Source organism: Schistocerca cancellata, chromosome 1 (genome assembly GCF_023864275.1).
Source record: "Schistocerca cancellata isolate TAMUIC-IGC-003103 chromosome 1, iqSchCanc2.1, whole genome shotgun sequence".
NCBI lineage: Eukaryota > Metazoa > Arthropoda > Insecta > Orthoptera > Acrididae > Schistocerca > Schistocerca cancellata.
The window spans coordinates 692,578,176-693,731,608 of NC_064626.1; the positions used below are offsets into that span (position 1 = coordinate 692,578,176).

Below are 1,153,433 nucleotides of genomic sequence, written 5' to 3' on the forward strand. Positions count from 1 at the left end.
TCTGGACATCTCTATTTTGATAGACTCCTTAATTATGCTGTCCCAGAAACTTGGTATTTGAACCATAGTAATGGTCTCATCACATTTCATAATTATATTGAAGGCAGTGTCGAGCTATAATTGATTTGCTTGGTTGTTTTAGATGGGTGTGTTGCTGATATTCCTTGCATCTCATCTCAAATGTTTTAATAGTCTGCCCCACATAAGACATGGCATATCTGCATGGAATGCAATACACACCCAGTTTTCAGAGACCTAGATCATCTTTAACATTACAGCAAATACTTATCTCTGCTGAAGGTAGGTGAAATACAATGTATGTCATGTTTCTATAGGAATCTATCAACCTGCCTTTGCTTCAAACTGTTCCATGTATAGGTTTGCCATGACAGGTAATAATGGGCTAAGTGTCACCATGCCAACAATTTGTTTTTCCATACAACAGGGAATATGCTGATATCAGAATATGCCTAAAAAGTTTTGTGAAACAGTCATCACAGTTTTGTGTGGTTAGTTCCAAGAAATCAGAAATTCCAACTCTTAAACAGAGGGAGACTACTTGGAAACTGATGATAATATCTGCATCCTGGGGTTGCAATTAACTGACAAAGTGTACGAAGTCAGCGGAGTTACAAATGTGGTGTCTGCACTTACATATTCATTGAGAATGCCACTTCGTGTATAGGTGTGCCAATGTAATTATAACTATGGGTGTTAGAGGAATTCCTTCCATGTGTACCTTAGGAAGGCAACGTAGTTGTGGTGGTACCACCTCTTGTGCTCTATGACCCTTAATGACTTACTCATTGAGAAGAATTATTATCTTCCTCTCCCATTTTATTCATACAACAGACATCTGTCTGTCCATAGATATCATTCACAAGGTTGAAATTCTTCTTATTGTAGTCCATAACTGACATTAGGACCATAGCATTGCCTTTGTCTGCTGGCAGAACTAAAATTTCCTTGTCCTCCTGCAGATTTCTTAAAGCTACCTCATCTTTCTTGGGGACATTGGATAGCACAAGTTTCATACTAAACACCTTCTGCTGCTTCTGAAGGAAGAGAAGCTAGCTCTGAAAAACAAAAGGGCATCAAAGGGCATAGTGGATGTCAGGAATCAAAATCAGCTGTAAATAACAGTACGAGCCCAACAATAGTTCACTCTCTGGTTGGAATCCATGCAGCGAGTACATGGAACAGCAAAATTCACAGCACTTAAAGAAGACAGCTGAGCCAATCATAAAAATACTATGCATACAATGAAAACAACTCAGCAGAACACTCAAAAGCATACTGTTAATGTTAATATATATTATCTTTGCAAATGGAATTTATTGTTAGTACCCATTCTGTAATTAAAATTTACATCTTTCCTTTCCTGTTTCTCCAAGTAAAGTCCATCAGAAGTAAGCTTATGGCGTTACCTCTGAGACAACTAATACAAGCTTTTTGTTTCATTGTTGCAAATAGAAGTACCATCCATACAAGAACAAAAAAAGAAAAGCCAAAATTTTTAGTATACAATCACCTCAAGAATTTTGACTTCTATTATGATCAGTTGCAAAGGAACTGATGGGCAAGTCTGCAGAACTTCTCTAACTGCTCATTACTGCAAAGGCTTCAATAGTTCCACCTATATTCTAATAGGAAGCACATCCATTACTTTAGGGAGTATTTAGTCCATTACTTTAATAAGTATTTAGTTTTTCTTTTGTTTTAAATTTTGTACTGTGCAATATGTGCAAATTAAAATGCACCATTTCCAGGAGTATGGCAATTCATCGAGTTAAATTTTTCTTAACAAAGATAAGTAAAGAGAAATTAATATTTCACGTTGCATTTTTCAATGCTTCTCATTAGAAATGATTTTTCATAAAACAATTCAGTTCCACTATAACAGTATTTTCACAGACCATAAATAGAAATATATTCCTGATACAATAGGTTGAACTGAATGCACATGAGCTATCATTCTGCCATACTATCCTTTTGTCCATTCTTACATGTAGTATTTTCAGGCAGTAATTAAGTTTTATATCATATTTTATCCCACTTTATTTTTGGTTCTCATACTTTTTGTTTTGGTCTTCTCTTTTCAGAGTTCACTAATTTCAGATCCTTCACATATACTGAACATCCTTCTGGCGCATTTTATTTAGAATGTGTTAGTGTAAAAGCTATAATCTAGACAGTTAGAAATGACATCTTAGCTGTAGATTATTTGTGTGTGTAATGGAGTACAAGTCTCCATTCTGAAATTGGTTGGGGATGTAAAGTCTCTTTTTCTATTCACGTTTCCAGGATCATTTCTGTGTACTGTATTTTTATTGCTGTATACACAAATCTTCAATCATAAATTTGTTTAATGCACCACAGACCATAGCTTCTGGAGAACTACCTGTATAATCTTTGATTATTTACTGTGCTTAATACTACTATACCTTAATTGTGTTAAATAAACACTACCGACTGCAACCGTATTCTACTGAAAAAGAATCCTATATGTAAGTGTTGAATGAAAATATGTAAAATAAAATAAATATAAAAATGAGGCAAGGCACTGAGCCATCCGCAAATGATTGCTGTGGATAGACACATGTAAGAAATCAGAAAGTGAGACTAGCTCCTGAGTTATTGCTTTTTATTTAGCTGCACATCTCTCTCTCTCTCTCTCTCTCTCTCTCTCTCTCTTTTCTCCTAAAAAAGTGATAACATTCAGGTTAGGTTTATATTTTGAGCTGTTCAATGTGTTTATGCAGTAATTTGAAAAATTGTTTATCACATTATATTGAGTAGCATACAGAGGGCATATCTCCTGAGAGTTGTCAAGTTCATTTTCTCTGGTGCTTTGGCAGACATCTGCAATTTCATTTTTGCAATCTATATCTGGAGTCAGCCCAAAAAATGGTTCTCATCAAGTCTTTCACATGCCACCCAGTACTGATGGAAAGCATTGGCTTGTTTCCCATTATGAACAATATGATTTTTAAAGTAGAATTTTATGTGTCCATGCGATTGAGCAATCCATTACCCTAGAGATATTTGTTTTATTGATATGTATTAACAGGAAGAATAAAACCTAAAAAGTAACCAGCACTCGGGCAGTGACTGAACAGCACTACTGCACAGCAGTAGCAGCCAGTGAGGACCTGGGCAGTGCTGTCACTGCAGGACCGCTGGTTACTCTTTGTGTTTTACTGTCCATGTGAATACATATTGATAAAATGAATATTGCACTAAACTAGTTTGGGGCTGTTCATTCTAAAATGCATGTAAAATTCCACTTTGAAAATCATCTTGCTCATAATGGGAAACAAACAAACATTTTCCATCAACAGTGGGCATCACATGAAAGACATAATGAACGTTATTTGTTTGGGCTGATTCCAGCTACATACTGAAGAAACTAAAGTGCAAATATCTGCCAAAACAGCAGTAAAAATGCACCTGATGATCCGCAGGAGAAATGCCCTGTATATATCCCAGTTCCATTTCAGTTTACCGGCTGCTCATGGTTCATGAGATGTGATCATGGCATTTTATTATTGTTGGTATTTCCTACACCACTAAATTTTACATTATCTATAACAATCACATTTCATCATAACTCCACAATGTCACCCTTATTTCATCAGAGCAGACTTAGCAAGTGAGCTATACCAAATTTATCTGTTAAGTGTGAGTCTTGTTACAAACCTATTTCCCCGTCCCAACTGGGTGAACATCTCTAGTGGCAACCACTAGTTCTTCTGCTTCTACATTAACAGTTCAGTAGCTTTGAGATCCTAATTAAGAACTGGCTTATTCTCAAAATTATGAGCTTTATTTGTGTTCTGTGTTTCATTCAGATTGTAACCTGAAGAGATAATACAAGTGATCATAAATACCACTGAAGTTCCTCCTTCCCCCATAAGTACCTTGAAGAAGTTTCAAAAGTTAACTATCCATGTAGCATATGAAACACTTGTGTATTTCCTCACAAAAAGCAAATATGACATTTTAAGTGCCAATAAACCTTTTCTTCTACTACCCCTTCATTAAATTTCGCACTTGTGCCTTCAGTCCCCTCCCCACTTCCCCACCCATCAGAAATAGATAAGTCAACTAAATATATCTTTAATTCTGTAACAACGCACTTTTTGTTTCCTTGCAGATGAAAGCTTACAGTCAAAATTGTAGAAATTGACTTAAACAGAATGTTATCATTTTTCCTATTTCTTAAAGAATATCTGTGAAAGTTCTGTATAATAAACATTTTGTTTAAGTTAATATTCATACATATTATTAAAGAAATGACTGTATGAAAAAGGAACTGCCTTAACTAAATTTTTGCTTTATTCCAATTAAATGTTCTCCAATAGGCCTCTTTTTAATAAATCATGAATCAATCAGTTCTACAAAATATTTTGGTGATGTTTTTCAATAGTGTCTGATACAGGCTTTACTGTTTCCTGGTTACTGCCTGAACAGAGAGCTTTGTTTTGATATTTCAATGCCATTATAGATACTTCACATTTCTTAATTCTTTCTCTAACATAAGCTGAAGAAAACCAAACAGATGATGAAAATTCAAAATTAAATATAGCTGTTTTAAGTGGCATAATGCTTTTATTAGTTTCTGTTTTTTCATCCATTATTTAATAACAAAAGATTTTTAATATAATGAAATATTTCATACATTCTTTAGAGATCTTCCTGACTTGTATTTCTGCATGTTTTACAAAGGATGGGTGAGAAATTTTATGAAGTTGTTTGTGAAACAGCAAGATATTAACATAGCCTTACTACTATGTTAAAATAAGTTTTTGGAATGTAGGCTGCCAAATATACTGTAACATAAGACTTTCATGGGCATAAGAAGAAATAAACTGTATTTTATACATCAACTGTAATGAGTGTTATGGACATGCCACTGTAAATCATGGACATGCTAAACATTGGGAGGGGGAGGGTGTCATAGATACATCTTAATTCTGGATTATGATGCAGACATAGTCGTTAAGAAATTGGATGAAAGTCAAAAGGACTGGGCAAGATTTCCAAGCAATTAAACTAAATTCAAGAGAACTCTTGTAAAAACAAAATTTATGTCAAAGCCATTTGACAGTGTAAAGGTCTCAATCAAAGAAGAAATGAAGACCAGAGAAATTGAACAAGGATGATCGCTTTACTGGTAAAGAGAATATTCTGACGAGAAATTGGAACATGTGTTTAAGAAGTCAGATGCTTTATCAAAACATTCCTAGACTGTTACTGGTTGGAATGGCAATTCTAGTTGTGAGTTTAAATGTGGATAGACTGAAGGGCTCACATTTGGGTAAGTTATAAAGTTAGTTTTGTTTTTGGATATCATATGTATCTTACCGGTTATGTTATGTGAGGCCTAACAGAGCTACTTAGGATCAGTGTATATTATCCCAAAGTAAAGAAACATTGTTTCTCATTCCTGTAAAAGTTTTGTCAAGTAAGCAAGACTACCACAATCAAATTATTTATATCCTTCCTGATATTTGTTAAGTGTTGAAAGGAATAATATACAGAAACACTCCTAAAACAATATAAAATGCCTATTTAGGTTGTAAATGACAGCAATGGAGCATGCAGTAACTAAAAAAAAGGCAAAGAGAATTTTCTTGTCTAGTATGAGCAAGCACTTTAATAGTTTACAAATTTATTGAGTAATGAGTGAGTATGTTATGATGGGAAGTGCAGAAACATAGTAATTCTGTAACTGTTTAATGTTCACCATGATTAACGTAACTGTTTAAAAACCACATGCAATGAGAGGACATCTGAGGAAGGGTATTATGTGAAGTGATGTTACAAATAGCAAGGTATAGCTTTTACTGAATAAGAAGGCACTGAGGAAACAGAAAGTATGTTATTTCTAGATCACTGCTGCTGGGAATTATAATTATTCTCATAAAATTTTGATAATGTTATTATTTTTCTCAGTGTGTTACACTTCTGTACCATAATTCACAAAAAGAAATCTGAGCAAACAATTTAGAACAGCTCTGTATGGAAGCAATTTTCAGAATGTTTCAGACATTAGCATAGAACTCAATGGATGTATTTCATTGTTCTGTGTGAATTACTGAAGAAAATGAGGTATACTATGTTAATGAGGATTTATTGCTTCTGAAGTGCCCTGTGATTCATTTTCATACATTTGTTAAGATCTCACATTAGATCAAGATGATCTGTCCTACAATCTGCAATGTAAAATACAGAGTTTCTAACTTTATCTACCACAAATGTACCCTATATCAATTACTTTAGAATAGATTTGTGAAACATGTATTTACATATATAGAGACAAAATGTAAAGAAAAAGATATGTACATATAGCACTAGTGAAACTGTAAATATGTCTATTTGTAATGTTTGTTACATGTTGCAAAGTGTTATCAAATTCATAAGATAAACTTGACATATTTTTTTGAGCGAAGAGTGTGTTACAGATTAAATGACACTTTTTTTAATATACATATAGTGGTCCAGTATAATATACAGTTTGAACATCTCATCAAGGCTGGCATCAACGTACATATTCTGTTGGAAATGCATAACACAAATGTTCACTTCACGACAATTTATTTACTGACCGGTTACAGCAATGTGAACAAGGTCCTGGACTGAAACTGATCAGTAAATAAACTGCATTAACATCAGCATTTGCCCGCATCTCGTGGTCGTGCGGTAGCATTCTCGCTTCCCATGCCCGGGTTCCCGGGTTCGATTCCCGGCGGGGTCAGGGATTTTCTCTGCCTCGTGATGGCTGGGTGTTGTGTGCTGTCCTTAGGTTAGTTAGGTTTAATTAGTTCTAAGTTCTAGGCGACTGATGACCTCAACAGTTGAGTCGCATAGTGCTCAGAGCCATTTGAACCATTTGAACATCAGCATTTGTATTAATGCATTTCCTACAGTAATATAAATTTGGTTTAATATATGATTAAAGTAACAAGGTTAAATAATGTGCATGTTTTGGATACACAGAGTTAACTATTTCAGGGAAATGCATTAAATGTTTCAATTAGTAACAACCATTCTGCAGTTCTTCTGACAATGAACTTAAAAGTTTGCTCTTACATAAAATAAGATTGCTTTTGAGACCAATTTCACTTCCAAATACAAAAAAAGATAAAGTTATTCTCAAGTTGAAGTGCAAACTGCACAACAAATGAGAAAACCACATTCTCAATAAAATAAGCCAAAGTATTTACATAGGTAGCATACAAAAATACCTAAATAATCCTCAGTTTACAATCTGCCTGAAGAGGGAAAAAATGAGAAGTTGTGATAAGTACTGAAAACCAACAAAATAAAGGGTAAGTAAGATACATGATCAATATCGGAATATAAAGACTATCCCTTCCACAGTTGCCATTCCTTCACACAATGTGTTCCACAAAATCTGACTTTCCTTTTAGTAAAGTGCATTACATCTGGGCTTTCACATCAACTTAGCAAGTATATGGTGCAGTACTCAATGACCTGGAAAGTGTTTTCTCTTTGTATGTGATTTTTATCAGCATATGTGTGCAATAATGAAAACTTGTGTTCAAACATGAACTGTGTTCGGTTCACTCTCTATCATCTGCTGCTTTACTTACAGACCCTGACTCTATCCCCTCACAACTCTCTCTCTCTCGCTCTCTCTCTCTCTCACTAGAAAACATTTAAAAGATTAGGTAGACACTGTTAAATGAAAGGCAGTGAACATTAAGTTGAAGATCAAGGAGTTGGGGTAGTTTAGGAAAATTTACATACCAGAGGAATATTCACACTGAAGAAAACTGCACTCATTTGCAGTAGTTGTAGCCTTGATGGTCTGAAGAATGAAACACTCAATGTAAGAACTCACCTGAGGTGGAATTATTGGTAACTGTGGACATCATTCCACCAGCGAAGAATTTGTTTTACTCATACACTGAAAACTGAATGCTATTTCATTATTGATGCCAAATGGTAACCAGCTGACAACAAACCAGTTACAGTAATTAAAACCAGAAGCATGTTATGAAATCAATGCAATTAAAATTTCTTTGCACCATGGAGTACACTTTCTGTGGTATTACTACTATGCTGAATACCTCTTCTGTTCCATTGCCTGAGGAGTCTTGACTAAATCCACAAGACAGTTTCACTATTTTCTGATTTTACTGTTAATCTTTTATAAAACATAGCATGTTGTACAGGAAATATGAATTAGAAAAGCGAAGAATCACTGATGTGCAAACACAATTTAGATTCTGTTGCATTACTGTCATTTCATGCAAACATTTAATTGTACAGTTAATGACCAGTTTAGACAAATAAATTAGTAGGAGAAGATTCACATACAATTAAAATGGGATACAATATATACCACACAAGATCCCTGTCACATGAACAGAAATGCTCAAAAGTTTATAAAAAGCAGAGTTCATCACTATAAAATTTATCCATTTTTAATAGCTTTCCACGTCATCCCTATAGTTCTTTGTCATCAGTTACAGATGGAGATGCAATCTCTACCTGCAAAAGCATATGGGTGGGTGGTCCCATTCCATTGTCCTCCAAATCATATCACCTAATAACATTTTTTGTGGCTGGAGACTGTATTATTTATATTCAGTAACATTAACTATTAATGTGGATGAAACACACTTACTGTGTGTCCTACTTTACTTTAGTTCTGAACACTCAAGGTCAGAACAGGTAGAGGTCTGAAGTGTTAGGTCAATCAATCTACATGCCATATATAGGTTTCTTTTTATCATTTCTGAATAAACAAGGCAGTGACACTGAAACATCATTAAGCTATTAATCCTGAATGTGCTGAGGTAAAGTCAGTTTCAGTTTACATGACATTAGGTCGGCAGGCCAGTTTCAAACTATTAATTGCTGTGAGCAAAGAACATAACACAGATGAAGTTTCTTAGGTTGCCAGCATTTCAAAAGGGAAATATCTCCCCATACTTTCAGAATTAATTCTTCTTTCAGAAAGGCTTTATGATCACATCAACAAATAGTACACTTTCAGTATAGAACTGATAATTTATCTTATATGTTGCCTTCCTGTACTCATGTATGTTACTAGTGATGTATTTCATGAACATTTCTTTCCAGTTCAGCATTTTTCTAAGCATATAAATAATTTTTAAAAGTCTGTATTTTGTGTACATACTTTTGAACTTCATGATGACTGTACTTGTTTATATAATGCAATTGTAAAATTTTTATACAGAAGTATGTTTTATATGGAATCTTGATGTGAAAATAAAAGATCCTAATACTATTTCATAAGTACCTACACAAACTGACTACTTTCATTGTTAAAATACTGGGACAACATTTATTTCTTCTGAAATATGAAAACATTATTTTCGAATATTTGTAACTTATTTTATTGTGCTGCAGTAAGTGCCTCTAAATTGGGAGCAATTATGTATTTTATTTACACAAATATAAATTGACTGTTTTCAGATATTATGGTCTGTAGAAAAATTCCACTTATGTAGAAATTATTTCATAATTGGCCCTGAATCAATGTAGTGCTGTCTTTTAAAACTTAATATACTGAAATACCTAAACAAAACACTGAATTATGAATAATGGGTTAGTATCAGTTGTAAATTGCTTATTAAGAAATTGTTTTTGTTTAGAGCTAAAACAAAACTGCAGAAAATATTTTACAGACGGAAAGAAATTTTAGTATTATATATACCTAAATTTTATATCACAATGAAAAAGTAATGTAAGTATGGATGTAAATATATCACTTGACTGATATTGGAAATATTATACGTCACTCCCAGGTGCATTCTTAAATGGTATTTATTAATTACATTATACTTACTGAAATAATATAATGTGTACATTTTTGCAGCACATGCATTTGGTACAATTGTGCTAAAATACAAATTTAATAAAATGTTTTATTCAGAACTTGTAAAAAAATACATTGTATGAAATCATGCTTTTGTAGCATCTCATAAATAAAGTTGATTATGTAATACACATAAAAACTCTCTTGTTGAAATCAACAAGAAACTCAACATTTGGACTACATGTGACATACAGTCCGCATAGCTGTCTTTCGCAGGCAGTGTTCTACCAATTGCGCTATCCAAGCACACTTCCTGTTTGAACTAGAAACTTCAACTTGTCATGAGCTCGAGTTTAGAAGGAAAGATGAGGTTCTTAAGACAATTTCAAGCTTTGAATTTATCCAAAAAGAGTGCTCAAAAAGGCAGGGGGCCAAGTTTGTATAGCAGTCTGGCACACTGTTTAAAATTACCAGATACAGTCATCACAGAATTAATACTCTGCGTACAGTAAAAGAATTAAACATCATTAAATGTTTTCTGCAGAAACAGATTAATGATATCAGTTTCACTTCTCAGGGAACAAGAAGGGCTTCAAAGCGGCACGATTTTCAAAACATCTTTGGAACAAAATAATAATAATAATGTAAGTCTGAATCATACATTTCTTCTGTGCTAAAGGGCTTTTTTATCAGAACTGAACAATAAATTAAATTTTCATTTCAAGGCTACAGATTCACATTCAGCTGTAACTGACAGTCACATAGTCATCTACAAAAATGATTTGCTAATTTGTTCTATGATGAACACAATATGTGACTAACTTCTTTAATTTTTGAGTCATGGTTTACATTTTTGGTAATGTGAAGAAAGAACTCTTAGAGCTTAACATCTTATTGTCAGTGAGTTCCTTAAGGACAAAAAATTAGCTAACTTAGAGAAGAATAATGGAAGGAAAGAAGCTGGGGGTCTGTTTAAAGGAACTATCCCAGCCTTGTTTTTCAGGGTTTGGTTTCACTAATTTACTTAGAAAAACCATTTAATTAGAATAGCTTGGTAAGGCTTTAAGCCCTGCTGCTCCTGAATTAGTGCTCAGTGTCATTACACCTTGCTCACCTTCATGATATAAGCGGTGGATATTACACTCATTCTGTGATACTAAGTATTCTGTTAAAATTTGTGCATTTCCTACTGATGCTATTTACATTTTCTTGTTACCTTTCCCACTTCTTCCATGTACTAATGCAATGTTGTAATTTTGAAATAAATAATGTAAAAAGCTCTGAAACAGAGCTAGTTAGTCTAGTTATTAGTGCATCAATCAAGAAAGCATAGCACTGAGGGACTGAGGTAAAGGCTAGCACTAGAGCAACAGATACAGAAGTTATTCATCTGAAATGTGAGTAGCATATTCATGTATTAAGAACAAAAAGAAAGGCCGAAGAAGTTACAACAGCTATTAATCAGTTATAGATCTTCTTTCAATGATTTAATTTTGCTCTTCCTTAACACATTCCTGGAATAGAGCAACAGACCTATCAGCAGTTGCAGTGGCTTTAGTTGTAATTTATATGACCTGCGTATACATCTTCAGTTGTCTCATAATCTAGCATTCAATTAATTTTTGCCTAAAATGGAGTTAAAAGTGTACCTGCGTCTTCTGCTGTATGCTGTAGGTGGTAACTGCATGATGTATAATGGGAAGTGGCTGACAGCGTTTGTATTTGATATGGAGAGTGGCAAGAAAATTTGATGTGCTGACAGAAACTGCGAAGCCCGAGAACAAGCTTAGGTTGAAATGTGACAATCTGGTTGTGAGTTGGGAAATCCAATGAATATGAATGTCCAAGAAAACTAGACCTGGTGACAGACTGACCTGTAGCAAAGCCCAAGGCTGAGATTACTTTGGAATGTTACAATCTGGTTGTGAGCTGGCAAAACCAATGAATGTGAATGGTAGTAATGACAAACTGACCTCAAGCAAAGTCAGCTGTTGAGCTTTTATAACAGTCAATATTCACAATATTTAAACCAGATCAGTAAGCTATAGTTATTATAAAGTTTAACATTTCTTTGGTTGTAAATTAGGTCAAAGACAATAAATGTGATATACATAGAAACTGCAGGCCAATGGAGGCGTTTGATCCCACCCGTCGGCTTTGACCTGTGATGTAAGGGCGTTGTGGCGTGTGACGTCATGACGGAGCATAGTTTAGTTTATGAGTAGTGTGTTGTGTTTGTAGATGTCATCTTGTTGTGGTTGGTGGTGTCCTCTGGTAGTGTTCATATGGTTCATGTGTTATATGGTGTATTGGGTTCATTTGGGTATTGCCACTTGAACTGTGCTCTTATTGGTCGTGACTGTTATAGAAGAACAGAAATTGGTTTCAGTGAGTTAAGAATTAAGTTTCTGCTGTGTTTATGTTATTGTATTGTCATTTGCTGTTTGTCATGTGGTAAGCTGTTTAACTTAATTTCTGGCTGCTTTTGTTAGCTATGGATTTGAGTTCTAGGTACAATAGTGCGCATCTGCAGGCTGAAATTGGGGATGATATGTTGTAACTCATTAAGTTTCTGCAACTATTTGGCCTTCTGACGGAGACTGTGAAATGCATTTTGTATGCAAAATGGCTCTGAGCACTATGGGACTTAACTTCTGAGGTCATCAGTCCCCTAGAATTTAGAACTACTTAAACCTAACTAACTTAAGGACATCACACTCATCCATGCCCAAGGTAGGATTTGAACTTGCGACTGTAGCGGTCACACAGTTCCAGACTGTAGCACCTAGAACCGCTTGGCTACCCCATCCAGCGCAGAATATGCAGTTGGCCAGAGTTTCGGCATCTCGGACCAGGGACTGCTACATGTCGTGGTGCCGAAGAGATAACCTTTTTGCGCTCCATAAGGCGTGGCACCTGGTTCGAGAGATCTAGGATGGGCATGAGAAAGATAGTTTTGATGACGTATTTTTTTGGTTATAGATCCTCCAATAGTATTGTCTGCATGAGTCTCGTGTAAGCGAGAGGATGATGTTACACTGGTTTTTGTTTTGTATGGAATTTTCTTCCGAATATATTAAGTACAGGGGTTGACGAGTCGCAGTTTGGGAAGAGGAAATATGGGAGGGGTAAGTCTCCAGTTTTCCTGGGGATCGGTACTCAGAGTGTGTTTTCAGGGTTTTGGAGGGCCGTACGGAGAGGGTATTGGTAGAATTATTTGAGGAGTGTATAGAGGAGGGGAGTACAGTAGTTTCCGATGTTTTTTCGTCTTATAGTGGGTTGGGCCAGAAGGGTTATGATCATTTAGTTGTTAACCATAGTTTAGAATTCAAGACTGTGCGTGCACTAATATGATAGAGGGGTTTTGGGGGGCGGCTAAGTCAGTCATTGGGAGGGGGAACAGGCGCTCTTCTAACCTTCAATCTCATTCAGATCAGTATCGCTGGTGGAAGAGCATCCCTCTGAACTATTGAATTTTTCACGTTTTTTTAAGGGCTATTAGAAAAATGTATAGGCCGAGGGTGGTTAGTTAAGGTTGTTTTGTGAAGGTGGGGGGCTGCAGCTTGGTCGGGGAGGGGGGGCTGTTGGTAAAGTTTATGGATGTAAGTTGGTGGAGGTTGTTTTATGATTATGTTGTGGAGGATCTGATTTGTTGCAGATGTTTTTGAGCTGTAGTGTGTGATCGAGTTTCGTTTATTTTTTTTATTTTTATTTGTTGGTGGAGTTTTGTTTTTGGGGGGAGGGTGAAGGTTTTGGGGGGGGGGGGGGGGTGGTAGGTTGTGGGTGGGTTGGAAGTTTGTTTTGTTTGTGTTTTGTGTGTGTGTGAGTGTGTGTGTGTGTGTGTGTGTGTGTGTGTGTGTGTGTTTGTGTTTGATTAAAGTGGCTGACCTAGTGTGTAGCACTGGAACTTTTTTGTGGTATGTAGCCGTTTTTTTAGGTGTATTGTTCGCGTGTTATGATGTTTGCTGGGGTTTCTCTGTGTTGTTATGTCGGTGGTATTTACTGCATGTGTTGGTGATTGCCGTTTTTGTATCGGCACATTTGGTTGATTTATGTATCTTTGGGGAAGTACTCGATTTCAATTTTTTTGGAATTGTTGGTTGCATTTGAGCTACATAAGTCATGCGAACTACCCATTTCCAATTTGTGATCTTAGCTGTGTTTTGGTATCATGAGCTGATGTTGACGTAATGGTTGCATTTGAGCTACATAAGTCATGTGAACTACCCATTTCCAATTTGTGATCTTAGCTGTGTTTTGGTATCATGAGCTGATGTTGACGTATATAGGTCAAGTGAAGTGTCTGATTACAATCTGTCATCTTAGCTATGTGTGTCTTAGTATTGTGAGCTACTGTTGACCTATATAGGACAATGGAAGTGTCCAATTACAATGTGTTGTAGCTATGTGTGTTTTGGTATCATGAGCTAGGGTTCAGCTATATAGGTTGAGCGAAGTGTCCGATTCCAATATGCCATAGTTATGCGTTCTAGTATCGTGTGCTACTGTTGAGCTATAGAGGTCAAGGGAAATGTTCGATTCCAATGTGTCATCAAGCTATGGGTGTTGGTGTTGTGAGCTGCTGTTGTCCTGTGTAGGTCAAGGAAAGAGTCCGATTCCAATGTGTTGTAGCTATGCGTTTTTTGGTATCGTGAGCTGCTGTTGATGTATATAGGTCAAGGGAAGTGTCTGATTCCATCGTGTCGTCATAGCTATGTGTATTTTGGCATCGTGAGCTGCTGTTGGCCTATATAGGTCACGTGAATTGTCCAATACCAATTTTTGTTGGTTTAGGTGTTGATTTTGTGATATCGATATTTGTGGTGGTGTAATTTTTGGAATTGTCGTTTTTTGTTTTGTGGTATCGACAATTGCAGTTGAGCTATGTAGGTGAAGGGAAGTGACTGCTTCCTCTTGATAATGTAAGTGAAGTGGAATTTGGGAATTTTGTGTTGTCGACTTATGTCGTCGTTTTGTGTGATTTTGGATTGTGGTGTGTTTATATTTAGTTTGTCCCCACCCAAGAACCCCAATTTCCCGCGCTGGTCCCATTAGTTTGATTATATTTTTGGAGGAAGATATGTCTGTTGGTTTTTTAATGTATTTTCGTGTTTTTTGTTGTGTTTACGTATTGATGTCATAGGCGCCATATTGGACTCGTTGTGAATGGTCATTTCCGCCATGTTGGTGATGTCATTGGTCGAACCAGACGGACAGAAACGGACACTTCTGTAATTCCGAAACTTCTTCCACATACACTGGTTCATAATTACATGATGTTAGTGTAGTGCTCGATACCTACAGCATGACTGTAGTATATACCCTATTTTAAGTTTTTGCCTACTACACCTTGTTCACATAATGAATGTTGTTCTCTGACATGACAAATTCAGTAACAGATTCAGGACTGAGTTTAATAGTGACACAAAAAAAAGCTGACAAAATGAATGTGAACTAAAGACAGGTGAAATTTTGACTTACCACGAAAAGAGGTGTTATCAAGTTAGCTACATATCATGGACTCACTGAAGCACTGTTCTACACAACTACTCTTGCTGTCATTTCACTAAGGGGTATCATTATTCACCGTACTTTTGAAATGACAACAATCAATAAAGCCCTACGCTTTTGCCTTTGCCGTCAAAGTGAGTCTCACTGGCTCAGTTTCAGTTTTAGTTGAAGTCAGCGCCTCGAACCAGCTGTTTTGGATATGAATATAACACATTCTCTGTCTCCTCTGTATAGGGAACTGAGCCTTATGACCGACTCACCATTCACAGTCAAGAGTTACACAGTAATTATAGATCCTATACTTCCTGTAGAGGAGATAGAATTCACACAAGAGTGCAGTTTTTGAAATATCTTTGGTATAACTGGTAAGTAACTCTCAGGAACCCTCCCAGCACACCAGATCCCAGCAATGTACAATTAGTTGAGAGTAGTCAGTGCACTTTCCAGCTGCTTACAAATGTCGAGTAACATACCCGTGTTCAAGAACAGTATTCCCAGCAAGGCTACATTGTGGCTGGTACAATGTTTTACAGAACAGTAAACTAATTAATTTAAAATAAGCTTGCTAATTATGTAAAAGTTAAGGTCAGGAACAGTGGCGCACTTCCTTCATGCAGCAATGTTGTCAGCACTCATCATGAGGTATGATGGAAAGGAAGGAGTCAACCACAGGCTCATAATTCATGTTCCATTCAGGAAAAAGTGAAATATTTGTGGCAACCAAGTTTATAAATTTAACCCTGCTATTAGATCAAACCCTAACCACAAGTGTTATTAGTTTCATATTCTGAAAAAAAGGGGGCAGTCAACTGGATGTGACAGCAAGGATTAGGGAATATAATGTTTGCAAGTGCAACTCATATTACAACATAACCGAGGCCTCGAGCAGAGCCACTGATCAGTCTGTCACCACAACCAGGTATTTTAGTTTTCCCATTCTTTGGGTGGAGCAGCCCACAACCAAATTGTCACATCCCATCCTAACCCAGACCTGGGGCTAGGCTACAGAGTAGTCTATTATCACAGCCAGCTTTTTAGCTTTGACATTCTTTGGCTTCATCATCTCTCAACCAAAATGTTACATTCCACCCTAACTGGCAACCAGAAGCGGATTTCCAGAATCGATTTTGAAGTGTTTACATGACCACCCAGAAGCGGTATTGGGATATCAGTTTATGATATCTTGTTTTGGGAGCCCCATGTAAAAACGGGGTTATGTTAGATAAAGTGATGTTTCAAGGCACATGGAAACAAAAGAGCACCGAGAAAATATTAAGTGCATGAATAACAACAAAAAACTGGAATTTAGTGTTAAAATGAGAGTGGTGGGGTTATAAATGCTGAATGCTTATTTTTGAATACAATTTGCCAATCAATTGCGGTGACCATGAGAGTCGCCTGTTCAGATAATGAGAATTTTATAGATTACTTTAATGAAATAGTTTCACTGAAAATATGTAATATCAGCTACCTTCGAACATCCTGACGTATTATATGTGAACTTGTATGAGGAGGAAGTAGTTACTACCCCTGAAACTTGCAAAAGAAGCGGTTCTGGTAGAATTTCAAAATACGCCTTTGTCTGCAGTTTCCAAGTCTATGTCACAAACAGTATGGTGGACACTGTTTTACGGCAATCGACTTTTAAAATATAAAATCAAGAAACTCTCACAACTCAGCACCGAATACCTGGGATATGCTACAGAGTAGGGGTATGGGGTCAACCTTTTGATTAGTTCTAGAGTTTTCATTTGTGTTTTATAGCCATTATACAGGTTTGTGACGTAATAGTTGTCTTTGACTATACCCTACTGAGAATAAGAAGTTCTTGAACATTCTTACCTCCTGATTTTTAAAACTGAATCTCCTTATTTTTGGTTTCTGGAAGTTGGCGGTTGTGATTACGCCTTTGGCAAGTTTCAGTCACAACCATTCATTATAAAAAATTCGCTGGACTAGCATTCCATCAAAATTACAACAGAAGTGACGATTTATTTTCCCAAACTTCTTGTTTCTTTTGTTTTCCTTCAGAGAAATATCGTCAGTACCGAGAGTTTAGTAACACCCACAGATCTCTTGTCGCTATGCCAGAATTTGCTTCTTTTCTCAAAACTCAGCACAGTTTACTTCATTTCACTAACGTCCTAATGTCGATGAAATTGTGAAGGATTCCCGAAACTATGTAACGTTAAACCAGCAATTGACGGCAAGATAGGTCTATAGTTAGTGAAAACGCCCGTTTTCGGTTTCAAAATAAACGTTTAATTTCGTCATTTATGTTGCTGCAAAGGCACCGCAAATCTTGTTACGTCAACTGCCGATGATGCTTAAAAAAATCACATTATACTAATGAAAAAATATGTAGTTGCTTGTAGCCTATATTGCAGTACCGTAACAAAGAAAGGTTTACTTATTAACCATATAGCAAAATAACCTCTGCACATTGTCATTAGCCAAAATCTTGTTTCGATATCCCAAACTGTTTGTGAAATATAAGAAATGTTATGAAAATTTCATTCTCACTTAATCGTTTCAGAGCGCTAGCACAACTGATTCCTTCATATACATTTTCTTGAGAATGGAGAGAGATACAGATCTTCTCCACAGTTGAAGGAATACTTCAATATGTTAGCTACATTTCATATTCATTTTTAGCTGCCCCTGGCAGAAGACATGCTGTTTGGTACTTAACAATTTTCGCAATTTTGATAAGATAAACTGATACTGCAGTGTTCTTCTTATATATATACTGTCTCAATTAACGTATCGTGATACGTTGTGAAATGTCGAACATTTGTAAGTACAGCGGTAAACTTCTACTATTATCGGCAACTAAACTTAAATTGCGCTCTTCTAGAAATTTTTGTCAACAGTAGGCCTATCCTCGTTCAGAAACAATCGATCCTTAAATTCATTCTATAACTATGCGAGAATAGATTTATTTTTGAAAGATTTTGATACAAAACCGTCTTTCTGAAAATTTTCGTCAGTTACCAGTGCTGTGCATAATGTATTTGAAGAAAATCAGTTACTGTCAAGAATACTTCATTCCGAATTCCAGTGTATATTAGTGTGAACAAAAGTAGGCCTACATTTTTTAAAAATATGCGGAAGTTATGATTGTTCTGTGCTACGCCCTTCGCAGTAAATCGGCATCTGCGTTGCGATCTAGTTGAAGCAGCATATATTATAACATCTACATCGTACTTTGCAATCCACGCAAAGGTGTGTGGCGGAGGATACGTCCGCTACCAATAACTGATCTCCCCTTCCCTGTTCCACTCGCGAATGGCGTGTGGAAAGAATTATTGCTGGTAAGCCACTGTATTAGCACTAATTTCTCGAAATTTCTTGTCTTGGTCTTTTTGCGAAATGTATGTGGAAGTATAATATATTGACCTACTCTTCCCGGAAAGGACTCTAGAAATTTCAATAGTAAGCCTCTCCATAATGCACAACGCCTCTCTCGTAAAGTCTGCCACTGGAGTTTGTTGATCATCTCGATAACACTCTCACGCCGACTAAACGATCCCGTGACGAAACGCGTCGCTCTCCGTTGGCCCTATCTCTTCTATCTGTCCCACCTGGCAAAGGTAGATATTGTGTCCAGCAATTTATCATCAATAGTTCAGATGTACAAAAGTGGATTTCTTTTCCGATGTACCCGCAACATATTACACTTACATTCAGAGTCAATTGCCAGAGCGTACACCATTCGTCAATCCTCTGCAGGTCATTTTGCAAATCGATATTGTCTTCTGGCATTGCTACTTTGATGTAGACAACCACGTCATCTGCAAACAGTCTTAAAGAGCTTCTGACGCTTTCTGGTATATTATTTATATAATTTGGAAACAGTAACGATCCTGTTATACTTCCTTTGAATACTCCGAAAATTACGTTTTATATTTGTCGATTTTATTCCGTTACGAGCGACGTGTTTAGTTCTACCTGCAAAAAATCTTGAATCAAATTGCTAATCTGGTCCAGTATCCAGTAAACTCGTATTTTATTTCACTAAACGGCAGTGAGGGACGGTTTCAAATGCCTTCCTGAAGCCGGGGAACATGACATCAACCCTGTAGTGGCACCACTGTTTAAGATGGGATAAGGTTAGCTTCAGTTTCAATATTTTGGAGCACACAAGTTACAGCCAGGTGCGGGCCTGTTGACAGTATGTTATGCTACCAGCGGATGCGAAGTAGAATGGAGGCCACAGGACCGTAGACCTTCCGAAAGAGTAAATGCAGCAGTTTGCATTGCACAAGTTACAGGCAGAAGGAGCCCACTGGCCCAACCCAGGTGTTATGAGTACATGACTCGGAGTGGCACGTTAGCAAAACAGAGGCACATAGCCACATATAAATAGGCACTGGTTCACTAACAAGGCATTTGAGTGTGACAGCTCTCCTGGATGGCAGAGCATGTCACACCATCGGCTACACACAGCAGCAGATGGGGCGCCAGTGTTCCAGTCCACGGCAGGTCGCTGGTTTGACCCTCTGAGGCCGATGCGGGGTCCGCAGTCAGCCAGCGGCGGGCCACCCCATGGCTCGCTACTGTGGGCAGTCTTGATGGCTCCCAACACATGCTGGAGGCATCCCGAGGGGAGGGCCACAGATTTGGCTGTCGGATCGCAGGCGCTTGTTGTTGCCGTGATTCTAACCACGACAGTGGAGAAGCACGCAGTGGGTGCCCTGCGGCTTCCCACAAGTGGCACTTAGACAACAGGGATGGAGACAGCTGAGTCGACTGCTGGAGCAGCCTTATGTCATCCCAACTCTGCGGCCATACAAGCCAACACACAGCAGTGCACTGCAAAGGTCTCTGAGGCAGCCATTCTGCACCAAGCTGTTTCACAGACAGTGAAGTGGTGTCCTCAGCATTGCAGGACCTGGTGACCCAGACTGAGAGGAATGGGGGCACTGTAGCTGGAAATAATAAATCACTTGGGAAACTCGGACGAGTTTTAATGCGGCGCATACTGACAGCCCATCCTCGGCCAAATACCCTCTACATTTGGTGTAAATTTTCGTCATCTGTACAGTATGACATTCGAGCCCACCACCTGCATGAGTCACAAAATGTGGTGAGTGTTGACCAATTTTGCTTTTTGAGTATTGGACTTTTTCTTTCTTTTTTTGAGTTTTGAGTATGGCTCCTGGCAGGCCAGGTAGGCATATTTTTTTGTCAGAATAAGTGTTAGTGTGTTTGGGACAGTAATATGTTGTTTTTCATGATTTGATTACTTTCGTATTGGTGTATGATGATGCTGAGTATGATGATATGGAGCTGTAGGAAGTCAGGTTATTCTTGTACTTAAATGTTTTGTTTTGGGAATATCTGGGAACAAAAGCAACACAATGGCAGAGCCAGTGATGCAAGGTGTGTCAGGACCAGAAGGGGTATGGATTTTGCTGGAAAAGGTAGCACAATTGACAGCGGACAATACACAGTTGAGAGGTGAATTAACATCTAGGAGTGAGCAGGAAACCGCACCTGATCAGTCGTTGTTGCGTAGGGTGCCTCTGCAAGACACTGATCCAGCTGTGCGAGTTTTATTATTCTGTTTTCTGTCAAGCATCTCAGGATGTACGTTCGTTTGTGGAAGACTTGGAAACTTCAGCTGTGATGAATGGTTGGTCTGATGAACAGTTGTTAGATGTAGCCAAGGTTAGATTAACGGGTGAAGCGAAGACATATTAAGGAAGGCAGGACAGTTTATGTAGTTGAAGGAGGGGCTTTTACAGAGGTACAAGAAACAGAATAGCGCTCGGTACTTCAGAGAGAGGTTGAGTACAATAACGAAGACGCAGGGGGAGACAATAGAGAAATTTGCGAACAGGATAAGAGAAATTAACTTACGAGTTGGGTCAGAGCGAAGAGGCGAATAGTGTTCTGTTGCAGGAGGCCGATCAAAGGGCACTTGACGTATTTTTGAGGTGGGTACCGGAGCATATGTCGCTGAAAGTACGTGAAGGGACTCTGAAAGATTTGTATTCGGCCATTCAGCTGGCAATTCAAAGTGAGGAAGTAGACGTGGCAATGGGGGTATGTGATGGACAAGCAGTGGTTACAGCGGGTACAAAATGTTATAGGTGTGGTCGTATGGGACACGTGCAGACGCAAAGTACCCAGGCACCAAGGAGTAGAGGAATGTGTGGAAATCAGCAGGTGGAGTATGGAGAAGTGGAGTTAGTAGAGGTGGACAATCGTTAAACGGCAGAGGGGGCCCAAGACCCCCCTACGGGAGCTCCCACTTAATTTCAATGCTACAAATACGTTTGCTGAGGTGGAATGTTCAGTGATAGGATCCATAGGAACTAAAAAGTTTAAGATTTTGTTGGACACAGGGGCGCAAGTGTCAGTGGCTACTAAGAGTTTAATGGGACGAAAGAAGTTAGACCCAGTACGTTATAGGTTGCGTGGAGTGGGGGATAAGGTCGTCACACCTTTGGAGTCAGTGACAGCTGACTTTCACATAGGGAAAGTCCGATTTGATGCATGCATGGAGGTAGTACCATGGGTAAGCGAGGGCTACAACATGATCCTAAGAGTAGATTTTTTGTATCAACATCATGCCAAAATTGACTTTGGACAATGAACTGTGGAACTTGATGGAATGTTATTTTAGCTAGGGGAAACTGTTGTCGATGCAGAGCTGTCGCGAGGGGCGTTCAACGTAATGAACAAACCAACTGAACCGTGTACATTAGCATTAAGGCTTAATTCGCATGAGTGTGTCTAGTGGCACCGCAAAGTCGCTTTGTGTAAGTGTAGTCAAATCTACCTGTGGGTACGGTATGTGCTATTGAACCAATGGAGGATGATGAATTTTTGGATCCATTAGGTTGTTTTATGAAATGTAATATTGTATACGTACAAGAGGGAAACGGCAGGCGAGTAGTCCCCATGAACGTGGATAATTTTAGCGCTGTAGACGCGAATTTGAGAAAAGGATTTTTAGTAGCAAATTTCGATGTACCAGATGGTTAAGACTGGTGTTCGAGAGGTAGGCGTAGTGATAGAACTGCATTGCGTAGCAAAGTTAAGCATTTGAAAGGAAGAATTGTTGTGGGAATTTAAGGATCTGTTTTTTCCATTAGGGCTGTTACCAGCAACTTCATTAGTTCAACATAGGATACCAACAGGTAATGAAGCACCTATTTACCGTAAAACATACAGAATAAGCCGACCGGTGTGGCCAAGCGGTTAAAGGCGCTACAGTCTGGAACCGCGTGACCGCTACGGTCGCAGGTTCGAATCCTGCCTCGGGCATGGATGTGTGTGATGTCCTTAGGTTAGTTAGGTTTAAGTAGTTCTAAGTTCTAGGGGACTGATGACCTTAGAAGTTAAGTCCCATAGTGCTCAGAGCCATACAGAATACTGAAGTATTTGTAGCCGATTATGGAGGATTGCATTCATAAACAGCTTGCGGGTGGTATTATAGAGCATAGTAATAGTTGTTGGGGAGCAGACATTGTCGTTGTGCCTAAAAAATCTGTGGACGGAACTAAGAAATACAGGTTGTGAAGTAACGGATGCATACCCCATCCCAAACATACCGGAGACTTGGATCACTTAAGACAGTGCCAGTACTTTTCTACGATGGATTTGACAAGTGGTTATCATCAGTTAGAGGTGGCTCCAGAGAACCGTCCAAAAACTGATTTCTCTACTCCGGGAGGCATTTACCAGTACATTAGAGAGCAATTCAGTTTGGAAAACGCTCCAGCAACGTTTCAGAGGTTGCTAGACAGTGTCTTGAGGGGTTTCAAACCACGGCAGTGTCTTGTCTATTTGGATGACATTATAGCGTTTTCAAGTAGTATGGAGCAACATAGACAGCGGTTAAGGGAAGTCTTGATCAGGTTAAGAGCAGCTTGTTTAACGTTGACCCTGGAGAAGTGTCATTTTGCGTTGGAAGAAGTGAAATACACTCCTAGAAATTGAAATAAGAACACCGTGAATTCATTGTCCCAGGAAGGGGAAACTTTATTGACACATTCCTGGGGTCAGATACTTCACATGATCACACTGACAGAACCACAGGCACATAGACACAGGCAACAGAGCATGCACAACGTCGGCACTAGTACAGTGTATATCCACCTTTCGCAGCAATGCAGGCTGCTATTCTCCCATGGAGACGATCGTAGAGATGCTGGATGTAGTCCTGTGGAACGGCTTGCCATGCCATTTCCACCTGGCGCCTCAGTTGGACCAGCGTTCGTGCTGGACGTGCAGACCGCGTGAGACGACGCTTCATCCAGTCCCAAACATGCTCAATGGGGGACAGATCCGGAGATCTTGCTGGCCAGGGTAGTTGACTTACACCTTCTAGAGCACGTTGGGAGGCACGGGATACATGCGGACGTGCATTGTCCTGTTGGAACAGCAAGTTCCCTTGCCGGTCTAGGAATGGTAGAACGATGGGTTCGATGACGGTTTGGATGTACCGTGCACTATTCAGTGTCCCCTCGACGATCACCAGTGGTGTACGGCCAGTGTAGGAGATCGCTCCCCACACCATGATGCCGGGTGTTGGCCCTGTGTGCCTCGGTCGTATGCAGTCCTGATTGTGGCGCTCACCTGCACGGCGCCAAACACGCATACGACCATCATTGGCACCAAGGCAGAAGCGACTCTCATCGCTGAAGACGACACGTCTCCATTCGTCCCTCCATTCACGCCTGTCGCGACACCACTGGAGGTGGGGCGTGAGCGGAAGACGGCCTAACGGTATGCGGGACCGTAGCCCAGCTTCATGGAGACGGTCGCGAATGGTCCTCGCCGATACCCCAGGAGCAACAGTGTCCCTAATTTGCTGGGAAGTGGCGGTGCGGTCCCCTACGGCACTGCGTAGGATCCTACGGTCTTGGCGTGCATCCGTGCGTCGCTGCGGTCCGGTCCCAGGTCGACGGGCACGTGCACCTTCCGCCGACCACTGGCGACAACATCGATGTACTGTGGAGACCTCACGCCCCACGTGTTGAGCAATTCGGCGGTACGTCCACCCGGCCTCCCGCATGCCCACTATACGCCCTCGCTCAAAGTCCGTCAACTGCACATACGGTTCACGTCCACGCTGTCGCGGCATGCTACCAGTGTTAAAGACTGCGATGGAGCTCCGTATGCCACGGCAAACTGGCTGACACTGACGGCGGCGGTGCACAAATGCTGCGCAGCTAGCGCCATTCGACGGCCATCACAGCGGTTCCTGGTGTGTCCGCTGTGCCGTGCGTGTGATCATTGCTTGTACAGCCCTCTCGCAGTGTCCGGAGCAAGTATGGTGGGTCTGACATACCGGTGTCAATGTGTTCTTTTTTCCATTTCCAGGAGTGTATTTAGGTCAATCATCAGTAAGGACAGAGTGCGAACAGATCCGAGGTTGGTACAGGCTGTAAGGGATTTTTGGGAAACGAAAACAGTTTAGGAAGTGCAATCATTCTTCGTAATTTGCAATTTCTATCGAATGTTCATGAAGGGTTTTGCAGATTCAGCTCAGCCATTGATGTGATTGTTATGGACGGATGCGAAATTTGACTGGACAGAAGAGTGTTAGAAAGCGTTTGATAAAGAAGTGTTAACATGAAGTCTGGTTCTTGTTTCCAGAGTTTGGAAAGGAATTTATTCTAGCATGCGATGCATCGAATCAAGCATTAGGGTGTGTTCTTAGTCAGGAAATTGATGGGAAAGAACATCCTGCAGCCTATGTGTCTAGGCATTTGAATGCAGCAGAGAGGAATTACTCAACAACAGAGAGGAAGATGCTTAGCATAATCTACGTAATCACATATTTTAAGTGTTATTTATATGGGGAGAAGATTTCGGCTAGTGACAGATCATGCTGCGTTGAAGTGGTTGTTGGGGTTCAAGGATCCATCCACTAGACTCGCTAGGTGGGCTGTGAGGGTTAGTGAATTCGACTACAAGGTGGTGCACAAACCTGGGAAGAAGCACGATCATGCAGATGCACTGAGTAGAAAGGTGGCAAAAGTAGAAGTCATAGGTTGTGACCTAGCAGTATGCAAGAATTACAGGACGCTGACAACGATTGTAAATTGTATCGGACACAAGTACAATTTAATATGTACGACGGTCTTCTGTACAGGGAAACGAAGTTAGGGCCAAGGGTAGTAGTGCCAGCGAAACTGAGAGTTGAGATTTTAAAGGAAGCACATCGTCACCTGTTGTATGGTCATGGTGAGTGTAGAGCGACGAATAGGAGAGTGGCGGAGAGGTATTGGTGGAGAGGTAGGAAAGTGGATGTGGATCAGTCTGTAAAGAATTGTATACCATGTGCGCAGAGAGCAGACTTGAGTCGGAAACAAATACAGCTGCAACGATTGCCAGAAGCGACATGTCCATTTTCTTTGCTGGGAATTGATGTCTTAGGCCCTTTCAGTCGAACACCATCAGGGAACAGATTCGTTCTGACAATAATAGACCATTTTCGAGGTATGTGGCGATGGTGGCTATGCCAAAGCAACGGGCACCAATGGTCACACAAGCACTAGTAAATAACTGGATTTCGAAGTTTGATGTACCGAAGACAATGACTGACCAAGGGACCAACTTCATGTCAGATTTAATGAAGGAACTGTGTAAATTGTTGAACGTAAAGAAAGTTGAGGATGAACGCATTGCATCCGCAGGTGAATGGAAGGACAGAATGGGCACACAGAACAATTGGGAAGATGCTGAGTTTTTGTGTGGATTCTCATCACCATCAGTGGCACGAGTATTTGAAACATATTGTATGTGCATACAATGAAAAAGTCCATGCCAATACCAATTTATCTCCGTATGAGGTAGTGTACAGGCGAAAACTGCCGTCACTGTTTGATTTAGTGAAGCTACAGAAAGGAAGAACCGGTGAATCTGTATGTCAATTCACGAGAACAATTTGGGATTTTTGGAAACGGATACAAAAGGCGAATACGAAGGCTTTGGAAAGCAGGAAGATGCAGTGAAGCGGAAAGGAAGCTTACTGCAGTATAGAGTAGAACAATGGGTATTGCTATCCAGCCACTATACGCCAAAAGGGAAAACGAAGAAATTTGTCACGAGGTATCAAGGGCGATACCAAGTAGTTGAAACCACATCCCCCATTAATTTTAAGCTTCAGCTGCCACCTAGAACAAAGATAGTACACATTGGGCGATTGTAGCCATTTAAGGATTGTCCAGATGCGATTCCAGGCATGTCATAGGAAGGGAAGAGGAGGAAAGAGAGTGGAGAGAAGTGTTAAGCACAGAGAAACCAGGAAGATAGAGTACAGCATGATGTACCGTATGCTTTGCGATCCAGAAAGTAGTGGAGAATTTGTAGTTTTTTGTTTTCTTGTTTTGTATCATTGCGTTTGTGTAGATTAATTAGGCATTGTATTTTCATATGTTGTATGTGTTTTCGAATATTGTGAGCCTGCTAGGGACAGCAGTCTTCTGAAGGAGGAGGAAGGGTGATAGTGATCACTGCCCTCAGGGCACTGAAAAGGGGAGCGTTGAGCGAGTTGTTAGAACTTTTTAGCCAGAAGGAAAGAAATAGACTGTCCAAGGGACATCGTGGAGCCAAAATTGAGCTTGCAACGGGTCGGGATGCATTGGATCTTCTCCACCTACGAAAAATTAATAGTAGCAAGTTGTTTTGAGCAGGGAGTATTTGCAGAAGCGAAGAGGAATTTTAATCAGTGTAACTGCGTGTAACATAACAGGACCAGCCTTCCATCTGCCAGCGTCAATTTCAGGAGTCACGCAATTGAATATTACACAGTCACAGCTGTACTGACGATAAGCAACTGAAGAGTTTTTGCCAAGGCAGAATCTGACCTTGTTAAATCAAACTCTGGAGTCAGGCCTGTTGAGATCCGTAAACCAGTTTTTCAGAGCAAGAGGGGTGCATATCAGCTGAACAGATTGTGCAGCATGTCGCTCAGTATAGGGAAAGGCGACGACAAATAACGATCGTTTTGAGCACCTCTGTGCCAAGTGCCATCGCAGCCTTAACTTTGTTTTGTGTTGATTTCATTCTGATCTGGCGGAGAGCCAATTCCAAGAGGGAACCGACAGTAGCCCAAATCTCAGTGGATTGGATACCAAGGGCATAATCTGGGTAGGTAAGAAGTTGATAGAGCATTAAGTGGAGTGGTCATCCAGTAAGGAATTTTTACGTTTTGTCTCATGTCATGTGCGTAAGAGGACTAAACCATATCTAAGTTTTCTAATACTAGTAGTAAATATGTCACAAGTATGTGACGTCCCAAACAAGTTAGAGTAGTTAGAGGTGGAACCGGGGACTGGGTTTTCCAAAGGGGGGAATAATGTAGCGGCACCACTGTTTAACATGGAAAAAGGTTAGCTTCAGATGCGATATGTCAGAGAGCACACACTTACAGCCAGGCGCAGACCTGTTGACAGTAAGTTACGCTACCAGCTGTTGCAAAGTAGAATGGAGGCCACAGGGCCGTAGACCCACTGAAAAAAGTAAACGTAGCGGTTTGCAAGGCGCAAGTTACAGGCAGAAGGGGCCCACTGGCCCAACCCAGGTGTTATGAGTATATGGCTCGGAGCGACATGTTAGCAAAACGAAGGCGCACAGCCGTGTATAAATAGGCGCTGGTTCACTAGCAAGGCATTCGAGTGTGACAGCTCTACTGGGCATGTCACACCACCGGCTACACACAGCAGCAGATGGGGCGCCGGTGTTCGAGTCCACGGCAGATCTCTGGTTCGACCCTCTGAGGCCAACATGGGGTCCGCAGCCAGCCAGCGGTGGGTCATGCCACCTTGTTGGCTCCCAACACATGCCAGAGGCATCCCAAGGCGAGGGCCACAGATTTGGCTGTCGCATCGCAGGCGCTTGTTGTCACCATGATTCTAACCACGATGACAGAGAAGCAAGCAATGGACTGCCCTGCAGCTTCCCGCCAGTGGCACTTAGACAACAGGGATGGAAACTGTTGAGTTGATTGCCGGCGCAAAGTCGTCACAACTTCGTGGCTGTACAAGGCCGATACACAGTAGCGCACTGCATGGGTCGCTGAGGCAGCCAGTCCGCACCAAGCCGTTTCGCAGACAGTGAAGTTGTGTCCTCAGCATTGCAGGACCCAGTGACACAGACCAAGAGGAACGAGGGCACTGTAGCTGGAAACAATAAATCACATGGGAAACTCGGACGAGTTTTAATACGGCGCATCCTGACAGCCCATCGTCGTCCAACATACCCTCTACAACCCGAACACCGTTGTCTTCAGCACTATGATCTCCTCATGGAACAGAGTGAGCTGAGTTTCACGAGATCTCTGTTCGCGGAGTCCATGTTGATTTTTACAAGGGAGATTTTTGTTCTCCAAAACGTCATGATACTTCAGTATTAAACATGTTCTGTAATTCTACAACAGATGGATGTCAACGATGGTGGTGTTGTTGTGGTCTTCAGTCCAGAGACTGGTTTGATGCAACTCTACATGCTACTCTATCCCAGTACCTACTGCAACCTACATCCTTCTGAATCGGCTTAGTGTATTCATCTCTTGGTCTCTCTCTACGATTTTTACCCTCCACACTGCCCTCCATTACTAAATTGGTGATCCCTTGATGCCTCAGAACATGTCCTACCAAGCGATCCATTCTTCTAGTCAAGTTGTGCCACAAATTTCTCTTCTTCCCAATCCTATTCAATACCTCCTCATTAGTTATGTGATCTACCCATCTAATGTTCAGCATTCTTCTGTAGCACCACATTTCGAAAGCTTCTATTCTCTTGTCTAAACTATTTATCATCCACTATTCACTTCCACACATGGCTACACTCCATACAAATACTTTCAGAAACGACTTCCTGACACTTGAATCTATACTCGATGCTAACACTCATTTACTACTTTAAGTGTCTCATTTCCTAATCTAATTCCCTCAGCATCACCCGATTTCACTCGACTACATTCCATTATCTTCGTTCTGCTTTTGTTGATGTACGTCGTATATCCTCCTTTTAAGACACTGTCCATTCCGTTCAACTGCTCTTATATGTATATATACCTTGTGAGCTTTGTAGCTTAGTTGGTGACACATATATTGTTATAAAAACACATTGCACACCAAAACCTGATGTAGTCTGTATTATGGCGGGGTGGGTGAAACACCAGGACTTTGTTGTAAGCTTATAAAATTCCCATGAAAGTTTTTCAGGCTCAGTGGAAGCCAAGCTTCAGGATTATCCGACATAAGATTTGTATCATTTAAGACTCGAATCAAAGGACGATGCAACTTGGTACGCTGCCGCATATATACAGCTACATTTACGTGTATACTCTTCAAATCATACTTAAATGCCTGGTAGAGAGTTCGTCGAACCACCTTCACAATAATTCTCTATTATTCCAATCTCGAGCAGCGCGTGGAATAACATTTTCCTGTACCATTCCGTGCGAGCCCTGATTTCCCTTATTTTATAATGATGATCGTTTCTCCCTATGTCGGTCGGCGTAAACAAGATATTTTAGCATTTGGAACAGGAACTTGGTGATTGAAATTTCTTGAGAAGATACCACTGGAACGAAAAACGCCTTTGTTTTTATGATTTCCACCTCAAATCCTGTATCATGCCAGTGACACTCTTTCCCCTATTTCGCGATAATATAAAACATTCTGCCCTTCTTTGGACTTTCTCGATGTACTCCGTTAATCCTGTCTGTTAAGGATCCCACACCGCACAGCAGTGCTTCAAAAGAGGACGGACAAGAGTAGTGTAGGTAGTCTCTTTAGTAGATATGTTACATTTTCTAAGTGTCCATCCAATAAAACGCAGTCTTTGGTTTGCTTTCCCTACAACATTTTCTATGAATTTTTCCAGTTTAAGGTGTTCGTGACTGTAATTCCTAGGTATTTAGTTGTATTTACGGCCTTTAAATTTGACTGATTTATCGTGTAACCGAAGTTTAACGGATTCCTCTTAGCACTCATGTGGATGACCTCACACTTTTCGTTATTTAGGGTCAATTGCCAATTTTTGCACCATGCAGATATGTTTTCTAAATCATTTTGCAATTTGTTTTGATCTTCCGATGATTTTACTAGACGATAAACAACGGTATCATCTGCAAACAACCTGCTCAGACCGTCTCCTAAACAGTTTATGCAGATACAGGGCAGCAGAGGGCCTATAACATTACCTTGGGGAACGCCAGAAATCACTTTTTTTTTTCTGGATAACTTTCCGTCAACTTCTACGACCTGTGACCTCTCTAGCAGAAAATCATGAATCCCACATAACTGCGACGCAATTTCGTTTCAAGCCGCTTGTGTGGCACAGTGACAAAAGCCTTCTGGAAATCTAGAAATACGGAATCAATTTGAAATCTCTTATCAATATCACTCAACACTTCGTGTGTGTAAGGAGCTAGTTGTGTTTCACAATAACGATGTTTTCTAAATCCGTGTTAACTGGGTGTCAATAGACCGTTCTCTTCGAGGTAATTCATAATGTTCGAACACAATATATATTTCAAAATCCTGCTGCATATCGACGTTAATGATTGCATCAGCCTACTCTGAAAGAAACCTGATTGGTATTTGGTCTGGATCGGAAGGCTTGTCTTTATTAAGTAAATTAAGTTGCTTCACTACTCCGGGGATATCTATACTTCTAAGTTACTCACGTTGGCAGCTGTTTTTTATTCGAATTCTGGAATATTAAATTCGTCTTCTTTGGCGATGAAATTTCAGAAGGCTGTGTTTAGTAACTCTGCTTTGGCAGCACTGTCATCGATAGTATTTCCATTGCTATCGCGCAGAGGAAGTATTGATAGTGTCTTGACGCTAGCATACTTTACATACGACCAGAATCTCTTTGGATTTTCTGTCAGGTTTCGAGACCTAGTGTCATTGTGGAAACTATTATAAGCATCTCGCATTGACGTCCTCGCTAAATTTCGAGCTTCTGTAAAAGATCGCCAGTCTTGGAGCTTTTGCGTTCATGTAAATTTGGCATGCCTTTTTCGTTGTTTGTGCAATAGTGTTATGACCCGTTTTGTGTACCAAGGAGGATCAGCTCCGTCGTTGCTTAATTTATTTGGTATAAATCTCCCAATTGCTGTCGGTATTATTTCTCTGAATTAAAGTCACATCTGGTCTACACTTACGTTGTTAATTCGAAAGCAGTGGAGATTGTCTCTCAAGAAGGCGTCAAGTGAATTTTTATCTGCTTATTTGAATAGGCATGTTTATCGTTTATTTTTGGAGGATTTGGGGGAGCAATATTCAGTCCCGCTACGACAACCCTGTGTTCAATAATCCCTGTATTCGTCTTGATGCTCGTTGTTAGCTCAGGATTGTTTGTTGCTAAGAGATCAAGTGTGTTTTCACGACCGTTTAAAATTTGCGTGGGCTCATGAACTAACTGCACAATTTCGGATGATGTTTTATGTGTATCTCTGGATTTAAACATAGGTTTTTGCTAACATATCGACGGTAAATTAAAGTCACCACTAACTATAATTGTATGATGTGGGTACGTGTTTGAAAATATCATTGGACCCTCCAGAAATTGTACCATCTGAGTTGGGCGGTCAGTAAAGAGATGCAATTATTATTTTATTCCGGTTGCCAAGAATGACCTCTGCCTATACTAACTCACAGGAGCAATCTCCTTCAATTTCGTGACCGAATACGCTACCGCCAACTGTGTTCGGCCTATCCTTTCGAAACACGGTTAGGTTCTTCGCAAAAATTTCGGTTGAACTTATCTTCGGCTTTAGCCAGCCTATAGCCTATAGCGATTTGAGCGTCAGTGGTTTCTAATAGCGCTGGGAGCTCTGGTACTTTCCGAACACAGCTACGACAACTTACAACTGTTATACAGACGGTTCCCATACCTACTTTCTTCCTGTGTTCAGCCTGCATCGTTTAAGACTGAAACACTTTTTGTGTTTTCCTGAGACCTTATAACCTAAAAATACCGCTCAGTCCACGCCACACAGACCCTGCTACCCGTGTAGCCGCCTCCTGCGTGTCGTGGACTCCTGACATATTCAGGAGAACCCGAAACTCAACCACCCTATGGCACACATCAAGGAATCTGCAGCCTAAACGGTCGCAGAACCGTCTGGTCCTCTGAATCACACCCTCCACTCTGCTCTGTAGCAAAGGTTCGCAGTCGGCCTTGTCGACTACGTTGCAATTGGTGAGCTCTGATTTCATCTCGCAAGCAAGACTGGCAGCCTTTAAGACTTCTGTTAGCCGACCGAAACCAAAGAGAATCTCTTCTGATCCAAAGCGGTAGGCATCATTTGTACCGACATCAGCCACCATCTGCAGTTGGGTGCAGCTTGTACTCTTCATGGCATTTGGAAGGACCTGTTCCATGTCTGAAATGACTCCACCCAGCATGCACATGGTGTGCACATTGGCTTTCTTCCTCTCCTTGGCGCCGGCCGGTGTGGCCGAGCGGTTCTAGGCGCTACAGTCTTGAACCGCGCGACCGCTACGGTCGCAGGTTCGAATCCTGCGTCGGGCATGGATGTGTGTGATGTCCTTAGGTTAGTTAGGTTTAAGTAGTTCTAAGTTCTAGGGGACTGATAACCTCAGAAGTTAAGTCCCATAGTGCTCAGAGCCAGCCTCTCCTTGGCAGCCAAGTCCCTAAGAGGCCCCAAAAGGAGCCTAACATTGGAGCTCCAAACTACCAATAGTCCTACCCTCTGTGACTGCCCGGATCTTGCAGGCTGAGAGGTTTCCTCTGAAACATGATGGGCCACTGCATCTGGCTGAGCGACAGTGTCAGCCACAAGATGGTACCTGAAACCTGCTTTTCAGACTAACTGGGGCGGCCTTAAGTGCGGCCACCCAGGCGACTTCCCACTCGACCACAGGTGAAGGATCAACCTTAGTGCGAGCAGTAACTGGGCTGGCCACAAGAGTGGACCGATCGGAGAACTCAGACATGCTAGATGTCTGTTGGATCCCCACGGCCAGCCCACAACAGTGCATAGGTACATGTTTTTCCGTGAAGGTAATATGTCAAGGTGTAGGGCCACCTTCACTGTGGGGCACAGGGGCGAGGATGCATTCAGATTCGGCATACACTACAAATGGGCAACGCTCCTGATGATGAGCATTCTTAAACTTTATGAATTTCTTTTCCTCAGTAGGCATAATAACATGTACCAGGCCCTTGGAAGTGCAGTCTAGTAGATGCTTTGCCCATAACATGTCTCAGAAGAAGGTATTCGGATACCTTTAGCAACTTGTGTTTACTCAGAAAGGAGGGAAGGAGTTGGGAAATGTCCCATATCGAGTAGTAATAATAATTGCCTTTCTTCTTATTTTCCTCATCTGAGAATAGCTGCATGTCTACTTGCATGTTAAGTTCACCAGCAAAGTTTCAGAAATGAAGGGGTCCGACGGTTATACAGGGTGGTCCATTGATCGTGACCGGGCCAAATATCTCACGAAATAAGTGTCAAACGAAAAAAACTAAAAAAACTACAAAGAACGAAACTTGTCTAGCTTGAAGGGGAAAACCAGATGGCGCTATGGTTGGCCCGCTATATGGCGCTGCCAAAGGTCAAACGGATATCAGCTGCGTTTTTTAAATTGGAACCCCCATTTTTTATTACATATTCGTGTAGTACGTAAAGAAATATGGATGTTTTAGTTGGACCGATTTTTTCGCTTTGTGATAGATGGCGCTGTAATAGTCACAAACATATGGCTCACAATTCTAGACGATCAGTTGGTAACAGGTAGGTTTTTTAAATTAAAATACAGAACGTAGGAACGTTTGAACATTTTATTTCAGTTGTTCCAATGTGATACATGTACCTTTGTGAACTTATCATTTCTGAGAACGCATGCTGTTACAGTTTGTTTACCTGTAAATACCAAATTAATGCAATAAATGCTCAAAATGATCTCCATCAACCTCAATGCATTTGGCAATACTTGTAACGACATTCCTCTCAACAGCGAGTAGTTTGCCTTCCGTAATGTTCGCACAGGCATTGACAATGCACTGACGCATGTTGTCAGGCGTTGTCGATGGATCACGACAGCAAATATCCTTCAACTTTCCCCACAGAAAGAAATCCGGGGACGCCAGATCAGATCCGGTGAACGTGCGGGCTATGGTATGGTGCTTCGACGACCAATCCACCTGTCATGAAATATGCTATTCAATACCACTTCAACCGCACGCGAGCTATGTGCCTGACATCCATCATGTTGGAAGTACATCGCCATTCTGTCATGCAGTGAAACATGTAGTAACATCGGTAGAACATTACGTAGGAAATCAACATACATTGCACCATTTAGATTGCCATCGATAAAATGGGAGCCAATTATTCTTCCTCCCATAATGCCGCACCATAGATTAACCCGCCAAGGTCGCTGATGTTCCACTTGTCGCAGCCATCGTGGATTTTCCGTTGCCCAATAGTGCAAATTATGCCGATTTACGTTGCAACAGTTCGACACACAGTACAGTGCTGCGTTTAATGGCGAGATACTGCAGACCATTAACAACCTTGAGGGGCTCTGTTTCTGGAACCAAAAAGTATGCTTCCGGAACCCTACAGGGTCACGGTACCCTCCTGCTGGTTTCTTGATCCTATTGTATGAGATTCGCTCCTCAAGGGTATCCGCAACCACCAAGTGTTGTAATTGAGGTATGGAGTTACTAATCTGATGTCCTTCACCAAAAGGCTGGGCGAGGGAATTGCCGCTAGCCACAGGATTACTACGGTTACTATAACTACAACTAGTTGATGATACTGCTGTTGCTGGCTGCGGCAATGATGACAGCTGCACAGAGGAGGAGGGAGGTGCATGTAGCTTGTGGTTCAGGCGAGAATATGAGGGAGGAGAAGGTGCGTTGTCCCAGTACGAGCTGCATGGCTGTGGCTGCAGAGGTGGTTGTTGTCACAACCCTGAGCCAGTTGTCGAAGGGAGGGTACCCCATCGACATCAAAGAGGAGTTGGTATGAGGTCAGCGGCAGTGGGGGCAGCTGCAGCTTCCCACATAGTGATGGTAGGTGTCTAACATGGCTGTGCATGCTGCACAGGATCATGTCTTCTTGGTGGTTTCTTCACCGCCCCCTGTACCCATGCCACAGTGTATTGTGGTGAGAGACCTGCCAGGAGCAGAGGAATAACAAAACAAAGTTACAACGTTCTAGACACTGATTGCTGCTGTTGCTGCAAGGAATGAACACTGATAATAAGCAAGCAACGCGAGCATGTATAAAAATTACCCACAATTCTCAGGCTCCACGACGTTTTGCTCAGGCTATTGGTAATCACATCCGGCATCTCTTCACGCTGACACAGATCTGCCTCCATTTCGTCCTACCATCTGGCGTGTCATGAACCACCACTGAGCCACTGGCTGAGGTAGCCAAAATCATCTATGACAGCAACATATTGATTTAATAAAAGAAGGACACACACAACTGAAGTAAGAAAAAAATTAGAATACATACTTGCATGATAGCTGTTATGGGGAAAATATCACAGCCTCTATCCCTCCCTGCTCCTCTTCCTCGAAATAATCTACAACAACAAAGAATATGTCTCAGACAAAAAATATTATGCATAAACAAAGCACTATAATGAAATTTTAGAAAGAAATTTTTTTTAATGGAAAGAATGTGTCAGCAACGTATTATGTATACACATAATACTATGAAGAAGAAAATGTAATTTACGAATTTACGAAGCTGCTGCTGCCTCTCAGCCTCCAGCTGATTCAATATTTCATGGATATATGCTGAAACAATAAGAAGAAGATATATATTCAACGGTATGAAATTTTAGTGAAAGGGCTCTGAGAAAAAAGTTGAAGTTATTGAGAATTCTCCCCGCCTAGGGTGTTTGTCTCTGGCACTGTTGCTGTCAGTGGCTGAACATTTCATCTTGTAATGCAAACAAGTAGCACATAAGCAAACATACAAAGAATGGGAATGCTGATAAACCCACAGACAACGTTATGCAGCTGCTGATAATTGCACAGTGAGGACGAAAGTAGAGGGCGGAAGTTTAATGTCGATTCACTGACTCAGCATTAGCCAATAGGTACACAGTATTCTAGAAAACGATGGAAATCTCTGTCTGTGCGTTTGGACATGCTAGTCATGCAGGTGTTCAAACAAAGAGGAAGTAGTCACATGAGAGGGAGGGAGAGAGAGAGAGAGAGAGAGAGAGAGAGAGAGAGAGAGAGAGAGAGATGGGGGGAGACCGAAATAGTAAGCAAATCTGGAATTTCCTGATCAAAGCAGTGCCTGGGGTGTATAAGAACACAAATGGCTGTCCCTCAGGCAGTTAGGCACACAAAGAACCGGACAGGTATCAGTGCATCTAACTCCCATCGAAAGACTGTGCGGCTCCCATTAGCATTTTCTCTGCAGCAGGCTGTGTGGGGCCTGACACTAGTTTCTCTCAGTTGCATGGAGGACGGGAGCACTGTGCATGTGCAGCCTGGCGGTAGTTCAGCTGGCTGACACGTGGCAACTCTAGTGGTATGCATTGGTGTGAACAATCTCGCGACATACCAGTAGCCCACAGGCTTTCACAATAAAGGGAGCTTTCAGCACTTTCGCAGCATGTAGGGCCTGTTACGATATTTCTACACACAACCGGTATTTAGTATCCTTTTGAACACTGTCTAGTTTCCTGATATGCAAGCGGTATTTAGTATCGTGATCTGTAATTAGAACATTGGGCGGTTTCTGACCTTCGCAGCACACACATGCATGTGTCTGGTGCTCCACCCAGTGCCCAGTGGCACCTGGTCAGCAGACACATGCACAGACAACCCAAAATGGTGGCTAATATATCACACTTCATTCCACTCCTTGGTGCAGATGTGAGTTGTACACAAGTGGGGGCAGGGTGTGGGGAGGAGCCTTAACTCCAACAAACTGATTAAACAGAGAATATGCAAATTGAACTGAACAATATACTATTATATCAACTGACATAGATTTCAATTTTGTGTCATGAGATCCTCCCTCTCCAGCAGCTCAGCATGCACTGGTCTTTTTCCCGCCAGTTTTGAGATGGGGGAGGGGGAGGGCTGAAGAGGGGGAGGGGGGAAGAGGGGGAGGTGAGGGTATGTCTTGGGGTATTTCTCAGAAAGGGAAAAAGTGTCTCAGAACTGAACTGGGAGGGGTGACAAAAAGTGTCCCTTTTCCCAGAGGTGTGGTGGAGGAAGAGGGGGAGAGGGATGGGGGGGGGGGTTTTCTCAGAAGGTTTTATTATCCCTAGGGGGCCATAAATCAACCCCACGGGGTCATAAACCACTTTGCAGAAAAACAGATTAAGGGGAGTTGTGGTTTAATTGATCAATTTAATTAATCTACATATCAGTTTGGTATCAAAAGTGGGCCAAAACCTCTTTGCACCACTACTCATTGCCTGAGAAGTTACCTGCAAGTACAGATGTGGTTAGGACAGCAGATGGTCTGCTCCTCTGGGGATGGCAGGCTTCAAAGCTTGATCTTGACCCAATTACTGCCTCCAAGGAACTGGGTCAATAGTCTATTCTCTCCACAATTGTCTGAAAATGCAACAAGGGGTGTGCAGTTGGTTGTAGGTGTCGGAAGGCTAGGATTACATGCTGATTGATTTGTGCCAACTTCAAGGGGAACTCCTGCACTAACTCCCTCCAACCACATGAAATTGATGAAGTACATGTTGATGAAGATCTGGACTGCATATATGAGATGGCGAAAATTACAGACTTTAGGAGCCGAGTGGTGCGGCGACGGACTCTGAATCAGAAACAACAGACTTTGATAAGCTGAGTGGCGCAATGACATTCAGACATCGACTCAAAGGTACTTTGTGTACCTACCTATTTTTCCTCATTTTCACCTTCATACTTTGACTATAATTTTGTTATTATCAATTATAATCAGCACTAACTGATTTCAGGAAATGTGTTTCTTATCCTGCCTCCATTTCATATCAGTTAAATGGATTTCATCACTTTCTATGTGAAATCATTTTTTTAAATATTACCGTTTTATATATCCTACAGTTTTAAATTTTATTGTATTACTATATTTACTAAATTCCTGGCTAGTACAATGGAGTTCTGTAGTGTTATATTTAATGTAGTGCAAGTAACACTTGCTGAAGAACTGCAGTTTAAACAGTCTTCATTGATGATGAGCAATAGTCCAACTTTATGCGGAGCTGTACGGAAATGGGTGGACCAAGAAATTCACTTTTGGTCTCATCAAACGCAGAATTTACGCCCATATAACGTTGGTATTGACCATTTTATTGACAGATGGGTTAGTTTAGATGATTTACCGAAAAATCAGAAGTTAAAACGAAAAATTTTCGTAAATATGTAAAATTTGTCCAACTTTGATGAACACTAGTATGGGAACGGGTGGTCCAAACAGTATGCGCTTGATCTCATTCAATGCAGAATTTAATTCCCTACAACTTTTAATAGGACCATGTTTTCAATACTGTGAGTCCTTTACGAGATATAACCATGAAACCGCAAAAATAGCCCTTTTGGGGATGGGTACATTCTTAGCTCCCATATCTTAAGCATAACTCTGCCCCACGAGGTGGTTGATTGGGAGGGGGGAGGGAGAGGGAGGGGAGGGACGGGAACGTAGGGTAGTGATACTGGACCACAAATGAAGCCGTTACAACAGTAAAACCTTTTGTAACTCTGATTTGAATTTTAAGCCTACTGGCCTATAAACGCCTCTATGTGCGCCATAATTAGTCTAACCCAGAGTTTTGCAAATTGTGCTCTGCAGAACACAGGTGTTTCGAAGGAAGTGAATAAGAATTCCGTGAAAAACAATAACATTATTTTTTTTCAACATTTTGAAGATACTATTTTTCAAAATTTTATTACAATTTTTATGTCATTAGTTTAGTAGTTAAAATTCAACTAAAGACTGAGTAAACGAAGTTTCTCTTTTTAAAAATTTGTTTAACCTTCAAAATAAACAAGGCATTCCATCAACATTCCAGGATTCTTGAAGTGTTCCGTCATTACAGTCCCTTCGGGAGCGATATGTCGCAGCGGGCCGACAGCTTGGTCACAGTCCGTCTGCTCTCCGTCAGTTTCTGGCGGGACCAAGGAAATTATGTAAGAATTTATTCTATCAGGAAGGTTAGAATTTGTTCTAATCTGCTTGCGCAGGGTGGTTGCTACAACGCCTCTGTATTTGGAAACGAGTGCTGCATGGCGCCTTTTCTTCTGTAAAAGACGCCGAATGCAGGTGAATGAGATATACATGTTTCGAAAAGAATGTATGAATGTATGGGTTTCACGAATGTATGAGTTGAAGAAAGAAATGTTGTTACATACTCGATATGATTCGTCGTGACATTGATAAGTAAGATTACAAATACTCCTAACAACTAGAAATTAATTCAGCACAACAGACATTAGTCACTCAACCGTCAATGACTGGCGATTCACCATATATGTGAAAGACAAACAAATTCTACAATAAGACACTCCGAACACCTAATGCACTGAAAAGAGGAAACGCATACACCACATTCGCAAATCGCGTCGAGATAGCGCCTCGGTAGCTGCCGAGTCAGGGTGGCTGAATGCTGACCAAAGGGACGGAGTGTTGTGTTGCCACTACCATCATTTCATCGTCAACGACGCACAAATCGTGTAAATGGAATCACATAAGAAGATTTACGCCTAGCGGCGAGCCACTACCCAAGTGAGATAGAACCAACTCATATAAAAAGATTACCACTTTGTAGGTAGTTAATGCCCACCTACCACAACCTAAAAGGATCCACTACAACAACGTAAACAGTAAGATACTCCACTCTTCTCGTGTGAATAAATTATTTAATGAGTTTATAATTTACGATTAAAATTTCCGATAAAGATTTTGCCTACTTGTGGTTTTCAGTAAAGCTGCGATTTCGTTCCATAGATTACGAACTACATCCTCAGGATGCCACAAATTCCTTCGTTCATGGACTAAACTTACCAGTTTCTCACAGTCCATATTTCGTCTGTGAGAACGTCGGCCAATTCGACCGAAGAAAACAAACTGATTTGAATTTCGCCTATTTTATTCCGAAGTCTGTACGTTCGGGCGGTGAGATTGGCTGCATTGTGACCAGGTGTACTGATTTGGAAAGATCGGCCCTTTTTGGTCGATGTCACTCTGCAATGGAATTCACCAATGTTGGTGCCACTGTGACCGCGGCCTTAGAGTTGTGCGACTGAGATTACTCTGCAGAGCGTGTTGCCTAACTTTGCTCCCTGACGAGCCGTAAACCTGCGGGGCTGGCAGCGGCTATCGCCCGTCGTCTGGGACCTAACTGTATAATTAACTTCGCAAGCGCCACCGCACGAGACCCTCTCAGTAGCGATGATGTTGTCTAATGCCCAACGGAACTTCGAGGTTCCCGCCCGATGCAGATTGCATCAGAAGCGCTATGGTGTGCACATGATTCTTAGCAAGCAACGGCTTGTCAACCAGCGTAATTGCTGTTATATCCATTAGATGATAGCTGTTTCATGATCTTATCCAACACTTTTCAATGACACTTTTTTTGACTGGTTCGTACCTGATAAAGTACACTGAGGCACAAAACATTATGGCGATATGCCTAACAGCGTGTTGGTCCACGTTTGGGATGCAATACAACAGTGATTGTGCAAGCAATCGATTCTACAAGCAGTTCGTAGGACTTTGGAAGAAAGTGGCAATAGCTTTCTATGCGCAGACCACACAGTTTCCGTAAATAAACAGTCGGAGGTTTGTGGGCGCGGAACTGGCGCCCATTTGCGTCCCCCATGTGTTCCAACGAGTTCAGATAAAAAAATCTGTGTCGGTTCACTATTCTTCTGGAAAATGCTGTCGCCGTCTGCGAAGACACCAAGCATGAAGGGACGCAGGTGCTCTTCAAAAAATGTTTATCTATTCCACAGCTATCATGATGATGTTTTGCCTAGTACCACAGATCGAATGGAAGCGCAGATGAATGTTCTCCACAGAATAATAAGCCCCCACGTGGCACGCTACATATTTCCGGCTGAGGTTCTCCTGGATGACGGCGTATCCGGACAATTTCAATGATGTGGTGTCACAGGGAACGTGTATCATCCGAGCAGGCGATACATTTCCGTTGATCCAACGGTCCAGTCTCGATGAACCCGTGTCCACAGAAATTATAATTGAGGATTTTGTTGGGCTAGCATGGGAACATGTAGAGGTCCTTGTTGCGGAGCCTCGTGGTCAAAGCTTCGTGTTCAACAATGTGCGCTGAAACACTTGTGCCTCCACCAGCATTGCAGTCTCTCGTCAGATCTATCACAGATCGCCGTCTATCCTTGTTTCCTGACCGGGCAAGCCTCAGACATCCACGTTCTCTGATGAAACGTGTACATCCAATGTCTTGTCACCTAATCATGGAATCCGTCCTTCAAGCACTTTACACATACAATATGTTGACGATAGAAGACTGCGAACGCTCGACCAGTTTCGCCGTTTCCGCGGTACTCGTTCCCAGGATCCGTTCCACAATAATCGGTCCTTTGGCAAGGTCTCTTGCGTCAGGGGATATTTCCGTTTCCGGTACATATCGTCTCTAGAAAGATTCCCCACTCGTCTCTGCTCTGCTTATATACTTTTTTTTTATCATGTGACGCGTCCGCACTGCAGTAGGCAGTGGTCATACATAAACTTTTGGGACCATCAGTGCATTTATTTTGGGAATAGTCAGTCCGTAACTGAACTGTTTGTATTACACACTGAAGGAAAAAATCGCAACACCAAAAAATAATCAATGTAGAGTAATGAAATTTCGGGAATACATTCGTCTAGGTAACGTATTTTAGTAACACTGAAAGATCAAAGGTCAATGTAAGCGCGAGATAAGCCGTTGCAGATGTGACATGCTGGTACATTTTAACCGGTGTAATCGCCAGAATGTTGAATGCAAGACTGTGTTGTTCAGGTGCCGGATGTCAGTTTGTGGGATGGAGTTTCAAGCGTGTTGCGTTTGGTTGGACAATACCGGGTCGATTATCGTCCGATGATGTCCCATATGTGCTCCAGTGGACATGGATCTGATGATCGAGCGGGCCAACGCAATATCTCGACACTTCGTAGAGCTTGCTGCGTTACAACAGCGGTATGTGGGTGAGCGTTATCCTGTTGGAAAGCACCACCTGGAATGCTATTTATGAATGGCAGCACAACAAATGGTTCAAATGGCTCTGAGCACTATGGGACTTAACATCTGAGGTCATCAGTCCCCTAGAACTTAGAACTACTTAAACCTAACTAACCTAAGGACATCACACATATCCATGCCCGAGGCAGGATTCGAACCGGCGACCGTAGCAGTCACGCTGTTCCGGACTGATGTGCCTAGAACCGCACGGCCACCGCGGCCGGCGGCAGCACAACAGGTCGAATCATCAAATATACGTACAGATTTACAGTCAGCGTGGGTAGAGCAACCGCGAGATTTCTTCTGCTGTCATATGAAATCGCACCCCAGATCGTAACTCCAGGTGTAGGTGCAGTCTGTCTAGCATACAGACATGTTGGTTGCAGAACCTCACCTGGCCTTCTTCTAATCAACACACGACCATCACTGGCACACCATGGAATCTTAGAACGCTGACCTATTCCTGACAGACTTGAGCAGAACAGTATTGGTAAGCGGTCTATCCGGTAGGATCCCTAATGGGCTCTTTTTTTATTTATGGAGAGACCTAGACCTTTCTTGTGTGGTTTCAGGTATAGTCCTTTTCCGATGGCTACTGCTTTCATCATATGGTTATGTCTTTTTGTAGCCTCTAGCTGCTCTAGGGAGTTCTGTGCGTTCTTGGTGGTGGTTAGTGTTTAACTTCCCGTCGACAACGAGGTCATTAGAGACGGAGCGCAAGCTCGGGTTAGGGAAGGATTGGGAAGGAAATCGGCCGTGCCCTTTCAAAGGAATCATCCCGGCATTTGCCTGAAACGATTTAGGGAAATCACGGAAAACCTAAATCAGGATGGCTGGAGACGGGATTGAACCGTCGTCCTCCCGAATGCGAGTCCAGTGTGCTAACCACTGCGCCACCTCGCTCGGTCTGTGCGTTCTTGACCGTTCCACCAACAACCACAGCACACCAGCCATTGAACCCATGGCTGAGAGACCTGCGAGGGCAGGGATGAGGAAGGAGATGATTCCGCCTGATGTCTTGCATATTTGCAGAAACCAAGATGCTTTAACTAGTGCTTTATGCTTCAGGGCGCTTTCAGCTGCATATATCACTATCAAGATTGAGCTTTTTAAGCGCTCTTGCCCTGACTTCTTTTTCTTCTTCATCTTTGTCTTCTTCTCCTTATTCTTCAGTGAACGACGTGCGACGTTCATAACTTGCTTGAAATTCACACCCAAACCCAAATTAGTTTTACCACACATGATTTTATCAACTACAAATGCTGCAATGTGCTGTCCTATAACCGATATCCCCTCTCGAACGTATTGCCTTGGCTTTACCAGCTGAAATTCGATCTGCAGCCTGACGTCCTGGGATATCTTTACGTTTTGCATATGCAATGCCGTGTTCCAAACACGCCTCGACAAGCAGGTTAATCAGCTTATCCCCACGAGCCAAAGATTTTGAAGCTTTGTACCAGGTCTGCAGTAATTATACATCGCAATGTGCAATTCGACAGAAAGTTTGTCGAGTATACCACCACTTCCCATAATGCGTCCCTATCACACATGTTATGCTACTGTGCTGGTTGTGCATCCCATTATACAGCAGATCGTCAGCATGAGTCCAGCTGCTTTGTGTTGCAGGAAAAGCAAGCCATTTAACTAGTGCACTATTCTTTCATCGTCTTATGACATCCTCTATGAGAAACGCTTATTGTTCTGAGCCCTACCGCAGTTTCTCATTGTAAAAGCATCCTGAAATTTCAGTGCCACTGCTATCCTTTAAGATGTTCTCTGCACTTTAAAACTATGAACATCTTGCTCAACCAGTTTGGGAGGTTTGACTTCTCAAAAGCTGTCTTGTGTTTTGAGATACGTACCAAATCACCCACATTAAATTTCCGTTTACATGGCTCGAGCATTTTAATATGATAGTATACTGTATCCATGAGTCCATTATCATGAACATCGATTGGTCTCCTTTCTATTGTGCTATGTTTGGTTCTATTACAGTGTGCAGTTACTTCTGGATGGATATCTGTCCATTTATATGATTCGCGAAGATTAAAATGCATTCACATTTGACCTTTTATTGTTCTGTTCAGACGTTCCACGGTACTCACCTTCAGGTAGATGAATGTTGAGTACCTAATGTAAACCTCTCCACGGTGATCAATTTGGAGGTTGCCTGGCATTGATTCTTCCCCGTCTGCAATAAACAGTCAAACACTTCCACAAAAGTTCTCCCCATTCTTGTTTTAACAGGTAGTTCCCAGGAAAATTTGGAGTATGAATCAATAACCATTAAAATATATCTGAATCCATTATTCTCGTGTGAATATTCCCTCATATCTTTAAGATCAGCCTGCCATAAGTTACCCAAATCTTTAATCATAACATGCCTATGAGGTATATTTTGCCTGCTGGTTTGTGCACTTCTCGAACTACCATCTCCACACTCATTCGATTATGCCTCTCTTTCTAATGGAGCGGAGGTTACAAGCTATCCTTCACTTTGCCTCTCTTCAGTGTTCCTTTTCCACTTTTAAGGCTGCTGAATTCTCTTCCTAAGCTATCCTTCACTTTGCCTCTCTTCAGTGTTCCTTTTCCACTTTTAAGGCTGCTGAATTCTCATCCTGGCTTTTCCTTCTGTGGCTTGTGCAAAGTTTTGTTCCATTTCATTCACTTAACTGTTAATTATTAGCAGTGACACAGTAAAAACACTTCAAAACCTGAAGTACAGTATAGCACATTTATTATCTGACACTGGCAGTTGCCGTGTCTGATTTTGGTCATGTGATTGTGTATGATCTTATTGGTTCAAGTTTCTTTATTCAGCAAATGTCACAATTTGATACCAAGCTGTTGTGTAGGTGTCAACTTTTGAAGTGAACAGTGAACTTTAACATGTAATTTACCATACTTAAGTCCATTTCTTAAACAAATGGACTTCACTAATGAACAGAGTGGAAAATTTTCTGTCAGAACCCACTCATAATTAAATTTCGACTGGGAGGATAGATATCTGGGTTTGATGTTAAGCTACTCATTTGTGCTTACTGGTTTATGGATACACATTTTATGATGGCATCTCTGTTGTGTAGATTCTAGGTATTCATTTAAACTTTTAATTTGTTTCTGAAAACAGATGTCTTTTCAATTCTTGTTATTCTGGGAGGAAATATATAATACAAAATGTGCCCAGCAGTTATAGGATGTTTCTCAGATAACTTGAGCGACTTCCTGCATAGGTGATAAACATCCCTATTTCTCACTTTGTAACTGTGTATGTCTCCATTCAACTGGATAGTGTTAGTTGCTTTCATATGCATATTTCTTTCAAATATATATAGTGAAGGGACTGCCATGGTATTAAGTTCCCTGAATTTATTTCTGCAGGATTGTCTTGGGGTCAGTGTCATCTTGTATTTTAATAACTGTTTAAATTTTGTGTCGATTCGTTTGCGCTCTCTGTAGATTAGTTCAGACCTTCTTTGCACAACAGTTTTTAGCATGGATAGGGACTGCAACTGCTGTGTTTGGATGCAGGCTGAGTTGGCATCCCTTCGCTCCCAGCTTCAGGCAGTGTTGGCTTCAGTCACACAGCTTGAGGCTGTTGCCAATGGGCATCATTGTGGGGTTCCGGATGGGGGTTTGTCGGGGACGGCCAGCTCGTCCCACGCACCCCCCAATCGGACTACGACTGTGGTTGCCCGGGATACTGCCCACATTGAGGCTGATCCCTCACCTGTGGTAGAGTGGGAGGTCGTCTCAAGGTGTGGCAGGGGGTGAAAGACATTCCGGAGGGCTGAACAGAAGGCCTCTCCAGTTTGTCTGACAAACCGGTTTCAGGCTCTGTCTCAGGCTGATACTGATCTTCGGCCTGACATGGCTGCTTGTCCTGTTCCAGAGGTTGCCCCTCAGTCTGCAAGATCCGGGCGGTCGCAGAGGGTGGGCTTACTGGTAGTTGGGAGCTCCAACGTCAGGCACGTAATGGGGCCCCTTAGGGATATGGCAGCAAGAGAGGGGAAGAAGACCAATATGCACTCCGTGTGCATACCGGGGGGAGTCATTCAGTCATTCCAGATGTGGAAAGGGTTCTTCCGGATACCATGAAGGGTACAGGGTGCACCCATCTGCAGGTGGTCGCTCATGTCGGCACCAATGATGTGTGTCGCTATGGATTGGAGGAAATCCTCTCTGGCTTCCGGCGGCTATCTGATTTGGTGAAGACTGCCAGTCTCACTAGCGGGATGAAAGCAGAGCTCACCATCTGCAGCATTGTCGACAGGACTGACTGCGGACCTTTGGTACAGAGCCGAGTGGAGGGTCTGAATCAGAAATTGAGACGGTTCTGTGACGGTGTGGGCTGCAGATTCCTCGACTTGCGCCATAGGGTGGTGTGGTTTCGGGTTCCGCTGGATAGGTCAGGAGTCCACTACACGCAACAAGCGGCTACACGGGTAGCAGGGGTTGTGTGGCATGGGCTGGGCGGTTTTTTAGGTTAGATGGCCTTGGGCAAGTACAGAAAGGGCAACAGCCTCAACGGGTGTGGGGCAAAGTCAGGACATGCAGGAACCAAGCAGCAATCGGTATTGTAATTGTAAACTGTTGAAGCTGCGTTGGTAAAGTACCGGAACTTCAAGCGCTGATAGAAAGCACCGAAGCTGAAATCGTTATAGGTACAGAAAGCTGGCTGAAGCCAGAGATAAATTCTGCCGAAATTTTTACAAAGGTACAGATGGTGTTTAGAAAGAATAGATTGCATGCAACCGGTGGTGGAGTGTTCGTCACTGTTAGTAGTAGTTTATCCTGTAGTGAAGTAGAAGTGGATAGTTCCTGTGAATTATTATGGGTGGAGGTTACACTCAACAACCGAGCTAGGTTAATAATTGGCTCCTTTTACCGACCCCCGACACTGCAGCATTAGTGGCAGAACAACTGAGAGAAAATTTGGAATACATTTCACATAAATTTTCTCAGCATGTTATAGTCTTAGGTGGAGATTTCAATTTACCAGATATAGACTGGGACACTCAGATGTTTAGGACGGGTGGTAGGGACAGAGCATCGAGTGACATTATACTGAGTGCACTATCCGAAAATTACCTCGAGCAATTAAACAGAGAACCGACTCGTGGAGATAACATCTTGGACCTACTGATAACAAACAGACCCGAACTTTTCGACTCTGTATGTGCAGAACAGGGAATCAGTGATCATAAGGCCATTGCAGCATCCCTGAATATGGAAGTTAATAGGAATATAAAAAAAGGGAGGAAGGTTTATCTGTTTAGCAAGAGTAATAGAAGGCAGATTTCAGACTACCTAACAGATCAAAGCGAAAATTTCTGCTCCGACACTGACAATGTTGAGTGTTTATGGAAAAAGTTCATGGCAATCGTAAAATGCATTTTAGACAGGTACGTGCCAAGTAAAACTGTGAGGGACGGGAAAAACCCACCATGGTACAACAACAAAGTTAGGAAACTACTGCGAAAGCAAAGAGAGCTTCACTCCAAGTTTTAACGCAGCCAAAACCTCTCAGACAAACAGAAGCTAAACGATGTCAAAGTTAGCGTAAGGAGGGCTATGCATGAAGCGTTCAGTGAATTCGAAAGTAAAATTCTATGTACCGATTGACAGAAAATCCTAGGAAGTTCTGGTCTTACGTTAAATCAGTAAGTGGCTCGAAACAGCATATCCAGACACTCCGGGATGATGAAGGCATTGAAACAGAGGATGACACGCGTAAAGCTGAAATACTAAACACCTTTTTCCAAAGCTGTTTCACAGAGGAAGACTGCACTGCAGTTCCTTCTCTAAATCCTCGCACAAACGAAAAAATGGCTGACATCGAAATAAGTGTCCAAGGAATAGAAAAGCAACTGGAATCACTCAACAGAGGAAAGTCCACTGGACCTGACGGGATACCAATTCGATTCTACACAGAGTACGCGAAAGAACTTGCCCCCCTTCTAACAGCCATGTACCGCAAATCTCTTGAGGAACGGAAGGTTCCAAATGATTGGAAAAGAGCACAGGTAGTCCCAGTCTTCAAGAAGTGTCGTCGAGCAGATGCGCAAAACTATAGACCATCTCTGACATCGATCTGTTGTAGAATTTTAGAGCATGTTTTTTGCTCGAGTATCATGTCATTTTTGGAAACCCAGAATCTACTATGTAGGAATCAACATGGATTCCGGAAACGGCGATCGTGTGAGACCCAACTCACTTTATTTGTTCATGAGACACAGAAAATATTAGATACAGGCTCCCAGGTAGATGCTATTTTTCTAGACTTCCGGAAGGCATTTGATACAGTTCCGCACTGTCGCCTGATAAACAAAATAAGAGCCTACGGAATATCAGACCAACTGTGTGGCTGGATTGAAGAGTTTTTAGCAAACAGACCACAGCATGTTGTTATCAATGGAGAGACGTCTACAGACGTTAGAGTAACTTCTGGCGTGCCACAGAGGAGTGTTATGGGACCATTGCTTTTCACAATATATATAAATGACCTAGTAGATAGTGTCGGAAGTTCCATGCGGCTTTTCGCGGATGATGCTGTAGTATACAGAGAAGTTGCAGCATTAGAAAATTGTAGCGAAATGCAGGAAGATCTGCAGCGGATAGGCACTTGGTGCAGGGAGTGGCAACTGACCCTTAACACAGGCAAATGTAATGTATTGCGAATACATAGAAAGAAGGATCCTTTATTGTATGATTATATGATAGCAGAACAAACACTGGTAGCAGTTACTTGTGTAAAATATCTGGGAGTATGCGTGCGGAACGATTTGAAGTGGAATGATCATATAAAATTAATTGTTGGTGAGACGGGTACCAGGTTGAGATTCATTGGGAGAGTCCTTAGAAAATGTAGTCCATCAACAAAGGAGGTGGCTTACGCAACACTCGTTCGACCTATACTTGAGTATTGATCATCAGTGTGGGATCCGTACCAGATCGGGTTGACGGAGGAGATAGAGAAGATCCAAAGAAGAGCGGAGCATTTCATCACAGGGTTATTTGGTAATCGTGATAGCATTACGGAGATGTTTAACAAACTCAAGTGGCAGACTCTGCAAGAGAGGCGCTCTGCATCGCGGTGTAGCTTGCTCGCCAGGTTTCGAGAGGGTGCGTTTCTGGATGTGGTATCGAATATATTGCTTCCCCCTACTTATACCTCCCGAGGAGACCACGAATGTAAAATTAGAGAGATTAGAGCGCGCACGGAGGCTTTCAGACAGTCGTTCTTCCCGCGAACCATACGCGACTGGAACAGGAAAGGGAGGTAATGACAGTGGCACATAAAGTGCCCTCCGCCACACACCATTGGGTGGCTTGCGGAGTATAAATGTAGATGTAGATGTAGATGTAGATCTACAAACATTACTATGCTGTCACTTACTGCTGATGTCATACAATTTATGTGCAGAATGAAAAGAAGGGGGCCCAGAAATTAACCCTGAGGCACACCCTACTTAACTGCCTGAAAATTAGTGTATGTTTACAATAGTGCCATTTGTTTCATGTTTTACTTCTACACACTACTCTCTATTTTCCACAAATGATTTTATGGTTTCAGCTGCCTTACCCGTGATACCATAATAGTTCAACTTGTGAATTAGTTTGCAGTGACACATGAAATCAAATGCCTTTGAGAGGTCAAAGAAAGTACCACAGACTTTTCGTTGTTGATCTAATGCTCCAATAACATTGGCTACAAAGTTAGCTGTGGCTATAATGGTAGATCTATATTTTCTGAAACCATACTGTGCTTCATTTAGTTTGTTATTCTTCACTATAAAATTTTATATTCTATCTTTCAAGATTGTTTCTATAATTTTAGATAAGATGGGTGTGATAGTAATTGGTCTATAGTTTGTAAGAGTTTTATTATTGCCACCCTTATAAATGGGCATACCCTTAACCCTTTACCAGACATTAGGAAATATCCCATTTTCCATGGTTGAGGATATAAAACCGTCAGAGATCTTACTACACTTATAGATATACCATCAAGTCTTCCATGTTTTTGGGCTTTAGAGTGTGTATTATTTTTGCTGTTGTGATTCACTTAATGCTATCAGAATAATACATTCTGTAATACTGGATATGTTACACATGATACTTGGCTTTTGGGACCTATTGTTATACTTTATATGTTTTTTTCACTACTTCAACATAATGTATATTAAAAATATTTCTGACATCATATGGATCCCTGTATTCCTTAGCATCTTTCTCTAAAACTATATTACTGCTTCTCTTCTTTTTACAAGATGAAATTTCATTCTGGTAAATTTTGGATTTAGTTAATCTTACAATTCTAGGATAGGCTTGCTTCTTGCCCTTATATGTGTCAATGTCAGCCACAGTTTTCGTGATTTGGCAATATTCATATGCCATTTTTAGATCCTCTCTTGAATTTATAGTATCTGAGGTGATCATTCTCTTAGTAACTCGCATATTTAGACTTTCGGATACAATGAGACAAGCAATATTCATGTAATAGTACAGTAGTGAGCAAAAATAATCCAATCTCTCCATAACATTACTATTAATATAGTATCAGATTAAGTTATGTGATTCACTTCCCTGAATGTTCTCCTATTTGATGGGATCCACAGAATATGATGAATGAATGAAATGGTGAGTGAATAATAAATGTATTGCAGTGTAATTGCAAAGTCAAGATGTCGAGCATACTGCTACCTTGACCTTTTTTCTAAAGTCCTATTTAATCTGTATGTTAAAAGTATCAGTTTGAAGGCTAATTTATTTCATTTTCTGACTTTTTAGCAACAGCAGTAATTTCCAAATCATTTCACAAAGGAACTCATGGCTGTCTATTGAGCTCAAAACACTTTCTGCCCAAAAGTTTACTCTCATTCAGCTGAACATCAGCCACTGGCTGGTGGTAAAAAAAAATAAATTTAAAAAAAACTGCTTCCACCCAGATGACTGCACCTTCTGCCTGTCATCTATAGCACATATTGTTGCACCCACTTTGTCAGCTATAAAATTATTTATTATTTCATTTCGTTTTTTATTGATGTTTTTAATCATCAGTTGTACAAGATATAGAATATGATATTGCACAAGTCATTGTGATTTACAATACACGTTTTTGAATTATTTAAATTGGTCTAGGCTTAATATAATCACAGCTGAAAATTCAATTTCATACATAATATTAGACACAAGTAATTCAGTCAGCTTTTTTTACATAAAACTTTTGAGTAACATTTCATTCATTCTTTTTTTAATATCAGGCAACAAATTTTTATGTTTCTTGATATTCATCTATACTATGACAACACTTTTGCAATAAATATTTATGGACAGCAGTTTTAAATTTTCAAGAGTGTTTTATTGTTTTAATATTATTAGGTAGTTTACTGTAAAGTCTGTTTCCTGTTTGCAGTGGTCCATTCTGTTTTAGTACTGTGTAGATATGACAATGAAAAATGCGCCACATTGTAAAGCATTTGAAAGAATTTATTTATTTATCATCAATACACCTCTACATGTGAACGATTTGTAGCATGTAGTATATCGAGTCCATATTCAATTTCTTGCCCAGTTCTTTGTAACATTTCCTCTGATATTGTTGCAGTCGCATTAGTGATACGATGTCACTACATAGGAATATCATCCACTTTTGTCACATACACACAGTCCTTCATGAATCCCCACATGAAGAAATCAAGCGTCATAAGGTTGGGTGAACCTGGTGGGCAGGCAATGGATCCTCCGCATCTGATCCAATGACTGGGAAATTTCTTATCCAGGAACCTGCAAACAGCCATTGACTAATGCGGTGGAGATCCATCTTGTTGAAAAATGATGTTGGGTTGCAAGTCTTGTATCTGAGAGTACAGAAACTGCTCCAACATGTCCACATACACTGATCCATTCACTGTTTGTTCCGCAAATAAGAACAGTCCAACAATCCTGTCATGCATTAGCCTGCGCCAGACGTTTAGTTTATGGCTATCATGAACACATTCAATGACAACGTGCAGATTTTGCAAACCCTAAATCCAAACATTATGCCTATTAACCCTTCCTGATAGATGAAAGGTTGCCTTATCTGGGAATAAACACCTTTCCAGGAAGCTGGCATTGATATCAATATACTGCAGCATATCTGCAGCAGATTGTTGTCGGTGTGGTTTGTCGTTCGGCGTCACATGTTGCAGAATTTGCGCTTTGTAAGCACACATACAAAGACGCTGATGAACTACATGATGCAATCATGAGGTTGCCTAGGTGCTTGATGAATTGACTTACATGGGCTTCTGAGAAACGTTTGTCTGATGTCCTCCACTGTCTCCTCTGAAACTCCATAATGTGTACCGCCAGAATGTTTCAGCAAACTTCCTGTACCATTCCTTAATGGTTTTCACATCAGGTGGACCACATTCATACACACAACAATAATTTCTTTGCACAGTAATCGGCGATTTTGTTTCTGCAAATCACACTACTGCTTGTGCGTGCTGCTGTGGAGAGGCCATTTTCACTTCATGTGATCATGCTGCACTCTGGCGATGATACTTGGCACTTCTGATGTGGGAATATAAATTCTCTGAGATGATCTACAAAGTGGTGCATTTTTCATCATCATATCTACTGTGGTTTTTCTCTCCTGGGTCCATGAAATCAGGGAGGTTTGAACGGGACATGCTGAATGTAGATATAGTAGTGGAAGGATGTGAATTTTCTTCAATAAGGGCTTGCATGCCCTTCTTGAGGCAGCATTTTCTTTTGCTCTTAGAATTCTTTTGTCACAGAAAACAACTTTTACTGGCAGATGCAGTTCTCCATAAGATTATGCCATATCACAGTAAAGATTCTACCTGGGCAAAATATACATTTTAGTGTCTTTTTTCATGTGCAACCAGAAAGAATTTTTATATTATAACAAATGGTATTCAATTCAGTTGTAATGTATTGTTCGCTCCATCTTAGATCTTCTTGGATCCATATTCCTAGAAATTTTGGAGCTCTTACATTTTCAAGGGTTTTGGTACACAACTCTATGTCTGGTGTTAGTGGACACTTATTTTGCACTGTGTGTAAGTGCATTGTAACTGCTTTTTTGTGTTTTTACTAAACTGTTTCCAGACAATCAGTCTGTAATATGGGTGGTACACTTTTCAATCTCATGCAGTAATTCTTCTTTGGTCCTTCATTTTCTTATCACATTTGTGTCATCTGTGAGTTTTATGTACTTATGGCATGGACTAGTCAGCTCCAAGTCACTTACAAAGAGTAGAAACAGAATTGGTCCTAGAATGTAGCTTTGTGGTACACCACACTTAATGCTCTGCTTTTCTGAGCAATAGAATTTTTATCATATTCCCTTCTTGGATAACAAGCTCAACTACTTGCTCTCTGTTTTGGAGATATGATTTTATTCATTCATAGATTGGGTCCCTAATATCTATAAATTCAGGTTTCTCAAGAAAGATGTTGTGATTGACAACATCAAATGATGTACAGAAGTCTAAAAATATGGCTGAGATGTACATTTTGCTGTCTACTGCATTTAACACTACACTTAGGAATGCAAAAATAGCAGTCTCAGTAGATTTAGATTTTCAGAATCCTTGTTGTGATTTGAGAAGTAATTATTTTTTTCTATGAAATTCATTAATCTTTTATTACATTTTTTTTCAATTATTTTGGAAAAACCAGATAGCAGTGAAATAGACCTGTAGTTTGATACTTCTGTTTTTATCCCTTTCTTGAACGGAGGTTTTACTTTTGCTGTCTTCAATTTTTATGGGAACACCCCTTCTGATAGAGAACAGTTACAGATGTCAACAAGTCACCTGGCTACAAGGAGAGCACATTTCTTCAAGATGCAGTGAGGGATATAGTCAGTACCAACAGAGAATTTGGGCTTCAATTCTTTAATTATAGCAAGTATTTTCACTTCATTGGTGAGGTGTAGAAAAATTGATTTATTATTTACAGTATATTAAGACTGATTTCTGGGAGCACACTGTAAATTATTATTTATAAGATGTTCAGCTATCTGTGTGGAGTAGGAACTAAATTTATTTGAAGTTTTTGTAGATTCAGTTATCACAGCTGATGTCTCAATTATGCAGTTAATATTATGGAAATCTGTCTCCTCTGCTGCAGTTTTCTTCCTTACAATATTCCACACAGCTTTAACCTTATTTGTGGAATTTTTTATGTATGTTTCATTTGCCAACGTTTTTTTTTTTTTTCCCTGTTTGACAACATTTTTGGAGACTCCAGAATGAAATTTTCACTCTGCAGTGGAGCATGGGCTGATATGAATGGAGGCAACAAGGTACTTGTGGAAGTAAACCTGTGAGGATGGATCCTGAGACATGCTTCAGTAACTCAGACAGTAGAGCACCTACCTGCAAAAGGCAAAGGTCCCAAGTTCGAGTCTCAGTCTGCACACAGTTCTGAGTCATGCTTTGGTAGATCAGATGGTAGAGCACTTTCCCGAGAAAGGCAAAGGTCCCAACTTTGAGTCTCAGTCTGGCACACAGTTTTAATCTGCCAGGAAGTTTCATTTTTGAAGATCTTTTTATACATTTTATAATAAGTATCAGATTCTGGTGACGTGAGCTGTTTGGATAATCTGTGTAGTAGTCAGGCAGCAACAGCCAGCCAAGAGAGACACAGCAACAAGGAATCAACTGATTTTGTGACTTTTACAAGTTCCTAACCAGGAGCAAATTTTATCATATCATCTGTGTGCTTTAATATTTCAGTTTCTTGAGTTTCTGCATGTAAATTTAATATCTAATAACCACAGTTCTTGCATTATCATTTGTGTCAGAAACTAAACTGATTTTGTGATGTATTACAAGTTCCTAATCAGGGGTGAATTATTTAGTTTCAACTGTGTGCTTTGGTAGTTAGGTTTTTGAATCTCTGCACATTAATCTAATTTATTAGACAAAGTTCCTGTGTTTTCATCAGGATATACGGTAGAGTTGTGCAGCATGTGCCGATAGTCTGTTTATCTGCGTAGATTAGTTTTCCATGGTCTTTAATATGGACAAGGATTGTGATTGTTGTGTGCGGATGTGAACCGAGTTGGTGTCACTTTGCTCTCAGCTCCAGGCTGTCATGAGTTTGGTTACACAGCTTGAGGCTGCAGTGGATGGGTACCACTGTTGTGGACCAGCTGTGGGGATCCAATGGATGTCCAGCATGTCCAAGTCCTCCGATCGGTCCTCACCAGTGGCCAGCCCAGTTACTGCTCGTACTGAGGTTGACCCCTCACCTGCGGTCAAGTGGGAGGTCCCCCCAGGGTGCAGTAGGCAGTGAAAGACTTCCCAGGCACCTGCATGTAAGGCCTCCCTGGTTTGTCTGACAAACAGGTTACAGGTGCTGTCTGTGGCTGACACTGTCGTTGAGCCAGGTGCCATCACCTGTCCTGTTTCAGAGGAAACCTCTCAGCCTGCAAGATCCGGAAAATCACAGAGGGTGGGATTATTCATAGTTGGAAGCTCCAGTGTTAGGTGCATTATGGGGTCCCTTAGGGACATGGTTGCCAAGAAGGGAAGGGCTCATGTTGGTACGAATGATGTGTGTCACTTTGGATCAGAAGAGATTCTCTCTGGTTTCCAGCAGCTAACAGAAGTGGTACAGGCTGCCATTCTTGCTTGCAAGATGAAAGGAGAGCTGACCATTTGCGCCATAGTCAACAGGACCTATTACAGACCTCTGGTACAGAGCAGAGTGGAGGCTCTGAATCAGAGGCTCAGGCAGTTCTGTGACTGTGTAGTCTGCAGATTCTTCGACTTGAACCAAAGGGTGGTTGGGTTTCAGGTTGCGGTGAATAGGTCAGGTGTCCACTATATGCAGTAGGCAGTTTCATAGGTAACAGGGGCTGCATGGCATGGACTGGGGAGTTTTTTAGGTTAGAGGGTCTTGGGAAAATACAAGAAAGGCTTCACTCACAAAGGGTGCAGGCGGAGCACAGGAAGTATGTAGATACAGGAATCATCAGTATAAGAGTTGTAAAATGTTGTAGCTGTGTTTGGAAAGTACCAGAGCTCCAAGCACTAATAGAAAACACTGATGCTGAAACCTTTATAGGCACTGAAAGCTAGTTAAAGCCAGAGATAAGCTCAGCCAAAATTTTTGCAAAGAACCTAATGGTGTTCCAGAACCATAGGCTAAACACAGTTGGTAGTGGCGTGTTTGTTGCTTTTAGAAGTAGTTTACCTTGTCACGAAATTGAAGTAGATAGTTCCTATGAGTTAGTATGGGCAGAGGTCATTGTAGGCAACCAGAATAAAATAATAATTGGATCCTTTTACCGACCTCACAATTCAGATGATACAATTGCTGAAAGATTCAAGGAAAGCTCAAGTTTTATTTCAAACACGTACCCAACTCATAAGATTATAGTTGGAGGTGACTTTAATTTGCCCTTGATATGTTGGCAAAAATACATGTTTATTTCTGGTGGTATGCATAAAACACCATCCGAAATTGTGCCTTACACATTCTCTGAGAATTATTTTGAGCAGATAGTTCATGAGCCCATGCGAATAGTAAACAGGTAAGAAAACACACTTGACCTCTTAGCAACAAATAATCCTGAGTTAATAATGAGCATCAAAATGGATATAGGGATTAGTGAACAGAGGGTTATTGTAGCGAGATTGAATATTGTAACCTCCAAAAATAAATGAAAAATATACCTATTAAAAAAAGCATATAAAAATTTAGTTGATGCCTTCCTGAGAGAATCTCAACTGCTCCCAAATTAATAACATAAGTGTAGACCAGATACAGCTTGAATTCAAAGAAATAGTACTGGCAGTAATTGAGAGATTTGTTGTTGTTGTTGTTGTGGTCTTCAGTCCTGAGACTGGTTTGATGCAGCTCGCCATGCTACTCTATCCTGTGCAAGCTGCTTCATCTCCCAGTATGTACTGCAGCCTACATCCTTCTGAATCTGCTTAGTGTATTCATCTCTTTATCTCCTTCTATGATTTTTACCCTCCATGCTGCCCTCCAATACTAAATTTGTAATCCCTTGATGCCTCAGAACATGTCCTACCAACCGATCTTTCTTCTAGTCAAGTTGTGCCCAAACTCCTCTTCTCCCAGTCTTATTCAATACCTCCTCATTAGTTATGTGATCTACCCATCTAATCTTCAGCATTCTTCTGTAGCACCACATTATGAAAGCTTCTATACTCTTCTCGTACAAACTATTTATCATCCATCTTTCACTTCCATACATGGCTACACTCCATACAAATGCTTTCAGAAACGACTTCCTGACTCTTGAACCTATACTCGATGTTAACAAATTTCTCTTCTTCAGAAATGCTTTCCTTGCCATTGCCAGTCTACACTTAACATCCTCTCTACTTTGACCACCATCAGTTATTTTGCTCCCCAAATAGCAAAACTCCTTTACTACTTTACGTGTCTCATTTCCTAATCTAATTCCCTCAGCATCACCCAACTTAATTCGAATACATTCCATTATCCTCATTTTGCTTTTGTTGATGTTCATCTTATATCCTCCTTTCAAGACACTATCCATTCCGTTCAACTACTCTTCTAAGTCCTTTGCTGTCTCTGACTGAATTACAATGTCATCGGCGAACCTCAAAGTTTTTATTTCTTCTCCATGGATTTTAATACCTACTCTGAATTTTTCTTTTGTTTCCTTCACTGCTTGCTCAATATACAGATTGAATAACATTGGGGAGAGGCTACAAACCTGTCTCACTCCGTTCCCAACCACTGCTTCCCTTCCATGTCCCTCAACTCTTATAACTGCCATCTGGTTTCTGTACAAATGGTAAATAGCCTTTTGCTCCCTGTATTTTACCCCTGCCACCTTCAGAATTTGAAAGAGAGTATTCCAGTCAACATTGTCAAAAGCTTTCTCTAAGTCTACAAATGCTAGAAACGTAGGTTTGCCTTTCCTTAATCTAGCTTCCAAGATAAGCTGTATGGTCAGTATTGCCTCACGTGTTCCAACATTTCTACAGAATCCAAACTTATCTTTCCCAAGGTCGGCTTCTACCAGTTTATTCCATTCGTCTGTATAGAATTCACGTTAGTATTTTGCAGCCGTGACTTATTAAACTGATAGTTCGGTAATTTTCACATCTGTCAACACTTGCTTTCTTTGGGATTGGAATTATTATATTCTTCTTGAAGAAGAATTCTTCTGTCTCATACATTTTTTCTCACGAGATGGTAGAGTTTTGTCAGGACTGGCTCTCCCAAGGCTGTCAGTAGTTCTAATGGAATGGTGTCTACTCTCGGGGCCTTGATCCGACTTAGGCCTTTCGATGCTCTGTCAAACTCTTCACTCAGTATCATATCTCCCATTTCATCTTAATCTACATTCTCTTCCATTTCCATAATATTGCCCTCAAGTACATCACCCTTGTATAGACCCTCTATATACTCCTTCCACATTTCTGCTTTCCCTTCTTTGCTTAGAACTGGGTTTCCATCTGAGCTCTTTATATTCATACAAGTAGTTCTCTTCTCTTCAAAGGTCTCTTTAATTTTCCTGTAGGCAGTATCTATCTTACCCCTAGTGAGATAAGCCTCTACATCCTTACATTTGTCGTCTAGCCATCCCTGCTTAGCCATTTTGCACTTCCCGTTGACCTCATTTTTGAGACGTTCCTTTTTGCTTGCTTCATTTACTGCATTTTATATTTTCTCCTTTCATCAATTAAATTCAATATTTCTTCTGTTACCCAAAGATTTCTACTAGCCCTCATCTTTTTACCAACTTGATCCTCTGCTGTCTTCACTACTTCATCCCTCAAAGCTACCCATTCTTCTTCTACTGTATTTCTTTCCCCCATTCCTGTCAATTGTTCCCTGAAACTCTGTACAACCTTTGGTTTAGTCAGTTTATCCAGGTCCCATCTCCTTAAATTCCCACCTTTTTGCAGATTCTTCAGTTTTAATCTACAGTTCATAACCAATAGATTGTGGTCAGAGTCCACATTTGCCCCTGGAAATGTCTTACAATTTAAAACCTGTTCCTAAATCCCTGTCTTACAATTATATAATCTATCTGATACCTTCTAGTATTTCCAAGGTTGTTCCATGTATACAACCTTCTTTCATGATTCTTGAACCAAGTGTTAGCTATGATTAAGTTATGCTCTGTGCAAAATTCTACCAGGCGGCTTCCTCTTTCATTTCTTAGCCCCAATCCATATTCACCTACTACGTTTCCTTCTCTTCCTTTTACTACTGTCGAATTCCAGTCACCCTTGACTATTAAATTTTCGTCCCCTTCACTATCTGAATAATTTCTTTTATCTCATCATACATTTCTTCAATTTCTTCATCACCTGCAGAGCTAGTTGACATATAAACTTGTACTACTGTAGTAGGTCAGAAGTGCTATGGTGTGGACATGATTCTTAGCAAGCAATGGCTTGTCAGCCAGTGCAATCGCTGTTATATTCATTAGCTGATAGCTGTTTCATGATCTTATCCAACACTTTTCAAGGACACTTTTTTTGACTGGTTCATACCTGATAAAGTACACTGAGGCACAAAACATTATGGCGACTTGCCTAATAGCATGTTGGTCAACATTTGGGATGCAATACAACAGTGATTGTGCAAGCAATCGATTCTACAAGCCGTTCGTAGGGCTTTGGAAGAATGTGGCAATAGCTTTCTATGCACAGGCCGCACAGTTTCCATAAATAAACAGTCAGAAGTTTGTGGGCACGGAACTGGCGCACATTTGCGTCCCCCATGTGTTCCATCAAGTTCAGATAAGAGATCTGTGTCGGTTCACTGTTCTTCTGGAAAATACTGTCACTGTCTGTGAAGACATCAAGCATGAGGGGATGCAAGTGCTGTGCAAAAATGTTCATCTATTTCACAGCTATCACGATGCTTTGCCTAGTACCACAAAAAATGGTTCAAATGGCTCTAAGCACTATGTGACTTAACATCTGAGGTCATCAGTCCCCTAGAACTTAGAACTACTTAAACCTAACCAACCTTAGGACATTACACACATCCATGCCTGAGGCAGGATTTGAACCTGCGACCATAGTGGTCATGTGGTTCCAGACTGAAGCGCCTAGAACTGCTCAGCCACACCGGCCGGCTACTGTAGTAGGCGTGGGTTTCGTGTCTATCTTGGCCACAATAAGGCGTTCACTATGCTGTTTGTAGTAGCTTACCCGCACTCCTATTAAGAGATTTAAACCAAATAAATGCAGCTTTACTGTATGGTTAAATGATGACTGCATCCTCTTGGGTAAAATATTCCGGAGGTAAAATAATCCCCCATTCGGATCTCCAGGCGGGTATTACTCCAGAGGATGTCGTTATCAGGAGAAAGAAAACTGGCGTTCTACGGATCGGATCGTGGAATGTCAGATTACTTCATTGAGCAGATAGGTTGGAAAATTTAAAAAGGGAAATGGATAGGTTAAAGTTAAATACACTCCTTGAAATGGAAAAAAGAACACATTGACACCGGTGTGTCAGACCCACCATACTTGCTCCGGACACTGCGAGAGGGCTGTACAAGCAATGATCACACGCACGGCACAGCGGACACACCAGGAACCGCGGTGTTGGCCGTCGAATGGCGCTAGCTGCGCAGCATTTGTGCACCGCCGCCGTCAGTGTCAGCCAGTTTGCCATGGCATACAGAGCACCATCGCAGTCTTTAACACTGGTAGCATGCCGCGACAGCGTGGACGTGAACCGTATGTGCAGTTGACGGACTTTGAGCGAGGGCGTATAGTGGGCATGCGGGAGGCCGGGTGGACGTACCGCCGAATTGCTCAACACGTGGGGCGTGAGGTTTCCACAGTACATCGATGTTGTCGCCAGTGGTCAGCGGAAGGTGCACGTGCCTGTCGACCTGGGACCGGACCGCAGCGACGCACGGATGCACGCCAAGACCGTAGGATCCTACGCAGTGCCGTAGGGGACCACACCGCCACTTCCCAGCAAATTAGGGACATTGTTGCTCCTGGGGTATCGGCGAGGACCATTCGCAACCATCTCCATGAAGCTGGGCTACGGTCCCGCACACCGTTAGGCCGTCTTCCGCTCACACCCCAACATCGTGCAGCCCGCCTCCAGTGGTGTCGCGACAGGCGTGAATGGAGGGACGAATGGAGACGTGTCGTCTTCAGCGATGAGAGTCGCTTCTGCCTTGGTGCCAATGATGGTCGTATGCGTGTTTGGCGCCGTGCAGGTGAGTGCCACAATCAGGACTGCATACGACCGAGGCACACAGGGCCAACACCCGGCATCATGGTGTGGGGAGCGATCTCCTACACTGGCCGTACACCACTGGTGATCATCGAGGGGACACTGAATAGTGCACGGTACATCCAAACCTTCATCGAACCCATCGTTCTACCATTCCTAGACCAGCAAGGGAACTTGCTGTTCCAACAGGACAATGCACGTCCGCATGTATCCCGTGCCACCCAACGTGCTCTAGAAGGTGTAAGTCAACTACCCTGGCCAGCAAGATCTCCGGATCTGTCCCCCATTGAGCATGTTTGGGACTGGATGAAGCGTCGTCTCACGCGGTCTGCACGTCCAGCACGAACGCTGGTCCAACTGAGGCGCCAGGTGGAAATGGCATGGCAAGCCATTCCACAGGACTACATCCAGCATCTCTACGATCGTCTCCATGGGAGAATAGCAGTCTGCATTGCTGCGAAAGGTGGATATACACTGTACTAGTGCCAACATTGTGCATGCTCTGTTGCCTGTGTCTATGTGCCTGTGGTTCTGTCAGTGTGATCATGTGATGTATCTGACCCCAGGAATGTGTCAATAAAGTTTCCCCTTCCTGGGACAATGAATTCACGGTGTTCTTATTTCAATTTCCAGGAGTGTATAATAGGAATAAGTGAAGTTCGCTGGCAGGAGGAACAAGACTTTTGGTCAGGTGAGTAAAGGGTTATAAATACAAAATCAAATAGGGGTAATGCAGGGGTCAGTTTAATAGTGAATAACAAAATAAGAGTGTGGGTAAGCTATTACAAACAGCATAGTGAACGCGTTATTGTGGCCAAGATAGACACAAAGCCCACGCCTGCTACAGTAGTACAAGTTTATATGCCAACTAGCTCTGCAGATGACAAAGAAATTGAAGAAATGTATGATGAAATAAAAGAAATTATTCAGATAGTGAAGGAGACGAAAATTTAATAGTCATGGGTAACTGGAGTTCGGTAGTAGGAAAAGGAAGAGAAGGAAACATAGTTGGTGAATATGGATTGGGGCAAAGAAATGAAAGAGGAAGCCGCCTGGTAGAATTTTGCACAGAGCATAACTTAATCATAGCTAACACTTGGTTCAAGAATCATGAAAGAAGGTTGTATACATGGAACAAGCTTGGAAATACTAGAAGGTATCAGATAGATTATATAATGGTGAGACAGGGATTTAGGACCAGGTTTTAAATTGTAAGACACTTCCAGGGGCAGATGTGGACTCCGACCACAATCTATTGGTTATGAACTGTAGATTAAAACTGAAGAAACTGCTGATTCCGCATTTAAAAGTTGACTATGCCACTATGGCTGCAGTGCATTAGGACTTTGTTTTTATGAGACAGATCTGATGATGGTCATTAAAGACCAAAACAGGTAATCTGTTAAACAGAAAAGATTGTGACCATAGGCCTACATTAAAGGAAACTTAAAACTGCAAAAAGGTGGGAATTTAAGGAGATGGGACCTGGATAAACTGACTAAACCAAAAGGTTGTACAGAGTTTCAGGGAGAGCATAAGGGAACAATTGACAGGAATGGGGGAAAGAAATACAGTAGAAGAAGAATGGGTAGCTTTGAGGGATGAAGTAGTGAAGGCAGCAGAGGATCAAGTTGGTAAAAAGACGAGGTCTAGTAGAAATCTTTGGGTAACAGAAGAATTATTGAATTTAATTGATGAAAGGAAAAAATATAAAATGCAGTAAATGAAGCAGGCAAAAAGGAACGTCTCAAAAATGAGGTCAATGGGAAGTGCAAAATGGCTAAGCAGGGATGGCTAGACGACAAATGTAAGGATGTAGAGGCTTATCTCACTAGGGGTAAGATAGATACTGCCTACAGGAAAATTAAAGAGACCTTTGAAGAGAAGAGAAGCACTTGTATGAATATAAAGAGCTCAGATGGAAACCCAGTTCTAAGCAAAGAAGGGAAAGCAGAAAGGTGGAAGGGGCGTATAGAGGGTCTATACAAGGGCGACGTACTTGAGGGCAATATTATGGAAATGGAAGAGGATGTAGATTAAGATGAAATGGGAGATATGATACTGCATGAAGAGTTTGACAGAGCATCAAAAGACCTAAGTCAAAACAAGGCCCCGAGAGTAGACACTATTCCATTAGAGCTACTGACAGCCTTGGGAGAGCCAGTCCTAACAAAACTCTACCATCTGGTGAGCAACATGTATGAGACAGGCGAAATACCCTCAGACTTCAAGAAGAATATAATAATTCCAATCCCAAAGAAAGCAAGTGTTGACAGATGTGAAAATTACTGAACTATCAGTTTAACAAGTCACAGCTGCAAAATACTAACGTGAATTCTTTACAGACGAATGGAATAAACTGGTAGACGCCGACCTTGGGAAAGATAAGTTTGGATTCTGTAGAAATATTGAAACACGTGAGGCAATACTGACCATACAGCTTATCTTGGAAGCTAGATTAAGGTGCTACAGAAGAATGCTGAAGATTAGATGGGTAGATCATATAACTAATGAGGAGGTATTGAATAGGATTGGGGAGAAGAGAAGTCTGTGGCACAACTTGACTAGAAGAAGGGATCGGTTGGTAGGACATGTTCTGAGGCATCAAGGGATCACCAATTTAATATTGGAGGGAAGCATAGAGGGTAAAAATCGTAGAGGGAGACCAAGAGATGAATACAATAAACAGATTCAGAAGGATGTAGGTTGCAGTAGGTACTTGGAGATGAAGAAGTTTGCACAGGATAGAGTAGCATGGCAAGCTGCATCAAACCAGTCTCAGGACTGAAGACCACAAGAACAACACCAAATAAATAAACAAATGACAAAGCTTATTCTCCTTGGTACACAAAACAGATCAGAACACTACTGTAGAAACAACGAAACAAACATGCCAAATTTAAACAGACACAAAATCCCAAGATTGGTGATTTTTAACAGAAGCTCGAAATTTAGTGACGACTTCAGTGATAGATGCTTACAGTAATTTCCACAATGAAACTTTGTCTCGAAACCTGGCAGAAAATCCAAAGAGAGTCTGATCGTATGTGAAATATGTTAGCAGAAAGGAACAATCAATGCCTTCTCTGTGCGATATTAATGGAGATACTATCAAAGACAGTGCTGCCAAAGCAGAGTTACTAAATACAGCCTTCCAAAATGCCTTCACAAAGAAGATGAAGTAAATATTCCAGAATTCGAATCAAGAAGAGCTGCCATCATGAGTAATGTAGGTGTAAATATCCTCGGAGTAGTGAAGCAACTTAAATCATTTAATAAAAGCAAGGCTTCTGGTTCAGATTGTATACCAATTAGGTTCCTTTCAGAGTATGCTGATGCATTAGCTCCATACTTAACAATTATATACAACCATTCACTTGACAAAAGCCCCATAACCAAAGACTGGAAAGTTGCACAGGTCACACCAATATTCAAGAAACGTAGTAGTAGTAATCCACTAAATTACAAGCCCATATCATTAACACTGATATGCAGCAGGATTTTGAAACATATATTGTGTTTAAACATTATGAATTACCTTGTAGAAAACAGTCTATTGACACAGTCAACATGGATTTAGAAAACATTATTCTTATGAAACACAACTAGCTCTTTATTCACATGAAGTGTTGAGTGCTGTTGACAAGGGATTTCAGATTGATTCTGTATTTCTGTATTTCTGGAAGGCTTTTGACACTGTATCACACAAGCATCTCATAGTGAAATTGTGTGCTTATGGAATATCATCTCAGTTAAGTGACTGGATGAGATGTCACAGTTCATAGTAATTGACAGAAAGTCATTGAGTGAAGCAGAAGTGATTTCTGGCGTTCACCAAGGTAGTGTTATAAGCCCTTTGCTGTTACTCATCTCTATAAACAATTTGGGAGACAATATGAGCAGTTGTTTTAGGTTGTTTGCAGATGACGCTGTCATTTATTGACTAAATAAGTCATCAGAAGATCATAACAAATTGCAAAACAATTTAGAAAAGATATCTGAATGGTGTGAAAATTGGCAGTTGACCCTAAGTAATGAAGATTGTGAGGTCATCTACATGAATACTAAAAGGAATCTGTTAAACTTTGATTACATGATAAATCAGTCAAATCTAAAGGCCGTAACTTCAACTAAATATCTAGGTATTACAATTACGAACAACTTAAATTGGAAGGAACACATAGAAAATGTTGTGAGGAGAGCTAACCAAAGATTGCATTTTATTGGCAGACTCCCTACACTAGGCTTGTGTTTTAGAATACTGTTACACAGTGTAGGATCCCTACTAACACAGCAGATGGTCTGTAGTCTTAGAGACAAGCTTCTGTCAGATGATCCAAGTTATGTCAAATTTTTGGGGGTATACATTGATGATAAATTATCTTGGGGTCAACATGTACAATATATTAGTGGTAAATTGTCAAGAGTTATTTACCTGTTAAGGCGACTTATGGATTGTGTTCCTGAAAAATATGTTAGAACATCCTATTTTTCATTCTTCCAAAGTGTAATAACATATGGAATTATTTTGTGGGGGAACTCTAGCTGTGTACATGACATATTAATACTGCAAAAAAAAGCTATTAGGATAATTACTGGTTCTGCATATAAGGCACACTGTAAACCATTGTTCTGTGAACAGAAAATCATGACTGTTATAAACTTGTACATATACTATGTTCTAATTTATACGAAGAAGAAATTACCAGAAACAAAAACCAGAGAAAATGTACACAGCCACAATACAAGAAGGAATAGGTGCCTCTATATTCCTTACCACAGATTGTCAAAGTCACTCAACAGCTACGAAATCATGGGGTACAAATTATTTAATAATCTTCCTCAATCTGTTCAAGAATTACCTGAACAACTATTCAAACAAACAATTCATGACTGGCTAGTCCTCCACCCATTCTATGACATAAGAGAATTTATCAATTGTAATATAATACTATAATGTTAACAAGAAACCTGTTGTTTCTTTCAAACTATTAATTGTATTTTAGCATGTATTTGACGTTGTCTATTGCTGTAATGGCCGAATGACAATAAAATTATTATTATTATTGTTACTAAGGTAGGATTGTAGGATTGATGGAGTACATCAAAAAAGTTCAAAGAAGGGCAGCACATTTTGTATTATTGAGAAGTATGGGAGGGAGTACCACTGAAATGATACAGGATTTGGGCTGGACATCATTAAAACAAAGGTTTTTTTTAGGGGGGGGGGGGGGGGAGCAGAATCTTCTCACCAACTTTCTCCTCCAAATGCAAAAATATTTTTTTGACACTGACCTACCTAGGGAGAAATGATTACCATAATAAAATAAGGGAAATATAGGTGTTTGTTCTTTCCATGCGCTATACAAGATTGGAATAATGAAGAATTGTGAAGGTTGTTCGATGAACCCTCTGCCAGGCACTTAAATGTAATTTTCAGAGTATCCATGTAGATATAGAGGTTTGAGGACACCAGAATTTCAGAAGTGATCTATTTATTTTTTGTTTTTATTGTGTATATTTTCCTCTGTGTTGGAGGGAAGCACAATTCGAAACAGTAGGAAAAATTCCTGATAAAGTTATTAAATTTTCCATCTGTGTGTTTTCAGTTATAAATCTCTTTCCAGTTTTCTTTGCTCAAGTAATTGAGAAAGTGATTTATATTTTCATTACTGTAGCTTCTACTGGTGTTTGTTAGGCAGTGTTTAAATTGTAGCTCAGTTTCTGTGCTCAGAGAGAGTTTTATAGCTGTGTGCTCCACAAAATCTGTGTTTAGTGTTTATATTTTATATTTCATTTCTACATTTACAAATATCTGATCAACAATCGTAGATGAAATCGTGTAGCTGTAGTGTGAGTTTGTCAGAGTAATTGACAGAACACCATGCAACAACAGCTGTGTGACCATTTCTCTTGCAGCTTACATGTGAGAAATATTGAAGCATGTAACCTATCATCACAATTAAAATTTATCAGAGAAAAATATTCATGATGGTGCACAGGTGGCTATGATTGTATTTACCAACTGTCTTGTTTTATTTGAAGTTCTGGTGTTGTTTTTGTGATTATGCACCGAATTTTGTATATTTGAAGGTTATGAGTATTGTGTAAGCATTAGAAAATGAAGTGTCAGTTCTAAAAAAAGTAACTCTTGCAACATATTGCTGCTTTGGGTTCAATAAATGAGTCAAAGCAACAAAGACTGCTTGAAAAATAAGGGCTGAATAGTTTGTTGGTTTCAGTGGAGAAATCACTTCATAGAACGATTTCTCATTTCAAGGAGGATCATTTTTTAAGTGAATGAGTCTTTTCTTTCAGGAAGACCTATGAGATATGCCATTTAACCCATGAAGGTATACATCAGTGTACCCAGGAGGAAAAAGTAAAATAATAATGATAATAATAATAATAATAATAATAATAATAATAATACCCCACTCATGGTTACTACAAATATTGGAAATATACAATGTAGATACTAAATTGATACAGTTATTAAATCCAAACAAATTCAAATAATATCACATCACAGCCAATACAGATTAAGTGTGGAATCTACCAAGGAGACTCATTAAGTCCTTTCTGGTTCTGCCTTGCTCTGAACCCACTATCCAACATGCTAAATAATACAAATTATGGATACAATATTACTGGAACATACCAACACAAAATCACACATTTTCTATACATGGATGATCTAAAACTACTGGCAGCAACAAATCAACAACTCAACCAATTAGTAAAGATAACAGAAGTATTCAGCAATTATATAAATATGGCTTTTGGAACAGACAAATGTAAGAAAAATAGCATAGTCAAGGGAAAACACACTAAACAAGAAGATTACCTGTTGGATAACCACAGCGACTGCATAGAAGCAATGGAAAAAACAGATGCCTATAAATACCTAGGATACAGACAAAAAATAGGAATAGATAATACAAATATTAAAGAAGAACTAAAAGATAAATATAGACAAAGACTAACAAAAATACTGAAAACAGAACTGACAGCAAGAAACAAGACAAAAGCTATAAATACTTATGCTATACCAATATTGACCTACTCATTTGGAGTAGTGAAATGGAGTAACACAGACCTAGAAGCTTCAATACACTTACATGATCACAATACCACAAATATAGAATACATCACATACATTCAGCAACAGAAAGATTCACATTAAGCAGAAAGGAAGGAAGAAGGGGATTTATTGACATAAAAAACCTACATTATGGACAGGTAGACAATTTAAGAGAATTCTTTATAGAACAAGCAGAAATTAGCAAAATACACAAAGCAATCACTCATATAAATACATCAGTTACACCACTGCAATTTCATAACCACTTCTACAACCCTTTAGATCACATAACATCAACAGATACGAAGAAAGTAAATTGGAAAAAGAAAACACTACATAGCAAGCACCCGTATCATCTAACACAGCCACACATTGATCACGACGCATCCAACACATGGCTAAGAAAAGGCAATATATACAGTGAGATGGAAGGATTCATGATTGAATACAGGATCAAACAATAAACACCAGATATTACAGCAAGCATATTATTAAAGATCCCAATACCACAACAGATAAATGCAGACTTTGCAAACAACAAATAGAAACAGTAGATCACATCACAAGTGGATGTACAATACTAGCAAATACAGAATACCCCAGAAGACATGACAATGTAGCAAAAATAACACATCAACAACTTCCTATACAACATAAACTAGTAAAACAACACATTCCCACATACAAGTATGCACCACAAAGGAGTACCGGAGAATGATGAATACCAATTATACTGGAACAGAACCATCATAACAGATAAAACAACACCACATAACAAACCTGACATCATACTCACCAATAAAAAGAAGAAATTAACACAACTAATCAAAATATCCATATCCAATACAACAAATATACAGAAGAAAACAGGAGAAAAAATTGAAAAATACATCCAACTGACTGAGGAAGTCAAGGACATGTGGCATCAGGATAAAGTTGACATTATACCAATTATACTATCAACTACAGGAGTCATACCACACAACATCCACCAGTACATCAATGCAATACAGCTACATCCAAACTTATATATACAACTACAGAAATCTGTAATTATTGATACATGTTCAATTACCCGAAAGTTCCTAAATGCAATGTAACATATACCGTACAGTTAAAAGGAAGTCATGCTTGATCAAGGTCCATGTCACTTTCCATTTTTAACCAGACATAACGTTTGAGAAAGGAAAGAGTAATAATAATAATAATAATAATAATAATAATAATAACAACAACGGAATGTGACCATATCTACAGTGCTGCTTATACATTATCAGTTGTTTCATTGAACATACCTATCCAGTACTATTACTGGTGTTGAGCATTGGTACTTTTATGCTAACTTCATGAACATAATTTCATGCTAAGCCTTCAGAATCATCTCCTAAAGTGAGCGTTATTTGTGCCATAGGAAATACAGGATGCAGCACTTAAACCCAGACAAATTTCAATTTGAATTTCCCACCATATAGCAGTTCTGACAGAGTTCACAATTGGTGTTCTTGAAAGCTATAGGCATACAGGAAACAGTCAGAACTTAAAATGGCTGAGATGTTATGGACAAGTGTGGAGTACATCCAAAGAGCCACAATTATCAAATGTCTGGATGTTCATCCCCTGAAATAGTTCAATTCCTCAGGTACCTGAGATCAACTGTTTACAATATTTTGTCCATGTATGATGCTTCAGGGAGGCCTCGGGAAGGTACTGCTAACCCAGCTAGGAAGCCTCATTCAAGGCAGAACAACTGAGAGAAAATCTGGAATAGATTTCACATAAATTTTCTCAGCATGTTATAGTCTTAGGTGGAGATTTCAATTTACCAGATATAGACTGGGACACTCAGATGTTTAGGACAGGTGGTAGGGACAGAGCATCGAGTGACATTATACTGAGTGCACTATCCGAAAATTACCTTGAGCAATTAAACAGAGAACTGACTCATGGAGATAACATCTTGAACCTACTAATAACAAACAGACCCAAACTTTTTGACTCTGTAAGCGCAGAACAGGGAATCAGTGATCATAAGGCTGTTGCAGCATCCCCGAATATGGAAGTAAATAGGAATATAAAAAAAGGGAGGAAAGTTTATCTGTTTAGCAAGAGTAATAGGAGGCGGATTTCAGACTACCTAACAGATCAAAATGAAAATTTCTGTTCCGACACTGACAATATTGAGTGTTTATGGAAAAAGTTCAGGGCAATAGTAAAATGCATTTTAGACAGGTATGTGCTGAGTAAAACTATGAGGGAGAAGAAAAACACACCGTGGTTCAGCAACAAAGTTAGGAAACTACTGAGAAAGCAAAGAGGGCTTCACTGCAAGTTTGAACACAGCCAAAACCTCTCAGACAAACAGAAGCTAAACAATGTCAAAGTTAGCATAAGGAGGGCTATGCGTGAAGCATTCAGTGAATTCAAAAATAAAATTCTATGTACCGACTTGACAGAAAATCCTAGGAAGTTCTGGTCTTACGTTAAATCAGTAAGTGGCTCAAAACAGCATATCCAGACACTTTGGGATGATGACGGAATTGAAACAGAGGATGACACATGTAAAGATGAAATACCAAACACCTTTTTCCAAAGCTGTTTCATAGAGGAAGACCACACTGCAGTTCCTTCTCTAAATCCTCGCACAAACGAAAAAATTGCTGACATCAAAATAAGTGTCCAAGGAATACAAAAGCAACCAAAATCACTCAGCAGAGGAAAGTCCACTGGACCTAATGGGATACCAATTCGATTCTACAGAGAGTATGCAAAAGAACTTGCCCCCCTTCTAACAGCCGTGCACCGCAAGTCTCTAGAGGAACGGAAGGTTCCAAATGATTGGAAAAGAGCACAGGTAGTCCCAGTCTTCAAGAAGGGTCATCGAGCAGATGCGCAAAACTATAGACCTACATCTCTGACATCAATCTGTTGTAGAATTTTAGAACATGTACTTTGCTCGTGTATCATGTCATTTCTGGAAACCCAGAATCTACTTTGTAGGAATCAACATGGATTCCGGAAACAGCAATCGTGTGAGACCCAACTCACTTTATTTGTTCATGAGACCCAGAAAATATTAGATACAGGCTCCCAGGTAGATGCCATTTTCCTTGACTTCCGGAAGGCATTTGATACAGTTCCGCACTGTCACCTGATAAACAAAGTAAGAGCCTACGGAATATCAGACCAACTGTGTGGCTGGATTGAAGAGTTTTTAGCAAACAGAACACAGCATTTTGTTCTCAATGGAGAGACATCTACAGACGTTAAAGTAACCTCTGGCATGCCACAGGGGAATGTTATGGGACTATTGCTTTTCACAATATGTATAAATGACCTAGTAGATAGTGTCAGAAGTTCCGTGTGGCTTTTCGCGGATGATGCTGTAGTATACAGAGAAGTTGCAGCATTAGAAAATTGCAACAAAATGCAGGAAGATATGCGGTGGATAGGCACTTGGTGCAGGGATTGGCAACTGACCCTTAACATAAACAAATGTAATGTATTGCGAATACATAGAAAGAAGGATCCTTTACTGTGTGATTATATGATAGCGGAACAAACACAGGTAGCAGTTACTTCTGTAAAATATCTGGGAGTATGCATGCAGAATGATTTGAAGAGGAATGATCACATAAAATTAATTGTTGGTAAGGCAGGTGCCAGGTTGAGATTCATTGGGAGAGTCCTTAGAAAATGTAATCCATCAACAAAGGAGGTGGCTTACACAACACTCGTTTGACCTACACTTGAGTATTGCTCATCAGTGTGGGCTCCGTACCAGGTTGGGTTGACAGAGGAGATAGAGAAGATCCAAAGAAGAGCAGCGCGTTTCATCACAGGGTTATTTGGTAAGCGTGATAGCATTACGGAGATGTTTAGCAAACTCAAATGGCAGACTCTGCAAGAGATGCGCTCTAAATCGTGGTGTAGCTCGCTGTGCAGGTTTCAAGAGGATGCGTTTCTGGATGAGGTATCGAATATATTGCTTCCCCCTACTTATACCTCCTGAGGAGTTCATGACTGTAAAATTAGAGAGATTCGAGCATGCACGGAGGCTTTCTGGCAGTTGTTCTTCCCGCGAACCATATGCGACTGGAATAGGAAAGGGAGTTAATGACAGTGGCATGTAAAGTGCCCTCCACCACACACCATTGGGTGGCTTGAAAAGTATAAATGTAGATATAGATGTAGAAGGAAATGTGTGTCATGAACTGAAGCAGTCACTGAAAAGGCTCAGGTGCTGATTTCAGAGGACTCAGGGCAATCACTGAGGAAATTGGCATTAGTATTGAATGTCAGTGACTAAACAATGTATCAGATGACAGAGAGGACCTCATACAAGCCTTTTAGTCCAAAACTGGCTCTCAGATAAGGTTGGCATATTCTGGTCAAAGGAGTTCTGGCCCCCAAATAGCCAAGATTTTAATCCCCTCAACTACTATGTTTGGAGCATAACTGAAAGAGCTACCAATAAGATGAGGCACCCTAATGTTGCACCTTTACACAACAGTATCAAAGCAGCATTCACGAATATGGATATTGTGGTTTTAAAGAGTATGAGTGATCACTTCAGGACGAGATTGGAGGTGGTCATTGCAGCTGAAGTGCATTATGCTGAGTAATGTTACTCTTGAAAAATACCACTACCTACATGTAAAAGGATTTTCATTTTCATTTGCATTTTGTTTTAACAAATTATCTTTTAAGAAAATGTTTCATTTGTCCAGATTTAAAAGCTACATCATGTAATCTTTTGCACCTGGGAGTAAAACAGGGTGTCAAGTTCTCTGAATTTCTTCCTAGCAGTGTGTTAATTGCAGATAGCATTTGCTGCCAACTGAGACACCTTGGGGTACAAGACCAAAAAGACTGCATCAGATATATTTCACAATATATATAAATGACCTAGTAGATAGTGTCGGAATTTCCATGTGGCTTTTCGTGGATGATGCTGTAGTATACAGAGAAGTTGCAGCATTAGAAACTTGCAGCGACATGCAGGAAGATCTGCGGTGGATAGGCACTTGGTGCAGGGAGTGGAAACTGACCGTCAACATAGACAAATGTAATGTATGCAGATACATAGAAAGAAGGATCCTTTATTGTATGATTATATGATAGCGTAACAAACACTGGTAGCAGTTACTTCTGAAAAATATCTGGGAGTATGCGTACGGAATGATTTGAAGTGGAATTATCATATAAAATTAATTGCTGGTAAGGTGAGTGCCAGGTTGAGATTCATTGGGAGAGTCCTTAGAAAATGCAGTCCATCAACAAAGGAGGTGGCTTACACAACACTCATTCGACCTATACTTGAGTATTGCTCATCAGTGTGGGCTCCGTACCAGGTCGGGTTGACAGAGGAGATAGAGAAGATCCAAAGAAGAGCGACACATTTCATCACAGGGTTATTTGGTAGGTGTGATAGCATTACGGAGATGTTTAACAAACTCAAGTGGCAGACTCTGCAACAGGGGCCCTCTGCATCGTGGTGTAGCTTGCTGTCCAGGTTTTGAGAGGGTGCATTTCTGGATGAGGTATCGGTATATTGCTTCCCCCTACTTATACCTTCCAAGGAGATCACAAATGTAAAATTAGAGAGATTTGAGTGCGCATGGAGGCTTTCCGGCAGTCGTTCTTCCTGCAAACCATATGTGACTGGAACGGGAAAGGGAGTTAATGACAGTGGTACGTAAAGTGCCCTCCGCCAACACACCATTGGATGGCTTGCAGAGTATAAATGTAGATGTAGATGTACTGCTAATACATGTTAATGACTGCCCTCATTCTTCTGATTTGGCAAAAGAAGCTATTCAGTTGTCTGTTTGGGAGGTATTTCCTCACTCTTCTGTTAATCTCACAGCCTCAAATGTTAAAAGTTTTTGATTCTTATCAAATTACCATCAGGAAACATCTATTATAGACAAAAATTCACCTCAGACATGGCTTGACAACATCTTTAATACTAAATGAGCTCTCTAGAGGCATGGAACCAAGAACCTTATATATTGCTGATAATTAAATTGTCTCCTATGTTTATCTGTTCAATAAACTACCATAAAAAGGTCATAAAAATGTGCATTTGTGGCACCAGGGGGTTCAAAATTCTTTTGTGGGTATGTACATGGTGAGCATGGGTTCCCAAGTCTTTGCAGTACTTTTTCCTTTCCTGTGCTGCAGTCTTACTCTCTGACTACATATTTTCTTATATTTGGTCACTATGACAAATTCCTTGCTGACAACGTTGCTTGATTTCTTTATTTTACACTACCTATTTCAATTAACTCTTGTTTGTTCACCACATCAGGGTTTTACCTTCATCTTTTCAATTTTTTTTCCTGATGTGGAGGTTGTTTGGGGAAGTAAGCCCACTATCCAGCATAATAGCCAGCCCATGTGGTGTGTTGTCAGGAACCCATATGCTGACAGTCCCCTGACTATACCAGGAATCCACTACTGATGCTAGAGCTGATACCTCCTTGTGTATGCCAACGAGTAACTACTTGTTAATTCAGGAGCATCAGGACTTGGATCAATTGCTCTAGCTGGATAGACCCATGGCGAGATCTCCTTTGGAGTAGCTATCAGTGACTGGATACAAGTATCTGGCAGTCTATTCAGACAGACAGCAGTTCCTCAGTCCAGGTCTTTATGGTTCTAAGGACTTTCCTTCCTTGGCCACATGATGGGAGGACAACAAAACCAAGCAAATTGTAGAAACTTACACCTCTCACCTCCTGGCTTGCTCCCAGACAGATGTACGGTCCTTTCTGCCTACTAAACCAACGTTCTTTGAATACTGAAAATGCATTTAGAGAAATCACTTCCAGTAGAAAATTAGTGAATGGTTCCATCTTAATTAAAATGGTGAATCCTACCCAGCCCCAGGTGTTATTATCTTATTACTTCTCCTACTTTGTGATTTCAAAGTGCACCACCCCCTGTGGGAAAGTACCACATTGTCTGGTAGGAGCTTTCTGACTGACCAACTTCTTTTTGATCTTGATCTGTGTCTCCTCAATTACTGTACTCCGAGGGGATCTTTCCAGCTACTGAGCTTATAATTTCTTCCACCACCCTTGTGATTTCATTACAGTGATTGAAACATGACCAGTTTTGTACCTGTGAACACTTTTTGGTGATTCTGTCACTTACTTGTCAGTGCCTGATGGACCAGTTGCCACATGGGGCACTACAAAGGGCCAAGTGGGAGTTGTTGCATATGCTGTCACCTTCTTCTCCTCTCAATGAGATTTCAGTGATGAATAAACAGTAGCAATGCCAATATTGTACTAGGTACCAAAAGCTGGTTGAAACCAGACATAAATAACAGTGAAATTTAGAACTCAGATTCGACAACGTTTAAGAAGGATAGGACTGATGTTATGGGAAGTGGTGTGTTCATTGTAGGGTAAAGCTGTTTAAATGCACTTGAGATCAATACTGGGTCAGACTGTGAGATAATCTGGATAAGGCTGACAAGGATTGACCATTGTATTAGGATGTTTTTATAGACCACCAGCATCTGCAACAAACATCGCAGAACATTTCAAGTAAAGTCTTGAGTACACAGGAAATAAATATCCAAATTATCCATTAGTTATAGGTGGAGACTTTAATCTGGCATCCATTGACTGGGAAAATTACACATTTATCACAGGGGGCACAAGCAAAGACTCGTGTGGAATTATTCTAGTAGCCCTCTCAACATACAACCTTGAGCAATTGGTTAGAAAACCAACTCAAGAGGGGAACATATCCGATATATTGGCAACAAACAGACCTAATCTTTTTGAGGATGTCAATCTAGAAGAAGGTATAGCGACCATAATGTCGTTGTGGCTTCTACGTCAGTGGAAGTTGAAAAAACACCAAAGAAACAGCATAGAGTTTTCTTGTTTGGGAAAGCAAAAAAAAAAAGTGTCATTAATTAATATCTTCATTGTGAGCTCAAAGCATTCACCATGGGACACAAAGATATTGAGCATCTTTGGTCGGAATTTAAACGTATTGTCCACCATGTGCTAGAGAAGTATGCGCCTAGAGAAAATATAGGGGAGGGAAAGGATCCACCTTGGTACAACAAACATATTAGGTAGTTGCTGAGAAAGCAGAGAATTTTGCACAGTCATTTTAAACATAGTCACTTCCCTGGTGACAAACAGAAATTACTTGAAATGAAAGCAGCAATCAAAAGGTCAATGAGAGATTCTTTTATCAAATTTGAAAGCAATATTTTATTTGTAGACTCTAAAAATAATCCCAAAACATTTTTGTTGCACATAAAATATATGAACTCAACAAATAATTCAATACCTTCTCTTGCTGACAGTATGGGTAATGTAGTGTATGATGATAAACAGAAGGCTGAAATTCTAAACCTAGCTTTCAAAAACTCGTTTACAGTAGAGGACTACAGCACCATCCTCCCTTTCATTTATCGAACAAATGCAAGGATGGCTGACATAGTGTTTAGTGTATCTGGGATTGTAAAACAGTTAAGATCCTTAGATACCAGGAAGGCATCTGGCCCAGACGGTATCCCTGTAAGATTATATGTTGACTATGCCACAGATATAGCACCATTCTTATCCAACATCTATCAGAGATTGTTGGAAAAGTGGAAAGTTCCATGGGACTGGAACAAGGCCCAGGTCATAGCAATCTATAAAAAGAGGAGATAATCGGATGCACATAAATACTGGCCAATTTCACTGACATTGTTTGTAGTAGAATCATGGAACATATTTTGTGTTCAGACATAATTACCTTTCGAGACTCTGAGAAGCTCATCTGTAGAAACCAGCACGGTTTTAGGAAACAGTGGTCATGCGAGACACAGCCGGCTCTCTTTGTGCATGATATACAACAGGCTCTAGATACTGACTCCCAGGTTGATGCCATATTTCTAGACTTTTGAAAGGCATTCAACTCAGTTCCACACTGTTGCTTCATCCAAAAAGTGAGCACTTATGGTCTATCTGACAACGTGTGAAGTTGGATAGAAAGTTTTCTAACAGATGGAGAGCAGTATGTTGTCCTGAATGGAATGACTTTAACAGAAACAAGCATAACTTCAGGTGTGTCCCAGGGCAGCATAATAGGTCCACTGCTTTTTACGATTTACATAAACTATCTGGTTGATGGTATTGACAGGGGCAATAGACTGTTTGCCGATGATGCTGTAGTCTACAGGAAAGTAGTATCACATGAAAGTTGTGAGCAAATCAATGAGTATTTGCAGAAAATAAATGAATGGTGTAATGACTGGCAGTTATCTCTCAATATTAATAAGTGTAACCTACTGCATATAATATAATGTATGAGTACAAAATAAATGTCCAGTCTTTGGAAGCAGTAACATCCATTAAGTACCTGGACAAGACTATTCGAAATGATCTCAAATGGAATGATCAGATTACACAAGTAATGTTCAAGGCAAACTCTAGATTGTGGTTTATTGGTAGAATCCTGAAGCGAGGCAGTCCTTCAACAAAGGAAATTGCTTACAATACATTAGTTCGTCCAGTCTTAGAGTATTGTTCATCTGTATGGGATGCTTACCAGTTGGGTCTGATTCAAGAGATTGAGAATGTCCAAAGAAGAGTGGCAAGATTTGTGTCTAGTAGATTTAGCCATCATGAGAGCATTACAAGTCTCATAGAAAGTTTTAAGTGGGACACACTTGCAGATAGGCAATGCGCTAATTGGAAGGTGTTGCTCACTAAATTCTGAAATCCGATCTTCACTGAGGATGTAGAGCATATATTATTACCACCAACTTTCAAATTGCACAATGATCACCATTCAAAGATAAAAGAAATTAAAGATAAAAGAAATTAGATCTCGAACTGAGGCGTTCAGACAGTCGTTTTTACCTCGCATGATCCGTGAGTGGAACGGGGGGAGATATGACTTCGGCATGAATTGTGCTCTCCACCACACACTGCTTGGTGGCTAGAGGAGTATATATATAGATGTAGAGTTTTGTGGACTGGAACTGCTATCCCTATTTCTGCAAGCTCCCTACACTGACAGCTGTTGCAATGGTAAACTAAAGACTTTGCAACTGCTATTCAAAATCATCAAAAGGCTCTGCAACATCTCAAGCAACATCCTTCACAGACCAACCTCATCACTTTTAAGCAGCTGCATGGCAAGACTCACTGTTTAATTAAACTAAGAAGATATGGGCCAAGCTCTGTGGTCTACTGGGCAGCCAAAAATCAATAACTGTTCTCTACTTGGATCTAAATATGAGTAGTTCAGTGGCACTAATTTTAAGTTTGTCCATAGGCTAATGACATACAAAATGAGTTCTGAATGCTCTGACTGTTTTGCTGCCTGCCCTGCAAAATTCATTACATGTTGTCTGGTGACAATCAGAGCTGATAAACATCACTAAAACTTTTGAGTGCCATCAAATTGTAGTATTTCAGTGAGTAAAAAGCTTCTGAATTAAATTTAGTGCATTTGCAGCTGTAGGAGTGTTACATGTACATTTGTTTACAGAAATTAAATGTCAAATAATGATAATAATCAGAGTTTCAAAGAAAACTGAACCTAAGTAGTATTGTTGTAAACAATAATCATTATTTTTAAAGCATTATTTATGTAGAGCTGTTGAGAGCTTTTAATCAAGTAAGTAAATAAAAATTGTATTACTATTTTTTATTAAATTGTTTCCTCAGTTTACACTTGTGTGGCAAATGCAACTCAACCCGATCCCAGGCTTTATTGTAGCTGAATCACAAATGAGAAACAGCACCTTTTGTATAAATTATTTGATAATGTAACAACAGTAGTACGAAAAGAATAGATTGCTACTTATAACATGGTGGCGTATCTGATTCACAGACAGTCACAACAAAAATACTGCTGTACAAGCATACAGTCGAAAGGCCTTGCTTTCAAAGTAGAAAACACACAAACGTTCACACAAGCACAGCTCACACACACACACACACACACACACACACACACACACACACACACACACACACAGGACCACTGTCTTTGGCTACTGTGGCTGTACTTTCCACTGTTTGATTTAATTATGTAACATTTAGCTAATTCTGTAATGTTTGTAGAACACATATACAGTTTTCTTCAGTGAAATTTACATGATCACAATTTTTTGTCAAGCAGCTACCAATAAATAATTTTTATAGGTAAACAAAAGGTCATCACAATGAAGAAGTGTAGGAACTGCGGCAGAGTAGTGAAAAATGGTCGGTAGTGTGAAGACTGCCTACACTTTTTTCTGTTTAGTGTTGTGATGTGACCTTACAGAAGTGCCTGGGCAGTGAATACTAAGAAGCTAGTACTTTTAAGGCAACTGTGCAACTGAGTATGATGTCAGGTACATTGCTGTGAATGCTTCCCAGATAAGTGTGGAGATTGTGTCACTCTTTGAGCGATAAACAAATTCTGCACGAAGCATTCCATTGAATGTGTAAATACAGAGCTTTATGAGTCTTTCAAGATACTGAGGCGATCAGAGATAGGTGTGACTGATTTATCAACCTCACACAACTGCACACATAGTGTGGTCTGCATCTGAATGTTTCCATTAAAGGGGTTGGCACACATTCAGTATTTATTGAATATCTTCAATATATTGAAATAAAACACACACTGTCAATATTATTGTTGTCATTGTCAGTTAGCAACATGATTTTTCAAGCTTAAGATATGGAACGTGCAAAAGAAAGTGTATGCCACAATTGTACTAGCTGTTAACAACAGAAAACAATAAAAAATAGGAAATTGGTCATAAAATGTTTGAAAAATAAGAGTGACTTGTTGCATGTTAATTTACTGACTGAAATCGGGATCACTTTTCCAGAAATTTAATAAACTATTTTATGATCAGTCCTGCATAATAAAACAGATTATTAATGTCAATATGTAATAAAATAGAGAAGAAGTACTGGGACATTAATGAGGGATTGTTCACTACCAATGAGTGATTAGGAGTAACTTCGAGATTTCTGTCGAGACACAAATCATTCAGCTGCTCAAAGCTTAGTTATGCAATATGAGCAAACACAATTAGTAAAATTGTATGGAAGCCTGTGATGCAATTATGTCTGTGTAGCAAGGGTATGTGCAGGAAAATAACACGATACTTTTTTCTACATTTTGTGATAATTTGATGAAATTGACATGCATTTTGCTGATCTCTTATTAGCTATTACAGATGGATAACATATTTTTCAAAGAGGAATTCGTCTTACAAACTGCTTTGTAATTCACCTATACTATATTTTAAAATTAATAAAGTAGGCTGTGTAATAGAGAATTCTCTGTTGACCATCCTGAAGTGGTATAATCTGTTGATAGGTGCATAAAAATTATTTTGTGTTAAATGTAAACTTGAAAAATTGAATCTGAGGTATGATATGCACAAAGACAAATTTTAAACATAAAATGCACACTAACATAGTGTGGCTGGTAAAGATGTCAACATCTTGACTGGAGAATATTGCTAAAGAATCAATACTTGACCTCACACATTCAGTACCTATTGACAATATTGAGAATATTTCGAGGGCCATCAATACTGACTGTCAGTATTTCTAGTGTTGACAATACAACAATAGACACCCTCATACTGTCAATATATTCATGGTTTGATAATGTTACTGACTATGTGAAGGTCCCTTAAGAGGTTACTTGCATGACTTAATTTTCAGAAGCATTCACTACAATCAGAATACTGTGTTTTCAATCAGACCTTTTTTAGTGTAAATGTTTCTGAAAGACTGAGCTGCTAAATAACTATAGATACATTTATATCAAAAAATGGAGATACAAGACTGCAGCTTGGACAGTAAAAGACTTACAGTCATAATACATTTGACATTTCCATTAAAACACAAGAAGCTTGTAGGATAAGAAAAATGAGCTTCTCATATAATTACAGGATACTGAGTAATCTAAAGGTACTACTACAGATGTGGTAAAGGTAAAAAAACATTGTCTGGAAATCATAGCAATTGAACAGAAGGAAAGGAAGATTAGGATTTAATGTCCCATTGAATATGAGGTCCAGAAATTGAACAGATACAGATAGATGGATGCAAAACTTTCCGGCAGATTAAAACTGTGTGCCAGACCAAGACTTGAACTCAGGACCCATGCCTTTTGTGTGCAATTGCTCTACCAACTGGGCTACCTAAGCACAACTCACGACCTGTCCTCACAGCTTTAATTCTGCCAGTACCTCATCTCCTACTTCCAGACTTAAAAGGAGCTATCCTCTGAACCTTGCAGAACCAGCAGTCCTGGAAGAAAGGATACTGTGGAGACATGGCTTAGCCATGTTTCATTCTGGAACCAACCCCCAGGCTGGGGTAAAGCCATGTCTCTATAGTATCCTTTCTTCCAGGAGTGCTAGTTTTGCAAGGTTTGCAGAAGAGCTTCTGTGAAGTTTGGAAGGTAGGACACAAGGTATTGGCAGAATTAAAGCCATGAGGATGGATAGTGAGTCATGCTTGTGTAGCTCAGTTAGTAGAGCACTTATCCAAAAAAAGCAAAGGTTCCGGGGTGTGTGTCTCCGTCCACACACAATCTTAATTGCCAGAAAGTTTTGTATCATTGCACACTCCACTGCAGAGTGAAAATTTTATTATAGATGGATACAAGTTAGTATCTCATTAATGTAGATTTAAAAGGAGGAAAATGGTATTGGCCATATACCCAAACAGCTGAATAAAGACCCAGGCAAAAGATCTCAGTTAATATTGAGTTGAACAGTTATTTGAGTGCTGTACTTCAGCAACAGACTGGGTAACACACATGACAGCAACTTCAAGCTGCAACAACGTGCTACATTTCACCTTGAAAAGCTATCCCACCTTCTCCTAAAATACAACAGTGCTACATCTACATCTACATGATTACTCTGCAATTCACAATTAAGTGCCTGGCAGAGGGTTCAATGAACCACATTCAAGCTGTCTCTCTACCGTTCCACTCTTCAACAGCGCGCGAAAAAAACGAGCACTAAAAATTTTTCTGTGCAATCCCTGATTTCTCTTATTTTATCATGATAATCATTTCTCCCTATGTAGGTGGGTGCCAACAGAATGTTTTCGCAATCAGAGGAGCAAACTGGTTATTGAAATTTCATGAGAAGACCCCGTTGCAACGAAAAACGCCTTTGTTTTAATGATTGCCACGCCAATTCACATATCATGTCTGTGGCACTATCTCCCCTATTTCGTGACAATACAAAATGAGCTGCCCTTCTTTGAACTTTTTCAGTATCATCTGTGAGTCCCACCTGATACGGATCCCACACCACACAGCCATACTCCAGAGTAGGACGGACAAGTGTAGTGCAAGCAGTCTCTTTAGTAGATCTGTTGTACCTTCTAAGTGTTCTGCCAATGAATGGCAGTCTTTGGTTTGCTCTACCCACAAAATTATCTATGTGAGCACGCCAACTTAGGTTATTTGTAATTATAATCCCTAAGTATTTAGTTGAATTAACAGCCTTCAGTTTTGTGTGACTTATCGTGTAAGTGAAATTTAGCGGATTTCTTTTAGTACTCATGTGAATAACTTCATACTTTTCTTTTTTCAGGGTCAATTGCCACTTTTTGCACCACACAGACATCTTACCTAAATTATTTTGCAGTTTGTTTGGGTCATCTGATGACTTTACAAGACGGTAAATGACAGCATCTTTTGCAAATAAACGAAGAGGGCTACTCAGATTGTCTCCTATGTCATTAATATAGATCAGGAACAATAGAGAGCCTATAACACTTCCTTGGGGAATGCCAGATATTACTTCGGTTTTACTCAATGACTTTCCATCTATTACTATGAACTGTGACCTTTCTGACAGGAAACCATGATTTCGATCGCACAACTGAGGCGATATTCAATAGGCACACAGTTTGGTTAGAAGACACTTATGACAAATGGAGTTGAAAGCCTTCTGAAAATCTAAAAATATGGAGCCAATCTGAAATCCCTTGTCACTAGCACTCATTTCTTCATGAGCATAAAGAACTAGTTGTGTTTCACAAAAATGATATTTTCTGAATCCATGCAGACTGTGTGTCAGTAAATCATTTTCTTTGAGGTATTTCATAATTTTTGTATACAGTATACATTCCAAAACCCTATTTCAAATCGACGTTAGTGATATGGGCCTGTAATTCAGTGGATTACTCCTATTTCCCTTTTTGGGTATTGGTGTGACTTGAGCAACTTTCCAGTCTTTAGGTACAGAAATTTCTGTGAGTGAGCGGTTGCATATAACTGCTAAAATATGGAGCTACTGCCTGTGCACACCCTGAAAGTAACCTGACTGGTATACCATCTGCACTGGAAGCCTTGCCTTTATTAAGTGATTTAAGCTGCTATGCTACACCGAGGATGTCTACGTCTATGTTTCTCATCTTTGCAGTTATTCTTGATTGGAATCCAAGAATATTTACTTCATCTTCTTTGGTGAAGGAGTTTCAACAAACTGGATTTAATAACTCTGCTTTGATGGCACTTTCATCAGTGACTTCATGATTGTTATTGCGCAGTGAAGGTATTGGTTGCATCTTGCCACTGGTGTGCTTTATATATGACTAGAATCTCTTTGGGTTTTATGCCAGATTCTGAAACAGAGTTTCGCTGTGGAAATTATTAAAAGCATCTCACATTGAAGCAAGTGCTATATTTCAAACATCTGGAAAACTTTGCCCGTATTCGGGATTTTGCATTCTTTAAAATTTGGCATGCTTTTTTTGTAGCTTTTGCAACAGCAATCTGACTTATTTTGTGTACCATGGGGGATCAGTACCATCACTTATTAATTTATGTGGTATATATCTCTAAATTGCCATCAATACTATCTCTTTGAAATCATTCCACATCTTTTCCATGCTTATGTGATCAGATCGAAAGGAGTGGAAACTGTCCCTTAAAAAGGCGTTAAGAACATTTTTATCAGCTTTTTAAAATAGATGTACTTTTCATTTCTTTTTGATGGTTGTGGGTTTCACAGTATTCAGCCTTGCAGCAACTGTCTTGTGGTCGCTAATTCCTGTATTCGTCATGATACTGGCTTCCTTCCCCTCCTTGGCAGCCATGTTACTAAGGGGTCCCATTATGTGCCCTATTGTCCAGGATTATTTGTTGCTAAGAGGTCAAGTATGCTTTCACAAACATTTATGCTTTGAGTAGGCTCATGAAGTAATTGCTCAAAATAATTTACTAAGAAAGCATTCAGTACAATTTCAGATGATGTTTTATGCCTGCTGCTGGCTTTAAACTTATAATTTTTCTAGGATATTGAGGGTAGATTGAAGTCACCACTGACTATAATTGTATGAATGGGTACCTATTTGAAATTAGACTCAAGTTTTCTTGGACCTGTTCAGCAACTATATGTTCTGAGTTGGGGAGTCTGTAAAATAATCCAGTTAATAGTTTAGTTCAATTGTTAAGTATAACCTCTACCCATACTATTTCGCAGGAACTATCTACTTCAATTTCACTACAAGGCAAACTACTTCTGACACCAATAAATACTCCACCACCAACTGTATTTAATCTATCTTTTCTGAACACTGTTAGATCATTTGAAAAAATTTCAGCTGAACTTATTTGTGGCTTTAGCCAGCTTCCTGTACCTATAACTATCTGAGCTTCATTGCTTTCTATTAGGGCTTGGAGCTGGTTCTTTCCCAACAAAGCTACAACAATTTACAACTACAATACCGATTGTTCCTACAACTACCTTACTGTGCTTTACCTGCCCAATTTTAGATGGATGCCCTTTCTGTGGTTTCCTGTGATCCTCTAACTTAAAAAAACTGCCCAGTCTCTTCCACACAGCCCCCACTACCCATGTTGCTGCTTCCTGTGTGTAGTGGCCTCCTGACCTATTAAGCAGAACCCAGAAACCCACCACTCGATTGCGCAAGTCAAGGAATCTGCAGTCTACACAGTCACAGAACTGCCTGAGCCTCTGATTCAGACCATCCACTTGGCTCTGCACCAAAGGACCACAGTTGGTTCTGTCGACGATGCTGCAGATAGTGCACTCCACCTTAATCTCGGAAGCAAGACTGATAGTCTTTACCATTTCCACTAGCCACTCGAAACCAGAGAGAATCTCCTCCGATCCAAAGTGACACACGTCATTGGTACCAACATAGGCTACCACTTCCCCTGGTATGCACAAGGAGTTCACACTGGCTTCCTTCCCCTCTTTGGCAGCCATGTTACTAAGGGGCCCCTTTATGTGCCCTAATAACTGGTACAATGGGATGTACCCCCTGCCATGCATTTCATTATGATTTGCAGAGTATGGATGTAGGTCTGGAATTACATCATATACTACACTAATTTTATTTTTGATGTTTGTGATGGCTTAAGGTATTTCATCCTTCTAGTCTGGCTGCTGGACTACCATAATAGCATACCATATTAGTCTGACTATAAGCCACATTATTTACCCAAAATTTTTCCATGAAAAATTATAATGCTTCTGTGTAAATATCAGTATTTCTATGCATCACAGAGTTAGCATTTGGAAACTAATTGCTGTATATGATGTTGCAGTGCAACCAACTTTGATTGTTGGTGTTTCATTGAGTTAGTGACTTATCATGATCACAGTTTCACTGTTTTACATGGCAGTACAGATACAGTTTCTCTCTTAAATAAAGAGTAAAATTTAGTCTTCACCAATGAGTGATGATGTCAAATGCAAATCATTAACAAGCTTCAGACTTCAGCACAGTTCTTGTCCAAATTTCAAATTCTCAGTTACTCTTTATGTGAAGACTACATCTAATAGAAAAGCTTTCAAAAATATGGTTCAAGAAGTGTCCAATGATAGTTGCATGAACAACATAATTTAGGATGAGAATGATGATAATACAGACATGATGAAACAAACATCAGTAGTGAAGTTAACAGTGACATCAGTTACCAACATTACTGAAGTGCTGGTAGTTCTATGTAATTTATGTACATTATAACACAACAAATATTTGATACTGAATTACTATATTGTGAACAGTTTTTGTAAATGGGCAATGTGATGTCAGTTTTTCTCCATAGAGTTTCACCATTTCTAGCCCTCCTCCTCCATCAAAATTAAGGATATATTCAGGTATGGCTCATAATTGAGCCAATACAGTATGCAAAATTTCTAGTGAATTTCTTTTCTTGCTTTCCATTTAATATTCTAACAATTGTGTGTCATACTCCCTGGTAGATATTAGTCTTATTAGTTATATCTTTGTCTTTCTCCTAAGTTGTATTGCAGCTAAGATATTGTAATAGTGCACTTGCTGCAAAGTTATTTTATTGATGATTATCTCTGATGAAACTGGATCTTATCCCATAACATTCCTTTACTTTCGGCAGTTGAAATTTTAAAAATGTAATTGTAGCTTAGCCAGTGTTGTTTGTATCCTGCCATTTGCAGGTTATCCTTATTTTCTTAGCCTTATTTTCCTGCATCACTGCTGAACATCAGCATACACAAGAGTATTGAAATGTCTCTGTTAAGAAGGTTGTCATAAGCTTTCCCAAAGGTAAGCTGGCCTTGGCTGCTGTAACTAGTCCCTGATATCCTGGATGATGATGCTGGGACAGAGTTGAGATCCAAGTATGTCCCACATGTTCTATTGGGGGCAGATCTGGGGATATTACTGGCAATGGGAGTACCTCAGCATCATGCAGACAATTCACAGAGACACATGCCAACAGGCATTGTCCTGGTGAAAAATACATGAGTAGGTCTGATGTTCATGACATACTGTTATGCCATAATATTTCCCTAAATCACTACCAGCCATGACATGAAATCATACCCAATGGCTGACCACAACATGACACCAAAATTAACATTACTGGGCCTCTCCAAAATGCTGGAAGAATGTGAACTCTCTCCAGGCCACTTCCATGCTTGCTGACAATGACCATCTGAGTAGAGCAGATCAGCTACTCATTGCCCTGCACAATAAAACATCATTCCTCAGCATTCCATGCTTTCCAGGCACATCACCATTCAAAATGCAGCTGTTTGCATTGTAGCATTAATGGGAGCGTACACATAGGATGGTAATTCCTTAGTCCTGCTGCTCTGTGTCAGACCAATGCTGTATGATGACACACAGTGTTGCAGGTATTCCATTACTTGTTCATGAATTGCAGGAGCAAATGTGAAAGGGTCATGATATGCTTGATGGCACAATACGACATTCCTCCATGGTGGTGGTTAGTCATCGTTAATGGTAACACTGATAATGATATGTCTGCCCTCACGTTTCCATGCAGTCCAACACTGGTCCACTATCACATCTGAATACACCACAAATTGGTCAAATGCAGACCCACAATGATTAACCTTTCAAACTCTCTAAGATAGTGATAACACTGTCCCACACAAGTATGTGGCACCTCTGTGTCCTTCACAATCATCAGTCAACATCTGACACCAATCATGTAGTAGTAGTAGTAGCTTTATTCATCCATAGATCTCTTTTTACAAGGATACAGGACATGTTAAAGTATTTACAAATTTATAATAGAGGGAAACATTCCACGTGGGAAAAATATATTTAAAAAGAAAGATGATGAGACTTACCAAACAAAAGCGCTGGCAGGTCGATAGACACACAAACAAACACAAACATACACACAAAAATCTAGCTTTCGCAACCAACGGTTGCCTCGTCAGGAAAGAGGGAAGGAGAAGGAAAGACAAAAGGATATGGGTTTTAAGGGAGAGGGTAAGGAGTCATTCCAACCCCGGGAGCGGAAAGACTTACCTTAGGGAGAAAAAAGGACAGGTATACACTCGCACACACACACATATCCATCCGCATATACACAGACACGGATGGATATGTGTGTGTGTGCGAGTGTATACCTGTCCTTTTTTCTCCCTAAGGTAAGTCTTTCCGCTCCCGGGGTTGGAATGACTCCTTACCCTCTCCCTTAAAACCCATATCCTTTTGTCTTTCCTTCTCCTTCCCTCTTTCCTGACGAGGCAACCGTTGGTTGCGAAAGCTAGATTTTTGTGTGTATGTTTGTGTTTGTTTGTGTGTCTATCGACCTGCCAGCGCTTTTGTTTGGTAAGTCTCATCATCTTTCTTTTTAAATATATTTTTCCCACGTGGAATGTTTCCCTCTATTATAAATTTGTAAATACTTTAACATGTCCTGTATCCTTGTAAAAAGAGATCCGTGTCTGTGTATATGCGGATGGATATGTGTGTGTGTGCGAGTGTATACCTGTCCTTTTTTCTCCCTAAGGTAAGTCTTTCCGCTCCCGGGATTGGAATGACTCCTTACCCTCTCCCTTAAAACCCATATCCTTTTGTCTTTCCTTCTCCTTCCCTCTTTCCTGATGAGGCAACCGTTGGTTGCGAAAGCTAGATTTTTTTGTGTATGTTTGTGTTTGTTTGTGTGTCTATCGACCTGCCAGCGCTTTTATTTACAAATTTAGATCAATTTAAAATAAGCTAATTTGTATACACATATATTTACAGACTTCTAGTTAGAGACAATCATTAGATTTACTCCTGCTATACAATAATTTTTTTACAAATTTCTGTACCGCAACTTCCCATTTGCTATCCTGAAAAAGTGAGTCAGCATCCCTCCATAATGAGTGAGATGTTGAGCTCAGAAAGAATAAGAGGTGTTAGTATTGTGCTGTGCATAGCTTGGGGGTAAGTATTTCTAGAAAAGGGAAAAAAGAAGGAAAAATACATAAAGTGAAGGTGTTATGTGGAATGTTGGATATTTTATAATCATCATCACTATTATTATTATTTATTTGTATAACATTCTTTATCAAACCCCTACTCTGTTTTAGCTCCTTCAATGTATAAAATGTACTGTGTAAGAGGTACTTTTTAGCTGCCTTTTAAATAAACGTATTTTGGCAATTTCTTTAATCTCTTTTGGTAATTTATTGTACAGTTTTATTCCTTGGTGGAAAATGCTGTTTTGAGTTTTATGTTTCTTTTTTCTTGGTAAATGTAAGTTGAGTCTATCTCTTATTGCATGGTCATGGACAGAGCTCTTTGTGCACTAATTACCAATGTTATTTTTGATGTGTACAACTGACAGATAAATGTGTTCACATGGAGCAGTTAAGAGCCCCAGTGTTCTGAACAGATCTTTACAATGAGCTTGACTAGGATATTTGGTTATTATTCTTATGGCTCTTTTCTGGAATTTGAAAACTGTGTTCGCATTTTGTTCATTTCTTCCTCAAAGAAGAATTCCATAGCTAAGAATTAAGTGTACATGTGAATAATATGTAACTAAAAGACACTGCATGTTTCACACTGATGATAGGATTCCAATAGCATAACATGCTGATGACATTCTGTTTGCAAGTACCTTTGTGTGTTCACACCACTTCAACTGAAAATTAATCTTTATGTTCAATGTCACTTTATTACTTATTGACCAATCATAAACTTCCTTGAGAGTTTCATTTGCTTTCTTAGCAAGGAGTTCTCTTGTTTTCTCAGTGACTATAATATTTCTGTCATCAGTGAAGAGGATTTTTTCACCATAACATTACTGGGAAAGTCATTGATGTATATCAGGAACAGTATTGGTCCTTATATGCTACCTTGCGGAACCCCTACATTAATGTATTTTGGTTCTAATAAGTGTTTTACTAACACTGAGTAAGCTAACACATACCAATGTAATAGTGGCTAAAATACCTCACCGTTATGATCTAATAGAACAATCATGTGTGAACAACGAAATTAAAAAAGCAAATAACCTCTATGATTCAGTACGTAAACATTTCAAAAATGTAACAGTGATTGACATGAACAATATTTCAGACTGCTGCCACACCACAATTGTGCCCCTTAGCAAACCTTGTCTCCGTAATAGAGCTTGTCATACAAGCCATGGTCAGCATCTAAATGGCTTAGGAAAGTCACTTCTAAGCAAAAAAATACTTGGGATTGTAAGAAAAAAATTAAGCTCTGCTAATAAAACAATTTATAGGCTTCAGTTCAAAGATATGGTACAGGGAAACTCCCAGTAGTGACCAAATCTAACACAAGTTGGATTTGGTCACAACAGCCTGCAAGGGACAGTAAAGATAATGCAACAGAAAAAGCAACAAGTATTTCTCCCAGTAACAAAAACGATTTAATGTTATTTCATATTAATGTACAACCCCTAAAACATGAGGTTAATGAGTTACAGTTGAGGGAATATAGAATAGTTGTAGGTAAACAGATGTATTCACACTTAGCTTCTACAAAGATACAAGTCCGGAGGCTAACTGCCGTTAGCGTCCAACATCCTCTCCCAAAGCCCTCTCCTCAAAGATAGCACACTTACACACACAACAAAAATCGATATTTATGGCGCTCTACGCCACACAGTACTTGGCAGACAAAATTAACTGTAGCGTACTATGTATTAATGAGCATTGGTTGCATGACTCAGAAATAGATTTGTGTGTACCTTATGGCTACATATTAGCCACAAAATATTCTAGAACAAATATTGCACATGGTGGAGTTGCAATCTACATCAAAGAAAACTTAAATCAGCAGCATTCAGTGATAGACCTACACAAACATTGCATTGAAGTGTATCTGAAGTAGCAGCCATAGTACTGCATGACCAAAAAATTATCATTGCTTCTGTGTAACGTACACCAGCCTCTGATGAGGAAGTTCTTATAGATAAACTAAATTCACTAATCAAATTGTTCACTAAACACAAAATTCACAAAATTTTTATTGCAGGTGACTTCAATATAGATATAAGGGAAAGTAGAAAAAATGTAAATGATGTGGTTAACAGCCTAAAGGCACTAAAGTGCTTATCTGATCACGATAGGATATGGGTCAGAACAGACAGTATGAACCCGGAGAGAACTAAACAGTTAGTCACTTTCAGAATACTAACAGAGAGTAATATTGTACAATTGAAACATGAACTGAAGGTGGTAGATTGGCCAAATACACTACACAATATAAAAAGTCTTGATGAATGTTTCTCTATGTTTTTATATATCATTAAAAATGCAGTAGATAGACACTGTCCACTTATCATAAAAAGATGTGCCCCTAACAACAGAAAAAAACCTCAGCACTCTAACAAGTGGTACACTCCAGAGCTCAAGCAAATGAGGACACTGCTACTTATACTAAAAAATGATAGTGATAAAAATGAGGAAGCCAGGAAACACTATGTGACCCTTAAGAAGTTGTACAAATATGAAATAAAATCAGCTGAATGTGAAGTACATGATGAATATATTGCAGGCTCAAAAAATGCCTGTCAAGCAGCTTGGAATATAATAAAAAGTGAAATCAATATGAGTAAAGAGGAAGTCACAGTGCCTATAGATTGCAACATCCTTAACGAGTATTTTATAAATTGTGCCAGCTCTCATTCACCTTATTTTCTTTTTCTTCTTCTTTTGGTAAAAACAATTCTGATAATATTTCAGCTGCTGTAACCCTTCTTAAACAACAAGCACCAGCAACCAAGAAATTCTCTTGGTCAAAAATCACCTCCAGCCACATTATCAAATCTATAAAGAAACTTAAAAACTCAAAAACAGAGGACTATTACAGACTTAGTAACAGTATTGTTAAACACATAGCCACTGCAATCTTAATGCTACTAACATATCTGACGAATCACATACTAGAAGAAGGAGTATTCCCTGAATGTCTGAAAATGACAGTTACACTGCCAATCTATAAGAAAGGTGACAGAAAAATGCCAAATAAGTGTAGACCTATATCAATAGTTCCCATTACATCAAAAGTAATAGAAAACTGCATACATATCCAAATTTACAATTATTTTGAAAGTAACAAATTATTGAGTAAGAACCAGTTTGGCTTCTACATCTACATCTACATCTATACTCCGCAAGCCACCCAACGGTGTGTGGTGGAGGGCACTTTACGTGCCACTGTCATTACCTCCCTTTCCTGTTCCAGTCGCGTAAGGTTCGCGGGAAGAACGACTGTCTGAAAGCCTCCGTGCGTGCTCTAATCTCTCTAATTTTACATTCGTGATCTCCTCGGGAGGTATAAGTAGGGGGAAGCAATATATTCGATACCTCATCCAGAAACGCACCCTCTCGAAACCTGGCGAGCAAGCTACACCGCGATGCAGAGCGCCTCTCTTGCAGAGTCTGCCACTTGAGTTTGATAAACATCTCCGTAATGCTATCATGGTTACCAAATAACCCTGTGACGAAACGCGCCGCTCTTCTTTGGATCTTCTCTATCTCCTCCGTCAACCCGATCTGGTACGGATCCCACACTGATGCGCAATACTCAAGTATAGGTCGAACGAGTGTTTTGTAAGCCACCTCCTTTGTTGATGGATTACATTTTCTAAGGACTCTCCCAATGAATCTCAAAATGGTACCCGCCTTACCAACAATTAATTTTATATGATCATTCCACTTCAAATCGTTCCACACGCATACTCCCAGATATTTTACAGAAGTAACTGCTTCCAGTGTTTGTTCTGCTATCATATAATCATACAATAAAGGATCCTTCTTTCTATGTATTCGCAATACATTACATTTGCTGTGTTAAGGGTCAGTTGCCACTCCCTGCACCAAGTGCCTATCTGCTGCAGATCTTCCTGCATGTCGCTACAATTTTCTAAAGCTGCAACTTCTCTGTATATTACAGCATCATCTGCGAAAAGCCGTATGGAACTTCTGACAGTATCTACTAGGTCATTTATATATATTGTGAAAAGCAATGGTCCCATAACACTCCCTTGTGGCACGCCAGAGGTTACTTTAACGTCTGTAGACGTCTCTCCATTGGTAACAACATGCTGTGTTCTGTTTGCTAAAAACTCTTCAATCCAGCCACACAGCTGGTCTAATATTCCGTAGGCTCTTACTTTGTTTATCAGGCAACAGTGCGGAACTGTATCAAACGCCTTCCAGAAGTCAAGGAAAATAGCAACTACCTGGGAGCCTGTATCTAATATTTTCTGGGTCTCATGAACAAATAAAGCGAGTTGGGTCTCACACGATCGCTGTTTCGGGAATCCATGTTGATTCCTACATAGTAGATTCTGGGTTTCCAAAACCGACATGATACTCGAACAAAAAAATGTTCTAAAATTCTACAACAGATCGACGTCAGAGATATAGGTCTATAGTTTTGCGCAACTGCTCGACGACCCTTCTTGAAGACTGGGACTACCTGTGCTCTTTTCCAATCATTTGGAACCTTCCGTTCCTCTAGAGACTTGCGGTACACGGCTGTTAGAAGGGGGGCAAGTTCTTTCGCGTACTCTGTATAGAATTGAATTGGTATCCCGTCAGGTCCAGTGGACTTCCCTCTGTTGAGTGATTCCAGTTGCTTTTCTATTCCTTGGACACTTATTTCGATGTCAGCCACTTTTTCGTTTGTGTGAGGATTTAGAGAAGGAACTGCAGTGCGGTCTTCCTCTGTGAAACAGCTTTGGAAAAAGGTGTTTAGTATTTCAGCTTTACCCGTGTCATCCTCTGTTTCAATGCCTTCATCATCCCGGAGTGTTTGGATATGCTGTTTCGAGCCACTTACTGATTTAACGTAAGACCAGAACTTCCTAGGATTTTCTGTCAAGTCAGTACATAGAATTTTATTTTCGAATTCACTGAATGCTTCACGCATAGCCCTCCTTACGCTAACTTTGACATCATTTAACTTCTGTTTGTCTGAGAGGTTTTGGCTGCGTTTAAACTTGGAGTGAAGCTCTCTTTGCTTTCGCAGTAGTTTCCTAACTTTGTTGTTGTACCACGGTGGGTTTTTCCTGTCCCTCACAGTTTTACTCGGCACGTACCTGTCTAAAACGCATTTTATGATTACCTTGAACTTTTTCCATAAACAACTCAACATTGTCAGTGTCGGAACAGAAATTTTCGTTTTGATCTGTTTGGTAGTCTGAAATCTGCCTTCTATTACTCTTGCTAAACAGATAAACCTTCCTCCCTTTTTTTATATTCCTATTTAATTCCATATTCAGGGATGCTGCAATGGCCTTATGGTCACTGATTCCCTGTTCTGCGCTTACAGAGTCGAAAAGTTCGGGTCTGTTTGTTATCAGCTGGTCCAAGATGTTATCTCCACGAGTCGGTTCTCTGTTTAATTGCTCTGTTTAATTGCTTTCGATCAGAACTATCGATAACCAAAGCAGTTGAATGCCTCCTTAGTAATATATATGAAGGATATGAAAATAAGAAACTCACTTGTGCTACACTGTTAGATTTAACAAAAGCCTTCGACTCAGTCACACATGAAACAATGATTAAAAAACTAGAACATTATGGTACTGTAGATAAACCATTACAATTTTTTCAATCATACTTAAGCAATAGGGTACAATTAGTAAAAAAAACTATCAAAAGTCAACACCCATGAAAGTAAAGAGAGGAATTCCACAAGGCTCAGTGCTTGGCCCTTTCCTGTTCATTGTTCACATCAATGACTTCTCAAATTATATGCCATGCAACAATGTACTGTATGCTGATGATATGACACTAATAACAGATGGAGAAAATCTGCAAGATGTCATGGAATACAACAAAGTAGTAACTGAAATGAGCAGTGACTGGTGCAGAGTCAATCTTTTATCAATAAACAAATTGAAAGCTGAAGAAATTTACTTCACCCTGAAACCAATTGAACAGAATACAAAAAATGTCAAGTTACTAGGTTTACATATAGATCAAAAACTTACATGGGACAGACACACAAATTATCTATGTGGCAAAGTTGCTCGAACTCTCTTTCTATTACACAAGCTGAGATATGTTATCAGTAAAAATCTGCTAATCTCCACATATTTTGCTTTTTTCCATTCACAACTGCAATACGGGATACTTCTTTGGGGTAACTCAGTGGGTTCAAGTACCATCTTCAAGTGGCAGAAGAAAGCAGTCAAGTGCATTTTAGGACTAGCACCAAGACAAAGTTGCAAAAACCATTTTCAAGAACTAAAGATAATGACACTACCTAGTATATACATTTATAATTATTTAATATATGCTAAAGAGAATGTAAAGAAGTTTAACTTAAGATCTGAAGTGCATGTTCATAATACTCGAAATAATAGTAACATAGACCTACCATACACAAGGCTGACATTGACACAAAAGAGCCATAAACACCTTAGCTTAAAATTTTATAACAAACTCCCAAAAGCTGTGAGTGAACTACCGATGAACAACTTTAAGCACACAATAGCAGTGTGGCTCAAATGTATGCCGTATTACTCACTTGATGAGTTTCTAAACAGTGACACAAAAGAGATATGCTACATGAAACAAAAAAACTGCCATGTGAATTATACATATATGTTTGTGACAGTAATGTACCAGCAAAGACTTTTTACATGGAAACGTAAGATGCGCCATAAATATATCTTAATACTACTGTACATTTAACTGTTATTATGTATTATTATTATTATTACTATTATTATTATTATTATTATTACTACTATTGTGCATGAATAATTGTGGTATTATCAATATTACTTTAGCATGGTATCTGCTTGCCCTGCAGAGGTACAATTATGTACAATAATAATTATTGTAATTAAAAAAAAATGTATTTAACACACTGACGATGCCAATTGTATGGAAAACATATTGAAAGGCAAATAAAGATTCTATTCTATTCTATTCTATGTGTTATTTCTACTCTTTGTACCCTATCTGTTAGGTATGCTCAAAATCAGTTGTTAGCTACCCCTTTTATTCCTAATGCTTCTAATTTATTTAATAGCATCTTGTGATCGACTGTATCATACGCCTTTGAAAGATCCAAAAATTTGCCTGTGACATACTCATCTTTATCAAGAGCATTAAGTACAACTTTTGTGAATTCTACTATGGCTGACTCCGTATTTTTACCACTTCGGAAACCAAACTGTGATTCACTTAAAAGATTGTATTTATTCAGGTAATTCATTAATCTGTCTCTCATAATTGCTTCTATTATTTTTGAGAATGCTGACAGCAGGGAAATGGGCTGGTAATTTTCTATGTCTTCTGCATTACCTTTCATAAGCAAAGGTACAACTCTTTCCTGTTTTAACTGCTCTGGAAATGTCCCTGATGTGAAAGATTCATTTATTATATTTGTTAAGGGGCCTTGTATAATCCCTACACATTGTTTCAGTACACACATTGGTTCTTCATCTAAGCCTACTGACTTTTTATTTGTTAGTTTTTACTGACTTCATTCCCTGTGGTTGGAAGTAACATCATTGTATTTAGTGCAACATTATTTACAGGTGTTATATTTGTCTGGGGGAATTTTTGCTTTAACTTCTCTGCAGTACTTGAAAAATGCTCATTTATATAGTTTGCTAAGTGCTGTGGATCATTTATTACTTTATCCCCCTCCCTTAGCAGTATGTTATTCTGCATTTGTTTGCCTCTCCCCGTTTCCTTTTTTATAACATCCCAGACTGCTTTGCTTTTATTCTCTGAATTATATATTATTTTGTCATTAAATGACTTTTTTGCAGCAATCAGCACCTTCCTTAAGATCTTTTTGTATCTATGATAGAAAATTAAGAATTCTGGATTACTGGGAATCTTTTTCATGGAACTGAGGTGTTTAAGTGTTTGGGAGGACTACTTAATACCCGCTGTTATCCATCTGTTTTTCTGAGATGTTGATACAGACATGCATACTTTTGGAAAGGTCTTTTCAAAGTTCAATTTAAACAATGTGGAGAATTTACAGAATTTCATATTCACATTGGTTTCCTTATACACTTCATCCCAGCTTTGTTTTTCTAGTTCTTTTGAAATATCTTTTATTTTGATTTCTGATAGATGTCGTTTGTAGCTTGAAGTTTAGGGAATGATTTGAAGTCTGACTTTACTGTTGTTATTTGACAGAGGTGGTCTGATAGTCCGAGATATTTTACAGCTACATCACATTTTTCCCTGTCCATATTTGTGGCCACATGGTCAATTACTGATGAAGACATTGTGGTAACCCTTGTTGCACTATTGACCAATATGGACATGCCAAAAGTTTGAAGGATGTTTATGAAGGTGCTGCTGGATTCATTTATGATGTTAGTGTTGAAGTTAACGTGCCCACACAGAATTATGTTGACCTTTGTACTTGGGACTTTATCTAGAACTTCTGTTAACTTATCGAAAAAAGTGTCCACACTACCACTGGGAGATCTATACACACACTAAATGATTAATTTCTTGGTGATATCAAGCCCTGTTAATTCAATAGCTGATATTTCAAAGTGTTTCTCTTCACTTGCTGTACTGAGGTCATGTCTTGATTTGAAATGTGTTGCTTTTCTGATATAAATGCATGATCCTCCACCCCTTGAAGTAGTTATGCAGTAAGAGTTTGCCTTTTCATACAATGATAATACTACATGTTGGATTTCTGTGTCTCTACACCAGTGCTCAGTAATACACTACTGGCCATTAAAATTGCTACACCACGAAGATGATGGTTCAAATGGTTCAAATGGCTCTGAGCACTATGGGACTTAACATCTATGGTCATCAGTCCCCTAGAACTTAGAACTACTTAAACCTAACTAACCTAAGGACATCACACACATCCATGCCCGAGGCAGGATTCGAACCTGCGACCGTAGCAGTCCCGCGGTTCCGGACTGAGCGCCTAGCCACGAAGATGACATGCTACAGACACAAAATTTAACTGACTGGAAGAAGATGATGTGATATGCAAATGATTAGCTTTTCAGAGCATTCACATAAGGTTGGCGCCGGTGGCGACACCTACAACCTGCTGACACGAGGAAAGTTTCCAACCGATTTCTCATACACCAACAGCAGTTGACCGGCATTTCCTGGTGAAACATTGTTGTGATGCCTCGTGTAAGAAGAGAAATGTGTACCATCGTGCTTCCGACTTTGATAAAGGTCGGATTGTAGCCTACCGCGATTGCGGTTTATTGTATCGCGACATCGCTGCTCTCGTTGGTCGAGATCCAATGACTGTTAGCAGAATATGGTATCGGTGGGTTCAGGAGGATAAAATGGAACGCCGTGCAGGATCCCAATGCCCTCGTATTACTAGCAGTCAAGATGACAGGCATCTTATATGCATGGCTGTAATGGATCGTGCAGCCACGTCTCGATCCTTAGTCAACAGATGGGGACGTTTGCAAGACAACAACCATCTGCACAAACAATTCGACGATGTTTGCAGCAGCATGGACTATCAGCTCAGAGACAATGGCTGTGGTTACCCATGACACTGCATCACAGACAGGAGCGCCTACGATGGTGTACTCAATGACGAACCTGGGTGCACAAATGGCAAAACGTCATTTTTTTTTTTTGATGAATCCAGGTTCTGTTTACAGCATCATGATGCTCACATCCATGTTTGGTGACATGGCGGTGAATGCACATTGGAAGTGTGTATTTGTCATCACCATACTGGTGATCACCCGGCGTGATGGTATGGGGTGCCACTGGTTACAAATCTCAATCACCTCTTGTTCACGGTGACGGCACTTCGAACAGTGGACATTACATTTCAGATGTGTTACAACCCCTGGCTCTACCCTTCATTCTATCCCTGTGAAACCCTACATTTCAGCAGGATAATGCATGACCGCATGTTGCAGGTCCTGTATGGGCTTTTCTGGATACAGAAAATGTTCGACTGCTGCCCTGGCCAGCACATTCTCCAGATCTCTCACCAACTGAAAATGTCTGGTCAATGGTGGCCAAGCAACTGGCTCGTCACAATATGCCAGTCACTACTTTTGATGAACTGTGACATCGTGTTGAAGCTGCATGGGCAGCTGTACCTGTACACGCCATCCAAGCTCTGACTCAATGGTCAGGCGTATCAAGGCCAGAGGTGGTTGTTCTGGGTACTGATTTCTCAGGATCTATGCACCCGAATTGCATGAAAATGTAATCACATGTCAGTTCTAGTATAATATAGTTGTCCAATGAATACCCATTTATCAATGAATACCCATTTATCTGCATTTCTTCTTGGTGTAGAAATTTTAATGGCCAGTAATGTACAAACTACTGTGCTGTTCAAAGATTGGAGCTCAACTTCTAATAATTTTATTTTATTTTTTATTGATTGCATGTTTTGATGGATGATTGTTAAGTCTGTGAAATGCCCCATTTTACTCTTTCCAATGGTTTGTTTTTCTTTGTGCCGTCTGGTATATGTAATGTTTGAGGTGTTAAAATCTGTCTTATGAGTGATTGATTCAGTATATTTAAAGTGCTGGAGATACTCTTTAGGCAGGGAAACCTGTTGTCTGGATTTATCCTAAAAAAGACTTTCTTTTACTACCTATAACAACAGGTATTTGACCATGTGTGGCCCAAGATCCACCCCCTATACTTTCATGAATCAGCTATACCAATCTTCCCTTCCCAGTCCTGTTTAGGTGTAGGCCATGATAGTGAAACCCCATCTGTTGATAGTCCTGATGGGCACCAGAGAAACATGAGCAAAGTTGGCTGTCCTCAGAGCCAACACTTCCTAACGCTTTGTACATTCCTAGGTTTCTTGGCCTCGCTTGAAGTGTGCTGCACATTTCCTGCTCCTCGTTCTACCTGAGGCTCTTCTCCCCTTAACTCTGGCAGTGGTAGATACCTGTTTTTTGTGTTTATGATAAAACTGTCAGACCGCAGTCTCTTTCTTCCTATCCTCCTACCAGCTGTCAGTTTCCAACCACCCTCCTCACCCCTATCAACCTTGATCCTTATGAATTCCTTCCTTGCTTCCTCCAACTGTGCCTGAAGGGCACAGATTTTCCTTTCCTGTTCCCCAATCAAAATGTCCCTACTGCATATTCAGCAGTTCCAGGAGAGAGCCTCTTCTGTTCTCCCAAGTGAATATATTTCCTACAAGACTGGCAACAAATCCGTCTACTCACTACCCTATAACAGCTCCCACATTTCTCACTCATGGTCAGTTTTGAAAGAATAATTAAGTTTAAAGAATATTTTAAATTTGTCCTTAAACCACACAGATAAAAATATTCTTTGTGAGGTAATACTCAATACATTGAATTAAAACCATCAAAAGTAAACAATACGAAATGTGTTAGTTAAATACGATTTAGAAACGTTTAATTACACTTTTATTGCGACAATAGACGCTGATGAAACTAGCAGCAGTCTCTTTATACGAATTTTGCACTTTCAAAAACACTTGAATAGAATTTTTTGTGTTTATGTCACGCAAAATTTCGAGTTATGTCGCGATTATCGGGACTTCAGCTAAAGAAAAATTTCTTTCAAGAACAAGCGCTACTGGGTCGCTAATATTCAGTTGTGTGACAAGAACGGACAATACAGCAAGTATAAAAAGCAAAGAAAATTTAAATTTGGCACTATTCCCTCTTAAATAAGTTATTTTAGCAGACGAAGAAAATACCTGTGGTCTCACTCGGCGGCCATCTTGTATTCATACCTCTTGTATTCTCTACCATACCTGGTAACAACATTAATCACAAACAACACTATTGCACTCTGGTGACCATTCTACCTATCATAGAGATTTGCAACTCTATAATCATTCACACACCCACAAATGGTATATACATGTAGTCATTGAGTTTTCTCATTTACTGTTAAATTATTTACACTCTGATAGAGCTTTCCATACAATATTTACATGAAGCTACATCAACTTCTGACCATTTCTTCTGGGAACATCATTTTATTTGTCAGGAAGTGTGTCTATATATCACAGTGACCTTATAGCAAACAGTCAAAGCACTTAAAAGTTGACAGGTACTTAAACAAAACTGAGATTTCAACCTGCGTCCTTCTTCTTCAGAGCAAGTTAACAATAACTCACACATATGCATACTTGCATTGTCTCAGCTGTTCACATTGTACCCAATGTTTACCACTCAGTATCTCAACTGTGGTGTGATTACCATTCCTCCTTCCATTACTTGTATTCCACTCAGGCTTTTCCAGTATCATGTTGATGTATATTAAATAAACCTGCTGACTGCAAGCACCCCGGCTTATATTTACTCCCATGACAGCCTTCTTCTAATATTTATACCAAATTTTATGGTTCTCTAGGTACTTTTGATGGTTTTAATTCAATGTATTGAGTATTACCTCACAAAGAATATTTTTATCTGTGTAGTTTAAGGTTTCACAAAAAATTGTGAATGTTAGGTGAATCTTGTTATGGAGGTTAAAGAGGTTTTGCCAACACACTCGTTACAATAATTTAACACTGTGTGATGAAGCATGCTGGGATATTTTTACTTTCCCTCTTGTTTTTCCATCTGTCTCCTTAAATTTGTTTTTAACTTTTAACTAATTACCATTAACATACTTGAGTATAATCTGCATTTTCATAAAAGAGAAAGGTTGGCCTTCAGTTTTAAATAATATAACACCAGATCTAATTTTGTGCTTAGTTTTGTGTGTGTAATTGATTTTCTAATTTATTCTAACTATTCCTAGTTAGTATCTTTTGTTTTAGGGTGGTATCGGTAATTGTTTCATAACTTAAATTCTTTTGTCAACTTATAACCAAATATAAATTCTGTACTAATTATAAACATTTGAAGGAACAACTAATAGTATTCTTAAAGTATCTATTTGGCTCTATTCGAAAACATGTAAACAAAGCCAGCCCTTAATTAATTCCAGAGTAATTACTAGTTTTGTCAAAAGTATTGTTTGCATAACTATATCAGTTAATTTCATCATCTAAACAAATAATTTGGCTTAACCCTTGTAGTAGAAGAAGCTGTTAAAAAGAAGGAATTTTTCCATGTTTTCAGTTAACTGAATGAGATATGTTTTATTTGTAATTTCTGTAAATTAAACTTTGAAGAATGTGTAGTTTCAGTGCCTATTATTGTGATGATATATAAGGGCCCAAATTTTCGTCCCAAGACAGACAGTCCACAGCTGAGTTTCAGAGAAGAAACCTGTGTTAGGTGTTAGAACAACAGAAGTGCATCAACTTAACTGTGAAATAAGTGTAACACAATTAGGCTGTGAGTTAAAACAATGACAGGTATGCTGATCTTTGCCTGCAAACTAGTGAGTCTTATTGAAAGTTAAAAACTAGTGCACTGGCCATATTTACTGTGTATATTGGGGTGTTGTGAACAGTGAAAGTAAAGAATTGTGAAACATAAATGTGCACCTGTTGGCTACAGTATTTAAAGTAGTCAGTGTTGAACTTCCACCCATTTTTCAGCCAGTATAATAATGCAGTACATTGTCACCGAGGACAATCAACAAGGACATAAAGCAGGCAAACATCATACATGGTGCCCTTGTAGATGAGGAATGTTGTATTTGGGCACAATAAATTAGGGCTCGCCAACTTCGAATAGTGAACTCAAGAACAAACGAAGAAAGTACAACAGCCAATAAGTGCATGGGTTTCAAGGCCACAGCAGGAGAGCAGCCAATCAGCGAGAGGATTCTATGGAAACAGTCACTGAGTACAGGAGCAGCCAATCAGCTTAGCTGACTGGGATTAACAAGACACCTCGCCGAGAAAATTAGAACTTTCAACAGCTGTGCAGATGACGATTTGAGATGACAACCACAGCAGCAGCAGCAGCAGCAGCAGCAGGAGGTGAGTGAATAAGAATAAGTTAATTTCATAGCAAAAGCTGTTTTATATTAAGTGATACATAATGAGTGGCCTTAATGAACAAGACAATGTGATATGAGACATGGGACAGCAGGGGACTGGTTCTGTAGTTGATAGTTGTTATAAATCAGACATGAATGTAACTTTGAATGATGGGGATGAAAGTCCTATTGTAGAGGAAATGATAAAAGCATCATCTACAGTGTATGCTGAGGTGAGCGAAATGGATGAAAACAGTATCACTGAAGTGGATAAAATCGTTAAGTCTAAGGAGGAGGAATCTAGTAGCGAAAGTCAGCAAGGGCAAAAGTTTATGGCAGATGGAAAAGTGTAAGCGATGTTAAGGCAAATTATGAGTAGTTTGAGTAGTATGTGTATGAAAAAAAGACATTAGTAGTATTAGAACTGAGATGACCAGCTTAAAGGATTAACTGAGGAAAAAAATTAAAAAAGACATCAAGGTAGTCAACTCTAATTTTTCAGAATTATATTTTCATGATTAAAAGGTAAAGAAGGTATTACATAATACTAATGAGAAATTAACATTAATGAGTAGTAAATGGGTAGAAGAGAGAAAGAAGCTTTGTGATGACTATAGTAGGAAGGTGGAGGCTTCCGAGAAACAAAGATGAAGTCAAAGCTGCCAGGAAATTTTGTGTTGAAAATATGGTTAAACTTGAGAACCAAATCAAGCAGATTAAAAATGATTTAGAAACGTAGGTAGAAACCAAGGGTGTGGTAGTGGCAGAGGAAAAACTGGTAAAAGTAAATAAAGATGTAGGTTCAAAATCGGCTGAAACAGAGAAAAAGATGGAAGAGGTACAAAATCTGAAGCATAGGGTATGTAGTGTCCCAAACAGTCTTTCATTTGTTAGGTGTAAGAAATTCAATAATAACTGGAGTTCATTGGGGAATTTAATGATTTGCCTGAAACGTGAAATGACAAAGAAAAATGTCATTTGTGAAATGTTTCTTGAAAGGGGATGCTTATGGATGAGTAGTTCAGATAGCTGATAGCTATACTTCATGGCAAAGCTTTGAGAAAGCATTTTTAGTTGAATATTAGTCTAAAGAGAAGCAACAGAGATTTTTGAGTGATTTTTGGGAGGAGAGGGATTTGACTCTAGGGAGGAGACTGTGAAAGGTTTCTGTCAGCTTTGGATAAACAAACTGAAATATTTGGACAATGAGCTAGATAGTGAAACAATAGTTATGGGTTAAGAAACTAAGTTGCCTCAGAAAGTTAGAGAATTGCTTTTACCTGCCCCTAGGGGTAATATTAGTGATTTCCGGAGTTATGTTGATAAAGTGGAGAGGGTGAAGCCCTCAGTGGAAGACTGTAGCAGGAATTTTGATGACAAAAATCAATCAGGAAGAGAATTTCAGGTAAATAGGATGAACAGGACGAATTACAGTAGGAATTCGAGGAATGGTTGGGTGGAGGATAGCCAGAAAGGGCACAGAAATGGTAGGAGAAATTCAAGTAACTGAAATGGAGGAGATGATTTTAATTCTGGCTCAAACCATTTAAACTAGTTTATGCTCCGACTATGGCTTACATTAGAGTAGTGATGAAGATCCACGGGTGTATAAATGTGCTGTAATCACAGGTAAAGGTAATCTAAATGATAGTAGTAAAACATGTAATTTCTAATTCTAGTTAAATGTTGAATGATGGTGTGGGTAGCAATGTTTATCCTGTAAAACAAGAGGAGGAACTTACAATAATGTACGTTGAACCAGAAGTAAGACATACATGCAAATAGGGGGTTCAACATTCTGTGTTGGATTCATTATGTGGTGATAATGCTTACCCCAGCTGTCTGTCTCATTTTTCATGTTTCCTGAAGCAGTCAAACTCTTCTCCTATTCTATCTGCAGTTTATAAGAGAATCAGAATTATTCTATCTTTTCCTTCCATGTGATTTTGCACAGTAGATACTTTAGTATAGTTATATTTTAGAAAATATTCCTCCAGTGACACACAAACACACACACACACACGCACGCACGCACGCATGCGCGTGCGCGTGCACGTGTAATGTAATCATAAGAGGATGGAAGAAAGTAAATTGGTACCATGGTTAAAGAATTTCTGTCAAAGAGGTAAGGTAAACAGAAAATGAAAGGTGTCAGCATGTGTGGAGGATAATTAACATATGAAGTAATCAGTTCATGGTTGCAGCAGCAGTGGCAATATGCAGTAAAAACCATCTTGAATACTAAGTCTTAATATTAATTGTTCTATAATAGATGTGCTTGTGTTCAGTGCAGTCAGTTTATTGAGATAACTATCTACCCATAGAAGTGTCATGGTACAGTCTTTTCTAACATTAAGGAATTTCAACTTTAAACGTAGTTGCCTGGAGCAATGTCTGTGGAAAGTATAAGCAAGATTTGTATGTATATCACCCTTCAGGCTAGAACATAGCACCGATATTTGCAATATCTTTCTGGTCAAGCCAATGAGTGGGTGATGTGATGAAGCATGCTGGGATAGTTTTATTTCCAGTCTTGTTTTGCCATCTGTCTCCTTAAATTTGTTTTTTCACTTTCAACTAATTACCATTAACATAGGTGAATATAATCTGCATTTTCATAAAAGAGAAATTTGGCCCTCAGTTTTAAAAAATATAACACCAGATCTAATTTTGTGCTTAGTTTTATGTATGTAATTGATTTTCTAATTTATTTTGACTATTCCTAGTTAGTATCTTTTGTTGTAGGGTGAAATCAGTATTTGTTTTGTAAATTAAATTCTATTGTTGACTTATAACCAAATATAAATTCTGTACTAATCATAAACATTTGAAGGAACAACTAATAGTAATCTTAAAGTATTTAGTTAGCTCTATTCAAAAACATGTTAGCAAAGTACAAACTAATTAGCAGTTTTGTCAGAAGTATTGTTAGAATAACTACATCTGCTAATTTCATCATTTAAACAAATAATTTGTCTTAACCCTTGTAGTATAAGAAACTGTTAAAAAGAAGGAATTTTTTCATGTTTTCAGTTAATTGAATGAGGTATGTTTTAATTGTAAATTCTGTAAATTAAACATGGAACAAAGTGTGGTTTCAGTGCCTATTGTTGTGATGATATATAAGGGCCCAATTTTTGGTCCCAAGACAGTTCATGGCCAAGTTTCAGACAAGAAACCTGTGTTGGTTAGAACAACAACAATGCATCAACTTAACTGTGACATAAGTGTAACACAATTAGTCCATGAGTTAAAACAATTACAGTGTCTTTTCAATACACACCATAGTATTCTGCAATAATTGTGTGGTTAGGTTTTACTGCTCATAGATTTTCAACAGTAAACTGTTGTAGCAGTATGCTGATGTTTGCCTGCAACCTATTAATGAGGCTTATCGTCCACTGGCCATGTGAACTGTGTATATTAGGGGGTTGTGAATAGTGAAAGTAAAGAACTGTGAAACACAATTATGCAACTGTTGGCTACATCATTTAAAGTAGTCAGTGTTGAACTTCCACTCAACCCCCCATTTTTCAGCCAGTATAGCAACGCAGTATGTCGACACTGAGGACACTTAATGAGGAAATAAAGCAGGTGAACGTCACAACCGGTGACCACATGATGCCTAAATGATAGGACACTGGGGTCCACATCTCAAAATACTTGTTTCTTTATACATTTTGACATCCTATATTTCATGGTGATAACATTAGAGCTTTCACAATGATGATGATGAAAGGAAAAAAAGTGACCATCTGGTTATCACCACAGATGGCAAATATCTACAGTGAGCATAATAAAAACTGTGATAGGTACTGTACCTCAGTACTAGAGCTGATGTGCAGGAAGTAGTGGTGATGGACAGGAAACAGTTTAACTTTTCATCTTACTAGCACCTTGATTATAACTATGACTTACACAATCATTAAATAAGTATTAAGACTCATGCATTAAATTTAACTCCAAGTGTAATATCCATTGGTTGTAAATAAATAACAAAGTGAAGTGAAATCATCATAATGATAGGCTGATAAGAAGTGGAGTTCAAACTGCCTTTCCACTTAATGTTATTGAGTTCCCATAGGTACTGTATTACTTCCCTTTGTTTATCTGGTGCTCTAGGTGACTTTTTTTATCTCAACCTTTAATAAGTTTCATTTAACCAAAGCTGTTTGTGTCGTCCACCAGAAGCTAATGTTTAGTGTTGTGACTTTCGTGTCCCTGTTTCAAGTGTCATCTTACATACTGGTATATGAACAACTCAATACTTTTTAATTCTGGAAGGAAATCACTGAGGAAACAAAGGAATTAATAAAAATTGTACAATAATTTGCTTATCTGGAAGGGAATGTCGTAGGAATTAATGGAGGGTATATAAAATTAAAACACAGTCAAAAGTTTTGGAACATGAACACCATTTTAATATTGTCTGTAAACCACTCAAATGGAGCAAGAGTATAATTTTGCTGTGAGTATATTAGAGCAGACAGACATTTGTTACAGACTTCACTTGCCAGCTTTATATATCTGTAAGTGCTGTTGCCATGAAACAGTTGCCTGAAACACAGAATATAACAAATCTTCATCTTAAAAAATTCTTTGTACATAATTAATTTATTATAAACATTTAACACAATGATTGTTTCATGAGTCAGCACTTACATTCATAACAAAAGCAGATGTCTCATCAGACACTTCAAAGTTATGGAAAGCTTTCAGTTCCATATGCGCGTAATGAACTTGAACATCTTAGTTAAATATGCATCCAAATACATTCTTTCTGTAGCCAACATACATTTATTATTAAACCCCAACACAAACTTTTATCAAGCAGATTTGCCAGGCAGGAACCAATATTCTTCCATCTACATTATTCCTGAGTACATTATTGCAGGGACTGCCATGTTTGCATTGATTAATAGCAATCCAGTGACTCTGCTTCTAAATTTCTATCCAACCCTGAGGGGAAGAATTTGAAAACTTTGAGAATTATTTATTTGTTATAATGTATAGTATTGCTATTGTTCACACTTATCTAATTTACATTTTTTAAAAGATGGAAAATCTTAGGCATCTTAATCCAGCATTAAATGAAAAAGGCCTCAGTTGAGTTTTCATAACCCATTGAAACATAATGTGATTGGAGCCCTAAAAGTGTGATTAGAATCTTGTGCTATTGTCTCAACATGGTTTAACACTTTGGATGAGTGTAATCACCAATATACTACCACACTACATAACAGAAGGTACCTAATACATGTAAGAAATCAAACTACTGAACTGACTTGCTTCAGAGTGGGCAGAACTTACCAAACCCAGGAGAGAATGCCAAGCATAATCTTTGTGGTTATCCAATTCTGATAATTTGCAATTAAGCAAAAGACAAAAGTTAATTGTTACCTATACTTATCAAATTATTAATATATTTTACCATATCTAGTTTTGTGTCTGTTGTGTTTAAAACCAAATAGTGTGCTTAAACTATATGGATAGCAAAATATTTTGAAAAGTAGCATGAAGTTGTTGCATGCAATGCTATACAACTGTCAGAGTACTTACATACTGAAAAATCAAACATTAGTTTCCCTTAAGCCAAGTACAACTTGATTGTGTTGCCATTTCTGGACTGAAGTGTAATTTGAGTTTATATAACCCAGTGTTCTTACTGTACATATATTGATCACACATTAATTAGATTCATGGATCTTTTGCCATAACTCTTGCAAAAATAATAAAAAGAAAAAATCATGCTGTGGTGAAAGGAGTTCTAATTGATGTATGCGCTACAGTGATCTGATGTAGCTGTAAGAGGTGCATAATATTCTTATTTTCTGCGGTGTGTGCAGATATATTATAGAATGGTAGGTAGTTTCACTTATTAGATTTAATTTTTAAGTCCCTGGAACTATATTTTAAGTAAAATATTTGCAGTCATAAAAGAGCAAGGTATTTGGAAATGTAACAGGATTGACCTTAGTCTTAGGAGTGAAAACATGACAGTCTTTTATCATATTACACTATTATATTTATTACTGCACATAAATTTAATTTAATTATTTATATGTATGTGAGATATCGTTGTGTGTGCTGTTATTCATTTCACTACCGGCTTCTATTGCAAAATTAAAATTTAATCCTGTGGTACAAATAAAGCTTTTAAGAAAATCTTCACAATGGAAACACTTGTTGCCCTCCAGTTCCTTTTAAGTGCTTCACTATATTGATAATTGCATTCTGAGTATTGTAATATTTTTTTAACTCCTTTGATGATATCACTTCTTAATTTCAGGCAATTAGAATGAAGTTCACAAAAATAATAAAAATTGTAATTTTTGGCTCATCAGTGGCCCAAGTTGCATCTAAGCATTAATTTCTGCCAAACAGTAATACACAGTAAAATGGTTGAAGTCTTCTTGTTATATACAGTAGAAATGATTTAGTTGTTTTATTATTATTTTGCCGGAGGGATCACTTGTATCCCACAACATAGTATTCCCTCAGAACTAAAAACTGACAATTTACTGTGTAATTATCTGTGATGCTTAACATCTGCTTTGTCGTCTTATTCTTATCCAGTTCTTGTTTCTCCCTGCCACTTTATCCTCTTCTTCCATTTGCCTTTCATTCATTTAACCATCATAGTCATCTATTTCATAGCTCCTTGTTCCTGCTGTTATTTCTAATGCCACCACTGATACCTTTTCATTTTTATTCCATTTTCCATTTCATTATTTTTTTACACAATTGTAATATCCTCTGTAGTTACATATTTCTTGGATCGTCTGCCCTTTCACAGAGACACCGTATATAATTTAATTATTATTTTAGTGTGACTACTACACCCAGGGACTGGAGAATACCAGTGTTGCCACTAACATGAAGATTCTGTTCTAATGATTCTGTCATAATTATGCTAAATATATAAAAAAAAAAAAACTGCCTACAAGCGATAAAAACATGGGATAGTGCATTATCTATCCAGCCTATATTTGATTTAAGCATCCTTTTCTCATCCAGCTCATCTTTGAAACATAGAAACAAGGCACTCAATACAAACAACTGTTGAAGCAAGCTATTCACCATGCAGCTGCATATCCTCTGCCTTTCCAAACATTCTCCAGTTTTGCTGCTAGAGAATCTGTTATACATTGCTTGTGCTAATGCATGCAGCTATGTAAAACAATTACTAGATTTACTTCTTGACAATTATTTGTCTTTGTTAATGACATCTTGATTCTTTCCACATCCCTGAAACCTCCTTCAGTACGATCTGCTTAACATAGTGAATGAATCAGTCAGTGAACTATGCTTTTACTTTGTAACTTCTTTTGCATTATTGTGCTGTATTATTGCCTTTGTCAATTTGGAGCCAGTTTCGTCACATTTTTTTCTTATTCTGCCAAGCAAAAAAAGACTCTCTCATAAATATATATTCTGTGTCTTATGCTGGTGACTGCAATCTTCTCTTGCTGTTTCCATTTTTCTTGAAGTTTTATCATTTACTCTTGATTATTTTGTTTAATGTAAAATTGTTGTCACACTTACATACAAAAATAACAACTGTTAATGTCAAGTGCGGCTATTCTCCTCAACAAATACCAGAACATTTGTGAAAAGTTAAGAATATAGTTGTTTTGGAGAAACAACTTCACTGGAGAGGTTAAGTAAAGCATACAGAATCAACAAAAATAAGTCAAAAATCCTTAATTCCGAATATTTTAGGAAGAATTTCTTATAACTATATAAAGCTGTGACATGTAGCATGTACATGATGATGAACTATTCCCAGTAATTTTTGGGTGGTGCAAATTCTCTTTGTCTGTAATGCTATAATCCATTACAATTAAATTTTCTTTGGTTCAAATATTTTAATTTTCTCATCAAAAAGGCTGATACTTTGAATTACAAATAAGTGTTCTGTGTCTAACAATCCGTGTATGGTTGTGCACCGAGTTTTAGTTCTCCTATTCAAACTAATTATAAAGAATTCCCAGTGAGACAACCATGTCTAGTTTTGATAATTATAAACATACTTCACAACAAGGAATCCCTACAAATATAAGGCCTTTATTGGTGTAAATTGAAAGATGCCTCATCCGCCATTAGGTAAAATAATGACAGTAGTTACAAAACAACATTACCAAAGACAGGAAAGTTTATTACATGTGGAAAATAAGGACTGATGTTCAACACCTTTCACCAAAGTAAGGAAGCTGAATATGATGTAACTGTAACAAATTCATTGTCGTTAAGTATACATTAAATTCAAGAAAAAAATGGTTTCTCTTCCATTACAAATAGTGATATTGAGTCTTATGTCACTAACATTATCACATAGGTTAGTTTGATGCTCTGGGAGTATTAGGCACCTGCATCAACAGGACTTATGCTTGTCAAGCATTGCACTAAATTCTAAAATATTATCCATCTTGAAATTTCTAAAAAGTGAAATATTTATCACACCTTGCACAGTTCCTACGGCTTTATTGTTTGTGGTTTGTTGTAATTAAGCAACAAATTTAACTGAATTTATTTGACACAGTACAAACCTTACTTGCATTATACTTGCATTATAAATTGAATGAATAAAAAATAAAATAAAACAATGGTCCCAGGAAGTAGAAAAAGAACCTGTAATTAAATCATCATGTAATTAACAAAACAAACATATATTTTTGCCATAAATAGCAGGTCTATTAATGAAAAAGAGTGTAAGATGGAAGACCTGTTGTAAGAAGAAGAATAGGGTAGGTTTCATCTTCTGATTCTATGGGTTTCCTCTTGTCCAGTTGTTGGGAATATTGGACGATACTTTTCAGGGAATTATCAAAAACATAGAGCACTTATGAGAAAGTTTTACAGTTGCAAAATGTGTTTCATTTCTGTCTGAGTTTACAAGAAAAATTTAAGTTGTCCAGATAACTCAGATTATAATGTTTCAAACAACATCCAGCACCTCCAAGGTTATTGCAACTCGAAACAAAAAGAGGAAAACAAATGTATGTTTGCTGTTATAACAGTAATACATTAAATCATAATTTTGGAGAAAGCTGAATTACAAACAATAACTGTGTTCCTGGCATAATAAAACAAATCATTGATCAACTATGCCACAAAAGCTTTTAGAAACTGATATCAGTTGTTTCTCTAGAAGATCTCTGAGTCATATTTTCAACCAGAAAACTAACAACAATTAAAATGCACCAGAAAAATAAAACTGACTTAATCTGTTACAAAACTCAAAATCTGGAAAAGCAGCATAGAAATAAGGAATTAATTATGCAAAACCTAGTGTAATGAAAAAATAAAATTCAGATTTGTTTACAAGTAATTGAAATAAAGTCTAACAAAAGTAAAGTAAACACACTTTCCGCATGTTGATTACATATTAGTGAGGCAAAAAATGACTGAGTGGTAGAATATTGCTAACATAGCACAAGAGCAAAGTGCTCATCTGGAGGATTGCATTAGAAAAGATATGCATACTAACAAGATGATATTTCTGCAATCAAGGCAAAACCATTCTCCGAGATATAAACCAACATATTTTTTTTTTTAGATGTGCATGTTGTATGTATCTTTAAGTCCAAACTGGAATTGGTTGATGATATTCACGGAATATAAATTGTATTCTGTGAAATTGTGAACTGGTAGATCACAAAGTGAAAATAAAATATTCATATAAATTATGACATGTACCGAAATGTTTCTAGGCAACTGCAGAAAAACAGAGCTTCTCAAGGTAGAAATGTGATTAGGGACAGAGAACTTGAAAATAACATGTAACATAATAAGTAACAGGGGTACAAAATAGAAATGAAATATAAACACTACGATTTCAGAACAGAGAATATGAAGTAAAGCTGAGAAACATTTGAGTTCTTGTGAGTCACAGGGCTATAGGAGACTGATAATTATTGTGATTAAAAACAAATACTATTATTCACACTGTGAGAATTGTTATAATGTTTATTTATTTTTTATGCTAATATTGTGTTAATTTTGTGACTTTAAGAACAGTTTTTGATAGAAATTTAAGTATGTAGGAACATATATGTCACTGCTGACAAATATTGCAGGCTCTCTTGTATCTGATGTTGAACGACAGTCTCATTTTGAATGACCTTCTGATAATCATTTTTAAGGTATTGTGGAATTTGAATAATTGATGTAGAACACTTCTCACTGTTATTCAAGGAAGTCATAATGTTACTATATTCTATAAACACAGTTGGATCAAACAATCTGTTCAGTTACCCTAATTAATTAGGGGTCACTTTACATTTATCATTCAAAGGCAATTACAGCTCCCTTGCAGTACAAATTATAAGCCTTACTTTGTGAAACATTCTAGAAATTCAGTTCTATTTTAATACTTTTTTCCACCACAGTCTTGTTTTTTGTCTTCCTGTAGTTCTGTCTTTATAAAACAAATATATGGCATATGGTGCAAGATAAGATGAAGACAGTCAATGATTGGTAAAATTTTATTGCCACCTTGAGAATAGTGGGTAAAATCGCTTATGAATTTTCAAAAATAAACACTATGATTTCAGAACAGAGAATATGAATTACTGGCTGTCAGCACAAAACAGAATTAAGTTTGACTGATTATTTGTAGAGTAACTTTGTAAGCAAAGGGTGAACATTCTTACTTTGATGATGCACTGCCTCACACTGCAGTATCAGAATTACAGAATAGGCAACTTCCAGAAGAACACTGTCATATGGCCAAGTAAATATTACGGTTAAAAAGAAAAAAAAGATTCTAAGCACTCCAAAGTGTTGAGAAAGTTCCAGGTAGTTCTGTAGTCCATTTACCATACAGAAATGATAACTTCAGTGATGATAATGACTTTGCTGACTTAAGATAAATCAACAAGAAGCTTGAGAAAAATTTGAATTACTTATTGCACATATTCATTCATTGATGTTGCATTACAAGGGGAATTATCACATTTACTCATGAGCAGTGGCATAGTAATTTGAAAGGGAGATTTTTCTCCCAAGTTTTAATGAATTATTTTCTTTTATGGTCTCTTCATAGCAATAGTTTATCTAACACAAGGTAAATGTTAACAAAACCTTGAAATAGTAATTGCCATGAATAAATATAATGTAATAATGATGGTGACACTGTACATTAAAAATAAATATTTTTTTGTACGATGAGGTAAAAGAAGCAAAAAGTATGAGAGACAACTTTATGGGGGTTTCCACATTCATTTAATTCTTTTATATGGAAAGGTCTTTGGCAAGGTAAATAGAACTCTGCTGTGCAAAGTAATGTAGAGGAGAGGAATATCGCAATTACTGATAGCAAATGTAAGGGCACTGTACACTGGAACAATTACAGTAGGCCCCAATTGAAAAGAAACAGAGAATGCTCCTCAAAGAGCACTTCATCAGATAAATACATTGGGTCATAAATTTGATTATAAGATGTTGATTTCAAAACCATGGAGTGGGTTTTATTAGAAAGGCCCCATCAAAGACTAAAATAATGTTTGCCATCTGCTCATTTGAACAGGGAAATATTTTAAGGTATTTGGATGTGGCATAATACACCATTAAAAAAAAATATGTAGAAAATAGTATATACAAATTTAGATCAATATGTGACGCTGTACAAAGAATGCTGCAGTCAAATTGACTAAAAAAAATGTGCTTCCATCTTCAGTTATTTGAACGAAACCAGTGATGCAATACAACCCAGAAGCAAAAGAGATATAGGTTGACAAAATCCTGACAGAGACTAGAACAGGCAATCTTGACTAACTCATGATTGATGGAAGATGATGAGTTTTTACCTTTCTTCTCAACCTACAATGCAGTACCCATATACAAAACATTGTGTATGAGCCATAATTAAAAGTTTCTTAATGAAAAATTAGACTAGTATTCTCTTGTGTTTTCTTCTTGATTATTAAAATTTATGTAGACTATGTGCTGGAAGTACGCTTATTCAGTTTATGTAACTGCTGTTTTGAAATTAATTATTGCATCATTATTGTCAACAGATTGCTTTAAAATTTTAATTTCTGTTGGTTGATACTCAGTGCAGGCATTTTTCTTTTTCACTGATTAATATATTAGTTCTTTTCTTTGTGTTTTTTAATAATATGGATGTAAGTCGGATGTAAAAATAAAAATTATTTGAGAGAGTGAATACATATATCAACTCTTAAACACATGGTACCATTCAAGAAAAAGTATACCTTCACCTGAGAACTGTGTATGTCCTCCTCTGTGGTCACTGTGTGGAATATATAAAACAAAGACACTAACAACGTAGTGGTACGAAAGAAAGTGGTTGTGTTGTTCGCACACAGATTTAAACTGTTCCTTGTAAATCATGTGATAAATAATGTAAAACACTTCCTTTTCCCCCATAGTTATTAGAAATCAAAGAGTTTAAATTAAATATAAGAAAGTACTTCATTAATTATTTGTGTTATGTTCTTTCATATTAATTATTGCTGTAACATGTATTAGAGATAGTTACTCTGGTACTCCAAATGATATCACGTGACTGTCACTAAAATGGGAATTTGATTCTCATTTACACAAAGATGCAGTCTTGTAGTGCCCACAGAGCAGCAAATTACATTCAGATAGTGGAAGAAATCTTGGCCAATTTGTAACTTACTCTTTATCAACAACAACATTAAAATCTTTATGAAGTACATATGTTTTGCAGTTTTTACAATAGGCATTATTTAAAAAGTTTTTTGTTTGTGATTTCTTGGCTGCTGCCAGAGAAACGCTTTCAGTCTGTTCTTTTCAGCTACAATTTACAAAAAAGTTCTTGAATGAAGTAGTAAAAAGTACACCAAAACTGTATTGATTTCATAAATTGAAATACATAAATAAAATCCCAAAAACTCTTTCATAATCTAAAGCTTCTGATTAAACTTTGTTTTGGCCCTTGTCCTTTGGTTTTGAGACTCATGTGATAAATTCATATATAATTTCATTGAGACACAAAAGTAAACAATACATTTTTTTTTGCTTTTGTAAGTAAGAAGTATAGACAACAATATAACAAGGATTGTATGTACATATATTTATAAATTTATAAAGGTATTGTTTTCAGATAGACACATTTCTCAATGTTAACATTTACAAACAATATATTTCACTATTTTTGTATTTCAATATACAAACTGATTTATCTTAATGGTATTTTCTGTACATTTATTTATAATAATTAATCTATTTTGTACAAAACTGACTAGGGTGTTTTTGAACTCAGAAAGGCTGGATCAACTGAAGCTACTTTAGCTGTTAAAAATGCATGCATACAAAAGAGCAGGCTCTGAAGATTTGATGTTTCTAATTCCTGCAACAAAAACCAAAAACATAGCTTTAACTTCTTTAAACAAAACATATAAAGCATATGGTATGTATTCTGAAATTATATTTAATAATGAGCAAGACAAATAGCGAGAATAAAAAAACTTAATGTACATAAAATTAAGTACTGTAGTACAACATACAATGCTACAAAATCTTCCTCCAAAGTTTCCCATAACACTTAACATCCTTAAAATAGATAATTATACTGCCGTTTCTACTACCATGCATGTATGTTCTTTAATGACTTAGTAATTTGTTCACATTTATATAAAATAAGCTGTGCCCTGAGCAGAGCCTTCATGCCACCACCTCTCCCACTTTTTTGTTTATTTTAATGATTAGCAGGTTCATACACACAGTATCTTTTTACATTCTCCTACTTTTGTAAATGATCAGGGGATACAAAATGATATCACTAGGTGTGTGACAATGAATTATAAGAATTATTTAGAAAGATGTTGATCTTCTAAGTAACACAGACGTTTTCTCATGTCTCCTTCATGTTAATGTTTTTGAACTAAGACTGAATAAATGACCCAATTTTTACAGATAGGGTGTGTAAATTAGTCATAAAATCCATTGTTAATATATCTAGTGTAATTACAGTTCATTATTTCAACATATCTACCATTTTACATGGCAATATGTAAAACAAAGGAAAGAGAACCACTTGCCTATACTAGATCAGTCCATGGATCACAGAAACACATAACAGAAAACAGCATTCACATTAACTTTTAAGCAATAGCTCTTTTGCTACTGCAAGTATTCGCATTCACACACCGAACCACACAGACTTGGTGTGTGTTTTGAAGGCAGGTACTGTAGAAGAGAAGGAAGTATAGAAACATTAAGGGATAAAGAATGGACAGGAGTTGCAGATAAGTAAAGAGAGACAATATGAATATGTGAATGTTTGCTTGTGCTAGAGAAAGAGCTGTTGTTCAAAAGCTAGTGTGAATGCTGTTTTCTGTTATGTGTTTATGTGCTCCACACATTGATCTATTATATATGCATGGTTGCTTTTCCCTTATTTTACTTATTGCTCCATCCAGGAATTTCCATTGTTATTTTACATGAAAACACCATACTGACAAAATGCCTGTGTAATATGATTGTCATCAAAATGTGAAAAGAGACCACTCACCAAAAAGCAGAAGCATTGAGGTGCTGACAGGCACACACAGAAAAGGAAACCTGCTTGCTTTCAGAGTAATCCTATCTTGAGCTATAGTACAAATACATGCCACAAATCACACACACACACACACACACACACACACACACACACACACACACACACACACACACACACACACAGAGAGAGAGAGAGAGAGAGAGAGAGAAACACCTGTGCCTGTACATGGCACTGGCTGGAAGCACAATGCCAGTGCTGCATTTTGGCAGGTGGACTATGTTAGGGTGGTGATTGTGTTGAGTGGATGGGTAAAAGGAGAGAGAGGCAAGAATAGGAGTTGAGGGCAGATGGCTAGTGTCTTTGATGGAGGTGGCTGTTTTCCTGTCCAGGAATGCAGGAGGGAGGAGTGGCAGGTGCATAGGCAAGGCATGTGATGCATGGATATCTGAGCCAATTGGGAGCAGCTCACACTGAAGGTGACATGTGGATGTGTGTTGGGAGGGGATGATAGGATGGAAGAAGGGGATGCTGTTGGGTGAAGCGTGTAGGGACAGCAGTTTGCTGGATATTGAGGCCAGAACAGTTATGGGAACAAAGGATGTTTTGCAAAGCCTGGTCTCAATCCACAGTAACCCACTGTTCCCATACGCTCAATCCAACAGTTTTCCCTAGCCCCAAACTATCACCCCTCCCATCTCACATCCCTGTGTCACCTTCAATATGCGCTGCTCCCCACCATCTCTGACATCTGTGCATCACATGCCTATCCCATGCACCTGCCACCCGTTCCTCCTGCTTTCCTAACTGGCAAACTAGCTGCCTCCCTCTGAGCTGCTGGGCACCCACCCCACCTCCTCTTCCTGCCTCCCACCTTTCCTTTCCCCTGCCCACCTGACATAACTCCACCTCAATCTAGCATTCCTGCAATGTAGTATCGGGGTTGTGCATCCAGCTGGCATCGTGCATGCGCGCGCACACACGTGTGTGTGTGTGTGTGTGTGTGTGTGTGTGTGTGTGTGGGCATGTGTGTGTGTGTGGGCGTGTGCGTGTGGGCGTGTGCGTGTGTGGGCGTGTGCGTGTGTGGGCGTGTGCGTGTGTGGGCGTGTGCGTGTGTGGGCGTGGGCGTGTGTGGGCGTGTGCATGTGTGGGCGTGTGCGTGTGTGGGCGTGTGCATATTTATGTGTTCTCTAGTTCAAGAAAGGATTACTTTGAAAGTTAGCAGTTTCCTTTTTTGTTTGTCTGCCTGTCGACAGCTCAATGCTTCTGCTTCTCCTGTGTGTGGTCTCCACTACTCCCAGAGTATTTACATTCTACTGGAACTTTACTACACAATTATGTCACTGTAATAAATTCTGAGTGTGAGCTAAGGATTTTAAAAATTTACCTTGAAGTCTCAATGCAAAATTTACTAGTAAATCAACTTGATGCCTTAAAACAGCAACTTCATGTAGTGGCCAACAACATTCTTACAGATATTGTACCTATGAAGTATGTTCTGGTACATACTCTACATCCCACCTGGTGTCTTTTCAATTTCTTGTCCAGTGAGAAGCAACTCTGAGACATTTCTCTTTCCTTAGCAGACATGGACATGTTTCACATCTCAATTAAAACTGTCATAGAATGGAAATGGTATGTCTCCAGACATGGATTCCTATTCAAAATATTATGTACTTGCTCCCCCTGCAAGGTCTAGAAGTTTTTAACATGAATTTCTGAACATGCTCATAAATTGTTGTTTATAGATCAATGAAAATAAACAAAGAGTGCTTTATGTCTCGAGAGCAATGAACACAGTTACTCATGGCTCTGTAAACTTTCCTGGCATAGTAAGTAATGATATCCATACTAGGTCTCCAGCTGAAACATAACATCATCTTGAGAAAATATATCTGGGCGGTCCCTGTTGCCACCATCTTCAGGTGAGTACACTGTTGCACTAACCTGCTGGAACTGAAATCAAACTGCAGTGGCAGCTCCTTTATACACTGCCTGTATGTCTACTGTGCATGTGTGAATGTAACTGCTCTCTAGTGCAAAGTAAGGCAGTGCATTGGAGGTGAAAACTTGCAGAAACATTTCAACGAGTTTTCACCACAAGTGCTCTGCCGTACTTTGCCCTAGAGGGCAGTAATGTTCATGCATCCATGGTGGACCTACAGGTGGTGTATAAAGGAGCCAATATTGTGGTTTGATCTCAATTCTGGTGAGTCAGTGTGATGACTTACTCGCCTGAAGATGGCAGCCAGGTGGACCACTGAAAAATTGTGTTAAGATGACATTAAGTTCCGGCTGGAGGCCCAATATGAATATGAACATGATTACTCAATTTTAGGTATTCAAGCTCTTTAACTGCACCCAGTATCTGTATAGTCTAACAGTTTATTTTGTTTATTATTAAAATTAAGTTCCTCAGATACTTTGTGGTCACTATCTAACAATTTTTCTCTGAAAATCTATGGGATCTTCCAATTACCAAACTGATAAATTACCACTGAAGGCATAACAATGAAAAAAAGATGAGTGGCATGAATTTGCAGAAGAGGCAACATAAAGTATACACACAGGAATGTGATTTCTTTTTTGATTTCCTCATAGCTTGCTGACAAGCAAAATGCTGGAGGTAAATCAGTCCAAATAAAATATTTAGTAAGGAATTGTTCCTAAGATGATTACTAGAATCTGAGGACATAGAATTAACATTCTTTAAGTTACAATAGATAGACTTTGCTTTGTCAGTATAATGGGATACAGTAGCAACTCTGAAAAGAGAGATAGACTGACTGAAATGATGTGAGGTAAAATTAAAAAAAAGGAATTTTACTCCTAGAATGTCACTTAGAGTAATGAGTACACATGAAGTAGCACCTTAGGGAATGCATTGAGTGTAAAACAGAATAAGGCATTACAAGCAACTGTAGTTTCACGTGTGCACTTCTTGCACAGAAATGTAGACAAGAAAACTGAGAAGGATGGATAACATAAGGTGACACAAGGTGGACAACACATAGCTAGAAATTTCCAGAAAAAATAAAAAAAAGATGTATAACATGCCTCTGAGCAAATATTAAAATGGAAAGAACCCCACTTTTAACATTAAGTTATTTCACATGTTTAATATACATACTTCTAGACCAAAGAGTTATGGAAACAAGCAAATTTTATTTTAATGTGTATGCGTATCATGGAGAAAATGCTTAAAGATAGCTTTCTTGTAGACTGGAAAAATGTAAATCATGATAATAGCCATAAATGATTTAGTTTATAGCTAGAGGTTTTCCTGTGTCAACTTCACTAGTGAGCTGCTGTAATACTTATGGAATTGAATTCACACTTGATCAAGCAGCTTTTAAATAACCAAAGCATCCATCAAGATTTAGATCTTCTCTTGTTTCCCAAAACTACTTCAGGCACATGCTAGGATGGTTCTTTCGAAAAGGCTACAGCTTATTTCCTGTTCTGCTCTTGACAAATCTGCTAACAACTGCTCCATCAACAGAATGTTAAACCTCAAGCTTCCTTCCTTTTTATTTCTTTCTCTGTTCTTCCTTCATTTTTTAACTCTTAACATCATGTAGCTTACAGCATAATGTTTTCCAAAATGTTGCAGTGCTAGCAGTTACATGAATCTCACATGTCAGGATTGTTCTGTGGAAGTTAATCATAAATCAGTGATGACAGATCAGATGAAAATTCAAATAAATGTACAGTGTACAGTGTCAAACTGAGGAACTATAATGTGAGAGAGGCTTTTCTACAAATTAAAACCAGTAAACCAAGTAGCACAAACAGAAGTGTTGAAAACAATTCAGCAGACAATGAACATGACTGCTATAGATTGGAACAAAGGAAGAGAAAGAATTCATTGTATGAAAAATAAGAAAAAAAGCAGAGGTAGAAATAACTGTGTACAATTTGCGTTAAAAACAAATGTACATGCACCAGAAAGAAAAACTGCTTCTTATGAGGAACATGTGTACATAGCTGACAAATATATGAATGGAGAAAGTACACAACAAATCTTGTACTTTCAGAATGTAATGTAAATTCTTTCTACAATTGGAAAGTTAAGTATAAAGTAGGAAGAGTTCAAGTGCCAATGTGTAGATAAAAATGGGAACTAAAAATCACATAAAATCCCAAATCAAGCAAGATAATCACATCCACTGAAAAACTGAGAGTTACAGTTGGTGTAATAACCAGGATTGCAGTCCTGTGTGTTATTAAAGATCTGGAGCTGATTTTGAGCTATAAATGAGAACTGGAACCTGAAAAAAAAGCAATAAGCTTTTGATGCACAAAAAATGAGAGAAGGAAGTGAAATATAAAAAGGTACAAAGAAAATATGTCAACAAGATACAAAAATTATACACTTAAGAGAGCTAATATGAGGAGCATAAAATGAATGAAGGCACATTATGGACCAAGTGAACATTGAAAATTTGTGGATATTTATTTGCACATTTTTATCATTATTTAATACTGACTTTTAGTATGAATGAATCAGCACTAATAAATTTATTACAGCAGATATCCAGATGGTTGATTTGTTATTGAAGGTAGTTGCAGGGTACTTGGGTAATTTCTTTTATTATTTCTGCCTGTTGAAATGGGTTCCATATTCCACACAAAATATGGTTTAAGAATAAATATTACAGGAGGAGATTATAGTATTAAAAGACTTAAAAGAATTTTCATATCAGTGACATAAGATTAGATGACTGAGGCAGTGGAGATGTCAGAAGCAGGTTAGTGGAGGCAAAAAAGGCGTTTTTTCCATTTTTTTCATAGCTGTTTCGATAGCAAATAACAGGATCATTACAAAAGTTATGGAAACTATTTTTTTTATCTCAAAAATGCCAATGCATTAAAAAATTATAAAATATGTAAATGGAAGAATAGTTCATATGTAAACATTACTTGTAAGGTGATGGATGAACACACATGCTGCCATAATGTTACAACATAAGAAAAAAGGCGAAACAAATTTTTTTGTTTTAAATGAGTTTTACTGTCAATTGCAACAAAGATGCCAAATACTCTTGCCGCCGCCCCCCCCCCCCCACCCCCACCATCAGCAGATCTCATATCTCATGCATCACTGCTGTTGTGGCAATGTCTTCATGTGTTCAAAAGTGGATCCTATGCAATGGCTCTTTCAGTTTTGCTTGAGGTCATAATCACATGATGATTCTAGCAAATACAGTGGATGCTCTTGTACTTTCCATCCGCATTGTGTAAGCAGATTCCATACACATGCTGGTGTATGGGCTCTCACATTGTCCTGAAGAATTAATGCATTTTGTAGACTTTAAGGACATTTCTCCCGAACATCCTGTCATAGGTGTCAGTGCAGAAGTGTGACAATAGTACAATGCATTAACAGTTTGTCTATGTGGGATGAAATAGCACAAAATCAGTCCTCTAATGTCATAAGTTACGATGACCATTAACTTGACAGGAGAGGTATTGTGATGAAATCTCTACCTGCATTGTAGTCCTGGATGATGCCATTCCACAGACTGGTGTTTCAGTTCTTGCTGATAGGCCCTGGGCCTAAACTCATCTATGGCAATGATTCATGCAAGCATATTGTCTCCCTCTTCCTTGTAACATGCTAGATGCACATAACCAATTTCTTAATGTATCCACTCTTCCACTTCACTCAGTGCATGAGCCATCCACTTTGCAGCAACTTTACACATGTATAACTCATCATGTAAAATCTTGTAATTTCTGTCTTCTCAATACTAGTGTGGCACTGTAATTCCTTCAGCATCTATCTTCTGTCATTCTCCAAGCACTGGGCAATCTGGGTATAAGCACAATATGTATGCACACTGACAGGCTGGCTGGATCAGTGCATGTTGGACACTGCAGCTCTGCCATACCTTAATGCATCTACCCACTGAGCTACCGTTCAGTACGGTAGAGCAGCATTTCCAACCACTTCCACAAGCTCCTTGTGGCATTTTCATGCATTCCTTCCACACTGAACTTTAGTCTTTATGTAACAGCACTGTTCAAGTGGGTAACATCTATCCTGAATGGCTGCTCAGCTCATACTGTGGTCTCTCTTCACATTTCGTTCTCCTGGCAAGGACTGCCATCTAGCATCAAATCATGTTACTGTGGGTTCTTGGATGAAAGATGTATACTTTGCTATGTACTATTGTATACTATTGCAATTGATGGTAAAACATGTTTGAAATTTGTTTCATCCTTCTTCTCATGCTGTATCTTTATGGTGGAGTGTGAGTTCATCCATCTCCTTACATGTGATGGTTACAGACATTTGCAGCTTTCAGAATTTTTTAGTTTGTTACCATTTTTGAGACAAAAAATGGTTGCTGTGACTTCTGTAATGGCCCTCATATTAACTTTGAATTATACGGACAAGAATGCAGACTGCAGGAAAACAGAAGAAGAAGAATCTGGCAGCATTTAAATCTTGTGCTACAGATGAATCTTAATATTCAAATAGGCTTATGAAGTATGAAATAAAATTATACTGATTAGAGGAGGAAATAAGTCTATAAGGAACTCTCACAAAAAGGAGCTGTTTAATGGGACATACACCAAAAGATCTAGGTAATGGAAGGTGGAATGGAGGGAAATGGGGTAGCGACAGACAAAGATTGTTATATCTATGAGAAATTACAGAGATACTGCGAGTGTTAGTTGTTTCAGTACTGTGTAGCTCAAAAACAAATCTGAAGCAGAATATTAATCTCAGTCCATCATATGGATCCAATACTTGTCCAGTACAGTTCTGCTTAACATTAGAGCCTAATTGAAGCTACACAAACAGTTAAAGCTTAAAAGTGTTGAAATTTCCTGGCAGATTAAAACTGTGTGCCCGACTGAAACTCGAACTCGGGACCTTTGCCTTTCGCGGGCAAGTGCTCTACCATCTGAGCTACCGAAGCACGACTCACATCCGGTACTCGCAGCTTTACTTCTGCCAGTATTTCGTCTCCTACCTTCCAAACTTTACAGAAGCTCTCCTGCAAACCTGGAGAACTAGCACTCCTGAAAGAAAGGATATTGTGGAGACATGGCTTAGCCACAACCTGGGGATGTTTCCAGAATGAGATTTTCACTCTGCAGCCGAGAGTGCGCTGATATGAAAACTTCCTGGTTGAGCACTTGCCCGCAAAAGGCAAAGGTTCCCTGTACGGGTCTTCGTCCGGCACACAGATTTCATCTGCCAGGAAGTTTCATATCAGTGCTCACTTCACTGCAGAGTGAAAATCTCATTCTGGAAACGTAAGATTTAAACACAGCCATAGTGCAGCAACTGTTGAACGAATCAGGTGGATGTGTGACTGAGCTAGTGGAGTGGTAGTATATTGAGTTGGTGCAGTTGTTGGTTAGCAAATTAAATTGTCCTAGGTATAGAACCTATTGACTATTAATGAGCCTTTGGCTTCTGCAATTGAAAATTGAAGCAGGAAAGCTAGTGAGGTAATAGAAGACCCTCCCCCTCTGTCTCTTACATTAGAAAGATATTCTGCCTTGTCAGAGTTTTTGCAGTTTCAGTTTATAGTCTGTCTAAAAACAGTGTTTGGATGTAACTTCTTTTGGATTTATGTTAAGAGTTCACACGACAACATAACAAGTGGTCTTTTAATGACATCAGCTTTTTGCAGCATATTACAGAAATAACTAGCAGACAAGATCATGCCTTGTATGTATGACAGGTTGTCAGTTATTCTGCATATTTATTTATTTTTTGGGATGCTACTGATCTGGGAAACTTTTGGTTTCATTTTTCATCTTAATTATAGCAAAATAAATGAAACTAAAGAATAATAAAAGAAAATGAACAGGCTTCTACAACAGGCAACACAAATTACATAACAAGGAATGTTAAATGGGGTGTCTCAAACCTTGAGGGTTAAAACTATATGGACGATGTAGGATCAAATATGAGCTAAAAAATTAATGATTCAAAATGAACATTTGATTCTCTATTGACATAAACAACTTGAACTCATAACAGCAAGTGATACCTGCCAATCTCAAAGCATGCACAAGAGGAGTGTGTAACATTGTGCCTCACTCTCTCCAATATCCCTGTTGTCTGATGGTCAAGAGGTTCCTCTTCAGATTCTTCAACAGTGACTTAGTGTAAGCCCATAGAAAAAAATGGCTGTGGGTGCATAAGAGAGGACTGTATATTTTTGTCAAAGTAGCATCTGCCACCAATATTGATGCATAAACATATGCCTTTCACCAACATGTGCCTCTGAAACATCAGTTTTCAAGACTTCATACTGCATGAAAGATTTGTTTCTGGCCATTGGTTCATTATTTCAGAATATCAGTTCAAGACCGTCTGGTGTCTGTATAGTTCTGGACTATCTTTTATACACAAGCATATTAAAGTTAAATCAGCTACTTCTTTGATCAGGAACACAGTGATGGATATGTTCCATTTAATTTCTGACAGACTTTGAACCCAAGAAAGAAAGAAATCTCCATGTCTAATCCTAGATTATATTTTTTATGTGCAACCTCATTTCTCAAAGAGTTATATGACTTTTCAGATTCCCCACAGCAACACAATATATTAGAAGACATTTATTCATCCCTTTTACATAACATTCCTGTTTGTTCAAAGGTTTCAATTCCACATACTATACCAGCTAAATATTCAACAACCCATGTGCTTATCTCATTATCACCCCACCCTATACTCATTCACAGTGACAAAAAGTCTTATTCTTCTGCCCATATCATAAACAAATTCTGTTTTGCTTCAGTTCTGTTTTTGGCCTCTTTAGCCTTCTAAGGACAGAGTAGTCATAGATGTTAAGCAAAATGTTCTGACCTGTATAATTTCTTGGAACATCTTCTTTCTTTTATATTAGAGAGAGCTTTGAGGCTTTTTTTTTTTAAATACACCTCTGATCATATAGCAAAAAAATCTTCTTTAAAATAGTTACTAACTGTGTTGCACTTATACCCACTAAAGATATCACTCACATTTAGAAGTGTGTTATGTTATGTCACCATCTTATAATCTGGGCAAAATGGGCAAGATATTTTGCTGACACTACATGACTCTGGACAAAAAGTTTCCTCCTGAACTGTCTTGCTGGTAATATACATTGTCATGCAAATTATGTCACATTTTGTCTGTATATTGTTTTAAATCTGATATGTGTTTCCCAAAAAACACATGATGTTATTGTTCCAAATTCCACAAGTACTGCTATTAAATCTCTTTTGTCATCACAGAACATTGTGGTATTATGCTTTTGGTTAAATGTTATTAATTTTTCTACAAATTTTCTACTTAAAATTGTGCTTTATTCTTTCCCACTCTTCCTTTGTGCATAGCATGTAGAAGAGAGTAGAAGACAAAGTGTGCTGACTCTCCTAGTTCACTGGTTCCTTTGTAAGATGTCAGCTGCTCTGCTTGTGACCGACAGAGGTACGTGTTACCGTGGCAGTCGCAGCACAAAAACTGATTCATTCATGAAATTTATGTGATGAAATGAAAAGAACATGGATATAGTTAACTTATCCCAGTGGACATCAGTTATCCACTAGTGTAGATAGTTTTTGGGTAGTATTTGAAGTTTTTGAAGACTTCAGCTCCTTATGATGTTGTTTAATGCCCATGAAAAACCAGCATTCCATATACACTGATGAGCCAAAACATTATGACCACCTGATTAATAGCTTGTTTGTCTGTCTCTGGAATGAAACACATCAGTGCCTCTGCTTTATCAGGGATCTGACATTTTGTTGGTAGGCTTGTGGAGATATGTGGCTTTAAATGACTATGCACAGGTCATGCAATTCATGTAAATAATGGGCCACTGATTTGCGTATGTGGTGATAGTGTCTGATACCAACCCACATGGGTTTCATAGGATTTACATCAGGCAAATTGGTCACTGAGACATCAACATGAGTTCACTATAATGCTTCTCAATCCACTGTAGCATGGTTCTGACTCTGAGGCAAGGATAATTATACTGCCGAAAGATGACATCACTGTCAGGGAAGATCTCAAGCAGGAAGGTAATTTGCAGCTGTCAGCATGTCTTAAAATGGCTCTGAGCACTATGGGACTTAGCTTCTGAGGTCATCAGTCCCCTAGAACTTAGAACTACTTAAACCTAACTAACCTAAGGACATCACACACATCCATGCCCGAGGCAGGATTCGAACCTGCGACCTTAGCTGTCGTGCGGTTCCAGACTGTAGCGCCTAGAACTGCTCGGCCACCCCGGCCGGCAGCATGTCTTCAATTACTACTACAGGTCCCATGCAAGTGCAGGAGAATGTCTACAATAGCATAGTACTGCTCACATTCATGGTGTACTGCACGTTTCAAGTAGGCATTCACCTCAACGATGGCATTTGTGGAGTGACCAGTGACCTAGTGTAGCAAAAATGTGATTCACCAGAAGAGCTGACACATTTACATTGAACAATGGTTGAATCCCAGTGGCTCCATGTCTACTGCAGTCTTAATTTATGATAATGTTGGGTCAAATGTGAACATTAGGGGTGGCCTGCTACGGACCTCCTAGTTCAACAATATACAATGAATGGTGGGCTCCAAAACACTTGTGCTTTGCACCAATATTGCTTTCTTTCAGCAGAGATGCCACAGATCACCATCTATCCTATTTCACAGTGGAGACAAGCCTCACAACCCCATGTTCTATGATGGGTCATGCACGTCCAACCATCTAGCATCTAGAGAGAGTTTCACTGCCCTTCTACCTCTTTCCATAGATGCTCACCACAGTAGCATGTGAATATTTGACCAGCTTCACAATTTTCGAGATACTTGTTCCAGGGCGTTGTGTAATAATAATACACCCTTTGTCAAAGTCGTTTATCTAACTGGATTTCCCCATTTGCAGTGGTCCCCCATCTGTATCTGCTCTGCTTATATACTTTTGTTACTGTGTCACTTGCCTGCAATGCCACTAGGTAGCATCCAATGTCACACTGGGCGGAGGTAATAATGTTTTTGCTTATCAGTGTGGTGAAGAATCAGCTTAGAAACAATGTCAATCACATGATCTTCGCAGCATCCAACATTTGATATATCAATGCTAATGTGATCCAAACTATTTAAACATTCATAGGAGGGTCACTCCAAAAGAAATGCACACTATTTTTTTTTAAACCCATCTTTTATTCTAGATTTTTGAAAGCTTTACAGTGTGTAGATATATCCTTTAGGAACAATATTTTCATTTCTCCACATAATTTCCATCCCTCTCAACTGCCTTATGCCATCTTGGAACCAGTGCCTGTATACCTGCATGGTAAAATTCTGGACCAACCTGTTGGAGCCACTGTTTGGCAGCGTGTACAAGGGAGTCATCATCTTCAAACCTTGTTCCACGAAGAGAGAGTTTCAGTTTCCCAAAGAGATGATAGTCACATGAAGCCAGGTCAGGACTGTAAGGTGGGTGTTTCAGTGTTGTCCATCTGAGTTTTTTGATCGCTTCCATGGCGTTTTGACTGACATGTGGCAGTGCATGGTCGTGCAACAGTAAAACATCCTGCTTTTGCCGATGTGGTCAAACACGACTCAGTTGAGCTTGAAGTTTCTACAGTGTTATCACATAAGCATCAGAATTTATGGTGGTTCCACTTGACATGATGTTCACTGTCAAGAGTCCTTCAGAATTGAAAAACACCATAGCCATAACTTTTTCAGCATAAGGTGTGTTTTTGAATTTTTTTTTTCTTGGGTGAATTTGCATGACACCACTCCATTGATTGCCTCTTCATCTCTGGTGAAAAATGATGAAGCCATGTTTCATCACCTGTCACAATTCTTCCAAGAAATTCGTTTCCACCATTCTCTTACTGTCCCAAAAGTTCACTGCGTACCATTTTTCTTGTTTCTTTGTGAGCCACTGTCAACATCCTGGGAACCTACCTGGCACAAACCATTTTTAACGCCAACACTTTCAGTATTCTGCAAATACTTCCTTCCCCTATCCCAACATAGTGTGACAATTCGTTCACTGTGATGCATCTGTCAGCAGTCACCAATTCGTTAACTCTCTGCACATTGTCTGGAGTGTGTGCAGTATGAGGCCTGCTGCTGCGTGGACAATCCTCAATATTGCTGTGCCCACTTTCATCACGTAACCTGCTTGCCCACCAAGTAACTGTACTGCAATCAACAGCAGCATCTCTATACACCTTTTTCAACCTCTTGTGGATGTTTCCCACCGCCTCATTTTCACAGCACAGGAATTCTATGACAGCACATTGCTTCTGACGAATGTCAAGTGTAGCAGCCAACTTGAAGACAAGCTGTGATGGTGCCACTCACGAGAACAGGTTGAACCAAGTTTGAAAACAAGCAGGAAGGATGTATCTACACACTGTAAAGCTTTCACACGTGCAGAATGAAAACTGTATTTTTACAAAAATAGTGTGCATTTGTTTTGGAGTGACCCTCGTAACAAAGGTTGCCCCATAAACTGTCCTCAAGGAGGTTTACCACAACAATATTCCCCAACTGGGTAAGAACACTGAAGACACATTTCAGTGCATATGTGAGCAATGTTTTTCCTGTAGTAGAGCCAAAATCTTTAATATATGTCAGTAAAGAGAGTGGCATGTCATACAAATTCTCATTTAGAAGGCAGAAATGCTTCAGGCATTTTGTGACTCTTCTTGCTTGATCCACCACATAACCTGCCAGATGACAAACCAAACATTCTTTTGCTGAGGAGCTTTCAAGGCTTTTTGGAATATGTGGTGGATTGGGTTGAACATTCTGTTGACATTTCATTATCAACATGAAAGTAGACACACTGTGACATGTGCAGGCTCAGAACATGTATTACTGACGGACAATCATAGCAACTCAGAGACCTTATGATACTGAAATGATGTTCAAGTGGATCCTGATTAAGTTTTTCTCTCAGGATTTGGGTAAAACCTCTTTTCCACAAGTATTCAGAAGTTCCTAATGTAATTTCAATCATTACTCTTTCAGAACCAGAGCTGTTACACTATCAGCAATAATGCAGTTCCGTTTCATTAATGTTTTGTGAGTCTCTGAGATTTTGGACAAAGCATCCTAAGCAAAAGAAGAATTAAGTGCATCCACTAAGTTGTCTGCACATCTAGTGAATGATTCCATTGATTCATTGTCTTTAAATCCTGCAGCTTCAATTTCCCTAAAGAATTTTATTCTGTTGGTTACTGGGTTACTGAATAATGCAGAGCTAACTTTACATTTGTTCATTGAAATGACAACAGATCTAAGTGGGTGGAAATTAACTTGTGGTAAACTTTTAATACAGTGAATTCTGGCTAAATATCTTGTTCTTATACTCTTTGATAAAATTGTAGTTGATGCTCTCGCTGTTGAAAATTACCCCTGCGTTATCACAAAAATTATTCCTTACACATTTTACTACATGAATAGCATCTCAAAATGTGCCTGAAAATGCCCAAATTCTTTTGGTTTTGTCAACTAGATTTGTTACAGAACAAGTAACTTTATTTTTTATGCCACTAATTCCTTGACATTACTAGACCCTTTTATTCAGTTGACTGCCATTAAAAGTGAATGCAATAATTCTTGTTCTAGCTTTCTCTAGCTAGATAAGTACTAGAATCAATATCTTTAAGACGATGTCACCAGGAGTTGCACTGTAACTAGCATATGAGATCTGCTCAAAAAATTCCAAAAAATTAATAAATTTGCACCAATGGTGTGTTGGAGCGAAATGCAATTGGTGACCTCGCATATGCCTAAGTTTAATGTGTAACTAACAGAAGGTTCTTTGATGTATGTCTGTTAGTCATTGTTCAGTGCTGTACTGAGTAGAAAATTTTCACACCCTTTGTCAATTCTGAGGTGGCAGAATTAGAGACGCAACACATCTGCATTGCGTTTTGCATGAAACTCAAGAAAACCTTTACAGAGACACACCAAATTGTACAGGAATCCTATGGTGATGAGTGATTAAGCATACTTGGTGTAACAAATGGTTCACATGATGTAAAAATGGCCAGACATAAGTTAAAGATGACCTTCATTCAGGACGCCCTTCGACATCTACCAACGATGCTCATGTCAGGAATGTCAATGAAATTGTTTGACAATTGAAGACTGACTATCTGAGAGACTGCAGAAGAATGTAATATTTCAGTCTGATCATGTTATGAAATCCTGACACAGCATCTTGGAATGCATCATGTTACCACTAAGTTCGTCCCATGGCTCATGAGTCAAGATCAGAAAGACCTCTGCTTTGTAATCTGTGGAGAGCTTTTGGATTTCACAGTGAGAATGGGATGTTCCTTAAGAGAATCATAACTGGTGATGAGACATGAATCTATAGTTATGATGTTGAGACCATGGTTCAGTCTTCACAATGGGTTAGGTAAGGGTCTCCAAGACCAAAAATAGCTGGTCAGTTCAGGTCAAATGTCAAAGTCACGCTGCTGGTTTTCTTTAACTTTGAAGGATTAGTTCATCATGAATTCATGCCACAGGGACAAACTGTGAACCGATGGTACTAAGGGATGTGTTGTGATGCCTCTGAGAAAATGTGAGAAGGAAATGGCCTGAAATGTGGTAACACAATTCATGGCTCTTGCATCACAATAACGCACCCTCACTTCATCTGTGTTGGTGCTTGATTATTTCATGAAAAATGATATCATTTTGCTGCCTCATCCTTCATACCCTCCAGAACTGACTCCTGTGGGCTTTCTTTTATTTCCAAAGTTGAAAACCTTGTTGAAACGATGAATATTTGTAATGATAGATGAAATAAAAGAAAATTCACAGACGGCACTTTGCACAAACCAGCAAAGGCATACTATGACTACTTCCAGAAGTGTAAATGGCATTGGGAGCACTTTATCAATTGTGGAGGAGAGTATTTTGAAGAAGACCAAGCACAATAAGTAAATGGTGACTTCAGAAAAATTTTGTGGACAAAGTTCCTGAATTTTTTGAACAAACCTCGTACAAAGCATTAAGTTGGATCCAGTTGTGAAGTAGAGGAACTCAAGAGCATGATTTTCAAGTTTATTCTTATAGTATTCTGGAGTGTATTCCCCCAAATGGACAAAAGCATCAACACTGAGTCAAGTGTTACCGGAATGCGTTTCTTTGCGGAGCTTAACTTCATCAAAATCAGCCCACCTAAGTGTTTGTTTTCATATCGTTCTTCACAAAAATAATTCTTAATAGCTTCCACAGCATGTGTATTGATTCCATATGAGCATCTGAGATCCTTTACTAAATTTTGTAGATGTAGTTTGGAAGGAAGTGGCAACAGTGCCTCAGACAATGTCTGTATCCTTTGGAGGACTTAATTTTTAAGAGCACGCTGTCCAGAAGAAACTTGTTATCATACTGCATTCCCATATTGTTTTTCAATTGACATTTCTGTATCATCATGTCTGCTAAGTTTTCTGTATCTTACTGACTTTAGAATGATCTAGTTTTGACTGAGCTGTCTTGTGCTTTACATCTGAGAGCTGCTTTCACAGAAGATTTATTTCAGCATTTTTTGTTCTTAATTTATTATGTAATCACACAATTTCCAGCTTCTTACACTTTAATGTTCTTGTTAATGAAATTACTTCTGTGTCTGGAACCATTTCATCCTATAAATTTTCCTTGACAGAAGAAACACTGGGAGACACTGTAACTTATTTTCGACATTTCCTTTGCTGCAGCTTCTCTCTTGTGAATGTTTTACTGGCGCTTTTCTGTTGTATAATACTTTCAATAGATAGTCTGGTAAATTGGGAAATAAATGAGGAACCATTTATGGTTTCAGAGATAACCTTTGTCTTGGAATTTTAACTTGTTTACCATTGATGACAAACAAGTCTGCTTTTGTGATAAGTTCCTCACTGGGATGAGAAACACACACAAAACAATTGTGAGTCATATCTCTGTCTTTCTGAGGTATTGCTCTCACCCACTTGGAAAACTCTACTTCATTTTTATGAGGTTTAAAAAATATGTTTACCCTTATTTTCTCTGTAGCCAGATCTACACGCTGGAATGAAACATGTAGGCATTTTTTGTTCCTCTTTAAATACGAGTCACTATAACTCTTAACACCTCTTTCAGCCTTCAACTCTGCAGTGTTCACTCACAACACTTTCTCCCAAAGTAAGCCCAGACACAACCAACACACAGCTTCTGATACAATAAACTCATGTCAACATGGGTCTCAAACAACAGTGCTGCTTGTAGTTCACTGCCCTATGCCACCAGTGTACTGAAGTCAGCACACTTTCTCTTGTATTTGCTATGCTTTGTGTATCTACCTCTCTTTTTAATAAATAATTAAACTATTACCTTGCAGAAACATCAACATTTAAATCCTAACTAAATTTAGCACAGTGGGTAATGGTCATCAACAGCAATTTCCTTTTATTTTTAGAAAAACAAAAACATTATATTTCACACAATTTGTAGAAGGAGCACTTACAGCATCCATGTTATGTTGCACCTCACTAAAGTGGCAAGAATATATCAGAATCTGACCGATGAGTAACGTGGGTAAGCTTTTGTAGTGTAGCTGCAATATATAAACCAATATGTTTCTACGATTCAGTCACACAAAAATTAATAAGGTAGACCTCCACACAAATTGTGAAATCTCAGCAGTACTGAAACATGCACATAGTGTACAATATTTTTAATAATAATGAAATTTAATAAACATTTGGAAGCACATCCCTGTAATTTGATACTGGGAGTGTGTCATAGGTTTTAGTCTTTAGTCTTTGTCAGACTGTGAAAGGTAATTTTGATTTGCATGAAACTGAACAGCATTTCAGCAATTAAAAATAGTCCTCACTGAGTCATGCAAGACCATAGGCTTTATATCTCTGGAGTTAAAGAGGTAAGTAGGAAGGAGGAATAGTTACTACACCCTGTGACAACTCATTTTTGTGCAACAATAATAACACACACACACACACACACACACACACACACACACACACACACACATTCATCTAAAATTGTTTCTAACCTGCTATCAGTAATTTCTTACACACACCTGAATCCAACAAAAATAGTCTGCTGTTATGGTACTGAGATATTTCCCATCTTCATCTGTACCATCATACTAATAAAGCTTATGTTGGATTCAACAAGTCTTCCTTGTTATGTCACTTTTTTGCAATGGACATAAAAAACACAAGTGAAGTTTTATACTTTTATGGGTGCTAAGTACACATTTCAAAAACAAAGGAAAAATACAATGAAACAACATGGGAATTTTACATTATTTGAATTCAACATTATTTTTGAGTATTTAGAATAAAATCTTCCATTTATAAGATGAATACTGAAACTAGTGAGTATGAACATGATTAGGAAATGGTGAGCAAACGTACATTAATAAGAAATTTGCATCAAGAGTGATGCAAAAAAATTTGTGTATTCCTTTACTGTCTCCACCAGCAACAGATTAACCGAGGATGCAGCTGCAATCATTTCATAGATCATGAAGTTCCCTTCAACCCAGATATACACAGTTAATTTAAAATATGATTAATTTTTTAGTGTCACTGTTCTGTCCTCAGATGACACCTACAGTACATGTCTACTGTTGTATTGAGCTTATCACCAGTGCTTCACTATGGATTTGCTGGAGAGTATTGTTCTATTAAGAATGGTGACATTTTCCACTTATTGCCTCTTATTTTAGTTAGTGCATTTTTCAATTTCTGTTTTGTGAACAAATGTAAAGCATCTGTTTCAGATTTTTCTGATGCAATGGTGATTTGTTGCACATTAATAAAGAAAAAAACTGATCATACCGTAAATGTGCTATTGTCATTTGAAGAGCTGTCCTCACAGCACCAAGAGAGGAGGTTTATGTGGATGGCTGAGTGAGGGTGAGACATTCCTGTCAGATAAACTGGCCACAAATAGGTTACATAGTGAGTAACAGCTTTCAGAAGGTACTTGCCAGGGACACAGCCATAGCAAGGGAGTAAGCAATTTCAAGCAGTCCCATTGCATTTTCCAGCATTCAAGGCAGGTATGGCTGTGCTAGGCAGAAGCTAAGAAATGGTGTTTGCTGTTTTCCATTACAGGAGGGATGATACAGAGATTGAAACAACTGGGGTATTCAAAATGCAAGAGTACTTACTTAAAAGACATCATGGGGCTCTTTCACTGAGAGGCATGCCCAATATGTCCTACTGATAGTTTTAAGTTATGGGTAATTAAAGTTGGTTAAATATGCAGTGTCCTTAAAATTAATGAAATTCAAACTAAAATGCAAACAACAGTCAATGAGGTGTTGATTTGTCATCCCCCATAACCAACATCAAATGGTTTAAATGGTTTGCATGTATTACTATAGAGCCATTTGTTCCATTTTTCTGATAATGAATCCTAATGAGCAATTAACAGCCAATATAAGACATATGCACAAAAAGGTGTATAGCATAGGACTGATTTATTGTTTACATAGTGGATAGTATATTTGTACAGATAGATTTATAAGTTTTTTATGGTCATTAAGGGTGCTAGAAATAACCAATCACAATGTAACATCTGTGTTTCAATGGGCACCAGTTGAAAGGGAGAGAAAAATGCAATGGAAAGAATACCTCATACAGTTATGTGTTTGGTCAAAACTATTGGCTGCTAGCAAGAAAAAAAAACAGTCCTTTAGGCAATAAAAAAATATGGTATGTTGTTGGAATTAGCACTCTCACATACATAATTTGATGGTTTTAACTTTTCTGTATGACCTAAGTTGTAAAAATTATTGTGAAAAAAATTTGTGGGCAGAAGTCACCAGTTTTCTGGTGAGTGCTGGGTGGGAGTTTATACATGGTCCAGTCATATTAGTGTGACCATTAGAGATATTCAATGCCAGTGTGTAATAACCACTCACAGACGGCAGGTCACAGCACTAGCAGAGGAGGGTATATAAAGTACTCAGGAGGACACAGAAAATATTGCAGTCGTTGTTGTAATGCAAAACTTTTCACTCTCAGGATTGGAATGACTCCTTACCCTCTCCCTTAAAACCCACATCCTTTCGTCTTTCCCTCTCCTTCCCTCTTTCCTGATGAAGCAGCCTTGGGTTGTGAAAGCTTGAAATTTGTGTGTGTGTTTTTTATTGTGTCTATCAACCAGTGCTTTCTCATTTGGTAAGTCACAGCATCTTTGCTTTTTTTTATATATATTTTTCCCACTTGGAATGTTTCCCTCTATTATATTCATATCATTAATTATTTTCTTAGATTTACATGTAAGATTTTCAAATGGAAAAGTCCATCCTTGGCACAGTCAAAAATTTTATTACAGCATTAATTAACATGAAATAATCCTGTGTAGTGACATGAGGCTGAGCAAATGGACCCAATGCTGTAAAGCAAGCCACTTATGGTGTTTGCTGAACTAGCACTCCACAACGGCACTCTTTGTGCATCACTGGCCACCTATTGGTCAATGCCTAGATGATTACTGTAACAAATCCTAGTTTTCATTATGCCAGGTATAGATTTGGTTGTGGTACTTGGGAAGGGCCCGATGGGTGAAACAATTACGCTGGTTGTAGTTGAATAGTTTAACTGACCAGGTCATGTGGCCTCTTGCACTAAATCACACAATGTAGGCTGCTGCATATTCCAGCAAAGAGCACATTGTGCTAGGCAGTGCAGGGAGAATATTTGACTGAAACGAGGAAAGCAGAATGTACCAGGGAAATTTAGCCAAATGAAGATAGTAGGCAAATCATGATATAGTTTGTTTTGAATAGAGTTATTATGTGACTTAGAAATTTGAGTTGTTCAAGGATCTATGCCAGTATATATGTGGTTTGATATCCACAAATACCTGAGTCATGTGTAGAGATTTTCTCTCCTTTCTCTTTTTATGCTGTGCTCCTTCTGCCCATTCTATTTCCTGGTACAGCACTAACAAAGTAAAACATAGAGCAGTGTCACAACAGTATCTTATGATTTGGGTCTTTTGTCTTTACACTATGCAGGATGGGTCATTAGGTGTGACATCATCATTTTACTGTTCCTCTTCCTTTGGAGTTCAGTGGCATGAAAGCAGAAAATCAACCCAAGATAATTGCCTGAAATAATGTATGGCATAATGGTAGAACACGCCAGGTACCAGGGATTTACGACACAGAGAGAATTATGGAATATTACGAAGCTGTATTAAAGGCACAGGCTAGCAGAGCATATGTAGTTAAGTAAATATGTCAGTAGTATTGCAGAGCTCAGGAAGCATGGTACACAGGATACAGTGAGGGGTCTCTCAGGGATGAGAAATGAAGTTTAGTGTTTAAATGCTAGTTCTCCAGACATTATGATCAGAAATGTGACTCTAATGACTTTATCATGCATTTCTTTTCATAAATAGTTCATGCTAAGCTCTTCAGTCCAAATTTGTGTGCTTATTTTTAGGATGCAGTGATAAGGTGTAATAGGCCATTAGAATACTGTGTCACATGAAGGGTTGAGTAAGTAGGATGAAGATGTGGTATGTTGTTATGGCTAAGTGCAGAGTCAAGGAGGATAATACGTGGAAAAGGGTATGTATGAAGGTTTGTAATATTAGCAGGCGAACTATTATAGGATGCCTCCGAGAATTCCATACTTATATACCTAAGAGATGATTTTGACACAGTTGCAGACATAAAATGAAAGGGAGTTATGGATCCCTGTGTGAGATAGCTTGGTGGGTCCTACAGGAAGCAGTGAGTGAACCTTGAGAGGGAAATTAAGCATGTGTAGTGTAAGCATTATTGTTCTCAGGACTAGTGCTAGTTTTCTGGGACAGCCAGTGATGAGGTACCATGTAAACTGTGGAGAGGTTTCAAATGTGTTTGGGTATCTAACTTAGCTGTTTAAGTGTCGCAGATGGATTGATATACGTGTGGAGAACCAAAGACTAATGAAATAACTGTGCAATGAATTGTAAATAATTAGTTTCAACTGCAGCAACAGGAGAAATTCTTTGAGCTGAATTCTTCAAAAAGTTGAATAGTATATTTTAACTACATGAGCCATGGCAAATGTGCTTGGTGCTGCAAAGCAGCTGTTTACGACAATATAATGACTCAGTTTTGCACCAAGGCATTCACTGGATGTCGCTGTCTGCCTTCTGGCCAGTTACCATAACCAAAGACACTTTGGCATGTGGTATACATGACTTCTGCAGCCACAACGTAGAACAAACCCATTTTAGTGGGAAGAAATACTAGCTGTCCAGCCAGCCAGCAGTGAGTTATCAAGCAGTCAACTGTTACAGTGGTGGCCATAGCCATAAGATTGCCACCATTTGGCTAGTGTCCTGATAGAACTGCCTGTCAAGGGCATCCAGCCACCATCTAATGGGCTGAGGGTCAAACTGTGTGCCTCCTAGCCACCAAGCCCCTGAGGCACTCACCAGCACCAGTCACCACCGGCCAGCCACTGGTCCATTGCTTACTCCTTGGATGTTTAAGCCTGTCACTTACCATAGACAGGCAGGACTCAGCATCCTACACTCAGCAGACCTTGACAGCCTACTGCATCAGCCATGCCACTGACCAGCCATGGCCAGAACTGTTGACAACACAGGGTCAAGACATACCTGGGCCATGCTAAGCATAGCAGTGGCCAGAGCTTACTACAACGATTTGTTGCCAGGGTTCATGGATCAAGGCCTGCTTTCCATCACTGCCTGATGTAGGCCTGATTTGTACTAAGAACTACTTGGTGCAGTAAAGGATGAATCAGCTTCTAAGTGGCTTCTGACTCAGCCAAACTCACTATCCTCGACTAGACAATACTCACACCTCCTACACTTGTAAAAAGTACAGTGTGTGTTCATGAGATAGTCATGGAAATTGTTCTTGTGGTTCCAATAATGATTTACTGAAATCCAAAAAATTCAAAAACAAAATTGTAGATTTACTAAAGCCATTCAACATAAAATCAACTGTAATTGTAACAAGTTAAAAAATAGTGACTTCCTCATTTGCCCTTTACTAGATTTTACAAATACATGAAAATACGACTATAACATGCAATTAGAAAATCAGACTGCAGTTGTAAGATTTGAAGGACATAAAGAGAGGCTTGTAGTTGAGAAGGGAGTGAGACAAGATTGTAGCCTATCCCCAATTTATTTAATCTGCATTTTCACCATAATGTGAAGGAAATCAAGGGGACATTTGGAAAGAGAATTAAAATTCAGGGAGCAGAAATTAAGAATTGGTGATGATATTGTGAACCTGTCTGAGACAGGAAAGGACTTGAAAGAGCAGCTGAATAGAATAAATAGTGCTATGTACGAAGTCATGAATATCAGGCAGCATATGTCTCCAGTGGAGGCAGTCCCATGTCATATCAGGCAAAGTACACACCTTGCATTTTGGAATTTTTGTTCACTGGCATTGAGTGTGCAGTGGTTGACATTTTTGACATGGTACATTATTGTGTGATCCACAAGTAAATGTGATGAGCATGTGCCTAGAAAGATGGAGATTCATTCAGACACTATAAGCTGCTGTTTTTCTCACCCTGCCCTTGCTCAGTCGGAGTGATTGAACTGTTTTAGTTCACTTCAAACATATGTAACTTGTTTGTTAGATGAACTGGCCATTAATAACTGGTTTACATGCTGCAGGGAATGAAGTTTCCATTGCATCTTAATGAGTGCAGCAATTACGAATCAGTTATTGTTTATACTGATGTCAGGCAGCAGTAGCCGACCAAGACAGATGCAGCAACAGATAAGTAAACCACTTTTGTGTTATTTACAAGTTCCTAACCAGCAGTGAATTTTATTGTATCATCTGTTTGCTTTAATAGTTCAGTTTCTTGAGTTTCTCCATGTAAATTTAACATCTAATAGCCACAGTTCTCGCATTTTCATTTGCGTCAGAAAGTAAACCAATTTTGTGACACATTAAAAATTCCTAATCAGAGTCAAATTATTCAGTTTCACTTGAGTGTTTCGGTAGTTAGGTTTTTGAATATCTGTGTATTACTAGACACAGTTCATGAATTTTGGTCAGGGTCTACAGTAGAGTTGTGCAGCACGTGCCGATAGTCTATTTATCTGAATAGTTTAGTTTTCCACGGTCTTTAGTGTGGACAGGGACTGCGATTGTTGTGTGTGGATGCAAGCTGAGTTGGTGACACTTCACTCACAGCTTCAGCCTGTGATGGCTTCGATTACTCAGCTTGAGGCTGCAGTGGATGGGCACAACTGTTGTGGGCTGGCCGTGGGGATCCAATGGACGTCCAGCACGTCAGAGTCCTCCGATCGGTCCTCACTGGTGGCAAACCCAGTTGCTGCACGCACTGAGGCTGACCCCTCACCTGTGGTCAAGTGAGAGGTCGCCCCGGGGCGAAGCAGGCAGCGAAAGACTTCTCAGGCTGCCGCATGAAAGGCCTCCCTGGTTTGTATGACAAACAGGTTCCAGGTGCTGTCTGTAGCTGACACTGTCGCTGAGCCTGATGCCATAGCCTGTTGTGTTTCAGAGGAAACCACTCAGCCTGCAAGATCCAGGCAACCACAGAGGGTGGGATTATTGTCAGTTGGGAGCTTCAACATTAGGCATGTTATGGGGTCCCTTAGGGACTTGGGTGACAAGGAGGGTAAGAAAACTAATGCGGACTCTGTGTTATACCGGGTGGAGTCACTCCAGATGTGGAAGGGGTCCTCCCGGATGCCATGAAGAGCACAGGGTGCAGCCAACTGTAGGTGGTTGCTCACGTCGGTACCAATGATGTGTGTCACTTTGGATCAGAAGGGATTCTCTCTGGTTTTGAGCAGCTAACAGAAGTGGTAAGGGCTGCCAGTCTTGCTTGCAAGATGAAAGCAGAGATGACCATTTGCAGCATAGTCAACAGGACCAATTGCGGACCTCTGGTACAGAGCCAAGTGGAGGCTCTGAATAAGAGGCTCAGACGGTTCTTCAACTGTGTAGGCTGCTGATTCCTCGACTTGCGCCAAAGGGTGGTTGGGTTTTGGGTTTAGCTGAATAGGTCAGGTGTCCACTATGCGCAGGAGGCAGCTACATGGGTAGCAGGGGCTGTGTGGTGTGGACTGGGCAGTTTTTTAGGTTAGAGGGTCTCAGGAAAACACAAAGAAGGCGAACACAGGAAGAACGCAGATACAGGAACCATTGGTATAACAATTATAAATTGTCATAGCTGTGTTGGCAAAGTATCAGAGCTCCAAGCGCTAATAGAAAGCACTGATGCTCAAATCGTTACAGGCACTGAAAGCTGGCTAAAGCTGGATATAAGCTCAGCTGAAATTTTTGCAAAGAACCTAACGGTGCTCTGAAAAGAACATGGTTGGTGGTGGCATGTTTGTTGCTGGCAGAAGTAGTTTAATTTGTCGTGAAATTGAAGTAGATACTTCCTGTGAGTCAGCATCGGCAGAGGTCATTGTTGGCAACCAGAATAAAATAGTAATTGGATCCTTTTACCAACCTGCCAGTTCAGATGATACAGTTGCTGAAAGGTTCAAAGGAAACTTGAATTTGATTTCAAACACGTACCCAGCTCATACAATAATAGTTGGTCGTGACTTTAATTTACCCTTGAATGTTGGCGAAAATACATGTTTAATTCTGGAGGTATGCATAAAATATCATCTGAAATTGTGCTAAAGGCATTCTCTGAAAATTATTTCGAGCAGTTAGTTCATGAGCCCACCCGAATAGTAAACGGTTGTGAAAACGCACTTGACCTCTTAGCAACAAATAATTCTGAATTAATAATGAGCATGCATCAAAACTGATATAGGGATTAGTGAACACAGGGTTGTCATAGTGAGATTGAGTATTGTAATTCCCAAATCCTCGAAAAATAAGCGAAAAATATACCTATTCAAAAAAGCAGATAAAAATTCACTTGATGCCACCCTGAGAGACAATCTCCACTCATTCCAAATTAATAATATAAGTGTAGACCAGATGTGGCTTAAATTCAAAGAAATAGTATCGGCAGCAATTGAGAGATTTATACCAAATAAACCAACAAATGACGGAGCCGATCCTCATTGGTACACAAAATGGGTTAGAACACTGTTGCAGAAACAACAAAACAAACATGCCAAATTTAAACAGACGCAAAATCTCCAAGATTGGCGATCCTATACAGAAGCTCGAAGTTTAGTGTGGAGTTCAATGCGAGATGCCTATAACAGTTTCCACAATGAAACCTTGTCTCGAAACCTGGCAGGGAAACCAAAGAGATTCTGGTCATATGTGAAATATGTTAGTGGCAAGAAACAATCAATGCCTTCTCTGCATGATAACTATGGAGATACTATTGAAGACAGTGCTGCCAAAGCAGAGTTACTAAACACAGCCTTCCAAAATGCCTTTACAAAAGAAGACAAAGTAAATATTCCAGAATTCAAATCGAGAACAGCTGCCAACATGAGTAACACAGAAGTAAATATGCTCGGAGTAGTGAAGCAACTCAAATCACTTAATAAAAGCAAGTCTTCTGGTCCAGAACATACTTAACAATCATATACAAACATTCGCTCGACGAAAGATCCGTACCCAAAGACTGGAAAGTTGCACAGGTAACACCAATATTCAAGAAAGGTAGTAGGAGTAATCCACTAAATTACAGGCCTATATTGTTAACATCCATATCCAGCAGGATTTTAGAACATATATTGTGTTTGAACATTACGAATTACCTCGAAGAAAATGGTCTATTGACACAGAGTCAACATGGGTTTAGAAAACATCGTTTCTGTGAAACACAACTACCTCTCTATTCACATGATGTGTTGAGTGCTATTGACAAGGGATTTCAGATTGATTCCATATACCTGGATTTCCAGAAGGCTTTTGACACTGTATCACACAAGCGGCTCGTAGTGAAATTGCGTGCTTCTGGAATATCGTCTCAGTTATGTGACTGCATTTGCGGTTTCCTGTCAGAGAGGTCACAGTTTGTAGTAATTGACAGAAAGTCATCGAGTAAAACAGAAGTGATTTTAGGCTTTCCCCCAGGTAGTGTTATAGGCCCTTTGCTGTTCCTTATCTATATAAACGATTTGGGAGACAATCTGAGCAGCTGTCTTTGGTTGTTTTCATATGACGCTGTCGTTTATCGTCTAATAAAGACACCAGAAGATCGAAACAAACTTCAAAACAATTTAGAAAAACATCTGAATGGTGCAAAAAGTGGCAGCTGACTGTAAATAATGAAAAGTGTTAGGTCATCCACATGAGTGCTAAAAGGAACTCATTAAACTTCAGTCACACGATAAATCAGTCTAATCTAAAAGCTGTAAATTCAACTAAATACCTAGGTATTACAAACAACTTAAATTGTAAAGAACACTTAGAAAATGTTGTGGGAAGGCTAACCAAAGGCTGCGTTTTATTGGCAGGACACTTAGAAAATGTAACAGACCTACTAAGGAGACTACCTACACTACACTTGTCTGTCCTCTTTTAGAATACTGCTGTGCGGTGTGGGATCCTTACCATATAGGACTGATGGAGTACATTGAAAAAGTTCAAAGAAAGGCAGCACATTTTGTATTATCGCGAAATATGGGAGAGGGTGTCACAGAAATGATATAGGATTTGTGCTGGAAATCATTAGAAGGAAGGCGTTTTTCGTTGTGATGGAATCTTCTCACGAACTTCCAATCACCAACTTTCTCCTCCGAATGTGAAAAATTTTTGTTGACACTGACATACATAGGGGGGAATGATCACCACAATAAAATAAGAGAAATCAGAGCTCATACGGAATGATATAGGTGTTCATTCTTTCCATGCGCTATACAAGATTGGAATAATAGAGAATTATGACGGTGGTTGGATGAACCCTCTGTCAGGCACTTAAATGTGATTTGCAGAGTATCCATGTAGATTTAGATGTAGGTGGTTATGTTCAGAGTGGCCAGTGGGCACCAAATCAAACTTGTTACAAACTGTTATAAACCCTCTGGCTGTAGTAGAGTTTACTGAAATATTTAAGCTGTTAGCAACACAAGAAAGTGTATGTTAAATTGATGTTGTTAACATGTTGTGGTGTCTTGTGTCTAGCAATGAACTGTTTCAGGTAAACCTTTGAATAATGGTTAATTTTGATGTAAACTATATGTGCTGATGGGAATTGATTGTTCAATTAAGATGATAATGTGATCAGTCTGTGCATGTAACAGAACAAGGTGGATGTTGTGTAGCAGCCAGGTTTGATCAAGACTGTATGGGATCAAAAACCTGGAACTATCACAATTCATTTTCAAAGGGAAGTTAAAATGTCTGATTTTTGAGACTGTGTTTTATTATTGTCAGCTTACGTAATCTTTCTGAAGTTGTTATTTAAATACTGGTTTTACTGCCATTAAGATCTGCTATTTAACTGCTTTTCAATTCTTAATATGTTGAGTTAAATTGCTTGTGATGCTTGTTTTTACAGTTGTTGCTGCATTTGATCTTGTTTCTGTTTACAAGACATTTTACAGCATACCAGTAAATGTTTAAGCTGTTAGTTACTTGAGCTAAATGTAAATTTAAAGCTGCAAGATGTTTTGCTGGGGATGTCCAAGGGATGATCTGTTCTTTATTGTGATTTTTTATGCATTTGAAAGGTTTTTTAAACAAACGTAAATTTTTTTTTTGCTGTTTGGAACTCTATCAATTGGTCTTATCTCCCAAACTACTGGCCAGTACCACCACAGAACGAATGATTGTTGGACAGTAAACACCAAGTGTCAAGTGACACTCACAGAAAGAGCAAGACTTATAAACAGTTAGATAAAGCAGTCAAAACTTGAACTTCTATAGATTAGCTAGTTCACTATCAACATACTAGATTAGATTAGTGTTAGGACATAGCTACAGTGCCACACACAAGTCAGCACTCTAAAGTTGAGTATTTCATTCTGTATAAACGATTTTAATAAATCATTATTGCTAGTTTCATTTTCCATTGAACATATATTTTTTTTTCAGATATTGTGTTCTGTGAGTACATCTGTTGCTAGTGTTCAAACCATCTAGCTTGTACAGCTACAAATAATGTGTAGGAGGGGGTTGCTTCCTACTACCTTGGACATTGGGCATTGGGCATCAGAGTTTGTTTGCTTAATACCTCACACAATGGTGGTGAGGAAAAACTAGAAACAGTACCCATCACGAGGAAAAATCAAGATTTCTAAAGCATTTAGGAATTTTCATTCAGTGAGTGCACAGACAAATTTTTATGACAACACATTATTTGTGTGGCTTATACTTAACTGATAGTAAGTACTACAGTATTGTATTTTTGTGGACTGATAACCCCAATTCCTCCCAGGAAGATTTCAAAGAATTTTTTACACTGTTCTCAGTTATATGTTTCAGGCATGACTCAGTCTCAGTTACTGCAATCTGATGTCCTACAACCTACGATAATTTTAGTGCAACAACTATCTGCAACAGAAAATGTTGGTGGCACACCTGGCCAAACATGAAATTAACAAGGAAGCTGTTCAAGGATGTAATAACAAGATGGCACCACATTTTCTGGCATATGGTCATATATTAGAATCCTGCCACAACTACATATCAAGACTGGATCAACGTTATGTCTCACACCACGCATCAGGTGATGCTTTGCAAATTCCTAATACAGTGTCAGATGTGTTTAAACTAATGCAAGATAGTGACTCTTTCCTATGCTGAAAGTAGGGAAAACTTAGAATCCTATTATGAGTTAAAAGCCCATGTTGATGCAACCAGGCATACATTTTTTCAGTGTTTTAGGGAATTAAATAAAGATTATAAAGAGTGGATAGCACAATTACAGGTTTAACTAGAGAGTGGAAATTTCAGCACAAAAATGACAAGTGTAAAAAGCCATGTGCAGATTCTCTGATCTCAGGTATACTAATCATGCACTCACCAGACAGTAGGTTAAGGAAAGACCTGATTAGATTAATTAATTCATCTTTGCAAGACTGTCTGCCATTAATTTCAGTACATGGTCAGATGCAAGTATCAGCTGATACAATACAGTGCGTAGATGCTGACATATTTACCGTGCATCAGCAGCCACTACAGCCTAGCAAAGCAATGTGGCCATATGCAGAAATCACAGGTCATGCAAAAGCTATGATGGAATCAACATTCTGTAAACAGTTCTGCTAGTGCTAAGTTAAAATCTTTTACACCCTCTTGTGTTAACTACAAGTGAGAGGCCTGTTTCTTTTGAAACACACAGTGTAATTGTTGTATAAACAAAGGACACAAAGCAGAAATGTGCAACAAAAAGCACTACTGAATCAGACACTTAGGCATACACAGTGATTCAGAATAAAATTTCAAATGATTTCCACAACAAACATGAGTAAAATTAATAAACTTTCATTGAAAAAAGATAACATGACTAATATTTTCATGAATGATGAAGTTTTAACAGTAACACTAAGAGTTAACAAAGCATCATTAAAATTTCAAATTAACACAGGCTTGTCAATTTCTATAATTAATCCACAGGCACACAAGAAACTATTATCACTGAAATTCCCAGAATTTCCGAGTTCACTATTTAGTAACAGTGGCAACAGAGTCCAGCAAGAGGGCAGCTGGATACGGATATTGGATACAAGCAATTTACCAAACCTGCAAGACTGACAGTTGTGAATTCACATAAAGCAACAAACTTGCTGGGACTTGATTTTCTCAATTCTCTACACTTCATGATTCACGAAGGAGTGAATTGGATTCATACTGCCATTACAGTTAACAAGTTACAAAAAATGGAACAAGTAGCATTAAAATCTACAAGGCATCCAACAGTTTCCACCCCCTTTGTTCTATTGTCTCCTTCCAATTCATATCCCCTCACCCTTATTGTGCACCACTCCCTTCCAACACATTCACTCGTCTTTTCCTCTCCCATGCCTTGTCTTGCCCGCAGCCTTCCTGCGCTGTGCCTTGCGGTCTTGTCCTGCCATTGTCTAGTCCCCGCACATTCTGCCAGGCAGCATGCTCCTCTCCTTCCACTTGTAGCCTCCTATGCCTCACCCTTCCTCACCCCACTCCAGATTGGTGCTTTTATTCACTGTAATAGTTGCATTTTGGCCAGAGCAACCAGAGATAGTGGTCATGTGCACATGAGATTTCCACATAAGTCTGTGTGTGTGTGTGTGTGTGTGTATGTGTGTGTGAGTTTTCTTTTCTGAAGAAGGTTTTGAGTGAAAGCTCAACATGTAATGGTCTTTTCACTGCACCTGTCTGCAGTTCAACATATCACCTTTATGGTGAGTGGAAATGTATCCTTTTCATAATATTTTTGATATTCCAACCTGGGCTTTCCATTGTTTGTAGAAGAGGTTTGTTATTTCTACAGCAAAATGACTGACTATGGCTAAAGTAGAGCAAACACAAAATGAAGTCTAGCAACAGCGAGAAAAGCATTTGTGGGCAACAGAAATTTGTTAACACTGAGTATAAATTTATATGTTAGGAAATCTTTTCTGAAGGTCTGTCTGTACAGACATGAAACCTGGACAATAAACGGTTCAGATAAGAAAATAATAGAAACTTTTGAAGAGCGTTGCTACAGAGGAATGCTGAAGATAATATGGGTAGATCAGATAGCCAATGAGGAAGCACAGCATCGTCAGTAACCCTGCTGGGTGTGCAAATGAAAGATAAGTTTGAATTGATAAATGTAACATTGTCCATGTCCAGTGAAAGTGTCTCTGGTAGTTAAGCTGATGGTAACTTGGAGCAATCACATAAAATTATGTAATCAGTCAAAATAAGGCCACCAAGCAACTGATTTGCTCTAGTTTTTCTTTAATTGGCAGTTATTATCTGACTGCCCCTACAAAATGAAATACAACTGCTGCTGGACTGGACTGTATTTGTGTCTGGATAGAGACCACAGTGCTTTTTGATTTACTGAGTGACTAGACTTATTGGGTCTGTTGTGTGCACTCCATGAGTTGGTATAACATTCCTGTACGTGTATTGTACTTCAATTTGATTAGCATGTCATTTCCAATACTGTAAGACAAATTTGAAACAGGGCTAAATACTATAGTTGCAATGAGTATGCTGAATGAAGTAGTTGCGCTTGGATTTGTATTATTCCAACAAAAAACTATTATTACTTTGTTTTATGGACAATTTAATCTGTTGTTACATATTGCTAATTTATTCAACAAATGTTTGTTGGTCCTGAAATGAGTGTTACAGTAGACTCTATTTGGGACGAAAAGCATTTTATGACACAGCTTATTTTAGAAGGGATTTTTTGATAGAATACATCATGAGACATAGATAGTTTGATAATGGATGGAAATGTGGGCGGGATGAAGAAAAGGGGGGGGGGGGGGTTAAAAATTGTAAAGGAAGACTAAGGGTTGACTACAGTGAGCAGGTTCAAATCGATGTAGGTTGCAGTAGTTATACAGAGATGATTGCGAGAAAGGGCAGGAGGGGGGGGGGGGGGGGGGGGGCACTTGCACGGGATAGTCTGACACGGAGAACTGTGTGAAACCAGTTTTCAGACTGAAGACCACAACAATAACAACAAACAGTTGTAAACACACCATTTCATGATCTCTATGCTCAAATTCTTACATTGACTATTATAGACACTCAAAACTCCACAGAAAAAGAATCATTGCAAGAAATTTCAACAACAAAAATGAGAAATATTTTTGTTTTCACCCAAAGGGAGCAAACTGAAATGACATTTGTAGCTCTTACAATATGGATGCAAATATTATAAGTTTACAGCTGCATTTAAACATTTTTAAAATAAAGAACCCAATACAATTAACATGGAACTAAAATCAAATGGAACTAAAATCAAGCAAGTAGATCACAACAGGGATAAAAATATCATGTCCAAATAAGATATAATTGTGTGAATACCCAAACAAACCACTAACACTCATTTCATTACTGTACCTACCTCAAAAGATGGAAAGAGGTACTAACACATGCTATTTCAAAAACAAAACAAAAACTGGAAAATGATCAACTATATCAAGATAGAAATGGATGGAAGCAACACCACCTAGATGAAAAGGGCAAACAAGTGCAAGAACTCAAATTTCTGACAGCAGCAAGAAGTGATTAAAGTCAACAGCTGTGTTACGTTGTATCAACAATGTGTTGGATATAAAAAACTTGTCCTATATGATTGTTACAAGATTGTTTAAGAACGCAGTAATCATATTGTGTGTTGCTAAGTATTTTTGTGTGAGTTTAATGCAACATAACATACATTTACGCAGTTTTATTTTCATTACAGTTATGTGCTGTGTCCCAAAAGGTAATGGAAATCACACAGCAGGAAACAACATTCACGTGTTCAAGCTTCCTAAAGAGACAGCCATGGCTCTATTCAATTCCAAGACAAGATTTCACAGCTACTATTTATTCTGTGGCAAGTTCTGTTTTGAATGCAATTTAGTAATGTTTGTTGTACATTATAGTATATTATTGTTTGCTGGATTACTTGGTTTGAGTATATTATGATTAATGTACTTCACTGCTCATTTTCAGGCATGTCACATGCATTTCAAAGCTAGCAACATTATTTGGGAAGTATCTGTCATAGATGGAAAAACAGTAACAGCTCCACTTTCAAAAAAAATCATGGCCTGATTCAGATGCCGCACCAGGCATTTTTCCTATCTGTCCAGCCCACTTATATTCAGCTGCAAGACCATCCAGAGAGGGACTAGAAGAAAAAGGAGCATGCTGGAGGCAGTCGTACTACACAAAAGATTAGTGTAGCCATCCATAATGATTATTTGAAAGGCATTTCATACAAAGAAGTTCACAAGCTGAAAGATAAAGTTAATGTAATATCTTTACAGAAGAATTGGGTGGTAACAGTAAAAGAAGGTGTATTATCTTTAAGTGTATCAATGTATCTGTGCAGTACCATTACTTACTGTATGCTGTGACTGATAATCATTTGAGAATGGAGGTATATTCAATAGGAGTTGTATTAAACAAATTTCTAATCACTGAATTTGTTCTTGAAGTTGTACTGGTGACACAAAATTGTGTGAATAGAACCTATTGTGATGTGCATGCCTCAGTGTTTTGTATAAAAACATTATTTGGAAATGTGAATTTTTTACTAAACAACTAATGTGCATTTAAAACTACCCCAGATGTTCCACACATTTCATACATTTGAAAATAATGCATTTTTCACAGATGTCAGCAATTTTGTTTACAAATGTGCATCATATTGTAAATTCTATGCAAGAAATTAATCACAGTTATGTGTTCTTAATCGTTTTCGCCTCATTCTCACATAAACACTTATTTGTGTTCTCTCTGTTAATTAACCCAACTCAGTATCAACTGAAAAATCACTAATTTTATGGCCCACACAATGCTTTTGGTACTGGCTGCTTTCTATTACAATCATCGCTCGGCTATGGTGTCTACATATGGTTGTTTGTTATTGTCTCTTGGTGGTGCTGGCAGGAGGTCAGTTCACCAACAGTAACAAAGAACAGATCGAAAATAAGAATAAACTAACTAACCTCACACTAATGGCTAGTATTTTTAAGTATTATTTCTTAAACATTACACACAAGTTTACAAATACCCATCAACAGACAGCTAGACAGGAAAAAAGAAAAAAAAACCTTAAAAATTCATGGCTCTAGAAACACATGAGGAACTATTTTAAATTATAAAAAGGTTAGCTAATAAATATACAGTGGGGGCTGACAAAGTATCAGATATTAATATCAAAGAAAGTACAACATTTATTGTAGAACCACTAATAAACATTTTCAAATCATTTGAGAATGATGTATCTTCAAATAGACTAAAACTGTGAAGGTAGCACAACTGCACAAGAAGAGTGCCAAATGTGAAATTCTGATTAGAGGTCAGTATCTGTTTTGTCAGGTTTGAGCAAAATTTTGGAGACAATTTTCCTCAAAGATTAATATCCTTATTAAATAAACAAATCATAATGAAGGATTCAAGGCACAAATTCAGGGCTGGAAAGTCAGCTCAGTCAGAAACTTTACCCTTTTTACATTAAATAGGGCCTACTACAAAGCAATGGATGATCAATGTGTATCTGGTATACTTTAAGGACTTAGTAAAGTATTTGCTATTTTTGCTCATGGCAATCTCTTACTTAACTCATGTAACTGGAGGCCAGCTTAGCAGGTGGATCAAATCATACCTTGACAACAGCATCGGATTACAGAAATGAAATATAGTTATGGAGAAACATAAAGTCTTTAAAGTTTCTATTAATATGCAAAATTTCAAAGATCAGTTCAGAGAGCTGTTCTGTTCTTCTCCACCTTAATGATTTGGGAAAAAAAATAACTAACAGAATGACAGTACTCTCTGCAGCTGTCAAAAACTACAATAATTAGATCACACAACAGTCTCCAGGAAACTGTAACATTAGCAATGCAAAGATTAACACAGTGGTTTAGAACTAAGAGGCTCTTACCACATTCTGGAGAAAAAAAAACCACTGTGCTACATAGATTTCAAGCATCACAAAATCTCCACCCTGCAAAGCTTGACATCATTGATGGGGAAACTGCCTCAAATGTACTAGTGCAAAATATTTAGGATGCATATTCAGGAGAACTTGAACTGGGAGATGCACCTTAGTAACCTAAATAAAAAATTCAATGCACTGACATGTCTACATCTCCATCAACATCTATACTCCGCAAACCACTGTGGTGTGTATGGCACGGGGTACGTCCCATTGTATCAGTTATTAAGGTTTTTTCCTGTTCCATTCACATATGGAGCATGGAAGGAATGATTGATTGAATGCCTCTGTTCATGCAGTAATTATTCTAATCTTATCTTCATGATCCCTATGTAAGCGATACTTAGGGAGTTGTAGTATATTCCTACAGTAATAATTTAAAGCCGGTTCTTGAAACTTTATAGTAGACTTTCTTGGGATAGTTTACATCTGTCTTCAAGAATTTTCCAGTTCAGTTCCTTCTGTATCTCTGTGATACTCTCCCATGGGTTAAACAAACCTGGATCATTCATGCTGCCCTTCTCTGTAGACATTCATTATCCCCTGTTATTTCTATCTTGTACAGGTCCTAAACACTAGAGCAATATTCTGCAACTCATCACATGAGGGATTTGTAAGCAAAGTCCCACAGTAGATGGACTGCACTTCCCCAGTACTCTATCCGTAAACTGAAGTCTACCACCTGCTTTACCCATGACTGAACCTATGTGATTATTCCATTTCATATCACTACAAAGTGTTCCATCCAGCACTATTTGTATGAGTTGGCTGATTCCAGCAGTGACTCACTGATATTATAGTTAAAGGATACCACATTTTTTTCATTTTGTAAAGTACAAAATTTTATGTTTCTGAACAGTTAAAGCAAGTTGCCTATCTCTGCACCACTCTGATATCTTATAAAGATCTTACTGAATATTAATGCAGCTTATTTGAGATAGTAATTCATTATAGATAACTGCACAATCTGCAAAAAGCCTGATTTTACTATTAATATTGTCTGCAAGGTCATTACTATCCAACATGAAGAACAATGGTCCCAACACACCTGAAGTTACTTCTATGTCTGACAGTGACTCTCCATCCGAGATAACATGTTGCATCTTCCCATGAAAAAGTCCACAATCCAGTAGTATTAAGTCAAATGCTTTTCTGAAATCAAGAAATGCAACACATACCTGACTGCTTTGACCCAAAGCTTTCAGTATGTCATGTGAGAAGAGTGTGAGCAGGGTTTCCCATGATCACTGTTTTCGAAATCCATGCTGGTTGGCATTGAGGAGGTCATTCTATTTAGGATACCTCATTATGTTTGAGCTCAGAATATGTTCTAAGATTCTACAACAAATAGATGTCAAGGATATTGGACAGTAGTTTTGTGGATCAATTCTACTACCCTTCCTGTAGACAGGTGTGACTTGTGCTTTTCCAAGAACTTGCCATGGTTTTTTGTTTGAGGGATCTACGATAGGTTATAGTTAGAAAAGGGGCTAACACAGCTGCAAATTCAGTATAGAATCTGACAGGAATTCCATTTGGCCCTGGAGCTGTCTTCAGTTTTAACAATTTCAGCTGTTTCTCAACACCCCTGACGCTAATACTTATTTTACTCATCTTTTCAGTGGTATAGGGATTAAAGTGTGTCAGTGCATCTGTGTTTTCCTTTGTAAAGGAACATTTGAAAACAAGAGTTAAGCATTTGAGCATTTGCTTTTCGACCTTCAGTTTCAGTTTCTGTCTCATTCACCAGGGACTGCACACTAACTTTGGTGACACTAACAGCCTTTACACATGACCAGAATTTCTTTGGGTTCTGTGAAAGATCACTTAACAATATTCTGCTATGGTAGTCACTGAAGGCATCATGCATTGTTCTCTTGACAGCCAAACACATTTCTTTCAGCATTTCTCTATCTATAGCCCTACACTTTGTTTTACACCTATTATGAAGTGATCTCTGTTTCTTTAGAAATTTCTTTACAGTGACTGTATACCATGGAGGTTCCCTCCAATTATGAACTGTTCTACTGGGTACATACATGTCCAGTGCATGCTCAATTATTCTATTAAACCTGAGCCAGTGTACCTCTGCATGACATATGTTGTGGTTGTGCCACACTCTTGACATTCTGGTGCTCAAACAGTTGATTGTATCTGTCCTGTGTTTGTCTCTAGTCCATTGCTGGGATACCAGAGGTCACCATGCTTAGTAAGCAATGAACAAGTGATTTGCTGGCAGCTGTGTGAGCAACTGGAAGTCTGAGTTTAATGAGGATTTGTGAGTATGCTGTTGGGCCAAATTTAGAAGAAAGGTGGTGGCCTGGCCTGTGGAATATTATTGGCACCATCACACTGGTTGGAGTTTAACTACAAGCTATTTTACCATTGGAGGAAGCGACTCTGCTTGGGGAAATATTGTGTGCCCATATGGTGGACTATACAGTGCAGACTTTGGTAACCAGCAGTAATTTTATTCTTAACTGATTTGTGAGCCACTGAGAAGTAAATTGGAGGAGGGTAAAAGACTTATGGGTGCACTGGCAAAATAGAAGGCTATGTAGTGTTGATGTCAGAGCAGAGAAGTAGACAGATGGTTGAAGGACAGTGAAGGTTGAAGCCAGGGGGTTACTGGAACATAGAATATACTGCAGGGAGTTCCCACCTGCGCAGTTCATAAAAGTTGGTGTTTGTTGAAAAGATTCAGACGGCACAGACTGTGAAGCATCACTTAAGTGAAGCATATTGTGCAGGCAGCATGTTCAGCAAGTGGGCGGTCCAGCTATCTCTTGGCAACAGCTTATCGGTGGCCATTCATGGGTACAGATTGGTCTGTTGGTTGTCATGCCCATGCAGAAGGTAGCACAGTGGTTGCAGCTAAGTTTGTAGATCACAGGATTGCTGGTTCCGGTAATTATTTATGACAGATTCAGACATTTGCACAATATTAGAGGAAAGGAGCTACCAAACAAAGCACCATGCGAAGGCTGAGAGATTGCTGAGTGGTTAATCTGATTGAACTGGGTGCAGCTTTTCTGGTAATGTGTTATTGGCCCTGATTCATTCCCTCTTCTCAGACTGTAACCTTACACCTCTAATTTGTTTTCCACTTATACATTTGTCCTCTTTTTATTTTTGCAGTTTCCCTCTCTACAAATCCCTCCTTTATTATTCTTGTATTCCTTTGTTGACTTTAGCTTTCATCTGTGATTTGCTAAATGACTGTAGTTTCTTATCAATATTTTGTAACTTTAAGCTTAGTTTTGTTGTTTATCTTCTTTTTTGTATGTAATGTAGTAACTTCCCTCTATTCTTCACCTTCTCCTCTATCTGTTTTGTCATTTCTTCTCAACAAATGATGTCCATGTGCAGTTTTTGATAATGTGTGGCTACAGTAGTCAATAAATTATCATATACACCACAATGTATTACACATTTATACATTTTATGATAAGTTTGTTGCTACTTCTTAAATAAAAATTTACAATTTTTTGGCTTATTTCACATTTGTGAGGACCATTAAACTCAGGATCTAGGGTGAAAATATTAATGTAACTCCTTTTCTTTGTAAGTATGTGTTATTTGTTCTTGTGTTGTGACATGTACTACATATTTGAGTATCTCCTCATTAAGGACCCATACAACAAATATTTATCTAATCCAAGATAAACCCAATATCAATACTTGAGATTTTGCATTTACTGAGATCCCCGTAAATAGGTCAGAAACATGGAGACAAATAAGATTTTACATCAAAGACTTTCTTAGTAATAAAAAGCCTATATGATGCAGAAAATTAGAATTGTTTCTAAATTAATCATTGTAGATTAGGAATTATTAACACTGTAATCCAAACTGACTGGCTCATACTAATGGGCATGAACATGGATTTTTGTCTGGAAGATTAGATATAAAATTAGCTTTTTAGGAGAATAATAACTGCACTGGAGGGAAAATATCAAAATATAATATAGAATTGGAAGTATTGTCAAGGAGTATTTTTTGCTTATTTTTGTATGTATGTGTGTGTGTGTGTGTGTGTGTGTGTGTGTGTGTGTGTGTGTTTGTGTGTGTGATCTGGCCATTTTTGTTGGGAGAAGAAATCTGATATTCTGTGGGTCATATGGGTCAAACGAGGTTGGGAGGTGAGACCCCCAGTTAGATCAGATTGGGTAGATCAAATAATTAACAAAAAGATACTGATTGGAATTGAGGACACAAGGAATTTATGGCATAAACATACCAAGAGAAAGGATTGGTTGATAGGCTGCATCTTGAAGCATCATATCACATAGAAAATGACCAAAACATATGTTCTTCATTTATGTTCTATCTGTATAAAATTTTTGTACACATATAATATTTTGGGTTGTGGAATACTAAAAGTAATTGCATTATTTTGACAATAAGTAGAACTTACTTTTGTTTCTATCATTTTTGTTTCACTGTCCTGAAAATGGAGCTTCAGTTTGCATTTGCCATCATCAGAGGAACCTTTTAGCTGAGAAAATTTATATTTCCAAGAATATGTTTTGGATTCTGTGTCATAAAGGGCAAATCCCATGTTCCAGTCCAATGTCAGACCAGCCGTCTTCCCACAAGTCGTCACAGTGAAAGTTTTGCTCTGTAAAATATTAAAATATTTTGCACTGAAACTGTGATAGGACAGCATAAAAATGAAATGATTTGTTCACAATAGTTACATATACATGTACAATTGATGGAGAACATTTTCTAAGTGAATTACAGTCTTCGTGTGTATTTTTATTATAATTTGGAAAGAAACTACAGATTTTTATCTAGCAGTACTGCAGAAACCCATTATACTCCAAACTGACAGGCAATATAAACTGGTAAGCAAAACGTTATGGCCACTGTCAGCTGTTCGCTTGCTATAGTCATGAGAATCTATGGAAAGCAGCTGATGGATAGTGAAAACATGAGTACATGACATGGAGTTAGACAACCATGAATCATCACAGAATGACAAGGTAGGAAGTTTACTTGCTCCATAAAGCAGGAAAGGATATCAATGATACGATTCGCTGATGACATTGCTATCCTGAGTGAAAGTGAAGAAGAATTAAATGATCTGCTGAATGGAATGAACAGTCTAATGAGTACACAGTATGGTTTGAGAGTAAATTGGAGAAAGATGAAGGTAATGAGAAGTAGTAGAATTGAGAACAGCGAGAAACTTAACATTAGGATTGGTGGTCATGAAGTCAATGAAGTTAAGGAATTCTGCTACCTAGGCAGTAAAATAACCAATGACGAACGGAGGAAGGAGGACATGAAAAGCAGACTCGCTATGGCAAAAAAGGCATTTCTGGCCAAGAGAAGTCTACTAATATCAAATACCGGCCTTAATTTGAGGAAGAAATTTCTGAGGATGTATGTCTGGAGTACAGCATTGTATGGTAGTGAAACATGGATTGTGGGAAAACCAGAACAGAAGAGAATCGAAGCATTTGAGATGTGGTGCTATAGACGAATGTTGAAAATTAGGTGGACTGATAAGGTAAGGAATGAGGAGGTTTTACGCAGAATCGGAGAGGAAAGGAATATGTGGAAAACACTGATAAGGAGAAGGGACAGGATGATAGGACATCTGCTAAGACATGAGGGAATGACTTCCATGGTACTAGAGGGAGCTGTAGAGGGCAAAAACTGTAGAGGAAGACAGAGATTGGAATACGTCAAGCAAATAATTGAGGACGTTGGTTGCAAGTGCTACTCTGAGATGAAGAGGTTAGAATACCGGGTGTTACAGCAGATGACCTCTGTGTGTTCTCATGCTGAATCAATGACAGCTGCAGAAGTCACGGGATAACTGAGATTGGACTGTGGATCAATGTCATCTGTTTGAATAAATCATGGTTCTCACTACATAAAACAAATGGCCATGTCTGGATATACTGTCATTCAGGCGAACAGCTGCTCAAAACATGCACCATATCATGGATGTAGTGCTCAGAGCCATTTGAACCATTTTGTACCATGGATGTAGTCTGACTGGGGCACTATTATGCTATGAGGGACATACACGTGGGCTTTCATGGTACCTGTAGTAGTATTTGAAGGCAACATGACAGCTGTGGATTATGTGAATATTACTATGTGCTGCTTGAATCCCTTCATGCTTCCCCAACAGCAATTGTTATTTTTCACCAGGATAATTTTCCATGTCACAATGTCAGAATTGTGCTATAGTGGTTTGAGGAGCATGATAGTGAACGTACATTGTTGCCATAAAATTTGCCTAATCTGAACGTGATGGAACACACCTGAGAAGCTATCAGGTGCCAACTCTGCACTCAAAAACCACTGGCCTGAAATTTATGGGAATTGTGAGACCTGTGCATAGACATCTAGTGCCATGTACCTCCAGAAACCTACCAAAGAGTTGATGAATCCATGCCATGCAGCACTGCTGCTGCATTATGTTCGAAAGGTGTACCAAAATGCTATTAAGCAAGTGGTCATAATGTTTTTGCTCATCAGTCTTCATTAGAGACAAGGTTGTTTCAATTTTTTAAGTTAAGGATGTCATCTCTGTTATAACTCTGCCAGGAGAACCTTATGGACCGACTCCCTTTGATTTTCTGCATACTTACAGAATTTGAAGCTCAGTGCCTGGACATTAATTTCCTAAATTATCTTTAAAGATCATAAGATTTCTGAGCATTGGTAAATAAAAAAAGGAATTTCTAGGTTATTAGTGTGCTTGTCAGAAGCTGAGAGCACAGAATAGGTTCATGATTGTGAAAGTACTACATCAAATCTCACTAACAGCAACTTTTTTACTTTTACTTAAATTCCATTTTATTACCAAATTGTAATGATGATTAGCAAATACTGAATCATAATTTAAAAAAAAAATCTTCTTATTTTTAATCATTGGTGACATGAGCAAGGATGTAGTCAGAATTTTGTCAAAAGGGGGGAGGGGAGGGGGTCCGATTTGTAAAAGAGGACCTTTATTCTTAAAATTTTCGTAAAGAATGATAAACCATTCAACAATGAACTTGGAGTTTTCATCTTGTGGAGATATAATCTCATTACTTGGGAGTGCTGTATTTTGACAAACCACTAAGAAGCAGTTATGCTCCAATCTCCCTTCACCCTCCAAGGTCATTTTACACTCTTCTTTCAGTCTTGATTTGAACTGGGGAATTGATCAGGAATGAAAGAGCACTAATTTTTTGGGGGCACTGCGATGATTACCAACAGGGCTTTTGGAATAAACATATTTCTGTTTGACAGAGAAGCTAGAACAGTTTTTAGGGGTGAAAAATGCAAAGGATCTTGAATTATTCAACCTGACACTTCCCTAAATGCCCTCATTTAAGTATGCATCTCTCAATTCTTGCAGTGTAAGAAAGATCATTTTCTGCATTAAAGAATGTCCTGGAAGAGAAATGTATGAGAGTCTTAGTGTGGAGAGTTTCTCAAGAGATGCTCGGCTTGCCTTTGAAGCAGCCGTTTCCATTCAAGCAGAGGCACTACATCTTTATGAGAATTGGGATTTTTCAGGAAAGAAAGGTGTTTGGAAGGAACCAGCTGTGGCCTATAGTAAGGGAGCAACCCTGGAATTTGCCTGAACTGAGGGGAACCACAGAACAACATTTTCAAGGTTGCTGGTGGATGGATTCAAATTACCTTGCTCCCAAATACAGGGATTGCTAGCTCAGTGGTCTAACACTCAAGAGCTACCCGAAGTTGACAGAAAATTTGAAAAAACTGGTTGTTTTAAATTGTTTTAAAATAAAATAAAATCAAAATTTTAAACATGGCTGAAGCAGCAACTGTTGAAAATCTTCAAGGTACATGATAACAACCAAACAGTTGCAGAATAAAGATTTACTGAAATCCTTGACCACCGTTTCGGTATATTTAAATATAGCTTCATCAGAAGCAAAAATACACTAAAATCACATCCTGCAGTGAAGATGAATAAAACAACTGTGCCAAAGGCGTCACAACAAAATACTGAATTCTGACATTGCATGTTTTTCATTTAATTGTGCATATTTGGTAATTTGACAGTGCACTAATGTATGGATATTTTAAGATTTAATTGTGCATGGGATTGTTGGCTTCATCTATGCAGGATTACATGATCATCAATAGGTTTTGGACAAAAGGGGGAAGGAGGGTGCAAAGCCCAGTCGGCCTGGAGGAATTCAAGTAGCCTGCTCAAAAAGTCTTTTATAAATGAGTGAACTATAGAAATTGTTCCCAGAATGAGATTTTCACTCTGCAGTGGAGTGTGCGCTGATATGAAACTTCCTGGCAGATTAAAATTGTGTGCCGGACCAAGACATGAACTCGGGACCTTTGCCTTTCATGGGCAATTGCTCTACCAACTGAGCTACCCAAGCACGACTCACGGACCGTCCTCACAGCTTTACTTCTGCCAGTACCTTGTCTCCTACCTTCCAAGCTTTACAGAATATTACATTAATGGAATTTAGATTAGATTAATGGAATTAAATTGAAATTAATGGAATTTAGATTAAACAGGAACATTTTTGTTATTTAGCATACAGTTTCAGAAATTCTATACTGAGCGTGATCTTTATTGTAACTCATCTCTCCTTCAAACTGTGGTGTGTTATTTGAGGAAGAGAACAGCAGAGAGGGATAACCTTGTTTAGTGAAACCACTTGATGTCACTATGGAAACTGAACAGCAGGTGTCCAATTAGTGCCAACTGCTGTGGTATCACGAACAAGAGGGTGCTTGTGCACAGGCGCATCCTATAATGAAACCACATCAGATTTGACCGTATAAGCTGGTCCAAAGCTGGTCTGAGTCAACTATGATCCTATTTGTGGAGTGTGCAGTGAACATGCTAACAATTTGGCTCAGTGTTTATACTGTGAACTCTATTTATCAAAAGCAGAACTTTGGTGCAGTGCAGATTGAATTATGCTCTCTCTCTCTCTCTCTCTCTCTCTCTCTCTCTCTCTCTCTCTCTCTCTCTCTGTGTGTGTGTGTGTGTGTGTGTGTGTGTGTCACTTTTCACAAAAACAGTAACGATTTAGAACTGGTGATGCATTCAAACTAGACCTTGAACATTTTTATAACAAGGGGAGTGTGTGGTTTTTTAACCATGGAACATTTAGAACAACCACTAACTCTAACTGTACAGGGTTATCAGGAACTAACAACAGCTTTATTTTAGGCAGCACAAACATTAGCATATGTTGCAGAAATGTTTCTCATACAACCCATGTTTATGGCTTTTCCATCATTTAATGAACAACATGGAGAGTAAGTATTGCCATTGACTGCATTTATATATTTTGGCTTGTCAAATTTCAGACTCAGAAAGACAAAATGGCCATGTGCCTGACAAGATGTGTCATTTAATACAGAAATTGGAGCCATTAACAAAGCTGTCAAAACTTGAGTTGTGTAAATATTAGTTTGTATCCAGCTGTGGGACTCCTTTGTCACCGTGTCTACTGCACTGGTGCCACACGCTGGCTGTAAACAGAATGAGACAGGGGGTACTGGCTCATCATCTTATGATTAAACTCACCCACACCAGGGTCTGTCAGCATGAGTCCGGCTGCCAGGCAGCAGCATGATCAAACAGCAATGACACCATCACACTGAGGTTGGTGTGCGCAGCCCATGCACAGCACCACATTGCAAATTGGAATAGTAACTTACTTATAATCCCACAGTGGAGGGCTCTCGTCCTCTTTATGTTATGGTCAATTTGTGTGCTCATTTGACTACACTCTCATGGCACTTGTTACTTGTTTGGACCGAGCCTAGCTATGTATATGGGCTTTGTATGGAATTTGTGAAAGCTGTTTTTGCTGAAGTGATTTGGTTATTATATGCATACTTAATTGTGTGTGTTACTCATACCAACATATTGTAATATTGAAGAAAGCTATACATATAACACATACTATCCATATTATATATTTTTTATGTTATAAATTTGTTACTGGAAGCTCTAAAGCTTTCATAAAGAAATAAGAACTGTAAAATGTGATAGTAAGACCTTCAATCAAAGGGAAAAAAGTTATCTGTTTCCACTGGCTCATTTTTTTTCCTTCTGAAGGTAGAATTAATTATCATAATTAACCAGCTAGGGAACATTTTTGATACTTGATGTATATGAAGATTTTATGGTAACTGTTTACATACCCCCAATTTCATAACTGCAGCACAAACAGAGCAATGCCATGCATTTTCAATCCGTAGCAGTTCTTGTCTTGTTTCAACAGACAGATATCTGGATTCATGACCTGATGTCTGTATTAAAAAACAGTGCTGTCTCTCATCTACATTTTCAGAATCCTTTATGACTCTGAACATGGTCTGATAAACTTTGAATACCAACTTGCATTTAAGCCAGTCCATAATATTCAGCTGTAAGCATGGATATATAATTAATAATGATGCATAGCAATGTTCAGATGATCAAAATTGACAATTAATAAAGATTTATTTCATCAGCCATTAATGGCAGTTCTGAAATATGACCTTTCTTTAAAGTTAGTGCCTCCAGCAGAGTATTATTATCAGATGCTGAGTTACCTTTGTAATCAGTTATACAAGACTTATTTTTCATATTCTTAAATATGCCACAACAATAATCTACAAAAATTTGGATGAGAAAATATTTAATTCCAGACCAGTAATCCTTCCAGAAATGTTTGAATTAGTATCTTAAACTAGAACAGTAGCTTTTGGGAAAATGAGCAGTTAACAGCATCTCCAGTTGGCTTTCATAAAGGATTTTCTACCAAGAAAGCCGTATTTAACACCAAGAAAACCACAACAGAAAAATTTATTACTTGCTTACTCTTTGACCTTCAAAATCATTTGGTGCAGACAATACAAGTTATGCTGCGTAAATTAAATTAGTATGGCATTGATTAATTCAGTCACACTGAAAAGCTGCGTGTTGAAAATAAAATTAAAATCATAATGAAAGAATACACAATATGGAATCCCACAAGGTTCAGTAATGGAGAATACAAAAATAATCTTGAGGTGCGTAAAAAAGAAATAAATAGTCAAACTAAATAAAACATCATTTGCAATACACCCGTTGTAGCAGTTCTGCCTGCTTTATTTATTTCTTTGTTTGTTGTCCTTGGTGTCGATGTACTGCGTTGCTACACTGGCTGAAAAATGTGGTTTGTAATTTGGACACTGACTACTGTAAATACTGTAGCAGACAGGTACACATTTGCATTTCACCGTACTTTACTTTGCACAACCCGCAATAATAAACAGTTATATATGAATGGCCAGTGTGCTATTGTCTCATTAATAGGTTGCAGGTGAACCTCCACATACCGCTTCAATAGTTTTCTGTTGAATATCTATGAGTAGTAAAAACATAACCACATAGTTCACAGTCCTTCAGATAAATTGAAGTCACTGTCATTGCTTTAACGCATGGCCTATTGGTGTAACACTTATTTCACTACAACACTGATACATTGTTGTCATTCTAAGCAACACAGGTTCCTCATCTGAAACTGGGCCATGGACTGACTGTCTCATGACCAAAAACTGGGCCCTTATATATTGTCACAATAGTAGGAGATGAAACTACACATTGTTCAAAGTTAAGTTTACAGAAATTACAATTAAAACTTAACTCATTAAATTAACTGAATACATCGAAAAATTGCGACTTTGTAACAGTTTCTTCTACTGCAAGAGTTAGGCCAAATTATTTGTTTTAATCATGAAATCAACAAATATCGTTATACAAACAATACTTTTGACAAAACTGTTAATTACTTTGGAATTAATTCAGGGCTGGTTTTGCTAACATGTTTTCAAATAGGGCCAAAAAGATACTTTTAGATTACTAGTATTTTGTCTTCCAAATGTTTATAATTAGTATAGAATTTATATTTGTTTATATGTTGACAACAGAATTCAAGTTATGAAACAATTACTGATTTTGCCCTATAAAAAAAAATACTAACTAGGCATAGTCAAAATAAATTAGAAAATCAATTACCTACATATGGAAATCCATGAACAAAATTGGATCTGATGTTACATTCTTTAAAACTAAGGACCAATCTTTCTACTTATGAAAATGCGGATTATGTTCCCGTATGTTAATGGTGATCAGTTAAAAGTAACAAAATGAATTTAAGGAGGCAGATGGAAAAACAAGAGGGGAATTAAAATTATCCCGGCTTGTTTTGTCACAGCTGGATAAAAACCTAAAGTCAACTCATAAATTAATCAAGAAGACCAATTAAGTAACTTGTTTTACATTTTTTTTGCTCCACAGGGTCTTACATTTTTTTGTGCAATATAAACCAAGTATTTATTCAGTAAAAGTAATCAAGATAGATATTTTGCAGAACATTTCAGATATCCAGAAGTTCTTACACCTCACTTCACAGCAAATTAAATTCTTAACAGTATTTGTTGTTGATAAAAATCAGTTTTAGTTGATGTCTGAGTTATACAGTCACTTAAATGTGACAACAGTTCATTGACTTGTTGGTTGGAAAACTGGATTTTGCGTATGCATACCTGGATGATCTGTTAATTTTTTCTTCCTCACTTGAGGAACATGAACACCACTTAAATATAGTGTTACAACTATTACATACAAACGGTGTCGCAGTGAACAATGCTAAGTCACAACCCCGCTGCACTAGTGTCACTTTTCTGGGCCATATGGTTTCTGCCGACGCCATCCACCCAAACAGGTCATACGGTGCCTTGGTCCAAAGTCTGCCACTTCCTAGGAATGGTATATTACTACTGCAAACACATTCCCCATGCCACTGACCTAGAAGCACCACTGATGGATACTCTTGCAGGAAAAAGTCACTTCAGGGTCTTGGGTGGTCAGGTGGACTCCAGATATGTGATGTGCATTTGATAACCTCAAGTCAGCCTTACAGATGGCCATTACACTCACTCATCCCATCTCTGATGCTCCCATCTCGCTTACTACAGACACGAGTGATACAGCTGTGGGGGCGGTACTTCAGCAATCCGTGGGTTCTGTTGTAAAGCCACTTAGATTTTTCTCCCACAAACTGTCCACTTCCCAGTGTAAATGGTTGACCTACGACTAGGAACTATTTGTTATTTACGCTGCTATCAGATATTTCCAAGACGATATTGAAGGTCGCCATCTCATGGTATTTACCAACCATGAACCACTGGTATATGCTTTTCGCAATCTGGGCAAGGACTCATCCCTGAGACGTTTTGCACTCTGATGCTAAAACAGGACTCAAACTAGAGTTACAGACACTTCCTGGGTTCTTGTCACTCGTCTGGTGCAACACTTTCACAGGACACGTACGTCTGGTGATTCCTGCACCTCTCCGCTGGGACATTTTTAATGTTATTCACAACTTGGCACACCCTGTCACAGTTGGGCACGAGCATGTGTGGCTTGTCAGCGTGCAAAAGTAGGACATCATGCACAGCCCCCCATGGGTACGTACGATGTGACAAAATGAAGATTTCAGCTAATACACATCAATATCATCAGGCCCTTACCCCCCCTCAGACCCTTTCATTACATACTGTCCACCATTGACAGGTTTACCTGCTGGTTAGAGGTAATTCCCCTCACTACTGTCACAGCTGACATGGTGGCCTGAGGCCTTTTATTAATTTGTATCTCGCACTTCACCTGCCCAGCTTCTATCACCACCAACCAGGGCCACCAATTTCAGTCCACCCTCTTCCGGCACCTTTGTGAACTGTGTGGGGTGAAACGATTTATGACAACAACATACCATCCCCAGAGCTATGGGCTTGTTGAACACTGGCACTGATTGCTTAAAGCTTCATGGATGTGCCACGGAGGTGAGTGGGCTGACACCTTACCGTGAGTAATGTTAGGCATTTGAGCCGCGTACAAAGAGGACCTCAGTGCGTCTCTGTCAGAAGTACTGTACAGAGAAACCCTCACTCTACCAGCTGAGCTGATTGAGGCTCACTCCCTCTGGATCAAATCTGCGACTTGACGTTCGTCAGGCGCGTTAAGGAGCTAATAACTAACAGTCGTGTGCCCCCTCCTCGGCCACACTCACTTCCTCGTGTATTCCTGCATAAGGACTTGGTGTTGTCCACTCACATTATGGTGCACAATTGCACTGTCTGACCAGCACTCAGCCCTCCATACTCGGGCCCACATAGAGTCATATCACAGCGTAACAACATGTTCGAAGTGCTCATTAACGGCACACCTCAAACGGTATCTGTCTGTTGCCTGAAACTGGCATGGTCTCTGGGAGAACAGCCCAATACCCCACCCAGTCGGCCCCGACCCCCATGCTACACCCGCCTTGCATGAGGCATCTACCAAAAGTCCACAGGTGAGTGACAACTATTCCTGCACATGTGTCATGTGACAGTGCTACAGGTACATGTGACATCCCCCCACAGAGTGATGTGTGTAATGACTCCCTCAACTACAGGTAGCCCCCCACTTCTCCCCTGTTAGGATTTAGTGAGATATCAGGGGCCCGCCTCAGAATGTGTGATGTTTCTGATGATGACTCGTGTGGAGATACTGTCAACCCCTACACGGAAGTGGCAGTTAATGCCAACACTGATTTCATTTGCAGTTCTAAAGTGTTTTTTTTTTGTGCATCTGGGTAATGTGTTTGTATTCTACAAATGAGCCAGCTTCCCCAATGACATGTTGACCCACATTAATCTTTTCCAGTCTGTCTCCTTGCCTGTTGGTACTGACCCAACGGTAAAAGTCCTTCATACTGCAACAGGTATTCAGGTTCGCTACCCCAGCTCCCCACAACCCACCATCCCCTCCCCAGATCACTTCACACTGCTGTACGAGGATTCGCCTGGTCAGGGAGGACCATCCACCCCCCCTTGCTGGCCCGAAGATTTCATTTACTAATGTAATGTAATGTATTGTTCCTGTTTAAACACCCTCTCCCTCCCCCCTAGGTGCTTCCTTTACATGTATGCCCTCATATTTGCGTTTGTGCTCCACACTCTGGGGGAGGGGGGGCAGGGGGGTGGAAGGGGGGGAGAGGGGGAGAGGCTAATGTGGCTTCTATTGACCAAGTTGCATGTAACATCTTTGTTTGGCAAGCTCTTTGTGAGAAGTCTGTAGTCGAGTGCAAAATGGAAAACATATGTACCGAGAATCAAGAACTGTGTATATCTGTATATGTGTGCTTCAGACCAATAAAATAGTGCTTATTACAGGTAGTATGATGTACATCATCGGATCCGGCAATCTTACAACACTAAACCCATAGTCACATCTACATTACTAAACAGCTTTCCTTGGGCATGGTCATCCAATTAGAGTTATAGGATGCATATGCAATGGATTCTGGGACACAAAAATTTGATCTTCAGTATTTCATACAGTAGTTGATTGAAGTAAAAATTTAAAGTGCTGTTATAATCTACTCCTTCAGAGCTACAATCTTATGTTAAAGATTTAACACAACAAGTCAAATATACAGTTAGAAACTGTGCATATGTGTAAATGCACCATAGCTGTTGGTGCACATATTACCCAGACCATATTCATCCAGTATTTGAGAATGAGAGCAGTTATCAACTTCCAACACACTGTGCACATAATTTAAAACCTTTACAAAACTTTTTACAGCTGACATTCCACAAAAATGCTGAAAGAAGAAAGATTGTAGCTTATTACATTTGCGCAGTTCATTCAGTAAGCCTTCTGCATTCAGCATTATATTTTAATTTATCACTTCTTTAGTACTAATTCTACTCAAAACATAGTTTGCAGAAAGTACCTACATATACCACTGAATGTGCATTCAAAATTATATCATTGCACAACACATAGTTCAAGCGATACAATGCCATAAACATTGAGATGCAGGAAAATCTAGGTTTTTCTTAAATTGCAGTGCAAATTACCCAGACTATTATCATCCAGTATTTGATGATTGGAGCACTTAGTGACTACCAACACACTTTAAATGTAATTTCGAACCTTTTCTAAATTTATTCTCACCTATGGGCTTAACGTCAAATGTTTAATACATTAACTCACCTGTAAAGAAATCAGATGTCTGAAGCTGTTTCATAGATGGTAGTTTGATTCTTTAGGGATCAGGGTCTTAATGATATTGCATAATGCATTTAAAACACTGACAGAAAAAAATCACATCACCAAAAAATAATTAATGTGTAGTAATGAAATTTTGGGAATACAGTTTACCAGGTAACACATTTAGGTGATTAACATTGCAAGATCACAGGTTAGCATAAGTCCCATAGTGCTCATAGCCAACAGGTTAGCATAAGTGAGTCATTGCAGATGTGGCAGGCTGGTACCTTAATAACTGATGTAACTACCAGACTGTTGAATGTAAGAATACAAATGTGCGTGCTTTGTGTTGTACAGGTGCCAGAAGTGAGTTTGTGTGATTGAGTTCCTTGCCTGCCCCACTCGAATGGTCAATACAGGGATCATTAATACTGTTTGTGGATGACATCAGAGTTGTCATCCGACAATGTCTCCTAAGTTCTTGACTGGAGACAGATCTGGTGAATGAGCAGGCCAAGGCAATGTGTAGACATGCTGTTGAGCATGTTGGGTTACAACAGTAGTATGTGGGTGAGTGTTATACAGTTGGAAAACACCACCTGGAATGTTGTTCATGAATGACAGCATGACAGGTTGAGTCAATTTTGCAGTCAGAGTGACTGGGTTAACCATGAGAGTGCTCCTGCTGTCATACAAAATAGTACCCCAGACCATAACTCCAGGCACAATTAAATATGTCTCACACACACCCAGGTTGGTTGCAGGCCTTCAACTAGCCTCTTGCTAACCAACACATGGCCATCACTGGCACTGGGGCAGAACCTGCTTCCATCAGGAAAAAACAGCGCATCTCCACCCTGCCCTCCAGTGAGCTCTCACTTGTCACCACTGAAGGTACTACCAGGGGTGATTTGGGGTTTGGTAGAATGCACGCTAAGGGCATCTGGCTCTGAGCTGTCCTTGAAGAAACTATTTTGTAACAATTCATTGTGTTACTGTGGTGCTAACTTGCTCAAATTGCTGGTTGATGTTAACTAATGCTTGTGACTGTTATAGTATGTATTAAAACAGACCTGATTTGCATCCTCATAGTGGTGCTACTAGCACCACTCTTGTGTGGATGGAGCAAAGATCATCTTTCAGATGTAGAAACATGCCTACCAACTTTCACTTATGTCCCACAACTCCCTCTAGGTGTTGCAATTTTTTTTTTCTACCAGTGTATAAGAACAGTTACACTCCTTAATTAATTATCTGATCACACAGACAACACAACACTTTGTCAGGTAATAACTTTGGGGTCACTGAGGGTGGCAACAGCCTGAAACAGAGAACAGTCAATATGTAGTGTTCTGAATGGTGACGACTTTAATTATCAATTATTGGGGTCCAGTGGTCAATTTATCAAGCCCTCATACATTTACTCTATTACGGACATGTAAATACTAATCTATGTACATCAGCAATTAATAATAAGATCAGTACATATGTGGCTTAAGATGCTTTCCCACAATGTCAGTATTGGCTACTGAGCAAAAAAGTTTGATGGCCACTGGTCTATACTCTTTCTTTCTTTTTCTTGGGGCCTTTGTCTCTTTTTATGTGGGGTAGGCTGTTTTACTAGTTTTACTATTGATTTGGCAGTGTTAGTTACAGAGAGTGGCCGGATGCCCTTCCTGCCACAACCCTGAACGGCCCGGGATGGAATTAGTGTACTCCAGTTGTCTGGATCTAGTGTAAGCCATGGGATAGTGCGAATCCCTGGAGATGTCTGTAAGTTATGTAACTGAGGTGAAATATGGGGACCAGCCCAGTATTCACCTAGCAGGATGTGGAAAACTGCCTAAAATCCACATCCAGGCTGGTTGACATACCAGCCCTCACCGTTAATCCACCGGGCGGATTCAATCTGGGGCCGGTGTGCCTACCTGAGCCCAGCAAGCAGCACTTTAGCACTCTCAGCTACCCTGGCAGGTACAGGTCTATACTCTACTAAGTTTAAAATAATTCATTGTCAGTTTGGATTTTGCATCTGAATGCCAGTACCTCAGCACTTCAATAGCAGAGCATGCTCTGTAGTATGTATGCTTGATTCTTATCTCCTACTGGGCTTCAAATTTCACTGATTTTTCTTGTTGTTGCCCACATTTGTTCCAACCCTTAATTGCCCCTCTTTTTAATCCTACCATTATATCCATCTGGCACCCAACTATTTCTTTAATTTTTTAAAGTAATAATTATTTCATCTTTTCAACAGAATTTTATAATTTGACTTTTTTGTTACTGGTATCTAGTTTTTCTTTAGTTTTTTTTCCATTGTTACATATATTTTTTGTTATTTTTGCCTATCTTTATCTTATCTGTGTTTTTCAGTCACATTCATGTATGTCCTCTCCGACATTTGGTACCATCCAGTTTCCAAAACATTTATTTGTTGATTTCCCTGTGGTTTGTCCTGTTGTAATGTGCGTAATGCATGTTCCTGAGAATTTTCCCTGCATATTTCTGTATAATACTGTGGCAACACATTACTGTGCATTTGTGCTTGCCACCCATCTACTCTAGCTGATGATCTTGTGCTGTAGCAGATAATGTGTTGTGAACTGTATGGATCTGAGGATGAGTTTTCTCTGCTGGTACCAGATACATGCTTGGCACATGAAGACATCAGTGGTGATTCAGTTTTGTGCAGCTACAAAGAGATCAGCATTGCAGGCCTATGAGGAATTAGTAGGCAAAATTGACACCATACTTCAGGGTAACATTATTCAGCATCCGCGTTGTGATTCCATGTGGTGAGCATGAATTATCCACCTCACAGAACCCATTTAAATTATGTTGGGTGTGGCAATATCTGAACTCTTTTTCTGACATATACACAAACTACTACAGTGCCATGCATACACTTCTGGTACCTCCAAGTTCATCAATTTGTATTTGTGTATTTCCTTGATCACTGTTAGATTAGCCCTGTTTGCCATACTTTAAGAACATTAATGATGTTTCTCATGTTTTCTTAAAAACTTGGTAAAGTGATTCTCCCCCCACACAAGGATGGTAATCACCTCTTATGTGTACTTGTAATGCCATTATGAGAGGTGGGGATTACAGGACCACCTCATTTCAAAGTTCCTTTCATAGACATTTTTGTGGCAACTTACCCCTGTCTTTGCAGTTAATTGTTCCTGTTAACATTTCAATAAAGGAACTGTTTAGTATTTGGATGGTTTCTGTTACACTGTTCTCATGGTGTATCTATACATTTTACCTTCATGCTGAGCAAAATAATGTTCTTTGAGGAACTCCATTTCCAGACTGGTGACACCAGCTGAATCCAGCAATCTGGGCCAGTCTTCACATCATGGCCAGCAGAACCAAGTGGCTGCTAACACCATGTTCCCCCACCACTTAGTGCTTATGACATCAAGCTTAGTGTGCAATCACTGAGTGACTACCAACATCTCATTCCACCACCACCCAATTAGCACTCACAGCACAGCAAACTGCTCCATCATTCCAATGCTAATACAGGTGAGAAGCATCATGTTGCAGGGCAAATCAGATCGAGTTTGGCTCTGGCCAGTCAGACTCCCACTCCCACCCCCCATGATGTGGAAGTGCATATGGCCATGTTTCATGCTTTTCTGAGCCACTCACAGGGACAACAAACACCCCAGTGCACTGTCCCCCCCCCCCCCCCCCGAATCCCCTACCACCTCCCAGCCCTCCGCTAGCCCATGCCACCATCCATCTGCTGTCTTTAAACTTCTGCAACCCCCAGCTGTGGCTTGTTTCCGTTGAGACAATAGTCACAGGCTTCTCTATTACCAGTGACCGAACCAAGTTCGCCCTGTGCAGCTTGAGCCTTTGGTCACTGCAGTTATCCCAAACCTGCAATAACTGGGCAGATATGGTGCTGTAAAAGACCAGCTGGCAGGGTGGGAGGGTGGGTGGTCCCCACCAGAAATGCAGTGCACACATGCACAATTTTCATCAGAGGAATACGCCAACTTGTGACCCTTGCAACTCCTCTAGCACCTACACACACATGCTGAGCCTACAACTGTTCCAAAAATGTTGCTACTCATGAAATGGCTTACCGAGTCTGTCCATTGTAGTCTGAACAGCATTAGCTGTGCGCAATTATATGAATGTTGATGTGGCAGCCACCATGGTGGACATCTTCACTCTGAAGCACACACATCCAACCCTCCAACCCTCCTGCACCATGCCCTTCCCCATCCTGTGATACATGCAATAACCAGTGTGCATGCATGCCTGTCCCCTAACACTGGTGGCAGCTGTCAGTAGGCATGCCTAGCTGCTCCACTATTTCTTAGTGCTCATTAGTGCACAATCATCAGAACTCCTCTGCCCCAACAGCTTACCACTGGCACCCCATCCCCTCCTCCTCAGTGCAGCAACCCAAACACTGGCCTCAACCTCAAACCACAAACAGTTCCCAGTATGGACTTACACATCTGACATCACATCCAAATGAGTTCCTTCCATCCAGTCGCTCCACAGACTGCATCTGTGCCTACCTCCCCCAACCCCACCACCCCTCCGACTTCCACAAGACAGTATTCTAAGACCTCCATGGCCTATCCCACCCCAGCATTCATGCATCTGTGGCACTCAGCAGGAGCATTTTGTCTGGCCCAGTATCCAGCAGGACTGCATCAAATGGGTCTGCATCTGCCTCCTGTGCCAACACTCAAAGGTAGAGTATCAGATGCATGCTCCTGTTTCTCTCCCACTGATGGACTATATTTTCTGATGTCCGTATTGACATTATAGACCCGCTCCCACTGTTACATAGCCACTTTAAGAGATTCATTCAGTGGCTGGAAACTGTGCCACTGTACAACATCTTGGTGGTAAAAGTGGCTTTCATGGACAACTGGGTCTCTCATTTTCGGGGGCGGGGAGGGGAGGGGGGGTGGCACCATGTGATGATGACTGTGCCTATTTAAAACACTTACTGAAACTTGTGGAACAAATGTTATTTTATAACTAGTTACCACCCTGTTCCTAACAGCACGGTAGAGAGATTTCACAGGACCCTAAAAGCTGTCCTTACCTGTCATCCATAACTTAACTGCCACCCTAGCTTGTGGGCGGCCCACAAAACCGACTTTGCCCACAAAACTGACTTGGCTTCATCTGCCACCAAAGTTGCATATGGGCAGCCACTTGCCATCCCAGGTTACTTCATTAAGTTGCAGCCCTTGTTGGCCGCCACCTGCACCCTGGTCTTCAAACAGCAGTTGCTCAACTGGATGACATGCCTACATCTGGAGCCTGGAGCCCTCACAATGCCGTGGCAAGTGCAAGTCTGTCATGACTTGCCACCTCCACTTGTGCATGCATGTCATGCTTCAGGTGGACACTCGACTACCACCACTCCACCCACAGTACTCAGGCCTGCACTTTGTGCTCAAGTGCAGGGAGAAGACATTTTCTGTTTGTTTCTGTGGCACTGCCACTGCAGCATCAACCAATTGATTGAAAATGGCACTATGCCCAATCTCCCGTGCTCTTGCATGTTGCCATTCATCAAAATCAACGTGGCAAGAACTGAAATGTGACACTGGCAGATGCTGCCAGCCTGACAGGCAGCATTTGGGACTCGAGAAGCCACCCTGCCATTTACCCGATCCCCTGCCCATGCAGAACTTCACATGACATCCTGCCACTTGCACCTGCTGCCAGACTGGTCCTCTGGCCTGAGTTGCAAGGTGCCAACACACGTTTGGCACTGAGGCAGCTGTCACCATCCCTGTGATGTTGGGAGATGCCACCACTGCAACCTGTGATCTGGTCTACCAAAAAGAGGTAGCAGCAGTGGGCAGCTACAGCAGTGGCACAGGATGGTGTGCATCATGCCACCCATGTGAGCTGCCTGCCATGTGTGATCTGCCTAGGCACCAGCACTCCACCACGTCCTCCAGCAGGCCCCACCTCCACACCACAGCATACCTGACTATGCTTGCCGACTGTTGTGCATCACTGTCTCCCACCCTAGCTGGTGGTGAAGTGGATTGTTATCCCTGCACTAAGATCACAACATCAAACACCAAATGCTGCTGCAGATCACACCATAACCTCCACCTTTTCCAATGGTCCCAAGCGCACGGAAAAAAAAAAATTATTATCTGCGGCAGTATGCCAGTCAGTGTAGGGAGTGGCCACTATGTCCTGTAACCCACTGTTTCCTTCTTGTAGGGAGGGGGGGATCTGTGTGGCAACTTGCTACTATGTGTCTGTGCCTACTGTCCATCTGCTTGAGCAAACAATTTTGCACTGTAATAGATGATGCATTGCCCAGAAAAACACTGCACTATGACCTGCATGCTTCTGAAGACAAGGGGGTTCTGTGTAATGCACCTGTTGCTGCAGTGCATGGGGTATTTGTCACTTTTAAAAATGTTAATTTTTGCTGATACAAAGTAACAGTAACTGATGCATTTAATGAACCAATGTAAAAGCTTTCATATTTATAGGCATGTTTACTTCAATTTTCAACACACTGCTATTGTTTTTTGGTTGATGTCTGCTGCCACAAAACAAGAGACTTATGCTGTAACTAGCAGATCTCTACAATGTTTTCACAGCATAGTAAATATTTCTTGAAAAGCAAATACACAGACTCTTCCAAATTTATTGTTGTCTCAACTGGAAAAATATGACTTTTATACTCTAATCATGGACATCGGAGGATGAAGTGATATATTTGCTATTTTTATTCTTCCAGATTTTATCCTTTTGATGCATACAGTATGATGTCAATGATGGCATTAAAGATGGAGCAAAATTAGCTTTACTCCCTACTTCCTGGAACAATTTGTTCTTCAAGGGGCCTGTGAATAAATCCTATTACCTGGGAAGAAAATTCCTCTGAAAATTAAGAGCACTACTTATCACCAACAGACACTATGCATGGTGTCATTTTGTTTTTCAACACCACTGATGCTTTCTTTAATGATGTAATTAGGGCTGAGCACTTTAAAAGAAGAGTCCTATAAATTAACTTCTATCAACCAGCCAAAGATAACTCATTGATATCTACAAAAATATGTTTTGTGACAGTTATTGTTTACCCTTTAGTGGATTTCACTGTTCTGCAGTTGTAAGTAAAGCAATGAAGCTTCACTTTATTTCTGCAGTTCTCATCTAGCAAAAACAGTATATTCAAAGGAGACATAATAAACAAATCTGTAGAATGAAATACATAAGTAAGAGCTTAATACTTTTTGTGTGTAATTATGGTTTAAATCTAGTGTCAGCAGATTGGAAAGCTAATAATATCCTGTAACTAAAAGTACAATACTGTCTCTTACTGGAGGTGAGTCAAACAACAACACATCAGTTCCTTTCAGTGTTAAGAAACGTGGTTTGTAATTTTGCCATGGTTGATTGTTGTTGAGTATTCCTTCATTGACCCATCCCATGTATTCAATTCGTTCTGTGGCAGGGAAGTTACGGTTGTAAAGTTTCATCTGCAAAAAGAAAATGAGTACATTTTGTTTTTATATTAAAATATATTTGCTACAGAAACATAGAGAATCTACCATCAAAATTCAAAGAGTTTATTTTCATATACAGAGAGCAAAATGACTGTGAATGAATCTGGACATGACCTTTAAATCTTTCGGGGCATGATTTATCAGTAGTATGATTTCTGTTTCAGTTCCAAGTGGTCAACAAACTAAAATGGAATTGTCAGCTTGGGTAGGAAAAAAAAAGCAACAAATCTGGGTCCTGTAACAAGAAAACAACACAACACAATCATCTGTTTAGTTTTCTACTCCCCTCCCCAGGTGTGTGTTCTTTTAAGTGTTCCATATTCTTACAGAAGATAGTACTGGTCGAAACTAGGTTAAAACTTTCTATAAATGTATATCCAGAAGCAAATACTTAAGGTATGGACCATTCTGGTATATGACAGCCACCTGCCTGCTGATACTACATGAGAAGCTCAAACGGTCACCATTTGGTCTTACACATTCTTCAGACCTCCTCCTCAAAGAGTAATGATCTCATGCATATGCACTTGCATGCCAGTTGATTTTGTTACTTCCATGACATATACACTCCTGTAACGTGTTCTCATTGTTGAGGGATGTGGAGCACACAAAAGCTCTTAAATGACACCATATCCAGAATTATATGGACTTAAGGTCAATTGAATGGGGAAAGCATGCTACTGCATCAAACGATACCATTCTTCTCCCCCCCCCCCCCCCTTTTTTTTCCAGATGGAATGGGATTTTTACGATGTCCTTCAGCACACATGACACGTGCCTTTGATTAATGATACTGGTTAAATGATAACCAGTCATTTCCTAAATGTAATAATAGGATTCCATTTCGTTGTTGAAGCCTACGTTGTTCACAATCCATGGAGTCACTAATCTTGTTCTGATGTTACCACAACCTCAAAACAATATGTATTGGATGGTTGATGTAGGAGACAGTGATAAGTGCTTTATCTGACAACAGCATCATAATCAGAGGACTAAGTACAGAGACGAGTACAACCAAGAAGAAATGGCAATGAACATCGATAGGAAGACAGCCTACACCACTGTTGTATTGACTTTTCTCAACACAATTGCCCACGTCTCAAAAGGGATTTGTTTCCAGACAGATCTTTGTAGGACTTTGTTCTAGTTTTGACCAGTACTTTGCCCAGTTAGTATATGGTGCACTTTTTAAACATGCTAAGACTCTCCCATAGCACCGAGAGGGGTGGTGCAGTGGTTAGACACTGGACTCGCATTCGGGAGGACGCCGGCTCAATCCCGTGTCCGGCCATCCTGATTTAGGTTTTCTGTGATTTCCCTAAATCGCTCCAGGCAAATGCCAGGATGGTTCCTCTGAAAGGGCACGGCCGACTTCCTTCCCAATCCTTCCCTAACCCGATGAGACTGATGACCACGCTGTCTGGTCTCCTTCCCCAAACCAACCAACCAATCTCCCATAGCTTGTAGCTATTTTAAATACATCAATGGGACAATCATTTCCCTGGATAAATGTGAAAAAGTAATGTGTGAAAGAGAGTTAAGTTGATATTTGACATATACTACAATGTAAATGAATGCACTATTGACAGGCACAGTTGATGGCATATTAGCTGTCCACTGACACACAATCAAGTCGAAGGAACACACCATTGCACTGACTGGGCAGTAGGAGCTTTGTGACAGGTTACTATGACATGGATAGTGCCCATTGCTAAGCTGGATTCTGCTTGAACAAAGAATTTTTTGCTTTTTGTTTATTCATAACTGAGTGACTGCAAAACACACTGTGTGATCAAAAGTATCCAAACACCCCCAAAAACATAAGTTTTCATATCAGGTGCATTGTGCTGCCACCTACTGCCAGGTACTCCATATCAGGGACCTCAGTAGTCATAAGGCATTGTGAGGGAGCAGAAGGGGCACTCCGTGGAACTCACAGACTTTGAACGTGGTCTGGTGATTGGGTGTCACTTGTGTCATATGTCTGTTGCGAGATTCCCATACTCTTAAACATCCCTAAGTCCACTGTTTCCTACGTGATAGTGAAGTGGAAGTGTGAGGGGACATGTGCAGCATAAAAGCATACAGGCCGACCTCATCTGTTGACTGACAGAGACTGCAGACAATTGAAGAGGGTCGTAATGTGTAATAGGCAGACATCTATCCAGACCATCACCCAAGAATTCCAAACTGCATCTGGATCCACTACATGTCCTATGACAGTTAGGCGGGAGGTCTGAAAACTTGGATTTCATGGTGGAGCAGTTGCTCATAGACCACATATCACGCTGGTAAATGCTGAACAACACCTCGCTTGGTGTAAGGAGCATAAACATTGGATGATTGAACAGTGGATAAACGTTGTGTGGAATGTTTGTACGCAATGTGGTGATCCAATGACAGGGTGTGGATATGGTGAATACTGGATGAATGTCATCTGCCAGCTTGTGTAGTGCCAACAGTAAAATTTGGAGGCGGTGGTGTCATGGTGTGGTCATGTTTTTCATAGGTATGCCTATACAAAGAACTGGAATGAGAGTGCATAACAGCATCTTAGCATGAACTGAGGGAAATCATTCACTCTGTGCAGCTGTTAGTAATCATAAGGAGAAAATATTAATATATAACTTTGTGAGGAATATATGTGGATGGACTGCTTAATACCCCTAACTGCACGCAGTATAGCAAAACAGTGACTGCTACATTCTTGAGTAGATGATTTACTGGGCACAAAAAGTCTGACAGATTGCTGATTTGAAAGCCCTGCTGTCATCAACTGATGGTGGTTCTCACAAGATCTGAGCTTGAGAAACATTTAGGCCTTTCTATAGCCTGGATAATAGTACTTGCAAGCAGTGGACTGCGGATACCCCAAAAATGGCTTAGATAGTGGGGAATGCCCAGCAACTTGTATGCTCACACTTCGCCACATAAGGATTGGCTACATACAAGTAATATGATCTTTAGAAATAAAAATGTATGCATCAGTTTATGTAGGGACATAAGATCAGAAGTCAGGAAGAAACAGAACTAAAATGCAATTGATTATCTTTTACAGAACAGCAAGGAAATGCATCAGATGGTGACAATCCAGAAACACTTCAGAATTTTCTTTGAGGGTGGTGTAATAAGGCGCAGAGTAAAAATAGATACAGATTTGGGTGGCTGGGCTGGAGCGGGGGGGGGGGGGGGGATAGGTACATCATTAAATTAAGCAACAAATTTGGGATTTTGGAAAAATAAGATTATGCAAACATTGGTAAAAAGGCAGTTGTTTAACAAATGTAGTTGAGCAAACACCAAAATATTTTGCATATCTTATAATGGCTAAAGTAGAACGAGAATCTAATGTGAAACAAGCTGATTATTAAATAGGAAGTAACAGTTTCACCATCTTTACACGAATATAATGAGCCATCACATGTAATCATGTAATGTGCTCTCCAGTTTTAAAAATTAAAATCATGAAAAAGAGCTTTTTGGCATGTCACTAGTACACTAAATTTATTTTACACAACAATATATATAAACAAAGATGATGAGACTTATAAAACAAAAGTGCTGGCAGGTCGATAGACACACAAACAAACACAAACATACACACAAAATTCAAGCTTTTGCAACAAACAGTTGCTTTATCAGGAAAGAGGGGAGGAGAGGGAAAGACGAAAGGATGTGGGTTTTAAGGGAGAGGGTAAGGAGTCATTCCAATCCCGGGAGCAGAAAGACTTACCTTAGGGGGAAAAAAGGACAGGTATACACTCGCACACAGACACAAGCAGACATTTGTAAAGGCAAAGAGTTTGGGCAGAGATGTCAGTCGAGGCGGAAGTAAAGAGGCAAAGATGTAGACAGGTGAGGTATGAGTGGCGGCAACTTGAAATTAGCGGAGGTTGATGCCTGGTGGATAACGAGAAGAGAGGATATACTGAAGGGCAAGTTCCCACCTCCGGAGTTCTGACAGGTTGGTGTTAGTGGAAAGTATCCAGATAACCCGGACGGTATAACACTGTGCCAAGATGTGCTGGCCGTGCACCAAGGCATGTTTAGCCACAGGGTGATCCTCATTACCAACAAACACTGTCTGCCTGTGTCCATTCATGTGAATGGACAGTTAGTTGCTGATCATTCCCACATAGAAGGCTTCACAGTGTAGGCAGGTCAGTTGGTAAATCACGTGGGTGCTTTCACACGTGGCTCTGCCTTTTATCGTGTACACCTTCCGGGTTACAGGACTGGAGTAGGTGGTGGTGGGAGGGTGCATGGGACAGGTTTTACACTGGGGGCAGTTGCAAGGGTAGGCGCCAGAGGGTAGGGATCGTGGTTTGGGGATTTCATGAGGATGAACTAAGAGGTTACGAAGGTTAGGTGGACGGCGGAAAGACACTCTTGGTGGAGTGGGGAGGATTTCATGAAGGATGGATCTCATTTCAGGGCAGGATTTGAGGAAGTCGTATCCCTGCTGGAGAGCCACATTCAGAGTCTGATCCAGTCCCGGAAAGTATCCTGTCACAAGTGGGGCACTTTTGGGGTTCTTATGTGGAAGGTTCCGGGTTTGAGGAGATGAGGATTTGGCTCTGGTTATTTGCTTCTGTACCAGGTCGGGAGGGTAGTTACGGGATGCGAAAGCTGTTTTCAGATTGTTGGTGTAATGGTTCAAGGATTCCGGACTGGAGCAGATTCGTTTGCCACGAAGACCTAGGCTGTAGGGAAGGGACCGTTTGATGTGGAATGGGTGGCAGCTGTCATAATGAAGGTACTGTTGCTTGTTGGTGGGTTTGATGTGGACAGACGTGTGAAGCTGGCCATTGGACAGGTGGAGGTCAACGTCAAGGAAAGTGGCATGGGATTTAGAGTAGGACCAGGTGAATCAGATGGAACCAAAGGAGTTGAGGTTGGAGAGGAAATTCTGGAGTTCTTCTTCACTGTGAGTCCAGATCATGAAAATGTCATCAATAAATCTGTACCAAACTTTAGGTTGGCAGGCCTGGGTAACCAAGAAGGCTTCCTCTAAGCGACCCATGAATAGGTTGGCGTACGAGTGGGCCATCCTGGTACCCATGGCTGTTCCCTTTAATTGTTGGTATGTCTGGCCTTCGAAAGTGAAGAAGTTGTGGGTCAGGATGAAGCTGGCTAAGGTAATGAGGAAAGAGGTTTTAGGTAGGGTGGCAGGTGATGCGCGTGAAAGGAAGTGCTCCATCGCAGCGAGGCCCTGGACATGCGGAATATTTGTGTATAAGGAAGTGGCATCAATGGTTACAAGGATGGTTTCCGGGGGTAAAAGACTGGGTAGAGATTCCAGGTGTTCGAGAAAGTGGTTGGTGTCTTTGATGAAGGATGGGAGACTGCATGTGATGGGTTGAAGGTGTTGATCTACATAGGCAGAGATGCGTTCTGTGGGGGCTTGGTAACCAGCTACAATGGGACGGCCGGGATGATTGGGTCTGTGAATTTTAGGAAGAAGGTAGAAGGTAGGGGTGCGGGGTGTTGGTGGGGTCAGGAGGTTGATGGAGTCAGGTGAAAGGTTTTGTAGGGGCCCTAAGGTTCTGAGGATTCCTTGAAGCTCTGCCTGGACATCAAGAATGGGATTACCTTGGCAAACTTTGTAAGTAGTGTTGTCTGAAAGCTGACGCAGTCCCTCAGCCACATACTCCCGACGATCAAGTACCACAGTCGTGGAACCCTTGTCCACTGGAAGAATGACAATGGATTGGTCAGCCTTCAGATCACGGATAGCCTGGGCTTCAGCAGTGGTGATGTTGGGAGTAGGATTAAGGTTTTTTAAGAAGGATTGAGAAGCAAGGCTGGAAGTCAGAAATTCCTGGAAGGTTAGGAGAGGGTGATTTTGAGGAAGATGAGGTGGGTCCCGCTGTGACGGAGGACGGAACTGTTCCAGGCAGGGTTCAATTTGGATAGTGTCTTGGGGAGTTGGATCATTAGGAGTAGGATTAGGATCATTTTTCTTCGTGGCAAAGTGATATTTCCGGCAGAGAGTACGGGTGTAGGACAGTAAATCTTTGACGAGGGCTGTTTGGTTAAATCTGGGAGTGGGGCTGACGGTGAGGCCTTTGGATAGGACAGAGGTTTCGGATTGGGAGAGAGGTTTGGAGGAAAGGTTAACTACTGAATTGGGGTGTTGTGGTTCCAGATTGTGTGGATTGGAATTTTGAGGTTTTGGAGGGAGTGGAGCTGGAAGTGGGAGATTGAGTAGATGGGAGAGACTGGGTTTGTGTGCAATGAGAGGAGCTTGAGGTTTACTGGAAAGGTTGTGAAGGGTGAGTGAGTTGCCTTTCCGGAGGTGGTAAACCAGGAGATTGGATAGTTTTTTAAGGTGGAGGGTGGCATGCTGTTCTGATTTGCGGTTGGCCTGTAGGAGGATGCTCTGAACAGCCGGTGTGGATGTGGGAGAGGAAAGATTGAGGACTTTTATTAAGGATAGCAGTTGACGGGTGTGTTGATTGGCTGAGTGGATGTGTAGGTGAAGGATTAGGTGGGTGAGGGCAATGGATTGTTCAGTTTGGAACTGGTATAAGGACTGATGGAAAGAAGGGTTGCAGCCAGAGATGGGAACTTTAAGTGTAAGGCCTTTGGGGGTGATGCCAAATGTCAGACACGCCTGAGAAAATAAAATATGGGAGTGTAATCTGGCTAGGGCGAAGGCATGTTTGCGGAGGGAATGTAAATAAAACTTAATGGGGTCGTTGTGGAGGTGTTGTGAGGGTGACATGGTACTAGAAGGTGGATAGTGTAACATGAGGCTGAAATGAAAATGAAAAAAAATATATATATAAAAATATATGGGGAGAGATAAAGGTGAAGTAGAAAGCAACTGGAGATCTGGTGTGAAAAAAGGCGAAAAAGGGTTGGTTGGAGCTGGGCTATGTTGATCCTGTGCTGAACTTGTGTAGGTAGATAACGATGTGCATAAAGGTTAGGTGGTTGTGTTGCCGCCAAAACAAGTTAAAGGGTGGAGAAATTCGAGAAAATTTCGAAAAAACTACGTGAGGATGTATTAAAAGGAGTGGTATGGTGGTGGCAGATTATGGAAATGAGGCTAACAATTGTCTGATGAAGAAATAATGACGTTAAAACCTGTGGGAAGCGGCTAAAAATGATCGCTGATGTGAGAAAAACGGAAATGGAAATAAAGCAAAAGTTATTAAAACTAGCCGAAAAGGTTGTTTAATAGCTGAAAGGAACTGTTTGTGAACTAGAAACGGTGGATTTTATAGCAGCGGTAGTGTTGAAAGCGGAAAAAAAGTTTTTTTGGGTTATGGTTTGGAAGTGGGTTACGTATTATTACGTATTATTGAGTATATATCGGCGGGATAAAATTGTATAGTGGATGACGGTAAAAAGGAGAAGGTGAATACAAAGTGAAACTACTGGCAAAAACAGGAGGAGGAAATAAGACGACAGAAAAGACTTCGAAATGTAACAGTGACAATAACAAACGTAATTGTTGGGTTCAAATTAATGATATGAATATAATAGAGGGAAACATTCCACGTGGAAAAAATATATCTAAAACGAAAGATGATGAGACTTACCAAACAAAAGCGCTGGCAGGTCGATAGACACACAAACAAACACAAAAACTTGAAATCTGAAGCCCATCTTTTACAGGAAGAAAGCATAAGGAATTTATATCAACAAAGACTCCCATGTGAACTGCAAATGGTTGTAACTAAAGACAATATTGAAGAATGGTCGAGATCAGTAATGTACATAGGTAACAAAGTACCATATGTGAGAAAATAAAGTATCAAACCAGAAAAGTAGTTTGAAAATTTATATATATTTGGAATATAAAAACAGCCAACAATATTAGAGCAAAACTAAATGCTTATATGTCTGTTTATAAACACATATAAACAAAGAATAGAAAATGTACAGAAAAGAAATAAAACAAAACAAGAATTGATAAAAAGATACCATAGTGAATTGTGGGAAAGATTCATTGCCACTGTTGAAAATAACGTAGAAATGCTATTGGCTCATATGGAATTAACACTGAATTAATCACATATGGAGGAATCATTTTAGAATTTTGCTTTCTCCAGTTTTTGAAGTATGTGTAGGAAGAACTGTTCCATACCTGAAGTATGGAACACAACTAAAGTTATTTCTATATTTGAAAAAGGCAATGGAAAGAAATGAAGGTGTTTATCGAGGCTGCAGTCTCTCATCCAGTTTATTTAACTTATATATCAACAACCTAGTCGTGAAATTGAAAGATGAAATACAGTTAGGAATAAAAATAGTATCTAGCATACCATCAGGTACTCTATATTCTCGTGTCCAGATAATTACACAGGAAGCAGAAAGCAATTTACGAAGAGCAGTATACAATTGAGCCAAAATACAGTACACAGTGTACATAGTTGAAAAATTGTAAATGAAGGTATTAATTAATAGCTTTGAAATCTGTGTTAATTTTGATTTAAAAGATAAAATAATGGACAAAAATATATGGACCAAGGACATTATGATAGACATTTTTTATTCCAGACACTGCCCAATGCTCCAGCGAGATAAACTCCCAAGACCAAGAACATTCCAATAAAAAATGATATGTCATCACTGAAAAAAATGCAAGCTTATTTACAGCTAGTGCAAACATGTAGTGCCTTCAGACAAAACTCAATACATTGTGATTGTTTGCTGAGGAAGTGAGACCAGATGCATTATGTATACTTGAACATTGGCTAGCCCATACAGAAATAGAATACTATGGGCATATTGAATATCTGGACATGGTGAATGTATGGTGTAGAGAAACTTCTATACTTTGGCAGTGCATCTGTGTATGCAAATGGAAAGCTTGGTGCCAAGAAAATTGATGTAAGAAACTTCACTGTGGACTCTGATCTAGAATTTGCTGCTTTGGGGCTGCCAGATGCTTAATTATTGGTTCTGTGTACTGTTCCCCAAATGGCAAATTTGAACACTTCATCAACAAACTGGAAAGCTATCTGTGCAATCTAGTGAGCCTGGGAGCAAAAATTAGCTTATGTAGAAACTTCAATACCTTTTTCAAGGAAGGCCCTGACAAAGAGAGAGCTAGTATGAACTTAGTAAGCACCTGTGGACTATTTGTGGCAAGTTATCTACCAAAAAGAGGAGCTGTCTGTCTTGATACAGTTGTTACAAACCTGGATAGTTGGTACTACAAAGTAAGTGTCATTGATCCTGTTCTTGCAGATCATAGTGCAGTAATAATGAAGCTTTGGACAAACTCAGTACAACAAATTCCCAGCTGGAATTCAAATTATGTCTTCAGAAGTAAGGTTATTACAAAGAAAAATTTAGATGTTTTCAAAAGAGCAATGTCTTCTATAGACTGACATCAAATGTGTGAAAGAATTGGCACCAAATGCTACATTCAGTTCCATGTTCCAGGCTCTTATAGCCAGATTTGATGAAATTTTTCCACTAAAACCCAAGAGATATCTAATTGTCAAGTCAAAATTCACACAGGAAACTGTCAAAGTAAAGAGCTGGTGTACCTCTACATTAGGTAAAACAAAATGCACTGTGCAACTACTAAATGATAAAGTCAAAGCCACTGAAGATACTGGCACCAAGGACAGACTACATTGCAATTATCCACAGGTCAGGAGGCTGTGCAGAAAAGAAGCAGAGAAAGCAAAGAATGAAAGCAATGCCAGATTTATTTAAGAAGCTTACAATCTTTGCAAGGCAGCATGGGATCTGATTAATAAACATAGGCAAAGACCACCTCTTGCTCAAATTCTTGCAGTCCAGATGAATTTAATATATTTTTTATAAACATAGTAGAAAGCACAGTAGGTGAAATTTCTCACTTCAGAATAGACTGAGCAGTTGCTGAAAAATTTGGAAATAACTGGAGCATTGTGATGCGGAAGAGAGGGTATCCAAAAGACATAATAACAACAGTAAACTACTACAAATACACAGGGAACACTTGACATTTATGGTATGTCCTGTACTATTTTAAAAACTATAATCTGGGAAATTGCACAACTACTGTCAATAGTAATAAATAAAAGCCTCCATTCTGGAGAATTTCCAGACTTGTTGAAAGTATCATGCACAGAATAAGTTTACAAGAAAGGTAATCCACATGAAGTGTCAAGCTGTAGACCTGTATCTGTAATATCAGTGTTAACTGATGGGGTCCATAATGAAACATCAGCTATTAAATTATTTTGAAGGAAATAACCTCTTTTATCATAGACAGCATGGCTTTCAAAAGGCATGTCACTACAAAGGCAGTGCTTGACTTAGATACAAATATAAGTCAGGGTTTTGAAAACAAGGCATCTATAGCACTGGTACTCTTTGACTTTGGTGAGGTATTTGATTGCATCACACATAAGATCCTGTTGAGCATGCTAAATTTATACTGCTACACCAACTCTCAAATCCTACCTAAATAACAGATATCAGATTGTATCAGTGCAAGGAGCAGAATCAGGTGAAATAAAGTTAAAACATGGTGTGCCAGAGGGATCCACAATAGAGCCCCTGTTGTTCTTAATTTTTGTTAATGGTGTACACTCCAGAGGGCATGCCAGTTGAACAATTTAGGGCTAAAATTTCATATATGTTAAAAGAGCAACCTTTGTACAACATAGAAGAATAGGTCTCTGGTGTTAGAACAGTGTCTACCTGAGTTGCAATTCATTAGCAATGAAAACAACAGCAAATCTGTTATTTTACTACATGATTGTCTTATTATTGTAACACATATAGTAATCTATTTCTTAAATATATGTTTTATAGTACCCACTTCAGTATCATACTTTAAACTGTAATTTGTTATTAATTTTAATGTTATAATATTACTGTAAAATTGACAGTGCCTGTTAACCATGGCTGTTGAATGACAAAAAACTAGTAACTCAGATACAGGTAACTTACTGTCTCAGCTATTCAAGCATCCTTCACAGCTTTACTATATCAGTTTAGGAGGCACGCGAGAGGTACTTCTGTGAATTTGAATGGTAGAGGACTGGGCTGCCAGAAGTACAGCTGTGAGGGTAGGTTGAATACTGCATGGACTGTATAAAAAAGGGCTTAACCCTCGCCAACTTGCACTCACTGTGATATCATCTAATATGCAGTGAAAAACCTGAAATTTGTCAGTGTACAAGATAAAAACTTGCAATCATAAAGTGGATTTCACCTTACATGTACACCTGAAGGCCATTCTGTCCCCGAACAAAACTATTTATCCAAAATGGAAAAACAATGTATTTCTCTGACTCCTTGCCAGTTATACCTACTATTGAATTAGCAGGAAAACAGGAACCAATAACAAAGGTTATTGGTATTATCTGACAGTGGAGCACAACAAACTGCTACCATAAATGCCATACAAAGATAAGTAGATCAGCAAAGAGAACATATGCTTCACACAATTTGTTTTAGTTGCCGTTTACAAGAGGGGCTCTGTATGTTTTTAAAGAGGACCCTTGTTTTAAAGTAGACATTTTGGTTAGTCTAGAAGGGGAGTCTTGTATGTTTTACACTGCAGGAAAAAGAAATGAAACACCCTCAATCTCTGTGTTCAGTGGTACCAGGATACAATACTGTCATAGTGTGGGGTTGTAGTGTTAGAGTGATTTGTTACGGTCATCAGCCATCAGATGGTGCTCAGAAAGCCAGTCTCGTCACACTCTGTTTTGACTCTGCAGGCAGTAACTGTGCTTAGTTTAGAGGTGAATACTGTTTGCAACATTTATTCTAGGGTGCAACCATGCCGCACCGATGAGGACATATACCTATTGAACAGCCTCAGCCATTTGAAGAGGGCCGCATTGTGGGTGTGCGGGAAGCTGGATGGATGTATCAGTGGACTGCTGCATGTAGTGGTGGTGTGTTGCTTCTGTCAGTAGTGGTCTGTGAAACATTCCCACACCTATAGATCAGGTTCTGGGCATCTGTGAAGCACAGGCACATGTCAATATTGATAAGTTCTGTGACTAGTGGTTGCTGACCAAATATCATCCAGGGACAAAATTTGGGCATTGTTACAACTGCTGTGTCATCAGGAACCATTGGGAACTGACTGCTTGCAGCAGGATTACGATCGCGTGTGCCTCTGGCCAGGCTATCACTGACACCATAACACCATTAAACATGGCTACTCTGGTGTTGTCAAAGAGTTGACTGGAGAGTGGAATGACACACTGTTGTATTCAGTCATGAGGGTAGGTTCCGTTGCGAGTGATGGATGTGAGTGATCATTATGCAGGTGATGGACATATACATGTATGGTGTAGATCTGGTGAGCTGCTTATTCCAGAGTGCACTCACTCACCCACGACATGCACGGCCATCCAGGCTTCATGGTGGAGGGTGGTGGGGAGATATCAGTTTCAACTCGAGGTCACATCTGGTGTTTCTGCAAGTTAGAGAAACCAGTGCGTACTGTGTTGCACAGGCTGTTATCCCCCATCCTATGGTCATTTTTCGACTGGAAGGTGATATGCTTTTTCAGCAAGACAATGTCCTTCCACATATGGCTGCTGCAGCGTAACATACAGAAGTGCATTAAGAGGGTGTAGTAATCTTACAGCAGAAGTCTTGGTTGTTCTAGAAGAGGGGCCTGGTTTATGTTAGGAGAGGTGTCTTTTTTGCATTAGTATAGAAGCATTGATCTGAATAAACAGACTCGTTTGTTACAGGTGAAGAAGAGGAGTCCAATTTGTTCTAGAGAAGGAGTAATTTTTGTTGTAGAAGAGGCGAAATGTTTATTTCAGAAGAGAAGGCTTGTACACTTTTTTTAGAAGATGACTATTTTTTTTTAATTTTTTGTTATAAAAGAGGAATCTTCGATGCTTCATAAGAGAAGTTTTCTTTGCTTTTGAAGAGTACATTATTTGATTTGACGAGGTACCATAGTCACTATATTATGTTGAAAAGCAGTGTTACACAATGTCTTAACAAGGTGCCAAATTAGGCATTTTTGGAGAGGGACGGTGTGAGGCTAGAAGCAGAGATGGGATTGCCCCCTTCAGTCCCTCCCACCCCTCTCCAAAAAAAGGTAAGAGCATTGCCCAAGTGAGGCAGAGTTCTGGATTCACGCCAAGGTCTGACTCACGGTTTTAGTTTCGTGTTTTATTTTGTTAGAAATTGTGTCTGCCTTCAAAGCTGAGTGGTTAGTGCGTCTGGCCTCTGACAGCCCTCCAAAGCACTGGATATGTTGTATAAGTGCCAAGGGAAACGATCGACTTACAAAGCAAAAATGGAAGCAAATAAACACTTTAAACACTCATTAATAGAATGAATCTCATACATAAATGACAGGGGAATAAATGGGTGATCTGCCACCCCCCTCCCCCCACACACAGAGTCACAAATAATTTTCTTCGATGAATCCTATGGCAATGTTTTCAAAGTCACTGTCTGATAATAATATGATATTATTTCAGTTTTCTTGAGTTTAAGTCATGACAGAATACCCAAATGGAAAGAAAGCTTTGCTTGAAATCTTTGAGGCTGTATTGAGAAATAGGGAAAGCAGTTCAATACAGCACTTTAAATTACCCAGATTGCAACTGAAATGAACAATGAGAGAAAATCTGTGTGAATAGAAAAAAATATGATTATTTCTGACACCTACCTGAAGATTCGTCAGTCCAACTATATTGTCTGTGATATACTTCAACCACTGAGATAGGATGGCAGCATCATCGCAGTGTATAATACCAGTGCTGACACCATTCAGTCCTCGTACTTCGAAGGAGTTAGGCCGTAGTTTGTCCGTACCAAATATGTAACGAGTAACGTACGCCATCATTAGAGGAACTGTAAAGGCAACAGTGGAAGACAATTAAGAGCAATACGTGCACAAAGAATGCAGACAAAGAAATGCTCCAATTTAAGGTTTATTTTGGTCAATTCGATTGTTTACCGCTCTACAAGGTAAATTAAAAAAATTTTCAGTGACATATTGTGTTAGTTTTAGAATGTAATGATTGTATATCTCAGATATGAATTTGTTTAAGCATCATCTTCTGGTCCTAAGTGCTGGTATTAGCTCACTATTGTATACACAATAGTCTCCTTATCAACGACCATTGTTTGCAAACCACTGTGAGGTGCATGGATTAGGCTACTTTACACTCACCACATCTTAGGGTATGAAGAAGCTGTTTCATTCGCGCTTGGAACGCGGCAGGGAAAATAGCTCTAAAGGTTCTGTGCGCTGTAGTATATTGTATCTTTTCTCCGCGATCCCAACGTGAGCTATAAATAGGGAGATACAGTATTTACCTCCAGTCCTCACTTAATACTGATTCTTGAAGCTTTATAAGTAGGCTTTCGTGGAATAGTTGACGGATATTTTCGGATCTCTACCAGTGCAAGTTTTGCAGCATTTCCGTAGAGCTTATGTCATTTGTTGCTTTCAGCATATTTTTCCTCCTCCTTTTTTACGTATTCAAGCGCACTGAACCGCTGTCAAACTAAAACTACCATAAAGTTTTTGTACCGCACACGTGACGCTCTTTAACCCCTCGCTGTCGGCGGGACATTCGACATTTTTCTTCCAACCTTAAGTCTGTTTGATTAAGATTGTGTTTTTGGAGTTTTTACTTTAAACACCCTATACAGACCTGCTTCAAAAAATCCCCAGAAGTTCCTTCAGAAATGGCTACCATGCCGAACAATAACTAACATGAATCAGTCACATTCCAGAATGTAAGAGAACTCGACGCATTTCAATACAAAAGCTAGTATGGGCCCAACCACCACCTGGTGAAATTTCGTATCTGTCTGTGTGTGTGTGTTTTTGTCTCCAAGGGCAAGGGGGTGCGAAGTATTTTTAATATTTTGGAAGACGAATGGGGACTTGTAAGAGATATAAAACACCTCCAGTTCCCACCCTGTTAAAAACCTGCATAATATCGACTTTTAAATCATTTCCTTGAAAGATGAACACCTGACTACACAATACTTTTTCCTTTCTTTGAGAGTTAGGGGGAGGGTCGGGAGGGGGCGGTACTCCCATCCCCATCCCCATCCCCCCCCCCCCCCCCCCCCCTCGTGTACGGGCGTTCTTGTTTGTTTCCATGTTACATTGTACTCAAGACAACATTTGAAATTTTTCCACGTATAAATCCGTCGATGAGTATTCTTCTTATTGATAATTGCCCTAGACATCATCGTAATTTAGTTCCCACAATTAATACTTTCAGGTCAACATTTTAACAATTCTTATTGCGTTTACATACCCCGTCGTAGCTATCTGGATAACTCAAAGGCCGTAACAATAATATACACTATTTTCCACGAAGGAAAAGTCATTCAAACAGAGATGATTCAAGAAAATACATAGGCAGTACGTTGTTATTAAACAAAAAGACAATCACAAGCTAATGAGCAGCAGTGCAACCCACTTTGTCCTTGCATTTCTGAGAGTGGAATGGCAGCTTGAGCTGTGTAATAGGGAGAAAACAGCAAGGATAACGAGATAGTCAAATGACGTCACTGTGGATGGACTGCAAAGGAATTTCATTAAAAAATTAGACACTGATGAAACTCGATTTTTGTACTACGGCAAGATTTCTGATCACGTGTTTTTCATTCATAAAGTTTAACTACGAGTAGTCGAAGGCTATAATGTCCGCTGATATTTGCTGTTATGTTCAAATAGGACGCCCTGTCATCTTATCTACACACCAGCCGTTACTACATGCCATGGAAGGGTTCCGGCACTGAATGCTGAAGGTGTCATGAAGATAGAGTATGCAGTACAACATGAACCATGGACCTTGTCGAGGTATGTTGTCTTGCGCGCTTAGTGATACAGATAGCCGTACTGTAGGTTCAATAAAAACAGAAAAGTATCTGTGAAGAGGCCAGACTAACCTATGACTCCTGAAGATGGGCAACAGCCTATTCGGCTACTAAGAACGGCTGAAAGCGAAGGCAAACTGCAGCCTTTATTTTCCCCGAGGACATGCGTCACTACCATATTGTTAAATTAATGATGATGGCGTCCTATTGGATAAAATATTCCAGAGGTAAAGTAGTCCTCATTCGGAGAAACGAAATTGACTTTCTACGGGTGGGAGCATGGAATGTTCGATCCCTTAATCAGGCAGGTTAGAGAATTTGAAATGTGAAATGGATAAGTTGAAGTTAAGTATAATGGGAATGAGTGAAGTGTGGTGACAGGAATAACAGGACATCTGGTATGGTGAATACAGAGTTATAAATACAAAATCAGTTAGAGGTACTGCAGAAATAAGTTTAATAATGAATAAGAAAATAGAAATGTGGGTGAGCTACTATGAACAGCACAGTTAGTGCAATATCTTCGCCAGTACTGACAAGTAGCCAACAGCTACCGTAGTAATACAAGTTTGTATGCCGACTACCTCTGCAGACGTGCAGATGAAGAGAGAGAAAAAGTGTATGATGAGATGAAATAAATAATTCAGATAGTTAAAGGAGACAAAAAATTAGTCGTGATGCAGGACTGGAATTCGATAGTAGGAAAGGAAAGAGCAGGAGAAATAGCAGGAGAATATACATTAGTAGAAATGAATGAAAAAGGAAGCCTCCATTTAGAATATTTCACAAAGCGTAATTTAATCATCGCTATCACTGAGGAAACAATGAGGAATAGATTGAATAACCGATGAAAGGCCAACATAGTAGGAGTCTGAGCATATACGTTGGAAGTTTGAATGTGATAGGGAAGCTAGAAACTCTTAAAAGACAAGCGTAAAGCGTCAGTTTAAATTTTGTGGGCATCAGTGAAGTGAATGAAAGAAGACAAGAATTTCTGGTCGGACCAATATGATTATACTAACAGCAAGAGAAATATATACAACGGAAGTGGATTCGTTATGAATAGGAAGGTAGGGCAGAGAGTGAGTTTCTGCAAACAGTTCAGTGACACGTTTTTTCTCATCAAAATCGACAAGAAATTAACGCCAACAAGAATAATTCACGCATATACGCCAACGCCAGATGCAGAAGATGAAAAGACAGAGAAAGTAGGTTATATAAGGATGTTGAACAGATAATTCAATACGTAAAAGGAAACAATATTCCAATAAAATGGCTCTAAGCACTATGGGACTTACCATCTGAGGTCATCAGTCCCCTAGACCTAGAACTTCTTAAACCTAACTAACCTAAGGACATTACACACATCCATGTCCGAGACAGGATCCCAACCTGCGATCGTAGGAGCAGCGCGGTTCCGGACTGAAGTGCCTAGAACCGCTCGGCCACAACGGCCGCCAATAATTCAATAATTGTGTGACTGGAACGAAGTAGCAGGGAAAGGAATAGGAGATAGACTTACGGGGGAATATGTGCTTGACAATAAGAATGGGAGAGGAGAAAGACTAACTGAGTTCTGAAATAAATTTCAGATTGTAATAGCGAATACACTTTTCAAAAGTCACAAGATGAGGAGATATACTTGGAAAAGATCTGGATCCTGGCGGAGATTCTAGATCGATTACATTATGGTCGAACATAGATTCCTAAGTCAAGTAGTTGATTGTAAGGCTTCCCCAAAAACATATACAGATTTAGATTTAGTAATGACGAAGAGTACCCTGAAGTTTGAGAGACTATTCAGGAACAGTCAATGTGCAAACAAGAGGGATACTCAATTACCGAGAAATGATGGCATGCGCTTGAAGTTTTCTGAATCACTACGATAATGACCACCACTGTAGGAAGTGCAATTGAAGAGCAATGGACATTTCTATAAAGGAAAGTCTTAGAAGTTGGACAGTCAGACATAGGTACAAGGAAGGTAACTGCGAAGAAATCTTTTCTAACAGAATAAATACTTCAATTGAGCGATGAAAGAAGGGCGTACAAAAATGTTCAGGGAAAATCAGAAATACAGTAATATAAGCCACTTACGAATGAAATAAATAGGAAGTACAGGGAAGCTAAAGCGAAATATTTGCAAGAAAAATGTGCAGAAATCGAAAAGAAATGGTTGTCGGAACGGCTGATTCAGCATGTAGAAAAGTCATAATAACCTTCAATGAAATTAAAAACAAGAGCGCCAACATTAAGAGTGCAATGGGAATACCACTCTTAAGCACGGAAGAGAGAACGGATGGGATGGAAGAGAATGCTAGAGACCTCTACTAGGGGGATGACGTGAGTGAGGAAGAAATTGGAGTCGATATGGAAGACATAGAGATTCAGTATTAGAGTCAGAGTGTAGTAGTGCTCTGGAAGGTTTGAGCTCGAACTAGTCAGAAAGGATAGATAAAATTCTTTCGGAAATTCAGAAATCATTGGGGGAAGAGACAACCAAGCAAATATTCAGACTGGTATATAGAATCTCTCAGTTTGGCCATATGCTATGAAACTTTCGGAAAAGTATGATTCATACACTCCACAAAATCTCAACAACTATCACACAATCAGTATAATGGCTCATATGTCCAATTTGCTGACTAGAATAATGAAGAGAATGGAAAAGAAAATTGTGGGTCCGTTAGATGACGATCAGTTTGGCTTTCGGAAAGATAAAGGAACTGAGAGGTAGTTTTGACGGTGTGGGTGAAAACAGAAGCAAGACGTTAGAAAAATCAAAACATGTTCATACGATTTGTCGACCTGGAAAAAGTGTTTGACAGTGTAAAACACCGTAAGATATTCGAAATTATAAGAAAAATAAAAGTAAACTATAGGGAAAAATGGTTAGTACACAATATATATAAGAATAAAGAAGGAACAATAAAAATGAAAGACCTAGAACAAAGTGTAAAAGAGGGGTGTAATCTTTCGTCCCTACTGTTCAAACTCTACATCGAAGAAGCACAAAGGAAATAAATGAAAGGTTTAAGAATGGGCTTAAAAGTTAAAATGGAAGGATATAAATGATAAGATTAGCTGATGACATCGCTATTTTCAATGAAAGTGAGAAAGTATTACAGGACATGTTGTATGGAATGAACATCCTAATGATTACAGAATATAGACAAAGTAGACCAAAGAAAAACGAAAGTAAGGAGGAGCAGCAGAAATGAAATTAGCGATAAACTTAGCGTTAAAATTGAGGACCACAAAGTAGACGAAATTAAGGACTTCTGATACCTTGGAATCAAAATTACACATAAAGGACGAAGAAAAGACAACATAAAAAGTAAGTTAACACAGGAAATGAGGACATTCCTGGCGAAAAGAATTCTGTTAGTATCACACATCAGCTTTGATTTAAGGAAGAAATTCCATTTCTTTTTTACGGTAACACAGACTGGACTATGGGACAATTGTATGAGGATAGCCCAGAAAGTAATGCACTGCATTTATTTTCTTCAAGAATTCTTTATTGAGCCTGATGAGAATGTCACACACAAAGGAATGGAGTTTTATCTACACACCCTATTTTTCGATGTAATCTCCATCCTGTTCTACGGCCTTCCTCCAGCGCGAAACAAGGGTGTGTATGTCCTGTCGGTACTAATCCTTGTCTTGGTGGCGGATCCAGTGCTTTACCTTGAGAGTCACCTCCTCATCGCCCTCAAAATGTCTTGCACGAATGGCATCCTTTAATGGCCCAAACGAGTGGAAGCTCGCTGCAACATGTCAGGTGTGTTAGCTGTGGATGGTCTCTCCGACCGCTGCAAATCGTTCAGATCCGCCGAACCAGTTTCTGACGGCCTTACCCCCCGTGCCCAGCGACTAACTGTACTTCTGTCGATAACAGATGCTTTATAGAATTTGCACAGACGTTTGTGACTATTCCCCATGGTTTCTTTCTCTGTAGTGAAAAATTCAATGACGGCACGGGAGGATATAAGATGAACATCAACAAAAGCAAAACGAGAATAATGGAATGTAGTCGAATTAAGTCGGGTGATGCTGAGGGTATTAGATTAGGAAATGAGACACTTAAAGTAGTAAAGGAGTTTTGCTATTTGGGGAGCAAAATAACTGATGATGGTCGAAGTAGAGAGGATATAAAATGTAGACTGGCAATGGCAAGGAAAGCATTTCTGAAGAAGAGAAATTTGTTAACATCGAGTATAGATTTAAGTGTCAGGAAGTCATTTCTGAAAGTATTTGTATGGAGTGTAGCCATGTATGGAAGTGAAACATGGACGGTAAATAGTTTGGACAAGAAGAGAATAGAAGCTTTTGAAATGTGGTGCTACAGAAGAATGCTGAAGATTAGATGGGTAGATCACATAACTAATGAGGAAGTATTGAATAGGATTGGGGAGAAAAGAAGTTTGTGGCACAACGTGACCAGAAGAAGGGATCGGTTGGTAGGACATGTTCTGAGGCATCAAGGGATCACCAATTTAGTATTGGAAGGCAGCGTGGAGGGTAAAAATCGTAGGGGGAGACCAAGAGATGAATACACTAAGCAGATTCAGAAGGATGTAGGTTGCAGTAGGTACTGGGAGATGAAGAAGCTTGCACAGGATAGAGTAGCATGGAGAGCTGCATCAAACCAGTCTCAGGACTGAAGACAACAACAACAACAACAACGGTGCTTGTAACGTGCATCACCTACAGAAGCCATTTTGAAACTGTCCTGCAGTTACGCTATCTGTCGTAAGTGACCGAAACTTGCCGCGATCACTCAGGAGAGTTCAAATAATACATACGTAACGTGTCGCATTCGTAACATTGTTTTAGTCTGAGGGAAAAAAAACGCGGTGCATTACTTTCTGGGCAACCCTAATAAAAAAAGAGAAGCGAAGAGATGTAGTGCTATAAACAACGAATAGCTAAGGACCTTGGGTGCCAGAGCCATAGAAGAGAGGAAATTTTGGCGGGCCATAACGAACCAATCAGAAGACAAATGATTAAAAAAATATTGGTTTAAGAATCTTGTAAGAAGACTGTAATTGTGAAAGAGACCTGGAGACATTGGAAGATATAATGTCGACTGTGTAATGGTAAGACAGAGATTTCGAAACCAGATTTTAAACTGTAAGGCGTTTCCAGAGTTCAGATGTGGACGCTGATCATAATTTATCAATTACGAAATGTAGATTCAAAATGAATAAATTACAAAAAAAGGAAGGAAATTAAGGAGATGAGATCTGGATAAATTGAAAGACCAGGTGGTTGTAGAGAGTCTGAGAGGGAGCAACGACTGACTGAAACAATCGAGAAAAATGCAGTTTAATAGGAATGGGGAACTTTGAGAGATGAAATAGTGAAGGGAGCAGAGGATCAAGTAGGTAAAAAGATGAGGTCTAGTAGAAAACTTGGATAACAAAGGAGATACTGAATGTAAATTACGGAAATTTGAAGGTAGCAGGGGTAAGATACAGGTAGCAAAAGGCTGTTTACAACCTGCACAGAAATCACAAGGCACTTTAAGAGTTGATGGGTACGAAAGGGAGGCAGTGGTTGAGACGGCAGTGAGACAGTGTTGTAGCCTACCCCAACGTTGTTCAATCTGTATATTGAGCAAGCAGTAAAGTAAACCAAACAAAAACTTGGAGTAGGTATTAAAGTTCAGGGAGAAGATATAAAGGTTTTGCCAATGATATTGTATTTCCGTCAGAGACAGCAAAGGACTTGGAAGAGCAACTGAAAGGAATGTAGACGCATTAAATCACGTGCTGCTAAGGGAATTAAATTAGAAAATGAGACTCTTAAAGTAGTAGTTGAGTTTTGCTATTTGGGCAGCGAAATAACTGATGATGGCCGAAGTAGAACGTATACAAAACACAGCAGACAATGGCAGGAAAAGCGCTTCTGAAGAAGAGAAATTTGTTGACATCAAATATATATTTAAATGCTAGGAAGTCTTTTTGGAAGGTATTTGTATGGAGCATAGCCACATGTGGAAGTGAACCAACATGGACAATAAACAATTGAAAAATGAAGAGTAGATGCTTTTGAAATGTGGTGCTACACAAGAATGCTGAAGATTAGACGGGTAGATAATGTAAGTTATTAGAAGCCGCGAGGGATCAGCCGAGCGGTCTCGGGCGCTGCAGTCATGGACTGCGCGGCTGGTCCCAGCTGAGGTTCGAGTCCTCTCTCGAGCATGGGTGTGTGTTTTTGTCCTTAGGATAATTTAGGTTAACTATTGTGTAAGCTTAGGGACTGATGACCTTAGCAGTTAAGTCCCATAAGATTTCACACGCATTCCTTCCAAGTTATGAGAAGGTACTGAACAGAATTTGTGAGAAAAGAAATTTGTGACACAACTAGACTAGAAGAAAGAATTAGTTTGTGGGACATGTCTGAGATATCAAGGGATCACCAATTTAGTACTGGAGGGAAGTGTGGGGAGGAAAAATTTTAAAGGTAGGCCAAGAGATGATTACAATAAGCAGATTTAGAAGGATGTAGGTTGGAGTAGCGCGGAGAGCTGCATCAAACCGTTCTTTGGACTGAAGACCACAACAACAATTCTAAAGATGCATCATGAAAGGGAATACAAGTGAAAGGTAACATAGATGTATACAAATGAGGTCACAGTAAGTCAAAAGGCTAACAGGAATGAGTAGTGGACTAACGCAGGGCTGCGAAGCATGCTTAATGAGGGGCAAGAGAGATGCAGGTATGGGAAGATTATAGAGAGCTTTGGAGGAAAGAGAAGCAGCTGCGTGAATATCAAGAGCACAGATGGCAGGCAATAAAAGAAAGGAGGAGAGGGAAATATGAAAGTCAGAAGGAATATGTAGAAGAGCTATACAAGTGAAATAAACTTGAAGGCAATGTTATACAAAGGGAAGATGAAGTAGCTACAGATGAGATGAGAGACATGATACTGCAAGAAGAATCTGACAGTACTGAAAGACTTAAGTCGAAAGAAAGCTCGATACCCCAAGAATGAGATCCTTGGGAGAACCAGACATAACAAAACTCTTCCTTCTGGTGTGCAAGGTATAGGAGACGGGCGAAATTCCCCCAGACTTCAAAAATAATTTAATCCCCAGATTTAAAAAATAATTTAATAATTGCAGTATCAAAGAAGGAAGTGCTAATAGATGTGAATCATACCGAAACATCAGTTTAATAAGTCATGGTTACAAAATACTGGCATGAATTATTTATGGAAGAAGCCGAGCTTGGTGAACATCAGCTTCGGTTATGGAGAAATGATGAAACACGCGACGCAATACTGACGCTACAACTTATCTTAGAAGATAGGTTAAAGTAAGGCCAACTGACCTCTATAGAATATGTGAACTTAGAGAAAGCATTGACAGTGTGCACTGAAACACAGCCTTTAAAATTTTGAAGATAGCAGGGATAAAATACAGGGAATGGAAGGCTTTTTCTGACATGTACAGAAACGGGACTGCAGTTATGAGATTTGAAGGAAATGAAAGGGATACAGTGGTTGAGAACAGAGTGAGACACAGTTGTACCATCTCGCAAATATTATTCAATCTATAAACTGAGCAAGTGATAAAGGATACCAAGGATAAATTTGGGAAAGGTATTAAGGTTTAGGGAGAAGAAACAAAAACTTTCAGGTTCGCCAATGACATTGTAATTCTTCCAGAGACGGCAAAACACTTGGAAGTGTGTACTATTTTGGAAAGAGATTAGAAGGTGCATATCAATGAAAGTGAAATAAGGGTAATGTAACGTAGCAGAGTTAAATTGGGTGACGCTGAGGGAATTAGGCTAGAAAAATACACACTAAAAGTCGTATGTCAGTTTTTTCTATTTGAGCAATAAAATAACTTATAATGGCGGAAGTAGAAAGGATATAAAATGCAGACTTGTATTGGCAAGTGTTTCTGAAAAAGAGGAATTTCTCAAAGTATTATATAAATTTAAATAAGAGTAAGTCGTAATCTTTTCTGAAGGTACTTGTCTGGGATGTAGCCTTGTACAGAAGTGAAACACAGCCGACAAGTAGCTCAGTCAAGAAGACAATGGAAGATTTTAAAATGTGGCGCTATAGAAGAATGCAGAGGATTAGACGGCTAGATTGAATAAGTAATGATGAGGTGCTGAGTCAGATTGGAGGAAAAGAAATTGATGGCACAACAAGACTACAAAAAGGGATTGGCTGATAGGACATATCTTAAGGCATCAAGGAACCGTCAGTTTGGTAAGGGAGAGAAGTTTGAGAAAGTAAAAATTGCAGAGTGAGACCAAGGATTGAATACAGCAAGCAGTTTCAATTTGATGCAGGTTACAGTAGTCATGCAGAAATGAAGAGGCTTGCATAGGATAGACTTGTGTGGAGAGGTGTACCAAGCCAGTCACTGGACTGAAGACCGCAATAGAGGGTACGTGAGGCGATCAGGTACACATGTAGTGCTCATACCGACACAGGTGCGGTGGCGGTGGAGAGAAGATGAGAAGAATTTTTCTTATCTATGTTATAAAGTATAACATTATCAAATCTTTAAATGATAAATTATCACCACTGTTGGGATGCTTAGCCAATCACAGTTTGGATTTCAAAATGCCCACTCTTCTTAGACAACTATTTATACGTTTACAGAGCACATAATGGAATCTTTAAATGATAAATTATCACGGCGCCGATCTGTGACTTAAGCATTTGATTGCGTTGATCATAAAATTTTATTAGAGAAATTGAGTTTTTGTGAACTATGTAACTCGGCACAAGCCTGGTTTAGCTCTAATTTAAGAGAGAGAATGCTGGACGTTACTCTAGACCGTTCGAGTAATAAAAAGATGGAACCCATATCATCTGCATGGGGACATGTTGCAATGGAAATCTTCAGCGTTCGGTCATTGGCCCGCTACTTTTCTCGTTTTTTTTGTTAATGATATAACATTTTATATGAATCAGGAACCAGACTTGGTGCTATTTGCAGAGAAATCGCGTGTCTTATTACCGGCAGTTTCCAAAAGTGTCGTGGCATTTCGTGTTTAAGCTCCCCGCGGAAGCAGGAAAGTGATGGTAATGTTGTTTGCGAGTAGCTTAATTCAGTAAGGCGAAATTGTTTTGCCCATCGGAATTAGTTTCAGTCTCACAAGCTTCTTGAATTGTGATGTATGAGATGTTCAGATTTGGATAAATGTTGTAAATTCTGTACAGCAGCTTAAAAGGAAGGCAAAGGGCTTCGGCAATGTAAGTTATTTTACCAGATTAATTCGTTCTTCCTTTAATGATTAAGCAACCCCTTTTCGAATGTTACAGTAGTCGTGAAAGGTTCAGTTAGGTGCACAGATGGGAGCGCAGCGTAATCACAAATGTATCATAGGTAGGATTAACAGACCGAATCTGTGAAGCTGGACTTCGAGGACGGTGTACCTGTTGCAGAAATGAATGGTGAACTGATTCTTCAAAATGGCTCTGAGAACTATGGGACTTAACTGCTGAGGCCATCAGTCGCCTAGAACTTAGAACTAATTAAACCTAACTAACCTAAGGACATCACACACATCCATGCCCGAGGCAGGATTCGAACCTGCGGCCGTCGCGGTCATGCGGCTCCAGGCTGAAGCGCCTAGAACCGCACGGCCACACCGACCGGCTTACCTCATATTGATGCTGTTCTTGTTGTGGGCTTTAGTCCAAAGACTGGTCTGAGCAGCTCTCCATGCTACTCTATTATTTGCAAGCCTTTTCATTTCCGACTAAGTACTACAACCTACATCGTTCTGAATCTGCTTGCTATATTCAACATTTGGTCTCTCTCTACAATTTTTATCGCCACGATTTCCTCTACTACTAAATTGGTAGACCATATTAATTAAACAACCGACAGGAGGTTAACCATGTTTCAACTTGTCATCTTGCCCCAGACTCTAAAATATCTGTGTGAAATCTTATGGGACTTAACTGCTAAAGTCATCGGTCCCTAAGCTTACACACTACTTAACCTAAATTATCCTGAGGACAAAAACACACACACATGCCCGAGGGAGGACGCCCCAGACTCCCCTACCTTGTCTGTACACGTAAGTTATCTGAACCACATATGTAGTTGCCTAAGAAGCTTCGTAACAGTAAAGGGTACTGCAGTCTGCAGGGTTTATTGTCGCTGGTCTAAGTGTCATCATCCGTGAACACGTTATCAGAAGCATATCTTAAGTACACGGGTGTCCAAAATTAAAGCAACAAACCACTACTTCCCCGTCATGTGTCTAATTCACAATATAATCATACAAACTGTCAATCAGATATCTGTACAATCGTGTTCTGCACAGAAGATGGCATTCTGGCCAACGGACAACCATGCCAACGATGACGTCGGGGCACCTATGAATTGATGTAGTGTTTGCCCGGTAGCCTCACATCCGCAATCGCTGCTTACACAGACACAGACGGTGCAGTATGGCACAGACTCTCTATACGGGAGGACCATAGAAAGAAAGGACAGTCGCAAACCGATGTGGCCCTATGGCTTAATGTGAATCGTTCTGGCGGTGGTTTATAGAGACCGAAACTGTATCCCGAAGACCAGGGCACAGCCGACCATTTATGACTTGAGAAGAGAGGACTGTTAGTTGGCTGTAAGGGCACGACGGTACCGCCTTAGTACCGCACGGCAACTGGCATCTGACCTCGCAGCATCCATTGGACGTATTGTATCGACGCAAACGGTGTGCAGAAGGCTTCGGCAGGGTGGCCTTTATTGTCAGAGACCTGCTGTGTGTCTGTCTCTGATGGGTCTTCACGGAAGGGAATGTCTAGATGGAGTCATCAACATGCCACCTGTACAGTCAAACAGTGGGCTAATGTTGTTTACACAAATGAGTGGCTCTGAGCACTATGAGACACAACTGTTGTGGTCATAAGTCCCCTAGAACTTAGAACTACTTAAACCTAACTAACCTAAGGACAGCACACAACACCCAGCCATCACGAGGCAGAGAAAATCCCTGACCCCACCGGGAATCGAACCCGTACACAAATGAGTCCCGATTTGCTATGAAAGTGATTCTCCACAGATTCTTATCTGGAGGGAACGTGGAACATGATTTCAGAACTCAAACATTGTGGAAAGAGACCGATATCGAGGGGGATCCTTAATGGTGTGGCTGGGACTATGTTTACCACTCGAACACCAATTCATGAAATTGTACGGGTGAATCGGCTAGGTTTAACTGCTGTCAGGTATTGAGACGAGTTCTTGGGACGTCATTTGCGGTAGTTGTGAGGTGCTGTGGGCCGAGACTGCTCGACCTCATAGAGCACGGGTGGTTGATGTTTTCTTGGACACGGAAGATATTGCACGCATGGCGTGGCCTCCTCGCTCTCCTGATTTGAATCTCATACAGCATGTCTGGGATGCACTAGGGAGACCGCTTGCGTCACGTCAGCATCCACGAACCACTCTCCAAGACTGCGAGCAGCTCCGCAAGCCACCTGACGGTGTGTGGCGGAGGGTACGTTGAGTACCTCTATCGCTTCTCCCTTCTATTCCAGTCTCGTATTGTTCGTGGAAAGAAAGACTGTCGGTATGCCTCTGTGTGGGCTCTAATCTCTCTGATTTTATCCTCGTGGTCTCTTCGCGAGATATATGTAGGAAGGAGCAACATACTGCTCGACTCCTCGGTAAAGGTATGTTCTCGAAACTTCAACAAAAGCCCGTACCGAGCTACTGAGCGTCTCTCCTGCAGAGTCTTCCACTGGAGTTTATCTGTCACCTCCGTAACGCTTTCGCGATTACTAAATGATCCTGTAGCGAAGCGCGCTGCTCTCCGTTGGATCTTCTCTATCTCTTCTATCAACCCTATCTGGTACGGATCCCACACTGCTGAGCAATATTCAAGCAGTGGGCGAGGAAGTGTACTGTAACCTACTTCCTTTGTTTTCGGATTGCATTTCCTTAGGATTCTTCCAATGAATCTCAGTCTGGCATCTGCTTGACCGACGATCAACTTTATACGATCATTCCATTTTAAATGACTCCTAATGCCTACTCCCAGATAATTTATGGAATTAACTGCTTCCAGTTGCTGACCTGCTATATTGTAGCTAAATGATAAAGGATATTTCTTTCTATGTATTCGCAGCACATTACACTTGTCTACATTGAGATTCAATTGCCATTCCCTGCACCATGCGTCAATTCGCTGCAGATCCTCCTGCATTTCAGTACAATTTTCCATTGTTACAACCTCTAGATACATCACAGCATCATCTGCAAAAAGCCTCAGTGAACTTCCGATGTCATCCGCAAGGTCATTTATGTATATTGTGAATAGCAACGGTTCTACGACACTCCCCTGCGGCACACCCGAAATCACACTTACTTCGGAAGACTTCTGTCCATTGAGAATGACATGCTGCGTTCTGTTATCTAGGAACTCTTCAATCCAATCACACTATTGGTCTGATAGTCCATATGCTCTTACTTTGTTCATTAAACGACTGTGGGAAACTGTATCGAACGCCTTGCGGAAGTCAAGAAACACGGCATCTACCTGGGAACCCGTATCTATGGCCCTCAGAGGCTCGTGCACGAATAGTGCGAGCTGGGTTTTACACGATCGTCTTTTTCGAAACCTATGCTGATTCCTACATACTAGATTTCTAGTCTCCAGAAAAGTCATTATACTCGAACATAACACGTGTTCCAAAATTCTACAACTGATCGACGTTAGAGATATAGGTCTATAGTTCTGCACATCTGTTCGACGTCCCTTCTTGAAAACGGGGATGACCTGTGCCCTTTCCCAATCCTCTGGAACGCTACACTCTTCTAGAGGCCTACGGTACACCGCTGCAAGAAGGGGGGCAAGTACCTTCGCGTACTCTGTGTAAAATCGAACTGGTATCCCATCAGGTCCAGGGACCTTTCCTCTTTTGAGCGATTTTAAATGTTTTTCTATCCCTCTGTCATCTATTTCGATATCTACCATTTTGTCATCTGGGCGACAATCGTTTTCAGGTATGTACTGCTGCCAGAGGTGGTCATACACTATATTGAGCACATCAAACAGTTGTTGGAATGGTCGTGTAAATCTGTCAACTTGAAAAAAACTAAGAACATTTTTGTCTACTTTTATGCCTGTTGCATCTGTTTACGTTCTGTATTACTTAAATTGTTTGTACTTTACTATCACCTATTTCTAGTGTTTTGTGGCAAAATAAACGCAACCTTGCAAAATTTCCTTTGTTGCTTTCATTTTGGACACCAGAGTATTTGCACTATACTACACTCCTGGAAATGGAAAAAAGAACACGTTGACACCGGTGTGTCAGACCCACCATACTTGCTCCGGACACTGCGAGAGGGCTGTATAAGCAATGATCACACGCACGGCACAGCGGACACACCAGGAACCGCGGTGTTGGCCGTCGAATGGCGCTAGCTGCGCAGCATTTGTGCACCGCCGCCGTCAGTGTCAGCCAGTTTGCCGTGGCATACGGAGCTCCATCGCAGTCTTTAACACTGGTAGCATGCCGCGACAGCGTGGACGTGAACCGTATGTGCAGTTGACGGACTTTGAGCGAGGGCGTATAGTGGGCATGCGGGAGGCCGGGTGGACGTACCGCCGAATTGCTCAACACGTGGGGCGTGAGGTCTCCACAGTACATCGATGTTGTCGCCAGTGGTCGGCGGAAGGTGCACGTGCCCGTCGACCTGGGACCGGACCGCAGCGACGCACGGATGCACGCCAAGACCGTAGGATCCTACGCAGTGCCGTAGGGGACCGCACCGCCACTTCCCAGCAAATTAGGGACACTGTTGCTCCTGGGGTACCGGCGAGGACCATTCGCAACCGTCTCCATGAAGCTGGGCTACGGTCCCGCACACCGTTAGGCCGTCTTCCGCTCACGCCCCAACATCGTGCAGCCCGCCTCCAGTGGCGTCGCAACAGGCGTGAATGGAGGGACGAATGGAGACGTGTCGTCTTCAGCGATGAGAGTCGCTTCTGCCTTGGTGCCAATGATGGTCGTATGCGTGTTTGGCGCAGTGCAGGTGAGCGCCACAATCAGGACTGCATACGACCGAGGCACACAGGGCCAACACCTGGCATCATGGTGTGGGGAGCGATCTCCTACACTGGCCGTACACCACTGGTGATCGTCGAGGGGACACTGAATAGTGCACGGTACATCCAAACCGTCATCGAACCCATCGTTCTAGCATTCCTAGACCGGCAAGGGAACTTGCTGTTCCAACAGGACAATGCACGTCCGCATGTATCCCGTGCCACCCAACGTGCTCTAGAAGGTGTAAGTCAACTACCCTGGCCAGCAAGATCTCCGGATCTGTCCCCCATTGAGCATGTTTGGGACTGGATGAAGCGTCGTCTCACGCGGTCTGCACGTCCAGCACGAACGCTGGTCCAACTGAGGCGCCAGGTGGAAATGGCATGGCAAGCCGTTCCACAGGACTACATCCAGCATCTCTACGATCGTCTCCATGGGAGAATAGCAGCCTGCATTGCTGCGAAAGGTGGATATACACTGTACTAGCGCCGACATTGTGCATGCTCTGTTGCCTGTGTCTAAGTGCCTGTGGTTCTTTCAGTGTGATCATGTGATGTATCTGACCCCAGGAATGTGTCAATAAAGTTTCCCCTTCCTGGGACAATGAATTCACGGTGTTCTTATTTCAATTTCCAGGAGTGTATATACACAGTGCAAAACAAAAAGATGTAAAGAGACAGCGACAGTGGCTAAATGAGCAACGAGCCGAGGCTCACCCGTGATGACGTCGACCCAGCGGCGCTGCGAGCCGTTGGGCGAGTAGGAGTCCGAGGTGGGCCGGCTGTGGCTGCCGGCGCTGGCGCTGCTGGGCGAGCGCGACCGCCAGCCGTCCTCGGCGCGCAGCTGGTTTGCGCTCTCGTTGTCCAGCGGCGACTCCTCGCGGTGCACTGCCAACACCGCCACCGCACCGCTACACTCTTCCAAACGCTCACACACAAGCAGCGCGACAGTTCTACATTTCATGTGCATTATTACTTATTTATTAACATTGCAGCGCGACTCACCGCCTTAGTAGCTATGATAGGTCGTTTGCTACAAAGAACTAGAAACAAAGCTGCAGAGTTGGCCTCTTCGTCTTTTTCGGCAGCTCCTCTCAGTTTTGTTATTTATCCTCTTTTTTTTGCATAACTGCATTGTTAATTACACAACTGGCCATTACAATTGCTACACCACGAAGATGACGTGCTACAGACGCGAAATTTAACCGACAGAAAGAAGATGCTGTGATATGCAAATGATTTGCTTTTCAGAGCATTCACACAAGGTTGGCGCCGGTGGCGACACCTACAACGTACTGACATGAGGAAAGTTTATAACCGATTTCTCACACACAAACAGTAGTTTACCGGCGTTGCCTGGTGAAACGTTGATGTGAAGCCTAGTGTAAGGAGGAGAAATGCGTACCATCACGTTTCCGACTTTGATAAAGGTCGGATTGTAGCCTATCGCGATTCCGGTTTATCGTATCGCGACATTGCTGCTCGCGTTGGTCGAGATCCAATGACTATTAGCAGAATATGGAATCGATGGGTTCAGGAGGGTAATACGGAATACCCAACGGCCTCTTATCACTAGCAGTCGAGATGACAGGCATCTTATCCGCATGGCTGTAACGGATCGTGCAGCCACGTCTCGATCCCTAAGTCAACAGATGGGGACGTTTGCAAGACGACAACCATCTGCACGAACAGTTCGACGACGTTTGGAGTAGCATGGACTATCAGCTCGGAGACCATGGGTGCTGTTACCCTTGACGCTGCATCACAGACAGGAGCGCCTTAGATGTTGTACTCAACGACGAACCTGGGTGCACGAATGGCAAAACGTCATTTTTTCGGATGAATCCAGATTCTGTTTACAGCATCATGATGGTCACATCCGTGTTGGGCGACATCGCGGTGAACACACATTGGAAGCGTGTATTCGTCATCGCCGTACTGGCGTATCACCCGGCGTGATGGTATAGAGTGCCATTGGTTACACGTCTCTGTCACCTCTTGTTCGCATTGACGGCACTTTGAATAGTGGACGTTACATTTAAGATGTGTTGCGACCCGTGGCTCTACCCTTCATTCGATCCGTGCGAAACCCTATATTTCAGCAGGACAATGCACGACCGCATGTTGCAGGTCCTGTACGGTCCTTTCAGGATACAGAAAATGTTCGACTGCAGCCCTGGCCAGCACATTCTCCAGATCTCTCACCAATTGAAAACGTCTGGTCAATGGTGGCCGAGCAACTGGCTCGTCACAATACGCCATTCACTACTCTTGATGAACTGTGGTATCGTGTTGAACCTGCATGGACAGCTGTACCTGTACACGCCATCCAAGCTCTGTTTGACTCAATGCCCAGGCGTATCAAGGCCGTTATTGCTGTCAGAGGTGGTTGTTCTGGGTACTGATTTCTCAGGATCTATGCACCCAAATTGCGTGAAAATGTAATCACAGATCTAGTATGATATATTTGCCCAATGAATACCCGTTTATCATCTGCATTTCTTCTTCGTGTAGCAATTTTAATGGCCAGTAGTGTAAAAACACATGTGATACAAAAAATAAATCTTGAAAATGGAAAACAAATTTTACTATGTTCTTAATTTGATGTGCAGCTACTTGGCTTCTTGTACCCATGTGCAATTGCACCACTTTAAGCGGTGGCTGAAAAAAATGCAATGTATTCTGATGACGCAAACTTACTAATAAAGGTTCCAAATATAACATTACCAGGTACCGTTCAGTTTCACAGCAAACACTACTTGACATACACAGTTATTCTAAAGCACCTTCGGGCTCTCAGAAAACAACTCTCCGAAAACTAAGAGACATATAGAAAATACACAAATCTTTATCCATCCAGAATGAGATTTTCACTCTGCAGCGGAGTGTGCGCTGATATAAAACTTCCTGGCAGAATAAAACTGTGTGCCGGACCGAGACTCGAACTTTCGCGAAAGGCAAAGGTCCCGAGTTCGAGTCTCGGTCCGGCAAACAGTTTTAACCTGCCAGGAAGTTTCATCTTTATCTATGTCTACATACGTTCTCCACATGCCACCATACAGTGCGTTGCGAAGGGTACCCTGACCACCACTTGTCGTTTCCTGTTCCCCTCGCAGACGAGTGAGGGAGAAGCTACTGTCTATATGCCTCGGTATGAGCCCTAATTTCTCGTATCTCACCTTCATAGTCTTTAAACGAAATATATGTTGGCGGCAGAAGGATCGTTCTGCAGTCAGCTTCAAATTCCGGTTCTCTAAATTTTCTCAATACTGTCCCTGGTAAAGAACGTCGTCTTTTCTCCAGGGGTTCCTGTCTGAGATCCCGAAGCATCTCCGTAGCACTTGCATATTGTTCGAACCTACCCTATCTAGCAGCCCGCCTCTGAATTGCTTCATTGTCTTCCTTTAATGAGACCTGGTGCGGATCCCAAACACTTGAGTGGTATTCAAGAATATGCCGTTCTAGCGTCTTACATGCGGTCTTCTTTGCAGATGAACCACACTTTCCTAGAATTCTCCCAAAATAACTGACGTCGACCATACTTACCAGGATCCTCGTATGTTCGTTCTATTCCATGTCTTCTGCAACCTTACGCCCAGACATTTAAACTACGTGACTGACAAGCAGGACACTATTAATTCTGTGTCCAAACATAAAAGGTGTGTTTTTGCTAGCAATCCGAATTAACTTACACTTTTCTAAATTTAGTGCCATTCGTCACACCAACTAGAAATTTTGTCTAACAAGGGAATGGTCAGACTTGTCATGTCGAAACCTGGGTTGCTTTTTTTACCACTGTGAGATAACATTGCAAGAAGTCTGTATGCAGAATTTTAGCTGCTGACATGACCTGGAAGACTGTAAACAATTTTATGAAGTAAGACATTATTGTCGCATGGTTTCCGCGCTTATAACTGCCTCTTGTACAACCCTGACCTCTCTCGCTACGTTATACCAACGCCATCTAGGGACAAGGTGGCGTTAGCTACGCGCCGCTCTCTTGCCACAGCAGTGAGAGAGCTGATTCCCCAGTGAAAGCGATCGTATGATAATTAAACATTCGTTGACAAATATGGCTGATATGTTATCTACAACATTCTTTCCAAATAGCAATGAAATAGACACAAATAAATATACGGTTTAGAACATGTCCAAATTTTATTTCTTGTAATTACCGCAAAAATGCGAAATATTGATACAATGTTCAAAACCTAGGTTTTTTGTGCACCAAGAACATACAAGCAAAGACGACCCTGCGAATCACAGACGTTGTTAGATGTCCGCAGACAAAACTGGGCTGGTGTTAGGGATGAATCAGGCCTAGTATCAGTATATTTCGAGGAGTGCCACACATATTTGTCAGGGAGCGCTCGAAATACAGCTTTAATGAATCAGACCTTTTATGACCTGACCACGAATCTAGGAGAAGAGATTTGTTCCCGCAGATCGGAATAAAAGCATGACGCATGAAAAGTGTAACATTTTCATTTCCCATTTTTCCAGACTTCGATGCGTCTACCGCAAGATTGTTTGCGTAGAACATTGTTCTTTTGACACGTGGTCCAAAACGTCCAGTTGCTTCTTGAAGACACACATATAGTTTAGGCTGGAATGAACCATCCAGACTAATTATGGGCATTATAGTATATGAATGGGTGAATGAAGTCGTGGACTGCGCAATCGCCTCAATATGTTTTTCCCCTTTGAATGACAGTGTTCTTTTCGTACGCATTTCTTTTTGAAAACCTGACTGATCTGCATCCTACACGTGCGATTCACTAAAACTAGCGATCTTACTTTTTTGCATTCGTAAGAAAAGCTTCTATCATTTCGATTTGTGTCACTTCATTTTCCGACCTGTTTCTCGATACAAATTTTGTTATTTTTCGTGCCACAATTTTATGTGGTCTTTTGAAGCGACTAATCCAACTTTGAGAAGCTGTAAATTCTTTAGCGCCTATCGCGTTGGCAATCTCTAACGCCCAATTACGCAAAGTTGTATTGCTGACACTAAATGACTGTTATCTGGCATCGGTAAATAGCTCAAAAAGTCGTGCATTTATCTCCGTCGCAATTTCCAGTAAACTCTTACGTCGTCCAGCGACTTCCTTTTTCCATCTATACAATTCACGTTCAGAACGGACAAAGCGATACTTATTTTGAACAGTACTGACACGTAGGCGTTTCTTACCACTTTCGTTCAATCAGTACGTCACCGCTTTTTCTTTGTCTGATAAGGTAATTGTAGTTGCTGGTGTTAATTTCGGAGATAACTGATGATGGTACGTTGCACTATCACTAGCAGAGTCTTCATGAGTGCAACTTTCGTCGGTGTCTTCGCCGTCTGTAGATTCACAGTCTGCAATATCGAGTTTTTCAGTTGTTTGTAGCTACATGTCTGCGCCATTTGCATGCTCCTCTAGAAGTTTAACAACCATGTCGCACAACACATAGTCTTCACGCGTGTTTTCTGTTGATTGCTTCATTTGGCGTCTGTGGTATATCTCCATGGCAAGCAGCAAACCATTTACAGGGTTCCCCATCACCTGTGAGGGGAGATTGAATGGTCACCGTAAAGTGGCTTGCGGAGTATAGATGAATATGTACAGAACATCTTTCACATCTATAACCAGTTTCAGGGCGGTATGTTTCGAAATACGTACCAGAAATTAAGAGGACGCGCATGCCACAGAAACGAATATTCGTTTCCCCTTCCCACCAAAACCGTGCAGCGATATTCCTCTTTAGTGAACGCCGCGATAAGACGGCCGCACTTCCCGACCATGCGCACAACGCTCGCGAGTCGCCATTTCCAGGGGTGGCCAGCCGTCACTGCAAGCACCAAGCAGGAAACACAGCCATGTTCGTGATTTTTTTTAGGTGACTTCCAGTTCATGTCAGCAGCTACAATTTTGCATACGGACCTTCTTTCACAGTTAAATAACAGTGCTAAAAAAAGCAATACATGTTTCGGCATGACAAGTCTGACCATTCCCTTGTAAGTCACCTTGGATCCTCCAGCAGTCACTCAACTTCGACACCTTCCCATACACCACAGCGTCATTAGCAAACCGCTGCAGACTAGTGCTCAACCTGGCCGTCAGATCATTTACGTATATAGAGTCCTATCACACTTTTCTGGGGCACTCCTGACTATAACCTGTCTCTGATGAACACTCGCCGTCGAGGACAACATACTGGGTTCTATTACTTTAGAATACCAGTGAATATCCGTGGATAAAATATTTCTCCAAATTTGTGACTCGAATTACAGGTGCTCAATATGGCCGCCCTATGTGATATAGTCAATACGTGCATGGAATTGACTGAAGTCGCGGACGCGAATTACTCGGTACGGTGCGACGGCAGTCTCCTTTGGAAATTTGTTCATTTGGCCGACTATGAGATATTACTTGCATTCAGACTCTTTTCTTGTATCTCATTAGGTATTAGTAGGTGTTTCACGGCAATGAATACACTGCCGCTATTTGTAATTCTGTTACAGGCCATAAAAACAGTGTAAGATTTAGCTGCTAAATACAGGGCAATTCCTAAGTACCGCCGGGATTTTGAGAAGACGACTGCGCGAAAACTACAAAACATGCAAAGCAGACACATATCAGTGCATATAGCATATCTACCGAAGGAGGTGGCGCAGTGACTAGCGCATGGACTCACATTCGGGAGAACGAGGTTTAAGCCCGCGTCCGGCCAACCTGATTTAGGTTTTCCGTGAGTTCTCTAAATCGTTTTAGGCAAATGCCGGGATGGTTTCTTTGAAAGGCCACGGCTGACTTCCTTCCCCATCCTTCCTTACCCCGATGGGACTGATGACCTCGCCGATTAGTCCCCCCCCCCTCCCGCCTCCCCAAATCAACCAACAGCATATCTACAGGTTTTTACCTAACATTACACGCAAAGGCAGCGTTTGTGACGGGTGGAAGAGCACGCGCGTGCAGTTATTGAGTGCCCGGACGGGCACAGTGACAACAGCCCACTTTGGGAATCTGTTCACTGTGTTGCCTGTCTGCAGGTGCGAACTAATTCTTTGCGGCAGTACGGAGTGCATGATTTGTCTACACTACATATTCTGACTGGTCTGTCCCTAGTGCAGCTATGCCAAGGAGCGTATTTCTAATCAAAACTCGGCGAGATGCTCTGCCCACTGATATGTGTCATTCTTCTGCATGTCTTATAACTTTCGCAAAGTCTTCCTCTGAAACCTTGTGGGTACGAGGGGACTTCAAAAGTGAATTACACATATCGTCCCACGTTAAGACCATTGTGCAACAACACTGGCTTGGTGTCATAAGAGAGTACATATTCTGCTTTTCCTGCAGACGCAGTTCTGCTGTGGTGCGGTTAACAGGTGCATAACAGTGTGCGAACAAAATGGCTGGTTACTGGAAACGTACTACAAAGCTTTAGTATGCGGGACAGTACGATTCTTGCGGTCATAACATCTAAATTTCAGGCAGATTCACCGCCAAATGCAGAGTCGCATGCAGCCACAGTGAAATGTCGACAGCAATTTGACCAAGGCCGCTCGGAGGTGGATGACGCTGATCTGGAAGGAAGACCATCGACATCGATAACAGATATCTGTGTCCAGGCAATCGAGAAACTACTTCACATCAGTCGCACATTTCCCAAGGATGAGAACGTTAGTACAGCGGCTCTCGAATGGCTCCACTGCTAAGGAACTGATTTCTATTGTCGACGAACTAAACGGTTGATAGAAAGTTGCCACAGTTGTTCGCAGAGACATGGTGACATTGGCGTGTAGTGCAGTTCTCAACAAACGTTACTTGGCCTGTCTCAATAATCTGTACCTTACTTTTTGAAGTCCTCTAGTTCATATGAATAAACCTGCGCTTTTCCTCTCCGGACCTGGGAGGCTTCGTCTACAGTATACGGGGCAAGGGGACTGTTCAGTCTGGAAATGATAAGGCAGTCGTTACGCAATCCTCTTAAATGGATTGTTGTAGGGTCTATTATGATGGCTTAACGGCCAATGAATTTGCCATCGTGGTGGGTGTTTTCCAGCACCTGTCGGTAATAATCTTAAGCCATGAGAGAAAGCAGAACTTTGCAGAGGAATATTAAGTGTCAGTGGAGTATGGCCACTGAAATAGCTTGCACTTTTCTTCTTAGACTTAGAACAATTTTTGTGGAGGAATTTGGGATCGTGAAACCAGGGAGCCGGTGTTATTCGCAGCCATTTGGTGGGCCGGAGGGAGCTACAAGGTGGGGTGGAATGGGGCTAAAACGAAGTCGAGCCTACGGGTTTATCGGTTGAAAGTGATATTCTGAGTGTGGCGTACGTGGCATGTATGAAGACAGGACTGAGTGACCTTCAGTGATCAATAAAATTATTCTACTACTATGGAAGCTTGCAGGAATTTGAAAGTGTGTTCCGGTTGTACAGGTGTTTAATTCGGCATAGTCATTTTCTGGTGTTCTGGATGGTTGTGGCGATTTAGTGATGTCCAGGCACTGCAGATTTATTGGGCTGAAAATTTTATTTCCACTGGTCTTTCCAAGAATTACAGGAAAGTTAAGATACTGGCCACAGCCTCATCCTACTAGGATTCAGTGGTCAAGGAAGCTGTGGAAATACAATTATCAGACAACCTGCTCCACCGAGATGAGGGTTCCCAGCTCGACAATTCATGCAAAATCCTCATTTCAAGTCTGCGCACACCAAGGAAATATTGTTCTAAGTCTTCGTTGTCTGGCATTCCAACACATGTCATCCATAATAATGATCAACATACTTCGTAAGCACTGTGCATTTGCAGACTCTGCGCCTGTTTTGTTTTGCTCTAGACGCATAAATTTTTATTTATGGATTGGCACCCTTGTTACTGAAATTGTCATTTTTTTTTGTGGTTTTAGGGCGCACAACTTCAATGGTCATTAGCGCCCTGACTACTCTAAGAATGCACCGCGAGGCACAAGTTGACAACAACAACTAAAAGGGAAAACACGATAAAAGACAGACTGACAGGCATAGGATTAAAAAACAGCATCATCAAATGTCCTTAGAGAGGTTTGTCAAATTGATAAAACGAAGAACACGAGCAGCTGCTCGTGGGTCATCCGCTAAAACGGCATCGAAAGTACTTGGCAGGTTAAGATCTAGGCGCAGTGTGTTAAAATCTGGACAGGACATTAAAATGTGTCGAACCGTCAGCAAGTGCCCACATGGGCAGAACGGCGCCGACGCAGCCGTCAGCAGATGGCGATGGCTGAACCGGCAGTGTCCAATTCTTAACCGGGCCAAAACTACCTCCTCCCGCCGAGAAGGGCGTGAGGAGGACGTCCAAGCCACGGGAAGAGATTTTAAGGCCCGAAGCTTGTTGTCTGTAAGTGCAGCCCAATCGGCATGCCACAGCGATAAAATGCGCCGACAAATGACCCTGCTAAAATCGGACGAAGGGACACAACAAGAAGCTGTCCGAGGCTGGAGGACCGCAGCCTTGGCCGCGGCATCTGCGCTTCGTTCCCAGGGATACCGACATGGCCAGGAACCCACATAAAGCTAACCGGAGAACCGACGTCCACCAGCTGCTGAAGACAGCGTTGGATCCGGTGTACGAAAGGGTGAACCGGGTACGGATCACTGAGGCTCTGGATGGCGCTCAGGGAATCGGAGCAGATGACATAAGCAGAATGTCGGTGGCGGCAGATGTAAAGAACAGCCTGGTAGAGGGCAAAGAGCTCAGCTGTGAAGACCGAACAATGGCCACGGAGCCGGTATTTGAAACTTTGTGCCCCGACAATAAAGGAACACCCGACCCCGTCATTGGTCTTAGAGCCATCTGTATAAATGAAAGTCATGTTGATGAACTTCGAACGAAGTTCCAAAAAACGGGAGTGGTAGACCGAACCGGGGGTAACCTCTTTTGGGAGCGAGGTGAGGTCAAGGTGAACGCGGACCTGAGCCTGGAGCCAAGGTGGCGTGTGGCTCTCGCCCACTCGAAAGGTTGCAGGGAGTGAAAAATTAAGGTGTTGAAGGAGGCGACGAAAGCGAACTCCAGGGGGTAGCAGGGCAGAGACATACAACCCGTATTGACGGTCAAGAGAGTCGTCAAAAAAGGAACGATAAGACGGATGGTCGGGCATTGACAGTAACCGACAGGCATACCGACAAAGCAGTATATCGCGCCGCTAGGTGAGTGGCAATTCGCCAGCGTCAGCATGAAGACTCTCTACGGGACTAGTATAAAATGCTCCGATCGCAAGTCGTAAACCCCGATGTTGTATGGAGTTGAGGCGGCGTAAGATGGATGGCCGTGCAGAGGAGTATACGAAGCTCCCATAATCCAGCTTGGAGCGGACGATCGACCGATATAGACGAAGTAGGACGGTTCGATCCGCTCCCCACGACATACCACTGAGAACACGGAGGACATTTAAAGAACGGGTACAACGGGCGGCCAAATATGACACATGTGGAGACCAGCTAAGTTTCCTGTCAAATGTAAGGCCTAAAAATTTGGTTGTCTCCACGATTGGGAGAGCAACGGGACCGAGTCGTAAGGACGGTGGGAGAAACTCTTTGTAGCGCCAGAAGTTAATACAGACCGTCTTCTCGGCAGAAAAACGGAAGCCATTGGCGACACTCCAGGAGTAAAGACGGCCAAGAGAACGCTGAAGACAGCGCTCCAGGACACGTGGACACTGCGCGCTGCAATAGATGGTAAAATCGTCCACGAAAAGGGAGCCTGATACATCAGCTGGGAGGCAATCCATTATTGGATTGATCGCGATGGCGAAGAGAGCGACGCTCAAAACTGAGCCCTGTGGCACCCCATTCTCCTGGCGAAAGGTGTCGGACAGGACAGAACCCACACGTACCCTGAACTGTCGATCCATTAAAAAGGAACGAATAAAAAGAGGGAGGCGACCGCGAAGGCCCCATGTATGCATGGTGCGGAGAATGCCCGCCCTCCAACAGGTGTCGTAAGCCTTCTCCAAATCAAAGAACACAGCCGCGGCCGGGCGCTTCCGCAAGAAGTTATTCGTAATGAAGGTCGACAAGGTAACCAGATGGTCAACAGCAGAGCGGCGCCTACGAAATCCACATTGTACATTGGTAAGTAGGCGTCGAGACTCGAGCAGCCAAACCAATCGAGAGTTAACCATTCGCTCCATCACTTTACAGACACAGCTGGTAAGCGAGATAGGTCGATAACTGGAAGGCAAGTGCTTGTCCTTCCCCGGCTTAGGAATCGGGACAACAATAGACTCGCGCCAGCATGCGGGAACATGTCCCTCAATCCAGATGCGATTGTATGTACGAAGAAGAAAACCTTTACCCGCAGGAGAAAGGTTCTTCAGCATCTGAATATGAATAGAATCAGGCCCTGGAGCGGAGGACCGTGATCGGCCAAGTGCGTTTTCGAGTTCCCGCATGGTGAATGGGGCATTATAACTTTCACGATTCGAGGAGCGGAAGTTAGGTGGCCTAGCCTCCTCTGCCTGTTTGCGGGGGAGGAAGGCAGGGTGGTAATGAGCGGAGCTCGAAACCTCTGCGAAAAAGCGGCCGAAGGCATTGGAGACAGCCTCAGGGGCCACAAGGACGTCATTCGCGACCTTCAAGCCAGAAACTGGTGAGTGGACCTTAGTGCCAGATAGCCGGCGCAGGCTACCCCAGACAACAGAAGAAGGAGTAAAACTGTTGAAGGTGCTTGTGAAAGCAGCCCAGCTGGCTTTCTTGCTTTCTTTGATAATACGACGACACTGAGCACGTAAACGTTTATAATTAATACAATTCGCCACTGTAGGGTGGCGTTTAAATGTGCGTAAAGCACGTCGACGAGCACGTAAAGCGTCTCTACATGCTGCGGTCCACCAGTGGACCGGTACGCGACGTGGAGAAGAAGTAGGGTGAGGGATGGAATATTCAGCAGCAGCGAGAATGACTTCCGTGAGGTGTGCGACCTGACGATCGCAGCTTGTGAAGGTTTGATCCTGAAAGGTCGCCCTGGAAGAGAAGAGCCCCCAGTCTGCCTTGGAGATGGTCCAACTAGAGGAGCACGGAGAGGGGGTATGCTGCAGGAGATGGATAACACACGGGAAGTGGTCGCTCGAATATGTATCAGAAAGTGCATACCACTCAAACCGGCGTGCAAGTTGGGGAGTACATATAGAGAGGTCTAAATGGGAATAGGTGTGAGATGTGTCCGAAAGAAAAGTAGGGGCGCCAGTATTGAGGCAGACAAGATTGAGCTGGTTGAAAAGGTCTGCTAACAAGGAGCCCCTCGGGCAGGATGCTGGAGAGCCCCAAAGGGGATGGTGGGCATTGAAGTCTCCAGTTAACAAAAATGGTGCAGGTAGCTGAGCAATAAGTTGCATCATGTCTGCCCTGGTAACGGCAGATGACGATGGAGTGTAAACGGTACAAAAGGAAAACGTAAAAGTGGGGAGAGTAATGCGGATGGCAACTGCCTGCAGGCCGGTGTGCAACGTGATGGGATCGTAGTAAATATCATCCCGGACCAGCAACATAACCCCTCCATGAGCTGGGATACCTACCACAGGGGGTAGGTCAAAACGCACAGAGGTGTAGTGTGCCAAGGCAATTTGATCGCATGGGCGTAGCTTCGTTTCCTGGAGGGCTACGACGAGCGGACGGTGCAAGCGGAGCAGCAACTTCAAGTCCTCTCGGTTGGAGCGAATGCTGCGAATATTCCAGTGAATAAGTGCCATCGTAAGAAAAGGAAGATGAAAGAATGGGTCACCTCGAAGGCCGCTGAGGGCCTGGCTTCGAGCGAGCACTGCCGCCGCTATCAGTAGGCGGACAGTCATCGTCCATTGGGTCTATAGGTTCATCGGCCATCTCGGGAGGATGGCCGGGAGGGGGAGCTTCCTCCGCCGGTGAACGGCCAGATGTACGGCTACCAGCGGTGCGGCCAGGCGAAACGGATGATGGCCTGGGGCGGCAACCGCTGGGTGGCGCAGGAGAAGAAATGCGCCGTGGCGGAGAAGGAGAACTGTGCTTCCTATGAGCCTTTTTGGAAGGACGTTTGGTGGAAGTACCGGTCGAAGGCTGGGAGGTCGAGGTACGTAGGAAGTCTGCACGGGATGGTTCCTTCTTGAAGGCCCGTGCATCTGACTTCGGTGTCTTCGTCTTAGCAGAAGCTGATGAAGGGGCTGGTGTCTGTGGGGTGATGGGAGGAAGAGGAGACGTCGACCGCGCGATCTTAGCACTGGCCAAACGGACGACCGTGGTGCTGAAGGTCAGATCGTACGTCTGCGTTGCTACCTCCCTGGTAGTCCGAGGAGAGGCGAGGACAGTACTGTATTTCCCCGCTGGGAGCAGCGCGGGCTTCCTACTAGCCAATAGCTTGCGAGCAGCCGATGTGGACACTTTCTCTTTGACCCGAATTTCTTGGATACAGCGTTCTTCCTTATAGACAGGACAGTCGCGGGAGGATGCGGCATGGTCACCCTGACAGTTCACACAACGAGGAGACGGAGGTGGACAGTCACCCTCATGGGCATCCCTGCCACAAGTGACACATTTAGCCGCATTGGAACAAGACTGTCGAGTGTGATTGAAACGCTGACACTGGTAGCAGCGCGTAGGTGTCGGGACATAGGGGCGAACAGAAATAACCTCGTAGCCTGCCTTGATGCGCGATGGCAGCTTAACACTATCGAAGGTCAAGAAAAGTGTCCGGGTCGGTACAAGGTCATTGTTGACCTTTTTCATGACCCTATGGACAGCCGTCAGTATAGACTACACCACGAGACGAATTCAAAGTTCGGTGGGCCTCCACCCGGACAGGGAACGTGTACAGGAGTGTGGCCCGAAGCAGTTTTTGTGCCTGAAAGGCACTCTCAGTTTCTAGTAATAAGGTACCGTTACGCAACCTGGTACAAGATTTGACAGATCCGGCTATGGCATGTACGCCCTTCTGGATAACGAAAGGGTTGACAGAGGAAAAATCCTTTCCGTCCTCAGATCGAGAAACGACGAGGAACTGTGGGGCAGGCGGTAGTACTTTTGTCACTGGTGGCTGGTCACGTTTCCGTTTTTGGGCAGAAGTCGAGAGAGATGGAGTAGAATCCATTGCGGAGGAATCCCCCATGATTGCCAGTGTCTCCGATGGCGCGCTCCTTCCTTGTGGGGACCCTCTCAGAGGGCACTCCCGCCTTAGGTGAATGTTTACACCTCAGGTCACACCTCCCGAGAAACAGACGGAGGGACCAATCGGCATGGTCAGAAGGTATCAGCTCAGGCAATCACCCCTCCCCGGGCCTGTCCTTTACCAGGGGGTACGCGCGTGCCTTACATGTCTACCCAGGGCGGGGAATTACGCGTTACCCCGTCACCGGCCACGCGTGCGAACGCGTGGGTCGGCCTTCAGGCACGCACAGGGAGGAAGGAAGAAGAGGAAAAAGAAGAGAGAGAGGGAGAAAGAGGACAGACTGTCTCAAACGCCGAGGCGGAGACCAGAGAAGGCAAGGAGAAGAAGGCAATGAGAAGGTAAGGAGAAGAAGGCAATGAGAAGGCAAGGAGAAGAAGGCAATGAGAAGGCAAGGAGAAGAAGGCAATGAGAAAGCAAGGAGAAGAAGGCAATGGGAAGGCAAGGAGAAGAAGGCAATGGGAAGGCAAGGAGAAGTCAAGGGAAAGAGTAAGGAAGACAGTGAGGTGGAGAAGAGCAAAGAAAGGAACCAACAAAAGGAAGGAAGAAACGAGAAGTGAAAAACCAAAAAGACCACAATTATAGGTCGTGGAACCGTCCGTCTCCGGACGCAGGCGCTAACTACCCCCGTGAGGGGGATGGACTCCTTTTAGTCGCCTCTTACGACAGGCAGGAATACCTCGGGCCTATTCTAATCCCCGGACCCGCAGGGGGGGAAATTGTCATCTGTTATACATTCGTGTATGGTGTCCGGTGATTTAAAAATCTCACAACAGACTCACCTTGAGAATGGTTGTAAGGTTGTCAGCCGAAACACGGGAACGAGAATGATTAATATCCCAGATGCACGCCAGAATGATGGTGGGATAACGTGACTAATCCTCAAATGCCTATAAACTATCTCGATGAAACTTGTCGGGTGTGTTGAGTGGGCAAAATAGTGCAATACATATTTCTTTGTTTGTGCCGAATTTACCTTCTATGAGGTAAAATACATCTCGAAAAGTAATTTGGCATTTTAGGTTTAGAGGGGATATCTTCGAAACAATGATATACACTGAAGAGCCAAAGAAACTGGTACACCTGCCTAATATCGTGTAGGGCCCACGCGAACACCCAGATGTGCCGCAACACGACGTGGCATGGACTCGACTAATGTCTGAAGAGGGCTGGGGGGAACTGATAACATGAATCATGCAAGGCTGTCCACAGATCCGTAAGAGTGCGAGGGGTGGAGATCTCTTCTGAACAGCATGCTGCATGGCATCCCAGATCAATAATGTTCATGTGTGAGGAGTCCGGTGGCCAGCGGAAGTGTTTAAACTCAGAATAGTGTTCATGGAGCCACTCTGTAGCAAATTCTGGGCATGTGGGTGTCGCATTGTCCTGCTGGAATTGCGCAAGTCCGTCGGAATGCACAATGGACATGAATGGATGCAGGTGATGAGACAGTTTGCTTACGTGAGTGTCACCTGTCAGAGTTGTATCTAGAGGTGTCAGGGGTCCCATATCACTCCAACTGCACACGTCCCACACCATTACAGAGCCTCCACCAGCTTTAACAATTCTCTGCTGATATGGAGGGTCCATGGATTCATTAGGTTGTCTCCATACGCCTACACGTCCATCCACTCGATACAATTTGGAACGAGACTCGTCCGACCAGGCAACATGTTTCCAATCATCAACAGTCCAATGTCAGTGTTGACGGGACCAAGTGAGGCGTAAAGCTTTGTGTCGTGCAGTCATCAATGGCACACGAGTGCCGAAAGCCCAATCGATTATGTTTCGTTCAATGGTTCTCACGCTGACACTTGTTGATGGGCCAGCATTGAAATCTGCAACAACTTGCCGAAGTGTTGCACTTCTGTCACGTTGAACGATTCTCTTCAGTCGTCATTGGTGCCGCTTTTGCAGGATCTTTTTTCGGTCGCAACGATATCGGAGATCTTATGTTTTATCGGATTCCTGATATTCACGGTACACTCATGAAATGGTCGTACGGGAAAATCCCCACTTCATGCTCCCTCGGAGATGCTATGTCCCATCACTCGTGCGCCGACTATAACACCACGTTCAAAGTCACTTAAATCTTGATAACTTGCCATTGTAGCAGCAGTAACCGATGTAACAACTGCGCCAGACACACGTTGTCTTATGTAAGCGTTGCCGATCGTAGGGCCTAATTCTGCTTAACTGTGTTTGAGTATGCGTGCCTATACTCAGTTTCTTTGGCGCTTCAGTGTATAAAATTTTTTTCGTATAATAATTTATGTGTAATTATTGTTCTTGAAAATGGTATAATTATATTTTGTAATAATTTGAAGTTTTGCAAAATACCCCGCCACCATTCATTAATTTTAAAAATTGAAAACTTTTGTTGCATCATAAGTTAAAGAAGCTTCCAAGCCACTGGCATCCCTCTGTAATAAAGCTGGCTTCTGAAATACCATTTTTGGAAAATAAGCTGTACACAATGTGCTGACGGGGTATTTTCAACATCCCCGATTAAAATATCTGAACATTCACTACAATTCTAATTATTAATTTTACTTATATTTTTTCATGTTTTAAATAGTTATTTTGCATTTATGTGTTTTAGTTACGGTTTACAAAAGTGTATTTTGGTATTTGAAAATAATAAGTAACACATAAATATAACAGAAAACAATTACAAGAACGATAATCTATAAAGAAATGCTAAAAACAACGTGTTTTGCACCGTGCGTATAAAATGGACGAAATTTCTTCAAATAATATGCACGACGCAGAGGACAATACAAAACAAAATTCACCAGGATTTCAAATTGTCACGGGTGATCCTCTAAATATCCAGATTTGTATCAGGCATATTTCAGTACTTAGGAAAGCCTTGGTGAAGGGAATTGATTGTCTGCTAACGATTGCGGCTTGATTATATTGTTTTTCAGATGGAGACTGACATCATAATCATTCAACAGAACTAGATCTGAAAGTTTTCATGCAAAGTTTTTCCAGCATCGAAAGGGTGTGTATCTCTTACGGCTGTACCACTGCCGTCGAGTCCTTTGCGATCATCAGGTAAACAAGTTCATTGTACTCTGTTACGATGCTCTAAACTGTTATTTCTACTTGACCATCGCAAGAATCTGACAATGATACAAATATTTCTCCCTCACTAGGAAAGAAAACATCTTACAACTATCTTTTGACCTGGTCAGACGTTTGTTTACCAGATTCCGATGCTGTTACAAGAACATTTGGAGCTCCAAAAAGAGATTCTTGACGTCTCGGTCCAGACTCACCATTAGTTTCTTTCAAAACTACGGAAAGGCGGGTGGTTAGTGTGATAAAAGCCGTTTTGAGCATCGTGCGCGAGGACAAGAACCATCTGGTGATTCCAAAGGTCTCGTTGGCACAGGTACAGCCGTGAAACATATACGGCATCCGATGCTGGAAGAACGTAGTGAGAAGACTTTTAGATCTATTTCTATTGAATAATTATGACATCAGTCTCCTCTTTAAAAACAGTACAATCAAGCCACAATCATTGTTACAGAATCAATTCTCTTCACCAAGGCTTTCCTAAGTACTGAAATATGTCTCATACAAATCTGGATATTTAGAAGATCACTCATGACAGTTCGAAATCCTGTCGAATTTTGTTTTACATTGTCCTCTGCGTCGTGTATATTATGTGAAGAAATTTCGTTCATTTTATGTGTTTCGTGTAAAAAGACGTTGTTTTAAGCATTTCTTTACAGATTATCATGTTAATGAGTTATTTACCATTTTCACGTAACAAAATACACGAATGTATAATATAAACTACAAAAAACGTAAATGTAAGATAACAATTTAAAACATAAATCAAATACAAGTAAAATAAATAATTAGAATAATTAAAATTGCAGTGAATGTTTAGATACTTTGACTACCCAGTCAGCACACTGTGTACAGCTTTTTTCCAAAGATGGTATTTCAGAAACCAAAGATGCATGTGGCTTGAAAGCTTCTTTAATTTTGTTGTAAAAAAAGTTTTAATTTTTTATCATCGATTAATGTTGCTGGGGTATTTTGAAAAATTTCAAATTGTTACAAAAGTTGATTATACAGTTTTCAAGAACATTAATTAGATATCAACTTTTATATGAAAAACATATTTTATGTATAATCTCTTCGGAGATATTCCCTCTATACCTAAAATGTCAAATTGCCTTCCGGAGTGTGTTTTATCCCCTAAAAGTGTGTTGGCACAAACAAAACAATGCTTATTGCACTACTTTGCCCCTCTACAGGTCCGCCATGTTTCATCAAGGTTGTTTACTGACACTTGGGAATGTTCCCTTGTAAGTAATTGGGGTTCAGTTGATTTTGTAGAGTAATACCTACGACCACTATGTGGCTACAGAGGTTCCCATGGAGCTGAAATACAGAAGGCTACACATGAATGGCCTCTCGATGATGACATCACAAGTTTGGTGTTCGGCAGCTCTGTGTTTAATTTTTTTCAGTTTGTGTTCATAAATGTACACGAAAACATGTTTTGGATAAGGATAGACAGCATAAGTTTTGAAACTTCCCGGCAGATTAAAACTGTGTGCCGGACCGAGACTCGAACTCGGAACCTTTGCCTTTCGCGGGCAAGTGCTCTACCAACAGAGTTACCCAAGCACGACCCACGACCCCTCCTCATAGCGTCAATTCTGCCAGTACCTCGTCTCCTACCTTCCAAACTTCCCAGAAGCTCTTCCGTGAACCTGCAGAACTAGTACTCCTAGAAGAAAGGATATTGCGGAGACATGGCTTAGGCACAGCCTGGGGATGTTTCCAGAATGAGATTTTCACTCTGCAGCTGAGAGTGCGCTGACATGAAAACTTCCTGGTTGAGCATTTGCCCGCGAAAGGCAAAGGTTCCCAGTACGGGTCTTCGTCCGGGACACAGATTTAATCTGCCAGGAAGTTTCATATCAGCGCTCACTTCACTGCAGAGTGAAAATCTCATTCTGGAAACGTAAGTTTTAAACACAGCCGTAGTGCAGCAACTGTTGAACGAATCAGGTGGATGTGTGACTGAGCTAGCGGAGTGGTAGTATATTGAGTTGGTGCAGTGTTTGCCAATCGGTACAGCGATAAACGAGCAGTGGGCGTTCGGGAAAGTAAGAACCTTGTGGAAAATGCTGTCAGAATAATAAACATTAGATTCACAGAACAAAATATTAGTCATCCTGGTCTCTTTATCTGGGGTAGAAATGAAACTAGGCGGTCGTATGACACTCCAGCGTTGACGTGGATGGCGTGTATTTGTCAGTCCGTTGTATGGAATAAACACAATAAGATGGGTCGACGAGGACAGGTAACAGAATGTCGGAAAGGGGCTATCATGTTTGGACGTGCCTATGACCACATCTTGAATGAAGTTGCCCGGTTTGTTCGTCTGTCAACGTGATCTGTCTAACGAAACTATTAGTAATGGAGTGGCACTCGCAGCCGTGTAAAATGGCATTAAAAAAAAAAGATCGTAAAGCCGGCCGCGGTGGTCTAGCGGTTCTGGCGCTGCAGTCCGGAACCGCGGGACTGCTACGGTCGCAGGTTCGAATCCTGCCTCGGGCATGGGTGTGTGTGATGTCCTTAGCTTAATTAGGTTTAAGTAGTTCTAAGTTCTAGGGGACTTATGACCTAAGATGTTGGGTCCCATAGTGCTCAGAGCCATTTGAACCATTTGAACCAAATGATCGTAAAAAGATCCTATCCAACAGGAACCGGGAAAGAACGGCACTCCCTGTTAATGAGGGTCGGTTTCAAACCAGACGGGATTTGCAGCTGGCAGTGATTGCAGGTCCTACTCAGCCAGTCACCAAGAGAACACTTCGAAGGGAACTGGAAGGCAAGAAGCATTTGGAGTAGGGTACCTCGCAAAATGCCATAAAGCTGTCCGAATTCGATGGGCCACGCAACACAGTCTGTGCTGGAGGCGTGTAGTGTGGTCGGACGAGGCGCGATTTCGCCCTTTTCAAATTAAGCGAGACGTCGAGCACAGCGACTGGCCCAGTCTGACGTTAAACTGCAGTGTATGGAGGTCTGAGGTGCTTCTGGCTTGCCGTTGTTTTTCGTACCCCAAGTTTGAAACACTCTTTCTGGTTATCTCGAGCATGAAACTCAATGTTTATTTCAACATTGTCAGTGACCATGTTTATTACGTTTTTTTCTACATCATGATGAGTATGATATGAGCATTTCCAAGATGACAACAGTCTTGTTAACAGGACTGCGTGCATACTTTCCTGGTTTGGCGAAGGCTCACGTACCATGTCGCACATAGACTGGCCCGTTAAATCATCCGATGTTCATACTCCAACAAAATGTCCGGCGCCATTTAGAACATTGGTTGAGAAGTATCAATCAAAGTCTCTACAGTTTAATATCTTTACGTGATCATATCGTCAATGAGTGGCTTCAGCTCGTTACAAATTACGAGAAGAAACTCTGGGACGCTTTTCATCGTAAAATTGTGTCCATTATCAAGTGCAGAAACGGTGTTAGGAGGTGTTACCGTTATACCTTCTAGGTGTTAATAACTTTGCCGCAGTCATGGACTGTGCGGCTGATCCCGGCGGAGGTTCGAGTCCTCCCTCGGGCATGGGTGTGTGTGTTTGTCCATAGGATAATTTAGGTTAAGTAGTGTGTAAGATTAGGGACTGATGACCTTAGCAGTTAAGTCCCATAAGATTAAAAAAGAAAAGAAAAAAAAACTTTGCCCAGTGTGCTTACCTCCTCTAAACGATAGTGAATATCGACTTATGGCATTAAATGAGACTCTACTAAGCTACATGTTATTGGATAGGAAGCCGGATCATGAATATTAACAAGATGAGTATATATGGTGAATAATAAACACTTATTTTACGAAGGGCATTTCTTTAAAAAAAAAAGTCCGATTAGTTGCGAATTAAAAACCACAGTGAAATCCGATGAAGCCTTGTGTAGATGTGCTGCGCTGTCCCTAATATGCCCGCCGACCGCATCACGCCACACTTCTCAGTTCTGAGCGCACAGTGAACACGAAAAGATGCCTAGAAGTCTGCCGGCAAGTGTGAAGTGCATACAGTTATTTGATTTCTTCATGCTGAGGAGCTCTGCCTGATTTCATGCAAACCACACAAAGTAAATGACAGCAAAGTGCGGCAGTGATGCCGGAACTTTGAAGTAGAATGTACAGATGTTTATGAAGCAGGCGGCCTGGGAAGGAAGCAAGGCGAGTGTCAAGCGAAGATCTTGTTTGGCGAGTGGATCAGGCATTCGAAAAAATCGTCTGCGAAGAGCAATTCAGAACGAGCCAAGAGGAATGTTGTCACTAGACATTGAACTTCTTCCTGACAATGCACGGCCGCACTCTGCAACTGTAACAAAGACGCTCGTGCAGTTTTTTCGATGGCATGTGTTTGATTGCCCAGTATACAGCCCGGATTTGGCCCCCTCTGTTTTTCATCTCTTTGCTCGCATGAAACGCTAGATACAAGGGCAATTTTTATGGCAGAGACAACGGGCTGCAGATCAGTGTAGAGAATATGCGGAAAGCACAGGCGGCTGCCTTCTGTGACGAGGGTATCGGAAAGTTGGTACAACGCTACGACAAAATATCTACGTCGGAGTGGCGACTGCATAGGTTGGTAACTGGAAGGTGTAGGTAAACGTTTCAAGGAAAACATTTTTGAGTTTTTTTGTGCTTTGCATTTCACGACCGATCTGACGTACATTAATAAATGTACGTATAAATGAACCTTCTTGACTATTTGAAAAGACCACGTATCGTTTTTCTGTTTACAATGCTATCTGTATTACTGAAGTCTGTTGTTCAGAGGCAAGGGGAAGGGACGATGACTCCGACTATGTTATTCCTGAAAGCAATGCCCGTCATCGGCTTGCTAACGAACTGGGGATGTAGCAAAAAATCTTATGGTTACACAAGTTGCAGAGAAAAAGATGTCAGCACAAAGTGAGCTTGTTTAATCTTTAAACTCTCGAAAGTTGCCATTCAGTTAGCAGATCCCATCAGGCAAGAATGAGTGACCTAATTCTAGGAAAAATCCAATATTTAACTAAAGTGAGCAAAGGAAGCCACTAAATAAAAGTAAATGTCGTGTGACTAGGGCCTTCCGTCGGGTAGACCGTTCGCCGGGTGCAAATCTTCCGATCTGACGCCACTTGAGCGACTTACGCTTCGAAGGGGATGAAATGATGATGATTAGGACAACACAACATTCAGTCCCTGAGCGGACAAAATCTCCGACCCAACCGGTAATCTAACCCGAGCCCTCAGGACTGAGACCCTGTCGTGCTGACCACTTAGCTACCGGGGGCGGACAAGGAAGCCACTGAAATACTAAAACAGAAAGGCTGGAAGGAAATTTTATTCCGCTTCTCCATAACACGTGCCGCTTGTTGACAACTGCGCCACCTCCCTCTATATATTGTGTTTGGGTAACTGGGCAACAGACTGCACTCGGGAAATAGTGGGAAGGATGTATTATAGGATTTCGTAGTTTGATGCAACGAAGACAGGAGAAGCAGTTCATCGAGTCAGGGACAGTCTTGTATAACAGGAATCAGAACGTCTACAGACGAGGCGAGAAACATTTGGCAATATAACTTAACCAAGTCAGAAAACCTGACAAAAAATTAATCATCCCAGAAGATATAACTCTAATACCGAGTAATACAAATTCTAGCCTTGATAGTGGCCTCAGTTCGGCGAGGAAGAGAGTCCACAAGCTTCTTCTGATATGTAATATCCAGCTGAAGCCAGTCATTGACAGTTAAATCCCGAAGAGCTATGTTTTATCCACTGTTCCAAATAACGCGATACTTCTCTGGAGGACTGAGATAAGGATGCTGTACTTCTACATCTATATCACACTCCACAAGCCACCTAATGGTGTGTGGCGGAGGTTACTTCTAGCAGCACTAACTGAAACCCCTACCCTGTTCCACTCGCGAATGGCGCGTGGGAAAAATCATGGTCGGCAAACCTCTCTATTGGCTTTAATTTATCGAATATTTTTGTCATGGCCATTACGACGGAGGTATGTGGGAGGAAGTAATATATAAACTAATTCTTTCCGGGAAGTGCTCTCTCGAAATTTCAATAGTAAACATATTTGCGATGCACGCCTCTCTTGTAACGCCTGGCAATAGGCTATGTTTATCATCTCAGTAACATTATCATGTCAACCAAACGGTCCCGTGACGAAACGTGCCGCTCTTCTCTGTCTCTTCTGCCAGTCGCACCTGGTGATGGTACCATATTGACAAACAATACTCAATAGTCGGTCTAACGTGCACCTTATAAAGCCACTTCCTTCGTGGATGAATTACATTTCTTTAGGATTCTTCCTATGAATCTCAGTCTGGCACCTGCTTTTCCCATTATTTCTTGTAGGTGGTCATTCCATTTAAGGTCGTTCTAGATAGTTACTCCTAGATCTTTTACGTAAATACTGCTTCCAGCAGTTTGTCATCAATAGTGTAAGTTGTAAGGTAGTGGATTTCTTTCACTACGTATACGCAGTATGTTACCTTTATTTACATTCAGAGTCAACTGCCAGAGCCTGCAAAATTAATCAGTACTCTGCAGGTCATTCTGCAAATCCATACTGTCTTCGACATAGACAGCCGCATCATTTGCGAACAGTCCTAAAGAGCATCCGACACTGTCTACTAGATAATTTTATAGATTGTAAACAATAACGGTCCTATTACACTTCTGGGGTATTTCGGAAATTACCTTTACATCTGTAGATTTTGTTCCGTTAAGAGCGACGGGCTGAGTGCTATCTGCAAGGAAGTTGTGAACATAGTCGCCGGCCGCGGTGGTCTAGCGGTTCTGGCGCTGCAGTCCGAAACCGCGGGACTGCTACGGTCGCAGGTTCGAATCCTGCCTCGGGCATGGGTGTGTGTGATGTCCTTAGGTTAGTTAGGTTTAAGTAGTTCTAAGTTCTAGGGGACTTATGACCTCAGATGTTGAGTCCCATAGTGCTCAGAGCCATTTGAACCATTTTTTTGAACATAGTCTCAAATCTAATCTGATACTCAATCTGCTCTTATTTTTTCCATTAAACGACAGCGTGATACGCTGTCAAATGCTTTCCTGAAGTCATGGAACACGGCATCAACCTGAGCGCCATTGGTCACGGTGCTATGGATCTCATAGAGGAACAGAGCGAGCTGAGTTTCGCAAGATCTCTATTTGCGGATCCCTTACGACTTATCTTGGAAGGAAGATTAAGAAAAGGCAAACCTACGTTTCTAGCATTTGTAGACTTAGAGAAAGCTATTGACAATGTTGACTGGAATACTCTCTTTCAAATTCTGAAGGTGGCAGGGGTAAAATACAGGGAGCGAAAGGCTATTTACAATTTGTACAGAAACCAGATGGCAGTTACAAGAGTCGAGGGGCATGAAAGGGAAGCAGTGGTTGGGAAAGGAGTGAGACAGGGTTGTAGCCTCTCCCCGATGTTATTCAATCTGTATATTGAGCAAGCAGTAAAGGAAACAAAAGAAAAATTCGGAGTAGGTATTAAAATTCACGGAGAAGAAGTAAAAACTTTGAGGTTCGCCGATGACATTGTAATTCTGTCAGAGACAGCAATGGACTTGGAAAAGCAGTTGAACGGAATGGACAGTGTCCTGAAAGGGGGATATAAGATGAACATCAACAAACGCAAAACGAGGATAATGGAATGTAGTCAAATTAAGTCGGGTGATGCTGAGGGAATTAGATTAGGAAATGAGACACTTAAAGTAGTAAAGGAGTTTTGCTATTTAGGGAGTAAAATAACCGATGATGGTCGAAGTAGAGAGGATATAAAATGTAGACTGGCAATGGCAAGGAAAGCGTTTCTCAAGAAGAGAAATTTGTTAACATCGAATATAGATTTAGGTGTCAGGAAGTCGTTTCTGAAAGTATTTGTATGGAGTGTAGCCATGTATGGAAGTGAGACATGGACGATAACTAGTTTGGACAAGAAGAGAATAGAAGCTTTCGAAATGTGGTGCTACAGAAGAATGCTGAAGATAAGGTGGGTAGATCACGTAACTAATGAGGAGGTATTGAATAGGATTGGGGAGAAGAGAAGTTTGTGGCACAACTTGACTAGAAGAAGGGATCGGTTTGTAGGACATGTTCTGAGGCATCGAGGGATCACAAATTTAGCATTGGAGGGCAGCGTGGAGGGTAAAAATCGTAGAGGGAGACCAAGAGATCAATACACTAAGCAGATTCAGAAGGATGTAGGTTGCAGTAGGTACTGGGAGATGAAGAAGCTAGCACAGGATAGAGTAGCATGGAGAGCTGCATCAAACCAGTCTCAGGACTGAAGACCACAACAACAACAACATCGATTTTCATAGAAGAGATTTTCGTTCTCCAAAAACGTGATAATTTTTGAGCATAAAACATGCTCTGTAATTCTGCAATATACTTACATTTACGATACAGTTCTATAATTATGTGGATGTTTCCTGCGGCCCATCTTGAAAACGGGAATGACGTGCGCTTTTTTCCAGTCGCGAGGTATCCTTCGCGGCTCCAGCGAGCTACTATATATTGCTGCTAGAAGGGAAGCAAATTACTTCGCATAATCTTTGTGCAATTTTACAGATATTTCGTATGGTCCTGATGACGCTCATTTTCGCTTGTTCAGCTTTTGTCTGTAGTTATTTTTTGACTTCTCTTGAATCTGAGGACTTTTCTAACAAAGATGTTAAACCACGGTGGGTCTTTCCCATCCCTCAAGACCTTGCTCGGAACATACTGTCTAAGGCATACTGAATGACACTTTAATTTTTTCCATTTGTGCTTCACGTCTTCGTCCATATCACTGAATATTTGATCCTGACTACTTAGATGCTCTACAATTTGTATCCTGTCACTCTTGCTAAGCGAAAGTATCTTCCAACTTTTCTTAACATTCCTTGTAAAACTGACAGTCATAGTCGCTGTCATAGCCCTATGAACACTTTAAGAGCCCAGCCGAAATGCGACGGGGTGCCTGAGTGTTCACCAGAAGCTGGCTGCTATGCACTGACTGCTGTGAACATGGCTGCGTCTTGGAAGGCGGGAGTGTCTTCAGCATATTCGTTGTAAAGATGAAGAAATGGGCGACACCTGGTAACTAAGAATGTTGAAGTAAACATTCTGATACGTGTTCATGGTAACCTGAATGAGTAGATCCAGATTACGGTACGACAGATACCGCCAAAACCTCACAGAACTACACTCTGACCACCCTGCTGGTTAAACACCGCGTTGGATGGTCGTTGGAGTCGACGTCTAACTTGATTTGAAAAGAGTCAAGACTGGGACTCGTCGATCCACACTACACACCGCCAGTTGGCAACCAGTTTCTGTGTTGTTTGCCGTTGAAGACATACTATAGCCCATCGTTCACAGCGGAATGATAGGCAGTGAGGTATTCGACTCTACATATCCATTGCTTGCAGTTCCCTTCGCAATTTTCGTTCAGAAAGTGGTTGAGGTCGACTTCCATCCAGTGAAAACAGCAATTCCTGCCGGCTTTCAAACCAGTTGACATGGACAAGACGTGTCTCTCGTCTCCGGTCACTGTCGGTCGGGATATTTTTACGACCGTACTTACTATTATGCCGTGCAACATGGCTGCGAGTGGACACCATTCCCGGTAGACACGTTGTACAAAATGGTTCAAATGGCTCTGAGCACTATGGGACTCAACATCTGAAGTCACCAGTCCCCTACAACTTAGAACTACTTAAACCTGACTAACCTAAGGTCATCACACACATCCATGCCCGAGGCAGGATTCGAACCTGCGAGCGTAGCAGTCGCGCGGTTCCGCACTGAAGCGCCTAGAACCGCTCGGCCACCGCGGCCGGCTCACGTTGTGCAATCTGCGTTGATACATGAGCGAATCGGGCAGCTGCGTCCACGGTCTCGTCATGAAAACGTGCAAACATGGTAGCTCCTTTCTGCCATTCTATCACGTGTCTACGTGGAGCCATTTTACGGTGCTGATTCCATACGGCCGACTGGCACATATACAACGTTTCGCTACCATGAGCGGTGAAGGGTAGCATGAAGACGTTGTTCCAGTTTTACACTATCTACGGCTCTCCATATGGACTGAAAAGACATGAGCAATATAAGCGTATTTTTGTAATAAATCCAGATGGTAATTATCAAGACCAACGCACATGTTACTGAAAACTGAATCATACACTACATATACTGCTTATATAAGAACTTACTAAAAGGCAGAATTAAACGTGGACAACAATACGCTCTGCTTCGATTTCTAAAATTCTGTTTAACGATCATATGCTGATAGGTTATTATTTTTTCATGGTGACTTCTATAGTGTAGTTTACAGTAATGCTGAAGTACAGAGATGAATAATTTTTGGATTCGCAGCGACAGAAAAGTGTAATGCATGTCATACTGGAGTTCTCACAATATACTTTTGTTTTCACTGATGGTACTTTGACGTTAACAGGGTTTTTAAAGAAAAAAATATAATTTGAATCTATATTTCAATTAATTATGTGTTACCAGACTTTTATCGTAATGAAAAAGCTGCCACTAATTGTGAAACCGGCGTAGGTTGGAACCGTAGACCATTTCACACCACTAGACCGCTTCAAACGGTAGCAAACCGGTACCTACCTTAACACTAGACTACGAGCGAAAAACTAATCTAAATTGCTACACAGAACGAAGTAATGCATTTTGAAGTCAGATTCTTGTTGCAGGATAAAGGACTGTCCTTCTAACTTCAACTGAATATAGAGATCCTTCCAAAGGTAGCTGTAAAAAGTATCAGTAGGACAAGTATCAGACAAGGAAATTTGCGAATGAAGCTCTTACATTTTTTAATAACTACTAGGAACAAAATAAACGGTGTTTTTCTTAAAGGAGCCAAAGCCAGCTACGGATTCAACTGTGGTGATCTAGGAAAACAACGGAAATTCTAAATAAGCTAGAGCGGATGGGCTGTGAACTCCGTTTCTCCCGAATACGGCTGCAGTGTCTTACAATTGTTCACTGACTCGTGTAGAAACATGGGTTGCCAAGAAAAAGTCGAGAGGCACTTTGAAAAACAGTTTCTTAAATGAATCTGTTCTTCGTCTAATCAAGAGGATAGAAAAATAAAAAATATAGTCATAACAATCGCAGTCTCGTTCGATCAATATGAAGCCGCTTATTACGTCTTCGCAGAGTTGCAGTGTCGTTTGATGAAATCAGTGAGCAGTTTCCGCTGTCAGCAGAGAGGCAGCCACTACTTACAGCTCTTCTGCAGGAACGGCGTGGCGGCTCGGTAGTGCTTCACGGTCAGCATGACGAGGTCTCCCGCGTTGCGAAGGATGTTGACCGCGTCGTCGTGATTACACGATGTGATGTACTCCCCGTTCACTGCCGGAAAACAGAACACACAGTGGCTTTGTTAGAGACGCGTACCGTGTGTGATCAAATGTTTCCTTTCCTGTGTGAATACAGCATGAACATTAATAAAACCGACAAACTGCAGGGACAGATTCCCGAGTGGAAATGGAGGAAAAGAGGTCCTATGAACATGTGTCTGGAACATGGAGGTAAAAATAAGAGCAGTTATCACGACGTCACAAACTTGAAGCCGACCCAAGTGAAGGTCCGCCATGTTAGCTACCTCAAAACATTCGTTTCTGGTGGTTTAATTCCGTGTAGTCGTGAAGTGTTTTGATAAAAAAGAAATGCCGGCTTGCGTCGCTTACGGGTGTTCTAATCGTTCTGATTGTAGTCTAAAGTTTAAACAAATCACATTTCATACCTAAGTGGACTTATTTAAGAACAATTTTCTTATATACCCTGTATACTTGAAATTCTGATGCACTGTTAAGTTTTACTGTATGGTTTTATTTCTGTGATTTGACTTTAGATTTCCTATCAATCCAATGCGAAGAGCTATCTGGGTGAACGCTTTGAGAAGGAAAAGTACAGGGAGGCGGCGGACTGTGCGTACACCCGATTTGGAGGTTAAAGTTCTACGCAATACTGGGACGAACCCCAAGGACAAGCTCCAGGCAAGTGGCCCGCCAACGTGGTCTAAGTCAAAGTACGGTTATGTCTATCGTGCATGACACCCTCAAAGTGTGCAAGGATTATTAGCGACGTATTTCCCTCTAGGGAAAGGATTTTATTGATGGTTTTTGCACCAGACCATCACAGTGATGGGATTTCCGTCATCAGTCCTCTTTACCGACGAAACAAACTTTACCAGAACTGGCATCATAAATCTGCATAATCGTTATCTATGGACTACAAACAGTCCTCGGGGAGCGGTTGAGGCGTCTTATCAGCATCGGTTCAGCATCGGTGAGTGGGCAGGGATTCATGGCGATCACATATTTTAACGAGTGTTATTCCAAAACGCCTTGACGGAGGAACGTGCTCTGCCTGGGTTACTTGACAGTGTGCCTTTGCCGGTACAACAGGTTACGTGGTTTCTGCAAGACGGAGCACCACCCTACTTCCGCATTACAGTCGCCGATACATGAACAACATCTTCCCCGGACGCTGGATAGGACTCGGAGGCTCTTTAGCATTGCCTGCTACATCACCGAACTTAAATACCCTTGATGTCAACGTATCGGGACATCAGAAAAGCGTTGTGAATGCTGAACCGGTTTTTGATGTACAGACGCTTCAACAGCTTGTTCTCGACGCCTGTAATGCTATTCGGAGAGAAGCCGGAACGTGCGAAAGAGAGTGAACACCTGCATTGCATCCCACGGAGTCCACTTTGAACATCTGTTGTGACAGGGATTCGATGCAGCTTCGTAATGTTTTCCGGCACGATTTGTTGCTGTTGCACGCCCTCGTCCATTTCCGGGCACATGTTCATAGGACATTTTTTACTCCATTTCCAGTCAGGAATCCGTCCCTGTAGCTTGTCTACCTTATTTACATGTGTGTGTGTGTGCGCGCGCGCGCGCGCGCGCGCGTGTGTGTGTGTGTGTGTGTGTGTGTGTGTGTGTGTGTGTGTGTGTGTGTGTGTGGGTGTGTGTGAAGGGGGGGGGGGGCGACGGAGAGAGAGAGAGAGAGAGAGAGAGAAAGAGAGAGAGACTTTGGGGGGGGGGGGGGGCGACTGAGAGAGAGAGAGAGAGAGAGAGAAAGAGAGAGAGACTTCCAACGCAGTTAAGTTCTGAAATTCGGGTGATGTATCGTAACAAAACCATTTTTATTTCTCAAAGCGAACACGTTATTCCTTCTTTCCATAAAAAATGGATGTCGTGCATGTGGTAGTTCTTTTATTAGATATTGGTGTTGTTGATTACAGGTTTTGTAGCGAGCCATAGTTCCAAATGTAGCAATGTTCTGTCATCGGCTAATTTTTTCTTGTGATGCATTACTTTCGCTCCCCTCCTAAAATGGTAATGAAAAAAATTAGCCGATTGAATATACTATTGTAACGTAAGCATTACATTTTCTGACATATTTTGGAGTATTGTGACATTTTTGATAGGCATCACAGACAAGCTAAACTAATTTATTTGACCCTTACAACGTTTTTCTTGTACTGAATCTCAACTAGGGTCCAATAATTCGCAATAATTGTCATCGATTATCTTTTTATAGTGATAATCTTCAATCTTCCATTTCCCTTGACACAAACATTACAGTTCACGATTATGTTTTTTTATGAAACATAACTTGATGAAAGAAACACCGTGATAATCGATGTAAAAATCACACTTTATGCGTTGCCAGAGTATTTTGCAGATATTTTAGAATAATGTGACTTAATAGGTACGGAAAATAATTTAAGTTTTTTTTGTGTCTTAAACCAGGTGTGGCTCATAGATCGAATTCTCAGTGTTTCTCTGCTGATGATATAAGCGATTGGGATATAAAACAGAAGTTGATTTTACTTCGCATTTTCAGGGCTTACGGAAAAGTATTTAAGGTATAACTCATGTTCGACAACTAGATGTTCCTGATTCGTTATTTATATTTTATAAGGAAATATTGGTTTTTAATGATCTATAGAGATTATGTTGTTATACTCTTTCCAAATAGTGCATACCGAATGATATATGGTTTCGACGAAATTTGCCTATGTGACTGGTAAGCCAATCAATAAACGATTTTTTGGAAGTCAGTAATGGAAACATAGTTCGTCATTTTCAGTATTTTAGGCAATTCAGGTACTTTGATGTACTTTTTACAAAATATTTTGGATAGTTTTAGCTCAGCTCAGATGAGGCTGCACTGTAACGGCAATACTGGGCTCTGATTCGAGGAAAAAGAGGTGTGTGATGTATTTTCTGATAAATAATTCCGCTTGTTCGGATACTTTTGAGTATAGCCCAGACAGGGCTGCATAATAATTGCCTCTTGTATTTTAATACTAGGTTGTGGTTGGAGGAGAGGAGAGAGAAAGGTTTGTGATGTATTTTGTTTATAAATAATTCAAGTCCTTCAGATACTTTTGAGCGTAGCCTGTTTGGGGCTGTTTTTTGTATACCTGCGTACGCGAATAATGTAATTTGACACCATTTTACGCCAAAATTAAATGTATTTCGGAAATAATGAATATCTTTTACTTTAATCCGAGGTTACGTAATTTTTACGGCATATTTGGCACCATTTTTAATACTACACTGTTAGCAGTTGGAGACAGAAGTAATGTAATTTGACACTATTTTTAAATATCTTTTAAATACTATACTTCGTTTGGCTGGAAAGAGGAGAGGACGAGGGTTATAAAGCAGACGATTGGTCTACTTCCATCAACTTGGAATTTTAATTGTGTGCTGTGTTTGGTTGGACATAAGGAGTACTACACTGTAAGGGGAGGGTTTCTTTAACTTTTTTCCATTAATGCAAGTGGACTAATTCCATCATCTTGGTTTTTCTGATACTGTGATAGGATTGACTGGAGATACGGAAAACTGCACTGTGTAACTCTTTGGAGACAAAGGGGACGGGAGGTTTCTTTTTAATTTTCCACTAACACAATGGGATTATTGTTTCTGATCTCTAAGCGCGTGGAAATTCCGGATTACTCACTGAGAGAATGACTTTCACTTCTCGGATTACAATACTTTCTAAGATCATTTGTACACAGTGTCCACCTTTAGGGCATTTTCTCGAAATACAGTAAATGATTCATTATGAAGGTCCTCCCGTTCTTCTGGCGCTGATGAGAATGATTTGAGTCTTCCCGAACGATCGTGTCCGACTCGCACAATATTTCGTCGATGTACTTAGCCTATATCACTAGGCACCCCTAATTTACTGAGCTGTCGCAGTAGCTGCTCCTCACTGGTTCGAGAGTAGGGGGTAGGGGGTGGTACGGGGTACGAGCAATAACCACGAGAGACCAGTGCACTAGGAGCTCCTGATGTAGACTAAGTACGTCGATAGAAATGCTGTGCCAGTTAGATAGGATAGTCCGAATGAAAACCCGGAAAGATTCGCATCATCAATTCATCACGAGTTTCCTTGGAGTTTTTCCTTTCAAGAACAGTGAACGTATCACCTCCTTAAGTGGATGTGCTACCTAGGAGTAAGAGACCGACAGGTGGTACGAACCTTTGATGATGGCGTCGCCGACGAAGAGCTGCCCCGTCTGGTCGGCGGCCTGGTCCTTGAAGATGCGCGAGATGAGGATAGGCAGCTTGTGCTCGGCGCCGCCCTTGATGCTGAGCCCCAGGCCGCCCACCTTCTGCCTCGTCACGCTCACGATGCGCTCCTGCCAACACGACAGACGATGCATCAGGCTGAGCTACCTGTCCCGGCGCACTGCTGCGACGACTGAGACATAACGTTCACTTTCTCCTCTCCTTTTACACTGTCCAGTTACACTGACAGCATCACCTTTCAAAAGCGTAAATAGACTACTGGCCATTAAAATCGCTACACCGAGAAGAAATGCAGATGATAAACGGGTATTCATTGGACACATATATTATACTAGAACTGACATTTGATTACATTTTCACGCAATTTGGGTGCATAGATCCTGAGAAATTAGTACCCAGAACAACCACCTCTGGCCATAATAACGGCCTGATACGCCTGGGCATTGAGTCAAACAGAGCTTGGATGGCGTGTACAGGTACAGCTGCCAATGCAGCTTCAACACGATACCACAGTTCATCAAGAGTAGTGACTGGCGTATTGTGACGAGCAAGTTGCTCGGCCACCATTGACCAGACGGTTTCAATTGGTGAAGGATCTGGAGGCAGTGCTGGTCAGGGCAGCAGTCGAACATTTTCTGTATCCAGAAAGGCCCGTACAGGACCTGCAACATGCGGTCATGCATTATCCTGCTGAAATGTAGGGTTTCGAGGGGATCGAATGAAGGGTAGATCCACGGGTCGTATCGCATCTGAAATGTACCGTCCACTGTTCAAAGTGCCGTCTGTGCGAACAGGAGGTGACCGAGACTTGTAATTAAAGGCACGCCATACCATCACGCCGGGTGATACGCCAGTATGGCGATGACGAATACACGCTTCCAATGTGTGTTCACCGCGATGTCGCCCAACACGGATGCGACCATGATGAATCTGGATTCATCCGAAAAAATGACGTTTTGCCATTCGTGCACCCACGTTCGTCGTCGAGTACACCATTGCAGGCGCTCCTGTCTGTGATGCAGCGTCAAGGGTAACCGGAGACATGGTCTCCGAGCTGATAGTCCATGCTACTCCAAACGTCGTCGAACTGTTCGTGCAGATGGTTATTGTCTTGCAAACGTCCCCATCTGTTGACTTAGGGATCGAGACGTGGCTGCACGATCCGTTACATCCATGCGTATAAGATGCCTGTCATGTCGACTACTAGTGATACGAGGCCGTTGGGATACAGCACGGCGTTCCGTATTACCCTCCTGAACCCACTGATTCCATATTCTGCTAACAGTCATTGGATCAGGGCCAACGCGAGCAGCAATGTCACGATATGAGAAACCGCAATCGCGGTAGGCTACAATCCGACCTTTATCAAAGTCGGAAACGTGATGGTACGCATTTCTCCTCCTTACACGACACCGTTTCACCAGGAAACCCCGGTCAACTGCTGTTTGTGTATGAGAAATCGGTTGGAACCGTTCCTCCTGTCAACACGTTGAAGGTGTCGCCACCGGCGCCAACCTTGTGTGAATGGTCTGAAAAGCTAATCACTTTGCATATCACAGCATTTTCTTCCTGTCGGTTAAATTCGCTTCTGTAGCACGTCATTTCGTGGTGTAGCAATTTTAATGGCCAGTAGAGTACCAACCTTTTGACGTACAGGCCGCTGCTATACATTCAGGAAGAGAGTCAGCGAGGTTCTGAAAGGTAGCGACAGGGATGTGGAGCCATATGGACACCAGTGCTGTGGCCAGTTGCGATAGATTTCTCAGTTGAGGGTCCACGGCATGAACAGCCTCATCGAGATGGTGCCATAGATTCTCGACTGGGTTTAAATCCGGGCAGTCTGGTGGCCGGGTGAGTACGGTAAACTAAACCTGGTGGCCTTCGAACAACGCACTGTGAGCTGTGTGACACTCTGCATTGTCCGGATAGAAAATGCCATCGTAGTGAGGAAAAACAAATTCCATGTAAGGCTGGATACGGACCTTAAGGATAGATGTACGCTTGTGGTGCCTTCCAGAATGACGAAATCACCCAGGGGACGCCACGAAAACATTTCCCTGACCGTAATTCTCCCTGCTACGGCCTGCACCATTCCGACGATTGTTGCAGGGTGTTTGCTTTCAGTCCGATGGAGCAGTAAACGTCATCCGTCTGAAATGACGACTTGTCGAGAGCTGGAGCAGAAGCTAGCATTACGAAAACTTGGGAAAGGATAAGAGGCATTTGGCTCATGCGATTTAGGGAGATCGTGGAATGCCTAAATCTGGATGACTTTATAGGGTTTGAACTGTTGTCCTCTAGGATGCGAATGAAGTGTGCTAACTACTGCCCTATCTTGTTCAGTTCTAAGGGGATATTAGTATTGCCTTGCTCTGGTGTTCAGGTTCAAAATGGTTCAAATGGCTCTGAGCACTATGGGACGTAACTTCTGAGGTCATCAGTCCCCTAGAATTTAGAACTACTTAAACCTAAAAAACCTGATGAAATCATACACATGAGGGCCCGAGGCAGGATTCGAACCTGCGACCATAGCGGGCGCGCGGTTCCAGACTGTAGCACCTAGAACCGCTCCATTACTCCGGTTGGCTCGTGTTCAGGTTAAAGACTAATAAAATAGCATTTAAGATGTTAACTGAGTGGAGAGATTGTGTAAGTGATTTGTCATTTTCTGTCACAAACGAAAAAAAATTAGTTTGTGATTTTTAAATTGGCACAGCAGTACGTAAATGAAAACTTTTGTAGTATCATAAAACACAACATCGTATTATAAAACACAATTTAATAAATAAACAATTTCATGGTGTGATGTTTGGAACATTCTGTACTTAAAATGAAATAACTTTACTCACCTGAGTGATAAGACTGAAAGTAATCGACACTGCTCAAGTACTCTCTTTTTTGCTTTCTATAAATGTGATGATTTATTTGTGTCATCACTGGCTTTGAGCGAAAAAATCTCGTCTTCAAATGTTCAAAATGTTCAAATGTGTGTGAATTTTTAAGGGACCAAACTGCAGAGGTCATCGGTTCCTAGACTTAAACACTACTTAAACTAACCTATACTAATAACAACACCCACACCCATGCCCGAGGGAGGACTCGAAACTCCGGCGGGAGGGTCCGCGCAGTCCGTGACATGACGCCTCTAACCACGCGGCCACTCCTCGCGGCTCCTGGTCTTCACAGGACTTATTTTTTACTCGAGTGAATTTAACTTCTGTAGGGCGTTAAATTTAGCAGAAGGTGTTAACCAAATATTTCGAAGCAAAGACAAGCACTTTTGTGTCATAAAGTCGTAAAAAAGCTAATAAAGCACTGAGTAGTCTAAAATAATTACAAGAAATATGAACTGTTAAACCGCTATCGCGGTGCGTGGTGCGCACGTCCACTTGCAAGTTAGCACTTCGTCCTCAGGCCACAAGTGGCCCATCGGGACCATCTGACCGCCGTGTCATCCTCAATTGAGGATGCGGATAGGAGGGGCGTGTGGTCAGCACACCGCTCCCCCGGTCGTTATCATGGTTTTATGTGACTGGAGCCGCTACTATTCGGTCGAGGAGCTCCTCAATTGACATCACGAGGCTGAGTGCTTCCCGAAAAATGGCAATAGCGCATGGCGGCCTGGATGGTCACCCATTTAAGCGCCGGCCACGCCCAACATCGCTTAACTTCGGTGATCTCACGGGAACCGGTGCATCCACTGCGGCAAGGCCGTTGCACTTGTAAGGTACCCGCCTAATAATTTCCAGGTACAGCAAAACTTTCGTTTTCAGTATTTCAAATAGTTACTGCTCGAACATAAAAATTAAAAGTACTGTCATCATCTGCTCATTAAGAGATATACACTTATGTTAAACGTTTAACACAGTAAGACTAGCATTGAAGTTAGAAACTGTAGAATCTGTCTATACAAGATCAAGAAAAATTGCAGCACTTGGCGATCGGCATGAGATTCCTCATCCCAAATAAAGACAAAAGAGTATATAGCAAAATGTAGTCCTACTAGCAGGTTTTCTGGAATCGTAATTTAAAAAACGAAGCTGTGGCAACGCTATGATTGCGAGCAGCGATTTGCTGGAGCTGTCCCATTAGTCCAGTAAACGAGGCAAAGGTATGGCGAATGATATGCAGATTCGCCGATGTTCGAATCGTACTCGCACCAAACATTTTTCTTCAGTTAAAGCGTCAAATTGTATTCAATTTACAGCTCCAAAATGCAGCTTCTTGTGTATTTATTTCTGTCACTGTTACTTTTATTTAAACATTAAGAAATAACATGAGCTTCTTACAAACATAAACTACCATTTTGTTTCGTCCATGGCACAAATAAAGCCAATAGAAAAATAATAATACATACAGTAACATCGTCTGCGCCCAATGAGCTGCAAAAAACACAATGGATAGGCTACACTAGTTTGCACATTACGCTACCCACAGTAATTCCATTCTGTACATCTGACGTTCAGGCTTATCTTTACAGAAACGGTACGTACACGTACAAGCAATATTCACTTTAAAGAAGTTGTTAAAAGCGACCACTTTGCATCTGCAGACACTTCGCCACTAGCTAGATCATACTTTACTGGATCGTACGCAACACACCTGTGTCCACTACTGCTGAAGCGGCATGCGCGCGAGCTGTTAGGTCTCACACATCTGTGGGTGGACTACTATAAATTTATTTTGTGTCTCTACAATTAAAAATCTAGTGTATAAATGTCCGGGGAACGTGGAGGACAGAACATTGGACTTCCACGACCAATCCATTTCCCTGGAAACGTTTCATTAAAATATTTTCACGCATTCATTCCAAAGTGTGGCGGTGCCCATGAAGAACTCATAGCTCTAGCCGAACACCAAATGGAAAGTTTTCTAAAGCGTCATTCAAAGTTCTGCAAAGAAACTTACGATACAGGGACGCATTCAACTTTTCAGACAATGGGTAAGGGCCCAAAAACACTTCTCCTACGATTCCCATCCTCAAGTTTACGTCAAAACGTGCCTGAAAGTTACGTTCACGGGTGACGTGGTGGTTGTGTTCCGACCAATAATGGCTGTTGTAGAGGCTGAAGATTCCTTCACGAGTAAAGCTACATTCGCTAGTACGCATCAGGTTGTTTATAAAATGTTCGATATCTTCCACTTGGTGCAAAAGCCATCCACAAATCAGCACTCGTCGAATGCGGTCTTCTGGCCTCTGGTGTTGAGTTAACGCATAATGATATGGCTGCAATTCTTCATCGTGCAACACTCCAACAACCAGTGTTTCGGATATTTGAAACTGCATTCCAATATTACGGGTACTTCGCCAATTTGATTGGTTAATGGTTTGAAGAATCGCGTCCTTTCATTGTGGAGTACATCCTGTCCTTGGACGACCTCTGTCCATCAATTGTGGCCGAAGATTATCGGTTTCCCGGAGGGGTTGCTCCAGCCGACGAGAAACATTCTTATCGGGTTGGCGTCTTTGAGAGTACCGCGCAACATATGCATGAACAACAGTACGAGCAACTTGGTTATGGGATGCATCCAGCACCAAAAGCATATCAACGTATTCATCGTTAGTGTACTTCATCGGAAAGCCACCCTACGTAACTTGACAGGACCAGTTATGGTTCTGCACTGAACAGTTAACAGAAACATGCATGCACTTTAATGGATCCAACTGTCATGTACTAGGCTTTTGTCGTGTAACAAAATAATGACCCGCTTGTAAACGTCGAGAACTGGGGAACGGATATCTAAAAAATAAAAGGAACCTGAGAGGATTTGTACCACAGCGCCATTGTGGACATGGGTTTGGGGTCCCAAGCAGTCTACTCAGTGAGCTGCGACGACTGGTACCATAGTGCGGGCTGATACACGTTCCTATCTACATTCCGATACGCTGCACGATCTGATATTGCTAGATCAACTTCTGCCTTGAATCTGGATGAGGAACCGCATACCGACCTCAAAGTGTGACGCTTTTTACACTACTGGCCATTAAAATTGCTACACCAAGAAGAAATGCAGATGATAAACAGGTATTCATTGGACAGATATATTATACTAGAACTGACAAGTGAATTACATTTTCACGCAATTTGGGTGCGTAGATCCTGAGAAATTAGTATCCAGAACAACCACCTCTGACCGTAATAACGGCTTTGATACGCCTGGGCATTGAGTCAAACAGAGCTTGGATGGCGTGTACAGGTACAGCTGCCCATGCAGCTTCAACACGATGCCACAGTTCATCAAGAGTAGTGACTGGCGTATTGTGGCTAGCCAGTTGTTCGGCCACCATTGACCAGACGTTCTCAATTGGTGACAGATCTGGAGAATGTGCTGGCCAGGGCAGCAGTCGAACATTATCTGTATCCAGAAAGGCCCGTACAGGACCTGCAACATGCGGTCGTGCATTATCCTGCTGCAATGTAGGGTTTCGCAGGGATCGAATAAAGGGTAGAGCCACGGGTCGTAACACATCTGAAATGTAGCGTCCACTGTTCAAAGTGCCGTCAATGCGAACAAGAGGTGACCGAGACGTGTAACCAATGGCACCCCATACCATCACGGCGGCTGATACGGCAGTATGGCGATGACGTAAACACACTTCCAATGTGCGTTCACCGCGATGTCACCAAACACGGATGCGACCATCATGATGCTGTAAACAGAACCTGGATTCATCCGAAAAAAAAAAAATGACGTTTTGCCATTCGTGCACCCAGGTGCGTCGTTGAGTACACCATCGCAGGCGCTCCTGTCTGTCAAGGGTAACCGCAGTCATGGTCTTCGAGCTGATAGTCCATGCTACTGCAAACGTCATCGAACTGTTCGTGCAGATGGTTGTTGTCTTGCAAACGTCCCCATCTATTGACTCAGGGATCGAGACGTGGCTGCACGATCCGTTACAGCCATGCTTACAAGATGCCTGTCATCTCGACTGCTAGTGATACGAGGCGGTTGGGATCCAGCACGGCGTTCCGTATTACCCTCCTGAACCCCGAGATTCCATATTCTGCTACCAGTCATTGGATTCCGACCAACGCGAGCAGCAATGTCGCGATACGATAAACTACGGTAGGCTACAATCCGACCTTTATCGAAGTCGGAAACGTGATGATACGCATTTCTCCTCCTTCCACGAGCCACCATAACAACGTTTCACCAGGCAACGCCGGTCAACTGCTGTTTGTGTATGAGAAATCGGTTGGAAACTTTCCTCATGTCAGCACGTTGTAGGTGTCGCCACCGGCGCCAACCTTGTGTGAATGCTCTGAAAAGTTAATCATTTGCATATCACAGCATCTTCTTCCTGTCGGTTAAATTTCGCGTCTGTAGCACGTATTCTTCGTGGTGTAGCAATTTTAATGGCCAGTAGTGTATTTATCCTGTACATCTTGTGGCGCGGCGCGCACATTACCCAGACTACATATTCGCCCAGTATTTGAGAATGGGCGCCGGCGCCATTAGCAACATCCGACAAATTTTCCACGTCATTTCAATCCTTTATCAGGCTTTCTCTCAATGGCAACCTCCCTCGCCCCCCCCCCCCCCCCCCTCACCATCACCACCACGATAACAAAATGACGAATTAGGAAAGTTTATCCCCTACAAGATTTTCGCCGTTCATGCAGTTAAACTTCAGCATTAGACTAGACCTTTTTATTTGTTACTACTTTACTACTAACTCTATTCGCAACACATTCTCAGTAGCCACATATACAATTGAATGTACCTGCAAAATAATAAGTCTTCGTTGTACAACACATGGTTAAGGAGATACGACTTTATAAGTACTGAAATGATTCAAAAAGTACCTTTTGTTTAATTTTGCTTAAAATGGAGTGTAATATACTAATCTAGTGTTTGATAATAAGAGTGCTTAATGACATACAACAAACTTCAAACATAATTTTAAGCTTTTCTAAACTTTTTCTTGCCTACATGCTTGACGTCATAGATTTAACACATTAACTTATCGGACCTTTGGGGCTGCTTTATACGTGGAAATTCAGGGCGGGGAATATTGGCGGTCAGCTAACTCGCTTCTGCGTGTGGCACGACAAAAACTCCGTGGAAGAGGAGTTACATTTTTGTTTTTGTTTTTTAGAACAGAAAACGTATATGTATGTTACGCGCAGCATACGCTGGACACATTAATTACGAACCATTTTTACTACTTTATGTTTCACTGCTACCGAACAACACGTATAAATTTCATCCAGGAACAAGGTCATTTTCCTTGTGTGCAAGACATAACGGGTTATCGCATTTCGTTGTTCCCTGAGATGTAATGTGGAACATTTTCCTTGTGGACAGATATATCTTTCTTCTAGTAATTTACACTCATTTTATGCTTTTCTCCAACGCATACATAATTTGCAAATTCTATGATGTATAGCTAACACTGCATAGTTTTTGTGGCAAATGATGACTCATCTACTTTGCTCAAAGTTATGTCTGTGAACGCTCTATGTTGTCTGAAAGTTATTTAAAATACCTGTCAGACTGTCAAATACACCTGACAGCTTATGGTCTTGGTTTCCTGTTAAAGTTTATTACGGGTGTTTCTCCGCGAATGTGTTAGCTATTTTGTCAGACTTCTGTCCGAATTACTAGTTGTTTCTCTGGAATTAACTTTTAATGAGTGCAATGGTATTAGTTTCTGAAAAAGAGATGATGGTGCTAATTTTTCTTTGAACCCTTTAACCTAGCAGCCGTCGTTAGCAGCAACTAATTTAATTATTTCTGCTGTTTCATTTTGTGTGTTGTGTGGACAGCATAGGTACCACCATATTTCTCTCATCGCTATAATTCCCAGCAACATTTTCTTTATTTCTATTATTTTTACTTTTTCAGGTATACACGCCGGAGCGCCCATCTGAAGTTTGGTACTTCATGTTGGTATAGATGATTTGAGGAGATACCGAAATGTCCTTAAAATTAATGTTGTTATGTTTCATGGTCAACAGAAAATACGTACAGAAAACTTTATTCCCTTTGATTTGGATTTTTGTCTTACTCCCATCATAAAGGAGAAGTTTGTCATCGACATTCCTGTTCCTTTTACAACACAACATAGTTCTTTTGAATGTGGGACAGAAAGCTGTCTTTTTTCTAGGATACTAATGTACTCGTATGTGACTACAACTCGGCCAGTTAGATTGTTGCTTATTGTCAAACTATCATGTTGATTGTGTCAGTAACTGCATCCATTATATTTTGACACAAGCGAACATAGATCACAGAACCTATAAATTTTTATTATGTTTATTCTTTTATATTTAAGAGAATATTTTGCTAGCTTCGTTTTACTGAAATGGTTCAAATGGCTCTGAGCACTATGGGACTTAACACCTGAGCTCAACAGTCCCCTAGAACTTAGAACTAGTTAAACCTAACTAGCCTAATGACATCACACACATCCATGCCCGAGGCAGGATTCGGACCTGCGACCGTAGCGGTCGCGCGGTTCCAGACTGTAGCGCCTAGAACCGCTCGGCCACACAGGCCGGCCATTTTACTCAGTCATTTATACGTTTGGATAGAGCTTAACGATACCGAAAAGTGCAAATCTGGTTGTTTTCCGGATTTCAGTATCCTCAATACAATAAATTAATTCTTGGATCTGTTTCAAGGAATTTTACGGAGATCATGAGAATGAAATAAAGGATGTTGTAGCACTTATAGTACCACACAATCATTTTCCCGCCCCTACATATGCAAATAGAAAGATTGGTCGATGACTAAGCTTGATATGAAATACCCTCTGCCAAGTTTCTGAGTATGCCGTAGCTTATACATAGATCTCCATGCGACAGGCGCAGTTTACGAGTGTCTTTCATGAAATACTCATCTTTTCAGAAGTTCTGATTTTTTCTGAATCGCTGGTGGCAAATAGTAATCACGTAGGTGCAAAGGGTTGATACTTTGGAAATTTACGAATCCTCCTTCAAGGCGGATTGAAATGTTTGAACTGAATATTGAAACTAGCTCACTTCTACCGAAAAGCTTTCCTGAAGCTTATAAAGACACATTTGTGGGATTGGCGTTTGATGTATTACAAAAACGCAGATATAAGTTGAGAAAATAAATAAAGAATTTCTTAATAATTATTATAAGCAGTTGTATCGATTGTGGCGTGAAACCGCTGAAACATTAGAATAATTAGGCAGTTCAGTTGTCTTGCCGAGAAGACGGCATCTTTTATGTTCTTGTAGCGGTCCAGATCGGACTCATATCTCCCATCGCTCCAGATAATTATTTGGCACACCGCAATTATTCTGTTTTACCGAGACGCAATCTCACTAGGCGTCCTCATAATTACGCACAGCAACAGAATTAATATGTCTATGTAATTTAATTTAGTGCAATATTTTGTGAATACAGTGATGTTATTTAATCTTGTGTTTCATTTATGTTGCAAGCTATTGCTACAATTAAACGGCGTCTTGGCATGGCTAAAGGTACCATGTTACAAACCTTATGAATGGTCCAGCACGAGCCAAAAATTTGGAATTATTCAATCTACGAAGTCCGATAAAGAAATATTTTCAGAAGGGCCACTCACAGTCAAACTTAACAATGAACGGATCTTACGCAAAAAGCCATTGTCAAGCGCCAAAAGTTTGTATTAAGCACCATTAGAAATTTATACTCTGATCACATACTGTTATCATTATCTATTGTTATTTGTCTGTTGTCTGATATTCTCAAACCAGACAGGAATAGCCGAGAAATCAAACTGGCGACTTCGTGTCTGGACCTTTTATTGTATTTGCTACATTGTTTTCCTTTGTTGTATGGATGATGGGATAATGTCAGACGAGCCATTGCCATTCAATACTTGTAAAGACCAGAAAAGACGAAATATTGGAAATGACTATGAAACCTGGAATGTATACTGCGTACTTGGATCCAAGGTAAGACGTCGCATTTTTACATCAGCACGCAAGTCCAAGCGCTTTCAGTAATTGTGCTTGCTTCCTAGCTTTGTCAAAATTTTCCATAACCGTAGCAGTCATTTTTGCGGAATATCGCGTATTCCACATTATTTTTATCATACATTTTCTCACAACAATACAGTCACGCCAGTCCACAAAATGCCCGAATTGTGTCATGTGCTACGTAAAACGGCAAGCAGCTATTAATGTTAATTATTTCACCATTAATTTCAATTCTTGTTCAGTTAAGCCAATATTGTTGCCATACGAAATTAATTTCATAAATTCATTCTCAAACGAGTTTAAAGATATTTCTTGCAATATAAATAACGTGTTGCATGGTGGTAGCACATAAACAATCAGCAAAAATGGGACACGACAGACAACAAACAAATCGAATCCGACTCGGACATTGAACAAAATATTGATAATGACCCCAGAGTTGACTCCAATTGTAACGATCAATCAGCAGTTAACATTCCTAGCGACGGAAATTTCGTAAATAGGCCGACCACTACTCAAACAGCTAAATTCAGCTCAGTGCCCCTTCTTCTCCGTGACGTCAAGTCAAACGACATGGGGGGCCCAGCAGTTTCAATTGAAAAATATTACCAGTATGTCTGATGCTATTCTCAAGCAAATGACTGAAAACAAAAACAATGTGACATCAATACAAAATCAGATGACTCAAAACTAAAATCACATGACATCAATACATACTTAGATGACTGGAAACAAAAAAGACATTGACGAAACATGACAGTTTTCAAAACGCGACATCACGAGATTAAGGCTAAATTAAGAGCACTAAAATCTTGTAATGACTCTTTGTGTCAAAGGGTAGACGATACTAGCCCAAAACTGAGCGGCCAGGCGTGCGAATGTGACTCAAAATTTTCCGAATTGAACTTCCAGCAGGAACAAACCATAGAAGACGTGAAAGATACTCAAACTGAAGTGAAACATTTGCAAAGTTAACACTGTGGATAAACAATTTACAGACAAACTGCTAAAAATGTTCAAATGTGTGTGAAATCTTATGGGACTTAAACTGCTAAGGTCATCAGTCCCTAAGCTTACACACTACTAAACTTAAATTATCCTAAGGACAAACACACACATCCATGCCCGAGGGAGGACTCGAACCTCCAGCGGGACCAGCCGCACAGGCTATGACTGAAGCACCTTAGACCGCTTTTTTTCTTTTCTTTTCTTTTTAAATCTCATTTTGTTCGTTTTCGTTCGTTGTATCTGCTCGGGGCGGACGTCGCAAGACACCCGTTTCAGTTCGTCGTTGACCCATTAACTCAGTTTTTTTTACTACAGAGGGCAGCTAACCCTCTGACCGAACAAGCTGAGTTACCGTGCCGGCTTTTTTTTTTTTTTTGTAACTCAGTTTTTTTATTACAGAGGGCAGCTAACCCTCTGACCAAACACGCTGAGTTACCGTGCCGGAACACATGTATGACACGTATCCTCCGTACATGACACACACCTAACAACAAACAACAGTACACACCGGTACACATGGCACCTAATTAGAATCTTGATATTTATGGGCAGTACATTCCTTTCCATTTATCAGCCGATCACTACAATAATCATAGTGAAAGCAATCGACATTACGGTGCCAAAGAAGAAGAAAGTCTGATTAAATATCGGCAATTTCAACGTTTCATACCAAAAAAACGTACTGTACCCTCCGCAATTTTTCTGAAAGCGTTTAGAAATGCGTTCCCAAGAGCACGGAGAATTTCTTACGTTGTAGGTTACATCCAGGCTGACGCGGCTGTCTGGGCATATAATGAAGCCGACAGATACGTGACTAATGAGCAATTTGAAATTGCTTTCTTGGCCAAATTTTGGTCGCAGTTGGTAAAAGAACTTCTTGGGAAGTAGATTGTGGAACCAGAGCCTTTCAATGCTAAACATAGAAATTTGCGCCGGAATTTTGAGAAATATTTGAATATGGGACACGTTCTTGATGAAACTGTAGCTACGCGCGATATATTCGGCGCACTTAAAGCCAGATTGCCTTTTAACATTAAAGAGAAGTTACTGCACATTCCAGACAATGATGCAGAATATTTTCTGACTGTGCTTGATTCTGTTGATGTGTTATTCGAGGATCAACGTTCCGGAAGGGAAAAAAGCTGCCGCAATGTTTGCGCCAGTGGCATGCAAAACGCGCAGGCTAGCCAACGTAATCCTGGCGCGCCGGCGGCTGTCGGTTACGTAGCGCAGCAGAATCAACAACGTCCTTCCGCAAAGCAATACACGTACCACAATCAACAGACACACCCCAATATGAGCAATAATCATATCATAGAAAAGAGGCGGCATGCCACACAAGAGGCGCCGTAACAACAATAATAGAAATAACAGAAACGGAAATACAAAGAACTGGAACGAAAACAGAAACAATTATCAGCCTGTACAAAATCAACAGCAAAACTGGAACAATAACTACGGTAATGCGTACCAAAATACTGGTCCACCACCTCAGTACAACATCAACACAGGTCCATGGCGAATTCCGTCACAGCTTGTACAGAATCACAATTGGATTTTAACCACCAATCAGCAGGTAAGTTAAGGTGCTCAACCACAAAAGCCACAACATATTGGAGAGTGGAATACACAATATCCTAATGTAAACGTAATGAAAGTGTCAAGTGAAACTCCACCTCCACCTGTATCAACACCTGCACCAATTACGACGACGTCAAACTAAAGACAGTCCCCAATGCGTCCCTGGTCGTGGCTCAAGAAGGTTTGGGGCGGCGACTTCAATATCTAGTCACTGTGTGATACCCCGCTGATGAACAACAGAATGATTATGTAGCAAATAGTTTTAAGCAGCAACCACTGTTATTTATACGCTACAATCATGATGAGAACTTATGTGATGAACTATTGCAAGAAAATACACAATGCCGGCCGTGGTGGCCAAGCGGTTAAAGGCGCTTCAGTCTGGAACCGCGCGACCGCTACGGCCGCAGGTTCGAATCCTGCCTCGGGCATGGATGTGTGTGATGTCCTTAGGTTAGTTAGGTTTAATTAGTTCTAAGTTCTAGGCGACTGATGACCTTAGAAGTTAAGTCGCATAGTGCTCAGAGCCATTTGAACCAAAATACACAATGTCGTTCATCTAGCAATGAAATAGTAGGAGGTATTCCAAACAGTATTGTTTTGGACGCAGGAGCAGCTTTGAGTGTTTTGTCGTATAATTTCTACAGGGTGTTACAAAAAAGTACGGCCAAACTTTCAGGAAACATTCCTCACATACAAATAAAGAAAAGATGTTATGTGGACATGTGTCCGGAAACGCTTAATTTCCATGTTAGAGCTCATTTTAGTTTCGTCAGTATGTACTGTACTTCCTCGATTCACCGCCAGTTGGCCCAATTGAAGGAAGGTAATCTTGACTTCGGTGCTTGTGTTGACATGCGACTCATTGCTCTACAGTACTAGCATCAAGCACATCAGTACGTAGCATCAACAGGTTAGTGTTCATCACGAACGTGGTTTTGCAGTCAGTGCAATGTTTACAAATGCGAAGTTGGCAGACGCCCATTTGATGTATGGATTAGCGCGGGGCAATAGCCGTGGCGCGGTACGTTTGTATCGAGACAGATTTCCAGAACGAAGGTGTCCGGACAGAAAGACGTTCGAAACAATTGATCGGCGTCTTAGGGAGCACGGAACATTCCAGCCTATGACTCGCGACTGGGGAAGACCTAGAACGACGAGGACACTTGCAATGGACGAGTCAATTCTTCGTGCAGTTGACGATAACCCTAATGTCAGCGTCAGAGAAGTTGCTGCTGTACAAGGTAACGTTAACCACGTCTCTGTATGGAGAGTGCTACGGGAGAACCAGTTGTTTCCGTACCATGTACAGCGTGTGCAGGCACTATCAGCAGCTGATTGGCCTCCACGGAAACACTTCTGCGAATGGTTCATTCAACAATGTGTCAATCCTCATTTCAGTGCAAATGTTCTCTTTACGGATGAGGCTTCACTCCAACGTGATCAAATTGTAAATTTTCACAATCAACATGTGTGGGCTGACGAGAATCCGCACGCAATTGTGCAATCACGTCATCAACACAGATTTTCTGTGAACGTTTGGACAGGCATTGTTGGTGATGTCTTGATTCGGCCCCATGTTCTTCCACCTACGCTCAATGGAGCATGTTATCATGATTTCATACGGGATTCTCTACCTGTGCTGCTAGAACATGTGCCTTTACAAGTACGAACACAACATGTGGTTCACGCACGATGGAGCTCCCGCACATTTCAGTCGAAGTGTTCGTGCGCTTCTCAACAACAGATTCGGTGACCGATGGATTGGTAGAGGCGGACCAATATTATGGCCTCCACGCTCTCCTGACCTCAACCCTCTTGACTTTCATTTATGGGGGCATTTGAAAGCTCTTGTCTACGCAACCCCGGTACCAAATGTAGAGACTCTTCGTGCTCGTATTGTGGACGGTTGTGATACAATACGCCCTTCTCCAGGGCTGCATCAGCGCATCAGGGGTTCCATGCGACGGAGGGCGGATGCATGTATCCTCGCTAACGGAGGACCTTTTGAACATTTCCTGTAACAAAGTGTTTGAAGTCACGCTGGTACGTTCTGTTGCTGTGTGTTTCCATTCCATGATTAATGTGATTTGAAGAGGAGTAATAAAATGAGCTCTAAGATGGAAAGTAAGCGTTTCCGGACACATGTCCACATAGCATATTTTTTTTCTTTGTTTGTGAGGAATGTTTCCTGAAAGTTTGGCCGTACCTTTTTGTAACACACTGTATAAGAAAATGATTGAATTTGAATCTGATTGAATTTGAATCTGTACTGGCCGTGCGATTAAAGACACTGCAGTCTCTGGAACCGCAAGACCGCTACGGTCGCAGGTTCGAATCCTGCCTCGGGCATGGATGTTTGTGATGTCCTTAGGTTAGTTAGGTTTAACTAGTTCTAAGTTCTAGGGGACTAATGCCCTCAGCAGTTGAGTCCCATAGTACTCAGAGCCATTTGAACCATTTTTTTTTGAATCTATACTAGATTTCCCTGTTTAAAAGTGCAAGATGTTAACTGCCGTAGGTGATAAGTCTAGTAGAGTTACGAAACAGGTTTTTGTGACCATTACGATAGCAGAGCAGGGGTTGCCTGCACTGGCGCCTGTATCCTGCCGTAACCATACCAACATCACCACGGCACGCCCTACCTTCAGTGCACAAGTGTCTCCTAATGTGGACTGCTGAACAGCTCTCATACTGTAACGTAATTCACATACGTTGCCACATTAAAACCTGCTTTTTGTGGCTTGTTACATTTGCCGGTCTTCAGTAATGCTGGGTGTTGTGTGTTGTCCTTAGGTTAGTTAGGTTTAAGTAGTTCTAAGTTCTAGGGGACTGATGACCATAGATGTTAAGTCCCTTAGTCCTCAGAGCCATTTGAACCATTTGAACCTTCAGTAATGAAGAAAAACTTGATATTATTTTAATTTATGGCGAATGTCACAGAAATGCAACCGTAGCTGTGACACTGTATGCTGAACGCTACCCAGGTTGGCGGTGTCCGTCACGTCGAACCACTAGCAACATCTGCAAGACACTCACGGAAACTGGAAGCTGGGCTCCCACAAAACGTCGACGTACAACGCCAGTGACTGGCAATTGAAACGAAATTGCTGTTCTGACTGCTGTAGTGCACAACCGCCAGGTGGGTGTACGAGAAATTGCGCGAGGTGTAGGAATAAGACACAGCAGTGTGTGCAGTATATTGCGCCGGCGTCGGTTTCATCCGTTCCATATCTCACTACAACAAGAACTGTACGGGAATGACTTTGAATCCCGCATTGCATTCTGTCGGTTTGCACTTCAGCAGTTGCAAGGTAGTCCAGTATTCCTAAGCAATTCGTTGTTTACGGACGAGGCTTCATTTACAAATCATGGTAATATGAATCTGCGGAACATGCACTACTAGTCCGTGCAAAATCCCCACTGGATTCGCCAATTTGCTCATCAACGACAGTGGAGTGTCAATGTTTGGTGCGCTATCATTGCTAACTGTATTGTCGGTCCCTATTTTTACGGTGGAACATTGAATGGACAGCGATATGCATCATTTCTTCAACACACACTAGAGCTTCTCATGGAGGATCTATGATTGGAAAGTCGTCTATAAATGAGGTTCCAGCATGATGGATGTCCCGCACACAATGAAAAAGTTGCCACGCACGTTCCAGGTGCGACATTTCCAAATAGTTGGATGGGGCGGGCAGGTAGTGTGCGATGGCCAGCACGGTCCCCCGACTTCACGCCATTAGACTTCTTTCTCTGGTGTGCAGTGAGAGACAGAGTGTATCAAGAACCGCCAACGACAGAAGAGGATACGCAACGTCGTATTACTGCGGCGTATGGGGCAATATCTGTAGAAACTCTGCAATCTGTGCAACACACTCTCGTTACCCGTCTGCAAAAGTGTATTGATGCGAAAGGAGTGCACTTTGAACATATGTTAACGTGACACAGTTTCATTGATCAAGATGTGGGTGTATTTTCTGTGCTGGATGCAATGCACAACAATACAATTTCTGTGGACGACAGGGCATTAGTAAATGTGTTCAGCAAAGTGTATTCAAATGTGTTATCTCTAACTGTAGCTTGAGGTGCTCGCTTGAGTCTCAGGACGTGCACTAGCTGTGCGCTTCCTTTATTTCAAGCGTCAACGTCGCTTCGCAATTTCTCGGGATGTTATTGACATATTGCGATGCAACCAACGCCATTATTTTTGTGATTTTTCACGCTACTGATTGCATACGAGATAAACGGGGACGTCCATTTAAAAATACACAAGTTTGTGTTGAAAATTGCACTTGCTTACGTTTTAAAATTCCGCATAGTATTTGGTTTCCTAAGCCCCTGCCGTACGTTGATGCTGGTGAAAACCGTTCTTGAATATCTATTGCTGTTCCAGAGATATTTGAGGTGGCAGAGTTAAGTGAGACACCCTATATATATATATATATATATGCAGGGTGGTCCATTGATCGTGACCGGGCCAAATATCTCACGAAATAAGCGTCAAACGAAAAAACTACAAAGGACGTAGCTTGTCTAGCTTGAAGGGGGAAACCAGATGGTGCTATGTTTGGCCCGCTAGATGGCGCTGCCATAGGTCAAACAGCTATCAAATGAGTTTTTTAAAATAGGAACCCCCATTTTTTGCCACATATTCGTGTAGTACGTAAAGAAATATGAATGTTTTAGTTACACCACTTTTTTCGCTTTGTGATTGATGCCGCTGTAATAGTCGTAAACGTATAAGTACGTGGTATCACGTACCATTCCGCCAGTGCCGACGGTATTTGCTTCGTGATACATTACTCGTGTTAAAATGGACCGGTTACCAATTGCGGAAAAGGTCGATATCGTGTTGATGTATAGCTATTGCGATCAAGATGCCCAACGGGCGTGTGCTATATATGCTGCTCGGTATTCTGGACGACATCATCCAAATGTCCGGACCGTTCGCCGGATAATTACGTTATTTAGGGAAACAGGAAGTGTTGAGCCACATGTGAAACGTCAACCACGACCTGCAACAAATGATGATGCCCAACGCATTATTTAAAAAAACGCAGTTGATATCCGTTTGACCTATGACAGCGCCATCTAGCGGGCCAATCATAGCGCCATCTGGTTTCATCCTTCAAGCTAGACGAGTTTCGTTCTTTGTAGTATTTTCGTACGATGCTTATTTTGTGAAATATTTGGCCCGGTCACTATCAGTGGGCCACCCTGTATATATACACTACTGGCCATTAAAATTGCTACACCACGAAGATGACATGCTACAGACGCGAAATTTAACCGACCGGAAGAAGATGCTGTGATATGCAAATGATTAGCTTTTCAGAGCATTCATACAAGGTTGGCGCCGGTGGCGACACCTGCAACGTGTTGACTTGAGGAAAGTTTCCAACCGATTATCTCATACACAAACAGCAGTTTACCGGCGTTGCCTGGTGAAACGTTGCTGTGATGCCTCGTGTAAGGAGGAGAAATGCGTACCATCACGTTTGCCACTCTGATAAAGGTCGGATTGTAGCCTACCGTAGTTTATCGTATCGCGACATTGCTGCTCGCGTTGGTCGGGATCCAATTACTGTTAGCAGAATATGGAATCAGTGGGTTCAGGAGGGTAATACGGTACGCCGTGCTGTATCCCAACGGCCTCGTATCACTAGCAGTCCAGATGACAAGCATCTTATCCGCATGGCTGTAACGGATCGTGCAGCAACGTCTCGATCCCTGAGTCAACAGATGGGGACGTTTGGAAGACAACAACCATCTGCATGAACAGTTCGACGACGTTTGCAGGAGCATGGACTATCAGCTCGGAGACCATGGTTGCGGTTACCCTTGACGCTGCATCGCAGACAAGAGCGCCTGCGATGGTGTACTCAACGACGAACCTGGGTGCCCGAATGGCAAAACGACATTTTTTCGGATGAATACAGGTTCTGTTTACACCGTCACGATGGTCGCATCCGTGTTTGGCGTCATCGTGGCGAATGCACATTGGAAGCGTGTATTCGTCATCGCCATACTGGCGTATCACCCGGCGTGATGGTATGGGGTGCCATTGGTTACACGTCTCGGTCGCCTCTTGATCGCATTGACGGCACTTTGAACAGTGGACGTTACATTTCAGATGTGTTACGACCCGTGGCTCTACCCTTCATTCGATCCCTGCGAAACCCTACATTTCAGCAGCATAATGCACAACCGCATGTTGCAGATCCTGTACGGGCCTTTCTGGATACAGAAAATGATCGACTGCTGCCCTGGCCAGCACATTCTGCAGATCTCTCACCAATTGAAAATGTCTGGTCAATGATGGCCGAGCAACTGGCTCGTCACAATACGGTAGTTACTACTACTGTGGTATCGTGTTGAAGCTGCATGGGCAGCTGTACCTGTACACGCCGTCCAAGCTCTGCTTGACTCAATGCCGAGGCGTATCAAGGCCGTTATTACGGCCAGAGGTGGTTGTTCTGGGTACTGATTTCTCAGGATGTATGCACCCAAATTGCGTGAAAATGTAATCACGTGTCAGTTCTAGTATAATATGTGTGTCCAATGAATATCCGTTTATCATCTGCATTTCTTCTTGGTGTAGCAATTTTAATGGTCAAAGACATTGTGAATCCCAGTTGTGTTTTACATTAAATATAGCGCCATTGTATGCCCTAAACTGATAAGAAACATTCATGCGGTAACCTTCTACGAACATGGGTAGATAAACGAAAAATAATAAAATAAATAAAAGCAACAATAATCGAGTTTCCGACATGGGTCAAAAAACTGGGAGACCACGTCGCTAGGCATATCGGATGAGATAATCGCGCTCTAGAAGGCATCTAAATTACGTCGAAAACTTTTACCGTCGTTTTATCAGGCATCTACGGCTAAGCTGAGACGTGTGTTTGCATATTTGACTCCTCTTCCACCGAGAGAAGTTTCTGGGAGATTGGTTTATGGCACGTGCCGTATTCTCCTCGTGAGAACTCCATACTCGGCTCACGAGCTGCCTTCGGAACTCCATAGTCTGGATGGTTCGGTCAGTGGAGTGCATGCCCATGAAGGGCAAAGGTCACAGGTGAAGAAATTCTTGGCACTTGACTATCACGTCTCTCGGAAGGAAATACCACTCTTATGTTCAAATTGCATTTGTCAATAGTGATCAGTATTCTGTAGGCTTTATAAACCAAAATTTCACCGGATTTTATCTTCTGTTTCAAGCAGTGTGTCACGTGTCACGCTCTCGCAAGAGGAGATCGTTGTCTGAGAGTAAGTCTAGACACCGAGAAGTACGTACAAAAGGAAAGCTTCCAACTTCCACGGCCAGTATTAAAGTTGTCCAGAAGCGATTCTCCCAACGCTTGATTAGCATCAGTGTTGTTGTTGTTGTTGTTGTTGTGGTCTTCAGTCCTGAGACTGGTTTGATGCAGCTCTCAGGACGTTTGCACCGTGTAACAAAGCGTCAGAACTACCATAAACTTTGAGCTCGTGGAGTACCTTAGTTTACGAGAATCCAACGCAAAATGCAAAATCTCGTGAAACATTTAATTCTGGAAATGAATCACTTAAGGTTGTAAACATGGGTTAAGAATCGAGAGTTTGAAGCTACGGAAGCGTCCTCAAAAGAAAGAAAATTCAATTTCTTGCTTGCTTCAATCCTAAACAGAGTCTCTGGAGAAATGGAAATGCACTGACTCACATTATATAAACTTTTCCCCTAATACTATGTAATGTATATATAAAGAAAACTAGATTGAAAGTGTGTAATGCAGCCTAGTGGTCTTTCTTTCTCTTCTTTTTATTAAAAACTTCGACCATTAACTGACAAGATGATTGATTGAAAAAGTTCAACGATTAGTCCTCAGTCAAAAAGAGTTGACAACTCTGAAATAAATGTCTAATATTGCTTTCATAATTGCTTCTGCAGTTGTAACCCGGAAATATTATTTGCGAGTCAATATTGACGGCTAACGCTCGGAAAGAATAAATGGACAAGGCATGTTTATATGATGAATGAAGCTTTTGTTTTAACATGTGGCCACTTAGCGTTAATTAGCTTTCACTGAGGAAACAAAGTGATACAGAGGACGCCATTTATCTACTCCTTCTCCGATAAAAACGTTTCACGCTCTATGCAGTAGTCCACCTGAAACATTTTTATGTGAAATAATGTGCCAAGTTTTCGGATAATTTAATAACGACAGTTGAGAGCTAGGTCCTAATGGAAAGAAAATTACTCAGCATTAAGCACTTGCAGTCATCGACTTGGAAAATACGCCTAAAACGCTACCTAGGACAAAAGAGAATTAAATGCCTGCTATCTTTGTCAAATAAATTTCTGAAAATTTGTTACATTTTCGATGAAGAAGCACGCTAGCATAATTATTCGAAAAACTATCGAATAAAAAGTACATCATTTTGGGATGTTAGAATCACTTAGTGCATTAAATGATGCAAAGAAAAAGATTTACAATTATTGTAGCATAGTGTAGAATTTAGGTAATGAAATAAAAGGACACGTGACTCAGCTCAGCTCAAACATGCAAAGTGAGACAAACCATGGGTGTGCATCCAGTCGTTGTGCTAGACAACTTCCTGAGAAGTTTGAACGCACTTCGCAAACTCGGTAAGCTGTGGGCTCACATTGGGACCACTTTAGGTGGACACTGGAGCACGTTAAACACACACACACACACACACACACACACACACAGGCGCGCGCGAGCGTTGGCGAGCGGACGCGCGCAAATGCATTCAGGAACGCAAAAGAGGAGTAAAGCAGACAATCGATAGAGGCTGGAGGGGTACAGAGGAAAGCACAGAGTAAAACTTTGTTTCTAAAAGAAATGACGTGTTACCAAACGGAGTATGTATCACTTAAAGTATTTAGAAATTAATTTACTACGTCCAAGATAGCTTAAAATTACATTTTTCGTATCAATCTCTTTGGCATTGTCCATAAATATTACAAAATGTTTGTTTGTTACACATTTCCTCGTGTAGTACTGGATCGATATGAGCCGAACTTGGTACACATGTCACCTGTCTGGAAAGAAGCGTTGTGGGGTAAGAACCACGTAATATAGGTGGAGGAGGTGGGTCTGAAAAGTAAGTGTAGCCCACGACGCGCGTATACATAGACTTTCTTCATCCAGTACTTAACAATGAACTTAGTCACTTGCAATATACTTTACACATAATTTCGAACCTTTACAAAACTTTTTCTCGATGACTCCCTCCACAAAATGATGAAAGAACAATTTAATACTTACTACATCTTCACTCTTCATGCCGTAAAACTGCCGCATCATGTATGACATTAAAGTTCGTTACTTCTTTACTACCAGCTGTACTCCCAACACATTTAGCAGACAGTACCCTCTCACGCCGCTGAATGTACCGTACCTGTTATTGCATGACACGTAGTTCAGAAGTTAAGACGTCATAAACATTGAGCTGCGTTAAAACCAAACATGAAGGGTGAAATTCACTAGAGATACAGGTGAAATATGTGACAAATACCGGGTTATTACAAATTATTGAAGCGATTTCACAGCTCTACAATAACTTTATTATTTGAGATATTTTCACAATGCTCTGCACACACATACAAAAACTCAAAAAGTTTTTTTAGGCATTCACAAATGTTCGATGTGTGCCCCTTTAGTGATTCGGCAGACATCAAGCCGATAATCAAGTTCCTCCCACACTCGGCGCAGCATGTCCCCATCAATGAGTTCGAAAGCATCGTTGATGCGAGCTCGCAGTTCTGGCACGTTTCTTGGTAGAGGAGGTTTAAACACTGAATCTTTCACATAACACCACAGAAAGAAATCGCATGGGGTTAAGTCGGGAGAGCGTGGACGCCATGACATGAATTGCTGATCATGATCTCCACCACGACCGATCCATCGGTTTTCCAATCTCCTGTTTAAGAAATGCCGAACATCATGATGGAAGTGCGGTGGAGCACCATCCTGTTGAAAGATGAAGTCGGCGCTGTCGGTCTCCAGTTGTGGCATGAGCCAATTTTCCAGCATGTCCAGATACACGTGTCCTGTAACGTTTTTTTCGCAGAAGAAAAAGGGGCCGTAAACTTTAAACCGTGAGATTGCACAAAACACGTTAACTTTTGGTGAATTGCGAATTTGCTGCACGAATGCGTGAGGATTCTCTACCGCCCAGATTCGCACATTGTGTCTGTTCACTTCAGCATTAAGAAAAAATGTTGCTTCATCACTGAAAACAAGTTTCGCACTGAACGCATCTTCTTCCATGAGCTGTTGCAACCACGCCGAAAATTCAAAGCGTTTGACTTTGTCATCGGGTGTCAAGGCTTGTAGCAATTGTAAACGGTAAAGCTTCTGCTTTAGCCTTTTCCGTAAGATTTTCCAAACCGTCGGCTGTGGTACGTTTAGCTCCCTGATTGCTTTATTCGTCGACATCCGCGGTCTACGCGTGAAACTTGCCCGCACGCGTTCAACCGTTTCTTCGCTCACTGCAGGCCGACCCGTTGATTTCCCCTTACAGAGGCATCCAGAAGCTTTAAACTGCGCATACCATCGCCGAATGGAGTTAGCAGTTGGTGGATCTTTGTTGAACTTCGCCCTGAAGTGTCGTTGCACTGTTATGACTGACTGATGTGAGCGCATTTCAAGCACGACATACGCTTTCTCGGTTCCTGTCGCCATTTTGTCTCACTGCGCTCTCGAGCGCTCTGGCGGCAGAAACCTGAAGTGCGGCTTCAGCCGAACAAAACTTTATGAGTTTTTCTACGTATCTGTAGTGTGTCGTGACCATATGTCAATGAATGGAGCTACAGTGAATTTATGAAATCGCTTCAATCATTTGTAACAGCTCTGTATATGTGAAGTATGTTAATATATGTGAGATATATGTCCATGAACCATGGACCTTGCCGTTGGTGGGGAGGCTTGCGTGCGTCAGCGATACAGATAGCCGTACCGTAGGTACAACCACAACGGAGGGGTATCTGTTGAGAGGCCAGACAAACGTGTGGTTCCTGAAGAGGGGCAGCAGCCTTTTCAGTAGTTGCAAGGGCAACAGTCTGGATGATTGACTGATCTGGCCTTGTAACATTAACCAAAACGGCCTTGCTGTGCTGGTACTGCGAACGGCTGAAAGCAAGGGGAAACTACGGCCGTAATTTTTCCCGAGGGCATGCAGCTTTACTGTATGATTAAATGATGATGGCGTCCTCTTGGGTAAAATATTCCGGAGGTGAAATAGTCCCCCACTCGGATCTCCGGGCGGGGACTACTCAAGAGGATGTCGTTATCAGGAGAAAGAAAACTGGCGTTCTACGGATCGGAGCGTGGAATGTCAGATCCCTTAATCGGGCAGGTAGGTTAGAAAATTTAAAAAGGGAAATGGATAGGTTAAAGTTAGATATAGTGGGAATTAGTGAAGTTCGGTGGCAGGAGGAACAAGACTTCTGGTCAGGTGACTACAGGGTTATAAACACAAAGTCAAATAGGGGTAATGCAGGAGTAGGTTTAATAATGAACAGGAAAATAGGAATGCGGGTAAGCTACTACAAACAGCATAGAGAACGCATTATTGTGGCCAAGATAGATACGAAGCCCACACCTACTACAGTAGTACAAGTTTACATGCCAACTAGCTCTGCAGATGACGAAGAAATTGAAGAAATGTATGATGAAATAAAAGAAATTATTCAGATAGTGAAGGGAGACAAAAATTTAATAGTCATGGGTGACTGGAATTCGAGTGTAGGAAAAGGGAGAGAAGGAAACGTAGTAGGTGACTATGGATTGGGGCTAAGAAATGAAAGAGGAAGCCACCTGATAGAATTTTGCACAGAGCACAACTTAATCATAGCTAACACTTGGTTTAAGAATCATGATAGAAGGTTGTATACATGGAAGAACCCTGGAGATACTAAAAGGTATCAGATAGATTATATAATGGTAAGACACAGATTTAGGAACCAGGTTTTAAATTGTAAGACATTTCCAGGGGCAGATGTGGACTCTGACCACAATCTATTGATTATGAACTGTAGATTAAAACTGAAGAAACTGCAAAAAGGTGGGAATTTAAGGAGATGGGACATGGATAAACTGAAAGAACCAGAGGTTGTAGAGAGTTTAAGGGAGAGCATAAGGGAACAATTGACAGGAATGGGGGAAAGAAATACAGTAGAAGAAGAATGGGTAGCTTTGAGGGATGAAGTAGTGAAGGCAGCAGAGGATCAAGTAGGTAAAATGACGAGGGCTAGTAGAAATCCTTGGGTAACAGAAGAAATATTGAATTTAATTGATGAAAGGAGAAAATATAAAAATGCAGTAAATGAAGCAGGCAAAAAGAAATACAAACGTCTCAAAAATGAGATCGACAGGAAGTGCAAAATGGCTAAGCAGGGATGGCTAGAGGACAAATGTAAGGATGTAGAGGTTTATCTCACTAGGGGTAAGATAGATACTGCCTACAGGAAAATTAAAGAGACCTTTGGAGATAAGAGAACCACTTGTATGAACATCAAGAGCTCAGATGGAAACCCAGTTATAAGCAAAGAAGGGAAAGCAGAAAGGTGGAAGGAGTATATAGAGGGCCTATACAAGGGCGATGTACTTGAGGACAATATTATGGAAATGGAAGAGGATGTAGATGAAGATGAAATGGGAGATACGATACTGCGTGAAGAGTTTGACAGAGCACTGAAAGACCTGAGTCGAAACAAGGCCCCCGGAGTAGACAACATTCCATTGGAACTACTGACGGCCTTGGGAGAGCCAGTCCTGACAAAACTCTACCATCTGGTGAGCAAGATGTATGAGACAGGCGAAATACCCTCAGACTTCAAGAAGAATATAATAATTCCAATCCCAAAGAAAGCAGGTGTTGACAGATGTGAAAATTACCGAACAATCAGTTTAATAAGCCACAGCTGCAAAATACTAACACGAATTCTTTACAGACGAATGGAAAAACTAGTAGAAGCCGACCTCGGGGAAGATCAGTTTGGATTCCGTAGAAATACTGGAACACGTGAGGCAATACTGACCTTACGACTTATCTTAGAAGAAAGATTAAGGAAAGGCAAACCTACTTTTCTAGCATTTGTAGACTTAGAGAAAGCTTTTGACAATGTTGACTGGAATACTCTCTTTCAAATTCTAAAGGTGGCAGGGGTAAAATACAGGGAGCGAAAGGCTATTTAGAATTTGTACAGAAACCAGATGGCAGTTATAAGAGTCGAGGGATATGAAAGGGAAGCAGTGGTTGGGAAGGGAGTAAGACAGGGTTGTAGCCTCTCCCCGATGTTATTCAATCTGTATATTGAGCAAGCAGTAAAGGAAACAAAAGAAAAATTCGGCGTAGGTATTAAAATCCATGGAGAAGAAATAAAAACTTTGAGGTTCGCAGATGACATTGTAATTCTGTCAGAGACAGCAAAGGACTTGGAAGAGCAGTTGAACGGAATGGACAGTGTCTTGAAGGGAGGATATAAGATGAACATCAACAAAAGCAAAACGAGGATAATGGAATGTAGTCGAATTAAGTCGGGTGATGTTGAGGGTATTAGATTAGGAAATGAGACACTTAAAGTAGTAAAGGAGTTTTGCTATTTGGGGAGCAAAATAACTGATGATGGTCGAAGTAGAGAGGATATAAAATGTAGACTGGCAATGGCAAGGAAAGCGTTTCTGAAGAAGAAAAATTTGTTAACATCGAGTATAGATTTAAGTGTCAGGAAGTCATTTCTGAAAGTATTTGTATGGAGTGTAGCCATGTATGGATGTGAAACATGGACGGTAAATAGTTTGGACAAGAAGAGAATAGAAGCATTCGAAATGTGGTGCTACAGAAGAATGCTGAAGATGAGATGGGTAGATCACATAACTAATGAGGAAGTATTGAATAGGATTGGGGAGAAGAGAAGTTTGTGGCACAACTTGACCAGAAGAAGGGATCGATTGGTAGGTCATGTTCTGAGGCATCAAGGGATCACCAATTTAGTATTGGAGGGCAGCGTGGAGGGTAATAATCGTAGGGGGAGACCAAGAGACGAATACACTAAGCAGATTCAGAAGGATGTAGGTTGCAGTAGGTACTGGGAGATGAATAAGCTTGCACAGGATAGAGTAGCATGGAGAGCTGCATCAAACCAGTCTCAGGACTGAAGACCACAACAAACAACATGTGACATGTGTGTACATGTGTGAGGGCGCGGGTAAAAAGCTCCTGCTAAACCCCTGGAAGATTGCTACTAAACTTGCTAATGAGTTACTTACTATATGGATAGAAATACTGTGGGAGTAAGACTCACCAACCTGCTGTGGGGTGAGGATGATGGACAGAGAAAGGTGGGAGAGCTGGAGACGTAGAGAGAGACAAGGTGAAAGAGGAGACGAACACAGATGGGATAGAAGGAGATGAAGAGAGAAAGGGAAGAGGAGATGGAGAGAGAGGAGGAAATGAAAACAGAGGCAGGGGTGGAGGAGGTGGATAGTGAGAGTGAGAGGAGGAGATGGAGAGAGAGAAGGGGAGTATGAGATGGGCAGAGACAGAAGAGGGGGAAATGTACTGAGAAGGAGAGGGGGGAAATGTACTGAGAAGGAGAGGAGGAGATAGATAGATAGATAGATAGATAGAGAGAGAGAGAGAGGGAGAGAGAGAGAGAGAGGAGAGATATCCGGGCAAAGCTACGTACTCAGCTGGTGACATATATTTATTAACATATTTTATAAGTAATAATGATGTCAAAATGCTTAACTGGAATTTTTATATAAGTTAACGAAGTTGTTAGCGGTTAATCGAATCTGAAGATGGCAATCAATTGCTGAAACAGATAATGTGAACATAGATTAAAAATTACAATTCTGGATACGATAAACAACTACCTGTCAACAAACTGTCGAAACGATGTAATGTGTGAAGAATTACGGTAGTCGATGACCGACGTCCATAATTCATAGCAATTGCTGTTTCCTGTTGGTAAACTGTCCTTTATCGACTTTACTTAATACTAACCTCTACGCAATGTAATGAGGAATGACGAAGACCACGTTAATCGGTGAGGATACTGAACGTGGTGGACCTTGGCTTCTTTTGAAGAGCAACAAGCTACGCCCTGTAGCCAAAATACTCTGGACATGCCCCTGGAGGCTGCTTGTCTTAGAGTAGATAAAAACAAGTACGATATGTTAGCACCATAGGTAGGTTTCAGTTATATTGAGTCAACAAATGAATTGTGTGAATTCGAATAGCTCTTAATTATAAGAGCCCACGTCCGCCGCTGGTAGCTGAGTGGTCAGCGCGACCGAATATCATACCTAACGGCTCGGGTTCGATTCCCGGTTGGGTCGGGGATTGTTTCCACTCAGGGACTGGGTGTTGTGTTGTCCTTATCATCATCATTTCATCCCCATCGACAGGAAAGTAGCCTAAGTGGCGTCAACTCGAAAGACTTGCACCAGACGAACGGCCTACCGGGCGGGGGGCCCCAGCCACACGGCATTTATTTATAAGAGCACACCAATTAGGGCATTCCAACAGTGTATAGTTTCATCTGTCCAGATCGACTTTATTATGCCGTAATAATAATTTCATGTGACTCAGTGACCTGGTGCAAGTCTTTCAGTTGTTCACTACTTCGGCTTCTTGCGCGTCCCTAATCTACCCCAGTTTTCCAACGGGGAAAGTGGTCCTACAGTTTGACGTGGGATCCGAACGTGTTTTCCCTGGTGACTCCTCGCTTCAAATGGTTCAGATGGCTCTGAGCACTATGGAACTTAATTTCCGAGGTCGTCAGTCCCCTAGAACGTAGAACTACTTAAACCTAACTAACCTAAGGGCATCGCACACATTCATGCCCGAGGCAGGATTCGAACCTGCGACCGTAGCGGTCGCGCGGTTCGAGACTGTAGCGCCTAGAACCGCTCGGCCACCCCGGCCTGCCCTCCTCGCTTCCTTGAGAAGTGTAGAACAGCTTAAAGGCTGACCGAAAATTTTCGTTGTCCGACCTGGATTCGACCCCGCGACCTCTCGGTTTCAGACGAGCGCTTGGCCACAACGCCACCAGGCCCGAGCATTGTGCAGTAGAAGAGTCAGAGAACCAACAAACCCGAACATTTCTCTGTTACGTCGAAGAACTTTACTGAGGACTGCTGATCGTTAATGAATAGTGTGTGGACCGATGATGAGACACCGTTTCCTGCTATTGCAGAGGTCTTACCTCGTAACACGTGCACGGGAGTATTCTTCCCATAATATACGTAGCATGACTCTGGAACTTTGTTTTCCCTTTCCCTGCTAAGATAAAAGATCATTGCTTTGTTTGTTTTTTCAAGAAAAGGAAGTGAATATGTTGGAATGGCATATTCAAAGCCACAACTTTAGCCCAGGTCAAGGTCCTTGCGTATATATCCTTTACTAGTCTCAGTTACGTGCCAGATCCATTCGTCTAAAAAGCTAGCAACATACTTAAGGACGAAACGTCACAAATTCCCAGTGCGAAGCCTTCCTTAAACGTAGTAACAAATACAAAGTTAGGTTTTTCTTGATTTGGAACGATTTCTGACTGCACATTACTCCACACATGTCTGATTGAAAGCTGTTTCTTTACCTTACGATTATTAGACTTGAATTCTTTTCATTTTAATGCATAACTAGCAACCAATACATCTCGGTCACTATCGTTATGATGAATAGTTTTGATTGCTGCTGATTACAGTGCTCACTTGCCACTCCGAAGTCTACCAGATTCTTGTTATAATCTTTATAGCTCGTATAACCATCCACGAATCTAGCGGCCACCGTTATTATATATAGTTAAACAGATCATATTAAAGTAAAAATCTTTGCGATACTGCAGTGCCTGTGTTGTTCAGAAGTACAATGCAATGATCCTTCTGATATGCAGCATGTCCGAAGGAGCAGGCATTACGGCATCTACAGCCGTTGTGAAATGTGTGAAATGTATCCCCAGCTGCGAATACGGACAGTATAATGCACAACAAAAATTTGTTGTGGACCGAAAAATTTTCACTGACGTCATCCCGGTCTGGCACAAATTTTGTCCATCGTCATTCCATTATACAGCTGATGTTTGTCCATATTCGCGACAGCGAATACATTTCATAACGGCTGTGGTCGCCACAGTGCCTATTGCATCGTACTTCTAAACAATATAGGCACTGTCATATCGCATTTACCAGCAGACACAGGGCAAGCGACTTTCAATTACAGTACCTCCGCAATACGGAATACACATAATAGATGTACGCGTGCAGTCGTGGCTGACGACACATGGAAATCTGGGTCTGGCTGTGAAGAGTGCTCGGCTAGCATAATGGTAAGGCGAACATTCGTGATAAGTGGGAAATCCGGGTTCGTGTCCCAGTCTGATACAAATTTTTACTGTCGTCATTTCATTACACAGCTGACGGTTGTCCAGCTGCGAATACCTTTCAAAAATATTCCTATGCTGACTTTTCCAGGTCAATTTCTTGTAGTTGTCTCCGATTTTTTGAGTAAGTGGCGAGCAAAAAGTGATATTTTAACGATTTAAAGAGCTTTATGTTACAAACAATTGAGATGGATTCTATTTCACGTAAAATATTTTGCGTTTTGCCCGTAAAATGTTGTTTATTGTGTTAGAGATAAAGGAAAAATTAGAGTTTGATGTTGTGTCCCTGTGGAGATCATTTGAGATTAGTTCATATGGACAAAAAGTAAATATTGAACAGTTTTTAACGTCCCTCAACATGACGTGGTTAGAGACGGAGCACAAGCTCAGACGGAACAAGTGTGGCAGAGTAAACCACAGTAAAATTTTTAAAAAGTGGCGATGCTGGCATTTCTCTTAGGTGATTCAGGTAAACTACGGCAAAACTAAATATATGTGAGTCTAGTGTGACACCTCTTTTGTATTTATAGTCTCCGTACGTATTTAGAAAGCTTGTTGAGATATATTCGCAATCTTACTTTGAGAAGAAAGCAGCAAACCCAGTGGTTGTAATTTGTTAAAGTAATCAGTGCTGTGACAGTTAAGACGTTTTAAAGCACATAGTTATCTAGTTATGAGAAATACGGCTATTCTATATTATTTGCAGTTGAATAAATTCATGTTTTTCCATCGTCGCAGTGTTCCTTGTGTTGTACGAAAATTGCAGGTTTCACCCATTAACAACTGTCCACTGCTACAACAAATATCTGCATAATCTTAATGTAGTTCTTCTAGTCAATACTAAACGTCACTACGTGTAATTGCAGAAGGGAGAACTTTGCTTACTGTATTTTGCAATGTTTTGTAATTTTGATGTATTGTATGAAATAAATACCTCAGTAACTGAATGTGAGAATCTTTTAGGACGCATGAAGTCCAGATTACGTATATTATTTTCTAGAAAATTCGATGCAGTGCATCGCATCTCATAAGACAGGGCGACGTGGCGCAGTGATTAGCGCACTGAACTCGCAGTCGGCAGGACGAGGGTTCAAGTCCGCGTCCGACAGTCCTGATTTAGGTTTTCCGTCGTTTCCCTAAATCTGTTCAATCAAATTTCTGCATAGTTGCTTCGAAAGAACAGAATGATTCTCTTCCCTACCTTGGAAAAAAAGTCGGTGCTTGTGCCCCGTTGCTTCGAAAGGACAGGCTGATTCCCTTCCCTACCTTGGAAAAAAAAATCGGTGCTTGTGCCCCGTCTCTAATACCTCGATGCCGACAGGACGATAACCCTATTTTTCTTTCTGTCTTATTTTGCATTTCGTAAGACATTAAACACTTCTGTAATTCATCCCAGCCGAAAATCATCCTTAGTAATGCAACGGAAGTTCAGTAATGAAGGATTCCGAGCATTACACGTGGAACATGACGTCTGTCCAGTGTGTTTCAGTTTGTTAGTGAGACAATGTCGATGTGAGTTTAAGTTCATTTACACAGTATTAATTGTCTTAAAATCACAAAAATCCAAAACTTAAGGTCTTGTGACATAAGTCCTGTGTAGCATGTGGAGAGGAATGGAACCTCTACACTCACGAAACTCACAGGTGGACATTGCAGCTCACTTAAGTTAGATGGTCCGTCGCATCAACAGCCGAAACTGACACTAGCTGCTTGCGGAGTTAGAGATAAACACGATTTAAATATTTAAATATTTATTCTACAAACGCGTAACATCCGTATTTAGAGATATGTCTGAAACACGGTTCGGGTGTTTCTTTTAAGGGATCAGAGATTTTACAAATGAAGACTAACACTGAAGCTTGTATAGATTCTGCGATGCTGAAATAGTACACTAAAGTTTGTGAAAATTGCAGCCCCAAGTACAGCCCCAAGAGGAATAAACGTGAGTGAAACATTAAATCGATAGGTTAAATAAAAACAATACACAGACTGCTGGCGTTGCAGATCTGTACATGCTCTCAGGACATGGGATTTAGTGAAATATAAAGCCTACACTTGTTGCAATCAGAGCCTCTGAGTGGGGTGGCAAGGAATTAAAGAGTAGCTGGATGTGTTCCTGGAGAATTTCTTTCGTGGTGCGTTGTTCGCAAATCTACAAGCATCAACAACGTTTGATCGATGACTCCGACAACAAATCTATCGGCCAAGCATCGCTCAAATACATTCACAAGTTCGACGTGCAACATGCCAGGTGTCGCTGCAGGCCAGGCAGGCAATTGTTTTCATCGAAGAATACATGGAGACTCCACGCCACAAACGTTCGAATTATGTCGTGCTGAAACATATCATGCAGATTTGCGAGAAGGATGAACAGTACCTTGGGCTCTTAAGATTTCTGTGATGTGTGGTTCCTTTCAGACAGGCCTCAATGCGTGAGAATGGAGATCGCATATTTTGTGTAATCATGCAGTGAACTACTTCGACTGACATTTTTCAGACAGTTACCCCAAACTGGGGTTGGGTGTGATGCAGCCAACGGTACAACACAGTGAAAGTGGGACACATTGGATACACACTGAGATGTTTTCGGAACAATGCAAGCTGACTCCACCAATCCAGCCTGTAGCAATGCAGAGAAGTTCTCATCAATTGCAGTAATCCAGCCTCAGGCCCACTGTGTGGTCGAAGATGTATGACTCCTTACGAAAAAGCCAACAGGGTACCTGTGGTCACGTTACATACTCCAGTACCTGTAGTGTTTGATCCCATGTGTTCCTCTTTTTGATATCCTCAAGGAATACTGTCACTTTATTTCTCATACACAGTTCGTTTGAGAGCTTTAACGAATTGATGTTGGTATAAAACTCTTTCCTAGAGATGCAAGAATCATATGTCACTGGACATATGTATTGACAGTCGTCAACGATCGTGTCCCCTGCGATCTGTAATAGAGATGGGTGATCTACCCTAAAACTTATTTAGTGAGCTACTTCATTCTATGGAGTGAGCGACCAGTGATTTGAGAAAATAGAGCAGTAGCTCTTCGAACATGAAATTTATTTCCAGTGATGTAAGTGAATGGAATGAAGATACTGTGGCCAGCTGCTGTAAGAGCGTCCTGTGCAACATGATGAATTAACCATGGTGGCATAAACCTTCAAAGCAAGAAGCGTCTCCCAAGCTACAGAAAAATATGCCATAGATGATGTGTATCTTACTATTGTGAGCAGATTTTGTCAGCCATGAAATGAACATAAAGTAAAGAATGATCAGCTTTTTAGAATGCTGCATTAACAAAATGGTTCAAATGGCTCTGAGCACTATGGGACTTAACAGCTATGATCATCAGTTCCCTAGAACTTAGAACTACTAAAACCTAACTAACCTAAGGACATCACACAACACCCAGTCATCACGAGGCAGAGAAAATCCCTGACCCCGCCAGGAATCGAACCCGGGTACCCGGGCGCGGGAAGTGAGAATGCTACCGCACGACTACGAACTGCGGACGCTGCATTAACACATAAAACACTTAGTCACCTCTTATTTCCAGTCCTGATTTGAAAAGACAGCTTACAGTGTGTACATAGGAGCTCACCTGGGAGTGACCAAGCTGCAAGGAACTGACTCATAAGACGTGGTGAACTAGCTCTCTGTTCACCTCTCCCCAGCAGCTCCTGACTCAGCATGGAGCAGATCACGGGTGAGCTAGTTAGGTCCCACCAGCTGCTCACTACTCGATGTCTACCCACCGCTTGATGGTCACTCACCACTCGATAGCCACTTCTTCTTGACAGCCACTCTTCACGCCCAATGAGTGAATGGGTAGGCTACCTCCCTTACCACTCCCAGCTCCACGCAAACTGGCTCTTGAAATGACTCAGGAGTTGCTCTGCTCATTGCCCTCTTTGCTCTTTCACTGATTCAGCTCACAGTTCCTCTTGGCTCATTCACACATTCGGTTTGCAGTTTGAACAGATTCCTTTTCGACACAACATTCTCCGTTTGAATTTCCCTCGTCATCTAAATTGTTCATTACAATAATAATGGAATGTATTATTCAATTTTACGTGTATATTAGTGCAAATGCATCTTAATAATATTTTAATGCCGGCCGCTGTGGCCGAGCAGTTCTAGGCGCTTCAGTCTGGAACCACGCTGCAGCTATGGTCGGAGGTTCGAATCCTGCTTCGGGTATGGATGTGTGTGATGTCCTTAGGTTAGTTAGCCAGCCATCTACAACCTAATGAAAACTTTAAATATGATTCCAGAGCGCTATCGGTTTTTAATCTACTAAAACGAAACGTGTATGGTAAGAAATACCTATTTTTGGTTGTCAAATGGCCAGATATAAACTGCCTTACTTTACTTACGTTACCCGCGACAATACCGACAGCCCGTCTGCTTCATTTCACCAGCAGGTGCAGTATCATTCACTACGCGCTATGGAAGTCATACGGCAGAAGTGGAATCTTATAAGGACATCCGACGTTGCATCTTGCAACATAAAGTCGCTTATTAGTGGACTACGACGAGACTATTACAAAACATTGTGATTTTCTTGTGACAACAGTACCACCAGTGAAACCTCTATAGATAGCAGATTTTTCCCTGATACTGCAATCGAGCGGAGGAGAATAGTTTGGCAGAACCGCAGGGAGTAAGTACGGTACGTCGATACAGAAAACGAGACGACATACCGCCGTCCGTTAAGCGGTCAAAACCGTCTGTGTCCGGTACCTTGTACTGGAAGGCGCGACAGACAGTGCTGAGTCTGAAGTCTGAGGAAACGTGGTTGTGGCTTGCTACAGAATAGCTTCCCTGGTTGCCATAGCGTCCCCGAAGTGGCGGTAGTAGAGAAACACATGTAACTAACCAAATTTACATATACGATTACAACACGTTTCACACCTTCAAAGCCGTATTTTGAAAACACAGCCACGTCTCACATTGCATCATGTACAATGTGGCAATACCCTGAAAGGTGTGCTGCACAAATGTAAGCCGCCAAAGAAATGCCACAACGCCGATAAGAAAATCTCAGTGTACAGCGCATACAGGTAGAGGTAAAACCGACCGGCTTTGTTAGTATCTTAAAAGGAGATCCAATAATTTTAAAAGGTAAGTTCAAACAAAGTTAAATAGACGAATATTAATTATTTTTGACCAAATGGGCAGTTTCATGCTTCTGGGGTAGGAATGGTGTTAGGGCAAGAAATGTTTAACCATTGATTTAAAAGACTTTTTATTTTACTAAATAGCAGATAACGGTAATTCGAAAATAACATCTTGCTAAAATCTCTTGACTTTATATAATACGTTCGTCTATCTTCGTTACCAAACATTCGAAAACGTCAAATGATGCAAGATATAGGAAATTCTGAGAAGAATAGGGGTAAGCTGTAGCAAAAGACGGGTAATATACAATATGTACAAGAACCAAGGGGGAGCAATAACAGTGGAAGACAAAGAACGAAGTGCACGGATTAGAAAGGGTGGAAGACAGGGATTTAATCTTTCACCCCTACTGTTCAATCTATACAACGAAGAAGCAATGACAGCAATAAAGGAAAGGTACAAGAGTGGAATTAAATTTCAGAGTGAAAGAATATCAAAGACAAGATTCGCTGATGACATTGCTGTCCTCAGTGAAAGTAAAGAAGAATCGAAGGAAGACGAAAGTAATGAGACGTAGCAGAAATGCGAACAGCGAAAAAGTTAACATCAGGACAGATGATTGCGAAGAAGGTAAGGTTTAGGAATTCCGCTACCTCGGCGGCAAAGTAACCAACGACGGACAGATCAGGGAGTACATAAAGACAAACTAACACTTGCAAAAAGGGAATTCCTGGCCAAGAGAAGTCTGCTAATATCAAACATAGGCCTTAGTTTGAGGAAGGAATATCTGAGAATGTGCGTTTGAGCACAGATTTCTATGGTAATAAAACACTGTGGGAAAACCGGAACTGAAGAGAATCGAAGCATTTGAGATGTGGTGCTACAGAAGAATGTTGAAAAGTAGATGGACTGACAAGGCAAGAAATGAGGAGGTATTCCGGAGATCAGCGAGGAAAGGTATGTATGGAAAACACCGACAGGAAGTAGGGACAGGATGGTATGACATCTGTTAAGACATCACGGAATATCTTCCATGGTACCAGAAGGAGCTATAGAGGGTAAAAAGCGTAGACGAAGACAGAGACTGTAATACAGCCAGCAAATAATTGAGGACGTACATTGCAAGTGCTACTCAGATGGTTCAAATGGCTCTGAGCACTATGGGACTTAACAGCTATGGTCATCAGTAACCTAGAACTTAGAACTACTTAAACCTAACTAACCTAAGGACATCACACAACACCCAGTCATCACGATGCAGATAAGTGCTACTCAGAGATGAAGAGGTTGGCATAGGTGAAGAATTCGTGGCAGGCTGTATCAAATTAGTCAGAATAATAGATGACTAAAAAACGTGCGACTTGGCATGGACTCAATAAGGCGTTGGCAGTCCCCTGCAGAAATATTGAGCCATGCTGCCTTTATAGCCGTCCATAATTGCGAGAGCTGCAGGTGCAGAATTTTGTGCACGAACTGATCTCTCGATTAGCTGTAAATTGTCTCCATGATGTCGAACGTAACCGTTTCCAGCCAATGATGGGTTCAGTTGTTCATTCAATGTAAACACAGTTCACACCATTATGGAGCACAGTGCCTTGTTTGACAACTTGTGTCCATAGTTTCGTGGAGTCTGTGCCACACTGGAGCCCTTCCGTCAGGTCTTACCAACTGAAATCGGGACTCAGACCAGTCACGGTTTTCCAGTCGCCCCACCGAAATGGTCACGAACCCGGGAGAGGCGCTTCAGGCGATGTCGTGCGTCGGTCGCCTACTGCCGTAGCCAACTAACTCCAAAATTTCGCCGTACTGTCTTATCAAGTACGTTCGTTGTATGTCCCGCATTGATTTCTACGGTTATTTCACGCAATATTACTTGTCTGTTAGCACTGAGAACCCTACACAAACACCGCTGCTCTCGGTCTTTATGTGAAGGGCGTCGTCCGTAGAGGGAGATAATGCCTGAAATTTGGCATTCTCGACACACTATTGATACTGTGGATCTCGGAATAACAATTTCCAAAATGAAATGTTCCATTTTGCGTATAAAGTCTGTTAATTCTCATGGTGCGGCCATAATCACTTTGAAAACCAATTGATATGAATCACCTGAGTACAAATGACAGCTCCGCGATTGCACTTCCCTTTTATACCTAGTGTACGCGATACGGCCGCCATTTGTATGTCTGAATATTGCTATCCGAAGACTTTTGTCTGCTCGGCGTACACTGATCAGCCAGAACATTATGACCACCTTCGTAACAGGCGGTGTGTGTACCTTTGGCACGGATAACAGCGGCGACGCGTCCTGTCATGGAAGCAATGATGCGTTGGTAGGAACCTGGAGGGAGTTGACACCACATCTGCTCATAAAAGTCATCTAATTCCCGTACATTCTGGGGAGGAGGGAGCGATGATCTCTGACGTTCAATCATCACCCAAATGTTTACGATAAGGTTGAGATCTGGCGAGTTGGAGGGGGATGGCAGCACAGTTGTGTTTCTCGAACCACTCCATCGCATTTAGGCCTTGTGATATTACGCGTTATCTTATTGAAAAATGCCACTGCCGTCGGGAAACCTGATCACGAAGGGGTGTACGTGGTATGCAATCAGTGGACGACACTCTTTCGCCATCATGGCGCATTGCACAGCTACACTGGACCCAGGAATGCCCACGAGGATGTTCCCCAGAGCATAATGGAGCCACCGTGAGCTTGTCGCCGTCCCGCAGTACAGGTGTCAAGGAGCTGTTTCCCTGAAAGACGGCCGATTCGTGACCCTCCATCGGCGTGATGAAGAGGGAATCGGGATTCACCGGACCATTCAACGCTCTGCCACTGTGTCAACGTCCAATGGCGATGGTCACCTGCTCATTTTAGTCTTAGTTGCTGATGTCGTGGTGTTAACATTGTCTCATGCATGTGTTGACGGCTGCGCGGAGGCCCATAGTTAGGATGGGACACACTTGCACTCTGTCCAGCATTAAAGTCTGACGTTAGTTCTGCCACAGTTCGCCGCCTGTCCTATTATACCAGTCTGCCCAGCCTGCGACGTCCAACATCTGAAATTATGGGTGACCGCTCAACCCCACGATGTCTGGATGTGGTTTTACATTCGTGTCTCCACATATTGAAGACAATCACCAAGGCACAAAACACCAGACAAGTCGGGTCATCACAACCCGCCCTCAGTCAATCTCAGATAGATGTGAGTGTATCATTCCTCGGCTGGTGGCTCTGCTTTCGCCTGGACGCGTTTATATCGATAATAGATCGGTGGTCATAATGTTGTGCTGATCACTGTATTTGATACTGGTTCTGTGAAGACTACTGTAAGAAATTTTTCTTACTGAGTACGTAACGCTTGTTGTTTTCTCTTGCGCCAGTTGCACGGCACTTCAGCACGGGAATCCTACCCTGTTATTTACGCTGTACAACGACTATACTTCGCCCGCCCTGAAACGTTGATCTAATGAGCGCAGGCAACAACGCCAAGCGCGGCTGGAAAAACGGCGCGCACCGTCCGCTGGCGAGGCAGCCGGCGGCGATGCATACAAAGCGCCGTTAACACGCCGCCACCAGCACCAGGCGAAGCAGGAGCAGCAAAGCGAGCCCGGGGCCGCTCCCAGGAATAGCTGCGCCACTTCTGATAACAGCCGGCGGTTAGCTGAATTTATGCATGAGGCCAGACAACATACTGCCGTTTACCACACACGTTCGTACTCCCAACCACAGCCGTCTTTATTGACGGCGCGCTGCATCGTCTTTCGCGCTATATGCGTGCCTTTAGCTAAACAACGAGCGAGGTGGCGCAGTGGTTAGCACACTGAACTCGCATTCGGGAGGACGACGGTTCAATCCCGTCTCCGGCCATCCTGATTTAGGTTTTCCGTGATTTCCCTAAATCGTTTGAGGCAAATGCCGAGATGGTTCCTTTGAAAGGGCACGGCCGATTTCCTTCCCAATCCTTCCCTAAACCGAGCTTGCGCTCCGTCTCTAATGACCTCGTTGTCGACGGGACGTTAAACACTAACCACCACCACCTTTAGCTAAACACTGCTGTCTCCGGTGTAACATTTTTGCCCATTTTGCAAGGACGCTGTCTTTCTCTTGCTTCATACTGGTGCAGCTTAACTGATGGTGAAAATTTATTCTAGATCGAGTTGTAGAATTCCTCTGTGAATTGCTACGAATATTCAGTTAACTAGGAATAAGACACTCGTGCAATCGTCGTCAAACTGCGGCCAGCGGGCAGAGTGCTCGAATCAGATGCTCGTGCGGCTCGCAGTTTTCAGCCGTTTCTTTATAATGATACGCTTCTAGGAACTATCTAACACCAGAATTCAAAAACGTCAACTCACATCAAGAGCCTCTTGAGAATGTATTCTTCTTGCTGAAGAGAGATAGTAGTGTTTCACACTGAAGCACCAAAGAAACCGGCAAAGGCATGTGTATTCAAATACAGAAATATGTAAAGAGGTAGAATACGGCACTGCCGTCGGCAACAACAAGTGTCTGGCGCAGTTGTTAGATTGTTTACTGCTGCTACAATGGCGGGTTAGCAAGATTTAAATGACTTTGAACGTGGTGCTATAGTCGGAGCACGAGCGATGGGGCACAGCATCTCCGAGGTAGCAATGAAGTGGGGAATTTGCAGTACGACCATTTCACGACTGTATCGTGAATCTCAGGAATTCTGTAAAACATAAAATTTCAGACATTGCTGCTGCTGGAAAAAGATCCTAGTCCAACGACAACTGAAGAGAACCGTTCAACGTGACAGACGTGCAACCCTACCGCAAATTGCTGCAGATTTCAGTGCTGGGCCATCAACAAGTGTCAGCGTGCAAACCATTCAATGAAACATCATCGATACGGACTCTCGGAGCCGAAGGCCCACTCGTGTACCCTTCATGACTGCACGTCACGAAGCCTGTGTTGGGCCTGTCAACACTGACATTGATGACTGAAAACATGTTGCCTGGTCGAACGAATCTCGTTTCAAATTATATCGAGCGGGTGGACGTGTACGGGTATGGAGACAACCTCACGAATCCAGGGACCCTGCATGTCAGCAGGGGACTGTTCCAGCTGCTGGAGGCTCTGTAATGGTGTGGGGCGTGTGCAGTTGGAGTGAAGGGGGGCACCTGGTACGTCTAGATACGACTCTGACAAGTGAGATGTACATAAGCATCCTGCCTGATCACCTGCATCATGTCCATTGTGCATTCCGCTACAGTCTAGAACCGCGCGACCCCTACGGTCGCAGGTTCGAATCCTGCCTCGGGCATGGATGGGTGACGTCCTTAGGTTAGTTAGGTTTAAGTCGTTCTAAGTTCTAGGGGACGTATGACCTTAGAAGTTGAGTCCCATAGTGCTCAGAGCCATTTGAACCATTCCGACAGACTTGGACAACTCCAGCAGGACAATGCGACATCCCCCACGTCTAGAATGCTACAGAATGGCTCCAGGAACACACTTCTGAGTTTAAACACTTCAACTGGCCACCTAACTCCCCAGACATGAAAATTATCGAGCGTATGTGGGATGCCTAGAAACGTGCTGTTCAGAAGAAATTTCCACCTTCTCGTACTCTTACGGATTTATGGATGGCCCTGCAGGATTTATGGCGTCAGTTGCCTCCAGCAGTACTTCAGACATCAGTAAAGTCCATGCCACGTTGTGTTGCGGCACTTCTGAGTGCTCTCTTAGGCTCTACACGGTATTAGGCAGGGATACGAGTTTCTTTGCCTCTTCAGTGTAACCGACGTCGATGAATTCGTCCGTGAGCTTAAACGTTTTCCGTTTACCTCAGGGAAAGGGTGGTAAGTAGTGCGACCACTGCAGGGTTGATAGGGGTGAGAGGGGGAATATTTTATTATTTGCCTTCAAATGTTGAGAATTCACAAGCGTCAGCAACTCGAACCGACCAAGCGGAAGCATAGAGGATTCGTGGACACACATTATAGGAGTAGAGACAGTCACCTTCAAATATGGTACATGGTTTTAACGTAGCAATTAACATTATATCACATTAAGGCTGTCGTAATACAATGAAGTGAGTAACAGAAAAATGACAGTCAAGATATTTAGTAAAATTTGTGGATTTGTGTAATGTGATAATTAATGTTGTTAATTAATATAATATACTAATTTATGAGGTTAACAATTAATGGCCGTAACGGAACTAGAGGTCATTGCATAATTTTGGTCTGTAACAGTGCTGCTGCCTGCCGAGAAGTGGTCACACTTGTTCTAATATACAGCGTCATTGTTGTTAGTGAGCTGGCAGAGGCTTGTTACTTCATTTTTTAAAACAAAACTTTTTTCGTTTTGAGTTGCCTGATGGAAGATAAGTCATTTATATTATTGTTGTTATATAACTTGTATGAAGAGTAATTTTTTTTACATCAATGTTTAAAGAACGTCTTTTGGTCTACAGATGTAGCTTCTTGTTATTTATTTCAGTTTCGTGGTTTCTTAAACTATCCTAAGGACAAACACACACACCCATGCCCGAGGGGGGACACGAACCTCTTCCGGGACCAGCCGCACAGTGCCTGACTGCAGCGCCGAAGACCGCTCGGCTAATCCCGCGCGGTAAACAAATAATAAAGCGGATGATACTTACTTCTAAACCCTTCTATATATAAAGTTATCATCTCTGATTCTATTCCTTTCTGACAATTTTGAATTAATAAAATTATATTATTTAAAACCGCGTCTGTTCTCTTATATTTGGTCTAATACGGTTGACTAGATAGAAAATGGTCTGCTGCAGCCACTTGTTCTTTCAGATGTAAGGGCGTGAAGACGCCTAGAAAACACGCCCTAAAATCAGAAAAACAAGCATGCGATCATGTTGCTTTGATGCTGGCCACATTAGCCGCTTAGTTAAGGGAAATTGGTCACTACATAAGCCTTCAAAATGCATGTAGTTCTTATACGTTATTTTATTTTTCGCTTAAAAAGTTTGTGTGATACCTTATAATACGTAGATTCAGAATGTGTAAGTGGCACGTTTCTATTAATAACCATGGTTTGGGAAAATTCAGTTGCCCTCTGTGTGACCGCCTTACACCCCGCCTTGCCTTGTTGTAGGGGAATCACACTGAACTATCAGATTATCACGACACGCCTCCTTGGCTGCTACATACGCCAATTCGTTTCCCTTAATGGCCATGTACCCTGACATCCAGCAGGAAGACGCCTTTGTAGGTAGAGAAGGGCGTCCTACATATCATGGACTATTTTACCTGCTGGATACAACAGTTGTAGAGTGACTGACACGTAGGGAGACGGAACAGACGAGCAATTTAGCAGTTGCAAAACATCCGATCCGCTCCAATGTCCGCAAGATCGCGTATAATTCTGCGTAGAAAACAGTCAAGTCTTAAAGAAATCGGATCTTGAGGGCACGATCAGGCCAAACAACAGAGCAACAAAGGGAGTCTTGCTCATTACACAAATCCGTGAATACACTCATAGAGTTGCGGTGCTCATTTAAAATGTTAGGAGATATTGTATGAAAAACAAATACAGCAGCGCATGCTCTTCTGTATCACACTGCATCTAGAATTACTCTGCGCCTTGGTGGCAGTTGGTTAATACCATGGATTTGGATTTCCCCACACCAAGTGGCTTCAGCATACGCTTCACGTGGATCAGAAACGCCTTGCTGGCCCTGGACGACTGGAGGAAAGGCGTACCAAGCTGGGCGAGTAACATTGTGGTATGAAGGTGAATTGGAGCAGCGAGGTACTTGACGTCGTCAGAAAACGCTGCTGCGTGGTGAGTGACAGTTCCCCAGCCTCAGCACAGAGGCTAGTTATAGGGCTGGTCCAGTAAGCATTTGTTCCCAGCCTGATCCCCTTAGGGCGGATTGCGGATTCCGTTAATAATGTTCTGGCAAGAAGGTTACGCTGATCCGTGCATTGTGCACTCATAGTCTAGCCGTGATCGCATAAAAGCTTATAAATCTGTAGCAGACGCGCCCTATCCACTCCTCAAGAACAGTGGCTAAATCACTTTATGATGTTAAGTGCCTTCTGGCCCCTTATCTTAAGGTCCTTTAAATTTGGTAAACATGACAGTTTTGAAGAAAAAATTAGGCCCAGATATGTCATTAAGTCTTTAAAATATAGAGTGGTGTCTCCCACAAGCAAAATTACGTAAGACGACGATAACGATTAAAATGAACATGAACACACACAAACACACACATCTGCGGTAAATGTAAAACCTACCTTTGCATTCTACTCTCCAAACCTCTCCACTGTAAGTTGCAATTGACGACTATTGGAGGAGGTAGAAGATATTGAAAAATCGTTCACGAATGAGGAGCACTGCAAGGGACTCCCACAGTACCCGTTATACTGTAAATGGTACGTCAAAAAAGGTGACACGTAAAACAGTCGCCAGGGGAAAATTATGTGATAGAACGCCAGCAACTCGATATCGAAAAAAGCGTTTCGATAAGAAGGGCCGACGGTATATGCGGAGGCGACCATGATAGCCATGGAGCTGTCCGAGAATAGTGTTCCACCAAGCAGTGTCGTACGCTGTACTGATTGCGGGAAAGACTCATAAACAATGTTCTTACCGCCTCCACGGTATTTACGAGAAAATACGCTCCGGGTCGTTCTAAATGGTGATCACCTCAGCGCGCTCAGCATTCGTTTGCTGGGTACGGGCTTGGCGAGCCCCGATTTCCTGAGCTGAGGACTGGTAAGCGCAGTCAGTCCTCTGTCACTGCAGGCTCTCGGCACGCAACCACAGTGTGGCGCCACGCTGGAACGTTGTGTCCCATGGGGAACGGACCCCGATCCCGGTGATGTAACAACCTCCACAAAAAGTCCTCAGTAACAATAGTCAATCTGTAGCTGTCAAGTCAAACAAAATTTAAGAAGTTGGTCCTTCTTATTGGAACGCTTCTTTCGATACCGAGTTTCTTTCGTGGTGTCACATAATTTTCCCCAGGCAACTGTTTTAAGTGTCACCTTTTTTTGACGTACCATTTACTGTATAACGGGTACGGTGGGAGTCCCCTGCAGTGCTGCTCAGTTACTGTTGGCATGAATTTAACGGTTCCTATTTATCCACTGCGTACCGTGTTCTTGGCCAGGTTAGCGTTTTACCAAAAGTCATTCTTCACAACAAAATCATGCCGAAGGTTATGAGGGAGAGGTCGTGTGAACTTTCAGAAGAATTCAAGACTCAGTTTATTGAAATTGGTGGCATCGATCGGCAAAGTGTCGTCTTCGAAGTAAATATTGCAATCGGTGATTAGCGTCAAAGAAACAGAAGAAGCCGCCACATCCAGAACACCAAACATTTAAAGAACATTGAAGCTAAGGCGCGTGTCAGGGTAGTTCAGAGTCCGAAAAGCAGCGGTCACCGTATGAATTCCGTAGGGATCTTGTCTTGGGTTTAATCCAGTCAATAATTAGAGTCCACAAGCTAAACAATCCCGCGTTAAAACTATTTCTTGAGAGGTAAACACAAACGTCAATACCAGATGACAGCACTGTGAGAAATCGTAACATGGAGCAATTTAGAGAAAATAAAAGAGGCAGTTGGCAGATGTGAAGTGGGATTGGCTTTAGATGTAACTAATGATGAACTGTAAGGATGTGTTTTTAATGTGTTGGTTTTTCCATTACCTGCTGATATGCAAAACCTATGCTTTTTAAAATGTACGAATTCTAGAAGACAAATGTCCGCACGATAATACAGTCATTCAACGACTCATAAATGAACCTGTGACCCGGGGGGCATACAGTACGAAAAATTCACCCTTGTGATGCCTGATCAAGCACGCTACATTCTTTCGGTTTTCCAACAGCTGAAGAGCACGCACCCGAACATCAATCATGTGGCATGTATACTGAGGTTACAAAAGTCATGGGATAGCGATATGTACATATACAAAAGGCGACAGTATCGCTTACGCAAGGTATAAAACGGCAGTGGTTGACGCAGCTGTCATTTGTACTCAGGTGACGAGATTATAGCCGCACAACGAGAATTGACAGACATTGAACGCTAGAGGCATGGAACATACCAATCCGGAAATCGTTAGCGAATTCAATAGTTAGAGATCCACGGTATCAAGAGTGTGCAGAGAATACCAAATTTCAGGCATTATGTTTTACCACGGGCAATGCAGTGGTCTACGGCCTTTACTTAGCAACCGAGAGCAGTGGAGTCTGCGTAAAGTTGTCAGTGTTAACATACAAGCAGCGCTGTTCGAAATAACCGCAGAAACTAGTCGGATCTTGTGCCTTTGCTAACAGCACGACATCGCCTCGCCTGCAGGGCCTGTCGTGAGCCGGAAAACAGTAGCCTGGTCCGATGAGTCTCGATTTCAGTTGGTAAGTGCTGATAGTAGGGAGCGAGTATCACGCAGACCCCACGAAGCCATGGACTCAAGTTGGCAGCAAGGCACGTTGCAATGTGGTGGCGGCTCCATGCAATGGCCTTGGTCTTCTGGACCAACTGAACAGATCGTTGACTGAAAATGGTTATGTTAGGATACCTGGAGACCATTTTCATCCATTCATGTACTTCAAGTTCCAAAACAACTATACTGTATATAGTCACCAGCCCACAAATGTTCGCGAACGTTCTGAAGAACATTGTGGACAATTTGAGTGAATGAATGATTTGCCCACCCATATCGCCCAACATGAATCCCCTCGATCATTTATGGGACGTAATCGAGAACTCAGTTCGAACACAACTTCCTGCTCGGCAGTTATGGAAGCCTATAGCGGCAGCATGGCTCAATATTTCTCCAGGGGAGTTCCAGCGACTAGATGAGTCCGTGGCACATCGAGATGCTGCACTACTCTGGGCAAAAGGAGGTCCGACACGATATTAGGCGGCGTGCCATGAGTTTCGCCACTTCAGTGTATTGTACATGGTCTACACCGTGTCTGCGAAATTATCAGGGAGAATTACCGCAGATTAAATGACTTAATTGCTGCTTTGAAGAAGATTCTGGTAAAGGCTCCCAGTCATCAATATCTGTATTAAGAAATGACAGGGCTCCACCTTCCGCAGTTTCCTGTCATCACAAGGTGGGTTGCTTGGAGAAGATGTACAGTTTCTTTCTTCGAAAATTCTTATGAAAACAAACTCTTCATAAGTACCCTACCCTCAATGGACGCATCAGGCCGCAAGGAAGCCAAACAATTGGTCAGCAACACAGATCTCAAGTATTTGCAGTGTACGGCTACAAGTATTTGTCTGATGTGATTCAGAGTTTGGAAGAAGAAGGTACGGAAAAGGACGGACAGTGCAAGAAGTTGACGAGTATTAGGGATACCCTTGGCGGATTTACTAAAGACAAATTCGAATTACATATGAAGAACAACCCAGATGTGGATATCTTTGCAACTTCGAATTTACTTTACGGGTGATGACTAGATATACTGCATTAGCTTCTGCAGACGTCGAGCAGAGTTTCTCCGGACATAAGGAGCTATTGAGTTCAAAGCCCCAGCGATTTAAAGTAAAAAAAACAGTCAAATGATGTGTGTAATCTAATATAACAGAACCCTGTAAACGGGGCAAAGAAAGGTAAGGTAGCTGGTCTACTCCAAAATAAAGTGATTTCATCACCACGTAGTTTCTGCCTTTTTGTAAGTTTTTCAGAACCTTTTTCTTCCCTTTTTTGGACAAAATTTGGACCTTAAAGTCTTTTCACTACTTATAATTGCAGTCGAGTGCAAGCTATAGCTCACTTCTTGCTCCCTGTATTTTATCCCCTCTACCTCCAGAAATCCAAAAAGTATATTCTAGTCAAATCATAAAAAGCTTTCTCTTAATCTATGAACGCTATAAATGTAGATCTGACTTTCTTCAGTGTCTCTTTGAAGATAAGTCGTAGTCAATATTGTCTCCTGTGTTAATACATTCTCCGCAACGCAAACTGATGTTCCCAGAGGCCTGCTTGTATGAATCTTTTCATTACTTTGTAAATAATTCGTGTTAGTGCTCAGAATGTTAACTCGCCATACGTCAACCACAAAAATGTTCCGGGACTACGTTAACCCATTATCAAATGCTACAAAACAAGAAATACATCGCACTACTACACGTACTTACGACTCCTGCAGTAAAACGTACGTTAGAATTTCTGTCCCATTAGGCACAATCAAAAGTAAAATGCCGGCAGCAAACATGCATTATCAAACGTAAAACTTTTCTTTGATCTCTTATTGGCGCATGATACTCTCACAAGGCTCAGTTGTAAACTTGAAGACAGTTGCCTGCACCTACCACAGATACTACTATCCTGTAACGCATACATCGCATCCCCCACCGATGCTACTACCGTAAAATCTTTGAACTATATGTCAAGTTCTAGCAAATCCTAAGAAAAAAATACTGCAATTTTATTGCGATGTGTGTATCCTCACAAAACGACAAACAGGACAAATTAAAACCTGTTTCTCAACGCGGACGTCGCTGAAGTTGGTCCAGAAATGCTCCTTGGGCACTTCTGTCTTCTCATTCAACACGCTGACGCATTAGTCTCCTAAGGCTCGAAAAATTTCAACTTCTTCTTAACTAAACAGCAGCCGCTATTTTCTCTTGAAAGTAGAATACAGTCATTCTGTGTGTGATACTATCCATCGAATGCCGCTCATTCTTGAAGTGCTTAGCCACCAACGAGCCAATCTCTTTATTATTATGCTCTGTAAACTTTTGATTCAAATTTCTTCCCATTAGGTTTTAATACGTCCTGTTTGTTATTTTATATGGAGACGCAGATTCCAACGTAAGTGCAGTCTTGGGCTTGACATAGTGTTCAAAGATTTTATGGTAGACAGTAGCATCTGTGGGTACTGTGATATATCCGTTACAGGATACTACTGTCTTTGGTAGGTGAAGGCAGCTGCCTTTAGTTTACAACTGAGCCGTGTGAAAATATTACGCGCCAAAATAAGATCAAGGAATAGTTTATGTTTGACAGTGCATGTTTGCAATTGGCTTTTTACTTTTGACGGTACCTAATCACACAGAAACTTGAAGGAACGTTATACTGCAGGACAACATAGGTATTTACATGGACATTTACATGGTATTTCGGTGTATTTCCTTGCTTTGTAGCACTCGATGATGGATAACGTAGTCCCGTAACGTGTTTTGGGAAATATCACACACTAGCCAACGGGTGCGTAACATTATCAGAACTAATTCACGAGCCTTGTATGATGGCTTCACTACAGATAATTGGTGTTAATATTTGGCAACCATAATTTACTAAACTGACGGCTCGGTGACATAATACTATTTGTCAGCACATACAGTGGAACTGATATTGTTACATCGTATTTCACTTGTTTCATAAATCTTGTACACAACGTGGAATAATTTTGTCAGGGCTGGGTCTCTAGAGGATCGCAATAAATTTTTCAGAAGCTAGAAATGTAGCGCCAATTTCATTGCGAGGTGCTTTTAATACTTTCGGCAACGAAACTATGTCCCGAAATCTGGGAGAAAATCTGGAGAGATTCTGGTAATATCTAAAGTAGAACAGCGGAAAGACACAATCGTTACCTACACTGCGTGACAACAAAGGTGATTTTACTGATGACAGTGCCATTAAAGCGGATATTCTATATACCGGTCTCCGAAATTCCTTCACCAAAGAAGGCGAAGTAAATATTCCAGAATTAGAACCGAGACCAACTGCCAACATGAGTAATTTAGAAGGAGATATCTTCGGTGTAGAAAAGCAAGAAGGGCGTATCTTAGATGTAGAAAAGCACCTTAAATCGCTTAAAAAACACTAGCTCTCCGGTATTGATTGCATACAAATCAAGTTCCTCTCAAAGTATATTGATACAACAACTCCATATTTATCAACCATATACAACGTATTGCGCTTTGTAGGATCTGTACCTACAGATTGGAAAGTTGTATAAGTCACACTAATAACCATGAACGAAAATAGAAGTAATCTGCTGAATTACAGACCCATATCGCTAATGTCGATTTGCAGTAGGATTTTGGAACATACGTATACTGTGCTCGAACGTTATGACTTAACTTGAAGATAACGATTTACTGACAAACAGCCAACACGTATGCAGAAAATATCGTTCTTGTGAAAGACAACTAGCTCTATATTCTCACGAAGTAATATGGCTTCAAATGGCTCTGAGCACTATGGGACTTAACATCTATGGTCATCAGTCCCCTAGAACTTAGAACTACTTAAACCTAACTAACCTAAGGACATCACACAACACCCAGTCATCACGAGGCACAGAAAATCCCTGACCCCGCCGGGAATCGAACCCGGGAACCCGGGCGTGGGACGAAGTAATATGGCGAAGTCCAATTGAATGTATATTTTTGGATTTACAGAAGGTTTCTGACACTGTACTTCACAAAGGCACTTCTAATCAAATTGCGTATCGTCTCAGTTGTGCGACTGGACTCGTGATTAACTGTCAAAAAGTTCACAGTTCGTGGTAACTGACGGAAAGTCATCGAGTAAAACAGTAATATCTGGCGTTATTCAAGGAAGTCTTATAGGCCCTCTGCTGTTCCTGATCTACATAAACGATTTAGGAGACAATCTGAGTAGCATTCGTAAATTGTTTGCAGATGATGCTGTCGTTTATCATCTTATAAAATCATCAAATAATCGAAACAAATTTCAAAACGATTTAGATTAAGGTAGCTGTATGGTGCTAAAAATGGCAATTGACTGTAGATAATGAAGAGTGTGAAGTCACCCACATGAGTATCAAAAGTAATCCGCTAAATTTCGGTTATACGATAAATCACACAAATATATAGGCTGAAAATTCGACTAGGTACTTAGGGATTACAATTATGAATAACTTAAGTTGGAACGATGACATAGATAATGTTGTGGGTAAAGCAAACCAAAGACTACGATCTATTAGCAGAACAATGTGAAAATGCAACAGGTCTACTAAAGAGGCTGCTTACACAAAGCTTGTACGTCCGCTTTTGGAGTACTATTGTGCGACGTGGAATCCGCATCAAATAGGGTCGACGAAGGACATCGAAAAAGTTCAAAAAAAAGGGGAGTGCGCTTTGTACTATCGTGAAGTGAGGGAGAGAGCGTCACGGTTGTGATACGTGTATGGGGATGGCAATCATTTTGAAAAAGACGTTGTTTGTTGCGGCAGGATCTTCTAATGACATTTCAATCATCAATTTTCTCCTCAGAGTGCGAAAATATTTTGTTGGTCTCCACGTACATAGGGAGGAATGATCATCATAATAAAATAACAGAAATCAGAGCTCGCACAGAAAGATTTAAGTGTTCGTTTTTCCTGCGCGCTGTTCGAGAGTGGAACGATAGACAAATAACTTGAAGGAGGTTCGATGAACTCTCTGCCAGGCACTTAATTGCAAATTGCAGAGTAATCATGTAGATGTAGATTTAGAAGTTTGAGGGAATGTTATCTACTCCAACAGCTTTGTTTTCACCTAGGGAGTTTTAGTGCACTGGCAAATTACTCGTGCAGTAACATATCTCCCACTCCATCTTTATCTATTTTACCTTGCCTTCAAATCCACTTAGCTATTTTATACATTTTCCCCACATTTTTGCCTTCTTTGCTTAGTACTGGCTCGCATCTGAGCCCTTAATATGCACAGAACTGCTTCTCATTTTTTTCCAGAGATTTTTAATTTTTATATAGGCGGCATCTATTTTTCATATTGATGCTTCTGCATCTTAGCTTTTTTCCTTTAGCCATTCCTTCTTAGTAATTTTGTACTTTCCGTCAATTTCATTTTTCAGACCTCTGTATTCCCCTTTGTCTGCTTCATTTGCTCCAATTTAATTTTTTTATCCTTAAGTCAATTAAATTCAATATGTAATGTGTTATCTTGCAGAGTGGAGCTGCAGTTTAACATGGACGGCGCAGGTGCAGATAAATCTCTGTTTAACATGGATGCAAAAGACATTCAACTTTCCAGAGAGGAAGGATTATTGGTAGATAAGAATTAACATTTTTCATTTAATAAATGCGTGAAATGTACTCGGTGTCTGCGTGGTCGCAGCACTGAGAGTTAGCACCAGCCGGCATATGCGTGGTGCCTGGTTTGGAGACACGGCGCGCTGGCGGCCTGTCGGGGCTACCATTTATTCATGCCGCCCGGCCCGTGACCTCTGGCAGAGCAGTGAGGGTGGGAGGGGGAGCGGGGAACAGAGGAGGAAGGTAGACGGATCGGGGAGAGGGAGGATGGAAGCACGAGAGAGAGGCAGCCAGACAGAGAGAGAGAGAGAGAGATACTCATTTGAATTTTACACATGCACCAAAACTCACGGTGAATGCTTGATTTTTCATTATCGAATCCCGCTCACATATCCGCTATAGGATAAATTTTTGAAGAGCAGATCACGCACTACTGTGGAAATACAGACCTCCTAAAGAACGATCCTCTGTGCGATGTTACAACGAACAGCAAGACAGCTCAAGTTCTTTCAGCATAAAATAGTAATACTAATTTCGTATTGCTCATGGCATGCAAGTCTTTCAACTAGACGCCACTTCGGCGTTTTTTGCGCCTCTAATCCACTCAAATTATTCAACAGAGCAAAACGGACCTACAGTTTAACTTGGGTTCCATACTACGTATCGTTACTGGAGACTCGACAGAAGGGTGAGACTTGAACGCTAGATTAAAGGAAAACTGAAACTAGATGAATATACTTCGTTTTTTGTACTCGACGATCGAAAAATTTCACGACTAACCAGAGGGAACATGTCATATACATCTAAATAGCAACTACCATCTGATAACTGGCGTTATTTTTGTAGGATAAATGTCAATAAGAAAACTGGCTCAGTTGTGATAAACTGGAACCTAGCGTTTGAGTTTGTTGGGAAGAATATGTGCATTAAGAGAGTCACTAATATATTGCAATTTAAGATCCCTTCATGTGTTAAAAAGGAATTCACTGTTTCTTCTAAATTTTAAGTATTATTTTTGCGTAAGAAACAAACACATCGGTAGACAATTTTTTGCCACATCCAGCTAGAGCAACATCTTACACATCACGAGTTTTCCTAATAATCCAGGAAGATATTTAAATATTTTTTTTATTCCAGCTTCGGATCGCAAAATGTTTTTTATGTATCAGGTTATTAATATTGGTGCGTAATAACCATCTGGGGTTTTTTGTACACACGGTTTGCTAATCATGTCGAGTCGGCACTGAACCGGACGCACATAAGAATTTGTTAAACCTAACTCCAATAAAAATTTATAAAAATATACCTTTAGTTACGAAATTTGAAATGGGCGTGGCGTTAATATCTGGCTAGTAGTTTGAAATAATCGTAAAAAATTATTATTTTGTGACAGCAACAAAGACAACAGATGTCTTGAGCTCTACCTTCAAGTATCATAGAGCCGTTACGATGAAGTGAATTGAAGACCCCACGGAAAAAAACCGGGGAAGTGCATTTCAGTAGAAAATGAATTTATGGCACATTTCGTTGATCAGTCGTCGGTACTGCAAGGCAGTTAAAATGGCTTTCAAATAACATGGAGAGGTACCAACATACAAAATGATTTACTTTTAGTGGTAACGGAAAGAACGTTCTAAACTAATTTTCTCACCGAAAGAATGGGGCAAGTCCAAGATTTGCTCTACTACTTTCAGTACAGCTTTTAGGTCAGTTTGGTTGTCGATGTAAACATGATCGGTTGCGTTTACTACTCTGTGTTGTTGCCTTATAGTAATAGTGATTAGTCTGAAGCGTGGCGGTAGTGTGGTCCTCTTAGGATCTTTAAAATTTGTGGATTATCACAAGATGGTGACAAGCCATCTGTTAATCAATCAGCTAAAAAGAGAAAAGGTTATGAGAGAATGGGTAATGTTTGTAGGGACCTTAGGGCAATGTCTCATGTGTTAGACACTGTTTGAGAGTTTCAAACGAATCAAACTCCACGAGAGAGGCCAACTTTAATTTGTTACGTGACTGGTATGACAAATCTTCCTATTTAACCAGCTTAATTTCTGTGACATTAATTGCTCGTAGAAGGCCTAGGCAGGACGATTCCATTGCCAGAGATTGCTCTTTACTAGACATAGTGAGAATCTAATGAAATGATACCATAAGTGAAATTCCTGTTTGCCAAAAGGTCTTAATTGCTTTGCATAGAAATATCTTTTTACTACTTCAGCGTACATCAAATGTATAACAGTGATGCAAAATTTACATTTACACCGAAGATTTTGGTAATAAAGGAGCGAATTAACTTATTAGTCTTTTGCACAATTTTGTGAGTGCAAAGCGTGATACAAAAGTAAGGGTTCTTGTAATGTTTGGTGATTCGTGCTCAGTACAGGATAAGAACTATGCAGTATTCCTATACGGTCACTATGTCGTTCATACCATTAGGAGATTAGATAGTGCCAAAATAGTATTTTCAATAAGAGGACAGTCCCGACAAAAAAGCTACTGGAGAGTTACCAAAAGACAGGGATCCATGCCTATGAAACCCCAGTAGTGAATCCAAGGTCCTATAAAGCCTTTGCTGTCTAACAAGATAGTATACAAAGTTGAATGACCTTTCTGAAAGCACATCAATTGAATTCGCAATTGCGAATAAGCATTACCATCAGGTGAAGAATGGAATGAAGACAATAAAAGTTTGTGCCAGACCGGGACTAGAACCCGGATTTCCCGCTTATCGCAAGCGGTCGCCTTACCTTTTTTTTTTATCTCAGTTTGTTCCTTATTGGTCGTCGTATTTATTCGGAGTGTCTCTTGACGCTTGTTCAAGTTCATCGTTGATCCATTAACTCAGTTTTCGTTACAGAGGGCACCTAATCCTCTGACCGAACACTGTGAGCTACCGCGCCAGCGTACCATTTGACTATCCGTGCACGACTCATGGCCATACGCATACTTCCATATGTCGTCTACGACCTGTACTCGTACATCCATTACATATATTCGCTTACAGGTGAGATATTGTACTTGAAAGTCACTTGCGCAGTGTCGGCAGATAAATACGATATTGCAGTACCTGTGTTATTCTGATTACGATGCGAAGTGCCTTTGGACAGGGACGCATGTCCAGACAAACAGGCACTGAGGCGACCACAGCCATTACGAAACACACAAAATGAATTCGCAATCAGCTGTAGAAGAATGACGACAGTGAAAATCTGTGCCGGAACGGGACTCGAACCATTTGATGAATACAGGTCGCAGACGCATGGTTGACGACATATGGAAGTTTGGGTCTGGCTTTGAGTCGGGCACGGATAGCCAAATTGTCAGTCGGCCTTTGGCTGTGGTGAGGCGCGCACGCCTTGTTTCAAGTGGTTCAAATGGCTCTGAGCACTATGGGACTTAATATCTGTGTTCATCAGTCCCCTAGAACTTAGAACTACTTTAACCTAACTAACCTAAGGACATCACACACATCCATGCCGGAGGCAGGATTCGAACCTGCGACCGTAACAGTCGTGCGGTTCCGGACTGCGCGCCTAGAACCGCTAGACCACCGCGGAAAGTGGGCATTTATCACCAAGGTGGTGGGGGAGGTCTTATGTCAGCATCGTTTACGTGATATGAAGTGCCCCCACCCCCCTCTCGATGCGATGAACGTTTACGTGCATACGTTTATTCGTCTGCAGCACGTCAATAGCTTCTTAGAGACAATGCAGCACCTTTCCCTGACGAGCGAACTCTTCTCACCAAGATACCTGCAGCGTCTGATGAGGTTCGTATGATGGTGGAATGAGTCAGGATTTTCTAAGAAGACGTTATACTTGTATTGATATGGTTCTCGCCATTTTGAACACCTTCCGTAATGTACAACATTGTCGAGTTAACAGTACATTATCCTTGTTGAACTTGTCCTTTTTGTTCCTGATGTTCGAAACGTTTCACTACATGAGGACTACTTGAAAACCGTAACTTCACATTCCAGAGTTGTTGTATTCCGGTTCCTCTGTCATCTCCTTTAATTCGTGTACAACATTTTGAACCGTCCTTTATAGGTAATTTAACAGCCACACTTGCAAGCGATTTACGCCGCAGTTGTTTCTACTAAAGCTTTGAATACGAGTAGGTTATTTTGTGACCACGGATTTCAAGCTTTGAAGCTTGCGTGCTTATTTGTACAGGTTAACAATCATTTTACATTCATGTAAACAGTGCTGCGCCTTACACGACTGCACAATTCCATTTATTACAATCATTTTCATTGATCGCGTATGCACTTTGTTATGATTAGCGGTTTCGGCGTTAGCTATTTTGAGCTGGTACAGCAAATATGAAAGAAAAACGATTAACAGCTGACTCACAATAAATGTAACAAATAACAATTGGCATCTAAATAGCTTGAAAGAGTAACGTAGGTACAATTTGCACACACAACAATTTTTCCCGCTGCTCAATACAAAGTGTATCCTGCCGTAAGTTTAGCCAATAGATCCCGAGACGCAATTTGGGCATTGCAATGTATATACTTCCGAACAGAGTAATGCACTTTTACTGTCATTAGCTACGTCTACAAACAGATCCTGTTGTTAGTAATCCTGAAAGTCCTTGCAGTGTTTTGTCCGAAATTCTGCCGCAGCGTATTTTTTTCTTTCGTTGGTCGATTTATAGCGTCTCTTACTATTGCGGAACATTCATTTTTTTGTTTGAGCTTATTATACATTTTTGTAACATCAAGTTCTTTATATCAGTTCGATACTGCCACTCGTTTCGAAAAACGAAGTTCTCTTTTTAATTCATCATTATCGTGCTTCAGTTTCAACATACTATTGAACAAAGCCTGAAAATATACCCATTTGTGTCGCCATGGAGTGCATGAGACTTCATTTATTATGGTATCCATATTAGCAGACTTTCGAAAAATTCCTAATTGTTTGGAAATAGTTACGTCCAGAAAGTTAATGTTATTGTTTTTTTTTCAAATTTAGTGGTGAATTTTACATGGGCGTGCGGAAGGGTAATGCCTCCGAATTTTTATGTAAAAACTCTTAAGGCTTTTTAAATAAAAGAAACGTTACTAATATCGTACGTCTTTACTCTCCATGTCTCCATGTCTACATATTCATGTCTCAAGATAATCAGCCTGGCGACGAACACATTTCTCCCAACGGGAAAGACCAATCTGTTGATACCGTGACTAGAAAATGTTTGGCTTTATTGATGGAGCCAAAAGCTCACCTCTGCTTGCATCGCTTCATCGCTATCAAAGTAAAGCTATCGAATGTGTTCTTTAAGTTTTAGAAACAGATGAAAATCGGTTGGGGCCAAATCGGGACTGTATGGAGGATGAGCAATGGCAGTGAATACAACGTGTCGGGTTGTTGGAGCAGTCGCAGCACCAGCGTGCGGTCTGGTATTGTCATGCTGAAGGGGAGAGTGCACCATATGTGGACTATTAAAATTCGCACTTTCAATGTTATGAGTGTCTTGCAATACTTACAGAATTTATGGTGGTGCCTTTAGGCACCAATTCGAAATGCACCACACCTTTAACATCCCACAACACTGCGAGCATGACTTTCTGCCTGCTGATAGCACGGTCGTCAACGTCTTTGGCGTCGATGGTCCTTTTTGGCGGAACACCAAAGATGATGTCAAAATTAAGAACCCAAATCCCATTACTTGTCAACACGTTGTTAAGGAAACCATTAACCTCACGCTCATTTTCAACTGGAGGCACGTTTCTGCGGTTGGAAATTCGATTACAGCACGCTGTTTCTCACGCACTGACATAGATCAAACACTGCCATGTTAACACGCTACAATTCAGAACTCTCTAGCGGCGGAGGGCTGCAACTTGCGTAGGCGAAGCGCGAAAGTTGACCGAGTGATACACGTGACTTGTACACCACTGGCCATTAAAATTGCTACACCACGAAGATGACGTGCCGGCCGAAGTGGCCGTGCGGTTGAAGGCGCTGCAGTCTGGAACCGCAAGATCGCTACGGTCGCAGGTTCGAATCCTGCCTCGGGCATGGATGTTTGTGATGTCCTTAGGTTATTTAGGTTTAACTAGTTCTAAGTTCTAGGGGACTAATGACCTTAGAAGTTGAGTCCCATAGTGCTCAGAGCCATTTTTTTTTTTTTTTTTTTTTTTTGAAGATGACGTGCTACAGACGCGAAATTTAACCGACAATAAGAAGATGCTGTGATATGCAAATGATTAGCTATTCAGAGCATTCACATAAGGTTGGCGCCGGTGGCGACACCTAAAACGTGCTGACATGGGGAAACTTTCCAACCAATTTCTCATGCAAAAACAGCAGTTGACCGGGTTGCCTGGTGAAACGGTGTTGTGATGCCTCGTGTAAGGAGGAGAAATACGTACCATCACGTTTCCCACTTTCATAAAGGTCGGATTGTAACCTACCGTAGTTTATCGTATCGCGACATTGCTGCTCGCGTTGGTCGGGATCCAGTGACTGTTAGCAGAATATGGAATCGGTGGGTTCAGGAGGGTAATACGGAACGCCGTGCTGGATCCCAACGGCCTCATACCACTAGCAGTCGAGATGACAGGCATCTTATCCGCATGGCTGTAACGGATCGTGCAGCCACATCTCGATCCCTGACTCAACAGATGGCGACGTTTGCAGGAGAACAACCATCTGCACAAACTGTTCGACAACGTTCGCAGCAGCATGGAGTATCAGCTCAGAGACCATGGCTGCGGGTACCCTTGACGCTGCATCACAGACTGAGCGCTTGCGATGGTGTACTCAACGACGAGCCTGGGAGCACGAATGGCAAAACGTCATTTTTTCGGATGAATCCAGGTTCTGTTTACAGCATCATGATGATCGCATCCGTGTTTGGCGACATCGCGGTGAACACACATTGGAAGCGTGTATTCGTCATCGCCATACTGGCGTTTCACCCGGCATGATGGTATGGGGTGCCATTGGTTACACGTCTCGGTGAGCTCTTGTTCGCATTGACGGCACTTTGAACAGTGGACGTTACATTTCAGATGTGTTACGACCCGTGGCTCTACGCTTCATTCGATCCCTGCGAAACCCTACATTTCAGGAGGATAATGCACGACCGCATGTTGCAGGTCCTGTACGGGTCTTTCTGGATACAGAAAATGTTCGATTGCTGGCCTGCCCAGCACATTCTCCAGATCTCTCACCAATTGAAAAGGTCTGGTCAATGATACCGAGCAACTGGCTCGTCACAATACGCCAGTCACTACGCTTGACGAACTGTGGTATCGTGTTGAAGCTGCATGGGCAGCTTTACCTGTACACGCCAGCCAAGCTCTGTTTGACTCAATGCCCAGGCGTATCAAGGCCGTTATTACGGCCAGAGGTGGTTGTTCTGGGTACTGATTTCTCAGGATCTATACACCCAAATTGCGCGAAAATGTAATCTCATGTCAGCTCTTGTATAATATATTTGTCCAATGAATACCCGTTTATCATCTGCATTTCTTTCTTAGCGCGGCCATTTTAATGGCCAGTAGTGTAATTCCTCAGCAGATATTGAGAACAGTATTAAAAATTCGGAGGCTCTACTTCTCAGCACGACCTATGTTAGGATCCATTTTCCTCATTTTCATTGATTTCTTTTATATCTTACCAGTTTCGCTTGCACAAAAGAATGGTATGGTAAACGTAACTTTCTGTAATATAGATCATTATTCTGTATTTTTGCGTTTGACTAAGAAAAATTGTTTTCTAAGTCTTTTATGGTACCTGTACGGGTTCTTTCTAGGCTGTAGTACATAGCTAGACAATCTTACTGACGAAAACATCTGCCGTTAAATTTAAAATAGTTAAACGACAGGAAAAATTCTAACGTTTCGAGCATCTCAACTGTTTCTCCTTGACTAAATCTGCCGTGTGTTAGGAGATACTTTTTAATGATATCTGTCGTGATGACTGGCGAATTTCTTACATTGTTGGTATATTTTGTGTAAGTAGTTTTCAAACTGCCAATGTCAGGGATCGTTTCTGTTGGAGTAACCTAATTCGAATTATCCTTTCATTTTGTGAAGCGATGCAGGACAGGGACTAGAGCAGGAGCAATGTAAGGTAGAGATGAGGTGAGGTGGGCGGTCCAACAGGCGCTGGCAGCAGGCCGCGGCGACGGCAGATGCCAGAGGCTCGCGGCGACTCATCGATCGCTCGCACCTCGCTGCTCCTCGCGATTTATCAAAGAGAATTGTTTCCGCGGCGCAGCGTACGCAGCCGGGCCCTCATCAATAACTCGGCGCGGGAGCGGCCAAAGAGCGGAATGCCGCCAGGGCCACCGCGAGCCTCCCGGTGGATCGCTGCGGGCACCGTGCAGCGCCACCGGCAGGCCGCCGCCGCCGCCGCCGCCGCCGCCGCCGCAGGGGCCGTGCCGCAGTAACCGGCCGCACGACACCGCCGCCGGACACCCAGTGGTCACCGAGGTAACAGAGATGACTCACATTAAATACTGAAAGATTGTGAATCACGGCAGTCAGCTAGTGGCAGTCTTTCTTGATTTCCGAAAAGCATTTGACTCAGTACCGCATCTATGCTTATTATCAAAAGTAGGATCGTATGTGGTATCAAGAAAATTTTTTTACTGGGTTGAGAGTTTCTATGTAGGGAAGACGCAGCATATTATCTTGGATGGAGAGCCAACGTCTGAGGTTGAAGCAACTTCGTGTGTGCCTCAGGCAAGTCTATTGGGCCCTTGCTGTTCAAGTTGTACATCATTTACCTTGCGAACAATACGAGGTGCGAAAATAATGAGACTGATGTGAAATAAAACGTTGCTTACCGTTTTAATCAAGTTTAGTGTTGTTTCGTTCAAAGTACTGGGTGATCAAAAAGTCAGTATAAATCTGAAAACTGAATAAATCACGGAATAATGTAGATAGGGAGGCACAATTGACACACATGCTTGGAATGACATGGGATTTTATTAAAACAAAAAACAAAAAAATACAACAGTTCAAAAAATGTGCGACAGTTGGCGCTTCATCTGGTCAGAATAGCAATAATTAGCGTAACAAAGTAAGATAAAGCAAAGATGGTGTTCTTTACAGGTAATGCTCAATATGTCCACCATCATTCCTCAACAATTGCTGTAGTCGAGGAATAATGTTGTGAACAGCACTGTAAAGCATGTCCGGAGTTATGGTGAGGCATTGGCGTCGGATGTTGTCTTTCAGCATCCTTAGAGATGTCGATCGATCACGATACACTTGCGACTTAGGTAACCCCAAAGCCAATAATCGCACGGACTGAGGTCTGGGGAACTGGGTGGCCAAGCATGACGGAAGTGGCGGCTGAGCACACGATCATCACCAAACGACGCGCGCAAGAGATCTTTCAAGCGTCTAGCAATACTTTGTTTTTTTATGGTTCTAATAAAACCCCATGTCATTCCAAGCATGTGTGTCAATTTTTACTTCTCTATCTACATTATTACGTAGTTTATTAAGTTTTACAAATTTATACTGATTTTTTGATCACCCGATAGTTCAGTTCTGATTGCACACACTTTTTCCAGCGCTTCTGCCATTGATGGTAACATATCTGGAACTCATCTTCTGTAATATCCTCCAAGACCCTCGTCACAGCTTTTGTTGTTTGAAAATGGTGTTCCTTGACCGCCGTTTTGACTCTTCGAAATAGAAAAGAGTCGCACGGGGCGATATCTGGTGAATAAGGTGGATGTGGTAGTACTGAAATTTGTTTTGAGGTTAAGAATTGCTGTACTGACAGAGCAGTATGGGATGGCGCATTATCGTGATGAAGTCTTTCTAAAATTTCTTTGTGTAGTATTGGTTAACAGTTTGTCCAGGAGGCACCCACTCTTTATGAACAATTCCCTTGGAATCAAAGAAGCACACAAGCATGCATTTCACTTTTGACTTCGACAGGCGATCCCTTTGAGCACCATTGCGAACTTTGGCGTCTTGTCTCTGGATCGTACGAAAAAACTAATTTTCACCACCAGTGATAACACGGCTCAACAATTTTGGATTGTTTTCCATTTGCTCTAACAGATAAGCTGTCACATTTTTCCGTGTTTCTCGCTGTTGTGGTGTGAGACTTTTGGGGACCATTTTTGCACAAATCTTCAGTTATAATTAGACGAACCGTTTCTCGATTGATGTTCAGTTCTTCTGCAATCATTTTCACGGATAATCTTCGATCAGATCGTAAGAGTTCACGCACCCTGGCCAAGCTGACATCCCTCCGTGTGGTTGAAGGTCGTCCACTGCGCTCTTCATCTTCAACATTCGTTCTGCTTTGACTAAACGTTTTATGCCAACGAAAAACTTGAGCTCTTGACATAACCATCCTCTCAAAAAGTCTTCTGAAGCTTACCGTAAGTTACCGTCGCGTTTTCACCCAATTTAACGCAAAAAGAAATGACATACCGTTGCACAATATTATGCGGTTCCATTTCCGTGACCAGAGACACAAACAATTCTTAACTTATGACAGCACAACTCAAGACTGAGCAGTTACATCGATGTGCTGCTTGGATTAGAAGCAGCTTATAGACCAAGGTCAAAGATATTGTGCCTACGGAAGCCTGGAGTGTTGCCCCATCTTGCAAAAAAATCAGTCTCATCACTTTATTGTCGCACCTCGTATTAATAGTAACCTCAGGCTTTTTGCAGATGATGCATTTATTTACAAGGAACTACTATCTGAAAGAAACTGGATAAATATTCAGTCAAAAAAATGTGTGTGAAATCCTATGGGACTTAACTGCTAAGGTTATCAGTCCCTAAGCTTACACACTACTTAACCTAAATTATCCTAAGGACAAACACACACACCCATGCCCGAGGGAGGACTCGAATCTCCGCCGGGACCAGCCGCACAGTCCATGACTGCAGCGCCCTAGACCGCTCGGCTAATCCCGAGCGGCATTCAGTCTTAAATTAATAAGATTTCAAAGTGGTGTAAAGATTGGCAACTTACTTTAAATGTTCAGAAATATAAAACTGGACGTTTCACAAAACGAAAAATCGTACTACATATGAATATAATATCAATGAGTCGCAACTGGTATCGGCCGACTAGTACAAATATCTGGGTGTAATACTTTGCAGAGATGTGAAATGAGATGATCATATAGGTTCATTCGTGGGTAAAGGTGGCAGACTTCGGTTTATCGGTAGAATATGTTACAAGTCACCACGTATCGCTCCCATAGGAATCGTGAGGACAAGACTGCGCTGATTAGGGCACTCAAAGGGGCATTTAAGCAATCATTCTTCCCCCGATCCATACTGAATGGAACGGAGAAAAACCCTAATAACTGGTACAATGTGATGTACCCTATGCCACGCACATCACAGTGGATAGGAGAGTATAAATGTACACGTATGTATAGAAACGACAGTAATTAACGTTGTTATCAAAGCACAATCAACTATATAAATATAAAGCACTTATTACACCCTAGGGCAGTGACTTGCAATCTACAGTATAGTCCCGCTATTCCGAACCCCTTTATTCCAAAAATCCGCCAGAAAAAATACCAATTTTTTAACTTAAAAACAAGAGAAACTGAAAAGGTGTTCGTGGAAAGACGTACATTTATTATTGTACAAAGAGAGCCTAAGTTTAATGAAGCTTGAAACTGGAATGAAACCTGGTTACTTACAGTACAGTAAGTACAATATATGTCGGCTGCATTTATACAATTCTGTTGAATAATTTTGATGACTGCTAAACACAAAACATATCCAATTTCCACACGCTTAAGAATTGAAGTCAGTCATTTTTGTCTGACGGAGAGCACTGAATCGATTTGAGAATGCAATGTTCCGACATCGTCCCATGAACATAGCATCATCTGGTGTTGATGAAGCATGCTGTTCGACGTAACGTAAGACGAGGTCAAAAGCATTTGCTGCCTTTCAGTTTGAGCACTCACCACCTCCTTGCTTTCGTCCGAGTCCGAGCTGATAAGCCCTGCTCCGTTCCTACCACATTTTCGGCTCCGTCTCCTGGCGGCTATTGTCGTCAACAGCAGGCCACTCCCCAACAAAGTTTTCTTCTTTGTCTTCGCAGCGAGGAATTTTCTTTAAGGTCACAGACTTTCACTGGTTTAAAAATTATGTCAACAAATTCCAATGTATGCCAGAGATTTTTCCAAGATTTTTGTAATGCACCTTTCATGGCGTTATCCCATACTCCTTATGGTATGCAAAGCCTTAAAATCTAGTCCGATTTCATCCGAGATATAAACTTACTGCGGTCGGCAGGTTTGAGAAGAAACAAGGTTTTTAAATTCTTTTAGGTAATTGGCAGCTGCTTCGCTGTAAGCTGACAACCTCTCCTCAGCAATCGGGAGTTGTCTAATTCCGTGTCTTTTCTTCCAACGATCCAAAAAACCACAAGTGGCTGAAAATAATGGCTCACCGGCCCTAAGCTTGTTGACTTGGATCGCCTTTTCTTTCACCGAAGAATCTGAAATGGGGATTTCTTTCTGTCTTTTTCTTGAGGCCTCGACAAGTTCTTCATGTGAAGACAAAGTCGTTTTTTGCCGCTTTTCAAGAGCTATTTCACTTGAATCAGAACAACACTGCATAATTTTAACGCGTTGATTTTCTGACACCATATTAGAGTGATAATTTAGTAGCACTCTCTCCCTCGTCCATTCTTTTTAACACTTCAAGTTTTTGTTTTAAAGTACCCGAAAAACATCTTTGTTTACTTGTCATGTTTGATGTTTAACAGTTGATGTCAAGGACTACGAACATTAATAAAAAAAAGGCGTAGTGAACCGGTAAAATAACTCAACACTCAAGGATCAAAGCTTAACAACATTTTGCAATAATGTGTTTGGAACGCGGGAGAGAGAGGTAGGGTAAGGCATCTGCGCTATGAGCCGTCGAAGCTCACTAGCAGATGTGCTCATACTTAATTTAGGCCTTAACGAGTCAATACGTAGATATTATTCATGAAATCCGCCTTCTCCGAATTCCCGCTAAACCGAACAGTGTTCGGTCCCAATTATCTCGGAATAGCGGGACTCCACCGTATTTCAAAAATCTGGTAGAGAGACATATATCATGGGAACACAGCCAGAGGCAGAGAGGGGAGAGGAACATAAAAGTCAGTCAGAATTCATCTAGTAATCAGCCCTGCACGCAGGAAACTAATACAATATGTGGCTTCTCACGAAATTAATGGAAGAAAAGGTAACTGGTGTTCAACGTTTAACTAATTGTGGAAATCATGCTGTAAGTAGTGATGATGAAATAATCGTATGGCATTGATGTCCAGGATTCCCCACCTGGGTAAGTTCGGCCGCCGAGTTGCAAGTCCTTTTGGCTGAGGTCGTATTGGGCGACTTGAGCGTCAGTGATGATGAACATAACACCCAGTCCGCGAGTGGAGAGAATCTCCGACACGGCCGGGAATCGAAACCGGGGCTGCTGCATGGCAGTCAGACGCACTGAGAACATTTTTTTCACTGTGATGTACATTATAAGGGAAGGAAGGGAATAGGAGAAACAATGGGGGTTATATATCCGTCCAAGAGCGGAGTGTGGAGGAAGGGGGGATAGGAGGAGCAGGGTTTGTAACTGAGGCCTGGGTGACGATGACCCTGGACCCCTCTACAGTCGGATGCACAGGAGTGGTAGTCAGGATGGAGTAAGGCAGATTCCTTTTATTTATTTAATCCCAATTCGGGTGGCGTGGGAGGAGAGGGTGAAGTGTCATTGTGCTACCTTATGTGGGCTGCCTTGTTCGTCGAGTAAGACGCACTCGCCTTTGAGACGATCTCAGAAGGCGGAGGCGAAATATGAAGATGCATCGAGAAGAGCAGGACGAGAAGTCGTAAAAGGAGAAGGGCGGAGTCGGAATAAGCCCCATTACGCCCCAACCGGGTGGGGGCCGACATGAATCCACCATGCAAGTAATTGGCAAACAGGGTTAGGTAACTGGGTTGTCGCTCCAAGTCGGCGTGGGCCTCCTGTAACCTACATCAAAAGCGGCAACTGGTATGTCACTGTCACCGAAGATGTAGCAGATCATCCAGCCATCCATAGTGGCGTTATTTTTGGATGCTGGGAAGTATATGTCCACAGGAAAGATGTCTTAAGTTCAATCATAATCGAAGGAGTGAGGAAAAAGCTGCTGAACTCCCATAAGTCAAGAGTTGGTGGACATGTCAGACAGTGGATGTCCTCGTCGAGATTTCGGCAGGAAGTAATGTGGTTTCAGCTAATCCAATAGCAAGAACTTCTGTGGTGTCGCAATTTTGGCGTTGGTAACCAAGTACCATGTTGCTCGAACTTTTGTGGGGAGGTAAACTTGGTGGACATGGCGCCATACGTTTCGCCAATGAAAACCACACCACTCTTTCATTCGGTTAATGGTACAGCAGCCTCTTGAGATGTTCAAGAAAGAATAGGCAGTCTCAGTTGCAAAATGTTTTTTTATTTACTTAATTTGAGACTTGTTTGGCCGGCCACTGTCGCAGAGCGGTTCTAGGCGCTTCAGTCTGGAACCGCGCTGCTGCTACGGTTTAAGCAGTTCTAAGTCTAGGGGACTGATGACCTCAGATGTTAAGTCCCATAGTGCTTAGAGCCATTTGAACCATTTGATTTGGGACGTGTTTCATTCTTACAGGAGCATCATCAGCCATTTGGGGGAAAAACAAGAGACAGCGTGCGTCACAAAATAAAATTAAGCATCTTGATTATGGCGCATACTATATTGAGAAAATTGGTAGATCTTTTATAGCCCGTTTCAATGACCATCTTTTAACAAGAAAAGGAAACTCACACAATTCGCCTTTCGCTCAACATTAGAAAACTTCTCGCCATCGCTCACTAACCATATTTTGTGTGTTGTACGAAAAGGTATGAAGATGAACGTCCTCGAAGAATCTGAAATTTCGAAAAGAGTCTATTTTAAGAGCCCAGGCCTAGTCAACGAACGACTGACCTATCACAACCAGGGTTACTTCAAGGCTATGATGTTATTTTAAATGAATGTTTATGCACACGAAAAGGTATGAAGATGAACGTCCTCGAAGAATCTGAAATTTCGAAAAGAGTCTATTTTAAGAGCCCAGGCCTAGTCAACGAACGACTGACCTATCACAACCAGGGTTACTTCAAGGCTATGATGTTATTTTAAATGAATGTTTATGCACACGAAAAGGTATGAAGATGAACGTCCTCGAAGAATCTGAAATTTCGAAAAGAGTCTATTTTAAGAGCCCAGGCCTAGTCAACGAACGACTGACCTATCACAACCAGAGTTATTTCAAGGCTATGATGTTATTTTAAATGAATGTTTATGCACACGTGGCTTTGGTTTATACATTGATTTGGTTTAGTTGTGCTTCCTTGTTTTGATGTCACTTAGTGAATCTAAGTTTATCGCTACACTGTAAACACACTCTCTGTTTTCCCGTCTAGTGCCGCCAATTACTACGATGTCTGTCACTTTCATTCATAGCTAGGAGCCATAAACGTATGACATAAGGTCGCTTTATACTCTTGGCCTAAATTGTAAACATGCCTTACGTTCTGTTTAGAGCGAATACGCATTAACACAGATTGCGTGTGACTCTTGTACGATTTTGTTCGTTATATGACTCTCATACTCTGCGAGCCAAGGTCTCTTAGCCATCAGTATTCGTTCCTTTATTTCCAGCCTTTCTTACGCGGTTTCTTCTGTTTGTTCCGCTTACCGCACTTCGCCTTGAAAGATATTCTTATTTATTTCTGTAGGTGGATGTTTCCTGTATATTTTGTTGGACGAAGTGTCATTTTGGTGATTGCAGAACGATCTGTACTCTTGCCAGTTTCCCGGGTTCGATTCCCGGCGGGGTCAGGGATTTTCTCTGCCTCGTGATGGCTGGGTGTTGTGTGCTGTCCTTAGGTTAGTTAGGTTTAAGTAGTTCTAAGTTCTAGGGGACTGATGACCATAGATGTTAAGTCCCATACTGCTCAGAGCCATTTGCATTTTTTTTTCTTGCCAGTGATCCTTGGGTATTTTTATCCGGTAGATGTGTCCTGTAAATTTTATTGGATGATGTGCCGTGTTTGGTGATTGCAGGACTTTCTGTACACTTGCCAGTGCTCCTCGGGTGTTTTTATCCGATGAGTTTGTCTTTCGTTACGCTCTTTTCAGAACTCAGGTCGTCGTGTCCCAGTTGCTCTGTTTAATTGAATGGTTCAAATGGTTCTAAGAACTATGGGACTTAACGTCTGAGTTCATCAGTCCCTGGAGCCGGCCGGTGTGGCCGAGCGGTTCTAGGCGCTTCAGTCTGGAACCGCGCGACCGCTACGGTCGCAAGTTCGAATCCTGCCTCGGGCATGGATGTGTGTGATGTCCTTAGGTTAGTTAGGTTTAAGTAGTTCTAAGTTCTAGGACTGATGACCTCAGATGTTAAGTCCCTTAGTGCTCAGAACCATTTGAACCATTTTTCATCAGTCCCCTAGACTTAGAACTACTTAAACCTAACTAACCTAAGGGCATCACACACATCCATGCCCGGGGCAGGATTCGAACCTGCGGCTGTAGCAGCAGTGCGGTTCCAGACTGAAGCGCCTAGAATCGCTCGGTCACAGCGGCCGGATTCTGTTTAATTGTCAATGTAGCTTTATAGCTGATTCCAGGCTGATAAATTTGTACTGAGGAGACTTGTTTTTTCTTCCAGATGTCTGATGATGCTCCTATGAGAGTCAGACGCGTCAAAAATTAATTAAATAAATAATCATTTTTCAACCGAGACTGCCTATTCTTTCTTGTACATTTGACCTGTGGATCGCAGGGTAGTTCTGTTCCACAATACTGAGTGACACACTACGTAGCATGGTGAAATAGACGTCTTTGTCCGCTGGAGAAAGCGTGGTCGCGAGTATGGCATGCACGTAAGTATAGGCCACAATAAAGATCGCAATATGTGACAATCAGGTATGAATGTGACCCACCGGCTCTGGTGGAGGGATGGACGCCGGTATGAGGACGTCTACCAAACTGCGTGTGATGTTTTCGCATCGTTCGCATATACAGAGCATCAACCCTGTGCCGTACGTTGAGTAGACCAAGTTCTCCCTCAGGCTGGGGGAGGGTAAACGTTTCACATTGGACCTTAAAGATTGCTTCCGCGATCAGATAACAAAAGCCGCTGGCAAGTGAAGTCCAGTCGTGTGTGGTAAGTGTAGTACTTGTGTAACAAGCACTCATTTTGAAGCAACACGGTGATTGAGGTAGACGAGTCGCTGAAGTAGGTAGATTTTTGTAGATCTTGGCGCGAAACTCTGCAATGCGCACTGAAAATTAGTGGACGTCATACGGGGTGTATTGGGGGTGAAGACAACGCCCATGTACTTGATGGTCTACACCCATGGGAAGGGTGCTAGTTCGCATTGGGGAGGACGTGTCCTATTGGCAGCACTGAAGATTTATTCACTTTCATCGAGCTGCCCGTCGCTGTGCCGTATGTCATAATTGCTTCAGCGTTCTAGCGAACCAAGAGGAGCAGATCGTCGGCGTATTCTCGGCAACAGAATGTGTACTGTTGTAGCGTGACTCTAGTGAGCACAGATTTAAGTTTGACAATAAGGGGTTCCAGAGCGAAGCCGTTTTGCAGAGTCGATATCTATCCTTATCGGATAGGATGTCTTATCGGAACTGGACTCATTCAGTGACCGTTGACTTTTTGTGGGAGCTATCGCTGTCATAAAGCCATGTATGACGTTGAGGAAGGAGGGTGGGAAGCCCTTGAGAGCCCTCATTGTGAATAGGAAACGGTGATGTACTTTGTCATATACGCTATTGAATTTGATTACAATCATAGCTGCCGGAGCCGGCACGTCGCGCCCAGTGCTATCACATTGCGACATTCGCCGGTTGCTGGCTGCATGGTCACCCGACCACCTGTGTTCCGGTGAAAGAATGCTGAGACGAAGGGGACGAAGGCGCGCAGCCAAAATGCGGGCGAAGATTTTATAGTCAGCATAAAGGAGGGTTAGCGGATGGTAGTCGGTCATCACCAAACCGTATCGTGGCTTATGTATAGGAATGATAATACCCGTGACGAAGCTAGGAGAGATAACATGGCCCGGCGTGAAAAGTTCTTGAAACAGCTGGTCCACCTTTGGGCCATTAAAGTACGGAAAGCACGACAGAACTCTGTAGGCTGGCTATCTGTGATGGAAGATTTGTTAACGGCATCCTTGTCGATGGCAGCCGCCACTTCGTTCTTAGTGGTCAGTTCCAGCAACTGAGTATTCCATTCACCGGGGATGATGCGGGTGATGTACGACAAGACCTGACCAGTTGCTGTTCCGGCGCCGTAGATGTTCCGGTAGCGATCGGAGAGAGTGGAGACTATATCAGACTGTCAGCTGAGGTTTTATGGCTGCGGCTTGACGAGTTTTGTTATGAAGTGTCGTCGTCGTCGTCGTCGTCGTCGTCGGTTCCGATATGATTCATGGTAGGTACTCGTGGCCCAGTGAGTCGGGTAGAGGGCTTTTGACGAGGACTACCTGTAGACGATGTCGGGCCATCGTTACTATACGCAACATAACCCGCTACCGCTCCGTCTGGATGGTCGGGTCGGTACCTGGGTGTCTCAGAGGGCGGTATAATAGTAGTTCGTTGTGTGTCGGCGCCATTTCGCCAAGTCATTCCCGTATCGCATCAGCGTTTTCCACAAGGACAGCACGGCTGACTAGCACTATAAAGTTGTTATGTAGGTGGTTGGTCGTCATTCGCAAGTCGTCCTAGCCTCTGATACGCGCCATTGACATTCCGCCTCTTAGAGATGTTGAAGTTTCTTTTTCCACGGCATACGACTACTCCAGATTGATCAATATTTGAGGATAATCCGACAGATGTATACACTGTGGTCAGAGAAACCCAGCTCTCACAGTTCAGCGCTTGAACACAAAATGCTAGCTCGCGGGAGGCGTAATTTCTGTCAAGTCGCCTTTCCGATTGACTTGTTTGATATGTGGGGCTACGGGCTTTGCCAAACTTCTTTTCCCATGTGTCGCTGAACCGGAGGTCTCGGATGGTCATGTGAAGCGTTAAAGTGTGGCGCCTGATATTTCTGTTGCAAAGCACAGTTGGAGTCGCCTGCAAATACGCAATTGGCATAACGATCCAAGATCAACGGGGCGACGTCGGCGGGTGGAACCAGATGGAGGATAGATGTCGATGGTATACGTGTCCCTAGACGTGAAGGTCATGCCTCGTGCCGTTGGAAGAATTGTGAGATCCGCAACGGGGATTCCTTCCAGAACGTATGAAGCCCCGCTCACCGGCAGAGGTGTAAGGTACGTTGCCAGCAACGCAAGGCAGAGAAGCCAGTTGTGCTTTCTGTAGGAGTTGCTTCCATGACAGGCCTTACATGTCTGAAGTCGGGAGTGAATTGAGCCTTTTCGGCACAAAGGCTGTCACCGATATTGGTGTAAACTTCATTGGGCCGTCTGAGGAATGATCGGTTTCCGCAGGCGGTGGTGTCGATGGTATCGATACGGTCTTTCTTGCTGTGGAGATTGTGCAACATTGGTATCAGTGGCATCCGATAAGGGCGCCGATACAGAATCCAAGCGGTTATGCAGAGTTGCATGGGCAACGAGAGGAGACTGGGAGGGTCGTCGGTTGTGGTGCGGGCCAGTTGTGACGCATCGCTGGAAACATTCCGATCGAACTTGCCTTTCCTAGCCAAATCCTGAACAAGTCCGCAGTTCGCCGTCATAAATGACGATCGCGCGGTGGCCGCATATTTGAAGGTTCGATGGCACATGATGATGGAGGTGTATGGTTATCTGGCGGAAGCCATTGAGGACCGTTCACAATTGTACCCACCATTTGGCAATATGGTCGTGAACGGTGCCATAGCGAATGATGGCGTCCATGAGGTCGGCCGCCGGGTGTTCGAAAGGCAGTTCAGAGACCCAGATTGTCCGCATGCCTAATCCTGCGTGATCGACAGTCACCGGCCAGACGTTACCGTCAGCGTAGCATAAACGGAGTCCCTCCTGCGTGTTCCGAAGGATCTTATCGCTAGTCGCATCATCGGTGACTAACATACACCGTCCAGTTCAGTATTGATAAATCGATACCTATTGTGTCGGTTTCCTTAATTTGGACAAATCACGAAGAGAGCGCTCTACGTCAAGCGCCTTTGGTCTTGCACAGTCATTGCAGAACGTGAAACGGAGTATTGATTTACGGAATCTGTTCGTAATTGCTCTGGAATACTAGGCGGAGAGCAAATAACAGCGGCAGAAGGTAAACAAAGCTAGCACGCGCGCTCCGCAGGCGGAAATACGGGGCGCCCGCAATGCTTGGCTACTAAATCCAAACTTTTCAGCAAAGGGGGCGGGCCGTACCTATACCTGTTTTGGTAGAGAAGGTCACACCTAGCTGTAACAACGAATTTTCTTTTTTTAAATAATCGCTTTTACAGGCTTTTTTTGAATTCATCTCAAACTGTGATTTTTTATTGTTGTTCGATTTGTTGATTGTGGTGTTTTCATAATAAATTGGAACGCAGTAGATTCATTTTGTTTTTGTTGTTGTGGTCACAGGAGATTGGTTCGATGAATCTCTCCATGCTAATCTATCCTGTACATCTTCATATCTTCATCTCTTCGTAACTACAGTAACCTACATCCAGTTGAATCAGGTTACTATATTCATCTGTTTTACCCATCCCAGTTTCTTCCATTATCAAACAGACAATGCGATAATGCCTGAGGATGTGCCTTATTAATCGAAATCCTTTTATATTCAAGTTGTGCCATGTTTTTTTTGTTTCCAATTCTATTCAGTACCTCCTCATTTGTTATTCGATCTTCTCATTTAATATTCAGCATTCATCTGCAGCACTACATTTCAAAAGCATCTATTCTTCACTTGTCTCAACTGCTTATCGTCCACGTTTCACCTCCGTAAAAGGTTACACTCCAGACAAACACCTTCAGAAAGGATTACCAGCACTAAAATTTATATTAGATGTTAACAGATTCCTGTTTTTCAGAAATGATTTTGTGCTATTGCTAGTCTGCATTTTAATTCTCTCTACTTCGGCCATTGTCTGTTATTTTGCTGTGCAAATAGCAAAACTCATAGCCTACTTTTAATATCTCATTTCGTAATCTAATGGCTCAAAACCGCCTGACGAAATTCGATTATATTGCATTACACTTGTTTTACTTTAGGTGATTATAATTTCTTTACAAGACACTATCTATTCAGTTCAGCTGCTCTTCCAAGTCGTATGCCTTCTCCGTCAGAATTACAATGTCATCGGTAAACCTTAAATTTTTTTTTCTTCTTTCTGAAATTTAGTTCCCTTTCTCTCTGGTTTCCTTCACAGCTTGCTCATTGAAGAGACTGAAAAAACATCCGTTATAGGGTACAATCCTGCCTCACCACTTTCCCAACTACGGCTTCCCTTTCAAGTTCTTCGACTCTGCCATCCGGTTTCTGTTTGAGCTATAAGTAATGTTTAATTCCCTATATTTCATCCCTTCAGAATTTCAACGAGCTTATGTCAAGCAACACTGTCAAAAGCTTAGAACGTAGATTTGACGTTCTTGAACCAATATTGTAAGGTGCGTCGTAGCATCAATATTGCCTCGTGTACACCTATCAGATCCCCATATGAGCTTTCCCCAGCTAGGCTTTTATCAGCTTTTTCATTCTCTCGTAAATAATTCGTGTCGATATTTGCAACCGTGACTTACTAAACTGATGGTTCGGTAGTATTCACATCTGTCAAGATCTGCCTTCTTTGGAACTAGAATTCTTACATTAATCTTGCAGTCTGAGGGCATTTCGTCTGTCTCCCATACCTTGCACTGCAGGTAGAATGATCGTGTCATGGCTAGCTCTCCCAAGGAATTCAGTCAACAAGGGAAGTGTCCAGGCGTCTCTGAGTGAACCAAAGCGAAATTGTTCGGACATGGAGGGCTACTATTGCAGTGGATGACCGCTACTTACGGATTATGGCTAAAATGAACGCTGACAGCAACGTCACCATGTTGAATAATGCTTTTCGTGCAGCCGCAGCACGTCGTGCTACAACTGTGCGCAATAGGCTGCATGATGCGCAGCTTCACTTCCGAAGTCCATGGTGAGGTCCATCTTTGGAACCATGACATCATGCAGCGCGGTACAGATGGGCCCAACAACATGCCGAATGGACCGCTGAGGATTGGCATCACGTTCTCTTCACCGATGTCACATATTCCTTCAACCAGAAAATCGTCGGAGACGTGTTTGGAGGCAACCCGGTCAGGCTGAACGCCTTAGATACACTGTCCAACGAGTGCAGCAAGGTGGAGGTTACCTGCTGTTTTGGGGTGGCATTATGTGGTGCCAACGTACACCACTGGTGGTCATGGAAGGCGCCGTAACGGCTGCACGATATGTGAACACCATACTCCGACCGATATTGCAACCATATCGGCAGCATATTGGCGAGGCATTCGTCTTCATGGATACTAATTCGCGGCCCCATCTTGCACATCTTGTGAATGACGTCCTCCAGGATAATAACATCGCTCGATTAGAGTGGCCAGCATTTCTCCAGACATGAACCCTATCGAATACGCCTGGGATAGATTGTAAAGGGCTGTTTGTGGACGACGTGATCCACCAACCACTCCGAGGGATCTACGCCGAATCGCCGTTGAGGGGTGGGACAATCTGAATCAACAGTATCTTGATGAACTTGTTGATAGTATACCACGACGAATACAGGCATGGATCAATGCAAGAGGACGAGATTCTGGGTATTAGATGTACCGGTGTGTACAGCAACCTGGACCACCTCCTTTGAAGGTCTCGCTGTATGGTGGTACAACATGCAATATGTGGTTTTCATGAGCAATAAAAAGGGCGGAAATGATGTTTATGTTGATCTGTATTCCAGTTTTCTGTACAGGTTCCGGAACTCTCTGAAACGAGGTGATGCAAAAGTTTTTTTGAAGTGTGTATAATACTGTCTTCAAGTATGTTTTCCTGATTCAGACGCCTATACATTCCTTCCTCATTTGAGCTTTCCCTTCGTTGCTTTGTACTGGCTTTCCGTCTAGATCTTGATATTCATAGACTGCTTCTTTTTTTCCACAGTGCTTTTAAATCTTTCTATAGGCGACATCTATCTTTATCCTTGTTATCTACATCTACATGCATACTCTGCAAGCCAGTGTACGGTGCGTGGCGGAGGGTACCGTGTACCACTACTAGTCATTTCGTTTTCTGTTCCTCTCTCAAATAGAGAGAGGGAAAAACGGCTATGTTTCGATATGAATCCTAATTTCGCATCTCGTAGCTTCGTGGTCCTTTCACGAAATGTATGTTAGCGGCAATAGAATCATTCTGTAGTCAGCTTCAAATCCCGGTTCTGTCAATTTTCTCAACAGTGTTTCTCCAAAAGAACGTCGCGTTCCCTCCAGGGATTCATTTGCTGTCTCAGAGCATCCTCGCAACATATGCACGCTTCTATAGCCTTGCATTTGTCCTACAGCCGTTACTGCTTGGCCATTTTACACAAGCCATCGTAGCAAAATATGTCACATTGAAGGATGAGTATGTAGAAGACTATCACCAATCATAATTGCAGTGTGAAGTTCATGCGAACCCGTCGCGCGATCGTCGTGTTCATCCCATGTATTAATGACTTGGCAGACAATATAAATAGAAACCACAGACTTCGAACATATGATGCAGTCACCTGCAGGGTATAGCAAAAACGTATGGCCCAGCGTTCAGGAAAAATTCTTGACATGTAGAGTAGGAAATATGACATGGGTTCGCAAAACGCTTTATCACCATGTTAGAGCTCAGTCTCTGCAACTCTTCACCACATTAATGGTGGGGAACGCACAGGAAAAGAACGTGTCAGCACAGTACGGGACAATTTTCTAAATGAAACGTTCAAAATGCCCTCTGTTAGCAAGGGTACATGAATCAACCCGCCTTCGCATTGAATCCCTGATGCACTGTAGTATCCCTGCTTTCCATAATGCGGACTTGAAGACTATCTACATCTTTTATCGGGGTTCCGTACAAAGAGCTACCAAATGCCCCCAGGTCTCGTGAGCTTAGACCCGGAGAGCCTGGTGGCTTACCTATCTGTCAAGGGACCTGTTATTTAGAAACTACGAACATTCTCACTGAAACGTGAGGAGCCCCATCGAGCATGAAGTACACTTTTCGTCACACTCGTAAAGGCACAAGTTCTAGCAGAACGGTTGAGTATTTTCTAAGAAAGCGTGTTAAGATTATCCGTTGAGCCTGGGAAGAAGAATATGAGGCCCTAACAAATAGTCACCAACAACGCCGATCCAAACGTCGACAGAAGATCTTTGTTGATAACATGATTGCTCCGTTTCATGAGGATTCTCGACAGCTCAAACGTGCTGATCACATTGGAAAGACGCCTCATTAGAGAACACCACATTGGTCCTAAAGTAGGGTCGGACACTTAGTTGAATGAACCATCCGCAGGAGTGTCATTGTGCAGGAGAATCAGTTGCTAATAGTGACTGTACACGCTGTACAATGATCAGCCAGAACATCATGACCACCGAGCTACTATCGATGTAAATCCATTCCGGCGATTCAGGCGATAGCATCGATACCTGGCGAGGATTAACTGCTAGTCAGACACACGCACGTTGCATGTAGTACCACTGAGCGTGCTGTCCATGTGTAGAATGGCGAAGGCCCGCGGTGTGTCTGAGTTTGACGAAAGGCAAATCGTACTGGCCCGGAGGCTCAGGAGTGCATTTCGGAAACTGCACCACTTATCGGGTGTTCGAGGAATGCTGTGGTCAGGTCTTCAACACGTGGCGAGACCAAGATGAAACCTAATTACAGACGTCGGACGTCGTAGGTTGGGCAGACTCGTGAAAGAGGATAGGCGGCGAACTGTGGCTGAAATAACATCTTTAATGCTGGTCAGAGTAAAAGTGTGCCTCAATACACATTGCACCGAACACTCATAACGACGGGTCCCCGCAGCCGACGACCCTTGCATGAGCCAATGTTAATACCACGACTGAAATAGATAAGTGACCAAGGCACTGGGCATGCCGATTGGAGGGTGCGAATCCGTCTTCTTCCAGGGGAACAGCTCCTTGACATGTGTACTGTGGAATGGAGACAAGCTGGCAGCGGCTCCATTACGCTCTGGGAAACACCATGTGGGGAGCCATGGGTCCAGTGGTACTCGTGCAAGTCACCATGACGACCAAGGAGTATCGTACACTGGCTGCATACAACGTACGCCCGTTCATGACGATCATGTTTCCTGAAGGCAGCGACATTTTTCAGCCAGATAATGCTCCAAGTCACAAGGCCAGGAGTGTGATGGAGTGGTTCGAGGAACACAGTGGTAAGTTCCAGTTGATGTGCTAGCCCCCAACTCGTCAAATCTGAAGCCGATCGAACACAAGTGGGATATGATTGAACATGGCTTCTCACCTCATGGCCCCTCTCCTCGGAATTTAGGGGAGTTAGTTAAGTTGTGTGTGTGCACGATTGATGCCATCTTCCTCCAGCGACCTGCTAAGACCTCACTGCTTCCAAGCCACGACGCGTCGCCGCTGTTATCGGAGCCAAAGACTGACATACCGGCTATTACGTAGGCGCTCGAATGTTCTGGCTGATCAGTGTATACGGTAACGAGACAGTAGATTCACACGTACCACTCTTCTTGTTGTGAACGACATTATTTGTTGCAGCTAATTCTCTCACGCTGACACTATGACTGTCGACAAAAACAAGATGTTCTGCAGCCTACGAGGTGCCCTCGTCCTTCTAGGCGTCAAAAATGGTTCAAATGGCTCTGAGCACTATGGGACTTAACTTCGGAGGTCATCAGTCCCCTAGAACTTAGAACTACTTAAAGCTAACTAACCTAAGAACATCACACACATCCATGCCCGAGGCAGGATTCGAACCTGCGACCGTAGCGGTCACGCGGTTCCAGACTTGTAGCGCCTAGAACCGCTCGGCCACTCCGGCTGGCTTCTAGGCGTCCTCCAGTCGCAAGTACTATTACTTGCTCCCTCCTCCATGCTCCCTACGACGACGATCAATGGCTTCAAACGTGCAGGGCACCAACGTTCTGGAAATCTCTCCCAATGCAAACGTTGGAGGCCACAGCCAATCCGTAGAACAAATGATCTGCCAACTACACATTCAAGTACACTTCCACTTCACTCTACCGAAAACCTAGTCCATGACGAACACTTAACAGTTGATGCTACGTATGTGCGCAGTCCGTGATGAACATTTGATGGTGCGCGCTTGATGCTATTAAACAGTGAGGTTAAGCACGTATCAGCACAAGCGGTGAAATGAGTCACATGTCAACATACCTTCTTTCCACTGGAGCAACAATAGCTGTCAGTGAAGCTATGAACTACAGCTTATCGTGCATTCCAATCAAATGTAACCGAGGTGGTATTTTGAACATCTCATGTAATAAAAAGTTTCCTGTAGTGCTGGTACTTTCTGTTTCTGTGTGTTTCCCACGATTCCTTTATATATGAAGAAGTGAAAGTTTGGCCATACATTTTTTTATTACACCCTGTACAACGCTCTGTCTGAAGTAAGCTGCACAAATTTTATAGTCAGATGTTAATAAGATTTCGAAGCTGTTCAGAGATGCAACTAGCATTAAATGCAAGAAAGTGTGCACTTCAAACAACAGTAAAACGTATTGTCGTATGACTACAGTATCAACGAGTGACACTCGAAATCAATCTACGTCGATGTAACAATACCGTAACAATAAGAAAGGAAATGTTGACGGCCGCCGCTGGTGGCCGAGCGGTTCTAGGAGCTTCAGTCTGGAACCGCGCGACCGCTACGGTCGCAGGTTCGAATCCTGCCTCGGGCATGGATGTGTGTGATGTCCTTAGGTTAGTTAGGTTTAAGTAGTTCTAAGTTCTAGGGGACTGATGACCTGAGATGTTAAGTCCCATAGTGCTCAGAGCCATTTGAACCATTTGAATTTTGAAATGTTGACATAGGCTCAGTCGCAGGTAAAGAAGGGGTGCAGACTTAGGTTCATTGGTAAAATACTGGGAAAATATAGTTAGTTTACAAAGAAGATTGCTCACAAAACGGACTGGTGCGGCCAATGCTGGAATATTACTCACGTGTGTACGATCCATACGAATTAGGTCTAACAGCGGACGTTGAACATAAGAGGAAGAAGAGCAGCACTAATTGTCACAAGTTTGTTCCATCCGTGGCACAGTATCACAGAGATGCTGAATAACCTGAACTGGGTTGGATATAGATGTCAACTACCCCATCAAAGAGTTCTTCACAATTCCAAGAACCAGTGTGGAGTGAATAAAAGTCAGGAATATACTACCTACGCCTACGTATCGTTCCCATAGGGAGCGTGAAGACGACAATAGAGTAATTATAGTGCACACAGCGCCATTTAAGCAGTCATTCTTCCCGCGCTCCATACACGAAATGATTGCTAAATCGGAAGTGCCCTATGCCATTCAATTTACAGTGCCTTCCATAGTATGTATCAGGGATGGCGGTTATCACTGAAGCAACGGGTTTTCACTTAAAGCGATTTTTTTCTCACGACAGTTTAACCTGAGTGTTAAAACCGCTAAAAATAAGTGGTTTCTGAAACAACCGATTTTCGATTTTATATTCCTATTATTTTCTGTAATAAACGTAGACATCCAATGAAGATTGACAAATTTTGATTGACTCACTTTTTAGGATACATAGAATCAAAATACTAAATTAAACAGGCAAAAAAACCTAGTCTGTCTACCGTTCGCTGCTTTTCTTGAAAGTGATAAGTCGCTGAATACTACGAAAAATCACCAGTATTCTCCCGTTAAGTCTATTTTTTTGAAACTCTGCTCCAAAATCAAGTTGTAATCTGAGATCGCACAACTATTTGGACATTGCGAATAGTCAGTGCTGAAGACTGAAAACTGAAGTTGAAGAACTCTGCTCTTTAAGTTAATTTGTTCGTTTTCAAGGGCTGCAATAAGACGGAGGCATATTATGTAGACGCAGACAGCAGACCAATTGCTTTCTATTTTTATGAATTAATTGTTGTTAGGTAGTACTGGTATTATAATTTCCTTCCTCATTTTTATTTCATAAAAATGGAAAACAAATCCTAATCTTTTAAGAATGTGTAGAATTGTTGTTCATTGCTAAGTCACTTCGTAAAAATAGTTCTTGACTCGCGTAGGTGCCATACTGCAATACGACGGATGTCTGGTGAAGAGCGAGGAATACCGTACAGACCAGGTGGGACAAGTCTTGCACCGTGTATCTCAAGCCATGACACGCTCCACAGGGACATCACCGTCTCAGCAACGCTGTACCAATTTTAACGCCATGTGTTTGATGCTCATTGATGTTGGCATTGTTATTAAAATACGAGGGCAGTTCAATAAGTACTGCAACACATTTTTTTCTGAAACAGGGGTTGTTTTATTCAGCATTGAAATACACCAGGTTATTCCCCAATCTTTTAGCTACACAACACTATTTTTCAACGTAATCTCCATTCAATGCTACGGCCTTACGCCACCTTGAAATGAGGGCCTGTATGCCTGCACGGTACCATTCCACTGGTCGATGCCGGAGCCAACGTCGTACTGCATCAATAACTTCTTCATCATCCGCGTAGTGCCTCCCACGGATTGCGTCCTTCATTGGGCCAAACATATGGAAATCCGACGGTGCGAGATCGGGGCTGTAGGGTGCATGAGGAAGAACAGTCCACTGAAGTTTTGTGAGCTCCTCTCGGGTGCGAAGACTTGTGTGAGGTCTTGCGTTGTCATGAAGAAGGAGAAGTTCGTTCAGATTTTTGTGCCTACGAACACGCTGAAGTCGTTTCTTCAATTTCTGAAGAGTAGCACAATACACTTCAGAGTTGATCGTTTGACCATGGGGAAGGACATCGAACAGAATAACCCCTTCAGCGTCCCAGAAGACTGTAACCATGACTTTACCGGCTGAGGGTATGGCTTTAAACTTTTTCTTGGTAGGGGAGTGGGTGTGGCGCCACTCCATTGATTGCCGTTTTGTTTCAGGTTCGAAGTGATGAACCCATGTTTTATCGCCTGTAACAATCTTTGACAAGAAATTGTCACCCTCAGTCACATGACGAGCAAGCAATTCCGCACAGATGGTTCTCCTTTGCTCTTTATGGTGTTCGGTTAGACAACGAGGGACCCAGCGGGAACAAACCTTTGAATATCCCAACTGGTGCACAAATGGGACAGCACTACTAACAGAGATGTCAAGTTAAGCACTGAGTTGTTTGATGGTGATCCGTCGATCATCTCGAACGAGTGTGTTCGCACGCTCCGCCATTGCAGGAGTCACAGCTGTGCACGGCCGGCCCGCACGCGGGAGATCAGACAGTCTTGCTTGACCTTGCGGCGATGATGACACACGCTTTGCCCAACGACTCACCGTGCTTTTGTCCACTGCCAGAATACCGTAGACATTCTGCAGCCGCCTATGAATATCTGAGATGCCCTGGTTTTCCGCCAAAAGAAACTCGATCACTGCCCGTTGTTTACAACGCACATCCGTTACAGACGCCATTTTAACAGCTCCGTACAGCGCTGCCACCTGTCGGAAGTCAGTGAAACTATACGAGACGAAGCGGGATTGTTTGAAAATATTCCACAAGAAATTTTCGGTTTTTTCAACCAAAATTGGCCGAGAAAAAAAATGTGTTGCATTACTTATTGAACTTATTGGTTTTCCCATTTTCTGTAATAATGCAATAATTCAAACCAATGGAAATTTTACAAGTGGGCCGGTCGGAGTGGCCGAGCGGTTCTAGGCGCTTCAGTCTGGAACCGCGCGACCGCTGCGGTCGCAGGTTCGAATCCTGCCTCGGGCATGGATGTGTGTGATGTTCTTAGGTTAGTTAGGTTTAAGTAGTTCTAAGTTCTAGGGGACTGATGACATCCGCTGTTAAGTCCCATAATGCTCAGAGCCGTTTGAACCATTTTTACAAGTGAAAAGTACTCCGTTTTCAAAAATACTCCCTTTTTTTTAAAAAAAAAAGTTTTGTTTAAAAACGAAAAATTTTAGCAATGCTGTTATGCTGATTGATCATAACCGAGTGAAAACAAATATTGAAAAATACCTGTTATCCATAAGTAAATACCGGTATCGGTTTTAACTGGTCGGTTTTTCCCATCCCTAGTATGGATGTAGATATCTCAGTAGATGTCGTTTTGAGTCTTCCCTGATTGTATGACAAAATATGTTTTATAACAGCTGCCAACCCTAAATTCAAGGTATATTTGAAAAATATTGCATTGTTTCTTCCCATTACCGGTTTCAAAAACTGTGTTTATCATTCCACGCTACATGAAAAATGTGAGTTTTCGGAAATGACTGCTATATTTTTACTGTAGGTACGACGACCACACACGTATCCTCACTATTTTTTTTCCATTTGAGTTTATCGTCATTTCCATTTCCATCTCCATCTGTTCTACACCTGGAGTCAAAACAGTTTTTCACTGTAGTGCATTACGGTACTGTGAACAGTCAACAGCTGACATGAAATGCAGTGTAATGGAATTAAATGGAGGCACAAAAATTTTAGTTTAGTTTTGAGGATGTATAAAACTACAAATCAAAATACATTTACCGATCTGTTGGAATTACTAAGAGGATGAAGGAGCTGTTTTAACAATATTTATAAAACAACAGTCTAGCACAGTTGTCGCTGGCTGATTATTGTGTCATATTTACAAGGTAGGCAACAATTATTTCACAAAATGTTCAAAAAAGAGTAGTCTGTTCGAAAATGTGCCGAGGTATTCTGCATTAATAGAGACATATCAGCAGAACGGAAAAATGGAGAAGAGTGGGGAAGTGGGATATGTGGTACGAATTATTCAGGGCGCCGGGTGTTGCACGTGTTTTTTAAGAAGAAGAGTTTAGCGCAGGGTAGTAAGGAATGAAAGCTGAAAGCACAACAGAGGCATGTAACTGAGTATTAAAATTTCATCTTTTGCTTGACTGTTATGGGAAGAGTTGTATTTAGCTTTTCTGTCATAACACTCGCACTTGTTAGAGTTTTCGTCTTTATTCGTGCGTAATCTAAGAGTCATTTACAAATAAACCATTATAACATATAAAGTTTTATCCTCTGGTACTAGCGTATACTTGGCTTTGTGATAAACCATCTGTATGGTTCATATAGTAAAATTCGATGCTGCTTTTGCGACTCTTAGATGTTTCTTGTTGAATGAACGCCGCTCTTGGTGTTATGGTATACGCTAATATCAGAAGACAAAACTTTATATACTACAAAGGTTTATTTATAAATGACTCATCGATTAAGCATGAATTAAGACGAGAACGTGTATGACTGTTAAGACAGAAAAAGTAAATAAATACAATTCCCCCCTCCCCCATAAATACGAACGATTTCATTAGTACTATCGAAGTTGTTTTATCGTTACTAGTAATATATGTATATTAAAAGCCGACTCTTATGTATATTTCCGATCGCTCATTTTTAATATTAAATTATGACGTGTCATACTTCAAAGTTGCTGGGGAAGCAAATTTTTGCTACACAAAAGAGAAATGACAAAAATACATGGGTACTGAGTGATCGTGATAAGGTCATTATACTCATTGATAAAAATAAAGCCAGATAAATGTTTATCCCTGTTTTGTTCCGCCCATAAATACTGCTGAGCTATCGATTGGAAGGCTTAATGTGATTAAATCCGACTGTGATTCTTGAAGCCATACAGCTGACATTAGGGGAACAGACAATGCGCTGTTTTCACAGCAAACAGTCCGAACGGTTGCTGCAGGACGATAGAACTTTATTCTTTGCTTAATTATCCTGTTATTTTATACAGTGCGTAGTGAATTGAAGAACGAGAAGATGAGGTAGCTTAGGAATTCAAACATTAATGAAGAAATTGAGCGGCTTGTGTTGCAGACTTTATGAAATGCTTTGGTGAATGAAGGCTACATTGATCGATAAGCTGCAGTGGTGCGCAATCAGCAGGTTGGCAGCAATGACGAAACGGTAAGGTGGGCGAAATTCTCTTGTCCGCGATCTGTGAGATGCGAAGGAAATTCTGATGCCGCCAAATTACTTTAAGCTACAAGAAAGGAAACCTGCGTCCTAGGTCTCGTACTGGTGACCCATTCATACACGCACTTGAGCGCCCCGGGATATAGTGCTCACAGGGCTCCGGGGCATGTCCACATTGTTCTCGCTAACAGCGGCGCCCAGTCATATTTGCAGACGACTACACGATTCCGTAGAAATGTTGGAACACGTGAGGCAATACTGATCCTACGACTTATCTTAGAAGAAAGATTAAGGAAAGGCAAACCTACGTTTCTAGCAATTGTAGACTTAGAGAAAGCTTTTGACAATGTTGATTGGAATACTCTCTTTCAAATTTTGAAGGTGGCAGGGGTAAAATACAGGGAGCGAAAGCCTATTTACAATTAGTACAGAATGCAGATGGCAGTTATAAGGGAGAAGAAATAAAAACTTTGAGGTTCGCCGATGACATTGTAATTCTGTCAGAGACAGCAAGGGACTTGGAAGAGCAGTTGAACGGAATGGACAGTGTCTTGAAAGGAGGGTATAAGATGAACATCAACAAAAGCAAAACGAGGATATTGGAATGTAGTCGAATTAAATCGGGTGATGCTGAGGGAATTAGATTAGGAAATTAGACACTTAAAGTAGTAAAGGAGTTTTGCTATTTGGGGAGCAAAATAACTGATGATAGTCGAAGTAGAGAGGATATAGAATGTAGACTGGCAATGGCAAGGAAAGCGTTCCTGAAGAAGAGAAATTTGTTAACATCGAGTATAGATTTAAGTGTCAGGAAGTCGTTTCTGAAAGTATTTGTATGGAGTGTAGCCATGTACGGAAGTGAAACATGGACGATAAATAGTTTGGACAAGAAGAGAATAGAAGCTTTGGAAGTGTGGTGCTACAGAAGAATACTGAAGATTAGATGGGTCGATCACATAACTAATGAGGAGGTGTTGAATAGAGTTGGGGAGAAGACGAGTTTGTGGCACAAATTGACAAGAAGAAGGGACCAGTTGGTAGGACATGTTCTGGGGCATCAAGGGATCACAAATTTAGCACTGGAGGGCAGCGTGGAGGGTAAAAATCGTAGAGGGAGACCAAGAGATGAATACACTAAGCAGATTCAGAAGGATGTATGTTGCAGTAAGTACTGGGAGATGAAGAAGCTTGCACAGGATAGAGTAGCATGGAGAGCTGCATCAAACCAGTCTCAGGACTGAATACAACAACAATAACAACAGTGAAACACAAGTAGCTCTTTATACTCATGAGGTAATGAGTGCTATCGACAGGGGATGTCAAATTGATTCCATATTTTTAGATTTCCAGAAGGCTTTCGACACCGTCTCTTACAAGCGCCTTCTAACCAAACTGCGTGCCTATGGAGTATCGCCTCAGTTGTGCGACTGGATTCGTGATTTCCTGTCAGAAAGGTCAAGTTCGTAGTAATAAACGGAAAGTCATTGAGTAAAACAGAAGTAATATCCGGCGTTCCCAACGAAGTGTTATAGGCCCTCTATTGTTCCTGATCTATATTAACGACATAGGAGACAATCTGATTAGCCCTCTTAGATCATTTGCAGATGATGCTGTCATTTACTGTCTTGTAAAGTCAGCAGATGACCAAAACGAATTGCAAAATGATTTAGATATCTGTATAGTGCGAAAAGTGGCAATTGACCCTGAATGAAGAAAAGTGTGAAGTTATTCACATGAGTAGTAAAAGAAATCCTCTAATTTCGGTTACGCAATAAGTCACACAAATCTGAAGGCTGTAAATTCAACTAAATACTTAGGGATTACAATTAAAAATAACCTAAATTGGATCGAGCACATAGATAATGTTGTGGGCAGAGAAAATGAAAGGCTGCGATTCATTGGTAGAGCACTTAGAAGGTGCTACAGATCTACTAAAGAGACTCCTTATACTACACTTGTCCGTCGTACTCTGGAGTACTGCTGTGCTGTGTGGGATCCGCATCAGGTGGGATTGACGGATGACATCGAATAAGTTCAAAGAACGGCGGCTCGTTTTGTATTATCGCGAAATAGGGGAGATAGCGCCAGAGACATGATACGTGAAATGGAGTGGCAATCATTGAAACAAAGGCGTTTTCGGTTGCGACGGGATCTTCTCATGAAATTTCAATTACCAGTTTTCTCCTTCGATTCCGAAAACTTTCTGTTGGCACCCACCTACATAGGAAGAAATGATCAGCACGATAAAATAAGAGAAATCTGGTCACGCACAGAAAAATTTAAGTGCTCGTTTTTCTCGCGCTCCATTCGAGAGTGGAACGGTAGAGAAACAGCTTGAAGGTGGTTGAGCGAACCCTCTGCCAGGCACTTAATTGTGAATAGAAGAGTAATCACGTAGATGTAGATGTAGATGCAGTTTGCGTAGAACACTTCTTAGCTAAATTCCTGAACCTCGTGCAATTTGCCGAGAACTAATGTAAGGATTCCCAGCAACCGCAGCTAAAACGTTCTCTGTATTATTTTCGTTTGTCACAGGCAGCGTTCGGACTCTTTCTGTGGGTTTAACACTTCCCGTTTCAGAAAAAAGGTGGAAAATAATGCGAAATGTCGTTCCTATCAAACAGAGTGGCACACCTGTGACGAGCTTCGTTAACATTTCCATCAGCCTCAAAGTACGCGACAGTTTTATCGACCCTCTCTGCAATCGTTAACGTCATGGAACAATAGCGACGACATGTGTACAGCCCGAATCGTTGAAGTAACATTCACAGTCTGACCGCGGGGTGAACGCATGATCACGGTCTGTGCTTCATTCGAATGTGGGAGGTGTCACATGTTAGCATTAACAAAAATATCAAAAAAGTGCTTAGATTGTCATAATCTGATGCGCATTTGTTTGAGATAGTACCGTTTTGCAACAACTGTCACCTCATGTCAATTAAAACGACATCTATTATGAAAGGAAAAAAGTGTATCATACAAAAGTTACATACTTTTTCACGGAGAATCCAAGTCTGCAATAAAAAATAGCGGTTCATGTTTAAGAAATCAAAGTGAAAAATCCCCCTCCCCCACCCCTCAGGGGGGAGTTGAACGTTACGTTAATGGATGTCCCTCTTTGAGGTGAACAACATTTATTACCACTTTTTTAAATCAGATGTGTACTTAGCAGAATATTTCGACAAACAGTTTTAAATGCCTCACCCCGTAATCAGTCACGAATACTTTAAATGATCTCACTCGAGCTACGTTTCCGTGGAAGTGAGTCACTCAACTAGTTGTGCCGCACCTATAATTTGTTGTTTATTTTGGAACCAGGTGCCTCATGTGCAAGTTCGGCTTTTGCTAGTGTATTTACGGTGTCTGATTGTGTTGTTAATGCAAATTGTTAATTAGTTGTTCGTATTTTACAAGACAGCTTGATGTGTCTGTTGTTTATATTGTGGGTCCAGCTAAAGACGCCTGGTTATGTTAGATGCCTCTCCTGAGAGTTCTCTCTAATAGCGATCGCCATCGACACTGTGCTAAGCATCTATCAGTTTTTTTAAACTTAATGTTGTTCTCAAATAATGTATATTTTTTAAATTTCTTCAGTCGTTTATGAAAGTTATGTAATATCCACCAACAGCTGTGTAATTGGAAATTAATTTAATTAATCCCGGGGGTTGCTGCTCAGGTTGTCTTGCATCATTTTCTGTGTTTTGATAAATAAGTTTGTGTTGTTAGTACATCGAGCCCACTAGTTATGAAGACAAGGGAGCGCCTCTGTGCTAGAGTCTTCAGTACCAATCGAGAACAAAGTGCATAATAATCAGAGATCAAGATGAAGAATTATTGTTGGATAACTCGCTAGAAACTACATAGACGTTTACAACAGAATATCAAAGAAGGAGAAGAAGCTTATAGGAAATAAAACTGATGGTGGAAGAGGTGTGCAGTACGATCATGAACTTACAGTTTCAGCTCGTGTTTCAAACTCTTAGAAGAGAACAGAAAACATTTAAATACAACCCTGAAGAACTTCTGAAAAATGAAGGAAAATAAATGCATGGACAATCTTTATACACAATTAATGAATTTATCGTAAGATTCAATGAAAATAACAGTTTATTACTGCACCAAAAACTGCAAATAGGAGAATTTCTATATAAACACATAGACTCCGTGAGCGCTCTTGCAGAGTTTGTCGGAGGATACTTCAGGAAGCACTATCGTTTGCCCACTTTCTTCTTCCGTTCGAGAACAGAGAGCAAAAAGAAAGATCGTCGGTAAGGTACCGTGGGAGCTGTATTTTCTCTGACGTTCCTTTCACGATCATTTAGCGAGTTGTATGTGGAATGTAGCAGACAAATTAATTGTGGTAGTATGAGATTTTGGTTTCCCGTAGCTTACATGCTCGATAGTGTCTGCTACGGATGATAACGTAGAGCACTGGCTGTGAATCTCACCGCGCGTCCGTGCTAGTAAACGGCAGATCAGATGTGAGTTGGAGCAACAGGTGTTCGATGTCGCTAATGAAGGCGCTGGAGCAGATAAGATTAGTGGTGACGACATTGCTTGTACGGTCGTATTAATCGTCTTTAGTTTAACACCCAACTAAACTCATTAGACTCGAATTACGATGGCAACATATCACTGGTTCTAGTTAAGAAGGATGATTGTATAAACTGTGTCATATGCTACTGAAATTTATTGACATACTAGTTGATAGTAGCACTTGTTGAAGGTTTGTGGGGACCAGACCAGCAGTCGCGTTATTGTTTATGGCTTAACCAGCTGAAATAGCACAGGTCTGGCCATTTGCGTCGAGTGGAAGAGATGATAATTACATGTCTTCGTTCTGGAAATAATAACGAGATATCACTAAATTAGTGGCTGCTTTAAACGTTATTGAGAGGCAAAATAAATAATTTTGCGGCATTAGATTGTTTTGGATGGTTTAATGTGATGTTCATGTCGCCTCTACACACGATCCTAAATCGCGTTTCTTTGGTAATATGTGCTATGTGCGTCTATCCATTTTATATGAGTTTTCAGCCAAAATAAGTAGTTGTTGATGGATTACCATATGAAGGGCTTATTTCAATAGTGGTACAAGTCCATTACCTCCACTTTTCTGTCTATAATGTTTATGAAATTAATGAGCCAAAGGAAAGAGAAAGAAAGGTTCATCTCTTGCTAGAATCGATATGCTTGAATATTTCTGGTATCTTAACTGCAGATTTTTCAGCGCTTATTTAACTTTAACACTCTGTATCTCAATACGAACAAAAATGGACTTGTACCACTATTGAAATAAGCCCTTCATATGTTCTATGAATTGTTAGATTTTCAAAATATTTTTTCCTTTTTTTGTCTAATATTAACGTTAATAATTACAGAGGCATAAGATTTATGCTAAAATTACATCCACAAAATTCCAGGTAATGGGTGAAAGAGACAAAATGGTTTTCACAAAGGCCGTTCGTTTTTAATTCAGTCTCTCGACAAATCATAAAAAAATTGCAGGAATATAACTGACAAATACATCTAACTTTCATTGTCAATCGCAAGGTCTCTGATAGAGAAATCTGTCTCAAATTAGGAATTCTTTCAACAAAGATAAAAATCAGTCGTCACCTGCAAAAAATCTTCAGACGACAGTTTAAACTGTTGAAACACGGAAAAGTGAATCTAACAAAAGTTTGTGGAGCTGATGACTAATTTTCGTCTTTGTTGGAAGAATATCAACTGCTGTTGCACAACTACAGTTAAGAATACTATCTCAAATTGGGAATATATTCTAGATGCGATATGAATACCAAAGTCCCCGAAGACTATCGAAAGTCTTTAAGAATCCACTATCGTAACATACATAAGGGGCAGTCAAATGAAAATGAGATTGATGGGAAAAAGTAAGTGCACTGTTTTAAAATCTAAGGAAGAAAAAGACCGACCACGAATAAATTATCCGAATAGCAGGGCAATCGGTAGATGTGATGTACATGCACCAGCAAATATTACAGTTTCAGAAAAGCAGCTTAACGCGTTGGTCCATCTCTTATCATAACAGAAGCAGTTATTCGGCTTGGCATCGATGGATAGAGTTGAAATGAGATTTTCACTCTGCAGCGGAGTGTGCGCTGATATGAAACTTCCTGGCAGATTAAAACTGTGTGCCGGACCAAGACTCGAACTCGGGACCTTTGCCTTTCGCGGGCAAGTGCTCAACCAACTGAGCTACCCAAGCACGACTCACGACCCGTCCTCACAGCCGTAATTCCGCCAGTACTTCGTCTCCTACCTTCCAAACTTCATGGAAGCTCTCCTGCATACCTTTCAGAACGAGCAATCCTGGAAGAAAGGATATTGCGGATGTAGGAGACGAAGTACTGGCGGCATTAAGGCTGTGAGGACGGGTCGTGAGTCGTGCTTGGGTAACTCAGTTGGTAGAGCACTTGCCCGCGAAAGGCAAAGGTCCCGAGTTCGAGTCTCGGTCCGGCACACAGTTTTAATCTGCCAGGAAGTTTCGTGGATAGAGTTGTTGGATGTCTTTCTGTGGAATATCGTGAAGAATTGTGTCCAATTGGCGCTTTAGATAGTCAAAATCCCGAAATGGTTCGAAAGCTTTGCCCATGATGCTCCCAACGTTCTAAATTATGGAGAGATAAAAAAAATGGTTCAAATGGCTGTGAGCAATATGGGACTTAACATCTGTGGTCATCAGTCCCCTAGAACTTAGGACTACTTAAACCTAACTAACCTAAGGACATCACACACATCCATGCCCGAGGCAGGATTCGAACCTGCGACCGTAGTAGTCGCGCGGTTCCGGACTGAGCGCCTGACCCGCTAGACCACCGCGGCCAGCAATGGAGAGATCCGGTGACCTTGGTAGCCGAGGTAGGATTTGGCATGTATGAATAGAAGCAGTAGAAACTCTGAGTGCGGGCGTTCATTATCTTGCTAAGTGTAAGTCCATGTTGACTTGGCATGAAGATCAACAGAAAGGGGCGTAAAATATCGTCGATGTATCACTGTGCTGTAAGAGTGCCGAGGATGACAACCAAACTGGTCCTGTTGTGAAAAGAAAAGGCGCCCTATAGTGTCAGGGCGGGTTGTCGGCCTATATGGTGGGCGACAGTCACATTGATACACAAATTGATATCCCACCGTTGTCCGGGGCGTCTCCACACACGTCTTCGCTCGCCGTCAGATCTCATTACCCGACAATACTACTCTAATTAATGACATTACAAGCTGAATATGTGTCTGGAGAAGCCCAGGACAGCGGTGGGATACCAACCTGACTGTTGCCCGCCGTACGCCTCACAACCAGGATTGATGGTCTAGGGTGCCATTTCTTTTCGTAGTAAGACCCCTTTGGTTGTCATCCGCGGAACCCTTACAGCACAGCGGTACGTCGACGATATTCTATGCCCCGTTCTGTTGTCTTTCATGGCAAACCATTCTGGGCTTACATTTCAGCAAGATTATGCCCGCCCGTGCACGGCGAGAATTTCTACAGCTTGTGTTCGCGCTTGCCAAGCCCTACCTCGGACATCAATGTCGCCGGATCTGTCCCTATGCCGAACGCTTGGAGCATTACGGGCAGGACACTCCAACCATTTCCGGATTTTGACGATCTAACGCGCCAGTTCTACAGAGTTTGGCACGATATCCCTCAAGAGAACATGCTGCCGTCTGCTTCACTTCTGCTGTGCAGCGAGCTGCGTTAATTTAAGTATTTTTTTTACTTGTCACTTCTTCTTCCGTGTGTTTTTGCTTTTAGGAAGCTTTAATTGTCGAGTGCTAGTAATAGTGTTCCATAGATTTCGTGTTTGTTTTGAATACAGTCAGAGAGAGTCCTTTAGTCAGCCATAGTGCCAGTAGTGCTAGTGTTTGTTTTCAATACAGTCCAGAGACAGGTAGTGCTATTTTCATTGTTTTCTACAAGAAGTGTCTTGTAACCACAGTTTAGTCAACAATCAGCCGCCTTTAGTGAATTAGCAGTCTAGTTAAAAGTTGATTAACTCTCTATAGTAAATTGATTTCTTAGGATGGATAGGATGTGTGACTGCTGTGTACGGACGCAGGAGGAGCTGCCCACTGTTCGCGAACAGCTGAACGTGTTGATGGCCGCGGTCAGCCGTCTTCAGGCTGCTGCCTCTGAGTGTAGCGGCAGTGGGGAGTCTGGTGCGTCGCATGGTACACCCCACGTGTTACATGCTTCACCCACTGCCCCTGCTGTCGAGACCTCTTCGCGGGTACCGGGCGCGGTTGGGCCTCCCTCTCCCCAAACGGGAGTGGCGGGTTCAGCGGCGTTCGCGGCGCACTAGGCGGAGGGTCAATGTGGAGGCTGGCCGTGTGGCATCGCCCGCTCTGCCTCTGAGTGGACATGTGGCCGCTCCTTCAGCAAGGTCCGAGCAGGCAGACGGGGGGAGGGGTTTATTAGTTATCGGGAGCTCCAACGTTAGGCGGGTGATGGAGCCCCTTAGGGAAACAGCGGTAAAGGTCGGGGAAGAAGGCCAGTGTTCACTCTGTCTGCGTGCCGGGGGGTCTCATCCGATATGTGGAGGAGGCCCTGCCGGCGGCGATAGAGAGCACTGGGTGCACCCGATTGCAAATTGTTGCTCATGTCGGCACCAATGACTCCTGCCGTCTGGGTTCAGAGGTCATCCTCTGTTCATACAGGCGGTTGGCGGAGTTGGTGAAGGCGGAAAGCCTCGCTCGCGGTGTGGAATCTGAGCTAACTATTTGTAGTATCGTTCCCAGAACCGATCGCGGTCCTCTGGTTTGGAGCCAAGTAGAAAGCTTAAACCAGAGGCTCAGACGATTCTGCGGAGATCTGGGGTGCAAATTCCTCGACCTCCGCTATCGGGTGGAGAAATGTAGGGTCCCCCTGAATAGGTCAGGCGTGCACTACACGCAGGAAGCGGCTACAAGGGTAGCGGAGTACGTGTGGAGTGCACATGTGGGTTTTTTAGGTTAGAGAATTCCCTCCCTAGGCCCGACAAGACGCCTCCTGACACGCGGCAAGGTAGGAGTAGGCAAAATGCAACAGGGAATAACAATACTAATGTGCTAATAGTAGACTGCAGGAGCGTCTATAGAAAGGTCCCAGAACTGCTCTCATTAATAAACGGTCACAACGCCCAAATAGTACTAGGGACAGAAAGTTGGCTGAAACCAGATGTAAACAGTAATGAAATCCTAAACTCAGATTGGAATGTATACCGCAGAGACAGGCTGGACAGTGAAAGGGGTTTATAGCGATAAGAAGTGCAATAGTATCGAAAGAAATTGACGGAGATCCGAAATGTAAAATAATTTAGGTGAAGGTCACGGTTAAAGCAGGTTCAGACATGGTAATTGGATGTCTCTATAGGCCCCCAGGATCAGCAGCTGTTGTGGCTGAGCACCTGAAGGATAATTTGGAAAATATTTCGAGTAGATTTCCCCACCATGTTATAGTTCTGGGTGGAGATTTCAATTTGCTGGATATAGACTGGGAGACTCAAACGTTCATAACGGGTGGCAGGGACAAAGAACCCAGTGATTTTTTTTAAATTGCTTTATCTGAAAACTACCTTGAGCAGTTGAACAGAGAACCGACTCGTGGCGATAACATATTAGACCTTCTGGTGACAAACAGACCCGAACTATTTGAAACAGTTAACACAGAACAGGGAATCAGCGATCATAAAGTGGTTACTGCATCGATGATTTCAGCCGTAAATAGAAATATTAAAAAAGGTAGGAAGATCTTTCTGTTTAGCAAAAGTTACAAAAAGCAGATTAAAGAGTACCTGACGGCTCAACAATAAAGTTTTGTCTTAAGTACAGATAGTGTTGAGGATCAGTGGACAAAGTTCAAAACCATCGTACAATATGCGTTAGATGAGTATGTGCCAAGCAATATCGTAAGAGATGGAAAAGAGCCACCGTGGTACAACAACCGAGTTAGAAAACTGCTGCGGAAGCAAAGGGAACTTCACAGCAAACATAAACATAGCCAAAGTCTTGCAGACAAGCAAAAATTACACGAAGCGAAATGTAGTGTGAGGAGGGCTATGCGAGAGGCGGGATACCAGTTCGATTTTACACAGAGTACGTGAAGGAACTTGCTCCCCTTCTTGCAGCGGTGTACCGTAGGTCTCTAGAAGAGCGTGGCGTTCCAAAGGATTGGAAAAGGGTACAGGTCATCCCCGTTTTCAAGAAGGGACGTCGAACAGATGTGCAGAACTATAGACCTATATCTCTAACGTCGTTCAGTTGTAGAATTTTGGAACACGTATTATGTTCGAGTATAATGACTTTTCTGGAGACTACAAATATACGCTGTAGGAATCAGCATGGGTTCCGAAAAAGACGATCGTGTGAAACCCAGCTCGCATTATTCGTGCACGAGACTCTGAGGGCCATAGGCACGGGTTCACAGGTAGATGCCGTGTTTCTTGACTTCCGCAGGGCGTTCGATACTGTTCCCCACGGTCGTTTAATGAACGAAGTAAGAGTATATGGACTATCAGACCAATTGTGTGATTGGATTGAAGAGTTCCTAGATAACAGAACGCAGCATGTCATTCTCAATGGAGAGAAGTCTTCCGACGTAATAATGATTTCAGGTGTGCCGCAGGGGAGTGTCGTAGGACCGTTGCTATTCACAATATACATAAATGACCTTGTGGATGTCATCGGAAGTTCACTGAGGCTTTTTGAGGATGATGCTGTGGTATACCGAGAGGTTGTAACAATGGAAAATTGTACTGAAATGCAGGAGGATCGGCAGCGAATTGACGCATGGTGCAGGGAATGGCAATTGAAACTCAATGTGAACAAGTGTAATGTGCTGCGAATACATAGAAAGAAAGATCCCTTATCATTTAGCTACAATATATCAGGTCAGCAACTGGAAGCAGTTAATTCCATCAATTATCTGGGAGTACGCGTTAGGAGTGATTTAAAATGGAATGAGCATATAAAGTTGATCGTCGGTAAAGCAGATGCCAGTCTGAGATTCATTGGAAGAATCCTAAGGAAATGCAATCCGAAAACAAAGGAAGTAGGTTACTGTACACTTGTTCGCCCACTGCTTGAATACTACTCAGACGTGTGGGATCCGTACCAGATAGGGTTGATGGAAGAGATAGAGAAGATCCAACGGAGAGCAGCGCGCTTCGTTACAGGATCGTTTAGTAATCGCGAAAGCGTTACGGAGATGATAGATAAACTCCAGTGGAAGACTCTGCAGGAGAGACGCTCAGTAGCTCGGTACGGGCTTTTGTTGAAGTTTCGAGAACATACCCTCACCGAGGAGTCAAGCAGTATATTGCTCCCTCCTACGTATATCTCGCGAAGAGACCATGAGGATAAAATCAGAGAGATTAGAGCCCACACAGAAGCATACCGACAATCCTTCTTTCCACGAACAATACGAGACTGGAATAGAAGGGAGAATCGATAGAGGTACTCAAGGTACCCTCCGCCACACACCGTGAGGTGGCTTGCGGAGTATGGATGTAGATGTAGATCCAGCAACCTCATCAATCAACGCCCAGCCAAATAACTTCTTGCATAAGGGTCAAAGGTGACCCAACGCGTTATTGATTTGCTCCATTTGTGAAGCTCTTTCTGTTGAATGAATCATCCACTGTTTCTCAAAAGGTAATCATTTGTTTGTCTGCATATGTACATCACAGGGTAGAAAATTGGATTCACATAATTACCAGCCAATTTCACTGACGTCATGGAACATATTTTGTGTTCAGACATAATGACCTTTCTAGACTCTGAGAAGCTCATCTGCAGAAACCAGCACGGTTTTAGGAAACAGCTGTCATGCGAGACACAGCTGGCCCTGTTTGTGCATGATATAGAACAGGCTCTAGATACCGGCTCCCGGGTTGATGCCATATTTCTCGACTTTCGAAAGGCGTTCGACTCAGTTCCGTACTGTCGCTTGCTCCAAAAAGTGCGTGCTTACGGTCTACCGATGACATATGCGGTTGGATAGAAAGTTTTCTAACAGACAGGGAGCAGTATGTCGTCCTGAACGGGGTAACTTAAACAGAAACAAGAGTAACATCGGGTGTGCCCTAGGGCAGCGTAGCAGGTCCGCTGCTTTTTACGATTTACATACATGATCCGGTTGATGGTACTGACAGCGGCATTAGACTGTTTGCCGATAATGCTGTAGTCTACAGGAAAGTAGTATCAGACGTAAGTTGTGAACAAATCAATGAGTATTTGCAGAAAATAAATGCGTGGTGTAATGACTGGCAGTTATCTCTCAGTATTAGTAAGTGTAGCCTACTGCGTATAGCAAGGCGAAGATCCCCATTAATGCCAGAGTACAAAATAAATGCCCAGTTTTTGGAAGCGGTAACATCCGTCAAGTATCTGGCTGTGACTGTTCGAAATGATCTCAAGTGGATTGATCACATTACACAAGTAACGGGCAAGGCGAACTTTAGATTGAGGTTTATTGGTAGAATCCTGAAGCGATGCAGTCCTTCAACAATTGAAATTGCTTACAATACGTTAGTTCGTCCAGTCTTATTGTATTGTTCGTCTGTATGGGATCCTTACCAGTTGGGTCTGATTCAAGAGGTTGAGAAGGTCCAAAGAAGAGCGGCAAGATTCGTGACTGGTACCTTTAGCCATCGCGAGAGCGGTACAAATCTCATTGAAATTTTGAAGTGGGACACTCTTTGCAGATAGGCGACGCGCAAAGCGGATGGGGCTGCTCATTAAATTCCGAAATCAGGTCTTCGCCGAGGATGTAGAGAATATATTATTACCACCAACTTGCACCAATCAAAGGGAAATTACAGCTTGTACTGAAGCGTTCAGACAGTCGTTTTCCCTCGCGCGATCCGCAAATGGAACAGAGGGGGGGGGGGGGGGGGGAATAGGAGTTTGTCGCGAATTGTGCCCTCCGGCACTCACCGCTTGGTGGCTAGCGGAGTATATATGTAGATGTAGATGAAGACATCTAGTGCGTCTTGTTCTTTTCTTTTTTTCTTAGAGTGTATTTCAAAAATAAGCGCCATATCTGTTAATTCATTGCCGGCCGTGGTGGCCGAGCGGTTCTTGGCGCTACGGTCGCAGGTTCGAATCTTGCCTCGGGCATGGATGTGTGTGATGTCCTTAGTTATGTTTAAGTAGTTCTAAGTTCTAGGGGACTGATGACCTCAGAAGTTAAGTCCCATAGTGCTCAGAGCTATTTGAACCATCTTTTTTTTTGTTATTTCATTTATCCCACTGTAAGACAATACGGTCAATACCTTCATGGAGAAATGTTAGCGGTCTACGGAACCCGCTTGTGCACCTCTTCCCCCGTAGGGAATCGATGGCCACAAATGTCTTTCTCCAACGGGACGAAGACGACGACATGTTTCTAAGATTGTTTCGAATATGCAGAAGAAGTTTTGCTGGGAAGCACTTACTATACATACTCCATATAGCTCCAATATCTCCCCACGTGATTTCCATATTTTTGGAGTCCTGAAGAAATACATTCGTGGCTATATTTGCTTCGGACAAACAGATGCACGCCTGGTGCAATCATGGTCCAGTAGGCAATAGCAAACATTTTTCCACGACGGTATTGACCGCATTGTCTCACAGTGGGATAAATTTATGAGCAGTTATGGCCATTACTTTTGAAATAATAAACAAATTACTTCCTTTTTCCCACCTGCCTTGTTTTCATTTGACCACACGTTATACATTGCCGATGACGAGCTCATGAAACCGTAAAGATTAAATATGTAAACCGACGTGGATTTCCTGTCGCATATTCTGCTCAACGTGTATTTGTAGTCGATAAACGAAAACGTCATGCGCCCCAACATCAGGCCATATTAGCCTTGTTGAAAATGACTTAAGTGCTTTTTACACGACGAACAAAAGTGTTCAAGAAAGATTATAGTTTACTGAAGCGCTCCAAGCGTATTAGGCCTGAACTATAAACTCGTACAAGATCGTGTCGTGGCGCGCTTGAACAATGAACGTGAACACAGCGTATCGCTAATAGCATATCTGACGCGAGTTTTGTTTGTTGTTGTTTTGTGGGAAAATACAGTAATGGTGCATTTACGGCAATGGAAATGCCTACTGTACCGTCAAATTTAGCTATAGCGACGGCTGCATTTGCATTGGCGTGCGTTGCAAGGAGGGTGTGATGCGCTCCTTAAGGATTTCCATGTGTTTAAACCAACACACACTTCGGGTTGGTACACTGGCATAGAACTGCAGCCAGACCTCTCACTACATTTCACTTTTTTTACTTCTGCTCTGTAGTGTGATCGAAAAGAGTTAAATCTAGCTTCAAAATCGTAGCCAGTGACGCCAGGCAAAACGACTGACACTTCCTTGGCAATTGTTTCTAACTTTTCCTTTCCGGCATGCTGTAACAAAGTAAACAAATCACATGCTAATATAACTTCAAGCTTTAATGATTATTTACACAGTTCTGCGACTATCATCGAAAAAATACGTACCTTATTATGGTACAGACTGTTTCCAGCATCAAAAAGGACTGGCTCTTCGTATACGCCCCTTTCAAACGAGTAATAGCCACTTTGTTCCATTCTATGTCTACAACAGTGCCAAAGTCGTGGATTCACATTCGCGTATTATTAATTGTTTATGAAATTTACAAAGATTTAAAAACTTGCGTGAAAATATTTACGAAAAGTGCACTATACTCACTTGCTCAAAGTTTCTTGTGATAACGAAACGACCACAGATAGAAACAAAATTCAAGATACGGTAAGTGCACCAGAAAGCAATATGGCAGACTCAGCTCTCAGCAGAGACGTGACCGCAGCAGACAGCTACTAACTTGCGCATGCGCAGTGAGGCCATTAGTACCAAATTTAGAACTGGCCCTATTCCTCTATCCCTAGAATTATTGCGCGTCGCTACTAACGCGATCATGATAGTGACCCAGTTCACACGATAGAAGGCCGCCATTCTCACAACGGGTTATTAATCGATTACGAGTTCGTTCATCGTGTAAAACAGGCATAACAGAGATTTCTCGTGTGGTCGCAGTAAGTAGTAACAATAAAATATCATAATTACAAATGAAACTGACAGTATTCGATGGCAAAGATAGTATAAGTTCACAAATATTTTTAGATAAAGACAGACAATTTTTACATACGACTGGAGGCTGCTACGACTTTATTAAAGTGCAACCAGTTTCGATTTTGTGCTATCTCAGTTCAAAGTATGCCAGAAAATTAAAATTTTATTTAGAAAAATGTTTCATGCAACATAAAAGTTGCGACCAATTTAAAGAAGATTTCGTGTTTTTGATACTGTTACAATAAAACAATTAATGCCCTTTAAATGCGGAATGAGCGAAGCTGTAAACGGTTACATTGGGAATTTTGAAAACAAACTAGCCAGTTCATGAAGAACGTGTAGAATATTTAAACCTTTGGGGTACCAGACACACAAATGCAACTGCGTATTGTGTGGGCAGTTGTCATACAGGGGTGTAAAATCTTGTATAAGAAAAGCCAAGAGCAAAAATTGTATCCAGCTGATTGAAGCGTTTTCTGTAGATCTAGACACAGTCAAAAATAACGCTCCTAAGAACAGAAAGCAAAGTTAAATTTTTACATCCCACAGTTGGTAGCGTCATTACAGAGTATAAGCTCAAATAGATCAAGGAAGGAGAAGGCAGACCGCCATGTCATTTTTAAAAGAATACTCCATGTGTTTATCTAAACTGAATCAGTACAACCTCAATCTAGATAACTGGACAGGAGAAAAACCGCCGTTAATCAGGAAAAGTCAGGACTTGAGACAAAGACTGAATCAAAATACTTTACGAATGAAAGACCGTCACTTCCTAAGTTTAGCTTTGGTATACCAATCAAGGAAGAAGAAGATGTGTGGGATGACTAAGTGGAAGATGGCCCTATAAAAATGAACAGGATTGATCATAAGGCACTTAATTTTTAATATTCGCATGTAGAAATTTTTAAGTTCTGCTGTACCTGGTTTTATCCATCCCATTTCTCTCACTGTGACTGCTGAGTTGTACGCATGCTATTTCGGAAATCCCTAATTACAAGCCAGTGTTTAAGACTATTACCATACAGAATGGTAAGGGGCTATAGACAGTATTCAGGGATATGAGAGATACGCTCATCTGAAGCAAAAAACTTCATACGGATATATGCCCTACTCCGAATAGTTTCCGAGATATGATACATTTAATGTACTTTTCTGTTTGGTTAGTGGCAAGCATGTACGTGTCTCACAACCAAACCTCTTTGACGTTTTGTTCTAGCCCAACTTACCTCGATGCTTTCAATCTCTTTGCTCGGGATGTCTTTCTGCCATTAAAGTAGGCCACTGATGCGCAGTTGTCCATCGAGTATTGTGAGTGAAGCAGTGCGAGCGATTGAAAGTGTCTCAAAGAGAAGTATCGGTTAAGTGTGTCTGGATAAAACGTTACACACCTACACAAATGAGGACTACGCAGCTATTGTGAATGTTTACAGCTTTTGTGATGGTAGTGCTTCTGCTACTGTCGAAGAATACCGTCAGCGCTTTCCAACACGTCGTATTCCTAATGGTAGAGCGTTAGCAGAGTTTTCAGAACATTGCATGATATACGTATTCTTCCTAGTTCCCGTTTTTCTTCTCAACGTATAGTTCAACAATCTGAACAGGAACAGGACAGTGTTGAAATGACGCAGCCCAAGGAGTGACTCTGCACTCATTGAAGTCCGAAGAACGCGTGTATGGCGAAAATTACATATGGAAAACTTGTACCCATTTCACGTGTAGTGTGTCCACAGTCTTCACACTAGTGACAATGCCACACAACTTGAATTTTATTATTGGTTAAATGACAATCATCATTTGCTTCCATTAATACTATTCACTGATGAAGCCATCTTCGATGACCGCAGCATAATCCACATGCTGCAGTGGAAACCACTTTCCAAGTTCGCTTTTCGACAAATAATTGGTGCGGCATGGTTAGTAATATGTTGATAAATCAGTTGTTTCAGAAGATTTGTTCCCGTTCCTCATACATCATGCCCACAATCTTCACAGTGCCGACAGTGCCACACGACTTGAATTTTATCACTGGTTAAATGATAATCGTCATTTGTTTCCACTGATACTATTCACTGATGAAGCCACGTTTACACAGAATGGACTCAACAACACATGTATTAATCATCGATGGTTGCAGTAAATTACGCATGATACAGTGGCAACCACTTTCCAAATTCTATTTTCGATCAGTGTTTGGTGGGATCAGCCATTTTAGAAGAGCGAATGGCGGAACAGAATTACTTGAACTTCTGAAAAATTCTTTTTTTATACGCATTGGAAATGTTCCTCTGGCCACGCAGACTGCAATTTACTTTCAGCGCCACGAAGTCCCTCAACGTTTTACCGCACTTACACTAATCGCTGGATTGGTCATGGTAGTACAGTTATTTGACTACCAAGCTCGCCAGACCTTACGCCATTACATTTTTGTTTTTGGCACCTGATGAAGTTTGAGAAGTAGAAGCGAAGGATTAATATGCTAGATGAACTGCTTGGTCCTATCATGGACGGCGCTGCCCTCCTTAGGAAACGTGCAAAAGCACTCAGACAAGCAAAACAACATGTTCTCCCAAGAGCGGTCAAATGGACTGACTTTGGCGGTAGTAGGCTATTGGAACATCGATTGTTAATTGTGCAACAGCTGAAACGTGACGTACATCATAATGGTCATAATGCTTAGAGGTGAATGTGTTAAAAATACGTATTTTTCTGTTGATAGTTTGTCTAACTCATGTTGTATTGTTTACTAATTGTTGTGCATGTTTAAAGCTGAAAATGTATTAATTTTCGTTGATCCACTATGGATCGTGGGACGACGGCTGACATGAACTTCTTGATGCAATAATTTACCCACAGCCGTATGTACTGTAGAAATTTATTTTATTTTATGAACTTCTATGTGCTACCAGTGGGGCCTGAAGATGGCATCAATGGAATGCTGAAACTGGTAGCACATAGAAGTTCATAAAATAAAATAAATTTCTATAATACATACGGCTGTGGGTAAATTATTGCATCAAGAAAAAAAAAGAAGAAGTATTGATTCAGAATGTCAATCCTAAGGGCCCGGTTTCGATTCCCGGCTAGGTCGGAGATTTTCTTCGCTCAGGGACTGGGTGTTGTGTTGTCCTAATCATCATCAATTCATCCCCATCGACGCGCAAGTCGCCGAAGTGGCGTCAAATCGAAAGACTCACACCCGGCGAACGGTCTACCCTACAGGAGGCCCTAGTCATACGACATTAACATTTTTTATTGCATAACACAAAAGCTATGTAACAATGTACATTAACTATGTTCTATCTCGGAACTATTCGGAATAGGGCACGTGTCTATTGAAGCTTTTTGCTTCAAATGCTTGTTCCTGTCAGATCTCTGAATATTTACCATGTACTACCTCGACTGAGAAAAAAAGTTTGAATGCTCCCTCAACCTTTCTTTCGCACTCGTCAGGTTAGAAAACACTTGTCGAGAGCTACGGCATTCTATTGGAGAATTATCGTTTCTGAGTTCTAGCAAGCTTTTAGTCTCATCACTAATATTCGTCTTTTGTTTAATCTCAGTTTTGGCCAAGAATTAACAAATTGTCCCCCTTGCAATCTATCTGTGACATTTAATCGTTTTGTTATCTGCAGGGCTTTCATTTTGGAAGGAAGTGTAATGACACACTGGCCTCAACATTGATACTTTTTGTTTTAGAAATAATTCAAAAGCAAAGATCGCTTAAATACTGTTTACTGGATAACCGGTTTCAACACAATAAAGGTGCCATCATCGGATCTGAATGTAGATTAACATATATTAACCATTTGGATATAACGATACATGAGGCAGACCAGCTGATATAAAATCATTGTCACACAACATAAAAAACAATTGCTCTCATTGCTATTCTTTTCCATAAGATATGTAAACTCGAAGTCACAAGATAAAACTATTTGGTACATGAGTCGAGCAGCGGTCATGTACCAAATGGTTTTATCTTGTGATTTCGGGTTTACATACCTTATGGAAAAGAATGACCATGATAGCACTTTTTTTGTGACAGTGATTTTATATCATCTGGTCTGCCTCATGTATCATTATATCCAAATGGTTGATAAATGTTAATCTACATTCAGATCCGATGATGGCACCTTTAGTGTGTTGAAACCGGATATCCAGTAAACAGTATTTAAGCGATCTTGGCTTTTGAATTATTTCTACAACATAGTGATCGTCCTACTACGTACTATGTGTTCACTGCAAAATTTTTGTTTTGTTAGCCTTCTTGTTCCTTTGTTGTAGAGGCGAACTGGCTGCCGTCTCTTGTGGGTTCTAGCTGCATACGTGCTAACGACTATGAGAGAAGTTTGGTCTCGTAGCTAAATTATCCGGAGCGTATGCCTCTCGCACACACGTGCAGCGTAATGAGGCTCCGGTCAGTGTTAACGACCGCCGAAATGAGTCGTCTCCCCGAGTGTCGCGGCCTTTGTGTAATCTGAGGCGCGCGAGGAGGCGTTTTTGCGAACAAAGTTGCTCGTAACGGAATCTAATCAAGCGGTGCGGCAATTCGGACGCGTTCTCACGGCGTGGCCTCTAATTAAGGGCAAGGAGGCGAGGCGTGGCGTAATGAGCGCAGCGCGGCCCACACACCTCTGGCGGGCTCCGTCGATACGCGCCCAAAACACGTCACGTCCGCCCTTTTGCGTCGGGCGGCGACACGGGGAGCATTATCACAGCAGGCTCGTTTCTGCTATTTTACCTCCAGTTGAGACCTCCTTTACAGCACATTGTGCATTTGGAAGTAGCGAAACAAGTGAGTGATTGAAGTTTCAGCGTATTACGAAGTAGGACTAACAGAAAACGGGAAATAAAGTGGCAGACTAAAAGTTTTAACAAAGCTAAAATATATACGTCCGCTATCACTAAGGATTTAATCGAACAAGTCACAATGCTGCTAGTAAACAGTTAACAGTTCGACCGGCTGCAATAATGAATCTGTAGTTGAATACGTCCTTTGCCAAAGCATAGGCAACCAGTGTGCGGCATTATTCATGTGAAAAACATCCTTCCTTCTCCTTGCTGTAATCTTTAGCCCGAAGACTGATTTCATGCCACTCCCCATGTTAGTCGTCCGCCCCGATAGCTGAGTGGTCAGCGTGACGAATTGCTGTCTTGCGAGCCCGGGGATCGATTCCCGGCTGTATCGGAGATTTTCTCCACTCTTCATCATCATCATTTAATCCCCATACGGCGCGCAGGTCGCCCAATGTGGCGTCGAATGTAATAAGACCTGCACCAAGGCCGCCGGACCTGCCCCGCAAGGGGCCAAACGCTCATTTCTATTTACCATGTTAGTTTAGCCTCTTTCTTCGGCTCTGCATCACTACCGCAATCCGTTTGAATATGCTTACTCTCTTCCGACCTTGATCTTCCCATATAAATTTTACGCCCCACACCTCCTTCCATTACCACATTCAAAATTCCTTGATGTCTCAGGATGTGTCCTATTAACTAAAAACTTCTTTTACGAAGTTGTACCAAAAACCTTTTCTGTTCCTATACGATTCAGTACCTCTTCATTTGTTATTCGATCTACCCAACTAATATTCAGGACTCCTCTACAATACATTTCAAAATCATTCATTGTCTTCTTGTCTGAACTGCTTATTATTCTGTTTTACTTCCCTAATAGATAATTACCTTCAGAAGATACTTCTCAACACTTAAATTGATCGATGTTAAAAAATTCTTTCTTTCTTTCTTTTTTTTTTTTTTTAACCTGCCCGGATATCTGTGCGCCGCTTCTATGGAAGGTGCGCCTGCTCCGGATCGAACGTGCCTGACGGATTAGTCACGAGGGTCAGTGTGCTGGCCAGCCTGAATGTGGTTTGTAGGTGGTTTCCCACATCCTACTAGACGAATGCCGGGCTGGTACCCAAAACCTGCTTCAGTTGGGGGGGACGATTCGTAAATACACTGGTGTAAAAAATTGTAACACTTAGAAGAAGTTGTGCGACGTAAATAAAAGTTGGTAGGCAGGTTTCTACATTTGAAAAGGTGATGTCTGTTCAGATTTCGCGTCTGTCGCCCAAGAGTGGCGCTAGTAGCGCCACTATGAGAAGCAGATCAGGTTTGCTTTAAATGCACGTTGTATAACTGTCGTGAGAGTCAGTTGCCTGTCAGATTGGATGTGGTGAGTTGGTGTTAGTCAAGAATGCCTACAAGGCGACAAAGACGCCATTATCAACACTTCACTGAGTTTGAACCAAGACTTGTAATACGGCTACGAGAAGCTGGATGTTCCTTCTGCGAACTGGAGAAAGACTTGAAACGAATGTAGCCACTGTAAATGATTGCTGGCAACGGTGGTCTCGAGCATAGACGGTCGGAAGAAAACTGGGCTCTAGACAGCCATGTGGCACTACCGAGAGGGAAGACCATCGTGTTCGACATATGGATTCGGATCCTCATACTGCATCTGCAGCATAAAATTTGAGCAGTAGTTGTATCACGCCGCACAGGAACTGTTATAAATCGATTACTTCAAGGACAGCTCCGAGCCAGACAACTTGTAGCGTGCACTTCACTGACCGCAAACCACCGCCATTTGCGACTTCAGTGTTGTCAAGCGAGACTTCATTGGAGGGCAGAGTGGAGGTCTGTCGTGCTTTCTGATGAAAGCTGGTTCTCTGTCGGTGCCAGTGATGACCACGTGTTACTTGGAAGGTGACCATTTGAGGGCTTGCAACCTGTATCCGTGCTAGACGCGCCTGACCTACACCTGGAATTATGATCTGGGGTGCAATTTCTTATGGCAGCAGGAGCGCTCTCGTCGTTATTCCACACACCCTGACTCCAAAGTTGTACGTCAGTTTGGTGATTCGAATTATTTTGCTGCTATTCATGAACAGTAATCCAGGAGGTGTTTTCCAACAGGCTAACGCTCGCCCACATGACGCTGTTGTAACGCAACATGCTTGATGACTAGATACGTCTCCAGTCGAGCACATGTCCGACAACTCCAGCATCTTGCACAGCCAGCTTTAACCGTCCCTGTGTGGACGGACCAAATGCAACAGGCATGGAACTCCATCCCACAAACTCACATTCGGCATCTGTAAAACACAGTGCATCCGCGTTTTCATGCTTGCATTCAACATTCTGGCGGTTAACACCGAATTTGCAACGAACTATCTCGCGCTTACATTAACCTGTGATCTTGTAATGTTAATCACGTAAATAGAAATTGCGTGGACATATGTATCCAGAAATTTCATTATTCTTCATAAATTATATTTTGTTGCTGCGATTTTTTTTCCGGAAATGTATTTTGAAAAAGTTTCTCTCACTTTCCCATACAAAGTACTACACGCAAGCAGTTGGGGCATGCACGTTCCGTTCCAAGGGTGAGGGGTGGCTACAGGAACGGTATCTGTATATCCCTTGAATTAACCTTGCCAAATCCGTTAGTAAACATGACGACTCTGCACCGATGGGGCATAAAGGCGCAAGATGAAGAATGAACAAATACCTATTTTTCAGAAATCCTTTTCTTGCTATTGCTAGTCTGCATTTTACGTCCTCTCTTCTTCAGCTATTGAGTATTATTCATATATTTACGGGACACGAAAATTTGTAGCGAGTACTGGAATTCCGTAGCAGGTAAAAGAAAATAATGAAAATACACTGCCTCAGAAAAGAAGTTAAAGACTCAGAAGGGGAGGAGAAAATGAAAAGAAACTTCAAGGTACGTGATGTTAGTTTACTTATTGCAAAATCTAGTCAAAGAACTTGACAACTTTAGCCCCCTTACCAATATGATGCACCGTGTCTGGGTTGGAGGCATGTACTGATTGAGAAGGGTGTCATAAAGTCTTTGTATCATCTCATGAGGCTGCAACTGCTGCTTGATATTCTGGATTCTGGCACCAGGTTGGAGTTGACACCATTTCCTATCGGGACAGAACTCGCAAACTTGTGCCTAAACATCATGCAGGCTGTTCATATCGACACCTGCCGTGTGCGGACAAGCATTACCCTGTTGAAAAATTCCACAACGATACTTTCGTGGGAGGGGTAGCACATGAGGGAGCAGGATATCCGCGGCGTACAGATGTGTCATCAGAGTTCAGTCACTGCCAGGCATGACCTGAAGTCGTACAAAATGGCCCCCCACACCACGATGCCACGAGTACCACCACTGTGTCGAAAACATAGGAAGAATGTGACATCTACCAAGGTTGCTACCATACTCCTCGACTATTGTCATCCGGCGTAGTGGCAGGACTGTGATTCATCGCTGCACACAGTGTGGTGCCATTCACCAGCAGTCCATGCTTATGGGTCCCAGCACACTGCAAAGGCAGCCATTTGTGTTGTGGTGTTAACGGCAGCCTACTCATGGGACAGTAATTCTCTAGTCTGTTGCTAGTCTCCGTCCAAAGCTGCAGGGATAACACAGAATCCTGCAGGGAGATAACTAAATGTTATCAGATGGCAGGGGAAGATGTGAAGGGTTAAGACGTGCTTGGTGCCTATATGGAGTTACTCCCCTGCGCTGGTCAGACGTGATCGACGTTGACAACGAGTATGCCTGTCTTCATATTTCCACGCCGTTAAACATCGGGCCACTGTCACATCCGAATGCCTCTCAAATATGAGTGTTCCACGGTTCGGCCAGCCGGCCAAATGAATAAACCTGAGGTCGGTGCATCGTCGTAACGACGAGAGCGCCACCTTTGAGAAGCTGCGGAGTGCTGGACACGCATCGTGCGAGACGGAAAGACGGACTGTGTGAGCTCGTGAACAAGTACTGACCCGAAGGTGTGGTTATAGCTACTTTCTCCAGTGGATATGTGCAGCAATGAGACTCGAATTTGAGATGACCTGTGTTCGGTGTTCCGTTTCGTTGTGCCATTGGAATTTAGTATAACACCCAATCTGAATGGATTGCGATTGTTGGCGACACATGCAAATCGAGTTTGAATGCTTAACGACCAGGAGGAAAAATAATTCTGCATACTTAAACGGTACTCCATCCATCATTAAATAGAACGGTATGTCATTTCTATTAACTAAAGTGATTAGCGAGTTGCAATATTTTCGCAACAAGGTTTCACAGCGATCCAGAAAATTTTTGTTTGGGTATAAATCCAGTCACGGATCACAAAAATTTTATTAACAAGGTAATTAATTTCGGGTACCTATGACCATCTTCAGATCTCGAAAATAACATACCCTACTGACTGATGTACATTGTCTCCAAATTACATAAAATATAAGATTAGAAATCATCTTTAGCAAACATGACAGAATTTCTGTACCTGAGTGAATCCAGAACATTACAGAATTTGGTGTCTTTGCATATATAGATGGCTTCGTCACAAAACGTAAAAAAAATTCTGCGTGCTATGGACACTATTAGCCAGACATGTCGACACTTGAAAAACATTAGGTATACTGCCATGCAGCGACGAGTAAACTGCACGCTAGATGTCGCTGTTGCACGTCACTTCACGTTACGTCAAAGAAATGCTCTTTTTAAATAACTGTGCAGAACATTTCCCACAGAATTTGGGGCTAATACATCTCAAAGCACAGACTTCTGTACTTGTTTGTTATGTATAAAACGTAATAATCAGAGGGGCTTTATTAAAAGTTATATAGCATCATTATATAAAATTATGTAGCATCATTATACAATGCAATCGATCGTTGAAAATAAATCCAAATCTATAGATCCCAATACCAACTACCCCTCTCTGGTCATTTCCTCTTACCAGTCCTCAGTCCTCGTCACCATTACTCTCCTATCTCCTCCATACTGACCTTTTCATCAAGAATCTACCGTGCCAGTTTCAGTGAAACTGTACTATGCTCTGTCTTTAATGGTCAGTGCATTTTCTGTCGTGTTCAGTGTTTTCCAAGTGTTTTTTTCAAGTGTCTAGTTTTCTTCAAAGGTTTTTAAGCGTTTTTAACTGTGCTGACTGACCACATTTTATCACCCTTTTTAAACACTTCATCAAGACAGCATTATATTACTTACATTCTCTCATCAAGATCACCTTTAAAAGTAATTTTAAATTCATATTATATACATAAGATTCTTTTCGTTTTAGCGTCTAAGATAAGTTTTACTGGCTGAAGGGCGGGTTGTTTGTACGGCTTCCAGCCGCCCCCGCCCCCTCTCCCTGCTCATATGGGGTGAGGGAGGATGAAATAACAATAAAGAAAAAATTAAACAAAATATGCAGCTTGCTAACAAACAGATCATGAAAACACCTTCCTCCAAGCGCCCACGCAATTCATTCGAAGAACGTGGTCCTACAAACCGGCTCTACCGTATGCGTAGAAACCAACAAAATTTCACTCAGTGCTAGTGGCCCACAACTTTGACTGAAGATCTGCAGTTGAAGCAAGTTGTAACAACGGAGGTTTTATTAAAATACAATACTGTGTCACACAAAATATCCAATACCATTGCACAATGCATTCGAATAATTAAAACAACAGATGTGCAGCTCGTGATTTAAACAGAACTATGATTTTTTTAAATGGACAAGCTGCGTCCGCACAGTCCACCCACCACAGGGGAGCCCAGAAGCCGGTTCAATATATACAGTCATTTCATATTGGATATTATCAGCTACAGATAACCCAATAAACTGTAATGAGGGCTGATAGTTAAATATAACACGATAGTATGTTACATAATTAACAGTACAATTGCACAATACAGTTGGTAATGGAAACACCATGTCTGTAGTTCGGATATGAAGCAGATCAAAGATTTTTCAGCGGACAGGGTGCGCCCGTACAATTCTCCTCGCCAAAACGGGAGCACACGAAACTGGCTTACAATAATACACAACGCAAAGGAAAAATTAACGTCACTTAACGTAGTCAGCACTGATGTCCTACATATCGTCTAACTGTATGAGCCACAGATGGAAATGAATAATTGCAAATTCAGAGTATGAAATTACCTGACAAGCTGCAAACTGTGCACGACCAAGAATAAGTCAAAACTTCAGTATGTACCTAGTACGTAGATTGTACAATTGAGTACATAGTCTCGCGAAGACAACGATATATTTGCACACACTGTGAAAACACAAGATTCACTTAATTGTAATACCCACTAAATGACGTGAAGAAAAATTAAAAGGACAAATTGAGCCAGAATACATAGATGAGTTTAAAATATAAAATGGTCTACATGCAAGGAAATTAAAAGTACATAGAAAAGTGACAGTCATCGAGAGTCACTGCACAAACCTACTCTATATACGCCTCATGAGTGGCAGCTAAAGGTGTCGCAGATGTGCCTGAATGATTGTTAATTAAGGCTCCGAAAATATCTGATATAGCGCGGAAACTCTGTCCATCAAAACTTCAATATGTATGCAGTCTGTACACGGAAACAGATGAGTTTATAGTCATAACAGACCCACCAATAATACGAAAAGACAACAATCAAAACGTATTGTGATGTACCTATTTACAATCTGTGACAACTGTGACATAATGCCCTCGAAATTGCACGAAGAAATTAAAAGTAAAAAAAAAAAAAAAAAAGAATTAAAACACATAGGTGTGTTGCAAAATGTAAAATGCCCTACATGCATAGGAATTTAGTCAACGAGAGTCACTGTACAAACCTACTCCATATATGCGTCATGACAGTCAGCTGGAGGTGCCGCAGCTATGCCTGAATAATTGTAAAACAGCTGATATAAGACGCAAACTGTGCCCATCAAGTAAAGGCTACGGCTGCTGCTGGTGCTGGTGCTGGTGCTGGTGCTGCTGCTGCTAAGTCACGCTGAAAGCTTCAGCGGGATGCGGCAGCAGCAGCGTTCTCTTGAAGATGACGACAGATGGATCGCCGAAATATCAAATCATGTTAATTTTAGGATCCGGTAGCAGACCTGAGGAGACTTTCAGGGTTTACATGTTGCCCTTATGTCACAGGTTGTAGTATAGTTTTGTCTTCTGTGTGCTTCATTTCTTTCGTCAGGTGGAATAGTACGCAAGCACTCACTGCGGGAAAGGAATGAAAGGGGAAGCCATCTTTCATAGTTATGGACAGAGCGTAATTTAATTATTGCTAACATTGAATTTAAGAACTGTCAAAGCAGGTTGTCTATGGTGAAGAGTCCTAAGGACACTGGAAGGATTCAGACAGATTATGTGACTGTAAGCAGGGATTGCATTTCCAAGGCCAGATGTGGACTCTGAACGTGGACTCTGACCGTAATTTACTGGTTATGAACAGCAGATTAAAACTGAAGAAATTGCAGAAAAGTAGGAAATTACGGACAAGGTATGTGGATATAATGAAGGAGCCAGATGCTGTTAGGAGTTTCAGAACGAGCATTAGGCAACGATGAACTGAAACAAGGGAAAGGAATACAACAGAAGCCGAATAGTTGCTTTGATACAGGAAATAGAGAAGATACCATACGATCACAAACGTAAAAAAGACAGGACGTAGTAGAAGTCTCTGGATAACACAGTAGATGCTGAAATTAATTGATGAAAGAAAAAATTGTAGAAATGCAGCAAATGGAGCAGGCAAAAGGGACTGAATACAGACGTGCAAAAATGAGATGTCAGAAAGTGCAAAATGGCTAAGTGGTAATGGCTAGCGGACAAATGCGTAGCTGTTGAACCATTCGTAACTGGGGAAACGGTTACTGCATTCTATAGGAAAAGATCGATAACTTTGGCGAAGAAAGAAGCAGGTTTATGAATAAAAAGAAGTCAGATGGCAAGTCAGTAATGTGCAAAGACGAAACGTGAAAGGTGAAAGATATACGTAATGTTACATATCAGGAAAATAAACTTGAGGACATTGTTATAGAAGCAAAAGAGGAAGTAGGTGAAAATGAGATGGAAGAATTTAAATGAGCACTGAAAGATCTAAGTGGGAACAAGGCGCCTGAAGTGGACAACATTACCTCTGCATTATTTAAATCTTTGGAAGAGCCAGCAATGACAAAATTATTCCAGCTGGCATGCAAGACATATGAGACAGGCAAAATACTATCACACTTCATGATGGATTTAACACTTCTAACTCCAAAGTTGGAAGTTGCTGACAGATGTGAATATTACCGAACACTCAGTCTAATAAGTCACAATACCAAAGTAATGACACCAGTTCTTTAGAAGAGAATGAAAAACTGGTAGAAGTCGCTCTGTGGGTCAGTTTGGATTTCGAGTAAATATTGACCCTAAATTTTGTCTTACAGAATACGTTAATAAGGGCAGACCTACATTTATAGCATTCGTAGAATTAGAGAAAGCTTTTGACAATGTTGATTGGGCTACACTCTTTGAAATTCTGAAGGGATCGGGAACTAAATACAGGGAGTAAAAGGTTACCTCCCATTTGTACAGATACTTGACTGAAGTTATAAGAGTTGAAGAAAAGAATGGCTTTGAGCACTATAGGATTTAACATCTGAGATCATCAGTTCCCTAGAACTTAGAAATACTTAAACCTAACTAACCTAATGACATCACACACATACATGCCCAAGGCAGGATTCGAACCTGCGACCGTAGCGGTCGCGCGGTTCCAGACGGAAGCGCCTAGAACCGCTCGGCCACTACGACTGGCGGTTACCTGGAAAAATCGCTGTAATTACATGTGGGAAAACAATGGCAGCAGGTTACGGATATGTTGAAACTGGAACAGGCCACGCACTCCTTTTCAAAACACAGCATTGTTCAGGCAGGCGGTTAGGGTATTCTCAACTGGAATGTATTTACTCCGAAAGAAATGGCGACCGTTATGCACTGCATGATCAAAATTATCTGGGTAGCTCGATGTACTGCGGAACTGATCAGTAGATGTCACGAGAGGTAGTCCGCTAGTACAAATGAAGCAATGAGTATTGCATTGTCACCAGAAAAGCAGTAACAGGCAGTGGGTCGGTCAGGGGAGCTAAGTGACGTCTAGCATGGACTTGTCGTTGGATGCCACCTGAGTAACAAATCTATCAGGGACATTGAAACACTTTTAAAGCTGCCCAAGTCGACTGTTGGTGGTGTGATTGTGTGATGAAAACGGGAAGGTAAGCTAATACCAGGCGGGCCTCATGTGATTGGTCGACCGTCTCGCATTGCGGAGTTTGGTTGTAAAAAAATCTTATGAAGTCAGCTCCTAAGTGCTACCAGCAGTGCAACTAACAATGCCTGTGCGTAGGGAGTTAAAACTAATGTAAAAAATAACAAGTAGCCCCTCATAAGCCACAAATTTCTTTAAATAATAAGTGACGCCTCAGATGGCGACGCCTGTGGCCATAGGAGCACTGTGTTGCACAATAGAATAATGAGTAAACGCGGAAATAAAATTTTGTTAGAAACTGGCTGAGACGTCACTAAGTGGGGCGCATCTGCTGGCCACGCAACAGTGTCGTACTCGAATACCAAGTACAAATAAGCTCGGAGCTCGTTTCATAGGACTATGTGAGACGGAAACCAAGAACAACTGATTCAGCACTTTGGTATGGAGCAAACATAATGCTCTACCATGACGAGGCTAAATGAGGACGAAGAACAACATTCATCATTCCGACTTAGGCAACAGAAATACAGTAATGGAGTACTGAAGAGCCTGACACTATAGACAGCGGCGTTTAATTCAGTGAAGCCAGAAAAGGAAAAGGATATCAGTGGTTTTTTAAGTACGCGGATGATGAAAGCTGTTTGTGGTTATAGATATGCCTGAAGAGAGTCACCAGCCACCAGACGTTGTCTAGTAAACAGAAATTCATACAGGACAGGTAGAAGAAGAAGAATAAGAAGAAGAAGAGAAGAAAAAGATTCATCACGAATTAGAAACTACACCAGAGAAACTGTACATTATACCACATAAACCACAGGAGAAAACAGTGGTATTTTATTTGGGCAGTTGCATTTTGTTTTCAGTTTACTTGCTGTTATTTTATTTCTGTTCCTATAGATGTCATATACGCCTTTCTGGATGCAAAATTCCCATAAAGAACGCCCTGAAACACTGAAGCTAAACAATAGAGCACTTGTAACGCCGGAAATGCATATCCTCCTATTTCCATTTATTGTACTATAAATTTGTTTTGCTTATTTTTGTTACCTGAATATATAACATTTCTGTGTCTTCGTATATTGTAATTGTTTTACTATTTGTATATATATATTTATGCATTTATGTCGATGTATAATTGGTTTGTTTCGTAAATATTATTTGTATTTTTACGCTGGGTCTTGCCTAGGGAAAACTGCTATCGAACGATTACATCGATAGGTCGTGTGAAGAATCAAAGTGTGTAGGATCTTTGGTAGTGTTAACTCTGTCGCGTGGAGCGCGGGCTGAGCAGAGAGAGAGTCTGGCGGTAGTAGCGAGTGGAGCAGGTGTGTTGTGTGAAGCTCCCGCGAGTTGCCGCGCTTTCGGGGTTTGGCAGCATGTAATTACGCTCGACTTGCGATGATAGTTTCTGACATGGTGTCGCGGACGGGAAACATTAGCTAGCGCACATCAAGAGCCCGTTTCGTCTGGTGACCGTGTCGAGAAGAAGGCGCGCCAACATCCAGCTTCTGCAACAGCGACGGCCGACAATGAGTGACTGTCGCCACCTCCTCGATCGACGGTTTCAAACCTTCAGTCAACCAACAAGGAAGACTGGGAGCACGTAAAGTTTTAGAACTGTATGGCAGACCTCAGCTTTTCAAACTGTACCATTTTCGTAACTATAATTACAGCAACTTAGCATGAACATTTGTTGCTCATTGTCCCAATTGCATTACCAAGCAGGGTCCCTTCCTTTTCCGGAATGAACCCGAGTGTCGTTGAAATTCAAACGCCAGCATTAAAATAATAATATAGCATTTCACTGCTTTAATTTCAAAGTTCAGTTAAAGTATTCATAGCTGGCTACAATATTTAGATTACATAAGCACGAATTAAGAGTGCGAGTTTTGTTACCGTATTTTAGCTTACCTGTGACTGCAGCTCAGCTTGGTACGTACTAAATTTTACTATTGTTAATTGTTCAGAATCATTTAATTCAAGTTCGAAGTTAAATCTCTTATTTCTAAATTGCATAGATTCAAGTAGTTTTTGAAATGATTGTTGAGGTAGTCCAAGACTAGCCGCATTTTACTCAATTTCGTTGTGCTTCAGAAACAAAGCTCACTGTTAATTTCAGTCACTAAATTAACTTTCAATTTTCCGGTTTTATTAATTCTTTTGCTAAATTAAGTCAGAGTGTAGCGAAATTTATTACTTCTGACAAACTTTCAGTTTTCACACTACACGTGTCAACCTTCAGTTGCCACGCTTCTAGTGCTAATTATATGTGTAATAACCTTTCTTTTTCAGTTACTATAGTAATTGTCCTTAGGACTGGCGACCGTAATTTCCCCCAAATCTCAAATACCTAATTACCGCTAATTAATTGTTAACGTAACGGCCGCACATTTTCTTTCTTTATTAACTTTATCCCTATTTCAAAATTAATTTCCACCAGTTTCATTAGCATTTTTCCTTTCATTTAGATGTAACCCTTTCCTCCCTCTTTACCGACAAATTAACCTCGGTGACGATTGCTTTTCCCAAATTTCCATTAGGTACACGCGGTTTAATTTTTCACTGTCATTAAGGTCGATAAGTGAGGGGGAGGTTACACACTTCAGGACGCTCACTGTCTAAGAAATCGAGAACACATTCGGCCACCGGAGTGGGGGTGTGATCACATCACCTGCTATAAAACCTTCGCCCTCCTTAAGCTTGTTCCCAGACGGAGGCCACGTCATCGGCATCATAGGTAGTGATGGAATACTAGCTCTATTAAGTTGCAGGATGCTCTGACGAATTCAACAAGTGTCTACAAACTGTCGCCAACTTGGAGTCCGCTGGTGCAAGTCCAGAAACATCCGGCCATAGAGGGGTCTTCTGATCTGCAAGCTACAGAACTGCTGATCACAATGATGACCGATTGACGATGGTGACTGGGCCAATCTACTGTGGATGAAAATCCGATCTGTCCATCTGCAAGCTGAACTGCTTGGACGCTTAGCGTCCGTTCGGCCACTATTGGGGCAGTATAGGTACCGGCTCACCGGCTGCCCTTCTTCTTGCTGTTGAGTCTTCAGGCTTCACGCCATCCCGACAACCAACTACAGGAGAACGCAGTATTCTGAGAACGAGCCTAGGTGTATCTTCACTCATCAAGAGTTCTGGGACTCCGACGTAAGTCCACAGCAGTGCTGGGCAGCAGAGATGCACGGCTGCCTTACCATCCTCCGGGCGCCAGACTTCACTGTAGAAGAAGGTGGGACTTGTGCTCAGCAAGTTCCTCGCCGGGCACTGCCACCTCGCGCTTTCAAGCGTCGAGAGCAGAGCTTGGCCGGGAACAAGACGGAGCGACTGTAAATCCTTCGCCAGTGATTGTTAACGGAATGATGTTTAATTATCACCCCAGCGCTCTACAGGATCACACATCCCCGCACTTCTCTCGACCGTCGGATAACACGACTGTCCCGGAGCGGGTTGTAACAAATGGAAACGAGTAATCTGTGGTGATTTATCACGCTACGCCCCATGGAAATCGGATGAAAGAGTTTGGGTATGGCCAGTGTCTGGAGGACGTTACCTGCCATCACGTGTAGTGCCAACACGTGTAATACAAACAGCGAAGTACAGAGGAGATGGTGTTACGGTCTGGGGGTCTTTTTCCTGATTAAGTGTGGTCCCGTTACGACGCTTAAGAAAAAGCTATATGCGGCAGAATGTGAGTACATTCTAGAGCATTGTGTGCTGCATACAGCAGAAGATAATTGTTAGAGCAACATTACAATTGTACCATTTAATGAAAAAGGATGTGCGGGGCAATGATTTGTCTACATAGTGTTCCTGAAATTGACTGACCTGCCCTGAGTCCAGACCTAAACACAGTGGAACGCCTTTGTGATCAGCGTCCAACGTCACTACCTTCTATAGTTTCGGTTCTTGAGGAAAAAATGGCTGTCATTCCTCCACAGAGATTCAGACACTTTTTTGAATGTCTTCACAGCAGAGTTAAAGCCATCGTAAACGTCCATTACTAGATGTCTGAATATTTTTGATGAGATAGTGTATGTCTGCTATCATATCACACCTACGAAGTAACCTACAATACCATTATATGATTTCATTCGTTCACCCTCAGCATCACACAGTAATCTGCATTTTCAGCAAGACAATACATCCCCCCTTTTATTTTATTTTATTTATTTATTTACTTTTTTTTTTTGAGTCATCAGTCTTCTGACTGGTTCGATGCGGCCCCCCACGAATTCCTCTCCTACGCCAACCTCTTCATCTGAGAGTAGCACTTGCAACCTACCTCCTCAATTATTTGCTGGATGTATTCCAATCTCTATCTTCCTCTACATTTTTCGCCCTCTACAGCTCGCTCTAGTACCAAGGAAGTCATTCCCTCATGACTTAACAGGTATCCTATCATCTTGTTTCTTCTCCTCAGTGTTTTCCACATATTCCTTTCCTCTCCGATTCTGCGCAGAACCTCCTCATTCCTTACCTTATCAGCTCACCAAATTTTCAACGTTCTCAGACGCTTCGATTCTCTTCTGTTACGGATTTCCCACAGTCCATGTTTCACTACCATACAATGCTGTACTACAGACGTACATTCTCAGAAATTTCTTCCTCGAATTAAGTCCTATGTTTGATACTAGTTGACTTCTCTTGGCCAGGAATGTCCTTTTAGCTATTGCTAGTCTGCTTTTGATGTACTCATTGCTCCGCCCGTCACTGGTTATTTTACTGCGTAGATAGCAGAACTCTTGAACTTCATCGAATTCGTGACCATGTTAAGTTCCTCGCCGTTCTCATTTCTGCTACTTCTCTTTACTTTCGTCTTTCTTCGATTTAGTCTCAATCCATATCCTGTAGTCATTAGATTGTTCATTTCATTTAGCAGATCACGTAATTCTTCTTCACTTTCACTCAGGGTAGCAATGTCATCAGCGGGTCGTATTATTGATATCATTTCACCTTTGATTTTAATTTAACTCCTGAACCTCTCTTTTATTTCCATCATTGCTTCTTCGACGTACAGACTGAACAGTAGTGGCGAAGCTACATCCGTGTCTTACACCCGTTTTTAATCAAAACACTTCGTTCTTAGTCGTCCACTCTTATTATTCTCTCTTGGTTCTCGTACATATTGTATATTATTCGTCTCTCCCTATAGCTTACCCCAATATTTCTCAGAATTTCAAACATCTTGCGCCACTTTATATTGTCGAACGCGCTTTCTGGGTCGACAAATCCTATGAACATGTCTTAGTCTTGTTTCCATTATCAACAGCAACGTCAGAATTGCCTCCCTGTTGCCTTCACCTTTCCTAAAGCCAAACGGATTCTTATCTTGCATATCCTCAATTTTCATTCCCATTCTTCTGTATATTATTCTTGCCAGCAACTTGGATGCATGACCTGTTAAGCTATTGTGCGATAATTCTCATACTTTCCAGCTGTTGCAGTCTTCGGTATTGTGTGGATGATTTAACCCGAAAGTCAGATGATACATCGCCAAAGTCATACATTCTACACACAAACATGAGTAGTCGTTTTGTTGCCACTTCCCCCAATGATTTTAGAAATTGTAATGGAATGTTATTTCTCCCTTCTGCCTTATTTGATCTTAAGTCTTCCAAAGCTCTTATAAATTATGATTCTAATGTTGGATCCCCTATCTCTTCTAAATCGTTTCCTGTTTCTTCTTCTATCACATCAGACAAACCTTCCCCAATCCACTCACTCCTCTACATTTAACAGTGGAATTCCCGTTGCGCTCTTAATGTTACCACCGCTTGCTCTTAATGTCACCATAGGCTGTTTTGAAATTTCTGTATGCTGAGTCCATCCTTCCAACGATAATTTCTGATTCGATTTCTTCATATTTTTCATGCAGCAATTTTGTCTTATCTTCTCTGCACCTCCTGTTTATTTCATTCCTCAGCGACTTGTATTGCTGTATTCCTTAGTTTCACGGAACATTTTTGTACTTCCTCCTTCCATCGCTTAACTAAAGTATTTGTTCTGTTATCCATGGTTTCTTCGCAGTTACCTTCTTTGTACCTATGTTTTTCCTTCCAACTTCTGTATTGCCCTTTTTAGAGATGTCCATTCCTCTTCAACTGTAGTGCCTACTGAGCTATTCCTTATTGCTGTATAATATTCTTAGAGATCTTCAAGAGTATCTCGTCATTTATTAGTACTTCCGTATCCTACTTGTTTGCATATTGATTCCTCCTGAAAAAAATGGTTCAAATGGCTCTGAGCACCATGGGACTCAACATCTGAGGTCATCAGTCCCCTACAACTTACAACTACGTAAACCGAACTAACCTAAGAACACCACACACATCCATGCCCGAGGCAGCATTCGAACCTGTGACCGTAGCGGTCGCGCGGTTCCAGACTGAAGCGCCTTGAAGAGCTCGGCTACATCGGCCGGCGATTTCTCCTAACTAATCTCTTAAACTTCAGCCTACTCTTCATCACTACTATATTCTGATTTGAGTCTATATCTGCTCCTGGATACGCCTTACAATCCAGTATCCGATATCGGAATCTCTGTCTGTCCATGTTGTAATCTAACACTTACCGTATCACCCGGCCTTTTCCAAGTATACCTCCTCCTCTTGTGATTCTCGAACAAATTATTCACTATCATCATTATTCTCGCATTGTTCAGAGTTGTCTGAAGAAAGCTTCACGTGGATGCTTGCGTAAGCCCTCAAGATCATCTGACCTCAGCAATCCTATTGATATCTGGGAGCAAGATGTGCGCGCTTTGGAACCAACTAAGGCTATTCCTCGTGAGCCGCGGGTGGGGGAGTGGTATCAGCATGGCTTCCCAATGTTTTCGTTGTCTCCTGTATGACACGTCACCGCCGCCGCCACAGAATGGACTACTAAGTAGATGATTGTAATTAATTCTTGTGTAACTGTATGTTAGCAATTATTATTACTTAACGAAATGGAGTAGCAATTTAGTCAGAAGTGTAGCTCTGGTGTATACCAACTGAAATTCATCCATCCTCACGAAAGGAGTGCACGAAATGCGCTCTGCTTGTCTGGCGCCGTCGTAAGTCTCTCTCTCTCTCTTTCTCTCTGGGTATCCTACTTCGCGTTTATACGCGTCTCAGTAAAACTCCAGCCTCAGACGTCTCATTTGGCCCCGCAGGGTGCATAATACCACAGTTTTTCTTCGGTATTACAGCCGTCTAGCTTTATTTTTCCTGAAATCCTCGGGCAAAATTTCTTCTGTCATTCGTCTCTTTCCTTGACATGTAGCAAAAGTTTGTCCGTGCAAATTTTATTTTTCGTTTTTCCTCTGCTCACCGTCAGAAGGTTAACTTTGAGAAATATTTTCTTGCTTTTATATATTGCTGTTGGCAGTTACGATTTTCACAGGTTCAATTTGCTCCAGACAACAATACAAACAGAACACTCACTTCAGCACTGATTAAAGCTGAGAATTTTTGTGCGTAAAAAGAATAGTGGAGAATATATTTACTTTTCCCGTTACTTGTATGATAATAACTTATACTTGGTGTGCTGGGTAATGAAGTTGGCTGCCGATACCTACCGTGAAGATCTGCAAATCATGTTTGGCGCTTTTCATTCTATCTCAGTGGTTGCCAAGCTTTCTGAGTGCAATCAGATATCGGATACTATCCTTTCCTCCCCTTCCCCCCACCATCACCAAGATTACTACCCAACTACACTTAAGAATGAAAAAGAATTTTCTTGAACATTTCTAGTTTTAAAATGACGGACGATAAACAATAATTTTGAGGACATTTCTGTGGTGAACAGCGGTTAGTCTTAGTACTTTTAAACAGTCTCGACCGCAAGAAACCTTTATTATTGTGGTTACCGGTTTCGGTCAGTTACTGACCGTCTTCAGACCTCATACCATGTTGGTAGGCGGTCGCGGTGAACGGAGCAGGCGTTACGAACTCCACGAACATCAACTGCTACTTGCGGTCGAGACTGTTTATGTTCATTCTAAAATGATTAATAATACTTAATTTTTTGTAGTGTTTATTAAACCACGAACTAATGCGTCAATGAGACCATATGTACAGTTTAATTCGAACCACCTTTTTTATAGAATGATAGAGCAATTCTCAATGCGTTGCGGGTGTTACCCAAACTACATCCCACAAAATAAAGCTAACTGTCGACATTGAGGTAAATACTTGTTAGAAAATATGCTTCCTCTGCGCCAGTCCTCTAACGACACTTGCTTCACCCACCTCCTACATCTCCATTTCAAACATGCCGTTTTAAAGTGTGTACACTTACTTAGGCCTAACGTTTTTAGGTCACTTGACTTTGGCCTCCTTAGTTCTGAACTGGCTACCAATGCTTTTGTGTCTGGCCAATGCCAATAATAATAATAATAATAATAATAATAGTGCAGTGTAGGTACTAAAGTAGTGTAGCAGCCATTACACAGTTGCTGTTGGGCTGTCAATTAGTTCTCTTATTGTTGCGAAGTGAGGATGAAGCAATTTCTTATCTATTTCAGGAACTACCTACAACCTCAAGAAGGCATTTTCACGAGATATTTAAGCATATAAGACATATATGTCTCAATTTTACTGTTACAGACACAGGGTACAAAATATGTGCGTAATGGGTGATTTATATGTGAAAGATGATGTTCAAACATACGTTTCACGAGCAGTAACCCCCACAACAATGTCTCGTATGTTACAAATAATTTGCTTTCCTGACCGAAACACAGTTGAGTCATTTTGTTTTTACCCCTGAGAGAATACATTTTACCCATGAAGGGGTAATAACCCCAGGTTGGGAACCACTGTTCTACCCGATCAGTTTCTGAAGCTGCTTCTCTCTAATAAGCATTCTTAGGCGTGGACGCCTGTAGGCTAGTTGGGGTTGGGGTTGTTTTGGGGGAGGAGACCAAACTGCGAGGTCATCGGTCGCATCGATTAGGGAAGGAAGGGAAAGGAAGTCGGCCGTGCCCTTGAAGCGATTTAGGGAAATCACGGAAAACCTAAAACAGGGTGGCCGGATGCGGGGTTGAACCGTCCTCCTCCCGAATGCGAGTCCAGTGTGCTAGCCACTGCGCCACCTCGGTCGGTAAGTATCCTTAAACATTATATATTTGCGTGAAATGTACTCCAGTTGCGAATGCAGACAACCACCATCTGTGTAAGGGAATGAAGACAATGAAAATTCTCGTCGGATCGGGGGTCGAAACACAATATCGTATTTATACATTTGCATTCCAAACTGTTCTCATAGCTATCTAATTATCCTTCTTAGGACATTCTATATTTCTTACTCAGAGTATTTATACCTCAGTTTCACAATGAATATATTCTTTCCTGATAATTCAGTTTTTATAAAAAGATTACTTACTTCTCTAATTTTCACTTTACCATAGAGAGCAACGCATCCTATTTTCTAAACTACATTGCTTGGCAGAAAACGTGAAGTATCCAGAAGTCAAGGTCCGATGTGAACGTCTCTTCTTACTCCTACACGCCGCCGGTGGGTATGTAAATGATTAGAGCTGCAACCCTCTGACAGATGGAATGGCCACCAGATCGCATTAGTGTTATTCATATTTAGTGTTGTTACGTGGCCCGGTTGGGTAGATGAGGGCCGTAAACACTGTCAGATTCTGAGTGATGCATTTTATTCGTGCGAGGCAGTGTTGTTAGCATCTGACAGAGTTTGAAAGGGGCCTTATCTTAGGACTCCATTTGGTCAGCCGGTCAAATCGCGCAGTATACAGATTTGTGGGGTATTCGGATGCGACAGTGGTCCCATTTTGGACATCGTGGGAACGTAAGAAGAGGCATATTCGTCATCAAGGTTCCGGTCGAACACGTGTTTTCACTACAAGGAAGGATCGCCTTGCGTCGTACCGCCTTCACATTTGTGCCTGCAATCCGAGAACAACAGATAACACGCTTTAACGTTCTTCGTCATACTGCACCATTGGTCGGAGACTAGCCGTAGCCGGAATGGGCAATCACGATCCCGTGCGTAGGCTGTCGTTAAGGGCACTGCACCAAAGGCTGCGTTTAGAGTTTTGCCGTGGCTGGAAAGCAACGACCGCTTATGGATGGGGTCGCACTGTCTGGCGACACTGGATGGCAGTAGTCAGGGAGTAAGGTGGCGACCTGGGTGAGGTCCGATTCTTCCAATGTTTTACAGAAGCATAGCGGTGTTACTCTTGGAGTCTCGGTGTGGCGAGCGATCGGGTATGGCTTCAGGATACGGGTGGCAGTGTAATAAAAAGGAACACCTAAGCCGTCATTAAGATGTCACTTATTATATGGCTATCAGTTTCGGTGCTTTAGTGCACCACCTTCAGGCCTTAGCTGACACTGTGGAGGTTAACAGCATCAATACACACGACTCATCAGTGGCCAACATCTATAACTGGTTGCTAATTGCTGGTTGGAGAGACAACATCGCCATTACAGGTAGTATGCGGTAAGGAGTTACAGATGTTGGCCATCGTGTATACGGGTGGAGTTAACCCCCACAGCGTCAGCTAAGGCCTGAAGAAGGTTCAATGAAGCAGCGAAACTGACAGTCATACAATAAATTACATCGTAAGGACGGCTGTAGGTGTTCCATTTTATTACATAAGTGAACGGCCGAAGTCACTCGGACCTCCAATCACGAAGACGGAAGTACAAAAATGTGTGGTAGTGTTTCAAGGAACTGTGACGGCACAACGGTACGCCACAGACATCCACAGTCCTTAAGTGTTATCTCTCATGCAACCATTTTTCATCTGGACAACGCTCGTCCATACATGTGTTTCTCTGAACTGTCTTCGTGATGTTGAGGTGGCAAAATGGTTCAAATGGCTCTGAGCACTATGGGACTTAACTACTGAGGTCATCAGTCCCCTAGAACTTAGAACTACTTAAACCTAACTAACCTAAGGACATCACACACATCCACGTCCGAGGCAGGATTCGAACCTGCGACCGTAGCGGTCACGCGGTTCCAAACTGACGCGCTTAGAACCGCACGGCCACACCGGTCGGCGATGTTGAGGTACTGTGTTGATTGTGAAGTATTACGTATCAGGATGTGGCTGATGTGATAGTTAGTAGCTGAGTGTCCTTATGCCAAACGTTTTTGCATGTGACGTTTCAGTTAAGTGTGGAGGGCTGGAAAGGAGATGTGTATGGAATTACGTAAAAAGGACTTCAAAATCCAAAGCAGGGTGTGATGCACATTGCCTTTTTGGATTTTATGATCAAGATTGACGCTACGGTTTGATTCCACCATGTGGAAGTTTCAGTTTGCACTACGCTAAAAGTAAATAATTTCACATTATTGTTCATTAACTTGTCAGAACATGCAGATTGCTATCCCGGCCAAGTGATATCACACTCACATGGAAACACAGGATGTTAACTAATATGTGTAAACCTCTGAGGGATCGATAGAGAACTTAAAAGGATGCAAAATGTTTCACATACTCAAATGGCCGCGTTTCTAATTCTGAGCCGTGACTTCCTGCGATTCTCTTGGCAGGATAGTTCTCTGTCAAAGTTACGCCCTTTGCGGCGTCCTGGTTGGCTAGCGCTCTCTAGTTAGGACGGCCGCGGCAGCGACGCAGATTAAGTCTGTGATAGTGACAGAGGGAGGACAGCGCATGGAGCACCGCGAGTAGTCAGTCGGCGCTTAGTGTACTGCGAGGACGCACGGTGTTGACATTCCGACGCCTGGGTTTGGCGAGCGGACCTTAAGAGTCGTGTCTATCTCGAATCGTGAGAAGAGCGCGGGAGTAAACACTGGGGTGCATGTTAACAGGGAGCTCCTGGATTCATTTTAAATGGTGAGCCATTTTGTGGTGGAACTTTTGGATGTGATTGCTCCGTGTAGCCACTTTCATTTTCGCTAGTCATTCCTCACTTGGACGCGAGTTAAGGATACTTGGTATTGCAAGTCCATGTAACTGCGCTGTGCCCTGGTTCCGTTGTATTTATCTTCACTTACAAGTGTGGACGATATTCGGCGATTCCCTTTTTTATTGTAATTGTTAGTGTGTTAAGTGTTCAATTTTCTGAATCAAAGTTTATTCTCTGTGTAAAACTTCAGTCGCTAATTTAAATTGGAATTGCAAACTTCTTCCTTGTTGGTAACTATAACAGTAACAATTTTGCGCCGTCAAACTGTGCTTTGGTGCGCGGATTGTCTGGTGATTATCACCTTGAGCTAGTTGTGGTTTCTAAATTTATCAAGTGAAATTTCAAGTCATTGGAGACTGTTTAATGAACTATTGCTTTAATAGTAACTGCGGTTCTCACACTAACGTTTAACATCTCTTCCTGCATTTGCCTCCACCCAGTGCTTGGTAGCTGGTTTCAGTATTTTAGTGAACTGTGTATTAATACTGGGTTTGTATGTTGTAGAAGCCGTTATTGGTGTGCGCTGGACCTGCTGCCTGTTGTTGTTTCTTGAGCTCTCGAGCACGGAATTCAGACGCTCGGCCGATGTGAACACGAAACGTCGAGAATGTGCTGATTGCTGTGTAGATCTTTCAAGCTATCGTAACATCATATTGCAGAATGTTTTCCATAACAGTTAATTCACATATTTATGAAATCTTACTATTTGAGTATTTTTGAAACCTAATAGCTTTTACAAATTGTTATTTTTCATATTCACAAGGCCTGACAATTGCCTTAATTTCGCAACTAGTGAGCTCAGATCTGTAGTTATGTTAAGATTATATCTGTGTAAAGTATTTTTTATTAATTTAAGGTTGGGGCCATAAGGCTATTTTTCTTTAAATTTTTTTGAATTATTCTCATTGCTTTTACACAATTGAATAATCGCTGTAGACCACCACAATTTGCAAATGCTAATTAATCATTGTGTTGTTACCAGTGCTCTATTTTGATTAACGTGGTGAAAATAAATTTTTGTATCCTCACATGGGGTCAGCATTCCACTCCAGCAGCCTACGTGCCGTGCTTACCAATCCTATACCTTACCATATACCTTAGCCACAGACACATATGGTTGTTACGTATTAATTTCGCTTCTGTCTTTGTGTTATCAAATTCCCAGCTTGGTTCTATAGCTTTTTTTTCTTTTCAAATGTTGTTTGTTTCGGTAAGTGTTAAGCTATTGCCTTCTTACGTTTAGCTTAGTTGCCATGGTACTAGTAAATAAACAAATTCTTCTAGTTCAAATGGTTCAAAAGACTCTGAGCACTATGCGACTTAACTTCTGAGGTCATCAGTCCCCTAGAACTTAGAACTACTTAAACCTAACTAAACTAAGGACATCACACACATACATGCCCGAGGCAGGATTCGAACCTGTGACCGTACCGGTCCCGCGGTTCCAGACTGTAGCACCTAGAACCGCTCGGCCACTCCGGCCGGCAAATTCTTCTAGTGTGGAGAACAAAAGCCGTAGTGGAAGCTCACTCTACAGTCCTTATTGGATTACTGCCTAGAGTATATTGAACATTCTTCCTCCACCACGAAGACAATCAACTATCCACGAGACGGGCACCAACGGACGAGCACGCGTTAGCGAACTCAGCTGGAGAGCAATGTTTCCTATCAGACTTCCGACCACGGCCGTTCGTTTTCTTATTGAACTATCGTGTACTTACATTTCTGGATAAAAAGTCTTCTAATCAGCACACGACGGACATAAATCTGATGTGTAGACTTGCAAACTGCAGTGCGTCTGAAGCCAGACGTTATGTACATCTACATCTACACTGAAGCGCCAAAGAAACTGGTCTAAGCATGCGCATTCAATATCAGAGAAAAGTAAATAGACAGAATACAGCGCTGCGGTCGGAAACGCCTATATAAGACAACAAGTGTCTGGTGCAGTTGTTAGATCGGTTACTGCTGCTACAATGGCAGGTTATCAAAATTTAGGTGAGTCTGAAGTTGGTGTTATAGTCGGGGCACGGGCGATGGGACACAGCATCCCCGAGGTAGCGATGAAGTGGGGATTTTCCCGTACGACCATTTCACGAGCGTACTGCGAATATCAGGAATCCGGTGAAACACAAATCTCCGACATCACTGCGACCGGAAAAAGGTCCTGCAAGAGCGGGACTAATGACGACTGAAGAGAATCGTTCAACTTGACGGAAGTGCAAGCCATCCGCAAATTGCTGCAGATTTCAATGCCTGTCCATGAACAACGGACAGCGCGCGAACCATTCAAGGAAACATTATCCATATGGGCATTCGGAGCCGAAAGCCCACTCGTGTACTCTTGATGACTGCACGACACAAACTTTTACGCCTTGTCTGGGACCGTCAACATAGACATTGGACTGTTGATGACTGGAAACATGTTGCCTGGTCGGACGAGTCTCGTTTCAAATTGTGTTGAACCAATGGACGTGTACGGGTATGGAGACAATCTCATGAAGCCATGGACCCTGCATGTTAGCAGGGGGCTGTTCAAGCTGGTGGAGGCTCTGTAATGCTGTGGGGCGTGTGCAGATGGAGTGATATGGGACCCCTGATACGTCTAGGTACGCCTCTGACAGGTGACACGTACATAAGCATCCTGTCTGGTCACCTGCATCCATTCATGTCCATTGGGCATTCCGACGGACCTGGGCAATTCTAGCAGGCCAATGCGACACGCCAAACGAACAGAACTGCTATAGAGTGGCTGCAGGAACACTCTTCTGAGTTTAAACACTTAGGCTGGCCACCTAACTGTCCAGATATAAACATTATTGAGCATATCTGAAATGCTTTGCAATGTGCTGTTCAGCGGGATTCATGGTGACAATTTCCTCCAGCACTACTTCAGACATTAGTCGAGTCCATGCCAAGTCGTGTTGCGGCAGTTTTGCGTGCTCGCGGGGGCCCTAGAGGATAACAGGCAGGTGTACCAGTTTCTTTCGACTCTTCACTTTATATATGTACTCCTCAAGCCACCGTAATGTGCGTGGCAGTGGGTATCCTCTACCACTCCTATCATTTCATTTCCTATTCCACTCGCAAATAGAGCGAGGGAAAGACGACTGTCTATGTGTCTCCACATGAGTTTTAATATCTCGTATCTTATCTCCTTGGTCCTAACGTGAAACGTATGTTGGCGGCAGTAAAATCGTTCTTCAGTCACCTTCAAATGATGGTTCTCTAAATTTTCTCAATAGTGTTCATCGCAAAGAACGTCGAATTCTCTCCACGGATTCCATTTGAGTACCCAAAGCATCTTCCTAAAACATGAATGTTGGCGAATCTACCAGTAACAAATCTAGCAATGCACCTCTGGATTGCTTCGATGGCTTCCTTTAATCCTGTCTGGTGTGGATCCCAAACACTCGAGCAATAATCAGTAATAGGTTGCACTAGCGTTCTATGTGCAGTCTGCCTTACAGATGAGCCACACTTTCCCAGAATTGCCGCAATAAACCGTAGTCGACCATTCGTCTTCCCTACTCCAATATTTACATGCTCGTTCCATTTCATATACATTAGGTGATCAGAAGTATTTGGACACCACCAGAAACAAACGTTTTTCACATTAGATGCATTGTGCTGCCACCTACTGCCAGGTACTCCATATCAGCGACATCAGTAGTCATTAGACATCGTGAGAGAGCAGAATGGGGCGCTTCGCGGAACTGAAGAACTTCAAACGTGGTCAAGTGATTGGGTGTCACTTGTGTCATACGTCTGTACGCGAGATTTCCACACTCCTAAACATCCCTAGGTCCACTGCTTCCGACGTGATAGTGAAGTGGAAACGTAAAGGGACACGTACAGCACAAAAGCGTACAGGCCGACCTCGTCTGTTGATTGATGGAGACCGTTGAAGAGGGTCGTAATGTGTAATATTCAGATATCTATCCAGACCATCACACAGGAAGTCCAAACTGAATCAGGATATACTGCAAGTACTATGACAGTTAGGCGGGAGGTGAGTAAACTTGGATTTCATTGTCGAGCGGCTGCACATAAGTCAGAAATCACGCTGGTAAATGCCAAACGACGCCTCGCTTGGTGTAAGGAGCGTAAACATTGGACGATTGAACAGTGGAAAAACGTTGTGTGGAGTGACGAATCACAATACACAATGTGGCGATCCGATGGCAGGGTGTGGGTATGGCTAATGCCTCGTGAGCGACATCTGCCAGCTTGTGTAGTGCCAACAGTAAAATTCGGAGGCGGTGGTGTTATGGTGTGGTCGTGTTTTTCATGGAGGTGATTGCAGCCCCTGTTGTTTTGCGTGGCACTATCACCGTACAGGCTTACATTGATGTTTTAAGCACATTCTTGCCTTCCACTGTTGAGCAATTCGGGGATGGCGATTGCATCTTTCAACACGATCGAGCACCTGTTCATAATGCACGGCCTGTGGCGGAGTGGTTACAACAAAAACATCCCTGTAACGGACTGGCCTGCACAGAGTCCTGACCTTTGGGATGTTTCGGAAAGCCGACTTCGTGCCAGGTCTCACCGGCCGACATCGATTCCTCTCCTCAGTGTAGCACTCCGTGAAGAATGGGCTGCCATTCACCAAGAAACCTTCCAGCACCTGACTGAACGTATTCCTGCGAGAGTGGAAGCTGTCATCAAAGCTAAGTGTGGACCAACACCATATTGATTTCCAGCATTACCGATGGAGGGCGCCACGAACTTGTAAGTCATTTTCAGTTAGGTATCCGGATATTTTTGATCACATAGTGTAGCTTTGCGGCGTTACACACAGATAATTAAACGTCGTGACTGTGTCAAGCAGTACACTATCCGAACATGAAGGGTTTGTTTTCCCTACTCATCAGCATTAACTTAAGTTTTTCTACATTTAGAGCTAGCTGCCATTTATCACACAAAATAGAAATTTTGTCTACGTTATCTTGTATCCTCGTACTGTCTAACTTCGCCAACGTCCTGTGCACCACAGCATCATCAGCACACAGCCGCGAATCTCTGCCCACACCGTCTGCCAGGTCATTTATGAATATAGAAAGTAAGACCTGTTCTATCGCGTTACCGTTGGATTACTGTCATTACCCTTGTCTGTGATGAACACTCGCCGTCGAGGACAACATAGTGGGACACGTTAGGTAAGAAGCCTTCGAGCCACGCACATATCTGCGAGACTATTACATATAGTGTTACTTTCGTTAACGGTCTGCAACGGGGCACCGACCTGAGTTCGCGCGAGCAGTGCTCTCTGATGGGTGGACGCTGGCTTCTCGATATCTAGGAAATTTATTATATTCGAACTGAGAATATGTTCAAGAATTCTGCAGCAAACCGATATTGGTCTGTAATTTCGCGGGTCCGTTCTTTTACCCTTCTTATATACAAAATCCACCTCTGCTTTTTACTAGTAGCCTGGATTTTGTATTGGGCGAGAGATTGGCGATAAATGCGAGCTAAGTAAGGGGCAGGGCCGTAGAGTACTCTTTGTATAATCGAATTGGGATTCCAACCGGATCTGGAAACTTACTTGTTTTCAACTCTTTCAGTTGTTTCTCTACGCCAGCTGCCTAATCTTGGTCATTTACGCGATCTTAACTGTAGATTTTCTTTGAATAACGCTGGAACTGTCACAGCGGAAAGAACGGCCGGTAAAAAAATCCAAAGTTTGAGTTGGTTTCACCTAGACTTGTTATACCATACCAGATAATTCCACTGTCACACTCGCGATAACATTTTTATCTTAAAAATGAACATGAACTATCACAGTCGCAAGAAACTTCTTTTTTTTATGAGGTTACCGGTTTCGGTCTGTTTTAGACCATCCTCAGACTTCACACCAAGATGATAGACGGTGGTTGTGAATGGAGCAGGCACTACGACTCCACGGAATGTTCTCAAAAATTACATATATTTTTGTCAACTGCAATAAACAATTCTGCTCCTGTAGTTTCTAGTCCGTCTTTCCGATATGCGTTCCATGACTCTATAAATATCTCAGAGATTTATGCTTCAGACTTTAGCCTGCTCTCGGTCCCAAGAATAATGAAATGCGAAAACTTTACTGGAGGGCAGTAAATACGGTAACTTTGTTACGAATACTTCGACAGTTTAGTGATAAAGTGTCTTTACTCTGAATAGGATCTGAATTCGGTATCTGCATATCGACTACCTAAAACTAGAGCTTACCCCAGAAACCACCTTTGTGCAAACCACAATACTGTGCTACACGAGTAGCTGCTTCCTTTGTGTAGTGCATCCCCTGTCCTATCTGGGGGTGGCCACCCGATGACGAAGGTCCAGAAATCTGCATCCAAGACCGCCACAGAGCCAACGGAGTCTATGGCTGGCCAGTCGACGACGATAATGATAACGGTATTTGGTTTGTGGAGCGCTCAATTACGCGGTTATCAGCGCTCGTACAAATTCCCAAACGTTCCACTGTCCAGTCTCTCCTATTTTCCCGTTTGATGATGAAATTACGAGGACAAAACAAACACCCAGTCGCCAGAGCGGAGAAAATCCCCTACCCGGTCCGGCCACGAGCTGAGGATCCTCCATTCGACTCCAAACCAAAGGACTCCGATCAATTCTGGGAACAATGCTGCACACGATGAGCTCTGCTTGCAGCCCACGCGCGAGGCCAGCAGCCTCCACCATCTCCGCCAGTCGCCTGTATGAACTGAGAATGGCCTTAGCACCCATACAACAGGCGACGTTGGCCACAGCTTGCAAACGACTGCAGCCCGCAGGCAAGGCCTCCTTCACATCTCGGATAATGCCCCCGGTAGACATACAGAGCGGACATTGGCTCCTCGGGAGCTCCATATCGAGGCTAACAATGGGGCTCCCGATCACCGCGAAACCCCTGCCCACGTGTGCCTGCTCGGACCCTGCTGTAGGTGCGGCCCCTTGGTCACCCACAGGACGAACAGACGAGGCCAGTGTCGACATTGGCCATCGTCTCGAGCGATGCGAACGCGTGACCACCCGCCACTCGCCCTGTTGTGAGAGCAGATCCACTGCGTCGGGTACACTAGGAGGTGCCTTGGCAGCGGAGACCGTGGGCGAAACAATCGACACCTGATGTGTCCCATGCGACGCGCCAGACTCTTCGCCTCCGTTGCATTCCGAGGCAGCAGCCTGAAGGCGTAGCCAAAAGCGTATTCAGCTGCTCGCAAACTTCGGACGGCTGCTCTTGCTTCCGCACGCATCTTACACACATCCCACCCATACTAGTAAGAGTAAATACACAACTTGCTGTCTTCCTGACAAGTTACCAAAGGACGCTGAGGCCTTAGTAAGCTGTGTAGCTGTCTGATCAGAAGAAATGAAAACTGACTGAATTTACACTTACAGTTACAAACGAGAGATTAAACCTCTTAAACAGAAAAACAAGCACGGATTTTAAGGAATGTACTACTGGAAAACACAGGAAAAATTAAGTACCTATTGAGGCCTGAGTGACTGGCATACTACACGAACGGACGCTTGTCTTCAAAGCAGAATAAATGAGCAGCAACTGGGCTATAGACTGAATGCATTAACACTTGCGTGCGCGAGAGTAAACCTCTTAAACCGAGAAAAATGCACGAAACTTAAGAGATATACTACTATGATCACGCAGGAAAAGTTAGATGCGTAACTCGCCGCTCTGGAGATATGAGCAAACGACAGCTGAGGCCCTGAAAGATTTCGTAATGGACATTTACCGAACAGTAAGAGCTTTCAAGCCACACATGAACACCATGTGCAGACAGGGTCTTTTGGGAAAAAGCCAGTTCATTATTAAAGATCAAATAGTGTTGAAACGCCTGATTCATTAGATCGAGTACTTTATCATGTTGAGGAAATAATGACAGCAGTACCAGAGACGTACATAGTTTGAAAAGTATGAGTTATGTAACAGAGGGAAAGTGTTACGAAAGCAACCACTTTGTCCATACCATCTTCAGAGAGTGCAAGGTCTTACTGAAGCAGAGTTTTAATTCAGAAAAGCTTGGTTACTGTGGCTTGTGTGTTCAGGACCAACACTTTCTGTCTACCATACTAGTCAGCGATGTAGCAAAGTCTACCATGAATGGAGTGCAGAATTTTCATAGCACTTATGTATGGGGGGACGAGAATCCTTTTGCGATTTTGGAAATAAGACATCAAAAACAGCATTAATATATGGGCTGGCATAACTGAAGACTAATTACACCTTTCATTTTCTATGGAACACTGAGTGGAGCGTCATTCAATGAATTTTTAATGGAGGTAGAGAAGAGTGCTTTGGGGAACCATTTTAATTGAGAGAAGCGTAATCAAGACTATTACAGAAATGCTTAAAATGCTACTCAAAACACTCAAAGACAGTACACTCAATAATTTGGAAGAAATTAGGGTATATTCTCATAGAAATCGAAAGTTCAAATGTTCAAATGTGTGTGAATTCCTCCTGAGGTCATCGGTCCTTAGACTTACACACTACTTAAACTAACTTGTGCTAAGAACAACACACACACCCATGCCCGAGGGAGGACTCGAACCTCTGGCGGGAGTGGCCGCGCAATCCGTGACATGGCGCCTCAAAGAGCAGACGGATGTTATTAAAAATTGTCTTTTGACAGCTTACATGATCTGTTGAGACGTTTGATTTCCTTAAGAAGTCAACCAACGTCGCCTTCATATTATTTTTTTGGCTCAACGTATATTATTCACTGGTTACCTTCGAGTCATTTTACCTAGGATTTTGTCATTGCTTTGACTGTTTGATTTTGTTACTTAGATTTCCACGATTTCTCTCTTTTTGGTCAGTAGCCGTCCATTTAATGCTGCTGTATTTTCCTGTAAGGTGATAGATGTTGTGCAACTCTTATATTATGTCAGATTGGTAAAATCTCACAAGAGCTATACAGATGCATGCGTATTAATCCATATGGATTTGTAAACTTTGCATTTAGTTAACACATTAAAAAATAGGAAATATATTTTAGTCTTACTTACATTTTATAAATGTTTGCCGTTACCTCTCATCTATCAAATAGTGTTCTGTTATTGTCCTGTGAGCGCCACTTGATGGCAGTCCAATAATTTACCTTCTTACCGGTGGCCTTCACGGCTAGTACGCACAAACATTCTGTGCAAGTATTTACTATTTCACGAAATACTGATGTTTTGAAGTATTTGGCACGTATTATTCATGTACATTACCGATTTGTATTGTATTAACTATGAGCACTTCTCGTTTTGTGATCTATTGAAGTGTACATCTCACGGATATTTTTTATAACGAAAAGTGTTTTTCTAATCTATGTAATGAATTTTGTACATCCGATGTTTACACTTTTGGTCTCTTGATAGATGCGATGAAAGAAGTTAGCTGCAACTGGTAATCAGATTCAGAGATAATAAAGTGCGATCATGATTGAAAAATTTTATGTTTTTGTTCACATAAAAAAACCAACGTCTGTACTCAGGTGCTTCGACATTTTAAAAAAATCATTTATATCACTATGGTCTGTCATTGGGACTTGCTATTCTAGCATATTTGACAATAGATTTTCATTGATATTAACTTTTGAGGACTGTTTGTTTACTATCTCAAAATTCTACTTTTGTGTACTGAACGGACAAAGTTTTAACGTAATTGGTATTTCCTTGTACTAGACACGACATCGGAGAAAAATCTGATTTGTAATGCATTCACAAGATCGTCAGTATGATACTTAAAGTATTGTTTCTCTCTGAAGGATAAAGTGAAATTCCATTTAATACAGATTTTCCGCATTTTAACTTTATACTGAGACTGGTGGTGGCCGGCACGGTAGCTCAGCAAGTTCGGTCAGGGAACGGAGAAAAAAAGGAAAAGGAAAGGAAATATAGGACGAAAGGAGAAAAAGAGCGATGAAGCGCGTGTCTGAAAACCGAGAGTGTACGAGGTCAAATACCAGTGGGGCCATATAAACTTCTTCCTCCTTTAATCTACAGCCTTCACAACTTAACGATGCCAGGAGTCACCGGGAAAGATACGAGATATGCCAATGGATTCAGCGTTAAACTGTGGGTTCTCTTTCCGGGATTAGTTTGCTGTGGTCGATTAGGGACGCGCAAGTCGCCGAAATGGCGCCAACTGAAAGACTTTCACCCAGCCATTGAGCTACGCGGAGTAACACCATAAAATCGCGGAAGCACTTACGGTCACTTCTTTCATCAGAAGTACTTGTTCTATTGTTTTGATCGTCAATGAATAGCACTTTGTCATACCTGCTCATAATGGGTTTCCATGTACGATTTGCAACACTGGATTAGACTGCTGTACTTCCGTCGCAGTTGTGTTCTACGACGGCGGGTCAACTCTTTGCTTTATCAGGTAAAAATACGAGGATTGCCCAAAAAGTAATGCTCCGCATTTTTTCTCAGCCGAAAACAATGGTACGAGTGCGAAACGTTATGTATCAGTTATCTGATATCTCCTGAGCGACCGCGCAGAATTTTCCGTCACTTCCGACAGATGACGTAGCTGCAGGACAGTTTCAAAATGGCGTCTGTAGATGATGTACGTTACAAGCAACGTGTCGTCATTGGATTTCTCACTGCAGAGAAAGAAACTGTGGGGAATATTCAGAAACGCTTGTGCAAAGTCTATGGAGCATCTGTTGTCGACGGAAGTACCCTTAGTCGCTGGGCACGGAGGGTGAAGTCATCAGAAGGCGGTTCGGCGGAGCTCCACGACTTGTGGCCGTCGGGGAGCTCATCCACGGCTGTCACCCCTGACCTTGCCCCTTCGGACTTCCACTTGTTTGGGCCATTAAGAGATGTGGAAGACATTTTGAGGACGATGAGGAGGTGATTCTCACAGAGAAGCACTGGCTCCGCCACCAGGACAAGGATTGGTATACCAACAGGGCATACATGCCCTTATATCGCGCTGGAGGAAGGCTATAGAACGGGATGGAGATTACGTGGAAATATAGGGTGTGTAGATAAAACACCATTTTTTCGTATGTGTAATTCTCATTATCTTCAATAAGGAATAGTTGAAGAAAAAAATGCGGTGCATTACTTTCTGGGCAACCATCGTAAGTATTTTTTGTCTTACTGAGAAACTGCCACTGCATTCTCGTTACAGACCGCAGGCAATCGTTCCCCCAACACTTGCTACTCTGCATTGTCTGTCTTAACATCGACAAAGTATTTGAAGCGAAGTTAACAGAGCCCTTTGGAATAAAAAGAAAACATACCATGAACAAGCATAAATAATTTTATAGCTCACATGTAAAGACATGGCAGTCATGCACTCCGATGTGCGACAGTCGACGATATACGTTTCCCTCGCTAGTATGATCCCGATTGAGCCGTGGTAAAAATTACTGTTTTGAACAGCGCGCCACAGCGCGTAATGTGAAGCAATCGCTCTCCGTTTCTGGCGGTGGTGCCGCTTTGGCTATCGCAGCTTTGGTGTCCCTCTCTGGTGGGAAAGGGAAAAGGTTGCCTATTCACGTGCATTTAAGGGGCTCGATGGGCTCGCTAGGAGGAGTCTGATCAGTTGGTCAGCCGGGTCAGTGTGGGGCAATCTGTGTCTGTCTGTTGTCCGGAGTGCTAGTATGTCTTAGGCTGCCAGTCTGCTCGAGTTTGTTCAGGCAATGGTTATTGGCGGTTGGATCGATCGGTTGGTCGGTCGCGCACTGGGACACAAGATGACCTGTCCGTCTTGAGCGTCGGCGCATTGAGGTCGCCACGTCTTTCCAGTGGGCCGCGCCGTATAGCGAAGGGTAGTGGCTTCGCGGCCGACACGAGAGCAACAGGAGTCAACCCACGACATCGGTCTGCCCGGTGCGGCTGCGACGCCGTGAGACGGGAGATCGGCGCGACTTCCTGCGTCCGTTGAAGGGGCTGGCAGCGTAAGGTTCGGGAGAGCGTTTTGGGGGTGCTGCGCCAGATATGGCAGTTTATTAGAAGTTAAGAGATTCGTGATAGGTTGTTTCATTTACTTGTTAAATTCTACTTGTTTTCTTGGCCAGTCTCTCGTCCCCAGCTTGCTCGTCTGTCTCTCGTCCGCATTTATTAGCCGGCCGCGGTGGTCTAGCGGTTCTAGGCGCTCAGTCCGGAACCGCGCGACTGCTACGGTCGCAGGTTCGAATCCTGCCTCGGGCATGGATGTGTGTGATGTCCTTAGGTTAGTTAGGTTTAAGTAGTTCTAAGTTCTAGGGGACTGATGACCACAGATGTTAAGTCCCATAGTGCTCAGAACAATTTGAACCATTTGAACGCATTTATTAGGCAGTTAGTGTTTGTCTGTCTGTCTGTCGATCTGCCATACGTTAATAGCTGCCTCTGTCCTCTTTGTCGGATTCGGTATTAACGAATTTATTCCTTGAAGTGTAATGGCCGAATTCCTGAAATATGTTTTTATCTTGCCTATCATCTTGAGAGGCGGTATATGTGTTATGTAGACCATGTTTGTATATTTTATGTAAGACTGCATTCCATAGGTTTTTATTTAAATCGTCATTTTAGTATATAAAGTTGCCACCCTTACACTGTAAGAGTTTTTTTTTTTAAATCAAGTTGAACCTTCGGTGGCAATTTAATTTTTTTAAAATGATAGTGTTTTGTGCCATTTCCATCCCTCCTACCGGCTGCATAGTTTATGTGCTTGTGTGAGTTGTTAAATTTTTTAGTTTAAAGTAATCTGGTGTGTTGCAGATTTGCACCAGTGTAGTCTTTCAGACGTTGTTGTGAGCGGTCGTGACTACGGCCGTGTCAAAAGGGAGCGGCAAGGTTCTCAGCCCGAAAGCTTATACTGTCAAAATTGGTTCTTTCTGCCTCTGAATAAATTGTAAATTGATATTTAGAGGGTGCTTTCTGATTATAATTTTAAATCTGTTTAAAAAAAGGGCTTTTAGGAATAAAATTTCCATTTGTTGAAAGAAATTTGTTTTCATCAGTTACCCACTGGCAACTACTTCCAAGCTCACATAGTGTGATTAAATGTGTTAATGTTCTTGATGAATGGCTAGTAAATAAAGCAAATTCTTAAGAAAAGGTTTTAAAAGTAAATTCACGGTTCACCGATGAAACATAGTCCGCTGTTCACATATGCTGGCCCAGACTTCTACGAGATATCGGACGGATTTAAGATTGAATTCGAAGTTTTTTACCGAGTCACTGTGAAATAATTTAATAGCGGGAGAAGACAAAAATATGGCACTGAGGCGTTGAAAATTCGTGGCTGGTACACTCGCCTGAACCGACGGGTGACTGCGCCAGGAAAAGAAATAGGAAGGCGGCTGCACCGACGTCGACGTGCAGCCCAACAAGCGACGCGGCCTTTAACAAAAAGAAGGTGACAACGGCGCGCGCGCTAGCACGTGGCTGGAAAATGTTGGTGGCTGCCCACTCGGGACAAGCGACACGGGACGCTACTTGCGGAACAGCAGAGGGTGGAGCAGCACGACAGCAGTCACCGCGCGTGAAGCGGGCAGGAGACAAGTGAGAGGACTGAACTCTAAGCTAGAATAAGTGGAGAGGTTGTAGCAGCTTGTCCAATTGCGGGACACAAACGCCACTTCGACGCCTGCGTGCCCCTAATCTACTCTAGTTATCCAACGAAGTTTTAAGTGGAATCTGAGCCACGTGTATCTCCTGGTAACTCCTCACATCGTTGAGAGATGAAGGCTAGATTAAACTGGCAATTCCCGTGGTTTCACCGGGATTTCATCCCGCGATCTCCCCGTGTCTAAACAAGCGCTTTAGCGCTAGACCAACGGACTCGACTCACATAAACATGGCCCAGTAGCAGAGGCAGATAGTAACCAAAGGAGCGAAGTGTCAGGACCGAGAGAGGCTCGGATCGTGAAAATATTGACACATGAAAGTCATCCGTTACTGATGGTGTATAGACACATTTTAAGACAAATATCAAGAATTCAGACTAGAATGTCAGAAAAGATAGAAACCATACGGTCGCAAACATCAAAAGTTATAAAAACTTTATGAAGGTAATTGCTTACAGCCGCCAGATATTTGAAGTAAAGCTCTTTAGCCTTCAGCTGTACATATGCAACTTCATTTCTCAACCCGTTTCACTTATTACAAGCATTGTTAAGGGATGTGTCGAAAAGAACAAAGAAAAACTATGACACACAAACATTTACACTAAGTAACGAATGGAATATCAGAGTAGCAGATCACGATTTCAGGGGGATATGCTGTGGTATGAAAGGAAATAATGGGACTGTAGTGTGGCATTAGCACACAATGTACCTCTTCTTTCACTGACAATCTTGATCCAGTACTAGAAGAGGGGCAATATTTTTAGCACATTAGTCAGTTGATTACAGACATAAATATCGGATAAAGGAGAGTAGAATCCATTACAATAATAAGTTTCTTGTGGTGGCCTGTTTTCCAACAATGTCCAAAAACAAGGAACAGATGTAAAACATTTATTGCTTCCAAACTAAAAAAGATAGAAACACGATTCCAAAGTTCTTGGAAACAGAAAAGTTAAAACCACCGCCGATGAAGTTCATCTTCTGCTTCTCCTCTTCCAGTCTAATGTCCTGGAATGGTGTCATTCAGATAACATCGGACGTGTTTAGTGAAATTAGGGAAGAGTAGGAGCAAATAATCTCCGGTAGCTCTCCATGTCTCCAGACCTCACATCTTGTGACTGTTATCTGTAGGGTTACGTAAAAGACCGCGTTTTTATCCCTGCTATGCCTGGCACTATTCAAAGTCTGCGACATCGCATTGTTGAAGCTGTGACTTCGATAACGAGAGACCAGTTGCTTCGTATGTGGCTGGAAATGGGCCACCTGTTTGGTATTTGTCGTGTAACACATGCTGTTGACATTGAGTGCATAAAAATTTGAACCCTTCTCTTTCCAGGAACGTTGGAATTGTGTTTCTATCTTTTGAAGTTTGTAAGCAATAAAAATTTGAAATTTGCCCATTCTTTCTGGACAGCCCTGTATACGGATTGTTGTAGTTTACATGGTAAACTCCTTTTGCATGCTCCACATTATTTGAAGCAGCCACATGTGATTCGCCTTCTTAACAAGTCAACTTCCGTGGATTTTCTGGAATGTTACATGATTTTTTTCGTCCCCACATATTTGTTATAGAATTAAAAACAGTCCACGGAACTTTTTCTAATAAAATGGAAAGGTACTTGCAGTAAAGCGTCTAGTTAATGTAGCTTTCCCCGAGGTAGAAAACCAGTTGAGGGTCTCCATTTTTTCGAAAAGTCACGGTACTTTGGTAACATAACATTTCAACTGCCATTTTCAGTGTCTAAGAGAGTCATTTGTTTTTATAGGTATTGCTAATTGACCCGGTTTTTCACTTTTTTTGTTTTTTTCCTTTTGTTTGACTGTATGTGTTCTGATGTATTGGTAGACGTATTAGCCGAGCGGTCTCAGGCGCGGTAGTCATGGACTGTGCGGCTGGTCCCGGCGGAGGTTAGAGTCCTCCCTCGGGCATGGGTGTATGTGTTTGTCCTTAGGATACTTTAGGTTAAGTACGGTGTAAGCTTAGGGACTGATGACCTTAGCAGTTAAGTCCCATAAGATTTCACACACATTTGAACATTTTTTGGTAGGCGTATTTGTGTGTGTGTGTGTGTGTGTGTGTGTGTGTAAAATGGGAAAATGATGGCCGGCCGCGGTGATCTAGCGGTTCTGGCGCTGCAGTCCGGAACCGCGGGACTGCTACGGTCGCAGGTTCGAATCCTGCCTCGGGCATGGGTGTGTGTGATGTCCTTAGGTTAGTTAGGTTTAAGTAGTTCTAAGTTCTAGGGGACTTATGACCTAAGATGTTGAGTCCCATAGTGCTCAGAGCCATTTGAACCATTTGGAAAATGATGGCTCTATTTCAGGGGAGGGGATGTTTGAAGATAATATTGTTGGGGCGGTACCGATAACCATGGCAACGACATGATACAGTAATCTGTGCGAAAATTAGCTTTAGAAGAAAGTAATTAAAATGAAGATATGTATAACCTATGTAGTAAATTCAGTATCGTGATTGTATTGCTCGGATGATTTATTTCAGTCAGTATAGGAGTAAACACCTTCTTCTAAACCTTTGATATATACTGCCGAACGTCAGGGGAAATTTAAGCCACTCGCCTAGGATCGCTCATACCCGCAAACGTCGTCACATTTTTGTGAGTACTGTCATGAACAGAAGATTTACCAGAACCAGAGCAAACAACTCATACTGAGTTAGCATAAAATATGTGGAGATGAAAGTCTGTGACCATTGTATTGTTTCTCGATGTTTTCTAGGCGCAGCACACTAAAGTATTTTAGCTGGCGAAGTGTTTCGGAATTTTCAGTCATGATTCTTCTGGTTTCATCGCTGTTTCATTATCGCTTGATACATTACGCTGTACATCAGAAAAGAAGTCTTCTTCCAAAAACTTATTTCGACATGTGTTCGTACCAAGCGCATAGTGCTTTTCAATATCTCCATGCCTCCATCAAGGCTCCATTTATTTGGAAATTCACATTGACCTAATTTTTTGCACGGAACCTACAATATTTTACCTAATTATTCTGGAGCTGGGGTATAACGTTTTGTTTTGAGAACATGTCTTTGAATAAATTAGAAAAAAAAGATGGGATTTTCCACTGTTAAAGTGCAGTAAGGAACTGTGAAACTGCCCGGAGATCTTACGGCGAAGGAATTCGAGCGGCTCAACAGTGGAACCGGCGGCCAGTGGAGAGCGGCGTTCACCGGTTGAGGGCAGCTCTCCTCCACGAGCAGAGGGGGCCACTCACCGGTATTGGAGCCGGACCGTATTGCAGAAGTTGGCAGCATTGCACAAGCCGAGAGTCTGTCGGGTGGCAGCGAGGACTCAGCTCACCTCCAGAATTCACTTCCTCTTAAATTCTGTAGAGACGCTTTTATCCGGAAACTGAGACGCTTCCTGCTCACTCGGCGTTTCTCATCATCACCATCATTATACGATTCTGTGCAGGGTATTCTCCGTCCAGCTGGCGCGCTTATGATGTTGACACCAGATTAACTAACAACTGACAGATTACGGTAGTGATAGCATTAATTGTGGAGTACTGCACAACTGTTTTCAACTAATCCTTTTCGTTAAAGTGCGCAGACAGGGCAGTAAAACCGAAAGAAGAAAGGGATGAATAGAAATTAAAATGGAACGCATGCCAAATACTCTCACACGTTTGTATTCAATGAGGTGACTATTACTGCAATGGCCTTGGAGCACTTGGTGCGTGGTGCCACTTCTTCCAAAATAAAGATTTTCCTCCTCGTAGATGATAACAATCTTCCTGACTGTGAATGAGAGCCAAGAACTCGGGAGTGTCAAAATAAACCAGAAAATGTAGATCTATGAGGAGAGATACGGTTTAGCATTAGGCAATATATCGAGCCAAGTGGCGCTGTAGGAAGGAATGAGATATAAACCTCGTCAGGCCATCCAGATTTAGCTTTTCTGTTGTTTCCCTAAATTGTTCAAGGAGAATACATTAAAGATTGCTTTGGAAAGCACGTGGTTGATTTGCTTCCCCATCCATGTCCAATCCGCGCTTGCAGTCTCTAATGGTCTCGCAGTTCATACCTCCTTTGTGTTTGAATACACTTCGTTAAGTTGCCTGTTTGCATGTACCAAATAATACAGCTGCCATCACTCACTATGCTTTATAATGAGTGTTTAGATGAAAACATAGGAAACATGGTAACTACGATACCGGTTGAAATTTGCATATGTCGCTGTGGGGTAACGCAGTGAGACATCTGTGCAATGGAAGCATGCGTCATCCTTTCACCCTAAAAAATTCAGAGCTATGCCCTCAGCAGGCAAGGTCATTCTCACCATCTTTCTCGACGTCCGAGGTCCGATATTCATCAAAGTCCTAGAACACGAAAAAACAATTAACAGTGGCGTGTACTGTGAGGCACTCTACAGTATACACAAGTCCATCAAGAGCATATGACCTAGGTGTTCCACGATAATGTGCGTCCACGCGTCTCCAAAGTCAAGTAGAGGATAACGACCAGGTTAAAGTGGGTGCAATCCATTTTATAATCTGCACATATCGCCCTGTGACTTTCATGTGTTTTATGTTTCTTAGGTCATCAGTCTTCTGAATGGTGTGATGCGGCCTGCCACGAATTTCTCACCTGTGCCAATCATTTAAACCTTAGTATCTCAGAAAAGCACTTGCAACCTACGTCCACAATTATTTACTGGATGTATTCCAGTCTCTGTCTTTCTTTTCCTGCCGGCCGAAGTGGCCGCACGGTTCTGGCGCTGCAGTCTGGAACCGCGAGACCGCTACGGTCGCAGGTTCGACTCCTGCCTCGGGCATGGATGTGTGTGATGTCCTTAGGTTAGTTAGGTTTAACTAGTTCTAAGTTCTAGGGGACTAATGACCTCAGCAGTTGAGTCCCATAGTGCTCAGAGCCATTTGAACCATTTGAACCATCTTCCTTTTCCCTCTCTACGGCTCCCATACTACCATAAGAATTATTGCCAAATGTATTAGCAGATGTCCTATTATCCTGTACCTCCTTCTTATCAGTGTTTCCCATATATTCATTTACTTGCCCATTATACGGAGAACTCCTCTTTTCTTAAGTTATGAGGCCATTTAATTTTCAACATTCTTCTGTAGCACCACATCTGAAATGCTTCGTTCTCTTCTGTTCTGGTTTTCCGACAGCCAATGTTTCACGCCGGCCGTTGTGGCCGAGCGGTTCTAGGCGCTTGTCTGGAACCGCACGACCGATACGGTCGAAGGTTCGCATCCTGCCTCGGGAATGGATGTGTGTGATGTCCTTAGGTTGGTTAGGTTTAAGTAGTTCTAAGTCTAGGAGACTGATGTCCTCAGATGTTAGGTCCCATAGTGCTCAGGGAGCCCTTGTTTCACTAACATACAATGCTAAGCTCCAAACGCACATTCTCAGAAATTTCTTCCACAAATTAAGGCCTATATTTGATACTAGTCGACTTCTCCTGGCCAGGAACGCCCTTTTTGCTAGAGACAGTCTGCTTTTTATGTCCTTCTTACTTCGTCCATCATTTGTTATTTTTCTGGCTAGGTAGCAGCGTTTCATCATTTCATCTACTTCGTGAACCACAATTCTGGAGCTAAGTTTCTTGGTATTCTCATTTCTTCTACTTGTGCATGTTTCCTTGATTTACTCTCAATCTATATTCTGCACTCATTAGGCTGTTCATTTCATTTAACAGATCCTGTAATTCTTCCTCACTTTCACTGAAGATAACAATGTTATCAGTAATGTTATCATTGCAGTTCTTTCACCTCGAATTTGAATCACACTCTTGAAACTCTGTTTTATTTTTGTCACTCTTTCTTCCATGTATCGATTAGACAGAAGGAGTGAAAGGCTACATTCAATCGCTACCTCAGAATTACCTCTGGTGCCTTTACCTTTCCTAAAGCCAAACTGGTCGTCACCTAACACATCCTCAAATTTCTTTTCCATTATTCTGTCTATTATTCTTGTCTGCAATTCGGACGCATGAGCTGTTAATCTGTTTGTGTGATAATTATCGCCCTTTTCGGCTATTGGTATCTTCACAATTGTGTGGATGAAGATTTTCCGAAAGTCTGTTGGTATATCGCCAGTCTCAAACATTCTACATACCAACGTGAATGTTCGACTTGTTGCCCCTCCCTCGAATGATTTTAAAAATTCCGATGGAATGTTATCTACCCATATTGCCTTATTTGATCTTAAGTCGTCCGAAAGTCTCTTAAATTCTGATTCTGGATACCCGATATCTTCCCTGTCGACTCCTGTTTCTTTTTTGATCACGTCATGAGACAAGTCCTCCCCCTCATAGGTTCCTTCAGTGTGCTCCATCCACCCATACGCTCTCTCCTCTGCATTTAACACTGTAGCACTGTAATTCTCATTGCACTTTCAATTTTAGGACCCTTGACTTTAATGTCACTATAGGCTGTTTTTACTTTTCTGTATACTCCGTCTTTCCGACAATCATTTCTTTTCCGTTTTCTTCACATTTTTCATATAGCCATTTCGCCTCAGCTTCCCTCCTATTTATTTCATTCCTCAGTGACATGTATTTCTATGTTCCTGAAATTCGCTAAACAATTTTTTACTTCAGTTTTTCGTCAACCAACTGAAGTATTTCATCTGTTACCCACGGTTTCTTCGCTGTTACGTTCTTTTACTTACGTTTTTCTTTCCAACTTCTGTGATTGCCCTTTTAAGAGATGGCCATTCTTCTTCAACGGAACCGCCTACTCAGCTATTCATCATCGCAGTATCTATAGCTTCAGAGAACTTTAAGAGTATCTCTTCATTTCATGGTACTTTCATATCCCACTTCTTTGCGCATTGATTCTTTCTGACCAGTCTCTTGAACTTCAGCCTATTCTTTATTATTACTAAATTGTGAGTCCATGTTTGCTCTTGGGTACGTCATACAGTCCAATATCTGATTTCGGAGTCTCTGTGTGACCATGGTGTAATCTAACTGGGATCTTCCATATCTCCCAGCGTTTCCCAAGTATACTTCCTCCACTTGTGATTCTTGAGCAGAGTATTTACTGTAAGTACTTGAAATTTACTGTAGCGCTGAAAGAGTCTTTTTTCTTTCTCCTTCCTACTACCAAGTCGATATTCTCCCTAAAACCCTTTCTTCTACTGCTTCCCCTACAAAAGCATTCCAATATCCCATAACTAGTAGATTTTCGTCTCCATTTACATGCTGAATTAGCCGTTCAATATTCTCAGATACTTTTCCTGTCTCTTCATCTTCTGCTTGGGGACTAGTCTGGAAATTTTTGCCAGTGGAGAGATCCTCATGACATTTTCAATCTCAGGCCACATGTCCTGTGGATACACATTATGTGTCTTTAATGCAGTGGTTTCCATTGCCTTCTGCATTCTCATGCCGTTGACCAGTGCTGATTCTTGCCCCCTTTTAGAGGCAGTTTTCCACCCTGAACCTCTGTCCGCTCCTCCGCCCTTTGTAACAACGTCGTTGGCAGAGCGAGGGTGCCCTCATATCCCGGAAGTTTTCCGCCGCCATTGCTAAAGATTTTTTTTCAAAATGTAAGCTATGGTGGGGTTCGAACCTCGGACCCAGGGCATTTTAATTACTGGTCAAAGACGCTACCCTCCTTTCTTTCCCCTCACATTTCGGACTACATCTAAGCCCACAAAAAGGAAAAGTGGAAAGGTAATGACATCCCCACTTTCATCCTAAACTTAAAAGTAAGCCTTTCCCAAAAAGATTCCACCATTTCACGCGTTGGCCCCCGTCAATAAGACACCCAAGTTGTCTACCAAAAACAGGAAAGTAGGATACAAGGAAGGTTATTTTTATTATTTTTTATGTATTTATTTTTATTTTACCTTTATTTTTAATTATTTTTATTATGTTATTAATCTGTAACCGCCCGCACCAGAACGTTCTTGTAGAGACTGGCGGTCGCCTTCGACATCAGCGAGAAAAATATTCGCAAGGTGGTGACGCATCAGTAGACCATCGATGCACGTCTTCTCGCAAATGCGTATGAATAACCGTTGAGGATATCGAATCTGAAAATGGAAGAACGTACATATGGCAGTTGCTCCTATCACGCATGATCCAGCTGCGGAGAGGTTGCTGAGAGGTTGCGGAAAGTGCTCTGGAGAAAGTTCAAGAAATGTTGTCGATATTTAGAGTTGTTGGAAACTGCGCAATACCCGAATTTAAGTTATTGCCAGAAATCGAGGGCTGATTCGTCACTGCATCAAACAGGTAGTCGACAGCGTGCCCGCTAATCCAAATCACTGAGTGGGTCTTTGCCGGCAGGAAAAAAACCATGTCCGGGAAGAAAAGCATTTGTGTGGTGGTGCTGTCAAGAGTCGTGTGTCAGCATCTGACGCAGCAAACGCCAAACATCGCACGCCTTGCCGCAGAGGAGTCTGTGACCACCGTTGTCTTGCACACCACACGTGGTACATACTGGCTAAGCCGCCAGATGTATCCGGTAAAGACGTGACTGGCATACCTGCTTCCCATTAACCCACGTATTAGGTGCATTGGTCATCTCACGCAAGATTAGAGGCGTGCACAGCTCGCCACACGGCATTCCACCGGATGATGGAGTGTTTTCCGTCAATTACATTCGGCGGAAGCTCTGACTAGAGAGAGGCATACACTGTCTTCGCCATGGGTAGACATGGAGGGAGAAGCGCGGTCCCGTTGTCGCTTTACTCAAGAAATTAATAGCTCAAGGAGAAAAGGGGGCTGGGACGTTTGTGAGCGGCACTGGGGCAGCGAGCGAGCTCGGGGTGAGGATCCTCGTCTATAGGTTTTTGAGCCAAGTCGGAGTACGTCGTCACACCTTGACATACGTACTTACAAAGAAGACTGTTGCTCGACGTTGGAATGACAAAAAATAAAACCTCTTTTGAGAGGGTTAGGGACTGACAGTTGACTTTAAATAACATGCCTTGACTCACAGAGGAACCCAAGGCCTCTAACATGCTTCTCGCCATTGGCGGCGGAAAGAGAAACGTCTGGGACACGTTGCTGGATTCGCGACGCGATATGAACGTTCCGCAGGAGAAGGATCAGACTGTCCATGTAAGCCGTGCAACAAAAAGTGTGGCCGCCAAGAGTCATGCAGGTGAGACGTTGTCGGAGGCCGCAAACTAGCGGTTCCATGGCGAAAGTGTACAGGATCACAGGAAGGGGCCATCCTTGCCCCACCGATCGTTGTACCAGGATGGGCGGCGTAAGACAACCATTGTACAGGATACGAGTTGTCGCACGCCGTAGCAGACGCGCTATTACCTCCACGAAGCTGTCTGGGAATAGCACATCCCGCATCACTGCTGCCCGATAGGAATGACTAATTCTTTCCAACGCCTGTCTGAAATCTGGGGAAGCTAAAACTCCCGCCAAGCGCCTTGTCCGCGCAAGCGCCTTCCTGTCACGGTATCGCCATGAGGCTGTCAGGATGTTGTGATCGCCTCCTAAAGACGCCTGATCGTGGGGTGCCATGAAACGGGCGACCGTTCAGAGGCGTAAGGTAAAGATCTTCATATCAGAGTTTAAGACCGGCAGGGGGCGATAGTCACTGATGCAGGTTCCACCAGGACAGGAATGAGTAACCCTTTGAGAAAGGCACAAGGATGTTGTACCACAGGGGACGTCAGGTCACGGTATACATCCGTCCAGGTCGGCGTCAGTAACTGGCGGTAAGTCTTGTAGGACTCTTAACGGTAGGCCGTCGGGTCCTGGCGACTTGTGATGTACGCCGTCTAGTATAGCTGCAGTGACCTCTTCCTCCGTCAAGTCCTCAGATGATTATATTTGTGCATCCCGGGGTATCGTGCCATAATAAGGCAAGAGATCTGCAATTTCGTACCGGGAATGATGGTTGTCTGCGAAAAGTTCACTAGTGAGCGTGGAGGACAGGTCCGATCTCACGTTGGGTAGTTACACAGTGTCCGACGGCCAAAGTTAGACCATGGATCAGTGGCAGTCACTGACGCCGGCGTTCATCGATGATGTAACACATCGACGGCCTTTCGTGATCCATTCTGTGTATGGTACGCGCACAAACAATCATCCTTTCGAGGCGTTGTCTCATGGGTATCTTGATCCGTGGGGTTTCGCGCGGTTAATTGTTTGCTAAAGGCCAGGCGGTAGCGGCATTCTGGAACAGTCCAGCAGAATGCAGTAATAAAAATGGAAGGTAACGTAATAAAAATTGTAAGTAGGCTGTTTATGTTTTCTTTATGTAAGTAGGCTGTTTATGTTTTCTTTATGTAAGTAGGCTGTTTAGGTTCTTGTATTGGTAACGCCGCCGCGACGTAACGCTCTCTGTATGAAAATCACTGGCTGTGCTGTGTGCAGTCTGTCTAGTTTGCATTGTTGTCTGCCATTGTAGTGTTGGGCAGCGGCAGCTGGATGTGAACAGCGCGTAGCGTTGCGCAGTTGGAGGTGAGCCGCCAGCAGTGGTGGATGTGGGGAGAGAGATGGCGGAGTTTTGTAATTTGTCATGAACTGCTTTATATATTATGACTGTTAAAGTAAATACATTGTTTGTTCTCTATTAATATCTTTCATTTGCTAACTATCCCTATCAGTAGTTAGTGCCTTCCGTAGTTTGAATCTTTTATTTAGCTGGCAGTAGTGGCGCTCGCTGTATTGCAGTAGCTTGAGTAACGAAGATTTTTGTGAGGTAAGTGATTTGTGAAAGGTATAGTTTAATGTTAGTCAGGGCCATTCTTTTGTAGGGATTTTTGAAAGTCAGATTGCGTTGCGCTAAAAAATATTGTGTGTCACTTTAGTGAATGTTTGAGTACGTTCAGTTTTGCTCAGCTGTTTGAAAAGCAAATAGTGTAAGAGGTTTATCAGCACAGTCGTGTATAAATTGTTCTAAGGGGACGTTTCAAAATGTAGCGACCAATCAGCGCCTTCCTAACAGCCAGCTTGGCGCATGGGAACCACAAAGAGAGTGCGGTAGGGTAAGCCCCTAGCCGACAGGCTCCACGAGTTTCGGCATTCAGGTGAATGTAGGTGTGTCAAGTTCAGTTTCCAGAGGCCTTGCTCATGCCTTACCATTTGGCGGCGCAAGGTGACGGCGCATATACAGGCCGCATGGTCGGAAAAACCAGTGGGCCACATTTCAGCGGTCTACGCGGTTGAAGAAGTGGCTGGTACAAAGCATGAAACTCTCCCTATCACCATGTGCACACTCCCACGTGTCAACGGTCGGCGGTTGTTTATGATGGAAGAGAGCGACGCACATGAAGTGTAGCGTGGCAGTTGATCCTTCGGCGCCTGGGTGGAGTTAAAATCTCCTCCGAAGATTAAGGCGTCGTGATGTCCCACAAAGAGGGTGCGACTGCACCCGCGAAGAAAGCGGACCGCTCACGGCGACGGCCCTATCTGGAGAGCCCGTAGATGTTAACGTCTTTGGAGAGTGAGTGCCACGCCTCTCGCGTCCGGGAGAGCAACTAAGCTAGCACGGAGGACTGCTATACCACTGCCAGTAGCAGACGCATGGGAGACGTGAGCGGTATACCCCAAAGAACCGACGATATCTGCGACGTAGACGTCCTGGAGGGCCGGCCGCTGTGGTCAAGCGGTTCTACGCACTTCAGCCCGTAACCACGCGGCTGCTACGATCGCATGTTCGAATCCTGCCTCGGGCATGGATGTGTGTGATGTCCTTAGGTTAGTTAAGTTTAAGTAGTTCTAAGTCTAGGGGATTGATGACCTCAGATGTTAAGTCCCATAGGGCTTAGAGCGTTTTGAACCATTTTGAACCTCCTGGAGGAAGGCTATGTCTACAACTGCCGCGCTCAGCGTTTCTTGTAGCATCATGAGTGTGTGGCGTGCAAGGATGTTATTAACGCTGAGATTCGCCAGCCGATATTATTGGGTCTCCACGTCTGCCCAGAAAGTGACGTCTGCTCCGGGCGTCCGTCCGGGGTGGATCAGCGGCTACATCCGTCAGCCACGACACTGTGTCGTGGCTGTGCACCATACTTCCATCAGGACATGCCGTTCCACAACACCAGGCGGTAACGCTGTTGTATCCTCTGCCTCATCCTCCGAGGAGCTCGTCAGTGCAGATGTGGCGTCCCTCGGTGAATCGTCCGTTATGCACGCAGGGGGAGTCGACACTGCAGGAGGGGCATCATCCGAGACGCTCGCGGGAGGGAACAGTGCCGCCACGTCACTACGAAATGAGAGCGGTTGCCCGTCGCCTGTCACGCGGGATTAGCCGAGCGGTCTGGGGCGCTCCAGTCATGTACTGTGCGGCTGGTCCCGGCGGAGGTTCGAGTCCTCCCTCGGGCATGGATGTGTGTATTTGTCCTTAGGATAATTTAGGTTAAGTAGCGTGTAAGCTTAGGGACTGATGGCCTTAACAGATAAGTCCTATAAGATTTCACACACTTTTTTTTTGTCCGTCGCCTCCAAGCCCGATGGAAGAAAGGCAGATGTCGGTACAGCACCAGGCGCCATCTCCATCACTGTGTCACGGTCATCGGCGCTACGCAAGTGAGTGAGTGCTTCCGACAACGCCTCTGTTTGCAGTGTGTGACAAATGCCGGATCAGATTCTGCGATGATCATCGTCAGTAATTGCTGGGGTCGTGCGGAAGATCGGCAGTTGGTGTGGTAACCGCAGCTTAGCAGACAGGAAGGACTGTAGACGGTGCAGTGGAATTGGCGCGTTGATTGGTCGCTGCAGACGCCGGCGTCGGAGGGAGTATTGGCGGTCCTTCCTGACCGCAGCCAGCACAGGTAAGGGGCTGCCCGTGATACATGCATCTTCCTGTGATTCGTAGGCCAGGTTTCCGGCCAGATGACTGAATGCTTATCGATACGGCTTAAAAGCCGATATGACGATTTCCGGCGGTACCTCGAACGGGAGTTCAAAGGCTCGGATCGTGCGTAGGCCGAAACCGACGGCACCTACGCGTCCACAGGGCTACTTAAACTTGAGGTTTCGCGCTTGGAGTCTCACAATTTCGATACAGTCTTTCTGTGCGCATCTTGACTTACGCAACGTTTCCAGTGATGGAAATGTCAGTTAAATCCTGTGGATCTAGGTGAAGATCAGTATGCATAAAGTTCTCAAAGTCAGAATGTCGTGGTCGTGCATTTTCTGCTTGGAATGCGATTCTGATTACTGCGCGGCGGTAGGAGTGTGTCATGGCTCGCTCGTAAACGGGCGAGATGTAAACAGCACGCGCTAGAGCTCTGCGACAGGCGGGAAGCAAGTAGACGTCCGCGTCTCTGCTACAGGAGGCGAACTGTGCTCTTAGGCTGCGGGTAAACTATTCATGTGTTTAGTGCGCTGAGCACATGGACGACGGAACTGAAGGGCACAGTGGAGGACTGGCTCCTGTCATAGTCACAGGACTTCTGGGAAAAAGAGAATCCTTCGGCTCATTTAACAGTGGGATAATCATGCTCCGGCTCTGGTGTTTAATTTTCGATTAAGACTTCAATTACACCCATAGTGTTGTTTTGTACCTTTTCTTTTGAGTACTTTCATAGATAGCGCCCATGAGTTTATAAAAACGTTTTATCAGCGAAAAATATAGACACTTGGTGTAAATATGTTCTTTCTATAAAGCTTGTGTACAGGATGTCACAAACAGCAGTCAGAATTTCGGGAGATAGTTCAAGGAAAAAAAAAAAAAAGTGAGACCCCGCTACTCTCGAATTGTTTTTATGTAGAAATTTGAAACTTTTATTACTTTCCTGAATATAGAGCGTGTTATTTTTGAAGCCTCGAAAGATGGAAGAAAACAAACTCCATAATTTTTCAAAACTTTTAATGAGGATGAAATGAAGGCGTTTAACATTTTGCTGTGAACAAATTCATTAGAAATGGGCAAATTCGTATCGGAAAAGTATGGGGAAAGAAATTGGCCATGTCGCTTTCAAGTGAATATCCCGGAATTCGCTGTAAGTGGCTCTAGGTAGCCACGGTTAATCCAGTATCTGGTGATTTGACGGATACTTGTAACCCGTTTATTCCCAACAGGAGTCCTGCGCCTTGGCCGCTTGGATCTCTCGCATCTCGCTTGAATTTTGGCAAACTTGACCACTAAAGAAAGTTCCGTTGGCCAAGCAGAATGTAATGGTAGGTTCACAATCCAACTTACACGACAGGGAAAATCACAGACACAGTCTCCTTTACCGGAATACTGATCGTTAAAAGTCGCATGATCTTACTAACAAGATCTTCAGTCCTAATTCGATTTAGTATTTGTACTGAGTGTAACTGAAAAGAAGGCCGACACCTTCAGAAATTAATATCACAGAAAGGTGTAGTGGGGAGGATAATTATTACAATATTAAGGGTTGCGAAATAAGAAACCATAATCTATATGGGAACAGAATTGCAAATTAAATGAATACGCGAGATACATACTACACCTCAGCGCAGTTTGTAGTCGTGATTTTTTTAGACAGAAGCAGAAGTTTCAGTCAGTGGGAAGTTTCAGTCAATGGATGAGATTAAAAAGTTAAAGGATGAAGGATAGAATCTAATCCATTCGACTTAATGAAGTTCGTCGTTTTCTCAAATGTTCTGCAGAAGAAAGTTAGTAGATGAGATTAAAAGTTTTGGCGAGTAAGATTGAGTTTAGCTGCGCTACGAAATTAGATATATTCAAACTGAGAAAGAACAATCAACGAACGAAACCTGATTAGACGGTAAAGTAACAAATGGTTTAGTTTCCAGGCGACGCAAAGCTAGTAAGAAAGGTGTTAGGCTATTTTCCCTGGTTCCAAGAACGCTATAAACTTTTTGCATTGATATACCCATAGAAAGAATTTAGTAACGTTAGGTTTCTCAGTATGAGCAGAGTTTCAAAAAGACAAGCAGAAGAATAACATAAATATAGAAATATTTGAACTATTACGGATTGCGTCAAGAATGTATTTAAGTCATGTACGATAATAACTGTCGCGTAAGCGAGAAGATACGTGTATGCCACCACTAGAGTAGTTCTGAAAACTCAAAGTGAATTCTCATGCTGACGTATCAATGAAGTGCTGGGAAGAATAAAAATTGTAATGTTTTCGGTTATTTGTTCCTGGTTATGTTTCTGCAGTTACAACAGCACTCATCAGAAAAGTAATGTAAAATTTAGGGGAAAATAATACCGGGGAATGTTGAAAAGTAATGCCTCCGAATTTTTTATTGTCAAAACTCGTAATGCTTTTTAAATAAAACAAACGTTATTAACATTATACATCTTCATTCTGCATTTTGCGTCCATCTGCCACTAGAGGGCTCAGAATTGCAACGTGTAACATGACGGCTGTGACGTAACTATGTCGGTCTGTGAGAAACAGCGTGCTGTAATCGAGTTTCAAACTAAAAAGAGTTCGTTCACAAATGGAGCACCCTCTCCTTTAGTATGACAATGCCAGACCGCAAAAGAGCACTGCGGCATCTGTAACAATTCTGCGCTACTTGGCCCTATACGATTTCCATCTGTTTCCAAAACTTAAAACAAGCCTTCGACGACTTCAATTTGATAGCGATAAGGCGCAAGCAGAGGTGAGGTGGTGGCTCCGTCGACCAAGTCAAGCGTTCTATAGTGACGGTATCAACAAAGTGGTCTCTCCTTCAGAGAAACGTGTTCATCGCCAGGGTGACTATGTTGAGAAATAAACATGTAGGCATAAAGAATAACGGTATGTTAATAACGTTTGTTTTAGTTAGAAAGCTTTAAGAGTTTTCAAATAATAAATTCGGAGGCATTACTTTCCAGCATGCCCTCGTATGCGGTAGTAGTGGTTCAGGTTTATACGCCCTTCTGTTCTGACAATATAGTCAACACTATCTCCTAAAAAGTAAAACAAAGCTTTACCTACGAATATCTCCACTTTTGAAGATATAATTATGACGTACACACTGTCAACCATCACTAAGGAATTAAGAACCATATACACTCCTGGAAATTGAAATAAGAACACCGTGAATTCATTGTCCCAGGAAGGGGAAACTTTATTGACACATTCCTGGGGTCAGATACATCACATGATCACACTGACAGAACCACAGGCACATAGACACAGGCAACAGAGCATGCACAATGTCGGCACTAGTACAGTGTATATCCACCTTTCGCAGCAATGCAGGCTGCTATTCTCCCATGGAGACGATCGTAGAGATGCTGGATGTAGTCCTGTGGAACGGCTTGCCATGCCATTTCCACCTGGCGCCTCAGTTGGACCAGCGTTCGTGCTGGACTTGCAGACTGCGTGAGACGACGCTTCATCCAGTCCCAAACATGCTCAATGGGGGACAGATCCGGAGACTTACACCTTCTAGAGCACGTTGGGTGGCACGGGATACATGCGGACGTGCATTGTCCTGTTGGAACAGCAAGTTCCCTTGCCGGTCTACGAATGGTAGAACGATGGGTTCGATGACGGTTTGGATGTACCGTGCACTATTCAGTGTCCCCTCGACGATCACCAGTGGTGTACGGCCAGTGTAGGAGATCGCTCCCCACACCATGATGCCGGGTGTTGGCCCTGTGTGCCTCGGTCGTATGCAGTCCTGATTGTGGCGCTCACCTGCACGGCGCCAAACACGCATACGACCATCATTGGCACCAAGGCAGAAGCGACTCTCATCGCTGAAGACGACACGTCTCCATTCGTCCCTCCATTCACGCCTGTCGCGACACCACTGGAGGCGGGCTGCACGATGTTGGGGCGTGAGCGGAAGTCGGCCTAACGGTGTGCGGGACCGTAGCCCAGCTTCATGGAGACGGTTGCGAATGGTCCTCGCCTATACCCCAGGAGCAACAGTGTCCCTAATTTGCTGGGAAGTGGCGGTGCGGTCCCCTACGGCACTGAGTAGGATCCTACGGTCTTGGCGTGCATCCGTGCGTCGCTGCGGTCCGGTCCCAGGTCGACGGGCACGTGCACCTTCCGGCGACCACTGGCGACAACATCGATGTACTGTGGAGACCTCACGCCCCACGTGTTGTGCAATTCGGCGGTACGTCCACCCGGCCTCCCGCATGTCCCCTATACGCCCTCGCTCAAAGTCCGTCAACTGCACATACGGTTCACGTCCACGCTGTCGCGGCATGTTACCAGTGTTAAAGACTGTGATGGAGCTCCGTATGCCACGGCAAACTGGCTGACACTGACGGCGGCGGTGCACAAATGCTGTGCAGCTAGCGCCATTCGACGGCCAACACCGCGGTTCCTGGTGTGTCCGCTGTGCCGTGCGTGTGATCATTGCTTGTACAGCCCTCTCGCAGTGTCCGGAGCAAGTATGGTGGGTCTGAGACACCGGTGTCAATGTGTTCTGTTTTCCATTTCCAGGAGTGTAGTATGTATTGTATTGTATTGCTGCTTGAGGTACATTGCGGATATAAAAAAAAATGGCTCTTAGCACTATGGGACTTAATATCTGATGTCATCAGTCCCCTAGACTTAGAACTAATTAAACCTAACTAACCTAAGGACAACACACACACACACACACACACACACACACACACACACACACACACACACATCCATGCCCGAGGAAGGATTCTTGCCTGCGACCGTAGCAGCAGCGCAGTTCCGGACTTAAGCGCCTAGAACCGCTCGGCCACAACGGCCGGCCACTGCGGATATCAAAACACTACAGGGAACAATAGGGAAGTATGGAATAGGTATTCAGTCGTCACGCAGGTTAACAAACATACCAGCTGAGGTAACTATTTTGTATGCACACAACGCTCTTCTGGATAATATTGCATGTAGATGAAAACGAAAACATAAATGTGGCATGTTTGCCAACGTTACACTATTCCTTTGCTTACTCGACTATAGCCATCGCATTACATGGCATCTACGTGGAATTAGATGTCAGTTATTAGGTTCATTAAAATTAATGAGCGGTAGTATTTGTGGGACTGAGCATGTTACGGAGCTGCAACGTATAACGGCTGTTACGGAGCTGCAGCGTATAATGGCTGTTACGGAGCTGCAGCGTATAACGGCCGGAAGGCTTGTGAAGACGCTGGATAATAAAGCAGCCATGACGACAGAGTCCACCTTCCGCATCTTGGACGATAGTGCAGATGCAGTATCGAGAAACACTGAGGAGGATTTCATGCAACTAACCACGTGTCAGCAAGCTGCCATCCCTCTAGTCAACACTCAGCACAGATGGAGTAAAGGCAACAGGTCGGCGACCAACGAAGGAAACGGTCTTCAAGACCGTCTATCGTGCTAGTCCCAGTGATTATGGAAAAGAGGATTCTAAGAAATTACTGTGATGTGCAGTTGACTGCTTCAGTGGAAACGCTGCTGAGTTGCTGCCATACGCCCAAGGAAATCAAAGGACAGTGGCTGTTTTCCCGTCTAATTTAGGTCGCATGCAGTGGCAGAAACAATTTATGCATTAGTTGCACAAGGAAATGACGCTAAAGTGAATATTAAGAGAAGTGTCCCATTAATAAGACAAAGACACTATATTGAAACTGCAGTAATGACTCACATTTAGCTTCCTATATACATTAATGATACCATTTTACATCAGCAAATACGAATAGATATATTGTCTGTTATTATTTTTATTCTGACGTGACGGAGGCATTGGAAGCCAATTATGATTATTTTCTACTTCTTCGGCATTAATCGCATCTTTGGTATGTCACATATTTCACTTTGCACAATATTCATCCTGGTGGTGACCAGAATCGCGAACAAAGAGGAGAGATGAATAACTGTGTCCGTCTGTCCGTCAAACAACGAATCGCTGTCAGAATCCACCAAAAGCCGGCCGTTTCTACGAGCGTGCTGAAAAGTAATGGCTCCGAATTTTTTACTCTCTTTTATACAAATTGAGGTATTAAATGACATGCGTGTCACTCGGTCGACTTTTCCGCTTTGCTGACGCTAGTTGTAACCCTCTGCCGTTAGAGGTCTCCGAGTTGTAGCGTGTAACATGCCACTGTGCTATATAGCCGTGTCGATGTGTGAGAAACAACGTGCTATAACCGAGTTTCTAATCGCACAACAGTCTGTCCACACGCGGAGTACACTGTCCCTCAGCATGACAATGTCAGACCATATACGAGCACTCCAGCATCTGCAACAATTCAGAGCCTTGAGTTCACTGATATCGATCATGCTCCACAAAGTCTTGACTTAGCCCCATCCGATCTTCATTTGTTTCCAGAAGTTAAAAAACATCTTTGAGGACTTCAGTTTCATAGTGATGAAGCGATACAAGCAGAGGTGAGTTTGTGATTCCGTCAACAAAGTTAATCTTTCTACAGTGACGGTATAAACAAACTGGCCTCTCGTTGGAAGAAATGGACGTCGCCAGGGAGACTATGTAGAGAAATAAATAAGAAGAAGTGAATAATAAAGATGTAGAAGGATAACGAGGTTTATTTTATTTAAAAACTTTAGGAATTTTCACACAAAAATTCGGAGACATTACTTTTCAGCACTCTCTTGTAGTTGAAACCCAGTCGTATTTTATATGTAGGTCGTTTGATTACAACCTGTAGGAGATGTGCGTTACCGTTCTGGTAGCGTGCGTGGACGTGTGCAGTGCAGTGTGCTACCTGTTTCACTGGACATAGTTCAAGCCACTTATTGACTTACTTATAAACAGTAATCATATTACAGTTCATGGTAACAGCCATTTTAGAATCGTCGATCGTAGCACGAATTAATAGCCATTTACATTTCGCCACACCTGATAAAGGGAAAAACAAATCTTTCTGCTTGCGAATCACTGCAGACATTTAGAAGCTAGTTCCCAATTTCTTCTGAATCTATTTCTCGACTCACGACTCTAGAAACATACTTAACAAATTTATATGTCAAGTGGTTTCACATATATTTAACTTTTCATGTAGCCTTAGCACGACTAGTTCAAAATGGTTTAAATGGCTCTGAGCACTATGGGACTTAACATCTATGGTCATCAGTCCCCTAGAACTTAGAACTACTTAAACCTAACTAACCTAAGGACATCACACAACACCCAGTCATCACGAGGCAGAGAAAATCCCTGACCCCGCCGGGAATCGAACTCGGGACCCCGAGCGTGGGAAGCGAGAACGCTACCGCACGACCAAGGCTGCGGACTAGCACGACTAGTGCAGTTAGCTTTAACACAGTTAAATGGAGGAAAACTTACATCAACACCTCTCACACACAGAATCCACCATCTGTTGTATAATCTCAGCGCCAGCAGTTTAGTAGATATTTCAAAGAAAATCGTGGCAAACTTCATAAATTAACTTTGACTCAAACATCACATGTCTTTACACAACTTAAAATACACACAAATACCGTATGTCATCGATAAAAAAACAACCAAACTTAATTCTAACAGGAGGATGAATAACAGGAGGAAGAATAACAGGAGGGCGATTTATAATAAAAATACGAGGAACAATCTTGTCATCCTGAACTAGTCGCTAATATATATTAGGAACAAATTCACTAAAGTACACAGTTTAACAGAGCATGAGCTCATTCTAGGAGGCCTCATCAAACCGGTCCAATCTATGAAGCAAACATGACAGAAAAGGCACAATTAAAAAGGTCAACACTGTTATAAGCCACAATGATATCTTAAAACAATGTCGCGCTACATCGATCATCTCCAATGTCTACCAAACAATATCACTCAAACATTGATGAACCAACGTTTACATGCTCGTCATACCATTATACGGTCCCACAGCAGTAAATAAGTAAGCGGAAATAGCCTCTACGAGAACAGGACGACAAAAAGACAACTTTCCATCCCGACAAAAAGACAACTTTCCATCGAGCTGTCCATTATACCGACCACGGCATAACAGCCCGGATAATTATAATGGACATGATATTTCCGGCCGTGAAAGTCTACATTTCCATCGAGCTGTCGCTGGTGTGGCGACTATTTATCCTCTAGCAAGCACAGCTGAGAACTACGCTAGAACGGTCCTCTCACCTCCACATCCGTTCTTATCGGAGCGCCACGCGGAGTAGCCGCGCGGTTTGATGCGCTATGCCACGGCCTGCGCTGCCTCTCCCGCCGGAGGTTCGAGTCCTCCTAGGCTTTGGTGAGTGTGTTGTTCTTAGCATGAATTAGTTTAAGTTGTGTGTAAGTCTCGGGACCGATGATCTCAGCAGTTTAGTCCGTAAGAAATTCCCACACATTCGAACATTTCTTATCAGAGCCTAGTAGGATTGGCATCCACCAGCGCCAAGCTCCGTGCGCTGCCATTATACCCTGCATTCAGAGGTATCTCTGTCGGTTTGATGATGCAACGCCGTGGCTGCAATATTGCTCAACCACAGTATTATTGCACCTGCGAGTAAGGGCACATCAGCCGGCTCATCGTAAGTGGGCGGATAATCAGGATTCATATTGTGCGCACAACTGACCTGGAAGTGATGACAGTGCGATGAGTTTTTCCTAATCACCTTTACACTTGTTTACTGTAACGTTACCGCGTGTACCCGATAAGGGCCAATTGTTACAATATCCTCGTTGAGCAGACTTGCTGTGCTCATCGACCAATTGCATCAGTGTGTTCACTTCCTCGCCGGCCGAAGTGGCCGTGCGGTTAAAGGCGCTGCAGTCTGGAACCGCAAGACCGCTACGGTCGCAGGTTCGAATCCTGCCTCGGGCATGGATGTTTGTGATGTCCTTAGGTTAGTTAGGTTTAACTAGTTCTAAGTTCTAGGGGACTAATGACCTCAGCAGTTGAGTCCCATAGTGCTCAGAGCCATTTGAACCATTTTTTTTTTTTTTGTTCACTTCCTCGTTTCCTGGCAGACTCTTGTCGAGATCCCGCACTAGCTGACGGTGCCTCCAATTCTTCCTCGGCCATAGATAACATCTGTCACAATGCACTCACAGCAACTCTTCTCTGACATCGACAGGCTGAGATGTTCCTAGAATGGCACACTTTCAAACTTTCTTACCTTTATTGTTTAACTCAAAATGAAAAATGCAGCTAATTGTGATCAAAGCTTGGAATGCTAGGCTGAGGACAAATGGAGACTGCAAATGCCCAGTTTAATGGATTAGGAAAATGGGATGGATATCAGGATATCTCTGATACCTAGAGCTGTTTATTCATCGTTGGCACCCTAGCAATTTTATTGTTTGTATAACGAGTCATAATTCACAAGATCTCAGTTGCAGCTCATTTTCTACATACAAATCGTGCTATGTTTGAGGTTAGCCCTGCGAAGGGATAAGATGAAAATTCTCTGACGTTCAATGTAGCGGCCAATAAGACTTTGATCGTAAATAAAACTAGAGCCGATAGATGACTCTCACCGGAACGGTCCTACACCATTCACGCGGCGCGCGCGAGCACACACACACACACACACACACACATCCACACACACACACACACACACACACACACACACATCTACGTGATTACTCTGCTATTCACAATAAAGTTCCTGGCAGAGACTTCAATGAACTACCTTCAAACTGTCTATCCACCGTTCCGCTCTCGAACGGCGCGCGGGAAACTGTTTAACGCAGAATCACAAGAGTACTGTATTAATGTATTAGTAACTATTAATAATGGCGAGTTGTCCAAGAACTTACCATATTCAATATAAACTGGAATTTTCGAAAAGATCGACACAAAGATTTAGAGATTTCGTTTATTTGTTTAGTGATTGGTTGTAATGAAAATGTTCTGTACCCTACGGCAAGTGAGCTTACCAAAAGCTCAGCGCCAATGAGCTCTGGCGTGAATAGAACGGCTGCGTGGAACACCGATGTCACACATGAGTGCATCGTAAAATATTCAACGACAGCACGCGTGACGAAGAGTAATAGTTTACGGCTGTGTGTGTGTGTATGTGTGTGTGTGTGTGTGTGTGTGTGTGAGAAAGCGAGAGACACAAGGGGAGGGAGGGAGGGAGGAAGGAAGAGGGAGAAGGAGAAGGAGAGGGAGAGGGAGAGGGAGAAGGAGAGGGAGAGGGAGAGACCTGGGGTACGCAGCCGAACAGCTGCACGAATACTCCACCAGCCTGGAAGCGCGGCTACCCGCTATACGCGATCGCCTCGCAGTCTGCGCGTAGGAACTAACGACAGTTTCCCACTATCGTGCTCCAGTTCTCTGTCTAAGCTTGTGCATATGCTACATGATGTTACGTACTTCTTGGTATATTAGTGGTTCATCCCTGCTGTGCTACATTAACTTAACAGATAAGCTGTTTCTGTTTTCAGGTTATGTTCCAGTACAGAGCAAAATTGGGAACTGTAGTTTTGGTATAGTACATAAGTAATAAATTGTTGTATTGGTATCATTGCTAGAGAAAGAAACGTAAATGAATGTGCGAGACAGAAATTGGGAGCCAAAGACTTCTTTGTTTTTTGTTTGTTTGTTTTGCACATAATTAGGACCGCACATTTTTCAGTGTTAGCTAATTGTGGATTTTACGTCCTTACTAAATGTAAATTGCATTTCGCAAGTATTAAAAATTAGTTGAGCGCGTAACTTCTGTGCTTCAATGCCGGTTGCATTGAAGCAATTATTTTTAATGCCACAGCGATTTACATGCACAAACGTAACGTCTACATAATTATTGTTCTTATTTTGTAATAAATAGAAGTACTTCCTGTATAAGAAGCCACCTTCATTCTGCCAATGTCTTTGTCAAAGAGGGCGGAGGAGCGGACAAAGGTTCAGGTCACTCTCCTGTCCTCGGGGTGGGAAACTACTCCTCAAGGCGGAAGAATAAGCAGTGACCTACGGCGTGAGGATGCAGAAGGTAATGGAAACCCCTGCTTTAAAGACACATAACGTGTATCCACAGGACATGTGGCCTGTCATTGAAAAAATGTCATGATGATCTGTCCATTGGCAAAACATTCCGGAATAGTCCCCCATTCTGATCTCCGGCAGGGGACTGCCAAGCGGGAGGTGACCATGAGATAAAGATTGAATAATCAACTATAGGATAACGTTCTACGAGTCGGGGCGTGGAATGTCAGAAGCTTAAATGTGGCATGAAAGCTAGAAAATCTGGAAAGGGGAATGCAAAGGCTCAATCTAGTTACAGTACGGATCCGCGAAGTGAAATGTAAAGAAGACAAGGATTTCTGGACAGATGAGTGTAAGGTACTATTAATATAGTATAACAGGAGTAGGATTCGTTATGAATAGGAAGGCAGGACACAGAGTGTTTGCTGTGAACAGTTGCGTGATAGGGTTATTCTCATCACACTCTACAGCAAACCAACACCCACAACGATAGTTCAGGTATAAATGCCGACGTCGCAAGATGAAGCTGAAGAGATAGAGAAAGTATATGAGGATATTGAAAGGGTAATGCAATACGCAAAGGGAGATGAAAATCTAATAGTCATGGGGGACTGGAATGTAATTGCGGGGGAAGGAGTAGAACAAAAGGTTACCGGAGAATATGCGTTTGGGACAAGGAAAGAGAGAGCAGAGAAACTAATTCAGTTTTGCAATAAATTTCAGCTAGCAATAGCGAATACTTTGTTCAAGAATCACAAGAGGAGGAAGTATACTTAGAAAAGGCCCGATGATATGGGAAGATTTCAGTTTGATTACATCATGGTCAGACAGAGATTCCGAAATCAGGTACTGGACTGAAAGGCGTACACACGAGCAGATATAGACTCAGATCACAACATAGTAGTGATCACCAGTAGGCTAAAGCTTAAGAGATTAGTCAGGAAGAATCAATACGCAAAGAAGCGTGATACGGAACCATTAAGGAATGTCGAGGTACACTTGAAGTTCTCTAAGGCTGTAGATACAGCAATAAAGAATAGTCCAGTAGGCAGTACGATTGAAGAGGAATGGACATCTCCAAAAAGGGAAATCACAAACTGGAAAGTAAAACGTAGGCACAGAGAAGGTAACAACAAAGAAACCATGGGTAATAGAAGAAATACTTCAGATGTTCGACGAATGAAGGAACTACAAAAATGAATCAAGTAAATTCAGGAACGCAGAAATGAAAGTTGCTGAGGAATGAAATAAACAGGAAGTGCAGCAAAGCTAAGACAAAGAGGCTCTACGAAAAACGTGAAAAAATAGAAGAAGAAATGATCATCGGAAGGACTGACTCGGCATATAGGAAAGTCACAACAGTCTTTGGTGAAATTAAAAGTAAGGGTGGTAACACTAAGAGTGCAACGGGAATTCCAGGGGAGAGCGAATAGGGCAGATTTGTCTGATGTAATATACGAAGAAGCAGGAGTAGATTTAGAAGAGATAGGGGAGCCAGTATCAGAATCAGAATTTAAGAGAGCTTTAGAGGACTTAAGATCAAATAAGGCAGTAGGGATCAATAACATACAATCAGAGTTTCTAAAATCATTAGGGAAAGTGTCAACAAAACTATTCACGTTGGTGTATAGAATACTGAGACTGGCAATGTACTCTCTTACTTTCGGAAAACTATCATCCACACAATTCCGAAGACCGCAAGACCTGAGAAATGCGAGAATTATCGCACAATCAGCTTAACACCTCATACAACCAAGTAACTGTCAAGAATAATAGACAGAAGAATGGAAAAGAAAATTGAGAATGTGTTAGATGACGATCAGTTTGACTTTAGAGAGAGGTAAAGGCACCAGAGAGTCAATTCTGAGGTCGTGGATGATAATGGAAGCAAGACTAAAGAAAAATCAAGACACGTTCATTGGATTTGTGTACCCAGAAAAGAATGTTCAACAATGTAAAAAGGTGTAAGATGAAATTCTGCGAAAAATAAGATTAAGCTATAGGGAGAGGTGGGTCACATACAATACACTACGTGATCAAAAGTATCTGGACACCTCCCAAAACACACGTTTCTCATATAAGGTGCATTGTGCTGCCACCTACTGCCAGGTACTGTGTCAGAGACCTTAGTAGTCATTAGACACAGTGAGAGAGCAGAATGGGGTGATCCGAGGAATTCACGGACTTCGAACGTAGTCAGGTGATTGGATGTCACTTGCGTCATTCGTCTGTATGCGAGATTTCCACACTCCTAAACGTACCTACGTCCATTGTTTCCGACGTGATAGTCAAGTGAAAACGTGAAGGGACATGTACAGCACAAAAGCGTACAGGCCGACTTCGTCTGTTGACTGAGAGAGTTCGCCGATAGTTGAAGGGGATCGTAATCTGTAATAGGCAGACGTCTATCCAAACCGTCACACAGGATTTCCAACCTGAATCAGGATTCACTGCAAGTACTATGACAGTCAGGCGGGAGGTGAGAAAACTTGGATTTCATGGTAGAGCGGCTGCTCATAAGCCACACATCACGCCGGTTAATGCCAAATGACGTCTCGTTTGGTGTAAGGAGCGTAAACATTGGACAATTGAACAGTGGAAAAAGTGCGAGTGGAGTGACGAATCACTGTACACAATGTGGCGATCCGATGCCAGAATGTGGTTATGGCAAGTGCCCGGTGTAGTGCACAACGGTAAAATTCGAAGGAGGTGGTGTTATGGAGTGGTCGTGTTTTTCGTAGAGGGGGCTTGCACCCCTTGTTGTTTTGCGTGGCACTATCACAGCACAGACCTATATTGATGTTTTAAGCACCTTCTTGCTTCCCAATGTTGAAAAGAAATTCGGGGATTGCGATTTTCAACACGATCGAGCACCTGTTCATAGTGCACGGCCTGTGGCGGAGTTGTTACACGACAATAACATCCCTGCAATGCACTGGCCTGCACAGAGTCCTGACCTATGCAGGCCACCTTTGGGATGTTTTGGAACTCCGACTTCGTGCACATGGTGAAGAATGGGCTGCCAAGAAACCTTCCAGCACCTGACTGAACGTTTGCCTGCGAGAGTGGAAGTGATCAAGGCTAAGGGTGGGACAACACCATATTGAATTCGAGCATTATCGATGGCTGGCCCCACGAACTTGTAAGTCGCTTTCAGCCAGGTGTGCGGGTACTTTTGATCACATAGTGTATGTGAAAGAGCCAATAGGGAATAATAAGAGTGGATGACCAAGAACGAAATGCTCGGATTGAAAAGGGTGCACGACAGGGATGTACTCTTTCGCCTCCTACTGTTCAATCTGTACATCAAAGAAGCAATGATGGAAATAAAAGAAAGGTTCAGGAGTGGAATTAAAATTTAAGGTGAAAGCGTATAAATGATACGATTCGTTGAGGACTTGCTAACCTGAGTGAAAGTGAAGAGGAATTACATGATCTCCTAAATGGAATGGACAGTCTAATGAGTCCAGGATATGGATTGTGAGTAAATCTAAGAAAGACAAAAATAATGGGAAGTAGCAGAAATGAGAACAGCGAGAATCTTAATATTGGTCAGGAAGTAGATGGAGGAATTCTGCTACCTAGACAGCAAAATAACCAATGAAGAACGGAGCAAGGAGGACACAAAAGCAGACTAGCACTGTCAAACAGTGCCAAGGGAGATCTACTAGTATCAAACATAGGCCTTAATTTGAGGAACAAATTTGTTAGAATATACGTCGTATGGCAGTGAAACATGGACTGCGTGAAAACTGGAACAGAAGAGGATCGAAGCATTTGAGATGATGTGATACAGACGAATGTTGAAAATTAGATGGACTGATTAGGTAAGGAGGGCGGAGGTTCTGCGCAGAATCGGAGAGGTAAGGAAAATGTGGATAACATTGACAAGGAGAAGGGACAGGATGTTAAGACATCTGTTAAGACCTCAGGGATAAGGTACCCGTGGTCTAGGGGTAGCGTCTTTGATTCATAATTAAAAACGTCTTCGGTCCCGGGTTCGATCCCCGCCACTGTCTAAATTTTGATAAATAATCAGCATTGGCGACCGAAGACTTCCAGCATAAGAAGTCAGCCTCATTCTGCCAACGGCCTTGCCAAAGAGGGCGGAGGAGCGAATAGAGGTCCAGGGCATTCTTGTCCTAGGGGTGGGAAACTGACCCTAAAGGCAGACGAATCAGCAATGATCAACGACATGAGGATGCAGAAGGCAATGGAAACCACTGCATTAAAGACACGTAACGTGTATCCACAGGACATGTGGCCTGTATTTGAAGAAGTGTCATGATGATCTCTCCATTGGCAAAAGATTCCGGAATAGTCTCCCATTCGTATCTCCGGGAGGGGACTGCCAAGGGGGAGGTTACCATGAGAAAAAGATTGAATAATCAACGAAAGGAACACGTTATACGAGTCAGTGCGTGGAATGTCAGAAGCTTGAACGTGGTAGGGAAACTAGAAAATCTGAAAAGGGAAATGCAAAGGCTCAATCTAGATATAGTAGGGGTCAGTGAAGTGAAGTGGAAGGAAGACAAGGATTTCTGGTCAGATGAGTATCTGGTAATATGAATAGCAGCAGAAAATGGTATAACAGGTGTAGGATTCGTTATGAATAGGAAGGTAGGGCAGAGGGTGTGTTACTGTGAACAGTTCAGTGACCGGGTTGTTCTAATCAGAATCGACAGCAGACCAACACCGACAACGATAGTTCAGGTATCCATGCCGACGTCGCAAGCTGAAGATAAACAGATACAGAAAGTGTATGAGGATATTGAAAGGGTAATGCAGTATGTAAAGGGGGACGAAAATCTAATAGTCATAGGCGACTGGAATGCAGTTGTAGGGGAAGGAGTAGAAGAAAAGGTTACAGGAGAATATGGGCTTGGGACAAGGATTGAAAGAGGAGAAAGACTAATTGAGTTCTGTAACAAGTTTCAGCTAGTAAAAGCGAATATCCAGTTCAAGAATCACAAGAGGAGGAGGTGTACTTGGAAGAGGCCGGGAGATACGGGAAGATTTCAATTAGATTACATCATGGTCAGACAGAGATTCCGAAATCAGATACTGGATTGTAAGGCGTACCCAGGAGCAGATATAGACTCAGATCACAATATGGTAGTGATGAAGAGTAGGCTGAAGTTCAAGACATTAGTCAGGAAAAATCAATACGCAAAGAAGTGGGATACGGAAGTACTAAGGAATGACGAGATACGTTTGAAGTTCTCTAACGCTATAGATACAGCAATAAGGAATAGCGCAGTAGGCAGTACAGTTGAAGAGGAATGGACATCTCTGAAAAGGGCCATCACAGAAGTTGGGAAGGAAAACTTAGGCACAAAGAAGGTAGCTGCGGAGAAACCATGGGTAACAGAAGAAATATTTCAGTTGATTGATGAAAGGAGGAAGTACAAACATGTTCCGGGAAAATCAGGAATACAGAAATACAAGTCGCTGAGGAATGAAATAAATAGGTAGTGCAGGGAAGCTAGGACGAAATGGCTGCAGGAAAAATGTGAAGACATCGAAAAAGATATGATTGTCGGAAGGACAGACTCTACATACTGGAAAGTCAAAACAACCTTTGGTGACATTAAAAGCAACGGTGGTAACATTAAGAGTGCAACGGGAATTCCACTGTTAAATGCAGAGGAGAGAGCAGATAGGTGGAAAGAATACATTGAAAGCCATATGAGGGCGAAGATTTGTCTGATGTGATAGAAGAAGAAACAGGAGTCGATTTAGAAGAGATAGCGGATCCAGTATTAGAATCGGAATTTAAAAGAGCTTTGGAGGACTTACGGTCAAATAAGGCAGAAGGGGTAGATAACATTCCATCAGAATTTCTAAAATCATTGGGGAAGTGGCAACAAAACGACTATTCACGTTGGTGTGTAGAATATATGAGTCTGGCGATATACCATCTGACTTTCGGAAAAGCATCATCCACACAATTCCGAAGACGGCAAGAGCTGACAAGTGCGAGAATTATCGCAAAATCAGCTTAACAGCTCATGCATCGAAGCTGCTAACAAGAATAATATACAGAAGAATGGAAAAGAAAATTGAGAATGCGCTAGGTGACGATCAGTTTGGCTTTAGGAAAAGTAAAGGGACGCGAGAGGCAATTCTGACGTTACGGCTAATAATGGAAGCGAGGCTAAAGAAAAATCAAGACACTTTCATAGGATTTGTCGACCTGGAAAAAGCGTTCGACAATATAAAATGGTGCAAGCTGTTCGAGATTCTGAAAAAAGTAGGGGTAAGCTATATGGAGAGTCGGGTCATATACAATATGTACAACAACCAAGAGGGAATAATAAGAGTGGACGATCAAGAACGAAGTGTTCATATTGAGAAGGGTGTAAGACAAGGCTGTAGCCTTTCGCCCCTACTCTTCAATCTGTACATCGAGGAAGGAATGATGGAAATAAAAGAAAGTTTCAGGAGGGGAATTAAAATACAAGGTGAAAGGATATCAATGATACGATTCGCTGATGACATTGCTGTCCTGAGTGAAAGTGAAGAAGAATTAAATGATCTGCTGAACGGAATGAACAGTCTAATGAGTACACAGTATGGTTTGAGAGTAAATCGGAGAAAGACGAAGGTAATGAGAAGTAGTAGAAATGAGAACAGCGAGAAACTTAACATCAGGATTGAGAGTCACGAAGTCAATGAAGTGAAGGAATTCTGCTACCTAGGCAGTAAAATAACCAATGACGGACGGAGCAAGGAGTACATCAAAAGCAGACTCGCTATGGCAAAAAAGGCATTTCTGGCCAAGAGAAGTCTACTGATATCAAACATCGGCCTTAATTTGAGGAAGAAATTTCTGAGGACGTACGTCTGGAGTACAGCATTGTATGGTAGTGAAACATGGACTGTGGGAAAACCGGAACAGAAGAGAATCGAAGCATTTGAGATGTGGTGCTATAGACGAATGTTGAAAATTAGGTGGACTGATAAGGTAAGGAATGAGGAGGTTCTATGCAGAATCGGAGAGGAAAGGAATATGTGGAAAACACTGATAAGGAGAAGGGACAGGATGATAGGACATCTGCTAAGACATGAGGGAATGAATTCCATGGTACTAGAGGGAGCTGTAGAGGGCAAAAACTGTAGAGGAAGACAGAAATTCGAACACATTCAGCAGATAACTGAGGTCGCAAGCAAGTGCTCCTCTGAGATGAAGAGATTGGCAGAGGAGAGAAATTCGTGGCTGCCGCATCTAACCAGTCAGAAGACTGGTGACTCTATATATATATATATATATATATATATATATATATATATATATATATATATAAAACAAAAAAAACAGCTAGACATTCCTCTTAATACCAATACGTGCGTAAGTTGTTTATGAATAACAGAAACTTGTTTTACGTATGCTCGACGAAATAGTAAAGTGTGTTTGTTTTTGTTTTACATTTCTTTTAAATTTTACCTTTTTTGTGGAAATTGAGTTTCCCAGTGCTACGTGATAAATGTGTATTGCTTTTTTTTATTTTTGATATCCCTCTGTTTACAAATTAACAATTTTCGAATAAAACCTGAACTAGATATTGACATGAAACTTCCTGGCAGATTAATACTGTGTGCCCGACCGAGACTCGAACTCGGGACCTTTGCAGGAAAGCTTCTGTAAAGTTTGGAAGGTAGGAGACGAGATACTGGCAGAAGTAAAGCTGTGAGTACCGGGCGTGAGTCGTGCTTCGGTAGCTCAGATGGTAGTGCACTTGCCCGCGAAAGGCAAAGGTCCCGAGTTCGAGTCTCGGTCGGGCACACAGTTTTAATCTGCCAGGAAGTTTCATATCAGCGCACACTCCGCTGCAGAGTGAAAATCTCATTCTAGATATTGACAGTTTCACTTTTGTTATAAATATTGTCTGTTTTTAAGTAAGAGACAGGAGGATAACTATGTAGAACAAAAATCTTCTTAAGACTACGAGGCCTTTTTTACAGGCTGTGTCACTAACTGTTGCCACCTAGAATAACTCCGAAAGTATGTTGGTAGCTGAAAAGTTTGTGGAACAAGTGTTGCACGGGACAACGGGGGCCATAATATGACGTTACTTTTTTGTTACTTAGGTGGGGTCGCTTCACAGATATGAAAGACAACATTTTTTTTTCTTTCTTAAGTAGGATACTTTAGTTTGGTACTTATTTTCTGATACCGGCTGTCGAGACGAATCCAATGACACGGAACAGTAAGATCTTTGAAGGTGAACGAGGGTCAAAAAGGTGGCATGAACGTCCATTTACAGAAGGTGTTCGAAGTGATGACCATTGGTATCAATGCAGTGCTGCAATCTTCTTATCACAGATGGCACTTATCGAAGCACATGCTCTGACAATTCTCTCTCGTACATCGTGCAAATAGTAAATAATCGCCGAAATACGGTGTATCCATCTAACGTGCCATTCACAAGTAAACACCATTCGACAGTTTCACAATACAACACTAATAGGTACGGCAAGACTAGTATCGAAGAATCAACCGAATGTGAATGATGTATTCCTTCGAAGAACAAGTCAATACGCTTCTCGTATACGGTGAATGCTATCGAAATTCAGAGCTAGAAAGATATCCTCAACGTACTCACCCTATAGTCTTACATTTAAATGTGTGTATGATAAACAGAGAACAACTTGATCTTTAACGCAGTGGAAACATATCCGACAAAGATAAGTTACTAACTACGAAACGGAAATTGGTACTCTTGCCACTGTGGTTCGAGGGAATCTGGCATGCGCCAGAATAGTGTTATTCGTGTTCTGCATAGTCATAGATATCATCCTTACCATATCTGTCTCCACCAAGAATTAACTGGTACGAATTGTATGCGTCGCATTGAATTCTACTGTTGGGCTCAACTTAAAATTGAGAGGGATGACACATTTATTAATGTGATTTTATTTACTGACGAGGCTACATTCACAAACCATAGAAATGTTAATTTGCATAACATGTATTATTGGGCAACTGGAAATCCATGTTGGCTGCGGCAAGCTGCACACCAAAAACCGTGGTCGGTGAATGTATGGTGTGGGATTCTGCAGGACAGAATTATAGGCCCTATTTCATCGGAAGAAATCTTAATGGTAGGAAGTGCACCACATTCCTGCAAGAAATATTAGGTCTGTTATTGCAAGAAATACCTTTAGGAACAAGAAACAGAATGTGGTCTCAACAAGATGGGTGTCCGGCACATTTTTCACTGTCTAGAAATGAGTTGCAGAGACAATTCCCAAATCGTTGGATTGGAGGCGGAGGAGAAGTGTCGTGGCCGGCTCATTCACCAGAATTGACGCCTCTGGACTTTTTCTTGTGGGGATTCGTAAAAGACATTGTTTATAAAGGCGTTCCATCTACAACTGAAGATATGCGAGAGAGAATTGTCAGATCAGGTGCACAATAAGTGCCGAAGTGATACGGAATACCATTCAGTCCATGATAAGAAGATCGCAGCACTGCATTGATACCAATGGTCATCACTTCGAACCCCTTCTCTAAGTGGACAGTCATGCCACGTTTGTGACCTTCGTTGACCTTCAAACACTTGACTGTTAATATCACTGGATTCGTCTCGATAGCCGCTACCAGCAAATAAGTGCCAAACTACAGCATCCCATTTAAAAAACGAAGTTGACATTTATATCTCTAAAGCGACCCCACCTAGCAACAAAAAATCAACGTAATAATATGGCCCCCGTTGTCCCACAAACTTTTCAGCTCCTATCGTACTTTAGGAGTTTTTCTTGGTGGTAATAGTTAGTGACTCACCCTGTATATCCTCACTCAGTTTCTAGACGATTCACTGCTTCCGGTGTCTGGGGAAATCTAGCCCAAACTGATCACGTATCATAACGAAGCGAACTAAATGAGACAAAGCCCCAAAGGTATGTAACGCGCCTGACGTACAAGTAACGCTGTTTTACGATCTTAACCGACCAAGGCTACTGGGAAAACTACGCTTACTGGCGATAGTTTACGGTAGTTTTACGACTCTTGTACGCAGTATGTTGTTTCCATGGTCAAGAAATGGAGAGCACAGAAAAGGACACAGCTATCAATTACAGTTGCATGTGGAGAAGTTACTGACATCATTCGAAAAAGCAGCTGTTTTTTCTATCGCTGCCTGACAAGAATAACTTCAGGAAGATTGGCCAGTTGGTTGTTGTCTCATTTTTTTAGTAAAAAGAATGAAAGGAGTCTGGCCCTCAGAAGTGGAAAACGACTTGCAAGAGTTAGGCTCATGAAGAAGAATGGGCTGCCATTCATCTTTCCGCATGGAAAGTATCTCCAATGAATTGAAATCATCATGAAGGGTTAACACACCCTCTATTAATATCCACTAATAGGTGTCTGGACACTGTTGATTGGGTGACGAAATGGCTGGAAGAATGAATTATTTCAAAAAATGTAATTTTCTCTAAATTCAACTTTTTTATTGTTTTTTCTGTAATTTCATATTTCAGGTTCTAAATTATTATAAATTGTAATCTGCCTCGAAACTAATAACACTGCTTGATTTAACGCTTGCATCATTCCATTTAAAACTTGTGATAATCGACTATCTCCGCCACAGATAAATTTTAAAAACAGAGAGTGAAACAGTGGAACTGATAGTATGCAATCTTTTTATCAAAGTATCAACACATCAAGGTGTCGATACTTTCCTTCGATACAACTGAAAACATATCGATACTTTTCGTTCAAAAGCTTGTCCCTAGCCATGGGTGACATTTGAGCCCAGTTATATGCAGAAAAGTTAACATTTGAAATACATTTGTACTGACTAGGACGATATTTCATATTGAACTCAGTGGCGGCTTGTAATGACAAATTCGCAACTTTCTCGCAAACGGCTCGTTTGCTGACTCATGTTTACTGGGACGATTTTCTTCTATTACCGTGTACATTCCCCTGTGTCAGTATTAGCTATCAATATTGGTAGATCCTTTATAGAGCTTTCGTGGCACGAGAACACTAGTATAAATCAACGCCATTATGAAGCTCAACTGCAGTGTTGACCAAAGTTAGAACAAATTTACAACATGATGTGTTTACACAAAAGAGTGTCCTTAAAGCGAAAAAGAGTGTCATTAAAACACGTAATTTCCCCTTGAGCAAAAAAAGACTAAATATATTTTGTAGGTTTTCAGAAAAAATATCTATTCCTTCTCGGGACTTGAAGCCAAAATAATACTGTAAATTCACCCCAACAAAATAGATATACCAAGCTTTTGAGAAGATGAAACGATATTAGGTAAAATATAAGGGTTTGTTCACTTAAGTTGTCTTAAAGAATTTCATCTCATGCTGTGAAAAGGGTAAGATCAATCTTTGTTGTATATTATTTAATGAGATAAAAATGTCATTAAAGGTTATAAAATCAAACAATTACGGGAACTTCATTTATGATTTTAAAAATATTGAAAACAGTATCATTTTATGACTTAAGAAACTATAATGAGCGAATAACGAAAGGTTGCGAGAAGAAAGAAAACTCATCTAAATATGAATACTGGATGTAATCCTTGTAACTTAGCTAGTGGCACACAGTGAGCCTCTTTTGTGAGACCATTAAGAGGTCATACGCAATGAGAAACCGCTAATTTCATGCTCACTAATTGAGAACTGGAGGTAAAAAGCGACGCAGTCATGTATCACCTACAAGTAAATAGCCTCAACGCCGCATACAGAGGCCCTCAAACACCAGGTAAGGCAGAGTCGAGAGGTCCAGCGAATGGCAACCGAGTCGGGTTAACGAGCTGACAACAGATTTTTGTGAGCCAGCAGTCAGACACATTTTTTTGCAAGCTCCTCCAACTCTGCACAGCCTCTACAACCTATATCCATTCAAACCCGCCTACTGTAATTAGTTGTAGGTTGGACTAGACTATCCTTTCATTTCATATTTCTCATTTCTGTGTAGCTATTTTCAAGCATTTTATATAACCCCCCAAACGGTCATGTTTCGAATATAGTCAAAACTGACTGCACATACTAGTACATTATTAACACGCAATTGCTTGGCCAGGCCCAAGTGAATTTATTCAGTATAGGTGACTGCAGTGGGATTTCTATGGTATTGTTCCACATTTGTGCTGTACGATGATGAGGGAAGAGGGAGGATGAAACCCGGCGCTACCATGTACATACCAGGGAGAATGCTGCGCTTGATACCTCCATCCGCCCGACTGATCACCATCAACAGTGTATCATATGTCCTCACTTCATGAGATACTGAAGAGAGGTTTAGAGTTTAATGCAGGACAATGGCGCAAAGTCTGGTGATCAAGAACTATACATGACCATCTGTCCTCTTTTTGCTGAGCAAATACCATTGGGAAAAATTTCCTCCCACCGCCTCGATTCAACCGTTCATAGGTAGATAGAACGCAATCACACAGGTCTGTTTCAAGGAACTTAGACACCCTTTTGTTTCCCTTTCATTATATTGCAAAACGAATTAATTAATGTCAGAAAATGTTCTCTACAATTAAAAAACATTGTTTATTAGACACAATGACGTATTTAGTTTTCTGGGAAACAAATGCAGCTCACCGCAGTTTTGTCATTATCATAGCATTTTCAGGAAGAGTATTTTTCCATTTCAGCAGATTGAGCGAAGTGTTTTAGTACTTCCATTTTAAGTGGTATTTTACCAGCTGTTTGTTATTAATCTTAGGTCAAGTCAGGCCGTGTTTAATGAGGTCCCTGATCAAAATGGCAAAGCCACATCTATTTTAAGTCACCACTGTGACGTGGTACTTAAAACTTTATTTATTGTTCTTTACCTTGTGTGGACAAGCGGTCTCTTAATATCAAGGTGGTCTGTTCTGTTTATGAATAGTTCGAGATTTATTTTGATTGTTCATCTATGCGTTGCAGGTAGGGGCTTTTGTAATTCTGTCTGTTCATCTTGGATCCCGGAACCGAGGCGTACACATAACTAATAGCAGCCCTACTGGAACAGAGAGATGATTTGCTACTATAAGCTCTGTCTTATCCATAAGCTGCGCTAGTGGAGCTAAACTATGGAACTCGTTAGGCTGGACAGTTGTTTAGGCTCCTCTTCTTAAGTGAAATATCTAGACTGGCTTTGCCTACGTTACCTGTGGTATGGGGGTAGCGTCGTAGTTTAGTAATGATAACATTTTCGATCATGGGTTCGAAATGGCTACAAGACCATGGCAAACCAATACAGAAGATCAACCTTGAAATTCTCATTTCGGAATCACTTTACCCGACCAAAGGCGCTCGAAGTCGTACGCTTTTCAAAAGAGGAAGCCAAAATCCCGGCAGCCAAAATTGTCGACACTCACTTTTCGATTGTCAGTAGCACGGTCTATGTAAAACTTATAAACGAAACTACATGCGACAAAGTGCTTCGTGAGATGAAACAAGAACTCCGCTTCTGTTGGCAACGTCGAGGTCGGCCATGCCGCAATGGGACTGCGGACTATACGCATACTCGAACTTCCATTTGAACTCCCAGCGGCATACGTTGTGGCGGCGCTCCGCCCCTACGGCACGGTACAGGAACACGTGGCTGAAAAATGGACCCAGTTTAAGACGTATCCAGTGCTCAATGGAGCACGCCAAGTGCGCATTGACCTCCAACGACACGTGCCATACTATCTACGGATAGGAGGGTGCCGGGCCATAGTTATTTATGACGGCCAGCCGAAAACGTGTTCCGGATGCGGCAAGGAAAGTCACCTTCGTTCCGAGTGCCTCCAGCGTCGGATCACACAACTCCCATCGACGGACGTTGCACCTCCACCGACGAAGACTATTCTCCCCGTGACTTACGCGACGGCGCTCGCGACGTTCTCCACAAAACAGACACAGCCGACCAATTTAGCGGTACAGACAGAAACCTGGATGATCCACCGGCCTAGCCTGGAGTGGAAAATAGTGCTACGACTCTGGAGCTACCGAACGCGACAGACACTGACGATAGCAGGATGGCTATTGATTCCCTTATTGTACCGACCGAAGCATTTTTCCCGGCGGGGCGTGAGTCAATGCCGACTACTGACAATGAAGGCCACGTACGGAAACAGCGATCACCGAAACGCCGAAAGCGCCGTCGTCGGACCGTGTTAGAACTCGGCGGTTCACATTCGGCCGGAGAAGAACAACTGACCACTCAAGAAGCCAACCGCTAGGCTGAGGCCGTTTCCACTGACTCCAACCTTGCAAAAGAGACAGAGAAACATGCAGCGTTCGACTATCAGCCCATTGACATAAACAGAGAGCAGCAGGAAGACACCAGTGCAGGCAACGAAGTCGCCCGGTCCCTTACTATCAAACATTCCGAGGCTATGGAACGTGAACAGACATCTGCTCCCGCTTCGTGTGCCGAGGACGTCGAGACACAAGATCCCGATCCGGGGCCAGCTGAGGCGCCGCCGGATCATGCAGCATAAGCAGCACAAGGAGGACCGCGTTCGGCGTCACTTCCGACGTTCGCTTCTCTCCAACATAAACATGGATAACCTCGCCCAACCAACGCGTTGCCAAGCTGACCTCCTGGCGACGATGCATATCAACGGGATAAGTTCTCCAGTCAAGATCCAGTTTTTGAAAGAAACAATACGAGCCATGGGAGTTGATTTTGCTTTCCTTCAAGAAGTGAAAACGACCGCATTCCCGAACTTTTATGGTTACACCACATATGTCACGTCCGGTGGCACTGCAGACACCGGAGAGGCAGTATTAGTGCGTGAGTGTATTGAAGTTACTGACGTCACGTATCTTTCCTCTGCGCGAGGAATAGCACTTACGGCGCTCAACACCCGATTCATTAATGTTTACGCGCCGTCGGGTACCACCAGACGTCACGACCGCACCAGATTCTACTACACGGATGTTGCCCCCCTTTTCCTTGGACGGCACGACAGCACCGTGTTTGCCGGCGATTTTGATTGCGTAGTTCAGCCCAAGGACCAAATCCCACACTACATGCCTTGTCCGGAACTGGGTGCGATGATCCAAGAACTTCACTTATGCGACACGTGAGAAAAAGTCAACGGTAATCGCTCAGGCCACGCCCATCTTACCAGTCATTCGGCCAGCCGACTTGATCGCATATATATGTCACAAGACCTCACACAAGGGGTGGTGGCCGCCGAACTGTGGCCTCAGGCCTATTCCGATCATAGTGAATATATGTGCACTATACATCTACGCCCCCAACAAGACAGGTGCAGCAATGGCTTTTGGAATCTTACTATAACTCACCTCCAGGACCTGGATCGCCGTCGGCAAGTTGAAGTAATATGGACTGACTGTGAATGCCGTCACCTTCGATACACCTCGACTCTGGAGTGGTGGTTCGTCTGTGCCCAACCAGCAATCCGCAGGACACTTATGCAGTTTGGCAAGGGCGTGACTGCGTGCCATCGACAGACCCTCGATTTTTACTACGCGGCACTCAGGGACCTCGACGCCTTAACACCTTCCCCGGAGAGACAACATGACCAAAGCAGAATCAAGGCTCACATATTATCATTGACGAAACGCCGACTAGAAGGTGCCGTAGTACGCTCGCGACGGCACGACCGAACGGCTGCAGAGGAACCCACTATGCACCACGTTGTGGCGGATAAGCGCCGACATCGCCAACACTAATCACACAACTCAGGACACAAGACAGTCGCTTCTGTACGACCCAAGCAACCATAGTAAGTGTTACAGCAGGTAACACGTACTATCGACGAGGCTACTGTGAATGCACTAACAGAGGAAGTCTCACTGGAAGAAGTCGAAGACGCCGTGGACAAAGGTGCGGCCAATAAATCTCCTGGGCCTGATGGATTGCCCATCGAATTCTAACGGACCTTCCGTGACATCATGATGCCTCGCTGGGTTATAATGTTCCGCGATCTTATGTCTCCAGACTGTGTTGTGCCGCCAGCGTTTGTAGAAGGACTTCTCATACCGGTCCACAAGCCAGTTGGAGGGCGATCAATTAACGACTGTCGGCCACTTACAATGCTGAACGTCGATTACAAGATTTTCGCCAGGCTTATGGCGGGCCGCATTAAGACGAATTTGCCGAAGATTCTCGCCCCAGAACAGACGTCGCAGGGGGGAGAATCCAACATACACGTGGCCACCGGTGACTGCAGGGACTGCGTGCCGTCTGAGAGCGGCGATCGTCTACATCGATTTCAACAGCGCCTTCCATAGAGTGCACTATAACTTCCTCCTAAGAGTGATGGACCGTATGGGATTCCCCCTGTGCCTCATTGACACTCTACGGCGTCTTTGGACCGCAGCCAACTCACACGTCCAGGTCAATGGAAGGACGGTAGGACCAGTACCCATTAAGAGGTCTCTACGACAGGGTTGTCCCCTTTCTACCTACCTTTATGCAATCGCACTCGAGCCACTCCTAGGGGGCCTTAACCACCGGCTATCTAGCATCACGCTGCGGGATGTTACCTTTCGCTATAGGGCATACGCTGACGACCTGGATCGAGAGATATGGACAGGCCGCAGGCAGTCTGCTGAACATCAACAAGTCGGAGGCGTTGGATATTGGGCGTGGTCTCGGACCGGAAGCCCTCGCTCCCCTCCCACCAGTTTCTGATCTGCGATATTTGGGAATCAAGTTCACGAAGGATGTACGTAAAACAGCTGCAGCAAACTACCGACGGTTACTACAGATCATACGCGCAACGGTGCGACAGAACCTGCTCCGAGACTTGAAACAGCTACAACGTGTTGAATATTTGAACCTCTACGTGGCATCAAAACTCAACCGTGTGGCACAAGTCCTCCCACTTCCTCTGCAGAGAGGTCACCGGCTTCAGGCGGCCTTCAGTTACCACGTTTCCGCAGGTCATATATTTAAAGTACGATACGAAACTCTTACCCTCCCAGTGCATAAAGGGGGCCTGGGATTCGTCAACGTCAGGGCGAGAGCAGCTGCCCTTTACATGAGAAACATGAGGAAACGATGGAAAAGTCAACATACCTCTCTCTCGGGTCGTTTACTACAGGTTCTGATGCCAGTCTCTCACGTCCCGCCGGTGTTGGTTGCGTTCGTCGCACCATAGCTCTCCCATGCTTCACCTTCATGCTTGATTACAGCTATGTCAATTCGAACCTCTCCGTCACACGTCCACCAAAGGCGAAAGACTTTTATACCAACCTTCTGCCGGCTGTTCCCCATAACGTGGTGGCAAACAAGTACCCTACGGTTCACTGGCCAAGAGTGCGGAAAACGATACACCACAAATTTCTGTCATCCACGGTGCATTCGAAGTGGTATCAGATCGCCAACAAAAAATATGCCACACGACAGCGACTTCACGCTATTGGACAGGCAGACTCACCTTATTGCCCAGATTGTCACCTCTTGGACACCGATTAACATCGTTTTACATGAGCATCGTCGTCCGGAGTATGGCGACTAACGAAGAAGATATTGGTTTCTTACCTCCGGGTCACGCCTGATATGATTGACCATCAGACCCTACTCTGTCCAGATAAATCTTACTTTCCCGACGCAAAATATCATGCGCTTACATTGTACAAAGGAATTACCGTCGCCTATGCGACGGAGGAAAGAGCAGCTTGATTATTGATGGTTCCTACAAAATGCTCACAATAACCTCGAACGCACACCGAGATACCGTACGCTCTTCGCAAATTATTTACGCAGCATTTTCGTTAACTCCCACTGAGCTGGGGAGTGCCAAGCTGCGGTTAATGTTCTGTGCCGCATCACACTTACGGCTGAACGTCCTGCCTTGTCAGGGATGAGAGAAGGAAGAGACAGGCTACTGCAAGGATTACTGTTTTCCTTTAGGCACTAGCGAAGCAGAATGCCTCCGTTGCAGCTACCCTTCAAAGGCGCTGTTGGAGATATCAGATAACGATGGCGAAGCACCAAGTGGAACCAGTTACGTTTATTGCAGAACTTTTTAGCTGGAATTGCATCAGTGATTTACATTTTTATTTTTTGTTTACTCTTTGAACGCCACCTTTGTTGTTGTAACACTGTTACTAGAAACCCCATTTGTACAAGTTTCCTCAATGTAATCATGTAAAAAAAAAATAAATAAAAACCGCAACCGCTTAAATTTTGATTGTCAGAATTGGCGGCCGAAGACTTCCGCATAATTATTGTTGTTATTTTGTACTAAGTAGGAGTACTTCCTGCATAAGAAGTCACCCTCACTCTGCCAACGGCGTTGTCAAACAGGGCGAACGAGCGGACAGAGGTTCAGGGCACTCTCTTGTCCTTGGGGTAGGAAACTGACCCTAAAGGCGGAGGAACCAGCAATGATCAACGACATGAGGATGCAGAAGACAATGGAAACCACTGTATTAAAGATGCACAACGTGTATCCACAGGACATGTGTTCTGTAACTGAAAAAGTGTCATGTATGATCTCTATTGGCAAAAGATTTATAGTCACCAATTCGAATCTGCGGAAGGGGACTGCCAAGGGGGAGGTGACCATGAGAAAAAGCATGAAGAACCAACGAAAGGATAACGTTCTACGAGTCGGGCGTGGAATTTCAGAAAGGCGTTCGACAATGTAAAATGGTGCAAGATGTTCGAAATTATAAGAAAAGTAGGGGTAAGCTGTAGAGAGAGACGGGTAATATACACTGTATACAAGAGCCAAGAGGGAAAAATAAGAGTGGACGACCAAGAAAGAAGTGCTCGGATTAAAAAGGGTATAAGACAGGGGTGTAGTCTTTCGCGCCTACTCTTCAATCTGTGCATCGGAGAAGCAATGATAGAAATAACAGAAAGGTTCAGGAGTGGAATTACAATTCAAGGTGAAAGGATGTCAATAATACGATTCGCTGATGACATTGCTATCCTCAGTGAAAGTGAAGAAGAATTACACGATCTGCTGAATGGAATGAACTGTCTGATGCGTACAGAATATGGATTGAGAGTAAATCGAAGAAAGACGAAAGTCATGAGAAGTAGCAGAAATGAGAACAGCGAGTAATTTAACATCAGGATTGATGGTCACGAGGCAGATGAAGTTAAGGGATTCTGCTGCCTCAGCAGTAAAATAACCAATGACGAAAGGAATAAGGAGGACATCAAACGCGGACAAGCAATAACAAAAGGCACATTTCTGGTCAAGAGAATCTGCTAGTATCAAACATAGGTCTTAATTTGAGGAAGAAATTTGTGAGAATATACGTCTGGAGTACAGCACTCTATGGTAGTGAAACATGGACTGTGAAAACCGGATAGAAGAGAATCGAAGCATTTGAGATGTGATGTTAGAGACGACTGTTGAAAATTAGGTGGATGGATAAAGTAAGGAATGATGTTCTGTTCAGAATCGGAGAGGAAAGGAATATGTGGAAGACACTGATAAGGAGAAGGGCAGGATGATAGGATATCCGTTAAGACATGAGGGAATGACTTCCATGGTACTACGGGAGCTGTAGACGGCAAAAACTGTAGTGAAAGACAGAGATTGGAATACATCCAGTAAATGACTGAGGACGTAGGTTGCAAGGGCTACTCTGAGATGATGAGATTGGCACAGGAGAGGAATTCGTGGCCACTTCTTTTTTTTAATATAAGTTTCACTGGTTGGCAATTGCTTTTTAACTATTTGTTCATATATACTTTTTAATTCTGCCGAGAGTTGCTTTTCGTATGTGATATTAGTACATCTTATTAGCAGTTGCTGTTTGGCTCACTGATCAGCTTATTAAATTCTGCGAATAGTTGCTTTCCTGAAGTTGTTGGCAGTTGCTGTTTTACTTATTGATCATTTTATTAAATTCTGTCAACAGTTGCTTCCTAAAGTTGTAATACCAAATCGTTTTTTGCTTTCGCTGTCTTGCTCATTATTCTATTACATTTTGCGAACAGTTGCTTATCTTAAGTCAGAACTGTGTATCTTGCTGCTAGCTGCTGTTTAACTTTATACTCGTTCTATTAAATTCTTCCAGCATCGAGTTTTGTAAATCACTATAGCAAATTATGTTGGCAATGGTTGTCAAATTTGGCCGTGTTACTTAATGCTGATGTCATTAAATTGTTGTGTTGAGTCTTTTAGTAAATTCTTCCACCAGTATCATTTTGCGAAGTCACATCAATAAATTGTGGGGGTATTTGCTGTTCTTGTGGGAGGTTCGAGTCCTTTCTCGGGCTTGGTGTGTGTGTGTTGTAGTTAGCGTAAGAGTGCTAGGTCTTCAAGGTTCGCAGGAGAGCTTCTATAAAGTTTGAAATGTAGGAGACTAGGTACTGGCAGAATTAAAGCTGTGAGGACGGGGCGTGAGTCGTGCTTGGGTAGCTCAGATGGTGGAGCACTTGCCCGCGAAAGGCAAAGGTCCCGTGTTCGAGTCTCGGTCCGGCACACAGTTTTAATCTGACAGGAAGTTTCATATCAGCGCACCCTCAGCTGCAGAGTGAAAATCTCATTGTAGTGTAAGATAGTTTAAGTTACATTAAGTAGTGTGTAAGCTTAGGAACCGATGACCCCAGCTGTTTGGTCCCACAAGATCTTACCACAAATTTTCCGTTGCAATAGTGACGACTTTTTCAGTCGGGGTAGAGACTTTATCGTTAGGGTGTCAGTGACCTATACAGGATAATTCAGCTGCCCCTACCGATGGGTTTTATGCAACCCACAACGCCTTCAAAAACTACGCGCGATATATTCACATCCTCTCACTCCCTACGACACTATTAATCCTACAGAAAAAAGGACTGGACCTTACTGTACTAAATTTAATGTAGTTAAATTTCGTACTGGGATAGTTTTCGATGTTGGCCACAGTTTTCGAGTTAAGGAAAACGCATTTGAAGGTGAGTTTTTTATGTTTTTCTTGAATAATTCGAAAACTACTGCCTCTAGCGAAGACCCACTTTTGCGGTACAAAATTTAAGCGCTTTAAATTTCCTACAAAAAGATCCTCTTCATTTTTCTATAGGACTAATAGATTGCGGGTAGCAAGCGAGACAATACGATGAATCTTGCACTTGATATTTGAAGGCGTTGTGGGTTGCATAAAACACACTGGTAATGGCAACTGAATCACCCCGTTTTGTCACAACACTGTAAATATTCCTGCTGATGGAATCCTCAGCCTTTAGTACAGATCCTGGAGTGCAGTCGCACCCCAGCTGGAAGACTGTTTGAGTACTCACTCTGGAGTCGAGCGGCGTGGGCGAGAGCTGGGCGGTGCGGGGGTTGTTGCGGGCCGGCTCCTCGCGCTGCAGCCGCAGCAGCTCCATGGACAGGTGCAGCCGCATCGGCGACGGGCGGCTCTTGCCATCGCTCACCGTCACCATGCCGCACCGCACCTGCGCACACACACCACGCATACTCAGCTCACTTCCCTCCTCTCCTCTCCTCTCCTCTCCTCTCCTCTCCTCATCCTGCTACTCACTATTCTCTGTTACCTGCTGCCATTTACTACCCTCAAATACGTCTAAGATGATCTGCGAGACGTTTACTTTCCTGGACAGACACAGAAAATGTAGGTTCACCATTCAAAAAATTAGTCACCGACTTAAAAGAACACACTGGTCACTTTGGAGTGCTGCAGACGTAGAAGTGGTACCAGGAGACCATCTGAACTACAACGCTTAAGTAAGTCATAGCAGTGAACTGGTGTTGACGTGCCTGCCAGTTGTATGGAATCAGCGTAGCAAAAGTAACTTTTGGCGTAACCCAGACAGTGTGTTGGGACACTTGCTGTTCAGGATGTATATTAATGGCCTGGCAGACAATATTAATAGCAACCTCAGACTTTCAGCAGATAATGCATTTAAGATATTCTGTCTGAACACAAATTTTCATCAGAGGGGGAACGTATCAAGCTCGGGAACTTGCTTTAAATGTTGAGAAATATAAAATCATCCATTAAAAATAACTAACCGAAAAAAGTAGAATACTATGACTACAATCTCAACGATACATAATTAGAATGAACTTATACAAGTACGTGAATGTAACAGATTGTATGGTTATGATATGGAACGATCCAATATTAGAATTTTGCTTAAGTTTGTGGATCCATACAAAATAGGACTGTCGAGAGACGTTAAAAATGTACAAAGAAGCGCGGCACGAATGGTCACAGGTTTGTTCGACTCATGAGAGCCGGCCGCTGTGGCCGTGCGGTTCTAGGCGCTTCAGTCCGGAACTGCGCGACTGCTACGGTCGCAGGTTCGAATCCTGCCTCGGACATGGATGTGTGTGATGTCCTTAGGTTAGTTAGGTTTAAGTAGTTCTAAGTTCTAGGGGACTGATGACCTCAGATGTTAAGTCCCATAGTGCTCAGAGCCATTTGAACCATTTTTGGCTCATGAGAAAGCATCATGGAAATACTGAAGCCCTACATTGGCAGACTCTTGAAGATAGACGCAAATTATCCCTCGAAGGCCTACGTACAATATTCCAAGAAATACTGTTAGCTGAAGAATCTATTCTTCGGTCACCTATGTACCGCTACCATAGGGCCCGTGACGATAAGCTGAGACTAATTTCAGCATGTACAGATGCATTTAAACAGTCCCGCGCTCCATAAGCGTCTGTAGCGGTTATAAACACTAAGTTGCGATACTATCCCCTTAGGGGTTTTCAAAGTATGTATGCAGAAACAGATGTCAAAATACGCCGTCTTTTTCCTAAACAAATGTCTCCTTCATTCAATATTTCCCTCCTTTGTGAGGCAAATGCCGGAACTGGAAGTCATCTCCTAAATATTCTCAGAGTTCCCTTCTGCCCACTACCGCCTCGCCTGGTTTTTTGGCTGGAAACGGCTTACTTTACTCTTTGGGGTAGCTTTGAAAATGTATAAAAATAGTTCTGGGTGTCTTACCTTGCAATGAGGCGCAGCGATTAGATACAGTATTGAAATTTAGGAGCAGGGTGATTAAACTTACTGAACGGTGTCTTGAATTAAGTTTCCCGTGGATTCCCTGAAGTAGTTTTACGTTATTCATTTGTCGATGCGATGTAGCGGTTGTTCCACTTCATTAGTAACAATTAGTATCAATCAGCCACTTTAACTGTGCTTCATATAAGACAATAATCCATTTCTGTAGACAATGCTCTCATCATGTGGCTGACGACAAGCAGCTCATGATTCTCTCAGTAGCTGTACATACGCAAGTGGTACCAAGACCACTAATCCTCACCGCTGCATCTCATATATGGTTCACAAGCCACTGAAAAGTGGTGAAGCGTTTACCAGTATTATCGACTTTCTTTCCTGATCCGTTCGCGTACTGAACGAGAGAAACCATGTATCTATAACTCTGTACGCGCTCTAATCACTCTTGGTGGCATTCTTGTGATGCCTACGAGAGGTAGAGATGCTGCCAGAGTAATAGTGACGCAATCCCCTTTCAGTATCGGTTGCCTAAATTGACCGAACAGCATTTCGCGAGAAATACATCGTCTTTATTCTAAAGGTTCTCTTACGTCAGGAGTGCAGGAGAACTTCTGTGAAGGTAGGAGATGAGCTGCTATTGAAGTACAGCTGTGAGGGCTAGTCGCGAGCCGCGCTTTGATAGCTCATTCGGTAGGGTACGTGCCCACGATAGGCAAAGGTCCGGCACACTGTTTCAATCTGCCAGGAATTTTCGTTCTCTTGTATGTTGCCCAAGAATTTATGTTGCACTTTCGTATGAGCTATACCATCCTGTTAGAATCCTGTCTCTGAACTCGTTAGCCATCTGTTGTCATGCGTTCTTGAGGAGGAATCGAAGCACTGGCGCAATACTCAAGAATTGGTCCTTTACAGATGAAATGCATGTTGCCAGAATCCTTAGAACAAATCTAAGCGTTCCATTCGCCTTTCCTAATACCAATCTAACGTGATCACCCAGTTTCATATCACTTAGTTCAAAGTACTGACGCGATGTAATTTGCTCAATATATTTATCACTAATTTTGAAATCAGATACTTTCTCTATGTTATAGACATTATACCAGATAGATGGTAAAAGCTGTAGAGGAAGACAGAGATTGGAATACATCCCAAATAATCGAGGACGTAGGTTGCAAGTGCTACTCTGAGATGAAGAGGTTGGCACAGCAGAGGAATTCGTGGAGGGCCTCATCAAACCAGTCAGCAGACTGATGACAAAGAAAAAAATCCTGAGCCAGTCATATACTTGCAAAGACACTCCGTATAATGGTATCTTGGTTAATAGTAGATGATGCGGTACAGTGTAGAACGGCTTTCGGAATTCTACTAAGCCGGAATCTATTTTTTCACATTCATATCCTGTTTGCAGGATGTCGGGTGTGAAATCTACGGCAGGACGCGAGGAGATATTTCCTATGGGCACTGTTGCTGGCCGCAGCTGATGCAGTGGACACGGCCTGGTGAGCACCTGCTGTAGACATTGTAATGAATAATACAGCCGATTGTGAATACTAATCAATAAAGAAATAGTTAAAATGGTTGAATTCTACCAACTACTACTGATTACCTCAAGTACTTCAGGCAATGGGGACAGACATTTCATTCCGCCAACCTGCTCTAACGAAATTTGTCACGGCTTCCTAGCGACCCCAACGCTGTCGAAACAATAAAGTCTAACCTTCATTCTTTAGTTTTACGAAATGAATTGGTAGTTAATTCATTAACCTACTCTCAAGTGTTCAATCGCGTGTGGTAAATGCCGTGAACAAGAACAAGGCACAAGTTATTTGGAGTGTCTAGAGCAGTTTAAGACAGGTCTCGCCACAAAGAGTTTAATTTCGGCGAGCAGCTGAGCGATAATCGCAGGCTTTCGTCTGCTCCCCGGCGGGATTACAGTTTAATCAACAAAAATAATAAGGAAGCGGAAGACGCTTAATGTCTGCCTCCGCGCCAGCTGCCGGGGCCAAGTTTGCGGGGCGTCTGGCCCGCCTCTGGCGCGTAATGCGATTTGGCGAGCAGCGCGTCCCGCGGGACGCAAAGACAAACAGCCAGCCGTTCTGCTTCCCGTCTCTCTCTCTCTCTCTCTCTCTCTCTCTCTCTCTCCCCCCCCCCCCCCCCCCCCCACAAGAGAGTATGCAAGAGGAGTGACGCTCCCACAGCTACGGCAATAAGTGTTATGACACTTTAGATACTGCGCAATGCCTATTTTCACGAATTGTTCCTGCCCCATTTCCTATAGAATGTCGGGCATTTACGTCACCGTCAACAACATTTGACATTACACTGTCCTTCTCAGCGTGTCGATGACAACCTTTTAAATGAAGCGTAGTGCCTCTGCAAGGCGCACTGCTTTTGGGCGTCCTGATACCAGATTCTGCTGCGTCACGATGCCTGAGGATATGACCTAAACAGAGCGTTAAAGGAAATTGGCTGCTCAACACCACACGCATGGGACACATCGTGGTTATCGCTGAGTTCTCATTCTAACCGCCACTGCCCACATGAAGACGATTAAGTGAACTCAATTTTGGCACAAAGGCTGTTGCGGGGGCGTACCTCCTCTTTTGGTGGTATAAATCCACTTTTAGCTCTTTCCTGCCATCACTGAAGCCCTTCTTCCGCCTTTGACTTCACTGAGGGGGAGGTACTTTTGAGTATGCTTTTTCCTGCTGCGAAGATGTCGAGCAACAGGTTCAAATGGCTCTGAGCACTATGGGACTTAACTTCTGAGGTCATCAGTCCCCTAGAACTTAGAACTACTTAAACCAGACTAACCTAAGGACACCACACACATCCATGCCCGAGGCAGGATTCGAACCTGCGACCGTAGCGGTAGCGTGGTCCCGGACTGAAGCGCCTAGAACCGCTCGGCCACTCCAGCCGGCAGCTGGGTACACTAAAATATCCTGAAGAAGATTGCAAAGAGTCGAAATGTCTTGTGTGTAAGGATACATGGAAGCTAAACAGCTGAACAGCCTAAGGAGATTTCACCTCCAACGGCAACGACCACGAAAGACCGCTTGTGATACCCACCTTTCCCTGGTTGGTCCACTAAACGAAGGCTACATTGGTATCTCGTTATTTGTTGTAGCCGCGCTTTCTGTAAATTCCGCCGCGCCGGATTCCTTTCCCGGATAATGTAGCGTCTCAGAGCTCTGAGAGCCGCACAGCTCCTTAATGTTATTCCAAGCAAATCCCGTCGCCGACGTCGCGACTGCATCTCAGCGCCACCCCTTACCCCCCACCACTCTCCGTACAATACACAATGCAATACTGCGCGCAACACAATAGAACACGAGCCGCTATTCTGCCGGATAATCTGCTGAGGCAGAGTGGGAATTCAATTCGGCTGACGAGCGACTTCTGCGTTAGCTGCGCCAGCGGCGCGGAAAATCGTGGCGTTTATCCCGCTCTGCTGTGCGCCGCTCGGTTCCGTTGCTTCTGCTGGCTCCTACCCCTCCAGAAGCTGACTGGGAGACCACAGCTGCCTTTCGGGACACACCATTAGCGTCGGCCGCTTGTTGTGATTTCGGCCTGTCGGCTATTCTTGCCTACATCGATTCCCACAGGTCGATTGGCGAGTCCCGGACGCCATTGCATTTTCATGAGCGCAGTCTCGGTTGGGTTCAAATGGCTCTGAGTACTATGGGACTCAACTGCTGTGGTCATCAGTCCCCTAGAACTTAGAACTAATTAAACCTAACTAACCTAAGGACATGACACACATCCATGCCCGAGGCAGGATTCGAACCTGCGATCGTAGCAGCAGCGCGGCTCCGGACTGGAGCGCCTAGAACCGCACGACCACCGCGGCCGGCCGCAGTCTCGGGTTTGGTGGGTAGCCGGACAGGTAGACATGCGCTGACACTAAAGCTGCCACTACCAATATATGCCAACCATCTTTTGACCGCAACTGTTTCCTCTTAGTCCAGGGCTAAATGATAAATAACTCTGAGAACTAAACGCATGTGGCTCGCAGAAACTACACGTTTGTTTTAAGTGCACAGGCTGCCGCGGTTATTCAGTTTGAATTAAATTGAATCTGGTATTAAGTCACGCCATTACGATACACTAAAACAACTACAACGCCGAGCGTCTTTGCAGCCGTCCTCTTCAAAGTGGCTAAACGGGTGGGGATAGTCGTTCCTACACGTACCACCTAATTTAGATTATCAGGTACCAACCGACGTCACATTGTGGAATATCATTGAACAGTTTGAAGCAAGATGCTAGCTTCTCTGGCAGGTGACTGACAGGGAACAGCAAATCGGCTGGTTATAGCCAGGGCCAGCTTTTTTTTCTGCTGCAAAGTCGTCGATGCTGCAGAGTAGTCCTCTCTGGACAGTTGTACATGGCGGTTATTCTTTCAAATGGGCGATTCCACAGTTCTCCAGAGTACGTGAGCGATCCATTTCATTGCGTAGCAAGGAGCTCCGTCGCGGATACACAAACGCAATGTTTCCTAGCGGGGCGGCCACGTACGTGATCTGGTGTGTTCCAAAAACGTGAAGCAAATGCTCTCAGTTCTGCAGGAGCGTGCGATGTACGATTTGGTTGTAGCGTCATCTACATCAGGAGGTCTTTAAGATCGCTACAATCGACAAGGGAGTCGCCACAAAAATTTAATGACGCAAGTTTCCCGTACGCCAGCCAGCCAGCTTGTCAAGCAGCTGTGGATACAGCAACTCCGAGCACAAAAATCGTGGGGTGATCAAACACTTTGAGCAGCGAGAACGATTACAACCTGATGATGCCCTAGCAGCTAGCAAAATCAATCCAAAGAGCAGCGTGGAGGAAGCACGCACGCAACACGTAAGTATAACTGACACCTACCAAAGAACTACGGTCTCTCGTCGACGGCTCTCAATAGGGAAAACAAGGTTTCTGGTAACATGGCCAAACTTCCTCCTAGGCTGTGGGTAATCCAGTAACAACTTATAAGAACGGTGTTACAAAAACTGTTTACTAAAATTTTAAATATGTAGGACTGTGAAGAATTATTGGGAATGTACACTCCTGGAAATGGAAAAAAGAACACATTGACACCGGTGTGTCAGACCCACCATACTTGCTCCGGACACTGCGAGAGGGGTGTACAAGCAATGATCACACGCACGGCACAGCGGACACACCAGGAACCGCGGTGTTGGACGTCTAATGGCGCTAGCTGCGCACCATTTGTGCACCGCCGCCGTCAGTGTCAGCCAGTTTGCCGTGGCATACGGAGCTCCATCGCAGTCTTTAACACTGGTAGCATGCCGCGACAGCGTGGACGTGAACCGTATGTGCAGTTGACGGACTTTGAGCGAGGGCGTATAGCGGGCATGCGGGAGGCCGGGTGGACGTACCGCCGAATTGCTCAACACGTGGGGCGTGAGGTCTCCACAGTACATCGATGTTGTCGCCAGTGGTCGGCGGAAGGTGCACGTGCCCGTCGACCTGGGACCGGACCGTAGCGACGCACGGATGCACACCAAGACCGTAGGATCCTACGCAGTGCCGTAGGGGACCGCACCGCCACTTACCAGCAAATTAGGGACACTGTTGCTCCTGGGGTACCGGCGAGGACCATTCGCAACCGTCTCCATGAAGCTGGGCTACGGTCCCGCACACCGTTAGGCCGTCTTCCGCTCACGCCCCAACATCGTGCAGCCCGCCTCCAGTGGTGTCGCGACAGGCGTGAATGGAGGGACGAATGGAGACGTGTCGTCTTCAGCGATGAGAGTCGCTTCTGCCTTGGTGCCAATGATGGTCGTATGCGTGTTTGGCGCCGTGCAGGTGAGCGCCACAATCAGCACTGCATACGACCGAGGCACACAGGGCCAACACCCGGCATCATGGTGTGGGGAGCGATCTCCTACACTGGCCGTACACCACTGGTGATCGTCGAGGGGACACTGAATAGTGCACGGTACATCCAAACCGTCATCGAACCCATCGTTCTACCATTCCTAGACCGGCAAGGGAACGTGCTGTTCCAACAGGACAATGCACGTCCGCATGTATCCCGTGCCACCCAACGTGCTCTAGAAGGTGTAAGTCAACTACCCTGGCCAGCAAGATCTCCGGATCTGTCCCCCATTGAGCATGTTTGGGACTGGATGAAGCGTCGTCTCACGCGGTCTGCACGTCCAGCACGAACGCTGGTCCAACTGAGGCGCCAGGTGGAAATGGCATGGCAAGCCGTTCCACAGGACTACATCCAGCATCTCTACGATCGCCTCCATGGGAGAATAGCAGCCTGCATTGCTGCGAAAGGTGGATATACACTGTACTAGTGCCGACATTGTGCATGCTCTGTTGCCTGTGTCTATGTGCCTGTGGTTCTGTCAGTGTGATCATGTGATGTATCTGACCCCAGGAATGTGTCAATAAAGTTTCCCCTTCCTGGGACAATGAATTCACGGTGTTCTTATTTCAATTTCCAGGAGTGTATATTCAGCACAGTGATTCTTATGACATCGAAAAGAGAGATGGTAGTGTAAAGTGACCTATAGTCGGTGAGTACCTCAGTCTGACGCTACATTCTTCTTGGGTGCACCTCACTATCTAAGGATTCTTACAGTGAATCTCAGCCTGGATTTTCTATGATTAGGTTTTATATGATCATTCTCCTTTACATCGATCGCCATACAAAATGTAACTGTTTGCAGCCATTGGCCGGAAATAGTGTTTCTTTCCTCCTGTTTTCGTGAAATACGTTTAATTTGTGGTGTTGAGAGTGGGCTGCCAATAACTGCGCCAAGCGGTGATCTTATGCAAGTCTGCTTGCATTTCGCTAGAATTTTCTAATGCTTCACAGGAATCCAACTGGAAAACATGCCTAACGGGGCTTCCGAAGATATTCACTCAATTGTGTATATATGATGTGTTTACATATCTTAACAGTAATGTATCCCTAACTGCCAAAATTCTTTCCATCTTCAAACTCTTAACAGGTAATTACTACCTTAGGAAACGAAATACATTATACACTTCCAATGGTTTGCCCGAACGCTTAACATCCTTTGTTGAAGTGCTATAGTAAACTATCTACATGCAGTACTATCACAGCATCTGGAGCTGCCACTGTATTACATCCCGAAGAGTCAATAAGAAAGAGTGACTTTGTCATTAGGTTACCAGACTACCATGTACCTTACGAAAGTTGGTGGGTCACTGCATGACAGAGATTTGGAAGTGTATATTTTCTACAAGCACACATAATTTATCGTTAGCATTCGATTTCGATTAACCGAAGGCTAAACTCCACGTTCAATTTATCACCGCCAATTGCTTTTATCTATAAATTTGTCAGAATTAAATGGGTCCACGATTAATTAAGAGAAGTACTAACAAATGGAAAAATTTTTACGTGCTGTAGTTGTGAAAACGAAAGAGAACAAAACAGTGGTAACAGCGCATTATTTGTGGACAGTGTTTTCCCTAGCACATCTATCGCACAATCAAAAGAGTAACAAACAGTGTGATAAATCAACATGTAAAGTGAAATGCATTACTTGTTCTTGAAAAGCACCTAAGCTCGAGTACTTGAAAACTGTAACACAACGAAAGAATAATCGCGAATAAGTGGAACTTAGTTTGGATGCGAACTATGTTTATACAAATCAATGATTAAATTTACAGAGTAACTGTATAAGGCTAATTTCAGTATTTTACTACCCTACTACACAATGTGACAAGCGATTCTACATCTCTTGAAATCGAATGAAATAGATTTGGTGTTTGCCTCCGAGCAACGATATTTGATACAGCTTCAGTCAGAGACCTCATTTCTGGTGTATGTTTACTGTAGAAACAAAGGTTTGAAAGAAATTTATTACTTCTTAACACAGTTCGATAGAAATTGATGTTAAGGGAAAACTCTAAGAAATATTGTTCCAAATTTCAGAATAACAACAACGACCTGAAATGCTACATTTTAGTTTCAGTTACTTCAGAAAGCGAGTCCGTCTCAGTATATTGACGTTTTCGTAACAAAACGCCCGTCAGGTAGGTTTGTGTTTCTACGAAAAGCATCGCTTCAAACCATAACAAGAGTAATATCACTACAGCCTTCTGGAAACAATCGTACGGACTGAGAAATTATGCATTCAATATAAGGAAAACATTATTGCTTGAAACATCTGGACAAAAGCGAAAATTACGAATAATGATCATGCAGCAATAAGGTTTTCCATTTGCGCAATATCACACGCGACAACCTTCCGGTATCATCAACAGATCCAAAAAATTCGAATCGATAGTCCGCATGTAATATGTATTAATCTCTATACCTAAAGGTAGGGGCAATGTCCTGGCTGACTGACTGACTCATCACTGCACAGCCAAAACCACTAAGTACAGAAACATGAAGTTTGGAGAGAGGTGTGGATTTTATATGGTAGGTATCGTTTAAGAAGGGATTGTCCTAAATTTCATTCCTAATGGTGTAAAATAGCAGCTGAATAGCTTTTTGAAAGTATTTGTTAAGGGAATTTTCAAACTACAACATTGAAAACTTGTATTATTGAGCGGGGTGACGCTGTGGTTAGCACATTGGACTCGCATTCAGGAGGACGACAGTTCAACGCCGTGTCCAGCCATCCTGATTTCGGGTTTCCGTGATTTCCCTAAATTGCTTCAGGCAAATGTCGGGATGGTTCCTTCGAAATGGCAGGGCCGGCTTCCTTCCACATCCTTCCGTAACTCGATGGGACCGATAACCTTGCTGTTTCCCCAAATCAACAAATCAACCAACGAAAACTGGTATTTCGTTTCTCAGTCAGAAAATAAAAAGTATTTGCTTCAGCATTTTTTAAAATTCAACCACTAATGGGGTAAAGTAGTGAGTGAAAGATTTTTTGAAAATAAATAATTACTAAGGAACTATTAAAGGTTTTTTAAGGCTACATCTGTGACAACTGGTATTTGACTTCTCGCTTAGAAATAAAGAAATATGTGTTTCATTGTTTCTGGAAATGCAACTGTTATGGGAGTGCAATAGAGGACGAAAATTTTTAAGAAAATATTTCGTTACATTAAAAAATTTTAAAGCTAAATTGATGAAAATAGTTATTTCACTTCTCGGTTAGATATGAAGAAATATTTGTTAGGGGATGAAAGTTACTATGCAGGGCGCTAAGCTAGTTATTTAAAAAGTTTTCCCACAATAGCCTATGTACAAAATATGGATGGTCCGTGGCAGCAGGCACGCACCGGAAAAACATTTCAGCCACTGTATCGTAACTGCCGGCCGCGGTGGCCGAGCGGTTCTAGGCGCTTCTGTCCGGAACCACGTGACTGTTACGGTCGCAGGTTCGCATCCTGCCTCGGGCATGGATGTGTGTGATGTCCTCAGGTTAGTCAGGTTTACTTAGTTCTAAGTCTGGGGGACTGATGACCTCAAATGTTAAGTTCAAATGATTCAAATGGCTCTGAGCACTACTGAACTTAACTGCTGAGGTCATCAGTCCCCTAGACTTAGAACTAAGTAAACCTAACTAACCTAAGGACATCACACACACCCATGCCCGAGGCAGGATTCGAACCTGCGACCTCGTGGTTCCAGACTGTAGCGCCTAGAACTGCTCGTCCCCCCCCCCCCCCCCCCCCCCCACACACACACACAGAAAGAAACTTTTAGACGGACAGCAATTACAATTTACACATGTTGTTTGCACTAGGTAATGTTGTAATTTATAATATTAGAAGGCAAAATCGGTTGAAGTGAAATACTGTAGAACCTCACCAATCTGTCCTTTACGGCCTGGGACCATGATCGGAACGCAAAAAAAGGTCAGATTTTTAGAGGAACACTTTTATTGACCCATCACATCACAATACAGTACAGGAAAAATTTAACTTTATACTAGAAGTGCTGTTTGATATGTTATTCCATGTTAAAACAGCATGATATGTTATTCCATGTTAAAACAGCAACAAAACGAAAAGAAAACGTTGACGCACTAAAAATCTTACACGAAAGTGTAATGTACAGTAGTGCCTATAGTGTAAACTACGTCTGTATCGCACGGTAAGATATTGTTACTGTGGGTGGAAGTTTAACATGTGTACATACCTTGTTACAGTACTGTATTGACACACAAGTGATTCTCACTTAACTTTTTGAAACATGAGAAATCACACGTTGAGAAATGTTCTATTCTTAAGAGGGACGAGAAAAGTATGTAATGTTCTTTTGCTTAGCAGACGACAACCTTGATTTTGCCGCAGTGTTCCACCATTTCCTAATCCACAAACTGTCTGTTGGGGTAAACGTAGAGCTTTATTCGTTGTAGAGCTGCATCGAATGCTTTTTTAGAGTCTGTATCTGAGACATTTTCTTCGTTGTCGTCTTAATCTTTCTCGTTCTCATCGGTTGTTCGAGTTACAGGGTGAATTATTTGATCTTCAGTTAATTCTGCTTCTGTCTTGCAATCAACGTCAGCTGTACTGATCCACTAACTCTCGTCACTGGGTTCAACGTCCTGCTGTAGCGGCAGCGTCACGTGTTTACGTTTAGTTGGTACCATAATGTAGTTTTACATAGTTCAGTATGTAAGAAGAACACTGTGACTAAGTTATAAAATAAATGTTTGCACAATAGTATTTATTGATCGAGCTAGACCCAAGTTATTTTGTACTAAAATTGACAGAACTGTCGCAGCTATCAACGGTCAACTGCCTACTAATCCATATCGTAGACGACAAGCCATCGACAAATCCTGTAGCAGAGGCCCGTTTACGTAAATGAACACCGGAAATGGGATGGTCGGACTAAGCAGGGAGTCGGAACATACCAGATCGGATTAGCGAGGTTCTGCTGCACTTTGTTCCATGACCAGCTTGGACAGTAACCAGCTATCATTCTCAGATTCTGAGATCTCTCAGAAATATAGCTACACGTCAACCTCGTCGATATACCGAGCACAAGCCCCAATTACAACTGAAGCGCCAAAGGAACTGGTATAGACATGCGTATCCAAATACAGAGATATGTAAACAGGCAGAATACGGCGCGAGGGTCGGTAGTACCTATATAAGATAACAAGTGTCTGGCGTAGTTGTTAGATCGTTTAGTGCTGCTACAATGGCAGGTTATCAAGATTTGAGTGAGTTTGAACGTGTAGTCGGCGCGCGAACGATGGGACACGGCATCTCCGAGGTAGCGATGAACTGGGGATTTTCCCGTACGACAATTTCACGAGTGTACTGTGAATATCAGGTAAAACATCAAATCTCCGATATCGCTGCGGTCGGAAAAAGATGCTGCAAGAACGGGACCAACGATGACTGAAGAGAATGGTTCAACTTGACAGAAATGCAACCCTTCAACAGATTGCTGCAGATTTCAATGCTGGGCCATCAAAAAGTGTCAGCATGCTAACCATTCAATGAAACAGCATCTATAAGTCCTTTAGGACCCGAAGGCCCACTCCTGTACCCTTGATGACTCAACGAGACAAAGCTTTACGCCTCACCTGATCCTGTCAACACCGACGTTGGACTGTTGATGACTGGAAACTTGTTGCCTGGTCGGACGAGTCTCGTTTGAAGTTGTATCGAGGCGATGGACGTTTACGCTTATGGAGACAACCTCATGAATCCATGGATTCTGCATATCAGCAGGGGACTGTTCAGGCTGAAGGAGGCTCTGTAAGTGTATGGGGCGTGTGCAGTTGTAGTTATATGTGACCCCTGATACGTCTAGATACGGCTGTGCCAGATGACACGTACATACGCATCCTATCTGATCACGTGCATCCACGTATGTCCACTCTGCATTCCGACAAACTTGGGTAAGTCCAGCAAGACAATGCAACACCCCACACGTCCATAATTGGTACAGAGTGTCTCCAGGGACACTCTTCTGAGTTTAAACGCTTTCACTGGACACCAAATTCCCCAGACATAAACATTATTGATCGTATCCGGGATGCCCTGCAACGTCCTGTTCAGATGAGATCTCAACCCCCTCGTGCCCTTACGGATTTGTGGAGAGCCCTGCAGAATTTTTGGTGTCAGTTCCCTCCAGCACTTATTCAGACATTAGTCGAGTCCAAGACACGTTGTGTTGCGACACTTTTGCGTGCTCGCGTGGGTCCTACACGATATTAGGCAGGTGCACCAGTTTCACTGATTCTTCAGTGTATAATAATACAGATCCACACAGGTTCGTCAAATATATAAAACTTTCTAATGTAAGAGGTCCGAACAGATGTAATTTCGATGTACTGCTCATGCGCTGCCTGCGATATGCAAGGTATAAGAGAATCGCTGACCAGAGATCAGTGTTGACTGAGTAGGAACTGTGTAGCTGTAGCAATAAGTTGTTGCTAGTCTGCGCTAGTCTGGAGTCTGCTCTTGTGTGGTATGGTGTATCGTGTTGGCTGCCCGGTCGCGGTGCAGCGATGCCGGAGCCTGAGTATTATTGTATAAGGTAAAAAGCAGCCTCGCGCATATCTAGTAATGTTATCTGAACTCCCATGTAAATCTTTTAAAGATGTCGTAATAATAATCTTTGTCATATAAAGTAATTTTTTTACAAGCATTCATTTCAATTTAAAGAATTTACTAATTTCTCCAATCCATGATCATCCCGATTGTTGCAAAAGAAAAATCAGTTGCTTCCTTTCATAAATGACCAATATATCGGCCAGCATTGCACAGAGCTGTGCGGGAAAAATTTATTGTAAGAGCAGATATATTCGACAATTTTATTGAGGTAAGAATTTTTCCTTTTTTATTCAGAATGATCTTACAGGGCCATGATGCAGCACTGCTGTCGTCCAAAATTTACCAGGTTATTGAATTTATTTTTTATTACGAGGTTTAGGAATTTTTCTGTTTCGAGCTTACATTAGATGAGAAAAGAATTTTGTGGGTACATTAAATGGGAAACAAATTTTGTGTGGAGGTTAAATGTGAATGAATTTCTGTAGGGAGGTTATAAATGGGAACCAATTTTGTTCTGAGGTTACAGTAAAATTAGAATCATATTCATATTATTATTTATTTCAATTCTGTGGGGAGGTTACACTAAATAAAATATACGTAGCACCAGTAAGGAGTACAGGGGCAAAAACAGGTAAATCAATAAGATGAAGCGTCGATGACATAATTTCACACACACGAGACTAAAAATCATTTATAGTTACATGGTAAATTGCCAGAAAATCTCCATAAATTCATGCAACACTGTGTCGTTCGTGATACAATACACGTTTCCTCTCTTACTAGAGAATTTAGGAATATAAAGCTATAGAATTCGAAAAGGTGCACTGATTGTTAAGCCATCTACTGCAAATAGTTATTAAACAGAGATACTGAGACGACAATAGCTAAAAAGTGGTTGTGATTTCTACCATAGAATAAAAATGAGACGTTGTCTGGAGGAGGAGATGGTGGATATGTAGGTAGGTAGGTAGGTAAGTAGGTCTGTATTGTTTGCTAGAGGCCATTCGTTTACTTTAGTTTAGTTTTGTGACGCGGCCGTGTGTGATACTGTATGATTTACTGGGGTTATGTAAATACAGGTAGATAGCAAAATTCTCAGCGGGACTCAGCAGCAGAAGCAGCGTTCTACTGAAGATGGCGAACAGTAGGGTCGCTGATATATTGAATAGATTTTAGTATCCAGCAGCAAACCCGAAGAGACTGGCAAGAGTTATTACGCCGGGAAAGCCTACGGAGTCAGAGACAAGCAAATAGTTTCGAGTAGAGTAGACTCGACGACGCTGAAGGCCCCGCGACAGGCGCTCCCCGCGTGGTTGGCTGTCAGTGTGCTGCGCTGTGCCGGGTGCCGCCTGCCGCCTCGATGGCGGAGTGCCTGACTGCTGTCCCCTAATGGACTGGCTCAGGGCCCGGCGTGGCGTGGCGCGGCGTGGCGTGATGAAGACCGATCGCTGGGGCGCCGCGCCGGTTTCCTGTTCCTGCCTCCACCGTCGCCACCCCATTACGTCTGTCCCCTCCTCCCCCCCCCCCCCCCGCCTCCTCCTCCAGCCACCCCGCTCCCGCTGAACACAAGATGCACTGCTGTTTTCCATTCAATACGCAGTACTGTGACTTAACACGAAACAACACTATATAATTTGGTACGCGCAAAAATTAAGGTTGCATTCCGCCGAGATGGTGAAGGAATTCAGTGTAGATAGCGACAGCTGCTGATTCATAATTGTAACGGTACGGTGGCGAAGGTGATCCTCAACAAACTAGGTCACCCATGTGCGGGAAACGGAACATGGTACCTCCTCGGCGACTCGTGTTGAAGCTGTGACCAAATGTGACACCTGAAACAGGTCTGTTTTTCGCTATTAACACACTAAGTTGACGCTGGTGAGTCAAGTCCGAAGACAGAGGTGGCAAAAACTATGGGACAGCGATAGCCACACATACAGGTAGCGGCAGTATCGCGTACACAAAGTATAAAAGGGAAGTGCACTGGTGGAAATGTCGTTTGTATTCAGATGATTCACGTGAAAAAGTTTCCGACGTGATTATTAGCATACGACAGGAATTAACAGACTCTTAACGTGGAATGGTATTTGGAGGTATTTGGTTCGTGCGATGTGGCCTATGTCGCATCCAGTGTTACGATACGCCGTAAGAAAGCCTCTCCTTCGCCCTCATAGCGCTCCAAGTGCCTCTGAGCGACGTCGTAACGCATCCATTTCTGCATTTCCGTCAAGTCATGAAGAGCCCATCGTGATGCAATTTTTCGCATGCCCAGGCGTTCTTTCAGGATGCGAAGCACAGTCGTATGCGCTAATCCAATTTCGTGGAAGAGCACACGAATCGTATGGCGTCGATCTCTGTCAACTAATGAGAAAAGAGCATGCACTACTTCTTCAGAGACGCTAGGACGACCTGCCCGATGCCTGTCTGCCACAGTTTGCCGACCTTCGTTGAAGGCTTTTACCCAACGTGCCACTGTTCTGTACGGCAATGCCGATTCCCCGCACGCCTCTTTAAGAGCTTGATGACACTGTCGTGCTGTACGACCTCTGGCACATTCAATCCTGATCCAACTCCGTTGTTCCTGTTTCGAAAACATAGTGACACCGTTACGTTAGACCTCTCGCTCACAAGTGACTGTGTTTCCCTCTGTTGTGCGCACGCCCGTGACGTGGGACGGGCGAGTCCATTTGCTCGGAGGTAAGGTAGGTATGTCAACAACGTGTGCTATCAGCGACAATAGTGGATTCCATTGCATAGTGTCTCCACAGCAGTGTTGCCACTATTTAAGTTCCAACCTACGCAGTTGTTTTACTTCAGTTGCGTATCTAATATAAAGGCAAGCTGTATTCAGATCAGTTACAGATCAGTTCAAATTCTGTTTGCTCAATAGCTAGCATATGAGCTTAAGTTGGACAAACGTTTGTGGGTGCATAGTTTTGGTAATACGTAGACTTTTATTGAGCGGCAGGTAAATTTTGGCTAAATTTCATACAGAAACATATAGTGGGGTGCTTACAATGTCACCGGGTCACAATTGTTCACGACTGGTTTGAAGAGCATTCTAGACGATTCGAGCGAGTGATTTGGCCACCCAGATCGCCCACTGTGATTCCCATCGAACGTTTATGGAGCATAGTTGAGAGGTCAGTTCGTGCACAACGTGCAGCACTGGCAACACGTTCGAGATTATGGAGGGCAGCGTGGGTCAGTATTTCTGAAGTGGAGTTCCAACGACTTGTTGAGTTAATACCAGATCGATTTGTTGCACTATTCTGCGCAAAAGGAGGCCCGACAAGACACTATGAGGTATCCCACGACCTTTGTCACCTCAGTGTATAGTGCTCGCTTGTCCCCGTGCATTACCATATTGCCACATTACATACCTAGAGCCAGCAAATAGGCTTGCTTGCAACAAGACAAGTATCCACGCGGACAGATGATGACGGTACTGGATTTAGGGTGTTTACCAGCATGTTCATTAGAGGCATTATTGGATATTAGCGTCAACAACATCTCGTGTCTCCAACGACGTCTGTACTCACAAGCGAAATTGTTGCGACATTCAAGGACACACATTAGCATAGTTATTCAGTATAGCTGGCTATGTTGACACAAATACGTGATTCGTACGTATTAAAATCAGCAGTCTGGAAAAAATGACACATTGGCTCTCACGTGGATGACTTACTACTTACGCGAGAGACGAGGACGAGTAGCCGTTGTCAGCTAGTATGGCGGATGTGTGACCAGCCAAGCAAAATGTCTGCGTATGGAACACATGTTGTTAAAAATACTGAAAGAGATAATGCACAAGTTTCACATATTCATCCCGCAGGAGAAAGAAACTGTGTGTCAATGAATAATTTAGAACTGACTGACTGCAAATTGTTGTTTATTATTTGCAGCCACTAGTTCGCTCACTGATGCATGGTCTTCGTAACAACGAAATGAGAGCGTGCAGGGGGCGAACACAATCACAATGCCTCTTCTACAGGTTTTGTTGGGTGCTGTGTCAGCTCTATTTTTTATCCGTGTCCCACGTCCCCATACACAGCGGAATACCATCTTCTCGTCTCGATTGTGGAAGTGCCGTAACGCATCTTGGACAGTGTGAGCCTTATCCGATGGATATACACTGACGGAGAAAGGTCTCAGCACTTAGGAGGGGCTGTGCGACATAAACGAAGTTAGGTGGGCTTGTTCCTACATCTGAAGGATGATTATTCAAACTTCGCGGCCGTCGCATAAGAGTGGTGCTAGTAGCGTCAATATGAAGATGCAAATCAGGTTTGCTTTAAATACACACTGCAACGGTCGTTAGCGTTAGATATCTTTCAGATTGCATGCGCTGAGTTGATGTTAGTCAAGAATGCCTTTAAGGAAAAAAACACATCACTGAGTTTGAACGATATCTGAGAATGGGGATACGAGACGCTGTATATTCCTTCTGCCATATTTGATAAAGACTTGGCAGGAATGCAGCTACTGTTCATGATCGCTGGCAGCGATGGTCAAGAGAGTGTACGGTAGTGAGAAGACCGAACTCCTGACCGTCACATGGCACTAACATGAGGTTCGAATGGCTCTGAGCACTATGGGACTTAACATCTGAGGTCATCAGTCCCCTATAACTTAGAACTACTTAAACCTAACTAACCTAAGGACATCACACATATCCATGCCCGAGGCAGGATTCGAACCTGCGATCGTAGCAGTCGCGTGGTTCCGGAATCAAGTGCCTAGAACCGCTCGGCCTGCACTACCATGAGGGAAGACCATTGTGTTCGGCGTATGGTTCTAGCGCACCGTACTGCATCTGCCAGAATTTCGCACCATAGTGACACAACGAACTCACCGAACTATTATAAGCCGTTTACTTCAAGGATAGCTCTGAGCCAGAAGCCACGAAGGGTGCATTCCACTGAACCGAAACCACCAAAATTTGCTATTACAATGGTGTCAAGCGAGAGTTCAGTGGAGGGCATAGTGGAAGACTGTAGTGTTTTCTGATAAAAGATGGTTTCGCCCCAGTGCCAGTTATGGCCATTTGTTGATTAGAAGAATGCCAGTTGAGTGCCTGCAGCCAACGTGTCTGGACCTATACCTGGAGTAATGGTCTAGGTTGCGATTTCGTATGACAGAAGGAGCACTCTCGTGGTCATCCCACGGGCCCTGACTGCAAATTTGTACGTCAAGCTTGCTATGTTTATGCTCCCATTCATAAACAGCATTTCAGGAGTGTTTTCCAACAGGATAACCCTCGCCCATTTATCGTTTTTGTAACACAACATACTTTGTAGAGCGTCGACATTTTGTCTTGGCCTGCTTGTTCACCAGATATGTCGCCAATCGAGCACATACGGGAAATCATCATACGATAACCCCAGCGTAATCCACAACCAAAATTAATCGTACCTGTAATGACCGATTAAATGCAACTGGCATGGAAATCATCCCACAAACTGACAGTACAACACAGTACAAGCACGTTTACATATTTGATTTCAACATTCTAGCGGTTACACTGGTTACTCGTGTACCACCATTTTACATCTGCAGTGACTTATCTCGGGCTTACAGTAACCTTTGATCTTACATTATTGCTCACTTAAGTAAGTTACCTAGATAAATGTGTTCCGGAAATTTCGTTACTCTACGTTATTTTTTTTCAGTGTTGCGATTTTTTTCTGTCAGAATATGAGCATTTTGTTTTTATTTGCCCGAAATCGTTTATGATTGAGTCATAAAAAATGGTTGGATCAAAAAATAAACAAAACTTTATAATAACTCAGCAACTATCTACTCAAAAGATATGTTGCTTCTTTAAAAAAATTTATTGGTTGCTGTAGCCGTTCTCTTTGAACGCTTTCTGTAAGTAGCCTAGTGTTTTCAGAAGATTTTCAGCGTCTGAAACCGCTTCTATTCGATGCACTAGAGAACACAGAACGGACCGTTTTTGCACTGGTGGTGGTACAGTGGTTCGGGTAAATACTGCTGCTAGGACATCCATTTACTTTTCGGCTGATAAGAAAATCAATAAATGGAGAGGCACCGTTCGTTCATGACTCCATCTCGAACTTGCTGTTATCATGCACGTTAACGTGGCCCAAGAACTCTTCCAGGTTTTGACGTCCGTGAGGGCAGACAACGAATGTGGGCTGATGATAAGAGCAATACAGTTGTGGTTTAGTCTTGGAGTACCGCTGATGTAAAGAAATCAGCTGTGATACGGCATCGTAGGGAGGAAGTTGAGCAATGGTATAACACCCCCATGACGAGCTGCAGTTGAGCAGAGTGTAAGGGCTCAGGCACAGTGGTGCGTGCGCACAGGACCGCACGGCACGCCCCGCTGTGACGCGTCGACCCACATGAATAACACAGCGCTGCGCTGCGACGCCTCGGGCGCCGTGGCCCAGCCCTGCCCAGTCCAGCCCAGGCCGCGAGGGCGACGTGCTCGTGCCCGACCCTGCTGTGGCAAATGCACCTCTCTCAGCTGTGGCTACACACTGCTGTCGCGTGCACCGTGCCAGCAAGCACTGACCAAGTATCAGACCCACTTTCTGAAGTACAGAGAGTTTCTTGTTCTTGCAAAGTCTTTAGCACCGTCTCGGCATATAAAAAGTGTATGAGGGACCGGGACTCGAACCCGAGACACTGCATTTTGCTGGAATTGCCTTTACCGAAGGAGTCATCGAAGCCTGACTCGTGACTCGCTCTCACAAGTTCAGTTCTGCCAGTATCTCTCTCCTACTTTACAAGTTTTTCAAAATCTCAGTCGGTACGAGCATTAATCACGAAAGCCAAGGTTTCGCGTTCGAATCCCGATCTGGCACACGGTTTTAATTTACCAGAAAGTTCCAGAATGAGATTTTCACTCTGCAGCAGAGTGTGTGCTGGTATGAAACTTCCTGGAAGATTAAAACTGTGTGCCGGGCCGAGACTCGAACGCGGGACATTTGCCTTTCGCGGGCAAGTGCTCTACCAACTGAGCTACCCAAGCACGACTCACGACCCGTCCTCACAGCTTCAGTTCTGAAGTACTTCATCTCCTACCTTCCAAACTTTACAGAAGCTCTTCTGCGAACCTTGCTGAACTAGTCCTCCAGGAAGAAAGGATATTGCGGAGACATGGCTTAGGCCGGTATTACATTATCAAATTTCTTTGTCAAAGATTGATCAGTTCCGTCTAATATATTTGACAAAGATCTTTGACGTAGCGCTAGAAGGGGTATTACACTGTCATCATATTTTTCGTCAAAGTTCAAGATGGCTGACAACAACAACTTGTTATTAACCGCAGCAGTTGCATGTACCACAATTGCAGTGTGTGCATATGCGGAAGAGAAGCGAGGGAAAAAAAGGAAACATAGCTGGGTGAAGCCGTGGGTTTTACGACGACACGATAAAAGCATTCAACAAAACTTGTTACGTGAGCTTGTAGTGGAGGACGTCAAGTCGTACATCAATTACTTAAGAATGGATAAGCATACATGTCTGTATGTGCTCAATGAAGTGTATCCTCATATCACAAAGCACAATATTCACTTAAGAACTGCTACATCTGCAGAAGACAGGCTCACTGTAACACTCCAGTTCATTGATACAGGAGAGGGTTAGGTTAGGTTAGGTTAGGTTAGGTTAGGTCAAGTCTCCAATCTTCGTAATCTATTTTTGTATTCAGCGTGCCTCACGTTGTAAAGCGCCATATCAGCTTCATACATCTCTATTAATTTTGTAGTTGTCGGCACACACCAATTGTATTTACCCGCAATGTTTATAAAAACACTATAGATGACAGAATGCAGCGATGCTAGCGCTACATGTGGTAACACATCACATTGCAGTGAACAGAAGACAAGCAACTTCTTTGATCAAATCTACAGCGAGGCCCTAGATTTGATCAAATATTGGAGACATTTGACAAAGTTCCCTATTACACCATCAAATATCTTTGACAAAGATATTGTACAAAGATATTTGATAAAGAAATTTGATAGTGTAATACCGGCCTTAGCCACAGCCTGGGGGATGTATCCAGAATGAGATTTTGCCCGCGAAAGGCAAAGGCCTCGAGTTCGAGACTCTGTCCGGCACACAGTTTTAATCTGTCAGGAAGTTTCATACCAGAAAGTTTCTAGACGGCACATGTTCCACTGTGGTGAGAAAGATTCATTCTGGAAACGTTCTCAGTGTCAATCAGGATTCGGTGAGGGACGGGGTAATGTGAGAACTTGTCTTTTACCATGTTAGAAATGACCACAGAGACGCGGGAAAGCGGTCTTGGAGTTACCAGTCTAATCTGCGACTCACGATTGTCCAAAACACAAACCGCCTTAGTCACCAGCTGCCTCGTCTGTGTATTTCAAGGACAGATTGTGAAGTCTGGAATTGCAACCAATCTTTCCGCTACGTGAGCCTAGTTAGATTACAAGAAATGAAATTTGATTTGTTAAGGGGTTTAGATTGATAAGATTTTAGTATGATATTTGTGCGTACACTAGGGTGACCGGATTTCAAGAATCAAAATATGGACCCAAATTAGAACTTGAAATGAATCAACATTTTTGGAAGCTTTTGTTAAAATTGCCGGCCGCGGTGGTCTAGCGGTTCTGGCGCTGCAGTCCGGAACCGCGGGACTGCTACGGTCGCAGGTTCGAATCCTGCCTCGGGCATGGGTGTGTGTGATGTCCTTAGGTTAGTTAGGTTTAAGTAGTTCTAAGTTCTAGGGGACTTATGACCTAAGATGTTGAGTCCCACAGTGCTCAGAGCCATTTGAACCATTTTTGTTAAAATTGTATCTACAAAGTAGGTTTGTGTTAAACTACTTGGTCTATGCTGCAACTTGATAGATCATCGTACCATTGTCTTAAAATTCGCACTAAAAACTGTCAAAATACATTTCATTACTAATCGACTATTTTATTGCTTTATTGTTGTCACATGCAAGCACAGTATATCATTTTAATATAACGATACCTTTAACTAGAGAAGAAAATTATTATTGTTTACATATGTTACTTATTTCTTAATTTCAATTGGCCTGGAAGTTTCGTTTTGGGTAGTTTCTGCAAAATCTATTTGTTAAATTTTGCACATGAATATGTGTCATTCGGGAATTTGATATTTTCAAACGGGATTTTATAAAAATTAACAAAACATGAAGTATCCTGAAAATGAATCTTAGTTATAGCTTCTTAACGGCTTCGACAGTAAACCTCTTCTTCTCATCAATTCATTAATCAACTGTGATCGATAACGCTCTTTCTGCGGTAGCAATAGTGCAAGGAAGATCTAGGATAAACTCAGTGACGAGCTGCATATTCTCGCAGCATTCATCCTGAGATATAACGAAGATGAAAATCGTTGACCTCGTTCAGTTTAATGTAATCAGAGAGTGTATTTTCTTTATTCTTTGGGTATGAACTAAATTTGCTCTTCGATTTGTTATGTTACACGTTACTTAAAAACACTGTTTCTAAATATTTGCGACTGTTAATGAAACACGGACCATTAGAAGTCCCGTACCTATTTTGTCGGAGCAACGGGACACTTCAGCTAAATAAGGGAATTCAGATTGCAAGCAAATTAAAAGTGTCAGTACGAACGTGAGGGAGTGTGAAAGCGTGCTGTATATATGGAAACCCGAGTGGACGGAAGGGGCACTGGTAACTGCGAGAAAAGTGGCCACTGTGCGAGGTGCAAATTGAATAAGCAGTGCCTAATCAGACACTACTGCGCCGCAGGCTTCGCGCTGCAAACACCAAAACAACGTGAAACGCAGGAAGACAAACATTTTTTTCACAAATAAGCAGGAAATCGAGCTGGCGAACAGCCTTCAGGATATGACCAAAACCTGTTTTCCTCTCATCTGCCGCGCGGTGTATTATCGTGGTCTTAGGCGTCTTCCCACGGTTCGCGCGGTTGACCCCGTCGGAGGTGCGGTCTTCCCTCGGGCATGGGTGTGTGTTGTCCTTAGAGTAAATTGTTTAAGTAGTGCGTAAGCCTAGGGACCGATGACCTCAGCACTTTGATCCCATAGGAACTTACCACCACAACCACAACCACCACCATCACCACCACCACCACCACCACCACCACCACCACCACCTCTCATCCCACAGGTTGTTTGCAAGGGGGTCCCCCAGTTACTCAAAAAAGCTGAAAACAAATTTAAAAAAAAAAGAACCAGTTGCCATTTCACACTTCAAAGTTTCTGGGTTGACAAGGAAAGCCCCCTGTTGCACTCTATGATCAGTTGAAATCAATACTACTCGATAAAGGCTATAGAATATCCAACGTTGATGAGACTGGTCTTGTTCTCAGTAGCCATGTCGAACTACTAAAGAGCAAAGGCACGTTGTCTGGGTGAAAGGGGAGGAAAGTGACCGTAGTGGTCTGCGGCAATGGCACAACGATCTTCACTCCTCTGTTCATTGATATAAAGGAATCGGGGTAAAAATGATTTCGATAATGGACCGCCAACAGGATCAGCTAAGCACGTGACACAATCAGCCTCGTTTAAAGAAAGTGCTTTTTGTGCGTTGATCGTTGATAAAACGTTTTCATCAGCGGCACCAGAATTGTTTCTGACGGACAGCCACATAACACTCTTAAAAGTTGTATAGAATTGGTAGTGTGGCTTTGTACCTTCCAGCTTTAGGATAAGACAGTATTCAAGACACTAAACACATTCCATCATCAGATAGCCTGTCATCAATTGGCGTTCAACAACCCACACCAGGTGGTAACGAAAACGTAATTTGAAAATCAGATTCAAAAAGAAATTCTGCAGGAGGTTTTAGAGGGACGGGAATCGGCTGGAAATTCCCGAAGAAAATTTAATATGTTAAACAATTCGGGGAACATTCAGTGACCAACTTCACCAGCGAGCTAAAAAGAGGGATCGGAAGCAGCAAGATGAGTAACGTAGTTTCCGAAAAACTTCATCAGATGACTAAGCGCCGATGTTGAATTAAGAGGCAGGTTGCAGAAATGTATGGTGGGTGTAATTAAACGTTCGCTGCTTGAGCCGGAGTATACAGAAAACTGTTTACTTTATGGGTACCGAACTTACAGGAAAGATGTTCAGATTGTGTCCTGCCAGATTTGCTATGTCAGTAGTGTTAGTGTCTGGACTTGCGATACGGTGACGAGACGTTGAAACACAGGGATCGGTGTGCATTACAGTCGCAGACAGTCAGCATGGGGCAGAACAAGGAGAGGAGGGCTTTACTCGTACAGCTGTTTCATCAAAACAACTGCAATAGTGTTGCACCTCTTCGCGAGTATCGGCGGATTAAAGGAATACGGAGATGTCCTCTTTCCGCAACGGGGTTGAAGTACACCTTTCGGAAGTTCGAATTAACTGACAATTTAGGAATTTCTCTTCGTAAAGGTCGGCCATTTACGCCACAAGTTGTTGAAGAAGCCAGTGTTGCTATGACTGAGAATGCTGGAAGCAATGTGGGATCTTCAAGAAGTGCACGGGGTGTCACGACAGCTCAACATTCCATAGTCCACCGTTCGAAAAAGTGATGCGAACAATTGTGAAATTGTATCTAATGCGGCTCCAGGCTGTCGTAGATGAAGATATTCGTCACACTGAGCAATGTTTTTACCCTGGAACGTAAATACTTTACACAGTTAACAACTATAACCCTCTCATGTGGAAATTTGAATGTATTTCTTTCAATGGTTTGCTCATTTCTTTTCTCTTCCTCATATCCTTACAAATGTTTCCAAAAACTTAATTCTTCTACTATCACTTGTTTTTCCTGTGGACCCTCTCAAGTAGCGAATGTTGCTGTAACCATTTAGTACATACCATCATGATTTTCATTCATTTTGCATATAAACGTAGGATGTTATACACTGTTTGCCCGCCGGCCGATGTGGCCGAGCGGTTCCAGGCGCTTCAGTCTGGAACCGCGCGACCGCTACGGTCGCAGGTTCGAATCCTGCCTCGGGCATGGATGTGTGTGATGTCCTTAGGTTAGTTAGGTTTAAGTAGTTCTAAGTTCTAGGGGACTGATGACCTCAAATGTTTAGTCCCATAGTGCTCAGAGCCATTTGAACCACTGTTTGCCTGCTACTTGTCATAATTAAGGCAGATAAATGAAAATAATTATAATGATGCTACAGTTAATGAAGTCTAGTAGGCTGGGTCTAAATTTTAAGTGGACCTTCCAGTCATGTTGGGAATAACGATTTCCTACAGTCAAGAGTTTTCTGAGAAAGAGGTTTCCGATCATAGAAATGGAAACTATGCAACTCATTAAAACATTGTTAGTACAGTGTACTGCCAGAGGTAAAGCTATGAGGACGGGGCGTGAGTCGTACTTGGGTAGCTCAGTTGGTAGAGCACCTGCCCGCGAAAGGCAGAGGTCCCGAGTTCGAGTCTCGGTCCGGCACACGGTTTTAATCTGCCAGGAAGTTACAGTGTACATTGTTTTATTGAAAGTTCCCCATGGTCTCAAGCAGTTTAATTTCTCGATTTAGAATGTCATCAAATACGCTGTAGCAAGGGTCCATTATCTATAATCTTCGCAGATAAGCTTGAAAGGTACGATTCATATCTTTGCTCAGATTCTGTTCTTTGCACTTGCTCACTTGCTGTGCCTGAAGCAGTTTTCGCTCAGTTTCTCACCAAGCGAAGTAAGTTTCATGGGTAGCAAAAATCGCGAAACTTTTCCCATGAATAAATCCAAGTCTGTAAACCCCCTTATGGCGGTTGACGATGACACGAGCCATATATCTTGCTGGCTACGTTGCGAAAGCCGCACGTAAAAACTGAAGCGTTCGGTAAGGCTGCTGCTCTATCTTGCCCTTAAAAGTTGCCGGAGCCCGCCTGCCACGGACTTGGTCCGCGGATCCGTCTGGTTGCCCCGCAACGAGCTTCGTGTCCCGCGTTTGGAATGGCAGACTGGGAGGTGCGGCCAGATACGGGAGTCCGGCGCCCAGCCAGAAGCAGCCGCCATCGACCGCCCCGGCGCACCGGCCAAGTGCCGTCGCAGTTGTAAACTTCCTGCTCCCACCCGCTGTAAGCGATCCCGCCCCGCGATAGCACCCGTCCCCGAAAGTAATATAGAAAGATACTGCGCCAGAGTTGCGCCCGACAAAGTAACTTAAATTACTTTCCTTCCGCTCGTTTTCTCCAGTCCCGTCCATTCGTTCCGCCTTACGCGACGATTAGTTTGTTTCTAACGGCAGCTGGGAACTCTTTAATGAGTCCGTAAAGAGGAAGAGTGCGCCAACACTCCAGAACCTATTGCACTTGCTTTTCTCTTGCCGCGTTATAACGTCTTCAAGGCAACAATTAGTTCATTACAGGCGCAGCGCTGTCTCCATTCTCAGCGTTTCACAGCTAATTGCATCACGTTATTGTTGCACCCGCAACACAAAGTGTGCAGGCCAAGGGTGAAGATCTTCAATATGCGGCAGATCAGTTCGACGACATCACGGGCTCGAGCAATGCACTGGAAAACCTGGAAAAGTAGCAATGGAATTCCAACACTAACCACATGCTCGATACAATTAAGTTAAAATATCAGTGTGAAGATCAACAAGAACATGTCCAGTTATTATGGATCAAGGGATTTTCTGGTACACTATGTGATCAAAAGTATCCGGATACCTGGCTGATAATGACTTATAACTTCGTGGTGTCCTCCATCAAATGGGTCAAATGGCTCCGAGCACTATGGTACTTAACATCTGTGGTCATCAGTCCCCTAGAACTTAGAACTACTTAAACCTAACTAATCTAAGGACAGCACACACATCCATGCCCGAGGCAGGATTCGAACCTGCGACCGTCACGGTCACACGGTTCCAGACTGAAGCGCCTAGAACCGCACGGCCACACCGGCCAGCGGTGTCCTCCATCGGTAATGCTGGAATTCAATATGGTATTGGCCCACTGTTAGCCTTGATGACGGCTTCCACTCTCGCAGGCATACGTTCAATCAGATTTCTTGGGGAATGGCAACCCAATGTTCACTGAGTGCTGGACTGAGAAGAGTTATCGATGTCGGTCGGTGAGGCTTGGCACGAAGTCGCCATTCCAAAACATCCCAAAGGGATCACAGAACTGCCTGAACCTCTGATTCAAACCCTCCACTCGGCTCTGCACCAAAGGACCACAGTCGGTTCTGTCGACGATGCTGCAGATGGTGAGCTCCGCCTTAATCTCGCAAGCAACATTGTAAGTCTTTACCATTTCCGCTAGCTGCCCGAAACCAGAGAGAATCTCCTCTGATCCAAAGCGACACACGTCTCTGGTACCGACATGCGCCACCGCCTGGAGTTGGCTGCATCCTGTACTCTTCATGGCATCCAGAAGCACTCTTTCCACACCCAGAATGACTTCCCCCCGGTATACACACGGAGTATACACTGGATTCCCTCCCCTCCTTGGTAGCCATGTTCCTGAGGGTCCCATTACGAGCCTGACGTTGGAACTCCTAACTACCAGCAAACCCACCCTCAGTGAATGTCCAGACCTTTTGGGCTGAGAAGCTTCCTCTGGAACAGGGTGGACGACTGCATACGGCTCAGATACTTCGTCAGCCACAGATAATGCCCGAGGAGGCCCTACGCTCAGAAAGTCAGACTTTGGAATGATCTCCCACTCGACCACAGCTGAGTAGTCAACCTCTGTGCAGGCAGTCCCTGGGGTGGCTACAGCAGTCGACCGATTGGGGGATGCATGGGTCATGCTCGATGTCCCTCACATCCCCGCGTACGGCCTCCCCCCCCCACCCACCCACCCACAGTGATGCACATTGACAGCAGCCTCAAGCTGTGTGACGGAAGTCACCACCACCTGGAGCTGCGAGCAAACGGTCACCAACTCAGCTCGCATCTGTACACGGTAATCACAGTGCCTATCAATTTCTGAAGTCGCTCCTGTTTGAAACTCGTAAAAATATGTAATAAACGAAACGGTGTACTCGCCTTATTAGCAGCAGGAACTCGAGTGGCTCTGTCACTGACGGCCGGCCGAAGTGGCCGTGCGGTTCTAGGCGCTGCAGTCTGGAACCGCGCGACCGCTACGGTCGCAGGTTCGAATCCTGCCTCGGGCATGGATGTGTGTGAAGTCCTTAGGTTAGTTAGGTTTAACTAGTTCTAAGTTCTAGGTGACTAATGACCTCAGAAGTTGAGTCCCATAGTGCTCAGAGCCATTTGAACCATTTGTCACTGACGGTCTAACTGACACTGAGCTATTCTAAGCAAAACAGACAAAAGTCTGGCTCCATTATGTACAGATGACAATGAGAAGATCTGGTATAGAAGAAGATTGAAGTACCTGGAGGAACATGTTGAAGGAAGTGTGTAAAGTACTTGTGTATTATCTGTGTACTGATATTTGCCGAAAATATCGTTTCATTCATGAAATAAAGAGGTGTTACCTATTATGCTACTCATTCTGTATATTATGGCGTTCGCATGAGAATCAAAAAAGAAGGAAGATTTAGGGTTTAACGTCAGATCGATAGTGAGGTCGTTAGAATAGAAGCACAAGCTCAGGCTGGGGAACGATGAGGAAAGGAAGTATTATAGGCCCTCTTCCAACGTCGCTGGGTGCAACTGGTGTACTGTATACGAGTCCTACGCGTACCGCAGAAGCCGTATGTTCTGGTGGACATGCTGTTAACAGCCCAAAATGCCCAAGTTCCCTATAGTAAATCAAGGGAGAAATTTATTGATGCCGAATGCAAGAATAGTGTGAAACAGTTTTAGAAGAAAGTCAAAAATCTGTCTGTTCGTCCATCATGGACAGGGGACATCAGCTGGTTAAGCAGTTGTCAATATCAATGAAATTCTCCAACAGCCGTGTAACTAAGATGTTATTTTATTGTATTTTGACGACAACCAGTTTCGGCATTGCACTGTGCCATCTTCATGCCGCATATGCAGCTCTCAAAATAAACGATAATGCCGTACAGTGCCTTATATCCCTGGATTTCGTGAATTCAAACCGTTTCACAAATGCTTCATTCTAAGACTTGGTAGCAGCTGTATTATCGTTTGAGTTCACGAAATCCAGGTATATATAACACTGTATGGCATTATCGTTTATTTTGAGAGATGCATATGGGGCCTGAAGATTGCATAGTCGAACGCCGAAACTGACTGTCGTCAAAATAAAATAAACTAACATCTTGGTTACACGGCTGCTGGAGAATTTCATTGATACTGACAGTAAAAAATCCTATCTGTACGCTTTTTGCTTTTATTGCAACGTAGCGTTTAGCTCTCCTATCTTGGTTTTATTTTACGAGGACAGTAATGTTCGTAATGAAAGCAATTAGTTTGTCTCTATTTTTTCCCTAAAAACTCCATTTTCTTCTGCACCCATGCAAATAAAATGCAATGGAGTAATGTTAGATGACCTTGGTGGCCAATATACTTGCTGGATTCATTGTTTCATGGACTGGGTGTGTTACAATCGTGCTGAAGAAATGGGTGCAGTCTTTTAACGGTAGAGACCTCGTGTGATAACAGAGAAAACTCATTTTGCAAGGAGTCTGTGTATGTGCGACATGTTTAGTGTGACATCAAGTCCATTTAATCAGGTGTCGGTCACACTGCTTGATATATTTACCCAAAGGAGAGTTGAAGATGTGTTAAGGCAGTCGTATAAAGACACGCTGCATCACCAATGTGTAATTAATGCCATTAAATGCAAATTTTACTTAGTAGCGGAAAGGCGTCAGGACCAGATGAGATACATATCAGAGTCTACAAAGATTATGAGAAACTATTTGATCTCTTTCTAGCAGCAGTTTATGGTTGGTTGGTGGACTGGGAAAAAGCTGTAGGACAGATGCACACTTCTACATACTGTACATACATCGTTGATGCCCATCTATTGTGGAATTACACAACATGTTTTGTGCTCAAGAATTATAGCATTTTTTAGAACGAAAATCTCCTCTATAAAAATCAACATGCATTCTATAAACAGAGATCTTGCGAAACTAAGCTCGCTCGGTTCCTCCATGATATCCAGAGCGCTGCAGAAGGTATCTGGCACCGTTCCGCAGTACCGTTTACTGAAATTGACACCAGGTTATCGAGTATCAGACCAGATTCTCGGGTAGATTCAAGACTTCCATGCAGGAAGAATTCAACACGTCGCTATTAATGGAACAAAATGACAGATGTAAAGGTAATTGCCGGAGTACCCAAAGGGAGTGTGATAGGACTGTTGCTGCTTACAATGAATATGGATGATCGGGTAGAAACCGCCGGGAGCTCTTCAAGACATTTCACATATGATGTGGTTGTCTATAACAAAGTACCTACGCCAGAAGACAGTGGTGGTGGTTAGTGTTTAACGTCCCGTCGACAACGAGGTCATTAGAGACGGAGCGCAAGCTCGGGTTAGGGAAGGATGGGGAAGGAAATCGGCCGTGCCCTTTCAAAGGAACCATCCCGGCATTTGCCTGAAACGATTTAGGGAAATCACGGAAAACCTAAATCAGGATGGCTGGAGACGGGAGTGAACCGTCGTCCTCCCGAATGCGAGTCCAGTGTGCAGAAGACAGTATCGATTTGCTGAATAACCTGCAGAGGACTGATGAATGGTTCAGGCTCTCGCAGTTGACCCTGAACGTAAATAAGTGTAACACATTTCGCACAAATAGGAAAAGAAACCCACCACTGTACCATTACACTATCATTGAGACACTGCTCAAAAGAGAATCTACCGTAAAATGTCTAGCAGTATCTATGCAGGGTGATCTTAAATGGAATTACCACATAAAACAAATAGTGGGAAAAGCAGATGACAGACTGAGATTCACAGGAAGAATCTTAAGGAAATGTGGGTCAACCACGAAGGACGTTGCTTACAAGGCATTTGCTCGTCCGACCCTTGAATACAATTAATCAATGTTGGTTTCTTACCAGGTAGGAGAGGTAGAGGTAGTGATAGAGGAGATCCAACGAAGAGCGGCGCGTTTCGTCACGGAATCGTTTAGCTGGCGCGCGGGCGTTACCGAGGTGCTCAACACCCTCCATTTTCAGAGGTAATAAGAGAGGTATTGAGCATCGCGGAAACGTTTACAATTGAAATTTCGAGAGAACACTTTCCGGGAAGAGTCGGACAACATATTACTTCTTTCCGCATACATCTCGCATAATGACCACGCCGGGAAAACTCGAGAAATTAGAGCTAATACAGAGGCTTATCGACAGTATTTTTCCCACGCGCCATTCGCCAGTGTAGCAGGGGAGGGGGAAGGACGCTATCAATTAGTGGTACCAGAAGAGGTGCCTTTCAGAGTATGATGTAGGTATAAATGTAAAATATTTTCGTTAGAGTCCAGTGTGGATGAAATTAATCGAGTATCCATTAAACATCGACCATATACTAACCATCAAACCTCGTCATCCGTGTGGTAGTGCTTTACGCGATGCCATGAGAGGGAGAAAAGATATTTTAACCGAATATACTGTTGCGAAGTGGGAAGCAATTGTTTTAGTCTTATGAATTACAAGCAATTTTTCTGAAGCATTCCACCGTAATCTAACGGATATATTGTGTCTGGAAAATGTGAGGCAGGATGATCGCGACCGATGGCGACGGTGCACTTGCACTTATTGTTAGCTGTTGGTCAGCAGTTCGTGGTCTTGTGGTTAGCGCTGCTGACTCTCGATCAGGAGGACCCGGGTTCGATTCCCGGTCCGGTCGGGGATTTTCTTCGCTAGTGTGTGTGTGTGTGTGTGTGTGTGTGTGTGTGTGTGTGTGTGTGTGTTTTCCTCATAATTTCATTACCTTCATCATCGCCAAAGTGGTGTCAAATAAAAAGACTGCACCAGGCCGCTGAACTCCCGAAAAAAGGGACTCCAGGCCAAAAATGCCATACTTCACATTTCATTGTCAGCTGTTGCCTGCTGTGGAGACAGAATAGCCAAATTCATCACACACGATTTATTTTCTGTTTTCGGTAGAGAAACGTACAGGAATCATAAAGAAAAATTATTTATTACTGCCGCCCGGAAAAGCTGAAGCACCTGATGGAACTGCATGAAGCGAACAATGGCTGGGAAAGAAAAATCGTTACTGGCATGCTTTTCCTGCCTGCGGCCAACATTTGTCTTTTGTCTCGCTATCAGCAGAATTACGGCCGCCGCAAACCACACGAGCTTTACTGTGCAACCGTAGGAAATGCAGAAATACGGTGCGCCATGACCGTATTTATAGCCTAACCGTTTCTGCGTGCCGTGTTTCACGAGATTAGCGACGGCGTCGCTACAACGATAGAAATGACGATACCTTGATGTTATTTCGGCATTCCTTTTCTAAGGCAGTCGAAGAAATCAAAAGTAGGTTTGCGACATCAAAGTGTTCGATCTCGATCTGTTGAAAACAACTCTGCTGTTCTATTGACATTTACCAAGGGACCAGGTGAGAAGTTCTTTGGAAAACATCTCCTACTGTTGTTATTGCTTATTCGGAGGTTTCATGTATTCATATGTAGATTCACGTACAATTACAAGGTAAAAATAGTAACTGCTTGTCCGTTACACATTGCTAGATTTGAGAGTGGAGGGTGTAGGAAATTTTATTTTATTCTGAAAGGTCTGCAGTGTCGTCAGTAGACCTACCGGAGCATTGGCTCTATTGTAAAAAGTCACGGATGAACTAAATCGTGTTTTTGGTATCAATGATCCTTCCCTCACGTACACGCGTTTAGAGAGATCATTCTACATCAGCACTAGAAATTTATTTCAATGTTGTCACAAACAGCTAGATGGGCAGTCAAAAATGCATGTACCCCAGTAGCAGTCTACGTTGGTTTCAGAATTCTGAATACTAAATAACATACCAAAAGGGGATATAACGGATGGGTAACGCACACTTACGTACAAGAAGTAGTTTTCGCTTGTCTTCTCATGAATCTCTTCTAGTCAGTATCAGAAAAACAGATGCTCTGATACACACTCGCAATGTTTGCAGTTCAAACAAATCTTAGTTAATCCCCTTCTTCTTTCGAATAACCCATTTGGAGGGTACGATGAATCAGCTTTGGCTACTCTTCATTGTATTAGATTTCCGTAGTTTCCAAATTCCTTTCATCGTTTTAGAGTGTTGTTCCTTTTCTTCTTGAGTCCACTTTCGTCTAGTTGTTTTCTTTCTCTCCTAAAATTATACTTTTTGAACTGCCTTTCTGAAATGTGTTCTGTTTTCTATTGTGTCTATTGTAATTCCAGCGTTTTCCTGTCCTTTTCAGTCTCTATGAAGCATGCGGGCTTGGATTTGTACGGCTGGTCCCGGCGGAGGTTCGAGTCCTCCCTCGGGCCTGGGTGTTTGTGTTTGTCCTTAGGGTGATTTAGGTTAAGTAGTGTGTAAGCTTAGGGACTGATGACCTTAGCAGTTAAGTCCCATAAGATTTCACACACATTTCAACAATTTCGGATTTGTAGCTATTGAGTAATGTGAATATCCGCTTGGTTAATCTGTTGTTATCTATTCTGAATTTATGTCCAAAAAACTGTTGTCTTCTCTTCCTCGTTACATCAGTTAGTTTTTCAGTTTTCAATTATAGCTCTCTGTTTGATCTTAACCTGTAGTCAGCATTATCGTTGTTTTAGCTCCTAGTATTTTCCTTAAAATTCTTATTTCGACCTTCTAGAGCAGATCGAGTTTCTCAAGATCTACATTGCTTGTTAGTTTAAGTGTTTCTGCCGCATACAGAGCTTCAGGTATGGGCACAGTTTGGTAGTATCTTAATTTCGTGTTCCCCGGACAAGGATTTTTTGTTATAAACGTTTTTTTGGTCATACGAAACACTCTTTCCATTTTGTGCCCTCTAATTTCTATAGCTGTCTTTTCATTTACATTGTATGTAATCTACTCTTCTAAGTATTTAAAGGAATCTGTTTTGTACATTGTATTGTTGTCAACTGCAATATTTTGAGGAGCATCACAGATAGATGTTTGTTATGAACTTTGTTTTCTCAAAGGGTATTTGTAGTCCTACTTTGGCTGCTTGTTTTTGCAGTTCTCTTATTTGTTCTTGGCCATTATCTAGCGAATCTGTAATCAATACCATGTCATCTGCGAAAGCTAAACAGTCAACAATGATCTTGTTTAGATTTCTTCCTAGTTGAATCACTTTAGTATTGATGGGCTTCCTCCATTCTCGAACTACCGTCCCTAATACACAACTGAAAAGCAAAGGTGACAAACCATCTCCCCATCGAACACCTGGCTTTATTTCAAATGATTTTGAGAGCTCTCCCCTAAATTTTACTTTCGATTTTGTATTTGCAAAGTTACTTTAATTATTTCAGGTGTTTTAGTATCGAGTCCCAATTCTTTTAAAGATATCAAGCAATGTATTTCTATCAATTCAATGATAGACTTTTTTTAAATCCACAAAGTAATTACATATTTTTTTAGTATCGAGACCCAATTCTTTTAAAGATATCAAGCAATGTATTTCTATCAATTCAATCATAGACTTTTTTTAAATCCACAAAAGTAATTACATATTTTAAGTTCCTGATTTTCCTCATTTCCATTACGTTCTTTAAGTTTAGTACTTGTTCTGCATATGACCTTCCTTTCCTAAATCCAGCCTGATACTTCCTAGCTGTTTGTCAAGTATTTCTTCTGGTCTGTTTAAAAGCCCCTTAGACAAAATCTTATAGGTCAGTGATAAGAGGAAGATTCCCTATAATTGGTAGGGTTTGTTTTCTTCCCTTTTTATGTAGTAGATGTATTAGTGCAGATGTCCAGTCTGTTGGTAAGCTGTGTGTTGTCCAGATTTCTGATAGACATTGTATCATGTTGTCACTAGAGTACTTCCATAATTCAGCAACTATATTATCCTCTCCAGGTGCTTTATAATTTTTAAGGTCTTTTATCATTTATTTTATTTCTTCTGTGTTGGCGGCTTTGAGTTTGGTGGTTTTGGGTTTACAATCTCGACATTAAATTTTTATTTCGGTGGATCACAGTTATGTAGTTCTTCAAAGTACACTCCTGGAAATTGAAATAAGAACACCGTGAATTCATTGTCCCAGGAAGGGGAAACTTTATTGACACATTCCTGGGGTCAGATACATCACATGATCACACTGACAGAACCACAGGCACATAGACACAGGCAACAGAGCATGCACAATGTCGGCACTAGTACAGTGTATATCCACCTTTCGCAGCAATGCAGGCTGCTATTCTCCCATGGAGACGATCGTAGAGATGCTGGATGTAGTCCTGTGGAACGGCTTGCCATGCCATTTCCACCTGGCGCCTCAGTTGGACCAGCGTTCGTGCTGGACGTGCAGACCGCGTGAGACGACGCTTCATCCAGTCCCAAACATGCTCAATGGGGGACAGATCCGGAGATCTTGCTGGCCAGGGTAGTTGACTTACACCTTCTAGAGCACATTGGGTGGCATGGGATACATGCGGACGTGCATTGTCCTGTTGGAACAGCAAGTTCCCTTGCCGGTCTAGGAATGGTAGAACGATGGGTTCGATGACGGTTTGGATGTACCGTGCACTATTCAGTGTCCCCTCGACGATCACCAGTGGTGTACGGCCAGTGTAGGAGATCGCTCCCCACACCATGATGCCGGGTGTTGGCCCTGTGTGCCTCGGTCGTATGCAGTCCTGATTGTGGCGCTCACCTGCACGGCGCCAAACACGCATACGACCATCATTGGCACCAAGGCAGAAGCGACTCTCATCGCTGAAGACGACACGTCTCCATTCGTCCCTCCATTCACGCCTGTCGCGACACCATTGGAGGCGGGCTGCACGATGTTGGGGCGTGAGCGGAAGACGGCCTAACGGTGTGCGGGACCGTAGCCCAGCTTCATGGAGACGGTTGCGAATGGTCCTCGCCGATACCCCAGGAGCAACAGTGTCCCTAATTTGCTGGGAAGTGGCGGTGCGGTCCCCTACGGCACTGCGTAGGATCCTACGGTCTTGGCGTGCATCCGTGCGTCGCTGCGGTCCGGTCCCAGGTCGACGGGCAAGTGCACCTTCCGCCGACCACTGGCGACAACATCGATGTAGTGTGGAGACCTCACGCCCCACGTGTTGAGCAATTCGGCGGTACGTCCACCCGGCCTCCCGCATGCCCACTATACGCCCTCGCTCAAAGTCCGTCAACTGCACATACGGTTCACGTCCACGCTGTCGCGGCATGCTACCAGTGTTAAAGACTGCGATGGAGCTCCGTATGCCACGGCAAACTGGCTGACACTGACGGCGGCGGTGCACAAATGCTGCGCAGCTAGCGCCATTCGACGGCCAACACCGCGGTTCCTGGTGTGTCCGCTGTGCCGTGCGTGTGATCATTGCTTGTACAGCCCTCTCGCAGTGTCCGGAGCAAGTATGGTGGGTCTGACGCACCGGTGTCAATGTGTTCTTTTTTCCATTTCCAGGAGTGTATATTTTACGTCCGTGGTGCTGTAGCGGGTAGAACGAAAGACCAGAGGCCCCAGGGTCAATCCTGCGTAGGAGGAGCGATTTTTCCTCGCTCCATTCTCTCCAGGACACCTTCAGCTCCATTCAGTCTACCATCACATTTAATGTCGTGGATCTTTTCCGGGGATACGAGGCGGCCCATTCACCCACTAGTGCCGTGGCGAACGAAAGGCTGTGCCCTACCTGCAGATAGGTCAGCAGCCCGCTCACAGGTTGAGCGCCGCAAACTTTTCTTTTTATTTGTTGACTTTGGTTGTGGGTGTTCACAGGCGTGTAGAAACTAATAAAAATCTCTGTATTCAGAATCTGGAAAGTATTTTTATTACGTTGATCTTTTCGGAAGTTCTAGCACCTGAAGTAGAACAGTCTGCTGTCAAATTTTGACCTTTGCCTAACTTACTCAAAATCACTTTGTAATGAAACTTTTCTATTCTCATTGTTTTCCACGACAGGGCACTCTTAATCTTGTGTAATGATGACCACCAGTTTCTTTCATATTGTACAAGTATGTCTCAATCTATTAAATACCACCTTTACGAAATACAATGATAAACTTATGCTTTCATTATTGTATATTTACTAACAAGATGGATCAAGCTTTAGACTAAAATACACGAAAAGAGTCTATTTTAGTATTACATCATCACCACCGTTAGCGCTCCTATCCCCTACTGATCTTATAGCAAACAGTTGATCCAAACATTGACATTTCTCAGTGGTTCAAACACGGTGTTAATCGTTTATATACTATGCTCATATATTTTATTTTTCATAGTTAACCATTGCCCATTGGCTTTCGGTTCGGGATCTTCGACCGATGTTCGTCTGATGATTTTTCTGACCAAAATCAGCGTCTGGCACTGTCAGAGATTAAACCTCCATTGCTGGTGGCGGATAATAAGTCGGCAAATCTCCACGAAAACCGCAACAATTTTAACATTTGTCATCACATTTTACGCTCATCGTCGGGGAAGATAATAAATACACTGCCGGAAAAAATTAGTACACCTGGAAAGAAAACGTCGATTCTGATCACATGACTGCATATGAATGGTTCAAATGGCTCTAAGCACTATAGGAGGTCAGCAGTCCCCTAGACTTAGAACTACTTAAACCTAACTAACCTAAGGACATCACACACATCCATGCCCGAGGCAGGATTCCAACCTGCGACCGTAGCAGCAGCGCGGTTCCGGACTGAAGCGCCTAGAACCGCTCAGTCACATCGGCTGGCATGGCATATGACACCTGGGGAATAGTACATGTACTGATTCTGGTTTCGACGTCGTCTGCAATAGATAGTGTAATGTTATAGCTACCAGAGCACCATCTGTCTACCCTTTAATAGTGAATTCTCACAGCCAGAAGGCTCAGTGTGGTGCATAAGTGTAAAGCAAGCAGGCAACCATGTCACGGAGACGCACTCGTGCTTCCAGCAGCCAACTGAGCGAGTTTGAAATGGGTCAGAATGTGGCTTTCCAAGCGGCTGCATGGTCCTTTCGGAGATTTGTCATAAAAGTTGAACGTGTCCAGCAGCTGTACATAGATGCTTGTATCAGTGGTCACGGGAACCTTCCCACACCCGTAGACGAAGTTCTGGACGTCTAAGCAACACAGTCACCCGCCAGTATTGTAAGGGCAGCAACGGCAGATCGTACAACTACCACTGCAGCGATAAGAGAGCTTGTGAGTCCAGACATGTCAATACGAAATGTTGCGAAGCGGTTGTTAGCAGTGGGACTGCGGGTACGCACTCCTCTAGCTCGTCGTCCACCCCACCGCAGCGTCGACGTGCACTACTCGACTGGAGCCGCCAGAGGATCATTTGAAAGATGGGATGTCTCGTAGAATGCATTGGTCCAGGATACACTGGCATCATCGCATGCCTTAGCCTCTGGCGTGCGATAAGCTAAATCTCTCATTCAGTTTTGGTGTTTCTGGAGGGGACACTAAGAAGAGCTCGATACGAGCAGAATGTTGTTAGACGCGTTCTTTTGCCTTTCTTGTAACAGGAAGGTTGTGTATTATTCCAACAGGATAACGCTCGACCACAGACTGCCGTGAAACTCAACACACCCTGTGAGATATGCAGTAACTTCCCTGGCCAGCATGACCTCCGGACATATCTCCAATCGAGCAGGTGTGGGATATGATGGAACGAGAAGGGAATCGTGAGACTCGTCAACCAACAACTGGTATCAGTGATGAACAGGTCGAGCAGGGATGGCATTGCGTATCGCAGTACAGTATTCGCCATCTCTACGATCGACTGGATACCAAACTCAGTGCGTGCACTGTTGAACGTGCAGGCTACACCACATACTAATATGAGTGAGCCAGCAAGGGTCGATACTGGTACCTCATAACGTCTTATGGTACTGGTCTATAAACGCAGTCATTTCACGTACTCAACATGCACTATTGCGACAATAAATCTGGAGCGAATTGGAAGCTTCTAAAAGAGTGTACTAAAATTTTCGGTAGTATATTTGGGGTACAAGAGAGTTCCAGTCTCTTTCAGAGAAACCTGGAATTTAATCAAAACACTCATGTCGAAACTTAACACCCAGATGGCACAGTCAAAAGAATATGAAATTGTTGTTGTTGTTGTGGTCTTCAGTCCTGAGGCTGGTTTGATGCAGCTCTCCATGCTACTCTATCCTGTCCAAGCTTCTTCATCTCCCAGTACCTACTGCAACCTACATCCTTCTGAATCTGTTTAGTGTATTCATCTCTTGGTATCCCTCTACGATTTTTACCCTCCACGCTGCCCTCCAATACTAAATTGGTGATCCCTCGATGTCTCAGAACATGTCCTACCAACCGATCCCTTCTTCTAGTCAAGTTGTGCCACAAGCTCCTCTTCTCCCCAATTCTATTCAATACCTCCTCATTAGTTATGTGATCAACCCATCTAATCTTCAGCATTCTTCTGTAGCACCACATTTCAAAAGCTTCTATTCTCTTCTTGTCTAAGCTATTTATCGTCCAAGTTTCACTTCCATACATGGCTACACTCCTTAAAAATACTTTCAGAAACGACTTCCTGACACTTAAACCTATACTAGATGTTAACAAATTTCTCTTCTTCAGAAACGCTTTCCTTGCCATTGCCAGTCTACATTTTATATCCTCTCTACTTCGACCATCATTAGTTATTTTGCTCCCCAAATAGCAGAACTCCTTTACTACTTTAAGTGTCTCATTTCCTAATCTAATTCCCTCAGCATCACTCGACTTAATTCGACTACATTCCATTATCCTCGTTTTGCTTATGTTGATGTTCATCTTATATCCTCCCTTCAAGACACCATCCATTCCGTTCAACTGCTCTTCCAAGTCCTTTGCTGTCTCCGACAGAATTACAATGTCATCGGCGAACCTCAAAATTTGTATTTCTTCTCCATGGATTTTAATACCTACTCCGAATTTTTCTTTCGTTTCCTTTACTGCTTGCTCAATATACAGATTGAATAATATCGTGGAGAGGCTACAACCCTGTCTCACTCCCTTCCCAACCACTGTTTCCCTTTCATGCCCCTCGACTCTTATAACTACCATCTGGTTTCTGTATAAATTGTAAATAGCCTTTCGCTCCCTGTATTTTACCCTTTCCACCTTTAGAATTTGAAAGAGAGTATTCCAGTCAACACTGTCAAATGCTAGAAACGTAGGTTTGCCTTTCCTTAATCTGTCTTTTAAGATAAGGCGTAAGGTCAGTATTGCCTCAGGTGTTCCAACATTTCTATGGAATCCAAACTGATCTTCCCCGAGGTCGGCTTCTACCAGTTTTTCCATTCGTCTGTAAAGAATTCGCGTTAGTATTTTGCAGCTGTGGCTTATTAAACTGATAGTTCGGTAATATTCACATCTGTCAACACCTGCTTTCTTTGGGATTGGAATTATTATATTCTTCTTGAAGTCTGAGGGTATTTCGCCTGTCTCATACATAATGCTCACCAGATGGTAGAGTTTTGTCATGACTGGCTCTCCCAAGGCCGTCAGTAGTTCTAATGAAATGTTGTCTACTCCCGGGGCCTTGTTTCGACTCAGGTCTTTCAGTGCTCTGTCTAACTCTTCACGCAGTATCGTATCTCCCATTTCATCTTCATCCTCTTCCATTTCCATAATATTGTCCCCAAGTACATAGCTATTGTATAGACCCTCCACATTGTTACACGATTGGATATTGTACAAGGCACGTACGCTTGACAGGCCTACAGTGGTACTACACAGTCAGGCATTGAACACGCATCTTTAAATCATCCTCCATATTTTTCATTAACGTTTCTTATACTTCAATTACGACTTCGATACGTTACAGCATTGAAGCATACGAGATCATTGCAGCATTTATCAAGACGCTACATAAACTCACAAGGGCTGCCAACATGAGTGCCGGTCGCGGTGGCCGTGCGGTTCTGGCGCTGCAGTCCGGAACCGCGGGACTGCTATGGTCGCAGGTTCGAATCCTGCCTCGGGCATGGGTGTGTGTGATGTCCTTAGGTTAGTTAGGTATAAGTAATTCTAAGTTCTAGGGGACTTATGACCTAAGATTTTGAGTCCCATAGTGCTCAGAGCCATTTGAATCATTTTTGAGCCAACATGAGTAACGTGGAAGTAAATATCATCGGAGTAGTGAGGCAACTTAAATCACTTAATAAAAGCAAGTCTTCTGGTCCGGACTGTATACCAATTGAGTTCCTTTCAGAGTATACTGATGCATTAGCTCCATACTTAAACAATCATATAGAACCGTTCTCTCGACGAAAGATCCGTACCCAAAGACTGGAAAGTTGCACGGGTCACACCAGTACTCAAGAAAGGTAGTAGGAGTAATCCACGCCGGCCGAAGTGGCCATGCGGTTCTAGGCGCTACAGTCTGGTACCGCGCGACCGCTACGGTCGCAGGTTCGAATCCTGCCTCGGGCATGGATGTGTGTCATGTCCTTAGGTTAGTTACGTTTAAGTAGTTCTAAGTCTGGTGGATTGATGACCTCCGACGTTAAGTCCCATAGTGCTTAGAGCCATTTGAACCATTTTTCAACACAGTCAACAAGAGTTTAGAAATCATCGTTCTTGTGAAACACAACTAACTCTTTATTCGCATGAAGTGCAGAGTGCCCATGACAAGGAATTTCAGATCGATTTCGTTTTTCTGGATTTCCGGAAGGCTTCTGACACGCTACCATACAAGCATCTTGTATTGAAATTGCGTGCTTATAGAGTATCGTCTCAGTTACGTGACTGGATTTGTGATTCCCTGTCAGAGAGGTCACAGTTCGTAGTAAATGACGGAAAGTCAACGTGTAAAACAGAAGTGATTTCTGACGTTCCCCAAGGTAGTGTTACATGCCCTTTGCTGTTCCTTATCTACATAAACGATTTGGGAGAGAATCTGAGCAGCAGTTTTAGGTTGTTCGCAGATGACACTATCGTTTATCGACTAATAAAGTCATCAGAAATTCAAAACAAATTGCAAAGCGATTCAGAAAAGATATCTGAATGGTGCGAAAATTGGCAGTCGACCCTAAATAACAAAAAGTCTGAGGTCATCCACATGATTGCTAAAAGGAATTCATTAAACTTCCGTTACACGATAAATCAGTCTAATCTAAAGGCCGTAAATTCAACTAAATAGCTAGGAATTACAGTTACGAAACAACTTGAATTGGAAGGAACACACACAAAACGTTGTGGGGAAGGCTAACCAAAGACTGCGTTTTATTGGCAGTACACTTAGAAATTGTAACAGATCTACTAAGGCGACTGCCTACACTAGGCTTGTCCGTCCTCTTTCAGAATACTGCTGAGCGGTGTGGCATCCTTACCAGATAGGAATGACGGAGTACATCGAAAAGTTCGAAGAAGGGCAGCACGTTTTGTATGATCGCGAAATATGGGAGAGAGTGTAACTGAAATCATACAGGATTTGGGCTGGACATCATTAAAAGAAAGGCGTTTTTCGTTGCGGAATCTTCTCACGAAATTCCAATCACCAACTTTCTCCTCCTAATGCGAAAATATTTTATTGACACTGACCTACATAGGGAGAAACGATCACCACGATTAAAATAAGGGAAATCAGAGCTCGTATGGGAAGATATAGGTGTTCGAACTTTCCGCACGCTATACGAGATTGGAATAATAGAGAATTGTGAAGGTGGTTCGATTAACCCTCTGGTAGGCAGTTAAATGTGATTTGCAGAGTATCGATGTAGATGTAGAAGGGCAACAACGAACTTCCGCGTTCCATCATTTGCCAACACCTTACCGCTTCGTGTGCGATACATTTCAAGCCTGTAAAACGTGTAACCACCAAGGTTCAGTCGTAATATATACTATTCTGGGGAAACAAACAGAAAGATACATTTCTGTTCAACTAGTGCACCCACATGAGGACAGGGCTTCGCCGCAAAGCTGCTTTACACTATTTTATGCTCTCGCCAATGTAACCACAAACACGTGGCACAAAGTTATGTAAGAAGCTTAAAAGGAAGAGGACGGAAAAAAGTATGAGCCTGCTACAGCTGTTACCGCAGTGAGCAATAAAATTGGTACCCTGCGGTGCTCCAGGACACCTCTCTATGCTTCATTTTATTGCCCATTGCGTGGGGCATATACAATGCATTAGAACAATGAAAAATCTGGCGCTGTTCCCTTGAAAGCTTTAAAATGAAAATGTGAAAAGGACTCAGGATACAGAGAGAAGGATATATATACATAAAGAGAGAGAAGGAGGGGAAAGAGAGAGAGAGAGAGAGAGAGAGAGAGAGAGAGAGATGGTGGTGTGAGAAATTTTGTCTACTGTCAATTCACGTTTCGACAGTTTGCTTTCTGAATAAAAATCAGTTTGGTTTAAAACAATGTTGACATAGTTCTCTATCCATATTGTTCGGCGATGACGACTAGCCAATATGAATAGAGTACTATGTCAACATGGTGATGACGGCCATGTATTCACTGCCGCATACAGAAAATGAACATTTTGAGCTGAATGGAGAACAATAAATTTATATAATAAATTCAGGATTAGCAGATACGCATTTTTTCCTTGCTTGAAGGGAAGTGTAAAAGCTATTAGTTCACACTTGTCGGACAAAGTCATTTGAAGCAGCCAAGTAATAGCCTACAGCCAGCTCATTCAGAGAAATGTACTGTAATTAATTTTTTAAAGTTAATTTTTTAAGAACAAGTTATAACTTCTCACATCAGGTAAATAGGAAGGGCGATGCAATAGTCACACCTACTCTGTCAGCAACAAAATTCGACATTTCTTCTTACCCAGTGGCCTGCGCTGTAAATGAGTTAATTTTTAGTTTCCGGCACTTAAAATTCCAGGTGCCAAAAAACTAAAGCAGAAAATTTGTCACGTATCTGTTAGCGATCATTATGCATAACGTGTGCGGAGGACAGATGTGCCGGCCGGAGTGGCCAAGCGGTTCTAGGCGCTACATTCTGGAACCGCACGACCGCTACGGTCGCAGGTTCGAATCCTGCCTCGGGCATGGATGTGTTTGATGTCCTTAGGTTAGTTAGGTTTAAGTAGTTCTAAGTTCTAGGGGACTGATGACTTCAGATGTTAAGTCCCATACTGCTCAGAGCCATTTGAACCAGGACGGATGTTCAAGAAACGTTTTGCTTCTCATACTCGCAATCCTTTTCCTCAAGGTGGGTTGGCCTTCGTCACTTAAGGGCCAAGGAGTGGACTGTCGCTAGCTTTTGTGTCTCTCGCCAGTCAGTGTCTAGTATGCTTCCTCAGAGTGCGTTGAAGTTTTCCAGCACAGACTGGTTCACAGAGAATACTCCCCTAGACTAAATTGCCACGAATTGATCATCTCCCTTTATGTTTGTCTATAAGTTAATGTAGCGCACAGTGGTCTCGGCCCTTTGTGGACTCTGTCGTTCAGTTGTTTATGCTGCAGACGGTTCAATAATTATTTTTAGATATTTATAAACGTTAAATGTGAGTCTCTGTCCTAAATTTGACCGAAGTGTCAATTTTGGAGTTGCAAAACGACCAGGACCAGGATTTTCGAGAGATATAATTTCTCTTGCGAACTCACGAAGCCAGTGTCAACCTGGAAGTAACATTCTCTTCAGCAAAGAGTGGCAGAGAACAGTTGTATTTCTGGACTGTCTTTTTCGGAATCGCATTGAATCAAGATGCGATATATACATCTCGACAGGCGCATCCCGTCGTTTTGTTAATTCGCAGTAATGCTTCTTAAACCTCGCCCATTGTTGACAGTGGAAAGTCCAAATAACTGCTTACTTCTACAATGCGTATTCAAAAAATAACGGGAAGTGTTTGTAATAGTTTTATTTATCCCCATTAAAATAGTGCTACATACATGTTATACACTTCTGCCAGAGCTTTTCTTAACCATAGAAATCTTTCTGAAAGCTGGTCATTGGGATAGCTTTTAACGCCATCCGTGAAGCGTTTTTAGTATCATTTTTGCTTGTGAAACGAGGACCCTTTAAGGTACTTTTTCTAAATTCTTGAGGACAGATAATATCACATAGGAGAATATTTGGTGAGTATGGAGGCTGAGGTATCATTACAATATTGTTTTGCCCAAAATGTTCAGACAACGAAGTATCAGCACATGCAGGTGCAAAAGCCGTGAATTGATTCGCAACAAGTCCGAGCTTTTGTCGAACATTTATGGGACATAAATTTTGCACCGGCAACCCTTTTTCAGTTACGGACGGCTATGGAGGAAACACAGCTCACTGTTTCAACACGGGATTTCCAACGTCTTGTTGAGTCCATCCCATGTCGAGTTGCTGCGCTACGCCGGACAAGAGTAGGTCCTATACGATACATCTACATCTACATCTACATTTAAACTCCGCAAGCCACCCAACGGTGTGTGGCGGAGGGCACTTTACGTGCCACTGTCATTACCTCCCTTTCCTGTTGCAGTCGCGTACGGTTTACGGGAAGAATGACTGCCGGAAAGCCTCCGTGGGGGGATATACCACGACTTTTGTCGCCTCTGTGTTATATGGACGCATGGAGCGCATTCCGGAGTCTTGTCGGTGAATTGTGTATGGTTTTGAGTCCGTTATTGCCACGGACGTGTTGACATCCATGTGGGCTCAACATCTCGTGAGGTCGGCAGCCTGGCTTCTGGCGTGTGTTGATGACTCCGAGACGCTGGTTGGAATTCCAACAGTCAGCCACTCAAACATTTGGCTGAAGCAAATTTGGCTGGGGAATCCGTCTCACATCACGACTACAGATTTTATAGTGAGCACACATTTCCAGCGACGGAGAGACATTTTTAATTTGATAAGCAAGTGTGATGGCCTGATATACCGTGGGTCGTGTATGCACTTGGCGAACGTGAACTAATCATTAAATTAAAATTAAAATTTTGGTATTCTGTTGTACTGCTGAGCGGCGGGGTTCTTAGTGTCTGTACCATACAAACTCCGCGTATTTCTACTGTCTTGGGGCTGCATTCTCAAGTAGTTGATAGAATAGTTTCTTGGCGTTTGTACTTCTTGTGCTCGCCAACGTTGCCCCACTCATTTCTCATTGGTGTATGTGTTTTTTTGTTTTAGTGATATTAAATGTAAGATTAACGCAGTTTGTACGTCGCAGGGGATCCAACGGTCTTTTCATAATTATTATTGTATTTAATTCAAGAGAGAGCCAGGAAGCGGGCCTTGCCGTATTGTCCTGTGTGCCTCCGAGTGGAACTAAGTTCACTGCTATTTCAAAATAGGAAACAAGAGGCACTTCGGCGTTCTGTTTAATCCCTCATACACCGTTGGACAGAGGTATCTTATATCACTGTAAAACAGCTGATTCGCTGCTGTAAGTTCTTTGCCGTTCTACTGTATTTGAATGTGCCCACATTTTGTGCTACTATTGCGTTGCGTGTTAGCACGTCTGCCTCTGCTGTCCCATTGAGTTTAAGCTGATGCATTCAGTGTCTGTACTGCTAGCTGTACCTGCAATTAAGTGTTTTAACTGTTAGTTCATGTAATTGGGCATTTAACTTAATTTAGTTCCTCAAGGTGGTTCTGTATTAATTTCACTACTGTGCTAGCAGCTGATCTTCTGCCATAATCTCTATTAGTTCAAAATGGCTCTGAGCACTATGGGACTCAAAATCTTAGGTCATAAGTCCCCTAGAACTTAGAACTACTTAAACCTAACTAACCTAAGGACATCACACACACTCATGCCCGAGGCAGGATTCGAACCTGCGACCGTAGCAGTCCCGCGGTTCCGGACTGCAGCGCCAGAACCGCTAGACCACCGCGGCCGGCAATCTCTATTAGTGCTTACAGTTAATTTTATAATTTTCTTTATGATCTGAATGATCATTATTAACAACCGGTGATCTCAAGTCATTTTGTTAAAGCTATCTGAGAAAATCTTTGATAGTGCGATCCGATACGGTACTGGAAGATATACCACGACTTTTGACACCTCAGTGTTATATGGACGTGTGGAGCGCATTCCGGAGTCTGTTCGTATTGCATTTTCTGGAGACAGTGTTTCAAAATTTAAAATCATTTTTACGTTCACAGTGGGCGTCACCTAAGTTCAGTACTCAGTGTATGTTTAAAATTTCGAAATGTTTCACTAATTACTAAGATTTTATGGCTATGGGCCGGGAATATGCGTTAAAATAATTCTAGCCTTTGTACAGGCAGAGGCGCATTTGTTGGGCGTCTTGTAGTGAACTGTTCTCGCCTAGGAGGATTATTAAATGGTATAATGCACCCTTTCAGTCGGAGATGTGAAGTAAACCCCAGTTATATTTGTTTGGCTGCACTAATATTAGTATGAGTTCACTTACTGAGAAAATGTTAGGCCGTAAGCAGGAAGTATGTTGATAATTTTGTTCTGAATTTGGATTTGGTGGCATAGGGCGCTAATAAAGTTATTCAGATCATTGTTATTGCTATCGCTTGACCTGATCTATTGGTCGCAAATTCTATCGTGTTGACTCGTTTTTGTATTTTATTTTAGGTACAAAATGGTTCAAATGGCTCTGAGCACTATGGGACTTAACTTCTGAGGTCATCAGTCCCCTAGAACTTAGAACTAACCTAAGGACATAACACACACCCATGCCCGAGGTAGGATTCGAACCAGCGACCGTGGCGGTCGCGCGGTTGCAGACTGTAGCGCCTAGAAACGCTCGGCCACCCCGGCCGGCTATTTTATTTTAGGCGACGCCGTACATGTACAATTATTCAGTGCTTTCAAAATTGTACTTAACAGTTTCAGAGTCAAATTTTTGCTGAGAGGTCACTCTTCCACCTTAATCGTTATCATTCAAGAGATAATAAATTGTTATTTTTGGAAATACGATTTAATTTGTTCAGCACCTTAACAATGTCCAACGAGCTCCCTACCACGTCATGTATATATAACAAAACGATCCTGTTTCTGTCGTATATAAAATGGGTGTATGTGAAAAGTACTAATGAGTTTCCCTAGTGCCCTGCGAAAAGTTAGGCTGGAAGCATATGTTATATTTAACAACGCTAAAATTATAGTGACGAAAACAAATATACACCTCACCCTCATTAACAGTAAATTTGGAAGCTCTGTAACATTTGTGTAAAAGACGGAAAAAGACAGCAACTTTTCAAAATCGAACGCCAAATTTCTTTTCAACAGCGTCCCTTTTTTCTGCATCTTTCTTTTTGAGATATTGCATCACTTCCAACAACGACAATAAAAGTGCTGCAGTCCTGTGTAACCTTTCAACAGTTATACGGAATAGTTTTACTTTACCGTTCTGTATCGTAGGCAAATAACACCTCCTCGTTTGACATGCATATAAAGATCAACAGACACTCGCTATAGAAACTTGCTGTAAATCGCAAACTGAGATGAAAATGGCTGTCAACAACAACATTCAATTTAGGACCACCAAAATTATCTCATGCACCAGGTACAGATACCGCAGATTTTTAGACAATGTTGGTACGATGGTGTATTCAAACTGTACCTTGGCTCTTAATTGCAGGTTTTCTTTCTACAGTTATGTCGTGACCGTTGACATTTCGTACCGACGTCTTCATTATACCGTTTCAGAAAGACAGCGTGGAATGATTAAAGAGCAATGTATACAATTCCTAATGAAGCGCAGCGCCAGTTCCGTATTAAGAGTGCAGAATGTTGGACACCGTGTTGCTAGCTTGATGTTTGCTGGTAATACTACCTGAGGTATCTCCTGTCATGCGTCTCGTATGTCTTAAAACGATTTTAAGAATTATGTCACGGTCTCTAACTCCACAAGCCTAGCAGCTGTGCGAAAAATCCATTCGCAGTTTCTCTGACCTAGCCCGCAACAGGTCACATTGTTTCTAATTTTTCACCAATGGTAGTTTCATTAGAAAACTTTTTATTAATGGTAATTGTGGAAGACTTGACGTATCAGTAATGAACTTTCTTTTGTTTGCAGCGAAATACTTTCTCATCAATACAAATTGAATTTAATACATTTTCTCAGTGGTTCTAATTAGCACCAGTGTCATTTGAAACTAAAACTTACTAATAACAACATAAATTTTCTTTCTTTCCTGCTTGCTTAAGGGGCTCCGGAACGCCATATACATGCAATGTTAAAATAACGCTTATAAATTACATCTTTCCTCACAAAGTATTTGAGGTAGGAAGTTGAACTTTTTACAGATTATTTATTGGAATATGGGCTACAACTTAACACAGGGATTTTACAAAATTTTAGTTCAGTTATTAAAGATGATTTTTTTCAATTGTAATGAAAATTCACAACATTTTTTTGCAATTTTTTATTTATATATTCAAAAATATACAGTTTTTTGGAAAAAGGCTGTGTTAAATTATGCAGAAGGTACTGTGTAACATTACTGAAAGTTTGAAAGAAATATGTTTGGAAGATCCTTAGAAAACATGTAATTTGTATGAGAAAATAAAAGTTTTGGGAATCGAGCGACAAAGATTGGATTAACTTTTTAGTGCATTCCAGGTCCATAGGATGGATTATCTTCATCCTCTGCAAACTCCTCCTCCAGCTTCCTCTTGTTCCTCCTCCTGTTTACTCTTGCTTGTATTTCTAGACTCTTTACAGCCGTGTCTGCAGCCCGAAGGCGTTCCTTGTCGAAAGCAAGCATCGCTCGTACCATGTTAGAACCTATCTTCATTCCCATATTTCTAAATACCTTGCACCTTACAATTTTGCCATCATTGAAAGTCGCAACAGCATCATACACACCGAAGTGAAGTGTTTCTATTCCAACAAATACAGTCTTGGGGATTCTCAACCATATCACACTATTTACACTTTCATTGGGGTTTTGAGTTTTTCCGTGAATACACTTTTTCAACACTTCAGGTGCTGCAAAGTCTCTGAAAATAGGTTTTATCACCTCCATTATTGCATGAGGCAGACTATGCTTATGAGTTTACACTTCACCAGTTAGCAATCCTTTGTTATATTTACACCAACTGTCTTCACTCACTTGGTTATCGTCTTTATTGTTTACAGTAATAACACATATCTTTGGCTTTCCAACATTTCTCCTTTTCTTAAAAGCCTTCAGGGGATTTCTAATAACTTTACTTTTACTCATTATTATACTTCAACAAAACAGAGACTCAAGAAACAGAATTAATTACGAATATTTTCGAGATAACGACAGAGTAAATAAACATGAAACAATCGACAATCACACCAGCGATATATATTGAACCATCACAGGTTAGCCACAACACATACTTTATCTCACACCACTAAAATGTACCTGATGAACACGGACGTTAATAATAACACCATTTGACAGCAGTTTAACAGCGCCACAGTGGGTCACGCCCATGTAGAACACATTTCAAAAAAAATTTAAAAATAGTTGTAGTCTTCGGAATTGAATAAATTATATATCTATTAAAAGGTAATAGTCTGCAGATTCAGAAAACGTAAAAATGTAAAAATTGAACTTTTAATGATTTTGAGCCTTTCCGGAGCCCCTTAAATGTCAGTAGCTGCGCCGGCCGGACTGGCCGAGCGGTTCTAGGCGCTTCAGTCTGGAACTACGCGACCGCTACGGTCGCAGGTTCAAATCCTGCCTCGGGCATGGATGTATGTGATGTCCTTAGGTTAGTTAGGTTTAAGTAGTTCTAAGTTCTAGGGAACTGATGACCTCAGAAGTTAAGTCTCATATTGCTCAGAGTCATTTGAACCATTCAGTAGCTGTTTTTAATGAAATGGCAAGGAAAGATACACTCTCACTTTTTGTTCGTTCGTGAGTGTAAATTATATAATGTATTGATCATTAATCTGAGATCATGATAGTCACGAAAGACTTAAAGTAAAACTTCGACAGTTGTGTTCACACTTTACGACTCACTAAGAAAGATTTTCAATCTCATTATACCACGAATATTGTTTTCTTCAGTCAATAAAATTCTTCTGGGTTTGAGGCCGCATTGTCATCTGTAAAATTCCGACGTTTCGGCTACTGTTGCAAGGTGCCTTCCTCAGGGTGTATTGCTAACTGCTGAATGAGCACTAGTTTGATACTTATATACTATGGAGGAGTGCTGTCTTTGGATGTGAGGGTGAGGAGGAAGGGTATTAGGAGTTCCTTTTATTAGTGCCGGCCGGACTGACCGAGCGGTTCTAGGCGCTACAGTCTGGAGCCGAGCGACCGCTACGTTCGCAGGTTCGAATCCTGCCTCGGGCATGGATGTGTGTGATGTACTTAGGTTAGTTATGTTTAATTAGTTCTAAGTTCTAGGCGACTGATGACCTCAGAAGTTAAGTCGCATATGCTCAGAGCCATTTGAACCATTTTTTTATTGGTCTTTGCATTGCGTATTGTCACTGGCGGAAATGGGCGTTTTCCATTGGAGTTTCCTTTAGTGCTTGCCATTGGTGGAAAACGGCGAAGAGGAGACTCAGCGGCGACTTCAGCGTAACGTTGTTTACTAACTGCGTAGTATCGACTAGGCGGCGTCAGCGCTCTGTGTACCTTCCACCGCTGTGGCCTATCGTGCGCCTGTTGCTCTGCGAGAGCTGTCACAGCTGGCAGCCAAGACGTTGGAAGCCGGTACCCGTCTTCTCTATTCATATTGCCGGGTCGCTTGGCTATTTCGATAGCCTCTCTCCTCTTCAAACTAAACGACTGTTTCGGCAGTACGCGGGCCTCTCGAAATCCGATCTTCATCCTGCACTGTTCCTGATGTTCCGCCACCGCTGATTTGTTGTATTGTTTGAGGCGGATATATCTCTCGTGTTCAGTTAACCTTGTGCTTATTGGACGCCCAGTCTCACCTACATACACCAGTCCACATTCGCACCCGATTACATGAACTTCTGCGGCAATAAACTTGTATCTTTCAGCGGTTAACAATACGCCCTGAGGAAGGCAGCTTGCAACAGTCGCCGAAACGACGGAATGTTACAGACGACAATGCGGCCTCAAACCCGGAAGAATTTTATTGACTGTGACAAAGGTTCAAAATGGTTCAAATGGCTCTGAGAACTATGGGACTTAACTTCTGAGGTCGTCAGTCCCCTAGAACTTAGAACTACTTAAACCTAACTAATCTAAGGACATAACACACACCCATGTCCGAGGCAGGATTCGAACCTGCGACCGTAGCAGTCGCGCGATTCCAGACTGTAGCGCCTAGAACCGCTCGGCCACCTCGGCCGGTTGTGACAAAGGCCGTGGAAGCCTACGTTTACACTGTTTTCTTCGTCTGTACTATTCAGTGCTCCCTGGAGAAAAGAGATAATATGCACAACTGAGAATTATTTCAGATTTCACCGGTGCGAAATTGTATTCGGTCGTATACGAGTTTTAGCCTTCACGCTCAGGTCCCATCTAGTGATTTAGTGATTGTTCTATACCACCATCGATCTCTTACGGCTACGCGACCCGGAATCTCTCTCTCTCTCTCTCTCTCTCTCTCTCTCACACACACACACACACACACACACGCACACACATTAGCTTCTATCTTCGCTCTACACGTCGGAAGCAGCAATCTGAAGCCCAGACGTATGAAGCCCAGAGCATTAGTCTCCCTGCTGGCTGGAGCGAGACGTGCTGTGACAGGCTCTTGTAAGCCGCCGCACACAAAGGCCTGCCTGGGTCACGGCTAATTACCGCAGGGCCGGCCCGTCCAGTGCGCTGCGTGTGTATGCTTGTGGCTCCTGCAGCACCTCGCCTGCGGCCGCTGCAGGCCCCGTCCTCATCGGAGGTAACGTGTCTAATGGCAGTCCGAACGCAGCACTACTCAGAGCAGACCTGCTACTTTGGTTATCGCTGACTGTAGGATTTACTAGAAATTCTTTGCAATCATGGATGTAAATCCATTTTGCCCTTCGTCTATGATCATTTGTTGATTTTAGACTGTGAAAAATCATGGAGTTATCACTTTATGGGAGATACCCTGCACTCGTGGTAAATAACTTAGAAGCAATGTGAGACCTTAACTTTTCCCGGCGAATTGAATGTTCGAACAACTGTGCCTTGAGAATGGAAGGGTGAGCTCCTGTCGAAATATCGGCGGCGGTCGACAACGTTACCCGGCAGCGAACCCGTAAGTTGTTCGAACTTAGAAGCAGTCTTGATCGCTTAACTTTTTTAATGGTGACCGGTTTCGACCTTTTTATCAGATCATCTTCGGACCATGAATGTCTGCCGGAGGCGGTGGCGCATGGCAATCCTCTTGTTTGTGGTTGGTGGTGTACTGCAGTGTAAGCGATGAAGACTGCTTCTATCTATAATAATTCCAAATCGCTGTTTTCCATTATGAACTATGTTAAAATTTTGAACTTGTGGTTGAACTACCTTTTCCTTTTTTTTTAATTTGTTGTTAAGGGTGGCAGGGATACAGTCAACCCGCTCTTCAAACGGTAGACGTCATTCGCTAACTTAAATGATGATCACAAAACAAGGAGACATATTTACCGCGAAATTAATTTTTTTTAAAAGGTGGTGTTAATGGAAGAATTTAAGAAAATTTGCTGTATTCATGAATAGTTTAAAAACAGTGATAAAAATGTGGACCGACAGCACAGTTAAAAACACTTGAAAAACGCTCAACATGGCAGAAGAGACGTTGACCATTAAAAACGGAGCACTAAAATTGCAAACGTCCTCTATCTGGGATGGTAGATTGTTACCAAAAAGAAAGGATGGTGTGGAGGGAAACAGGAGAAAAAATGTGCAAATGGAAAGCGTGGCCTTCGAGGATCTGGATGGACTTAGAGAACTTGGGTGGGGGGACAGCGTACCAAAGGGTGCGGCGGATCAGGGATTTGTATGTGTGAAAGACAGCAGAGGAGAGTAGTTCCCAAGTTTGGTGAGTTAGTAATTTGAGTAATTTAATCTCTGTTGTGGGTGTTCTGTTGGATGGTAAGTTACTTGCAGGTCGAAGGCTACTCCAACGTATTTTAGTGTGTTAGTTAGCATTACCCGTGTGTACTGACAATACTAGGGCCTGTCAAAGTGTTTGAGCAGTGTCAAAACACGTACTTTCTTAGTACTAGTATTGATTATATATGAGGTATCATCAAGAAGTAACGGGAGGTTTGTATTTTTAGATGTTGCACTAGTCCAATCGCGTCATTTTTTAGTTGATTTAGTAAACGTACCTAAAAAGAATCTGTATGGTGTTAGTCATATCGGACATTTAGTAGCTTGTTGCCAGCTGTAAAAAAGGTTAAATGTCTTGCTAGTATCGGCGATCATTTATTTTTTTTAAACATTAATCAGAGAATGTGCTTTAAATTATACCATAGGTATGTAATAAAATGCAGAAATGGTTTAGAAGTGTCATATGTTATTATTACGTGGATTAAAAACATGAAGACAGATCAACATGAAGATGGTCATAATGATCGAAACCGGTAGCTGAATAAACAAATATTCGCGACCAGTCACCGTTGTGACATTTAGAGAAATTTAATAAGCGACTTTGACAAGAGGCAGATTGCTATAGCCCGGCCCAGGGAACGAGATTCTCGGTAAGGCGAAGGCGGTCGGCACTTCATCACTTCCCTGAGCGTGTATGGAAAGTGGTTGAAGGACGGTGAAACAACGAGTAGGCATCAACGTGTCGGACGTCCACCTGTCACAGCACGTGGAGGTCGGAGTCTTGCCCGCTCTGTGACGCACAATCGGTGACTATCTGTCCACATCTGAGGACGCGAACATTGTTGGTGCCGACAGAGGTGTTTTGGAATACATCGTTCATTGTCCATTGTCGCGGCAAACAACCGCTACGTGTTTCCACATTGGAGCAACGGCATTGCGAATTACGATTGCAGTGGGCACAGGATCACTGAGACTGGACTGAGTATCAACGGCAAACCGTCACCGGGTCAGATAAATCACGTTGCAGCAGGTCGACGGTCATATTGGGATAACATGTTATTCAGTCGAATGGCTGCTCGAAGCATTCACCGCCCTACGGACCCAGGCTGGTGGGGCAATGACATGAGTGACAGCTACTGACCTACGGGACCTGTGGTAGTAATTCAAGAAACCATGACAGACGTGAACCCATTTAGTAAAATCGAGAAACCGCCAATACTTGCTCAACCCACAATCTTTTATTGTATACAAGACCGCTGTAGGGACACTTAAACTACCGTCATCTGGTGTAAAAAATAAAATCACTTAACCATCTGAAGTCATCGTCACCCTAATGTTGTCATGGAACTAAAGATTCCGTCGACTTATAAAGCTGCGGCTGCCCCATAAGAAGAACGCTCTGTACAGCAGCGAACATTATTGCGAAGCAACTGCGTCCCTCCATGTTCGTCTCTCCGACTGCGGAGGCAACAATGACTATCCGTTTATCAAGTTCAGAATCGTGCTGCGATGGTTTATGCGGATTGACAGTGAACTCCCGTTATTGTCCTAGCCACCAAAGTCACCTGATTTGAACCAAGCACAATACATCAGTGCATGTACACTACAGGCCATTAAAATTGCTACACCAAGAAGAGATGCAGATGATAAACGGGTATTCATTGGACAAATATATTATAATACAACTGACATGTGATTACATTTTCACGCAATTTGGGTGCATAGATCCTGAGAGATCAGTACCCAGAACAACCACCTCTGACCGTAATAACGGCCTTGATGCGCTTGGGCATTGAATCAAACAGAGCTTGGATGGCGTGTATAGGTACAGCTACCCATGCAGCTTCAACACGATACCACAGTTCATCAAGAGTACTGACTGGCGTATTGTGACGAGCCAGTTGCTCGGCCACCATTGACCAGACGTTTTCAGTTGGTGAGAGATCGGGAGAATGTGCTGGCCAGAGCAGCAGTCAAACATTTTCTGTATCCAGAAAGGCCCTGGAAAGGACCTGGAAAGGACCTGCATCATGCGGTCGTGCATTATCCTGCTGAAATGTAGGGTTTCGCAGGGATCCAATGAAGGGTAGAGCCACGGGTCGTAACACATCTGAAATGTAACGTACACTGTTCAAAGTGCCGTCAGTGCGAACAAGAGGTGACCGAGACGTGTAACCAATGGCACCCCCATACCATCACGCCGGGTGATACGCCAGTATGGCGATGATGAATACACGCTTCCAAACGGCGTTCACCGCGATGTCGCCAAACACGGATGCGACCATCATGATGCTGTAAACACAACCTGGATTCATCCGAAAAAATGACGTTTCGCGATTCGTGCACCCAGGTTCGTCGTTGAGTACCCCAATCGCAGGCGCTCCTGGCTGTGATGCAGCGTCAAGGGTAACCGCAGCCATGGTCTCCGAGCTGATAGTCCATGCTGCTGCAAACTTCGTGCAGATGGTTGTTGTCTTGCAAACGTCCCCATCTGCTGACTCAGGGATCCAGACGTGGCTGCATCATCCGTTACAGCCATGCAGATAAGATACCTGTCATCTCGACTGATAGTGATACGAGGCCGTCGGGATCCAGCACGACGTTCCGTATTACCCTCCTGAACCCACCGATTCCATATTCTGCTAACAGTCATTGGATCTCGACCAACGCAAGCAGCAATGTCGCGATACGATAAACCGCAATCGCGATAGGCTATAATCCGACCTTTATCAAAGTCGGAAACGTGATTGTACGCATTTCTCCTCCTTACACGATTCATCACAACAACGCCGGTCAACTGTGTATGAGAAATCGGTTGGAAACTTTCCTCATGTCTGCACGTTGTAGGTGTCGCTACCGGCGCCAACCTTGTGTGAATGCTCTGAAAAGGTAATCATTTGCATATCACAGCATCTTCTTCGTGTCGGTTAAATTTCGCGTCTGTAGCACGTCTTCTTCGTGGTGTAGCAATTTTAATGGCCAGTAGTGTACTTTAGGGGAACTGCACGGGCTGTGCATATGGCCACATACCTCCGGAAACGTCAAATACTTGTCACATTCGTACCATGGAGAATTGCTGCTGCATTCCGTTCCAAATTTGGACCAACACGCTTATGAGTAGGTGGCCGTAATATATGTGTATAAGGTGCAGAGGACGCTCCTACTGATAGAGGCATGGGCCATTGTAGGCGCGGCCCTCGAGCAAAATTCTGTCGCGATAATCCAGAGCCACAAGAGCCACGGTGGAGGCAGGCAGGCGGCAAACGCTGGTTATCGGCAGAAGCCGGGGGTGGTGGCCGTGGAGGGAGGGGTGGGTGGGGCAGCGAAGGGGGAGTCCTAATTACTGGCGCAGCCGTAGCCCGCTCAACTGCGTTGCGCGGGCAGCCGCGCGTAAAGGCGACCCGTGGCCCGTGGCTACCTGTTAGTTGGCGGTCTGACGCCATGGCCTCGCCATTACCCACAGCCTCATACACGTTCCCAAGTTTTTAAAAACTGCGGAGGATAATGTAACAGACATCTGAAACACTCTATATTTGTTCCCACTATTACAAAATTATAATTACATGGTGTTCGGAAATTTCTGTTACAAACTTCTAGGAGTTGTAGAGGAGAGTGAGTAGATAAAATTTTGAATTGGAACCAATGAGTGGAAATGTACCGTTTCCGTGATACAATTATTTGGAATAACTGATTAGGCTTGCAATAGTACATCACTTGTTCTACAATTCCCCTCATTATTACCCAAAGATGTTGCTCGTGTATTCGTTGACGGATTGTCTACAACTTGACGCAGTACAGATTCTTCCACTTCGGGTGTGCGGCGTCTCCTCAGGCACCATAGCGACTCTTGCTGACGGTGAAGGTACCCTTTATCGAAACTGTTGCTTAATTGTGGTATGCGACTGAGCTGGACGTTGTGCAGAACGATCTTGATAAAGGCGACGAGCTACTCTTCTATTACCGTGATCTTCGCCATTCAGAAGGATCACGCCAGTGTATTCTGCAGATGTGTATTCAACCATATTGCTCTAACACTCACAGACAGATGAATGAGGCTTGCACTATCTAGCAAACATATCATCAAACAGAGCAACAGTACGTTTCCGGACATGGGCTCTCATTCAAAATATTACGATCCACTCCTCTCCCCATGTCATAGAAGTTCGTAACAGGTCTTTCCGAACACACTGTATACGTGCCTGGTGCTCTTCTCAATACCATAGTGGTATGATATATCGTAAAATTTCCGCACTTTTCGTGAAAGAACATCCGTCTAATCCTTTGCAAATACGTAAATTTTAATATACAAAGGTGTGACTAAAAATGATTTGTAAACTGTTTTAGAGAACAAATAAAAACAGTTTAGAGAATATTTTATAAAACAAAGAAAAGTGCACCCGCTGCCGCAAATTAAATTTCGAGTAAAAATCATTAGCATTGACGGCCGTAGTCTCTCGGCGAAAGAAGTCACCTTCATTCTGCCAAATGTCATATCAAAGGGGGCGGAGAAGCAGAAAGAGATTCGTGGCACTCTTCTGCCCTTGGCGTGGGAAACTTCCCCTAAAGGTGGAAGAATCATTAAGCAACAACGGCATGAGAATGCAGAAGGTAAAGGAGAACACTGCATTAAGTACACATAACATGTACCCACAGGACACGTGGCCTGTAATTGAAAAAGCGTCATGAAGATCTCTCCATCGGTAAAAGATTCCGGACGAGTTCCCCATTCGGATCTCGGGGAAGGAACTGTCAAAACGGAGGTGAACATGAGAAAAAGATTGAATAATCAGCGTGAAGATAGCGTTCTACGAGTCGAGGTGCGGAATAGCAGACGTTTGAACGTGGCAGGGAAACTAGAAAATCTGAAAAGGGAAATGCAAATGCTCAATCGAGATATAATGGGGGTCAGTGAATTGAAATGGAAAAGAAGACTAGGATTTCTGGTCAGATGAGTAGGGTAATATCAACAGCAGCAGAAAATGGTATAACGGGAGTATTACTCGCAATGAATGCGAAGGTAGGGTAGAGAGTAAGTTACTTTGAACAGTTAAGTGAGATTACAGGATGTATTATAGCTACCTCGGTTGCACAAAATTACTGTCAATTTGAACGTGGTTTCGACAGCGGTCTTCATCAAAATAAAAATTACATAAAAAATTACATAGGATTACATGTAATCACACCATGGGTGAAAAACGTCTGAGCAAAAATGCTCACCCATGGTGTGATTACATGTAATCCTATGTAACTGTTATTCTGATAAAGACCGCCTTAGTGCTGTCGAAATGACAATCAATTTGACAGTAAATTTCCGTTAATTTACATCTATGGTCACAAACATTTTGTCCACAGATTACTGTTTTCGGTCTATAATGACCGTCTTCAGATCTGTGTTTTATAAAAACAATGTCCTAACGTACTGCAGCCATAGTGGCATCGTCAAATGTTGATGGCTACAGTACATTAAGACACTGTTTTTATAAAACACAGATCTGAAGATGGTCATTATAGACCGAAACCGGTAATCTGTGAGCAAAACGTTTGTGACCATAGACGTTAATTAAATGCAATTTATTCTATATACGGGTCACTGTTTTATTCGCGACAATGTCGCAGCTTGCAAAATTTGGCAATAATTTTGTGCAATCGAGGTGCCTATACATACATCCTGTAATTAAGTAAACGCACGGTTGCAGTACCTCAGCCAATATAAATATTTAAAATTTCAAGTTCAGTAAGACTTGTTCTCATCAGAACCGACAGCAAACCAAAACCGACAACAACAGTTCGCGTTTATATACCGACGTCGCAAACTGAAGATGAAGTAATGGAGAAAGTCTGTGAGGATCCTGAGCGGCGATACTGAGTGGGTAATTCAGTAGATAAAGGGAGATGGAAATTTAATAGTCATAGGAGGCTGGAATGTGGTTGTAGGGGAAGCAGTAGAAGAAAGGGTTAGGAGAGAATACCGGCTTGGTACTAAGAATGAGGGAGGGGAAACACTAATTGAGTTCTGCAGTAAATTTCAGCTAGTAATAGCGAATACTCTATACTTGGAAAAGGCTGGAGGATATGGGAAGATTTCAGTTACATTATATTACACTCAGGCAGAGATTCCGAAATCAGATACTGGATTGTAAGGCGTACCCAGGAGCACATATAGAGTCAGATCACAAATTAGTAGCGATTAAAAGTAGGTTGATGTTGTAAGAGATTAGTTAGGAAGAATCAGTACGCAAAGAAATGGGATACGGACGTACTAAGGAATGAAGAGATACGCTTGAAGTTTTCTAAGGCTATAGACACTGCAATAAGGGATAGCTCACTAGACGGTTCAGTTGAAGAGGAACGGACATCTCTAAAAAGGGCAGTCACAGAAGTTGAAGAAAAACATAGGTACAAAGAAGGTACAGTGAATAAACCATGGGTAACAGAAGAAGTACTTCAGGTGATCGATATGTAATGGAAATGGAAATGCCGTGTAGCTAGGGCCTCCCGTCGGGCAGACCGTTCGCCTGGTGCAAGTCTTTCGAGTTGATGCCACTTCGGCGACTTGCGTATCGTTGCGGATGAAATGATGATCATAGGGACAACACAACACTCAGTCCCCGAGAGGAGAAAATCTTCGACCCAGCCGGGACTCGAACCCGGGCCGTTAGTCATGATATTCCGTCGAGCTGACCACTTTTTTCTTTTTTTTTTTAAGTACAAACAAACACACCCATGCCCGATGGAGAACTCGAACCTCCGCCGGGACCAGCCGCACAGTCCATGACTGCAGCGCCTAGACCGCTCGGCTAATCCCGCGCGGCGACCACTCAGCTACCAGGGGCTGACAGAGTGCAATGGTAATTCCACTGTAAAATGCAGAACAGAGAGGAGATGGTGGAAAGAGTACATTGAAGGGTTCTATGAGCGAGAAGACTTGTGTAATTTGATATAAAACCAAACAGGAGTCAATATAGGAGAGGTAGGGGATCCAGAATTATAACTGGAATCTAAAAGAGCTTCCGAAGGCTTAAGGTCAAATAGGGCAGAAGGGTTATGTAACATTCCTTCACAATTTCTTAAATCATTGGGGGACGTGGCAACAAAATGACTATTCACGTTTCTTGTCTAGAATGTTTTAGTGTCAGAATAATATACAGAAGAATGGAAAAGAAACTTGAGGATGTGTAAGATGACGATCAGTTTGGCTTTAGGAAAGGTTAAGGCACCAGAGAGGCAGTTCTGGCGTTGCGGTTGATAATGGAAGCAAGACTAAACAAAAACCAAGACACGTTCATAGGATTTTTCGACCCGTAGAAAGCTTCGACAGTGTTAAATCGTGCAAAATGTTCGCAATTCTGGGAAAAACGGGGGTAAGCTACAGGGAATGTACAACATTTACAAGAGCCAAGAGGGAATAATAAGTGTGGAATACCAACAACGAAGTGCTCGGATTAAAAATGGTATAAGGGATGCAGTCTTTTCCTACTACTGTTCAAGATACACATCGATGAATTAATGACGTAAATAAAAGAAAGGTTCAGCAGTGGAACTAAAATTCAAGGTGGAAGGATATCAATGTTAAGATTCGCTGATGACATTGCTATCCTTAGTGAAAGTGACGAGGAATTACAGGATCTGCTGAAAGGAATGAGCAATGTAATGAGTACAGACTGAGAGTAAATCGAAGAAAGACGGAAGAATGAGAAATAGCAGAAATGAGAATAGCGAGAAATTTAATAGCCGGATTGTCACGACGTAGGAATTCTGCAACCTAGGCATAAAAATAACCAATGACGGACGGAGCAAGGAGGACATCAAAAACAGACTAATACTAGCAAAAATGGCCTTCCTGGCTAAGAGAAGTATAGTCGTATCAAACACAGGCCTTAATTTGAGGAAGAAATTTCTGAGAATGTACGTTTGGGGAACGGCATTGTTTGGTAGTGAAACATGGATTGAGGGAGAACTGGAATAGAAGAAAATCGAAGAATTTGAGATGTGGTGCTACAGAAAATTTTGAAAATTAGATGGACTAATAAGGTGAGGAATGAGGAGGTTCTGCGCAGAATCGGAGAGGAAAGGAATACATGGATAACACTAACAAGAAGTGGCAGGATGATAGGACATCTGTTAAGGGATCAGGGAACAACTCCCATTGTACTAGAGAGAGCTTTAGGGGATAAAAAGTGTAGAGGAAGACGGAGTTGAATACATCCAGCAAATTACTCAGGAAGTAGGTTGCAAGTACCACTCTGAGATGAAGTCGACACAGGGAAGGAGGTCAGTGCACTTCTGCCAGCATCTGTGAAGCTGCCAGAAATTCTCAACGGAGGTACACCTTGGAATAAATACAACACTGAATGTCGTTTGTTTTTGGACATTCTGGGTTGTAGCTGAGTTGGTTTTGGATGCAGAGTTGAGTGTGTAGGTAGTAGTGGTATGGGCTCTCCAGTACGAGGACGGCTGTGGCGTCAATAATGGTTACTTTTGCTTATTCCCTTTACTAAAACTTGCTTAGATGGCCTATTTCGGTTTAACAGACCATTCTCAAGTGTAGTAAAAAATGCAGCGAGCTAATGGTTGCCTTGCTGAGATGCAAAAAAATATTTTACAAAGGAAAGTGTAGAGAATTTTGTGCTTACAGATACCAACATATTGCAATACTCTCCGATTATTAAACAGTTCCTAGAAAGAGCACATAACGTGCATGTGTCAAAATTAAAAACAGAATGTTAACTGTGTGCAATAGAAGTCGTCTTTGAAAGTAATATCGAGTTATGTCAATTTGCATGCTCACTTCCGTTGTTAAACACGAACTGTTATTAGGAGGTCGAAATTGTGACAAACAAGTCCAGCATAAACAGCGTACCAAAGCAGAAAATGCTTCGACAAAGTGGGGTGAAATTTAGAAAAAAGGAGAAAGGAATTCTTTGTTGTATTTTGGATGTAAAAAAATTTAAAATATAGCTGTGCTTTATGGTATGTATGCATAATGCACAGAAAGCTATTTATGTATGAGAAATGCTTATTTTAGCTAGAAAGCGACTGAAGATAGCTTGCATCCAAAAAGTTCATTATTATACATTCAAAATGCAATAAAGAATTAAGTTTTTTCGGGTTTGTTTCTATCAGAAACTGTGTGCTTCGTATTAATGAGAATCAAGATAGGATGCTGCAATTGCTCTTGCCTTGGAGAAAATTCATTTCTTATTTTCCAAGATTTTACCCTATTCTGCAGACATATTTTCTGGTTGGCACATTATTTGTACTGAACATGTTAGTTACCATTTCTCCTTTCTAGTGTGAATGTAATGATATAGATGTTATATGTATAGGTCTCAGATCCATTTCGCTATCTATAAACGCACAGGAAAGTGAAGGAAATATTGGTGTCACCTGTATCAGGACTTTATGCAGAATCTGCGGCAACGAGTGAAAATGTGTACTGGACGTGAATTTGAGCCTGAGATCTCGTGCTTACTAGGTAGATGCGTTAACAACTGCGCCACCGGGATACAGTGTTTACCCCGCGTATCTCGGTACGCCCTCTGCAGACCCACATTGCCACCTAATCGCAGTCTTTGTCCACGTTCTCCATGCTCGCTACTTCGAGATTCCCCCATGAGGCCGAGAGTAACTGTGCATCCACACTGAAGGAGGTGGATTCACTGCCGTTGAGGTGAATTAATTAAGTGATCGCATGGTGTCTGTTCTTTCGGATATGTACGGAAGAGCAGACATCACCCATTCACATTATTAAATTAATGTATCTTTGCTGTGTCATGTTCTCCACGTGGTCAGAAGTGACAGTTCGTGTTTAACAATGAAAGCTAGCACATAAAGTTACTTACAACGTGGAATTAGTTCGAGGAAGACAATTACTGCACTCAGTAAACATTCTGTCTATACTTTTGACGCTTGCATGTTCTGTACTCGTTCTCAGAACTGTTATGTCCGCTGTTTGATAATCGGATAGTAATAATATGGAACCCCTCTTCCACTGGGGAACAAGAACTGTCTGGGCTGCTCTCAGGCTTGGAATCGCAAAAGAGAAAAGTTTCCAGCTATCGCCGTCTACATCGTCACCACTGCCGGCAGGCGTCTATGCCAGTCATCGTCTTTTCACCTGCACCTCGTCCTTGATATTCATGGCCAGGCCACATCTTGGCTGCTGGTCTTTGTCTCCGTCAGCCAATAGTTTCATCACCTCCTTACCATTGCCGTTTCTGCTCTCATACTGCGATGTATCAGCCCACAATTACGATGTCGACAGTCATCTACTCGCTCTTGTACCCCTCTCCCACCTCCAATTACTCCTTTACCCTCTACTTAGTGTCCCCTCCTACTCTTCCCACCTTCCCCGCTATTCAGATGTCTCCAGATGATTCCAGAATGAGATTTTCACTCTGCAGCGGAGTGTGCGCTGATATGAAACTTCCTGGCAGATTAAAACTGTGTGCCCGACCGAGACTCCAACTCGGGACCTTTGCCTTTCGCGGGCAAGTGCTCTACCATCTGAGCTACCGAAGCACGACTCATGCCCGGTACTCACAGCTTCACGTCTGCCAGTATCTCGTCTCCTACCTTCCAAACTTTACAGAAGCTCTTCGCAGCTTCGGTAGCTCAGATGGTATAGCACTTGCCCGCGAAAGGCAAAGGCCCCGAGTTCGAGTCTCGGTCGGGCACACAGTTTTAATCTGCCAGGAAGTTTCATGTCTCCAGATGAGTTCCCACTCTCTCTCTCTCTCTCTCTCTCTCTCTCTCTCACACACACACACACACACACACACACACACACACACACACACACACACACTCTGCATCCCCAGACCTAAGTGACTCCTAATTTTTAGAAAACACCACTGCAGCGTGCGCTTCAGCTCCATTACCGCCTTCGCCATCTGAAATGCACCGGCCAGCGGCTTCATCAGCACTCACCGCTGCTCCACTGCCACCACCATCCACACTGCGTCTGGGGCCAGCAGCAAAAACACCAGCGACTCCTGCTCTAGCAATAACCAGACCTACACCGATGTGCCCCAGCTGTGACCACATCAGCCACATCTACATCACAAGCCCACCAACTCTAGAAATGCAAAAGCCGTGTAAAATCCTTCCCCAATCCACAGTCAATATCCTTCGACATGCAGTCCTCAAACGATCCCTGCACGTCACCTAATGCAAACACCCCACCTACCCATTCATCACTGGCACCCATACAGCCTCACACCAGAACTTATGGAGTCTGCCCACATTCCACTTATGGAGTCTGCCCACATTCTATCCCCATCATATCCTCCAACACATCCCTTCATCCTATCTCATCCCGACGTCAAATTCCTCAATCCTAAAACATTTTCCCTCGAAATAACGACGTATCTTCAAAATCTCAACGTATCACAACTCATGCTTGCACACACTCCACCATTATTCAGTCATCTAGTCCTAATTTTGAAACCCACCTACTGCAAAGACTGCCTCCCATCACCTTTGGTCCACATTCCTACCTCCCCCAAATTCAGCTTAACCTACCACGAGCTAGAGAAGCCGTCTCCCCCCCCCCTCCCGCCATCTGGCTACTCTGTGCAGCGATCAAGGGGGTTGGCCTCTTAAGATAACAGTCGGGAAGTTGATGAAGCTAAATCCAGCCCTGACTCTCAAATCCGAAATTCCCTTTGAAGTCACAACCATTCTAGTCCAATATTACACATCCGTGTCTTTTCTACAAATCCTTCAACTACATGTCGCCTCCTTCAGACTGGAGCAAAGTAGAGCCTTCCCAATTCCCAAATCAAGCCTATCATTGCCAAAAACGCCAGCTCCAGTTTGCAAAAAGCCCTCTACCTGCTGCTCCTACTGCGAAGCCAACCACCTGTACCGAAACACTCCCAGCCTTCAGTTCCCACCTAAACATAACACTTTCATTTTCATCGCACTTACTACTTTTAGAGTACAGCCGACCTCCCTCCCACCAAACCAGAACTGATTGTCGTAATTCGCCCTATCGACAAATCACTTGACCCAAACAACTCCCTACGTCCTACTGCTGCCACCGAAGACATCATCCGCTTCAAAATATCCACCCATTTCACACTCCACATTTCTCTATCAAGTCTCTCTGACATCCCGTTCTGTCTGTCCCACTTCCTCTTTTTCCGATTAGACACCCTCGATTAATATTTCCCTCTCAATCTTTAGCTGCCCTCCAACTCCAACTCTAGTTCCCTTCCATCACCACATCCATCTCACAACCAGCCCCCCCCCCCTCCCGCAAAAGAACCTTTTAACTTTTTCTCCTTCTCCACAACTTCAGTGCGAGCTCCCTGTTCTCATACTTCGTTTCACTCACCACCGTGCAACAGTGATCTCTTCCGTCTACCCATTACCTGGAACTGGTCATCAAGCAGAAATGACATTAGATTTATCTCCTACAACTTGTCGTTTCTGAACAGCTCACTATACAATGCCAACTCCACTGGATCAGCATCATCCGGAAATTTCAACACATTTTGTTTACCTTTCTATATTTATTAATATGACTCGTGTGTTAAAAGACTGTAGGGTGAAGCACGGCCACATCGTTGACGCCAGCCCTCCCCAGCATGAGCGAATGAAATGACAAAGTAAGAAAAAAAAAACATGTTGGCACGTGTAAGTACAAAATTTTTTAGGCTGTTCTTTGTAATTTCTTTTTTTTTGTTCATCAGTAAGCCAAACATGCTGTAACTTTGTTCTGAATTTGAAAATGAGCTGCAAGGCCGAGATTGTCTAATTATACAAATTTTAATAAAGTGAATAAACAACAGCATAAGTGTAAGCGTCACAATGTCTTTCAACAAATATACGGCTGTGGTAACCCCAGATGAAGGAAAATCATTCTGTATTAATTGATGCCCTCCATAGTGTCCTTCGACAGTATCAAAACAGGCGTCAGACGTGGCTATTGGGCTATAAGTGGCTTCCCTAGTGGTATGCTTAGACTGCCGGCGGGCAGACATCTTGCTGATGTAATCTTGCTGATGCGAATCGCCGTTCTCAGTGTGGTGACGTAAGGCCAAGCCAGGCAGCGTCGCATACTGCCGGCGCGCTGTGACGCCGGCGGGACGTGCACAGCACATCGAACCCAGGACCAGCACAGAGTGGCAGGAATGCCTGTCTATAGCACTTACTTGGCAGCCCTGTCTCGGAGGATCTAGTTCGAATCGCACAACTATAAGGGCTTGGGCTTGCTTACGGATCAGCATCATCAAGCTGGTGACGCTGTTTGAGAAAGCTGGTGTGGAGGCTGCGATGATCTAAAGCGCGACTTCGAAGGAATGAAGGTATTGGCTGAGCTTGGAACGTTTATACTCCATCCGATCATGTGCATTTGCTCATGTCAAGTGTTCTGCTGTGGAAACTCAGTCTACTGTTGCAGCGTAAGGCAACACCCTCAGACTGCAGAACCCTGAATTGCATGCCTTTTTCGAGCTCTTGTGGAGCGACGGAACAAACATACATCCCCGTTGTGTCCTATCGAACAGTACAGTGGAGAGAAGTGCACCGTTTTCTTTCAGTGACCCTCGCAAGCGTGCGGGATCGATAATGTGTGTGTGACTGTATCTTTGCTACACTCGCGAGTACGTGTTTACCTTCCTTGCCCAGAGGGAGCAATTGGCGTCTGCCTACGCGGAGCGGTCGTATGCTGGAAAACGACGGACAGTGTCTCCGCTCAACGGGTTAGATGTGCTACAACTTTACGTTGGGGCCGAGCCGGAAGGCTTCTACTTGGGCCCGCTGTTCCCTGTGCGTTCCCTGCACTCCAAGCATGGCTGTTAACTTCGAGAAGTGCCTTAAGAAAGATGTGAGCCCGAGTGCTTTAACAATCGAAGTTGACATCAACCGATATAAAGTCATTGTCCCAGGACCGTCACAGACGAAAATAATTTTGGTGATAACCTTATGATAAACACTGACCTTTCGGATCTCACCAGAGACTGGCATTGAACTTCGTCAACCGTGGTGGATTTTCATGTTTGTGTTCACCAGTGCCATTTATTCTGACTGATACGCGTACTGATTTTTCTCTCAGGCGCATGGTAATGAGTGATTATTGTGCTTCGTGTTCGTTATTACCACAGTGGCGGAACATTTTAGTACAATAATTGTTTATTGTTCTTCGGGAATGTCAGAGAAGGATACATTTAATAGTATTCAACAATCATTATTTTGTCTGCCATCTGCTGTAATTTAGAATATTTTTAAGTTTTATCCAAGTATGCTGTGCATCTCCTGTGCTTTTATCGATCGGATTTGAACTGTGTTTAAATTGGAGTTTTCAACGGTCTAAAAACTTTTTAATTCTGTTACTTTCTGTTTGTTAGAAGAGTTAGTTATTTGTTATCCTATCTATTCATTGTTCCCATTCCAAGGCACCTGTCGACTGGTTATGTCAACATCAGTGAACCAGAAGCGTACTTTATTAAATTTTTTGGAACAAAAATGGTTCAAATGGCTCTGAGCACTGTAGGACTTAACATCTGAGGTCATCAGTCCCTAGAACTTAGAACTACTTAAACCTAGCTAACCTAAGGACATCACACACATCCATGCCCGAGGCAGGATTCGAACTTGCAACCGTAGCGGTCGCGCGGTTCCAGACTGAAGCGCCTAGAACCGCTCGGCCACATCGGCCGGCTTTTTGAAACAACTGTGATCAATTAATTGTTTAAAAATCTCATTGATATTTGAGGTAATGTTTCTTAATGAGTTCATATAGCTGAACATTGTGCTTGTTATTAATTTCGTGGATATTACTTTTGCCTTTAAACTGAGTAAACGCTCTTTTATGATGAAACGTGAAAGTTCGTTTTCAAATAAATTATATATTTATCACGTAGTAGAAGAATAAGTTGATATAACTCTGTGCTAATATCCCAGCTAAAATTATCTCTGTCACGTTACCACTTCCCAAGTGTCCCACTCCTCCCCCCCCCCCTCCCTCCAACATCATTCAGACAGGAATCCCTAGATGATCTAGCAGTTGCTACTGAAGATGGTGGTTGGATAACAGTGTTGATAATGTATTTTTGAGACCGATTCTCTTGGGAATTAGGAACAAACATCATCCAACTGTTTGTTGCTTGTGCTCAGGATTGTACTGCGTACAATCAGAAAAGATGGATAACTATCACACACGTCAGTGTTGCCTTCTATTTGTCAAGTAGTTTGTGCTATACAGTTCTACAACAACTATTCGGACGACCCAGATCTTTGTTAGTATCAGCATACTGTCATTGCTAATCCCCGTTCATGCAACTGGAGGTGCAGCTGCATTTTGTTCATTTACTTATTTTTTATTTTCAGCGTACCACGCTGTTGCTCGTGGTTTGCTGTCGTTATGTTTGTTGGCGGTGCACGTGAACATGGCGCTTCATTAACAACCGTAATTTTCACAGCAAAAGCATATGAAAAAGCCGCAGATACTTTTCTACTCATGGCTGCTGTACTGTACCCTCGCTCCAACATCGTATGTGTCATCATCGCTGTTTATCACAATTTTTTAATTAAAATATTGAAGTTTACGTTTTACTGTATTTTACCATGTCACTATACTTCACTGCGTCTGTGTTTGACTGATCGTAGTAGCAGAAGATTAGTTGTTCGATCCTATGTGGTGCTTCTCGACAAACGTCTCTTTGCGCATTGACATTTACACACAATTTGTAACACAGTTCATTTGTCTAGAAACCTGCAAGATGTCTGTGAAAAAACTTAAACATGATCCATTAGATAGGTGAAATTGATAAATCATTGTTTTCTTGAGTGCTAAACGATACACAGGTTCAGAGTTTAATGTGTTCGGATTTATCACTGTCTGTGATTGTGTTGCATTAAACGCCAAGCCATTCGACACGCGGTTTAATATTAGAAACAACTCACTTCTTCTTTGTAATTTACGTTATTGTGAGTGATTCGGGGGTTTGCTGTACTTCTAATCGTACACTTTTTCAAAGGTTCGTCCATTATTTGGCTGTAACACTACACTCATTTGTTCCTTTTACACAGTTTCCCCTTACAGCTTTCGCATTATAAAGTTTGCTTGCTGTGTATGGCTAAGTGAATTTTCAAAATTCTCCCTGCCCATGATGATCCTTTTATCCGACAGTTATTCCTCGTGCTTCTTTCTTTCGTGCTTTATCCATCCCCGTCCATTTCAATCTTCTTTTCTGCAACCAGATCTGAAATGCATGCAGCTTCTTCCTCTTACGATTTTCGCATTTTCTGCTTGTGTTTCAATTAAATGTTGTACTCTGTTCGAAAGATTAGAAAAATTTGATACAATTCTTACGAGTTAATATTTTCTCCTAGTTGTTATTTTTCAGCCCTTTCTCAGTCCTTGATGAGCTATTTTGCTTCCAAGATAGTACAATTCCTTCACTTCAACGGTTACATTGTTGGCGATAAACCACTCGAACCAGGAACAACCGTAAAATGCCTACGCGTAGCCACCCAGTATACAAAAGTGGAGTGACCGTATCCAAAAAATTGTAAGTAAAGCGGATCCCACACTGAGATTCATTGGAAAAATGTTAAGGAAGTGTCCTTCATCCACGAAAGAAATGCCTTAAAGAGACTTGTTTGAGCAGTTCTTCCGAAAGCGTACGTCCGAAGAACAGTCTGACAACATATTACTGCCTCTCACATGAGTCTCACAAAGCGACCGAGTCCAGAAAATCAGAAAGAAATTGAGTTCATAAGGAGGTATATTGAGTTCATAAGGAGGTATATCGACAGTCTCTCCTCACCCACCAATCGCGAATGTGGCAGGGAAGGGGGGAAATGGCAGTGGCGCAAGAAGTGCCCTCCGTCACATACCGTAAGCTGGCTTGTGCACTACAGACGTAGATAGAGGACTGAATGTGGATTACCAGTGACTATCTCGTCGGTGTGAATTATAACCTCTCTTTTTTTGGAACCACGAAACTGTCGTTTACATTTTGACGTTGTCCTGATACTAAAAACAACATTGAAAATGTTGAGAATGGTACAAATAATAACAACATGATAACAGCAATTAAGCCTGCTGTTTTCTTTACTGCACCAATGAATATTTGTCAAGTCGGACTGGTTAAAGCTACACTCCCGCATCAAAATCGTTTAATGTTTCATCGAGATAGTTTCACGGAAGAACTTCACGGTTCCGTTACTCGCATATCTCCGAGTTGTAATGCGGAATGGCGTGCTGCTGAACTTCATGCCCCAATGAAATTCATCGACCACTCTAAATTGGAAGGAGGAAACTACTACGTTAACTGATCGCCAACCGACGCCATAAACGAGGCATTAATACGAACAGTTAAACTGGGAATGGGAGAGTCTGTTCCAAATAGAGCAGCCAGGTGGACGGGTATTCAGAGACGCCCTCGTTACTAACGAGCTAAGCTTAGTTTGATGCTCTCCCATACCGTCTCTCGGTCTGGGGTTTATTTTCCTGCTGCAGCTGTTCGAGGAAGGCTACGGTGTACGTTACCATCAGTTTAGAATGGTGACGAGCCGATTGTGTCCCTCACGTAACGACATCTGTCCCTGTTTTATTTCACGAACTAACTTTCTGCGAGCGGATTCACCCATGTACTCATATACCACATTTTCACGCATATTTTAATTTAACTTGTTATACAAATATTTCATCTGTGCCTGTAGCAAATTTCGCCCTGCAGTTTTGTCTGATTCTTGAGGAAACGTATCTTGCCTAGGTAAGAAGTATGTAGGAAGTCGTGACTATGTTTCAGCTTTATAAGTGTGAAAATGTAACAAACCGTTTCTACATTGTCGGCTCACGACCTGCTTGACTCCTTGAACGACACAAATAAGAAACAGATTCCGCTACACACTTTTAAACTATTCAGTTAAATACAGGAAAGAAACAGAAGCAGGCCTTTTTCGAACATTTTTACATGTCACGCCTACCCCTTGGTTGTTATGGGTATATTACTCCAAAGTACTTTTATACAAATAATTAAATAAGTGGTTAGTTACACATATACTAAATTTGGTGTAAATTGCTTCAGATGATCCTGAGTTATTCTCCTGTGTCACACATCTAAAACTCACCCGTATCCCCAACAGCAATCGAAGGTAGATGGTCCTTATCCCCGCAGTACTCTTTCCAGACAGTAAGTAACCACTAAATCACCAGTTCTTCAAAGAATTGAACTCCCCTGTATAAAAGAATTTTACGAAGGATTCATGTTTTAAAGAGTTGGCTTTAAGCATGTAAGCGAGAAAAATTTTAGAAACGGTTGAAATTATGTATAAAGTTTTCTGCACGTCCCTAGGTACTTTCATTCTCAAATACTGGATATTATAATCAGAGCATTCGCGCGCGGTGCGTTACGCTTCTTTTTCACCCCCCTCCCCGCCCTTTTGAAGTCTGTTGTTCTTACCCGCACAGTACAGTGATTCTTTCCGGATAAAAAGTTAAATGTGTACAAAGTTTGGCTGAAATCTATCCAGTAGTTTACGAGAAGATGTTGAAATTAAATATATACACTTTTATGAAAAGTTGAGAAGAGATATACAGGGTGAAGCAAAAATGCTGTACTGGGTCAGCATGCGATTCCTCATCCAGATTAAAGACAAAAGTTTACCTAGCAAAATCAGATCGGGTGCATTTTGGAAACACGTGTATGAAAAAGAGGAGCTGGAAACACTGTTACATTGTGCAGCGCATGGAATGTACAGAGGAACGTGCAACACCACTCACTACCGCACCAGCCGCCGTAGGTGACTCAGTAGACTGCTGGGACATCTAACCCACATCCATTAGGGAGCTACGATTCGAGGCCTCGTCACGTTCATCGTTTATAAGCAGGACATGGTTTCCTTAGATGACAATATCCAGTCACGTGGTAGTGAGATGCAGTAAACTGCATGCACGTGTCTATTAACCGCGTAGTGCGCTACCGTAACTGGTACTGTCAGGTTGTTGTAGGGCGGCTTCCCGATGGAGATCACAAACACTGAATACGTCGATATGCTTCTGGTGCTGGATGCATCCTATTACCACGTAAAGTCAAGCGCCAGCTCACCAGTCTGAAACGAGAGAGAAGAGAGGATTGTGAAGAAAACGGCAGCCAATTGCACGCTAAGCGACCCCTCTCCAGGACGACAATGCAACAGCAGCGGCCTCTATGCGAAGAGAACATAAGTGCCATGCCTAACTGGCCGCGGCCTGAACAGAAGCGACCTGAATAGAAGCGTCAAAGGTCATTACTTTGTCGTACAATCTACGTAGCTCAAACTTGAAATTGTTATACTGAAGCGATTTCTTATTTTGTCTGTCGCCCTTTGCTTGCGACACATCTGTTTAACACAAAGTTAAGTATTGTATTTTTTCCTTTTGAAATGAAACTCATTAATACGATTTGTTTGAATGTTGTCTACCGATCCGAGAAAGTAGGTTTCCTAGACTCCCCATATTTGACGAGTAGGAAGGATCCAACCCATTCGATAACTGCTGCTCGTGCGTGTGCTGCGTGGTACCCTCAAAGGCGCCATTCCGGAAAGAACTACTTCACAAACAGAGGACGCTATTCCTGAAACTGTTCACCAGTCATCTCGGCGAAGTGCCCGTGATATTGCAGGTCAGTTCCAGATATCTCAAAGACAGGTTGTCGAAGGGCTACACGATGACTGACTGCATCCATATCATTCGTTACATGTTAACACCAGCGGCCAGAAGACCACATTCGACGAATATAGTATAGTGAATGGCTCTTGCACCAAGTGGAAGATAACGAACATTTTATAAATAACGTGGTATGAATTGACGAACCTAGCTTCTCTTCCAACATCGATACAGCCATTATTCGTTGGTACACAGTCAACATGTCAACCGTAAATGTGTCTTTCAGACAAGTTTTGCCGTAAACCTGTGGGCTGGAATAGTGGGAGGAGTACTTTTGGGCCCGTACCTATTGCCGGTGTAGTTAAACGCGCTTCTGTATCGTACGTTCCTAAGAAATACTTTGCGTGACTCATTAGAAAACGTTCCACATGGTGTTCGGCGACAGCTATCATTTCAGCATGACGGTGCACCGCCACATTTTGTAATGAGTGTGCATAACTATTTAAATGAAGCGTTTCCCGGGAAATGGATTGGTCGTGGATGTCCAGTGTTCTGGCCTCCACATTTCCCGGGCCTTGATGCATTAGATCTTTATTTGTGGAGAAACTTAAAAGATTTTTATAGCACTCTGTCGACGGATATACACGACGTAATAGCTCCAGTGCATACCGCTTCGGCGGTGGTGGATGTAGGTGTGTTGCGTAGGGTCCAGTAAAGTATGATCCAGCGAGTGATGAAGAATTTGTAAATAAAAGGGGGTCGCTTTGAACATCATCTCTAAAATGAACGTTGCTCGTACGTGTACGTGTCTGCTCTGTGAAGATAAGCCTGGACGTCAAATTTAGAGAATGGAATTATTGTGAGTAGCATAATCTGCAGTCTAGTGTTCCCTACCTATTGTCTTGTTTGTACCTCACTAGGTACAGACAATGTTATTGTGTCCACTATTATTTATTATTGGATTTATTTGTGTCATGGGTGAAACAAAGTGATGTTTATGTCTGTAATAAGTCTTAATCGAAAAAACGTTTAGCGCGAATGAGTCACAAATATCGACTAGTCAGCATATCCTTTTCCCACGGCGTTTGCTCCTCTCACTGAGCTAATGGGACAGCTCCGGCACGGGGCACAGTTCATCTACCTGATCGTGGTCACACTGCACGGTTTAAAGCGTTTCCACAGTATCGTTTCTGAAATTTTTTTTTTATTAATTCTGCTGGTGGAATTAAGTTTTGCTACATGCACTTTCGTCTGCAATTTCGATGAGGAATCGCATGCCGATCTCCAAGTGCGGCATTTTTTATGTACCCTGTATTGATAAAATATAAATTAAAAAAATTCAGCGATATTTTTCGCCCTTGTAATGTCTTGAGCAACACAAATGGCTTGATTACCAATAAAGAGGCTGCCGAATAAAAACAGTAGACTTGATGTGGTCTCTGAGTAACGTGGAAGGAGAATATGGTAGCTCAGTACGCTGTGCAGGCGCTCACTCAGGTAAACAGAACTTTGGATGACGTGCACAGAATTATAAATGAGTTGTTTTGCTTTTCAAGTCCGCTATCAGGTGATTCAAATGATCATAATGTGAGAAACTCAAATATCATCTACGTAATTGTTTTGTTGTTTGTCCCTTCTGTGACGACATTAAGCTGGAAACTCAACAAGTATTACAGGTAATTATCTCAATTTAACTTTCAGAAATCAGTTCCCTTCTAATTCTTTCCTGGTTGTAATTTCCTGTAATGCGTCTCTAGTTCCGCCTCCTGTTGTTCATAATATTGCCTACTAGACGAAATCAGGTATCGGTCATCCACTGATAGAATATATCATATTACATCCATCTTCACTGACGGAATCCTACAACAGATTCAGAAGGGCTTCAAAAAAATCAGAGAAAATGATCCCATTTCTTCATTGCACCGTGTAATAGTTATTGTAAGACTGAGGAGTTTCTGTTTGCAACTCACCCGAAAATCAGAAATTATGAAACACGCTTTTTTTTAAAAAAAAAAAGATATAGTATTGTTCATTTCTCCGTTCAATGACCTTTAAGGTGATATCAACAGAAAGGATTAGAAAATTTCAGAATCCTTGCTGATCAGAAAACTAACAAATCCTTAGGGGTGAATGGCTAAAGTGTCACTACACCAGAGATTGCGCTCCATGTACCTACATCTCGAAAAGAAGAGACGGTGTGACTGTCCAGGTTTATGTTAGAGACATGTTGTGTACGTGATAGTGTTACAATGCAATAACTCTTTGAACAGCGGTGAACTGCATCGAAAATTATGATTAAAACTATCTGCTGGTCGAGATTAAGAGCAATGCAGTTTAATTCTTGCATAAATCGCTCTGAAGGAAGCTCTTCTGACTGTTAATGTGAGACAATCGCCAACCTAGTTTCAGTGATTTCCTTAAACACCCATTTGCAGCAACAAAGGGCACAGCAATCGTATGTGTTTCCTTACATCTAATTTCATTTCTCTCGGTGAAACAGTACACCACTACCGCATATTTCTCGAGTAGTTTTAACTTAACGTGAAGTTAAGGATACAATGTCTGGAAGATGATCAGCGGAAATGCGATCAGTGACAAATTTGGGGACCCCGCAGTAGATGAAGTGAACGAATACCACCGTGTCGTATGCAAAATAACACGTGACGAACTAGGAAAGGGCATAAGAAGCATATTAGCAAAGGCAAATAGAGCGTTATTCACCAAAATATCAACCACAGGTCAACTTCAGAGAGAAATATCCTGGGGTGTCACTCTGAGAAATAACTAGTTTGGAAGTGAATCACGGACTGTGCGGGGAAAAAAATCAAAGCATTTGACAAGTGGTACATAAGCTTTCTGAAAATTATGTTGGCTGATTAGGTACGGAATAAGGAGGTTAACCGCAGAATAGGAGAGGAGAGAAATATGTAGTAAACACTTATTAAAGAAGGGAAAGAATAATATGAGATGAGTTAAGACATTGGAAAATTGCATTCATTTTATTAAAGGTATCTACAGAGGCAAAAAGATTCTAGTGGAGGACATAGATTGGAATTCACGAAAGAAAGAGTCGAGGAGCATCAGTTTAAATGTTAATACATTGAAACGGAAAGATTGACGCATTGTAGCATATCGCAGAGCGGCCGAATGGCACTAACTAGAAAATTTATGATAAAAATAATTAAAAATAAATAAATATTCTGGAAATGTAATTTCTGCCGCACGACGAGTAGCCGCCACGACGTGGCTGCCTTTGCACGCTGCCACCGAAATTTTCTATGAGAAAACTCTCAAAGTTTTCTTTTTAATGAAACAAACATTAACATTCTACACCTTTATTCTTCAAGTTTACGTTTTTCAGCCTTCTGCCGCTAGAGGGCTCAAAAATGTAACGTGTAATATGGCGGTGTGTAACGTAACTATGTTGGTACGGGAGAAACAGCGTACTGGGTGCTGTGTGATGTCCTTAGGTTAGTTAGGGGTAAGTAGTTCTAAGTTCTAGGGGACTGATGACCATAGATGTTAAGTCCCATAGTGCTCAGAGCCATTTGAACCATTTGAGAGACAGTGTGCTATACTTGAGTTTCAAATTAAAAAGAGTTCGTTCACAGTGAAGTACCCTCTCCTTCAGCATGACAATGCCATGCCACACACGAGCAACGCAACATCTGCAATAATCCGACGCCTTGGGTTCACTGTCATTGATCATCCTCCATACAGTCCCGACTTGGCCCGATCCGATTTTCACCTGTTTCCAAAGCTCAAAGAACACCTTTGAGGCCTTCACTTTGATACTAATGAAGAGGTGCAAGCAGAAGTGAGGTTGCGGCTCCGTCAACAAGGTCAACCATTCTGCAGTGTCGCTGTCAGCAAACTGCTCTCTCAATGGCAGAAATGTGTTCGTCGCCAGGGCGACTATGTTGAGAAAAAACGTGAAGATAAGGAAGTAGAATGTTAATAAAATTAATTTTATTTAAAAAATTCAGAAGTATTACTTTTCAGCACGACCCCGCAGTTCTACAGCCTGGCATTTAAAAGTATATGAACCTGTGATAGTGTAAAATGTGCAACCGATAGAATACTGAATAAAATTCATTCATATGAGGTCATTGGTTAAAAGCGGTTATTTTTCTTCTGACCAAGCATAATTTTACGGCGAAGAGTGCTCCTTCTCTTCGTTCCTTTTCCTAGACATACCACGCTCCATTTACGAGATATAGGGAGCAGCATTTTGCAACTGAAAAATTCAGTTGAAACTCTTCAAACAAGAATCACTGTCGATATCTAAACGTCAATAGTCAAAATAGCTCATTTCGACTGATTATTCACGAAATCGTCTACAAAAGCGCAGTCCGAAGGTTCATTAATCAGTCAAAGTAACTGAAGGACCAGTGTGAGGAACAGAGTAGTCGTTTGTGCGACAACGTAAAGTTCTTAGACAGCCAGAATCGTATGTGAAAGTTACGACGTAATTTAGTGAAGCATTAACGCAGCTCCTATAAAGGTTTGACAGCTATATTTTTAGACAAGTCTCCGATGCTATAACAAAAACGATAAATGTGTCTTCCTTACATGCAGCGTTCGATTTTATACAAGTTAACTGGCTAATAGTCTCTGTCTTGCTTCCACTGCATTAGCAGCTTTCTGTGAAGGTACTCTCTATGTAACTCAATCCAAACGTAATACAATGGAGAAAGAGCTGTTTTGTGTTTTCTGTTAGCATGCTACAGGTGACGCAGCAGTTTCCTACTCTTTATACAGGGTGTTTCAAAAATGACCGGTATATTTGAAACGGCAATAAAAACTAAACGAGCAGCGATAGAAATACACCGTTTGTTGCAATATGCTTGGGACAACAGTACATTTTCCGGCGGACAAACTTTCGAAATGACAGTAGTTACAATTTTCAACAACAGATGGCGCTGCAAGTGATGTGAAAGATATAGAAGACAACGCAGTCTGTGGGTGCGCCATTCTGTACGTCGTCTTTCTGCTGTAACCGTGTGCTGTTCACAACGTGCAAGTGTGCTGTAGACAACATGGTTTATTCCTTAGAACAGAAGATTTTTCTGGTGTTGGAATTCCACCGCCTAGAACACACTGTTGTTGCAACAAGACGAAGTTTTCAACGGAGGTTTAATGTAACCAAAGGACCGAAAAGCGATACAATAAAGGATCTGTTTGAAAAATTTCAACGGACTGGGAACGTGACGGATGAACGTGCTGGAAAGGTAGGGCGACCGCGTACGGCAACCACAGAGGGCAACGCGCAGCTAGTACAGCAGGTGAACCAACAGCGGCCTCGGGTTTCCGTTCGTCGTGTTGCAGCTGCGGTCCAAATGACGCCAACGTCCACGTATCGTCTCATGCGCCCGAGTTTACACCTCTATCCATACAAAATTCAAACGCGGCAACCCCTCAGCGCCGCTACCATTGCTGCACGAGAGACATTCGCTAACGATATAGTGCACAGGATTGATGACGGCGATATGTATGTGGGCAGCATTTGGTTTACTGACGAAGCTTATTTTTACCTGGACGGCTTCGTCAATAAACAGAACTGGCGCATATGGGGAACCGAAAAGCCCCATGTTGCAGTCCCATCGTCCCTGCATCCTCAAAAAGTACTGGTCTGGGCCGCCATTTCTTCCAAAGGAATCATTGGCCCATTTTTCAGATCCGAAACGATTACTGCATCACGCTATCTGGACATTCTTCGTGAATTTGTGGCGGTACAAACTGCCTTAGACGACACTGCGAACACCTCGTGGTTTATGCAAGATGGTGCCCGGCCACATCGCACGGCCAACGTCTTTAATTTCCTGAATGAATATTTCGATGATCGTGTGATTGCTTTGGGCTATCCGAAACATACAGGAGGCGGCGTAGATTGGCCTCCCTAATCGCCAGACATGAACCCCTGTGACTTCTTTCTGTGGGGACACTTGAAAGACCAGGTGTACCGCCAGAATCCAGAAACAATTGAACAGCTGAAGCAGTACATCTCATCTGCATGTGAAGCCATTCCGCCAGACACGTTGTCAAAGGTTTCGGGTAATTTCATTCAGAGACTACGCCATATTATTGCTACGCATGGTGGATACGTGGAAAATATAGTACTATAGAGTTTCCCAGACCGCAGCGCCATCTGTTGTTGAAAATTGTAGCTACTGTAATTTCGAAAGTTTGTCCGCCTGAAAACGTACTGTTGTCCCAAGCATATTGCAACAAACGGTGTATTTCTATCACTGCTCGTTTAGTTTTTATTGCCGTTTCAAATATACCGGTCATTTTTGAAACACCCTGTATTATCTCAGTCGAAAACAGAGAAAACTGACAATCGTTGGATTTTGGCCTTTGGCCTGCAAATGACTCAGGAATAAGTCGTTAATATGATTGATTTCATCATACACCTGTTTCATGTGGTGGTTCTAAGAGCTCCACTTACGGCATTAATTACCATCACTGTATGTCATGTCCAAAAAAGGTTAATTCCACTGAAAGTATGCAGTACTCATTAGATACATCAGTTTTTGCTAAGAAAACAACACGAATAGCAGTCTAAGTAATGTGCGCCACAGCTCTGCCAAAAAATATGATGATGTTCTTTCACTTCTGGCGGCCGTATACGGGAGAAGCCACGGTGTTGCATTTGGGTAGACGAAGGTGATGGCGCTGGAAATCTACCTCAACCGTACAGATATTGCTGGCACGTGACCTTTCGGATATAGTTTAATACATAACCACATGCGCTACGATAAAAGCGCATGACCTGTTTTAAACAGTCTTTGAGTGGATTCATTTGCCACATTCCCTCTAATTTAAACGGCATAAACTGCGATAGATAAACATGCATATAGTCAGCTAATTAGTAAACAAGTTGCAAAATTAATAACTGTTGAATGCAATTTCATACAACAGCCAACGGGATTACGAACAAAAAGTAATCCACGAGCGAGATTTGATGAAGTATCTAAAGGAAATGCCGCTGTAATAGGTTGTGTGTAATGACCGTAAAATTAATTGACTCAAAGTTATATTCCATGAACTACAGTAATAAAAATCACACATTAAAGCGCAGTGGAATGCAGCTATTGTAAGCAAAACGTACATCACAGAATAGGCACACCAACAGCATTCATCAAATTATTTAGCCTTTAAGCTTCTGGAGATATTTTTACTTATTAATATCGTTCTAGAAAATAGGAAATTACAGTAAAGGGGAATGCGTCGAGGTACTTCAATTAATTTGATAGTTTTAAGAACATATGATTTAAGCAAACACTATGGTAGAATATACAAAATGTAGGAATATACTAATACTGTTCGTATCTGTATGATCAGCGCAAAGCAGCACCGCTAATTGCAGCAGTACACATCACGTGTCCTGACTATGTTGTATCAGATTTTGTAAAATGTACTGAGGGGCGGGGTGCGGGGGACGGGGGGGGGGGGAGAGAGGTGGGAGGAGGGCGTAGCAGGTCAGGTCAGAAAGTTTCGCGTGTGACTGAGTAGTGAGCAAGAGGAATCGACGCTTTCTTGTCATTGCGACGATTTGGCCACCGAGTCGCATAACTTTCTTTTTTTTTTTTGCTTTTTCGGAGGGGTGGAAGGGGGGGGGGGAGAAGTACGGGGGCGAGGTATGCGTCAGTACGGCCTGTTGGCTTCTCGGAGCATTTGGTCTTCGGACTCGTGAATTTTTCAGCACCTGCACAGTGTCGCGAAACTTCAGCGTGGCAGTTGGACGTTTATGTAAATAAATACTGGAGGTTCGCTTTTTAACCTGCGGACTTGCGAATATTTGCTGCAGTTCCTACATGGTGTGTGAGTTTCCGTAATTTCATGTGGGCAACAGACTTGTATTTATACCGGAAAGTTCTCCCCTGGACTTGTTTTTACTGAGTGAACGTTAGGCGATACGATACGATAGTGACAAAGTTCATCAGAATCGTATTTAGTGAAAGATGAAAACCAAATTCTCTACTTGAATAACTGAGTCTTTAGTAGCATAAAATATTTATTTATTTTCTGGTGAAGAAGCATTTATTATTTTGAACTTGTCCCCTTCCGTAGCGCAGAGGTAACGTTACCGACTACCACGCTAGGTGGCCCAGGTTCGATTCCCGGCAGGGGACTGGGTGTTGTGTCTCCTTTATCATAATTGGCACGCAAGTCGCCGAAGTGGCGTCAACTGAAAGGACCTGCAATACGGCGGGCGAACCCCGGCCAATAAATGCTATACGACCACACTTTGAACTTTAGGATAACATTAGTCGACCATCGTGATTTATTAAAACACTATCCTATCTGATATCTATGTACGGTTATCTGGTATTTAATTTTTTATTTATCAGGAATTAAAAGAAACACACGTTCACGAATATGTGAAAACGGACTGCGACGACGACTGACAGATGGTTGTAATATTTTTAAAAATTCCTAGCATCAGACTTGAATGCAAAGAATATCCAATGGTAAATCACAACCGGTGCTCACCTTTTTATGTCCCAACAAAAATAAACCTTTTAAAATGGCAAGAATACTGTGTCATGTCTGAAAAAACTGTCTTTTTCTTTGTAGACTCTTACAACATACATCTGTTTAATATACTATGCTGTACTAGTATTAATTGGTTTTAAAATGTGAAATTAATGAACAAACACTATCAGGTAAATAACATTTTTCGTCTTCCTTTAACGTTTATAATATCGTTTTAAGGTACTGAAAATTTCACAAAACTCCAATTTTGGCACTCGATTTTTCTGACCAGCCAGCTGAATTTGCATTCCAGATTTCTGTAATGGATATATCCAAGCACAACGAGGCAAGGAATGATAGCTAGGTCGTTTGTGTTGCTTCAAATAAACTGTTGTCAGTTAGCGTAAAATGTGCCAAAGTAGCTAAGCGGCGGGGATGATATCTCTGTAGTACGTCCTTCGGGACACCATGTAAGCCCCAATTACTCTCTTCCAGCAATTTCAGGTAAGAACAAAATATATCCTAATTGAAAATAATACGGAGCGCTTCAAACTTTACAGTTTTAAAATATGTCAGTCTTTCCAATGGTTTCAAATTGTTTACCATTTATAGGTTGAGCAACATCAACCTAGCTATATGAAGCATCCTTAATATTCTGTGTTGTTTATTCCAGGCATAGTTGTTCTTTTAAATTTCTTTGTCGCATCCATAAACATTATGATTAACTCCGGAAGTTCGCTTCCCCTTAGGGTAAGAGTTTTCCACCTAATCAGACACTTTGTGAAGAAACCCAGAGCTCCACTTCAGGTGAGACAAACAACTGATCTTCTTTATTGCAATGGAAGTTCTTTTCCCTTCATACGTGACCGATCATCTTCCAACGAGAGGAATTTCTTTAACATTGGCATATGACCATAGTCACCGAGCGAGGTGGCGCAGTGGATAGCACACTGGACTCGCATTCCGGAGGACGACGGTTCAACCTCGCGTTCGGCCATGTTGATTCAGGTTTCCCGTGATTTCCCTAAATCGCTTCAGGCCAATATTGGAATGGTTCCTTTGAAAGGGCACGGCGGACTTCCTTCCCCATCCTTCTCTAATCCGATGCGACCGATGACCTCGCTGTTTGGTCCCCTCCCTAAAACCAACCAACTGATCATAGTCGATTTGCAGCCACTATCTGCGAGTACCACCATGACCAAGGGAGAGTGTGCAGCGACGCACCATCAACTATTATACACGTTCAAGGATCCCAGGAGTTTGGCGTACTACTATTACGGCAGAAACAATACTGTTACGTATATCGGGCGGCTCTTTACGTGCTCTCAGAAGAAGTAGTCCATTGCTGTCGTATTTAGTGACGCAACTGTCCATGGAACATGACCACCACGACCGATCCATTATCGTCCAAACTGTACATTGAGTGTACGAGTCCCGATGTCCCATAACAAAAAACCACGGAAGTTTACAATTAGCTGACATTTGCATCGCTACGCAGATATTTTCTGACATTTAAATAAAAAGACGTGTAAAAAATGAAATAAAATGCATTTCGTCTGCAACAATCTACAAGAGACTACGGTTTCTTCACATCTAGATACTCTGAAAATATCCATGAAGAACATTTGAAAGTTTATCGGAAGAGTTCCGGCTCATTCTGTATGCTAAACACAGTGCTAACGACATTGACACAGAACACACATTTCAAAACATCGTTAGCCTTACGAGGAAGCGTTATGACACTCTTTTGCCCATAGAAATACTCTGAAAAATTCTAAACCTGTGAAAAGTCTGGACTTCGCTGACAAGAGTCTAACATGTCTCACATAAGAACGCTAAAATTACTGGTAGAGCGAAATTCAAACCTGAAATCATTAAAAAATAGATTGAGACCTTACTTTTCTAGTCGATGATTATAAAATTTGTCGGATTAATCAATGTATGTTATCAAAATGTTGAACTTCTACATTGAGACAGCTGATTCTAGTTCGGTCTCACCATCCTAGATTAGGTTTTTGTGGTTCCCATAACTAATTTTAAACGAATGATACGAAGATTGTTTCTAGAAGTTCTTGGAAACATCTTCCTGCTGCACAAACAGCATGTAGTCTTTTCTTTTGAGTTTTGTGGTAGCAAACTTCATTTTGTAACCACCCACAACACAGTTTTCGTGTTACTAATACAAAATCTCTTCCATTACTACATATCAGTGGTCTTTGCTGTTTGTATCAAGACTAAAGGCTGAAGATATTCATTGGAAATGCCGCGTGGCTAGGGTTTCCCGTCGGGTAGACCGTTCGGCTGGTGCAAATATTTCGAGTTGATGCCACTTCGGCGATATGTGTCTCGATGGGGATGAAATGATGATCTTAAAGACAACACAGCACCCAGTCCGTGAGCGGAGGAAATCTCCGACCCAGCCGGGAATCGAATCCGGGCCGTTAGGTATGACATTCCGTGGCGCTGAGCACTCAGCTACCAGGGGCGGACATGATACTCATTAGGAACCATCTAAACATATGCTGAAGAAAACTCATGAAATAAAGAAGTTGATTACATTTTGTTGAACAGGCATTACACAATCAGAAGTATCGCCTAAAGTTATGGTGACATAAAACTCTCCAATATATGTTGTATGTGATATCCCCATCCGTTTTTCTTACGGATTAACGTTAAGGGGACCCGGAACGTCCTATACCTCCAATGTTAAATGTAAGGAACATTTTCTTGTGAACTATTAACACCAGAATGATTAATCTTTTACAGTATAATATTACATATATTTAATACCATGTACCATATGGATTTTAATTTATTGGTGTTTTTTGGGAAGATATTAATTATTTTGTTACTGAAAATAATTGACACATTTTTTGGAATAGTATCTTTGAAATAAAATCTGTTATCAATTATGTATCACAAAAATGCTATGATACAAGGTGTATATTGACACTGTTTACATTCCTTGAAAATTTTAAGTCTTTATCTCTAATAGTTTAGCAGAAAATGTTCCTTATATGGCAAAAAAGTGACTTGTGGCAAACGAGTTTAAAAGTTTCACTAACATTTTAGTGGAGTGCAGCACCATAAGAGGGGTTTTCACTGTCACTAGACGTCTCCCCATCTAGCCTTCTTTTCATACCTTTCATTCTTTGTCTGGCTTGCCTCTCACCCTCCTTTTCTTTCCTTTCAGCATCCCGTTTCCTCTCATTGTCTATCGACATCATTGCACTCACCCTGTACTTTCCGGGCATCACATCCAACTTCTGCAGCACATTGCGCTTTATAATGTTACCTTTGTTGTACGTAGAAATGGCAGTATGTACTCCAAAACGAAGAGTATGAATTTCCACAAACACTTTTTTTTAGAATTCTGGTCCAAATTACATTATTCACACTCTTTTTTTTTTATTTTGTGTACGTCCATGGAGACATTTCTTCAAAAGTTCAGTTGCAGAAACATCTCTGAAAATTGGTTTTATAGCCTTCATGACAGTTTATGGTAGACTGTGATGATGCTTGTATACACGTTCAGATCCCTGATATTTGTTGTACTTGCACCAGGAATTGGATCCCTGTGGCCATAGTCCATGTAGTGGTTCCTCGTCAGTCGATAAGGTGTGGTAGTTAAGTGCCATTACAGCCTTTTCCATTGCATCAACACTGTGAGTATTTTGTTTTATTGCCATTCCATAGCCTGCAATCTGTTGATTACCTCGTCTGTCAATCTTTTAGCTCCACCCAAAGGTTTTCCATCACTGAGTACTTTGCCTTTCATTGAGGTCTTCAGTCGACGCAGCCTTGTTCCCATACGTTTCTGAACGTGACCTATGCACTTCTGTTTAGTAATGGTAACATCATTTCCATAAGGTTTCAGCTCAGATACAGCAGCAAAAGACTTCGAATCACCATCACCCAGGAACTGTAGGTATCTGACCTTGTACCACAGAAGAGAGAGACTGAAAATGTCTTTCGCACCAGAAACTTCCATGGCCCCACTAGACCCACTGTAATTCCTTCGACAGTTTTCTGCATGCTCATCCTTCACTCTTTTAGGACACCTACAGTGCTTAGATTTAATTACAACATCTATATTTTTTTTAGTATCAGCACATGTTGCCGTTATTACCCCATTATGTGAAGTGTGCCCGCGCTTCTGCCACGTACCATCTAGTGCGACAGTCAGGTCCCGAGGATTCTGAACATCTGGAATTTCTTCATTAACCGCCACAGCCTCCTCCACTGCTTCTTTCATGGATTCTTGGGCAAGGATCCAACAACCGAGTTATATTTTGAGAATTTCGTTGGTGGTGGTGGTAGGTGCATTACACCACAAAACATTTCACCAGCAGAGTTACCGATTGACCTCAGAGCATAAACACATCTAATATTTACACCATAGTACTTGATTTTCTCACTATCAGTTTCACCTTGGCCTATTTCGACATATTCTGAGTTCCAAAATGAAACACTGTAATGACAACTAGTACAATCGAGACAGATTTCTGCTGCAAGTCCTATGTGTCGCTTGACATTTACTGACATACTCAATTTGCAACATTCCTTACACAGTACTGAACTCTCAATCACCTTTGAGAGCACTGAAATGTTAATTATTTCGTTCACATTATCCTCACTACACTTCTCGAATAAACTGCAGTATTTTTCAGTTGATCCATGCAACTTCTTGCTTGTGCTGGAGACAGGAGTAGATTTCACTTCATGAATAACCTCACTATTTTCAGAATCATTTCCCAAGGTCGGAGAAATTGTCACAGTTCCACTAGTGTATCTCGGAGGAGGCTTGTTCCTCTTGTAAACTCTGTTACTACATCGAGGCATATTTGATAAGTTCCAGTTAGGCAATAGAAATACAACACAAATCGTGCAATAACCACAAAATGCTCAATGTAAACAACAGCACCCAAAGACTACAATACGCAGACAAAACAATTGCCTATCAAATCGTATTGCCAACACAATATAAAGTTTTTGGAAAGACCGGAAGTTTTGAAAAACGATGTTTTCAATGAACATGTATCCATGGAAATTCAATGTCGCGACATGCCCTCTACAGCACATTATTGAAAATAATATTTTCAACACTTGGAGTTGAGCTACAGGTAAGATTAATATGTCATTTTAAAGAGGAAGATCTGAAGTATTTTATTTCACAGTAAACTGGAAACCCAAATTTCATCATTTTTAGGTCCCGTGTTCCCTTAACTATTTGTCTGTAGAAACAGTAGAGAACAATTTGGTCGTAAACTAATGTGAAATATGTCACAGACAGTTTATTTAAGTTGAAGTAACAGGAAGATGAAATCAGGGTGTCTACGTGGACAAGGAGAAAAAATTCCCGGATTTCCCGGTTAAAAACACACTTTCTCCCAGATGACAGTATATTTTCAAATGGTTCAAATGGCTCTGAGCACTATGGGACTCAACATCTTAGGTCATAAGTCCCCTAGAACTTAGAACTACTTAAACCTAACTAACCTAAGGACATCACACACACCCATGCTCGAGGCAGGATTCGAACCTGCGACCGTAGCAGTCCCGCGGTTCCGGACTGCAGCGCCAGAACCGCTAGACCACCGCGGCCGGCGACAGTATATTTTCCCCTATCACTCCTTTGAATGGTTATAGTTTTGCACATGGGCGTACAACTTCCCCGGCACTTTAGAAAACGAAACTCAGAGAAAAAGACACGTTTTGGAAATATCTTTGATGTGCAGCAACATGTACGCTGCGTATTTTCGTATTACGAAAACATACATTAGAAAATCCACCAAACACCGCATGTTACTTTCCGAACCATTGAAACCGAGATTTCGATGCGCTTTTGTAAGCCGTTCGTAACTCATGTCACGTGATCTCGCCAGTCGATGACAGAGGATATTCAGAGCATAGGACACGTGATGTAGTCAGCCATAGCAACATCAGTGTTAAGTAGCGCGCCAAACAGGGAAAGTTAATAGTTTAAATTAATATACATAGTGTTGTTACAAGAAAAGCAAAGCTTTCACATAAAATATTGGTCTCAGCTGCAAGAGAAGCTAAGCTTTCGCATATTCTGTTGATCTTTTTTGCGCGTGTTACACTTTAAGAGATATCATACAAATGTGCCTGTAAAATTTTTAATAATGACATAAATGTCTGATCTTCAGGGTTCGAGGGTTCTAAATGCTTCTAAATGGCTCGTCCTCAGACACCTGATTTTTAAATGAGAGTCAAACGCTTTGTGATTTAATAAATTCACGGTCCATTCTTGTACGTAGTTCAACTTACGTAAAAGGATATTTACTTTGAAAGTAACGCTTTTCAAACCACCGATCGTAATATTTTACCGCGACCTGTTACAAATAGGTTCGTTTCAGCAGTTGCCAGAGAGCTCAGGTAACAGGCGACACCGCGCTTGGGTAGATATCATGACGTAGGAAGCCCGTATGTACGTACGTGTAAAAGATCATCAATGAAAGATGATACTGCAAGTGCATCGGAATTTCGTGAACCATATTAAAATGTGCACATTTAAAGTGCATACTTAAAGGCACACTCGTATGTCCAGATTCCCAATGAAGTACCGTAGACCCCGACCTGATATTAAGCTTTTAAGTGTGGTTTTCAGGATGTAAATTTTCTTGGAGCACCAGTACTGTATTGTATCATATTTGGTTCTTTATTATGGCATAATGCCATACGTGCTAGAAAATGAAAACGTGCACTTGAAATGCAGCGAACAGTTAAAACTACCCAGTACTGTGGAATTAAACATTTCGTATCAGATACATTGACTGCCTCTGCGGAAAAGATTAGCAAAAGTCAAATTTCTTTAGCAAACAGACAAAAATAACTTCACTGTTCCGCAAGGCGATTAATGCTTGACTGTCAGAAAGGTGTAAATAAAATAAAATCTGAAACTAATGACATATTTCAGCCTTTAGTAATTATGTGAATGTGTTTTAATTCACTTGATAGCTCCCGGCCACGGATATCCGTTTTGTTTTCATTTGACGCGAGAGTAAACGAAGGGGAAACAGTAAAATCACTGAACGTAAAGTGGAGACTACCCACTATAGTTCAGATTGCTCTGCGCATCAACCCCGGATCTACGACATTTGCGAACCGGGTCAATACTAAAAAAAAATCGAATTTTCAAAATATGTTCATCTTGTAGCGCACATCTTTCTGAAAAGTCTGAAACATAAAACGTATGTATTCGAGGAAATGTAAGACATATTATTTGGTCTTAAGTATGCCCAAGTGCAGTTCCATGCCTCTTCAAAAAGCATTTTTCTACTGCACGTCCAAGCTATATTCAGGAGAGTGGAAATTGAAATGTCCTGTGGCGCCTCTCCTGCTCCCAGTCGGCCGGTTTGGCAGCCTGCCTCTCTTAAAAAAAATCTCGCAATTAATAGCGGATGGGATTATTTGTAACCGAGAGAACAAGAAGTCTTCGGAAAATCTGAACTCTTCATTGCCCATTAGTTAATAACTTGCTGTTTTGTGTGTCACAAAATTAAATATAGGATATATAAAACCAGTACTGACAAGAGATAAGCAAGAAATTACACATTTCTTCAAACCTTAGCCCCTAGCATTTTTTTCTCTCTAATCTTGCTACAGCTTTACATGGCGTGTTTTCCTTTCTGTGAAAGAATCTTTTACCTCATCAAAGTTTGTCAAACGTTTTGCTACATGGAAAATCGAAATGTAGTTATCTAATACTGAAAAAGCTGTTAATGCAAATAATATCCAAGACTGGTGTGGTTTCTCGATCTGATTACGTCTATTTTTTCACTGTCTGCTAGATAAAACAAAATAGGCCTTTCTAATACGGCAGCAATTTTATAACGCACCAAATAAACGAGACTTTTGGCACAAATGGTCATTTTTATAACACGACAGAATATAATCCAATAAGTATCAATATCAAATGCCTATTAGGCCTGCTAAAAGCAAAAAGCTTTATGTTAGGAAATAGTTTCAAGTTTCATTCATATGCACCAGCTTCTCTAGCATGACATCGAAAACTAGTATTACGAAATTTTTATATAAATTTGGAATCGTCTTATTCTTCCGTAATTTGTGTGATGTCCTCGTTTCTTCTCCGTCCTCGTTCTAACAAACAATCCTGTCATCACCAATTCTGTAGCTATTGCTGCCACTGTCAAAATTTGTTCGCCGATTAACTTCACTAACCCTGCAAGACTCACTGGTTTAGTTCTCCCGCAATTATTCTCCGGTTAGGCGTTGTTACGTGTTCGTACAACACGTTTTCCGCGTTACTTCCATAATAGAACTTAAGCGGCTGGTAGCCGGGGACTGTACAACTGGTCCTTACTAGTGTAGCGATCTGGCCAAACATTTTCTGTCAAAACTTCATTTTCTTGGACACACCGAGAAGATAATGCATAATCTTTCTCCCTGTTATTCCTGTCAGTCGTTTATTTCCATTCTGATAGTATGAATCTATGGATTTCGCTAGTAATTATAACAACGCTGATCATTCCCACACCCAATCAGCCACATAATCGGACAGCGATTGCCATTCATCCATTCGGCTTTACTCCACTCAGCTCGTATAGCCCCGTCCCCTTTTGTCTGTGGAAAGTTTATTTCTAGATGCGACGAGGATTCTCCTGACGGAGACATCAGGTACACTATGCATGCATTCAAAAGTCAGCTTATGATTCATTCAGAAATCAACTTAAAATGTGTTCAAATACCAACAGAGAAGCGTTTCAAAATCATATGACTAATTGATAGGCAAATGTGCGCTGGATGCTAGGTGCTTTGTGAAACAAGTTTTTTTCCCCTCAAGAATATGAAGTAGGCGCCCCCTTTTCCCGGAAGTATCTAGCTGCTTGCTGCAACTGCTTGCACAGCCAACAGCCACATTCCTGTTGACAGAAGCGGGAGAATCTACTACTCAAAAGTACTCTACTGCGCATGTGCATGAGCCCGAGCGTTAACTGTAAAACAAATCGAATGTAAACAGTTGCGACTTCACGCTCATTGGAGGCAATTTGTTGTTATGAAGACTGCATAGTCTTCCTAAAGCCTTTGACTCATTTTCAATCGGCAGACGCTTGCATGAGCACTTGTATCGTCGTTGTATATGGCGCATTTCCTTCGCAATTTAAGTTATTTTCGTTTTTTTCTCTCGTTTATGTTTTATTGTTGAAGTATTATTCTGCAGTAGCGGGATACAGTAATATCCTTTGTTAGTGTGTTGGTTCTTACTAGTCAAAATTACAAAAATTTAACTGAAAACTAAAGCAATGAAAACTTCCCGGAATTCTAAAAATATCCCGGGTTTTTCGCGGTTTTCTCCCGGATGAAAAAAATCCCGGGTTTTTCCCGGATCTCCCGGTTGTCCTGGGTCGTAGACACCCTGTGAAATAGTTATTTCTACGCTAATGCTGTCTAGTGATATAAGTGATACATGGAGGTTTTCATATGTAAAGTGCTGCTTCCAAAAAGTACTGATGATGACTACGTGTTTTATTAGCAAGTGAGTACGTATGTAACTACCCTGTTGCCAGAGCCAACAAACAAATACGTCAACAAAATGAGATGCAAACGAAGTCGAGCGTGTGCTAAATTGAGATTAAAATCTGAAAGAGGTCAATCTGTTTGACAACCGCAGTGGGTGGGTCGCTGAACGCTCCTCATTTGTCTGTGGGCAACTGTTTGTTAACAGGTATGTGCCACTGACACCATTCAAACTTTTTAATGGCCTGTCGATCTCACTGAACCATCACAAGCATTCAAGGGCGCTGAGCGTTCTGTTTGCGATACTAATGCGTTCAGTTATCCAGAGTACACATCCGAAAGATTTGTTGGCTGCCTCATCAGTCTATTTGTTTTGATGAATGAACACGTCGTACATATTTTTCTTGAATGTGTAGCAAACACACAAATCTGCATCTAACCTTCGTATAGCTACTCTCATCACGATAAAACTGAGAACTGACAACTAACGTCCTTCAGTATACTGTGTATTTACGTTTCATGTGTATTAACATTGTTATCTTTAAAGACATTTAAGCTTTATAAAGAGTATAATTTTGAGACACACAGTCATTTTTCACTCCGCAGCTCTACCCCCAAGTTTACAAATAAGTCTATATGTGTCTATATCGCTGAATGTGACTATGAAATTCTGGATTTGTCATAAACTACAACAACTCAGGCTAGTGTACTCTCTGCACATATCAATTGATTTCAAGATTTTAAACGTGGCTGAAACAGCAACTGTTGAAATTCTTCACGGTAAATTATGGCAGCCAAAACAGTTGCAGGATAAAGATTTATTAAAAATTTTGACCACGGTTTCGGTATATCTAAATATACCTTCATCAGAAGTTAAATAAGCTAAAAACACATCCTGCAATGTGCCTTTGACACAATTGTTTTATGAATCTCCATTGCAGAATGTGTTTTTAGTGTATTTTCCTTCTAATGAAGGTATATTTTGATATACCGAAACCGTGGTCTAGAATTTTAATAAATCTTTAACCTGCAACTGTTTTGGCTGTCATCATTTAGCGTGATCAATTTTTTACTCTTGGCTGACGTTGGACTGCTCGACAATGGGCATTTATTTTATCTTCGTGCGCACTGTAGCTTTAATAAGGGCGACAAGTTCGTTCTTGAGTTAGAATAAGCGGGTAATATAAATTGTTTTGACTCCTTTTCCATCATTAAAAGTAAATAAGGGATATGAGAGATGCCTGTAGTCCCTTCTGTCATTACGGGTTTCTCGTGAGAATCTCGAGAGGCCCCCCCCTTGTGACACGCTTATGCAACACAATCAGAACGACTTGAGGCTTTGACTTCATGCACAATGGGGCAACAGGTGAACAGCAGAGGTGTAGCCTACTATTCATGGTAATTATAATGTTCTCAATAACATGCACCGCAAGAAAAAAAAAAGAATTGCGAGTTCTAGTACTTTCTTAGAGCGGCGGTTGGGCCCCACAAAAATTCCCTATTGTGCTAACCGTCTGAACATAACATCTATCGTGGGAACATATGGCATGGGCCCATTCACCATCGTAATGCCACACGAGAAGCTGCAAAGAAAAAGAAATAGTGAATACAACGTACGAACTGCCACGTGGTATTAAATCCAGTGAGCGAATCCACTCAATACTTAATTATTTTACACGCATCAAAAAAAGTTTTGCATCACATCGGTTCCGAGAGTTTCGTATCCTGTACAGAAAATTGGAACAGAGATCAACATTAACATAATTTCCGCTTTTGCTCATAAAAACTACACATTGCATGTTGTATCACCATACAGCGAGACCTTCAGAGGTGGTGGTCCAGATTGCTGTACACACCGGTACTTCTAATGCCCAGTAGCTCGTCCTCTAGCATTGATACATGCTGTATTCGGCGTGGCATACTATCTACAAGTTCATCAAGGCTCTACTGTCCCACTCCTCAACGGCTATTCGGCGTAGATCCCTCAGAGCGGTTGGTGGGTCACGTCGTCCATAAACAGCCCTTTTAAATCTATTCATGGCAAGTTCGATAGGGTTAATGACTGGAGAACACGCTGGCCACTGGTCGTTATCCTGAAGGAGGTCATTCACAAGATGTGCATGATGGGGGCGCGAATTGTCATCCTTGAAGACGAATGCCTCGCCAATATGCAGCTGATATGGTTGCACTATCGGTTGGAGGACGGCATTCACGTATCGTACAGCCGTTACGGTGCCTTCCATGACCACCAGCGGCGTACGTCAGCCGCACATAATGCCACCCCAAAACAGCAGGGAACCTCGACCTTGCTGCACTTGCTGGACAGTGTGTCTAAGGCATTCAGCCTGACCGGGTTGCCTCCAAACGCGTCTCCGACGGTTGTCTGGTTGAAGGCATATGAGACACTCATCGGTGAAGAGAACGTGATGCCAATCCTGAGCGGTCCATTCGGCATATTGTTGGGCCCATCTGTACCGCGCTGCATGGTGTCGTAGTTGCAAAGATGGACCTCGCCAAGGACCTCGGGAATGAAATTGCGCATCATGCAGCATATTCCGCACAGTTTTCGTCGTAACACGACGTCCTGCGGCTGCACGAAAAGTATTATTCAACTTAGTGGCGTTGCTGTGAAGGTTTCTCCGAGCTATAATCCGTAGGTAGCGGCCATCCACTGCAGCAGTAGCCCTTAGGCAGCCTGAGCGAGACATGTCGTCGACAGTTCCTGTCTCTCGTATCTCCTCCATGTCAGAACAACATCGCTTTGGTTCATTTTGAAACACCTGGACACTTCCCTTGTTGAGAGCCCTTCCTGGCACAAATTAACAATGCGGACACGATTGAACAGCGATATTGACCGTCTAGTCCAATGATCTCTATGCAACCTGGATGTAGAAGTCTGGTCTCTGAGTATAGAACTGCAGCGTGTCTGCAGATTCGTGTGCTCTGTATCGTCCGCCATGTTGTAGTTTGGCAAACAAATTTGCATCGGGCTGTACGTGACGAAGAATTGGAGACTTATTTCGTGTCTTGAACTTTACGTCAACATGTGATGTAATAGGCACACGTGGGGCGGAATCGAAAAGTATTTTCTTTTCGTGTTCTAGTGACACATCTAAGCAGCCATGTTGTAGTTTGGCAAGAAACGAGATATGAGCATCTATGGCTGGCACGATCAGACAGCTGAAGTTCAACATCCACGTAGTTTGAACTACAGACAACACGAGCCGTGTACCTCCTTCCTGGTGGAATGACTGGAAATGATCGGCTGTCAGACCCCCTCCGTCTAATATATGCTGTTCACGCGTGGTTGTTTACATCTTTGGGCGGGTTTAATGATACAATATCCACGTTTATCTTCAGGAGTTCTGGGAACCGGGATGATGCGAAACTTTTTTTGATGTGTGTATTTAAGACAAAACTTAAAGCACATACAGACGAATCCGAACACGGGTCCTGTTCTCAGATGTCTCAGAAAATTGACGTCAAAGCGAACTCAATGAATTCATCTTCATGTTGTAGAAGAAATGGAAACAAGCAATGTAGACACACTTGCTATTATGAAGACCTACGTTTTCAGTGTACTCATATCAAATGAAATGCGTGTATGGCTTTTGCTGGCCGGGAGGGGCCACCCCGGGAAGTTCGGCCGCAGAGTGCGTGTCTTATTGCAGTCGACGCCTCTTTGGGCGACTCGCGTGCCGTAGATGAGGATGAGGATGAAATGATGATGAAGACAGCACAACACCCAGTCCGCGGGCGGAGAAAATCTGCAACCGGCCAGGAATCGAATCCGGGCCCGCTGCATGCGAGGCAAGCACGTTACCATCCGGCTAAGCAGACGGACAGTGTACGCGTATGTCACGTGCTGACTGATCTGTATCTTTCCCTTCTACTCTGTACACAGCTACAATCATAAATACAAGGGAAAATTCTGAGGAGTATAATACAGAAATATACTCAATGAAAAAACGCATGTTTTCTGGAGTTAATCTAAACTGCGATTCGTATCAGTTCTTGTCTAGACGAACAATTTTACTCATATTTGGTATAAGAGTAAAACAGATTATCGACGTGCATCACGTGACACCAAAGGAGAGAGTGTTCGTTTGGAATACCTGATCCCCTACTTCTCACAGCATTTCTATCAGAAATTAACGCTCATGAGAGTATAGCATCCTACACTTTCTCTGTAGGTGAATTCTCAAAAATTTGTATATTTGCCTCTAATCTCTGGAACATGACAAATTTCCATTTTTAACCGACATCATCTTTTACATAGAGTATTTTAACAACAGTCCGCATCAGAACAGGACATGTTACGATTACTTAGATTTCCGAGACGTTTATAAAACATGATAACTTTCAGGTGTCCAACTGGTTTGACGATTTAATTTTAAGCATTTTTCGCGAGTGCTTTATTTGTCACCATACGTTGCGAGTAAATGTTTTGGGCATGGACACTAAGAACTAGAATTTAACTAAGAATTAGAATTTACCTGAAAATTTTGAACCTCCTGGAGAATGGAAAGCAGTAATTAAATTGGTCTGCTGTCTTTTAATGGCTTCTTTTTTTTTTTTTTTGCTTTGCCAATGTATGCTGCCTGACAAAAACATGAATACACAGAGAGTGAAAAGGGAAATTAAACTTCATGGTCCTAGGTAGTATGTGACCTTATGTCAGGGCTTACAGAATCGAGTCAAATTTACAAAAGACTTGTCAGTAAGAGCCCTCTCACCAGAAGACGTTGCAACTTCTCTGTTCTGGATGCATACACTGATTCGTTTGGCAATGTGGTCATAAACGGTGTTGCATCCTCTCCTGTAGCAAGTTGGCCCACAACTGTTGTAACTGGTCCTTGTCTTGGATACTGGCATTGGGATGGTATTTACGTCCAAGTTGGTCGCACATTCGTTTATTGGGGATCTTACTGCCTAAGTAAGTACCTCAACGTGACGCAGACACATCATAGAAACATATGGCACTTGTAGGTAAGCATTGTTCTGCTGAAAGATGGCGTCACGATACTGTCGTATGAGAGGAAAAACATGAGGAGGCAGGATATCCGTGATGTTCCGTTGCGCCGTCCGAGTTCCCTTGATCAGTACCAGCGGTAACCTGAGGTCATACCCGATCGCCTTACACACCAGGACGAAAGGAATAACATTGTTGCACCTCTCAAAGATGTTAGAAGAATGGACCCTCACACCGCTGGGTAGTGCAGAACCACAATTTATCGCTGAACACAGTGCGACGCCATTCCTTAACAGCCCGTGGTTCTCGCTCACAGCACCACTCCAAACACAGCCGTTTGTATTGTAGCGCTAACGGCGGCCTGCGCGTGGGATGGTAACTCCCTAGCCTGGTGACGGGTTACGATGCACTCAGCGCACAAGACGTCGATAATCCATTGTGGCGGCCAGACGTAGTCGAACTGACCCTTGACGACGCCCCCAAATTCCAGTGCAGTCCAACATCTTATGCCGCACAAATCTGGAAATTGCACGATTCGAGCAGCTAGCCAAATGGAGACCCAAACTAATGCGCTCTTGTGCCCGTTGTATGTGATAGAGAATTGCATCACCAATTACTTACACATCTGCCAGTGCTGTGCACGTGTACGAAGTCACATTGACATCTGACCAAGTCTTCTGGGTCCTCCACTTTTTCGCTAGGCAGTGCGTATTTCGAAGGGCTTCAGTTGTTACTGGAGGGCTTTCTTTCCGGTGTCACTTCGGCACACACACACGCTTAACTGTGAATTTTTGTTGGCAATGCATTGAAGGCACTACATTAACATCTGAAGCCTTGATAAAGAAACTGTCCAGAATGAACACTGACGAAGTAAAGACTCTATTGAAAAGCTCGTAGACGGATTTTTTAAACATTAATATTTCCATTCATTTCACCATCTCGGTTTGGCGAAGAATAGACACCATGGCTACGACGAAATTTTCAGTGCATATTAAGCTGGCGACTCCTTCGATATTTTCTGAAGGAATTTTCTTAGGTACCTGATCAACTTAGGTGGTAAAACCGTCTTCTTGCTCTTGTAAGGCTGAAGTTTACAGAGTTCTTCCGAACATCGGCGAGTGCACAACAGCGATGGCGAGTTTTGAGAATAAGGAAACTACATCTCTGGCTTCTTTCTTATGTCAACCAGGGATTAGGCCTTGCGACCTGTTTCGGCCTCTCCATCTTTTTCTTGACCTTCCCTAACTTCTTCCTACAATGGGATCACATTCCATCACTTTTCGAAGGATTGTCTGAGGTGATATACAAAATACATGATCTTTTCAATCCTGCTTTCGATAGATTACTTTTTCAGTTAAGAACTGCACCTGCAGTTCTTTCCTTGAGTGTTCATTTATTACTTTGTCTTCTCGTGTATAGCCTTAACTGATCTAAAGAACTTCATTTATGATGTTCCAAGTTGTCTGAAGTCTTTTGTTCTTAATATCCTATTTTCTGCACGGTATAGTACTCAGGGCAGTACCATGATTTTATAAAGTTTAATTTGCGTTTCTCTTCTCATTTTACCATTTAATGTGCTTCTTATCAAGTCAGATGTATGTTTCATAATTTCATTACATGTATCCTTGCCTTCCTTTAAAGTTACTTCACATCCAAGATATTGGAAATGGGACATCTGTTATGCTACTGACGATAATCTTAAATCTAAAGGGTTACTTTTGTAAAAATGATCGTTTTTGTTGTTGACATCTTCAAGCTATAATTGAGAATAATAGTGTTTAATCTATGCACCATTATTTATAAACTGAGTAAGGCAGTAAAAAACTAAGATAGACACATAGATCTTTACGGGACAGATTTATAAGCATAATTGAACATGATATTTCTAGTAGACGGAAAACTGCAAATGAACTATTCACAAAGCTAAAAATAACAAACAAAGATACTGCAAATATAAAATTAATTCCTTCAGAAAACTGGATAAACCAATATTAGAAATAATGGTATAATCTGGATTCGGAAGAGCCAACGGAAGAGGAAGCAGAGGAAGAGACAAATCTAATGGATCTGACGGAATTGAAACAAACGTTCTAGAAAACAAAAATTAGGAAAGCACCTGCATTAGAAGGAATTAAGTCAGAACTGATAAGATGTGGTGGAACATTTCTAGAACTCAGAATATTCCACCTCTATATGACGTGTTGGTGCAGAGGTGAAATACTAGAAGAATGTAGATGCACTAAAGTTATTTAGCTGTTTAAAAAAAAAAGGAAACAGAAGCACACAACTAATTACGAGGCAATCGGTCTTCTGAATGCTTCTCGTAAAATCTACAGCAAAATAATTAATGAAAGACTTCGGATCGTCTCTGATTCGATTTAAAAAGAATAGCAAGCAGGCTTCGGCAAAGGAAGATCCTGTGCCGACGGTGTTTTCAGTAGGTAACAAATTTTACAAAAAAAGAAGACAGGAATTCACAACGGAGATACACCTAGCAATTATCGACTATACTAAGACATTTTACCGCAGCCACAGAAAAAAGCTCTGGACAATAATAGGAAAAAGAATTTTCCTGAGAAAGCTGAAAGAAGCACTCCAAGATTTATATAAAGAAACAAAATAAGAACAGATACTGCTAAAAAGCTGACACCACAAATAGAGACAAACCTGGAAGTAAGGCAAAGGAACAAGGCTGCAGCTACATCAACTGCCTGATCAGGGAGGAATGAAGAACCAGATTGCCTCAAGGTGTAAGACTTCGGACAGACAAATTTCCAAATACAATGGTTTCTGCCAACGACTAGGTAATCACGCAGGACGCTGAAGACAAACATAATTTCCTTCTGTCGCTCCGTGTCAGTTGCACATTTTTAATTAGATTACATTTTTCGATCACTTTGGAGCAACTTCAGATATAAAAAAAAGTAAGACTAAATATGTACCATCTAATGTTTTACAATACGTATAAAACAATATAATTGTACAATGATGTAGAATTCACCTAAGCAGCTGCGTCAGCTACCCATCTTGTCTACTTAGAACCACTTATCAGGGCGCTCAACTGCGGTCAGTGCTTTGAATACTTATATGTAAGACGTAGGGGGGGGGGGGGTAAGGGGAATGGCTCTAAATGGCTCTGAGCACCTCGAAGAGAGCTCAAAATGGTTCAAATGGCTCTGAGCACTATGGGACTCAACTGCTGTGGTCATAAGTCCCCTAGAACTTAGAACTACTTAAACCTAATTAACCTAAGGACATCACACACACCCATGCCCGAGGCAGGATTCGAACCTGCGACCGTAGCAGTCACGCGGTTCCGGACTGCAGCGCCAGAACCGCTAGACCACCGCGGCCGGCTAAGGGGAATGGAGTGAATCTCATGGAGGGGGAGGATAACGGAAGGGGGTAGAGGGGATCCGGTAAGTTTAACAAAGAGGGTCATGAGGAAGAAGTTTTTCGCGACGGAATTGTTACATAAAACGTTCTCGGACTTCTTGCCGCGTCAGTTCAAGCTAAGACCTAGAGCTTTTGGCGATTACCTCCATCAACTGTAAAAGTGCTAAAGGAGATAAAAGAGATGCTTCGTCCTGATAAGAATAGTCTCGGCCTTGGGATTCCTGGGATTTACAACATCCATTGTGAGTGTGGAAGCAATTACGTCGGCCACTCCCACCGTTTCCTACCACTGTGCAGAACAGCAACGCCATATTAAAAATCGAGAACTTCATATATCTGCAGTTGCTGAGCACAGCCTCACAAAGAAACATAAAATACTGGTTGAGGGAGCAAAAATTTTGTCACTGGCTCATACATGCTGGGGCTCTGTAATTAAAGAGGCTGTAAAAATACGTGGGAAAATCTTCAACCGTGACAGCGTATATGATCTTAGCGATGCATAGAAGCGAACTTCCCGAGCAGAGAAGAACCAGAAGAACTCGTCGGAATGTTTACGCTAAAGTGGGAGCAGTGGCGCCACCAAAGCGGACGTTGACACCATCTGCGACAGCGCGGCGTAAGTACCTATCAGAAGCCATCTTTGGACTACGTAAGAGCACGACAGCAGTAGTCTGACAGTCAGTCGCCCCTGACGAAAACGATGGAAGTAATCGTCGAAAGCTGCCTCGGGCATGGATGTGTGTGATGTACTTAGGTTAGTTAGGTTTAAGTAGTTCTAAGTCTAGGGGACTGATGACCTCAGATGTTAAGTCCCCTAGTGCTTAGAGCCATTTGAACCATTTTACACTGAACAGACGCGGCAAAAACTCCTAGAATGCAAGAGAGATTATGCTAAAATTATAGAATGTATAATTATTTGAAATTTCTCGCTGAAACACTAGTAAGAGTAGAACAATGAGTATGTAAAATGTAAACTGTATAAAATAGTGAATGGAGGGAGGGGGATTGATAGTGGGCAAAGAAGGCAAGGTGGGGGGGGGGGGATGGTGGGAGAGTGGCAGGGATATTATGGGTTTAACAGCAGAGGATCTTATACTAAAATTGCACAAAACATGTCATGTAAATAACCTTCTGTCAAAATACAAAGATAGATACGTAAAACTGTAAAAGAGGGAATAAGAATGTTTGTTAAAATGGTCTCCGTACGACTTTAGAATAATACCTTTTCTTGTGAAAGACATAGCATCCCTGCCAGTATCCTTCTGTCATCCCTTCTCATCTCCCTCCTTGCCCTCTTTGTCCAGTCGAAATCCCTCTCGCTTTGCATCATAAAAAATGTCTCTGAGCACTATGGGACTTAACTTCTGAGGTCATCAGTCGCCGAGAACTTAGAAGTACTTAAACCTAACCAACGTAAGGACATCACAGACATCCATGCCCGAGGCAGGATTCGAACCTGCGACCGTAGCGTTCGCGCTGTTCCAGACTGTAGTGCCTAGAACCGCTCGGCCACCCCGGTCGGCTTCACATCATAATTTCACTATTTTATGCTATTTACATTTTACACATCCGTTATTCTAGACTGTTAGTGTTCCATGAATTTTTACATAATTATATGTTCTTTAATTTTAGCACTACCCCTTCGGCTAAACTCATGACTTCCCCACCAGCCGCATTCCTAGCTTCCGCTACTCTTCACTTCAATCAGTTTCACACAACCCTCCTCCCCCCCCCCACTTCTCTCCTATCTCCCATTTATTCGTATTTACAGCACTGACTGCAGTTGCGAGACACACTGCTGTAAAATGTGGTTCTGAGTAGACAAGATGGGTTACTGACGCAACTAATCAGGTGAATTCTACTCTTATGTACAATTATTTCTTTTCTACTTTTTGTAAAATATTACATGGTACATATTTAGTCTTACTTTGTTTTAAATCTTAATATAATTGGAACATGAATCTAATTAATATGTCCAAATGAGACGGAACAATAAATGCGAATTGTCTTAAATTTCAATATAGTTGCTGAGTCTCAAGACGATTATGCCTGCTATAGCGGAATTACGTATAGCTGGGACGTTATACCTTCCGATATACAGTAGTAGATAATTATTGTCTGTGATGAAAATGCGGTAAATACCATTAAATCATAACGGCCGAAAGCTGAAGTTCACCTTTAACGCAGAAAGTGAATCGCTACTAGGGTTGCATTCGTGTAGTGTGTGACCGTCTCCTAAAGATTGGAAAGAAACCCGAGCGTAGGCCGGGTCGGCGCGCCCGTGGAGATGCTCCGGCGCCCACTGAGTGCGGCCAGTTTGCGAGTGTATTGGTTACTGCGGGCCTCGCCGCTGCAGAGGCGGGTCGCCCGCCCCCCGTGCCTGGCGGGCCGCGGCGCACGCGGCGTGTGAGGGCGCGTGACCCCGGCGAGTCCCGTGCGTGCGCAGCGCGCTGAATGGCCGTACGGCCCGGCCCGGCCTGCCGTAGTAGCGGCAGCCGCTGTGCCGCCGCCACCGCCTCTGGCGGCGCCGGCCCGCATCTGAATCAATACCCGCCTCCGCCAGCCGCGAGGACCACGCGCAGCCGCCACGCAGCCACACCACACCGGCACACTGCTGATTCCCCACCTCCCACCATACTACCACGGTGCTAATTGAGCACTCCGTATTATACACCACTGGCCATTGAAATTGCAACACCAAGAAAAAATGCAGATGATAAACGGGTATTCATTGCACAAATATATTATACTAGAACTGACATGTGATTACATTTTCACGCAGTTTGGGTGCATAGATCCTGAGAAATCAGTACCCAGAACAACCACCCCTGGCCGTAATAACGGCCTTGATACGCCTGGGCATTGAGTCAAACAGAGCTTGGATGGCGTGTACAGGTACAGCTGCCCATGCAGCTTCAACACGATACCACAGTTCATCAAGAGTACTGACTGGCGTATCGTGACGAGGCAGTTGCTCGGCCACCATTGACCAGACGTTTTCAATTGGTGAGACATCTGGAGAATGTGCTGGCCAGGGCAGCAGTCGAACATTTTCTGTATCCAGAAAGGCCCGTACAGGACCTGCAACATCCGATCGTGGATTATCCTGCTGAAATGTAGGGTCTCGCAGGGATCGAATGAAGGGTAGAGCCACGGGTCGTAACACATCTCAAATGTAACGTCCACTGTTCACACTGCCGTCAATGAGAACAAGAGGTGATGGCACCCCATACCATCACGCTGGGTGATACGCCAGTATGGCGATGACGAATACACGTTTCCAATGTGCGTTCAGCGCGATGTCGCCAAAACGGATGCAACCATCATGATGCTGTAAACATAACCTGAATTCATCCGGAAAAATGACATTTATCGATTCGTGCACCCAGGTTCACCGTTGAGTACACCATCGCAGGCTCTCCTTTCTGTGATGCAGCGTCAAGGGTAACCGCAGCCATGGTCTCCGAGCTGATAGTCCATGCTGCTGCAAACGTCGTCGAACTGTTCGTGCAGATTGTTGTTGTCTTGCAAACGTCCCCATCTGTTGACTTGGGGATCGAGACGTGGCTGCACGATCCGTTGCAACCATGCGGATAAGATGCCTGTCATCTCGACTGCTAGTGATACGAGGCCGTTGGGATCCAGCACGGCGTTTCGTATTACTCTCCTGAACCCACCGATTCCATATTCTGCTAACAGTCATTGGATCTCGACCAACGCGAGCAGTAATGTCGTGGTACGATAAACCGCAATCGCGATTGGCTACAATCCGACCTTTATCAAAGTCGCAAACGTGATGATACGCATTTCTCCTCCTTCCACGAGCCATCACAACAACGTTTCACCAGGCAAACACAGTGGAACAAAAACCTCTGACAACTTGTAAAAAAGCAGGCCACATTCGAGCATAATGAGCGAAGTCTCACATCATTACCTCCCGCCCATCTCCATAAATCCTGCAGTTCTACAGCTCTGAATACAGTTGGTTATTAGGATGGATGACGTTCGTACTGAAGCAGTATTGTGACACCCAGGTATTAGATGCTCCAGCACTTTTCTTCAACGTGCTACTTGCCATTCCTGCGATGACAACATCCATGTAACCACGACTTGCCACTCGTGGGACTCTGCATTGGCCACCTCCTACCACAGCACCAGCACATCTCGTGGTTCTTCACTGCACTATCGTCATCATAACTGCTGAGTGAGAGGGCCATCCAGTGCCTCTGTTCCTTATCGTCACTGGGTGCGAAGGACCTACCTGTTTGCTGGAGACAGGACCAGCTGGCTACAAGACCTCTTGCAGCATGGTACATCCTGATGGACCATCGTGGGCCATTGTCGACATCCATAGTGCGATCGAGGATGCTCTAACATGGGAACATATCTCGTGTTAAGGCTTCATCTGCAGACTGCCGGACAGCTGCCTGCAAGAATCACTGAATTGCTGATGTAGTAGCGTTGGCAGCCTGTCGAGCTGACAAGACAAATTAGCAGAATTTCACTCTATCACTTGTGGAACGTGTCAGCCGAGGCTGACGAAAAAACGTAGAACTGTCAAACTGAAGAGCCAAAGAAACTAGTATATCTTCCTAATATAATGTAGGGCCCCCGAGAGCACGCAGAAGTGCCTCAACACGACGTGGCGTGGACTCGGCTAATTTCTGAAGTAGTGCCAGTGGGAACTCACGTCATGAACCCTGCAGCGCTGTCCATAACCGCAAGAGTACAAGGTAGCGGAGATCTCTTCTGAATAGCACGTTGCAAGGCATCCCATATATGCTCAATAATACGAGATACTGGCAGAAGTAAAGCAGTGATGACCGGGCGTGAGTCGTGCTTCGGTAGCTCAGATGGTAGAGCACTTGCCCACGAAAGGCAAAGGTCCCGAGTTAGAGTCTCGGTCGGGCACACAGTTTTAATCCGCTATGAAGTTTCATGCTCAATAATGTTCATGTCTGGGGAATTTGGTAGCCAGCGGAAGTGTCTGAACTCCGAAGAATGCTCCTGGAGAAATTCTGGATGTGTGGGATATCGCATCGACCTGCCGGAATTGTCCAAGTCTGTCGGAATGCACAATGGGCATGAATAGATGCAGGTGACCAAACAGGATGCTTACGTACGTGTCACGTGTCAGAGTCGTATCTAGACGTAATTGGCAATTTGTGGTAAGATCTTATGGGACTCAACTGTTGAGGTCATCAGTCCCTAAGCCTACACACTACTTAATCTAATTTAAACTAACCTACGCTGTGAACAACACACACACCCATGCCCAAGGGAGGACTCGAACCTCCGACGGGAGGATATCTAGTCGTATCAAGAGTCCCGTATCACCTCAACTGCACACGCCCCACACCATTACAAAGCCTCTACCAGCTTGAACAGTCCTCTGCTGACATGCAGGGTCCATGGATTCATCCGCTGGATGCAATTTGAAACGAGACTCGTCCGTCCAGGCAACATGTTTCCAATCATCAACAGTCCAGTGTCGGGGTTGACGGGACTGGGACTGCGAAATAAACGACATGGAAAATGTTTTTAAATATCACTACAGTTGCTGAATTATATCGCGACGAATAAATCGAGTATAGTCCTAGGTCTATTAAAAAAAATCGAGGTAGCGTGAATATTTCGATATACAATGAGGTGACAAAGTCATAGGATAGCGATATGCACATATGGAGATGGCGGTAGTATCGCAGACACAAGGTATAAAAGGGCTGTGCATTGGCGGAGCTGTCATTTGTACTCAGGTGATTCAAGTGAAAGGGTTGCCGACGTGATTATGGGCGCGCAAAGTGCATTAACAGATTTTTAACGCGGAATGGTTGTTGGAGCTAGACGCATGGAGCATTCGATTTCGGATATCGTTAGGGAATTCAGTATTCCGAGACCCAGAGTATCAAGAGAGTGCCGAAATTTCAGGCATTACGTCTGATTATGGACAACGAGTGGTCGACGCCTTTCATTTAACGGTAGAGAGCAGCGGCGTTTGCTTAGAGCTATCAGTGCTAACAGACAAGCAACACTGCGTTCAATAGCCAAAGAAATCAATGTGGTACGTATAACGAGCGTATCCGTTGGGACAGTGCGGCGAAATCTGGCGTTAATGGGCTATGGCAGCAGACGACCGACGTGATTCCTTTTGTTAACAGTACGGCATTGCCTGCAGCGCCTCTCCTGTGTTTGTGATCATATCGGTTGGAGCCTAGACGACTGGAAAACCGTGGCCTGGTCAGATGAGTCCAGATTCCACTTGGTAGTAGCTTATGGTGGGCTTCGAGTGTGGCGCAGACCCCAAGAAGCCATGTATCCAAATTGTCAACGGGGCACTGTGCAAACAAGTGGCGGCTCCATAAAATAGAGAGCTGTGTGTACATGGAATGGACTGGATCCTCTGCTCCAACTGGACCGATCATTGACTGTATAGGGTTATATTCGGCTATTTGGAGATAATTTGCACCGTTAATGGATTTCGTGTTCCCATACAACGATAGAAACTTTATGGGTGACAACGCGCCATGCCAGTTTGGCAATTGTTCGCGACTGGTTTTAAGCACATTGTGGAGAATTCGAAAGAATGATTTGGCCACTCAGATCGCCTAACGCGAACCCCATCGAAAATTATTGGACGTAATCGAGAGGTCAGTTTGTGCACAAAATGCTGCACCGGCAACACTTCCGCAACTACTGACGGCTAGAGAGGCAGCATGGCTCAATATTTCTGCAAGGGACTTCCAACGACTTGGTGAGTCCATGCCACGTGGAGTTGCTGCAATTATGCCGGGCAAAAGTAGGTTCGGTACGATATTAAGAGATATTCTGTGACCTTTGTCACCTCACTGTATAAACATACCACCAGTACCAATCATTTCTAAGAATTTTTGCCCCTTATCACGCCGTCAGCTACTGTAAACAGTGCTTCTATATGCTGAACCGTTTGTGAAACACTCGTTACATTTTATCAAGAGATAATAGAGAAATAGATGATCATTTTTTTCAGTACTCTCGTTATTGCAGAATAAAAACAGTCTAGGCTGCGAAGTTATTTAATCTCAAAAATTGAGATTAAATAACTTCGCAACCTAGACTTCTTAAACAGTCCGAAACCGGTTGCTTTAGCACCCAGCCACAAGGGAATGGAAAAATTTAATACTCACGTTTTTTTGACTTTTCTTGCTTAGTTGCCAAAGAATATGTTGCAAGCTTTTATATGGCATGTACCAAACCCGTCTCTCTTGGTTTTGCACGTTGACAGTCATCCTTGTAAGTTATCCAGTTGATGGCTGATCCTTGCCTTGCTCTCGAGGTTTAAGCGCGATTCTCCAGGTAATATAATGATACTCGTATTAGTTAATGGGAGAAGAGGAAGAGAAGTACTTCGCCAGTTTGCTAGAGTAATCTTCCGCAAGTGGCAAACGTGGGCAGGATAAGATGCACAGGGCCACAGGAGACAGGAAGGCCGAGGTCTCAGTGGCACAGTGCACCAGTGACACGGTTCCGGCTGGGCTGGAGTTACAGCTCGTCCCGAATGCCGAAGAGATGCAGAGGGACCAGAGGATAATGCAACGATTTAATTGGTGGTTGCGGCAAAGCGGAGAGTTTGGGAGGGGTTGAGGGAGAGGGCAGCCTCATTAGCGGCCGCTCTGCCCGCCCCCGCTCTGCCGCTGCTACTGCACGCACCCTCGCCGGGGCTGCTGCCGCTTTGGCTGCCTCGTCGACTCGATTAAGCTTCTGCCGGGGGCGCCGCTAGCAAGCGGCGGGTCGCACTTCAAAGGGCGCCGACACCTGTCGGCTCACGCTGCCCAAGTCTAAACAGTCCGTCTGCTCTGCTTGCCTTTGTAATGCGCCGCCCGTTAATGCCCAGGTTTACGCCAGCGTTTATCCCCGCGATTTGCACGAGTGGGTGCTACTCCCGGTAAGTAGTTTTACACGGCACAGAGCGTAAGCACACACAGAGTGTGTGTGTGTGTGTGTGTGTGTGTGTGTGTGTGTGTGTGTGCGCGCACGCGCGCGCGAGCGCTTGTGTGTGACTGCCAAGGAGAAGCAATCCATAAAAGAGTTTTCTCTGACATAACCAAATTTCGTAAACTAGTTTACTTCATTCTGTTCATAGATGTCGACGTAAGAGATTGATATATCTTTGTTCTGGTTCTGGTGTACGGATGGCGTTATCGCTGAAACGACAGGTTTTCGGTTACGCCGGTTTTTTACAACGCTAGTTTAACCTGACTGAAAACCGCTCAAAATAACCGGTTTCTGAAATAAACGATTTTCGGTTTTTTGTTCCCACTATTTCCTGTAAAAATCGCAGAAATCGATCAAAGACTGAAAAATGTTAACTCTCACAGTTTCAAAAAACATAGAATCAAAATATTAAATTAAGCACGCAAATAAAAGAAGACTTAGATTGTCCACCGTTCGCTGCTTTTCTCGGAAACTGGTTGAATACTACAAAAAAATCACCATTATTTCTTATTGATCGTAACTTTTTGCAACTCTGCTCAAAACTCGTGTTGCAGTCAAGGTTCCTAATGCCGCTATTTGGTTCAAAAATGTTCAAATGTGTGTGAAATCTTATGGAACTTAACTGCTAAGGTCATCAGTCCCTAAGCTTACACACTACTTAACCTAAATTATCCTAGACAAACACACACACACCCATGCCCGAGGGAGGACTCGAACGTCCGCCGGGACCAGCCGCACAGTCCATGACTGCAGCGCCTCAGACCGCTCGACTAATCCCGCGCGGCGCCGCTATTTGGTCATTACGAATAGACAATGTTAAAGGGTGAAAACTGAGGTTCAAAAACTTTATTTTTCACGTTAATTTGTCCGTTTTCAAGGTCTACAAGCAGATAAGGGCTTGTTAAGTTACCACAGGCAGTACATCAGCTACTTTCCATTTTATCGTACACTTTTTAATAATTTGTTAAATTTTATCCTCATATGAAGTCGCAAGTTTGTTGTGACTCCTCCCATTTGTAATCTTTTAAAGAAAAAGGAGCACTGTACTTGACTGACATGGCACTTTGTAAAATACTTCCATACTACAGATGGTCCACTCTGTAATTCAGCTGATATCATACAATGCTGTACAACAGACGTACATTCTCAGAAATTTCTTCCTCTAATTAAGCCGTATGTTTGACACTAGTAGACTTCTCTTGGTCAGGAATGCCCTTTTTGCTATTGCTAGTCGCCGGCCGGAGTGGCCGAGCGGTTCTAGGCGCTACAGTCTGGAACTGCGCGACCGCTACGGTCGCAAGTTCGAATCCTGCCTCGGGCATGGATGTGTGTGATGTCCTTAGGTTAGTTAGGTTTAAGTAGTTCGAAGTTCTAGGGGATTGATGACCTCAGAAGTTAAGTCCCAAAGTGCTCAGAGCCATTTTTTTATTGCTAGTCTGCTTCTGATGTACTCCTTGCTCCGCCCGTCATTGGTTATTTTACTGCGTAGATACCAGAATTTCTTAACTTCATCTAATTCGTGACCATGTTAAGTTCTTCGCCGTTCTCATTTCTGCTACTTCTCATTACTTTCGTCTTTCTTCGATTTAGTCTCAATCCATATCCTGTACTGATAAGATTGTTCATTTCATTTAGCAGATCATGTAATTCTTCTTCACTTTCACTCAGCAGAGCAATGTCATCAGCGGATCCTATTATTGATATCATTTCACCTTGAATTTTAATTCCACTCCTGAAACGTTTTTCTTATTTCCATCATTGCTTTTTTCCAAATCAACGTCGTCGAAGTTGTTCTTAACTCTTGACTATTATGGCACAGACAGCGGACAGCATGACAGACCTCCTGGTTGTCGTACTTAACGGTCTTCTCACGGCTACAACAGCGAGACGAAAGTGGTGGCCGACAACCTGTGGGTCGACGATGTGGGCAACGCCGCCATTCACTGCCACGATGTCGTTTGGGTGTTCAGAGGTGTGGCTCGAGAACGGTGTTGAACCCCTTCTGCGCTGGGCATCGCACGATTTACTTCCGTGCGTATTAATGAGCGAGCCATGGGTCCTAATGCAGCTCTGGACAATGTGGTTGCTGGTCTCGACGGCGTTGTACCCTTCCTTGCATTTATTCTCGACTTCCCGGCCACGACTATAGCGAGTCTTGGATGGAAGGACGTTAATTGTGGCCTGCATGCAGTTGATATAGTCGAAAGTGCAAAAGAAACGGCTGATGTCAGCGGCCCATTGATGCTGCCCAGGTGTTGCAGCCGAAAACATCGGCGTTGCGCCGTCGAACGTCATGAAGTCGCGCGGTCCACATATTTGCTACCTTCCTGATCATCAACAGCGGATGGTCTTCCCTCAGAAGGTGTCTCTCTGACGTATCGACCTCCAGCTGCACTTCTTCCCGGCATCCCTCTTCCGCTGGTGGTAGCGTTTGCAGCAGAGTTTGGAGGTGTTTTTATCGGAATATGGGGCTGACCCATCTGGCAGAAGGGATGCCGAGGCTCCCGAATGAGATTGGAGCATGGAAATAACCATCGGCTATAGCTTCAGGTGAGCCGCGGGGGAATCGCTGTCACCAATGATTCTGTTTCTAGTCGGGGACAGCAATCCAGGTTGTTCTGGCATGCGTGTTTTCTCTTTGGTTTTCCTCCTCTGGCCGCGATTTAAGAGCGGCGCCTCCGGCGATGTGAGTCTTGGTTTTCCACCGCTAGAGGTCTTGCTCGCCCGTGGTATGGGCGTAGGTTGTGTTGTGGAGTCTCGCAGTGGCCGTTACGTGGAGCGTTGGTTGATCGCGGCACCGTGTTACGATTTGAGAAGTGTGTCGTGAAGAACTGGTGGTGATAGCCTCTACTGTACTAGCATGAGTGTATATAGTGCGACTTGATGCTAGACGCCTATGTACGCTATGTGTTCCCTCGTCGCCTGCCGTCGCCTGCCGTGGGCATCTGATATTTTCTTCAGAGCGGTATGTCATCAATCTGATGGTAAATTGTGTTCACAGCCGGAAACTGTGTTTGACTGTGATTATCCCCGCTAAGGCAGAAATACGGAATTCACTCTTCGTTCCGGTAGATGTGTATTGAATAGTGGTGTTCAGAGTGTAAAACACTGTCCAGTGACGAGAGTACTAAGCGTGAGTAGTGTGAAACGTGCGTGAGTCAATCTAGCACAGGGCACAGGCCATGTATTGTATTACGACAGTGGATTTCTAATGCACTTAAGTATCTTGTGATTTGTACTGCAGTCTCCTTTTGAAGGGGTCGTGACCTTCGAGTCTTGTATTATAGTTTTAATATTATTCGTATGGCAGGCCGTTAACTTCTCTTGACTTTATGCTCGTTGATTGGGTGGGGGGCTGCCTGTAAATATTTTGAATAATAAACTATAAGAAATGAATAACTTTCCACGTAATTTATTTGGGGTTTTCTCTCAGTTAAGGGTGCTAAATTTAAAGGGGGCATAACCTTGGAATTAGAGTGTTTTGAATTGCCTCTTTTGGTTTGGTTGTCTGTTCCTGTTTTGTTTTAAAAATGTACCAATGGGGGGAACAACCAGTTCCGGATTGACCAATACCGGGGGCGGCGCCTTGGGCGAAATGTATTCGGACGCCGTTAGCTCGGCCAGCTACGTTTTCGTGACGCTCCGCGATACTTGATTATATCCTGTCGATGTCACTGCTTGCCCCAGTAGTAAGAGAAGCTGAGTATTTATCTGTCGCTGTTATTCGGGGATTTCTCCAGTTAGGGTGTTCGAGTTGCACCAAGGTGAGTCCCCAGTTTCTCTTGCATTTGTGTGTGTCATCCGTCGGGTTATGCCCGCTGTTGGATGGAATTTAAAGTGAGTATTAAAACACCTGTTTTACACATATTTGGTGTTGTACTTCGAACGAATTTCACGAGTGTGTTCTGTGCAATAGTCATTATATTATTAGTGGAATTCCTTTGATCTTTTTAATGGACTAAGCTTCCCATTGCTGAAATTGCTCTTTAACAAGCTGTTATTAAATTTTCTATACTGTTGCTTAATGCACCTGTGGGGATTTTGTCCCAGTAAATTCCTGTTAACTTCGTGGGGAATTACGATCGTCATCCAGTGGGGTCTGTTTATTTGTTTAATTGAAAAGGAAGGATCTTAACTTATTTCATTCTAAGTACTCATGTAAAGATTGTATAAGGGTTTTGATTATCCTTATTATTGGTGGCTACTGGATTGCCGGTTTTGTAAAAGATGTTGTAAAACTGTTTTGGGGATATGTGTAATAAATATACAAGCCTGTTTTTGCGTTTTCTTGTGATTGCCCTTGGTGACTGTTGAGGAATTATAAATTTCACGTCCCAGTTGGGAGATGAAGTTAGCCCCATACTGCTGCTCACACGCAGACATCAATGGCCTTCAGCAAACCCAGGCACGTGCGCCTCAGGTTGAAGAGACACCGCCCTGCCAACGAAAAATGCAGGCCAAGGTACCGAAATGTCTCCCCCACATGCATGGGCGGCATGGTGGTATTGCCCATTGCGAAGGATTTCCTATCGTCCTCTTTAACCTTCTTCTTGCTGCCAGACGCCACGAAGGCGATGGAGAGACATCTGGAGCCTTTCACCTGCAACCCCATATGGCTCACGGTTGTGGCCAACGAATCAGTGAGGGCCTGCAGCCCTCCCAGCCTCGAAGTGAACAGTAAAATGTCGTCCGCGAGAGGCGCCTTGTTGATCTGGCGGCTGAGAATGCGGACGCTGATATGGGAAAGGAGCCGTGTAGGTCGATGACATATTTCAAGAGGAGGCTACCCTCACCATTACAGACTGCCTTGGAAGGCCGAAAAACCGTACTCTCAGTGGTGGGGCCCGCATTCGCAGTCTGTCCATCCTCCTAGCAATGCAAGACACAGCAAAGGAACTCATCTGGTAGACCATTGGACCGTAGGACAGGGCCAATAGTTGCGTGTTCCAGGGAGTTGAGTGTCTACATGGCGTCGCTGGATGTGTCGAAGGCAAACGATAGGAGCGAGTCGCATTGGTGGAGATCGGTTGAGGAAGGAGGTGTTTTCCAATATCCCATCCCAAGAAATGAATGCACACTGACGCCTGTGACGAGCATTCAGCCACATCAGGCATGACACCAGGACCTTGCCCTTGTGAAAGGCCCAACCGAGCACTGAGCACATGGTGATTGGGCAAAAGTCAGCAGAGGTCTCTGGTGTGGATCTCTTGGGATCAGGCAAGTCCTGACACAAAGGTGATGGTGAGGATGGGCTCTTGATAGGAAATGCTTTTCCAGGAACTCCCTCAGCTGACAAGCTGGATGGGAGTAAGACTGTCCAGACGTGCAGTGGAACCTATGGCCTGCAACGAAGCAGCAGCCTCTTTGGCACTGATCGATGCCCATAACATTTCAAAGTCCTTTGCTCCAAGTTCAGCAGGAGCTGATTGTCTACGTCACCAGGGATGGAGGTCAGTGAAGAGGTCAGCCCAGATGTCCACCAGGTTTGGGATATTCGGTACCTGATACAACAGCATCCCATTGAGGAGATGCCACATACTCAGCATGGTTCTAGTGGGAGGCTTCCTGGCAGTGTGCTTATTCCCATGTCCTCTGCCTGCTCTCCTGCATGGGAGGGCCAGGGTTAGCCTGCCACATTCGTGTTGGAGATGGCTTCTTCTTCTTCTTCTTCTTCTTCTTCTTCTTCTTCTTCACCTGTTACTCCTTACTGCCAGCAGTGTCCAGGGCAAGAACATGCCCAAGATGACTTTGGGCAGAGTTCCTTGTCCCACTGCCACAAGGATATCAAGAGTTGTGACCTTCGCAGGCGAGGCAGGAACCCCTTCTTGATGGTCACAGACGCGGGTTTCAACCAGGGATGAAGATGGTGATGCGTCCTTCTATGGTCTGGAGTGGAGCATCCCCTGACGGGGGCGAGACTCTTCTTGGAGGCTGCTCCTTGGCTAGGGCTGTAATGGGGTGGCAACCCACTCCCTATGGGCAGTCTTGCACTGCTGACTCTTGAACGCGTCGAATGAGTGATGCGGGAAGAGTGACGCCAGGTCTCGGTTTACAAAGAAGAGCTCACCCCGATAGAAGAGCTCCGCCTCAGCTCTCGCGAGCGACAGCCTCCTCCTTGCTCCTGTCGGTGTAGATCCGTGTAGGTCCGTGTAGATCTCTGGGTGTTGACAGTTTCGGTGAACGCCAAACCCAGTCTTCTACGTGAAGGTGTGGAGGCTTTGGGGGCATCTGCGCAAACGCCCCTCTGCATTACCAGCAGGACTGGTTCACGGGCTAGGCGCCAGCTTGTGCAGGACGATCACTTCAGCAGAAGAGCCGCATCGATTGATTCCTTTTCATGTTGCAGCGCTCTGAAAGAGAATAGCGCGAGAGGGGTTTGGTAGATCTCTTCCCCAATCTCCCATCGCAGTTCTTCCAATCAGCTTTCGGGAACTAAAAAGTACTTGCAAATTTTCGGTGGGCCCACGAGAAGGGGGTAAGACCACTTGAGAGAGGCTGAATGGTTTAGGCCTTATGTCATCACTCCCTTAGTAACTACAACCTCGAGAACTCAAGCTACGAGCTTCGTAGCAACATCTCAGTCACGGGACAACTGTACTTCGCGAGGAGCAAGTCTGTCCATGATCGATACGTCGCTGATGGCTACCTTACTGAGGCAATCCTCACAACACTCATACTTGCCGCTGAAACGTGTCCTCGGAAACAAAAATTCTTTTCAAATTTACGAACCTTTGGATGACGTACTAGTCGCTAAACCAATGGGAAATATAGTTTCATTACAGCATAGCTACGATTCAGAATGATTCACACTTTAAAAAATGTAGGTTGATACTAAGCCATTCTGCGTTATGCTCTTTCTCCCAGGAGACCGACTGTAGCAGAACATACAAGAGCACGTCCTTGGGGTACTGGCACACTGAAGATTCAGGAGGTGTTTGGGGCGCACCTGAATAGCTCAGTCGAAAGAGAACAGCAGCGAAAGCCAGAGGTCCGAGTCCACAACAGAGGTCTAATTGCAATATTCAACAGTTAATACCTATTTCCAGTTTCTCAGATTCATAACGTATGGTGAAAGCAAGGAGACGCCATCAAATCGTAGATGGAGATGAAGAATAGAGTAACGAAATTAACGTGTGTTACTCTACTGTTTCTCGTAGTTAACTTAAGTTTCTGAACAATAGTACCATTGTGAGAACGAAAGTTACCAGCGGAAACAACAAAGTAAGGCTCTTAATGTAAATTTTATCGGTATTATCAATTTGTGTATTTATCTACATTGTACAACTCCAAAATAGCATCTTCAGTGCTAACAGAATATGAATTCGCTGCATCGCTCTCATATATATTCTTCTTATGTTTTAATATAAACGCTCACTTACACGACAAAGCCCTCTCTAGCTTCAGGGGTACGGAATGAAAATGGGCAAAAGTCAATACTGACCCAGAAATAAAAATAATTCCAAACTCCCTGGTTCCGATCATGGTTTTAGGGGAGGTTTTTTTTAGTCGTCAGGCGAATTCCGGAACTGGAAAGCTCCTCGCAAATATTCCCGAATGTGTCACCTCTGCCGCACTCCCAAAAATGTAATCTGGTGTAAAAATGCTACCAGGCTTCTCAGACTAAGTCCACTCGGTCGGAAACAAAAATTTTAACGCTGTTCGTGTGGAAACTATTGCACATTAAACTTCCTTTATATGACACGTTTCAGCCAAGAGTTTCTGTTAACGGAAACCTTCTAGAGTCGTCACGACATCCATTCGCCTGAATGAATTTCAGGAAAACGTGGAAAATGACTCATGATACCCAGTCGTGATGCTGGCCCCTCATGTGTGCCAGGCGAGATGGTGTAGTGGTAAGGCGCCGTGGTAAGGACGTAGGACGGTGTGATCCGTTGTTGTAATCACGACTGGGTATCATGAGTCATTTTCCACGTTTTCCTGAAATTCATTCAGGCGATGGCGTAGCCGCTATTTTCCTCCATCTTCCTCCAAGCCAACCAAAGGAGGTGTCGGTGAGGTTAGCACACTGGACTCACATTCAGGTGGTCGATAGTTTCAAATCCGTGAACAGTAATGAGGATTTACGTTCTCCGTGATTTCCCTAAATCGCTTCAGGATGATTCCGGGCTGGTTCCTTCGACAAGGGCGCGGCTGATTTCCTTCCCCATCCTTTCGTCGTCCGAGTTTGTCCTCTAATGACCTCGCTGTTGACGAGGCAAACTGTTTTCTTTTTCCCTTCCTCCAATCAGTCTCTAATGTTCTCAGCATCAACGCAACATGGCTATCGTGCTGCGCTTTTCAACGTCTATTGGTGCTGTCTAGTAAGAGATAATAAAGCTGCCACGAAAGTATAGCCCATTCCTTCTCTTGTCATTAGTTAGGGCAAAAAGGCAAAATGTCACCACGATGAACAACTGTAATGGCGATCAAGAACGTATCACCTGAATGCCTCACAACCAATTTCATTGAAAACGGGCGTTACGCAGATGCAATACAAGAACTATTGACGGTACTCATTGGTAAGCCTTCCCATTCAGTGTCACACGGGAACTAACTGCAGGACGAGCAAGGGAGAGGGAAACTTATCACCATGGGTGCATGCCAGTTTACCCGTCAGATTGTGGAAGATGGAAAGCCGCGGGGATAGGCTGCTGTAATTCATGGTTGATCTGGCTCCATCATGTGATTTGTGTGTCTCGACAGTTAGTGGGAGATACGGGACACAGGCTGGTGATGAACGGCGCCCGGCGCGGGTATAGCGGATCGCTTTAGGCGTCGCCCGTATTACGGCCTTCCGCCAGACATCGTTTGTCTGCTTGCATACGATAAAGGTGTAACGACGAAACAAGCAGCGGTGCACGTTTTCTCGCAAATACTACCACGTTTTCAATCTTAGACAAGTGCGCGCCTGTATATACATGCCGGTAGAAATTTGTTAACGTCGAGTATAGATTTAAATGTCAGGAAGTCGTTTCTGAAAGTATTTGTATGGAGTGTAGCCATGTATGGAAGTGAAACGCGGACGATAAATAGTTTAGACAAGAAGAGAATAGAAGCTTTCGAAATGTGGTGCTACACAAGAATGCTGAAGATTAGATGGGTAGATCACATAACTAATGAGGAGGTATTGAATGGAATTGGGGAAAAGAGGAGTTTGTGGCACAACTTGACGAGAAGAAGGGATCGGTTGGTAGGACATATTCTGAGACATCGAGGGATCACCAATTTAGTATTGGAGGGCAGCGTGGAGGGTAAAAATCGTAGAGGGAGACCAAGAGATGAATACACTAACCATATTCAGAAGGATGTAGTTTGCAGTAGGTACTGGGAGATGAAGACGCTTGCACAGGATAGAGTAGCATGGAGAGCTGCATCAAACCAGTTTCAGGACTGAAGACCACAACAACATATATACATATATACATATATATATATATATATATATATATATATATATATGTGTGTGTGTGTGTGTGTGTGAGAGAGAGAGAGAGAGAGAGAGAGAGAGAGAGAGAGAGAGAGAGAGAGAGAGAGAGAGAGACTGACTCCTTCTGGTTATCTTTTATAGATTCCTCCATTTATAAAGCGCTTCTTTCTTCAGAAATACGTCTGCCATACTGTCTCACCTCTCACTCCTCATTTACGTATGAAACTGCGCCACTCGTTGGCCAATTCTCGACTAATACTGTGTTCTTGAATTGCTTTTTGTACTGTTCGTCGTGTCTCGCTCGACTGCTTCACTGCTGCTTACCTCATAGGTTACACAAAACGGTTGGCGTCACGAAATCGGCGCGGTATTCTCTAACACTGTAGCCCAAAATTTCGAATGTATAAGCAGTTATGTGCATTTCGTGAAGCTTCTATTCTCAAAGAGACTCGTGATGTTTAAAGTTCTTTTTGGCTGACTGTAACCTTAATAGTTATTTTCAATACCTTCAAGAGTGTTCTGAAATTGCCTATTCTCTTACTGAATCTGTTTCTTTAATCTCGCTTGCAGTGCTCCATTCGTATTCGTGTCTATCAAGCTTCATCACAGGTACACCCACTTATTTCAACATTTCACAGACACACAATTATTCTCCTTACTTTACATGTTCACATATGTAATTACGTTAAAGACTTGTATTTTTTGTTTTATATTACAGCCCTACGTCTAATACTTATTTTAAAAACATTATACTAATTTAAGTAACCCTAGATGTACAGACAATGCCGTTTGAGCAAATTGTCAGTATACTTAAAGCTGCTTCTGAAGTCAATTTTACTTTATTGTTGCTTGTAATAATCTTAATCAACTATTGTTAGTTCTAAATTTATTACTACCTTGAAGATCAGTGCTTCATTATCTCACAAAATGCTCTGATGCGTAATTAATTAAACTGTCGTTCAAGAATAGCACCAACCTTTACTTTATCACGTGAGACATATTGTACATGAGGATGTGATGGAAGAAAAGATATATTTATCACCATCTCTTCCGCGGCCTTGCCAAACTCCTTGTTGCAATAAGATTGTATTCCATTGGCTGTCGAGGGATCTGTGAGGTGGCATACGCAATACATGCTCCTCCAAATCCTGCTTTCGTTGGGTTACTTTATAGGTTAATGGCTGTACCCCAGTTTCCTTATTTCTTCATTTCTTATTCTGTTTTCTCTTGTGCAGCCTTTTACTGATCTAAGCAACTTCACTTCTGCTGTTTTAAGTTGTATTCGGTCTTCTGTTCAATATAGAACTGCTACAGATAGTACTGTTCCATATGGAGCCATGATTTTCTAAGTTTCATTTGGGTTTATCCTTTAGTTTTAGCCTTCAATGTTCCCCTCATTGTGCCACGTATATGTTTGCTAATTTTATTATTTATGTCTCTGTCTTCTTTAAAAGTTATAACACATCCTAAGTACTGGAAACCGGACATCTGTTCTCTTAATATGTTATTGATGACTATCTTAAAAAGGACATTGTTTTTGTTTTTAATATCTTTAGATTATAGTTTAGGCTTATATTGTTGAATCCATAAACCGCTATGTGTAATTTGTTTTCACTGCCCTATATGATTACCTGGTCGTCGGCAAAAAGCATTGTATTTAAAAAATTGCCTGGCCTAATTCTTACACCTGTCCGTCATCCATTCCCTGACTAGGTTGTCGATGTAGATGTTGAGCAGCGTTGGTGACATACTACAGCCTTCCTTACTCCCTGCCTTATCTCCATTTCTGGTGTCAGCTCGTTACCAGTATCTATTCTTATGTTGGTGTTTTTGTACAAATATTGGCACACTTTTATTAGGGGAAACCTCTTTTCTCCATCACTGATGAGAGATTTTTTCTGTGGATTTGGTCAAGTGGCTTCCCAAAGAAGATAAATGTTAGATGTGTCTCCAAATTGAATTCTCATCTGTTTTATGTATATCTTGCAACAAAAACGTAAGACGTGTCTGAAATATGGTTTCTTTTCGTGTTCAGTACCGGCCAATATTCACGAGATAATATATACAGTTACATTCCAGTCGTTGAGATAGTTGGTCAGGCCACAAAAATTTCTGCTAAAGAATAGAAGAATACCAACCTGCGAATGCAGGGGAACTCTGAAATAATGTGGTCAAACGTTTAATCAAATTTAATACTTTCACACGACATTGTTCGCCACGAACGGCAGCAAAATCCTGTTTGTTAGCCGTAAATGTAGCGTTGCGTAATAAGACAACCTGCAATGTGTGGACGAGCTGGGACTGAGAAACCTACTCTGGACTGCAGTGAAACGGCCCTTCCGTAAAAACGAGTACGCCTGAACACATTTCCGTTGTAGGAGTACGATAAACTTCCTCAGGACATTACTAACAGTAACCTGTGAATAACGGCGCTGTAAATGTTCGCGGACCGTTAGGTATGGAGATTCACAAACATGTAAAGAGACAGAATAAATTGTTGCTCAGTGGCTCAACGTTGAGACGTATGTCGGAACCAAAATTTTATACAACCGCTGACCTTTCGTGAAAAAGTTCTCCCTAGCTGACACGAATACGAGGGATTTATTTTACGTGCACCATCAGTCTACAAGAGGAGATCCACGCCGTAAGAGAAGCGCACACTTCTTGAGACTCAGAGCCCCGTGAAATAGAGGTCGTCCTTCGCTCGTACCGCATAAGCACAGCACGAACTTCGGAAAGGCTAAAGCCGTCTATATGTTCCTCGCGAAAGAAACTCATGAAACGTTGGTTTTACTTATCTGCAGTTTATCATAGTCACGAATCCAGTAGTTCAGCTAAGGAACGGAGCACCTGAAGTGTGTACCAAGACAGAAGCATAAATCTTATTCATGTTTTGGCGTCACTGTTCTTTTTATGGTAACAAGGTGCGACGTAACTTTTAGTTTTCACGATAGCGGTTCCTCTTTTTCGTCATTCCTCATTTTAGTTTGTTTATGCCTGTTACGATTCCCCTTATTTCCTTGGTCTTCCATGATCACATTTTGTCTTGATCTGAATTTCTTTATTTTTACTACTGCTCTTTCAGAATCAATTCTACGAATACGTTCAAACCTGAAACTTTCTGACAAATTAAAACTATGTGCCAGATTGGGACGCCAATGTGGAATTCTTGCCTTTCCCGGGAATGTGCTCTACCAACTCATCTATCCAAGCACTACTCTTCCCCTCGCAGCTTTACTTCCGTAAATCCCTTATCTCCTACCTACCAAATGTCACGGAGTATTTCCTGTATACCTTGCGAAAGTAGCACTCCTGGAAGGAAGGGCATCGTTGAGACATGGCTTAGCCATAGCCCGAGAGAAAGGGCTTCCAAGTATTAAAACGAATGTAGCATTCCAAAATAAAGTAACATTCTTCCGCACTTGACTCTGAATTAATTCCACCAACACCGGCAGCTTTTCTATTTTTTGCCCTCCATCAGTTCTTCTACAAATACTCTATTGACCATTAAAATATCTACACCACGAAGATGTGCTACAGACGCGAAATTTAACCGACAGGAAGAAGATGTTGTGATATGCAAATGATTAGCTTTTCAGAGCATTCACACAAGGTTGGCGCCGGTGGCGACACCTACAACGTGCTGACATGAGGAAAGTTGCCAACCGATTTCTCATACACAAACAGCAGTTGACCGGCGTTGCCTGGTGAAACGTTATAATACCTCGTGTAAGAAGGAGAAATGTGTACCATCACGTTTCCGACATTGATAAAGGTCGGATTGTAGCCTATAGAGATTGCAGTTTATCGTATCACGACATTTCTGCTCGCGTTGGTCGAGATCTAGTGACTGTTAGCAGAATATGGAATCGGTGGATTGAGGAGGGTAATACGCAACGCCGTGCTGGATCCCAACGGCCTCGTATCACTAGCTGTCGAGATGACAGGCATCTTATCCGCATGGCTGTAACGGATCGTGCAGCCACGTCTCGATCTCTGAGTCAACAGATGGGGACGTTTGCAAGACAACAACCATCTGCACGAGCAGTTCGACGACGTTTGCAGAAGCATGGACTATCAGCTCGGAGACCACGGCTGCGGTTACCCTTGACGGCGAATCACAGACAGGAGCGCCTGCGATGGTGTACTCAACGACGAACCTGGGTGCACGAATGGCAAAACGACATTTTTTCGGATGAATTCTGTTTACAGCACGATGATGGTCGCATCGGTGTTTAGCGACATCGCGGTGAACGCACATTGGAAGCGTGTATTCGTCATCTCCATACTGGCCTATCACCCGGCGTGAAGGTATGGGGTGCCATTCGTTACACATCTCTTGTTCGCATTTACGGCACTCTGAAGAGTGGATGTTACATTTCAGATGTGTTACGACCCGTGGCTCTACCCTTCATTGGATCCCTGCGAAACCCTACAGTTCAGCAGGATAATGCACGACCGCATGTTGCAGGTCCTGTACTGGCCTTTCTGGATACAGAAAATGTTTGACTGCTGCCCTGGTCAGCACATTCTCCAGGTCTCTCACCAATTGAAAATATCTGGTCAATGGTGGCCGAGCAACTGGCTCGTCACAATACGCCAGTCAGTACTCTTGATGAACTGTGGTATCGTGTTGAAGCTGCATGGGCAGCTGTACCTGTACACGCCATCCAAGCTCTGTTTGACTCAATGCCCAGGCGTATCAAGGCTGTTATTACGGCCAGAGGTGGTTCGTCTGGGTACTGATTTCTCAGGATCTATGCCTCCAAATTGCGTGAAAATGTAATCACGTGTCAGTTCTAGTATAATATATTTGTCCAATGAATACCCGTTTATCATCTGCATTTCTACTTGGTGTAGCAATTTTAATGGCCAGTAGTGTATCACTCAGCTCTGCTGTTTCCTCACATAAATATTTGTTGCGGTAAGTAATGAACTATTTATTCTCTTTATTACGATATTCACCGCTGTACTAAATGCAGTTAATCACTAACCAACGCTTTCGTAACGCTCAAGGCTTCATTAAAAGGGACACATGGTGAGCATCGACGTACTATGCATCATCAAAATATATTATTTTGCTATCATGGATCTGTGGGATGAATATGCGTAAACGTCACTACACTTTAATACCGCTGATGGAACTATAGACTGCTTCGCATTTTTCGATAAACAGTGAGTTTATGAATACACGTCGCAACGACAACGACGTTGCTACAGACACTCACAACTGGACAAAAACAGGAAAACAAAATGAAAGATTCCGCCTTCCTCTGATATCAGTTGAGTAAACCACGGTAAAACTAAATCGTCCTGATGCAATAAACATGCAAGTTCAATGCTGGTTTCGCTGCGCCTTCTCATTCAGTGTTTTGGGCAAAAGTTTTGTGCACACTCGCATCTCGTCTTGCGGACTGATGGTGCATCGACGAAAGATTAAGGCTTCTGACCATTACGTCTACACTGAAGAAAATAAAACTCTAAAGGTATCAGGTGTAGGACGGCCTACATGACAATAACGGCCATTTTTGTTTCAGTTTCCAAAAGTACAGCCTCCGTATGTCCGTTGTTTCGATGAGGAAATGTATGTCGTAGTCGTGCAGTCGGCCTCTGAATTGCTTGGACGTCTTCCTTTAGTGCGACCTGGTGGAGATCCCAAACACTCCAACATTTATCAGGAATGGGTCTCACTAGTGTTCTGTACGCCGTCTCCTTTGTGTATGAGCTACACTCCCCCAGAATTCTCCAAATAAAATGAAGTGAACCATTCGCCTTCCCTGTTACCAACCTGACGTTCGCATTCCATTTGATACGCCTACACATATCACGCCTAGGCATATAATCGATGTGACTGTGTCAAGCAGCACCCTACTAATGCCGTATTCTAAAGCTATAGCACTTTTTTCCCTTCTAATCCGCATTAACTTATATTCTTCTATATTTGTGGCAAGTTGCAATTCATCACAACAACAAGGAATTCTTAGATGTTTGGACTGCATGGTTGTTGAGAAACAGCGATTGCTATAAATTAACTCAGTATTAAGGAAACAGTCTTAATCGCTATTTTTTTATTTATTTAGTGTCGACCGGTTCCAGCCCATCGCAGGAGCCATCTTCAGGTCGAACATATGGTGGATTGCTGGTGGTGTCACGTCTACCGAGGTGTGGCAGGAGACTCCTGCGATAGGCTGAAATCGGTCTGCACTAAATAAATAAAAAAATCGCGATTAAGACTGTTTTCTTAATACTGAACAAGGAATACTGTCTACGTCATTCTGTATAGCGCCACAGTCACTCACCCACGAAACTTTCCCGTACACCACAGCATCATCAGCAAACAGCAGTAAATTGGCTCTGAGCACTATGGGACTCAACATCTATGGTCATCAGTCCCCTAGAACTTAGAACTACTTAAACCTAACTAACCTAAGGACATTACACACATCCATGCCCGAGGCAGGATTCGAACCTGCGACCGTAGTGGTCGCGCGGTTCCGGACTGTAGCACTTAGAACAGCTCGGTCACCCCGGCCGGCGGAGTTACATGATGTCCAATCATTATTTAAGTGGGATGCTAACATTGGTTATCTGCTTTTTTCTAGCCTAAATAATCTCCTAGCCTTCTCGACTGAGTTATAATTTCTAGTAACCATCGTCACTACGATGACATCACGATCACTAATCCCCGTCTCTACACAGACACTGTCGACAAGGTCGGACCTGATTGTAGACGAGTTTGTAGGCCTCTTTCGCGACGACATTCCCACAGGGAATTACGCATGCTGTGCAAGATATATGAAAGAGGCGAAATATCCTCAGACTTCAAGAAGAATATAATAAATTAAATTTCCGAAGTAGGCAGCCGCAGACAGGTGTGAATATCACATAATCATCAGTTTAATAAGTATGATTGCAAAACATACTGACACGGCTTCTGTGGAATGTGTTATATTTTTCTGAGAACGATACTGTAGGTACTAAGGGTGATGGCATATTTGACAACCCTGAATAGCTTAGTAAGAACGAAGACTTGAAAAACTCTATGCTGAACAGCAATGTTGTCGACTTACTGCATTAGATGAATGCACCGTATTTGAGTACAGTGATACGAAAAGTACAAAACCCAAACAATCCTTCAAAAAGATAAAAGCCAAAAGTATTCGTTGAAAGAGAACTGTTCTTGCGAAATCATCGACCGGTACTGGTGTATGCACCTCCTGTTGTTAATACTACTGACAGTGGACGGGCCTTTACGAATTGATGGTCTGTTACCTAACATTAAATGGGAGGCTGTACCAAAGGAACCTTCACGATGCGACACAGCTATCGATATTGCGGGCCGGATCGATGTAACGATGCACTTCCAAATTTTGACTTTCAGATTACGTACGCTGGCAGCGCGCGCATGGCCTCTGCCGCTGTGATATTTATACAGGGAATTTCAAATAACTCCAGCAGTCAAAAGAAGCGCGGGGGCAACCGCTCTGGCGACAGGCAGAGGTCCGGACTCCCATATGGATTATGGAAGCGCTCGGAATGGAAGCCGAGGTTTCTCGATATTCATTCAGTTGCCATCACGACGCCTATATGGTACAACGCCTCATAAATACAAAGCCTGCCACTCAGACAAAGATAAGTGCGAAATAAACTGGAGCACCCGTCTACACATAGCTGAGATTTTACTAAATTTCCAACAACATGAAACGTATTTTCAATTGCGAATATGGGCAATCATCAGTTGTATAATGACAATGACCACTTGTGCTAGACCGGGGCTCTAACCCGGCATTCCCGCTTGTCGCGAGCGATCGCCTTACCATTAGGCTATCCGAGCACGACTCAAGGCCAGATCCAAACTTCCATACGTGGTCAACCATGTGTCCACAACCTGTACTCGTACATCGATTATGTATATTCCTGTACATTGGAGAAATTTTATTGAAAGTTGCTTGCCTTGTGACTGAGGATAAATACGATATTTTAATGCCTCTGTTACTCAGAAATACGATGCGAAGTTCCTTCGGACATGAATGCATGGAAGAAGGAACTTTGCATTCCAATTCGGAATAACACAGATGCCTAGAAACAGCAAGAGGTCAATTATTAAGATAAGACACTTTCAGCAAATATCTGCCTGAACAAGCAGTGCATAATAAGGTACAGCAACAAACAGAAACGGCGATTAACAGATTAAACTGAGAATTTCAAGGATAGTAGAATTAAAATTCGGGCGAGAACCAAGACTAAGTATACTAATATAACAAAACTACAAACATACACTCCTGGAAATGGAAAAAAGAACACATTGACACCGGTGTGTCAGACCCACCAAAAGTAACTGGATACGAAATCAGTCTGTCGTGAAACATAGGTACAATGTAAAGTGGGCCATGAGGACACCAGCTCACCCAGCCATACTAACAAAATAGAACCAGGCTTGCAAAATAAATGCGGTATGAGCAACACAAAGCACAATTTCCGTATGGAGTGCCGATGAATATTACGGATAAACTACATACATCCAGCTACTTTTACACAATGCGATGATGCCTCAAAAAGGGTGAAATGTGTTACCAATATAAAATAACTTCGCAACAAAGACTGATTGTGAAACTTCCTGGAAGATTAAAACTGTGTGCCGGACCGATACTCGAACTCTGGACCTTTGCTTTTCGCGGGCAAGCGCTCTAGCAACTGAGCTACCTAAGCACGACTCACGCCCCGTCCTCACAGCTTTACTTCTGCCAGTACCTCGTCTCCTACATTCCAAACTTTACAGAAGCTCTTCTGCGACTAAAGACTGATTTTATTATGAAATTTTAGAAGCTACTTCCACCTTGACTGAAGCGCCAAAGAAACTGGTATAGGCATGCGTATTCAAATACAGAGATCTATAAACAGGCAGAATACAGCGCTGCGGTCGGCAACACCTATATAAGACAACAAGTGTCTGGCGTAGTTGTTAGATCGGTTACTGCTGTCACAATGTAAATTTATAAAGATTTAAGTGTGTTTGAACGTGGTGCAATAATCGGTGCACGAACGATGGGACACATCATCTCCGAGATAGCGCGTAAGTGGGGATTTTACCGTGCTACCATTTCACGAGTGTAGCGTGAACATCAGGAATCCGGTAAAACATCAAATTTCCAACATCCCTGCGGCCGGGAGAACATCCTGCACAAACGGGATCAACAATGACCTAAGTGAAACGTTTAGAGTGACAGAAGTGCAATATTTCTGCAAATTGCTGCAGATTTCAATGCTGGGCCATCAAGAAGTGTGCGCGTATGAACCATTCAACGAAATATTATCGATATGGGCTTTCTGAGACGAAGGCCCACTCGTGCACCCTTGATGACTGCTCGACACAAAGTTTTACGCCTCGCCTGAGCCTGTCAACACCGACATTTGACTGTTGATGACTGGAAACTTGTTGCCTGGTCAGAAGAGTCTCGTTTCAAATTGTATCGAGTGGATGGACGTGTACGGGACTCTGCATGTCAGCAGGGGACTCTTGAAGCTGGTGGACGCTCTGTAATGGTGCGGGGCATGTGCAGTTGGAGTGATATAGGATATGGGCCCCTTCATACGTCTATAGTCGGCGCACGAACGATGAGTCACAGCATATGGGTAGCGATGAAGTGGGAAGTTTCCCGTACGGCCATTTCACGAGTGTATCGCGAATGTCAGGAATCCAGTAGAACATCAAATCTAAGACATCGCTGTGGCCGGAAAAAGATCCTGCATGACCGGGACCAACGACGACTGAAGAGAATTGTTCAGCTTGACAGAAGTGCGACCCTTGCTGCACGCCGGACGTGGTGGCCAATCGGTTAAAGGCGCTACAGTCTGGAACCGCGCGGCCGCTACGGTCGCAGGTTCGAATCCTGCCTCGGGCATGGATGTGTGTGATGTCCTTAGGTTAGTTAGGTTTAAGTAGTTCTAAGTTCTAGGGGACTGATGACCTTAGAAGTTAAGTCCCATAGTGCTCAGAGCCATTTTTGAACCTTGCTGCAGATTTCAATGCTGGGCCATCAACAAGAGTCAGCGTGCGAAACATTCAACGAAACATCGATATGGGCTTTTGGAGCCGAAGGCCCACTCGTGTACCCTTGATTACTGCACGACACAAAGCTTTATGCTTCGCCTGGGCCCGTCAACACCAACACTGGACTGTTGGTGACTGGAAAATTGTTGCCTGGTCGAATGAGTCCCGTTTCAAATTGTATGGAGTTTATGGACGTGTACGTGAACGGAGACAACGTCATGAATCCATGGGCCCGGCGTATCAGCACGGAACTATTCAAGTTGGTGGAGGCTCTGTAATGGTGTCGGGTGTGTGCAGTTGGAGTGATATAGGACCCTTATACGTCCAGTTACGACTCTGACAGGTGACACGTATGTAAGCCTTCTGTCTGATCATCTGCTTCCATTCATGTCCATTGTGCATTCCGACGGAGTTGGGGAAATTCCAGCAGGACAATGCGACGCCGTACACGACCAGAATTGCTACAGAGTGGTTCCAGCAGCATTCTTCTGAGTTTAAACAGTTCCGCTGGCCACCAACCTCTCCAGACATGAACATTGTTGAGCATTTCTGGGATTCCCTGCAAGGTACTGTTAAAAAAAGATCTGGGCCCCTAGTACTATTAGGGACTTATGGGCAGCTCTGTAGGATACATGGTGTCAGCTCCCTACAGCACTACTTCAGACATTAGTCGAGTCCATGGCACGTCGGTTGCGGCCTACATGATATTAGGCAGGTGTACCTGTTTCGGCTCTTCATTGTATATTCGTGGTTTCTAGCCGTTTGTTGACAGAGCAGCTTTGCAACGCCTGCAGTACCCAGTGCAACTTGTGTCAAGTTCGTGGTCTTCATTCACGTGACAGAAAGATGCAGCCGGCCGCTGTGGTCGAGCGGTTCTAGACGCTTCATTTCGGAACCGCGCTGATGCTACGGTCACTGGTTCGAATCTTGCCTCGGTCATGGATGTGTGCTATGTCCTTAGGTTAGTTAGGGACTGATGACCTCAGATGTTAAGTCCCATAGTGCTTAGAGCCATTTGAACCATTTGAAACAAGAAAGATGCGGCACCACGTCCGGTATAGTGCTGTAAGACAGTGAAGTCGTGAAGAAACACTCGAGTTTGAAGGGTGTTGTCGACACGTTCTGCCTTATTTGTAAAACTTGCAATCGAGCGTATTACCGAAAATAACGAGGCAGAAGATTACATATTAAAGGTTATTTTCGGTCTACCATCAAATATCTGTATCGAAAAAAATCTGTTACAGCGCTTCTAAAAGTTCCGACTGTGGAATAGCCTGTTCAGAAATGTGCCGTTACAAGACGCCACTCAGCAGCGGCTGTTGGAGAAGCCGTGCGAAGAGAGTTGCGGCTGAGGCAGGGCGACTCCGAGAAGGGCTGCCAGAGAGGAAGTCGCGACCCAGGCGCTGGCGCGAGTTGGAGTGCGACACCAGCTGGTCACATCGGGCGGAACTGGGAGTGCGACCAAGCGAGCAGCACAGGACGGCTTTGACCGGATGCCTGGGTAGCTGTGGTCGAATCGACGGCCGATATGAGGAGTGTGTTGTGCGAACAGTGGAAGTACGGCACGCCCAGTGCTGTTTGCTGTAGAGCAGTCTGTTCCTGAAAAGCACGAATTACGGCAGCGTCTTGAGCTGTGTGCATTCACACACAGCACCTCCTCACTTCTCGTGCAAGTTGTTGCTGACTCTCTCCATTATATGACTGTAATCGCGCTTATAGGACAGAACAGACAGTTTTATTGGTGTGTAAATAGGTTCTTAGTCTGTTACTGTTTATTACTGTGTGGCTGTTAAGCACTTCTGTAATAAATTGCCCCTGATTCTAAGTACATGTAATGCTTTCAGCAAGAATTGCAATAGCCCTCAGTGAACTACCGGGTTAGCCGGCCGGGGTGCACGAGCGGCTCTAGGCGCTACAGTCCGGAACTGCGCTACCGCTACGGTCACAGGTTCGAATCCTGCCTCGGGCATGGATGTGTGTGTCTTTAGGTTAGTTAGGTTTTAGTAGTTTTAAGTTCTAGGGGACTGATGACCTCAGAAGTTAAGTTCCATAGTGCTCAGAGCCAATTTGACTACCGGGTTACATTACTGTACCTATTTTCAAGTGCTGTAAGCACGTCTAAGTAAACCAAATCTTCGGCATATTTTGGTGCACACAATCTACGAGGTGCATTCAAGTTCTAAGGCCTCCGATTTGTTTTCTCCGGACTGGAAGGAGATAGAAAGATGCGCATTGTTTTAAAATGAGGCCGCGTTCATTGTCAATACGTCCCAGAGATGGCAGCACCGTACGGCAGATGGAATTTTACCGCCAGCGGCGAGAATGAGAACTGTTTTAAATAAAATGGCGACGTTTTCTTTACTTGAACAGCGTGCAATCATTCGTTTTCTGAATTTGCGTGGTGTGAAACCGATTGAAATTCATCGACAGTTGAAGGAGACATGTGGCGATCGAGTTATGGATGTGTCGAAAGTGCGTTCGTGGGTGCGACATGGTCGAGAAAGTGGAGAGACTTGTGTTGGGGGATCGCCGAATGACTGTTGAACAGATCGCCTCCAGAGTTGGCATTTCTGTGGGTTCTGTGCACACAATCCTGCATGACGACCTGAAAATACGAAAAGTGTCATCTAGGTGGGTGCCACGAATGCTGACGGACGACCACATGGCTGCCCGTGTGGCAAGTTGCCAAGTAATGTTGACACGAAACGACAGCATGAATGGGACTTTCTTTTCGTAAGTTGTGACAATGGATGAGACGTGGATGCCATTTTTCAATCCAGAAACAAAGCGCCAGTCAGCTCAATGGAAACACACAGATTCACCGCCACCAAAAAAATTTCGGGTAACCGCCAGTGCCGAAAAAATGATGGTGTCCATGTTCTGGGACAGCGAGGGCGTAATCCTTACCCATTGCATTCCAAAGGGCACTACGGTAACAGGTGCATCCTACGAAAATGTTTTGAAGAACAAATTCCTTCCTCCACTGCAACAAAAACGTCCGGGAAGGGCTGCGCGTGTGCCGTTTCACCATGACAACGCACCCGCACATCGAGCTAACGTTACGCAACAGTTTCTTCTTGATAACAACTTTGCAGTGATTCCTCATGCTCCCTACTGACCTGACCTGGCTCCTAGTGATTTTTGGCTTTTTCCAACAATCATGGCGTCAGCCTTGTGAAAAATGTACGTCTGCAGGGCGATTACGTCGAGAAGTAACGCCAGTTTCATCGATTTCGGGTGAGTAGTTAATTAGAAAAAAAATCGGAGGCCTTAGAACTTGAATGCACCTCGTAGTGTTGTTGTAATCACCACTCTGATTCCTTTTGCAATGAGTGATTTACGAAGCTGGTATTTCTTATCAATGTTGTTACCAATCACGCCGGTTTTGAGTACAGTGTCTAAAGCTATATTACGAAGTCATTTGGAACCGTTCTTGCATCCTGTTGTACTTTTGAATTGTAAAAAAAAATGCCTTATTCCTTGTTATATTTCTGACTTTTTGTTGCGCTGTTATCTAACGGAGACACTGAGCACGATTACTCAGTTCAGTTTCTCATATATATGTCACAATTACTGTAAGATTGTATTTGATGTTCTGACCGTGTTCAGTCACGTCGCCTTAGAACCCGGTGTGTACTAATAAATTATTCTCATCCTGAGGATTTCCCCAGTGTAATTTTATTATGTTATTTGTTTCTTACATTATGGTTATTATCTTTGGGATCTGTTATCTGGTTTTGGATTTTAGTTACTTGTAATGGTTCTTCATTTTACCTTGATTGAGACGGCATTACTCTGTAGTGAATATTTGTTGTTACTGAGCCACTTGTCACTTTAACTCAGTGCTCTTAAGGTTTTTTTAAGACTGGTTGTAATATAAAACCTGAGCCATGATGTTGAGCGAAAGTTTTAAAGTTATGATGAGTCACCACTCAACCCAGTTCTACCAGATTCCGTTACATCATAAGAAACATGACGTTAATGAGGCTATATGTTTACATATTTATACGGATCTCACGGTAGACCACACAGATACTGCTGACTGATGCTCTGTCTGTCGTGAAAAATGGGACACCGTTTTGGTGGGAGTTCCACAAATGTGGAGAGACTAGGGTTGTGTGAAAAATTGGCAATGTGTACTTTAGGTCCCTTTTCTGATTATTTTCATGGTACGCATTAATTACAACAGATATCATAACATAATACACAAACGTCTACGTCACTCTAAAAAACCGTTATTTTCCAAAGCAACTATAATTTTACAGTACCGCTATTATTGTATAGTTTGTAATAATTCTTTCAGCAATTAAAACGAAGATAAATCTTATTGCCAAGCGTTCGTTCATTGAATAAAGGAAAACAAATGATTGTTGTAAAATTCTCATAATTGTAGCAACGCTTAAGTACAAGTCTCACTTAAGAGCTGCTTCGTTTCTGAGTACAAAAACACGCAGCATGTCCGCAAAACCGGCTCGTCATCGGAGCTTGCGGCAACAGTGCACATGGCCGCCCTCTCACCTCCGGGTAATTGGCCGGTGTGAAGCACGACGCTCCACCCTTGTTATCGTCTTAAGGATCTGCTGCTTGAAGGAAGCGCTCCCAATTACTGTGGCATCTCGTTCTGCGTCCCACAGTCTGCCTGTAAACTTTTAGCGATCATCACTGCCAATTGTTATCACGGCTGATACTATCTACTACGTTTTATGTCACATAAGAAAATGTAATTTCAGCCACACTGAAAACCTTTATTCTATTCGATGCATCAGAAAAGTCCTTAAACTGTTACCTGTCTGTTTTCTTTTTTTGTAAAATAAAGAATGATATTACTTCCAAGTTTTATCAATAGATATAAGAATTTTTTTAAAAAAGTTCACGGTAATGTTATTTCTACTGGAATTTCATTTGCGAGAACAACGATAAGACTCTGATAATGAAATAGGCTATGAGGTCGTTCAAAATTACCTATTCAGCTTGATTGTCAATTTAGCAAACACTTATTACAAATTTACCCTTAAGGGGCGATGAAACTGAGTGTGTGCGCTAATAAAAATGTGTGAGAAGTCTTCTGAAACGTTGCTTTTAACTAGATTAACTGCGCGTTTCGTCACAGGGTTATTTGGTAACCGTGATAGCGTTACGGAGATGTTTAACAAACTCAAGTGGCAGACTCTGCAAGAGAGGCGCTCTGCATCGCGGTGTAGCTTGCTCGCCAGGTTTCGAGAGGGTGCGTTTCTGGACGAGGTATCGAATATATTGCTTCCCCATACTTATACCTCCCGAGGAGATCACGAATGTAAAATTAGAGAGATTAGAGCGCGCACGGAGGCTTTCAGACAGTCGTTCTTCCCGCGAACCATACGAGACTGGAACAGGAAAGGGAGGTAATGACAGTGGCACGTAAAGTGCCCTCCGCCACACACCTTTGGATGGCTTGCGGAGTATAAATGTAGATGTAGATGTAGGCATAGATGTAGATTTCATACGGCTTGCCACATTATATCAAATTTTTCAGAACGTCGCTACCTTCTACAACTAGAAACCATAGCCAGCCAAATAATCGGGCAGGTTTTTTGATAACAAATGGTATGTCGATAGTTGGCGACAATTGTAAGCCTCAGAACGATCTCAACTTTCCGCTGAGGATGATATGTACTCATGCAAGGAAACATAGGTGATCGGTTAGGCTGTCCGATTGTAATTCAGATGACCCGGGTTCAATATGAGGGAATTTCCCTATGAGGAGGACTGGTATAGGTTACGCCCAGGATCCTGGGGCTGTTTGAATGAGAGTTAGCGGCTCCAAGGACTGGAAAGCTGGCAACGGTCGGAATGTTTGCTGGCACCAAGCACCCCGACAAATGGGAAAGGATAATACAGAATCGTATGGTCCAAGGAACCTGATCACGCTGTTACCAAAAGTTAGCTCCAAGTGTCGACGCCGTAAGAGAGCGACAGGACTGGACGAGAAACTTCCTCGGTAGGCTCAAGCGCAGGGATGAAAGGACGACCTGCAGATCGCAGTAGCAGGGTATAGGAGATGGACGTTCTGAACGAGTTCTGCTGCTTTCACCTCGACGCTGGGACGATGGTTTATTAAGTCTCAACCACTAATCGGTATAGTCTTGTTAGTTATTTATTCCGGTTTTCTAGTAGAGACTAGAAGAACAGAACGTGTATTGTCAACTCGCTATCCGAGACTTCTTCGCAGTGATACTTACTATTGTCCCTGTAAACAGTCGTCCCCCCTGTACATACTTTTGGTGTAGTCTCCTTCACTTTCCTCCTTTCCCCAAAACTTGCTATATGACAAAAGGTTTATCTTCCTGTAAAAAAAAAAAAAAATTATACTTTCAGCAACTGATTACAGCGATGTTATATTTGCAAGACCTTTCTCAAGGAAGGCTCCTGAAACTGGTTATCAATGCCTGTGTTCGTTATATTTGTACTGTTCGACTTTTTGATAATATTTCATTATCATATACACAACTATCACGGCTGTGCGAGGATAAGCGCAGGGATTTCCTCGTCCTCTCTCTCTCCTGTACTGTATTCTCACCGTACACATTCCCCCAGATCTAACCTCGATCTCAGCGCTCTGGTCTCAACGACATGGAAGAAACACCCGTTGCCGTCAAAGCAAAATCGTTTCTGTCCCACTCCATCGTTCAGCCACTTTCTCGAATTCCTCCACAGTAAGAGAAACTCTACGCTGGAATAACCTAGCGCATTATTATAGAGAGGAGAATAACATTTCCAGCTTAAGAAGATATTTAATGACATATCTATTAAAGTCACAATAGCGATTACCATTGTCCCTGTACACAGTCGTCGCCCCTGTACATACTTTTAGTGTAGTCTCATTACTTTTCCTTTCCCAAAACTTGCTATATGAGAAAAGATTTATCTTGTACACCTATAAAGTGTTTTTTTATCTGTCACTATCATTATTGTTATTATTTGCTGGCAGTATTAACACTATTAGTTCATAATCAGTATTATTTACTCACATTGCCACTCCGGACACTCACTCAAATGATTTTAATACCAATTGTTAAATTGAAATTGTTGTTTATTAGGAGTATTTGGTGTAAAAAAGATATTGTATGTGTGAAAACATGGCCCTCATCACATCAGGTTAAATTAGTAATAAAACAAAATAAACATTTAATTCCAACTGCATTACTGGCCACTAAAATGCTTAACCGCTTCACTTTCAACATAGTTTGCACAAGAACTGCGGCTTAGATGATAATTTATGAACAATATATTCGGGTGACTACGTGTTTAAATTTCTTTAGTTCTTCATGAACGGCTCCTGGTAAAAGTTCCTTAAAACGTCATACTCGTGTAAAGATTTCCGCCGCGTTAGAGACTGTAATGGCGCTAGCTATTACGGCGTATCCACTCTGCGCGCTGGCACGCAGCAGACCAGCCGACAGCGGTCTGAAGGTCGTGTGAACACCACGACCGCCGACCGATCGGAAGCAAAGTGGCACTGGCTCAGCACGCGACACAGCGATAACGCCGGCTGAACGCAGGGCGGCGCAGGCCCGGACTCACGCGAAGCCCTACCGCACGCGTCGCAGCAACGTTTGTCTTGGCGCTCTCCACTGCCATAGCGATGCACTCGCTTCAGCTATTGCCAGCTAGCCTTAAGTGATTTTAAATGTATGTACCACATAGAAAAATAACCAGTAGGATTGCTCGACAGTAATAAATATTCGCTTCTCCCATCCATTATACACACTATGTCATCGAAAGTATATGGGTATCTACAGGGTGTTTAAAAAATGACCGGTATATTTGAAACGGCAATAAAAACTAAACGAGCAGCGATAGAAATACACCGTTTGTTGCAATATGCTTGGGACAACAGTACATTTTCAGGCGGACAAACTTTCGAAATTACAGTAGTTACAATTTTCAACAACAGATGGCGCTGCAAGTGATGTGAAAGATATAGAAGACAACGCAGTCTGTGGGTGCGCCATTCTGTACGTCGTCTTTCTGCTGTAAGCATGTGCTGTTCAGAACGTGCAAGTGTGCTGTGGACAACATGGTTTATTCCTTAGAACAGAGAATTTTTCTGGTGTTGGAATTCCACCGCCTAGAACACAGTGTTGTTGCAACAAGACGAAGTTTTCAACGGAGGTTTAATGTAACCAAAGGACCGAAAAGCGATACAATAAAGGATCTGTTTGAAAAATTTCAACGGACTGGGAACGTGACGGATGAACGTGCTGGAAAGGTAGGGCGACCGCGTACGGCAACCACAGAGGGCAACGCGCAGCTAGTGCAGCGGGTGATCCAACAGCGGCCTCGGGTTTCCGTTCGCCGTGTTGCAGCTGCGGTCCAAATGACGCCAACGTCCACGTATCGTCTCATGCGCCAGAGTTTACACCTCTATCCATACAAAATTCAAACGCGGCAACCCCTCAGCGCCGCTACCATTGCTGCACGAGAGACATTCGCTAACGATATAGTGCACAGGATTGATGACGGCGATATGCATGTGGGCACAATTTTGTTTACTGACGAAGCTTATTTTTACCTGGACGGCTTCGTCAATAAACAGAACTGGCGCATATGGGGAACCGAAAAGCCCCATGTTGCAGTCCCATCGTCCCTGCATCCTCAAAAAGTACTGGTCTGGGCCGCCATTTCTTCCAAAGGAATCATTGGCCCATTTTTCAGATCCGAAACGATTACTGCATTACGCTATCTGGACATTCTTCGTGAATTTGTGGCGGTACAAACTGCCTTAGACGACACTGCGAACACCTCGTGGTTTATGCAAGATGGTGCCCGGCCACATCGCACGGCCGACGTCTTTAATTTCCTGAATGAATGTTTCGATGATCGTGTGATTGCTTTGGGCTATCCGAAACATACAGGAGGCGGCGTGGATTGGCCTCCCTATTCGCCAGACATGAACCCCTGTGACTTCTTTCTGTGGGGACACTTGAAAGACCAGGTGTACCGCCAGAATCCAGAAACAATTGAATAGCTGAAGCAGTACATCTCATCTGCATGTGAAGCCATTCCGCCAGACAAGTTGTCAAAGGTTTTGGGTAATTTCATTCAGAGACTACGCCATATTATTGCTACGCATGGTGGATATGTGGAAAATATCGTACTATAGAGTTTCCCAGACCGCAGCGCCATCTGTTGTTGAAAATTGTAACTACTGTAATTTCGAAAGTTTGTCTGCCTGAAAATGTACTGTTGTCCCAAGCATATTGCAACAAACGGTGTATTTCTATCGCTGCTCGTTTAGTTTGTATTGCCGTTTCAAATATACCGGTCATTTTTGAAACACCCTGTATTAGTGGACATTAATAAGAGGTATGTACACCCTTCGACTGTATGATGGCTTGAAATCTGCTGCAGACACTTTCAATGAGATGGAGGAATGGCACCCTATTCTTCCTCAGGAGCCGAAACTACAGGAGGTAATGATATTCAGTGATGAGGTCTGGAGCGAAATCGACACTAACTGTTTCCTCAGATGTTCCATTGGGTTTCGGTTGGGACTCTGGACAGGCCAGCAACTTTTAGGAATACTATTATAAAGAAAGAACTGCTTCACAAATGCTGCTTGTCCGCCGCTCGTGGTCTCGCGGTAGCGTTCTCGCTTCCCGAGCACGGGGTCCCCGGGTTCGATTCCCGGCGGGGTCAGGGATTTTCACCTGCCTCGAGATGACTGGGTGTTTGTGTTGTCCTCATCATTTCATCATCGTCCAGGAAAGTGGCGAAATTGGACTGAGCAAAGATTGGATAATTGTACGGGCGCTGATAACCACGCAGTTGAGCGCCCCACAAACCAAACATCATCATCACAAATGCTGCTTTTGTCAGGGTGCAGTGTCATGTTGACACAATCATCGCCTCCGCACTATTGCTCTACTGTACGCGTACACAACACTGTAAAATGCGTTCGTATGCTTCCGCATTTGTTTTCTTAAGCGCAATAAGGGGGTCCACATACTATCCGTGGAAAACGTCTCTACACCGCAACACCACCTCATCCGCGCTTCACTGTTGGTACTACGCACGATGGAAGGTAACGTTCTCCAAACATTCGCCACATCCAAATCCTTCCATCGGATTGCCACAGGGTGTATCGTAATTCGTCACTCCAATTCCCTGTTTTCTATTCGCCCACAACTTTAATATGACTAAAAATTTAGTAAACATTTTTCGATTAAACGGCAACCATAAAAATCGATATGTCAGATATCGATGTTTTCATATTATGTTAAATGGCTCTGACAAACCTTTCAAAAGAAAATGAAGTAAGATGTATTTGTTGAAGGAACCAAGAAGATAATAATTAATGTTTATTACATTTGTAACAAATGTAATACTGAGAGATTATTTGAAAACGTATAAAACATTTAAGAAAGCTGATAAGAAAGACGGAGATCCAGTATGCGGTTTCACCTCGCGTGTGTGTTTATGGTTTTGGAACTGTATGGGGCGGAAAGGCCGGAACGGAAGGTAAAAAGGTGATAGTCGCAGGCAAGTTAGCCTGGTGTGCGTACGTAGCTGTGTCGTGTCCGGCGATGTTAACATTCCAATGAGTGCTAAAACTGCGCATATTCGAGTGAAAGTCGTTGCGGTAGCGGCATTTGTCTCGTAAGGTAGTCTCAGGAAATTCCCAGTTTTGGAAAGCAAGATCGTCAAACACTAATCTAGGATGGGAATTTGAGCTAATGTAACAGCAAGGAAAACAACGTGGTAGTAATAACGTCGTAGTGCCCGCCCGGTTAGCCGTGCGGTCTAACGCACTGCTTTCCGGGAGGGAAGGCGTCCCGGTCCCCGACACGAATCCTCCCGGCGAATTAGTGTTCCCCTTATTCCGCCTCGGTTACACTATGTCGACGATTGTTGCGCAAACACTTTCTCAACTTACGTGTACACCATAATTACTCTACGGCGCAAACATTGGGGTTACACTCGTCTGGTGTGACTCGTTCGCGGGGTGCGGGGGTCCGTTGGGGGCCGAACAGCACAATAAACCTGGGTTCGGTGTGGGGCGGCGGTGGGGTGAGTGGACTGCTGTGGCCTGTTGCGCGGTTGTGTACCACTGTGGGCTACGGCGGGGCGAAGCCTCTTCGCCGTTTCTAGGTCCCAAGTATCATACAACACAATACAATAACGTAGTAGTATTAAATTAATTTCATCTCAAAGGATTTTATTAGATCTAAGTACCGGGTGGGTATAATTAAACTTTCCCTACTGAACGCGTTGTAACACGGAAAATAATTACCGTACGAGTGCCAAACGTGGTAGGGTTGATGTCCAGAGTATGGGGTGCATGATTTCATGCGTCACAAAGCCACCGGTCAGTTCCAACTATAACCACCAGGTACCGTGATCAGTCACAGTGATTAACAGTCTCACACACCTGACCAGTCACAGTGCACTTGTTGATTGGTGAACATGAGCTTGGACAAAAGGACCAGAGCATTATTGGTGAACCTGTATTATCGAAACAACAGTAATGCTGCAGCTGCACTTCGAGAATATCGCCAGTTTAAAGGATTACGGAAGGGTCCTCTTTCTCCATCTGCTGTGTGGAGCATGAAGAAGAAGTTAGAATGAACTGGAGAACTGGGCATCGCTCCAGGAAGAGGCCGACGACCGGTTGTACCACAGGTGGTTCATGAAATAGCTGTTGCTATGGCAGACAACACAGCGCGCAATTCCCGGTAGTGAGGAAGTGAGCCTGCAGTGTCACAGCAGTTGAACATACCGTCGTCCACTGTACACAAGGTGCTTCGAACAATTCTCATAAGCTATCCGTACAATATTCATATAGCACAGTAGCTTACACCACAGGATGTACAACGACGTGTTGGCTTCGCTCTCCACTTTCTTGCTAGGATTGAAGTTGACGAGGCCCTGCCCTGCACCATCCTATGGACAGGCGAACCTCATTTTCCTCTGACGGGTTGGCTCTGAGCACTATGGGACTTAACATCTGTGGTCATCAGTCCCCTAGAACTTATAACTACTTAAACCTAACTAACCTAAGGACATCACACACATCCATGCCTGAGGCAGGATTCGAACCTGCGACCGTAGCAGTCGCGCGGTCCTCTGACGAGTAAAGTGAACATAGAAAATTCCCGAATGCGGGAATCTTCACGTCCAGTCACTGTGCATGAACTTTCTCTGTATGGTGAATGTGTCACCATATGGTGTGGCTTCACGGCTACGCTCATCATTGGCCCATTCTTTTTTGAACAGGTTGGCGCTCAAGGACCAAAAACGTGCAGTGTGAGCAGGCAGCATTATGCGATATACTTCACCAGCATGTCATACCCGTCCTACAGGAGAGAGATGCATTGAACTCAACAGTTTTCATGCAATATGGGGCCCCACCGCACATATCATCTTGAGATGGAGACGACCGAATTATAAGCCGATTGTTTCCAAATGCTTGGCCGGCGCGATCATCTGACCTCACCCCCTGTGATTTCTGGTTGTAAGGCTACCTGAAGGACAGGGTTTACCGGGGGAACATTCACACATTTGCTGATCTGAGGCGCGGCATATCGAGAGAGGTAGCCAGCATAGTTACGGACGTGCTTCGTTCTGCTGTGCTGAATGCAATCTTGCGTTTCCACACTCTTCTGGACACTGATGGTCGCCATATTGAGCCCATTCTGCAGCAGTAATGGTACTGGTATGTAATGGTTTGATGCACCGTAGCAGCACATTAAAAGTGGTTCAGCTGAATTGAATCTGCATTATTTCTCTTCCCCAGGTCCTTGACATTAATGCTACCAAGCTGGGTTCTCGTATGATAATTAGTTTCCATGTTATAATGTGTTAAGTATGAAAAGTTTAATTATAACCACCCGATAGAAGTGCACTTAATATCGCAGTCCAAATTTGGAACACCTCTGTTGAATAGTAAGCTAACTTTTACATTCATTTTATTAAAAAGTGATAAGTATCGTATTTCTTGGTCACTGTTTTTAAAACCTTTAGAGTAAACCTAAACCGGAGAAAGATGGTATAAAAGTTTCAGAATCACGACAATGCAAGATTGTTGTAGTTGATAGTTAATTTGCTACAGAAGAGAGCTTCAGATCGAACTATATTTGTCCCAGATATACTCGTCACATTGCTAACTTACTTACTGGTTTCGATATTGAGATTAATTTACTTATTTTCATTAATTCGTAACTACAAAATTAAAAGATGGTAGCCATTAACCTACGTCATAATACCACAGCTTGCATCCATCTTTGCATTCCACTTAGAGCACTAAAATTTATTATAATAAAGTAAATTCATTTCAGTAACAGTTAAATAGCTTCAGAAAGAAAAAAATGAACTGCTCCCTCTGAGCTAGTGACAACAGATCTGCGTAGAATTAGTATACTTCACAGATGGACTGTCGCACGCTAAGTTTGTACCAGTCTACAATCCGTTCATTAGTGTGGTGAGGACATAACTCCAGGGTAAGCAATGAGGTGATATCGCAATGAAATATCCTTCATTGTGTGCTGAAATTATTGTATATCCAGTCCTTTCATCCTCATCACGCTTTGGAGAGAGGTCCAAGATAAAATAAGTTAGCTAAAAATTGCCAATCTATTGTGTAAGGTTAAACAAGGTCAAAAAGTCATTATATGTGTGTAGAATCATCAGTACAGTGACAGTTATACAGTGCAGTTAAATGCCGATTGTCAACAGAACGAAAAAAGCCGTAAGGTTTCTGGGAAGAGGACGGCTGGCGTGTTAGTTTTTTGCGACTATGCGAAACAGCGGCCGTGACGCGCGCGGCGATACCGCAAAAAGCACGAGACAGCGGCCTGTTTCACGTAGCGTCGTAGCCGTCGAAACATTGGCTTTCTAGGAACTTAAATAGTATTCTGTAGCGTAATAAATGTATCTGAAAGCAAACACTTGTGATACCAGCTAATAACTACTATTTTCGTAGTTAAAAATAAATACTTTCTGTTCTACGATAACAGTAAAAAGTTAGATTACACGCGATTCGGGTACTTCTAAATTTTAGAAGAAGCGGTCACACGTGAAATTGGAATTGTCCAGGGGCAGCACGTCGGAACTCACGAATGATCACTTCTGTTCATTTTACAACCACCCTCCACAGTGATCGACCGGTCCCTCACCGTCGGTACATGAGGTCTGCCTGGTCTCGATTTAGCTATGGTTATTCATTCGCGTTTCTACTTTAAAACCACATCACCACCTTGGGCAGCTTTAGGAGGGTTGAAATGTCCCTGATGTAAATACACACATAAAAAAAGTTTTCCATCACTTCGGTCCAAGAGTTCCAGAACCCGTACAGAAAACTGGATTAGAGATTATCATAATCATTTCCGTCCTTTCTATTGATCATGAAAACTACACATTGCACGTTGTACCACCGTACAGAGAGACCTTCAGAGGTGATGGTCCAGACTGCTGTGCACACCGGTACCTCTAATACCTAGCAGCACGTCCTCTTGCATTGGTGCATACCTGTATTCGTCGTGGCACACTATCCACAAGTTCATCAAGGCACTGTTGATCCAGATTGTCCCACTCCTCAACGGCGATTCGGCATAGATCCCTCACAGTGGCTGATGGGTCACGTCGTCGATAAACAGCCCTTTTCAATATATCCCAGGGATGTTCGATAGGGTTCATGTCTGCAGAACATGCTGGCCACTCTAGTCGAGCGATGTCGTTATCTTGATGAAACTCATTCACAAGTTGTGCACAATCGGTACGCGAAGTGTCGTCCATGAAGACGAATGCCTTGTGAATATGCTGCCGATATTGTTGCACTACCGGTCAGAGGATGGCACTCACGTATCGTACAGCCGTTACGGCGCCTTCCATGACCACCAGCGGCGTACGTCGGCCCCACACAATATCACCCCAAAACATCAGGAAATCTCCACTTTGCTGCACTCGCTGGACAGTGTGTCTAAGGTGTTCAGCCTGACCCAGTAGCCTCCAAACATGTCTCCGACGATTGTCTGGTTGAAGGCATATGCGACACTCATCGGTGAAGAGAACGTGATGCCAATCCTGAGCGGTCCATTCGGCATATTGCTGGGCCCATCTGTACTGCGCTGCATGGTGTCGTGGTTGCAAAGATGGACGTCGCCATGGACGATGGGAGTGAAGTTGCGCATCATGCAGCATACTACACACAGTTTGAGTCGTAATACGAGGTCCTGTGGTTGCACGAAAAGCTTTACTCAACATGGTGGCTTTGGGTTTCTCCGAACCATAATCCGTAGGCAGCGGTCATCCACTGCAGTAGTGGCCCTTGGGCCGCCTGAGCGGGGCATGTCATCGACAGTTCCTGTCTCTCTGTATCTCCTCCATGTCCGAACAACATCGCTTTGGTTCACTCCGTGACGCCCGGACACTTCCCTTGTTGAGAGCTCTTCTGGCACAAAGTAACAATGCGGACGCGATCGAACCGTGGTATTGACCGTAAGGGCACGGTTGAACTACAGACAACACGAGCCGTGTACCTCCTTTCTGGTGGAATGACTTGAACTAATCGGCTGTCGGACTCCCTCCGTCTAATAGGCGCTGCTCATGCATGATTGTTTATATCTTTGGGCGGGTTTAGTGACGTCTCTGAACAGTCAAGTGGACTGTGTCTGTGATACAATATCCACAGTGAACGTCTATCTTCAGTAGTTCTACGAACCGGGGTGATGCAAAATCTTTTTTGATTTGGCTTCCCGCACCCGGGTTCCCGGGTTCGATTCTCGGCGGGGTCAGGGATTTTCTCTGCCTCGTGATGACTGGGTGTTGTATGCTGTCCTTAGGTTAGTTAGGTTTAAGTAGTTCTAAGTTCTAGGGGACTGATGACCATAGATGTTAAGTCCCATAGTGCTCAGAGCCATTTGAACCATTTGATTTGTGTAAACTCAGGTGACATCTGGTGACTAGTCCGCGTTCGAAGTCCACTAAGTGCTGTTGACTGACCCCTTACTATTTTACTGCTTCTCTCCTGACAGCAAAACATTTATTGCGTCATCTTATATTGGCCAGTCCGCCTCTCGCGACTTCTAGTGTAAGGGCAGGCATACTCGTTGTCAAGACCCAGTCAACCACATCTGAGCACCATGAAAGAGGCTCGCCGTATTACGCAACGAGCACATTGCAACCCCTTCACATCTGCGCATGCCTTTCCAGAACAAGTAATCAGTTACTTGCAACACCATTCTGTGCCGTCTCGCACTACTGGTCGGCGAGCTAGGGTTACCGTTAACATAACGAAGCCGGCGTTTGCATTGGTGCCTTGACCAGGAAGTATGGAGTGGTGATGAATGAAAACGCATAGTGTTCAGCGATCCCAGATGACTACCGTCCGAGAGTATGGCTGTGACCTGGTTAGAGCTCCCCATCTTCCAATGGTTTTGAGAGGTTCAGTGTCGTTATTTCTGGCGTCAGGATAAGGCGATTCAACGAGTATAACTGAGGTGACGATGATTCATGTGTCAGTATCGTGGTGCCATTTTTCAATGCTTGTTTATACTTTTTTTTTGAGTGATCAGTCTTCCGACGGGCTTGATGCGGCCCGCCATGAATTCCTCTCCTTTGCCATCATCTTCATTTCAGTGGCAATGGCAACCTAATTCCTCACTTATTTGCTGGGACTTTCTCTATATACCTCTATAGTCTTTACCGTCTCCCTCTCGTGCCTTGGAAGTTGTTCCCTGATGTCTGAACAGATGTCTCTACGTTCTAAACGTACATTCTCAAAAATCTCTTCTTCAAATTGAGGTCTATGCATGATACTAGTACACTTCTCTCGACCACGAATGCCCTTTTGCCAATGACAGTCTACTTTTGATGCCCCCCTTGCTCCGTCCGACATTGGTTGCTTTTTGCCTAGGTAGAAAAATTCGTTAATTTCATCTACATCGTGACAATCAATCCTGATTTTTTAAGTTTCTCGCTGTTCTCATTTCTGCTACTTCTCATAACTTTCATCTTACTTCGATTTACTCTCAGTCCATATCTGTACTCATTAGATTGCTCATTTTATTTGATTATGTAATTCTTCTTCACTTTCACCCAGGATAGCAATGTCATCAGCGAAGCATACCACTGATATTCTTTCACCTTGAATTCCACTCCCTAACCTTTCTTTTATTTCCATCGTTGCTTCTTCAGTGTACAGGTTGAACAGTATCGGCGAAAGAGTACATCCCTGCCTTACACGTACTTTAATCTGAGCACTTCGTTCTGGGTGTTTCACTCTTATTGTTTCGTCTTGGCTCTTGTACGTGTTCTATATTACCCATCGTTCACCATATTTTACCCCTTTTTTGAGAATTTTGAACATCTTGCACCATTTTATAGTGTCGTACTCTTTTTCCAAGTCAACAAATCTTATGAACGTGTCTTGATTTCTCTTCAACCTTGCTTCCATTATCAAGCGGAACGTCGGAATTGCCTCCCTGGTGTCTTTAGCTTTCCTAAAGCCAAATTGATCGTCATCTAACACATGCTCAGTTTTATTTTCCATCCTTATGTATTTTATTCTCGTCAGCAGCTTGGATGCATGAGCTGTTAAGCTGATTATGAGATAATTCTCTCACTTGTCGGCTCTCACAGTCTTCGGAATTGTGTGAATGATGCTTTTCCGAAAGTCACACGGTATAGTGCAGACTCATACATTCTATACACAAAGGTGAATAATCGTTTTGTTGCCACTTCTCCCAAGATTTTATGAATTGTGTTGGAATGTTGTCTATCCTTTTTGCCTTATTCGATAGTAAGTCTTCAAAAGCTCTTTTAAATTCTGATTGTAATACCAAATCCCCTATCTCTTCTATATCGGCTCCTCTGTCACGTCATCAGACAAGTCTGCCCCCTCATAGAGGCCTTTAGTGTGCTCCTTCCACCTATCCACTCTCTCCTCTGCATCTGACAGTGGAATTCCCGTTGGAATTTTAATATTACTACCTTTGCTTTTAATTTATGGTGAGTCGATCCTTCTGACAATGATTTCATTATTGATTTCTTCTCATTTCTCCTGTACCCATTTCCCCCTCAGCTTCGGTGCACTTCTTGTTTATTTCATTTATAAGTGACTCGTATTTCTGTTTCTCTGAATTTCCCTGAGCATTTTTGTACTTCCTTCTTTCATCTATCAACTGACGTGTTAGTTCTGCTACTCGTGGTTTCTTCGCAGTCCCTTCCTTGTACCTATGTTTTCCTCTTCAACTTCTGTGATTGCCCTTTTTAAAGATTTCCATTCCTCTTCAAATGAACTGCCTACTGAGCTCTACCAGTAGCACAGAATCGATTGCCTCAGAGAACTTCAAGCGTATCTCGTCATTCTTTAGTACTTCCGTATCCCACTTCTTTGCGCATTGATTTTTTCCGACTAATCTCTTAAACTTCAGCCTATTCTTCACCACTACTAAATTGTGATCTGAGTTTATATCTGCTCTTGGTTATGTCTTACAATTCAGTATCTAATTTCGGAATCTGTACCTAACCATGATGTAATCTCACTGAAATCTTCCTGTATCTAATGGTCTTATCCAAGTATACCTCCTTCTCTTGTGAGTCTTGAATAGAGTATTCGCCAATACTAGCTGAAATTTATTGCAGAACTCAATTAGTCTTTCTCCTCTCCCATTCTCAGTACCAAGCTCATATTCTCCCGTAGCCCTTTCTTCTACTCCTTCCCCTAAAACCGCATTCCCATCACCGATGACTATAAGAGTTTCATCTCCCTTTACGTGCTGAGTATCAGCTCAAGATCCTCATAGATTTTCTCTATCTCTTTGTCTTCGGTTTGCGACGTCGCCGAGTACACCTGTATTTTTGTCGGTATTGGTTTGCTGTCAATTCTGATGAGAGAAACTCTAAAACTGAACTGTTTACAGTAACTCACTTTCCTCCCTACCTTCCTTTTCATTACGAATCTTGTTAAAGCATTTATAATGCTTTGAAATTGCCCTTGCCTTTCCATTTCACTTCATGGCCCCTCGATACATCTAGATTGAGTCTTATCATTTCGTTTTTCCGATTTTCCAGTTCTCCTGATACGTTCAAACTTCTGACATTCCACGCCCCGACTCGTAGAACGTTATTCATTCGTTAATTATTCAACCTTTTCTCATGATCACCTCCCCCTTTGGAGTCCCATCCTGGAAATCCGAATGGGGGACTATTCCGGAATCTCTTGCCATCGGAGAGATCATCAAGGCACTATTTCAATTACAGCCCACATGTCCTGTGGAGACACATTATGTGTCTTTAATGCAGTGGCTTTCATTGCCTTCTGCATCTTCATGCAGTTGATCATTGCTGATTCTTCTGCCATTAGGGGGAGTTCCTCACCCTCTTTGACAAGGCCGTTGACAGAAAGATGGCGACTTCTTATGCCGGAAGTCTTCGGTCGCCGTTGCCGTTGATTTTTATTCAAAATTTAAGCGATGACACGGTTCGAACCAGGACCGAGGACGTTTTAAGTATCAATCAAAGACTCTACCCGTAAACCATGGGTGCTTATACGTACAGGTCTCTATGAAAGTCTGTGTGATGGTGAGGTACTCCAGTGGCCAGCAATATACATTTTTTTGGAAATTTGTAGTAAATTCCTATGGGACTAATCTGCTGAGGTCAGCGGTCTCCAGGCTTACACACTACTTAATTTAACTTAAACTAACTTTCGCTAAGGATACCACACACACCCATGCCCGAGGAAGGACTCGAACCTCCGATCGGGGGAGCAGCATGAAGCGTGGCAAGGCACCTCAGGCCGTGCGGCTACCCCGCGCGGCAATACACTGGACAGAGCATGTGTGGACCCAGCTCGGCCATGATCTCCATCCCAATGCCGGTACTCAGGGTATCAAGAACATTTAAAGCAGTTGGGGTCAGCATGCCTCAGAAGAGAATACAATTGATTTATGACAAACTTATGAACCGAATCAGAGCATTTATCCAGGCCATATCGGGTGCAACGCATTCTGATTCGTGGGCTCGTACCGAGAATATTTTTTACAAGGATGTTGTCGCGAGAATCTCCCATGTCATACCCTACCATACTCCCTCACCAACCATGTAAAGTCACGTACTGTTAAGGCAAAACGTTTTAATTTTGCAACACATTTGAGATCCAAACTAGCGGAGAAACGTACCAAGCAAAAGTGAGGTTCAGCGACGTGTGAACGTGGTGCATAAGGTAAAAATTGGATTTCGAAGAGTTAAATGCAGCTGGTTTTGTCTTTAAGATCTGTTTCACTTCGCAACAGAAATTACTATAGTTCTACTTGAACAAGCGATGCAGACGTTATAAATATTCCCATGTCATGAGAATATGTCATTCGGAGAATGCTGTCTTAGAATAAATTGATCTGGGCGAACTTAAACATTTCCGGGAAAATGTGATGTTAACAGCTCAGCTGAAATCGTGACGTACACATATATGAACGCTATAGCTTCTATTATCATCAAGACAGTGGGAACTTTAGATCTGAAAATAAAGTCAGACAAGCAGATTCCATAGATCCGAAACTAGTGCAGTTTTCCACACGTCTGGCGGTGGTGGTGAAAATAATGATGATGGTGATGAATTGTGACACGGAACTGAATAAAATTTAGATACACACACATTCCAAGCAAGGAAAAAAATGGTTCAAATGGCTCTGAGCACTATGGGACTTAACATCTGTGGTCATCAGTCCCCTAGAATTTAGAACTACTTAAACCTAACTCACCTAAGGACATGACATACATCCATGCCCGAGGCAGGATTCGAACCTGCGACCGTAACAGTCGCGCGGTTTCGGACTGAGCGCCTAGAACCGCGAGACCTCCGCGGCCGGCCCAAGCAAAGAAGTACGATCTGAAAATCACCTGTATAAAAGTGTCTCCTGGGGTTAAATTATTGGAAATAAAACGATATTCTAAGTGACAACACCATCCAGCCGTTTATATTCTCAAATGAATCGCGAGAGTAACAGATCAAGTAACAATACTTAGCGGATTTAACACCCACAATGAATTTACGAATAACACTAGACGTGATACGAGCATAAACATTACGTAACTGACACGGGAGAAATTGGGATGCTGGAAAGAAACACCTCGAAACAACTAAGTGATACTGTGGGACGCATCATGTAAAAAATTGGAAAGAAAATAACTGGGTATCTGAGGTTAAGACTTGCACTCGATTTTTTTTCCCTTGTAGCTGGACCTAATTCCTCTGCGAGGTCCTTTAAAAATTATAAATTGACGAAGAGACTTATGATGTCCAAAGTAAATATCAGCAACGTGACGAGGAAGCATAAGCCTGAGCTAGCACACACAGCTGCAATTCGTCCTTCAGGAGGTTTTTTAGACGAGGGCTCCAAAAAGGTTATTCGATTCACTGGCGTCGAGGAAAGTAGTAGTGCTATACTAAGCTTTCTTTGGCGACAAAAAGAGCCTAAAAAGTGTAAACGAGATTACTTAGCCTGAAGTCTGGAGAGTGCCACGATAGTACGCTATGGCTCGTAAAACGCAAATGGGATGCAAATTAAATGGGAGTGCACGCCATTAAGAGATTACGAGGGACTGAAGGAGAGAGTTCTTCGATCCTCGTCTTCGCATTTTACACTGTAGATACAAAAGATACAGCGTTCATGGTATACCACAGTGAAAGTATGTACGCTGCCTAACAAAAATAAAGGAATCATCCAGAAGACATTGCCGGATGTCAATGTAGCATCGTAAATGTACACACCTTCGGTGGAGATGTACGTAATTAGAGTTGCAATTCTCTGTGACAGTTAGAACGACCACCAGGTGCCTTAGTGTTGTTCGTGTTTCGTGTCATTACCAGACCTGTCAAGTGTATAAGGAGAGTGAGCAGCTTAAGACATTGAGTGACCATTAAAAAGGACAAGGGTATTCGTTTGAGACAAATTTGAAAGAGTCCTCATTTTGGGTCTGTCTGGCCGGTTGGTCGAATCGTGCAATATTAGGATTTGTAGAGCATTCCCATGTGACAGTGGCCCGATGTTAGACTGCGTGGTAATGCAGAGACAGGCATACTCGTCGTCAAGATCCAGTCGACCACGTCTGATTGCCGCAAGGATCGCCGTATTGTGTACCAAGCACATCGTAACCTCTTTATGTTTGCACCTGCCATTCCAAAAGAAGTAATAGATTCCTTGCGACGCTCTGTGTCATCCCGCACCATTGGTCGGAGACTGGTAGCAGGTAGTCTAGGGAACTGCAGTTCCACGTGTAGGCTGCCGTTAATACGACAGCACAGACGGCTGCGTTCTGAGCGATGCCGTGACCGGAAATCCTGGACTGCTGACGAATGGCCCCGTGTTGTGTTCAGCGATGAATTGCTGTTCTGTACCACAGGGATGATCGCCGTAAGCGAAATTCCATTCTTCCAATGTTCTGGAGAGGCACAGCCGTGTTACTTAAAGCGTCATTTTCTGCGGAGTCATAGGGTATTTCAGGTCACGCTTGCTAGTGATTCAGTTTACGACTATACGATAGCGAGATCCTTCGTCATTATGTGTTACTTCTGATGCGACAGTACAGTGGACCATTTTTCAACACGACAACGCTAAACATGATACGCGTCTCTGGGAAGTCTGCGTGATGTTCAGGTACTCCCGTGAACAACAAGACACCCGACAGAACATCTGTAAGACCAGCTCGGGCGTGAATTGCGTTCTAGACCCACAATCCAGAACATCAAGGACCAGTAGCAACTACAGCTGTGAGCCAAATTGCCTCAGGAGAGGCTACAGCGGCTTTATGACACTTTATCTAACCAAATAATGCATGCTCTCTAGGTCAGAAGAGGTGCAACGTCATTCTGAGGAGAGGGTTCATACTGTCAAGGTGTTTCTAAATTTGAATCGATTTCGTAATCGGTGAAATAACATCACAAGTCCTTTCGATCGGTGAAGTTTCAAAAAATGTTCAAATGTGTGTGAAATTAACCTAAATCATCCTAAGGGCAAACGCACACACCCATGCCCCAGGGAGGACTCGAACCACCGCCGGCATCAGCCGCACAGTCCATGACTGCAGCGCCTCAGACCGCTTGGCTAATCCCGCGCGGCCGTGAAGTTTCATTTCGTTTCCTCCACCCACGTGTGTGCTTCACTGTGTTCCACAGGCACTGTACATTTCAAGGTAGGTAGCACTCCAGCGCATAGTCCGTGGAAGAACGTAGTGGAAATGAACTGTTAGCAAGACTAACGCCGCTAGTCAGTGTTCTGATATTTGACCCACATGTTTTAGTTTTTTTATTATTACATAACATAAATAAAACGAACCAGACTGACAAAGATGAAAATTTACCTTTTAATATTGACAGCCTACAAGAAGAAAGTATCAGAACACTCTTTGCGGCCAGGATGGAAAGGAATCTGGTTGAATCATTTGAAGTAAGTACAGAGGAAATATATGACTATATAAAAACTAATGTGAAAATCGTAGAAGCAGAGGTGTTGAGTGAAAAAGATAGCAACCACATCCGTGCAGCAGAGTGGTGGTCAAAGAAAATAGAAGTCCTCGTTAGAGGAAAACGAAATGCGTTCCTTCAGTGGATGAATGATAAATCAGAAGAAACAAGATCAGTATACAAGGAAAAGAAGAATGAAGTGATGAAAAAAATAAGGATGGCAAAAATTAAGCAAGGGAAAGAACATGTGCCAAGGTTAATAGAAAATTAGGATTTGGGAGAGCAAAAGAAGCATGGTCAGTATTAAAAGGGCTTCGACAGGATACAAAAAGCAAAACCAATCACCAACTGATAACACAAAAGGAATGGGAAGAGTACTTCAAAAAATTATTGAATGAGGACAGAGAAGAATATATAGAAGAAGGAACAGAGGAAGAAAATGGACAAGAAGATGACGAGATCCAGAATTTAGAAAGTGAAGTACATCAGGTGTTGAGAACAGGGAAGAATGGTAAATCACCGGGAACAGGTAATATCAGCCTGGAGTGTCTGAAATATGGTGGTGACAAAATTGTGAAACTGATAACACAGCTCTTCAACAAAATGATACATGGAGGTTCAACACCCAACGAGATGAAGCTAGGTTACATTAACACCATATGTAAGAAAGCGATTAGCAAAATTTGTTCAAACTATGGAGCATTTTTGTTACAAACACATTAATGAGAATTTTTGCGAAAGTAATTAAAAACAAACTAGAAAAAAAATTTTAGAACCCAAGAAGATCAATCTGGTTTCACGGCTGGGAGATCATCTGTAGACCGTATTTTCACATTACGTCAGATTTTGGAGAAACATAGGGAAAAATAAAAAAGAATATAGCATTAATTTTCATAGAGCTAGAAAAAGCGTATGATACTGTTCCAAGAAAATTACTTTGGAGAGCACTACATATGGCAAACATAAATCCTTCCTTGATTAAAATAATACAACAGATGTATAAAGATAAAATTTGCCAAGTGAAAGTTGGCCATAAACTCTCACAGAAATTTAGAACAAGCAAAGGCCTTTTACAGGGCTGTCCCATGTCACCATCATTATTTAAAACCAATATAGATATTAGCCTTAGAACATGGTCTCGTAAATGTAATAGTAAGGGTTTAGAAACAAGAGATGGAATTTACCTACATCATTTATTGTTTGCTGATGATCAAGTAGTCGTAGCACAAGATGGGGAGGATGCTAACTATATGTGTAATCAACTAGCAGTAGCATACAAAACTTGGGGTTTGAAGATTAATTACCAAAAAACAGAATACTGGACTAATTATTCAGATGAGCTATACAATGAAGGAAAGAAAATCAAAAAGATAAACACTTTCTGTTATTTAGAATCCACTTTAGAAATCGAGGGAACATCAATGTCAGAAGTCAATAAAGTAATTAGTAGCGGACGGAAGGTCATTGAGATGCTTAACTCAGTCTTATAGAGCAGCAATGTAATGAGCAGAACTAAAAAATTAATATATAAATCCATATTAGAGAGTGTGGTTCTGTGTGGAAGGGACACCTGGACAATTAACCTGAAGCACATTAAAAAATTACAAGCTCTAGAGATGGACTCCTGGAGAAGTCCCATAGTGCTCAGAGCCATTTGGACCATTTAAATGATCGGCTTATGTTCCACACGAAGCAACTATCCTCAAATCTGAGTGAGAGAAAAGACAAGGAACACCGAAATAATAATGAGAATGGAAATAAAAGAAAGAATATATGACGTAATGGATAGGAAGAAATTACAGTGGTACGGGCATGTACGACGAATGGAGAAAGTCAGAATACCAAAATTGATACTGGAGTGGGAACCAGAGGGGAGAAGAAGAAGGGGCCGACCTGTGACCACCTGGCTCCAAAATGTACAGCGCACAATGAGGAGAATGGGCGCAGAGGAAGAGGACACACAAGATGGAAACACCTGGAGGAATATTTTGAAACGTTTATTCTTTGTATTGTAATTTCCGAGTAAATTATTATGTTGGAGATAATCCTCTGTAATGAGGTAAAGCTCAAAATAATAATAATTATTATTATTATTACACAACGAGCACAGGTCGAAGATATGTAGAAGAAGTTGTGATTGAAGTCCTACCAACGAAGAGACTGTCAAACGATCTTATCCGGGTTGGACGGCGCTGTGTTAGCAATATCCATTTTTGAATGTACCATTTCGAATTCGTTTTTGTCAAATTAGTGGAACCGCACAAAAACTAATTCGATTTGGTCGGATGGTGATTTGAACCTTGATACAACCGAGTGCGTCAATCACAGCGTCAACACAGTGTCTTAATCACTGTGCAAATTAAGGGGGTATGTTGAAGAAAGTGTTGCTAAGAGGTTAGTATCGTCGAATGTTGGAGTAACTTGCGTATTTGTATGCGCGTAATAGTGAAAATACATTTGACATTACTAAGATACTGATTTTTTCTAAAGCCTGTATGCTTGTCATCGTTCTTGCCCACAGGGCAAGAGATTAAAATGAAATTCGGTCTAAAAACGAAAAGTTTTGCTTTTTATTTGGTCAGTCACTAGTATGAACCAGGACGTTGCCCACAATTTGCTTCCTTTTTTGTATCATCCAGTACTGAAGCATCGTTTTTCCTATGTCGTCTGCATGCTGAGAGACATGTATCTACATGCGGCGTGAATGATTGTGATGAAAAACTATGCAGGGTAACGTATGGTTATCTACGACGTGAAATGAACTGTGAACGGTGAAAGGTATTGGTTGCACAACACTTGCGGTGTTCTATTTGCAAAAAAGAATAGCTGCAAAGTAACGTTCGTTGCAGTAACTGACATACTCTGTCACTTGTTGCAAAATACTGGGTGATCAAAAGTCAGTATAAATTTGAAAACTGAATAAATCGAGGAATAATGTAGATAGAGAGGTACAAATTGACACACATGCTTGGAATGACATGGGTTTTATTAGAACCAAAAAAATACAAACGTTCAAAAAATGTCCGATAGATGGCGCTTCATCTGATCAGAATAGCAATAATTAGCATAACAAAGTAATACAAAGCAAAGATGATGTTCTTTACAGGAAATGCTCAATATGTCCACCATCATTCCTCAACAATAGCTGTAGCCGAGGAATAATTTTGTGAACAGCACTGTGAAGCATGTCCGGAGTTATGGTGAGGCATTGGCGTCGGATGTTGTCTTTTAGCATCCCTAGAGATGTCGGTCGATCACGATACACTTGCGACTTCAGGTAACCCCAAAGCCAATAATCGCACGGACTGAGGTCTGGGGACCTGAGAGGCCAAGCATGACGAAAGTGGCGGCTGAGCACGCGATCATCAACAAACGCGTCTAGCAATACTTTTTTTGGTTCTAATAAAACCCCATGTCATTCCAAGAATGTGTGTCAATTTTTACCTCTCTATCCACATTATTCCGTGGTTTATTAAGTTTTCAAATTTATACCCAATATATTCCACTGTACGTCTAGATTTTAATCTTTTTTTATTTTTTTGAACATTTTCGGTTGCACCTGAATCATTCATCCTCAGACCCGATAGTATCGGTTACTACACTAACCCGTCCAACATTTAATTCATCATAGTACGTACATTATCATGTGACGTATTAGGCAAATGTTGCTGTTAAGTTGTACAGGTTCGTTTTGTAACCGGTACACTCAGATTTGAGGATAGTTGCTTCGTGTGGAACCTAAGACGATCATTTAAATGGTCCAAATGGCTCTGAGCACTATGGGACTTAACATCTGAGGTCATCAGTCACCTAGAACTTAGAACTACTTAAACCTAACTAACCTAAGGACATCACACACATCCATGCCCGAGGCAGGATTCGAACCTGCGATCGTAGCGGTCGCGCGGTTCCAGACTGAAGCGCCTAGAACCGCTCGGCCACACAGGCCGGCGACGATCATTTAAAGAAAATTAAAACGATCTTCTGACAACAAAATATTTTTTTTTGTATCGCCTCGTTCCAATGAACTGCCACACTAATAGCAGTATTAAACTCTCACTCAGTAGCAAACATGGGAGAGGATAGCAATCAAAGGCAGGACATTAGCGCCCAATCCGGTAATTTGTAACTCTTTGGTATCCCCTTCCCGCTGAAGTACCAAATGTGGGAAATATTTACTACCAAAAATAGTTTGCTTTCTCTAGGTGTCTAGATTCATTAACGTCCCTGAAAATTGTAACACTCAGAAAGAATGGTCGCAATAGATGGAAACTCGAAATATTTGTAGGACTGTGTTAAATCGCTAAGTGATCGGGGTTGCAGAGAGAGGCCGCACGTGTAGGCTCGACAGTGGTATATTTTGTGTGTTACCAGAGAAGTTCATGTTGCGATACACAGAGAAGCCGTCAGGCGAAGACGTCGATGTCAGAGGAGGAAATATCAGTAAGTGAATGGGTGCTAGTGGGGCAGAATGATCTTTGTTTGGGAAATGGGTTGCATGTTGCATATGTATTTGCTGATTTGGCTCCTTTTTACCGGTTATTGCATTATTTTAAAAATCTAGAAGGGCGGGCTCTACTTCGATCTCGTTTTGATGTCTCACAGAGTGGCCGCGAGCTACAACTGCACGCGACCGCTAAACGAGAGGCTGGTGGCTAGCGAACTGATCACTGAACAGTAAGAGGCAGGCGGTCAATGCGCTAGCCGCCAGCGTCCCCACTTCATCTCCTCCACTGTCATACCGCACGCGACAGCAACATTTAAACTAAGCAAGCTGTTAGTCGCACGTCCATTGTCTCAGTTTAGATTTCTTTTTATTTGTACAAAGTTTAACGTGTTTACGTGTTGTGTGTAGCGTGTTGTGCACCATGCTGCCTGAAACAAGAGGTGTCGTTTTGTCTATAGCTGACCATCCTGGAACATTTATATAGGACGAAAATGTTTTATGTTGTCGAGCTTGCGAGAAAAACGTTTCGTTCAAAAAAAAAAAAGTTCAAATAGATCATTATGTCACGACTAGTCTTATATTGCAGGAGTGCCGAAGAAGGCCTACGAGAACAATTTTTGACAGCGGCACATTACTGTATCAGGGATTTAACATTGATAGGGAAGGAGAAAAACCTCTTAATCATGGATCTACGTGAAGCATTCAATGGAAATAATATTCGTCTTCACATACTTATGAAGGCTGTCCTCAAAAATTTCCTGCGTAGATAATGCTAAAGTAAAAATAGATTAGATGAATCAACATTACAAAAATTACATACCGATAATTTACCTACATGTTCTGGAAGAAATGAGCAATTAATTCAAGGACCACATTACCTGGATTTCAGTTGACGAAACTTGTAGCCGTTACACTGCATATTTAATTTTTCGTATTCTTCCTAGTTACTGGCCTACTAAGAACTTGAAAAGGTAAATTATTCTACGACCTCCAGACTTGTGAATAAGGGTATTAGATAAATGCTTCCGGAATCTTCTATACATGAAAGGGTGTTCGTGTTTCTCTCAGCTCCCTATGTAATCAAAGCAGGAAAATCCCTCGTTGTATTTTACCCCAATTTGATTCACGTGACGTGCTTTGCTCGCGGAGTATATCGCGTTGCTGAAGTACGACCAACGTTTGGGAATGTAACTAAACAGATTTCATCCACAAAGAAAGTGATTCTTAAGGCACCTGGTAACTAAACAGATTTCATCCACAAAGAAAGTGTTTCTTAAGGCACCTGGCCACATCAAGATCTACAAAGAAAACGTACCAAATCTGCATTTACCTCCAGAATCAATGGTAACTCGTTGAGGTACGTGTGCTGCAGCTATGTTGTTTTACAATGAACTTTTCGCAGTCATCTGAGTAGTAAACGACTTCATTAGTGCAAAAGCTATGGCAGTTTACCATTTCAAGGAAGCATTTAATGATTCCAATATTAAAGAAAAACATGATTGTTATTAGCACTTATTTTTCCCATATACCTGCGAGTATTAAAAAGCTTGAATCTCATGGTTTGGCGTTGAATAAATGTATTCAGTTAATGAATGAAATTAGTCTGTGAACTCCTCACTGCCGGAGGTATTCCCAAGAAAACTTAAAGAAAAATTTGAAAATGCTTTGAACAATAAACCAAGACTTGAACGCTTGTCCTAAATTGATAGTTTGATTAATGAAACTGGTGAACTTCTGCCAGAAACAGTAAGTATCAACATATCACCCAAATTCAAATATTGCTCATTTACCTCAATTGATGTAATACGGGACTTTTGTACTTATAAAAATGTTTTGAGTGGTCAAAGACACAATCTTACTACGGAACATTTGGAAAAGTGCCTAATCGTTTATGTTTTCAATAGCAGCAAAATGCAAAATGATATATAAACGTCACTTTTGTCTGATAATATATTAATGAAACGTTAGTCCGCCCCGGTAGCTGAGTGGTCAGCGTGACAGACTGTCAATCCTAAGGGCCCGGGTTCGATTCCCGGCTGGGTCGGAAATTTTCTCCGCTCAGGGACTGGGTGTTGTGTTGTCCTAATCATCATCATTTCATCCCCATCGACGCGCAGGTCGCCGAAGTGGCGTCAAATCGAAAGACCTGCACCAGGCGAACGGTCTACCCGACGGGAGGCCCTAGCCACACGACATTTCCATTTCAATGAAACGTTAATGTTGTTCAAAAAACCCCTTACTGTATGTTTTTGAAACAAAATATTACAGAGTTTTTGTGCGTGACCCTCTGCGTGCGATATATCTTGAAGTTCGGCCACTTCATATCGGTTGTTTCGCGATGACTAACTCGCATCACATTCGCTTGTTACCCACGATAGTAAAGAAGGAACGACATTTGAAACACGGTGTGCGTCTACTTTTCGCAGTTCTTAAAAACTGATCTCAATGAGGACCCTGCCTTACCCCTACCACAAATATATAGATCATGAGATCAGCATTCTAAATGCTGGCGCTCTTCCTCGCGGTCGATATGTACAGGTCCAATAGCGAGATTCATTGCACGCAGTGACTACTACGATTTTTATGATTTTTATTATTTCATCTTGCGTATTTAAACACTTTTCATGAATATCGTAAGAGTTTTATGTCGCTTGTAATCCGGTCCCTAATTATAACTTTCAAATGTAAAAACCGTTTAGAAGATACATATGGCTAAGAGCTTTAGTAATCTTTATTATTACTACAGGTGCTGTAAATACACATTCTTCTCATGGCACGAAGATATTGCCGAACCCGGTAAAATAAGAAAGATAGTACAGCTCGGTACCATGCATTTCCTAAAGTATAAGACTGATACTGGAAGTTGACTGAAAAAAAGTGCACCTAAAAATCTTGTTGGTACGAGAGAGGCGCGTGTGAGGAATTAGTGGTGATCATCGTGCGTAGTGGCGAGGAGGTGAAGACGGCTTGCGATGATGGATAAGTTGTTCGTTTGGCCGTAGTGAATCGTCGAGCTTCGACCGCAGTGTTGCTTGACGATGGAACAGCGCAGCTGGCGAGAGTCTGACAGCTTCAGAAGTTCGGTGGCATCTGCAGCGACCTGGCCTGGAGACACGAGTGCCTTTGGATCGACTTCCAGTCAGTGGGAACCACAAACGCCCAAGATTGCAGTGGGTATGTGAATGCCGTCGCTCGAGGGCTTATTACCAAAATAGATTGCCTTTTTTGGGCGGGTCTTCCTTCATCTTCCCCTATTACTACTAATGAGCTTTAAAAGTGTTCTTCACTATCTTCTTGACTTTAGTAGGTTTTTGAAACCGCAAACTTGTTTTCTCAAGCGAAATTAGAATTATATATTAATACCTTCAGCTGCTGATGGGCGTTGATATATACCAACGAGGACAGGTGAAAATGTGTGGCCCGACCGGGACCAGAACCCATGATCTCCTGCTTACATGGCAGACGCTCTATCCATCTGAGTGACCCAGGGCACAGATGATAGTGCGACTGCAGAGACTATCTCGCGCACGCCTCCCGCGAGACCCACATTCTCTCCTTACATGTCCATACACTACATTCGTAGTGTCCCTACCCAACACTCTCATTACTCGTGGAAGACATTCTTACCAAGTCCCGTAAAGAAGGAGGTCATGACCGGGATTGCCAGAACTAAATACTTATATGGATATGTTTTCTCAGTAGTCTACTGACCACAAGAAATCGCTATGAACGGTCTCGTTTAGGATAGAGGTGAAAACAAACTGGCATTCACGTTTCAGACCAGTAGAGTGCATTGTTCTGCAGTAACGAACTGGACAGCACGGCATCTAATACACTGTTCAGTATTCAGGTGGTTGAGGATACTTCGAACTTAGATCGTCTGATAACTGTTACTTTACGCACGAAAGGTTGTCAGCACGAGAGGTTGCCCGCCGAATCGATGTACACCACAGTGAACGTCATTTGAAGATTCAGCCAACATCGTAACACACAAAATGTTATACCAGCTGATGACTTTCGCCTGCAAATTACAGCTCGTAAGTAACACGAGGAGAACATTACAGAATTGCACACTTTTTTTTCCCCCGAGCGAACTTGGAGGCCAGTATCGAGTCAGACACTACACAACCTTCCTCACTTTATCACTTTGGCCTCGAAGGGTCCACTACGAACATCACTATAAAACCGTCCAGCACAGTGGTGGGGGAGGGACAGCTGGAATGGAACATGAATCATTGGCGTCAGAGCAAGACTGGTCGGACGTCTGATCTTCCTAGAAGAACTCAGAGGCCCTCGGGTGCCAACGCACGCTGTAGGCATGTTGTCGCAGGTAGGTGGATAAGTCTCACTGTTGTGCTGGTGTCAGGTAGGGTTGTCGGACACCTTTAATAAGCTTCAATGATAACTGGAAAGCTATCCAGTGAAGGAACAGAATCTATTGTCTAGTCCTACAGCCACCATTTCGATGGCAATGCATACACCCACCCAGTGAACGCCTGGCTTTGTGTACAACATGTCCATGAGGACCCAAGAATGGTACACTGTGCGGAGTGGAGCTACGCTGCACTGGATGTTACTCAGCAGCAGATTCTGATTCCACAGATATACACGCAAGTGAAATTTCGAGCAAACTGCCTTTATTTTGGCATTTTATTTTTATTTCATAGGGAAGTTCCGTAAGGTCTATCATTTAATTCCCTCTTCTACTTTAATATAAGCACAACATGATCACATATTTACAAGTGGTACAATTGTTTTGAGATTTCGTATTACTGCTTTATTCATACAAGATGAACATGTTCTGGAAGCCGTATTAGGCAAATGACAAGGCTAATAGTTTGTGATGCCACTGGATACAGCAAGCAACGTCAACTCTTACGTATTACGGACAAGATGAATAGCAACCGCAACTGTAAAGCATGTTTTAGAAATCGAGGTACAGTTCCTGATTCAGTTAAGCAGAAATGTGTCTCTATTTAGGACTCTTTCCTTTACAAAAGGAATTGTAAACCTGGTTGCACTGCTTATCCTGAAATGTCGCGCACTGAAAAAGTTTGCGATCTGATACACCTCGGTCCTTCAGCTTTAACTCATGCTTATGGGTTTGGATACAGCTCGCTTTGGGAAAGGGGGGGGGGGGACACATTCCAAGAAACATTACGAAACCCTCGTCCATTCCACGCTGTTCTGTTGAATTTCCAATGCTATAGATTACATGCTGTTCCATCGCCTTAATCATTTCTGTGTTTCCATGTAGCTCATCCTCAGTAACGAGTTTATTATCGTCCAAAGCTTCCTTCGTTGTTTGAGTTTGGGTTGCCAGAAACACCTAAGGTCCTGAATGCTGACTGCACAGCGCTGCAACAGCAGAAGCTGCAACGTAAACTGTAACAGAGATTGGAAGAACCAACTCGAGCACTACTAATCGTCTAGATTACAACCCAGAGCAAACCCAGGACACCATCTTCGATCGGCGCCCCGTCCCGATTGCCACGCCGCTTGTTTAGGTGCTTGATATGTCGGTACCAAGAACCAAGACCATAAAATACACTCCTGGAAATTGAAATAAGAACACCGTGAATTCATTGTCCCAGGAAGGGGAAACTTTATTGACACATTCCTGGGGTCAGATACATCACATGATCACACTGACAGAACCACAGGCACATAGACACAGGCAACAGAGCATGCACAATGTCGGCACTAGAACAGTGTATATCCACCTTTCGCAGCAATGCAGGCTGCTATTCTCCCATGGAGACGATCGTTGAGATGCTGGATGTAGTCCTGTGGAACGGCTTGCCATGCCATTTCCACCTGGCGCCTCAGTTGGACCAGCGTTCATGCTGGACGTGCAGACCGCGTGAGACGACGCTTCATCCAGTCCCAAACATGCTCAATGGGGGACAGATCCGGAGATCTTGCTGGCCAGGATAGTTGACTTACACCTTCTAGAGCACGTTGGGTGGCACGGGATACATGCGGACGTGCATTGTCCTGTTGGAACAGCAAGTTCCCTTGCCGGTCTAGGAATGGTAGAACGATGGGTTCGATGACGGTTTGGATGTACCGTGCACTATTCAGTGTCCCCTCGACGATCACCTGTGGTGTACGGCCAGTGTAGGAGATCGCTCCCCACACCATGATGCCGGGTGTTGGCCCTGTGTGCCTCGGTCGTATGCAGTCCTGATTGTGGCGCTCACCTGCACGGCGCCAAACACGCATACGACCATCATTGGCACCAAGGCAGAAGCGACTCTCATCGCTGAAGACGACACGTCTCCATTCGTCCCTCCATTCATGCCTGTCGCGACACCACTGGAGGCGGGCTGCACGATGTTGGGGCGTGAGCGGGAGACGGCCTAACGGTGTGCGGGACCGTAGCCCAGCTTCATGGAGACGGTTGCGAATGGTCCTCGCCGATACACCAGGAGCAACAGTGTCCCTAATTTGCTGGGAAGTGGCGGTGCGGTCCCCTACGGCACTGCGTAGGATCCTACGGTCTTGGCGTGCATCCGTGCGTCGCTGCGGTCCGGTCCCAGGTCGACGGGCACGTGCACCTTCCGCCGACCACTGGCGACAACATCGATGTACTGTGGAGACCTCACGCCCCACGTGTTGAGCAATTCGGCGGTACGTCCACCCGGCCTCCCGCATGCCCACTATACGCCCTCGCTCAAAGTCCGTCAACTGCACATACGGTTCACGTCCACGCTGTCGCGGCATGCTACCAGTGTTAAAGACTGCGATGGAGCTCCGTATGCCACGGCAAACTGGCTGACACTGACGGCGGCGGTGCACAAATGCTGCGCAGCTAGCGCCATTCGACGGCCAACACCGCGGTTCCTGGTGTGTCCGCTGTGCCGTGCGTGTGATCATTGCTTGTACAGCCCTCTCGCAGTGTCCGGAGCAAGTATGGTGGGTCTGACACACGGGTGTCAATGTGTTCTTTTTACCATTTCCAGGAGTGTACTTGGGCGTCACGACAGACTTCTCACGTGGTGTGATCATGTCGAAGACTTTCGCTGCTGAGGTATGGGACGCTTGCGACAACAGTACCCGGTTCTAAATACACGACCACGTTGCCACAAGACAGTGGTGTCGCAGTGTTCAAGGTGCCCCTGCGGCCGCTCGTTGTATATTCAGCAGTCGTCGGTGGGAACGCAGCAGAACAAAGCGGCTCCAGCAAGTCCAGAACCGGCCACTGGAGCCGGCGCCACGCCTTCCACTGGACTATCCAACGGATATAGTTCATCATCTGGCAGGTATCCCTTCCCTACAGGAGCAGTTACGTTCAGTGTGCCGGCCGCTGTGGTCGAGCGGTTCTAGGCGTTTCAGTCCGGAACCACGCGGCTGCTACGGTCGCTGGTTCGAATCCTGCATCGGGCATGGATGTGTGTGATGTCCTTAGGTTAGTTAGGTTTAAGTAGTTCTAAGTCTAAGGGACTGACGACCTCAGATGTTAAGTCCCACAGTGCTTAGAGCCATTTGAACCATTTGAACCGTTCAGTGTCTTCAGCCTTCTTTATCAAAACAGAAGACTCACAGAACAGGCGCTGGTACGTAAAGATCACCACCATAACAACAACTACTGGGCAGAGGAACTGCGCACTAAGTGCCAGCTTGCAACAAGTAGGACTAGAAGAAAGCAAGGAGAATCATAATGACAGTCCTAAATAAAATTAAATAAGTGAAGACCCCAAGTATGGAGGAGCTAGCGAAAGGTCATCCCTTCGCCAAACTCTGGGACATAAAACCCAAACACGATCTCTTGGCTGCGCTGCATTTGAGGGGCTCATAATGTACATTATTTGTGTGCATCCTTTCTGCGGACGTTATTGCATATTTATTCTTAAGTACAAAAATGTGCAGGGAAATACAGAAATACAAGTCACTTAGGAACGAAATACACAGGAAGAGCAGGGAAAGTAACGCGAAATTTATCCATGAAATATGTAATGAAATCGAAAAAGAAATTATTGTCGGAAGGACAGACTCAGCATAAAAAATGTCAACACAACCTTCGGTGAAATTAAAAGCAAGGTCTGTAGCAATGGGAATCCCTCTGTTAAATGCACAGGAGAGAACGGATAGGTCGAAAAAGTATATTGAAGGCCTCTATGACGAGGAGAACTTGTCTGATGTGATAGAAGAAGGAACAGGAGTCGACAAAGAACACATATGGAATCCAGTAATAGAATCAGAATTTAAAAGAGCTTTCGATGACTTATCACTGAATAAGGCAGAAGGGATGGTAACATTCCATCGGGGTTTCTAAAATCATTGACGGAAGTGACAACAAAACAACTGTTCACGCTGGTGTATAGAATCTATGAGACTAAAGAAATACCATCAAACTTCCAAATAAACATCATCCACACAATTCCAAAGACAGCAGAAGCAAACAAGTGTGAGAATTATCGCACAGTCCACTTAACAGCTGATGCATCCAAGTTACTGACAAGAATAATATACAGAAGAATGGAAAAGAAAACTGAGGATGTGTTAGATGACGATAATTCTGACTTTAGCAAAGGTAAAGGCGTCAGAGTGGCGGTTCTGACTTTGGGAATGATAATGGATGCAAAATTAAGGAATAATCAAGACATGTTCGTAAGATTCGTCGACCTGGAAAAAGCGTTCGACAACGTAAAATGGTGCAAGATATTCGAAATTCTGAGAAAAATAGGTGTACGCTATAGGTGAAGACGAGTAATGTACAATATGTACAAGAACGAAGAGGGAACAATACGCATGAAAGACCAAGAATGATGCTCTCGGATTAAAAAGCCTCTAAGACAGAGGCGTAGTGTCCCGCCCCTGCTGTTCAATCTATGACGGAAACAAAAGAAAGATTCAAGAGCGGGATTAAAACCCAGTTTGAACGGATATGAATGACGAGATTCGCTGGTGACATTGCTGCCTTTAGTAAAAGTGAAGAAGAATGACATAATCTGCTGAATGGAATGAACAGTCTAATGGGCAAAGAATATGGATTGAGAATAAATCGAAGAAAGACGAAGGTAATGGAAACTATTAGAAATGAGAATAGCGAGAAACTTGATATCAGAATTGAGAATCACGATGTAGTCGAAGTTAAGGAATTGTGCTACCTAGGCAGCAAAATAACATACGACGGAAGGTACAAGGAGGACATAAAATGCTAGCTCTGGCTAAAAGGGTATTCCTGGCCAAGAGAAATGTACTACTTTCAATGACAGGCCTTAATTTGAGGAAGAAATTTCTGAGTATTTTTTGGAGCATAGTATTGCGTGGAAGAGAAACATGGACTGTGGGAGAAACGGAACAGAAGAGAATCAAAGCATCTGAAATGTCGTGCTACAGAAAAATGTTGAAAATTAGGTGGAATGATAAAGTAAGGAATGAAGTGGTTCTCCGCATAATCGACGAGAGGTAGTATATATGGAAAACACTGACAAGAAGAAGGGGCAGGATGGTAGGACATCTGTTATCATGCTATTAGAAGGAGCTATAGAGTCTATAAACTGTAGGGGAAGACAGAGATTGAAAAGCATCCAGCAAACAATTGAGGACTTAAAGTTGCAATTGCTACTCTGAGATGATAAGGTTGGCGCAGCAGAGGAATTCGTGGCGGGCCGCATCGGACCAGTCGGAAGACCCACGACTAACAAAAATATTTAAAAAAGGAAAAAAATTAAAGTGAGCTTCAGTCATTACAAACACGTGCCTGCTCAGTGCTACAGTAACATTTCAGACAGGATGGGTAAAGTTCCTCTTGTGACAAGCATCCATCCAGGCCGTGCGAGGCGCGCTCGGGCCGCGATAAATATTTATCGGTCCATTATCGGCCTGCCTGCCGCCACGCCTCGCCTCTGGAACGCACCGCCGCTGCCGCCGCCGCCTCCGTTCGTTCACTGCGAGTGCGTCGTCGTCTGACTATTGGCTGCAGATACCGCTCCGTCCTGTGCGCGATATCAGGGCCGTGGCTGCCAAAGATATCTCGGTAACGGCGTGTCGGAGGGCACACGTTATTGTCTGTTAATTCCCTATCGTAACACGCACGCCCACTGCACACACGGATAGATTCCAAATCGTATCGTAGAACCGTACATCTTTCTCTCATTCCCACTTGCACACCAGAGTCTTTGTCTTCATTCGTTTCGTGTCGCGTAGTGTGTGGTCTCCAAATTATCTCAGGTGTGTACCGTACTGTCCTCTCTCTTGGGAGTAAACTGAACAAAAACTTGTTAAATAGCCCACAAGTGTCTAGCTTCCTCACTGAACGCTTTCCCAGGCAACGTGCCACTTCGCACTATTAGCTTGGCTGGTACCCTCCCCTGTTCTTATCATTTATAAAATTTCTAAAATGAAGTAAGTTCTTGTACTCTATTTTCATGATAATAATACACTACTGGCCATTAAAATTGCTACAACAAGAAGAAATGCAGATGATAAACGGGTATTCATTGGACAACTATATTATACTAGAACTGACATGTGATTACATTTTCCCGCAATTTGGGTGCATAGATCCTGAGAAATCAGTACCCAGAACAACCACCTCTGGCCGTAAAAATGGCTCTGAGCACTATGGGACTTAACATCTATAGTCATCAGTCCCCCTAGAACTTAGAACTACTTAAAACTAATTAACCTAAGGACAGAACACAACACCCAGTCAACACGAGGCAGAGAAAATCCCTGACCCCGCCGGGAATCGAACCCGGGAACCCTGGCGTGGGAAGCGAGAGCGCTATCTCTGGCCGTAATAACGGCCTTGATACGCCTGGGCATTTAGTCAAACAGAGCTTGGATGGCGTGTACAGCTACAGCTGCCCATACAGCTTCAACACGATACCACAGTTCATCAGCGTAGTGACTGGCGTATTGTGACGAGTCAGTTGCTCGGCCACCTGACCAGACGTTTTCAACTAGTGAGAGATCTGGAGAATGTGTTGGCCAGGGCAGCAGTCGAACATTTTCTGTATCCAGAAAGGCCCGTAGAGGACCTGCAAAATACTGTCGTGCATTATCATGCTGAAATGTAGGGTTTCGCAGGGACCGAATGAAGGGTAGAGCCACGGGTCGTAACACATCTGAAATGTACCGTCCACTGTTCAAAGTGCCGTCAATGCGAACAAGAGCTGACCGAGACGTGTAACCAGTGGCACCCCAAACCATCACGCCGGGTGATATGCCAATATGGCAATGACAAATACACGCTCCAATGTGCGTTCACCACGTTGTCGCCAAACACGGATGCGACCATCATGATGCTGTAAACAGAACCTGGATTCATCCGAAAAAATGACTTTTTGCCATTCGTGCACCCATGTTCGTCGTTGAGTACACCATTGCAGGAGCTCCTGTCTGTGATGCAGGGTCAAGGGTAACAGCAGCCATAGTCTCTGAGCTGATAGTCCATGCTGCTGCAAACGTCGTCGAACTGTTCGGGCAGATGGTTGTTGTCTTGCACACGTCCCCATCTGTTGCCTCAGGTATCGAGACGTGGCTGCACGATCCGTTACAGCCATGCGGATAAGATGCCTGTCATCTCGACTGCTAGTGATACGAAGCCGTTGGGATCCAGCACGACGTTCCGTATTACCCTCCTGAACCCACCGATTCCATATTCTGCTAACAGTCACTGGATCTCGACCAATGCGAGCAGCAATGTCGCGATACGATAAACCGCAATCGCGATAGGCTACAATCCGACCTTTATCAAAGTCGGAAACGTGTTGGTACGCATTTTTCCTCCTTACACGAGGCATCACAACAACGTTAACCAGGCAACGCCGGTCAACTGCTGTTTGTGTATGAGAAATCGGTTGGAAACTTTCCTCGTGTCAGTACGTTGTAGTTGTCGCCACCTGCGCCAACCTTGTGTGAATGCTCTGAAAAGCTTATCATTTGCATATCACAGCATCTTCTTCCTGTCGGTTAAATTTCACGTCTGTAGCACGTCATCTTCGTGGTGTAGCAATTTTACTGGCCATTAGTGTAATACTAAAAGTTTGATTGTTACCTACGTTCTGCTGTTTTCATAGCTATATGTTTTTTTTCTCCTCAGTATTCTGTGAGATTCAGTATTCAGAGAAACTATGCGAGTAATATGAATGACCATTTGAATAAAAGAATATTTTCACAAAATTCTTTCACAATCGGTACTAATGTCCAGTTAGGTTTTAATTACTCCTGTACACCACGATTTGGATATTTCTAGTTTCTTCTTTCACAAACGCACAGTTCCACTTACAAGTAGTGCAATCCTGTTTTCTAGCCTACGGTTTCGAGAACTTCGTGTTCTAGAGGGCTCTTGAGTTACGTTATCAAAACTTGGCCTCCATTTCGGCATCACTGTTTATGACCCTCCTCCTCTGGTCTTATTAAGTAATTTTGTTTTACCATAACAATAGCTTTAATCCTTTTCCTGTGTTTCACAATAACAAAGTGGTAGGCTGTTTTACTTAGATCGTAATTCTTAATCTTTCCTTCACCCAGGAAACCAGTGCATTTTGTTACTCTATGATTTGTTACTCATGCTTGCTACAGTTTCATTAATCTTCCGAAGTTTGATGTTTCCTCCATCTTTTCAAAATCAAATGTTCAAATTGTGTGAAATCTTATGGGACTTAACTGCTAAGGTCATCAGTCCCTGCCGGCCGAAGTGGCCGTGCGGTTCTAGGCGCTGCAGTCTGGAACCGCGAGACCCCTACGGTCGCAGGTTCGAATCCTGCCTCGGGCAGGGATGTGTCTGATGTCCTTAGGTTAGTTAGGTTTAACTAGTTCTAAGTTCCAGGGGACTAATGATCTCAGAAGTTGAGTCCCATAGTGCTCAGAGCCATTTGAACCATTTTTTCATCAGTCCCTAAGCTTACGCACTACTTAACCTAAATTATCCTAAGGAGAAACACACACAGCCATGCCCGAGGGACGACTCGAACCTCCGCTCGGGACCATCCATCTTTCCATTTGTATTTAATTGTACTTTTAACTTTTATCGATTTCCTTGACCATACAGAGGGTAATTAAAAAACTGACAAATATTCTTATAGGAGAGAAGTTCCTGTCATGATATGTCCGGAAACCAGTATCTGTTGAGATATGGGTCAATCTGATCTATCATTCCCAAGAGTTTCGTAGATGCAGATGCTCCATGTTGTTACCACGCATCCTGACACATTCTTCAGCCTTTCTTCGCAGTAAATCAAGCAGTCTTTCAAACACATCTGGCCCCATTCGGATTACCTCACATGGATTAGTCACAGGCTCCTGTAACGTTGCCACATAGTCGAGTTCTTGGGCATACACCAACGCCTTTTCATGTCCCCATAGGCTACAATCCCATTTCACATTACATGCGTATGACGTTATCTGTTACTGAGCTGTATGATAAAGTTCATCAACCGAAATGGCTTTTTATGCCTATGAAGCTATTAATAACCGTTAGCTATTAATAACCAAACTTGTCTTCTGCATAGTGAGTTCAGTTATTATCTTGTTCGTTTTCTTACGCAAATCGTTTGATATGAACTGACCATGAATTCTATGCGCTCTCTTGTTGATATTTACATAAACAATGAAATACAACAAACAAGTTAGCATAAGCATCGAAATCGTCGCTTGACTGCAGCAGTAAATTGTCTCTGTGGATACGTATAGTTATAGTAGGATGCAGGGACAAAGGGTTCACGCGGTTACCTAATACGAGTGTCAGTGTTTGCATGTACTGGAAAAACTGTTGAAGTAGCTTATGTCGGAGAATCACCGAGGGACGTAAAAGGAAATTACGATGTGATAATAAAACAGTTATGTTTCCAGATTGATTTTTCACTCTGCAGAGGAGTGTGCGCTGTTTGAAACGTCCTTTGCCGGAACAAGGCTCCAACTCGGGACTTTTGCCTTTCGCTGGCAGGTGCTCTACCGGCTGAACTATCCAAGCAGACCTGGGGACGTAGCCTTAAAGCTTTACTTCCTACCTCTTCTCCTACCTTCCAAACTTCACAGAAGTTACCTTCCATAACTTGCAGAACGAGTACTCCCTGAAAGGAAATGCGGAGAAATAGGTTACCCATTTCCCAGGGTATTGCTTCCTACTCCCTGAAAGGAAATGGGGAGATGTAGGTTACCCTCTGCCTGGGATATTGTTTCCAGAATAAATTTCCACTCTAAAATGTAGAGGAAGGTTGGAGGGAGATACTACCGGAAGTAAAGATGTCAACGTGGGTCGTGAGTCGCGCTTGGATGGCTCAGCCGTTAAGGCACTTTTTCACGAAAGGCAGAGGTCACAGGCTCCACTCAAGGGCTGTTTCACACTTCCAGCAAAACTCTGCTACGCTGTTGTTCGAAGACACTCTAACATCAGAGATCGAGAGAAAGGAACCGTAGATATTTATTTTGATGAGATGGAGAGAATCTAATTATGAGAGTAATAGAAAGTTAGAAAATAGTTTGTTAAATGTCCAAATTAGGTAGAGACAGTACAAGTGATGATCCACACATCACCGAGACAGGGAAACAATGTATCAGAAGGGCATTTGCCCAGACGAAGAAAGTTTCTTTTAACAACTTATCTGTACTGTTCTTAAAGATAGAGACTTTAAAAGATGTTTGTGGGACAGTAAGGAATTTAATAATTTATATCACTTTTAAGCGGATATTTTTAGATTTATTTTGGCCTCATTATATAATCTCGTATAATCGTAGAAATAGAAACATATGAAATGTGGGGCAATACATCCTCTAATTAACTGTCTTTTGTATTATTGTGGTGGTATGTCAAAATCCATCAACATTTGGTGCAGTGCCTAGGTGGCTCAGACTCTTCCAGTGTGGTCATACAAGTTTGTGTGAGGAAGAACGAACCGGCAAATCATCTGTCTGTCAAGAACTGCGAATCGCAACAATTGGCCCTGAAGCGAGGAGCCAAGTATACTACAGTCGCAGCAACAGAGGGCAAACTAAAAAATCAGTTATCTGTCAGATTTGAACATCTTTTGCATTTTAAGGTGACAAAAGTCGCCGCCCGTTGGGTTTCCCGACTTTTCAAACACATCGAACAGGGGCGCCCAGTGATAATGCTGTAAATGTGTCAGGCCAGTCAAGATTAGGTCCTATTTCGTTAATCACCGTCAGTATGGCCACGGGAGAAAGGAGCAAAGTAAGAAGTGCAAACACGTCGATTCACTCATCTCTGCAAAAAGTAGTGACCGGTCATCTGGGAGATTTACCCAGTGTCGCTAGTAGCTGCATATCGAACTGTTGCTGCTCCATGCCCCAGTTCATCGTGCTCAGGACGTAGTTACACACGTTGCTTGTTTGGACTACCGAATTTCGCATTCCCTTCTCCTGATATTACATTGACTTCTTTCTCTTTCCTAGAATGGAATGACCATTGTGTGGCTCGCATTTCCGGAAACGTCGAGGTGCTAAGTAGTTCCGGGTACCTTGCCAGGTTACATGTATAAGGGATTTCGCAAATCACAAAAGGCTTACATTTTCAGGAAAACTCTATGCGTTTCTTCATTTACTTGTCGGTGGTTATAAATATGTTTGTTATAATAACTAAGTTTAATTAAAATTAGTAAGTACTGAAATAACACGAAATTCACTGAAACTTCATGCAAATACACGTGTTTTTTTTAAATTATTTTGCCTCTCAAATGTCATGCAAGTAATATGGCCAGTGATGGAAAAAAGTTAAGTGTGAACGGGAATCGGACCATTGCTTCATACACGTCCGTCTTTCTACTCCTTTTTTTGTTCTGTGTTTGTATAAAGAGTAGAATGGCAAGGTCTGAGATGGTGGAGACAGGGTGGGTAGGGGTCGAAGCCCGAGGCCTGGCCACGATGCCTCCCTCTTCCCACCTCTGAACTGGTCCCCCCTAGTTTGTAAGCTCGATCGCTAACCACTTGATCACCGTGAACCCTGACGGCCGGCACCTACATACAGATACATCCGTTACCGTACATAGACGCGTAAAACATCTCTTGCAGTTTTCTCGGAATTAACAGAGTAGTGCACCTTACTACTTGCACATTACGTTGTTTTAATGGCGACTAAAGGTGTACAAAGTCTTAAACAAATCCGTGGTCCCACCGTCGCGACTTCCATTTATTAACAAAGCTACACTTCATACGTCGCGCGGCTTGGGCAGTACTCTTTATTTTCCATCAATTTCGCTTTGACCGGCCGTGAGTCATTTGTTCATGGCAGGTTCGGCTATTTAAGTCTGCAGCGTCGAGGCAGCAGACCTTACTGTGTGATCTGTCGGTTGCGGTTACAACGGGGTCGTGAGGTTGGCCCTTACTTGGTGCGCATGCTCATTGCGTGTGGTATTACTGGAGTTCTGCGGCCGGAAACGGCAGAAGGGTCTGGGTTCCGGCACGAGGCGTGGTGTTTGGCTTTTCTCGCCACGCAGTGCATGTTGAGAAGAACAGCTTGCCGGAGCGTCGCCTGGCATTAACAGTTCGCCTGGGCATATGGTGTGTATTTTATTTAAACAGGTGAAATTGTGTGCTGATCTATAATTGTTAATAGTTAACTAATGTGGTCTTCAGTGAGAATTTGGTGACGAGTCTGAACTGTCAAGGTTATGTCACACGTGGCATGCTAACGGGGTTTGGGCTTCCCTTCTTAGTTTCCTACCACTTGGTGAAGGATCTACACTAAGTGTAAGGAAGCCCGAAGAGCTGCACACTATTGAGTGATTGTATGTCTAAAGTTGTTGCAGCCTTGGTGATTAAGTACCAAAATTTGCACCTTAGTTTACGAGTAACGAAATACTATGCTTGAAACCTAGTGGTCAAGGGAAGGCAGGATTCGGTTACGATTTTGGACGGGGCCGTAATCAGTTACTATTGGTTGCCTTTTACAATTACACACAATTTATTTAAAACGTAATTCCAGACTCAACAATAAATAAAAATACCACACGTTATTAATGAAGGAATAAACAACAGTGTAAATAAGTGTTTTCAGTGAGTTGTAATTTATCAAATCACCATTAAATACAGATACAACACATAATGTTTTAAAAACAAGCCACTGGGATCAGGGCAGAAGGCCTTACACGTCAGGAATGGCAATAAATTAAGATTTGTTTAAAACTCGCTGCAACTTACAAATTACAGGTATTGAAATATTAAAAGCAAGTCGCCACAAACACAGCAGAAGGCATCAGACGCCAGGAATGGCTGTAAATATGGTTTTAAAGGCTTACTGCGTAAATACAAATAATAAATTAAAATCTTAAGGCAAATGACCACAATCACGGCTGAAGGCCCTACACGCCAGGAACGGCAATTATGTAAAAAGTTTTGAAATCTGATGTAAAACAGCAAATACAACAGCAAAAGTTAATTAAAAAAAAGAAAAAACAGATGGTGCTCCAGGGATCGACCTCTGAGAAGGTCCGGCAACAAAGAAGCGATGAGATAGGCAGCCAGGAGTTACATTCACTTCACAAGATGGTAACTCAGACTAGCGGCAGTCTAACGAATGACTAGTGATAATCTTGCTGAAGCTCCCTGACGTCCGATAAACCAAATGTAACGATGGAACAATACGCCAAAGACGGAACCGGCGGTCTACACGAACCCGAGTCACTGAAGAATCGCTGGATATCACAATGATGGAGGTTCCTCTACTTGGATTCAAATGCACGTACCTTAGAGCTTGCTGGATCCGGCTTACGACGAGGTCGTGCACCCTCGTGACCACAGCCCTTCCATCAGGCAGTCCATGCGTGCCGCCGGCGGTCCCGGCGTGTTTCTCTCACTGCGCGGACTTGGCTCCTCCTGAGTCTCCAACCGAACTGGTTTACTCACACGACCCGGAAAAACGACGACGTCGGCCCAAAGATATGGCAACAGTTACTACATATCGATAACCACCGCTGTTGCCACTAACGGACAGGCAACGCTTGCGAAACAGAATGGCGCCAGTCAACACAAGAAGAAGACAAACAACCCCAACCATGCCAACTAAACGATACCGTCTGGCCTGCAACAGAGAGCGGAAACTTACAAACAGCACCAATGCGTGCCGCAGCATGGCTCAATGCTGTCTCGTAAAACTACATCAGATTCCATGAAAGTGCAGTTCTACTAGGCTTTTGTCCATTTAAAATAATACTCGGCTGTAGCTCCCGTTTCAAGGAACAATCTTATCTATGCGTGTATTGAAGTGTTTAAATGAATTCGTAAGTGCTGAGTTTAAAATATTTTTAGCTAGCTTTCCTGTTTCAATGTTATGTTTTATTTTTTTATGTAATATGAGTGTGCAATTGCAAGTGCGCTGTGGTAGTTCATTTATGTTTCAAATGAGCGGAGCGCAGTGTATTTCGTCCAGTTCGGTGGGGCGTGGCATCGGGGCTTGATTACTTGGCTGTTGCAAGTGGAATTGTGATTCATTAGACCGGGCTCCATGCTGCTGGTCTCTTGTCTCGATGTCGTCCTTGAGTATTGCTCTTCTCTTTGTTTCTTGCTCCGTAGGTCGTTACGCTTTGTAGCTCGATCCTCCGCCGCTTTGGGACTGCACCATTCGCTTGAAATTAGAATTTAAACCTGTAAAACTGAGTATCACTCTGTAATCAGTGCCCGATCAGATTGCTGGAGGCTCCATTCTGTATTCCCTTATCAGCCATTTGCTTATTATACAGGGTATTACAAAAAGGTACGGCCAGACTTTCAGGAAACATCCCTCACACACAAATAAAGAAAAGATGTTATGTGGACATGTGTCCGGAAACGCTTAGTTTCCATGGTAGAGCTCATTTTAGTTTCGTCAGTATGTACTGTACGTCCTCAATTCACCTCCAGTTGGCCCAATTCAAGGAAGGTAATGTTGACTTCGGTGCTTGTGTTGACATGCGACTTACTGCTCTACAGTACTAGCATCAAGCACATCAGTACGTAGCATCAAGAGGTTAGTGTTCATCACGAACGTGGTTTTGCAGTCAGTGCAATGTTTACAAATGCGGAGTTTTCAGATGCCCATTTGATGTATGGATTAGCACGGGGCAATAGCCGTGGCGCGATACGTTCGTATCGAGACAGATTTCCAGAACGAAGGTGTCCCGACAGGAAGACGTTCGAAGCAATTGATCGGCGTCTTAGGGAGCACGGAACATTCCAGCCTATGACTCGCGACTGGGGAAGACCTAGAACGACGACACCTGCAATGGACGAGTCAATTCTTCGTGCAGTTGACGATAAGCCTAATTTCAGCGTCAGAGAAGTTGCTGCTGTACAAGGTAACGTTGACCACGTCACTGTATGGAGAGTGCTACGGGAGAACCAGTTGTTTCCGTACCATGTAAAACGTGTGCAGGCACTATCAGCAGCTGATTGGCCTCCACGGGTACACTTCTGCGAATGGTTCATCCAACAATGTGTCAATCCTCATTTCAGTGCAAATGTTCTCTTTACGGATGAGGCTTCATTCCAACGTGATCAAATTGTAAATTTTCACAATCAACATGTGTGGGCTGACGAGAATCCGCACACAATTGTGAAATCACGTCATCAACACAGATTTTCTGTGAACGTTTGGGCAGGAATTGTTTGTGATGTCTTGATTGGGCCCCATGTTCTTCCACCTACGCTCAATGGAGCACGTTATCATGATTTCATACGAGATACTCTACCTGTGCTGCTAGAACATGTGCTTTTACAAGTACGACACAACATGTGGTTCATGCACGATGGAGCTCCTGCACATTTCTGTCGAAGTGTTCGTACGCTTCTCAACAACAGATTCGGTGACCGATGGATTGGTAGAGGCGGACCAATTCAATGGCCTCTACGCTCTCCTGACCTCAACCCTCTTGACTTTCATTTATGGGGGCATTTGGAAGCTCTTGTCTACGCAACCCCGGTACCAAATGTAGAGACTCTTCGTGCTCGTATTGTGGACGGCTGTGATACAATACGCCATTCTCCAGTTCAGCATCAGCACATCAGTGATTCCATGCGACGGAGGGTGGATGCACGTGTCCTCGCTAACGGAGGACATTTTGAATATTTCCTGTAACAAAGTGTTTGAAGTCATGCTGGTACGTTCTGTTGCTGTGTGTTTCAATTCCATGGTTAATGTGATTTGAAGGGAAGTAATAAAATGAGCTCTAACATGGAAAGTAAGCATTTCCGGACAAATGTCCACCTAACATATTTTCTTTCTTCGTGTGTGAGGAATGTTTCCTGAAAGTTTGGCCGTACCTTTTTGTAACACCCTGTAGTTGTACCTTGTGTGCTGATTGTCAAGTTTAATTTATATAAAGGATGATTTCATGTTCTCAGAGAAAGTTGAGATGCTGAGTCGTTGTTTTTTTAATGAATTGCCTGTTATTTAATTACTGCCTCCCTGTACTGGCATCAACTGGATTATTCTTTAGTCAGAAGTTAGTGTGAAGGGTGTCTTCATTGCGAGCGTTGAAGTTTAAAAGTTGGCTTTATTATTACTTGTGTACCTTACGTTACGCCTTAATGGTTATACCTTGGTATGAATTTATGTTGCAAGAGAGAAGTCATTGTACAGGATAGTCTTGCGGGTTCAACGTTTGGCATGTTTTGATTTTAGTAAGTTAAGAATTTTTAGCATATTGCAGCCCCTTAAGCAACTGATGGAATAATATGTTGAAAAATCCGCCTCAATTGCGAAAATTTTCTGGTCTTTACCCAGGTTTCGGTTAGAATAATCTAGCCTTCTTCAGAAGCATAAAATAAGAGTACCAACATAGTTGCCGCTGCCAACCGACCGCGTGGTGAAGTGATGCTGGAGCTGGACTTCAGTTACGTAGTTTTAATTCGACATGGTAGCACGGTACTATAGGTTTTAATTTTTAATGTTGACAGTGCCTTACTCTGACATATTATAGAAATTTTATGCTTCTGAAGACGGCTAGATTATTCTAGCCGAAGTCTGGGTAAAGACCAGAAATTTTCGCAACTGAGGCGTATTTTTCAATATATTAATATATTTTATTACACTACTGGCCATTAAAATTGCTACACCACGCAGTTGACGTGCTACAGACACGAAATTGAACCGACAGGAAGAAGATGCTGTGATATGCAAATGATTAGCTTTTCAGAGCATTCACACAAGGTTGGCGCAGGTGGCGACACCTACAACGTGCTGACATGAGGAAAGTTTCCAACCGATTTCTCATACACAAACAGTAGTTGACCGCCGTTGCCTGGTGAAACATCGTTGGGACGCCTCGTGTAAGGAGGTGAAATGCATACCATCACGTTGATAAAGGTCGGATTGTAGCCTGTCGCGATTGCTGTTTATCGTATCACGACACTGCTGCTGGCTATCGTCGAGATCCAATGACTGTTGGCAGAATATGGAATCGGTGGGTTCAAGATGGTAATACGGAACGCCGTGCTGGATCCCAACGGCCTCGTATCACTAGCAGTCGAGATGACTGGCATCTTGTCCGGATGGCTGTAACGGATCGTGCAGCCACGTCTCGATCTCTGACTGAACAGATGGGGACGTTTTCAAGACAACAACAATCTGCAAGAACAGTTCGACGACGTTTGCAGCAGCATGGACTATCAGCTCGGAGACCATGGCTGCGGTTACCCTTGACGCTGCATCACAGACAGGAGCGCCTGCGATGGTGTACTCAACAACGAACCTGGGTGCACGAATGGCTAATCGTCATTTTTTCTGATGAATCCAGGTTCTGTTTACAGCATCATGATGGTCGCATCGGTGTTTGGCGACATCGCCGTGAACGCACGTTGGAAGCGCGTATTCGTCATCGTCATACTAGCGTATCATCCGGCGTGATGGTATGGGGTGCCTTTGGTTACACGTCTCGGTCACCTCTTGTTCGCATTGACGGCACTTTCAACAGTGAACGTTACATTTCAGATGTGTTACGACCCGTGGCTCTATCCTTCATTCGATCCCTGCGAAACCCTACATTTCAGCAGAATAATGCACGACTGCATGTTGCAGGTCCTGTACGGGCCTTTCTGGATACAGAAGACGTTCGACTGCTGTCCTGGCCAGCACATTCCCCAGATCACTCACGAACTGAAAACGTCAGGTCAATGGTGGCCGAGCAACTGGCTCGTCACAACACGCCAGTCACTATTCTTGATGAACTGTGTTATCGTGTTGGAGCTGCATGGGCAGCTGTAACTGTACACGCCATCCAAGCTCTGTTTGAATCAATGCTCAGGCATATCAAGGCCGTTATTACGGCCAGAGGTGGTTGTTCTGGGTACTGATTTCTCAGGATCTAAGCACCCAAATCGCGTGAAAATGTAATCACATGTCAGCTCTAGTATAATATATCTGTCCAATGAATACCCGTTTATCATCTGCATTTCTTCTTGGTGTAGCAGTTTTATTGGCCATTAGTGTAAGTATTTACACCAACAGAAATTTTTTAAATGTTTTATGCATTGATTATGCAGATTTTAACAGTGGTTTAAGAAAAATTGTTATTGTGCTCCTGTGAGGCTGTTAAATTTATCTGTTTTATTGTATGAAATTGTGCATGGTAATAAAAATTGTTTACCACAAACTGTGTATGTTTGATAATTAATGTGGTGTCACAGCCAGACACCACACTTGCTAGGTGGTAGCTTTAAATCGGCCTCGGTCCATTAGTACATGTCGGACCCGCGTGTCGCCACTGTCAGTAATTGCAGACCGAGCGGCACCATACGGCAGGTCTAGAGAGACGTACTAGCACTCGCCCCAGTTGTACGACGACTTTGCTAGCGACTACAGTGACGAAGCCTTTCTCTCATTTGCCGAGAGACAGTTAGAATAGCCTTCAGCTAAGTCCATGGCTACGACCTAGCAAGGCGCCATTAACCATATCTGGGAGTCTCACTTGTATTATCAAGAGCGATGTACCACAAGGATGAATTAAAGTTAAGTAAACAGAAGCTCCGTACTTTTCTTTATAGCATTCATTAAGTATCCTGTTTCAGACCTCACGCCAGCCGGCGTGTGTGTACGCGTGCATTTCGGCTACTTCCGAGTGGCGTGGCTGTCTTGCTACGCCACAACAATTAAGGCCCTGCTGCTTCCTGTCTTTATTATTGGACGCAAACAGCACGTCCCAACACGGTTAAAGTAGAGAGAATGGAATCCACATAACGTTATTCTAGCCAGAGATTGGAAATTTAGTGAATAACGTCGTTGAATACGGAAGGGAACTGGATATTAAGCCGCCATGGAAAACGATTCCCGTTAAGAGCGAGAAAGGGAGACGTCGGAGGTGTTTACCCAGCGGGCTAATTAAGCGGCGCGGGCCCACGCTACAGCGGGGCGCTCCGATCGCGGCAGGCGACGCCGGCTGCGGCGCGGTTAAGGCGAACCCCAGGCGCCGCGCACACACTCGGATTGATTGCACCTGCGGGCTCACACCACACCACACAAACAGCTTAGCCTGATGAGAGCCGGAGCGGCGTACAGCAGCGGCGGCGGCGCGATACCGCCGGCACTCACATATTTCTGCGGCGGCGGCTGCTGCCGGGGGCATTATACAGGAAATTACGGCGCGCTCTTTGGATCCAGCGGGACGCAATATTTCGCCAGCCACGGCGCTACCGGGCCCTGCGTCACAGCGGGCCAGCGACCTCGCGTCGCCCGCGTTCTGCTGCAGCAGTCGCGAACGAGCCGCTACGCTCACTGCTTGCTGCGGCGTGAATTGCGTTGCTTCGTTCTGTCTGTTGCTTTTTTGAGACTGCATGCTCGTACTGATTTTTCAAGAAACAGTCCTCACCTTCAATACGTAGCGCACTCGCTACTACACTGGAGGACAAATAAACTGGTACACATGCCTAACATTGTGTGAGGCCCCCGCGAGCAGGTAGAAGTGCCGCAACACGACGTGGCAAGGATTTGAAATGTCTGGAGGGAACTGACACCATGAATCCGTAAGAGTAAGAGGGGATGGAGGTCTTTTCTGAACAGCGCTTTACAAGGCATCCCAGATATGTTCAATAATGTTCAGCCCGCATCTCGTGGTCGTGCGGTAGCGTTCTCGCTTCCCACGCCCGGGTTCCCGGGTTCGATTCCCGGCGGGGTCAGGGATTTTCTCTGCCTCGTGATGGCTGGGTGTTGTGTGCTGTCCTTAGGTTAGTTAGGTTTAAGTAGTTCTAAGTTCTAGGGGACTTATGACCACAGCAGTTGCGTCCCATAGTGCTCAGAGCCAGCCAATCATGTTCAGTTCTGGGGAGTTTGCTGGCCATCTGAAGTGTTTAAACTCAGAAGAGTGTTCCTGGACCCACTCTGTAGCAATTATGGACGTGTGGAGTGTCCATTTGTCCTGCTGGAATTGCCCAAGTCCGTCGGAATGCACAATGAACATGAATGGATGCAGGTGATCGGACAAGATGCTTATGTACGTGTCACCTGTCGGAGTCGTATCTAGACGTATGAGTAACTGACCAACTGTTGTGGCAGTTTGGCAGCGGCGAACGGTTTGGGCGTGACGTTGAGTACTGTGATTGGCGGAAACCAGCTACAGCGAGCGAAGTGTTAACCACCAAGTAATTTTAATCGGACGATAGGTGAATACCGGGCAGGTACCGAAGTCCCACTTCTGTTACAAGGTTCACAGACGTTTTGAGAACTCTGGCACCCTTTCAAATGAATCACACGATACACAGGCAGCTGGCGTACACACATTCCTTGCCTGGGGGTAGTGGGATGACGATGGTTATGGCACCCGGCCATCCCTTAAATTACTCAAATTCAAATGGCTCTCAGCACTATGGCGTCCCATATCACTCTAAATGCACACGCCCCACACAATTACAGAGTCTCCGCCAGCCTGAACAGTGCTCTGCTGACATGCAGGACCCATTGATTGGTGAGATTGTCTCCATAGCCGTACACGTCCATCCGTTCGATACAATTTGAAACGAGACAGGCAACATGTTTCCGGTCATCAACAATCTAATGTCGGTGTTGACGAGCCCAGGTGAGGCGTAAAGCTATGTGTCGTGCAGTCATCAAGAGTACACGAGTGGGGCATCGGCTCGGAAAGCTCATATCGGTGATGTTTCGTTGTATGGTTCCCACGCTGACACTTGTTTGTGGCCCAGCATTGAGATCAGCAGCTGTTTGCTAAAGGGTTGCACTTCCGTCACGTTGAACGATTCTCTTCGCTCGTCGTTGGTCCCGTTCTTGCAGGATCTTTTTCCGGCCTTAGTGATGTTGGAGATTTGATGTTTTACAGGATCACTGATATTCACGGTACACTAGTGAAACGATCGTACGGGAGAATCTTCACTTCATCGCTACCTCGGAGATGCTGTGTCCCAGCGTTCAAACTCGCTTAACTCTTGATAACATGGAATTGTAGCAGCAGTAACCGAGCTAAAGATTGCGCCAGACACTTTTTGTCTTATATGGGCGTTGCCAACCGCAGCGCCATTTTCTGCTTGCTTATATACATCTGTATTTTAATACCCAGGCCAATACCAGTTTCTTCGGCTCTTCAGTGTACTAGAAAGGCGCAATGAGCTTGGAAAGTGATACTCTTGTAGTGATAAAACAGGATGCCTGTAAAGCCTCTTTCCGATTACAGAAATATATTATAAAGACAATTTATGTTCTATATTCATTGGATTTGTAGTATGCATTCACTGGTTAGCAATGTTTTTTATCACACTTATTGTTGGATGACATACTGTTAAACGAACGCCATACATAATGTCTTTTCCTTAGGAGAATGTACAGTATGATTAAAAGTTTATAGGGACAAAATCAGACTTGCATAATCGGCGAATGTACAGAACTAAGTATGAAAGAGGCTCATCGTCACGAGAATCTCATCGTGCATGGAACACGACATTTATAAAGAAAGACACGGAGTAGAACGTCGATAGTGTAACATAAGCTTTGGATCGTTCTCCCAGAAAGTGTATCCGTACTACTGCCACGCAGACACAGCCACCACGTTCAGCAGTGAACAACGTCCCACAAAAAATGTGCAACTGTAACTTCACAAAGTACAGTTGTTACGTACAATGAGGCCAAAATGATAAAACAAAATGATAACAGTTTGCAATTACTTGTTTGGAACGAATGTTTGCGGATGATACATTATTCACCCGAATCTGTCTCTGTTACGAAACGACCTTTCATCTTTCGGGCACGCTGGACACATAATGTGAGAATTTTGAGTTCATGAAACTCCCACGTCTCTAGCAATCGAATCGTTGGTGCGTTTTTATTTGGCAAGACATCAATAACTGCAAATTTTATATGGGCCTTTTGACGAAAAATGTGACATCACAACTACAAGACGCGTAAATAAAAAGAGACGACTACAGGTGTTTTAATTTTCATTTCACACTGAACAGCCGAAGTGTTTCTAACGATCTATTACAAAGACGGACGTACGAACACTGGGGAACGTATTCTTTTGAGTTATTAAATAAAAGATTTCCAGACTAATCGACTGGAAACGCTGGCCCAATTCTCAGGCCACCGCGTTCGCGAGGCATCACCCCCCTCGACTTCTCTGTGGGAGATATCGTGCATCGAACAAACGTAGGTGACATCACTGATCTTAGGAGATGATTATTAATGTGAGTTCCATCATTAATGACGGTCGGCTACAGTGAAGAATTCGATTACTGCCTTGATGTCCTTCGTGCACCTAATCATGCCCTCATAGACGTCTACTAATTTGAGGGCAACAAAACATATACGTACGTCTCAGTCTGTAATACAATTCACGATCTGTCTTTTCATTATCCTGTGTCATTTTTTTAATTTCTGAAGAGAGTTAATGAGCACCTTATAGGGGGGTTAAAATGAAAACATATTGATTTTATAAATTACGGGAATTCTTTCGACCGGTTAACTGTCACATTTCATGTTGTTGTTATTATTTAATACAAGTTATTAAAAAGTATATCTATAATCAGAAACCATAATAAACACATAGAGAAGACTGGAACAATAACAGTTGATAGGGGCGCAGAGTGGTAGAACAGAGAGTTCTGCGCTCAAAAGCAGCACAATGCGCCTTGTACACGTCCACTGCGGCGCTCGGGGGCCACAACAGCAAGTTACGACACCTAAAGATGGTCTCATAAGAGCCCGAAACCGGTCGTGTGATAACAACATAACTTTATAACTGAAGCGGTATTTTCTGGAAAGCCTTAGTAATTTCAATAATGGCTCTGAGCACTACGGGACTCAACATCTTAGGTCATAAGTCCCCTAGAACTTAGAACTACTTAAACCTAACTAACCTAAGGACATCACACACACCCATGCCCGAGGCAGGATTCGAACCTGCGACCGTAGCAGTCCCGCGGTTCCGGACTGCAGCGCCCGAACCGCTAGACCACCGCGGCTGGCCCTTAGTAATTTATAGCAATGACAACACAGCAGATACGCTGGCTCCAACAGCTACTGCAGGAGCTGTTTAAAGAATCCGCGCCTGATACACACTCGTGATCAGTTAACAAAGACAAGGTTGTGAGAGGCGCACAGTCTAAGCACCAATATCGTGAGGCAGAAAGTCAATGTCCAAAGCAGCGTCGAAATCCAGATACCAGCTAGGTGTAACAAGTGTTTGCTCATGCGGCGTGCCATTCAGAACTGAACCACCGCAGCTCATTTCCTGTGGCCATCAGTGTGTCAGACCACGTCACTTGGCGGCCGAGCCACTGGTGGCACTTAGCTGGCTGTCTGGAATGCTACTGTGTCGCTGCCGGAAATATTCACATGTTTTTTCAACGAGAAAGTAATACTACGTTTCATTAGTTCAAGTTACATCACAAGGATACGACGCTAATTGTGTTACAGATTTAATTGAAATTTCGCTTATGCGTTCTATATTATAAATGAATATTTTTCAACATTTATCTCAACAGTTCACTGCACTAGAGTGTACGAATATAGAAATTTCTGTTTCGCTTAAGATCTAAAGACTAATTGGCGATCTGAGTCGGTGGGCTATTGAACCAGGAGTCATATTCCGGATTTTCAGACATGAGCTGAATTCGCATGGAGAGTCTGTCGAATTTTCTTTATTACGTTTTTTCACGAAATAATGAGCATTTCAGTATTCTAAATAGAGTCATAAATTGAATAAGTAGTTTTATACTGGCCATTAAAACCGCTTCACTAAGAAGAAATGCAGATGATAAACGGGTATTCATTGGACAAATATAATATACTAGAACTGACATGTGATTACATTTTCACGCAATTTTGGTGCATAGATCCTGAGAAATCAGTACCCAGAAGAACCACCTCTGGCCGTAACAAGGGCCTTGATACGCCTAAACAATGAGTCAAACAGAGCTTGGATGGCGTGTACAGGTACAGCTGCCCATGCAGCTTCAACACGATACCACAGTTCATCAAGAATAGTGACTGGCGTATTGTGACGAGCCAGTTGCTCGGCCACCATTGATCAGACGTTTTCAATTCGTGAGAGATCTGGAGAATGTGCTGGCCAGGGCAGCAGTCGAACATTTTCTGTATCCAGAAAGGCCCGTACAGGACCTGCAACATGCGGTCGTGCATTATCCTGCTGAAATGTAGGGTTTCGCAGGGATCGAATGAAGGGTAGAGCCACGGGTCGTAACACATCTGAAATTTAACGTCCACAGTTCAAAGTGCGGTCAGTGCGAACAAGAGGTGACCGAGACGGGTAACCAGTGGCACCCCAAACCATCACGCCGGGTGATATGCCAGTATGGCGATGACGAATACACGCTTCCAATGTGGGTTCACCGCGATGTCGCTAAACACGGATGCGACCATCATGATGATGTAAACAGAACCTGGATTTATCCGAAAAAGTTAAGTTTTGCCATTCGTGCACCCAGGTTCGTCGTTGAGTACACCATCGCAGACGCTCCTGTCTGTGATGCAGCGTCAATGGTAACCGCAGCCATGGTATCCGAGCTGATAATCCATGCTGCTGCAAACGACGTCGAACTGTTCGTGCAGATGGTTGTTGTCTTGCAAACGTCCCCATCTGTTGACACAGGAATCGAGACGTGGCTGCACGCTCCGTTACAGCCATGCGGATAAGATGCCTGTCATCTCGACTGCTAGTGATACGAGGTCGTTGGGATCCAGCACGGCGTTCCATATTACCCTTCTGAACCCACCGATTCCATATTCTGCCAATAGTCATTGGATCTCGACGAACGCGAGCAGCAATGTCGCGATACGATAAACCGCAATCGTGATTGGCTACAATCCGACCTTTATCAAAGTCGGAAACGTGGTGGTACGCATTTCTCCTCCTTACGCGAGGCATCACAACAACGTTTCGCCAGGCAACGCCGGTCAACTGCTGTTTGTGTATGAGAAATCGGTTGGAAACTTTCTTCATGTCCACACGTTGTAGGTGACGCCACCGGCGCCAACCTTGTGTGGATGCTCTGAAAAGCTAATCATTTGCATATCACAGTTCTTCTTTCTGTCGGTTAAATTTCGCGTCTGTAGCACGTCATCTTCGTGGTGTAGGAATTGTAATGGCCAGTAGTGCATTTAATTTGTTCTTACGTAAAATGTCGCTGCGTCCGTTACTGTTTATAATATTAAGGTGCTAATGGGCAATGAGGTTAGTTCGTTCATTTCTGAACGTGGCCTAGGAAAACCTAGTGATTGTCAGTATGGTGGTTTAGCACATAATGCTTAAATATGAGAAATACAATTCACGACTACGTGTTTCGGGAGCTAACACTTCATATCGTCACAGAAAAAGCACTGTATCGTCATAAAATAAAAATATAATAAAACTGTTCGGACATAAGATTCGCCGCTCCATAGTATGCCCCATTCACGAGAATGCTCCTTTGAAGAAGCAAGACAGAGATTCAGATACCTTGAGCAATAACCGCCTGATTGCTATTGTAATTACTTTATTTAGCAACCGGTTTCGTAGCCTAGAAGCAACTATATCAATCTGATAATGTGTCTTATAAGTTACGAAACAGGTCGTTAAATAAATTATTTATAAAAGCAACCAAGCGGTTATTATTCTAGATGTCTACTTATGGCTGCGGTTGTTCCTCACATAATATAGAGAATCAAGTATACCCGATTTTACAGTAAGACGCGGATTTTATGTCCGAATATTTTTATTATATTATTATTTTACGAATTATTCATGCTATTTTAAATACGAATTTATGAAGGATTGAACGCAGAAGTCTGACTCCCGAGACGTGTAGGTGTGGATTACATTCCATATATTCATGTGTTGTGTGCTAAATTACGATAATGATTATATTCACAACCATTGCTCCCCCGTCGAAAGATGAAAATGTGTACGCAGAAATGAAATAATACTGCACAGGTTTATTTTAATATTCAGATGTAGCTATATTGTTATTATGTAACAACGAAGTGAAGTAAACATTAACAGCTAATTAGATGAAATTGAAGGCTGCAAAAGAATTTTGGGGATACACAAAATGCGTTAAAAAGAAACAACTAGAAAAATTTCAGATTAAATTGATGTAACAACGACAGCGATAATACTCAACAAAAGGTATATGGTTTCTTCACACTGACCTGGAAAAAGACTACGTGAAGATACAAATAAAAACCGAATGCAAGAAAGAGCTGCATCTATATACATACTCCACAAACCACTATACAGTGCATGGTGGAAGGTACCTTGTACCACAACTAGTCATTCCCGTTCCACTTGCAAGTCGTGTGAGGAATAAACGACTATCAACATACTTCCGTATGATCCGAAATTTTTCTTATCTTGTCTTCGCAGTCCTTACGCGACAAGTATGCCGGTTACAGCAGGATCTCTCGACACTCGGTCCCGAATGTTAATTCTCTAAACTTGCTCAATACTGTTTCCCAGAAACAACATGTTCTTTCCTTCAGAGATTCCCATTTGGGTTCACGTAGCACTGGCGTAATACTCGCGTGCTGCTCGAACTTACCGATAACAAACGTAGCAACACGCCTCTAAATTGCTTCCATGTCGTCCTTTAAGCCGACCTGGATAGGATCCCCCGCATTCGAGTAGGACACGAGAATGGGTCACGCAAATGTTCTGTAGTAGGTCTTATTTACAGATGAGCCGCTCTTGCCAAGAATTGTCTCAATAAACCGAAGCTGACAATTGGGCTTCCCTGTAACCGCCCTTACGAGCTTCTTCCATTTCAAGTCGCTTTTCAACATTATGTCTAGATGTTTAATCCTTGTGAACATGTCAAGCAACAGATCACTAGCATTGTATTTGAATATTTTCCTCCTCATGTCAATTAATTTACGTTTCTTCATATTTAGAACACGCTCCTTTAGGATGTCTAGTGAAGCATATTGATTTCGTGATAACTTAGTGTGTTGCAAGGTATCAGATGCGTGTAGTAGGTAAACTGGCCGAGAACATCCGCAATTTCATAATTTCTACAGATTGTAAAGGAGACGGCACTCTCCTACATATCGTAGTAGCACACCCTGCAGCTTAGGCCTGTTGCAATACAGCGAGGGTCGCTGGGTTGCATAAATCTGTAGGCGCCAACGGCCCGTAAATAAATATGTTTGCGCGCCAGTTTGTGAAAGTCTCCTTTCGAAGCGGCGGACATATTCCTCCGCTCCGGCAATATTTAAAGGGTCACAGGGATCCAGTTCAGCAGTTCCGCTCTCGGAGCCAGTTGTGGGTTCACTCCACTCCCAACGAGTTATCTTCCATTTGCAGAGACAAAGCACCGAGTTCCCATCGTCGGACGGAGTCTAATATACTCAGCCGACGTCCAACCAAGGTCATCGTGGGGCCGTCGCGCTCGCCATCGACCATTGCTGTCTTCGATAGTACCTCCTACTGAACTTTTTATTTTCTCTTAGTTTCGATTTTGTGTTAGAACGAGCATTAATTTTCTCAGATTGAACTTCGCGTCCAAGGGATTGCTCAGTTTTGAATTTGCTCCAGAATAATCATTAATCCTCTTTGTCTGGACATATGTAAGGAAAGGATCATTACATGCTATTGTGTGGATTTCGGTCCTGAGATAATTGATGGACTTGCATTTAAATTTTATACACTGCGACTCTAATAAAAGCAATCAAACAGGAAATTATAAAAAGTTTAAAAACTTCCTATAAACCCTCCAAAAATTTTGAAAAATTTCTGTATATTGTCTCAAGCGAACTTAATATTTTTTTTTTTTTATAATGATGACCAGTTATGGTATAACTACCATCTCTAGGTCACATATAGTATTATAAATGCAGCTAGTAGTGTAGAACAGCACTCTTATAGGACTTTACTGTTATAGAAAGTTTTTGAAATTTTTATAATGTGGTTACGATCGCTTCCTCCTATTCCGATAACGTCAGGTACATTCTAATGAAGATGCTGATCTCAGAGAGACTGTCTTTGCCAATCACGTAACCATCTAGGAGTGCCTTGCTGCACAGCATTCACTCACTGCCATCACAGCAAAACAATTACGACGCTACTTATCTGTGACTATAGTCACAACATAAAATATAATGTAATCTGCTGTAGTGAATTGGTAAGTATTAAGAAGAAAGGACGGACAAAATAACTGCTGTAGAACAACGCAAAATTCCCCAAATGGGCTGACCTAGCTTTTACGGCACTGGGACACATGCTTTTATCTGGAGCCATGAGACAGCCAGCTGCAGTCCTTGAAGGTAACTATGGGGCCGTGATGTACCTCCTTCCACACAGTCAGGAAAGAACATTTCACTGTCTCGGAGTGGACGCTGTTGTCTGATGCATAGATTCCCTCTCCAAGGAAAACACTTACACGCCACTGTTGTCCACAGCATACGACTATTTACTTACCATGTATTAGTGAGACATACATTAGTTGGAGCACTACTAGAAACACTTTCTGAGGAATGGGTATTAGAAGCCAACCTCCCATCAAGACTTGATTCTGGGATTTCCCTAACGTGCTCCATGCCAACGTTGAGATGGTTACTTTAAAAGAGACAGATTATCTACACAGTGTGCTTTTATGTTTTTAAGGATTTTTAAAACTTTATTACTTCTTTTAAAAATATAATTTCTTCACACTGACCACCTAGTCAACAGGAATATTAGGCTTTCCCTTGAAAAGGTCTCAATAATGGCTTTTGAGAGCTGTAGAACTGCTACCAGGCAGTAACGTTACCCTCTACCGCCAACGGAAGTCATCTCATTGAAGTGGCGTCTTCGTATGTGCCAGTCAGTTGGATGGGCTCAGTGAAGTATGATGGGTCGTTGTGGAGGGGTGACAGAATAGCAGAAGGACTCCCTCGTAGTTAGACATGGGGGAGTCCCTCGTAGATATGGGGGAGTCCCTCGTAGATATGGGGGAGTCCCTCGTAGTTAGATTTGTGCGTGGCCACAATTTTATTGCTATATAAATTCGATCTGTCCAAAATGTCTGCAAGGAATTGCGTATCATTAGCACGTAACACAACTTGAGAACAGGTTTTTAAAACGGTCTTGGTCACAGACAATTGTCAAGTCTTGTCAATGAAAATATGTTTCAAACACGTCAGGAATTGCTGGTCCATCTCATTTTCCGAGCGATCATTGCGAAGGGAACTGCATGCAATGGATATTTACGGACGAGTACCTCGAAGAGAGCCATTGCTCACAGTGGCATATACACTGAAGCGCCAAAGACACTGATATAGGTGTGCGTGTACAAATACAGAGATATGCAAACAAGCAGATTACGGCGCTGCGGTCGGCAAAGCCTATATAAGACAACAAGTGTCTGACGCTGTTGTTAGATCGGTTACTGCTGCTACAATGGCAGGTTAACAAGATTTAAGTTTGAACGTGGTGCTATAGTCGGCGCACGAGCGTTGGGACACAGCATGTCCGAGGTAGCGATGAAGTAGGATTTTACCGAGTGTATCGTAAAATCATGAATCAGGTAAAACATCAAATCGAAATCGCAGCGGCCGGAAAAGTTTCTGGGAGAACGGGACCAACGACGACTGAAGAGAATCGTGAGAAAGAAGTGCAGCCCTTACGCAAACTGCTGCGTATTTCAGTATTGGGTCATCAACAAGTGTCAGCTTGCGAACCATTCAACGAAACATAATCGATATGGGCTTTCGGAGCCGAGGGCCCACTCGTGTAACCCCTTGATGAGTGCACGATACAAAGCTTTACGCCTCGACTGGGCCCGTCAACACCGACACTGGACTGTTGATGGCAGGTCGGACGAGTCTTGTTTCAAATTGCACCGAGCGGATGGACGTTATGGGTATCGAAACAACCGCATGGATTTATGGACCCTGCAGGGGACTGTTCAAGCTGGTGGAGGGCGTGTGCAGTTGCGGTGATATGGGACCTCTGATAAGTCCAAATTCGATTCTGACAGGTGACATGTGTTTTGGCGTAACCACAAGCGCCAGAACGGAGGGGAAGAATGCAAGACCAAAGAAGGTGGTGAGAAAAAGTCAGCCAGTAGCCCGCTGACAAGGACCTCGCCGCACCAGGAGCGACCTCTGCAAGCTGTGAATATAAGCGCCGCTCCTGCCAGCCTCGGCCGGACATTAGTGCTCAGATTGGCTCAGTGTACGGACATTAGTGGACAGGATTCGCAGAGTATTAGCACTGTCTAGCAGAGTTTTACGATATCAGATTATAGTGATCCACAAACTGTGTGACAGACTTGCCTGAAGGTTGCATATAGCAAGGACTCGAATTTATGTTCCATGTCGCCCTTCGCTTGTGACTCCTTTGTCCATTATAGTTAGCCGCGCGGATCTAGGGCGCTGCAGTCATGGACTGTGCGGCTGGTCCCGGCGGAGGTTGGAGTCCTCCCTCGGGCATGGGTGTGTGTGTTTGTCCTTAGGATAGTTTAGGTTAAGTAGTGTATAAGCTTAGGGACTGATGACCTTAGCCGTTAAGTCCCATAAGATTTCACACACATTTGAACACGTTTTCCATTAAAAGTAAGTATTGAAACTACTAATGTTACTTGCTTGAATTGTTGTATAGCATTCCGAGAGCGCAGCATGCCTTAAGCACCCTATACGAGACGAGTGGACAAGACCCACCAACATCTACGTAAGCAACCTGTCTGATCACATGCATCCATTCATGTCTATTGTGCATTCCGACGGACTTGGGCAATTCCAGCAGAACAATGCGACACCCCACACGTTCAGAATTGCTACCGACTAGCTCCAGGAACACTCTTCTGATTTTAAACACTGGCCACCAAACTCCCTAGATATGAATGTTATTGAGCATATCTGGGATGCCTTGCAACGTGCTGTTCAGAAGAGATCTCCACCCTTTCGTACCCTTACGGACTCCAGCCTAGCAGGAGGCATGATGTCAGTTCCCTCCACCACTACTTCAGACATCAGTCGAGTCCATGCCACGTCGTGCTGAAACACTTCTTTGTGCTCTCGGGAGGGCCTACACGATAATAGGCAGATGTAACGGTTTCCTTAGCTCTTCAGTGTATAACTGCACGTCTCATGTGGACCAGACACCACGGAAACTGGAAGTTTTTCAAACGATGCAAGGTGTCGACTATTCAGGTTCTTGATCGCCACGTTTTGCCCTATCTTCTACGTCTTTATGATGAGTATGCTTCGGACATTCCCACCTTTTAAGATAGTAACAGGCGTGTTCACAGCGTTACACTATACCCTCCTGCCATGACGAGCACTCAGGCGCCGTGTCGAACTTAACTGGCCCGCCAACTTAACTGATGCAGTTCACTAATTCACTCTATCCTGATTCAGTAAAAAATATGGGATTAGGAACAATAGGTGAAACATAGGAATTAATATACTCGCAATGTAGTAGCTGTGTGGGATGTAATCGTCAGTGAGTGGCCTCAATTTGATATAGTCTACCTGAGAAACTTGCGTATTATATTTCTTGCAGGACTGAGGTAAACATGAATGTTACTGAATAACAACAAAAACTGTCGTTTATGTTTACTACGGAAGTTTGAAAACACTTTTCAACGAGTTCAACGCTTACGTATGAATTTGAGCGTCATGTAAGGGCTTAGTACAAGGCTAGAGGACCCGACACGAGGTAAAGCACAAACGCGTCACATTTGGCTCATAGTAGGGGTGCAGAGAAGGCCAGGACAAAAGCGGGCAAATTAATGTTACGTGGCCCACAGAATAATGAAGTAAGCTCAAGCGGGAGAATAAAGGCTGGCGGAGAGCGTGCGTCAGAATGGAGAACGCGAACGTCGCGACTGAGCAGAACAGCGGCGGGAGGGCGAAATTCTGGCGGGCCTGCGTCAGGGGCCGAGGCTGAGTCTGAGCACGGCCGGGACAATGGCGGCCGGCGTCGCCGTCGCCGTAGCGGCGCTAACAACGGCCGAGCTGCTCCTCCCACTCCCCCCCCCACTCTACCGACCCACCCCCACCAACACTCCTTCCACCTAGGCCACGCTGGCCAGGGCACGAGATGGAGGGAGGGAGAGAAGGGTGCAGCAAGAGCTGAGTCTGAATAAGTAAAGCCACGGCGCCAGCTGCAGTCGGACGCTGTAGCAGCACCAAGCCCATTTGTCTCAGCTCTCCCTTTCAGTCTCCCTCATTTATCGTCGCAAAATTGCCTCGTGGATCGGACATCCCATTGTGAAACTTCACTATACTGCGCTACCAGTATAACAACTTACAATAATAAACTTGTGACCTGTTGCAGTGGCTTGCTCTTTGTTTTTATTTCTAATATTATTTATATATAATCTCTACTAACAAAGCAGACTGATTACAAATGTGTAGAGACCATCTATAATCACTTACGTGTAGTCAAAAACATAAAAAAAATCGTGGAATTTTAGCAGCTTTAAGACAGGTATCTTCGCAGCTCTTGCCTTGCAATTAAGGAAGAAATGTGGGTATGAATAACCTTTTCTGCAGTTTTTTCCTGATCTCATACCGAATTTTCCTAACTGTCATATACAACATAATCCATTGATGTTCACTTACGCTATGGTCCTCATGTCAATGTAAAGAATGAATATCGTGTAATACCTACGGGTAACCATACAGATCAACCTGAAGTAGCATCACAACAAAAAACAGATAACAGGGAAAGCATACTCCAGGCTGAGATTCACTGGGATAATTTAAGGATATGCAGTTTATCCATGAAAGAAGTGCAAAAAACTACGTCGGCCGATTCTTGTGTACTGTACATCAGTACGGGTCACTTACCAAGACCGAGCGAGGTGGCGCAGTGACTAGCACACTGCACTCGCATTCGGAAGGACGACAGGTTCAATCCCGTGTCCGGCCATCCTGATTTAGGTTTTCAGTGATTTCCCTAAATTGCTCCAGGCAAATGCCGGGATGGTTCCTTCGAAAGGGCACGGCCGACTTCCTTTCCTAATCCGATGAGTCCGATGAACTCGCTGTCTGGTCTCCTCCCCCAAAACAACCCAACCAACTTCAATTATTAGGTGAGAGAGAGAGAGAGAGAGAGAGAGAGAGTGAGAGAGAGAGAGAAGACCCAGAAAAGATCGGTGCGTTTTGCCACAGCATCACTGACTCGGCATGAGAGCGCTACGATTTTCATCAAACTCCAAATGCAGATTTCTGGAAATTGGGGGGGAAGGTCTTATGGGTCCAAACTGCTGAGGTCATCGGTCCCTAAGCTTACGCACTTCTTTATCTAACTTAAACTAACTTACGCTAAGTACCCCGCGAGTCGTGAATCGAACAAGGAAGAGTGTAAAAGATATTTATATTTTCAATATCGTTCGAGAAGAGCTCACTCCTTGGACTACAAGGGTTATCAGTCAATGTTGGAAGAAATTTTGTTTATTCGCTGAATCAGTTTCGGCACTCAAGCCATTATCAGTATCATATAATGCGTCAGTCTATGATTGCGTCAGATTGGAGAAGAAGTGAGCATCTCGTCAAGACTCCTTCCAGTGTCCTCTAGAAGCCCTGAGGTGATGCTCACTCCTCCTCCGTTGTGACACAGCCTTCGAGTAAGACACATTACGAGGTATTTAAAACGACCGAAGTGTCGACACATATAGCGAACGAACAAAACTTCTTTTAGCTTGATTCACAATCTTTTCAGTTAAGAGAAAGGAAGTATCATCCGTCACAAACTGTAAGGTAGGTTATGTGATCAAAAGTATCCTGATATTACCCCCTTCGCTTTCACGACGGATTGAACTCTACTGAGCCGGCCGGAGTGGCCGAGCGGTTCTAGGCGCTACAGTCTGGACCGCGAGACCGCTACGGTCGCAGGTTCGAATCCTGCCTCGGGCATGGATGTGTGTGACGTCCTTAGGTTAGTTAGGTTTAAGTAGTTCTAAGTTCTAGGGAACTGATGACCTCAGAAGTTGAGTCCCATAGTGCTCAGAGCCATTTGAACCATTTGAACTCTACTGAGCACATTTTCAATGAGGTTTCTGTGGAGAAATGGCAGCCCTTTATTCCTCAAAAGTCTGAACCAGGGAAAGTGGTGATTTTGGACCGAAATGTTTGGTGTTTCAAGAGGCACCGTATGGAAGATTTAAAACGCACACAATAAAAGCGGAATAACGTCATCCGCTAAGTCACAATGCGGACGAAATTGCGTATCGAGTGATCGTGACGGACCGACACTCAAGTGGATACTGAAGAAAAGTGGCCGGCCAGTGTGGCCGAGCGGTTCTAGTCGCTACAATCTGGAAACGCGCGACCGCTACGGTCGCAGGTTCGAATCCTGCCTCAGGCATGGATGTTTGTGATGTCCTTAGGTTAGTTAGGTTTAAGTAGTTCTAAGTTCTAGGGACTGATGACCTCAGAAGTTAAGTCCCATGGTGCTCAGAGCCAGTTGAACTATTTTTTTTTTTTGAAGAAAAGTAAGAGGACGACATCTGCAACAGTCACTGCAGAACTGCAAGTCGCACTCGCGAACACCGTCAGCACCAAAGCAACACGAAGGGAGGTCCATTGGAAGGGAACTGCACGGCGGGCTGAAATCACAAAATCACTCATCAGTGGTGCAGATGCCAGTAACGGGAAAACGTGGTACAAAAGCCATAAAGCCTGAACAATGAGGCAATGGAAGTAGCTCATTTGATTGGATGACTCGTTGCAAACTGTTTCCAACTTCTGGCCGAGTTTACGTCCCAAGAGTGAAACTTCGCGGTGGTTCGATGATGATTTTGACAGAATGTTTCCGAATAGTGATGCTATGTTCCAAGACGACAGGGCCCTTGTTCTCACAGCTCACACATCGCTTAGGACTGTTTTTGCGGGACCTCAATACTACCTAGGAGCGAAGTGTGCATGGTCGCTATCCAACTCCATGATCATTACAACTTGCCAATATTTTGCAGGAAGAATGGTACGAGATTCACTCGAAAACTATAAAGGATCCGCATTTATCCATTCCGAGGCGACTGGAAACTGTTCTGAATGCCAACGGTTTTCCTACACTGTATTAGGCATGAAAATGTGTTGAGTGTTTTGGTATTTCCATATTTTTGTCGATCCCCTGTATGTTAACTACAGGCCGTGCAACCACGCCCTGAAGGGAGCATCATATGTCCACTCTTGTTATTTCGACGAGTTAATTAACATCACAGATAATACGATGAATAGCGCTGTGGGCAAAGATCGATATAAGTCAAAAGTATATTACAAGCAGTGTAGTTAACCAGATAACCTACATAGCCATGGAATGGTTATGGGGACCCGGGAGATGGAATGAAGCTACAGTGTAACACGAAATCCGAGCCACAGTCTGAGGAATGAGATTTGAAATAAATATTTCCATCCTGTTTAAGAGCAACTTTTGTGTCCATTTTTCTTCGTTATCCTCCTGTACTTTCAGGGTCGACAGGTGATTAGACTTTCCTAATTATGGTGGTGGATGTAAGTTTCTATGGGACCAAACTGCTAAGGTCATCGGTCCCGAGGCTTAATCTAACTTAAACTGACTTACGCTAAGGACAAAACACACACCCATGTCCGAGGAAGGACTCGAACCTCCGACGAGGGAGCCACGCGAACCGCGGCGAGACGCCATAGACCGCGCGGCTATCCGGCGCGGCTGCTAATTACGATGCGGTAGGGTGGTCTCCTTGGTGCCACAGCATTGCCTCAGTCCAATTAGAAGAATGTCGAATATTCCACTTGTGTATATATGGGAAAATACAGACAGTGATCAACAGAATTTGCTCGACCGAATTGTCGGTTGTGACTGGTTACTTTTGCCCTAAAACGAAGGTTTTCTGCAGACTGGCCAATGAGTTGCTTTTTTAATCCAAAGTTTATTACTGACAAATAGTGAAAGTTATCTAAAATCTAGAGAATAGGGATTAGTCCCCGCATACTGCAAAATGTCGGTAGAGCTGAAGAGTACTGAAATTTTTTCATAACTATTTTTTTAAAAAAGCCAGATAACTTGTGTAATTAAATATTATTATTTTCCCGGTGCTTTGACGATAAAATAAGTACTTTGGTTTCCTTTGAACTGCATGGTATTTTTAATTTTTTAACAGGTACAAATGGAGCAGGGTCGTCCAAGTCCCAGAAATTTTTTAAAACCATAATGATATTTTTTATTTTCATATGTTTTCTCATGAATTTTTTATTCTTATGGGTATCAGTCTTCGCAATTCTAGATTATTTTTAATCTAAATGCAACTGTATATTCATCTAATTTTACGAAAAGCTGTCAAATGTGTCACTTGCAGTTGTACAACGACGCTCTACGAGTAAACAATTGTGGGGTGATGTGAGAAACTGTCGGTTATGTGAAACATTAGTTTGGCGCGGCAGGTAACAGGTAAGTCACTTCAAAGCTCATCTCACCTCAAAAAGGTGTCAATAACAGCACTGAATAGCACCCAATAGCACAGTGCTATTCAAACCTAACTCCATTGTTCTTCGTTTTCCTTACCTTTTCCCTGTTCGGCACATGGTCGGCATTGCCAGTGTCAGTGACAACTTGTGGCCAGTTGCCATTCCTGACTTCCTGACGCCACGACTCGCCCTTCCCCCGCGTGCCTCCCCCGGACGGAAAATTTGTGTATACCATCTGTCTGCATCTAGAGAAGGTTTAATGTTTAACTGTCAGGACGTTTCCTGTACGTTTGCATAGCGTCTGAGGCGGGACAGGTCGGGTTGACGGAGGAGATAGAGAATATCCAAAGAAGAGCGGCGCGTTTCGTCACAGGGTTATTTGCTAAGCGTAATAGCGCTACTGCGATATTTAGCAAACTCAAGTGGCAGACTCTGCAAGAGAGGCGCTCTGCACCGCGGTGTAGCTTGCTGTCCAGGTATCGAGAGGGTGCGTTCCTGGATGAGGTATCGAATATATTGCTTCCCCCTACTTATACCTCCCGAGGAGATAACGAATGTAAAATTAGAGAGATTCGAGCGCGCACGGAGGCTTTCCGGCAGTCGTCCTTCCCGCGAACCATACCCGACTGGAACAGGAAAGGGAGGTAATGACAGTGGCACGTTAAGTGCCCTCCGCCACACACCGTTGGGTGGCTTACGGAGTATAAATGTAGATGTGGATGTAGACATGGGTATCAGCACCTACCTAGCTAGATGTGGGAAACTGCCTAAAACCCATATCCAGGCTCATCGGCTTAACAGCCAGCGTCGTTAATCCGCGACACTCGAATCTCAGAAGTGGCGCGTTAGCGCTTTCGACTATCTGGGCGGTTCCCAAACCTTTCGAACTATACGTAAATTAAAATGTGTTGTTCCAATCCATTTACAGTATCGTTAATATCCTTTTTGTACGAGAAGACTACTTGAAACTAACAGAAACATCTTTTTTTTTTTTTTTTGAAAAAAATTACATTATAAAATTTTTCTCACGTCGCGATGGTTATGCAAAGCCCGTTCCTTGGAGTCCCAAAGTATGTCCTCAGTTCAAGGCAATGTATTGGTGGTCCGGCGCTATCTCTCTATTAAAAATAGGAACAAACGCGTTTTAAGACAATAACAGCAAGTCACCTGAAGAAAGAACTGAGACAGACAATAACAGGAAAAATTTGATGCTCAGGAATATCGACGAAAGTGAAAAGGTGTATCGAGTTCTTGCGTATGCCTTACAGCCTTCTCGCCCAGTGCTTGACAACAGTGGCTGAGATTTCCGAGCTGATGCTTTCCTGTGGTCGGTTTTGAAACTTGGTTGAGATCTGCCTCCGTCGTGGCGCCCATACGACACGACCTCATCCCCCGCCAACCACCCACAACCCCTCCTACGCATCTGCTCCTGGCGAAGCAATTTTACAGCCGCCCGCCGCTGCTGAGGCTCTTTCAGACGTCGCCCCTAATTACTTCCCCCCTTTCATCCTCTTTCAGCTGCCTCTTTCACGCAGCCCAGTCTGGCTGCCAAGTATCGAGTTTTACAGTCGGTTTCCGTCCTTTTATTAGTACTAGCTTCTCAGTAAACGCTCTGCGCCTTCCCCATGTGAAGCAGATACCAATGTGTCATGAGATAACGCAGACATTCCATCTCCACCTCAGCTCCTAATTGGAGCGTGTTCACCCCCACCCAATTTCCAATTCAGTTTCAAAACGCATAGAATAAAATATCATAAAAATGTTTTCAGGGGGCGGTGCATGATGGTTTCAGCCGATGTTGTGCGTCTTAGTTTTTTGTAGGGCACTGCGTAAGGAAGGCTGTTGCACATTGCAGTATTATTACGTTAATGCACAGAACGATTATCAACATCGGAAATAAAATTATGATTGTGCTGATTTTCAACTAGATCTCTTCTTAGCTAGATACTTACGACGAAACTGTAGTGACATTTACACGCTAATTGCACGAAAAGTCTGAAACCACCTGGAATATACAAAATACTCGGGATAGTACTATCGCAGTTCCAAACGGTTACCTCCAGATACACACAACTGCGCTAGTAGACAGTATCACTCCTTTCTACGAAGGCGGATAGTATTAAATTACAATGAAATGAACACTCTTAGCTGCTTACAGGCGTTGACATACGTCAACGGGGACAGACGAAAATGTGTGCCACGACCGGGACACGAACCCGGGATCTCCTGCTTACATGGCAGACGCTCTATCCATCTGAGCCACCGAGGACACAGAGGATGGCGCGACTGCAGGGATTTATCTCCGGCACGCCTCCCGCGAAACCCACATTCTCAGCGTATTGTCCCGCACTACATTCGTAGTGCCCCCTCCCATTATACTCATTACTCGCGGCGCGTTGCCGATTCCCGTAAGAGTTCGGGCACTGTTTGTGCATTCTCACAGAAGAAGAAGATGGTCAAGTGGCCGGTGAACCTTAACTATATATTTACTAAGATGGTATCTGTTCCTTCTGACATGTCCGAAAGAACAGATACCATCTTAGTAAATATATAGGCGGATAGTATTATACATGACTGTATGTGAAAATGTGTCATTTTGATTGTTGTTTTCTATTTGTCTATATGTTACTCTTTCACATTAAAATACCACCTCTCAGGTATGAAAGTGTGTCTATAGTATTAAGAAGCAAGAAGTTTTACTTTTTCCAACCAAGCGAGGTGACAGGACACGTGACGCACTGATCTTGTATTCAGAAAGATAGCGGTTCAGATGCCTATCGAATATCCAAACTTAGGTTTAAATGGTTGCCCTAGATTTCTAATGTGATACCAGGGCGGTTCGCTTGAAAAGGACATGGCGGATTTCCTTCCCTATTCTCTGGCAGTTCGCTCTCGTGCTCCGATTCTATGAATCTCCTCGTCGGCCGGACATTAAACCAATGGTCCTTTCTTTCTTGTTTCTTCTTTTCTTTGTACGGTTCTTTTCATTGCACTTCTTTTCATTGTACTGAGGTGTAAGGCCTTGACCAAATAGACGAAATAACAAAGTAAGAAAAGACTATAAGAAAAGAACGTGTAGGGCTGTTATACAATCAGTACCGTTATGAAAGACACGGGCTATAAGTAGGCTTTCCACTAAAATGAGTGATCCATTGCGTTGCGTATGGGACGTTGGTGTTCGAGGGAAGGCGTTTCGTGATTAGTGCCTGATTTCCAGAAGCACAATAAAGGAAAATTGTTGCTCATTTTCTTCATAGAAGTCACTAGAGAGGATTTTTTCGTGCAGGATTCATTTTACATTTTTGTTCAAGTTACACAACGGAGTTTCACTCAGTAATCAAAGAATATTTCACAGGATACGAAAAATGCTACAGTATTTTTGTGAACTCGGGTCGAAGAGAATCTTAAAATGGCATTTGCAAATTACGTAATATAGTATTTGATCTGTACAAGGAACTTCATTTTCGGAAACCATCCAGGGGCTTTTCTCCTTAACGTGAAAAAAGTGAATTGTTCATAATGTCGAATACTATTAGTAGGACACTGTCCATATAACAGTTAATACGGACGTACAATAATTTATCTCATTACGTTCATGAAAGACAAGAAACAGAGTTTTTTAGTTTGTTTACAGCAGACAAAAAACGCTACATACTGAGGAGTTTATTTCGGGTTCTGTTCACACCTAAGAGTATAAAATATTGTTTTTGTGATTTCCAATTAACAGTTACTATTTCAGGGATCAACTAGAAAATCTTAAGTCCGAGCCAAGTAGCTGTCACGCTTGTGTGTAGCAATCATGGGGATAGCAATATACCTCATAACTGTTTTGTTGATAAGCAACAGATTCACTGATTTTGACATTTTTTATAAATAATGTATGTTAAAAACTTCTCTAATTATATATTTGAAACACTGTTGTGTGTATAGTTAATATTTTGGAGCAGGCATCACCTTGGTCTGCAATAATTCCGACGTTCTGCTCGAGACATATTTGATTATTATTTACGTTCCGACAGTGTTTCCGAACACATTAGGATTATACCCGCGCGCCTAAACGACTGAAACGTGTTGGTACCTAGAAAATGTTGCCTGTATTGCCTGACAGGAATGATGTAGGACACGACTGCTATGAGCAAGCAGTTCGTCTAGCATTCGTTATGGGACATTAGCGATTGTTTTCATATTCCAAAAGCGAAAGATTCTATGGTTATGTACATAAAATGTCCATAATGTGGAAGCTACAAACCAAGCGGCTTACTTTAATGTAAATTCCGGAAATTAATAATTATATTAAAGCTTGCAACGAGGAAGCAGATGGGGTCCCTCTTATGAGTGCCGTTGATGTAGATTTTATACATGTACGACATAAACTCCATTTCAGGGACTGTATTTCAGATTCACATGAAGTTATCAGGTAGCTGCCCTCCATTCTTAAATGTTAAAAAGAATGCATAGATCGACTTGAACGAATTTTTTTTTCCTTGTGTGTGAACGCGTTGTGATCTGAGTGAAGTTGAACAGTACTGTTACAAGAGCAGATCTGCTCATTCAGATTTAAATTTTCTGCGATTTCCCTAAATCGCCGCAGAAACATGCTGGAATGGTTCCTTTGAAAACAGCACGGCCGACTTCGTTCCCCATCCTTCAGTAATCCGAAGTTCTCCTCCGTCTCTGACTTTGCTGTCGATGGGACGTTAAATTCTTTTCTTCTTTCCTCTGCACCACGTAGATCGGTAACTGTTTGCACATGACGAAACTGTACACCCTGAGTGGGTGCAGTTTTGCTATATCACACCCAAGTATTTTCTGTTGTTAGTACAAGTAGAGGGAAGCACTAATCCCTTAATTTGATCGTAAGCTGCTGGTGTGAAGGGTGTAAAAGAACCACAAACAGCTGACTGTTTATGGTATTTACATGTGACACGTATTCTCTTGCGTATAAAACTGTGAAGCAGCAACTGAAGCATCTTGTCCGTATTTAGACTTTTGTGGAGAGAGAAAGTGTTAGGAAGGAAGCAAAAATGGTAAGAAATAATGCACAGAATAATGGCATTGCATGTCCTGAATCTAAATGAAACGTCATAGTCGTTTTCAGCTTGGTTTCTACTGTCGTCCTGCTTGGACGAGAAAACTGACGAACCCAGGTAAGGCTTGCAGGCTGCGCCATCCAGGGAAGGTAGACCGGGCGACCCGCCGCAGGATGCTGCCTGCGGCGCACCAGTTGTTTGCAGGAGGTGGGCTGATCGATGCCCTGCAACTGAGATCGCTAAGTCTGGCGCCAAGGCTCAAGTCGCCACCCAGCTACTGCTCGCCATTCTGCTCACCTTCGGATATAACCGTCTCGACATCTTGAGGAACGAGACCTTTTATAGATTTCTGCATCTCTTGGCTCTGAAGAGAGTCAGTTATGTAACGAGTAACTACAAAAGAATTGTATGAACTTCATCTTGCATCAAATATTGTGCGATAGTACGAGCGCTGTTCAATAAAAATTATATTTTCTTTTTTTGGCGACAACCTTTACTCATCATAATCTGGACGTTCCTTGTGAAAATATCCACCACTGGATCCGATGCACTTCTGCCACCAATTCTGCCAGTCAGCATACACATGCAGGAAACCTTTTTGCGAAAAATCAGAATAGCTTCTGCAGCCTTCCCTACTGTCTCTGATTATGGAAAATGTCTGCCACGAACGTGTTTTTTCAGATTAGAGAGTAGAAAAAAGTCACACGGGGCTAAACCCGGACTATAGAGAGAATGAGGGAGCCACTTCACTCTGATTTTTGCAAGATTTCAGTAACAACATTTGCAATATGAGGCTCTGCAATTTCGTGGCCACAGATGCATGGTATTTTGCGCCTGATATGAACTTTCAATGTTCTCAGGACATCTCCGTTATACTCTCCAGTTTTTGATGTGTGTGCACGTGCAAAATGCTGACAAAACATTCCATGAATATCAAAAATGTGAAGCAACGATTTTTGCCTTTTTGGTGGTTGGTAATGATGGATACGAGGGCTATTCGGAAAGTAAGGTCCGATCGGTCACCAAATGGAAACCAGTTTGAAGATAAAAAATATTTTATTTGCAACAGTGAGCTACGCCTTCCAGTTACTTCTCTGCATGGCCGCCCCTTCAACTTAGACCTTTGTCGAAGCGTTGTACCAACTTTCCAATGCCCTAGTCGTAGAAGGCAGACGCCTGTTCTTTCCACCAATTCTCTACGCTGGTCTACAGCTAGTTATCAGTGTCAAAATATTGTTTTTACAGCTGCCGTTAATGTGTGCAGAGTTGAAATTCAGAGGGAGCCAGTTACGGGTTGTACTTCGGTGATAAATCACTTCCCATCGAAGACGCTGTAGCACTATCTTCATTGCCCCTCCAGAGTGCGGCCGACAGTTGTCATGGAGAAGGAAACGTATGACAGTTTTGTCATGGGGACGCGTGAAATCTGGCGAAATCTCCCACCAGGCCCTCATACTTGGGAGGAGACAATATTCTAGGCATTTTTACGTGGTCACTGAGGGCACAGAATTGAAAAGAGCAACACGACGTGATCGTCAATCATGGGAAATTCACTTTGGTTTCCATTTCCCACGTGATCGGACCTTACTTTCAGAATACTCCTCGTATTTCCACCCTGAGCTTTGTTGTTTGCTCTCAGATTCAAAATTATGTAACGAAGTTTCATCAGTAATGATTACTTTTTAAAGAAACTTCAGATCTTCTTCTAAAATCAACGACAAATGCATGCAGGAAAGCACTCGAACGTCCTTTTGTTAGGGAATGAACAGTTCTGCAACGCAGCTCACGCAAACGATGTCATGTGTAAATTTTCTTACAGCAACGTGTGGGTAGCACCCAATGAAATTTTCAGTTTTTCAGAAAGTATTTGTAAGGTTATGGATCGACACTCTCTGACAATGACAGCAACGATGTTGATGATTCTTTCGGTAAGAGCAGTAACTGGAGGTCCGGGTCCATTTTCCTGTGAAAATAATAGTCTCCGCACTTCAAACAATTTAAGCGATCTTAGAGCCGTGCTATAGGTAAGAACAGACTGTAGCCGCATACTGTTCATCGAGCGTCACCACCACTATAGGCAGGCGATACTGAACATGTCACAGCTTGCCCGCCTCTCACAGGGGACAACCAGTAGTGCCGACAATGAAACTAGTACGACGTTTCTGTTATAAATTAAGCTAACACAATATCGTAAGATTAAATCCTAGCGCGTGCAATTGTAATATTAAAGTGTAGCATGAGAAATTATTGCCGTAAAAAGGATTTGATCATTCTTCCTTGCACAGCCCTCGTATTTTAGTAAGTAGGGAAAGTAGAAAATGGATACAATGTAAATAGTACCTGCATAATTATCAATTTACTCATATGTGAGAATCTATTATTCACCCAGTGTTTCAATGGTTTCTTGTTGTTGTGGTCTGCAGTCCAGAGACTGGTTTCATGCACCTCTCCATGCTACCCTTCGGTGATAAATCACTTCCCATCGAAGACGCTGTAGCACTATCTTCATTGCCCCTCCAGAGTGCGGCCGTCAGTTGTCATGGAGAAGGAAACGTAGGGCAGTTTTGTTATGGGGGCCGCGTGAAATCTGGCGAAATCTCTCACCAGGCCCTCATACTCTCTCTCTAACTACTGCAACCTACATCCTTATGAATATGCTTAGTGTATTCATCCCTTCGTCTCCCTCTACGACTTTTACCCTCCACGCTGCCCTCCAATGCTAAATTACTGCTCCCTTGATGCCTCAGAGCGTGTCCTACCAACCGATCCCTTCTTCTAGTCGTGCCACACTTTCCTCTTCTGCCCTATTCTATTCAGTCCCTCTTCATTAGTTACGTGAGCTACCCATCTGATCTTCAGCATTCTTCTGTAACTCCACATTTCTAAAGCTTCTATTCTCTTCTTCTCTAAACTATTTATCGTCCATGTTTCATTTCCATACATGACTACACTCCAAACAAATACTTTCAGAAAGGACTACCTGACACTTAAATCTATACTCGATGTTAATAAATTTCTCCTCTTCAGAAACGGTTTCCGTGCCATTGCCAGTCTACATTTTATATCCTCTCTACTTCGACCATCATCAGCTATTTTGCTCCCTAAATAGCAAAACTCATCTTCTACTTGAAGTGTCTCATTACGTAACCTAATTCCCTCAGCAACATCTGATTTAATGCGACTACATTCCATTATCCTCGTTTTGCTTTTGTTGATGTCCATCTTTTATTCGCCTTTCAAGACAGTGTCCATTCCGTTCAACTGCTCTTCGAGATCCTTTGGTATCTCTGACAGAATTACAATGTCATCGGCAAACCTCCAAGTTTTTATTTCCTCTCCATGGATTTTAATTCCTACTCCGAATTTTTCTTTTGTTTCCTTCACTGCTTGCTCAATATCATCGGGGATAGGCTACAATCCTGTCTCACTCCCTTCTCAACCACTGCTTCCCATTCATGCCCCTCTACTCTTATAACTGCCATCTGGTTCCAGTACAACTTGTAAATAGCCTTTCGCTACCTGTATTTGACCCTTACCACCTTCAGAATTTGAAATAGAGTATTCCAGTCAACATTGTCAAAAGCTTTCTATAAGTCTACAAATGCTAGAAAAGTGGGTTTGCCTTTCCTTAATCTATCTTCTAAGATAAGTCGTAGGGTCAGTATTGCCTCGCGTGTTCCAACATTTCTGCGGAATCCAAACTGATCTTCCCCGAGGTCGGCTTCTACCAGTTTTTCCATTCGTCTGCGCAGAATTCGTGCCAGTATTTTGCAACTGTGACTTATTAAACTGATAGTTCAGTAATTTTCTCACCCGTCAACATCTTCTTTATTTGGGATTGGAATTATTATATTCTTCTTGAAGTCTGAGGGTATTTCGCCTGTCTCATACATCTTGCTTATCAGATGGTAGAGTTTTGTCATAGTTGGCTCTCCCAAAGTTATCAGTAGTTCTAATGGAATGTTGTTTACTACCGGGTCCTTGCTTTGACTTAGATCTTTCAGTGCTCTGTCAAATTCTTCACACAGTATCATATACCCCATTTCCTCTTCATCTACGTCCTCTTCCACTTCCACATTATTGTGCTCAAGTACATCGCCCTTGTATAGACCCTCTATATACTCCTTCCACTTTTCTGCTTTCCATTCTTTGGTTAGAAACGGTTTTCCACATGAGCTCTTGATATTCATACAGGTAGCTCTTTTTTCTTCAAAGGTCTCTTTAATTTTCCTGTAGGCTGTATCTATCTTACCCCTAGTAATACATGCCTCTAAATCCTTACATTTGTCCTTTAGCCATCCCTGCTTAGCCATTTTGTACTTCCTGTCGATCTCATTTTTGAGACGTTTGTATTCTTTTGCGCCTGCTTCATTTACCGCATTTTTATATTTTCTCCTTTTATCAACAACATTCAATATATCTTCTGTTACCCAAGGATTTCTACTAGCCCTTTTCTTTGTACCTACTTCATCCTCTGCTGCCTTCACTATTCCATCTCTCAAAGCTACCCATTTTTCTTCTACTGTATTTCTTTCCTCCGTTCTTGTCAATCGCTCTCTGTGAAATTCTCTACAACCTCTGATTCTTTCAGTTTATCCACGTCCCATCTCCTTAAAGTGTCACCTTTTCGCAGTTTCTTAAGTTTTAATCTACAGCTCATAACAAATAAATTGTGGTCAGAGTCCACATCTACCCCTGGATATCTCGTACAATTTAAGACCTGGTTCCTAAATCTCTGTCTAGCCATTATATAATCTGTCTGAAACCTGCTAGCGTCTCCAGACCACCTCCATGTATATAAACTTCTGCCATGGTTCTTAAACCAAGTGTTAGCTAAGGTTATGCTCAGTGCAAAGTTCTACCAGGCGGCTTCCTCTTTCATTCCTTACCGTCCGCAACTCGTGGTCGTGCGGTAGCGTTCTCGCTTCCCACGCCCGGGTTCCCGGGTTCGATTCCCGGCGGGGTCAGGGATTTTCTCTGCCTCGTGATGACTGGGTGTTGTGTGCTGTCCTTAGGTTAGTTAGGTTTAAGTTCTAGGGGACTGATGACCATAGATGTTAAGTCCCATAGTACTCAGAGGCATTTGAACCATTCCTTACCCCATTCAGTATTCAGCTACTACTTTTCCTTCTCTTCCTTTTCCTACTATCAATTTCCAGTCCCCAATGACTATTAAATTTTCGTCTCCCTTCACTGTCTGAATAATTTCTTTTATCGCATCATAGATTTGTTAATATCTTCATCATACTGTAGTTGGGTAGTTGTCATAAATTTGCACTACTGTGGTAGGGGTGGACTTCGTATCTATATTGGCTACAGTAATTCGTGCACTATGCTGTTCGTAGTAGCTTATCCGCAATCCTATTTTTTTATTCGTTATTAAACCTACTCCTGTATTACACCTATTCGATTTTGTATTTATAACCCTGTACCCATCTGACCACAAGTCGTTTTCCTTCTGCCACCGAACTTCACCAATTCCCACTATATCTAACTTGAACCTATCCATTTCCCTTTTTTAAATTTTCTAACCTAACTGTCCAATTAAGGGATCTGAAATTCCACGCTCCGATCCGTAGAGCGCCAGTTTTCTTTCTCCTGATAACGACGCTCTCCTGTGTAGTCCCCGACCGGAAATCTGAATGGGGGACTATTTTATCTCCAGAATATTTTACCCAAGAGGATGCCATCAGCATTTAACCATACAGTGCAGCTGCATGCCCTCGGGAAAAATTACGGCTGTAGTTTCCCCTTGCTTTCAGCCGTTCGCAGTACCAGCACATCAAGGCCGTTTTGATTGGTGTTAAATCAGTCAATCATCCAGACTGTTGCCCCTGCAACTACTGAAAAGGCTGCTGCCCCTCTTCAGCAACCAAACGTTTGTCTGGCCTCTCAACAATACCCCTCCATTGTTGTTGTACCTATGGTACGGCTATCTGTATCACTGAGACCTCCGTAAGGTCCATGGTTTATGGGGGGGGGGGGGGGTCGCTGGAATATCATAATGTAATTATCGAGATGAACCTGAAAAATTGACTGTAGTACATTTACAAAGCTCCTCCATACCAGTTTCACACAGTTCATATTAACACCAGCTTGGTATGGGCAACATTTGCCCTACTCGAACGCGCATGAGCACAGTCACGTCTGGCCAGCGCTTCGTGTTTTCACATCACTCTATACTTCGGAACGGGTGTGAGACTCGGCTACATGCTGGAGGTAAAAAGGAAACAACGGAAGAAGTTTCAGCAGGACAGGTTATAGATCATATCGTGTTGTAAAATGTGAACCGCTGCTGCAGGCGGCTTTCATCTGAGTAGGTAATTATTGTCATTATTGTTGTTATTATTATTACGATTATTATCATCATCCTCGGTTCTCTCCAGGGCGAGATTTGAGAAAAAGATTGATGCGCTTGATGAGATGCAGCAGTGTTCTACGGACAACAAACTTGCTATATCCATCCATAAAACCACATACACGCTTCTCAAAAAGTTTAAAGAAATCCACCCCAAAACCGAACATGATGCTACCCTATAAAACGCACCACTGTTTGCAGGTATCTCAGCATTCTCCTACATGAAAGAGAGAATTTACTGGAACATGTAAAACTCTTCATTCAGAAAGCTATCAGTATTACACACGACACTGCCGTGCTGGCGTTACCGTCTATAAATTACAACTGCATTGATGAGGTCATATCAGTAAGCTATCTTAAACGCTACTGTGGGCTTCGTTGCGAGCATCCTTGCGCATCGCCTTCGCGTAGAGAACTACAGAACAAAACTGGGACAATTACAGAGGAGCTTACTGCTGCGGCTCACCGATGTCTTTCACACCTATCAAGATTTCACTTGTGAATCTTCGGCATGTACGGGATAAGGTACACTGCAGCGTTGTATTAGTTGAGGCGTGCACACGCCGATTGTAAACGTGATCGCAAGAGTGCATAATCTAATAAAAGCCTAGGAATTAGACGAATGGTGTTCTAAATGAGAAACTAGAAGTAATGCAACGTATATTAAGAACTGTTAGCGCTAAGAACTGACTCTGTGTGCTAGACATTGACCCAAATGGAGCTTCTATTAAATTATTGTGGCCCATTTCTCAAACATACTCACCGATTGGTTTGTAGCAAGACACCAATCTGTGGTGAAGAAGTTTCTTCTGATCATGTCGTTTTCAGTCCCCCCCCCCGCTGCCATGTAGAGAGAGAATATAACCAGTTATACTGTAATTTGCAAACGATAGTAAAAGATCCAAATTTATGGAGTGCAGTTAATTTAATTTCTGAATGTGTATCAATAAAACATCTCAGCTTTCAGTCTTTAAAATTAAGGGGACCGTCTGGGTGTTAAACGAACGTCTGTAGATCCGAACACAAACGTAGAGGAATAACAAGAAGTGTTACTTCCATAGTGGAAACTAGCAGACACGACTAAAATACAATTAAAACCATCCATAGTTAAAGAATAACGGTAAAGGCTACCCACGTAGGTATGTGTAGAGTCGGAAATTGTCGAGGCCCGCACATACCAATGAGAACAATGTACAATAAGAAATAACAACAGATGAAGTTACCATACTTCAGAATCTTCCGAGGCAGCCAGTAACAACTGCAGTATTTTAAGTCGAAATTTGTCGCTTTTTCACATTATATTTCTTTTATTTTATGTTCTTTTAATTACATTTTCAACATCGTTTTGTGTAGTCAATATGTATGCACAATAGGTGTCTCATCATTACTTTGGTAACTAGCGAATCTGGAAATACCTTGCAATTACTAAATATACATGGGAATTGATATACGTCCTAATCTCCTTCTCCCCTCTTCTCTGTCCATCATCTGCCCTCCCCACCCGGCTCTTTCTGCCCCCCCCCCCCCCCCCCCTGTTTCCTCTTCTCTTTTCTCTCTATCCATCTTTTGCCTCCCCTCACCCCACCCCTTTCTCTCTCTCTCTCTCTCTCTCTATCTGCCCCTCTCTTCTTCTTCCTTCCCTGACCTTCAGCCCCCTTTACTGTTATTGCAAATGAAACACGATTGGGAACTGATGTAGCTTAAATTGAATGGGTAGATCAGTTGGGATCATTGGTATACGATGGTAGAAGAGAGACGTCTCCAGCTGCTGGGTCTATGAGAAAAGCAGCTTCAATGACTTTTAATCTTCGGACAGATAAGATGACTAAGTTTCTGATCCTTCAGATCATGTAGTAGTATTCTAATCGTAAATAGGTAAGCCACTGTTGTGTCGGCTACTGTGGAAGTCATCACGGTGCAAACAAGGAAGGAGAGAAGTTGCAATGCCCGGTGGTAGGAATCCAAAATTATCTGTACAAAACAATTTCTAATTAATACACACCAAAACTCCTGAAGATAGACGTAGACTGTGGATATTCTATTACAGACACAGTCCCTTTGACTGTTCAGAGATGTCACTAAACCCGCGCAGAGATGTAAACAACCATGCATGAGCAGCGCCTATTAGGCGGAGGGGATCCGACAGCTGATCTGTTCAAGTCATTCCACCAGGAAGGAAACACACGTCTCGTGTTGTCTGTAGTTCAACCATGCCTAGATGGTCAATACCGCGGTTCGATCGCGTCCGCATTGGGGCTCTCAACAAAATAAGTGTCCTGGCGTCTCGGAGTGAACAAAAGCGTTGTTGTTCGGACATTGATGAGATACTTTGTGGCTCCGCCGCTGGGGAAGTACGCTGTCGCGTGCGCAAACTGTGAAAACTTTACATTCTCTCTCTCCAGCAAAGCACTGATACAGATAGTGTATAGTGAAGATGACAATCGGACCCCAGAGGCACGCCAGCATAGACCATCCGGCTCTGTCCCGAATCCATCCACTTTAACTATGGTCTTTCTATTCCGCAGGAATTTCGATATTAACATGACGTAATACATCGGAATTGTGTATTCTGCTTGTATCTTTAATAAGTGGTGACGTAGGGTAACGTAAACAATAGGAGAAATTGGTATACCGGGGGTGTGGGGGCTTCGTTATGAAGAGTAAGGAGGTTGTAGTGAGTTACAGCGAATGGTTGAAGGATAGCGTTATTCAAATCAGAATTGACAATAAGCAGGCACCAAAAATAATAGTTCAGATGTATGTGGCGACGTCACAGGCTGAAGATGAGAAGAAACAGTATGGTATACAACGATACTGAACGTATAATTCGACACGTAAAGATACAAAAATATTAAACTGATTATTATTTGAGAAGTAATCGTTATAACTGTTAATACATTTATCCCGCTGCGAGACAAGACGGTCAATGCCTTCATGAAGAAAATGTTTGTGGTTTGCTTACGGAACGATTATTGTACTCAAGATTCATCTCTTCGGCTGAAGCAAATGGAGGGCCGCGAATGTCTTCCTTCAGGGCTCCAAAACTATGGGAATAGTATGAGGAGAGATCGGGGCTGTATTGAGGACGAGTAAGGGCTTCCCAGCAAAACTTCTGCAGTTATTCGAAACAACAATGGCAACATGTGGGTGGGCATTATTCCGCAACGGAATGAAGCTGTCGGTCAGCAATCGTGGGTGTTTTGGTTTGATGGTGTGCTTCAATTTTTGCAAAGCGTCCACGTCAGTTGTGCATTAATTATGACACGCTGTTCCAGAAAGCCAATGAACACGGGGCTGCAGGAAGTGCCCGCAGACATGTTGCCAAGACTGTTTCGACTAAGCTATGGACGTTTCGCTGAGAAGCGCTTACACATCCTCCATAAAGTCCCTATCTCTCCCGAAGCGTTTTCCATAATTTTGGAGCCCTGAAGAAAGTCGTTCGTGGCCATCGATTTGCTTCGGACGAAGGGGTGCACTCTTGGTTACAATCATGGTTTCGTGGGCAACCGCAAATATATTTCAATGGACGCACTGACCGTCTTGAAATTATAAACTGCTACCATTTTCCGTGCCGGCCTTTGTGGACGAGCGGTTCTAGGCCCTTCAGTCCGGACAGCGCTGCTGCTACGGTTGCAAGTTCGAATCCTGCCTCGGTCATGGATGTGTGTGATGTCGTTAGGTTTGTTAGGTTTAAGTAGTTCTAAGTCTAGGAGACTGATGACCTCAGATGTTAAGTCCCATAGTGCTCAGAGCCATTTGAACCATTTTCCGACAGTCTCTTTTGCATTCGACTGCCGATTATAAAGCCTATAGGAGAACCAGGAAGAAACAATACGAATGGGAGACCAAAAACCAAGTGCTGGGGTTAAAAAGGTTGTTTCGCCTCCACTGTTCAACCTAGTCATCGAAGCAGCAATGGAAGAAATAAACGATAGGTTCAACAGTGGGGTTAGGGGTGAAAGGATAGAGTGATAAGATTCTCTGACAGCTATTCGCAGTGAATGGAATAAAGAGGCTAGCGAGTAAAGAATAAGGGTTGAGAATAAATGGAAGAAAGGCTGAAGTAATGAGGAGAATCAGAAATGAGATTAGTGATATAAAGTTAAAATCATTATTGGTGATAACGAAGAAGACGAAATTAACGAAATCTGCTATCCCGGAAGCAAAACAACTAATGACGAATAAAGCAAGGAAGACAAAAAATGCAGTCTACCAAAGTCAGTATCGGTCAAAAGGCCACCATTTGTCTTACTTTGAGGAAGAAGTTTCTGAGAAAGCATTCCTGGAGTACGACACTGTTTGACAGTGAATCATGGACTGTGGCAATGACACAAATGAAGATAACAGAAGCGTTTGTGGATGTGTTGCTACAGAAGCATGTTGAAAATTAGATGGACTGATAAGGAATGAGAAGGTTCTCTGCAGAATCAGCGAAGAAAAGAACGTACAGAAAACACTAACAAGAAGAAAGAACAGGATGATAGGAGATATGTCAAGACTTCCATTGTACTAGACGGAGCTGTACAGGGTAAAAACTGTAGAGGAAGACGGAAGACAGACATTGGGATACATCCAGGAGGTAAGATACAGTTGCTACTCTTTTTTTCCACCCTCGCTTGCACTACCTGTTGGCTCAGCAGCCGCTTTCCTTTCGCTTTGACAATTAATCCCCGGTTTCGTTAACGTCGTCTGGTAACTCTGCAAGGATACGTCTGACCTGGACTCTCACCCGTTGTCTTCTGACTCTGATATATCGCCAGCCTCTGCCTCTTCTTGCTGGTATCTTCGGTTTGTTCCACTCTCTCGTCGCTCCTCTTGGGTTTTGAGTCTGGTGGTCGATCCAGTCTCACTGATGCTGTCACATGGTTGACACATTCAGAGGAGAGGAGGGGAGGGGATGGCACCTACTCGCGAAAGAAGTCTGTTCTTGCCTATGTCCGCAGGCTGGTCACACCGCATAACAGACCTGGCTCGTAAGCCTGGCGCCTAACACAGGCTAGCCTCTCCCATAACGTCATATCAACACGTAGATTTGCTGGACTATCCTGAAAAAACAGCCTGAGTGCTTAACACGACGATTTCGGAAGTACGCTTGGAGATTCGACTCGTAAACGCTCCGAGGCCGGCGTGCTGCCAGGACTTGATCCCAATGCTGATTCCTCACTCGTCTCTGCACCGCTTATATAATATACTTAATGTGTCACGTCCCTGCAACGCCATCAGGCGGCATTCCTTCTCGCGGTAGGCAATGGTCGTAATATCTTAACTCATCACTGTCTATTAGACGCAGACCACCACCACGGCCATAATAAATATTGTTTTAGTTTTTTTTTCTCCATACGTATGACCAAGTTACATACACAAGTCCGAACTTTAAATGGAAACTTCCTGTCGGTGCTGGATCGGGACTCAAACCTGTACCTCGCTTCTCACAGGCTTACCGACTGAGCTATTCAGGCACTACTCACGAACTTCACTTACAGCCTTGCTTTCGCAAGTACGCTACTCCTACCTCCCAAATTCTACAGAAATTATGCTTCTTAAGCAGCTGAACGAGCACTCTTGGAAGAAACGATATTGCAGAGAAATGGCATGGCCACAACTTCGGGGATGTTTTCCAGAAGCAATCTTTCCCTGTGTTTGGCGTGACGCTGCCACAGTAAAACTTGGTGTCGCACAGTGAAAGTAAGATTAGGAAGGCGAATACTTGATAGCTCAGTCGGTAAGAGCGTTTCCTGCAAAATGCAAGATTCTGGGGGTTTCATCTCTCAGTACTGCGCACAGATTAAATCTGCCAAGAAGCTGCGAAATGTGCACAATTCACAACAGACGGAAACAACACCACGAGCAGTGACTAAGCCATTTCTCCGCAGTATCTTTCCTGGCAGGAGCTTTAGAGTACGTTTATGTTGCAGTCTCTCTGCTGGCACATCACACCTCGCTGGTCGCTGGGAGCCTTGTTACATTTACGCTACAAATGGCTCTGAGCACTATGGGACTCAACATCTGAGGTCATCAGTCCCCTAGACTTAGAATTACTTAAACCATCACACACATCCATGCCCGAAGCAGGATTCGAACCTGCGACCGTAGTAGCAGCGCGGTTCCGGACTGGAGCGCCTAGAACCGTTCGGCCACCGTGGCCGGCATTTACGCTACAGTCTCGCTGCTCGCCTACTTACACTGCAGCTATTCACAGAGCCATCAGAGCAAGCAATGCACTGCGAGAGTGATCCTGAAGCTCACACCTCAAGTTTCATGACATTTGGGGATGGTCGTGGCATAAAACACATACTGTGACGTATAAAAATTTTCGGTGTCTACAGTGTCACGTCTTTCAGTGTCACACAAATTTTTATTTTTAAAGGGGATCACTTAAGACTATTTTCATGGGTTCGCCCCTCAAATTCCTCCCTCATATCACAAAATTGTCGTCTGATGTAGTACAAACTGAAAAAATAAATTCCTTTTAAAGCACAGTTTCGTATATAATTTATATTCAAAACCTTACACCTGTGTCACAGAACAAATTCTACATCGAGAATACTTTACACAAGTTTAAGGGAAGACATGCTTCCGATAATTATTACAGTATTTAAAGAACATCAAAATATGAACAGGCTGAAATGAATAAACAATACATGAGACTATGTTAATCAGTTCAATTGTAAAAAGCTAAGGAGCATATTATTAGCAAAATGAGAAAGATGCAAAAGTGAAATGCCAAAATGAGCACTTCTCAACTGGAAGAAAATCAAAACAATCAGAATGGCTGAAAGAGAGCACAACAACATGAGCCATAAACGAATAAGAGCTAAGCAACTAAGCAAATCATAGAGTAGGCAAAAATGAGATGCCAACAAAATGAGATATGGCCGAACTCCGTCGGCAGTTATATACGGTTGCGCTCGTGGCGGCACCTCGCGGCCCGTACGCAACACGCGTGCCTGCTATAGCATTGCACTCTTAGCGCTCGCGGCGGCGTCTAGCGGCCCGTACGCAAGTTGTGCGATTGCTGTCGCAGGTCGACCCTTAATCTATGATGTTGCAATACCTGTTTGATTTCATCACCTGGCAAGGCACAAACCCCCTTGAAGTCATCGCCTGATGAGGACTGTAGCGAGCAGAATGGCAAATAGAAATGGTGCAACTAAAATGGGCCAGTAAGACTGGGTGGGCTTGTTTCACTATTACGAGCCATGCCGACGAGCAGCTAGTTAACAGCACCCCTACTCCCACAAGGCATGCAGTTGGGAAGGTAGCAGATGAGGTACTGGCGGAAATAAGGCCGTGAGGGCAGTTTGTGCTGCAGTCGGTAAGGGGAGGTTCCAGGTTCGGGTTTCTGTCCAGCGCAGAGTTTTAATCTGACAGAAAGTTTCATTTTTGAAACTACACACTTGATGTAGAGTGAAAAATTCATACTGAAAATCTCAAATGGCCATTTCCTAAAGTGACTATAGTTCTTTCTATCTGTTTTCAGGAGCAAATACAATGAGAATGCGAAGAATGACAGTTGGTAGAAAACTCAATCGTAAACCCCTTCCTCTCCTTGGCTCTGACACACACACACACACACACACACACACAATATTGAAGAACCTAGTCGGTACCTGCAGATTCGCTGCGCATATCAAGTGAGACTTGTGGCGAGAAGAGACGAGACGCGGTCCCGCAGGGAGTCTGCGCGTCGCGCCGTTCCCTGTGCTGCGGGCTGCCGCGCTGCCAGGTGCCAGCCTCCTCGCCGTTGCCGCCGCCGCCAGCCACAGCAGGTCGCAGGGCTTCCAACTCGCTCTAAATGGCGCCGCAGCTGCCGCGCCGCCGCTCCAACTTTAATTGCCTCCAAGATAAATGAGCGTGGAATTACCGGGCGCGGCAAATTTCGTGACCCGGCAGCGTAGCTCTTTATTTGAGTTACGCAACAAAATTTTATGAGGCGCTGAACTTGATTGTGGCCGCCTCTTTTCGTCTGCACCCGTTACCACCCCGGCCTCCACCACAGAAGTGGCGCAAACACAATAAACTTGAATTAGCGACTCCGTTTTAGCCAGAGCTTTCCAGCTTCACTCTTGGGCTTCCGTGTTTCACTTTAGTTCGTATTCTCGTGTGGAAAGGTTGTGCTACGACAAGGGCGTTCCAGTTTCTGGCTGCATTAATGGGCTATAATTTCTGTTGGCAATGACAGCTTTTTTCTCAAATGTTTATTCACCTTCTTTCGCTCGAAGATAAACAGCGTGAAACAGAGAAATCTTTTTTTTTTTTTAAATGTTTCGCCTGTGGATTCCTAACTCGTATTTCAATAAAACATTGAAACGAAAATATAAGAGAGAAAATTAATTATATTTGTGTCGTGGTTGTCAGCCAGAGCTCACATCACGAAGTATCAGCATTGTAGTCGATGACTACATCAGTGGCTAATTGCACAGAAATCATTCAAGTGACCAGGACTACCCGAGTGCACCCTGTACACTTTTATTTAGTAGAATTAATTAGTTTGTAAATAATATGATGACTCAATGAGTAATACTTAATATTAAGCAATGATAGGCAGTACATTGCCACTGGATTGCGTGTGTAAGAGAGAGGGTAAATAAGCTGGGCGACAGAGGCATCCTGGATAGCGTCTCTGGTGACGTGGCATTACATCAGCTACGTAAGAAGGCGACCATTGGGCGATCCCAGAAGGCAACACCTATATAGGCGAAAAACGGAGGGTTCTGACTGTGAAAAAACAGAAGGAAGCACTTACATTCCTTGTGTCAAAGTAACAAAGTGGCAGTCGGGGAGGCCTGGCAGAGGTGAAGGGTTGCGTGTCAGTACAAAAATGATTCAAATGGCTCTGAGAACTATGGGAGCCGGCCGTGGTGGTCTAGTGGTTCTGGCGCTGTAGTCTGGAACCGCGGGACTGCTACGGTCGCAGGTTCGAATCCTGGCTCGGGCATGGATGTGTGTGATGTCCTTAGGTTAGTTAGGTTTAAGTAGTTCTAAGTTCTAGGGGACTGATGACCTAAGATGTTAAGTCCCATAGTGCTCAGAGCCATTTGAACCATTTTTTGAGAACTATGGGACTTACCATCAGTGGTCATCAGTCAACTAGAACTTAGAATTACTTAAACGTAACTGCCCAGGGCAGGATTCGAACCTGCGACCGTAGCAGTCGCGCGGTTCCGGACTGAAGCGCCTAGAACCGCTCGGCCACCACGGCCGACTCAGACGTACATCCAGCTGATCACGGTAGAATATCCTGGTTGAGACAAGGAATGTGAAAGGAGAAAGAGTAATTGAGTTCTCAATGAATTTCAGCTAGTAATAGCAAACACTCTGTTCAAGAATCACAAGAGGAGGAGGTATACGTGGAAAAGGACGGGTGATACGGGAAGATTTCGGTTAGATTACAGCATGATCAGACTGAGATTCCGAAATCATATACTGGATTGTAAGGCGCACCCAGGAGCAGACAAAGACTCAGATCACAATGTTGTAGTGATGAACAGTAGGCTGAAGTTCAAGAGATTAGTCAGGAGGAATCAATACGCAAAGAAGTAGGATACGGAAGTACTGAGGAATGACGAGATACGCATGAAGTTCTCCAAGGCTGTAAATACAGCAATAAAGTCACAGTAGGCAGTACAGTTGAAGAGGAATGGACATCTCTAAAAATGTCAATCACAGAAGGTGTACAAAGAAGGTAACTGCGAAGAAGTCATGGGTAACAGAGGAAATACACTCCTCGAAATTGAAATAAGAACACCGTGAATTCATTGTCCCAGGAAGGGGAAACTTTATTGACACATTCCTGGGGTCAGATACATCACATGATCACACTGACAGAACCACAGGCACATAGACACAGGCAACAGAGCATGCACAATGTCGGCACTAGTACAGTGTATATCCACCTTTCGCAGCAATGCAGGCTGCTATTCTCCCATGGAGACGATCGTAGAGATGCTGGATGTAGTCCTGTGGAACGGCTTGCCATGCCATTTCCACCTGGCGCCTCAGTTGGACCAGCGTTCGTGCTGGACGTGCAGACCGCGTGAGACGACGCTTCATCCAGTCCTAAACATGCTCAATGGGGGACAGATCCGGAGATCTTGCTGGCCAGGGTAGTTGACTTACACCTTCTAGAGCACGTTGGGTGGCTTGGGATACATGCGGACGTGCATTGTCCTGTTGGAACAGCAAGTTCCCTTGCCGGTCTTCGAATGGTAGAACGATGGGTTCGATGACGGTTTGGATGTACCGTGCACTATTCAGTGTCCCCTCGACGATCACCAGTGGTGTACGGCCAGTGTAGGAGATCGCTCCCCACACCATGATGCCGGGTGTTGGCCCTGTGTGCCTCGGTCGTATGCAGTCCTGATTGTGGCGCTCACCTGCACGGCGCCAAACACGCATACGACCATTATTGGCACCAAGGCAGAAGCGACTCTCATCGCTGAAGACGACACGTCTCCATTCGTCCCTCCATTCACGCCTGTCGCGACACCACTGGAGGCGGGCTGCACGATGTTGGGACGTGAGCGGAAGACGGCCTAACGGTGTGCAGGACCGTAGCCCAGCTTCATGGAGACGGTTGCGAATGGTCCTCGCCGATACCCCAGGAGCAAGTGTCCCTAATTTGCTGGGAAGTGGCGGTGCGGTCCCCTACGGTACTGCGTAGGATCCTACGGTCTTGGCGTGCATCCGTGCGCCGCTGCGGTCCGGTCCCAGGTCGACGGGCACGTGCACCTTCCGCCGACCACTGGCGACAACATCGATGTACTGTGGAGACCTCACGCCCCACGTGTTGAGCAATTCGGCGGTACGTCCACCCGGCCTCCCGCATGCCCACTATACGCCCTCGCTCAAAGTCCGCCAACTGCACATACGGTTCACGTCCACGCTGTCGCGGCATGCTACCAGTGTTAAAGACTGCGATGGAGCTCCGTATGCCACGGCAAACTGGCTGACACTGACGGCGGCGGTGCACAAATGCTGCGCAGCTAGCGCCATTCGACGGCCACCACCGCGGTTCCTGGTGTGTCCGCTGTGCCGTGCGTGTGTCATTGCTTGTACAGCCCTCTCGCAGTGTCCGGAGCAAGTATGGTGGGTCTGACACACCGGTGTCAATGTGTTCTTTTTTCCATTTCCAGGAGTGTATTTATTCATAATGTAATGTGCATATATCGATGCTCATTTGTTCTGCGGAGTCCGGAAAAGTAAATAAGCAGCAGCGGGCGCCATTAGTTATGCTCGGGTATAAACAGCGGACCTACACTAACATTAGGGCTACTAGAACGCGTAATAATAAAACACGTAGAACCTGAAGAAAACAAGTGGTTCGGTCGCCGAGATATCATATAGAGATATGGAACCAGCTCTTCGGCCTAACATCCTAATGCCTACTTGATTCCGTGTGTCGCGAAGTCGCACCATCCCAAAACGACGCAAATAAATACGAGGATGACTGCATTTATGCGCCAGTGACGGTAGGTGCAACTCTACACAAAGCTACCAGCGACTCTTACATGTGCTGTCATTTCCTGAGTGTTTCGGGTACTTCTAGAGCGACTTTCTTTTCGCACCTTTGTTCACGACAAAGACATGAGAAGCTATTGTCATTGTTTGGAGAATTACAGCTACATATTGAAGTAAGATCACTTCTGAAAATTACTTATTTGTTCTATATTAACTGTGACGTGACGCAAATCATATTTTGATGTAATAAACCATTTGCACGTACAACCGAATTCGAAAGTACAGTTTGCGTAAAATTAGCAGAAATTTAATCAAGTGAATTGAAAGCATATGTTTCCCTTGATTTGTGACACCAGAATACTTCATCGATTAATACTTTAATTTACAACTTCCCTGTAATTCGTATGAAGATTCTCCTCAACACAGTTTTGAATGTTAACATTTAACTCTTACTGCGATGTGGAAGTCCTAGTGAACCGATAATACTTTACTGGTGGTGGAGTCCCCATAGTTTATGCTCCACGAAATGTCAATGGGTATTTCCAATCTGTGGAGAGACGCTGTGACAGATTCGAAATTCCCCATAATAAGCGAAATATTCTACTAGAATTCAAATGCAGAACAACAACTTAGCATCAAAAAGTTGAAAATGAAGTGTTGTAAGAGTTCATCGTCTCAAATATCTCTTATCGCAAATATACAACATGTCCAATGATACATGACAAAAAAATGGTTAAAATGGCTCTGAGCACTGTGCAACTATCACTGAAAACAATTTCTGTTATAACAGAATATTTACGTTTGAAGGCCATTGTTTTGTTTCCCGTGTCTCGTCAAGCTGCAGACTACACTCTTGGTGGCCCCTTCTCTCTATTCCGTTAGGTTTCAGTTTTTCAGCCATACTTTCTTCAGAACCGAAAACCTCCGGTTTCCCGGAGACTGCCCAGCGAGTCATGGGAGAAACTGCAACAGATCGCTGGGTGGTACCGTTCACACTTAGAGCTGCGGCGGTATCTGGTCGCCTTGAAACATCCAACTTCCGTTCTTGATTAATGAAAACATACTTAACACATGCTTTCTCTTCAGGTGGACTTGCGACGATCCAAGAATTTCACCTCTAACGTCACAATACGAATCCCCCCACCCCCACCCCCACCCCCACCTCCATATCATTACCTCGGGTTCCGGAAACCAACAAAACAGAACGGAGGTTCTTTTGTATTATTACATGCACACAGACGATTATTTTGAGAATTTTATACTACAGCTCTAAAGAGAGTACTCAGCTCAAATACACTACTGGCCATTAAAATTGGTACACCACCAAGATGACGTTCTGCAGAAGCGACATTTAACAGACAGAAAGAAGATACTGTGATATGCAAATGATTAGCTTTTCAGAGCATTCACACAAGGTTGGCGCCGGTGGCGACAGCTCCAACAGCTACAACGTGCTGACGTGAGGAAAGTTTCCAACCGATTTCTCATACACAAACAGCAGTTGACCTGCGCTGCCTGGTGAAACGTTGATGTGATGCCTCGTGTAAGGAGGAGAAATGCGTACCATCACGTTTCAGACTTTGATAAAAGTCGGTTTGTAGCCTATCGCGACTGCGGTTTATCGTATTGCGACATGGGTGCTCGCGTTGGTCGAGATCCAATGACTGTTAGCAGAATATGTAATCGGTGGGTTCGGAAGGGTAATACGGAACGCCGTGCTGGAACCCAACGGCTTCACATCATTAGCAGTCGAGATGACAGGCATCTTATCCGCGTCCGCTGCTCGTGGTCTCGCGGTAGCGTTCTCGCTTCCCGAGCCCGGGGTCCGGGTTCGATTCCCGATGGGGTCAGGGTTTTCACCTGCCTCGAGATGACTGGGTGTTTGTGTTGTCTTCATCATTTCATCATCATCCAGGAAAGTGGCGAAATTGGACTGAGCATAGGTTGGGACATTGTACGGGCGCTGATAACTACGCAGTTGAGCGCCCCACAAACCAAACATCATCATCATCATCTTATCCGCACGGCTGTAACGGATCGTGCAGCAACGTCTCGATCCCTGAGTCAACAGATAGGGACGTTTGCAAAACTACAATCTGCACGAACAGTTTGACGACGTTTGCAGGAGCATGGACTATCAGCTCGGAGACCATGGCTGCGCCCTTGTCGCTGCATCACAGACAGGAGCGCCTGCGATGGTGTACTCAAGGACGAACCTGGGTACACGAATGGCAAAACGTCATTTTTTCAGATGAATCCAGGTTCCGTTTACAGCATCATGATGGTCGCATTCGTGTTTCGTGTCATCGCTGTGAACACACATTGGAAGCGTGTATTCGTCATCGCCATACCGGCGTATCACCATGCGTGAAGGTATGGGGTGCCATTGGTTACACGTCTCGGTCACCTCTTGTTCGCATTGACGACACTTTGAACAGTGGACGTTACATTTCAGATGTGTTACGACCTGTGGCTCTACCCTTCATTCGATCCCTGCGAAACCTTACATTTCAGCAGAATAATGCACGACCACATGCTGCAAGTCCTGTGCGGGCCTTTCTGGATACAGAAAAAGTTCGACTGCTGCGCTGGCCAGCACATTCTCCAGATCTCTCACCAATTGAAAACGTCTGTTTAATGGTGGCCGAGCAACCTGGCTCGTCACAATGCGCCAGTCACTACTCGTGATGGACTGTGGTATCGTGTTGAAGCTGCATGGGCAGCTGTACCTTTACACGCCATCCAAGCGTTGTTTGACTCAATGCCTGGGTGTATCAAGACCGTTATTAAGGCCAGAGGTGGTTGTTCTAAGTACTGATTTTTCAGGATCTAAGCACCCAAATTGCGTGAAAATGCAATCACATGTGAGTTCTAGTATAATAAGCCGGCCGAAGTGGCCGCGCGGTTCTGGCGCTGCAGTCTGGAACCGCGAGACCGCTACGGTCGCAGGTTCGAGTCCTGCCTCGGGCATGGATGTGTGTGATGTCCTTAGGTTAGTTAGGTTTAACTAGTTCTAAGTTCTAGGGGGCTAATGACCTCTGCAGTTGAGTCCCATAGTGCTCAGAGCCATTTGAACCATTTTTCTAGTATAATATATTTGTCCAATGAATACCCGTTTACCATCTGCATTTCTTCCTGGTGTAGCAATTTTAATGGCCAGTAGTGTAAGAAAGGGTACAAAGACAAGCAGTAGAGTTGTGGAGGTGGAAAAGATTTACAGGTACTTCCTAGAAATAGAGTGAAAGAAATGCCGTCTTGACTTTGGATGGTGGTTTTGGTAAATAGCTCCGCTTTCTTTACCGCACACAAACAAGAAAGCATGTCCTCTATCCGGCAAGACTGGGCCAGTCGAGTGTTGGACAGTGCTAGCTGTCCTTCCGCAAGACACAGACGCGGGGGAGGAGGAGTGGGCCGATGGCGGCGCTGCCAGACGCTATCGACTTGTCGGACGTGACGGCGCTGCGATTTTCGGCAAGTGGCAGCCAGCGAGAGGCGGAACACAGCGTCGTGCGCGACACCCTGTCCTCATATCACGCCTCCGGCTGTTCCGAGATATTCGGCAGCGCCGATTCGCGAACCCTATTCTGGATAGCTTTGCTTTACTGTTTCTTCCCAAGCAATGTTGCAGGGTTACCGTAGTCGCATCAGCACTGCCTATTCTTCTCTGGGGAATACTGCAGAATACACAATGGCGTTCAGAGCAAGCGGATGGAAACAGGAAAATAGCGGAGCAGACGCAGACACCTCATCATTTGATGGACGTTTTAGATAAGGACAGTTGCATAGTGTATAACACGTCGGTAAAATGCACTATGTTTTTTTTTACATCAGTTGTAACAACAGCTCAAGTCTACATTACTTCCTTGAAATATAAAGTTTGTAAAAAGATAAATTCATAGTTCAATATACATCTATGTATGATTAATATATTATGTTTACAAGTTTCTGTGATGTAGCGATTCAATGTAATCCGACTAGCATTACTGAATTACAGTAAATGGTTTTCATTAGTCATTTATTTCGTAAAATGACGTCCGATGTAGCTACGTACTAAAACATTTTCTTTAAGTTAAGAGATATTCTACAATTACTCTCCGTTCGTTGATGACATGATTATTGTTGACAAAAGCAGATGTAAAACTGGATTTTTCGGGAGCTCGTGCGTGGGGTCTATTGGCGATAGGAAGGTAGGATTAAGTGATTTGGATAGCCCTTGGTTAAGAACCATTTCCATATCCAACATAAAGATCGTCTTACTGTAACTATCCTACAATACAGGATCAAAGTTTGAATGTTACACACTTCCTCCATCTTAGGGCAACAGAGCAAATTGGTCTGATCTTTCTTGCATTACATTTGATCTACGGTGCCCCTTAAGGGAACTATGGAGGAACCGTTCAGGTCATGGGTGGTTCCTGAGAAGACCCGCAAAAAGCGTTTTTCACCATTTTTCACAGTCGTCAACGGATATCTAAATAGCTGACTGCAGCAAACTGCTCAGATTTAACAGTATATTCTAAAGGCATTTATCTACGAGAGGTGTTCAATAAGTAATGTAACACATTTTTTTTCTCGGCTAGTTCCGGTTAAAAAACTGCTAATTTGTTATGGGGAATCTTCGAATATTATCGCTTCAACCCCTTCAGTTTCACGAAGTTCCGATAGTTGGACTTAGTACACATAGCTTTCCAAATGATATCTGCAACGGAGGCGCGTTCCAGGCAGAGAGCTGTCACTGAGTTTCATTTAGCAGAAAACCACAGCATCGCAAATATTCATGGACGCTTGCAGAATGTCTATGGCCACCAGGCGGCGAATAAAAGTACAGCGAGTTGTTCGTTGAGGCAACTGTCAACATCGCAACAACGTCTCGCAAACCTGTCCTGTATGCCACCCTACCGGCAGGCCTCACACTCACGTGTGAAAAAAAAAAGTTCAAATGTGTGTGAAATCTTATAGGACTTAACTGCTAAGGTCATCAGTCCCTAAGCTTACAATCTACTTAACCTAAATTATCCTAAGGACAAACACACACACCCATGCCCGAGGGAGGACTCGAACCTCCGCTGGACCAGCCGCACAGTCCATGACTGCAGCGCCTAGACCGCACGGCTAATCCCAAGCGGCACACGTGTCATTCCTGCAATGTGTTCGTCGCCACCAAAATGAAAACAAACTTCTCCATGCAAGGCCTCATATAAATCTGTGCACCCGAGAGGCGCTCACAAAACTTCTTTCCTCGTCTACTCTACAGCCCAGATCTTGCGTCCCCTTCCGACTTCCATACGATTGGCCCAATGAATGATGCACTCCACTGGAAGCAGTAATTGAATGATGGGGACGTTATTGATGCAGAAAGACGTTGACACCGACGTCGACCACCATAGTGGTTACATGTAAACATTAAGGCCCTCCCAGTAAGTTGGCTTAAGGTCATTGCATTGAAAGGAGATTGTATTCAAGAATATGGTTCTGTAGCCAAAAGGCGGGGGGTTGTAATGTTTGCTGAACGCACCTCGTAGGAGAGCAACCTTCACTTTTCCAAAAACGTTAATGTGTATGCGTTATGGAGAAAGGCCCCAAAAACATAGTTTTTGAGTACGAAGATCGAACTGCGGATTCCAAGATAACTATGCACAGCAACTGGCTGAAGTTTTTATGATACATTCCTAAGATCCCCATCTCGAACAACCTTGAAAATGTTCTTGAAATCTTTATCAGTCTCTGGGATACAAAGGTTTACTGTTACCCGCATTGTGCACGTAAAATACACACGTAAAATCCAGTGAGTGGGGAGAAAGTAGTTTATGAAGTAGCACGGAGAAATATCCTGTAAAGTCTCTTCGTTTTCATCACAAACGTTCTGGAAACCCTGTGTTATAGACTTATGTACATGCAAAATTTTTGTGCACATGTAATCCAGTCTGAGACGTATTCTTGGTTTTACGTTGTATAAGTTTCACATTTACTGACTTGTAAAGTCCCTTTCGTATGAGTGACATTGCCCTGCTGAAACAGGGAAAAGAAGGGGAGCAGAGGAAAAATGCTCCTACCGGAGTACAAATACGGTTACTATGCTCCTGTTTTAAAGATTCTGACTGAAATGTGGAGTACCCGACGCCTCATTCTACCCTCCTCAGCTCCTTGAAATATTTTCCCAAAAATTTTGGCGTGCAAGTATATTAGCGGGTTTTTTACGCTTAGGAGGAAGGAGACAGTAACAGTGGGAAAGAGATGGAGTAGTAATAAACGTTGGAAGATAGACAGACAGTGGTTGCGGTATAGTGAGAGTGAAGGAGACAATGGCAATGTGAAAGATAGGGAGGGACACAGTGGTTAGTTGACAGCGACAGGATAGTGGTAGCAAAGGAGTGAAGGAGACAGTGCAAATGAGGGAGGAATAAAGAAAATGAGAAAGTGGAAGTGGCTAAGAGCCAGTGATAATGAGAGGCAGTGTCTATGACAATGACAACGAGGAAGACGGATGTAGGAACAGTGAGAAGAGATAGCAGTAGTGGAAAGAGATAGTAGCAGTAAGAGAGAGCAAGAGGGTGACAGTGACAGTGGAGGAAACAGTAGAATGAAAGAGAATGTGGCTGTGAGACAAGAGTAGTGACAAACACAAAGAGATAATGACAGTGTGTTGGGCTGAGTGAGTAAGTGAGAATGTGCAAGTTGGAGTGGATGGATATGAGAGACTGAGAGCGGTGGACTATTGGGTGTGAACGAATTATAGTTAGGGGAGCCTGTGGGCGTGAGAGTTAAGTTGCATGTTAAAAAGAACGTGACTATGTTCGCATGCCAACATTTTTGGCAAAATTCTTAAACGTGCTGAAGAATGTACAAGGAGGTGGCTAGTATCCCATCTCTTTTACTCTCACTCTCTTACACAGGAGCTCATTCGCCATTTTTGTGCTCTGATAGCAGCATTTTTCCGCTGGTACTGTAATGAACCAGTCTGCGAGAGAGATTAGTGCGAGCAGACGTTAACCATCGATATCATGATAAAGTGTCTATTATATTCTCGTCTAATGGGAGTAGCGTGCGTGTGTTCCTCAAATTACTCTCTCTCTTTTCTTCTCACGCTGAAACATTCATTTAGGATAATGCACCAAAGTCTTTAATACTTTATATCGGAAGTAGCCTTCATTGTATGTTACAACACTGGGAACTGTAATTTGAAGGTTTTGCCTTTATCTGGACTTGTTTTTTATCTTATGTATTTTGTAAACTGTACTGTTTTATCCATAGTGTAGCTCAAGGCCTTCAACACGGCGCGCCATCAGATTCCTGAGCCTGACAGTGTACTTTTCGTTTGGAGGAAATAGTGCACGGGAATGACAGTATAAAGATTTTTTAAAAAACTAATGAATTTCAATCAACTTTATTAAAACATTCAAAACAATTTTGGGATCTAGATTTGCATGTGTTACAAAAGGTATCACCTGTTTCTTTAATTTTCGACCTGCACTGAGCCCGAATGTTCTTGTGTCTATCTTGTAACGTTCAAAACAATATTTGTGCACTTGATGTGCCTTACTTCCCTTTATTTGCTTCGTTTTGTATCGACACTGACTGGGGTTCCTATGTGCGAATGCCGTGCGAGCGAATCTGTCAACTGTTTCCGAAATACTGTGAATGACTTTTTCCGTCCCGTCGGATTTTGAAAGAAATATTAAACATTCACAACAGCAATGTTCAAGAACAGGTAGAATGTTAGCTATCGATACTATTTACTGTCTTTCTCAATGGACTGCTATATGCAGTCATCTGATCATAACGGTCAATACCATTTTGTTTGTAATAAACCCCTCTTTAGGGTGTCACGTTTTCACTTCACTGGAATGTTTGGTGGAAAGAACCAAAACATCTGTTTTCTATTTTCATTTCTGAACCGCAATTCTTTGCTATTCTCTTTTGCAATCACGTTACAATTTGATCGTTACAACTTCTTTGGGAATTGCTTTGAGATGCGGTCAAAGGAAACCAACCAAATGCGTATTCTTTGTTATAAGTTTTCTTGCCAACTCTAGACTGTTATAACAATTATCGGTGCATAATGTATAGCCTTTATTGGATACACGTTGAAACAACATCATCACATCTGTTGGTGTGGTATTTCCTTTATCAAGTACTTTGCCACTACAAATTCGGGAACTGCCGCAATGTCCACTATCGCAGTACAGTTTAACAGTTTGAAGCCTTACTTGTGTCTCTTATGTTCGTCCTCGGATGATATTCGAGGCTCGTCGACACATTCGTCCTTGGAATGGTATTAGAGACTAGTCGACGAATAATTTTGTCCAGTTCGTCGATGATGAATTACGAACAACTTCAGTTGGAAAGACCACGTAGATAATATTGTAGGGAAGGCGAGCCAAAGGTTGCGTTTCATTGGCAGGACACTTAGAAGATGCAACAAGTCCACTAAAGAGACAGCTTACACTACACTCGTTCGTCCTCTGTTGGAATATTGCTGCGCGGTGTGGGATCCTTACCAGGTGGGATTGACGGAGGACATCGAAAGGGTACAAAAAAGGGCAGCTCGTTTTGTATTATCACTTAGTAGGGGAGAGAGTGTGGCAGATATGATCCGCGAATTGGGATGGAAGTCATTACAGCAAAGACGTTTTTCTTCGCGGCGAGATCTATTTACGAAATTTCAGTCACCAACTTTCTCTTCCGAATGCGAAAATATTTTGTTGAGCCCGACCTACATAGGTAGGAATGATCATCAAAATAAAATAAGAGAAATCAGAGCTCGAACAGAAAGGTTTAGGTGTTCGTTTTTCCCGCGCGCTGTTCGGGAGTGGAATGGTAGAGAGATAGTATGATTGTGGTTCGACGAACCCTCTGCCAAGCACTTAAATGTGAGTTGCAGAGTAGTCATGTAGATGTAGATGTAGAGAGATCATCTAAGACAACAACTTTTCACTGTCTGCGAAATACAGCATTTTCAACAGAATCCCTGTGTTGTTCATAATCTTTCGCGGGATTGTTTGAATAAAAAGATGGTTCTGAACCAGTATTAATCTATGAGTGGAAGTTGTCACCAGTTCCATCCATAAAAAAAATCAATCCATACAACCGCTTTATTTAATCCTTGTTTTTTGAACCCTTTGATTCAAAAGTTTGGAAACCATTGCCATCTGTGTAGTACAAATATTTGTTTGTTCACTGATGCGCTCAACTACTATTTCATCTATGAGAAAAAGTCCACAAATGTCTCTGACTTTGTTACACGTAGACTCGTTTGGGCATCACTGGCGTTGGTTAAACGCACATGTTCGTCTGGTTGCCTCGAGGATCAAACCACGTACTTTGATCAATTGCTGACCCATTAAAAGAATACTGTCTAGCCGATGACGGCAAGCACATTACACGATGACGTTTACGTCGTACAAATAACGCACTCGGTTAATCAGTGTCTTCTCCTAGCGACATTTTTGCTAGTGCAGGCAGCAAATCTTCTTACCATACCAAGGCTGTTTCTACTGAACTCAACAACCTAATGGTGTACTTACACTTAAAATATAAACGTAGGCTTCCGCAGCCATAGTCACAATCAATAAAATTTTTCGTGGTTTGTCATCTCATTGTCAGTATGTAAAACTACCGACGCTACGGTAACTATTGCAAGTGAATTTTTTCAGGGTGACCCTGAAGAAAGTCACTTGCAATAGTCACCGAAACGTCGGTAGTTTTATATATTGACAATGCGGTCACAAAGCCAGAGGAATTATATTGATAACTTACACTTTGTTTACTTACTCAACTCGGCGACAGTGAGCGATTTTTTTTATGTTTATTATTATTTCTTTTGACAGGCACGGTACGCCCGTTACATGGATTGACGGCTGACAGGCGGACCATTATGCACCCATTTCCGCACAGAAAACTTCAGGTGGTCGTCGGTACGCGGGGCTGCCGCATCGATGGTAAACGCAATAAAATCGGTTACGCGCTCAGCGCGTACACCATTTGATTTCTCTTGTAAAGGATATTATCAGATATTAAATAACAAATTCTCATGAATATAATTACGTAGATTAGCTTTCTGATGAGTGTCAAGTTACTGTGAGCGGATACTGTTTGATTTTGGCTGCGGGACAATCAAAGTGTAATTAATATCATCCTAAATGATGCGGTTGGTACTGAGTGACAAAACGAAACTAACAAATATTTGTCAGTATGTTTGTGTCAGTCAGTAGCAACGGATCCATAGTCCCCCCCGTTGCCCACTGTGTACTCTACTGTGCCTTTTAGCGCCATATTGTGTAACTAACTACGGTTAGTAGCAAGGTGTGTGGTTTGAAAATGGGCGTGTCAGCTCGAAACCGATGACAACTACAACTTAATTTTATGCCAATTCAACTAAGACGGACGAAATTAAAAAATTGTTCAGTTTCCCCATACACTTTTCTGGCTCAGTTTCGAGTTCTCTTTTACCTTCCAGGTTTTAAGCTACAAATGTGTCATTCACACACCTTAATTTCGCTATCAGGCTTAGATTTATTCTGCTACTCACACGTAATGATCTACTTAGTGACGTTTATCATTATTAGACCGTATGTCCAAGACCTTTGCGTCTAGATTCCAGTGCTTCTCTGTATAGTTCTCCAGAAATATAGTATTTAGTAAACCAGTAATATACATGGTTCAGTAACTTAAATGTAACCACCACCTATGTTCGACATCAGCATACAATAACCACTCACTGACGACAAGTGGCAGCACTAGCACAGCATGCTGGTGTAAGTAGGCTGTTTAGGTTTTTATGTTGGTAACGCCACGTAGCGCTCTATGTGAAAATCACTGACTGTGCTGTGCGAAGGCTGTGGTTGGTTCGCGTTGTTGGAATTTGCTATTGAAGTGTTGGGCAGTTGGCTGTTAACAGCTCGTAGCGTTGCGCAGTTGGAGGTGAGCCGCCAGCAGTGATGGAGTGGGGGGAGAGATGGCGGAGTTTTGAGAGCGGATGATCTGGACGTGTGTCCAACAGAGACAATAAATTTGTAAGACTGGATGCCATGAACTGCTATATATATTATGACTTTTGAACACTATTAAGGTAAATACATTGTTTGTTCTCTATCAAAATCTTTCATTTGCTAACTATGCCTATCAGTAGTAAGTGCCTTCAGTAGTTTGAATCTTTTATTTAGCTGGCAGTAGTGGCGCTCGCTGTATTGCAGTAGTTCGAGTAACGAAGATTTTTGTGAGGTAAGTGATTTGTGAAAGGAATAGGTTAACGTTAGTCAGGGCCATTCTTTTGTAGGGATTATTGAAAGTCAGATTGCGTTGCACTAAAAATATTGTGTGTCAGTTTAAGCACAGTCATTTATAATTTGTCTAAGTGGACGTTTCACTGGTAAAAAAGGATGCTGGGGGATACGCGGAAATAGTGCAGTTGTCATCGTAACGTGGAAGCGAAACTATCTATCAGACTTCCAAAAGAGCATGCTCACTGGCTTTCCGGCCAAAATGTTGAAGCATTTCCGAAAGGATTAAATTTATTTACTGTTCGCGTGCCACCGCGGTTGAAGTATACCGTGCATGGAAAAATGGCGCTCTCCGAGACTGGCGCCGAGACAACTGTGGTGTACCTTGGCTGTAGATGATAGGGTTGAATGACGGTTGCGGTGATGTGTACGGGCGAATAGACGTGCAACTGTTGAGCAACTGACAGTCCAAATGAACCGAGGGTCTACCAACAGTATCTCCACAACGACCGTTCAGCCAGGTGGGAGGCTCTGAGCGCTATGGGACTTAACATCTATGGTCATCAGTCCCCTAGAACTTAGAACTACTTAAACCTAACTAACCTAAGGACAGCACACAACACCCAGCCATCACGAGGCAGAGAAAATCCCTAACCCCGCCGGGAATCGAACCCGGGACGACCGTTCAGCGGACGTTGCTGCATATGGGCCTCCACAGCAGGCGCCTGGCTCGACCTCCTTTGCTGACAGCTGTTCATCTGCGACCAAAGTCAGAGTTTTCACGCGAATACCTTCACTCGACGTCCACTGCCACGTGGTCTTTTTAGATGAATCAAGTTATATGCTCCGTCAAACAGACGGCTGTTGGCGTGGACGGCGAGAAATGTCTGAAAGCAAACATCCTGAAACAATCGTTGGTCGGATTCTCTCTTCGTGCACGTCTTGCACAGGTCTGAGCTGCAAAATAAGGTTATTCAGACTTTTGGCAAGTGCTCACATTAATGTCACTCGACACTGTATTGTGTGTAAGTCAGAAAATACGAAAAATTGTAGGAATGGATACGTAAGGAATAAGACGCTTACTGAATATCGTTTATGTCCCCACAAAAATGCATTATTGTCGGCTGCAGACAGAAATCAGTGGTACCGCTACAAACTTGACGGAAAACATACTCTCAGTTGTTTACGTTGCCACGCAACGAGCTGCTGTCAGCTGAGTATATACGTTTATTTCCTTGAGGCAGAACGGATCTCCATCGGATGTTTTGTTGATAAGGTTCTTAGGCACTTTAGTGTATTCCTTGATAATTTCCATTGCTAAATTTCTGTATGGTGCGGAAAGTGGCAATTGGCACTGAACAAAGAAAAGTGCGAGATCATCCACATGGGTACTAAAACAAATCCGATAAATTTTGGGTATACGATAAATCGCTGTTAATTTGACTAAATACCTAGGAATTACAATTACGAGCAACTTAAATTGGAAATACCACATAGATAATATTGTGGGGAAGGCGAAACAAAGACTGCGCTTTGTTGGCAGAACACTTAGAAGATGCGACAAACCCACTAAAGAGACAGCCTACATTACACTTGTCCGTCCTCTGCTGGAATATTGCTGCGCAGTGTGGGATCCTTACCAGAATCAGATTGGTGGGATCCTTACCACCACCAGATTGGTGGAGAACATCGAAAAAGTGCAAAGAAGGGCAGCTCTTCGTGTTATCGCGCAATAGGGGTGAGAGTGTCACTGATATGATACGCGAGTTGGGGTGGCAGTCAATGAAACAAAGGCGGTTTTCTTTGCGCCGAGATCTATTTACGAATTTTCAATCACCAACTTGCTCTTCCGAATGCGAAAATATTTTGTTGACACCTGCCTAAGTACGGAGAAATGATCGTCATAATAAAACAAGAGAAATCAGAGCTCGAACGGAAAAGTTTAGGTGTTCCTTTTTCCCAGGCGCCATTCGAGAGTGGAATGGTAGAGAAGTAGCATGAAAATGGTTCGATAAACCCTCTGCCAGGCACTTAAGTGTGAATTGCATAGTAATCAGGTAGATGTAGATGTCCACGCCATAAGTTGTTCCCTCGTGTCTTCTGTAAACAGTGACGTGTAGGATGTTAATAAAGATAGCTAATTCTAACTCTAGTGGCGAACTCCAGGGATTTTAAAAGAAGGGATGCCACCTCATGTTATTGGTGTAATGAGAAAACACACATCGCATAGGAATGTACTGTCGACCGGGAACTACAAGTCAAGAACACGATGTCGACTCACGTATCAAATGAATTAATAATCACAGTTTTTTCTCCTATTAAATATTTCATTGTCACAGCAGGCCATGTCTGAGATGCTTTTAACACTAAAAGATTCACTACAGTTGGTGAATTTCAAGCAACATATAATACTGCCGGTCATCTGCGACTTGTAGTAAAGTGTCGGCGGACGACTTGAGACTGAGACAATATAGCTTTTGCCCACGGAAATTAGAGTTCATCAGCGCTCAGCTGGTACAACTCCTATTCACAATAGTAGGTTCTTACCGCTCCTATTTTATCAAAATTAGTAGAAAGATGAAATGCTAATATCGCTATAGATGCCATCAATGTCAGCTCATAATTTCAATGTATTTAAATTCACAGGATCTGCCGTCAATTTTCGTACAGTGTTTATACACGTCGTTTTTTCTCTATATCGATCAATCTTCTCGCAAACACATCACGTAATTTACTACCTAAAACTTTTGGACAGTCGTAACTGCACCACTAACGCCTGTCATTATAGACTGACCGTTCTGCGTCCACGTGCCCACACTTCAATACCTGACCTGTTGCCCAGGGGAAAATAAGTACTAATGGCTTGATGTTGCCGCATGTGTTTTGAGGTACTGCCCTAGCGAAAAACATCAGCTTGTAGTAGTGAAATAATTAGTTTGGAAATGACGTAGATACTGATGTATTGTCGTTCAGTACCCCGTCTTCACACACAAATACAAATATCTGCACTTACACCCGTTAATCCCTGTATACACATTTCATCACAGGCTCTGAGTCTCGACTCAGTGGACTCATTCCCTCCCACGCTCTTGGCTCCTGTGTCATGCTGGAGCATGCTGTCTGTGTATCTACCCTTGAGAAGCGTCCATACCTCAATCGACGTGACTTTACGCTTAAACAATGGTGACAGTGAAACGCCACACGCTCTCAGGGGAATAGATTTTCTCATTTCCAAGACTTATTTCCATATGCTCAGTTGCAAGCCGCCGCTCGTTTTAATCATATGTATATGTGTGAAGCTGGTCATGTTCCGCAACAATCAAAAATGTTGAAATGTGTGTAAAATCTTACGGGACTTAACTGCTAAGGTTATCAGACCCTAAGCTTACACACTACTAAACCTAAATTATCCTACGGACAAACACACACACACCCCCCTGCCCGAGGGAGGACTCTAACCTCCGCCGGGATCAGCCGCACAGTCCATGACTGCAGCGCCTGAGACCGCTCCGCTAATCCCGCGCGGCCCACAACAATCAAATAAAAACAGTGAGCAGTAGAGGGAGTATGAATGAAAGCAGTGGCGTATATAAGTTTACAGAATTGTTACAAGTGTTTGACAGGCAAAGCATACATTGGGGTGAAAACTATACAAAGTCTCCTCTGGATTAACCCCCTTTTACAGTGCAGGCTGACTGTTTACATGAGTCCACTGTGAGGCCCAACTCCGTTCGAATCAACTATACCACCTGAGAACAGGGAGCTGCGATCATCATCTAACAACCCTAGGCCTGTGCATCAGAACTTCACCTTTATTCAGGCGGCAGCAGAAAACGGCGCCCTGTGGGCGAGGAGCGGTCGCTGCGGTAGCTGTAATGTTCCGACGCGTCCATGAAAATATGCGAACTACGAGGTTATCAGAACGCAGGATAATTCCCTATCAGAACCCTGAAATCCCGGCAGACTTCAGTGTGAAGTGCACCCGTTCGCTAGCCTGGCCAAACCAATTTGACTCATAGGCCAAATACGATCGTGTGAAACCCAGATCGCGCTATTCGTCCACGAGACTCAGACATAGACACGGGTTCCCAGGTAGATGCCGTGCTTCTTGACTTCCGCAAGGCGTTCGATACAGTTCCCCACAGTCGTTGAATGATCAAAGTAAGAGCATATGGACTATTAGACCAATTGTGTGATTGGATTGAAGAGTTCCTAGATAACAGAACGCAGCATGTCATTCTCAATGGAGAGAAGTTTTCCGAAGTAGGAGTGATTTCAGGTGTGCCGTAGGGGAGTGTCGTAGGACCGTTGCTATTAACAACATACATAAATGACCTTGTGGATAACATCGGAAGTTCACTGAGGCTTTTTGCGGGTGATGCTGTGGTATATCGAGAGGATGTAACAATGGAAAACTGTACTGAAATGCAGGAGGATCTGCAGTGCACTGGCGCATGATGCAGGGAATGGCAATTGAATCTCAATGTAGACAAGTGTAATGTCCTGCGAATACACAGAAAGATCCCTTATCATTTAGCTACAATATAGTAGGTCAGCAACTGGAAGCAGTTAATTCCAAAAATTATCTGGGAGTAGGCATTAGGAGTGATTTAAAATGGAATGATCATATAAAGCTTATCGTCGGTAAAGCAGATGCCAGACAGATTCATTGGAAGAATCCTAAGGAAATGCAATCCGAAAACAAAGGAAGTAGGTTACAGTACACTTGTTCGCCCACTGCTTCAATATTGCTCACCAGTGTGGGATCCGTACCAGATAGGGTTGATAGAAGAGATAGAGAAGATCCAACGGAGAGCAGCGCGCTTCGTTACAGGATCATTTAGTAATCGCGAAAGAATTACGGAGATGATAGATAAACTCCAGTGGAAGACTCCGCAGGAGAGACGCTCAGTAGCTTGGTACGGGCTTTGTTGAAGATTCGAGAACATTCCTTCACCGAGGAGTGAAGCAGTATATTGCTCCCTCCTACGTATACCTCGCGAAGAGACCATGAGGATAAAGTCAGAGAGATTAGAGCATACACCGAGGCATACCGACAATCTTTCTTTCCACGAACTATACGAGACTGGAATAGAAGGGAGAACCGATAGAGGTACTCAAGGTACCCTCCGCCACACACCGTCAGGTGGCTTGTGGAGTATGGATTTAGATGTAGATTTAGGCACGATGTTGCATGCTGAAATTGTCAAACGTCAGAGAGCCGACTGAGGACGAAAAAATTCACCCTCGTGACACAACATGTCCGAGATAGGGTACTTCCACTGTCGGTACTGCTGGAAACAGATTCTTAGTCCACCACCAGATACAGACCGCAAGTCTCACCCACTGACGTTCCCACCAGGGGAGGACCAGAAAAACGAAGTCCTCGAAGAGTCACAACCATTTGCCACCAGGCCGAATTAGCAAAACAAAACTTCCCCCACGTTGCACAAACTAAACGAACTAGCCTCTACTCATTGAATCTCCCCTCTTGACTGTTCTGTTGTCCTGGTAGCCAGTCCAGACATAGCACTGGGTTTCGCACGCTGGGGGAGCAAGCCTCCACTTTTCACCTCCTGAGAAGTGTCAATCAGCGACTTCATATCTCTCTTGTCTGAAAAAAGAAGATTTTTGACTAGAGAGGCGTCATTCTAGCGGTACCTACCGGGAGGCTGCGCCTGATTTCACGCAACGCCACATAACATAACTGTCATGCAGTTCCTTCTTAATGGCAGCCCTCAGCCGCACACTGGAGGGGCAATGAGGATTCCCGTGCAGGGTTTCCTTTGGAAAGCTTTTGGTCACCCACCATACAGCCCAGACCTGGTTTCCTCTAATAATCAGATAAACCGCTGGCTGTGAAAGTATTTTGGCACAGACAACGAGCTGCAGTCCGGCGTAGAAAAGCGTAGAAAATTGTCGGAAACCACAGGAGGCTGCCTTTTATGGCTAGGGTGCTGAAAATTTGGTACAACGCTACTACAAATATCTCAGTCGCAGCAGCGCCTATGCAGAGAAGTAGTTGGAAGGTGTGGTTAACTGTTGTAATTAAAACATTTTGATCTCCAATGTGGTTTCCATTTCACGACCGATCTTTCCTTACTTTCCGAATAGCTCTCGTACATGGCCACCGCAGCAAGAGTACATTACTAGATGTAAAAAAAAAATCTTTAGAAAAAACACAGAACATATCCCCTAAGACGCAAGTGCCTAGTGAATAGTTGGTAGAGAAAATTATCACCAAGAAAAAGTAATGAAAACTTGCTTTAGCTTTCCGATGAATATACGATTATGTGAGCCAGATTCATACACGTTTGATTGCCGTATCCTCTCTCTGTGTATTAAACCTTGACAATGACGAGATGCCCATGTCACAAATAGAACTGGTGATGACAGATTAATGACATACAAACCAAAAGCTTTCAGCCGAAAGCTTTCGGATTAACTGAGTATGGGATCCGTCCGCAGCGAGCGCTTGGTTATTGGATCTACGGGCAAACCGTTTCCGCGTTATGAGATTAGCAGGAGCTTTCAGGCGGAGCGCATTGCAGCTTTCAGCACAAAAATGATTCGGTGGCAATGACGCTGACAATTAACGTGCAGCCGCGCTGTGTTCAGTGCGGCAGGAAAGGGATGGGGGGGGGGGGGGACATACAGTGGCCACTCTGCGTGTCAGTGTTCCGTTTCATGGTTCTTCCTATGGACAGTATTGCCACTCTACTAAAACACTTTCAGTACGTTGACTTAAACTTTACTATTGATTTTACTCTTTTATTGTAGTTTAACAATCTTTGTGAATAGAGAGAGAATTTGTTTGGACGTTGGTAATTTACTTCTTCCCACAAAACGTTCCGAAATACACGATTCTTTTATCGACTACTATTTATAACTGTGGAACGGCTGAGCTCGATCTACGATGTTAAGCAAACTATTGAATCCGTTTGTATGATTTGAAGTTGGCAGGGCTCAGAGCTGTTCGTCTAGACACTTCGGCTGTCTTCCAGAGAAAAACCGGAAGTACAGTTGCTCCAACGGGCTGGTAGAGTATAGAGGAACATAAATTAAGTCATCGAAAATTTTATTGAGGAATACGGAATAACTGACGACATTTAGTATCCCTCTTGGGAATTAGAAGTAGCTTTGGACAACAATAGTACAGAATGGTAACTACCCACTGAAGAGTATATTCGACCACGCTATATGCATAGAACCTAAACTGTGTAAAAAGTCTAACCCTTCTAACATTGTTTTAGGACAATTTAAGAGGTAGCAACAAAGTTCTTCTGGGCTCTCATACTGACTACAGTTGTAGAAAATGAAGTGAACGTTGACATAGGGTATAGATACTTTGCCAGAACATAGTGAAACGAATATAATCTAGGGCAGGTATCTGAGTTGACAACATGATAGTGTGCGTTTATAACAAGTTGTAATAAAACGACACCCAATTGATGGAACTGTTTTAACAGTTCAACTTCGTTGAAGAAGGGAGATGGAACGACACTATACCTAGAAGCAATGGAGTCGGTTGGCTACAGTAGCTTTCTACTCGCTTTGCTAACTAAAGACAGTATTACAAGGATACGGTGAACATTATCGATGTGGCTAATATATAGCTTTAATAAGAATGAACATTTGTATTTCTTACGTTCACCTACGTTTCGAAATAAATTATTTTTCAAAACGATCTCCGAAATAATGACGTTTATACGGCTTTTTTTTTATGAAGTCGTTTCTGTGTGTTTTGTCGAAAGAGATAAATGTAGTCTATTAATGTCACACTATTATTTGTTTTTGATGGTTTATTGTAACGAAAACCCGTCTAAAGTTTGTGCAGGAGAGTGCACCTAAATTTTAAACGGTAATAACTGAAGAAATGAATTCAAACGTGGCAGCATTTCTCTTTGTATACTATCCGGCTGATGAACGTACCAGTACTGCTAGCAAAGATGGAAACATCGAGAAAGCGCCCAGTACCATGGTGTTGGACGACGAGTTCATGAACTACTATGTTTCGCTTATCAGAAGAAAGCTTATGGTACTTCTTTTCCTTCTTGTTCCTGTTCTTCTTCTTATTATTATATGTTCTATCTATCTTCTTCCTATTCTACCTTCCTTCTATTCTGCACATACATAAATTAAAGTCCCCCTGCACGGCTGCGCTCCAAGTTCGGGATGGTCTAAGGCGCTGTAGTCATGGACTGTGCGGCTGGTCCCGGCAGAGGTTCGAGTCCTCCCTCGGGAATGGGTGTGTGTGTTCGTCCTTAGGATAATTTAGGTTAAGTAGTGTGTAAGCTTAGGGACTGATGACCTTAGCAGTTAGGTCCCATAAGATTTCACACACATAGAAGTTCGGGATAACCTAGGGAATTACTATAGAGATCGCTGTGGGGACAATGGTGGATGAAAACGTTTCATATACACAATTTATAAGTATTTCGTGCAAATAGGCTGCACTATGATGAATTTAAGTTCCTCGCCGCTGTGAAAACGATGTCTCCTTGAAGTCATCCATACCGGCTTAAGGCTGCCCGTCTGCAGCGGCAGCCAGCCCATACCGATCTTACGTGGCAGAGACTTATTATACCTGAGTTACGTGGCGAAGGAAGCTTCGTACCAATGTTATGGGACAAACGGTACTTCGTACAAATGTTACACTTCAGCGGGTGCTTTATACCTGTGTTGTGTGGGAGAGGTTGCTCCGTCCTGATGTTGCACGCTGGAGGGTGTTTCATACCAGTATTATTTGGCTGAGGGTGTTTCATACTGATATTGCGTGAGAGAGTGTGTAAGTGTGTCAGATGGTGCTTTATAGGGATGTTTAGTGCTTGACGTCGGTTCGTTCCAATGTTCTACTGCAGATGTTACTTTGTATCATTATTACGTTGTGCAGGGTGCTTCTTACCAATTATATTGAGGTGGCACCTTAGGAGAAAGGTCGGTACATCGACTACCTGCAGAAGGCATTTCATAAATGGTTACACTCCCAAACGATAGTTTAATTATTGTAATTATTGATGTAGTCTCTTGAGAAAGAGATAGGCTACGTCATATGGCGAAGTTCGGTGATTAAAGTGCACTTAGGTACAATGGCAATCAACAGTCTGAGAGATGAGAGAGAGCGCAGTCTTGACAGTGAGACGAGGAATGAATTCTGTTAGTGGGGGGGGGGGGGGGGGGGTTGGCGTGGGCACCAGAGGAAGCAAATTCCGCCCACCGGTTGCAAGCACATAGGCTGTCGAGCGGTCAGGGCTTTGAGGGGGGAACAAGCCGTGCTTGCGTCACACAATGCTACCACTACACTTTTGCTCACATTGGAGTTTATGCTCCAAGCGGCTTTCACAGTGACGCCTTTTGGCAGTCATACTAGCTGTGAACTGCTATGTCTACGAAAGTTAAAATTTAGACAGGGGCGTAACAAAAGTTTGCAGGATTCGTGAAATGTAAATTGATAGTTTCACGTTGAATAATGGTGCTTGCTGCAACTAAATCTCGTAGACCATTCGAAATTAAAAAGAGCAAGTAGTAAACCTTACATTTTGGAAATAAACGCCGTTATTATTACTGCTTTAGTCATGCAGTGAATCATAGGAAATCCTATTTTGTTTATCGCTCTTAAAAGATTGCCTACCAGGGTAAATAATAGCTTCAGGGTGAGATAATATATGGGACCTTAACCTACACAACCTTATACATGGTTTCAAAAGGTCTCATTGTAGGGGAGACAGTATCCGGAATTCCGTGATTTTACAGTCTCACATAAACAAAATTACCACCTTAAAGTAATTCAGAAAAGGAAGAATGCAGTTTCAAAGCACTGTCGAGCTGAGTAATTTGAAATGAAATTTACTTCTCTTTGCCTGGATTTTGTAGTTATTTCCGAGAACTATCTTTTCAGAATTTCAGAATTCTTCTCACAGTGCTGAAGCTTGCTTCTGTGTACGTCACTGTTCGTCTCATCGGCCGAAAGAGAGGGTAGGTCAACTTTTTGTTTTCGCTCTCCTGCTCACAACTTTCACTCAAATTTGTAATTATTTTGCTTGTTCCACTCCTTAAAGTACTGTCTGACGAGTGGAATGTGTATCTGGCACTGCGCGTGATGGACCAGGAACCGCTTAGTGACCCATCAGTAGATGTATTAATCTGTAATATAACACAACAAGGCACAAAAATAACTTTGAGGTTTCTGCACATACACGGCTTTGAACTAGATTGCTGAAGCTGGTAGCAGGCCGAAGTCGGGCTGTGGAGCTTCTCGTTGTGAACAAACAGTACATTTCCGGTCAATCCGAACCGAGAGGGTCCGTGGCAGGTTCCCGCTCGCTCAGCACGGCAAACACGATGTCCGGCTGACGTCATATGTGGCTTTGCGGCGGACGCGTCTCCGACCAGGAGACCGCGCAGCGGACACCGGCGGATCGTTAGTCAGCTGTCTGCGGGCTACCCAACACACCACACGACTCTTACATCTGTCCCCTGTTTGTCAAGCGCTAACCGAGACGCATGTTTCAATAGTCTACGGCCGCAGTCTTAAAGGGCTTGTCATATAGGCTTAATTATCTTCATGAAAAAATAAAGTTACTTAAATAACTTTTGATTTGTATGCCACGTTGCAGCTCAGCATATCGTGTTCCGCATTGAATTCCGGCCGCCGTAATACCGTAGCACGTATTAGTTAAATGGTACAGACCATTGACTAAGTGGAATGTTGTGCGGTGATCCGTATCCTGAATTTCATAGAAAACAACTCTGCAACGATCCATGCTAAATTCGCGTAAGTGTACGGCGAGGATGCACCCTCATATGGCACAGTGGTTAGGTGGCTCAGACGCTTTCAGTCTGGTCAGTCGAGTCTGAATGACTAGCACCAAGTGGCAGACCATCTCTCTGTGAAGAATCGAGAGTCAGAGGAGGTTCAAATGGTTCAAATGGCTCTGAGCACTATGGGACTTAACTTCTGAGGTCATGAGTCCCCTAGAACTCAGAACTACTTAAACCTAACTAACCTAAGGACATCACAAACATCCATGCCCGAGGCAGGATTCGAACCTGCGACCGCAGCGGTCGCGCGGTTTCAGACTGCAGAACCGCTCGGCCACCCTGGCCGGCAGTCAGAGGAGGTCCCGGTGTTCTAAGACCGGCTTATCAGAAACGAGGTGCTATTGGAAAAAGTGAAAATCATTCATAGCTCAGTTATAAATCCGCCTGGATATTTTTTTTAAACTGCTGCTTTATTTTTAATGACCCACCACCTGCTTTATTTTGCGCATTCGGGAGGTGGACTGTTCAAACCCGGGTGTGGTCATCCTGATTTAGGTTTTCCCTGATTTCCCTAAATCGCTTCAGGCAAATGTTGGGATGGTTCCATAGAAGGGGCACGGCGAATTCCTCCCTTCCTCCCCCATCCTTACCTAATCCTATGCGACCGATGACCTCGCTGTTTGGTCCCCTCGCCTCACATCAACCAACCAACCTGGTGGACCTTTAATTGGCCACTTATTATCGGCCATGTCCGGTTGAGGGGTCTGAGGGGGAAGGGGGAGGGAGGATGAGAGAGGGGGCACTGATTACAGTACCCTCCTCCGCACATCCCGTTGCTCGAGTCCCACTGAGCCGGGTTTCTTATCATTGTCATTTTTTCCTTTCTACAGCACATTTTTAAACCACAAAGTTGAACATAAAATTTGGAAAAGTAAGCATAAATAATGTTTTGATAGCAAAAAGTAGAAGGGAGGATTAGTGATAGACGACACAGTACCGCCCCTGTTGTGACAGGGTGAATACCTAGGAATTGTTGCTTCGAGTCTTTGGCCGCCAGGCACAATACTTAGAATAATACTAATTGTAAAAGAGACTGTATGCTGTGACTGTATTGTTCATATTACAGCGGTGATGCGTTAGTCTGTTATTATACTCGCAAAAATACCGTAGGGTAGGTCATTTGTACATCGTTTCTAATTACTGTCTGTATATATATTTATGTGTAACTGTTGTCTTGGTGTAATGTGTCGCTAATGGATAGTCGCGCGTTGGCACATCACTTCCAGGATATGGGGAGGCGCGCCGACAAAGGGTCGAACACGGCCGGTGAATTAATGATGAGAGCTGATGTGCCGGCCTGCCTGGGTGTGGTTTTTAGGTGGTTTCCCTTATCCAGCTACGCGGATACGGGGCTGGTACCTACGTTCCACCTCAGATACACGAATCGCAAACATTTCAAAGGGACCACCTCCTACCACGAACATTGCCACGTGAAGATTAAGATGACGAATCTATGAAGATACAGGATAAGGCTAGTAAAAAGAAGAAGCATCAGTTTTCAATGTAATGTACAACATTTTCAGCACGACAAACATCTTCAGCTAGTGCGGATCCTCAACTGCAGCTCATACTTACACTGAGGTGCCAAAAATCATGGGATACCTAATACGAGGGTCACTCCAAAAGAAGTGCACACTATTTTTTTTAAAATTCATCTTTTATTCTACATGTTTGAAAGTTTTACAGTGTGTAGATACAACCTTTCGGAACAATATTTTCATTTCTCCACGTAATTTCCATCCCTCTCAACTCCCTTACGACATCTTGGAACCAGCACCTGTATACCCGCACGGTCAAATTCTGGACCAACCTGTTGGAGCCACTGTTTGGCAGCGTGCACAAGGGAGTCATCAGCTTCAAACCTTGTTCCACGAAGAGAGCATATCAGTTTCCCAAAGAGGTGATAGTTACATGGAGCCAGGTCAGGACTGTAAGGCGGGTATTTCAGTGTTGTCCATCCGAGTTTTGTGATCGCTTCCATGGCTTTTTGACTGACATGTGGCAGTGCATTGTCGTGCAACAGCAAAACATCCTGCTTTTGCCGATATGGTCGAACACGACTCAGTCGTCACATTTGCATCAGGATTTATGGTGGTTCCACTTGGCATGACGTCCACAAGCAAGAGTCTTTCGGAATCGAAAAACACCGTAGCCATAACTTTTCCAGCAGAAGGTGTGGTTTCGAATCTTTTTTTTTTTCTTGGGTGAATTTGCATGATGCCACTCCATTGATTGCCTCTTCGTCTTTGCTGAAAAATGATGGAGCCATGTTTCATCACATGTCACAATTCTTCCAAGAAATTCATCTCCACCATTCTCGTACTGTTCCAAAAGTTTGCTGCATACCGTTTTTCTTGTTTCTTTGTGAGCCACAGTCAACGTCCTGGGAACCCACCTGGCACAAACCCTTTTTAACGCCAACACTTTCAGTAGTCTGCAAACACTTCCCTCCCATATCCCAACGTAGCGTGATAATTCGTTCACTGTGATGCGTCTGTCAGCAGTCACCAATTCGTTAACTCTCTGCCCATTGTCGCGAGTTTGTGCAGTACGGGGCCTGCCGCTGCGATGACAATCCCCAATACTGCCGTGCCCGCTTTCATCACGTAACCTGCTTTCCCACCGACTAACTGTACTACGATCGACAGCAGCATCTCCATACACCTTTTTCAACCTCTTGTGGATGTTTCCCACTGTCTCGTTTTCACAGCACAGGAATTCTATGACAGCACGTTGCTTCTGACGAACGTCAAGTGTAGCAGCCATCTTGAATACATGCTGTGACGGCGCCACTCACGGGAACAGGTTGAACTAAGTTTGAAAACAAGCGGGAAGGATGTATCTATACACTGTGAAACTTTCACACATGCAGAATGAAAACTGTATTTTCACAAAAATAGTGTGCATTTCCTTTGGAATTACCCTTTCTCCCTATTCATTATATTTTCAGCTACCCTAATCCTATTTAATGAAATAAACTTTTTCTCATTTAAACCTAATCTTATTAAAAGAGCAGAAATACCGTGTCGGACCTCTTTTTTCCCAGTACAGTGCAGAAATATTTAGCCATACTGTATCTATAGCCGTCCATAAGTCACAAAGTTTTCCCAGTGCAGGGTTTTATGCACAAACTGACCGATCGATTATGTCCCATAAATGTTCTGCGGGATTCACGTCGGGCAATCTGGATGGCCAGATCATTCGCTTGGATTGTCCAGAATATGTTCAAACCAATCGCGAACAATTTTGGGCCGGTGACATGATACATTACCATCCACGAAAAGAACATCGTCGTTTGGACAGACAAGTGAAATGCAAGTAACCGAACATAACCATTTACAGTCAATAATCGGTTCAGTTGGACCAGAGGACCCAGTCCATTCCACATTAACACAGCCCGCACCATTATGTATGGAACCACCACCAGCTTGCATAGTACCTTGTTGACAACCTGAGTTCCTGGCTTCGTGTGGTCTGCTCCACACTCGAAACCTAACATCATCGTTTACAAACTGAAATCAAGACTCATCTGAATAGGCCACGGTATTCCGGTCTATGGTCGAACGGATATGGTCACGATTTCAAGGGGGGGGGGGGGGGGGGGACAGACGCAGACACTGCAGGCGAAGTCGCGCTGTCAGCAAAGGCACTCGCGTTGGTCGCCTACTGCCATAGCCCATTAACGTCAAATTTCGGGGCACTGTCCTAACGGATACTTTCGTCATACGTCCCCTATTGACTTCCGCGGTTATTTTACGCAGTGTTGCTTGTCTGTTATAATTCACAACTCTAAGCAAAAGCTGCTGCTTTCCATCGTTAAGCGAAGGCCATTGTCCGTGGTGAGAGGTAATGAGCGAAATTTGGTATTCTCGACACTTGACACTGTGGATCTCAGAATATTGCATTATCTGACAATTTCCGAAATGGAACGTCCCATGCGTCGAGCTCCAACTACCATTCCGAGTTCAAAGGCTGTTAATTTTCGTCGTGCGGCCATAATCACTTGGGAAACCTGTTCACATGAAACATCTGAGTACAAATGGTTCAAAGGGCTCTGAGCACTATGGGACTTAACATCTATGGTCATCAGTCCCCTAGAACTTAGAACTACTTAAACCTAACTAACCTAAGGACAGCACACAACACCCAGCCATCACGAGGCAGAGAAAATCCCTGACCCCGCCGGGAATCGAACCCGGGAACCCGGGCGTGGGAAGCGAGAACGCTACCCCACGACCACGAGATGCGGGCTGAGTACAAATGACAGTTCCTCCAATGGAGTGCCTTTTTATACCTGTCTACACGATACTACCGCCATATGTATACGTGCATATCGCTGTCCCATGACTTCAGTCAACTCAGTGTATTTAAAGACGCCGTCGATGCGAGGCAGCAGCGGGAATGTTGCAGCTCTGTCCGGTCAGTACAGGAGACTTCTTCAGACAGGTGCTGGGTGTATCTCTGTGAGATAGAGGCAAGGGAGCAAAGTAAGCAGCGGAACTATGTGGATCCAACAACACCGAAAAGGCGAAGAGTCAGCCACCATCTGGTGTTGTTATGGTGAGTGTGTTTTGAGACTGATCATATTCCGGTAGAAGCACGGCGAGCAGCTACTGTCGGGCGGTTGACGGAGTGTTTTTGTAAACGTTACGTTACAGAATTTGGCTTTAACGTTACGTATGACACACGGGTATTGGCGCAAGTGTGTGGGGGTTTGTTATGAAGACTGTTGGCAGTGTAGTCTGACGATATTCTTTCGAACGAAACTGGTAGCGACATATCATATCAGTACAAGCACGGGGTTTTCATTAATCTTAACATCATGGTACGTTTTATTTAATAGACGAAGACCTTCATTTAATAATATTTAGAATATTACATAAATTAGTACTAACGACAACTGACAGCTAAAAAACAATATTTTGCCCTTAATAAAACCTCGGTTTTCTAGCAGCGTCATTTAGAATTCGAGAAGAAAAAATCAGGCATACAGCCGCGGAAGACAACGAAGACGATATTTTCTCCTATCGCCTGTAACTGCATTTTCCATCATATTCACTTGCTCGAAAGCTAAATACTTATGCGTTTCCTCAGGCAAAATGAAAGAAATCATCAAACGAAGTGCAGCTATTTCTACAGACTAAAACTAGTCATTTTAAAAGAAACAAGAAGATGGAAATAACACCAACCCAACCTTTAGTTTTATACTTTATTTTTGCATTTGTGAATAAAAACCGTTCGGAGATTACGACGCGTCATTCTCCAAAAAAAGCTCAACATTTAGATCGGCTTGATATGGTCCTCTTTGGGGTGCTGAAAGTGTTGGATCGTAATCTGCATTTCGTATTCTAATTCACTCGTCTTATCACAGTTAGTTGTAATGTTACTGTTCATGAATGGACTGCGTGAAGTCATGTTGTATGGAGGTATAAGTGTATGAGAGATTAGTGTTTGTCTTACTCAACTTACTCATGCAGATGATCGACAACAAAATTCGAATCTACAGCTTGTAACCGAGAACGGTGTTTTCCTGTAGGAAGACATCGATGCCGGTCAGAAGTTCTCTTGCGGCTGTTTACTTATTCAGCAGCAGTCGACTCTTGAGCAGGCACTGCTCGACGCACACCTGCGGCCCGCTGCACTGAGACCGTTGGCAGCCAGGATGTCTGCAGCTTGAAACCATGTTGCCCTTTCACCTTCATTATGCACTTTGAGGCCCTGTCTTATGTTTCGCAGGCCACTAGGAATTTAGTTAATTGACGGCAATCCAGATGATGTTCAGCAACTGCCAGTTAATTTTGCTTCGCCAGCCGCATATATACTCTTTGAACATCGATGTACCGTAATCACCATGTTTACTCCTGCATTTTGGGCGTTTTGTAATCGGAAAAAGAATCACTGACGGGAGTTTTAGTTGTCAGATAGTCCCGCCGACCATAACCCACACGATTGTGCCAGTTCCGGTTTTTATTTCTGCCGCTGTCTCTTGCTTTGCTTCCGACCGACCTGCAACCAAGGTGCACGTTCCTTGCCACGTAATTCTCTTGTTAATGTTACCGGCTGGCGCCAGTAGATTACGGTGCACGTAACAGCTTTTTCAAGATGAAAGCATTATACCTCCGTCAGGTCAGTTTCTCGTAATTGTGTTAAACTGGGTACTTCCGGCTATCTGTTGGGTATGGTTGACTGGAAAGGAGTGCGTAACATACCATCGACAGTTTTCATTAATCTCATGTCAGTGCAAAGCAATCTTGCGTTGAATTTGAATTCGCATGATTCTGGAAGTTCGTGTTTACTGCGTAACCTTAGTCTTGAATATAATGGCTGTGTTCTTGTGCTATCACTGTTCCTTATGGGAAAAGTTTGATGGATGTTTCGTTATATGCAGGTCTAACAGAAAATGAGGTTCTTTCTCTATTGGAGGATTCTGATCTAAGTGGCGTTTCGTTAGAGCGTTGTGGATCTTCTTAAATTTGGGATGTCTCTGGTGTAGGTTCTTTCGTATTGTCTGGACAGAGGAGGGTAGAAGAGTGTAACGCACTGTTAGCAGAGGTGTTATGCACCTCATAAAAATTTACAGAACTCATCCATACCTTGTCTGGACTATCAATTGGACAGTTATGAGCACTGACGCACATGTTAATATGAGAATAGCTTAGCAGAACTAAAAAAAAATAATAATAAAAAAAATCATAAAATGTAACCGATACCTCTGCGCTACAAAGGAAAAAGATTGTGAAAATGTCTCTGTACTATAAAAGTTATAAATTCGATGTGATTATCATATTTTTTGCCATAAAATATGAGCTGTAAGGTTGTAACATATTTCTATAGTAAAATCGAGACGAACATTCATACACACACTGTTCCTCACTATATCAAATACATTACAGTAAATCGCAATAAGATTCAGGCGAAATAAAACCTGACAGTATCATCGTGATAAAGCTTTTCCCGTTTAGAGAAACAAATTGTTTGTCATAAGTTTTTATCACCTATTTGACCAAAATAACAGAAGAACTCATTTCACAACCTAGTAAAGAAAAGGGTTCAGGGCGGATACTTTACAGCACGAGAGCAGTAACGTAAATTGAAAAATTATTTTGTTAGTCATTTGATCGGTTTGGTGCAGCCCGCCACGAATTTCCCTCCTGGGTCAACCTCTCCTCTGCCCCAGTCTCTGTATTCCTCTGCAGCTTTTACCCTCTGTAACTTCCTGGAAGTTATTCCTTGATGTCTTAACAAATGTCCCTTCATGCTGTCCCTTCTTCTTGTCAGTGTTTTCCATATATTCCTTTCCTGCCAATTCTTCGGAGAAACTCCTCATTCCTTACCTTCTCAGTCCACCTAATTTTCAACATTCATCAGTAGCGCCAAGTCTCAGATGCTTCCATTCTCTTCTTTCCCAGTTTTCCTACAGTCCATGTCTTACTGTCGTAAAGTGTTGCGCTCCAAACGTACATTTTCCGAAATGTCTTCCTCAAATTAAGGACTATGTTTGATAATAGTAGACTTCTTTTGGGCAGGAATGCCCTTCCTGTCAGTGTTAGTCTGCTTTTCGTGTCCTCCTTGCTCTGCCGACAAGGGTTATTTTGCTGCCTAGTAGCAAAATTCTTTAACTTCATTAGCACACTGGTCTCGCATTCGGGAGAACGACGGTTCAATCCCGTCTCCGGCCATCCTGATTTAGGTTTTCCGTGATTTCCCTAAATCGCTTTAGGCAAATGCCGGGATGGATCCTTTGAAAGGGCACGGCCGATTTCCTTCCTCATCCTTCCCTAACCCGAGCTTGCGCTCCGTCTCTAATGACCTCGTTGTCGACGGGATGTTAAACACTAATCGGCCGGCCGGTGTGGCCGTGCGGTTGAAGGCGCTTCAGTCTGGAACCGCGTGACCGCTACGGTCGCAGGTTCGAATCCTGCCTCGGGCATGGATGTGTGTGATGTCCTTAGGTTAGTTAGGTTTAATTAGTTCTAAGTTCTAGGCGACTGATGACCTCAGAAGTTAAGTCGCATAGTGCTCAGAGCCAGCCAAACACTAATCTCCTCCTCCTCCTTAACTTCATCTACTTCGTGATCACCAACTCTGATGTTATGTTTCTAGTTGTTCTCATTGCTTTCGTCTTTCTTCGAATTACTCAGGGCATATTATGTACTCATCCTGTAATCCTCCTTCACTTTCACTGAGGACAGCAATGTCACCATCGAATCGTATCATTGACATTTTTTCACCCTGAATTTTAATCCCACTCCTGAACCTTTCTTTTATTCTGCCATTGCATCTTCGATGTACGGATTAAACAGTAGGAACGAAAGATTACATCCCTGCTTTACACCCTTTTTAATCCGTGCACTTCGTTCGTCTTCCACTCTTATTTTCCCTCTTGGTTCTTTTACGAGGGTGAGTCAAATGAAAATCTTAAATATTTTATTTAATTTTATTTATTGTGCAGAAACGCTACAAAGCTGTATCACTTTTCAACATAATCTCCCCCACGCTCGCTCAATGCAAGTCCTCCAACGCTTACAAAGTGCATAAATTCGTTTAGAAAAAATTCTTTTGGTAGTCTGCGCAACCACTCATGCACCGTGTGGCGTACCTCTTCATCAGAACGGAACTTCTTTCGTCCCACTGCGTCTCTGAGTGGTCCAAACATATGGAAATCACTTGGTGATGAGGAATGGCGCCATTGCTTGCTCGCTCTCTTCGTTTCCGGTTGGTGGAAGTGAACCCAGATTTCATCCCCAGTAACGATTCTTGCATGGACGCCCTCACCTTGTTCAAAGCGCCGAAGAAGTTCTTCACAAGCATCAACACGTCGTTCTCTCATTTCAGGAGTCAGCTGCCTGGTACCCATCTTGCAGACACTTTGTGAAACTGGAGCACATCATGCACAATGTGGTGTGCTGACCCATGACTCATCTGTAAACATGCTGCAGTGTCATTCAGTGTCACTCGGCGGTTTTCCTTCACTATGACTTCAACTGCTGCAGTGTTCTGTGGAGTCACAACACGTTGTGCCTAACCTGGACGTGGAGCATCTTCCACTGAAGTCACACCATTTGCGAACTTCCTACTCCATTCGTAGACTTGCTGCCGTGACAAACATGCATGACCGTACTGAACCTTCATTCATCGATGAATTTTAATAGGTTTCACACCTTCGGTACGCAAAAACCGAATAACAGAACGCTGTTCTTCCCTGGTGCAAGTCGCAAGTGGGGCGACCATCTTTATATTGATACTGCGACGATATGTGTGCATCTGCACTATGCTGCCACCAACAGGCCATTCTGCTTGCTGTTTGTAGCACGCTTACCAACTTACAGGATAACGGCGCGAAATTTCGATTTGTTATTACAAATTTAAGGTTTTCATTTGACTCACCCTCGTACATATTGTGCATTACCCGTCTTCTACAACTATGACATCAACGTAGCAGCTACTGCGAATGAAGTCTCCTGGAGGACTTGTATTATGTATGGCCCATTTAGGTCCTGTCAGGCGTTCTAATTGAATTAACCAATGAGACCACGAAGCAGCTAGCGGAACAGCACGTGTATGTATATCACTGCAGTAGTGTAATGGAGTTCCACGTGTGTCGGCGCGCGACAGGCTGTGTGAGATGGCAGCGAAGACAGCGCTATTTTAGTAACAAATCAGCTGTTGTGTCCCTAATGAAAGACAACAATCTGATAGGTATCTACGGTCTTGTACGGTGCACCAGGTTGCTCGGCGGCTGCACCGTAAACTAATTACGAAATCATTTTCAAGCTGTGCCTGAGGGAGCACATTTTGGTCGCATTAAGCACGTCGATATTAATTTGCGCATCAATTAGCGCGGGCTGTTAGGGCCTGACACGGGAGAGGTTCAGAGCGGCGCTCTCTTAATCATTCTATTAGTGGGCGGACACGGCCGGCCGGACCCTGTCTGTACCACGGGATCCATATCGCTCGCGGGCGCACGTTATAAAAACAGACGCGTTTCATCATCACAATGGGGCCAATTTCCTGGACTGCTCGATCGTTACTACTTACCTATAAAACACACTGTCTTTTTTTTTATTTTGTTCACCGCGTTGACAAATAAAAGCTACGGCACTAACTGACATATAATGGAAAGCTTTTTCGTACCAGTGTGGTACTCGAGGTGCGGAGTCAGTTCCACGAGTCGCTAACTCACGGCGTTTTCATATAAGAGGGCTACTCGGAAACTCAGCAACGATCGGTCGCGAAATGTAAACCACAGTTCAATAGTTAGTTACACCTTCCAGCTACTTCTCTACACAGTCGCCGATCCGACGGAGACATTTGTCGAAGCATTGTACCAACATAACATTGTACAAGCAGTAAAGGAACAAAAGAAAAAATTGGAGTAGGAATTAAAATCCATGGAGAAGAAATTAAAACTCTGAGGTTCACCGATGACACTGTAATTCTGTCAGACAGCAAAGGACCTGGAAGAGCAGCTGAACGGAATGGACAGTGTCTTGAAAGGAGGATATAAGATGAACATCAACAAAAGCAAAACGAGGATAACGGAATGTAGTATAATCAAGTCGGGTGATGCTGAAGGAATTAGATTAGGAAATGAGATGCTTAAAGTAGTAAAGGAGTTTTGCTATTTGGGGAGCAAAATAACCGATGATGGTCGAAGTAGAGAGGATGTAAAATGTAGACTGTCAATGGCAAGGAAAGCGTTTCTGAGGCAGATAAATTTGTTAACATCGAGTATAGATTTAAGTGTCAGGAACTCTTTTCTGAAAGTATTTGTATGGAGTGTAGCCATGTATGGAAGTGAAACGATAAATAGTTTAGACAGAAAGAGAATAGAAGCTTTAGAAATGAGGTGCTACAGAAGAATGCTGAAGGTTAGATGAGTAGATCACATAAGTAATGAGGAGGTATTGAATAGAATTGGAGAGAAGTGAAATTTGTGGCACAACTTGACTAGAAAAAGGGTTCGGTTGGTAGGACATATTCTGAGGCATCAAGGGATCACCAATTTAGTATTGGAGGGCAGCGCAGAGGGTAAAAATCGTAGAGGAAGACCAAGAGATGAATATATTAAACAGATTCAGAAGGATGTATGTTGCAGTAGGTACTGGGAGATGGAGAAGCTTGCACAGGATAGAGTAGCATGGAGAACTGCATCAAACCAGTCCCTGGACTGAAGACCATAACAACAACAACCAATTTCCCAGTACACTTGTCATCGAAAACGGCCCCTGTGCTATCCGACTATTTTCTACGCTTGACTGCAGATCGTTATTTGTGTCAAAATGTTGTCTTCATAGCCAGCGATTCATCTGAGCAGGGATGAAAATCAAAGAGACCCAAGTTCGGGCTGTATGGTCGGTGTTCAAACACTTCCCATAGAAAACCATGCAGGGGTGTCCTCACTGTCCCATCAGTGAGTGGCCGTAAACTGTCATGAAGAAGAAAATGCATGACAGCTATGTTTTGTGGCTTTGCATGAAATCAGGCGAACTCTCATGGAAGGCACCCATAGTTACTGGGAAACACTATTTTTCAGGCATCTCTAAGCGCTCGTTGTGCGCTCGGAACTGAGAAGAGCAACGTGACGCCAACTACGGGCGTACTAGAGACACTGCGCAACACATCTGTGTGAAGCTTCATCGGATTTTCAGTGTGGTTTCCATTACGCGACCGATCGTTCCTTATTTTCCAAATAGCTCTCGTAATTTAAGGCGTCGAACACACAGACGGTCAAATGAGGCTCTTAGCCCCTCAGTGTGTCAAGGGTACAGTTCCGACCGGATGTAGTTCTGTGAAGTTTGGAAATGTTGGACCCACTCCCGTAAAAACAAACCAGGAGACGTTCCTGGTTTGACAAACCTAGGGTCGTTAAATTCCCTTAATTCCATAGAAATGTCTGGGATAATATGGAGCAGCTCGTGAAACGTAGCAATCAAGATCCCCTCAGTTCGGCAACTCTACTGGATTTTATCACCAATGGGTGGCTTCAGATGGATGAAGTCTCTTCGTAGCTAGTCTGGTGTCACGCGATATTAGAGCGATGCCTGCGCGCAGTGACTTATTTTACAGGATTACCTGATATGCAATCTGCAGGTCTGCATATAGGCTGGCTGTGTCACAAAGGTAAAAGTCAGACATCAGGAAAATAATATTATTCCTCACATGACACGTTTCGGAATTTATCCGTCATCAGATATCCAATAGTGAGTGCTGCACGTAGATATGGCGTTTCAAGTTGTATGGGAAATGGACTAAAAATGGAGTCTGCGAATGTTTGTTTTATGTACAATTTGAAACGCCGTATCTACATGCAGCAGTCACTCCTGGATGTTTGAAGGTGGATAAACTCCAGAAAGCGTCATATGAGCAATAAATTCAATCCTTCCGTACGTCTGACTAATACATTTTCCAACCAGCCAGCCTGAACACAGAAATACTCGCTCCTGCGTCCTGCATGACTTTATGTCACATTTGTATTACGTGATATATATAACAGATCAGCTAGTACAGCGTAAAATGCAGCGCGCGAGCTTATGAGACAGCAACGTGAGCCAGACCGGGATCGAATCCGCGTGGCAGATAAATGATCGTCAGCAGGTACACCGACCAGCTTCCGTGTGGTTGTTAGGCGGTTTTTCGTGTAAGTTTAGGCAAATGCTCCGTTGGTTCCTACATCTCACCACAGAGGATACTGTACACAAACAGTTAAAATGCGATAACAGAACAAAGTGTCCACGCTCCAGACACAAGGCGCGCACAACTTCGCTCCCTTAGGTTACCTCCACGACTGCGATGTCAGGAAGGACGTCCGGCCCCGAAGTTAAATAACGAAGTAAAAAAGCAAATTCCGTATTAGACGGAATAAATACTAGGAAAAAGAAAAACGTCGTAATGTAATTATTCAGAAACGAGCTTCGTAAGACAAAGAACTCCACAATAGAAATCTTGCGACGTTTAAATTCCCGGAAGTAACTTTTTAATTTTTCTTATGCCACGGGAAGATCGGAGAATAAAAATTTTCAGGGAGATTCAGGAATACAAGTCACCTAAGAATGAAATGAATAGGAAGTGTGGGGAAGCTAAGGCACAGCTCATGAAGAATGTAATGTTGTTGTGGTCTTCAGTCCTGAGACTGGTTTGATGCAGCTCGCCATGCTACTCTATCCTGTGCAAGCTTCTTCATCTCCCAGTAACTACTGCAGCCTACATCCTTCTGAATCTGCTTAGTGTATTCATCTATTTGTCTCCCTCTACGATTTTTACCCTCCACGCTGCCCTCCAGTACTAAATTGGTGATCCCTTGATGCCTCACAACATGTCCCACCAACCGATCCCTTCTTCTAATCAAGTTGCGCCACAAACTCCTCAAGTAAAGAAATCGAAAAATAAATGAGTCTCGGAAGAACTGACTCGGCATATACAAAAGTCAAAACAGCCTTCGTTGAAATTAAAAGCAAGGGTGGTAATATTAAGAGGGCAATGGGGATTCCACAGCTAAACGCAGAGGAGAGCCGCGCGGGGTTAGCCGAGCGGTCTAGGCGCCTTATCCCGGTCCGCGCGGCTCCCCCCGTCGGAGGTTCGCGTCCTCCCTCGGGCATGGGGGTGAGTGTGTGAGTGTGAGTGTGTGTGTGTGTGTGTGTGTGTGTGTGTGTGTGTGTGTGTGTGTGTGTTATCCTTAGCGTAAGTTAAAGTTAGATTAAGTAGTGTGTAAGTTTAGGGACCGATCACCTCAGCAGTTTGGTCCTATAAGACCTTACCACAAATTTCCAAATTTAGCAGCGGAGAGAGCGGATATGTGGAAAGAGTACATTAAACCCCTCTATGAAGGGGAAGACTAGCCTGATGACGTGGCAGACGAAGAAACAAGAGTCGATATAAAAGAGACAGGTGATCCTCTATTACAATCATAATTTAAACGAGCTTTGGAAGACTTAAAATTAAATAAGTCAGAAGTGACAGGTAACATTCCATCAGAATTTCTAAAATCGTTGGGGGAGGTGGCAACAAAACGATTATTCGCGTTGGTGTGAAGAACGTAAAAGCCTGGAAATATATCAGCTGACTTTCGGAAAAATATCATTCACACTAGCCGACGATTGCGAGATTGTCGCACAAACAATTACTAAGAAAACCTTATGAGCATCCCTACAGATATCTTAATTAAATAGTAAAATCCAAACCACTTCACAATATTGATGAGAAATTACTTATTCCCGTCAAAATATGAGAAATCATTCATGGAAAAGCGTTTGGCGGAAGTCTGAATTCTGTACCACTCTCAGATTGTATCGTGTCTCGTGGTATGGATGCAGATGGTGAAGGGTAGCGGCGAGATGTTTTCTTATGTGAATGATTTCGTGAAGGAAAATGAGTTAGATGCAGGTAAAATTAGTAACAACTCGAAAACCTTCAACAATTCGAGGATACATTTCCAGAACCTTCATCTAAATACGAGTGGTTCCACAATCCATACGATACGATAACAGACCACATGCTGGCAGAAGAACAGGAGTAGTTAATAGAATTCTCAAGTGACAGAACACTTATGAATGAATTTAAATCGAAGTCTCTTGAATTTTTTGGGGTTTAGACTCGCAATGAATATTCCAATTTAGCAATAAGGTCAATGCATATGTAATCCACCCTTCGCTACAAGTTACATGTGGGAGTCAACATTTTTCTTAACGGCATTAATCAAGACGAAACATCAGTCTCGACTGTAGCTGGAAATGGAAATGCGTATTGCTGTATGAAAGATCCAACCAAGACTGGATCTGATTTCTTCACAAATTCAAGCACGAACATCGCACTAGATCTGAAAATGTGAAAAAATTTCCTAATTTTGAACTGTGTACGTTTTCACTTTTTTCTATTTCCCTTTTGGATATTCTGTTTGGATATAACAGTTTATAAACGGGCATTTAAATGTTAACTATTATTCTATCGTCATTTGTACGTCGTGATATTTCAAATATTAAAACGTTCTAAATAAATTAAAAGCAATCCACATAGAAACTGTTAAATCTTAACTAACGAACAAATCTATGAATTAATTTGTAAAAAAAAATGTAGCGGAATACATACTTTTGCTCATTTCCAATAACTGCTTTGGCAGATGTGGTTCTTTATAAATTGGTTAACTTTCACAGACTTTGAATAATACAAAGCTATGATAATTTTTTTGAAGATGTTTTTACTATTTTTATTGTTGTAACTGACAGTTGCAGTACTTGGACACAAATAGCTATCATGGGCCGTTGCTGGGCCAAGTACGAGAAATGATTATGAAGAGTAAAAATAGAGTGCGGGGGTAGGAACAAAATAGTTTATGTTTCGGAAGGGGGGCACGTCGCAAAAAGTTTGAGAACCCTTCGTGTAGCGTATATCACCTCTATTCCGTTTACTTTAATCAGTGATCGATTTCACTGAGTATAATAGGATACTACCATTCCAGAGAGAACTGCACAGTCATTGCTGTGAAGAGATCCAGCATGTAAGGTTCTGGGTAGACTGAACAGTTCTATACTCAGCAGGCCATCTTTCTGTATACGTCGGGGGTATTTTTGGTTGCAAAACCTTTCCCCAGCTTCCCTGGTCCACTCCCACTGGTACGAGGGAAGCCGTCTCTAAACATCCGTATGAGCTCAAGTTTCCTCTTCATTGTCATTTCGCCAGTCGTATGCGGAAGGAAGCAACATGCTGCCCGTTTCCACTTGGAATATATGTTCTCGGAATTCCAACAACAAATCTCTCCGTGATACACAACGCTTCTCTTGCAGCATCTGGCAGTTGTAACACGACAGCCTACTGTAAAGGGAGAGTCACATTATTCAATCACAAACACGCGACCGCGGACGCACAGGTGGAGGCTAAGATCGGGTCGTATTCGTGTTGACAGCCGAAATTGGCTTGAGTGGAGCACGTGTAGGGCCAGTTTCACACTATGCTTCATAGATGGGATTGTCTCTGGACTTCACCGGGCGCTAAGGTGACCACGTGATAGAGAGAACCCGTCCGTTGGGTAGTACAATGGGTGCTCATTTCTCATGGCCTCTTTTCGCGTCCAGTGCAAAATTATAGCCTACCCCAAAGTTAATAAATATTAACCATATGTGTCACTGAAGAGTCTTTAGTCTCATTTGAAGCGGAAAAGATGGGCGATTACGGTAGTGAAGACGCGCCTTCGATATCGGCATTAGTTTATAAGTTAGTGTAAGTAAAATGCTATAAATAATTCGTGAACTGTAAAAGTGAATATCTGGGCAACGCGTTATCCGATTGGAACAAATAAGGTGTCTACAGATACATCTTGTAGAACTCGTTGGTCTAGTGTGTTTCAGTGGGCAAGTAATGAAAAAAGCAGCTTCTTATGGCGAACATGGAACAATGTTTCTCTATGAAGATAGAGCTCAAAATGGTTCAAAGTGCTGTAAGCACTATGGGACTTAACATCTGAGGTCATCAGTCCCCTAGGCTTAGAACTACTTAAACCTAACTAACCTAAGGACATCACACACATCAATGCACGAGACAGGATTCGAACCTGCGACCGTAGCAATAATGCTCACAGTAAGGTTAACTTTCGTATGTGTCGTTAGGGTAATGATTTATTAAAGACTACATTAATTTATTTTCATGAACTGTTGCGCTAAAAGCGCTAGTCATGGTAGGCCATTTTGCATGTTTTTTTCCTTTAACTTGGAATTGATGTTTGTGTAATTACAGGATGATAACGGTGTGGATTCAGTTGAGGATGTTTTCATTGAAGATCTTGGACCATAGTGACTGGTAACAAAGAACTCCACGTAGTTTCATTTTCCTTCTTTAATAAGGTGATGGACTCACTGGTTGCTGAATGTTTATTGATTGCTTGAGAAGACAGGTGTGTCGGGGCTGAGACGGGGCAAACAAAAGATGCTACGGAAAACGGCTCTTTGCTGGTAGCGGAATTCGGAGGCTCTGGTGGACTTCGCAGAACTGTGGCTGCCGATGCGTCCCAGGAAGTGCAAACCATTGTCTAGCTTTTTAGAAAACACAATGTGCTAGCGTCGTGAGCTGTTGCTCCTAAATTCAGAGACCCTCTGACGCGAGGATAGTGCCATAGGCCAGATAACTCGCTGTCGGTTTATTAGGTGTGACATGCTGGGCACAGATCCAGAGCGTACGTTTTTTAGTTGGTTGGTTGGTTGGTTTGGGGAAGGAGACCAGACAGCGAGGTCATCGGTCTCATAGGATTAGGGAAGGATGGCGAAGGAAGTCGGCCGTGCCCTTTGAAAGGAACCATTCCGGCATTTGCCTGGAGCGATTTAGGGAAATCACGGAAAACCTAAATCAGGATGGCCGGACGCAGGATTGAACCGTCGTCCTCCCGAATGCGAGTCCAGTGTCTAACCACAGCGCCACCTCGCTCGGTCGTTTTTTAGTAGTAGAGGAGAGTTTGGCTGTATGATTTGCGTCCGATCGGGATGCACAGTTTTGGAGCGATTCTCTACGCCGGCAGGAAACCTCGCTGTTGGGTTGTAGTGTTTTGTTTCTCTCTCTTCTTTCTAGGGCGTAAGAAAGAGCCAAAAATACCGTCAAAGGCTGAGACGCGGTGGCGGCAGCATCGACTCTGGGTCGAGAGGCGGTGGAGACGACATCGACTTCGGCTGAGACGTGGTGCTGACCATGTCCATGTGACACTGTTATCGATATTACCTACAACGATCTTTTTTTCTTATGCCCCGCCAGGATATCCCAGGGCCCAAACGCGCTGCTTCCTGGACTCTGGTCAACGCGCTGCTTCCTGGACTCGGGTAGGAGCGCCAGCCCCAGATCGAATCCGCCCGGCGGATAACGTCGAGGGCAAGTGTGCCGGCCAGCCTGGATGTGGTTTTTAGACGGTTTTCCACATCCCACTAGGAGAATACCGGGCTGGTCCCCACGTCCCGTCTCAGTTACACGACTCGCAGACATTTGAAAACGTTCGCACTATTTCACGGCTTACACTAGACGCAGACAGCTGTGGTACACTGATTCCTTTGCGGAGGGGGGGGGGGGGGGTATGTGGTGGCGACAGGAAGGGTATCCGGCCACCCTCTGCACTAACATCGCCACATCCATAGTAACAAGGCCGACCCCGCATTGAAGTGGGACAAAGGCCCAAAGAAAATGATGATATGATGACCTTATTTAATTTTTTGTCTTTTTTTTTACTTAATGTGACTTCCGTATAACCATGCTCTTTGGTGAACATCCAATAAACGTTTTATTCATTATTTATTATAATTCATGTAACTGTAACTAACCTATGGATATAACTTCAAAAGTAAATTAACTGTAAAAGAATGTAACAACCAAAACTTTGTCATACTGGTTCATTCAAAGGAAAAGTAGGTTTGTACTCATGTAAAACTTGCAGGGAAATCCCTCCTCAACGGGACTTACTAAGCGGGAATAGAAAATGTGGATGAAGGTGGTCGAACTGCAAAGCTCCTTTGTGGCATGTGTAAGTCGGTGGCTAACCGGCAAAGGGTGCGCATCTTGTGAACTGAAAGAGGCAAGAAGAACTGCAAGATTATGTAATAAAGCCTCGGATGTGGAAGTAATTCGGTTTACTTTTGTTATCTCTGTAGTATGAAAATCCGACGCTAAGAAGAGAATTTTCAGGGCTTGCTACACAGGAAGAGCCACGGATACTTTTGTTGTCTTTTTTTGAAAACCCAGGAGATCATCGCTGCCTCTGCCTTCATCTCAAATTATCAGTTGAGCACTGTACAGTTGCATGGACTAGTTATGTGGCTTCGTTTTCAATAACAGGATTCAGTTCTGTAAATTTTATGTTGAGCCACCGTATTTTATCCTTAGTCGTTTACCTAGACTGGGTCCTATCCGAGGATTCTATTTTATCAGTCTGTAAAGCAATTATCTTCCTTGACAAAAGTTAACAAACCTTGTGGAGTTGTAAAATACATAATTATTTAGTGAGCATAAGTTTTGAAATACTCCACGGAGTTTTCGTAAATGGACAGTTAACGTTTCATCAAAGTACAGGTGCTAAGAGAATATTTAAAGTATTCAGTTCAAAGATTCCTCTTGTTGAAATAATAGTGTCTACAGTGTTTCCCATATTGTGACTAAAGTGTTCAGCCACGATCTGAAACAGTCCTTGCTCCCCAAGCTAATATTTGAACCAGGTTTAAAACGTCGTATTACAATAATAGCAAAGAATAAGTAACCGGCTGCAAATATTCAAACTCTACTAGATCCAAGTATCACATGTTCCACTTGAGCTAAATAATATAAGAAAATGAATGTTTCTTGATAACGCAAATGATAACCAGAACAAAAGATACAATCCGGTAATAACTATTTCAATGGTGGTTATTTCCTACTATTAAACCAACAAAAGAACCTCTTGTCCAAGTCAGTAGTGATCCACCATTACTAAGCATTTTAGTTACAATTATCATTATCTTCCTACTGTAATGTAGAAATATCAAGTGCTACTGAGAGCCAGTTGTTCCCTCTGTTGAAGTCCAAATCAAATCACTGGTACATTATTTGCTACATTGTGCTACTGTCTTGTATCTTACCTGCAAAACAGAAGTTCAGTATCAAGTAAAGTCAACACAAGAGTTCACTTCCTTTGTGAATCACGCTAATCTTTGCCTAATTAGGCCGATGAGAATTTCATTTTACGTAATTACTGCTTACTTGATTACTAGTAGAATCTTGGTTCGATTCCTGTTTATCCTGCTACTGCTTCATTTCAATAGAAATCTTTAGGGAAACAAAATTAGTCCGATATCTTTCCATTATGCGCGATCACAGTTAAAGAAGTATCCTTTCGTAGGAATAACATTATGGCATAGTACTAATTTAATAGTGGCCGGCAGTGTTATAACCACAGTGACTTAGAGTTAGGGGACGTCCAGGGAACGGTGGTGCAATTGTGGAAACGCGCCCTCATCTTCTAGAAAAAGCCTGCACCACAGCACCATTCATTACATTGCACGGCAGCTAAATTACGGTGAGCATTCATAGCAGTACCTGCGAGCTACGTCATTCTTACTCTGCACCTGCGTAATTATATTTGTATACAGTTCTCTGTTTCAGTTTCAACGAATGTGTGTTGAATATATGCAGCTTTCAATCAGTCACCTAGCTTTTAGTCACTGTTCTCCATCAGGAAATACCGAGTTTAGAAATTTAGTTTCCAACCGTCATTTTTAAGTTAAAAGTGTGTAATTTCTCATGCGGTCGAGTAACACTATTATCCGTCTAATCAATAATCGTAATTTTTATATAGATAACATTAGACAACAGTTTCAGTGACTTCTTTTCATGAGTTGTGATCATTTCTATTTTAATTTATTGTCTAAACACTCCACTTCAGGATCTGCTCACAACTAGTTTTACACGAAGAGAGGATTTCGCAAACGGTTAACACTCTAAATGGTTTCAGACGAATGTATGAACTGTTTCTTAACTGTACCACAGGCATCATTTGCTTCCATCGATTTCCAGTTGAGACAGTGCTTTATCTGCAATTACCTCAACTTGGCGTAACTAAAGCGAACTGTAGCAACCACAAGTTTATCACTGTATTTGTCGAAAGACACAGGAAGAAGATGCACAGTAACGTTCGGCTGCATGCCTTGGTGTTTTGTGTACGGGCCCGCTCCTTCCCTTTTCCTTAGAGACAAGTAGATCGCCGTCGCAGAGATCGATCCCTTCCGTGTGTTCGGCGACTCGGCATTAGTAGCACGCACAGTGCCTCTGTGCGCTGTAACTTCGTCCCATTTCACGTTGCAGAACAAGCCCTTTGAGTATCAGCCACTAGATGAAAATGGCCGTTTCCGGGCGAGCGTAAAAGCGTCGCCCCAACAGGTTCAGCGAGCTTGGCAGGCGACGATGCTATTACCAGCCGGGCAGCGCCTCATTGCTGTGCTCGTCTTCCAGATCTCGCATGCGGGGCACCAGCCCATCCACTATGGACAGCGACTGAGAAGGTCTGACGACATACGAATGTGTCAGCTCATTTTAAGTTGGCATGGCGTAAAGCCACAAAAATCTGCACTTGATAGTGGTTTAAGGCCAAAACTGCAATCGTAAAATAAAGAAAGTGTTAAAGTCACTGGCGTAAATATGAAGGTCTGACGTCTCGTTCATAGATGGACCATATGTCCTGTAGGATAACAATGGGCAAAATTGCCCACAAACTCTGTACGAATATCGTATTTTACGCTCCTGAGCTCTTCGTCGAGCTGACTTTTGTTAATAATCGTCGCGTAGTTTGCGCGCCGTTATGGGTCCTGACTTTTTTGGGCGTTTCTCGACAATCAAGTACGCCTGGAGGAATGTCATTAGTTTGGTGAGTGACGTGGGACTCATTTACAGTTATGAAGTAGTGGGCAAATATAGTGATGCAGAGTGGAGCAAATAGAGACCATTTGATGAAAGTTACTGTACAATTAACACTTGCTATCTGAAATTCGTATGCCATTATTTCGTAGATTAATAAGGTGAAGTAAATTCCAACGCCATTCACAACAAATATTAAATCGGGAACTGCCATGTTGATCACTGCATGGCAATCCAACTCATGTCCTTTTCTTCGTGTATGGATAGAAAACTGAGATGAAAGGCACAGTGTAGACAGTGTACCAACCATCAGGAGTACATCGAAACTATTACGTGATTACATCAGCGAAATATACATCCTCTTTCATTTGGAACTGCCTAAATCACGTAATAATAGTAAATACTAGTTAGTACCTTAGGCGCATCGTGATTTCGAGGTAGATAGCCTGTGGCCTTTTTATACTCATATCAGGTGTAACCTATTTGGTCTGCAAGTAAGTCTACGAGTCCGGTTACCTAGAACACAATGGTTCAAATGGCTCCAAGCACTACGGAACTTAACATCTGAGATCATCAGTCCCCTAGACTTAGAAATACTTAAACCCAACTAACCTAAGGACATCACACACATCCATGCCCGAGGCAGGATTCGAAACTGTGACAGTAGTAGCAGCGCGATTCCGTACTGAAGCTCCTAGAACCGCTCGGCCACAGCTGCCGGCTTTACCTACAACATTTTACTCAATGAAAAATAACGTGAAGGTGGAAGGGGACATAAAACCATCCGAAATATACTCTACCTAAAACTATTTTGGTAGTTAGTGATAGCCCAGGCACCGATGAACCGGGATTTGAAGGCAGTCTTTAGTGAACAGAAGTCAAGAGCTTTTCAAGATTATGTTATGACGTCAAGACGTGCGGGTCACCTAAGAACAGTAAAACCAGCCAGCGCTAAATTAGCAACTGATGACTAGCCTAGATGTCAGTTTTCTCTCTACCACGGTTAGTGCACTTAACATCATATAGCTGAGGCATATGTTCGGCCAGACAAATACAGGCTTTCAGAGTGATGCGTACAATTATTGTTATCAAGAAGGAAGAAAATGGGAGTATATGATCCCTTCGAGATCACGACCATTAGGATCTGAGTAGGGAATCGTAAAGGGTAAGGATGGGTAACCTTACTGAAGGACTGATACAGGAGTTTGTATGGTTTTAGTTTCAGAAACCTCAGAAAAACTAATTCAGGATGACTAGTGTAAGATTCAGTTCACATTCCACTATACTAAGAGTTCACTTTACCACAACTCTTGGTTAAAGCCTCAAAGTACGATCCCATGAGAGCTTGCACACGCGCCGCAGTTTTGCTCTATTTACGTTCCAGAACTTGGTTGAACTGTTGCACGTTGTATCTAGTAACATATGGTTTCTTTCCGCAGACTCATATATTCTTCAGAAAATCTATTGACTTCTAAAGTTACTGTCCAATACAGTATTCAGTGACGATCGCTAGACCATTAGAAAACGAGCGCATGTGGACGTGTTAGCATCTGTAAATCTCCCTCAGGCGATTTGTTTCAGTGTGACTGTGGGCAAAAACTATGATTGTACAATGATTATTGGCTGAAAATCCCTTCCAGGAAGGACATTACAGGTGAAGGGCAGGTCGGACAGAATACGGCTATGGTCTTGTTGGAGACTACATCAGAGGAATTGATGAAAACTGTTCACGAATAACGTAAACAGAATGCATGAAATGTATTTGCAAATGCGAATGCGGACGACCATCAGCTATAATGGAATAACGACAATCAAAATTTGTCCTGGACCGAGACTCGAACCTGGATTTCTGTCTTTACCGAGCGGTCTCCTTAACCGCTTTGGCTAACCGTGCACGACGCCCAGCTAGACTCAGACTTTCATATGTCGTCGATCGTGCTTCACAGCCTGAACTCGTACACATTATGAAATTCCCGTGCAGGGAAGGGGTGTGTGGACATTGCATCGTACTTCTTAACGACACAAGCGCTACTCATAATGATAAATAGAATCGCTGGGCAAGTATCTGAACCTAGATTCTCCCGAATACGAATCCAGTACCTTATTCAGCATACCGATTTCCTCGATGCGGCCAGTAAGTCATACGAAGAATTACCAGTAACTTCATTATAGGGTTATGCGGGAATTATCCATTATTTAAAACACACGGATGCACCGTCTGCAAAACACACTGGCTGACAACACGTGCAACAGAAAGCCTTGATTATCTCCGGGAGTAGCAGCAGGGCCCGGCTGTAATGGATTCCTATCGGCTGTGTCCCTCTTTGACAGGCTCGCCATTCACAGTCGGGCAGCGCGGGCATTCATCTGGCCAGGCACAGACGTCCTTCACGACCGCGTCCATTCAACCGGCCCGTTTTAATTAACTCCACCGCCGCCAGAGCCCGCAGTCTCGTTCAGCAGCCAGCCGTCTCCCGGTAGGGCATCGACAACGAGGCCTTCCTTGTCCATTACACCCGCCCTCCCACGTGGCCCAGTCAACGAAGGCAACTTGGGAGAAATATCCGCTTCGTGGCAAAGTTTTGCACGTTGGTTGGTTGGCATGCAGGAACAACATACTAAAAATCCTCACCGATGATGTGTGAGCGTGGGCTAAAGATAAGGGAGCGTATGAAGGACAAATTTTCACATTTTTCTTGAGTAACTCGAAAATCTAGTGAAAATGCTTCCCAGTACAAAAACAGAGTGATCGTTTTTGTTCTAACACTAATTCCTTCCGAACTGCAGGGTTTGGAAAAATTACAGTTGGTTAATAATATAAAAATAATCTCTATTGTTTAATGAAGTGAGTAATGAATACACATTAAATTTGTGTACCATGGACCTTGCTGTTGCTGTGCAGGCTTGTGTGCCTAAGTTGGTTCAAAAAAAAAAAAATGTTCAAATGTGTGTGAAATCTTATGGGACTTAACTGCTGAGGTCATCAGTCCCTAAGATTACACGCTACTTAACCTAAATTATGCTAAGGACAAACACACACACCCATGCCCGAGGGAGGACTCGAACCTCCGCCGGGACCAGCCGAACAGTCCAGCACTGCAGCGCCTTAGACAGCTCGGCTAATCCCGCGCGGCCCTAAGTTGGTTCACATGGCTCTGAGCACTATGGGACTTAATATCTGAGGTCATCTGTCCCCTAGAACTTAGAACTACTTAAACCTAACTAACCTAAGGACATCTCATACATCCATGCCCGAGGCAGTATTCGAACCTGCGACCGTAGCGGTCTCACGGTTCCAGACTGAAGCGCCTAGAACCGCTCGGCCACTCCGGCCTGTTGTGTGCCAAAGTGATAATGATATCCGTACCGTATGTGTTGGGAGTGCAGATAAACGTGTGCTTCCTGAAGAGGGGCAGCAGCCTTTTCAGTATTTGCAGTTCGACAGTCAGGATGACTGACTGATGTGGCATTGTATCATCATCCAAAACGGCCTTGCTGTGCTGGTACTGCGAACGGCTCTAATTTTTTCCGAGGGCATGCAGCTCTACTGTACGGTTAAATGATGATGGCATCCTCTTGGGTAAAATATTCCGCCAGTAAATAGTCCCCCATTCGGATCTCCAGGCGGCAACTACTCAAGGAGCATGTCATTATCAGGAGAAACAAAACTGGTGTTCTACGGTTCGGAGCGTCGCTTATCAGGTCCGTTAATAGGGCAGGGAGGTTAGAAAAGTTAAAAAACGGAGACAGTTAGGCTAAAGTTAGATATAGTGGGAATTATTGAAGTACGGTGGCACAAGGAACAAGACTTCTGATCAAGTGAATATAGGGTTATAAACACAGAATAGGGGTAAAGCAGGAGTAGTTTCAATAACGGATAAGAGTAGAGGAATGCGAGTAAGCTACTATGAACAGCACGGTGAAAAACCGCCTGGTAGAATTTTGCACAAAGCATAACTTAATCATCGCTAAGCAAATATTTGGTTTAAAATAAAGCTTGTATGCGTGGAGGAGACTTGGAGACACTGGAATGTTTCAGATTGATTATATAATCGTAAGACAGAGTTTTTGGAATTAGATTTTAAATTGTAATACATTTCCATAGGCAGATGTGGGCTCTGACTAGAATTTATTGGTTATGAAATGTGGATTAAAACTGAAGAAATTGCAGAAAGGCAGGGAATTAAAAAGATGGAAGCTGCATAAACTGAAAGAACCAGAGGTTATTGAGAGTTTCGGGGCTGGGGGGGGGGGGGGGGGGGTGAGCGTTACGGAGCGATTAACAAGAACAGGGGGAAGGATTACAGTAGAAGAAGAATGGGTACCTTTGAGAGATGAAATAGTGAAGGCAGCAGAGGTTCAAATAGGTAAAAAGACGAGGCCTAGTAGAAATCCTTAGGTAAAACTGAAAGGTGAAAATATAAAAATGCAGTAAATGAGGCAGCCGAAAGTGAATAAAACGTCTAAAGAATGAGATCGACAGGAAGTGCAAAATGGCTAAGTAAGAATGGCAAGGGGACAAATGCAAGGATTTAGAAGCATACCTGTATTTCTCTAGGGGAAAGATGGATACCGCCTACAAGAAAATTAAAGAGACCTTCGAAGAAAAGAGATGCATCTGTACGAATATCAAGAGCTCAAATGGAAAACCAGTGTTAACCAAAGAGGGGAAAGCTGAAAGGTGGAAGGAGTTTGTAAAGAGTCTATACAAGGGATATGTACTTGAGGGGAATATTATAGAAATATAAGAGGACGTGGATGAAGATGAAATGGGAGATACGACAATGCGAGAAAAACTGGACAGAGCACTGAAACATCTAAGACCCAGGAGTAGATGATATTCCGTCAGAACTACCGATAGCCTTGGAAGAACCGGACATGACAAAACTGTTACATCTGGTGTGCAAGATGTATGAGAAAGTCGAAATACCCTCATATTTCAAGAATAATATAATAATATCAATTCTAAAGAAAGCAGGTGCTACAGGTGTGATATTATCGAACTATCAGTTTAATAAGTCATGGTTGCAAAATACTAACACGAATTCTTTACAGAATAATGGCAAAACTGTTAAAAGTTGACCTCAGGGAAGAGCAGTTAGGATTCTGGTGAAATGTTGGGATACGCGAGGCAATACTGATCCTACGACTGATCTTAGAAAATAGGTTAAGGAAAGGCAAACCTGTGTTTCTAGCACTTGTAGGCTTAAAGAAAGCTTTTACAATGTTGATTGGAAAACTCTCTTGGAATTTATGAGAACAGCAGAAACCAGACGGCAGTTGTAAGACTCCCGGGGCACGAAAGGGTTGTGGTTGAGAAGGGAGTGAGACACGGTTGTCAATCTACACGTTGAGGAAGCAATAGAGGTAATTAAAGAAAAATTTGCAGTAGGAATTAAATTTCAAGCAGAAGAAATACAAACTTTGAGGTTTGCACATGACATTGTAATTCTGTCAGAGACACCACAAGCTCTTCTTCTTTTCAGTTTACAGACAGCGTATATGTCCCCAGAAAATCATGTGCACTTCTCTTGTGTGTAGATAAAACATCTTCATTTAGCTTGCGTTTATATAGTGAACCTATTTTCAGTTCATTGAGTACTTATCTGCAGTGAAGTGGAGAACAATTACAGGATGTCTTGAATGAAACGAACAGCCCAATGAGTGGAGAATATGGAATGAGAGTAAATCGAAGAAAGACGAAAGCAATCTAGGCAGCAAAATAACCTATGATGGAGGGAGCAAACAGGACAGAAAAAGGAGTCAAGCACCGTCAAACAGTGCATTCCTGGGATAGGGTAGTGTACTAGTGTCAAACATAGACCTTAATTTGAGGAATAGATTTCTGAGAATATACGTTTGGAGCACAAAATTATACGGTAGTGAAACATGAGTTGTGGGAAAGCCGGAAGAGAAAAAAAGAAGAATCATTTGAGGCGTGGTGCTACAGAAGAACGTCTGAAATTAGGTTGACTGCTTCGGTAAGAAATGAGGTTTAACGCAGAATCGGTGAGGAAAGGGACAGAACGATAGGGCATCGGTTAATACATCAGGAAATAACATCTCTTAAGGTACTAGAGGGAACTGTAGTGGGTGAAAACTGTTTAGGAAGAAGCTGAATGAAGTACATCTAACAAATAACTGAGAACGTTGGTTGAAAGTGCTACTCTGAGACGAAGAGGTTGGCACAGGAGAGGAATTCATGGCGGTCTATATCAAACCAGTGAGAGTGCTTCAAAAAAATTGCAGTTGTTAAGTGAGTTTTTATTTTAAAAAAGCTAAACGTTTGGAGCTGTCTTCCACACTGAAGAGGCTGCTATCATTATGTATCCGATAATACTGATTTAATTGTCTCCATTGTCAATGGCTGAAAAACGTTTCACAGTATTAGGGGTATCAAATGCTTCATCCCAGCCTCAGCTCTCCCAATATCTGGAGAGGCCCAGAGACTTAAATTGTCTTCCTCTACAACAGAAGTTGTGTTATGGAACTTCAGATATTTTAACATAAGTACAACAACGCATTACAGCAGACTGCTGTTCTGGACTTAAACATTACAAGTCTGATTCCATTAGAAATATTCACGCCCACCATGCAAAATATATTGTGACAATGTGGTGAGTGGCTCCAGTCAGGACGGTTCTCTCTACAAGAGCCAGTGCTCATGAATGGAAGACATTTATGCAATGTACCAGTAACACGCCTTATGGTGGGGGAAGTGCAGTAAATTTCTCGTCATTCATTAATTCATCACTTAATGCCTGCAACGCGGTTGCACGAATTTACAATACATTGTCAACGACAGATTTCAGCAAGAAGCCACATTTACCAGTCCAATCCCTTTCCCAACAACGCTACGTAGATCACTGACACCTTCACACTCACAAAATAGACACTTTTCAGCCATCGTTTATGGGAATGTATTTTACATAAAAGCTCACTTTACGATTGCAGCTGGCCGGAGTGGCCGTGCGGTTCTAGGCGCTACAGTCTGGAGCCGAGCGACCGCTACGGTCGCAGGTTCGAATCCTGCCTCGGTCATGGCTGTGTGTGATGTCCTTAGGTTAGTTACGTTTAATTAGTTCTAAGTTCTAGGCGACTGATGACTTCAGAAGTTCAGTCGCATAGTGCTCAGAGCCAATTGAACTATTTTTACGATTGCAAGTAAGTACGTAATAAACAGAATAACTGCACTATGTAAACACGAGCTCAATGAAGTAATTTTGTCTACTCACGGAAGAGAACTGGACAGGAAATGCTGGGCAGGTACAGTCTGCCTCTTAAGTAAAAATCGAGCAGCGCTCGTGGGAGGGGAAATCGCCTTTCCCAGGCGAATGTTACAACTGCCGTAGATGGTTTGTCCTCAAGCAGTGTGGAAAATTGGGCAGAGATTTACATAGAATCGGACTGTATGCGTTTCTTGCATCAATCTTATTAGTAGGTCATGTCCGTGTTGGATGTGGGGTTAATGTACATTGTGGAAAATACAACCCCCCTGCCCCTCCACTTCCCGTGCGTGTTTGCGTCTGCGTCACCAGTGATTCATAAACCAGACTGCGGAAGAGAAGGATCTGTATAACGCCGTGAGATACTTTGTAGCTGTTCCTTGTGACGGAGTGGTGGCTCACTGCTTGCTTTTCCGTTTGCATACCTACGAAAGAGGTAAGTGGTAAGTGAATTACCGCAATGCGGCGACCTCCCTTCCCTCATGCTTCTATAGTAACCCCCTCCCCCCCTCCTCACACCGCGAAAATACAATTTGTCCTTTAATCCTGTTATACTGTACTTAGATGTGGTACACATATTTGATATTGGTTTTTAATTCGATTCACTGGACAATGAAAATTAATTTTATGCCATCAAAGCCCAATTGTTAATAATCTACCATTTTTCATTACCTGCAACGTGGAAACTATTAGTGCTAGAGGAAAAAATGAGTCGGTAGCTAGAAGCCACAGTTTTTGAGTTACTCAAGAAAAACATAAAAATGACCTTTCTGTGCCCCCCTCCCCCACCGCTCACATCTCTCCGTTCAGGATTTTTAGTGTGTTGTTCATGGAACTCCGTCCTACCACTGTACAAAAATTTGTGACTTCACGAATTTTTTTCCCCTAATCGACCTTTTTTGGTCATCGTTGACTGAGCTAACAGTGTATTGCATCTTCGCTGGTTCTCTTATAGAACAACCAGATGGGCTGTCGATTCACTGTTAAATGTTTAGTTCACATATCAGAATTTTTTTTTCGTTAAGCTTTGACTGTCAATACAAAATATACTTTTGTCTGTCACCAGAGGTTCTATTTACATTCGAGAGTCAGCTCCCATAAAGGCCATCATCTGCTCTGTTGTTACGTATCAAAATTTTGCACGTATCCCCGCTTCTCCAGGTTTACATTAAACGACGTACACTCCATTTTTATTCGTAGAGGGTCTCACTGTGACCAATTTATTAAAAGAATGTGGCGCTCTCCAGTTTTCCTGCACTAATTTTAATTGTTCACAATTAGTTTCAGCCTTATACCCCATTTCTCAAATGATTTTGTGTTCTGTACAAAATAGAATATACAACCTCAACGAATAGAAATGTAATGATTAAAATTTATTTTAAATACGTTTACTTGGAGTAGAAAAGTATGCGTTAGATACTGAAATGTCAGCGTCTTTAGATTCCATGCTTAATTTTACACTTTGATCAAAATAATACCTTTGTAAACGTCAAGCTATCAAACCAACAACACAGCATTTGTGAACCGAGACGAATAGAAAAGAGAAAAATTTAAAGACGCTGACATTTCAATATGTAATACACAGTTTTGTATTTCGGGTAAATGTATTGAAAATATGTTTTCGTTTACATCATTACATCTCTAAACGTGAAAGTAATAATTGTATTCTGATTTGTACAGAACCTCAAAATCACTTGAGAATGACCTTGAAGGCAGACATTAGTTGTGAACAAATAAAATTAACACAGAAAAAGTGTAAAATGCCATCTTTTTTTGACATGCGCCTCGCACACCATCATTTATGCGCCTCGATTAAACGCGAGTCCCAATGCTCCCATTATATCCCACTTGCCCGAGAGTCCTAATCTGCCGTCTCAGTTCTATCCACATATTCACCCGCCTTTCATCTCTGAGTACTTTGTACCTTTTCCCAGAGTAATTTTAAGCGTTCCCCCGTCATAAACAATGAGATAAGCCCTGAGTCCCACCTACGTACTCTATCTGTCCTATCCTACACGAAGGATGCCAACTATTATTTGGCACACTCTTACACAAATATCTGTAGTTTGCATTCATTCGGACCCTCGTTTCTGGGTGTCGCGATTAATAAAAATACCTTTAACAGAAACGTTGAACTATACTGCAAATTCACCTACGAAGACGCTTAGTATTCGTGCAACTCGTATTGTCCTAGTATGTCGCGGTAACAATGACACACAACAAAATTAATAAGTTTACTGATGAACATTTGTCCATCTTGTAATCGAGGATCACACCACTATTTCGGCATTACGAATAGTCGGTGCTAAGAAGTGAAAACTGAGGCTGAGGAACTCTATTTTTCATATTACTTTGTCTGTTTTCAAAAGATTCAAGCAGTTAAGTTCGTATTACGTAGACACAGGCAACATATTAACTACTTCCTATTTTTATTATAAACTACGAATGAATTGTTACGTTTGAATTTTTCTGCTCATATAATGTCGCAAGTTTGTTGCGTTTCTTTCCCTTATTAACCTTTGAAAGCAAACGGGGTATTGTACATCATAGAAATGGCACTTCATTAAATACTTCCAGACTAGGAATGGTGCCATTCCGTTGTACAGATAATGTCCGACGACAAAAACGAGAAACTACCATATAAACATTCGGGGCAAGTCCTGCTCCCTGCGTGTACACGCTTATTATCCAATGGGTCATGCCACATGGTAACAGGTACATCATTGTTTCAGAAATATCGTAGTACCCGATATTACTGAACGATATTACCGTACTTGGCCCCCCGGGGTCGTTATCAGAAACGCGCGGTGACGTTAAACTAAACAAGTACACTTGTGACTAAGGAAAACCAATAGCATTGTGAATGATTTCAAGACAGTTGTGCATTCACTGTCAAGCGTTTCAGCTTGTCCTCGTGAACTATCATGATAAAAAGTCACGATAAGCCGACCAAAGCGCCCTAACTGCCAGGAGAAATACTATTGTGGTCAACAAATACAAATTCTTATGCTATGTGTTTGTTGCTCGTTGCGCATTGTTATTAAAATAGCAAAGACCGCTTTTTCAATTTTCTATAATAATGAAAAATTACAAAGCAATGGAAATTTTGCGAATAAAAATAAAAATTACTGTTTCTTAAAAAAGAGGTTTCCTTACTTACCAAAAAATTTTAGCACTACTGCTATGCCTAGTCGGTATTTCGATGTTTTCACGCGGTTATTAGTAAAATATAAAAAACAACAAAAATCAAAAACAACAAAAATCAAAAAATACCGAGAAATGCAAGTTACTCGCCAGGTTAGCCAAGAGTGCTAATGCGCTACTTGCTGGACTCGAGTAGGCGCGCCGGCCCTGGATCGAATCCGCACGGTGGCTTAACGACAAGGGCTGGTGTGCCGGCCAGCCTGTATGATGTTTTTAGCGGGTTTTCTACATCCCACTAAATGAATGCTGGGCTGGTCCCCACGTTCCGCCTCATTTACACGACTCGCAGAGAGTTGTTCGCACTATTTTTCATGGCTTACACCAGACGTAGACAGCTGGGATACACTCGTTCCACCCTGGGGAGTGTGGAGTGGCAACAGGAAGAGCATCCGGCCACCCTCTAACACCAACATCGCCACATCTATTGTAACAAGGCCGACATCACGTTGAAGTTGGACAAAGGCCCTAAGGAAATGATGATGACCGAAAAATGCAAGTCACTTAGAAGTAAAATAATAGTATGGTTTTAACAGGTCGGTTTTTCCCATCAATAGCACTGTTGCGTATCACTGTTTCCACACAATTAAAACACAGACCTCAAACAGAACCTATCAGTATTGTCTACTGAATGAGATAGAAGAGTAAGGAACTGCTGTTTCCAAATAAGACACGTCCTCGACATTTGCACTGTCATGCACTTATTTCCATTGCAGTACAAATAATAATGGCTAAGATGTGAATTGGAATGAATTAGTTTGTAAAGACCCACCAGAGACTACGTGTCTCTTATTCCTAAACACTCAGAAAGCATCCGTGAACAACTTCAGAAAAATTGGTGGTGTACTTCGGATTCATCGTGTACGGAAAAACAACATATTTGGTTGATCCAGGCTAATACTAGATGGGACGATCAAAAAGTTTCCATTTAGGGCGCCGCTACTACGTATATGCAACGTAGCGCGACTCCGATTCGGTTAGAAGCACCGATTAATGTGGCATTCATGTCTTTTGGACTGCGTGCGTTAAATGTCGATACCTGAATTGTGGCGACGTTGTTGCCAAATGCGTCATTACAGGCAAGTACAACGTGCTGTTATTCTTTTCTTGGCTGCCGAAGAACGAACACCCGTGGACATCCACCGGAGGATGAAGAATATGTATCAGGCAGGACGTCTGCCGAAAACCACCAGTGTGGAATGGTGCGTCATGTTCTGCGCCGGTCGTGATTCATCAAGTCCCCAATCAAAAATGTCGTAAAGCAAAAGTTACGCCAACTCAAGTGGGAGACACTCGCGCACCCGCCCTATAGTCATGATGCAATTATGACGCCTTTGGTCCCTTAAAAAAGGGCTTGAAGAGCCGACAATTCCTGTCGGACGAGGATGTGCAGCAGGCAGTCACGCACGAGGAAATGGTGCTTTACCAAACGGGTATTTTCAGTCAGATACATCTGTCAGAGACAGCAAAGGACTTAGAAGAGCAGTTGAACGGAATGGACAGTGTCTTGAAAGGACATCAACAAAAACAAAACGGGGATACTGGAATGATAATGGAATGTAGTCGAATTAAGTGGGGTGATGCTTAGGGAATTAGATCAGAAAATGAGACACTTAAAGTAGTAAAGCAGTTTTGCTATTTGGGGAGCAAAATAACTGATGATGGTCAAAGTAGAGAGAGGATATAAAATCTAGATTGTCAAAGCCTTTCTGGAGAAGAGAAATCTGTTAACATCGAGTATAGATTTAAGCGTCAGGAAGTCGTTTCTGAAAGTATTTGTATGGAGTGTAGCCATGTATGGAAGTGAAACATGAACGATAAACAGTTTGGACATAAAGAGAATAGAAGCTTTCGAAATGCGGTGCTACAGAAGAATGCTGAAGATTAAATGGGTAGACCATATAACTAATGAGGAGGTATTGAATAGAATTGGGGAGAAGAGGAGTTTGTGGCACAACTTGACTAAAAGACGGGATCGGTTGGTAGGACATGTTCTGAAGCATCAAGGGATCACCAATTTAGTGTTGGAGGGCAGCGTGGAGGGTAAAAGTCGTAGAGGGAGACGAAGAGATGAATACACTAAACAGATTCAGAAGGATGTAGGTTGCAGTAGGTACTGGGAGATGAAGCAGCTTGCATAGGATAGAGTAGCATGGAGAGCTGCATCAAACCAGTCTCAGGACTGAAGACCACAACAACAACAACAACTACAACTACAACAACAACATCGGTCCGACGATTGGCTCAATGCTCACGGCGATTTTGCCTCATTGTTTACCGGTAGTGGACTTTATGGCTTAAGAACGGACAAGTTTTGATCGCCCCTTGTAAAAGCCTATTGGGCCACATTGATTTCTCAAATTTCTCACACTAAAACTATCGAATCGAGGTTTCCAGTGTACGACAATACGTAGATTTCTAGAAATTCTCTAAGTAATTGTCACAACTTCTTTATCTATCGAAATACTGGAGCAACTATGGTTTTGGACTGGGATATGTATTTTTTGACATCTTTTGACAGGCCGGAAAAAAAGAACAATGATAAAATGCATATGATTTCTGTGAGTAATGGTTTCTGCAAACCTCGACGGAATATGTGCTAAGCAACGAAAATCTCGTATGGTGGCACAATGTAGTTAGACGCATTTTGCAATATGCAATCATTGGAGAGCGCTGTTAAAACTTGTCTGTGATTTCCGGCTTCGAATTCACATCGTCACATGATACACATTTAATTTTTATAGCCAGGTGTCATTGCAAACATTAAATTGTTTTATGTTATCAGATATCTTTGAAGAGCAGCAACCGACGAAAAATGCTCTTAATATATTATGTGACCCATATTTTTTCTTTATTATTGCGCATCCAATGAAGTGGAAAATTTGGCAGTTTATATTCAGAACAGTAGTAGGCAAGCGTCTGCGGAAAATTCATAACTGGGCTATAAAGGTTCCCACCGGAGCTCCAAGCTATTACGTAATGCCGCTGAACCTGTATGACGTTTTGACGTTTCGGAAAATATCTCTGCTTCCATCTCGCGAAGAAGCTACCCAGGCCGAGCAGAACGGCTTAGTTCGGGGCAAGTGAAGTCGTCGTTATACTCATTCGACGTAGATTTCGCCTCTTTCTCTTTATGTCGGCAGTATACGAGAGATGTCTCAATCGCAAAGAGGCGAAACACAGGCCGTGGAACCATCACCTCTGCCCTGCTTCAGAGGAACCAGGTCAAGGGTGTGCTGTGCTTTAATTATATCACTGACAAGTATCCTCGCGTCTGGTCGGAACTCTTCTTTTATACTCAAATGCTCTCTATTGACTTTGTGTGTTTCACGATGTAAAGATCTTGCTAATAAGAAACGAGTACACTGCAAGCACGAATTCTGACTAACGTGGAGATCTGAAACTTGTTTTTTCTCTTCAGTGGTGTAAAATTCCTTGGAGATTAGCAGTAACGAAACCTTCCCAAAAGGAGAACGAAGTAAACTAATATAAATGTACAATCTTGAATAAAATAAAATGCGTAAGAGATTGAAACATTTAGCGAAGAAGACAATCTAGAAAATATTTTACTTTGAGGAGTTAACTGATGGGGCTGTCTCATTTCGTCTACGCTATATAAAACAGTGCAGACGATGGAAAAACTTTTGCGTATGGAGCATCACTATGGCGTTCATCCTCTGAGTTTTTCCATTCTGTTTGTAGTTTTCTTGCGAGGAAGAAGATTCATGGTGCTGCGTCGATTTTCATGCTACACACCCACCATTGTTGACCTACCATTGAAAAGTTCGTCTCATTCTGATTCTCGTTATGTCGGATCTTTCAAAAAACATATCAGCGTTTCTTTCTGGCTAATATACGATATCTCATCGCATAGCTATACTCCAATTTCCCGTTTGAAGCTGCAGGGCGATATCGACACAGAGAACTTGTAGGAGTCGTTTACGAGAGTGTCCATTATGGTTTAACGCCCCGTCTAGTTCACCAGAATTCTATCGTTCTTTCGTTTGATTCTGAAAGTTTATATTTATTACTTACAAGATCAATTGCAGATTACTTTTAGAAAACATATCGTAGTTTATTTCATCATTGCAGTAAACACATAAATATAAAAATGGTGTACTCTTCTTCGATACTATGTGATGTTCAAAACAACTTTGTTATGGCCGACATAGTAACGGGAACATCATTAGCAAGGGAAGCGAAGTTTTCCCACCAGCTTTCTGTAAACCTCAATCGTGGTGACTGGGAGGATTCTCTTAATAATTTCACACACACACACACACACACACGTATATATACGTGCGTTTTTTTATTACTCTTATCTGTGGCAATGGTTAACATTAGCCTAAGAGCAATTAAAATCTCTTCCAATGCCCCCCCCCCCCCCTCATCCCACCTGCCCCGATTACGGGGAAAAGTTGTCAGGAAGTTTCCCTTGATTATAAGATGAATACCGGAACTAGTATTCCCTTCCCAAATACATTCAGTTGAGAATCCACGCAGGCCCTAACGTAGTTAAGTAGTAATCAGTAGAAGATGAAAGACACCAAAAAAAGAAAAAGTAGCTGTTTATTCCAACAGAATTTCTCATTCATCTTTCACTCGACTTCCATTATTCTAGTATAAAGGAAAATGGCTTTGCCACTACCAGAATATTATAATGAGAACGATTTATGCTTTCTACAATAGAGTGCAACCTGTTATTGAATCTCCACTACGAATTGAAATTCTCCTCTTCGAGGTAACGGTTGTTAAGATCCTACCCAGAAAATATGAGGCCGGTCTGGCACCAGTTTTAACCCGTCGGAGCATGTGAACTCCGCTGCAGAATGTGTGATTTACTGTGATAATATAGGATGTTACTCCAACAGCAAATATTTAGTCAACACCAAGTTGGAATTAAAACATGCTACTAGGTGCCCACCAGAAACAATTATTTTTATTGCCGTCATAGATGAAATTTCTACTGAAGCACTGTAATACCAAACGTTCCACAACAACTGTTAAAAGTACCGGTTTTGTGCGAAGGCGTTTTATCAGAATATTAAAGAGAATCTGGTAAAGGCCTTAGTTTTCTCTCTCTATCCGATATCCGCGGACAAAAATTCTAAGTGATGAGACAAGGAAGAAAGAAAGGATTTACTGTCTCGTCGACGATGAGGTCATCAGAGACATAGCGGAAGCTCGGATTGGGGAAAAATTCAAATCCAGTGGCTAGTAACTGCGCCATCTCGCTCTGTTCCTCAGTGTCAAGAAGCAGAGTAAAAATACAAAACGAGTGAATCGGAGGTGAATAGCAAACTCCTGTTTGCAGGCTGACTTCTGGAAAGTTTTAGCTGGTGTACGAGGAATAGTGTACTTCTTCAACTACTCGAATAGACTTCGAACAGAGCGATCCAAAACATTTAGGTCTACACGAACAGGCGGAAAGTTATCAAATTTCGACTTTGCAGTGAACAGTAGAAGGATGTGTCTCACATGCTCAGTGCTCTTACGCGTGGACAGTGCAAAAGCTATTCTTCTATTCTTTTCCAGAAAAAATAACGTTAATAGTTCGACAGCCACTGATAGGGGTACAGGCTGGCAATATCATAATTGATCCTATGATGCAGCGAGAACTTCAGCTATCTGCAATGTATAGATATGATGAAAGAAGTGATTAAAATTAAATTCCTCGACGTATTTCCCGCAATCAGAAAAGGAGTATATACTTTTCTGGGTAATGATGGTGTAGGACTTTTGCTGCGCCCCATCTGAGGGTACAGTTTTGCTATCCATCTCAATTGATTTATTTACTGTCACCCTTCTTCAGCTTTCTGTATTGCTCCAGTTTCAGACGAGTTACCTGGTTTCCTCAGACGGTGTCGCCACGGCCTGCGGTGATCACAACTGGCGCCAACAGTATCAACTGGGCGTGCAGGTAGCGCCCCAGCTGCAGCACGCGAGCCGCCCATTGCCAGCTGACTGCGGCATAATTACCTCGCAGGGCAAGCGCTTACGGACGTTTCAAGCACTGTAAACTACTGTAGATGGCAAATTTTCACATAAAACTATTGTTATTCTCTTCTGTAATAATGCAGTATCGTGTCGCTAACATCGATTAAAATGTTTTCAGACTTCGATACGCGTGAAGTGCTTAAAAGCTTTCGATCAAGTACTCCTTGAGCACTGTCAAGTGGGACGGCTGCTGATGGGCTGCTGGTACGTTCTTATACAGATTGGTCCATTGATCGTGACCGGGCCAAATATCTCACGAAATAAGCGTCAAACGAAAAAACTACAAGGAACGAAACTCGTGTAGCTTGAAGGGGGAAACCAGATGGCGCTATGGTTGGCCAACTACATGGCGCTGCCGTAGGTCAAACGGATATCAGCTGCGTTTTTTAAATAGGAACCCCCATTTTTATTACATATTCGTGTAGTACGTAAAGAAATATGAATGCTATAGTTGGACCACTTTTTTCGCTTTGTGATAGATGGCGCTGTAACAGCCACAAACATATGGCTCACAATTTTAGACGAACAGTTGGTAACAGGTAGGTTCTTTAAATTAAAATACGGAAGTACGTACGTTTGAACATCTTATTTCGGTTGTTCCAATGTGATACATGTACCTTTGTGAACTTATCATTTCTGAGAACGCATGCTGTTACAGCGTGATTACCTGCAAATATCACATTAATGCTATAAATGCTCAAAATGATATCCGTGAACCTCAATGCATTAGGCAATACGTGTAACGACATTCCTCTCAACAGCGAGTAGTTCGCCTTCCCTAATGTTCGCACATGCATTGACAATGCGCTGACGCATGTTGCAGGTGTTGTCGGTGGATCGCGATAGCAAATATCCTTCAACTTTCCCCACAGAAAGAAATCCGGGGACGTCCGATCCGGTGAACGTGCGGGCCATGGTATGGTGCTTCGACGACCAATCCACCTGCCATGAAATATGCTATTCAATACCGCTTCAACCGCACGCGAGCTATGTGCTGGACATCTATCATGTTGGAAGTACATCGCCATTCTGTCATGCAGTGAAACATCTTGTAGTAACATAGGTAGAACATTACGTAGGAAATCAGCATACATTACACCATTTAGATTGCCATCGATAAAATTGGGACCAATTATCCTTCCTCCCATAATGCCGCACCATACATTAACCAGCCAAGGTCGTTGACGTTCAACTTGTCGCAGCCATCGTGGATTTTCCGTTGCCCAATAGTGCATATTATGCCGGTTTACGTTACCGCTTCGTCGCTAAATAGAACGCATGCAAAAAATCTGTCATCGTCCCGTAATTTCTCTTGTGCCCAGTGACACAACTGTACACGACGTTCAAAGTCGTCGCCGCATATTCCTGGTGCAGAGAAATATGGTAAGGGTGCAATCGATGTTGATGTAGCATTCTCAACACCGACGTTTTTGAGATTCCCGATTCTAGCGCAATTTTGTCTGCTACTGATGTGTGGATTAGCCGCGACAGCAGCTAAAACACTTACTTGGGCATCATCATTTGTTACAGGTCGTGATTGACGTTTTACATGTGGCTGAACACTTCCTATTTCCTTAAATAACGTAACTATCCGGCGAACGGTCTGGACACTTCGATGATGTCGTCCAGGATACCGAGCAGCATTCATAGCACACGCCCGTTGGGCATTTTGATCACAATAGCCATACATCAACACAATATCGACCTTTTCCGCAATTGGTAAACGGTCCATTTTGACACGGGTAATGTATCACGAAGCAAATACCGTCCGCACGTACTTATACGTTTGTGACTATTACAGCGTCATCTATCACAAAGCGAAAAAAGTGGTCCAACTATAGCATTCATATTTCTTTACGTACTACACGAATATGTAACAAACATGGGGGTTCCTATTTAAAAAAAAAAAAAAACGCAGTTGATATCGCGTTTGAAGTATGGCAGTGCCATCTAGCGGACCAACCATAGCGCCATCTGGTTTCCCCCTTCAAGCTAGACGAGTTTCGTTCTTTGTAGCTTTTTCGTTAGATGCTTATTTCGTGACATGTTTGGCCCGGTCACTATCAATGGACCAGCCTGTATATTCTATCTGCCGTCTGTGACAACACTGGTGACTATGACTTCGCCGTATGTGGGCATACATTGACTCTGCGTTCCATGCTCACGCTTCAATCTCGCGATCTCTGGATACCACGCCCTGCTCTGCCGTTGGCTGCCATCTCTATTAAACGTGTTATCGACGATTTTTATTTCGATAGCTTTTTTGACTGTACAGTCCCAGAAGCCTGTAGTGCGAACCATGGCAGTGGGGTTTCGCCAAATTCGACACGGCTACCGTTTCCTAGAGCATGCTGATCCAAGGCGCTGTTCTACCTAGAGCCTGTTTGTCCGACTCGCAGAGTATTCTGACCTGCCCCATCTATAACAGATCGCAGTGATAGCTGGAATTATCATGCAGGCTCGAAGATCCATTCGATTTTGTATCTTTCCTCACACTGAGCCAGAGAACGGCAAAATTGCCGACTGCTTTTCCTAGTCCTCGTTGACGTCTTTTTGTCATTCTTACATCGTTATTCGGTCATTGTTGTAACCGTTTTTCTCAAAGACTTTTAGTAGGCGTCTCAGCTCACGGTCTAAGTCTGATATCGTTCTCGCACGGTGTACCAACGTTTGCTGTGGCCAAGGCATCTATTTCGTTTACGGCGGATAGGGACAGTTAGGAAGGGCAACGCATATTCTTTTTCTGCTTGCACTGTGAACTAGATGCTGTTGAATGGATAGAGGAACCTGTAAATTATTTTATTCTGCTTCCGTAGGAACATTGTACAGAATGTCAATGAAGTCCTGCTATTACTTAAAAGAACGTAACTTGGAAACTTGGAAACTATTAACCTATTAGAGCAGCGTTTTTTTTATGTAAAGCGTTCATGAGCTTACAAAAGGTTTTTTCTGCGAAAAATTCAATGTGTGTCCCACTCGTCGCTCCTAGAATATCATAATCACATTCGAACTCTGCCTATGTATGAGTCAACATTGCAGAACAGTTCTGATTCCCTTCTTGAATCGTGCATGATGGGTACCAATGTGGTGTTGTGTACGTGCGTTGCTTGATGTAACCTCACATAAAAAAAAAATTTGAACGGCGTGACGCTGGGATAGCGCGGGGGCCATGCGATGGATCCATCACGAGACATCCATCTCTAAGTAAATGTGTCACTCTGCACATCACGCAAGTTCAGACTATACTGTGAGGGTGCACCATCACGCCTATGTAATGTTACGTTTCCTGAAATTCGTGTGACACACGGCGAACTGATTTCTGGGGGCTGCGTTAAAATGCAGCTTTCACTCCGTCAACACGTGATAGACACACGTGGAGGCGTCCACAATGAGGAAGGTATTTGACACTGCCTTTTTTTGCACCACCTAATTGTGCTTGTTTTTGCTAGTGGTGCCTTCCCATATTAGAGTCAAGAATTTCGCTGTGCCATTCTCACAGATTCTGATTCTGCATGTCAAACGACAATTGCACCTTCTCCTGTCTGCCAGCACTCCGATGCACTCCAAGTCAAATTTGCAACAAATTAGAAAGGATAAAAACTTAGAGACCTCCAAAACGTTTTGCAACAAACCACGATTCTCTATCTCTAATAATTTATTATTTTTCGAAGTGATAGAGGGTCATCTTGTACATCTGCATCTACATTTGTACTACGCAAGCCATCGTACTCCGTGTGACGGAGATTTCGTAGTAAACCGGAATCATTTGTCACAAACCTGTTCCTTTTGCAGACCATTGTTAGTATCCCTCTATCTAAGAATTCCAGTTTTACTGACGCGGAAGTTATACGAGCACTTATGTTTTAAGAAGTTTCATCTATTGTGACTATAAGAATTTCTGAAAATCTGAAAGTAGATGTCTCCATGATGTGCGGCCTTCTGATACATTGCTTGAACAAACACAAAGTTTCCCAGCTCTTCTCAGTCTCTCTCTCTCTCTCTCTCTCTCCAGGTTGTCACAAACTGACGAACATTACGACAGAATTGATCCAACGAAGCTTATGTAAGAGACCACCTACAAGTCTGATTACACATACTGTTGCTAGCATAGACAACAAGAGGAGAGCACTAAAAAGCGTTTTATAGACGTAATGGAGACAAAGAAGGGAGTTAATTAATCTTGGATTGACCTTCTACTTTTTGCTTCTTCTCCGCAGTTATGTCTCCAGGGTGCTACACCAATCAGTACCTTACAGTTACGTCGACGTGCATCTCCTCTCTCGCAACGAATCTAATTTGTGAATACAGTACAGGTAAACGAGTTACATACGGAGAGCATGCCCCTGGACACCATTCTGAAAAGTCACTCTACATTTTCAGCACTTCTGCAGGAGAATAGAAAGTAGGTAAAACCCTTTTTTTTTATACCCAATGGAAATTGTTTCTATGGCTTCCTGTGTTCTGCAGGAACAGATAATAATTATTTCGCTCTGACAATACCAAAATAAATAAAATTCTGGATGCAATGAAGATTCGGAATTGTTGTTCAACCACTTTCATTTGCGTTTTCCATTATTTTCCAAAATGATTCAAGGTGAATACTGCGCTAGTTTCTAAGAATAAGTAACTCATTGAACTTAAATATTGTGTGTAAGTTCTTAGCAATTTGAATTTAAAAACTTACATGGTAAAATATTTACGTTATTATTTCATATATTTAATTAGTCAATGTTGCGACCTGTTCCATTATTTTCTGACTATGTTTGCGGTGGTCCTATGACATAAGAAAAATGTTTTGATAAGAGCTTTTCCGTTGTTTCGGCTGATATGTCCAATCAGTTTTCTTCACTGTACTACCAATTTTCTCGCGTTAATTTTTTCACACAATGGTGCACTCTCCCCCAGTTACTGCATCTACCTATGTACTCCACAGGCCAAAACATGGTGCATGGCGGAGTGTGTATTGTACCACTGTCAGCCATTCCCCCTCCTATTTCACTAGCAGATGGAGCGAAGGGAAAAGCGACTATCTATGCCACCATACGAGCCCTGATTTCTCCTTCCTTACGCGAAGTGTGCGGTGGGGGCAGAAGAATCCTTCTGCAGTCAAGCACAAAGGCCGGTTCTCTAAAATTTCTCAACAGTGTTTCGTGGAAAGTACGTCGTCTCCTCTCTAGGGATTTACAGTTGAGTTCTTGGAGCATTTTCGTAATACCCGCTTGCTGATCGAAACTACCGCTAACAAATCTAGCAACATGCCTCTGAAATGCTTCGATGTCTTCCTCTAATTGGACCTGGTGGGGATCCCCAACATTAGGGAGTACTCAAGAATGGCTACATTTTTCCCAAAATACTCCCAATAAACCGACGTCGACAATTCATCTTTTCTGCAACCGAGCTTACGTGCTCGTTACATTTCGTATCACTTTGCAACGTTACGACTACACATTTAATTGGCATGACTGTGCCAAACAGCGCACCACTTATACTCTGTTCGAAAGTTACAGTTATTCCATTTCATCTGCATTGTCATACTGTTTTCTACATTCAAGCAAGCTGTCATTAAACCAAAGAAAAATTCTTTGTAGGTCATCGTGTATCCTAAGCAACTCAACGACGATACTTTCCCTTATACTACAGGCCCACCAGTGGCAGCTAACAGTCGCTCACCCTGTTCGTCAGATCATTTATGTCAATAGAGAGCATGAGCAGTCATATCGCAATTTCCTGGGGCACTCCCGATAATATTCTTATTTCTAACAAACAGTCGCCGTTCACGACAAGATAATGGGTCCGTTCTATGTAATCGCCTGACATACAGCCAAAGTCTAAGTAGCAGATGGTCTACTGTATGTGCCAAGAATAAGTTCATGGTGTCTCTTCATTCCGACGCTGACTCACGTCAACATAGTGATATACACTATAGAACACATCTCTGACAGATAGTTCACACGTAAGCAAGGAGAAACCCCTATGTTATTCCACAAAGAAAAACGTCGTCTAAACCCCAGTTGTCTACCACAGAACGTTGTGGCAAGCTGAAGCCATGGAACAGTCTCTCAAGATTCACTAAGTTACTCAAAGAATGCTGAGGATCGATAAGCCAAACGGCAAGGCAATGAGATGTAGACATACAGGATTCGGGCTCCAAAGTAAGTGAGAATGATGGCTCACTAAGTGACGAACAAAAATCTGTTTCAAAAGAATGTGGAAAAACAAGCGCTGTAAATACTTAAATCTTTGCAATTCCGATCAAAGGCCAGTAGCATAGACGCACTTAATTATTAGTTGGTCAAAGTTTTAATCCCATTGTTGATAACATTTGTTGACAAGTGTAAGTGCCCACTTGAGTATTTCAGCTGATTTTACTGTTAGGTTAAATACTTAGTCAACAGGTCAGTTTCATTAGCCTTGATGTTTTTTCTGTGCAGTAATTTATTCCTTGAGTTTTTTTCATTGATAGTAAGTTTGACCTAGACATAAAACCTTAATTTAAACTTTTGTTAAAGTCCTAGTGCTCCTTTTTAACCAATTTAATAATAGAAAATCTAGAATAACGGTTTTCTTAAAATTCATGAACGACTGATTCTTAGTGTCACCGTTATAGTGAAGAGAAATGTTGATGTTCTTTCGGAAACTCAGGTTAATGCGAGCTAGTACTAAATTTTGCACAGCACTGTAGAAGAATAGACGCGTTCCGTTTTTGTATATATTAGTTCACAGAAAGGACTCCGGATGTTTGAAACACTCCGTTCAACGTAAGGTCGCCCATAAGGATTATTTGCAGATTCGGCTCCCAGGAGCTTCCTTTGCACCCTAAAACTTCATAGGGCTCACCTAGTATTGCACGCTGATGCGGTCAGTGACTGACCTCCCTGGAAAGTTTCCAGTCAAGATATCGGAAGAATTAATAAGTGCAACTAAGGATATATTGCGACTGGAATAAGCGCAGATCATTACCGATTTCAAGGAGAGTCGTGTGGTAGATGGATATAATTGAAAATCTGTATGACTGACGTCGATCTGTTGTAGAAGTATGTACACGTTTTTGCTCAGTATTGTAACGTTTTTGTTGAACGAAAACTTGCTCTAAAATTCCAAATGGATTCCACAAAATGAGATATTGTGAAACTCAGCTCGTTGTGTGTATCCATGAGATTCACAGCGCTGTACACATCGGGGCCCAGGTTGATGCCTCGTTCATTGGTTTCTGAAAGGCATTTGCACCTTATCTTTTAATGAAAATACGAGCTTACCGAGAATCGGCCAAATTTGTGACTGAATTGAGGAGTTCCTTGCAGATAGTCAACGGGAGAGAAATCGACAGATTTAGAGATAATATCAGGAGTGCTCCGAGGAAGTGTGACAGGACAGTTACTGTTTAAAATAAACATAAATGATCTAGTGGATAACGTAGGAAGCTCCATAAGACTGTTCACAGATTGTCAGTAAGAAGATAGCAACGCCATAGGACTGCAGAGAATCGAAGGAGGACGGTAGAAAATTAAAGGAAGACTGTAGAGTATTACAGGAAGATTGTAGAAGATTGCAACAATATAGTAATGAGTTGCAGGAAGATTGTAGACAGATGCAGGAATACCTGCAGAGGATCGACGATAGGTGCAGGGAATTGCAGTTGACTCCGAGCGAAAGTAACTGTTACGTATTGCGCATAAATATGCAAAGAAACGAACTACTGTGCGATTAAACTACTAGCGATAAATCAATGGAAACAATACTACACTAAAATATTCTAAAGTGGAACGACCACACGTAACAAACTACATCTGAAACCCTTAGCGTAACAAGTTAGATAAATAGAAGAGAGAGAGAAGATCCTACGAAGAATCCTCCATTTCGTCCCTAGACCGTTTAAGTGGCGAGAAATCGTTACGGAGATGAAGAAATCGACGTGACAAGCGCTACGGAACAGGCGTTGTGCATCACGGAGAAGTTTCCTGACGAAATTCTGAGAGAGTACTTTCCAGAAATAGGTCGGCAACATATTACTTCCTCCGACACATCTCACGAAATGACCACGACGAGAAAACCCGAAGAATGAGAGGTTTACCGAAATGCATTCTTTCCACGTGTCATTCGCAAATGGAACAGGGGAAGGGGGAAACAGATAGTGATACTAAAAGTGCCCTCCACCACACACCGTATTGTGGAATGCTGAGTACAGATGTAGATGAAGATAGTTACAGAGTAAATGTTTTTATTAGCCTAGAAACCCTAGATCCTATGGGCATGCTGTTTATGACAGTCTACATCTACATGGTTATTCTGTGATTCACACTTTAAGTGCCTGGCAGAGGGTTCATCGAATCATTTTGATACTACTTCTCTACCATTCCTCTCTCGAATGACACATGGGAAAAAGGAACACCTAAATCTTTCCGTTCGAGCTCTTATTTCTCTTATTTTATTATGATGATCATTTCTCCCTACGTAGGTGGGTGTCAACTAAATATTTACGCATTCGGAAGAGAGAGTTGGTGATTGAAATTTCATAAATAGATCTCGCCACAAAGAAAACCGTCTTTGTTTCAGTGATTGCCATCCCAATTCGTGTATCATATCAGTGACACTCTCACCCCTATTGCGCGATAACACTAAACGAACTGGCCTTCTTTGCACTTTTTCGATGTCCTCCGTCAATCCTACTTGGTAAGGATCCCACACCGCGCAACAATATTCCAGCAGAGGACGGACAAGTGTAATGTAGGCTGTCTCTTTAGTGGGTTTGCCGCATCTTCTAAGTGTTCTGCCAGCAAAGCGCAGTCTCTTGTTTCGCCTTCCCCACAATATTATCTATGTGATCTTTCCAGTTTAAATTGCTCGTAATTGTAATTCCTAGGTATTTAGTCGAATTGACAGCCCTTAGATTTGTGAGATTTATTGTATACCCAAAATTTATCGGATTTCTTTTAGTACCCACGTGGATGACCTCGCACTTTTCTTAGTTTAGTGCCAATTGCCACTTTTCACACCATACAGAAATTCTCTCTAGATCATTTTGTGATTGGAATTGATGATCTGGTTATTTTACTAGACGGTAAATTACAGCGTCATCAGCAAACAATCTAAGGGGGCTGCGCAGATTATCACCTAGATCATTTATATAAATCAGGAACAGCAGAGGGCCTATGACACTACCATGCGGAACGCCAGATATCACTTCTGTTCTACTCGATGATTTATCGTCTATCACTACGAACTGTGACAGTGGTCTTTTCAGTAAAATTCTTCGGGATGTGTGACTGACTGCATAATGTGCGGTACAACTGCCGTTAGTTTGGCAGCTACTGCAGGGTGATGCAGTAGTAGCTGAAACGTAGGTAGTTTCATCACATATTATGTGTCCACAAAACCGGAAGAGTTTTACTGAAACTGACTCCAGCTGTGAAATTCTATACACGGACTTCATTGTTGTTACAGTGAGAGAATTCCCTGGACTTTCTAAGCTTTTTTGCCTCTTAATATCGAAGGAGGAAACAGTATACATCGATATGAAACATTGGGCGGTGGCATTGTGCTTCAGTTGGAGCGGCCAGCTTTTACCGGCTTTACCTGCAGCCGGCGGCCCCGCGCTGTTTTCCAGCGTCCGGTCGGGCCGTTCCTCTGCCTCGCCTCGCGGTGACAAGTTGTCGCGCCGCCCCGCAGTCCAGCAGGCCGCCACCGCCACCGCCCCCGCCGCCCCCACCGGCCCTGACGCTGTCGCTGTCACTGTCAGCGGCGCCGTTAATTTGACGGCCGGCTTTATCGACAGGAGAGCCGAGCACCAGTCTCGCCGCACGGGGAACCTCGCTGCTCTGAGAGTCATGAATTTCTACCGGGTAAGTGCTCAAAATAGCGGTTGAATAACATTCAGTTAAGTAAAGAACTCATTGCGTCTTTCTATATGATTCGATTCCTTCGCTTGCTGATCGGTTACCTCCAATATAGTTTTTCTCACGTTATGCAGCGTGAACCACTTCAAAATATATTTTTAAAGAGATCGATTCCAATAGCAGGAATGTAATATTTATTTGCCTGTGTCTAGATATTTCTGCTAATCTAGCTTGCCTGTTTCGCGTTACAAAGTCGATGTTTTTAAGTGCACCTGTGGGGTTTGTGAATAACAAATCTTATTTGCATCTTAATTGTGACCAAGAACGTATTTTTATAGATTGCATTTCTACTTAAGTCTAGGTGGAGTTGACGATCATATGGCATCCAGGGATCAACTGTAAGGTTTCTGTTGTAAAAAATTGTTATTATAATCACGTGTCCGCCCGGTAGGTGTGGTTAGTGCGACGGAATATCATGCCAAGGGGCCCGGGTTCGATTCCTGGCTGGGTCGGAGATTTTCTCCCCTCAAGAACTGGGTGTTGTGTTGTCCTAATCATCATCATCATCTCATCCTCATCGACACGTAAGTCGCTGAAATGGCGTCAACTCAAAAGACTTGCACTAGCCGAACGGTCTACCCGACGGGAGGCCCTAGCCACACGACATTTCATTTCATTATAATCACGTAGCTGTTACATTATGAAAATTTTAGCGGTAATGTTTGACAGCTATTTGACAGTTGGTCTCCTTAGATTCTGTATGTTTATGGATGTTTTTACCTTTGGGAGTCAGGGATGGTGCGTTTCTTGTATGTATGAAGTATATGGTTAAAAAAATTTGGTGTCTGTGTTATCTGCAATTTCATATGTTTACTGTTTCTCGTAGTCGAAAATTTCATTAAAATTATCTAAGTACGACTTGTGCATCACATCAGTTTGTTCATGGGTAAGTCGTTCCAAAAATTTTTTGTACAAGTGTTCTTCTCGAATAATTTTTAAAAATTCATAAAACATCCTTTAGACATTTTATGTAAAATTTGTTCAGTGTTTTCAGTGCGTTCTGCTTTGCGGTTTTCACTTTTTAAGGTGTAGGTAGAACGTTGATTGTTTTTTCACATGCTCTCGTATGTTCTTTAACTCTAATACTCATATTTCTTCTCGTTTGGAGATATACGCTCATACTAAAATTTTCCCGAATAACTTACTCAAAGAACAAACAAGCCCTACTCAGAAAATTTTATTGAAATTTTCGGCCACAAGCAAGGCTACACATACGAAATCACAGATAAAACACACACATTCAAAATTTGAACAATTCTATATATACAGGGCGATTATAAATAAACTTCCAAATTGCTCGCTAGAATGAAGTCCAATTGCAACGGAATATAATCGGAGAAGGGGGAAAACGTATGACAGAAGAAACAAAATAGTGTGAAAATCGATCGCTAGATGGCGCTATATGTGTCAAAATACGTAAATGTCATGAGCACCACCCATTGAAGCTGGTATTAACATGCCGGGTACACGGCTTTTTCTCCTTTCGCGTCTGGGACGTTCGCCATAATGTCTCAATGCAGGATCGAGCTATGCTTGTAAAGCTGTATTACAACAATGATGACTGTGCACACGTCGCTCTGCAGAAGTTCCGGAAACTGAAGGGTTTGAAAGAAGGCGTTGGACCGTTGATTGTCGTGGGTCTGGAGAAAATTATTCGGAAATTCGAAAAGATGGGTTCTTCTGGTGTGCAACCTGGTCGAGCGAGGAAACTAATTAATTCGACGTCAGTGGAAGCAGTGGTCACAGCAAAGCAGGGGGAGACGAGTGGTGGTGTGCAAACATGTAGTGCACTGAGAATTGCCCGAACATTGGACATACCCGTGAGCACGGTGCCTAAAATCCTATGAAACATCCTTCTTTGTTATCCATTCAAAATTACCATACGCACGAGTTGCTCCCTGTTGCCCTGCCAGCAAGACAGACCTTTCTTGCTCGCGTGGAAGTGGACAATGATTGGCCGTGGAAAATTTTGTGGACCGACGAAACCCGCTTCCACCTGTTAGGATATATCAATACACAGAATTGTCGAATATGGGTAACGGAAAATCCACACGCAGATCAGCCAATACTTCATCCTGGAAAGGTCATTGTGCGGTGCAGATTTACGGCATCATTTATCATAGGGCCATATTTTTTCGAAGAGACAGTGCTTCCGGTCCTATTACCTGTACCGTCACTGGTAAGCGCTATGAATGTCTTTAGCGCAACCACGTCATTCCAGCTCTCCAGCAGCGTGGATGTGTGGATGGGATCTTTTTATGCAAGATGGCGCACCTCCGTACATTGCAAACTCAGTTAAGCAACTGCTGAAGCACCATTTCGGAAATGCTAGAATTATCAGTCGGCATTTCCCTACAGCCTATTATGCACATCCTGTAAACTGTATAGAGCATACTTGAAATGCGCGAACACGACGAATTTTTCTTACAAGTGCATCTTGTCCTCCCTTGCCTATCCGCAGTTTTTTTTATTATGCACTATAAGGCCATATAATGGCGGACATACTCGAATATTTCTTTTATTTATTTTTTTTTTTTTTTTTACCATGCTGTGGATGATCTTCCACGCCGCACGGAGTGGCCGCGCAGTAAGAGGCACCATGTCAAGGATTGCGCGGCCCCTTCCGCCGGAGGTGCGAGTCCTCCTTCGGGCATGGGTGTGTGTGTTGTTCTTAGCATAACTTAGTTTACGTTAGTTTAAGTAGTGTGTAAGTCTAGGAACCGATGACCTCAGCAATTTGGTCCCTTAGGAATTCACACACATTTGAACATTTGTACCCACCGTTGAAAACCCGGAGTCCCGCCCCCAATTCCCAGTGGCAATCAATATTGTGGTGGCACGGTAGGCGGTATGTGGGGTGTCGAATGCTGTAAGCATTATTGGGCTTTTGCGACCTCGTACTCATGGGGTTCCTTGTATGATGGTCAATGCCTTCATGGAAAAAACGTTGCCGTTGCCGTTGCCTACGGAAACATGATTGTACCGAGGCATGCCCCTCTAGTCCGAAGCAAATCGAAGGCCACAAATGTCTTCGGGGCTCCAGAAACAAAAAAATAGCACTGGCAGAGATCGGGGCTGTATGGAGGGTGTGTAAGGGCTTCCCAGCGAGACTTCTGCAGCTCGAGACCTTGGCAACATGTGGGCGGGCTACAACGTGATGCCGCTCATTCTAGAAACAGACAGAAATGCGGCTTAGCTAACCAGTACACGCTTCTAGCCGCAACCGTCCACAGTTTCCATCTTTTCGCCTGCTGTTGCCGGGCGAATTAATGGTGAGGACTGAACATTTGCCTCCGACGTGAAATTTCTTCAGAAGTAAGGCAGAGAAAGTCCTCTGTAATGTTAGAAAACATGTTGACAGTGGACAGCACTGATATCCTGCAGATAGTGCCTTACTGAGGAGCACCTTCTGGCCTCAGGTCGGTACGCATGAGGGCAGACTAATTCTGTTATATAGTCTTCTGACATGAGCTGCTTGTAGATCTGAATGCCCTTGGAAGCCGTAAACCGTTACTTAAGTACTCTGGTACACAAAACACCGAAAACATCCTAATTTTTACATTGCAAAAGCAGCACATGTTACGCCGAAAAATAAAGTACTGCACTATTTTTGGACATTCTAAGGTAGTTTCGTACACTAACCTATTGTTGACATAATAAAAAAGATAACGTGGAATCTCTGTGCACATGCAGGGCGCCCCAGAAGGAGTGGTCAGTATTCACGGGTATTCGAAGCACAAACGTCTAGTAACCATGAGCACTAAAGTGCACACATTAACGGCTACGAGCACTTATTTTCAGTGCGTGAAATACATCTCTTCTACTGAAGCAATGAGCACTTGTTCATCTTCGGTGCTGTGAAACACGTCTCTTTTATTGAACAAGTGCTCATACCTCTTATGGTACGGAATCCTGCCTCGGGCATGGATGAGTGTTATGTCATTAGGTTAGTTAGGTTTAATTAGTTCTAAGTTCTAGGCGACTGATGACGTCAGAAGTTAAGTCGCATAGTGCTCAGAGCCATCTTATGGTACGCATTTTATAGCTCATCCTTAGTAGACTTTTTCTTGGCTTCGAATGATCGTTCCTGTCATATCCCTGAATATTAGCCATTCTTCTTGGCATACCCTGTACTGTAGTTATTACTATAGATTTCTCGTTGTGACTAAGTTTCTATGCCAGCTTATGGGACTGCCAATAAGAAAGAAGCGAAAGGACCTTTTAACAAAACAAAGTCTAAGATGAAAAATTGTAGAAGAGCTTTAACAAAGTACAGTGACACGGTGTTAAGACACAGGACTGTTTTTTTAGGAGGAGTGATGCTGAAATACATGTTAAATAAACCATATTTATGTTTTGTATTGGTTCTATGAATTCATGCAATTCTAGAATGTTCCCGTTAAGTGGGTCACGAAGCGTCCTTGTCCCATCCTTCTGCAAACGAACATCTGTTGCCTGTTCAAATGGTTCAAATGGCTCTGAGCACTATGGGACGTAACATCTAACGTCATCAGTCCCCTAGAACTTAGAACTAGTTAAACCTAAGGACATCACACACATCCATGCCGGAGGCAGGATTCGAACCTGCGACCGTAGCGGTCGCGCGTTTCCAGATTGTAGCGCCTGGAACCGCTTGGCCACTCCGGCCGGCCTGCTGCCTGTTCTGCAGCTTCTTTCTTTCGTAGTGATGCCGGACTTCTCAGATGACATCAAATTCTGTGTGCGGAAAGTCGAGTGAGAAAATCTCCGCGGCACGTTGTGTAGGCGCTACACTTCCCGAAAAGCTGAGGAAGGCTCATTCTTCTCTGAAAGCCCATTCACAGACGCCACTTCGTCAAGGATATTAAACTTGAAGCCGGCGCTAGGCAGAGGGAAACTTTGCTTAAGGCGAGGAGTGCGGGCCCGGCCGGCTGTTTAATTCATCACGGCCGAGCCCGGCCCGCGGAGTCTGCATACGTCGGCGTGGCGGAACGGCTCTGTTTGCATTCATAAACAGGTGCGCCGCGGGAAGGCTACTCGCAGCAGAAATTGGATGGCCCGCCTCAGAACTCTTGGGGACAAACAACTGTCCCGTCACAAAGCTAGAAATACGGAGGTGGGAAAAGTCGCTGTGCTTCGTCATCCTTCTTCGTCTTAACTTGTAGACATAAAAAAAGTAACCGCGAGTACAAATCTTTCCCGTTGTTGCTTGACTTACAATACTTCTGAGCCTATGATTCAAATTTTACGACATGTGAATAATTCTCTGAATAAAATAATACAATTTGATGTAGACGAAAATGGAATAGATTCGTTAAATAGTTCTGCAAGAGTAGACTGCTTGCCACATCATATAGAAGCATGCAGCGAAGGGCATACAGATATGAAGTGCACCACAGGCTTACATACTCAAATGATTAACATTCCATGGCAGCTGCAAAGAGCAAGTACGAGTAATACCGTCTACACTAGATATAGCGTGAGTCAACTGCCCCTACCGATATCGTTTCATGCAACCCGAAATTCCATAACTGGCGTTCAAAAACCACTCTCGCTCTCTGCACGCAAACTATAACTCCTACAGAAAAGAAAGAAAAAAATGAACGGGTCCTTTTTGTGAGAAATGTAATATTGTTTATTTTTGTATTGGAATACATTTCAGCCGGAGGCCGTAATTTTCCGGTTATTTAAGAAAAACGTACAGGAGTAACCTTCAAATGCACTGCCGCCTCCACACTCACTCACCGACTTGTGAGGATTTCTAGTATGTCGTTCATGGCACTCCCTCCTAGCCGGCCTGGGTGGCCGAGCGGTTCTAGGCGCTACAGTCTGGAACCACACGACCGCTCCGGCCGCAGGTTCGAATCCTGCCTCGGGCAGGGATGTGTGTGATGTCCTTCGGTTAGTTAGGCTTAAGTAGTGCTAAGTTCTAGGGGACTCATGACCTCAAAAGTTAAGTCTCATAGTGCTCAGAGCCATTTGAACCATTTGAACTCACTCCTACCACTAACAAATATTTGCGACCCACGAATTATTTACCAAATTCGGCCTTATTTGGTCTTCAATCACTAGAGTTATTACACCACCGGTTTATTCTAACACTTAAAAAGTGGAATACTGACGTTTGTGTAAATTTTACCTGAAGATGTTATCAATTTTAACAGCATAGAATAAACAATTATATCGTCGTATTCTTTAGGCCTTTTGGCTACGGAACAATTGTGTTTGTAAGATTTTAATTTATATCTAATTGTCAACTGAACGTTTTTCTTTCATTGCCCTCACGTGCACGTTTAGATGAACAATGTTAACGGCGAGCCGACTATGCTGGTGTCGTAATAGCCCTGTCCCTATCAGTAGGGATCAAAAAGGTCGAATATTGCGAATAGTTCGTGCAGTTGTAAAGTGGTAGCAGGGTGTGCCACGAACAACAAACTAGAAGTCCTGACTGGTGAGGGACGAGTGGTGAGGATGAAGGCGCTTTAGAAGGTCACTTTTGTACGTTTATCTTTAAAATCGTGGCTTCCAGCGGAAACGTATTGCAAAACTAAAATTAAGTATATTAAACTTCCTACAGAAAGTGGTCCTGTTAATTTTGTCTGTAGGAATAATGTTTTCTCGTAGCGAGCGAGAGAATATGAAAATCACGCGCCCTCTTTTTTTCTTTTCTTTCTTTTACGCCAGATATACACTGTGTGATCAAAAATATGCGAACAGCTGGCTGAAAATGACTTACAAGTTCGTGGCGCCCTCCAGCGGTAATATGGAATTCAGTATGGTGTTGTCCCACCATTGGCCTTGATGACAGCTTCCACTCTCGCAGGCATACGTTGAATCGGGTGCTGGAAGGTTTCTTGGGGAATGGCTGCCCATTCATTACGGAGTGCTGCACTGAGGAGAGCTATTGATGTCGGTCGGTGAGGCCAGCACGAAGTCGGCGCTCCGAAATATCCCAAAGGTGTTCTGTAGGATTCAGGTCAGAACTCTGTGCAGGCCAGTCCATTACAGGGATGTTACTGTCGTGTAACCACTCCGCCACAGGCAGTGCACTATGAACAGGTGCTCGATCGTGTTGAAAGGTGCATTAGCCATCCCCGAATTGTTCTTCAACAGTGGGAAGCAAGAAGGTGCTTAAACCATCGATGTAGGCCTGTGCTGTGATAGTGCAACGCAAAACAACAAGGGGTGCAAGCCCCCTGCATGAAAAACACGACCACACCATAACATCACCGCCTCAGAATTTTAATGTTGGCACTACACACCTTGGCAGATGACGTTCACCGGGTATTCGCTGTACCCACACCCTGCCGTCGGATCGCCATATTGTGTATGGTGATTCGTCACTCCACACAACGTTTTTCCACTGTTCAATCGTCCAATGTTTACGCTTCTTATGTAAATCGAGGCGTCGTTTGGCATTTACCGGATTGATGCATGGCTTATGAGCAGCCGTTCGACCATGAAATCCAAGTTTTCTCACCTCCCGCCTAACAGTCATAGTACTTGTAGTGGATGCTGATGCAGGTTGAAACTCCTGTATGGTGGTCTGCATAGATGTCTGCCTATTACGCATTACGATCCTCTTCAACTGTCGGCGGACTCTGTCAATCAACAGATGAGATCGGCCGGTATGCTTTTATGCTATACGTGTCCCTTCACGTTTCCACTTGAGCATCACATCGGAAACAGTGGACCTAGGGATGTTTAGGAGTGTGGAGATTTCGCGCACAAACATATGACACGATTGACACCCAATCACCTGACCACGTTCGAAGTCCGTGAATTCCACGGAGCGCCCCATTCTGCTCTCTCACGATGTCTAATGACTATTGAGGTCGCTGATATGGAGTACCTGGCAGTAGGTGGCAGAGAACTGCACCTAATATGATATACGTATGTTTTTGGGGGTGTCCGGATACTTTTGATCACATAGTGTATGTCGGAGCTTGCAAACTTCAAACAATGTTAGTTGCCGTCAAGTTGACGTACACCGGCAACAGTCGCAAATAACTGCAATACTCAGAGTTTTGAGAGCATATATACTTCACACAACAGATGTGAATGGTTGTAATACTACAGAAACAAAAATGACAGCGGGTAGCAACTTTGTTGGGCTGGGAAACCATCACTTAAACAAATGGGGGACGTGAATATTTATACGAAAAGCGTAAAGGACCCCTGGATAGTTTTCCCCTTCTGCACTCCGAACCTCTTCGGACATTCATTAACAGGCAACATCTAACAGTATCATTTACTGACATTAGAAGTGCAAATGATATTGTTCCGATTCTGCTATAAAAATTAAGCGACATGAGCGTTCCAAAATATTTTGTGTATGGTATTCAAGCCTTCCTAGATTACAGAACTGCCTAATAAGACTCCAGTACAAATTACTCGGCCGTCGTATAACACAGACGACTGCCTCGTTGCGTTATTTCACAGCCTTCTGTTTTTAATATGTATGAGACATGGAGAATATCATTTTACCAGGAAATAAAATTCCCCTGTATACAGATGATTTATATCTTTCTTATACATATCATAAACTTGAAATTCATTGCCAACTTCATACAGGCTATTTACGCAGTTACTGTTTCCCGACGATTGGATGTTAACGGCCTAATAATCTGCAGATACTAATATTATCTTGAGTCTTATATAACAGTGCCGCTGGACTTGTGCTTGACATGGTGTATTCTGATGCCTGCAGTCGTGCCATGAAACAATGCGATCGACTCTGACGATCACCTTACTAATAGAACCTTTCGAACCTCCGCTCTATGTTCGACATCAGTACTTGACGAGAGAACTTATTTTCGAAAGCAGTCACTAGACCAAAAATACGAGGGTATCCGTAAAATAATGTAAATCTTTTTTTTTTCACAGTATAAAACATGTTTGTTTTATGAATGCGTACATTTTTGGAAAGTTCAGACTTTAACCTATTTTTCTACATAGTCTACACTGAAATCAGTACATTTTTGCATGCGGTGTACAAGCTTTTGAATGTCCGAGTCAAAAACATCTGCCGCCAAGTCGCGCAGAAACCTGACAACCACTTCTTCAAGTTCTTCTCTGTCGCCGAAATGCGTTCCAGCCAGGTGTTTCTTCATGGTAGGGAAGAGATGGTAGTCACTTGGGGCTAAGTCCGGGCTGTAGGGTGGGTGCTTGACAATACCCCATCCAAATTTTGCGATGAGCTAGTTGGTGGCCTTAGCGGTGTGTGGTCGAGCGTTATCCTGATGCAAACGCACCCCCTTGGGCAGCATACCCCTCCGCTTGTTTTGAATTGCACGGTGCAATTTTTGCAGTGTCTCGCAGTACCCGGCAGCGTTGATTGTTGTACCGGTAGGCAAGAAGTCGCACAACAATACCCCCTTCCTGACCCAAAACACTGTTGCCATCACATTGCCGACACTTTGCGTTTGTTTGAATTTTCGCGATCTCGGATACTCTGGGTGCTTCCATTGTTTGGAATGTTCTTTGGTTTCGGATGTGGCGTAGTGCACCCAAGTCTCGTCTCCAGTGATGATGGAGACGAGGTATTCCTCGCCATGAGTTCCGTGATCTTGAAGAAGTTCTTGGGTCGCTTCAACGCGTTGACGTTCGTGGTCTTCGGTCAACATTCATGGCACCCACCTCGCGCAGACGTTAGCATACCCTAAATGCTCCGTCAAAATCTTGTCAATAGAGGTTTTGCTGACGTCAGGGATCATTTCGGAGAGCTCGCGAACCGTCACTCTTCGATCTGAGAGCACCGTTGCCTCCACTTTTGCGATTGTTTCGTCAGAAACAGATGGCCGTCCGGAATGCTCCTCATCATGGACGTCGTCAGCACGCCCATTCTTGAACACTCTGCACCATTTTCACACGTGTTGTACGCTCATACACTTGTCTCCATAGATTTTGCATAGCTGGGAATGGATTTCGCCGGCGCAATGTTTTTTGCAGACAGGAAATGGATCCCCGAGCGCAGCTCACACCTGGTGTGTGTGTGTGTGGGGGGGGGGGGGGGGGGAGGTTCCGTCACGTACGGCTGCCAAGCCAAGACTGAGCTCCGCAGGCAGCTCGCTAGGGAGGGTATTTGGAGTGGGGGAGCCAAGGCACACCACAGAATCGCGAGATCCACCGTAACAGCACCTTTCATGACTATAGCGCCATGGGAACCTTATTTAACGGACAACCTTCGTATATTAATCAACCTCCAACGAGAAACGAGAGACATTCTTCCTATCGTAAGGTCTAAATCGAGAATACGGAATCTTTGCACTCTACTGCATTAGCGGCTGCATTACACTTATTGTGCAACATCGACCGTTGGATTCCACTTCGATTCCGTTACAGTTTTAAAACCTCAATATTCACTGTTACAGTTTAACAAATAATTGCTTTGGCACGATGAATTCAAGTTTCAGTGCTTACGTTTATCTCTACTGATCGCAATGTGTTCATGTACATACTGATAGCCCTCGATACTAAGAGACTTCAGCAGTACTATGTGCATTTCTTGTCCGCAGGCTGAAATATTCCAGACAATTTCGTCCGCCTCATACTGTTTAATTTTTACAATGGAAGCGATGGCGATTCGGGTGTTTCTTAAATTTAGTCTAGAACCTGTTAATAGCGTCAGACTCAATAATCATATTAAAAGTTCAAAATGGAGCAGTGAAATGAATATTCATATACAAATCAAGACATAAAGGAATTAAAGGCGTTAGCTGCCAGTGAGCGGTGATTGATATCAATGGAGCAGGTTGAAAATTTGTGCTGGACCAGGATTCGAACATGGGTCTTCTCCTTTCTTGGCAAATGCACTGACAACTACGCCATCTGGACAATAGTCATCACAAGCTCATGGACTACCCTAGCACGCTTCCCGTCAGATCCAAATTCTACTGCGTAGTGGCCATGCTCATTAACCTCATTACTCGTGACACCCACTAGGAACCAAGGCCTAATGTCTTTAATTCTTTTATGTCTCGGTTCATAGTGGTTGCAGGACCAAACATGTGTGTATTGTTTCGGACATGTCTCTTATGGAAATCAGTGAGTTGCCGCGAGCAATAAGGCTAATAAGCAGGGAACTACATCACTAAAATGGTTCAAATGGCTCTAAGCACTATGGGACTTAACATCTGAGGTCGTCAGTCCCCTAGAACTTAGAACTACTTAAACCTAACTAACCTAAGGACATCACACCCATCCATGCCCGACGCAGGATTCGAACCTGAGACCGTAGCAGCAGCGCGGTTCCGAACTGAAGCGCCTAGAACCGCCGGCCACAGAATCCAGCACTACATCATTAGTATAAATCAGTAATTTAGATCTGATAGGAGACGTCCAAGGGTAGTCTGTGAGCTTGTGGTGTCCACTGCGTTCAGATGGCGCAGTCGACAGCGCATCTGCCTAGTAAGCAGGAGACACGAGTTCTAATCCTGGTCTCGCACAAATTTTCAACTTGTCCCACTGATATGAATCAATCCCCAGTGGCAGCTAATCTCTTTAATTTCTTTGTGCCTTATAGGTTTAGTTTAGAGTGAGAAGGCCTACCGGTTTGTGAAAGAGGACAGTGTTTCTTCTCCTGTAATGAACGTCACTTTACCATCCTATGATTTTAAGTTGCGGATGCGGGAATTGGCTGAGGAGAAATGGGCAGAGGATTGGAGCCTTTCATTCTGCCAAAAAGGTTAATACTAAGCTGCGATCCAAGCAATAATTAGAAGCTCCCCTGATTCCTAAAATTTCAGGCGAGGGTGAAGCTGGTAATCACATTGGTATGAATGAATCCAAACCATTGTTCAATTCCGGCCCACATATATCGGATAGGCGTAAAGGATAACCATTTCTGTGACCGCCAGGAGAAAGAAGGAGATGTAAAGTACTTTCTATTTCCCTGCAGTTTCTTCGAAACACGGTAAAGCTTCTCAGAGCCAAACCGTGTGAAACTGGAGGTGCCCCTTGCAATAAGAGTTTTTGTTTCATTCTGTCATGAAGCTCATCAAATATACAAAGCCTTTTTTGTCTTATACGATATAGTAACGTGTGTGTATATCAAAACTAAACCTACAAGCAACTTGTAAAATGATTTAAAATCATTGTCGAAACTATTTGTAATATGTTTTCTATCTGAATACGATTTTATATTTCAACCAAACTGTTGGCAGTATGCCGGCCGGGGTGGGCGAACGGTTCTAGGCGCTACAGTCTGGAACCGCGCGACCGCTACGGTCGCAGGTTCGAATCCTGCCTCGGGCATGGATGTGTGTGATGTCGTTAGGTTAGTAAGGTTTAAGTAGTTCTAAGTTCTAGGGGACTGATGACCTTAGAAGTTAAGTCCCGTAGTGCTCAGAGCCATTTGAACCATTCTTTTTTGTTGTTGGCAGTATAGTTCAATAAAATGTAGACAGTTTTTTAAACACGGATTGCTAGTTGTTTCACTGTTATTTAAAAATTTACGGGTCACTATATCCGTCTCATACATCGAACGGTGTTTGATGTATATACGGGTTCCTCACGAGCATAAGCGAATCTCATGTCATTGAAGCAATCTGGAGCGTGTTAAGGAATGTTACATCTCATAATAAGAGTTATATCACCAGACAGACTTCTCAGCCTACAGTCTTCTACAACACATAGTGCTAAAGAAAATAATGTCATGGGAAATGTATGAAACCGTCCGCAAAATAATTATTAATTCTTGAATGACAATGGATTAGAATAGAAGAGGCTTTAGGGACGAAAGGAGAACAAAAACTCAACCCAGCCGAAGGAACTATATTAGTATACTTTCACGCTGTCTTTCCCATAGGACCTGTTATATCGAGAATGTCCTTATAGAAACAATCCACGCTGTCGTCTTCCGAATGCGACCCATGGTGGGGTGTTTACCTGTCATATCGTGAATTTCTGTGAATTTTTCAGACATAATGGAAGTCACGGTATCTGGTAAAGTCTATGAAACTCTTAAAGCTTATCGTCTTTATTCACTAGTCCAAATATTATTCCAAGCAAAGATTGAATCTCACCGACCATAAACTAAGTACTTAAGAATGGTCTCCTTAACCACCGACTTTGTAAATGATGTACTGTATTGTGGTGTGTCACCTGATACAGAACATCTAACATCATTTATAACAGCGATCTCGCAATAAGGCATAGAGACGAGTAATACCTTTCGTTGAAAGCATTATAAAGAGCGACGCAATGATTAAGAATCAAAATTTTGAAATAAGTAATACTTATAAGTGATTCAGACGTATTTAACTAGGAATTGTAGTATAAACGTCTATTATCGAGCGAAAGCCTACTTACCAAGCTTCAGGTATTATCTCTGGGGAATCTGGGAATGTACTCCCCTACGTATCGCTACCGTAGGGACCACGGAGGTGAGACAAAATTAATTACAGCGCGCACAGATATATTTAAGCAGTCACAGATGAATGGAATGGGGAAGAACTAACTAGTGATACAATGTGAAGTAGCCTCCGCCAAGCGCTTCACAGAGGTTTTGTGTAGATACAGTTGTAGTGTAAAGTTTGGAGTGGGAAGACGATGACATGCAAATTGCAATGTAAGGTGCAGTCAAGTGAAAACGAAACAGGTGGAGAAAAAGATAGTAGACTGTTAGTTATTTATTACATTTATCCCCATGAGACACGACAATCGATGCATTATGGAAAAATATGTGTGTCTCTCTACGGAACCATTATTTGGCCCTAGCGTGCACCTCTTCGTTCGGTTAGAATCGATGGCCACAAAAACCTTCCTCCAGAACATCAGAAACAAGCAAATCACTTGGGGTGAGAGCGGGATTGTATGGAAGATGTGAAAGGGCTTCCCAGTGAAATTTATGCAGCGTAATCGAAACAATATTCGCAATATGTGGGCGCGTGTATCAACAGTTACGGCGATTAGTTTTCTTAAATAATAGATAGTCTACGCACTTTTTTCCATCTGTCTCATTTTCATGCCCAAGAAACTGGTACATGTATGTGATACCGCGTAGTGCCCCCGCGAGAATGCACAAGTGCCACAACACGACGTGGAAAGGACTCGACTAATGTCTGAAGTAGTGCTGCAGGGAAGTGACACCATTAATCCTGCTGGGGTGTCCATAAATCCGTAAGAGTACGATGGGGTGGAAATCTCTTTTGAATAGCACGTTGGAAGGCATCCCAGATGTGCTCAACAACGTTCATATCTGGCGAGTTTGGTGTTGAAACTCAGAACAGTGTTAATGGAGCAACTCTGTAGCAAATCTGGCCGCCTGGTGTGTCGCATTGTCGTGCTGAAATTTCCCAAGTCCGTCAGAATGCACAATGGACATGGATGGATGCAGGTAATCAGACAGGATGCTTACGTACGTGTCACCTGTCAGAGTCGCATGTACACGTATCAGCAGTCCTATATCACTCCAACTGCACAAGCGCCGGCCGGCCACTGTGGCCGAGAGGGTCTAGGAGCTTCAGTCAAAAACTGCGCCGCTACTACGGTCGCAGGTTCGAATCCTCCCGCGGACATGGATGTGTGTGATGTGCTTAGGTTAGTTAGGTTTAAGTAGTTTTAAGTCTAGGGGATTGATGACCTCAGATGTTAAGTTCCATAGTGCTTAGAGCCATTTGAACCATTTGCACAAGCCCCATACCATTACAGAGCCTCCACCATCTTTAACAGTCCCTTGCTGAGATGCAGGCTACATGGATTCATAAGACTGTCTCCATACCCGTACACGTCCATCCGCTCGATGTAATTTGAAACGAGACTTGTCCGGCCAGACATCATGTTTCCAGTCATCAACAGTCCATCATCGGTGTTGACAGGCAGAGGCGAGACGTAAAGCTTTGTGTCGTACAGTCATCAGGGGTACTCGAGTGGGCCTTCGGCTCGAAAGCCGATATCGATGACGTTTCGTTGAATGGTTTGCACACTGACTCTTGTTGATGGCCCAGCATTGAAATGAGAAGCAATTTGTGGAAGTGTTACACTTCTCTCACCTTTAACGATTCTCCTCAGTCGTTGTTAGTCCCGTTCTTGCAGGATCTTTCTCCGGCCACAGCGATGTCGAAAAATTTGATGTTTTACCGGATTCCTGATATTCACGGAACACCCGTGAAATGGTCGTGCGGGAAAATCCCCTCTTCTGCGCTACCTCGGTGATGCTGTGCCCAATCGCTCATGCGCCGACTACAACACCACGTTCAAAGCCACTTAAATCTTGATAACCTGCCATTGTACCGGCAGTAATCGGCCTAACAACTGCGCCAGACACTTGTCGTATATAGGCGTTCCCAACCGCAGCGCCATATTCTGCCTGTTTAAATACTTCTGTATTTGAGTACTCATGCCTATACCAGTTTCTTTGCCGCTTTAGTGTATATTCCTGCAACCCATACACTTATAACCTGGAAAAAAATCTATTCCGTGGATGGGCAGTCCCAAAAACCTCAATAGTTATAAGCTTGTGATATTTATCAAGAATCGAAACCAACCGATATTAATAGCGAATCCACAGTTTTATTTATCGCTTGATATACTGAAGCCAATGCAACTTCAGTCGAAACCACCATGTTGTTGTTGTGGTCTTCACTCCAGAGACTGGTTTGATGCAGCTCTGCATTCTACTCTATCGTGTGCAAGCTTCTTCATCTCCAATTACCTACTGCAACCTACATCCTTCTGAATCTGTTTAGTGTATTCATCTCTTGGTCTCCCTCTACGATTTTTACCATCCACGCTACCCTCAAATACCAAATTGGTGATCCCTTGATGCCTCAGAATATGCCCTACCAACCGATACCTTCTTATAGTGAAGTTGTGCCATAAATTTCTCTTCTCTCCAATTCTATTCAATACCTCCTCATTAGTTATGTGATCTACCCAACTAATCTTGAGCATTCTTCTGTAGCACCACATTTCGAAAGCTTCTATTCTCTTCTTGTCCAGACTATTTATCGTCCATGTTTCACTTTCACACATGGCTACACTCCATACAAATACTTTCAGAATCGACTTCCTGAAATTTAAATCTATACTCGAAGTTAACAAATTTCTCTTCTTCAGAAACGCTTTCCTTGCCATCGCCAGTCTACATTTTATATCCTCTCTACTACCCAAATAGTAAAACACATTTACTATTTTAAGCGTCTCATTTCCTAATCTAATTCCTGCAGCATCCCCCGATTTAATTCGACTACATTCCATTATTCTCGTTGTGCTTTCGTTGATGTTCATCTTATATCCTCCTTTCAAGACTATGTCCATTCCTTTAAACTGCTCTTCCGTGTCCTTCGTTGTCCCTGACAGAATTACAATGTGATCGGCGAACCTCAAAGTTTTTATTTCTTCTCCATGGATTTTAATTCCTAATCCAAATTTTTGTTTTGTTTCCTTTACTGCTTGCTCGATATACAGATTCAATAACATCGGGGATAGGCTACAACCCTGTCTCACTCCCTTCCCAACCACTGCTTCCCTTTCATGCCCCTCGGCTCTTATAAATGCCTTCTGGTTTCTGTACAAATTGTAAATAGCCTTTCGCTCCCTGCATTTTACCCCTGTCACCTCCACAACTTTAAAGAGAGTATTCCAGCCAACATCGTCAAAAGCTTTCTCTAAGTCTACAAATGCTAGAAACGTCGATTTGCCCTTTCTTAATCTAGCTTCTAAGATAAGTCGTAGGGTCAGTTATACATCGCCAGCTTTAAACTCTGGTATTTATTTCAGTTAACCTTCCGTGCTGAGAGGCCACGGTCAGTCTATAAATCTATTCACTGACGTTCTGTTCCAATTGCAGGAGACATCTTCCGAGGTAAATTGAAAGAAGGAAAGAAGTGCGTAAGAAATCTCTTTCCCCTACTTTTACGTTCTAAGAAACTGAAGTAAATAACGAAGCAACAACGAGGAATTAGCTAGTACGTGTGTAACTGTGGACGCGAGAGGTGCGAGAGTCGCTGTAGGCGTGTGCGGCCGACTGGGCGATCCCCCGGCGGCCTTGGAGCGGTCGCTGTGGTCTGTGCGGCTTTGCGGCTCCGAGGAGGCGGCGCGGCGCCCGCTAAGGTGGTCGGCAAACACGGGATAGGAGACAAGGGCGGCGCAGAGCAGGGGAAACCACTGTCCCCAGTGCCGGCTCCGCTCCCACACGCTGCGGTTCCCGGGTACCTCTTCTCGCGCTACAGTATGCGACTCCGCTTTTGGCCGCGTCATGCGCTAGTGCGACTTTCTCAAAACCAATGACGGGCATATGGGATCGTTGACACGCATAATTAACACTGGTGAACGAAAACATTACGACCACCGCTCACCGCGAGACTGAATGGTGCCCGTCTGTCTTGAGCGCGTATGGAAAGTGGTGGAAGGGCGTCGAAACCAAGAGTAGGCGACAAGGACATCCACGCCTCAGAACGTGAAGGTTTAGCGCACGTTCTTGAACATCTGACTCCGCACCAGAGGTCGCCTACAGTCTGCGCACGATACAGTGGCTGGTGCGCACTGACCAATTTTCGTACGAACTGGTGGAGGAGTTTACTCATTTGTTTGGATAGGGAGGTCGATACTGCTTGCCTGCTTTCGGATGGTTAGCGATGCAATGCGATGACACAACCACTGCTCACGTCCTGCAGTCTTTCTCGAACGATTTTATAGAAACTATTCGGTAAACATTTCATGTTTTGCGTTACTTATAAATTTGTATGTCAGCTTTCTGATGGCGTGCCGATCATTTCATTAATGATCAGAGTTATTGTGATATTGTGATATTGTGATTTAAGTAAGTCACTAGCGAAGTCCGAAAAAGATTGTGATGAAAAATAAAAAAAAATAGGTGTCACTACGATTTTGCGTTTGGGGCATATTACATCATAGGTTGTTGCGTATGAAGTTCAACCGACATACTGAATTTTTCTTACGCCTTGTTCGAGGTGTCTATCTTCCACCAATCTCGGGAAAATTGATCGTGTGTAGCACACACGTTTGCAACTTCGCACACGGCGATAAAGCCAGAATGCACTCTCCATAAAACTCCTCATATTTCATAGACGGCTTGAGATATTGAAACAAGATTGTGGTAAATGATAACACACAAAGGGGAGAGTATTTTTCCATATGGTCGTCACGCAAAACTTTATTATCTGCCATGTCGTTCCACTGAGTACATACTTATTCGTTGCAAGAGTGTAATTTTAAGGGCCATCGACAGTTGGTAAAACGAGAAATTCTGTGGGATTTTGGAACAACATAATTGAAGATAATACACGTTTATTTTTGTACTGAGGATTTGGAACAACATAACTGAAGACAATACATGTTTATTTTTGTACTGAAGATGTGCTTTTTCATAGGCTGTTTACCTTACTTGTCCTCAGTTACTCATTTAATATAATTAATAAGCCGCTGTTTCAGAAATCTCTCCCAGTTGTATCTGCACAAAATGTTAGTGAGGTGACATTGTGTGAACTCCACTGTATTTGACAAAAGAAAGAAATTTTAACATGGCAACAAGAGAAATGTAAGTTTCACTCAAAATTCGCCACTCGTGACGCTTTTCTGGAAGTTAAAATGGTTAACTAGTTAGGCGAAAATAAATCACTCCTTTTGTTGCATTTTCAGCGGAATTCTTTTTAGATACTATCAAAATCAGAATATGCAGATCTTTTTTGATGGTCACCACGGAAGTGTAGGTATGGAAGAGCTTCACTTAATGTTTACAGCCGGCCGCGGTGGTCTCGCGGTTAAGGCGCTCAGTCCGGAACCGCGCGACTGCTACGGTCGCAGGTTCGAATCCTGCCTCGGGCATGGATGTGTGTGATGTCCTTAGGTTAGTTAGGTTTAAGTAGTTCTAAGTTCTAGGGGACTGATGACCACAGTAGTTAAGTCCCATAGTGCTCAGAGCCCTTTGAACCATTTAATGTTTACAAATAATCTGATTGTAGGCTTCAGTGTAGAACGGCGCTTCCCCTCCAGCGTTAGACATTTACCCTATGCAGCGTGATGAGCTGCCCACATACCCCACCACTATCGCTCTCTCCACGCATGCTTTGCCAACTGCGCATCTACCGGCCACGTTATTCTGCGCGCACTCTACCTCTTCCTATGATGATCCAGCAACATCAGTTATGTCTGCAGTGGAGACTTGCCCTTCGAGGTTGAACCGTCAATCAATGGAAATGTGTTATCTGGTCGGAAGAACCACGTTTCTTCTCGGACGCCGCATTTGATGCGCCTGTGTTGTTCCCTGTAGCGAACGGCAAGCATTGCTACGATACATAACATGTGGTTCCTGCACGTCAGTGACACTGAAGTGTGCATATCGCTAGTATGGCTCCACGAGTGGAGATATCCATAGAAAAAACGTGCTGCAATTGTAGCGCTTAGCCAAGCAGGTTTATCCATTCTCGAAATTGCGAAACAGTGTAGTGTGTCTATAGGGGGAGTGCAATACACCCTTCACCACCAGAAGACAACAGGCAGTAATAAGGACATTCCACGACCAGGACGACCTCGTGAAACAACTAAAAGTGGTGATAAATGTATCAGAATTACGAGTAAGAGAAACAGATTCAAAACAGCGCCCCAAATTCGTGCAAAACTGGTAGAAAGGAACACGACAGTAATATCTGTTGCAACTGTGAAAAGGAGACTGACTGAAGCCGGCTTCAAAGGATGTGTCACAGCAAGAAAACCCCTTCTAAGGCCCATAAATGAACAGAAGAGACTTGAATGGGCTAGAAAACATCGTAATCGGACATCGGAAGAGTGGACGAAGGTGTTATTTACCGATGAATCGAAGTTCGAGATCTTTGGAACCAGAAGGAGAATATTTGTTCGCCGATTTGTAAGGGAAATGGTAGTCCAGTAATGTGTTCTACCTACAGTTAAACACGGTTGAGGTTGTATTATGGTTTGGCGATGTTTTGTCGGAGAAAGAGTTGGCGACATTGTGAAAATGGAAGGATGAATCAGAAGCTGTACCACCGCATACTTCAGTATCACGCAATACGAAGCGGATTGCGCTTCATAGGGAAAGGCTACACCTTACAACAGGATAATGACCTAAAACATCGATCGGCATTCTGTACGAACTACATTGCGTCAAAGGAAAAACAGAAAGTAGTGAATGATATGGTATGGCCGTCCCAAAGCCCCGATTGTAATCCCATTGCAATGGTCTGGGATGAAGTGGTCAGACGTATCAAGGAAGTTAATATATCCAGCAAGGAACATCTCTGGAATATTGTTAAGGATGTGTGGAATCATATAGATTCACGATGGTTACAAAAACTGATTGACCACACGCCTCGAGTTTGTGAGGCAGTCATTAAATCCAAAGGAGGATACGTTGATGAAATTAAAATATAATCACTGTGATTGTATTACATATGTGGAAGTTAATATAATTATATTTTGTTAGAAATAACGTTTGATTTGTGTTATAAATCTGAAATTCCTGGGTGTATTGAAATTAATGAGCGGAAGCGTAGCAGCGTAAGAGAGAGTATTACATAAATAAATACGTGGACGTCTCTGTGTAATGGAAGTGATAGGTGATCTGTAGGAATTAGGAGATGAGTGAGATTCCAGCTGGACAACGGATGGTTGGGTTCGTGTCTTCATTTGGAACGAGATTGATAGAATACGTTATGGGTGGAGGAAAGGGTAGAATTTAGGGATGAAATCATCATAACCTCAGAGGCAACGGCGATCGAAATTCCACTGGGGAAGAATATAATGAACAATCAGTTGCAAAATCGTTAAGTACGTTCCAGTTACGGGAAGATGCTCTATTATCGTAGCACAACGCAAACTTAATCTTGCACGTAACTCGTCATTACTGGGCAAAATACCGAGTAATATTATCTCTTTAGCTCAACTATCGTTTGAATACGGTCAGAGGTGGTTGACTTATCTGCAGATAATTGCGTATCAATAGTTTCCATCACAAGGAACTACTGTGGTTCTAGCTGGCTGGCGCAACTGCGGGACAAACAACTTGTTCTCGCCTGACAAAGTTTGCTGCTGCCGGCGGCCGTGGTGTGGTGTGGTGTGGCGTGTAGAAGGCTGTGTGGTGGTGGAGGGAGAGAGGGAGAGCGGCAGAGCGTGCCACGCCGTAATTCCACAACAGAGGACACCTCGGGGACAGCCGGGCAGATAACAGGCGGCGCTGGGCACAAGGAGGGCTCAGTGCGTTGGATGGGCTGGTACTTCGCTCGCCCGTGGACCCTCCTGGCCACATTCCCCGCATCTGGCTTAAGGCCCGAGAGCATCAGGTGTCATCCTAACGCTAAAAAGTGATACAGTCAAACGGACATATTAAATGAACAGTGCGCTTAGGCCACGAGTTCTCGGCAAGGAACATCCTACCTGCTTCCTACGTTATTCTACACTCACATACTTTAAACCTTCACTTTTGCTTTTTATGTGCAGTCGGGTAAGCTTAAAAGAAAAGGACATGAAAGAGTAATGTTTTGGTTATCGTAGTAGACACCCAATTCAGCATCAGCGAAAGAAGAAGCAACGAGCAGGGTACAAGACCTCCACACGTAGCCCTAGGAATCCATGTCTGGCATCTCCAAAGAGTAGTTATACGTGCATCGAATGCGACAAAGTCCATTTAGCCTTGAAACGACAATAGTGAACCTGCCTGAACGAGAAACAGAGCGGTGTGCTATGAGACAGTTTATGGAAAGTTTACAGTAGTGGGCGGTTGGTAGCATCTCATCTTCCCCTGGGCCTAGAAGCAGAACGTAACGTTATTAGATCTACAACTTAGCTTCCACGTTCTGCGATAGATGGCAGTAGCGGCAACTGAAGTGCACGCGGTCGGTCGTAAGTTTAGGCATTTTTAAACATAACGCCATGAAAATATTAGTCGATTTGCGCCTGCTTCATAAAGTTATTCTCGACTCAATATGTCATTTGACGAGCCCAATTCTCGTTATTTGCAGGAACCTTTAATTTTATGCTTTAATATAAACAGATCTGCGGCTGCAGCTCATAAAATGCTAAAATTATGGGTACGAAGCGCCTGTTAGTGAACGAACATGCAGGAATGTTTTCATCGTTCCAAGAATGTCAAAGATCGGCACGGTAGTGGAAGAGAGAAGGTTTTCTAAGGTATTGAAATCGACGGAAATAATCACAGGAGGTTGTTATCGAAAGCAGTTGATGCATTAGAGACGAGCGGTGAAAGACAAACGGCTACAATGCAGTGAGAGACATCAAACCCAGGTGATTTTACAACATGACAGTGCTTGAACCACTTGGAAACTTTGAAATTCGAAGTCCTACCGCACCCGCCATATTCTATAGCCATTGCTTCGTCTGACTACCATTATTCGATCAATGGAACAAGAACTGACTGAGCAGAACTTCCGGTCACACGAAGGAGTGCAAAATAAGATAGATCCATGGATATCCTTAAATGGCGCCTAATTCTTCAACCGCGGGAAGAAAAGATTGTGAAAAGTGGTAGCCAGGGATGAGCAATACTGCGAATCATAAATTTTTGTAGGTTTTTTTACAATAATGCTTCGAACTTCGAGAAAAAAATTGCGGAAGCAATGTTGTAGTACCGCTAGTATATGGAATGTGCTACGCTCAGAGCCTCGAATTCTGTACCAAACGCTAGGTGAGAGATATGTAAGCCAGAAAAGTGGAAAGGAATGTCTGGAGGTAAACCAAGAAAAGGGAAATAGGATAAGAACGAGTAAGTTGCGTTATTCAACGAGAAAACTGGTACAAAAATATAAAATGAAGGTGAATACAAATAAAAAAAGATTTTTCCATTCAGAGAACTATTGAAGATTCAGTTGTTCGAAATAAATAATAAATTAATGAAATTCTGCGTCCATAACATATCCTCAAAATATACGGTAAGAGCCATTAATACTACTGTACTTGTGAATATGCTTAGCTGTAGTGTATGTTTTTGTGTGGAAGTTGATGAAATAATATTTCACTTTACCTTTTTATTTTGTCGGCAGTAATTTGACAATATTTCTTGGGTCCAAGAAAACTAGCAGAAGTCATACGTAAATAATGCAGACGTGAAATGTCAAAAAAAATGGTTCAAATGGCTCTGAGCACTATGGGACTTAACATCTGTGGTCATCAGTCCCCTAGAACTTAGAACTACTTAAACCTAACTAACCTAAGGACATCACACACATCCATGCCCGAAGCAGGATTCGAACCTGCGACCGTAGCAGCCGCGCGGTTCCGGACTGAGCGCCTAGAACCGCAAGACCACCGCGGCCGGCACGTGAAATGTCACAGTATGATAACACTGTAGAAACCCTGCCTTCTGAATTACGCTGCACGATTTCATGTCGTAGATGAACACAAGCAGCAGTGCGAGAGCACGAGTGCATAATTTGAATAATAGAACTGGAAGGTACGTTAATAACAGTAATAATGACAATGCTTTAGAGTACGAAATACATTTTTCTGTAATAAAATACGAGAAAGGTGACTGTCAGTCGGTAATTTTATCATTATTACTAGTTCGTTTTAATCATAATTTTGATTTCTCTTTATTATTTTTTGTCATATCAGTTTTCTTTTTCACTTTTTACATTTTTTCATTTGTTAATTTTTCTCGCTTGCATGCAAAAATAGAAGATAGTAGATACTCTGTGCTATGCTAAAGCTTTCAGGTCCCAGGAGTCTTGTTACTTTAGAAACATAAGGAAAATTATTACTTGGCTACGGAAATGAGTGATCCTAATTTTTAAAAAAGCGAAAACCTGGTCTCTGACTATGTGCGGAAAGTGATAAGAACGATAGTAAATTGTTAGTGTTGTGCATTACATTATTTAAATGATAAAGCACACAGTTAATTTTAACTGCACATAATTCACACAGAAAAGTATTTGGTTTGTTGTTTAAACCTTTATCATTTCTTTTCATCGTCACAGCATCGGGTGTTTCGCTAGGTTTGTATCTCAAAAACAAACGAAAACCAGAAAGTAGTATTGACACAAGAGTATTGAATTTTCTGTTAGTATGTAGTGCTCATTAATCGCTAGAGTATTCCTTGTCAAACACCCTTGTTTTCGTATCTACGATATCTTACAATTTAAAAAAGGAAATCTCGTTACGAGCAAACCTGTAACTAAAGTGACAGTTTGGCATGTTGTAAATCGACGTTTCTGTAGCGCTTACACCAGTCTAGCGAGATGAATTTGGACTTGTTTTACAATGCTTTCATTTGAAGAAAAGGGATTCCAATATGGCTCCGAGAGTAGCACGCAACTGGCAATACGCTAATGCAGATCCGAAGTCTACATTGAAAACCTTTGATGTATCACGTCGATGAAAGCTTCAGAAACAAAGACTGGAATGTTAGAAATTTTTGTTGTTTTCTAGACCTTCCCGACATGAATGACCGTGTCATCGAGTGACAATATGAAATGCTATGATGGCGAAGGTAACCCATTTATTGGCCACTTACTGGACATCGAGGCAAAGAAGTAATATACTCAAGCAAGGAGTCGGTCCATGACGAACGCAGCTATAGAGGTAAGTGCCGTGTGACGTTAAACGAGATTTAATTTCTTCAGTGTAAAGTAAGATTTGCTGCTCGTCTGCTTTCAACTAACGGGGCTTTTTGGACATTTAAAAACAGAAATCTTTCGGTGCTACTAAAATGTGCCTGACACGAATGACTGGTTAATAAGGATAACGGTTTACACTTTTCGTTAGTTTTCTGCAGGGTCTGTGGATCGTGTTTGCGACGACCTGCCATTAAGTGGAACGAGCCAATAGGTTTACAAATAATAGGTTTATCTCTGAAAACTTGGCTTGGTGCAGGCAACTTAGTCCTATACAAGCGGATTTTTTTTTATTTAAACTAAAACTAAATTTGGTAGATGTAACACAGATACGTTTACACTGTCTCCCCCAAAGTTCATCTATGACGTAAGTATTGTAAATAAGAAATTAATTCCATTTGTTTTTAAAACTGCCATTACCTGCCAACTCCTTTCAATCACAAGGGAGGTGCTGAAACACTTTATGGCTGCGAAATTTGCAACTTTCTGTGCAAAAGTGAAGTTGTGCATTACTGAGGCTTGTTCCAAGTGCTATATTATGAAATGCTACTACTATTCTCAATTTGATTCTTCACATCTAAATAGATGTGAAAGCACATACACTTAACAGCTAAAGAAACTGGTACACCTGCCTAGTATCCTGTAGGGCCCCCGCGAGTACGCAGAAGTGCCGCAACACGACGAGGCACGGATTCGACTAATGCCTGAAATAGTGTTGGAGGGAACTGACGCCATGAATCCTGCAGGGCTGTCCATAAATCCGTCAGAGTACGAGGAGGTTGAGATCTCTACTGAACAGCATGTTGCTTCCCAGATATGCTCAATGACGTTCACATCTGGGAAGTTTGGCAGCCAGCGGAAGTGTTTAAACTCAGAAGAGTGTTGCTGCAGCCACTCTGTAGCAATTCTGAGCATTTGGGGTGTCGCACAGTCCTGCTGCAATTGCCCAAGTCTGTCGGAATGCGCAATGGAAAAGAATGGATGCAGGTGATCAGACAGCATGCTTACGCACGCGTCACCTGTCACAGTCGTATTTAGACATATCGAGGGTCCCATATCACTCCAACTGCACACGCCCCGCACCATTACAGAGCCTCCGCCAGTTTGAACAGTCCCCTTCTGATGAGCTTGTCTCCATACCCGTACACGTCCATCCGCTCGATATAGTCTGAAACGAGACTCGTCCGACCAGGCAACATGTTTCCAGTCATGAACAGTCTAATGTCGGTGTAGACAGGCTCAGGCGAGCGTTAGGCTTTGTGTCAGGTACACGAGTGGGCGTTCGGCTCCGAAAGGCCCATTCGATGATGTTTCGCTGAATGTTTCGCACTTTGACACTTGTTGATGGCCCAGCACTGAAATCTGCAGCAATTTGCGGAAGGGTTGCACTTCTATCAAGTTGAACCGTGTTCGTTAGTCGTCGTTCGTCTCAGTCTTGCAGGATCTTTTTCCGGCAGCAGCGATGTCGGAGATTTGATGTTTCACCGGATTTCTGCTATTCACGGTACACTCGTGAAATGGTCGTACGGGAAAATCGCCACTTCAACGCTCTCTCGTAGATGCTGTGTCCCATCGCCGTGCGCCGACTATAACACCGCGTTCAAATTCACTTAAATCTTGGTAACCTGGCATAGAAGCCGCAGTAACCGATCTAACAACTACGCCCGACAGTCCTATACAGGAGTGGCCGACCACAGCGCCGTATTCAGCCTGTTTACATACCTCTGTATTTGAATAAGCATGCCTATACTAATTTCTTTGGAGCTTCGGTGTGTATTGTGAGGCTTTTGTTAGTATGATTAATTTTTTTCAACTGTTGCCTTCATGAAGTTCAAAGATGGACACTAGACATCACCCATTATACACGTTCATGTACAATCAATAGTTTGTGTCTGTGTGGAGTTGTCCCAGGAAATTATTCCATATGACATAAATGAATGTAAGAATGCAAAATAAGCTAGCTTTCTAATGTTTCCATCACCTAAATAAGCAATTACACGTAGGGTAAATGTTGAACTCAAGCGTTTGACAATAGCTAGGTCTGATTTTCAAATCAAGTTCTAGTCAGTACACACATTCACATTTCTGTTTTCACGTACTGTGTTGTTGATGATACACGAGTACCTCGCCTTGTAAAAAGTGACTGACCTGCCTTTCTTCCTCGTGACGGACCATTTACCAGGAACCAACGAAAAACACTTTTGAATATTTCATTTATTGTTTCTTCTGTTATTGTAGCTCCGTGGGCTTAATTATGATGCTTTCAGTGCCGGCAAACGGTAGTAATTCTGCTTCATTTGTAACACGGAACGTCATTTTTATACAGAGAGAATAGGAGTGGTCCCAGAATTTAATCTTGCGGAATGTCAGTCGTAATTTATCGTCGTTGAAAAGAAGGCTCGTGTTGAGAGTTGCATAAGCCGTCAAACATAACTCTTTGCTTTCCATCCGTTAAATACCAAGTGAACTATTTACACACAGTTCTTCGAAAGCTAAGTACGAGGTGCATTCAAGTTCTAAGGCCTCCGATTTTTTTTCTCCGGACTGGAAAGAGATAGAAACATGCGCATTGTTTTAAAATGAGGCCGCGTTCATTGTCAATACGTCCCAGAGATGGCAGGACCGTACGGCAGATGGAATTTTACCGCCAGCGGCGAGAATGAGAACTGTTTTAAATACTTAAAATGGCGACGTTTTCCTTACTTGAACAGCATGCAGTCATTCGTTTTCTGAATTTGCGTGGTGTGAAACCAACGGAAATTCATCGACAGTTGAAGGAGACATGTGGTGATGGAGTTATGGATGTGTTGAAAGTGCGTTCATGGGTGCGACAGTTTTATGAAGGCAGAACATCGTGTGACAACAAACCGAAACAACCTCGGGCTCGCACAAGCCGGTCTCACGACACGATCGAGAAAAATGGAGAGAATTGTTTTGGGGGATCGCCGAATGACTGTTGAACAGATCGCCTCCAGAGTTGGAATTTCTGTGGGTTCTGTGCACTCAATCCTGCATGACGACCTGAAAATGCGAAAAGTGTCACCCAGGTGGGTGCTACGAATGCTGACGGACGACCAAATGGCTGCCCGTGTGGCATGTTGCCAAGCAATGTTGACGCGCAACGACAGCAAGAATGGGACTTTCTTTTCGTCGGTTGTGACAATGGATGAGACGTGGATGCCATTTTTCAATCCAGAAACAAAGCGCCAGTCAACTCAATGGAAGCACACAGATTCACCGCCACCAAAAAAATTTCGGGTAACCGCCAGTGATGAAAAAATGATGGTGTCCATGTTCCGGGACAGCGAGGGCGTAATCCTTACCCACTGCGTTCCAAAGGGCACTACAGTAACAGGTGCATCCTACGTAAATGTTTTGAAGAACAAATTCCTTCCTGCACTGCAACAAAAACGTCGGGGAAGGGCTGTGCGTGTGCTGTTTCACCAAGACAACGCACCCGCAGATCGAGATAACGTTACGCAACAGTTTCTTCGTGATAACAACTTTGAAGTGATTCCTCATGCTCCCTACTCACCTGACCTGGCTCCTAGTGACTTTTGGCTTTTTCCAACAATGAAAGACACTCTCCGTGGCCGCACATTCACCATCCGTGCTGCTATTGCCTCAGCGATTTCCAGTTGTCAAAACAGACTCCTAAAGAAGCCTTCGCCGCTGCCATGGAATCATGGCGTCAGCGCTGTGAAAAATGTGTTCGTCTGCAGGGCGATTACGTCGAGAAATAATGCCAGTTTCATCGATTTCGGGTGAGTAGTTAATTAGAAAAAAAAATCGTAGGCCTTAGAACTTGAATGCACCTCGTATGCTACAGTGGGTTAGTTCTCTTCTTGAAGTGTGGATATGATGCGACACTTTTTTGCAGTGTTAAGTCTTCGACAGCCTAACGTAGTAGCTTCATCAGTAATGAACTTCAATACTGCGTTTCGAGCATTACCTCTGTCTTCAACGGTAGAAGCAGGGCATTACTAATAGTGTCTCGCTGATAGAAAATCTTTTGTACCGAAACTGTACCACGATTGATTTCATCGAAGCTAATTACTGATTTCTGTCAGGCACTCTCAGCAACGGAGATATTTCCATTATTCCATAATTCATCGCTTTGCCTCTACGAGTGGTAGCTCCTTTATTTGCACTAGTATATTTGTGTGTTAACAGACAAACATTAATTTGCGTGGCTTGCGGTATTGTTACAACTGCAATCATTAATTTTCATGCATACATTTCGAGAATATTTATAAGTGGTAGACAGCCGACAAATTGGCTATTATATTTATTTCACAAGCAAGACACAGAAACACCAAATCTGCGGACAGTCGAATATGGGTTATGTTTTGTAGCCTCTCGAATTTTGTAACTACTCATATCACCCACCATGGTGAATTGGGCACGCGTCTGATGTTAACGATTTCAGATTCTGCAAGAGCCTAATATCAATATACATGACAGAAGAAAGGGACCACGTGAATTTCTGTGGTACTACATATCCTAAAGCTTCGGCAGAGTCAAAGGGAACTGCTAAATGCCTTCCATTGCCAGACATGTCTGTCTATAACGCACTGGAGGACTTTTGAGATCACAAGATACACTTCCATCATTACGAAGATATACTTCAGGTCAGTTTCAGCTAAGAACGGAGGTAAAATCTGGTATGAGATGAGGAATGGGGCGATGTGCGATAAATCTGGTAATGGATGAGAAACCTGGCGTCGTTAGTTTACAAATCTGGTATCCATGCTACTGTCTGCTTATTCTTATTTTTTGATTATGTTTAAAATTTATTAATTGCCTTTACAATACCTAAAAAAAAGTTAATCGCCCAAAAAGGGAGGAGGAAAATAAATGAAACTTCAAGGGTTGAAAGCGTATGTGATGTCATTTCAGTGATTACAAATTCGAGTCAAATTTACATAAAACTCGGCAATATGGGCCTACTTATCAGTATGAACTCGCATCCCCTCTGAGCTAGATGCAGACACTGATTCTACTGGGAAGGATAAGAGTCTTGTATCCTCTCATGAGGCACACTGGCTCACAAGTCTTGTAACTGGTCTTTGATATCCTGGATGCTGGCTCTGGGACGGAGTTGACGTCCGAGTTAGTCTCATACGTGTTCTGTCGGAGACATATCTGGTGATCTAACTGGCGTGACTACATCAAAATCACACGTGCTATGTGTAGACGAGCAATACCCTTTGAGAAATGGCACCACGATACTTCCGCATGTGAGGTAACACATGAGACCGCGGGGTGTCCGTGACGTACAGTTGTGGAGTCAGAGTTCTCTCAGTCACTACCAACAGTGACTCGAAATCGTATACGTCGGCTTCCTGCACCACGGCACCAGAGGTAGCCGTGCTCTTCTCCGATACATTCGAAGAATAGGATTCCCCCTCCCCCACCGGTATGATAGCCGTAGTGCAGAACCGCACTTCATCGCTAATCACTGCGATTCCAGTCATCCGCACTCTGTTCTTCCCGTCACACCACCATTCCAGAATCAGCCGTTTGTGTTGTGGTGATAACGGCAACCTGCGCCAATGATGCGGGTCTCCCAGAACGTTACAGGGAGTCCATTGACTTGTTCTCGGATGGCAGTAGATGTACGCGGGCTACGATCTGGTTGGTTCGTAATACTGTGATCCACCCCTGTGTTGGTCAAACATGGTCGACCGGAACAATGATGACGAGTATGCCGTTCGGTCCCATGCAGTCCAACAATGGGATACTGATCACCTCCGAGTGCACCACAAATTGGGATACGACACGATTTGCCCAGCGGTCCCGTTGGAGGTCCCTTTCAAACTTTGTCAGGTGTTATAAGGCTATCACACACGAACATCTCCGAACAGCAGCCAGTCAACGTCTAACGCTGTTCACCTACAATACAAATCCACACTAATTGCAGTCCAAGTCATTTACCTATCCTTCGATGGTGTGTAAGTGTACGATGTTACACTGAAATCTGACCACGTCTTCTGCAGGCTTCCCGTTTTATGGCAGGCGATATATGTTGGACTCAGAATTACAAAAGTTTCTTGAATGAATGCTGATACCTGTGAATTTTATCTTAAATGGTAAACTGCACTGCAAATGGAGATAGCTAAGAGTAAAAGAGGGGAAAAATGGACGATAGAGAAAGGATCCAGTTGCCCACACCAGACTGATAAAGTATGTAACATACGCGGTATACATAAAACCACCTAAGCTAACCAGTGCTTTCCAAGACGATTTGTTAATTCTCGGTTGCCAGAAAACGCAGTAATTAGTTTACGTAATTTTTAGATGCTCAGCGTGTAATAATACAACTTTTCGTACTTAGCAATTTACAGCGATTACGGTCTTCAGTATCGGCAACATTGTTGCCATTATAGCCTTTTGTACTTTTAATTTAAATTGTATATTCTGAGACAGAAAAATATTTGTGTTTTTGAAAATGATTTTAAGTGAAAAATTGTTGTAGGAATTTTTTGGTGAATGTGGCGAAGGGCGGGGCCTCTGAGAATGAGAACTGCGCCCGGGGCAGTATGAACTATTGGTCCCCATCTACAAATCCGGTACTCCAATTTTATTGTTATTTTAAAGGTGGTTTGACATGATTTAAACGCAACGCAATTCGGAGAATATTGCAGACACGCAAAAAATTCACTGGGATGAGATACACAATGAATATGATTTCTTATTGAACACCACACATATATTCACAAATTTGATGTATACAACGGAACTACACGGTGCACGAGATATTGCTGGCTGAATTCGAATGAACTAACAGTTGTTCATAGCGCAATAGGACGGTAATACACACACATGTATCATGGTGTCACTATTAACAGCACTAACTCCGGTTGCGTGTTGGGTGCAATGTTATCCTAAATTGCGGAGCCTGTAAACGTTCGAGGAAATCATACAGACGGCGACATGTCAGTGCATCGCTTTTCGAAAGCAGATGCCGCCGCAAAAATAGCGCGAATTGTTTCGACAAAACGTATATACCAGTGTGTCGGAGTACGTGTTCCTAATTTTTTGATATTGTAGAGGTCATAAACAAAAACATTGCTTATTAATAACACAATGTCTGCAAATTCTTCATTTTCTGTACAAAATCCAGTGCTCATCACTCAGATTTTTGATGATTTTGTTTCAGCTGTTATTCTTATCATGGAAACAAGGACTCACTGAAGTTAGTTTGTTATACGTTACAGAATACCATGTGTGAAGTTTGTTTACTTATTTTCAGGTATTAAAATTCATAAAATTGTTTTCCTACGCGAAAGTGCCGGAACGCAGTCTTCCTCATTACAAAACTGTCACTTTTAAAATTCCTGCCTCCAATACGTAGCTTTTTTCCAAGGTCATTTTCTGCGCTCTACTTTCTGGTTTCCACACATTTTCAACGAGAATTAAAAATATATGGAAGCTGCCAATTTAAATAACATTTTTCAATGTATTTGCAGTTTTTGTTATAATAATTCCACTTCATTCACCATGGGGTGGCTTGCGTACCTTGGCGATACAGATAGCCGTACCATAGGTACAACCACAGCGGATGGTTGTCTGTTGGGAACCAGACAAATGTGTGGTTCCTGAAGAGGGGCACCAACCTCTTTAGTATTTGCAGGGGCAGCAGTCTAAATTATTGCCTGATATCCCTTGTAACACCAAACAGAACGGCTTTGCTGTGCAGATACAGCGGATGGCTGAAAGCAGGGGGAAACTACAGCCGTAACTTTTACCGAGAGCATGCAGCTCTACTGTATGATTAAATGATGGCATCCTCTTGGGTAAAATATTCCGGAGATAAAATGGTCCCTCAGTCGTCATCACGAGAAACAATACTGGAGTCCGCAGCTCGTGGTCGTGCGGTAGCGTTCTCGCTTCCCACGCCCGGGTTCCCGGGTTCGATTGCCGGCGGGGTCTGGGATTTTCTCTGCCTCGTGATGACTGGGTGTTGTGTGCTGTCCTTAGGTTAGTTAGGTTTTTAAGTAGTTCTAAGTTCTTGAGGACTGATGACCATAGCTGTTAAGTCCCATAGTGCTCAGAGCCAACAATACTGGCGTTATACTGATCGGAGCGTGGAATGTCTGATCTATTAACCGGGCAGGTAGATAACAAAAGTTTTAAAGGGGAATGGATAGGCTGAATCTAGATATAGTAGAAATTAAGGAATTTCGTTGTCAGGAGGAACAGGACTTCTAGTCAGGTGAATACATGGTTCTAAATACAAAGTCAAATAAGTGTAATGGAGAAGTGGGTTTAATAATGAATAGGAAAATAGCAATACGGGCAAGCCACACTGAACATCGTAGCGTACGCATTATCTTAGCCAAGGTAGAAACGAGATCCATACCTAGAACAGTAGTACAAATTAACATGCCGACTACCTCTGCAGATAATGAAACTGAAGAAATCAATGACGAGATAAATGAAATTATTCAACTGGTTAAGGTAGGTGAATATTTAATTTTGATGGGGGACTGGAATTTGTTACTAGGAAAAGGAAGAAAAGGAAAAATAGTAGACGAATATGGACTGGGGGGAGGAATGAAAGGGTAAGCCGTCTGTAGAATTCTGCATAGATCATGTTGTTTAAAAGCCATAAAAGAAGATTGTATCGGTGGAAGAGAGCTGGAAGCACTGAAACGTTTCAGACTGATTGTATAATGGTTTCACAAAGACTGAGGAACCAGATTTTAAGCCGGCCGGTGTGGCCGAGCGGTTCTAGGCGCTTCAGTCTGGAACCGCGCGACCACTACGGTCGCAGGTTCGAATGCTTCCTCGGGCATGGATGTGTGTGATGTCCTTAGGTTAGTTAGGTTTAAGTAGTGCTAAGTTCTAGGGGACTGATAACCTCAGATGTTAAGTCCCATAGTGCTTAGAGCCATTTGAACGATTTTGAACCATCTTCTAAATCTATTGTGGCATCGTTATGAAATTAGTTGATAAATAATATGCATACCTCAGCGACCTGATCATCAGTCATCCTCGATTCCCATAAAAACTCACTGTTTCACATCAGGTTGTTCAAGTTAGATACTAGATTGTCTGTGATGACATGGAAACGTTTATTTCGTATAAATCTTCTCAACTTACATCTGTCACTTCATATCTGGTTTCATTACGAAATGATTGTTTTTTTTAGTGCGCACCTTCCGGAAATTCGGGATAGGTTGTTAACTGCCCTGGCAAAATTTTTATACTCAGGGAAATGGTGTCCCAGTTTTCGCGAAGACATTTTAAGTTAAAATAACAAATACTCAGGGTGTCTTACCTCAACTCCAATAGTAGTATTTCGATCTCGTAGTAATTTGATTCTGTAGTCACTTGGTACCAACTTGAAAACTTGAAAGCATTCTCATAGAAAAAAGAACGTACCACAGAATGTGTTTAAGCTGGCAAATTTAACTTACTGAGAGTTTCAACAGCAATTGCAATGTTTTTCGACTGAGCAGCAATTGGCCTCACAGCGTCAAGCCGAGCACTACAACGGGTATCATACGTGGATATAAAATTCCGACACACTGTTTCAGAATTTCGTTGAGGGCTGCAACGAGCAGGTTGTAAGAAGTTGAATCGCTCCGAAAAACGTATCTGCTTCATGACAAATGTCAGCTGTATTTGCATCACCTAAGGCGGTGAGAAGCACATAGAGAGACTTTTGCGAAAGGATTCCACTGAGGAAAACGTGTCTGAGCTCCTTACAACACCGTCTCGTATTGCTTATTTCCGCGGCATTCACTGATGGGAAATGACTGTTTCACAACTATTGATCGGACTGAATATGCACTAGTAACTCCTGTTTTCTGATTGAAATCCATGAATTCCAAAGCCGTTCATCTATTTCTTCTTTATCAGTTTTCTTATTGAAATAAATGTAACATAGGATGAATCAGAACTTGTTGAAATAAATGTAACATAGGATGAATGATGCCTTTTCAACATGATTTGAATCAGGAGTTACCTCAACAACAACTGAGTAATATCATTTTCTCTCTTTCCCAAGACAGCACTCCTGACGAAATGGGCACAAATAGAAATAAATTTTTTCTGAGCATAGCTTGACAGATAATGCACTTGTAACGGCTTTCCAGATTCTTGTCCTTCTGTAACTCTGCTAACGCATTTGGCGATAAGTGGATCGTAGTGACTCAAGAACTCCTATATTTTGAGGAAATTCCCGTTATTTGGATTTCCAGTTTTCTGGAATGCCAAGCATTTTTGACCAAGAAATAGCGTCACATCAGCTAACATGAACGAACAAAAGAACAATACCACTTCACTTCCGAGCATCAATATGGCTAATGTACTCTTTCATGTCGTTTTATTTCTTCCACAACAGCTGTAAATACGTAGACATATTCTACTTTCTGTTTACTCTTGAGTGGTAATAATGTTCTGTATATTTCGTAAAACATCACCTTCTGATGGAATCAAAAGTGCCTTATCTTAGAAAATTGTTGACAATCCTACCAAATCATAACTGTTTCACAGCTGTTACCGTGTACATTTGTTGGGGAAATGATTTGGTAGGTTTTCCTACAACATTTAAAAAAAAACGCAGTTTAGACTCCATTACAAGATGGTTTCAGCGCACAATCTCTAAAGTGAAAATTCTGCGTTCAAGATTAAGCACGAAATAGTACTGTATACAAGTGGTCTGTAAGGAACATAGAAGTGAAGAACTGAATTGGAAAACGGGAACTAGATTAGCCATTCTGGTGCTGGGATAATGTTGTTTTGTTTATTATAAAATACGAAATAGCAGTCTGATATTTATCAAGTGAGCTCCCTGGACGATCCAAAACCTTGAGAACCTGGGCCCCCCCATGAGGCTTGTGCCCCGGGGATTTTGCTCCCACTCTCCTCGCTCGCTCTCCTCTCTCGACGGACCTGGCGAAGGGAGACAATGGTGAAACTGAGCGAGTTTTTCACTCTGCAGCGGAGTCTGCGCTGATATAAAACATGCTGGCAACTTAAAACTGTGAGGCGTAGGTTCCAAGTTTGACTGTCGTTCCGGAACGCATTTTTAGTCTTCTCAGAAGTTTCAAAGATGAACCTAATTCTGGAAAGATTAAATATATTCACGCATGTAAATGCTGGTATGATTACATCAGAAAGTGAAGTGTCAACTAGTTTAAATGTACTAACGGCACAGGGAAACAAAGCTGCTGTCGGCAGTTTCTCAAAATGTGAAGAAATTAGAAATGTTGTACACAGTTCCCATAAAGACGGATAGTTAGATGTGTTTTCTCGGATTTCCGAACTTGTGGACAATATGACAGCCGAACCAGAAAAGCCATTTGTGAACTAGGCTCCTGAGTCGACACTCAGCGTCAACGGGTGTTGGGAACAAATAAAAGGTAATGAAATCAGTGTACAGATAGCATGTATGAAATGATGGGAAGTAATATGCCTAATGCTCGAATAGGAGTAAATACCAGGGAAGAGGAAGCAAAAATCTCAGTCTAAAGCTACTGTCGACCTGAGAACAGTTCTTAAAGAGTATGAGCAGCTTTAATTGAAGATAGAATCGTCAAGTTTTATGTCATGTGACGGAGGTTTTTTGTTTCTCCCAGAATAGTACTTACCAGAAAGCCCCAGAACAATTCATTTTGAACGAATATTTACGCAGTTTTGGACTCTGCTGCATGAGTCAACGTCTTACAAGTCACAACCCCGGGAACCATGTACACCACGAAGGATACATACTATTTGTTACCCTGCCGCATTCATGGTCGTCTGGAGAATAGTTTTGGTGTGTTTCAGTTCGGGACGGAGAGTATCACTGATGATTTAATGTTACGGTATGGGTCGATTTAGGTTATTTGCTTATTCCCTCTCACAATGATTAAAAGACGAGATGCCATTTCTAATACTTCAACAAATTAGGTTTCTTAACTTTCAGCAGATGGATTCACCGTCGGATTTCAAGCTAAAGCGTCTCAAAGGGAATAATAATTAAAATTTAACAATTTCCAGTTTAGTAACCACAGTATTCTAATAAATCTCTTACTTTCGTATTTTACAGTTTGTAATTGAAGACACCTTTTTTAACAGAACTGAGTTTGGCGCTCATTCGCCAGCGTGACTCCCAAGAAGAAGAAGAAACAAATTTATCCTTCTCTCTTTTCTTAATGGGGGCGTTAATTACGTTCTTTGTTCCTACAAAATTATTTCGCAGATTACGCTCTAAATTATTTTCTTTGAAAGGGAATTTAGTCACCGGGAAATTATAAATTGCGAAGGAGATGAATAGAGGAGCAGTTACTAGTAGCTCCAGTTGCGGAACAAAGAACTTCTTTACGACCGTTCTAATTCTTGGTTCCGATCGATAATATCGAGACGCTGTCGGATGACCCGCACATCGTTCTTCATTACCAACTCTGTGTTTTATTTCTGCCTCATGCGAATCTTTTTTTTTCTCTATATTGCGTTATGTGCCTAATGCCTGCAATAATACACAAGGTGTATCTCTACAATTAACAGCGTGAACTGACGTGGGTGGAAGTAGATGACAACAGAGCCAGAAACGGGAAAGAGAATGGGAAACGAGTTATGGATAGGAGCGACAACTGATTTCAGTAGTTATAGTCAGTCCCTTGTTATATATGACTAGGGGAAAGGTAGACCGCTCATAGGAGAATTAAAGAAGACTTTGGAGAAAATACAAGCAACTGTATGAACATCAGGAATTCAGAAGGAAAACCAGTGCGAAGCAAAGAAGGGAAAGCTGAAAGGTGGATCGAGTACATACACTCCTACACTTACCAGTAACTATTAACAGCAGTAATGAATGAAGTTCTATATAAATGTACGCGAGCGAAGTGTCGCTGTGTGGTCTTAATTATTCCTAGAGCTACTTAACAACAAAAATCTCCTCTCTGTTAGCAACTCCGTCGCCAGTAAAACCAAATGTATTACACAATCTGACAAGCCTTTTATGTAAAATGAGAACTTCAGCGCTACCTCGGGCATTTACGATGTTGCCGTCTATTTAGCGAGACACTCAATATCCAATGTAAAGTACTGTATTCGATAAAAAAAATTATTCTAGCATATCAGATATTTTCACATAGACCACTATTCCCTGTATGCTTGTATCTTTATAGGGTTTCCTACAAAGATTTTTTCGTTATGCCGGGCACTAAAAATTATTACAAGTATGAACCCAGACGTCCTTGTAGAACCGTGAACTGCTGTTAACTTTTGCCTGTGTAGAGTTATTTTTGTAGTCTATCAGTTTCACAACCATAACTTGCCTCAGTTAATTCTTAATCAGACACTGCAGGCTCCATTCAGTGCAGTCGTTAATGCACGTATCGGTAACTACAGAGGTAGATAAATCATTTTTTTCCTGTCTGGCATAGAAAAATTACTGGGAACGCTAACAGAAAGCGGATTTATTCATATAATGTCGTAATAACAGAGAATTAAAGCGAAGAACTGATGGATTTACTATATTCTGCCGTTCCGGCGTTGGGAGAGAAGACCACATTTACGCCCTTCATTGATATTATTCTTTCTTTGATGTGTGTGGCAAAGGACTCTATACGATCGCATTTGCTATGGCTCCGCTTTGAGATGCGGTAACCATGTTGCAGAGAAATAAACCTTTGCGTGATGTATGTGGAAGAGCTTAACGCAATAATGAAATAACGTGTGGAATAATATCTCTCGTAAAGTCAAGCTATCACATAAAAGCGCTTACCGTTTTATGCTTTTTCCGTGTGTTGCTAACACGATCTTTTTCCAAAATAGCTTCAAACGAAACGTCAGTTATGATCAACGAATATGAATACCTTTGCTAACTTGCATTTCCATTTTCCTTAGGCAATTCGGACTGTTAAAAGACAAAGCTGAAAAATAAGCTTATTGAGGTTGCTTCTGACTTTCTATACAATAGCTAACTTTGGTTTTTACTTTTATTTTCCCATACAGTTCTCGTGTAATGATGTTCATTGCTCAGCGCTGTATTTATAGAGTACAACCTTATTTACTTCGGACTGTTTTTACCAAGCGAGTTGATGCGACAGTAGACAGTGGGCTCGGATTCGGGTGACAATGGTTCAAACCCCGACCGTTCCGTAATACGAATGTGACGAGGACAATAGCGTTCCCTCGTCGTCTCTATAACATTGAAGCTGGAGATTCTCCAATGTGCAGCCATGACAGAGAAGGAGCCTATTTAAACCTCATAATATTAGAATGCACTAAATATCGAACACAGGAAACAAAATTTATAAAGAAAGCTGAACCAGTTGAAAGTCTTATTGCCTTCGCCCATTACTCTAATGACACATCACATCACATCACAGGAAGGAATCTAAAAGACTCATACGTTCGATTTCATTTGTGTTTTGAATGTTTATTTATGCATATATAACCATGTATGTATGTCTTTGTGATTTATAAATCTTAAAAGTGTACCTTACGTAGATGTATAAACAAAATGTAGTTTGTGAATTGGTGGATACCACCTAAAACCAAAAAAATGGCATCACATCACATCACAGGAAGGAAGATAAAGGCTCATATGTTCGATTTCATTTGTATTTTGAATGTTTATTTGTGTATATATAACCATGTATGTATGTCTTTGTGATTTATAAATCTTAAAAGTGTACCTTACGTAGATGTATAAACAAAATGTAGTTTGTGAATTGGTGGATATCACCTGAAACCAAAAAATAAATAATAATAAATTCCCCACTGGGCGTCTTGATTTTGCACGTTAAGGTCCAAATCATCCTTTGTTACTCATTTGGTATGTAGGTCATCTCAGAAATGTAACTGTAGCCGCATTGAACCTATATTACTTTAATTTTAGTCTTCGAATCTCGTTATATCTTATTCAGTTTCACTATAATTCTAGTCTTCGCGTCTTGTTACATCTCTTTCGTATCAGCAAGATTTCTACATTCAATAGCAAAAGAAAACAAAGAAAGAAACAACTTTATGTTGAAGACGTAGTGGGAGGAGAATCCTAACAATGAGAAACGCTCATAATTGCAGACCAAGTGCAGATAATTACTGATCTATTTATCTAACCTTGCAACATTGTGGTATTGGATCCATCTCTTAAATCTAACTAGCTATCCTCAAAAATAAATAAATAAATAAATAAAATGCTAGCTTCAGATATTGTAAGTAATAAGGATTAGCACAAACAATGACAGACTAAATTAAGATCGCAGAAATATTAATACTGATGTTAAGAGTAGAATAAGTAATAGTAATAGGCTAACAAGAATAAATTTCAACCATTGTGTAAAAAAATAAAACAATACAAACGGCAAGAATACTAGAAATTGAGAAAGGGCCTGAACCGCTTAGAAAAATGTGATGGAGCAAGAGGAGAACATGGAGGACGACGAGAAGGTGGAGGACAGTGGAAAAAAGGAAATTTTGATGAATAATAAAAAAAGTATTTCTTTCACTCCTGGAGTATCAGGAAAGTCACTTCGGCCATTATTGTAACGAAGTCGGTATTTTTATAGCAGAGAGAGGCCAACGTATCTCCCAGTAGCGAGAATGAAATTTCAATTAAGATTACTGAACTGCTGAAACTGTGGTCTATTGGTATGCAGTTATCCTAGAAAAGTGATCGTATGCAGATACGTTAGTTCCCTAATACCACGAAAATTGTCATCACTTTCTCGGATATCTTACGAGCAACCACACACGCGTTCGTTGAATTAGGGACAACCAGGAGTAAGGCTTCGACGATGAAAAAGTTCTGAAATTTTAATGGCACCACGTCTTTGAATATTGCATAGCCAAAAACTTCACCTTTCTTGGACAGCGCGTAACGTCGAATTATAAAGGACCAAACTTGACGAGTTTTTGCCACCACTGAGAGAGCTACTTCTCCTAGAGTCACTCTGTTCGGTTTTACTCCACAATGTGTCTCACGTCAGGTTACAAGAACTGTATTAATACTTGATTTACTAACGTAGCTGGCAAACACTGCTGTAAGCAGATGTGTAAGTCGATTGACGGCTTTTATCGTGATTGCGTTGTATTTATACGGAGTAGTGGTTGACTTGATGTGAAAATCGACGCATAATTTATTGTGCTTTCTACTTATTACTAAGAGCCTAGATATCAGCAGATCTTCGCTGCCTTTTTTCCGACCTCCATAGCCTAATGCGCTAACACACTCTTGCACGATAACGCTCGACTCGGAGGCTCCAGACATGATGAGGGGAAATTTTAACCCCTTTATTTGGTCGATAATGGAAGAGAGCTGTTTGCATAACGTCCCTGCAGACGAGGCTGCACGCTGAAGCCTTGGGTTAAACTTCTAAAACTCGCACAGTGCCTCGAGGATTGAGAGCATCCGTCTGTCGGGTGGGGACGGCCTTCTTCGTGCAGGTTTTACTGTCTCTTATCTCCCACGTCATCATCATTAACAATACAAACACAACACTGTGTCCTTCACGCACTCATTACAGCCATCGACACCAATCAGCACAGTGTCCATCAAAAAGGCTTGTCTTAGCAATGTGCCGCGCATTAAGCAATTGTCGGCCTGTCTCGGTTTAAAAAAACGAAAGGTGCGTCAACTGACTACTGTAGACAAAACTTGTAAGATACTCAAATGAGTGATAGGATTAATACTGGTTACAGAATGTTTGGCCACTGCAGAGCTACTGCGGAACTTATGCTCTAGTATAAATCGCGGTAAGTCGAACAGACCGTATGATCGCAAGGTTTGTTTGGAAGGAATTTTTAAGGCTTTTGCTTATTTCATGAATTCACTGAACAAATATACGTCTTAGCTTCTCTAAAAGAAGAAACGGCAGCTGGAAGACAAATGGTGTGTTGGTGTTACAATGAAAGGAACCATATCATCAATTGTATTTCCTTCATTTTGTTTTAATGAAGCTTTAGGTCCATCTATTGAGAAATGAGATGTCAAATTGAGACATTATTGATTTGTTTAACCATTAATAGATCTTATGGTATGCACATCTAATTCACAATCTACCTGGCAGTGATATCAGACACGTTTCGGAAATTTGCAGCACAGCTTAACAATAGCGACTCACTACTTTTTAAAAAAAGAAGATATTTCAAAAAGAAACAACGAAAAGCCTTTCAGTTTACGGTAATTCTAATTTAAATATATAACACTTCGTTGGAATTTTAATTAACGCTTCTGAAAATTGCAACAGTTCAAATAAATCAACGTACACGTAGAACAGTGTAACCAGGAATGAGTGAGTGAGATTGCAGAGTGACTGTGCCTTTTCTTCCGGAACAACTTGTTGAAGATAATCTTGGTGTTGTTGTGGGCAAATACTACTAATATTTAACCTCTACCAGTTCTACAGTAATATCTAAAGATACCACACAAGAATCAATGTTAACTTCGGGCTTACTTTTACACTGAAATCCCTATCATTAACATGTAATTATATTTGTTGTCCTTTATCAGTTTTTGTAACTCCCTCTATTCGTCGTTTATACATCAGAATGTCAGTTCGTGTACAGAGTTGAATTATTAACCTCGTGTATAGAGTTCAATCCTTAACTACTAGTCTTTAAATATCATTTAAATTTTCTTCTTTACAATAAATTCATGTTCTTAATTTTGCCTCTACCTGTTTGTTACTATGTAAGAAGGCAGCAGGCCGGATTTTTCTCGCATTTCAGTTAGCCCTGCCATGTATAAGTTGATTTAACGTATCTCCTTTCCGAAGTCCACTGATCTACCTTCGGCTCCTAAAGCAATGAACTTTAAGTATAAAGCATTTGCGCTTAAGAGGTCTGCCGCAGTGCATTAAGTATACTTTTGTGTAGTAATGTGTTTGTATGACTCACTGTGTCTTTTTCTCCTTGAGATAAATAAACATTCTTGTTCATGTGAAAGCAAGCGGCGCGTCTTATTTATTTACTTGGAGCTACACCGAAAATTCTCGTGCCGTAACGTGGGAAGAATCACCAAAGCCGTCGCGTGGAAAGTTTTTCCGCCATTTCTAATGAGGAGGAGCAGCCACGCAATCATATTAAGGTATGGTGAGGAACGTTACGCTGCAGGAGTGAATGGCTCTGAGCACTATGGGACTCAACTGCTGAGGTCATTAGTCCCCTAGAACTTAGAACTAGTTAAACCTAACTAACCTAAGGACATCACAAACATCCATGCCCGAGGCAGGATTCGAACCTGCGACCGTAGCGGTCTTGCGGTTCCAGACTGCAGCGCCTTTAACCGCATGCAGGAGTGAAGCTCGTGGAAAGTGACTGTTTCCCGGCTGTTACATAATTCGCTTTTATTTTTCGAGGAAAATTATAAGCCGTTTAATTACTGCTATTAATACTGTTATGGGACATGTAGTGCAAATACTGGTGTATTGAAGATCGCTGTAGCTCGGGATTGTTATTATCTCTGGTTGATTCCTGCGCTGCTTCGCTGCTTTTGTCACTAGCAGCGCTCACTTTTTGTTTACTTGCTCACCGAATTTAGATACTACAAGACTCGTCTGAAGGAATCGTTGTCAACTGCTGGACGACAAAATAGACGACCTTTTTTCAGAGGAGTATCACGGTAGTGGTAAATGATGTGGTGATTCTACTGATAAAGCGATTGTGTCCGATGATATCGAAAGAAAACTTTCTGAATTAATGTCATCTATAAGCACGAATAATGTGATCCCTCCGGCCAATGCATCTGCTACGACAGTAAAATTACCGCCTATTAAATTAAAGCCCTTCTCAGGAGATGGGGAGAGCTGGCCTAGATTTTGGGAACAATTTGAAAGCTCGGTGCATAGAAACCGTTCTTTGATCACTGTTAATAAGCATGTCTTCCTTTAAAGCTATCTCTAAAGCGAAAATAGTGTACTCGTCGGTGGTATCGCTGTAACCGCGTCCACTTACGAGAATACAATGAAAATTCTGCGGGAAAGGTGCGGAGACTGAGACTGAGTTCCTATCTCCGGAAGACGTCAAGTTAACATTCATAGAGAGTAATCGAAGAATACATGCATTAAAATCGTAGGGGAATGCGTCAGTGTCTTCAGCAGAGTTTTAGTTCCGAAGATATTGCGCATCTTCCCAGAATAAATCTACTTAAAAATCCACTTAAAGACATAACTTTTACGAATGAGACCTTTTAAATTTAACAGAGATTCTAATGGACGAATGAGACGGAGTGCTCATTGTTCAGTAGATCCACGGAGAACTGCCGGCTAAATTAAACGCGCTGCCTTCGACTTCAGTTCTTAATGTACAGTTTAAACAAAGTTTTCTCTAAACGCAATAATAAGCGGACGAAAGAACCGTACTGCGTCTTCCGCGTACATTGGGCTCAGACTGCCAAACCGTACTACAGGTAGAGGAGCGTCTAAAGATACTTTTAGTCATGCATCTGCTGTTTCTTTCACCTCAAACAAGACCGTACATTTAAAAATTTCATGAAGAAAGGCAAGGCGTTGTGCTCGTTCTGTAAAGGCAATATTCACAGATCTATGTGTAACCACAAAACATCTACTTCTTTTAGAGCGGAAACGATTTCTGGTTCATTAGGCAATGTTAACACACGCAGAAAGCTTTTACGTTATATTATAGACGCTGACTGCCAGTCTGAATATAAAAGTGATTAACGCACGGGCCCTGACGGTTGACGCATTTGAGTCCACGGTTACCACATTTGAATCACACAGACTCATCCAGCAGGATTGGAGTGTATGGAATAACGAGCACGTTAGTATGAGCCTCTGGAGGCATGGAGGGTGATTGGAGGGGGGGGGGGGGGGCGGCGGCGGGGATGGGATGAGCGGAGAGGGGGGGGGGGGGTTTGGACGTATATTCAATTCCGATACATATTAGAAACGCGTGCTTACTCTTTACTCTTTACTCTTTCCTTTCTTTTCCATTTAAGCGCCACCGCTAAGCGTGGTCGGATGCAGCTATATGCAAACTGTGAAAAAATTTTGAACGTGGTTTTTCGAATAAAAAACCTTCACATTAATGTGTGTACAACTTCCGGTTGCTGCATAATACTGAGCTGTTTTAGCGTTACATACTTTCGTGACGCGCGTAAAGCTGCAAGAGGGAAAACACATTCACAACTGTGTGAAGGCGCCTTGACGACAGAGTTTATGTGAATCTTGCAGATAACATGTACGCAGATATTCCGCAAAATTACTTTCTCCAATGATAAGAAGAGAGTACAATATTTTTCTTAATTTTCATTTTGCCTGTACACAACTGTTTAGATGTAAGCAAGAGGATGAACTAAACATAATCTTGTCTAGCCGATGAATTGATATCTATGGCAACGTTTCATTGTTAATGTAATTGTTACTACGTAATTTTTCGTGTTACGGCAGGTGAGGGAGAGACGACGTGGAGAAGTGGTGTAAAGGAAATCTATAGTAGGTAACTAACCAAACATGTTAGCGTTATCAGCACAGGTAAACCAGAGTATGTTGTTTTCTAACTTGTCAAATGATAAACGAAGTCACTTGTCGAATTTTACAGATTTTGTTGAAATTATTGGTGACTATTCTACTGCTAATAAACAAATAAAGTCGTAAAAATCGTACGTATCACTTATAAATTTCGCTACAGTTTATTTCTTGTTTTATAGGCACATGGATAGCTTTCTATACTCTCGAAAATTATAAACGTCTCCGTAAGGAAGCTTTTTTTTATTTTCTACTGTGCGTACTACACATTATTTTTTATTTCTGCTGAAACCCCGATGAACACCAACTGTTAGTAGTGACCTGCAGGGTACATTAAAACAAAGAGGAGACGAAAAAGCAAGAACGGAGGAGAAAATTACCCGTTGCGGAAAGATCAAAGGCGTTGACGGCTCATTACGTTTGGAGTGTCACTTTGTTTCAGCCTTTAATTAGCACTCAACTCCAGGCAGAAAGTTTTAATAAACCAAGTTTTACATTCAATTTCACGTAAAAGGACTTCTGGTTAGGCATCTCATAGAAATGTTTTTATATTATTATTTCAAGGATATCACATACTGAGAATTTTGAAAACCCATTCGTAATTAGTTTTAAACCTCTCTGCACTTATTTGTTTCACAAAATCAACGACTTTTATCGCACACCTGAAAATATAAAAGTAGAATGTTCTGAATTGTTATTAAGTGTTTCTGCGACATTACGAGTTTACATGCAGCAGCAGTCCCGATTACACGTTTGCAAGGGCATTTCCCAGTAGCGCTGCATGGAGGGTACACGCGTCCTATCTACCACGCTGAACAGCGTTTTTGGTATTAATATATGGAATCGCTTGTGGAAATTAATGGGGCGCTTTCACCGTAAAGTGGCATTTCGTTTGGAGATACGATACTATATCCAACCCCTCCAACCACTTCAGATATATTGGAGGTACATTGTGTTTCTGATGAGCTACACTACGCGTGAGATTTAACGGAGAGTTTATCTTAATGAGATCGCATTTTCCAAATTTTTCTTGGAGCTTCGCCGTGTTGATTGTTTACTATATGTTGAAACACTGGATTCGAACCAATATATTTGTACAAATAACTTTCTGGGGCAGGCAGTCCCAGCTCAGAGACATTATAAGTAACAATAACAACACTTAATATTCAATATCCATTCAAAATATCATAAAAATTATAACAATTAAAAGTCAAGAATGATGAGGTGTTTCCAAAATCCGGGAAGTTGTATGAAGGAGCTTTATTCGCAACTACCGATCTGACATCAGTATAGACGCATTTTCAGGTTTATAATGGTTATAGTTCCATAATCTAGATGCACAAGTTATCCACATTAAGAATCCAATCACAACGGTGGGTAGTCACAATAATATTGAATACACCATTTTGGTTGGTCTCTTAACGTGGTGACTTCTCGAAGGCCGGAACTCCATAACTGTTCATCTACATTATGGAAATATAACCATTATAAACTTGAAGATGGGTCTATTCTGACACGAAACCGGAAGTTTCGAATAAAGCACCTACATACAGCTATGCGGCTTCTGGAAACACCTCATCATTCTTGACTTTTTAAAAGTTACAGTTTTTATAATAATTTGAAAGGTTACTGAGTGTTGAGTGTTGTTACTGTTATTCAACGTATCTGTTTTTGTGAAGAGTGAGTTACCAACTGCTCTACCCGACCACAGCCGGCCGCGGTGGCCGAGCGGTTCTAGGTGCTTCAGCCCGGAACCGCGCGACTGCTACGGTCGCAGGTTCGAATCCTGCCTCGGGCATGGATGTGTGTGATGTCCTTAGGTTAGTTAGGTTTAAGTAGTTCAAAGTTCTAGGGGACTGATGACCTCCAATGTTAAGTCCCATAGTGCTCAGAACCATTTGAACCATTTTTTACCCGACCATCTTTCCCGATGCTGTTGGCGCTGAGTTAGTGTGTGAGGAATGCTCGCGAATCTCAGTGGTGCACTGTCCGCACTTTGTTCGAGTCCGGGGCTGACACACAGCCTGTTCCTCTCAAAAGGCCGTAATGAGACATTATGTTTTGGGGTTTTGCTCAGAACGTTTACGTGCATTCTGAAGACCAGGAATTATGTGCTTATAACACCTCCTAACCCCCACTCACTACCCCCCTATGGCCACCACATTTTCACAACCGAATCCAAGTAACGAAAATCTTGCTGTAACAACTATAAATCTTACATATGGTTCCACGTCTGGTAATCGTATGATACATGGTACGATGTTGTAGCTTATTTAAAGACTAAAGGGATCTGACGTTTCAGCTTCTTCGTATGCTGCTCCGTCTGTGTCTTCAAGCATTTCGGGGCTCTTGAATAGCCTGTTGAGCCCGTCTGCATTTTCGGAGTTTCGATTATGAGAGAGAGTACATTTGATAGTTGGTTTCCAAATAAACCCGTTGGAAGCAATACTAGCTTGTTTATGTTCCCCATCTAACTCATTCATTTAAAATCCATTCACAAAATAATGTTATTGTAAAGACAAAAATGAGTTAGTATTTTTGTTAGGGACATCTTCTGTGTCACACGTTATAACACTCATGTTAACAATAATGAAACGAATATATTGAGAAACTGTGCATTACGCATAAGACATAAAAAGTAATGGTGATAACCATTACTATAAGATTTTATTTTTGATACCTCGAGGAAATCGTTGGCTCATACATTGCAAAGTACCTTATTACCTACATTAAATCGACATTTCTGAGTATGTGAATGAAAAGTAAAGCTGTTTCGAATACGAAGATAAGAAAATATGATTACGATGGCCGCTACGATAAGAGTGGACTCAGTTCTATGATTTTCCTCGTCGCCTCATTCAAGTGAGGTACGATGAGCTTAGGAACGAATAATTAGTAGGCTAATTCTCTTTACAGCGATCTTCACTCGAAAGTAAAGTTTTTAAACGAAGCTGAGGGATTTTTTCGACACGAAAATCGGAAAATATTTCGGATAGCTGTATCGCGTAAGAGGGGGAATGCATACGTAGACACAAATTAGCTTTCATTTGGCCTACTGCATTTGCTATATTTGTCTGAAATAATTCGGGTGAATTAATAGTGGATTAGAATAGCAAATGTGACTAAAATCTTTGGCCATTGTGGCGTAAATGTTCGCTGCACTAAATTCCAGCTTTATGCACAGTATTTCAAACAACAGTGAACTGCAAAACACGCAATGATGCGGTATTGGTTTAAATGCAAAAAGATAAAGCCGAAACACTGACATAAATGTGAATTCATCCAAATAAAAATAAAAGGTGAATCCACCTGAAAATCATTGTGCACTGGAGGACTGTGACTACAGGAAAATGGAAATTGTATTAAATCATCCCAGCGTGATGTCTGTGATCAAAACCTAACCGTAACACAAAATGTACGCTCAACATATTTCCCGTGACGCATTTCACAGTAACTGTTCCACAAATTGCACCACACGTTAAATGAAAGGTATTTTTCCTGCCCAAAGGGACGTATTAAAAAATCCACTGCTGCAGCCTTTTGTGTGCGTCAGCGTTTCACGCATTGTGGTAACGCGAGCCGCTGTTTTTGTGACAGCTCGCAATTATTTTGCAGGTTGAACTTGCCTCTCATCCAGACTTTTTAAACACATCGCACGCTGTGCGTTTTCTACAACAAGCCTGCAAAGCTTTCACGACTATTTTGGGATCGCCATGACGTTAATATGCTGTCTCACGTAGCCCCTGGCAAACCGCTGGTATCGTCAACTCGCTTGTCGTGCGGGTGACACGTTCATGTTCGTACTTCGGACTTTTCACTTTCGGTTTGACCCTAGGAGACCTTCAACCGTCGCGTCGCTGTGCTGTGGAGCCGTTAATGCTCGTCTCTTAAGCCCAGAGGCACTGGGGTCATTACTTACGAAATACACCACGAGCCCACAAAACACTCCACTAATTGCAAGTAGCAGTCAGTTTCTCTCTGAAGGCGACGACGATGGTGCAATAAACCGATTTTATCTTTGATCGCTCAGTCGCCACCCACGACGTTTGTAGAACTATTAGTAGTTAACTTCCCCATTGACAGCTTTTCATATACAGTTCTTATGACGGAAATTATGTTAACTCAGTTCGTCAGAACGGTATAAGTCATTCACTTCCCTCTCTACGGTTCTCCAAATATGGTTTATAGGATTGATATTAGGTGATATCACGGACCAGGGAAATGCTATCTTCACACGTAACTGGTTAGGAGTGGAAAGAAGTACTGTGTTGGTCACTAATAATGGCGAGACGGGCGGCAACAAGTTCTTGTGTAGTGCTGCTGATAGGAACACTGCAATAAATAGCAAACCAAGTGAAGTCCTAGAAAGATTGGTTAATACAATGTTTATGGACATTAAAAAGTGATTCTTAGCCAATTCTTTGTCACTAAACTTTGAAAAAACACGCTATATGTAATTCAGAACTTTTAAGAGGTTTCCCATCATTATATGCCTAAATCCGGCAAACAGATAGAAGAATTGGACAGTGTAAAAGTATTGGTATTACTGCTTCATAATAAATTCATCTGGGAGGAGCATCTAACCTCTATTTGCGATGCTAATGTTGTCAGACACAGAGGATATAAAAATGAAAAAGCTGACATAATAAGATTAATTTCATCCATAATGCCATATGCGTTTTTTTTTTTTTTTTTTGGGGGGGGGGGGTAAATCAGGGCTGAAGTTTTCCGAGTACAAAAACGTGTGATAAGAATTATTTGTGGTGCGAACTGAAGAACATCCTCCAGACGTCTGTTTAAGGGAACCAGGGATGCAAACTACTGCTTCCAAATACATTTGTTAAACCAACAACTCATTTCATGGAATCGATACTAGGAATAAGAATAATCTTCACAAAGATTTAAATTTACTCACTGTGGTCCAAAAAGGTGTCCATTATTCAGAAACACACTTTTCAATATATTGCCAGTAGCCATGATGACTAATAATGAAGTTTAGTTCAAGCGTAGCCTGAAGGATTTATTGGTGGCTAAACTCTAATAAAATAAAATAAAGCGAATTTCAGTATAGTCTTACTTCTGTAAAAAGTCAGCGTAGTAATGCGAACATCGTAAATAAGTGTTGTAAAATGATTCTTCTATTCAGTGTTTAAAAATTTTCTGACTCATTCCACATCCATGACGATCATTCCACTTGGGATCTATGGAAGGTACATTAGCACACCCGTATTTGATTTTCACTGCAAATATTTAATGTGTATTCTTGTTCTTCTGAAATGTTACACATTCTGGAGGATTTCCTAATTATGGATCAATTGGAACAGAAAGTACATCTAATCGTAACATAGTTCCGATCTGTGTACGAAGTCATCACCACTGGCCTGCGATGTACCCAACATTCATCACACTCTTACTCTTCCACTTGTCAGTCCAAGCAAATTTTCTCCATGCTCTTATCCCAAGCTAATTTCCACGTTTCATGAGGCGTGGTTAGTACAGTACTACTTTGGCCACACAAAAAGTCTGTACTTCAGAATGACGACATGGTCGTGAATGATATATCTGGTAACTTGTTTTTATTATTGATCACTGGCTTGGACAATGATCCAGTTCCTAGGTGTCCGTCTACTTGGTGTTACAATCTGAGCCAACTGATGATTCCTATTGTCTTCACACCCTGCTAACTGAAGCAGTTGATTAATGCACAGGGCCGGCCGCGGTGGCCGTGCGGTTCTGGCGCTGCAGTCCGGAACCGCGGGGCTGCTACGGTCGCAGGTTCGAATCCTGCCTCGGGCATGGGTGTGTGTGATGTCCTTCGGGTAGTTAGGTTTGAGTAGTTCTAAGTTCTAGGGGACTTATGACCCAAGATGTTGAGTCACATAGTGCTCAGAGCCATTTTTTAATGCAACGGAAGCTGTATCTGAATCAGCCAGTTCGTTGTAAATATCTAACACAGTGGACAATAATATCTCAGAACCTTAACTATTTCCTTTACCATACGTTTGCCCTCAATGTATGTCTCTACGCACATGTTGTGACATCTCGTTGGTTTTTTCCATCTGCCAGTCTACCTCTCGCCGACTAATTTTTCGGCTTATTATTTTTCACCTCTTTGCTACTGCACTTAGACCAATAAAGGGGCTAGCGACATCTCCAGTGCAAGCTGTTGCGTTCCCAAGAGAAAGGAGCGCTATCTCCCCACGACTTTTTGCTATTTACATGAAAACAATTCAATTCATAAAACAGTGTGTTTATCTGCGTTTCTTCACTGCAAGCAATCACGAAAGAAGGGAAATGCTGTACCTAAATTTTTCCATGTTGCATGGAGCAATTTGAGGTCTGCGACTTTATTACACAGTTTGTAAAATAACACTCTCCTAGCCTCGCTCACGGTCATCTTTCACTATTTACTCATGATATTAAATTTGCACACGAGATCCACATCAACATAAATTAATCATAGTGGACAGTGGCAATAATATCTCAGTATATAATCTTACTGCCTCACCAAGCAAAAAGGCTTTCCGCATTTTACATGAATCTGAAGTATAAGCACCTAAGCAGCCGAAACGCGTCGTGTCAAAAAATACTGGAAAAAAACGCTACTGAAACTAAGAAAGAGCTGTGATTCTTGAGTTTCTCCCGGCGTATTTGATAATCAAAATATCCACGGGTATGCTGCCGGTCTATAGTGTCCAACGGGCACAATATTTCGGCGATCAAACATGTCGCCATCATCAGGTGAACTGACGGACTGAGCTCCTGTGAACGTACCGGCACGGAGATCCGTACGCTATGGCTGCTCAGAGGGAACTGGGTTCGGTCGCGGCGGCGGCCGATTTAAATACCCTCCGCCCGCGGCGCGCTCCCTCCGCCGTCCGCGCCCAGCGCCACGGTCGCAACATCAAATTCACTATGGAGACTGAAACGGAGGGTAAATTACCTTTCCTTGACGTCTTGGTCAAGAGAAGGGCTGACGGCACCCTAGGTCATGGGGTGTATCGGAAGGCTACGCACACTGATCTGTATTTGCATGCAGACAGCTGCCACCACCCTTCACAGAGGAATGGGGTACTTAAAACTCTAGTACATAGGGCGCGCACTATCTCTGACGCAGAGAGTCTACCCCAGGAATTGGAACATCTGAGAACTGTATTTCGAAAAAATGGGTACTCAGAGTGGCAGATTCAACGTGCTCTCCGCCCAACCACTGCAGCACAACCTGTTGAGATGGATGAAGTCACGAGGGAGGAGGTAGGCACTGCATTTATTCCATACACAGGCGCACTCTCGGGGAAAATCGCCCGCATTCTGAAGAAACACCGGGTCGGAACTGTGTTTTGTCCTCCAAATAAAACTCGTGCACTGGTGGGGAGCGCCAAAGATGACCTCGGTTTGAGGAAGGCCGGCGTGTACCAGATTCCGTGTCAATGTGGCAAGTCGTATATTGGTCAGACGATGCGTACCGTCGAGGATCGATGCCGTGAACACCAGAGGCACACTCGAATGATGTATCCGAGCAAGTCGGCGGTCGCTGAACATTGTTTGTCGGAAAATCACGCCATGGAGTATGACCGCACGAGGATTCTGGTACAGACGTCGAGATACTGGGACAGCGTTGTTAGAGAGGCCATCGAAATTCGCACCAATGACGACCTCATAAACCGGGACTGTGGCTATAATCTTAGCAAGGCTTGGGAACCAGCGATCGGGTTAATCAAGAGTAAATCGAGCAGACGTATAGTTGTGACGACCACGGCGGACAGAGCCATCACACCGACGTCATCTCAGACGCCGTCGCAAGCTGTTCCACCGCGCGACCGTGGCGCTGGGCGCGGACGGCGGAGGGAGCGCGCCGCGGGCGGAGGGTATTTAAATCGGCCGCCGCCGCGACCGAACCCAGTTCCCTCTGAGCAGCCATAGCGTACGGATCTCCGTGCCGGTACGTTCACAGGAGCTCAGTCCGTCAGTTCACCTGATGATGGCGACATGTTTGATCGCCGAAATATTGTGCCCGTTGGACACTATAGACCGGCAGCATACCCGTGGATATTTTGATTAAGAAAGAGCTGTTTTAAAAATTTCGAAAATGTTTTGATTCTGAGATCCAATGCAACCAGAGATGAACGCACTGTACAATAACTCAAAGAATAAGGATCACGACCAAAATAAATCAGTATTTCAGTCTTCTCGGCAACAAAAAGCCGCTGTTCGTGCCTTAATTCGCAAATTTTGCCAGTGATTCTCTCTGTCTGTGATTCATGTGTGGAATAGTTGTTAATCACAGACGTCTCTGCAACGTTACGAGTAGTCCACGTAGAAAAAGAACAACAAAAGCTTTTTCAAACCTGAATTAATAAATAATTAATTAACAACAAAGGCTAAGTTTCCTAACTTTGGTTAAGTGCTAATAGTATTACAGCAGAAAGACAGTTATAGTATTTTAGTAACTCGAAGGTAATAGAATGTCTGCAGGAAACATAAATGACAAACGGTCTCCCTACACAGAAGCTCATTATCAACTTCCGTTGGCGTTCATTTCAGACGTGATGTGTCCCTATAGAACAATTAGAAGCACAAATGAAGGAATAAATCACTTCCATGGAAGGGAGCTACAGTTTCTTTGAGGTAGGACCATTTCTCTACCCGTGAGGTAGATAGCAAACATCAGCCCTGCTACGCGGTTAGAACAAATATCTTGTTGCTTTCATTTCTGAGTTATGCTTTACGATATTTGACAGCACGATCCGGTACAGAACTTAAGAGCAATGTTATCAGCTTACCTCAAAGTGAAAAGGAGACAAACCCAAAGGACATAAAATTGATAATCTGGTGCTTCGAGTGATCACTAAATTTCCGTGACGTTTATCGTAGTGATACATCATTTAACAGGTAGTGACATCTCGCAGACGTTTTACACAGTGCAACTGTCGAATACTATTGGCAACTATGTAAATACTAAGAAGAAAGTCGGCGTACCATTCTATCTGATACGCCTAGGGTCAAAGATTGAACTGTAAGGGGCAGTCAAATAAAAATGAAACAGATGGAAAAAAGTAAGTAAAGTTTATTATTCCAAAAGCAAACGATATAATTGTTGATATATTTATCCGCTGTGAGGCAAGACTCTCAATGCCTTCATGAAAAAATGACTGCGACTGCCTACGGAACCGCTATTGTACGCAAGCGTGCACCTCTTCGTCAAAGCAAATCGACACCCACGAATGTCTTCCTTTAGGACTCCAAAATATGGAAATCGCGTGGAGAGAGTTCTGGCCCATGTGTTGCCAAAGTTGTTCAGACTACGCCGAATAAGTTTCACTGGGAAGCCCTTACACATCATACAGTCTTGATATCCCCCCATGCGATTTCCATATTTTTCGAGCCCTGAAGAAAGACATTCGTGGGTGTCGATTTGCTTTGACGAAGAGATGCTCGCCTGGGTAGAATCATAATTCTGAAGACAACCTTGAAGATTTTTCCACAAAGACATTGAGCGTCTTACCTCACAGAGAGAGAAATTTATTTACAATTTAGATGATTACTTTTGAAGTAATACCTATTTCCATCTGTCTAGTTTCCATTTGAATGCCTCTTAAAACACTAAACAGAGTCTTATTCTACAGTGTCTAGGATACTCTTTGAGCTAGACTAGGTCTGATAAACGTAAAGGTTTCGTAACTCGTGCACGTTAGCAACTTAATCGAGAAAAGTGAGTAAAACTGTTCAGTACCGCTTTCTGTAATCGACAGAACACAATTTCGTGCTGTCCTTTTGAGATTAGATAGGAGGAAGTCTGTGAAACTGTGCTCGTGCGTCCTCTTCCCCACCGGAGTGGCGCGAAGGAATCGACGGTGTTCAACGTAGACATCTGACAAATGGATTAACAGTGGAATGCTGCCCAGAGAGATGAAATCATATAAATCAGACGATCTTTGCGTAGCATTCCGTGCTGTTACCGTCAGACGTGATGACTCAAGTACTCCAGCCACCACATTATGTGAGTACGAACTATCATCATGGTGTGATTTCTATGATTTCACTAGGCTGCGCACCCGAAAACTGCTTATGGTTTGAAAGAGTCTTATACACTTAGCCGATAAGCTTCATCTTGAGAGGTTTGACGTTTAGCCTAGAACATCGATGCACAATCTAGTCAACAGAAAAAGAATGCTGTGTTACCTCGTGTCATTGATTTTCCTGTAACAAAATACTTCACGAAATTCATATATGTGTATGGTTTTCGAAATAGGTGGCGCTGCAATGGAAATTCCGTGTGGCTAGGGCCTCCCGTCGGGTAGACCGTCCGCCTGGTGCAAGTCTTTCGAGTTGACACCACCTACGTCACTGGACGCGAGATGTGGCTACACTCCTATGATCTTCATGGTTTAAAATTTCTATGAATCACTTAATGTAAAAGGCAGACTGCTTCCTTAAATGCTTGCGTCATTACCCGCTCGTTCTCTTCCAAATCATTTCCTTCGCTCCCTGTAATTACGTAACCTGTGGTAAACTCACAAGGAAACCTCCCCATCGCACCCCCCTCAGATTTAGTTATAAGCTGGCACAGTGGATAGGCCTTGAAAAACTGAACACAGATCGATCGAGAAAACAGGAAGAAATTGTGTGGAAATATGGAAAAAATAAGGAAAATATACAAACTGAGTAGTTGACGCGCAACATAATTAACATCAAGGACCCTGCAAGCTCAGGAGCGCCGTGGTCCCGTGGTTAGCGTGAGCAACTGCGGAACATGAGGTCATTGGTTCAAGTCTTTCCTCGAGTGAAAAATTTACTTTTTTTTATTTTCGCACTTGATCGCAAGGTCATTGGTCAACCGATTCCTCCACAGGAAAACACGTCTGATATATTCCATAGGACACTGGTGACGGCATGTTGTCGACCCACCTAACTTGTACACTTGACGAATGGGTAAAAACATTCTTCTACCTTGCCCGATATAGGTTTTCTTGTGGATGTGATAATCACTCCCAAGAAAGTGATGAAAACATAAGAGTTTGTCACATAAACTGAAAATAAAAAATTAAAATTTTCACTGGAGGAAGGACTTGAACCTAGGACCTCTCGTTCCGTATTTGCTCACGCTAACCACCTGACCACGGCGCTCCTGGTATCATTGAGTCCTTGATGTTAATTATGTTGCGCATCAACTACTCAGTTTGTACATTTTCTTTGTTTTTTCATTGTTCCACACGACTTCTTCCTGTTTTCTTGATTGATCTGTGTTCAGTTTTTCAAGGCCTGTCCACTGTGCCAACTTATAACTAAATCTGAAGGGGGTGCAACGGGGAGGTTCCCTTGTCAGAAATTCCTTATTGTTTCTTTCTCAGCACTACGAGTTAACTACACTGAGGTGATAGTGGTCATGAGATAACTACATGCACGTATACAGATGTCGGTAGTATCTGAGGTCATCAGTCCCTTAGACTTAGAACTACTTAAACCTAACTAAGAACATCACACACATCCAGGCCCAACGCAGGATTCGAAACTGCGACCCTAGCAGCAGCGCGGCTCCGGACTCAAGCACCTAGAACAACGAAGCGATGGACCCAAGTTATGTCCAAGACACTATGAAAGCTGGTGATGGCTGCATAATGATGTTGGCTGTGTTTACTGGGAATCGACTAGATCCTCTGGTCCAATTGACCTACTTGGAGACCATTTGCTGTCATTCGTGACTTCTGGTCCCAAGCAGCTATGGAATTTTTATGTTTAACAATAATGCGCCATGTCAGCGGATCACAAGTGTCTGTGATTGGTTTTAAGAACGTTCTGGACAACTCGAGCGAATGATTTGATCACACAGATCGCCCGATATGAATCTCTTCGAATATTTATGGGACATAATCGAGAGGTTCATTCGTACACAACACACTGCGCTGGTAGCACTTCCGCTATTGTGGGCGGCTATAGAGGCAGCATGGCTCAATATTTCTGCAGGGGACTTCCGATGACTTGTTGAGTCCATGCCACGTCGAGTTGCTTCACTACGTCGGTAGGAGTTCCGACACGAGATGAGAAGGTATCCCATGACTTGTATCACGTCATGTGTGTTGACCACGGAAATGGATGGTTTCAGTAAATTACGCGTGAGGTACCTGAGTCATTTCGTCAACGTACGTATCGGCAAATTTTAATGTCTGTTCACTCTTGAAACTGGCGGACTTATCGCCTGTGGAATCTAATTTTTAATACCAAGAAATGCGACGCAAGCAAATGATCTGGAGAATCAAAGAAAATGCGGGTTACCGACAGTCGCAGGTGTGGCAAAAAAGCGGGCAGCAGTACAGGATACTGTTAAGGGGCTCAGAGTAATGCCTTTCCAAGACGCGGCCGAGTTCAAGTCGGTGCCAGGCGCTGCGGCGAGATGGCGAGTTTCGCTAACAAAGCAAACAGTGCGGCTCATAAAGAGAATTAATTGTGGGGCGGAGGGCTTCCGTGCAGGGCGCAGCCAGCGACAACAAGTAGCGGCAACAGGACGCGCCGTGTCGCACTGGCAGCGCAGGGCTCGGGCAGCGGCAATTATTTTAATGGTCGCATAATGCACGGCCGTCGGCCCCGCTGCCAGGTCATTAGGGGACAAAGCGCCGCCGACGTGCCCGCGCCCTGCTCCCCCTGCCGCCAATAAGGCGACCAGTAATTCTCCACGTCTGCCGAAAGCCCACTGCTCTGCTGGTATATCGCGCATTTTAATCTTGCACTTACAAGGGTAGCCCGACTCTTTAACGGCAGCAAAGAACGTTAACCTGGTTCCGACTTATTATTAGCAACTACTCAGCGGCAAACCTGAACGTGGCTTTCAGGTATCAACCTAAAACTACCAGGAAACAAGTGCATATTGTTTGCCAGTTTTGACGGCAAAACAAATTTCTCCAATACTCCGCTGAGCTCTTGTTTACATATTATTATTATTATTATTATTATTATTATTATTATTATCATCTGAAGAGTGAATTTTTGACACAGCAGCGGAGTGTCGTGTGTGTTGGATCTTGTTGACAGATTAAAACTGTGACCTGGAACGGGGCTCGAGAATTTTGCCTTGCACGGGAAATGCTCAAAACAACTTGTTATTTTCGTATCCAGGACAGTTTAGTTTCTAATGTAATCTCCATAACCTTTAACACATTGATTGTACTATGGGTAAAAAACGGTAAATGCCTTCAAGAAAAAATGTTTGCGGTTGCCTACGGAACCATGATTGTACACAGGCGTGCACCTCTCCGACCGAAGCAAGTCGGCAGGCTCCAAAAATTTGGAAATCGCATGCGGAGAGATCGGGACAGTATGGAAGATGTCAAAGGACCTTTTGCTAACGCTGTGGTGGTTTGTCAACACCCCCATCCTAATCGGCCTGCACTGCGATATAGTTGACCGTGATCGCGTACGCCTAAAGAAATTTTACAGTGAGTAAGGCTACCGCTATCGTAGGAAAATACGCTGAAGAGCCAAAGAAACTGATACACCTGCCTAATATCGTGTAGGGCCCCTGCGAGCACGCAGAAGTGCCGCAACACGACATGGCATGGTCTTGGTCTGAAGTTGTGCTTGAGGGAACTGACACCATGAATCATGCAGAGCTGTCCATAAATCCGTAAGAGTAGGAGGGGCTGGAGTTCTCTTTTGAACAGCACGTGGCAAGGGATCCCAGATACGCTCAATAATGTTCGTATCTGGGGAGTTGGATGGCCAGTGAAAGTGTCTAAACTCAGAAGAGTGTTCCTGGAGCCACTCTGTAGCAATCATGGACGAGTGGGATGTCGCATTGTCGTGTTGGAAATGCCCAACTCCGTCGGAATGCACAATGGACATGAATGGAAGTAGGTTATCAGATAGGATGCTTGCGCACGCGTCACCTGTTGTATCTGCAACTATCAGGGCTCCCATATCACTCTAACTACACATGCCCCACACCTATTCAGAGCCTCCACCAGCTTGAACAGTCCCCTGCTGGCATGTAGGGTCCGCGGATTCATGAGGATGTCTCGATAACCGTACACGTCCATCCGCTCGATACAATTTGAAACGAGACTCGTCCGACCAGGCAACATGTTTCCAGTCATCAACAGTCCAATTTCGATGTTGACGGGTCCAGATGAGGCGAAAAGCTTTATGTCGTGCAATCATCAAGGGTACACGAGAGGGCCTTCGGCTCCGGAAGCTCATATCGATGGGGTCTCGTTGAATGACTCACTCACTGACTATTGTTGATGGCCCAGCATTGAAATCTGTCGCAATTTCCGAAAGGGTTGCACTTCTGTCGTCGTTGGTCTCGTTCTTGCAGAGTGTTTTTCCGGCAGCACCGATGTCAGAAATTAGATGGTTTATTGGATTCCTGACATTTATGGTACACTCGTGAAATGGTCGCACGAGAAATCTCCACTTCATCGCTGTCACGAAGATACTGCGTCCAATCGCTCGTGCGCCGACTGTAACGCCACGTTCAAACTCACTTAAATCTTGGTAACCTGCCATTGTAGCAGCAGTAACCGCTCTAATAACTGCGTCAGACAATTTTTGTGCCGACCACAGCCGCCGTATTCTGCCTGTTTACGTATCTCTGTATTTGAATACGCATGGCTGTATCAGTTTCTTTGGCACTTCAGCATAATACCGGTTAGTAGAAGGAAGGTGTAGAACAGACACTTCTGAAGGAAGAACCTATTATAATCCTAATCTAAATACTGGCGATGATTTCGGAATGGGTGGAATATAGTGCAGTCACTCACGAACGACTCAGGGGGCAAAAGGGTACCGCGTAATATTTAATACAAAAAATACTGATAATACAAAATAAATATCGGTTAACTAAAAAGAGAGTAATAAAAGGGTCCCCAGCCCGCTAGGGCAATTAACCTCCAGAATCTTCCGAAAGGTAATCGCAAAGAAATTTAAGCAAATAATCACAGCAGTGGCAAAAGAAGGGTGTCACGCTTTTCACAGCACAATAGTGCACGAGAAAGTAAATGAATCAGAAAGCAGTTTGCAGTTACTTATCCTGAAATATTACGTTCCTGTTAGTAAAGTTAAATGAAGTCGCTGGTTAAATACATGACTAGCGCTAACTGAAACTTCGTTACGTAAAAATGACTTTCAGTAACCTGAGTGTAACGTAATGAGAAATTTAGATAAAGGCAATTAAGTTACTCTTCATTATTGAAAGATTGAATTGAATTTTCTTTAAGCAAATGAGTAACTCATTTTACTTTTCATGTAACATCAAAATAGACCCATGAAAAAAGTTTTGCATCACCTCGGTCCCCAGAGTTCCGGAAGCTGTGCAGAAAATTGGAATAGAAATCAACATAAGCATCACTTCCTCCCTTTTTATTGTTCATGAAAACCACACATTGCATGTTGTACCACCATATAGCGAGACCTTCAGAGGTGGTGGTCCAGATTGCTGTACACACCATTACTGCTATTACCCGGTAGCAAGTACTCTTACATTGATGCATACCTGTATTCGTGGTGGCATACTATCCACAAGTTCATCAAGGCACTGTTGGTCCATATTGTCTCACTCCTCAACGGCGATTCGGTGTAGATCCCTCAGAGTGGTTAGTGCGCCACGTCGTCCATAAACAGCACTTTTCAATCCATCCCAGGCATGTTCGGTAGGATTAATGTCGGAGAACATGCTGGCCACTCTAGTCCTGCGATGTCGTTATCCTGAAGGAAGTCATTCACAAGATGTGCACGATGGGAGCGCGAATTTTCGTCCATGAAGACGTCAATATGCTGCCGATATGGTTGCACTATCGGTCGGCGGATGGCATTCACGTATCGTACAGCCAACGTGGTACCTTCCGTGAGCACCAGCGGCGTACGTGGGCCCCACATAATGCCATCCCAAAACATCAGGGAACCTGCACCCTGCTGCACTTGCTGGACAATGTGTCTACGACGCTCAGGCTGACAGGGTTGCCTCCAAACACGTCTCCGACGATTGTCTGGTTGAAGGTATATGCGACGCTCATCGGTGAATAGAACGTGATGTGGTCCATTCGGCATGTTTTTAGTCCCGTCTGTACCGCGCTGCATGGTGTCGTGATTGCAAAGATGGACCTCGCCATAGAAGTCGAGAGTGAAGCTGCGCATCATGCAAGTTATTGCGCACAGTTTGAGTAGTAATACGACGTCCTGTGGCTGCACGAAAAGCATTATTTAGCATAGTGTCGTTGCTGTCACGGTTCCTCCGAGCCATAATCCGTAAGTAGCGGTCATCCACTGCAGTAGTAGCCCTTGGGCGGCCTGAGAGAGGCATGTCATCGACAGTTTCTGTCTCTCTGTATCTCCTCCATACCCGAGCAACATCGCTTCATTCCGAGACATGTGGACACTTCCCTTGTTGAGAACCGTTTCTGGCACAAAGTAACAATGCGGACGCGATCGAACCGCGGTATTGACCTTCTAGTCATGGCTGAAATACAGACAAGACGAGCCGTGTACCTCCTTCCTGTTGGAATGACTGGAAATGATTGGCTGTGGGACCCCCTCCGTCTAACAGGCGCTGCTCATGCATGTTTTTTACATCTTTGTGCGGGTTTAGTGACATCTCTGAACAGTCAAAGGGACTGTGTCTGTGATATAATACCCACAGTAAACGTCTATCTACAGGAGATTTTGGAACCGGGGTGATATAAAACTTTTTTGATATACCAAGCCAGCACAAGTCACACAGTAAGCTAAATTCAGAATAAATGAAACTGCGCATTCTTAATTTGTATTGTAGCGTTAGTTCTGCCAGTGATATCTTTTGTTTCTTTAATGGAATGAAGTTAACACTCAGAATTGCAAATTAATCAAGCCTCTGCTATGAAATACAAGAATGAACAGTTACTGAGGCAGAAAGTGTAGACAAACTGGTCATTAGCAGACAAACAAAACTGGCAGAAAGGGTTAATCAATTTTCATATTTTTACTACACTCGGTGGTTGCATAGAAAGGAAAGGGACCCTGCCTGGTAACAATCTCTTAGGACATTGTCAACACAGGTGGTCTACAAGTTTTAACTATTGCAAGTTATTATTCGGGTTAGTCACACTTTGTGAAATGAATGTCACTGGGTAATGCCCCTACAATATTATATGTCACTTTACGGTTTTACGATGCGCGGGCGACGAAGAAAGTAGCCGACGACAACGCTGAGCTGCTGCTGTTGATGCTGCTAGTGGGTGACAATCCCGAGTCGTCTCCAGACCCACGAATAATTATGGGACAGGCAAAAGTTGGAACTGCAGCTTCCCCCACCCGTCCATTACTACCGTGCTCTCAGTACTCGCGGGTTAACGAATTAGGTGCGCACATCTCGGCGCTATCAAAGAAGCACAATGCATCTGCGGGAGCGCCCAAGAAACACTTCCGCACTCTTTCATCATTCAAGCATCTCTGCTTCCTGTCTACTCGCTGCGCGACAGAGACTCTCCATACTCAAAGATAAACAACGGCACAGTTACTGCCATTTCGTCGTTGCTATCGATACATTAAAATATTTCCCTTGGCTATTCTCGAGCAATTTACAATATTTACACTTCAATTACAATATACTATACAGGGTGATTCAGGAAGATATGCAGATATTTTAATATGTTATTCTACAAGTAAAACTAAAGAAAAAAAGTTCATATAAATATAGCTCTGCAAATGTTTAGTTACGGAGTTACGGCCAGCAAAAGATTTTGCCCGAAATTCAACAACTTCGCTAATATGAAGTCAACGCAAAACTGTACTAGGTTAAAGTAAAGCACGATTTCCATTTATTTTGTTGTTTTTGGTCTGGTGAATCTAATAAAACATGTCCCAGACGTGTATCTGTAGTAATTTCCCAGAACATCCAGAGAAATATAGATTATTATACAAGTAAATTTGTTTACTTCCCATTAACAATGTAGAAACGTTTTTTCCTTTCTTGGCGACCATTAGTGTGTTGTTTCAATCGTTCTCTAACCTTGAAACGAGTTAGATTTCTGTATTGTTGAATAAAAGAACATAATAGCAACAGTGTTTTTAAGTGAAACCACATAGTAACTGTAGTAACACTGTTCACGCACTGCACTTTCTGTGGATCGGGACTGTATCCTGGGCAGGCCCGATGATCACTGACTGGGGCCGGCCCGTGCTGCTCGAGTTGTTGTTGTTGTTGTTGTTGTTGTTCAGCCGGCAGAGGTCGCGTCCGAATTCTCGCGTGCCCTCTGGTGGACGGGACTCTACTTGCGGCCACAACCGTCCGTGACGCGCCGTGCCATTGTGCGCCTCCCGCAATCTGTTTGGTGGCTACTGCAGTAACTGTTGTAGTTTGTAGAATATTTATGAAATAGGGTTACATTTCAAATTTACGACGGAGGAATACGCCGATATGGTATTATTTATGGCAAATCGGATGGTAATGCTACAGCTGCAGTTAATGAATATCGCGTACGTCATCCAACTCGGAGGATTCCGAATGCTTGAACCATTAGTCGAGTATTTCGAATGTTACGAGAGGCAGGTTCTCTACCTAGCCTTCATAATCATACGAGCGCTCGATACGTGAAGGCGATGATGAGGATATTATGGGTGCTATTCAACGTAGCCCGGGTACCAGCACACGACGCATCTCTCAACGATTAGGCATTTCAAGGTGGTCATACGAGTGGTGCTTCACTCAGTCTCAAAATAAATTTACTCACCCATTTCGTAGAGGGGAGTAAGAGGTGTACAGTTCAGTGAAGTAAGGTGTAACTTTTTTGCTTTCACAATCAGCGCAGCCCGCATCTCGTGGTCGTGCGGTAGCGTTCTCGCTTCCCACGCCCGGGTTCCCGGGTTCGATTCCCGGCAGGGTCAGGGATTTTCTCTGCCTCGTGATGGCTGGGTGTTGTGTGCTGTCCTTAGGTTAGTTAGGTTTAAGTAGTTCTAAGTTCTAGGGGACTGATGACCATAGATGTTAAGTCCCATAGTGCTCAGAGCCATTTTTGAACAATCAGCGCAATCGTCAGCGGCGGAAGTAGTTATAACAGAAGCTTTTGATTTGTGGTGTGACGGTAACAATCTCAGCCACACTCTGACACACTGAACTACTCTCCACCAACCCTAAAAGGTTCAAAAGTGGTCTGACTCAAGGGTTATGAGGAGAATAAATATTAAACAGCGTGATTTACAGTTTATATTTTATTGGCTACGTTCCGAATTCTGCAACAACGATATTAAGTATTGAGGTTATACTTCAAAAAACGGTCGTGAACACATTATAGGCGGTGTATATCTAAAGTATTGTAACATGCATTATTGTTTCTGCACATCCACAATCGGAGGTAATCTACCGAACGACAATACGATGTACATCCCTGTTTTGTCGCTTTTGTTAAATTTTCTTCTGGCGTAAAGGTAGTCAGAGACCTCTAATTTCGATGAACAGCAATGCTGGAGCAAATGGAGAGGGTCTTGCTGAAGGAATTCATCCGACGCGCTGGAAACACACAATGGACCGAAAGAAAACAGAATGCAATCTGTTCGTACAGCCCGATGGTAACACAACCTGTACAACAAATACACTGACGGGAAAGAAATGCAACACCAAGGAGTTATGCGACATAAACAAAAGTTGGCGGGAGTATTGCTACATCTGAAAGATGATGTCGATTTAAATTTCGCGCCAGTCGCATAAGAGCAGCGCTAGTAGCGCCCCCTATGAGGATGCAAATCAGGTTTACTTTAAATACACATTGTAATACCATGAGCGTTTGTTATCTTTGAAATTGGACATAGTTATTTGATGTTGGCCAGGAATGCCTTTAAAGTGACACAGACGGCATTATCAACAACTCAGAGTGAAATTGTGTAATTGGGTTACGAGAAACTGGATGTTCCTTCTGCGATATTGCAGAAATGCTTGCCAGGAATGTAGCCAGTGTACTTGACTGCTGGCAGCGGTAGTCACGAGATTGTACGGTCGCAAGAAGACCGGGCTACGGACGGTCACGCACCACTAGCGAGAGGGTGGACCATCCTGTTCGGCGTATGGCTCTGGCGTATCATCTGCAGCAGAAATCTGAACAACGGTTGGCACAACAGTGACACGACGAAATGTTACAAATCGCTTATTTCAAGGAGAGCTCCGAGTCAGGCGCCGTATAGCGTGGATTCTACTGATCCCAAACCGCCGCCATTTGCGACGTCAGTGTCCGCCGCTTGTGGTCTCGCGGTAGCGTTCTCGCTTCCCGAGCACGGGGTCCCGGGTTCGATTCCCGGCGGGGTCAGGGATTTTCACCTGCCTCGAGATGACTGGGTGTTTGTGTTGTCCTCATCATTTCATCATCATCCAGGAAAGTGGCGAAATTGGACTGAGCAAAGATTGGGTAATTGTACGGGCGCTGATAACCACGCAGTTGAGCGCCCCACAAACCAAACATCATCATCATCAGCGACGTCAGTGGTGTCACTGGAGGGCAGGGTGGAGGTCTGTTGAGTTTCTTTTGTGTTTTCCGAAGAAAGCTGGTTCTGCCTCGATGCCATTGATGGCCGCGTGTTAGTTAGGAGGCCAGCTGGAGGCCTGTACCCAACCTGTCAGAGTGCTAAGCACGCTGAACCTACACCTGGAGTTACGGTCTGTGGGTCAGATTTCGTACGACAACAGAAGCACTCTCGTGGTTATCACATGCACCGTAACTGCAAATTTGTACGTCAGTCTGGCGATTCGACCTGCTGGGCTGATAATTATGAACAGGGTTCAAAAAAATGTTCAAATGTGTTTGAAATCTTATGGGACTTAACTGCTAAGGTCATCAGTCCCTAAGCCTACACACTACTTAACCTAAATTAGCCTAAGGACAAACACACACCCATGCCCGAGGGACGACTCGAACCTCTGCCGGGATCAGCCGCACAGTCAATGACAGCAGCGCCTCAGACCGCTCGGCTAGAACAGGGTTCCAGGGGATCTTCTTCGACAGGATAATGCTCGCACAAATACCGCTGTTGTAATCCAATATTCTCTACAATTTATCGACATATTGTCTTCGTCTGCACGATCATCAGATTTGTCTCCAATCGAGCTCATATGGGACATCATCGGACGACAATTCCAGCGTCACCCACAACAGCATGAACCTTCCCTTTCTTGACCGACCAAGTGCAACAAGCATGGAAATCTATCTCACAAACTGACATCCGGCACCTGTCCAACAAAATAAGTGCATGTTTGCAAGCTTGCATTCAACATTCTGACGGTCACACAGGTATTTAATGTACCAGGATTTTACATTTGCAGCGGCTTATCTCACGCTTAGACTAACTTGTCATCTTGAAACATTAAGCACTTAAATGTTACCTAGACAAAGGTATTCCAGAAATTTCCTCACTGTACATTAATAATTTTTTGGTGTTGCGGTTTTTTCCGTCAATGTAGTTTATTGGCTACATTCTGAATAATGTCAGCAACGATAGAAAGTAATGTTTATATATACTTCAGAAAACAGACACGAACAAGTTATTTAACGTATCGCAGCACGTATCACTGTGTACGCACGTCCACAATCGGAGATAACATAGTGAACAACAATTTAAGCAACAGCCCTATTTCATTGGTTTTATTACATTTTCCTCTGGCATGTCGTCAGAGACCACTAATGTAGATCAACAGGACTGCTAGATAAAATGGAGATGGCCTTACTGAAGGAGTTAGTTTGAAGCTGAGAAAGCGCACAATGAAACGAAAGAGGACAGTATGCAGTCTATTCATACAGCCAGATACTAATACATTAGATTACGCTACAAACAGTTACAGAGAGACGGACGCCGGATATAATTTAGTATGAATTTTAGAAGGTTTCTCAAACTTGTCGAGGCAAATAGCGGGTTGTTAGCCAACAACATTCACGAAGCGCGACACTCAGTCAAAGAAGAGAAATACATTAAACAAAATTTGCAGGATGTGCAGATTTACAGCTTATATGACCCTTACATCATAGCGTTGATGACAACGTAAAACCAGGACGGCATTCGGTCGCAGGAATAAAACAATCGGGACCAAGGAATTAAAAAAAAAAAAAACAAGACCGTATATCTTGACCACATGAATGTTACGGAAGAAGATGAAGAATACCAAGCTCTTTTCGAAGGAGTACTGACTGACGTCCTCTTACCTTGAATGCCAGATAATTATTTTCACCTAAACCCATAAAATGTACTCCTTATTAGGAGAGTGCCTTTTATTACGGTTTCTACAATAATGTTTTTATTACTGTGCACCTGCTCGCCCTCGCAGTTCAGCCCTATAAGTGGACACGTCCTGCGCGCGTGCGCCGACGACGTGACGGCAGCGACTAGCGTTCAAGTCTCTAGCAGTGCCCGCCTCTTCAGCAGTCCCTGACATGCGTTTCGAGTACAGCGAAAACTGTTACGATACGACCGCTGACACCACAAGTCTTGCAATGTTTTTATAGTAATGTGTCTATTGAAGCAACAAATGATAGCCAGCCTCAAAGGCTCACTGCAGTGGTTCTCTTTTAACCGTGATGTCCACTTTCAATAACAATCTGGCACACGTTCACTTCTCGATCCGCAGATCATACTTTACACCAGTGGACAAACTGCGGCCCGCAGTTCTCAGCCATATTTTTTAACAATATCCATTTGTCAGCTAACAGACGACTCCAAAAAACTTAAACTAACGTTAAACGCTTCTTAATCGTTCAGTTTTCCTGCACAGTAACAAACAAAAATACAGAGACATGTTTTAAGGAGCGCATAGTTTTAACTGACACTGGTGAATTCGGTCGTGAGCTAAGTAAAACCGGCCACCTACTTCAATGGTAGATGGGTAAGTAGCACACCCACTGCAGGATAACAGGATGTGAGAGACGGAATGTTATATTGTTTGTCTTCCATTAGTGGTAACTCACAGATGTGTGCGACTCATACCGACCAGCTACTATTGTACACATTTTGAAACGTATGTAACACAGATTCGTGAATGTGCGTTACAGAGAGTGTCATCTTCAAAAGCGGTCCTTATTTGTGGCAAACATCGTTAAATTAGTTAAGGCTGTTGTAGTTCAGTGCTGCGAGTAGAAGGGAAATGGCATTTCATTCATCGAACTTTATAAGGACTGACCATTATTAATCCAAGCCATTCGCACACACAGTGAAACCATCAAACTTCACCATGAAACTATAGTGTCACAACTGCTAAGACGGCTCAGACCACAATCAACACGAAGTATTCTGGATGGTACCAACATACAGCGATCGGTACTTTCCGGCTGCCAGCCACCTTCTTGAGTGTCCACTGTAGACTAATCCAACAAATAACAAAAGTAACTAATAATTATGGAAGTGCATTTTCTGAACGTTGTTCAAATTACGAAGACCTGTGAGGGCGACGTTTTATTTAAGATTTTCTCGATGTACTTAGTAGCGCATAAACGGCTTAGCACAGACAGGGAATTTTACCCAGTGCGTTGTAGATTTTAACTGCAGTTAAAATGTCACTATAATATTACACTGCACTTAACGGTTAACAGCACTTTTTGCCTCTACTTGACTCTCCAAATTACATCTTGGAGTCTAGCGTACAAGTTGTGCGTAGTTGCCTTCTGCCCGACATTTGGTCTGTTGCAGTTACCCGTGCGCCACTGCAGGTGGCAACGCAGCACGTCACTTTCATAGGTCAGCAGTTACAGAGTAATTTTAATCGCACTATAATGAGAGATCTGTCTCCCATGACAGCCAAAGATTCTAAATTTAGAAGACGCAATATAAATTGCATACATCTGAATAGGTGCAGATATGGAGGAGAAATCCAAAACGCACATAGGTAGACACATTAATTAAATATTTTTATACTTAAATTTACTGGTAAAGAATAAGTACTTACCATTTGCAAATTGTTGGTTGTACCTGACTCTGTCGTTGATTCAGAAATAGACTGGAAGAATTATAGCAGGCATGTAGATAGTTGACCGGTCACTTCTGGGATGAAGCTGGGTGAAGGGGCAGATGAAAACGTCGTTGCAGTGTGAGGGGGCTTGATAGGGAGGTGGTTTTCTTGTTTATCTTCCAGTACGGCAATTCATGGGCGTGTGTGCTTCGTACTTATCAGATGCTATGATATGAATTTTAAACGGAAATAACATGGATTCGTGAGCGTGCCTTTTATAGACGGTCATCTTCAAATGCGGTACATATTGGTAGAACCTAATATGAAATTAAATTAAGGCTGTTGTAATACAACCCAAAGAATCGAAAAAACATGACATTAAAAACGTTTAGTAAGTATTTGTGGTCATATCTCCTTTTGTATAATGCATTTAAATATGAGTACAGTTATTGTTATTGGTAACTTAATCACCTGCTCATACAGACAACACAACAACACATTTCCAGGCAGTTATAACTTAGGGTCGGTGTGGATGGCAGCAATCTGAAGCACAGATCAGCCGACACCAAGTGTTCTGAATGGTGCCGATTTTTAAAGAGCAGTAGTTGGGGGCCGACGGCCAACTTACTGCGCCCTTACTATAGCTAGTCTACCGGGGCCTCCATACATATTTATTTATGTATGTCACCAATTAATAATAATATCGGTAATCCTATGGTCCGAGTTGCCATCCTACAACGTCGATATTGGCTCTTGAACAAAGAAGTTTGACGACTACTGTTACATGCATAATGGGGAACACGCATACGTTGCTGATGATGTAAGACGACATCAAACGTACCAAAACAGCCCGAGATGCATCGGTCACGCAGGGCCTGTACTTTGTCCCCCACTTCCTCTGGCCTCAGAAGACAAAAATTACTAAACCTGCCAACAGACCATATACGGGAATTACGTTCTCACAACATGTTCTACAATTATAGAAGACTTACCCGATGCCAACTCATATCTGCTCAGCTCCGGCCGGCACACGGCCTTAATCTGCCAAGAAGTTTGAATCAGCGCACACTCCACTGCTGAGTGCAAATTCATTCTTTTTACGATATACATAAAAAAATAAAACATGTGCAGTATGTCGTATGATTCAGCATGAAATACCAGTAAAGGAGGAGAAGTGGTTTACGTTTAAAAAAAGGGAAATAATGCAAGGAGAGTAGGAAGCATGTTCAAGTTTAGAAGCTAACTTATCCCCGGAGGCCATAAGTTTTACAAACTGACAGTTTATTATAATTACATATTTACAACAACTAATCAAAATATTCTACAATTTAAATCAGTATTCACACTAATCACGAGCGGGTACCGTAAGCCCCGTAAACATGACGCCAATAGCGGCCGCCCTCGGACAGCTAACTTTCTAACAACCTTAGAACAGCAATTAGTCTAAAACAGAAACAAGATACCATTTACACTCTTGCATACACAACAATTTTACAGGTCATTAATTACTTAAATTGCTTGATGCTCGAGTGAACTTTATGACTTATTTGTTTTACCAACTAATACAAAAATTAAAAAATTGCGGAAACTACCTTGGCCAGGGTTTACGAAAGTAATAAAAGTACTCAACTAAAATAAAGTCCAAAATGGACAACACACAGTAAAATTTCGCGTAAAATTTTAAATACTGAATAATACATCTGAAATTTCATTGCTAAATATTACAGTGCTTTTGCTTTAAGGCAATTTACAAGAACCAGGACAACACCTCCATAAGACATGCACTGAAATCACAAAACCTAGTTCTCGGTATTTACCCAACTGGCGCTACAGACGCCACTGAAAGTTACTAATAAACAGGCATCACCCATTCCTTCCCGTCAGATTACAAGAACGGATGCTCACCATAAAATCCAGTTCTGTAAGAACTCCTTGCTTTCCATCCACCCTAAAGCCAGGTGGAAATTTGAAACAGAGGATCAGCACTCCCTTCCGTCCCGCGGAGATCATGTGGTTCCGACAGCACAGAACAACGCTCTACCAAGCCGCACACACCCGGCTAGAGTCTAATGTAACGTTATCCCTGATGCACACTTCGAGCCAATGTACAACTCTGCTTTACTCCCAACAGCACGCTGCAACAACTTCATACGACTTCACCGGCACGTTTCTTATATCGTGGTTACAGCGCGAAATTTTCATACGAAGAGAGCTGACAGTCACAGAACCGACTACAAATGCAATTCTCGCAACCTCACACGTGCGAGCCGAAAGCCAACTTCCACGAAACTCTCTCTTCTACCGCTCTTGAAGGTTTTGCGTAGCCCCTTCGGCCGCCTAAACAGCGGCAACGTCCCTGAAATCGATGGAGAGCGTCTCTAACTGAGTCACGCATGAAAACACCGTATTACATATGATGAAAGAAATCAGTAATTCGCGCAAGCACTGCTCAGACAGAAACACAATTAATATGAGTGGCAATAGGTCTAACAATGAATAAAGAAATAGGATTTCGGGTAGGCTATGAACAGTACAATGAACATTTTATTCTATCCAAAATAGTCAGGAATCGAACACTCGCCAGAATTTGAAAATCGTTATGTTTCGCCGTCCAAAGCTGCTGATAAATATTCTTCATTAAACAAACAGTTTCGGGCCAAGGAGCGTCGTCAGGTTCACCAAACACTTACATCATACTAGGCGATATAAAATGAATGGCACTAAATAATAAAATCAATTATATCTTTACTGTTGTCAAATGGTAATATCAATTACATCGTAAGTCATAAAAATATGCTAAACAGTGCACTGATTCATGTTATATAAACAGTCAGCATCAACGTTACGGTGACATCTACATACTGCCGTGCTGACGAATTCACGGATATTATTGTTTGACGCAACTGATCGGCATGATGAACAAACGTCACGAGTTTTGTACAGTTTCCAGTACGAAGTTGTAACAACGAATAGATTTCTGAAGAAGAGCCTGGTGAAGGTGAAAGAAAGTAACTTGATGGTTCAGTATGAACCGGTATGAATAGAAATCAACTAGTAATTGCAAACACAGTAAATATAACTGCTTTTGACGTTCCGTCAAAATTTCTGTTCATTATCACCGGCCACGCTTCGCACTAATTGTTTTGAACGCCAGTACGCTTGCGCAGCGAATTACGGACTGATATCGGACGCTTTACTTTCAGAGTGGTGTAAGTCCATTTGTAGTCTATAACTGAGCTGCCCTTAACGTGATTCTCCGCGAACGGCAAATGAGATTGAGCGGCAGGTCGCTCAGCCTTAATTGCCTCCCAATTATGCTACCAGCAAAACAATAACGTATAACGTATTACCCATCAGCCAGGCGCACCGAACAGCTGCGAATACAATTATTTTCTGTGACCCTCCAGCGAGAGAGCTTTTTGAGCAAATGAGATATCGCATAATTTGTCGCTATTTTAGTAAAGGTCAATGTATTAAAATACTAGCTTCGGGCATTTGAATGTCACTGCCGTCCCATGACGAGAAACAAGAAAAGCAGCGCCACCGGATGAAGTAAAGTATGACTACGAGCACTGGACCACTGCGAGAAAAACATTTGTGAGCGACGAAAAAAAATTGGAAATTTGTGGTAAGGTCTTATGGGACTAAACTGGTGAGGTCATCGGTCCCTAAGCATACGCACTACTTAATCTAACTTAAACTAACTTACACTAAGGATAACATGCACACTCATGCCCGAGGGAGGACTCTAACCTCCTGCGCGGCCCCCCCACCGGAGGTTCGAGTCCTCCCTCGGGCATGGGTGTGTGTGTGTGTGTGTGTGTGTGTGTGTGTGTGTGTGTGTGTGTGTGTGTGTGTTGTTCTTAGCAGAAGATAGTTTAAGTAGTGTGTAAGTCTAGGGACCGATGACCTAAACAGTTTGGTACCTTATGAATTCACACACATTCGAACATTTTTGATTCGAACCTCCGACGGGGGCAGCCGCCCGGACCGTGACAAGACGCGGCTACCCCACGCTGCTGTGAGCGACGGCGTGGAAGTTTTACATATAATAATCGTTACTGTTATTAATCAGTTAATCATCGCTTACAGACAACACAACAATACTTCATCAGGTAATTAAAGTTTCACAACTTGGGGTCACTGAGTGTGACAGGAATCTGAAACAGAACAGTTGAGACAAAGTGTTCTTAATGGTGCCAACATTTAACAATCAGTATTAGGCGGTCGGCGGTCAGTATATTGCAATCCTACTATAACTATTCTATTGGGGACCCGTAAAATACTATTTTGTGTGGGTTATCAATTGATAATAAGATCCGCACATATGCATCCTCCTCGCAAAGTCAGTATTGACCCTCAAGAAGTTCGACGACCACTCCTTTATGCAGTATTTGAGCATTACGGTACAAACGAAAGGGGCAATTAGAAGAGATGAAATAAACACGTAATCCTAATAATCACAGGTCTGGAAACAAGTGCAGTCATGCCAATGTTACAACAATGTTCATGGTTTACTTAGAAACATCGCAAGTGGTATGTAAAATACTTAAGTGAAGTGAAAAAGTGCACTCGTTCGATTTTATGACCAGTCTAGATACTTAGCATTGGGAAACAGCGTTTCGCTAACAAGTGTCTAGCTCAACAGCACCGTGGCAAAGGAAGGAAGAGAGATTATTGTTTAACGTGCAGTCGACATCGAGGTCGTTATAGACGGATCTCAAGCTCGGCGCGTTTAAATCACGGAAAACCTAAATCTGCATAGCCGTCGTCCTCTTGAGCGCGAGTTCGGTGTGCTGACCACTGCGCCACCTCGCCCGGTGAGACCATGGCCTTCCAGCTTCACCAACGTGAAGCCTTTCGATTTTTTTTGTGTAGAGATATTTAAAACTTGTTGCTTCCTCATAGTTGACATATGATGTAACGATATTCCAGCATTGTTAATGGTGTCAAACTCCGGGAATGCATTGTGGATTTTTTAAGGGGTACGGACATCGAGGACGAGAGGTGCTGAAGGCTGCTGTCGCATCAACGATTGCCGTGCGGAACACTTGTTGTAATGGGCTCGTCATCAGGTTCGTATCTGCAGCTTGGATCCCCGGAAACTGTACTGTTCACGTATACAGTCGTAATACGTCGCACAGAGGGATTCATTGGTTTCTGGCTCTAAGTTTACTAAGATCATTGGGTTGTTTCACTGTCCTATATTCGGTCTTTTTGTTTGTACCAATAATAGTCATCTTGTAAATGCCTTCGGTTTTTTTTCAAATTCTTTTTCTTATAAGAGCATGTTGATGAGGCGAAATTTTTAGATCTCCTATTTGTATGTCCATCCTTTTGACTTGAGGTCTTGAGGACTACGGCCGTTCACTATTGTAAGAAAATAAAACGCCTACAGCCGTCCTTATGATCTTATTTATTGTGTAGCTACCAGTTTCGGCGCTTCAATGCGCTATCTTCACGCCTTTTTTGATGCTGAAGGGTTTTCACGATCCATATATACGCTGCATCAGTGGCTAATATAACTGGCTTACCCTGACTATCTGTTACTGTGATGTCAGTACTCCAACCATCAACTGCCAACAGCTGCAATGAGATAGCGATAAAACCCACATAGCTCTTGTATACGTTAGTGTGATTGTACAGCATATGTTATAATTCTCTACATTTCGGTTTCTCTTTGCGAATCCAAATGAATAATCCTATGGCTGTCCTGTCAACAAGCTTCACGTGTCGTTTGCCCCCTACGGCACTCTGAAGTGGAGCGAGCGCAGTGGTCGAGAGACTAGATGAGCTTCTTCACTTTCAGCGGATTAAACTTTTCACACCTGTACTACTACGTGGCTAAAACGGTCACCCTTTTCCCTTCCAGGCTGCGTGTCTAACGGTTTCCAGGACAAAAAACATTTGATCTCGATTATTTTATAACACAGACTGAATTTATAAATTTTAAACGCTGTCACGATCTACTCGCTAAGATCTAAAATATTACGTTAAATGTTTCACAAACTCAGAAACTATTAAAGCTAGAAAATGTGTACATGCCATGAGGCAGTATAACTCAGGGCGCGGAACTTACCCAGATCATAGCGTTTAGCGTCCCGTCTACGACGGCATTGTGACGGAGTAGAAGCTCTAACTGTGGAAGGCTGGGGACGAAAATCGGTCGTGGCCATTTTAAAGGGATCATCCACCCACAGACTAATAAAAAGTCAAAACCAATTGTGGATAAATATAATCTGGGTCGTTTCGTACCAAGTCATAATAAATTTCAAGGAAATGAGATTGCGTTTAGCGTCCCGTCTACGACGGCATTGTGACGGAGTAGAAGCTCTAACTGTGGAAGGCTGGAAACCGTTAGACACGCAGCCTGGAAGGGAACAGGGTGACCGTTTTAGCCACGTAGTAATACAGGTGTGTAAAGTTTAATCCGCTGAAAGTGAAAGCGACAGCGAAAATGGTGGAAACATAGTCGAGAAAGAAAGGGAAGCAAGAATCTTAAAATAGTACACGGTGCTGTTATTTTTCTCCTTCTCTTCTTATGAGTTTCACGTACCATTTCCTTTACACCTCCACTTTAAATTCATCTTTTCTATTTCTGGTATTCGGCTGTTCGTGATCCACTATTCCTCGAAGCTCCACGTTCATTTGTCTGAGGAGCTGATATTTCTTCCAACAAACGTCCACCCAAAAATTTCCATTGGAAAACATTTCCTCGCACAGGAAAGTGTTATTTTCGTTGACTGTTAAGGCTGAAATGGCGCTGTATTGTCTTACGCCGTTTAACGCGACTGTCAGAAACGGGTCGTTCATATCCAATCTCAACTTCCGCCGCGTCTGCAGTCCCAAGCGTCGTAGAAGGAGGAGGAGGGATAATCGAATAACGATTGTATCTGACGCATTCAATTTCCGTTCCTGAGTCATCGCTACAAACATGAATTTCTACGATGAATTTCCTGTGCGGGAGAGTAGCAGAGCACACAGAAGGGAGTTTTAGAGGGAGAGCCGTGGACAATCAACGGGGTGCTTCTTGCCTACAATAATGTCTGCTGACACGACGATTGGGCTCCCAAAGCAGTGGCAAGTCTCCTACGCTGACTTGTTTATATCCATTAAGGACCACATGTCGCACCAGGGAAGATGCTCAAGCTACCGCAATGTACTCGACTCTCTCGCTTCAGTGTTACTGCCTCGCGACAGAGGGAGCTGAAAAAAGAGTCTAACCATTAATCAAAGGTCTAGTATAACGGCCACGACCATTCCCACGTCCTTTTACGTGAATGCTTAGTTTTCTTTTACAGAAAACACGCACTTGCGATTAAACAAGAAAGTAAACGTAACACGGTTCACAAGATTCGCAGACAGATGTCGTACACAGTATTATACTATCTCTATTTAAAGCTGACGATATGGTGCCAGTAAAGACAACTCCTCAGAGAAGAGTCCACTGAAAATATACGCAATAAGTAGGGATCTTATAACGTGCAACAAAGTAAGGAAGAAAAAGAAAATTGTTACTTTCCTTGTTGCTTCATTAAGTTTCGGTTGTAGCATACCTATCCTGTCAGAGATCGGAGGAGCGTTTGCACTGTATGTATAGTAATACTGACGATTAACGTGTTGATACACATTCATTGTGTCACGACAGGTTTCGTTCGTTAGATCGTCATCAGGTTGCCGAGCTGTGCCAGTGTTATGAGTTAAGAGGTCTAGTTTCAGTATTTAATATCAGAGGCAACATGTGGAAATGGCGACCATGTAAACATTCTGCCGACCGCCTGCCAGAAGCATGGCGAGTTTAGTGTAGCAGAATGCCGTTTCATCAACACTTGCTGCTCATCTTGTTTCTGCGAGTGGTCAACAGAATGTTAATATGATAGTCGTTCCAGACCTCTTAAATGATAATATTTGCACAATTCGCTAACCTGATGAAATTCTAACGAACGAAACCGAGCGTGCCACAAAAATGTGTATCAATATGGCTGTGGTGATTACACAGCTCTACAAAATAAAATTTTTTTTTTCGTTGCCAGGGAAGTTTGAACGAAAATGGGATATTGTTATGATACTCATTCCGAGTATATTTGTACTTTTTCCAAATTGGCTCTGGTTTTTGAGATATAGGTTATTTGTGGAAATGAGAGTTTCATGTGGATAATATCGACTGCAGGGTCCGTATATGGTGTAATGTATTTGCTACCTGTTTTTTAATTAGTGATATTGTACTATCTTTATTAAACAATTGTGCTCAGGGAGTGCATCTGTGTGGTTGAGGATTACATCATGCAAACATCACACTGTCAGCATGTGTTCAGTCCTGTTGTGCAGTGCGTGTGTTGAAGATATTGAGGGTTGTGCAGATTTGAATTCGGCGGTACTCGACATTCATTTGTTGGCCGAGGTAATCCCCGCAACAGCCGATAGGTAGCGTTCAGTGTAAACAAGAAAAATGGCGATGGTCGAAAGTCACACACATGTGCAGTGCAGCTTAAAGGAGATAGAACCTTTTCATCGTGACGTAGCAAATAAGAGGTGAGTATTCATTTCACTCAAAACAATTAATGATGTTTGTTGGATGTGATTGACGTGCAAATACAAGAAAGTTCTGCATAATATGTAGTATTTGTGCAATTTTGTTTTAGGAAAACATGAGTTCTTCACGCCGTCTTTGCGTGAACCATCTAGATGAGTTCTGCTACATTTGTGGTGAATACGTTCTTCAAAAGAACAGGAAGAATATCACTCCTTTTGTGAAGGAAGCGTATCTGGCATATTTCGGAATTAAACTTGGAGATCAAGACAAGGCGTGGGCACCCCATAAAGTTTGTAAATGCTGTGTGGAGTGCTTACGGCAGTGGACAAAACGAAAAAGGAAAAGCTTAAACTTCGGAGTGCCTATGGTATGGCGAGAGCAGAAGAACCATACAGATGATTACTATTTTTGCATTGTTAATGTGAAAGGTACCAACCTTCACAACATTACCCACGCTAACATCATCAGATGACGAGGTGCACGGCGAGGAATGTACAAGTAGTGGTTCGGAATACGAAGGACGTGAGACACAACCCCAGCAGTTCGACCAGAAGGAGCTCAGTGACTTGATACGAGAACTCAATCTTTCAAAGCAAGCATCAGAACTCTTAGCATCCAGGCTTAAGGAAAAGAACTGTCTTCATCCAAGTGTTAAAATAACAGCTTACCGGACGAGAGAAGAAAACCTACTTCCATACTTCAACCAAGAAGAGGTTATAGTGTATTGCAGCAATATACCTGGACTTTTACTTGAATTGGGGCTGCCGGAATATAGACCAGAGGACTGGCGTCTCTTCATAGACAGTTCCACTAGAAGTTTAAAATGTGTTCTCCTACACAATGGCAATCGTTACGCATCTATTCCAATTGCCCACTCAACAAAACTTTGTGAAGCATGTGCTAACATCAAGATGGTTCTGCAGAAAATTCAGTATATGCAGCACCAGTGGTTGATTTGTGTTGATTTGAAAATGGTGAACTTCTTGCTTGGACAACAAAGTGGATACACAAAGCACCCATGTTTTATCTGCATGTTGGATAGTAGGGCAAAGCACGAACATTGGAAGCAGAAAACATGGCCTCCAAGGGAACATATGGCTGTTGGTGAAGCAAACATCATTAATGAACCTCTGGTTAGTAGGGACAAGATTTTTCTTCCACCATTACATATTAAGTTAGGACTAATGAAGCAATTCACCAAAGCTTTAGACAGAAATGGTAATTGCTTCACATACATCTGCAATACGTTCCCTGGACTCAGTAGTGAAAAACTTAAGGCAGGAATATTTGATGGTCCTCAAATTCGCAGGCTCATCAACGATACCAATTTTACAAGTGTCATGACTGTCACTGAAGCATCGGCCTGGAACAGTTTTGTCGCTGTTGTAAAATGTTTTTTGGGCAATCATAAAGCTCCCAATTACGAGGAACTGGTCAAAAACATGCTCACTAACTTTCAAAACTTAGGAGCTAACATGAGCATAAAATTGCACTTCCTTCACAGCCACTTGGATCGATTTCCTCGTAATCTAGGTAATTTCAGTGAGGAACAAGGAGAGCGGTTCCATCAAGATATGAAAGGAATAGAGGAAAGATATAAAGGAAGATGGGACAGGCATATGATGGCAGATTATTGCTGGAATCTGCAACGTGACTGTTCTGAAGAGACCTATAAAAGGAAAGCGTGCAGGAAGCGGTTCGTCATGGACGGAAATATACTTATAGAGAAAATTTTCAATTATGTTTTATACGTGGACAAATGCCTATCAGGTTTTCATAGAAGCTATTTATAAAGATTATTTTCTTTTTTCATTGTAGTTTGTAGCGCTCGAGTTCAGTATTAGCAATTTTTTCTAATTTTTTGAATAAATCATGCATTATCTCAAAAACTAGAGCCAAACTGCATAAATGGTTGCTATATTCGTCCTCAGCACCACTAACCCATCCTAAAGCCACTCAAATATCCTTGGCAAGAAAATGAGTGTTGACCAGTGTTATCATTAAGCATTAATATTAGTGTCATTTAGTTGTTGGGCTCGGAATGGATAGTGCCCTGTAGAAGTATTATAAGATGAACATCAAATAGGGGCAATGGAATTAAATCAGGCGATGCTGATGCAATTGGATTAGGAAATGAAACACTGAATATAGTACAAGAGTAACAGACTATAGCTGATGTAGAAAGTAAATAAAATGCCGACTGGTTAAAAAGGCAATTCTGCGAAAGATCGATTTATTAACAGAGAATGGAATTTAGTTTTTTTGGAAGCTTTTTCTGAAGGTACTTGTCTGGCGTGCCGCCTTGTACGGAAGTGAAACGTGGATTACAAGCAATTCAGAGAAGGAGGAGACAAACTTTTTCTGAAAGTGATACTAAAGAACTAATGACAAGCTACAGAATCGAATCAGAGGAAATAATGTAGTACAACTTGACTAACAGATGGGATCGGTTATTAGGACGCACTCTGAGACATAAAAGCTGTACAGGACGACGTAGGTATGAATACATTAAGGAGGTTCAAATGTATGTACGTTCAGTGAAGCCTGACATTGTCAGGGAGGGGACGGCGGTGTTAATGTAATTTATCAAATAAAAAAATTAATTCACATAACATTTTACGTCTAGGCCACAATTTTCAGTATAGAATTGAATCACGACGACTAGTTTCAGTTGTTTTCCAGAACTATCTTCAGATCTGCAAGCAAATGGAAGAAAAGTGGCCTACGAAAATATTGTACAATAAAGTAGGATATAAAACAATGTACATCAGTTGAACAAATTGTGCAAGGAGAGCCAACTCCAATAGTGAAAGGGACATGTAACAGATCCACTTAACAATAATGTATAAGCGTATGACAGTGCATTTAAGAAGACATACCGCTCAAATCGTACAAAAGAGGTTAGCATGCAATGAAATATAACATTATTAACACTAATCATGCAATAAAATGCATCCGTATCAATGGGCAAGAAGACTATGACATTATGTAGCTAAAAACTTTATCATGAGCGAGCCAGGCTCCAAAACCAAAATTTCTTAAAAAGCTTTCACCAAAATTCAAGTAAATTTCAAAGTTCTACAAATAAAAGGGGAATGAGGTTAAAATTACAAGGCAGGGCAGTTGCGTTATAAAATTAATTGGCAAAATGCCGTATGTATGACATCCCAAGTAACTGTTAATAGCGTGAGATAAAACTCTAGGAAGTTTGTACATAAATCCAAATTATTTTAAAACTATAAAAACCAGGAGGGAATGAAGTTAAAATTAGAAGACAGGGAAGCTGCCTTATGCAGTTAACTGGCAAAATGCTATAAATAAAAGACAAATCCTACGCAACTGTCAAATGATAAAATAGATAAAAATATTACCTTCATTTTTATTCGACATTTTTATGTTCCTTAGCACAAAGATTACATATACGATACTATTTACGACTTTTTTGTGTCAGTCTTTGTAAAAGCGAGCACTCCCACGCCACCTGTAGGCCTTGACCAAGACGAGTCCTTGCATGATTCAGTTAGTTTTGATGTGATTTGCCAGGCAGGTTGGACTTGTGGCACTTTACTTTTAATCGTCAACTTATGTACCAATTATAAAAATCACTATTTTATACGGCATCCTAGATCACTTCTTTGCAAGCCAATGTATGGTATTTCCCACCTTATGACAGTCGATCATATAGCCCTTCTGTTCTAAAAATTCACTACGTACGTTTTGGTGTGCACTGTGTTTTTACAGCTATGGAACGGCTGACAATTCTTGTACCGTTGCATATACTGTTCGCACTATAATTTCTGCTGTATAATTGCAAATCATGGGCATATGATGCAAGATTTACTAAAGAGACTGGCACTTTTCCTTCTTTATTGCCATCATCTTTCGAGGTAATGTTATATTACATTTTAGCGCTACATTGTATTTTTTTGTCATTTAACAGTTACGTAGATTTTGTACTTTACATTGGTATATCGCCAGTTGACTATATAAGGCGGCTGTGCTGCCTTGTAATTTTAAATTCATTCGTTTGTTATTTTTACAATTTTAAATTTTACTTCAACTTAGGTATAAGCTTTTTAAGAATTTTTAAGAATTTTTGGGTTTAAGCTCTTTCGGCAGGTTTAGAAGATGGCTCGTTCATAATGAACTTTTTAACTACAAACTGTCGTAGTCTTGTTGGTCTACAATACGAATGCATTTATTTGCATGACTACAGTTAATGATGATTTTTCCAGTGCATGTTCACAGTTTTTCTGTGATATGAATGGTATCTCAGCTTAAAAGCAGTAACATATTGCTTATACTACTACTACTACTACTACTACTACTACTACTACTGCTACCACTGTTAGTAATTGTGGATGTGGAAAACCGCCTAAAAACCACATACAGGCTGGCCGGCACACCGGCATTCGTTGTTAATCCTCCGGGCGGGTTCGATCTGGGTTTGGAGCGCCTACTCGAGTTCAGGAAGCAGCGCATTAGCGCTCTCGGCTAACCTGGCGAGAGTGGAATAACAGAGAATTATTGCGAAGGTATTTCGATAAACCCTTTTCCAGGCACTTAAGTGTGATTTGCAGAGTATCGATATAGATGTAGGTGTTGAGACCTGGAGCCTGGGAACAAGAATCTCGAAAACGGCGAAGTTGGTCAGCTGTTAGCATGTTATTGCCGTGAGCATCTGTGGAAATTGCTTGACTGGCAGTGAAACCACGAGTAGGGGGCAATGCGTTGACTCCTTACCCCATCACATAAAGTGGAAGTTTGAGCCTTGCCCGTGCTGCACAGCTCGATATGCGGCGATATGTCGCAAATTTGACGACTGTATACAGCGATGGTGTAGGCGAAACTGTTGTGCAGCGCACCGCTCAGTTCACATAGTTTAAACCTGGGGTTCCGCAAAAGATTTCCCGCTACCTGTTTCCGTGCTGAAGCAGCGATATCGTCTGCTGCGGGTGCAGTGAGGTTGGGATCTCTGAAATTGGGTCGGCTGAATCACGTTTCTTGTTACACCAGGTGGTGGTCGTGAGCCGATTGGTTGTCATACAGGATGAACGACTGCTCGAAACACACAACACGCAGTGGACGCAGACCGAGGGAGGAAGTATTTTAGTGTGGGATTCCGTGGGACTATTGTTAGTAATTGGAGGCAGGATGATAGCTATGGATTTTACAAACATTATTGCTTCCGCTCATACTGAATGTCTCCGCCACCGGCTATGGTACTTTACACTAGAACAACTGTCAGTGTCGCGAGGCAACGATCGTGCTACAGTGTTTTGAGGAGCATGATGATCAACTCACGTTGGTGCCTTCCTCTGATGGGCTCCCGATGAGACGCATCTGGAGAGTTATCCGGCTACAGTTCTCCGTCCGCAAACGACCGACCCGAAATTTATGTGCGTCGACACCTGGTGCCACATATCTCCGGAAAACTACCAACCACTTGTCGAATCCATGCCACGCACAGTCGCTACTGTACTTCGAGCAACGCCCTACTAAGCAGGCGGTTCAGATATTCGGGCTCATATGCGTATTTTACCGAAACAATTCCAGGCAATTTTTATTCTTCCTTTTTTCTACACACTATCTTGTATGAGAGACAACTGCAGCCATAAGTAGACATCTTGAATAATAACCGCTTGGCGACTCTTGTAAATAACTTATTTAGCGACCGGTTTTTTCTGCTGATGGAAAAAGGACTGGATTGACAGTAAAATAAATAAACAGCAGAGTATGAGAAGAATAAAAATGTATAAAAGGTCCTTTTATAATTGTACCGCCTATGCGGTAACGTTTTTTTTTTTCTGTTCGGGACGGAAAGAAGTGTTCTTATGCAACAAGCGTGACAAAAAAGTTACACGAGAAACACAACAGGCCATCAGCTACTGATTCAAAGATCGACATCTTGCACAAACGTGGCAAATCCGAGATAAAAATACTCACGTGCTTACTTTCGTGGGTCTACTGAAAATTAATTCCATTAAAAGTATATTGCTAAGAGATAACTTGACGACTTTGTAGACATACGAGACTGGCATTCCCGAACTTTTAGTGAAAAAGAGGACAGAGTATTGTGTTTGCTGCAATAACACTTCTTTCAGAGGTATGAAAAGTGCTGCGGGAAAGGCAGGCAACTGCACACAGGTTTCCGACTTTTAGCGTGAAGATCTATGCCGTGTGTTTAATGGGTGGCTGAGAAAGGTCAACAACTTTTCCCACCCCAACTTGCCAGCCGTTTCATAAACGAAACGCCGGAAGAGAGTTTTCCGATACGCCAGAGCTTTCCGCTCCAGTACAGAATAAAACACTCACTGAGCCGCAAGCTCGGTATAGTACCGTTCACAGAATGCAATTAACTTTCCTTTTGTATATCATGACAAGAAATACTCGTTTGCTCTTTTACCACATTTTCCTCCGAAGCTAGTACAACACGGGAAATTTGTGTCACGCTATCAACGTATAGGATATTCCTTAGGAAAGACTGGTCTTTCGCAATGGCAGCAGCTTTTATCACTCAGTGAAACTGTTCGCCTCTTAACGACGCACTACGCACTTTGACAAGATGACACGCTCAACAAAAACACGTACGCGAATCACTTGATACGCTAGGCTGCTATTACGACCAATTTGGGAAAACGTGCATTATTACCAAGATAAACTAGTGTAAGCTTCTTTTGCTAAAGATACATGAATCCACGTTAGGAAGGAAACGCGCTTGGCATTACAAACATATCTCATACACTAACTATTAATGGGGCGGTGTACCGTATCTTCCGCCAGAGGTGATCCTTGAGCTGCTGGAAGTTTACCTCGAGCTTCGGTGTTATCATGGAACAGCGACGTTGTTTGTGGGGCAGAGGATCCCCCAAGTAATTGTACGGAAGATGTAGAAAGCTGGTGCAGAATAATTGGCGAGTATTTTCATGATGATCTAATCTTCAGTGAAAGTTTACTCTACAATGGCTTCAAGTGCACAAAGATTCGCACTATCGCAAATCATAAAGAATAGACCGAGCTCCTGTGGATTCAAATGAAATTTCTCATCGATGGTTGCACTCTTATGATGACTGTACTTAGTTACAGAGCGCGCTTAAAATATTAACTACAAAATTTTGCGACTTTGAGTGACAGGAGCAGAAGACAGAAATTAACTCCTCGAGGGAAAGTAATCTGGTAGGTACCTATATTACTAAACGACAAACGCGGTGCACCGTCACGCAGGTCCTTTTGCCGGTTTCCTATCTAATGACTGTCATGCTAAGAAATTTGATGTTCAATATTTCATATACACTCCTGGAATTTGAAATAAGAACACCGTGAATTCATTGTCCCAGGAAGGGGAAACTTTATTGACACATTCCTGGGGTCAGATACATCACATGATCACACTGACAGAACCACAGGCACATAGACACAGGCAACAGAGAATGCACAATGTCGGCACTAGTACAGTGTATATCCACCTTTCGCAGCAATGCAGGCTGCTATTCTCCCATGGAGACGATCGTAGAGATGCTGGATGTAGTCCTGTGGAACGGCTTGCCATGCCATTTCCACCTGGCGCCTCAGTTGGACCAGCGTTCGTGCTGGACGTGCAGACCGCGTGAGACGACGCTTCATCCAGTACCAAACATGCTCAATGGGGGACAGATCCGGAGATCTTGCTGGCCAGGGTAGTTGACTTACACCTTCTAGAGCACGTTGGGTGGCACGGGATACATGCGAACGTGCATTGTCCTGTTGGAACAGCAAGTTCCCTTGCCGGTCTAGGAATGGTAGAACGATGGGTTCGATGACGGTTTGGATGTACCGTGCACTATTCAGTGTCCCCTCGACGATCACCAGTGGTGTACGGCCAGTGTAGGAGATCGCTCCCCACACCATGATGCCGGGTGTTGGCCCTGTGTGCCTCGGTCGTATGCAGTCCTGATTGTGGCGCTCACCTGCACGGCGCCAAACACGCATACGACCATCATTGGCACAAAGGCAGAAGCGACTCTCATCGCTGAAGACGACACGTCTCCATTCGTCCCTCCATTCACGCCTGTCGCGACACCACTGGAGGCGGGCTGCACGATGTTGGGGCGTGAGCGGAAGACGGCCTAACGGTGTGCGGGACCGTAGCCCAGCTTCATGGAGACGGTTGCGAATGGTCCTCGCCGATACCCCAGGAGCAACAGTGTCCCTAATTTGCTGGGAAGTGGCGGTGCGGTCCCCTACGGCACTGCGTAGGATCCTACGGTCTTGGCGTGCATCCGTGCGTCGCTGCGGTCCGGTCCCAGGTCGACGGGCACGTGCACCTTCCGCCGACCACTGGCGACAACATCGATGTACTGTGGAGACCTCACGCCCCACGTGTTGAGCAATTCGGCGGTACGTCCACCCGGCCTCCCGCATGCCCACTATACGCCCTCGCTCAAAGTCCGTCAACTGCACATACGGTTCACGTCCACGCTGTCGCGGCATGCTACCAGTGTTAAAGACTGCGATGGAGCTCCGTATGCCACGGCAAACTGGCTGACACTGACGGCGGCGGTGCACAAATGCTGCGCAGCTAGCGCCATTCGACGGCCAATACCGCGGTTCCTGGTGTGTCCGCTGTGCCGTGCGTGTGATCATTGCTTGTACAGCCCTCTCGCAGTGTCCGGAGCAAGTATGGTGGGTCTGACACACCGGTGTCAATGTGTTCTTTTTTCCATTTCCAGGAGTGTAGTTATTGACCGACCTGCCAACGGCCTTGCCGCCATAGTAACACTGGTTCCCATCAGATGACCGAACTTAAACGCTGTTTGGCTTGGCTAGCACTTGGATGGGTCACAGTCTATGTTTTCCGAGCGCTGAGTGTGCACTCAGACCATCTGACGTCAGTTGATGAATTATTTGACTGAGAAGTAGCGGCTCCGGTCACGAAAATTGACAACGGCCTGGAGAGCGGTGTGCTGACCACATGTCCCTCCATGTCCGCATCCAATGACGCCTATCGGGCGAGCATGGCACGGTGGTCGGTTGGTACCGTTGGTCCTTCTGAGGCTAGTTCGGGCGGAGATTTGTTTTATTGATCGAATTTAAAAATTTAAAATGCTGTTATAATCTAATCATTAAGAGATATAATCTTGTGTTAAAGGTTTAACACAGCTTTACAGTTATAAACTCTATATATCTTTTGCGGCAGCGTAACTCATTGCGGGCAAATACCCGGATTATATTCATGTACTATTTGATAATAAGAGCAAAAAAATTTCAACATGATTTCGAAGCTTTTCCTATACTCGCTTACACGTTTAACGCCAAACATTTAACACAGTAACTGATTTGCAAAGTAATCAGACGCGTAATTGTTTTATACATGCGAGTTAGATTTTTTAAAGAATCTGTGGCTTAGTAGTACCAATTAGTGTTCTACTCGGAGAGAAAGATAGAACTGTATAGAATGGCTGTGAGTGACCTCGAACGCTTAGGCGGTAACTGTTTCAAAATGAACTAAGACAACAGTGAATTTAAAAACTAAAACTGTTCTGATTTCGACATTTCCTTCCATTAATACTATAAGCAGTAGGCTCACGAATAAGCTGCTTGCAGATCATCTGTCATAGTTGCATATTTCAGCGACTACTGAAAAAATGAATGGAACATAAAGCGTTCTGACATAACTGGAACGAGCATTTTCATTTAGTACGCAAATTTACGATTATGAAGACGGAGATGTAGAGAAACTCAGCGAATGATGATTCTACGAATCGGTATTTGAGCAGCTAAGAGACGCAGATATAATGAACGAAGTGTGTTCAATAGAGGAGGAATGCAGAGACGAAACAATTGAGAAACATGTTACCACGCACACCGAGCCAGTGAAATGCGTTGATCTGTCATTGGAATATGCAGGACAAAACTTATTCGACCATACTGCTGTTTCGACTTTTTGGAAAATTATAACCGCCGTCAGGAATAACGCAAACGAGAAACAGAAAAAAGAACTGTTTTCTCCTGTTAGTGAAATGAATACAAATACTCGTACAGCGTGTTTTCAATATAATTTTGTGAACCATTCTTGAGTTACCAGCAAGTATCTTGTAAGTAATGCAGTGGGCTTGCATATGTGACATGTAACAAGTATTCTAAATACAGGGTTATTACAAATGATTGAAGCGATTTCACAGCTCTACAAAAACTTTATTATTTGAGGTATTTTCACAATTCTTTGCACACACATACAAAAACTCAAAAGGTTTTTTTAGGCATTCACAAATGTTCGATATGTGCACCTTTGGTGATTCGGCAGACATCAAGCCGATAATCAAGTTCCTCCCACACTCGGCGCAGCATGTCCCCATCAATGAGTTCGAAAGCATCGTTGGTGCGAGCTCGCAGTTCTGGCACGTTTCTTGGTAGAGGAGGTTTAAACACTGAATCTTTCACATAACCCCACCGAAAGAAATCGCATGGGGTTAAGTCGGGAGAGCGTGGAGACCATGACACGAATTGCTGATCACGATCTCCACCACGACCGATCCATCGGTTTTCCAATCTCCTGTTTAAGAAATGCCGAACATCATGATGGAAATGCGGTGGGGCACCATCCTGTTGAAAGATGAAGTCGGCGCTGTCGGTCTCCAGTTGTGGCACGAGCCAATTTTCCGCGGGCTACGCGTGAAACTTGCCCGCACGCGTTCAACCGTTTCTTCGCTCACTGCAGGCCGACCCGTTGATTTCCCCTTACAGAGGAATCCAGATGCTTTAAACTGCGCATACCATCACCGAATGGAGTTAGCAGTTGGTGGAACTTTGTTGAACTTCGTCCTGAAGTGTCGTTGCACTGTTACGACTGACTGATGTGAGTGGATTTCAAGCAAGACATACGCTTTCTCGGCTCCTATCGCCATTTTGTCTCACTGCGCTCTCGAGCGCTCTGACAGAAACCTGAAGTGCGGCTTCAGCCGAACAAAACTTTATGAGTTTTTCTACGTATCTGTAGTGTGTCGTGACCATATGTCAATGAATGGAGCTACAGTGATTTTATGAAATCGCTTCAATCATTTGTAATAGCCCTGTACAGTAAACAGCAGTCCTTCTTAAAAAGTGTATTTTGGAAAACCCTGTTATTCGGTTATCCATGCAGTCTGTGGTCTTCATTTAACCAGATACTCTAGACCTTGGGGGAAACAAGATCGCTACTCGTTAATTAGCCCGATCCCTCAGTATTAAGAAACTCTAACAGTAAGCACGGATAAGGAGATTACAATATCTTTTGGAATAACGCAACATGCTGAGTGTTGAGTTTCAGTTACCTTAGTATAAACAATCGACAAGAGTTATAGATTTCTCCAAATTACTCCGAGTATCAAGAACAGATTTTCACTCTGAGGCGGAGTGTATGCTGATACTAAACTTCCTGGCGGATTAAAACTGTGCGCCGGACAGAGACTCGAACTTGGGACCTTTGCCTTTTGCAGGCAAGTGCGATACCAACTGAGCTACCCAAGCACGAGTCACGACCCGTTCGCACAGCTTCAGTTCTGCCAGTTCCTTATCTCCTACCTTCCAAAATTCACAGAAGCTCTCCCGCAAACCTTGCAGCTGTGAGGACGGTGCTTGGGTAGCTCAGTTGGTAGAGCACTTGCCCGCGAAAGGCAAAGGTCCGGAGTTCGAGACTCGGTCCAGCACATAGTCTTAATCTGCGAGGAAAATTCAAGAACATACATTAACTCATCAGAAGTATCCTTCATCTATATGTAATGCGGAACTGTCCACTAGGTGTAACAGGAGACGGACCCGCCAGGGTAAAAGAAGGCGAGGAGTAGCGTGTTGTCAGTAGAGAAGCAGTGATAGCACAGTGGGTTGGTAAGGGGAACCCTGTAACTTCGAACGTAGGCTAGTCATTGGATGTCACCTGAGTAAAATATTAAGGACTTTTCAGCCCTTCTAAACTTGGCCATGTCAACTGCTTACGATGATATGGAGCCAGCACATCTCAACCGAGACCAGCCAGACTAATGTACTGACGAACGGGGACCGCCGAGCATTGCAGAGGGTGGTTGTAAAGAATCGCATGAAATGAGCGGAAAGAATCATTTGTGAGTTGCAAAGTGGTACCAGCAGATCGGCTATGACAATGTGAGCAGGAAGTTAAGAATGGTGTACAACGGTCGAGAAATTCCTCGCAAATCACACATTTCTGTTGTCATTCCTAAGCGATCCAGTGGAACACTGAAAATGAGGGATTTGGAGTGATGAATCATCCTGTACCCTGTGAAAATCAAACGGATGGAGAACGTCATCTACCATTATGTGTGGTGTCAAGGGTGAAGTGCGGAGATGGTGGTGTTAGCGGTATGGGGGGGGGGGGTGTTTTTACGGTTAGGATGCGATCACCTTATTGTTCTTAAGAAAACACTAAATGCGCATAGATACGAACACATTTTACAGAACTGTATAGTTTATAATATGAAGGAAAATTTCGGAGACAATGACTGCATCAGCATTACAATGCACCCTGTCAGAAAGCAGCATCTCTAAGGCAACATTCGTGAAATTGACTGACTTTCCCAGAATAGCGACCTAAAGCAAATGGAACACCTGTAGGATGAATCTGAACGCCAACTTCTCTCCTGACGCCAGCAATGAATCTTCTCTGGTTTGAAAAGTAATGGGCTTTCCATTCCTCCACAGACATTTAGACACCTTATCGAAAGTGTCCCCAGCAGAGTTCAATACATTATAAAAGCGAAGAGTGTTAATGTCAACTAATGGGTGTCCGATTACTTCTGGTAAGCTAGAGTACGGAAGTACATCAGAATAACAAAAATAGCAACGATCGCTGACAACATTCCCAACTATAACGTTTTTGACCGTCAATATAAATTCTAAAAGGCATATTTCGAGGATAATAATGTAAGACTCTTTTCAAGTAAGAGCCGGAGTTCTCTCTGCTCGCCGAACGTAAAATCCGCTGAGCTCGTTCGTGCAATCGTGCCGTAACAACACAGTGCGGCCCCTGCAGGAAGCCGACACAGACCGCAAAGCTGTCAGCCGCAGGGCGCCGTGAAATTATTTCACTGGCTGGCGGCAAATTAGAGCACTGTGTTGCGACATGTAATAGGATGAGAGGACGTGCTCCAAATAAACGCCAAATCAACAACGGTTATAAATTTATAGATGTCGGAAAGAGAGAAAGGAAGGGGTAAAAATACACGCAGCATAAATATATGGAATGTGTTACCATTTCATATAATGAAGTTTCACGTTTACAGCTGCACGATATCTATTCTAGTCGTTCTTTAAAGTCTGTGCCATCGTTTCTCTCACAGAAGAGAGATGGCGTATGTCAAACGGAACTGTTAGTAACTTTTTTGGAGCCTCCTCAATCGTAGAAAGGAGAATGCAAGCTATAAACAGAAGCATCAGAACTTTCACTTGGTTGTACAGAAAACAAAACAGCAGTCGAAATTTCGGCAACTTATCTTATGACGTGCCAAGTGAAAAATGAGGCGACGCTACATGTAAATTTTACGATTTCCCACAATAATACGATATAATGACAGATTCGGAACTTGTTCACCACCAAACATTTTTCTGTATTGCTGTAATTACACAAAAAATTTGGTGCTTTGGCTATATCAGCTGATATGGAGTCTATGAGATATACTATGTTTTAATTTCGCATTACTGTTACCTACGAGATCTCCTCTGTAAAACAACACTACTACTATTACTACTAATAATAATAATCATAATAATAATAATACAATTATACTATCAACTACAGGAGTCATACCACACAATATCCACCAGTACATCAATGCAATACAGCTACATCCAAACTTATATATACAATTACAGAAATCCGTAATTATTGATACATGTTCAATTACCCGAAAGTTCCTAAATGCAATGTAACATATACCGTACAGTTAAAAGGAAGTGACGCTTGATCAAGGTCCGCGTCACTTTCCATTTTTAACCAGACCTAAGGTCTGAGAAAGTAAAGAAATAATAATAATAATAATAATAATAATAATAATAATAATAATCTCACAAAAGACTTATTTACCTAATCTCACATAAAATGAAACGAAAAATGGATAGAAGAGAATGGCTGCTTGGAAAAAAATTCTTATCCATACAGTACCTGAAATAACATTTAACATTTAAAACAATAAAATAAAAAGACAAGTAAAGGGGTAATTCGTTCCTTTATTTTCGGTATATGCTTGAATTTGATTGGACTGTTTCTACATCTACATCTACATCTATACTCCGCGAGCCACCTTACGGTGTGTGGCGGAGGGTACTTATTGTACCACTATCTGATCCCCCCTTCCTTGTTCCATTCACGAATTGTGCGTGGGAAGAATGACTGCTTGTAAGTCTCCGTATTTGCTCTAATTTCTCGGATCTTTTCGTTGTGATCATTACGCGAGATATATGTGGGCGGTAGTAATATGTTGCCCATCTCTTCCCGGAATGTGCTCTCTCGTAATTTCGATAATAAACCTCTCCGTATTGCGTAACGCCTTTCTTGAAGTGTCCGCCACTGGAGCTTGTTCAGCATCTCCGTAACGCTCTCACGCTGACTAAATGTCCCCATGACGAATCGCGCTGCTTTTCGCTGGATCATGTCTATCTCTTCTATTAATCCAACCTGGTAAGGGTCCCATACTGATGAGCAATACTCAAGAATCGGACGAACAAGCGTTTTGTAAGCTACTTCTTTCGTCAATGAGTCACATTTTCTTAGAATTCTTCCTATGAATCTCAACCTGGCGCCTGCTTTTCCCACTATTTGTTTTATGTGATCATTCCACTTCAGATCGCTCCGGATAGTAACTCCTAAGTATTTTACGGTCGTTACCGCTTCCAATGATTTACCACCTATGGCATAATCGTACTGGAATGGATTTCTGCCCCTATGTATGCGCATTATATTACATTTATCTACGTTTAGGGAAAGCTGCCAGCTGTCGCACCATGCATTAATCCTCTGCAGGTCTTCCTGGAGTACGTACGAGTCTTCTGATGTTGCTACTTTCTTGTAGACAACCGTGTCATCTGCAAATAGCCTCACGGAGCTACCGATGTTGTCAACTAAGTCATTTATGTATATTGTAAACAATAAAGGTCCTATCACGCTTCCTTGCGGTACTCCCGAAATTACCTCTACATCTGCAGATTTTGAACCGTTAAGAATGACATGTTGTGTTCTTTCTTCTAGGAAATCCTGAATCCAATCACAAACCTGGTCCGATATTCCGTAAGCTCGTATTTTTTTCACTAAACGTAAGTGCGGAACCGTATCAAATGCCTTCCTGAAGTCCAGGAATACGGCATCAATCTGCTCGCCAGTGTCTACGGCACTGTGAATTTCTTGGGCAAATAGGGCGAGCTGAGTTTCACATGATCTCTGTTTGCGGAATCCATGTTGGTTATGATGAAGGAGATTTGTATTATCTAAGAACGTCATAATACGAGAACACAAAACATGTTCCATTATTTTACAACAGATTGACGTAAGCGAAATAGGCCTATAATTATTCGCATCTGATTTATGACCCTTCTTGAAAATGGGAACGACCTGCGCTTTCTTCCAGTCGCTAGGTACTTTACGTTCTTCCAGCGATCTACGATAAATTGCTGATAGAAAGGGGGCAAGTTCTTTAGCATAATCACTGTAGAATCTTAAGGGTATCTCGTCTGGTCCGGATGTTTTTCCGCTACTAAGTGATAGCAGTTGTTTTTCAATTCCGATATCGTTTATTTCTATATTTTCCATTTTGGCGTCCGTGCGACGGCTGAAGTCAGGGACCGTGTTACGATTTTCCGCAGTTCCTACAGTGATCTGCCATCATACAGGTATCCCTTTTTCTTAGTAGCTGTCATCTATCATTTTCATGTCATCGTGAAATCTCTCTCTCTTTATTAATACTATCTTCTACTTCTTCAGCGTGACGTTCCAAATGGCTGCGTTAGGAAATCAACTTTCATGCCCATTTCACATTCAAGGTTAGACCTGAAGATACCTTCTTATGGTTTTTGGTAACTCATAAGTTTTTTGGGGAACGTGACAGAAGACGGTCAAACTTTTCGCTTTCCCTCTTTCGCAGAATTTACGAAATGTGGAAAATTTATGGTCGAAAAATTCCGTTTTATTTTCTTTACTTAGCTCAGTCATCTAAGCAAATATACAAGTACGTGAGGCATAAACTGTTCTCATTAAAAGCTTTCGCAAATTGTTACTTCAAAGCTTCGTGCAGCGTGAAGCCAATATAATTTTACATCTGGCTAAGACTCCATGAATAACATTTCTTACGTGAAAAACTATGCTCTCTCTCTCTCTCTCTCTCTCTCTCTCTCTCTCTCTCTCTCTCTCTCTCTCTCTGCTAACTTTCTTTCTTCTCACACCATGATAATTTACGCCTAACAAACCAAAGGCATTATAAACAAAATGTTTATCAGACCAAGGAGAAAATTTACCATTTTAAAGTCAGCAAAATTTCCCGTTCTTCTCTGTAATGCATAATCTTACGCTCGTCTCGTATTGCTTATGTGAGCAACTAATATTGAATGATTTGTTTGTATTGTTTAAATGGGCACAGTACAAACTCCGCTCAGAGTTGTCAATAGAAAGATGGCTACCACTTGTACAATATTCGGAAATGCCCATTTTCATTTGGAGCCCTTTGCCATCTCGACAAAACCAAAGAGCGTTTTCGTGAGGGAAAGAAGCATCAAACCTTTTTTTTCTCTTTTACACGGACAGTTATTCTTTATCCATGATCAGGCAGAACCTTGTCACTCTAACTGGATGAAAGCTGTTCCTAAACGTGTTTTGACAGTTTGATATTTCTAGTAAAGTCCGAGTTCCCTAAATCTTTGAGCCCTTTTGTTCAAATCATCGGCACATCGACTTACAGTCTTCCTTTTTTGAGTTAGGCAATGTCGCCGATTTTGTAAATGTTTAGTTCTTCTCAATATTCGCAAAATGTTCTTGTTGGTACCGTAGAAAGGAGAATTTAATACTAAGAGACACAAGACAGTTTCAGGGATGACGTTCTGTGGAGAGTATACTATTCAGTGTTCTTACGAGTACACTGTGACATGACATAGTCTGGTAACTGTGAAAGAAGTCAGCATTTTTTCACAGAGGCAAGAAATTGATAAACGATGCAACCTGATCGTAAAAGTCCTGTTTCTGCCAAACATCGTTTTGCTCAAAAGTGACTGTTCTTATATGGGCTGAGAATTTTATTGGGTGCGTTTGTAAGATAGTAACGGGTAATTTTTATCATTTGTGTTACATTATGGAATATCGATAGCGAAAGTGCCCTCAGAAGCGCTTTTGAAGGCGCCGAATTTGTCACGTTACACTTTATGAGAATCATAATGTAATCACATAAAAGTATCAAAGTTGACTAGTAATTATTGTTCGTATTGCCACGCAAAAATTCGACATTCATACTAGAGAAAACACGTTGTTCTGTTGGATGTTTAGCTTAAACTGACAAAACAAAAGCAAAATAAATTTAGAAAGAATTCATCGGCGTACCTGAATGTGTTCTATTTTACTACGTGGTATGTAACCAAATACACAAGAGGATTGATGATGAAAGCGAGGTAGGCATTATTGTAAATCCACAATTCTGAATCTATTTGCCTGTAAGAACCGAAAATTCATATTATACATTCACGGATTCTTTCGCAAGTTCGTTAGTTCAAATTAAAAAAGCATTTTGATTGTTCTTTCTCGAGTCTTACATTTGCGTTTCAACAACTCCAAAGTTGTTAAACTGAATATTACCGAATTATATTTCTTAGCCTTTACTGCACATAAGTACTTTATATTGGACTCTTTGCCTAATTCCACCTCAGTGCATATTTTTTATCGTTAACCGTAAGTACGCCGCATCCCGTTGTTTCTCGATCGAGTGTGCTGGTGTTGCATGCGCGTCCAGTGTGTGAAAACAGATGATCCGACTTTCGAGAGGGCGTTCTGAGGTCAAATAATAACCCCACTCATGCATTTGGAATGCAAGACACTCGTATTCATACGCTGACTGACTCATCTACATGGACAACTACGACTGTAGTGGGCCCAACCCAACACGGTCGGGCCACGGAACGGAAATGGAAATGAGTCGCTTCACACATGAATCACACTAGGCTGCATGTTATATCACGTAATGGTGTTTGACACATGTATGACAGGACATACCCAGACAGTCGGCTACGTCATTAGGGCTGCTAGAAGGGAGACGACAAACTCTGAAGTTAATGATTCATTCTGTATCGGATTGCGCGCTGTTTCGAAACTTTCTGGCAGACTGTTGCGCCGGAGAAGGACTCGAACCAGGAAATTCCCCTTCCGCGGTTAGTGCGGTGAGCTATCCAGTCATTTTTCACTGCCGGCCTCCACATTTTCACTTACCCCAGTACTTCTCTACTACTTCCAAATTTCAAGGGATATCTTACTGGAGTAGCACTACTGGATGTAATGTGTACAGGTTTAACCTTCCAAGAAGTTTAAAGAAAGCGCACGCTACGCTGCAGAGTGAAAGATTCATTCTGGAAACAGTCCTCTAGGTTGTGACGAGGCCGTTTTCTCCGTAATATTATTTCTCCAGGGCATACTGGAGACTCTGTGTGACATCTTAAACATGGCTGCGAATCAGCAATTGTATAAATTTGAAGAGGCTGAAAAAATCAGCCAACTAGCTGCAAAGCAAAGGTTTGTTTAGCCTTTGACTTCGATATTTCTAAAGATTCTTCTTCATATAACAGGTTACAAACTGTTTTTACGTATATAACAAAATATTAATAATAGAAAAATATTCGTGGGGTAAGCGTAGTCACGTGTTACTTCACATGGTGTAAATTACATAAGCTGAAGCCGAGTGGCTCTTTTCGTATATAAAACTGATATAAAAGCCAGAAACATCACATGCCATGGCTGAAGACAGCCATATTACATTCAGCATACGTCAGAAAAACGTACAAATGCATTCGCCCACTGCTAAATCCTCTTGTTAACATAAAATTATAACAGGAGTAGTCCAACAGATCCATATCCTAAGTATTCACCATGCAGCCATATTACATTCAGCATACGTCAGAAAAACGTACATGCATTCGCCCACTGCTAAATCCTCTTGTCAACACAAAATTATAACAGGAGTAGTCCAACAGATCATATACTAAGTATTCACCATGCCAGAGACAAAGGCCAGCAGTTTAAAGGTTCAGGCTCAAGCGATAACGAAACATTGGGTTGAAGAGGGTACTAAACACTTGTGCGTGAGAACTACGCCTTGCTAGTGTTAAGCAACAGCAGTTTACATTAATGCAAGAATGAAAACTTTTTCTGCAAGGCCACTAATAATGCAATAAATTTACATGTGTAGTTACGCATAAAATCTCTAATACATTGGCTGACAGAATAATACAGTATGTAAATTCACGTGCAGAAGTTACAGTTCTATTTACAAAGGAGCACTGTTACAAATGCATGGCGAAAGAAGACCAAATATGAGTTAACCCAACGTCACTAGAAAGACAAACTTCTGCTTTAAGACTACGGAAGTTTTAACGACTACTTAGCGCTTAAACTTCTGTAGTGCAAACAGGAGTTTCTCTTTTCAGTGACGTTGCCCTTGTCGATAAAGGACTCCGAATTGTAGTATTTGATGTGGCTGAGTATAAATTATATCGGAGCGTGAGAAACAGTGTCCTGTAATGGAGTTTCGAATTCTACGAGTTCGTCCACACAAAGAGCACATCTCGTTCACCTTTTAGGTCTTCACTATGATAGTGAAGCAGCGCTGCAAGCAGAGGTGAGGTGAGGTGACGTAGCTCCATCAACAAAGTCAAACATTCTACAGCGACGGATCGACAAACTGGTCTGTCGTTGAAAGAAATGTGTTCGTGACCAGGATGACTGTTGAGAAATAAATATGTAGACATGAAGAATAAAAGGCACTCCGTCTTCAGGCCACAAGTGGCCCATCGGGACCATCCGACCGCCGTGTCATCCTCGATGAGGATGCGGGTAGGAGGGGCGTGGGGTCAACACACCACTCTCCCGGTCGTTATGATGGTTTTCTTTGACCGGTCGAGTAGCTCCTCAGTTGGCATCACGAGGCTGAGTGCACCCCGAAAAATGGCAACAGCTCATGGCGATCCGGATGGTCACCCACCCAAGTGCCGGCCACGCTCGACAGCGCTTAACTTCCGTGATCTGACGGGAACCGGTGTATCCACTGCGGCAAGGCCGTTGCCAGACATGAAGAATAAACATGCACAAGTCGGAGGCATAACTTTTCAGCACGATTTCGTGCTTTCCCGCGAAACACAAAGCTCTCTGGTCCGAGTCTGGGTCCGGCACACCGTTTTAATCTCCCAGTAAGTTTCAAATCAGCACACACTCCACTGCAGAGTGAAATATTTTATCATCAGCGATAAGAGGATGGCCTCCGGAAAGCAACTTTCAGGGTTCTCCTCCCGGTCGCGTACACATTTGTAATCTGATAAGGAATGTTTCATTTGGTGAGCTTACGAGGCAAGACCAGCAACGCATCAACTACTTTCTCATTTGCCCGGTGGTCGGTTGTAGTTCAGAAAATAAATTCTCTTAGCACTGAATTCAGCAGTGCCAGAAGTTCTTGCCACGGTAATGGTGTGGGCGTTAGCAACAGCCAGTAGGGGCGCTGCAGAGCACAGCGCTGTGTGAGTGCGACGCGCCGCCATCAGCGCTGCGGCAGCTGCGAGCCGTCGCCCGCTGAGGCAGCGTTGGTCTTCCCCGAAGCGACGCCGTAATCAGGCGCAGCGCAGCGCGGCGCGGCGCGGCGTGGCCGTTTTGCTCTTGCTGCTGCTGTGCAGCAACGACTGCGACAGCGACGCCTACAGCTTAGCTGAACACCCGCCGCCTCCGAGAGCTCCGCTCCGAAAAACACAGCGGCGCGGTTTGAGGCGTCGTATCACAGGCTGCGTGGCCACTCCCGCCGGAGGTTCGAGTAATCCCTCGGGCATGGATGTGTGTGTGTTGTTCTTAGCATAAGTTAGTTTAAGTAGTGTGTAGGTCTAGGGACCGATGACCTATGCAGTTTGGTCCCTTAGGAATTCACACACACACACACACACACACACACACACACACACACACACATCGAAAAACACAGTCTGTGTGGCGCGGCCTCCGGGAAACGTGCCCGCTACAGGAGGCAGAGCCTCCTTTCCTCCTGCACGCCAAATACGCGACACTGAAGCTCGTGTCCTGCTCTAGAGTCCATAATCAAGTGTTCTTGAAATAAGAAAAACTACCCTCCAGTAAAAAGCCGATTAGAGAATAGACCAGCGGGAAAAGACGAATATGCTCCTCTTTACTATAAGACTGACTCAAAAGTGGAGTACCAGCTGACTCTTCCTCAGCACCTTTCATAATTTTAGTACAAATATTTCCACGCGAACATATTCGCCCTCTTGTTAACGTGCAACTTACCGCTCACTCCCACAAGCTGTCCTACCTGTAAATCAGTCACACCAAGTAGTCCGTCGCTGTACGTCTCTCATCCACCCCCAACTGACCATTCTCTCTCACTCATTAGCCCCATCTAATTGTCATAATCTCTTTGTGTCTCTCTGACTGTCACTGTCTTCTGTCTAACAGCCACAGTCTCCTTCTTTCTATCCTACTATTACAGTTTTCTCTCACTATCACTGCCCTCTCTTGCACTCTTGCTGATACCATCTCATTCATTCCTGCTGCTGTCTCTTCTGACTTCAATCTGTCTCTTCCTCGTTGCCACTGTCATATACTCTGCCTCTCATACCACTAGCTATCACTATCACTTTCCTTCCTCTTTATTCCTCCCCGCCTAGCACTGTCTCCTTCTCTCTTTTCCTAACACAGTTCTGCCGCTGTCAACTATGTTCCACTGCCACTGTGTCCGATTCTTTCTCTGACAATACCATTGTCTCCTCCACACTTTCTATATCACAACAACTATATTCCACTATTTATTACTTTTCCGTCTCTTTCCTACGCCACTATCGCCTTGTCTCCGAGCACAAAAATAAGCGAGATATGTTATCATGCCAAGTTTCTTGAGAAAATTTTTAAAAGTAGAATCAGGCAGCTAGTACACCAATTTCAGTCAGAGCCTTTTAAACAGGACCATAATCGCCTTTTTTGTGTTTCGATACCAGCATTTTTGCCTCTGGTTCCCTTCTTTTCCCTGCTACAGCAGGGAATGTTCCTCATATGAAAAAGAACTTGATAGGTCGGAAAAATTATTATAGTTTACTTATGTGAAACTGACGTAACGCAAAAAACCAATAACTTTGAACCTCAGACCCGATTTTAAATGCACCAAAAATTTTGCAAGTGCTTCAGTACTACGACTAGGGGCTCCTACAACACTTATGATGATAATGGAGACACCGAACAGCATATTTCTCCGTGCTAGGTCGCTTTATGAGCTACGTTTTCGTCTTCCACCGGATTTTCCGTGGTTATTTTACGTCCACAACTAGGGTAACTTTGAACTCCTGTACTTAGAAAGAAATCAAGAAAAATTTTAAGGCCGTTCGAGACCGGGATCTTAGGCATATATCGTAAAATTTCAGCCGTTTATTGTGCATAGACGTCTTGGAATCTGCCGCTCGGTTTTGGAACCTAAAAATCGTATTTTTCTGCGGTTAGTTATTTAGAGATCAACTGCTGACGGCGAAAAATTGTTGGAAACCGCTTTTACAGCGTTTTCTCAGAGACCGCCCATGAAGTAAATGTTACCTCCATAAGCCCTTTAAGGTACATCTAATGCAAAACGAACAAAGCATACAAATGGTCCCTAACCCAAGAGCTGCCTAAAACATTTGACCATTCCTTTTTATCACCAACAGCCCCGAAAAAATCCCGTTTTTATGCGCGGCGTTCTGGAACGTACCCGTAGTACAGCAAAGAGCACAGTAAGAATCGGTCTAATAAGCACAGAATGTGGACTGAGAATAAAACAAAGAGAGATGAAAGTAATGAAGGAAGGAAGGAAGGAAGGAAGATCAGGGTTTAAGATCCCGTCGACAACTAGGTCATTAGAGACACGTTCGGAGTTTGTCTAGGGCGGGGAAAGATATCGGCCGTGTGCTTTTCAAAGGAACCACTCGGGTGTTTGCCAGGAGCGATGTGGGGAAATGACGGAAAACCTAAATCAGGATCGCAGGACGTGGATCTGAGCCGTCGTCCTCCAGTATGCGAGTCCAGCGTGCTAACCAATGCGCCAGCTCGATCGGTTTTAAAGTAATGTTGAGCAGCAGAAATAAAGTTAGCGATAAACGTAACATCAATATTGGGGATCACGAATTAAACGAAGTGAAGGATTTTTGATAGCTTGGGAACAAAACGACAGAGGAAGCAGAGAAGATCTACGAAGCAGACAACCACAAGTAAAGAGGGTATTCTTTACTAAAAGAAGCCCATTTTTACCAAACAGAGACGTAATTTGTTGTAGAAATTATTGGAGCACAAGATTGTACGCAAGTGAATCATGAGTTGTGGGAAAACAGACATGAATCTATAGATTTTAGATAGGGTGCTATAAAAATGTGATGATAATTAGCAGGCAGCTGAGAAATGGGACAGGTTCGTCGAAGAATTGATGAGGAAAGTGATACACAGAAAACATTTGCTACAAGAAGGAACTTGATAGTTTGCTGTGTAGAAAAAAGGCGAATTAAAATCAGTACTCCTGTCTTCTGAAAATGCATGTGTCTTAACGAATTCTTTTACGTATCTAACAAAGATCGAAAAGAAGCTAGACTACTCCGAGAGAGACTACGCGCGTTTGGCACCATGATGCTACAGGAATCCGCAAAGGGCAAAATCTGTAGCCAGAAACGGAGAACGGAAGATAACCAACAAATAACGAAGAGCCTTGGATCTCATTGCTCAAAGCATGACGCCCCCATATTAGGAAGATAAAATGGTGGTATGTGTGGGAGAGTAGTGGAGAGTAGTGGAGAGTGATATAGTACTGTATCGAGACAATGTGGTGGGTTAATGGTCGATGATCTGGTACACTGACACCTTGAGTGTGTTTGTTAAACCATTGAAGGATTCCATACACAAGTCACAGGTTTATACAAATGTCTGACTGTTCCTCGGCCCCTTCACAGAAATAAACACACAGACAACACCAAAACACACCAGTAAAACATTTATATTCAGTAAAACGTTTTCTAGTATGAGACCATGTCATCATATTGTTCTATAATCCGTCTTTCTCCCGTCCGCTTTGGTAGCTGCGCGATCAGCGCGGAGGATTGCTAAGCGAAGGTGTCTGGGTTCGATTCCCGATTCCTGGCCGGATCGGAGATTTTCACCGCTCGGGGACTGGATATTGTGTTGTCCTTACGGTCGTATCGCCATAAATGGCATTCCAATCTTGATATGGCTAAATGTCCTCGTCCCGAAAGCCAATATATGCATAAAACCTTCTCGCCGCTCTTACAAGTGTTGATCATCAGGGTGGAGTATTTACTTGTAGGACAAACACCGCGCTGCTAAAATCAGCTGTGGCAGACGACGTCTCATACCAGGCACCGCTTTGCTGAATACGATAAGGGCCGCGGAAGCCAAAGCTCGCACATTACGTACACTACTCGCAGACGGGTAGTATTTATGACTGCCCCTTCTATTTTGGTGTGAATGATGACGTTGCATCAGAAATGTATCCGGCAGAGAAATAATAATCGCAAAATTCACAGTGGAGGAGTGATCGTTGTATGCGGATCCTTGCAATGCAAATAAATCCAGTAAGAAATCAGGTTATTACCCGGTCTCACTTCACATCAAACAATATTTGAATTAGAAAGAACACAGTAATTTCAAGGCATACATATCATAAATCTGATCATTAAGAAATACAATGGAACAGAAAAGAATACGAAACAAAACGAGACAAGTGCGCACCAAGATGTGTTTTTCAGAAATATAGACTATGCTCTTTGCAGAACAGAAATTACGCAGGTTTTCGACAACATTTTGACAGTGGTCGTTGTATTTGTAATCTAACTTTGATGTTCCGACATAGTGTAATGGCCGTCGAGATATGGCGGGCTTGTGTGTACAGAGTTCCTTGTTTAGAACTAATCCGTAAACTGGGACAACGGCAGCCGCGGACTAACTCTGTGATTGCGAACCACTCAGCTCAGAGAGAGGAGAGAGAGAGAGAGAGAGAGAGAGAGAGAGAGAGAGAGAACAGATATTTACCTTGAGGAACTTCCACTTGGACAGTGGGCCTGATTTGAAGAGAGGATGGGAATCTAAAGAAGGTCCACCAGCCCGGAAATTGAATCTGCGCCTGCGCAGAAACGTGCGCCGGATATTACGGAGGCCACAGTGGCGTCGACGTCATCTCGCACCCAAAAGGAACGTACCGCCACTGCAAGCAGACGCATTCGCAACAACGAGTTTATTAGTTCATCGTGTGCGCTTCTGAAGCACTTAACGAGTTACGAACTATATTATTCTCGGTCTCAACAAATTTTGAACATAAGTAGTTTCTTGTCTCCAGAAACCATATTTTTGACGTCGGTCTCGGTGTGTCATACCAATGCGCCTTAATGTATGCCTTCTGCTGAAGAACACTCTTCCACACCTTATTTTATTTCATAGTTGTTGAATCTTTCCGAACACGTCACTTGCAGTTAAATTATTCGAAGTCTGCTTTTGTCATATTCTCCTGAAAAAATGTTGAAAAAAAAAATTTGTCAGTAGTTTCTATATCTATATACACATCCTCTTATTTTAGCTGGTATGTGCTAGATGTCTTTGACAGCAAATCTAAGGTGCCAAATTTCAAATTTCTGACTTCACCATTTCATTTCTATTGGGTTGGATGTTTTAATCAATTCGGAAATATAAACCTAGAGGTACAGCGTGTTTATATCGTAAGGGTGAAAGGTAGTGTGATATACTATATGTACTCATTTGACGATGAGGTGAAATAATAAATACACCTTAGCGTAGACCATGATACATTCAGTGTCGTTAAGACTGGGCAACAAAAATAAAGAAGGACAAACGAAAAAAGAGGGCAAATAATCACTACTGAAAATCTGCTCTAAAAATGCGAAGTATGATGCTTGCGAAATAGTTAACCAAGTATTGTGTTTGTTATCAAATATGTTTTTGGTGATAGTTATTGAGCTGCGGATTATAGCATCAAATACCAGTCACAGCATGTGCAAGGCCTAACAAATAAGAACTCCAGAATCAGTAACGGCTACAGCTGCACATTTCATTTAACATTGTTCAAATATTTCAACATCTCAAACGTGTTAGTATACCACACAAGTTGGATAGTCGTAGCGAAGTTAGTGCGGGATAATTAAGTGCGTATTTGTGTCCTGAGGACAAATGAGATGAGTGCTAGATTATCAAAATGGAAGAGGGGGTAATCTATTCTAACCAATAGCAGAGCATCACCAACCTTAACGTCCTTAGCGAATCTTTTACTCTGCAACAGGGCGTGCGCTCCATTGAAACTTCCTGCCAATTAAGATTGTGTGCCGGACCTTGAACTTCCCGCTTTTGCGCAAAAACTATACCGACTGATCTATCCAGTGACAACTCACCAGCTGCCCTCAAAGCTTTACTTCCGCCAGTACGTCTCTTATATTCCAAACCGAATTTAAAGCTGTGAGGGCGAGTCATGAATCATATCTACACTCCTGGAAATGGAAAAAAGAACACATTGACACCGGTGTGTCAGACCCACCATACTTGCTCCGGACACTGCGAGAGGGCTATACAAGCAATGATCACACGCACGGCACAGCGGACACACCAGGAACCGCGGTGTTGGCCGTCGAATGGCGCTAGCTGCGCAGCATTTGTGCACCGCCACCGTCAGTGTCAGCCAGTTTGCCGTGGCATACGGAGCTCCATCGCAGTCTTTAACACTGGTAGCATGCCGCGACAGCGTGGACGTGAACCGTATGTGCAGTTGACGGACTTTGAGCGAGGGCGTATAGTGGGCATGCGGGAGGCCGGGTGGACGTACCGCCGAATTGCTCAACACGTGGGGCGTGAGGTCTCCACAGTACATCGATGTTGTCGCCAGTGGTCGGCGGAAGGTGCACGTGCCCGTCGACCTAGGACCGGACCGCAGCGACGCACGGATGCACGCCAAGACCGTACGATCCTACGCAGTGCCGTAGGGGACCGCACCGCCACTTCCCAGCAAATTAGGGACACTGTTGCTCCTGGGGTATCGGCGAGGACCATTCGCAACCGTCTCCATGAAGCTGGGCTACGGTCCCGCACACCGTTAGGCCGTCTTCCGCTCACGCCCCAACATCGTGCAGCCCGCCTCCAGTGGTGTCGCGACAGGCGTGAATGGAGGGACGAATGGAGACGTGTCGTCTTCAGCGATGAGAGTCGCTTCTGCCTTGGTGCCAATGATGGTCGTATGCGTGTTTGGCGCCGTGCAGGTGAGCGCCACAATCAGGACTGCATACGACCGAGGCACACAGGGCCAACACCCGGCATCATGGTGTGGGGAGCGATCTCCTACACTGGCCGTACACCACTGGTGATCGTCGAGGGGACACTGAATAGTGCACGGTACATCCAAACCGTCATCGAACCCATCGTTCTACCATTCCTAGACCGGCAAGGGAACTTGCTGTTCCAACAGGACAATGCACGTCCGCATGTATCCCGTGCCACTCAACGTGCTCTAGAAGGTGTAAGTCAACTACCATGGCCAGCAAGATCTCCGGATCTGTCCCCCATTGAGCATGTTTGGGACTGGATGAAGCGTCGTCTCACGCGGTCTGCACGTCCAGCACGAACGCTGGTCCAACTGAGGCGCCAGATGGAAATGGCATGGCAAGCCGTTCCACAGGACTACATCCAGCATCTCTACGATCGTCTCCATGGGAGAATAGCAGCCTGCATTGCTGCGAAAGGTGGATATACACTGTACTAGTGCCGACATTGTGCATGCTCTGTTGCCTGTGTCTATGTGCCTGTGGTTCTGTCAGTGTGATCATGTGATGTATCTGACCCCAGGAATGTGTCAATAAAGTTTCCCCTTCCTGGGACAATGAATTCACGGTGTTCTTATTTCAATTTCCAGGAGTGTATATAGTTCAGTCTGTGGAGAATTTTCCCGCGAAAGGGTTCAAGTCATGATCCCGCACATAATTTTAATCTGACAGGAAGTTTCCCGAACTTCCTTATCTGATGGAGTGATCTTAAACTCTCACTTCATGAGATGTGTTGTCTTCTAACTCAACCAAGGGCACTGGAACAACGTTTGGCGATGAGGACCTGTTCGCTTCCACACCCTTATTTATAGCTGGTCAAATGTCTGTGATCAAATTTTCTCCCGCCATGATTTGAATAGGTTACCCATTTGTCGGATACGCAGATGGATCTTATTGTAATAACTCCCTTTTACTGACCTTTTAGTTGAAGAATGTCATGATTTACCGAAAAGAGATGCCGATTAAAGTTCTTTATTGAACAACCGGTTTCGGACCACTGAGCGTCATCTGATTCATACGAGCATTTACATCATCATATTAGGCTACAAAAAATCAGTGGCGTCAGGTAATAAAATCCGAGAATTCATCACTCGTCACACAGTATTAAAAATTATATCGACAGTCATAAAACGTTCCTGTCAACGCACTCATTCATGCTAATTAAACAGGCAACCAACTTGACAATTTGCGGTTAGAAACAGGTATATTAAAATCATTTCTCTTGCCTTCCGCAAATGTCTGGTCGAATTCTTTGATGTGTCTAACCATAATCGGAAATACAACAGAATACTCCGAGAGAGACCATACGTGTTTTGCACTCTACTGGCCACAGATGTTGGATGTAGATACGTGATTGAAGCCTGTGTATAGTAGGCGTACGCTTGTAATTTATAAACTCCTGTTGTTTTATCAAATGAATAAAATATATCATCGAGAATTTTTAGTTTCTAATGAATTCTCCATGGATTTGTGTTTAGTGTCGACGATTACGACTGAGGCATTTCTGGAGCACATTACACCAGTAGATTAGAACGACTTAAACAAGAGCGTAAGTGGTATCTGTATCAACGCAACAGTGGTAGTTCAATGTCTCAACATACATTTCCTTCAGTGTGTGTCATGTGCATCGTGGCAGTCCTTCAGAAACCGAGAGATGCTCCATGACGCAAATTGATGACATTTACGTCAACATTTATTTTTCGTGATTTGTAGAAACCTCCTGAAACTTTAAGCAGCTGCACATAGCAAGTCTTGCTCCTCTGAGATAGAAATCCAGTTTCATTGACAGAGTCGCGTCTTAGAGTAAGTGACTGGGTAAGGTGTGAACTGAGTGACTAATGGAATAGTTTCACCGTTCGTTCTTAAACGACGATTATAAGTTCAAGGAAAAACCCGAAGCTACTTACGAATAATGTTTTTGACTGAATTGATCAATTTATTCAGGTTCTTGCGGCCACCTAACGAAGTATTATATGTATAACTTTCTTAGTGCACATGGTGGTTTGGAAACTGAAAGGCATTTGTAGCGTTTACTCACAGGTGCAAATACAAGGTTATTACAAATGATTGAAGCGATTTCACAGCTCTACAATAACTTTATTATTTGATATATTTTCACAATGCTTTGTACACACATACAAAAACTCAAAAAGTTTTTTTAGGCATTCACAAATGTTCGATACGTGCCCCTTTATTGATTCGGCAGACATCAAGCCGATAATCAAGTTCCTCCCACACTCGGCGCAGCATGTCCCCATCAATGAGTTCGAAAGCATTGTTGATGCGAGCTCGCAGTTCTGGCACGTTTCTTGGTAGAGGAGGTTTAAACACTGAATCTTTCACATAACCCCCAGAAAGAAATCGCATGGGGTTAAGTCGGGAGAGCGTGGAGGCCATGACCTGAATTGCTGATCATGATCTCCACCATGACCGATCCATCGGTTTTCCAATCTCCTGTTTAATAAATGCCGAACATCATGATGGAAGTGCGGTGGAGCACCATCCTGTTGAAAGATGAAGTCGGCGCTGTCGGTCTCCAGTTGTGGCATGAGCCAATTTTCCGCGGGCTACGCGTGAAACTTGCCCGCACGCGTTCAACCGTTTCTTCGCTCACTGCAGGCCGACCCGTTGATTTCCCCTTACAGAGGCATCCAGAAGCTTTAAACTGCACATACCATCGCCGAATGGAGTTAGCAGTTGGTGGATCTTTGTTGAACTTCGTCCTGAAGTGTCGTTGCACTGTTATGACTGACTGATGTGAGTGCATTTCAAGCACGACATACGCTTTCTCGGCTCCTGTCGCCATTTTGTCTCACTGCGCTCTCGAGCGCTCTGACGGCAGAAACCTGAAGTGCGGCTTCAGCCGAACAAAACTTTATGAGTTTTTCTACGTATCTGTAGTGAGTCGTGACCATATGTCAATGAATGGAGCTACAGTGAATTTATGAAATCGCTTCAATCATTTGTAATAGCCCTGTAATTTTGAAAGTCGGCAAGAGGTATTAGAATTATGTTAAGGGGCTTGACACGATTGTACACAAGTTCAGAAAACAACGGAACACCCTGATCAACTAGGGATATGACATTATTTACTGGATTTTTACATTGGTATGTTCTACAGAAATGATAAGCATTTGAACAACGTCGGCCCGCGGGTTCAGGGTCAATACCGATATCGCGGCGCAACACCACCTACCTGTAAAATGTGCCTGCGACTCTCGTTGTCGTTATAAACCGATGGTAATGGATCAGTGTGACTTGAGCAGACGTGCAAGATGCCTCACAGACGTATGCACGAACCGTACCGTCAAATCAATGAATTTTAAAGAGGGCACATTATTGGCTTGAGAGACTGTGATACATACATCTGGAAAATTGCTGCTCGTGTGGAACGAAGTGTTTCGGCAGTTCAAAGGGTGTGCGCAGAATGGTTCACGGAAAGCCTACAACACTGCGAGATGGGTCAGGTCGCACCACCCAGCCCACCCTACGTCAAAATCAACACCCCATTCGAATGGCTTTGCAGGACAGATATGGGTCTAGCGCAACTGTGAAACAGTGTAACACACCGTACACTATCCGGAGTGACAGTTCATCGCCGTTTATTGTGGGGTGGGTTATATGAGCGCCGTCCACTTCTCCGCCTACCCTTGACGAAACGCGCTAGACGGCAGCGGTGCATGGAACGCCGTCACTGTGGACAGGAATGGCATCAGATAGTGTTTTCGAACGAGTCGAGGTTCTGTTGTTGAGAAATGATGACCGCATTTTGGTTCGCCGTGGACAGGGGGAGCGGCACCACAGTGACTGTATTCGCACAAGACTTACAGTGCCATTGCAAGGACTTAAGATGTCGAGTGCTATTGGGTACAAACAAAGATCACAGCCAGTGCGTGTCCAGGTCACTGTGACCAATGCAACCTACGCGAAAGGTATCCTGCGACCAACAGCCGTATCCTTTCTGCACAACATCCCAGACGCCATTTTTCAGCAAGACAATGAAATACCGCATGTTGCTGCACGAAAACGTGCCTTCTTGAGGTCACAGGATGTCAGACTTTTGCCCTGGCCCGCCACATCGCCAGACTTGCAGGCTTGTCGACAATCGAAAATGTGTGGGATATGGTGCAACGACGGGTGTAGCGCTTGTCAACCACCAAAGTCGAAATTTGGAACCATGTGTATGCAGCATGGATGATTATACCACAAGGTACCCATTCGCGCCTTGTAAGCCTCAATGCCATCACCCGTCGAACAAGTTACCAGGGCCCGTGGCGAGACCTGTGCCTACTAGGCAAGAGGACACACATTAAACCGAGGTGACTGAAATGCTGATCATTTTTGCAGAACATGCTGAAGTATACATGTCCTATGAACATGAAAGTCGTTTCTCTAGACGTTCATGGTGTTCTGCTTTTTTTTCTGAACATGATTGTTAATGTCATAGCTTTGGCTTCAATCAAATCTTTTATGGATGTGCGACCGCATCATAATGTTGTTGCGGAGACCAACGTTTCCGCAACTCTTGCCCAAGAGGTCTTCATCAGCGTGCCGTGTTTTCTAAAGGACCCATGCTGTGTTGAGATCTTATACAGTGTTATATCATCAGGAACTAAACGTCTGCTTGTCAAGAACGTAATTCGATTTTTGATAAGACGACGGGAATGGGAAAGTACGAATTAACAATTTTTAGTTAATTTTTTTGTTTTAGTATTTAGCGGCTAGAAATGGCGTATGAAGGACAAGCCGCCATTAAACCAGATCAACTGCACTTCATAAATGCATCTACATTGTGAAATCGCTGTGACACTCCATGTGACTACGTATTATATTTGTACTACCAGTGTGTGAACTGATTGTCGCCTAACTAAGACCTGTTAGGCCTGACATGAAAATTAACTTGATAGTTAGAAACTAGTCGCCACCATAATAAAACGCACCTGTGATGGAACTACAACGAAGAATTTATATAGTATAATTGTCCCAAATTACATTTAGTGCTGTTGATTTAGAGATGATTTGAACTTACAAGACACCCTTGATTTCCTTGCGTTTGCTGTTGTCCACTTCACAAATATACAGCTGCAGTAGAGCACTGCAATGTAAGTAGCTGATTACCCACGGACAGATACATCCTCCTCCGTGTGAGGTTTGTGAGTGTTGGAGAGGGTAAGCAGCGAACGTCTGACGCGGCGACAGCACCGTTATTGCATAGAAATGTTGCCAGAGCAAAACAATTGAATCAATGATGCGTATTAAATCGGAAGCAGTGAAGGAATTTGGAAGTCTGTATAGGACCGGACAGTGATCCGAAATATCTGCCATTCGCTGCGAGTATTTCACTGGAGCACATGGACTCTCTCATAATATACTGACGATCTCCAGCTTTCGACTACATTTCCAAATTCGTGGTTTCCTCTCCAATGTTGCAGAAGACTGGCACTTGTAAGGAAATGTTTGATAGCGTCATAAAGTCTGGTTCCGCAACGAGTCTTTCATTCTCACACCGGATTGTCTACCTGTACTTCTTTCTGTGAAAGATTAATACTTGCATTGTTGTTGTTGTTGTGGCCTTCAGTCCTGTGACTGGTTTGATGCAGCTCTCCATGCTACTCTATCCTGTGCAAGCTTCTTCATCTCCCAGTACCTACTGCAACCTTCATCCTTCTGAATCTGCTTGATGTATTCATCTCTTGGTCTCCCTCTACGATTTTTACCCTCCACGCTGCCCTCCAATACTAAATTGGTGATCCCTTGATGCCTCAGAACATGTCCTACCAACCGATCCCTTCTTCTAGTCAAGTTGTGCCACAAACTTCTCTTCTCCCCAATCCTATTCAACACCTCCTCATTAGTTATGTGATCTACCCATCTAATCCTCAGCCTTCTTCTGTAGCACCACATTTCCAAAGCTTCTATTCTCTTCTTGTCCAAACTAATTATCGTCCATGTTTCACTTCCATACATGGCTACACTCCATACAAATACTTTCAGAAACGACTTCCTGACACTTAAATCTATATTCCATGTTAACAAATTCCTCTTCTTCAGAAACGCATTCCTTGCCATTGCCAGTCTACATTTTATATCCTCTCTACTTCGACCATCATCAGTTATTTTGCTCCCCAAATAGCAAAACTCCTTTACTACTTTAAGTGTCTCATTTCCTGATCTGGTAGTTGCATGTCGCACCATTATTTGGGTCCTGATCCGTGACTCTGTTTTCTTGCAGTCACGTTATCTGAGCAAGCAAAATTGACACTTCAATGAGGTTTACTGAGATAACCTATGAACATGATATCCCGTTCAAGTGATAGAGACCCGGCTTCGAGTGCCGTTATGGCACGAAGATTTAATCTACCGCCAGAGATTTTCCAGGCTATTTTGTAATTCTGAAAGGTACCAGTTCAGCATAGCGGGACACCAGCGGAAAAGTTAAGTTTGTATTAGTCACGGGGAATTATTTAAGCCAATAGTGTGTGGCCATGAATTCGAACCAGATTTTTGTCACCCATCTTGAACAAACTTGTTGGCGGCATAGGCTGAAGTAAGATTTCCAGCGTAATGTGACAACTATTTTTCTCTGCGTGGACTGTGTGTGTAGTGTGACGTAGTTTTAGCGTTTCTTTCACATTATTTAAAAGGAAAATATTCTATCCACATGCTGTCATATTTTTTCTCTCGGAAAGTATTCAAGAGTGTTCAGATGACTGGCACATCAGAGCACTTGACATTGTGACGCTTGCGTCGTAAATCGGATTGACTGCGGCAGCCAGGGTCACGTTCTTGAGATAAGCTATTAATAAGTCATTCAACCATAGTAGTCCGTTCAGACACCTCACCAGTTCGTCTGCTCTTTTAGCATAGTCCATATCGAAATGGTATGCAGCATGTCAGGAATGTGGTTTGTAAGAGATGGAAAGTACTGCATGTTCACTCAAAATGTTTTTTTTTCCAAATCAATATTTACTTGAAACTGTTTTCACTGCACAGAAACAGTCAGCCGACGTAGTAACATTAGCTAGCCAAGTGAGTGTTCCAAATAACTACGGGCCCCGAGAATTGGATGACTTGCTACGAATTCCACAGCTGGAATTCCTTTCTATACGATGCTGATGTAATGCAGAACACTTGAAGGGTGCCGTATAACACGTAAATCCTTAGGGTTGCATGATAATCTTAGAATTTCCGTTTCATCTCTCACAGTACAATATACATTGGATGTCTTTATCACTGAGAATAAAACGATTCCTGCATTATACTGCGCAATCTCGTAAAATCTAGCAGTTCATATTCTCTCCCTCTGAGGGTGTCTTGTTTTCCGTCAACGAAAGAACCTCTTCCCTTACCGTTAGACTATCTGTGAAAAACATAGAGCAGCGTAATTTACTACTACTTGTGGCAATACACACGTGAGTGCTTATTTTTCCTGGTAGCTTCTGCATGTAGAAAATATTTGGCCTGTCGTGGAAGCGTAACAACGTACGCTATATACAGTGTTAAGGCTCACCGCCCATTTGACCATCTTCTTCTGTGCGGATGCACAAACATTGCCCGAACTCATACGGGAATCGGCGGTAAAGCCGCGAGTAATGAGTATGATGGGCAGGGGCACTACGAATGTAGTGCGGGACAAGTTGCCAATATGGGTCTCACGGGAGGCGTGCCAGAGATAAGTCCCTGGAGTCGCACTATCCTCTGTGTCCTCGGTGGCTCAGAAGGATAGAGCGTCTGCCATATAAGCAGGAGATCCCGGGTTCGGGTCCCGGTCGGGGCACACATTTTCAACTGTCCCCGTTGACTTATATCAACGCGTGTATGCAACGAAGGGTATACATTTCATTGTAATTTCATGCTAATTCTGAACTTTAGCCCGGAAGAATATCTGGCAGATAACGGCGGAGGCTGCGTAATCTGCTTGCGGATGATGCTTTTGTAGATAGGATAGTTGCAACGCTGAAAATTGCGGAAGACCTGCAGGGGACCGACACATGCAGCAGGATTTGGCAGGTCACCTTTGACACATACAAATGTAACATGCTGTGCATAAACAGATGGATAATTACACGAGTTACTGGAAACAACAGCATCTATTAAAAACCAGATAGTACGAGTTCGGAGCGATTTAAAGAGAAAGACCTCGTAAAATTAATCGTTCGGAAGGCACACGTCAAACAAATTCATTGGAAGAATCCTCAGGTAGCCCAACTACGAAGGAGGTTGATTGCAAAACTCTGTTCTAGGCATACTTTAGAACTCTTCATCAGTCGGTGGCCCTTATCAGATAGAATTGATGGATGAAATAAGAAAATCCAAAGAATTACAGCGCATTCCGTCACAGATCCGTTTATTAAGTACCACGGAGGTACTCACCCGCTTTAGTGGCAGCCACTACAAGAGAGGTGGTGTGTGTGACGGTGTGGTTTATTGTAAAAATTACAAGAGCGTATGTTTCTAGAATACTCAACCAATTACTGTTTCCTCCTACGAATATCACGCAGAAAGACCGAGAAAGTAAAACTGGGAAGATTCGAGTTCATGCGAACGAATCCCAAAAATCGTTCTTCACGCGCACCGTTTTTGGCTGGAACAGGGAATGGGGGAAGTGACAGTGTTTCTCGAGGTACCATCCGGTACGCACCTTTAAGACTAAACGTGTGGATGTAGAACACTGGTGATGTTAATTTGTTCTACTATTAATACACGAACCGTCTTTCTCGGAGTCAAGTGCCCTCACTCTGACACGTGTGACTGACTTCTACTATGCAGGTGAGTGCTTACCCAAGTACTAGCTATAAATTAAGGGCGTCGTTGTGGAGACCACGGCGTTCGGCTGTAGGGACATGAGCACTGAGTGGCCGTTCCTTCCCCCCCTCTCCCTCCCCCTCCCCCTCCCCGCACCTCCTCATCAAGGCGGAGTTTACGTGCCCCCGCCAGATTGAGCCACTTAGCCGCCGCCGAACGGGGTCGCAGAGCCCGGTTATTCTGGGCGCCTCAGCTGTACCCGTCCTGCGTAGAGGAGTACACCTGCTGACGGGATCTCAATATTCAGTACACTAGTCACCAGTACCAGTGTCCCGCGCTCGTTAAGAGTTCCTAATGGTTGACATCTTGACCTGTCTGACACCAGCTTTCAGGGCAGCGTCCCTCTAGATAAGCAGTGTGATATTAATGAAGGGTTTACTGTGCTCTCCGGACACTCCGAGAAAGCATACACTGAGTGTGAACGGGGGTAGTAGCCTAAATATTATGCAAGGTATTATTAAGTGCGTGATAGAGAGTATTTCGCTCCGTTCTTTCTTCCTCCATTTCATCAAAATGGCTCTGAGCACTATGGGACTTAACATCTGTGGCCATCAGTCCCCTAGAACTTAGAACTACTTAAACCTAAGTAACCTAAGGACATCACACACATCCATGCCCGAGGCAGGATTCGAACCTGCGACCGTAGCAGTCGCGCGGTTCCGGACTGAGCGCCTAGAACCGCGAGACCACAGCGGCCGACTCCATTTCATCATTTGATATGACAATTTCAGATGGAAAAGGAACAATATGTATGAATTGTAAGTCTCTGTCCGCCGCTGGATGTCTCTTACTTTGTTCTTCCTTCCATGAGACGCAAAACGAGCGTTTTACAGTCAGTGTCGAATATTTGTTACTTGTACGGGTTGTAGTGATTAAGTCTTAATTATCACTTCGGATAAATAAATGTAGGAAACTATTTGTTTGTTGGTGCATGTTCTGCAGTCATGGCACACGATGGAATCACCGCGCAACCGTACCGTGGCCAGCAGCGAGGGCATTCACAAGAAAATGGCGCAGTCCGTCGGGAAAGTGGAGTATGTTGCATTTTTTTTTTCGTACATCTGAAAGGCAACAACTCTGCAACAATCCATAGGAGTTGGTGGAACTGGACGTCATCAATGTACCATTAAATGAGACAGTGTGGTCGGTCAAGTCTTACTGACGAAGAACGAAATGGTAGAGCACCTCTCTGTGGAGAACCGCGAATCACAAGAGGAGTGGAGAACGTTGTGCTCTGAGATCGATGTCTCACAATCGAAACAGTAGTTGAAGAAGTGTAAGACAGTTATGGGTCGCCGGCCGCTGTGGCCGAGTGGTTGTAGGCGCTTCAGTCCGGAGCCGCGCTGCTGTTGCGGTCGTAGGTTCGAATCCTGCCTCGGGCATGGATGTATGTGATGTCCGTAGGTTAGTTACGTTTAAGCAGTTCTATGTCTAGGGTACTGATGACCTCAGATGTTATGTCCCATAGTGCTTAGAACCATTTCAGTTATGGGTCAGTTATCATCTTGCACGAACCGTCGAACCGAAGCAGGAGCGGAAATGTTCCATCTATGTCAGGTGAATCCAGACGATTCCTTTTAGCCACCTAAAGAGTCCAGAGGAGTACTCTTAGTATCAACATGACCTCAACGAAAAAGGAACAAAGCAAACATAGGAAACGTATGGATTCACCAATTCTGAAAAAGGCGAAGACCAAACCGCCATCGGACGCGGTGATGCTGTGTTATGTGACAACTATTTTTTAGGTGCTAACATATTATTTCAAGGGACAAACCGGCACATGAGCACAGTAACGAAATCTCAAAACGTGGCGTTGTCAGGAGCCGCTCCATGATTATTCACACTGAGCTGTCGAATTTTGCCTCCCCCCTCCCTCAAATTGTCCTGACACTGCAGCCAGTTACTCCTTCCTCTTTCCTCGTATAGAAAAACCATTGCGTGGCAGCCTGTTTTGCAATGATGATGATGTGATTTCTGAGGTTGAAAGTTTCCCGAACAGTCATAAGTACAGACCCAGAACCAAGGTCTTTATCAAATCCGATTTTTTCGACGTCACGATTAAAGCTTTATGACTACCTCAGGAGAAAACTGCTAAAAATTCGTGGTACGAAACAATTGTTTTTCTTACACGTTTGCTGCAGAAGTAAGTCGACAAAGGAAGCAGTAGCCGAGTATCGGCTAATAACGGGACAAGTTTGGCTAACCCGAACGTGGAAACAGGGTAGGAGTACTCTACAGAAATCAAAGTCCTTTTTAGAAAATCGGTGTTATGGATCCAGGTCATCTGCTCATAAACACATGTTTGGATACAAAAGCAAGGAAGAAAGCCAAAATCTGCAAATTGTACTCGGACAGCAGAAATTATATGCTCTAATTTTTTCGAACGTTTGCTTCAATATTACATTTAATTCCGAAAGTTATTATAAACATCTGCAAATTTTACTGGGGTGCCATTACTGTTTGTTATAATTTTTCTGTAACTTACGTTTTATCATTATTATTTTCAAAATAATTATGTATGATGGTACTAACACTTTTATGTAGATATGAAGTGAGATCCTAAATGCATCATGTATTAATTTCCAATACAGCCATATGTAAGAACAACAACAACAGCAAAATATTCACTTCATTCCATACATTTTCTTTACATGAAGTATGTATACACGGTCGATAATGAGACGTTCGCTTACTTTGTATAAGCTCGAATAAGGTGTCTTATTCATACTGTAGGAAGTGTAAGTCGTATTTCATCCTTTTTCAGATAGTTCAACATTAATGGTTGAGTTTGGAAAGGCAAAATTTAGAAAGTTTTGGAGTGAGCAGTAGTTTCTTCACCAGCTTGTCTCCAAAGTTAGTTTTCAATAACCGCTCACGTATGCAGATTTATTCTCCAGGGGAGCACGGCGTGCAGCTGGGTGCCGTTCGGAAACTCATCTACGGGGCGCAGCCTGTCCGGCCCACTTCCGGACTGTCCGTCGATATCAGCCGACAGCTAGCTGCCGGGCCGCGTGGTTGCGTAAGGGCAGAGCAACGCGCTTCCCAGTGCAGACTTACGGACATTGTGCAGAGAACACAAGCATGCTACAGTGGAGTCAAAAATTTATCTACACTCCTGGAAATTGAAATAAGAACACCGTGAATTCATTGTCCCAGGAAGGGGAAACTTTATTGACACATTCCTGGGGTCAGATACATCACATGATCACACTGACAGAACCACAGGCACTTAGACACAGGCAACAGAGCATGCACAATGTCGGCACTAGTACAGTGTATATCCACCTTTCGCAGCAATGCAGGCTGCTATTCTCCCGTGGAGACGATCGTAGAGATGCTGGATGTAGTCCTGTGGAACGGCTTGCCATGCCATTTCCACCTGGCGCCTCAGTTGGACCAGCGTTCGTGCTGGACGTGCAGACCGCGTGAGACGACGCTTCATCCAGTCCCAAACATGCTCAATGGGGGACAGATCCGGAGATCTTGCTGGCCAGGGTAGTTGACTTACACCTTCTAGAGCACGTTGGGTGGCACGGGATACATGCGGACGTGCATTGTCCTGTTGGAACAGCAAGTTCCCTTGCCGGTCTAGGAATGGTAGAACGATGGGTTCGATGACGGTTTGGATGTACCGTGCACTATTCAGTGTCCCCTCGACGATCACCAGTGGTGTACGGCCAGTGTAGGAGATCGCTCCCCACACCATGATGCCGGGTGTTGGCCCTGTGTGCCTCGGTCGTATGCAGTCCTGATTGTGGCGCTCACCTGCACGGCGCCAAACACGCATACGACCATCATTGGCACCAAGGCAGAAGCGACTCTCATCGCTGAAGACGACACGTCTCCATTTGTCCCTCCATTCACGCCTGTCGCGACACCACTGGAGGCGGGCTGCACGATGTTGGGGCGTGAGCGGAAGACGGCCTAACGGTGTGCGGGACCGTAGCCCAGCTTCATGGAGACGGTTGCGAATGGTCCTCGCCGATACCCCAGGAGCAACAGTGTCCCTAATTTGCTGGGAAGTGGCGGTGCGGTCCCCTACGGCACTATGTAGGATCCTACGGTCTTGGCGTGCATCCGTGCGTCGCTGCGGTCCGGTCCCAGGTCGACGGGCACGTGCACCTTCCGCCGACCACTGGCGACAACATCGATGTACTGTGGAGACCTCACGCCCCACGTGTTGAGCAATTCGGCGGTACGTCCACCCGGCCTCCCGCATGCCCACTATACGCCCTCGCTCAAAGTCCGTCAACTGCACATACGGTTCACGTCCACGCTGTCGCGGCATGCTACCAGTGTTAAAGACTGCGATGGAGCTCCGTACGCCACGGCAAACTGGCTGACACTGACGGCGGCGGTGCACAAATGCTGCGCAGCTAGCGCCATTCGACGGCCAACACCGCGGTTCCTGGTGTTTCCGCTGTGCCGTGCGTGTGCTCATTGCTTGTACAGCTCTCTCGCAGTGTCCGGAGCAAGTATGGTGGGTCTGACACACCGGTGTCAATGTGTATCCCGTGCCACCCAACGTGCTCTAGATGGTGTAAGTCAACTACTCTGGCCAGCAAGATCTCCGGATCTGTCCCGCATTGAGCATGTTCGCGACTGGATGAAGCGTCGTCTCACGCGGTCTGCACGTCCAGCACGAACGCTGGTTCAACTGTGGCGCCAGGTGGAAATGGCATGGCAAGCCGTTCCACAGGACTACATACAGCATCTCTACGATCGTCTCCATGGGAGAATAGCAGCCTGCATTGCTGCGAAAGGTGGATATACACTGTACTAGTGCCGACATTGTGCATGCTCTGTTGCCTGTGTCTATGTGCCTGTGGTTCTGTCAGTGTGATCATGTGATGTATCTGACCCCAGGAATGTGTCAATAAAGTTTCCCCTTCCTGGGACAATGAATTCACGGTGTTCTTATTTCAATTTCCAGGAGTGTATTTCAAGCAAATGTTCTTTAGCTGTTAGTGGAACATCGATCGGCATGATTGCCACGTTGTAGCATCGGTTTTTACGAAGATGTGAAGAGCGGTATGAATTTTTTTAAATGGCACACTGAATTTTTAATTTGGTAATCCATTTCCTCTCCTAAAGACATATTCAAAAAATTTATCACAGTGTACCATTCACTGAAAACGTCATTAGTTACATAACACAACATTAACGTTGACGCTCCCAGCGCTTACTGCAGGTACTCGGGGTAATGGAATACATCCACGTGCTGACGTTGACAGTGTACAAATGTAAGTATAAGTAGAATGCACACCAGTCATTCCATCGTCAGTTGAAGAGTTGAGTGAGTAGAATGTACACCACCGAAGAGAAGGTAGAAATGCTACTCAACTATGGGGAATGTAAGTTAGCAGAACAGTAATTTTAATACTGTTTCCTTATGTACGGGTACATTTACAACAGTAGTTTAGTCCTTTTAAATACTGCTGTGTAGAGTAGACTAACAGTAAAGGCTGTCCTTCCCATAAACTGCATCGACATAACGTTTCTTTTATTGCTGTTGTAGAAGGTAGGCGAAATGCTACGCACGCAGCGGAACTGTACAGAGAGCGATATCCTGACAAGAACCGACCTTGCCGACGGATGTTTTCTCGTCTTGTTCCGACGTTTCAGGAAACGGGAAGTTTCAATCCACGACAACGCAATCGTCTTAGCACTCGCACAGACGAAGCTGCCGAGTTTTCTGTTCCCGCTATGAATCCACATGTGAGCACACGGCAACTTGAACACGAGATTGGCACAGCAGTGAATCCTCGCCAACCCGAACTTCTTCTCCAATATTCTATTTATCGATGAATGTTCCCTCTTAAACAAAGGACAGGTAAATACAAGGAACAGGCATTATTGGTCCAGCGACAACCCATGATGGCTTAGACAGGTAGAACACCAGCGTCAGTCTGGCGTGAGATGCTCGGTACTACAATTATTGGCCCTTGTTTCATTAATGGTAGTGTAAACGGCACGGCGTTTTCCAACTTCCTCAGACGAACTCTTCCTCCTCTTCTGGATGAAGTGCCGCTAAGAACCAGAATGCTTATGTGATATCAACACGATGGATGTCCAGCGTATAATGCCTTGCGTGCTCGTCGTGTTCTGAACCGAAGGTATCCTGCCAGATGGATTGGTTGAGGACGAACAGTTACTTGCCATGATAGGTCTCCTGATATAAATCCTTTGGATTTTTTTTCTTTTGGGATGCATTAAAGACGTTGCCTATCGCGATATTCCAACAACTCCAGAGGACATTCAGGAACATATCGTGCTTGCTTGTAATTCTCTTCAGCAGGCAACACTGGAAGCAGCAAATAATTCTTTCATGCAACGAGTACAACAGTGTATCTGTGTCCAGGGTCACCACTTTGAGCACCTTTGAATGTTCTACTCCTGGGTAATGGTACAGGAGAGTCAAAGTCGATTTTATGTTTTTACATGGTTTTCATTTGTGTCCTAACAACTCCAACAAGTGGACGAGTTTGTGATGCCAGGCTCAAAGTCATTGTTGTGTTAGGTAATTAATAACGTTGTGTTTCAGTGAATGGTACACTGTGATACATTTTACAATAGATCTGTAGGAGAGGGAATGAATTACCGAATAAAAAATACTGGGTGCCATTTAAAAAGTCATACCGCTGTTCATATCTTTGTAAAAAAAAAAAAAAAAAAGCTACAACGAAGGCAATGTCCCAGAGATAGCTAAGGAACATTTGCTTGAAACATTTTGTAATTTGCATCTGGACAAACAGTTATTTAGGGTGGGCAAGATAAATGGGACATCCTGTGTATCAAATACTTAATAATTTACTGTGCTAAAGTTTGTTTTACTTGAAATTATTTTCATTATTGCAATTTTTAAATGTCTGTTGTCGACCCGAGGCAAGAATTTTATCGTAAAGTTAGAAGTGTGCTCTTCAACTACAGTGCACAGGCCAGCAACCTCCCAGTCGCTCCAAAGCATTGTCAGGAACGCAATTGACGTATACTGTGCTCAGCATGAAAATAATAGTTGTTCAGGAGAACGGTGCAGTATTTGAAAGAACGCAACGATTTAGCATCTTTTACAGTAATAAGCCGTGTCATATAAAAATTGCAACGTTGCATGCAAGATATATCCAGGCAAAATCTTTGTTATAATCGCTCGTGCCTGAAGTACAACAAAGATTGTGGCTAACAGGAGACAATATGGCGAGCTTTCGTATCTGTACGAAACGGGGCGTGAAGATATTGTAGAATCTTCTCCAAGAATTACTCACGACTGCAGTTCAGCTTAAAGGTAAGAATTTATACACTACTTTTATCTTTAGAACTGTCACTGGAGAGAGAGGCATCCTAAATGAGAGATCCTTTCTGAAGTAACATAACGATTGTTTTGTAGTAACGTGAGTTAGTAACACTTTCGCAGATAGATTTAGTAAATTTTGAATTGTCTGTCAGTTCATGTTTTGTTTGGTAATTTTAATAAGAAAGAAGTAAAACTATTTGTCAGACAAGAAAGTCGTCACAAATTTGAAATACTGACTTGGATATTTTTTCAAGTTTTACACAAATACGTAAATTAACAGGTTTAAACGTGTAATTTCATTTGTATTTGAATAACTTAATCAATTTGGGTGCAAAAGTAAATAGTGTTACTTGTGGTGTTCATTTTATCCTTCTCGTGAAGTAAAGTGTTAATATTGCATGGAAAGTTTCAGTAAGCAATTTACAAACTTTTTCCCTTCAGGATCGGCGACCTATTTCTTTAGGCACTCTTCAGTAAGAAAATGCGTAAAGTAAATTGGTAATGGTGTCCCGGTTGTAAATACTGATGTTCTTCAGTGGAAATTACTGAGTTACAGCTAAGGTAAGGAGTGAACGGCTAGTGAAAAGTGATTGTTTCTTTGTAGAACGCCCCGAAAAAAATCCACTAAACGCTTCGGATAGCATCGATAGCCTTTGCAGTTGTCTAAAACCTATGAAAACACTGTTCACTTTCATTCAAAATTTGTATCAATGAACTAAATTCTCAAAATAGTATAGTTGCAGCACCGTGAGTTCGCTGTGGAGTATTAATTTCGCTTCGGCGAACCTGTTGTGCGGGTGCAATGTGGCTTTCATAAGCGCTTCACGGTTCAGCCGCGATATCCAATTCCTGCTCGAGGAACTTCCAGTGCAGCGAATCAAAAGTCAATCGGCCTTCGGATAACCGCGTGAACTTCCGAGAACATCGAACGAGTGCATAGCAGTTTACAGACAAACCCTCGTCGCTCGTTATGGAACTCGGCTTCCAATAAGATGGCGCGACATGCCACACATCCAGCGAGAAGTAAGTTCTTCGTGGAGCGTTTGGTAAACGCATAATTTCCAGCTGCGCTTGTGCTGAGAGGCCGCCTCGCTCTCCCAATTTCACTGTGCCAGAGTTTTACCGTTAAAAAGCTTCCAGCAATTAAAAGATCGAACTGACAATGGAATTTCAGAATTCCTCCAACAGTTACGAAAGATGTGGTAAAAACTGGGTGAAACGCCTCAAGTATTGTCTCTCCACGAATGGTCGTGATTTCTCCGAAGTATGATTACGTAGTACTTCATAAGTACACTTGAAAAAATGTTGTATGTTGCTTAAAATGTTTAACTTTGTTTCGCTATTAGTTTGGGTGTTGCTCAAATTTTAAATCGTCAAAATGCTGTGTGTATCAAAAAGAATCATGTGATTTTTAAAAAATCGTATCTATTATGTTATTTGAGACATGTGCGTGGACACCGTACTGTTAGAAAATGCAAACACTTGAATTACACATGGTTCCCGCTAGGTAGCAGCAGTGTGCGCGCCCTTCAGTTCTAGTAAAAATGGTGTCGGGACAACACAGGGCGTTTTGTGTTCTATGTTTTGCGCAGTGCGGGTCCGTAATAAATGTTCAGCGTGACTTTCGTACTAGGCATGATGTGGATCTTCCTACAGCGTGGAGAATTAGACGATGGCATTAACAATTCCCGAGAAAAAAGTTGTTGGTGTAAAGGAAAATCGCCTGGCCGTCTCCAAGTGTCTGAAACAGACGCCGAACTCATCCGCCATAGTTTCACAAGGAGTCCGCAGAAATCCATTCGCCGTGCACTTCGACTGCTCTAGCATGCCCTCGATGTCCGTCTGGTGTGTGTTGCGTCCACGTTTACGCCAGAAACCATACAAAATTCAGCTACTGCAAGCTCTTCGTGAAGGTGACAAACAACAACGTGCGGAGTTCTGTAAATTCTTTCTTGGCAAGATGGAGGAAGAATGTGGGGTACGGTACAACCCAAAAAATGTACAACATGAGGGGGACTCTCCAAAATTTCATGTGTTTTGTGTATTTTCACTGGAAAAGGTGTATGGTCTGTTTTACTTTGCCGAGAACACTGTTACAGGAAGCACATATCCCGATATACTTGAGAACTTTGATTCCGCCCTGTTGGAGACTGGTTCGAACGACTTTATTAACTAACAGGATGAGGGACCGCCACACTGGCATCTGGAAGTGCGGGAACGTTTAAATCAAAGGATTGCTGAACGATGGATCGGTCGCACTGGACCAAATGATTCAGCCATACATTAGTGGCCTCCAAGGTCACCGGGCTTGACTGTATGTAATTATTTCTTGTGGTCATTTATATAAGACCTGTTTATGTGCCTCCGTTACCAACAACAATGCATGAACTGAAACATCGCGTAACAGAATCTGTGGAAGCTGTAACTCAAGACATACTCGCTGGAGTGAGGGAACGATCTGAATACCGCAGTGAGATATGCCGTGCATCTCCAGGGAGCATTTTGAACACATATGAGAAGGTATGAAAAAAACTTCTTGAGTTTCCCGTTCATAAAAAACAAAATACATTATATATGTTTATTAGTTTCAGAAATATAGACGTGCCGAATCGGATGATTCTTTTCGATACACCCTGTATTGTGAAATGCCCTAGAGAAGTGGTGGATCCCGTTCTACTGACCCAGAATTTTGATTTCATCAACAAAGTAGTTTCATTGGACGGATTTCAGGAATTTTACGGTATACTCATATCGGCCGACCGAAATTTCTTCTCTGTTGTCGGGTGGTAAGGTCCGCGAGTCACGGCACTTATCGCGCAGGTATCAGCTTTCAGCCCTCGATGTGAACGCCGCAGGGCGGTGCATTAGAGCGATATCGGAAGCGCCTGTCGCCGGAAGTGCAGCTACGCCCCGACGCGGTCGCCAGTCGCCGGCGGCGGCGCCCCAGCCTGGCGCCAGGAATTCAATTCCCGGCGCCACTTGCGGCCGCTATCGGTCCACCTCGGCCACGGGCCGCAGGCAGCGCATTCCTGGCCGCGATCTGCAGGCGCAGCGCGCCGTGATTCATTGCGCAGCCGATGCTGAGCGCCGGCAGCTGCCGGGAAATAAAGCAAGCCTACCATACGCCCTCTTTCTCCCGGACGCTTCCTTTTCTTAAGGAAAGAAAATGTGTCCGGCCGGATTTCGTAAAGATCTACAAAATCCGAACGTTTTAAGTTAGGCTTTACGGTGAATGTACGCTACTGGCCATTAAAATTACTACACCAAGAAGAAATGCAGATGATAAACGGGTATTCATTGGACAGATATACACTCCTGGAAATTGAAATAAGAACACCGTGAATTCATTGTCCCAGGAAGGGAAAACTTTATTGACACACTCCTGGGGTCAGATACATCACATGATCACACTGACAGAACCACAGGCACATAGACACAGGCAACAGAGCATGCACAATGTCGGCACTAGTACAGTGTATATCCACCTTTCGCAGCAATGCAGGCTGCTATTCTCCCATGGAGACGATCGTAGAGATGCTAGATGTAGTCCTGTGGAACGGCTTGCCATGCCATTTCCACCTGGCGCCTCAGTTGGACCAGCGTTCGTGCTGGACGTGCAGACCGCGTGAGACGACGCTTCATCCAGTCCAAAACATGCTCAATGGGGGACAGATCCGGAGATCTTGCTGGCCAGGGTAGTTGACTTACACCTTCTAGAGCACGTTGGGTGGCACGGGATACATGCGGACGTGCATTGTCCTGTTGGAACAGCAAGTTTCCTTGCCGGTCCAGGAATGGTAGAACGATGGGTTCGATGACGGTTTGGATGTACCGTGCACTATTCAGTGTCCCCTCGACGATTACCAGTGGTGTACGGCCAGTGTAGGAGATCGCTCCCCACACCATGATGCCGGGTGTTGGCCCTGTGTGCCTCGGTCGTATGCAGTCCTGATTGTGGCGCTCACCTGCACGGCGCCAAACACGCATACGACCATCATTGGCACCAAGGCAGAAGCGACTCTCATCGCTGAAGACGACACGTCTCCATTCGTCCCTCCATCCACGCCTGTCGCGACACCACTGGAGGCGGGCTGCACGATGTTGGGGCGTGAGCGGAAGACGGCCTAACGGTGTGCGGGACCGTAGCCCAGCTTCATGGAATGGTCCTCGCCGATACCCCAGGAGCAACAGTGTCCCTAATTTGCTGGGAAGTGGCGGTGCGGTCCCCTACGGCACTGCGTAGGATCCTACGGTCTTGGCGTGCATCCGTGCGTCGCTGCGGTCCGGTCCCAGGTCGACGGGCACGTGCACCTTCCGCCAACCACTGGCGACAACATCGATGTACTGTGGAGACCTCACGCCCCACGTGTTGAGCAATTCGGCGGTACGTCCACCCGGCCTCCCCCATGCCCACTATACGCCCTCGCTCAAAGTCCGTCAACTGAACATACGGTTCACGTCCACGCTGTCGCGGCATGCTACCAGTGTTAAAGACTGCGATGGAGCTCCGTATGCCACGGCAAACTGGCTGACACTGACGGCGGCGGTGCACAAATGCTGCGCAGCTAGCGCCATTCGACGGCCAACACCGCGGTTCCTGGTGTTTCCGCTGTGCCGTGCGTGTGATCATTGCTTGTACAGCCCTCTCGCAGTGTCCGGAGCAAGTATGGTGGGTCTGACACACCGGTGGCAATGTGTTCTTTTTTCCATTTCCAGGAGTGTATTATACTAGAAGTGACATGTGATTACATTTTCACGCAATTTTGCTGCGTAATTCCTGAGAAATCAGTACCCAGAACAACCACATCTGGCCGTAATGACGGCCTTGATACTCCTGGGCATTGACTGAAACAGAGCTTGGATGCCGTGTACAGGTACAGCTGCCCATGCAGCTTCAACACGATACTACAGTTCATCAAGAGTAGTGACTGGCGTATTGTGACGAGCCAGTTGCTCGGCCACCATTGACCAAACGTTTTCAATTGGTGAGAGATATGCAGAATGTGTTGACCAGAGCAGCAGTCGAACATTTTCTGTATTCAGAAAGGTTCGTACAGGACCTGCAACATGCGGTCGTGCATTATCCTGCTGAAATGTAGGGTTTACCAGGGATCGAATGAAGGGTAGAGCCACGTGTCGTAACACATCTGAAATGTAACGTCCACTGTTCAAAGTGCCGTCAGTGCGAACAAGAGGTGACAGAGACGTGTAACCAATGGCACTCCATACCATCACGCCGGGTGATACGCCAGTATGGCGATGACGAATACACGCTTCCGATGTGCGTTCACCGCGATGTCACCAAACACGGATATGACCATCATGATGCTGTAAACAGAACCTGGATCCATCCGAAAAAATGACGTTTTGCCATTCGTACACCCAGGTCCGTCGTTGAGTACACCATTGCAGGCACTATTGTCTGTGATGCCGCCTCAAGGGTAACCGCAGCCATGGTCTCCGAGCTGATAGTCCATGCTGCTGCAAATGTCGTCGAAATGTTCGTGCAAATGGTTGTTGTCTTGCAAACGTCCCCATCTGTTGACTCAGGGATCGAGACGTGGCTGCACGATCCGTTACAGCCATGCGGATAAGATGCCTGTCATCTCGACTGCTAGTGGTACGAGGCCATGGGGATCCAACACGGCGTTTCGTGTTACCCTCGTGATCCCACCGATGCCATATTCTGCTAACAGTCATTGGATCTCGACCAACGCGAGCAGCAATGTTGCGATACGATAAACCGAAATCGCGATAGGCTACAATCCGACCTTCATCAAAGACGGATACGTGGTGGTACTCATTTCTCCTCCTTACACGAGGCATCACAACAACTTTTCACCAGGCAACGCCGTTCAACTGCTGTTTGTGTATGAGAAATCGGTTGGAAACTTTCCTCATGTCAGCACGTTGTAGGTGTCTCCACTGGCGCCAACCTTCTGTGAATGCTCTGAAAAGCTAATCACTTGCATATCACAGCATCTTCTTCCTGTCGCTTAAATTTCGCGTCTGTAGCACGTTATTTTCGTGGTGTAGCAATTTTAATGGCCAGTTGTGTAATTAATATCAAAAATGGCTCTGAGCACTATGGGACTTAACATCTATGGTCATCAGTCCCCTAGAACTTAGAACTACTTAAACCTAACGAAACTAAGGACAGCACACAACACCCAGCCATCACGAGGCAGAGAAAATGCCTGACCCCGCCGGGAATCGAACCCGGGAACCCGGGCGTGGGAAGCGAGAACGCTACCGCACGACCACGAGATGCGGGCGTAATTAATATCGAATGAAATAACGAGTTTACTGTTACCAGTCACTGTTTATTTATATGCGTAACTCATTTCGAAGGTTTAAACCTCCATCATTAGATAGATTTATACATGTTACTATGACGTAAGTATATGTTGAGTTACGATTTTGGGGTAACTTGTGGCATTTTTCCAGTGGTCACAGTTTACATGTGATGTATTACGACGGAGAAAGGAGCCTCTAACCATTAGAGACGGTGCCATAATTTACGCCAAAATCGTAACGCAAAACACACATATGTCATAATAACACATGTAAATTCATCTGATGATGGAGGTTTAAACCTTCGAAACGCGTTGTGGATATATACTGAAGAGGCAAAGAAATTGGTACACATGTTCAATACTGTGTAGGGCAACCGCGAGAACGCAGAAGTGCCGCAACACGACGTGGCACGAACTCGACTGATGTCTGAAGTAGTACTGGAAGGAACTGACACCTGAATCCTGCAGGGCTGTTCATAAATACCTACGAGTGCGAGAGGGTGGAGATCTCTCCTGAACAGCATGTGGCAAGGCATCCCAGATACGCTCAATAATGTTCATATCTGGGGAGTCTGTTGGACAGCGAAAGAGTTTAAATTCAGAGCAGTGTTCCTGGAGCCGCTCCGTGGCAATCATGGACATGTGGGAGTCGAATTTTCCTGCTGGAATTGCACAGGTCCGTCGGAATGCACAATGGACATGAATGGATGTAGGCGCAGCTCGTGGTCGTGCGGTAGCGTTCTCGCTTCCCGCACCCGGGTTCCCGGGTTCGATTCCCAGCGGGGTCAGGGATTTTCTCTGCCTCGTGATGACTGGGTGTTGTGTGCTGTCCTTATGTTAGTTAGGTTTAAGTAGTTCTAAGTTCTAGGGGACTGATGACCATAGATGTTAAGTCCCATAGTGCTCAGAACCATTTGAACCAATGGATGCAGGTGATCAGACAGGATGCTTACGTACGTGTCACCCGTCAGTCGATCTGGACATACAAGCGGTCCCATATCACTTCAACTGCACATGCCCCGTACCATTACAGAGCCTCCACCAGCTTCAACAGTTCTGTCACACGGAGTCCATGGATTCATGAGTTTTCTCAATACTCGCGCACGTCCATCATCTCACTACAATTTATAACGAGACTCGTCCGACTTGGCAACATGTTTCCAGTCATCAACACCAATGCCGGCGTTGACGGGCCCAGGCGTGTCGTAAAGCTTTGTGTGGTGCAGTCATCAAGGGTACACGGGTGGGCCTTTGGGTTCGGAAGCTCATATCGATGATGTTTCGTTGAATGGTTCGCACACTGACACTAGTTGATGGCCCAGCATTGAAATCTGCAGCAATTTGCGGTCGGAGATTTTTACCGGATTCCTGATATTCGCGTTACATTCATGGAATAGTCGTACGGGAAAATCCCCACTTCGTCGCTACCTGGAAATGCTGTGTCTCGTCACTCGTGCGCCGACTATAACACTCGTTCAAACTCACTTAAATCTTGATAAAATGCCGCTGTAGCAGCAATAACCGATCTAACAACTGCGCCAGACATGTCTTATATAGGCGTTGTCAACTGCAGCGCTGTTCTCTGCCTGTTTACATCTCTCTGTCTTTGAATACGCACACCTATACCAGTTTCTCTTGGGCTTCAGTGTAAGTTAACAGTGGCTGGTAATAGTAAATTGTTTCATTCGATCTACAAAGTGTCTTCGTTTTTGGGTTCCAAGAAAAAAATCACGAGTTTCGAATAAAAGAAATCAGTCGTCTCTGTAATTGATCGTAAATAAATGCAGCTGTAATACTTTTAACAAAAAGTGTATCTTTGATTTTGTAAGTTTATTTTTGTGGGTTTGGCGATATCCCATAGTATAAAATATCTATACAACTCACTGAAAGGGCGTTTATAATGACAGGCTGTGCGTCAAAGTAGCCGAAGTGATGGGCGAGACTTCTTTCAGGATGACACAACGCAGAGATATGAATACCTGCAACGTAACAGCCACACGTCGTAATATCCTGCTCGTAGTCGCTATCTGAACACCTAAAATATCTTTCGGATGAGGCAGTGTGGATATTGTTTCCAAATCTACGAGAGAATTTTTGTCTTGAAACTATTCACTATGTTTCTAGAACAACTGCAAGAAATTACGTCTTCAGTGAACGAGAACTTGGTGGGAAAGTTTCGTAAAATATTAAGAGATGCGACCTCCTGCAAGCTGTTTGTTCGGTGGCTGGTGTCTTTGGTACTACAATGGTTCTTTTTGGCGTTATAGTGTCGGTGTCAAAACAGGAATAGCAGTAAGACGGACTGACAGCCAAACAAACAGTGTGTGGAAGCCGCTTCAGAATATGATGTCCCTTTCGTGTGAACATTTGTGAGGAGTGGAAGTGCACTACTGGAAGTATGACTACGAGTACATGCTGCCTCTTTATCGCGAGGGTGTTATCAGTTCACATAAAACCCAGTAAATTAAGCAATACTTATCGAAATGAGATCCACTATAAAGAAGTACAGGACGTAGAAATTGTTGATGCAATAAAATCTATGGAGTAATGACATCTGCAAAGTGCTGCAAGAGCTAAGTAACTGGTAAGCGGCCAGCTAGACACTCGTCTTTTGTCCAAGTGAAGCGGGGAGGCTGGTTCGCTAGAGAGGAGCAGTAGGCGACGGGATCGCGAACGACTTCTCAACACTAGTTTGTGAAGCACTTTGTGATAACAGGAGAAACAACCAAGAAAAAGATCGGAAATGAACTCATAGAGTGGTCGAGGGCCGCATTCTCAACTAGAACCTACGAAGGACGATATACTGGTTTCTAGACTATGTAACACCTAAAAAAACGGTAAATAAAATGTAACCTGTCAAAAAAAAAAGACAAACTTCTGCAGTGCGTAAATCAAGGATTAATTTCTATTGTCAGAAGGCACCTAGAATTTCTATACATTACTATTATTCAAGTATTTCTGTGTAATGTGCCCCATAATTTTTCTGTCGTGCTCCCGGGCACCATTACCTCCATATGCGATATTGTCGTTGTTAACATTACGCTCATCTTGAAGTCTGGATTCAGTTTCGAGTGTTCAAGCGTTCCTATTTATTCGCTGAGATGCCAAACTACTTGACGCAAAGCTTTACAAGGGAATAAAATTCGCATTAAATTTGATGGCAAGTATCTTGATTTCGCATTCAGGACGAAAAAAAAATCGCATGAACTTCTACGCGGAAGATCTCCCGGTTCATCAGATCGTCTGCGAGTCTTATATTCAACGAGCGAGGTGCCGTACTGATTAGCACACTGGACTCGCATTCGAAAGGACGACGGTTCAAACCCCGTCCGGCTATCCTGATTTCTGTATTCCGTGATTTCCCTAAATCACTCCAGGCCAATGTCGGGAAGGTTCCTTTGAAAGGGCGCGGCCGACTTCCTTCCCCATCCTTCCCTAACCCGACTGGGCCGATGACCTCGCTGTTTGGTCCCCTCTACCCAAATCAACCAATCAACCAGAGCTTCTATGGCTAGCACCTTTATTATTAGAGCAATCCATGGGATGAACAGAAAAAAAGACAAAATTAATACGTCGCAGATCTGTTGAAGGAGGGCTTGCCAATGGTACTCGAAAAATCGTTCTTATATAGTGAGTGTGATTTGTGCGATACTAAATTGGTGCGGAATTTCACGGATTCCTCCCATTCGTAAATGCAGATAATTTCCAAAACAGCTGTCATCACCGCCATCTGTTGGTTCTAGCATTGTCAGCAAAAAGGCTTGTTACTAGACGAGAGCAGTCCCGATGTCTTTCAGCGAAGACGTGTTCAACTTCCGTGGCATCATTGGACATACACTATTCTTCCCGAAGAAAGCCCCGTACAGAAGCTCTTGTCTGTCACATTGACAGGCACAAGGATTCTCATGGACGACATCTCGATCAATGACCTCGAACTCTTCCCCTCAACAGATGCCTGCTAATTTTTTGACCCGTCCACATAGCCACGAGCGTTAACACGCCGCTGCCGACATTCAGAGAGGTGCGTCGGCCGCAGGTCAAATCCGCCGAACGGATTAACGATGAGGGGCCATTGTACTATCATGTAGTTTTTAGGCGTTTTCCCATTTCCGCCCAAGTCAATACTGAGCTGGTACGAACGACTCACCTCAGTTACACTATTCACAGACATTTATAACAAATCTGCACAATGTCACATGGGATAGTCCTAGATGCGGAGAGCTGGGTTGCACAAATTCCGTCCTGTGGTGGAGGGGGTGGTGGTAGGGAAGGGGCGGCAACAAGAAGTGCATCCGGTCACTCTCTACCACTGTCTGTGCCACATCTGGAAATTTCAACATACCAATGAAGCTCGAGGAAAAGAAGAATAGATATACGCTTTTCTCAAGAATGTTGTGATGTACAGAACTTCTACTCCCAGTTGTTTGAGAAATGCGATAAATTCTCAATGCATTTATCCTTTCGCAGGTTTCTGGTACATCTACATCTACATTAATACTCCGCAAGCCACCCAACGGTGTGTGGCGGAGGGCACTTTACGTGCCACTGTCATTACCTCCCTTTTCTGTTCCAGTCGCGTATGGTTCGCGGGAAGAACGACTGCCGGAAAGCCTCCGTGCGCACTCGAATCTATCTAATTTTACGTTCGTGATCTCCTCGGGAGGTATAAGTAGGGGGAAGCAATTATTCGATACCTCATCCAGAAACGCACCCTCTCGAAACCTGGACAGCAAGCTACACCGCGATGCAGAGCGCCTCTCTTGCAGAGTCTGGCACTTGAGTTTGCTAAACATCTCCGTAACGCTATCACGGTTACCAAATAACCCTTTGACGAAACGCGCCGCTCTTCTTTGGATCTTTCTATCTCCTCCGTCAACCCGATCTGGTACGGATCCCACACTGATGAGCAATACTCAAGTATAGGTCGAACGAGTGTTTTGTAAGCCACCTCCTTTATTGATGGACTACATTTTCTAAGGACTCTCCCAATGAATCTCAACCTGGTACCCGCCTTACCAACAATTAATTTTATATGATCATTCCACTTCAAATCGTTCCGCACGCATACTCCCAGATATTTTACAGAAGTAACTGCTACCAGTGTTTGTTCCGCTATCATATAATCATACAATAAAGGATCCTTCTTTCTATGTATTCGCAATACATTACATTTGTCTATGTTAAGGGTCAGTTGCCACTCCCTGCACCAAGTGCCTATCCGCTGCAGATCTTCCTGCATTTCGCTACAATTTTCTAATGCTGCAACTTCTCTGTATACTACAGCATCATCCGCAAAAAGCCGCATGGAACTTCCAACACTATCTACTAGGTCATTTATATATATCGTGAAAAGCAATTGTCCCATAACACTCCCCTGTGGCACGCCAGAGGTTACCTTAACGTCTGTAGACGTCTCTCCATTGAGAACAACATGCTGTGTTCTGTTTGCTAAAAACTCTTCAATCCAGCCACACAGCTGGTCTGATATTCCGTAGGCTCTTACTTTGTTTATCAGGCGACAGTGCGGAACTGTATCGAACGCCTTCCGGAAGTGAAGGAAAATAGCATCTACCTGGGAGCCTGTATCTAATATTTTCTGGGTCTCATGAACAAATAAAGCGAGTTGGGTCTCACATGATCGCTGTTTCCGGAATCCATGTTGATTCCTACAGAGTAGATTCTGGGTTTCAAGAAATGACATGATACGCGAGCAAAAATCATGTTCTAAAATTCTATAACAGATCGACGTCAGAGATATAGGTCTATAGTTTTGCGCATCTGCTCGACGACCCTTCTTGAAGACTGGGACTACCTGTGCTCTTTTCCAATCATTTGGAACCTTCCGTTCCTCTAGAGACTTGCGGTACACAGCTGTTAGAAGGGGGATGTCCTCAGTGATGTGGTAGGTTCGGTCGTGTTAGATGTTCAGTTATAAATGTGCATCACCCTTGTCGATAAAACAGTTATTCACGTACTCGACTTTACACAGTGCAGTCGACGTCACGGGGCGTTCTGGCCGCTTTGGCTGTGTCACTCGCTCACGATGAGTCACTCCACTGCGGACGCAGTCGAAGCTCCATTTCACTCCATTTACCTCATTATTCCAGGGTCCATCGGTCAGCTAGCGACACGTAACGCACTTTTCGGTGACTAATCGTCCTGCGGAAGTCGCTTTCTGCAGCCTACTCGTGATTTTGTGTGGAATGAACTTGGCGTTATTACTAAACACACAATGATACTGAACTTGCTATTGGAGCAACGTTCGTAATAAAAAAATAAACCGAAAATTTTGTATTGCAGCCTGGTGGAGTCCTTTGTTAGTGGTTTCGTATGAAAGGGAAACGTTTTCTTGTAGCAGACACAGAAACTGAGAGACTTATGGCAGACTTCATGTCTGATTTGCAACAGAGCTCCTTTTGTGCGACAGCCAACAGTATCCAGTACCTTCTACCTTTACTGACCTGGAGGTCGAGCAAGTGTAACGTGCCAAGATCCATTGCTGGCTTTATCTTAAGTCTGGTTTACATGCTTCAGTGCACCGGTAAAAGTAAAAGTCGTGTGACTGGGACCTCCCATCGGGTAGACCGTTCGCCGGGTGCGAGTCTTTCGATTTGACGCCATTTCGGTGACTTGCGCGTCGATGGGGACGAAATGATGATGATTAGGACAACACAACTCCCAATCCCTGAGCGGAGAAAATCTTCGACCCAGCCGGCAATCGAACACGGGCCCTTAGGATTGACATTCTGTCGCGTTGACCACTCAGCTACCGGGGGAGGACGTTGCACCGGTAAATTTAGAGTAAGCTTTGGTTCCAGAAGGTGACAAACCTTATTTGGATACCATAGGTTGCTTACGTAGTAATGGCGCAGCCATATGGTTCAGCCGGTCAGGGTGGCCAAGCGGTTCTAGGCGCTACATTCTGGAACCGCGCGACCGCTACGGTCGCAGGTTCGAATCCTGCCTCGGGCATGGATGTGTTTGATGTCCTTAGGTTAGTTAGGTTTAAGTACTTCTAAGTTCTAGGGGACTGATGACCTTAGTCCCATAGTGCTCAGAGCCATTTTTGATATGATTTGTACAGCGTACAGGAACCTTTCCTATAATTCCATAGCAACATCATTCAAAGAGCTCAGACTCTTGACAAACTGTCACTCTGTGATTAAAATCCTTTACATGTTACGCACTTCTATGAGCACCCAGTATTTTTTATACCTTTTTATGCTTCGTTCAAACAATAGATAACATTATACGATTTTAGGCTTCTGCACCACTGTCATAGCCCATTATATACTTCTGGATTGCTTTTTCTTTTGTCATGTTACTAGAAGAACTAACATTTCGGACTCTGCACAGTACATGATGTGTTCTGATGAAGGTCACTTAAATAGTTGGTACGTACCACGGAATAATTTTATGCCAGAAGACTACAAAATTTGTTTGTTGTTATTTTCAAGAGGACATAAATGCAGTCAGTACCGCTCATACAGATCCTTCATACGGAAGAGGTTGGTATGAATACACTGTCGAAACTATAATTCAATAAGTTTTTTTACATTTCAGGTGCCACAGCCACAAATTTATTAAACGACAGTATTACAGTCACAGTAATTTATTTTCACGCGATCAACTGATTTCGGCGATGTGCCATACATTCAAGAGTGATTGCTTCAAATTGCTCTGTGTACTATGGGACTTAACATCTGAGGTCATCAGTCCCCTAGAACTTAGAACTACTTAAACCTATCTAACCTAAGGACATCACACACATCCATGCCCGAGGCAGGATTCGAACTTGCGACCGTAGCAGTCGCGCGGTTGCGGATTGAAGCACCTAGAACCGCTCGGCCGGCAAAGAGTGATTGGTAAATTGATCATGCTTCGTAGGTAATGCAGCACGTCACCCACTGCCTGTTTACGCATGCTTCCAGTGACTGTTTTTCATACAGAGTCCCACAGTCACAACTTCAGAGTTAGAGCTGATTTCAACAATGTGAAAAATCTTTCTTAAATGTTGTCTGGCTAGGCAACCACTGAACCAGGATAAAATTACTACAGACAGTTGAATGTATGGCTTATCGACGAAATCAGCTGATAGTCTGAAAATAAATTACTGTGATCGTAATACAGCCAAGGTGGAATTGTCTTTTAGCAAAATAATAATTGAAGATCCAGAAACAATGATACTGCACGAATATTCGCAGGTTATACAGGTCGTATTCTTCATATGATTCTAATCACACTGTCGTACGGTTAAGGAGAGACTGTCATTGACAACAAATTCAGTGTTAGGTACAACCTTTTTAGCTACAACGTAGTCTTACGATCTCCCACGGAAACGGACATGCAATGGTGCAAGCCATCTTCGGAAATGGTGCTACAGGCTTCTTCAACTTTTTCTCACATCTAATCGGAGATTACTACTTGCGCACGATGAACGCTGTTTAGTTATGCCATTAATGTTCTGACGTCTGGCGATAATGGAGGCTGCCAGGAGCGGCTAAGAATAAGGAGAGCGCTGTAGGTAACGCAGAAGTGTGAGCAGCCAGCGCAGCTCATGTTGATACTGTCAACCAGCCCATGTATCTACCGTCCATATTAAGCCAGAGAAGTGTGCTCTACCAGCAGAGCACATTTCTGATTCCAAGGGAACACCTCGCTACCATCCTTACATGTACTCTGCTGAAAGAATACACCTTCTTCTTCTTTTCTTCTTCTTCTTCTTCTTCTTCTTCACTTCAAGATTTAGGCAATATACTTGTCCTGACTTCATATCTTTTTCTCGGTATTCCAAACTCTCTTTTTCCAGACGGGTTGAACTTGTTTACAATGACTATGGTTCAAAAACTGGTTCAAATGGCTCTGAGCAGTATGGGACTTAACATCTGAGGTGATCAGTCCCCTAGAACTTAGAACTACTTAAACCTAACTAACCTAAGGACATCACACACATCCATGACCGAGGCAGGATTCGAACCTGCGCCCGTAGCGGTCGCGCGGTTCCAGACTGAAGCGCCTATAATCGCTCGGCCACACCGGCCGGCTTACAATGACTGTGTCTTCCTCCGTGAGTTTAAGATATTGCCTGATATTGCCTCCATTTCTCACTTCACTCTTCCACTTTGTCATTTTAAGTTAAATATTCCTAAGTTTTCTCGTATATTCTCATTTCGTATAGGATCCCTTCTTCAGCAACTTTTGATGGAGCATAAAAATCTCATTTCAGCCCACTGTACGGTGCTTTTCTTTTCCGTTTTTTTCAATTCAAGATTTTCACCACAGAACAAGACTGACATAGCCATTGGTTTATTTTTTTCTGTCTTTAATATCTTATGTAGAGTCACCCATATGGGATGAACATTTATTGATTTCATTCCGTACATCAGTTATTGTTATTTCAGGTGATATTCCGCTCCAAATATCAGTAACTGGAGATTTTTAATCAGACAGGGTGTTTACCATATTAGGGCGTGGTGGTCTAGGGGGCCGGCTATCGATCAGAGCGCATTTCAGTCGAGTGTTCCGTGAGCAAGGATACTCTCTTGTCATGTTTTATTTCCAGTAGCCCTCAAGCCAGCCTGTATGGTCTTCGCCGACGCTTGGAAGGAGTTCGTTTACGGACCGCGAGGTTCCAATGTTGCGTATATGTCAATGATGATGCATTCCTGGCCAGGTCAGTGAATGACACACAGACGGTGCTGCGGCGACTTCAACAGCACAGCGAGCAGTATCATCGGCCTGCGGAAGACGAAGTATACATACGTGAACAGGGGCTGCCCCCGGGATCGGCTGTGCCCGTTACCAAAGTACCCATTTTGGGGGTGCTATTTCATAGCTATATTCAACGCACTGCGGCCGTCAGATATAGTCGGCTGTTAGACAGATATATGCATTGGTGCGATTCAACACGCTGCGGGTGATGGACGTGTTCCAGCGGGCACAGTATGTTGATGTTTACTTTGATTCAAAATTAAACCATTTCGCCCGTGTGCTACCGATGCCCATTACGATTCATACGAGGCTACATGCTGCATTTGGACATTTCGTGAGTGCTGACCTTGTTTTTCAAATTTGTTTCGAACTTGACGTTGCCCTCACATAAAAGTGGCGTAGGTTTGACCAATATCAGGAACAGAGCGCTGTTTCTTGGAACGATGAGCCGACTATGCCATTCTGGGCAACTGAGCATGACAGGCACCGTGATTGACGAAGCGGCGCCACAATCACTGAACCTTCCATTTCCTGTCGGTCATATTTCACCGCCACTCGATTACGACGTTCCTCGTTGACTACAGTTATTTACTGGTTGACCAGCCTTCTACACTATCGCCCACGGCGAAGAACTATTATCGCCAATTACAGAGACACCGCCATGCCAACCTAGCCGTCTAACGATGCTACTCGGATTGTACGATAGAAGAAAGTATGGTGTGCGATTATCTGCCCCTTATCCCACGGAAGTGCGGGTATCGTGATACGTGGTAGCGAATGACAAAATCCCTAATCGCCAACGATTGCACTCCATCTTATCGTCACACATGATGTCCACATTGGGTAGTAATTGTTTTTGACGCACATCGTTTGACATGTGATGCGACCGCTACTCACGTATCGAATGTTAGCCCCACTCTTACGACGGCCGCCCTCGTCTATTGTTTCTGACGCGCTCTTCCATCCGGATGCCGTCTACTATCCGGCCGCCAGGACAAATGCAGTCAGCTGAACTGAAGGAACGGCGCTGTAATATTTCTTTCTCGATGGTGTCAGAGAAGTGTAAGATTATTGGTCCTTCCAGCAGGACAAACACACGGACTTACAACTTCGGTGGAAATACCGATTCTATTTTGTCAACTATCTGGGTTCGTTGTTTATTGACCCTCCAGCCAGTTGGGGTGTTCCAGGTGATAGAAGAGATAAATGACGATAATCCACGATTCAAGTTAATCTTAGCCTGTTTCAGAGGGGACAGTAAACCTCATCAAACAAAAAGACGACCTTGGCAATCTGAATGCTCGGCTGTTGTAGGATTTTCTTTACCTAGTTAGTCTGATCTTTACTTAGTAATTAAAAAATTAAATATAAAAGCCATTTATATCTCTCATTTTATTCCCGTTCTAGATCCGTGAGCATGGTGACACTATGGCCAGGCCTCGTTAGTCTTCTCTTACACCATGCTCCATAAAAAAATATTTAAAAAATTGTTACCAAGTACCTTTTGGTTTCTCTGCAGCATAGCTGCTGGTGTTAAGATTGATTTGTAGTTAGGTAAGACGCTTGTGTTAAGACTGATATGTAGTTAAACGCTGATAAATTTTATATTGAAAAGGAAGAGGAAAAAGGCGGGTAGAGTTCGAAGCGCTGGCCCAGGACGTCGCTAGTTCAGACCGAGGCGGAGATTTCTCCTCTTTGGAATCCCTTCGGGACGCCCCACGTTCAGCCTGCTGTCAGGATAAGAATCTTGGCGAAGGCCCGCCACCCCTTCCCCTCCTAGTGCCCAGCGGATAGAGGGGCCATAATCTATCTGCAGTCAGACCAATAAATCGGACACGTGGTTGCGCCAAAGGCTTTACCTTCACCTGAGTGTTTTTATAGTGAGCCGTAACTTTGAGAACACACCTCTCTAGGATGATAGGAGCGGCAGGTGTTTGGGATGGATGGACGCTTCACGGTGTGCACGCACTTCTGCATTACTGACAGACTCTTCTGAAGCCATTTTTCGTACCTTCCATTATCAGAAGACCTGAAAACGTGAAGGGTATAACAAAACATAATCCAGTCTGCACAACAACGTCTTGTGTCCTCTCAGGACACCTGATGTATACCAACAGATACCAGTCTCGGTTTAAAATAAAATGCGCAGTTGGTGCTGACATTCGCTTCAAAACCATTAACATGGCTGGGACTCTGCAGAAGGGTTCTCCATACGTGGACAAGAAAGGGAATACACATAGTGGATGTGCGAGTACAGATCGTAGACGTATGGTTGACGACGACATATGGAAGTTTGGGTCCGGCCGTGAGTTGTGCACGGGTAGTCATGTGGTAAGGCAACAGCTCGTGATAACCGGAAAATCTGCGTTCGAGTCCCGATCCACCACAAATTTTCATTGTTGTCATTCCATTCTAGAGCTGATGGCAATTATTATTCGCAATTGCCAACTCATCTTGTAAGGTGGCAGAGTAAATGGGTAGATTCACACCTTATATGAGACCTTTACAAATCGCAATAAGAAGGTGAAGATGACACCTAAGGTAAATTGACAGTTTTGAGAACATTTGCCTATCAGTATGCAATGCTAAAAGGGATGACAGTCAGTCAACAGTAATTAACACACCATGCACGTCTTTGAGCGCAAGGTAGAACAGGGAATGCGAGTCGAGTGGTTTTTAGTTTGAAACGCCAGCTCCACAATGGCATAGTGAAGCCGCACTGTGGGAGTTACGCCGGAAACCGCTTAAAGGGGTGGCAGGAAGGAGGACAGCGACCCCGGACCAGGTGATTCAAGCCAGAGGACCACCTGTAGCGGGAGCATCAGGACAAGAGCAGGGAAGAAGCTTTAGAAACCTGTGTTTCGAAATTCCAACGGGATATGAACAAAAGTAAGTGACGCAATTTAGTCCAGCAAGTGTGACACATGGAAAGGTCAATGTACATTAAGTGTCTAGAACGGGCACAAAACGTCCGATTGGCGGATACACACTAGGAAGGAGAAAAATACTGAAGTTTCGACGCAGTTTTATAGAAGGGACGTTGCGATTGGTAGAGAGTGTTTCTACAAAATAAGAACGCTCCCATTAGTCTAAAAAAGCCGTGACGTAAAAAAGGAACCCAAGTGGAGGGAGGCAGTTCTGCCATGAGAAGGACACGAGAGAAACTTTCCAAGGGACTCTCCTCTGAACTGGTGTCAAGTGCAGAATGGAGCGCTTAATGCTCCGTACGACGCAGAGAGAAAATTTGTGTGGACACTGCATTCACAGGGGCTGCACTCCAGCTAAAGAATTAACTGTAATAACGTTTAAATCCAATTGTAGAGAAACGAACCAGCCACATAAGTTAATTGTAAGAACTGAGAGGGCACTATAATATGCGCACTGCTCCAACCATGCACATGCATATCGCCACATAGTAAGACTAGGGCTGAGTACATGTTTTCTCGCATAACAAGAAACGTAGGGAAAGTTTCTGCTGGAAATTTCAGCAAAGGCCAGACTAGTTTTGTAGGAATTTCAGTGGGAGAGAGCGGCCTTGCAGACAGCAGCACGTCTCAGCTTAAGGTAAATACCGCGAGCAGAGGCGTAAACTTTGATGGTTCACCAGCTTGCGTCCACGGTAAACCTTGGGAAATCTTGTGCTCAAATTTGTCACTTGACTCACAATCCACTGTAGACTTGATTGTCATCCTAAACAGTACCGAACTTTGAACCGTAATCGGACGATTTTCCTAGTACTGACCAACATCATAACGCATGTGTAGGAGAAATTTTGTAAAGAAAAGTCCAATTAAACTTTTCTAATATTGTGCTTAGGATTAATGTGTTTTCAGAGAGTTAATATTAACATTGTTGTGTATAAACTCATTTCACTTTTTGATGTTGACAAGATGAGTTATACATTATGCTGTTTTTATGTTGGCGAGTTGAAAACCGTGTGAAAATCTGTAATTTGGTGAGAAATATTGCGACATTTAACTTGTCATTTCACCTCAGACAGCTGTTCTCAATTATAGAATAAGCAAGCAAAAACAACCCCCACAGCCTTACAATCTGATGGTTGCCGCTCTCCTGTTCTATGGCGAACTAGTAAATTAGCGACGCCAGTTCAGAAGTTACACTGCAGTTTCACACCGTTCATTTACGCCTTTCGCACGATCGTCACATGATACCACTCTGTTGGTCGACGTCAGAGTCAATGTCTTCCTGATAACCTCCACATCACCCATGTACTGCTTCCTGCGGAGTGCATCCTTCATTGGGCCAAACAGATGGAAGTCGGAAGGTGCGAGATCCGTGCTTAGGCATCCAGTGAAGTTTTATGAGCTCCTGTCGGGTGCGCAGACTTATGTGAGGTCTAGCGTCGTCATGCAGATGAAGTTCGTCTGCATTTTTGTGGCGACGAACACACTGAAGTTGTTTCTTCATTTTCCTAAGGTATAACAATACAATTCAGAGTTGATTATTGCACCATGAGGGAGCACATCGAACAGAATAATCTCTTCAGAGACCCAAAAGACTGTCGCCATGCGTTTACTGAGGGCGCGGCTTGACACATTTTCGCCGGCCGGTGTGGCCGAGCGGTTCTAGGCGCTACTGTCTGGAACCGCGTGACCGCTACGGTCGCAGGTTCGAATCCTGCCTCGGGCATGGATGTGTGTGATCTCCTTACGTTAGTTAGGTTTAAGAGGCTCCGGAAAGGCTCAAAATCATGAAAAGTTCAATTTTTACTTTTTTGCGTTTCTGAATCTGCAGACTATTACCTTTTAATAGATATATAATTTATTCAATTCCGAAGACTACAACTATTTTTAAATTTTTTTTGAAATGTGTTCTACATGGGCGTGACCCACTGTGGCGCTGTTAAACTGCTGTCAAATGGTGTTATTATTAACGTCCGTGTTCATCAGGTAAATTTTAGTGATGTGAGATAAAGTATGTGTTGTGGCTAACCTGTGATGGTTCAATATATATCGCTGGTGTGATTGTCGATTGTTTCATGTTTATTTACTCTGTCGTTATCTCGAAAATATTCGTAATTAATTCTGTTTCTTGTGTCTCTGTTTTGTTGAAGTATAATAATGAGTAAAAGTAAAGTTGCTGTTGCAACTTTCAATGATGGCAACATTGTAAGGTGCAAGGTATTTAGAAATATGGGAATGAAGATAGATTCTAACATGGTACGAGCGATGCTTGCTTTAGACAAGGAACGCCTTCGGGCTGCAGACAGGGCTGTAAAGAGTCTAGAAATACAAGCAAGAGTAAACAGGAGGAGGAACAAGAGGAAGCTGGAGGAGGAGTTTGCAGAGGATGAAGATAATCCATCCTATGGACCTGGAATGCACTAAAAAGTTAATCCAATCTTTGTCGCTCGATTCCCAAAACTTTTATTTTCTCATACTAATTACGTGTTTTCTAAGGATCTTCCAAACATATTTGTTTCAAACTTTCAGTAAATGTTTTTTTTTTCAAAAAACTGTATATTTTTGAATATATAAATAAAAAATTGCAAAAAAATGTTGTGAATTTTCATTACAATTGAAAAAAAATCATCTTTAATAACTGAACTAAAATTTTGTAAAATCCCTGTGTTAAGTTGTAGCCCATATTCCAATAAATAATCTGTAAAAAGTTCAACTTCCTACCTCAAATACTTTATGAGGAAAGATGTAATTTATAAGCGTTATTTTAACATTGCAAGTATAGGGCGTTCCGGAGCCCCTTAAGTAGTTCTAAGTTCTAGGGGACTGATGACCTCAAGTCCCATAGTGCTCAGAGCCATTTGAACCATTTTTGAAACATTTTCTTCTAGAGAGAGGTGGTGTGGCGCAGCTCCATGGATTGTCGTTTTGTTTACGATTCGAAGCGATGAACCCATGTTTCATCGCCTGTGACGATGTTCGACAAAAAATATTACGATCAGCCTCGTAACGCGCAACCAGTTCCGTACAGGTGGTCGTTCGTTGCTCTTTGCAGTCTTCTGTAGGCGGCGCAGAATACAAAGTGCACGTAGCTTCGAGTACCCCAACTGGTGGACCAAATGTGTCAGCACTGCCAACAGATATGTCTAGTTGGGCAACGAGGTGGTTGATTGTGATATGTCGATTACTTCGAATGAGTGCGTCCGCACGTTCCATCATTGCAGGGGTCACACCTATGTGGGGCTGGACGGTAAGTGGGAGATGGGACAGGTTTGTGCGACCTTGTAGCGATCACGACAAACGCCTCGCCTAACGACTCACCGTGATTTCGTTCGCTGCCAGCTCTCAGACATTCTGCAAGCGCCTGTGAATACCTGAGATGTTCTGGTTTTCCGCTTAAAGAAACTCAATGACAGCTCTCTGCTTGGAACGCACTTCCGTTACAGGCGCCATTTTGAACTTCATGAAACTGAACGGGCTGACGCTGGAATATTCAACGATGTCCCACAAAATATTGCGTATTTTTTCAACCGAAATTAGCCGAGAAAAAAAGTGTGTTGCACTGCATCTTGAACGCGCCTCTTATAAGGTATAACCTTGTGAAAAAGGTAAAGTCTTTCTGTAACAACCCGTATTGTGATTTCACCGGTTGTAAAACATTTAGTGAAGTTCTCAAACAGACCATTAAACGTAGACGTGCTATCCCAAGTACTTTTTGTCGCTTTGTAGCTGCCTCCACTCTAAGCTTTACCACTCGGCCGTGCATTTGTCTCCCCCTCGCGTTAGCCGGACTGACCGCGCTGAATGTCTCGCTCAGCCGGCTCATTACACTGATTGCTTCCAAACAATAGGGGGCGCTTCTACGCTACCGGTCTCTATCGGCTGTGTATTTCCCCAGAGGCGACCGAAGCGTTCAGAGTTGTGACGGGCGTAGCGGCGTGGAAACTCCCGCTGAATATTGTCGGCCACTTCATACTTTAGGGGCAGAGTGCAGTGAAGTTCACAGACCGAAGTCGCTCCACCAACAAGCATGTGGAGGAAATTTGTGCATCGGTGGGTTTTAGATTTTCATTCATCGTCTTCGTACTCTTACATAATAAGAATGAGTATCCATCATTAGACAGAATCTAATTATGGCGATACAGATGTAAACATCAGTATTTACGATCTATAAATTCCTTCTCACATTTCGCGTATGGAATTTCCTCGAAATTACCAGTGCTGCAGGGAAACATTTTTATGGCAACTTGTTTCCTCATTCGGGGAAAAGGAAACACCCGACCTCCCTTTTATCCATACTCGTGTTAGATTGTTGGTTGGTTGATTTGGGAGAGGCGACTAAACAGCGAGGTCATCGGTCCCATCGGATTAGGGAAGGATAAGGAAGTCGGCCGTGTCCTTTCAAAGGAACCATCCCAGTATTTGCCTGGAGCGATTTAGGGAAATCACGGAAAACCTCTATCAGGATGGGGCGACACGGGTTTGAACCGTCGACCTCGTGCTTGAGTTGCGCTCTACGAAAACTACGATTCTGCCGTTTTGGTACGATACGTAAATGACATAGTAAGCAGTAGGACGCCGGTGACTTTTTCCTTTTTGCATATAATTAGAACCGCGTGTCTTTCAGTCTTAGTCCATTGTGTAATCTCTACCTTTACAAAATATAAAAGGCATTTTATAAGCAATAAATATTTGTTGATTGCGTACCTTCTGCACTCTTATGTAACCGCAGCAAATACTTTTGATGCCAATAAAGTTTACATACACAAACATAAAAAACTGTATTATTATTATTGTTATTATTTTCTACTCAATATGAAGTTCTCCATAATGATCAAAGGTAGGAGTTTCATGTTACTATTGACATGTACGAAAGCTGTTTATGAATAACAGAAACACGTCTCCTATAAGCTCGATGAAGTTTGATATGATTTTGTTCTGTGCTTCTTTTTAATTTTATCTTTTTAAAGGAAAGTTCGTTTTCTAGCGCTACTTGATAATTTTGTATTTTTTTTTATTTGTACAGCAACATCCCTCTGTTTCATGTTACAAGTAACCAACAGTTTTCAACGAAAGACCTGGATTAAACACTGGCAGTTTCAATTTTACTAAAAATACTGTTTGTTTTTAAGTAAAAGACACGACGTTAACTACGTAGAACAAAAATGTTCCGTAGACTACACGGCTCTTTATACACGAAGCGCCAAAGAAACTCGTATAGCCAAGCGTATTCAAACACAGAGATATGTAAACAGGCAGAATACGGCGCTGCGCTTGACAAAGCCTATATAAGACAACAAGTGTCTGGCGCAGTTTTCAGATCGGTTACTGCTGCTACAATGGCAGATTATCAAGATTTAAGTGAGTTTGAACGTGGTGTTATAGTCGGCGCACAAGCGATGGGACACACAATCTCCTAGGTAGAGATGAAGTGGGGATTTTCCAGTACGAAATTTTCACGAATGTACCGTGAATATCAGGAATCCGGTAAAACATCAAATCTCTGACATCGCTGCTGCCGGAAAAAGATCCTGCAAGAACGGAATCAACAACGACTGGAGAGAATAGTTCAACGTGACAGAATTGCAACCCTTCCGCAAATTGCTGTCGATTTCACTGCTGGGCCATCAACTGTCAGCGCATGAACCGTTCAACGAAACGACATTCGGATCCGAAGGCCCACTCGTGTACCCTGGATGACTTCTCGACACGAAGCTTCTTACCTCGCCTGGGCTGGTCAACACCGATATTGGACTGTTGATGACAGAAAACAAGTTGCCTGGTCGGACGAGTCTCGTTTCAAATTGTACCGAGCGGATGGACGTGTACGGGTATGGAGACAACCTCATAGATCCATGGAACTCCATGTCAGCAGCGGACTATTCAAGCTGGTGGAGGTGGTGTGCAGTTGGAGTGATATGGGAATCCTAATGCCTCTAGATTCGATTCTGACAGGTGACACGTACGTACCATACGTCTGATCACCTTACTGTCTGATCACCTGCGTCCATTCCGACGGACTTGAGCAATTCCAGCAGGGCAATGCGACACCCCACACGACGAGAATTGCTACAAAGTGGCTCCAGGAACATTATTCTGAGTTTAAATACTTACGCTGGCCAACAGATTCCCTAGACATGAACATTGTCGAGCACATCTGGGATGCCTTGCAAAGTACTGTTCAGAAGAGATCTTCACCCCATCGTACTCTTACGGATTTATGGGCAGCTCTGCATGATTTTTTATGTCAATCCCTTCCAGCACTACTTCAGACATTAGTCGAGTCCATGCCACGTCGTTTTGTGACATTTATGTCTGCTCGCGGGGACCCTAGACGTTGTTAGTCAGGTGTACTAGTTTCTTTGGTCTTCAGTGTATAGCCTCGCTTATTTTCTAGATTGTTCGCCAGTTCCGGGTTCTAAGGGAATCTAGTGAGAGGATGACCGCATACGAAAATAAAACGATGGCAGTTAGGTCACAATCGTTAGGTAGGCAACACGTCTAACATAGAGGTAAGGTTGGTACAATCTTAACTGATCAACCCTACTAGGAAAACTACCGTAGTCTACGCTTACTTGCAATGATCTACGGTAGTTTTACAACCCTGCTCCCAGTACATTGATCTCTGTTTAGGTACGTAAGCTGGGTTGGCTAAAAATAGTTTCTGGGAGCACCAGGGAAGCGCCGCTACACATTGCGCCGTAGCACGCTATTACAGCGTCACGAGGATAGCGTCAGATTAGTCGTATATCCTATGGTTACGACGCTGTGGAGTACAGTGCAGGTGTTTCGGAAAGATTCATCCTATTTCTAAAGAACACGTAAAGGATATGCGAGGGCGTGCTGGAAAGTAATGCCTCCCAATTTTTATGTGGAAGCTGTCAAAGATTTTTAAATGAAACAAACTTTGTTAACATTTAACAACATAGTTTTGGAAAGTTCGGCTAAAAACTAAACATATATCTAAATGTGAAAATAAAGCAAGTAAAAACGGAATGCGTCCAGTGGCCACAAGTTGGCTTCTCCGTTGCAATGCATCATATATAAACTGTCATCCTTCATAAACAAAGATGGTGTCCGGAAGTCACTAGGTAAAAAAAAAAGAAAGAAAAGAAAAAAGAAAACACAGCAAAACAAACATTATCCCGACGTGCAAAGATCACTATTACTTCAGAAGAAGTTTTAAAGGATTGTGGAAATCTTTGTTTGATTTGATAAATACATGTGTTAGAAACAATATTTTCCGTCAAATTCAAACAACTTAATTTCATACGCGTTCATATAATCTGCGCCGGCCCTTGTGGCTGAGCGGTTCTAGGCGCTTCAGTGCAGAATCGCGCTGCTGCTACGGCCGCAGGTTCGAATGCTGCCTCAGGCATGGATGTGTGTGAAGTCCTTCGGTTAGTTAGGTTTAAGTAGTTCTAAGCCTAGGGGACTGATGATGTTAAGTCCCATAGTGCTTACAGCCATTTGAATTTTTGAACCATATAATCTGCTGGTATGTTGCAAACCATAAGCGCACTAATTATGTTGCCAAAAGTGGGAAAATTATACAGGGCTATTACAAATGATTGAAGCGATTTCATAAATTCACTGTAGCTCCATTCATTGACATATGGTCACGACACACTACAGATACGTAGAAAAACTCAAAGTTTTGTTCGGCTGAAGCCGCACTTCAGGTTTCTGCCGCGAAAGCGCTCGAGAGCGCAGTGAGACAAAATGGCGACAGGAGCCGAGAAAGCGTATGTCGTGCTTGAAATGCACTCACATCAGTCAGTCATAACAGTGCAACGACACTTCAGGACGAAGTTCAACAAAGATCCACCAACTGCTAACTCCATTCGGCGATGGTATGCGCAGTTTAAAGCTTCTGGATGCCTCTGTAAGGGGTACTCAACGGGTAGGCCTGCAGTGAGCGAAGAAACGGTTGAACGCATGCGGGCAAGTTTCACGCATAGCCCGCGGAAGTCGACGAATAAAGCAAGCAGGGAGCTAAACGTACCACAGCCGACGGTTTGGAAAATCTTACGGAAAAGGCTAAAGCAGAAGCCTTACCGTTTACAATTGCTACAAGCCCTGACACCCGATGACAAAGTCAAACGCTTTGAATTTTCGGCGCGGTTGCAACAGCTCATGGAAGAAGATGCGTTCAGTGCGAAGCTTGTTTTCAGTGATGAAGCAACATTTTTTGTTAATGGTGAAGTGAACAGGCGGTAGAGAATCTTCACGCATTCGTGCAGCAAATTCGCAATTCTTGTCGTGAGTTTTGTGACGTACTCAGAGGATGGCCGGACGATAAAATGGTTCAAATGGCTCTGAGCACTATGGGATTTAACTTCTAAGGTCATCAGTCCCCTAGAACTTAGAACTACTTAAACCTAACTAACCTAAGGACATCACACACATCCATGCCCGAGGCAGGATTCGAACCTGCGACCGTAGCGGTCGCGCGGTTCCAGACTGTAGCGCCTTTAACCGCTTGGCCACCCCGGCCGGCGCCGGACGATACGCAGCCGAAACATCAGTGGAGGAAATTTTATTTGCCCGGCTGCATGCCCGAAATTTAATGGACTAAATAACATGGAATTTGTAATAAGATAATACAAAAAGGGAGTCTCCAACACGTGACTAATAAGTAAGTTTCGCAAAATATAGGTATAAAGCTGGGCATCCGTGATACCCTTTTGCTTATGATAGTTAGAAATCTCTTTATGTGGAAATATTCCACAAATAGTACATTTTAGCGCAAAATCGGTAAGCAACATCAGAAGCCGGTTAAAAAAACTTTCTAACGAATCTTATTCATCCTCTTAAGATTAGTATGTGTTGAGGAAAAGGGATGTTGACTTAAGAAATAATATATATGATCGGATTGTCCATACATGGAACTACCTCATAAATTTCATTCGCCGTTGTACGTACGCTTCATCAGAACCCAAACATCACACGCCAAATGTGCATCCACTACATCGTGCATGAATCATGCGGAAGTTTGCGGATGAGTACACCTACAGCAAGTACCAGCAACTTGTCGATAAAACGGTGCTGACGTATGGTAGTGGAAAGGAGATTTTATGAAGTACCACCGCACCTGCTACAGCATGCGGTCTAACAAAGTGATTAAAATGTCAGTACAGCATGAATTCTACTTACACTGCTTTCGGTTACTCATTTTTTTCTTTTCTTTCTTTCCTTCCATGCACTTTTCTGCACTGTCGGCCTGGTGAATATTTGCTCGTCGTGGAGTTGTTCCTGATCCCAAATGCCTTACCTGACAACGTCGTTTCCTTCAGAGCAGGGGACGTTAGGAGAACACGCCTTTGGTGATGGAGAAGGACAGGAGGGAGACCTCACTCGTTCGCAGGGAACCATCCCTGAGTCCAGCTAAAGCGTTCTGGCAAATCACAGCTAATCTAAATGGGCCGAGTATTGGAACTCTGCTCCGTCCGAACGAGATCGCAGTGTAACACATTGTTTAATCCCGCAGTGTAGGGGAAGAATGTGTCCATCGTGTAAAATTTGATCCGTGTGTTTACGTGATACTGTTTTAGTGGAACATGAATGGTATCAATTGTTATTCTCCTAAATGTCTGTGGGGACCCAACTAAAACCGATACTTAGTTTTGTTGGTGTATCGGTCGCAAATTACTGCTACAAAGCTGGATAGTTTGCAAAATTCAGGCTCTGCGGTTAACTCACAGCATTTACATCTCCAAACAAGCGTATAGAACAAAAAATTATTCGCCCCCATGGGGTATCAAGCTGCTGCCGTGAAACACCGCCTCTAGGCTAGATGCGGCGGAAACAGACTCCAGAAGTGTCAACATATACGCCATATACAGCTGAAGCCACTCAGGGATGCTTATGTCTCAAAAGTCTACGGAACTGTGGGTATGCCTTTTTTATTTATTGGCTGTCGGTACGTGCCCATACAGCCATCTCAATAGTTGTAATGACAGTTATGACGATACGAACGTAAGGACAACACAACACTTAGTCCCCGACCCGAGAAAAACACTGACCCGGCCGGTAATAGAAGCCGGGCCCCTCCGTTTAGCAGTCCAACGCACTAACTGGGCAACTACCGAGCGGGACGTGTGAGAATGGTGACTGCTACGCTTAACACGCTGCTCCAAATATCCCCAGAGAGAACCACCACTCCCCACCGTTCCTCACACATTGTCAGTGAAACACCTCGTCGGGCCGTCGGTGTACTCGGGGCCTCGTATCGTAAAGTCGCAACATGGCGGACCACACTACACGCCTGCAGTCCAGTACTACCCAGTCTCTGCGTCATTTGGCCCACTGAAGGTGTGCAGCTTCTTCTGCCGCTGAGCAGTGGCCTTCTGCGAAGTACCAGACTCCAGACTCCAACGATCCGCTGTATGCAGTTCCCTTCGCTCGGAAATTAGTTGAGATACACCTTCACTCACTGACGGCAGCAATTCATGTACAGTTTGGAACCTAGTATCGTTGACAAAGGCGTGGTATTCGATTCAGGTCTCTTGTCGTTTACGATCGTTCTACGAACACTTTTATTACTCCGTGACTTACGTTCTAAAGAAAAAAGAAAGAAAAAAAACGACGCACCTCGAGGGGATCAATTAGAAGCGAGGCTGAAGACAATTCTAGTCTAGTCAATGGGATTCCACGCCCAGGACGTTCCTGGAAACGCTATGGACAGGGTGGGATACCATCCTGACTCTGGGCCGCCATACGGCACACCAGAGGTGATGGTTTCATAGCAGGACCCCTTTGATTTTTGTCCCTTACAATACAGCAGTATTCTACGCCCATGTTTGTTGCCTTGCGTAGCAAGTCATCCTTGACATACATTTCAGCAAGATCGAATAACTCTGTCAATCAATGCCAAATGCTTGTACAGCAATCTTTCTCTAGAATAAATCATCAAATTGGCTGCAAGCGGTACGCCATTTCTCGTACACACACACACGTTAAATGTTGCCCGCTGATACACCTACACAACGGGCAACTTCATTCATGGTGCTGTCATGGGAACGTCCAACCAAGACAGTTTCTTTCTGCAATTGTTGCGAGCTTCGTGGTTGATGATCTCACTGCGCTCCATCCGTACAAGTGTATGACACGTCCATACCACTTTACTACCAAGATTAACGCCAGACGTGGACGATTACGTGGTCTCATGTGACCAACTCTGCACCATCTACAGAGTTCCAAAGTGACCAATGTACTTTTTTAAGGGGGTGACCAAAATTTTGTTCTGAGAGATTAGTTTGGAAGACGATATTCTTATCATCAACGATATCTGTGGTAAAGCACACATTATTGGTCTTCCGGTAAGCTCCTGAAAGCAATGAACTAAATGTACGCGGATGAGCCGGACGTTTCACAGGACGGTGTAACGATGCGAGGACGGACGCGAGGTGGCGTTGCGTTAGCAAAGCGAAAGCCGGCCGCAGCCGCCGGAAGGTGTGGGAGGCGGACGCTGAGCTAATTGGGCAGCACGGAGCGGCGCCGTGTGTGCACTCGGCAGCGCGCTGGGGTGCACGGTTTACAGGAGGCTCTCCCGCTTCCTGTCACATCGGGCGGTCACGTGTCCGTACTGCTCGCGCGCTGCCTGTCGCATTGCGAGGACGCGCGCGGAAGTCAGATACTGTTTATTTTAAGGATTACGCCTTGAACCTGGCAACAAGCGTCGCATAAAATGTTTAGTTACATTTTAGAATTACCGGTTTGTATTTTTATTAAATCCAGTTTTCATGCTGAGGCCCCACTTTGTGGTCTCTGGAGGAAGGAGGTGCTAAACTTCAATTTAATAAGGATAAGATAAGTTAATTCTCATTTATTGTTCCTTCTCAGTTGCACGTTTTTAATTAGATTACACGTTTCGATCACTCTGTATCATCTTCAGATCTTAGTAGTAGCAGCCAATTCTTGTCTACTCGCAACCTCGTATTAGAGTACGCTGCGGTACGGATTCTGAACAGACAAGACGAACTGCTGACGCAACTGCTCAGGTGTAAAGATGATCCTCAGTGATCGAAACATGTAATCTAATTGAAAAGGTGCAGCTGAGACGGAACAATAAATGAGAATTATCTTTAACTTCTATACAGTTGCTGAATCTCTCAAGACGATCATGTTGATTATAGTGATAATGAGGGTTAGTCTGATCATGCTATATGTGTGTTTTAGAATGCACCACATGCTGCTAACAAGTACTTCCATTTGTACTACTGCTTGCTATACACATTGTTTTGAATTATTATGTCTTTTAATTTTACCAAACATGTAACATGCAAAGGTGCTTCGAGGGTCAGAACCTTCTTGCACTAATCCGTTCCATTCTTTGGTGTTGTAGTCTATCTTCCTGGCCAAACCTACCTAAATTTCGCTGCATTAGATGCATACCGTGTATGTACTGTACTATTCACTTCTATCGGTTTAATGAGTACCATTCTAAGTTCTGAGGCACCACATGCAACGGAAGTCAGTTCCAAAGATGCTAAAGTAGCTAAGATATAAATATCTTATGTACTTTAGCATCTTTGGAAACAATGATTTTGTTTTCGTTATCCATCTGCAGTTGCCCACACTTTGTGAATACTGATCGTAGCGTGTCGATCGTAAAACTTAGAATGGTTTTCATTAATCCGATTATTAGTGGTCTTTAGCTGGTAAATGACCTGAAGTTACGGTAGGATCCAGGAAACGTGGATACCAGTCTCTCGACAAATAATCCAGTTAAAAGCCTAGGGAAAGTCGAAGGCCTTAAACATACCATGGACAGCCGTGTTCAGTTGCGAGTTTATGCATGGAAGTGGCCCTCTATTCTAAGAAGTTCTTCGCTGGAATAGAGACTGCCGGCTGATTCTGCAGAGGCTATCTAGATGCGGAAGGAGTATTCTTACTCTCTACAACACATCCGCAACGCTGACGAGACGCCCGTCTTTTAGAACGTGTTGAGCAATGCGACAGTGGACTACAAATGGGAGAAAAAAATGAAAACGAAAAACAGAATTACCGTAATGACAGCGTTTACTGAAGCACAGAACTATAACCACGGAAAATTTTCCGTAGGCTGGATGGCAACAGAATTAATGATGAATTTGTATGCTGCTTGGTAAGAGAGCTATGCTAATGTTGGATATCTTCAAAACGTTACCTCGTATCTTAAGTAAATAACGAAGTTGCTGCATTGAACATAAGCCTTGTTGTTACACCTGGAGGTATAACTTCACGACTGAAGGTGCGTCATGTAGTCGTAAACGAAGTCGTTTGAAGACTATTTCCGAAAGCAGTATTCTTTAGCTTTTAGGAAGGGATCGTGCACTCATTCCATTTGGAAAGACTGAAAAGCCATCAGTCAGCCTTATGTCTGAGTAAATTTTATCTTTATGGTGTACACTAACACCAGATAATATCAGCAAAGAGTTCGAGAAGTGCTGCGCGTCCAATGCAATGGAAAGTAGCAAGGGTGACGTACATCGGTAGGAAAATCGTGGACAGTGTCGAAACAAATACTGGTAGTTAGTTAACAGTGGCATCGGCGAAGATTGTAATTAACAGTATCGTATTTCTGATAACATTTCTATATAAACAAACATGAGTAAAGAGTGATTGCAATATGAACTGTTTTTATAAACGGGTAATGCGACAGTTTTTCCCAATCTCACACTTCACTCCAAATTATGGATACTGTTTATACTTGAACGCGGCTTACAATCTGTCAAAAACGGCATAAGATCACTTATTTATATATTCCATCGCATGATTCGTATCAATTGGCGTTTTTTGCTTCACTTACATAAATAACATCAAACTACTGCATGTTTTCACAGTTCGGCCAACAGCTTCGGTTACTATGAAAGAGTACAATGTGAAGTACTTAGATATTTACACAAAAGATTCAAAAAATGCCAATGAAAACGGATTAAGTGATGACGTATGGAAATGTATGATGTCATACAATGCGTCTGGTGTTCTTAAATTTTCACCTGCTGAAACACGAATATTTTGCTGTGTTCCACATAAAAAAGACTAAAAGCTGAAATTACACTACTGGATTTCATAAGTAAATAAATTGTAACAGTCGCAGACAACAATACATTTCTTTAATTATGGGTAGTATTCACTCCGATACAAAACCTGACTCTCCTTACTGATTACCTTTCAAAATATACAACAATTACCGCTGAATAACTCAGGTGTTCAAGACCAAATGAATTTGGAGATGAAATTTCCACAAGACGAGGCTCTAGCACTTTTTGAGAGGCACCTCTTCCCACTTCTAAATAGCTTAATGGCTAGAAAACATGTAGATTCCAGTGAAGAAGACAGAACAACCTTGGAGTGAAATTTACAGCCATTCCTTAAGAGCCCACCTGGGTTGGAATCCACACATCGGCAAATCTGGACATCATGCAGTGACCCTATAGAGGAATAAGGGCCCTCTTAGGACAGAGGTTCGTCCGACCATTCAAATTTCGACGTTCCGGTGGGTGGTTCCTCAGAAAGGCACACAGCCTAATTCCGTTCTCATCACAGTCCTACACCTGTTAGCAGTCCGTTTAAAATTACCGAGTCTTTGACAAGAAATTAAACTTTATTAAATGGAATACTTAGGAATACTGAATTTTTAAATAAAATAAAATAAACAGTATCATGTCGAAAACATAAATCTTGACACAAGTACTTGTAGCAAAATTTTGAAGATCATAAATACAATAACCTGCCAGAGGTATGGTACAATAACTATATATACCGGTTTGGGATGGCTCTTACACGTCGTTGGTTGTCTGGTTCTGTGGAGTATGTTTCTGAGCGTAGCATTTCTCGATTGTATCGACTGGGAAGCATTCAACACGAAACGAAAAAGGGAAAGGGGAAAAAAAAGAAAAAAAAAGGAAAAATCGCCGAGAACGGTAGGAGGCTATCGATTAGACTGTCACGCTAGCAACATTTATCACCTAACGTCGTAGCAACTGTTATCGATCTCGTCAATACATAAGCTGAACAACATGCGAGGGTGGCGTTAATTCACTTGAATGAGCATTGAATGCTTGTCTGTTCTGGCAAATAGCTAAGATTATACCTACTTAACGGATGTGAGAAATTCATGGCTCTTCTTGAGTGCTCCGTGTGCTGAGAGATCAACGTGTTTACGGACATCGATATTTTTCCATCTATTATATGCAATATGTGTATAGCATAGTTTCAGCGGGGGCCTCTGAATGTACAAGTAGCCTAAAGGCTGGTACGTCTGCTAACACAAGCTGCAGTCACATTCATGTTCGGCGTCAACGTGCAAAAACCACTCACAGACGGCAAGTTGGGTCACTAATAGTGGAAGGGATGTAGAGCGAATCAGGGGTTATGGGGGTGTGGAGGGTGGGGGGACGCGGGAAACAGTGCAGTCGTTGTTGTAAAGCGGAAACCGAGCGATTTAACTGAACTACAAAAGGGCATAATCATTAGATTTCGGGCCAAGAGTGGAAGCAGTTCCAGAACGTCTCAGTTTGTAAAAGTTCGCATGCCGAGACAACTGTAGTGCAACACGGTCCATAGATGTCAGAGGTGAACGACGGAGATGTGTACGAGGAACTGACATGCAACTGTCGAGCACCCAGATGAACCAATAGGCTACCAACAGTAACTCCTCAATGACCGTTCAGCGAACGTTGCTGCGTATGGACCTTGGCAACAAGCGCCTGGTTCACGCAAAACGCTAACTGCTGTTCATCGGTGACGAATGCTGGAATTTGCACGTCAGTACCGTAACTGGATTTCTGCTGAGTGACGACAGGTGAAATTTTCACATTAATTACGTTTTATACTCCCTCTGGCTGACAGATGTTGGTGTGTATGGCGCTGCAACAATCGTCGCAAGGCTCAAGGCTGGAGAAGGGATCGTTATACTCTTGGGAAATTCCGTGGGATTCCTTGGTGATCTCATCATTCTCGATGCACAATGTATCAACACAAGTATGTAGGCCTATCTGTCCTTGGAGACCATGTCAAACCTTCAAGCAGTTTGTTTTACTTTGGGTCGATGGCATCTACCAGCAGGGCATTGCAACGTGTCACACAGCTCTCAGTATACGTGCATGGTTCGCAGAGCACCAGGATGAGTCTATCTTACTCTCCCAGCCACCAAACTTCCCGTATTTAAAACCAATCAAGAACCTATGGGAGTACCTCAGTCGGCCCTTTTGGGTCACGGATCCTCAGCCGAGAAACTTACCGCATCTGGGCACGGCACTGGCGTCGGTATGCCTCCGTATTCCTCTCCGTACTTTCCAGAAACTCTTTTCCTGCACGTTCGCGCTGTGAAACGTGGTTATTCAGGCTTTTGGTAGGTGGTCACATTAATGTGCCTGGACCGCGTAATATCTCAGTGGAGATATTACCTTTAGCGTCTAGCGGCACGAAATTTATGTGAAGGAATGTAATGTATGAGACTGAGACACTGCGGAGAAATTTTGCTACGACGCGCCGTGAAAATGTGAAGACGTCGCGTCTCATCGCCTGTACACAGCACCTATTGAAATGGCAGCGACGGTCTTTTGCTTCAATTCTTTCCGACTCATTCATGGCCCAGGGCGCAACAGTGCCAGGACGGTCGTAACAAAAATCACAGCTTATCTTCCTCTCCACTGGTAAGCTGTATCTAATATTTAGATATCGGCTTTGACTTCGAAAATACTTCAGCAGAGTGCTATTCCAATTTACACGGAAAATTCATAATTGGAATATGAAGCCAATTTGATATGACGACTTGTGACAGATTCTGTATTTAGCCCAAGGTCTAACGAATTAGTAGTACCAGATTGTTCTGTTTATGGCGGAAAGTTTGAGTACACTCCACCACGTTTGGACAGCAAGCTTCTGAGGTAGTATCCAAAATTTACAGAGATTGGTATTTACGTAGTACGAGACTACATATTCAGGCGGTGAATGCAATTTTATTAATCGAAGAGGAAATATAAGGGAAAGAATATAGCGTAAAAAAATAAAAATATATGAAGAGATCTAGCCCTGAATTTAAAAATTAATGCATATGAATGTTTTAGGTTGCATTGCAATTCAGTACATTTACAACATCCGTCGCGAACGCCACACTTTTCATGTGGCCCCGTAATGAATGTGCGAATATCTTTGACACCTTACTTCCGATCCACATTTGCTAATTCCATTTCGGCCAAAATCTGTATGGTTTCTTTTTATATGTCCTATGTCTGCTAATATGATATGTCGACCTGTCTTCTATGAACATGTCATTCGTTCTTGTAGCTAACTCGTCATCTTACAACAATACAAGCAACTTCTCCTGTGTGAACATTGGACAGTTGCAGCAAACAACCAAGGGCGTAAAAAATCGATTGCTGTCAATATTGAAGCATAAAATCCACCGAAATTGGTTTAGTTTTTATGCAGCATGAGGATTTTCTGTCCGCAAGGATAAAGTTGTGCGTATTGGAAAAGTCTTAATGTGTACAGTTGACATCAGCAATGAATAGCACGTTTACCACACTTCCGAGACCCCTCTTCCGTCGTTAACACTCAAAACTTTCTACGGGTTCTTTGTCAAACATGTCTCCTTTTAGCACTGCTGCTCAGTGTAATATCCGTATCTTAACCGCTTTTACGTTAATATATTTAGTTTTGTTATCTCACGTCTTCTTGTTCGTGGTGTGCACAAAGGCAATGACCGGATGTTAAATGCAAAATCTTGCACAACATTTAGATTTTTTCAGTGTGAAATCCACATGTTATTAACGTCCACAGATGTTGTAACGGCATATTGTGTGTTATTTCATTAAGTTAATAAAAGAAGCGCTGAACACACACGGCAGATTCACACAAATTAAATATTCTATCAGGTTCTATCTAATGCACTAGGCAGAGTGCTAAAATATTTTTGTGGGCTTTCTCGTCCTAACGTTTCGTCTTTCAATGTTGGAGACATCAGAGCCTTTAACGACTCGTAAAGCAGTTACAATCTCAAGTAAGTTCAGCGTGCCGAACTGTTGACACACATCCATGCAACGGTCGGTGTGTGATTTTATGAGGCTGCTTTCTGAGTCGTTATACCCTATGACGATGACTCCAGCATTGTGAGACGAAACGTTAGGTCGTGAAAGCCCACATAAATATTTTAGAACTTCTTCGCTGACTGCAGTTATGAAGTACTTACTGACCCGGTGATTAATCATATGGCTAGAATGTTCGCAGCGAGTACAACCCCGCCAGACCCCTCTCCTCCCTCTTGCGCGCCTAAAATCCCAGTGTTTGCGCGGGAAAACAAACTCGAAGATTCAAATGGTTACAAGATTTGTTGTACAGACTCTCTAGCATTACGGTAGACTGGACGCAATTTCGTTTATTTGAACTAGGAAGGATTTGAGAGCAACCCTAGAGGGAACTAAGTGGTAGCGCCAGCGTGTACTCCCACGAGACGAACGATAATTGGCGTGCACTTGGAGCCATTACTTGAGAGTTATGACGCACTCTCGGGGAGTAAGCAGCGACGGACCAGGGAACAACGTCCAGCCGCCGGGAGTGTGCCTAATACCTCGCTGCTAATTAATAAGATGCCTGATTCACGGGATTGGGCGCGGCGATCAGTCTACGAAGTATATACAGGGTGTTTCAAAAATGACCGGTATATTTGAAACGGCAATAAAAACTAAACGAGCAGCGATAGAAATACACCGTTTGTTGCAATATGCTTGGGACAACAGTACATTTTCAGGCAGACAAACTTTCGAAATTACAGTAGTTACAATTTTCAACAACAGATGGCGCTGCGGTCTGGGAAACTCTATAGTACGATATTTTCCACATACCCACCATGCGTAGCAATAATATGGCGTAGTCTCTGAATGAAATTACCCGAAACCTTTGACAACGTGTCTGGCGGAATGGCTTCACATGCAGATGAGATGTACTGCTTCAGCTGTTCAATTGTTTCTGGATTCTGGCGGTACACCTGGTCTTTCAAGTGTCCCCACAGAAAGAAGTCACAGGGGTTCATGTCTGGCGAATAGGGAGGCCAATCCACGCCGCCTCCTGTATGTTTCGGATAGCCCAAAGCAATCACACGATCATCGAAATATTCATTCAGGAAATTAAAGACGTCGGCCGTGCGATGTGGCCGGGCACCATCTTGCATAAACCACGAGGTGTTCGCAGTGTCGTCTAAGGCAGTTTGTACCGCCACAAATTCACGAAGAATGTCCATATAGCGTGATGCAGTAATCGTTTCGGATCTGAAAAATGGGGCAATGATTCCTTTGGAAGAAATGGCGGCCCAGACCAGTACTTTTTGAGGATGCAGGGACGATGGGACTGCAACATGGGGCTTTTCGGTTCCCCATATGCGCCAGTTCTGTTTATTGACGAAGCCGTCCAGGTAAAACTAAGCTTCGTCAGTAAACCAAATGCTGCCCACATGCATATCGCCGTCATCAATCCTGTGCACTATATCGTTAGCGAATGTCTCTCGTGCAGCAATGGTAGCAGCGCTGAGGGTTTGCCGCGTTTGAATTTTGTATGGATAGAGGTGTAAACTCTGGCGCATGAGACGATACGTGGACGTTGGCGTCATTTGGACCGCAGCTGCAACACGGCGAACGGAAACCTGAGGCCGCTGTTGGATCACCTGCTGCACTAGCTGCGCGTTGCCCTCTGTGGTTGCCGTACGCGGTCGCCCTACCTTTCCAGCACGTTCATCCGTCACGTTCCCAGTCCGCTGAAATTTTTAAACAGATCCTTTATTGTATCGCTTTTCGGTCCTTTAATGTAACCAAAGCTCCGTTGAAAACTTCGTCTTGTTGCAACAACACTGTGTTCTAGGCGGTGGAATTCCAACACCAGAAAAATCCTCTGTTCTAAGGAATAAACCATGTTGTCTACAGCACACTTGCACGTTGTGAACAGCACACGCTTACAGCAGAAAGACGACGTACAGAATGGCGCACCCACAGACTGCGTTGTCTTCTATATCTTTCACATCTCTTGCAGCGCCATCTGTTGTTGAAAATTGTAACTACTGTAATTTCGAAAGTTTGTCCGCCTGAAAATGTACTGTTGTCCCAAGCATATTGCAACAAACGGTGTATTTCTATCGCTGCTCGTTTAGTTTTTATTGCCGTTTCAAATATACCGGTCATTTTTGAAACACCCTGTATATACATATTTTTTTAAAAAAAACATACACCTCTTAGTGAATTATAAACGAATTTATTCGCTTGTAAACTCATTCGTTGTTTTAAATAATTTATAAAATGAATTTACTGCTTGTCATTTTTTACTAAAATTTATCAACACGTCTTGTTTCGACAGCATGCACCCATCATCAGCTGCTTTACGCTGAAGCGTATATTAATCAGAGTTCCATGCCTCAACGTGTAAAAACGAGACCCTTATAGGATCTCTTCGTTGTCCATCTTTCTGTCTGTCTGTCGGTCTGTCTGTCCGACTGTTATGAATTCTTTTCCTCGAGGAACGGGTAGAGTTACCAAACTCACATTTATGTCTTATACTAAGGTTTATGATCCCTTGAAGCTGTAAAGGTTTCTAGGTTCTAACTAACTTCTACCGAAAGATACGTCTGAGGAACTACTGTAGATATTTTGATACTGCCTTGGAATTCCCGGGACAAATATCTTGCCAGTATCGATATCGTTAACACGCAAAAATCTTTGAGATTCTCAGTTCCCAGGATGTATGAACTGTATAGACACATAATTAAGTTTGTACGGAACCAGCAGTGCGATTCCTACTCGCACTTGGCCAGCTTTTTATTTATTTTTTTTTAACTACGGATTCTTTTGGAGAGTGATGTGGTTTATTTGCAGGACGTGCCAGTGTGGTTATGTACCAAAGTTTATCCCCGTACATAACCTCACTGACACACTCAACAAACAGAGCTCGTCAAACTCCAAAAGAATCTATAATTAAAATTAACGTATATTTAACTGAAACGTACCTGATGGTCCCAGCATGCTGGCGAAAAAGTACCTGATGGCACCGAAACGCGTCGTGCTAATAAATATCAATAATAAGTCCCTGAAGCAGTAAAAATATTTTATTAATTTTGTAATACATTCACTGACTTCAACAAGTTTCACAGAACCTGGATGAATCTAAATTTTTAAATAGTAATTTTTGTGTTGCTTGGTGGCTTCTTCGCTTTCATTAATTTTCATCCATTATTTCCTCATTCTGTCGCAGAGGAAATTCAGTTCCTACTCGCAGGAATAGCACAGTAAAATAAAACTTGCAGTAACTACTTATGTTTCTCTGAAAATAAACAGTCTTAGGTCACGTGACCGTTACCTGCTGAAGTCGTTCCATAACGAACGATCACATATAATTTATCAGCGATTAAGATTCATGAGCGATGTAAATGGCTCAAAACTATCTTAAGTGACAATAATTTGGTGTAAAGCATACATAAAACCTTTAATGCATTCATAATGGAGGAAAACCCCTAAAGAGAGAATCAACTGATAGGTACTGAACTCTCAAGAAGAGGTATCATAATACATGTTACTCCCAACACATTTCACTTCGTGGTATCGAGAAATGCTTCAAACCTTAACATGTTACTAACAGGGCAACGAATACCTGCGGCTGCTCGCTTCTGATGAATACACCTGGTCAAAATAAATGGTGTAATACGTGACCCGTGTGTGTTCTTCTGCCAATATCATTCGTGTAACGATGAATTTTCTGCCCTCAAAGTACTGAAAAATGGACATTCCTATGCGTTAAAAGAACTGTTGGCAGTCGTGTACTGCGAAACCTAAGGCTCAGCAAAGTTCCCGCATGATTTCCGAGAATGATTTCCCAACTAGATTTTAAAAAATCCCTGCGAAATAAATTAATGAAAGTGAATGTTTTGTAAATGTCCTTATGGTGGTCTTTTCAATGTAAAACTATTTGTACAATCCACTATGACATTTTTGGCCTTGTCCCGTTATCAAGTGAAAATATATTTTAGGTCTTTTCGATGTCAGTTTGAGTTTAGTGTTGACGCAGTTAGGAGTTACGTTATCGGCTCTACATTATTAAATTTTATACACTTGGTTTTCGTCAGCAGTATTACCTTCGTTCAGTGTTATTGCAGACATAAAAGGTTTTGCTGCAGTACCAGTGAACGAATATCAAGTAATTGAAACCAACAGAGTGTATAAAATTTGATAAACGAAGAATAGCCATCATATCAGTGTAAAAATCAAAACGATATCGACGGCATCGAAACGAGCTATAAAGCTACACTGCCGAAATTGGAATAGTGGGCTCTACAAATAAATAATTTTACAGTCAAAAGGTTACCATTACGTTATTTACAAAAACGCCAGCTATGAGAGGTTGACAAGTGAATAACCTGGAACAGGTTCTTTCCATATAATTGTGAAGATACTTGACTAATGTTATACCGTTCGTCTGGTGATCGTTCGAATATTAAAAGCTTTGTTTCCACTGTTTTAGTGAGCTAAAAGTTTTGGGAACTGATGATCAGAAAACTCGGATATCCACTGTGGTATGATTGAAGCTGTTATGAAGAATCGAAACACGAACAAAGGGCGAGAACGTCACAGGGTTATTCGGTAAGCGTGATAGCGTTACGGAGATGTTTAGCAAACTCAAGTGGCAGACTCTGCAAGAGAGGCGCTCTGCATCGCGGTGTAGCTTGCTGACCAGGTTTCAAGAGGATGCGTTTTTGGATGAGGTATCCAATATATTGCTTCCCCCTACTTATACCTCCCGAAGAGATCACGAATACAAAATTAGAGAGATTCGAGCACGCACGGAGAGTTTCCGGCAGTCGTTCTTCCCGCGAACCATACGCGACTGGAACAGGAAACGGAGGTAATGACAGTGGCACGTAAAGTGCCCTCCGCCACACGCCATTGGATGGCTTGCGGAGTATAAATGTAGATGTAGATGTAAACATAGAGTTATCAGGAGAATATCATGTAATTGCCAAATACAAAAATAACAGGTTGCTGATGTATTTCCAGGAGGATTTGCCACGCAACTCGTAAACATTTGAACAATGTCATGATTTACCGCCACTATACGTTCATAACAGTTTTTCATTGATCAACCAGCTTCGGTCCACGGACCATCACCAGGTTTATAAAAGCATTTACATCACACTAGGCGATATAAAATCAATGGTATGATAATTGAATACGTGTATTTGTCACTGTTGTAACGTAGTGGTATAAATAACATCGTCAATCAAAAAATGAGCCAGGCAGTAGACTCATTCATGCTAAATCAATGCTGACTGTTGATACAGCGTGAATGAGTGTTCTGTCGGGCACATTTTTTGATTGACGATGTAATGTATGTCACTGCTGTACAACAGTGACGAATTAAGGGATTTCATTATGTCGCCTCTGAACTTATATCGTCTAGTATGATGTTGTAAATACTTCTATAAACCTGATGATGGTCCGTCGAGCGAAACTGGTTGTTCAATAAAGAAATTTTATAAGTAGCTCTTTTTATAAGCAGCTCTTGGCGTTAAGTCGTGACGTTCTTCAAAGTCTGCAGATTACTGATGCCGTGTTGTGGTAAGATATCATGCCGACACCGAGATAGTTGGTCAGCGCTTGCAGTATGTCAATAGCAACATTTTCTGCAGCTAAGCGTTGCGCAGTACAGAACATAGTTATTCCTCTAGTGCTTCCTACTTATCACTGGATTGTACAAAAAATATTCAGTCAGCGACGTATACTATCAAATGTAGTCTTCAATCATACGTTTGTAATGAACAAAATAGGCTGATCTGTTGTCAGCGCAATTTCGGACAGTAGTTTGCTCGCCATATGTGTATGCTACGTCGATCCCGAACATTCGAGTACAGACAGTAATTGCTTATCACAAGTAATGAGCGTTCAGTGGGACACAGTCCGCAATGTGCTCAGCCGCAGGTGGGCCTGAGTCCCAGCTCGCGCGGTGTCGTGTGGGGAGACGGCTCACATGGGCTCCGTTCTCGCTGGCCGCGTGCGGTCCCTCCGGACAATCGAATTGCGCGCCACGCATTACGCTGCCGTTCCCAGCGGGCGGCAGAGTTTGTGCCGCCAGTACTAATCGTTCTCGAACGCAATTCCCTGTCTGCGTGCTAGCGCAGACCCAACTTGTGATTGTTTCCTGTCGAGAACGGAAAAGCCGAGGCAACTGGTGACCGCCAATTACATGCTGTGCACCGACGAATGTGTGTTTCCGCGAGCGGAAGCACTAAACCTAAAAAATAAACCACATGAAAAAAATTCATTTGCCAATGTCACCCTTATATTTCCAGTTAATTTCCACCATGCCATGTTTCAGTCTTGACGTGAAACTCAATGTTCTGCACATGCATTAGCTTCACCATTTAAGTTCTACCTCCTCACAGCGGAGAGCGTATCTCTGATTTTCATGTTATTTTTATAAGTCAGGATCTTTGTTAGACCAGAAATCAGCATTCTCAGTTCCTACATACCAGACTAAAGGTAAAATAAAGAACCTATACGGCTAGAACGACGTAGATCTCAAGAAAGTTTTTCTATCAGTAGGTTTCATGCGATGTGTAATTTGGTCATAAAAGTGCAGTCCGAAAATGTAGCTCTTACTCGTACAGTACCGCACAGTTTTTAATGGAGATGATCGTTCTTGCTCTCTAGTAGCGCATGCTCCTACCGCAATACGGAAAGCTTCAGAGCAGCAAATTATAAACATGACGTGCTGTCCTTTAACATATGCGCCACCGTGATGTTTGGACTGAAATAAAAGTCAGAAAATATACAAATGGCATTCAGACATCGTCGCAAAGTGCAGCTGAATCAACACATGGGTAATGTGATGTGATGATGTGATATGCGAGTGACAGCTTGGGTACTTAGGTGTGACAGAAAAGTGTGTGTGTGTGTGTGTGTGTGTGTGTGTGTGTGTGTGTGTGTGTGAGAGAGAGAGAGAGAGAGAGAGAGAGAGAGAGAGAGAGAGCGCAACTGCTCAATCTCGCAAGAAATGCTATCACACAGAGGATTTATTTCCTTTAAATAGCATTCAGTGTATATTACAGACATTCTGATTAGGAGGCGACCTGCAAACTGCAGTATTTGAAGAATCGTTTCAGATCCAAGATCGTTTCTAAATATGTGTTTTGAAACGATGACCGACTTTTACAAATAATAATTCTGAAAGATGTGATCCGTAGATGACAGCAAAGTACTGTTGAAACCGATCTTCAATTCAAAATAAATATTTAAATGCGATCTTGGCTCTGAGGTATTTCTTCACACATTAGGCATCTTTTCACTCAAGTAAACTCCAGTTTTCATGAACAGATGGAAGGTCGTACGACAACTGGTGTATCAGAAATACTGCCATGTCCGCCCGAACTCGCCCCCAACTCCTTTCTCTGGCGCAACAATATGGCAATAACAACACTGTGTTTGCATAGTTTATAGGTATTCTACAAATGTTGTTCTTCTTTGATGACAAGAACAAGACAGTGTCACGACGCGCTTACATTTCACTACCGAAATAAGGAGACTTCGCGATTAACAGTCTGCCGCTGTATACCTAAATCGCATTTAAAGTCTTTTCTCCTTAGGACGCCAGCTGCAGGTAGGCGTCACTCGACCCACGTTGTTGTACTGCTGGCACCAAAGAGAGATGGAAGCGGCAGAGGGGGCGCGGTACTCACGTATCTGGTGGGCGGCAGCCTGTTCCGGGTGTGCACCATGGCGGTGGCCGGGCTGCGCCTAGCTGCTCTGCGATGCACGCACTCCCAGCTGTGGGCACCACGACGTCCGCCGGCGCCGCGCGTCACACGCACACTGTCTGCGCTCAACAGCCGCGCCGCCCAGCGCCTCGCGCCGCCTCGATACTCGCGCCCGCGTCGATACTATCGCTACCCGCGCACGACCTCTCGACCCTGCGCACGATGGCTGGGTAACATCGGCCGCTGGCGGTCACTACGGCGTTAGCTGGCCGTGCGGAGACATGTTCTCAAACTTATCGCTCTGCCGTGTTAATAAATGTGTACTGAGTGGATTATCCGGCTAGGGGACTTCGTTCCACTCGATATTAGACCGACTGAATATGACGATTGTTCATGAAAACAACCTCTTTTAATGATGTTTTATTCAACTTACGGACGTTCAGTCCTTGTCTTTTTCAAAGTACTTCCCTACTCGTATCTTACCACCTGACCATGCGATGCACCCACTTCGCTATGCTGTCCTGCAAAGCTTCTTTAAGAACATCTTCCAGCACCAGTGATCAGAGTATCTTCTCACTGACATCTAATCGGCATCCTTTCATCACTGCTTTTAATTTTGGTATCCAGAAAACTTTTCGTGGAGCAACACGTGGACAGTAGGGCGATTAGGAGAGAACAGTCGTCTGTTCATACAACTTACTGGAAGGCAGCTGGGTGACGTCATCGACAGCCCTCGATTTTTAGACAGATGCAGATCCCGTCATTTCCAAGACACAAGTGGTACGAAACAGCACTGTCAAAGGAAATTTTAATGCTCGGTAGACGCATCTACTCTGACTAGCAACCACTATCTTCTGTACTAATAACAAAACTGTAAAACCGCCTTGTTTGCTTTTTCTTTTAACCGTCATTATCTCCAAAATTACTGGACGAAGTTTCACAGGTAACTTTAGCATAACTTGAGGCAACATATAGTCTATTGGCTACCCTTTGTAAAAATCGAATCACATTAAAAGAGAAAATTAATCGTGATTTAAAATTTTATGTAAAACGGTCGTGGTTGTCTGTTTGAACATATTAATCTTCAAAATTACCAGTCCAATTTTCATGGGGTTTTGACAAGTAACCTTAGTGTAGCTTGGGGAAACATACAGGATTTATTTCATCAAAATCAGAACGCTATGAAAAAGATAACGTAATTCACAGTTTTATGTACAATCGTTCGCTCAGCTTAGTATTTCGGATGTTTAAGTGTCGTGGCGTACTACACCAAGAACCGATAGATGGCGTTGTTAGTTTTCTAGAGACAGTGGTACGTTCGGAAGTTTACGTCAGTTACAGAAATTAGCACCTCTGTCATATCTTTAAGAATACAAACTGTTATTGAATTTACTTGGCTACGACATACGGACTTACTGATTTCACTTCGTGCATTAAAAACTGAAAGCCAATTTTGTTCGCTACGAAAAACGAATTTCCTAACTTAGCTTTGTGATTTTGACACCTAATGATTGCATTTCGATTTCACTACGTCTAAGAATAAAAATTCCTGGAAAATGGTCGGACGTTTCTGAATACACCAGGACTATGCGGTCTCAAGAAGCCAATGAAGATCGAGAGACGAGACTTGCTGTGACTCGAGGTCAGGCTTTAACTAGCTTTTTGGGAACTCTTTCCTTGAAAGCGAGGCGCGACGCAATTGTGCTCGAGAAAGTCAAGCATTATCTCTTTCCCAGAGCCCTTCACTGAATAGAGGCTTAAAGTTACTTCGCTCCAACGTAAGATCATAAAAGAGGAAATTTCGATGGGAAGTGGCGCAGGCGAGCGAATTTTTATACACCGAATACTGCTTATTTCTAATAAATTAACCACTTCGCTTTAAACGTGTACAATTTCTGGAGAGCTTATTTTGTGTCACGAAAGCACAATGCCAAACTCTGTACTGCAGGTGTGGACCTTGGTGGCAATTGCTTTTTTGCATAGCCAGCTGTACTTTGCTCTCTCCCAAGATAGTTAAGCAAACAAGCCCTTCATTCATGATCCGAAACATATTACTTCAAACGTTGTATGCAAAGAAACTTTATGAGTCGAAAATAAATTCCAAGCTTACGAAGTCGCGCACACTGTTAGCTAGCTGGGCAACACAGGGTTTCTCAGCTAGTACGGCGTATGCAGATAGGCAACTCATACACCGTAAACAACTAGCGGCAACATACAACCCAACTATAGAAAGTTAATATTTATTAGCAACTGGTGAGGAAGTAGCATTAACACCGGTTTGATCAGGGACAGAGCAGGATTTCAAAAGAATTGTAGCAGAAAGCTCCATATCTACACTCCTGGAAATTGAAATAAGAACACCGTGAATTCATTGTCCCAGGAAGGGGAAACTTTATTGACACATTCCTGGGGTCAGATACATCACATGATCACACTGACAGAACCACAGGCACATAGACACAGGCAACAGAGCATGCACAATGTCGGCACTAGTACAGTGTATATCCACCTTTCGCAGCAATGCAGGCTGCTATTCTCCCATGGAGACGATCGTAGAGATGCTGGATGTAGTCCTGTGGAACGGCTTGCCATGCCATTTCCACCTGGCGCCTCAGTTGGACCAGCGTTCGTGCTGGACGTGCAGACCGCGTGAGACGACGCTTCATCCAGTCCCAAACATGCTCAATGGGGGACAGATCCGGAGATCTTGCTGGCCAGGGTAGTTGACTTACACCTCCTAGAGCACGTTAGGTGGCACGGGATACATGCGGACGTGCATTGTCCTGTTGGAACAGCAAGTTCCCTTGCCGGTCTAGGAATGGTAGAACGATGGGTTCGATGACGGTTTGGATGTACCGCGCACTATTCAGTGTCCCCTCGACGATCACCAGTGGTGTACGGCCAGTGTAGGAGATCGCTCCCTACACCATGATGCCGGGTGTTGGCCCTGTGTGCCTCGGTCGTATGCAGTCCTGATTGTGGCGCTCACCTGCACGGCGCCAAACACGCATACGACCATCATTGGCACCAAGGCAGAAGCGACTCTCATCGCTGAAGACGACACGTCTCCATTCGTCCCTCCATTCACGCCTGCCGCGACACCACTGGAGGCGGGCTGCACGATGTTGGGGCGTGAGCGGAAGACGGCCTAACGGTGTGCGGGACCGTAGCCCAGCTTCATGGAGACGGTTGCGAATGGTCCTCGCCGATACCCCAGGAGCAACAGTGTCCCTAATTTGCTGGGAAGGGGCGGTGCGGTCCCCTACGGCACTGCGTAGGATCCTACGGTCTTGGCGTGCATCCGTGCGTCGCTGCGGTCCGGTCCCAGGTCGACGGGCACGTGCACCTTCCTCCGACCACTGGCGACAACATCGATGTACTGTGGAGACCTCACGCCCCACGTGTTGAGCAATTCGGTGGTACGTCCACCCGGCCTCCCGCATGCCCACTATACGCCCTCGCTCAAAGTCCGTCAACTGCACATACGGTTCACGTCCACGCTGTCGCGGCATGCTACCAGTGTTGAAGACTGCGATGGAGCTCCGTATGCCACGGCAAACTGGCTGACACTGACGGCGGTGGTGCACAAATGCTGCGCAGCTAGCGTCATTAGACGGCCAACACCGCGGTTCCTGGTGTGTCCGCTGTGCCGTGCGTGTGATCATTGCTTGTACAGCCCTCTCGCAGTGTCCGGAGCAAGTATGGTGGGTCTGACACACCGGTGTCAATGTGTTCTTTTTTCCATTTCCAGGAGTGTATTTATAAGGTCGCTGGTTACCTTATTCTCACCTCTTTCCATAACAACGCTATTCCAATAGTTGGAAGTGCACGTCATAATCTCTGAGTTATACTACACTGAAGAGCCAAAGGCGCTGGTACTGGCAGCATATTCAAATACGGCGCTGCGGTCGGCAACGCGTATAAACACACATCAAAAATGTTTTGCATCACCCCAGTTGCCAGAACTGCTGAAGGTAGGCGTTGACTGTGGATATCGTGTCGCAGACACAGTCCCTTTGACTGTTAAGAGATGTCGCTAAACCCACCCAAAGATGTAAACAACCATGCATGAGCAGGGCCTATTAGATGGAGGGGGTCCCACAGCCGATCAGTTCCAGTCATTCCACCAGGAAGGAGGTACACGGCTCGCGTTGTTTGTAGTTCAACCATGCTTAAAAGGTCAATATCGCGGTTTCATCGCGTCTGCATTGTTTCTTTGTGACAGGAAGGGTTCTCAACAAGGGAAGTGTCCAGACATCTCGGAGTGAACCAAAGCAATTTTGTTCGGTCCTGGAGGAGATAGAGAGAGACAGGAACTATCGATGACATGCCTCGCTCAGGCCGCTAGTTCTGTAGTGGATGACAGTTATCTAGGGATTATGGCTTGGAGGAACCCTGACAGCAACGCCACCAAGTTGAATAATTCTATTCGTGCAGCCACAGGACGTCGTGTTACGGCCCAAACTGTGCGCAATAGACTGCATGATGCACAACTTCATTCCCGACGTCCATGTCGAGGTCCATCTTTGTAGCTACGACATCATGCAGCGCGGTACAAATGGGCCCAACAACATGCCGAATGAACTACTCAGGATTGGCACCACGTTCTCTTCACCGATGAGTGTCACATATGCCAGACCATCGTCGGAGACGTGTTTGGAGGCAACCCGGTCAGGCTGAACGTCTTAGACACACTGTCCAGCGAGTGCAGTGGAGGTTCCTTGCTGTTTGGGGTTGCATTATGCGGAGCCGACGTACATCGCTGGTGGTCGTGGAAGACGCCGTAACGGCTGTACGATACGTGAATGCCATCCTCCGACCGAAGGTACAACCATGTCGGCAGCATATTGGAGATGAAATCGTCTTCGTGCATCGAGCATATCCTGTGAATTACTTCCTGCAGGACAACGACAACACTCGACTAGAGTAGAAATTTTGAAATTTGTGGTCTTATAGGACCAACCTGCTGAGGTCATCGGTCTCTAAGCTTACGCACTACGTAATCTAGCTTTAACTTAGGACTCGAACCTCCGACAGGGGGAGCCACGAGGACCGTGACAAGACGCCTCGGACCACGCGGCCATCCCACTCGGCTGACTAGAGTGGCCAGCATGTTCTCCAGACATCAGTCCTATCGAACATGCCTGGGATAGGTTGAAAAAGGGCTGTTTATGGAGGACGTTACCCACCAACCTCTCTGAGGGATCTACTCCGAATTGCAGTTGAGAAATGTGAAAATTGGACCAACAGTGCCTTGATGAACTTGTGGATAGTATGCCACCACGAATACAGTACGCATCGATGCAAGAAGACGTACTACTGTGTATTAGAGGTACCGGTGTGTACAGCAATCTGGGCTACCACCTCTAAAGGTGTCACTGTATGGTGGTACAACATGCAGTGTGTGGTTTTCATGAGCAATAAAAAGGACGGAAATGATGTCTATGTTGATCTCTATTCCACTTTTCTATAGAGGTTCCGGAACTCTCTGAATGGAGGTGAAGCAAAACTTTTTTTGATGTGTGTAAAAAAATGGTTCAAATGCCTCTGAGAACTATCGGACTTAACATCTGAGGTCATCAGTCACCTAGACTTAGAACTACTTAAACGTAACTAACCTAAGGACACCATACACATCCATGCCCGCGGCAGGATTCGAACCTGTCACCGTAGCAGCAGCGCGGTTCCGGACTGAGGCACCTATAACAGCTCGGCCACAGCGGCCGGCAAATGTGTGTAAGACAACAAGTAATTAGCGCAGTTGTTAGATCGGTTACTGCTGCTACAATGCCAGCTTATCAAGATTTAAGTGAGTTTGAACGTGGTGTTACAGTCAGCGAATGAGCGATGGAACACATCGTCCCAGAGGCAGCAAAGATATGTGAGACTTTCCCGTACGACCAATTGACGTGTGTATCATGAATATCAGGAATCCGGTAAAACATCAAATCTGCGACATCGCTAGGCTGGAAAAAGACCTTCTAAGAATGGGACCAACGACAACTGAAGGGAATCGTTCCACGTGACTGAAGTGCAACCCTTCCGCAAATTGCGGCAGATTACAGTACTGGGCCATCGGAAAGTGTTAACATGTGAAGCGTTCAACTAAACATCATCGATATGGGCTTTCGGAACCGAAGGCCCACTAGTGCACGATTGATGAATGCACAAAGCTTTACACCTCGCCTGGACCCGTCAACACCGACGTTGGACTGTTGATGACTGGAAACATGTTGCCTGGTCGAACAAGTCTTGTTTCAGATTGTATCGGGCGGTTTACAGGTATGGAGACAACCTCATAGATCCATGGACCCTACATATCAGCAGTGGACTGTTCAAGTTGGCTGAGGCTGTGTAATGGTGTGGGGCGCGTGCAGTTGGAGTGATATGGGACCCATGATACGTCTAGATACGAGTCTAACAGGTGACGCGTACGTAAGCATCCTGTCGGATCACCTGCATCCATTCATATCCATTGTGTATTCTGACGGACTTGGGAAATTCCAGCAAGACAATGCGACACCCCACACGTCCAGAATTACTACAGTGGCTCCAGGAAAAACTGTTCTGAGTTTAAACACTTCCGCTGGTCACCAATCTCCCCAGACAGGCACATTATTGAGCATATCTGGGATGCCTTGCAACGTGCAGTTCAGAAGAACTCTCCGCCCCCTTACGGATTTATTGGCAGCCCTGCAGGATTCATGGTGTCAGTTCCCTCCAGCACTACTTCAGACATTAGTCGAGTCCATGACACGTCGTGTTGCGGCACTTCTGCGTGTTCGATATTAGGCAGGTGTACAAGTTTCTTTGAGTCTTCAGTGTACATTAGAAAACCGGTATGAAGACAGTGTTCTGCAGTAGCAGATTTGATACGATGTTCTATACGTGTGTGGTGCTTATGGTCTATAAACCGGTCATCAGAGTCCTGATAGTGACCAATGTATGACGTGCCACAAATACATGGTGTACGCTATGGCACCGCCTTGTATGTACCTAGATCATTCTTTATAAACCCTGAAGGGGCACTAAGACGATGGTCGAAATGCGCAGTTTGCCTAATGTTTCCACAGAATACGACCAAAGACGTTCGTATGTGCATAAGGCAACATACACATAGGCGCCCCTTCGTTTTTTAATCACTCATCCGATTCACAGTTCATCGATAACGGAATTCACGTCTGATCTATGTTTAATTATAACCATTCAATCGAAAGGGGTGCCTAACTCAGGTGGGCTACGCAGTTGACAGACTTTCAAAGTCTGATACGATACTTGTCATACGAACTGAGGTACGATCTGGATGATGACAGTTACTAGCCTGAAGATACAGATCAGGGCTATTTGGCTTCTTATAAACGGCATTTCCAAATGTACTATCAACCTTCCTCCAGACGAACACAACAAGGAAGAAAGACAGTATTACTTTACCACCTCAAAAGTGAAGCGAATATCGAGATGAATTTAAGTCCGATGATTTCCTTGCAAAACGCTCGCTCGTTGAATTAGTACCTTGAAAACGTCGGACAGATCACTCGTCGAAACAATGGATGCTGTAGCTGGGGAGTTTCATAATTTATGCTGGCCTGCTCTTTTCAACAGACTAAAGCAGATGGACTGTACAAGGTCTATCTGTAATATGCTACGAGATTATTGTACAGACAGGCTGGTGCAATTGGAAAATGCCGCAAATAAAATTGCGAAAAACACCAGCAAATGCTTCGCGCAAGGATCTGTTTGTGGTCCAGACTCCTGGGGTGCTGGCATAGAGCCATTACTGAATCAGCTTTGGAATATAACAAACAACAAAGGCTGCATCACCTACGCAGACGATGTGCCAACAAAAGGACTGAATTAGAAAGAAAAAACAGGGAAGTTCTTGAAAGACTAAGTAATTGCTATGCAGGAAACGAACTAATGATAGCAGCACAAAAAAACAGTTTATATTTTAGTAGAAGGGACGTTATCAAGATCGAGAAACCCTGCAGTCAGAATATATGACCAACCTGTGGAAAGATATATATGTACCTTGGTATAAATATCGATAAAAAAATAAAACTTTCGTGCACATTTTGAAAACGGCTGCCAGGGAGGCACTAAGACCATGAACAAAATAGCAACAATTAGCCAACGAAGCTTTCTCCTGACTTAAAGTGCAATAACAACGTACCATAAAGCAACCTTATGCTCTGTTGTGGACTAAGAGGTCGAGCGTTTGGGATCATAGACCGAGAAAAGTAAAAACAGCACACGTTCCAGGGCGAGCACAGAGAAGTGTACTCTGTGCGTGACACACGCGTATAGAAGATCAGCTTACTATTTCTGGAACTAGTCAAAAGAAAGGTGCAGTAATATTGGCTGAAAAATACCGAGTATCATAAGGTAACGGAGATACTGGGCACGAGAGCAGCATCGAATAAGTAAATAAAAGCATGCATTGGTACAGAATGGCAAGGGATCTAAGAGAGGGAAGAAACAGGGAGGAGAATGTACGTTATTCCCTAACACAAAGAAAAGATCTAGAATATCATATGTCCGATCAAGGAAGTTGTATACTACACGTCGGGACATGCTCCATATCCTGGCTACTTACTGAAAATTCGACAATGCGCTATAGACACTTGTGGATAGGGAGCACTTGGCACCCCGGACTCATCGTCTCGGAGTCTGCCATTAGACCTTACAAACCAGGATAGGAACGTCTTTGGTATTATAACAGTCTAAGGAACGATAAACTGTGGCGCAGGTTAAACTCGCCAACAGCTACATGGCCGAGAGACGATCAAGAAGAAGCCTCACCTACTGACAACGGGACGCACCACGACAGAACATCCGCCTACACTAGCCTTCCCGAAACAGGGAGGGCATGAGCCTCGGGGAGGACCAGGAAGGATTTCCTGAGATCTTGACAGCCACCTCCCAATCTCTGCACCTTGGGTGCCACAGCAGCACAACCCCTGTCATTCCTGAGTTGTGACTCAGCGGGCCAGAGGCTAACAATGAAGACAAAGTAGTACAAGCTATAGCAAGTAAAGTAGTGTAACGTTCTGTAGTGCTGTGTTGTGTAGTGTTGTACAGTAGTGTACGCCACACATATAGTTCACAAAATATGTGATGTAGCAATGCAGCATAGTACAGTAGACCAATGAAATGAAATGAAATGATCGTATGGCATTGTTGGCCGGGAGGCCCCATGCGGGGAAGTTCGGCCGCCGTATTGCAAGTTCTTTTTAGTTGACGCCACTTCGGCTACTTGCGTGAGTCAGTGATGATGAAGAATACACAACACCCAGTCATCACGAGGCAAAAAAATCCCTGACCCCGCCGGGAATCGAATCCGGGACCCCGTGCGCGGGAAGCGAGAACGCTACCGCAAGACCACGAGCTTGTGCCTTCTGGATTCCAGATGAACATGTGCGCCAGATTCCCAAAGGGAAGAATGAAGATTTTTTTAAAAATTACAATTTTTGATATGGACTTTTTCACATGATACACCATAACACTGAGTTATACTAACACATCTCAAATTATGTTAAAATTTTACGCGCTTCTTTCACGTCAATTCAAATACAACATTTGGGCTGTACTTGCATCTAGATGAGCCACTAAAAGACAATATCAAATAAAAAAGTAAATAAATAAAAAACGAAATACCGGAGGTTGTGGAAGAAGTCACTCGGCTATATTCCCGTTAGGTTGCTTAAACCTTTTATACGCTTGGAAAACTGACAGTCATGTGAAATGGCAGAAAACCATCGAGTACAATAACGGGAGATAGCGCTACAGCCTTACGCTGTACGTTGGTTTTAATCCGGCGCCGCCATACTGGATGACCCAAAATATTAGCAGATTGCTGTTTACTATCGCTTCTTGTTCTTAATTTCTGTCGTATGCACTCAACAGTTGTTTTAAACAGTAAATGTTCCAGTGCTTTCGTGAATAACATGACGCCAAGAAGTTTTTCTGATCTTAAATGCAATTTTGATCCAGTAATACGAGACATTTAGCCTGGTTAATGTAACTTTGCTTTTGTTACACGTTTCAAATAAACAATAAAAGGAATATTTCACTTGAAATATTTCACGTGACAGGGCTGCATTCGTAATCCAGCATTTTCCTTAATAGGGACTGACGGAATTCACGTTCGGTCTATGCCCACTTCCTGAAAATACGGAAAATACTTTGCTATGTTTGGTCGGTTTCAAATCTTTTTTGTCATAGAGTTCACCCAAAGAGTTTCTGGTAGGAAATCTTAAGTCGAATGGCAGAAATGAAACCACTAAAATAAAAGTAATCGGCGCAACGACAGTTCCGGTATATAAAAGAAAATATCGATTTAACGAGTCAAATCTCGAACTAAATATTGATTCTTTTACACCTTAGACTGTAGTCAGAGAGATTAGTACATCCATAAATGACGCAAGCTCCATTTTTGATCAAAACACTTCCATAAGAATTTAACATTTAGGGCAGCTCACATGGCGGACGTCGGCTTTTTGTGACGTCATAACAACTTCCCTTATTATACACTATGTGATCAAAAGCATCCGGACACCCCTAAAAACATAGGTTTTTCATATTGGGTGCATTGTGCTGCCACCTATTGCCAGGTGATCAGTAGTCATTAGACACCGTGGGAGAGCGAAATGGGGCGCTCCGCGGAGCTCACGGACTTCGAACGTTGTCAGGTGATTGGGTGTCACTTGTGTCATACGTCTGTATGCGATATTTCCACACTCCTAAGCATCCCTAGGTCCACTATTTCCGATGTAATAGTGAAGTGGAAATGTGAAGGAACACGTACAGCACAAAATCGTACACGCCGAACTCGTCTGTTGCGTGACAGAGACCGCCGACAGTTGAAGAGGGTCGCAATGTGTAATAGACAAACTTCTATCCAGACCATCACACAGGAATTCCAAACTGCATCACGATCCACTGCAAGTACGTGGAAGATGAGAAAACTTGGATATCATGGTCGAGCGCCTGCTCCTAAGCCACACAGCACGCTGGTAAATGCCTAATGATGCCTCGCTTGGTATAAGGAGCGATTGAACAGTGAAAGAACGTCGTGTGGAGTGACTAATCATGGCACACAATGTGGCGATCCGATGGTAGTGAGGATGGCGAATGCCCGGTGAACGTCATCTGCCAGCGTGTGCAGCGCCAACAGCAAAATTCGGAGGCTGGTGGTGTTACGGTGTGATCGTGTTTTTCATGGACGGGGTCTTGCACACCTTATTGTTTTGAGTGGCACTATCACAACGCAGGCCTACGTTGATGTTTTAGAACCTTCTTGCTTCCCATTCTTGATGAGCAATTCGGGGATGGCGATTGCATCTTTCAACACGATCGAGCACCTGTTCATAATGCACGGCCTGTGGCGGAGTGATTACACGACAATAACATCCCTGTAATGATCTCGCACGCACAGAGTGCTGACATGAACCTATAGAACATCTTTGGGATGTTTTGGAACGAAGACTTCGTGCCAGGCCTCATCGACCGACATGGATACCTCTCCTCAATGCAGCACTCTGTGAAGAACAGGCTGCCATTCCCAAAGAAGCCTTCCAGCACCTGGGAGAACGTGTGCCTGCGAGAGTGGAAGTTGTCTTTAAGGCCAAGGATGGGCCAACACCATACTAAATTCCAGCATTACCGATAGAGGGCGCCACGAACTTGTACATCATTTTCAGCCAGGTGTCGGGACACTTTTCATCACGTAGTATACCTCCAATAACTAAAGCTGCTAACTGGTAAATCTCATGGGGCACACTCGCTGTCATTGTGAAATAATTATGACTTTGGTGTCGGTCTGCATATTTTCTGGCACATGCTATTCGAAACGCTTGGATGACTGTTTGACCTTGAGGCAACATTTCGACATACATATCTCGAATAACATCGAAAATTTCCGATCATAATTCTATGTTTAATGTTCGATGTTGAATCAACTTATCTTTCTGGCATGAAGTTCCTTTAAGTATTCACTGCAACCTGTAATGACTGGATTTTTGTCACAATGTAGCCGAAATTATTCAATATTCGTCTCCTGCAACGATTCTTTGCATGAGTGTTTCGTCACTGTCCAAATGCAGAACGAGTTTCTTACAAATGTTCCCTCGTTATTCCTTCTGCCCTTTGGTCATCAGACGAGGAAAAACATACTACTCGATGCATGTTCAGTTTTTCGGATACAACCATACAGCTCGAAAAGCTTGCCTGTTAGCCTTAATTTTTACACAACAGTCGGCTCTGACCTCGATTTTCTGGACGTAAGCGCTATCAGTTGAGTTTGTAGGTGTTCGTGGACTTCGATTGATTAACGACTACTTTTGGTTAAAATGGTTCAAATGGCTCTGAGCACTACAGGACTTAACATCTGAGGACACCAGTCCCCTAGAACTTAGAACTACTTAAACCTAAGGACATCACACACATCCATGCCCGAGGCAGGATTCGAACCTGCGACCATAGCAGTCGCGCGGTTCCGGACTGAAGTTCCTAGACCGCTTGGCCACCGCGGCCGGCCACTACTTTTGAATCGGAGGAACTATAGGAAATATTGCATTCGAGCTAGAATATCAGCTTCTTAAGTTCTTTCAAGAGTTCAACATTTCCGCACAAATTTTCCCGAATTAAAAGCAAAACTTCTGTTAGATGGCTGTATTCTTAAATGAGATATGAAAGAAGTCGTCACGAACTAGTGTAACAATGTTGGGAAATCTAAACAAGATAGCATCCATGCGAATGTTTTTACTTGGGGCTATGTCGCCATGGCGGTCCGTTGGCGCGTCAAATGAACCATTTGCTTTTTGTACTGGTGTAGCACAAAAAACATTAACATTTAATGTCCTTCCTGTATCTTGCTGTTGTCGTATTCATACATCATTCAAAACTTTCTTGCCGGCCGGAGTGGCCGTGCGGTACTAGGCGCTACAGTCTGGAACCGAGCGACCGCTACGGTAGCAGGTTCGAATCCTGCCTCGGGCATGGATGTGTGTGATGTCCTTAGGTTAGTTAGGTTTACTTAGTTCTAAGTTCTAGGCGACTGATGACCTCAGAAGTTAAGTCCCATAGTGCTCAGAGCCATTTGAACCATTTGAACCATCTAAACTTTCTTAGAACGGAAACTTCCTACAGCATACCCTCAGGTTTAGTGGTAATATGGCCCAGTGCATAGCTCATTATAAACTGAACACAGATCAAGCATGAAAACAGGAAGAAGGTGCACTAAATTGTGCTTCGCAGTCCGGCACCGTGACCACTTAACCATCATTGCTCTTTCAGGATGCTCTATATTGCCCTTCTTGTCCTTGGACCGTCCACTGTTTGTATTTTACTTTTTTTATAGTTCAGTACACCTTAGTCTTGTTTTCATGCTTGGTCTGTGTTCAGTTTTTGACGGGCTGCCCGCTGGGCCCTCTTACCACTAAATCTGACGGGTGTGTGATTGGGAGTTTCCCTCGTTAGAGACCAATCCAGTGCTGACAAGACTGAGACATCCCAGCAGTCTTTGTTGCTGAGGGGCTGAGAAGGCACGGGGAGGAACTCGAGCGTCTCCATGAGGAGTGCTGACAAGGGAACCTCCCCATCGCATCCCCCTCAAATTTAGTTATAAGTTGGCACAGTGGATAGGCCTTGAAAAACTGAACACAGATCAATCGAGAAAACAGGAAGAAGTTGTGTGGAACTATGAAAAAAATAAGCAAAATATAGAAACTGAGTAGTCCATGCGCATCATAGGCAACATCAAGGATAGTACGAGCTCAGGAGCGCCGTGGTCCCGTGGTTAGCGTGAGCAGCTGCAGAGTAAGAGGTCCTTGGTTCTAGTCTTCCTTCGAGGGAAATGTTTAATTTTTTGTTTTCAGACAATTATTATCTGTCCGTCCGTCCGTACGATGCGAGGTAAACTGCGCCGTAGTATCGGGCAAGGTAGAAGAATCTTTTTACCCATTCGCCAAGTGTACAAGTTAGGTGGGTCGACAACGTATTACTGTCGTGTGTCGCACATGGCGTCGCCAGTGTCGTATAGAATGTATCAGACGTGTTTTCTTATTGAGGAATCGGTTGACCTATGACCTTGCGATCAAATGTTTTCGGTTCCCATTGGAGAGGCACGTCCTTTCGTCTACTAGTCGCACGGTTTTGCGGTCTGGTCGCAAAACACAGACACTAAACTTATTACAGTGAACAGAGACGTCAATGAACAAACGGACAGATAATAACTTTGCGAAAATAAAGAAAAAAATTTTTTTACTCGATTGAAGGACCTCTCTCCTTGATGTTGCCTATGATGCGCATGGACTACTCAGTTTCTATATTTTGCTTATTTTTTTCATAGTTCCACACAACTTCTTCCTGTTTTCTCGATTGATCTGTGTTCAGTTTCTCAAGGCCTATCCACTATGCCAACTTATAACTAAATCTGAGAGGGGTGCGATGGGGAGGTTCCCTTGTGAGACAGCGCGTTTGGCAGCGCACTGGCTGTGTGAGGCAGGGGCCCAGGTTCGTGACACACAGTTTTAGTAGGTCGCCAATGATCACTATTGCTGCGTGTATTCTGATAGACTGAAAAATGTCGCAATCATTATTCTGACGTGAAACAGCTCGGTAAAGACACAATTAGCGCTGCAAAAAGAACTTTCGAAATCATGACTTTTTGGAGAATTTTTGAATCGTAGGAGAGCTCACTCATTTGTTACATAGCTTAATTCTTAATTTCTTTGCGTGTTTTTGTTACTTGCATTGTTTAAATCATAAATTTCGGGCGTATTATAGTGTTTGAGAGTTGTAGCATCGCGTTTTAGTACCTGAATAGTGTAAATTCGCGTAGTCTCCTTCCGCCGCCGAGCAGTGTGTCAGCAGTGCACAAGTGGCAGCATTACTGCATTTACTAGGCAATCTCGTATTTTAATAAACGTTTAAATTTTGTGTCGATTTGTTTGCGCTCTCTGTAGATCAGTTCAGACGTTCTTTGCACACCAGTTTTTAGCATGGATAGGGACTGCAACTGCTGTGTTCGGATGCAGGCTGAGTTGGCATCCCTTCGCTCCCAGCTTCAGGCAGTGTTGGCTTCGGTCACACAGCTTGAGGCTGTTGCCAATGGGCATCACTGTGAGGGTCCGGATGGGGGTTTGTCGGGGACGGCCAGCTCGTCCCACGCATCCCCCGATCGGTCTACAACTGTGGTTGCCCGGGATACTGCCCGCATTGAGGCTGATCCCTCACCTGTGGTAGAGTGGGAGGTCGTCTCAAGGTGTGGCAGGGGGCGAAAGACATTCCGGAAGGCTGAACGGAAGGCCTCTCCAGTTTGTCTGACGAACCGGTTTCAGGCTCTGTCTCAGGCTGATACTGATCTTCGGCCTGACATGGCTGCCTGTCCTGTTCCAGAGGTTGCCCCTCAGTCTGCAAGATCCGGGCGGTCGCAGAGGGTGGGCTTACTGGTAGTTGGGAGCTCCAACGTCAGGCGCGTAATGGGGCCCCTTAGGGATATGGCAGCAAGGGAGGGGAAGAAGACCAAAGTACACTCCGTGTGCATACCGGAGGGAGTCATTCCAGATGTGGAAAGGGTCCTTCCGGATGCCATGAAGGGTACAGGGTGCACCCATCTGCAGGTGGTCGCTCATGTCGGCACCAATGATGTGTGTCGCTATGGATCGGAGGAAATCCTCTCTGGCTTCCGGCGGCTATCTGATTTGGTGAAGACTGCCAGTCTCGCTAGCGGGATGAAAGCAGAGCTCACCATCTGCAGCATCGTCGACAGGACTGACTGCGGACCTTTGGTACAGAGCCGAGTGGAGGGTCTGAATCAGAGGCTGAGACGGTTCTGCGACCTTGTGGGCTGCAGATTCCTCGACTTGCGCCATAGGGTGGTGGGGTTTCGGGTTCCGCTGGATAGGTCAGGAGTCCACTACACGCAACAAGCGGCTACACGGGTAGCAGGGGTTGTGTGGCGTGGGCTGGGCGGTTTTTTAGGTTAGATGGCCTCGGGCAAGTACAGAAAGGGCAACAGCCTCAACGGGTGCGGGGCAAAGTCAGAACATGCGGGGACCAAGCAGCAATCGGTATTGTAATTGTAAACTGTCGAAGCTGCGTTGGTAAAGTACCGGAACTTCAAGCGCTGATAGAAAGCACTGAAGCTGAAATCGTTATAGGTACAGAAAGCTGGCTGAAGCCAGAGATAAATTCTGCCGAAATTTTTACAAAGGTACAGACGGTGTTTAGAAAGGATAGATTGCATGCAACCGGTGGTGGAGTGTTCGTCGCTGTTAGTAGTAGTTTATCCTGTAGTGAAGTAGAAGTGGATAGTTCCTGTGAGTTATTATGGGTGGAGGTTACACTCAACAACCGAGCTAGGTTAATAATTGGCTCCTTTTACCGACCCCCCGACTCAGCAGCATTAGTGGCAGAACAACTGAGAGAAAATTTGGAATACATTTCACATAAATTTTCTCAGCATGTTATAGTCTTAGGTGGAGATTTCAATTTACCAGATATAGACTGGGACACTCAGATGTTTAGGACGGGTGGTAGGGACAGAGCATCGAGTGACATTATACTGAGTGCACTATCCGAAAATTACCTCGAGCAATTAAACACAGAACCGACTCGTGGAGATAACATCTTGGACCTACTGGTAACAAACAGACCCGAACTTTTCGACTCTGTAAGTGCAGAACAGGGAATCAGTGATCATAAGGCCGTTGCAGCATCCCTGAATTTGGAAGTTAATAGGAATATAAAAAAAGGGCGGAAGGTTTATCTGTTTAGCAAGAGTAATAGAAGGCAGATTTCAGACTACCTAACAGATCAAAACGAAAATTTCTGTTCCGACACTGACAATGTTGAGTGTTTAAAGAAAAAGTTCAAGGCAATCGTAAAATGCGTTTTAGACAAGTACGTGCCGAGTAAAACTGTGAGGGACGGGAAAAACCCACCGTGGTACAACAACAAAGTTAGGAAACTACTGCGAAAGCAAAGAGAGCTTCACTGCAAGTTTAAACGCAGCCAAAACCTCTCGGACAAACAGAAGCTAAACGACGTCAAAGTTAGCGTAAGGAGGGCTATGTGTGAAGCGTTCAGTGAATTCGAAAGTAAAATTCTATGTACCGACTTGACAGAAAATCCTAGGAAGTTCTGGTCTTACGTTAAATCAGTAAGTGGCTCGAAACAGCATATCCAGACACTCCGGGATGATGATGGCATTGAAACAGAGGATGACAAGCGTAAAGCTGAAATACTAAACACCTTTTTCCAAAGCTGTTTCACAGAGGAAGACCGCACTGCAGTTCCTTCTCTAAATCCTCGCACAAACGAAAAAATGGCTGACATCGAAATAAGTGTCCAAGGAATAGAAAAGCAGCTGGAATCACTCAACAGAGGAAAGTCCACTGGACCTGACGGGATACCAATTCGATTCTACACAGAGTACGCGAAAGAACTTGCCCCCCTTCTAACAGCCGTGTACCGCAAGTCTCTAGAGGAACGGAAGGTTCCAATTGATTGGAAAAGAGCACAGGTAGTCCCAGTCTTCAAGAAGGGTCGTCGAGCAGATGCGCAAAACTATAGACCTATATCTCTGACGTCGATCTGTTGTAGAATTTTAGAACATGTTTTTTGCTCGAATATCATGTCGTTTTTGGAAACTCAGAATCTACTATGTAGGAATCAACATGGATTCCGGAAACAGCGATCGTGTGAGACCCAACTCGCTTTATTTGTTCATGAGACCCAGAAAATATTAGATACAGGCTCCCAGGTAGATGCTATTTTTCTTGACTTCCGGAAGGCGTTCGATACAGTTCCGCACTGTCGCCTGATAAACAAAGTAAGAGCCTACGGAATATCAGACCAGCTGTGTGGCTGGATTGAAGAGTTTTTAGCAAACAGAACACAGCATGTTGTTATCAACGGAGAGACGTCTACAGACGTTAAAGTAACCTCTGGTGTGCCACAGGGGAGTGTTATGGGACCATTGCTTTTCACAATATATATAAATGACCTAGTAGATAGTGTCGGAAGTTCCATGCGGCTTTTCGCGGATGATGCTGTAGTATACAGAGGAGTTGCAGCATTAGAAAATTGTAGCGAAATGCAGGAAGATCTGCAGCGGATAGGCACTTGGTGCAGGGAGTGGCAACTGACCCTTAACATAGACAAATGTAATGTATTGCGAATACATAGAAAGAAGGATCCTTTATTGTATGATTATATGATAGCGGAACAAACACTGGTAGCAGTTCTTCTGTAAAATATCTGGGAGTATGCGTGCGGAACGATTTGAAGTGGAATGATCATATAAAATTAATTGTTGGTAAGGCGGGTACCAGGTTGAGATTCATTGGGAGAGTCCTTAGAAAATGTAGTCCATCAACAAAGGAGGTGGCTTACAAAACACTCGTTCGACCTATACTTGAGTATTGCTCATCAGTGTGGGATCCGTACCAGTTCGGGTTGACGGAGGAGATAGAGAAGATTCAAAGAAGAGCGGCGCGTTTCGTCACAGGGTTATTTGGTAACCGTGATAGCGTTACGGAGATGTTTAACAAACTCAAGTGGCGGACTCTGCAAGAGAGGCGCTCTGCATCGCGGTGTAGCTTGCTCGCCAGGTTTCGAGAGGGCGCGTTTCTGTATGAGGTATCGAATATATTGCTTCCCCCTACTTATACCTCCCGAGGAGATCACGAATGTAAAATTAGAGAGATTAGAGCGCGCACAGAGGCTTTCAGACAGTCGTTCTTCCCGCGAACCATACGCGACTGGAACAGGAAAGGGAGGTAATGACAGTGGCACGTAAAGTGCCCTCCGCCACACACCGTTGGGTGGCTTGCGGAGTTTAAATGTAGATGTAGATGTAGATGTAGGTTGCACATAACACTGTCTTCTGGATTACTACACGAGCCGTGCCCCGGCTCGTGTGTGTGCCGTTGACAGGTTGGCGTCGTGTATTCAGGCTGTGACCTCCCGTTTTCTTAGTGCGTTCACTGGCGCCACTACGTCTGCTCGCTTTGTTTGTCCGTCAGTGGCAGCAGCAGCGCTTGTCGATAGCAAGTAATGTGGTACTATGTTTGGAGCGACCTCTAGTATTCCCGGGTCGGGTGTCTCGGTAGTTCAGTTGGGACGGAGCAGCAGTGAGCTCCGACAACGCCAGTACTCGCCGAGGGAGCTGGTGATATATGCATCGCCCAATGGAAGGATGTGGTCGCGAGAGTGCACGACCACGTCGAGGTCCGGATTCAGCGAGTTTAAGTTGAATACATCGTTATATTCGAATAGTGTCCGTCCGTCAAAGACACCTCATGCCATCAGGCTGTCAGTTGGCGGTTTCATACTCCTACGTTTCCCTTGTCTGACTTGATTGGCAACGATCGATGGTTGGTCGTTCGGTCGGTCGTCTCAGTGGACGACGTGTATCTGGTCTTTCGGCCTTTCTGTGTTCTTAGCGTTCATGTCCACATGCAGTTCGTCTTGTTGCTGTATAGTGACTGTTTTAGCACTGTTTTGAGTTCCACCAGTTGCGACATAGTCGCGTATATCAACAGTGATCCAATATGGCCAACTGTTTTTATTAAAGTCTTTGATCAAAATCTCAATTCTTTTGACGATAATCGTCAGAAGGATTGATATTGTGATCAAAGACTGGAATAAAAAACAATTGTTTGAGTTGTTTGTGGAATTGTGTTTTGCGGTTCCATGTGCATCTAGTCAGATTTTAAATAGGCAATTTGGTCTTAACCCTGTCTGCGTACTATGATTTGGTGGAGCCAACTTGTGTAATTAAATGCTTGTCATTTGACGATGTTAACTGTTATTCTATCGTGGTATTGGTTATCGCATCTTAAGTGGAGTTTGCGAGTGTGCTGGTCGGCGTTTAAGCTGTCCCTCATTTGAGTTGCCATCCTGTTAAGTGAGCATAAGTCTTGGCTGCCTGTCTCACCGATTACGCAGCTGTAGAGACCTTTTCTCAGGTCGATCCTTGGAGCACTGTCTGAAGGATCACTCCCTTCTTTATTTGGCCTGATTGTGTCAATTGTTTAAAAATAATATTTTGTTTAAGTTATTCGTATCGCTTGTGGCTTTCAGCCGACAAATAATTTTAAATTCTTTCTTAATAAGGTCTTCAGCCATCAGTCTAGCTTGTGTTATAGTCAATTTTTTTTACATGATTGTTTTTTTAATTATTTCCTTAAATAAAGTGTGTGTTTATTGTGCAACCAAAGGTAATTGATTAGGTCCCGTCCACACCTTTTCCTGCTTTCCCTAAGTCACACATCTCACTACAATGTTTGCTTTAATCAAACAGCTAACACATATGTTCTATGAGGAAATATTTTCTGATATGAGCAAAAGTTCATAAATTATATTTTTCGCCGGAGAGAATACTTCTTGCATACATTTAAGTGGCTTTTGTTCATCTCTTGCGATAATTCTGCCTACTGAATCCTTTCCGTTATTCATTTTTTTTGTCTTCTTGTAGGAACTTACTCCGCAAACAAGTTCTGCATTAGAGTTTGAAATGTCCCACAAATCGTTAGAACAGTACAGTGTACATCCTATGCTAAGAAGCTGGTGGAACGATAGAACAGCGGCTTTCCTGTAACTTTAGCACAATCAATCAAGGTAACTGACCGCTTATTGCCGTATGATTTCCTTTATTATCAGATCTGAATCTGCCGCGGCGGCGGCTCGCTCCGCCGACATTACTTAGAAAGCTGAAAGTTTCGCAAATAAATGTGTAAAATACCAGGCAAGCTTTCTAATAGTACCATACGAATTCTCATTAAACAAAAGGCCAAAACGGTCACTCAGTTCCAGTTGCAGGTTGCCTATCTATTAGCATCCAGGGTCAACATAAATTTGATTTTCAGTATTTCATATAATTATTGACAGAATTTGAAAATTTAAAATAATGTCATGATCTAATCATTAAGAAGTACAATATTACGTTAGGCTTAATACAATAGGTACTGAAGTCAGTAACTGTGTATATTTGTACGTCTTGAAATGAAATACGTGTATGGCATTCTTGGCTGGAGTTCTCTTCTGGACAGTACGGCTGCCTGGTGTTGCAAGTCTTTCTATTTGACGCTACTATACCGACTGCGCGTCGATGATGATGAAATAATGATGGTGACAACACACACGCACACAATTCCCAGCGGAGAACACCCTCGATCTGGCCTGGAATCCAACCTAGGGCCACGTGATGGAAACTCACCAACGTTAACCACAAGATCGCGTGATCCTCACCTCGTATGTCTTGAACTAGCGTAATTCATGGCCCGCAAATCATCCACGTCATCTTTCATACAGTATTTAAAAATGAGAGTACTTAGTGACTTCCAATAAACTTTACATATAATTACAACTCTTTTCCAAAATTTTTCTCGCTGACATCCTTCATAAAATAATGAAAGGAAAACAGTACACAGCTTACTATATTTTCGCTGTTCGTGTGGTATAACTGCAGAGACAGGTACGATGTTTTAAATTTTTAGTTCCCTGGGGCGAACTCTATCCGCAACAGATTTTTTCAGATCGTATGCACATACGTATACTCAGAACGTACCTTTAAAATTATATCTTTCTACGGCTCATAGTTTAGTGAGATATGACGTCAGAAAAATCGAGATGCACGAAAAATTGCAATGTCTGCAACCATATTTAAAACATTAACTACTATGAAAAGCGATCAGACAGACGTTTGAAGCTGTGATTCTTCAAAGGTCTGGAATTACTGGTTCTCACAATAAGCTGTTTCTCCGTCTCTGACGAGGATATACAGTAAAAAAATTGTTTTTAAACCTAGTTGGGGTTAGCATTTTCTATTCTATGGCAAGTAACAAATATTTCAGCCCCAAACACAATTGGTGTTAATGAAATTTTGATACTTATTGAATTACAACTATCATCCTGATCCGCGGAAAGACTGTTTTAAATGGCGTATTAAACAGTCGAATTTAGATTAAGTAGATGAAATACGGATAGTTTGTCGCCAATGGGAACACAAAGCCGGTGAAGGTTTACAACAAGTTTATTAGAAATTTATGCTCAACAGTTAATAAACGGCAGCTGAATTCGAGTTTGGCCGTACTTTCTGTTGTGGGTTGGCAGGAGAGCCCACAGGTATGAGAGGAAGCCGAAAGGCACGCGTTTTAGCTCACGCAGGCTGGCGTGAGGTCTGGAACAGGTCAAGGAAATTAGACTAGCAAAAAACGTACGTAGCTGCTGGAACACTTAACTTTAATCCATAAATGGTGAACATCGCTCTTGACGGTACATGTTTTACAGCATCAATAGTAACTGGTAATGGCGCCTTGCTAGGTCGTAGCAAATGACGTAGCTGAAGGCTGTGCTAACTATCGTCTCGGTAAATGAGAGCGTATTTTGTCAGTGAACCATCGCTAGCAAAGTCGGCTGTACAACTGGGGCGAGTGCGAGGAAGTCTCTCTAGACCTGCCGTGTGGCGGCGCTCGGTCTGCAATCACTGATAGTGGCGACACGCGGGTCCGACGTATACTAACGGACCGCGGCCGAGTTAAAGGCTACCACCTAGCAAGTGTGAACTGTCTAAATTAAAGACTTTCAAGCACAGAAGAAACGATTGAGGAAGTGCACGGTATGGTACTGTTCCATCGGCCATTATAGATGAAACTTCCTGGCAGATTAAAACTGTGTGCCCGACCGAGACTCGAACTCGGGACCTTTGCCTTTCGCGGGCAAGTGCTCTACCAACTGAGCTACCGAAGCACGACTCACGTCCGATACTCACAGCTTTACTTCTGCCAGTAGAGCTGGTAGAGCACTTGCCCGCGAAAGGCAAAGGTCCCGAGTTCGAGTCTCCGTCGGGCACACAGTTTTAATCTGCCAGGAAGTTTCATATCAGCGCACACTCCGCTGCAGAGTGAAAATCTCATTCTGGCCATTGTAGATGTTTGAAGCAGATGACACCTTTGGCATAAGAGTAGAAAATGATCTCAAGCGTATAAAAATTGGGAAACGTTTTAGAAGATGGGCGCCTCATTTATTGAAAGCTTAACTAAAGAAACAGCGAAAAATAATTTATCAGCAACATTTCAAGGATCCAACTGATTTTGTACGGCGATTAGTCAGTGTAGTTGAGACGTAGGTCCACCGCTTCGCTCCTTGAACTGGGCACCAATCAAAGCAGTCGATCGAAGCCCGTGGCCTTGCACAAAGGGATGGTAGATTTTGTATGTCGACTTTCTGAGCCAGTATTTTGCGAAAAGCAAAAGCGACTCCTGTTATTCAATAGTATTAAAGGGTGATAGAACATTGGCAAGTACTACACCAGTCCAGAATGAAATTTTCCCTCTGCAGCGGAGTGTGCGCTGATGTGATATCGGCGCATACTCCTCTACAGAGTGAAAATTTCATTCTGGAAACATCCCCCAGACTTCGGCAAAGCCATGTCTTCGCTATATCCTTTCTTCCAGCAGTGCTAGTTCTGCAGGTTCGCAGGAGAGCATCTGTGAAGTTTGGAAGGTAGGAGATTAGGTACTAGCGGAATTAAAGGTGTGAGGAGGGGTCGTGAGTCGTGGTTGGTTAGCTTACTCGGCAGAGCACTTGCCTGCGAAAGGCAAATCCCCGAGTTCGAGTCTCGGTACGACATTCAGTTTTAATCTGCCAGAAGTTTCACTACGCAAGTTTTGTAAATTAAAAAGAAAAAATGTCTAAGAAGAGGAGGTAAATTTCACATTAGGTGAAGGAACCTGCTTCCGAAGCTGGTTCGAGAATGTGATTTGCGGCATCCTTTGCTGGGCCAGCCTCCCTGTTCCCAGACTTCACAACCCCTGACTTCCGCCTATTCAGCATCTAAATAAATTAGTGAGTGGAATGGTTTTGAGACGACCGAAGAGTTAATGTCAACCGCGGATAGGAATTTTGCAGACCTCCCAGAATCGCTCTTTACGGATGGATTCTCTGTTCACTGGAAAAAAAAGTTCAAATTATATGGATTAACCCAAAAGGAAACTAAGTCGAAACAGTATACAATTATGATGTTAGAACATAGGGTTGTCAAATTGAGTGATTTTCGTCTTATCCTCGAACAGGACGCAGGTAATAAACCCCTATTCAGAGACCTACTGAATTTGTGCTTCAGAAAAAAAACACATTAACAAACCGTTTTATTGCCTTGGGTTTCTTTGGTGGAAATTTACTGTAAACCAATAACCAAAGAAAATAATTTCTTAGCAATGCCAGTGGATGCTGCAGTTGTTTTTGTGGATGTAAATCAGTGGAAGAAGACGATCTCCGACACAAAGGTACATCTGACAGAGGCGTCACGTGGTTACACGAAGCTGGAATACCCTTCTGTGAAATATTCTGCCTGCACACTGCAATAACACTCGAGTTTGTACGTCGCTAAAAGCCTATAGAAACTAATGAATACGCTAAACAAAGCATGCGCTATCAGAAGAGATTGTTGGCTCGCTTCGCTCAGCGATGGTGAGGAAGAGGAGCGAGAATGGTAGCGAAGGTGAACTGCGCTAGCTGGTCGCTCACAGCTGAAACACGCGTCTTTGCCTCCATAATTAAATGAGAGAGACGCCGCTTGTCAAGGGGTATATTAGGAATGCTGGGAATAATTTAAACGGGCAGGAAATGGCATAGAAAAACAGAGACTGGAAGGAGTTGCGGCAGCTCTTGTGAAGAGCAGAAGACGATTGATTGCCTTTAAGTGGAACGAGACGTTGTATTGGAGGAAAATGGTAGAAAAACTGTGCTAACAAAAATTAAGTTGGGGAACAGAACGAAACTAAGTTTCCGAAGTTAGAAAATTCGATAATCTTCGAGCCGCTGTACCAGCAAATGCCTCCAGAGATCCCCGCTGGCGTCTTGTGTTCCTGACTCCAGCTGCAGACTGTCTCTAAGGTAAGCAACTCAATACTTTTTTCCTTAGAAGGACATCGCTTATGTCACCTTGCAAAGCGCATCGCAGGCAAAGCACTCAAATGTTGATTAACTTTATTATTACCCATGGAACTGTTATATGTTCTTAACGTTTTCTTTGGTGAGTATTTCTGATGTGTTACTCAAATAGAGCTAGGCTATCTCACCACCTTGAGGATTTAGACGCACTTCATTTGTTTCTAGTGACGGCCCCGGTGTCACGTCCGTATTTATTAACAAAAGTACGATAATATGCGGGAACTACTAAAACTTGTAGGGGGTACGTAGAATGTTCTCTTGGATAAAAAGTCTTCAACAGAAAGAGAAGTAACTTCAGACGTGTTTCAGGGAAGTGGGTTGGGACCTTTGTTGCTCATGTTATATATTGATGCCCTGCCAGAAAATATTAATTGTCATCTCAGACATTTGCAGATGATAAATTATATAACGAAATAGTGTCTGCAAAAAGGTGCACAAATATCCAGTCAGATGTTAATAAGATTTCAAAACGGTTCAGTGACTGGCAGTGTGTTTCAAATGTTTAGAAATGTAAAATTGTGCACTTCACAAAACGAAGAGATGTAGTATTCTACGACTACAACAGCCTTGTCAAATAATTTGAATCAGTGAACTCATGCAAATAGCTGCGTGTAACAGTTTGCAGGGATACGAAATGGAACGATGACATAGACTTGATCGTAGGTAAGAGGCAGGTGGCAAACTTCGGTTCATTGTCAGCGTACTGGGAAAATGGAGCTTGTATGCAAAGGAGACGGCTTACAAAACCATTTGTGCGTCGCATCTTCGAATATTGCTCAAGTGTTTGAGACTCATATCTACATCTATATCTACATCTACATAATACTGTGCAAGCCACTAGCGGTGTGTAGCGGAGGATACTTCTTGTACCACTAACTGATTCCCCTTCCCTCTTCCACTCGCGAATGACGCGTTTGTAGATTATAAGTTTTCGTTTCATAGACCCAGAAATGAGACGATTCTCGTGGGAGTGGAACATGTCAGAAAGTATAACATTAAAAACATAGACCATTTGTATATACGAGTAGTACTCACTTCACCGATTATTTGTCAGGAGATTGCCGGCCGTGGTAGCCGTGCGCTTCTAGGCGCTTCAGTCCGGAACCGCGAGACTGCTACGGTCGCAGGTTCGAATCCTGCATCGGGCATGGATGTGTGTGATGTCCTTAGGTTAGTTATGTTTAAGTAGTTCTAAGTTCTAGGGGACTGATGACCTCAGATGTTAAGTCCCATAGTGCTCAGAGCCATTTGAACCATTTTTTGTCAGGAGATTGTCAAAATATGTGAATACATTACAGTAAGTTGGAGTTGCTAACATTTACAAAATTCATACAATGTCAGAATGAAACATAGTTATTCTCTTTTAATAAATCTTGACTGTTGTGACCATGTCTGTCAAAACTGAAATCTCACAGATGTTTTTGTTTAAGATAGTCTAGCAGTCCCTGTTAAGACATTCTTTTATGGAGTAGAAGGAGATGCATATCAAAAAGTCTTTCAGGCTCTGTTTAAACTGTGCTTCATCTGAAACCGAGTTTTCAATGGTTGCTGGCAATTTATTGAAAATGTGTTTTCCTGAATATTGGACCTCTGTGTGGACCAAGATAAGTGATTTTAGGTCTTTGGGTAGGCTGTTCTTGTTCCTAGTACTGATTCGATGTTATGAGCTATTGGTTGGAAACAGAGACGTATTATTTGCAACAGATTTCATTAAGGAATAAATTTACTGAGAAGCAGTGATTAGTATGCCCTGTTCCTCGAACAGGTTCCTGTATCGTGTTCTGATGGGAGGAACGACTGTCGGCAAACCTCCGTATTGGTTATAATTTCTAGGATTTTTCTCATCGTGGCCGTTTCGCGAGATACAAGTAGGAGGAAATAATATGGTCGCGAGATGTTTGTGGGAGGAAGTAATATGGTGTCCGATTCTTCCCGGAAAGTACTCTCTCGAAATTTCAGTAGTAAACCTCTCAGTGATGCACAACGGCTGCCAATGGAGTTTGTAGTGCATATCGGCAACTCTTTCGCGAGGACTAACCGATCTTTTGACGAAACGCGCCGCTCTTCGTTAAATCTTCTGCACCTAATTTTGTTTGTTTTACATGGTCATTCCACTTACGGTGCCACCGGATAGTTACTTCTAGATTTTTACAATTGATACTCTTCTCAGAAATTTGTCATCAATGGCGTAAATATAAAGTATTGGATTTCTTTCCCTGTCTATGCAAAATATATAACTGCCAGAGCCTGCCCCATTTATCAGTCCTCTGCAGGTCATTCTGCATATCGAACTGTCTTCCGGCGTCTCTACTTTCTTGTAGACTACTGCATCATTTATTTATTTATTTATTTTCACGTCAAGTTGCATAGGACCAAATTGAGGAGCAAACCACCGAGGTCATGGAACGTATCAGTACATGAAATTACAACATAAAAGTAATAACAGATAAAAATAAAGCCTTTATGAACCCGAGAAAAGTCACTCCATACGTTTAAGTAAACACAATCAACAATACAATAAGAATCAGCTTAATTTTCCAAGGAGCTCCTCGAAAGAATAGAAGGAGTGAGCCATGAGAAAACTATTCAGTTTCGATTTGAAAGCGCGTGGATTACTGCTAAGATTTTTGAATTCGAGTGGTAGCTAATTTAAAATGGCTGCAGCAGTATACTGCACACCTTTTTCCACAAGAGTCAAGGAAGTCCGATCCAAATGCAGGTTTGATTTCTGCCGAGTACTAACCAAGTGAAAGCAGCTTATTCTTGGAAATAAGCTAACATTGTTAACAAGAAATGACAGTAAAGTGTATATATTGAGAGGCCAATGTCAAAATACCCAAACTCGTGAATAGGGGTCGACAAGAGGTTGGTGAACTTACACCAGTTATTGTCGGAACCTCCGTTTCCTGAGTCAAAAATATCCTTTTAGAATGGGAAGAGTTACCCCAAAAAACAATACCATACGGCATAATCGAATGAAAATAAGCAAAGTAGACTAATTTTCGTGTCGAACTATCACTCACTTCTGATACAGTTCGAATAGTAACAATGGCAGTATCAAGTCTTTGAACAAGATCCTGAACGTGGGATTGCCACGACAGCCTACTATCTATCTGAACATCTAGGAATTTGAACTGTTCAGTTTAACTAATCATATGCCCGTTCTGTGAAATTAACAAAAGTCAGGTTTTGTTGAATTGTGTGTTAGAAACTGTAGAAACTGAGTCTTACTGTGATCTGGCTTTAGTTTGTTTTCTACAAGCCATGAACTTAGGTCATGTACTGCACTATTTGAAACTGAGCCAACAATCTTAAAGGACAGGACTAACAGGGGATGTTAAGAACGAGTGGTCACAGGGTTGTTTGTCTCACGGAGGAGCGTCACAGAAATACTGAAGAGTCTCAACTGGGAGACTCTTGAATTTGACTACAACTATTCCGCTGGGGCCTGCCTTCGAAGTGTCGTGAACCTGTATAAAATGAAAAATCTAGAGGTATTCCTCAGCTCCACAGGTACCGCTCTCTTGGAGATCGTGAAGACAAATGCGCACAGAGGCATTTCGTCAGTCATTCTCCACGGACTTCACCCGCAGCTGGAAAACTGGAAATTTGTGGTAAGGACTATGGGACCAAACTGCTGAAGTTATTGGTCCCTAGTCCGGCCCTGGTAGCTGAGTGGTCAGCGCGACGGAATCTCATGCCTAACAGCCCGGGTCCGATTCCCGGCTGGGTCGGAGATTTTCTTCGCTCAGGGACTGGGTGTTGTGTTATCATAATCATATCATCCCCATCGACACGCAAGTCGCCGAAGTGGCGTCAACCAGGCGAACGGTCTACCCGACGGGAGGCCCTAGCCTCACGGCGTTTCCATATCGGGTCCTAGGGTTACGAACTACTTAATCTAAATTAAACTACATCTACATCTACAGCTACATCCGCATCCATACTCCGCAAGCCACCTGACGGTGTGTGGCGGACGGTACCTTGAGTACCTCTATCGGTTCTCCCTTCTATTCCAGTCTCGTATTGTTCGTGGAAAGAAGGATTGTCGTTATGCCTCTGTGTGGGCTCTAATCTCTCTGATTTTATCCTCATGGTCTCTTCGCGAGATATACGTAGCAGGGAGCAATATACTGCTTCACTCTTCGGTGAAGGTATGTTCTCGAAACTTCAACAAAAGCCCGTACCGAGCTACTGAGCGTCTCTCCTGTAGAGTCTTCCACTGGAATTTATCTATCAACTCCGTAACGCTTTCGCGATTACTAAATGATCCTGTAACGAAGCGCGCTGCTGTCCGTTGGATCTTCACTATCTCTTCTATCAACCTCACCTGGTACCGATCCCACACTGCTGAGCAGTATTCAAGCAGCGGGCAAACAAGCGTATTGTAACCTACTTCCTTTGTTTTCGGATTGCATTTCCTTAGGATTCTTCCAATGAATCTCAGTCTGGCATCTGCTTTACCGACGTTCAACTTTATATCATCACTCCATTTTAAATCACTCCTAATGCGTACTCCCAGATAATTTATGGTATTAACTGCTTCCAGTTTCTGACCTGCTATACTGTAACTAAATGATAAGGGATCTTTCTTTCTATGTATTCGCAGCACATTACACTTGTCTACATTGAGATTAAATTGCCATTCCCTGCACCATGCGTCAATTCGCTGCAGATCCTCCTGCATTTCAGTACAATTTTCCATTGTTAAATCCTCTCGATATACCACAGCATCATCCGCAAAAATCCTCAGTGAACTTCCGATGTCATCCCCAAGGTCATTTATGTATATTGTGAATAGCAACGGTCCTACGACACTCCCCTGCGGCACACCTGAAATCACCCTTTACTTCGGAAGACTTCTCTCCATTGAGAATGACATACTGCGTTCTGCCATCTAGGAATTCTTCAATCCAATCACAAAGTTGGTCTGATAGTCCATGTGCTCTTACTAACTTTTGCTAAGGACAACACACACACAATCATGCCCGAGGGAGGACTCGAACCTCTGACGGGGGGAAACCGCTCACGGGGAGAAGTCCTAATATGTGATACAATGGGATACACCGTCTGCCGTGAACATCACGGTAGTCTGCATAGTATGTATCTTGTTGTAGGCGCAGATGTACATTTGTCGTAATTTAAAACCGTGTATCGAACGTAGATTCGAGTGCGGAGCCGCACTTCTCAAAGGCACAGCGCTACCAGTTACGCAATCCGTGCACGTCCCAGAGGCAGTCTGTGTTACTTGTTCTCTCCATTTGAGACACAAAAGTTCATCGCAGCTTATACTCCGCTGAACAAAAGCATGTCATCTGAGGACACCTTTGGGACTGTGACCTAGACGAACTCGGGGGCGTACCCTTTCTTCCAGAGGCAGGCCCGCAGAGGGTCTGGGAAGAGATTGTGGCAAACTAGTTACCAACTGAAACTTTGAAGCGGTCTGCGAGACGTGCCCAGACACGTCAACTGGCGGCGCACTATTCGCCACAGGCAAGGATTTGGATGCCAGTCTTTGTACGGCACTATTTTCAGTTTCGGTTCATCGCTGACTATACTCCGCTGAAAGGTTGAAAAATTTAAGAAGACTTACATTCAATCCCGCACTTTATCACTCCGATTACGTATATCCGCTGATGCAGTGTGCGGGATATAACAGAGGTATGACCAGTTTCTTAGCGAGTCTTGGATTTGTCAATCTCGACGAGCGACAGCTCTCTTGCAAAGTTGGAAAACACGTCTGCGAACGATTAGTTTGGTAGGGAGGTCAATCATCAAGATGCCAATTACGATTTGACTCCAAAGTTTGAGCTAATAGGAAATAGGCAAAAAGAAACAAATATTGTATTTTATGTTAGACGGACATGATATCTGAAAAGCGCATTCACTATACGTCTCTAACGTAAAATTTCGATTCCTTTCTTCACAACTGAGTCCATAGACATCAAATACTGATTAAATGCAGACGAATTTCGACTGGGGACGTAACTTTATGTAATACCTCCGCATGCTACCGGAAAATTTCTTCCTTGTAGTCATTATCAAGCATTCGATTGTTCACATAAAACTGAGAAACCTAAATCAAACAAAAATTTTAAATATAAATATAAATCATAGTTATAAGGTCTCAGCTAATACATTGATAATACATTATGGGACAAATTACAACCTCAGCGAAGCCAAATCTTCATTTAATGTAAAATTTGGCTGAACACCATCGCCAACACTTAGCAAGTGTCTTCTGAATGGTTTGCGTCGCCTTTGGAAGAGCGGATCCCCTCTGAGCGTGTTTTTTTCTGGGTATTGTCAACTATGGCGAGAGTGCTTTGAGAGGAGGATAACTAAGTGGTCGTTTGATTTCATATTCGTTATTTTATTCGCTGCAGCTAAAGTCAGTAAATCGTTATTTTTTATCTCTGTGGGATCAAATGGGGACCCTAATAATTTTGTGATAGCATCCTCTGGTCTGTGAGCGTAGTCAAGGGGCCCTCGCATGGACTTCCATTGAAGAGGAGGGTTTTTTTTAATTAAATATTTGCTAATAAAGGATTTTTTAACTATACTGAATGATAGATCATTTGCTTCCCTTATTCTATTATACTCGCGCTTCTTTAGCACTTTCACTCATGCACAACGCCAACATCTATATTCACATATATTATGTCTGCAGTTTTTTTCCTATGGTATCATTAGAGTGGAGCACTAGATGTTTCCATTGTATCCACAGAAGTCTTTGGTTGTTCCTACAACGAAATATTCTGAGGCACAATTCTTAATTTGTTCCATTACATATGTTAGTTTTAGGGCAATGGCTATGCGAAATTTGCTGCAGTTGCTTATCACTTACTGTAAAGCGATTTTCCTGGATTTCAGAGGAGTTCGACCACTTCTCGTTGCGTAGTGGGCTGTTACGTTGACCCACCAAGGTGGCTTACCTGCAACAACAAGACGCATGTATTAGGTGCATGTTACATGGTAAAGTACAAATGCCTCTATATGCAACATTTAATTCACATAGTGATAACCATGTCAGAGTTGCAGTGAACTCTGCGCAGGTTTCTGATGATATTTGTAGAAAAAGAGACATGTTGGTGGCGGCATTACAAGGTGGGAACATTTAAGAGAAACAGATGGAAACACATTCGGTGGCGTATGTATTAAAGATTGCATGTGTAAAAGTGGAATTCATCTCATTTGAAGAAAAGAAGGTACTGCAACCTTTAGCAGGGGTTGTTCTGCTCGTATGTCAGAAAATATGAGATGTCTCGCACAAACCGAAATCAGCTGCAATTCAAAAGTGATGCATGAAGTGAGTAGTTCATGGGTATTGGAATCTGGAAAACATGAAAATAAAAATTACAGATCAGAAAAAGTAACTGATGAAATGGCGACCGAAATTTCCAAATAATGACTGAGATGAAGGAATGTCGTCGGAGCAATAAACAGCATAAAACGAAATCGTATCTAACGTGTATGGTGTATTTCGACAGGGGAACATTCAATAACTGAATTTTATGACTCTGGATTGAACCCTAGTTAAAACAACGGTAGTTTCAAAGCCAAGTAAGAGGATCGCTCATAAAGCTAACAGGGATCACATTGCTGTTTAAGATGTTCACAAACGGAAGCTGTCAGTAAGATTAAACGAGAATATCACAATTAAGAAGAAATTGAGCTGCATAGATGTTGCTTAACTTTCAGAAATATCTCGAGAAAAATGGGTAATCCAGAAGAAGTTCAAGTAAATTGTGAATATCTAGGCACACAGTTCTCAAAAAGATTCCTAGCACATGAATGCACAGTTGTAACAGTCACGACGACTCTCAGTACTACGCAAACATTAGTGTTGCTACGTCTTTTGGTAGTTTGCAAGACTATATCAGACGAGGTCATGCACTAGATGTGCAGCAAGGGGGGGGGGGGATGTCACAGCTCTGTCACTGAGCCGACCTCAGGTGCGACTAAGCCGGCTGGCCTACTCACACCTCGGTGTGGGTGGCGGACTGTGTCGAGGTCTCGAACCTCAAGGCGAAGGCTGCGTGGGGGAAGCAGGCTCCTGCCAAATCCCATGCACTTTGCTAATAGATTCAGTGTGCTATCTGATGTTGGCGGGGGGGGGGGGGGAGGCTGAGCCGGATCAGACTGCACCTTCTGCCAGGATAGTGGCTGCTCCTTCAGCAAGGTCCGGACAGGCACATGGGGGTAGGGGTTTGTTAGTTATTGGGAGCTCTAATGTTAGGCGGGTCATGGAGCCCCTCAGGAACATAGCGGCTAGGGTAGGGAAGAAGGCCAACGTTCACTCGGTGTGCTTGCCGGGAGGCCTTGTCCAGAATGTGGAAGAGGCACTTCCGGCGGCTATCGAGCGTGCGGGGTGTAGGCAGCTGCAGATTGTTGCGCATGTCGGCACCAACTATGCCTGGCGTCGGGGTTCCGAGCAAAACATTGGGTCCTTTCGGGGGCTGGCTAAATTGGTGAAGGCGGCCTCCATCTCTCGAGGAGTGGAAGCCAAGCTGACGATCTGCAGCATCGTGCCCAGGGTGGGCTGGGGTCCTCTGGTTTGGAGTGGCGAATCTAAACCAGAGGCTACTTCGACTATGTGACGAAAATGGTTATAGATTCCTCGATCTACGCTATGGGGTGGAAGGTTGTAAGTCGCCCCTCGACAGATAAGGGGTGCACTACACACAGGAAGCAGCTACATGTGTAGCACAGTACTTGTGGCGTGCACGTGGGGTTTTTGTAGATTAGGTTCCTCCTCATGTGAAATAAACGGCTGGCCCGAAAAATTACCAGTTCATGACACTAATGTGGGTGTACCAACTATAAAAATTGTTAGTTCGCCTAAACAGGCCATTCCAAAAGATTTAAATATGCTTAATCACATGTTAGTAAATTGTCGAAGTGTCTGTAGCAAGATCCCCGAGTTAATTTCCGAAATAAACAGTAGCAATGCCAATATTGAATGCCAATATTGTATTATGTGCCGAAAGCTGGTTGAAACCAGACATAGAAAGCAGTGAAATTTTGAACTCTGATTGGACAATGTTAAGGAAGGATATGACTGATGGTGTGTTCATTGCAGTTAAAAGCTCTTTAAACGCAGTTGAGATCGATACTGCGCTGGACTGTGAAATAGTCTGGATAAAGCTGTCAATCAGACAAGGACTGACCATTGTATTAGGATGTTTTTATAGACCACCAGCATCCACAAATAAACGTCGCAGAACGTTTCACGGAAAGTCTTGAGTACATAGGAAGTAAATACCCAAATTATCCATTAGTTATAGGTGGTGACTTTAGCATCCATTGACTGGGAAAATTACACGTTTATCACACGGGGCAGAAGCAAAGATTCGTGTGAAGTTATCCTAGGAGCACTCTCAACATACAACCTTGAGCAATTAGTTAGAAAACCACCTTGAGATGGCAACATATTAGATATCTTGGCGACAAACAGACCTGATCTTTTTAAGGAAGTTAATCTAGAAGAAGGTATTAGCGACCATAATGTCGTTGTGGCTTCTATGTCAGTGAAAGTAGCAAAAAAAAAAAAAAAAAAAAAGACAGCGTAGAGTTCTCTTGTTTGGAAAAGCAAATACAAGTGTCATTAATGAATATCTTCATAGTCAGCTCCAAGTACTCACCGCGGGACACAAAGATATTGAGCATCTTTGGTCGGAATTAAAAGGTATTGTCCACCATGTGCTAGAGAAGTATGTGCCTAGCATAAGTACAGGGGAGGAAAAGGATTCACCTTGGTGCAACAAACATATTAGGAAGTTGCTGAGAAAGCAGAGAATTTTGCACAGTCGTTTTAAGCGTAGTCACTGCCCCGCTGACAAATAGAAATAATGTGAAATGAAAGCAGTTGTCAGAATGACAATGAGAGACTCTTTTAACGAATTTGAAAGCAATATTTTATCTGCAAATTCAAAAAATAACCCCAAAAAATTTTGGTCGTACGTAAAATCTATGAACGCTACAAATAATTCAATACCTTCTCTTGCTGACAGTACGGGTAATGTAACTGCTGATGATGCTGCTTTCAAAAACTCGTTTGCGATAGAGGACTGCAGCACCATTCCCCCTTTCAATAATCGAACAAACGATAGGCTGACTGACATAGTGTTTAGTGTATCTCGGATTGTAAAACAGTTAAGATTCTTAGACGCCAGAAAGGCATCTGGACCAAACGGTAGCCCGGTAAGATTTTATGTTGACTATGCTACAAATATAGCACCATTCTTTCCGTCGTCTATCAGAGATCATTGGAACGGTGGAAAGTTCCACGGGACTGGAAGAAGGCCAGGTCATAGTAATCCATAAAAAGGGTAGAAAATAGGATGCACATAATTACTGGCCAATTTCACTGACATCGATTTGTTGTAGAATCATGGAACATATTTTGTGTTCAGACATAATGACCTTTCTAGACTCTGAGAAGCTCATCTGCAGAAACCAGCAAGGTTTTAGGAAACAGCGGTCATGAGAGACACAGCTGGCCCTCTTTGTGCATGATATACAACAGGCTCTAGATACCGGCTCCCAGGTTGATGCCATATTTCTCGACTTTCGAAAGTCGTTCGACTCAGTTCCGCACTGTCGCTTGCTACAAAAAGTGCGCGCTTATATTCTGTCCAATGACATATGCGGTTGGACAGAAAGTTTTCTAACAGAGACGGAGCAGTATGTCGTCCTGAACGGGGTAACTTCAACAGAAACAAGAGTAACTTCAGGTTGGCCCAGGGCAGCGTAATAGGTCCTCTGCTTTTTACGATTTACACAAACGATTTGGTTGATGGTATTGACAGCGGCCTTAGACTGTTTGCCGATGATGCTGTAGTCTACAGGAAAGTAGTATCACACGAAAGTTGTGAACAAATCAATGAGGATTTTCAGAAAATAAATGCGTGGTGTAATGACTGGCAGTTATCTCTCAATATTAGTAAGTATAGCCTACTGCGTATAACAAGGCGAAAATCCCCATTAATGTATGAGTACAAAATAATTGATCAGTCTTTGGAAGCGGTAACATCAGTCAAGTATCTGGGTGTGACTATTCTAAATGATCTCAAATGAAATGATCAGTTTACATACACAAGTAACGGATAAGGCGAACTCTAGATTGTGGTTTATTGGTAGAAGCGATGCGGTCCTTCAGCAAAGGAAATGGCTTACAATACGTTAGTCCGTCCAGTCTTATTGTTCGTCTGTATGCGACCCTTACCAAGTGGGTCTGATTCAAGAGATTGAGAAGGTCCAAAGAAGAGCGGCAAGATTCGTGACTGGTACGTTTAGCCATCGCTAGAGCGTTACAAATCTCATAGAAAGTTTGAAGTGGGACTCACTTGCAGATAGACGACGCGCTAAACAGAAGGGGCTGCTCACTAAATTCCGTAATCCAATCTTCACCGAGGATGTAGAGCACATATTATTACCACCAACTTTCAAATCGCGTAATGATCATCATTCAAAGATAAGGGAAATAAGAGCTCGTACTGAGGCGTTCAGACGTTTTTCCCTCGCGCGATTCGCGAGAGGAACAGAGGGGTGGGGGGGGGGAGATATGACTTTGGCGCGAATTGTGCCCTCCGCCACACTCCGCTTGGTGGCTAGTGGAGTAGATATGTAGATGCTGCTACGAATTCCTCTCCTGTGGCAATCTCTTCATCTAAGTAGCAAATGCACCCTACATCCTCGACTGGTTGTTGGATGTACCAGTCTTTGTCTTCATCTACAGTTTTTACCCTCTACAGCTCCCTCTAATACCATGGAAGTTATTCCCTGTCTTAACCCATGTCCTGTCATCTTGCCCCTTCTTCTTGTTTCCACATGTTCCTTTCTTCGCCGTTTCCGCAAAGAACTTCTTCATTGCTTATCTTACCAGTCCACATAATTTTCAACATTCTTCTTTAGCACGACATCTCAAACTCTATGACTTTCTTCTGTTCCGGTTTTCCCACAGTGCATGGTTCACTACCGTACAAAGTTGTCCTCCGAACATACATTCTCAGAAATTTCGTCCTCAGATTAAGGCCTATGTTTTGACACCAGTAGACTTCTCTTGGCCAGGAATGTCCTCTTAGCTTGTGATAGACTGCTTTTTATGGCCTCCTTTCTTTGTGCGTCATGTGTTATTTTCTTTCCACATGGCGGAATCCGGTAACTTCTTCCGCTTCATGATCACCACTTTTCCCGTTAAACTTCTGGCGTTTCTCCATTTTGGTGCTTCTAACTACTTTCGTCTTTTTTCGGTTTACTCTCTGCCCATTTTCTGTCCTCATTATACTGTTTATTTCATTCAACAGATCCTGTAGTTCTTCTTCACTTTCACTGGCGATAAAAATGTCATCAGCGAATCATATCAATGATAGGCTTTCACCTAGAATTTTAATTCCACTCTTCAATATTTCTTTTACTTCCGTCATCGTTTCTTCGATGTACAGATTCAACAATAGAAGCGAAAATTGCATCCCTGTGTTGCCCCTTCTTAATGCGAGTACCTCGTTCTTAGTATTCCAGTTTTTTGTTCACTCTTGGTTCCTGTACATATTGTATATTACTCGTCTTACCATTTAACTTACCCCTGTTTTTGTCAGAATTTCGAACATCTTGCATCATTTTACGTTATCGAACACTTTTTCTAGGTTGAGATATCTTATGAACGTGTGTTGATTATCGCTCAGTCTTGCTTCCATTACCAAATGCAACGTCAGGACTGCCTCTGTGGTGCCATTCCGTTTCCGAAAGATCCTCAATTTTCCGTTTCTCTATAGTATTCTTGTGAACGACTTGGCTGGGTGAGCTGTTGAGCTAACTGTGCGACGCTTCTCGCAATGATTTGCTCTTGCTATGTTCGGAACTGTGTGAAAGTTATTTTTCCGAAGTGTAATGGTATAAAGCCAGCCTCATAGACTCTACATACCAACTTAAATAGTCATTGGATTGACACCTCCTCCAATGATGTATACTCGTAACGGCTGGGCTCGACGTCTCGCGGGCAAAAGCGAGAGGGGAATGTGGATTCCACTTAACAGAAGACACAAGATGAGAGGCCGGGCCGCCAGCTGCATTCTGTTGCTTGTGGTGGTAAGGAAACGCTGGTTCGAGGAAAATGGATTGTCGTTAAATTCCAATTACTGATCTTTTTTTATTAAAAAAAATATTTCTTGCCTCTATCTCATTTACTTTTCTAATTTAATCTTCTAACAATAAAAAAGAAATAAGAATCCTATACAGAACATTACAAATTTGATAGAGAAGGGACTCACTGGTCAATATGTGGTTTATAAACGAGCGCTCTGGCCGCTTTGGAGCCTGCAGATGGTAAACTACCACCGGGCAGTCTTGTGGCCTGCCTCTGCAGACGTTAAAAGTCGCTTTAGTGAAGTGTTGAGTATGTGCCAGTCTGATGCATCGAATCATTGCTGTAAGGTGGGTTGACTTGGAAAGATGACAGAATGGTAGAAGTGAGCCAAAGTGTTTTGGTGCACCCGTGACCACACCTTGAAGTTGCCCAGTGCGTTTGTTTATCAACCTAGACTATCGTAAAGTTGAAACCAAATTGTGTACCATTGGTAGCGTAAAAGCAGCGCTCATAAACAGATACCAGCTGACAGGAATCGAAGAGGACTATCATGCTTTCTTTGTCTAAACTCGTTCCAGACCCGGCAGAAATCGCTGCTGTCGGTGAGGTCCATTTCAAACAGTGAGGTCCATTTCAAACAGTTCCCAAGCGAAAATTGGGAAGGGAACTGCATATAACAGAAATCGGCCTTCGGTGGGCAAAAAAGCACGGAAATACTCTTCAGCAGCTGACTGGAGGCGTGTAGTGTGGTCCGACGGGACGCGACATTGCCGCTTATCAAGGGCAAAGGTGAGTGCCCGGCGGCCCAATGAAGAGTTTATCTGGCAGCGTGTGGAGGGTAGAGTTCAGCCCGGAGATGTTTTTGAGGTGTAATGAAATTACAAAACCGTCAAAGTTGCACAGAAGTTTGTTTTTATTTAAATGGTGACCAGTTTCGGATCTTATCCATTACTAACCCATCTACATAAGTCCTATCACAACACCATAATGTGTGTGCGCTGCCATATTGCTTGTAAGTGCAAGATTTGCATACGACAATCTTGTGCTGCGAGCAAAAAAAGTGAAGAATAATATTAACAATAATAATAAATAACTAATTGTCGTGTTCAGAGAGACGTCCACTTAGCCAGTCACACAAGTAGAAGCACCTTGCACACATGATGGCGTGGAACACGTGTGAATGATTTGATAATGAACTGAGGCCCGAAACTGGTCACCAATAAACCTGTGCCACTTTGACGGTTTTGTAAGTTCTGTGAATCATACTAAGTTCAAGGCTTAAGAGATTGAACAGACTATAGCCTTACATATGAGAAATGACGCGTTAAAAATGTTAAATGGACAGTTAAAGTCCTTGCCGGTTGTAAGATAAGGAAATTTAAAAACAAAAGTCAGAGGACGCACGGCAGCTGACGAAGAATGGAAAAGTATTACGAGTAAATCATAACAAGAATCACAAATAACGAAGCTAAATATAACAGTACGGAAAAGATTACCAGCAGATGTCAGAAAGTACAGTCAGAAGATTATAAGGGAGACTTTCCAGAATAACCGAAGTACATTCATTCTCATAAATTAAGGATAATGCTAATACATGCTGAAACAACGTTCTGGTGGGCAATTTGCGAGTTTAAATCTCCTCGGGGTGGGACCGTGAGGTGCATTTGACCTGCGGTCGTTGCACGGTGGCGCTGGCAGCAGTCCACATACGCAGAGGCGTGTTGGTGCATGTCAGAGTACGGTGCAGACGTTTTCAAAATGGTACAAATCGCTATGAGCACTATGGCACTTAACATCTGATGTCATCAGTCTCATAGAACTTAGAACTATTTCAACCTAACTAACCGAAGGACATCACACACATCCATGCAAGAGGCGGTTCCAGACTGAAGCGCCTAGAACCGCTCGGCCACACCGGCCGGCAGACTTTTCCAGACGTGCTAATGGTGACTGTTCAAAATGGCTCAAAGAACACATATTGATGACGTTATGAGAGGTAGAATTCTAGGGCGACTGGAGGCTGGTCAAACACAGCAGGTCGTGGCACGGGCCCTCCCTGTGCCACAAAGTGTGATCTCAAGATTATGGTAACGATTCTAGCAGACAGAAAACGTGTCCAGGTGCTACATTACGGGACGTCCAGAGTGTACAACACCACAAGAAGACCGATATCTCATCATCAGTGCCCGAAAACAACCACGGAGTACTGATGGTAGCCTTGTTCGGGACCTTACGGCAGCCACTGGAACAGTTGTCTCCAGACACACTGTCTACAGACGACTGAACAGACATGGGTTATTCGCCCTGAGACCTGCAATGTTCATTCCACTGACCCCTGGTCACAGGAGACGTTATTTTCACGGACGAGTCCATGTGTAGTCTGAACAGTGATTCCCGTCGGGTTTTCATCTGGCTTGAACCAGGAAGCAGATACCAAGTCCATGAAAGGGGCCTGTTTGGAGGTCGTGGTTTGAAGCTGTGGGATGGGATTATGATTTGTGCACGTACACCCCTGCATGTCTTCGACAGAGAAACTGTAACAGGTCAGGTGTATCGGGACGTCATTTTGCACCAGTATGTCCGCCTTTTCAAGGGTGCAGTGGGTCCCACCTTCCTCCTGATGGATGATAAAGCACGGCCCCACCGAGCTGCCATCTTGGAGGAGTACCTTGAAACAGAAGATATCAGGCGAATGGAGTGGCCTGCCTATTCTCCAGACCTAAACCCCATCGAGCACGTCTGGGATGTTCTCGGTCGACGTATCGCTGCATGTTTTCAAACCCCTACGACACTTCAGAAGCTCCGACAGGCAATGGTGCAAGAATGGGAGGCTATACTCCAACAGCTGCTCGACCACCTGATCCAGAGTATGCCAACCCGTTGTGCGGCCTGTGTACGTGTGCATGGTGATCATATCCCATACTAATGTCGGGGTACATGCACAGGAAACAGTGGCGTTTTGTAGCACACGTGTTTCGGGACGGTTTTCTCAACTTATCACCAATACCGTGGACTTACAGATCTGTGTCGTGTGTGTTCTCTATGTGCCTATGCTATTAGCGCCAGTTTTGTGTAGTGCCACGTTGTGTGGAACCACATTCTGCAATTATCCTTTATTTATGAGCATGAGTGTATGGAGAAGCGGAAATGACCACATATGCTGGACAGACATCATACCACATCAGTCAGGTTGTCAGAGGGCACTCTTACGATGGACCTGGACGTTTCTTCAAAATATGTGCAGTCCACCTAAGGAAACGAACGCTGATACTGCATATGTGAGTGAATTCGGGAAGTACTACCAGAAGACAACTCAGCGTACTAAAAGTAAAAACCCCCTGGGAATAATGGGACGACAGTAGAAATAAAAGTATGACGAGAGATACTTGAAGAAAGTCTTGTACAAATTTTAGAATGCATTCTGTTATATGGAGTAAAGCAGCAATCACTAAAAATGCTAAAAAATCAAATAAAAACATCCTCGATCGCGTTTTCAGATGTTTACTTACTAACAGTCAGTTTCAGCCCTTTTCTCAGATCACTTCAAGCTTCCTCCCGCCATTATGGCTGCCCCCCATGGACAACGCACCTTGCCGTAGGTGCGGAGGCTTGTGTTCCTGAGCGATACAGATAGCCGTACCGTAGGTGCAACCACAGCGGAGGGGTATCTGTTGAGAGGCCAGACAAACGTGTGGCTCCTGAAGAGGGGCAGCAGCCTTTTCAGTAGTTGCGGAGCAAGCTGATCTGGCCTTGTAACATCACCAAAAACTGCCATGCTGCGCTGGTACTGCGAATGGCTGGAAACAAGGGAATACAACAGCTGTAATTTTTCACGAGACATGCAGCTCTACTGTATGTTTAAACGATGACGGCATCATCTTGGGTAGAATATTCCGTAGGTAAAATAGTCCTCTATTTGGATCTCTGGATCTCTGGGAGGGGACTACTCAGGAGGCCGTCGTTATCAGGAGAAAGAAAACTGGCGTTCTACCGACCGGAGCGTGGAATGTCAGATCCCTTATCGGGTAGGTAGGTAGAAAATTAAAAAATTGAAATGGACAGATTAAAGCTGGATTTAGTGGTAATTAGCGAAGTTTGGTGGCAGGAGAAACAGGACTTCTGGTCAGGTGAATACAAGGTTATAAATACAAAATCAAAGAGGTGCAAAGCAGGAGTATGTTTAGTAATGAATCACATTATAGGAACACTTGTAAGCTACTATGAACTGCGTAGTGAGCACTTTACTGTAGCCAAGATAGACACGAAGCCCACACCCACCACAGCAGTACAAGTTCACAAGCCAGTTAACTCCGTAGATGAGGAGGAGATTAAGAAAACATACGATGAGATAAAAGAAATTATTCAGATAGTTAAGAGAGACGAAAATTTAATAGTCGTGGGGGACTGGAAATTCCGACATTAGGAAAAGGAAGAGAGGGAAAAGTAGTAGGCGAATATGGACTGGGGGAAAGCAACGAAAGAGGAAGGCTTCTGGTAGAATTTTGCACAGAGCATAATTTACTCATAGCAAACACTTGTTTTAAGATATCCTCGGGTGTACTGCCGGTCTACAGTGTCCAATGGGCACAATATTTCGGCGATCATACATGTCGCCATCATCAGGTGAACTGACGGATTGAGCTCCTGTGAACGTGCCGGTACGGAGATCCGTACGCTATGGCTGCTCAGGGGGAACTGGGTTCGATCGCGGCGGCGGACGATTTAAATACCCTCCGCCCGCGGTGCACTCCCTCCGCCGTCCGCGCCCCGCGCCACGGTCGCGCGATGGAACAGATTGCGACGGCTTCTGAGATGACGTCGGTGTGATGGCTCTGTCCGCTGTGGTCGTCACAACTACACGTTTGCTCGATTTACTGTTGATTAACACAATTGCTGGTTTCCAAGCCTTGCTAACATTATAGCCACAGTCACGGTTTATGAGGTCATCATCGGTGCGAATTTCGATGGCCTCTCTAACAACGCTATCCCAGTATCTCGACGTCTGTACCAGAATCCTCGTGCGTTCATACTCCATAGCGTGATTTTCCGACAAACAATGTTCAGCGACCGCCGACTTGCTCTGATACATCAGTCGAGTGTGCCTCTGGTGTTCACGGCATCGATCCTCGACGGTACGCATCGTCTGACCAATATACGACTTGCCACATTAACACGGAATCTGGTACACGCCGGCCTTCCTCAAACCGAGATCATCTTTGGCGCTCCCCACCAGTGCACGAGTTTTATTCGGAGGACAAAACACAGTTCCGACCCGGTGTTTCTTCAAAATGCGGGCGATTTTCCCCGAGAGTGCGCCTGTATATGGAATAAACGCAGTGCCTACCTCCTCCCTCGTGATTTCATCCATCTCCACAGGTTGTGCTGTAGTGGTTGGGCGGAGAGCACGTTGAATCTGTCACTCTGAGTACCCATTTTTTCGAAACACAGTTCTCAGATGTTCCAATTCCTGGGGTAGACTCTCTGCGTCAGAGATAGTGCGCGCCCTATGTACTAGAGTTTTAAGTACCCCAATCCTCTGTGAAGGGTGGTGGCAGCTGTCTGCGTGCAAATACAGATCAGTGTGCGTTGTCTTCCGACACACCCCATGACCTAGGGTGCCGTCAGCCCTTCTCTCGACCGCGATCGAATCCAGTTCCCCCTGAGCAGCCATAGCGTACGGATCTCCGTGCCGGCACGTTCACAGGAGCTCAGTCCGTCAGTCCGTCAGTTCACCTGATGATGGCGACATGTATGATCGCCGAAATATTGTGCCCGTTGGACACTGTATACCGGCAGTACACCCGTGGATATTTTGATTATCAAATACGCCGGGAGAAACTCAAGGATCACACTTGTTTCAAGAATTATGAAAGAAAATTGTTTACGTGTAAGAGTCCTGGAGACATTGATTATATAATGCTATGACTGAAATTTCAGAACCAGATTTTAAATTTTAAAACTTTTTCAGAGGCAGATGTGAACTCTGACCACAGTTTTATTAGTTATGAACTACAGAGTAAACCTGAACAAACTGCAAAAATGTATGAGTTCATGGAGGTGGAGACCGGATAAATTGAAAGAACCAGTCGGTGTAGAGAGTTTCAGATGGAGTATTAGATGGACTATTAGGGAACGACTGACAAGAGCAAGGGAAAGGAATATAGTACAAGAAGAATGGATTGTCTTTAGGCCTTTACAGACGAAATAATGAAGGCAGCAGAGAACCAAGTAGGTAAAAATACGAGGTCTGGTAGAAATCCTTGGGTAACACAAGAGATATAGAATTTAATCGACGAATGAATAAAATAATAAAAATGTAATAAATGAGGCAGATGAATGGGAATACAAACGTCTAAGAGATGAAGTACAAAATGGCTAAGCAGGAATGAATAGAGGACAAATGTAAGGATGTAGAAGCATGTATCACTAATAGTAGATGCTGCATACAGGAGGATTAAAGAGACCTTTGAAGAAAAGTGAACCACCTGTATTAACTCAAGAGCTCAGATGAAAAACCAGTCCTAAGCAAAGAAAGGGAAACAGAAAGGTGGAAGGAGTATATAGAGGATCTATACAAGGGAGATGTACTTCAGGGAAACATGGAAATGGAAGAGGACCTAGATGAATGTGAGAATGGAGATATGGTTATGAGTGAAGATTTTGAGAAAGCACTGAAAGACAAGTTGAATAAAGGCCCTGGGTGTTGATGACATTTCGTTAGATATACTGATAGCCTTGGGAGAGCCAGCTGTGCTGTGACAAAATTCTTCCATGTGGTGAGCAAGATCTACGAGACAGGTGAAATAACCGCAGACTTTTAGAAGAATATAGTAATTCAAATTCCAAAGAAAGCAGGCGCTGACAGGAGTGAAAATTACCGAACTATCAGTTTAATAAAGCACGGTTGCGAAACACTAACACGAATCCTTTACAGAAGAATGAAGAAACTGGTAGAAGCCGACCTTGGTGAAGATCAGTTTGGATTTCGGAGAAATGTAGGAACACACGAGGCAATACCATCCCTACGATTTCTCAAAGCTAAACTCTTCCTCTAGAACAGGCCATGAAGGCCCAACGGCCGACCGGCCGCCGTGTCAGCCTCAGCCCATAGGAGTCTCTGGATGCGGATATGGATACACCGCTCTCCCGGCCTTAATTCAGTTTCCGAGACCGGAGTCGCTACTTCTTAATCAAGTAGCTCCTCACAAGGGCTGAGTTCACCCCGCTTGCCAGCAGCGCATGGCAGACTGAATGGTCACCCATCCAATTACTAGACCAGCCCGACAGCGCTTAACTTCGGTGATCTGACGGGAACCAGTGTTACCACTGCGGCAAGGCCGTTGGCCTAAATCTATGTCTGTAGTATTTGTTGACTTAGTGAAAGCTTTTGACAATGTTGACTGGAATATTCTCTTTCAAATTCTAGAGGTGGTAGGGGTAAAATACAGGGAGCGAAAGGCTATTTACAATTTGTGGTTCAAATGGCTCTGAGCACTATGGGACTCAACTGCTGTGGTCATAAGTCCCCTAGAACTTAGAACTACTTAAACCTAACTAACCTAAGGACAGCACACAACACCCAGACATCACGAGGCAGAGAAAATCCCTGACCCCGCCGGGAATCGAACTCGGGAACCCGGGCGTGGGAAGCGAGAACGCTAACGCACGACCACGAGATGCGGGCCATTTACAATTTGTACAGAAACCAGATGGCAGTTTTAAGAGTGACGGGCACGAAAGGTGAGAAGTGGTTGAGAAGGGAGTGAGACAGAACTGCGGCTTAACCTCGATGTCAGTCAAACTCTATATTGAGCAATCAGCAAAGGACGCAAAAGAAAAATTTGGAGCAGGAATTAAAGTCCAGGGAGAAGGAATAAAAATTTTGAGGTTGGCCGATGACATTATAATTCTGTCAGAGACATCAAAGGACTTGGAAGAGCAATTGAATGGAATGAACAGTGTCTTGAAAGGAAGATATAAGATGAACACCTACAAAACCAGAAACTAGAATAATGGGATGTATTCGAATTAAATCAGGTGATGCTGAGGGAATTACATTAGGAAATGAGACACTCAAAGTAGTAGATGAGTTTTGTTATTTTGGGAGCAAAGTAACTGATGATGTAGATTGCCAATGGCAAGAAAAGTGTTTCTGAAGAAAAGAAATTTGTTAACATCGAGTATAGATTTAAATGTCAGGAAGTCCTTTCTGAAAGTATTTGTATGGTGTGTAGCCATGCATGGAATTGAATCATGGACGATGATTAGAATTAGGGAGAAGAGAAATTTGTGGTACAACGTGACTAGAAGAAGGGATTTGTTGGTAGGACACATTCTGAGACATCAATGGATCATTGCTTTCATCGCTTTAATACTGGAGGGTAGAGGGGGGGGGGGTAAAAATCGCAGAGGGAGACAAGAGATGAATACAGGTCGCCGTAGTTACTCGGATATGCAGAGGTTTGCACAGAATAGGGTACGTTGGAAAACTGCATCAAACCAGTCTTTGGACGGAAGACCACAACAACAACAACAACAACATGGCTGCAGCTGTCGGCAGAAGTAGCGAGATCCGCAGAAGTAAGGATGTCATTGCGTGAAAAACTTAGAAATGAGGTATGAACTAATCAGGATGACTCCATTTCATCAAAACTGATTTCTACAGTTCTATTACAGTGGCCTTGAAATGATTAAAGCGTGGTTTGGAAGGAATATGCATTAACAGATATTGTCTGAATCATATTCGATTTACAGACGATACTGTTTTATTTTCTTCAGATCCAGAAGGACCTCAGAAAATGATGGGGTGTGTGAATAGAAATGAAGATTAATTACGGTAAGATCAAAATAACACACGGTCAGTATGCTAACAGGAAAAATTATGATAACTGGTTAGTTCTAGGAAAACGGTAAACAATAATCGGATGGACACATAAATAAACAAGAGGGGAAGAATAACTTGTTCATTTTGAGAAACGAATACTGTATTCGTAAATAAACTCCCAACGTGCCTTCAGCAGAAGACCTATGACCCGTGTATACTGTCAGTAATAAGTTACGGAGGTGAGACATTAAACGTACAGGTGAGTTACAGCGACTTCCTGAAGCAATTTTTCACTAAGTTTCCTACCGGTCATGTTCAGATGAAGATGGTTAGTAGAACGTTTGTCGAAACATTGCTTAAAATAACGCTGCGCTCGGAGTATAACCAAGGAAAATTTCGGCGGATGTCAGACTTTTTCCATAATTTAAACAAAAAAATATAAAGAGGCAAGCCGAAATGATAAACAGTCGGCATTTCCATGCAAAAAACTTGAGTTAAATATTGACGAAGTGCTGGTTAATAACGCCTAGAGTGAAATTTATCTTCGACTGATGCAATATTTATGTCGTAGTAAATCAAGTCTTGTAGGTGCGGCAGACCATAATCAGAATGAAGAGAGGGTAACTAAGAGGAAGCTTACGTCACGGACACATTACTTTGGACATCCAAAAATCTTTCACACGCTCCATAAGGGATGATATTTGTAATTAGACGTACTAGGAAACAAACAGCTACACAGGAAAAACAAGAGGGAGCCGTATTTATTGTGCTTACAGAATGTGTTTATTAGGCAAGCATACACCGGTGCTCGTGGTGTCCCCCTGCTGAACGATGCTGTCCACTTCGCTCGCAATGCATCTGCACTGCGTTCAGCCCGCGACTTGACTGACTGCAGCCGCCCGTCTTCTCGCTGCTCTTGCGTGGCGTGTGAGAGACTCGACGTACCAGCACACTACGAAGAATACTGGCAAGTAAAATATGTTTTCAAATTATGTTACACACGTTACGCCATGTATATTTTAACAAACTTCATATAATCTTACTTTAGTTATCGCTTTGTAACCTCTATTAAATGACGCTAGTGGTCGTCTTCGCTCTGTTATTGAAGTTATTAACAACGCACGGGCCTCAACTAAGATACACTGTAATATGACTTCTATTCTTTTCTAGTACTGAAAGTTATTTGTGGGTTGTTTGTAAAACTGAATGCAACTTTGATCTTCCTTTTTGTTTTTAAAATCTGAAGATGATTTAGACGTTGTTTAAATTAATCACGTGAGAATGTAATTATGGCTGTATCACGAACTACGTTTTTTTAACAAAGGCAGGGACACTAAATTGATCGCCGTCAGAATTTGTACTGGAAGAAACAAACAACTATGTTCAGTAGCTTTTGTTTGTCACGTAACTCCTAGTTTTCTGAAATAAACAGATCAACAGTTTAATATATTCCGCACATTTTCAGTAATTACTATCTTACGACATACTTTTATATTCCACACATTTTCAGTAATTACTATCTTACGACATACTTTTCTGAGGTAACTCGCCGGTAGAACATAATGGAACAGTGAAAACAATATGTGGAGTACAGCCACAGATCATGTCGTTGGCGCCTCTGAAATTAATGCATTCTAAGTATTCCTTCACAAAATGTATTTTCGAAAATAAATTTAGTCATATGCAAATCACTGCACCTTGTCAAAATCACTAATTTCCCAAAGATATCTAGGAGATAACAAAAAAATTTTATATCAATTGTAAATCATTTGCTCCAGACGTTCCATAGAAGAATACTTTTATTAAACAGTGGTAAAATGTATAGTGTGGTTGACACTGTAAATACACTTACCTGGTGGTTAAATTTGTGGCTTACTTACAAATTTGAGCAGTTACAATGAACAGGTTCATCTTGAATGAAATTTAAGCGACTACTTTATGTTGTCTGTAAATTGGTAGTTTGCAGCCATACATGCAAAAAAAATGAACTTCTTTTTAGGAAACTGCATACAGAAAGTATTATTTTGGAACAGAGAAGAATCTCCACAAACACTTCAACGCTTTGTGAGGAGAAAGACCTTGGATGAATGTGTAAAACAAAAAGTTCTACAACCTTTCATACCATACTATCTTGTACGAATACAGTGGTGACTGAGAGAAGACTCGATCTCGTAACCTCAGCTCTCGCAGGCAATGCTGTTACCCAGTTTCAGTCTGCCAGGAAATTTCAGGACAGGACATACTTCGCTAATGACTGTAAGGTCCATTCTGAAAACCATCCCCTAAGCTGTGGGTAAATCGTTTCTCTCCAGCATTCTTTCTTCCAGCTAGTCTAGCGATGGATGCACGAGAGATTCTATGGAGTTAAGAAGGTAGGAGAGACTTGATGGCGGATGTACAGCTGTGATTGTGGGCCGTAAGTTGTGCTTTGATAGTTCAGTCACTGAAAGTATTGTCCACAATAGACAAAGTTACAATATTACTACATTTTGGATACAGATCAAATAATCGCTCTGTTCATATATCTCTTCACAAGTTCGTATTTACGGTGCCCGGATAACCTCTCCAAGTTCGAATCTTTCAGATCTGTATCAAGCAGCATTGCCAATATCCTGTTTCGTTGACGTGTCTCAACATTTTCTTATTATGCAACGGGGCAGTTACTCACCATTATACAACTCTCTACCCTATGTCCGCGCTTTAACGGTCCTTTCTTCCGTAACTGCCGGCCGCGGTGGTCTAGCGGTTCTGGCGCTGCAGTCCGGAACCGCGGGACTGCTACGGTCGCAGGTTCGAATCCTGCCTCGGGCATGGGTGTTTGTGATGTCCTTAGGTTAGTTAGGTTTAAGTAGTTCTAAGTTCTAGGGGACTTATGACCTAAGATGTTGAGTCCCATAGTGCTCAGAGCCATTTTGATCTTCCGTAACTGGTGCATGTAATATCCTGTCGCATTAAAATTTACATCCCCTCAGCCACGAAAAAATTGCTGAGGTACAGGACAAATATCTGCCAGGATGCAGAACAGGTAACGGTATTCGAGAATAATTATAAAAAGAAAAAAAAAGTTTTCCATTACTTATATGAACATTAAGAAAGCCTTGGGCAACGAAAAATAACAATACGGCGTTCGAAATCCTTAAGACAATTGGGTATGCTGCTTAAATAACAGGAATGAAAGTGCATTATCAGCAGATAAGAATGTTTTAGTTCTCAGCTGGCGTAGATACGCATAAGTATTTTCGTGAAGTAGTAGGTGGTAGTAGTTCTTATTTAGTTCCTACACAAGCTATGTTTATGCGTACTCTTTATAATACACTCCTGGAAATGGAAAAAAGAACACATTGACACCGGTGTGTCAGACCCACCATACTTGCTCCGGACACATCCAAACCGTCATCGAACCCATCGTTCTACCATTCCTAGACCGGCAAGGGAACTTGCTGTTCCAACAGGACAATGCACGTCCGCATGAATCCCGTGCCACCCAACGTGCTCTAGAAGGTGTAAGTCAGCTACCCTGGCCAGCAAGATCTCCGGATCTGTCCCCCATTGAGCATGTTTGGGACTGGATGAAGCGTCGTCTCACGCGGTCTGCACGTCCAGCACGAACGCTGGTCCAACTGAGACGCCAGGTGGAAATGGCATGGCAGGCCGTTCCACAGGACTACATCCAGCATCTCTACGATCATCTCCATGGGAGAATAGCAGCCTGCACTGCTGCGAAAGGTGGATATACACTGTACTAGTGCCGACATTGTGCATGCTCTGTTGCCTGTGTCTATGTGCCTGTGGTTCTGTCAGTGTGATCATGTGATGTATCTGACCCCAGGAATGTGTCAATAAAGTTTCCCCTTCCTGGGACAATGAATTCACGGTGTTCTTATTTCAATTTCCAGGAATGTATATAACATTGAACTGAAATTAAACACGAAACATAAAATAACTGGACTCTGCATACACCAACGGAAATAAAATCGCAACACCGGAGAATAATTAATGTAGAGTAGCGAAATTTATAGAATATCTTTGTATAGGTAACACATTTTAGCGATTAACGTTGCAAGTTTACATGTAGAAGCGAGATAAGCCATTGGAAATTTGAAATTCTGGTACATTAATAACCGGTGTAGCCGTCAGAATGTTGAATGAGAGCATGCAAACGTGCATGCATTGTGTTGTACAGATGCCGGATACCAGTTTGTGGAATGGAGTTCCATGCCTGTTGCACTTGATTGGTCAATACAGGACTGCCAGTGCTGCTTGTGGATGACACTGGAGTTATCGTCCGATGATGTCTCATATGTGCTCGACTGGAGACAATTTCATCGAGCGGGCCAAGGAAACATGTCGACACCCTTTAGAGCATTTTGGGCACAACATCCGTATATGGGAAACACCCTCTGGAATCCTCTTCTTGAATGGCAGCACAACTGATCGAATTACCAGGTTGATGTACAAATTTGCAGCCAGGGTACATGGAATAACGCGAAAGTGCTCCTGGTTCAAAAATGGTGTGGTGGTGGTGGTGATTAGTGTTTAACGTCCCGTCGACAACGAGGTCATTAGAGACGGAGCGCAAGCTCGGGTTAGGGAAGGATTGGGAAGGAAATCGGCCGTGCCCTTTCAAAGGAACCATCCCGGCATTTGCCTGAAACGATTTAGGGAAATCACGGAAAACCTAAATCAGGATGGCTGGAGACTGGATTGAACCGTCGTCCTCCCGAATGCGAGTCCAGTGTGCTAACCACTGCGCCACCTCGCTCGGTCAAAAAAAAAATGGTTCAAATGGCTCTGAGCACTATGGGACTTAACATCTATGGTCATCAGTCCCCTAGAACTTAGAACTACTTAAACCTAACTAACCTAAGGACAGCACACAACACCCAGCCATCACGAGGCAGAGAAAATCCCTGACCCCGCCAAAGTGCTCCTGCTGTCATACGATATCGCACAGTAGACCATAACTCCAGGTATAGGTGCAGTGTGTCTAGCAATCAGGTAGATTTGTTGCAGGCCCTCAATTGGCCCCGTTCTAAGCAACACACGGCCATCACTGCCACAGAGACAGAACCAGCTTTCATCAAGAAACCCAAGAAACCTCCTTCCTGCTCTCCAGTGAGCTCTCACTTGACACCACAGACGTCGCATATGGCAACTGTTTGGGATCATTCGAATGTGTGCTGACTCGGAGCTGTCCTTGAAGTAATCGTTTTGTAACAGTTCGTTGTGTCAGTGTCGTGCTAATTGCTTCTCAAACGGCTGCTGCAGATGCAGTATGATGCTACGAAGCGTCAGAGCCATATACCGAATATGATGGTCATCCTTTCAGGAATGCAACCTGGCCATTCAGACTCTGTCTTCTTGTGTCCGCCCACCCCCGTGACCACCGCTGCCAGCAATCATGTACAGTGGTTACATTCTACAATATCGCAGAAGAAACATCCAACTTCTCGTAAACCTATTACATGAACGTGTTCAAACTCAGTCTTTGTCCTCTTAAAGCCATCCTTGACTAACAATAACTCACCACTTCAAAGGTAAATAACGTTCACGACCGTTACAGTGTGTGTTTAAAGCAAACCTGATTTGCTTCCTGACAATGTCGCTACCATCCACACTCTTATGCGACTGCAGTGAAATCTGAATAGACATCATCTGTCAGATGAAGAAAGGTGCCTACCAACTTTCGTTTATGTCGCACAACTCCTTCTTCGTGTTGCGATTTTTTCCGTCAGTGTATGTTATAATAGCACATGTATGTACGTACAGGGTGACAACTATTGAACTTTATAAAAAACGTAAATTAGCTACCAACTACAACGTACATACACTTTATTCAACATGTAAACGTTACCACAGATACTCGGAATTAGCTTATGACATGTTCGATATGTCTGCGATTATTGGCGATGATGTGGCGTAGACGAATGGTGAAGTGCTGGAACATCGATGCTGTCGATGACCTCCTGAATGGCTGTTCCCAGCTCAGCAATGGTTTTGGGGTTATTGCTGTACACCTTGTCTCTAACATACCCCCACAAAAAGGAGTCGCATGTGTTCAGATCCGGAGAATATGGCGGCCAATCCAAGCCGATGCTAGTGTCCTCTGGGGACCCCAGAGTCTGAATACAGTACCCGAAGCGCTCCTCCAGAACATCAAACACGCTCCTGCTTCGATGTGTTCGAGCGCTGTTTTGCGTGAACCACATCTTGTCGAAATCAGGGTCACTTTGGCTAATGGAGGTGAAATCATATTCCAGAATTTCATCTACCTTTCGGTAGTCACCGTACCATCAAGGAATATAGCTCCGATTGTTCTGTGACTGGATATTGCACGCCACACAGTGACACACTGAGGATGAAGGGACTGCTCGATCGCGAAATGCGGCAATTTTGTTTACTGACGAACCCATCCAAATGAAAATGGGCTCCGTCGCTAAACCAAACCATACTAATTTCCATCATGTTCAGCGGCCAACTATGCAGTTTGAACATCCTAAGGCAAACCGTTCAGAATTTATGACGATTTTATTTCATGTAGTTCACTAATTGTCACCCTGAATGTATGTACGTATGTAAGTATGTATGTTCCCTCTCATCCCAGACTACTGCATTGATTTCAACAAAACGTGGTACACATATCGCTGGAAAAAAGCGCTGTGGGGGAATAACTCCTACCTGCCACAGGGGTTGAGGTGGAGGGTGAAAAATATAGATCTTCCTTTCTGTGAAGTACGCAAAGAACTGCCTGTCCAACTTGATTTCCTGCAGTGTTGTGCGGGTGGCATCGGCATGCATTGGAAGTCGTACAGGAGCAGACGGCCACGGCTTTCAAGAGACAGTGTGACAGGAGATGAACTATGAGAGAAGAAACGAGGAGATGGACAGAGAAGGAGTAGCTGACTAATATAAGATTGGAATAAGTAATTACCCAGACAACGTCGGGTTTCTCATGTAGTTATTTCAGTAATCAGAATAAGTAAGATTTAAAAATTAAGAGCAGGTACAAAAAAGTCATTGATGGCACATGTGCCTAGAAATTCATCACGAGTTCTCGTATTGCTGGAGGTGCAGACTGTGTAAAAATTGGAGAGACAATGATTAGAATATGTGTTACAGAATTTGTACGTATTAGAAGATGAAGAATTCGTCACAGGCTACAACAGCTGGCATAAATACTTTTGAACGTCTAGTGATAATTTAAATCCCCAATGTCCGAAAAGAAAGTGATAGAAACTTCCGTGGAAACTGATTCTGAAGCTCGCATTTCCTGTAGGTTATCCTGTATGACACGGCAGCTCAAATCATTTCACGCGAGTACTTTGCGTCGACGTCTTACCCCATATTTCTCTCATGTTTACGGCTTCACGTGGTAAAGTGGCCTGTAACGAACCATAATCCTCTCTTGACGCTGAGGTGACAGGTTTACGCGCAGACGAGCTTCGACTGCGGCGTGTCTGCATTATGGGAGACACCTGCCGTACGCCGTAACTCCCAAAGTTCTCGACACGCCGCCGATATATCGCAGAGCAGCAGCTGGGAACTCGTCGATGGCACTGATGCCATCTTAGATCGTGTGCGATCGATAAGCAGCGCTTTTGCTATGGCTTAGACAGGCGGTACTTCCTCTTGGTCACTAAGTTTCCTGAAGGAGAGTAACAGAAGTGAATGGTGGGGGAGGGTGGGTGTTTTAAGTTACAATTCGTACGCACAGCTTTCAGGTGGCGCTGTATCGCCACAAAACACGCTGCTCGCCATTAAACATACAACACCATGAGACTGGAATGTCTACACGTCATACTGGAGCGAAAACTACATAATTGAATAATCAAATGCTTATATTTTCAGCGCACACCACAAACTAGGTAGGAGTATTGCCATCTACATTCTATGTATAGAGAAAGGTTGCACAGCATATTTCTCCCGAAAATCGCAATTGAATGTTTTTATGAACATTTTGGGTTATGTCACGTGTAGGAATAAGAAACATTTACCAGAAGTTGCAATTTGGAGAAGGCAGGCTTGCGACATATCGATATTGCAGTTTACCGCGATATTGCTCGCACATTGGTCGGAATCCGACGACAAACATACGAATGTGTAATCTATGGTGGAATCTACCTTGTAGAAACTCTGTCTCTATGTTGCCACGTATCTCTCTTACTAAATTTAGTTTAGTTTTCAAATAAAGTACACTATGGGAGGATAATCTTGTTAATTGGAAAAGCTAATTAATAGAGCTACCTTTTCACATGATTTGACCGTGTTTTTTGTCTAATGGATAAGTAAATCAGACTATTCAATTCTTCTTCGAAGATCTTACCCGACGGTTACAAAGAAACACAGTATCAATTGTATTATATTGAAGCTAGGAAAACTCAGTTCCAAGTTCATTTAGCGGTTTAAAATATGTTCTCACGGTCGCCTGCAGAACAGTCATAGCAGAAGTATAAATTTTGCTCACTTTCTTGCTACTGCTTAAGTTTCTTCTTCAAATAAATATTACTCCACGTAAACAATGTTGGTGCAGACTCTGGAATTACACTCCTGGAAATGGAAAAAAGAACACATTGACACCGGTGTGTCAGACCCACCATACTTGCTCTGGACACTGCGAGAGGGCTGTACAAGCAATGATCACACGCACGGCACAGCGGACACACCAGGAACCGCGGTGTTGGCCGTCGAATGGCGCTAGCTGCGCAGCATTTGTGCACCGCCGCCGTCAGTGTCAGCCAGTTTGCCGTGGCATACGGAGCTCCATCGCAGTCTTTAACACTGGTAGCATGCCGCGACAGCGTGGACGTGAACCGTATGTGCAGTTGACGGACTTTGAGCGAGGGCGTATAGTGGGCATGCGAGAGGCCGGGTGGACGTACCGCCGAATTGCTCAACACGTGGGGCGTGAGGTCTCCACAGTACATCGATGTTGTCGCCAGTGGTCGGCGGATGGTGCACGTGCCCGTCGACCTGGGACCGGACCGCAGCGACGCACGGATGCACGCCAAGACCGTAGGATCCTACGCAATGCCGTAGGGGACCGCACCGCCACTTCCCAGCAAATTAGGGACACTGTTGCTCCTGGGGTATCGGCGAGGACCATTCGCAACCGTCTCCATAAAGCTGGGCTACGGTCCCGCACACCGTTAGGCCGTCTTCCGCTCACGCCCCAACATCGTGCAGCCCGCCTCCAGTGGTGTCGCGACAGGCGTGAATGGAGGGACGAATGGAGACGTGTCGTCTTCAGCGATGAGAGTCGCTTCTGCCTTGCTGCCAATGATGGTCGTACGCGTGTTTGGCGCCGTGCAGGTGAGCGCCACAATCAGGACTGCATACGACCGAGGCACACAGGGCCAACACCCGGCATCATGGTGTGGGGAGCGATCTCCTACACTAGCCGTACACCACTGGTGATCGTCGAGGGGACACTGAATAGTGCACGGTACATCCAAACCGTCATCGAACCCATCGTTCTACCATTCCTAGACCGGCAAGGGAACTTGCTGTTCCAACAGGACAATGCACGTCCGCATGTATCCCGTGCCACCCAACGTGCTCTAGAAGGTGTAAGTCAACTACCCTGGCCAGCAAGATCTCCGGATCTGTCCCCCATTGAGCATGTTTGGGACTGGATGAAGCGTCGTCTCACGCGGTCTGCACGTCCAGCACGAACGCTGGTCCAACTGAGGCGCCAGGTGGAAATGGCATGGCAAGCCGTTCCACAGGACTACATCCAGCATCTCTACGATCGTCTCCATGGGAGAATAGCAGCCTGCATTGCTGCGAAAGGTGGATATACACTGTACTAGTGCCGACATTGTGCATGCTCTGTTGCCTGTGTCTATGTGCCTGTGGTTCTGTCAGTGTGATCATGTGATGTATCTGACCTCAGGAATGTGTCAATAAAGTTTCCCCTTCCTGGGACAATGAATTCACGGTGTTCTTATTTCAATTTCCAGGAGTGTATTTTACTACTATAACCTTATGATTACGTTTTTAAGAGAGAGAAAGCCTAGTAAATGACTTCAAGGAAGCTAAAATTTGGCCAGGGAGGACTTTTAGAAAAGCACTTTCCACAACCAACAAACTTAAATACTAAAATACTTAGGTACTAAAGTGCATACTTTTTATACTGAACATTTTACTTCAAGAAAACCTCTTTTTTACTGGAATTTACTTTCAAAAGCTATTACCCTTTGAACTAACTCTGTATAGTCATTTAACAGATTCTAGTAACTTTGTTTCACTCTGACAGTAGTTTACGTAAGCGAAATTTTACTATAACACTTTGCAATGGTTAAGAAAACTTTTAAAAGAAGAATAGTTTGACTTTATTTCTCTGTAATGTACTAAAGCATGGACGTGTTATTACTTCAATTAAAACTTTCATTACGCCTTTCAGTGAAACAACTAAGACAACTTTTATTTAACCGTTACTCAATATGAAAATATTTATGAACTCTTTAACTTTATGATGCAACATTACGTTTAAATTCGCTCTATTCAATTTACACTCTTCCACTGCCGACACGTAATTTCATTACTACAGGATTTAGCCCCCACACACATATATCTCACTATTTACAGAAAAACAATTTGAATGGTGCCTCTTCATATTAACTTAACTCTTCACAAGTCTGTAAAACAGGATACTCGGATTAATTAAACACCAGGAAGGAACTCCATGTAGGTGCATGATTAGGATGAAATAACAAAAAAATGGTTCAAATGGCTCTGAGCACTATGCGACTTAACTTCGGAGGTCATCAGTCGCCTAGAACTTAGAACTAATTAAACCTAACTAACCTAAGGACATCACACACATCCATGCCCAAGGCAGGTTTCGAACCCGCGACCGTAGCGGTCGCTCGGCTCCAGACTGTAGCGCCCAGAACCGCACGGCCACTCCTGCCGGCGATGAAATAACAGGTTGAACTAATTTCGTTAGAGTTCAAGAATGATTATAAACTAATAAAACACAGTTTAAATTACTGGTTCACGCTGTAGAAAAGTAAAAGTCTAAAACATTCTTATCTGGTAGCTGTAGGCTTTGGTGTGGCGAACAGTTATAGCGACGACACTACCGACAGTACGGCCTGCAAGTATCTTGCTTCTCTAATTGGAGTCGTTCAATTTTACGTACAATAGCTAACAACTCGCCGCTATACTGTAAGCCGTTTAAAGTCTTCATCCGAGGCATTTTTGTGCAAATTTTCAGGCAAATCTTCTCCTGCTCCACTAGGGTGTTGCGTCTATCACCGCTGCCTGCACACTGTATGTTACATCTTGCGCTTGCTCTAGGTAGCGGGCCAATTCACCCTTACCACCTTTTCCACTCCTCAGAGCCACTTCCGTTTCGACCAGAAGTACACTGGCTTTTACGTAACACTTCTAAGCGTGACCACTTCATACAATTGTCAAATTTACATCAACAGGAACAATTTATACGCACAAATATTTTTAAATACGAAATGTCATCAGAAAATTATTTAACGTAATAAAAATTTACATAGTATTTTACATGCATTACTCACATATAATGCAAAGAACTTCAACCTCCAGTATAGCACACTTTACATATACAAAAAATATAGAACAAATATGCGAAAATTTTAAAGCAAAAAGCCCGCATCTCGTGGTCGTGCGGTAGCGTTCTCGCTTCCCACGCCCGGGTTCCCGGGTTCGATTCCCGGCGGGGTCAGGGATTTTCTCTGCCTCGTGATGGCTGGGTGTTGTGTGCTGTCCTTAGGTTAGTTAGGTTTAAGTAGTTCTAAGTTCTAGGGAACTTATGACCACAGCAGTTGAGTCCCATAGTGCTCAGAGACAATTGAACCATTTTTAAAGCAAAAAATTATAAAAAATTAGATGAATTATAAACAAATATTGTTATAGGCTTTTGAGCGCACTGCACGACTAGCGACCACGAGGAAAGACATATCGTTCGCTCGGTCTTGCCGCGCACGCCAGGTTGGTGGTTGAGGCGACGTGCGACTCAGTATCGTATCACCGCTTTATTTACCACGCAAAGACACTATTATAAACGAAATACTCCTCGACGTCCGAATAAACTTCAACGGGGCATGAACAACACAACATAACTTTTGAAAAAACAGCAGTAATTTCATTGTAACAAATAAAATAATAACAGATATTTCATTGTAGCCCCGCTGAGTAGCCAGTGCGGTCGCGGTCTGAGGCGTCTTGTCACGGTCCGGACGGCTCCCCCCGTCGGAGGTTCGAGTCCTCGTTCGGGCATGGGTGTGTGTGTTGTGCTTAGCGTAAGTTACTCTAAGTTAGATTAAATAGTGCGTAAGCTTAGGGACCGATTACCTTAGCAGTTTGGTCCCATAAGACCTTACCACAAATTTCCAGTTTTCCAATTTCATTGCAACAGAACAATTCAGAATGGCCTCATATGCACAACGCAAATAACGACGGTACACCTTGTAACAATAGCAACTTTTATGTCATAAAATATTTACTTATTTGCAATAGAAAACTGTTTAAATCGGTGATAGCTACTTCTTGCATCGCTTCTACTAGCTATCTCTAGTCACCAACAAATCAGCCACCAATATATTAGTCAACTACCCAAGCTTATATCTAAGTGAACAGTACAACTGTTAGGTATGTAAAAAAATTCGTTCATAAAAGGGAAAATACAAAAATTCGTAACACACATTCATGAACGACAGGTCCAATTACGAGATTCGTACTGAATCAATATAAAAACTACAGAGTACGAAACAGATACACAGTTGTCACAAAATTTTAAATTACATTTAACCTCTGCACGATCACCGAACTGTGCGTACTGATATGAACCGGCATGCCCTACGACAAGTGGTCACTTTAGTAATTTACCACGCCCTGGGTGCAGTTCGTAACGTTGAGATAGCACGGCCCCAGGTGCAATAGCTACAACAACCCGTAAGACGTAGCTTACAACTTTCAGACGACTGAGTTCCTACTGACGTTACTTACGGCACCTTCGCTTATAACACTGTGACTCAGCTCGAACCCACGAGCACAGAATAGCAACATTAACTCAAAAGCATCATGACTGTTCTCCTTCAAATGTGCTGAAGTTGCTCCTCGCCTTCCTATAATGCTGTGTGCGTGACTGAGGAAAACAGTATCCGGTCCAACAGGTTGTTGCTCACACGCCATCACCGCTATTGGTGACCGTGTCCTTCCGGTGTTGATGCGCTTGCTAACTCAACGAGGGCGTTAGACTTAACTTCCCAGCAGAACTTCTGTCCTCCGTGTCTCTCCTTCACTGTCACTGTCCGTTCAATCAAAGGACGAGCGCCCAACCTCGACCGCCACCACAGCCCACCAAGCGTCGCAGTAACTGTCGACGGCTTGCAATCGGCCCAAACCACTGTCTCGGCTTGTTTCCGGGAGAAGTATCTGTTCTTTTTGAGTTCAGATGACTGCCCACCGCCGCCACCTACGCCTCCCCCCCCCCCCCCCGTTTGCCCTTAGGATAATTTAGGTTAGGTAGTGTGTAAGCTTAGGGACTGATGACCTTGACAGTTAAGTCCCATAACATTTCACACACATTTTGAACGCCCATACCGGCGCTCCTGTCGGTTACATGTCCAGTGGCACCAGTACCACACAACCAAGAACATGATCGCCGGTGCGGGAGTCCACGGATCCTTTTGTGGCGTCGGTCGGCGGAATCTTTGCTTCGACGTGCAGGAATTGTTCGATATCGAGCACCCTGGGACGGACGAAATCGCTGCAAAAAGTGAATCGTAATGTCACTTTACAATAAGTGTACTGCATGATGTATCGTTAGGAACATCGGAATGCCGCTACTTCTGCGGTAAATACAAAAACGTCTAGCTGTGCCTCGCTGCGAAACACAGTCGTGTCCGTAGCGTAGCGCCGCCAAGGCAAACTAGCCCCCAGTTTTTTATTTACTTTGCTAGGTGCAGCTTATTGTCTGTTACTTCCACTCTCCTTCCCCTCTATGAATGTGGCTGTATCTTAAAAGTAAGGTGATAGCCAGTAGGGGGAAGCCACATTAAAGGATCCCATTCGTTTATTTTGTTTCTTTTTATACACACGTACCCTAGTAGCTAGCGGGAAGACACCTCTTTCGCCAGACTTTGCTGGTGGACAAGAGCGTCCTGGATATTTGGGACAACCTCGGCCTGCCACTGAACACAGCGCGATTAGCTCTGGTTCGCAAAGCCGGTAATTTGCACAACAGACGCTACATTTCTTACGCCTGAAACCCGACGACTGACCTTATCTTTTAGATCTACATACTTACCGTGAACGCCACCATTAGGTGCGTGGAGGAGGGACTATTAGTCATTTTCTTTCCTGTTCCACTTACAACTAGAGCGAGGGAAAACGACTGTCCAAATGCATCCTTTTTTTTTTTGTGGGTCATCAGTCTTCTGACTGACTTGATGATGCGGCCCACCACGAATCCCTCTCCGGTGCTAACCTCTTCATCTCAGAGTAGCACTTGCGACCTACGTCCTCAATTATTTGCCGGATGTATTCCCATCTCTGTCTTCCTCTACAGTTTTTGCTTTCTGCAGCTCCCTCTGCTACCATGGAAGCCATTCCGTCATGTCTTCACAGATGTCTTATAATACTGTCCCTTCTCCTTATCAGTGTTTTCCACATATTCCTTTCCTCTGCGATTCTGCACAGAACCTCTTCATTTATTACCTTATCAGTCCACCTAATTTTCAACATTCGTCTGTAACACCACATCTCAAATGCTTCGATTCTCTTCTGTTCCGGTTTTCCCACAGTCCATGTTTCACTTACGTACAATACTGTACTGCAGACGTATACTGTATTTTAAGAAATTTTGTTCTTTAAATTAAGTCCGATATTTAATACTAGTAGACTTTTCTTGGCCAGGAATGCCCGACGCGCGGGGTTGCCGCGCGGTCTGGGTCGCCTCGTCACGGTCCATGCGGCTCCCCCCATCAGAGGTTCGAGTCCTCCCTCGGGCATGGGTGTGTGTGTTGTCCTTAGCGTAAGTAAGTTTAAGTTAGATTAAGTAGTGTGTAGGCTTAGGGACCGATGACCTCTGCAGTTTGGTCCCATAAGACCTTACCACAAATTTCCAAAATTTTCCAGGAATGCCCTTTTTGCCATTGCTAGTCTGGTTTTGATGTCCTCCTTGCTCCGTCCATCATTGATTATTTTGCTGCCTAGGTAGCAGAATTCCTTAACTTCATCTACTTCGTGACCATCGACCCTGATATTAAGTTTCTTGCTCTTCTCATTTCTACCACTTCTTGTTACCTTCGCCTTTCTTTGGTACTCTCAATCCATACACTGTACTCAGTAGAGTGTTCATTCCATTCAGAAGATCAAATAATTCATCTTCACTTTCACTCAGGACACAATGTCATCAGCTAATCGTATCACTGATATCTTTTCACCTTGAATTTTAATTCCACTCCTGAACCTTTATTTCCATCATTGTTTCCTCGATGCACAAATTGAACAGTAGGGACTACATCCTTGTCTTACACCCTTTTTAATACGAGCACTTCTTTCTTGGTCATCCACTCTTATTATTCCCTCCTGGCTGTTGTACATGTGTACATGTTGTATTTCACCCGTCTCTCCCTACAGCTTACCCGTAATTTTCTCAGAATTTCGAACATCTTGCACGGTTTTACGTCGTCGAACGCTTTTTCCAGGTCGACAAATCCAATGAACGTGTCTTGATTTTTCTTTATTCTTGCTTCCATTATTAACCGCAAAGTCAAAATTGCCTCTCTCGTGCCTTTACCTTTCCCAAAGCCAAACTGATAGTCATCAAGCAAATCCTCAATTTTCTTTTCCATTCTTGTGTATGTAATTCTTTTCAGCAACTTGGATGCATGAGCTGCTTGTCAGCTCTTGCCGTCTTTGGAATTGTGTGGATGATGTTTTTCCGGAAGTCAGACGGTATGTCGCCAGAATCATACAGTCTACACATCAATGTGAATAGTCGTTTTGTCGCCACTTCCTCCAAGGATTTTAGAAATTTTGATGGAATGTTATCTATCCCTTCTGCCTTATTTGATCATAAGGCCTCCAAAGCTCTTTAATTCTGATTCTAATACTGGATACCTTATCTCTTCTAAATCGACCACTGTTTCTTCTTTTATCATATCACATAAGTCTTCCTCCTCATAGAGTCTTTCAGTCTATTCTTTCCAGCTATCCTCTCTCTGTCTTCAGTGGATTTCCCGTTGCACTCTTAATGTTATCACTCTTGCTTTTAATGCCACGGAAGGTTGTTTTGACTTCCCTGTATTCTGAGTCAGTCCTACGGACAATAATTTCTTTTTCAATTTCTTTACTTTTTTCATGCAGCCATTTCGTCTTACCTTCCCTGCACTTACTATTTATTTCATTCTTCAGTGACTTGTATTTCTGTATTCCTGAGTCTCCCGGAACATTTTTGTACTTCCATCTTTCATCAATCAATTGAAGTATTTCATCTGTTACCCATGGTTTCTTCGCCTTTACCTTCTTTTTATCCATATTTTATTTCCCAACTTCTTTTATCGCCCCTTTTAGAGATGTCCATTCCTCTTCAACTGTACTGCCCACTGAGCTATTCCTTATTGCTGTATCTATAGCCTTAGGGAGCTTCCAACGTATCTCATCATTCCTTAGTACTTTCGTATCCCACTTCTTTCATATTGATTCTCCCTGACTTATGTCTTGAACTTCAGCCTACTCTTCATCATTACTATGTTCTGAATCTATATCTGCTCCTGGGTTCCCCTTACAATCCAGTATCTGATTTCGGAATCTCTGTCTGACCATGATGTAATCTAACTGAAATCTTCCCGTATCACCCGGCCTTTTCCAAGTATACCTCTTACTCTTGTGATTCCTGATCAGAGTATTAGCTATTACTAGCTGAAGTTTATTACAGAACTCAATCTTTCTTCTCTCTCATTCCTTGTCCCAAGCCCATATTCTCCTGTAACCTTTTCTTCTTCCCCTACTAGTGCATTCCAGTCGCTCATGACTATTAGATTTTCATCTCTCTTCACATACTGTATTACCCTTTCAATATCCTCATAGACTTTCTCTCTCTCTCTTCATCCTCAGCTTGCGACGTCGGCATGCATACCTGAACTATCGTTGTCGGTGTTGATTTGCTGTCGATTCTGATAAGAACAACCCTGTCACTGAACTGTTCACAGTAACACTCTCTCTGCCTACCTTCCTATTCATAGCGAATCCTACTCCTGTTATACCATTTTCCGCTGCTGTTGACATTACCCTACACTCATCTGTCCAGAAATCCTTGTCTTCTTCCCACTTCACTTCTCTGACCCCTTCTATATCTACATTGAGCCTTTTCATTTCCGTTTACAGATTTTCTAGTTTCCCTATCATAGTCAAGCTTCTGACATTCCACGCCCCGACCCCGTAGAATGTTATTATTTCCTCTCCCTTGGCAGTCCCCTCCCGGAGATCCGAATGGGGGGACTATTTCGAAATCTTTTGCTAAAGGAGAGAGCATCATAATACTTCTTCAATTACAGGCCACATGTCCTGTGGATACACGTTACGTGTCTTTAATGCAGTGGTTTTCATTGTCTTCTGCATCCCCATGCCGTTGATCTTTGTTGATTCTTCCGCCTTCCGGGGCAGTTTCCCACCTCTAGGACAGAGAATGCCCTGAACCTCTGTCCGCTCCTCCGCCCTCTTTGAGAAGGCCGTAGGCAGAGTTCTTATGCCGCAAGTCTTCGGGCGCCAATGCTGATTATTATTTAGCATCGGCGAGATTCGAACCCGGGACCGAAGACGTTTTGATTAAAGACGCTACTCCAAGACCACGGGTGCCTAATAATGCCTCCATACGAGCCCTAATTTCTCTTATGTTTGAGTTGCTTACGAGAAATGCATGTTGGCAGCAGTAGAATTATTCTGGAGTCTCTTTCAAATTCCGGTTCTCTAAATTTCTCAGCAATGCAACGCGAAAACGTCGCCTCCCTTACATGGATTCCCATTGAGTTCACGGAGTATCTCCGTAACACTCGCGTCTTGATCGAAGCTACCGATAACAAACATAATAGTCCGCTTCTGAATTGTTTCTATGTCTTCCTTTAATCCGACCTGGTGAGGATCTCAAATACGCGAGCAATTCTCAAGAATGGATCGCACTATTGTTCTATATGCAGTCTCCTTCATAGATGAACCACATTTTCCTAAAATTTTTTGGAACGAATCGATGTCGACCATTCGCCTTCCCTATTACCATTCTTACTTGTTCATTACAATTTATGTCGCACTGCAACATCAGGTCTAGATATTTCATCGACACTATTAATACTTCAGTCGAATATTATGCGTCTGTTTTTCCTACTTATCTGCATTAACTTACATTTTTCTACCTATAAAGAAAGCTGTCATTCATCACACCTAGTATAAATTTTCTCTGACTCATCTAGTATACTCCTGCACTCATTCTTCGACGACATCTTCCCGTACACCACAGCACTAACAGAAAACAGCCTCAGATTACTGCTCACCCAGTCCAGTAGAACATCTGTGCATACAAAGTACAGCAGCTGTCCTGTCACAGTTCCCTGGGGATGCCTTTCTGATACCCTTGTCTCTTGCCAGAGCAGCAGACGAGCACCCGCTGTATTGAGGTAGGTCCGGCCAGCAGGGGAAACATGGGGCCTTGCGTGATATTGTTAAAGGGTCTTACTGACTTTATCTTTAAAAAGAATAAGACAGTATGTTTCCTTTGCTGTCCGACCTACCCCGATACATAAGGTGGTAGAGTACTGCCCTGGCTAGCAATTTCTCCGTATCTTTAACCTACTGAAAACGTCTGGTCATTTACTTGCAAGAGGTTGGCACGCCACCATTCGACTTCCACTACGACTGATGAACTAAAAAGCTGAAGCAGCACGGGCTGATGTTCACGTTCATCCATGTTCAATTCGACTGCCCTGCCGAGTTGGAGTAGTTATTCTTGCCAGCGGTGGCAGCTCTGTGTATTTAATTTCACATAGGAGTACTATATTCTCCTACAAATTCACTCGTGAATTCTTCCTCCTATGCTGTACCGTTTGTAAACAACAAGTAAAATTTCGTTCCTGTAATTCTTATGGTCATCAGAAAAAGAGGCAGTGATGCAAATCAACGGGGAAATTTTAAAATTTATGCCAATTCGGGATTCGAACCGGGGTGTCCTGCTTACTAGGCAGATGCTCTGATCGCTTTTTTTCGAAACTTTATTTAACAAAATATCGCTACACAAGTACATGGCAGTAACATATGAACAACAAAATTATCAGTTTATGAACTGCGCACATTGGAACATATCACACTTGAGTCTAAAGTATGGATAATTGTGGGAATATACATTTCTGTTTCTTTCAGCGGCGTCTGTGGGTGTAAAATGTGATCAGCTTCTAACGTATGTCCATCGGCGACGAACTATCAAACTTGTGGATATCTGTTTATTTTTAGCTGTCACTTTCATATGCTCATGAATATCTCTAGTTTCAATACTGAAACTGTGCAATGTTGTACCCAACGACTCTACATTATTATCATCTCCTCCACGATATTTATAGCACGGGGGCCCCAATATGCTCCTGCCTACGAGGTCCAGACTGACGAATGACATGTGCACAGCTGTGTACATCAGAACTTACGTCCCATGAAGCCTGACAAGTAGCGTTCCGTCTGCACATCAATTTTTGCAGTGTTACATTCTATTGGGAAAAACCTTCTGACTGTTGAAGCACTCTTGTTTGCGTTTAACATCTGCTTCTGCTGTTGACATTGTTCCTGCGCTCGGTGTCCAACTTGTCCACTCTTATCGCACGCAGGTCGCTGACAATGTATCCATATGTGATCTTTAGTTGCACATCTTCTGCAGGAAAAACACGGTGGTCTGTACATTTACTTGTAGCAATGTCGCTCTTCTCTAATTCCATCACGACCCTAAGAACCTGATTGCAGTTGCTAAACCATAGTTTGTAAAACATCTGGCTGCCTACGTAGCTTCTTTTATTCCTGTTGTTGCTGGGAATTTAACGCTGACAATACTTGCACCTGCTCCATCGAAGTGGCACAAACTCACCCTAAGTAGCAGAACGAGTGTCTCTCATTTTGCGTAATTTAGCACTGCCATTTACAACAATAAAAATTTCAAAAAGCGAAACTGCTACTCCAACACATAAAGAATAATTGTACACTAATCCTTTCGTCGCATCGTCGAGCAACGGGACTCAACACAGTCCTGTTCCAAATGCCCAAATCATCTACAAGTACCTACTACAATTGCATGGCACAGGCTTGGTGTACGGCAATTCATTCCTGACGTGTTGCATAACTTACACCGAGTTGGTTTTAAACATATTTTCCTAATATTCCCTCTAAACAACGGCATAACCATACGCTCTTGTGGTTTAATAGGTGATACCTTAAGGATACCACCTATGTCTCTGCTATTTGATATGACCCAAAACAGATACATGTATACACTCAAAAGCCCTTCAACAAAGAAAAAGTTCTCTCAACACACCACATGGTGCTGGTACTAGTATATGACAGTTGATGCTGTGGATATGGCTTCATTGACGATGAAGTCTTGAGGTGACAGCCAGTTTTGACACCAATCTTGCAATCCTGGGAGCTGGGGATGTGTTGTGGATCAAAAGCCGAGATGGAGAGTGGGTGAATGGTCCAGTTCATACCCGGAGGCGTCAGTGATACAGTGATATCTGCAGTAACTTCTTTATCATGTTCAGCATACAAACTTTTAAGTGTGTCTTCAGTGATTATGACGGCCGGGCATGAAGAACGAGGCGCAAAGAAGTGGTGATGCATTGTCAGCGAGTCATGATGTGACCCCGTAAGTCAGTGCCACGACCCTGTGGTGTGCTCGTGGCAGCGTAGGGACGAGTAGGTCACCAAGCGTTACACAACCCAGTACGGCTTCCATCTCAGCGCTCTCGAAGACAGCACATCACGCGCTCTACTAGAGGCTGCCGACTGTGGTCCAAGATGGCGGATGTCGTGAATACTATTCCCTGGTCATCCACCAAGGATCGACAAAAGCTGCGCCAAATGTTCAGAATCATCTAGGAGCTTCACAAACGCGACACGCAAGTACGGTGTGGAGATGGCACATTGGAGATCATTCATGATGACCTTAATTGGAGGAGGGTTGGTCGCACACTAATTTTCTCGTCCGCGATGACCCCGTAGGCAGCAACGGCAGACAACAGCCGTGGCACGCATCAGGACGGCTGAATCTCGGTGTTGAAGTCAGAGAGCAGGTGGCCCTAGGTGTATGAGCACATTTGCTCTCGTTTATCAGACTCGTCAGCGGTCCTTTCCTTCCCTTTCTGCGATAAATCAATAATTTTTCTGCGTCGCCGAGCTCGGTCGTTTCTGCCAACGTTTCATTTTGGAGTGGCACTTGGGCGTTGAAGCTGCGTCGTGTTCCTTGACAAAACGTTGTTGTGTAGCACGGAAGCTTTTGCTATTCCGCCTCCCACGTCTATGTGGTGATGCTCGCCTCTTTCCCAGACGGTTGTTACAATTGCAGTACGCCTTGCTGACATTCCAATGGGCACACCGGCCCAGAGCTAACTTCTCTGTTCTAAGCTCGCCTGGTACTACTTTTAAAATAATTTAAACATGCACAATAAAATTATATGCCACGCAACAGTGGTTGCATTATTATTATCGTAAAAGGAATATACGGAAATTTCAGGTTAAGAAAGCTACACCGTTATTCAATTGAACATTGAAAATATCTAACAAAAGACTGACCATATTAATTAAATTCGAATGAATGAAAGTAATAATTAATACACTGAATTCGTGTTTGTGGTAGTGAATACATATCTTTAAACCAGTCTCAACACGCTGCAGTTTTCTACATAAGAAACTGGAGGGAAATCATCGTCTTAAATATTTTTAAGGAATTCTTCGAATGAGCGTATTTACAGAAAACAGCAAATTATTCACTTATGTTTTGAACAAGTATGGATGGCATTTTTCTGGAATTTTTATTTAGTTAGTGCATTAAAAATACCTCGCCTCTTCTTTGACAGTAGTGTATGCACACAATGCTTATAATAGATTCTGTACATCATAGTAAGGAATAGGCATAAAACAATGGATCCGATTCCTGACACAACATAGAAAGTCATTCATGAATTCTTAGAACTACTGTTAGAGATCAACTATTACCTGTTATGCGGAAAGTTCTTGGGTAAGTGTCCGTTTAATCGTGGAGAAACGAGCACAATATTTCGACAACTGTATTTAGTCCATAATTCAAGAAGGTGGGGTAAATTTTAATTTAATTTTTTAAAGGACATCATATTCGCCATTGCACAAATACGTCATGTGGACAGTAGTACATTACAAAAAACGTGAAAATAATACATCACTTACATTTTGCTTCAGCACATGTCAGACTTAACTACAACCTCCAACATGTACATATGTCATTGTCAAAAATACGTTTTTTCGCTTTCAAAGTACAGTAACATCAAACGACTGATAGCTCTGTACTTCGTGCAATAAAAGTAATCATCCGAAATGTTACCAGTGTTAACATCCTTCACATAAATCGCTACAAATCAATGTTCTAACACTGTTCAAATGTGAACTAAGGCCTCTGACACGAAAAAAAATCAGAGATAGTACGTTCCAGATGTAAGCTTCATATCTTAACATATTTTTACATCTGCTGACAACATACAGATTTCTAGGTGATGATATAGTCGTAAGGTACAAGGGGACAGGGATAGGAAAACTTACTTAAAACAGAGTAGCATAAAAATACAGAACTCTGACACGTTACTTTGTTTACGTATACATTGCAACTGGTAGAAAAAAGAATCTACGTGACTGAACCCGACCATGAGAAATATAATTATCTGTTTGTTTATGTAGAGTAGCATATAGGCCAAATTTTTGTAAACATGTATTCTTATTTTTCCGAAATTTAATTGACGAACTCTCGCCAAATAATTATATTGCCATGAGTTAAAAGTGTCTGACTTGCCAAAAAATTGTTAGCTACAGGATATGGTGTGATGACTGCTGCAGCTTTTTTCCACTGGGTGGCTGTAGTGGCGTGGCAATTTGGGAAGTAAATCATGCTCTTCGATGCTTCTGTAGCATACGCGTTATAGATAGGAAGGTAATGGAAAGCAGAGGGAAATTTGTTTAGTTGAAGCTCAGTTACATGAGGCTATTAAACGTCTGGAGCGGTTAGTGAGTGAGAAAGGAAAAGAGATTGAAAGGGCACGTAAGGGAAGGAACAGGCAAAGATCTTCCTCTGAGATCTATTTGGTGAACGTGAAAAATACCTTTGACCTGTTTCTTCAGTTAGAAATCGATGAGCCTCAGTTAGATGTGAGTGTTGAAAGGACTTTCAAAAATAAATTGAAAAGTAAATATGTATGGAAGTTAGTAAAGAGAAAGAAAGTTTTGAAACTTCCTGGCAGATTAAAACTGTGTGCCCGACCGAGACTCGAACTCGGGACCTTTGCCTTTCGCGGGCAAGTGCTCTACCATCTGAGCTAAGCTACCGAAGGACGACTCACGCCCGGTACTCACAGCTTTACTTCTGCCAGTATCTCGTCTCCTACCTTCCAAACTTTACAGAAGCTCTCTTGCGAACCTTGCAGAACTAGCACTCCTGAAAGAAAGGATATAGCGGAGACATGGCTTAGCCACAGCCTGGGGGATGTTTCCAGAATGAGATTTCCACTCTGCAGCGGAGTGTGCGCTGTTATGAAGATACTGGCAGAAGTAAAGCTGTGAGTACCGGGCGTGAGTCGTGCTTCGGTAGCTCAGATGGTAGAGCACTTGCCCGCGAAATGCAAAGGTCCCGAGTTCGAGTCTCGGTCGGGCACACAGTTTTAATCTGCCAGGAAGTTTCATAACAGCGCACACTCCGCTGCAGAGTGGAAATCTCATTCTGGAAAGAAAGTTTTGTTGTTAGGTACTTCTCTTGCCAGAGGTGTAGGACAGTTTTTACAGGATGAACTAGAAACAGAGCACAGGGTCACCAACTTTTGTAAATATAGTGCTGGTTTGGGTTACCTGCATCTGTACCTAGATACACACTCCGGAGGCTACAGTATGGGGTATTTCGCTCTTGACGCCAAATGTACGCTGGCGGCTGTAGATACGTTCTGCAGTCAACTGCAAATACCTGTTCTGTAAACTTCATTTACTGCGTTTCACGGAAATAAGATCATCTTTCTTCGATAAATTCCCATGTGAATTCAAGAAGCATAGTTGTAACACTCTGGTGTTGATCGAATCTACTGGCAACAAATATAGCAGCACGTCTCTGAATTCCTCCTATGTCTTCTTTTCATACGACTCAAGCAGTACTCATGAACGTCACACAAATCTTCTATATGCGGTCTCTTTCAAAGATGAACTATACTTTCCTAAAATACTCCCAATGAACGGAAGTCGACTATTCGCATTCCATTCTAAGTACTCCTTCCATTTCATATCGCTTTGCAACGTTATGGCAATATATATATATATATATATATATATTATAGGATTGTTTTTCCTATCCATCTGCATCAACTTGTACTTTTCTCCATCTAGAGCAAGGTGCCATTCATCAGACCAAACAGAAATTCTTAATCATCCTGTATCCTTCTACAGTACCTCAACCGCGATAGCTTCCCATACACAAAAATGACATCAGTAAACAGTCGCAGACTGTTACTCACCCTATCCTTCGAAGTGTTTGTATGTAGAGAAAGAACAAGAACGATCCTGTTAGACTTCCCTGATCACTCCTGACTATACGCTTGTTTCTGATAAATACTCGCCGTCGAGTACAATATACTGGATTACGCTACTTAAGAAGTCTTCCAGCCACACATGTACATGGGAACATGCAATCAGTAGTCTGCAGTGGGGTACCGAGACGGACGCTTTCCGGAAAACTTGAAACAGGAAGCATTCCTGTTGCCCTTCATCCACGATTGTCAGGATATCACGTGAGAAAACGGCAAGGTGACTTTCGCAAGAGCTCTGCTTTCCAGATCCATGGTGATTTGTAGACAAAAGTTTTTCTGTCTCCATGGAAGTTCATTACACTCGAACTTAAACAGTGTCCAGTCACCTGTCAGAAGCCTAAGGAACCACTTTCTGCAGCCCAGGCCGCTGTGAGACGTGCAGGAAGAGAGTCAGTGAAGCTCTGGAAGGGATGTGGAACCGTGCGGACTGCAGCGCCTTCACCAGCTGCCCTAGGTCTCTAGGTTTAGGATGATAAGCGCGAGCAACCTGACGAGATGGTCACGCAGATTGGGTTTAAATACAGGAAGTATGTTGGCTAGGGAAGTACGGTAGAATCAGAATTGTGCTCTTAGAACTACGCAGGTACATTGGGAGCTGTCTGACACGTTACATGGTTATGGTGGTAGACGCAATCGTACCGAGGAAGATCAAACTGCATGTAGGGGTGGATATTGTCCCCAAAGATAGATACTTGTGTTGATCAATAGTCATCCTTGACCCGTGGTGCACCACGTGTTACCTCGACGCCGGTTTTGGATAGCGCCATCTGCCATACACGATATGCTTTATACGCATGAGAGTGGTTTACAAACATAGCTGTTCCGGAAATACTTCCACTCTTCGCCTGTAAGCCGATGATCATGCCCGTGTTGGCGTCAGATAAATCGCTCCGTTTCCGCATTACAACAACGACTGCAATGTTTTCCGCGTCCCAGCGACACGCTTTACATACTCTCCACCAGCAGCGCTGCCACCTGCTGTCTGTGAGTGACTGTCGCATGCTGAAGTGGAACATAGGCAGTGATCACATTAATGCGACTGCACCGCGTAATGTGTTCAAAAATTCTGCTGCGAACCGAAGTTCAAGAATACTGCGGGCTCGGATAAGCCGAAATGATGGAAGTAGATTACCTATTGCCGTCCAACAAACGTGTTAAAGAATCTAATAAATTAGTCCGTTAAACTACAAATCGCGAGGATTTATTAAACATTAATAACAGTCCAAATGGTAACCTGTTTCGATTTGATCAAAAATCGTCTTCAGGCCGTATCTCTGAAGTTTTAATCATTAATATTCTTTAGACGGAAACATTCGTCAAAATTATACACTTCTGCCCGCATCTCGTGGTCGTGCGGTAGCGTTCTCGCTTCCCACGCCCGGGGTTCCCGGGTTCGATTCCCGGCGGGGTCAGGGATTTTCTCTGCCTCGTGATGGCTGGGTGTTGTGTGCTGTCCTTCGGTTAGTTAGGTTTAAGTAGTTCTAAGTTCTAGGGGACTGATGACCATAGATGTTAAGTCCCATAGTGCTCAGAGCCATTTGAACCATTTTATACACTTCATCTACGTAATAAATATGAAGAAACAAACTTAATAAATGCAATCTAAATGAGAGGCCGATGTCGTAGAGTAGTCTCTGTGAAACTGAACCGGAATTCCGTCCGGAACTGGCGCCTTGTTTGTTTTCGACTCAGTTGCTTCTATGGGACTGGGATGTCTGTTACTATGGCCTTCATACGGGAGTCTGTGCGACGGTCAAGCGACTGAATGTCTGCGCGATCAACCTGAGCGAATGATTCCTAAAACTGGAAATTTAAAGCATCAGATTTCGCTTGGCTCTCTTCTAATGCCATGCAGGCTGGTCGAAGTGAATGGATAGAAGCCTTCGGCCCGCTTAGAAGTTTGGCATGGGACCAGAATTTCCTCGAGTTCTCCGTAAGGTAATGTATGCCCGGTGGAAGCCGTTGAACGCTTAGCGCATCGATCTTTTTATAGACGTACAAATTTCTGCTAAATTTTTGCCTTCGACATTTCCATGCCCTTTACTGACCCGAGAACGCAATAGTCTCAGGTTCGTCAGTGTTTTCCACTTTCTAGGTTCATACTTCTCCAGAGCGCTATTTCAGTTCAAACTCTGCCCATAATTCCTCTACGTTCATCGTACTAGAACTAAATGATGTCAGTTCATTGTCTGAATGGGATGCTAGCAAATGCGTATCTGCTCTTTCGAGCATCAGGACTCTTCTAGCCTTTTTGATGCATTTATTAACTTTAGTAGCCACCTCTGACATGATGAAATCATCATTAATCGCTGTTTGTAGCTACAATGTCAAGAATAATGTATTTCCATTGTGTCTGGGTTATGGAATGGTTCATATGCCTCTGGGCACTATGGGACTTAACATCTGAGGCCATCAGTCCCCTAGAACTTAAAACTACTTAAACCTAACTAACCTAAGGACATCACACACATCCATGCCCGAGGCAGGATTCGAACCTGCGACCGTAGCGGTCGCGCGGTTCCAGACTGAAGCACCTAGAACCGCTAGGCCACACCTGCCGGCGTTTGGGTTATCGACTAGCTGCTCACGACACTTTTCCGAAGACGTGTTCAGTACTACTTCACAAAACTGTCTGCCTGTATCACGTGCAGTGAGCTATAGACATCCCAGTCAACATTCGGTAGATTAAAGGAGACTCCAACTAATATTGGATAATCCGGATATTCCGGCGCTTTAAAAGCAGACGTTCTTTGAATGATTTTACAAGTGTTACTACGGAATCGGATTGCAGGGAGAAACGTCCGAAGTTTGCGTTCACCTAGGCCGGTTACTCGTGTCCAGATAATTTCACAGGCTTCACTTTAATAGAAGTAGTTTCGTTACACACGAATGCTGCCAAGGCTGTTTTGTGTACACTGCAGAAGTTTCGCTGGGAAGCCTTTCAAGCCCTCACACATCCTCCATACAATCTCAATCACTCGGAATGCGATTTCCATATTTTTGGAGTCCTGAAGAAAGACGTTCGTGGCGAGTCGGTTGGTTAGGACACGTAGGTGCACGCTTGGATACAACAGTGGTTCCGCAGGCAACCGCAAACATTTTTCCATAAAGGCAATGGAACGTCCCCTAAGAAAAATTAATGAATTACTGTGCTGGTAAACCCCATACTTTATTTGATTTTCAAACAGCTGAGAAAAACTGAACGTACTCAGACTTTTCTCTCTTTACTTATTCTGGTCATCACTAAACTGACACACAATATTTTTAGCGAAACGCAATCTCACTTTCAATAATCCCTACAAAAGAATGACCCTGACTAATAGTAACCTAGACCTTTCATGAATCACTTACCTCACAAAAATCTTCGTTACTCGAACTACTGCAATACAGCGAGAGCCAATACTGCCAGCTACATAAAAGATTCTAACTATTGATGGCACTAACTACTAATTGGCATAGTTAGCAGATGAAAGATTTTGATAGCGAACAAACAATGTATTTACCATAATAGTGTTCAAAAATCATGATATATATATATATATATATATATATATATATATATATATATACAGGGTGAGTCACCTAACGTTACCGCTGGATATATTTCGTAAACCACATCAAATACTGACGAACCGATTCCACAGACCGAACGTGAGGAGAGGGGCTAGTGTAACTGTTTAATACAAACCATACAAAAATGCACGGAAGTATGTTTTTTAACACAAACCTACGTTTTTTAAAAGGAACGCCGTTAGTTTTGTTAGCGCATCTAAACATATAAACAAATACGTAATCAGTGCCGTTTGTTGCATTGTAAAATGTTAATTACATCCGGAGATATTGTAACCTAAAGTTGACGCTTGAAACCTTCGACGTTCAGTTGCTTGTTGTAACAAACAGCTGCAACATACATCACGTTTCTACAGAATGATCTGCCAACGTTGCTCGGAAATGTCTCACTGGAAACGCGTCGACATATGTGGTATCAGCATGATGGTGCACCTGCACATTCCGCAATTAACACTAGGCTGACCCTTGACAGGATGTTCGACGGGCGTTTCATAGGACGTGGAGGACGCATAAATTGGCCAGCCCGTTCTCCTGATCTTACACCTCTGGACTTCTTTCTGTGGGGTACGTTAAAGGAGAATGTGTACCGTGAAGTGCCTACAACCCCAGAGGATATGAAACAACGTATTGTGGCAGCCTGCGTCAACATTACACCAGATGTACTGCGGCGTGTACAACATTGATTACGCCAGAGATTGCAATTGTGTGCAGCAAATGATGGCCACCACATTGAACATCTATTGGCCTGACATGTCGGGACACACTCTATTCCCCTCCGTAATTGAAAACGGAAACCAAGTGTGTACGTGTACCTCACCCCTCATGGTAATGTACATGTCCGTCAGTGAAAAAGGCCAGTAAAAAGGTGTTAGCATGTGGACGTAATGTGCTGTTCCAGTCTCTTCTGTACCTAAGGTCCATCACAGTTCCCTTTGGATCCCTACGTAATTCGGTGCTCTCCGATACACACGATCGAACAGCGGAGGAGTGGTACTCAAGCGTCAACTTTAGGTTACAATATCTCCGGATGTAATTAACATTTTACAATGCAACAAACGGCACTGGTTACGTATTTGTTTATATGTTCAGATGTGCTAACAAAACTAACGGGGTTCCATTTAAAAAAACGTAGGTTTGTGTTAAAAAACATACTTCCGTGCATTTTTTTATGGTTTGTATTAGCAATTACACTAGCCCCTCTCCTCACGTTCGGTCTGTGGAATCGATTCATCAGTATTTCATGTGGTTTACGAAATATATCCAGCGGTAATGTTAGGTGACTCACCCTGTATATATATATATATATATATATATATATATATATATATATATATATATATGTATATCAGTTCATGACATCCAGTCTAACAAATTTACTCTCTCTGATGAACACACGTCCAGATCATCCGCTCTCAAAATTCCGCCATCTCTCTCCCCACGTCCACCACTGCTGGCGGCTCACCTCCAACTGCGCAACGATAGGCGCTGTTCACATCCAACTGCCCAACACTACAATAGCAATATTCCAACAATGCAGCTCAGCCACAGACTTCACACAGCACAGACAGTGATTTTCATATAGAGCCTACTTACAGCAATGATCGTCTTGTCTCACAATTGGGTAAATTTATTAAAAGTTACGAAGGTTACTTTTGAAATAATAAACAGTTTCCTTAGCTTTTTATATCTGTACCATTTCATTTAACTAATCCTTATACGAACAACAACATTGTCATATTTTTATCACAAAATAAACGTGACGCTTTCCACAGGAGTCTAAATATCAGAGGAGTTATCTTAAGACAGATAGCAGGAATTCACTCCAGCGAGAGTGCTGGATGGTTTATTTGATGTATATAAGTGCTCAGGAGAGGAGTTATGCGACATCACCCTGCAGCATGGTCAACGAGTTCCATGACATGAGAAAATTTGAAGACAGAATGATAAATCTGTTTCTGAGAGGATTATCACCTGAAGAACGAGAATGTAGGCCCAAAAAGAAACTTTTTAAGGTTAAGATTAATTAGCTGGCCAAATTACGTAAAGGATCAACTAAAAATAGACCTGTCGGATGTTCGTTGAAATTTGTTTAGAGCGAAAGAGGACCACTACAGTTCTATCTACAAACAGGACCAGAGGAGACTAATACACCTCGGCGAGAATCACTCGGTACAGTGCTTAATATGCCTCTTTCCGATGGTTACAGCCTTAAGAACTCAGATGTGCAAAGGCAAATGAGGGAGAGCTTAATGGATTACTATGAGAACGTCCTATGAGTTTTTAACAGTTATTATGGATCTGTTATCAGGTGTTGCTGAGGGAATTAGATTAGGAAATGAGACCCTTAAAGTAGAAGATGAGTTTTTCTATTTGGGTAACAGAATAACTGATGATGGACAAAGTAGAGGGGATATAAAATGTAGACTGGCAATGGCAAGGAAAGCGTTTCTGAAGAAGATAAATTTGTTAACATCGAGCATAAATTTAAGTGTCTGGAAGTCTTTTCTGAAGGTATTTGTATGGAGTGTAGCAATGTATGGAAGTGAAAAACGGACGATAAATAGTTTAGACAAGAGGAGAAGAGAAGCTTTCGAAATGTGGTGCTACAGAAGAATGCTGAAGACTAGATTGGTAGATCACGTAACTAACAAGGAAGTACTGAATAGTATTGGGGAGAGGAGGAATTTGTGGCACAACTTGACTAGAAGGGATATGTTGGTAGGACACGTTCTGAGGCATAATGGGATCACCAATATGGTATTGGAAGGAAGCGTGGAAGGGAAATATCATAGAGGGAGTCCAAGATAGTAAGCAGATTCAAAAGGATGTAGATTGCAGAAGTTACTCGGAGATGAAGTGACGCACAGGATAAAGTAGCATGGAGAACCGCATCAAACCAGTGTCTGGACTGAAGACCACAACAGCAACACTGTTTCAGAGAACGAAACCACTTGTTCTGGATATGATTACTGTTCAAACTACACAAATGTTATAAAGTAAGGTAGCAGCTGTAGCAAACAAGCGTTAAAACAACAGACTTAACGAGACAGATTTCCGAATGCTTCGAAACGTACTGAAGTATGCGAAACAAAGGAGACCGTACTTCTTGAATCATGTGGCCACATCCACTTAATTGATGTAATAGACAAATCATTAGAAAAATGTTTTTATGCCAAACTCACGTGATACTGCATGTTGTATGGGATGAACCAGTGGCAAATGAGCTTTCGCAAAGATAAATCGACAGAAAATAAAACTGATCAAGTTGGTCAGACTAAAAGTATGTTGTTGGACTCACGACTAATTTTTCAGGGGTCTTTCACAACCTCTTGTAATTTTCATAGTTCTTCTGGCTACGGCAAATACAGTGTCCGCGGCTGGCAGACTACTATAAGCACAATGTAATATACTTGTCGTCCCCACAACTTTCAGCTATGAAAATAATAACGATTGCTCTCAGGGATCAATATGGGGGTCTGTTTACATTTTGGGATGTTATTGTGGAACTATTGCTGTTTACAGATAACTCATGCTGATAACCTACAGTTAATGAAATGCCAGAGCAAGTTAAAACGATAGTGCTAGCAAACGAAACTTTCTGTTGCTCCAGATTGGTCAAACGACTTAATGTTTTAAAAACCGATTACCAAACAGTCCAGTGATCGGGATATGGGATATAATGTATTAAGAAAAAGCGAAATGCGATTCTGAATCTTCAAACAGAGAGTGATTGATGTTTTATATCACGTACCAAGAATGCACGAAGCAGGTCCACCTTTATATTTAAGAAGTTATTACTTTTACTATTACTATTAGGCAGAAACGTCAGTTCCCTTGTATCACAATCGACTTACAACTCTCGTTTCGTATTTTGACTCAAGCTAGTGAAACCAGCTAAGGATGTGAAGAGAGTGAGGCGAAACATCACTGTAAGAAGTACAGAAGCTTATGGAACATCTGGAGATCTACCACTTCTGGTAATAAAATCAACTATCAAGCTTGAACTATTGGTTACAAAGGAAGACTACTGAAAAAGATTGCTTATTCCGTGATTAACGTGTTGTGATAAATATTGCGTAAGGGGAACAATTTCTTCCTCTTCCTGTGAGATCCGACATGGTTCTTGATCAATACACTCTCGTATTTGTGTACACTTTCCGATATTTTACGGCACGAGAGTAAAACAAAAATCCTCCGATTAGGAGACGTTTACTTCAGAGTGCTCATACAATTCGTCCGACCACTTATAATCAAAATGCGTTAGCAAGCATTTCACTCGTGCAATTCTCCAGTATATCCATCGTTTCCTAATGCAAGTTCTCTCTGTGTGAGGCTCGAAAGATTTATAATGGGATTTTTGAGTGCTCAAAGCGATGGTTGATATCCGAGACTTATAGGGAAGTAGAAATGAAAGTCGACGTATTCCTTAGCCAGTGGTAGCGGAATCATTTCATGTTCTCTACACAAGTTCTCAGAAAGTTTCCTTAAGTTCTCTGTGTGTTGCGTACGATTTTATTTCACATTGAACCTCTACCATAATTTGTGTTTTCCCATTTGTTTTAGTCTCCTCTTTTTTCTGTTTTGCCATACTTAATTATTTCCTTATCCTTTTTATTTCTGTTTCTTGGACTATAAACATCATCTGTGATTTGACATGAAACAGTTTACCAAATCTTGATTCGCCCTCGGATAAGCCGAAGCGATGGATGTAGATTATTTACACAAGCTGCAACATAGTCGCGAATACAAAACAGTGATCCAGGTACTGTCAAATGTTTCTATTCCACTCTTTGATCACAATATAAAGTCCCCCGACGACCACTGGTTTCTGTCAGTACTGACTGAAACCGGTCATCGTGGAAGGACTTTATATTATGATCAAAGACTGGAAAAAACATTTGCCTGTACCCGGATCACTGTTTCATATTCGCGACTATGTCGCAGCTTGTGAAACTAGTGCCATCTCTGGCTCACGACAGAGTCAAAAGGCTCTGTAAACTGCAGCAGAAATCAGTACTGTGGTAATGAATATTAGATTCAATAAGCAGTGCCTTGCAGCAAGTGTCACACCGAACTATGCGAAAGTGAAAATTAAACAGCGGTCAGCCCTCGCCTTATCAGTTAAAGCCAAAAGTGAGATGAACTGGATTAGGGCCCAATTACGTAAATCGTATAAGCATAAAGACTTGTTAAGTAAAGTAGCTTTCAATTTACAATTGCAATTAAGTCACGAACTGCCTAGTACTCAGTTTCAATTTGTTTGGTAGGAAATTTCTAACAGAGGAAGGAGTAACGTGGGAAGAAGAGAAAAGAGGCATAACGGAAAGTTAGGCATACTGCTAAAGAGTCAGGAGCTTAATGTTGTAAAACGCAAGGGTGGCGGTGGACAAAACTGCTTTTATGATTAGGTAGCTAACTTGACAAATATCGAACTGAATGAGGATGAAAATACTTTGCTGAATAAAGGTTTACAACATAATGTCACTCCAAATACCAATAACCAAACTATTACAAGAGTCATAGTTGAAATTAAAATGGCTTGTGAAGCAGCTAAGATGACGAAACTAGAAGTTGCGGACACAGCCGTTAAAGTTAATAAAGCTTTATTCAGTCAGCGTAACTATCTACTACCATCAATCACGAGAGAATTATATTAAAAAATCTTAATACAAAGTTAGAAAAAGAGAAGGCAATGGCAGATAAGGGTAATACAGCGGTCCTTATGTATGAAAAAGACTACATTAGGATAACCGAGGAATTATTTTCTGAAAATGATATAATAGAAGCTCACAAAGACCCAATGCAGAAGTTCCAGGTAGATCTATGGAAAAAGATAGACAGCTCCCAATTTCTGCTTAACGGTTACGAAAAGAAATCGCTAAAAACTATGAACCGTAAACTCCTCCAGGACCCGGACCGATGAGGGGGAGGGGTGGGGAGGGGAGGGGGGCGAGGACAGTAAAATGGGGGAGGCGATGGAATGAGAGAACGATAACCACTTTTTTTTCCTTTATTCATTTTCAATTCCCCCCGAAGGGGACGGGCTGGCAGCAGCTTAGTACGCTGCTCTACAGCCTACAGACTTTTATTTTAAAAAACGGAAGAAGAAAAGAAACAAGAAAAACAGGCGATAAAACGGTGACGTCAAGTGTAAAATGGCGGAAAAATGCGGAAAGTTAAAACAGAAAGGGGTTGGCAACGTCAATAAAAGACACAGGAATCAGACAAGTAACATAGTACACACACAAGTAAAAAAAAACACGGCGACAGTCTGGTTTCTGTTCGCAAGAGATAAAAGGCACACCCAGCGACAGTATGATGGCCGTTCGCAACACTTCCCAAAAAACACAACACGGAACACTGACTGTAGACACTCACTGTAGAACACTCACTGTAGAACACTCAATGTGGAACACTCAATGTAGAACGCTGCACGAAAGTGGCGGCACAAAGATGACGCTCCTGAGCCAAAGGCAGATGGGGGGGGGGGGGACCTGGAGGAGGGGGAAGAACAAGGAGGGAGCAGGAAAAAAACGAAAAAGGGGGGGAACCAAGGAGGGAGAGGACTAATAAAGGGGGAGAAGGGCAAACGCGAGAGGGAATGAGAGGAGGCAGAGGAGGGAAATGTAAAAGGACTCGAGGGAGAGAAGGGGGCAAAGAGAGGGGAGGTGGGGAAGAAAGAGGATGGAAGGGGGGGAGAGGGAGCCCAGGAAAAGGACAGAGGAAAGGAGGGGGAGTGAGGATCAGAGTTGATAGGAGGGATAAATGGAGGGAGAGAGGGCATCATCCGGGAGGGGGAGTTGCTGGAAGCCATCTTGGGAAAGGAGATGTACGGTGTAGAGATGGAGGGTAGGGGGGACACAACAGTGAAGATTTGGAAGGGGCCAGGGATGTGAGGGGAGATTAGCAACCAGGGGGTGAGGGGGTTCAAGGTGGTGGGAGGTGTAGAGGATGCGGATATGTTCGAGGAATAGGAGCAGATGGGGGAAAGGAATGATATCATAGAGGATCCGCGTGGGGGACAGGAGGCATATACCGAAGGCGAGGCGGAGTGCATGAGGCTCAAGGATCTGGAGGGACTTATAGAATTTGGGGGGGGGGGGGCAGATATCCAGGCAGGACTGGCACAACAGAGGATGGGACGGATTAAGGATTTGCAGGTGTGGAGGATGGTAGAGGGGTGCAATCCCCATGTCCGGCCAGAGAGGAGTTTGAGGACTCGGAGGCAGTTGTGGGCTTTGGATTGTATGGAGCGGAGATGAGGGATCCAGGTGAGGCGACAGTCAATGGTGAGGCCAAGGTAGGTGAGGGTGGGGGTGAGGCGGACAGGACAGGCGCAGACAGTAAGGGAGAAATCCAGGAGCCGAAAGGAGCGAGTGGTACGACCTATGATGATTGCCTGGGTCTTGGAAGGATTGAGTTTCAGGCGCCACTGGTTACACCATGCAGCAATTAGGTCAAGGTGATTCTGGAGAAGGCGTTGGGACCGTTGGAGGGTAGGAGCGAGGGCGAGGAATGCGGTGTCATCAGCATATTGCAAGAGGTGTACTGGAGGGGGGGGGGGGGGTTTGGGGCATATCTGCCGTGTCCAGGAGTAGAGGAGAGGGGAGAGGACAGAGCCCTGGGGCACACCTGCAGAGGGGTAGAACACGTGGGAATTGGCATTATGGATGGTAACATAGGAGGGGCAGTGGGAGTGGAAGTAGGCCATCAGACGGATGTCGTTGATAAGAAGGGCGTAGGTTTGGAGATAACCACTTAATACCTCGCTTATTTATATCTAGCCTTGTTGCCGATTAATGTCGAGAACAGTATGCATTTGCCTTACTTCCATACATTCGACCCTCTAATCTTGTAACTGATCGTATCTTATCTGTTCATGGATTGTATGGCCAGACTATGTCATCTTATTTATTGACTGTTAATATGTTGTATAAACCTTTTCTGTGGAAGACGTCACGATGTACGAAAAGCCCTCTAGCGGTTAAGTTTTTACGATCGCTACGCGCCTAAGTAACATCCTAGCGGCCGAGCCAACAGAAGGCGCTGATCATTGATTTGTCTTTTGTACCACATAGTTGTTTTTTCGTATAGACACTTTATCTTTCATAGGTAACTTATAGAGTGATGTAGACAGTGTATTACGTATATTTTATTTTTGACCATAAATTTACCAAAAAAGTGTCATTTCCTTTAAATAATTTTATATGTTCCTGTATTCGTCTTTTATTGTATCACAATTGGTCTCGATAGTAATTATTAAAATTCAGAAGTCTGCTACATGTATTTTACCTTTATTTGTATCATATTATGGTTCTTACATAAATGAAGAATACATTTAAGCCCACAGTAGCAACATCTATGAAGCATATAGGCAAACACATTTCTGGTAGTTCTGCACTTCAGGATGTTTTGTACAGTAACGTCAGCTCCAAAACAACTGTGTGAATGATGTGGCCTATTTTACCCCATATTTTAGTTCTGCGTGACGATTGTTTGCATGCCATTATGATTTTATCACATTAGGACACGGTGTAGAAGAGGTACGTTTTACCTTATTTTATTTGTACATTCCCAGTTTGTATCAGAGTATATCGTGATAGGAAATACTGTATTGTTCTGAAAGATAGACTGCCCACTATTTGTATATTTTTTATACTGTAGATCTGAAGATGGTCATTACTGACTGAAACTGGTCATCGTCGGAATTTATATTGTGATCAAAGACTGGAATGAAAGCATAGATTATTTACTACTGGCCAATGGACGTGTTAAAGAAAGTAATAAATTTGTTCGTGAAACTGTCAACCAGTCTTGATTACAAAGATGTATTATAAATTAATAATAATACGTCCAAATGGTAACCGGTTTCGATTTTGTCAAAAATCATCTTCAGATCGTGTCTCTGAAGCAGTAATCATTAATATTCATTAGAGAGAAACAAGCATCAAAATTATACGCTTCACCTACGAAATAAACATGGACAGACAACCTTGTTTTGAAACAGGCGTCAAAATTATGCGCTTTATCTACGTAATAAATATCGAGAGACGAACGTAATAAAATAAAAAGTTTTTATATCATCAGATGGTGAACAGAGACGACGGCTGCAGTTCTGGTAAGTGTCGCAAGACATTTTCTTTTTCGACTCCCCCCCTCCTCCCCAACCTGGGGAGGGGCGGGCTGACAGCAGCTTAATACGCTGCTCTACAGCCGAGAGAAATGTTAAACAAACAATGGTGATAGAACAAACGATATACCCTCCTGGAAATTGAAATAAGAACACCGTGAATTCATTGTCCCAGGAAGGGGAAACTTTATTGACACATTCCTAGGGTCAGATACATCACATGATCACACTGACAGAACCACAGGCACATAGACACAGGCAACAGAGCATGCACAATGTCGGCACTAGTACAGTGTATATCCACCTTTCGCAGCAATGCAGGCTGCTATTCTCCCATGGAGACGATCGTAGAGATGCTGGATGTAGTCCTGTGGAACGGCTTGCCATGCCATTTCCACCTGGCGCCTCAGTTGGACCAGCGTTCGTGCTGGACGTGCAGACCGCGTGAGACGACGCTTCATCCAGTCCCAAACATGCTCAATGGGGGACAGATCCGGAGATCTTGCTGGCCAGGGTAGTTGACTTACACCTTCTAGAGCACGTTGGGTGGCACGGGATACATGCGGACGTGCATTGTCCTGTTGGAACAGCAAGTTCCCTTGCCGGTCTAGGAATGGTAGAACGATGGGTTCGATGACGGTTTGGATGTACCGTGCACTATTCAGTGTCCCCTCGACGATCACCAGTGGTGTACGGCCAGTGTAGGAGATCGCTCCCCACACCATGATGCCGGGTGTTGGCCCTGTGTGCCTCGGTCGTATGCAGTCCTGAATGTGGCGCTCACCTGCACGGCGCCAAACACGCATACGACCATCATTGGCACCAAGGCAGAAGCGACTCTCATCGCTGAAGACGACACGTCTCCATTCGTCCCTCCATTCACGCCTGTCGCGACACCACTGGAGGCGGGCTGCACGATGTTGGGGCGTGAGCGGAAGACGGCCTAACGGTGTGCGGGACCGTAGCCCAGCTTCATGGAGACGGTTGCGAATGGTCCTCGCCGATACCCCAGGAGCAACAGTGTCCCTAATTCGCTGGGAAGTGGCGGTGCGGTCCCCTACTGCACTGCGTAGGATCCTACGGTCTTGGCTTGCATCCGTGCGTCGCTGCGGTCCGGTCCCAGGTCGACGGGCACGTGCACCTTCCGCCGACCACTGGCGACAACATCGATGTACTGTGGAGCCCTCACGCCCACGTGTTGAGCAATTCGGCGGTACGTCCACCCGGCCTCCCGCATGCCCACTATACGCCCTCGCTCAAAGTCCGTCAACTGCACATACGGTTCACGTCCACGCTGTCGCGGCCTGCTACCAGTGTTAAAGACTGCGATGGAGCTCCGTATGCCACGGCAAACTGGCTGACACTGACGGCGGCGGTGCACAAATGCTGCGCAGCTAGCGCCATTCGACGGCCAACACCGCGGTTACTGGTGTGTCCGCTATGCCGTGCGTGTGATCATTGCTTGTACAGCCCTCTCGCAGTGTCCGGAGCAAGTATGGTGGGTCTGACACACCGGTGTCAATGTGTTCGTTTTTCCATTTCCAGGAGTGTATAAAAGGTGATAAAATGGTGACATAGGAAAAGGGGGTGGGGGCTGGAGAAGGCGAGAAGGAGTGGGAAAGGCAGTGGAGGTGAGAGCAAAAGGACTCGGGAGAGAAGGGAGGCAGAGAGAGGATAGGTGGGGAAAAACAGGATAGAAGGGGAGAGAGGGAGCCCAGGAAAAGGACAAAGGAAGGGTGGGGCAGATGAGGATCAGATAGGAGGGATAAACAGGGGGAGAGAGGGCATCATCTGGGCGGAGGAGTCGACAGAAGCCACCTTGGGAAAGAAGGTGAAGGGTGTAGAGGTGGAGGCGCAGCAGAGGGCGGGGATTGGAGAGGGGAGGAGCAACCAGGGGACGAGGAGGATCAAGGTGGCGGGAGGTGTAGAGGACGCCGATATGTTCGAGGAATATGAGCAGATGGGGGAAAGGAGTCAGGTCGTAGAGGTTTCGCATGGGGGACAGGAAGCGTATATGGAAGGCGAGGTGGAGTGCATGGTGCTCGAGGATCTGGAGGGAATTATAGAATTTGTGGGGGGGGGGGGCTGCAGATATCCAGGCGCGACTGGCATAACAGAGGATGGGACGGATTAAGGATTTGAAGGTGTGGAGGATGGTAGAGTGGTTCAACCCCTATGTCCTACCAGAGGTGATGGTCAATGGTGAGGCCAAGGTAGATGAGGGTAGGGGAGAGGCAGAGAGGACGGGCGCAGATGGTAAGGGAGAAATCAAGGAGACGGAAGGAGCGAGTGGTACGATCTACGATAATTGCCAAAAGAAGACACATCTGGTAACCGCCATATGTCAAAACGCTATATATTATAAAGAGGAAACTACGCCCGTCGCCTGCTGCACGACATCATTGAAAGCCAACAGAGCTTAACACACGATGGTAACATATATAAAACATGAAATATCGATCTAGATATAAATAAAACACGATATAAGGTAAGCAGGACGCAACAGCAAATGTTTTACATTGGCGATATAATTACGAACGTACGTAAACAACTAATAGATACGGAGGTAAGAAAGCAAAACGGTCTCTACGGGCGTGGCATGGGAGTTCAAACTTAGATACTAAAGCAAAGATAAGCGTATCGACGCCAACTGTTCCCGTGGAGACGGTAGCTTTGAACTTCTCGAAGCATAGTGTCCATGGCGAGGGATATGGCACGACAGAGATGTAACGGCAGAACGACTCCGTTGTTCTCTGTGAAGACAAGGATCGATGAATGGCGATCGGAATGGAACCTTAAGAGGTATAAAACCTAAAACTGGACAGTAAAACAGGATAAGGGGCTAAATAATCTCTGAACTCATGTCTCCTGGCGAAGAACACTTTTCTCCCAAAGGGAGACCAGTTTGTTGCAACCGTCGTTGTTGAAAGTTTGACTTTGTCGACGGTGCCACAGCCGCTCCTCTGCTTGCAACGCAGCAGGTCGATCAAAATTAAATTCTGAAAGGTGTCGGATGAGGCCAAGTCAGGACTGTATGTGGGATAATCGATGACAGTGTACCCAAGACGTCGGGTAGTTGCACATTTCGCAGTGTTCGTATGTGGTTTCGTAATGTCATGCTGAGGGAGAGGGTGCTCTATGTGTGGATTAATTTTCGAATTCGAAACTCGTTACAGCACGCTGTTTCTCACTCACAGACGTAGTAACGTTACACACCGCCATGTTACACGCTATAATTCGGAACCCTCTAGCGGCAGAAGGCTGCAAATATGCAGTCATGAAGATAAAGATTTAGAACGTTAATAACGTATGTTTTATTCCAAAGGCCCAACGAGTTTTCCCAGAAAAAATTCGGAAGCATTGCTTTACAGCACGCCCTCGTATAGCTAAATCAAAAGTCGGTTCCCTTCCATTGTTAGGTTGATGGCTTATACACTGCCTTTAAAGCAAAATACCGACAGCGTTCGGAGTAATTCGAAGACATTCACTGAGAACATACAAGAATGCAGCTGCTGTCTCACTAGTGGTGAGTGAGTAAATATATATTGAAATGAAATGAAGTGCTGTAGCGAAATAGTCATTCTTACTACTTTGTGGATAAGTCAATATACTACGCCGAAGAGCGAAAGAAACTGGTACACCTGCCCAAGATCGTGTAGGGCCGCCGCGAGCACGCAGAAGTGCCGCAACACGACGTATGATGAACTCGACTAATGTCTGAAGTAGTTCTGGAGGGAACTGACACAATGAATCCTGTAATGCTGTCCATAAACCCGTAAAAGTAGAACGGGGTGAAGATCTCTTCTAAACAGCACGTTGCAAGGCATCCCAGATATGCTCAATAATGTTCATATCTGGGAAGTTTGGTGGCCAGCGGAAGCGTTTAAACTCAGACGAGAATTCCTGGACATGAATGGATGCAGGTGATCAGCAGGATGCTTACGTACTTGTTACCTGTCAGAGTCGTAGCTAGACGTATTAGGGGTCCCATGTAACTCCAACAGCACGCGCTCCACACAATTACAGAGCCTCCACCAGCTTGAACAGTACCATGGTGACATGCAGGGTCTATAGATTCACGTACACGTCTATCCGTTCTATACAATCTGAGACTCGTCCGACCAGGCAACACGTTTCCAGTCATCAACAGTCCAGGCGAGGCGTAAATCTTTGTGTCGTGCAGTATTCAAGGGTACACGAGTGGGTCTTCAGCTCCGAAAACCCACATCGATGATGTTTTGTTGAATGGTTCGCACGATAACACTTGTTGATAACCCAACATTTCAATCTGCAGCAATTTACGGAGGGGTTGAACTTTTGTCACGTTGAACGACTCTCTTCAATCGACGTTGGTCCCGTTCTTAAAGCATCTTTTCCTGGCCGCAGCGATGTCGGGGATTTGATGTTTTACCACGCTCCTGGTATTCACGGTACACTCGTGAAATGGTAGTACGGGAAAATCTCAACTTCATCGCTATCTCGGAGATGCTGTGTCTCATAGCTCGAGCGCCGACCATAATACCACTTCAAACTCTATTATTCTTGATAACCTGCCGTTGTAGCAGCAGTAGCTGATCTCACACCTGCACGGCCACTTGTTGATTTATATACGCGTTGCCGACCGCAGCGCCATATTCTACCCCTTTACGTATCTCTGAATTTGAATACGCACGCCTACACCAGTTTCTTTCGAGCTTCAGAGGAAACAGTTAGAGTCTTTAATGTTCACCAGTCACTTTCCTTTACTATTGAAAAAAAAACCATATTGTTCATAAAATCTTGAAAAAATGTAAAATAGCATGATGTCACGTATAGGTAGCAGGATATAGAGTAAGAATTTCTGCACAAGCCGCTACGACAACCTTATCGCTGCTGGAGATCTGCTCGGAGGTAGGAGCGTGACTGCTCGAGGCGAAACAAGTATCTCGCCGGTTGATCTCGGGGCAGTTTATGACTGCCACAAGGCACTCGCGGGAAGTCTGTAAATAACTCTGTGTCAGACCACAGCCGCCGAGGGCTCTGGATTGCTGATTTACGAGACTGAGTGCTGGTTTACATTCCGTGTCTTCTACCACAAGGGGCAGGAAAAAGCGTCTCTCGTTGGCCCTATGTAACCGGCAGTCTAAGGAAGCGACTGCCTAAACGACTACTTAGTACTAGGAAAACACTTTGTAAAAGTGTAAATTCAAACATGCCACGAGCATGCATACATCATTAGCCATGTCGTAAACTGCCTGCTATAACTCGTTCTGGTTACACATGTACGATAAATGTCAGTGGCTTACTTCTGCCGGAAAGGGGCTTCAGAGAGATTCGCTTGTACGACGTAAGCTTCAGTGCCTCACTCAAAAGTTCTAATGACTGCTCCTGCTTGACTTACGGACGGAATTGTCCCTAATTAATTTCATGGCTCCAGTGAAGTCTCTGTTTATTGGTGGCAGTATCTTTTTGCAGTACCTTCAACCGAACGACGCCTCCTATCGCCACTACCACGCTGAAGAATTGGGAAGGACAGCAGAGAAAATGTTATTAACATGCGAATAACTAGAACTATGTAACACACTGATGTGACAAGTCATGGTATCGAGATAAGAACATATACACTGATGGACATTAAAATTGCTACACCAAGAAGAAATGCAGATGATAAACGGGTTGTCATTGGACAAATATATTATACTAGAACTCACATGTGAATACATTTTCACGCAATTTGGGTGCATAGATCCTGAGAAATCAGTACCCTGAACAACCACCTCTGGCCGTAGTAACAACCTTGATACGCCTGGGCATTGAGTCAGAGCTTGGATGGCGTGTACAGGTACAGCTGCCCATGCAGCTTCAACACGATACCACAGTAGTGACTGGCGTATTGTGACGAGCCAGATGCTCGGCCACCATTGACCATACGTTTTCAACTAGTGAGAGATCTGGAGAATGTGCTGGCCAGAGCAGCAGTCGAACATTTTCTGTATCCAGAAAGGCCCGTACAGGACCTGCAACATGCGGTCGTGCATTGTCCTGCTGAAATGTAGAGTTTCGCAGGGATCGAATGAAGGGTAGAGCCACGGGTCGTAACACATCTGAAATGTAACGTCCACTGTTCAAAGTGCAGTCAATGCGAACAAAAGGTGATCGAGACGTGTAACTAATGGCACCCCCTACCATCACGCCGAGTGATACGCCAGTATGGCGATGACGAATACACGCTTCCGATGTGCGTTCACCACGATGCTGCTATAAACAGAACCTGGATTCATCCGAAAAAATGACGTTTTGCAATTCGGGGACCCAGGTTCGTCGTCGAGTACACTATCGCAGGCGCTCCTGTCTGTGATGCAGCGTCAAGGGTAACCGCAGCCATGGTCTCCGAGCTGATAGTCCATGTTGCTGCAAACGTCGTCAAAGTGTTCGTGCAGATGGTTGTTGTCTTGCAAACGTCCCCATCTGTTGCCTCAGGGATCGAGACGTGGCAGCACGATCCGTTACAGCCATGCGGATAAGATGCCTGTCATCTCTACTGCTAGTGATACGAGGCCGTTGGGATCCAGCACGGTGTTCCGTATTTCCCTCCGATTCCATATTCTGCTAACAGTCATTGGATCTCGACCAACGCGAGCAGCAATGTCGCGATACGCTAAATCGCAATCGCGATAGGCTACCATCCGACCTTTATCAAAGTCGGAAACGTGATGGTACGCATTTCTCCTCCTTACACGATGCAGCACAACAACGTTTCACCAGGCAACGCCGGTCAACTGCTCGTTGTGTATGAGAAATCGGTTGGAAACTTTCCTCATGTCAGCACGTTGTAGGTGTCGCCACCGGCGCCAACCTTGTGTGAATGCTCTGAAAAGCTAATCATTTGCATATCACAACATCTTCTTCCTGTCGGTTAAATTTCGCGTCTGTAGCACGTCATCTTCGTGGTGTAGCAATTTTAATGGCCAGTAGTGTACAAATGGTAGCAGTATCGCGTACATAAGGTGTAAAAGGGAAGAACAATGGCTAATGTCATTCACACTCAGGTGATTCGTAGGAAGAGGTTTCCGACGTGATTATGGCCGCACGGCGGGAATCAACAGACTTTGAAAGCGGAATGATAGTTTTAACTAGACTCATGGGATATGTGAAGAGCGTGCCGAGAAAAACGAGTTCCAGTTATTAACCATCAACACGGACAACGGACGGCCGAAAGTAGCGGCATTTGCGTAAAGTTGTCATTGCCTACAGAGCAGCAACACTGCGTTAAATAACAACAGAAATCAGTGTGGGACTACGACGAACATGTCCGTCAGGGCTGTGGTAGCAGACAACCGACACGACTCTCTTCGCTAACAGCACGACATCGCATATCGGTTGGAAAACCATGACAACTGGGAAACCGTGGCCTGGTCAGATGAGTCCCGGTTCCACTTGGCAATAGCTGATGGTAGTGTTCCAGTGTGAGGCAGACTCCACGAAGCCATGGACCCAAGTTACCAACAAGGCACCGTGCAAGCTGGTAGTGGCTCCATAATGGTGTGGGCTGTCTTTACGTGGAACAGACTGTGTCCTCTGGAGCAACTGAATCGATCATTGACTGGAGATGGTCATGTTCAGCTAATTGGAGATCATTTGTAATCATTCATGGACTTCAGTTCCTAAACAACGATAATATATTTATGGTTGGCCATGCGCCATGTCACCGGACCGCAATTGTTCACGATTGGTTTGAAGAACGTTGTGGATAATCTAGCGATTAATTTGCATCCCCGATCGCAAGACATGAATTCCATCGAACATTTACGGCACATATTCGAAAGGTCAGTCCGTCAGGATGTCTCTCTTCGGCAACACTTTCGCAATTTTGGGCTGCTATTGAGGCAGCGTGGCTCAATATTTCTGCAGGGGACTTCCAACGACTTGTTGAGTTGAGTTACGGCACTACGCCGGGTAAAAGGAGGTCCAACACGATATTAGAACGTATGCCATGACTTTTGCCACCTGTGTTTATAATACGGTCAAGCTATCTATCAGGAATAAAAATGTCGTACTTACGTTAAATATTTACTCGAATTAAAGAAGAAGTTCCTGAACTGTTCGTCCTGAGTATGTCAATGTATGTAAGAGAAATGTGGATTATTTAGTAACTTCGTTCCCATCGATCCACTAATTTCAGTCTTTTCATGTACCGCTCCTGTGGCAGAGTAAACAACGGTCCTCAATTGATTCCGTTCGCCGAAAAATACTGTCTGCACATATTTCTGGTGGTGATAGTTATGGTGATGGTGGCTGTTGTATTTTTTGTGTGTTCCGTCTGATAACGTCTTTGATGTAGCTCTAGAGCTTACTTTGTGCATATTACTTCATTCCTGGTCAATAACTGCACACTGTCTTGAAAGGAGCATATAAGATGAACATCAACAAAAGAAAAACGAGGATAATGTAATGTAGTCGAATTAAGTCGGGTGATGCTGAGGGAATTAGATTAGGAAATGCGACACTTAAATTAGTAAAGGAGTTTTGCTAATTGGGGAGCAAAGTAACTGATGATGGTCGAAGTAGAGAAGATATAAAACGTAGACTGGCAATGGCAAGGAAAGCGTTTCTGAAGAAGAGAAATTTGTTAACATCGAGTATAGATTTAAGTGTCAGGAAGTCGTTTCTGAAAGTATTTGTATGGAGTGTAGCCATGTATGGAAGTGAAACATGGACGATAAATAGTTTGGCCAAGAAGAGAATAGAAGCTTTCGAAATGTGGTGCTACAGAAGAATGCTGAAGATTAGATGGGTAGATCACATAACTAATGATGAAGTATTGAATAGAATTGGGGAGAAGAAGAGTTTGTGGCACAACTTGACAAAAAGAAGGGATCGGTTAGTAGGAAATGTTCTGAGGCATCAAGGGATCACAAATTTAGCATTGGAGGGCAGCGTGGAGGGTAAAAATAGTAGACGGAGACCAAGAGATGAATACACTAAGCAGATTCAGAAGGATGTAGGTTGCAGTAAGTACTGGGAGATGAAGAAACTTGCACAGGATAGGGTAGCATGGAGAGTTGCATCAAACCAGTCTCAGGACTGAAGACCACAACAACAACGACATATGTGAGCCTTGATCTCCATCTACAATTTTTACATCCAAACATTAGCAAACTGACGATTCCTTGAAGTCTCAGGATGTCTGCTACCAGCCGATCCCTTCTTTCAGTCAAGTTGAGCTATAAATTTCTTTCTAAACAAATTTGTCATTTTTATTGCCCGTCTTTTTTATATCCTCTCCACCTCTGCCATCATCAGCTATTTTGCAGCTCAACTAGCAGAAATTATCTGTCAATTATAGAATCCCATTTTCTGATCTGATTTAAGTCTGATGTGTACCATTATCCTTCTTTTAATTTTGTTGATATTCATCTTGTAACTTCTTTTCAAGTCACTTCGAATAGATATATTCTGAAATGTAGAAGTGCTTCAGTCTCTGCGAATTTATCTGTAATGACCTCTGTGCGTTCTCTGACGTAACATTTAATCATGACTTCAAACGGAAATCCTAAAGTTTTCGTAGCATCACGACTTCAGACAGTACTGTGCTTACTTCTGTTTTAACATAAACTATACTCTTTTTTTTCTGTAACTGTTAACAGCCTTGATACAGTTGGTGTAGTTTTCATTTTGCCTTAATGGCCTAGGGAGTTGTAGCATTGTGGAGCAACATTCCTAATACTGGTTGAGTCGAACTAAATTCTATGACGATATCTATTCCCAAATTGCGAATAAGGTACCACCACAGCTGTACAATTTACAGGAAAGAAATGACAGTTTGTGTCGGACTCGGACTCGAACCCGGATTTCCCGCTTTACGCGAGCAGTCGCCTTAACAGCTTAACTATCCGAGCACTTTTCAGTGTATGCTTCCCACAGTGACCGTCTGATTATGTGATAACCGCGCAGGGAGAAAACTATTTAGTTTTCTCGTCAGGTTGACTTGGCTTTGGCTTGAAATACATTAGTGCTGGGTCTCTATTTGACATATCTGTTAAGTTCGATGCTCCGTACATCGAAAGCTGTGACAGCTAAAATTTTCCATCTTCTTTGCTAATTCCATATCTGCAAAACCGCCTGTTTGAAATATTCTTTTCTTTGTAGAAATGTTTGAGTTCCTGCGATTAGCTATATTTTACCTAATTTTTTGTCCTAATAGAACATGTCTTAAAAGTACATATCTGGATGTCAGTTGTTAGAAGACAGTTTGTCTCTTAGATATTTCAAAATTTAAAACCTAGAAAGTATTGTAAACATGTTCAGCGTAATCTTCTCGAATTTTGTAATTTCTTCACTGCTTCATTAGGTATAAGTGGCCTTATACCATCCATGCCGTTTTGTTACCACGAAAACAACGATTTCATTCAATATCAAGAATAATAAAAATAAGCAAAATTAATTTTCACCTCTCATTCCCTCAAGCTGTATTATAAAACACACACAGTTTACAAAAATGTATGTACCTGTGAAACGCATACCATAGCAAGAACAATATAATAAATATATTTGTCTTTGCTCGTAATCACGATTTGCGACACTAGGTTATAAATATATCACAGTGTAACATAGTCTCGTCGACTACATAATGTGTGATCGAGGCTGTTGGAAAATCTGACATTTTCGACGTAGTGGAGCCGAAATACGTGATTTTTAAATTTTTTATGTGCTACCACAATAACAAGATACTCCTCAGAAATAAGTGGTGCATTAATCTGCCACAGTCACAAGATACTCCTCAGAAATAAGTGGTGCATTAAATATTAATATTGAGATCCACAATAACAAAATCGTATTATACATGTAAGACGGTCGCACCGTTTATCTAAGTGTAAGTGATTATATAATGTTGAAATATAACACTGCTTCCATAATGGTATGACAACTTTGCACACGTCGTTTCTTTATAATGTATTTCATCGTTACATATTTTAGAAAGTTAACAAATTTTTATTTTGTTTTTATTGGTCCCAAGATGTTTGATGTCGTGTGAAACATTTTATTTTTATGGAATACTTCGGGAATCTGTCATAAATTAATATTTTAATGAATGACTTTTTCGATGTCTAAAAATCCACACGTGGAGTTTGTGGGAGTTTTGATGTTAGTTTTCACTTTTTATTATTAGCTCAGGTGAGTCGGTCGCCATTTCTGACGGAGTTTGTCTAACAATAACGGAGTGTGGGTCTATTGTGTAGTAAGCGGTTGGCGAGGGACTTGGGTCCCCTTGCTGCAGTACAGTAGAGTATAGTACGGGCCTGTTGGAATGATGACATGTCAGACGTACTATATAAATATTTGACTGTGAATGGTGCATCATTTTAACAGATACTTTTTAAAACAATCCTCTTAACGCACGATCCTAAATAAGAAGATTCACAATAATAAATGGTAAATTGAGTTACGTTCGTTAGCTGTTACAGTGAAATAGTTAATATATTGATCAGCTTATAATAGAGGCGGGTAGCGTCATAGGTTTTACATTTATGCAAAATGTGCATGTTGAAGCAGGATGGCTAGTTCGGGCGGTGAAGATGAGGAAAAATTGTGGTAGCCAATCTGCTCCAATGGAAACTAGGTGACAGTTACCGAAAAACTGCCATGAAGCTCTACTAGCTGTATGAAGGTAAGCCAGACTAATACACAGGTGATGTACAAATTTTCTACAGTATGTCATTCGTAGGATGTGGCAGCTATTACACTACTGGCCATTCAAATTGCTATACCAAGAAGAAATGCAGATGATAAACAGGTATTCATTGGACAAATATATTATATTAGAACTCAGATGTGATTACATTTTCACGTAATTTGGTGCATAGATCCTGAGAAATCTATACCCAGAACAGCGACCTCTGGCCGTAATAACGGCCCTGATACGCCTGGGCATTGACTCAAACAGAGCTTGGATGGCGTGTACATGTACAGCTGCCGATGCAGCTTCAACGTGATACCACAGTACCTCAAGAGTAGACACTGGCGTATTGTGACGAGCCAGTTGCTCGGCCACCATTGACCAGACGTTTTCAGTTGGTGACAGATCTGGAGAATGTGCTGGCCAGGGCAGCAGTCGAACATTTTCTGTATCCAGAAAGGCCCATACAGGACCTGCAACATGCGGTCGTGTATTATCCTGCTGAAATGTAGCGTTACGCAGGGATCGAATGAGGGGTAGAACCACGGGTCGTAACACATCTGAAATGTAACGTCCACTGTTTAAAGTGCCGTCAATGCGAACAAAAGGTGACCGAAACATGTAACCAATGGCACCCCGTACCATCACGCCGGGTGATACGCAAGTATGGCGATGACGAATACATTCTTCCAAAGTGCGTTCACCGCGATGTCGCCAAACACGGATGCGACAATCATGATTCTGTAAACAGAACCTGGATTCATCCGAAAAAATGTCGTTTTGCCATTCGTGCACCCAGGTTCGTCGTTCAGTTCACCATCGCAGGCGCACCTGTCTGTGATGCAGCGTCAAGGGTAACCGCAGCCATGGTCTCCGAGCACATAGTCCATGCTGCTGCAAACGTCGTCGAACTGTTCGTGCAGATGGTGGTTGTCTTGCAAACGTCCCCATCTGTTGCCTCAGGGATCGAGGCATGGCTGCACGATCCGTTGCAGCCATGCGGATAAAATGCCTGTCACCTCGACTGCTAGTGATACGATGCCGTTGGGATCCAGCACGGTATTCCGTATTACCCTCGTGAACCCACCGATTCCATATTCTGCTAACAATCATTGGATCTCGACCAACGCGAGCAGCAGAGTCGATAGGCTAACGCGATAGGCTACAATCCGACTTTTACCAAAGTCGGAAACGTGATGGTACGCATTTCTCCTCCTTACACGAGGCATCACAACAACGTTTCAACAGGCAACGCTGGTCAACTGCTGTTTGTGCATGATAAATCGATTGGAAACTTTCCTCGTGTCAGCAGGTTGTAGGTGTCGCCACTTGCACCAACCTTTTGTGAATGCTCTGTGAACCTGATCATTTGCATATAACAGCACCTTCTTCCTGTCGGTTAAATTTCGCGTCTGTAGCACGTCATCTTCGTGGTGTAGCAATTTTAATGGCCAGTAGTGTACTAACCATGAGTTTCTCAATGCAGGAAGTTTAGCCCAAGTCGGCCAAGGGCTGTGCATGGCCAAATATTTGCTCTTGTGCGCTGGAAGTAATGAGATCTCGACATCATCGCAACTCTAGTGTGCCCCTGCCCCTGCCCCTGTTCTGTCAACGAGGCCTGTGTGCAGAAGACACGGGGAGATGGTATGTACTCTGTACGCAACGACCGCTCATTACAGGGAAGAGCGTCTGCAGTGAGTACACCAACATGCGTGCTGAAGTGCAGGTAAGCGGAGGACCGTCTGCTTTACTAGTGGATCACAGTGCAGGCGTGTATGGAAGCGGTCAGAATCCGGAACAAATTGCGACCCTCGATACACTCGTAGAAGGGAACGGTTTGTGCTTCGAAGTATAACATTTGTATAAGCGGACGATCAGACTCCACGTGTTTCAACGAGTAGCTGTGACTGCACACGTCCATGTAAATGTCACACTGCGTCAGGGCAGCAGGTAATTACCTAAGCCTAAACCGTAGGTTTCGTGTCCCGAATAAATACAGAATGTTTCAGGTACGACGCAAACCTTGTCTTCGATATTCTGCGGGAACCAATAACTCCACAGGCGGCCATCACCCCATGCCCATTCCAGCACGATGCTCTGACAATATGGAAAGTGGCGGATCAGTTTTAACCGAGACTATACTAGATGGGTTAAGAGCGGTATCGGCAAAAAGCTTGACGAAATGGTTACGCTATTTAGCACTTCAGGTCGGCAGATCAAAAACTTTGCAAAGCAACGATCGGGTATCGACTGGCCAAGCCAGACAGCCTTGCTCGACGTCAGTACCACAACTGGCTGTCGTAGTCAGTACATGCTTGAAAGGTTGACGTTTTAATTTTTTTTACTTCTCTTTTGTAAAGCATTGTTACCTTTTTCAGTGCAACTGAACTCGTATACAATCGAAATTAAAGAAAAAAGGATTTACTTACATCAAGAGCCTCTGATTGATGTTAAGAAAATAGTGTGCCGTGCAGTTAGTGCAACACGATGGGCCGTCACCTGTTAGATATGTAAGCAGTATACTGCAACTTTTTTCAAAGAACTGGCAAATAACCTACGATTACTTCTTGCAGGGCAATGGTAGAGAACATAACACCACCACGTCGATGATGGTATCACGACGCGTTTTTGGTGACAGAATACTTTCACAATTGGATACAAGACCGGTAATTTGTTAATCGTTAATTAACGAACTTAACTTTTAGAATTACGGATTAACTTTTAAGTTAATTTTTGGAAACGTTAATGGACTTTTTAACTTCGGTCAATTTTCTTAGAGTTCGTTAATAGTTAATTAGGTACCAACTGTTTATGACAAAAATAGCGCCGTACCGGCGGCTGGAATCATGCTCTGACAAGTTCGGGTCATGTAGGTTTGTGACTACACCGGGGTGCGTTTGACTGATGTAAACATTCGAGTGCCACGCAAAATAACAGGGCGTTGATTGTTTATAGTTGTATATTTAATGAGTTCGCCTTAAGTACTGCTTTTTGCTAGTGGATTGACCGTGGAAACTAAATCATGAATTCGTATCCTGATTCTAACTCCAATCCAAAGAGAAGCATGGTAGTAATACGTCTGTAAAAAGTAAAATCCAGAGTCTAATCAAAATGTAGCGGGACACGAAATCAAAAGACTCATTCAACGACGCTGTATTCCTTGGAGAGCAGGTTTTAGTACATTTATTTATTAAATACAATGTCCCTTTATCCCCTAGTGCTGCAGCCAAACCACTTTTTTCTTTGGGCAAAGGCATTTTGTCTGCTAAACAAGCCTCTCTCTCGGATCAAAACTTTAACATGTTGATGTTAACGAAAGGAAATATGCACCTTATGTCAGATACTGTCTGCTTCTTCTGTATTTTGATTCTTTTAGGACTTGAAATTGATTTCTAAGTAATTATAAAACTAAATGATTAAACTATTTTATCTTAGATATGCTACTTTAACTTCCCCAGCCACAACATTTTTATTTAAGCAACGGTAATTCGTTTGATTCACTTGCTCGTTTGACTACTCCAGCAACATAAAGTTTAGCATTACGAGTTAATGATTAATTTTAACTCCCGATGAATCTCTTGTAAAGTACCACTCTAATATGTATCGAAATCAACTTTTTTTGTAACGTATTAACGATTAGTGAAGGTAACTTTCTGATTAACGTTGCCCACATATGCGTACTTTTTACAGAACAACTGAGCTCATAAGTAAGCAACCTCGACCTCCTGGCAGAAATGCCATCGCCCAGTGAGAATAGTTTTGCAAGAAAAATGACGTTAGTTTCCTGTTTATACCATGATTTTGAATACTCATTTTATTGAGATAGCTCGAGTTAGAAGTAAATCATTAACAAATGGTTAAAATGGCTCTGAGCACTATGGGACTTAACTTCTGAGGTCATCAGTCCCCTAAAACTTAGAACTACTTGAACTTAACTAACCTATGGACATCACACACATCCATGCCCGAGGCAGGATTCGAACCTGCGACCGTAGCGAAATCATTAACATACACAAGGAAAGAAACTTGTATATCGTTTAAAAAATTACGTACAAATCCATTCATTGCGCAGTAGGAGCACTACCCTCAATTAAATAAAAAGCAAAGAAAAAGTTTTCAGTAAACAAGAAAAAATAAATTGAGCATTTACATATTTATGCAGTGATTTTTACAGGCTAAACTAAGATCTACCAAGCAAATTCATCTCCAGAATATCAAAGGAGGTAAGGGTCTTAATAGACACTGTATGGCGTCATGTACAAGCAACCAGTTTCAGAGCACAACTCTGTAAATGACGCCACACCATGCGTATGAAGCCCCTTACCTCCTTTGATATTGTGAGGAGTTTACTCGACACGCGTAAATAAAGTTGTATTGCTGAATATTAAGTAACTAAATTTTTCTCCAGTGACAATAACAGTAGTGTATAAATAAAAAACGTATAAAATAGTGGCACGTCAAAACTGAAAAAAACGAAAGTAAAAAAAAGTGATAGCTAAGACATACTTCTGAATACTAGCATTGTGGTAACTTTTAGGTGGAAGATATAAACAAAGAGATGTTTTGAAATTTTTATGTTCCGGATGACAGAAACTGGAAAAGAAGAAGAGAATCATCCGGGCGCACGAACGCTCTTCCCGGGTTCGATTCCCGGCGGGGTCAGGGATTTTCTCTGCCTCGTGATGACTGGGTGTTGTGTGGTGTCCTTAGGTTAGTTAGGTTTAAGTAGTTCTAAGTTCTAGGGGACTTATGACCATAGCTGTTAAGTCCCATAGTGCTCAGAGCCATTTGAACCATTTTTGAACGCTCTCTGCGGCGCCGATTTGACAGCGATGCGCACGAGCTCGCCCTCAGTCGCTTTCCATCGGCAACTGCAGGATAGCCACCCAAGGACATGTGCTGCGAGTCATGGACGCTATAACCATTTGCCGAAGTTGAATATTGCTTGTGAGCGGATTTATGGTTCTTTATTGTTCCAGCTTACATGCCTGAGAAGCACGTCGTTCGGATTTGGTGGTAGACGACCTTCGAACTTTGTCTGCTATTTGTGTTTATAAAATTCATGGGAAAAGTGGAGTCACTGAGCCATAGTTACAGCCGTTCTTGGACTTGTTCGGTGAACATGTTAGCGTGCAGATTGTACGAATAATTATTCGGAGCTATCCGCCGTGCCGTAGGGTTCTCACACATTGTGCAGTCACACTAACGTGACCATCTGCCGAAAGCATGACCCCGTGAGAGACGTGCAGAAAGAGAGTCAGTGAGGTTCTGAAAGGTATCGACAGGAATATGGAGCCAGAGCGACTCCAGTCTTTTAGCCAGCTGCGCTACATTTTTCGGCTGCGGATTAATGGTTCGAACAGCCTGATCGACATGGTCCAACAGATTCTTGATTAGGTTTAAATCCAGGAAGTTTGGCGGCAGAGGAGCACGGAAAACTGATCCTGGTGTTTTTAGAACGAAGCACGTACACTGAGAGTCGTGTAACACTTTGCCCAGACAATCACGCTCCTGTTCCGCTGTGGATCCTTCCTTCGATTGTTACAGGGTGTTCGCTTTCAAACGTTTCACGCCGTTCATACCAACATCTCCCAGCATAAAAGCAAGCTGTAACATTACACATTAAAACCAGTCGACACCCTAATTAGGCATTCTTGTGTCAAGCAAAATGATAAAGCAGAAGGCAGTGCTACGGCTAGCCTAACCTTCCTTGACACACACACTTAACTCTTTCCTTATATCTGTTCATACTACAACACAGGAACCTAGCCCTGCATATACAGGGTGAGTCACCAAACATTACCGCTGGATATATTTCGTAAACCACATCGAATACTGACAAACCGATTCCACAGACCGAACGAGAGGAGAGGGGCTACTGTAATACAAACCATACAAAAATGCACGGAAGTATGTTTTTTAACACAAACCTACGTTTTTTTAAATGGAACCACGTTAGTTTTGTTAGCACATCTGAACATATAAACAAATACGTAATCAGTGCCGTTTGTTGCACTGTAAAATGTTAATTACATCCGGAGATATTGTAACCTAAAGTTGACGCTTGATACCTCCGCCGTTCAGTTGCGTGTTGTAACAAACACGGGCCACGGTCGGCGAGCAGCATCTGCAGGGACATGTTTACGATGACGACCGTGTTTACGAGTGTGGCTGTAGTGCAATGTTGTGGTTTGGTCTAGCTGTCGCAATGTTCGCATGTAGCGCTTGCTGCTATAATTATTCTGCATTCGTCTCCGCACGCAGACCAACTGTAGTACACCGTGTTACCAGTCGTATGTGATAGTGTAGTGTTGTGGGAACTGTGACCATGGTGTATTGGAACTCTGAAAAGCCGGAGATGATACTCATCTATGGCGAGTGTCGACGAAATGCAGCTGAAGCCTGCAGGGTGTATGCAGAACGGTACCCGGACAGAGAGCATCCAACGTGCCGCACATTGCAAAATATCTACCGCCAACTGTATGCAACAGGTATGGTCGTAGCACGCAAACGGGTCCGTAACAGGCCCGTCACAGGAGTAGCGGGTGCAGTTGGTTTGTTAGCTGCTGTTGCCATGAACCCACACATGAGTACACGGGACATTGCGAGAGCCGGTGGACTGAGTCAAAGTAGCGTCATGCGCATACTGCATCGTCACCGCTTTCACCCGTTTCATGTGTCGCTACATCAGCAATTCCATGGTGATGACTTTAATCATCGAGTGCAATTCTGTCAATGGGCATTAACAGAGAATGCGTTGTAGTTCTATCTGTTTACCGATGAAGCGGGTTTCACAAAACACCGGGCAGTGAATCTACGGAACATGCATTACTGGTCCGTGGACAATCCTCGTTGGCTCAGACAGGTAAAGCGACAGCGACCGTGGACTGTAAATGTATGGTGCGGAATCATTGGCGACCACCTCATTGGTCCTCACTTCATTGCAGGGGCCCAAACAGCTGCAACATACATCGCGTTTCTACAGAATGATCAGCCAACGTTGCTCGAAAATGTCCCACTGGAAACGCGTCGACGTATGTGGTATCAGCATGATGGTGCACATTCCGCAATTAACACTAGGCTGACCCTTGACAGGATGTTCGACGGGCGTTTCATAGGACGTGGAGGACGCATAAATTGGCCAGCCCGTTCTCCTGATCTTACACCTCTGGACTTCTTTCTGTGGGGTAAAATGGTTCAAATGGCTCTGGGCACTATGGGACTTAACTTCTGAGGTCATCAGTCCCCTAGAACTTAGAACTACTTAAACCTAACTAACCTACGGACACCACACACATCCATGCCCGAGGCAGGATTCGAACCTGCGACCGTAGCGGTCGCGCAGTTCCAAATTGTAGCGCCTAGAATCGCTCGGCCACTCCGGCCGGCTCTGTGGGGTACGTTAAAGGAGAATGTGTACCGTGATATGCCTACAACCACAGAGGATATGAAACAACGTATTGTGGCGACTTTACACCGGATGTACTGCGGCGTGTACGACATTCATTACGCCAGAGATTGCAATTGTGTGCAGCAAATGATGGCCACCACATTGAACATCTATTGGCCTGACATGTCGGGACACACTCTATTCCACTTCGTAATTGAAAACGGAAACCACGTGTGTACGTGTAACTCACCCCTCATGTTAATGTACATGTGCGTCAGTGAAAAAGACCAATAAAAAGGTGTTAGCATGTGGACGTAATGTGCTGTTCCAGTCTCTTCTGTACCTATGGTCCATCACCGTTCCCTTTGGATCCCTACGTAATTCGGTGCTCTCCGATACACACGATCGAACAGCGGAGGAGTGGTACTCAAGCGTCAACTTTAGGTTACAATGTCTCCGGATGTAATTAACATTTTACAATGCAACAAACGGCACTGATTACGTATTTGTTTATATGTTCAGATGTGCTAACAAAACTAACGGGGTTCCATTTAAAAAAACGTAGGTTTGTGTTAAAAAACATACTTCCGTGCATTTTTTTATGGTTTGTATTAACCAATTACACTAGCCCCTCTCCTCACGTTCGGTCTGTGGAATCGATTCGTCAGTATTTGATGTGGTTTACGAAATATATCCAGCGGTAATGTTAGGTGACTCACCCTGTATTTGTGCTACTAACAAAAAATGGCCAATGAGATAGTAAACAGTAACGTATGCCTCTCAACAAAATGTACCAAATTGAACTAAGTGTAAGAGTTTATAAAAGCAGTTACTCACACACATGAAACTAGTTGCAATACTGTACAGGGAAAAGCTTCAAATGATTTTAAATTTAAATCAAGGGGGTCTGCTAATGATCGTAATCTATAACTCCAATGCTTAGTACAGGGTTCTAAACCTGTACATTAACCATCTTGCATTAGAACAGATAACACAGTAAATAGTTCTTTCTTGAACACGGTTTGACACAACTAAACAAATGGAAATCTAACTACACGGGCTCTGAAGGAGCCTTTGAATTGAAGCCGCGCGGGGTAGACGTGCGATCTAGGGCGTCTTGTCACGGTTAGAGCGGCTCCCCCGGTCAGAGGTTCAAGTCCTCCCTCGGACATCGGTGTGCGTATTGTCCATAGCGTAAGTTGGTTTAAGTTAGTTTAGTTAGCTTACCACCTGAGCCCCCATCTTACTCTGTTACTAGCTCCTGTTAACGGGAACGATTTATGCAGATCTTGGTGCCTCTCGTGTCCATCTAGAAAAGATAACCTGAAGATGCCTAAATAAGGCGCAACGCGTCATTGAAAAATAAAAAACTAAAATTGCAACCAAGACTGTTTTTAACCAATAATATCAGTTTAATTAGTGTGTAAGCCTAGGGACCGATGACCTCTGCAGTTTGGTCCCAAAGTCCTTACCACAAATTTCCAAATTTTCTTTGCATTGCTTCATTGACTAAGCTAGTACATGAGGACCCTTTAACTTCCATGGTTTGAAGAAGCGTGTTCATTAACAAAACTACACCAGTATGTATGGGAATTGGGAAATATTCTTATCATCAATTATTAAGTAAAGTACAACATACTATAATTCTTTAAATAACAAATGTGACTTCATAAGCAGCCTTTTGACCCACTAAAAGATATAATTGGCTGTGCAAATGACAACACAACATTAAAGTGAAGTTCAACCATTTTCTCATAGTAAATTAGGACATGATAATGGTATAACCAGATGCAGCATCCGAGGCTCATAAATACTGCCCTTAAGCTCTTCTGGCCTCAAAGCTCCAGGAATATGAGCCACAATGATCCGATACTGCTAGCGAGGTGTTAACCACAGCATTGCTCATCCCAAACTCCTCACTCGTCACAAAGGACGAGTGGCCACTCGGTTCCTCAGTTTTGCGCATTTCATCGCGAGTTATTGAACTAATGAATGCTGAAAAGCGGTGAACCACAAAAACACTGGGAGTATATAATGGTAAACTTAACGGATTATTTCGAAAGTAATTTTCAAGAGTGAGGAACGCAATGGACCGCATATCTTTTTCTAATTGTTTGATAGTAAAATCAAAAGTGTGAGTAGGAGACTACTCTACTGAAATTAGTCAAAAAGTTGAAAAATTTAATGTGCCAAATCATCTACCGTAAAAATTTTACCTTTTAATATTAACTCCGATTGAAATTAAGCGTCAATCCACTGCATATCATTAGAGGTAAGATAATCGTGCTCGTCAAAAACACTGCGAGATTAGAAGGTATACGTTTACCCAATAGGCACTACCACAATTACTATCTGGTTCTGCTTCCAATGACTGAAATTCGCATGGAAGGGGGGCTCAAAAGTGTTTTATTCGGCTATTTCTGAGAGTCAGTTTTTGTGGGGGAGATGTAGGATGGGATCATCGGTCTTCTGACTGTTTTGACACGCCGTCCACAACTCCCTCTCACGACCCACCCTAATCTCATAGTAGCAATTGCACCCAACGTATTTAATTACTTATTGGATATAGTTCAGTCTGACAGTATTTACCCTCCACGGCTTCCACTAGAGTCATGGAATCTATTTTCTGGTGCCTTAACACTTATCCCGTCATCCTGTCCGATCGCCTAGTTATTTACCACATATTTCTTTCCTCACCGACTTTCGAGAGAACTTAATGTTCAGCGTCCGTTGTAACACGACATCTTACACGCTCCGATTCACTTCTTTGCAGTTTTCTGACGGTTTAGTTAATTCATGTGGCATGGTGCGCTGGGTGACCCAGAGGGGCACGTGCTACCGCCTAATGGAAAAAATTTTTCCTATCCTTCGCCTACACTGAAAACTTTCCTCCGCGAAGTGTATAAATTGTGTGTTTAAGTGTATCCGATACGTGCTGATGACTGCAGTAGGTGTTTGTAGTGTAGCGTTATGTTTTCTCTGTACTGGGTGGCGCAGGAAATGATACAACATTTGTTTTGGCACTTATTCTTTAGGTTATCAGTTGTTACTGTGTACTACGTCAGCAGAAGTGAGAGTAGGTAATGCAGATTAATTCGTTTTATTTTCCGAGAGTACTGTTTGTGCGTCGTTCCAAGGTGGCTGACAGACGGAGACTGACTATTGAAGAGCACGTTAAAGCTGCGTTTATTTTTTCGTGATGCGAGTAGTGTGGTGCTTTATTTGAAAACTCAATAGTCACCATCACTGAAAACAATATGTGGATGTTATGAAACATTACTAGTGATGGTTCAGTGCTTGAGAGGCGGCCTCCCCATATCCATTCTCCACAGAATGTCGGAGCTATCAGAGTAGCCCTACTGAGAAACCTGGGACCGATGACCTCAGCAGTTTGGTCCCATAGGAAATTACCACCACCACCACCGAGAAGCCCTAGAAAATTAACAAGGAAGACAGCAGCACAGCCTGGGATTTCTAGACGATCTGTACAATGAATTTTAAACAGTGATTTGATTTTGTATTCGTACAAAAAAAACAGTGTTGCCTAAATTAACGCCGGATAGCAAACATAGAAGAATGATATTCGCTTTATAGTGTACCGTTAAAACGTACCACACCTACTGAAGGCTAACATCTGAAATTATAAGATTCTTTTTGGCGAACACTAAAAGATCAGTCAGTAATAAGTCTGCGAGAAAAGAAATCAAATAATATATTAAACGTTACTTTTATTATATCCAAAAAAACGTTATAAGTGCATGGAACATAAACGTTCCATGTCATGGAATAATCTTTGTTAGAATTATTTTACATAGTAGCTTACTGCAAATTAAGGAAGTGGTATCGAACGTATTATTATACGATTTGAGATTCTTCTCGGGAACATTATGGAAGTTGCTATATAAAAGCTATTTTCTGAATAATAAACAGTAGTTAATTTATCACAGATGTGAAAAACTGTATCAGTTGTAATTTACCGCTTTTTATTATTATTATTTCGTTTGGCATCAAGGATACATTACTTGAATTGAACAGCAATGATGTTACTGGTAACACAATAAGCATATACTACAAATAAAATAGATTACATTCATTTATGGTAATAAAAGTCTTAGATTAGATCGATAAATCAATAATATACATATGGATAAAAACACTGCGATGAGTTACATGTAAAAGAGAAAATGTGGTTTTTATAAACAGTAATATTGACAAACAGAGCTTCAAGTTGTAATAAAAACTATAGGTTAATATCTAAAGTATCCAGCCAGGAGATTGCTTCCTCAGAGACCTCATGTATGCTGGTCAGAGTTCCAGCATATTTCCGTAGGGGACACTCCGTGACTATGTGGTGTATTGTTTGTCGTTGGTGTCCGCAGTCACACTTGGCACTTTCGGCGATTCCCCACTTATGCTTCAAGTCCTGGCATCTTCCGTGCTTGGTGCGTATGCGATTTAGGGTGGTCCACAACCTCCTAGGTAAGTGGAATCCAGGAGGGACTCGTGTAGGATCAGCAATGAGACCTGCAGAATCGGGATTGGCTGCAAACCATTCTTCCCGCCATGCTGTTTCTAGTTGGAATCCTTCAGAAGTAAGCGTTTTTCCAAGTCTCCAGGAGGGTTTCCTAGACTTAAGACGTTGCCTTTGAGTGGCATCACAGTCCTGGTGTAGCGATAACTCGGGATTCTTGGAGCATTTCTCCCATTTTCTTTTCAACGCTGCTTGACGTCGTAACTTCGGTGGTGCAATATTAGACAGAACAGGTAGCCATTCTGTGGGTGTGGATTTTATTGTCCGGGGTACGCTTCTCATGGCTACATTCAGCTGCGTGTCTACCATGGCTGTATGAGCGCTGTTCAGCCATACTGGGCTGCAGTATTCCCCAACAGAGTATACAAGTGAGAGGGCAGTAGATTTGAGTACTGATTCCTTAGCTCCCCAGCTTGTTCCGGAGAGTTTGTGTAATATATTGTTTCTGGTTCTCATTTTTAAAGCTGTTTCAGTTAGGTGTTTTCTATATGTTAACGAACGATCCAAGATCACGCCGAGATATTTTGGGAATGGGTTATATAACAGCAACTGATTTCTAAAGGAAATTTGCGGTTTATAACGAGCGTAAGGAAAGCGTTTCTCAAGAAGAGGAATTTGTTAACATCGAGTATAGATTTAAGTGTCAGGAAGTCGTTTCTGAAAGTATTTGTATGGAATGTAGCCATGTATGGAAGTGAAACATGGACGATAACTAGTTTGGACAAGAAGAGAATAGAAGCTTTCGAAATGTGGTGCTACAGAAGAATGCTGAAGATAAGGTGGGTAGATCACGTAACTAATGAGGAGGTATTGAATAGGATTGGGGAGAAGAGAATTTTGTGGCACAACTTGACTAGAAGAAGGGATCGGTTGGTAGGACATGTTTTGAGGCATCAAGGGATCACAAATTTAGCATTGGAGGGTAGTGTGGAGGGTAAAAATCGTAGAGGGAGACCAAGAGATGAATACACTAAGCAGATTCAGAAGGATGTAGGTTGCAGTAGATACTGGGAGATGAAGAAGCTTGCACAGGATAGAGTAGCATGGAGAGCTGCATCAAACCAGTCTCAGGACTGAAGACCACAACAACAACAACAACAACAACAACAACGAGCGTGCCTATTACTCAGATGGAAGGTGGAGGATTCAGTTTTATTTCTGTTTACTTTGAGTCACCATCCATTAAAAAAATTTACCGCTGCTGCACGTGTATCAAGATACAGTTGCAAATGAATAGAGAATAATTTTGGTTAAAAAACTGTTCAAATGTGTGTGAATTTCTGACCAAACTGCTGAGGTCATCGGTCCCTTACACGCTACTTAAACTAATTTACGCTGAGAACAGCACACACGCCGAGGTGGGACTCGAACCTCCGGTGAGAGTGGCCGCGCTGTCCGTGACATGGCGCCTCTAACCGCACGGCCACTCCGAGCGGCTATGATTTTCGTACTTCTTATTCAGTAATATTGAGAAGAAGGTACAACAAAGTGGCTACGAAACTCGTCGAAGTATTTTACACTATTCGCGAATGTAAAACTACCGCGCAAAAACTTGGTAAGAAAATAAAAGTAACTTTACAGACATTTAACGAAAATGTGGATCATAAACATGACTCATATGTCAATTGTAACGACTTTTGTAACATGTCAGTCTTTCCGAGGTCAGTCACACCTGTGCTGATTCCGTAAAAGAGTACGCTATAGCTTTATGGAGCGAGGCAAGGCAGTTTTGTTGAATAGTATTCGCTTTTCAGATGAGGCATATTTTCACCTTGATGACATTGTTAATAAACAGAACGCGTGCTTTTGATCTTCCGAGAAACCCAACGCGTTTCATGAAAAGGTTCATTACGTTCCAAGAATTATTGTATGGACCGCTATCTCAAGTCATGCGGTAATAGGGTCGTTCTGTTTTCAACATAATGAGTAGTGAACGTTATCGAAACATGCTGCGTAATAAGCTTGTTCTTCAGCTACTTCAAAAAGAGTTTCAATTAGAAAATCAGTGGTTTGTGCAAATCACACATACCTAACGAAAATTGTAAGGCAAATGTCATTTCAGGCAGATTTTCTAATCGTTTCGCGTATGGACGTAACTGGCCCCGGAAGAATCCTGAATTGAACCCGTGTGAATTTTTTTCTTTGGGTGTTTCTAAGGGAAAAGATTTTCTCTAAACATTCTCGTACAACGATGTAACTACGACTGCTGACAACGTGTGCAACGAGATGACTGAGGATATGTGTCGGCGAGTAATTCAGAACACAGGAGGTCGGGTTGAAGACGTTAGCGGAAGTGGTGGCGGTGGTACTGCACACGTCATAAGCAGAACATAATTTTCGAGTATATTGTCAACACGTTGTGTTTTATATTTACATACCTCGACGGAAATCTTTTATTTGTTTATGTATTTTACAGAAACAAGTGTTGGATCGTCTCATGCGCCACCCTATATGTTGATGAACCCGGTGATGGCACGTAGCCAACTGCTCTCAGCGAACTCAGTACACCATCGGAATGACCGATCAGCATCAACAGCGTCATATGCCCACGTTCCAAGAGACATTGCAAATAGGTTTGGAATTTTACGCTATCAGCCTTCCTCGTCATTGCCGGACATGCAAAGGAAAAACAGTCAACATCGCGCGGCATACCAGGAATGTTACTCATCCAAGTACCGGCCACGCCTGACGCAACTTTGGTGACTTGACTGGAACCGATGTCAAACGAGGCCAGGCCGTTGGCTCACAATTCAAGATTTACATTCATTAAGTGTTGTGCTCAAGACGTTCATTCTCAGAAATTTCTTTCTGAAATTATGGTCTATTTGAGAGACCGGTAGATCTACTTTGGCGAAGAATGTCCCCTTTGCTGTGCTAATCTGTTTGTTAAGTTCTTGCTCCATGCATTATTTGGCTTAGAAGATAGCACAGTTCCTTCATTTCGTCTGATCGGCACTAAACGGTCAATTATGACCTCAAAATACAAAAACAGGTCCTCAATATTGGTTTGATTGCCACCTTGCTACAGGCACTGATTTGCATTCATATATTTGACGGCTACTGCAATGTTAACCAGAAAATATTTTTGCGTACCACCTTCCAAGCACATGGAGTCGCCGGCCGCGGTGGTCTTGCGGTTCTAGGCGCTGCCGTCCGGAACCGCGGGACTGCTACGGTCGCAGGTTCGAATCCTGCCTCGGGCATGGATGTGTGTGATGTCCTTAGGTTAGTTAGGTTTAAGTAGTTCTAAGTTCTAGGGGACTGATGACCTAAGATGTTAAGTCCCATAGTGCTCAGAGCCATTTGAACCATTTGAACCACATGGAGTCTGACGATGTGATTATGAAACTTCCCGGCAGATTAAAACTGCGTGGCAGACTGAGACTCGAACTCGGGACCTTTGCCTTTTGCCGGCAAGTGCTCTACCAACTGAGCTACCCAAGCATGACTCACGACCCCTCCTCACAGCTTCAGTTCTACCAGTACCTCATCTCCTTTGAGGACGGGTCGTGAGTCGCGCTTGGGTAGCTCAGATGGTAGAGCAGTTGCCCGCGAAAGGTAAAGGTCCCGAATTCGAGTCTCGGTCCTGCACACAGTTTTAATCTGCAATAAGTTTCATAACAGCACACACTCCGCTGCAGAGTGAAAATCTCATTCGTGATGTGATTACGAGTTAAAGGCAGTACATTTTCAGAGTTTACTATCTCTCTCAGCGTTAATATATTTCGAGGCGCCAGACACGAACGGCTCGCGGTTGCGCGCTATTACTCTCGTACACGACAGTGGGTCCGGTCTACCCTGTCTCTATTTGTGTAACTTCTCTGAGGAGGAAAGAGATTTATCTGAGGAACGAGAAGGCTTTGAAAGAGAAAGATCAATGGTTATGGAGAGAGGGGAGGGACGCTAGGAGACGGAAGGAGCCTGGAGTTGTGTGGAAAGCGGGGAGCCAAGCGAGTCAGTCGGTGCTTAAGCTGGCAACAGCGGTTACAGTTGAAACGTCCCCTTAGAAAAATTATATACGTGACTGTGCTTAACCTGACACACAATATTTTTTTAGCGCAACGCAATCTGACTTTCAATAATCCCTACAAAAGAATGGCCCTGACTAACATTAACATATACCTTTCACAAATCACTTACCTCACAAAAATCTTCGTTACTCGAACTACAGCAATACAGCGAGCACCACTACTGCCAGCTAAATAAAAGATCCAAACTACTGAAGGGACTAACTACTGATAGGCATAGTTAGCAAATGAAAGACTTTAATAGAGAACAAACAATGTATTTACCTCAATAGTGTTCAAAAGTCATAATGTATATAGCAGTTCATGATATCCAGTATTGCAAATTTCAAAACACCGCCATCTCTCTCCCCACATCCACCACCGCTGGCGGCTCACCTCCAACTGCGCAACGCTACGCGCTGTTCACTTCCAGCTGCCCAACACTACAATGGCAGACAACAATGCAAACTAGCCACAGACTGCACACAGCACAGCCAGTGATTTTCATACAGAGCGGTACGTAACGTTGCCAATAAGAAAACATAAACAGCCTACTTACACAGTCACATGTCCGAAAGAACATACATCAAACATACAATTGTGATATATAAGCCTCGACGGGCGTACGACTGTTTAAGTGCAGATGAGTACCAACGTTCGTCGCTTGCGGGAATGCAGAGAGGCTGCTAGCATCAAGGAAAATGACGCGGGTCGCATCATCAGTGGTCAGCAACACTTGTGAACTCGAGTCGAACGGGAAGCGTGTGCAAATAGCCGAGGCGGTTAAGGAAACCATTCTAGAGATACTGAGTATCTAGGATCGATTTCCGGTCCGGTCACAAGTTTTCAAGTGCAGGTGTTGAATTATTTCAACGCCCGAAACAGCTAAGTCATAAGAATTTGCCTTTCGTTAAAAACGGCTAACTTCCTGTGAGGAAGTAGGAAGCACGATGACTTAAAGAATATAGTGATGCAAGCATTGTGTTTCAAGTGCCCAGGTACATGAAGTGTCAATGCAGTTGCTGCGTTAAGGGAAAATTTACAAAATTTACTGTCATTCCGCCAAGATTGTACGTTTGTCATCATGGTCAAACATTAACTTATGGTGCGTCGGTATCATATTGCCCATCCTTGTGGTTGAAGTCTTGTTTAAATGGTTCAAATGGCTCTGAGCACTATGGGACTTTACTTCTGAGGTCATCAGTCCCCTAGAACTTAGAACTACTTAAACCTAACTAACCTAAGGACATCACACACATCCATGCCCGAAGCAGGATTCTAACCTGCGACCGCAGTGGGTCGCGGGGTTCCAGACTGTAGCGCCTAGAACCCCTCGGCCACCTCGGCCGGCGAAGTCTTGTCTTCTGTGGATTGTGCAGTCTTTGACTTTTAAATAGTTGGTTGAGTGTGTTGTGCTGAGGAGATTCATGAACGAGGGTTGTCACGAACTGCGAAGTTAGCTGATGGTCATTGGTGTTTGGCTGTTTATTAATCATTCTGGTAAAGGCTGCATGCTGGGGCTGTGGTGTCAAGTTGACGCAATTGAAGCTATTTGCCTTCTAAAAATTGTTATTATTTCTGTTCTCTGATACTAAATTGTTTCAGGTGTAAGAGATGACACTGTTTTGTATTTATAGGGACTGGGGTAGACGGATGGAGCATCGTTGGATGAGATGTTTGATAGAGCAGCGGTCGTAACACAACGAGACGTTACTAAAAGGCAAGTAACATTCCATGTCTAACTGTATCTAATGTTACTGAATATGAAGTTCTTTCGGTTGCCACTGATTCTACTATAAGACCTAAACAATAACTGTATATTTACTCTGTATTCTCATAAGCTTAAAGATTTAGTAGTTGATTTTGTAATGCTTATTCTGACTCATGAGTAAGTGAGGAAAGGAAGCAGTTGATTACTGGTTTACGTAAGATTAAGATAATTGAATTTCTAAGGAAGAACAACAATTGAAAGGCTTGCTAAAAAGGTTCAGCTTTACCCCCAGCATCGGTATGACTGTAATATGATTTTTTAAATGTTGGTTTTCTTAAGGAAATAATATTATTGGAAGTGTTTACGCTATATTGGATGAATGTACTGAGTACTGCAGTTCGGTTATCACTAACCAAGTGTGATATACCTTTGTAATTTTAAAAGTAAATGTTTAAAGTGTCGATGTTGTTCGTGCTCAAGCAATCTCTCTTCCCTTTTCCATTGTCAACCTGATGCGTGCAAAAACATGTTACCTCCGGAGAGTACCACTTGCTGTTAAAGCACGTTACGACTGATGGTGATGGTCATTGCTAGACTTTTCCCTCATGCATTAACTTTATTTCGTTCCCAAGAGGAGCGGGGTTTAAAGACTCGTCTAATCGTCCTGTTTTGAACACACTGTGATTTCGGAAAATATCAGATACAATTAATTCTGACATGGTGTCTTCAGTACGTCAGGGCTGCTTACTTCACGCTTCCTGCTCTAGTTGAGCTTGCTTATTTGCAATGCTAATGCTACAGTCATTAACTTGAAACTTTCCCTGTTGCACAACCTACTCGTCTGCTTAAATATCCGGAAATCATTCTCCTCCGGGGAGAACAAGGGTTGCACACATTTAAACAAAATCTTAAGAGCCTGCAACTTTTTCCTGCACACACACACACACACACACACACACACACACACACACACACACACACTGCCGCCGGCTTCGTCTTATCTCCAAAGACACTAATCTGTCATTATAATTTTCTTTCCATGTTTGTACTATCCTGTCTCGTTAAAACAGAGTAGATTTTTAATTAAAAATCTGCAACTTTTATGGACACAGCAAAATACACAAGACAGAAGCCTTGGAAATCTTGTTCATTTTGCAGCCTCTAGAAAGAGATTTCACAGTGAGTACAGGGGGGAGGGAGGGAGGGGGGAGGTTGCTTGAAAGCAGAATTCTCATTATCAGTCGAGGGCCCCTATTTCCACATGAGCCCGGCTCCAGTGTTCATTTTCTGCACCGCCACTTGTTTCGTTTCGTTTTTCTTCTTGTTATTCCGATATTTAGACATTAATATATTCTCGTGGTTCTCGGAAAACTGTCCAATACCTCCCCCTGTGAGAGGTGTGTCAGGTTTTAATCTCAGTCATCCCACCCGAAAAGAGGAAGGTAAATTCTTATCGGTAGGAACTACATTAATTACTGGCTCTCTTTTGGACCCTTGATCGTATATATAAACTTCAAACGGGTAAAACATAAAAGACGCACTTTGTAATCGGGTGCACACTAAAAGTTGCAGACTTTTGTAATCCAGCTCTGTGCTCTTAGCACAATTTTGGCAATCTTTTTTCAAAAGAAAAAAACTGTTTAGTACGGGCTGCAAAATTGGCAGTTTATTTGTTAATGGCCAGTTTCGATTTTTGAGTCATTACCAAGCAGCTTATAAATAAAATGTGTTTTATAAGAATGTATGTCCAAAAACACAACAAATATCAGAGTGATCAATTTAACACAGTAGGTTTTTATACAACTTTTTTAAAAAGTTACATATATTATTCTATCTGTGATTGGTATTTTTATAGGTTGCTTGACAATATAAATGTGGAAATTGGCCAATAGCACATAGACTGAAAATTGTAGAGCCTATAAAGGACAATGAAATATTTTATAAAATATGTCCAGTCTGTGGACTCATCTGCAAGCAAAATGACTAATTTTGATAATTAAAAAGAAAACGTATTTCAGTGAGACTATTGGCAACACTGATCTGTGATCTGACCACAGGTAGATAACATTTACACGATATCCCATAGGAACTAGCAAGAAATGTAGTTGCACTAACGAGCAGCAGAATGGTTCAGATGGCTCTAAGCACTATGGGACTTAATATCTGAGGTTATCAATCCCCTAGACTAAGAACTACTTAAACCTAACTAACCTAAGGAAATTACACAAATACATGACCGAGGCAGGATTCAGACCTGCGACGGTAGCAGCAGCGCGGATCCCGACTGAAGCGCCTAGAACTGCTCGGCCACAGCGGCCGACTTAGCGAGCAGCAAAAAAGAAGTTCTCTTCAAGAGGATCTAAAGCATATTGGTCGGAATGCATACTATTATGTGTTTAGATTTGTTAGTTGAAACAGATAAAATAAGAATTGTAGTTAAAAAACCAGTTAGTGTGTAGAGGTGACCGACAAGTGAAATGGAGTTGTTCTCACATAATGCGGACCCTGTTTACTTACAAAAAGGCACTACGAGCCTGAAAGACGGAAATACTGCAGTCAAAAAGCTCACTAGGGGAGCGGAGAGCAAGAGTCCTTCAACTCAATTTCATACCACAGAACACACGTAAATTATGCAATCTTGTGATTAGCTGATGACATACTCCCAACTATCCTTGCTCCGTTTCAAAACGATGTGGATACGAGAAACGCAGCAGGATATGGAATTGGAGTACCTACGATTTCCAAAGACGTCAACCGCTGCAAGGCAGAAAAATAGTTACTGAACACTGAAAACTCTTTAAAAATATAATCGCATAGCTCTTTCCTGACGACAACGTAGGAAATTAAATGCATTCCAACTGTAATAATTGCTACAAAACAGTTATGTAGGCTAGTGTATCTTGTCAGCTGCATAATATTACTTACCTCTCATCCAGAAATAAAAGTATGGTTACCACTCATTGAGCACATCTCGAATAACTTGAAACTTTGTATTAACTAATACTTGTGATGCATAAATTCGTAAAACTTGTGCTGCACAAATGTTTGTTTCGTGTATCTAAAATACACGATTTTACATACACCGTATTTTTAAAATTCTGAGTGCGGTAGAAAAGGTCTACAACAGGGACTGAACTACTAATATACTGAGGAAAAAGAAGTCGCAAGCAAATTCATAACTGTGCTTCATTACTGTGAAGTAATAAAATAAAGCACAGCCCTGCTAATTTATACTGGCAGCAGATAATAGTGGACTGAAACCGACAATACATAAATCATATAACTTATTAGTGAATAACCGCACGAGTCACTGATTATATCGGATATTAAAATGAATAATAAACACGAGCTGTTGCCTAAAACTAATTAGTCTTACATCAAAAATTTTAAACTAATAGAAAGCTGCACATACATCAAATTAGGGAATTATCGCACCATAAAGTAGCTTACGCATAAATTATGTGACTGATGGACGTAATGAAATGGTCTGTGTGTTTGGTAACTGGCAGCGCAACGTATTCCGCGTGTCATTTACGTCTTTACAGGAGCAGTAATAAGAAGTATTTATTTTCCTGAATCTGTTGCCTTACTTAGATTCTTTTCATATTCTTTGTTCATCAAATGGCTTTTAGTGTATTTTCCTCTCTTTAAGTGGAAAGAATTATTTCATTTACGCGTTTAATTTACCTAACAAAATTTAAAGTTATGGGCTCATCTCTTGTTTTTAAGCAGAGATTCCTAATAGTTTTGCTATGTTGTTGATGTTTTGGTCTTCATTCCAGAGACTGGTTTGATGCAGCTCTCCATGCTACCCTATCCTGTGAAAGCTGCTTCATCTCCCAGTACCTACTGCAACCTACATCCTTCTGAATCTCTTTAGTGTATTCATCTCTTGGTCTCCCTCTATGATTTTTACCCTCCACGCTGCCCTCCAATACCAAATTGGTGATCCCTTGATGCCTCAGAATATGCCCTATCAACCGATCCCTTCTTCTAATCAAGTTGTGCCAGAAATTTCTCTTCTCTCCAATTCTGTTCAGTACCTCCTCATTAGTTATGTGATCTACCCATCTAATCTTCAGCATTCTTCTGTAGCACCACATTTCGAAAGCTTCTATTCTCTTCTTGTCCAAGCTGTTCATCGTCCATGTTTCACTTCCATACAAGGCTACCCCCCATACAAATACTTTCAGAAACGACTTCCTGACACTTAAATCTATACTCGATGTTAACAAATTTCTCTCCTTCAGAAATGATTGCCTTGCCATTGCCAGTCTACATTTTATATCCTCTCTACTTCGATCATCATCAGTTATTTTGCTCCCCAAATAGCAAAACTCATTTACTACTTTAAGCGTCTCATTTCCTAATCTAATTCCCGCAGTATCACCCGATTTACCTAGACTACATTCCATTTTCCTTGTTTTGCTTTTGTTTATGTTCATCTGTATCCTCCTTTGAAGACACTGTCCATTACGTTCAACTGCTCTTCCAAGTTCTTTGCTGTCTCTGACAGAATTACAATGTCATCGGATAAGCTCAAAGATTTTATTTCTTCTCCATGGATTTTAATTCCTACTCCCAATTTTTCTTTTGTTTCCTTTACTGCTTGCTCAATATGAAGATTTAATAACGTCTGGGATAGGCTACAACCCTGTCTCACTCCCTTCCCAACCACTGCTTCCCTTTCATGCCACTCGACTCTTATAACTGCCTTCCGGTAACTGTACAAATTGTAAATAGCCTTTCGCTCCCTGTATTTTACCCTTGCCACCTTCAGAATTTGAGAGTATTCCGGTCAACATTGTCAAAACCTATCTCTAAGTATGGAAGTGCTAGATACGTAGTTTTGTCTTTCCTTAATCTATTTTCTAAGATACGTCGTAGGGTCAGTATTGCCTCACGTGTTCCAACATTTCTACGTAATCCAAACTGATCTTCTCCGATGTCGCCTTCCACCAGTTTTTCCATTCGTCTGTAAAGAATTTTTGTTAGTCTTTTGCAGCCTTGGCTTATTAAACTGATAGTTCGGTAATTTTCACATCTGTCAACACCTGCTTTCTTTGGGATTGGAATTATTATATTCTTCTTGAAGTCTGAGGGTATTTCACCTGTCTCATACATCTTGCTCACTAGATGATGGAGTAATGTCAGGCCTGGCTCCCCCAAGGCTGTCAGTACTTCTAATGGAATGTTGTCTACTCCCGGGGCCTTGTTTCGACTTAGGTCTTTCAGTGCTCTGTCAAACACTTCACGCAATATGATATCTCCCATTTCATCTTCATTTACAGTCTCTCCCATTTCCATAATATTGTCCTGAAGTATATCGCCCTTGTATAGACCCTCTATATACTCCTTCCACCTTTCTGCTTAGAATTGGGATATTCATACAGGTGGTCCTCTTTTCTTCAAAGGTGTCTTTAATTTTCCTGTAGGCAGTATCTATCTTACCCCGAGTGATATGCGGCTCTACATCATTACATTTGTCTTCTAGCCATCCTTGCTTAGCCATTTTGCACGTTGAGTAACAGTTCATTGTGTCTTAGTCGTTTGTGTATATAAAAGTTTTGCTTGAAAGAGAGGAGGTATCTGTCTTTGCTGAGTGCTAGATTAATCCCTATGTTGAGTTTCTCGCTGTTCTTATTTCTACTATTTCTCATTACTTTCGTCTTTCTTTGATTTACGCTCAATCCATACTCTGTATTCATTCGTCTGTTCATTCCGTTCAGAAGATCATGTAAATCTTCTTCACTTTCGCTCAAGACAGCAATGTCGTCAGCGAATCATATCACTGATATCCTTTCACCTTGAAACTTTTCCTTTATTTCCATCATTGTTTCCTCGACATACAGATTGAACATTAGGGGCGAGAGGCTACATCTTGTCTTACAGCCTTTTTAATCCAAGCACTTGGTTCTTGGTCGTCCGCTCTTATTATTCCCTCTTGGCTGTTGTACATATTGAATATGACCCGTCTCTCCCTATAGCTTACCGCAACTTTTCTCAGAATTTCGAACATCTTGCCCCATTTTACATTGTCGATCGCTTTTCCAGGACACAAATCCTATGAACGCGTCTTGATTTTACTTCCATTATTAACCGCGACGTCGGAATTGTCTCTCTCGTTCCTTAACCTTTCCTAAAGCGAAACTGAACATCGTCTACCGCATCCTCAATTTTCTTTCCATTCTTCCGTTTATTATCCTTGAGAGCAACTTTGATGCACGAGCTGTTAAGCTGATTGTGTGATAATTCTCGCACTTGTCAGATCTTGCCGTCTTCAAATTGTGTGGATGATGCTTTTCCGAAACTCGGATGGATGTCGCCAGGCTCATACATTCTACACACCAACGTGAATAGTCGTTTTGTTGCCACTTCCCCCAATTATTTTAGAAATTCTGATGGAATGTTATCTATCCCTTTTGCCTTATTCGATCTTAACTCCTATAAAGCACTAATTAATAAAATTCTGATTCTAATACCGGATCTCTTATCTCTTCTAAATCGACTCCTGTTTCTTCTTCTATCACATTAGACAAATCTTCCGCCTCATAGAGGCTTTCAATGTATTCTTTACACCTATCTGCTCTCTCTTCTGCATATAGAAGTCTTTTAGTGTCACCGAAGGTTGTTTTGACTTTCCTGTATGCTGAGTCTATCCTTCCGGCAATCATTTTTTTTTCCGATTTCTTCACATTTTTCATGCAGCCATTTCGTCTTAGCTTCCCTGCACTATGTATTTCATTCCTCAGCGACTTGTATTTCTGTATTCCTGAGTTTCCCGGAACATTTTTGTACTTCCTCTTTCATCGATCAATTGAAGTATTTCTTCTGCTACCCATGGTTTTTTCGTAGTCACCTTCTTTATACCTTTGTTTTCCTCCCCAACTTCTGTGATGGTCCTTTTTATCGATGTCCATTCCTCTTCAATTGCACTGCCAACTGAGCTATTCCTTATTGCTGTATCTATAGCCTTAGAGTACTTCAACCGTATCTCGTCATTCCTTACTACTTCGTATTCCACTTCTTTGCGTATTCATTCTTCCCGACTAATCTTAAACTTCAGCCTACTCATCATTACTACTATGTTGTGATCTGAGTCTATATCTGCTCCTGCGTACGCCTTACAATACAGTATCTGATTTCGAAATCTCTGTCTGACCATGATGTAATCTAACTGAAATCTTCCCCTATCACCCAGGCTTTTTCCAAGTATACCTCCTGATCTTGTAATTCCTGAACAGAGTATTCGCTATTACTAGCTGAAACTTGTTACAGAACTCAATTAGTCTTTCTCCTCTCTCATTCCTAGTCCCAAGCCCATATTCTACTGTAACCTTTTCTTCTTCTCCTTCCCCTGCAACTTCATTCCAGTCCCCCATGACTATTAGATTTTCATGTCCATTTACATATTGTATTATCCTTTCAATATCCTCAAAGGCTTTCTCTATCTCTTCGTCTTCAGCCTGCGACGTCGGTATGTACTCCTGAACCATCGTTGTCAGTGTTGGTTTGCTGTCGATTCCGATAAGAACAGCCCTGTCACTGAACTTTTCACAGTAACACACTCTCTGCCCTACCTTCCTATTCATAACGAATCCTACTCCTGTTATACCATTTCCTGCTGTTGTGTATATAACCTTATTTATATTCAACTGACCAGAAATCCTTGTCTTCTTTCCACTTCACTACACTAACCCCTACCATATTTAGCCTGAGCTTTGCATTTCCCTTTCCAGATTTTCTAGTTTTCCTACCATTTCCTGACATTTTCCTGACATTCCACGCCCCGACTAGTAAGACGTTATCCTTTCGTTGATTATTCAATCTCTTTCTCTTGGTCACCTCCCCCTTGACAGTCCCCACCCGGAGATCCGTATGGGGACTATTCCGGAATCTTTTGCCAATGGAGAGATCATCATGACACTTCTTCAATAACGGCCACATATCCTGTGGATACACGTTACGTGTCTTTAATACAGTGATTTCCATTGCCTTTGCATCCTCATGCCATTGATCATTGCTGATTCTTCTGCCTTTAGGGGCAGTTTCCCACCCCTAGGACAAGAGAGTGCCCTGAACCTCTATCCGCTCCTCCACCCTCTTTGACTGGTAGACTGAGGGTGACTTCTTATGCCGGGTGTCTTCGTACGCCAATGCTGATTATTAATCAAAATTTAAGCAGAAGCGAGATTGGAAGCCAGGACCGAAGACGTTTAAATTATGAATCAAATATTTTTTCGCATTTTACACCAAAAATACGTTCAGCGTGATTTAAAAACAACGAAGCTCATAAAATAATTCTGGAATGACATTACAATTAAATTCAGACCGTGAGCTGCTTGGGACAGAGGAAAACGTGTGCCCCGACCGGGACTCGATCCGTCATCTCCTGCTTATATGGCAGACGCTCTGTCCGAGTAAGCCTTTTTTGTTTTTGCCATGGTCGGGACTTGAACACAAGTCTCCTGCTTAGTAGACATATATGCTAACCAATTTTTCTTATGCCGACTGGGACTCGAACCGGGGATCTCCTGCTTACATGGTAGACGCTCTATCCGACTGAGCCTTTTTTTCCCTCCAAAACACTTATTTAAGGCATTCAATTAAAACAAAACAAAAGAAGTCATTTCGACAAAAATAAAAGCGTTAAATCAGAAAAACGTATGTGATAGAATATAGCGTTAATTTTAACGGGCATACACCTTCTTCCTCCGTCACTTCTACATCGCGGAATATGTAAATCCAAACAAGAGTGTTCACATAAAAGGGAGGATTTCAATTCATCCAACTCCTTCTCGATGAAACACAAGATACAGCATATTAGAAAAAAGCTGAAGTTAACGTGGCATCCTGAATCACGTTCAATGGGCTATGGCCATACATTGGGGAAAGGCACACGGATCTGCGTCATATGCACTCCACATCACGTAGTGGACATAATGTCAAACAAGCCACATGATGGCGTTGTTCTTCGATCTGGGAAAGATGGTTGAATCGGGACGCACGAGAATCTCCCCCGAGATAGCCGCTTCCGGCGTCCTGAGGAGAAAAGCCAGTTGTCGGCGAAGCCATCTCCAATGGCCATGACCACAGGGGATCAACCGATGATATAATGTATCAGTTTCATGGCAACGATTGCAAACGATCCGTCACATTGAGGCCAACACGAAAAAGTCGCACGTTGGTAGGAACAATATCATGAACAACTTGGTACACGAGACAACACTTCCATCGGGAAAACCAGGAGGCTAACGTTGGACCAAACAATCTTCCAGTTCGTTTCTGGCAACAGGGCTTCCACTGAGGGAGTACTATGAGGAATTTGCCAGCGGCTTAACAGCATTTTTAGGGAGAGATTCTCTTGGGAAAGGGTATTTTCTCCTAAATAATTGACTTCAAGAAAAAATTCATTAACGTGACGTAGCTTATAACTAATCCTAACAATATCTACTGGAGGTGTTAAACTCGCCAGTCGGATACAGTCATGAAGGCGAGCTGTATGTGACTGGGGGCGCAGGGCTGGGGGGGGGGGGGGCGTAGACATGTTAAATCCATGCGACGGATGAATAAGGCAGAAGCCTTAACCCGAATGTCAGGGAGGCCCAAACCTCCTAGCAGACAGGGGCGCGCCATGACCCCATAACGCACTCGAAATACAGAGTTGCGCCAGATAAACCTGCCAGTTAAACTCTGCAACTTGCGGTATATCATCGCGGGAAGTGAAAAGACTTTTGAGATAAAATAAGCCTTCCTTAACACATACGTTTCCATGGCCCTGACCGTATGAAGAAGTGAGAGGGAGCGACGCTCGTGTTCGATGATTGCTCCCTGAATCTTCTCCTTGGCAGACTTCCAGTTTATCGTAGCCATCTTTAGCGGACAGCTGTCAATTATAACACCTAACGATCGCTATCGGGTGACCTTCAAGGCCCATGGAATTTCAACAGCGTCAAATCCTCGCAAACTGAGTAAGCGACATTTCTGGTCATTAACCCGCGCTCCTGTAAGACGACAAAAGGCATCAAAAACTTCCTTCAGCAGTGGTATGTCATCATGGGTACGGAGAAGAACTATAACGTCATCAGCGTATGCACGATCGGTAAACCTTTCTCCCAACAGCTACCAGCCTCCCAAACGAGCAGCTATAGTTCGCATTAAGGGTTCCATGAACAGCACGTAGAGCGACATAGGTAATGGACTCCTTTGAAGGACGCCCTGACACACCGCGATGAGGGAAGTAAGACGGCCATTTACGTCAATGGACGCCCGAATCCCAGTAATTTTAGAGCTAAACAGCCGTCGTGCAGAATTGTTAAAACCAACAGTCGTCAGTACTCGTGTAAGGAATCCATGATTAACGCGGTCATACGCTTGGTAAAAATCAATTAAAAGCAAAGCGCTTGGCTCGGTAAAGGTGGAAGCAATCAAATTTAAATCACGACATTCAGCAACGGTAGTCAGGAGAGTACGACCCGGAAGACACCTTTGATGGCTCGCGATGATGGTAGCCAACAGTACCGATAGTCGCTATTGACAGCTCGCGCCACTATTTTATAATCATACTTGAACAGGGTTATCGGGTGGTACTGATCCACACGCAAACGTCCCGGATTTTTGGGGATCAGGACAATTTTAGCAACCTTAAAGCTGGGCGGGAGAAGGCCTCCGTGGAATAAATACTTCATTCACCACAGAAGTTATCATATCTCCTAGCAGGGGCCAAAATTGAATATAAAATTCTTTGGGAATTGCCATCGAGGCCAGGTGATTTGTTAGAGGGAGAACAAGCCACAATACAGAGAAAAACTCGTTCTGGAGAGCTGACGTAACAACACTATCAAGGAGGGAGGTAAAATCAACAGACGGTGGACCGTCTGAATCCACTTCAGTATAACGTTCGGAAAAGTACTGGTAAAGTTCACGCATGATATCAGATTTGGAGGACCACTCACGCCCATCTAGAGAACGAACGGTAGAAAGACACGTCCTTTGAGATTGCTTGTGAAGCCAAAGGAGATGATTGATAGAGGTCAACTCATCCTGTACTGTTGAACGAGGCTGGGAACGCAATCTGACACCATCCATTTGCCTACGTTTGAGTTGTAGAAGTTTTGCCTTCACAAGGTGGACGTCCACGACTCTCAAGGGGGCATTACGAGCATTATCGTAAAGATCGCGAAGGACAGCAAAATAAAATTCCCTAATCTACCTTTTTTCAGACTCTTTTTCAGCGGTAAAATGCTTGAGTGTATTTCGAATCCGGGGCTTAGCAAAGGTAACAGAACCATTCGAGAAGTGAGGAATAACGCGCCAGGGACTGGGTTGTCCGCCGCCATACGTCTGCGATGATGCCTTCAAGAGAGGGGTCCGTGAGATGTAATGCGTTTAGCTTACATAAAGGGCGCGAGAGATGGACCCGCAGCGGGACATGGTTAAAAGTCATTGAAACAGCACAGTAATCAGTGAAACTGGCAGGAATTACATCAATCGATAGAAGCTGACTACATATTGGGGCTGATAAATAAAAGCGGTCCAATCGGCTACTTGAAGTAGCTGTAAAAAACGTAAACCGCACCAATGTGGGATATTTGCCAACCCAAGCATCTTGGAGATGCAAGGACGTCACTATATCATTAAGTTCATGACAATATGTATAACTGGGGGTCTGATCTACACGACGTAAAACGTAGTTAAAATTGCCCCCCAACAAAACCCTGCGCGGATTCCGTCGGAGTAAATAAAAAATGTCTTCCTTATAAAACCGCGCGATCGGATGAACGTCCGGATCCAGACGGAGCGTAAAGAAAAATTGATGTGAGGTCATAAAACTACAGCCTACACCGCGACCATCATCTAGCGCTCCGAAGTCCGTCTGCGGAATGCCATCTCGATAAAGCACAGCCATACCGGTAGAATTTTCAGGCGTGACATTGAAAAATATGGACTATCCAGGAAGACAAAACACATCAAATAATGCCTCTTGTAAACACACGATATCAGCTTGGGAATCGTAAATAAACTGAGTAATGCAGCAAGCTGTAATTGGGAACACATCCTATTAACATTGAGGGTTAGAAACGTATATGCCTGCATTCGTTATCAAATGTACGGTCAATGAAACAACACTAAGGAAAAGCACTCATCACGTCCGTTTCTCCTCAACGTCCGGAGGCGGGGGAAAGAAGGTACAATTCTAATCCTTCCCAGCGGAAGGCAAGGAATACTCTTTTTTCTTTTTACGACGTTCCGCTGACCGTGCGGGTTGAAAACGCTGTTTCACACCACTCCGTGAAAACATACACTCCTGATGTGGAAGGGTTGGGACTACGTCAAGCTCCGATTTGATAGAGGAGCTATTGCCACTGCACCCATCGGAAATTGGGGAGCACAACTCAGAACGACTAACAGCAACATCGGCTGCAGAAGAGACAGGTAATGCACTGCTGGTGGAAGACAGCATCTCCTGATAATCGGGAAGAGAACCCGTAGAATCCTGTTGCTCCACCGTCTCAACGTGGAGGAGGGGCGGTATTTCATTGGAACACTGTAAAGACTGGCCAGCAGGCAACTTCTCTACGGGAACATCTGCACTCACGGGAACCGTCGCGTCTACGGGTGAAGTGTGGGACGCTGATTCAACACACATTTCAACATAACAGAAGCAGCTACATCATGTCTGGTAATACCGGAATCACAATTAACGTCAGTAGACAACTCATTACAGCCAGAAGGTGCACCTTCTGTCAACGCCGTATCAGAAAAACGAGACTGGAGTGAAGCGTCCTCGAAATCTGTACCGTCCTCAGTCCGCCGGCGTTTGACTTGCGCTGCAGGAGCCGTCGTCCCTTCATGGACAGAGGCCGCACTGGGACGGTGGAAATTCGCGAGGAGTAGGGGGTGACGTTGCCCCTATATCACTTAAAGCTGGAGATTGACTGACAGCTGACTGCGATGACACTATGTCTGGTAATGTTAAAGGAAGACGTTTTTGATAAGACGACGTCAGAACAGAGTACGGCGCGGACAATCAGATGTGAGATGACCCCTTTTGTTACAGAGAAAACAAGTTCCTTCTTGCCCTGCGTATGTAACATGGACCTGGTAACCACAAACAGTTAAGTGGGATGGAATATTCTTTTTAACGTACATGTCCACACTCTGGATACCATTATAATACTGGAAGCGATGTCGTACCGACCAGCGTTCCTATCGGATATGTCGTATTATTCCAAACGGAAGCAACGCTGTTTTAAGAAATGAATCGTCCACTTCAGGAGGAAGGTTATAAATTCTAACCGGAGTGTACTCGAGTGCCGCATTTTCAAGGAGGACGTGACTAACGGAACCATCTCGATGTGTAAACAGCACTTTATAACCAACCCGAGAGAGAAGCCGTTCTACTTGAACGGGATCATAAAACTTCACAAAGAATGCATACAAATCAAAGTAAGCAGTATCTACCTGATCACGTGTAGCATGGGTAACATCAGCCAACCAATCTTGAATTTTTAAAGAGCGAGGTTAAGCACGACGCGTACTCTTGTCAAAACTGAAACGAACAGTAGCTCGACGAGGAACAGACTTAAACACTTCCCCCAAGAGAAAAACAACAACAAATTCCGCTACGCAATTTCGCCGATACACCAACGAGACTGAGTAGCTCCGACACAAGCGGCGCTGCGGCACAGGCGGAAGTTAACTATGACCTGCTCGCTCGACGCGCAAGGCGACACTAACCCCAAGACCAAAGGTGCATATTCTTCCTACGCACACCAAAATGGATGTTCATAAGTTGCACGTATTTAGTTGAATTGAAGACGATTATAGCAGCGTAATTTATCGATTGTCTTGGTCGTGTATTAAATTGAAGATTGTTCAAAATGGTTCAAATGGCTCTGAGCACTATGGGACTTAACATCTGAGGTCATCAGTCCCCTAAAACTTAGAACTACTTAAACCTAACTAACCTAAGGACATCACACACATCCATGCCCGAGGCAGGATTCGAACCTGAGACCGTAGCGGTCACGCGGTTCAAGACTGAAGCGCCTAGAACCGCTCGGCCACAACAGCCGGCGAAGATTGTTATCTTCTCTTGAAATATAAAAATAGTTTCTTGCTTCTTAATGAATAAAATATAAAGGCCGTGTGGCTAGGGCCTCCCGTCGGGTAATCCGTTCGCCTGGTGCAAGTCTTCCGAGTAGACGCCATTTCGGCGACTTCCGTGTCGATGGGGATAAAATGATGATTATAAGGACAACGCAACACCCAGTCCCTGAACGAAGAAAATCTCCGACCCAGCCGGGAATCGAACTCGGGCGGTTAGGTATAACATTCCGTCGCGCTGACCACTTTTCTTTTTTTTCTCGTTTTGTTCGATATGGTTCGTTCGTTTGGTCTGGGCGGACGTCACAAGACATCCGTTCAAATTGATCGTTGGTTCCTTGACTCAGTTTTTTTATTACAGGGAGCACGCATCCCTCCGACCGAACGCGCTGTGCTACCGTGCCGGGACCACTCAGCTACCAGGGGCGAACTCTTGTTGAATTATGAGATGCGATTATGTTTCCTTTGTCTGTCGAAAATTATAATCTCTCATTTATGGGTTTGAAAGACTGTGATGGATAGTAATTTTGCTTAATAGTGTGTTGAGTTAATAAGTTTATTAATCTATTTATTTCAGATTTGTTTCAAAGTACTCCTACATTGTCATTATTTGTTATTCATTACCTAGGGTCTGTGCACCGTCATATGAGAGCCATCTTGTTATTTACAGGCACTCTGATGCATAGCCACCCAGCTGTTGACCTGCCACTAACTTGTAAAACATATTGGTAGTAAATAGTTCTTCTCTGCATGCCGTTAGGTTTCAGGTGCTGATTCAGTTAAGTCGACGTGTGCTGCATAATTCCGTTACTATTATGGTGTTACGCAAGAACGTTACTCAGGGTTCAATTACTCAGGTCATATAACGGCTTTTGCGGATCAAATCTATGATTACACAATGAGGAAAAAATGGTTCAAATGGCTCTGAGCACTATGAGACTTAACAGCTGAGGTCATCAGTCCTGTAAAACTTAGAACTACTTAAACCTAACTAACCTAAGGACATCACACATCCATGCCCGAGTCAAGATTCGAACCTGCGACCGTTGCAGTCGCGCTGTTCCGGACTGAAGCGCCTAGACCCGCTCGGTCACCACGGCGTGCCACAGTGAGGAGACACACTCAACACACAGCTGTGACATTGTAACCAGAAAGTTGACATGTGTTTAGTACATTGTCTGTACTAACCAATACGCAGATTGTGCTGTGTACAAGTCTTAGATACGCTGGGCCATTTCTTTTTGTTGCGCTAATTTTATGAAAGTGTGTATGTTCTATGGCTATTTTCTATTCAATTTACTGGTCAGATTGCATTTCCAAATTGTTTTCTGGGGCGTTAGAATCATAAACCAACATGCCGCATGTCTTGAAAATATCGGGACTTGATTGTCACTACTAATGGAAGTAGTATCTGCTGCTAAGAACAGGCACGTCTTTCATCTTACTAAGCTTCTAAGCTACTACTCTACGTTGAGTAAGTTATTGCGAAGAGATAGGTTTATCATGAATCAAAAAAATCTACAGTCTAGAATAAAGCATTTGAACAGGTTCTTAAAAAATCAATTTCTTAAATAAAATCCATGCAGCATATAAAAAACAAACTCATAGATTAGCTACAGAACGAAATCGACGAAAGACCTACGGTTATTGGTCACCGTAGGGTGTAACCAGTTGCGTACCTTCTGAAATCAGGATCCCTTACGTACACTCAAGCTCGACCTACGCCCCTAAGTCCAAAGCGAATCAACTAGAATATGGCGTTTTGGTGCTTGGAGCCCTTCCTCGGTAATAACGACAGTTGCAGAAATCGTTTGACACAGAATATTCTTTGACACCTGTAAAGTGGCACCATATGCATCACACTACTGGTATTTAGTAATCTAGAATGCAACTGAGCACCGAATCCTGAGTAAAACTGCAGAGACAGTGTCGAAGTTTCTCGTTTCATATGCGAAGTATCAGCAGCCAGTGTCTACAGCCCCATGATTATTAATAAGCTGTTGTTCATTTAATTACCGTGGGTGCGCTTTTGAATCAACTGGGACATTCTGAACAGCCTTACGAGCACTGCTAACACACATCGCAGAAAAATGACGCTTCTACATCTACATAAGTACACCTCAAGTCACCGTATAGTGCGTGACAGAGGGTAACCTGTGTAAGGTGGCTATAATTTCGCACCTCACAAGAACTCATCTACACACTTTGCCGTGATGTGCAACCGTAATTAGGTATCATTTGATAGGCTGTACATCGTATATATGTATATTTAAAGAAGATTGCCATTGTCACGTACACTTTGCAAATTGTTGTTAATGCTTATTGCATGAAACGTGATGAATGATTGTTTATACTAGTAGAGGTTGGAACGCCAGTGAAAATGAAACGGTAGGCATAACTCAATCCCCTGGGTGGAAAAGCCCGCACAGGTGTGTTGGTTCTGCTTGACACAGGAAGTTGCCAAGACGGCACCTGAGCGCTGAAGCACAATACAGAGGCGGCCGGCCAGTCTCTAGTGGGACCGGAAAAATAACCGGATAATACTTCGGAAACTCTGAAAATCTTGGACGCAGCAAGAACGAGGAAGCGTTACCACGAATATTACGCAGGCTGGGTTATTTCCGACGGTTTTTAATATGAGGAGCGTACCATTGTATGTATTCCTAATTAACAGGGATATGTATTTCCTCTCCAACTTTCCATTCTGGACGACTAAAATATGGTTGGTCGGCATTCAGAAGAATCTGTAGAGAGGGAGAATATTCCGTGGTTTCGAGCATACGAGGTGTGGCTAGAAAAAAACCGGACTAGTACTGGTGAAACAATAAAACGAATGCAATAAGGCTGAAAGTCGCGTGGCCTGTCACGTGACTCTCGCTCCGCCTACTGCTCGAGTTTCATCTGCCTCCTGCACTCAGTCTGCCCGTGGCGTCTGTTTTAAGTAGTTGACGTTTTGTCTGTGCGTCGGAAAATGTTGAGTGTACAGAAAGAACAGCGTGTTAACATCAAATTTTGTTTCAAACTAGGAAAATCTGCAAGTGAAACGTTTGTATTGTTACAACAAGTGTACGGCGATGATTGTTTATCGCGAACACAAGTGTTTGAGTGGTTTAAACGATTTAAAGATGACCGCGAAGACACCAGTGATGACACTCGCACTGACAGACCATTGTCAGCAAAAACTGATGCAAACATTGAAAAAATCGGTAAACTTGTTCGACAAGATCGCCGGTTAACAATCAGAGCAGTGTCTGAGTTAACAGGAGTGGACGGCGATCTTGTCGAACAAGTTTACCGATTTTTTTAATGTTTGCATCAGTTTTTGCTGACAATGGTCTGTCAGTGCGAGTATCATCACTGGTGTCTTCGCGGTCATCTTTAAATCGTTTAAACCACTCAAACACTTGTGTTCGCGATAAAAAATCATTGCCGTACACTTGTTGTAACATTACAAACGTTTCACTTGCAGATTTTCCTAGTTTGAAACAAAATTTGATGTTAACACGCTGTTCTTTCTGTACACTCAACATTTTCCGACGCACAGACAAAACGTCAACTACTTAAAACAGACGCCACGGGTAGACTGAGTGCAGGAGGCAGATGAAACACGAGCAGTAGGCGGAGCGAGAGTCACGTGACAGGCCACACGACTTTCAGCCTTAATGCATTCGTTTTATTGTTTCACCAGTACTAGTCCGGTTATTTTCTAGCCACACGTCGTATGATCCGCCTTCTGCAGTTACGAGAGAGGGGAGCCGAGCTTTGCTGGGAGGCCAGCGGTGGAGAGAAAAGTTCTTCCGTTTTGAGCGCCCGTATTTGACAGTCGCTCAGTATCACCTTTTGTTGGTACAGATGGATTTTCTGTATTTGCTCTCAGGAGATTTTATAGTTAGAACTGTTAGGCACTTACTGTTGCGAACTTATACGACTCTGGACTTCGCCTCCGGGTATGGAGTCGTCGTTGAGTACGCAGCATTCAGTGATTGAGAACACTTCTTTTGTCTATAGAAATGTTATCTGAATTCCGTCCTTGTGGCTGGGAGTTCACGTTTCTTGTCTGTAGAACACAGAAAGGAGAAGACAGTATCAAATTATACTAGTCAGAGGACCGCCTGCTGCCGACCTAATGTTTGAAGGAGTTTATTTTGTGGCTGGAGTTCTTCCTCCATCGCAGACGTGTATGAGAACCATCATTCCGATACACCGGACGCAGTACATACGGTGATATTGCTAACTGCTTGGCTTAATGGGGCTATAAGTCTAAACAGCTATGATCACGTAAGTTTTATTTCCACTGAGGTTGCACACCACTGTAGATCATTTCTGAAATTAGTGATCACGTAAGTTTTATTTCCACTGAGGTTGCACACTACTGTAGATCATTTTTGAAATTAGTTTCTTCTAGTGTTTGGTACGTAGATGATGTCAGTAATCTCGTGTCATTTATATTATAACGCGTAGCCATACGAATGGGCAGATTTGGGCAATTCATCAATAATATTAGTTAGTAAATATAAACATTTGTAATATAAAGGGGCTTTTAATTTACAATAAGTGTATAAGCAGAAAGAACATCTATAATTTAGTAGTAAATAGTCTTCACGGGTGTGCCATCAGCGAGGTCAACCACCTGATGATGTCGGACAGTTGCTCCGAGGAAATATTGTGGGATTTGGACAACGTCATCCAGCGGCATACCCGTGAAGACTATTTACAACATATCCGCCGGGAAAGCCTGAAGAGTCATATAAATTAGTAGTTACTAGTTCCCTTAATCATCCATTTATGTTTAGGTTGTAATCTATATGTTAAAGAGAAAGAAGGAGAAAATAATATCACAATTAAGAGATCCTAAGATCTACTTTAGGGGGTAGCCACACGGTGCCAAATCTTGTTTTTCGCGTTCAGTATTTTCCGTTGCGCAGATTCATTTTACACCCACCTGGAATGGCATCTTGGACCTGTACAACTCCTAGTAATTTCCTTTTCTGCTCACCGAGCTAGTTGCGCAGAGTTACCACACTGACTCGCAATCGGGAGAACGATGGTTCAAACCCGCTTCCAGCCGTCCTGACTTAGGTTATCCGTGATTTCCCTAAATCGCTTCAGATAAATGCCGGGATTGTTCCTCTGAAAGGTCACGAGCGATTTCCTTTCGAATCTTTCCCCAATCCGATAGGGCCCATGACCTCACTGCTTGGTCCACTCCCCCAAAATCAACCAACCAACCAACATTTCCTCTTCCGCTCGCGAACATAGCGAAGTAAAAACGACACCGTACGACACCTTATCATCGTGGTCCTTACATGGCGCCGGCCATGGTGGCCGAGCGGTTCTAGGCGCTACAGTCTGGAACAGTGCTACCGCTACGGTCGCAGGTTCGAATCCCGCATTGGGCATGGATGTGTGTGCTGTTCTTAGGTTAGTTAGGTTTACGTAGTCCTAAGTTCTAGGGGACTGATGACCTTAGAAGTTGAGTCCCATAGTGCTCAGAGCCATTTTGGAACCTTACGTGGCAGTAGAGTCGAGTCTTTAGCTTCAAATGCCCGTTCTCTAAAGTTTCTCAGCAATGTTCCTCGAAAAGAACTTCACCTTCCCCCAAGGAATCATGTACGTAATACTTCCGTATATTCAAAACTGGCCCTCCTCTGAACTGGTTCGATGCATTCCTTTAATCCGACCTGGTGTAGATCCCAAACAAGCGAGCAGTACTCAGAAGTGAAGCGCAGTAGTGTCCTATATGCGCCACTGCAATGGATTAAATTCCTAACTTCTCCGTAGCGTGACACTATCGATGGTGATTTGTCCGTTGGGTGGGAACGTTAAGCTCGGCGGCCTCCTTGGTCCTCTTGGAGGAGTAGACTGTGTGCCGTCACTGTATTTCACATTCTCCCTTCCTCTGGTTCTTAACAACGCGAATGCTGGTGCTCTGTACAAAAATATCGGTCATCCACGCTGACGCTTCATAACAGGTCGGAGGAAGGCAACGGCAAACCACCTGATCGGTGGTGCAGGATTCCTACTCTCATATCCTTAATATTTCATCACTGTAGTTTCTTCCTTGTCAAGGCGTCCATTCCACTTCGGTTCTTACTGTTTGACAATTATAGAAATTGTTCATCATTTCGTCATTTTCGTTAGCATATACTGATTTTTTACATCCGATTGCGTATTAACTAACCGATTTAGATTGACAATTTCCATCATTATATTTATCATAGTTGTAATTGTAGAACACCCTCTTTTAATTTTATCTAGCTGCGAAAACCATGACCGACCGAAAATTCTCCGGTAGCCTGCCTCCTTACTTTCATACAAATGTTCAAAAAAATGTACAAATGCGTGTGAAATCTTATAGGACTTAAGTGTTAAGGTCATTAGTCCCCAAGCTTACACACCACTTCACCTAAATTATCCTAAGGACAAACACGAAACTACCCATGCCCGAGGGAGGACTCAAACTTCCGCCGGGATCAGCCGTTTCATACAAATCATAGTAAGTGTAGAGCTGTCGCGCCATGCATCAAGCGGTTTTAATTGTGATATTTGAAACACGATGAAAGTTTCCCACGTTTACGCTTGTTATGACGTAATATCAACTATTACGTGACGAGACTTCAGCAAGGGGATGATTGCGTTCTTGTGCGTCGTTATGCGGCGGTACACTCATTACAGTAGTTTATCAATGAAAATGTGAATCAGCAATTGTTGTCCGAAATATGTGTGAGATACGGATAGCGGGGCTAATGTAACTAATATCTCAATATTTGTCGTAAGAGATTTGAGACATATGGGACATATGGGAGACAAATAGAGGATTGTTCTACACAAGTAGAACAATCCAAATACAAATGTCTAGTTTCAGTATTAGGCCAATGACAGTATTCTCTCTGTCATTTATCGTTTCTTTCACCTCGAGCAATAATGTGTTCATGTGAAAATTGCCACGGCACACTGTGTTTCGCAGTCACATTAAACTGTAGGTGCAGATTAGGTTGGGTTCAAAAATGGTTCAAGTGGCTCTGAGCACTATGGGACTTAACATCTGAGGTCATCAGTCCCCTAGAACTTAGAACTACTTAAACCTAACTAACCTAAGGACATCACACACATCGATGCCCGAGGCAGGATCCGATCCTGCGACCGTTGCAGTCACGCGGTTCCGGACTGAAGCGCCTAGAACCGCTCGACCACAACAGCCGGCTTAGGTTGGGTAATTCAGTTCATACACTCCTAGAAATTGAAATAAGAACACCGTGAATTCATTGTCCCAGGAAGGGGAAACTTTATTGACACTTTCCTGGGGTCAGATACATCACATGATCACACTGACAGAACCACAGGCACATAGACACAGGCAACAGAGCATGCACAATGTCGGCACTAGTACAGTGTATATCCACCTTTCGCAGCAATGCAGGCTGCTATTCTCCCATGGAGACGATCGTTGAGATGCTGGATGTAGTCCTGTGGAACGGCTTGCCATGCCATTTCCACCTGGCGCCTCAGTTGGACCAGCGTTCGTGCTGGACGTGCAGACCGCGTGAGACGACGCTTCATCCAGTCCCAAACATGCTCAATGGGGGACAGATCCGGAGATCTTGCTGGCCAGGGTAGTTGACTTACACCTTCTAGAGCACGTTGGGTGGCACGGGATACATGCGGACGTGCATTGTCCTGTTGGAACAGCAAGTTCCCTTGCCGGTCTAGGAATGGTAGAACGATGGGTTCGATGACGATTTGGATGTACCGTGCACTATTCAGTGTCCCCTCGACGATCACCAGTGGTGTACGGCCAGTGTAGGAGATCGCTCCCCACACCATGATGCCGGGTGTTGGCCCTGTGTGCCTCGGTCGTATGCAGTCCTGATTGTGGCGCTCACCTGCACGGCGCCAAACACGCATACGACCATCATTGGCACCAAGGCAGAAGCGACTCTCATCGCTGAAGACGACACGTCTCCATTCGTCCCTCCATTCACGCCTGTCGCGACACCACTGGAGGCGGGCTGCACGATGTTGGGGCGTGAGCGGAAGACGGCCTAACGGTGTGCGGGACCGTAGCCCAGCTTCATGGAGACGGTTGCGAATGGTCCTCGCCGATACCCCAGGAGCAACAGTGTCCCTAATTTGCTGGGAAGTGGCGGTGCGGTCCCCTACGGCACTGCGTAGGATCCTACGGTCTTGGCGTGCATCCGTGCGTCGCTGCGGTCCGGTCCCAGGTCGACGGGCACGTGCACCTTCCGCCGACCACTGGCGACAACATCGATGTACTGTGGAGACCTCACGCCCCACGTGTTGAGCAATTCGGCGGTACGTCCACCCGGCCTCCCGCATGCCCACTATACGCCCTCGCTCAAAGTCCGTCAACTGCACATACGGTTCACGTCCACGCTGTCGCGGCATGCTACCAGTGTTAAAGACTGCGATGGAGCTCCGTATGCCACGGCAAATTGGCTGACACTGACGGCGGCGGTGCACAAATGCTGCGCAGCTAGCGCCTTTCGACGGCCAACACCGCGGTTCCTGGTGTGTCCGCTGTGCCGTGCGTGTGATCATTGCTTGTACAGCCCTCTCGCAGTGTCCGGAGCAAGTATGGTGGGTCTGACACACCGGTGTCAATGTGTTCTTTTTTCCATTTCCAGGAGTGTAGTTCGAAGGAAAATGAGGTCATATCACGTGCAGTACAACCATGCCTAGCAAAGCACTGTTGCGTTCAAAGCAACCCGTCGTAGGATCCTGTATTAAATCCTCTTTCATATAGTCCTTTTTAGACATATTTAATTTGCATTCGATTAAGGTAGCAATCTATACTGCTGTTGTTTGCTTTGCGTAAGTAATCGCTGGGAGAAAGATTGCCTAAGGCACCACTGTAAATTTACAAGTTCTGGATAAAAAGTAGTGGCAACACGATTATAATTCATACCTGACTTATTGACAGACGTTCACAGTATTACATGCCCTCAGTATACTCACCCGGTATCTCGATCACCTTTCGCCACAGAGATGGAAGCTGTCGTACACCTTCAGCGCGTACATTTCTGTCGATGTCTCGCAAGGGCCGCGCTATGGGGTGGGTGATGTCTTCTCCTGGTTATAGTGTGAGGCACAAAGAGGTTCCTTAATTTTGGCAAACAGGTCGTAATCGCACAAACTCGTATTGGGTGAATAAGATGGGTGTTCCAGTATCTCCTACCCTCACTTATGGAGGTGCCCCTGCATGAGGTTCCCCGTGTGCCATCGTGCATGGAGGACGGCGGGATGCAGTGCCAAAACGAAACATTTTTGTGCGCTCCGACCACATGCCACTTCAATCTTGATCCATGCATGTTTTTCGTGTTTCCGAAACATACTGGTTAGTAAGTTCAGTTCTCTTCCGTTTCTGTTTTCGCACATGTCGTAGGCCTGGACTCCTCTTGGGCCACGTAGTGTCCTACCTTCTTAAAAAGGGAAGAACGCGACACGCTGTGGAAAAGTCCTCTGTCGAGTCCTCTCGGTAGGCTTCGGCGAGAACAAGACATTGAATTCTTGGTAGGATCCATGCGCCCATAGGTTTGGTCGAGTGAGTGGCGCCGACAGGGCTTTTTTGTGATTGGGCGGCTTAAACGCCCCCACCCGCTAAAGGCGGCTGTGGCTTTCTAAAACATTGGAAGAAGACCCTCTAGCTGTGACAGCGAAGTGCGTACGACCTGCTCTTATGAGTGCTGTAGTACTTGTATCAATTCCTTTCCGGTTAGGATCGTTGCAGTGTTTCCGTCATTAAATGTAGTTGCCTTCTGAGTTAATTAAATTCTTCGTAAGTCTTAACACTCATGTTAACGTGTATAGCGTAAAGTAATCTTCATAACAACGGCAGCTGTTTCATTTGCAGGATGCGAGGATTATCTTATGGGTCAGATCATCATTTTAAGTGTTAAATCAGAGTGTTCAAATCGAGTAGCGTGAGTAGCCATACGAACAGCTATTTTCACGAATGAATTCCAAAGTATCGGTTTCGATCGTAATTTTAGTATACCGTACCTATTCCTGGCTTTTCTCGACCACCATGATTACATTTTTAATCTGTGAACTTGTCGGAATTATCAGAACTCCTGCCAGCATAGTGAGCTCCATTTTACTGTGATGGGATTAGCTGTAGAGCATTTTCCTTCCTCTGGTAATTCTGCTTCAAACTTCTACGAATGTTGGAACGATACGAGTGTCTAGCGCACATTGGTTTCCCAGATACATTCACGAAATCATCCTCGCTCGCGATAATATCTGTTAGATATCTGCTAATACTTTAAGGAACGATAACGATAAGTCGGTTTCCGATTTTTCTTCCTTTTGAGTGAGTTGAGAATTTTCATATATAAAGAATGTCAAAACTCATTAAAAGTATTTGAGCTTTCGATCTTCCCCTCATAAGCATTCCACCGTCTTCCCACATCCTCTACACGCTCACTAGTAATGATAATAGCTCTTTGAGAAAAGAATAGAGACGTTTGACGCCCCTCATTCACTGACCTGTTGTGTGAAATCATAACGTAAAATTACATTACGCTTATGATAGCACTTAATAGGCCTGTGTTTTGATAGTCTTCACACGGCATTGCACAAACTGGTTACATAACTTACTCTGTCAGACTTCATCATTTTGTAGACCCACTCAAAAAGTGATATCCTTTTTCTTGGGAACACCGGGCAGGAGGTTTAGTGACCCTGGGAAACCGAGTAATGTTAACAATCATTTACCCTCTTTAACTGACCACTTCCAATGGTCTTCCACAAAACTAGAATAGCAAGATTTTCAGTGGCAGAAAATTGAATTTAAATAGTATTGATACTAATGACGTAAGTATTTTATTTTATTTTATTTTATTTTTTTTTTTTTGCTGACGAATAACAGCTTTGTGACAATAACTCAAAATCCTAAGTTTCTCAATTGCGTCCATGCACTGTTCCTAGATGAAGATAAAATTCCACATTCATCTCTCAGTTGCAGCTGTGTATCGACGTAATGATGTTCGCTGGAGGGGGGACTCCGTCAACCGCCTTTCCCTAGCACGACAGGCAGTAGCCCTATCAGAACACCCTTGTCAAGGCAAATATGCTGCCCCGTCAGCCGGTAGGTTGCGCCCGCAGGGAACTGTATAAGGCTAATAGTGCGATGTCGCTGCCTACCTTGGATAATCTTAGTGATGATCGTTGTGATTAACGTCACGGAGAGGTTTAAGTGGCTGTAGTTCTAAAAGATTGCGCTTGGAATGAAAAATATAACGTCACCACTAAACAAAGCTGCCATTATCTGGCATGCGTACATCCACTACAGGTTGGAGAATGTCTATAACACAGTAAATATAGGTAAACTGAAAAATTATGCTGAAGGTAGTTGCCAGCTGCCCCAGGCATTTCCAATACTGCAAGCAGTCACGTTTCTTTCCTATTGCGATAGTGCAAGGAAGAATATCAGTGATTACCGTCCTGCCGAAGTAGAGATCATTGGAAACGGAATTTGGACTGGAAATATAAACTGACCGGGATATTGTTGAACAATTCACGCCTTTTTCTTTACTGTTATGGGCAGAGTAAGGCTATATATTTGTGGATTCATCCCGGATATTTTCGGCCAACTACCAAGCAATACGGTAATGGAACAAATGGAGTACACACTTGAGAAAAATTTGAAAAGGGACTTAGAATCAAGCCGTGGTCAGAAACGAGAGATGGGAACTATTTTTAATTTAATTCTGCGACAATACGTCCTACACAAGGAATAAAAGCCAAGATTGTGATTAGTGTGTGTTGTTCATGTGTACACAAAGTATGGTTGATGGTTTGCTTGACATGTGCAGTGTCCATGTTTGATAACCGTTTTTTTTTTTTTACAAATAGACCACTAGGGGTGGTGTGCGATAGAGAGGTTCCCACGGGGTACATTTTCTAAGGGAAATCTCCATAAAACCTAGGAACTGAGGGGATTGAAACTATTTTTGAGTTGTTGAGATTATCTTCTTAGCTGATGTAGGAAAACAAAATAAAACCTAACTGTGGCCGGTTTCACGAATACGAATCCGATGTATTGTTGCAGGTTAGAAGGAGCATCCAGATTCGGACCAATAGCAAAGAGGAAGGTAGTGCATCCCAATTCAGTGTAACAGCCTTTCTGAACATCGAGTGACCTGAAGAAGAGCAGAACGCATGAGGGTGGAGGCTACGTCTGGAGGCTGATTAACGAAAGAACGCCACTACCCATTTGCTTTACCAGTCACAAAAGAAAAACTGGTTGGATATAGCTTACTTCCCGTGAAGCAGAGAACGATTCATTTCCATCAATGTGAACAGTACCATCAGCTTTGTTGTTGAACATGACAGACATTTTTCGAATGCAGCTGCCTACATACTCATCAGACATTAATATCTAATAATTGGGGTGACGTATCGTAGCGGACACCATGAGCATACGACATCGACGCATGTAATGAGAAATGGCACAATTTAGGCGACCTATAGAACCCCTGAACAAGATCGTACAGTGTGTTCCAGGCAGAGGTAGCTTATTACAGAGGTCAAGTGTTGCCATATCGTGTCATTAGTTGTTCTAGTACAAGCAAAAGCTACAATAAAATACACGATTGTTCCTTAGAACTCAACCGAAGGAGTGACATTTCTACTTACTTTTCTCCTTCCTTTTCTCACTAACACATTGCGACGGCGTGGTTAAAATGTACCTTCACATGAAATGTTCACTCACTTTTCGTTGATTTTTTTACGCCGTACAGTCCTGTCCATATGCCTCCTGTTACAAGGGCGAATAATGTTTCTCTGCTGGGTAAGCTGTAGTAGAACCAGCGGTATCACTGGTAACTAAATGGTTCAGCTATTGTTTTTTATAATCTCAGGTCCATTTAGCTATTGAGTAGAACGATAGTCTTCGAATGAAAATTCTCCTATATTCTCATTTCTTTATTACTGCCCTCCAAGACCGTGCTAATTTGATGTTACAGTTTCGTAATTCACACGCAGTCACCGCTCGGATTTGAATAGCTAGCTTATGCTATTTAATCGAACGTATTATCCAAAAGATTGCAAAACGGATTGTCTGTGATAGAATGCTCCCTCTGATGTTATCCAAACCAATCTCTGAAAGTGTTTAGTTCTTTAGCAAGACTTACATAACATGCCTCAAGGATTTTAATTAATTGCTTCCAAAGTAAGAACTTCCACAGAAATCCAGAAATTCGCACGTTTGCCTTTCTCACCTGTTCGCGATTACTTTGCGGCACTCCATGGTCAGTTTTAATTCATAATTCCGCAGAGCTCCTATACAGACGTCCTGTCATCATAGTGGCTGAGTTCCGAACTTAATATACATTTCACAAAGCATTAAATTCGAATCGTGACTTTGGAATTAGTTAAAATTCGCGTGGCATGTTATACAAGTCATCATCGAGATCTGAACGTTCGAAGAGATTGATTTGTGTAATATTAAAGCGAGAAGCGAGTAAGCATTGAATAAAGGAATTAAAAAAAAACACACAAAGCAGTTATTTAGCCCACATAATACATGATAAAGAATTATATTTGTAATACAGGATAGTGTGTCTAACATAAGATATTTTCGCAGTATCAATGTTGTAATTTTGAATAATGGAGTGATTTTATGTAATATATTTTATCACTATTTTGTAAATATTATGCGCATAGTACATGTGAGTCTGGCGCGAGCCTTTGTGCAGTAAATCTAACTGAAGCTCTCAGGCGTTCAAAAAATGGTTCAAATGGCTCTGAGCACTATGGGACTTAACATCTATGGTCATCAGTCCCCTAGAACTTAGAACTACTTGAACCTAACTAACCTAAGGACAGCACACAACACCCAGCCATCACGAGGCAGAGAAAACCCCTGACCCCGCCGGGAATCGAACCCGGGAACCTGGGCGTGGGAAGCGAGAACGCTACCGCACGACCACGAGATGCGGGCTCTCTCAGGCGTAGTTGTTGCTATCGGCAGGTAGTGCGACACATTGAAAGGTACCAAACTGGAAGAATTGTACATTATGGACAGGCATAATTACAGTGTTAATTGGAAATTGTATATTGCAAAGCGACGCTAAGAGAAGCCTGCTACCACGCATTGTCGGCGATTATTACGTTACGCATCAGCAGCAGCAACTCACTGAAGTAAGACCAGACCAACTTGAATACTTAGAAGTATATCGAGGCTAGACAACGTAGCAGTTTCATTTTGTGAATAATCACCAGTTTAACGTTAACATCGTGTTACAAGTTCTTTCCTGAGCAGTTACCAATTAGGGCCAGTCTTGTCATTATTAATTAAAATCGAGTATCAATTATGACGATAAAAACATTAAAATTGCTGAGATAATTTAATTTCGATAGTTTGTTTAAAAAAGTGAAAGTTATCAAAACATAAACAATAATTGTGTCTGATAGTTAAAGATAAGGTACTTTGTTGCTTAGAGAAATCTTCAGCTATAAACCATTATTAACATTCAAGAATCATGAAAAAGTAGTTTCAGTGAGTTTTGAAAGATTATTGTGGATCAGAACTTTTAATTTCTTTGTGTGATCAGTGATTTCTGCGCTCATTTCTAAAGTAGGTGCGTGTTATGCAAAAGTTAATCAGTAATTATTTAGTGAAAGTTACGCTCTAATAATACATAATTTGCTTAAGAGAACATATTTATTTGAGAAAAATTACATTAGTACAAATATTAACAACAGGTATTGTGGTGGGGCGCGCTAATCTAGTTACTACGCAAACTGAGTGCCAAAGAATTAGTAGTCCACGTGTATAACCTTAACACAATTTGCTTTACTGGTTTCACGATTAGATTTATTTAATGTTGCTGACTGCGATTTTGAATCTAAACTAGAGTCAGCGTTATTGTGCCCGTTCTCTCCTGATTTCCTTGCATTAATTATTACGTAAATGCTTTACCAAACGGATTAATTACTATAAAGTATTTTTCGCTCGCACCGTGCGCTGGCGACCATTTGCTATAACCATCGCAATCTAAACTAAAACATATTTATCTTCATTATCTGAAATTCCACTATCTATTTTGCACATTTTATCATTTGTCAAAATTCTTTCGATCGTTATTGCGTAGAAGTAATCGCCTAATAACCTTCGGTCATAACTGATTCTATTTTTTTTACCCAGCTAGTTCTTTGGAACCTATGCTCTGTCCCAGACAACAGAGATATTACAAACACGTGTCATCAGTTATTTCAGTTATCAAAGTGTAGGCCAGTTATATCCCCTGACTGGCTGATATACATCGTAGCCAATCCCGATCAGCATTAAAGCTTCTTTTACTATAAACCAATCACAACATAAAATGTTTTCGAAGCGATTATAAAATGAAAAAAAATAGAAATCCACAAATATCCAAACAACTCCCTTTTTAAATAACTGACCCTCTAAAATATTTCTTGTTTCCCTGTACCATAAAGTGGCCAATTGCACTTAACAGAACTTCCCCTGAATATATGACTCACTCTTGTTGTACAGATATACACTATTTGATCAAAAGTATCCGGACACCTGGCTGATAATAACTTACAAATTCGTGGCGCCTTCCATCAGTGATGCTGGAATTCAGTGTGGTGTTGGCCCATCCTAGCCGTGATGACGGCTTCCACTCTCGCAGGAATACGTTCAATCCGGTGCTGGAAATTTTCTTGGGAAATGGCAGCCCATTCTTCACGGAGTGCTGCACTGAGGAGAGCTATCGATGTCGGTCGGTGAGGTCTGGCACGAAGACGGCGTTCCAAAACACCCCAAAGGTGTTCTATACGATTCAGGTCACACTCTGTGCAGGCCAGTCCATTACAGGGATGTTATTGTCGTGTAACCACTCCGCCACAGGCCGTGCATTATGAACGGGTGCTCGATTGTGTTGAAAGATGCAATCGCCATCCCCGAATTGCTCTTCAACAGTGGGAAGCAAGAAGGTGCTTAAAACATCAATGTTGGCCAGTGCTGTGATAGTGCCACGCAAAACAACAAAGGGTGCAGGACTCTCCATGAAAAACACGCCCACACCATCACACCACTGCCTCCGTATTTTGCTGCTGGCACTACATACGCTGGCGGATGACGTTCACAGGGCATTCGCCATACCCACACCCTGTCATCGGATCGCCACATTATGTACGGCGATGCGCCACTCCACACGTTTTTCCACTGTTCAGTCGTCCAATGTTTACGTTCCTTACACAAAGCGAGGCGTCGTTTGGCTTTTACTGGCGTCATGTGTGGCTTATGATCAGCCGCTCGACCATGAAATCCAAGTTTTCTCACCTCCCGTCTAACTGTCTTAGTACTTGCAGTGGATCCCGATGCAGTTTCGAATTCCTGTGTGATGGTGTGGATAGATGTCTGTCTATTAGATATTACGACCCTCTTCAAGTGTCGGCGGTCTCTGTCAGTCAACAGACGAGGTCGGCCTGTACGCTTTTGTGCTGTACGTGTCCCTTCGTGTTCTTCACTATCACATCGGAAACAGTGGATCTAGGGATGTTTAGGAGTGTGGAAATCTCACGTACAGACGTATGACACAAATGACACCCAATCACCTGACCACGTTCGAAGTCCGCGAGTTCAGCGGAGCGCCCCATTCTGCTTTCTCACGATGTCTAATGACTACTGAGGTCGCTGACACGGAGTACGTGGCAGTAGGTGGCAGCACAATGCACCTAATGTGGAAAACGTATGTCCTTGTGGGTGTCCGGATACTTTTGATCTCGTAGCCTACTTCTCAAGCGTTCGTATACACCCTCAATGGACGTAATAATATTCATTTATCATATTTATTTTCATTCATACCTTCATTCACACTAATAACTAAACATATTAAATCGGCAGTAATTAATCAAAGACCTAAATTCACTGAAGAAAAAGTTTAGTTTCAAAATTATATTGTTTTTACTACTTAGGATTTCATAGTCTGTAAGATGGGACACCTTTCGACCACAGCCGTTACTCTTGGAGCCGCTCTGTCGTAAGCAGTGAGTGTCAACTTGGCTAAACAGTCGCCTCCAACGTCTTTAACTCAGAAACGGTAACTCAAAATGAAAAATACCAAGTTTTAAAAGTTGTGGAACAAGAAATTTCATGGTGCAAAAGCATCAAGTTTTTTAGTTTAAGGCACCACTAAGCGTTCATACACTTGAAATCCAAAGTTATTCCATTTTGTTGTTTCTTGTAATTCAAAGTTATTCAATGAAATGAAATTTCCAATAGAAAGACATAAATCTGACCCACCTTCAGATGTAGAAGTATTTATACATCTCCGTCGATTGGCATGTCGTAAATAACCAAGACTGCCATTCTCTCTGTTCCTTTGCTATTGCTTCCATTGTTAGCCGCGCCAAGTCTTCCTCTGTTGGGCGAGGAACGCGTTCAGAGCTCCTTGTGCCCAGCAAATATCTGGTTCCCTCGTTTGTTTTTATTTCGTTGTGCGATCAGTCCATTTAAAATGAGTGCTCCAGATCGTACAGAGATGAGATTTACACGACGGCAGTTTGGCAGATGGTGAAGTGGTTAAAGTGAAATGGGAGACGCTACTGCAGTCCTGTAAAAATAGGAAAAATCGCAGCACATTGTAAGTTATTTGAGTTATTAACTAGTCTGGCTGAAGTTGAAGTGCATAGTGCTTGTCAAAAGTAATACAATAACCCAAAACTGATTAGATCAACGTCAAATCTTCGATCATACAAGATGGTATTTCATTTTAATAAACGATGATTTTGTTATGGCTGGGAAACTGATGCCAATTGGGAGAAACTTAGCAGACTTTCCTGTGCAAAGTGATGACTCTTGAATTAAGAGATACTGTTACTGGTGTAGCTGGGCCCGCGAAGTATTGGAACGTATCCGAGATGAAGACCTTTGTGTTAAGGATGCTCAGTGTCATAGGTTTTGTCAGAGGAATGTTTACCGGCCAATCGGGGGTGAAGGAAAACCGGCACGTCCTAGATCCACAAAGATAGATGAAGCACTGAAAATGATTTCTTCCTACATCGCACAATCAGAAAAGTGTCAGTTTACTTTGCAGGAGCTAAAGGACCAAATCACGAATGGCTAGGAGGCCAACTCTTCCGGATGTATTGTGAGAAAAGTAATGATTGTTCACAGACACAGAAAGAGCAAAGTAGTGTGTTTCAAAAGTACAGGCTATAAGATACTGCCTGATAGTTTCTGTCACAGCAAGATGTCAAGGACGTGAGAAGAGAGTCTGAGAATTGTACACGCTGCTGCATATATACTTCGTGAGGACATCCATACACAGGCCTATGATACATCGCAGTACCCCCCCCCCCCCCCCCAAACCCCTTCTCCGGTCCCATCAACCTTTTGATTTCTTGTCACATGTGCAATGAGCGATTCCTGAATCATTGCTCCATTTCTTTGAGTCGTTGATTTTGAAAAACAAACGAGGAGCTCTAGATACACGGAAAAAAGTGTAATGCTGTGTCACATGCAGTGTTTTCTCCAGTAGGGCCACGGTCATTTCTATCGTCACTATTGATTAGGCTCAGTACGTTCATGTACAAAAGATTCAGCTCAAGACTTATTGTCGGTGTTTCGCTGCAACTGGATTCGCAGCCCCACATATGGAAGCTTCCCTGTTTGAGACGACCTCGACTGCACCACCTGAGCATCCTAACATAAATACTGAAAGATTCATCCAGAAGCCTTTGGTAACGACGATTTTAACACCTTCACATTTGATGGGTTGAATACTCTCCATTCCATGGGAGGAATCATGACAGTCATTCCGCACACAGCTATGGAATCTGACAAGAACATTGATTGGGAAACAAAATGTTCAACTTCTGAATTTTTGTCTACAGTTGGTGTACCGCAGTTGATCACCTGTCAAAAAACTAATGATGTTGGCTTAAACAACATTATTATAAAGGATCTCAATTTATAGGAATCTGAGTGCTTGAAAGTTATCGCTCTCTGGATATGAGTTTCTGTAGCTTTATGCAAAGTGGAAGAAATTCACTAACGTGCCAGAGTGGAATGGATTCATGGAAGAAGCCACAAATCACCGATAGTCGGTTCGTTCAGAAATAGTGTGCCTCCCATTCGTAACTTAACCTCCAACTTTGTGCGACACAATATATACATCTCTTCTAACAGCATTGATAACGGCACAAAACATAATCAAAGGTGGTGGTTTGTTACTTTCGATCAGCCACTTCATCTGGAGGTGATGGATTTTGTAAGAAGTAAAGACAGTGATTTAAAACATGTTATTGTACGATTAATTGGGTTTCACCTTCTAGCGTCGTTCTTGGGGTGTGTCGATATAATAAAGGCAGCAAGTGGCTTAAGAGAGTTACTGCCCACAATCTTTGCTGAAAAACGGTTTGGATAAAATTTTGAGTGGGCATGCGTATGCTCGAGCAGTAAGAGCTCATATACTGTCTCATGTGATGTCGTATTACATCTTTCAAAAGACTGAGTTCAAAGAAAATGAAATTAAAATATTTGAGGAACTGTTGCTTCCACATAACAGACCATTCGTATTCAAATTCCATGAAAACGACGGCTAAATAAATGTGAAAACCAAGTTTGAAAATGCAATTTCCAGCACTGAAGAAAGAGGAAATGCAGCTAAATTATGGGTGCAATATTATCGCATTGTTAACCTCAGAAAACAGTTCATTGAGGCTGAACATTTAAACACCACTACGAAAATGCTACCATACTTTCATGCTGCTGGTCATTTCCTGTACGTTAAAAGTACTCACATTTACTTTCAAGAGATGCTCGAATTGAAGGACAAATGGATTATATGAATTCAATAAATTTACCACCGAAAGCTACTTCACCATTAGCAAAGCGATAAATTTTGGTATGGTGTATGGTCTGATATGACAACAGAGCAAATTTTAATGAAGACAATGAAAGTGAAAGGCGGTTTAACTCACGGACTTGGGTTTTCAGATCTGTGCTCATAAAGTGGACTGCAGGGATGGCATTGTTACAGGATGTTTGTCAACAAATTGACGAATTCTGTGATGTATCATCAGGAACAAGCGAGCAACATGTGGATTTAAGAGCGTCACATGGAGATCGAAATGCAGCAGCAAGTGACAAACTGAATGATTGGCTGTTAAAACATCCATCTAATCCAAAACGTAATGTGCTTGTATCAATAAGCAGTGGAGTAATTGGTGGTGAATCGGTGGATTGTCAGAGGGATTAGTGGAAAGAATTAAGGGGATCACCAGAATTAAGGGCGAGAACTTTGGAAACGTGTCGTTTCAAACGCAACCTTAAGGTTCTAACACTTGCATCCTACACTACGGCTCTTAATATAGGGAAGAACAGGATTCGTACCATAATTCATTAACATTATTTCACAGATCATGTGTTATCAAGTAATCTATAAAGACTTGAAGCGTCGAAGGAACTTTGCACCGTAATTCGGAATAACACAGGCACTGCAATATCGTATTTATCCGCTGACACCGGGTAAGCGACTTTGAAAGAAAATGTGTCCCCCGGGCGGGGATATTCGTAATGAATGTACAAGTATAGGACGTAGACGCATGGTTGACAACATATGGAAGTTTGGGTCCGGGAGCGAGTCGTGCTAGGATAACCAAATGGTAAGGCGAACACTCAAGTCCCAGTCAGGCACGGCTATCATTGTCGTCAATCCATTATACAGCTGATGATTGTTCAATTGTTAACACATTTCTTAACTTGAAGCTCTGTTTCTCATTTGAACTTTACCCATACCCCATGTAGTTGTTCACAGAAGACGGTCTCAATATGAGTACAAAAATGATGCATATATACCTCTCCAACAGAATGAAGTAACCAAAATAAAAAGCTTTGTGGTGGGCGATGGTTACCCGCTCCTTAAAGTTGTTTTGTACGTGAAAGAAAATGTTTGAAGCCACATGTACGCAATATGAAACCTGTTTGAGAAAGTGCTAGTGATCCGAAATCACAGTTATACTAGACTGCTACACAACTGATGCCTCGCGAAGGGGAACAAAGTCTTATGAAAGAACTCGTCATTTAAAGACACCAGGCTCTTCATAAGATATCATTCTCGATGAAAATACAAATTCTGTAGTCGCACAAGAGAATTTTCTCGCAAATGAGAGCAACAAGAATCGCTTGATTTTTGCTGCTCATGTGGAAATCTGAGGATGGATCTATTCAAGGACTACTGGCAGAAGAAGATGCGGATTCATGAACTCTGGATACTGCTATTTACCAGGTTGCTGAGTCTGACAGTGTGGCAATCGTGAGCGAGGAGAATAGTGTGCTTGTTCTCCTAATGTGTCAAAAAAACAACTATAACGACTTGTACTTCCATAAATTGGGAACGGGGAACTCAGCAGGCGTATGGTACTCCAGTAATCCTTTTAATTTCGATTCTGCATTTCCCGTTTTCTTTCTTTTTTTTTCCAAGAAAAATTGAATTTCTAAACCTTATGAAGTAACAACTACGCCTCAAAGTGCAAGCTGCTGAATTTGTTAAATTCCAAGTTTCTCAAGACGTAAAAGAACAGGCAGGAGAATAGTTGATGTTAGCACTGTACGGGAATTCCATCTGCGCGACCTTGGTCGGCCTCAGATACGAGCTTTCTCTAAAGTCTCCACCGAGAAAAATCTTTCAAAGTTGGAAGGCTACCGCCAACATTGCATGCAGCAACATTGACCTCAATGCTGTCCTCCCATCAAGTGAAATCTTGGCTAGGAACGAAAATTGATCCACGCCATTGGCGCTGGAAGAAAAACTTATCACGCTTGTTTACCGTGACGATGACAAGAGATACAGCAACACACAGGCTACACAAGATGCTTTCCTGCGCTTGAAAAACAGGAACCACAGCGATGTTTGGATGTCGCAAATGTGGACGGAACTGCTCCACGACGTGCAGACACTGTTGTGACTCGCTTTGCGAGAACGCTCCAAAAATTGAGCTCGACGAAGATGAAGAAGAGATCAAAGATATGTTCCAGGGCGATGAACTTGATGACAGTACCACAATGTATCCTGAAGATCGGTTACTGGACCGGGACCTACTGCGATCTCCCAAACGATCTCGATGGAAGTGAAACTTTATAAAATGTGAATCTCTGGTATTTAAATTGTGTTATTTTTAAATACTGTCATGAACTATTATTTGTTCATTTGTGCAAATGTTTGTTACACGTAAATATATATTGGCCTTTATCATTGCATCCTTCCGTCCTTTTTACCAGCACCTACCTGTGAACTCGTTGCAGCTGATCACCGGTAGGAACGCCGAACAGAAACCTACCGTACTGCAATTCGCACAAGGCTGCATACAACGGAACTATTTTAAGAATCGGGAAAAGGTATTAATTTTGAATGAAAGTTGAAAATACTGGCAGAACTTCGGTATATTCTAAAGTCGAGAATTACAAGATCACTGCCAAGCCCGTGCTAATCCTAACAAAGTCATGCGCAAATCCTTTCATTCACGTTAGCAAGTTTATGGTAACGTATTTCTCGAAATGTAAACAGCTACTAAGCATGGACTGTTCTTAAACGAAAATGCTCGCCACACGATTAAGTTTGTCGGTGTCTAATGCACTCAAGTTTTTAGTCACCGATCTTCTCAGTATGCCACGCGAAATTACTTCCTTTTCTCAAAATTACATAATAATACATACTTCCTAAATAAAAAATAAATAAAAAATAAAAATAAAAAACACGCCGGAATAAACATGCCTTCACTTTAAAACTCTTTTGAGGCATGTAGCACAACTAAAACCGGCAAACTGTAACTTCCTTTGGAGCTCATACTACACACTGCCGTACCATTGAAAGGCTGGGCTCTGACTACTTACACTGCGTAAGCATTGTCTATCTCCAAGAGAAAAGACGCGCGAAGAATACTCCGTTCTGATTGGTCAACTTTCTTTAAGACTATTGGAAAAACATTATTCTCCCGCGTTAGTCCACGCTTTTCGTGACTAACCAATCAACAAATAACACACTTTCGAGCTGTACTTTTTCCTGAAATAAATATTTAACATTTTGATATTTTCTTTTACTTCACGTTATTAACTATTTTCATTTGCACTCGAATTAGCTTTCCTTTCACCATAAAGTTACTTAACATATTACGATACAAAATTCCCCGTCGTCTGCATTCACACAGTCTTAAAAATTTGTCACACTGGTTCGTACAGCGTTTATCAGTAGAACAATGATCTACATATTTACTTTAGACCACATTCACGCATCATTCACACTACTAAAAGTATATACAAAACTGTACAAACATAAATAAACAAAAAAAGCATTGAAGAAATAAGCAGAAAAATTCACAAAAACATTCTCTTGATCTGTTTCTTGAATGTATCTGTCTGCTACTGTACACTATTGGATGAAAATTAGAACCACGTACTCGACTGAACCCGCTTCAGACCACCTGCCACTGTGCACACGAATCATTCCCCGATACACAAGCTCTAGACAAGAGCGATATAAGGCACCACACCTCACTATGTACTTGGTATTCATTTTATCAACCCACTCATACCAACTAAGGCGTGGATAAAAGTGAATAAATATTCACTTGAATGAAGAAAATTAAAAAGATATACATACAGAACACATATGCGCTCATTAGAGTGCCGTCTTCCCACTGGAAATTTCATTTCATCTAACAACTTTGACTTGAAAAACAAAACTGAATTACCTTGGTTTTCAAGTGTACGAACGTTTAGTGGTTCCTAAAACTGAAAAACATGAGATTTCATAGTCAGTAACTTTGATAACTTGACATTTTCCATTTGGAGTAGCCGTTTTTGAGTTAAGGCACTGGATCCAACTTGTTAGCCAAGCTGGTAAAAATGAATGAACTTTGACAACTGACTGCGGCTAAACGGCTGCACCGAGTCTGACATGTAAGTAGCTAATTCGAAGCAAAATTTAATGCTCTTTAATCTTGGTGATAGTAAACTTTTCGGTAGGATGCAGAGTCTCAGAGTAGTAGGTGAAAACGTGTAAAAACTGACGAAATTTCTTGGCTTTTTAGCCACAAAATGTTGTCCCGAGGATTATGGAGGTCTAAAACTTGGATTCGACATATTGTCAACTATATGCAGAAGAGAAAAAAATAAAATCTTCTACCTCGTTTTCTGCAATCAAAAAGTACACGGTTACTGCACTACTTCAGGATAACGTTCAAACTGTGTTGACGTAGATTTCCAAACTGTACGCCAAAAATTTTCCTGGCGCTCAGGTCAGGAGGCTGAGCGATAACTCAGCGTCACGCGGCAGGGTGACAGACAGGGCCATTTCGCAGTTTAATTAAAACTGGAATCAATCGGCTGCAGCCAATAAGGCAGGCGCGCACACTTTTCCGCGGCCGGCTGACTTTTCCAGAAACCTCGGGCCAACTTCCTCTTCCGGATTCAATTAAGCCGCGCCGCGCCACGCCGCAATCGCAGCTGCTGTTGGTGGTCCAGATTTGTGCACGGCTGCCAACCTTACAGCCCAACCTATGTTAGCTTATTTAACGGTAATTCGGTACTTCCTCCTAGCTTATGTCAGTCTGTTTCCTTTTGAAATAGTGCGAGAAGTTGTAGGGAAGCAGCCTACTCACGCCGTATAAAATTCACATCAGTCTTTCCATTGTGTGCCAGACAGTCCGCTGTAATTAGCTCTGACGTCATAAATGTTGCGCAATACTTTAAAAATCAAGTAAATAACCTGAAACGTTTCTAGCATGTCAGGAGTAATACTAAAGCAATATGTGTTGAATATCAGTTCAACAACTTTAACCATTTTCGAAATTTGGATGTTTTTCTGTAAAAATTATTGACGCAACAGAAAAGAGCTATAAACTTAAAAATTTATATTTAGGTTCCTTTTTTATAATAATTTAGTAGAAACAGTATTCTGGATCTCACAAATTAAAATTTTAGTTGAAATTCATGATTTTCTGGTTTTTGTCTTAGAAATTAAGGAAGCAAGATAGATTAAGTAGGCGAATAAATACGGCTAGGAAGTTTAAATTTAAGTAGAAGGGAGATCGGCTATAATCATAAAGATGAGAGAAGTTTCAATTGAATAACTATAAAACTATAGCGATAGCATATCTCCAAAGGGCAAGTTCAGAGCTCGTCTACTGCATGTAGTGTAATTAAATTAATTCTCTCACCCAAAATATTTGACTTAGCCACGTCAGACTTTTATTATGATTACTTACCTGTGTGCTAAATGCACATTTAAATTGAGAGCTTTATCGGCCATCAGCAAAGGAAGCGATGATTTATTCAATAACTTAAAGTGGTGCATTACTAGTCCAGCGGCTAGTCGGTAGAGTGGAATTGATCAGGCGTTCCCTTAGCCGTCCGCACCGCGGCTTTATATACAAGAATGCGGCGCGAAAAAAAAAAAAAAAAAAAAAAAACGTTTTCGAGTGAAGTGTTAATTCTGGGATGACTTTAATGATCTATCTTCAGTTTGCGTATGTCGTTTTTTCACGTGCCGCCGCGGGACAGACATTCTACCATTATTTAGCGTGGCGTTTGATGAACATTATCATCAAATTATGGTGAGCATTCACTTAAACAGTTAATTTGAACAGTTATAGTTGCATCAGCGCATTAGACACTGAACTGGTCTGTTAGTTGGATTGTGTGGATTCTTTTTGGTCTGTGACTTTCAGAATATAGTGAACATTTTAGAGAGAATCGTTTTTGATTATAAATCCCAGACTATCTCCTAATTCCTCGGAGATATAAGCTGTAGCTATAAGTGTATTTCTCAGATGAAGTGGGCACTAGGAATTCTAATTACAGGCTTCACGTTTTGCTAATCACTTTCCCGTTGCCAATATTGTAGTTAGAGAGCCAGTGTTGAGAACGGCAAACCACAGCATAAATAATAGGAACATTTAACAACAATAATTCCACCCGCCGCCCCACATATGGTGAATCGGCCTGGAAATGCATCTTTTCTACATTACACTCACATTTAAATAACAGGATAAAAACCAAAAAATTTCCACCCGCCGCCCCACAAAGTGCCATCAAAATTCTTGAGCGTGTAAATTCTAACAAACCAACGTTTCTGGTGGGCTATACCTGCAAGTTTGCCTAAATTTTCACAGATTGATACATTATCTTAGAATCATCTTCCTGAAAGAAAGGTGAACAAACAGAAATTTGAAAGTGGAGAATGAAAAAACCTGTAATGTAGGTACCGCGTTTTGAAAGCCGCCATCATCGTGGCAACTCGTAATTTACAATTTTGGCAACGAGATATGTTGCAAAGATGGGGAATTACAAGAGGAAAATAGAGTTTCATTTGAGCATGGCTTATTCATTCCCTGAGGATTTAAATTCGAGGAAAGTGGCGGACACTCTCCGGACTTCTTCGACTTATCCAAATCCGGCGATGTTGGATGTGCCCAGACAGCTAGACCGTAGTACGCAGTGGTATCCATGTTTCTCGGATATAAGTCTACTAGATTTATATTTGGGGGAAATATGTGTATGCGGTAAGGAACAGACACCTTGCACATATCAAGGAGACGAGTGTTGATGCTTGTGCTCGAATTACGACACATATAATAGTTAAAGTCCTTAACGAATGGGTGAAGCGTATAACAACACTCGTAAGATGTGCTACACCGGAAACCTTTACATGTTTTTATCAGTACTTGCCGTTTTCAGTTCAAAATGTGACATGCCACAAAAAATGAATAAGGCTAGGCTGTCATGTATAACATCGTTATTCTCAGTTTGATATATTACATGACCCTTTCCGCCTGAAAATTACGAGTTGTATTTAATAAGCAGGCTTCAGATATAGCAAACATGTTGGTAACAAACTCACAGATATTCCCCCTCTTCCATCTCACACTACTCGACAATACGTTTGCGTTCATTCAACTCTTTTTTTCGTTTTAGTACGGCGGTTAAACACTCACGGACCACTATGTAGCCGGCCGCGGTGACCGAGCAGTTCTAGGCGCTGCAGTCCGGAACCGCGCGACTGGTACAGTCGCGTGTTCGAATCCTGCCTCGGGCATGGATGTGTGTGATGTCCTTAGGTTAGTTAGGTTTAAGTAGTTCTAAGTTCTAGGGGACTGATGACCTCAGATGTTAAGTCCCATAGTGCTCAGAACCATTTGAACCATTTTTGAAGCACTCTGTATTCACGTAGCGTTGTTGAACTGCTCGTATTGTTTGTAATGACACTAAAGATAGACTATTCTGTTGTGTACACGAAGACAATGTTGTTCAAACTTCGTGGAGTGAGAACATGTGTCTTACGCTTTAGCCCACAAAATAACTGTGTTTCTTTTTACCATTTTTGTTTTTCGATCCAAAGTAATTGCTTTCTTTCAATGTTAGAGATTTACGTGATGTGCTAACGAATGATGTAACAATTTCCGAAACAGTTGGTTTATGAGTTTATATTCTGTACCTAAGAACTTGTAATCTAGTAACTAGAAGCTTTCTTTTCAGCCTTGTAAACAACTTTTCGTAACTTTCTGACGGGCTGCACTGACACAGTTAATGCGCCGAATTCGTGCTCTAAAGGAGCATCCTGACGAAGATTTTCTGTGCTCCTTAAATGTGTAGTCTGGCACGGCTCGAGGAACAGACCGCGTAGCATGCTTCCGCATCCTTCTGAGCTGAGCTACCGTTCTATTCATAACGAGCTGGGGTTGGTGGCGCGGTAAAATTATGCTCAGTTTTTACTTCTTCTTCACGTACTCACACTACGATTTAACTATCGTATTTTAAGCGCTCTTCCACCGAGATTTTAATACTTTACGTTCAGCTGTAGCTAACTGAACTAACTTTGCCTCACATTGTCTTTTTTTGCTGAAATTTCTTTGCCATTACCTTTCTTAAGAGTCTTGAGATTCATTGTCACAGAGGGGCTGGCAATCGTTTAATTATCCCCTGTTTAGCTACTCAACATTTTTTACTATCAGTGTTTTTTTGTTTTAAATATTACGTGGTACTCTTCCTCCCCTGCGTGGTTAGTGAGCGATTGCACTATATTCTACCCATTTCAGTTGTCATTAGTAGTTAGATTCTTCCTTCACAAGGGCCTGTTGTAAACCTTCTTCCTACTAATCGATATTATTTTCCTTCGGTAGTGATAGCCTTACTCGCTGCAAAATTCCATTAGGCATACGCGGTAACGGTCAATTATATCGCAATCCAGTAGGACGGTCAGTAAGGGGGAGGTTACAACGTCACAATATTCACCACTTGCTACTGAATAACTGGTATTCTCTAAGATAATTAGTCATAACGGAAGGGTAAAAGACCGCCGCAGTTTTCGTTTTCAGCATGTACGTGGGTAATGAAATTCAGTAAACCCATGATCCAGAAATTGTATGCGCTGTGAAAAGGACCTCTTGCTCATCAGGTGCTCCGTGGGTATGCAGACTGGACTGATGCTGAAGCCACAGATCATATTAAATGATAGATTATCTTCTTGAAAAAACAACTGCTGCGCCTATCGGAAACCGTCGTGTGATAAGTTCCTGAACTCGTCAAGGGCCTCTCCTATTGCTTATCATTGGGTGACCTGGGCATTTCAGTTGGATAATTAAATGGTTGCTAAATGATAGAGTTTGGTATGGTAAAATAGAGTTTAGTCAAACAATGTGTAGGATTACTCAGAACACATGAACGTCGAATTATAAAACAATTTGAGACTGAATTTACATAATTAAAATAGAACAATGATAAGAAAATAAATGGCTGTTAGAGTCGCCACCAGCATGATGCTGGACGCTTATGACTGAGATCGTGCCCAGACAACCGTGACTGCGAACTATACAGGGTGAATCACCTAAAACTTGCACCGCACGTGCTTTTGATGTACGTTTTTCACAGACTGGATTGGTAGTCAGGGACTCGTATTGTTAGGCAATAAACAAATTGTAACAATACGCAGAAAGTGTATTGCTTGTGAAAACATATAGTTTTTAAATAGAACTAATCCCATTGAAATCAACAAACTAAAAGTAGGGTAAATTAGGATATAAATGGTGTCTGTTGCAGGATTCTAGTGCGAGTCGTTTATGAGGTATCGCATTTTGAAAAGTTTCCGACATTAGTTTGTGCCATTCAACCTACGTAATTGTTACGTTTGATTATGTGTTCCTTCAGTGCAATGCGACTTCCTAGTCAGTTAGTATGTGACAGTCCAAGCAGTAGTTCGTGAGTGGGCAATGGGATTTTCCAAAGCAGAGAAACCCGACACGCTCTTGGTGTGTTTGGAGAGTGTAGAAAGGATGCCGCAACAAATCCCAATAGACGTCAACTATTTGAGGAATTATTTATCAGCTGCTTCAGCCAGTTACGTGAAAATGGTATGCTATTACCTAGACAACGTAACGGAAGGAAATAAGTGACGACAAAAAAGGGGGATATTAACGTTCTTGCTGTTGTTGCAATTGATCAGCACGGTAGCCCCCGCGAAATCGCATGAGGAAGTGGTACGATTCATGGAAGTATGTTACGCACTCTCCATCACCATAGGTTCCATCCCTATCACATCTCTCTCCGTCAAGAGCTGCATGGAAACGATTACGAGAATCGTGTTAACAAATCTTTAACATATTGCAGCGCGTCAGCAACTGTGAAATGTACAGAAAATAAACAATTTTTTCAGCCTTCAGTTACAAGGTAATTTTTTACTCGTTTACCTAGGTTTCGATTCCAGTAATGGAATCTTCTTCAGAACCTATAAATTAAACGACATACGGACATATATTAATCACTGAAATGCATTATCAGTCTAATGATTGAATAATAAAGAGATCGTGATACTTACAAAAAATTTAAATTATTTTGAGAACCAAACACTGGCCATGTCACAGATTAAAAATTAAAACAATAAAGACGCATAATCATAAGATTATATCTGTCGAAATTAAAACCATTAAGGCGAACGTAGACGGGGCTACGCCGGACAGAAATAAGGACCACACGTGAGTGGCTCGGAAACTAGGCGCATGGTTTCAACACTAATTTTTAGTTACTGTAGCGGGGCTTCGCCATCTTACTATAATATTTAAATGTAAAAAAAAAAATTATATCTTGGCTTTGTAATTTGTTCTCAGGTAAATTGTTTAATGTGGCTATACCAATAGATAGGTTTGTCTATTTGTAGGACGGCTTTCAGTCACATTGTGTTTATATGTATATTTGCTCTAAGTAATTTTGAGAGAGTTTGTCTCTCGCTCCTGCGCTCGCGCATGCACTTGGCCGCGGCCGAGCCTCGCCGCGGAACTGCTCACGACGCCCAGTTTCCGAGCCGCTCACGTGTGGTCCTTATTTCTGGTCGGCGTAGCCCCGTCTACGTTCGCCTTAATGGTTTTAATTTCGACAGACATAATCTTATGATTATGCATCTTTATTGTTTTAATTTTTAATCTGTGACATGGCCAGTGTTTGGCTCTCAAAATAAAAAAACAATAAAAAAATTTTGTAACTATCACGATTTCTTTATTATTCAATCATTAGACTGATAATGCATTTCAGTGATTAATATATGTCCGAATGTGGTTCAATTTATAGGTTCTGAAGAAGATTCCATTACTGGAATCGAAACCTAGGAAACGAGTAAAAATTACCTTGCAACTGAAGGCTGAAAAAATTGTTTATTTTCTGCCAATCGTGTTAACTTCTGTACATGGGCATTAAGATAGGATGCTCTGAGTGTACCACGTACCTTGTTTAGTGATGGCCAGGTAAACCAACGAAACATGCTCCGTTGGTTTGTTGACAATCCCCGTTGACTTCGTCAGGAAGGACGTTAGCGTCCATGGAGTGTAAACGTGTGGTGTGGCATAGTGAACCATCAGCTCATATGCCCGTTCTTCCATACACGGAACACTGAACGCGTACAAGCGTCGCAGCCTCGTAACAGACCATCTTCCACGGATGCTAGACGACATTCCTCTGCAGAGTAGGAGGAACCTGTTGCACCAACATGTTGCCTGTCTTGCCCATAGTGCATGAAGTACTACAGTATGTTCTCACGAGTTGTTTCCAAATCGTTGGAATAAACGCATGGGGCCTGTACCTTGGTCGGCCCGTTCTCTTGGTTTGATGCCTGTAGTCTTTTTTTCTGTGGAGAAAGCTGAAAGACGCTGTCTACAAGGACACACCAACTGGGCCGGATCATATGCAACGACGTATTTCTGCAGCCTGTTCAGATATTTTCGCTGAAATGTTAGCACGTGTACAGTTATCGTTCCATGCCAGACTGGAAGTGTATACTGTCGCCGCCGGTGGTCATTTTGAACACAATCTGTGATGATAAATTGTCTCGTTACTCATCACCATCCACATAACTAGTGCGTTGTTCCTCAGTGTGTGTAACCACAAGTGTCGCTTCGGGAACTCTTCAAAATACGATGTCGCGTAAACTACTCGCACTAGAATCCCGTTACAGACACCACTGACGTTCTGATTTACCCTACTTTTAGTCTGTTAATGTCAATAGTCATTGTTCCATTTAAAAAGTATATGTTTGCACAAAAGGTACACTTTTGAGTATTATTACAATCTGTTGATTGTCTAACAATACGAGCCCCTGGCTACCAATCCATTTCGTGAGAACAGCAATATTTGCGGTGTAAATACAAAAAAGGGATATGAAACCGAAGAGGCCACATAACAGAACAGTGAATAAAAGAAGACTCAGAAAGAAACATCACCAAGTGAGCCAGATGCACATTAACGAAACAAAACATGAGTGCTAAAGGGAAAGATGCCCTTTAGAGCAAGAATTATATTGAGGAAAAACTTTCACGCGAGTGCGTGAAGCGTGTAGATGAAGTTTGAAAGACAAAGAATGAAAACCAGTAATGAATTCCGCTTCCTTCAACCTATCGCGATTTCCAAAGTTGGGAGTGCGCGTCATAAATGCAACCTTACTCTGGCATCTGGCCGGCCGCAATGGCCGAGCTGTTCTAGGCGCTTCAGTCCGGAACCGCACTGCTGCTACGGTCGTACGTTCGAATCCTGCCTCGGACATGGATCTGTGTGATGTCCTTATGTTAGTTAGGCTTAAGTAGTTCTACGTCTAGGGGCTAATGACCTCAGATGTTAAGTCCCATAGTGCTTAGAGGCTTTTTTTTGTGGCAGCTGTGCGGTGCGCCGAACTGTGGCCTCTGCTAACTGTTGCTGGGCTGAGCAGAAGTAACTGCGAATTGCAGATCTTGTTATCATCCTGATTACTCGTCACGGATGCTCTAAGTACCGACTTGGCAAGAGATTGAAGTAAAAAAATAAATAAAAAAAATCGTATGTCTCTTCAGACCTCAGTACAGTCTTTCTATCCATTCCCACAAAGCTCCTAGATTATCTTCCAATCAGAGATTTGAAAGTCGGTTCACTAGCTTCCACCATGAAGTAAAAGAAGTATCCGGCAATGACGTATATATATATATGTAGAAATGGGAAAGGAGTGTCACCCAGTTCCCACGTCCAGACTTGTCGGAAATTCTGGAAATTTTGTTGAGTTTCGCACAGCATCCCCAAGGGAAGAAAAGATATTGGAAATTTTCAGACGCGTGAGTAGTTATTCATTTAGCTTGACGAAGCGTGTCTGGGACCAAACACAAGTGGATAACAGCAAGTGGACAGCTGAGGACTCCATCCAAAGTTTATTAACAAGTAGAGTTCTCACACTGGTTTCCCATTCTGCCTATGGAGGACACCAGTCTTCCGTTCCATAGCTCATTGTCTATGGAGACGGAGACAGGGGATTTCTAATTGAAGATATTCAATTTATCATAACGTTACATAAACGGAATTTTGTGGAATTTCTTTTTAACCTATCCTCTGACAGATGTTCACTTCTTGGGCTGCATTGATACTTGTTTGGGGCGCATGCAACGTACGAGTTGGAGAATCCTATTGAAAACAATTATCAAAAAAATGGTTCAAATAGCTCTAAGCACCATGGGACTTAACATCTGAGGTCATCAGTCCCCTAGACTTGAAACTGCTTAAACCTAACTAAGGTAAGGACATCACACACATCCATGCCCGAGGCACGATTCGAACCTGCGACCGTAGCAGCAGCGCGGTTCCGGACTGAAGTGCCTAGAACTGCTAGGCCACAGCGGCCGGCTACATTTATCAAGAGGTGGTTTTAAATCTCTAAATTGTCTGCTCACTTTTTCGGATTTCCAGACTTAAATAAGTGCCAATTCCTAGAACGTTATTGATTAACCAGGAGAAGATAATTGTCTCATTTCCGGTTTATATAAATATTTCTATTAATTTTTTATTCATAAATTGAAATTCTCTTGCTTATGCACGTAGTGAAGAGATTGTCCTGCTTTTTCAGTATCATCCTGTGGTGTGATAATTTCACGAGGCACCAATTTACTGGTGGAATTAATCGTGTTCCGACTTCGTGAGTGGGGCAGCAGACTGCACTGACCTTTGCTGAACCTTGAGCGACCGCAAATGTACAAAAATAAATAAATTAAATAATGAGACAAGAAACGAAGGGGGAGTTCACAACTGCTAAATCGTGCAAGTTACATAAACATATATATAAGGTTAGGTTACGCATACAGAACACAAATTAAATTAAATGTTGATGTATTAGTCTTTTAGGCTTTCGTATGATGTGATATAGCCATACATCTTTCGAATTGAGAGGACAATAACGGATATAGCCGACGGATTCAATTTGCTGGATAATTTTGTTTGTTGTGTTCGGTATATAGTATATGCTAATATTACGTAATTTATATTAGCGTCTACTTCACTGTTATGTCTGCACTTTGGGGACTCTATAACTTAAATTTTATGTAGGTGACCAGATGTCATAGTCGCATTCGTATTATGGAGCTCTGGTGCCGTTTAGCCATTCAGTCTTCGTTAAACTACGGTTTCCTCGCCAGTTTCCGCTGTCAACTGGCATAAAATCTTTTGTTCCACATCATTACGAAATGTCGTATTCCTGATTTATGGAACAAGTATTAACGTATGTATGTACGAGCTGTTTCCCACAAACTGCTCCAGTCTTCCTGGGTCTGATTGAGTATTTTCCGTTTAAAGTCACTACAGGGGAGTCTTAAGTCTTTTTATAGCATATCTGTCGGCTATTTCGTTTCCAGCGAAGCCGGAAAGCCCTTTGATGCAATTATGTTGACGGCAATGTTAACTTTTATTGCAATATGAAGCAAACGCAGTACATCTAGAATGTATTCAGGTGGGTTACAATCAGTTATGATGATTGTATCCTCTCAAGAGTACTTTTAAAGTCCGCTAAGATTACAAATTTCTCAAATTCGTTTCTCATTACACAGGTAATCGCTCCGAAAGCTGTTACCATTTCCGCAGTGTAAATGGACGCGTCATTAGGTATAGAATATCTCCCTGTATTTAACAGGCAATAAAAAGCACATCCCGTTCCGTCTGTAACCGGAGGTGAAGAAGTGAACATAATTTGGCAAACTTTTTTCTATAACTGAAACCGTTGTCCTTGTGTCCTCTGTACTGTTTGTGAATGTGGGCGATTATAATAATTTGTTTCCCAAAGAAGCTAGTTCGTACACTTAGCTGTACTCTAGTATACCGTTGCTTTGTAGGTCTAATTGCAACAATGCTTGCAGCTGACGATAACTGGTTATAAGAAGAGCAGATATACAGTATGTTTTTTTTTGTGCCTCTTAATCAAACCGTTGGATTTTCATGGAAGTCAGGTTATTGGTGTCCGTCAATCGTTTTAGCAAACATTTCTGTGCTAGTATCTGTTGAATGTGGAGTGGCGTTTCTTTTCCATCTACAAGGAGTGTATTGGAATATGATTACGACAGGGCACACAAAAATGTTCTCATTGCCCTGTATTGTAGTTTTACAAATTCACCACATAGTTTGGCGCGTTCCCGTGGAATATACAACCGTAATGTAGAATAAAGCGTATTGACGACATAAAATACGTATCATATGAGTCTGGCACAGCTCCCCACGGCGCTAGTACGGTGGAGCGGAGTATATGCAATCCTTGATTAAATTTTATCATCACGTAGTGGATGTGTTGATGCCGTGATCACCTGCCGTGTGTATATAGCCCTAGGAACCTGACTGATGGATTATTAGAGAAAGTACACGGACACGGATCCAGTCGTATAGTATCTGTTGTCGACGTCAGATTTTTCCTTTTAAAAGGAGCTATCTGTTACTTATTTGCTGAGAGCATTTCTAGCCATCGTGCTTGTTATGCTGTCATTGCATCCTTAAGCCACAAACGATTAACTCATACGAATGGTGGGGTAACGCAAATGTACACGTCATCACGTACTGGAGGACTTCGTTATTAGGAATATATACGTGTTTCTTTTATCTTGAGACAACCAAATACCTCGAAAATGACGCAAAATATGTTGTAGATGTAAAGTTGATATAGTAAAGGGGACATCTGTGTGCTACAACTGGCTACCTTCCTGCATGGGCAGCGTCCAATTTGTATTTTGAAATGGGATCCCCGTATTTTCATTGCATTTTTGGATTCTATGTCAAAAAATGTGTAGGTTTACCCAAACCGCTAATTGATATTGATGTTCGAAATTTATTTGACACAGGCTTTAATGTTTAATGTAATGCTTGATTTCGGTAGCCGCCCTCCGGCCCAGCCATCAGGGTGACCGATTTCGGTGTTTTTCAGTGCAACCGCCGTTAACTCTCGCGCTGGCCGTTACGCGGCTACCGACGAAACACAAACCACAGCCATTGTAACTACGCAAAATGTCCATGAAGCGTGAGTGGCAGGTGCACCTGCCATGAATACTCACCGAAATCAAGCGTCCTAATGGTGAGAAGCAAGGGGGACTCACCCACCGAAATCAAGCATCCTGATAGAACAAAGAACTATTACGTCAACTTCGTTGTTCCTGGATCGTGGTAACGCAGTTTCTAACCAGACATTGAAACGGCTAACAATATTGTAATGTGCAGTCAAATCTTCAATGCTAAAGTATATTTGGAGTATCAGTATCAACCCTTAGAACACAAACGTTTACAAACACATCGTAAATGAAGTCTAAAATCGAATGCGTCGGTTCTTAATTGAGAAAAAAGGACAGGCGCACTTGATATTTATCGATTACAGCACCATCTACCACGATTGGAAAAGAGTGGTGTGGTAAATCGTACGTATTTTTTTGGCATGGGACCCAGATACGCAGTCAAAATAAGGGGTTTCCATTTGAAAATACGAAGTTGATCCCGCCCAAGTATGAGGGTGTCTAGGAGGTGGCAAGTTGCTGCACAGACAGATATCCCCTTCATTACTATTAAATTTCCATCTATAAAGTAAGATGCCTAGTTGCCTAGATATTTGGTTGTCTCATGTTAAAATAAACACCTTGTATATAGCCCCTTGAGACAGTCCCTTAGTTACGATACGTGGGCCAGGAAGTGTGTTATCGTGCTGTCGCATGCATATAAAGTATTCGTATGGACAATAAGGCATGGATAATGCAGATATATATACATTTCTGGTGGAGCTATAATTCGGAGTTTTACAACAAGATTGGTTTCTCCACCTTTTTCATACGCTACACTTACGTGGAGGGATACCGCTGTCAGATATTGCTGTAGCAGAGAACTGCAATCGATGTGCAGTGTTCGAATACTAAGATTCCTTTTCCGAAAACCAAATTATGTCTACGAAGGCAAGGTGTGGTTTTGTAACCATCATTCCAAACGAACTTTTATATTTTTTTCAGAACCCCGACGACAAGGAAATGAGGCGGCAGCAGGAGGCCATGGACGGACTTTTTTTCCTGATTTAAGGATAGGAATGACTATATTTGTGCTCTACTACGTCGGAAATGTGAAGATAATCCACAGTCTATTATAGATATGGATTAACATTTTCTTAGCTGATCTGGGCAGTAGTCATTTAGTAGGCTGGGTGATAGACGCCAGGTGATGTATAAGCTTTGAGTGTTACGCTTATTCCATCTCTGGTATCGTAAATGGTTTTTACAATATCTGTACTGGACGTTCGTGTTAAAGAACCCAAATGAAGGTACCCTACAGAGGGCTAATGTTGGTACAACCCTCTTCGCATATTCATCCATCCAGAATCATAGAGAACAATGTTTGTTCGATTGGTTCAAAACTATTTAAACCTAACTAACCTAAGGACATCACACATATCCATGCCCGAGGCAGGATTCGCACCTACGACCGTATCAGCTGCGCGGTTCCGGACTGAAGCACCTAGAACCGTTCGACCACAACGGCCTTCTGCTTGATTAGCTCCTCAGACGTTTGATCACAGACCAAACATCGGACAAAGGAGTGTTTTCAATGATCTTCTCACAATAATCAAGCCAACTATTTCGCTTTACCTCTTTAAATGTGCATACTCCTGAGCATCTGATTGTTTATGGTTAACAAAGTTATCCCAAATATAAGTTTGTCTAAATATTTTAAACGCTTCTTTCCGCTTTCCGATAGCGAAGTCGCAGTCTTTATTCCACCAGGTTGCCGATGGTCCTCTCGGCGTGTAGGCTGGATTAAGTGTGAGAACTGATGCAGTCGCTGCATCGTTGATAATTCGTAGTAGCTTTCTGTCGGTGACGATAATGTGGTGAGCTTCTTAAACACCGGTGGTCTACAATTACTTGTTGTTTTACCCAGTTTGACTTGTTAACTTTTTGTTTTCTTGATGGATTATTAATCTTGTATTTATCGCTATGGCTTTGTGGTCTGATCCCATGAGACGTTCAAATGTGTGTGAAATGCTAAGGGACCAAACTGCTGAGATAACCGGCCCCTAGACTTACATACTACTTAAACTAACTTACGCTAAGAACACCACCCACACCCTGGACTCGAACCTCCGGCGGGAGGGGCCGCGCAGTCATTGACATGGCGCCTCTAAGCGTGCATCCCACGAGATACTGCACTGTTTATTAGTACCAACGTTTGCTGAATGCAGAATTATGTCGATAGCCGATAGGCTCTGTTTCGGTTTCCGAATCAAAGTTGGTGATTCATCATTCAAAACATAAATACCGAAGCCATCCACACCTTCAAGTAAAGCTGTCTTGTCAGTCACGACTGTGGGCATTAATATCTTCACAAGTAATTGATGACGGTTCTTTCTCACTTATTATCTTGAGGTAACTATTCTCGTCGGGAAATACGGACAACGATATTATCGATATTTCTTTGTGGATTATTCTGGTCCTAACAGCTACAGCCCGGAGACTATCAATTATGATCTAAATTTATTTCATCACTAAATTAATGTGAAAATGATAATATAACTACTTCTCTTGCGTCATCTGAATCATGTGTAAATTCATGAAATCATCCAAAATAATCGCAAGACCCTGGTTTGAACCACGTTCCAATGATTAATTTATGATGCAGGACATTTTTTTCCCATGCTAAATGAGCATTCCACGACAAAATTCTGTATTTTATAGTTAATTAATTCCGCTGTACGCAGTAAATACTTCTCGGAACGGTTGTATGCGAATGTCTCCTGATGGCGTGGACCTAGCCTCCTGAGTTACGTATGCAATAAACTCAATAATTTTTCCTATTAAGTACTCGCAACCAGTCTGTGAGATCATTCAGTTATGAGGTTGAGACGAATGATAGTGTGAATGGAGAAACGTTGCAGCGTATTTGTGCCCTGCTACATATGTGCATAAACCTGCGGCCATGCTCTGTTACAACCATGTGATTTAGGTTGGTTTCTAGAGTGTAATAGTGTGGTTCACTGCACTGGCCATTCTCTATACTGTTGTTTCCCTAGGTATTATACTCTATCTCTTGTTTTTGTTGCTATTGCGTTTTGGTTGCACTATGCAAGCCTATTGAGCTTGAGCTACAGTTCCGTTTATTGGTTGCCATTCTCGTGGTTGTAGGGTGGAAATTCCGCGTAACTATTATGTGTTGGAAGCTTATGTAAGGTTTCTGCATATGTGATCTGCTGCTTGGAATCGATTTCTCGTTGTGTCTGCGGTCGTAGCGTGGGCAGCGCCGCGTTTTATACGTTGTTGGTATTTATGAGCTTGGCGTGAGTTTCCTGTAGCGAGGTATGGCCGACGGCCGTGTAAATAACAACACGCTTCTTCCTAGCAAAACATCTATTGAAGCCGCTCCGCCGCATTGACTTGATTTATAAGTAGTTTGGCCTCTGCACTGTAGGGCGCGATGGCTACATCATTAACAGTTCTGCACTGAATTATTGGAGAAATACATGGTTCTACTGAGCATCTCGTACCGTATATTATCACGTGATGCTGTAATAAACATTAATTAAATTCAATCTTGCGCACCAGTAATGGCACATTCGTTCCTGAGTTTATATCAACTTTCCTTTCGTTCGGTATTAGTAACGGAGTATTCACTCTGTATTTATACGTCAACCCGTATCCCGTATCTATGGCTTTTGTTTGGGAGGGTGTGGAGATGGGAAGCTGTAAGGGGAAAAGCATAATTTTAAAAAGGATATTAGCACTAAGTTTTTATCAGTTTATTCTTTCACTAAAATACAAATATAACATTTTGCAAACACATTTCCACTTTTCATCAGGAAAAAAGCAGTTCTCAATTCAATAGTAAAAATAAAATATCTATAAATTTAATACCAAATACAACCTTCAGCTAGCTGAATAGGTTAAAAACCTTTACCTCAAATATCAGTGAATTATTAGACAGTAAAAAAACTTCAACTAGCTTTATAAATTATTCACTCTTGTATCAAAACAATGAATGAAGTATACTTCTGGTTCACTGGCTTTGGGATGACTAGCCGACTGGCGTCTTGGAATGGTAATAAGAAATGGACAGGATAACAAACAACGGACTGCTATGATAGAAAGCAGCAAAATTAGTCTGTTAAAAACATCAGTTTAAACACGAATCAAATCTGGCCACTAAAAAAGCACAGGACATGCATAATCAGACTTGGCTGAACCATCGAAACACTTAAAATTGCAGCAGCGCAGTAGCGTAATTAACTATTTTGTGCTTTGGCACTCCAAACACCGACATAATTTAAGAAGAACGAACAGTAATAACAGTATATTAAAAAGATTCCACACTGAGGTAATAAAAAGAAACAATATACAAACTTTTCATGCTACTCAGAGGAATATCAATACGTATTATTACTCAGAGTAAACGACACTAAATGGCTCTGAGCACTATGGAACTCATCATCTGTGGTCATAAGTCTCCTAGAACTTAGAACTACTTAAACCTAACTAACCTAAGGACATCACACACATCCATGCCCGAGGCAGGATTCGAACCTGCGACTGTAGCGGTCGCGCGGTTCCGGACTGAGCGCCTAGAACCGCTAGACCACCGCGGCCGGCTAGACGACACTAGCTGACAGCAATAAGCTGGAAGTTCAATCCCAATCTCCATCGGAAGGGCAGTGTTTAACATAAGGATCTCACCAAAATAATTTTCATATCTGGCCGTTCTGTGACGACGATTTCATAGCCGTCTGGGTCGTGTGCCAATTTTAATGCGCTCGGGGTCACTTTCTTGTTAAGGAGCTTCTGGACGTTAACAGCTAGGCATGGATTGCAGGAAACGTACCAGAAACAAAGAGACCACGTATAACCCCCTGCTCGGCCAGAACAGGGAGACGCTGTCCGCACCTCTTCCAGCACGCGACTGCCCCGGCGAGCAGACCACTTCGTTGAACTCGGCACACGCCGCTTGCTCCCTCTGGGCAAGGAAGGTGAACACGTACTTGCGAGTCTAGCAAAGATAGTCACACACACACTCACACACACACACCCTCACACACACACACACTCACACACACATACACACACACACACACACACACACACACACACACACACACACACACACACACACACATAATCGATTCCGCGCACTTGCACAGATCAATTATGTTGCAAGAAACTGACAATAAACACATCCAAGTTTCTCCCATTAAATGTAGGTAATTCCATTCACTGTTCGCTGAAATTACTGAATTTAGTTCAATTTTCACTTTGTTGGTAAGTCGTTCAGCGGTCACATCTGAAACAAACATTGGGTGTACATTTCCAATATTTTTATCTAAGCTTTCCATAAACGTCGGCCAGAGTGGCCGAGCGGTTCTAGGCGCTACAGGCTGGAACCGCGCGACCGCTACGGTCGCAGGTTCGAATCCTGCCTCGGGCATGGATGTATGTGATGTCCTTAGGTTAGTTAGGTTTAAATAGTTCTAAGTTCTAGGGGACTGATGACCTCAGAAGTTAAGTCCCATAGTGCTCAGAGCCATTTATTTTTCCATAAACACAATAAAAGGCACAAGATCTGCTCTGCTGTACCTGTTGTTATTATTTCTTCGTTCGTGTATATTTTGTCCTGGACTAGGTTCCCAATACCCCATCTGATTAGTAACTTCTTGCACCGATATTACTACAGGGCTATGCTCAGTAGTGTGGATATCAATAGAATCTACCATCTACCATGTCAAAGTCTACAAGATATTCCGTGTGGGATTTAGTACAATAATGTTTATGTTGTGGTTAAGTATCGTCTTGCATTATGATAATTGGCCTTACATTCTGCTTCCAGCATGGTAAGGATTTTTTGGACATCTGTGGTTTTGATTTTTGCCTGTGTCTGTTGTTGCTGCAGATGTTATTGTTGCCCATGTAGTAAGTACTGTTGCTCCTGTTGCTGGTATTGTAGGATGAACAGTTGTAGCGCCTATTGTTTATGCTGTAGAATTTGTTGTTGCTGGCAGTGTTGCTGGTGCTCCTGTTGTGCACATGTTGTCGTTGCTACTGTGGAATCTGTTGTTGCTGTTCCACTACCACCGTCGGCTAAAGAGTAACTTGTTGCAGAGGAGATTGATGAGAGGCTACTGTTGCTGACCCGTGTCAGGTGTATGTGCCATACATTCCGCTGACAGCGTGCGTATAAACAGTGTGCGTACAACACACCGTTAATGCCATCTGAATAAAAACGAATGCCACACACGCTCGGTGCAAGCAAACAGCAATTGGTCGTGTGGAGAGAACAGAATAACACCTTTTTGATGCACAACTGCCGAGTAAATTCCACACTTACAGCAACGAATCGACAGCAACCCTTTTACGGTTTCACAAACCGTATTTGGAGACAAGTTTCGTAAACAATAAATTATTATTTCTCCCTAAACTACCATCTTACAATAATCCGGGGGGGGGCATAACATCTGCGGAAGCTAGCGACACCCGCGTACCGCTGTGGTTATCTGTTCCTAAAATTAGCAACGACTGTCTGAAAAGTCTATACAGTTCAGTAAATATCTAGACCACCTTAAATTATCTATTCAACATCTGCATCGACGTAAGTTTCAAGCTATTCCACTACACATGAATCAGAGCGATAATTCAACACCACGAAGCATAGACTTGATGCATGCATGGTAAAACACCATCGATCAGTTCCGTTGAATAATAACGTTAAAACTCAATTCGATTTAGGTAAATTGCCCCATTGACTTACAGAAATTCCAACAGTGTTTCATAGTCGCAGACCTATCATCAAACTAACATTGTTATTCGTAGATGTAATTCACTGATCTGTATTATGCGCTATTTTTACTATGTCACTAGCGAGAATAACTGTAAAAATTCACAACCATCGAGGAACTGTGATACCGGCAATACTAGCGAACGCGGCGGATTTACCGCCCAAACGATCCTGAGCCGTTGCAACCGCTTCCGTAAAACTAACCGGGCTGTCCCCGCAAGATTAACTGGCTGAGCCCTCGGTTTATGTGCTTTCCCATCTCCTCGGCATCAGAAAGCGATGCGACACGAGTTATCTAAATAAATCAACTTTCAGAAGAGATGTATTGTCCGTCTTAGTCCCGAAGGGTTGCTGGACCTCGGCTGTTCAGTATAAAATAAATGAAAAACACTTTCAGCCGTCTAAATTTATTTTATTTTGTTACCGGTTTCGGCATTACATTACGTATCTTCAGGCACTCTGACAGACGTGTAACTGAGAGCCTTCCTACACGTGGGGGTCAGGGAGCCTGAAGATAGTGTAATGTAACTTCGAAACTGGTAGGAAAATAAGATTGGAAATATAGACGACCGAAGCTGTTTTCATTTGATACTTATAGAGCTGTAATGGGCGCAACATGCGCACTAACAAAACAAAAGCAAGACGAATTGGTAGATTGTACGATCAATTTGATTGCACATGAGACTGATAGTTTTTTATGTTATTTCATAATGATGGAAATTTATCATCAAAACGAACATAAGCAAATCATTTTTGATAAGTACCTATGTATAGTGTCTTTCCTAAAAGAAACTGTCTCTTCTTTATATTCCAGCATTCAGGCTGGAATAGTCTCGCCTTTCTGTCGTAAGTTGTATATTTAATTTTAATCTTTGTTTTTATTACTTCTTCTACATATGCTATATCCTATGGAAGTGTTTTATAATGCTACAGCGCTTGTAACTCGACTCACTGTTTTGTGTGAATATGTTCGTTACTGCAATTTGATTGCAGATAAATTAACAGTGTAATAATAATCGTTGGTGCTTGAACACCAGCTTGGTTTATCACACTGCAATCCTGAGTAGCTGCATCGATACCTTTTACCTCTAGGTAATCCAACGATTCCTTTACCCTTAAATTGTGATAATTACTTTTGTGTATTTTTTGCAATTTCCAAATTCCAACCCGCTATATTATCTCCTGTTGCACACATCTTTCAATACAATAGCACCGAGAAGCCTTTATCACCAATAATTTTGTTTCAGCATTTTCTGTAAGCCAGTGTTCTTGCTTATTAAGTAGCATATCGGTAACCTATTTTAAGAAAGTCCCTTTATTATACTGTTCATTGTTTTTCGCTAGATGCGCACGATCGGAAAGGAAATCATTATTCAGCTTCGACATCTAGCGCCCATCGGATATTACCCTATGTCACTGCTACTGTATTACTAGTACCTGCTTACAAAGGTGAACCCGCCTTGTACAGTCAAGGTGCTGCCTTAGAACACCCCTCCAGCTCACAAACATTCATTACCATTAGCGCGTACTCGTCCGAGCTGAGTGCTCGGACTACAGTTGTGCCCTACCAAAAGTACGATCCGGTTGTCTTTGTACGCCTTATAAATGACGTAGTAAATGATAGGATCACGGGTAATATTGTTAGCTTTGGTGGGAAACGAAACATAAATGAGTGTGTAGGAGGGAAACTAGGAACGAATCGCTTCTTTGCTTTTTGTTTGTTTGGTTGTTTGTTTTGCATATAATTAGAACTGCACAATATTCCATGTTAGTCCATCGTGTATTTTATATCCTTACAGAACATAAATTGCATTTTCCAAGTAATGAAAATTAGTTGATCGCTTAACATCTGTGCTTTTATTTAACAAAAGCAATTACTATTGACGCAAGTATAGTTTACATGCATAAACATATATAACTGTTATTTTGTACTCAATAGAACGTTCATCTGATCAAAGACAAGAGGTTCCTGTTATTACTGATAAATGTTAAAGTTTTTTATGAATAACAGAAATATGTTTCATATAAGTTCCACGAAGTATTGAAGTGATGTTTGATATATTTTTCTTTACGTTTCTTTGTTTTATATTTCCGTATAGGAAATCGTATTTTCTAGCTCTCCATGATAAATCTGTACTGTTTTATTTATTTTCACTACAACATGCTTCTGTTTCACGTTACAAATCAATAATTTTCGAATGAAATATGAATTAAACATTGTCAGTTTCTGTGGTGCTGTAAATACTGTTTATTTTTAAATAACAGACAAGAAGCGTAACAAGTCACCCCCGTTTTGTCAACGGCCTTGTCAAAAGAGGATTGAGGAGCGGACAGAGGTTCAGGGCGCTCTGTTGTCCTGGGAGAGCGAAACTGCCCCTAAACGCGGAAGAATCAGCAATGAGGGTGAAGTAGGAAATGGGAACCAATGCATTAACAACACATAACGTTTGTCCACAGGAATTATGGCCTGTATTTGAAGAAGTGTCATGATGATCTCTCCATTGGCAAAAGATTCCGGAATAGTCCCCCATTCGGATATCCGGGAGGGGACTGCCAAGGCGGAGGTTACCATGAGAAAAAGATTGAATAACCAATGAAAGGTGGAATGTCAGAAGCTTGATGGTGCTAGGGAAGCTGGAAAATCTGAAAATGGAAATCCATAGGCTCAATTTAGATATAGTAGAAGTCATTAAACGGAAATGGAAAGAAGGCAAGGATTTATGGCTAGGTATATAGGGTAATGTTAACAGCAGCAGAAAATGGGAAAACGTGAGTAGGATTCGTTATGAGTAGCATCGTAGGGCAGACAGTGTGTGTCACTGAACAGCTCAGTGATAATCGACAGCAAACCAATACCGATAACGATAAATGAAGTAAACATGCCGACGTCGCAAGCTGAAGATGAAGAGCTAGAGAAAGTATATGTGGATATTGAAAGGGTAATACAGAACGTAGAGGGAGACGAAAATATAATACTCATGCGGGACTGGAATGCTGTTGCAGGAGAAGGAGTAGAAGAAAAGCTTACGGGAGATTGTGAGCTTGGGACAAGGAATGAAGAAATGAGAGAGGAGAAAGACTAACTGGGTTCTGTAATAAATTTAAGCTCGTAGTAGCGAATACTCAGTTCAAGAATCGCAAGAGGAGGAAGTGCACTTTAAAAAGCCGGGTGGTACAGGAAGATTTCAGTTAGATTACATCATGGTCAGACAGAGATTCTGAAATCAGATACTGGATGTAAGGCGTATCCAGTAGCAGATGTAGACTCAAATTACAATGTAATAATGATGAAGAGTAGGCTGAAGGTCAAGAGACGAGCCAGGAAAAATCAGTTCGCAAAGAAATCGAATACGGAAGTACTAAGGAATGACGAGATACGCTTGAAATTGTCTAAGGCTATAGATAAAGCTGTAAGTAGGCTGTTTAGATTTTTATATTGGTAATGCCACGTAGCGCTCTGTATGAAAATCACTGGCTGTGCTGTGTGCAGTCTGTGGCTAGTTTGCATTGTTGTCTGCCATTGTAGAGGGGCAGCTGGATGTTAACAGCGCGTAGCGTTGGGCAGTTGGAGGTGAGCCGCCAGCAGTGGTGGATGTGGGGAGAGAGATGGCGGAGTTTTGCAATTTGTCATGAACTGCTATATATATTATGACTATTAAGGTAAATACATTGTTTGTTCTCTATTAAAATCTTTCATTGCTAACTATCCCTATCAGTAGTTAGTGCCTTCAGTAGTTTGAATCTTTTATTTAGCTGGCAGTAGTGGCGCTTTCTGTATTGCAGTAGTTCGAGTAACCAAGATTTTTGTGAGGTAAGTTATTTGTGAAAGGTATAGTTTAATGTTACTCAGGGCCATTCTTTTGCAGGGATCTTTGATAGTCAGATTGCGTTGCGCTAAATAATATTGTGTGTCAGGTTAAGCACAGTCTTGTATAAATTGTTCTAAGGGGACGTTTCATATGTCGACCCTTAGCCTAGGATACCTCACTGGAATCTTCTGATTTTTTCTTGTAGTTTGTGTATTTAGTGTAGCTTTTGTTTATTGTTAGCGCGTAATTGTAGAGAGAATCTCCTTTGTAGTTGCAGTCTTTCATTGTTGTACTGTAAAACAGTTGTGGCATGCATGTAGATTTGCACCAAGTATTTCGCAGCTGCGCTTGTAATTAACTACATATTATGTTCAGTGCTATGTTAATGTGTTCTCTTATTTTTGCTATTCAAATTGTGCTTTTCTGTGTTATCGTGTGAAATATTGTGACACTAATGGCGTGTGAAAAACGTAACACTAGGCTCCAAAGTAAAGTGAGAAATAATAGTGAAGACGAGCGTAGCTTATCAGCACCACTGTGTAGAGAATTAACAGACATTCCAAGTAGTAATTTGGTAACTGTGCATAGGGAAATGGAGCGGGCGTCAAATAATGGTGTAGACAGTGAAACAGGTAGTAAACAGGGAAGCATTATCGATCGATCGGTCGGCAACAGCTCGCCTCAGGAATCCGAAATGACAGAACACAATACTGCAAATACTGTAGACTTCGGTTTTGGGTCCTCACCGTTTTCTCAAATGAGTCAAGACACATTTTCTGCTTGTCAAAATGTGAATGTTGCCGGTGAAAATGCACTGCCAAAAAGCATAGAGAAACAGATTCCAGACACTAATACATTACTATTTCAATTAATGCAACAAATGGAACAAAATCAGAGACAGATGGGACAAAATCTTAAAAAGTTAGACACAATGGAACAAAATCTTAAAAAGTTAGACACAATGGAACAAAATCTTCAAAAGTTAGACACCACACTTGAACAAACACGTGTAGATTTAACTACTGAATTACATAACATTGAATCGAAATGTCAAAAGGTCTGTAATGACGTAAAAACACAAATTTGTGAGCATTTTCAACCTATTTTTTCGCGGCATGAAAATGCATTACAGAATCACGAAGCAGCCATAAAAGAACTGCAAACCATTGTTCATGAAAATCATGAGACCTTGTGGGCTAAAATTGACTCAGTTGCATCTACCGATTCGGTTACGCAACTTGCAAAAACTCAGGAAAACTTAAAGGACACAGTAGATACGATTTCAACACAAATGGACACTCTGAAACTTGGTTCAGAATAACACACTGAGGGAATAAGTACACTATCGGAGAAAGTAGCCGAACTTTCGGATCAGTTCACTAACTTATCTGCAGAGGTAGATGATGATCTGAATGACACAAGACCCATAGCCTTTACTGACACAGAAGAGTACGAACAAATAAGAAAATTCAAACAAAATCAAAATCAAATCAATACACAGTACAAAAGAGAAATCCGGGAAGTACAAGATCAGTTGACGCAGGTGATACAAGAATTACATATTTCAGAGGACAGTCGCGCTCCAATACGGGAAGAGGAACTTAGAAATACGGAAAAGCCACAAAATAATAACACAGGGCATTTCGGTAATTATGAAAGGAATTGGCAAGGTGGACCGAATTTTGAGATGGAACCGCCGGCACGACGTAACAATGACCGATATGCTACTCGCCGACATGATGACTTTGACTATAAGCTGTTCATTACTACATGTAAATTCAAAACATTCAAGAATTCTGCCAACGACATTCATCCACAAGCGTGGCTCCATCAATTCTCTCATTGTTTTCCTCCCAACTGGTCATTAGAACACAGATTAGAATTTATGTGTGGCTACTTGGAGAATGAACCAGCTGTAAGAATGCGATCGGTCATTCACGATTGTCACAGTGAAGGAGAATTTTACCATGCGTTCCTCTCAGAATATTGGTCACAAGCTACACAAGACCGAGTAAAACATGGCATCATAATGATGAAACATTTCGAACAATCTGAATTTTCCAGTCTTGTGAAATATTTTGAAGACATGTTGCATAAGAATCAGTACCTGTCAAACCCATACAGCCCCTCAGAACTCATCCGCATTTGCTTAATCAAACTGCCTGAACATTTACGGCATATTATTTTGGCAGGACGTTGCAAAGACGACATTGAAGCTTTTCAAGGACTCTTACAAGAATTAGAAATTGACACAGACAGTCGTGGGATGGGAAAACAGGAAAACAATCACTACAGGTCACATCCGTCACAATTCCGTGACGACAGAAACAATAAATGGCCACGACAAACCTATTCTTACAACGTAAATCGTGACCAAAACAGACACCACCCATATGACAACCACTGGCAGAGTAATAGTTACAGGGAAAGAACACCTTTCTGCGGTAATGACTATCACAGAGACAATCAGAGAAACAGACAATATGGGAACCAAAATAATTATTATCAAGGGAGACAGAATAACTTTAGACGCAATGGTCCAGCACGCAGTTACGACTCAGGGAGAAATTCTCCACCACGTGACAGACAAGAAAGAAACTATGTAAACTACCGACAAAACGACAGACGTGAATTTCATCAGAACTGGTGGGTTTCTAACAGAGCTGGGGCCTCTGGACAACGTGAATTTGTGGAAGTTAGGCCTCCTAATCCCAATAACGGCGCGCGCCAACAAAGAGGTAGCAGACAATGACTCGCACCGCAGGCACCCGCGTGCGCCCGCTGGCTCAGGGAAAAATAACATTGACGCTAACCGTGAGCAAAATTCCAGTATTCTTTACGGACGAATACCGCATGATAATTGCATTCAAGTTGAAACTCCGCATACTGAGAAGAGCAAAGGTTTACACCACATTTCACATGTAAGACCGTTTATTGAAAGATAATCTGCTTTTTAACTTTGTCTTTGCCATAAAACGTTTCACTTCACGTTACTAGTATGCTTTAGAAACTGTTACCATGCAACAATGTTTGAAGTTAAATATCCAGTCAAGAACCAAGAGAACTTAATTAGACAAGTAATTGCGAATGCATTGTTATTGCGAACAGACAACACAGTGTTGTTATTTGTACATTTTGCTTGTTAGCTGCACGATTGCGTAACGAATATAAGGCTCACATACTTAGAACATATACCAGCACTGCTAATGAGATTTTCATGCAACATTTTGGTTTGCTTGAGAGTGGATTCTGGATTTGAGGTGCTTTCTGTGAAATGCCAGATGACACAGTGGTTAGTTTATGTGACAGCTACATGATTTTATCACGACGCTGCTAATGAGTGACAATTTACTATGTTGCTTTTGCGGTGTATCTGTTTGATATCTGCACGGTTTTTCTGAATTCTTCTGGAAAGCAAAACATGTTTTATCAGTAACTTTTGTGGTATGGCTACAAGGAGACAGCCTTTTCCGTAGGACAACAATACGTTACAGCACAGTACTTTCCTCATCACGGCAATAAGCGTAATAATTAAGTTATCTATACACAAAGCATTTCACTTTCGTTTATCATGAGGCAAGTACATTGTCTTCTGCAGAACTTAGCTTTCGGAGGACGATAACTACGACACTTCCACAGAGATTATCTTACAGCAAGACGCATATTTAGCGCTACAGGACACGTATTTGAGTGATTAATTTTGTACTTAAAACATTTCTTTTTTAAGATTTTTGAATTACAAAGAAAGTTTTCCAAGATACATTTCATTCCATTGCTGTAATCTGTAATACCTGAGGGTACAATTACATTAAACCTCAGGGGGGTACACGCCTACTTTGTGTACCATGTGTTTGGCAAGCACAAGGAGCCCTAGCTAATATGGTATTTGCTTATACAACTTTACACATCGGTACCATATTTCTCTAATACATAGATTACACAGCTATCTGATCATTTAAATGAGAGATAAACATGTTTTTTACTACATCAGTGACAGATGTTTATGTAATTACACCGTTGGATAACTACACATTTACGAAATTGTATTTTGTCTGTACTGTGTGAACTCTTCATATTTTTTCAGAACCATTGTGATACTATGAGAGCTTTGAATGATGTATTTGGTATGAGATCATGATTTTTAAAGTACGTTTGAGGCAGATGACACTATTGAAATGAGCAGAGAATATTTTTTATGGTTTGAAATTATTGCAGAATGCTACGACTTTTTTGAGATTTGACTGAGGTGTTATGATGTTATTTTTACAACGACAATGTGTATTATGCTGTTGAGGTATGTTTATGTCAATAAGATGATGCTACCATATATGAGGAATGTGATTACGTGTTTATATGTGTATGAATAATGAATAGAAGTTGGGGACTCTTGACTTGTGAAAAAGGATGTTGGAAACCAAGAATCGTACTTTAAGAGTTATGAAATGTGTGTAAATGCGTGAATGTATCACAATGCCGGCGAAAATTTTTTGGACAATGTTATATTCATAGGATTTTGTTTCTACACATTTGCAACGCAAATTCTTGACCTGTGAAATATTTTTGTATGAGACTGTCACTGTAGCGGAAACTCCTGTCGTAAATATTTCCGTAAGAAAGTTAAGTGACCACCTGCACGTAATGAGTTGTGAGCGGCCAGGTGTGCCAGCCGCCTTGAGAAAAAACCATTAGGGTGTCCTTTCAGAAGCACAGGTAGAAAAAATAGAAAGGGGAGGCCATTGTCCGCACTACTGACATTTCCTTGTTGAAAGCATACTGTGGAGCTCGTAATTTATGATATTTACTGAAATGCCTAATGAAACGATGAGAAACATTTCACGGCTATTGTCTTGCTAGTTGAGAAAAATGCCATATGGCTTGCTTTATGTATTTATTTACACATTTTGTTTAATATCAAGTTTCTAGCTGCACTGCAGCATTGGTTAAAATAAAATTTAATATATGTACTAATATAGTTATTTTATGCCTACAGATCCAGTCAATAAGAAATTTATGATTTACTTCCAGGAAATGAGGGCACATAAATAGACATTTCCCTTCACAGGAATTGCATAAATAATTTCTTTACGATTTGCTAACTTATCTGGTAGTGTAAGTTCTTGTGATGCATCACTCTAGTGTTAAGATGTGACATAGGTATTAGACATGGCCATTTTAGTGTAATATTTTTTTCTGCTTGAGCTTTGTCATGTATAGATATAAGTTTTATATCTTTTATATTTTTTATATTTTTTATATTTGCTGCTGCTGTTTGTGAGGCATAGTGTTACTGAATTTGACTTTGTGTTACTCTTCTAAGCTAGTTTTTCTTGTTTCCTGCACAGTGCCTTATATTAGTTGTAATTTATGCTGCTTGCTTTGCCATTTCTATTTTTTGTCATTGATGTTTGTATTAATTGTTTTATGTGATGCTGCATTGCCTCGTCCCTTAGTTTAGCATCTGAGCTCAGTAGATTTAAGTTAGCTTAAGAAGGGGTAGCCTATAAGACAATGAGTTATGATGAATTGGAAGAAATGCATTGAGAAGCTATACGAAAAAGGTTTGGCAAAAAAAAAGGTAGTGTACAGTGGAGAAAAACTATTTTTGACAGAGGATGTGAACAGAATACAGAAAGCAGGCTTAGATAGGACTTTTGGGAATAATGATGAACGAAGGGAGATCTCCATGCAAAATACTGCAGTAAAACAAACCCTGTCCTTTCCTTTTGTGTTATCCCACTATGTGTTTGTGTACTCTTGTGTATTTGTTTTCTTCCTGTCTCTGTGTAGTTTCATAGAATTTTTTCTTCTTTTAATATTAAGCTACATTCACTATGATGAGGAATACTGTTATCCTCAAATATAATTGGCATTAATAATATGTTATTTACTTTGTAAAGATGTTAGACATTATTTATTCTGTTTTGTTGCTCATGTGTGAAGTTGATGTTTCGAAAGTTATTCTGATCTTTTATGTATGTACTTATGTCATAATTCCTGTAACACTGATGTATATGTTTATTTCTATTCTTTTGTAAAGCCCCTACTCCTACAAACGTTATCTGTATTGTTATGTTCTTTAATGATGTATTTTGTACCTTTGTTATTGTATTTTTATGTTATAAAATTGTAATTGACACCAGTTCATCTAATTAAGTAACTTGTACGTTACATTTCACTGCACACGTTTCTGTTGGTCATAGTATATGGACAATATGTGAGAAGTAGGGACTGTTAGTGTTTGCACGTGTGTTGATAATTCAGCAAGGGACTGGATAACAGCATTGCTCGTTCCAAGGACAATTCCAAAAAACTTTGTGCGTGCACAAGTGGTTGTTTATGGACTTTCTATATTATCCGCAAGACTCTTCAATGGTGATTGTGCACCTGCACAGTCGCAACAGATGGCTGCTGACCGTCTCTACAAGGACTACAGTGGGTCTACACCTATGATGACTCACCAATACCACAATTTCTACAAGGATTGCAGTGGGCCTGCGCCTCTGGTGGCCCACCAATACCGTAATCTCTACCAGGACTCCAGTGGGTCTGCTCTGTGATGACCTACCTACCAATCTTTTTCAAAACGTCGAATGACTCTGCTGTGGGTTTGCTCTGTTGTGGCCCATTACCTGTCAGCATGTCAAGAGTCAGCACTGTCTTTCTGTTGGAAGGACAACACTACTTCCTCAAGACTGCATGGACATCCACTACTTCCGTGTGCATTGTCTTTTACTGCTCAGACTTTGATAAAAGAAACGGCAGTTTTACTGTGATGAATGATCAGGACTGTCTTTATGGACTGTGAGAAAATTTTAGCTTTTGACCAACATTGTATTAATAAGTGTGTGCATTTTATATCTTTGTTACTGTAATTGTGAAAAAATTTTTCAAATCTGTATTGGCCAGTGCCCAACACCATTTGTAAAACTTTTTGTGGGGAGCATGGGGGCTATGTAAGTAGGCTGTTTAGATTTTTATATTGGTAATGCCACGTAGCGCTCTGTATGAAAATCACTGCTGTGCTGTGTGCAGTCTGTGGCTAGTTTGCACTGTTGTCTGCCATTGTAGAGGGGCAGCTGGATGTTAACAGCGCGTAGCGTTGGGCAGTTGGAGGTGAGCCGCCAGCAGTGGTGGATGTGGGGAGAGAGATGGCGGAGTTTTGTAATTTGTCATGAACTGCTATATATATTATGACTATTAAGGTAAATACATTGTTTGTTCTCTATTAAAATCTTTCATTGCTAACTATCCCTATCAGTAGTTAGTGCCTTCAGTAGTTTGAATCTTTTATTTAGCTGGCAGTAGTGGCGCTTTCTGTATTGCAGTAGTTCGAGTAACCAAGATTTTTGTGAGGTAAGTTATTTGTGAAAGGTATAGTTTAATGTTACTCAGGGCCATTCTTTTGCAGGGATCTTTGATAGTCAGATTGCGTTGCGCTAAATAATATTGTGTGTCAGGTTAAGCACAGTCTTGTATAAATTGTTCTAAGGGGACGTTTCAAAGCAATAGCTAAGGCAATACAGTTGAAGAGGAATGGACATAGCTGAAAATGGCAAGCACTGAAGTTGGAAAGAAAAACGTAAGTACAAACAGGGTAACTGCGAAGAAACCATGGGTGACAGAAGAAATACTTCAGTTGATCGATGATAGAAGGAAGTACAAAGATATTAAATGAAAATTATAAATACAGAAACACAAGGCTCTGGGGAATGATATAAACAGTGCAGGGAAGCTAAGACGAAATGGCTGCATGAAAAATGTGAAGAAATCGAAAAAGAAATGATTTTCGGGAGGAGTGACAGCATATAGGGAAGTCAAGACAACCTTCGGTGAAATTAAAAGCAAGAGTCCTAGCATTAAGTGTGCAACGGGTATCCCAAAAAAATGGTTCAAATGGCTCTGAGCACTACGCGACTTAATTTCTGAGATCAGTCTACTAGAACTTAGAACTAATTAAACCTAACTAACCTAAGGACATCGCACATATCCATGCCCGAGGCGGGATTCGAACCTGCGACCGTAGCGGTCGCTCGGTTCCAGACTGTAGCGCCTAGAAGCGCACGGCCACTCCGGTCGGCCGGGCATCCCACTGTTAAATGCAGAGAAGAGAGTGGATAGATGGAAAAGGTAAATTGAAGTCCTCTACGAGGGGAAGATTTGACTGAAGTGGTAGTAGAAGAAACAGGAGTCGATTTAGAAGAGATAGGGATCCAGTATTTGAATCAGAATTTAAGAGAGCTTTGGAGGACTTAAGATCAAATAAGGCAGCAGGGATAGATAACATTCCATCAGAATTTCTAAAATCTGTGGAAGAAGTGGCAACAAAATGAATGTTCACGTTGGTGTGGATTGTACGAGTCTGGCTACATACCATCTGACTTTCGGAAAAATATCATCCACACAACTCTGAAGACTCCGAGAACTGACAAGTGCGAGAATTATTGCACAGTAGGCTTAACAGCTCATGCAGCCAAGTTGCTGACCAGAATAATATAGAGAAGATGGAAAAGAAAATTGAGGATGTATTAGATGACGATCAGTTTCGCTTTAGAAAAGGTAAAGGCACAAGATAGGCAATTCTGAAGTTGCAGTTAATAATGGTAGCAAAACTTGGGAATCGTCTACCTAAATAAAAGCATTCGACAGTGTGAAATGGAGCAAGATGTTCAAAATTCTGAGAAAAATATGGGTAAGCCATAGGGAGATGGGTAATATGCAATACCTACCAGAGCCAAGAAGGAATAAGAAGAGCGGACGACAAACAACGAAGTGCTCGGATTAAAAACTATGTAAGACAGGGATGTAGTATTTCGCCCATGCTGTTCAATCTGTAGATTGAAGAACTAGTGGCGGAAATAAAGAAACGGTTGAGGAGTGGAATTCAAATTCAGGATGAAAGGGTAACAATGATTCGATTCACTAACGATATTTCTATCCTTAGTTTGTCATATGAAGTGAGCAGTCTAACGAGTACAGATAAACACTGAGAGTAAATCGAAGGAAGATGAAAGCAATGAGAAGCAGCAAAATGAGAACAGCGAGAAACTTAAAATATCAGGATTGATGGTCACGAATTAGATGAAGTTAACGAATTCTACCACGTAGGCAACAAAGTAAGCAGTGACGGAGGGAGCAACGGGGACATCAAAAATAGACTAGCAGAGGCAGAAAGGGTATTCATGGCCAAGACAAGTCTACTGGTATCAAATATAGGCCTTATTTTGAGGAGGAAATTTCTGAGATTGTACGTTTGGAGCACAGCATTGTAGGTGGTGAAACATGGACTGTGGGAAAAACACAACAGAAGAGCATCGAAGCATTTGAGACGAGGTGATCCAGACGAGTGTTGAAAATTAGGTAGACAGATAAGGTGAGGAATGAGAGGAAAGGAGTATGTGGAAAACGCTGACAAGAAGAAGGGACAGGATGATAGGACATCCTTTAAGTCATCACGGAATGACTGCCTGGTACTACACACAACGCTGGGCTCCATATGTACCTTCTTATAAACTTCTTCCTCGTATTAAGGCGTGTGTGATGTGGATCTGTCATTTCTCAAATTAACGCTTGTGTGATATAGACTCGTCTTGGCAAGAAATGTTCTTTTTGCTAGTGATAGTCGGCTTTTTATGTCTTTGCTCCGTCCATCATCGGTCATTTTGCTACCCACGTAGCAGAATTCCTTAGCTTCGTGTACTTCGTGATCAGCAGTTCTGATGTTTCTCGCTGTTCTCATTTCTGCTACTTCTCATTGTTTTCTCCCTCTTCGATCAGTCCATATTCTGTAATTCTGTAGTCATTAGATGGGCAGTAGACAATGTGTAAGAGAATCGAGAGGAAACAATAAAATTAGAAGGCCAAGAACCAAGTGTTCAGATCAAAATGGGTATAATACTGCGATACATTCTTTCGTCCCTAATGTTCAATCTATGCATCGAAGAAACAATGACGGATATAAAAGATAGATTCAAGAGTGGAAGCATATCAATGATAATATTGCTATCCACAGAATTTGTAAAGAAGAATTACACGATCTGCTGAATGGAAAAAAATGTAATGATTACAGAATATGGTCTGAGAGTAAACAGAAGGAGGACGCATGTAGTGAGAAGTAGCAGAAATGAGAAAGCGAGAAACTTATCATCAGAATTGCTGATCACTAAGTGGACGAAGTTAAGGAATTCTGCTACTTTGGAAGTCAAATAATCCATGTCGGACGAAGCAAGGAGGACGTAAGAAGCAGGCAAGCACTGGCAAAGAGGACATTACTGGCCCATAGAAGTCTGCTTGTATCAAACATAGACCTTAATTTGAGGGAAAAACAACTAAGAATTTACGTGTGGAGCACAAAACTGTAATGATAGTGAAGCATGGATATGGGAAAACCATTAGAGAATCGAAGCGTTTTGGATACGGTACTAAAGATGAACGTTGAAGATTTGGTGAACTGATAAGGAACGAGGAGGTTCTCCACAGAATCGGCTAGGAAAAGATTATATGGAAAACACTGGCAAGAAAAAGAATGCTAGGATAGTTGTCAAGAGAGCAGAGTTACCCTACGTAGATGAAGAATCTGTAGAGGAAGGCAGAAATTTTAGTACAGCGAACAAACAGAGGACGTAGGTCGCAAGTGCTACTCTGACATGAAGAGGCTGGTTCAGTTGAGGAAATCGTGAAGGGCCGCATCAAACCAGTCCGCAGACTGATGACTCAAAAGGAAAAAAAAAGACAGGAGGAAAATTATGCAGGTCAAAAGATGTTCTGTGGGTTACCCGGTCTTTTATATATCCTGACTCGGTTTTTAGACGTTTCACTGCTTGCAGTTTCTGGGGGAATCTGGTAAGACATTGATCGCACACGTAAAGAGAGTGATCGTTACGAGGTAACGCCTGAAGGCATGCAACACATCTAACGGACAGGTAACGCAAGTACAACCGTACCTGACCGAAACTACTAGGGAAACTATCGTAATCTACGCTTACTTATATACACTCCTGGAAATGGAAAAAAGAACACATTGACACTGGTGTGTCAGACCCACCATACTTGCTCCAGACACTGCGAGAGGGCTGTACAAGCAATGATCACACGCACGGCACAGCGGACACACCAGGAACCGCGGTGTTGGCCGTCGAATGGCGCTAGCTGCGCAGCATTTGTGCACCGCCGCCATCAGTGTCAGCCAGTTTGCCGTGTCATACGGAGCTCCATCGCAGTCTTTAACACTGGTAGCATGCCGCGACAGCGTGGACGTGAACCGTATGTGCAGTTGACGGACTTTGAGCGAGGGCGTATAGTGGGCATGCGGGAGGCCGGGTGGACGTACCGCCGAATTGCTCAACACGTGGGGCGTGAGGTCTCCACAGTACATCGATGTTGTCGCCAGTGGTCGGCGGAAGGTGCACGTGCCCGTCGACCTGGGACCGGACCGCAGCGACGCACGGATGCACGCCAAGACCGTAGGATCCTACGCAGTGCCGTAGGGGACCGCACCGCCACTTCCCAGCAAATTAGGGACACTGTTGCTCCTGGGGTATCGGCGAGGACCATTCGCAACCGTCTCCATGAAGCTGGGCTACGGTCCCGCACACCGTTAGGCCGTCTTCCGCTCACGCCCCAACATCGTGCAGCCCACCTCCAGTGGTGTCGCGACAGGCGTGAATGGAGGGACGAATGGAGACGTGTCGTCTTCAGCGATGAGATTCGCTTCTGCCTTGGTGCCAATGATGGTCGTATGCGTGTTTGGCGCCGTGCAGGTGAGCGCCACAATCAGGACTGCATACGACCGAGGCACACAGGGCCAACACCCGGCATCATGGTGTGGGGAGCGATCTCCTACACTGGCCGTACACCACTGGTGATCGTCGAGGGGACACTGAATAGTGCACGGTACATCCAAACCGTCATCGAACCCATCGTTCTACCATTCCTAGACCGGCAAGGGAACTTGATGTTCCAACAGGACAATGCACGTCCGCATGTATCCCATGCCACCCAACGTGCTCTAGAAGGTGTAAGTCAACGACCCTGGCCAGCAAGATCTCCGGATCTGTCCCCCATTGAGCATGTTTGGGACTGGGTGAAGCGTCGTCTCACGCGGTCTGCACGTCCAGCACGAACGCTGGTCCAACTGAGGTGCCCGGTGGAAATGGCATGGCAAGCCGTTCCACAGGACTACATCCAGCATCTCTACGATCGTCTCCATGGGAGAATAGCAGCCTGCATTGCTGCGAAAGGTGGATATACACGGTACTAGTGCCGACATTGTGCATGCTCTGTTGCCTGTGTCTATGTGCCTGTGGTTCTGTCAGTGTGATCATGTGATGTATCTGACCCCAGGAATGTGTCAATAAAGTTTCCCTTTCCTGGGACAATGAATTCACGGTGTTCTTATTTCAATTTCCAGGAGTGTAGTTAATGGTAGCCTACGGTGGTTGTACAACTCTAGCCCTGACAGATCTCATTCATGCCATGAGTCCGTCATGTTAGATAGTGAATGACAGATGCTAGCGCAATTCTTTTCAGTCTGATTTTATACTTGCTCTACGTCTCATGCCGAACGATTTTGGAAATTCTGGAAATTTGTGGTTAGTTCCTATGGGACGAAACTGCTGAGGGCATCGGTCCCTAGGCTTACACAGTGCTTAATCTAACTTAAACTAACTTACGCTAAGGACAACACACACACCCATGCCCGAGGGAGGACTCGAACCTCCGACGGACGGAGTCGTGGGAACCGTTGCATGGCGCCCAAGAACGCGCTGCTACCCCGTGCGGTGAACGATTTTCCTAACATTTGTACTCACGTGGAATTATGTAACTGATAACACTGTGTGGCAATCACGTGTCTAGTAGGTATTACCTTTTCAAAATGTTTACCTTATTACGTGATATACAGATAATGTTTTGTGTTCGGAACATTACGTGAATAACGATAATCTGAGAAATACGATAGAAATATGTGGCTGGCTGAACTTTGCAATCAGAAGAGTCAGACACACTCTTACACACCAACAGCTTCCGCCTAGAAGGTTGGACTAGAAACCAGACCTTACAGACAATAACAATAATTAAGACATTTATCTTATCGTCTGCAAAATTAGTGGGAGAACTCTGCTCATCTGTCTACACATAAAAAGCACTCTGTTAAAATACAGGATACAGTGAATGTTGTATCGCAAGCACAAAACAAACAGGGTGAGAAGAGGGGTGGTGGTTCTCCCTTCAGTGAATGAACCCGTATGTTAATGGGCGACAGCTTATACGGAAATGTGTCAGTGCGAATTTATAATATCAGAATAATCTGTATGAGGTACGTGACAGCCGTACTACTGGTCCGATAGACTGCAGCTTATTGTCAGAGACCAGCACTATTCCTTTTACAACAGTGGGACAGCACGTCGAATTAACAGCGAGATGACTTCTTGAAAGAATATCACAGTTTGTGTGACTATCCATTCCCTGCAGCCCTACGTCTGCTTACTCTTACCACGCATTTCGATGTGGAATTGCGTGCCGAATACACTGTAACAACGTTGGTAGATCTGTCAGTTCGCACCTCATCTGGTACGCCCTAAGGCCACAACACATGTCCCCGAGAGGCACGCTAACAGGAATGTGCCCTGTCTACACGACCAAGGCGAGTGCCGACGTCCTAGCGCCTGACATGTTAATACGATACGTGCGAAATCTTGGTAGTTCGGGCTATAGTGTCGGCGCCAGCTGACACGCGAACACTAGGAGTGCAGATAGTAGACGGCCAACCTGCCAGAGGGCCTCTCCTCTGCATTACAATCTCAAGCGTCACCCTGCCTCCCCCTCCTCCAGCCTCCACTCTCTTTCTCCAAGACGTCTTCGCCTCGTGACCAGAGAGCGTTGACAAACTGATGCCGTGCGGTCTATTACACGACTCTGATTTTAGACTTCGCTGTTTTGAAGTGCCAAGAAAGAGTAATTATTTCATTCCATGGAACTGCGGTACTCCACTCATTATATTTCTGCCTCTACCAGACAGTGATGTTTGTTACATATTACATACTTCTATAGACAATGCTGCACAGTTTCAGTATATTTAAAGAATAACATCGTGAAACCACCAAAAGCTGTCGTGTATTTATTCAAATATAATTAGTTCCGGTAAAGGGACTATCTTCAAGCCACGGATTCACATTACATGTCAAATACGGCATTGCTGTTAGTTGCAGGGTCAGTCCCCAAGTGTAAAAATCAACATTCCATCGCAGTGCTAAGCATATGGCTGAAGTCGGACTATTAACCGACTACAGATGATGTTTCCTCTCATTACGCAATTGCAGTTGAGGGCTGACAATAAATGTTTGAGATAATAAATGCACACGTATGTGACAGATGCAACAACTAAAAACCATTTATGTATTTCATTGGGTGATTGTTCGGGAGATTAAGTGAATAAACAGCGAGGTTATCAATACCTAAGTGCTAGCTCATCTGGACTTAGTGATGTCAGCCAGAAGTTGAAAGAATAAAGAAATTGTAAATGACTGGTAAAATAGAAGCACTGAAGGGAATACTGAAGCCAGAGATGAGGACAGGCCGATATGTAGGTCAAAGAGTAGACGAGCTTTCCCCAGGGCCCATCCGTGGCGAGAGAAAACCCCCTGCATCCGCCCCCCCCCCACCAGCCTGATTAATAGCTAAGACAAGTACAGAGTAAAGAATGTCTTCTAGCAAGGAGATTCATAAAAGCTAAAGTGAGTAGGCTAAAACCGTAAGGGACCTCAACTGAACCGATAATAATAAAATAAGCTGAGAGAAACAATTAACTCATTAGGTGTGTGGGTTCAGGTGAGTGTCCATCTAGGGACTTACGTATTCGACGCCAAGGAGCCTTACTTAAACTCCTTTTGTGGTCCCATGATGCCATTCTGTAAGTACTGCGGTTATTCATCGGCAGTTCGGTTGCTCTAGGCTGTTACAAATAGTATTCATATTGTGCAGCGTTTCCGGTTTAAATAAATAGTATTTCGCTGTTGTGCATTTTGTGCCAAAGTAGACTGTGATTTAAAGTCTCATTGACATCGACGTCATTAGAGACGATGCAAAAGCTTTGAATGTTAGAAGACAGGCCGTGCCCTTGCGTTTGCCTGGAGCCATTTAGGGATATCACGGAATACCTAAATCGGGATGGGCGGATGTGGAATCGAACCATAGTCCTCCCGAAGGCGAGTCCAGTGTGCTAACCATAGCGCCACCTCGCTAAGTAATGCAGTTCGTGTCACGTGGACTTTGCCGGTGGGACACCGCGCGCCCGCCATGGACGCAGGCGTGAAAGGGGGGGGGGGGGGCGCAATAACTGATCGAAAAAAAAGCAAGGAAGGAGACGGTTTAAAAATTGTCCGGGAGAGGAACACGGATTCTGCTACCCTTCGTTTTTCTGCCTCCTGCCCATGAGAAAGAGTCTTCCCCTCGGCCATCGACTGTAAATACACGCTGCTGTGTCACTGCGCTGTTTCTACAGAGTCGAAGTAGCATCATATTGAAACGACTACTATTGAACAGACGAGTCTATCGCTAAATGTGTAGCAAATCATTATAAATCAAAGTCGAAGACTTATTTGTATTGCAGAAAGTTTATTTCTTGTCAGTGATCTCGATACTATCTGGAAGATTAACTCTGGATGTCTGGACGTGCCGGCCAAAGATGCTCGCACATCGTTTCTTTCCAAATTACGACATGGCTGCCACGAAATATCAACTCAAAATAAATATACTTTTCGATTCTACTCCCACATCAGCCTATTATCGCATATTGACATAAAGTTCAACGCCAGATTAAAGAATTCTTCATCACGTACAGACCAGAATTGTCTTGCCTAACTACAATATGGTGGACTATAGAGATAACAAGAATCTGCAGGTTCTGAGATCGGAGATCCACATCCAGGTAGTATAGACAACATTGCCTCTTGTGCATTTTCTACTATCTATGTGAATTTCGTTTTCCTAATTAAAAAGAAGTGATGTACGACTCTGTCATATTCTCCTTCCTCTTCGAGACGGTCCTATATATTTTGTTAGCTTAATTTTATGGTGAAATAATAATGAGATGCGTAAATTGCATTACTTTTGATTTACCCAGATACATGTAGTGCCATACTCCACTAATCAAAAATCTTTTATGTATTTTTCAGCCTGTTAGTTGGAAGCGGTTGGTTCGGTAATGCTATGATCACGCGCAGTAAGTGTGCTATGGTTCCCACATTACAACGTACATCATTCGAGCCTGCAGTTTATAGTTTTAAGGGAAGTCTGATCGTCATCACTATTTTCATGCAAAGCTGATCTTGAACCGTAACAAGTACATGGTCTGGCATCAACAAGCTCAGTGTTTTCCAACTACGATTGGCTATGATAATTGCGACGTTCTGAAGAGAAAAGTTTTTTTATGGTACTAAAACACACTTACGCCGTATCACTGAATTTAGCAGAAAAACATTTTCCTTTTCCTGTCGGATAAGTGATGCGTTCCTCCCTCGTCAGATATTTAACTTTAAAACATTTAACCTTTAAAGGACGTATCTTCATATAAAAGGGAGCTACATTGTACATGCTTTACGTGGCAGCACTGTGCTTTGATGACACAGCCGCCAGCTACACAGCCGGCTCTTGTTTCCGATGGAGTTCTTATGCTTCATCACGGTCTTGTAGGATCTCAAAGGTCGGCATGCGCTTGCTGAAGTTAATATGCTGTTTCATCAACAGCTTCCGGTTTATGCCGATTTCTGTTGATGGAAGGCTAGAGCGAGATGCGACAAAGGAGTAAGAAAGCAAAAAACTTGGATACTGTATGTAATTTACCCGACTCAGGAAACTCACGATACTTGCCTGCGTTAGGGCAATTTATTTATTTGCTACCGGTTTCGGCCAATTACCATCATCTGGCACGAGAAATAGGCTAATAAAACTCACTAATCCATCATGCTGAACCATAAAATCTATCAAACTCTTGAATAATGACACAGAAGGACAGTAATTTTCCACGTCGGCAACCTTCGTCATGCACTCACTACAGGAAACTAACAGGAGTATTCAAAAGTTATTCTAGTACTTTGTTGTCGTTTAGAAGTAATTTCCATTATTATTATTACACTTTAGAGTGAATTAAAAATATTTAGAAAGGTTGATTAATCGAAATCAGTAAGGGCAAAGATTACCGCAATGGTACGCTACGTCTTTGCGAAGGTCTTTCAGTAAGTAATGCAACACTTTTTTTCTCGGCCAATTACGATTAAAAAAAGTCGGAACGTGTTGTGGAATATCGTGCAATATTCCCGCATCAGCCCCTATGGTTTCATCAAGATCCTATAGGCGATGGGGCTGTACTTAGCCATCAAAAAGGCGTCTGTAACGGAAGTCGTTCCAAGAAGACAGCTGTCGATTTTCTTTTGGCGAAAACACAGCATCGCAGATATTCATAGGCGCGTGCACAATGTTTACCAAGACCTGGCAGTGAACAAAAGAACAGTGAGTCGTTGGGCAAGCCGTCTGTCACGATCGTTACATGGTCGCGCGAACCGGTCCGATCGCCCGCGTGGCGTCTAGCCTCACACAGCTGTCACTCCTGCAATCTTGGAAGGTGCAGATATTCTCATTCGAGGTGATCAACGGATCACAATGAGACACTTCGCTGCTCAACTGGACGTCTCTGTTAATAGTGCCAAAACATTCTTCCACCAATTGGTGTACTCAAAGATGTGGGTTCCTCGCCGCCTAACAGAAGACCATATACAGCAATATGTAGTGCGGAATTTCTTGCGCGTTACGAGACTCATCGTGACAATGTTTTGTCAGACATCGTCAAAGATGATGATACACAGGTTCATAACTTCAAAAGCGAAACCAAATGGCAATCCATGGAGCGGCGCCGCACTACCTCACCTCCGAAGGAAAAGTTCAAGGCCGCATCCACAGTCGGTCATGGCGACGACCTTCTGGGACTCTGAAGGTACCACAACAAACTTCATAGTTGATCGCAGCACTGAGAGGGGGACATCAATCAGAATAATCTCTTCTGGGACTCTGAAGAGATTATTCTGATTGATGTCCCCCCTCATAGCGCTGTGATGAACTATGAAGTTTGTTGTGGTACCCTCAGATGATGATGTCTGGGTACTGATTTCTCAGGATCTATGCACCCAAATTGCGTGAAAATGCAATCACATGTCAGCTCTAGTATAATATATTTGTTCAGTGAATACCCATTTATCATCTTGTCTGCTTTAGGACAGGCGACCGTGTTATTTTACTACACCGTTACAATTTCACTAACGTATGTCTTCATCACAGTGACTTATCATCCAGAATTAATCTTTGTAATTACATTTCATTACATTTCAGTCATTATTAGGACAGTGCATCCACTTGACATATTAACGATTAGTTGTACTCTTTTGAAAATCGCGTCTGTTTATTTCTTCGGAATCGATGCCTTTCCTATAACTGAAACATACGTAATCACTGTCGATAACAGCGTGTTTCGGAGTTTGTGTGCAGGTTACAGACTGGCTTAAGGGCGTGGTGTGGCTAACACAGTACCACGGTTTCCCAATGTGACCAGCCGTCTTGGAGGAATGCCGCCTGTGGAATGAGGTACTCGGGTTATATTACGGTACTCATTACCGTTATCCGTTTTGCCCTAAGGACAGAAGCTCCCCCTCTATCGTTCATAATGTGGCTGTTTCACGATTTTCTTTCGGTTATTCAATTTTCTAATTTTATCATTTGTGGAGTGAGTTTGGAAACCACGGATACGTAACAGGTGTTTTCTAACAGACCTCAGCGCAACCTGAGTTTGACCCTACAAATCTTTAAATGAAAGTTCTCTCCCAATTCTCAAGTGAGAATTAATGCGCGTGTTGCGTTGCTGCATATGTCGTTCCATGCTTTTACCCCATGCATTAAAGCTTCTGCTTTTGCTGATTGTGTATTTGCGTATTTATAGAATAAGTGCTTCAAGTTTTTTAGCTCATGTGCTTTGATATTATCAAGTATTGGTGATTCGCTATGGTGCACGATTCATGAAATATGTTAGAATTATCCGTTTCACACATTAGGCAGTGTGTCTGATTAGCGAGAGTAAATAAGTTTAATGACCATCAAAAAAATTAGGTTGGTGCTTACGCTCGTAGCGTTTTGCCGTAAGTTTAATAAACAGAATAGACACACTTAACAGAGACTATAGTCATAAATGATATATTTTCCCACACTATTTACAACAGTCTACCAATGCTTGGGTAACTTTCCGATTCTGTGACTGTATAAATCATGTGGTTTTGAGGTGAAGAACTCGTCATGTGGAACGCATTTTCATCTGGAAAGAAAGTTCCCTGAAAGTTGTTCGATAGAGAGGGGAGGAGGTGACAACCACTTCATGCAGTCTCCCCCGGCGCTCTTCTTGGGCTGCGTCTGCAAAATGTCTGAGTTGTTGACAATAAATATTAGCAGTGATGGCTGCTCATCAAAAAAGCAATTCGTAGTACACCACACCATCGTTATTCCACCAGATGCGTAACATAATCTTTTGTGGATGCACGCAGATCTTTATACGGGGAGTTGCTGCTTTGTTTGGTTCAACCATTCCTACCTTTTCCTTATGTTCGCATAAAGGCACGATTTCTCGTCGCTATTAATGATACAGTGTAGAAATGGTCGATGTTGTTCACGAACCAACTAATGACGAGCAAGCAGAAATGAAGTTATGGCCACCCGTTAATTTCTGTGATTTTCGCTTAGAACGTGAGGTACTCATACACCGGCTTTTGACTCTCCCCATTTGCATGCAGACATCGCACAATGGTGTTAAGATCAGAATTCATCACAGTTTACCAGTTCTCGAGTGCCATGACGCTGTTCATTGTGGATTAAACAATCTTCATGGTACCCTGAAGGTCCTCTTGAAGGTGTAGAGTCCCTAATGTTAAAAGAATAAAACCATATTCTTGCCTTGCTCCGTCCAGTGGCATCATCCTCTTACACGAGCAAATGTTTCTGGCTGCTTCCGCTGTTGTCACCTCTCTACTGAACTCCATTTGGCATTCGATTTTCTATCGTCCACAGCTCCACTCACTACCTCAAAATGACAAAACGGCAATATGTAAACTCAAATATTAACAGTGGGGTACAGACAAAAAATGACAGCGCATAAATAAATCCATAGCAGTTGGAATATCAACATACAAAACAAAAATGCTGCGAACTTATGCTCCAATCTAATAATCAAATTAATCACATTGCCCCCTTTCCCTGTTAGAGAATGTTCGAGAAGTACGGTAACAGCTTCATACACCCGTTCATAAGAAACAAGAACAGCTATGTTCTCTCTGAGTACTTACAGATTGCAGCAGCGGTTTGGCTTCCATATCAGAAAGGAAATCTGAAATGTCATACCGTCGAGTAAATCTAATACGTGATTTGTCAACTGTTATGTGAATTACAGCTGCCGACTACATAGTCTACAATTTATTTACAAGATATAAGTAGGATTTAGCCGCTGTCGGTAGGCTGTCTTCTGGCAGCGGACGCGATATTTCCGGAAAGTTGGCGGCGGCGCGGGACGGAAATAGCTGAGAGCCGGCGGCAGCAGCGTGGATTCGCATCAATAATTAACGCGCGGGGTGGTGGCAGCCCTGAATATTAATGCCACCCAGAGGAGCACGCTAGCTACCCCGACACGGCAAATATTTTCAGTTCTCGGGGCGTGGCCTCCGTCTGGTATTCTCTCAACCTGCGCCTTCTTGATTTAACTACGTTAAACTGCTCGCAACTCTTTGGAAAACTCTTAGATAGGTGTGCAGGTACCTTGGACCGCTTCTCTTGGTAAACACGTCAAGTATAATTTTACTTTCAGATGAAGTATGCTTAAAATTCTGGCGCAGACTGTCCCCCTTGTAATAGGATTGTAACGGCGTAAGGAACAGAAATTATCTATATTACTACAGCTTGTAGGTTTTTTTTCTTTCCTCCTTCTTATGAACTACGAAAGAACTTTTCCTCAGCGAGGCACCATAGAAAACGCGTCAATGAGCACACGTTAAGTGAGAGGTCTGATCCAATCAGTGCCACTTAATTACGCACTGCAGCATACATTCACGATTCGAGAGCGAGTTAAGAAGCTCGAAAGTGGACTTACTGAAGTTCAAATTCTCCTTCATGTCAATACATTCTCTACAAAGTTTTGGTGCATGACGAATCCATTACTGAGCTCAGATTCTGGAAAGTCTGCAAAATATTCGCGTGCGACTGTCATAGCTTCCTCGAACTCAAAACGATAACTAGACACCAGTCTGTATGTGGGAATATGCAGTAATCAGACATTGTAAAAGCTGATTATTTGGGAGGATATTACAAAAATTCACACTTCCGAGCCCTGAATTGGTTCAAATGGCTCTGAGCAGTATGGGATTTAACTGCTGTGATCATCAGTCCCCTAGAACTTAGAACTACTTAAGCCTAACTAACCTTAGGACATCACAAACATCCATTCCCGAGGCAGGATTCGAACCTGCAACCGCAGGAGCCGCGCGGTTCCAGACTCTCCCGTAGCGGTCGCGCGGTTCCTGACTGTAGCCCTGAATTCCTCATTTTCCCAAGCATATTAGTTGACAAGTTCATGGTGATTTTCTTTCCTTTCCAGCCCAAAACATATCTCACTTATTTTTTGATTCAATTAACTCAAACAAATGCGCAGTATTCTGCAGTCACTGTTTTACCTTTTTTCAAGATAAACCAAGAGTGCGGCGGCGTGGTTCTATACGTTCCCTTTACGACGGACCTGCACCTACCTGTGAACGTTGTCTCAGCAGATCATCAGTAGGAAAGCCGAGTGAAACCTATTGCACTTCGACGTGAACCAGGCTGCAATTTAAGTCACTAATCGACGTTTCGGGAGACACACGGAATGTAAGTTTGGAAATTTTGTCCTCAATTAATATATTCTGAAACTTAGGTGAACAAGTGTCACTGCCAAGCCCGTGCTAGTCTTAACACTCAGTCACTCACAATCCCTTTCACTCACGTTAGAAAGTTTATGATGTTGCATTTCCCGAAAACGTAATAGCTACAAAAATACTGATTGTTATAGATCGATAATGCTCGCCAAATATTAAGTCTGTCGGTACCAAATGCAGTCACAGTTTTTTAGCCACCGACCTGCTCAATACGCCACACGGAATATATGTCTTATCTCGTCACAATATTTACTTAAAAATTCCGAAATTTCTACACACACATCGGAATAATTATGCCGTCACTTTCCAACACTTTTGATGTATGAAACACTGCTAGATCCGGCAACTTATCATTTCCATCGGAACTACTACTGCACACGTCCGATCTCTTTCATGGCTAGGCTTCGACTCTTCTCTAGAATAAGTCTTCTCTACCAGCAAAGAAATGCGCGCGATGAATATTGCTTTACAATTGGTCACTTTACTCAACAGCCAATAGCAAAACAACACTCTGCCGCGTCAGTTCGCGCTTTTCATCAATAACCAATCGCAAAATTATAAACCTGACGACTGCACTTTTTAGCGACGTAATTATCTAATATATTGAAGTTTTGTTTATGCATAAACTTATTTACTATTGTTATTTATAACCGAATTAACTTTCCCTTTAACATAAACTTACTTTACAAAACTTCTATAAAAATCCCCTTTGTCCATATCCATAGTTCTTCGAAATGTTCCCACACTAAATCCTAGTACATAACTCGTTAAACAATTATCTTCATATTAACCTTAAACCACATTCACGCATCATTCATACTGCTAAAACACATTTATAACATTTTACATACACAAAAAGAAATAATAACATTTTATGAAAATACTAGAACAGTTTATGAAAAACATTCTATTACTTTAGTGCAGTCTAGTGGGCACAATCGAAACTAAATCAGTCCCTTATCCAATACTGTCCTCTATCGGCTGATACATAAACTACATGCGCGTCCAGTCTCGCGTCACCATCTGTCACTATCCAGCTCTGAGGCACATCTCCCACTTAACCGACACCGAGGCAGGATCGTTATACGGCGCTACGCCTCAAGAGGTACCCCCTTAAATATCAAAGACCTGCCCGTAACTCTTCTGGAAGGTGAAATCGACTTCGGCATTTCTGGTACACTTCCATTTCCAACTGCTGCTATAATAGTTCCTTGCATTAGTGTCAGCTCCACCTGTGACCCATTATTATTAATTGGATTATTTTTAAAACTCTTGTAGGACAGATTCTTTTTCACATCTACTTTGGAGGTCACTAAATGCATACGGCATGCTGCTTCCACAAGCTTTCTCACCAGTAAGAAGTAAAAGTTTTTTTATGTGCTTATGGCATAAATAATTTCGTACGCCTTTAACGGTTCAAAACTATTCGCCTATTTCGAAAGTATTTTCATCCTCGATATGAATCATCTTCAAAAGCGGTACCATCCTGTTTGAATGTTGTCACCCTTTTCGTACGGTTGAATGTGTAGAGGAAGAATGCTGATGAGCTCTTACGGAATCAGAACCAATTTCATTTCTGATAAACCGATAAAATAAAAGCTTTCATGAATTTTATTGTATCCGCCTGAAAGAGCCACATCCTGCGTGACTACTTTAAAAGGTCTGATACGGAAATTTATTCCTCAATTGTAGATAATGTTTAATTTGCGCTGTAGCATAACACGCAACATCACAAAAAAGTGAACATTTGTTTGATTATAACATCATCACTGTGTTTGGCTGATAAATACGTCAACATCTATGCTCTGCAGTTCACCTTATGGTGTGTGGTGGAGGGCTCTTCCAGTACCAGCTTAATTCCCTCCTTTCCTGTTTCGTTTACGATGAACTGCTGCCGCTTAGCTTCCGTACAGTCGGCAGTATCATTGGTTTTCCGTCTGTCATTTTGTCAGATGTGGGCCTATGTGAGAGGAAATAATATGTTAGCAGACTTTTCTTGGTAAGCACGCTCTGGAGTTGGTATCTGTAAACCTCTCCCAGACGCACAACGCCTTTTGCAGCGTCTAAGACTGGAGTCTGACGACTGTTGTCGTATTGCTCTCGCAATTTATAAACGAACCAATGACTATACGTACCGCTCTTCTTTTGATCTTCTTTATCTCCTATATTAACCTGACCTAGAAAGATCTAAGATTGACAAGGAGTATACAAGAACTGGTCACGCAAATGTTTTATAAGACATTTTTTGGGGTTAAATACATTTCCTGAAGATTCTTGCCGTGAATATCAGTCTGATATTTCATTTTCCCGTATTAGTCTTTGTAACTGAGCCACTTTATGTTGCTTCTGACGGTTGCCCCTGAATATTTTATGGTTTCTAGTAATTTATCGACAATAGTGTAATCAAAGATAACTTTGCCATTCTATTTATTTGTGTGCACGGCTTTTATTTATTTACGTTGAGGGCCAAACATGCGTCCCTGCATCAATTGCAGATTCCTTTCAAGTCTTCCTGCATTTCGTTGCGTTTTCTAGCGTTTCAGCATCCATGTATACACGTCATCTTCATCCAGCAGCGCTTCCACAGGGGAGGGGGGGCTTCCAGTGTTATCCACAAGATCATTTTCCTGTATATACAGAGTGTTTCAATGTCTTTGCTTCGAAGCTCTAGGGGTGATAGACCACGTCGTGGATAACAACCTTTGTTAGAAATAAATGTTAGATTCTAGGCGACCTTTAGTATTTGCTGTACTTGGGACAACGAAATTTCACCGAACAATCAGGGTCTTCTGACAAGGCGTGCTGCGTACTACTAAACCCGGTAATTTAATACATGATTTTCAACAAGAAAACCCAAAGAATGAATGTAAGTGGAGAAAGATATTTTACTAGAGAATCATGAACTATAACTGGCTCGACTTGGCTCGGTTTATCCCCTTTCACGTGGTGCACATGACTGGGTTAAAGGCAACACACACTGCGTATGCAAGTCGCTGAGTGCCTACTCTGGGGAGCGTCAGCGAATGTTTTGTCACCAACGAATGCTGTTTCCTGTGATATGATCTATCACCCTTAAATCTGAGATGCAAATGTTTTGAAACACCTCTACCCATATCCACTCTCCTTTGTCTGCCTGTAGTCTCCTTTCCCTTTTCTCTGACCATATTACCCTCCCCCTCTCTCACTATCCCTCTCCTACCCCATCTCTCTCCTCAGCCATGGCCATCTGCACACGGAGCCCCTGCAAAAAGAGGACGATAAAGCAGGCTGGTACTACTCTCACACATGACGCCTGTTGTGCAGGGAAGTCTACACAATATGAAGGGCTGCCAGACCATTTCTCGCCCCTGGCGTTTAGGTTGCACTGTAAAACACGATGGTAGGGCAGGCCTTATACTCTTTCCACACAATCCATATGTCATGCAAAGCAGTCTATACATCTATACGCAAGGGCTCAAAAAGTAACACGTTTTTGTCCATATCTCCACTCCTATTGGAGCTAGGAGGATAAAGCCCAAAGTTCTTACACTTGTGAGGCCTGGTGTTTCTGCGCCAAATGTGGCTGAAATCTATACAAGGACCTTGGAGGAGATCTCAGGTATACACATATACACTGTTTTATACACACAGAGAAGATATTTAAAGATTTCACCCCAACAAGAACGATATATCTGCTATGGATTCCTGAACGCTGTCAAAATGTTGCTGCAATGCTGCCGTTGCTTATATTTTGTGCACTTGTGACACTGTGCATGGAACTGCGTAGCATGCCTTCCAGAAGTCAAGAAATGTGTCATCAACTTTGGTGTCGTTGCGTACGGCGCTCTGGATCTTATGGAAAAACTGAGAGAGTCCCACAAGATCTCCATTTCTGGAATTCATACTGATTCCTAGAGATTTTAGTTCTCTCGGAGAGACACAATACGCAGACAAATATAGTACTCTATAATACCGTACAACATATTCATATCAACGATATAGGCCTATAATTGTGTGAATATCCTAACGACCGTTCTTGAAAACGGAAATGACCAGTGCTTTTATTCCAATCATTTGTTACCTTTCACTGATGTATCAGTTTAAACAGCGGTCACGTTCTTTCGCGTAACCTGTGTGGAGCCGTACACATATCGTCAGGTCTAGATGTCGTTGGTCTGATGAGCGTTGAAGTTTATTTTCTATTCCGTGATTACATGATTACAGTGTCTGCTGTATTGGGGCGTTCATAGGGAGATTGAAAGGAGAATACATATACGGTCATCCACGGTGAAATTATTGCAGAAATTCTGTTTTTTATCTTCCATTTCAGTGACAGTATGATCACTAATAGTCTAAATAACTGATTTTATATCCGTCTGCTGACTTCATATCGGACCAAATCTAACATTCTTAGAACTTCTCGTCAGTTCGGTCAGCAAGTTTTACTTTCGTTGTCACTGAAACCATCCATCGTCGCTCATCCTAGTCAAGTTCTGTTGTTGTACGTCAACAAAATGTTATCAAAAACTTTTTGCCATCACGAGTTTATTCCCAAACTGCTCGAAGTAATTTTCAGGAAAGAATTCCGTAAAAATCTCACGCAAATGCGTGTAAGTCCATTTTTGTACAAGGTGATGAGAGACTTCGGCTATTTAATACAAAACGTAAAATTAAAAATACGTTCACCCGTCTCTATTATGAATGTAATTTATTTATGCGACCAGTTTCGGCGATTCGCTTCGTGATCTTCAGTCCAGAGTGTTGAGACAACAGCAATGACAGTGTAAACTGCATAACAAAAGGGGCGGTGTAAAATTTACGAAGTAATATGTAGTAAACATTTAACATTAGCTAAACTGTACAAGGTGTAAGTCAGCGATAAATTAAGGAATAAATCGAGAAAACCGGTTCCCACTATATTGATGTAAACTAGGAAACTATATATAGTAAAGTGGACCTAGTCACATACTGACAAGCTACTAATATGTAACGCTAATGTCAAGACTTGTTAATCAATTGTAGCAATACGATCACAGTTGTGTACTGATGAGAACGATCTAAAGATGAAAGACTTTTTATATCTTACCATACACTAACAAAACTATTTTTCCGAAGGTCAACCCCTCCGTTAACTACCTATATCACATTGTACAATACACTAATAAAAATAAGAATTTAATGTTCCATCATCGATTCATAAGATGCCACCTATTTAATAAAAACGCGTTTAATGAAGCAAAGTGTGAAGCTAACGCTATATTCACCAGTTAGGATGTATTAAAATATCATATGGAATAGGTCACAACCAGTATTGACAAGAAGTTTCAAGTCTGCTGGTAGGCAGACGTAAGGCTAGATGACATTGCGAGCTGTTCAAAATATTCAAATGTTTGTGAATTCTTAAGGGACCAAACTGCAGAGGTCATCGGTCCCTAGGCTTACACACTACTTACACTAACCTATGCTAAGAACAACACACAAACCGATTCACGAAGGAGGACTCGAACCTCCGGCGGGAGGGGCCGCGCAGTCAGTGACATGGCGCCTCTAACCGCGCGGCCACTCCGCGCGGGTAGCGAGCTGTAAACTACGAGGTTACTCTACAGACATGTTCCAGAATATGCACACAACTGATGAGAAAAATATTCGTTGCAATCAAACAACTAAAGACACATGCCTTTATATGACACATGGCTCTTATTCAGGGTACGACTGGGGATAGTTTGACCTTGACCAGAAAAACAAAACTGGCACAGTGGACCAAAAACAAAGGACGAATCCAGTTGTCGCGTAGTAAATATCGTATTATAGTGTGGATAATAATAAGACGCTTATGAGGTCAAAAGTTATGACGTGAGTATCCACAGGTGTGTTGCTGAATCATATACACGTAATTATCTTTGTCGTAATTTACCCATAATATTTAAGCAACGCGCCAAAAGGCAGTGTCAGTTAAGTTGGACAAACGAATGTATTGAGTAGACGCAAAGTACACACAGGCAATATTTGGAGGCCGTATACTTACTCCATATGAAATCAAAAGTTATGTAGAAACATCTATATGTCATACAATAAAACAGAATGCAAGGGAACAGTTAAAGCGGCAACAAGGGTTATCAATGGTGTGTATGCTCCCCAAATATGTCAAACGACCAGCCCTAAAACAAAAACTGTGTGAGGCTATACTACGAAATGTGTAATACGTAAGTCAATCGGTACCTTCATGAGTAGATGGTTAAATGAGAATGTGGATGTCAAGGGGTATGCCAGAAACACTACGTTGACTATTGTCAAGGCGTAAGAAATACAGGTGTATAATCCGAAATAACACAACTACGTCATCTAATAAAGGTGCAGATGTGTGAAAAGAAAGACCTGACATGTACTAGCAAGTAAGAACTCACAACAATAATACCATAATGCTAAAAATTGTAGTGTAGTTACACATCAAAGAATTAAAGTAGGCGAGGGAGTAGCTTAAGGCAATGTTAACATACGTCATACAAAACTTGTGAAAACCAGAAAGGTACCAAAATAAAACACCTATGCTATATCATGAATAAAAAACCACGCTGTTGTAGTGCAGCCCAGAAAGATGGCGTTAATAATAAAATAAGAAATATGTTACACTCCAAGTGTGTGAGCAAAATTGCGAGGGAAAAGTACAACAATCACAACCTACTATTAAGTATTGTTCGTAGTGTTGTTTCCCACATATTGAGTCCACATGAAAGCATAGCATAACATCACTGTTTCATTCATAACCAGGAATTTATGTTAATGTATTCTAATGTAAAGGCAAACATGGATGCGAAAGAGAACCCCATGGTAATTGTAAGCGAATCAGACGATCATAAATTTAAAACATTCTAACATGTTGTACAGTAGTCTGATACCACAATTGGGAAGTAAAACGTCTGCAATTTATGGTGACAATATTAGAAGAAAGAAACAGGTTGCACAAGCCACCAGCTGTAGTCATGGCATACAATCAACTAATTTGAATAAATGCTTAACACTCTGACATGAAGTAAAAAGGAAGGATCAGAAAAGAAAGTGCAGACTGCGATCAGCACATATATACCAGAGAGCTGCGTTAGAAGTTTAGGAAATTATAAGAGTTGTTTGCAGTCTTCCTGTTTGGTTCATGTCAGTGTGTTAAGCATTTATTCACATAGGTTGATAATACACCATGACTACTGATGGTGGCTTGTGCAATCCGTTTCCATCTTTTAATATTAGTCAGCATAAAATACAGAGGCATCGGTTCCCAGTCGTTGTTGCAGACTAATGTAGTCTCATCTTTTAATTCATTTATAAGTACAATATAGTTCTACTTTGCGTCTAGTTTGTCTGTATATTGGAAAACATTAACATAGTTTCCTGGTTATGACTTCCATTGATACACAGTGCTTTAATGTGGACTTAATATACCGTATAGGAAACAACTCCACGAAGGATACATAATTGCAGGTTGTGGCCGTGTTGTACTTTTCGCTTGCAATTTCGCTTACTACACTGGGTGTGTAAGTACACATGATGATGTTTTATTGGTATTCAATATATATTTTTTTAACCCAATTTGATTACGGTTATCAGGCCCTCTCTTACATTGGACTAGAGTTTCATACATGCAGACTTACAAATTGTTCAAATGGCTCTGAGAACTGCGGGACTTAAAACTACTTAAAATTAACTAACCTAAGGACATCATACACATCCATGCCCGAGGCAGGATTCGAACCTGCGACCGTAGCAGTCGCGCGGTTCAGAATTGAAGCACCTAGCACCACTCGGCTGCAGAGTTACATCATAGTTAATAAGAAATAACAGTTTTAATATGACAACTAGTACTAAAATGGTGTGTCTGAAGTGGCCGGCTGGGGTGGTCGAGCGGTTCTGGGCGCTGCAGTCCGAACCCGCGAGGCTGCTACGGTCGCAGGTTCGAATCCTGCCTCGGGCATGGGTGTGTGTGATGTCCTTAGGTTACTTAGGTTTAAGTAGTTCTAAGTTCTAGGGGACTGATGTCCTCAGAAGTTACGTCCCATAGTGCTCAGAGCCATTTGAACCATTTTTTTTGTTTGAAGTGGCAGTGTGAGTATAGTAGATGACAAAAAGGATCTAAGTATAGGAGGATAAGCCCTAGTGAAACAGAAATAAAATGAACCAGCGTAACTCACACAGTGGAGGATGAGAAAGTAAGATATATAAATCAAAGTAGTTCCCTTCGGTAGCTATACACCGGCGGAGATGCTGTTCTCAGGCTTGGTAGCTGTGCTGAAACGCTTAACTGATAAGGCCTTTCTTTTGAACGCTCTCCAAGTCCCAATGTGACGTCCTTTTAAGACGTTTCTCAATTTAGGGAAAAGAAGATAAAAACGATTCAGGTGAATACGAGCTACGGAACAAGAGTTCAAAAATTCCGTAACGAAAGTGGCCGTGTGACATGGGGCCTTGTCATGATGCAGCATTCACTTGTCTGCCATGTACAGTCATATTCGATTCACCTTTTCCCTGAGCCTTTCGAGGAAATCTTCGTAAAATGCTTGATTGACAATTTGTCCTAGAGGAACAAATTCTTAATGCACGATACCTCCACTGTCGAAAAAGAAAATCAGCATTGCTTTGATGTTTTATTTGCTCATTCGAGCTTTCTCCGGTCAAGGAGGTGTCTCAGTGTGCCACTCCTTATTTGCTGCTTTGTCTCAGGGCCATAGTAAAAATCGTGGATTCATCACCTGCGATCAAATGACTAAATCATGCGCAAATATTTTCAGTCGTCTCAAGAGGATCAACGCACATGTTTCTTCGACTGTCCTTCGAGGTTTTTTGGCACTATTTTCACACAAACCTTCCACATGTGCAAAATTTGTTATATGGTGAAAGTGTTTAAGTTTAACAAGTCACCAATCATGTTGTTAATCGTGGGTTTGATCTCACAAGAGCACGCACACGTTAAACGTTTCCATCAGTTTTTGAAGTTGATGGTCTCCCTGAGCGAAGATCATCTCCAACCTGTTCTCGGCCTCCCAAAAATGATCTGTGCCAGTGAAAAACTTGTGCTCGGATTCCCCAAGTTCAACATAAAACTTGATACATAAAGTCGCTCTAATTTCCAGTGTTCCATTTTCCTACTACAACTTCACTGAAGGCGCTCTCAAACATCACGTGATGGCCGTACGCAGCTGAAACTCGGACTGGAACGGACGAAATTACTGGTCTACACAAGTAGAACGACACAATGTTGCCAGATCGCTCACGGTGTTAGCAGTCTCATTACTTTTTTCACAAGGAAAATGTATTCTCAGAGCACTGAAAATGAATGAGCCAAGTGTGATCTCAACACAGTGAAAGTATTTCGTGAACCTATAGAGGAAGTAACAGCAATTGAGACAGTACAGGAAGCAATGAACGACATAGTCACCTACAGATTTCGCATCAGCTGGCTTAGAGAAGCAATCTAACCCATCACTTGAATAACGATAAGAGATACAAATTGGAAAAACTTTGTAGCGCCTATTGCCGTACACTTTGTTTAAAATATACAGAGATGGTATAGCATGCATACCTGACATTGTCAGAACACCAATGGAAGACTGTTAACGTAAATCCAGCATAGAAGGTGGGCTTACAGGAGCAAAATGAGAAAATTGTTAATAAGAAAATTTTGGAAATTTGTGGTAAGTTCCTATGGGACCAAACTGCTGAGGTCATCAGTCCCTAGGTTTACACACTGCTTAATCTAACTTAAAGCGTGGCTGTCAATGAGAACACAATCACTAAAACGGTCAATGGACCGAACTTATATCGATAGTACCAAAAAAAGAGGTGTCGGCGCAATAGTGAAATACATATTCATAACAGACTGTAGAAAACGGAACGAAAGCCTTTCCCATCCCCAACATAAATGAGACACTGAACTAATTGGGAAAGCGAAGTAATTCTGCACTTTATATTTGGTCACTGAATGCTATCGGATTTTAATGGTACCAAAGGGGCTAAATAATGCATCAAGTACGTTTCAGGGATTAATGAATGTTTCTTTGGCAGGACTGCAAGGGACGAAGTGTTTAGGGTACTTGGATAACATAATGCTCTATGGAAGTTCGTTACAGGAACGTAATGAAAGACTACAGGAAATCGTGCATAGATCAAGGGCATCAAGGTGCAGAGCCAGATGAGTGTAATGTGGAAAAGTTGAAGAACTTTCTAGTTCAGAAATCCATCAAGGAATTGAAGTAATCTCTAGGATTCACTGGATATTGTTGTTGGTTCATTCTAAATTTCAGTGAAATTACGAATCCATTCCATAAACTGCTGAAGACTGAAGTGCCATTAGAACAGGAAGGCAGTTTAGAAGCGGCTTTTGGAGAACTGAGAGAGAGATTAGTAAATTCTCCAATACTGAGCTACCTGGATTTCGAGAAACCGTTTATAGTAACAATAGACGCCAGCAGAGAGGCTTTGGGAACACCTCTGTAACAAGGGAAGATAGGCAATGATTTACCAATCGCCTATATTCGCGGTAATTCAATAATACTGAAAGGAAATATCCTGTAGCTCAGAGAACTTAGCAGCTGTGTGGGCTACAAAACATTTCAGGTCACACTTCTGTTGGAGACATTTTGCCATAGTAGCAGATCACAAGACACTACTTGGATTTTCAGTGTCAAAAATGAACCATCAAGTTTACTAAAATGAGGGTTGAAACTGAGGAGTATTATGATTAGTATGTGCATAAACCTGGAAAGCTCAATACAAATACAGATGCATTAACATGAATGCAGTTTGGTAATTTAGACTGTAGAGGATGTAAGTGAAAGTATGGGGAATGTAAGAGTGGTTAGAGAAAACAAAGAAGAGGAGGACGGAAACGAGGAACCTAGTGCAGAGGACAACGTGGAAATTATGATGGAAATACACGACAATCTGTTAGGTGGACATTAAGATATTCACAGGACCTAAGACTGAATACAGAATTATAAAGAGTGGAATTCCATGCTGTACTATAGTATTCCAAGGAACCATCATTATAAGACTTTTGTATACATTTAAGCACTGTATACTCGTTCAGTCTCCCTATATAGTCTTGCCTTCACCCCCCCCCTTTTTCTCTCCCCCCCCCCTCTCTCTCTCTCTCTCTCTCTTTCTGTCTTCATTTTCTTCTGCGGATGTCAGCATACTTATCTGAACCGATGTTGTGTAACACTGTTGGTACTGATTCTCTTCTTTTTGTAGTAGGTATAAGAAAGTTGCATTAGACTGTTACATACCCCAGAAAAACAGCTGGGTCCTGCACTACAACATGAATCGTTCCTCACGATTTCAACTTTGGGCCAATTATGTTTTTCAAATTTGTTTATGCCTTATCATTAACCCTACATTTAGCTATATAGCTTTTTCATTAATCTGTTATGAAAGTGTAATTATTACATATTCATGTCAGAAACGAAGGGTAAAGTAAATAATGTATTCGTGGGTCACAGCTTTGACTCACAGATACGATAAAATAAGTGATATCTATTATGTGTCTCATCCTGTTTTGGTGACATAGTGGTGCTTGTTGCGGATGATAGCAACGCAAGCAAACTCGTTAAGCAAGAACCATTTGCTCGCTCCTCTCTCCGTTAGGAGTGACCTTCACTGAGGTGACAAAAGTCATGAATAACAATATACACGTGAAAAGATAGATGTAGTATCACGTACGCAAGACACAAAATGGCAGTGCATTGGCTCAGACGTCATTTGCACTTGGGTGATTCATGCAAAAACCTTCTGACGTCATCATAACCGCACAGAAATTAACAGACTTTGAACATAGAATGATAGTTGGATCTAGGCGCATTACATTCGGATTCGATTTCGGAAATCGTTGGGGAATTCAACGTTCCGAAAGCCACAGAGTCAAGAGTGTGCCCGAGGATACCAAATTTCAGGCATTACCTATTTACAATTTGTACAGAAACCAGATGGCAGTTATAAGAGTCGAGGGGCATGAAAGGGAAACAGTGGTTGGGGAGGGAGTGAGACAGGGTTGTAGCCTCTCCCCGAAGTTATTCATTCTGTATACTGAGAAAGCAGCAAAGTAAACAAAAAAAAAATTCGGAGAAGGTATTAAAATCCATGGAGAAGAAATAAAAACTTTGAGGTTCGCCGATGACATTGTAATTCTATCAGAGACAGCAAAGGACTTGGAAGAGCAGTTGAACGGAATGGACAGTGTCTTGAAAGGAGGGTATAAGATGAACATCAACAAAAGCAAAACGAGGATAATGGAATGTAGTCGAATTAAGTCTGGTGAAGCTGAGGGTATTGGATTAGGAAATGAGACACTTAAAGTAGTGAAGGAGTTTTGCTATTTGGGGAGTAAAATAACTCATGATGGTAGAAGTAGAGAATATATGAAATGTAGACTGGCAATGGCAAGGAAAGCGTTTCTGAAGAAGAGAAATTTGTTAACATCGAGTATAGATTTAAGTGTCAGGAAGTCGTTTCTGAAAGTATATGTATGGAGTGTAGCCATGTATGGAAGTGAAACATGGATGATAACTAGTTTGGACAAGAAGAGAATAGAAGCTTTCGAAATGTGGTGCTACAGAAGAATGCTGAAGATTAGATGGGTAAATCACATAACTAATGATGAAGTATTGAATAGAATTGGGGAGACGAGGAGTTTGTTGCGCAACTTGACAAAATGGAGGGACCGGTTAGTAGGACACGTTCTGAGGCATCAAGGGATCACAAATTTAGCACTGGAGGGCAGCGTGGAGGGTAAAAATCGTAGCGTAAGACCAAGAGATGAATATACTAAGCAGATCCAGAAGGATGTAGGTTGCAGTAAGTACAGGGAGATGAAGAAGCTTACACAGGATAGGGTAGCATGGAGAACTGCATTAAATCAGTCTCAGGGCTGAAGACCACAACAACAACCGCTCACCACGGACAACGCAGCGGCCGACGGCCTTCACTTAACGATCGAGAGCAGCGGCGTTTGCGTAGTGTTGTCAGCGCTAACAGACAAGCAACAATGCGTGAAATAACCGTAGGAATCAGTGTGCGACGTACGACGAAAGTATCCTTCCGGACAATGCGGCTAAACTTGGCATTAATGAACTATTGTACCAGACGACAGCAAAATATCGCCGCGCAAAGCCTCTCTTAGGCCCGTGACCATATCGGTTGGATCCCAGACGGGAAAACCGTGGACTGGACATATGAGTGCCGATTTCAGCTGTTAAGAGCTGATTGTAGAGTTCGAGTGTGGTGGAGACTTCACGAAGCTGTATATCCAGGTTGTCAACAAGACACTGTGCAAGCTGGTGGTGGCTCCAAAATGATATGGGCTGTGTTAACATTGAATTGCCTGGGTCCTGGTTCTGTACAGCTAATTGGATACCATTTGCAGCCATTCATGGGCTTCGTGTTCCAAACAAACGATGGTTTTTTTTATGGATTACAATGCGCCATGTCACTGGGCCACAATTGTTCGCGACTGGTTTGAAGAACATTCTGGACATGAGTCGTGCTTGGGTAGCCTAGATGGTAGAGCACTTGCCTGCGAATGGCAAAGGTCCCGAGTTCGAGTCTCGGTCGGGCACACAGTTTTAATCTAAAAATGGCTCTGAGCACTATGGGACTCAACATCTTAGGTCATAAGTCCCCTAGAACTTAGAACTACTTAAACCTAACTAACCTAAGAACATCACAAACATCCATGCCCGAGGCAGGATTCGAACCTGCGACCGTAGCAGTCCCGCGGTTCCGGACTGCAGCGCCAGAACCGCTAGACCACCGCGGCCGGCAGTTTTAATCTGCTAGGAAGTTTCATATCAGCGCACACTCCGCTGCAGAATGAAAATCTCATTCTGGACAGTTTGAGAAAGTGAGTGGGCCACCCAGATCGCCTGACGTGATTTTCATCGAACATTTAATGGACGTAAACCGAAGGTCAGTGCGTGCACAAAATATTGCACTAGCAACACCTTCGCAGTTATCGACTGCTATAGAGGCAGCATGGCTCAGTATTTCTTCAAGGGTCTTCCAACGAATGTTTTAGTCCATGCCACGTCGAGTTGCTTTACTACGCCGGGGAAAAGGAAGGAGATATCCCATGAGATTTGTCACCTCCGTGTATGCTCCCATCACTTCGGTTATTTAATTATTTATTTATTGTTCCGTGGGACCAAATTAAGGAGAAGTCTCCATGGTCATGGAACGAGTCAATACATGGAATTATAACACGATAGTAGAAACATATAAAAGAAATATAAAAAACATATTCAGGCGATAAGTCTTAAGTTTAAATAAAGAAAATCAACACTGTACCACTGGAATTTGCTTAATTTTTTAGCTCTTCCAGGAGCTCATAGACAGAATAGAAAGAGTGAGCCATGAGGAAACTCTTCAGTTTAGACTTAAAAGAGTTTGGGCTACTGCTAAGATTTTTTTAGTTCTTGTGGTAGCTTATTGAAAATGGATGCAGCAGAATATTGCACTCCTTTCTGCACAAGAGTCAAGGAAGTGCATTCCACATGCAGATTTGATTTCTGCCTAGTATTAACTGAGTGAAAGCTGCTAACTCTTGGGAATAGGCTAATATTGCTAACAACAAACGACATTAAAGAGAATATATACTGTGAGGGCAATGTCAAAATTCCCAGACTATTGAATAGGGGTCGACAAGAGGTTCTCGAACTTACACGACATATAGCTCGAACAGCCCGTTTTTGAGCCAAAAATACCCTTTTTGAATCTGATGGATTACCCAAAAAAATAATACCATACGACATAAGTGTATGAAAATATGCGAAGTAGACTACTTTTCGTGTTGAACTGTCACTTATTTCAGATACTGTTCTAATGGTAAATAAAGCAGCATTTAGTTTCTGAACAAGATCCTGGACGTGGGCTTTTCACAACAGCTTACTATCTACCCAAACGCCTAGGAACTTGAACTGTTCTGTCTCGCTTATAATATGCCCATTCTGTCTGACCAAAATATCGGTTCTTGTTGAATTGTGAGTTAGAAACTGTAAAAACTGTGTCTTACTGTGATTTACCATCAAATTATTTTCCACAAACCATGAACTTATTTCATGAACTACATTATTTGATACTGTTTCAATATTACACACAAGATCCTTCACTACCAAGCTGGTGTCATCAGCAAACAGAAATATTTTTGAATCACCTGTAATACTAGAAGGCATATCATTTATATTAATAAGAAACAGCAGTGGCCCCAGCACCGACCCTTGGGGAACGTCCCACTTAACAGTGCCCCATTGGGACTGAACATCACTACCATCAATATTGGAGAATTACCTTCTGCTTTCTGTTCTTAAAGTAAGAGGCGAACCAATTGTAAGCTACTCCCCTTATTCCATAATGGTCCAACTTCTGCAGTAATATTTTGTGGTCAACACAGCCAAAGCCTTCGTTAAATCAAAGAAAACACCTAGCGTTCGCAACCTTTTATTTAATCCGTCCAAAACCTCACAGAGAAAAGAGAATATAACATTTTCAGTTGTTAAACCATTTCTAAAACCAAACTATACATTTGACAGCAAATTATGTGAATTTAAATGCTCCAGTAACCTTGTATATACAACCTTCTCGATAACTTTAGCAAACACCGATGGCATAGAAATAGGTCTAAAATTGTCAACATTATCCCTGTCTCCCTTTTTATAAAGTGGCTTCACTACCGAGTACTTTAATCGGTCAGGAAACCGACCACTCCTAAAGGGAAAGTTACAGATATGGCTAAGTACTGGGCTAACATACATGGAACAATACTTCAGTATTCTGCTAGATACCCCGTCATATCAATGAGAGTTCTTGGTCTTTAGTGATTTAATTATTAACTCAATCTCCCTCTTGTCAGTATCATGGAGGAGCATTTCAGGTAACAATCTCGGAAAACTTTTTTCTAAGAGCGCTATGTGATTCCCTGTTGGGACTAGGTTTCTATTTAGTTCACCTGCTATATTCAGAAAGTGATTATTAAATAGTGTACATATACGCGACTTACCAGTAACACGGACATTCCCACTACGCACTGATTCTATATCCTCGTCCTGTCTCTGCAGACCAGCCACTTCCTTTACGACTGACCATATGGTTTTAATTTTATCGTGAGACTTAGCTATTCTATCTGCGTACCACATACTTTTTGCCTTCCTAATAACATTTTTAAGCACCTTACAATACTGTTTGTAATGGGCTGCTTCATTTAGATTTTGCCTGTTTCTAACACTCTGATATAATTTCCACTTTATTCTACAAGATATTCTTATCCCTCTAGTCAGCCACCCAGGCTGCCTGTTTGTGCTAGTGCCCAGTTTTGAACGTTCTAACGGAAAACAACTTTCAAAAAGCACGAAAAAAGTCTTGAGAAAAGCATTATACTTACCATCTACTGTATCAGCGCTATAAACGTCTTGCCACTTTTGTTCCTTGATAAGGTTTACAAAGGTCTCTACAGCAACTGGATCAGTTTTCCTAAAAAGTTGATAACTATACTTAACATGTGTTGCAGCACAAAAATCTTTTAGAGTTAAAATTTGTGCATCATGATCTGAAAGGCCATTCACCTTTTTGCTAACAGAATGCCCTTCTAGTAATGAAGAATGAACAAAAATGTTGTCTATGATTGTTCTACTGTTCCCTTGCACTCTCGTTGGAAATAATACGGTTTGCATAAGATTATATGAATTAAGGAGGTCTACCAGCATCCTTTTCCTTGCACAATAACTTATACAGTTAATGTTGAAGTCACCTCATATAACTAACTTCTTGTATTTCCTATAAAGTGAACCAAGAACCTCCTCTAGCTTTAGCAAAAATGTTGTGAAGTCTGAGTCTGGGGATCTATAAATAAAAACAGTTACAAGTTTAGCTCCATCAAATTTAACCACACCTGCACAACATTCAAACACCTTTTCAGTGCAGTACTTTGAAACATCAATTGACTCAAATGGGATGCCGTTTTTCACATACATGGCTACTCCCCCACACCGCAAAGAGTTCCTAGAAAAGCTGCCAGCCAACCTGTATCCTGGTAAAGGAAGCCTCTGAATTATCTCCTTATTTAAGAAGTGTTCAGATATACCAATAATTTCAGAGTCAACATCTATAAGCAGTTCATTAACTTTATGTCTAATACCTTGTATATTTTGATGAAATATACTAATTCCCTCATTACTCGGATACCTTAGCTTTGTCAAAAGTGGTTCCTTTGTTAGAGAGACTTCATTTACGCAGGAATACCTATCAGCTGACTTCAATCTAAAAAAGGTGCAGCTCTAACACCCACTACTGCAGGAATTTTCCCATGAGTGAACCCACCACCCCCACCTATGCTGTCACCTATAAGCTTTGCCAACCTCCCCTTCCCATACCTGTTGAGGTGCAGGCCATGTCTAGTGAAACCCGTCCTGCTGACAGACTCCACCGACACCACTGAAATGTGACTCATGTTTTCTGTCATCAGCGCACCCCCAAGTCTCATGTTATTACGCCTGGCGTAAATAATGAAAGTCAGGACATACGAGTATGAGTTTGATCTACAGGAACGGTACAGATCTACCTTTTTCCACTGTCTGAACCTGTAAGACACTAAACCTGGGTTACTTTGCGTACTTTAATTTCATCATAGCATGTGGAATAATATCTGAGATTCCTCAGTTCTGGCACAATGGATATTCTGAGTTTAAAGGTATCTCTTCCCTTATTTGGTTTGTTGAAACAGAACAGCTGCTGTGCCCAGTTAGTTGTCACAAGGTAATGAGAGACTCGATCTGAATATGAGGGAGGCGGCCATGTGTTCCTACTGTCTTCAAAAATTTGCAATGTTATGGAATTCACAATTTCAACCAGCTCCGCGAGAATGGAGGTGGTAGCGACGAACCTCATGTCTTCAATAACAGGTGAAAGGTGCTTTTTGCTTGGGAACTCGTTCTATCCTCTGCGTTCGATTGATAAGTGCCGTTAGAGAAATTTAATAAAATAGTAAAGACGCATTGTATTTGTAATCAACGCTTATCTAATCCAATTTCCTGCTTCGGATTCTAGATGAATAACGAAATTATTACTAATGTTAAACTTTTTAGTTTTCTGCCAGTTAGAGTTAGTGGTAGTGAGGGACAGGTGCCCTTCCCGTCATCACCCCATCACCCTCCATGTTTACGAATCGTGCAACTGAGGTGAGAATAGGATACCAGCGCGGTGTTCACCTAGACGGATGTGGGAAATCGCCTAAAAGCCACATACAGTCCATCGTGACAAAAAATAAAAACGCCTACAGCCGTCCTTGTGATTTTATGTAATTTTTTCGCTACTAGTTATTTGAGTTGACTGTTGATGGTTGGAGTGCTGACACATTATCTGCTAATCCAGTAACGCTGGCAACTGATGGGTTATGCATGGGGATCATATCAATCTGTACCGCATCAAAACAGCCTGAAGATGACGCAATGAAGCGTCGAAACTGGTAGCGACAAAATAAAATAAAATCATAAGGACGGCTGTAGGTGTTTTTATTTTTTGTCACGATAGTAAACGGCCGTCGTCCCAGAGACGTCCTGCTAAAAGGATGGACATACGAAAACATACTGTCTCGTCGTCAATCCGCGCCTCTCCAAATACTGGGTCGTGATTATTGTTGTTATTATATAAATGTGTTTAACTGTTCACCTTTTAATGTAGAGAAACTTCACAGTCGTGTAACGAATTTCTGGAAAGAAGCATTAAGTGAAAGAAAAATTTCCTAGGAGTGACTGATGCTCCAACTCGCGGCCCTTTGGAAGTGTAGTCTGACACTTTCCCACAGAGACACGGTTGTTCTATACAATGTGAAATAAAATAACAAAGTAATGCCAGAAACCGAAATTTTCTATGATGAAACGTTGAGCCTCATCAGAAAGTAACGTTTTCGTAGCACCACAGACACTATGATTGTTATGGCGGCCTGTATTCCTGGAGAACAAGTACGTGTATCGTGTTTACGGCAAGTTGTTAAATAGTACGCATACCCTTTTGTGCTCATTTCTGTTTTCCAGTTTCTCACTTCCCTTAGTCTTGATTCACTTCTGCAAGGAGAGAACCAACTACGAACTATAACATTCCCAACATCACAGGAGGGGACTCTTTAGGAGATACACGAGATTCTTCGTTTAATGTGGCGGAACGACGTAACTATTAAGAACTTCCTGTAATTTATAACAAATCATCGACTGATTACAGGAACTGTCTCATATGGTTTTTGAAAGAGCGATAAAAAATTTTCCGGGGACATGATTACACCCGTTTTAGAAGCTATAGACGAACGCAAAGGGTTTACTCGCCTCCGAACGTTTACCAAGCCGGTATAGCCAACAATAAAAGCGATTATGGCCGAGTTATAAACTTCAGCTGTTCATGAAATATTTCCTCCCTTCGGAGATATGGGTTTAGCGTCGAGTTTACGACGTCATTAGAGATGGCGCACAATTTCCGGCCATGTCGTCTTCATAGATAGGCATTTGCTTTAAGCTATTGGGAAAGCCACAGTTAACCTAAATATGGAACGATATTTGAACAGCAGGTCTCCCGCACGTTTCTTTTCACTAGGCACCAGTCTCTAAACTCTAAAATAACGTTCTCCTGGGACCAAAATGCGAAATCTAACATTATTTATGGACACCGACCGAGTAGTCATTAGAAATCCGGCAAACAAAGCTATGTCTGCGTCGGGGCATACTGGTAAAACACGACTTGCTGAACTGGAATGTTAATTAACATTCAACGATGCACTTCATTAGCCGATACTGTGCTGCCTCGGTCCTTAATCGGGCTTCTCTGTGTGCACTCCGTTTACTAATGAAATCTGTGACCCTACTCCATATATTAGGCACTTCCGTTGTGGATTCTGTATGTGGCTCTCGATTGCGTAAATATCGTCAACCCATTAATTCCTATTATGTTTTGGTAATATTTTCATCTCCTCTTACAATCGGCAGCCAAATTATTCCATGTGCTCTGCGTGTTGTACTCTTCACGTTGTTTTACAGATTTCTCGCTCTACTCCTCCTTCAGGCTCAATGTTAACTATACGTTGATGACTACATTTTTCTTTTTTTTTATTCGTCGAACTTCTGACTGGTTTGACGCAGCCCGCCACGGATTCCCCTCCTGTGTTAACCTCTTCATCTCAGTTTAGCATTTGTAAGCTATGTCCTCAATTATTTGTCGGATGTACTACAATCGCTGCCTTCCCCTACAGTTCTTATCCTCTACAGAGGGTTATTCCCTGATTTCTTAACACATGCCCCGTCATCCTGTTCCTTTTTCTTGCCAGTGTTTTCCATATACTCCCTTCCCGTAGATTCTATGGAGAACAACCTCGTTCTTTATCTTATCAGTCCATCAAATTTTCAACGTTCATCTGTAATACCACACCCCAAACGCTCGAGTCTCTTCTGTTCCGGTTTTCACATAATCCATGATGCACTAGCATACAATTTTGTGCTCCACACGAAGTTTCTTAGATATTTCCTCGCGAAATTAAGGTCTATTTCTGATACAAGTAGACTTCTCTTGGCCAGCAGTGCCTCTTTGCCTGTACTAGTCTGCTTCCTACGTCCTCCTTGCTTCGCCCGACATGGGTTATTTTACTCCCAAGGCAGCAGAATTTTTAACTTCGTCTACTTCGTTAAAATGATTTTGATGTTAAGTTGCCCGTTGTTCTGATTTCTCCTACTCTCATTACATTCCTCCTTCTTATGTCTATTCTCAAATCATATTCTGTACTCTTTAGACTTCATTCCATTCAAGGGATCCTGTAATTCTTCTATGCATACACCCAGAATAGCAATGTTATTATTGACATCCTTCCATCCTAAATTTTTACCTCACTCTTGAACCTTTCTTTTCTTGCCGGCATTGTTTCTTCGGTGTATAGATTAAACAGTAGGGGCGAAATAATGTATCCCTGTATTATACCCTTTCTGATCCGGACACTTAGTTCTTGGCCTTCTAATACTATTGTTTCCTCTTGGTTCTTTTACACATCGTATATTGCCCATCTAATGATTACAGAATGAGTGCAGAATATGGACAGAGACAAAAACGGAGAAAGATGAAAATAATGAGGAGTAGCAAAAATGAAAACAGCGAAGAACTTAACACCAGAACTGGGGACCACGAAAGAAACGACTGGGCAGCAAAATAACCCATGATGGACGGGGCGAGAAGGACATAAAAAAAACTGACTAACATTTACAAAAAGAAAATTTCTGTCAAGAGAAGTCTACATCACACGGGCCTTAATATGAGGAATAAATTTCTGAGAATGTACATATGGACCGCAACATTGCATGTTAGTGAATCATGGACTGTGAGAAAACTGGAACAGAAGCGAATCGAAGCATTTGAGATGTGATGCTACAGGCTAGTGTTGAAAACTAGGTGGACTGATAAGGTAAGGAACGAATAAGATGTCCGCAGACTACTGGAGTGAGCTCCAGGCTGCTCGAGTGAGCTACACAGGGTAAAAACTATAGAGGAAGATAGGGATTGAAATGCATCCAGAAAATAATTGCAGAGATTAGAACGCATCCAGCAAATGGTTGCAATAGCTACTCTGAGACAAAAAAGTTGGCTTCGTGCGGGCCATAGCAAACCAGTCAGAAGACTAATGACTCAAGAAAAAAAGTTGCCCGTATTTCTCTACAGGTCACTCCTATTTTTCTCGTGTGGCTATCACACGTCGCATAATTGTGTTCTCATTCTGGAAAGGCAACTATTTCTAATGTCTTATGTCTACATTTAAATTTTGACATTCAGTACACCACGTTTCAAATGCTTTGTGTTCTTCTTCTTCATATTTACATACGATTCAAAAGTCAATGACGTTCTATCACCACACCAGAGAAACCGTCGAAAATTTCTTTCCGCAGGATCAGTCTGGTTCTGACATCTCCATTCGTTGGGTATCCTGTGTAACCTTGGTCCTACGTGAGAGATAACTTTCATTACTTCTACGATCATTTCATTACCCATTTAACGTCATGCAAGTCGCTGTTTTCCTTTATGGTGCTTTTAATTACTTTCACCCTCCTCTTATTTATCCTTAACGCGTATTCTGTGGCACATACAGTCTATGAAACAAAATCGTAACTCCAAAAAGGAACTGTACGACGTAAACAAAAGTTTTTAGGTGTCTTTCTACGTCTGAAAGATGATGTCCATTCCAATTTCAAGCCAGTCGCCTAACACTGGCGCTAGTTGCGCCACTATGAGGATGAAAATCAGCTTTGCTTTACATACACGTTGTAATAGTCGTGAGCGTTAGTTACCTTTGAAATTGGACGTGCTGAGTGATGTTAGTCAAGAATGCCTTCAGGGCGACAAATACGCCATGATCAACACATCACTGAGTTTGTACGGCGTACTGTAACAGAGTTTCGTGAAGCTGGATATTCTTTCTGCTATACTATAAAAGACGTGACAGGAATGTACCCACTGTACATGATTGCTGGGCGGTCACGGGAATGTACGGTCGCAAGGAGACCGAACAGCAGCGTGGCGCTACTGAGAGGGAATACCATCGTGTTCGGCCTATGGCTATGGCGCGTCGCAATGCGTCTGCAACAGCAATTCCAGCAGCAGTTGGCACCATAGTAAAGCAAAGAACTGTCACAAATCGGTTACTTCAAGGATATCTCCTAGCCAGGCTCCCTGTAAATTACGTTTCACTGACCCCAAACCACAGCCATTTGCGACTTCACTGGTGTCAAGCGAGAGCTCATTGAATGTTGTGTTTTTTGGTGAAAGCTGGTTATGACTGTTGTAACGCAACAAGCTCTACAGAGTGTCAACGTGTTGCTTGGCCTGCTTGATGACCAGATCTGTGTCCAATTGAACACATCATCAGACGACAACTCCACCATCATCCGCAACCAGCATTAACTGTCCCTGTATTAACTGACCAAGTGCAACAGAAATGAAACTCCAACCCACAAACTGACATACGGCACCTGTACAACATGTGGTGTCACCGCCAGACATCACACTTGCTAGGTGGTAGCTCTAAATCGGCCGCGGTCCATTAGTACATGTCGGACCCGCGTGTCGCCAGTGTCAGTAATTGCAGACCGAGTGCAACCACACGGCAGGTCTAGAGTGACGTATTAGGACTCGCCCCAGTTGTACGACGACTTTGCTAGCGACTACACTGACGAAGCCTTTCTCTCATTTGCCGAGAGATAGTTAGAACAGCCTTCAGCTAAGTCCATGGCTACGACCTAGCAAGGCGCCATTAACCATTTCTATAGAGAGTCTCACTTGTATCATCAAGAATGCTGTACACAAATGATGGATTAAAGTTAAGTATTCATGGAGCTACGTACTTTTCTTTATAGCATTCATAACGTATCCTGTTTCATACCTCACGCCAGCCGGCGTGTGTAACGCGTGCATTTCGGCTACTTCCGAGTGGCGTGGCTGTCTTGCTACGCCACAACAGTTTGGCGACGAGGATGGGATTCTTTAAATACAAGCACTGTAAGGCTAATGGTATTCAACATCTGATATCCGCGCCGTTTTCGCCTCAGTCAAACGGAGCCGCTGAACGATTGGTCCGGACTTTCAAGTCCCAGATGTTGAAATTGAAAGAGTCGCATTCTAGGGAGGACGCGTTGTTGCTTTTTTTGTCTTCGTATCGCTCTCAGCCCCGAGATGGTCGCTCGCCTGCTGAGTTGCTCGACGGTCGTCCTCATCGAACATTGATGTCTCTGCTGCATCCGCCGCATCAGGTTCCTGTGCAGCGGCAGACTCCTGCTTTTGCTCCAAGCGACGTTGTATTCTATCGCAACTATCGCGGTTCACGGCGTTGGCTCGCAGGGCGCATCCTTCGCTGCCTCGGCCGCGCGATGTATGTGGTTTTGGGGGCCTCTGGTGAGGTGCGTCGGCATCTCAATCAGCTGCGCCTCTGTCGTCGCACGGTTTCTGCCGCTCCCCGTCTGCTTTCAGCGACGGTGCCGTCCGGTCAGCGCCCTGGGGACCCATCTACTGGCTCGCCTCATCCCCAGGTGTTACCGACGCTGCCTTCCATTTTGCCCCATGGCGTCGCGCCGCCGCTGCAGCCGCCGCCGGCGCCGCCCGCAGTGGACGCTTCGCTGCAGCCGCCAAGCACCTCCCTGGGTCACGCGCCGCCGATCGCCTCCCGTGACCAGCTGGAACTCTTGCCCGCCATGGAACTCTTGCCCGCTCCGGACCACAAGGCGTCATCGCGCGTCGGATTCTCCGACGCAATGGAGGTCGACCCTTCGGCCCCTCCTGTCTCATTACGGGCGCATACACCGCATGTTGACGTGCACCCTGGACTAGGTTTTCAGGCGTTTCCTAGCTCCCCTCGGACCGAATGGCCGGGTGCGGGAGGCACAGCCTCGCCTGTTGTTAGGCTCCCCACCTCATCGCATACGTCAACATGGGGCCCTCCCCACGGCGGGCGGAAACCTTATAACACGACCGTTCGCCGATTTGCGGGGGAGGAATGTGGTGTCACCGCCAGACATCACACTTGCTAGGTGGTAGCTTTAAATCGGCCGCGGTCCATTAGTACATGTCGGACCCGCGTGTCGCCACTGTCAGTAATTGCAGACCGAGCGCCACCACACGGCAGTCTAGAGAGACGTACTAGGACTCGCCCCAGTTGTACGACGACTTTGCTAGCGACTACACTGACGAAGCCTTTCTCTCATTTGCCGAGAGATAGCCTTCAGCTAAGTCCATGGCTACGACCTAGCAAGGCGCCATTAACCATTTCTATAGAGAGTCTCACTTGTATCATCAAGAATGCTATACACAAATGATGGATTAAAGTTAAGTATTTATGGAGCTACGTACTTTTCCTTATAGCATTCATAACGTATCCTGTTTCAGACCTCACGCCAGCCGGCGTGTGTAACGCGTGCATTTCGGTTACTTCCAAGTGGCGTGGCTGTCTTGCTACGCCACAACACAACACAATGCATGTACGAGGTGCATTCAGGTTCTAAGGCCTGCGATTTTTTTTCTCCGGACTGGAAAGAGATAGAAATATGCGCATTGTTTTAAAATGAGACCGCGTTCATTGTCAATACGTCACAGAGATGGCAGCACCGTACGGCAGATGGAATTTTACCGCCAGCGGCGAGAATGAGAACTGTTTTAAATACTTAAAATTGTTACTTTTCCTTACTTGAACAGCGTGCAATCATTCGTTTTCTGAATTTGCGTGGTGTGAAACCAATTGAAATTCATCGACAGTTGAAGGAGACATGTGGTGATGGAGTTATGGATGTGTCGAAAGTGCGTTCGTGGGTGCGACAATTTAATGAAGGCAGAACGTCGTGTGACAACAAACCGAAACAACCTCGGGCTCGCACAAGCCGGTCTGACGACATGATCGAGAAAGAGGAGAGAATTGTTTTGGGGGATCGCCGAATGACTGTTGAATAGATCGCCTCCAGGGTTGGCATTTCTGTGGGTTTCTGTGCACACAATCCTGCATGACGACCTGAAAATGCGAAAAGTGTCATCCAGGTGGGTGCCACGAATGCCGACGGACGACCACATGGCTGCCCGTGTGGCATGTTGCCAAGCAATGTTGACGCGCAACGACAGCATGAATGGGACTATCTTTTCGTCGGTTGTGACAATGGATGAGACGTGGATGCCATTTTTCAATCCAGAAACAAAGCGCCAGTCAGCTCAATGGAATCACACAGTTTCACCGCCACCAAAAAAATTTCGGGTAACCGCCAGTGCTGAAAAAATGATGGTGTCCATGTTCTGGGACAGCGAGGGCGTAATCCTTACCCATTGCGTTCCAAAGGGCACTACGGTAACAGGTGCATCCTACGAAAATGCACTGCAACAAAAACGTCCGGAAAGGGCTGCGCGTGTGCTGTTTCACCAAGACAACGCACCCGCACATCGAGCTAACGTTACGCAACTGTTTCTTCGTGATAACAACTTTGGAGTGATTCCTCATGCTCCATACTCACCTGACCTGGCTCCTAGTGACTTTTTCCAACAATGAAAGACACTCTCTGTGGCTGCACATTCACCAGCCGTGCTGCTATTGCCTCAGCGATTTTCCAGTGGTCAAAACGGACTTCTAAAGAAGCCTTCGCCGCTGCCATAGAATCATGGCGTTAGCGTTATGAAAAATGTGTGCGTCTGCAGGGCGATTACGTCGAGAAGTAACGCCAGTTTCATCGATTTCGGATGAGTAGTTAATTAGAAAAAAAATCGGAGGCCTTAGAACTTGAATGCACCTCGTACGTTTGTTTGCTTGCATTAAAATTAAATTTTGTTGCTTTAACACCCTCTATTAATTTTCCAGCATTTCGCATTTGCAATGGCTTATCTCACACTTACATTAACCTATGATCTTGCAGTGTTAATCACTTAAGTATGTTATGAGACAAATGTATTCCGGAAATTTCGTTATTGTATATTAATTATTTTTTGGTGCTACGATTTTTTTCCGTCTATTTAAGGAGCAGTCAAATGAAAACAAGACAGATGGAAAGAAAGTAATGAAAATATTATTTCAAAAGTAATCGCCATAAATGTTAATACATTTATTTTTCTGTGAGACGTATTGCTCAATGGCTTCATGAAAAAATTCTTGCTTTTTGGCTACAGAACTATGACTATACCCAGGTGTGGATCTCGTCATCCGAAGCAAATCGACGGCCACAGATCTTTCGTTACCGCTCCAAAAATATGTAAATCGCATGGCAGAGGTCGCGACTGTAAGGAGGATATTTAAGGACTTCCCAACGAAACTTAAGCGCACATTTTGTTGACAAGATTGTATCGACTAGGCTACAGGAGCTCAGCTGGAGAACCTTTCACATCCTCCATAGAGTTCCGATTTCTCTCCATGTGACTTCCGTTTTTTAGGAGCCCCGAAGAAAGACAGTCGTGAACATCGGTTTGCTTCGGAAGAGCCGGCCGCTGTGGCCGAGCGGTTCTAGGTGCTTCATTCAGGAACCACACTGCTGCTACGGTTTCAGTTTCGAATCCTGCCTCGGGCATGGATGTGTGTGATGTCCTTAGGTTAGTTAGGTTTAGGTAGTTTTAAGTCTCGGGGACTGATGAACTCAGATGTTAATGTCCCATAGTGCTTAGAGTGCTTAGAGCCTTTTTTTCTTTTTTTCTGTTTGTTTCAAAAGATGAGGCATGTGCCTGGCTACAATCATGAATCCGCGGGAATCAGCCAACTTTTTTCCATGAAGGCAATGACCGTCTTGTCTCACAGAGGGATAAATGTATTAACAGTACGGCGATTACCTTTTAAACAATAACAAGTTTGCCTACTCTTTTCTCCCTCTGTCTCGTTTTCACTCGACTGCTCCTTATATTTTGCCTAGTCTGTCAGTAGGTCTTATAGTCTACCTTACATTCGATCAGATGGGCTGTGTGGTCATCTGCACACATTTGCACAATGTCTGTCCGACGTGTACTGTTAAGATGTAAACTTAACTCACTTGCCTTCATATTTGTTATTGCATCTTTTTTTCCTTCGATTCTTCTTTTATTTCTCCCATATGCACCTGTCATCTCGGAATTTCGAACATCTTCTCCCTCTGTAACTTCCTGAATGTTTTTCTGGGCCAAGATGTCCTATGAAGATATATGTTTATTCCTCCCCACATTAAAAATTACACTTGACATACGGTACGATTTTACGTCAAAATTAGCTCTTTTAGTAACTATATTTTTATATGTACGCTGACGGCCATAAAAATTACAGTGTCATGCTGAGCAAAAAATTAAATTTTACTTATTGTGCGTATACAGTGCAGTAGGAAGGATACGTTATTGGAATGGTAGGTTATCTGGAGTTGCACACGGTACATTTTGTACACAGAGCTGTCACCTCTGGCAGCAACAACGGCTCCATCACGGCTGACAGATGCACAGCATCCCACGCTGCATCATCTCTCTGGAGACTAGTGGAGTGACAGTCTGTCAGCAGCTCATGGCCAAATGAGTTCAATAAGTGACAGATCAGGATAACAACATCGAACACATTCTGTACCAAATTACGTTAGGACAGCACAGGCAAGATTCAGTTTTATCTTGCTGAAAGATGTCAGAGAGACCTCCAAGATAAAGCACAGTCATCTTCAGAAATCTAACGCCTGCTTCCCAAATTGGGGGTGGTATGTGAACCAGATATTACACCCAGTTGCAGACCGTACCATCTTGTCAAGTGCTACGTCGGTATGGCGGCGACGAATACAACCTTACAACTTAATTTCTCCTCGGAGACTCAGTCCACTGATATGTGCGTCGTATCGCTATGGACAGAAATGAGATTCGTCTGAGGGGACAACATGGGCTCACCGCTGTATGGCGTTTTGTCGTGCGTCGCACCTCTTTTCTCGCGACAAGGAAAGTCGCAACAGTGGTCCCCATTCTGACTGCCCATGGTGCTTCAGGCGTCGTTCGACTGTCCGTGTAGGTCCTCGGGTTGAAACGAATCCCATTTCATTTCATGACTCAAGGTACGTCTATCCCCTCAGGCGCTAGTTCCGTGGCTTTGTCAAGCTTCTGTGCGATGTTGAATATGGCCTTCCTGAAACCGTCGACTCTATATTCGCATGACGCCCGTTTAGTCGAGACAAACGCGTGCAGCAACATCGCGGGATTATAAACTTGTTTAGTAAAATCCTCATCCTGACGCTATCGAATACCGACATGTGCTGGTTGACATTTCTTCTACTTACACCAGGCATAGCACGATCTTTCCACACACAAATAACACTGAAACAGGATTTTTAAATGAGGACGGCTGTTGCGTGTTATTTGCTCATAAACGGAATGTAGATGGCGTTACTCCAGCCTATGTTGTGATGCGCTGAAATGCTAATTGTTTGCATATACATGCACGTATAAGGATAAAATACAATAAGACGTGTTATACCCATGGCATCCTTCGAAGCTGAGAAGAGTGCTCTTCCAACCATCTTCGAAGGATGTCATGGGTATAACACGTCTTATTGTATTTTATCCTTATAAGCATTTTGTCATATTTTATTGTCAATGTAGTAAGATTTCTGTTACTTTCTAAATTAAATTACAGGTCTGATGATGGTCATGTGATATGACCGAAACCGGTCACCTACGTTCTTGTAACATACGTGGTGCGATCAAGACTGAATTTAAAAAGGGAAAATTTAAAACATTTTGATCACTGTTCCAAAAATGTTTATTAAAATTGTTTAATAATCGAATAGCCTAGTGGGCAGCGGCTCGAAACCCATTGTGATCTACAATTCCTTTTTTTCGGTTTGAATACCTAAATGATTTAAATATGAAATTTGTGGAATATGTGATAATTAACTCATACTGAACTGTTATTTTTTTTTTCAAGAAAGATGCACATATTCTAGTTTCTCATTACATATCAGACGCAGAATTTTGGTTTTCATTGCAAATACATATCTTAATTATCGATATATTATAAAAGATTGTTAAAGATTTTGAAAATTACACAATTTTTTGGAGAAAAATGAAAATTCAAATACTCTGTCTCAATATGCCATTGTTTTATAGGACAAAAACACGGGCCAGAGTGATAAGCGTCGTAGAAGCATGGAAAACAATAAGTTTCACGGAGTCGAGCACACTATATAAATGCTGCAGTTTTACAGATTTCCCCTTGATACTGCAAACTGAACCAAATAGAATTAATCTGGAGCCAAGTTGAGGGATATGTCACGAGAAATAACAGGACATTTAAGCTGCCAAACTTGTGGAACTAATGCACAAATCTTTATGACACGTCAGTGCCGAGCGATGGCGAAACGCAGATCAGCACGTCATAAAAGAGGAGGAGGAAATGTGGACTTTTTGGTGGCTTGAGATTTTACCGCTGATCGGCTCGTTATCAACGTAGCAGCACTGAAGTGTACCTCCTTCCTCGGCGTCCGACAAGGAAGAAGTTCGGAGGTTACCAGACGACTGACTGTAATACCTTCAGTGCCTTCATTATTTAACTACACTATGAAATACAAGGAGTGCGCTTTTACGACACACGTAGCTTATGCAGAAAAATTGCCTTTGTTAAAGTCAGGTATTCATCACTCTCGTTTTTAATTACAGTACTATGTTAGCTAAGATGGAAAGCATGTTATGTTTTCTAGCAGATCACCTAAGAAGTGTATCGCCTGAGTTTTACCATTGTTTCCTTCTGTTCAAAAATTAAATTACCTTCAAGGTTACATTGTTCTCTGCTAGTCTCTTTTTGTGTCTCTATTACAGCTGTTCAAATTACTGGAGATTAGTTGGACCAGGTGGCTGGCCAGTCCTTTCCAACGCCGGTAAAGCTATTGCCCCGTATTATCGCTGAGACGATGTACGCGTAACGCACGGCGTAAAACATATCCTCATTATTGTACTTGACTGTACTCACGACGGCTTGGACCGAGCGAGGTGGCGCAGTGGTTAGACACTGGACTCGCATTCGGGAGGACGACGTGTAACACCACAGCTCTTATGCTGTATGAATTTATTTTGCTTTATTTAATGTTATAACATTGAGTATCTGTAAATGTGTTTGATTGAACAGATAACAGAAAATTGTATACTCTTTTCTTTGTCAAACCTTTGATGTCGCGATTTGATTCTATGCAAAGTAGTGTATCTGCAATTTATATTCTTTGTCCCATTTGGAGGGAACAAAACTTACTGTATATGATTGTAATTTTGTGTGAATAATTTTTTGTAGAGATGTCAATATGTGTAAATGTTTTGTTTTATTTAATATATTTGTTTGCTGTTATGTAAACTGCTGATCCTCACTTAGGGCTCTTAGTTATTCTGTATGTAAAAGGTGTAGTGGTTCCCCTCGGGAACGGAACTTTGTAGCGCGCGCAAATTGTGGTTGGCTACGTAGAAAAGGTGGAACTGATAGTCAGTCGGGGACGAGCCAGCAGTCGGAGACGAGCTACCAGTCGGGGACTGCCAAGTAACCGATGCATATTGTGATGATTCCGAGGGAGGCTTTTTCTGTTACTTTCCAATGCCTCGGATGGGTGGATAAATAGCTGGAACTATTCTGGAATTCGTATTTATCATCGCCACCAAGAAATGACAGAGTTCAGCAATTCTACCTGCAATTCCACGTACCAACATGCAGTTGCCACCACATTGCGCAATCATTGTATCGGAATACTACATTGATGTACAGTGAAGGATCAGCCTAATGGATGTGTTAGTGTGCTCAAATATAAGGTAATTTATATCGGAATTTATGTACCTACCTTGATTTTTCTCCTTATCATAACACCTCGCAGGGTCCTCTCCGTTTGAACTAAAGTGATATCCAAGTGTCCTTACTAAAAGAAATTAAAGCCTAGCGATTTGCTAATTAAGCCTCTTGAACTTAGTAAAAAGAAAGTTAAAGTTAATGTGGCAATAGAGTGAGTTAAAGTAAATGTTATTCACTCAAAATAATTTTCCTATTAAAACTGCTACTTAAAGTGCTGCTGCCAACTTCAAAATTAAAAGTTCTTAAGACTGAGGCTTATAAAGTAAATGGTCACATTGTTGTCTGTGGTAAATTCTAAAAGGTGAGTCAGTTTCTTGCAATTTTGTCAATATTGTGTTTCGCTGTAGTAAAAGTGGGAAACTGCAATAGTAGAAAATTATACACTCATGTTTGCTAAGTGTTTGTCTCTCTTGTGTATTAGAAGTGCATATTAATAATAATGTTATAAAGACCATTCTCTTTGTGTAAACCCTGAAAGTAATAGTGTGTTTCGGTATCTGTTATAATTTTGAAAATAGTTTGTGCTGCTCCAGTTGTTAGCTTCAATCTTAAAGCATACGTGTGTCAGAGTTCATTGCACTCGCGTGTGGCCAAGTCTAGGTTGTGTTCATCCACTAAAATTACTAATAAATATTTTCTTGAACGAGAATGTCAATCATTCTCTTGCCTAGTTAGGCTGGCGACCATTTTCTTTATCCATTAAACAGTGCAGATAAGCAAAATTCCATTTGTCACTGTTCAAATATTAACGTAATTCTGACTTTCATTTCCGATAAGCCACCTCCGTTAGGAACAACACGGTCAACATAACAAAATTCCTCTCAGAGGGTAACACTGCTCTGTTGCTTTGTGCCATAGTTGCTTTTACAAAATAGTTTTATGTCACAACCTGTTTCTAGCATTGAGGTTATGGTACAGTAGAAGCAGAAAGGGAGTGTTATAGACGGTTCAATCCCGCGTCCGGCCATCCTGATTTAGGTTTTCCGTGATTTCCCTAAATCACTCCAGGCAAATTCCGGGATGATTCCTCTGAAAGGGCACGGCCGACTTCCTTCCCCATCCGTCCCTAATCCGATGAGACCGATGACCACGCTGTCTGGTCTCCTTCCCCAAAACAACCAACGAACCAACCACGACGGCTTGGCTTCTGCTCCACGCTAAACAAAATCCAATGAGGTTCCAGCGAACGCTGAATAATACATAGTGTAATGTTTACATTAGGTTTATTCTTATGATGAAAGGATTATAGTACGCTTCATGCCAATGTGGCCTTTGTTGCAGACCGCTTTCTTGATATTGCAATTCCAATGGCCGGCAGAGTACAGACTTGTAATTAACGTTTCCTTTACTTCTTCCCTTGTTACTTGCATTCCTTCCGTTACTTCTATTCCACTCCGAACCCTTCCTTCTTTCCCTCTTTCTCCCCCGGCTATCAACTGGTTTCTCTTCCTCTCTCGCTTATCCTGTGCCTTTTTTCGAGCGGCATGATCTGGGATGACGTTCTTGAAAAGTACAAGATAGATTTATTTCCTATTCTTCCCTGAGGACCACTTTGACAAAGAGGTGTTAAATCCTAATCTTCGCTCTTTCTTTCTTTTCGCCTCACGCTTGCCCTTTGAACATACCCTGTGCTTCTCACATTCTATTAGTCATGTAAATTTCACATTGCTAACTCGTAAGTTGGGGGTACAGTACTTAAGACAATTTATTTACGTGGGGTGTGAAATAACTTAGTAAACATAAACGTAAGTCAAAGCTGAAGTACGTGGGAGATTACCACGTCTAATTTTCACAAATATTCTCCTGAAATTCTGTTCTAGGTGTCTCTTTGAATCCTGAAAGGTTGGTTAGAGCGAAAATTAAAGAAAATAAAAAACATAAAATACATAAAAACACAAAAGCAATAATTAGATCCTCGGTAGAGCACTTGTCTGCGAAAGGCAAAGACCTTGGATTTGAGTTCCAGTAGGAAATAAACCGGCGTTGCGTCTTTGACAGCAAAGGCCGCCGGAGACTTCCTGCTTGAGAAGCCACCCCCATTCTGCCAACAGTATTGTCAAATAGGGTGGAGGAGCGGGCAGACATTCAGGGCACGCTCTTGGACTTGGGTGAAACTGCCACTAGAAGGCGGAAGAATCAGCAATTATCAACAGCATAAGAATACAGAAGGAAATGGAATCTACTGCATTAAACACGCATAAGGTGTGTCAGAAGGGCAGGTGGTCTATAATTGGAAAAGTGTCAGGATGATATTCCACTGGCAAAATATTACGGACTGGTCGGCAATAACGATCTCTGGCAGAGGACTGCAAACGTGGAAGTGACAATGAGGAAAAGATTTAATAACCAACGAAAGGATGTCATTCAGAGCATGGAATATAGGAAGCTTGAACATAGTAGGAGAGCTAGAAAATCTGAAAAGGGAAATGAAAATGCTCACTCTAGATATAGTGGGTGTCACTAAGTGAACTGAAAAGAAGATAAGGATTTCTTTCCAGACGAATATAGGCAACATCAACAGCATCAGAAAATGCCATAACTGGGGAAGTAGTCGTTATGAAAAAGAAAGCAAGGCAGATAGTGAAATCGTGTGAACATTTCAGTGATAGTGTACTTCTCATCGGATTCAGCAGCTGACCAGTGCTGATAATAGTAGCTTAGGTACAAATGCCGACGTGGCAAGAAGTCGACGATGAAATGAGTAAAGTATATGAAGAAATTCAGTACGTAAAGGGAAATAAAAAGCTAATAATCGCAGTGGACTGGAATGGTTACAATGAAAATAGTAGCAGAAGGGATTACGGAAGAATATGGGCCTGGTGGTAGGGATGATAGCAGTGAAAGTCTGAGTTCTGCAACAAATCTCAGACAGTACTAGCTAATACTCTGTTCAAGAATCACAAGGGGAGCGAGTATATTCGAAAAAGGTCCTGGCAGGTGGGCAGGGTTCCGCCTCGCTCAATCAGGGTCAGACATAAATTCCGAAATAAGATTTTGGATTGTAAGGACTACCCGGGTGAAGATATAGGCTCTAATCACAATTTAGTAAAGACTGAAGTTTAAGGGAATCTTACGGAAGGATCAGTGGGGGCGGGGGGGGGGGGGGGAGAGGAATACTGGTGAGATACGAAATGATGAGACGATTTTGTAGTTCGCTAAAGATGTGTATACTGTGATGAGGAATATGACACTAGGCAGTTCAGTAGAAGAGGAGTGGAAACATCTAAAAACAGCAATCGCAGACGTTGAAAAGACAAAGATAGGTGCAAGGTAGGTAAATGGGAAGAAATCTTGGGTAAAGCATGAAATACTACATTTGATCGACGACAGAAGGAAGTAAAAGTATATACGGAGAAACAGGAAAACAGCAATATAAATGATTCTGAGGACATAAATGAGAAACGAAAGAAAGCCAAGGTGAAATGACTGTACAAAATAGTGTGTAAAATGGTGCATGATTTTCGAAATCCTGAGAAAAACAGCTGTAGGGAAAGACAAGTAATATAAATTATGTACAAGAATCAAGTGTTTCGTCCCAACTAATTCAAAATATACATTGAATAAGATATGACACAATTAAAAGAAAATTTCAAGAGCGGAATTAAAATTTGTGGTAAAAGATATCTGTGATAAGATCCGATGAGTACATTGCTAGCCTGAGAACAGAATATGGATTTAGAATAAACTGAAGAAATACGGAAGTATTAAGAAGTATCAGAAATGAGAATGACATTCCTGGCCAAGAGATGCTACTGATATTAAACATAAGTCTGTCCCAGAATGTACGTTTGGAATACAGCATTGTATGATAGTGAATCATGGAATTAGGAAAACAGGAAGAGAAGGGAAAAGAAGCGTTTAAGATGTAGTGTTACAGAAAATGATTAAAATTATATGGACCGTTAAGTAAGCAATGAGAAGCTGCTTCTTAGAATCAGCGGAGAAAGAACATATGGGAGACACTGACAAGAAGAAGGGGCAGCATGACAGGACTTCTGCAAAGACATCAAGGAATAACGTCATGTTGTTAGAGGGTAAAAACTGTAGGGGAAGACAGAGATTTGAATACATCCAACAAATAATTGCGGAAGTAGACTGCAAGTGCTACTTTGAGATAAAGAGGTTGACATAAGAAACGAATTCGTGGTGGGTCGCATACAAGCAATCAGAAGTTTGAGACAGGAAAAAAGAAAGAAGAAAGAATGAACCAGATGCAATGTCACGACCAGCCATAGTGAAATGATGCCAACAAATGCACAAATGGTCGATGCTGATCAGGGAGGAAAGCCATCGACATCGGTCAGAGACGACAATTGCCAAATGATGGAGGTACTGAGTCGGCAGCAGTTGCAGATATTCGAGGAATGAGAATCTTGTAACAGCGATTCACGACTGGTTCTGTGACCAAGGCGCGGATTTTTGCTGTCGAGGAATTATAAATTGCTACAACATTCCGGCCGTTGTCACGAAGCGAGGTAGTGCTGCGGTTAAAACTGCACTCGCATTCGGGCGAACGTTGCTCCAGATTTAGGCTTGATGGAAAGGCACGACCGAGTTCCTTCCGTGAAACATTCAAAGCCTATGTTCCATTTGTAATGACTTCGATGTCGACGTTAACCCGTAATCTTCCTTCCCTCCTTCCTTCCTTCCGACAGTTGTGTACAGCGACTTCGTGACTGTTGGAAAACAGTGTCATGTGTAAGTATTGCTGTCGTTCTGAAGTGTAGTGCAGCGTTCAATAAAATTCACGTGGGTACCAAAACAATTTTGTATCTAACTTATTGACGAATAGGACTAAGATCCACCAGGATCCATCCAGGGTCGTATCCATTCTTCGCCCTCCTACAACTAAGGTAGTGCCTTACCTACAGATCGTAACGTCAAAAAAAAAAAAAAAAAAAAAAATGGCTCTGAGCACTATGGGACTTAACATCTATGGTCATCAGTCCCCTAGAACTACTTAAACCTAACTAACCTAAGGACGTCACACAACACCCAGTCATCACGAGGCAGAGAAAATCCCTGACCCCGCCGGGAATCGAACCCGGGAACCCGGGCGTGGGAAGCGAGAACGCTACCGCACGACCACGAGCTGCGGACGATCGTAACGTCGACGAGATCTTTCTAACTTCGTTTTCCCCCGTGTTCCTCCTTTCTCACTCTACCTGCCTTTTGTTGTACAATACTGTTACTCTCTATCCATTTGTCGTAGTTTGTCCCTTACGAACTATTACGGTGTCTGCAGCCGATAGCTACAGAACTTTTATTTTTCGCTGCATTGGATACGAGCACCGAAACGAATCGATCGGAGCAAAGTGTATAACAGGTATAGAAAGAGAGAAAGGAAGTTAGGTTCACTTTTGCGTCTCCTCAGAACTTTAAGCTGTTTAAGAGGAAATACGATTCGTAGAATGAACCGAAAGCGAAACTCGCCGTTTGTAAGAGGCAAGAGTGCTCTGCATTACAATGTACTGCGGGGAGATCGCAACGCTGCCTGAGTAGAATGAAACAGTCCGAAGTGCCATTCGATATGCGTGAAACAACCCAAGTCTTACCGTGCTCACCTTCCCACAATTCCGTTGCATATCCTGGCTATTACGATGGTATGACATTGTCGCATAATTCGGGTGTTTTGCGTGCAAAAATTCATGAAACGTATCACTCAACAACTACAGTGATACAAAAGTAGAACAATATGATTTTATTACAGTGAGATAGACTGTCAAGTATTAACAAGAGAAGGGCTGTGAATTGTATTAAGCAAGGTGCCTCATTTGTATAAGCCACTGACTCAATCACAGTACACCACATTCAAATCCTCGGTCGGATTTCATGAGTATGATGCCACACCCTCAAGTTATGACGATAAAACGATAAATATTCGTAAGTACTCACACTAAAAAACTGAAGACCCTGAGGCTAAAAATAATTTCAGAAACTTTGTTAATTGGGATTGTCCAAATTTCTACATGAGTTATGTGTAATGCAAGGATGGCTGAGAATGACAACTGAAAACTTACGACACACAAGTATGGTAGTATTTTTCAGTGAGTTTTGTGAGTCAATCTTTCAATTCAAGTAATTATTATTATCTCACACTTGGTGATTTACGTTGAAGCCAATTCCTTGTATGAACGCATTTTCGCGGACAGTACAGCTGCAGTATGAATTTGCTGTTAAAAGATGCCAGTGTCTAGAACTTGATGGTCGTTCCAGAACTGCTGCAAAAGGCACAGTTTGGTCATAAAAAGTAGCGCCGCTGTTTTATATCGACTGAAATCGGAAGACTTCGGTAGTACCCGAGACGAACCGTGGCTCTCACTTTATGGACCACATGGGAGAAGTCAACTCGTCCTTCAGCTGTACGTACAATCTCCGGCCCAAATACCCAGAAATTTAAGCGCCATGTGTTCCTGAACGCAGAGGGTTCAGAAATTTAGCTTAGGTTTCAGCTTTTCAAGAAGCAAACCTTTTAAGCATCATGTTGTTCACTAGTCACGGCAACTCGAGTAATAGATTGCTCGATAGCTCGAAAATACCGTAACCAAACCATGGAGTCATCCATCCTATCGCTGAGGTAACAAAAAATATTCTGCTTCCATAGTCACATCATGAGACAAAACGGCTCTCTCCTTCACCTTCATTTTGTCGTGTATTCCAATAATCGTTGTTTGTGAGTTGCTGCTGATGTTCAAGTATTGACTGCCGGTAACCTGTAAAAGTATAACAGGTTAAGCACGCTTTGCGAATCATTTTAGTCCTATCGTATTAATTCCTGTGTGTGGCGTTCTATTCAATATACCGGTTTATTTGTGCTTGCCTAAAATTCTTATTTACATTACATTTAATTTTCCCTGCCTCTCATTAATTTATATTAGTAGAGTGACCACAATACAGATTAATAACTCCTCCATGAAAGAGACGTAGCAGTCGTTAAGGTGACGATGAGGACAGGAGACTATAAGGGGAGTGCTCGTTACACTAAGAACAGAAAGCAGCAGGAGAGCTGTAGCTGGAAGAAGAATTAAATAACTCCAAACAGGTTATTGTAGGGTTATCGCAAGTGCAACACCACATAGTATTAAAATCACGTAATCCTTATTGTTACAGGAACTATTTTAAATAGAAGCAAGAGATATTCCATTGAGATCAGACAGTGAGAGATCTTAATGTAAATGTAGGACAAAAATTGTAAGGAACGGTTTTTAGGGCAAAATTTTGACAATGATACTAGAAATGACAGAGGCCATATGCCATCCGTCCAAAAAGTTCAAATGTTCAACTGTGAGAGAGTTCCTAAGGGACCAAAATGTTGAGGTCATCGGTCCTTAGGCTTACACACTACTTAAACTAATTTATGCTAAGAACAACACATACGCCTGAGGGAGGACTCGAACCTCCGGCGGGAGCGGCTGAGCAATCCGTTACATGGCGCCTCAAACCGTGTGACCACTCCGCGCGGTTCCAAAAGTTCCGGGATTTTATTCCAGTCGTATAAGCGACGTCAGCGCAGTAACTACAGTTACAGCGTGAACTAACAACTGTAAACAATAGATACGCATTCGACCAGTTGGTTGTAAACAAGCAGTGCTTAGTAGAGAAAGTGAGGCCTAGTGTGTTCAAATGGCTCTGAGCACTATGGGACTCAACATCTTAGGTCATAAGTCCCCTAGAACTTAGAACTACTTAAACCTAACTAACCTAAGGACATCACACACATCCATGCCCGAGGCAGGATTCGAACCTGCGACCGTAGCAGTCCCGCGGTTCCGGACTGCAGCGCCAGAACCGCTAGACCACCGCGGCCGGCGCCTAGTGTGTCAACGTTGTTGTGTGTCATAAACCGCAGTGGAGGAACACCCATAAATTAAGTGTTCAAGTTATTCTCCAGGATGCTTTGGAGAAGAAACAAGTGTGTGCAAAATTTGTTTCTCACACCTTGATTCACAAAGAAAAACGATGAATGGACGCTTGCCGCGATTTGATTGAGATGCAAAACGCGGACAGTTCATTTCTAGATAAAAATCATCATAGCTAGTAAGACAAGGGGTTATCAGAACGATAAAGTTCAGAAATTCATATGAGAGTCAATGCTTTAAAGACATACCCGACATTCAAGCCATTGTGTCACGCGATTTGAACAAAATCCCAAAGTGTTTTCCGACAGTTTCACATGGCTGTTGAATGTTCAGTGCGTTGCATTCAAGTGAGGGAGGCTATTTAGAACACCAGATGCATTACAACCATCATCTTCGTTTTTTCTAAATTTCTTATTACTCCAGTGTCCGAAAGTATGTGGACTCACAGGGTGCACTAACCGAATACGCTAACAGGCCACTGCATTTATTATTAACTCGTCCTTTCAGAAATGTATATACATGGGTGTGTAAAGAATCAGCTTGATCTAAAGATGAAACATATTTGATCAAAGAACAAGAACATTATACACGATATGATGGTGCTAAAAAGCTACAATTTCAAGTGATCGGAAATAAATCAGCAGTTTAGATTATGATACTTTAATTAATAACTAGGTCAAATTAAGTGAAGACTTGAACAAAATTAACAATTACTTAACAAATATATATGAAGAGATAACAAAAAGTTTTGCCGGAACGAAGAAAGCAAAAGAAAAGAAAATTTGTAACGTAATAAGGCAAATATTAGCGAGAAGTTTCACGATAACAGTAATAGGACGTTCTTAATGATAAATTTTAAAAAAGAAAAGAAATCGTAAGCTTATTTTTCAGAAGATTGCTAGAGAAAGTCAGCGATCACAGTGTAATGTTTGAAATTAATTATAAAACAGTCCAGATTACGAAGGAACGTTTATTGAAAGGGGACCGTGTTCGATCGTCACATGATATCTTCAGACCTTCAGACGTATTCATCGACAATAGCTGTGCTTGGGGCAGGAACCGCTTAATGACCATACTTTTCTGTTCAACAGAAATTAATAATTAATTTCAAACACCATCAGCTGTTAATTGGATTATGCAAGATGGCTTTATTGAGGCAAGTACATACGACATCGCTGGCCAGTTTCGGCCGGTGGTCATTTTCAAAAGTTTGCAATTACAACACCAAAGACAGTGAAAAGGTAAGTCACGTAGTAAGCATCGTTATGTTTACATATCACAATTATTGTGGTATTACTCATGTAGCGTCGGTGATTCGTGTGTCGTACTTAAAACCTGCTTGGTGCTACATGGGAACAAAGACTTGGTCACACACACACACACACACACACACAAGCAAACACAAACACGCACGCACGAACCAACCGTGGTCTTACACATAAAAACTGCTCCCATTGCAAACATTTTGTACGTCATGTAAGTAAAACAGTCTTAACAATAGGCTTCCTGATCTTTGTGAAGCACTTTCAATGACAACGTATGCTTTTGCTTCCTCATACAAAACCGCGAGAACATGCAGCGCCCAAAGAATATGTTTAAACATTTTCACAGAGTCAAATTGTAACAGTGGAGTGAGCTACAGTCATGTGACCACAGTATCTCGTGCTTCTCCTTATTCTTAATAATGAAGAAATTAGTAATATGACGATGAAAGAATATTGTGAAATCAATATAAAGATTGGAGAGTCTCCATAATGACGAGAAAACGTAAACCTAACTTTCATAAGAGAAACGACTAAAACCAAAGTATGTATAACGGAAACGGAACAGGTATACGTGTATTTGATAGTACAGTGACTAACGAGAGAGACTAAATTTTACATGTCTTCCAACATCTGTTTAAATATATACATTGTTTAAGGCACTAAGCAGAAACACAGGTAGCTAATAACGGCAACACTGACATTGTAGAAGATATTTGAGATGTTTGTAGAACAACTTTAAGTGTAGAAAAAAGAAGGGCGGTGGAAGGTAATGCCGGTTCAGTAGTAATGATTAAAGATCAAGGAACTTCCAATATTACATATTGCAAGTCGGCGACAAAGACAGTTCAATGAAACTGAGGCATTTCTGTGATTATTACAAACAACAAGAAAGGAGAAAGACGATACAAGGAAAACTATAGCCCTATAGATATCATCTATGCAGTTCATTTTTGGAACACAACCTACGACCAGCTTAGAGACAGAAGTGATGACATTTTCTGCAGGACCTGACCATCATTTTGCAGGACAATGCTCAAGCACGTATAGTGCAAACTGTTACTGATTTGTTTGACTGATGGGGCTGCTAAGTGCTATACCACCTACTTCACTCCCCTGACTTAAGCCCTCGTAAGTTCAACTCGATTTCTAAACTGAAGGAAACACTTCACGGCATTGCCGGCCGCAGTGGTCGTGCGGTTCTAGGCGCTGCAGTCTGGAACCGCGAGACCGCTACGGTCGTAGGTTCGAATCCTGCCTCGGGCATGGATGTGTGTGATGTCCTTAGGTTAGTTAGGTTTAAGTAGTTCTAAGTTCTGGGGGACTGATGACCTCAGATGTTAAGTCCCATAGTGCTCAGAGCCATTTGAACCATTGAACTTCACGGCATTCGCTTCAGAACTGCTACAAATTCCTCGGGCAACAGACCGCGTCGCTCGAACTGTCAACACAAGTGGCACTGCTAAGAGTATGCTATGACTTCCATATTGTTGGCAACGGGTTATACACAATGCTGGTGACTACTTTGAAGGTCAGTAAAACTTTGAAACACGTATCTATTTTGTATGGTATGCAAATAAATAGTTGCCACTGTTAAAGTTCCAACCCTCGTAGAAAGGTAACTGTATCAATTTGAGGTAAGGGATCCTGGTCCAGAAACGAGCGAGAGGAAAGTTGTAAGTGAAAACCGCAGCTGTATCTCTGAGAGTTCACCTCTTTTACTTCCTTAAATTACTGCCGATGTAATCTGAAATCTTTGCTTTCCATATTTCGGGATGGGGTTCTATGGACCAAAACAAGAAAAAATTGTCTAGCAAAAATGAGCTCCAGAACTGATACCGTAAGAGCTATGAGCACTCGAGTAGAAGAGTTGTTTCACAGTGGCATATATGAACAAGTGCTCACAGATCTTAACGTATGCACTTAGAGTCCATGGTTACTGGACATTTTTCCTGTTTTAATCCGGACAGTCACCTCTCAAAATGTGAAAGCAAAGAGCTTGCAATAGAACAGTTCCAATGTCAGAGGTATTTTCGTTTATAGCTGTCGACCCCTCTCGTTTCAAGACCTGGTTCCCTTACCTCAAACTTGCACATTTTTCCTTCTCCATCGTCCTTGAAAAGTTTGTAACATCATCACGAAATCATCCAGCGTAATTGCGTTCTGGCTCAAAATTCTAGAAATCCTCGCTTAGAAAGTAAGTTAGCAAGTAAACACTAAAAGCATCTGAGGAACAAATGACATTATTACAATTAAAACTCTAATTATAAAGACGCAAGATTACTGCAAGGTACACATGCACTACCGGCTTGAGAAAATATCCTTACAAGAACTGAACATCTGCCTCCCTGTAGCACATGTCGTCTAACCTAATAGAATAACATCAAATGGTAACCAGGTAACAAGACTCTAGCTGCGCTAAATACCAATCCGGAAATATAGTGTGATATTTCACTCAAAAACATGACAATCAACATGTTTTACCAGTACAACATTAATCTACCACAAAGCTTTTTCAAAACGCAAGTTGTAATGACCCTGGTCAATGTACATCATTGTCTAACGATGCAACCAGTGCAATAGCCTGCTAACGGGTAGTCTGCAACAATTTGCACTGTCTGCAGAACAGAAGTAGCATATAAATAAGCAGACTCTTGGTTATGGAATGCACAATTGGCATCAAAGAACAGTTAATTGCACAGCAGGACATAAGAGCTTCTTCGTGCAGTCCCGTGTACGGGCCGGGGGGGGGGGGGGGGGGTAAGGGGGTGGCGTGCCAGCAGTTGTTCGCTTATCCCTTAAAGAGCAGAATTAGCAGGCATGGGCGGGTACTCCTGTAGGTATGCAGCCCGCGCGTCGGCTTTTATGTTGTGACACGGCAGAGAGATCTGCTTGTGGTCGTCTATGCCGCCGCACAGTGTGCCAACTCGCTTCAGAACTAGGACAGAACAGATATAGAACAACGTGCGCATTCCGACTTATATGTAGATGACACTGGTGAATACTTGTCCAATGCTGCGGTGGCATTCCAGTCACAAGACGATGTGATACGTATCGTGACAGTGGCTAGTAAACAGTGACTCGGATAGCGATACATTTCTTTAGATATTGCTCTTGTGGCCTGTTTAATATATGACAGCGTTCTTACCCAGTTATCAGGACAAAATATGATGGGTGACACTCCGGAAAGTATGTGTAATGACATATATCGACTTTAAATTACAACCGATATCATCCGGAACCGTTGGCTGCAAAATTTCTAGTTTCGTAAATGGCTGTCCTAGTACATCAATAGCACAATTAACGAGTTCGAATGTATTTGCGTGCGCATATATGCGCGTTTTTACTGGACGACCATTGTTATAGCGCGTGGCAGAAATTTGAAACGTACTACGTGAATGTGGCGAGACGGTATTGTTGTGATCAACTCGAGAAATTATTTTGTGACATCACATGTCATGAAAATTACCAATGAGGTGGCCCCACGCTACGCTCCAAAAATGTAGTGAACTCAGGAAATTAAATGAAATCAAACACATAGGGTACAAAATTAAGGGGTTCATGTATGAATATAAAAGAGTGCTTACACGTTCAAAACATGAAAGAAATGTATTTATTTTCGTGCTACTTACACAAAACAAAACAAAATTATAAATCGCAGGACGTATTTGACTGGGCGTGGACACGACTCAGTTAGTAGGGGAAGGAAGAGGGAACGAATGGTTCAAATGGCTCTGAGCACTATGGGACGTAACATCTGTGGCCATCAATCCCCTAGAACTTAGAACTACCTAAACCTAACTAACGTATGGACATCACACACATCCATGCCCGAGGCAGGATTCGAACCTGCGACCGTAGCGGTCACGCGGTTCCAGACTGAAGCGCCTAGAACCGCACGGCCACACCGGCCGGCAAGGGAACGAATGGTCTCATCATTCTTGTTACCGTTCGTCCTATACTGCTGTCGGTGGCAGACGCTGCGTCGGTCTTTGCGGCGGGGCCCAGGTAACATCTCCGCGTTGTCTGCCCGAGGTCGGTTGCGTGGCAAATGCAGTTTAGTCCACTGTTATTTCAGCCGCGTATCGTCCTGTTGTCCTTACACTAAATAACAAAAACAAGAAAAAGTGCAAGCGCGTCGATATATGCTCCACCGTGGCAGTACACGCCTGCGAGTTACAGACGCTGGTCAGCAGCAGAGATACGCTTACACATCGGCCGCCTGTGGCGAAGGTGTACGGACATTCGATTCTCTTATCTATGTATGTTCGGCGGCGATGACACCATGACGACTTGTCTGCAGTTTATTTATCCCATGAGCCGGATTGCAAGCTTGGTCGAAATTGAAACCATTATCTCTGTTAAATTATCAGCTATTCTAATCTCTGTAGCTCTTTTAGCTAAAAATTTAATAAATTGCAATTGGGAGGCTGTATGCCCGAAATTTAATGGACTATGTCAGTGGTTTTCTCTACGGAGACATATTTTTTAAAAGTACATAGGTTCTTTAACAATGTCAATGGTTGCTCGGACAGGTATATTAGTATATAGGTTCGTAATATGTAATGTAAAGAATGTAGTGTCTTGGTCACACTGCGGATCTCTGTTTTTCATTAGATATTACGAACCTATATAACCCCTGGAAAAAATTTAGTATTTGTTTCAAATTTTTATTAGTCTTCAGGAAAAAATCACCTTCACCTGTGAATTTGAAAGTAACTACTGTCAGCTTAATTACTTGGACCTCAGTATTGCTGTTGACAAAGACAGACTTTCTTTCGGAACTTTTCGAAAATCCACTAGTACGGATCAAATTGTGCCGGCTAGTTCAGTGCATCCTCATTCCCATAAGAAAGCATTTATCCATTCAGCCATTCATCGTGCAGTTTCTGTACCTTTGTGGCCTGACAAGCTCAATGAAGAGATGAATATAATAAAAACTATTGCAGTTAATAACAGCTATGTTCCCACGTTAGTTGACACTATCTTCAAAGCTAGAACTGACGTCAAAATGTCCACTTTAGGTAGCAGTGCTGTTTCAGACAGTAACGAGTGCAAAAATGTTTTCTGGATTCAATTTTTTAGGTCCTATTTCGTAGAAAATTTGTCGGAAAGTTACCTTTTCCACGACTAGTAACTTGCAAAAAAATTTCATTCACAATCTCGTCCACAGTTGCTCCTGTACGCACTTCAGCAGAGTATAAAATCACTTGTGATACGTGTTTCATTTATTATATTTGTAGGACTAACTGGGAGGTCTTTTAGTGTCAGGTATAAGAACATTTGTTGGGAAAAAGAGGCACTAATGACACAATTCCACTTTTGCTGATTATCTGATAATTTCTGGACACAATCCGAAATGCGTTGAAGAAATTTCCATTTCACATAGAGAAAAGGAAGGTCATAGGCTCGACGCCCTCGAAGAGCTGGAGATTTCCAAGCATATGTCTAACTACGATAGCCTCATCCTGAATGAACAGATACAACTCCAACATTTTTTTTTCAATGGTTTCAATCCACTGTTCACGGAATGTTGATCCCTCTATTTTTTCTATATTTTCCTCCTCCTGGTTACAAATCATCAATTTCTTCGAATCTCATAGATATGTGCTACTAAAGTTACCTTCAGTCAAATATTTTCTCTATTGTACAGCTGCTTGTAAATTTTTCTGTATCATGCTGCCTTTTACGTGATAGATATTTCTATAAAGCCTGACACATGCCTCTTATACTTAATCTGCTTCACTGCTATGTGTTTTCAAAAAGACGTTAAGCTCTCTTGCTTTATATTTTGTTTTTGAAAATAACTGCCAGGTTTTCAATTATTTCTGTTATAATGTTTCAAATGGGCACATGTCATTGTCCGCGCCTGGTAGGGTGCGGAAGTTGTATTGTTTTCGTGGCAGCAATGTAAGCCGTTGGGCCGATCCGTCTGATGCTGTTAACAAGGCATCCGTGGCAAAGGCTGGAACGTTTTATTTCACTTTTGAGTTCAGCGTAGCTGCTCTGAATTTTGACCACTGCATTTTAGCAACGTAATTTTACGTAAGTAACCTTGAAAACTGTCATCGCGGTTAAAGTGTTTTTTGTCATATTTAATTTTCTCTGTATTATTTTATAGGATTTATCAAAATTTCATTGTGATGAAGACACTTTTAGTAGGTATCGAAACCTAGGTTATTGTACCTACCTGTTATCTGCAATCGGCTGGCTGTATAATCCTATTTTGAGATGCATTTTAGTTCTCTGCGGGGACCCATATCACTTCCTTCAACTTATGTCTCACTAATTAATCACAGAGAGAAAATCAATGAAATTAGAGCTCATATGAAGGTTTAGTGACTGGTATTCTTCCCACGAATGATTCTCGAATGTAACAGGCAAAGAGGCAAGCGATAGTGTTCCACGAAATATCCTCACAACGTGAAGTGTCTTGCGGAATATGGATACAAGATCAGAACCCCATTCCCGTTTTTTTATGGATTTATGACAGTTATCACGAAACGGTTCTTCCTTTCACACATGTGATGAATGCAACTTAAAAATGTAGGGGAGAAAACTATTTATTTTCTATTAGCGCTTAAACAATGATGTCGGAATATCTGTCGTGCTGCCAATGACGTTTACTTAACTATTCAGATGTTTCCTCTTTCTAAGTTTCCCAGGGCATGTACTAAATCCTGTATTTTCGAAAAATGTAAGATAACATCCGTTGTCACGTTGGGTTGCTCGGGGATCATGGTTAACAAGTCGTCAGCCAATCGCACCTTAAACTTTGATCGTTGGATGACTTGTTGGAAGTATCTGCGAGACAGGGAAACACTGCCAACCGTCTTCCTTCGAAATATGCTTATGCGGTCGTCGCCATATGTGCCCGTGAGTCGATATGCTGAAATATGGAAGTGGAGCTGCCTGAGGTAGGGCCAGTATCCCGGGCCATAAAACCTCCGTGATGGGGCAGTTGCCATTCAGCTGCCCGCAATACACAGAAATCTCGATCGCATCTGAACACAACGGTACCCATATACCATTGCACTTGCCGTTTATGTGGCAAGCCGCTCGCAAAGTAGGCTGCCAGATTTCAGTGATTTAACGTGTTTAGCCTCGGCGTCCACTCATTTACCGAACTTTCATTAGAGTTCACCATTTGTTAATTATGAACCTGTGGAGTAAGACAAAGGTGCGTTAGCTGTGAAAGTGGCTTATACATTGACGTAGACGGTTGCATGAAAACCGTCCTATTAGAAGAGGGAGTGGAGTGCCAATTTTTGCAGAAATGTGCTCAGTCTTCTAACAAAAGCTCGGAAATTTTATTTGAATGATACATACCCCAACAAATATTGATTCTGCCCTAGTTAGCAACAATAAGAGACCTTGTTGCTCTGTACTACACCTACAGCCAAAGTCTGCAAACTGCTGTGAAGTGCACCCAGGTGATTCTCATTGCACCACTCACTGGGTCTTCCTTCCGGTCCAATCACGTACGGAGGCGGGGAGAATAACTATTTTAACGCCTTAGTACGCACTGCAGTTAATCTAATCTTATCCTCGCAATGCCTACGGGAGCGACTCGTAGGGATTTTTAGTATATTCCTAGATTAATTATACACATCTGCATCTTGAAACATTGTAAGTAGTCTTAATCGGAGTAGTACCGATTCAGTTTTTTAGACATCTTCGTGCCACTCCACCAAGGAGCAAATAAACGTATTACCATTCCTGCTGTTCCCTGTATACGTTCAATATTCTCTTTTAGTTACCTATTCGTCCTACTTGTTACAGGTCACACACATGTGAGCAGTACACTAGAATGGGTCGCAAGAGTGTTTTTATACGCACTCTCCTTTGCAGAATGATTACAGTTCTCCAGTATTCTACCGATGAACCGACTTGCCTTACTTACGGCTGACGCTATGTGATTGCTCTGTTTCACATTTGTACAAATTGTTACACCCAGGTGTTTATATGAGTTCGCCAAGTTTTTCGTTCTTTGAAGTACAAAGTTTTGCGATTCTAAACATTTAAAGCAAGGTGACAATCACTCCACCATTTCGAGTTCTTATCTAAATCGAACTGAATATCTGTGCAAAAAAGTGGTTCAAATGTCTGAGCACTATGGGACTTAACTTCTGAGGTCATCAGTCCCCCTAGAACTTAGAACTACTTAAACCTAACTAACGTAAGGACACCACACACATCCATGCCCGAGGCAAGATTCGAACTTGCGACCGTAGCGGTCGCGCGGTTCCAGACTGTAGCGCCTAGAGCCGCTCGGCCACTCCGATCGGCCAATATCTGTGCAGCTTTTTTCAGACAGTATTTCCTTATAGATAACTGAATCAACTGCGAAAATTCTGAGGTTAATTTTAAGGGGCTGGTTCGTGAATGCTAGTGGAAATCTTCGAAAAACTGTCCGTTTATTAAGCATTGTAGCCCAAAGAATAAGAGTTCTATGTCCATATAATGCTTACCATCTTTTAAAAGATCATTTGGGAAAATTTCCACAGCTTTTGACCTAATACTTTTTCTGAATTGTATCTTGTTTTGCAAGTGAAATAAAGCATGTTAAGTGTTTTCGTACTACACAGATAGACGTGTCTCGAAATGAAAGCAAAGGAGAAGCTTCATTTTTCCCTGAAGTTCTTTACACTATTATCTTTAAGGTAGACTTTTGAAAAGATGTTGCTCTCACAAATTATGGTTCAAAAATATTTTAATAATGATTAACAAAAATTTCAGTAACTAACTCAGAGTTATTCCTTAAAAACGTCTTCAGTTTAAAATTTAAGTCATAGGAATACTTTTTAATTATGTTTACGACAATATACACAATATAAACACTCCATCAAACATAATAGTTTTTAACCAGCGTGTTCTAGAACATCAAGAAAGCGAACTTTCGGGAAATTCAAGTGAAAGTTACAAATGTTTCTTTATCTAATCTCCATAATATGGATCCCAGTTCCGTAGTCATGCTTCTGGAGTAGTTGTTCCTCGCTTTTGTTTACTAGACTACTACTTCTTATTCTTGCATCTTTGGTTGCTTGCAACACTGATTTCTGTTCTTGACAGTGTCTCCTGCGTTCAGTCTGGATTAAAGCTTTTTGCTCACCCATTAATTCCATAACCTTCAACCTTGACACTGCATCATCACTGAAACAGAGAGCATTCAGCCCACTTATTTTCAAAGTATTTAGTCGTATGAGTACAGTTTTTGGTATCCGTTCCCATGTACATTTGTTAAGATTCTCATTTCGGTTTTGAGCCCTAACATCTATAAACTTTCCCAATACTTTTGTAGGTCAAAGTATGCTTATTTTGAGAACAAAATTCTGTTTTTAACGGAACAGTTTGCGTGACTTTGGGGGGGGGGGGGGGGGGGTGTAGTCATGTGTACAGCCACTTTTAAATTCCTCTAATTTTGAGATTCTTTGATAGAATTTCTTCGAAGTAAACTTTTTATTGTTCAGGAAATTACAGAGAATTATTTAAGATAAAAATTAAAAAATCGGTTTTATCATACCTAGTCACAAATTAGTCCCCTTGACATTGTCTGCTAGATCGTTAATATACAACATGAGCAGCAGGATCCCAACAGAACTTTCGTGGGCCACATCTGGGGTTACTTCTACATCTGTCATTGACTCTCCATCCATTATCCATGTTCTACGCCATCCCCAACTGTTGTGAGTTGGCAAGAGAGCCAACCTGGTACTACTAGAGGAAGCCGAAAGACACGCGTTTTAGCTCACGCAGGCTGGCGTGAGGTATGGAACAGGACAAGGAAATTAGACTTAGAAAAAACTGACGTAGCTGGTGGAATACTTAACATTAATCCATAAATGGTGAACGTCGCTCTTGACGGTACATGTTTTACAGTATCAATAGTAACTGGTAATGGCGCCTTGCTAGGTCGTAGCAAATGACGTAGCTGAAGGCTATGCTAACTATCGTCTCGGCAAATGAGAGCGTATTTTGGCAGTGAACCATCGCTAGCAAAGTCGGTTGAACAACTGGGGCGAGTGCTAGGAAGTGTCTCTAGACCTGCCGTGTGGTGGCGCTCGGTCTGCAATCACTGATAGTGGCGACACGCGGGTCCGACGTATACTAACGGACCGCGGCCCATTTAAAGGCTACCACCTAGCAAGTGTGGTGTCTGGCGGTGACACCACACTAACAATAAATCGTCAGTAAACTCATAAATTTCGTTTGATACCGCATGGGGTGCACTTTCGATAATAAGCTTAAGTTTGGCACTGAGTGAAACGTTTTTCTTGAAATCAAGAAATACCGCGCTCCCCTGACTGCCTGCGTTCATATCCTTCACGCTGTCCTGTCGGCATACATCGATGCTGCGGTTGACGCGGAAACGTTGTGACACAGATACACACAATACTACGCTCTGCGCATATACTCTTAATAAGAATTTTTTGGAAGAAAACGATTATTATTAATTTTAAATATTTATGTGAAGCATTTCATATTAAAAGTGTTTATTTTGCTTGGTTGGTTGATTCGGAGGAGGAGACCTAACAGCGAGGTCATCGGTCTGTTCGGATTAGGAAAGGATGGAGAAGGAAGTCGGCTATGCCCTTTCAAAGGAACCATCCTGGCATTTTCATGAAGCGATTTAGGGAAATGAAGGAAAACCTAAATCAGAATGGCCGGAAGCGGGTCTGAACCGTCATTCTCACGAATGCGAGTCCAGTGTGCTAACCACTGCACCACCTCTTCGGCGTCTTTATTTTGAAAAATCTAAAAGTGAATATAGATTTGCCACCGGCACCTTGTTCAGGTTACATAAATCAAACTTGCATTACATAATAAATTTCTGAGGGACAGAGTAGACAGGGGAAGTACGTGCTTTTGAGGAAGTTGGGAAGGCGTGGGAATGAGGCAGGCTGCGGAGAAGTGGTCGGACGGCAGCACTTGAACAGAGTGAATGTGTGTCGCACTCTCAATCGCGCCCAAGTTCTTACGATGAAACTGCATTTCGGCTTCACAGATGGGCAGTGGCTGGAGGAATGCTGCCGCTATAAACTACCGTTGACGCTGCCAACTGTGTCTGCGTGTGAGTGAGCGACAAATGCTAAAAATACATTTGGTTATGAGAAGAATAGATTGCAGTTCACTATATAGAGGAGAAGTCGAGTCGCAGACAGTCACATAAAAATGCTATACATTTGGACTTTCGGCCAAACGGCTTTCTTCTAAAGTAAAGAACACAAACACATTCACGCAAACACAACTCACACACATATGACCACTGTCTCTGGCCACTAACGCCGTAAATAAAATCAGGATTAAATATCAGCATGGTCAGGTTAAAAAGAAAGAGGAAAAAGCATTACAACACGAGCAAGGTTCTCTGCAGGCCACTATTACAGACTGCACAACAATAGAACGATTGTCTCTGTTGCTGAGAGATATATACAATAGAATACGAATTACCCTAATAAGTGATAGTGGTCAATCGACGTCCATTTTCATCATAACGGCTATACTAATAAAACAGAATATTTGTTATTGGCCAAAGGCACATTCTTGTTAGTGGCATTAGGATTCAACGACTAATATCAATCTCTTAGTATCATGTGCTCTATCATGTGGTGACGTCATCGGCCTTTTGGTTTGAAACCTCTACTATACAATCCACTCAGTAATATGGTACGTTTAAAATAGTCTTTGTCACTTAGTTTCTCTATCACACACTTCTTGACAACGAAAACATATATTGTCAGCAAAACGGAGAGGCTTCAGAACACTGCAAGGAAATCGAAAGAAGCCAGTAGCCTATTGTTTGCATAGCGTGATGCTTTCTTGTACGCAACTTTTCCGGTATTGACATCTTGAAACCTAAGTTTCGCCTCACTTCCTGTGACCATTGCTGATATAAAACAGAAAACTGAATGAGAACTCAGTAGCACTCTCGCGCATCCTGTTCATCCCATATGAGGCTATCAGGATGTTAAATTGGAAAGTATCTCACTGATAGCTTCTTCACGATTGAAATGGCAAGTTTCTACATTTCCCAATGGCTGTGAACATGCACTTCCATTATAAAACTGCATCTGCTTCTGTTGCCGGCCGCTGTGGCCGAAAGGTTCTAGGCGCTTCAGGCCGGAACCGCGCTGCTACTACGGTCGCAGGTTCGAATCCTGCCTCGGGCATGGATGTGTGTGATGCCTTTAGGTTAGTTAGGTTTAAGTAGTTCTAAGTTCTAGGGGACTGGTGACCACAGATGTTAAGTCCCATAGTGCTCAGAGCCATTTGAACCATTTGAACTGATGACCTCCGATGTTAAGTCCCATACTGCTCAGAGCCATTTTTGAATTGTTAATTCCAGAATAATCATGTAGTTGTAGATGTAGATCGTGAGTTTTTATCGTGATGTTTCAGGAGGAGTCCCTGAACCACCTGATAGTACATGCACAGTTGTCTAGTATATGCACAATTGTCTTGGAATCATTCACAATGCGATGCGTTTTTCTTAGTCACCAGTGTATTTGTGTACCGTAACGTCACCATGTGTTTCAGATAACGGCCACGAGAGGCCCAGTGCAATAATATCGTGTTCGGGTAACAGGTGAGCTTAAATTTCTTCGTTTGCTTGCGCCGCTATTTGCGAGTTCGTGTCTCTGATCCAAACGGCCTTTTATTTCCTGTACTGGCTCTGTCGAGCAGTTACTCGTCGATGTTTTCTGTGAATGAGATCTCACAGAGTGATATCCAACATGAAATACTACAGCACAGTCCGATCTGCCTTGGAAAACAAAACGTATAAAACTATGATAACAAAACAAGAATGGTGACTCCATCCAGTTATAGTATACTTGGTGTAGCATGCAAAAACAACCCGTGTTGTCTCTTGTTTATGACACGCATTCGATGTTATCTCCTCCATTACTTTCTGAAGTGTAGCAGTTTCCCATTTATCCGATTCCGGAAATTGTGATTGCAATCGAATATAATTCACAAAAGGTGTATAGAGAGAGGCAGCCGCGAAGTAAAACGCCGGGCCCCAGGTGCTGGTAGTGGTCCGGGACCGCAGCGAAATGACCGACATCTTGCTGCCCCGTCTCTGATGGGAAACTTAATGGAATTTTTAAGCGGCTGTCCTCTCGCTGCCTCCACCCTGCTGCCCACCTGGTCGCTTATTAACACAAATTATTAGTTTCCGCTTCAAACACTTGCCTTCTACCTCCAAGTATAGGCGTCGTCTCTTTATACGCCCAAAAGGAAACAAAAATTTAAGTGAAGATTTCTTTTTATTGCCGTTCCACATGTCGTACAAGCATAATAATTTAATTGCCAGATTTCTCAGAAATTTAACAGCTTGATTCGGACATTAATACAAATTCCTCTCATAAGCATGCTCTCCGTCTGTTTGGGGTAAATCAATGAATACAGCAAATTGGTACTTATGTATCACACAGAACGGATTAAGAAAACAGTATGATGGGTAACATACTCTTCAACTAATTTAAAATTAAAAGAAAGACATTCTGTTAATACAGGAACTGGCGTTTCTTTTCGAAACACACTCTTCGCTTTTTTCACTTGAACACTATCAGTGCTCTGATAAAGAGTTTTGTAACACATATTTCAACTTCCTTATGACTACAATAAAACTTTGCTGGTTCTAAGCTCGGCGTCAACAGTATATATTTACAGTGTCATACTGCGACTAGATATAGTAGGGGTCAGTGAAGTGAGTGGAAGGAAGACAAGGATTTCTGGTCAGATGAGTATCTGGTAATATCAACAGCAGCAGAAAATGGTATAACAGGTGTAGGATTCGTTATGAATAGGAAGGTAGGGCAGAGGGTGTGTTACTGTGAACAGTTCAGTGACCGGGTGGTTCTAATCAGAATCGACAGCAGACCAACACCGACAACGATAGTAAAGGTACACATGCCGACGTCGCAAGCTGAAGATGAGCAGATAGAGAAAGTGTATGAGGATATTGAAAGGGTAATGCAGTATGTAAAGGGGGACGAAAATCTAATAGTCATGGGCGACTGGAATGACGTTGTAGGGGAAGGAGAAGAAGAAAAGGTTACAGGAGAATATGGGCTTGGGACAAGGAGTGAAAGAGGAGAAAGACTACTTGAGTTATGTAACAAGTTTCAGCTAGTAATAGCGAATACCCTGTTCAAGAATCACAAGAGGAGGAGGTATACTTGGAAGAGGCCGGGACATACGGGAAGATTTCAGTTAGATTACATCATGGTCAGACAGATATTCCGAAATCAGATACTGGATTGTAAGGCGTACCCAGGAGCAGATATAGACTCAGATCACAATATAGTAGGGATGAAGAGTAGGCTGAAGTTCAAGACATTAGTCAGGAAGAATCAATACACAAAGAAGTGAGATACGGAAGTACTAAGGAATGACGAGATACGTTTGAAGTTCTCTAACGCTATAGCTACAGCAATAAGGAACAGCGCAGTAGGCAGTACAGTTGAAGAGTAATGGACATCTCTAAAAAGGGCCATCACAGAAGTTGGGAAGGAAAACATAGGTGCAAAGAAGGTAGCTGCGAGGAAACCACGGGTAACAGAAGAAATACTTCAGTTGATTGATGAAAGGAGGAAGCTAAGACGAAATGGCTGCAGGAAAAATGTGAAGACATCGAAAAAGATATGATTGTCGGAAGGACAGACTCTGCATACAGGAAAGTCAAAACAATCTTTGGTGACATTAAAAGCAACGGTGGTAACATTAAGAGTGCAACAGGAATTCCACTGTTAAATGCAGAGGAGAGAGCAGATAGGTGGAAAGAATACATTGAAAGCCTCTATGAGGGTGAAGATTTGTCTTATGTGATAGAAGAAGAAACAGGAGTCGATTTAGAAGAGATAGGGGATCCAGTATTAGAATCGGAATTTAAAAGAGCTTTGGAGGACTTACGGTCAAATAAGGCAGAAGGGATGGATAACATACCATCAGAATTTCTAAAATCATTGGGGGAAGTGGCAACAAAACGACTATTCACGTTGGTGTGTAGAATATATGAGTCTGGCGATATACCATCTGACTTTCGGAAAAGCATCATCCACACAATTACGAAGACGGTAAGAGCTAACAAGTGCGAGAATTATCGCACAATTTGCTTAACAGCTCATGCGTCGAAACTGCTTACAAGAATAACATACAGAAGAATGGAAAAGAAAATTGAGAATGCGCTAGGTGACGATCAGTTTGGCTTTAGGAAAAGTAAAGGGACGGGAGAGGCAATTCTGACGTTACGGCTAATAATGGAAGCAATGTTAAAGAAAAATCAAGACACTTTCATAGGATTTGTCGACCTGGAAAAAGCGTTAGACAATATAAAATGGTGCAAGCTGTTCGAAATTCTGAAAAAAGTAGCGGTAACCTATAGGGAGAGACGGGTCATGTACAATATGTACAACAACCAAGAGGGAATAGAGGGAATAATAAGAGTGGACGATCAAGAACGAAGTGCTCGTATTAAGAAGGGTGTAAGACAAGGCTGTAGCCTTTCGCCCCTACTCTTCAATCTGTACATCGAGGAAGCAATGTTGGAAATAAAAGAAAGGTTCAGGAGTGGAATTAAAATACAAGGTGAAAGGATATCAATGATACGATTCGCTGAGGACATTGCTATCCTGAGTGAAAGTGAATAAGAATTCTGCTGAACGGAATGAACAGTCTAATGAGTACACAGTATGGTTTGAGAGTAAATCGGAGAAATACGAAGGTAATGAGAAGTAGTAGAAATGAGAACAGCGAGAAACTTAACAGGATTGATGCTCACGAAGTCAATGAAGTTAAGGAATTCTGCTACCTAGGCAGTAAAATAACCAATGACGGACGGAGCAAGGAGGACATCAAAAGCAGACTCGCTATGGCAAAAAAGGCATTTCTGCCCAAGAGAAGTCTACTAATATCAAATACTAGCCTTAATTTGAGGAAGAAATTTCTGAGGATGTAAGTCTGGAGTACAGCATTGTATGGTAGTGAAACATGGACTGTGGGAAACCCGGAACAGAAGAGAATCGAAGCATTTGAGATGTGGTGTTATAGACGAATGTTGAAAATTAAGTGGACTGATAAGGTAAGGAATGAGGAGGTTCTAGGAAGAATCGGAGAGGAAAGGAATATGTGGAAAACACTGATAAGAAGAAGGGACAGGATGATAGGACATCTGCTAAGACATGAGGGAATGACTTCCATGGTACTAGAGGGAGCTGTAGAGGGCAAAAACCGTAGAGGAAGACAGAGATGGGAATACGTGAAGCAAATAATTGACGACGTAGGTTGCAAGTGCTACTCTGAGATGAAGAGGTTAGCACAGGAAAGGAATTCGTGGCGGGCCGCATCAAACCAGTCAGTAGACTGATGAAAAAAGACTGCGACTTCATTTCCTGCTACTATATTCTCTGTACTTTTAAAATTTTTGTACCTTCTTCGTTCAACAACTATCAATCATAGGCATTCACTAAGGGGAAGAATAGAGGAGCGGCAGGGGAGGAGGCGACACTTCTCCCTTTCCTGGATTGGTTCAAATGGTTCAAATGGTTCAAATGGCTCTGAGGTCACCAGTCCCCTAGAACTTAGAACTACTTAAACCTAACTAACCTAAGGACATCACACACATCCATGCCTGAGGCAGGATTCGAACCTGCGGCCGTAGCGGTCGCGTGGTTCCATACTGTAGCGCCTAGATCCACTCGGCCACCCCGGCCGGCGCGGACGTACAGAAGGCAGCTTGAGAAGAAGAGTCAATAGTTGCATAGTGGACGGAGATATTTATTGGTGAACATCTACGAGTGCAGAGAGAAGAAATGAAAATTTTGGGAACCTAACAGTGTTGCGGTTCCGGACTGAAGCGCCTAGAACCGCACGGGCCCCCTTTCTGGAATGTGACTTGAAGACTTAATTAACTATTTCCAGAAATTTTTGCTATTCTATTAACCTCAGATTTTGAAATACTGGAGCAAGGGACAACGTGGCTTCAGCAATCACCACGTAACTAAGGTTTATTGTACATAATGTGAAGGACAATCAAACAAAATCAAAGAGGGTAAAATAGTCCATATTAAAATGAGTGATAGTCCAAATCCGCAATAGCTGTTTATTCTGTTTCTCCCTGTATGACGACCGGTTTCATACCCTGGAGGTACTTCTACAGGTCATGTAAAACTAATACTTCATGTGCCACGATTTTCAAGGTGCAAGTGCGCATAAAAACATGCCACTCCTCGGTAAAAACATGGATGATTCGGCAGATGGGCACCCGATCCGAACTGTGCATGATCAATAAAACATTTCGAAAACTCTTTCAGAAGACGAGCCCGAACGGCACATGACAATCTACGCCTGATAGGATAAAACCGTCGTCAGAATCAGCGGGGGAAACAAAGAATTAAAAGACACACAATCCACGGAACTTTCAAAGTCGCTGTCCATGAAGTATTAGTTTTATATTACCTGAAATATATCTCCAGGATATGAAATGCGGAAAAATACAATAAATAGCTATTGCAGATTTGGAATTTCACTCAGACTGTTTCACCATGTTCGATTTGAGTTGTTTGATTGTCCTTCACATAATGTAGGCCCACAAGTTCTTCAGCTGTGGTTGCTCGATCTATATGGTTATTTGTGAGGTTCATTGGATTGTCACACTCTCGACGGGAAGTCAAATGTTCCCTGGCCCATGTTGCTAGTCTCAGGTATGCCATGCAGTTAAGGCGGATGTGAACTTTTACAGAACTCTGTCTGAAGAGAATCTCCAGACCTTTCTCTGTCGCTTCATTGTGTCGTTACACATAATATTGGAATGATAGTACATGCGCCAAGTGCCGCATCCAGGGCGTCACTGACCAGCCTTCTGTAAGTTTCCACGGTACTGAAGTATGCGGCAGCACTTGTCCTTTAGCATTAGTAAGCTCACTTTCGCAGTATACAATATCGCTAAAATGAATTTTGTAGAAATAATAAATTCGGAAACAAGTTCTTTAAATTAAAATGTAAATGAAAGGACCACCAAATTTTTATAATGTGTGCTTTATTTCCTTACACAAATCGTACAGTCCTAATCTCTGCATCAATAACAACATACAAATGAACGAATTACATAGACTTAAAAATATTTTGTTGAAACTAAACAGAAGAAAAGCAATAAAGACGCTTTGACCCATGATGTTCTTGGTTTAATACTTGGTTGCACAGCCTTTTGCGTGTATTACTACAGAACACTCGGCTAACATGGAATCCACTAGTTTGGTCATACACGCCTGAGGAATCTTCTTCCATTGCTCACATAATTATTGGTAGAAAGCCTTCTTATTGATGTAGTTTTGTTCACGAACATTTCTATCCGCCTCGCCCCAAAGATATTCTATGAGATTTAACTGCGGACTTTGGCGTGGCCATTCGAATATCTGTAATTTGTACTGCTTGAGAACTATCTTTTCATGACTAGAAGTATGCTGGAATTGCAAGTTACGAGGCATATTTCGTCTTCCGTGAGTCATCATGCGGTATGTTAATATTTCACCATACTTCAGACTATCAATTACGCCATGAATTTCGACGAGAGGACCTACACGACTTCGTGAGAAACAGCCCCACACCTTGGTACTTCGTCCTCCGTGCTTTACCGTGGATAGTTTATACTTTTTGTCTGTTTACATGTTCTTCGGTCTCCGAACGTACTGTATCCATTCCGAGGAGAAGAGGTTAAACTGTGTTTCACCACTCTGCAGAATTATTGGCCAGGCTTCAGTGGCCCATCATGCATATTTAATAGCAAACTGTAATCTGGCGTTCCTGTTTTCGCACTTATCAAATTTTCCGAGACTGTCACCTGCCATTCAGAGCTATAGCTACTAAGCGATGTTTAACCTACCGAAGTAACGATCTTTACCCCGTTTTTCCCAAAACGAACTGCCAGGGCTGGTTTTTTTGGAATCAGTCGTCGATTGCCTTCGGAGATCCTATCTACTTCTTGGATGGGTTTTCGGGGCCGTTCGTCCATTGTACTCTATCGTCTCGTCTTTTTATTGAAGCCAGACATCTGTGCAATGAAGGACTGAGCTTGCCCTTGACTCAGTGCTGTTAAGACAGCTTGTCTGAAATCTACTCAATGTTCCTAAGTTTTAGGCACTCCGGCTGAAGTCCATGCTTACTTGCAATCAGAAATCAACACACGTAACCACGGCGAGGTCAAGCAGTGTTCTGGGTATACAACCGGCTCCTTTCGGATCCATGTGTAGATAAACACGCCTACCCACCCACTGGTTCAAGTACAAAATACTTCTGAGCGATAATGTAAATACCCCAGGGCAGCCGAGCTGGACATCGGCACGGTAGAACTAGGCATCAACGACAGTCGTACGTCAGAATCCGCCGTGGGGTTGCCGACACACTTTTGAAGCAGCTGTTACAGTCTCAACTGGGCTGCGAACCAACGACTGCTGCCTGGCGGTCTAGTCATCATGTCGCCTTCACTCTGCCGCTATCACCACTGACTGTTCGGGATCCTGCCGTCACCTCATGGTCCGCGGTACCAATTGTTGACGTCCCAGATCCGTGTCACTGGGGTCCACCAACGCCAGCCGCCGCTCTCCAGTCGTCGGCCCAGGCTTCGTCGCCCTGGGAAACACCAACGTCTCCCGCTGCGTTCGCTGCCAGCATGCCTCATGCCGGCCATCCAAAACTGAGACATTTTCATTCCATCCTGACTACATGCTGACAGCAAGGCCGCTTGCTACCTGCTGCCTCTACGAGAAGTGTTTACAGTGACGCTCTATGGGACCTCCTCGGTCGAGGGTTCAGAGTCCGTGGCCTACACTCTGGTTACTGCAGGCAACATTTGACTTCCTCTGTCGTCTACGCCTCAACCCACATACACCTCCCACTTCACCCATCCCAACATATAATACAATTTTTTTTTCATTAATTATCAAATATTCCGCAATTCTGTCTGGACGGCTTCAGGTCTTCTACGCAGCATACAAAGATATAGTGGGACGAGCGTCGCTCAGATCGGACTAGAAGTACAAGACGGTAATAACTAAACTGACGATGGTCCGAGTTCTGCTGAAGTGCGAGCTGTATACATCACATGACGCACTTTTTGCCACCAGGCATGGTCACCAGGCCACTGTATGCAGCCACAATGTGAAATGTATCTTCTTCTTGGAGTCAATCTGCTGTTTTTCGCTTGAGTTGGTCGAAAGGGCTAAGAAGGTTGAAGTTTTACATACGAATTTCCGTTGCTATTGAGAACAAAAAACCGCGCGCAGCTGCTAAAGTTGTATTGTCAGAACGGTAGCAATAGCAGCGCAGCGCTGTGGGAATATCGCCAACAGAAACAGCTGCGGAGAGGTCCCATGTCAATAAATGTGCTAAAGAATGTGACCAAGAAATCTGAAGAACAGTTTGGACAGGGAGAGGGAGGCGGCCCATTCCTATAGCAGTTGCTGAAGCTATAGCCGACCGTGCAGCACACTCCTCAAAATCTGCAACCAGTGCTCGAGCTATGTTACGGAAATTGTCTCTTCCTTATTAGTGGTTGAAAATATTTTGCGGCACATTTTGCGCTGGTAACCCTACAAGATTCAGAATGATGCCCTAAGACTGGCCACAACGGCGTGACTTTATCTTTCTTTTTTTGGTATGCCTGGAAATTGATGAAATGTGGTGGGAATATTCTTTGGACGGACGAGGTACGGTGCCTTGAATGCTGGTACTGCCGCATATGGTGATCTACTCCGCCACAGGTTGTGCCGGGACATCAAAATGCACTCAGCTTGCTTGAGTGTCTGGTGCAGTTTCACAAGCTCCTTCATTCCTCATCAATTTTCTTCGAGCAGATGACATCTCATGGGCCTATTAGGTGTACTGTGACATCTGCTCCTTGTACGTACCTCCTTGGGCAAGCTTTGCAAGAACGCAACTATGTTCGCACCACTATTTTCATGTAAGATGGGGCGACACCACATGTCGCTTGCCAGGTGAAAGATTTGCTTTGATAAACAGTAACGACGCATTATCACCAGGCTATTTCAAGACTTGTGGTTTCCACATCTCCCGACCTAAATTCATGTGACTTCTTGTTAGGGGCATATCTGAAAATATGCTCAAATTTGTCTAAATTCCTAAGGGACCAAACTGCGGAGGTCTTCCGTCCCTAGACTTACACGCCACTTAAACTAACCTATACTAAGAACAACACACACACCCAGACGTACACATTTTTCACAACGCTGACGCCATGATTCCATGCCAGCGGCGAAGGCTTCTTTAGGAGTCTGTTTTGACCACTGGAAAATCGCTGAGGCAATAGCAGCACGGCTGGTGAATGTGCGGGCACGGAGAGTGTCTTTCATTGTTGGAAAAAGCAGCAAGTCACTAGGAGCCAGGTCAGGTGAGTAGGGAGCATGAGGAATCACTTCAAAGTTGTTATCACGAAGAAACTGTTGCGTAACGTTAGCTCGAGGGTGCGTTGTCTTGGTCAAACAGCACACGCGCAGCTCATCCCGGACGTTTTTGTTGCAGTGCAGGAAGGAATTTGTTCTTCCAAACATTTTCGTACGATGCACCTGTTACCGTAGTGCCCTTTTGAACGCAATGGGTAAGGATTACGCCCTCGCTGTCCCAGAACATGGACACCATCATTTTTTCAGCACTGGCGGTTACCCGAAATTTTTTTGGTGGCGGTGAAACTGTGTGATTCCATTGAGCTGACTGGCGCTTTGTTTCTGGATTGAAAAATGGCATCCACGTCTCATCCATTGTCACAACCGACGAAAAGAAAGTCCCGTTCATGCTGTCGTTGCGCGTCAACATTGCTTGGCAACATGCCACACGGGCAGCCATGTGGTCGTCCGTCAGCATTCGTGGCACCCACCTGGATGACACTTTTCGCATTTTCAGGTCGTCATGCAGGATTGTGTGCACAGAAACCCACAGAAATGCCAACTCTGGAGGCGATCTGTTCAACAGTCATTCGGCGATCCCCCAAAACAATTATCTCCACTTTCTCGATAATGTCGTCAGACCGGCTTGTGCGAGCCCGAGATTGTTTCTGCTTGTTGTCACACGATGTTCTGCCTTCATTAAACTGTCGCATCCACGAACGCACTTTCGACACATCCATAACTCCATCACCACATGTCCCCTTCAACTGTCGATGAATTTCAATTGGTTTGACACCACGCGAATTCAGAAAACGAATGATTGCACGCTGTTCAAGTAAGGAAAACGTCGCCATTTTAAGTATTTAAAACACTTCTCATTCTCGCCGCTGGCGGTAAAATTCCATCTGCCGTACGGTGCTGCCATCTCTGGGACGTATTGACAATGAACGCAGCCTCATTTTAAAACAATGCGCATGTTTCTATCTCTTTCCAGTCCGGAGAAAAAAAAATCGGAGGCCTTAGAACTTGATTGCACCTCGTATATAGGCGTTTCCGATCGCAGCGCCGTATTCTCGTTTACATATCTCTGCGTGCCGATACCAGTTCCTCTGGCGCTTCCGTATACTATGAGCAACTGTGGACCATGCCGTGTAACGGATGCAGCATGCTGTTAAGTGTGGGGACTATATTTAATACACGTTATCCTGTGTTTGATGGTCCCTCCCATTTTGCTGCATATGTTAACATATATTTTACAGTTCCTCCACTTATGCTGCAAATGTTATCGTGAGTTTGATCGTTCCTCAACTTTTCCTACCTTCGCACCACATTCTGTCTGCTTACAGGCACACATTTCCATCTGGCGACAACAAATGGAAAGATTATTTCTTAAGCATGCTCCACAAGCATACCTAGTAATTGAATATACCTATGGAGTTTCAGTGTCCTGCAGTGTGTACAGCCCACACTGCAGCAGTAGGAACAATATCAGTTTATTGTGGCATGTACGACGACGTAGCCGTTAGGACAGGAAGGCGAAATTTGCCATTAATGGTCTATGGCAGCAGAAGACCGACACGAGTGCCTTTGCTAACATTGGCAGAGCACCTCAGACTCAAATCCAGAGAGTTTTTACATTATGCAAAGTTTTGTACCATTAGATTTCTCACTACGTGAGACTGTAATTTATTTTGGATAAACAGAATAATTTATTAATTTTTATAGTATTCTGAATGTTGCGAAGATTAAAAACAACACAACAAAGCAGTGTGAACGACGGCCAACGAGAAATTTTTTTTGGCAAGGATAGCAGAGTGGTGGAAGATACACAAAAATAAGTCACGTGCGACAGAAGCAATCAGAATGTTGCCAGGGCTGGAAGATCGCTACTGTGTGTGTGTGTGTGTGTGTGTGTGTGTGTGTGTGTGTGTGTGTGTGTCTGTGGGGTGGGGGGGGGGAGATGCGAGTCAGCAGTTGCAACCAGCGGGCGGTCGCAGAAAACGAGGAATGGAGCGCCCCATCCCTGCTGACGACGACACACCCAGCTGCCGTTGTGGAGAATCCAACCAGAACTACAGGTCAATTCAGCTCGTAACATCAGGGCTTTATCGAATGGATACTACTCTCGGAAATAAGGAGGCCTGCCGTTTGCTGAATCACATGTAGGGGTAGGGAACAACACCGTCATGTAAGACGACCCCCATAACTTCAGACTTGCTGGAAGATACATTACACTGACTCCTCTTAACACTGTAGAAATAGGAATTTCATTTACATAAGCTACCACATTTGCTGAGAACATATCATAGATAAAAAATAATTTAACCTGTGTATTGTCATCTCCGTAAGTCATTGTAAATTACTGACTATGCTCTCGTTGCAAACCTTCTCCTGTTGAATTTAGCGGTAAACAATATCAGACCAGTTGTGGAGAAGCCTGACATCTTCCCAAGCTCATAGCTATGAAGGTATCGCAAGTAAATCGATTTTTTGACTACATAAAACAATAGCCAGCACAAGTTCAAATAACTGCCTATTTCGTTGATCATAATCGATGTTTTAGGAAAGCCTGCAACTGTTTTATTCGTGATTTGTATAACGAAGAACTGCACGAGTTGCTTATTTTTTTCGTACTTAGCACAAAGTGCTTCCGAGAATTTGTTCTCATTTTCAAGCGTATTTGTTTACCTGATCGCGACCTCTGCATACGTGATTTTCTGTCTCTCTTGCAATATAGATGTCTATTTGAGGTTATACTGCAATCGGAAAATCTAACAAAATGAATCTTGAAATGTTTTCATATGCTAATGTTAGAGATTGTATTTTTCTTTGTCTACGTAGAGGTATTGTGCATCCTCCATCACACAGAATATCACACAGACGCAACTCATCACTTACGCAGTTTGTTTTTGTAATCAAAATCTCCTACAAAGATATTGTTACAATATGGTTTCACTGGTTTCACAAAGTTAGGCATGTTACATTTTTTGTGGGTTACTTTATACATGGAGGTGGCAGAAGTCATACGATAGCAATAAGATGGCGATAGTATCGCGTGCACAGGGTACAGGACGGCAGTACACTGGCGGAGCTATAGTGTGTACTTAGGTGATTCATGTGAAAAGGTTTCCGACGTGCTTATGGCCGCACTACGGAAATCAACAGACACTGAACGCTGATTAGTAGTTGGAGCTAGACGCATGGGATATTCCATTTCGGAAATCGTTAGAGAATTCTGTATTTCGAGATCCACAGTGTCGATAGCGTGCCGAGAATACCTCATTTCAGGTAACGCGTGGCCAACGGCTTTCACTTAACGACCGAGAGAAGCGGTGTTCGCGTAGAGTTGTTAGTGCTAACGTGAAATAACCGCAGAAATCAATTGTAGACGTACGACGAACGTAACTGTTAGGACAGAAGGGCGAAGTTTGGCGTCAATGGGCTACGACAACAAAAGACGGACGCGAGTGTCTTTGCTAACAGCACGACATTGCCTACAGCGCCACTTCTCCACTCGCGACCATATCAGTTGGACTGTGCCCTGTCAGATTTCAGCTGGCAAGAGCTGATTGTGGGGTTCAACTGTGACACAAATTCCACAAATTCCAAAGCTGTCAACAAGGCACTGTGCAAGCTGGTAGTAGCTCCATAATGTTATGAGCTGTGTTAATATGGCTTGAACTGGGTCCGCTGGTCCAACTGAACCGATCATTGACAGACCATTTGCAGCCATTCGTTGGCTTCATGTTTCCAAACAACCATGGAATTTTCATGGATGACAATACGCAGTGTCCCCGTTCCACAATTAATCGCGAATGATATGAAGAACATTTTGGTCAGTTCGAGCGAGTGATTTGGATATTCAGAGTGCGCCACATGACTTACATGGAACGTTCGTGGGACATAATCGAGAAGTCAATTCGTGCATGAAATCCTCTTCCCGCAATACTTTGCAGATATAGACGGCTTTAGAGGCAGCTTGTGCGGTACTTCTGCAGGGGCTTCCAACGACTTGTTGAATCCATGCCACGTCGAATTGCTTCATCAAGCCGGGAAAAGTGAGATCCTCAAGCTATTAGAAGGCATCCCATGACTTTTGTATATTTCTCTACCATGTTGACACTTGTAGTGCAGTTAATGTTTTACAATTTTTCTCAGCTGAGGAACATAATACGTCGCTTCAGAACACGTCTATTTTTTCTGAACACACCAAGGCGAGCGCTGTCTATTTTAGTAGGGAGGTCCAAGAAAACTGCGGTGCTGCGAGTTGCAGGTACCTCATATACGGTAATATTTCTCAGCAGGTTTGGATTCCAAGTCGTTAAACTAAGCTGGGGTAGCTAATTCCTAAGACATGTTCTTGTTATGGTCTTCAGTAATGGTTTGGGGCAGCTCTCCAAGCTGACCTGTATAGCGCAAGTCTCTTCATTGCTTTGAAACAATCGCAACTACATCCACATGAGCTGTGGCCAAGCTTTATCTCCCCCTACAATATTACCCCCCCCCCCTCCCCCGCCCAACCACACACACACACACACACACACACACACACACACACACACACACACACACACACACACACACACACACAAATGATCCATTTTTTGTTGCCTCGCGATGTTTCCTGTCAACCTATCCATGCATTTAATCAAATTATGTCATACATTTCTCCTCGATCGATTGGTAGAGGATAGCTTTGAAGAAATACGGAATCTCAGGGGGCTACAGCTAGCAGGAAGTGACATATAGAGATAAAAGTAAGAACTGTGGAGAGATACATGGGACCCAAAAACTTCTAAATTTAGTTTGCAGAACTTTTTCCACATGCCCAGATAACTTACGTGCTGTGAAACAAGGCTTGGAAGGTATGCAAGTCCTGCATACCTCATTCTCTACGTAGAAACACAAAATAAGAACCCTTCAAATGGAAAAAAGTTTTATTTTACATTTTATAAATTGTGCTTTTTTTTTGTCATCTGTCTACTGACTGGTTTGATGCGGCCCGCCACGAATTCCTTTCCTGTGCTAACCTCTTCATCTCAGAGTAGCACTTGCAACATACGTCGTCATTTATTTGCTTGACGTATTCCAATCTCTGTCTTCCTCTACAGTTTTCGTCCTCTACAGCTCCCTCTAGTACCATGGAAGTCATTCCCTCATGTCTTAGCAGATGTCCTATCATCCTATCCCTTCTCCTTATCAGTGTTTTCCACATATTCTTTTCCTCTCCGATTCTTCCTAGAACCTCCTCATTCCTTACCTTATCAGTCCATTTAATTTTCAACATTCGTCCTTAGCACCACATCTCAAATGCTTCGATTCTCGTCTGTTCCGTGTTTCCATGTTTCACTACCATACAATGCTGTACTCCAGACGTACATCCTCAGAAATTTCTTCCTCAAATTAAGGCCGGTATTTGATATTAGTAGACTTCTCTTGGGCAGAAATGCCTTTTTTGCCATAGCGAGTCTGCTTTTGATGTCCTCCTTGCTCCGTCCGTCATTAGTTATTTTACTGCCTAGTTAGCAGAATTCCTTAACTTCATTGACTTCGTGACCATCAATCCTGATGTTAAGTTTCTCGCTGTTCTCATTTATACTATTTCTCATTACCTTAGTCTTTCTCCGATTTACTCTCAAACCATACTGTGTACTCATTAGACTGTTCATTCCGTTCAGCAGATCATTTAATTCTTCTTCACACCGAGCGAGGTGGCGCAGTGGTTAGCACACTGGACTCGCATTCGGGAGGACGACGGTTCAATCCCGTCTCCGGCCATCCTGATTTAGGTTTTCCGTGATTTCCCTAAATGGCTTCAGGCAAATGCCGGGATGGTTCCTTTGAAAGGGCACGGCCGATTTCCTTCCCCATCCTTCCCTAACCCGAGCTTGCGCTCCGTCTCTAATGACCTCGTTGTCGACGGGACGTTAAACACTAATCTCCTCCTCCTCCTCTTCTTCACTTTCACTCAGGATAGCAATGTCCTCAGCGAGTCGTATCATTGATATCCTTTCACCTTGTATTTTAATTCCACTCCTGAACCTTTCTTTTATTTCCATCATTGCTTCCTCGATGTACAGATTGAAGAGTAAGAGCGAAAAGCTACAGTCTTGTCTTACACCCTTCTTAATACGAGCACTTCGTTCTTCATCGTCCACTATTAATATGCCCTCTTGGTTGTTGTACATATTGTATATGACCCGTCTCTCCCTATAGCTTACCCCTACTTTTTTCAGAATTTCGAACAGCTTGCACCATTTAATGTCACCAAAGGTTGTTTTGACTTTCCTGTATGTTGAGTCTGTCCTTCCGACAATCATATCTTTTTCGATGTCTTCACATTTTTCCTGCAGCCATTTCGTCTTAGCTTCCCTGCACTTCCTATTTATTTCATTCCTCAGCGACTTGTATTTCTGTATTCCTGATTTTCCCGGAACATGTTTGTACTTCCTCCTTTCATCAATCAACTGAAGTATTTCTTCTGTTACCCATGGTTTCTTCGCAGCTACCTTCTTTGTACCTATGTATTTCTTCCCAACTTCTGTGATGGCCCTTTTAGAGATGTCCATTCATCTACAAATACTGCGCTATTCCTTATTGCTGTATCTATAGCGTTAGAGAACTTCAAACGTATCTCGTCATTCCTTAGTACTTCCGTATCCCACTTCTGATTCTTCCTGACTAATGTCTTGAACTTCAGCCTACTCTTCATCACTACTATATTGTGATCTGAGTCTATATCTGCTCCTGGGTACGCCTTACAATCCAGTATCTGATTTCGGAATCTCTGTCTGACCATGATGTAATCTAACTGAAATCTTCCCGTATCTCCCGGCCTTTTGCAAGTATACCTCCTCCTCTTGTGACTCTTGAACAGGGTATTCGCTGTTACTAGCTGAAACTTGTTACAGAACTCAATTAGTCTTTCTCCTCTTTCATTCCTTGTCCCAAGCCCATATTCTCCTGTAACCTTTTCTTCTACTCCTTCCCCTACAACTGCATTCCAGTCGCCCATGACTATTAAATTTTCGTCCCCCTTTACATACTGCATTACCCTTTCAATATCCTCATACACTTTCTCCATCTGTTCATCTTCAGCTTGCGACGTCGGCATGTATACCTGAACTATCGTTGTCGGTGTTGATCTGCTGTCGATTCTGATTAGAACAACCCAGTCACTGAACTGTTCACAGTAACACACCCTCTGCCCTACCTTCCTATTCATAACGAATCCTACACCTGTTATACCATTTTCTGCTGCTGTTGATATTACCCGATACTCATCTGACCAGAAATCCTTCCACTTCACTTCACTGACCCCTACTATATCTATATTGAGCCTTTGCATTTCCCTTTTCAGATTTTCTAGTTTCCCTACCACGTTCAAGCTTCTGACATTCCACGCCCCGACTCGTAGAATGTTATCCTTTCGTTGATTATTCAATCTTTTTCTCATGGTAACCTCCCCCTTGGCAGTCCCCTCCCGGAGATCCGAATGGGGGACTATTCCGGAATCTTTTGCCAATGGAGAGACCATCATGACACTTCTTCAATTACAGGCGACATGTCCTGTGGATACACGTTATGTGTCTTTAATGCAGTGGTTTCCATTGCCTTCTGCATCCTCATGTCGTTGATCATTGCTGATTCTTCCGCCTTTAGGGGCAATTTCCCACCCCTAGGACAAGAGAGTGCCCTGAACCTCTATCCGCTCCTCCGCCCACTTTGACAAGGCCGTTGGCAGAATGAGGCTGACTTCTTACGCCGTATGTCTTCGGCCACCAATGCTGATTATTTATCAAAATTTAGGCAGTGGCGGGGATCGAACCCGGGACCGAAAACGTTTTGATTATGAATCAAATACGCTACCCCTAGAGCACGGGTACTCCTATTGTACTATAGCCTATTCTTTTCTTCCTAGTCTATATATTTTGAGTATCTCACTCGAGGTGAAGTTATAGTAAACATATCTGTAAACAATATCAGACCCGTATTTCCATTCTAGTCGATCCAGTCGCTATGTCTGCGGCTGAAAGTCGCTTTTTTGTTTAATATGGGATAATTAATAATTTTCCATCCTCCAAATTCAGTGATAACGATCAGACTTAATATGGTAGTAGAGAACAACGTTATTTTGTCCCCTTTTAAGGTAACTTGCCTCTCTAGTTCCATTCCCATGCGAAAGATAAGCGAGCTCCAGAATACGTGAATCACGATGACTATATTAATCATTTTTAAGATAATGTGATGCAGAGGAACTCTTACTATAGATCGTCGACGTAGATAGCTTCATGTCGCATTAACTCTTCGTTAGGTATTATATTGAGTCTTCAAGGACTTTGAATTTGATGACTGCGTTAACAGAAAAGCTTCTGTACAGAAGCAGAGTATTCTGATACGCTTCGTTCCACTATGTTCCCTTTTTCTACCACGCCAGAAAACAACCTGAGCATTCGGTACTTGCTACACTACACGAAGGAAGCACAGAGCTCATTTCGATCGCAAGACGTGTTCTGAATTTATGATGGAGTGTCGGGGCTGCATATTACTTTTTCCATGTTTCCCGCAGGATTCTGCATGCGTGACACATTGCAGAAAGTCGCTATGAAGAATGTTCCGTCGTAGCCGCTGACAGCGATGTTTGCTTATCCAGCAGCCCATAAATCAGCCAGAAAAAAAACTGGAAATAAGATCTCAGCACAGCCATACCCATCCTTTAGAAGTCATTTTTGGCAGTTGAAAATACATAATCTTAGTCTAATATACAATACATGACATTGCTGTTCGCGGTAGTTCTGTAAAATTATGCGAAAATGGTACAGATAATATCCTCTCATCGTGAGAAACAGTGATGTATTTAATATATAGTGTTGGGGACAATTCTAAGTAAAGCTTTTCTGCTTCCAAACCTATTGCACTTTGTCACTTAGTACAGGGACGGTTAATTCTCTTTGCAAATGACGCTGGAGTTATCATCCGAAGACACCCCATGTGTTCGATTGGAGACAGATCAGGCGATCGAAGGCGCAAGGCAGCACATCGACACTCTGTAGAGTACATTGCTTTACAACAGAGATATGCGGGTGAGCGTTAGTCCGATGGGAAAAACCCCATGGAATTCTGTTTGATGTTTAATGATGTGTGACTAGGGTCTCCCGTCGGGCAGACCGTTCGCCGGGTGCAAGTCTTTCGATTTGACTCCACTTCGGCGACTTACACGTCGATGGGGATGAAATAATGATGATTAGGACAACACAGCACCCAGTCCCTGAGCGGAACAAACCTCCGACCTATCCCGGAATCGAACCCGGGCCATTAACATTCAGTCGCGCTGACCATTTTTTGTTTTGTTTCTTTTTTTTTGTTGATCGTTGTGTTAGGTCGTTGCGGACGTCATATGGCATCCGTCCAAGTTCGTTGTTGATCCTATCACTCATCTTTTTATTATAGAGGCCAACCAGCTCTCTGACCGATCACGCTCAGCTACCGTGCCGGCTGACCATTCAGCTACCGGGTGCGGACATGGAATTCTGTTCATAATGGCAGCACAACGGATTGACGTAAAAATCTGCAGGGATAACCACGTATGTGCATCCAAGACCATGCCAAATTTAAAAGAATGAAAAATCCCCAAGACTGGCAAAGTTTTACAGAAGTTAGAAACATAGCGCGTACTTCAATGCGAGATGCTTTTAATAATTTCCTCAACAAAATTCTGTCTCGAAATCTAGCGGAAAACCCAGAGACATTCTGATCACACATAAAGCACACCAGTGGCAAGACGCAATCAATACCTTCACTGCGCGATTACAACGGTGACCTTACTGATGAAAGTACTACTAAAGCAGAATTATTAAACACGATTTTCCGAAACTCCTTCACTAAAGAAGATGAAGTAAATATTCCTGAATTCCAATCAAGAACAACTGCTCAGATGAGAAACATAGATATCCACGGTGTAAAAAAGCAGCTTAAATCACTTAATAAAGGCAAGGCCTCCGGTCCAGATTGTATGCCAGTCAGCTTCCTCTCAGAGTATGCTGATAGAATAACTCCATATTTAGCAATTATATACAACTACTCGCTCACAGAAGGATCCGTACCTAAAGACTGGAAAACTGCTCGAGTAGTAGGGAAGTAGGAGTAATCCGTTGAATTACAGACCTATATCACTAGCGTCGATTTGCAGTAGGGTTTTGGAACATATACTGTATTCGAACATTGTGAAGTACCTCGAAGAAAACCATTTATTGATACATAGTCAGCACGGATTCAGAAAATATCGTTCTTGTGAAACCCAACTACCTCTTTATAGTCATGAAGTAATAAGTGCTATCGACGGGGATGTCAAATGGATTCCATATTTTTAGATTTCCAGAAGGCTTTCGACACCGTAAGCGTCTTCTAACCAAACTGCGCGCCTACGGACTATCGCCTCAGTTGTACGACTTGATTCATGATTTCCTGTCGGAAAGGTCACAGTTCGTAGTAATAGACGGAAAGTCATCGAGTAAAACAGAAGTAATATCCGACGTTCCTCAAGGAAGTGTTATAGGCCCTCTGTTGTTCTTGATCTATATTAACGACGTGGGAGGATAAGATATCTGTATGGTTTGAAAACTGGCAATTGACCCTGAATAAAGAAAAGTGTGAAGTTATTCAGATGAGTACTAAAAGAAATCCGCTAAATTTCGATTACGCGATAAGTCATACAAATATGAAAGCTGCAAATTCAGCTAAATACTTAATTAAGGATTACAATTACAGAGAACCTAAATTGGAACGATCACGTAAATAATATTGTGGGTAGAGCAAACCAAAGACTGCGACTCATTGGCAGAACACTTAGAAGGTTCAACAGGTCTACTAAAGAGACTTCTTACATCACGCTTGTCCGCCCTGTTCTGGAGTACTGCTGTGCGGTGTGGGATCTGCATCAGATGGGACTGACCGATGACATCGAAAAAGTACAAAGAAGGGCAGCTCGTTTTGTATTATCGCGAAATAGGGGATATAGTGTCACAGAGATGATAAGTGAAAGGGAGTGGCAATCATTAAAACATAGGCGTTTTTCGTTGCGACGGGATCTTCTCATGAAATTTTAATCATCAGTTTCTCCTCCGATTGCGAAAACATTCTATTGGGACCCACCTGCATAGGGAGAAATGATCATCACAATAAAATAAGAGAAATCAGGGCTCGCACAGAAAAATTTAAGTGCTCGTTTTTCCCGCGTGCCGTTCGAGAGTGGAACGGTAGAGAGGCAGCTTGAAAGTGGTTCATTGAACCCTCTGCCAAGCACTTTATTGTGAATAGCAGAGTAATCACGTAGATTTAGATAACTCATGTTGTAGGTCCAGTGTGTGTGTGTGGCACACAGATAGGTTGGCTGCAGCCATCAAATGGCCTCCTCCTTACCAACACCGAGGCAGAACCAGCTTTAAGCTCTCGCTTCACGGCTTTCAAGTCGCTAGTAGTGGTAGTTTGGGGTCAGTGGAACGTGTCCGTCTACGTGACCGTCTGGAGCCTGGTCTCCTTCTGACCGTACATTCTCGTGACCATCGCTGCCAGCAATCATGTGCAACGGCTACGTTTCTGCCAAGTTTCTCTGCAGTATCGCAGAAGGAACATCCAGTTTCTCGTAACCCTATTACACGATCTATTTCAAACTCAGAGAGGCGTTCATAATGGCGTCTTTCTCGTTTTTAAAAACGTTCTTGTCTGACATCAACTCACGGGGCACAACCTCAAAGATAATTAACGCTCAGGTTTGTGTCAGCGTGTTTACACGCTCATAGTGTCGCTACTAGCGTTACTCTTAAGCGACTGGCGCGAAATTTGAATAGACATCATGTTTCAGATGTAGAAACACGCCTACCAACTTTCATTTTTCTCTTAAAATCCTTCTTGGTGTTGCGATTTTTTTACTGTCACTTCTCGTACTGCTGACCACAATTTAATGTGTTTACGATGTATTTCAGTTATTTCGCCTACAGAAATCTACAGGCAGTAGAAACTTTCTTTTACGGTTTAATTGTGTTCATTTCTACATATATGAAGAGGTATATGTATTTGTCTAACCATTATAAATACATGCAAGATGTTTTCTCGGCGAGAATAATTAGCTGTTACTACAGCCACACTCAGCAGATTAACTTTCCAAGGAAGCTCTCCGCCATACCTCACTGGATTGTGACTCCTGGAAGAAAGCATGTGGCAATGAAATGAATTTACCTCGACCTAGCAACTGGCTGCAATATAAGGTCAATTGTGTGTAGACAGCCTAAATATGAAGAAACTGTTGCTAATTCCATAGAAGTGTCAAGTAAGTAACACGGTACACTAATAAAATCTCTAGAAAAAGTGGCTCTCAGTTTCAGTGATTATGTTATTTAATGTTTTACGATACTATCACGAAAGCATTTCGTAATGATGTAAAAGGTTGCAGTCAGTCTGCCGACCACTGACCGGACAGAACTGGTTACGATATTGTGGAATTTTTTCGTGATTGTGTCGTAATTATTGTTTCTGCTTGTTGTATTCCGAATAAGTATTTCGGAAGTCAGGTACCAGATTTAAGAGTGGCGCGTTCACTAATAGCTAGAACGAATATGAACATCTTTGTCAACTGTGTGTCGGGCTGGAAGTGGGATCCGGGTATCTGTTAACGAGGAGAGTGTGGGACACCCTCATTTATCCTTATACGCCAGATAGAAGAATTATAAGTTTTAACGTGTCTCTTGTTCTCGTCCGCTATTTCCAACCTCAACACTCTCCTGCTATGTTGTTAGACTAGCAAGCCTGAAGAAAAGAAAATGCCAAGCAACTTGTCAGTGTTACCATTATTTACCTTCAGCAGAACTTGTCTTTAGCTCTTCAGTTTTTTTTTTTTTTTTGCATTATTCGGTATATAATTCTAGACGGCAATACAAGTATAATAGTTGTCTGCACAGTTGATAATTATTCTAACAGTTGTACTGCAATTCAAAAAATGGTTCAAATGACTCTGAGCACTATGGGACTTAACATCTATGGTCATCAGTCCCCTAGAACTTAGAACTACTTAAACCTAACCAACCTAAGGACGTCACACAACACCCAGTCATCACGGGGCAGAGAAATACTGCAATTCATTGTCAAATTTGTCTAAAAGATAATTACCAGATTCGTTCGAAATTCGAACATCTTCAGATCAATTGTAGATGCAGCGCAACTCTTCAGTTACATAGACTGCTCTGCAACTGGAATTGCTCTCAAAATATTAGAAATTTGTACTATACTGGTAATTATTATTAAAATAAATTCGACGACAGATTACGGTAAAAAGTATTACAATAACACTTTAGCTTATAACTCAATCAGTGTTTCCTGTATTTCTCATATTGATCGTGACATCTTTGGAAGTGCGATGGCAACTTTTGTCTACAAACCTTACAGTAGTTTTCTGTTCTATATTCATTCAACATCTTCAGTTACATTTCCACTATGTGGTAACTCTGGAAATATCACTTCTAACGTTTTTTGACCTGAAATTGTTCAGTAGTCTTTCAAATTCTGCCCATGCTTCCTTCCGCATCAATATACCATACTCGTAACATAATAGCGGTTCCCCATTGCTCGGATCTTAAACGAATTCGTGTCATCTGTTTGTCCTATCTTCTATACTTGACATGGATTTTCCACCTACACCTCGTAGACTAACCAGTCATATTTACATTTCTCCAAAACTATGTTTAGCTTTATCGTAGCAGTGTTAGCTTTTTCCTACAACAGTCTCCGACTCAGTTCCTATGCAGGTCTCTTTCAAGGCTTATGATTTTATAGTCGTTTTAATTTTATTTCCAGTCTACATCCGTATATCATATTTAGTATACACTGAAGAGCCAACGAAACTGGCACACCTGCCTAATATCGTGAAGGCCCCCGCGAGCACGTAGAAGTGCCATTACACGACGAGACATGGACTCAACTAATGTCTGAAGTGGTGCTGGAGGTAACTGACACCATGAATCCCGCAGGGCTGTCCGTAAATCTGTAAGAGTACGAGAGGGTGGACATATCTTCTGAACAGCACGTTGCAAGGCATATGCTCAATAATGTTCATGTAGGGAGAGTTTGGCAACCAGCGGACGTGTAAACTCTTAAGAGTATTCCTGAGACACTCTGTAGTAATTCTGGATGTGCGGGGTGTCACATTGTCCTGCTGGAATTGCCCAAGTCCGTCGGATTGCACAATGGAGATGAATGGATGCAGGTGATCAGACAGGATGCTTACGTACGTGTCACTTGTCAGAGTCGTATCTAGACGTGTCAGGGGTACCATATCACTCCAACTGCAGACGCCTCACACCATTACAGGGCCTCCACAAGTTTTAACATTGCCCTGCTGACCTGCAAGGCGCATGGATTCATGCTGTTGTCTCCGCACCCGTAGACGCCAATCCGCTCGATACAATATGAAGGGAGACTCGTCCCACCAGCCACGTTCCCAGTCATTAACAGTCCAATGCTGGTGTTGACGGGCTCATGCGAGGCATAAAGCGTCGTGTCGTGCAGTCATCAAGCGTACACGAGTGGGCCTTCCGCTCCGTAAGCCCATATCGATGAAGTTTCGTTGAATGGTTCGCAAGTCAATACTTGTTGATAGCCCAGCTTCGAAATCTGCAGCAATTTGCGGATGGGCTGCACTTCTGTAACGTCGAACGGTTCTCTTCAGTCGTCGTTGTTCCCGTTCTTGCATGATCTTTTTCCGGCTGCAGTGATGTCGGAGATACGGTGTTTTACTGTATTCCTGATATTCACGGCACACTCGTGAAATGGTCGTATGGGAAAATCCCCACTCCATCACTGTCTCGGAGCTGCTGTGTCCCATCGCTCGTGCGCCGACTATAACACCACGTTCAAACTCACTTAAATCTTGATAACCTGCCATTGTAGCAGCAGTAACCGATCTAACAACTGCACCAAACACTTGTCTCACATGGGCGTTGCCGACCGCATCGCCGTATTATCTGTTCACATATATCTGTATTTGAATACGCATGCTTATATCAGTTTCTTTGCCACTTCACTGTATTTTCCACTTTAAGTATTTGCGGAGTGAGCCAATGCTTTTTCGCGGTACCCACGGTTCTCTCAGGCCATTTCTCTCATTATTACATTGTTCTCCTAAGCAAACATCCTCAACACAATTGCTTTGACAATTTGCCACCACCTTGACAAGTTTTCAGTTCGTCTCATTCTGTTCTGGCTTTTCAGTGACCCCTTCGTGTACTGCCTTTTGTTTGTTCTTTAGAACTTTAACCTCTACTCATCGTAAAGACATTTTCATTTACTAGTAAGTAGGAGTCATGTAATTTCTAGTTATATCATTTTTCTTTGTTCCTAAATGGTTCCAAAAATATGTTTTCGTCTGTTCTGATTTTTAACAAGGGAGGTTCTTTAAAACGAACTAAAAACTATCACCGAACCCAGACAGTTTCTCCCCTCACATTTCTTTCCAGCCACCAAGCATTCTAGTTATTCTCTGTCCCCTTCTCTCTGACTTTACAGTGCACAATTATCTTGAATGTCGGGCTCCTCTTCTCATAGTTGATCGATATCTCAATTTCACCATATGCATTCATACACAATTAAGAGAGACATTATTTATTTCCAGAGTAGGACTGAGGCTTCATGTTACGTGGAATGGTTCAAAAATGGTTCAAATGGCTCTGAGCACTGTGGGACTCAACTGCTGTGGTCATAAGTCCCCTAGAACATAGAAGTACTTAAACCTAACTAACCTAAGGACATCACACACATCCATGCCCGAGGCAGGATTCGAACCTGCGACCGTAGCGGTCGTGCGGTTCCAGACTGTAGCGCCTTTAACCGCTCGGCCACTCTGGCCGGCTACGTGGAATGGAGAGCATACAAAGCACATATTATCAGCTAAATACAAATAAAAGTAACGTGAAGGTGATGACGAGTAGTATAAAAAATGACAAATTTGGGATTAATACAGTTGTAGTTGAAGTGAATAAATTGTTGTGTTTAAAAAGATAGATTTCAGAGGACGGCCAAAGAAGGATATGAGCAAATGTACAAGTATATTGGCAAAAACGAGAAGAGATTCTCGCAATTTGATGTAAAATTGTTGTAGAACCTGCTCAGATAGAGTATCTGTATTAGAAAACTACATTAAAGTAAACGTGGGTTATGGGAAGATGCACTAGGGGAGCGAAGGTTGGTTATCATACGCAAATACAAAGGCTGTAATGTGTAAACCAAGTTACAGAGCATATGGGTTGTTGGTGGTGAGTAGAGGTGAAAAGATTAGCAAACACTGGCAGAAACAGTCTGAAGACTGATGAGTATTTAATATAAGATTAAAAAATAAAATATTTACTCCATTGTTTTGAAACCATTCTGTTTCTGGCTTTAATGAAGGTATGTAGAGTACTGGTCAATAGGTACGATGAAACAGTTATAGTCTCGCACACAAATTGGCAATGATGTTGAAGCCAGCCTCGCGACTGAAAGGCTAGATGACTGTCATCGTGAGGAATTAAATATACGTTATTCAAGATAGTTGCGTAGATTAGTAATTCATTTCATGAAACAATTTGTTTTTTCGCTGCTTACTCGGATAACGATTATCTTGAAAGAAAAGTTGAAATTTGTTCCTATCTACATACAAGTACTTCGCTTTTTCTCATCAGAAGGTGAACAGAAGTATATGTCATTTTATACTTGACATATTTCAATATTCGTAAATTAATTGACATATTGGACTAGGTCTTCACATGGTACTTTCAATCTCCATGAATGAAATCATTACAGCCATTTACAATGTTACGTGTTACAATAGCGCAGAACATGTGATTGGCTACAGTAAAGAGGTATCGGACTGGTGTTGTTTAAAAAGAAACGAACGGTAGCTATCTGACGACTGTATTTCTTCAATATTATCGTTCTAAATTGTCCATAAACGTTTCTAACAATAACAAATGAGCAATGACATATCAATTCTCGCGCTTTTCGGCGATTTTGTATTTCTCTGCGTATTTCTAACGAACAAATGTCATCCATAATCGGTGTAGGACAAGTTAATTCATTTCAAGAACTGACAGTAAGGCATTAATGGCAGATGGGCTATATTTGCGACGGGTCGTTAAACTATAACTATCCACCTTTCCTGCCTATTTTATCTTTATTCTTCCTTTTTTGTATCCTTGCACTACATTCGTTCCGATTTAATTCTTCTGCAGGCAACTGAGCGTTAGAGAACGAGTCGAAAACACACAAAAAAATCTGATATATCGTCGTGTCACATAGATGCGATGGCTATCCTTTTTGCTTTTCGGGTATACTTGCCGCTGTTCATTTACTCTGCATACGTCAGACTTTGTTTTCTGGAACAGCAAAGCAATTATTTTCTTTCCATTAAAATACCCATTGCTATTGGCGTTTAATTACCCTCCGTCCGGTGGTAATTTTTTACGGCACATTAAAACAAACACTGAACTTCGTAATTCGGTCGGACGAGCAGTAAATGAAACACGTGCCATACAAACACTGTTGAACGGACAGCGACTCCCCATACAACCGCTTATCTGTTCGTGGAAAGCGGGGGTACCGTGCAGTTCTCTGAATATTTCAGAATGTTTCTTCAACACTGATCTAAGAGACAGTTTTAGCCGTCAGTTTTAGCAAGACAGTTGTGTCCTTACATAATAAAATCTTGGTTCAGCAGACTATTTTGTTGAAGGGCTAGTTAATAATGTAATGAGCTAAGTATTGAATTTTTCTGCAAGGAAGGTACGTGATAAATATGCATCATTTTGCATGGGTGAGTATGCGTGCAGTTCACTGTTGATAACTAAAGGCGTTTCACACACGATTCTTAAGCTACGGAACAATAGTCTGGTGTTTTCTTTCTGAACATGAACTGCTAACTACAG

At 42.7% G+C, this 1,153,433-nt stretch overlaps 1 protein-coding gene and 1 pseudogene across 3 annotated transcripts; both read right to left on the bottom strand.

The window, feature by feature from the left end:
• Positions 1 to 107,911: 107,911 nt before the first annotated feature.
• Positions 107,912 to 877,630, bottom strand: LOC126184461 (gamma-1-syntrophin). Of its 3 annotated transcripts, XR_007536832.1 has the most exons (11): positions 877,511 to 877,630; positions 422,323 to 422,478; positions 238,663 to 238,822; positions 234,376 to 234,501; positions 206,635 to 206,805; positions 189,689 to 189,873; positions 175,888 to 176,046; positions 162,676 to 162,900; positions 156,923 to 157,126; positions 108,150 to 108,446; positions 107,912 to 108,044 (listed from the first exon to the last, which is right to left on the bottom strand). XR_007536832.1 is itself a non-coding variant. In XM_049926862.1 (10 exons), exons 1-10 carry the CDS (start codon positions 877,547 to 877,549, stop codon positions 108,429 to 108,431), a joined length of 1,443 nt encoding a protein of 480 aa, XP_049782819.1. In that variant the 5' UTR covers positions 877,550 to 877,630; the 3' UTR covers positions 107,951 to 108,428. The 3 variants fall into 3 exon arrangements, 2 of the variants coding, with proteins under 2 accessions (XP_049782819.1, XP_049782811.1); XM_049926862.1 differs by having other exon boundaries at positions 107,951 to 108,446; XM_049926854.1 differs by lacking the exons at positions 107,912 to 108,044; positions 108,150 to 108,446 and adding an exon at positions 115,707 to 116,829.
• Positions 877,631 to 922,802: 45,172 nt separating this feature from the next.
• LOC126097567 (5S ribosomal RNA) lies at positions 922,803 to 922,920 on the bottom strand (annotated as a pseudogene).
• Positions 922,921 to 1,153,433: the final 230,513 nt, after the last annotated feature.

What these genes read in the sequence shown, in the direction of transcription:
- LOC126184461 (XM_049926854.1), bottom strand. Translation starts at nt 877,549, where the DNA reads ATGGTGCACACCCGGAACAGGCTGCCGCCCACCAGATAC. An exon ending in TTGGACTGACGAATCTTCAG is followed by an intron (nt 176,047 to 189,688) that starts GTAGGTGTCAGA and finishes TTCTTTTTGCAG; the next exon opens with ATGAAACTTTACAACCGTAA. An exon ending in TGTTGTTTGACTCACCTCCA is followed by an intron (nt 162,901 to 175,887) that starts GTAAGAGACAGT and finishes CCATGCTTACAG; the next exon opens with CTGAATATTATGGACTGGCT.